At 56.3% G+C, this 842,946-nt stretch overlaps 256 protein-coding genes and 2 non-coding genes across 258 annotated transcripts; 106 read left to right on the top strand and 152 right to left on the bottom strand.

The window, feature by feature from the left end:
• Positions 1 to 4,065: 4,065 nt before the first annotated feature.
• On the top strand, positions 4,066 to 5,522 carry png1 (the record flags this gene model as incomplete). Its single annotated transcript, XM_071055904.1, has 2 exons — positions 4,066 to 4,598; positions 4,658 to 5,522. The coding sequence occupies 2 exons, from the start codon at positions 4,066 to 4,068 to the stop codon at positions 5,520 to 5,522; spliced, it is 1,398 nt and encodes a 465-aa protein (XP_070912005.1).
• Positions 5,523 to 20,355: 14,833 nt separating this feature from the next.
• Positions 20,356 to 21,653, top strand: MFIFM68171_00481 (G2/mitotic-specific cyclin-B1; the record flags this gene model as incomplete). Its single annotated transcript, XM_071055903.1, has 2 exons — positions 20,356 to 20,547; positions 20,625 to 21,653. 2 exons carry the CDS (start codon positions 20,356 to 20,358, stop codon positions 21,651 to 21,653), a joined length of 1,221 nt encoding a protein of 406 aa, XP_070912004.1.
• A 1,077-nt stretch (positions 21,654 to 22,730) lies between these two features.
• On the bottom strand, positions 22,731 to 24,810 carry MFIFM68171_00480 (uncharacterized protein; the record flags this gene model as incomplete). The annotated part of the gene is made up of 2 exons (XM_071055902.1): positions 22,731 to 24,159; positions 24,215 to 24,810. The coding sequence occupies 2 exons, from the start codon at positions 24,808 to 24,810 to the stop codon at positions 22,731 to 22,733; spliced, it is 2,025 nt and encodes a 674-aa protein (XP_070912003.1).
• A 554-nt stretch (positions 24,811 to 25,364) lies between these two features.
• On the top strand, positions 25,365 to 29,082 carry MFIFM68171_00479 (uncharacterized protein; the record flags this gene model as incomplete). Its single annotated transcript, XM_071055901.1, has 4 exons — positions 25,365 to 25,524; positions 25,585 to 27,805; positions 27,865 to 28,712; positions 28,784 to 29,082. 4 exons carry the CDS (start codon positions 25,365 to 25,367, stop codon positions 29,080 to 29,082), a joined length of 3,528 nt encoding a protein of 1,175 aa, XP_070912002.1.
• A 403-nt stretch (positions 29,083 to 29,485) lies between these two features.
• MDM12_2 (Mitochondrial distribution and morphology protein 12) lies at positions 29,486 to 37,174 on the bottom strand (the record flags this gene model as incomplete). Its single annotated transcript, XM_071055900.1, has 2 exons — positions 29,486 to 29,588; positions 29,655 to 37,174. 2 exons carry the CDS (start codon positions 37,172 to 37,174, stop codon positions 29,486 to 29,488), a joined length of 7,623 nt encoding a protein of 2,540 aa, XP_070912001.1.
• Positions 37,175 to 38,056: 882 nt separating this feature from the next.
• On the top strand, positions 38,057 to 40,069 carry MFIFM68171_00477 (uncharacterized protein; the record flags this gene model as incomplete). The annotated part of the gene is made up of 1 exon (XM_071055899.1): positions 38,057 to 40,069. One exon carries the CDS (start codon positions 38,057 to 38,059, stop codon positions 40,067 to 40,069), a length of 2,013 nt encoding a protein of 670 aa, XP_070912000.1.
• Positions 40,070 to 40,359: 290 nt separating this feature from the next.
• Positions 40,360 to 40,840, bottom strand: uvi31 (BolA domain UV induced protein Uvi31; the record flags this gene model as incomplete). Its single annotated transcript, XM_071055898.1, has 2 exons — positions 40,360 to 40,644; positions 40,742 to 40,840. 2 exons carry the CDS (start codon positions 40,838 to 40,840, stop codon positions 40,360 to 40,362), a joined length of 384 nt encoding a protein of 127 aa, XP_070911999.1.
• Positions 40,841 to 41,506: 666 nt separating this feature from the next.
• Positions 41,507 to 43,396, top strand: MFIFM68171_00475 (Malonyl synthetase; the record flags this gene model as incomplete). Its single annotated transcript, XM_071055897.1, has 3 exons — positions 41,507 to 41,729; positions 41,816 to 42,111; positions 42,179 to 43,396. 3 exons carry the CDS (start codon positions 41,507 to 41,509, stop codon positions 43,394 to 43,396), a joined length of 1,737 nt encoding a protein of 578 aa, XP_070911998.1.
• A 551-nt stretch (positions 43,397 to 43,947) lies between these two features.
• TIF45 (eukaryotic translation initiation factor 4E) lies at positions 43,948 to 44,815 on the bottom strand (the record flags this gene model as incomplete). The annotated part of the gene is made up of 3 exons (XM_071055896.1): positions 43,948 to 44,436; positions 44,498 to 44,569; positions 44,630 to 44,815. The coding sequence occupies 3 exons, from the start codon at positions 44,813 to 44,815 to the stop codon at positions 43,948 to 43,950; spliced, it is 747 nt and encodes a 248-aa protein (XP_070911997.1).
• A 723-nt stretch (positions 44,816 to 45,538) lies between these two features.
• On the top strand, positions 45,539 to 47,670 carry SSB1 (Heat shock protein ssb1; the record flags this gene model as incomplete). The annotated part of the gene is made up of 5 exons (XM_071055895.1): positions 45,539 to 45,581; positions 45,671 to 45,848; positions 45,926 to 46,091; positions 46,152 to 47,340; positions 47,402 to 47,670. The coding sequence occupies 5 exons, from the start codon at positions 45,539 to 45,541 to the stop codon at positions 47,668 to 47,670; spliced, it is 1,845 nt and encodes a 614-aa protein (XP_070911996.1).
• A 928-nt stretch (positions 47,671 to 48,598) lies between these two features.
• MFIFM68171_00472 (uncharacterized protein) lies at positions 48,599 to 49,636 on the top strand (the record flags this gene model as incomplete). The annotated part of the gene is made up of 1 exon (XM_071055894.1): positions 48,599 to 49,636. One exon carries the CDS (start codon positions 48,599 to 48,601, stop codon positions 49,634 to 49,636), a length of 1,038 nt encoding a protein of 345 aa, XP_070911995.1.
• Positions 49,637 to 51,134: 1,498 nt separating this feature from the next.
• Positions 51,135 to 51,479, bottom strand: MFIFM68171_00471 (uncharacterized protein; the record flags this gene model as incomplete). The annotated part of the gene is made up of 1 exon (XM_071055893.1): positions 51,135 to 51,479. One exon carries the CDS (start codon positions 51,477 to 51,479, stop codon positions 51,135 to 51,137), a length of 345 nt encoding a protein of 114 aa, XP_070911994.1.
• A 10,237-nt stretch (positions 51,480 to 61,716) lies between these two features.
• Positions 61,717 to 67,103, bottom strand: RPO21 (DNA-directed RNA polymerase II subunit RPB1; the record flags this gene model as incomplete). Its single annotated transcript, XM_071055892.1, has 3 exons — positions 61,717 to 61,744; positions 61,803 to 66,685; positions 66,747 to 67,103. The coding sequence occupies 3 exons, from the start codon at positions 67,101 to 67,103 to the stop codon at positions 61,717 to 61,719; spliced, it is 5,268 nt and encodes a 1,755-aa protein (XP_070911993.1).
• Positions 67,104 to 67,998: 895 nt separating this feature from the next.
• SWD1 (chromatin binding protein) lies at positions 67,999 to 69,466 on the bottom strand (the record flags this gene model as incomplete). The annotated part of the gene is made up of 2 exons (XM_071055891.1): positions 67,999 to 69,052; positions 69,108 to 69,466. The coding sequence occupies 2 exons, from the start codon at positions 69,464 to 69,466 to the stop codon at positions 67,999 to 68,001; spliced, it is 1,413 nt and encodes a 470-aa protein (XP_070911992.1).
• A 357-nt stretch (positions 69,467 to 69,823) lies between these two features.
• On the top strand, positions 69,824 to 71,076 carry THG1 (tRNA-His guanylyltransferase; the record flags this gene model as incomplete). The annotated part of the gene is made up of 8 exons (XM_071055890.1): positions 69,824 to 69,837; positions 69,891 to 69,980; positions 70,044 to 70,175; positions 70,226 to 70,270; positions 70,324 to 70,496; positions 70,551 to 70,639; positions 70,694 to 70,798; positions 70,858 to 71,076. The coding sequence occupies 8 exons, from the start codon at positions 69,824 to 69,826 to the stop codon at positions 71,074 to 71,076; spliced, it is 867 nt and encodes a 288-aa protein (XP_070911991.1).
• A 263-nt stretch (positions 71,077 to 71,339) lies between these two features.
• Positions 71,340 to 72,059, bottom strand: MFIFM68171_00467 (DNA-directed RNA polymerase II subunit RPB1; the record flags this gene model as incomplete). The annotated part of the gene is made up of 1 exon (XM_071055889.1): positions 71,340 to 72,059. The coding sequence occupies one exon, from the start codon at positions 72,057 to 72,059 to the stop codon at positions 71,340 to 71,342; it is 720 nt and encodes a 239-aa protein (XP_070911990.1).
• A 630-nt stretch (positions 72,060 to 72,689) lies between these two features.
• On the bottom strand, positions 72,690 to 74,952 carry MFIFM68171_00466 (uncharacterized protein; the record flags this gene model as incomplete). The annotated part of the gene is made up of 2 exons (XM_071055888.1): positions 72,690 to 73,951; positions 74,022 to 74,952. The coding sequence occupies 2 exons, from the start codon at positions 74,950 to 74,952 to the stop codon at positions 72,690 to 72,692; spliced, it is 2,193 nt and encodes a 730-aa protein (XP_070911989.1).
• An 814-nt stretch (positions 74,953 to 75,766) lies between these two features.
• Positions 75,767 to 78,321, bottom strand: MFIFM68171_00465 (Bromo domain-containing protein; the record flags this gene model as incomplete). Its single annotated transcript, XM_071055887.1, has 6 exons — positions 75,767 to 76,197; positions 76,250 to 76,799; positions 76,852 to 77,107; positions 77,159 to 77,830; positions 77,894 to 77,994; positions 78,229 to 78,321. The coding sequence occupies 6 exons, from the start codon at positions 78,319 to 78,321 to the stop codon at positions 75,767 to 75,769; spliced, it is 2,103 nt and encodes a 700-aa protein (XP_070911988.1).
• Positions 78,322 to 79,551: 1,230 nt separating this feature from the next.
• Positions 79,552 to 80,082, top strand: CKS1 (Cyclin-dependent kinases regulatory subunit (Cell division control protein cks1); the record flags this gene model as incomplete). The annotated part of the gene is made up of 4 exons (XM_071055886.1): positions 79,552 to 79,673; positions 79,732 to 79,876; positions 79,934 to 79,992; positions 80,052 to 80,082. 4 exons carry the CDS (start codon positions 79,552 to 79,554, stop codon positions 80,080 to 80,082), a joined length of 357 nt encoding a protein of 118 aa, XP_070911987.1.
• Positions 80,083 to 81,552: 1,470 nt separating this feature from the next.
• Positions 81,553 to 83,544, top strand: ERO1 (endoplasmic oxidoreductin-1; the record flags this gene model as incomplete). The annotated part of the gene is made up of 3 exons (XM_071055885.1): positions 81,553 to 81,654; positions 81,779 to 83,379; positions 83,436 to 83,544. 3 exons carry the CDS (start codon positions 81,553 to 81,555, stop codon positions 83,542 to 83,544), a joined length of 1,812 nt encoding a protein of 603 aa, XP_070911986.1.
• Positions 83,545 to 83,765: 221 nt separating this feature from the next.
• On the bottom strand, positions 83,766 to 84,995 carry USB1 (poly(U)-specific 3'-to-5' RNA exonuclease; the record flags this gene model as incomplete). The annotated part of the gene is made up of 1 exon (XM_071055884.1): positions 83,766 to 84,995. The coding sequence occupies one exon, from the start codon at positions 84,993 to 84,995 to the stop codon at positions 83,766 to 83,768; it is 1,230 nt and encodes a 409-aa protein (XP_070911985.1).
• A 2,152-nt stretch (positions 84,996 to 87,147) lies between these two features.
• MFIFM68171_00461 (Pal1 cell morphology protein) lies at positions 87,148 to 88,181 on the top strand (the record flags this gene model as incomplete). The annotated part of the gene is made up of 2 exons (XM_071055883.1): positions 87,148 to 87,753; positions 87,819 to 88,181. 2 exons carry the CDS (start codon positions 87,148 to 87,150, stop codon positions 88,179 to 88,181), a joined length of 969 nt encoding a protein of 322 aa, XP_070911984.1.
• A 649-nt stretch (positions 88,182 to 88,830) lies between these two features.
• CFT1 (mRNA cleavage and polyadenylation factor subunit) lies at positions 88,831 to 93,429 on the bottom strand (the record flags this gene model as incomplete). The annotated part of the gene is made up of 5 exons (XM_071055882.1): positions 88,831 to 89,354; positions 89,424 to 90,666; positions 90,716 to 90,889; positions 90,947 to 91,263; positions 91,332 to 93,429. 5 exons carry the CDS (start codon positions 93,427 to 93,429, stop codon positions 88,831 to 88,833), a joined length of 4,356 nt encoding a protein of 1,451 aa, XP_070911983.1.
• A 460-nt stretch (positions 93,430 to 93,889) lies between these two features.
• MFIFM68171_00459 (putative lysosomal cobalamin transporter) lies at positions 93,890 to 95,716 on the top strand (the record flags this gene model as incomplete). Its single annotated transcript, XM_071055881.1, has 1 exon — positions 93,890 to 95,716. One exon carries the CDS (start codon positions 93,890 to 93,892, stop codon positions 95,714 to 95,716), a length of 1,827 nt encoding a protein of 608 aa, XP_070911982.1.
• A 459-nt stretch (positions 95,717 to 96,175) lies between these two features.
• Positions 96,176 to 97,433, bottom strand: MFIFM68171_00458 (Abscission/NoCut checkpoint regulator; the record flags this gene model as incomplete). The annotated part of the gene is made up of 2 exons (XM_071055880.1): positions 96,176 to 97,289; positions 97,354 to 97,433. The coding sequence occupies 2 exons, from the start codon at positions 97,431 to 97,433 to the stop codon at positions 96,176 to 96,178; spliced, it is 1,194 nt and encodes a 397-aa protein (XP_070911981.1).
• Positions 97,434 to 98,397: 964 nt separating this feature from the next.
• Positions 98,398 to 99,318, top strand: MFIFM68171_00457 (uncharacterized protein; the record flags this gene model as incomplete). The annotated part of the gene is made up of 2 exons (XM_071055879.1): positions 98,398 to 98,600; positions 98,757 to 99,318. 2 exons carry the CDS (start codon positions 98,398 to 98,400, stop codon positions 99,316 to 99,318), a joined length of 765 nt encoding a protein of 254 aa, XP_070911980.1.
• Positions 99,319 to 99,651: 333 nt separating this feature from the next.
• Positions 99,652 to 100,713, bottom strand: thp1 (uracil DNA N-glycosylase Thp1; the record flags this gene model as incomplete). Its single annotated transcript, XM_071055878.1, has 1 exon — positions 99,652 to 100,713. One exon carries the CDS (start codon positions 100,711 to 100,713, stop codon positions 99,652 to 99,654), a length of 1,062 nt encoding a protein of 353 aa, XP_070911979.1.
• Positions 100,714 to 101,527: 814 nt separating this feature from the next.
• On the top strand, positions 101,528 to 103,107 carry UAP1 (UDP-N-acetylglucosamine pyrophosphorylase; the record flags this gene model as incomplete). The annotated part of the gene is made up of 2 exons (XM_071055877.1): positions 101,528 to 102,976; positions 103,039 to 103,107. 2 exons carry the CDS (start codon positions 101,528 to 101,530, stop codon positions 103,105 to 103,107), a joined length of 1,518 nt encoding a protein of 505 aa, XP_070911978.1.
• Positions 103,108 to 103,568: 461 nt separating this feature from the next.
• Positions 103,569 to 104,247, bottom strand: SYM1 (Protein required for ethanol metabolism; the record flags this gene model as incomplete). Its single annotated transcript, XM_071055876.1, has 3 exons — positions 103,569 to 103,912; positions 103,991 to 104,151; positions 104,237 to 104,247. 3 exons carry the CDS (start codon positions 104,245 to 104,247, stop codon positions 103,569 to 103,571), a joined length of 516 nt encoding a protein of 171 aa, XP_070911977.1.
• Positions 104,248 to 105,280: 1,033 nt separating this feature from the next.
• On the bottom strand, positions 105,281 to 106,628 carry MFIFM68171_00453 (Deubiquitination-protection protein dph1; the record flags this gene model as incomplete). Its single annotated transcript, XM_071055875.1, has 2 exons — positions 105,281 to 106,117; positions 106,191 to 106,628. 2 exons carry the CDS (start codon positions 106,626 to 106,628, stop codon positions 105,281 to 105,283), a joined length of 1,275 nt encoding a protein of 424 aa, XP_070911976.1.
• Positions 106,629 to 110,339: 3,711 nt separating this feature from the next.
• On the top strand, positions 110,340 to 111,682 carry MFIFM68171_00452 (chitinase; the record flags this gene model as incomplete). The annotated part of the gene is made up of 4 exons (XM_071055874.1): positions 110,340 to 110,516; positions 110,575 to 110,806; positions 110,943 to 111,511; positions 111,593 to 111,682. The coding sequence occupies 4 exons, from the start codon at positions 110,340 to 110,342 to the stop codon at positions 111,680 to 111,682; spliced, it is 1,068 nt and encodes a 355-aa protein (XP_070911975.1).
• A 1,782-nt stretch (positions 111,683 to 113,464) lies between these two features.
• Positions 113,465 to 114,487, top strand: MFIFM68171_00451 (Metallo-beta-lactamase domain protein, putative; the record flags this gene model as incomplete). Its single annotated transcript, XM_071055873.1, has 2 exons — positions 113,465 to 114,050; positions 114,138 to 114,487. The coding sequence occupies 2 exons, from the start codon at positions 113,465 to 113,467 to the stop codon at positions 114,485 to 114,487; spliced, it is 936 nt and encodes a 311-aa protein (XP_070911974.1).
• Positions 114,488 to 114,587: 100 nt separating this feature from the next.
• On the bottom strand, positions 114,588 to 117,712 carry MFIFM68171_00450 (Glycosyltransferase family 90 protein; the record flags this gene model as incomplete). Its single annotated transcript, XM_071055872.1, has 5 exons — positions 114,588 to 117,086; positions 117,143 to 117,315; positions 117,391 to 117,495; positions 117,555 to 117,610; positions 117,687 to 117,712. The coding sequence occupies 5 exons, from the start codon at positions 117,710 to 117,712 to the stop codon at positions 114,588 to 114,590; spliced, it is 2,859 nt and encodes a 952-aa protein (XP_070911973.1).
• Positions 117,713 to 118,234: 522 nt separating this feature from the next.
• PFA4 (Palmitoyltransferase) lies at positions 118,235 to 119,689 on the top strand (the record flags this gene model as incomplete). Its single annotated transcript, XM_071055871.1, has 1 exon — positions 118,235 to 119,689. One exon carries the CDS (start codon positions 118,235 to 118,237, stop codon positions 119,687 to 119,689), a length of 1,455 nt encoding a protein of 484 aa, XP_070911972.1.
• A 228-nt stretch (positions 119,690 to 119,917) lies between these two features.
• On the bottom strand, positions 119,918 to 123,759 carry MYO1_1 (class II myosin; the record flags this gene model as incomplete). The annotated part of the gene is made up of 3 exons (XM_071055870.1): positions 119,918 to 120,261; positions 120,320 to 123,632; positions 123,757 to 123,759. 3 exons carry the CDS (start codon positions 123,757 to 123,759, stop codon positions 119,918 to 119,920), a joined length of 3,660 nt encoding a protein of 1,219 aa, XP_070911971.1.
• Positions 123,760 to 127,358: 3,599 nt separating this feature from the next.
• MFIFM68171_00447 (putative metalloreductase AIM14) lies at positions 127,359 to 129,296 on the top strand (the record flags this gene model as incomplete). Its single annotated transcript, XM_071055869.1, has 5 exons — positions 127,359 to 127,459; positions 127,535 to 127,789; positions 127,856 to 128,265; positions 128,326 to 129,144; positions 129,220 to 129,296. 5 exons carry the CDS (start codon positions 127,359 to 127,361, stop codon positions 129,294 to 129,296), a joined length of 1,662 nt encoding a protein of 553 aa, XP_070911970.1.
• A 1,585-nt stretch (positions 129,297 to 130,881) lies between these two features.
• Positions 130,882 to 132,420, bottom strand: PEX2 (peroxisome assembly protein (Peroxin-2); the record flags this gene model as incomplete). Its single annotated transcript, XM_071055868.1, has 1 exon — positions 130,882 to 132,420. The coding sequence occupies one exon, from the start codon at positions 132,418 to 132,420 to the stop codon at positions 130,882 to 130,884; it is 1,539 nt and encodes a 512-aa protein (XP_070911969.1).
• Positions 132,421 to 132,990: 570 nt separating this feature from the next.
• Positions 132,991 to 133,878, top strand: MFIFM68171_00445 (3-hydroxyacyl-CoA dehydrogenase NAD binding domain-containing protein; the record flags this gene model as incomplete). Its single annotated transcript, XM_071055867.1, has 1 exon — positions 132,991 to 133,878. One exon carries the CDS (start codon positions 132,991 to 132,993, stop codon positions 133,876 to 133,878), a length of 888 nt encoding a protein of 295 aa, XP_070911968.1.
• Positions 133,879 to 134,420: 542 nt separating this feature from the next.
• Positions 134,421 to 137,616, top strand: MFIFM68171_00444 (Importin-beta domain-containing protein; the record flags this gene model as incomplete). The annotated part of the gene is made up of 2 exons (XM_071055866.1): positions 134,421 to 134,588; positions 134,647 to 137,616. The coding sequence occupies 2 exons, from the start codon at positions 134,421 to 134,423 to the stop codon at positions 137,614 to 137,616; spliced, it is 3,138 nt and encodes a 1,045-aa protein (XP_070911967.1).
• Positions 137,617 to 139,374: 1,758 nt separating this feature from the next.
• MFIFM68171_00443 (Iron-sulfur cluster repair protein DnrN) lies at positions 139,375 to 140,269 on the bottom strand (the record flags this gene model as incomplete). The annotated part of the gene is made up of 3 exons (XM_071055865.1): positions 139,375 to 139,598; positions 139,674 to 140,136; positions 140,192 to 140,269. The coding sequence occupies 3 exons, from the start codon at positions 140,267 to 140,269 to the stop codon at positions 139,375 to 139,377; spliced, it is 765 nt and encodes a 254-aa protein (XP_070911966.1).
• A 1,235-nt stretch (positions 140,270 to 141,504) lies between these two features.
• MFIFM68171_00442 (uncharacterized protein) lies at positions 141,505 to 143,684 on the top strand (the record flags this gene model as incomplete). Its single annotated transcript, XM_071055864.1, has 3 exons — positions 141,505 to 142,023; positions 142,144 to 143,057; positions 143,114 to 143,684. 3 exons carry the CDS (start codon positions 141,505 to 141,507, stop codon positions 143,682 to 143,684), a joined length of 2,004 nt encoding a protein of 667 aa, XP_070911965.1.
• Positions 143,685 to 148,021: 4,337 nt separating this feature from the next.
• On the top strand, positions 148,022 to 149,075 carry APT1 (adenine phosphoribosyltransferase; the record flags this gene model as incomplete). The annotated part of the gene is made up of 2 exons (XM_071055863.1): positions 148,022 to 148,598; positions 148,927 to 149,075. 2 exons carry the CDS (start codon positions 148,022 to 148,024, stop codon positions 149,073 to 149,075), a joined length of 726 nt encoding a protein of 241 aa, XP_070911964.1.
• An 830-nt stretch (positions 149,076 to 149,905) lies between these two features.
• Positions 149,906 to 153,282, bottom strand: MFIFM68171_00440 (alpha-1,2-Mannosidase; the record flags this gene model as incomplete). The annotated part of the gene is made up of 2 exons (XM_071055862.1): positions 149,906 to 152,962; positions 153,022 to 153,282. The coding sequence occupies 2 exons, from the start codon at positions 153,280 to 153,282 to the stop codon at positions 149,906 to 149,908; spliced, it is 3,318 nt and encodes a 1,105-aa protein (XP_070911963.1).
• Positions 153,283 to 156,552: 3,270 nt separating this feature from the next.
• On the bottom strand, positions 156,553 to 158,539 carry MFIFM68171_00439 (Clr5 domain-containing protein; the record flags this gene model as incomplete). Its single annotated transcript, XM_071055861.1, has 3 exons — positions 156,553 to 157,149; positions 157,217 to 158,206; positions 158,267 to 158,539. The coding sequence occupies 3 exons, from the start codon at positions 158,537 to 158,539 to the stop codon at positions 156,553 to 156,555; spliced, it is 1,860 nt and encodes a 619-aa protein (XP_070911962.1).
• Positions 158,540 to 169,199: 10,660 nt separating this feature from the next.
• On the bottom strand, positions 169,200 to 171,748 carry MFIFM68171_00438 (Zn 2cys6 transcriptional activator; the record flags this gene model as incomplete). Its single annotated transcript, XM_071055860.1, has 3 exons — positions 169,200 to 169,495; positions 169,593 to 171,276; positions 171,518 to 171,748. The coding sequence occupies 3 exons, from the start codon at positions 171,746 to 171,748 to the stop codon at positions 169,200 to 169,202; spliced, it is 2,211 nt and encodes a 736-aa protein (XP_070911961.1).
• A 3,105-nt stretch (positions 171,749 to 174,853) lies between these two features.
• MFIFM68171_00437 (uncharacterized protein) lies at positions 174,854 to 175,538 on the top strand (the record flags this gene model as incomplete). The annotated part of the gene is made up of 2 exons (XM_071055859.1): positions 174,854 to 175,043; positions 175,105 to 175,538. The coding sequence occupies 2 exons, from the start codon at positions 174,854 to 174,856 to the stop codon at positions 175,536 to 175,538; spliced, it is 624 nt and encodes a 207-aa protein (XP_070911960.1).
• A 196-nt stretch (positions 175,539 to 175,734) lies between these two features.
• On the bottom strand, positions 175,735 to 176,815 carry MFIFM68171_00436 (Hydroxynaphthalene reductase-like protein Arp2; the record flags this gene model as incomplete). The annotated part of the gene is made up of 2 exons (XM_071055858.1): positions 175,735 to 176,032; positions 176,124 to 176,815. 2 exons carry the CDS (start codon positions 176,813 to 176,815, stop codon positions 175,735 to 175,737), a joined length of 990 nt encoding a protein of 329 aa, XP_070911959.1.
• Positions 176,816 to 180,347: 3,532 nt separating this feature from the next.
• Positions 180,348 to 181,595, top strand: MFIFM68171_00435 (nitric oxide dioxygenase; the record flags this gene model as incomplete). Its single annotated transcript, XM_071055857.1, has 1 exon — positions 180,348 to 181,595. The coding sequence occupies one exon, from the start codon at positions 180,348 to 180,350 to the stop codon at positions 181,593 to 181,595; it is 1,248 nt and encodes a 415-aa protein (XP_070911958.1).
• Positions 181,596 to 183,626: 2,031 nt separating this feature from the next.
• On the top strand, positions 183,627 to 184,421 carry MFIFM68171_00434 (uncharacterized protein; the record flags this gene model as incomplete). The annotated part of the gene is made up of 3 exons (XM_071055856.1): positions 183,627 to 183,840; positions 183,990 to 184,324; positions 184,389 to 184,421. 3 exons carry the CDS (start codon positions 183,627 to 183,629, stop codon positions 184,419 to 184,421), a joined length of 582 nt encoding a protein of 193 aa, XP_070911957.1.
• A 1,176-nt stretch (positions 184,422 to 185,597) lies between these two features.
• On the top strand, positions 185,598 to 187,921 carry MFIFM68171_00433 (VWFA domain-containing protein; the record flags this gene model as incomplete). The annotated part of the gene is made up of 2 exons (XM_071055855.1): positions 185,598 to 186,095; positions 186,161 to 187,921. 2 exons carry the CDS (start codon positions 185,598 to 185,600, stop codon positions 187,919 to 187,921), a joined length of 2,259 nt encoding a protein of 752 aa, XP_070911956.1.
• An 862-nt stretch (positions 187,922 to 188,783) lies between these two features.
• On the bottom strand, positions 188,784 to 189,607 carry MFIFM68171_00432 (uncharacterized protein; the record flags this gene model as incomplete). Its single annotated transcript, XM_071055854.1, has 2 exons — positions 188,784 to 189,078; positions 189,168 to 189,607. 2 exons carry the CDS (start codon positions 189,605 to 189,607, stop codon positions 188,784 to 188,786), a joined length of 735 nt encoding a protein of 244 aa, XP_070911955.1.
• Positions 189,608 to 195,784: 6,177 nt separating this feature from the next.
• Positions 195,785 to 197,188, top strand: MFIFM68171_00431 (F-box domain-containing protein; the record flags this gene model as incomplete). The annotated part of the gene is made up of 1 exon (XM_071055853.1): positions 195,785 to 197,188. The coding sequence occupies one exon, from the start codon at positions 195,785 to 195,787 to the stop codon at positions 197,186 to 197,188; it is 1,404 nt and encodes a 467-aa protein (XP_070911954.1).
• A 6,206-nt stretch (positions 197,189 to 203,394) lies between these two features.
• On the bottom strand, positions 203,395 to 206,151 carry MFIFM68171_00430 (Putative calcium ion binding protein; the record flags this gene model as incomplete). Its single annotated transcript, XM_071055852.1, has 1 exon — positions 203,395 to 206,151. The coding sequence occupies one exon, from the start codon at positions 206,149 to 206,151 to the stop codon at positions 203,395 to 203,397; it is 2,757 nt and encodes a 918-aa protein (XP_070911953.1).
• Positions 206,152 to 206,709: 558 nt separating this feature from the next.
• VPS53 (Vacuolar protein sorting-associated protein 53) lies at positions 206,710 to 209,351 on the top strand (the record flags this gene model as incomplete). Its single annotated transcript, XM_071055851.1, has 2 exons — positions 206,710 to 206,749; positions 206,821 to 209,351. The coding sequence occupies 2 exons, from the start codon at positions 206,710 to 206,712 to the stop codon at positions 209,349 to 209,351; spliced, it is 2,571 nt and encodes an 856-aa protein (XP_070911952.1).
• Positions 209,352 to 209,814: 463 nt separating this feature from the next.
• Positions 209,815 to 211,363, top strand: NPR2 (Nitrogen permease regulator 2; the record flags this gene model as incomplete). Its single annotated transcript, XM_071055850.1, has 3 exons — positions 209,815 to 209,857; positions 209,910 to 210,371; positions 210,441 to 211,363. The coding sequence occupies 3 exons, from the start codon at positions 209,815 to 209,817 to the stop codon at positions 211,361 to 211,363; spliced, it is 1,428 nt and encodes a 475-aa protein (XP_070911951.1).
• A 204-nt stretch (positions 211,364 to 211,567) lies between these two features.
• Positions 211,568 to 213,616, bottom strand: MSY1 (tyrosyl-tRNA synthetase; the record flags this gene model as incomplete). The annotated part of the gene is made up of 3 exons (XM_071055849.1): positions 211,568 to 212,828; positions 212,882 to 213,322; positions 213,378 to 213,616. The coding sequence occupies 3 exons, from the start codon at positions 213,614 to 213,616 to the stop codon at positions 211,568 to 211,570; spliced, it is 1,941 nt and encodes a 646-aa protein (XP_070911950.1).
• Positions 213,617 to 214,159: 543 nt separating this feature from the next.
• Positions 214,160 to 214,842, top strand: SDH4 (membrane anchor subunit of succinate dehydrogenase, Sdh4; the record flags this gene model as incomplete). Its single annotated transcript, XM_071055848.1, has 2 exons — positions 214,160 to 214,313; positions 214,490 to 214,842. The coding sequence occupies 2 exons, from the start codon at positions 214,160 to 214,162 to the stop codon at positions 214,840 to 214,842; spliced, it is 507 nt and encodes a 168-aa protein (XP_070911949.1).
• A 1,886-nt stretch (positions 214,843 to 216,728) lies between these two features.
• On the bottom strand, positions 216,729 to 218,479 carry MFIFM68171_00425 (Oleate activated transcription factor 3; the record flags this gene model as incomplete). Its single annotated transcript, XM_071055847.1, has 5 exons — positions 216,729 to 216,790; positions 216,854 to 217,170; positions 217,225 to 217,581; positions 217,643 to 218,284; positions 218,349 to 218,479. The coding sequence occupies 5 exons, from the start codon at positions 218,477 to 218,479 to the stop codon at positions 216,729 to 216,731; spliced, it is 1,509 nt and encodes a 502-aa protein (XP_070911948.1).
• A 2,277-nt stretch (positions 218,480 to 220,756) lies between these two features.
• On the bottom strand, positions 220,757 to 223,467 carry MFIFM68171_00424 (3-amino-3-carboxypropyl transferase; the record flags this gene model as incomplete). The annotated part of the gene is made up of 4 exons (XM_071055846.1): positions 220,757 to 222,586; positions 222,641 to 222,958; positions 223,013 to 223,138; positions 223,201 to 223,467. The coding sequence occupies 4 exons, from the start codon at positions 223,465 to 223,467 to the stop codon at positions 220,757 to 220,759; spliced, it is 2,541 nt and encodes an 846-aa protein (XP_070911947.1).
• A 1,457-nt stretch (positions 223,468 to 224,924) lies between these two features.
• NGG1 (Transcriptional regulator) lies at positions 224,925 to 227,237 on the top strand (the record flags this gene model as incomplete). Its single annotated transcript, XM_071055845.1, has 2 exons — positions 224,925 to 225,426; positions 225,598 to 227,237. The coding sequence occupies 2 exons, from the start codon at positions 224,925 to 224,927 to the stop codon at positions 227,235 to 227,237; spliced, it is 2,142 nt and encodes a 713-aa protein (XP_070911946.1).
• Positions 227,238 to 227,930: 693 nt separating this feature from the next.
• Positions 227,931 to 230,090, bottom strand: MFIFM68171_00422 (RING-H2 zinc finger protein RHA1a; the record flags this gene model as incomplete). The annotated part of the gene is made up of 6 exons (XM_071055844.1): positions 227,931 to 227,968; positions 228,022 to 229,519; positions 229,572 to 229,650; positions 229,901 to 229,925; positions 230,005 to 230,012; positions 230,071 to 230,090. 6 exons carry the CDS (start codon positions 230,088 to 230,090, stop codon positions 227,931 to 227,933), a joined length of 1,668 nt encoding a protein of 555 aa, XP_070911945.1.
• Positions 230,091 to 231,712: 1,622 nt separating this feature from the next.
• Positions 231,713 to 234,253, top strand: MFIFM68171_00421 (YSIRK family gram-positive signal peptide; the record flags this gene model as incomplete). The annotated part of the gene is made up of 2 exons (XM_071055843.1): positions 231,713 to 232,729; positions 232,772 to 234,253. The coding sequence occupies 2 exons, from the start codon at positions 231,713 to 231,715 to the stop codon at positions 234,251 to 234,253; spliced, it is 2,499 nt and encodes an 832-aa protein (XP_070911944.1).
• A 174-nt stretch (positions 234,254 to 234,427) lies between these two features.
• On the bottom strand, positions 234,428 to 236,836 carry NOC2 (Nucleolar Complex 2 protein; the record flags this gene model as incomplete). The annotated part of the gene is made up of 1 exon (XM_071055842.1): positions 234,428 to 236,836. One exon carries the CDS (start codon positions 236,834 to 236,836, stop codon positions 234,428 to 234,430), a length of 2,409 nt encoding a protein of 802 aa, XP_070911943.1.
• Positions 236,837 to 237,134: 298 nt separating this feature from the next.
• On the top strand, positions 237,135 to 237,961 carry VPS28 (Vacuolar protein-sorting-associated protein 28; the record flags this gene model as incomplete). The annotated part of the gene is made up of 3 exons (XM_071055841.1): positions 237,135 to 237,218; positions 237,274 to 237,510; positions 237,572 to 237,961. 3 exons carry the CDS (start codon positions 237,135 to 237,137, stop codon positions 237,959 to 237,961), a joined length of 711 nt encoding a protein of 236 aa, XP_070911942.1.
• A 66-nt stretch (positions 237,962 to 238,027) lies between these two features.
• Positions 238,028 to 239,635, bottom strand: MDM12_1 (Mitochondrial distribution and morphology protein 12; the record flags this gene model as incomplete). Its single annotated transcript, XM_071055840.1, has 1 exon — positions 238,028 to 239,635. The coding sequence occupies one exon, from the start codon at positions 239,633 to 239,635 to the stop codon at positions 238,028 to 238,030; it is 1,608 nt and encodes a 535-aa protein (XP_070911941.1).
• Positions 239,636 to 240,366: 731 nt separating this feature from the next.
• MFIFM68171_00417 (Signal transducer protein (Fragment)) lies at positions 240,367 to 244,027 on the top strand (the record flags this gene model as incomplete). The annotated part of the gene is made up of 2 exons (XM_071055839.1): positions 240,367 to 243,299; positions 243,358 to 244,027. 2 exons carry the CDS (start codon positions 240,367 to 240,369, stop codon positions 244,025 to 244,027), a joined length of 3,603 nt encoding a protein of 1,200 aa, XP_070911940.1.
• Positions 244,028 to 244,651: 624 nt separating this feature from the next.
• On the bottom strand, positions 244,652 to 246,670 carry sif3 (Sad1-interacting factor 3; the record flags this gene model as incomplete). Its single annotated transcript, XM_071055838.1, has 3 exons — positions 244,652 to 245,154; positions 245,228 to 246,581; positions 246,638 to 246,670. 3 exons carry the CDS (start codon positions 246,668 to 246,670, stop codon positions 244,652 to 244,654), a joined length of 1,890 nt encoding a protein of 629 aa, XP_070911939.1.
• Positions 246,671 to 247,578: 908 nt separating this feature from the next.
• Positions 247,579 to 248,003, bottom strand: MFIFM68171_00415 (Rhodopsin; the record flags this gene model as incomplete). The annotated part of the gene is made up of 2 exons (XM_071055837.1): positions 247,579 to 247,800; positions 247,860 to 248,003. The coding sequence occupies 2 exons, from the start codon at positions 248,001 to 248,003 to the stop codon at positions 247,579 to 247,581; spliced, it is 366 nt and encodes a 121-aa protein (XP_070911938.1).
• A 1,064-nt stretch (positions 248,004 to 249,067) lies between these two features.
• On the top strand, positions 249,068 to 250,198 carry RPP1 (RNA-binding RNA processing protein rpp1; the record flags this gene model as incomplete). Its single annotated transcript, XM_071055836.1, has 1 exon — positions 249,068 to 250,198. One exon carries the CDS (start codon positions 249,068 to 249,070, stop codon positions 250,196 to 250,198), a length of 1,131 nt encoding a protein of 376 aa, XP_070911937.1.
• A 438-nt stretch (positions 250,199 to 250,636) lies between these two features.
• MFIFM68171_00413 (uncharacterized protein) lies at positions 250,637 to 251,824 on the bottom strand (the record flags this gene model as incomplete). The annotated part of the gene is made up of 2 exons (XM_071055835.1): positions 250,637 to 251,713; positions 251,768 to 251,824. 2 exons carry the CDS (start codon positions 251,822 to 251,824, stop codon positions 250,637 to 250,639), a joined length of 1,134 nt encoding a protein of 377 aa, XP_070911936.1.
• A 4,355-nt stretch (positions 251,825 to 256,179) lies between these two features.
• GLN1_1 (glutamate--ammonia ligase) lies at positions 256,180 to 257,629 on the bottom strand (the record flags this gene model as incomplete). Its single annotated transcript, XM_071055834.1, has 7 exons — positions 256,180 to 256,198; positions 256,253 to 256,384; positions 256,442 to 256,730; positions 256,795 to 256,978; positions 257,037 to 257,205; positions 257,262 to 257,545; positions 257,627 to 257,629. The coding sequence occupies 7 exons, from the start codon at positions 257,627 to 257,629 to the stop codon at positions 256,180 to 256,182; spliced, it is 1,080 nt and encodes a 359-aa protein (XP_070911935.1).
• Positions 257,630 to 259,137: 1,508 nt separating this feature from the next.
• On the bottom strand, positions 259,138 to 259,253 carry MP_IFM68171_r1. The gene has a single exon (XR_011605950.1). It is a non-coding gene; the product is annotated as a 5S ribosomal RNA (ribosomal RNA).
• A 617-nt stretch (positions 259,254 to 259,870) lies between these two features.
• Positions 259,871 to 260,619, bottom strand: MFIFM68171_00411 (Glutathione-dependent formaldehyde-activating enzyme; the record flags this gene model as incomplete). Its single annotated transcript, XM_071055833.1, has 5 exons — positions 259,871 to 259,991; positions 260,060 to 260,130; positions 260,200 to 260,245; positions 260,326 to 260,358; positions 260,444 to 260,619. The coding sequence occupies 5 exons, from the start codon at positions 260,617 to 260,619 to the stop codon at positions 259,871 to 259,873; spliced, it is 447 nt and encodes a 148-aa protein (XP_070911934.1).
• Positions 260,620 to 261,811: 1,192 nt separating this feature from the next.
• Positions 261,812 to 263,305, bottom strand: MFIFM68171_00410 (Hard surface induced protein; the record flags this gene model as incomplete). Its single annotated transcript, XM_071055832.1, has 1 exon — positions 261,812 to 263,305. The coding sequence occupies one exon, from the start codon at positions 263,303 to 263,305 to the stop codon at positions 261,812 to 261,814; it is 1,494 nt and encodes a 497-aa protein (XP_070911933.1).
• Positions 263,306 to 264,558: 1,253 nt separating this feature from the next.
• MFIFM68171_00409 (uncharacterized protein) lies at positions 264,559 to 265,554 on the bottom strand (the record flags this gene model as incomplete). The annotated part of the gene is made up of 1 exon (XM_071055831.1): positions 264,559 to 265,554. The coding sequence occupies one exon, from the start codon at positions 265,552 to 265,554 to the stop codon at positions 264,559 to 264,561; it is 996 nt and encodes a 331-aa protein (XP_070911932.1).
• A 3,507-nt stretch (positions 265,555 to 269,061) lies between these two features.
• On the bottom strand, positions 269,062 to 270,045 carry MED8 (mediator of RNA polymerase II transcription subunit 8; the record flags this gene model as incomplete). The annotated part of the gene is made up of 2 exons (XM_071055830.1): positions 269,062 to 269,842; positions 269,915 to 270,045. The coding sequence occupies 2 exons, from the start codon at positions 270,043 to 270,045 to the stop codon at positions 269,062 to 269,064; spliced, it is 912 nt and encodes a 303-aa protein (XP_070911931.1).
• Positions 270,046 to 270,537: 492 nt separating this feature from the next.
• Positions 270,538 to 272,538, bottom strand: MFIFM68171_00407 (uncharacterized protein; the record flags this gene model as incomplete). The annotated part of the gene is made up of 4 exons (XM_071055829.1): positions 270,538 to 270,664; positions 270,745 to 271,311; positions 271,375 to 271,709; positions 271,846 to 272,538. The coding sequence occupies 4 exons, from the start codon at positions 272,536 to 272,538 to the stop codon at positions 270,538 to 270,540; spliced, it is 1,722 nt and encodes a 573-aa protein (XP_070911930.1).
• Positions 272,539 to 273,757: 1,219 nt separating this feature from the next.
• MFIFM68171_00406 (uncharacterized protein) lies at positions 273,758 to 274,685 on the bottom strand (the record flags this gene model as incomplete). The annotated part of the gene is made up of 2 exons (XM_071055828.1): positions 273,758 to 274,015; positions 274,089 to 274,685. The coding sequence occupies 2 exons, from the start codon at positions 274,683 to 274,685 to the stop codon at positions 273,758 to 273,760; spliced, it is 855 nt and encodes a 284-aa protein (XP_070911929.1).
• Positions 274,686 to 275,518: 833 nt separating this feature from the next.
• Positions 275,519 to 276,824, bottom strand: MFIFM68171_00405 (uncharacterized protein; the record flags this gene model as incomplete). The annotated part of the gene is made up of 3 exons (XM_071055827.1): positions 275,519 to 275,953; positions 276,018 to 276,561; positions 276,751 to 276,824. The coding sequence occupies 3 exons, from the start codon at positions 276,822 to 276,824 to the stop codon at positions 275,519 to 275,521; spliced, it is 1,053 nt and encodes a 350-aa protein (XP_070911928.1).
• A 3,124-nt stretch (positions 276,825 to 279,948) lies between these two features.
• On the top strand, positions 279,949 to 280,224 carry MFIFM68171_00404 (uncharacterized protein; the record flags this gene model as incomplete). Its single annotated transcript, XM_071055826.1, has 1 exon — positions 279,949 to 280,224. The coding sequence occupies one exon, from the start codon at positions 279,949 to 279,951 to the stop codon at positions 280,222 to 280,224; it is 276 nt and encodes a 91-aa protein (XP_070911927.1).
• A 3,334-nt stretch (positions 280,225 to 283,558) lies between these two features.
• On the top strand, positions 283,559 to 284,707 carry MFIFM68171_00403 (uncharacterized protein; the record flags this gene model as incomplete). The annotated part of the gene is made up of 1 exon (XM_071055825.1): positions 283,559 to 284,707. One exon carries the CDS (start codon positions 283,559 to 283,561, stop codon positions 284,705 to 284,707), a length of 1,149 nt encoding a protein of 382 aa, XP_070911926.1.
• A 2,376-nt stretch (positions 284,708 to 287,083) lies between these two features.
• Positions 287,084 to 288,833, bottom strand: MFIFM68171_00402 (uncharacterized protein; the record flags this gene model as incomplete). The annotated part of the gene is made up of 5 exons (XM_071055824.1): positions 287,084 to 287,204; positions 287,284 to 288,479; positions 288,533 to 288,609; positions 288,667 to 288,741; positions 288,794 to 288,833. The coding sequence occupies 5 exons, from the start codon at positions 288,831 to 288,833 to the stop codon at positions 287,084 to 287,086; spliced, it is 1,509 nt and encodes a 502-aa protein (XP_070911925.1).
• A 1,080-nt stretch (positions 288,834 to 289,913) lies between these two features.
• MFIFM68171_00401 (uncharacterized protein) lies at positions 289,914 to 295,229 on the top strand (the record flags this gene model as incomplete). Its single annotated transcript, XM_071055823.1, has 2 exons — positions 289,914 to 292,871; positions 292,917 to 295,229. The coding sequence occupies 2 exons, from the start codon at positions 289,914 to 289,916 to the stop codon at positions 295,227 to 295,229; spliced, it is 5,271 nt and encodes a 1,756-aa protein (XP_070911924.1).
• Positions 295,230 to 296,242: 1,013 nt separating this feature from the next.
• On the top strand, positions 296,243 to 297,508 carry MFIFM68171_00400 (uncharacterized protein; the record flags this gene model as incomplete). The annotated part of the gene is made up of 3 exons (XM_071055822.1): positions 296,243 to 296,500; positions 296,676 to 297,017; positions 297,119 to 297,508. The coding sequence occupies 3 exons, from the start codon at positions 296,243 to 296,245 to the stop codon at positions 297,506 to 297,508; spliced, it is 990 nt and encodes a 329-aa protein (XP_070911923.1).
• Positions 297,509 to 297,865: 357 nt separating this feature from the next.
• On the bottom strand, positions 297,866 to 299,347 carry ARO8_1 (Aromatic/aminoadipate aminotransferase 1; the record flags this gene model as incomplete). The annotated part of the gene is made up of 2 exons (XM_071055821.1): positions 297,866 to 298,793; positions 298,845 to 299,347. 2 exons carry the CDS (start codon positions 299,345 to 299,347, stop codon positions 297,866 to 297,868), a joined length of 1,431 nt encoding a protein of 476 aa, XP_070911922.1.
• Positions 299,348 to 299,798: 451 nt separating this feature from the next.
• MFIFM68171_00398 (Huntingtin-interacting protein K) lies at positions 299,799 to 300,243 on the top strand (the record flags this gene model as incomplete). The annotated part of the gene is made up of 2 exons (XM_071055820.1): positions 299,799 to 300,068; positions 300,139 to 300,243. 2 exons carry the CDS (start codon positions 299,799 to 299,801, stop codon positions 300,241 to 300,243), a joined length of 375 nt encoding a protein of 124 aa, XP_070911921.1.
• A 778-nt stretch (positions 300,244 to 301,021) lies between these two features.
• Positions 301,022 to 304,609, bottom strand: CCC2_1 (Cu(2+)-transporting P-type ATPase; the record flags this gene model as incomplete). Its single annotated transcript, XM_071055819.1, has 2 exons — positions 301,022 to 304,457; positions 304,509 to 304,609. 2 exons carry the CDS (start codon positions 304,607 to 304,609, stop codon positions 301,022 to 301,024), a joined length of 3,537 nt encoding a protein of 1,178 aa, XP_070911920.1.
• A 1,670-nt stretch (positions 304,610 to 306,279) lies between these two features.
• On the top strand, positions 306,280 to 307,610 carry MFIFM68171_00396 (COP9 signalosome complex subunit 7a; the record flags this gene model as incomplete). Its single annotated transcript, XM_071055818.1, has 2 exons — positions 306,280 to 306,312; positions 306,402 to 307,610. The coding sequence occupies 2 exons, from the start codon at positions 306,280 to 306,282 to the stop codon at positions 307,608 to 307,610; spliced, it is 1,242 nt and encodes a 413-aa protein (XP_070911919.1).
• Positions 307,611 to 308,304: 694 nt separating this feature from the next.
• On the bottom strand, positions 308,305 to 309,505 carry RAX1 (Bud site selection protein, Revert to axial protein 1; the record flags this gene model as incomplete). Its single annotated transcript, XM_071055817.1, has 3 exons — positions 308,305 to 308,541; positions 308,597 to 309,284; positions 309,336 to 309,505. 3 exons carry the CDS (start codon positions 309,503 to 309,505, stop codon positions 308,305 to 308,307), a joined length of 1,095 nt encoding a protein of 364 aa, XP_070911918.1.
• An 817-nt stretch (positions 309,506 to 310,322) lies between these two features.
• RPL31B (60S ribosomal protein eL31) lies at positions 310,323 to 310,850 on the top strand (the record flags this gene model as incomplete). Its single annotated transcript, XM_071055816.1, has 3 exons — positions 310,323 to 310,400; positions 310,455 to 310,529; positions 310,647 to 310,850. 3 exons carry the CDS (start codon positions 310,323 to 310,325, stop codon positions 310,848 to 310,850), a joined length of 357 nt encoding a protein of 118 aa, XP_070911917.1.
• Positions 310,851 to 311,318: 468 nt separating this feature from the next.
• UBC11 (Ubiquitin-conjugating enzyme E2 11) lies at positions 311,319 to 312,001 on the bottom strand (the record flags this gene model as incomplete). The annotated part of the gene is made up of 3 exons (XM_071055815.1): positions 311,319 to 311,421; positions 311,481 to 311,813; positions 311,895 to 312,001. The coding sequence occupies 3 exons, from the start codon at positions 311,999 to 312,001 to the stop codon at positions 311,319 to 311,321; spliced, it is 543 nt and encodes a 180-aa protein (XP_070911916.1).
• An 809-nt stretch (positions 312,002 to 312,810) lies between these two features.
• chk1 (Chk1 protein kinase) lies at positions 312,811 to 314,622 on the top strand (the record flags this gene model as incomplete). Its single annotated transcript, XM_071055814.1, has 2 exons — positions 312,811 to 312,896; positions 312,954 to 314,622. 2 exons carry the CDS (start codon positions 312,811 to 312,813, stop codon positions 314,620 to 314,622), a joined length of 1,755 nt encoding a protein of 584 aa, XP_070911915.1.
• Positions 314,623 to 315,395: 773 nt separating this feature from the next.
• Positions 315,396 to 316,808, bottom strand: MFIFM68171_00391 (SprT-like domain-containing protein; the record flags this gene model as incomplete). Its single annotated transcript, XM_071055813.1, has 1 exon — positions 315,396 to 316,808. The coding sequence occupies one exon, from the start codon at positions 316,806 to 316,808 to the stop codon at positions 315,396 to 315,398; it is 1,413 nt and encodes a 470-aa protein (XP_070911914.1).
• A 1,747-nt stretch (positions 316,809 to 318,555) lies between these two features.
• Positions 318,556 to 320,762, bottom strand: MFIFM68171_00390 (F-box only protein 31-B; the record flags this gene model as incomplete). The annotated part of the gene is made up of 3 exons (XM_071055812.1): positions 318,556 to 319,721; positions 319,796 to 320,611; positions 320,711 to 320,762. The coding sequence occupies 3 exons, from the start codon at positions 320,760 to 320,762 to the stop codon at positions 318,556 to 318,558; spliced, it is 2,034 nt and encodes a 677-aa protein (XP_070911913.1).
• Positions 320,763 to 322,539: 1,777 nt separating this feature from the next.
• Positions 322,540 to 324,648, top strand: MFIFM68171_00389 (uncharacterized protein; the record flags this gene model as incomplete). The annotated part of the gene is made up of 1 exon (XM_071055811.1): positions 322,540 to 324,648. The coding sequence occupies one exon, from the start codon at positions 322,540 to 322,542 to the stop codon at positions 324,646 to 324,648; it is 2,109 nt and encodes a 702-aa protein (XP_070911912.1).
• Positions 324,649 to 325,481: 833 nt separating this feature from the next.
• On the bottom strand, positions 325,482 to 330,480 carry MFIFM68171_00388 (ATP-binding cassette transporter protein; the record flags this gene model as incomplete). The annotated part of the gene is made up of 5 exons (XM_071055810.1): positions 325,482 to 326,132; positions 326,203 to 326,520; positions 326,578 to 327,506; positions 327,568 to 330,112; positions 330,175 to 330,480. The coding sequence occupies 5 exons, from the start codon at positions 330,478 to 330,480 to the stop codon at positions 325,482 to 325,484; spliced, it is 4,749 nt and encodes a 1,582-aa protein (XP_070911911.1).
• A 2,836-nt stretch (positions 330,481 to 333,316) lies between these two features.
• CAC2 (Chromatin assembly factor 1 subunit) lies at positions 333,317 to 335,736 on the top strand (the record flags this gene model as incomplete). Its single annotated transcript, XM_071055809.1, has 5 exons — positions 333,317 to 333,445; positions 333,512 to 333,614; positions 333,672 to 333,905; positions 333,963 to 335,067; positions 335,121 to 335,736. The coding sequence occupies 5 exons, from the start codon at positions 333,317 to 333,319 to the stop codon at positions 335,734 to 335,736; spliced, it is 2,187 nt and encodes a 728-aa protein (XP_070911910.1).
• Positions 335,737 to 336,571: 835 nt separating this feature from the next.
• On the top strand, positions 336,572 to 338,411 carry MFIFM68171_00386 (Amidase domain-containing protein; the record flags this gene model as incomplete). The annotated part of the gene is made up of 3 exons (XM_071055808.1): positions 336,572 to 336,609; positions 336,689 to 338,084; positions 338,142 to 338,411. The coding sequence occupies 3 exons, from the start codon at positions 336,572 to 336,574 to the stop codon at positions 338,409 to 338,411; spliced, it is 1,704 nt and encodes a 567-aa protein (XP_070911909.1).
• Positions 338,412 to 339,014: 603 nt separating this feature from the next.
• On the top strand, positions 339,015 to 339,914 carry MFIFM68171_00385 (Methyltransferase domain-containing protein; the record flags this gene model as incomplete). The annotated part of the gene is made up of 3 exons (XM_071055807.1): positions 339,015 to 339,048; positions 339,114 to 339,257; positions 339,361 to 339,914. 3 exons carry the CDS (start codon positions 339,015 to 339,017, stop codon positions 339,912 to 339,914), a joined length of 732 nt encoding a protein of 243 aa, XP_070911908.1.
• Positions 339,915 to 340,289: 375 nt separating this feature from the next.
• MFIFM68171_00384 (Duf1776-domain-containing protein (Fragment)) lies at positions 340,290 to 341,880 on the top strand (the record flags this gene model as incomplete). The annotated part of the gene is made up of 3 exons (XM_071055806.1): positions 340,290 to 340,322; positions 340,382 to 340,891; positions 340,942 to 341,880. 3 exons carry the CDS (start codon positions 340,290 to 340,292, stop codon positions 341,878 to 341,880), a joined length of 1,482 nt encoding a protein of 493 aa, XP_070911907.1.
• A 109-nt stretch (positions 341,881 to 341,989) lies between these two features.
• YTH1 (RNA-binding component of cleavage and polyadenylation factor) lies at positions 341,990 to 342,957 on the bottom strand (the record flags this gene model as incomplete). Its single annotated transcript, XM_071055805.1, has 2 exons — positions 341,990 to 342,044; positions 342,110 to 342,957. The coding sequence occupies 2 exons, from the start codon at positions 342,955 to 342,957 to the stop codon at positions 341,990 to 341,992; spliced, it is 903 nt and encodes a 300-aa protein (XP_070911906.1).
• Positions 342,958 to 343,491: 534 nt separating this feature from the next.
• Positions 343,492 to 344,675, top strand: TRR1_2 (thioredoxin-disulfide reductase; the record flags this gene model as incomplete). The annotated part of the gene is made up of 4 exons (XM_071055804.1): positions 343,492 to 343,524; positions 343,575 to 343,710; positions 343,775 to 344,086; positions 344,146 to 344,675. The coding sequence occupies 4 exons, from the start codon at positions 343,492 to 343,494 to the stop codon at positions 344,673 to 344,675; spliced, it is 1,011 nt and encodes a 336-aa protein (XP_070911905.1).
• A 470-nt stretch (positions 344,676 to 345,145) lies between these two features.
• On the top strand, positions 345,146 to 346,241 carry TRR1_1 (thioredoxin-disulfide reductase; the record flags this gene model as incomplete). The annotated part of the gene is made up of 3 exons (XM_071055803.1): positions 345,146 to 345,227; positions 345,295 to 346,113; positions 346,165 to 346,241. 3 exons carry the CDS (start codon positions 345,146 to 345,148, stop codon positions 346,239 to 346,241), a joined length of 978 nt encoding a protein of 325 aa, XP_070911904.1.
• Positions 346,242 to 346,727: 486 nt separating this feature from the next.
• MFIFM68171_00380 (Fungal specific transcription factor domain family protein) lies at positions 346,728 to 347,139 on the top strand (the record flags this gene model as incomplete). Its single annotated transcript, XM_071055802.1, has 3 exons — positions 346,728 to 346,775; positions 346,844 to 346,905; positions 346,977 to 347,139. 3 exons carry the CDS (start codon positions 346,728 to 346,730, stop codon positions 347,137 to 347,139), a joined length of 273 nt encoding a protein of 90 aa, XP_070911903.1.
• A 504-nt stretch (positions 347,140 to 347,643) lies between these two features.
• Positions 347,644 to 348,168, bottom strand: MFIFM68171_00379 (Noranthrone monooxygenase; the record flags this gene model as incomplete). The annotated part of the gene is made up of 1 exon (XM_071055801.1): positions 347,644 to 348,168. The coding sequence occupies one exon, from the start codon at positions 348,166 to 348,168 to the stop codon at positions 347,644 to 347,646; it is 525 nt and encodes a 174-aa protein (XP_070911902.1).
• Positions 348,169 to 348,609: 441 nt separating this feature from the next.
• On the bottom strand, positions 348,610 to 349,549 carry MFIFM68171_00378 (Putative membrane protein insertase; the record flags this gene model as incomplete). Its single annotated transcript, XM_071055800.1, has 3 exons — positions 348,610 to 348,701; positions 348,762 to 349,210; positions 349,278 to 349,549. The coding sequence occupies 3 exons, from the start codon at positions 349,547 to 349,549 to the stop codon at positions 348,610 to 348,612; spliced, it is 813 nt and encodes a 270-aa protein (XP_070911901.1).
• A 591-nt stretch (positions 349,550 to 350,140) lies between these two features.
• Positions 350,141 to 351,913, bottom strand: MFIFM68171_00377 (MFS siderochrome iron transporter 1; the record flags this gene model as incomplete). Its single annotated transcript, XM_071055799.1, has 4 exons — positions 350,141 to 350,269; positions 350,338 to 350,734; positions 350,785 to 351,668; positions 351,749 to 351,913. 4 exons carry the CDS (start codon positions 351,911 to 351,913, stop codon positions 350,141 to 350,143), a joined length of 1,575 nt encoding a protein of 524 aa, XP_070911900.1.
• Positions 351,914 to 354,116: 2,203 nt separating this feature from the next.
• Positions 354,117 to 357,303, bottom strand: MFIFM68171_00376 (uncharacterized protein; the record flags this gene model as incomplete). Its single annotated transcript, XM_071055798.1, has 5 exons — positions 354,117 to 354,825; positions 354,885 to 356,578; positions 356,631 to 356,930; positions 356,984 to 357,154; positions 357,208 to 357,303. The coding sequence occupies 5 exons, from the start codon at positions 357,301 to 357,303 to the stop codon at positions 354,117 to 354,119; spliced, it is 2,970 nt and encodes a 989-aa protein (XP_070911899.1).
• A 1,192-nt stretch (positions 357,304 to 358,495) lies between these two features.
• SHE3 (mother-specific HO expression) lies at positions 358,496 to 360,256 on the bottom strand (the record flags this gene model as incomplete). The annotated part of the gene is made up of 2 exons (XM_071055797.1): positions 358,496 to 359,919; positions 360,178 to 360,256. 2 exons carry the CDS (start codon positions 360,254 to 360,256, stop codon positions 358,496 to 358,498), a joined length of 1,503 nt encoding a protein of 500 aa, XP_070911898.1.
• Positions 360,257 to 361,756: 1,500 nt separating this feature from the next.
• Positions 361,757 to 364,499, bottom strand: MFIFM68171_00374 (Symplekin/Pta1 N-terminal domain-containing protein; the record flags this gene model as incomplete). Its single annotated transcript, XM_071055796.1, has 7 exons — positions 361,757 to 361,881; positions 361,942 to 362,866; positions 362,918 to 363,263; positions 363,314 to 363,517; positions 363,574 to 363,701; positions 363,754 to 363,919; positions 364,132 to 364,499. The coding sequence occupies 7 exons, from the start codon at positions 364,497 to 364,499 to the stop codon at positions 361,757 to 361,759; spliced, it is 2,262 nt and encodes a 753-aa protein (XP_070911897.1).
• Positions 364,500 to 365,382: 883 nt separating this feature from the next.
• On the top strand, positions 365,383 to 365,774 carry MFIFM68171_00373 (Cytochrome c oxidase assembly factor 3; the record flags this gene model as incomplete). Its single annotated transcript, XM_071055795.1, has 3 exons — positions 365,383 to 365,390; positions 365,456 to 365,583; positions 365,668 to 365,774. The coding sequence occupies 3 exons, from the start codon at positions 365,383 to 365,385 to the stop codon at positions 365,772 to 365,774; spliced, it is 243 nt and encodes an 80-aa protein (XP_070911896.1).
• Positions 365,775 to 366,398: 624 nt separating this feature from the next.
• DEP1 (Transcriptional regulatory protein) lies at positions 366,399 to 368,628 on the bottom strand (the record flags this gene model as incomplete). The annotated part of the gene is made up of 4 exons (XM_071055794.1): positions 366,399 to 366,794; positions 366,857 to 367,343; positions 367,397 to 367,466; positions 367,521 to 368,628. The coding sequence occupies 4 exons, from the start codon at positions 368,626 to 368,628 to the stop codon at positions 366,399 to 366,401; spliced, it is 2,061 nt and encodes a 686-aa protein (XP_070911895.1).
• A 751-nt stretch (positions 368,629 to 369,379) lies between these two features.
• NOP12 (Nucleolar protein 12) lies at positions 369,380 to 371,390 on the top strand (the record flags this gene model as incomplete). Its single annotated transcript, XM_071055793.1, has 4 exons — positions 369,380 to 369,390; positions 369,454 to 369,520; positions 369,569 to 370,732; positions 370,788 to 371,390. 4 exons carry the CDS (start codon positions 369,380 to 369,382, stop codon positions 371,388 to 371,390), a joined length of 1,845 nt encoding a protein of 614 aa, XP_070911894.1.
• A 699-nt stretch (positions 371,391 to 372,089) lies between these two features.
• On the bottom strand, positions 372,090 to 374,033 carry TUB1_1 (alpha-tubulin; the record flags this gene model as incomplete). Its single annotated transcript, XM_071055792.1, has 5 exons — positions 372,090 to 372,571; positions 372,635 to 373,138; positions 373,196 to 373,506; positions 373,565 to 373,623; positions 374,022 to 374,033. 5 exons carry the CDS (start codon positions 374,031 to 374,033, stop codon positions 372,090 to 372,092), a joined length of 1,368 nt encoding a protein of 455 aa, XP_070911893.1.
• A 1,477-nt stretch (positions 374,034 to 375,510) lies between these two features.
• Positions 375,511 to 376,299, bottom strand: MFIFM68171_00369 (uncharacterized protein; the record flags this gene model as incomplete). The annotated part of the gene is made up of 2 exons (XM_071055791.1): positions 375,511 to 376,013; positions 376,077 to 376,299. 2 exons carry the CDS (start codon positions 376,297 to 376,299, stop codon positions 375,511 to 375,513), a joined length of 726 nt encoding a protein of 241 aa, XP_070911892.1.
• A 1,530-nt stretch (positions 376,300 to 377,829) lies between these two features.
• MFIFM68171_00368 (uncharacterized protein) lies at positions 377,830 to 378,348 on the bottom strand (the record flags this gene model as incomplete). The annotated part of the gene is made up of 1 exon (XM_071055790.1): positions 377,830 to 378,348. The coding sequence occupies one exon, from the start codon at positions 378,346 to 378,348 to the stop codon at positions 377,830 to 377,832; it is 519 nt and encodes a 172-aa protein (XP_070911891.1).
• A 1,628-nt stretch (positions 378,349 to 379,976) lies between these two features.
• MFIFM68171_00367 (uncharacterized protein) lies at positions 379,977 to 381,533 on the top strand (the record flags this gene model as incomplete). The annotated part of the gene is made up of 1 exon (XM_071055789.1): positions 379,977 to 381,533. The coding sequence occupies one exon, from the start codon at positions 379,977 to 379,979 to the stop codon at positions 381,531 to 381,533; it is 1,557 nt and encodes a 518-aa protein (XP_070911890.1).
• Positions 381,534 to 383,216: 1,683 nt separating this feature from the next.
• MFIFM68171_00366 (uncharacterized protein) lies at positions 383,217 to 384,557 on the top strand (the record flags this gene model as incomplete). The annotated part of the gene is made up of 1 exon (XM_071055788.1): positions 383,217 to 384,557. The coding sequence occupies one exon, from the start codon at positions 383,217 to 383,219 to the stop codon at positions 384,555 to 384,557; it is 1,341 nt and encodes a 446-aa protein (XP_070911889.1).
• Positions 384,558 to 384,869: 312 nt separating this feature from the next.
• Positions 384,870 to 386,312, bottom strand: MFIFM68171_00365 (uncharacterized protein; the record flags this gene model as incomplete). The annotated part of the gene is made up of 1 exon (XM_071055787.1): positions 384,870 to 386,312. The coding sequence occupies one exon, from the start codon at positions 386,310 to 386,312 to the stop codon at positions 384,870 to 384,872; it is 1,443 nt and encodes a 480-aa protein (XP_070911888.1).
• A 317-nt stretch (positions 386,313 to 386,629) lies between these two features.
• MFIFM68171_00364 (uncharacterized protein) lies at positions 386,630 to 388,587 on the bottom strand (the record flags this gene model as incomplete). Its single annotated transcript, XM_071055786.1, has 3 exons — positions 386,630 to 387,866; positions 387,936 to 388,353; positions 388,416 to 388,587. The coding sequence occupies 3 exons, from the start codon at positions 388,585 to 388,587 to the stop codon at positions 386,630 to 386,632; spliced, it is 1,827 nt and encodes a 608-aa protein (XP_070911887.1).
• A 319-nt stretch (positions 388,588 to 388,906) lies between these two features.
• MFIFM68171_00363 (uncharacterized protein) lies at positions 388,907 to 389,956 on the bottom strand (the record flags this gene model as incomplete). Its single annotated transcript, XM_071055785.1, has 3 exons — positions 388,907 to 389,667; positions 389,731 to 389,779; positions 389,837 to 389,956. The coding sequence occupies 3 exons, from the start codon at positions 389,954 to 389,956 to the stop codon at positions 388,907 to 388,909; spliced, it is 930 nt and encodes a 309-aa protein (XP_070911886.1).
• Positions 389,957 to 391,330: 1,374 nt separating this feature from the next.
• On the bottom strand, positions 391,331 to 393,753 carry MFIFM68171_00362 (uncharacterized protein; the record flags this gene model as incomplete). The annotated part of the gene is made up of 3 exons (XM_071055784.1): positions 391,331 to 392,257; positions 392,311 to 392,378; positions 392,544 to 393,753. The coding sequence occupies 3 exons, from the start codon at positions 393,751 to 393,753 to the stop codon at positions 391,331 to 391,333; spliced, it is 2,205 nt and encodes a 734-aa protein (XP_070911885.1).
• A 1,477-nt stretch (positions 393,754 to 395,230) lies between these two features.
• On the top strand, positions 395,231 to 396,319 carry MFIFM68171_00361 (uncharacterized protein; the record flags this gene model as incomplete). Its single annotated transcript, XM_071055783.1, has 3 exons — positions 395,231 to 395,282; positions 395,332 to 395,894; positions 395,960 to 396,319. 3 exons carry the CDS (start codon positions 395,231 to 395,233, stop codon positions 396,317 to 396,319), a joined length of 975 nt encoding a protein of 324 aa, XP_070911884.1.
• Positions 396,320 to 396,855: 536 nt separating this feature from the next.
• On the bottom strand, positions 396,856 to 398,989 carry MFIFM68171_00360 (uncharacterized protein; the record flags this gene model as incomplete). The annotated part of the gene is made up of 2 exons (XM_071055782.1): positions 396,856 to 398,817; positions 398,873 to 398,989. 2 exons carry the CDS (start codon positions 398,987 to 398,989, stop codon positions 396,856 to 396,858), a joined length of 2,079 nt encoding a protein of 692 aa, XP_070911883.1.
• A 669-nt stretch (positions 398,990 to 399,658) lies between these two features.
• Positions 399,659 to 400,188, top strand: TIM11 (F1F0 ATP synthase subunit e, mitochondrial; the record flags this gene model as incomplete). Its single annotated transcript, XM_071055781.1, has 3 exons — positions 399,659 to 399,682; positions 399,866 to 400,061; positions 400,115 to 400,188. 3 exons carry the CDS (start codon positions 399,659 to 399,661, stop codon positions 400,186 to 400,188), a joined length of 294 nt encoding a protein of 97 aa, XP_070911882.1.
• An 805-nt stretch (positions 400,189 to 400,993) lies between these two features.
• MFIFM68171_00358 (Oleate activated transcription factor 3) lies at positions 400,994 to 403,291 on the bottom strand (the record flags this gene model as incomplete). The annotated part of the gene is made up of 2 exons (XM_071055780.1): positions 400,994 to 402,820; positions 402,920 to 403,291. 2 exons carry the CDS (start codon positions 403,289 to 403,291, stop codon positions 400,994 to 400,996), a joined length of 2,199 nt encoding a protein of 732 aa, XP_070911881.1.
• A 2,751-nt stretch (positions 403,292 to 406,042) lies between these two features.
• MFIFM68171_00357 (37S ribosomal protein S25, mitochondrial (Fragment)) lies at positions 406,043 to 407,119 on the bottom strand (the record flags this gene model as incomplete). The annotated part of the gene is made up of 1 exon (XM_071055779.1): positions 406,043 to 407,119. The coding sequence occupies one exon, from the start codon at positions 407,117 to 407,119 to the stop codon at positions 406,043 to 406,045; it is 1,077 nt and encodes a 358-aa protein (XP_070911880.1).
• Positions 407,120 to 410,548: 3,429 nt separating this feature from the next.
• MFIFM68171_00356 (Hydroxyproline-rich glycoprotein DZ-HRGP) lies at positions 410,549 to 412,889 on the bottom strand (the record flags this gene model as incomplete). The annotated part of the gene is made up of 3 exons (XM_071055778.1): positions 410,549 to 412,548; positions 412,605 to 412,692; positions 412,761 to 412,889. 3 exons carry the CDS (start codon positions 412,887 to 412,889, stop codon positions 410,549 to 410,551), a joined length of 2,217 nt encoding a protein of 738 aa, XP_070911879.1.
• A 2,908-nt stretch (positions 412,890 to 415,797) lies between these two features.
• On the bottom strand, positions 415,798 to 416,616 carry MFIFM68171_00355 (uncharacterized protein; the record flags this gene model as incomplete). The annotated part of the gene is made up of 1 exon (XM_071055777.1): positions 415,798 to 416,616. One exon carries the CDS (start codon positions 416,614 to 416,616, stop codon positions 415,798 to 415,800), a length of 819 nt encoding a protein of 272 aa, XP_070911878.1.
• A 1,008-nt stretch (positions 416,617 to 417,624) lies between these two features.
• RPL20B (60S ribosomal protein eL20) lies at positions 417,625 to 418,512 on the bottom strand (the record flags this gene model as incomplete). The annotated part of the gene is made up of 4 exons (XM_071055776.1): positions 417,625 to 417,783; positions 417,839 to 418,015; positions 418,071 to 418,255; positions 418,464 to 418,512. The coding sequence occupies 4 exons, from the start codon at positions 418,510 to 418,512 to the stop codon at positions 417,625 to 417,627; spliced, it is 570 nt and encodes a 189-aa protein (XP_070911877.1).
• Positions 418,513 to 419,146: 634 nt separating this feature from the next.
• Positions 419,147 to 421,047, top strand: CSN12 (COP9 signalosome (CSN) subunit; the record flags this gene model as incomplete). Its single annotated transcript, XM_071055775.1, has 6 exons — positions 419,147 to 419,443; positions 419,548 to 419,849; positions 419,902 to 420,127; positions 420,180 to 420,241; positions 420,297 to 420,705; positions 420,964 to 421,047. 6 exons carry the CDS (start codon positions 419,147 to 419,149, stop codon positions 421,045 to 421,047), a joined length of 1,380 nt encoding a protein of 459 aa, XP_070911876.1.
• A 2,311-nt stretch (positions 421,048 to 423,358) lies between these two features.
• MFIFM68171_00352 (BTB domain-containing protein) lies at positions 423,359 to 424,381 on the bottom strand (the record flags this gene model as incomplete). The annotated part of the gene is made up of 4 exons (XM_071055774.1): positions 423,359 to 423,398; positions 423,461 to 423,692; positions 423,745 to 424,148; positions 424,218 to 424,381. 4 exons carry the CDS (start codon positions 424,379 to 424,381, stop codon positions 423,359 to 423,361), a joined length of 840 nt encoding a protein of 279 aa, XP_070911875.1.
• Positions 424,382 to 425,849: 1,468 nt separating this feature from the next.
• Positions 425,850 to 426,868, bottom strand: MFIFM68171_00351 (Monoacylglycerol lipase ABHD12; the record flags this gene model as incomplete). Its single annotated transcript, XM_071055773.1, has 2 exons — positions 425,850 to 426,562; positions 426,622 to 426,868. 2 exons carry the CDS (start codon positions 426,866 to 426,868, stop codon positions 425,850 to 425,852), a joined length of 960 nt encoding a protein of 319 aa, XP_070911874.1.
• A 40-nt stretch (positions 426,869 to 426,908) lies between these two features.
• Positions 426,909 to 427,160, bottom strand: MFIFM68171_00350 (uncharacterized protein; the record flags this gene model as incomplete). Its single annotated transcript, XM_071055772.1, has 1 exon — positions 426,909 to 427,160. One exon carries the CDS (start codon positions 427,158 to 427,160, stop codon positions 426,909 to 426,911), a length of 252 nt encoding a protein of 83 aa, XP_070911873.1.
• Positions 427,161 to 428,017: 857 nt separating this feature from the next.
• sds22 (protein phosphatase regulatory subunit Sds22) lies at positions 428,018 to 429,263 on the top strand (the record flags this gene model as incomplete). The annotated part of the gene is made up of 3 exons (XM_071055771.1): positions 428,018 to 428,258; positions 428,312 to 429,190; positions 429,244 to 429,263. 3 exons carry the CDS (start codon positions 428,018 to 428,020, stop codon positions 429,261 to 429,263), a joined length of 1,140 nt encoding a protein of 379 aa, XP_070911872.1.
• A 951-nt stretch (positions 429,264 to 430,214) lies between these two features.
• Positions 430,215 to 431,625, bottom strand: xyl1 (D-xylose reductase; the record flags this gene model as incomplete). The annotated part of the gene is made up of 3 exons (XM_071055770.1): positions 430,215 to 430,250; positions 430,348 to 431,138; positions 431,484 to 431,625. The coding sequence occupies 3 exons, from the start codon at positions 431,623 to 431,625 to the stop codon at positions 430,215 to 430,217; spliced, it is 969 nt and encodes a 322-aa protein (XP_070911871.1).
• A 1,884-nt stretch (positions 431,626 to 433,509) lies between these two features.
• PXA1 (ATP-binding cassette long-chain fatty acid transporter pxa1) lies at positions 433,510 to 436,399 on the bottom strand (the record flags this gene model as incomplete). The annotated part of the gene is made up of 3 exons (XM_071055769.1): positions 433,510 to 434,105; positions 434,193 to 434,646; positions 434,714 to 436,399. 3 exons carry the CDS (start codon positions 436,397 to 436,399, stop codon positions 433,510 to 433,512), a joined length of 2,736 nt encoding a protein of 911 aa, XP_070911870.1.
• Positions 436,400 to 439,612: 3,213 nt separating this feature from the next.
• Positions 439,613 to 441,235, top strand: MFIFM68171_00346 (Serine/threonine-protein phosphatase dullard; the record flags this gene model as incomplete). The annotated part of the gene is made up of 4 exons (XM_071055768.1): positions 439,613 to 439,847; positions 439,896 to 440,671; positions 440,722 to 440,871; positions 440,924 to 441,235. The coding sequence occupies 4 exons, from the start codon at positions 439,613 to 439,615 to the stop codon at positions 441,233 to 441,235; spliced, it is 1,473 nt and encodes a 490-aa protein (XP_070911869.1).
• A 2,113-nt stretch (positions 441,236 to 443,348) lies between these two features.
• Positions 443,349 to 443,910, top strand: SBH1 (Arf guanine nucleotide exchange factor sbh1; the record flags this gene model as incomplete). Its single annotated transcript, XM_071055767.1, has 3 exons — positions 443,349 to 443,351; positions 443,453 to 443,759; positions 443,876 to 443,910. The coding sequence occupies 3 exons, from the start codon at positions 443,349 to 443,351 to the stop codon at positions 443,908 to 443,910; spliced, it is 345 nt and encodes a 114-aa protein (XP_070911868.1).
• A 1,090-nt stretch (positions 443,911 to 445,000) lies between these two features.
• Positions 445,001 to 446,014, bottom strand: MFIFM68171_00344 (uncharacterized protein; the record flags this gene model as incomplete). Its single annotated transcript, XM_071055766.1, has 1 exon — positions 445,001 to 446,014. The coding sequence occupies one exon, from the start codon at positions 446,012 to 446,014 to the stop codon at positions 445,001 to 445,003; it is 1,014 nt and encodes a 337-aa protein (XP_070911867.1).
• A 517-nt stretch (positions 446,015 to 446,531) lies between these two features.
• MFIFM68171_00343 (uncharacterized protein) lies at positions 446,532 to 447,620 on the bottom strand (the record flags this gene model as incomplete). The annotated part of the gene is made up of 1 exon (XM_071055765.1): positions 446,532 to 447,620. The coding sequence occupies one exon, from the start codon at positions 447,618 to 447,620 to the stop codon at positions 446,532 to 446,534; it is 1,089 nt and encodes a 362-aa protein (XP_070911866.1).
• Positions 447,621 to 447,639: 19 nt separating this feature from the next.
• On the bottom strand, positions 447,640 to 449,469 carry MFIFM68171_00342 (NACHT domain-containing protein; the record flags this gene model as incomplete). Its single annotated transcript, XM_071055764.1, has 5 exons — positions 447,640 to 447,751; positions 447,815 to 448,066; positions 448,140 to 448,584; positions 448,640 to 448,732; positions 448,794 to 449,469. The coding sequence occupies 5 exons, from the start codon at positions 449,467 to 449,469 to the stop codon at positions 447,640 to 447,642; spliced, it is 1,578 nt and encodes a 525-aa protein (XP_070911865.1).
• Positions 449,470 to 449,480: 11 nt separating this feature from the next.
• Positions 449,481 to 449,849, bottom strand: MFIFM68171_00341 (Kinesin; the record flags this gene model as incomplete). The annotated part of the gene is made up of 1 exon (XM_071055763.1): positions 449,481 to 449,849. The coding sequence occupies one exon, from the start codon at positions 449,847 to 449,849 to the stop codon at positions 449,481 to 449,483; it is 369 nt and encodes a 122-aa protein (XP_070911864.1).
• Positions 449,850 to 455,040: 5,191 nt separating this feature from the next.
• Positions 455,041 to 457,814, top strand: MFIFM68171_00340 (Carbon catabolite repression protein B; the record flags this gene model as incomplete). Its single annotated transcript, XM_071055762.1, has 4 exons — positions 455,041 to 455,079; positions 455,209 to 455,352; positions 455,423 to 455,436; positions 455,501 to 457,814. 4 exons carry the CDS (start codon positions 455,041 to 455,043, stop codon positions 457,812 to 457,814), a joined length of 2,511 nt encoding a protein of 836 aa, XP_070911863.1.
• Positions 457,815 to 458,810: 996 nt separating this feature from the next.
• On the bottom strand, positions 458,811 to 459,447 carry MFIFM68171_00339 (uncharacterized protein; the record flags this gene model as incomplete). Its single annotated transcript, XM_071055761.1, has 4 exons — positions 458,811 to 458,866; positions 458,981 to 459,088; positions 459,299 to 459,358; positions 459,420 to 459,447. 4 exons carry the CDS (start codon positions 459,445 to 459,447, stop codon positions 458,811 to 458,813), a joined length of 252 nt encoding a protein of 83 aa, XP_070911862.1.
• Positions 459,448 to 461,109: 1,662 nt separating this feature from the next.
• On the bottom strand, positions 461,110 to 468,030 carry MFIFM68171_00338 (Adenylate cyclase; the record flags this gene model as incomplete). The annotated part of the gene is made up of 4 exons (XM_071055760.1): positions 461,110 to 461,349; positions 461,412 to 466,712; positions 466,886 to 467,627; positions 467,792 to 468,030. The coding sequence occupies 4 exons, from the start codon at positions 468,028 to 468,030 to the stop codon at positions 461,110 to 461,112; spliced, it is 6,522 nt and encodes a 2,173-aa protein (XP_070911861.1).
• Positions 468,031 to 470,416: 2,386 nt separating this feature from the next.
• Positions 470,417 to 471,916, bottom strand: MFIFM68171_00337 (Restriction of telomere capping protein 4; the record flags this gene model as incomplete). The annotated part of the gene is made up of 1 exon (XM_071055759.1): positions 470,417 to 471,916. One exon carries the CDS (start codon positions 471,914 to 471,916, stop codon positions 470,417 to 470,419), a length of 1,500 nt encoding a protein of 499 aa, XP_070911860.1.
• A 685-nt stretch (positions 471,917 to 472,601) lies between these two features.
• Positions 472,602 to 474,006, top strand: MFIFM68171_00336 (Dynactin subunit 2; the record flags this gene model as incomplete). The annotated part of the gene is made up of 3 exons (XM_071055758.1): positions 472,602 to 472,640; positions 472,705 to 472,764; positions 472,813 to 474,006. The coding sequence occupies 3 exons, from the start codon at positions 472,602 to 472,604 to the stop codon at positions 474,004 to 474,006; spliced, it is 1,293 nt and encodes a 430-aa protein (XP_070911859.1).
• A 640-nt stretch (positions 474,007 to 474,646) lies between these two features.
• On the top strand, positions 474,647 to 474,946 carry MFIFM68171_00335 (uncharacterized protein; the record flags this gene model as incomplete). The annotated part of the gene is made up of 1 exon (XM_071055757.1): positions 474,647 to 474,946. The coding sequence occupies one exon, from the start codon at positions 474,647 to 474,649 to the stop codon at positions 474,944 to 474,946; it is 300 nt and encodes a 99-aa protein (XP_070911858.1).
• Positions 474,947 to 475,996: 1,050 nt separating this feature from the next.
• COG4_2 (Golgi transport complex subunit 4) lies at positions 475,997 to 478,622 on the bottom strand (the record flags this gene model as incomplete). The annotated part of the gene is made up of 2 exons (XM_071055756.1): positions 475,997 to 477,220; positions 477,276 to 478,622. The coding sequence occupies 2 exons, from the start codon at positions 478,620 to 478,622 to the stop codon at positions 475,997 to 475,999; spliced, it is 2,571 nt and encodes an 856-aa protein (XP_070911857.1).
• Positions 478,623 to 479,101: 479 nt separating this feature from the next.
• Positions 479,102 to 481,559, bottom strand: COG4_1 (Golgi transport complex subunit 4; the record flags this gene model as incomplete). The annotated part of the gene is made up of 3 exons (XM_071055755.1): positions 479,102 to 481,069; positions 481,128 to 481,391; positions 481,455 to 481,559. The coding sequence occupies 3 exons, from the start codon at positions 481,557 to 481,559 to the stop codon at positions 479,102 to 479,104; spliced, it is 2,337 nt and encodes a 778-aa protein (XP_070911856.1).
• Positions 481,560 to 483,893: 2,334 nt separating this feature from the next.
• On the bottom strand, positions 483,894 to 487,354 carry PMR1 (High affinity Ca2+/Mn2+ P-type ATPase-like protein; the record flags this gene model as incomplete). The annotated part of the gene is made up of 4 exons (XM_071055754.1): positions 483,894 to 484,450; positions 484,576 to 485,901; positions 485,955 to 487,146; positions 487,205 to 487,354. The coding sequence occupies 4 exons, from the start codon at positions 487,352 to 487,354 to the stop codon at positions 483,894 to 483,896; spliced, it is 3,225 nt and encodes a 1,074-aa protein (XP_070911855.1).
• Positions 487,355 to 488,896: 1,542 nt separating this feature from the next.
• MCD1 (sister chromatid cohesion protein 1) lies at positions 488,897 to 490,946 on the top strand (the record flags this gene model as incomplete). The annotated part of the gene is made up of 2 exons (XM_071055753.1): positions 488,897 to 489,160; positions 489,219 to 490,946. 2 exons carry the CDS (start codon positions 488,897 to 488,899, stop codon positions 490,944 to 490,946), a joined length of 1,992 nt encoding a protein of 663 aa, XP_070911854.1.
• A 955-nt stretch (positions 490,947 to 491,901) lies between these two features.
• MFIFM68171_00330 (Dipeptidyl-peptidase V) lies at positions 491,902 to 494,432 on the bottom strand (the record flags this gene model as incomplete). The annotated part of the gene is made up of 6 exons (XM_071055752.1): positions 491,902 to 492,027; positions 492,100 to 492,216; positions 492,296 to 492,498; positions 492,608 to 494,007; positions 494,060 to 494,265; positions 494,331 to 494,432. 6 exons carry the CDS (start codon positions 494,430 to 494,432, stop codon positions 491,902 to 491,904), a joined length of 2,154 nt encoding a protein of 717 aa, XP_070911853.1.
• A 634-nt stretch (positions 494,433 to 495,066) lies between these two features.
• EAF6 (chromatin modification-related protein eaf6) lies at positions 495,067 to 495,824 on the bottom strand (the record flags this gene model as incomplete). Its single annotated transcript, XM_071055751.1, has 3 exons — positions 495,067 to 495,309; positions 495,375 to 495,572; positions 495,654 to 495,824. The coding sequence occupies 3 exons, from the start codon at positions 495,822 to 495,824 to the stop codon at positions 495,067 to 495,069; spliced, it is 612 nt and encodes a 203-aa protein (XP_070911852.1).
• A 670-nt stretch (positions 495,825 to 496,494) lies between these two features.
• On the bottom strand, positions 496,495 to 498,269 carry MFIFM68171_00328 (PWI domain-containing protein; the record flags this gene model as incomplete). Its single annotated transcript, XM_071055750.1, has 6 exons — positions 496,495 to 496,602; positions 496,657 to 496,715; positions 497,541 to 497,700; positions 497,756 to 497,920; positions 497,998 to 498,088; positions 498,166 to 498,269. The coding sequence occupies 6 exons, from the start codon at positions 498,267 to 498,269 to the stop codon at positions 496,495 to 496,497; spliced, it is 687 nt and encodes a 228-aa protein (XP_070911851.1).
• Positions 498,270 to 499,323: 1,054 nt separating this feature from the next.
• Positions 499,324 to 500,017, bottom strand: MFIFM68171_00327 (uncharacterized protein; the record flags this gene model as incomplete). The annotated part of the gene is made up of 3 exons (XM_071055749.1): positions 499,324 to 499,515; positions 499,606 to 499,896; positions 499,961 to 500,017. 3 exons carry the CDS (start codon positions 500,015 to 500,017, stop codon positions 499,324 to 499,326), a joined length of 540 nt encoding a protein of 179 aa, XP_070911850.1.
• A 2,228-nt stretch (positions 500,018 to 502,245) lies between these two features.
• On the top strand, positions 502,246 to 504,518 carry MFIFM68171_00326 (uncharacterized protein; the record flags this gene model as incomplete). The annotated part of the gene is made up of 3 exons (XM_071055748.1): positions 502,246 to 502,580; positions 502,629 to 504,019; positions 504,220 to 504,518. 3 exons carry the CDS (start codon positions 502,246 to 502,248, stop codon positions 504,516 to 504,518), a joined length of 2,025 nt encoding a protein of 674 aa, XP_070911849.1.
• A 1,733-nt stretch (positions 504,519 to 506,251) lies between these two features.
• On the bottom strand, positions 506,252 to 507,322 carry MFIFM68171_00325 (uncharacterized protein; the record flags this gene model as incomplete). Its single annotated transcript, XM_071055747.1, has 4 exons — positions 506,252 to 506,488; positions 506,558 to 506,876; positions 506,930 to 507,106; positions 507,165 to 507,322. The coding sequence occupies 4 exons, from the start codon at positions 507,320 to 507,322 to the stop codon at positions 506,252 to 506,254; spliced, it is 891 nt and encodes a 296-aa protein (XP_070911848.1).
• Positions 507,323 to 509,008: 1,686 nt separating this feature from the next.
• MFIFM68171_00324 (uncharacterized protein) lies at positions 509,009 to 509,562 on the top strand (the record flags this gene model as incomplete). Its single annotated transcript, XM_071055746.1, has 3 exons — positions 509,009 to 509,152; positions 509,215 to 509,369; positions 509,436 to 509,562. The coding sequence occupies 3 exons, from the start codon at positions 509,009 to 509,011 to the stop codon at positions 509,560 to 509,562; spliced, it is 426 nt and encodes a 141-aa protein (XP_070911847.1).
• A 620-nt stretch (positions 509,563 to 510,182) lies between these two features.
• Positions 510,183 to 511,053, top strand: MFIFM68171_00323 (Fumarylacetoacetase-like C-terminal domain-containing protein; the record flags this gene model as incomplete). The annotated part of the gene is made up of 3 exons (XM_071055745.1): positions 510,183 to 510,265; positions 510,358 to 510,569; positions 510,626 to 511,053. The coding sequence occupies 3 exons, from the start codon at positions 510,183 to 510,185 to the stop codon at positions 511,051 to 511,053; spliced, it is 723 nt and encodes a 240-aa protein (XP_070911846.1).
• A 171-nt stretch (positions 511,054 to 511,224) lies between these two features.
• BNA1 (3-hydroxyanthranilic acid dioxygenase) lies at positions 511,225 to 511,933 on the bottom strand (the record flags this gene model as incomplete). Its single annotated transcript, XM_071055744.1, has 3 exons — positions 511,225 to 511,677; positions 511,769 to 511,844; positions 511,902 to 511,933. 3 exons carry the CDS (start codon positions 511,931 to 511,933, stop codon positions 511,225 to 511,227), a joined length of 561 nt encoding a protein of 186 aa, XP_070911845.1.
• A 736-nt stretch (positions 511,934 to 512,669) lies between these two features.
• On the top strand, positions 512,670 to 513,466 carry CTR2 (copper transpport protein; the record flags this gene model as incomplete). The annotated part of the gene is made up of 4 exons (XM_071055743.1): positions 512,670 to 512,774; positions 512,836 to 513,019; positions 513,198 to 513,285; positions 513,349 to 513,466. The coding sequence occupies 4 exons, from the start codon at positions 512,670 to 512,672 to the stop codon at positions 513,464 to 513,466; spliced, it is 495 nt and encodes a 164-aa protein (XP_070911844.1).
• Positions 513,467 to 513,571: 105 nt separating this feature from the next.
• PCD1 (8-oxo-dGTP diphosphatase) lies at positions 513,572 to 514,977 on the bottom strand (the record flags this gene model as incomplete). The annotated part of the gene is made up of 3 exons (XM_071055742.1): positions 513,572 to 514,356; positions 514,456 to 514,672; positions 514,738 to 514,977. 3 exons carry the CDS (start codon positions 514,975 to 514,977, stop codon positions 513,572 to 513,574), a joined length of 1,242 nt encoding a protein of 413 aa, XP_070911843.1.
• Positions 514,978 to 515,834: 857 nt separating this feature from the next.
• On the bottom strand, positions 515,835 to 517,817 carry MFIFM68171_00319 (uncharacterized protein; the record flags this gene model as incomplete). The annotated part of the gene is made up of 1 exon (XM_071055741.1): positions 515,835 to 517,817. The coding sequence occupies one exon, from the start codon at positions 517,815 to 517,817 to the stop codon at positions 515,835 to 515,837; it is 1,983 nt and encodes a 660-aa protein (XP_070911842.1).
• A 1,627-nt stretch (positions 517,818 to 519,444) lies between these two features.
• ERD1 (protein-ER retention protein) lies at positions 519,445 to 520,721 on the bottom strand (the record flags this gene model as incomplete). The annotated part of the gene is made up of 2 exons (XM_071055740.1): positions 519,445 to 520,580; positions 520,631 to 520,721. 2 exons carry the CDS (start codon positions 520,719 to 520,721, stop codon positions 519,445 to 519,447), a joined length of 1,227 nt encoding a protein of 408 aa, XP_070911841.1.
• A 535-nt stretch (positions 520,722 to 521,256) lies between these two features.
• Positions 521,257 to 522,498, top strand: PEX10 (peroxisome bioproteinsis factor 10; the record flags this gene model as incomplete). The annotated part of the gene is made up of 1 exon (XM_071055739.1): positions 521,257 to 522,498. The coding sequence occupies one exon, from the start codon at positions 521,257 to 521,259 to the stop codon at positions 522,496 to 522,498; it is 1,242 nt and encodes a 413-aa protein (XP_070911840.1).
• Positions 522,499 to 523,428: 930 nt separating this feature from the next.
• MFIFM68171_00316 (Zinc finger C2H2 LYAR-type domain-containing protein) lies at positions 523,429 to 525,293 on the bottom strand (the record flags this gene model as incomplete). Its single annotated transcript, XM_071055738.1, has 3 exons — positions 523,429 to 524,613; positions 524,665 to 524,787; positions 525,273 to 525,293. The coding sequence occupies 3 exons, from the start codon at positions 525,291 to 525,293 to the stop codon at positions 523,429 to 523,431; spliced, it is 1,329 nt and encodes a 442-aa protein (XP_070911839.1).
• Positions 525,294 to 527,690: 2,397 nt separating this feature from the next.
• On the top strand, positions 527,691 to 528,934 carry bem46 (bem46 protein, variant; the record flags this gene model as incomplete). Its single annotated transcript, XM_071055737.1, has 4 exons — positions 527,691 to 527,801; positions 527,957 to 528,000; positions 528,073 to 528,708; positions 528,763 to 528,934. 4 exons carry the CDS (start codon positions 527,691 to 527,693, stop codon positions 528,932 to 528,934), a joined length of 963 nt encoding a protein of 320 aa, XP_070911838.1.
• Positions 528,935 to 529,778: 844 nt separating this feature from the next.
• FAP1 (FKBP12-associated protein) lies at positions 529,779 to 531,535 on the bottom strand (the record flags this gene model as incomplete). The annotated part of the gene is made up of 3 exons (XM_071055736.1): positions 529,779 to 531,175; positions 531,232 to 531,374; positions 531,432 to 531,535. 3 exons carry the CDS (start codon positions 531,533 to 531,535, stop codon positions 529,779 to 529,781), a joined length of 1,644 nt encoding a protein of 547 aa, XP_070911837.1.
• A 2,715-nt stretch (positions 531,536 to 534,250) lies between these two features.
• Positions 534,251 to 539,543, bottom strand: MFIFM68171_00313 (ABC transporter domain-containing protein; the record flags this gene model as incomplete). Its single annotated transcript, XM_071055735.1, has 9 exons — positions 534,251 to 535,630; positions 535,682 to 536,050; positions 536,114 to 536,155; positions 536,236 to 537,318; positions 537,371 to 537,624; positions 537,679 to 538,171; positions 538,228 to 538,493; positions 538,554 to 538,966; positions 539,092 to 539,543. The coding sequence occupies 9 exons, from the start codon at positions 539,541 to 539,543 to the stop codon at positions 534,251 to 534,253; spliced, it is 4,752 nt and encodes a 1,583-aa protein (XP_070911836.1).
• Positions 539,544 to 542,660: 3,117 nt separating this feature from the next.
• Positions 542,661 to 544,343, bottom strand: MFIFM68171_00312 (Extracellular membrane protein, CFEM domain; the record flags this gene model as incomplete). The annotated part of the gene is made up of 7 exons (XM_071055734.1): positions 542,661 to 542,962; positions 543,062 to 543,248; positions 543,313 to 543,576; positions 543,635 to 543,702; positions 543,766 to 543,981; positions 544,050 to 544,185; positions 544,260 to 544,343. 7 exons carry the CDS (start codon positions 544,341 to 544,343, stop codon positions 542,661 to 542,663), a joined length of 1,257 nt encoding a protein of 418 aa, XP_070911835.1.
• A 966-nt stretch (positions 544,344 to 545,309) lies between these two features.
• Positions 545,310 to 547,021, top strand: MFIFM68171_00311 (O-methylsterigmatocystin oxidoreductase, putative; the record flags this gene model as incomplete). The annotated part of the gene is made up of 2 exons (XM_071055733.1): positions 545,310 to 546,363; positions 546,438 to 547,021. The coding sequence occupies 2 exons, from the start codon at positions 545,310 to 545,312 to the stop codon at positions 547,019 to 547,021; spliced, it is 1,638 nt and encodes a 545-aa protein (XP_070911834.1).
• Positions 547,022 to 547,413: 392 nt separating this feature from the next.
• MFIFM68171_00310 (Heme haloperoxidase family profile domain-containing protein) lies at positions 547,414 to 548,591 on the bottom strand (the record flags this gene model as incomplete). The annotated part of the gene is made up of 4 exons (XM_071055732.1): positions 547,414 to 547,613; positions 547,736 to 548,055; positions 548,150 to 548,342; positions 548,459 to 548,591. 4 exons carry the CDS (start codon positions 548,589 to 548,591, stop codon positions 547,414 to 547,416), a joined length of 846 nt encoding a protein of 281 aa, XP_070911833.1.
• A 971-nt stretch (positions 548,592 to 549,562) lies between these two features.
• On the top strand, positions 549,563 to 552,344 carry MFIFM68171_00309 (Sterol uptake control protein 2; the record flags this gene model as incomplete). The annotated part of the gene is made up of 6 exons (XM_071055731.1): positions 549,563 to 549,712; positions 549,818 to 550,038; positions 550,114 to 550,157; positions 550,702 to 550,820; positions 551,047 to 551,551; positions 551,614 to 552,344. The coding sequence occupies 6 exons, from the start codon at positions 549,563 to 549,565 to the stop codon at positions 552,342 to 552,344; spliced, it is 1,770 nt and encodes a 589-aa protein (XP_070911832.1).
• Positions 552,345 to 553,093: 749 nt separating this feature from the next.
• Positions 553,094 to 556,023, top strand: MFIFM68171_00308 (Sterol 3-beta-glucosyltransferase; the record flags this gene model as incomplete). The annotated part of the gene is made up of 6 exons (XM_071055730.1): positions 553,094 to 553,172; positions 553,267 to 553,978; positions 554,062 to 554,219; positions 554,297 to 554,666; positions 554,730 to 555,083; positions 555,183 to 556,023. The coding sequence occupies 6 exons, from the start codon at positions 553,094 to 553,096 to the stop codon at positions 556,021 to 556,023; spliced, it is 2,514 nt and encodes an 837-aa protein (XP_070911831.1).
• A 1,877-nt stretch (positions 556,024 to 557,900) lies between these two features.
• MFIFM68171_00307 (Basic proline-rich protein) lies at positions 557,901 to 558,845 on the top strand (the record flags this gene model as incomplete). The annotated part of the gene is made up of 1 exon (XM_071055729.1): positions 557,901 to 558,845. One exon carries the CDS (start codon positions 557,901 to 557,903, stop codon positions 558,843 to 558,845), a length of 945 nt encoding a protein of 314 aa, XP_070911830.1.
• A 2,064-nt stretch (positions 558,846 to 560,909) lies between these two features.
• RRD2 (Serine/threonine-protein phosphatase 2A activator 2) lies at positions 560,910 to 562,268 on the bottom strand (the record flags this gene model as incomplete). The annotated part of the gene is made up of 1 exon (XM_071055728.1): positions 560,910 to 562,268. The coding sequence occupies one exon, from the start codon at positions 562,266 to 562,268 to the stop codon at positions 560,910 to 560,912; it is 1,359 nt and encodes a 452-aa protein (XP_070911829.1).
• Positions 562,269 to 562,601: 333 nt separating this feature from the next.
• RRP46 (exosome non-catalytic core subunit rrp46) lies at positions 562,602 to 563,477 on the top strand (the record flags this gene model as incomplete). Its single annotated transcript, XM_071055727.1, has 3 exons — positions 562,602 to 562,791; positions 562,853 to 563,010; positions 563,064 to 563,477. The coding sequence occupies 3 exons, from the start codon at positions 562,602 to 562,604 to the stop codon at positions 563,475 to 563,477; spliced, it is 762 nt and encodes a 253-aa protein (XP_070911828.1).
• Positions 563,478 to 566,638: 3,161 nt separating this feature from the next.
• On the top strand, positions 566,639 to 568,646 carry UTR1 (NAD(+) kinase; the record flags this gene model as incomplete). Its single annotated transcript, XM_071055726.1, has 2 exons — positions 566,639 to 568,073; positions 568,144 to 568,646. The coding sequence occupies 2 exons, from the start codon at positions 566,639 to 566,641 to the stop codon at positions 568,644 to 568,646; spliced, it is 1,938 nt and encodes a 645-aa protein (XP_070911827.1).
• A 1,033-nt stretch (positions 568,647 to 569,679) lies between these two features.
• On the bottom strand, positions 569,680 to 571,928 carry MFIFM68171_00303 (Homeobox domain-containing protein; the record flags this gene model as incomplete). Its single annotated transcript, XM_071055725.1, has 4 exons — positions 569,680 to 570,793; positions 570,846 to 571,462; positions 571,529 to 571,640; positions 571,720 to 571,928. The coding sequence occupies 4 exons, from the start codon at positions 571,926 to 571,928 to the stop codon at positions 569,680 to 569,682; spliced, it is 2,052 nt and encodes a 683-aa protein (XP_070911826.1).
• Positions 571,929 to 573,036: 1,108 nt separating this feature from the next.
• MFIFM68171_00302 (DNA topoisomerase 3-alpha) lies at positions 573,037 to 574,260 on the bottom strand (the record flags this gene model as incomplete). The annotated part of the gene is made up of 2 exons (XM_071055724.1): positions 573,037 to 574,112; positions 574,185 to 574,260. The coding sequence occupies 2 exons, from the start codon at positions 574,258 to 574,260 to the stop codon at positions 573,037 to 573,039; spliced, it is 1,152 nt and encodes a 383-aa protein (XP_070911825.1).
• A 953-nt stretch (positions 574,261 to 575,213) lies between these two features.
• Positions 575,214 to 577,568, bottom strand: MFIFM68171_00301 (ELMO/CED-12 family-domain-containing protein; the record flags this gene model as incomplete). The annotated part of the gene is made up of 1 exon (XM_071055723.1): positions 575,214 to 577,568. The coding sequence occupies one exon, from the start codon at positions 577,566 to 577,568 to the stop codon at positions 575,214 to 575,216; it is 2,355 nt and encodes a 784-aa protein (XP_070911824.1).
• Positions 577,569 to 578,085: 517 nt separating this feature from the next.
• On the bottom strand, positions 578,086 to 579,633 carry MFIFM68171_00300 (Delta 24-sterol reductase; the record flags this gene model as incomplete). Its single annotated transcript, XM_071055722.1, has 1 exon — positions 578,086 to 579,633. The coding sequence occupies one exon, from the start codon at positions 579,631 to 579,633 to the stop codon at positions 578,086 to 578,088; it is 1,548 nt and encodes a 515-aa protein (XP_070911823.1).
• Positions 579,634 to 580,374: 741 nt separating this feature from the next.
• TCB2 (Tricalbin-2) lies at positions 580,375 to 585,018 on the bottom strand (the record flags this gene model as incomplete). The annotated part of the gene is made up of 4 exons (XM_071055721.1): positions 580,375 to 581,673; positions 581,735 to 584,391; positions 584,452 to 584,761; positions 584,827 to 585,018. 4 exons carry the CDS (start codon positions 585,016 to 585,018, stop codon positions 580,375 to 580,377), a joined length of 4,458 nt encoding a protein of 1,485 aa, XP_070911822.1.
• Positions 585,019 to 587,189: 2,171 nt separating this feature from the next.
• Positions 587,190 to 587,816, top strand: MFIFM68171_00298 (Splicing factor U2AF 23 kDa subunit; the record flags this gene model as incomplete). Its single annotated transcript, XM_071055720.1, has 1 exon — positions 587,190 to 587,816. The coding sequence occupies one exon, from the start codon at positions 587,190 to 587,192 to the stop codon at positions 587,814 to 587,816; it is 627 nt and encodes a 208-aa protein (XP_070911821.1).
• A 518-nt stretch (positions 587,817 to 588,334) lies between these two features.
• Positions 588,335 to 591,829, bottom strand: MFIFM68171_00297 (Trans-sulfuration enzyme protein; the record flags this gene model as incomplete). Its single annotated transcript, XM_071055719.1, has 2 exons — positions 588,335 to 588,411; positions 588,484 to 591,829. 2 exons carry the CDS (start codon positions 591,827 to 591,829, stop codon positions 588,335 to 588,337), a joined length of 3,423 nt encoding a protein of 1,140 aa, XP_070911820.1.
• A 2,818-nt stretch (positions 591,830 to 594,647) lies between these two features.
• Positions 594,648 to 596,766, top strand: OSH6 (Oxysterol-binding protein OBPa; the record flags this gene model as incomplete). The annotated part of the gene is made up of 8 exons (XM_071055718.1): positions 594,648 to 594,693; positions 594,862 to 594,936; positions 594,992 to 595,097; positions 595,179 to 595,289; positions 595,347 to 595,625; positions 595,685 to 595,934; positions 595,982 to 596,295; positions 596,349 to 596,766. 8 exons carry the CDS (start codon positions 594,648 to 594,650, stop codon positions 596,764 to 596,766), a joined length of 1,599 nt encoding a protein of 532 aa, XP_070911819.1.
• Positions 596,767 to 597,192: 426 nt separating this feature from the next.
• MFIFM68171_00295 (Alpha/Beta hydrolase protein) lies at positions 597,193 to 598,515 on the bottom strand (the record flags this gene model as incomplete). The annotated part of the gene is made up of 2 exons (XM_071055717.1): positions 597,193 to 598,203; positions 598,261 to 598,515. 2 exons carry the CDS (start codon positions 598,513 to 598,515, stop codon positions 597,193 to 597,195), a joined length of 1,266 nt encoding a protein of 421 aa, XP_070911818.1.
• A 1,596-nt stretch (positions 598,516 to 600,111) lies between these two features.
• Positions 600,112 to 601,846, bottom strand: MEP1 (low affinity high capacity ammonium permease; the record flags this gene model as incomplete). The annotated part of the gene is made up of 4 exons (XM_071055716.1): positions 600,112 to 600,330; positions 600,390 to 601,328; positions 601,398 to 601,729; positions 601,801 to 601,846. The coding sequence occupies 4 exons, from the start codon at positions 601,844 to 601,846 to the stop codon at positions 600,112 to 600,114; spliced, it is 1,536 nt and encodes a 511-aa protein (XP_070911817.1).
• Positions 601,847 to 605,134: 3,288 nt separating this feature from the next.
• On the bottom strand, positions 605,135 to 607,388 carry MFIFM68171_00293 (3-phytase; the record flags this gene model as incomplete). Its single annotated transcript, XM_071055715.1, has 7 exons — positions 605,135 to 605,701; positions 605,763 to 605,879; positions 605,934 to 606,022; positions 606,078 to 606,285; positions 606,344 to 606,435; positions 606,494 to 606,656; positions 606,747 to 607,388. The coding sequence occupies 7 exons, from the start codon at positions 607,386 to 607,388 to the stop codon at positions 605,135 to 605,137; spliced, it is 1,878 nt and encodes a 625-aa protein (XP_070911816.1).
• Positions 607,389 to 608,047: 659 nt separating this feature from the next.
• MFIFM68171_00292 (CRT10-domain-containing protein) lies at positions 608,048 to 610,453 on the bottom strand (the record flags this gene model as incomplete). The annotated part of the gene is made up of 4 exons (XM_071055714.1): positions 608,048 to 609,167; positions 609,223 to 609,968; positions 610,030 to 610,302; positions 610,370 to 610,453. 4 exons carry the CDS (start codon positions 610,451 to 610,453, stop codon positions 608,048 to 608,050), a joined length of 2,223 nt encoding a protein of 740 aa, XP_070911815.1.
• Positions 610,454 to 611,494: 1,041 nt separating this feature from the next.
• On the bottom strand, positions 611,495 to 612,748 carry MFIFM68171_00291 (Glycoside hydrolase family 5 domain-containing protein; the record flags this gene model as incomplete). The annotated part of the gene is made up of 1 exon (XM_071055713.1): positions 611,495 to 612,748. The coding sequence occupies one exon, from the start codon at positions 612,746 to 612,748 to the stop codon at positions 611,495 to 611,497; it is 1,254 nt and encodes a 417-aa protein (XP_070911814.1).
• A 1,630-nt stretch (positions 612,749 to 614,378) lies between these two features.
• On the bottom strand, positions 614,379 to 616,106 carry MFIFM68171_00290 (Frizzled/smoothened-like sans CRD protein B; the record flags this gene model as incomplete). The annotated part of the gene is made up of 4 exons (XM_071055712.1): positions 614,379 to 614,849; positions 614,910 to 615,680; positions 615,742 to 615,983; positions 616,040 to 616,106. The coding sequence occupies 4 exons, from the start codon at positions 616,104 to 616,106 to the stop codon at positions 614,379 to 614,381; spliced, it is 1,551 nt and encodes a 516-aa protein (XP_070911813.1).
• Positions 616,107 to 629,300: 13,194 nt separating this feature from the next.
• MFIFM68171_00289 (Taurine hydroxylase-like protein SAT17) lies at positions 629,301 to 630,701 on the bottom strand (the record flags this gene model as incomplete). Its single annotated transcript, XM_071055711.1, has 5 exons — positions 629,301 to 629,745; positions 629,810 to 629,979; positions 630,043 to 630,110; positions 630,172 to 630,402; positions 630,467 to 630,701. The coding sequence occupies 5 exons, from the start codon at positions 630,699 to 630,701 to the stop codon at positions 629,301 to 629,303; spliced, it is 1,149 nt and encodes a 382-aa protein (XP_070911812.1).
• A 2,564-nt stretch (positions 630,702 to 633,265) lies between these two features.
• MFIFM68171_00288 (Tetratricopeptide repeat domain containing protein) lies at positions 633,266 to 635,703 on the bottom strand (the record flags this gene model as incomplete). Its single annotated transcript, XM_071055710.1, has 7 exons — positions 633,266 to 633,369; positions 633,464 to 633,619; positions 633,673 to 633,715; positions 633,781 to 634,665; positions 634,758 to 634,766; positions 635,100 to 635,410; positions 635,484 to 635,703. The coding sequence occupies 7 exons, from the start codon at positions 635,701 to 635,703 to the stop codon at positions 633,266 to 633,268; spliced, it is 1,728 nt and encodes a 575-aa protein (XP_070911811.1).
• Positions 635,704 to 642,378: 6,675 nt separating this feature from the next.
• MFIFM68171_00287 (Protein kinase domain-containing protein) lies at positions 642,379 to 644,214 on the top strand (the record flags this gene model as incomplete). The annotated part of the gene is made up of 1 exon (XM_071055709.1): positions 642,379 to 644,214. One exon carries the CDS (start codon positions 642,379 to 642,381, stop codon positions 644,212 to 644,214), a length of 1,836 nt encoding a protein of 611 aa, XP_070911810.1.
• An 811-nt stretch (positions 644,215 to 645,025) lies between these two features.
• On the bottom strand, positions 645,026 to 646,660 carry MFIFM68171_00286 (SWIM-type domain-containing protein; the record flags this gene model as incomplete). Its single annotated transcript, XM_071055708.1, has 1 exon — positions 645,026 to 646,660. One exon carries the CDS (start codon positions 646,658 to 646,660, stop codon positions 645,026 to 645,028), a length of 1,635 nt encoding a protein of 544 aa, XP_070911809.1.
• A 4,953-nt stretch (positions 646,661 to 651,613) lies between these two features.
• CDC14 (cell division control protein 14) lies at positions 651,614 to 653,714 on the bottom strand (the record flags this gene model as incomplete). Its single annotated transcript, XM_071055707.1, has 3 exons — positions 651,614 to 653,214; positions 653,277 to 653,597; positions 653,657 to 653,714. 3 exons carry the CDS (start codon positions 653,712 to 653,714, stop codon positions 651,614 to 651,616), a joined length of 1,980 nt encoding a protein of 659 aa, XP_070911808.1.
• Positions 653,715 to 654,430: 716 nt separating this feature from the next.
• MFIFM68171_00284 (uncharacterized protein) lies at positions 654,431 to 654,867 on the top strand (the record flags this gene model as incomplete). Its single annotated transcript, XM_071055706.1, has 2 exons — positions 654,431 to 654,468; positions 654,576 to 654,867. The coding sequence occupies 2 exons, from the start codon at positions 654,431 to 654,433 to the stop codon at positions 654,865 to 654,867; spliced, it is 330 nt and encodes a 109-aa protein (XP_070911807.1).
• A 286-nt stretch (positions 654,868 to 655,153) lies between these two features.
• Positions 655,154 to 657,143, bottom strand: SWD3 (WD domain protein; the record flags this gene model as incomplete). The annotated part of the gene is made up of 4 exons (XM_071055705.1): positions 655,154 to 655,790; positions 655,864 to 656,652; positions 656,720 to 656,856; positions 656,919 to 657,143. The coding sequence occupies 4 exons, from the start codon at positions 657,141 to 657,143 to the stop codon at positions 655,154 to 655,156; spliced, it is 1,788 nt and encodes a 595-aa protein (XP_070911806.1).
• Positions 657,144 to 657,700: 557 nt separating this feature from the next.
• On the top strand, positions 657,701 to 660,262 carry ISC1 (phospholipase C type enzyme; the record flags this gene model as incomplete). Its single annotated transcript, XM_071055704.1, has 3 exons — positions 657,701 to 658,529; positions 658,584 to 659,508; positions 660,139 to 660,262. 3 exons carry the CDS (start codon positions 657,701 to 657,703, stop codon positions 660,260 to 660,262), a joined length of 1,878 nt encoding a protein of 625 aa, XP_070911805.1.
• A 552-nt stretch (positions 660,263 to 660,814) lies between these two features.
• On the bottom strand, positions 660,815 to 661,270 carry MFIFM68171_00281 (uncharacterized protein; the record flags this gene model as incomplete). Its single annotated transcript, XM_071055703.1, has 2 exons — positions 660,815 to 661,165; positions 661,232 to 661,270. 2 exons carry the CDS (start codon positions 661,268 to 661,270, stop codon positions 660,815 to 660,817), a joined length of 390 nt encoding a protein of 129 aa, XP_070911804.1.
• A 66-nt stretch (positions 661,271 to 661,336) lies between these two features.
• On the bottom strand, positions 661,337 to 663,090 carry MFIFM68171_00280 (non-specific serine/threonine protein kinase; the record flags this gene model as incomplete). The annotated part of the gene is made up of 3 exons (XM_071055702.1): positions 661,337 to 661,772; positions 661,838 to 662,834; positions 662,892 to 663,090. The coding sequence occupies 3 exons, from the start codon at positions 663,088 to 663,090 to the stop codon at positions 661,337 to 661,339; spliced, it is 1,632 nt and encodes a 543-aa protein (XP_070911803.1).
• Positions 663,091 to 663,999: 909 nt separating this feature from the next.
• On the bottom strand, positions 664,000 to 665,628 carry FPR3 (peptidylprolyl isomerase fpr3; the record flags this gene model as incomplete). Its single annotated transcript, XM_071055701.1, has 4 exons — positions 664,000 to 664,205; positions 664,271 to 664,955; positions 665,015 to 665,479; positions 665,539 to 665,628. 4 exons carry the CDS (start codon positions 665,626 to 665,628, stop codon positions 664,000 to 664,002), a joined length of 1,446 nt encoding a protein of 481 aa, XP_070911802.1.
• A 795-nt stretch (positions 665,629 to 666,423) lies between these two features.
• MFIFM68171_00278 (Class I glutamine amidotransferase-like protein) lies at positions 666,424 to 667,302 on the bottom strand (the record flags this gene model as incomplete). Its single annotated transcript, XM_071055700.1, has 3 exons — positions 666,424 to 666,635; positions 666,691 to 667,068; positions 667,122 to 667,302. 3 exons carry the CDS (start codon positions 667,300 to 667,302, stop codon positions 666,424 to 666,426), a joined length of 771 nt encoding a protein of 256 aa, XP_070911801.1.
• Positions 667,303 to 669,628: 2,326 nt separating this feature from the next.
• MFIFM68171_00277 (Glycosyl transferase family group 2-domain-containing protein) lies at positions 669,629 to 671,882 on the bottom strand (the record flags this gene model as incomplete). The annotated part of the gene is made up of 4 exons (XM_071055699.1): positions 669,629 to 670,220; positions 670,277 to 670,835; positions 670,924 to 671,149; positions 671,316 to 671,882. The coding sequence occupies 4 exons, from the start codon at positions 671,880 to 671,882 to the stop codon at positions 669,629 to 669,631; spliced, it is 1,944 nt and encodes a 647-aa protein (XP_070911800.1).
• A 3,216-nt stretch (positions 671,883 to 675,098) lies between these two features.
• MFIFM68171_00276 (uncharacterized protein) lies at positions 675,099 to 675,667 on the bottom strand (the record flags this gene model as incomplete). The annotated part of the gene is made up of 3 exons (XM_071055698.1): positions 675,099 to 675,225; positions 675,279 to 675,495; positions 675,574 to 675,667. The coding sequence occupies 3 exons, from the start codon at positions 675,665 to 675,667 to the stop codon at positions 675,099 to 675,101; spliced, it is 438 nt and encodes a 145-aa protein (XP_070911799.1).
• A 1,402-nt stretch (positions 675,668 to 677,069) lies between these two features.
• Positions 677,070 to 677,870, top strand: MFIFM68171_00275 (S-adenosyl-L-methionine-dependent methyltransferase, Methyltransferase domain 25; the record flags this gene model as incomplete). The annotated part of the gene is made up of 1 exon (XM_071055697.1): positions 677,070 to 677,870. The coding sequence occupies one exon, from the start codon at positions 677,070 to 677,072 to the stop codon at positions 677,868 to 677,870; it is 801 nt and encodes a 266-aa protein (XP_070911798.1).
• An 872-nt stretch (positions 677,871 to 678,742) lies between these two features.
• MFIFM68171_00274 (Fms-interacting protein-domain-containing protein) lies at positions 678,743 to 679,516 on the bottom strand (the record flags this gene model as incomplete). Its single annotated transcript, XM_071055696.1, has 3 exons — positions 678,743 to 678,784; positions 678,840 to 679,083; positions 679,158 to 679,516. 3 exons carry the CDS (start codon positions 679,514 to 679,516, stop codon positions 678,743 to 678,745), a joined length of 645 nt encoding a protein of 214 aa, XP_070911797.1.
• Positions 679,517 to 680,506: 990 nt separating this feature from the next.
• IZH3 (inc metabolism membrane protein) lies at positions 680,507 to 681,994 on the top strand (the record flags this gene model as incomplete). Its single annotated transcript, XM_071055695.1, has 1 exon — positions 680,507 to 681,994. One exon carries the CDS (start codon positions 680,507 to 680,509, stop codon positions 681,992 to 681,994), a length of 1,488 nt encoding a protein of 495 aa, XP_070911796.1.
• A 3,342-nt stretch (positions 681,995 to 685,336) lies between these two features.
• cdc16 lies at positions 685,337 to 686,923 on the bottom strand (the record flags this gene model as incomplete). The annotated part of the gene is made up of 3 exons (XM_071055694.1): positions 685,337 to 685,460; positions 685,522 to 686,330; positions 686,405 to 686,923. 3 exons carry the CDS (start codon positions 686,921 to 686,923, stop codon positions 685,337 to 685,339), a joined length of 1,452 nt encoding a protein of 483 aa, XP_070911795.1.
• Positions 686,924 to 689,434: 2,511 nt separating this feature from the next.
• MFIFM68171_00271 (Sulfate permease) lies at positions 689,435 to 692,156 on the top strand (the record flags this gene model as incomplete). The annotated part of the gene is made up of 4 exons (XM_071055693.1): positions 689,435 to 689,699; positions 689,760 to 689,905; positions 689,960 to 690,503; positions 690,565 to 692,156. The coding sequence occupies 4 exons, from the start codon at positions 689,435 to 689,437 to the stop codon at positions 692,154 to 692,156; spliced, it is 2,547 nt and encodes an 848-aa protein (XP_070911794.1).
• Positions 692,157 to 692,941: 785 nt separating this feature from the next.
• On the bottom strand, positions 692,942 to 699,492 carry UBR1 (E3 ubiquitin-protein ligase ubr1; the record flags this gene model as incomplete). The annotated part of the gene is made up of 2 exons (XM_071055692.1): positions 692,942 to 693,209; positions 693,314 to 699,492. 2 exons carry the CDS (start codon positions 699,490 to 699,492, stop codon positions 692,942 to 692,944), a joined length of 6,447 nt encoding a protein of 2,148 aa, XP_070911793.1.
• An 841-nt stretch (positions 699,493 to 700,333) lies between these two features.
• On the bottom strand, positions 700,334 to 700,592 carry QCR9 (Cytochrome b-c1 complex subunit 9, mitochondrial; the record flags this gene model as incomplete). Its single annotated transcript, XM_071055691.1, has 2 exons — positions 700,334 to 700,493; positions 700,552 to 700,592. 2 exons carry the CDS (start codon positions 700,590 to 700,592, stop codon positions 700,334 to 700,336), a joined length of 201 nt encoding a protein of 66 aa, XP_070911792.1.
• Positions 700,593 to 701,250: 658 nt separating this feature from the next.
• On the top strand, positions 701,251 to 701,838 carry MFIFM68171_00268 (RNA binding Pym; the record flags this gene model as incomplete). Its single annotated transcript, XM_071055690.1, has 1 exon — positions 701,251 to 701,838. The coding sequence occupies one exon, from the start codon at positions 701,251 to 701,253 to the stop codon at positions 701,836 to 701,838; it is 588 nt and encodes a 195-aa protein (XP_070911791.1).
• Positions 701,839 to 702,481: 643 nt separating this feature from the next.
• Positions 702,482 to 704,023, bottom strand: BCS1 (Complex III assembly protein translocase and chaperone; the record flags this gene model as incomplete). Its single annotated transcript, XM_071055689.1, has 1 exon — positions 702,482 to 704,023. One exon carries the CDS (start codon positions 704,021 to 704,023, stop codon positions 702,482 to 702,484), a length of 1,542 nt encoding a protein of 513 aa, XP_070911790.1.
• A 455-nt stretch (positions 704,024 to 704,478) lies between these two features.
• MRPS18 (mitochondrial 37S ribosomal protein uS11m) lies at positions 704,479 to 705,132 on the bottom strand (the record flags this gene model as incomplete). Its single annotated transcript, XM_071055688.1, has 1 exon — positions 704,479 to 705,132. One exon carries the CDS (start codon positions 705,130 to 705,132, stop codon positions 704,479 to 704,481), a length of 654 nt encoding a protein of 217 aa, XP_070911789.1.
• Positions 705,133 to 705,555: 423 nt separating this feature from the next.
• Positions 705,556 to 707,220, top strand: TIM44 (protein translocase subunit; the record flags this gene model as incomplete). Its single annotated transcript, XM_071055687.1, has 2 exons — positions 705,556 to 706,487; positions 706,545 to 707,220. 2 exons carry the CDS (start codon positions 705,556 to 705,558, stop codon positions 707,218 to 707,220), a joined length of 1,608 nt encoding a protein of 535 aa, XP_070911788.1.
• A 1,682-nt stretch (positions 707,221 to 708,902) lies between these two features.
• MFIFM68171_00264 (NADAR domain-containing protein) lies at positions 708,903 to 709,621 on the bottom strand (the record flags this gene model as incomplete). The annotated part of the gene is made up of 2 exons (XM_071055686.1): positions 708,903 to 709,419; positions 709,485 to 709,621. The coding sequence occupies 2 exons, from the start codon at positions 709,619 to 709,621 to the stop codon at positions 708,903 to 708,905; spliced, it is 654 nt and encodes a 217-aa protein (XP_070911787.1).
• Positions 709,622 to 710,220: 599 nt separating this feature from the next.
• MFIFM68171_t2 lies at positions 710,221 to 710,314 on the bottom strand. Its single transcript has 2 exons — positions 710,279 to 710,314; positions 710,221 to 710,256 (listed from the first exon to the last, which is right to left on the bottom strand). It is a non-coding gene; the product is annotated as a tRNA-Ala (tRNA).
• Positions 710,315 to 713,449: 3,135 nt separating this feature from the next.
• MFIFM68171_00263 (Heavy metal tolerance protein) lies at positions 713,450 to 717,285 on the top strand (the record flags this gene model as incomplete). Its single annotated transcript, XM_071055685.1, has 6 exons — positions 713,450 to 714,280; positions 714,342 to 715,561; positions 715,622 to 715,782; positions 715,836 to 716,037; positions 716,093 to 716,444; positions 716,560 to 717,285. The coding sequence occupies 6 exons, from the start codon at positions 713,450 to 713,452 to the stop codon at positions 717,283 to 717,285; spliced, it is 3,492 nt and encodes a 1,163-aa protein (XP_070911786.1).
• An 803-nt stretch (positions 717,286 to 718,088) lies between these two features.
• On the bottom strand, positions 718,089 to 720,164 carry MFIFM68171_00262 (IQ domain-containing protein IQM6; the record flags this gene model as incomplete). The annotated part of the gene is made up of 1 exon (XM_071055684.1): positions 718,089 to 720,164. The coding sequence occupies one exon, from the start codon at positions 720,162 to 720,164 to the stop codon at positions 718,089 to 718,091; it is 2,076 nt and encodes a 691-aa protein (XP_070911785.1).
• A 561-nt stretch (positions 720,165 to 720,725) lies between these two features.
• Positions 720,726 to 721,762, bottom strand: MFIFM68171_00261 (Putative oxidoreductase YusZ; the record flags this gene model as incomplete). Its single annotated transcript, XM_071055683.1, has 3 exons — positions 720,726 to 721,153; positions 721,226 to 721,395; positions 721,470 to 721,762. 3 exons carry the CDS (start codon positions 721,760 to 721,762, stop codon positions 720,726 to 720,728), a joined length of 891 nt encoding a protein of 296 aa, XP_070911784.1.
• A 754-nt stretch (positions 721,763 to 722,516) lies between these two features.
• On the bottom strand, positions 722,517 to 723,528 carry YPT35 (PX domain-containing protein ypt35; the record flags this gene model as incomplete). The annotated part of the gene is made up of 3 exons (XM_071055682.1): positions 722,517 to 722,580; positions 722,647 to 722,825; positions 722,911 to 723,528. 3 exons carry the CDS (start codon positions 723,526 to 723,528, stop codon positions 722,517 to 722,519), a joined length of 861 nt encoding a protein of 286 aa, XP_070911783.1.
• A 657-nt stretch (positions 723,529 to 724,185) lies between these two features.
• Positions 724,186 to 725,405, bottom strand: MFIFM68171_00259 (Peptide hydrolase; the record flags this gene model as incomplete). Its single annotated transcript, XM_071055681.1, has 2 exons — positions 724,186 to 724,699; positions 724,774 to 725,405. 2 exons carry the CDS (start codon positions 725,403 to 725,405, stop codon positions 724,186 to 724,188), a joined length of 1,146 nt encoding a protein of 381 aa, XP_070911782.1.
• Positions 725,406 to 727,074: 1,669 nt separating this feature from the next.
• Positions 727,075 to 728,627, bottom strand: MFIFM68171_00258 (CDP-alcohol phosphatidyltransferase-domain-containing protein; the record flags this gene model as incomplete). Its single annotated transcript, XM_071055680.1, has 4 exons — positions 727,075 to 728,106; positions 728,189 to 728,338; positions 728,397 to 728,506; positions 728,609 to 728,627. The coding sequence occupies 4 exons, from the start codon at positions 728,625 to 728,627 to the stop codon at positions 727,075 to 727,077; spliced, it is 1,311 nt and encodes a 436-aa protein (XP_070911781.1).
• Positions 728,628 to 729,772: 1,145 nt separating this feature from the next.
• Positions 729,773 to 730,468, bottom strand: MFIFM68171_00257 (Cdp-alcohol phosphatidyltransferase protein; the record flags this gene model as incomplete). Its single annotated transcript, XM_071055679.1, has 3 exons — positions 729,773 to 730,159; positions 730,222 to 730,310; positions 730,369 to 730,468. 3 exons carry the CDS (start codon positions 730,466 to 730,468, stop codon positions 729,773 to 729,775), a joined length of 576 nt encoding a protein of 191 aa, XP_070911780.1.
• A 2,453-nt stretch (positions 730,469 to 732,921) lies between these two features.
• Positions 732,922 to 733,955, top strand: MFIFM68171_00256 (Dolichyl-diphosphooligosaccharide--protein glycosyltransferase subunit 2; the record flags this gene model as incomplete). Its single annotated transcript, XM_071055678.1, has 4 exons — positions 732,922 to 733,058; positions 733,123 to 733,321; positions 733,375 to 733,662; positions 733,716 to 733,955. The coding sequence occupies 4 exons, from the start codon at positions 732,922 to 732,924 to the stop codon at positions 733,953 to 733,955; spliced, it is 864 nt and encodes a 287-aa protein (XP_070911779.1).
• A 786-nt stretch (positions 733,956 to 734,741) lies between these two features.
• MFIFM68171_00255 (Spindle pole body protein ppc89) lies at positions 734,742 to 738,284 on the top strand (the record flags this gene model as incomplete). Its single annotated transcript, XM_071055677.1, has 1 exon — positions 734,742 to 738,284. The coding sequence occupies one exon, from the start codon at positions 734,742 to 734,744 to the stop codon at positions 738,282 to 738,284; it is 3,543 nt and encodes a 1,180-aa protein (XP_070911778.1).
• An 893-nt stretch (positions 738,285 to 739,177) lies between these two features.
• Positions 739,178 to 741,067, top strand: MFIFM68171_00254 (mannan endo-1,4-beta-mannosidase; the record flags this gene model as incomplete). Its single annotated transcript, XM_071055676.1, has 5 exons — positions 739,178 to 739,502; positions 739,784 to 740,201; positions 740,321 to 740,487; positions 740,616 to 740,782; positions 740,873 to 741,067. 5 exons carry the CDS (start codon positions 739,178 to 739,180, stop codon positions 741,065 to 741,067), a joined length of 1,272 nt encoding a protein of 423 aa, XP_070911777.1.
• A 501-nt stretch (positions 741,068 to 741,568) lies between these two features.
• MFIFM68171_00253 (Fungal-specific transcription factor domain-containing protein) lies at positions 741,569 to 744,446 on the top strand (the record flags this gene model as incomplete). Its single annotated transcript, XM_071055675.1, has 6 exons — positions 741,569 to 741,628; positions 741,792 to 742,094; positions 742,161 to 742,251; positions 742,323 to 742,727; positions 742,788 to 742,878; positions 742,946 to 744,446. The coding sequence occupies 6 exons, from the start codon at positions 741,569 to 741,571 to the stop codon at positions 744,444 to 744,446; spliced, it is 2,451 nt and encodes an 816-aa protein (XP_070911776.1).
• Positions 744,447 to 745,611: 1,165 nt separating this feature from the next.
• On the top strand, positions 745,612 to 746,910 carry MFIFM68171_00252 (Aldolase vrtJ; the record flags this gene model as incomplete). The annotated part of the gene is made up of 3 exons (XM_071055674.1): positions 745,612 to 745,708; positions 745,759 to 746,017; positions 746,082 to 746,910. The coding sequence occupies 3 exons, from the start codon at positions 745,612 to 745,614 to the stop codon at positions 746,908 to 746,910; spliced, it is 1,185 nt and encodes a 394-aa protein (XP_070911775.1).
• A 1,406-nt stretch (positions 746,911 to 748,316) lies between these two features.
• MFIFM68171_00251 (Trehalase) lies at positions 748,317 to 750,490 on the top strand (the record flags this gene model as incomplete). The annotated part of the gene is made up of 3 exons (XM_071055673.1): positions 748,317 to 748,495; positions 748,562 to 749,221; positions 749,290 to 750,490. The coding sequence occupies 3 exons, from the start codon at positions 748,317 to 748,319 to the stop codon at positions 750,488 to 750,490; spliced, it is 2,040 nt and encodes a 679-aa protein (XP_070911774.1).
• Positions 750,491 to 751,235: 745 nt separating this feature from the next.
• GCN5 (histone acetyltransferase) lies at positions 751,236 to 752,586 on the bottom strand (the record flags this gene model as incomplete). The annotated part of the gene is made up of 3 exons (XM_071055672.1): positions 751,236 to 752,285; positions 752,375 to 752,499; positions 752,571 to 752,586. The coding sequence occupies 3 exons, from the start codon at positions 752,584 to 752,586 to the stop codon at positions 751,236 to 751,238; spliced, it is 1,191 nt and encodes a 396-aa protein (XP_070911773.1).
• A 360-nt stretch (positions 752,587 to 752,946) lies between these two features.
• rad1_2 (checkpoint clamp complex protein Rad1) lies at positions 752,947 to 753,300 on the top strand (the record flags this gene model as incomplete). Its single annotated transcript, XM_071055671.1, has 3 exons — positions 752,947 to 753,085; positions 753,139 to 753,193; positions 753,255 to 753,300. 3 exons carry the CDS (start codon positions 752,947 to 752,949, stop codon positions 753,298 to 753,300), a joined length of 240 nt encoding a protein of 79 aa, XP_070911772.1.
• Positions 753,301 to 753,429: 129 nt separating this feature from the next.
• Positions 753,430 to 754,551, top strand: rad1_1 (checkpoint clamp complex protein Rad1; the record flags this gene model as incomplete). The annotated part of the gene is made up of 2 exons (XM_071055670.1): positions 753,430 to 753,595; positions 753,653 to 754,551. The coding sequence occupies 2 exons, from the start codon at positions 753,430 to 753,432 to the stop codon at positions 754,549 to 754,551; spliced, it is 1,065 nt and encodes a 354-aa protein (XP_070911771.1).
• Positions 754,552 to 756,072: 1,521 nt separating this feature from the next.
• Positions 756,073 to 756,327, top strand: MFIFM68171_00247 (uncharacterized protein; the record flags this gene model as incomplete). The annotated part of the gene is made up of 1 exon (XM_071055669.1): positions 756,073 to 756,327. One exon carries the CDS (start codon positions 756,073 to 756,075, stop codon positions 756,325 to 756,327), a length of 255 nt encoding a protein of 84 aa, XP_070911770.1.
• Positions 756,328 to 760,973: 4,646 nt separating this feature from the next.
• Positions 760,974 to 763,664, top strand: MFIFM68171_00246 (uncharacterized protein; the record flags this gene model as incomplete). The annotated part of the gene is made up of 1 exon (XM_071055668.1): positions 760,974 to 763,664. One exon carries the CDS (start codon positions 760,974 to 760,976, stop codon positions 763,662 to 763,664), a length of 2,691 nt encoding a protein of 896 aa, XP_070911769.1.
• Positions 763,665 to 766,324: 2,660 nt separating this feature from the next.
• Positions 766,325 to 768,046, bottom strand: UGA2 (succinate semialdehyde dehydrogenase NADP+ linked; the record flags this gene model as incomplete). The annotated part of the gene is made up of 3 exons (XM_071055667.1): positions 766,325 to 767,709; positions 767,766 to 767,856; positions 767,921 to 768,046. 3 exons carry the CDS (start codon positions 768,044 to 768,046, stop codon positions 766,325 to 766,327), a joined length of 1,602 nt encoding a protein of 533 aa, XP_070911768.1.
• Positions 768,047 to 769,305: 1,259 nt separating this feature from the next.
• On the top strand, positions 769,306 to 770,780 carry MFIFM68171_00244 (uncharacterized protein; the record flags this gene model as incomplete). The annotated part of the gene is made up of 4 exons (XM_071055666.1): positions 769,306 to 769,602; positions 769,673 to 769,785; positions 770,032 to 770,170; positions 770,286 to 770,780. 4 exons carry the CDS (start codon positions 769,306 to 769,308, stop codon positions 770,778 to 770,780), a joined length of 1,044 nt encoding a protein of 347 aa, XP_070911767.1.
• Positions 770,781 to 771,461: 681 nt separating this feature from the next.
• On the bottom strand, positions 771,462 to 772,356 carry MFIFM68171_00243 (MARVEL domain-containing protein; the record flags this gene model as incomplete). The annotated part of the gene is made up of 3 exons (XM_071055665.1): positions 771,462 to 771,693; positions 771,753 to 772,049; positions 772,106 to 772,356. 3 exons carry the CDS (start codon positions 772,354 to 772,356, stop codon positions 771,462 to 771,464), a joined length of 780 nt encoding a protein of 259 aa, XP_070911766.1.
• Positions 772,357 to 775,280: 2,924 nt separating this feature from the next.
• Positions 775,281 to 779,858, top strand: MFIFM68171_00242 (Histidine protein kinase NIK1; the record flags this gene model as incomplete). Its single annotated transcript, XM_071055664.1, has 2 exons — positions 775,281 to 779,699; positions 779,766 to 779,858. The coding sequence occupies 2 exons, from the start codon at positions 775,281 to 775,283 to the stop codon at positions 779,856 to 779,858; spliced, it is 4,512 nt and encodes a 1,503-aa protein (XP_070911765.1).
• Positions 779,859 to 782,271: 2,413 nt separating this feature from the next.
• Positions 782,272 to 784,235, bottom strand: MFIFM68171_00241 (PH domain-containing protein; the record flags this gene model as incomplete). Its single annotated transcript, XM_071055663.1, has 5 exons — positions 782,272 to 782,484; positions 782,542 to 782,887; positions 782,939 to 783,654; positions 783,710 to 783,905; positions 783,961 to 784,235. 5 exons carry the CDS (start codon positions 784,233 to 784,235, stop codon positions 782,272 to 782,274), a joined length of 1,746 nt encoding a protein of 581 aa, XP_070911764.1.
• A 6,176-nt stretch (positions 784,236 to 790,411) lies between these two features.
• Positions 790,412 to 793,404, top strand: MFIFM68171_00240 (uncharacterized protein; the record flags this gene model as incomplete). The annotated part of the gene is made up of 5 exons (XM_071055662.1): positions 790,412 to 790,966; positions 791,024 to 791,290; positions 791,342 to 791,518; positions 791,575 to 791,758; positions 791,819 to 793,404. 5 exons carry the CDS (start codon positions 790,412 to 790,414, stop codon positions 793,402 to 793,404), a joined length of 2,769 nt encoding a protein of 922 aa, XP_070911763.1.
• A 959-nt stretch (positions 793,405 to 794,363) lies between these two features.
• On the bottom strand, positions 794,364 to 796,198 carry MSK1 (mitochondrial lysine-tRNA synthetase; the record flags this gene model as incomplete). The annotated part of the gene is made up of 2 exons (XM_071055661.1): positions 794,364 to 795,730; positions 795,790 to 796,198. The coding sequence occupies 2 exons, from the start codon at positions 796,196 to 796,198 to the stop codon at positions 794,364 to 794,366; spliced, it is 1,776 nt and encodes a 591-aa protein (XP_070911762.1).
• Positions 796,199 to 796,774: 576 nt separating this feature from the next.
• On the top strand, positions 796,775 to 797,164 carry TIM10 (protein transporter tim10; the record flags this gene model as incomplete). The annotated part of the gene is made up of 2 exons (XM_071055660.1): positions 796,775 to 796,872; positions 796,987 to 797,164. The coding sequence occupies 2 exons, from the start codon at positions 796,775 to 796,777 to the stop codon at positions 797,162 to 797,164; spliced, it is 276 nt and encodes a 91-aa protein (XP_070911761.1).
• A 589-nt stretch (positions 797,165 to 797,753) lies between these two features.
• MFIFM68171_00237 (Sin3 complex subunit) lies at positions 797,754 to 800,504 on the bottom strand (the record flags this gene model as incomplete). Its single annotated transcript, XM_071055659.1, has 2 exons — positions 797,754 to 800,217; positions 800,278 to 800,504. The coding sequence occupies 2 exons, from the start codon at positions 800,502 to 800,504 to the stop codon at positions 797,754 to 797,756; spliced, it is 2,691 nt and encodes an 896-aa protein (XP_070911760.1).
• A 988-nt stretch (positions 800,505 to 801,492) lies between these two features.
• On the top strand, positions 801,493 to 802,910 carry MFIFM68171_00236 (Regulator of gluconeogenesis Rmd5; the record flags this gene model as incomplete). The annotated part of the gene is made up of 3 exons (XM_071055658.1): positions 801,493 to 801,634; positions 801,692 to 801,825; positions 801,879 to 802,910. The coding sequence occupies 3 exons, from the start codon at positions 801,493 to 801,495 to the stop codon at positions 802,908 to 802,910; spliced, it is 1,308 nt and encodes a 435-aa protein (XP_070911759.1).
• Positions 802,911 to 804,865: 1,955 nt separating this feature from the next.
• On the bottom strand, positions 804,866 to 806,149 carry MFIFM68171_00235 (UPF0658 Golgi apparatus membrane protein; the record flags this gene model as incomplete). Its single annotated transcript, XM_071055657.1, has 3 exons — positions 804,866 to 805,357; positions 805,456 to 805,927; positions 806,016 to 806,149. The coding sequence occupies 3 exons, from the start codon at positions 806,147 to 806,149 to the stop codon at positions 804,866 to 804,868; spliced, it is 1,098 nt and encodes a 365-aa protein (XP_070911758.1).
• A 2,660-nt stretch (positions 806,150 to 808,809) lies between these two features.
• MFIFM68171_00234 (Serine/threonine-protein phosphatase 4 regulatory subunit 2) lies at positions 808,810 to 810,989 on the top strand (the record flags this gene model as incomplete). Its single annotated transcript, XM_071055656.1, has 3 exons — positions 808,810 to 808,880; positions 808,948 to 808,996; positions 809,064 to 810,989. The coding sequence occupies 3 exons, from the start codon at positions 808,810 to 808,812 to the stop codon at positions 810,987 to 810,989; spliced, it is 2,046 nt and encodes a 681-aa protein (XP_070911757.1).
• A 336-nt stretch (positions 810,990 to 811,325) lies between these two features.
• RAD50 (DNA repair protein rad50) lies at positions 811,326 to 815,314 on the bottom strand (the record flags this gene model as incomplete). Its single annotated transcript, XM_071055655.1, has 2 exons — positions 811,326 to 815,138; positions 815,192 to 815,314. 2 exons carry the CDS (start codon positions 815,312 to 815,314, stop codon positions 811,326 to 811,328), a joined length of 3,936 nt encoding a protein of 1,311 aa, XP_070911756.1.
• A 583-nt stretch (positions 815,315 to 815,897) lies between these two features.
• Positions 815,898 to 816,493, top strand: MFIFM68171_00232 (RNA-binding protein 8A; the record flags this gene model as incomplete). The annotated part of the gene is made up of 2 exons (XM_071055654.1): positions 815,898 to 816,173; positions 816,248 to 816,493. The coding sequence occupies 2 exons, from the start codon at positions 815,898 to 815,900 to the stop codon at positions 816,491 to 816,493; spliced, it is 522 nt and encodes a 173-aa protein (XP_070911755.1).
• Positions 816,494 to 817,158: 665 nt separating this feature from the next.
• On the bottom strand, positions 817,159 to 819,265 carry DLD1_1 (D-lactate ferricytochrome c oxidoreductase; the record flags this gene model as incomplete). The annotated part of the gene is made up of 5 exons (XM_071055653.1): positions 817,159 to 817,251; positions 817,336 to 817,416; positions 817,487 to 817,581; positions 817,647 to 818,918; positions 818,980 to 819,265. 5 exons carry the CDS (start codon positions 819,263 to 819,265, stop codon positions 817,159 to 817,161), a joined length of 1,827 nt encoding a protein of 608 aa, XP_070911754.1.
• A 403-nt stretch (positions 819,266 to 819,668) lies between these two features.
• On the bottom strand, positions 819,669 to 821,948 carry MFIFM68171_00230 (Clr5 domain-containing protein; the record flags this gene model as incomplete). The annotated part of the gene is made up of 2 exons (XM_071055652.1): positions 819,669 to 821,607; positions 821,833 to 821,948. 2 exons carry the CDS (start codon positions 821,946 to 821,948, stop codon positions 819,669 to 819,671), a joined length of 2,055 nt encoding a protein of 684 aa, XP_070911753.1.
• A 454-nt stretch (positions 821,949 to 822,402) lies between these two features.
• On the bottom strand, positions 822,403 to 824,491 carry MFIFM68171_00229 (N-acylethanolamine amidohydrolase; the record flags this gene model as incomplete). Its single annotated transcript, XM_071055651.1, has 6 exons — positions 822,403 to 823,337; positions 823,391 to 823,511; positions 823,568 to 823,584; positions 823,641 to 824,142; positions 824,200 to 824,302; positions 824,358 to 824,491. 6 exons carry the CDS (start codon positions 824,489 to 824,491, stop codon positions 822,403 to 822,405), a joined length of 1,812 nt encoding a protein of 603 aa, XP_070911752.1.
• Positions 824,492 to 826,278: 1,787 nt separating this feature from the next.
• Positions 826,279 to 827,901, bottom strand: MFIFM68171_00228 (Reticulocyte-binding protein 2-like protein a; the record flags this gene model as incomplete). The annotated part of the gene is made up of 1 exon (XM_071055650.1): positions 826,279 to 827,901. One exon carries the CDS (start codon positions 827,899 to 827,901, stop codon positions 826,279 to 826,281), a length of 1,623 nt encoding a protein of 540 aa, XP_070911751.1.
• Positions 827,902 to 838,636: 10,735 nt separating this feature from the next.
• On the top strand, positions 838,637 to 840,361 carry GT2_1 (Type 2 glycosyltransferase; the record flags this gene model as incomplete). Its single annotated transcript, XM_071055649.1, has 4 exons — positions 838,637 to 838,722; positions 838,826 to 839,704; positions 839,774 to 840,068; positions 840,140 to 840,361. The coding sequence occupies 4 exons, from the start codon at positions 838,637 to 838,639 to the stop codon at positions 840,359 to 840,361; spliced, it is 1,482 nt and encodes a 493-aa protein (XP_070911750.1).
• Positions 840,362 to 842,946: the final 2,585 nt, after the last annotated feature.

Genomic DNA, 842,946 nt, shown 5'->3' with positions numbered 1-842,946 from the left:
TAATGCGCCGTCGCTACTGTGCCATTGATGAGGCCGGCTGGCAAGGAGGACGGTTGTGTTGAGCAGGTCACTGGTTGGCGGTGATATACGCGGGACCGGTCCACTAGCTCCCTTTCCCACTCCTCCCCTCTCCCCATGACTCCTGGGCGTCCTCAGGAGGGGATGGGCAGAGAGCTACGACCTCCTCAGACTAAGTGTATCACAGGGGAGCCTTCCCGGAAAGTATCGGTTTAGAGTTGTGCAAGCGTATACTTCTGGATAGACGTTGCCGGAGGGGAACCAATCTCGGATGTCGAGAACCCCAGAGCGGCGCACCAGCCTGAAAAGTAGCCGGCCCCATTCTACTTCAAACGGAAAGGGGTAAAGAATTCACAACCCCTTGCATACTAATAAGAGATAGTTACGTATGTAGGTCCTGGGGGCGTCTCCTCTACCCAACGGGATCGGCCACGCTGGAAACGGTCTGCTTCGTCAACCATGAGCCTGGAAGAGCCGTTGCAGCGGAGCTACCGGACATCCAGGCGGTGGCGGCAATATTCGGGTATGGAAAACAGCGGGGACCTGGGGATCGGAGCAGTGACGCGCGTCAAAGAGATTCCGTTCCAAACTTTTCACCACCCCTGTGGACGTTATTTGCGGCTACAGTTGAGAGACAGCTTACTTTGTGCCACTGCCTAGTAAGATCCGGCCCCCATCCAAGACAATGTTGTGTCGAGTCATAGGACGAGCCTTGTCCCGTCCAAGGTATCGGAGGTCGATGCTCTTAATAGCAGTCTAACAAAAGGGAGGTCTATGTCAAGGGGCTGGAATGGGCATTCGAAACGGGGTTTACTCAAAAGCTTAGTACCAGGCAAAGGGAACCTCGGAAGGAATCCGGTCCTGCGGCTTCTGCATTATATTGGTTTTCCAGGAATCCGAGAGGGACAAGACACGCGGGGTGGGCCGGAGCGTAGGGGAGAAAGTCCTGGATATAGAAGTGTGTTCCGTGTGACCTCGGCGGTGTCCACAGGACTGCCAAAGTTGGGAATCCATATCTCGTACCCTTGATTGTGCGTCTCCTCTTTCCTGTGCAGTTCATGGCCCAGTGGGTCGATCACCAGGAGCACGAAGGAGGGCCCCGGACGAACCGTCCACGTAAGACCGCTCGATGCTTGACTTTGCCGGTATCTCGTTCTAAGCGGAAGGCTCGTTTACAAAACGCAAAGTGCCAAGACGGAATCAATCAACCTGAGTGCCGGGTCGGCAACGGCACAGCGTCGGTACTGAGGTTCAGAGAGAAGAAATCACAATAAACATCATTCGCAAGGGTTCGTTAGCGGAGGATAACTGCATCATGAAGAGATATCCGGTAAGGGGTGTGACCGGCGATCGATTGCTGGCACCTCTGCCTCGTGGGCACACGGAGCAATAGGAGCGTGGCGATTCACCCGTTTGGATGGGCGCAGAGGAAAGGAGAGAAAAGGCGGATTGGCTGGAAGCGAGTAGTTAAGGGAAAAAGCCGAGACGCCGCGTAATCGTCGGCTTCGACGCCACTGGACGAAACCCCGCTGCACTGTGCTCCCGTCGGCGAACTCGACATCCCGGCACTGTCTTGACCACTTCTGCGGTAACTTTCCTTGCTTGTCTTGCCTGTCTCTCTCTCTCCCTCTCTCTCGGATTCGCTTTGTCCTACGCAAGCTCTCGGAATGTTTAGGTCCCTACCATGAATGGTTGGTCCGCCCCGCTCTCTCACCTGTCCGGGCCCGCCTCTCTCAACGACGGGACTGGACTGGCACGGGGTCTTCACAACGGGACCCTTCGTCAGGTGAATCCACTCAACGCAGGCCGCCCGCTGTCGCAAGCACATTGGAGAATCACTCGGCACAGGCCCTCTAAAATGACGAATACATCATTCCTCCGGTGGCAACAACCAGGCGTAAGCTGGTGTCCGATTTGACATTATCGAGCAAATTCGCAGGGGCACAATGGAATAGCAGTTCAATGTAAAGAAGCCGGGCCGACGAGGTGCCCCGTTCCCGCTCTCAACCATCGTCACCGGTGGTTCGCTCGGCTCCGGGTGGTGGGCAACAGCCGATGTCACTTTTTGCATCCGGCAAGCGAGAGGAGGCAGGCAGGCGGGCGAGCGAGGCTGAGCTGTCTGGCTCGCATCGGAGCTTTTTTGCCTGATATTCTTCATGCAGCCAATTGGAATACATTAGACGACGGACTGCCTGGAAGAGATGCTCTTGGCAGTGGTGAAGTCCGTTAAATCGCAAAGCTTAGGGCATCTTGATGTCCCCCCAATAATCCCGCCCACAGCTGGCATCAAGACGTCCACCAGATTCTGTAACGCGGCCGCCGTCGGCCGACCTTTGCATGTCCCAATAAAAAGACGCAATTGAAAAGCGACATATCGATTTGGCCCCAATGACATGGCCGTTGGCCAGAGATCCTGGGAGCGGGAGGTGAGCGTCACCTGTCAGGGTCTTTTGATTTCCACGCGGATGGAGTACTTCTGCCGGCTCAGAAGGGGGTAGCTGGGCGGTAAGCCGCACTCTACTTGTTATTGCTCAGTGGGGTCGATTTCTGGGAGCTGGGCCTCACCAGTTTCGAGCACCCCTTATTAGCATCTTTCAACCCAATTGACGGGCCCAAATGCGAAGCGATCAAACGGAGGAGACATTGTTTCGGTTGAAGAATGATGCATCTTGAAGCCCGTGCAGGTAGCTCCACTCTCCGCGAGATCCGGCGAATGACGAATCGTCATTGTTCAGCCTCAGCCACAGCGGTTGGTGGATTGGACAGAACCCTTCAAGCCACGCCTCGTCATCTCGGAGGCCCACCCTCCCAGCGCATCATCGGTACCTGCAACCTCGCTCCTCCCATCCCTCCCCAGCAGCGAAAGCGCTGATCCCGCTGCCATTGCATCAATGCCAGAGCCAGCTACGGGCATCTCCAACAGCTTGCCCACAGCTCCCGCGGAAACATGCCACTCTCCATGCTACGTATGATTTACACAATCCACGGTACATAACCCTGGCGGAAGTGCTCGACGGTCGCTCCAGGCGGAGCCGGTGCGTGGGGACCCCATTTGGGGCGGAGGGACCCGAGGCGGTCGTTGATTGGCCAACCTGAACTGGACGCGCGTTCTCTGCCCAAGAAGCCTCTCTCTGGTGCGTCGCCTCCTCCTCCCGGTCCAGAGAGACGTCGACCGGTTGCCTGCACCCCCTCCCCCAAGGCCCAAAAAAAGCTTGTGTGCAAATTTCTCATTACGTGCGCTCTCGCGATTCTGTAGAGAGGGAGCAAGGAGGGAGCGACTACGAGAGGGCGTAGAGGTCTGTCCGTAAAACGCCGAACTGTGTTCTGGGCCCTCCGACGGTCGGATACTTGTCTGACCGTGCGATCTGGTCCCCCATTGCATGTACTGCCACGCAACACTGGAGCGTGTGGTTAGTGAGGGCCATACGTATGCTCGCCATTACACACACCTCTGTCGGCTCCCTGAAACCCTGCACACCCCCCACCCCGTTCTCAGCTTTATCCCCCCCCCCCCCCCCCCCCCCCCTTGTCTGTCCGGCCCACCTCCGCTTGTCTTCTCTACCCTGCCCTTCCTCAGCCTACGAGGTCTTGACTCCTCCACTTGTTGTCAGGACCCCGACATCGTGAACCGGCATCCGCTCTTTCAGACGGTACGGTAGTGGCTCCTCTGCCCGTCGACAGCGACGTCCCAGGGCGGCCATTGAGTGGGTTGGAGAGAGAGCGGGTTGCGTGGCCAGGCTATTCGCAATTAGGCGCCGCTTGACGAATCTACCCGACCACGAAGACGTCGAGGGTGACGACGACAGCGGACGAAACGAACACGCCACAGGATTTGCCATCCCACCTGTGGCAACGCGGGCTTCACTCTACGACGATTGCGAGCTGCTGACGCGGGCGCCGATTGGATCCTGCCGTTGAAAGTAGTAATAGTCGCTCGCTTTCCAGGCAACGACACGGAGCACCATCCACCCGCGGCGACAAGCACTAACCCTCATCTTCTATCACCGGCTCCCGCTGCGGGATTAGACTTGGTCTGCAGATTGGACCATGGATACCAATCGGGGGAAGGCGCCCCGGGAGGCGCACCCGTACGATGAGGAATGGGCACGCGACTTGAGGGTTCAATTCGAGCAGTTACTGCGGACAAAACGATTAAACGAACTGCAAACTCGATCGCGACACGGCTCTCCCTCGCCTCGAGAAAGCGCGTCGTCGGGCAACCTACGAGCCGCATCGGCATCCAGCTCCGACCGGCCGCGAACATCTCACAGCGCCTACGCTTCCGCAACACCGCCATCATACTCAGCCGTTCGGAATCTCCCCAAGATCCCTACCCCGCCATCACCCAACGACCGCGAGTCCTTGAAGTTTAGGAGCATGCTAATATCGTTATCGGCGACACCGACCAAGTACGAGAACCCCGGCCTGCTCGACGAAGCGCTGCAAGTTATCCCACTGGACAGGATATACGGCGAGGCCGAAGAGGAGAGCCAGGTGCTGCAAGCACAGGCCGAGAGCATGGGCGATGGGCGCAAAGCGGAATGGGGTTACCAGGACTGCGTCATCCGGGCGCTTCTCAGGTATGTAGGCTCGAGTCGGACCGCTAATTGGAATCCCCGCTGACCGGCCCCGACGACAGGTGGTTCAAGAGATCGTTCTTTACATGGGTCAACAACCCGCCGTGCCCCGTGTGCTTCTCGCCGACCATTGCGCAAGGCAGGACGCCGCCGACACCAGACGAGCAAGCGTGCGGTGCGCTGATCGTGGAGCTCTACCTGTGTTCCAACGCCAGTTGTGGAGCGTACGAGCGCTTTCCCCGCTATGGCGATGTCTGGCGTCTCCTACAGACACGGCGCGGGCGGTGCGGAGAGTGGGCGAACTGCTTCAGCATGTTGTGTCGGGCGGTCGGCGGCCGCGTGCGTTGGGTATGGAACGCCGAAGACCACGTTTGGACCGAGGTGTACTCGGAGCACCAGAAGCGATGGATCCACGTTGACGCGTGCGAAGAGGCCTGGGACAACCCCCGGCTATACACGGAAGGCTGGGGCAAGAAGATGTCGTACTGCATCGCCTTCTCCATCGACGGTGCGACCGACGTCACTAGGCGTTACGTACGCAAGATGGAGTACTACAACGAACGCTCGAGATGCCCCGAGGAGGTTTTGCTGTACATCATGCAGGAAATCAAGCACCTGCGCCGGGCCAACATGGACAAGGAGACACGATTCCGGCTTGAGAAGGAGGACTCGAGGGAAGATCGGGAGCTACGCAGCTACGTCGTCGCGTCCATCACGCAAGCCGTGACCCAACTCGTGCCAGCAACAGGCGAGGCCGGCTCGAGCCCCGGAGGGTCGTCGTCGGCCGACGATACCAAGGTTCCCGTGTCCGCAGACCTCGGTGGTCGGCGGAGCGGAAATGCCGAGTGGGTGGCTGCTCGCGGAGAGAATGGCGTACCGAACCAGCGGTTCCCCCCGCCTCAGAACCAGGGGCCGCCGTTCCCGTGAGCTGCCATACTCAATCGACCCATCCCGACTCGTTAGGCGGCGTCGAGTCGCCAACTTACGGATTCGCTGCCTTGGAGGCGCATGATACCCTCCGTTGTTCGGCCGTCTCACCTCGGGGATGCCACCTCGTTCTTGCTGAGTGAGGTCAACTGGCATCCGGCTGCCGTTGCCTTGCTATATATATACCCGCTGGCTTATGGAATTACCGCGGGTTTGGATCCGACGCTCTAATTCCCTTTTGTCTAATGGCACATGCAGCCGACGTTAGGTACCGCCACCGTCGCCCACACCCCGCGATCTTCATCGTCTCGTCTTATATTCTTGTATTCCCACCCGCATCTTCGCCGGCCACAGAGCAGCTTCTCCTTTGTCTCTTGCAATCATCATTGATCATCATCTTCCTCGTCGTCATCATCGTTTGGAGTAAGGCGGCGCCGCTTGGGTTGGATAGGATCCTGGGCACAGCTGTGGAGAGAGAAACATGTCTGCGTTGTGTTTGCTTTGGCGGGAAACAAAACGGCGCGGGTCCATACCCACTCCTCCCCGTCGCCAGGGCGTTTTTAGGATGGAATAAGGAAAGGGAAGGAACATGAAGTTTTTTTGGTTTTTATTTGATCCACGTTGCATGACGCCGATGGAAGGTACCCCGTGCCCGCCTACCCTGGGTGGAATCAGCGAGAGGACGGAGCGGCGCGTAGAGGTCAAGAAAGGGGGAATAGAATACCTCATGATACGTATAGTAGTAGTACCCTGGCTGGGTTGGTTGCTTGGTTGCATTCATACTCGGGCGACGACCGCCTGTCTGGATAAAAACAACTATACAATGCAAACTAGGTGTGAGGGTCTGTTTGGTATCGAGGATGATGGCGTCCATCCATGTATCTTCGTTTGTGGAGAGCTGGGTACTATAAATCAATACTTCACCGCAATAAACCTCCTGTTAAGTTAGTCGCGCATGTTGCATCGTAAAAATCCAGATCGTCCAGTCACTCAAGGGGCCTCCTTGAGAAGACGGAATGACGAGACTCGGCACCTGGTGGCTCTACGTAGCCATATTAAGGTAGGCCGGTGTGTCAGCTCTACACAGTGGTAGAATGGCCGGTGATATCAAGCAGTAGCCAACAAAGAGCTAATGATAAAAGAGGGGATGTATACGCGTCGCCCTTTAGCCAAGGCTCAGTATTTAAGAGGGACCAGCAAATCCCGTCCGGGATTGGCCCTCGCTAATAACCCATCCGCGAAATGCAGACGTATAAACCTGAGGAGATTGTGATTGATAGTTACTCTCCTGATTCATGGAACTAGAGCCAAGCTGGCGACCCGATTACAAGCACAACGCAAAGATGAGGCTTTCGATGAAGATGTACGTGAGATCTAGCCAATAACCAGCCTTACACGGGGACTTGAGTGTCCCGAGTCTATCTAATCTCAGGCCGAACGGCCGGCAGCTGGTACAGCCTCCGTTGCTTTCTAAACCATGGCGGCTATGCCTCTTTCTTCAAGGTGCCTCACCTGTGGCGTAGCCCGCTCAAGTGTGACACAAAGTGGTTTGTAATCCAGGCTTCTACCACCAACATCAACACATCTCCAGGCCATGCTGGTTTGTCCAGGATAGAGGATAAAACATCCAATCCCATCTGCAAGCTCCTCCTTCCACAAACCTAACCAAACCACACTGACGGGACTAAGGATGGCCGAAGATAATTCCAGCACTCCGAGCAGGAGACGAGATATAAGCTGTATAAGCATTAGAGGATGAGTTCTTTTGACTTCTACAAGGCATGATGACGAGTATTGAGCCAAACCAATCTCCGAGGCCCGATGAATTGCAACATATGGGAATAGATGCGGCCGAAATGAAATTTGAACCCCATATGGCCGGACGGCGGACTTACTGGCTGTGAATAGGCCGGAACGAGCGCAGTACACGGCTCATATAGACGGTGAGAAAGTGTGAAACAAGAAGGAAGGCCAAAGACACATTGTGATAGCGGGTGATGGCTGCAGGCGCGCGCGGCTGAGAGATATCAGGGTCGCGTGGGGCAAGGTAACGACTAGTTCATGAGGGCAATGATAGAAACCACTTCAGCAAGGAGCGCATCGCCGAGAAGCCAGATGAGTAGGCTGCCGTACGTTTCTCGGACCCCTGTATTTCGGTATTGCTAACGCCAATCCATGAGCCAGTGCGACAGGAGGAGGGTGTGATAGACAGAGTGTCCTAAGGCAGCTCCAGATGCCACTGTATACTATCTAGAGAACTTTTATTGTGTCGTTCCCTGCTTAAATAAATGGATCACAATATTACTGGGATTATATTACGCCATTGAAGGACCTGTTGTTACAAGGTAACTGGCCCCGGTGGCCCTATAACAGCCACTCTTGGAGCCTGGCAGTGCGTGCTCAGAGAGTGGTACCAGATACGCCAAGGCGTAGTGAGTTGACGATTAAGTCCACAGAAGAGGCTCGGACTTGAGAACTACATGTGTAGGAGAGGGCCCCTAGCCGTCACCTTTGACAGGGCGCGGGCCAGCATCGCCTCCGTAGTGTTATACTCTTGACTATCCGATATTTGTACTCTCTCTTGCCGCCAGGTCGTTATTGCTGTGATACTGAGCTATTGTCTCACACGTCGCTGGAAGCAGATAGCAGCTAAGGGAGCAATTAGCTGTGCCAGGATCAAGTTAGCTGACCGGTGTAGTTTCTGTAGATACTTATTATTACGTGCGTACATATAAACTCCACTCCACTTGCAATGTTCTCGCGGATCGAAGTGTTGACCCGTAAAACCAGATCCGGAGTACCACGGAAGAGCTTTCTTCGGCCTGGACTCGATGAATCAAGTACATGCCAATAGTGAGACATCACGATGGCGTCCGACTCCCTGGTTTACAGATCCGGGTTCTGATCAGGAAAGGATGATGTCGCCATGGGGCTTTCTATTCAAGTTTATTAATACCAACCGGACGTTATGTGACCCTGATGTATATGCCATGTTCATTTGGTGGCATTCAGTTTGGTCCCACTACTTCAGCTGTTGCCAAAGCAGGGCAAACATGTCGACTACCGATCCTTACGGTAAAACACTGCCCTTTTGTTGGGTAGCGATGATAGAAAAAGCCCTATCCACTAGGAACACCAAGCCAAAACAGGTTGCTCTCCCTCGGTGATCTCTACTTCCAGTATATATGTGAGTAAGATAACAGAAACGTGTCCGGCACTCTTTAGATACCTAGCTGGAGAAGGGGGGTATCTGTCCTTACCCACTAGACCGTACAGCCCAGCGCTAGCAATTCAGAAATGCTGGTGACATCATGACGCCCAGTTAGACACCATCATGACCTACTCAGGCCATTATAGTATCTAATTGGGCGTCATTATGTTACCAGTAGAGATGCCATTGCCAGCGCTGGGCGATACGGTCAGGGCATGACAACATCATGGCCAAGAACCCCCCCTCTGTCCCGGCTAGGTAGTATTTTCCCGCAGACTGCAAGATAAAGAGAGACATTGAGATTCCAAGCTCTTTCTCTTCCACTGCCCCAGTGCCCCGTGGTGTCTTAAGGGGAGTAGCGACTTACGTACAGCATCATTTGGACTTTCAACTACGGCAAGTCTTGCTACGAACAAACTTGGAGTTTCAGGCAGGATATATCTGACTTTGGGCGAATCGTCCTCTCCCTGCAGAACAAGGTCACTGCTGGTGCGAGCCAACCGAAGCCTTCCGGCAACTTATCTGTGGCATCGAGACGTAGAGCTATCCGATATAGGCGGAAATCGTGACACTGAACATTGAACATAGAGTACTCAAGTGACAGGTCACAAAGCCAAGTCTCACTACGCATCCTTCGCTGCGGAAGCTGGGCGTTGACGTGGGAGGGAGCTAATGCCTGTAGGCAGCGCCCCTCGGCCACGCCACAGCCCTGGACAGCCGTATGTAGCCGTGGATCCCATGTGGACAGACCTCATGATACTGTCAGGAACGACTGCGGAGGTGGTACTGTACATGGAACACGTTGGAGACGAGTGATGATACATGACTTCTACCTCGACCTCGAGCACATAGGATGAGTTCTGAGGGTCAACCCGACCCGGTAGCATACAAGGGGCGTGATCTGTATGGCGATGACTTTGTCTGCAGCAGGATTGGTCACGATCCCGCAACTGCGATGGTTTCCGTCAGCCACCAATCAGCGCCTGGTTTCGCCTCTAGTTCAACACTTTCCTCACAACTCAGCAGATACGACAAATGGCGAACAATCCCACCGACGGCTTTCCAGTCACCAACCCGTTATCTCACTAAGGCCAAGCCAGGGATGACAATCGCCGGAGGCGACGCTAACACCCAAACGAAGCCATAATCCGCAGATCACGCAATCACATCGAGATTTGCCAAGAACAGTAGCCTCGGCCTCCTGGGCTTCTCACAAAGAACCTCACAGACAGGGCTGCAGTTTGTTTGTCATACCGCAGCTCATTGAGTGAGACATGTGCCTCCCCAAAAAGGAGAGAGAGAGAGGGAGATGGTATCGTCCAACAGGTTGAGTTATTTGCATCTGCGTGTCGACGGCATCATCATCAAAGAAACTACCACCAGTCCTTACATGTAATACAAGACCAGACTAGACTAGGTACTACTTGGGTGGGACAGGGGCCGAGGGCCAACGCGCTTCGAGGCGAGATTACACGGTGCGGGACCTTTCCCCCCATGGCGGGCTTTCCCCGGATCGGGCGGGGCCGGTGGTGGGATTGCAATCAAAAGTCCTTCGGTGGGAGGCCGTGCAGCGTGGCGGCGCCAAAGGCCCGGCCCAAGTCGGGGGAATTGTGCGTGCTGGAAAAAGGGGAGCGTCCGGAGATGACGTTGACGTTGGCCCGGGGAAAGGAAGGGTGGAGCCGCCTCTGCGTCTGGGCGATATAGACGGAAACCGGGCGTTGGTTTTCTCTCGGTGAGTTCAGCTTCATCAAAGAGGCAACTCAGCGACGATGCAGTCAGCCCTTGCTTGCTTGCTTGCTTGCTTGCTTGCTTGCTTCGACGGAAATTTCATGCCCCGTTCGCAGCGGCGAATGTCGCACCGAATGATGATGCTCGTCCAGGGTGCCAGGGCCGCCCGCGCCCTGCCAATGCAGCTGCGCGATCTGCTTCAACACGCGTAAAGTGCGCGCAGAGACCTGTCATTGGCTGATCGCCCCGTCGTCTTTTGACTTCTCAACGCATGCCAACAGGGCTCGTTGGCTCGAGTTGCACGCTCTCACAATTATATCGATCACGCAGCTGGCCTTTTGATTCCCGAGAATCTGGGCCGAGCGGCTGCGGAACCGGAGGCCTTGTTGGTTGTTGCTCCCGGGAGGACTCTGCAGACTCACTCGAAGCGAGAGCTGACTCGCGCTTAAACCCCAGACGTGGGCTGACAGTCTTCTAAGCTTTGCAGGCCCTCCTTGGTTGCTAAGAGTCTCTTGCTCATACCCAGTCTCTCGCGCGTTCCGCAATGGCCAACCAATGGCGTTACATGCTGAAACTTGCAATGTTTGCTCTGGGATGGTACGGCTGCGGCGTATGCAGATCGCGGCCTGCCCTTGAAGACAGTTCTTTTCATCTGGATTCAATCAACCAAACAGTCTGATTTGCCCCCCGCAGTTGAAACAAGGATTGCAGAAGAACAAGGTGGCTGCTGTAGCTGCCTACACATACGTAGCAACGAGGGCAACGTCGCTGGGAATCCTACGAGATCCAGATGCAACGATGCGATTTTATTCCCAGGGGCGACGGGGGCTAGTCGAATGTTGTGCATGTGTAGTACAAGTATTGTCGCGGCAGGGCTGGAAGCCGAGGCTGAGCTGGTGGTGAGGTTATGAAGCACGAGTCCTCAGAAACAAGCTCGGTATTCGTATCACACACACACACACACACTCTCTCTCTCTTTCTCTCTCTCTCTCTTGGCGAATGGTCTTACCGATTCAGCCTGGTCCTTGTCGGGGCGTTGGAGATCTTGCCTCGTGCCGCCCTTGCAACCCCAACCTCCTCGGGCGCCAAGTCGCGGTCGAGAGCTGCTTGGACCAGGAACGACTCGCATCCCATCGGTGCCGCCTTTCGTCGGAAGCGCGTCGTAAGTGCAGAAACACCGCCCGCGGCGCGTCTTCGCGTTACCCATGTCGGGCGTCTTTGGCTAAATCGCGCGTCGATTGGCCAATTGAGCCCTGCTTTGAAAGTGTTTGACAGAAAGCGGCCGCATCGGCCGAATTTGCTGTCTGAGCGCTTGTTTCTTCCCGTTGCTCGGCTCTTCCAAAGTCGTTTCCGGGGTATCGAATTAAAACTGGAACACCTGTGCCCCAGAAACATGATCGACATGGTTGCCCAAGAACACCGTGCAGATGAGAAGCCGTGTCTGCAAACGCTTCTGGAAAGTCTGCTGCGATTACTACGGACATTTTTGGGTCCGTGACTTTGGCCTGCGCCGGTGCCGGCACCGGGGGTTTCCGGGGGGTTCCGCGAGTGGGCGGAGGCTGTGGGCGGAGGCTGTGAGCGGGGAAGGGATAAGGAACCGGACAACGCCGCCGAGAGTCTCGGGACTAATTGTAACTTATTGCCTAAAAACCCGAAAGTTCCAGACACTGGGGTGACGCCTCATCAGTGTGACGGTGATGGCAAGTACTCATCGTGCGCCATTCATTTTGGTGAAACACCGGTAGGCATAGAAATGGCCAGATTGACGAGAAACCGTTTCCGAGCGCCGGGCACATTCCCCACCGCAACCGAGAAAATAAAAAGAGAATGTTTCCCGGCCAAGAAAAGCGGTCGCGGGGAAGCGAATACTCAGGCACCAGGGGTAGTCTGCCCACAGGCATGGAAGCCTCAAGATAGCACTTCATTGGCGGCTTAGCACGGCAACTTGTGAGTCCGCCGTATTTTTCCATGGTTTCGCACGCTGAGGTTCAGCGCTTTGGGCTCGTCTTGCCGTCCCTTCTAGCGGGAGATGCAACGGCGGCAGGGAATGCTGGGCTGCATGAGCGCTGCGATGGCACTGAGAACCCCACACCAGGAGAGCATGCGCTGGGTGTCTAGGTAGGACCCTTTCTGTCTCGTTGGGAAGTGTTTAGATGCCTTGCAGCGAGGTATGTATCGCGATCGCCTCCTTTTACGAGGTGACGCCTCCAATATGCATCAGTCCGAGTTCTTTCCGACGGGCTTGCAACCGTGGCGTTCGCATAGGTACAGGAGGGATCCCGGGAATCCGCAACGGGGTCGAAACGCCCCCGTCCTTGTCGGCACTGTTGGCCAGGTAAAACTCACCCAGGTTCAAAAACCTTTTCTTGGTTGGCCTGAGAGCCGGGAACCAAGCCGCAGCACAGGCGGTGAAACGGGGTTGCAAAGCCGGTAATAATCATCGACGACTATCAATCCTAAGCCTAGCTTGTCGCACGGCGCCGTAGTCTCATGCCTATTGGCGCCGGGCGGCGTCGAGACAGTTCCAGAACGGCTATAATCAGCAAAAACGCCTGGCCTTCCGTGTTCCTTAGGCCCCCCGAACAGAATATTTCCTCGCATCCAGGTCACCTGCATGTGCATACACGCACACGCAGAGGATCGGGAAAGATCAGGACGGCTGGCCAAAAATAAGGCACCAGGATCGTGCGGCATGCTAGTAATTTGAGCGATTCGTCGCTAGACGGAAGGTTGACGTTGCATTTCTGCCTCGCCCTGTCCGGGGGGATCCCACGCTATTATGTTAGCGCAGCTTATTAAGATCCGCTCATCCCGGAAGCAGCTAGGGTGGTCATGTGGGGCTTTGATCTCAGGAGATGGGCTGGAGCTGCAATCTCCACATTGACGCCACATCTACGGACCTTTCTCTTTTCTAGTCTGCTGCCTCAGCCTCGTGTGGCACCTTGCTAGCTCAGCCTTATCGACTGCAGCATTCTTGCAGCATGCGTCGACGGATGCGTCGACGGATGTTCTGGAAGCAACAATCCTCGGGCTAGGGGTCCGTGACCCCACTTAACCACCGAGGCGACCGAGCTTGCCATTCTCAGAATTTCGAGTTATAAAGTGTAGAATTGCTGAGGCGGCTTTTGCGTAGGTATTCGTGCTCATATCCCCGTTGAGACAAGAAAGGGGCACTGTGCAAGTGGTGGCCCACCCCTGACGGCTCTCTGGATCCGTCGTGAGAGGATACCGATGGAATCGGATCAGGGCCGACTTCAGAACGTCACCGACTCTTCACAATCACGCGCTCAGCAGAAAACGAAAAAAAAAAAAAAAAAACGGTTTTTGCTCTTTGTGGAACTGGGCGAACCGTTTATGTCTCGGGCCTCGCCGCAAAAGCTCTGGTTGGCGTCCTGCAGTTGGTGCAGTTTGTGCGGCTTGTGGAGCGCTCTGAGGGGCTCGATGGAGCGAGGTGGACTAAGGCAAAACGGGCTTGCGAAGCGACAGCAAGGACCAGGCTCGTGACAGGTTCACCGCCTGATTTCTGGTCATTGACCCGCCGTTACCGCATCAAATGGAGCACGTAAAATCGGCATTTCCATTCACCGCCGCAAAATGCAAGAGACCGAGAAGAGGGAGGTCGGGTCCGCAAACGCCGGAGACAGGGTAGCCTGCCGGAGCTTGAACGGTCGGCTTGGCGTGCTGCTCTCGGCAGCACCGAACACTCCCTCTAGCTGTGCGGTGCGGTTTCTGTGTAAAAGATCGTTAGGCCACTCGCCGATTTCCATTCCAGGGGACTCCCGTCTCTCGACATCTGGTTGCAGAGGAAACACCCTTGACCTATGTCATTTACCGTGCAACCTGCTCCATCAGCTAGCATCAAAGCAGAGCGGGAACAGAAAAAAAAAAGCAGAGTTCTGCTGCCCCGCCTCTTTGCTCATCATGAGCTAGAGCATGCGGTCTCAAAAACACCGGCCGCAAGGCAAGCAAAGTTCTTTGCAGCGGGGATGCCTTGAAACCACTACTACGTAGTGTTCCATGACGCAACTAAGGAGGATCACTCAGCTGATTAGATGCCCCTCCATTTACCCCTCGACTCTGGGGACATTCATTCGCGCCCAGCCACCCGTCCGGTTGGTTTTGGCGGAAGCTGAGCTGAGCAATGCCGCGGTCCCGCCAATGGCGGTTCCGAGTAGATGGCTACCCTCCATGGTGCGCTGGCAAAAGGCAGTTTCATATGAACCGCGTCCGGAACTGGCCATTGGCTCCCAGTTATCTGTTTCCCCTCAGCAATCAGCAACCACTAGGCCCGGGATGTGAGGGGTTAATCCGCACCGGGAAAAGCTGCAGCACGGTTGACAGCTGAAGCACCCGGGCGTGCCTATCTGCCTCCTCGGACGCCTGCACGGCTAAAAGCAGGAAGTACGGCTGGCGAACGCGATGATCATGAGTATTGGTGCCGTTTTCTGAAAGGTCTCCTTCTGCCTTGCCGGAGGGTCTCAGACATCAACTGAGTCACCTAACCCATACACCTATGCAGTGAGACCGGTCTTACCTCTCATCTGCTCACTCGGCACCTTCAGCCAGCCATGAGAGGTACGTAAAACGGGATGGGCATCAATAGCTAGGGAATATGGTGTAGCAACACAACGGGTCCTCGACACGTTATACGGAGCCACGAGACTTGATACCGCAGGGCGGCTACGAGTTGGCCATGATTTGAATTGCTCTGACATATCCAAGTGATCCCTACACCGTGACGGATCTTGGGCTCTAGACTGGACGGATCAACTGAATGTCTCAGACTGTTGTGCTCAAGGCGTCGACTGCTACTACCTACCCAAGCTGCACAAGTTAATCTCGTCCCGGCTGCAGTCGCAAGAGCCGACAGCTTCCCGCATGCGGGACAGCAGGCGAGTTGCTGGGATATTTCGACAACGTGCTTGGATTGGATTAATTTACCTGACAACTTTGCCAATCCAAACATCAAAGACGCGGCTGGCCGTGCTTTCATTCCTCCTCCTGAAAACCGTGCCGCGAGACAAAAAAAAAACAATGTCTTCAATATCACCCGTGTTGGGGTGTTGGGGCCGGGGCGGTTTGCGGATAAACCCCGATGCTAGACACCCGTAAAGTCCCTGCTCCAGCTTGATGAAAAGAAAGATGGATGGTAGCACAAGAAGGCTACGCACAGCACCCTGCCACCCGTCAATCACAGTATCAAAGCGTCGTGTTCCATTGTATGCAGTGGTTCAATACCCGCCCTCGGTAGAACAAACCGTACGGCACAGAGCAAAACAACCATGGGGCAATCTGTGATATCGTGTTGAGGCTCTGGTGTGACTTCTTGGACCAGTTGCCACCGAGAGGCGGCCGCCGCTTCCTACTCATGTTATCGTCAAGTTGAGATCCAATGGCGGCATCCGAGCCTCTGGATCACGGTCAACAGCCTCGCCGGAGGGGGGGGGGAAGACCGAGTGCGACGTAACCTGGGACGGCCGGCGGGGACATCCTTGAAGCAATGATGACACGGCAGAGCAGGCCAAGGCGATCAGTCTGGCGCGTTAGCTTGATGGGAGGCTCAGGTTACATGGAAGAGACAGGTTTTGGATTTTTGGATTGTTGGTCGTGTTGTCGTCTGTTGCGCTTCTTGACCTGGAAGCCCGCAGTCGACACGGCCGGCCGATTCACTGGGATTGGACAAAGGGGGTTTTCTGGCTCGTCATTGACACGCATGATTAAATTGGATTTCCTGAAGTCGCGCAAAACCGCGTCGTGATTCCCTAATTGGCTGCAAGCCCGCTTGGCTTGCCCGATTTGCATTAGGTGGCGCAAGGGACCGTTCGTGGTCTGTCGCCAGCCTTGACGTCGCTGAGACTTCAAGCATTGACATTGTCGAGCTTTTACTGGCGGGGTTCCCGCCTGCAACCAGTGAACTGGTGGCCTGGATAACTGGTTTCTTTGACATACAAAGCAGCTCTGATTGGGAAATCCATTTGCAGATGGTTTCCGCCAGGTGAAGCAGACGAGACCCCTCCGCCCGTCTCCGGTCCCGTTGACCCCTGGCCCGTCCGACCTGCAGCAGCCAGCCTCCTCAGGCGGGGCTCGTCGCTCCCATCCTACTGGCTCCCAGGCGCAGTCCATTAAACGCGAACACACGCCAAGCAATCCATGATACGCGCAGCAACACAAATCTTGGAATTGAAGGGTGCATTGGGTGGTCCTGGTAGAAGGATCAAAAAAGACGCGATGCTGCCCGCATTAGCGGCTGATAAAGAAAGAAGCAAGCCATGCTCAGGGCAGGCTGCGACTGGTGTTTCGGGAGAAACGAGAGCGGTGCATTCGGCTTCTATTGCTACACATTGCTCCTTCCAGAACCGAAGCAAACGGCAGCCCACGCGGCTGTGTCTCGTGCCCCTGAGGGCTAGGGATGTCCCCAGCACGCCAGAGTTTAGAGTCTACTGGATGCTTCAGATCGGCGCGATAGCGGCATCTTTGTTGCAAGAGGTGCCATTGAAGGGGGAATTGGAGGCATTGACGTAAGCCTGGGAAAGATGAACCCAGTTTTGGTCTGTCGCGATCCAATGCGTTGGTGCACCTGTTTACAGGATTGTTAAGTGGGCTTCGATGCACGGCCGAAAAGGAAACCAATTCATTCCGGATTACCTGCAGCTGGCCTTATGCCCACCTCCACTCCCTGGTCTCGCGACAGGTCGTCCATCACGCCTCTCCACGCAACTCGACAAGTGCCGTCCCTGTCGGCCAGGGCCGGCGACCCGGCTGTCTCGGTTGATTGATGAGCGTCCCAGCAGCAAGCCATGACGAGAGGCTTGCCTCGATGGTGCCGTGAGCGCCACCTAGAACTTGGAGAGAGGCGGGCCTGAAAGATGAGGCCCGGCGATCTCATGGAGCCATTTGATACAACAAACAAACAAATGATAAACTCCCAGGGTCCCTGATCGCTTTGAATGCTACCCTTCTACTCCCGTCTATCAACACACTTGAGCCTTTTTTCTTTTCTGCTGTTTTTGTTTTTATTTTTTTTTTCTTTCCTTGGTGGTGGTTATAGAGCAAGACCATTTTTTACTCCCCTCCTTTTGCAAGTGCTGATCACGGTTCGCGGCTCACCTCTTAAAGACTGGGCCTAGCTACGGAGGCCTTGCAGTTTCGTCCGGGAAGCCTGGAGGTAGCACCCCAGTTTCCCTGCACCATTGTCTGCAGCAGACAAGTCCCACTGTGCAAGCTAAGGTATCCTGCTAGGCGCCGCGCCGCCCTGCTCCCGACGTGCAGGGCACTTCTGACGCCCCAACAAGGCAATTATGAGGAAACGCGGCAGCTGTTAGCAATAAGACCTGGGAGAGAATCGCGCCGGGCCCAAGCTTGAATCGTGACACCCATCATTTCGCGAAATAGCGAAAGCCCTTTCAGGGTGCGTGGCTCTGGTTGGTGCGTGCTCTTCTGTCTGGATTCTGTACCGTGTCTCTGAACGAATTTTCCCTGTGGTCCACCCGCTGCTGCATCCTCGGGTTCTCAATCTCGGCCGCTCTTAGTGGTTGAACCAAAGGGTGACGGGGTGCGAGCTCCTAAAGCAGCCGTAGATCCCTGCCGTCCTCCACCCGGCCTGAATTCCCAACCGAGCAACGAGTCCACACAAGTCCACCGTCGCCCACCACCAGCTCCAGTGCACCAGGAGCAAGGCTCCTAGCCGTGCCTGGACGAGTGCGACCTCCGCACCCCACCCACACGGTCTCCTGGCAAGATAGCAAGTCATGCACATGCTCTGTACATTACAATACCGTATGTGCATGTAGGCATGTAATTCCTTCACCCTCTCGCGGGGCGCGGCCGTAGGTATGGCACGGTGCCTTGGCCAGGGGGCTGCCTCATTCGCAACAGCACGAAAGCACGCATTGTCGAGCACGTAATGCATCTGGGGGGCTTCAATGATCTGTACGTAGTAGATATTCGCAGTGTCGCTCCCTGCCTCTTGTTGGCTGGACCTGGGACGGCCTTCCTTGCTATTTTGCACAACGGGGGGGAGTGGAGGGGGTGAGAAGGAGAAGTGAACGGAGCCCAGGACCTTGCTCGTCTTGGCAGTACGGAATACTGGTGAGCTGCCTGGGTGGCCTGGCTGACCCTGCACGTCTGTGGTCCTGCACCGGGCCAGGGCAGGTACCTCAGTACACGGCCAGTGCTGCAAGCTGCTTGGTGCTTGGTGCTGAGCGCTCCTCCGGCGCGCAAGCTGGGGGCCCTGTCTTAAATCGGCCGTTAACCAATCTCTGCTCTCCCTTCCACTCCCTTTTTCCTCCTTCTCCATCCTCCTCCTACCTGAACAAATATCTATCTCCTCCTCCCCTTCCCTTTTCCTTCTCCTCCATCCGCAACCAGTCGTTCCCTCTCCCGCACCGTCCCTTCCAACATCCCCCCGTGGACTCCCTTTCTCGGACCGAGAGAAGGAGGGAAGGAGGAGATTTAGATTCTGGGCCCCCGACAAGCTCAACCCAGCCATAAAAGGACACGGCAAGGACTGGTGCGTGCAAAGAAACCTTTCAAGCAGAAAAGAATAAAAACCTTAAAAAAAGGCATGAACTGGGAGATCTCACATCTCGTGGTTATTTAGCTTTCGGAAGCTCTCCGGTGCCACCTTATACCCTCTACCCCCCACACAGGCATTCTTCGGTTCGACAACGAGGAATCCTGCATTTCCCCGGCCTTGCTCCCTTCGTTCCGAGCGCCTTTCAACCTCGCTCGCGTTCCTCACCCAACACACCCCACGACCCCGGATCTCGACCTCGACCTCAGCTGTCCAGATTGAGCGAAGCAGTCGTGTGTGTGCGTGTGCGTGTGCGTGCAAGCAACGTGGGCTTTTGACGGGGAAATCAACATCCCTTTCTGGCTAGAAGAGTCGTCGTCGAACATCTGTCCCCGATCCACGAGCCAACAGCGACTCGGGGTCAACTCGGCAGCTACATGACCTCGACCGGTGCGTAGCCTTTCTGGCCCTTCCTTGGCGACCGAGAGTGAGGTATGTGCGACCTAATCCCCTTCAATTCTTTTGGGGTTCAACAGTCCTGCCGTCTACCGGTCCCCGTGATGTCATAAACTCGAGGCACAATAGCACATGCTGAATGATGTCCCTTGCAGATACATGCCGACCCGGGTGTGCCCTGCAATCCCCGGCATCCTCCACGCTCACGCGCAATTCGAACCGGTAACCCCAAGGACAGCCTGTTGTGGGACACGTTAACTCGTTGCTTCCCACCTCGGCGTCAGGGATTGTGTCATTTTGCGTCGGTCTTTCTTTGCGACCCGCAACCGTGGCGGTAAGGGATTCTCAAAACCCCCCTCCCCAACCCTCCGTCTCTCTTCGCGTCTTCTACGCCGCTGTACAGATCCCGTTAGCTGCTCGAAGAGAGTCTGGGCGGGATCATCTCTTGCCTGCTGGATTGCGAGCCTATTTCCCCACACAAGCAAGATCGACCAAATCATTGCCCGGCGTTGGCATGTCTGCCCCTGGATAAAGTGGATCTCGGGGTGCAAGCCACGCTGCAGTTGTTGTGCACCGACGTTCGGGAACGAGTCGTGCTGATTCACCCCGGTCTTTTAGAAGCCCTCGGTCGACATAATTCAAAACGGCGGTGTTCCCCCCGGCCACCCAACTCTCGCCCGCCTCTGCGAGAGAGCCTCTCTTCACTTTTTCGCGTCATCCCGGCAGTCTTTCCAGCCACAGTCACTCCTTTCGGTTGCTTCTTATTCACCACACTCCTTAATAATTTAATACTAGTCACTCTACCCGGTCGGCGTCTCACTCTCTCGGCCCGACCAACCATATCTTAATACTGCAGTACCTGCACATCCACTCCTGGAGAACTCGGAATCCACACCGTCACTCATTTCACAGTTCTGTTAGTCAAGATGGCCTGCCCTGGTTATCCAACAGACAACACCTTCTTCGTCGAGTCGGACGAGCCCACCCAGCGCATGAACATGCGCGATGCGGCCAAGATGCTTGCCCGGAACAAGCAGGAGATGATCGCCAACGAGCTCTCGAGGCTGGCCTGTGACGAGTATCTGGAGGACATCATGCAGCACATGCGTCACATGGAGGTACGGAGGCCCGGCCGGTCGGCATTTGGGGGTGGGTATGACGGCTTTACGACGGTTTTAGCTAACACGGTGACCAGGACGAGACATTACCTGATGCCAACCTCATCGACATGCAGCGCGAGATCCAGTGGTTTATGCGCCCGTACCTCATCGACTTCCTGATCGAGGCCCATGCCGCTTTCTCTCTCCTCCCCGAGACGCTCTTCCTGACCGTCAATCTCTTGGACCGGTACTGCTCAAAACGGGTCGTGTATAAGCAGCACTACCAGCTGGTCGGCTGTGCCGCCCTCCTCATCGCTGCCAAGTACGGGGACAAGAAGGACAGGGTGCCTCAGATCAACGAGCTTAACAACATGTGCTGCGGACTCTACGATGCAGGCATGTTCACGCAGATGGAGATGCACGTCCTCAACACGCTGGACTGGAACATTGGACATCCGACCGTCGACTTCTTCACCCAATTAGTTGTGGCCGAGGAGCGGGACAGCAGGGAGGTGGAGCACATGGCCGCATACATCTGCGAGATCGCCCTCTACCACAGGGACTTCGTGTCGACCAAGCCGTCCATTATGGCAAGGGCCTCGCTCGCCCTGGCCCGTGCCATTCTAGGCAAGCCCGAAGTCAATGACGGCGAGTGGGATCACGTCGACAATGTGACGCTACTTACGCTCTCCCAACATCTCCACCAGCCGTCGGTCACGCTGGCCAGGAAATACTCGAGCAACTACTACTCGAGAGTATCCGGCAAGCTTGCCGACTTCCTTGCCCAGCAGGCCGCCATTGCACGGCGAGGAGCGCCGCCATCACCCCCTTCGGAGTCTACCCTCTCGAGCAAGTCGTCAGACGTGTACAGCACCCCTCACAAAGGACTCGGCGCCGTCCCCGGCGTCGCCGACGGCTACATGACACCTCCCATTACGCCGGATGGCACATGCTTCGGCCACAACAACGCGATGGTTAAGGACTACCCAGCCCCTCCGCGGTGCCCCGTCACGCCGACCCCTCAGCCGAACCATGCGTCATCATATCAACAGGCGCAGCCTCAGCAACAACATCTGGGAGGATCATCCTACTTTGATGGTACCGCATCCCAGATGTCGTACTGAAGAAGGCGCCAGCACAACCGACAGGCATGGTGCGGTCGATTCGGCGAATGACTTGAGTCGTCGCCGCATACCGGCTCTTATCCCTCCAGACAGAAAGGGAGCCCTTGTTTTTATCTTACTTTTTTACTCTTTTTCTCATTTCCAGGGCATTTTGAAATATACCACTTTGGAAGACAAAAAGATTGCATGCATCTGGCTCTTTCTTTGCACGGAAACATTAGCGACATGGCATCAGCGTTGAGTTCTACGAATTTATTCGACTTCATTTCTCTCTTGGGACATTCGACCGGGGCAGTGTCATGGCTGGCGGCCCCTGCGAATCTGATGATGCTTCTGCGCCATACCCCTTCCCCCTCTTGATTCATGACACAGCCCTCTTAATCTTTTTTTCATCATAAAAAGAAACCTTTAAAAAAAGGAGTGCGAAGTTGATATCCCTTTTGGTGTCGAGCGGGCACCACGCGTCTCGGGAGGATTCAGACATGGAATTTCCCCAACACACTTACCCCGGAGGATTTGACGGAAGGAGGCGATGTGATAAATAGCGGGGATTTTAGTGAGAGGTCGGAAGGCGGAAACCAAGATTGGCAAAGTTGCATTGAGTGAGGAGGATACTACGTTGTGAGATGGGTTCGAGGGGATGGAAGACTGACGGCTGGGACGAGGACGGACGAAGGATCAAACCTTCACTCTTCCTTCATGGACACATACCCAGCCACATTTGCCACCAGCACCCGCTCACTTGCGGACATCGCGGCTCATTGCCGGCGAGGGACAAGACGGTTGATACGAGGCCCGGCTTAGAACTCGTCAGGGATCTGTTCTCTCTGGCAAGAGGGATGGAATGGATGAGCATCTATTGACTGCTGATTAGGCGTCTGGGCAAATTTGCCAAGGTGGTCTTGCTCATTCCATCCCAAGGCGACCGCAAATAGGTAGCTGTGTTAACAAGAAAAAAAAAAAGAGTAAAATCTCTGGCATATTCCTGTCTTTCTGCCTCCTGTCTCCATCGCATAAGGCGTGAATGAGGTTTTAATTACTTAGCGTACATACATTTATGCACATATACTTCCCCAATTAATTCGGTGAGCCTCTCCCTGGCCTCTTCATCTCGCTTCGCTGTCGCGGCGTCGTCAACTCTATGCGAACGCCCTCGGTCATGGGATCGAGCCGATCAAAGTCGGTGCCGCTAGGCCTGCTCACGAGGACACTGCCGCCGTACCGGCAATCGTCCTCGTCCCGCAACACCCTCCCCATTCCGGTGGCACCATCGACGACGTCATGCTCGAAGACGACCCTTTCGGGAGTGTGCAGGTTGTGTTCGAGCCACGGCGCGGGGTGGCCGACCTGCTCTCGATGGTGATGGTGATGGGGATGGGGAATGGGATGGTGACGGTCCTGGGCCCCGGAAGGCGTCGGGCCCGCGTAGCGCATCTGGCCCGGCAGCCGCGCCGCCCCCAGCACGTCCCGCCGGTCCTCGCCCATCCAGATCTTGAAGTTGCCCGGCGCGCTCGACACGTAGCACACGTGGAACGGCAGCAGCCCGCTCAGCCGGTCCGGCGCCAGCTCCGCGTCCGAGTCGCTGTTAGCCCGCCCCGGCAGCGCCACCACCGGGATCGGGTACGCCGGCACCACGGGTTGCAATTGCAGCCGGCGCTGGTGCGAGTGCTGGCCGCTGTTGCTGTTGCTGTTGTCGCTGGCCGCTTCGTCTTGCGACGGCTGGGTCGGGTCGTGGAAGATGCCTACGTCGAGCTCGTACACGCGCATGCGGGTGACGGACTCGGCTGTCGCGATCACCCGGCCGGATTGGGCTGCGTAGGTGGACGGGCTGATCTGGAGGAAGGGGAGGTCGGCTTCGAAGATGCAGGGGAGCGTCGCGCCGCTGTCGAGGAGGGTGGACCAGAAGATCCGGGGGCCGTCGGGGTCTGCGGCGGTGGGGAGCGGGGTGCTGTCGGCGGTAGGGATGATGGAGGTCCTTCGGGCTTTACGCGGTGGGAGGTACCGGGTGGCACGGGTAGGGGTAGCGGTGGGGGTAGGAGGAGGAAGGTTGTAGAGTGCCGCGTCCCGGGAGACGAGCTCCTTGCGGCGGCGGAATCCCATCGTCACGCGGTAGTGGCCCATGTTCTCGGTCTTGAGGCGCCAATGGGCTAGGTTCTCAAGACAGAGACCCTTTTTGGCGAGGACAGTTGGCCCCCTGGTGGTCCCGCCGCTGCCGGATAAGGGCGGCTCGTACCATAGCCAGCCCGGGCCGTGCTGTGTGAGATAATGATCTAGGCGTTCACTGCGGTCGACGGTGAACGAATCGAAGCTTGCGCAGCGATCGACGATGCGGCCCGCCCAGATGAGAGTGTAGGAATCTGAGTAGGGTATGGCACCCGACTCGTAGCCGGCGATGGCGGCTTCGAGGTTGGCGCGCTCGGGGGCGAACTCACAGCTTTGGAGAAGGAAGCGGAGAAGGTCAAGGCGCTGTTGGATGGCGTTGTTGTGAAGGGAGGGGAGGGCGGATCTGAGGCGAGTCAGACCCCACGAGATGCGGTGCACATCCGAGATGAGTGGCTTACCTGGGTAGGGTATTCGCTTGATCCGTTTCGTCGAGCTGGTCCCTCTCCTGGATAGCTTCCTGAAGCATTCGCGTGAACTCCGGGACTCCTTGGTACTGTTCGACCCACAGACGAGCTTGGGTTATCTTCCTGTCTGCTATCTCTAGTGGGCTGGGGTCTTCCCCTACAAGCCACAGCGGAGATCCTACGACAATGGACGGCTTCCATCTGCTGGGCCTAACGTTCGTATGCGGTTCGGTGGGGAGAAAAGTCGCCCCGGCATCCTGCCGCATCTGGTGTTCCTGCTGCTGCTGCTGCTCTGATCGCTGCTGCTCCTGCTCTGCCTCTATCCTAGCAATACTTCGCGTCCTCATCCGCCGAGTAATGGTTTGTACGGCAACGTCACTACTCCTGCTGATGCGGTAGGCGCGATTGTGGCTGAAACTCTCGACATTTCGTGCCATACGACCGAGTGTAGACAATCGTCTTCTTGTTTCTCGAGCCTGGTCACTCCTTACGGCTCTCAAATCATGCTGCTGGGTCTGGCTAGCTCGCAGCACTGAGGAGTGCCTACGCCTGGCAATACCATCAGAGTGCAGCGGCGCCTCTGTCGCCATCTCGTGGTCTGTTGATGTCGTCTACTTTGCCCGTACTCTCTTGCTATGGTGCAGCGGAGTCATGAGCTTTACTATTGCTACTTCTGCCGTCCTCTCTTGCGTTCGGAACAAAGAGATATCGTCCACCTTGCAGATCCCACTCGCTGGAGCTGCCCACATTCTGTCCCACGCCTTCAACTCAAGGTACTTCTTTGTGTTTCAACCACTGAAAGCTGAAAACGGGGGATAACCGCCGAGGCACCACAATCGAAGCTCTTTGCTAAATGAGCTTGAGCAAATGTATTGAAGCCAATCTTCATTGTGAACCCCCCCTTGGCATACATGCGACCGGCGCATTCCAGTCGCAATCCCCGCCTCTGCAACGCAATACAGATACGACACATGTACGGGGTGGGCGTCGTCTTTTGTCTCCGAGATTTTCCTTCACTTCCACACCTGTAGTGCCAGCGTTTCTCTTCCATTTCCGCATCTCTGTTGTCGCGCGGAACACGCAACCGTAGCTCAGGGGGCGCAACTCGCTACTGGTGGTCGGAATTGAGAACACCTTGCTTAAAATGTCGGATGAAATTTCGTCTAGCAACGAGGGATCGGCCAGTAGCCCCCTTCCGGAGGCGTGGTTAGAGCCAATACGGCAAAACGCTCACACCTCGTTATCATCGACTGGGGACTTCGCTAGTACCTCTCCCCGTCAAAGGGTTCGGAAACGGGTTGACGGTGAGTATCCTTGAGACCCGAGAGTGCTGGAACCTGAAGCTCATCCAGCCTTTGCCGCAGGCGTCTTCGTGCAATTCCTCATCGATTATGCCGCAAATAACCCAGAATGCCCGCCCCTGTTCAAGGCATACCTAGAGGATGTGGTTCTGAAACCGATAGCGGGCGACGAAGAACGCAGGCTCTGGGTTGAATACCAACTGAGAACCCCGGAGCTTAAGGAATATCACCTTGACACGACATTTACCAGTGAGCTGGAAAAGTACACAGTGTATGATGACGTGTATGAGAGGAGAAGTACAGAGGCCGTGGTGCCTTGTGCTACAATCCCAGAGCGCTATCGGTCAAAGACAGGGACCAGACCGTCCCTTGACGGCGATCTTGAAGACGTTATTGAACCGCTCAAAAAGATGGGCGCGGGCGATGATGAGAATAAGGAGGGGGAGGGGGGGGGAAACGAGATGATGAGCCGAATGCTCGACAGACTGCACTCCCTCGAAGCTGATCATACTCCAGAGGGGGACAGTAGCAGTAACATAGACGCTCGTGGACTGGAAAAACTTTTGCGCCAACTGCGGTCCATCCCATTCGTCTCCGCTCCTGACGCCCTTCCCAACGGAGGCCGCGCGAGGGACCGGACCGGACCCGACTGGAACGTCGCCTCTTGGTATAAAGGCACACGCCAACCCCCCTTGGCCGCCCGTCTCGAGAATGTCATCATATTTCTCGCCGACGAGGACGTGAACCACTGCATCAACTGGAGGACAAAGTTCGCAGAAGTGGTGTCATATCTAGAATGGCTTACGCATGACGATGAGGATCACCAGCTGGAGGTAGCTGGGCCAGAGACGCGCGCCATGTTCAACGATGCCGTCGCCAAAGCCAAGGCTCATGCGCTGTTTGAGAAACACCGATACAACCCCACGCCATTAGAAGTTACCAAACCGCCCCGTGAGCCCCTCAGTTCGACACGGCTGAACTGGATGACAGAGACACACAACTGGCCTCTTCCGTCCCGCAACCCGGCCCCGAATCGAACTACCCTCCTCCCAAGGGCAACTCCTCCGCGCCCCCTGAGCCCAGTGAATAGGACGATCGCCAACAATCCCGATAATTTTCGAACCTACTGGATCTTTGTTGAGGAAGAAAAGAACTGGTGGCAGCCAGTTGCTGACGTCTCCGAGGATACTATTCCTTCAGGTGCCGTCGGCGACGAGCAAGACAACCTCGCTTATATCGAATCCCACGCCTTTGAGACTTTCTCCGGAGAGAACATCGGCTGGATTCGCCGCGATCCAACAACAGGCATAACTCTCCTCCCCGACGATACCTTAGTGGTTCCAGGAGACGCCAAGGGTTGGGCTAGAGAACGCGGCGCCCGTCGGGCAGGCCTTCAGCAGATGCTACGCGCGTACCATCCCACCAGCGCATACGCTTCACTCAGTCACTTCGGGTGCGGGATTGTCCTGCCGATTGATGCTGCCAAACTGCGTGGGATATGCCAGAGCGCCGATGGCCCTCAGTGGACGCCTGTTTCGATGGAGAGATCGCAGTTGCCCGAGACGTCAGGGGACCCTATGGCGTCCACAATTTATCTCCACAGCTCCTTTAGCAACATCAGCAAGGATCGGGAGCGGGCTAGGTTGTTGTGGGAAGCTCATAGAGAACCCAATCAAGGCTTCGTGAAGACGCTGCCAAAGAACCTGGCCTATGGCGGGCCGTTTGTGTGGCGCGGGCTCAACTCGGAAGAACAAGTTACCCAGGACTTGCAGCGCCAGTGCTACGCGACGCTGCGGACGCTAAAGGAGGCGTACCGTCGTATGCCACGTCCGGTGCTGGAAGCGGCGTTTAAGCTGGCTGACAAAGCCACGAAGGCAGTGTATGACAAGGGCCAGGCGCCCGATGGGCTGAAGTTTGCGCCAGAGGAATGGGCACCATATGGCTCGGGGACGTTTCCGAGGTATATCGACGCCGAGGAGATGCAGTGGCTCAGGTTCTTGGCGGGCGAGTGCATCAACAGCAAGACGTGGAATGGCCGTTTCGTGCCGGACACCCCTAAGGACAAGTACAAGCTGTTTCTCATCTTTGCTAGGCGAGTGCAGAAGCTGCTGAGCGACAGAAACCCAAAGGGATTGTTTAGCCGACATGATGCTAAGGTCACCGTCGAGGAGTTGCTGAAGGTCATTAATGCCGGTAAAGACAACAGTGCCGTAATCAAGTGCGAATTCCAACCATACGACGCTTGCAGCTGGCTCGACAGGATGGATAAGAGTGGCCATATCAGGTAAGACTGTCCGATAAGTAGCTACTAGCCACAAGCCAGGAGCGCTGACCCATCCTCAGATTTCGCCTGGATCCGGCATGCTACGGCGTCATCCAGCGGCCGCTAACGGAGTACTTCCCGGAGCATCGCGTCATCTGGCCAACAGGGAAGGACTTCCGTACACGTCCTAACTACTTGAGCTGTGTCGCCGACTGGAGCGCGGTCGTCTCCCTCGGTACCCCCGACATTAGCAGAGGCAGCAACATCTGGAACTTCTTCGCGTCTCTCGGCTTCCGCCTCGGCTACACCATCCACAAGATCGAGCAAACTAGCGCAAAACGAACCAAGCCCTTCGCACCGCTATCAAACGTGTACCTCAAGGCAGCCATTCGTAACTGGGAAGATACATACCTCCCTCAAGCGAAGCAATACCCGACGGATACAGCGCTCACCAAAATTCGCACTACGATCATCAACGAGCTTTCCGAGAACAACGTCATGCTCGCCCCGGTGCGAGAGCACGTCTACCTCGACCGCAACGACGAAGCCCGAACCGCCCTCGTGTGGGACCACAACTGGGACTGGGCATCCCCGGCCGCTCGGGGGCAGGCCCAAGACCGCGAACGGGGGCTGCATCGACGACGACAACGACGGCAATTCTGGTCCGTCAACCGCTGGCCGCTCGGCTGGGGCCACTTGTCTGCGCAAACCGAGAGCTCCGTCAGGAACGACGACAACCTGGACCCGGCCATGACATACGACCCCTTCACTCTGGACCCGACGGACAAGCGGTACATGCGTCCCAAGCTGAAGCCGTACCGCGAGGAGAAGGTCATCTTCCGCCCGGGACCGGCCATCTACCCCGTGGGGGACACAAAGCTGCAGCGGGAGGCGGTTGAGGAGCGGATTACGGACATGGTCCACAGGGGTGAGCACTCACAACTCTCAAGACATGTTTTTTCCAACCCCAAGCAAGCGATACTAACCAAGTTGAATCAGCTGCCCGTATAGATCGGCACTATAGACAACGCACGTGGTCCGACACCCTGGCCACGCTCAACCCTTTCGGGCGCTCTGCCTCGAGGTCAGGGGATCACGAGGACGAGGACAGCAAGCTGCCCTCTGCCAATCTCAAAGCGACGTTAAAGAGCTGGGACCCCCAGGCCGAGTGGGAGCGCCTCCAAGCTGTCCGACGGAAGCGGAAGGCCGAAGACATGGACATGGAGGGCTCGCCCCAGGAATATTGGGAGGAAGAGGTTCAGAGCGTAGATGTGGCCATGACTGGGATGAAGGACTAGGCGGAGCAATAGGATGCGTTGTGCACTGGTTAGGTAACAAGGGTCTCCATTTTTGGCTAACATAGGGAAATCTGTAGTGAAATGAAGTTGCTTTGACCAGACCACTCCCGAGTAGCAACTGGAAACAAAACCGGTCCGCTTGCCACCTGATACGCTAGCACGCTAACCTGTTAACAGACGCCCCAACCGCAGATGCTCTAAGTGGGTTGCCCTCGCTTCGAGATGCCTCGAAATGGTGGTTCGTCTACTTCATTTCCACCAAGATCAAATGTCAAAGAGAGTATAATCGCTGATACGCCGTGCCCAACACAAGATAATGCACCAGTAATCGCCCATCCTGTCCTAGCTATGCATAGTAGTAGTAGTAGTATTCATTTCCACCGCTTAGTCGCGCCACGGCCCTTCATTCCAAATCCCCCTCAAACCTAGGCTTGGGAGTCGCCGGCGTATTCGGAGGGAGGCGGTTCCCAAAAGTATGCCAGCAGTTTGGCGCCTGCAAAATATACCTATTGACATACAACCGTTAGTTGAACCACTCTTGAACCGGCCTTTATCACAGCAGAGCCACATACCTCGCCATCGCCTCTCTAAACCGGCTCTTATACTCCTTCGGACTCGTCACGGTCGGCCTGTTTCTCCCGCCGCCCGCAAACCCGCGATTCTTGATCCAGCTCTCGAGCTGCTTGTCCCACGTATACGTGCGGATGCAATCGATGATCCCCACGACGAGCTCCTTCTTGACCTCGTCGACGGCCACCATCAGCGAGTAGTCCATGACGTCCTGCCTCGCCAAGAAGAGCGTATCGTTGAACACCGACGCCCGCAGCAGCCGTTTCGAGTGTTCCCGCGCGAAAAGTGGCGACTCGTATATGTATTCGACCATGTTCTCGTCTAGGAGCACCTCGTTCTGCTCCCCGGTCGACTGGATCCGCCGGTTACGCATCGAGCCCTTGAGGTCAAACGTGCGGCTCGGCGAGCGGTCGTAAAACAGGTTCTCCATGACCAAGAGGTCAAGCTTGATCTCAGTGTTGGTGAGCGGGTTCTTGATGATGATGCGGAAGAATCCCAGCATCTTGGCAATGACCGAAGGCAGGTCGTGGAAGAGCGCTTCGGCCATGATGTTGAAGTAGTCAGGCGCAAACCTGAGGAACGAGGTCGTCTCGCTGAGCGAGAGCGACTTCAGCACAAGCCGGTCGTCTAGCGTCTTGAGGAAGACGGATTTTGTCTTGCCGCCCTTGGAATCCCACTTCAAGCACCTAGAGAGCGATTCGACGACGCGGTCGGCCACGCCGCACTTGCGCCGGAGGGCGTCGAACTGCTCGGCAAAGAATATCTTGCACATCATGCGCGCTGAGCCCTCGGTGAACTGGTACTTAACGTGGGTCCCAGTCGACCGAAGAAGGCTTTTTTCAAGCTCCTCTTCGTCAAACGCCGCCACCCCTGGATCCGATCCCGGCGGACCTTTCATCTCCAGACCGCCATCGCCGCTGTCGTCGGTGTCTCGCTGGTTTGACATTTTCCACCTCTGCCGGATTTCCGCGAGTTTCGACTTGTAGTCCTCAGAACTCAGCGCAAAAGCCACGAGCGAGCTGGGCTCGTCCTCTCTGACAATTACGTCCGAGTCGAAAAATATGTGATCAGTTGCGTTGATGGGATATTCCAGTTGAGGCCACCCACTGGCAGAGCGTTCGGCCCAGAAGTTGGTCAGCATAGTCATGAGGCTCTTCTTCTGATGCCTTGGCAGCTCTTCCGGAATCTCTTCGCTCGGTTCCAGGGATTCGGCGATTTCCTTGACGCCGGGTAAGATGTCGTCGAGGGTAAGAGCAGAGTTATCGACATCACTGCCTGCACCCTCATCGTCAGAAGCAACCCGGCTCTCGAGCCGGCTATCCCCCGTCTCCGCTTCAGTAGCAGCCTCGTCGGGTTGCGAAGCCTGCGAGTGGGGCTCTTGCGGTGAGCCCGATTCTGTCTCTGAAGGCCTGGCCTGCGAACCGTCCGTTGCGACCTCCGACGTATGGGGCTTCTCATTCGTCTGCTTGTCGCTCTGTTCCTTGTCTAGAAGGTGGTCCTCATCCAACTGGCCTGGCTCTTCCACGGCCTGATTGACATCTTTGTAGACCTCTACTATGGTCTTCGTGGAAGAACGCGGCAGAAAAGCTCGTGTGTGGTGCATCTTGGCGGCACGCTGCTTGCGATCCTTCAACCTTTCCTTTTCAAATTCCCGGCTCAGCTGCTCAAAGTGGCGCGCGAGGGTCGAGACCTTAGATTCCCTCTTGTGGACGTATCGCGGGATGCCAGAAGATCCGGTCTTACGATGATTCTTCAGGGCTCCCAGACCAATGCGATCGGTGAACTTCTTGTCTGCTTTCAGTGTGCTATCCGCAAGTGCTTTCTGCGTTTCGGCTGCTGCCGCGTCCTGAGCCTTCTGTTCCTTGAGAAGCTTGCCGATGGCCAACTGTCTTGGCAATGTTCCAGTCGGCTGAGATATCGCACGGATCATTGGAGGCGACACAGCCGCCCCAGCCCGGCGGGTAAGAGCACGATCCAAGTTAGGCCGTGGGGTATCCGGGATATTCTCGCCGCCAGAGGTCAGGCTAGCAGCGTCGCTCAATGTGGCCCGCTGTTCCCGACGCAGTTTCTCCACCTGTTCTGTCAATGACGGTCTGGCCGGGACAGGAACAGGTATCGCGCTAATCTGGCCGACGAACACCGACGCCGTGGAAGCGGTCGCCGGCACCGGCCCAACCGACTGGTCACTGTGGGGCTTGGTTGCCTCTAGCCCGACGTCTACAGCTGGGAGCATGCTCTTTGCCAGGTTCACCGAGCTTGGGGTCGCAAGGTCGAGGGGCTCTACTCTTTCTAGGATCTCTTCGGCCTCATCTACCGCCCCATCGTTCATTGCGGGAGCAGGCTCCACGATTGGCGAATGGGGTGTCTCTTGTGGTTGACTGGCATCAGTCTCCAGAGTCTGGGATTCTGAATTCTGCGACGGCTTCTCGTCGGCCTCAGAGACACCAGGGGAGGTTGTCGCTGGCGTGGTTTTCTCCTCCGGCTCTGACGCGATAGATGTGGTCCCGTCGGTGCTCGGCAGAGACTCTTTGGACTCGTGGTCTGTAAACATCTTCTTCAGTTGGATGATGGTAAGCTGACGAACATCCTTGTCGGAGAGAAAGTCGGCTTCAAACGCGGCAAAGGCGGCGTCCCAATCCGTCACCTTTTGGAGCATTTCGCGGATGACGGCGTTGAGTGGGATGATCTCGTAATACTTGGAGTTCATGTAGGCCTCTTGAAGGCTACGGATCAGCTCCGGTTGGTCCTCCTGAGCCTTTTTGGTGAGCCTCTCGACTTCAGCTCTGCATGCCTCGGCTTTTTCGGGGAGCACGCTGTCGATCCTGATGCTCTTGAGCCGAGCCCTGACCGAATTCATGAAACGATTCCAGCGCTCCTCAATCTTGGCGAAGATGTCATTTTTGAGCTTCAGGTCGTGTTCAACCTTCCACGTGATCCTCGGCCTCGGCACAATGACCTCGTAGAGATCAATAGGGTCGTAGTGCACTCTAACAACGATGTCGCGGTACAAATAGTAAAAGAACCGGATGTGATCTTTTTGGTGATCGTGCGGGCAACCGGTCTGAGGGTGCAGTCGGAGGCCTTGGCTCCAGAATGACAGCTCGAGGTACTTGCCGAACGAGTACTTCCAGGTGCTCACCGACATAGGCATGAGTCCAAGATGTTTCTTGCAATGCTTGCAGTAATTCCACATGCAGATGCCGGTAGCATCCTTGTCGGCGAGGTTCTCTTGGGGCTTCTCCGGGAAGTTCTCGGGCCATGCTGGCGATGTCTCTAGGATGACTGTGATGCGGGCGCTGTCGTGGACATACGTGCGGTGATGCTCATACATCTTCCGGTCACAGCCATTCGAGTGGCATACCAGCTCGGCACTCTCGCAGATGTCTTCTATGTATTGTCCCAGAGTACAGTCTTGGTCCATATTTCCATGCACGTCGGGATGTTCGTTGTAGAATTCGATGGCAACAAGTCCAGGCTCGGCGCATGGTATTTTGGTGGCTGTGCAAGTGACAGAGTACAGGACCACGATGTTTTGGTGAGAGTAGGGATCAAAGAGATCAAGGCTACCCTGGATGTAGTTCTCCCATTGCCTCGCTTGCGTTTGGTAGTTGTGTAGAGCTTTATCGTACTCGGCGTCGTGGACGGCATGGAGAACTTCCATGATCTGCCGGGGAGCTTTCTGGCCGATTTCGTGCACCATCTCGGGCTTGATCAGTTGAAAACGCTGTGACTTGAGCTTCTCGCTCTCGTTAGGATCCTCTACAATTTCCTGGTCGCGGAGACGCCGTAGGTACACCAGACGTCTCTCCTGCTCCCGGGCCTTCATGAGCAGATAAGGCTGCGTAAACTTGACAAATGGTGACGAAGACAAAATCCGCGTCTCGTACTTTGCAACCATATCGCTGTAGAAGGTTGGCATGGGGATATCTTCGGGTACGTGGACGTTAGAATGCGACGCCTGAAGGGATATCAACCTCTGCGCCGGCTCAGGAGTTGGTTCAACAGCCGGCTCAACAGATGTCTCAGTGGTGGACTCATTGGCCTGCTCAGTGGGAGGCTCGGTTGCGGGCTCGCTGGCCTGCGCAGTCAAGAGCGCAGCGGCGCCCCCAGTGGCGGGTTCAGGAACCGGCTCAATAGGGGGCTGTTCTGAGCCGGTAGTAGGGCTATCGCTGACCTGTAAAGGTTTCACGCTATCTGTGCTTTGGCGCGTTATAACGATTGCAGGACGAGTGTTGGCGGGGTCCGGCACGCCGCCGGGCGACAACAGGAGGCTATCATCCGTGGGCAGTCTGGACGATAAAGTCGATGGGGCTATGGATTCGACCTCGGGAGGGATCTGGACGAATTCGTCACGCATGAGACAAGACTCCAGCTTCAGGTTGTAGACGACGTAGACCATAAATTCGGCGATGCGCTTCATGCGCGACAGTATCTCGGTCGAGGCGCCGCGCAAGGCGATGGTGCAGCCGCGATCTTTTGGGCAGCCGGAGATGAAAATGTACGTCTTCTTCTTCTTGCCCTTAATTTCGTTGTTCACGAACGTCTTGATTTCGAAGCTCTCACACGTGCCCACCCGAGCGCCGAGGCTGAGCATGTCCATTGACGAGATAACCGGCATGTTCACGATCCGCGAGACGGCTTCGATGACAGACGGTTTGACATTATAGGCCACAGCAACGTTTGCGTCTGAGAGGTACTGCAGCGCCACTCCAGCCACACTTTTCTCGACCAGCAACACATTGGGCTCCAGGCTGAGAATCCGGTTGACAACCATTCTCAAGTACTCCTTTTCCTGCTCGATGACCGGCTGCAAACTCATAAAATGCTGCTCCGGATGGCGCTGGTACTCAATTGGAAACGTGATAATGACGATTCTCGGATTGCGAATCTTGCGTGGCATGCTTTTGAGAGCGAGGTTCTTGGTGAAGGCAACCCCGTGGACATAGGCACTATCGCCTGGCTTCCCGCCGGGGATTTTTTTCAGTTTCACCCAGTGCCGGATGTCCATGTCGTCGCCGTTGCGAATGTCAGGGTCAACATCGTCGGCACATTTGTCGAGGATGGGAATCAAGGCCCTCTCCCAGCTTGCCGGGTTGGGAACATCGGCGTCTTCTAGCAACTGCCGGAACAGCTTCTTCACGTGCTGCATACTCACGGGGTTCAACCCCTCCTCGGTCGACTTTCCTTTGCGTATCGAGTCGCTCCGCTTCAGCCCCGGGGCGTCAATGCCGCTGTCGAATATTGACAGAGTGTCGGCCGAGGCCGAGGCTCCTTTGAGGATGGCAGATTTCGGCCGTGGAGAGCGCAGGTGGTGCATATTGATACTCGCGATGCTGAGATTTCTCCTCCTTCCCGGTCGTGCGTGGATGGGCAGGCCCTGAAGCCCGCTACCATCGTCGAGGCCACGGCTTGTGTAGCTGAACCCACTGACGCTCTTGTCGCCTTGGCGGAATCGATGCTTTCTCCCTGCACTCAAGTACGTGCCGAAACTTGACCGGTCCGGCTCGAGGCTAGCTGGCTGGAACTCGCCACTGTTCATTGTGGCAGCAATGCTGCCCATCTGCTCATCGGCGCTCGATTCGTCAGACATGTAAGGCGCCAGCTCTGGGTCAATGATGTTGTCGTCATGGAAGGCATTGACATTGGGCTTCTTCCCCAATTCATCGCCGGCCGGCGTGCGGAACGGAGCCCTGTCGTCGGTAGGTGTCTTGAACCTGGTCAGAAAATTGTGCTTGGAATGGTGTCGATGATGGCCCGAGGACTGCGGCCGGCCAGCCGCGAGCGATTTGAGCGATCGTGACGAGCCCGGCCGGCTGAGCTGCGGCATGTCGATCTCCAAGACGGCTGAATGCCGGTTGCTGTCTCCAACTCTCCGCGTCGCAGGAATCGCCATCATCGGGGTAGTCGCGGTCCTTGTGTTATCTACTTGCTCAGCCCGCTCCGATACGCTCATATTGTCGTCGGCTCGCTGCTTCGTAGGGGCAGGAACGGGCTTGAGCTGACTGGTCCGGAAGATTGCCGGGAGGAATGATTCGTCGGCCGAATCGTCCGAGCCGCTGTCGTAACGACGGTTGATAACATTCAGGCATGTCTTGCACACGCGCAACGTCCCTGGGACACCGAACTTTTGACCCGAGATGTTGGAGGTGCATTTGGAATCGAAAATGCAGCCGCACGTCCGGCAGTGGTGCTTACGCCGGAAGGCCGTGAAGGGTATGCCACAGAGGAAGCACTCCTTGCACGTCTCGTCGGCCATCCAGAACTTCTTGCTCAGTACCTGCTTCCGCATCCGCTCCAGCCTCGCGTTGACCATTTCGGGCGCGCCCTCGTTGGCGGTTGTTCCTGGGATTCTCGTGCCGCCGGACTGCAGCCTCTGCGGCTGCTCTGTGTGTGTGAAGGACTCATGGTACACTGAGCTATGGGCAGAGGTGCTTACGGGACTTGCTTCGGCGGTGCCTGGCTCCATCGAAGAGGATCTCGAATGGCTGTTGACTCTGGTATACGCAATCCGATCGATCACCGCGGGCTTCCGCATGACCTCGGCAGGATGAAGTCGTGACGAAGAAGAGGAAGACGCACGCGCTTCAGCCGAGGCCTGGACTGGGCTTCGCGGAGTATCGGTGCTCCCATCCATGCTGGGAGCGTCCTCCCTCCTTGCCCGACCCGGCAGCGCGAACCGATCACCGGCGGCAACGTTGTCTAAGCTGACATTTCCCGAATGGTTCGGGCTCGACGTTGCGTCAGTTGCTTTGCTTATGCTCCTGCGCCCCTGGCTGCGACCGGGACGATCTTCTACCCGAGTCGTCACTCCCCTCGCTGCATCCATATCCATGAGACCTTGCACCGTGACGGGGGCGATCGAGGGGTTTGCCGTAGTAGGTGCCGCCGCCTTTGCGATCTTTGGAAGATTCTGAACGCTAGGCGTCGGAGTTTTCGGGGTAGACACGGTTGTAACCGAAGATACCTTGGAAGACTGCAAGCCATACGACTGAGACTCGGCGGTCGCAGCCCCAGAAGACGAGAGTCCAGACGTCTGGGCGTCCGAGGACAGGCCTGAATCGAACGTCGAGCTTGTGGCGCCGCTCTCGCCCCTCGGGAGAGGTGAAGCGGACGCCTTGGGGCCGCTGGCTGCCGTGGTAGAGCTCTTCCTGGACGCGGCATCCTGGTTGTCAGCATCATCTGCCTCCTGAACAGAGCTCTTGCCCACTCCGCTGACGGCCTCCTTGAAGCGACTATACAAGCCACTTAGCCCTTGTTGGACCAGGTCGCCCGCCGTCCCTTTGCTCTCGGACGTGGGTAGTGAACCCGGTGGCGGGCCGAAGTCGTTGAAGGTGGTAAGGGCGTCGGACTGACTGGCCGATGTGTGGATCTTGTCGAGCGCAAGAGCAAGCTGGTCCTTGTCGACGTGCGACGATGTGGAGAGTGATGTTACAGAACCGCGGCGCGCTCGGGGGGATACGGGTGACGGCGGGACCGATGGGCCTAGTGAAGGCTGTCTGAGACTGCTGAGGGGGTTGGCCATCGCGCCGATCCTTGGCTAGAGCGACCGAGACGGGGGTTTTGCGACACGGCCGGGTCGGCGGAACCAAGCGTCATGCTTCTTCAATGTCGATCGGATCTAGAGATGGTTGGAGGGCTTATCTTGGGCTGGTTTTGAGCGGCAGTTCCGAGACACTGACTTAGCATGGCCTCGGGACTGCTGAGGGGGGGGGGGCCTGGTGATTCCTACTATTTAATAAAGTTGACCAGAAATGGATGGTTGTGGCAATGGGAAAAGTGAAAACACGTTGATAGTATAGCTCAGGCCATCTAGAAAGTTCCAGGGCGCTAGTTTTCGCCTGGTCTAGAGGAGAGAAATAGTGTTCGTCAACGGCCGCACATAGGGTCCCTCGAGGTGCTGTTGGGTCGACGATCGTTGCCTCGTCAGCCTAGTTAGACGCGACCGGGGGGCGGGCAAGATGTCGTCACTGGGCAGGCAATGCTACAATTTAACCTGTTGTGGCAGTGCGCTAACAGCCCCCTCCTGGCCTACTGATACACGGTAAATTGTCGCTCCCAACTCGGGAACGAGGGGCAATCGGCTTCCTTCCCCTGCCCTGGGGTGGGGCAGACTGCGCGGCCCGGGTCCGGGTCTCACATGATTTGGCGTTGAGTTGCACTCCGTCTGCCGCGCTGTTGCAACATTGAAACGCGTACGTCTCGCAAAATCTCCAACGTCCTTTTGAACTCCCTAGAAGCTGCTTCCAAGGGCTCCGGGTCGGCCTATTGCGGATTGCAGCAAACATGAATCGTGCGTCCAGTTTTCGGTAAAGAGGATCATGGTCCTTCCCCGGCTGCTCATCAGCACCGCGCATTCGATATAGCGGCAATCTTTAGGAAGAACGAGTTGTGAGACGTCCGCACCATGGGGAAGGCGGACGGCTTTGCCACTCCATCAGCGTGGGCGTCTTGGTCTCCCAGTCAATTCACAAGCCACGTCAAGATTCAACGTCGCTACGTGCAGATCCCCTCAGACCAACGTGGATTGTTGGATCGCCGGGATGCTTGGTCTCCTAGCGGTTTTCCCAAGGTCCCTCGACGAGTGTTGGAGGATGTATGGGCACGCCATGTGGAGACGACCCGGTCATGCCCTGAGGCCGTGAGGGAGGCATCCTCCTCACAGTCTCCATCTTCGGTGCATCACGAGCAGGAGCACCAGCACAGTACCCCGAAGGAACCCCCGGCCGAAGCCAACAGAGGCAGTGACGCAAAAGAAGAGGACCCGGAGCCCGGGGTAGAATTGTCATGGCCACCATCACCTTCCTGGCATCACCATAAGCCCCGTCCACCGGAAGAGCCGACCACAGCTATTAGCAGCCCAAGTCAACACTCGTCAACGAAGAAACGTTCCAGAGTAATGTCAACAGCTATGCACCGAGCCGTGTATTTGAACGAGTTCCCCAGCAGCAGTAACCCAGCATCTGAGACCGGGCTCGAAGTCGAAGTGCCCGGGGTTATCACCGATATCCTAGAGCCGGTCAATCGAGGGCCTGTGTCTGCCCTTGAACCCACTCCGCCGTCAGCTCAGATTATACCGTCGACACTAGCCGACACAACTAGCCCGGTGAGGGCTCCCAAAGCGAAACGTCCCCGGCTCATGAAGCCGCCGGGCCCCCTGTTTCAGAGTCCTGAGAATGTTGGTCACAAGCAAGCCGAAAAGCTAGGGCCTTGGAAAACTGTCCCAGCCAGGCTGTCCCGATCGCCAAGTCCGATGGTCTTCTCGTCGTCTCCGGTCGCCAAATGCCCTGTACCATTATCCGCGGAGGACAGACGCCTGCCCGAGGCAGACACCAAGCCAGACATTCTCACTGCCCCACAGCATGCCGTCGACCCAGAGTCTAGCAACTCTACGGACAAGGTCCCACCAAATGGCCCTCCGTCACAGGTCCCTTTTACGGCCTTCAAGATTGGATACCCAGACTATGATGGCAGTCTCGGCGATTTCATCCGAGGTGTTATGTGCGTCCTGCGAGTTCACAAGGACAGGGCTCTCCCAAGCTTTCTGTACGACGACTTTGTTCGGGTGTTTTCTAGCGACTACGTGGAATACGTAGGCAGTATCGACGGCAAAGAGCCTGCCCTTTCCGCAGTGCAGTGGTACAACGAAAACGTATCGAGACCCCTCTATTCCAAAGGCATCCTCAACAAGAGCAACATCACGGATATCCTCAGTCATTATCCGGATGAAGTTCGCGCCATCCGGCAGAAGCTCGTAGCGGCCGAAGCAGAAATACAGGGCCAAGACAGCCCGAGACGCCCAGCCGCCATAGGTGGACACGAACGGTCGAGTCAACAAACACCCTCGATGATTAAAGCGCCGCGTCTCTTCGAAAATCATTACACGCCCACGGCAGCCGTGCCTGCAATACCCAACTCCCTGGCCCGCCGCGCCCAACTACCTTCAGATCCGGTCTATACGACCGAGAAACCACGATTCACAGGCGGGGCTCGTGTGGCTGCTAACGCTGACATGTCCGGACTCGTTTCAGCTCGGCAGCCGAGCGTCGACATGGCTAGATCTACCGGATCTGCCTTGGCGGTAGACGACACCGAATCAGATCTTGGGTCTCTCCAGAGCCAGATCGACTTGCCATTCCCGGACATTGAACAATCCCAAACCCCACCGAGAACCAGGGTCGAGATGGGGATCCTACAGTCGGCACGCGACTTGCCCAGTGCTATACTCACGCAGCAAAGCAATCCGGAGAGCATAGCGGAGCCGACACTCAAACGCAGGGCAAAACCGGCCGGTGAGCCTGGCGCAAGCTACAAGAAGCCAACAAGAACGAAGCAAGACTTCAAGAAGCGGGCCAAGGAATTCCTCACACAATACAGGGCCACTCAGAGCTCAGCGCCTAGAGGCTCATCAGCCTCATGATGTAAAGCGGGGAGGGATCCATGCTGCATCGATTCGGTATTAGTATGGTCTGCTCGCGGCATGATACTGCACAACTGCAGGCAAGAAAATTGTTAGAAGTGGAGTTGGTATTCTGTATCTTGCATGTCGCATGTACGCACTAGCCAAGTAATTCTGGCATTTACCTCGGCGAGTGCAGCCCGGGCGAATAAGCGTCTAAATGGCACAAGGCATCGTTTACTCCAACCAAAGGGGGTATCACTTCCAAGTCATTCCCCACCATCTCATAGCTGATGCCCGCGCGACAGAGATCATTCCGCTCCCGCCTCTTGGGCACGCCGCTTCTCCTCCTCGTCGGGCGTCATGGTACGCAGCTGCAGCGCATGGATTCCGCCTTCGCGCGCCAATTCGTCCTTGAGCAGGGAGTAGACGAGACGGTGCCGTGCTGGCTGCATTTTGGACTTGAAAGCTTCGGATGTGATGACGAGCCTGAAGTGTGTCTCGCGTGATGTGACGCCCCGCATCGGCTCATGATGAGCATGGAGGTGCGAGTCGTTGTAGATCTCAAGCGTGGTGGGTTGAAGAGCGGCCGTGATCTGGAGCGATACCAGTCAGTTCTCTTAACCCATGTGATACCAAGCCTACCCGCTCAGGTTACGGCGCGCGCCCAGACCGCGCCGATGTAGATTATACCTTCTCCCTGATTGTATCCTCGACGGGAGTCTGCGACGCCATGGTGGATAGCGGCCTTCGAGTGGCTCTGGCGAGGCCAAATGCGGCACGGCGGAGCATAGGGCGGGATTCTCGAGGCTGCAGCTGTCTTCGGATATGTGCCTATTAATGAAAGGCGACACAAGGCGAATCGGAGGGTGGTGTCGTCGGGAAACGCAGCTTGAAATCAATCGCCGGGGGAAGAACGTGGGTTGAGAGGATCTGACCAATGGAATGGATCGCCGGAGTTCGGAACCCTTGCTCTCGGCTGCAAGCTTCGAGCTTCTAGTGGAACGGCCCAGGAGTTCCCCACAGACTCCACCCAGCAACACCCGCCGAGAAAGCAACTTCGTTCCCGAAAAAAAAAAAAAGAGAAAAAACAATCCCGTTCGTCATCCCGTCTGGCCACCCTGCTCCACAAAAGAGACGATGGGGAACCCCATTTGCTGGTAGGCACACCGTCCCGGGCAAAGAAGTAGGATGCGCCGGACTCGGCATCAGAACGCCCGTCCTATGCAATGCCTGAACCCCTGTAATCTTATGCTTGTTACTGGCCCGAACCCGTTTCCCATGTCCCGCTTCTCCTACTTTTAGTAACTCTTAAACCGACCGATCCCCTCCCCCCTGCCATTCCGGCCCCTCCCCCTCCCAATGTCCATTGCCCTCGCCCTCGGCAGGAGGTTTGGTAACCGTCTTCCCACCGCTCTAGCTTCTGTCCGCTCTCCGTGCAGGTTCCCCGGTGTAAGAATGGCATCCACACTGCCGAGGCTGCCCGTGTTCGAGGCGATCGCCCGTCATGATCCGGGCTCTACTGTCGTTATCCACTCCAACAGCGGGCGTCGATTCCGGTACGGAGAGCTACTAGGCGACGTGTGCATGGTTCGGAACCGCCTGTACGAGACGGCCGGGAGGAGTGATATCGATGGCGAGCGCATTGCTTTTCTGGTCGAGAACAGCTACGACTATGTGGGTAAGCCGAATCACAGCCCTCGCGCGAACTCGTCTCCCTCTTTCTTCCAAGTTCCGGACCAGGGCTAACTCTCTCTGCCACCAAAGTGACCCTGCTGGCCATCCTGGCGGCAAAGTCCATCGCCGTACCCTTATCCCCAGCGTTTCCCGCGCCGGAACTGCAGTACATTGTTAACCACAGCGAGGCGTTGATGCTGCTGTCTTCTGCAAAGTTCGCCCCGAAAGCGCAGGAGGTGCTAAGGACGGAGCTTGACGCCGAGCCCATCTATCTCCAAATCGACAAGTTCCAGGGGGGTGGCGAGCACCAGAACGTGACATTGGAGAAGACGGACTCGGACTCGCCAGGAATGATGCTCTATACATCCGGCACAACCAATCGACCGGTAGGAGACACCCTTCACTTCGACCCTGATCCCCTGAGCATAGGCTAAAAAATACCCTCCACTCCAGAAAGGTGTTCTCCTCCCCCAATCCGTCATGACTGCGCAAGCCCGCTCTCTGCTACAAGCATGGGAATACTCACCCTCTGACCACCTCCTCCACGTCCTCCCGCTCCATCACATCCACGGCACCATCAACGCCATCTTCACCCCTCTCTTCTCGGGCAGCACGATCGAATTCCTCTTCCCCTTCAACGCCGACGCCGTCTGGCGGCGCTTCGCCGCCCCCTTCCTCACCCCTGACCAAACCTATACTCCGTCCGAGTCCCGCGACAAAAGAATTACCTTCTTCACGGCCGTGCCCACAATCTACTCCCGCCTCCTATCCACCCACAAGACCCTCGCGCCAGACATGCAAAGCGCCACCCGCACCGCCATCTCCCCCGCCAACCTCCGCCTCGCCATCTCCGGTTCCGCCGCCCTCCCGACCCCTATCAAGCGCGCCTGGTCCGACCTAAGCGGCGGCAACGTCCTCCTGGAGCGCTTCGGCATGACCGAGGTGGGGATGGCGCTATCCTGCGGGCTCGACGTCGCGGACCGTGTCGACGGCTCCGTCGGGTGGCCGCTTCCCGGCGTGGAAGCGCGCCTCGTCGACGTCGACACCCACACCGTCATCGAGCGCGGCCAGGAACGAGACCCCTCCACCGGCCGCGAGCGCGTGGGCGAGATCCAGCTCCGCGGCCCCACCGTCTTCGCCGAGTACTGGCGCAACCCGGCCGCCACGGCCAAGGAGTTTGTCGACTCCAAGGACGGCCGGGGCCAGTGGTTCAAGACGGGCGACGTGGCCGTGCGCCGCCCCGTCCCCGGGAGCGGCAAGAGCACGGCCCCCAGCCAGAGGGACTGGGCCCGCGGGGACATGTACTTCATCCTGGGGCGGCGCAGCGCAGACATCATCAAGAGCGGCGGGGAGAAGGTGTCGGCGCTCGAGGTGGAGCGCGAGATGCTCGCGCTGCCGCAGGTCGCCGAGGTGGCGGTGCTGGCGGTGCCCAGCGGGAAGTGGGGGCAAAAGGTGGGCGCCGTGGTCATCCTCGATAAGGACAACGTTCCCGAGGGCAAGTGGACGCCGCTCGATATGCGCCGGGCGCTAAAGGGCAGCCTGGCAAACTACAAGATTCCGCAGGTCCTCAGGGTGGTGGACCATATACCCCGGAATGCCATGGGCAAGATTAATAAGAAGATGCTGGTCAAGGAAATCTTTCAGGATGAATTTAGCGGCGATGAGTTGTAAGAGCCGGGGGTTAATGGATATGTTTGTTTTTGCCCGGCTGTTGGCCTGGATAAGGGGCAAACTAGATGGGTGGGCTTAATTGTTAGACCGGCAATGTATACAAGTGTACAATAGTATGCTTAGACTTCCGTTAAGACCTAGATTCCTAACTTCACAAACCGATACGCAGGGGAAAAAACTCGCCACCATATTCATACGTAATATCAACTGAGCTGGAGGCCGTGTGTTTCTTTTTTCTTTTCTTTTCTTTTTGGGCTCATTGCAAAAATTGCAAAATACGGAAAGAATCCATTAAACACCAGCGCCCAGATACCCGTCTCCATTCCCCATACCCTGGGAACCCCAAAGAGGAAACCAATGGAAATATTTTAAGAATGAGATGTCCATCTTTCATAACACGGTTCTTCCATTACCCGGGCAAGGCGCTAACATCATTGGTCTCAGGAGGGTGAGCCCGTACCGAGATGCGTGCACCAGAGCCAGAGCCTCGTAAAAATAAGCCGGCCAAAGATCGAGCCGCGAGCCGCGAGCCGCGAGCCTACAGCTTGACACTAGACCACCATTTTCGCCTTTGCGCGCGTGCTGCCGCTGTGGGCGCTGTCGGTATGGCCCGAAAACTCGAGCGTCTCGTTCGGCGGTAGCTTGAGGACGGCCTTGAACCGACGACCAATTGCCATCAGAATCTCCTTGCCCTTCTCGGCTGAGCGGCCTTTGCCGCCTGCGATGTCACCGTCTCCACGGCCGGGGATATGGCGGCCGGTGGTGCGGGTCCAAACGCCGATACGGTAGAAGGCCTTGCGGACGTTGACAACCACGCCCATCACCTCGCCGTCCTCTTCCTCCTCCAGCGTCTCGCCGATGACGGCAAGCATGGTGTGCAGCCAAAGCTCGTCGATGTTCACGGACCGCTTCTCCTTGAACTGGTACGACCACTTGCCGCCATGCTTGTTCTGGGGGTCCTCCCACTCTGGCCGCACGCCTTCCTTGAATAGGTGGTAGTCGGACTTGATAGCGAGGTCGGAAACAGGGGCAATATTGTTCTACGCGAGCGTCAGCACAAAAGCCGTGAGAAGTTTCAAGTGAACTGTCGGCACGACATACGTAAACGCCCCAGAATTCCTCAACCGATTCAAAGGTGATGACCTCCTTCAGCAAGTCGTTCCAGCTGTCGCCCTGCGGCGTGGGTCAGCACAAAGCGAGCCACTGCGGGGCTATGCGGCAGCAGAAACCAACCTTTCCGCTTGCGGGCTTGGTGAACCAGAGCGTCCACCGGTTGGAGAGAGGGTGCTTGACATTGAAATTGTCCTTGTCGTGAAAGACGGTGACGGTCTTGCCGGCATCTTCCGAGGCGGCCCCATCGGTCTTGTTTCCGCCGTCGGGCGAGACGGGGATGGTGGTGAGATCGACCTGCTCCGACATGATGGGTATTCACAGGCGTAAGGCGCGCAATTAGTCGGCGAGTGAAACAAGGGGTGTTTAAGTGAAGAGAGAATCTAGACCGCAATGAGGGTCCACAGAGCGGCGAAGAATGTGTTTTTCGCAGGGCACGTCGTGCGAGTCAACGCTGAGGCGGGCTTTGCAACGAATGCGACTCCACGGATTCTCGAAGGCACTGGTTCTGGGGAGCAAGCGCTGACGACCTGGAGGAAGGCTCGATTAGGTGCCTGGTAGACAACTACAGCCCGAGTTTCTTTGAATGGAAAGAGCGACCTTGCGCCAGGCAAAGTCCGTTGTGCTGGAAAGGTTGGGAGCGTCGCAAAGTTTAATCTGGTAGGAAATCGTCAAGTTTCATCGCACAATCAGCGGGCAAAGCGCCTCACCCAACAACGCCTTGTCAGTTTAGCGCCTCGCTAGCCAGGGTCCTCCCACCTTCCGAGTCACGAGTTTTGTCACGCGCAGGGCTGATAAGATACTTCCGAGGTCGCACCTTAGCCCGAATGAGGGGGAGGTTGGTGGGGAAAGCGGCGGTTTGGCCAAAGGAAGAAAAAAAAAAAAAAAAAAAAAGGTTCACCGCATTTGAAAATTTCTGAATTTAAAGAGACTTCGTCCAGCCTGCCCCACGCTGAATCGGCTTTTTCCTTCCTCGCGCCAGATTCAGCTCAACCTCAAGCCTTCCCACCACCTGCATACCACATCTTCACCATGGCGGACGAAGTCTATGATGGTGCCATTGGCATCGATCTCGGTAATGTTCCCCGCTGCGCTCTTCGCTCTGTAATCTCGAGCGGGTGGGTTCTTTGGGTGCGTTTGCTGACAGCCCATCGCGATGTTCAGGCACCACCTACTCTTGCGTTGCCACGTACGAGGGCACCAATGTCGAGATCATCGCCAACGAGCAGGGTAGCTTCACCACGCCCTCGTTCGTCTCCTTCACCGATAATGAGCGGTTGATTGGCGAGGCCGCCAAGAACCAGGCCGCCATGAACCCGGTGAACACCATCTTCGACATCAAGTAAGACGCCGCCTTTTTTTTTCCTCCTTGCACCTTTTGATTCGGCCGGGCAACCTACTGACGCTTTTCGCACTCAGGCGCCTGATCGGCCGTCGCTTCGATGACCCCACCGTCAAAAAGGACATGGAGTCGTGGCCATTCAAGGTCGTCGACGACAACGGCAACCCGAAGGTTCAGGTTGAGTACCTGGGCAGCACCCACACGTTCTCGCCCCAGGAGATCTCCGCCATGGTCCTGACCAAGGTCAGTCATACCACCAAAAGCCCAAAACATCGAGCCAGACGCTGATAGTGTGCGAAATAGATGAAGGAGATTGCCGAAGTCAAGCTCGGCAAGAAGGTCGAGAAGGCCGTTATCACGGTCCCGGCCTACTTCAACGACAACCAGCGTCAGGCCACCAAGGACGCCGGCGCCATCTCTGGCATGAACGTTCTCCGTATCATTAACGAGCCTACCGCCGCCGCCATTGCCTACGGTCTCGGCTCGGGCAAGTCCGGGAAGGAGCGGAATGTCCTTATCTACGATCTCGGCGGTGGTACTTTCGATGTCTCGCTCCTGAACATCCAGGGCGGCGTCTTTACCGTCAAGGCTACCGCTGGTGATACCCACCTTGGTGGTCAGGATTTCGATACCAACCTCCTCGACCACTGCAAGAAGATCTTCACACAAAAAACCAAGAAAGACTTGTCGGGTGATGCCCGTGCCCTACGGAGATTGAGGACTGCTTGCGAGCGCGCCAAGCGGACTCTCTCCAGCGGCGCCCAGACCACCATCGAGATCGACTCCCTGTTCGATGGTGAGGACTTCAACATGCAGATCACTCGTGCCCGTTTCGAGGATCTCAACGCCAAGGCTTTCGCTGGCACTCTTGATCCCGTTGCCCAGGTTCTCAAGGATGCCGGCGTCGAGAAGAACCAGGTCGACGAGATTGTGCTCGTTGGCGGTTCCACTCGCATTCCCCGCATCCAGAAGCTCTTGAGCGACTTCTTCGATGGGAAGAAGCTCGAGAAGAGTATCAACCCTGACGAGGCCGTCGCCTACGGTGCCGCTGTCCAGGCCGGCATCCTCTCCGGTAAGGCCACCTCTGCCGACACTTCCGACCTCCTTCTCCTGGACGTCGTTCCTCTGTCGCTGGGTGTTGCCATGGAGGGCAATATCTTCGCCCCGGTTGTTCCCCGTGGCCAGACTGTCCCCACCATCAAGAAGAGGACATTCACCACCGTTGCCGACAACCAGCAGACGGTCCAGTTCCCCGTTTACCAGGGTGAGCGTGTCAACTGCGAGGACAACACTTCGCTGGGTGAATTCACTCTTGCTCCCATCCCCCCCATGAAGGCTGGTGAGCCCGTCCTCGAGGTCGTCTTCGAGGTCGATGTCAACGGCATCCTCAAGGTCACCGCCACCGAGAAGACCTCGGGCCGCAGCGCCAACATCACCATCTCCAACTCGGTTGGCAAGCTCTCCTCGACTGAGATTGAGAACATGATCAACGGTATGCCTTGCCTCACAGATACAGAATTTTGAGAACGATTTAAAATGCTAACGTTTCGCAGATGCCGAGAAGTTCAAGTCCAACGACGAGGCTTTTAGCAAGCGGTTTGAGGCCAAGCAGCAGCTTGAGTCTTACATTTCTCGCGTTGAGGAGATTATCTCGGACCCCACCCTCTCGCTCAAACTCAAGCGTGGTCAGAAGGAGAAGATCGAGCAATCGCTCAGCGAGGCCATGGGCCAACTCGAGATCGATGACTCGACTGCTGATGACCTCAAGAAGAAGGAGCTCGCCCTGAAGCGACTCGTGACCAAGGCCATGTCGTCGCGGTAAAATGGCGTGAACGTTTGATGAGCGGTTGGCCTTGTCCACACAGGTACAGGCGGCAATCGGCGGGGGTTTATGAAGCCACGGTCCGAATCCGACCGTGCGCCCGGAAAATGGCGGGCTATGGTTATGATGGGAGGCGTCTTATATCTCGTTTGGTGAAGCGGGACCAAAAAGTTAGAGGGATCGATCTGGTTACGCTCTGTTTCGCTGGGGAGCCATCTGTGGGAAGATTGCAATGACTGGGATGTTTCCTCTTGATTCTCACGACCCGAATGCTCTTTGGCGCACTGCATGTAGACTAGGGAGGTTATTCAAAAAGTATACCATGCATGACCTGGCTAGTAATGCGATGCTGAGCCCTGAAAAGAGTTGTGGCAAATATGTCTCGCTTCTTTTTTTTTTTTTTTTTTTTTTTTTTTTTTCCCACCATTTGGCTCTCGGTGTTTTGGGCGGGGCGCCCGCCGGCCTTGCGGGACCCAGAAAAATCAACCCAGAAAACTCAACAACGTATCCTGATAGTATGACCGCATTTGAATGCAAGGTATTTGATTCCGTTCTATCAATCCTTGCAGCTTTCCTCATAAATCTTACAAGTCTTCTTTTCTCCGTTTTATTTTCCTCTTCTCCTTCTCTCTGTTTTGCGCCGTCTATTTCTCTCTAGAATTATTAAGCCGATGGTGGTTGTGGACGGTTACAATATCTAAGGACTACAAGACAAAGCTTATTTGGTCCCCCGAGATAAGCCAGTGGGGTCCAGCAGGCAGAACCCCAGGAACCCTCCCACAGACAAGACCTCGCCGCCCAAAAGACAGCCAGTGACTCTGCCTCGTTAAAAGGGGGGTTCAAGGTCCCACTCTTCATCAAAAGGCGAACCATCACGGGGGGCACAAATCCATCTCCACCTTTGATTGGATTACTCGCCGCATGAGGCATGAACAAGACGGAGACGCAGAGATTCGACTTATTTTTCGACCTCCCCCCGGAAATCCGCGAGCACATCCTCTCGTACATTTGCCTCTTTCCCGGCGGGGTCCTGGTCGGCGGCGGGGTGAACGTCCCCGTTGCTGCTGCTGCTGCTGCTGCTGCTGCGGGGGCGTCTCGTGATGAAAGTTTTGCCGACGAGAACGATGACGACGGCGATGGCGATGGCGATGGCGATGGGCAAGGCCAAGAGGCGGCTAACCCCCCGGTAAACTTGTTCCTCGCCTCACCTTTTTTCTACCGCGAGGCGGGGGATCTATACTACGGGCGGAACGTGTTCCACTTAGATTTCGGGGGTGCCTCGTCATCATCTTCTTCTTCTTCGAGGACGGCAAACCCGTCTGGTGCTTGGGGGCGGCGGCGGAATATAAGGCGGTGGCAGCGGCAGCAGCAGCGGGAAGAACGAGAAGAACGGGATAATGAAAGTAATAGGGGAAGCGGCGGCATGGGAAAGAAGCGGAAGTGGGGCGGGTCGGTGGTCATGAGGCTGCTTACCGACGCCGAGGCGGCGGGGGCCAGGGGAAGGATCAGGAGCGTCGTGTGCTACATTGCGCGGTTTGGGGCGCTGGCGATGGGGCATTTGGTACCCGCGCTGGCTGGCATGGTGTTGGGCGGCGGGTTGAAGAGAGTGAGGATTGATGTGCGGGAAGGAGTGAAGGGTGGTAGGCAACAGGGGCTGTTGAGAGTGGGGGACGAGCAGAGGGCCAGGAATTTGGATCTGGCTGGGAATCCGGCGTTGAAGTCGTTGCTGGTGTTATTGACGGATCCGGATATTGAGACGGGAGAGCTGAGAGTTTCGCAGCGCTTCCATACGCAATTTTGGTGTCAATTTCACCGTGAGGCAGGATGTGCGATGTCGACGGGTCACGCCAGCGACGGGGCGGATGAGGGCCATGAAGGGGACTTTCTCGACGTGGATATCCACAAGCTCGTACAGGCTCTGGGCCAGGGGGTAGAGTTCAGGATCAAGAAGGTCGGCAATGGTTGATTTCCTCCCAAAAATTACACGGCAGGTATCGTGAAAGATTGATGGACGTGCCAAGCGTCCACAAGCTTCCCAAGACCAGCCTCGGCATGGGAAAAATGGCCAATTGGCGGACAGCCGCTGCCGGTTGTTTGCGCCAAGACGGCACCTGATGGCGATCAAGATCTGCCAAGAAGACAAGGCCTCTGCGGAAGTGGGACGGTTTCTCCTTTATCCATTCAAGACTCTGGGTTTTATCGGATTTTGATGGTGCACAAAGATGCGCTTTTGCGAATGCACATATCGTCAGCGACTTGTGTTACACAAGAAACCGAGGCGACTTTGATTCGACACATTAGTTCGACGTGAGTCTGCGAGGCCGAGAGCAGGAAACCGTGTGGAGAGGTTGATGTTGGTGCGACAACACCTTCTCGCCTCCTATGTATCATTCTTTTTCTTTCTCCATTTTCTTTTCTCCTTCTTTCTCTTGTTTCTGCCTTGTTTCCGTTGTTTTGGCTTTACCATGTCTTCCCCTACCGACTTCAACCACCACATTTCTCCCCCCGTCCGTAATATACAATTTAAGCCTTCCTCCTATCCAGACCAAGCACGCCATCTCTTGCGCCCTGCTCCCTTCCGCCGTCTGCCGCCTTGGCCTGCATGCTAGGCACTTCCATCCCACAAGGTGTTGTCGATCGGCCAATTTCACAACTCTAGAAAACAGAAACGGGACAGGCGGCTCCGTGTCTTGGCTTTCGGCATAGCCGAGCGGCCTTGATGGAGTTCAATGCTGCTGCGAAGGATGAAGCTTAACCTTTCTCACCCACACTCTTTCTTCGAAGCCTTCAACCGCGTACGTAAAGTGTGAAGTGACCCCCGCAGATCTAGTCGTCTCACATGCATAAGTCTCCGCACTTTCCCCAGAATACATGGGTGGCATCTGCGCGCGTATTGGTGCATCCAAGCAAAGAGGGAAGCACCGAACCAACAGGCGAGCAGCCGCCAGTGACCGATCCACCGGATGTGGGATGATGCCACCAACGATACGTCTGCTCGACCAGCACACCACCATGCAATATCATGTACGCTAGAGTCTCGGGGAGACACATCTTGATTCCGCTATCTCCAGTCAAGCTTTCCCCTCTTCGCGCAACCGTCGTGTAACCACAAACCGGGATCCTTGTCCGTCATCCGTCTCTTTCCCCACCATCACCAAGCCAATTCTAGCAGAAAATTCATACATAGCTTTTTCGGAGGGGGTTGAACAGGCGAAATGAGATGAACTCAAACACGTTCTCGTCCTATTGCCCCGCCCTCTGATGGCGTTTACCATGTTTAGGGGACAACGGGTTAGGATAAGAAAAAGAAAGAAAAAAAAAAGAAAGAAAGGAAAGGGGAAGAAAAAAAAGCCTGAGAAACCATGGTTTTGGCATCGTATCATGATGATGATAAGACATGAGAGAATGAAAAGTAGGAAAATAAAAAGTCGTCGGTCGGCGGCAGCCGGCGGGCGGATGCTTGCTTACTCGACGGCGACTTCGTGGAAGTCCTCCTTGTGGTCATCCTGGTGCTCGCCCCAATGGACGGGGCCGAGCTTAAGGAAGCGGAACCGGTTCTTGGACGCGTCGCTGCTGAGACTCGAGGTGCGGCGCTTCATCGTGTCGGCGCTAACGCCATCTTGCTTCGGAACCTCGGCGAGAGCCTCGGCCGTGAGAGGTTGCGGAACCCTCTGCGTACGAGGGTAGGAATCCGACGTCTTGGGTGCCAGTGACAAGAATGTGGAGGGCCGACGCTGGGTGACCCGCAAGGGGAATTCGACAGTCTGCTCGCTCAGTTGGCGGAGCTCCTGCGGGGTGGGTGCCGACATTGTGTTGAGGATGACGGGTGCGGTTTCACACTCGTTGTTCAAATTCTTCGCTGAGCTTCGGCGAGGGGCAGTATCAGAGACGACTGCTCGGCGGGCGTGATCTGGTGAGAAAGAAGATAGCAGGAACAGAAGAAACCTGGTGGAGTGTGTGTGAGAGGGGGGGGGTCGTTTGCCCTTATATGCTCTGGGGATTGCTATACCCCACGCTCCCGACGCTTATCCTGCCTCCCCCCTGCCCTCTCTGTGCTCCGCAAAGCTGCTCACATGAGGATTTTCGCAAATCACCCCCCGGCCGCACGCACCCCGTTTCACGGCGGCGTATGAGCAGAGGGCAGCGGGCCCCGCCTGCCATGATTGGATTTAACTACCGAGACGAACCCCAGCATTCTCGGCGACTGGCGGCAACACGTGCGCTCGCAATTGGCCTGAGCCGAGACGAGAGGGGAAGATGGGGAAAGAAGCAGGACAGACTCGTAATGCCTTCGCTATCCGCACTCCGCAACATGCGACGCACCTCAGGGGGGAAAGCGCGTGCGAAAATAGGCGGGATACGCGGTCAAAGGGCTCAGTTCATGGTGGCATCATGTCGGCAAACGACGAGATAGACTTTGATACAACAAATATTTGAAGATGTGGAGCTGCGAGCGCGACAGAGCCGCGTGCCTGGTTCTCATCCCGGGACGGAGTCGTGACGTCGGGGCCTCGGGCGACCGTTGATTGGATCCCCGGCAACCGGGCGAAGATATCTCGGAGCGATCGCAGCTGTCAGTCGATCCCCAATGCCGCCATCCAAGGAGCTGGGTGCGGGGCGCGGGGCACCCTAGAAAATGCCCCTCAGTCTTCTGCATCCGCACCACGGTCGCTCGGGCGCTGCATATTCGCTGACGATGGGACTGGCTAATACAGCCAAGCATCCAACGACGTGCTGCCACCGCACCCTGGCCAAGTGCTCAGCTTGCCTGTCGATTGTTGCGATGGTCTGTCCTTGCGTTCTAGACACTGCAGCTAACCGCTGTGGCATCACCTTGAACACGCATGAGTGGTTCGCTGTCGTCGCCTGATCCCGACGGTGGCATGACCAACAATAGCAGGCGCGGAGATGCACCAAATCAATTGGTCCTCTGGTTAAGCTTCAAAGTACAACTCAGCTCAGCTCAGCCCAGAAGAGGTAAGGATACGATGGCAACATGTTGAACTTTCCGAACCGCACAGAATGAACGGAGCCGGTAGTTAAGATGGCTGGCCGGAGGAGCAAAACATACAGTTTGCGAAGCATGGCCAATGACTCTCTATATGCTACTGTCATCCATCGCAAGCATGTTGTTGCGTAATAGGCGGCTGTGCGCTGCGACATCCTCCATAGGGGCCTCAATCCTTTTCATCGAACTGGGCCGATATCTTGCTTACCAGTTCCGCCAATCCCTACAGCAGCGTAGTTTGACCGGCTGTTGGCCAATAACAGTACACGTGACGACCAACTTGCCGTCTGAAGCTACATTCACACCTCGGTATGCTGCCGAAATATGTATGTAGAAGAAAGTAAGTCAACATAGGGGTCTGTACCACAGTCTCCTGGGTGACCTAGAGGCCACTTGCTCTGCCAACCCTTCCTGGGGGAAGTTGGGTACATGAGAAGACGCCGACCCCTTCCCCTCGACGTCGACCGAGGTCCCATCGGAGATGAAATGCGGGATGAAACTTCCGCGAAAGAACCGCTCTTCCCACAGGATGGGGTTGTACCGTGATCGATTGCGGGGACTCCCTATCAATCAGACTAGAGCTTCTGTATCTGCTCGCTATTGACGCACACGGCCTAGGCCGGTCTCCCGCCATGTCTGTATGTATGATCAAAACCATGCACGGGACACGCAGGTGAAGACGCGTATACCAAGCCACTCACTAACCAAGCCCCTTGTCGAATGGAAACTGGAAGTCTCCTGATAACCACCGTAGCCTTGTTTGTCCGCTCGAGGGGCCGAACGGTAGTTTTCCGGGCCATCGACCGCGTCAACAAGGGAAAACGCGAGAACCCGGCTGCTCGATGACGGGTTACAAGAGCAGTAATGTCCATGACAGATTATCCAACATCCGCGACTGCGGTATCCGTCCCGCTTTGCCTCCACATGAAAGCAGGGTGTCACTATCGCTGCTAGAGAGAATATAAATAGGGCCCACTTACCAGCTCTATAGTCCTGATATGCTACCGTTCAGGCCGGTCGAAACGGGCGGTTGTCATCATCATCACAACGAAGCCGCGAGAAACGCCGATATAACTGCAATCTAATCATCCTGACCACGCCAGTTCCTCCTTCAACCGCCTCTGAAGCGACACTTGACCGGGTCTCGAGCAGATATTTTAGGCAGTGCCGTGCCCAGGCGAGGTCAACGGTCTACTGGCCTGGTCCTCCAATCAAGCTAAGCAAAGGACCCATTGAAATGGCGAACGAAACCAGTTGGCGATGTCCAGCAGAGACCCTACGCCACGGCGTGCACCACCCAACAGGTTAAACGGGCTTTGACAGCGCCATTGCCCCTTTTTCCTGTGACGCCATTCGGGTTAGACCAGGATGCAGATGAGGGCTAAGGGGCGGGAGAATTACCATCGTGCTAGTATTCCAGCCTATCACAATTCGGCTTTGGCCTCATGAGCGCAGTGTTTCAGATCGGCGAGGTCGCATGGCCCTGACCGGAAACAAAGCCTTCGAGAAATAGGGAGAAGATGAACTGCGAGTGCGCCACCTTCGGTTAGGCAGGTGATGGGGGCACTTCACCGGCTCTGGTGTTTAGGTCCCGGCAACCCCGCTGCTGCTCTGGGCTGTGTCGAGGACGCCGGCCGAAAATCCCGGCCTAGGGAGTTCTTGGATGCGTACCCGGGAGGATACTATAGAACGAGGTGGCCGCATGGGGGGCCGCACGAGGCTTTCTCGAGCCGCGCACTAAGTTTAGCAAGTTCGGTGTCTTGTGGGCCACCAAAGCCGCAAAGTTGAAGAGAACTGGCGTGCATAGCGATTAAAGAGTATATAGCGATGGAGATATTGAGTACCGGTGGCAGGTGGTGAAGATACAAAACTCAGCTAAGTAAACTTGGCTGTTTTCCGGGTTGAAGTTGAGGTTAGGCCTTAGCACCACCTGTGACGGTATGCCAGACAGGGGTTGTACATAAGTGTGCCTTCCCGCCGAGCCGGCTGCAGGTGGGGAGAGCAGCGAGGATGCACGATGTACAGGATCGGCAGGCCAAAACGAGAACCTGGTCGTTAATTGGCCTACAGAGAGGCTCCCTGGTGCGGTTTTCTTTTTTATTTATTTATTTATTTATTTTTTTTTTTTTTGTTTTGGTCTTGGTGAGGGCTTCCAGAATCGTTACACTCCTTTTGCTTTGCGCTCCATTTTGTGTACTTGCCAAACCTAGAACGTCCATTGAGGTCAATTGGTCAGCCGCATGCCGGGTAGGCAGAACACACGTCGATCTCGGCACCGAGCTCCGGGCAAACGCTAGTTCTTTGCAACTCCTAGCCGGCTTGCCGCATCTTCGGTTCCTGCACCACCCGTCCAGCCCGGAATTGCGACTTCCCCAGCTGTTGTTTCCAGCAACACTATGCTATTTTCACGCTGGATCTTGGTTGGTATTCTGCGGCCTACTTGTCCTTTGCTGACCTGGGACGGCGCCCCTGGACTTGGGGGTTGTTGCGTCGTCTGATGGATCTACGATCAAAGTTGCGTGGCCCCTGATATGCAACCTTCCCATCCGCACCAAACCTTTACATCTGCGCCTTGCAAGACGACGCCGTAACTGCAGCTACTCCTTGGTTGCAGGAATTCATCCGGCCCCTTGGGTATCCACGACGGTGTCCACGATGGTGTCCACCCTCCCTCTCCCCTCCACCAATAAACACATCATGACGCCTGGGCATGCCCTTGGGTCTCTGTTCTCGTTCCAATATGTCACGAGGGGATTACCTCTAAACTCTTTCTGTCTGTCAATTCCGACAGAACCGGGAAGTCTCCGGTTCCCTCCTCTGCCAAGTACCTCTTCTTGTTCACCGGCGTCTCATTTCAACGCATGAAAGACTTCGCCCCTGATGCCTAGTTGCAATGACCCATTGTTCGTTACGTCTCGTTACACTCACCAACGGACCGCTGCGGACACCCAGGTGTGAACCATACCCCCGGTTCCTACTGTCTCTGTTTCTTCCGTTTCCCCCTCATCCTGGCAATGTCTTGGTCCTTCAGTCCCCCTGCGGAGCACCGACAAGGGAAGTATACATCATCGCAGCCCACAAACCGACCAGACCATCGTTCGGCTATTCCTGCGGCCGGAGATGAAGGTCGCCATCGCACCCCCCGTCTCTGCCAATGCCGAAGTTCTTGTACCTGTCATACCGGCAGATGGCACAGGGGGGTGGTCCCTTCTCGCACTGTTGGTGTTAGTGGTTGAGGGTCCAACGCTGGGGGCTCAGGCGGAAAGCTCTGGTGACATGATAGGCCTGGGTAGGCTTTCTCCCACACCCTTACTTACCCCTTGCCGCATGCCGCTCTCAGATGGGCCCACACGTACCAGCCATAGGGGTACTAGTTCGCAACTGCACTAAAAAGATGAGGAAGGTACTCTGGGCGTAGGTATACGCGGCTGTACATGTGTTCCTGTGCCGGATTGTTACATTCCTCGATCGAGGTCCTCCCGGCGAGGACCACGGCCGTTGATCAACCAACGGCTCTCAACCCAACTCGGTCAGTTTCGCCGCATCTACCTAGTGATCATGAAGCCACCAACAGACATTGTCCAAGAGTCATACAGGGAACTCTCGAGCCATCACTGGACCGGCAAGGCCTCGGCAAAGCAGGGAACCAACACCAGGCTACGACTGAAGGGTGGGCAACCCATCACGAAGAAACGTGTATAAAGGGGGCCATCGATTCCCATCTGGACCTCCAAATCTTCACCACCCCCCCATCACCAAACACAACCTGAACTGCATTCTCAGTCTCTCCAGACAACCACGCGACTCACTGTCTATTGCGCTTCCGATCGTCAGGACATTCACAAAGACTCTCCTACGCACGCCTTCGCCGAAAACCACCCTACAGCCCACAATGTGCACCATTTACACCTTCATCTATGAGTGCGGCCACTCCAAGCAGGAGGTTGTCCAGGACGCGGAATGCCGGGCGGCTGGATACTGTGTGAAAAACCCTCCCAGATACGTCACGCACGAGAATGCCGGCAACTGCGACATGTGCCGATCCCATGGGACGAGCAGGAGCAGGTACTACTAGTAGATATCCGGTACTGCCCATCATTGTTGCGCCGTGCGGGATGATTCTTCTAACATGGTTTTCAAGAGAGCCACAGCTCGCGATCCGATAACCCACTTTTTCATTTCGACCGTTTGAGCCTTCCTGCTCCCCCCGGAAGCGGGTTCGCACACGAACACATACCCAGCAGTGACATCCGGCGGTCGATAGCAAAAGGGGAGAAGAAAAAGCGAAGATTTTGTAGACAGTGATAGACCATTACGATTACATGCTGTGTTTTGAGGCTGTTGTTTGCGGAGATGGGGCCGCCATGGGCGGGCGAGAAACCAGGTTTGCCAGTGCTGGACAGGACTCTCCTTTTCGCTGACTCTTGTGTTTACCCCAAAGGTTGGGACTGTGTGCCGGCTTGTATGCGGGCGGTGATTTCCTTTCTTGGTGTGCGTTTTTGAATAGTATACGAGGCTGCTAGTGTGTTACATAGTTCTGCGAGATACATTGTTCTTCGCAAAGCGCTGAAATCTTTCTCAATTGCACTCTCTCACTCGCCTGCTCTCTCAGAGTCCCGCAACAATGTTGCTAAACGGGCCATCTGCGCTTGAGATATTGGCCTTACCCGCGCGGCTCGGTTTTGCCGTGGAACTGACAGCTTTGACAGTGTTGGCAACGTTGACAGTATTGACAGCATTGATAATGTTGACAACTCCGACAAGACAGCCGGGACGTATAACTTGATCGCCTCTCTCGTCGGGGACGGAACTGTTTCCGGTGAACGGAATCGTGTTTAGTGCAGCACAGTGGTTCTTCGCCTCTGGGACCCGTTTACACTGTCGTGACGGTCGGCCGAAATTCGGAGACATGCCCGCTCCTAGCCACCATCCTCCACGGCAAGCGAAGTGCTGTGGCCGCAAGAGATGCAGCAGTGCCTTGTCACATGAGTGATATTTCTAGGTGAAAGCAGCCTGTGGCCCGTGCGGCGGGTCCTGATGCCCCGAAACGGGAAGGAATCCCAACCCTGTCCGGAAGCTTGTCGCCCTAGGAGTGGGTCTCCAAGCCAGGTCGGGGGAGCAGGGCTTGGCTGGCCTGGGGCGACCACACGCCCATCATCGCTTGTTGGTTTCTTTCTTTTCTATCGGTTTGGGCCGTTCCGGCTCGCCGCATGGCTGCGCCGCACTCTTAGAACATAGATCTTCTTCCGCCAGTTAACTGAGATCCGAGCGTCGAGTCCTTCGGAAGCACTTCAGGATTTCGGGTAAATAATGACACGATCACCTCCCAACACTCCCAACACGCAGCCAACAAAAACCCGCCCGCCGACATATCTTAGCAGAGAATACCAGTAGAATAGGGGGCGCGCCGCCACAGTCCAAAACTGGCAAAACACGCCGTCTCCGCGCGGTCCGGCAGAATGGCGTATTTCCGTGTGATCAGATGGGGTGAACTTGCAGATCCCATCATAGCCAGTTCCCCCTTGCATTGTGGCACAATGTGCGATTGACGCGTGTTGGTTCTGCCCTCGCGGCCCTCGCGGCTGCGATTGGACGCCCCGCCAATGGAATCCGCCTGTTGGAGGCGGCAAGTCGAGAGGCGTCAACATGTGAACCCGTGAAGGCTTGGCCTGCCTTGAACTTTAACACTTGATGATGTATGTATGGGGATTGCCGGGGACCTCGATCGCACTCTCATGGGGTGGCTCGAGAATCCGGGCATCTTACCGTTCCTCTTTCCTTCCGCGCCCATCTGTCCAGGTGTGTTTACGCCTGGGCTCGTCCTGGTGATACCTAACGGTTGCGTGTAACATGGAATTCGATGTAACGCAACTGCCTGTAGCAGCCGTGGTAGCACGAATTTACCACTGGGGCTTTGGGGCCAAGGTACTCAGGCAGCGGGAAGAAAGACACCTTCCCACTCTACACTACGTATACTTGTACTACATTGGCATCTGAAACCCCCCAAACACATGGCCACGTCGTTGACGCAATCGGTGGCTTGCGCAAGACACGAGGCTGGCTTTCGGTGAGACCCGAAATACTTGGCAGCACGGAATAGTACTAGAGCGTCAGGAATGTCAAGACCATAAGCCAAGGAAAAAGGAATAGAGAGACAGCCTTGACCAACAGATAGACAACATCGCTCGGCGCACTGTCGTCTTTGTCACAGTGACGCGACTCTCGAACCCCCTGAATTTGTCAACAGCCGCAAAGAAGCATCTCGCAAAATTCTTCATGCTCGCCGTGGACCAACAGAGCGCGGCTCTTCCGTGGGGCTTGCAATCTCGGCCTATCGCCCTACACCTACACCCGAAGGCAACGCACAGGCTATCCGGGGTTAAGCGACGAGCCTCGCCATCGCAGAGCTCTGACTGGATCACCGGAAGATTGACGCCGGTCGACCTCGATTCTTAAGCGCAGGCGACTGGGATATCATGGTCAGCAGCAGCCAATTGGGCTCTGAGAAAGTCACAAGAACCCGTCCGGGTGCGTGATCGGCTCGTGCACGAGTCCCAACGGGGAAGCACACATCGTCTCATTGCCCGCATGCGAGGCAGGTGTGTGGAGGGTCCCACCTGGCAGTCGTCGGGTAACGTTGTCCACTTGGAGAGGCCGTTTCCGAAAATCTCGTTCGAATCCTACAGCTTCCCCTAATGCCGCTTCTCATCGCCTGTCACCAACATCATGGCTTTTTAAGCAGGGGGGTGGAGGAGGACTCGGCGCTCGGCATCATCCCGTATGGAGCCGGCGGGCATTGTACCGGAGCCGGTGGGACTTGCAGGCCGCAACACGATGGAAGTATCTGATGTACTGCCGGGTGATGCGCTACATCAGAGTACAATCCTCGTCTCGGTAAGATTATGACACTTTTCCCGCAGTGCGGTCGGTCGGTCGTCCCACTTCAGTGCAGAACTTTCGTTCACATACGTCAATCGAAATATGGTTACGTGTAGGTTTTGGTGCCCCATGTCTTCGCACAGCCACCGCACTGAAGCAGAAGACGAGCGAGGTCCGGACCCGACAGTCTGGTAACCTGGTCCGTGCGTAACCAGGGTCAGTGACGCACAAGCAGATTTGCGTACGGACCTCTGCAAGAATTGTTAAGACATCTCGACTCGTCTGAACTTGCGGCGGCGGGGGTGGCCGGGCCCGGATCAGAGAACCACGCTCGCACTGTGACCGACACCATCCCTGATGCACCCAAAGCCACGGAAATTGTTAGTCAACAACACGCAACCACATGGCTTCGAGAGCGCAACACCATGATCGACGCCATCGGAGATGACCGGCAGCCTCAGTCGTGCCCAGATCGAAGTCGTCTCGTTCATTCATCTTTTCCCCCTCGTTTGGCGTTTTCTCGCGGCATCCCGAAGGACCTCGGAGAGGCTGTGAACGGCGTACTGGGCCTCTGTGGATGCGGCCACCGTGACAACGCCCAAGGCTGAGCCTTAGGGAAAGCATTTTCAAACACCCACCCTCGAGCCGTGCTCGCTCCCTGCCTCTGCATTGAGCCTCCATCCCCAGACGAGTTCATCAGCCTCGACCGACCAACCCCACCCGTGGAAGGCGCCAAGATCTGTTGTCGTACTGGTGGGACGGGCCTCAGAGGGTGGTAAATCCGAGGTGGTTTCCCGCGTCCCGGGACCATGATGGGGGTGCATGAATCTAAACCGACTAGAGCAGTGAAATGACTGGACAATTTCCGGCCTGCATATCACGCCTCATCGCCTCGTCCGGACGATCACCGCTTCGGAGAGGCCCAGAAAACTTCTAGGCTCCACCGTGCGTGATGACCCCGTTCCCCCTCATGATCGTGTCAACCGCGGAATCCGCCCAATCAACCCTGGCACCAAGACCTATGTTGTATATTATGATGCAGCCGGGGAGAAAGAGCAGGGAAACAGGGTAAAGCCGTCCCCGGCCCCCTGCCCAGGCAAGTCCGCATGTGCATCATCATAATCATCATCATCATCCCGTTATCCTCGGAAAACAACAAATCAGAATCCGTCAACGGGCTAGGATCTCCTCGACAGCAGACAGGCCCACGCTACTCCTATCTTCTGACCTTATTTGTCGGTTCGAGCAGCCCCCGACCACTTAGACAGCCGAACGGACGAAGCAAGGCATGATGTCCAAATCCTGCCTTAAACCCACAGCACGCTACACCAGGACCGGGGACCCTCCAGTAGGTCACGCCAATAGAGTGACGTTGATCGAGGCCCTTCATTTTTTCTGTCTCTCAAACAAGAACGATATCAGCACCCGCGCACTTCAACACACCGACACAAGCACATGATACGTCCCGAACCATCAAGGATTGGATTCATTATTGATGTCTTGATTCATCCCGCTCCCCGCCGCACTCGTCAGCCCAAAATCATCCCTCATCAGACGTGCAATGTCAGATGTCAGTTGCCATTGATTCAGACTACCTGACTGACCGACTGACCGACTGACTGACCGAGAAACTGTAGTGGTTACAAACACGACAAATTACACAGCCCCCTTGCCCTTCATATTCACATACGCCCGGTTCTCCCATCGGCCCATTCATCCATCCATCCACCCATCTACCGTGGCAGCAGCCGCAAACAGCCATGACCAATCTGAATGTCTCAGTCTAAGTTATAGGGGGGATTTGAGGCAAGGGAACAGAAAACCCGTTCAGGCAAAATGCATCTCTAAGGGGGGCCGGCCACACTCCTCTCTCTTCTTCCTTGCTGTCCCCGTCCTTGCGGTGGCGCTCTCCTATACCAAACTAGTAGAGTGAGAAGCAACCGATGGAGAGGGAAAAAAAAAAAAAAAAAAATTCAGAACAAAAAGATGTCAATCGCTCCCCTTGTATGTTCTCGAACTGAAATAGTAAACGCCTCGGAGACTCCGCGGCATTCCCTTTGTAACGCTCTCTTCCAAGGAAACGCAGCTTCAGCCCCACGTCATATCGCCTCAAAACGTTACCGGCCGCCTTGACGTAGAATGAACTCAGATCAATTCAATCAATCATTCGTCGGAGAGGTAGGTGAGCTAAAGATGGCAAAAGTCAGCTAAAGGCTCCATAGCATACCATAGCGGAGATGCTTACTACTGGTCACCCCCGCTTCCCGACGGGCCTCGGCCCGGAGTTCTCGGCGAAAATGAAGGCGACGTCGGCGAGTAGCCAGGGCTAGTCGGGGACATCTGCTGTCCTGGCGACCGCTGGAACGACGGGCTGGTCGGCGAATAGGCGTCCGGTGACGTGGGCGACCAGGTCGGCGACGCAGGTGAGTAAGACGGTGAAGTGGCATGCAGATTCGGCGACGCAGGGCTGTAGCTCGGGCTCGTAGGGGAGTATGACGGTGAAGTCGGTGAGTTGAACTGCGCCGGAGACGTGGGAGAGTAATGCCTGGTCGCGGCTGGCGATGCGGGCGAGTAGCTGGGTGACGTCGGGCTGTAGTTGGGGCTCGTCGGGCTTCCAGGCCGTAGCATCGGTGAGGTCGGCGAGAATGAGGGCGACGAGGGGCTGAACTGCGGGCTCGACGCGTACCGACTCCCGGCATCAATGAGGGGCGATGTGGGCGAATACCCGGCCGGCGACGATGGTGAGTAACCGCCATAGCTAAATGGCGAAGTCGGCGAGGTGGAGAAGGGGCTGGTAGCGCGCGGGCTCGTAGCGTAGGGATTGACAGTGTTAGAGCCAAAGCCACCGCCATACTCGGTTGTGAAGCCGCTCGGGCTGTCGGAGCCCGCACCCTGGATGGGCGAGAAGTTGCCCATGGTTGGAGAATAGCTGCCCAGATAGCCATTGTCTGCCATTGGCGAGCCGGTATCGTAGGGCGTCGCCGCGCCCTCGAGCTGCGTTCCCTTGATCGTCATACCAGGCATCAGACCCATACGTGAGTTGTCCGAGATGACCGTCTCGAGCATCTTGGGATCAAGGAGCACATCAAAGTGGCCGGTGCCCATAGGAGCCATCTGTCCCAACATCACGTTCTCGGAAATTCCACGGCAGTCATCGAGCTCACCAACGGCTGCCGCCTCAAGGAGAATCTCCACAGTCTCTTCGAAGGAGCAGCGCATGAGAGCGCCCGTGTCAGCGCGGTTAATGCCATGGCGTGTAACGGCGGCAATACTACCGCGGTACGTCATGACATCAACGAGAAGTGCCAAGTGACGATGATTGACATAAGAACCATCGAATGCCAGCACCTGGGTCAACTCCTGCATGAGAGCAGCCCGAGCGGCCTCGATACCAAACACATCCACGATTTGATACAAGTCGTTTGTGGATGTGCGCTTGGTGTCGACGCCGTCAATGGTTAAGACTTCTCTCAGAGCCGTACCTTGCGTGTCGAGATACCACTCCTGGCACTCCAGCTTCTCCTTGTTGGCCGCCTGAGAGCCATCTGCAAGCTCAACCAGTTTGGTGCCCTTGTTCAAAAAGGCGCGCTCGATGCCGGCTACGCCGCGGAGGGTGCACGAATCGAGGAGATGCTTCTCGAGCCGCTTCAGCATCACATCGTCCTCGATGATCTTGTTGCCGTCTTCGTCCTTGTCGTCGGCTTCGCGGATGACGCGGACGCGAATTACCATCTCTTCTGCATTGTTGTCACTGTAAATGACAGCAAGGTCCCCTTCGTATTCGTTCTTGATGCTGAGCGCAACATCGTCAACCCGAAGTCCCTTATCGAGCATCTTTTGTCGATCCAGCGTGATTCTCAGGAGCCACCGGGATTGCTTGTCGATGGAATCTTGAGGTGAGTCGATTAGGAAGTATGACTCGACCATATCATAATCCTCAGGAATGGTCGTAGCGGTTATTTCCGGATCGTAATAGATCTCCGTGACCGCTGTGACCGAACGAAGTGAAGTATGCTCGACCGCATTGCGCAGCTTCTTGGCGTCCTCCTGGGTCGCGTTCGCGGAATCAAGGTAGACAACCATGGATGGCGTCTTGATGTCCTTTGCCACGTTGAGAATTTCCTTGAGACGGGGAACACCGAGCGTGACGTTTTTGGACGACACACCGGCAAAGTGGAATGTGTTCAGCGTCATCTGTGTCGCCGGTTCACCGATTGACTGGGCGGCCAGCACTCCAACCATTTCTCCTGGGGCGACCATTGACCGAGACCACCGGTTCTCCAGCTCGCCCAGGACATGGTCAAAGGCCAGCTTGTTGAGCCTCTGTTCAACAGCGAGACGCTTGAAAGCCAAGCGTGACCGCAGCTGGATCTTGAACAAGATGGTCGAGTTGTAGTCAGCTTCCTGCGAGATTGGATCGTTGCCGCGAACGGCGATCATCCGGGCAAGCAAAGCTTGAACGGCAGGAATCACGTCCTTGGGCGTGAGGTCGCTACGCTGTGAGTCGTCAACCTTGAAGAGCTTCTTGGCAGTCTCGATGATACGAGCAATATTAAGCGGAAGCTGCATGTTATCCTCGGCCAGCTTCCGGCGGTTGATCTGCCGCACCAGTTGGCGATCGGCCAATAGCTGCTCGTACTCTTGATCCAGGAGTTGTTGCACCGTCGGGTCGCTGACCATCTCCTTGCCGTATTCCAAGGCCTCGAGCGCGGAACCCGAATTGGATTCGTCCATGACGTCAAGACGGAACCGCTTGTCAAAGGCACTATTCGACATGTTCATGTGGTCCACGCGCTGCTTCTCAATTGCGATACCGTCCAGGCCGTCCTCACCATAGATGAACTGAATGATGTCGCCGAGCGAGTTCCGCACTGTGCCATCGTAGTGAGCCTCTGCATCTTCAAGCGCCTTGACGAGACGGCGCTGGATGTAACCAGTCTCGGCCGTCTTGACGGCAGTATCAATCAGACCCTCTCTACCAGCCATGGCATGGAAGAAGAACTCGGAGGGAGTCAAGCCACGAAGGTACGAGTTTTCGACGAAGCCACGAGCCTCGGGAGAATAGTCGTCCTTTGTGAAATGTGGGAGCGTACGGTACTTGAAGCCGAATGGGATGCGCTTTCCTTCGACGATCTGCTGCCCGACCAAGGCAGTCATCTGCGAGATGTTGATCGAAGACCCCTTGGATCCGGAGCGTGCCATTGTGACGGCGTTGTTGAGATCCTTGAGACTCTTCTCCGTCGTTGTGCCGGCTTTGTCACGGGCGGTGTTAAGCGCCGTCGAGACTTTGTTCTCGAAGGTCTCACGGATATTCATGCCGGGAAGGGCTTCAAGTTCGTTGTTGGTGGCTTGCACGGTCAGGCGGCGCACTTCTTCCTTCTCATCATCGATGTGCTTCTGGACAAGCTCAATGGTTGCGGCATCGGGAATGGTGTCGCCAATGCCAATGCTATGTCCGTTATGCAGAAGCCAGTAGTTGACCACCCGCTGGCAGCCGTTAAGGAAATCCATGGCGCCCTGGGGACCAAGTTCGTTGTAGCAGAGGTGGACAATGCCACCACCCGCGGCGCCGACGCTCTTCTTGGAAAGCAAGCCAAACATCAGCTCTCCTTGTTGAATCAGAAGGCCATCATCCTTGAATGGATGGTTCTTGTCTTTCTGATCCGAGCTCATGTGAATGTTGATGATGTTGGGGATGATCATGCCAATGATCTGCTTGCCCGTCCACCGGGGCCGAGGTTTGAAGATTGCCGGAAGAGGGATGACCCCATCCCACTCGGGCACCCAGAGCATGATGTTCATCACCTCTTCCTTGGTGAGGAACACATCACGCCGGCAGAGCTTGTAAACGCCAGCCAACGTGTCCTGGACGATACCCATGAGAGGGCCGTTTCTCTGCGGCGATACGATGTTGAGCGGAACCATACACAGCTCCTTGACCTCGGCACGCGTCTCCTCAGTCTGAGGTACGTGCAAGTTCATCTCATCACCGTCGAAATCGGCGTTGTAAGGAGATGTGACAGACAGGTTAAGGCGGAACGTGGAATAAGGCATCACGCGGACCCTATGACCCATCATGGACTCCTTGTGCAGAGACGGTTGCCGATTGAAGATAATGTAATCTCCATCGACTAGGTGGCGTTCGACCTTCCAGCCATACTCGAGCTGAATTGAGCCCGCACGTTTATGGTGGCGAAGGTCGACACGAGTGCCGTCCGAGCGGATGATGTACTTGGCACCGGGATGCTCATTCGGGCCGTTTTGTACGTACTGGGTGAGCTTGGCGATGTTGTAGGGCGTGACCGTTTCGGGGTAGGTCAAGGTGCGGGCGATGCTGCGCGGCACGCCGACCTCGTCCAAAGAGATGTTGGCATCTCCAGTGATGACCGTACGAGCGGAGAAGTCGACACGTTTTCCCATCAAGTTGCCCCGCAGACGGCCCTCCTTTCCCTTGAGACGGGCACGGATGGCCTTGACGGGCCGCCCGCTCTTCTGCAACGCCTGCGGCTGACCAGCAATGTCATTGTCCATGTAGGTGGCCACATGGTACTGAAGGAGGTTTTCGAAATCCGTGATGATGTGTTGCGGCGAGCCTTCGGAAATCGCCTGTCGGACGTTGCCGTTGGCGCGGATGATGTCACCAAGCTTGTATGTCAAGTCATCCTCGTTCCGCAAGCCGGTTCCGGTGCCATCCATAGAGATACTAGGACGCACGGGAGGAGGAGGGACCGGGAGAACCGTAATGATCATCCACTCGGGCCGGGCTTGTGAGATGTTAAGGCCAATGTCAACCATCTCGTCATCGGCCATGCGGCGGAAAATATTGAGAGCCATCTCGGGCGTGATGATTTTCTTTTCCTTTGTCTTGACGCCATCTTCATCCTTGGCCTCCACTGTGCCCCAGAGAGTGAGGGCTTGCTGGCGGATGGTCGGTTGAGAGTTGCCGCAGCCGCCGTGGCCGCCGGCTGGCGCCTCTCCGGAGTCGCCGTTAGGATTGAACTCGCCATCGTCGGCTCCCTTGGGGGCTTCGTTGTCGCATTTCTTCTTGCTCTTGCAGATATCCCAGACACGCTTGAACCGAACCTTGGGGTCCCGGATCTTCATGGCAGCGGCATACTGCGGGTCAGACTGGTCAAGGGTCAGCATCAACCACACAAACACACTACCCGTTGGGGTAGGGTGCACTAACTCTATCAGCCAACACCTTGCTACAGTTATGGCAAACGATTTCGAGTAGCTTCTTTGTGCGCTTGATGAAGCCGGGGTGGAAAACGGGCCGAGCCAACTCGATGTGGCCGAAGTGGCCAGGACACTCGGACATGTTCTCGGTACAAGTCTTGCACTTGAACTGCCTGTCGACAGAGCCGAGAAGAGGATCGTTGAGACCGCCATCGCGGAGCTTCGTTCGGGTCTCGTCCATGGTCTCGGGATAGAGAATATGGGCTACGCTCATGGCCTTGATCTCCTCTGGAGAGAGGAGGCCAAACTGGATCTCCTTGATTGTCCGGAGCGGCGCGCTCGAATGCGCGAAGATTAGGTTCGCCATTTTTGATGCAGACGTAATGCAAAGAAATGCTACACGGAAAAGCAGAGATGGCAAAAGTTGCGGGAAAGAGCAGCGGCTGGTGCTGCTGGCGGGTTCAAGCGAATGTCGCGATAGCGCGGCGCGCGGTACCGTACGCCAGAGAAGGAGAAATCTAGGCGAAAAAAGCGGCTGATATTACTGCGAGCTCGAAGGAAACTTTGATAAGGGAACGCGTGAGACGGGGTTTGGTGATGGTTGATTGATGGCCTCCTCCACTTCGCTGTCAGGCCAGCCGGCCCCGAAGGAGCGATCGTCAAGACCCTGCTGCCTCCAGTCTGGTCAGAACTCGAGAAGAAAATGGGTAACTCGAAGATCGCAATCGGCACTCGATATCCTTGTCGGGAACGCGCAGGCGACAAGAATGCTGGATTTCGGACGCGATTTGCGATGCCCGCAAGGAAGTTGTTGGGGGATGGTTTTGTAACGAAGGCGGATGGCGTCGCCGAGACCTGAAAAGTTCGACTTGACAAAGCAACGCGGGAGAGAGGCGCAGGCTAGTCCCACTTTGGAAACGACCCACTGTTAAACAAAGCAACGATTGCACGGGCAAGTTACAATAAGCGACTTCTCCCCGCACACCTTGCTGCTATTGGCCTCGAGTACCGGCTCGGTATTCACCCTGGCCTTTTCCATTCAATACTAGGCTGGTTTGCTCTCTGGCGGTGGATTCCATGCGTCCTCAACTCAACTCAGACGTCCTCATAGTAGTTTGGCGAACCGCAACAGAGTTTCACCATGCGAACCCAACCCCGCCGAGAGCCACCGCTTGTGGCGAGTTCGGAAGTATGGCACCATGCATTTTAGCACAACAATACGTCATGTATCGAACTACATGAATTTAGTTGTTCTATGTTGCCTATTTCTTTTTCCCTCGGCCTCGTCCAGTGCCACCCGCTCTCTTTCCAGGTCCTTTATCTTCGCCCGTGGCTTCGCCGTCATCCGGGTCCCCCGGGCTCTTCCTCCGCAGCGTCCCAAGCGACACGTTCACGAATTCTTCCTCGCTATCCGACTCGCCTAGGTTGAAGAGGATGGGCATCCGGAATGCATCTACATCCTCCTCCAGCCCACCGCCGTTAGCCACAGTCAACACATCAACATCCTCGTCCTCCTGATCCAGCCGCCGTTTCTGGATCTCCTCTTGCGGGTGGATATCGAACTCATCCTCTTTCTCGATGTACTCCACATTTTCTTCCACTTCAACAAAATCTGGTGCAAGTGCCGACCACCTTTGCGGGCTGGTGACGGACCAAATATTAATTCTGCCCGTCTCGAGACCGCATGCAGCCAGCAGAGCCCTGTGCGGATGCCATTCGATGACGCCTTGCTCCTCTTTCGGGCCCTCTAGCATGCGCACCAGACTCCCGTGTCCGCGCTCCCAGATGTATAGTTCGTGATTATTGTAGGTTGATGCCGCTACGTATTCGCCCGAGGCGCTAAAGGCTACGTGGTTCCACGATAACCTATTGACCACGTCCTGGAACTTGTGTTCGAGTGGTATCTGAATCGTGTCCGGGTCAAGATCTGCTGCAGAAAGGTTCGGTACGTGGAACGTCCGTATGATGCGGTCCTGGGCATTCACCAGGAGCTCTTTGCCAGACTCTGTAAGCCGTAGCGTGGTAACGATGCCGCTCGCTATCTTTTCAGAGTAAATAATTTCGCGCGTCTTTGCGTCAATGATATTGAGGCGTCCTTTAGTCGTCCCAGCGAGCAGATGGTCGCCGGCTGCCGTATAGATTATGGCTGTCGTCATGTGTTTTGCATCCTCCTTGGCTTGCTTCTCTTTCAGCGCAGCATCGGTCTCTGTGTGTGGTCGTTTCGGGACGGAGGGGAGGATATATCGAACGTCGGCTGGTTCGGTGATGTCGACGAGCATCGGTTGATCCTCAAATAGGGCTGCAGCAAACTGGTGACTGCAAGGCGTCAGCCCACATGCTCCCCAAGCATGGCTACTTGGGTAGAACAGACTGATTCCACGGATGGAGCTCGGCGCCGTAGACTGGCGCACGGAAGCGCACCTCGCGATGTCTCTTCCCGTCCTGCAGGTCCCATAGAATTGCCTTCCACCCCTGGCATGCCGAGAGCAAATACCGGCCGCATCGAGACCAACTTAAGGACGTGATGTTCTTAGAATGTCCCCTAAGCTTGCGCGCTACACCCATGGTCTCCAGGTCCCATATTACAACAGTGCCGTCAACGCGGCCCGAGGCGAGGAAGTCGCCCTTGCGGTTGAAGCGCACGCATGTTGAGTGCCCGGACCTTATGGTGTTTGTGATATGTTCGGGGTAGTCCTGGAGAAGGTAGTCATCGGAGAGAAGAAGATTCATTGCCGCGTCGGAATGTCTGGCGCGGAGATTAACTCTTGATGGTTGTTTGCACGGCACGCGCAGTCGATAAGAAGAATTGAGTTTAAGGCGCGGCAAGGCTGCAGTAAAGCCCCGCCGAGCCGCTTCACTGGGGTGGTTGAAATGCCTGGGGTGACAGGGGTCTCAGCGGCAGATCCTCCCGCGAGACAGTGGGATGGATGCCAAGCACATACCTCCCAGGGCAGCCGAGCGCATGTAGCATGCGGGGTCTCAGTCTTGAATCTCTCGTACCTTCACCAGCTTCTGGTCAACAGGTACCCTGAGGCTCAGCTGTGACAATTAACAGCATAAAGGAGGGACGCTCGACATTTCTACAACATGGCCAACTCCAAGTAAGATGAGTGCGGTCTAGCCCAATATATATTATCGCTAATTTGGGCCCAAGATTCGAATATGTGAAGCAATTCGAACAGCCTGACAATCTCCTCCCCAACACTTGGGTTGTGGTGAGAATTGACGGGCGGGGCTTCACAAAGTACGCCCTCTATTCTGTACCTTTTTCTTGAGATAGAGATGGCCTTGTCTGATCACGGGACAGGTTCGCAACCAAATATGGGTTTGAGAAGCCAAACGACAAGCGGGCTCTTGACCTCATGAATGCAGCTGCCAGGGCAGTCATGGCCGAGCTACCCGACATCACCATCGCATATGGGGTCAGCGATGAATACAGGCATGTCCTGCCCATTCCCAAAGCCTAATTTGGCTAACACATCAATTTAGCTTCGTCTTCCACAAGACATGTGTTCTCTTCGAACGGCGATCCAGGTGTGCTTGGTTGGCAATTCTTTATCCCGAATACCACAACTGAGTCATCGCAGCAAATTAGTCTCGACGATCGTATCTACCTTTACGGCGTACTATGTACACTACTGGTCGACTTACTTCCCAGACACTCCATTGTCCCCACCGTTGCCCAGCTTCGACGGTCGAGCAGTATGCTACCCCAGCGTGCAGAACCTGCGAGATTACATGAGTTGGAGACAGGTAGATTGTAAATACTGAATCTCGGATTACGCTATGTGTCGATGCAGTCCTAATATGTTAGGCCATATCAACAATCTCTACAACACGGCTTTCTGGGCCCTCATTCAGTTGGGAGGTCTGGGAACCACTGAAGCCGAGAAAACCCTCAAGGTGAGGTTCTCTTACCGACCAAGCCACTTTACGCTTCTAACTCGAGAAATACAGGGGACATATGCCGCCGACAAGAACGAGATCCTTTTTTCAAAGTTCAGCATCAACTACAACAACGAGCCCGAAATGTATAAGAAGGGGAGCGTTGTCTTCCGAGACGTGGGTTTCCTGAGCTGCCTCTGCCATGACTCTCCACGGCAGCTAACTCACGTCGCTAGTACGAGCTGGTGGAACCTGGTACACACAACGCCGCCGCTGAAGCCGACAATGTGGCGGAGCCGGTTCAGCAATCAAAGACACAGACTGAAAACGACAAGAAGCGACGCGCAAAGGCACGAATCGTGGTGGAACACCTTGACATTATCAAGGATGACTTCTGGGACCGCCGGCCGTGGCTGCTATCAAACAAGCCGGGCAAGATCCCAAAGGAGCCTTGAATATCGATTTGAGTAGGCAGCAATAGCCCACCCACCCCTGTCGCATGGCAGTTTTGCCGTGACCGCGGGCCTGCCTTTTGCGGAAGGGGCCTCATGCCCCGACGTCCCCACGAAGTCGCGTAGAATTGCGCCAACGTAGGAGCTACTATCCAGTAGCACTAGCGGCTTCAGGCCTCTGGATATCCACACATCACGACCTCGGCTTGCCGCTCGTGGCGCAAGACCTGAGAGAACAGAATACCCGAAATCCAGTTCGAGCCTTTTCATCCCTCACCCGGCTTCTGCAACGCAGCCTCCTCCCGTTTCCTCCTCTTAGCCTCCTCCCGTTTCCTCTTCTTAGCCTCCTTTCGCGCCCGCCTTTCCATCCTCCTTGCCCGTCTTTCCTCCTTGGTCTCGTTGGCCTTCCTCGCCCTCTTCAGCTCCTTTTTTGCCACCTTCTCAGCGGCCTTCCGCGCCGCCTCTGCCTCGGCAGCCTTTCGCGCGGCCCTTTCTGCCTTGCGCAACCTCCTCGCCGCCCTCCTCGCCTGTCTCTCCGCTTTTGTCTCGCCCCTCCTCTCTCTTGCCGAGACGGAAGCCTCGCTGTCCTCGGAGCTCGCGGGCGTAGCGTCGGTCGACTCTCCCGTTGCGCTCTCGACGTCGAGAGTGCCCTCGAGCATGCCGCCCCGCACAAACGACGCGTACAGCCCGCTCGCGCCCGTGTATTTCCCGGTCGGCTGGGTGCTGGCGATGACGTCCAGCTTACCCTGTGTTACCGACTGCACCACGGCGCCCTTCTTGGACGTGTCGAGGCCCTTGAGCTTCTGGTCGAAGGCATGCAGCCACCATTGGTCACTCGTGTAGTGCTGCTTCTGGCCGATGCCGCGGCCGTCGGTGTTGCGCGAGAGGAGGATGGGCTTGGCGAGGCCGATGTTGTTGTTGGTGGGATGGAGGGAGAAGCCTTTGCCCCGCCAGCCCTGAGATTTGAGAAGGGCGGCTGCATCCATGGCAGGCTACTTGGGGCTGGCTACCGGGTTAATACTGAGTGTTCTGGTTTTGTCATAAATTCAATTGCGGCATTCTTCCGAGAGGGAGACGCATCGTGGGACCTGACGGCCTCTGCGTGGGAGGTGGATGTCGGTTTTTTTTTGGTTCAAGATACGGAGTAAATTTTGGGCCTTACTGTGGGTCTCAGCGGGATGTGCATGGGGAGTGTGTCTTATGTAATACAGCCAAAGTCAGATCCGGCCCACTCTTTTTAACCTTTTAACTCGTTCCAACAGCAAATTGTGTGAACATCTCTGCTCTATAAGTGTAGGGGTTGGCGATGCTTCACAACCAAAAATTCTCAATACCGCCAAATGTTTTGCCACCACTTGGGGGATACATTGTCCTAAGTCGTTCTTTGATTCGATTAAGCCGTTTTTCTGATGATGCCCAGACATCCAAGCGGATGCAAGAGAGTGAACAAGCTAGATCATAACGCGTGTTTCTAAGATGATGCCACTAACTCGGGGGAAATCCCGTACCATGGGCAACAGAAGTGCTGATGTAGTCTAGGTACACAGAAAGAAATCACTATGCGAGGGGTGCCACAGAGGCTAAGGTGACGCCGTCTGCATAAGGTTGATGTTTGCCTAAAGACCGGCTGGTGCCTCGATGATTCTCCAATCGAGTTCGTTGATAACCGCCTTAACCATCCCCTTGATCGACTTCCAGCTGAGGTTTGGATACGTCAACGCTAGGGTGACATTGTCGTTCAGAGCACTGTCCCAGAACTCGGCCGATCCGATGCTGCGTGTCCAATAGGCCAACCTCGGGTTTGCGCGGAGGGCTGAGAAAGCCAAATACGAAATCGTGTTCCGCGTTGCGGATACAAGGAATTGCGTGACCTTGAACGCGGTGACCGCGAGTCTCAGGACGACTATGGCTACTTCGATAAGGAAGAGAAGCACGCTTCGCGCCACCCACCTCGCAAACTGGAGCAGTCCGGCTATGGGGATCCAGAAAGGTCGAGCGATCGTGGGGTTGCGCTCTATTAGGAAGTAACCAAACCCCAACCAGGCTGCGATGGCTGCGACGTAGCGTAGATCACCGACGAACATCCAGATGCGGTGTCGTTTGTTGCTTCGTATCCACTCGTCTAAAGTTGGGTGGTCTTCGCTCTGCTCAGCCGGCTGGTCGATTCGGCCAGAGTAATAGATGCATTGGGCTTTGAGGAGAGTGGTGATATGCTGGCCTTCGGCGGCTCCGCTTATTTGGTCGACCTGGCCTGCTGTCGCGAAGCGCTGAAGCATGGGCCAGACGACGATTTGGACTTTGCCCATGCGGGACGGGGCCCTCCAGGAGGTGGACGCAGGATCACCGACGGCATTTTGCTCGTCAGCTTGGCCCGTGACGAAGTTCCAAGCGGCCTTGATCCTGTTCAAAGCTGTTATGATCGAGGCCTCTCCGCGGTCTATGAGAGCCAAAGGGGTGGAACGCTCTGCTTCCTTCGATTTGCTAAGCCCCCTCCTGTACCTCTTTTCGGCGGCTTTATCATCCCTATCAGTCCTGGATTTCGACAGGTTATAGATAGCGTCATCGACATGTTGCTGGTCCGTATCCCACACCTCCCCAAGGAACGGTGATGAGAACCGAAAGATGTCGTGGGACCAGCGGATGGCGATGGACATTAATGCTGCCTCGGACACGATAGCGTGCAGGTCTTGGTGGATACTTTGCAGCGATTTAGCCCGACTCTCAGGGAAGTGCTTGTCCATAAGGCGGATGAGAGGCAGCAGCAACGTCGTGAGCTGTAGGGTAAGCTGGTCAACGCAGGGCCAAAAGTTGGGCGTCAGGATGGCGTCTGCCATGATGGCGCGGACAGTTTGACAGCGTAGCTCGGTGCGTTCATATCCTGCGTGCCGAGAGAGTAAGTAAAACGATGAGCAGTTTTCTAGGAGTCAAGCGATAAAAGCGACACTCACCCTCCATATCAAGCGTACATCTATCCTGGGCCTCCAGCATCCTTTTTTGATCCTCCTCCGCCCCGAACAGCAACTCATCAAAGACACACATCTCCAACACCTTCCCAATCACCCCGGTAACAAGATACCTCCTATGCTTCTCCATCTTCAGCAGCGCATCCCACCCTCCGGCATGATTATCCTGCTTCGCAACCCTCTGAGCATACCACCGAAACTGCTTCGAGAAGCCTCCTTCCAACCAGACCCTCTCCCTTGACGAACCCCTCGTGGGGACGATGTCCTTATACCCAAAGTACTCCCGCGCAAACGCCCCGGCTCGCACGTACAAGTGCGAGTACAGCATCTCAAACCACGTACTCTCCAGCTCCTCGCCCGCCCCGCTCGGCCACCGCTCAATCTCAAACCCCACCCTCGTAGGCCGCCACCCGCCCCTGTCCAACTCGTCCAGCGTGCGTTCCGGCCAACGCGGCCCGGGCCGCGCCCAGTCCCATGGCAGCGGGAAGGGCGCCAGCGCGGAAAGCCACCACCACCGATGCCACGTCCACGGCGGAGTGGAGAGGTACGCGAAGGCTCCTGGACGTTCGGGTCCTTCGCCCCGTCCACCTCCTCCTTCCTCTCCTTCTCCTCCGTTAGGACGGGGAGGAATGGGCCGCGGCGCGGGGCGTAAAAGGCTGTCGCGGATGCCGAGGCGTCTGACGCGGCTTTCGTGCTGGGGGTCGGGCGGGACGGGTCGGTAGGAGCCGCCGGGGGGCACCCAGGGGCGTTTGCTGCTGCTGCTGCTGCTGCGGCTGGTGCTGGGTTTCGGGCGAGAATCGCGTTCATAGCCGGCGGGGCTGATGCGGCGGGTGAAGTTAGGGTTGTAGCCGTAGCCGTCTTCGAAGGCGCCGCCGCGGAGGCGGAGGTGGTCAGTGGAGAAGGTGTCGGGGTCCATTGTGCTCTTGATTAACTGAGGTCTGGGACGAGGTGTTGGTCTTTTGGTATGCGTTGTTGGCTACTTAGGCGGAATACCTCTAACACGCACCTGAGATGGGTGTGCTCTTTCTTTGCTGCCAGTGCTTGGTTCATACTCTGTGGTGTTTACCTAGGTGGTTTGAAGATGCCTTAGGATTGGAGAGTGTTACGCTACAAGAGGTAGTCGCTGCTCAGAGGCTGTGTGGTTGGTTTGGCCAAGCGGAAATAGCTTGGGACTGCCCTGATGTTTGAAGAGAGAGAACTGCTGGAGAGCTTCATACAAGCGGTTGAAGTAATACTCTGCAGCTCATCAAAGACGGTAAGCTCCCACAGGTTGGAACAAACAAAGAGCCTCGACGGAGAGGGAAATATGGGAGCAACACTGCGAGACAAAGACAACTAGCCGGAGAAGGAAACCGAGAACCCCTCAGTCTGAGCCGCCCCCCGGAATGTGAATACATTGACACAATCCGGCCCTTCTACGCTTGTTAAAACAAATCAGTACATTTGATTTAACGCTAATACCCTGCAGAGCTGTCTGCAAGATTCTTGGGCTGGTTAAGCCCTCCTCTCTTCCTAAAACCTAGTCCAGCCTGCATAATAATACAGTAGTAACAAGGCGTCTGCAAGCTTCATAGAGAGGTAGACAGACGCCGACAACGTTGTCAGCACCCTCAACGCCCCCAAAACTCCGGGGCATCTGAGAAGAAAAAACGATACTGCACTCAGCCCGCCGTGACGCCAGTAAATTCCCATCCTCCGTTAACTGACAAATCTCTCTATGTCCCCATGTTTCAGTATGCCCTCATCAGGTGGACATTGATCGTCATCTTTTCCAGTTCACAAGTCGCACCGTTAGGCAGCTTCTGTCCTTTCGGCAGGGCTGCAATTACCGACACACTGATGATGTTTGGGCCCAGCTGCAAGTTAACGTCAAAGACCATGGCGTTTATGGGCAGAGGGTCGTCGGGGATGGGCAGAGGAGTCGATCGTCCCACCGTCTGACCATTGATGGACACAAATAATCGATATTGACGCCCCTGCTGCTCGAATGGCGCCAGTCGGGGAATAAGCTGGAGTCGGCTGTGACTGCCCGTGAGGTGTACTGAGAAGTTCTGTTGCGCTTCCTTTGGATGCGCCGGGATCTCGAGCCTGAACCTGCGCTCCATGGGGATGCTCGGATGCGTCCGAATCAGGAGACTTGGCAGGAGAGCATCAGAGATACCTGGTAGTGGCGTTAGTGAGGACCGTGATGGAGACTCTAACGGGATACCTACCTCTACCCGGCGCGCGATATTTATTGTCATACAGAGGTGGCGCCGGGGTCGGTGCTGCCGGTGGATGACCGTTCTGTAGCTGTTGCGCTGGAGGAACCTGCTGGAACTGTTGTCCAGCGGCCGGAACTCCATTCGGAACATTCATTACGTTTGGCACGTTGCCATTTTGTCGCGGCAACATTGCTGGTGACTGTTGAGCCACCACTCCAGGCATAGCACCGCCCATAGATGGGCTGGGTGATGCCGCGGATGCGGATAGGCCCCTGGTTTTGTCAAGCTGAAAGGTGGCGCCGGCCACACCCGCGCCTGGAGGCGGGACATTGCGATTGCTGTCCATGGAGCCATCAGGACGCCCCGAATCGCTCGATTGGCCAGTTTGCGGCGCCGGCGAAGCTCCCGCGCTGCCTCTTGATCCTCCGACGTGAATGGTGATTTTCTTAGAACCGGTTACGGGAGTCTCTACGCCAGGGGTCATCTTGAGTCTGATCTTGGGCTGTGGCGGCTCTTGGACGACGGCCTTTGCTTCGTTAAGCTCCTTCTCGAAGCATGCCTGGGCGAACCGTCAGTGCTGCGTCGTTGCTCGTGGAGTCAAACAACCATACCTTTAGTTCTGTTGCCTGTTCATAAATAGGGCTCGTCTCCTCGTTGTAGAAGTGGGCATTGTTCCAGAGGAGGCTGGCCTTCTCTTCAAACGATGCCCAATTTTTAAAATCGCTGATTCCAGTCGCAGGCTGTCGGCCGTGGATGCCCTTTACGAGCTTCTGTAATCCTTTCAATGACAAAGGGGACGTGATGACGGCAAAGTAGTCCTTATTGCTGCGTGCCGGGAGGTTGATAAAGTCCAAGAAGTACGGATCCCTACGTCTTGGTCAGCTTCAAAGAGTGAGAACAGCAGAGGTGGGAACCCACGGTCCATCTGGCTTCCGGATCAATTCCTCGACAATCTTCTCTTGTGCTTGCTGGAAAGTGAGTCCTTTGTATGGGACGCCGTCATATTCGTGATCCGCCTTGACTCGTCCACTCTTATCAAATTTTCTGGCCGGCTCGGAGCTCTCTCTGGGCGGCCTTCCGGGTCCTCTCCGCTTGAGAATGATTTTCCGCCGCGTGTCGTCCTCTTCGTCCTCGTCATCATCCTCCTCGCCTTCGGCATCTTCCTCCTCGTCGTCCTGGGCGTCTTCCTCTCCCTCGGCATCCTCGTCACCTTCTGCGTCCTCGTCGCCGTCTTGGTCCGCCCCGTCCTCTTCTAGATCGGGCTCGCGATCCTCGGGAATCGGCGCTGCCTGGCAACTATACCCTGGGATCTTTTTATATGCAGGGTTCGTTTTGGTCATGTAGTTGCTGAGAGCCTTCCTTACACGCTCAGCATCTTCAAAGATTTCCGAGTTCTTGGGGTAGAACTCTTTTGCATTGGTCACCATGCGCTTGAAGTAGCTCTCGAGTTCCGACATGGTCCTGAACTCCTGGTTATGCAGTCTCCGCTCGATGACTTTGAGCGAAATGGGCATGCGGATGCGCTCATAGTAATCTCTGTTGGTCTCGCGGGGAAGGAGGTTCTCGAAGTAGTTTGCGACAAGCCGGCCGCTATGTCCTGTTATCAGCACCCAACACCTAGACTGCCCAATATAGAAGCACAAGCGGACACACCTTTTGTCTTTCGTTCTTCGGATTGTCTCGAGGAACTGCAGGCCGTAGGCGGTGGTGGACTCGTAGCTTTCGCCTTTCATGAGGTCGTAGTCAGACGGCGGCTGTAGTCATGATTAGCTCACTACGACTTCTATACTTTGTTTGGTTGGGAGACGCGGCAGGGGAGGGTTCCGGGCGGCGGAGGGCCGAGTCGCGGGGCCCGACTCGGGAGGATGCGCTCGCGGCCTCGGTCTCACAGCCGGCTTGTACCCGCATTCTACGTCGTCGATAACGGGCCACTCGATCCAGCCAACACCAAAGGTTATAGGAGCGCCGGAAAAGATGGGAATACTTACTCCAGGCATCTTGCGTCGCTTAGTAGCTCGATCGTCGCCGTCTGCCGCACCGGCTCCAGCCGAGCTCGCTGCTTTACGTTTGTTGTTGTCCATCTCGCCGCGACACGGAATATCAGTACCGGCGGGGGATGACGGCGAGTATCATCCAGCAGGTTACGACGACTCGGTCGGGGATATGTGCGCGCATGCAACGGGGTTTTGCTGTTGAGGCGCGGGCAAGCGGTTGTTGCTCGAGACGCGTGTGGAGGGAAGCATTGACAGGCGCAAAAAAAAGCCACGAGATTGAGTGGTACCGTACTGCGCTGAACCAGGACCGCGGGGCCCAAAGTGGCCGGGTCAAGGAAGGGTCAGCAGGGACAAAAAGCGGATCATCCGGATTGTACAGGAATACGGCGGAAGGTGGATGCGACTACTGATGACTCGTAGTGTACACACACCTATTGCGGTATGGAATTTCAGATCAACAAGGGGATGAATTGCGCTTCGGTTGTGCTGGTGGTTTTCGGGATTGGCAGGGGTCCTCCCCAGTGTACTCTCTCACCAAAGTGGCCCCTCAGCTTAACCGCCCCTGTTGGAGAAATGCACCCGCTGCATCTTGGCCCACAATGCCAGGAACATGATTATGTCATCAGAGAATGACCGTAGCCCTGTTCAGTGTTGTGAGTCCTCATCGCCACGAAGCAGAAAAGAAGTTAAGATTAGCAACTGTTCTTGCGCGTTTGTGCCCGAAGCTGATTCACTTGCTCCATAGATCGTCTTTTTTTTTTTCTTTAATTAATTCTCAGATGTTAGTTCTTCGTGTTGCTGTGGCTCAGTTCGATTCGAGGTACTTGCTGGATGCGCCTCTGCTCGGCGGTCCGTGTCCAGCTGCCGGATGGGGCGGAGGGGTCAAAGTTTTAGCGTCAGGCAAGAGCGGGAGGGCCCTCTCAACCCGCGAACCGATTTGTTTACGCTCGCCCACTTTCCATCGCCCTCCTCCACCAACGAACTGCCCCCCAACGCATCACGCCGCCCACGATCCCGTTCCTTACGCAAACCTCTTTTTCTTGGGGGGGAAAGTACGGCTACCTGGTGCATAGCCCTAGTTGGTATCGCGGAATCCATATCTTGTCCTCCAGATTTGGCGCCAAACCGGGCCCCCAACCATTTGGAAACCCCACGTACTCTCGCGAGCCGACCTCGGACACAGAGTTGGCGCGATTCTGACCAGCCTTACGAGATCCCGGTCACATCCCTATCCCGCGGCGGAGAACGCTCCCCGGTCTGGCGTCTGCCGCGCTCGCCTAGCACTCTTTCTTTCCCGACAAAGCCATATCGATAGAGATGACAACCCCAGAGCAGATGGGCATCGACACTAGCCGTCGTAACCCGAGCCCGAGGCCGTTGACGGATGACGAACGCACCCGTCTTGATGAGTTCATCGACTCGATACATTACTCTACGCGGTGTGTTATGCCACCGGAGACGAGCATGCGTTGGACGGTTCCCACTGACACGTACTAGCTACTCTGACAACGAATTTGAGTACCGCCACGTCCAGCTGCCCAAAGCCATGCTCAAAGCCATTCCCGCCGAATATCACGACAAGTCCAAGGGCACATTGAAGCTTCTGTGGGAGGAGGAATGGCGGGGAATGGGAATCACACAGGTGCGCGCCGGTGCGAGGCGGATTTTCCTACAGCCCGAGAGACTAATTGGTCTGCAGAGCCTCGGTTGGGAACATTATGAGGTCCACGAGCCAGAGCCCCATATTCTTCTCTTCAAGTAAGTGCTGCAGAGCTGGACGCGCCAGGACCAAGGCACGTGTGGCTAACCTTCAACAGACGTCCCCTGAACTACCAGCCCCCGCAGTGAGAGGGTTCGGGAGCGGGGGAAATGGAAGATCCGGGGTCTGTACCACATGTCATTACCATGATACTCACAACTGCATAGCGGTCTTCACCTTAATGCATGGGCACAACGCGTCGGCGGTACAAGGAGCAGGTAGCGCACCATCGGACCCCCATCGTACCCCCATCGTACCCCTGACCTCTGACTCGACCAGAGTGCCGCATCCACACGAGCTTGCCGCTATCGTGGGGTCTGGCAGGATAAGATGGAGCGTAATTGGGCGGTAACCTACGGCGATATCAGGGGAAGGGTTTGATGTTTCAGAGAAGCTGTGCGGACGCTAGCGGATTCTGCCGGACGTCGATGGAGTAATTGCATCCGGACAGAACGAAGCAGGCGCGCAATTTGGGCCATCTGATCGGCGATGCTCAGTTGTTGGTTATGCAGGGGATCAACAGTAGTCAATAAACACTACCAGTATGGCCAAACGTTCCATACAAACCTTTGACGCTTGGGCGCGTGCCGTCCTCTGCGGGAGTAGTGAGCCTTGAGACCATGGATCTGTAGTACAGACCCAGGGCGGTATTGGTTGTCGTGTCTAGATTCCAGAGGTCAAAAGAACAAAAACATGCCCTTGGGTATAGTTACGCCAAGACTGCTCCATCACCACATGCACCTGATGCAGTTGTGCAGAAACGGGGGCGGGGAAAGTAAATGAACTGACAAAGCCGACACTTTCATAAATTGACCGAAGTTGAACAAAGGTACCGGCACATTTTCCCCGTGTACATCAGGGAACGCAACTCGGATTGGCGGGGAATTCGGACGGTTTGTGCAGTTGGGCTTACACAGCATTCAAAGCCAGTTGGTGGATTCAAGACTTTGAATGAGTAAGGCCCAGACAAATGAGAAGAACATCATGCAAACCATGGGCCCGGCGTTCAATTGTCTCGATCATGGGATCTGCACCCGAAAGACGCAGTGCTACGCCACAGTCCCCGGGTACGAGAACGGATGCATCGGCTGGTTCCATGATTTCCAAGCAATCAGGATGCGGCAGGTCGTCCGGTCGGCAATTCATCATCTGCTGATTTTCCTTTTGGACACATTTCCACTTAGCAGATCCCTCGCCCCTCTGAGCAGTGTTTAAACCCATGGACCTGGCCAACATCAGCTCGCCTCCTCCTCCGGCCATGGATCGCCCAGTCCCAAAAAAGGAGACCAATTCAATTTCTCTTCGGTTGCCTACAACCATTCCTTGACCGTCCAGTCCTCTGCCTTATTATATCTCCTGCTACCCCTTGTTTGACGTTGCCGTTCCAGAACCGCCAAGCCTGGATCGTCGATCCTCGGTGCCGCAGCGATAAGACAAGCTTATCGCCAAATGTCCTGTCAACACTGACGTCGGCTCTGGGACGCCCTTATTCTGCGACTATATCAGGGAAAGAACAAAAGAACAATTCAAAGCGACCGCAACGGCGCGCACCATTCACCATGAAGTCGGCCGCTCGGTTATTTTATCTGTCAATCTTCGCACTCTGGGGACCCCAGGTGCGATGCCAAAACTCGGACGTTTCTTCTCAGGATGCATGCGCGGTACGCTCTCTCAGTTAGCCTTTTGGCCTCTTCTGGCTCTCCCGCTGCGCCTCCGGGGTACCCGGAAGCGGCGGCGGCGGATGCCGGGACTCGCATCCTCGATTCTAACGGCTCCTCCTCGCAGATCTCACCCAAGGCTATTGTCAGCGATGCGTGCGCTTCCTACTCGACGCTTGAGCGGTTGAACCGCAACGTCAAGCCGGCGCTTGACGAGCTGACGCAGACGACCGATTTCTTCTCGCACTACCGGTTAAATCTGTTCCACAAGAAGTGCCCCTTTTGGAACGACGAGAATGGCATGTGTGGCAACATTGCCTGCGCCGTCGAGACGCTCGACAACGAGGAGGATATCCCGCTAGTATGGCGAGCCAGCCAGCTGGGCAAGCTGGAGGGGCCGCACGCGGGGCATCCCGGGAAGAGCGTGCAGAAAGCGCAACCTCACCGCCCGTTACAGGGCGGGTTGGGGGAGCATGTCGGTGAGAGTTGCGTGGTAGAGTACGATGACGAGTGCGATGATCGGGATTATTGCGTACCAGAAGACGAGAGCGCGACGTCCAAGGGTGACTACGTGAGTCTGTTGCGCAACCCGGAGCGCTTCACGGGCTATGCCGGCGACGGTGCCAAGCAGGTCTGGGATGCCATCTACAGGGAGAATTGCTTCCAGAGGAGCTCGTTCCCGCACTCGGCAGCGCTCGGCCAGGGCTCCTCGGCCAGGGGCCCGGCAGCAATGGACTTCAAGGCTGTGATCGAGGCTGCCGGACGGCAGCAGGTTCTGGAGCAGCAGCGGCAGCACAATCCGCTGACTCCGTTCGTGGCGAAAACGGGGCTGGAGCACGAAGATGAGTGTCTCGAGAAGCGCGTGTTTTACAGGGTCATGTCCGGCATGCACGCGAGCATCTCAACGCACCTGTGCTGGGACTTTTTGAACCGCACCACCGGGCAGTGGGAGCCCAACGTCGGCTGCTACATCAGCCGCCTCCACAAGTTCCCAGACCGCATCGGCAACCTGTACTTCAACTACGCGCTCCTCACGCGCGCCGTTGCCAAGCTCGGTCCGTACCTCTCCAAGCAAGCAGACTACACCTTCTGCACCGGCGATCTGGAACAAGACGTGGCGACGCGCGCTAAGATCATGGCGGTCACGGAGAAGGCGGCGAGCGTCCCCCAGATTTTTGATGAGAGCCTCATGTTTAAGAACGGTGAGGGGCCGTCACTGAAGGAGGACTTCCGCAACCGCTTCCGCAACGTCAGCCGCCTGATGGATTGCGTCGGATGCGACAAGTGCCGCCTTTGGGGCAAGCTCCAGACGGCAGGCTACGGAGCCGCCCTCAAGGTTCTGTTTGAGTTTGATAACAATGACGAGCCCGAGGTTCCCGTGCTGAAGCGCACCGAGCTGGTTGCCCTATTCAACACGTACGCACGGTTGAGCAGCAGCTTGAGCGCCATCCAGAAGTTCAGGGGAATGGTAGAAGAGGCCGAGACGGCCAAGAAGGGAGCCGAGAATGTGAACGTCCTCTCGGATCGAGTCAAGAAGCCGCACCACGCTGTTGTCCCCGGTTCGTCCGAAGCCGTCCCGTCCGAAGCCGTAGGTGAGAAGCAGGCGGAACACGAGTCGCCAGATTACCAGAACCGAACCGTCAAGGACGAATTCGACGACGAGCTTAAGAGGGTGATCAATGCCGTCAAGTATGTTGTCAAGAGTTGGGTTTCGGTCCCTGGGATTGTGTAAGTTTCCCTTCGGCCGGGTTCGGCTTTGCGGTCACGCTAACCCTTTTGTCTAGATGGCAAATCATTACGTCTGAGCTGCAGCGGCTGTGGCAATCGTTTCTTGGGCTGCCCGTGACTCCAAGATCGTGGAGCTTCCAGCGTCCACTTCCGGACGAGCTTTGAAACTGCTTGCATCGCGAGCGTTGTCAACCATTGCATTGCATAGTGGCTCAAATCACAAGAGCCTTTGAACGGCGTTGGGGCGTTGGGAAGGAATGTGGGTTTGTTCGGGCCTCGCAGGCGGAGCGTTCGTCTAGACTTGCGGATATTATGTGTAAATAGTCATGTCTGCAAAAGCCACCAGCGGTATATACACCTTTTCCTTGGACCACCTTCTCGGTGCCTCACAGGCCAAGCAAGTTCCTGCTCCCTCTCCCGCTCGCCCTCCTCCCGGGCATTGGCAGCGGCACATGAGTGACCACATTCCCTATCTTGACCTTGACGCCCTCAACGGGGATCTGAACTTCTTTGATCCTCTCCTTGACCCCGCGCTCGCCAAATATGCGCTCAGTCGCCCTTTTCAGCTCCCCAGTCGGCTCAGTAAATGACCACGCAATCGAGACGTGGAATGCCTCGCCGACTTCCTTGTCTCCCTTTCCTCCACGTACCTCGTCCAGCGCCCAGGTGTATAGCTGGGGTTGACCATATTTTGCCGCAACCGAGTTGCAGCGCTTGAGCAGCTCCGTCAACTCGGGGTTTGGGTTCCCGACCTCATTATCGCTACCACTCTGGTTCCTACTGCCGCCTTGGTTATCATGACTGGCACCACCACCACCATCACCACCACCACCATCACCACCACCACCATCACCACCACCACTACTACTACTACTACCGCTGCTGCTGTTACTACTACTACTGGTGCTACTGGTACTACTGTGCACCCTCAGAACAAGAAACGACCGCCCACTCTCCCCCGTGCGATGCCACTCGACCGCGCCGGTGCACCGAAGCCTCAGCGGCGGGGTAAACCCGCTGACCTGCGCCTCCGCGTCCCTGAGGAAGTCGTCCTTGTCGCGACCGGCGAGGGACAGCGGGCGCGAGAGGCTGATGTGTAATGGCTGGGGCGCGCCGAGGGGGCTGAGGAGGAAGCTGGCGATTGCTTCGTGGCCCTTGGCACCGTCTCCATCACCACCATCATCATCGTAATCAAGATCAGCGAGGCTAGAGGTGCTAGCGGCTCTGGGTTTTTGGGACTGCTCCTCTTGGAGGGAGGATACCAGGCCCGCGAGGAGCGTGTGGACGTCGGGAAAGGGATGCCATTCGATGTAGATGTGGCTGGGCCAGTTGCCGGGGATGTGCGGCGTCTGGCGCGTGCGGCCTTGGTGCAGGGTGGGATCGTCGCGGGTGGTGGTGCGGACCGTGGAGGCATAGAGGTCGTGGAAGGAGGCCGGGAGAGGGGGCAGGGATGGCTGGTTGGTTTTGGGTGCCCGGCCCGGCCCGGGGCCGGGGCCGGATCCGGGTGGAGCTAATGTCGTCCTTGGCTTCTTTCTCGGAGGGGGTCCCGGGGCGTCTATGCTTGGGGCGGCGGAAGATGCCGAGTCGGAATCGGAGGAATAGTCGACCAACGGCATCGCTACTCTGCTCTGGCTAGTGTATTTCTCGGTGGATGGGGTTGCCTGGGACCTGGGCGGGGGACGATCTCAGCCCTGTCAGGGCCGCGTTTCGGTGCTGCGGGGACCGAACGATGGCCGGCTGCACAATCTGCAGGGACTTGATGGTGCCTGTCGGGGAGCCGGCGTTCACTGCGACGGCCGGCCGTCGCCAATTGGCCGATGTCACTCTCGTGGGTTGATTGGGAAGCGGAAATGCAAAGCACCCACCCGCTCCAGAGGGGCGGGATGGAGTTCTGCCCCACTCCGGCCAAGTATCTGGTCCCGTACCTTGCGTGCGTGTACAGTACATACAGATCACTGCTGCGTATACGTACTACCTCCGGTGTCTGGGCCCACAGCGGAAGTGCCGGACATGGCCAAGTTGGGCTCCTCGTGGAACGTGGACGTCATTCCGGAGACAGCAGTCCAGAACATCGGTCGATGTTGGAAGGCATGCTTTTGGGAGTCCCGAACGGCGCCACGGTCTGCCAGGTTCTGAGCACACCATGTGGCGGGCGCTTCCTGGATAAAGCCACCTGCCAATCATGATGAAAGTCTGTCAAGCTGATCACACTGCCCGGATTCGCATCATCTGATGAGGTGAGATAACGCGAGGGGGGCCTGGATCGAGATAGCGCGGGAAGGTACTTTGTTTTTTTCTGCTGCGCCTTACCCATCCAAGCAGATATTTCGACCGTCTCGATAGGGCCTGGACCATCACTTCCGCCCCTGAGGCTAAATGCGATGTCGGTAACGTTGTCCGCGGGCGACGAGACGTCAAAGAGCTGACTGACACCGGTCTCGAACGGGGTCTGCCCCGTTGTCCGATCCGGACCCCCTTTATCATTGATAATAAGGTCACCTCAAGTCTCCCTACGGCCGAGTTCGCTGATTTAGTGACGCATTGGCACACCAAAACAACACTCGACATATCTTCTTCAGAGTAGGCCAATTCGCAAACAAACAGGAGCTGTCCTCGGAAAGGACAACTTTTCCCGGAATTATTTTCTAGATCAGACCCAATACCTTATCGCAGCTCTCGCAGGCCCCTACGAGCGCCGTGATCCCCGCTAAAGACCCGCTTGGCCGCCGCTGTGCCGCCGCTAAAATGGACGACAGGGACTACGACGACATTGCCCACGACAAGCAATGGGTGAGCATTGTTCTGCACCTTACATCAACTCAGGCTTCTCAAGCCCGATCTGGCCTGCCAGCGCTGCTTGATCATGGAGTGCAGCGCGTCAGGCGGGCGTTGATCAACGCTGTTTCCCGAGAGTCTTGGGCCGCTTTTCAATGTTTTCACGGGCGCTGATGACGATCTTGTCTCCGCCAACTCTTCCCCATCTTCCACCCTGACAGGCTGGCCCAAGACAGCCTCCCCATAATTCCCATCGAAGTCGGTGGGAATTCGCTCTCCTAATAATAGGGAGATTTATATCTTTGCTATGAATCGCGGCCCACTATTACGACAGCCGGCTCCTGTGTTCCCTGCGGCGCCAGTTGCGGCCTTGATCGCCGGAGAGCTGTTGCGTCACCAACATCCCATCCCATGGCATGGCTGCCAAGGCGCAGTCACCAGCTTTCCAACTTGTTTCCATCTTGCTTCTATCCATGACAGAACGGACTCCTTCCGAGTTCTAATACATATTCCGTTTGCCATTTCGGCCGCTATAACCTCTTGAACGTCTGCTAATACAGGCTCTGTTTTGTTCTTGACCTGTAGGCCTCAAAGTATATTCTTGGTCCTCTTTACGACCCAGAACCAAGTCAAGTTTGTGCAACTCGCTTCACGCCGCTACCTCCAAAACCACGTGCTTCGTCAAGCCCGCCGCGCCGACGGTTGAGCCAGAGGCATAGAAAGGTCTCTACAAATGAAGACGACGAGGAGCAACCATTCCTTCGCCGTCTCTTGAGCCGGAGCAACAGCGTAAACGGCAAATACAATAAACCCCTACCTCCCTCGCCTCCGCGTCCAAGATATCCACCACTTTCCGGCCTAGAACGCAAGCGATCTCTCCATACCTCCAATCCTCCACAGACTCGCTGGAACCAGGGCACTATTCTGTCCAGGTCAAACAGCGTAGCAACCTCTAGACCCAGTGCAAAAACTCCCAGGGACGGCCCGACCGCAATGGCATCTGCGGTGAGCCAAGACAGACCCCGCCGCCGTGCTGGCTCTCTTGCCGAAGGCCATCTTGGTGAGAGGTCCCACCGGCCGCTCGAAACGCACACTCAAGAGCACAAGGCAAAAAACGGAGGAGACGCGCTGCCACGCCGGGCCGGCTCCCTCAGGGAGCGATACCCAGGCGACATGTCCCACCGGCCTCTGGATATGCTCAAGCGCGATTACCGTGCGGCCGACCGGGCACCACATCTGCGCAACCACCGCCGACAGCAGCCAAGCGATCCCATTGACTCGCTGGACCTCACCGGGCCTGTCCCCGGCGCAGCATACCATCACAGCGGTCCGTTCGACGCCACCATGAAGGCGCGCAACGCCAACAAGATCTACGCACCTGTCGAAGCTGTTAAGGACACGAACATCGAGGCTCTAAAGGCTACCCCAGCCGAATTCTTGCAGGACTCTCTCATCAAGCACGTCCCGCTGCAGGGCACGGCTGTAGTCCCGCCGGGCATGAAAGACATGGCCGGACGGACGATGGAGTACGAGGAAGGAGCAGACCTCATGAGGGAGAGCGACGCAGCAGGCGGACCGTACAAGCGGTGGGACCACGTCGTAAGTAGGCCCTCCAAATCGGTGCGCTGACACAGCAAAGCTGACAAAAGGCGGAAATTACCTAGCGCTACCGAGACGACGATCTCAAAGGCAAAGGTGAACCCTCCTTCTCGCTCGACCAGACCCGCCGAGAGCAAAAGGCCCGGGGCAAGCAGCATGCTCAAAACGGGACGGCCTACTACGAGATGCAGCCTCCTTCCCGGCCCCGCGCTACTTCCACGGGTGGGAAGTTCAGGGAAGGCAGCGCTCATGTCCGTCAACGGAGCGCTAGCAACGGCGCCCAGCATCAAGCCATGGTGAATGAGGGCGTGGCAGGCTCGTCTGGGCTGCAGAGGGGCAACACCACGGGCAGGAGTATCGCTCAGAGTTTGAAGAGACGGTTCGGGAGTTTGAGACGGAGGAGGGGGGCCGATGAGGCGGGGTATTGAAGTTGGAATCTTCTTTTTTGGAGCCCATGGTTTCGGTCTTTGGTTATCTTGAGGAATATTAGGCGTCGCGGATCCTTTCTTTTCTTTTCTTTTCTTTATTTTCGAGTTTCGATTTCTATGGGCCTTAGACGGACTGAAAGCAACAAAATAAACTGAGCCGGGAATGACCTGACGTTACCTGTCTTCCTGCTGTTAGATGTGGACGTACACAGAGACGAAGAATAATGATACTTTGATTTCAACCTTGTGCTTATCATTAGTAGCAACACAGTGTATTGCGTTGGAAAAGTTTCTCTCTCTCTCTCTCTCTCTTTCTCTATATCCACAGTCCAGTTTACCACACACATCATTAGCCGCAACTGCAGTTCCTGTAGTGTTTCGAGAAAAGGATAGCACCACGTTTTCTCGCTGTGGTGCGTACCAGTTCCAGGACATCAACACGGCGAGCACGAGATTGAGGGAAGAAGCACGAGGTAGAGACAAAGATATGCTTTTACCATTCCGCTGCTCGCCAAACCTTCTCCCTTGGCAAAGCGAAGCCTTGCATTCTTATGGTATGTCCATATTAAACCCATGGGACCCCTTTTTCCCGGCAACAACAAACAGCAATGTCAACATCAGCATCAACACCAACAAAATGACAAACCCATTAAAAATACCCTAACCCTCCCCACCCCACAACCCCCTCCAGCTCCCCCCTGACCTCCTCTTGCCCAGCGTACCCGGCCCGGCCCGCCAGCTCGCTCCGCTTGGCCATGCCCAGCTCCCCGAACCGCGCCAGCATGGCGCCGTCGACGATGTTGCGCCCGATGCCGGCCTCGACGCCGGCCGGCGGGCAGTCGGCGCTCGGCATGCGGTACTCCTTGGGATTCAGCCCCGCCGCGTGGGGCAGCGAGTTGGTCAGCTGCGCGGCGAGCGACGAGAGGCGGCGGTATGCCGACTCGGACAGCGGTCTCAGCGCGGCGAGGACGCCCGTGCGGGAGGCGAGGAGGAGGACGTGCGGCCGCTGGTGGGCTGGTTCGGGGGGTGGTTGGTTGTCCGCCGGGGATGACGACGATGGGCCTCGGTCGGCTGGCGTGGCGGCCGGGAGGAGGAGGGATCTCGTGGGGTGGTGCGCGCCCGTGTTGAAGGTCGTCCGATGCAGGAGGAGGTGGCCATGGAGGGATTTGGGGTCTGAGAATTGAACGCAAGGTTAGCATAGCGATGGATGAGTGGAAGGACCGTGTGAAGAGGATGACTTACGCTCCGGGTCGAATTGGAGGATGTGGATGTGCCCGTCGGCATCACTCGCCACGATGAAAAGCTCTTTGCCGTCTGGGAGGAAATCCGCATTCATCACCTCCAGCTTGGAGGAGCTCTTGCCGAAGAGCATCATCTTATACGGCTCCTCGGTGTACCCCGTGAACCACACGCCTTTGAACGCGTCCGCCATCACGCACAAACCGGTGCCTGGGAGCTCCTTGGCAGTGGTCACATAGCAGTTCATGTCCATGAACGCCACCGGAAGAAGCGTCCCGTCTTCCTTGAGACCCCGAACCATGCATTTTTGGCCCTGGGCAACCAACATGAGGCCCTGAGTGCCCACTTCAGACAGCGCTGTGACGGCTCCTCTGGGGATATCCTCCTTGGCGACAAGCTTCAGCTTCTTGCTCGTCTCCGGACGTCCGGGCTCGGGGATGACATCGGCGATGTCGTAGACGTAGATGTGCCCTCTCGTGGGTAGATCCTCGCCCTTGGTCAGCGCAGTCCCTACGGCAATCAGCTGCTTCCGCTCGTTGGTAGACTCGGACACTTCCAGGTTTAGCGTCTCGACGCAGAGGACCGTCTCGCACGGCTCCATCTGGACGGTGTCGACGACGGTCCAGGTTATGGGGCTCACGAGCTTGAGCATGCCCCGCTCGACAGTCGGTTTGAAAGCGAGGTTCTCTCGCGCCCACTCCTTGTGATAATCATCGTCCTTTGGCAGCTCGAAAGGCTCGGGCATGTTGCAGCCCACGACGTAGCTCTGCATAGGCGGGTGGTAAGCAACCGCCGCTATGTCGTCCCCGATGGGAATTTTCTTCACAGCGAGGCCGATTTCGGCGTAACTCCAGTCGCCTGGTAACTGCGTTACCCGGGCGATGTTGTGCGAGTCCGCGTAGATGAAGCCATGCTCGCATCCTTCTGTGTGGAAGGGACTCATGGCTATCACGCCTGAACCTTGCAACGGTACTATCCGCGGCATGGACTTGGCCGACTTGAGGATAAAGCTGGGAGACGCGCCGGGAAGGAAGACTGTGCTGTATCCGGAGACGTTGTTGCATCGCCGCATGGAAAGTAACCGTGGTTGATGCGTAGCGTCATCTTGGTCTGCCTCCTCCGGGCTCTTGGCAAAGGCTGTATTGGACAGCTTCTGGAAGAACAGCGTCTTCTTGAATTCTAAGCCAGCGCCAATTCCATAGCGGAATGGCTGATACAGCGTCAAATCGTCGTTTGCGTGGCGGAGCTGCAACAGGTTAGCGATGCCATGAAGAAGTATTAGGGGTTCAACGAACAATGAGGTATGGGGATTTGTAAGTGGTGTCACCGAGATCTGCAACCAGTATCTCGGCTACTGTCTCCTTTGCTGTCCCCTTCCTCGCAGCATAATCGGCCGAGAGGCCAGGGGGAATATAAGAGAGTCCTTCAGCGACATATACGGGTTTTGATAGGTCGGGAAGGCGGTATATCTAGGTTTGTTAGCACTGCCCTATCGGAGGGGAGGGAGATGTCAGTTGCGGACGCACATGGAGGGCACCGCTGGCGCTAAGAAGAAACATGAGAATACTCTGTGCCGGCTTGACCCCCTTTCCAGCTCTTTCCTCGGCGAAGACAGCATTCGTGTCAGTATAGAGACACCCTGTCAGCCACTTGGTGGCGGCGAGTGTCTGATCCTCTTTTTTGAGCTCTTCCAGCTCATTGCTGTTATCAATCTTAGCGATAAACGCGCTAGAATCATCTCGAATGATGAGGAGGAATGGATCTGCGATGCTCGCGCTGACGGCTCGAGGCTCCGCGCCGGTATCTTCATCGAGCATGGGAACGATTTGACTGAGTCCAAAATCTAGACACAAAACGGTGAGCCAAGCTCCCGCAAAGCGAGGGTGTAAGAGTCAATGGGAGTAGACATACCGCCGTCGTAACACCGAACTTCAGACTTCACGATTTGGACGATTCTGCTGCCCTTCCCCATGGTCCCGGCCTCAATGGTGATGCCGGCAGCCGGATCAAACTCGGTGCCACCGAGACTCTCAAAACCGGCGGCGGTCAAGGCGTACACGTCGGATTTCTCGTATCCATCCAGATCCACTTTGCCCACAATCATGAACTTGTCGTACTGGCCTGCTGTGTCATAATCCTTACTGAGAGCGTTCCCTCCCTTGTCGCTCTGGAGCGACTTGGGGATAGGCTTCTTTGCACATACCGTCCAAAACCCTCGCGCTTCGGGGAAGTCGAACCGGCCGATGACTTTTGGCTGGATCGCCAAGTTTATGGTCGCTAGGGAAGCTGATTTGTCCCTGCCCACTGCGCAGACCAGGTGCAGGTCGCTGTGCACGCCAGTAGAGTTCCGCTCCTCCTCGCTGCCGGGTAGCCAGGCCGGCTGGCTATATGTCATTGCCTGGATGGGGGCGATGCTCAGGAGGCGGTCGTGGACGCGGAAGTTTAGATCTCCGCTCATGAGGCCGCTTATTGCTGAGATGGGCTGTTGGCGAGCTGCCGGCTCCTCTCCATACAAGTCATCGTCATCCGCTTCAATGTCCTCTTCATCGAGATCTTCATCCCCGATGCTGATGTCTAACCCGGCCTCTTTGATCCGTGGTCTCCGTCGCCCAGCTTGGCTTTGTTTCTTGGTCCAGCCGAATACCAGAGAGTCGCCCTCCTCACTGCCGGCAAACATGGTGTTCCGACCTATCCGCGAGAGCGTCGCAACACGGCCCGGTATGATGGACCCCCCGGCTGGTTCTGGGAACATCTTCAACTCGAGGCCGGACACGGTGCGGCCGTCGATTCGGAAAGTCACCAAAGCCATCCGGCCATCGTTCAGAATGATGAGCAGCTCGCCAAGATCGGCCGTCAGGACGTCAATGACGCAGCCCTCGAGGCGCAGATTGAGGTCGGACTGGTCCACGAGGCCGAACGAAGTGCATTGCTTCGTCATTGGGTTGACGGCCACGCCGTTTGGCTTGCCCGACTGGTCGATGTGGATCAGCTCATTCGCGCCTACGAGCAGGGCACCGCCGACGGGAGCCGGCAGGGGCACGACCCGGAAGAGATCCTGCGGAAGGCCGCCGACCGAGAGGATAGTGGTCGACGCCTTCTGCTGCAGGTCTAGTGTGAAGACCATGTACGTGAGGTGATCTTTGCGGCCGAGCGAGTTCGAGGCGCTGGCGGTCGAGGCGAGGATGCCAAAGGTGGGCTCTCGATACTCATGGAGGAAGGCCAAGTGCACAGGGTGGAGCAGGCTTGGGTCAAGATTGGAGAGTCGGAGGACAAATGATGGTGCATATGGTGTGTCTTCTATGTTGCTAGCTCCATTGACGGCGGCGCTCGACAGGTCCTTTGCCGGCCGCGGCCCGTCCAGCGCCTCATCCCAGTCTTCCATGTCAATGTCCTCATCAGCCTGCCTGAAGGGCAGGATGGCCAGGTTCCTGGCTCCAAACTTGAGCGCGGCGCATCTACTGCCTGGGTCTGCTGTCAGGAAATTGACATAGTGGCTCAGGGGAGCCGTCCAGGGGCTTCCCTGGAGCTCTTCTTGCTCGTAGTAGTGTATTGACACGGTCGACAGGTTGTGGCGCTCGGCGTCCCATTCGACAAGACCGAGGCGTGCGTCCTTGAATGCTATGAGGAGCGAGTCGCAGCCGTGGCGCGCGTTCGGCGTCTTTATTCTGGCGAGGCCGGTTATTGTGCCGGCAAGCGAGGCTTCGGCGATGAGAACAAGCTTGGTACTGTTGGCTCGGTCGGTCCTCAGGGCTAAGCTGTCGCCCCCGAGGAAGGACGTCTCGAGGCCGTCGTCATCGTTAGCCAACCTGCCCTCGTATCGCGTTGTACTCCGCGCCCCATGTCCGTTGCTCTGCGATGTCTCTACTTCGGTCGAGACCACCTTTGTCCTAAAGATCTGGAGAATCGACGACTTGGCAACGACGAGGTTCGTGCCCTGACCCGGGATGAACTGCAGCGTTGTAGAATGTGTGACGGCCGTCGCCGGGGTCAGCTCCGTATAGCACTGCATGGCCCAGGAGCTGGGTGCATAACTCTGCTTCTGTCGGGAGTTCGGGTGAGGAGAGGGCCAAGGAAAGATCCAGGTGATGTTTGTTTTGTCGGGAACGCACTCGACGGCTTTTGGGCTGCCATAGAAGCTTTGGCAGGGTGCCTTGCAGGGTGATTGACCGGCCTGATTGGTGCCCTACAGCGACGGCCCCACCGTGAAATCCTCTGAGTCCAGAGCCCGCTCCACGGGCTCCAGCAAGCCCCCATCACCCCCACAAGGCAATGCGAACCGACCCCACCTCACAAGAGCTCCCGCTGTCCCACTTGTTGTTCCCTGTGGCATTGCGTCACAGATTGATTACCCTTACCTTCGCCATCTCTTCGACCCATGACCAACAACACCAACTGGTTCTCCCCCATCTGCGCCTCTCAGTACCTCTGCGACGCATTGAGTATTTGGAAGTAACGAACTCAAAAACAAAATGGCGTCAGCAGGTCTCCTGCAGACCAGTCTCTGGGTCGCCTACGCTGTGGCCGTCGCCCTCGTTCTCCTTGTGGCAGTCATCACCACCTTGACCTGGCAGGCTCCCACCGAACGATCTGTCGCCGTCACTATTGTCGCCACCGTCAGTCTCACCGCCCTACTTGCCACCGTCTTCCTCCTCCCCGTCGACATCGCTCTCGTCTCGTCGACGGCGTCGGCACACCTCGGCGCCAAGAAGGATTGGGCAACACCCGCGCGCATCGAAGGCATCCTCCTGACGCTGAAGATCGTATACTACACGCTCTACAGCCTCGATGCCTTGCTGTGCCTGATCGTCATACCATTCACATACTTCTGGTACGAGGAGTACGATGAAGTGGAGGAGGAAGAGGGAACCAGTGGCAGCGGCGCCCGCTTCTGGCGCGCCTTGAAGTACACCCTCGGCTTCGTGATCCTCGTTGTGATTCTGTTCCTTATCGGCTTCTTTGTTCCGGCTGCTGGGAATGCGCCCGGAAGGCATATGGATCTAGACTACTTCAAGCGCCTGCTCGCAGCGAACAACGGGGAGAAGGCGCTCACTTTTGGCGTCGGCTTGCTCATGACTCTCGGCACATTGCTCTACATCTTGTACACGGGTGCCGGCCTGGCGCTGCTCCCGGTGTCTTTTATCAAATCCGCCCCGTCCGTCTCGGCGCCCCAGCTCTCGGCTACTACCGCCTCTGCCCTGGAGCGCAATCGCGAGCTCCAGAGGCAGCTGGAGATGCGCAACGCGGGCCGGCTCGAAGGCATGTCTCAGAAGGACCGCAGAGAGATGGACGCGCTGTTGCGCGAAGAAAGGACCCTCGTGCGTCGCGAGAGACTGGCTGCCGAAGCGCGGGGAGAGGGTCGCAGTGCAATCTTCCGGGCCTGGACCAAGGTTCAGGCCGTCTTCCGGCCCCTCAAACTCCTTGGAGGCATCTTCCTCCTTCTGACCGCGATTCTGGTTTGGATCTCGATGCTTATCACCGCCATTGACAAGGCTGTCAACTCGGTCTGCAAGCAACACTGCGGCTACATCCTGGGCCACCTCAACGTCTTCCAACCCACCAACTGGGTCTTTGTCCAAGCCGCTAAGGCCTTCCCCGTCGACTACATCCTCATGGCGCTGCTCGTGCTTTTCCTGTTCAGCAGCTCGGTCACAGGGCTGGCGTCGATCGGCATCCGCTTCCTGTGGGTGCGCATCTTCCAGATCAAGAAGGGCCGCACCGCGCCCCAGGCGTTGCTCATCGCCACGGTCCTGCTTGCGCTTATCATCCTGGCCATCAACTACGCCGTCGCCATGCTCGTGGCGCCGCAGTACGCCATCTACGGCACGCAGACCTTTTGCGAAAACGCCCCGAGGCACCCCGGCGAGCAGCCCGACTGCCGCGAACACCCAGACATGGTCCGCCCGTGCTCCGAGGCGTTTAGCGAGCCCGCCGCTAAGTATGTGTGCACCCCGACGGTCATGTCCACCTTCCTTAATCGGGTTACGCTCAATTGGCCTGTCTTTGGCGCCGTCGATTTCTGGGCGCAGTTTGTGTTTCTGGCTGTGTTTTTGATCGTGTTTGTCACCAGCCTCTTCCGCACGCCGAGGCTGAATCTCAGCGAACTGGACGAGGAGGCGGAGGTGGATGAGGAAGAGGGGCTGCTGGCCAGCACGGGGCGGAGGTTTGGTGCCACGTGGGGCGATATCACGGGGAGGGCGAAGAAGACAGCGGGACCCGGTGCCGGTGGCTACGGGACCGATGGGCATGACCATCGGGAAGTGAATGGGGAAGAGGGCGGCTCGGCCGCAAGGGCCTAAAAGCCAGTGAAAAGACGGCAGGATGGGATACGTACAAAATCGGAAAAACGGAACGGCGAGGTATTTTGACTGGGTCGGGTGCCCTGGGTACAGGCGGTCGGTTTTCGGCATTGATGACACAGCCCAGTATGTAAGAACTTTAACGGTGTGGGAAATGCGGTGTTGGGGCGGAGTTTGACATATGGGTCGGGCAATGCTCAGGGGGTATGATACGGAATACGGAATACGGAATACGGGAATACGGATTTGGGCTCAATGGGGTTAAGGTTTCGGTGAGGGAAGGGAAGGGAACTTTCATATTCAAAACAGGCGGGCATGGCATGCTTTTCTCTGATGATCTGGTTATTGATACAGTGAGGTGAGCATGGCAGAGGAAATGAGTTCCCGCCTGAAGTCAGCAGTACGTTTAGGGAAACAGTGATTTAGTTAACGTGTATACAAAAACGTGTACAAATATTACTAGTCACGGTTGTCTCTCGCAATCCTCACCCACTGGTGTCCCCGTTCGTCGTAGCCGGCCGACGGCCCAACATGCATCTCCCGCCAGCACCGCGCACAGTACACGTCGTTATCACACCCAATACACCGGATGGTGGCATCGTCGAGACAGACGACGCACCATGTGCTTTGATCTCCGTCTGTGTACTTTGCAGATCTTAGACCTCTGCTGTTCGTGGATGTAGGGCGGTCTTGAGGGCGGAAAGTGGGCACCGAGGGGAGCCCAAAAGCGTCGAGGGTCGCGCCACTTCCCAGGCCCTTTAGAGAAGCGAGCCGTGCGGAGATGTCTTGTTCAAAGTCGATTGACTTCCGCCTATCCTCTTCATCCTCTTTCGCATCTGCGACTGGATCTACAAGCTGCGTAGGTACGGCTGGAAGGGCTAACGTGGCGTTATCATCATGGCCGTCTACGGTGTTAGCCTCTGTGCCGGGCACAGGGGCCTCTTCTTCTCCAGGCTGTTGCTTTTCATCCTCTTCCCTGGTAGGTGCTGGAGGGGGTAATGAGTTCATCTCGTCCTGCAACTGCGACAGGACTGCCTCCACGGCGCGGGCCATCTGCTCCCCGTCGGAATCATCGTCGTCCTCAGGCGGGACGCTGTTCCTGTCGGGAGCTGAGTCCTTCTGGAGCGATTCGAGAAGGCCGGCCAGCTTCTTTGTGTCGGCGCTGGGGTTGCAATCTGGGAGCGAATCCACGTCTCCTTCTACGTCGAGGTCAAAGGCCTCGTCCCCTAAGCACTCGAGAAGCTCGTCGAGGGCATCTTCATCGTCCGCATTCGCTTCTGCCTCAAGGAACCGGTGCTGACCGTGCTTCTGAGCTGCACTAGGCCCAGCTGATTCTGGCGGTGTCCGGGCTACCACCTTCCGTTCGGAGGCTCGGCTGCTCAGACTCGGCGGCTTTGCAAGGGGCTGTGATCTCGGACATCCACCATCGGACTTGGGCGTTTCTGACGGATCTGGCACAGCTCCAATGCTGCCACTGTAACTCGTTTGGTTCCGAAGAATCCTTAGACGGGCCGTCAAGGCATCCTCCCTTGATGCAGGTGGAGATTCTTCTAATGTGGGGATATCTGCAGCGCTTTCCACACGTTTTCACTTAGTCCCCGTTTGTTGATGCAGATGAAGGACGGGTACCGTATTACACTTCCGGTTTAGTGATGGTGATGCTTGTAGGTTTGAGTGCATTCAACCTGTCCAACAGGGACTGGTCACTTGGGGCCATGGTACGGTGGGTGCAGGATACAAGGCCAGAAGGCAAAGATGGACCGGTGTCGGCACGGTCGATCGAAGCGAAGAGGATAGCGTATTCTCCATCGGCCGGGTAAACCAATGGGGCAAGGCACCCTGCAAGGCGGCGAACTGAAATACAAGGCAATTCTGGGGATGAGAGGCAAAATTATGGGGCTAAGCGAGAATGAGACTTGACGATTGGATCACCAGACAGACGGGTTTGCCAGTGGAAAAATTGAGAAACGTCTTCGGAGATGCACAAAATGCACAAAATGCACACAGCCACGCTCCCCGCATGTGTGCCGCGGTTACAAGCACTCATTTTAGGTAACTCGGACTTTAGGGGCAGATGATGAAGTGTCTGATGAGGAGGTTTGACAGCGAACGCTGCCAACTGGAACAGAAAACTGAATCCGATATCAGTTGGCCTAACTCATCAGGTTTTGAGATCTTACAGCCGCAAAGGATGCCCAAACGGATGGGACGGAGGCCGGCTCATGACGCAGCTTTGAGCGTTAATCTGGTGGCTGCGTGAGGGGCGTAAAATAGTGGGCTTTGAAGGTTCCCATCCGCGCAGGCGGGTGGATGATCCGTTCCCGGCAGCAGAGCCCGGCCCCACGTCACCACTGGAAGGGGGATTCCGCCACCCAAGGGTCTCCCTTGGCACACGCAGCAACGCGACAACCCCCAACTTATGTTAGCCCGCGCCGCTTTCCGGTTCGCCCTACATGACGGCAGGTCGCAATGGGGGGTATATCAATGCTAAATCTCTCCGACCGCATCTTGCGCATTTCCTCTTGTTAACCTTTACTACACCCAAACCGGTCCTACCCGAGATACTGCATCCGCGTCTCACCTGACCATCAACAACATACTTGCCTAGCCGTTCAACGGATCTCCGTTAGACCATCGTCCACCAGCAAACTATCGTTAAAACTACATCTACCCAGCCAATTATGCGGGTTTCCCTTGCTTTACTATTGGCGCTCGTCGCTGATGCGACGGTTCACGCCGTCGTTGCGCCGCCAGCTGCAGAGGTCGCACCGCATCAGGCCTTGCAGAAAGCACAGCGCGATGAGCCGCCATCCGGGGAATTGTGGAAGCGGAGAGGCGGCGGTGGAGGAGGTGGCCGCGGAGGCGGTGGTAGCAGCTCCGGCGGGTAAGTTTCAACTCCTGGTCTCACTTCTCTGTTTATCGCCCATAGTCGTGGCTTAGCTTGTTGGCTTCCGATCGTCCGCTGTCTTGCCCGAGGCGGAACCGGACAGGATGGTCAAAGCCGATTCGCGTTATAATTTACACTAACCCGCCATCTCAGAAACCGAGGCGGAAGCGGTTCCTCGTCATCGGGCCCCCGCCCCGGCTCTGGCCCACCTCGCTCTTTCGGTAATGGACAATATTACGGCGGTGGATCACCGCGACCATACCAGTCCGGCGGGAGGTCCCCGGGCGGAATCGCGCCCGTCTTCTTCGGCGCGGCCTTCCTCGCATTCTGGCCTGGCGTTTGGCTCTACGGCGCCCACTTGTACTATCATCCGCGCCCGTACACCTTCTACAACCAGACCAGCCAGGAGAATGAGACGAAGCCTGTGATATGCGCCTGCGATCCGCACAACCTGTGCGGTTGCGACAATGGCACCACCGAGTATATGAACGACCTCATCGGCGATGGCAACTACACCACGCTCGACCGCTCGGTGGTCACTGTCGCCAATGTGAACGGGACGAGCACTATCTTGATCAACGGCACGCTACCCAACGGCACGACCGCTCCGACTGACGGGGAGAGCGTCGCCGGCACTGGGCTGCAGGCCTTGTTAGAGGGCGTTGGGTGGTGGCCCGTCGTTGCGGCGGTCAGTGCCATCGTTTTCACCGCCTAGGGGGCACATTTATGTTGTTCTGAGTTTGTATTTTACTGAGTTCTTCATTTGGGGATGTGATTCTTTTTTTTTTTCAGGGCGTTTAGGCCTGGTTAATAATACCCACCAACCGGGACGGCGTTTGGCGAGTATGCACATCAACCTTCTGATATGATATCCAGCGGGTTGTGAGCAAAGCTTGGTCATGATTGGTAGTTCAGCGATGCAGATAGTAGCCATAGACCATCGTCGTTTTGATAACTTGGAAGTTTCACGGGCTCTAGACAACCCCTAAAGGAGGGTTATTGGTAAATCGGGATACACGGGGACGAATTGCATCAGTTTCGCCCATCCTCAAGCCTCTTCCACAGCAGTAACAGGGACAACAGCAGCAGGAGAAGCAGCAGCAGCAGCCGCCGCCGCCGCCCTCTCAGCCCTCCTCTGCACGGTCCACTCCCCCAACTCCCGCCAAATCTCCTCCTTCTCCTTGGGCTTCAAGGTCGCCGCCAGCCCGCTGGTGCTGGTCGCCACAAAGATGCGCGCCCCCTTCCAGTCCCCGCTGTAGTCGACCCCTTCCTCCTTCTCCTCTTCCCTCTGCACGCCGCCCTCCAACAGACCCATATTCTCCGCTTCGTCCTGCCACCCGTACTTGAACTCGCTCGCCTTGATGGCCCGGCCGTGCCTCACGCGCCACATGCTCTCCCAGATGCTCTTGCCCACGACGCAGACGACCTCGGGCCGCCAGCGGCGGACCTTCTCCTCGAGGATGTCGACGCCGGCGTCCATCTCGGCCTTGCTCAGCTCGGCGCCGTTGCGGCTGGGCCGCGAGACGATGTTGGTCAGGCCGAGCGAGTAGAGCGCCGGCAGGGTCCGGTCCTCGGCCGGCGAGCACAGCCGCGGCGTGATGCCCGACGAGTGCAGCAGGCGCCAGAACAGGTTGGTCGGGTGCGCGTAGGCGTGCCCCGTGCGCGCCGTCTCGATGCCCGGGTTGAGGCCGATGAAGAAGATGAGCAGGTTGGGCGCGATGGCGTCCTTGAGATGCGGCAGGTGGGCGTACGTCGAGGGAGGGGCGTACGACGCTGGTACTTTTTGCCGGGCGCGCTTGGCTTTGTTAGACGGGGATGTGGTGGCCGAGGAGGAGGAGGGGGAGGGAGACGAGGGAGAGGCGGCATCGTCACTGTCGGCAGCCGCGGGAGCGAGGGCTTTGCGCTTAGATGGGGAGCGGGATGTTGAGACAGGTGACAGGACGGGCGAGGGAGTTGCGGCCGAGGACGGCGTTCCCGTGGCTGAGAGCCGTGGGCTTCGCCGCGGGCCAGTTGAGAGGGGCACACCGTCATTGAACATGAAGTTTGCAAGCTTGAGTCGGCCTTCAAAGCTCGGTGACGAGCCCGTGTCTTCTGCTGTTTGGGATGCCATTGTGCTTTTCCTGTGAGGCCGTTATTGCTCGTTGGCGGTGCGCCGTGATCCTGTAGCCTCCGACTTCTGATCGGGAGAAGAAGTTGGGAACGGGGAGTTGGTCTTTCGATCTGGCTACGGAACGCAACACAAAACTTAAATAGGAGAGCTAGAGGCCATCGTTTGTCTGGAACCTCTTGGAATGGTAGTCATTGTCTGCCAGGGACCTGGGGGCCCGCCGAGGTGTTAGTCGCCACCCAAGGCGACAATGCCACTACACTAATTCTCAACTCTTCGCATCCCCTGCACTCCAGTGGAGTTACGGCAACTACAGTGGCAGGCCCGGCAGTGTCGGCTCGGAGACGCTCGGCGGCCGGTACAGTACACGACGGACGCCCGGGGTTATTGAGGCGTTGGCGGATATCGAGGCAAATCTTGTGTCACTGCAATTCACCCCGGATGCAGATCGTCCCGTTTCAAGATGGAAGTCAGGAAGTCCCGGGGCCTGGACCGTCTTCGGCAGTTCCAGCAAATTGGAGGCCGCCCTGGGAGCACACGGTGGGGCTTTACGGTCTCGGTTGGGCTCGCAGCTTCATGTGGCGCACAGCGGGGCATCCGCTGAGGTGGGCTGTGGTTGCTCGGGACCCCTATCGGACTTGTTTTCTTGCTTCGCCCTTTGGAAGCTCCCGCCCGCCTGCAAAAGGATCCTCTTTCTGTTCTTCCTGTAGTCGGAGCCTGACGTTTCTCTAGAATCCGTCACGATTGCACATGCAAAGGATAGCACTTATTTGGCCTTTTACTGCTTTCGCTCAGCCGCTTGTCGTTAACAGCAACCATGGACACTATTAAACAGGCACTGAATGTTGGGGGCAAGGGTACCCCGCAGGAACCAACGGCCCAAGAAGTCTCGCAGCTACGAGAGAAGTACACCCTCGCCGGCCAGGGCCAAGTCTTCAACTTTTACGACTCGCTGTCTAGCACAGAGAAGGCGTCGCTGTACCAACAGCTGACCCTTTTCGATCCGGCCTACATCAAGAGCATTGCCGACAAAGCCCTCGACTCGCAAAAGTCGGAGGATGGCGGGGCAACCAAGCCGTCGCTCGAGCCCCTCCCGGAGTCGGCCAACGCGAGCATCATGGACTCCAAGCCCGAAGACATTGAGAGGTGGTACCAGTCGGGGCTTGACCTGATCGCCGCGAACAAGGTCGCCGTGGTGCTCATGGCTGGCGGCCAGGGCACCCGCCTGGGCAGCTCGGATCCCAAGGGCTGCTTCGACATTGGCCTGCCGTCCAGAAAGTCGCTGTTCCAGATCCAGGCCGAGCGCATCCGCAAGGTCGAGCAGCTGGCGGCCAAGAAGGCCGGCACTGGCGGCAAAGTCGTCGTCCCATGGTACGTGATGACGTCCGGGCCGACCCGCGGACCCACCGAGAAGTTCTTCAAGGACCACAACTACTTCGGACTGTCCCCCGACAATGTCGTCATCTTCGAGCAGGGCGTGCTACCTTGCATCTCCACGGACCGCAAGATCCTGCTCGAGAGCAAGAGCAAGGTGGCCGTCGCGCCCGATGGCAACGGCGGCATCTACAACGCTCTGGTGCAGTCCAAGGTGTTGGACGACATGGAGAGACGGGGTATTGAGCACATCCATGCCTACTGCGTCGACAACTGCCTGGTGAAGGTGGCTGATCCCGTCTTCATTGGCTTCTCGGCCTCTGTGAATGTCGACATTGCTACCAAGGTTGTGCGCAAGCGTAACGCCACCGAGAGCGTCGGTCTGATCCTGTGCAAGAACGGCCGGCCCGACGTGGTCGAGTACAGCGAGATCAGCGAGGAAATTGCCCGTGAAGAGGATCCCAAGCAACCCGGTGTCCTGAAGTTCCGGGCCGCCAACATCGTCAACCACTATTACTCGTTCCGCTTCCTCAAGAGCATTCCGCAGTGGGTCAAGACCCTGCCGCACCACGTCGCCCACAAGAAGATCCCCTATGCCGACCCGGAAACGGGCGAAACGGTCAAGCCAACGAAGCCCAACGGCATCAAGCTGGAGCAGTTCGTCTTTGACGTCTTTCCCATGTTGGAGCTCTCCAAGTTCGCTTGCATGGAAGTTCGCCGCGAGGACGAGTTCAGCCCGCTCAAGAATGGGGCCAACAGCACCGAAGACAATGCGCAGACAAGCCGGCACGACATCATGGCCCAGGGCAAGCGCTGGGTGCAGGCCGCGGGCGCCACTGTTGTGAGCGAGGACCCCAATTCAGGTGTCGAAGTGAGCCCATTGATGAGCTATGTGAGTGATCTCGAGGAGCAGTTGGATAACCGGCCACACAACGTGCTGACTATTTCCTCTAGGGCGGTGAGGGTCTCGAGAAGGTTGCTGGCACGACCATTACTGCTCCCGCTGTCATCGAGGTTGAGTAAATGGGGTTTAGCAAAAACGAGAAAGGGATTTTCGGGAGGATATGGCGATACAGAAAAATCATTTCAGGACGCAATTGCTGCAAACGCAGGTTCTAGAGACGGGTTGAGGCTAAAATAGCCTAACATTTTGTCAACCTTAGAAGCGTTTGGTTCTCAGATAGCATTAATGCATGCCATGAGAAACTTTCTAGGTTTTAGAACGCCGGAATCTACATAAATGCCTTCTCTTCCCCCTCAATTGATCGGGAATAAAACTGAGAAAGAAAAAGAAAAAAGAAAAGAGAAAAAAAAAAGAAAAGGAAAGAAAAGAGAGAAAAAGAAAAGAAAAGGAAAGAAAAGCCCTCGGGGGTGTCCCAGACTCCCGCAAACCCTCGCTCGCTCTCTCAGCGGTTTGACCAGATTAGGAATCTCCGCCTCAGTCCACCAAACGGTCCACAGAGTAAAAGTTCTCCTTCAGACTTTTATGAGCTGTTTAGATAGCTCAGATAGCAGTTCCAGCCAATGCTAATGACATTGACGAACAAAACGCGGTGCTCGAGCGGCACGACCTTGAAGTTGACCATCTGCACAAACGGCCAGATCATCCAGTTGGTCGTGAGCGCGCTCGAGTAGCTCTTGTCAATCTTCTCCTTGACCGACCCGCCCTCGAGCACCGCCATGCTGCTGAGGAAGACGCCGATGAAGGTCGGGGCGAAGATGAGCTGGTCGCAGGCCACGCGGGCGAGGATGGTGGCGTTGGCTGAGCGCAGGTTGACGTTGCGTTGGAGGAACTTGAACCAAGTTGCCGCCGAGGGGCCGAAGATGGCTTTTTTTGGGGGGAGGCTCTTTTTCAGCTTGATATTCTAACGAGTTTGGGGGAAGGTTCAGTGAACGGAGAACGTACTGCCGCCGTATAGGCACATCCGGCCTGTCCGAGCATAGTCGTGCTTCTGGATGCCCCTCTTTTCGACTAACTGCTGCGCGGCCACATCGCCCACCCCAAAGAGGACCGAGGTGGTTATGGCTTGGGTGAGGAGTGGACGGGCCGCTAGACGGGCTTGATACCTGGAAGATAGTTTTAGTTTCTGAATGTTGCGCTGGGTACATAGCTAGAGGGCATCCCCACTGGGAGTCGAAGGGCGCATCTCACCATGCCAGCATCTTGGATAAGTGTATCAAGAGCGAGAGCCGAGTATGGCTCTCGGGAGGGCCACTTAAGTGATTGCTAAAATAAAGTGGCCGGGAACCACTTCAGAGTCACCGGAAACTCCTTTGGTGGTTTTGATATGAGCGGAATTAGAGCAAAGGAGCTCGACTTGATTTTTGTTTGCTGTGCAACGAGTGATAGGTTGCAGGAGCCCCGGGAATTTCTGTTGCGCTTCTGTTATAAATGTGTTCCCACAATTCGGGTTCTCGACCCAGTCAGTGTCAGTTTCCTGGCGGAAAAGTGAGAAAAATCGAATGCGCCACAGCAACACCGAGATAGTATTATCTCTTACAAAGCACGCAAGGAAATCCTCCGTGTCATGATCGCCGTCGGTTCATACCTCTCAGCAGGGTATTATGGGCACGAGACCTGCTGAAAAAATGGATCCTAAGCCCAATCTGTTACTGCCACAGGGGATGTTCAGGGGATCCGGGTCTCGGCCTTGCCTGGCGGTGAGGCTTCGTTGCTGGGACGTGGGGGGTTACCTTATGAACCTCACCCCTCAACACTGAAGATTTTCGTCTCGCAACTAATTGCAACAATAGGTAATTGGAACATCTGCCAACCGCTAAAGGAGAACCCTCATGCTCTCAGACGATCAAGAAGCTGAGAATCGCTTCAATAACGCACTGCTCATCCTTAACGGCTAGAACTGCAGGCAGACGATAAAACAATACCGGGAACTATTATGAAGGAAACTCTTGGTAATCTTGGGCCCCGAAGGGCTCAAGGGAACTACTCTTTCACCCTTTCAGCCCGCATAATTAAGCATGGTCGCTCGTATCTACCGTGTTGCGCCTGGGAAATCTCTGTTTCTCCGATTCGCGTTCGTCATGGAATGGTGCTCGCGCAAAACCATCAATCCTAGCCCGGGAATCTTACCGAGGAAGGGCGCAGAAACAAATCGAGGCCCATCCAGCTCGGCAGCGACTTGTCCTCCTCTCCGACGCCATCTCACGGGCGTCTTGGTAAAGTTTGGGGCGGCGCTCATTGTCCAGAGAGCAAATACTCGACCGCACCTTGGACGCTGCCACCACTACGACGTAGAGCCGTCACGTTCCTGTCGAAATCGAAGAAGCCCATATCATTGAGTTGGCGCAGTTGGTCAGCATACCGCTCCTCCGGCGGCCTGTCGTCTGCTGGCGCTGGCGCCGACGGGTTTCCCAGCGACCCTAGTCCTAACATCTGCGCCATCTGCTGCATGGCTTCCGGAGAGATTGGCGGCATCCCAAAAGGATTGGCGGCATTCGCAGCCTGACCAGCCTGGCCCGAGCCGAATAACGCGTTAAATGGGTTGATGGGTTGGCTGGCGCCACCAGCCTGAGCGTTAGCTCCGGTCGATCCAGGCCCGCCCTCGGACGGCGCAGCAGCTTGTCCCGAAGGTGCAGTTGCTCCGACCGTCGCGCTTCCTCCGCCGAGAGGGCCGGCCATCCCCAACGGGCCGAAGCCAAGAAGCGCGGCCAGCGGGTTCGCTTGGGAGGCTCCAGGAGCTGGGTTGGTACCGCTTGCCGCCGAGCCACCAGAACGCGGCGCATCAGCGGGCGTGCTGTCCGTCGCACCAGGGGCCGGGAAAGCCGCGGCGTCGCCTTGCATCATCCTCCGCATTCTCGCTGCCATCCGGAGAGCCTCGGGATTCGTCATCATACTTCGAAAATAGGGTGACTGGAGCATCTCGCGGGCATTGGGCACATTGGCCAATGTCGGGTTCGATCGGATCATGTAGTCGATAAAGTCGGGATTGTTGAGCGCCTCGTTCATGGTCTGAGCAACCATGGGGTTCGAGAGGATCTCAGCTATCTGTTCTTCGTTGGGCGGGGCGCCCATCTGCCGATATGCGTTAGAGATTTCCATGATGTCGACTGGGAGACGGGGAAATATCAGCGGGGACAAGACTTACCCCGCCGTCTGCGCCAAACAGGTCAGCGCTCGGCAAGTTGGCAAGGCCCGCGAACCTAGCTCCCGTAAGCCCAGCAAGCGGGTCACTCGCACTGGAGCCGGCCGCCATATTCTGGGGGACGGCGGCGGGTGTGGGTGTCGACGACGAAGCGACAGTGGCGGGAGTAGGGTTGCTGCGAGCGCTCTTAACCAGGTGGATTGTGTTATTGCTCTTGATCTTGTAGACGCTTAGGGCATCCGAGTCCTTCATGATGCGCCCAGAGTAAATGAGGCGCTGTCTTTCGACGGGGATATCCTCGAAATTAGCCTCGGCAAGCATGGTCTTGAGGTCGAGCACCGTTGCCGACTCGGACATAGTGATAGTGTGTGTCTTGTCTCCAACAGTCTTGACCTTGAAAGTGATCTGGGCATCACTGCCCGTCTCGCCGTTGTCAGCCATGGTGCGCGGCAGGCGTCGGTTGTGGTGCCTTTGTTGGCGACTCGGGTGCGCGGGTGGCGATTGTCGCAATTCCCGCGATAATGCTCGATTTCTGTGTCGGCCGCCTTTCGAATATCGAGGATCGAGCGCGCGAAAGAAACCGTCTCCTGTAAACAGTCTAAAAAGAATTGCTAATTCTAGAAGAGGGTTTTGTTGTTTTCAGGTGTTGGATGTTTTGATGGAAGAATGATGGATGACGGTAGAATTGCCAAGCCCAGAGAGGGGGGGAGGCTCAAGGAGGGAGGTCGCTACTGAACGGTTTGTGAGGTCCTCAGCCGCTAACCGGGCGATGTGATGCAGTGGCTTCCTACCGAAGCGCCTAAGGTACCGTATTGTACAGTACGTGCATCCTTGCCTTAATACACATTACTCCGCAGTGCTACATTTAACAGAGAGTCGCTAGGCGGCGGTAGATGCTAGATAGGGTAGTGGGGGTACTGTACATACAGTACTGTATTAACCCCGCCATAGCGCTCTTGCTCGCTCTTGCTACTGGTTGCCTGCCTGCCTATCCCGACGCACACCTAGCGCGCCTTCTCGAAAGCGACTCGGGATTCAAGTCAATGGAAAACGCCTCAGTTCGTTCCGGCAAATCGCGATTCGAACCAATAGCGGCGCCTGAAAACTGATAGATAGGTACTTGGATGGGGCGCACAGCGCAGAGTAAAACGGTGCAATCTTTTACGGGCGGGACCGGCTAGACTGGACCAACGCCTTTCTACCCTCCTTTGTTCGGAACGCCACTCCGTAACCATCCCGTGGGTGGTGGCACAGACAGCCCGTGTGAAATCGCGTCAAGCATGCGGGGAGGCGCCGTGATGGGCCAGGCGAGCCCGTTCCGTGTTCGGATGATGACGGTTGGCCAATGCTTGCACTGGTTCCCGGGCGCGGTCGAGCGCAGGCAGGCAATCTAGCCGGCCGGCCGGCCGGCCAAGAGCCGGCACGGAAGCGACGGCATCCGGGTGCACTCTGCGCACCAACCTATCCCCTTTACCATCTTCAGGCCCACATTTTGGGCAGGTCTGATGCCAAGCAATATCTCGGAGCACGCAGGCCGCGTTCTGACGGATCGTGACAGGAGCCGGGCCAAAAGGTGTCTGTCGTGCTTTCCGGCCTGGGCCTAGCAAATGTAAGGTACCTTGGGTATCGTGTCTACCTAGGTAGCTAGTCTTGCGTTCCTATGTATCAGTGCCTCTCCGGCGTGTCCACCCACCTAAGTACATCCTGGCCGAGTTTGCGTATCCAAGACAATGACGAGTATCCTGTTGCTATGTGATGTTGTGACTCACCGCCGCTGCGTACATGAGGTGATGCTTGCACTTTCCGGGAGAGATACAGGGCAATCATTGGCACGGCTTGCTCTTCCGGCGACAACTGTCAGAGATCAGAGGACTGAGCAGGGAAATTTTTGACCCCTGGCCACGTGGTGCGTTGCGGGAGGAAGTTGCCGGGCCCTAGCCACAGGAAGCTTGCATTGGAGAGTGCGGAAGAGCCCGATCAGCCATGCAAAGGTGTAGACTCTGGATAGCTACACTACAGCCTCACCGGGCTTTCACGAGTCGGTGCCCAGTGGCAGCCAGCAAGCCGGTGAATAAGGCACTGCGGCATGGAGAGGGCACCACCACCGCTGCCTTAACCGATCGGAAATGCCATCAGGGCAGCATGGCGTCTCATCCGAGGCCTGACTCGGGGGCGCGTGTAGAGTGATTGCGCACCCACGGATACGGCGATCAAGGACCACTTCAAAAAGTCAATTCGACGCGGGGGAGGGGTTGTTATCCCCGCCCCACGGGTCCCAACACCCCTGTGCAGGTATGTCTTGCAGGCCAAGCAGGGCTAGTTTCTCGCACCAAGTTGGGCTGGATGAAAGCTGGCGTCCGAAAATGTCAATTCATCGTCGTCTTGGCGCAGCTCCTGCCACGACCCAATTACACGTAGAAGTGGGCCGTCTTTCCTCCTCGTTTAAAACAAAACAAAAACATACGCAGCAGAGTTGATGAGGCTCGGGAGGAGAAGGTCCCAAGATCAGCCCATATGTTGGATGCTGAGAAGGGTCCCGTCAGACTCTCAGTGCTTCGGCACGGAATTGTTCTAGAAGGCCGGGGGGTTCTCTTGATGACTAAATTTTGCTTCTTTGGGCTGCACCTTGCCATGTGGGAGACGGGACTGGCGTGGTGAGCTGGCAGTTTCTGTCACTTCCTGCCCATTGTCGTTCTTTGCGATTCCACTGCAAAAGAAACCCGTCGCTCCCACTCACTTGCGAAATCAAGAATACGAGACGTCGGACCTTGTCTGGGCGCGAAACTCGAGCCCCGGAGCCCGGATTACGATGCCGTGCCGGAAACGCCACTACTCACATTCTTCTTCACACGCACCTCTTCCCGCTCTTCAACCTTTGCTTCTGCGCCCGCCACAAGCAGCTTTTGCGATACTAAGTGGGTCATGGCCAAGCCGGACGTATGCATACATAGTACTGTCCTGAAATCTTCAAGGTCTAGACCTCGGGTGTTTCGTCTGGAACTTGTACGAATTTTTTTTTTTTAGCGCCGGATGGAAACCGCCGTATGTTGCTCTGAGGAGCGGTCGATGAGGCGTTAGTTTTCTGGCTTCCCGCTTCGCTGTTGAGCCTCGTGATACGGCAGCCGAAGGTTACGACGGCAGAAAGTCCTACACCAGCCGGGTCCTTTGATTTTCGGTGTCGCGGCCCCCCCCCCCCCCGTTCACCGATATGTCTCAGTCTCACGTGCTCCCATCTCCAATGCCCGGCATCCAACTAAGCCTCTACACCTGCCACGCACCGCTTAGCTGCCCAGGCCCTGCCTTCACCGCTGGGCCGGGAAGAAAGGGCTTGATTGGGCGGCAACAATAGAAGAGCATTGCGAGCCGTCAACGCGGGATGCTGGAGCGGAAGTCGGCAATCCCAGTGGTCAAACTCGGCGAGGACCTTGATCGTCGGCGAGCGTCAACCGGGAAAGCTCCCCACTTTCTACTGGGCCCCATGAATACACAAAAACACTTCTCTACTCGGCCATGACGGTTTCCAGCCATGGCAGTTTGGGCCCAACGAGATGGTGCGGACAAAGCCTCTGACGTTTCTTTTCCTCGCGGGTATCAGTCACAAACAACCCCTGCTGCATCGTCCGCTGGCTGCCCGGCCACGCAGCGACGTCTCGTCGTCTCCCGATGCCCCGTTTGTTCCCCTGATCGCCCCGTGCCCTACCATGCCCTGTCCACGACCAGCCCTCCCTGGCCCAAATTATGTCATGTTGCAGTTCTTTCTCGGACTTTGAGCACTTGGGGGTCGTTTCGGCTTTCGTGCCCGCTTCTGAGCTCCACTGGTTTGGGCAGGCCGGCCGCTCACCTCCGGAAACGCCCAGCGGGATGTTGGCCAGCCATGGATCAGACGCACCGCCTGTGAGACTTCTACTTCCCCCCCGTGTCGTCTTGATGCCCGACCAACACCGAAGACACATCAGTCCGACATGAGCTGGCGCAAAGCCCTACTTCCAAGAAAGACTAGATATTTCACGCCCTCGCCAGCATCTCAGGGAAACCAGTGACCACATCTTCGTTTCCCTTTCATCTCCAGGCCAGTCCGACGACCAATCCCGGTTTGCCAATCCGCACATCTGTCTTCTTGCCCATCGGTCTCGCGTCCGCGCATTGAGCAGCATGTCGTCTTCTCGCAAGTTGCGCATGGCAAGCGCCTCCAGCGTCATGTACACCAACGCTGTCTACTGGCCTAATCATAGAATTTACAACGGCGACACGCCCGGCGCCCTGAATTACGGATGCATAAATCGCGTCTATTACGCTTTTGCCACCGTGACGGTTGATGGAGGTGTATTTGTGAGTTGGCGTGCGAGTCTGCCGCTTTTTTTGGCTGCCTCGACTAACACCCGGCTAGCTCAGCGACGAGTGGGCAGATGCCGGGGCGCCTTGTGACGGTGTCCAAGGGGCTCTGGGCTCCTTGATGCACCTAAAGCAGAGATATCCTCATCTGCAGGTTGTGCTGTCCATCGGCGGTGGCGCTTCGAATCAAACATTCCCCGTTGTGGCGTCCAACGCCATCCTCCGGGACAACTTTGCGCGCTCAGCCCGAGGCTTAGTCGAGGCATCAGGCCTCGACGGCATTGACAGTAGGACTCTCTCAGATTCTTTCCGCTATTCATTGCGATCCCACTGCGGCCAATGGCCTGGTGGGTGGCGCAAATCACACCCCATCGAGCCTGCATCCTCACTATACCTTGTTAGCGCAATCGCTAACAGATTTAGTTGTCTGGGAATACCCGTGTACTCCACAACAAGGAAGCGATTTCCTCGCCCTGCTCGCGGCGATCCGTGTCCATCTCCCCGAAGACCGCTACCTGCTCACGGCCGCTCTCCCCGCCGCAAAAGCCGTCCTACAAAACATCGATCTTCGGCGGACAGCCGAATACCTCGACGTGATCAACCTGACAGCCTACGACTTCTTCGGCCAGTGGACCCACAAGAGTGGCCATCATGCCCAGCTCTACTCGATGAACAAGGACGAGCCCTCGGGTGCCTCGGGCGTGCAGTACGTCATGGTATCCGGCGTGCCGGCCAAGAAGATTCTGCTGGGAATCCCGCTCTTCGGGCGCAGCTTTCTCCACGTGAGCGGCCCTGGCCACAAGAACCGGGGCGGAGGCGGACAGGACGGCTCGTTCGAGTACAGCCAGCTGCCCCGGAAAGGTACCAAGGAGCAGGTGGACAAACGGGCCGTCGCGGCGCAATGCGTCGGCGGCGACGGCGGCTTTGTCACCTACGACAACCCCGACACGGTCAAGGTCAAGGCGGCCTTTTGCAAGCAGAAGGGCCTTGGGGTACGTGCATTGTCGCCCAACTAGGGACTTTTCTTTTCCCCCGTATCTCAGTTTCTCGGCGCATACTGACGATGGGCTCAGGGCCTATTCTACTGGAGCGCGCCGTCTGATGCCAAGGACAGCAAGAGGAGTCTCATCACAACAGGATTCAAGACGCTGCATAGCTCTTGACTTTGACGGCGGGGATGGGCAGCTGCGGCAGAAAATGCAGGGACCTGTGTGTCCATTCCGGTGGCTCTAACATGCCGCCGATTCTCAATTGGCTAAGGGAGATTATACTTGGGCGAGTAACGGCGTTTCTATCTGCATACAGCACCCTGTCTCTTGCTTTTCTTTTTCTTCAGGGGCCCAAACTGACAGAGCCGGCTTGGCGCGTCTTTGACGACTTGATGGTGGGTTGTTTTGAATGGGATACCAAAAAGGGGCTAGGACGGAGTTCAAAAGAGGGTTTCCTTTTTTTCTTTTCTTCCTTTCCTATTTTTTTTTTCCCTCTCTCATCGTTACTTAGATAGCGGGCACGGAACATCAAAAAAGGCATGAAAGGGGTATCGGCGTTGGTATTGAGGTAGCTAGGTACACGGGACACGAGGCGCAGAATAGACGTTGGGCTCTCATAGAGTTTGTCGGTCCCGAGAGTTCTCCCTGGTTCGTCCTTCGGCTCTTGACATTTGATGATACTTTTGGGGGTTATTATTACTTTCCTGATTCTTGTTTTCTGCATGCTTCCGAGTCCTCCGGCGGTCATTTAGGCAAACCGGTGATCTGCCAGCTCGTTGGCTCTTTTTGCTCGGGACCGGTTGATCAAGCCCGAGGGTGGCCGAGATGGCGAGCCCAAATACATGAGGTACTGTACCTCAGCCTGCGATGGCAACATCAGAAAGAGCACGAGACAGCAGGACACGACAGGACCCCAAGCCCAATCGCCTCGGTCAATTGCCGCCCTGCCTGGCTAGGATGATCGAGTAACGTCACACTCGTCACACCCATCAGGTTCCCAAGCCGGTCTCTACACGGGGTGTGTGCGATTGAGTCGGGGCAGAGGACATGCCCTGAGGAACTGCCACGTCTGTTTCTTGTTGGCAGGCTGCCAAGTGACGGGGCTAATGATGTGTTTGCCGTTGCTAGCGACTTTTTAGGGCTTCCATGGCTTGCTTCTGCGGCTGCTGGGAGTTCAAGGTGGAAGGAAGTGGAAGGGCCTCAGGGCTGGCCGTGTTTGTTCGAAACTCGGGGGTTGGGTTGGAATGCAGGGCAGCACCAGGGGGGACCCTTCTTGCCCAGATCGGGAGGTGGGGGGCTCTTCTAGGGTTGCTCGTCCCGGCCGATTGGAAGGGTTGCTCGGCTCGCAGCCTCAAAATGCGGGGTTGTTGCGTTGTACAGTGTGTAAGTGGCGTCGGGTTGGACTGCTTGGGGGAGAGCGATGTCCAATGGATCTGACCCTAACCCCGACTTCCCAAGACGCCTGCCGTGATACATTAAAAGTGAGAGCACAACGCCAGAGTCACATGTGATTTGTGAGCCTTTACCTGTTCTGGAGGAGCTACTTGGGGTAACTACAACTCATGATTGTGGCGACACTGGGTGTTTAGCCCCTTCTCGGACCCCCTTTATCCCGAGCTTATGATGGGTTTAGGGCTGCTATCTTATTGCCAGACCTTACACCGAGCAACCCCCCATCCTGCTCCCTCTGTTTCGATCACCATGTACGCATAACCATAGACACCTTCTATGCAAGGTAGGGAGGGAGGATTAATCTGCATATTTACTGCGTTCGTCAAGTGCGCCCTGTTGTAGACTAGAGCTTGTTGTTAATTTTTATACTACACAAAGTGACGTAAACTCGCACACAGCAACCACTTTCCATCCGTTCCCTTTTGCTTCACACTTTCATATCTCTTCTTAAGTCACGCCTCATCGCACAGCCCTTACCCCCGCTGCAAAAGAAGAGAATAAAAAATGGCTGATACTGCCTCTCTTCTCGTCTGCCGAACCTGCGGCACTCAACACTCCACCTCCGACCCGGCCTCCCTCGCGACATGCTTCATCTGCGACGACCCGCGCCAATACACACCCCCAACCGGCCAGGAGTTCACCACGCTCTCCGCCCTCCGCACCTCCAAAACCCACCGCAACGAATTCCACCCCTACCCTCCAAACTCCAAACACCCCCTATTCACTTCCATTGTTACTACCCCCAAGATCGCCATCGGCCAGCGCGCCATCCTCCTCCACACGCCCAAGGGCAACATCCTCTGGGACTGCATCACCTACCTGGACGACGAGACCACCGACAAGATCATCAACGAGCTGGGCGGTCTCGAGGCCATCGTGATTTCGCATCCGCACTTCTACTCGGCGCATCTGGAGTGGGCGGAGCGGTTCGGCTGTCCCGTGTACCTGAGCGCAGAGGACCAGGGGTGGCTGGCGCGGCGGGACGGCAAGAGGCAGGTGTTCCTGAGGGAGATCGAGACGCGGATCGAGGTGGGCGGGGAGGATACGGGCGTGCGGGCGATCAAGTTGGGGGGCCATTTCCCGGGGAGTTGTAAGTGCCCGTTTTGATTGCGTAACAGCTTGGGACAGACAGGGTTGTTTCTGCTCGAGAAAGCCCCGGTGCTGACTGGACTGCTAGTGGTCCTCTTGTACGATGGACACCTCCTGACGGCTGACACGCTCATGATGACGCCGTCCGGGCGCGCCAACTGGAACGTTGACGCGTTGGGCAGGCCGAGGGAGCGGCCCGGGGGAATGAGTACCTTTTGCTTTATGTGGAGCATCCCTAACATGATACCCCTGAGCCCCGATGAGATTGCACCCATGTGGGGCATTCTCAAAAACTATAACATGAGGAGTGCTCACGGTCTGTTCTTGGGATGGGACATTGAGGATGAACGGATCAAGGAGCGCGTGCTGGAGAGTATGCAGATACAGGTTAGAGCCATGGGCCATGAAACCCACTCTCTGCTGAATGAGGTGGTGTAAGGGTCATTTGACGTTGTACGAATTAAAAAAACACCGGCGTCCCGAGTCTATCGGTACAGTACATGATTCTATCCAAATCCGCAGATTATCCCGGCCCACTCTATAATACAAACCCAAGCTCGTCCCGGTTGTCATTGATGACACGTCCCCACTCTAACAGCAGTCGGAAAAGGTACACTTCCATATCCGCTTTACGTATGGCCTTCTCAGCCCATCGCTTCCCTTGCTCTGCAATCCACTTCCCGTCTTCCTGCCGCGCCTTCATATAAAAGTCCCTCCCCTTCAGCCTCGGATCATCCTTATTTATCTCAATGCCGACAAAATACGCCAGCGTACTGTGCAGCGCATGGAAGCGGAGATCGATAGGGACAAAGTGCAACCACGGAGCCAACCGCTCGCTGTACCACTCCTTGAATATAGAAGCATAGAATGGGACGCTGCTCGACCGGAGGATGCGCAGAAAATCGGGAGGGGGGCCGTTGTCCGTGTCCATGGCCATGACATATTGGTGCCGGAGAGGTTCTGCATCTGGTTTGGTCTCAAATTCATCGCCAAAAGCAGCGCAGGTGGAGCCACCGGCAGCCTTGCAAGCGCTGTAGCTGCCGAACCCGACGTCCATATCCAGGATGGCGTTGGCATCAACCGTGGGTACTTGCTCAAAAGCAAACTTTTCCTTGTTCCCAGTTGTCGGCAGCACGAGCCGAGTCTGGTCCGAGTTTCCAGCATCGTTGACGATATGAACGAGCCGCTCCTGATGACCCCCACGTAGAAGCTCGTGGCCCGAGCTGAACCGGTTTACTGTACCGCGCCAGAACAGCTTCTTCCATTTCATGCCAAATCCATCCGAGCTAGGCTTGGCCGCCTCGGTGATCCGCTTCAAAGGTATCAGGATGTCGCTGTAGCTGTCGGTCTTCGCCCTGCTGAATACTGGAAGCAACTCCTGGAGGGGCCGGAGGTCGGGTGGTGTCATGTGGAAGCTGTGCAGGCGAAGTAGGTCAGACTGGTGGCAGATATCCTGGGATAGCGGCCAGTCCATCAGATATTGCCCCTGAGACTGCGGCTTGGCGCAAGACGTGCAGAAATCCCGAATGTCCCAGTGGGTTCCTGAACGTGCCTTTGTGCCTGGCGGGCATGCCAAAGCTGTCATCTCTCGGAACGCCCCAACTGAGGTGAAGTTCTCCCGGCTCAGGAACTTGTCGAGAACGGCGAGCTTCGCCGCAGGCATACCGTCGGTGGAAGCTTCAAAGCCTCTTGGTAGCAGCTTGCTCATCCGCTTCCGTCTCGCGGCAGTGATGAATCTTTGGACATCGTCCCACGGGGCGAGCACCCGTGGCCGCTCGTCTAGGTTGATGGCAAGCTCCATGTCGGGAATGTTTTCCGCAAATGTTTTGACCATGGCAACCAGGTCATCCATAACGGCTTTGTATGGGCTTGCGGGAGGGAGATTGTGCTGAGGCATGCCGTTCTGGATTTTGAGTAACGCCATGTCGGGCTCTGCAGCGGCGCGTCGGATATCCTCCCTGATCTTTGACGGCGGCATCCCCCAGAAAGGAAAAATATCCTTCTCAATCTGAGGGAAGTGATCTAGGATCACCGAGTCACGGTCCTTGGCAAACTTGTACCATGCGTCAAACTTCTGGGGCGGATCCCTGCCATTGTGGCGCTCTCTGTATTCCTGGACGGCAACAGGTAACGAGTTGCTGACGGTTGCGTGGACTAACCACCGATCCGCTCCAATCCGCGCATCGTAGATGATCTTGGCCAAGGGATGGTTGTCGAAAACCAGCTTTGCCCTGATGGGCGTGTAAATTGAGGCCGTGATAACAAGTATAACAAGGAGGAAGATGACGAAAGCGCGGTGTATGAAGATGATATACCGTATGTTGTTTGCATAAACGAAGAACACGAAACCCAGACAGATGAGGACGAGAGCGAAGTAGTCAACGGCTGGGGAGATATTTTGCCATGTCCCGGCTAGCCATGTCTGGTACACCGCCAGCAGCAGTCCGGAGAGGAAACTTATGATGGCCGCTAACGACAGCGGGCTTCCTTCGGTGGCGAGAAGGGTGGTGGAAACGAGGAAAATCGAGAGCGCGAGGCCATCGACGACGATGTCGAACACGTACAAGGAGCCTAGACCCTTGAAATGGTGACTCACTGGAATAGCGGGCATAATCAGACGGGAAGAATAGTACAAGAATGCTGTGCCAACCGATGAGGCGAAAAGGATGCTGCTCAACGTCCTCAAGCGTATCTTGGTCGTCCGGGCCCAGGCCAGAATGCGCCACATCAGGATGGCAATGGCAGCATCCAGCAAGAGCGCGGCCCATTGGAAGAAAATGACTAGGCGACGCCCGTCATGGCTCGAGCAGAAGAAAGTCGATCTGAAATCTTGCGAAGACGCGAGGTAGGTGCCCCAAGAGAGCAGTAAGACACCAATGGATATGGACGCTTTTGACTGGTTGAACCAGTAGCCCAGGATGTCGAAGACGGTCATGCCAAGATCGTCGGGATCCAATTCCTCGTCATCGATTGCTGGCGACCGAGTCCTGCGACCTGGAAGGAGCTCATAGACCAGGATCACCAAGGGTAAGAGGGCCTCGGATAGGGTTAACAGCTGAACCGATCCTCAAGCGGAAAGGGGGGGCGACTCACCTCGATCCCTGGCTTGGAACATTGTAGATTGAATGTCACGCGGTGAAAGAGCTCGAGGCGCAGAATAATGCAAGCGACCAAGGTAGGGAAGAAGAATCTCCGAGGTTTCTTGGGCAGGTTTGTGCGCGTCCCCGCGCCCGAGCCCGCGCCCTTCAAGGGCCCTAACTCATCGTCTGGCTGTGGTCAACAACGCGGATGTTCACTCGCGACTCGTGGCAACTAGAACGCTATGAGATTTGGGTACTCACCGAACCGTCCATTTGGCCCCGGAAGCCATACGGCACAGAAACTGGCGGCAAAAGACGACGCCGCTGCAATGCTGAGGATAAAGACCGATGAGATTCTTGGCTGCTCTTTACTCGCATCGTTAGCTACCTTTGTTGCCTGGTTCTGATTGACACGAGTATCTCACCAATAATTTGATGGCTCTCGAGGTTGTATGCTAGCCAGAGAAAGGACGTGACGGCACTGGACGAGGATTAGCTGTGAGGTCGCGCTTGAGGTGCCCAGCATCAGCACCTGCATAACTCATGGTCTTACTCACCACAGCGCCGTTAACTGGCTCGACATGGTCGGGGGCTGATCTGGGAGAACTTCCCCGATCTGCTGCACTGCCTGGAATGCATCAATTCGCTGAGGGAACAGGGAGTGAGCTGTGTGGTCACAGATAACCAATTGCTGACTTTTTCTGTAGGATTTGTTCGGCGTCGTCTGGTTATTTCCTCGACCAGGTAACACCTGTTACAGATCTCCAGCACCCAAATTTTAGCAGCCCTGGCCAGCCAACGGTGGCTTGTTGCCCCCACTCCAGCCCCCTGAATGTCTGCTAGAGAAATACGAGATATCTCGCCACAGGCCTGCGGCCCCCTGAAGTCTCTGCTAATTATGCAGCAAGTGACGTGATACAGCATGTACTGTACAGTATTATACTGCACAGAAACATCCGAGCCTTAGCATGCTGCTCGCGTCACGTTGGCTGACAGCGCGTCGAGCTGCCCCAGCAACATCCGTCAAAAAGGATATCTCGTCACCGTCGCCGAAACAACCGTAGCACCAGCGCTCTATGGACCGACCAAGGACAAGGCTACCACAATGACCTCACTCAAAACCGGGCCGTCCACGCCGGGCCTGCACGTCCTCTACATCCCCGCCGTCTGCCTGCTCATCGCCTTCCAAGGTTACTTCTCGCAGTACCTTTTCAACACCGCCCCGAACCTCGCCCCGGGGCATCTTACCCGACGGCAAACCCTTACCTTCAACACGCTTCTCGTTTGCGTCTGGTGGACCTACTACCTCGCCTGCACCGTCGACCCGGGCCGCTACAAATTCCCTGCTCCGTCGTCCGACAAGCCCGACCCCGACCTCCGCCCAACCTCCACCTCCACCTCGACCTCTGCGCAAAACAACCCCGAGAGACAACCCCGGACCCGCTGGTGCAGGAAATGCGCCTCCCCCAAACCGCCCCGCGCCCACCACTGCCGCCACTGTCGCCGCTGCATCCCCAAGATGGACCACCACTGTCCCTGGACGGGCACGTGCGTCTCGATGCAGACCTTCCCCTACTTCCTGCGCTTCCTGGTCTACACCAACCTGGCGCTGTGGTACCTGGGGTACCTCCTGGTGCAGCGCGCGCGGGGCGTCTGGGCGGAGCGCAACCTCCCCGCGTACCTGGGGCCGTCGCTGCCGGCGCTGGTGGGGCTGACGGTGCTGGGGCTGCTGAACGCGGCCACGGCGGCCGCGCTGGGGATCCTGCTGTACACCACGGTGAAGGGGTGGGTGTTCAACGCCACCATGATCGAGGAGTGGGAGGTGGAGCGGCACGAGGCGGTGCTGGGGCGGATCCTCGAGCGCGATGAGGGCAGTGACGGCGAGGCGGGCGGGAACTTCTGGGGCGACGACGATGTCGCCTTGAGGCAGAGGCTAGAGAGGATAGAGTTCCCGTACGACTTGGGCGTGTTTGCGAATATGGCGCAGGCGATGGGGACGAGGAACCCGCTGAGGTGGTTCCTGCCTGTTTTCGGGGGCGGGCCGGTTATTAATAACGAGACGCCGGGGAAGGGCCCCGGGTGGGAGTGGGAGGAGAACGGGTTCAATGATCTGCCGGGACTGTGGCCGCCGCCGGACCCCGAGAAGATGCGGAGACAGAAGCAGGGCGGCTGGCCTGGGGCGGCAGCTCGGCAGCTCGAGGGCAAGTATGACGAGTATCAGACGGCTGAAGAGGTCAAGGCGGCGTTTGCACGGCGCCAAGAGGAGGACCTCCAGAGGAGGCAGCGGGCGCAGGCGCGGACTCAGCAGCCGTCCGGAATCATTGCCGAGCTGGAGGAGGCGGATGAGCTCAACAGCGCGATTCCTCACGACCGTGGCGAGGATTATGAGTGGGTTGGCAAACCGGTGTGGACCAACTCTGAAGGTGACCGTCTGTGGGACTATGGCGTGGACGAGGAAGTCGAGGAGGAGATCGTCCCCGGGCCAGGCGATGACGACGACGTGCCTCTGGCGGAGCTGATCCGGAGAAGGAAGGTGTTGACCAGGGAAGAAGACGGCTGAAGCAGGCTGTTCAATCATCCGATGACACTACAGGTATTTCGAGCGAAGCATATTTACAAACGAACCGTGTCTTTTCCATCCGCTACATCGTTATGGGACCGACGCCTCTGGGCTCGATGTGATCATTCGACACAAACTTAACGGTGGATATGCAAGGCAAAGTCCTTTTATTTATCAAATACCTCGTCATGCAGCACCATGGAAGAAAGGGAAGAGGGGCATATCTATCTACCAGTCGTCATCATCGTCCCTCTTTGCCATGGCGTTCTTCCTCGCCAGCAACGCATCCGCCAAGCTCCCAGCCAGGCTCGGCGTTGGGGTACTACTCCTACTGCCGTCCGACCCGTTCAAGCTCATGCCTGAATCGCGAGCTTGTAGCGCTGCCGGCTTCCTTCCTGCTGCGGGGCGCTTGGCCGGGGGCTGCGGCGCCGCTGGTTTCGCCTTTGCAGCCCCGTTCACCGCCGGCGGGGGTGGGGGAGGCCGTGGCGCCGCGACGGGAGGCGGTGCCTGTTCCTCGACATACGCGGCAGGAACCCAGGCTTGTCCCTCGTTCGTCTTTGCGAGCCACCAGCCTGTTGCAGACCCATCAGCATCTCGAACTACCAAGAAGATTTGGGGAAACCAGCTTACCATTATTCTCTTTCTGGACGATTTCGATGAGCTGGCCTGCCTTGATCGACAGCTCATTGTCCCTCTGGCCGGCAAAATCATAGAGCACCTTGGCCATGATCTTCGGCTTCGCAGCAGGCGCAGCTGGAGGCGGAGGCGGAGGCGCGCGTGTAGCCGACGTACTGGACTTCTGCCGGGTGTGCGACGGGATGCTGACGGATGCTGCTGCCGCTGCGGCCGCCGCTGCCGGTTGTGGTTGCGGGACTGGTCTAGAAGACATCGCGGATGCAGCTGCTGCAGGGGTCGTCGTGGATGGTCGAGGCTGGGGTGTGCGGTTAACGGGGAACCTCGAGGGTCTGCCGCCCGGCCCACCGGGCTTGATGAGTTTGCCTCTCGTGATCGGCCGAGGAGGGATGGGCTTGCCCTTGGGCGTCGGCCGGGAGACAGAGTTGGCCGGCTCGCCTTGCTGGGTATGCACGGCGCCGCTCTTGTAGAAATCGTGCTGATTCGGCGCGTCCTTCAGCACCTTGACAATCTGCATCTTGCCCGGCTTCTTGGCGTACTCGATCGTGTCCGCAATCTTCAGATTGAAGCCCCCGGGCATTACCCTCTTCATCTGCGTAAACATTTCCGTCTTGAGCACGCAGTTTAGCAGAGGATCGGCCTCCTGCTGTGACCCTACGCCCAGTGAGAACCAGTCGTCTCGGCACGTCGATGTGCTGATGAACTTGATAGAGCCCAATGAGAAAGACCGCTCGACCACAATCTGAGGCTTGTTTTGCACCAGAATTTGCGCCACAATGTAATACTTGCTATTGGTGACAATGAGGATTCTGGGACTGGGTTTGCTGGACCGGCCAAACTTTGCTTCCAGAATCTCGCCGCGGCAGGAGAAGACGGCTTTCTCGTTGCTTCCAAGCTGTATGGCGTTCCGCACCTGGGCCCCGGGGCCGTTGCTCGCGTTGATGCCAAGGTAGTCGCCGAGAAACCGTCGTGAGCCGAGGATGCTCATCCGCCTACGCTCCTTTCGTCCCCCGAGGACCCTGTGCCCTTCGTCCCGAAGCTGGAGATACTCGGCACCGACCCGCTTCTTCCTCCAGAACCGCTGGATCCGGGTAGCAGCCTCTGCCCTGTACGCCAGGTACGCTCGCCACATCCGCTGGATACGAGTCGCCATGTTGTGCCAATATCGGTCGCGCATGTGCTCGAGGGCGAATAATGTCTCGGGCGATTTGATGAAAGCCTTTGTGACGCCGAGTTGCCACTCTTCCTGGGGGATGCTCGTATCCTTGAGAATCTGCTTGACAGCATCCTCGTAGGAGCCCTGCCATGTGTACTCGCCGGCGTACGAGGTGGCGGGCGAGAGCAAGAAGAAGCGATCAACAAACTTTTCGAAAGACTGACGGTATGCAAAGCCAGCGCGGCGAATGCGCACGTTCTCTTGGAGACCGAGATATTTGATCTGGTGGAGGACGTTGGGCACATTATACTCGGTCGGGGACTTGTTCTCATTAGGTTTGATGGTCCGGATGTAGGAAGGCTGACATTTCATAAGAGTGTCCACAAGCGCGTTGGCCGAAGCCTTTATCCTGTCGCCGGCCGATGGTGGCTGCTTCCGGTTATCCTGGTCCACCTGGTTGGGGAATATGGTGTGGATGAACCGGTTCTGGCTGCCCTGGAACAGGTTCAGGAGACCCTTCAGGAGTTGGTCCTTGTTCTTGTCGGTAATGCCGTCGACCGTGTAAGTGACATCGCCAGCGTAATGCTTGACAATGAAACTGCCCTGGCGGGGTGTCAGGTGGGCGTTCGACATGCCATTGATGCTTTGCATGAAGGTGCGGTCGCAAGCGGCAGGGTCGGCATGGGCGGTCTTGGTAGCATCTTTCATGGCCGAGAATATGCCCGGCGGCCTGACGGACTCGATCAGGTCGCATACCACCTTATTATCAAAGTACTTGATGGGGGTCCACTTGATCTTCTCTCTCGCGTACTCTTCTTGCTCGGCCTTCAGGGTAAGCTGAATAAAGATTTGCTGCAGCTTCTCGTTCACATAGTTGATGCAGAGCTGCTCAAAGCTGTTCTTCTCGAAGATCTCGAAGCCGTAGATGTCAAGAATGCCAATCGAGTTGGTCGTGGCCTGGCGCGCTCTGAGTGATAGGTTTACCCGCTCCACAATCCAGTCGAACAGGTTGTTGTAGATGGCCTTGGCCAAAGCGTCCCTGGTGGCCATCGCTTGAGCCACATTGGCCGGAGACTCAATCACTTCTCCGTTCCGGGGCGTTAAGATACGGATCGTTATAGCGTGGACAAGCCGGGTCGGGTCGACCTCGAGAAGATAGGCCAGAAAATCCACGACTGATTGGTCCGACACGGCCGCATACCCGCTATCATCCTCGCGGAAGACGAGGTTGCCTGTCCAAAGCACGGCAGCCAGCATCCGGAAGATGTCGTCCTGCTCAGCCTGCGAGAGGCCAATAACTTTCATGGCGTTAAGCGTATCCTGGAATTCTGCCAAATCGTCGATTCCATCGACATTAAGACACTTGGATCTGCTGGTATAGATGTATGTCTCAGGCTTTTGCACGCCGAAGGTCTCGCGGTACTGCTGGGACGCGCCCTTGGTGAACTGATAAAAGATGTGGAAGTTTCGCTCGTTGGTGATCTGGCCAACCACGCGCGACTTCTCGAGCAGATAGTTCGTGATGTCGGCACCTACCGGCTCCCCCTGGGCGTTGAAGTGGATTTGCAGATACTTGCCGAAGCGCGACGAGTTGTTGTTGCGCAGTGTCTTCGCGTTGCCGAACGACTCGAGCAGGGGGTTAGTCGCCAGGACCATGTCTTTGATCTGCTGGATGTCGCCCGTCTCGCCGCCCGACACGTTGGCGATGTATTGCATGATGCGTTTAGCCGCCTCGGTCTTGCCAGCACCGGACTCGCCCGAGATGATAACGCACTGGTTGTCTTTGTACGCCTTCATGTTGTAGTAGGCCGACTCGGCAATGGCGAAGACGTGCGGGGGCATCTCGAGCCGGTTCTTGCCCCGGTAGCTGTTGAGCACCTGATCGGTGTAGATGCCGAGATCGCGAAAGGGGTTGACCGAAACCAGCACATGGCCGATGTACGTGTAGATCTCGGCGCCCTCAAAGCGCTTCTTCAAGTTCTCGTTGATGGCCTCATTGGACACGGTTCGTAGTAGCGTCAAGTCGGAGACGCCAATCTCCTTCTTCTTGGTCGTGTCGAAGGTAGCCTTCTTGGGCTTGCTGCTGGCCTGGCCGGCCCCGCCGGCAGAGCGATCGGCCCTCGCGGCCTTGTCCTTTGCACGTCGAGTGATACCCTGCAGTACGGTTGTGGTCAGTGGTGCTCATTCCGAGGATATCTGTTGCGCTGGGCGACGGGCGCCGGTGCTCGCACCGATGCCATTCCCCAGCGAGCTCAAAAACACCACGGAGAATGCTCACCATGGCGGGCGTGTCATGCGCATGCTATTTCGAAACACCAGCAATTAAACGATTACTCCACCGTCCAGTCGGGGCACGCTCGCGACTCGAGGCTCGCAAAAGACAATAAAGTGCGCGGGGCAACACCAGATTCTTGTTGCGATGCAGCAGCGACGAGCCGTTGGCTTCCGGCATCGACTCCCGGGAGGATGTGATTAGGTACCCCTTGCAAAGTCCGAGAAAGGCAAAACGGTGCCTGATGTCTCCCGGCGAGAACTGGAGTCCCCTTCTGCGCCGTGACGAAAGCCCACCAAAATTTGGTGGGGCAGCCTGGAAGGCCGGCGCCTGGGGGGGTTCCAACTTCCAGAACCACGCCGTGGGCTTCTGGCCAATCACAAGTGTCTCAGCTTGGAGCCACCCGCCACTAACGGCGCGTTAAATTGCATCCAGCCACACTTGGCGGAGAAAAGCCACGCGAGCCACGCAAGCACTGGAAACTTAGCTGTCCCGCTGCCTTAGATTCCTATTGTGCGACTTGGGCTCGGGGCAGGCAAACAGTCCAACTAAAGTGTCTCGGCTATTGTGTAATCTACAAGCTACATACTTAGACTCGTCGATGCGAGACGCCTCTCCTGGGATCATACAAGACCAACTGGCGTAGAAGTCCCCGACTATCGATCCAAAACCCATCAAGTACAAAGCTCAGAAGGAAGGCGAGGAGGGCGCCTCAGGATTTATACCACAAAAGCTGGAGAGCGATACTGCCACCCAGTAATAAGGCCGCCAGGGTGTCTGGGGGAGGTGCAAAAATCGTACGATTCCCCACGCACGGCAGCAGCCGGATCGTCGAGTGCAGCCTCCAGGCCAGGATAGATGGTGTGCACTGCACGTTGCGGCAAACCGGGCTAGAAACAAGCTTAAATAGCTTGTCATCCTCTCTCGATGATCAGCATTGCATCTCAACGACGAACGTCCAACTCATGTTGTTCGTAGATTGTCAAAGACTTGGGAGAAAGTGGGCGTCTTCACCACCCCCAAAATCTCGACAGTGCCGGATTCGACCGCCCATGCTCAACCATGTGCCGTTCCGCTTCCGCTCGCCCACCTCGCTTTCGAAATCGGACATAGAACGGGGTTTCTACACTTGCTGCAATTCGTAACCGGCCCTCCTAGACAACCATGCCTTGCCTTGCCGTGCCCCATCATCAAGCGCCGCCGCTCCCAACCAGAGCGCTTCGTTTTGCTTACTCCTGTCGCAAGTGAACACCTTCCCCGCCGAGACAGCCGTCCAGTCTCGGGCATGGCTTTCTGGGATTGGCAGTTTCATGAGGGCTTATGGGGCTAGGCATGTGTTGGCGCGGCGCTGTGAGTCTGAGCGGCTGGTGTTGATACTGCCGATCTGCACGCTAGGCTCGGATGGCATTTGTGAGACCTGCATGGGATTCTTCGACATTGACATGATGGGATTTCTCGATGGGACTAGGGGAGCAGCAGGCTTCAGACTGAAGCCGTTTGGCAAGACCGGGTGGTGCATTGGCTTCTCTCTTGGCTGGACTGGACGGTGTGTTTTACCGCCTGTCATCGGTGCTTCATGCATGAGGTGCGTCTCGTCTTCGCGCTCCCCTGTGCACTGTGGCAGACTGGTGTGTATTAACCTACCATGTCATGTCGGGGGCACACGGCTACATGGATTCTCCTGGAACAAATGAGGTAACAATGCATGGATTCGGATGCAACTCGAATGCTCGAGGGAAACAACCGTTAGAATCCCGTGATGCCGTCCCTAAATCTGCGGCTTCAAATTTCTATCCGCTGTCAATCTCGATCAAGCCAGGAACTTCGGGGCCGTACGATATGACCGTCGGCCCACTTGATATTGGGATGGGGTGATTCCTGATAGGAATTTTTTTAAAAAAATAAATAAATAAATAAATATATAAAAGTAAAAATAAAAATAAAAATCATCACAACTGCAACCATGGCCAAGATGTGATGGAATTGATAGCAACAACCGAGAGCTGGGAGCCATTCGCTAGGGTCTGGATCTTTTGGCGAAGCGCGCAGGGTCCGTCGGCAGGAACATGCAGAGATGTGAAGTGCGTGCAGCATCCTTGGCTAATCCCGTTTGGCCAAATCTCCACCAGGGTTACCGCGGGGTTACGAGACCTGATTGGTGGGGAAGCTCAGGGCAGATGGGACGGTCCTGGGAGAGTGGCAGGAGGCCACTCCCTAAAGTCGCCTAGCGCAGCGTGGCACTTCTCGGGAACAAATCCCAGCTCCTTGAGACGCCAACCTCTCCAACTGAGCCAGCCTTTAAGCGCCAGGAGGTCTTGGTGTGACCTTATTCCGGGGGTGCTGCCCAGCTATTCTTAGGCCGTAGTCACCACACTGTAGTGTTGACATGTTCTCTCTTTCCCATTCACCCCTTCGCTTTTTTTTCCCCCTCGGGCATCATTCCTAACAATTGCCATCATGAAGACAGCCTCGAACGAGTATTAAATCTAATTGCACCATTGGCTTCCTCCGACTCGTTTTTTCGCCCGCGTCCCTCACGAAGCTCCCTGCGATACCCCTGTCCGGTCGAAACATCAAGGTCGCCTCCAGCAACCCCGGTCAAAGCGTCTCTAACACCTCTCGTCTCAACTTCCTCGCCCTCCCCCGTCATAATTCCCTGCCGTCTGCTAGCGGCTCTCGCCCGGGTCCAGAAACCTGACACAACCGCGAAACTATCTCCAACGTCTGATCTCCCAGAGCAACCCCCCAGTGAGCCGAATTTCGTCGGCCCATCGTGGGCAGACTCGTCCTGTCGCCCCGTCGTCGCCCCACCACGATCCCTTGGCTGGCCATCGAGGGGCAAAGGGCTACGAACAAAAAGACTGGGGTCCGGAGCATTGCCCGAACCAGCTCGAAGAGTTTCAAGACCCCCCTGTGGCATCCGACATTTTAGCTCTTTGGCTTTGCAGGGTCGAAGCGAGCGAAATTGAGCGAAAGGAGTGTGTGTCTGTGGCACGGCTTGGCCGCCGTCACATCCGATCTTCCCCCTTCCCTCGACAGGCTGCCTGTTTGCGTCTGTGTGCGCCGAGACGACGGGAAAGCCTGTTGCATCACCTTGGTTCTTAGCTTGCTCGGCACGCGCAGGGGCCCTCTCTTATGACCCTCACGCCGCCCGCACATCACTCCGTCGTCGACCGTTCTTCTCCTTCCTCTCGTCCAGTCCCTCACTTGGCGAGGTAAAAGAACCGAGACCTCCTCAGCGAGTGCCTCTTTCCCTGTCCTTCCTTTTCACTTCAGCTGCTGGCTCAGATCGCTCTTTTATTATTCGCTTCTAGTAGGCCTTCGGCCTCGACGTTACGGTTTGGTTGTGTCTTGTTCCGGATAGCAGCTGCGATCTGGTCGTCTTAATTCTGAGAACGAGCGAGAGTGGTACTCGAGACCCGGGCCGGGATCCTTCGCGCCGCTCGCCATCTGCCCCGACCAGCAATCCCCCGCTCGACGCCGTCCAGGTTTGCGGTACCGGACCAAAGTCCAGCCAGTCGACGTCACCCCGGTCGCAGGTCGACATTACCATTGCCCGACTCTGAATCGTGTGTAGTAAGGGTTAAGAGGGGGAAACGGTCGGCAAAATGGGGCTCCTCCAGCTGTTGAAGAAGCAGTTGACTCCAACAAAGCTGCTGTTTCATTTCCTGTTTTGGACCTTCCACTGGGGCATCTTCGCCTATGGATGGTACGCCTCCCCGGTGCTGGTCGCGTCGGTGAGAGAGAGTGAGAGATGGTCAGATGGCTAACATGGGGCGTCTAGGTGGAAGCAAGCGGCGGATATCCGCCTGGCGGGTCTCAACACACTGCAGTACTCAGTGTGGATCTCGCGAGGTGCCGGTCTGGTTCTGAGTGTGGACGGCATGCTCATTCTACTCCCCGTCTGCAGGACCATTATGCGGTTCATTCGGCCCAAGATCAGGTTCCTGCCCCTCGATGAGAATATTTGGATGCACCGGCAGCTCGCCTACGCGATGCTGCTTTTTACCATCCTCCACACCGCCGCGCATTACGTCAAGTAAGTGAAGTTGCGGTTCTGCAGAGAAGGGCTTCGTAGCAGGTGAAGCGGGCTAACAATGTACAGCTTTTATAATGTTGAAAAGACCCAGATCCGCCCTGTGACGGCGGTGCAGATCCACTACGCCCAACCTGGTGGTATCACCGGCCATTTGATGCTTCTGTGCATGCTCTTGATGTACACGACTGCGCATTATCGTATCCGCCAGCAGTCCTTCGAGACGTTCTGGTATGTTCACCATCTGTTCATCCCATTCTTCCTCGGCCTCTACACCCACACGGTCGGCTGCTTCGTCCGCGACACTGCCGACGCCTTCTCGCCATTTGCCGGGGATGAGTACTGGGACCATTGCATCGGTTATCTGGGCTGGAGGTGGGAGCTCTGGACGGGGGGGTTCTACCTCCTGGAACGTCTGTATCGCGAGATCCGCGCCATCCGCGAGACCAAGATCACCCGTGTGATCAGGCACCCCTATGGTAAGCGATATCAAACATGTCCAAGAAGTTGACGCAAGCTAATCTTTCTTTTTTACCCAGACGTTGTTGAGATTCAGTTCAACAAGCCGTCGTTCAAGTACAAGGCAGGCCAGTGGCTATTCCTCCAGGTGCCTGAAGTTTCCAAGTACCAGTGGCATCCATTCACCATCACGTCGTGCCCGTACGACCCGTATGTCTCGGTTCACATCCGACAGGTTGGCGACTTCACCAAACAGCTCGGCGACAGAGTGGGTGCTGGTAGTGCGCAGAGCAAGCTTTACGAGGGTGTCGATCCTATGGGAATGTACGAGGTCGCTCTTCAGAACGGCCAGCAGATGCCTTCTCTTCGCATCGATGGGCCATATGGTGCGCCGGCCGAGGACGTGTTCGAGAATGAAATTGCTGTCCTGATTGGAACCGGAATTGGCGTTACTCCGTGGGCCTCTATCCTCAAGAACATCTGGCACTTGCGGAATGGGCCAAATCCGCCAACCCGTCTCCGCCGTGTCGAGTTCATCTGGGTTTGCAAGGACACCAGCTCGTTTGAGTGGTTCCAGACGCTGCTCTCGTCGCTGGAACAGCAGTCCAGCGAAGCGGCCCGTGTCCCCGGCTCTAGCGGTATCGAGTTCCTCAAGATCCACACGTACCTGACGCAAAAGCTCGACATGGACACGACACAGAATATTGTGCTCAACAGCGTCGGTGCTGCTGTGGACCCGCTCACGGAGCTCAAGGCGCGAACCAACTTTGGCCGCCCCAACTTCAAGCAGATCTTCGAGAGCATGCGCGATGGAATCCTGGATCGGACCTACCTCAACGGTCTGGAAGGCAACATGAAGACCACGGTCGGTGTCTACTTCTGCGGTCCGTCCGCAGCTGGTGAGTTCTCTCTCTCTCTCTCTCCCCGTCTTGATGTACGAGTCGAGCATGATTGTAGCTAACACTTTTACATAGCCCGCGACATCAAGAAGGCTGCCAAGGCGGCTACCGTCCGCGAAGTCAACTTCCGCTTCTGGAAGGAACATTTCTAATTGTATATATTCTGATAATTACGCACAACCTCGTTTCCGCAAAGCAGCAACTTGGCATTCCCCGCATGGGGCTGTACCGATAGGAAGGATTTCAGGGCAGCAGCTCGGCCCCTGTACTCATGCCAAGGATGACAACAAGGGCGAAAGCCATAAGTCGATTGTTGGTGGCTTTGTGCATTACGGAGCGGGCGAAGCATGGGTTCGGGTCACATTCGTGATGAAGCGAGCATGGCTGGGTCAGAAGAGCCCGAGTGGCTTTCTTGGAAACACATCTCTGCCTTTTTTTCTTGGGGAGAGGTGATAAGGGAGGGGGTTTGCGTTACTGTTTTCTCCCTTCCGCGTCACTGTTCGGATATATACCATTGAGTATATAGTTTCTATACTTTACATACCTAACTTGTGAGATATACCATGAAAAATGTCGGGAATCAGAATTACAAGGGCTTCTACTTGACTGACAGAAATACACATAGGGTAGGTTTTGCGACGTGAAACATCTCGGCGCCCAAGATCAGCTCTCCTAACCCACGTGCGGAGGGGAAGAAAATGGGCTGAGACGAGGGTGCTTAAACGGATTTGGTGCTTTGTATGGCGCAACACAGAGCGGCTGCATGCAGGCCAGCTGGTAAAGGCAAGAAAGACAGGCACTTTTGGGCACGAGATAGCTCGGCAAACTAAGATAGATGGCTTTGGAAAAGAGCAAGAAAACGAACAGGCCAATTAAGGGGCCGCGATGGGCACCGGGCCGGAAGTATAGGTCGATACTTGGGGCGATTTGTGTCGCAGGACTGGGGTTAAACGCCGCGCCGGGCTGGGTTTGAGTGGAGGAGCATGACCCGGAGCGACAGTTGTGCTTGCCTCGCCGGTCACCGGGTGAGGAGGAAGGGTTGGAGGATCGGGAAGGAAGCGCTTAGGGACATCTGATGGCGGGTATGAGACTTCGTTCATAGGTTCAGTTTGGGTCGGATGAAGAAGGGGCCTGCTTGTTGGTTATGCCGGGCTTAGGTGAGATGTGATGGAGGCGCCGTCCAAGTTGGCGCTTGATGTGGTTGAGGGAATAGACCGAACAATAACAGACGGAGTTGCCTTGGAAATCATCATTACCGCCATATCTCGCTTGGGAGCTGAGCCTTGAGGACGGATGGCGTGTGTGGCCTCGAACGGAACGGTGGGGAGGACATTTTTTTTACGTGGAGAATTGTGGCTGCAATAACACGAAAGTTCAGTGTGATCCTGGCTACTAGCTCTGGCACCTTCTTGTGCCGTTGTTATCCTCGGGGGTTTGAGACATTAGCCCATCGGACGAGTTGCATGAGGTGAACTAGCAAACACGACCCATGTTCTTCGAATATGGGCCCCAATCGAACCACAAAACCGAATACAGAACTCTCGTACTACCAACTGAGCACTACCTAAACTACATTACCAATATCCAGAGCCGGGAGGCATACGGCTTACAAATATGCATTATGATTTTGTAAACAGTGTATTCGTACATATACAAGATCAACAGACTCGAAGGCTGTCCAAGTCTATCATACTAGCTCATGCCATCACCCTCTCTCCATCATCATTACCATGCTGGTCATCCCATGTGTTGGCCTAATTCGTCCTCTGCTTCGTAGTCTTCCGACTCTGAACTCTCCGAGTCATCGGGCTGGTCCGATGAGACACTTGGGGTCTGCTGCCGGAGGTCCTCCAAACTCTTTTCGGGATCCTCATCGACCAGGACTTGCGAATCATCGTATTCTCCATCTCCGTCGTCTGACGATGCCTTCACATCGTCGGCAAATACCACTGTCTTATGGGTAGGTGACTTTGGTTCCGGTTCCAACACGTCTCCGCCCCAGGGTTTGCACTCCTTGATCAGTTCTCCGCAGCGCAAGCAAGACCACCCTTCGCCTTCCTCCCGTTCTATCCGCGTCGCCAGGCACACAAAGCAGTAGATGCACCCGCACGGGATAGCTTCGTACGGGTTTGTAATATCTGTCTGGGCCGACCCAACCACGCCGCTAGAGGCAGCACCAATGAGATCATTCTCCGAGGTCGCCGAATTTTGATCTTGATAACAGATGGCGCATGTCCGCTCGGGCAAGAATGCATATTCGCCCTTCTTCTCGTCATTTGCACCTTCGGCACCGGTGGTCATGATCTTCTTCGTCTTCCGCCATGTGCGTGCAAGCCACCGCCTCCAACGATTGATGCCCACCAACGGCAGCACGAAGAGCAGGAATTCCGTAAACGCGTGCCACACGAGCTGCCGGTTTAGGTACTCGAACGAGACCTCCCGGCTGACCTGACTCGTGGGCGGAGCCAGGCGCATGCGCAGCACTCGGTCCAGGAGCGTCCGGTACCGTCCGTGCAACAAGAACAACAAGAAGGACCCGAACGCGGCGGCGGCATGCACAGTAGACAGCGTCGAAGTCCACCTCGATAATCGCTGCACCCCCGGGCTCGGGCCCTCAAACCCGTCATCCTGCTCTAACAGCCAGTTCTCCCACTTGGCCCACAGATACCGGCCCCCCACCGTCACCAACCCGTACAGCGACTTCTGCCACCTGCTGGGCGGCACCAACACCGCCCCGTCGTGCCGCGCATCCGTGTACTTGAGATTCTGCAGCGCCGCGCCGTATGTCGCATCGTGATCCCACACCGTCAGCTTGAACAGCACGGCTCGCAAGGCGAGCGAGATCTCGTCCTCCCAGTCATGCCTGACGCTGTGATTGCCGGCGCTGCCATGCCCACCGACGTAACGGAGCGCATCGCCCACCTGGCCGCGCAGCAGCTCGACGAGCTCCTCGTCGAGCAGCTCGGCGTCCACCTGGCCCACGCGGAAGGCGGGGCGCGTGCCCTCGCGGCTCGAGATGGCGTCCCAGAGCGAGAGCGTCGACGCGCCTAGCCTGCGGAGGAGGGGCGATTGCGTGGCGGCGATCCGGGCGCGCAGTTGCGACGCCGACTGCTGCGTGGCGAGGCGGGCGGCAACCTCGGCTTCTCGTGCTTGCCGGCGCGCGGCCAGACGCTGCTGAGCTTGGGCGAAGGAGTTAGCGCCGTTGTTGGTATTCGCGTTGGCGCTGGGACTGGGGCCGGCGGTGCCGCCGTCGCCCTTAGGGCTGGGATCGCTCATCGCATGCGAAACTCTTTGTCTGGAGCTCAGTGACGGTGCTCCTGCTCCGAGAAGATGCGGTTCAGGACATGGTCGTCCGGGAAATCGGTCTGCGTTGATGGGATGGCAGGGGGTTGATGATGAATTGGAGCGGCCTTGGGATCGGAAAGCCGAGGTTGCTCGCGCCGTTCGGGGCCCCATTGCGTCTTGGCGCGGTAGTTAGGGCCCCACTTGCCTGCCGAACCCCTGGCCACTGGCACCTTGCTGGGCTGCCCTGGCTTGGGTTCTTTCTATGTAGTAAGTTCAAGCCGTTCTCACCACCAGGGAAGACGGACTCGAAACAATGAATCCCGTCCTCGAGCTATGACGTGCCAGTCAATCCCGGCTGTGCCGGCCAAGTCGGCCTTGCGCACATACAGTTCCACCTGCGAGACGACCGGCCCATTCGTTTTACTCTGGTCAGCAGTAGAAAGCCACATGAAAGGGTCTGTAACAGTTGTTTGTTTGCCATAATTACTCAGATGCCCTCCACCATCGACAGTTGGATAAGAACAACCCTTTCTGTCTCACGGAAATTACTTGATGGCCACTATGACACCTTGGACGCTTCCGTCGCCGGCTGGCAGGTCGGTCTGTGTGCTCGGCGCTGGCGTGCTGGGGCGACGGATAGCCGCCTGCTGGGCCTCTGTCGGATACAAAGTTCACATCCGAGACCCCGATCGCCAACAGATCGATGGGGCATTCCAGTTTCTCAAGGACCACCTCTGGAGATACAACCCCGGCGTCGACCAGGACGACGTTTCAATGCTGGGGTTTCAAGACTTGAGGCCTGCGGTGGAGGACTCGTGGCTCGTCATCGAGTGCGTCCCCGAGAAGCTAGATCTCAAGATAAATGTGTTCGCCGAGCTCGAGGAGCTGGTCAAACCCGATGCGATCCTGGCAACAAATTCGTCCTCTTACAAGTCGCGAGAAATCACGGCTAAAGTCAAGCCCGAGACTGCCAGACGCATGTTGAACACGCACTATTTTCTCCCGCCAGATATTCGCATCGTGGAGCTTATGACAAGTGGCACGACGCACGAAGCGATATTCCCCTTTCTCCAACGACATCTGCGCGTTTCCGGCGCACTCCCCGTGCTTGTCCGTCGAGAAAGTACCGGGTTTATCCTGAACCGTGTCTGGGCTGCCATCAAGCGGGAATGCCTGATGGTCTTGTCAGACGGGGTTGCCTTGCCTGAGGAGCTCGACGCGGCATGGGCCGAAATGTTTATCAGGAGCGGAACCCCCCCTTGTCATATGATGGACTTTATCGGGCTCGACACGGTATCCCTGGTTGAGCAGCATTACATTGCTGAGCGCGGCCTGCCGGACACGGGCGTCATCTCGTTTCTCCAGAAATACATTGACGAAGGCAAATTGGGAACCAAGAGCAACAGAGGCGGTCTCTACCCGCCGAAAGACACCAGCAGTGACGGGTAACCAGCCTGTCTCCTCGTCGCCCGTCAGTCCAACGCTTTGCGTAACGGCCGGTTGGTTTGTGGAACACCGAAGTAACGGATAGTCGGCATGGCAGGGGACAAGGTAATTTGCTTGGAGCAAAAGGAGCGAGAAAGAGAACGAAGGCTAATCTTCAGGCTGTCCTGTTAAAATCGGCATTCCCTCTGTATGCTTGTCTGTCTGTTTCCCCGGGCTATCGAGTTGTTGATAGAAAGGTCAATGAGGTCAAAGGGAGCAATAGATCAGTAAAACCACCCGGCAACTTGGCCTGTTCCCTGCGATGCGGGAACATCCCTGCAAACCAAGCTGCCTTGTCGGGCACTGTGGGGTCCTCTGCTGCCCCGCCATCGTGTCTGCCCCCCACCAAGCCTTTGCTGCGTTCCGCGGTCGTTACGTTCCGATCACTTCTAGATCCAACTCCTGATTTTCGACTACGAGACTGGGGAACCTCCAGAGTCCCGGGAAATTCTCCACAGCTTGCTGGACTCGGCTTCAATTCTGCCACTGCAGCGCACCACCGCGGAATGAGCTTCGCAATAGAGGCGCCGGGCGAAGCTGCCCCTCTGAATCAGTGGGAGCTGGTCAAGATCCTCAGCGCCGCTTCCACCTCGACGGACCACGCCCAGAGACAGTCGGCCAGCCAACAGCTCCAGACCTGGGAATCAAATCCAGATTATTATCCTCATCTACAGGTACTCTTTCAGGCCGGCTGCTAAACCTCTAGCTGCTAATCGACCCCGCTGCCTACAGACGGTGTACCTCGACAGTTCACAGGACAAGCAAGTACGCTTCCTTGCCATCATCCTTCTCAAGAACGGCATCGACAAGTACTGGAGGCATACGGCCAAGCATGCCATCAAACCTGAGCACAAGCAGTTGATACGCTCGCGGCTGCTTCAAGGCTCGCTCAACGAACAGGATAGGGTCTTCTCGCTGCACAATGCCCTGGTTACGGCCAAGATCGTCAGGATAGACTACCCGAACGAGTGGCCCGACGTTTTCTCCACCATCATTGAGTTGACGAAGTCGGCAAGTGTTTCCAACCCATTGCACCTACGCGGCGCCTTGCAGGTGCTGCTCCGCATCGTCAAAGAGCTGAGCACCGCCCGTCTGCGTAGGTCGCAGACTGCTCTGCAGGCCGTCACGCCCGAGCTTGTGCGGCTGCTTGGCGAGATTTACACCGACAAGACGGCCTACTGGCAGGAATTCTTGACGAAAGGCCTTGGCGATGAGGTTAGCACCGATTTTGCGATGCAGAACAGCCTGACGGCCCTCAAGATCTTGAGGCGCTTGGTGACAGCCGGCTATGAGCAACCGCACACCGATAACATGGTGTGCGGTTTCTGGTCCCTCTCGCAGTCGCAGTTCGACCAGTTCCTCAGCGGTCTGGGCCATGGCTCGTGGATCCCTGCACAATACCAAGAGATGGTCGGCAAGCATCTCATCCAGTTCACCAAGCTACACATCGACATGTCTGAGATGCACCCGGCCAGTTTCCCTGTGTTGCCGCACTCGATTCCTCTTGTCAGGGCCTACTGGAACCTCGTCAAGGACTTCTCCGAGGTGTTTGAGAGATCCGGCGGCATCAAGCAAACATCAAGCGAGACGGCGGGCGGTAATCCCAAGCACGAAGGCCCCCTCTCCGAGAAGCTCGCCCTTAAAGGCCTCCTACTGCTAAGGAGCTGTGTAGCCCTCGCACATCGCCCACAGCAGACGTTCAAGTACCGGAGCCCCGAGGTCAAGGAAATGGAGAAACAAGCGATTCACACCATCAAGGTGGACCTGCTAACAAGTGACCTGCTTCTCGATATTGTGCAAGTCATTATTAGCAAGCTCTTCATTTTCCGCAAGTCGGACCTCGACGCCTGGGAAGAAGACCCTGAGGGGTGGGAGTCGCAAGAGCGAACTGAAGGCCAGGCATACGAATGGGCTGTCCGTCCTTGCGCAGAGAGGCTCCTGCTCGATCTCCTCACTTACTACAAGGAACTCGGCGAGCCACTCCTTGCTTACTGCCAGCATGCTACAAATGTCGATATGGATATCGTCACCAAGGAGGCTGCCTATTGTGCCCTGGGCTGCGCAGCCGCTGTCATCCACCCAGCCTTTGACTTTGACGGTTTTCTAACCACTAGCCTAGTTAAGGATTCACAGTTGCAAGATCCCATGGCCAAACTGCTTCGTCGTCGGATAGCAATCCTTCTGAGCCAGTGGGTATCCATCAAGATATCTCGGGTGAACAGACCCGTCGTGTATGACATCTACCGCCACTTGATGAACCCGGACGACAAGCACAATGACGAAGTGGTGCGCATAACGGCAGCGCGTCAACTCAAGTTCATAGCCGAAGACTTCGATTTCACCGGGGAAGCCTTCCTCCCCTTCGCGGCCGATTCATTCAACCTGCTCATCAATCTGCTACAGGAAGTTGACAGTGATGAGACGAAGCTGGCGATCCTCGAGACGGTGCGGCTAATTGTAACTCGGATGGAGTCAAACGTCTCTCAATTCGGAGACGCAATCATGCTGACACTCCCGAAACTCTGGGAGTCGGCCGGTAGCGAAGAGTACATGATCAAGCAGTCGGTGCTCGCGATCATGTCGGCGCTGGTGCTGTCGATGCGTACCGACTCCCAGCGGTACCAGGGCGTGATTACCCCTCTGCTGAAGGAAGCGATGAATCCCGAGTCGGCGCTCCATCTCCATCTTATCGAAGAATCTGTCGAGTTATGGAAGTCCGTGTTGATGCAGTGTTCACCACCCTTAAACCCAGACCTCACGCAACTGGTCCAACTGGCCCTGCCACTCCTAGAGTATGACTCGGAAGTCGCAAACCAGTGCCTGGCCATTGTGAAAGATTACATACTACTGGCGCCCCAAGACATCCTCAGCGACGCTCTCCGCCGACCCACCTTGACGTGGTTGGCAAAGACACTAGATTCCAAGAGCCGCGACCAATCCCAGCTCGGTGCAAAGTCCATTGAGCTCATTATCCGCACAGCCGAGGAGTTTGGTGGTGCTCAAGGTGTTTCGGTCGTTGTACAGGACATGCTGGAAACCGGCCTGCTGCGAACAATGCTCGAAGACCTGCATAGCGCCTGGGAATCCGGCCAGACCACTGGGCCTAACAGAAAGCCGAGCAAAATCAACACCATCAAGGAGAGCGATTACTTCGCCCTCCTCGCCCGCATCGCCCTCGCGGATCCGGCCATCTTTGCTACGATGCTTGCGAGCTTCGGGAACCCCATCGACGCGGTCTGGCCGTGGCTCAGCACCCAGTGGTTTGCCAACTTTGACTGCATGGGCGACATTGAGCGGGAAAAGCTCTCATGCCTGGCTCTTACACGCCTTTGCGAGGTCCCCAACCCGATGCAGGACTTGGTTCTTGGTCGGCTGCAGGATTACCTGTCCATGTGGACAAGCGTCGTGACGGAATTGGCTGACGGTACGACCAGCGAGACACCGGGACAGGATACGCTGATCTGGACGGAAGTGGGGAGGTATGAGTATGACACGCCGCTAGATATTCACGAGCGTGAGTTTGCGTTCAAGGACCCGGTGCATAGGGTGGCGACATACGACTTTGTTAGGGCCAGGCTCCAGGATCTGGTGCAGCGTGTTGGGGGAGAGCAGGCATTCGAGGCGAATTGGGCTGTGAATGTGGACAGGGATGTGTTGGCGGCTTTTCAGCGACTGAGTCAGGATATTGGGCAAGACGGTTGATTCGTTCGGTGATATTAGAAAGGAGCAAGAAATGCCTGAAGAACTTATGGGTTCATATGAGCACCAGATCCGGGAGCCATCCAGGGACTGGGCTGGGCAAGCTGGACAATCCTGCCTGTGTTCCCAAGGCATAATTACATTTCAAATTCGGCCAAGTGTTTATGACATGCTTCCAGCTTTGAATTCAAAGGGTGCCTCAGCTGCTGCATTGCATTGTATGCATGGCATGGCTAGTTTATATCCATTTCTTGACTGATGACTTACATGGCTCACAACAGCCAACATCGGCCGCCGTTGTTCAGCTAATGACCCGCAACTTCCACTGTCAAACTGCTTCCCAGCACAGGGCACCAGAAGCGAAGTGACAGCATTGGAGGTGCCTGGATCTGTCCGGTGATTCAGCCTCCTACCGCGGAGAACTGACACGCAGCAAACCATGGACCCCAATCCAACTCATCCGGCTCCCACGATGGAAACAGAGGGATTAGTTGACACAAGGCCAAGTGATAAATTGGCATAAATCCCGTCCAGGAGATAACATTAGAAAGTTTACCAATGTAAAGAAAGGATTCATTACACCTTCCCACCATGAGCCCTTGGATTGTGTGCTAAAACAGCACGCAGGCAAGGCGGTTCTCAAAACTATCTAAGCGAAGTACCAATATCGGGTTATACGAACTACCACTAGTAGTTCTACAAACGGAAACCCAGCAGTTCGCCGACGCCAATTACTAACGACACTAGTTTCCCTAGCTGCAACAATAACACCTTAGATTATTCGGCTATGGAACCAAATAGCGTGTTAGCTTTATCACTACCGGCATTAACGGATACTACAGTCAGGCGTGTTAGAGACCTTGGTAGAATTCGCTTTGGGGAGCGGTATCCTGTCTATTCTCCGAAAGAGAGCTAGCCGTATCTGGATTACAACCGCACCTCCGATAAGGGCATCTTGGTTCAAGAGTACGTTGCTTTGAGGTACAAGGTTATACATTAGCCCAAAGAAGTACAAGACATAGTCGCTTCAAATAGGAGTATTCGTGGTCCTTACGAATGTTTTGATAGTTCCGGCAACCTTTTAACTAGAGACGATAAATATAATTATAGTCAAGCGAGCGTTCTCGTCTCGCGTAAATCTTGTGCAGCGTGTTCTAACTCTCCGAGGTAGTCTCTGCAATGTAACCTCGCTGTTAATCAATCAAACTAGCCAAGTACTTGCAGTTATTCTGTCGGTGCCTCAGACTGTTGTTTCAACAATAGCCGATTCAAGGCAGACGCAGACCTACTGCGTAATCTTTCCCGACACCAGGGCTTTGCTGGGTTAGTGGCTGAGCCTCGAACTAATTAGTTGCTCAATTGGTAAACGGAATATCTATGGTGGGTATGCGCTTAATCTTGGCTTGAACATCGAATATTACTTAAATTTTCGCCGGGGAAGGAGGTTTCGACTTGGGAGTCGGGGGATTAAGTACGGTTTGGGCAATAACGCATCTGTTGATGACTGCTGGAAGTGCCGGTCGCTAAGTAGCTTGAAACCGCCTGGAAGCAAGTAGTCACTTGCTGTTCATTCCAAGGATGATCAGCTCAATAACTAGTAGTAGGCCATCGGCTGCAGGATTAGTAGAGCAGTAGTGGGCTTCTTCGGGTTAATTATTGGTCGAGCACGGTTTCCATTAACTGCAAGCTCACCAGGGTTACTCGTACGGAGTAATTATCTGGCGAGTGGAACACAAGACAGTACAGTCTGTTTGATTGTAATCAAGCCGCCAATTGCTTCACGCTCCCATCGGCCGAGCAACTGGCAAAGCGCCATCGTCCCGAATGCCACATGGGTACGGCCTTGTTCATGACAGCTCTGGCCACGCCTTTCATAGGTGGGAACACACCGTGCCACATGCCGCCCTCGAACTCGACCGTTTCCATGTTCAGAAAAAACACAGGCAGGGTATTGAACATAAAGCTCAGGTTTACCTGCTTCTTGCCTAGTACGAGAAAGCGAAAAGAAAGTCAGACTCGGATAGGTTGATTCTACGGAACTGGTAGAGCAGAATTCTTACCGGCGGCCTCGGCGATGCCGAGGATGTCGATGGGGGTGTCGGGTGTGTTGTATCTGGCGAGTGCCACGATGGCAGCCGGCTCGGCCTTGAGGTGGCTGTGGAGTGGCTCTTTGAATTCGTCCATGATGGCGACCAGCTCCGTGCCGGAGAAGCCAGCACCCTTGTCCAAGAGATAATTCCTGAAGCGCTCCATGCCGCCATGGAACGCCTCGTGCTCGTTGACCGCGCCGTCCATCAGGCCCTTCTGGCCCGCCGCCTTGTCGATGTTCGGAAACAGTTCGGTCTCCTCATAATGGTGGTGCGTCGCGACGCAGTCGACCCACGCTAAACAATACCCGACAAAGTCGGCTTTGTCGGAAGGGTTATGCACGCGAGGAGCTTGTTGGTAGATGGTATTAAAACCCCGGATAAAAGCGTTGTGGCTGAGAGCCATGTGTGAAGCCTCGATGGTGAAGAGATCGTCCTGGGAAGTTGAGATGGCTGTACCAACGGCAGGGGAAACTAAGACAGCACCTTACCTTGCCGGTCTCGAACTTTGGCGTGTGGATCAGAGCCAGCGGGACGTCGCTGTAGACGGGGGGCGTGTTGCTTGACATGGTGGTTGGTATCAATTGGGCGTCAGTGACTGATGGCTAGGGGCCCGGTTGTGATTAGATGATAGAAGTTTGGAAATACCAGAATATACGGGGGTCTGCCGAGGGATCTTTATATGTGTGGCTCGTAGGATTACAACCTTCCAGCTCTTCATGCTGTTGGTTCAACCTTGCATAAGAATTTAGAGCAAGATAGGTAATTAGTTATCATTGATTGTCTTTGTCTTGCCGGGGGTTGTTACCGCCGCCGACGTCTGCATTGGTCCAGCTCTTGACGTTTAATATTCCTTTCGTTAAATAATTCTCAATGTTCACCCATGTAAATTTTAGTGGGAGAAGGATCGACATCACGCATTTTTAGGGTAAAGCGGCGCAGGAAGAAGGGGAAGAAGAAGAAGAAGAAGAAGAAGAAGAATCAATAATTACTAAGTAGTATCACCGTCTGGTGATCTCGCCCTTCTATGTGCAAGGTTGCTGAGTTCATTTCAGTGGGATGTAAGTGCTGTTGTTTTACCTGTGGTTTGCCTTATTCTTCAGCGACTTCCCAGTTGCACGTTCCAGTGGTGCGAAATGTTTTCCGGACTCGCTCACGGGCTGTTTGGAGGTTATGACTGGGATGAGGATAAGTGACCTCTGGCGTCGGGTGTTCTCAACCCGAAAATGTACTGCTGTACGTATTGTACTGTACAGTACGGAGATGCCTCGCTGATGTCACGCCAGAAATTGAGAAACCAACAGAAGTTTCAGGATTCTCCATGTCCAACCGGGTTCAAGTGGCCTTCTTTGGCATTTCCTTCTTTTTTTTTTTTTTTTTCTTTTATTATTTCTCCCCCTTTTTCTACCTCAAATTGGGTACACCAAAGACAGGTACTGTACAACAATAGGACGCCACGGGCGCGCGGCAGACGCGCAAATCCACGTGCCGAACGAAGATCTTCCCCACAAGCCGCGAACCGAGCTGATCATCGCAAGTTCGGACCGTCTGAACATACACCAAAGCACCGTCCAACACCACGGGGATGCCTCCACCGATATTATAGCCCCGGCAGCGATACATACAAAAGCGTCCCTTTCCTTAGATGGGCCTTTCCCAAAGCAGAAACCCTCCCCCTCCTCCCCTGCCCGGGTACGGATATCGACACAACAACCACAGCCGCCGGACCCCCTCCCGCTCCTCGTCCCTCCCCGCTTCCCTCCCCCATGCAGCCGCCACTGCCCCGGCACCAGGCACGTCGTCGATGCCCTCCTTTTTCTCCTTCGTCCAGGGCTCGGAGCGCGCCCAAAACGTGCGCTACCACGCTGAGGCCACGCCCTTGCTAGGCCGCTACCGTGCCGTGCCGAGGCCGGCAACAGATCGCGGGCTCCCCAGGGCCGCCGGAGGGGGCGGACGCCGGGCGGGGACGGCGCCGATGGGACTGGGACTGCTTTCGGCTGACCCGGGGTATCGAGGGAGTGTGCATGTGGGGTATGGGGCGTTATTTGCCGCGGCGGCTGATGAGGAGGGGGAGGACGGGGAGGAGTGTTCTGGCGACGAAGAGGATGGCGAAGATGATGAGCGGGAGGAGGGTGATGGCGGTTGTTGCGTTTGTTGCTGTGCTGGAGACGGGAGGGGCTGGAGAAGAGGGAGCAGAATGATAAAGAGGTGGTTGAGACGGCTACGGTATACGTGGGTTGATCCCAAGGCGAGCGTGGTAAGGAGGGTTGTGGACATTTGGTGGAGCCGCTGGGGGACTTTGGTAGTGTTGCCGGCTTTGTTGGTAGGTTGACACCCTCCTTTTTCTGATTTTCAACTAATGCGTCGGGCCGAGCCGCCGGGTGGTGCGGTAGGATCCCGACGCGGTGGCTTGCAGAACGGCTAATTCTCTCCTTTGTCGTAGGCTGTAGCATGGTGCGCCGTGCCGTTCCCCCAATATCCGATACCCGGCGACGCCGAAGGCGCCGTGCCTTGGCCTGGATCTGGAGGAGCCGAGAAGCCTCGGCCTGCTGGGCCCAAAGTGCCCGGCCACGGAGCGGCGAGGGTGCAGGTCAACTTTTGGTTCTTTCTGTTTGTCTACTACAGCCTCTACAACCTGACGGCCTTGATATGGATTACCAAGGTCTTTAACCTCTACAGCCTCAACTGGTGGCCGCAGTCACTCGGCTTCCCCCTTACGGTGTCGGCCATCGCCATCTTGTCCATTGCGGCGCCTATCCCCATCTATCTCATCCCCGAAGCCAAGTTTCTAACGGTCCACAACACCGCATGGATCTCCTGGACGTTTGTTATCATGGCGATGCCCGTCGCCATTGCTTTCTTGATCTTGATGACGAACGAGCGGCATCTCAGCCTACGGCACTCGCTCTCCGAGACGCAGCGCATCTTCACATCCTCGTGGTGGGCCGGCGAGCCAGATAGCCCCATATCACGGCGCGACGGAAGGCGGAATCGCGCAGCCCTTGCTCCTAGCGCATTCGATCCAACCCTGGATGCATCGGGGCTTGGCTTCGTCGACGGCCGCTACCAGCGCCCCGCCATGCCCGTCAGCCTGCGACGGCGGTGGCTGCCTGCCAGTTTCGTGCGGTTCGTGTGGTTTTGCATGGCGCTGTCTATCGGCCTGCTTGCGTACGTCATAGGAGAGGCCTACGCTGAGATCTATCTGCGCACACTGCCGCACAACAATTGGGAGACGATCGTCTACGTCTATGGGTGGATAACTACCGTGCATCTGCTTGATGGGTTGACGGGATGGATCCTGGGTGGGAGCGAAGGTGAGCGAGTCGGGAGCTACCCGCTGAGCTGGATCTTCAAGCTGTGAGTCCCCGGCCCTCCTGACCCTTAACCATACCGGAACTGACGCCTAACAACAGCTACTTCATGCTCACCTACCAAACCTACGTGCGCGCCCTGTACGCACGGCTGCGCAGCCCATCCCAGTTCATTGCCCTCCAAATTCTCTCCTCCACGGGCCTCATCATCTTCACCCCCTTACTCATGTCCGCCCCCTTCCACTGGTTCCTCACCGTCATCGGCGTGAACGGCCAAAGCTACGGCTCATACCAGAAGATCTGCATCCGCAACATCTTCATCCGCTTCCTGGCCGAGAACGCATCCATGTTAGCCTTCCTCGGCAGCGTCGTGGTGCTGCACTTTGGCGCTAACAAGGACGTCTACCCCTACTTCGCCTTTGACGGCACCGACGAGACCGAGGACTACGACTTCAACCTGACCTTCTACGCCTCGAGCATTACGTGGGCGTGCGAGCTCGCCGCGAGCTTCATCGTGGCCGGACTAATTCGGCTGATCTACAAAGTGAGCGTCGTCACCGAGGGCAAGCTCGACTTTGCCGTCTGGCCTGAGCTATTGCCTACCTGCGTTGCAGTCATGCTGCACGTGCTGCAAAACATGCTGTTCTCGATCATCCGGCTGCAGTTTCGGTGATGGCGAACGAGGCGCAAGGTGTTCTTCAAGGGGGCTGGGGGTTCTAGAACGCAGATGTTGAAACACTACGTAACCGCAAGACCGAAAATGGCGGCGATCTGTGATGTGCAGCCTGGGCCGGCGGGCTAGCGGGGAAGGCGACGAGCCGCATGATCGCAAATCGCTCTGGCCGCCAGCCGGATTGCGTCAGAAACTGGGACACCTTTCCCGCAATAGGCCGCGGCCCAGCCGTTCGCACCACACCTCGGGCTTCGCGGTAGCAGATGGACGGATGGGACGGACGATCTAATTCCCAAGTACCGAGCCCCGACCGCGGCAGTCCCCTAGCTCTCCACACCCCCAAATCACTCTCCCCGGAAGAAGCCGAGGAGCTTCCCCGACTCCTCACTGATCCCAGGTCGGATTCATTTATGTTTACCGCTCTATACGAACTTTCTTTACTCACTCTCGCTAAATGTGACGCGGATGGGAGCATTTGCATAGCGTGGTCGGATGGTTGCACGATACCCCATTTGTTCTCATTGCGTACAGTACCGGTATGGTTTCTGGATAAATCGCCATGACAGATTGACTTGATGTATCTACCACGAAGGCGGGATTATGTTATGCACGATAGACAAAGCTATACAACGTACATAGAATCGGTGTCTCATTTACCAGATACCGACAGCGCGACGTAAGAGAGGCGCTTAATCATGTTGGGCTTTAAGCACACATGCCCCGCTTCCACTTTGTGGGGAGAGTGATGAGTTTAAAAAGCTCGCGTCGACCAACCCAGGACGTCGAATTTGACTTCGATGAGGAGATTTCCGTTTCCTGCACGTTGCAGCTCGGAAGTTAAACGCACTCCTACCCTCCTCAAACGCCCGGCTGCAGCCAGATTCTTCAGGGAAATCGGGGAACTGGCACAGCATTGGCCCACGCAGCAATGCGCTATGTTGTATAACCCTGGATGCTCCGGTGCAGGCTTTTCAAGCACGCGGCAGGCAATACCGTGATGTTGAAAGATGGACAGCGTTGGCACTGAGACGCACGGATCGATACAAACCGACCCTGACCTCGGAGGATGGCTTACATGCCATGTACTGTACCCCCACGTAACCGTCGTGTTATCGGCATAATATATGGTGCACGCCCGTGACCAGAGCTCTCGCCACGTGGGTCTGGTGTCTCGGTCTGGTCGCTCCCGATCCTGTGTGTATAAGCGATGCCGAGAAAGATAGAATGGGATCCGATGATGTGAGAGGGGATACATCGTATATCCGTATCTAGGGATACCTTATCCCCGGCGGACGCGGTCAGCTCGCATCCGATTTCGGATTCTCGAGTTCCTTACTAAAGGCTGTAACCAGACCTATTTGCTGAACACGTCTGATGGTAGGTCTGGACGGAGCGGTCGAGCCAACAAATAGCAACCGAGTTCAAGAGAAACAATATACGCAAAGGCAACGAACAGACAGCGACTACGCCCGCTCTTCTTCGACGCAACCAAGGTAGTGGGTACAAATTGCCCAGGAAGAGATGCCTGCAGCTGCGGGGTGCACGGCTAATGCACACGATCTCGAATCCGCCCTGTGTTTGTTTCGCCATGCGAGGACGGGACGCCAGTCCTTGACCTGATTTGCCAGGTTTGAGCGGCCCGTTGCCCAAGAGCAGGCACCATGCTGGTTGCCTACCAGAAATCCCCATGTCCCTGCTTCACGCACTTGGCTGTGAGAATTCGCTTGACACAGGAACGGTGCATAGTGTCTCGGTATCGAGATAGGCATTTGAGTTGGCATTTGAGTTGGCGCGCCCAGAACCTGTAAATGTGGTCGGAATAGCGATCCCGAAGCTGAACCATTGACCAGAGTGGGCGTTTTATCCGGTTGCTAGACATCATCGGCCGAGGTGAAAAGGTGCTGCTGGTCTACATTCGCCATTGTCGGCCATCCTCATGCGGTTGCCGAGTTGTCGTCGGTCGCACTTGGTTCAGTGAGTTGCCACTTAAGGCGGCAATGGATAAACACTCTGAGGTTGAAATGCAGAGGTGTAGATGCTAGACGGAACGGCTCTACTTTGCCGTGTTCGTATCATGAGAAGCGGTGGGAGTTAGTAGGAAACCAGCCAATGAATGGAGCTGGAGGAGATTCCAATATGTGAACTGTCAATTCCGGTTACGTGAAAAGCAACGCGCTCCTCTGTAGGTCAAGTACTGCGTTAGCTCCCTTTACTGGCAAGTCCTCCGCCCGGATACACCGGCCGTCCTGGAAGCCCGGCGGAACTTCCAGCTTCACAATTGAGACGCTGCAGCCGAGACCAATGGCGTAACCGAGGGACGACATCACTCCACATGTCCGAGATACTTCGGAGGGTCAAATAAGAAAGGGCCGGCGCAGACTCGCGTGTGGTTTACGCAGGCCGCCGCGGTGCGGCATGTCAGCCACCTCAGGTCGAATCGCGCTCAAGCAGCATATGGCGGTCAAGCTCGTAGTTGTGACGCCCCCATTGGATGGTTTTCGCCCGGGTCCTTGGCCGCTTCAGGCATACCATCCCGCGGGGTGAGACGAACGGGAACCATGCGAAGAAACCCAATGGTACAAGTTAAGACCAGCCTCTCGGGGAGCGCGGCTTTGTGACAGGACGGTTTCTCAAGGGTTCTGGAACTGGATGTTGAGCCAGAGACAATTAACCCGGGACAGGACGGGTGGATGTTCTGGACTACCGGACGCGAGCCAAACGGAAGCCGGCCGGCCGAAGTGGTTGCCGCGTTCTACGTATGCGGCCGGCAAAGCAGCATGTGCCGTTCGATGGGCAAGTGGTTCGGCTCGCGATTCCGTTACGTCTCGCAAGGCCAACACTTGCTTCCGTGTAAGGTGCCCGATGCCCGGGATGGTCAGCTATCCACTGCGTGGCGAGCCGCGGGTGACGTGTGTGAGCCGTGGGGGGCGTGAAGCGGCAATTTGGCAGGTCGATAAGGCCCGGTGGCATGATGGGAGGACGTGTATCCCGCAGAAAGGAGGCTGATGCGCCCCGCAAGTCGAGCTGCCCGCCAAGACAGGGCGGCGGCATCGCGCCTTGACCGACGTTTCCCTCGTCAATTTATCCTGCGCGTTGTTGTGACGAGGGGGTTACTCTGGAGCAGGCCTGGCCCGCAGGGTTCCCGGGAGAGCCCCAAGTCGATTTCATGTTCTGAAGGATTTGAACGGCCTGGATATGAAAGGAAGCGTACCGTCCCTGCAGCCGTTAAGGTAGCTAGCTGCGTGTGCGCCCAAAAAAATTAATAGAATAAAATAAATAAAAATAAAGCACTTGTCGACTGATCCCGATAAGCTCGGAGCAAACCCGCTGTATGAGAGGGTAAAAGTCTGGGGAATCTCCACAGAGCCAGATAAGGCACGATCAAGGCTGATGCTGCGACATCTCCGCTTGGGATGGCGCCAAACGGGGAGGGTCCCGCGCGTGTCGATGAGCGTGGAGGGCTAGGGATGTGACGAGTTGCAACGCCTTCTGGAGCTTGCAGGCGGATTCCGGGAGAGGGAGCCAGTAGGCCGTAGCGATTGGCGAACATGAGCATGCGGTGCTCCCCCAGCTTAGAGGCTGGGTAGCAGCAGCAGCACCAGCAGCGCGGGCAGTTACCGTCTGCTGATTGTATGCCAGTGCAGGACGGAATGGGGAATGGGGGACGGAGGTTTTTCTTGAACGTTGGATGACAAGTCGTGTTCCATTCTTCGGGCGCCTTCCCGGCCCAGGCTTGGCAAGACTAAGCAAGCGAACCGGGCAGGCACGCCTTCACCCCACCTTCCAGCACATCTAATTAACCTGTCTCGCTGTTTGCTGCCGTCGCCGGCAGCTGGCTCCTCCTCCTGTGAAAGCAGTATCTCTAGCACGTATATGGAATCGAGATAAGGGTAATATACCTGAGATAGCATAGCGTAAGGTAGCACGGGAGAGAGCCTGTTGTCCCGGAAAGGAAGCCCAGTACACGAGCTAGCCGCCCCGGGCTGTCGGCCCTCCTCCGTCTACTGGGAACACCTCCATCGCGCACACTGAGAGTTGCAACACAGATCTGATGGGGGACCAATTTTTTTTTTTTTTTTTCTTCACCGACTCCACTGGCAGTTTAGTGAGGTCCCCCCTCTGACTCCTTCCGTCCCGGGAGGGTCAGGTCTTCCTCTTTTCGCCCTCAGGCAGATTTGACGGCAGGGTGTCCAATTCGCTCGTTTGTTTCTTTGCACCGCTGACAGTCACGCCCAAGCCTTTTGGTGCTGCACACCCTGTTGGTAGCAATTTTTATCACTCTTTAGACACGAGCTTCTGCCTACTTTCCGTCCCCTCCTCTCTTTCCTTCTTGCAACATGAGCGCCCCCGCCGACGCTGCCCAACCTCTGGCGCCGACCAGCAAAGACCAGACTGCCCTGACCTCTGCCGAAGCCGACATTCTGGCGCGCAGCACTGTTAGCGACACGCACTCTGCCACGGCCTCCCGCGATGCCTCGGGACGACAGCCCGCCGCCGCCGCCGCCGGTGCCTCCGAACTCGCCCGTACAAAGATAACTCTGCTCGGCGCCCTCAAGCACTTCCCGGACTTCCCGATCCCCGGCATCAAGTTCATCGACATCCTGCCTCTGTTCCAAGACCCGGCCATCCACGCGGCCCTGCTGCGCGCCCTCGAGCTCCAGGTTCTCGAGTTTGGCGGCGACGCAAAGCCCGACGTGATAGTGGGGTTGGATGCGCGGGGTTTCCTCTTTGGACCCTCGCTCGCGCTGCGACTTGACGCCAGCTTCGTGCCTGTCCGCAAGAAGGGCAAGATGCCGGGTCCCTGCGTGACGGCTGCCTACGAGAAGGAATACGGGACCGACTTTTTCCAGATGCAAGAAGGCGCGGTGAAGCCTGGCCAGAAGGTGCTGGTGGTTGATGACATTATTGCTACCGGTGAGTCTTAAATCGCAATTGCGCCATCGGCACCCCTCCATCCGGCGAAGCCCCACCAATCACCAATCCAGCCTGGTCCAAGGCTCCGATCTGGGTCATCTCGTGTGTGGGACCTGGTTGGTCACATCACCTCATTCTGCTCCAAACATCGCACAGCGGAATGCCTCTTGGAGGAGGTATTTTCACGCTTTTGCGATTCGACCTTTTCGGACCTTTTTTTTTTTTTTTTTTTTTTTTTTTTTTCTCTCTTTCCCCACCCTTGAAATGCAACCGTCCAGGACAAAATATCCCCCTGTTAGTTGCATTTAAGCTAATGTTGCATTCACAGGCGGCTCCGCTGCTGCGGCCGGATCGCTTGTCAAGCAGCTCGGAGGCGAGCTGATCGGATATCTCTTCATCCTCGAAATCCCCATTCTAAAGGGGCGCTCCAAGCTTGACGGCGTCCCCACGGTTACGCTCCTTGAAACGGACGAGTAAACGCCTGCATCGGCCCCCATCATCCACCTAATGCCCCAACATTGCTTTTCTCACTGCCTGTGTTACGCGTTCACACCAGAGCCTGGTTAATGATGGCGAACGGGAAGGAGATCCCAGGCTTGGTAGAGTTGGCTTTGCATGTTAATCTTTTACCCCGTTGGCTCCCGAGGGCTCCTGAGGCGGGCTGGGAGAATTTATGGTGCCAGCCATGGAACCAGACGGATAAGGACGGATTGTTGCTTTGCACTACCTGGCGTTTGGGTTCATAAAAGTTCTGGGAGTGGACTAATCTCGAGGTAGGATCGAGTTATTGAAACTTCTATGTTGCATGATAGACTCGGTATTTGCCGCTGAAATGTGTGGTTCGGATAGTCCTTTGAGAGCGGCATGCTGGGAAAAGGAATCAAAACACGCAACCTCTCCACACATCAAATGAGAGCGTCGAGAGACATCTTGAGACACGCTTAAATGTGCCCTTTGCGGAACGAATCGTCAAATTCCTTTAGCACTAGTTCACAAATGGGGGGGGGGGGGAGGACGTACTCACTACTTGAGTGTAAAGCCGACATCTTTGGCTGAGATGAGATGTGGTCGAGTATACGATGTGAGGCTAAGAACTGCTAGAAAGCGGAATGGGTCATGCTGCGCATACTATAGCTTGATCATATATACAAGTCTGTATCATATGAGATGCTATATCCAAGGCCCATCCTTCCGTCCATCCATCCATCTACCACAGGTTCATGCATCGAGTTTTATAACCCAACATCGCTCATTCAGCACTGTAAAACCAGACTGTAAAAAGAGCCATTTTGAGAAAGAAAAGAAACTCACAAACTCACCCCCGCATCCCCTTCGTCGACAATGATATTCCTCACTCTCACCCCCTGACTTTCGATAAAATACCTCCTCGCCACCCCAACCCTCTTCGCCATCCTCAGTTGCTGGTACGCCACCTCGCCACCGCCAACCATAACCATGGCGATCGGATTCCGTCTTTGTATGCCCCCCGGCGTGCGCTGAACCTCGTCGAGCAGCGGCCTGACCAGCCCGGCTTCCGACATCGCAGACGACGAGAGCGCATAGCCGTGGTAGCTGGCCGTCTCGTCGCCAAAGCCGCCTTCTTCCTCGTCCGACACCACCACCACGAGCTGCAGCGCTTTCGGAGAAGGCGGAAAAGCGGGTATGTTTGCCAGCTTGGTGGAGAAATTGCACCCGCCCCGGCGGATGAGGATGACCTGGTTCTGTCGCGGCGCCGAATCTGGAAGAGCCGCCGAGCAGGCGTCGCCTGCTGCATAGATGGTTGTCCAGGGGAAGATGCCCTCGGGTACCGGGCCGAAGGCGGGGATGCGCGCGCCAGCGGGGACGGTCACGGGCGGGAGCGGGGCGGCGCCAACGCCTGTGGGGGTTACAGCGGTTTGGTTAATGACCAAGTTGAAGGGGAAGGAGGCGGAATCGGAGCCTAAGAGGTAGGCGGGTGAGTTGGGGAGCTGGATGTCGAGGGATGCGGCGACGCGGGTAAAGAGGGATTTTACGAGTGATCCGAGTTCCGTAAGGACCGCGGACTGGTTGACATCTTCGGGTGTCTCGAATCGATCTTCTTGTTGCTCGGCTTCGATTTCCTCGTCTGAGTGCTCGTTGCTCGTCGCGTTGTCGTCATCGTTGTCGAGCAAGTCGACTTGGTGAAGGTGTTGGAGTTTTACAACCACTGGGTCCCGGACTAAGTTGAACCTGGGGTCTGAGACCTCGCCGAGTATAGCCCGATCAAAGACGACAAATTCATCACGGCCTAGGCTGACGCCGTTGACTTTGTTGACTCGCCATTCTCGCTCCTCATCTTCCTCAAGGCGCATGTTAATCTTCAAACCAGACAGGCTGGAGACGCGGATACGGTCGGCACTCAGGCGTTCTAGGTTCTGATTTGAAAGCATGAAATTGAATGCACTGCCGCCAACCACCTGCTGCGCATTGGACGCGAATTCCAAAGTAAGCTCCAGGGGTTGATAGATCTTAGCGCAAGTCCCATTGCTGGGGAGCAGCTCTGGTGGGAGCGTCCAGGGGAAGAGGGTGAAGTTGGACTTGGCCATGTGCTGGCCAGACATTTGCCCACCATCAAGAGTGAAGCGTGAAGTCGACAGTTGATGTAAGTCCAACATGCGTGCGGCGTGGTAGATATCGTCCCTAGCAGCCACAACCGAGCCGGAGAGAGGCGTAGTGGCTGGTTGTGGCGGGCATGAGTTGGTAAAGCTGTCGTCGTAATATATCGTCAAATCTTTGCGGTCGGACGTCAGCCGCCGCGCGCTATCCTTGGGCCGTGGCTTGGGGATGATGAGGGGGTGGCCCTCGGTGGTGAAGACATAGGGAGCGTCGAGTGTATTTAACGGATGTGCGTCGTCGTACAGCAAGTACATGTACTTGGCAGTCTCGCCGAGAAAGAAGCTCTCCATGCGGTCGCTCTTCTCTCCGTCCAGGACGTTCTGAAGTCCCGCCCAGCCGCAGGGGGTCCAGCATCGTCGGGTGATGTCGCGGAGCACCATCTCTCCGACGTAGAGATACCATGGATCTTTCGTAGCGCGGTACAAGTGGTACGTCGACTCGATGAACTCGGGCCGTAAGGGCCACCAGCCAAGGCCACCCTCGACGGTCTTGTCGCGAATCGACCACCGTTCGGGAAGCGCGGCGTATCGCGTCCAGATGGCGGTGTAAAGTAGATTCGTCTCGATCGCTTCGTCCACCTCGCCAGCAAGGACAAGCAGACCTGAGTAATAAGCACCGAGGCTGTCGACCCAATTTGATGCCAAGGAGCCAGTCCATAAGTTAACATTCTCATAGTGTGGGTGGTCAAGTTCGCTGTAGAGATGGCGCTTGATAGCCGCGTGCGCGTGGTGCCAGGCTTCCAGGAATGCATCCGGTGAGTTCTCCACGTCACTTAACGGAGGGAAAAGCGTGTTTGGATCCATCCAATCGCCCCCGTGGTCGGGTGGGATGATCGTCCGATTGGGAAGCTCGTGGCCGGAGAGCAAAATGTGCGATTTCAGAGCATACTCGAAAAAGCTGTCGGCGCCGGCGCCAATTACTGCAAAGGGCCCTATCCAATGGCCCTGTTCGGCGTCAACCCCAGCGCCAATGAGGCCAATCTGGCTCTTTCGGTACCAGACAGCCCAAAACGCCCGCTTGGCTAGCTGCTCGAATCGCGGGTCACCTGTAAGACGGCTAAGGACCGTGAATTCGAGAACAAGAGACCCCGCTCCGGCGCTGCACGTCTCAGTAACCTCAGGAGGCCCTTCTGCCGTTCCCTGGGGAGAGGCCTCGCCGTGCAGTGGTGAATTGGTGTAGAACGGGATGCCATGGCGGAGATTCACGCGCGGATACGGCATGCCAGTCTTGGTGTAGAAGGCCGGTAGAAGCCTCTGCGCCAAATCCAGGGCTAATCTCAGCAACTGGCCATCGTACGTTAGACCATTTGGCCACAAGATGGGACGTGGGTTCAAGAGGTCGTCATCAGGCGGGGCTGCGTCGTAGCCGGTAATCGGTAACGCGCCAATGGCGAAGAGATGGGCGCTCAGTAACCCGCCAACCCCACGTATCACGGTCTCGAAAACCTGAACCTTGCTGTCGACATCAAAACCACGTCCGCGCAATCCCGCCCCAGACGGGCCGGGACGCCCGTCCCCATATTGTTCGATCAGGGCAGCCACGCCATTTTGGAAGTCTCTCAGCGCCTTGGGCCCCGTGTCTCGGTCATCGGGCGGCGCGGATGCAAGGATAGCCAAGGTCGAGAGGCTGTCGATAAGGGTGAGCGAGTAGTTGCCTAGTACATCGTTGAGCTCGATGTTCCGCGGGTTCTTGGTATCGCGCACCAGGGGAGTGCAGGACACTGGGCGCAGCTAGATAAAGCAGTTAACATGGTTAGCGAGAGGGCAGTAGCACATCCTGGAAGCCATACCTCGTCCTCGGGGAAGGCGATTTTCATGTAGTTGTCAAAGCCATGATAGAACATGTCGACCGTTTCTCGCCGGAGCTCCTTCACACGATCCGGTCGCATGGCCGCGGCAGCAGGCCAGCGGGGCATAACGACGGCCAGAAGCGTCCATATCAGGATGCTCCAGCCGACCCATGTGCGCCATCGAAAGGTGAGCGGCCGAAGGCTAATGGACTCGCGGGCGCAGGACCGGGAGCCATCAGCAGCCAATGGGCGGCAGTCCATGCCGGCAGGGCATCACCTGGGAGGGAAAATCGAAGGCCACATGTGGATATTCCAAGATGCACCGGACCGGAGGCACGCTGCCTTCGAATTGCCCCAGCAATGTTCAGCAATGTGTTGACGTCGACGATGCAACCGCCAACTTCGGACCTTACCTTATTGTCAGCATCGCCACTGCCCTGAAGGAGCGATGCTGTCCTCTGGAGAGACCCACTTTTCCCGTCGCTTGGCGCCGGGGTGTGACCTGCCGTTCGCCGTTGCACGCATCGAATCCCGTCCAGCCAACCGACGGTTGTGCAGTCTCCCTCTCGCTTTACAGTCTAACCAGTGGTACTTGCGCTTGTCTTGGGGGGATGCAAGCCACCCATGCCCGCGAGAATCATCGGCAGCCTAGCGCTGTCCAATGAGCCTCTCACGTCCCAACGCAAACGCGCCAACACTCTTCTGAACCTTGTTAGTTGCGTGATTTCGGGCATCGTACACAGTGTTTTGACGTGAGGTCGGCTACTTGTCTGTTAGACAGCCACCGGTCCCGCAAGTCACAGTGACATGGCCGGAATACCCGAGATGCATCCAAGAGCGGTTTGCGGGCCCCTGGCAACTTCCCCGCCCAAATCTCCCAATTCAGATATCGAGTCTCGACGCCGAATTGACATCTATCCACGACCAACAGAAGTTTGCCGCCCCGCCCGTTCATCGCCTGCTCATTCGGTTACCCAGCAAGTCATATATCGACATGCAGATGCACGGCAGACTGTGCGGGCAGAATACAACAAGCAACAGCCAAAAATTCGGCACCCGTGAGGTCCAATAGTCACGGCAAGGCTACCCACCGTTCCCCCTATACTGCCGCAATTAGGTAAAGCAACTGACCTTGAGGAGTCCTCCCTACACTAATCAACTGCATATTGCCCTTTCTTAGGCACTGGCTACGGTGCATCCTCACGCATCTGAGGCCTTCACCGAATACTCCTCAAAGGTCCCACTGGTCGGTAGAAGATCCGTGAAGTTTTGAGTGAGCAAGTCCGGGCAGCATGAAATATCCGGCTCAAGCGATGATCGTTTTCGTGTTACTCTCCGCCTTCCGAGTTTCGTTAGTTGCGATGCGGCATGCTGTACTCCGTGGGCCTCACAACTGGAAACCAGAACTGGACAGCGCGACGGAGGGGGTGGGTCCCGTGGCTTTCGGGGGTCCCGGGGCAGCCATCAGCCGTCCCTAAATCCCAGGCACAAATGGATCCGGGACAGTGCAGCTCAAGCGGCCACAGACGGTCCAAGCCAAGCCCATTCCACACCTGAATACACCAGAGACGAGAAAAGAAAACCGAGAAAGTTGACAGGCTTGCTCGTCACAAACCTCAACTCTCATGTGGCAAGGCGTGGCCAACGACGATCCGCTGCAATTCAAAAGATTAAAGATGGCGACCTAGACCAACTTAGTCCCAGCTCTGTAGCTCGCCCTTGCCATTACTATGACCCTTACTCACAGCAGCAGCAACCACAATTCCAGGCATGGAGTTCCGCGCCCCCGCCACGATTCCCCATGGGAGGGATGATGACAAGATGAACAAGCAAATGAACTTACCTTAACTACGACATTGAGGTCCCGGCTTTCATATTTCGCCAACTTGCTCAAGCTCCGTCAATGAGGACCTCATTTTCCCAGTTGGGCCAATTGCTGTGGAGTTGCAGCGTTTCCTCGGCCGGCTCGGATCCCCACAAGGGACCAAGATATGCATAGCCGCATGAGAGCTGAGATCACTGGACCGCGCACGTGGACGATTGCAAGGGTCTAGGTTGAAACCTCTACAGAGTACGTTTTTTTGTTTGTTTTTATTTTCGGTACTCGGAAAGATTTGTCCCACAGTGGTTGCTTATTTATGGTCTACGTATATCTTTTTTTACCTATCTGCCCAAGACGGATTCTGTGATAAGTAGTACCAGTCTCTAGCAAGAGGAGTTTCGGAACAATGAGTCCCATCCATCGTCCATGCGTGACTGAGGAGTGAGGCCGTTATGCGACGTCAGTGTCCCCACCACGGCGATGATTGTGTGGGAGGATTGGGAATCGCAGATCGGAATCGTGCGCATTCCTTTTCTAAATTTACATCACAGGTAGTACAGACGCACGAGGCTCGGGTAACATATCTGGTCCTCGTACCACGTCCCACAAAAAGGATCATCAAGGTGAGGCTCGGGATTCCACTTTTACCCCTTCCCTTAGTGCCAGGGGTGCACTATGCTGCTGTACCCCCCGCAGGACAGGCCCGGAGGGCCGGCCAAGCGGAAAATCCTGGACAGGGAGACGGGAATAGTTTGCTACCACTACATGCGTATGCAATGATCCCTTCCATGGCATTGAGTGCTATATTCCGTCTGCCCTCTCGCGAATTTCGGTACGGTGCTAGGGCAATGTACGAGCCTCAATGCCAACCGGAATTACCGGAATTAAAGGTGCGGAAAACCGGCCAAGCCCTACGAATTCGGGTTCCGTCAATGGAGGTAAAGGATTCCGGAGAAGACACAAGTTTCGAGATTACACGTGCGGCGCCACTATCCATTGGTTTCTGCAATGCTGTGGTTACATCCTGGATCTGGAACTGTGTGGCTCTGGCGTCATCCAGGCACCCGTCTTGTGCCCGCGCCGCAGTGCCAAGAACCGAACAGATGGGGAAAGGAGTTCGGGGATCTCTATAGTCGGCGATAGAGAAGGAAAGAGAGACAAAGAACAAAAAAGAGAATAAAAAGGGAGAGAAAAAAAGGAGAGACGGAGAATATAGGCGAGAATCAACAAGGTATATATCTGTTTATAATCTTAAACTCTGTGATGGTCACGGCTATATATCCTGCTGTGTCCTGACCATTACTTCTTTTAACGTGCAAAAAGGAAATGGTATCTCATCTGTGCTTCGCCTACTGTAAGCTGCGTAATCGATCCTGATAACACGGCGATTCCTAGTCCGAAACACCGTGCCCCCACCGTCTTCGCCATAATAAGACACTCCACTGATGACCGTGTAGCCAAAGTGTAGGAGATGAATCCAAAGTAGGAAAGGTAAAAGACAAAAAAAGAAAAGAAAAGGAAAAAAAAAAAAAAAAAAAAAAAAAAAAAAAACACCGAGACTGCGTGAGCGAGGAAAGTTGTATCTTTTCGCTTGTTCATGGAAATGAATTTAAAGCCAGATGAAAATTTCAACAATAATGCAGCCGCAAATGCAAGATTACAGCCTCCCAGGTTGCCAGTACTACAAGATATGTTTCTGCCGCGCCATGTTACTGCGTGACGTACGATTGCGGTTGTTGTTGTATCAATTGCTCGCAGGCCTGCCGCGCCACCCGCTCGCTCCGCTGGTGGCTGACCTCGCGCCTCATCGAAGGCTGGGAGGCTGTCTCGTCGTCATAGGTGAGGTCAATGGTCTCAGGGCTAAGGCTGTCCTCCGTCTTGATGGGCTTGTTGAAGATCTGGTCGAGGTACTCGTTCTCTTGCTCCGATGTGAAGGTGGGTGCGATGCTAGCGTCGTCAGGAATCATGTCGTAGGGCCCTTGACGACCTGCTGCCAAATGGTGTGCATGACCCTGGAAGGCCGGGTGCAGCCCGAGCCCGTTGGACCAGTCGCCCATGACGGCTGAGTGGTGATGGCCGCTGTTCTGCGGGCTTGCCCGCCTCCGCGCCACCTTGTTCTTGCGCCGCCTAGTGCCCGTCTTTTCGTCAATGGTCGGTTCTTCCATGCCCATCTTAATAAGCATGGCCTCGATGTGTTGCGGCTTCCAGTCCCAGACTCGGCAGCCACCATTTTCCTTCATGCGGGCGATGATAAGCTGGTACCGTTTCTCCTCGTAGTACTGATATGCCTCTTTCAGTCGCTCAATCTGTTTACACGGCATGATCAGTACCCTTTGTCACCAGAGCAGAGGCGGAAGAAGTAGCATGGCTTACCTCTCGTTCTGGCCATACACCGAATTTGGCCACTGCACGCGAGACCTTCATCTGCAAAGCCGCCTTTTCCCAGTTGCCCTGGTGTTTTTCTGAATACTTTGCCTTCATCTCTTCCCACATCCCCTTGCCCTTTTCTGAAAGGAACTCTTTGCGGAGCTGGAAAAGGTATTTGTCGTCCTCGGGCGCATTTTCGGCCAGCATGAGCTCCTCCTTGTCGTCCTCGCTGAATTGGCCATTGACCTGTCCGTCAGTCCCAATTTGGGGTGTCGTCTTGGGTGTGCGCGACGCTTTTCTCGCCGGTGACGGCTTCTTGCGGGGCTGGGGTCTTCTGCCAGGGCTGAGAACTGCGTGGGATGGGTAGGCGCCGAGGAGAACCGCGGGATCGCGCAGATCCTCGATGCCGCCAATTCGCGGCGTCGTTTGCGGCCTGAACTGAGACGGATGGGGTTGGGATAGGACAGCGGTTTGTCCATTTGAAGGCATGCGGTGATGCATATGCGGAGTACCGACGGGGACTTGTTGTTGCCCGAGAAACGTTCCGGGAGGTGCGACATCGACGCCGAATGCGTGAGGGTACTCCTGAAACGAGTGGTGAGTCACATCGCCCTCGTTTGCCCCCGAGACGGTGAAATGACCGAGGTAGGGATCGATTGGCGGCATTTCGTTCTTGGGCGATGAAGGCTGGTTACCACTTCCCGGGGGGGTGTGTGCCATGTAAGGTGCCATATCGAAATGGCCTGCTTCCGTTGCGGCAGGGTGGACAGTCATTGGAGAAGAGCCCTGGCTAGTGGTGTTCACGTCGTAACTGCTGTAGTACCTGGGAACGGTGGGACCCTGCGAAACGGGGCACGAAGATTGCGAAGAGTTGTAAGTGCGCATCGGCTTGGTTGGTGGCTTGTTCTGCAGAGGCGGGCTGCCTGCGCTGGATACCGGAGTTAAAAGCGTCGGATCTGCCGCGGCCGGGTAGTTGAACGAGGAAACTCCAGAGGCCTGTAGCAGCAGTGGTAAGTCACGGAAGATCTTGACACGCGAAGGCTGTGGGCGACATACTGCGCTGTAAGGGTCGAGTTCTGATGAGGAGTAGGAAACTGTGGAAGGCCCGCTAGAGCAGACAGGCAAGTTGTCGAGTCGATCAGAATGGTGCGCGCCACGCGTGAGATACTGGGCGCTGGTCATATCGACGTGAATGTGGAGGCGCTTGAGAGTCTTCCTGGGAGAAGCACTGCCGGCGCTGTCGTTGTCCGAGTCGGAGCCCAACTGATCGCAGTCGAGGAAGTCCTCAACCAGGGGAGACTCGATTTCGTCCTGTCGGTCTGCCTCCATGTTTAGTGGCGCGTTCTCTCGCCAACCTCGATACTGGGGAAAACCAATGGGAGGGAAAAAAAAGAAACAAAAAGAAAATAACAACAATAAGGATAATAATCTCAGGTTCGAGTCAAAGAACGCGAGAGATTTGTCTTATTTTATTTTCCTCTCGCAAAGCGATCGTCTCTCGCTCGCTCGCTTCTTCTTTTTGACGCGGCATCAAAGGGCTGGTTGAGGAAGAGGAATGTCTGACCTTATAGAAGTGGAGTGGGCCAAAAGTCCGACTGTGGCCTGCGTTGTGTGGGATAGGATTGCGGCGTTTAGGGCGGCGTTGAAGGAAGAAATGGAGAAAGCATGAGACAGAATGGAAGGAGGCTGACACTGACAGGCGATGTCGGGGATCTATCTATATCAGTGGGAATGAGCTTCGACGGTGGAAGAGTGGGGCCCCGAGCAGAGCAAAGGGTATGCCACAAGGTGCGTCTCCAAGCCTTCGTCCCAGGAACTGGAACCCATGTGAATTCGAACCCGCATTGCAGCAGGGATTGATATCAACTTCTGCTCAATCCTGGATGCAACGGGAAAGGGTGGCGTTGCCCCGCCGGGTGTACTGGGTATTTCAGAGGTACATAGATGCACTCCCTGGTCAGTACCCTGGTACCTTGATCAACACACCCCATTACCGGGTGTGTTAGGCGCCCGGCCGTCCGTGGACTGTGCAAGACAGGACGTCAACGACCACGACGGTGCTGACAAAAAGCCAGAACACTAACTTAGTTGGGACCTGGCCTGCCACTCTGCCTGCTGGGCCCTGGCGGCGGGGATTCTCTCTGGACGGCCTCTCGTTGACGAGGCTTAGTGTACTGTATCATATGCGACCAGCAGGCCGCTGTCGCGCCCTGGTTTTCCACCCGAGACGTGGATTATACGACGACATGACCAGCCAGGTCGTCCGCATCGCCAGCGGCCAGGCATTCTTCCCCAGGCCCTTGAATGGGGCGCCACAGATGCTAAGGCGAAGCATTCCACTTGGAAGGCCGCTGGGAGGGTTTTTCGCGTATAGGTAGTACCAACGACAACGGCCTCGGCACTCGGTAACTTGCACGTCGCATCGGCATATGTCTCGTCGAGTAACCAGACCAGACATACCTGATGCTGGCCGCCCGCTGAGAAAGCCGACGACATTTCATCCCTGAGTAGATGAATAATGCGCGCCAAGGACGTCGTATATACTCAATTGGGTAGCGTTCGGCAGTGCACAAGACTTGAGGGCGACGGGTGCATGTGGGAGTCCCCAAACCGCTTACCAAGTGTGCTGTACAGGGGGGACGGGATGCACAGTTGAAATTTTGAGGGCGGCGTGTGGGAGGAGTGATTTGCACCTGGTCGCCAAGGCGCGTGGACCTGCAGGCGTTCCCGAACCGGCTAGTACGGTACAGGCTGTGAATTGTATGGTACCGTACAGATTCGTGGTGAGGATTTCAACCCTCGGAGCCTCGCCGCGCCACTGTGCGGGAGCTCTCTAACGTACGGGTTAGCCGCCCTCGGTTTCTTTGTTGGTCAACGTTGGCCCAACTCAAGCGCGATAACTAGACGCCTGAAGACATTCCCGCCCGGCATATCTTGACCGTGCACGGATCCCGACCGTTTTGGGGTTCGTTTACGTATAATCTGTGACATGCTCGCTCCCAGTTGCGACGCCGCCCCAATGCCAGTGCTGCTAAATTTGCACGAAACCGGCAAACGTAGAGCATGGGAAGTCATCTCCCGGCGGCGCTATTGTCATCAGTCCCTTTGCTTCGGATATTGATCCACCGTGGCGGCCAGAAAATACGGCCAGGCGGATGGGCTGATGAAGGGCATGCGCAGTCGTACAGTAGTTGAGCGTCTTGACGAGCTTCGTGGGGTGAAACAGATTCTGCTTATGGAACCTGTGATTGGCTGTTCTGAAGCAGGATTAGCGTGTAGGGGCTGTGTAACCAGGAAACAGAACCAGTTCCTTCAGTTACACAGATTGGCCCAAAAAATTCGGGAATTGAAATGAAGTCGCATCGCAGATTCGAAGCCGGTAAGACGAAGCTACATGCGAGCGCTATAGTGCACATCAACACCAACAGGCGGCATGCTGTCAGGGTGACGCTGCCAGTGCTTTCTCCGAGGATATGTTACATGACCGTACCTTTCAATGCGACACCCGACCGTATTCGGGCTGGTAAACTAGCCAATCATCGCATCGCGAGATCCTCGAGTGGGAAGTCACGCACGAGCCACTGGGCCTCTTTGCCCGAATCGCCCTTTGGGTGCCTAGCTGCGAGTGTAACGACACTCGTCTTCAGAGTCGTAATCATCACCGAGGCAGAAGGGAATTCTGTTACTGTCCCCGCACCCTTCGTAACCCGCAGCGAGTATTTGACACCACTGATGCATACCCTATACAGGTCCGGGGGAAATCTCGTGCAAGGCGGAGAACCTCCCCGCAAATCGTAAATCCCCTTGGAGCTCTTCCACCAATTCTCCTCAATTATCTCATCTTGCGGTCCTGGATCTAGTCAGATTTCTGTGACAATGACAAGACTCTAAAAACAGATCTGGTGCGTTTCGAAACGTCCCTGCCGAGCGTGGCACAGGCCAGATTTTGGGGGCAGTGAGAAGAGCGACTCTGGCCATGCTCTGAGGGTTCTGGCCCACAGCAGTGCGCATACTGATTGGTTGAAAGAGGCGGGGTTTGAGTGGGGCTTGATTGAATATGATAGGCTACCGTTCTGTCGGGTCGCCCTAGAACAATTTTGGGAGGGAACGAGCGGTCAGCGGGCGAAGCACAGTGAAGAGGGTGGGGGAAAAAAAGAGGAAAAAAAAAAAGGTTAAGAAAAAAACAAAAATTAATAAAAAAGAAAGGAACCCGCTGCAGATCGTTCAAATGTTGGCTCCTCCTTCATCAACGTGGACGACTTTCAGCCCATCAACCTCAGACCGCGCTTATTGCGCACGACGATTGGCTATGAAGACGAGCATCATGCAGTTCCACGACCAACAGCCTTCGGCAAACAACCAACAACTCGAAAAAGCCCGCCGGCAACGCATCCGAGATGGTAACGGCCACAATTCCAAATTTCAGGCCGGTCCAGGTCGTCCGGAGCCCCCGTTCTGCGTTGTTGTCCCCAAAGGCAGGTGCGTTTGACCACTTCTACGACGACCACGGCACAGATGCCACCTCATTCTTGCCTGACGGGGAGCTCGGAGATGATAGTGCACACTATTCCCATTAGGACGTGGACAAGGGTCTTAGGGGCAGCAATGGATCCCGAAGCCACCAGCCCCTGGCACCCCGCCATTGACCAGGTCTGGCCGCCGACAAAAATCCACCCAAACTCCGCAACTCCGGGCCGCGATCCAGTCGTCTAAGCATGGTCTGAAGACCGAGACAGCGACTTCTCGATGGATGGCACATACAGGCTTTGACAACCCCTCTAACTGTCTTCTTAGTCTTAGCGCTGACTACGTTGCCCCCACGATTGGCCTTGGCAAGGATGAGAACCACGCCGCTTCTGACGATCATTGTCTGACATGGAGCACATGGCGTGGTTGAGATGTAACAGCACCGAGGACTCCCACAAGGCCATAAACACCTCTGCGCGCCACTGGTGTCCTGCCGCGTTGGGGTCTATTGTCACTGCTACGGTGGTACTCACTTCTGGAACCGGATTTGTGCCCTCGCCCTCTTCAAAGTCCTGGTTCGGCGACTTACCCCATGTCCGATGTCGCCGTGTGTCGGGCACATGCAGAGTCGCATATTAACTTGCCTGAAAGCAGCGCACATAGCCGCCCGTAACGGACCCAGCAGTCTGGAACGCTACCCTTCTGCTGACACAACCTGCTCGCGGAGCAGAAAACCGTCAATTTCGCAGCGGGTAACCTGCTATGCTATCACGCCATGACACAGGGATTAAAACTTTATCCCGCGCCTCCTCTCATCCCCGAGATCTTTCGGCACCCCTGTCCTTGCCCTGCCACCCCCGACCCCGCACCGGCCCGTCTTTGGCGTTTTCATTAGCACGCGATATGCGCGATAGCAACGGTTTCCACCTAATTGCTCCGTGGTTTTAGCTTAGCAGCGGCCTGTGTGGAAACCCAACCCGACCGTTTCCCAAGTCGGGCTGGGCCAGATCGATATGGATATCGGATGCGCCGGGGAAGTCAGGCCCCGGCTTCCGCGCTCCGCAATTCGTAGATCAGGCACTGTGCTGTCCTGCTGTTGTCTCCACTACGGTAGCCGTTCCGGGACGATCGCGAACCCATGCCCTGCACCCTTTGGCGTGGACGTTCCTTTTGGCATCGATACAGGTACTGTACGTTACCAGACGCTGCATCAGCAACCCACCGGCAGAGGCGCCCAGGCGGCGCGGACTTTTCGAAGAGTCAGGATAGCAACATTCCGCCAGCTGGAACGGGTCATGCAAGGGCGTCCTGCGATGGGTGTCTTGCCCTGCCGCGGCTGTGCTACCCGGGCCAAGCCGTGCTTGTCCGATCACTGGTTAAGCTTCTGCAAGAGTGGCATCCATCGTCCAATCCCTTCCCGACCAGCTTCGTACGACATGCGGCCAGGATGCGCACTCAGAACGACAATTCAACGAGACAGCCAGCCTCGCAAAAGGACCAAGGAGATGGCCTGAAATCGACCCCTGGCAGTAGGTGGTAATTAGCCGACGGTTATGCTACAACTCTAAGCGTCGTTCTCGGGACCGCCCTACCATCAGCCCTCCGTCTTGCCACTTATCGAGAACTCGCCAAGCCGCGGCCGGACGGGCAGGACGGGCACGACGGGCACGACGGGCACGACGGGCGCAACGGGCGCAACGGGCACGACAGGCTGCCCTCGGCAACGTTACCGTGTAGACAGGCACCTCTCTTCCGCGATACAACGGCATGCTACCGCTTATTCCTCACTTTTGACCCCCTCAATCCCACTCGTAGGAGGCTTTACGCGCGTCCACAGCCTTGTGAAAGAAGGTCGGACGAGGGAATCGGCTCACGGCAATGCTCTGTCATTGACCAAATGGAACGTCGTGGAGATGATTGCGTAAGGCACTACGTATTTAGTACGCAAGAGCAGTAATTACCAAGCGTGTATTGTGTATTCTGCTATGTATCACCGAGTGAAAGACTCCGAGTCCCCTGTAGCCGAGTCGCAGTGTCACAGTGTGATGTCGGCAGAGGCCCACCGACTAATTTGTCAGAGCGGGCCGCTCCCGCGTTCTGTGATTGGTTCTTGCTCAACTTCTCGACTTTCCATCTTCAGTAGAGGCTATCTGATTGGGTGGTTTGAGAGACCCACTAGAAACTGGGGATTGTTTCGTGACTGTATATATACTTTACTCTAGGCATCAAATTTGCTGGTGAATCGGTAGCTTGACACCTGTATAACCTGGCTCCAGCCTCCTCACCCTAACCCTCAGGAAGCCGGTGGCCTCGCCAGTTCAGGCACGTTGTTTCAGGGGCTTTCGAGGTCCCCGACCTCCAACGGCGTTCCTCTGCGCTGTCTTTGAAATGCGTGGTCGCAGGCCTCGCTGGTAACCCCAACCCGAACCCCAACCCGATCTCCTCCTGTATTATTGCACGGTTTTGTCAACGTCTCTCCTTATATTCTGCGTTCTTTTCTTTGCCATGAAGCAATCTTTCTTGACCTTTCCTTTTTAGTCATCTCTGTTTGTCTTCTTCTGTTTCCTCGAAACCAATCAGCTGCGTGTAAACCTGGCTTGCATGCCTCTCCGTGCGAATCCGGCAAGCCAAACTGCAAGTGTCTGCTGTGCCGGCTTGGAAATTCCTACTTTCATCTAGTGATCTGCATGTCTAGCATGCTTCTTCATGCCCTATCTCAAGCTTGATTACTTGTCATGGATCCTTAAGCCAGTCCTAGCGTTGCAACCCGTCTCTGTCGACCGTCCTTCTAGCGGAGCTCGCCCCTTACACCCGCTCCCGGTCATCTAGAAGCAACTTAAGCTCTGCCCTTCGAGCCCAAACAGGTCTCAGCGGAAGTTGTTATGACTTCATTGGCGTAGGGTAGTGTGTACACCGCTATACTTGACTGTAGGTGCCACGTTAGACCTGTGGGAGCTCCCTCCGTGCGGATCCGGTCTAATGTACGACAGATATCGTGATATGTGTGGTACTAAAGACAGGGTTCATAGGGCCGAGAGAACCGAAGAGATGGAGTGTGGCGACTGGCACACGGCGTTCCAGACCTCAGACCCCCTTCCTCTTGGTCGTCCGCTCCCCAGGGCGCCATGTCCTCCCAGCGGTTTGCACGGTGGCAGAGCGCGTCACAAACTTTTGTCATCATCGTCAACAATCCTTCGGCCGACACTCCCAAGCACCAAGCAGAAGTGACGGTAAGCTCCTTCCCTACCGCCCTCCGTGAAGCCGGTATACCCGAGAATGGGGGCCAGACGTTGTCTTCACCTTCCTCTTTCCAAGCCATGTGGAATGATAGCATATCTATAAGGATCCACCTATCTTATCCCGGAGAGGACTCATAATTCGGAGGTTTTCTAGGCATCAAAGCGGTGGCAACAAAATCACCACATCTGCCCTGGCCTGCTGAAAACGCTTGTTCCCATAAGGTAGCGTGCGCGTGTGCGTGTCTGTCAGAAGGTAAGGAGACGCGGCAGTCGTGACAGCCGCACAACGGTCTTCCCATTCATCCTAAACGTCTTTGGCCGATGTGCCTCTCCCTTGCTGCCTCGGCGTCTGCGAAGCGGTTCTAGGATCATCACTCGCACAGTATCTCGGCGACTTCCCCTCCACACACCGACCTCTCCCGTGTCTGGTAATGCCATGTAATGTAATGTAGCGCAGGCACCCGTCCTACACAACCAAACCAAATGGATCCCATCAGGGAACAAGGGGAATTTGTCACTTTTGTCGCAACCATCGAGCCCTATGGCCCTACCCGCGCCCCCGCCCGCGGACCATGTCGCTTGTCGTGCGCCAGGCATGGTTCGATCACGAAAATTACCTCTCCGCGGCCCACCCACCACACCCTGTCCTCAATCTCCAATCCTAAATTATCTCCCTGCCCTCCTCCTTTCACCCCTGCGTAGCACAGAATGGTAGATCCCGGTCCGGTCGCCGTCTCGGCCAGCCTTGCCGCCGTGAACTTGAACCGGAACAGAACGCTTCCCACTTTGCCGTTCCTATCGTAGGTCACATTACCCGTCCCGGCGCGCCAGGGTGCAGCATAAGAATCTTGTTTGGCCAGTGCAGCGCAGGGGATGTGTCAGGGATGAGGGAAGCAGACTGTACATGGTAGGGACGATTAGACTGGGAACAGGGTCCAAGGGAGTGCGCGGCAAAGCACACCTTGCAGGGCGCCGGAAGCCAAGCGCAAGCCTAAATTTCGCAGGCGGGGAGGGCGTGGTGGTGGGGGGGGGGGGGGGGGGGGATGGGGGTGACTGAGGGAACAAGGAGCGAGGTTGACTGCAGTGACCTCGAGGGAGGCGTGCGGTGCTGAACGGCTCAACCGCGCCAAAGCAAAGAATGGCGGGCTTGGCATACGGGCCAGATCGGCTGCGCACAGCTAATGGCAAGTACTCTCCAACGAGGAAGGGAGCCAGGAAAAGGGAGGTGAGAGCGGCCGCGTGGCTGGGCGGCTGAGGATCAAAGTGAAGGCATGAGTAACCACGAGGGGAGAGATCGAGGGCTTGTACCCGTACAAGCGGCGGTACTTTCCAGACCACTGTGGAGACATGGGCGATCTGTCCATGGTAAGAGAGATCACGCAGGGGGTGTGGACGGAAAAGGTGCTACACTAACTCCCCCAGGGCCAGCATTTCCATCATCACCTGGTGAGGCCCAGGCCTCCAAGGGTGAACGGAGATGGTAAGGCCAAACTAGTATCCGGGTCCAGGGGGACTTCGTGATCTTTTCGGAGGGATGTTCCCTAGTATCGGACTGGCCGTTGTCCGTGTGTAAGTGGCAGGGCAGCGGGGCCAGAGGAAAGCGGCAGACAGGACAGTCATCCCGACGGCAACCGCCGACAGGGGCCAAGAGTCACAACAATCAAAAACGCCTTGCCCGAGCATCTGGTACGCTTTTGTAGCTCCTCTATCCAACTTTGGGCCGATTAGGCCCGTTGCCGGTATGGTTTAGCAGGCGTTGTTGTGAGGAAACCGGGCGGTCGCCGCAACTGGCCGCATATACAGCGGCTTCGCCGACATAGCCTCTATCCATCGAGCTACATACCACAGTAGTCTACTGAAAACGATCAAGATATGAGACAGCATGATCAGAGCGGTGGTGCACTGCCACGCGGGAATTGGGAGTCGGACTTCAATCCCCCGGGTTGACCGTGCCGACGAGCATTTACCCCGGCGTTGCTGGGAAACCCGACGTTTTCGATGGGGGAATGGAGGCGGGCGAGAAGCGGCCGGGGGGCCTTCTGCCATTTGCAGGTCTGGAGAGCCCATGTCAAGACTTGCGGGGCAATGCGACTAATCCTCCACCGCCTTGAACCTTGATGGATCCCAGACGCAGAGAAATCGCAGCGGGAGTGGGACGTCACCGGCGGCCGCGGAGGATGCTCCGGGCCCCACCAGCCATAGCTCACCACGATCGCAGTTTTTGCGGTGTAAGTCAAAGACCCGGAGAGCCGTCTCACGAAACCTCCTTCTAGAATCGGCCGAAATCGATTTGCAGAAGGCCTGTGCCGCTGGAGGAAACCGGGGTTGTGAGCAAATCGCCGCGGACCCAGGTCTTTATCCCCGAGAAAGGAGCCAATTCCTCAGCCCTGGGCTGCACCCAAGAACGCCGGAAGTGAAAAATAACACCGCAAAGGGAAAGGATTGAGAAGGCAAGAGAATCCTCGAAACATTAGCGACGTGAATGATGGGGCCGCGGACGTTTATGCCATGATTATATAACCGCGATGAAAGCAAAAGAAGAAGGAACTTAACTACACTAGGCGCGAGACCCCAAGCATCGAAGTCACGCCCAAACCCGTCGCGCGTCTGCTATTCCTCTGTCGACGGCGCATCCCTGGTCATGGTCGGCGGTGTAACTGTGTGCGTCTAGACGGCAAAGCCGAGCCGTAGAGAGATGAAACGAGAGGCAATTGTAAATAAAAAATAAAAAAGAATAGCAAAGAGGACAAGAGAAAGCAACAACTCAGCCGGACGCCATCACCGTAGCCACGCCTCCAAACGTGGGGTGCATGTTGTGTTGTGTCATGCACACGCCAAACGGCCGCCAGGCAGGACGCGAAGAAGAACGCCGCAACGCGGCGCGGCCATGTCAGGAACAAAGTGCTGCTGCTGCTGCTGCTGCTGCTGCTGCTGCTATTACTACCGCTATGTATCGAGTTTTTGGAGCAGCACAGTGTAACAAGCTCATCAGGGGCGGTCCAGCTCCCGCCAACGTCAAGATCAACAAGCTCATCCATTCCATCTGATCGGACGTTTCAACTTTCCAACAATTCTCCGCGCCGCGCCACAACCGCGGGCTGCACGTCACGGTAGCTCTTTAGCTTTGTCTCGTTTCATCTCAACCCCCCCCCCCCCCCCCCCCCCAGGGCCTCTCGTCCCACGGCAGCGCGGGGAAGGAGCGAGCTGAGCAAAGCCTACGCCGCATCTGCCCCCATCACCCTTGCCTAACGAGCCCCTAGACTCTCTACATCCCCGCCCCAGCGTGTACGTGGCACCCCCAATCTCAAACACTTCTCGGCGACCCCAAGAATAGTATCATTCACCTATCTAGCAACGGAGCCCAAAGAGGGTTTTGGTTCGGGCATGGCATGGCATGGCGTGGTGTGGCATGGGTCGACGCGGCCGGTTACTGTACCGGGGGTACCCCACACCTACTCAGCCTCACCGTCTATCAAAATGAGTTCAACCTTCTTCACTACCGTAGCAGATTGGGTTGTTAAGATTGCTGAAGCGGTGATTGTCCCACCCGCAAGAGTTTTGCTTCGTCGTTGGCAGGATCGACTACGGCGTTTGAGTCTGGGAAAGGCATAGGGCTAATCGGCACAGACGACAACTTTCCCTTGAGAAGGGGGAGAGGCGGCGGAATATCGTCCCAGCCCCAGAACACAGCAAGAGACCCAACAGGACATGAGAGAAGAAGAGACACATCACCCATGAAACAAACAAGCGGTCCAATGCGGCAGAAAGAGAAAGAGATAGATAGAGAAACGCCTATTAATAGCAACCCGGCATGCCACCATCCCTGGGTGGGCAGAGTTCTGCCCTAGAGCCGGCGGGAAGAGGCAAGCGTTGCTCATGGCAACATCACAATGTACTGAATGTGTGCGCATGCGCTCTTGGGGCGGAAGGTTTTCTTCTCATCTCCCTTAGAGATTCCTGCTATCTGCAAACTGCCTAGGTAGTGATTAGGTGGACAGGGTGCGCAATGTGGCAAAGGAAAAAAAAGAGAAAAAAACCAACCTCGTCAAACCCAGCATTTTTTGTTTCCCGGAACCGACCTGCACCCCTTTTCCCCCTTCCCCCTCTCCCTTCCGACCCCGACAAGGTGTAGCTTGCGGACCATGTACGCTCAAACAAAAACAATGGGGTATTTCGTCAGACCGTGAGAAAACATATACTACCAAACAGTCTGCCAGCATGGCCGCGGTCATATAGGACGGGGAATTACGGCCAGAGGGATGCAGAAGTGTGTGTGCCTTGTCCTAAGCACTCTCAATTGGCGGAACAAACGTGTAATTGAAGTCGAGCAGGTCGCTCAACATCCAGTTCTGCGGATCCCAGACGTCGTAAGTGTTTTCATAACCCCCCAGCCCCAGTATGGTGCCTTGGGCGCCGGCCCCCAGCGTAGAGCCCCCGCTCGGAGTCAGGGCGCCGTTGGATGTGGCCATGCTGAGACCGGCCGGGAGACCGTGTGACGGGGGCGCCAAGGTGGTGTCTAAGTGAGTCGAAGATGCTGATGATTCATTAGCTGAATCGGGATTTGTGGGTTGCTTCAGAGCTACCAAGAAGTTTCTTAGCATGGGGGAGCTCACTCGGAAACATGAAGGCCGGGAAGGCGTGAGAGTTGGCGGGGGTGGGCGGGACCGGGGACTCACCGTCGAGCGTGCCTCGACCTCTTGCTTGGTACTCTTCTCGCCAGTGCCAGATCGAGTCGAATACTAGACTCATGCTGTGTCGACACCGGACCTTTAGCTGCAGACTGTCGTCAATCTCGAGGTCGTCGCCCTGGAACGAGGGCGAGATGCCTTCGAGCCTGGCACCGTTCCAGATCTGCACCATCAGCTCTGCCAGTCGCCAGTTCAGGTCGTTCTGCACCACGCTGGTAGTTCTGATGGCCTGGATGGTCCTGTGGAAGAGTGTCCGCCCTCGTTCAAACTCTATCTGCTTTGCGAAGAACGACCGCATGAGCTTAAGCAACGCAAACCCAGCAGCTATCAGCATCTGCTGGATATAGTTTGTAGCATATTTCAGGAAAAACTGGTCTCGTAGCTGGTACTGGTAGGATTCGTGGCATGTCTCGGGGCCATCCAGGATGAGGTCAAGATAGCTGGTCGTCGCACGCCACAACGCCATCAAATCGTCTAGATATCCCGGCGTGCGGCTCGAGTCGAAGAACCCGGCCAGCCGGAGATGCAGGCCGGCAGCCCTGAGGTGCAGTTGCAGAATGGGCGATAGGTTTTGCGACAGGACGGCGGCCTGGAGCTCGTTGAACTCGCGGCGGTACACGCGCATCAGCATGGCGCGGTGTTCATCGCCCGCGACGCCGCGAGGATCGCTGACGTTGCTATACATCTCCTTAGAAACCTTATCACAGAAGCGTTCTATTTGCAGCCTGGCCTCCAATTCGGGTCCTAGCGAGAAGGGCCCAGAGTCACCCGGCCGCACCGCCAGCGTCCAGTCGTACAAGGTCGAAGCAGGCTGGCCGTATCCCGTCCCTATTGTCTGCGCGACGATATTACATACCGCCCACGTCTTGATCCTGTCGTGTAGCCCGTCCTTGTTGAGCTCCACGGCCACTCGCGAAAAGTCATTGATGTGGTTCGGCCGGTGCAGGCCAATGCCCGTCGCCGTCTTCATCAGGACGCCGCAGAGGATGTGCGTGGGGTCGGATGATGTCGTGCTCGTTGGGAGTGGCCAAGTGCAGAGGAGGCACAGAGCCTTGACAACGAAGTAGCTCTGGGGTACTTCGCCAACAGTGGTCCATAGGAGCCTGGTCAGCGGCCCAGACAGCTTGGTGAGGATGCTGGGGTCAGGGCCGTAGCGTCTGCTGGCGACCGCGATGATGGCCCAGTAAAGCAGCGGGTGTTGCTGGTAGTATTGGTCCGGGGTCTGTACGGGGTTGAGGAAAGGTAGGAACGGGTGGTAGTAGTTGAAGAACTGGCTGAATAGTTGACTCTCCTCATCCTCCGTGAGCCTAAAGTCTTCAAGCTCGCGTGCGATGCGCGGGAGGTTGTACGAGCCGCCGCGCTTGAGGTTCAGCAGCGACGACACGGCTTCGTCAGAGCCCATTAGGGAGGGATTGCGCGTGTGGGTGTACTGGCTTGCGACAACGGGCGACTGGAGCTGCGAGTGCACGGCCTCCTCGTCGTCCTCAGGAATGAAGCCATGGGCCTTGGCCATCTGTACGGCGCGGCGTAGCTTGTCGATCTCCTTCTCCATCTCGGCGTGCTTGGAGCGCTTGCCGATGCGCTTAAAGTTGGACTCGATTTTGCACTCGAGCTTGAGCCGAATGCACCGGGAGCAGCTCTGGAAGGGGTCCTGCACGACATCGCAGCGCAGCTAGAGTGGGGAGACGGCAATGAGACACGTTAGCCTGGCCCACAAGACGAAGTGAATGGTGGACAAGAGCAAACAAACGGGACGGCTCCGGTGATCGGGGGTCAGACCTAAGGCGGGACCGAAGGCGTAGCGGGTGCGGTGCGGGTGCCGAGGCACGGACGGAAGCCGAAAGACGGCAATGGCTTCAACACGACTTGACTGGTTGACAGACAGACAAGACAAGACAGGCAGACTACCTTACCTTTTGCTGGCGGCACTCATTGCACGCACGCTTCACGCCGGGCAGGCGACGGCTCTTGGTCTCTGGAGAGGCATCACCTGTGCCATCATGGTCGACATCGTGGTCGTGGTCGAGCAGGCTGGCTGGGCTGCTGTCTATGGTGCTCCGTTTGCGCTTGTTGTTTGGGCCGCTGCCGTTTGCACCGCCGTGGCTCCGCATGCCATTGCCAGCCGCAAACTCGGGGCTCTCCATGGCGGGCGACCGGCACCCCGGCGAGTGGGGAGGCGAAAGCAACCGTGGAATCAGGCGCGAGTGGGTTCCCGGACCCCGAGACGGCACGGCACGCCGTCAGATAGGCTGTTGAGCCGCGGCAACGTTGCTGGTCAGTCTGTGGGTGGTCCGGTTTCGCGGTTGCGATGAGGGAGATTTGGAGGTGAAAAAGCCGATTTCCGGAAGGCTGGTCAACTGGCACCTCTGTGAGCGGGGCGGCCATTCGAGCGGGGAGCTCTGGCGTACAGAGTTTTGGTTTGCGGGGATGGTGAGTCATTGCGTGATTGGCCGCAGAACCCCAGGTCTGGCCCACTCTGGGCTCGCAGCGAGCGAATCGACGTGGCTTCGCATGGCGACGGTCCCTCCACGTGTGCCACCAGTGGGTCCTCTTGCTTGCTTTCGCGACTTGCACAGCGCAACTCATCCGACCGTTTCGCGATCGTGCACAATGCGAAACCGTTCACTTAATCCATTGCTGCTCGTCTCAGTCTCGACTGTAGCTCTGAATGCTGCCCCACGTTGACCAACATGTTTGACGGACAGAACGGTTGCACAAGACTAGCTTCCTGGTTATGCGAAACGGCCCTCGTCGGTTTTGCATGGAACACACGCCGAGTTTTGTGTGCAGCATGACTCGAGTATCCAGAATCGCCTCTTCCCATAATCTGACCAGCCTTCTTCTTTGCCTTTCCTTTTCTTGCTCCAGTTCTATCCAATCGATTTATATGCCTCAGAGTCCGTTTCAATATTCCAAGTGTTTGTAGCTGCTTTTGTTGTAGTTTTGCCGTTTTGGCCTGTGCTTTGACGACCACCGACCCTTGAACTTCGCTCCACAGCTGCTTGTTTCTTCCATGACCTCACGCCATCCTCCACATGTATTCGGTGTTGCCTAGAGCTCAGGTCGAAGCAGTATCAACGCCATTCATAGGGAAAAGTATTCTTGGCACCGTCACCCCCAGCATCCCTCAATGCTCACGAGGCCGTAACGGCAAAAGGGGCCGACTTGCTCCTCAGGAAACCCGGTCTGTATTTCCGCTCTTCGAAAGATGACACCATTACCGTACTGTATTAAATGTGTGTATTATAGATTTACCATCTTCCTTGAGGGCCTTGAGAGGGTTATCCCTGGCCTCTTTCCATGGGTGGCGTGAAAGAGCTGGTGTGGCCGGCGCATGGCATTGTCCCCCTATCTCCCGCGGAGCGAAGTGGCTGCTTCCGGGCGGGCACTCATTTTGCCAACTTTTAGCAATCACAGGACTCTTGGTGGTCCGTACCGTGGCTATCTGTCCTGAATCGTGACCGAACCAGCCGACTTCTGTATGACATCAACCGGAGATCGACCCAGAAACTGGGCGGTTTAGGGCCTCCGTTCGGCGCGGCATAATATTCTAAACGCTTATATTCTCACAAATCCAATCCTGGGGTACCCGATGATCCAATCGAAGCCTCCCATCGCCGTTGAATGAGCCCGAGGTAGGAGCCCGGCGCCGAGCTCATCACGCACGGTATCATTCCCAGGAATGCAGGACCCCCATCACCCGGAGGCGAGGAGGATAGAGGGAGTGTCCGTAACCATGATCATCTTGGTTGTACTCTGGAAGATTTTACATGTACCTGTACATACCGCTTGACCGTGACGGCCGCAGGTCCGGGCCAACAGCCTACTCCTCGATAGCCACCGTGCTTGCTGAGACCAACAGCCGCTCTTGCAGCTGCACCAACGTAGGACCGAGGGCTCTGATTCGCACACCAGTACACACAAAGCGCTTCTTTTAATTACCACCGCCACTCAAGTTTAATATCAAATCCCCCGTGGGAACCCCTTACCTTGCAACACACCTTCAGCTCCCTGCAACTGAGATGTTGATCTCACCCCGGGATGAGGGCGAATCCTTGGCATGTATGGCTTGCGGACAGGCCGCTTGATGGTTTGACGGTGCATCCGGGCGAGAAGGATACACTACGCCCCAACCCCTGCCGACGACGCAAATGATGCTGCTTTACATTGAGAGAGGAGGCGGCAACGAGGTAATGTTAAGGTCAATTGAGTGGCCCAGCGGCCTACTGTGAGCAAGGGCAACTCGGAATTGGAGAATCTGGGCCTGCAAGAGGCTTATCAATGTCCCTTCTGCGACTAAGTACAGATCACGAGCCCAGCATAAGTTTTTTTTGGGCTGAAACGGAGGGCTTCCTGCCCCGAATGCCCGGCCTACATGGCATCCTGCCGAGTGTCTTCACGGCAAGCTACATCGTCGTACCTCGAAGCACTTTAGCGGAGGTCAGGCTGGATGGTGCTTCACCAAGACGTAGAGATTTATCCCCCACACAGTTGGGTGGCAATAATTGGCCATTGCTCTTCTCTGGCTTCTAGTCCTTGATTACCAAAATTGACTAACTGCGCTGTGATGCGACACGAATGACCTACTGTGCGGTTTTGCCCCTTCCTGTCGACCCCTTCAACTCCTTTGCCCATATCTACACTCAGTGTGTCAAGTATGCGTCGGAGCGTAATTCATGGCCAAGCTACAGCTCCAAATACGCTCCCGGTTGGTATATATGCTTCTCATTTCCAGCCCAAACCCCGTCCCAAACCCGGTGTCAAGGCCGGCACGAGCGTGCGGACCGGCACTAGCTGCGCGCTTCCCCGCCAACCAGGCTTACTAGAGCAGTAGAAATGTATCTAGTAGAAATTTCAAAGTGATAGTCCTGTCTTCAAGATTGACCGCCGGGACACACCTCCCATCGTTGGGTAGCGTAGCTCATCAGTCCGCGAAAGACCGTTGGGTGCGGATTCAAAACTAATAACCCCAAGTTTAGACGTCTAAAAGGAACAGAATAAACATATCAAACAATTTACAAGGTAATCGGCTGAGATTCTCCCAACCATGCTTTGCGTGTTGAGTCGGGCCCTTTTTCGCCAGGAGGTGGCGCGAGCTACCCACCAGCCACAAGAGGTGATTGTGGCTGAATCACACGTCAATGACGACAGAGCCAGGGTTGAGCTCCCGATTCTGTTTTCGCAGTCGACTTGCATTACAAATCCGGCCATCCACAGTTGTGTTCAATTAACTCTCCAATAACACGGAAATGGGAGCATCGGGCTCAAAAACAGCACAGCAGGCTGTGCGAAAATTTCCATCCCGGGCTCCGGGGTCCGCGCCTGCGGCAGCAACGAGAACAGCACCGAGACAAGCCGCGGCCCCGCGCTCCTCTCCGGCGCCGTCTGTGGCCCCTGAATCGCGGTCCAGGCCGCAAGCCTCGTACGCGAAAGATGAAGGCTAGTTCAATTGACCTATCCTACGACGCTTTCTTGCAGTCAACGCTGACTACTAACCCAGCCATTCGTGCCGATTCGATGGATCCAGACCGTCCTGAATACATCAGCGCGGATTTCGCAGACCGTCTACGGAAGATGGGGATCGTCCAGCCCAACCCGACCTTTTCGCCGTCATCAATAGCATCGCCGTTCCCAGATGCGTCTGGCATCAAACAGACGTTGTCAGCCTCGCGGTTCCCGTCAGCCTCGATTAACGCAACGCTCGGCGTCCTCGAAGCACGGCGGCGGCTCGAGGCGCAGGCCAAGAACGAGATTGACAATATGGGGAAATCGACCGATCAGGGAAGGGAGTTTCTAGACATTGCCACGGTTAAGCAGATATTGGTGCTGCGGCAGCGTGGTGAGTCGGCATCGGACATCGAGGCACGCCTGAGACTTCGGCCCGGCATTGCTGCAAGGTTGGGCCCAGAGGGTATAGTGTCCCCCGCGGCATGAGTGGGACGTAAGGGGAAAATTCTGATTTGCATTACGGGCTGGAGCGGGTAGCCAAATAGGGCTACCTTCATCAAACCAACTAGGAAAAGAGAAGGGATGGCATTTATGTACATTAATGTTCAGATACCCCCACCCCCCCCCGCCATCAAAGGATTATTTAACTGCCTCGATACCCAGTCGGTATTCCCGCTGACCTCTACCAAGCGCAATGACCTCCATCGATCCTCAGATCAGCGCCCGTCATGAAGCTGCTGGCATCACTCAGTAGGAACACGGCCGCCCCGCGATATTCTTCCGGATAACTCAGCCGCTTTAGCATATTGGCGTCCGGCCAAGCGGTCCGCCTCTCTGGGAAGGCCTCGAAGAGACTCGCTGTCATGGCCGTGACAATGTATCCAGGTGAGAGGCTATTCACACGGATGCCATGCTCGCCCCATTCGGCGGCCAGATTCCGCGCGAGCTGCAAAACCGCGGCCTTGGAGGCATTGTACGCCCTATCTCCATCCCATCAGCATTTCCCTACCACCACCAGGCCCGCGCGAAAAGAAATAAAAAAAAAAAAAAAATAGAGAGAGAGAGACTTACGGGCAAATCAACCCCCTATTCGCCACCGTACCACTCATGCTCCCAATCAGCACCATGCTCCCCTTCTGGCCGCGCTTGATCATCTCCCTCGCGACCGCCTGGGCGGTCATGAACACGCCGGTCACGTTGACCCCGAGCATGCGGTCGGCGTCCTCGGCCGTGTACTCGAGCGCCGGCGTCTCCTGCTGGATGCCCGCGGCCGCGATGAGCCCGTCCAGCCGGCCCTCCTTCTCAGCGATCCCGCCGACGATCTCCCCCAGCGCCTTCTGGTCGCGCACGTCGACTCGGTGGTAGGTCAGTCGCGCGCTGTTGCTGCTGCTGCTGCCGCTGCCGCCGCCGAACTCGGACGCGGCCCGCGCCGCAACTCGCGCAAAGTCGCTGGTCTCGTCTTGGGCGGGCGAGGGGAGGCGGTCCAGCGCGTGGACGACGGCACCCGCTTCGAGGAGAGCTTCGGCTTGCGTCAGCCCGACGCCCCGCGCGCCACCCGAGACGACGATTACGCGGTCTTTGAGGCTGAATTCAGGGAGGAGGTGACTGCGCTCGGTGTTGGTGTTGTTGTTATTACGGTAAATCTGGCCTTGGTGGAAGGCTCGGGAAAGGGGGATCCGGACGGGGGAGCCTGGGAATCGGCGGAGTAGCAGGGTTCGAGCGCGCGCTGTCAAGGCGGTCTTTGGGACGACGGATGCAACCATTGTGGGGGAATGAGGTTAATCTGATCGTATCAAGATGATCGGGTTCCTGTGGAGGAGCCTACGAAGTTGGGTATGTATATGAGTTCTTGGAATGGTGAAAGATCGGCGGCTGATGAGGTCAGAGGAGCACAACGCCGTTGCTCTCCACGCCTTCCTTATACAAGAACGAATTGAACAGACTCTGCGCGCCATTACTCTCCTGAACGAGTCGAGCAAGCTAGCCCCTCACCACGCCCGCCTCAGGGCAGGCATCTCGGAATTAGGTCGTGGAGGCGCCGTCAACACCATTACGACTTGTGTTATCGCCACTAAACCTCGACCCCAAAGGCTGGACCCAAGCTTGGCTGAGCTGCTTGCAGAGCTTGCTGCAGCCGGTCAGAACATCCCTGGTTGTCGGTCAAGTCGTCCCCAAAGTTCAATTGGCTCTTCCATCTCCGATACGACGGAGAGCTTCCTCACCTACATTGATTCTGCAGCGGCCAAATGTACCGGCCGATGCGATGTTGCAGCAAGCAGGGTCTAGGCGCCCGCCACCGCGGGAGCAGTGCCGATCATGATTGTGGGGAAGCAACCGGATTTCCTCAAGCGGAAAGCCCGGCGGAGGAGCAGAGAGACAAGCGGAGATTCCACTGCTGAGGGTTCTGGTCAAGACAGAGCTGGGGAAATGCTATGGAGCGGGGCATGGCATTTCCCCATCGCCCCTCCTCAAAACCCGGTTAGGTAAAAGGGTCTACCATCTTGAGCTGACAGAGAACATTGTCATCAAGGACTGATGTACAATATGCACCAGGCAACGGCTGCGCTTGTCCGTGGTGTGTAGTGGGATTCAGGGTTGACTGGCATAGAGGGATCATAACCGCATTGATATATCCCCGAACCGCATACCAGACTAGGGCAAGCAATTGGCCACCGGGAAGCTCCACGGCCGACACTGCCTAAGGTATGTACCTTAAAGTATGTACCGGACATTTCCCACCGTGTGAGGGGCTCGAGATCCCCGGGGTCCGTTACATTAGGAACAGCCCACGCAACGCTGGGATCGGCAGAGGGCCCGGATGCTGTCTTGCTGTTTCAGACACCAAGGTTGTAGCCATTTTCGGCGCCGAATGACTATATCTGCCTAGGATGTACCTCGAAACACGTATTTTAGAGGCGAGAAATGTTTCGTGTCGCAGAGATCGTAGAAGCCAAAATATGGCGTATCAAAGCTTCGGTCGCCAACCCCGAGTGCCCGAGCTGCGGGGCTGTTGACACTCCGAGCCACGGAACTCCGGGTAAGGTAACCGCCGGGAGACCCCGTGTTCGTCTGGAGCGCCGATCCCATCTTGGCACCGCCCGGCTAAACGTCCCACTGGAGGCTCCTCCTCACGCCATGGCCAGTGTTGCCGGTGCCGGGTTGTAGTTTGTTGCTGTTTATGGGAACCCGACGTCGACCCATGTCACCACGCTGGTGCACGCATCTCCGCCCATGTCGGTCGAGGCCGAGGCCCTCGGCACAGCGCGACCATGATATGGAGTGGACTAGATCTTAATAGTCTTCTCATGGGATCCGGGGCTGATGATTAGCTGTAATCATATCCCATGAGCAATCATGGTGTCCAGATGTATAGACGCGATTCTGGAAGGCCGGATCCGGTTTCGTGGCGATTTGCCAAGCTATCGGTTCCAGCTCAGGGACCCCGCCGCCGCCCGCCGTCGGCGCGCCGGCGCGCCCGATACCATGCCCAACGACATGAGGACGTAGACCGGGATTGCCCGAGATGACCGCAGTTTGCCATGATGCGAGACCGATAATAGTGGTATCGCAGAGGCCAATTTCCGAGCTCAAACACACTCTGATTTAGATCATTCTACCGATACCCGGGAAATATTGGCTCCTAACGTACAACTAATGCCTACAACGCATCATGGCATCATTGTTTTCAATTCTCCTCAATCGATATGGAAACGCCCCTTTGGTGGTCAGATATCCATCTGTGGGACATCTCTTGATTCAGGACTAGGTAGTCCGAGCTCCGGAAAACTGTAATCTGCAGCACTGTGAATTTAACGCTCTTTTGCAGCGACCAGCGCGCAACCTGCTTTAACCTAGAAGCGTTGCACACATGAAGCCGAACAGGGCGTTCGATTGCCATTAGGTTGCATTATGTAGGCGTTCACCGTTGGCAAATGCCGTTGACCGCTGAGACCAGCCTTGCGGAATCACGCAGCATAAGCGCATCGTTCCCGAACGATCTGGTGCACGGTCAGCCTTGCAGAGCCTAATCGCCTCGCCCGACCGCGTCACGTTCCTACTCGCAGGACACAAACGCGAGGTCATCGCCTAGCTTCAGGCCGCTTCTTCAATGCTGCGCTGGAAAGTTGCTGGTGATGCCAAGTCTCCAGCGACCCACAAATCTGACCCGGGTGTCATACGATGTGCTAGGTACTGACGGCCGAAGCGAGGCACCTGCTGTGGGCTTGCATGGGTTGTGTTGCTTGTCGGGTGAGGCTGCAAACAGGGGCCCCAATCCGTCAGCTGGATTTCCAAAACCGTCTTTCAATTGTGCCCTACTACACTACGTGTAAATTTTCCTTAGGACCGCCGTTGCCTCCCATCTAAAACTAATATTAGCCCCTGACCCCCACGCGCACCGCAACATCAGGCTACACCAGTCTCGCAAGCATTCACGGGGTAATTCTGGAGCAGCCTCTCGACCGAGTCTGATCCGCCAGGGCGGAGCATATCTGCTTCAACCATACGTGTGTTTCATGCCTGCAATGTCAACGTGGCACGGTGGTCTGAACGAACCCGAACAACGTAGTTCCACCGGGTTCGGTGGTGCCAGTTCCGGGCGATGACAGTCGGTGGATGATGGTCGGCTTTCGACTCTGGAATTAGGATCGAGACGGTAAGTAGATGGACAGTTGCATAACTTTGTCTTCATGTCACGAACGACCGGCGCACACGAGCCCGTCCCAATAAACACCGTTATCGGCTCGTCCAAATGGAAATCGAGTTTTTCAATAGTCTGGCGTGGAGCCGGCGCTAGATCCAATCAGCGGCCACTCGGGGTTTTCTTACAGCACGCAAGCAAGCAAACGGGCAGATCCAGGTGCCTGCACGACACAGGGCATGGCAGCCGCAACGGGAACAGGGAAACCCGGACATGTCGCGGCGGGTCTTTTTTTCTTAAATTTTATTTTCTCGAATAAACCTGGAAACCTGCTCGCAATCTTCTGGCAGAACCCCTGTCGTTTGCGTCTATCGTACGAGCTGGGGCCCTGGGCCGGCAATGACTCGCCGCGATATCCCGGAAAGACCGAACAAAAAATATTAAAGAAAATTTCTAGAAAGAATTCCGAGATGGTCCATTCCTTGCGTTTCAGCTCGTCCTTTTATATACTTCCGGGCCACCCGGTGAGGTGGGGGGGAAGACGCCTTCCTCCCCTTTTGCCAGTTCAGCACTGGAAACGAGCAGCTTGGCAGGCCGGTTTCCTTCCACATCAGTTCGTTCTCGAGTGCGGCCGAGAGAGGCAAAGCTAGCCCACCATGGCGCTCACGTACCAGCAATCGAAACTGGTCAAGGACACTATCCCGGCGCTCCGGGAGCACGGCGAGCACATCACAACCACCTTCTACAGGAATATGCTGCGGGATCACCCCGAACTCAACAACTACTTCAACAGTGTCAACCAGAAGAATGGGCGGCAGCCGCGGGCCCTGACATCTGTCATCTTGAATTTTGCTTCCAACATCAACCACACCAGCGAGCTGATCCCCAAGTTTGAGCGCATGTGCAACAAACACTGCTCGCTCGGCATTCAGCCCCAGCATTACGAGATCATCGGCAAATATCTCATCGCCGCCTTCAAAGAGGTGCTCGGGCCTGCCATGACGCCGGCCGTGCACGCCGCCTGGGAGAAGGCCTACTGGCTGCTGGCCAAGATGTTGATCGGGCGCGAGGCCCAGTTGTACAAGGACTTTGAGAAGTGGACGTCGTGGCGCCAGTTCAAGATCGACCGGGTGGTACCCGAGACCGAGGACATCTTCTCGTTCTATCTGGTGCCCGAGGACGGCAGGAAGCTGCCCAAGTTCTTCCCAGGCCAATACGTCTCGGTACGCGTCCAGGGTCCCGAGGGTTACCTTCAGTCGCGCCAGTACTCGCTTAGCGAGGCTTGGAGGGAGGACTACTACCGCATCAGCGTCAAGCGGGACGAGGGGGCACAGTACTCTAACTCGGTCTCTAAGTCGTACTTCCACCCGGGCATCGTGTCCAACATCCTCATCGACCAGATGCCGGCAGGCTCACAGGTCGAGTTGTCCCACCCCTGCGGTGACTTCTTCCTTGACATCAATAACACGAGCAACACGCCGCTGGTGTTGATTTCAGCAGGCGTGGGCGTCACGCCCATGATCTCCATCGCCAACACGGTCACCAAACTGCAGCCGGGGCGGCCCATCTCGTGGATCCACGGCTCGCGCAAGACGGTGCCCTTCGAAGACCATATTGCCCAGCTGAAGCGCAATAACGCCAACTTCCGCACGAACGTCTTCAAGACGCACCTCGCCGAGAGCGATATTGTTGGCGTCACGTACAACTACGACTTCCGGATGGACCTCGCCAAGATCGACCCGAAGGACCTTCACCTGCAGAACAGTGGCACCGAGTACTACATTTGCGGGCCCGAGCAGTTTATGCTCGAAATATCCGACTACCTCAAAGCTCAAGGTGTGCCGGCCACCCGCGTCAAGTATGAGCTCTTCTCGACAGGTGACTTGGCGTTTAAGCATGCCTGAACGAGGCGAGGGTGAAGCGCAGCACTTCAGTTCGTGCTTTGGCTTGGAAGGACCATTTTTCTCCAAAGTCCGAGCCCATAATCAATCATGCTCAAAATCGAGAGAGAATAGACCACCCCGATACCCCGGGTCGTTTTCCGTTTATTTGGCTGGCGTCCGGTTGGGGTTTCTCATTGGGTGGGTTCGGGTTTATACGCTTGTGGACTTGGGGAATAACGGCGTCGCGCGAAGGTGCATATGGCCGCCGAAAAGGAAGGGGTCGGAGAAGCAAACGGGTTTCATACAGAGGAAGTAGGATCCATCTTCAGTCGGTTTCGCAGCTGAATGGAGAACAGGGGCTTTTTAGCGTGCTATAAGGATACGATACTAGTGATAATTCAACTATTTGCGACATGCGGCTTGCCAGATGACTTAATGAGGGCAAAGCTACATTAACACGGAGCAGCTAACTAAAGAACTCCCTATAATCTGCCCCGCCTATACGTTTGCAAAGTCAGTCTCCGCTACTCTTATTCTTGCTTCTTCGAAGTGCGGTCCCTGTATGGATATACAGCCCAAGGGCTAAGGAAGCGAAGTAATGTTGACTGACAATATCCTCAGCTGGCGGGATGCGACTGCTAGCCCTCACGCACTATTTCGAGGCTGTGACTGTGACTGTGACCGGCGGTGCCGCCACGAAGCTGGTTATCCGTACAACCTTAGTCAAGTCGCGTGCTTGTTTGCAATACTCCTCGGCAATCCCACTGACGTCACAACTACGGTAACAGCTACCGAGCGCGATATCGATGATGTTAGTGGGCAGGAACCAGACGATGGCTTGGACCCAGGGCTCTACGCCCTGATCCCCGGTCACGTAGCTATATAGCTTCAAGGACGAGATCGAGGCAACGCAGCGGGTGCCGGCCACAGCGAATAATAGGTAGGGCTGGGTCGAAAAGTGCGGTAAGAGGCAGATACGGAAGATGGCGTTGAGCACCAGCGTGTGGAAGAAGCAGTACAGCAATAACAAACGGCGCTCAAGGATGGTGCAACTGCCCCTTGTATCGATATTCGCTTTCATATCGCTATCCCAATTTCCGTTGCTCATTTTAGAAGTGTAGTTTGCGTGAGATGGATCAGAACTCGGCTGATAGTGGATGAGGATACAGGTTGGAGTCAAAGGAGGGCGTTGCCGGTTATCCGGCCCTGGAGAACCAACAGACCAGAAACCACGGCAGCCAAGACCTGCCGGTCTGCCTACGGTATCGGGAAGGATTTCAACAAGACTCGCGGCGGCTGACTTTGAAAGCCCAACTCGGGGGTTCAGTGACGGACTGCGATGCCGACCTTTGCAAACTTTGGTCTTTGATCGCAAGGCTACTACCGGCTTCACGATAATGAGAATTGACTCCGTCAGCAATTAAACTAGGCAAAGTGCGCCGAGTAACTGTAAGAGCCGCCAACATTGCAGAAGGCACACGGCGCCTGGATGCGCAGATGCCATCCATCGCTGGCCCCCAATATGGTTGTTGGGTTCTTCTGGGGGCCGGATTAGGAAGGCAATTCCCATTGTGCCTCGAGCCGGACTATACAACGGCAAGAGCTTGTGACGCTGCCGGATCGTGATGTGAGTGGCTCGGAAGGTTCGTATTGCGGGTGGGGGCAGTCTTGGCGCCTGGGGAGTTACCAAGCGTTAAGGTTGCTGAGCCCCACGAGAGGCTTCTCCACTGCGTATAATATACCGCTCACACACCTTTTCTCCCGCTGTTCTTGAGCTAAGTCGACACAATTAACTCCCTTTCAATCAAACACTCTGCCCTGGGCTATCTCTTTCGGTCTTATATCGCTTTCTGCGGTGTCAATGCTCAAAAGAACCAGCGAACGGGAATGAGAGCGGAGGGTTGGTAGGACGGAGACAAAGGCGACAGTGATACCAGGCGGGTATAAGAAAGGGGAATCCTCTGACTCTCTGTCGACGTTCTATCACGGACGCCAAGCGGAGCATCATCTGATCTGCGCAATTCTACGCCCAATTAAGCATCATTGTCCACCATGCTATTCAAACCCTCTTCCTTTATCGCTTCCATCTTACTAGCTACCCAGGTCAGAACTTTCAGGGTCACCTTCTACTCGGGATACCAGTGCCACGGCGCCCGCCTGGGCACAGGGAACTACGGCTACCCTGGTTTCCTTCTCTGTCATAACGTCCCCATCAATGCGGCATCAGCAACGATTGAGAGGGAGCCGAATGATAACGAAGGTTACGGTGAGTCTGATTGTTTACATCAATGTTTCTGCTCCTTCATCTTGGCCTTGTCGCCTACCCTGCCATGCACTACCCGTTCTATGAATGTACCTGACTTAGCCCCTAAATGAACTTCTGGAGCTCATTAATTGTGTCTCGAACTCTATTAGCGTATGTTGCGTTCTGGAGAGAGTGCGGCGAGGATCTTTTAGCCAGCGGTGACGGCAACTGTATCAACTTTCTCGGAGCGGCCAAATTTTCCGTCCGTGACGATTACACCGTTCCCGGCAAACAACCCCGCTCAGCATCCGCTGCCCGCGAGGCCGTCAAAAATCGTGTTGAGGCCAGAGCCGACTCTACCATCGATTCCAGAGCTAAAGGCGCTATCAACCCTCGCTCACAGGACGCCACAGCCCCCGGTTCACTATCGCCATCTTATGATCCGGATCTTCTGGCCGAGAACGGGTTCGGTCACGGCAGCGTGTCCGTGATAGATAGCCAAAAGGTCCGCCCACGGGGTTTCGGTGAGTGTGCCAATTGACGAATGGGACGATGCTATCCACGTCAAGAACGACGTGTTTGTGCCTTACGGCGACTTTTAGCAGGGACGGCCGTGAGGGGTGGAATGAAGAAAAGAGAAAAAAGGAACGATTCGCGCTCTGTCCTTCCCGATATGTGTGAGAAACGTGGCTGGCGGTGCCTACATTAAGATATGGGACGGGTGACACCAAACGGTCCAATGCGCCTAGGCGATGAAGTCGTTGGAACCACACTACGTGGCTTCCGCCCATCGAGACTGCGCGACTTCCAGATTGCCAAATTGGGTGCAGCGCGTCTGATCGGACTTGGACTTGGGCGTTGGCCGGTGTCGCTCCTGCGCAAGACAACGACGGGCTCGCTAGGTGCTCGGGCAGTTCCCAGACTGATGCTTCGTGAAAGCGTCAGTCGAGGCGGGCAATGCTGGCGACGAAAACGCGGCCCAGATCACGGCCACATTGGGTATCTAGCGGCAACAAGCTCATCCTGGTCGGCCATGTGTTCCAAAGTTTAGGCACGCGAAAGCGGTTGAGCCATTATTTTACTGTAGGTCTCCCCAACGATTTTCGCCTCGGCTTCTTCCGCCTCTTCCTGCTTCACCGTCACCTCAGCTGAAACGCCACACAAGTCTAGGCCACATAGGGCTATTTTTTGGTTGAGAAAGAGAGAGAGTGTGTGTGTTTTCCGGAACTAACCGTTCTCGCGCTATTTAGGGGCTGAAATCACGGTGTGGCGTCTCGCCTCCTGTGTACGAAGTATTACGGTACTATTCACGGCAGAAAACGAGTGGATGACACCCCGGGCATTCTCCAGAAGTCCAGCCCCTTGCAGTTTTCTCCAGGCAGAAAGCGCAAACTCAGGTTCGCGGCGATGACCAATTGCTGGGTCGAAGCAGTATGTGACTCGCTTCTCCATGTCTGCGCCCTGGCCCAAGCCCGATGGCTTGCATCACACCCCGCTCCACAGAGCATGATTGATCACCTTATCTGGTGTCACCGCCAGTTTATTGGCTCCCAAGATTGCCCAGCGCAAAATGTGGCGAGGCAAGATGTGAGACGCCGCTCTCAAGAAAAATGGTTCTTTCAGCCTTCGGCCTCTGGCGCATTAAGGGGTCAAGAATCGCGTAGATAAAGATGGCCCGCAACCATCCTGGCGTGGGATCAGGGCCACTTCGTGATTTCCCTCTTCGCTCATAGAGGCATCAATCCACTCGTTTTTGGCTCGCACGAAGCCTCATCGTGATGCATCTCACATCAATCTTCCCAGCGTTGCTGGCCGCCGTCGCGACAGTAACGGCCGTCAGCCCTGGTCTTGCAGCACGGCAGTCAGACGATGGAGGCGCGTTACAGGCTTGCGCCGACCTCACCATCAGCAGCAATAATGGGGACAGGAAGGTGGCTCTGGTGGTTGACACTTCGAGCTCCATGTTCGGGTCCGACCCGGACAACCTCCGTCTGGCAGCTGCGCGCGCTCTCAACGAATTTTTGATATCGAACGACGAAGCGGGCGGAGGACGGAATGCGGACCAAGTTGCCGTCGTCGGCTTCGACTCGTCGTCGTATACTGTGTTCGGGCCTGGCGATCCGGGGGACCCTGCGGCCAATGAAGCCATTAGCTCGATGGACGGCGGTGGCGGAACGTATATTGCCAGCGGAGTGTACGAGGCTATCGGTCACATAAATGCCATGTCGGGAGCAACCAAGGATAGGAGCGCGATCGTCGTGTTTACCGACGGCTCGGTAAGCCCAAAGAGAAGGCCAGGGGACCATTCCTTGAGATTCTGACCAAACTGCTCTTTGCATAGGACTCGGATACGCCCGAACTGGTCTCTGCCATCAACGACGCGACAGCTCTTGGCATTCGAGTTTCGTTTGGTTACCTCGATACTGGGTCGGGCCAGCCAGACGAAGTCTTGCTCGCCTTGCGTGAGTCCAGAGGCGTGTATGCCACCATTGCATTCGCGGCTGGCTCGCAAAACTTTGTGAACTACGTCCTCCTCAATGGTCTGACGTACCAGGACAATCCCCAGGGTGCCGGCGACCGCCTTCTCGCTGGGCTTGGTACGACCCAGTTCGTCAGCGGCTCGGATACCGTAGCCCTCAAATACGGCGCAGAGCAGGGAGAGAATGTCAACTTCACCGTCGTCAGCTTCACTGGCGACAGGCTTAGTGTAGAGGCCAAGATGGGCGGTCAGACACTGTACACCACAACCCGCGCTACTTCGTCGGATCAGTTCTTCGAAGTCACCGCACCTGGTACCGGACAGCTGGATCTTTTTGTGACATCGCCTGACTCGCCCACCGACGGTTTGTTTTCCGTCCTCACCAACTCCAACCAGCCCATCAAGAATTGCACTGTCGGCGTCGCCCCCAAGGACGGCGGTCTCACCCCTGGCGCCAAAGCAGGCCTGGCAGTCGGCATCATTGCCGCTGTGGCTGGTCTTGCTGGCGGCGGCTTCTACGCTTATAAACACTTTCTTGGTGGGAACACAGCTGCACCACCGGGCATGAACACGACTGGGACATCCGGGATGGAAGGGAATCATACCTCGTTCGACCCAAGAGCCGAGAAATTCCAGCCAGACACAAGCGTCTCGCCGGTCGGACAGCAGCCTCTACACGGCGCTCCAACGAACGGCATGCCCATGGACGGCTTTGGTTCTATGCCATCCTCCGGCTTTGAAGGAAACGTGACGGGCCAAGATCTCGGGAACGGTGTGCACGGTAATCTACCCTCCGATATCCCTCCCAATGGTGGCCCCCTCACCGGTTCCGGCGGTATCCCTACCGCGGATATGCCTCCCACAGGGGCACCGGGAGGCGGCGGCAGCGGCGTCCCGGGTGCCTTCGTCCCGCCCATGATGCCACCACTCCTGCCGCCAAAGGACCAACAACAGAATTTGCGCGACGCACCTCCTGGAAGCATCCATCCACAGCATACCCAGAATCCCCAGCAGCCCCTCGCCCCCCATAACCATTATCAGAACCCGGGATTCACCTACCAGAACCAACACCAGCAAACACTAGGCGGCAACCCCGGAGCAGGCTACCAGCAACCCCTGGGCGGACATCACGGGTACCCCCCGAAGGGCCCTTCCCCGGCAGGCACATCCGGGTCTGGGTTCGGCGCCCCAATCTCGCACGGCGCCGACCCCAACAACACCACCTGCCACCCCCCGCACCCGAATTCCAACCCAACCAGCAGCCCCGTCAGCGGGAACTCCACCAATGGACAATACTACCCGGCGGGACCCGACCAGAACCACACCGACATCGGGCAATGGGATCCGGCGGGGAACCGCGTCAGCCCGCCCCCTCCTGCGGGAGGGGGACAGGTGACGCAGCAGGCGCCGGGGCTCACCGTCCCCGGCCCGCCGGGGTGGCAGCAGGCCAGCGACGACAAGCATCGCCACCACCACCACCATCCGTGGCTGGCGCCGGACATGTCGTGCGAGCATCCGGCGTGCGAGCTGAACCAGCCGGGCCACGTGTGTCTTCCGAACCGGCAGACGTGCGGGTGTGTCTGTAGGGATGCAGGGTGTCCTCTCCGGAGGAGGGGGTGGTGAAGTGTGTGTAATGTACATTGGGCGGATGGGGGAATTCGGATGCGGATCTTGCTTTGAGGAGTGGGTGGGCTTTTGGGAGTTCGCGTGGGAGTGTTGGCTCTGCGGGGGATTGTAGTATGGCGATGGAGTGGTGAGGACGTGGTTAATGTGGGTGGTTGCCAGCAACAGATTGGGGGATTTTCCTGTGCTAAGGTGTTGCTAGGGGTACGTTGGCCGTCGGAGGTTGCGGAGCGGGATACCACTTTGCTTATTAGATTGATATAATTCCCTAGGTAGCTGGCTACCCAACTAGGCTCCGAGTCTGAGAGGGCTATATCCAACAGGCTTGACGCTTGAATCCGACTCGGGCGGTACATTGCTCCATGAAGTGAGAGGCTCGCTACTACCGTTCTCCGAGGTATAAAAAGCAACTACGGCTGAGGTGATGTCAAAAGCATGTAATTCCAATGGATATGACATAACATGCTTGGATATACCCTCCATACACGCACCGCACAGCCATCCCACGGACGAAGTTGAGATGATCGCTCCATTAGTTATGCATGAGAAGTATGCTACATAACACGCTTCACCATACCGGATGCAATCCCACCGCTCCCCTCCCCTCCTTTCCCAACGCTTTAACGCCGCTCCCAGAACATCTGCTCCTGAAAGAGAGCCGAGTGTGTAATGATTGAAGACGGATGCCGGCCTGGCCACATGACAGCCAAATCAAGAAAACTTCTGACCGTGGAGAGGGCGCCGGAGGTCGATTGGTGATTGCAAAGAAACGGTTTCGCAGAGCCTTTCCCTGTCCCTGTCCCTATCCCTGTCCTTGTCCTTGTCCTTGTCCTTGTCCTTGTCTGGCGAATCAAGGAAGGTATCAGCTGTAGATCCCCAATTGCTCGTTTCTCATCCTTTTGATGTCGTCGCCTGTTAGGGAGCCACACCCGCCGCACTTGCATATAAAGCCGAAGTCCCGATACAACTGGGCAGGCGATCCACCATAGTTGACCGTGAGCTCGGTGCCCGCTGGGATCACATCCTTGCAGACTGTCAATGTGACCACCCCGGTTTCACCGTCGATAACATACTTAACGTTGCGGGCCGGTTTGCAAGCATGGTTGAAACGAGATGCGGTCGCGAAGATTGCGACTACTCTACCCAGCACGTGAAAACTAGTGATGTTAACAATAGCATACCGAAAAGGCATATCCTAATCCGGGTGGCTCTTGGGAGGCCCGTAGGGAGGCCTATGGAAACTTACGAGTTTCGCTGCTTGATCTTCTCGATCTTGTTGAACTGAGTGCAGTTATCACCGCAGTGCAGGTTCAAGTAGATCTCCTTCTCAGCTTCGGAAAGCTTGTCAAACGCACTTCTCAGACCGAAGTTATCCGACAGCAGTAGGGGTTTCTCCACCAGAATGACATCGCCCTTCCTTAGCTCCCTGACGGCAAAGGCACCCAACCCGCCAAGTCTGGACGGTCTGATCTCAAAGAAGCGCTTGAAACCGTGCTTAGAGACGCCGGAATTGTACAAGTAAGACGATGACGTGGAAAGGGGATTGTTTTGCTTTTCTTTCCCGGCTTCTGGATCACCCGCTTCATCACGCTGCTCGCGATTGTCATACGAAGTTGCAATATCCGTTCTAGAATCCTCCGGTTGCAGCTTACGCGGGCCAATCTCGGGCGTCAACTCTACAGCCATGAGAGGAGTGTTCGAACCTTCCAGTGACAGTGTTCTCGTGGGAATCTTGCCATCGTCACGAACTGAAGTGTTGTGGGCTATTGGCGCAGTCTCTGAGGTGATATCGATATGAACACTGCCACAGGTTCCGAATCGGTTGTGCTGCTCGGATAGAGATGACGTCTAGCAAGCGATCAGACGAGCTCATTAACGATTTTGGCAGATACGGCTTTATCCGGCTAACCTGTGTGTGATCGGTACAATGCACTCCAGCAGTGAACGCGGCCACTGAGGCTGCATCATAGGGCCAATCTGCAGAACACGCGGCTAGAGCATCGCCAAAGATGTCATGCTCATCGCTGGGTAATTCGGGGGTAAGGCTGTGGTCGATAATGTGGCCACCCCAGGATGGCATGGTCATACTCTAGGCCGGTTCAACAGGCCAGTTGTGCTTGGATGGGATAGGGAGGCAACTATGTAGTACATGGTGAGTAATTCATTTCGAGCATGATCCTGCCTTTTACCCAAGCATGACGAATCAACTGAGAGCGGCACTTACTAGCACTGATTGTGAAAGGAATTCTGGCTAGGTATAGTTTTCCGCCCTTATGGCGGGAGAGGAGCAACGGCTGGTTGTCTTTCAAAGAAACCGAAGAGATTGTGGCAGGTTACCAGCGAAAGAAGTCGCAGTTGGTGAGAGTAGCGCGGGAGGTGGGGGGGAAAGAGCTGTTGATAAACCGTCTTCTGGGTTGTATCTGGCGGAGTCCGTGCTTGGATGTTCGAGGTTTGCTGGCAAGAAGAGTGGCATGGAGCCTTGTTCACTGGTCTGTCTGGTATGCACTGCGGATGCTGGGGTAGTATTGATGGCTCAAAATCTAGTTGCTTACCGGGATCGAGCGCCTTGGTGGATGCAGGAAAGGAGCATGTAAGCTCCAGTGTTAATGAGTGTGAGCGATGCCGTTTGGTTGTCAAGAAATACTGCCGCAATGGCGACCGTGAAGAGGAAAGGCTACGACCAGAAAGAAGTAGAAAGCAGTAGAAAGCAGTAGAAAGCAGTAGAAGCCAGTAGAAAGCAATATAGCTAACGATTGAAAAGTAAAAGTTTGCTCGCCCGTGTAGGGTTGGTACCTTAGTCTAAGCTTATTTGCAGGAGAATTTACTATAAATTGGTGGATGCTAAGGCTCTGAAAGATTATACAACCATTTTCGTCCAATATCGAGCGAAAGGTCTGTACGTTGGAAAGTGCAAGAAGAGAAGCAACACTAAGGTAAGAAAACTTGGCTGTTCTGTGCTTGCCGTTGCCAACGGGTTTCTATGACTCTTGGAAATTTGCGAAGCTCATTTCTCAATGAAGAAGATGTAGAAAGCCGACTGAACTCGACCCACCACGGCGCAGCCTCCTCACTATTCTCGCGAGGGACAGTATTTAAAAGATGTCCATGTTCATAGGGCCTGACTGCTCTGGTGCCTGATCTTGTGTTGCGCTGGATGAAAATGAGGGTGAGTGCAGAGCAACCCCATCGTTCTTTCCAGTCATGTCACGGATCCTGACAAGCAAGCGTCTCCTCGCCTCCTCACATCACTAACGTTCTCTACGGTTCGTAAAATACTCGTATTTAGAAGCCTTATGTTTCTTGCAGATATCGAGGTCTTAGCAATGTTGTGAACATTTCGGTATTTTGAACCTCGAACCAGTTGGAGGACCACTGCCATTGTAATCAGCTCTCAGATCTTCGCAACGCAAAGCATAGGAGCACACCACTTCTGCATCAGCTGTCAAGCGAGTACCGCTGCTGGTAGTACCAGTGGCGGCACAAGGTGCTTTGCCGTATTTTCTTGTTTCTCTGACTCGAGGACTAATTTTGACTGGCAAAACAGTAACCACATGTAATAGTGGGCTTCTTCTTGACAGAACGGTTACTTTGTAAACTATTACGCTATAAGGAGGCCTAAACAGGTCTCGGTACGCGCTCGTTGCAGCAGATGGTCCCGAAATGTCCTGCAACGGGTTCAAAGGGCCTCCTGCAAGACACAGTTGCCGTAGTTACTGAGGGACTAGGAAGTCCGCATTTACTTTGTCTTGAAACTGAGACGTTGATAGAGAAGCTGGCGGGGGAGAAAGAAAGATTGAAACATTCGTGGTTGGCCAACTCTTCTTGGAGCTAGGAGAAAAGATGACCGTAGCTACCTAGTCTTGGTGGGATGAATGGATGCTAAACTCATCCAACTCCCTGGCCTTATTCGTTTCGTTTTTCTATAATCCATAATATTCTTGTAGCTTGACGGACACAACGCAACCGGCTAGCTTCGGCCCCGTCGATTTAAATCTATAACGACGATGGCTCTGTGCGTGCCGAGGAACGGCATGGTGTGGGAAGATATGGCTGCGGAGGTTCGAACCTCGTTCCCAGGCGGCGCCAAACAAAGAACCCTTCATATACCCCCAACACCGCCCGGCGTTCGAAACCATGGGGTGTGTCTGCCGGCCTCGGTCTTGTCAGGAGGTGGACCATTAGGACTTGTAAAGTTTCGTGTGGTACCACGGCGCCATATCCTAAATGTCGCCGAGGACAATTCGGAGGTGTCAGGTCAGTGAGAGTATTCTGCATACTGGGATTAGACCTTCTGTTGCCGTTACCGCTTGAAACTGTGAAGATCGGGCCGGCCAGCATTCATGCAGACTTACATACAAATTAGAGGAAACGCCGCGGGTAGCAAGATGGTCGTCATCAGATCAAGTCAGCGTAGACACGAGAGACCCAACTAGGGGAGGGAAGCTTTCGAGCAATCAGTGGCAGGGAGGCCAAACGTCCGACTTCAATATTCCTGTGTCTTTCGTCAAAGTAACGGTAGATTTGAGATAAGAATCGACCATGTGCAGCAATAATTTGCTCCCACCACATAGGTTGCGACGATTAGAATAACGCGCTAAACACGGGTTGTCGAAGCCTCTTACTGTGAGTTGGAGCTGCCGGGTCAACATTGTATTCAACTAAGGCGAAGTTTGCGCGGGGCCTGGGAGTTGATGGTATCCAGGCTGGCAAGAAAGAGCGACGGCCAGACGGTTTCTGATCGACAGCGGAAGAACTGCCCTCCGTTCCGTGGATCAAGGAGAGCTCGGCGTGAGTGATCGGTAGTAAATGGGCGCTTACATTTCGATTTCGCATCGAGAAGCTGGCCGACACAAACTGAGCAAAACGATGGGCGGCAGCCGGTGTCGCCTGCCTTTTCCAATCTGGCCGCACGAAGCAGGCCCTTCGTTCCGGCCCCACAGGTACTGTACCTAGCAGTCCCCCATCGCACCGCTATGCGTCATGCATGGATACCTGTTTTTGCCTCTGAAGTCTTCCAACTAGCCCCTGTGCCTTTCGACCCCAACGGTGATTCCCGCCCACCGCATCGGGAACGGTGCGCGCTTTGATATTAGACCGTCTTTTCTATATTCGGCCTCCTAATACCCGAGATCAAACCCAGGGATTTTCGGAATTTCGTGGGCTTCAGAAACGCGTGTCACAGGCACTTGGGATTACAGATTGTGTCGACGCCGTGTCTCTGGTGCCAGGGCTGTTCTTGATTCAGAAGTTTGAATTTTACTCGCCCATAGCGGCTCGGACAACTGGCAAATCACAGCCGGCGAGATTAGCGCACCAACAACAAAGCATTATGGAGCAAACAATGCTATTTCTTCTAGGACCCGACGTCTCCTAGAATTTCGCTTCGGCAAACATGCGCTTGCCCGAGCCACCCCCAAGCCCCCGAGCGTCTCGACCCACAAAGGAGATACGTGCAAGCGACGGCATGATGATGCTTTCCATCCCATGCTACGCTACTGGCTTGCTTGCAAATGTGGAACTCTCCCGATCCTGTGAGACGCTCTCTAACTGCGCGAATTCCGGTCGACTCCCCTGGTCTTGAGAATGGCGGGGATAATGAGGTGCCACGTCAGAGTTTGTGGCTCGCAGCCCTGTGGTCCCAGGTAACGTAGTACTCTGTCTCCCAACAGCCATCCACGCCCAGGTCTGGACACAAAATTCGACAAGCAAAAAGGTGTCATTGTATAAGAAGTGAGATTGCGACACTCCGTGTCAATTCTCGCGGGAATGCGCGGGGGAAGTGAGACCAGGGAAGATTAGAGAGCGGAGATTCGAGCCGAGAAAAGAGGAGATGACTTTCAGAAGTACTCCCCATCAACTCCTGGCGTCCTCCAGTGAGTTCGGTGACCGAGGGTCTGACCCGGCAGTCTGGCTCAACCAATCAGGCAACGATACCGACCGCCTGGGTACACTGTGCTCTGGCGTGAAAAGCTGTGTTGCGATTGGCTTACACGAGGTTGCCAAGCTCTGTTGGCTCTTGATGTTGTTTGGGCGCGGAAAAGCCTCTCCTCCTATAGGCCGCATCGCGAGCCTTCAATCTGCACAACCTTCTTCTTGAGCAATGAACCCCTCTTGGGCGTTGCATGTGCGGGATCTTCGTAGGTCCTCGACCGGATGCTCTGCTGATCTGCGGAGCCCAATCTGTTGCGATTGACTGATGCAGCATCCTCGTTCTCGCATGAAGCGCGTATTGCGGCACCCAGCCTAGCACTTCAGGTTCCCGACTCGCAGATAGACATAATCGGTAGATAGGAAAGGTCGGACGAGCAGGTCAGAATGATGATTCTTCGAACGTGTAACCTGGTCAGCTGTCGGCTGTCAGCAGCAGCAGCTGCAGCAACAACAACAAACAGTCTGGGGCGTGGGCAGGTTGACAGGAGTTCTTCGCTGTCGTTTCGTACTGTGTAACAGTGCGCGAAGAAGCTGCAGGGATTTGTTTGACCAGGGCGGCTGCCAACAGCACCCTGCAGCGTTAAATCGGGGCGCACTCCTGCTTCCCAACAAGGCTCTGCGCAAGATTGCTCGCGCACCCTGGTCAAGGGTGCTCAGAAGGAAGACTGCGAGTCGGAAAACAAGGTAAGAAAAGAGAATAGAAAGAAAGGAAAAGAAAAAGGTCTAGGTGATGATACTGCACCTGTCTATCTGGTGAGGAGTTGCCCGGTGTGAGTACCTCATGACAGGCGGGTATCGGGCCCGCAATTCCCATGAGCAACCGTCCCGTGTCGCTTCCCCCAAAACTCGTTAGTCGTCCGGCGTTGGCTTCTCACTTCCATCCTTCCTCCCGCTTCCCCTTGTCTTCCTCCTTCCAACACCCCAAGACGCTTGCTCGTTCGAGACATGGGAGCTGCGTGAGGATCCACCATCGCATATGTATCGGCGAACGATTGCGCTTCGTCTCACCGTTTTTATTTCCGTTCAACGCCGTTGATAGAAACTGGGGTTTCAAAGGAGTGCCGAGAACGCTACCCACTTAACTTCGATACCCTCCTGCAAGTCCACCCAAGCCACGGTGCATCGCCAATCACCCCTCGGGGCAGGGTTGCAAGGGCGCACACCCAACCCCCAGGCGGCCTCGATTGGCGCTTCCGATCCCACAAAGGGCCCAAGAATCCTGGAACCTAGCGCGTGCTTCCATGGGGCTGCCAAGGTACCACCGACCGCGTTCTACATCTGTCAGATGATTTCCCCGATCCAAGGACACCCTCCGTTTTCCCTCCCGGAACAACACCTCCCTCTGCATCTAGAGTACAAGCAGCTACCGTTGAAGAGCGCTTCACAGCCATTAACGTAGCAGATGCGTTGTCTTGGTGTCGTCTACTAGTTCCGCGTTCAGTGGTTCCTGCAGGACACGGAACTTTTTCTTCGCAACTGTTGCGCGCTGCTGTCTCCGGAGTCTTAGCCAACTGTTTCTTGCCGCCCGCACTGGGACCTAGGCTATCCACGAAGTGGTACGTCTTGGACGACTCAGGGGCTCTCTGATAGGCGACTGCCTTCGCCCCGGGTCGATCAGCGAACCTAGTCCGAGTCTTTTGCCGGAGACCCCCGTGTCGATGCACCCCGGGCAATAACACATCTGCCGTCCCTTCCTCGCAGCCACAGCACACCAGCTTCATAAAGGGGCCCGCGAACCCGCGTCCTCTCGGTCCTCTGCAGATATTCACCTCCTCGGCCCCTCAACCCCTTTCTCAACAAGCGGTGTCTACATCGGACCCGTTGCACAGCTATACAATGACGGAAGTGTCTGCCTACCCACAGCCGCATCTCTTCGCAATTCCTTTTCACCGCACGCTCTCGCCAGCACCAGTGCCCCGTCTCATCCGCGACATGACTTCCAACAACGGAACTTACTCTTCATCCCCACCGCTGGCCAAGCAGCCGTTGGAAGCTCGTTCCTCCTCGGTATCTTCGACTGCGTCCGCAACCTCCTACTTGACCCCATTCTCTGCCCCCCACACCATCTACGGGCCTAGCTCACGGTCCTTGTCTCCCGCATCTGGAATCTTCGATTCAGGTTCTGGAGCCGCCTTCTTCGCACGGAATCATTGCCAGGACACCGTCCAGGAGCAATCGCACGCATCCCAAGCTCAGCCAACATCGCTCGTGCCGAACCCGACACACTATCTCCAGAGCCACGTTTCTCCGTCGCTTCCGCTCTACTCGCCGGTTCCAGTTCCGAGGCAGTTCGCGCGATCGACGTCGTACAGCTATCAACTAGGTTCAGTGCCGCAACAGCCATCGCCACTGGCCTACCAAACCTACCCTGCCATGTATCCTTCCTTTTCTACGAACCCCTACCATTCATCGCCAGCCATGCCCTCCTACCAAATTCCGCAATTAGTTCACAGTTCGTCCATGCTCGCGAGGTCCGAGACTCCGGGGGAATCGTTGCTGCTTAAAATGCTGCGGAACCTGCCGCTGGACGTCATCCGCGAGATTCAGCGATACGTCGGCTGGTTTCAATGTTGGAAGCTTTACCGGGTGAACCGCTGGTTCCGAGACAACTTCCACCCGAGCAAGCTTCCAGAGAACGACAAGATCTCGGGCGTTCTCTATACGGAGCAGTGCTATGGCCGCTATGATGAATCCTCATCCTCATCTTCCTCCGCCTCCTCAACGGCGAACTCACCACCGAGGAGAAACGAGAGCAAGAGTCCCAAATGGTTTGGGTGCTATCACTGCTTCGCCATCAAGGATTTTGAGCATTTTGAGCGATTCACATGGACCAACGCTCCCGAAGACGCAGGGAGCAAAGGCCCGGAAGAGGAATCAACCGAAGCAGCGGTAACAAGACCTCTACTTCCTCCGCCTCTGCCGGCCCCAACGGTTGCAACAACCTTGCCATCCTCCGCCACAAGCAATCCACATTACTGCCCAGGACTGACGAGGAGCAGCCTCACGGCCGCCGCGGGCAACGGTCATCGCTCCAGCGCCTCAAAGGCCGCCAACAGTACCACTAACGGCAGCGGTGGCGGGAGATCGTTGTCTCCGTCACATCCGCCCTCTCGCATCCTAGCAACGTGGGGCGTCCGCCGCTTCTGCATCGACTGCGGCGTTAAGAAGCGCTTCTACCGACCGGGCGATGTCATCGAGCTGCACAAACCCGTCAATAGCAAGGAGGCGCTCTGGGTGTGTGGGTGCTGGAAGCTGCATTGGCGGCGTCCGCTGGACCTCAAGTGCGTGGCGTGTGGGTGGCATGTGCCGCTTTCGACGCCGACGGGGAGGAGATGATTTTTTTTTGTGTGTGTGTTCTTACTTTTCTTTTTTTTTTCTTTATTGTTCAGCATCATAACGGGTAATTTCGCGGTCAAGCGGGACATAGATGTCAGGCGGATGATTGGCTTGTTTCGATTCTCAAACGAAAAAGACATGCATAATGTGTCACCCACACGGGAGGCCAGGTCAGAGTTTCATTACTCAACGGTTCACCGTCTCTATCTACAACTTTGTTTTTGAACTGCAATTTTACACCTCAGATAGGCTTTTTGTGTCATTTTGGGCATAGTATTCACGTCATGCACGAAGTTCACTTCTGGCGTTCAGAACAGGGATTTTATCTTTTAAATAAGAAAGAAAAGAAAAGAAGAGTTTGTGTTAGTTATATTGTTGGTCTAGCAAGCATTGATGTTGTCGCTACTAATTAACTATCTCTTTCATAATTATTTTGACGCAAAATCGAATCAATCGACATGCTGTACCGTACCCTATCACATCCACCCCATTACACCTCAAAATCAGGAATCTGACCCCTCGGCTCTTTCCTTCCCAGACGCTGTCAAATGTCTAGTCATAGCCTGAGAAAAAAAAAAAAAAAAAAAAAAAAAAAAAAGTGCAATTCCAGTTAAGTAAGCGCATGTTAATCGTTATGGCGAGAATTTCTCGGAATCCCTTGCCGAGCGAACCCCGTTTCCGCCGACGGGAGTTTCACAGCCAACAACCACGCGACAATGCTTCTCCGCCATGCCACCAAGATCATAGATGCCGCGTCAGAAACAGTTTGAGTGAGCTATCACATCTCTGTTTTTTGGATTTCCGAGCCAGCCCGGATATTACAATTTCAACTCACATCAAAGCTACAGAAGCATTGTGTACTTGGCACCAGAGTTGTGTGAGACAGCCATACGTTCTCGGTGATATGTTTCTGGAGACGGGGGCAGAGGCACGGCGCTAAACGGGTTGCAGCCGCTTAACAAGGGGCGGCTTGCCGCATGTGAACGGACGGATGGAGAAGTCGGCTTGTTAGTGGGGTCGAAGGGACGGAGAGGGGATGGGAGGGCAGGGGAAGGAAAGGGAGAGGCAGGGTGTGTGGGTCGGTGGAGGGAGGGGAGGGGAGGGGACCCTCCCGGGCGAGGGTCGTCCAAACTGAACATCAGCCCCGGCAGGACGAGTTGTGCTAGTGTATACATAAGGTAGATTGCGTGCAGCCATCTCGGGGGATGGAGGCGGAGTTTGGATTCCCAACGGACGCACCGTCTTGTCTCCGTTTAGCAACCCCCTCCCTTGCAAGCCACGGTGGAAGCGCGACCCTGCAGGGGGCGTTCTGGGCTTCCCCAACACATCGTCACACAGCATGTTTCTAGCGCGGGAAAGAAAGTGCTGATCAAGGCTCTAGTGTTTGTGGCTGAGTATTCATTCCCCTCGCTTGTCCAGCCGGCAGCAACCAGCTGCGACTGGGCCCACCGGGGAGACTCGGTACTGTAGTGTAAAGCGATCGTCGCGCCACGCGAGACATGGTAGGATATCTCCGCCTACGTTAGCCAATAGCCGTATCGGTCGAGATCTGGGGACCTTCCGGAGTAGGCCGGGGGCTGATGATATTAGACAGCCGACCCTAGCATCAGCCGGTCCGTGGACTGTACTCGACCCCCTGTTGCAGAGGACGCTAAGAGAAACATTGTTCTCGTCGTGTGCTGCAACCGATGCACTCTAGAACCAACGACATGCGCTTCAATGCACTGGCATGACTTCGGTGAGTTGACCACACCGCCGGGTCCACGCGCTCAGCCACCATCAGCCACATTTTCAGCTGTCATATTAGCACAAAACTCCTCAGTTTGTTGGCTTGTGCAGCCAGGTTTTGTTTTATTTTCAAACATGCTTAAAGAGAATATGCGAGGAGGATGCCACAGGATGATTGATCTCGTGAGGTGCTGCCGAGCCGTATGATGGTCATCTGCAGGCAACAGCAGCGGAGAGGCTGACTCTAACATGCACAAAAATGGCGGCAACGAGGTGAACTAAGCGCTGTGCAGACACAGAAGTCTCTCGCCCCGGCTTCTATGGCGCTTAGTTTGGAGTTATCCGCGGGGGTGTAAACGGGGTGCGCGAACTGGTGTGACATAGGATTGGCACCGTGACAATTGCCATTGCAACCGGAATCCCCAGAAAGGCAAAGACAACGGAGTTGGGATACTAAGATGCATAACTGGCGCATAGAATTCTGCTGCCAACAGCGATAATGGGACGACCGATCACACAGATCCGCATGGGGCCGCTCGCACCCGGTTTCTCCTCGTCTGGAGTCGGGGTCCGGCCGTGAACAGCTGCCAAGCGACGCTATTGCTGCAAAGGCCACACTAGGACGGCATCGGAGCGATCTACTTGCATCGTTCTGAGCCAGTCAAGCGTGCTTTTGCGGTTAGCATTGATGTTGGCAGCAGCATCTGATCTTCTGGAAGTGCGTCTGCAGGCCATGCAGCTGCCTTGGATAACATGATTTGGGCCGTCTGCAGGTTGAGGCACACTTCGGCCAAAAGATGGCTCGCCTTGCCGCAAAACGCAATGCCAGGTGAAACCGTGTGCCGGATAATCTTCATGAACAGAACCCTCGATGGGCGTCGTGGTGGGCCCCAGGTGCCAACAAAAACCCCAAAACAGCGCGCCATGCATGACTTCGCTTACCGAGTACGAAATTGCGTCCCAGACTGTCGGGACCGCCGATCGTTCGCTGAGGGTCGCCAAGCCTAGGGCTATGGCTCGGGGATTCACATGTGGATTCCCTTCCCCGCGCCCCCAAGAAAACTGCTATACTCGCCGGCCTTCACACTGTCGGGAACCAAGAGCGGATGAGACGAGATTGAGCGCACTTTTAAAAAATCAGGGCATGTCTATTTGAGGGTTTCAAAGTCACTCGGTTTTCGGTCGAAGGCATGTGTGGACAACGAGCCTATGTCTGAGCTTTATTTGCGCCACCTGGGGTTGGTCCTGAGCATAACTGGCCTTTCCGAATTTTCGAAGACGCATATGCAATGTGCGGTTCAGTCCGAGGGTCCACGCCGAGGAGGAAATCCATGCGAAATGTGTTGGGCTCCATGAAGACGATGTAACGCTTAGCGGGAATTCACAACAATGGAAGTCTCGGCCCTGCCGGACAAAACTGAAGGGCGGGGGCCGGAGGGAGGGAAGAGGTGAGTTTGGTCGGATTGGGCAGTGAATCCCGGAGTTGCCTTGGCCTGCCCCCCACCTGATTCGCGCCTTCTGATTCTCGTCCGTACCTTCCACCGCAACGGGCTTTCGCATCCACCAACAGGCAACAGCTTGGGACGAGAATAGATGATGCGCTGGACTGAATTCCGCGCCTCGCACTGAACAGCCCCGGCACTCCACTGGCTGCCTCATACTCTGCGGTCCCCAGGGCCTGGCAGTATCTGTCTGCCGGCCCAATGCTCGGTAACCTTTGAATCATGATTTGCCGTCACCGTCACGTATCCCGCAGCAAATAAGATTATAAGAGGGAAAGTGTGGGAGCGGCCGGATCGTCGGAGCGTTTTCGGAGATCAGAACTCCGGAAACATTCTACTCGGTCTTCTGGCCCAGAGTTGGCATCTAGCAGGTTGTCAAGATGCCCGGAAAGCTTCTTACATGAGCGCATCTTGTCTGCGCTTCCTTCATTGGCTAAATACCTCGCCTTGTGATGGTCTCTTGCCAAACATGACAACAGAGCCATCCCGCAGCTGTCGGCGGCTATGGGGACGACAGACGCTTCGTGGCTGTCCCTTACTCGTCGGCATTGCGCAGCATTCAGGTAATCCCAAATCTAGAGATAAGGCCAATTCTAGTCCGCTCGAACACGCACCCGGTCGCCCGAGAGGCACGCCGACGCCCACGCCTCCCCCAACACCCTTTTTCGGCAGCTGGTAAGTGGAGGGCAGAGACAACTACATTCGAACATGATACGCTGAAGACCGACCGCTCTTGCAGGCAGGTGGCCACGAAATACGCCTCGCCTGGACAGCCAAACCCAGCCAAGCCTGTGTCCCTCAACCACACGAACAGTCGCCGCCAACTTACCTCTTCAGCCACGATGCGTTCACAACGGTGCGACGCACTGTTTCAAACCAAGTGCCGTTTTGCTTCCCAACCATTGACTTGCAGAAGCTGTCGCCGGCAGCAACTTCTCCAGTGGGGTTTGATTAGCCCTTCCATAGCCACATTAATTAGTATGTCCAGTCGGCTTGATCACGGTGAGCCAGACCGCCAAATCACATTCCAGGAAAGCGCAGGCAAGCAGATCCGGATCGAGTGTCCTCGTGGCTCTGATGCAGGGAAAAAGGGGGCTTAAGCCAACGCGCGGTAAAATTCAGATCAATCTTGAAGTGTAGCAGGCACTGTTCGGCTACCTCTTGCGCCGTTCGCGGCCGAGACGTTTGCCGGTGCCTTCGGAGGCTGCGGCCAAATGGAGATGGCCCACCACCCTTTCGGCCGAGATGACGAAGGCGGGCTCGGTGGAAGGGGGTGTGTACAGAATTAACCCCGAGTTCCTGATCAACATGGGCTGCCAAAGCTTGGGAGATGGGGGGCACCGTTAAAGCTGGCCGATTAGAGAGGCGGCTTGCGGTGAAGATCCAAGCACAAGAGGTATTACAGATGCCACAGATACATGGTAGATACATTGTCCTGGCCTCCCGTAATCAAGTTTGCTACTTCAGCACGTTGAAGATCTTGATTGTCCCGCTCGGACCTCTCTGCGCCATCACTCTTGAGATCAGTGGTGGCAAGAACACTTTTGTGAAATGCACCGAAATTCTAGCTGAGACAGCGAAGAAAGATCACTGCAAAGAAACCAAAAAAAGCCTGTGCCCTCGTGTCTTGATTGAAGAAGTGGCCTCGGAAACGCATACTAGTTCATATCCTCTTGTGCAAAGGTGTCGTCCTGTGGGATTGCACTGTTCAGGAAATTCGGTTTGAAAGGCAATTTGTGGTCGCGAACCGGTAATAGGCCATCCCCCTGGCCGTGGCTTCCAAGCCCCTCGGCTTTTGTAGAAGATCACCTCCCATTCCGCCAGTGTTTGATTCTGCACTCCACCCAGCAGTCGTCTGCTGGACTGTTGCCAACTGAACCTACCAGTACATGCCACGAGACACATCCGGAATATAACCCAATATGAGCTGCATTGTATATGAAGTTTTACGTGACGCTGAGCGCATTATCGCGAACGAATGTTACAACTACGTTGCTCAGTTTGTTATTCCTAACAACACCGGGCAGCCACCGACGAGAATGTTGCTCGACGCTCATTACACATCTAATTTCAAGCGCCTGATCTTCTCAACACATTATGAGAATGCCCAATACTCTCTCTTCATAACGCAGAGTATCATGATTCGCGCCGTTTGATAACGGGGATGAACCCGCCCGGCTAGGGGGTCTCATCAGATGTACCTCCATCTTTGGGGTCCGTGCGCAATGTTTACTCCCCCTTTTCCCGTGATGTACTTGCCTCGGCAATTCAGTAAACCGAATGCCGACAAATGTGATCTCTTCCAAAATAAACCAAGAAAGAAAGACTAGAAGCAAACTCTTCTCGTGAGCTGCAATTGTCATATTGGTACGGCCAAAATGCTACTTGATCAGGGCTGACTTCGGCACCCCTCTTCATGCGTACTTCATGGCGACCACGACAGCTGCAATCGGATTCCAAAGCCGAGCAGGACCACGTCGTGGGCCTGGGAACTGACTTCTGAGTTCCAGGCCATGACCGTACTTATCAGCGTCGCAATTTACAGAGAGAAACGTTCAAAGGAGTCATCATGCTAACGAGCAATTGCAAAAAGTCCTCCCAGGGTCCTCGAAGTTTAGTTTGCACGTGCCGCTTCCTGCCCCCAATTGCGAAACAGTAGCAGCGGATACTGTAGGGAACAGAAAAGAACACCGAACGAGGTCGTCACAAGGGCCGCACACTTGGAACTAGCACCGGCAGATTCTCACACGGTCACGAGTAACTAAGTCGTATCATCAATGATATTGCTCTGTAATACTTTTCGCCCCTGGAGCACTCCCATGAGTTGCATTGCAAACCGGAGCCCGAACTTCATCCCCCTCCATTCTGCAGCCTACGACTGTTCCCCTTTAACCTATCGATCGCAATGGATCATCGCCTATCCTGCGGCGATCCGGGAACACCGACAGGATACCGACTATGTGACATCTAGAGGTACTAACTGATCGGAAGACAAAAGTCGATCCACGTCCCGAGAAAGTCCATCCGCTTCCCCCTGGCCTCCTCGGCCTTGTATATCCGCTCAAACTCCGGGTAGCTCAGCCTGCCCCATCCGCCGCGCTGCTTCGCCTCCTCTTCGGCGAGATCGAGACGCTTCCAGTACATCAGGGTACGGCGAGAAATTCGCTTTGAGGAGAATGAACGGCGCTTTTCTTCTGTCGCGGGCTTGGCCGGCGAAGACGGTCGCGCTTCGCTGCGCGTTGGTGTTGGCTCCGAGTTGGGCCGGAACTGCGGCATGGTGGGGTCGCGATAGGGTGTGGACTCGGCGACCCGGCATTCTTCAGTAGTCACACCATCGTCTTCTATCAACGGAGGCATCTCGTCCTCGTCCTCGGCGCTAGTTTCGCTATGCTCACCATCTTCTCCTCCGGTTTTGTCATGGGCATCGTCGTCGACCGAATAGCCGCTCGCATTGAGAAGCTCCTGCAAGGACTGCTCTTGGGAGCATTTAGGATGCCGCGTAGCCGACTCTGCCCCCCCATTATGCTCCGTATTCTCATCGAGATCCATCGATTCGAAGGCTGACCTGTACTTGTCCCGGAGCTCCTTGGTCTTGGCCGCCTTAACGGCAAGATCTTCCTTCGCCTTGAAGATCCTATCGAGAATCTCATTGAAGGCCTGCTGTATGACCTGGTAAAAGATCTCCTTGCCCACGTCTCGCTCGGCATCGGGGATCTCCATGCCTCCCCATCGCTCTGGAACGCTCCTCGAAGATGTTGAAGGATTGGACCTGATATCAAAGTCGTCCGTGTCTTCAGCGAACCTCACCTTGGACGACGACCGCGATCGAGACAATGGTACAGGTTGGGTGGCATTGGAATCCTCTGCCGTGCCGTTCAGTGTAGCCAAAATATCGTCGTCGTCGCTCCAATCCTCCGGAGGCAGCGCGCCCTCTTCTTCATCCAAGTAAAATTGGCGTCTCTTCCAGCGTTCGAATAACTTCCTTCGTGCATTCAATCTTGCGCGCCGGCCAGAGTTAGCTTTGTAGGGCACCCGGCGTAATTCCCGCTCCCTAGGGCCGGCTTCACCCCCGTCTGAGGAGCCGGTTCTGTCTTCTCCAGAAGGGCCGTCGTTCTCTCCTGGTCTTGGCAGATTCTCGTCTCCGCTCGGTACCTCATGTTCGTCGCCACTCCCATGCTGGTTACCTCTGCCATTCATGACAACCAAGAAGTCCTCGCCGTCGCGCGTCTCACCGACGAGTAAGGCCTGTAGATCGTTGATTCGGGTTGGCGGGTTCAAAAGGCCATTCAAGTACTCTATCCCCGACCCTCTCTCTGGGGGCATGGGGTTTTCGATGATAGGCACGAAGAGGCTCTCGCTGATGTCGCCAGCGCGGGCCTGCTCTGCGAACACACTGGCCAAGATTGACTGCCTGTCGGCGGTGTCGGGCGCGTCTTCATTCACAGCCCGATTGCCCCCGTGCGAGATGTGAACCTCTCCGGTGCTTTCGTTGATGACCTTGCCCTCCATCGGACGGTCCGTGTCGCCGTCGGAAAAGCCGCCCTCACGGCCGAACAGGCTACTTAGCGGCTGCCTGCTAGTCACTAGCTGCTCGACTTCGACGGAGCTCATGACTTGGTCATCCAGGCCGTCGAGAATATCCTTGTGCATCTGCTTGAACAGGACATAATAGGCTCGGAACAGGCGCAGGAAATCGCGGCGGTTGACATAGCCATCCCCGTCGACATCGTAACCGTCAAAGATCCTGCGGAGCCGGTCCCGTCTCTTACGATACGAAGTCCCGCGAAGGAACTCGGAGAAGCCGATCAGGTCGTCGTTGTTGTCGTCGTAGAAGGCAAACATGCGGTCGTGCAGGAGATTCGGCGCAATATGCCTATAGCCACCAGACGGCACCAGGTAACGTTCGAACGTCTTCCGATCCATGGCCAAGCCGAGCTCATCCGGGTCTTCCCTCCACTCGGTGCTGGCCATGAAGGTCCACTGCTCCCAGAGGGCTTCCAACTCGGGGCGCTCGAAGCCCGTCTCCTTGGACAGCTTGGCCATCAGGTGCTTCGGCAGAAGCCTTAGACAGTTCTCGGGGTCGCCGGGGTACCACACGGGCTGCAGCTGGCGGGTACCCAGGCGCGGGGCGGGGATCTTGATCTTGTAGAAGATGTGTGTCTTGGTATGGAGGCCCTGCGACTCGCACGTCTCGCAGAGATCAAAGTCGGCACAGTTGGCACAGCGGTAGCGGATGCCTCGAATGGGGACCAGACCGCAACCATTGCACTTGCACCCCCGGTGCACGTAGGCGTTGCGGCGGGCGTTATCCTCGGCGACGCGGAACAGTAGGCTGACAATGTTCTGGCCGGCACGCGCCTGCTGGTGCGAGTATTGATTGCTCTCATCGTCGTACCAGTTGTCTTCAAGCACGTGCTCGTCTGCAACAGTCTCGCCGTCGGTCAACGGCCGGACAGTGTTGACGTCGACGTTCTCGTCGGCGTGGGACTCGACCGAGGTGGATGATGCTTCGGAAGGCTGGCGCTCGTGATCGCGGACGACACTGGGGATCGAACGCCTGCGGTGACGGACGGCATTGCTTCTACGGAGAGCTCGGTCTGGCGACGGCTCGGGGAGAGGCGGATTGTAGATGCGGTAACAAAAGTAGCCGAGCGTCGCCGTGGCCGCGAGCGACAACACGGCCACGCTGATGCGCTGCCTGGTCAGCGTCGAGGCTGCGGCATTTGTATCCATGATGGTGTCGGGCACAGCACCATGGTTGGCGAGGCGTGGTGCTCTGATGGCAGTGCTGGGAGGAGGAAGCTGTTTTGTTTGTTTGCAAATCGAGGTTGTCTTGAACCGGAGCTGTACTGTACACTTAGCTCGGGGAAACTGAAGTTTACTATGCTAAGTGCAAGAAAGTGGTCCCTGTCACGTCTGTTACGCCAAGCTCGGCCTGGCCGTGACAGCCTTGCTGCGCACCTTTATTCGTACAGTACTGCCATACCAAAGGTATTCCTCGAGCCGTTGCGCTATGGGTTGAGCAAAGTCCGAAATGCCTCTTGTCACCAACTCTCGAGTTTTCCGTGGCTGGCTTGATCACCTCGTGCCAAATGTCCGCGGGCTTCTACACCTACCTAATCAGGCTAGAGCCAGTCTTGTTACGTGCGTCGCAGCTCGTTGAATTCCAGTAAGCTGGCACTTGGCAACCCGCCCGATCAACGACGGGAAGAAACAAAGGCTCCAAGTCTCTTATTAAAGGTCGGCCGCTTGCTGGAAACATATCTACAGCGAAACCGACGTTGAATCACCATGAACATCACAGTTGCCGAGTCTCTGTCGCTTGATTCAGGTCTGCAGAACCCCCAACCTTCCGTACATAGCCCACGCCCTTACTGACATGTTCCTGGTCCTCTCTGACAGTGGAGTATGACCCGATTGCGCACCTGAACCTCCTCTTCTCGCACCCGTCCACCGTCTCCTCGGTCGCGCGCGTCTCGTCGACCATCCAGCGGCACAAGGATGAGCTCTCACGGTCCATCACATCCCTCGAGACGGCCCAGGCCTACGGGCCAGACTCGTCGTTGGAGCGCATGCAGTCTGCCCAGGCCGAGCTAGCCTCTCTGTTCCAACGCATAGAGAGCGTGCGCAGCCGCGCGCTACAGACGGAACGAGACATTACCACAATGACGGCTGATATCAAGCGTCTCGACGGCACCAAGCGCAACCTGACTCTGAGCATGACGGCTCTGAAGCGTCTGCAGATGCTCACGACGGCCTACGAGCAGCTCCGCGGCCTCGCCCGCACCCGGCAATACCGCGAGTGTGCTGGTCTCTTGCAGGCCGTGCTGCAGTTGATGCGCCACTTCAATAGCTACCGCAGCATAGAGCAGATTGCCGTGCTGAGCCGCAACGTCAGCGAGCTGCAGCGCGAGCTGCTCGAGCAGGTCTGCGAGGACTTCGAGATTGCCTTTGCCAAGGGCGAGGTTGCCGCCCGGCGCGGTATCTTGGTAGAGGCCTGCCTCGTCATGGATGCCCTAGGGGAGCACACCAAGATGAGGCTGGTGACGTGGTACGTCAACACGGAGCTGCGCGAGTACCGTCAGGTTTTCCGGGGAAACGACGAGGCAGGCAGCCTGGACAACATCGGGCGCCGGTATGCCTGGTTCAAGCGTATGCTCAAGACGCACGAGGAGGAGCACGCCATGATCTTCCCCCCGCAGTGGCGTGTCAACGAGACGCTAGCCATGGCCTTCTGCGACGGCACCCGGGACGACTTTAGGGTTATTTTGGAGAAGAGCATGCGCAGAACGGACGGCAATAGGATCGATGTGAATTTGTTGCTTAGTTGCCTCCAGGAGACGATGGACTTTGAGCAGAGCCTAGAACGGCGGTTCGCGAGTGAGCCCCGGGCCAGCATCGACACGCTCAGCTCGGCGGATGATCGGATACAGAACTTCAACGGCTCCATATCAGTTGCCTTTGAGCCATATTTAAGTCTATGGGTCGAGTCGCAGGACAAGGCCTTCGCGGCTATGATCCCCAAATATAAGACGCAGCCGCTTTTACCTGCTGACGAGGAGTTCTCTCCTCAGTCCGTCATCCCGTCCGCCATCGAGCTTTTCCACTCCTACAAGCTTACGCTCTCGCAATGCGCCAAGCTGTCCACCGGCGAGCGGCTGCTCGATCTCACGGGGATATTAGCCAAGTACCTGGACGAGTACGCCCAGCAGGTACTTCTCACCTATCTGCAACGCGGTGGGCCGCAAGGGCCTCCCATCCAGGATATCATTCTTGTCCTAAACACAGCGGACTTTTGGCGTACCAACACCGACCAGCTCGAGGAGAACATCAAGAAGCGCATCGACCCCGACATGGGGTCACGGGTCGACCTCTCATCCCAATCCGATGCCTTTATGGTCGTCGCCAGCGCCGCTGTCCTGGCACTGGTATCCAAAGTCGAACTGGACTGCGAGGGTGCCTGGCGCGAAATGAAAAACACCAACTGGAGCCGCATGGAGAGCGTCAGCGACCACAGCTCTTACGTCGGCGAACTCCTGAAGCACATCAACAGCAGAGCCGAGGAGATCCTCCCGCTCGTCATCAAGTCCCAATACGCCCGCGCCTTCTGCGACAACCTCGTCGAGCACCTCGCAACGACCTACATCACCACCATCGTGCAGTGCCGCCCGGTCTGCGAGGTCGGCGCCGAGCAAATGCTCCTCGACAAATACGTCCTGACCAAATCCCTCGAGAACCTTATGTCATTCCACCACAACGGCAGCTCCTCCCAGACCACCACCACCGCCACCACCACCCAACCCACCGCTCCCGCGGGGTTCATCAAGCGCGTCAACCAATCCATGACGCGCATCGACCCTTTGCTCAAGACCCTCCAAGTCCGCCCCTCCCCGCCCGAGGGGCTCGTGCAGGCGTACCTAATCCACATCGGCGACCGCTCCGAAACCAACTTCCGCAAGATCCTCGAACTGAAGGGCGTCCGCAAGCAGGACCAGCCGCACCTGCTGGAGATGTTTGCCATCCACCGGGAAGGGTTCGCCTCGGTGGCGGGGAGGCAGCAGCTGGTCCCGACGTCGCCGCTGCTCACGCCGCTGATGGCCGGGCCGTCGGCGGGCGGCGGCGGGGCGGTGGGGGGCAGCGGCACGAGCAGCGCGGCCGCGGCGGCGGTCGCGGGTGCGGCGGCCGGCAGGTTCGACGCGGCCTCGTTGGGGGAGAGGCTGTTGACCGCTGCGCGCGACGGCGTGGAGAGGATTGGGACCACGACGCCCGGGGCTAGTGCCGGGGCTGTTCTGCAGGGCGGCGGGGCCGGGGAGAAGGCGACGATCAATGAGAATCTGAAGAATATTGGCAAGTTCTTCAGGAGGGATATTGGGGGCCTGGGGGCGAGGTTTGGGAAGAGGGATATTACGCCTACCGGAGGGGTGGATGGGTGATGGGGGGTTATTGGCTAGGTTTATGTTGGGGTGATTGTGGGTTTGGGTTGTTGTTAAGACTGGGCTTAGCTGGTTTGGATTATAGAGCGCGAGATAGATAGACGGCCTAGACCAACTCGATCATGGGTCCTGTTGAATATCTATTCATGCGAGGGCATGTTTTGCGATCAAGGCTCCCTGTGCTATTGTGATATTGAGCGCTTGAGAAACAGGGTTAGGGTTCTAGCCGCATTTCAGTCCCCATGAAAGAGACATTCTTCCCCTCTTACATCCCTTTCAAACGGCTCGCACGACTCGCGTTCTCTGAATTCGACATCGCTAGCTAAGAATCAAATGCAATGATCGCCTAATGTCACCTTTTTGGTGTCGCTGGATCATCCGCAATTGGAATCAGCCAATCTCCGTCCATGCACTGAGTCGCGAAACAGGAATGAGCGTGTCGTGAGAAGACAACGCCCCCGCAATGATCCAAGGCATCTTCTATGCTCGCTTCTTTCCCCAACAAGGTACTGATATGCTTTACATTTACAATAGGGGATTCAAGCTAACAACGGCCAGGGACCAAGATCGTGGCGCAGAGCCCACCAGGCTGCATCGTCCCCGTTGCCGGCGCGAGCACGACGAAGCCGCCGTTGTTCGATTTCAGCGTGCTGCAAGAGTACATCATCCCGCGCCAGGCCTTCCGCAACCGCTACATTACCGTAGCCGACCCAGAGGGCAAGTACTTTGTCCTGGGATTCCCAGTGTCCATTCCCAGCCCTCAATACGAGCGCAACGAGTTCATCTTCAACTTTGGCCTTGTCGTAGAACATGATGTCGACCAGGCCCCCTACGAGCAGGTCGTGCGCCGGCTGGCGGTGACCTTTGCCGAGATGGAGAAGCAGAACGGCTATCTCAGTCTCGATGAAGATGGCCAGGGTTCTAACGCCGGTGAGAACCAGGCCAGGAGGCCCATTGAGTCCCTGCTAGAGATCATCAAGGAGGACCTCAACAACTACGGAGAATGCATGATTCCCGTTGGTAAGACTTCCCTCCGTCCCCGCCCTCAATCTTATCCACATCCACACCCTCTAAACTCTTTTCTCGCAGACGACGCCAACACAATAAACATGAAACTCTTCCCGCACTACCCCACCCCGCCCGAGGTCAAGGGCTGGCACGTCCCCGTGGCCAAGATGAAGTTCGCCGACATCGTCGACCCCACCTGGGACCTGACGCTGCAGCGGGTAGTGGCGCACATCGACGGCGTCTCGGACGTCCGCCGCATCGCCTGGGCCGCCGACGTCTCGCTCGAGCTGGCCCAGCTCGCCTTGCGCCACCTGCTCTACTACGACACCATCCTCCTGCTCGACATGTTCTTCTTCGGCGCGTGCTACGCGCCGCGCCCGGGCATCCACGATTTCATTGCTAACGTCGGGGGCATGGTCGACGAATGCGCCAATTATGTCTGTGTCGGGACTGTCGCTACTGCTGCGCCTGCGGCCGACGGAGAGGGAGGAGCTGGCGGCGGTGATCACCGGCCCGGTACCGGGATTGCTGGGCCTGGGCATGGTGATGGCGCCCGCCTGGAGGCTGTCAACGGCAGCGGCAACAACGGCGGCGGCGGCGGCGGTGGTGGCATGACCGGGCACCGCGTGTCCAACTACATGCTCATCAAGCTCATGACGACCTTTTGCGTGGGCAAGACGGTCATGGAGTGGCTCAAGGGCCACATGGACGCCGGGTTCGACGTGCTACGCTTTATCGACGTGCGGCGGCTGGTGCAGTTCGGTGTCATCAAGGGCTGCCTGTACCGGGTGCACAAGCACGTCGTGTCCAAGCAGTACCTGGCAGCCCTGGCCACCGGGCAGGCGAGGCCTATCGCCGGGGGCGACCCGCTACAAAAGTACACGGACGGGTGCCACACATTTGATCAGATCATTACCGAGCAGAACTTGACGGATGCAGAGATCATGGACAAACTCAAGAGTTTCCCCGCGCCCGCGGGCGACTTGACAGTCCTATATAGGTAATATAATCTATACCATGGGACTGGCCATGCAAATCGCGTCTCCGGATCATGCGTTATGATACAAGGGTTTGCCGTGGCAGCTGCTCTACTAATAATACACGGAACACCTCCAGCATCTAGCAACCATCGTACAAAGGGGGGTGCACAGAAAACCTGGGGTATCCTTGCCCCTAATCCCCAAACATGCCTACGCTTCGCATCCAATTTACTGCGAGTCTGCCTTAGACTCGGACGCCTCCCCCTTGGATTCCTCCTCCTTGGTCAGCCGCTCAATCTCGGCCTCCATCTCCTGCTGCTGACGGCTCTTCTGCTTCGGGAACTTGATGTACGACTCTCCTTGATCTGCGGCCTCGTCCTCGGCTTCTGCCCTCGCCAAGGACTCCCTCAGTTCCTTCGAATCCTGCTCCCCGGACTTCAGCTTTTTAAGGTGCTCCCGGAGTACGCGGGCGGCTCCCGTGTACGGCTGGCCCGGGTACGTCTGGCCAGACTTTTCGTACTCCTCATCACTGACCATCTGAATGACGCGGATGTTGTGCTTGCCTTTGCGGAGGATGAGCACCTTGCCGTCGATCAGATAGCGCCTAGTCTCCTGGGGGAACCAGAGCTGGACTTTGTTCCACGTGAGTTGCGACGGGTTCATGGCCATGTCCTGGCCTTGGATGCGACGGCCGGGCATGCCGCCAATGTAAACACCCTGGGCGATCGCGAGCCGGTTACCCTCGGCCGCGCTCTTGGCGAGCCCGGCAGCGTGCAGGATGCGGCTGACAGACTTGCCCATGATGAGGGACTCGGGTAGGATCATGTCAATCCGTGGCGCGTGGTTGACGTCCTTCTTCCCTTCCTCGGGCTCCTTGTATTCCTCTCCCGGCGCCTCTGTCGAGCTGGGCATGAAAACGCCGCCGCCGCTGTACACCATCCGGTGTTCCTCCTGTGCTTTCTTGGCCGCTTCTTCTCCGTGAACCAGTGACACGACTTCGTATGCGAGGCGGTGCTGGGCAACGCGCTTTGACTGGTCCTGCACCTGCTCCTCCATGATCTTCTGGATCTCGGTCATGGGAAGGAAAGTGAAGAGCTTGAGGAGCTTCTCCACGTCGGCGTCGGGCCGCCGGACAAAGTAACCGTACAGGTCGAACGTGGGTGTCATAAACTGGTCGAGCCACACGGCATTCCCGGCACTCTTGCCAAACTTGACGCCGGAGGAGTCGGTCAATAGCGGCACGGTGAACCCCACCGGGTCGTCGAGCTCGTCTTTGTATGATAGCTTCTTGGCGGGGTCTGGTTCGTTGGCACGGGCTGTCTTGACAAGGTCAATGCCGGTGATGATGTTGCCGTACTGATCCGAGCCACCGATTTGCATCTGCACATTGTGTTTCTCGAAGAGCATCCACCAATCCCAGCCCTGCATGAGAGGATACGAGAACTCTGCGAACGAGACGCCATCTCCTTTCTGCATCTTGTTCTTGACACTGTGAAGTGGTTAGTCGCAGCGTCATCCCCGACCCCTTTGGCTCCAGCTTACGTATCCCGGGACAGCATGGGCCCTATCCGGATCGATGTCCCTATCCTCTTAAGGACTTCCAGCATGGGGAGGGAGTTCCACCAGGCGTTGTTATTGACCAGAGCGCGTTTCCAAGCCCACTCCTTTTGGTAGCCGAACCTCCTAGCTTGCTCCTCGACGTTGGTCCATAGCTTCTTGAGCTGAAAATGCATCTTGGTGAGGTTCATGGCCAAGTCGGCCTTGGAAATCGGATCCCGGGTCTTGAGTCGGTCGGTCGGGTCCCCTACTTTCACCGTCGACCCGCCGATGAGGGTGTGGGCGCCGTATCCGTGCATGTAGAGCCAAAAGAGTGGCATCAGGGGGAGGAGGTGGCCGACGTGCAGCGAGCTGGCAGTTGGGTCAATGCCGACATAGGCACCTATCCGTTTCTGCCGCATGATCTCGCGGATCGTCTCTTTCGATCTGCGCCATTATCGGTCAGCGGCCGAGCGGCGTCTGCCAGCGGGAATCAGCCTACCCGGCGGTATCCTTTACGTAGCCGCGCTCCTCCAGCAAGTCCCAGGTGTTGGGAATCTTGCCCTGTTTGATCAGCTCCGCCCTCTCCTGCCATTGCTTTTCTGCCGCTGCCTTCTTTGCTAGATAGCCCTGCGAAATGCCCCTACGCTGAACGGATGCGACCCCCCCGGCGCATGCTAACCAGCATCTGCGGCAGACGGGGCCTCTGCTCGAGAGGACGAGCGCCTGCGACGGCGCCATTGACACGCCTGCGTCGTTCAACTAGCTCGTTAACGGTCGTGTGGTGCCTGTGAGCATTGTATGTGTGTGGTGCTTGTGTTTCGATCCGGCCGAAATCGCAAGGAACCCGTTGCGGCGCGTTGCGGGCTGTGATCTTGAATCTTGGCGTTCTGGAAATTTTTGGAGATCGCCGAGCAAAGCGAGCTCGGACCGCCCAAGCCAACAAGCAGGACCCACCAGCTCGGTTCAGGTTAGGTACAGTACAGCACTGTACCTATGTTCCATGGACCCATCCCACAGCGCTCGGAACCCAAGAAATTCCCACTCCGACCCGAAACCTTCCAGGCTCTCGGTGGGTGGGGTCGTTCGGCTGACATCAACGGCAAGACGATTGGCAGACAGAGGTCCCGATTGCCGAGGAATCAAGCACGCAGTGCGCTCGGCAACCATTTTCGCGGCGTCCCGTTGTTCCGTCGTCGTCGTCGTCGCTTTTACAATTGAACCCGAAGCAATCGCTACGCACGCGCAGCCGACCCAATTGACTGCCGCTCACCCCAAGACACCATGGCATCGATTGCTCGCTCCTCCCTGCTGCGGCAGGCGCCCAAGTTCTCGGTTGCGGCGAGGCCGGCCTTCCAGCAGAGCACAATCGCCAACGCCGTGCGCGCAACCGCCTTCCACACCACGGCCCGGAGAGACCTCCTACCTCCCCTTCCGCGTATGCATCTGGCTGTCTCCTCTAGCTCGAGTCGCAAATTGTTACTAACCACTTGAGCAGAGCGTGTCCAAGGCACAGGTACGAGCGCATTTCCCCGCGGTTGCAGCTGCAGCGGCAGCACCAGCACCTTCCTGCCCCCTCCACCCTTTCTAACCGTGAGCCCCGACATGATCTAGTGAACGACGCCGCGCCCGTACCGGAGCCTTCCCCCTCGCACGGGTCTTACCACTGGACCTTTGACCGGCTGGTCGCCGCGTCGCTGATCCCGCTCACCATCACCCCCTTCGCGGCCGGCTCGCTCAACCCGACGCTCGACGCCCTCCTCTGCGCCACCATCCTCATCCACTCGCACACTGGCTTCCAGAACATCATCATCGACTACGTGCCCCAGTACAGGACGCCGCGCGCTCGCAAGATCTTCATGTGGGGCCTCAATGCCGCCACCGCCGTCGTTGGCCTGGCGCTGTACGAGTTTGAGACTACCGATGTGGGCATCACCGAGACTATCAAGCGCATCTGGACTGCATGAGCGGCGAGAGTAGAATGTTTCGGGGGGTTGGGGTTTTGAGAGAACGAGAGGGAGAGAGGGAGCTGGCGCAGGTTTTATTCTATACAAATACATCCCACGACGACAACCACAATATCCCCGTTTATTTTCACTGGGTTATTTCCCTTTCTATCTCTTTGTTGTGTGGTTGGTATTAGTGTAGTGCGGGTATCAGCCTGTCTGAGGGTGCGGAGAAGAGCATGCGTCTGTTGATGTTAGCGGCGCAAGAGCCGTGCTCGGTGTTGTACAGCTGAAAGGGACATTGGGAGGTCAATCGTATAGAGCACGTGTAACGGCACTGTATTCGTTCAAGGTTGTCCACATGCCAAGCCACGAGTGAGGCTGAAGTAGAGAGCGGATTGGCGCGAGCTCTCATTCGATCGGAACCTCGAGCTTCCAGCTGCGGTGGAAGTGGCACGCTCGGAAACTGACCTATCCGAGCCCAACCACCAACCAGCAGCCGCTGGGCTGCCGGGGGTCCCATAACAAGGGATGCGGCTTGCATCCCAACTCAAAAAGCCTAGGACGGGTCATCGACCCGGGAAACTTGCGCTGGGAATATTCAAGACGGTTCCCGTTGTAGCTTAGTCCTTCGCACGTGGTTACTAGATCTAGACGAATGGTGACATTCGCGTTACTTCGACATGTAGCTGCATCCTGATCGCCTCCTTAATAAACATTATCCGCCCTTGCGTTCCCATGTACAATACCCATGCAGCTGCCCAGAGGCTCGGGTATGTAGTATTAATAGGTTGCCTCACCGCGCTCGTTGCGCTTTTTAATACCCCCATTCGCCTCTCGGAAACGTGACCCAGTTTTGTGTGGACAGACCTGCTGGCCTCTTTTTTTGGCCCTGGGAAGCCTTGAACACGGGCGGTGCAGTTCAATATTCAGCCTCGACTGGTCAAAGGAGAAGGCTTGTCACTTCGCGAGAGCGGCCGCGTGTCCAAGCAGGCGGCCGACTGCCCAGTTCCAAGGGGGGCGGATGGCTGCTAGGTACACAGTAGGATGGTTAGGGTATGTTGAGTTTTTGTTTTATACATATTCTTACTGCCCGATTTATCTTCGGACTCGTCGTACATGATCTCATCTCCTCATCTCATGGGTTGTCTCCTTTCCTTGGTGTCATTTCGAACTGCCGAGTCATGGAATATTTCTCTCCCCCCGTCGTCCCAGGATATTACATTACGGCTAATCAGCTTTTGGGCCAATCCATGAGATCTATTCCTGTCTCTCTCTTATCTTGCTCGCTATCTTGCTACCTTGCTACAACACTAATTCGTGGCAGTAATGTTGCCCAGTCATGCCTCGTTTTCTCATGAGGTATCTTCCCTCGGCCAGTGGCCACCAATCGTCATTTTACGGCCGAAACGTCGTACATATCTGCTAAAACAGTATCCCCTCTCCCTTTGCCAATCTTCTACCAACTCACTCCATCGACTTTGGACAGGGAGGATTGACCTTTTTAAGAGTAGGACGCGATTGTAATGAAGCCTAAAGCAGAGAAACTAGCGACTAACGCCTTTGCAAGACCTAGGGAACCCCAATACTAGAACGGCAATGGAGAAACAGAGCAATTACCTCCCGGTCCTCGAGAGTCGGAAAGCGAACCAGCGCGGCCATAAACCCCCTTCCATTTAACGCCAAACCATGCAATCTTTCCTTGCCGCGCAGTGTACGGATTCCTCGAGCCCATTGGCCCAGATTCTGTTGGGTTGGCCATTTGTTCCGGTATCCATTCCGCCCACTCGTCCTAAAAACAAAGCCAATGGGTATCTCGATCCAAGCCCAAGACTCCAAACCAGAATTACCGTCCTCCATCCGACGCCGAGACCCTCGACCCAATTTCCGCGCCTCCCCGTCGCCCCTCACATGCTGTACCGTGTGAGGCGGTCGTTGAGGGCGATGTTGACTGATTCAAAATATATTTCTGGAGTTCAGCTGTTAGCGCGGGGCCCATCATCCAACGCGACCACGATCGGGGCATGCTTACCTGCAATTCTCCACCTCTTGGAGAAGATCTTGAGTAATGTCTTGAAGTGCTCAACCTTCAGAAGCCAATCGGTATCTTGGAGCACGCCGTCCCCGTGAGAGATGAGCAGCAGCGACGCATAGTACATGGCAAACGCCCAGCAAGGAGCCATGGCTCCTGCGCTTAGTCGAGCCTCAGATTTCGCGGCATCTTCGGCCGCTTGTTGGATGAGAGTAACGAGGTTTCTGATGGTGTCAACAGGCCTGGTATTGTTCAGGTCCGAGACAGGCAGTGACCCAATTGAGAAGAGGCTCGGTTGATTGAGCTTCATGAGAGCACTAACATTCAGTCAGCCAACTCGGTCATCAATCGACGAATAGCGAGAAATATACATGAAATTGGTGCCCACCGCTGCGTTACGATCGACATTTATCCAGGTCCCCGAGACCAGGTCGGTGGTATGCTGCGTAATCGCAGTCGAGAGGTCGGCGGTCGACAACGCGCTAGGGTTCGAGAGGTGTTGCAAAACGCTGCTCAGGTACCAGGCAGAGTTGGCTTCGGGCAGTATCATGCCGCCGATCTGGCTGATATGCGCGTCTCTGACCAGCTTGCCCTGCGCGTCAAAGTGGAGTAGCAAGTTCCCAGACAAATATTGGTCGAAGGCTTCCGGGAACGGTATCACGAAGTCCAGACCGAGGCTCGTCGTGTGCATCGGGAGCTTTTGATCTTCGTACCCAGCATTCAAGAGGCTATTCCGCCGTTAGCCGTCAAAGTCGAATTTTTAACTTCCCCCGAGGATGAAGATCTTACCAGTCGACATATACTATGGCCCACCAAAGGATGGAGCATAGCTTCAACTCCCTAGGGTGTCGACCACCGCCCCAGAATCGCTTGTCGTGCCATTCGAATGCTCTGGTCATCTGGACGCAACGCCCAAGAGTCAAGTAGGCCTGCTGTGGGTTTCCATGAGAGAACTCGTACATGGCAACCAGCAATTCGGCCTGCAACAGTTCTGTCGACATCGGGACGTTGCTCTGGACGAGGCCCAGAAGAGCCTTTGTCGTGTGATACGACGCATCTCCAACCCCTGAGACCGGATTCGGATCTGGTGGCCGGGCGATCATGGACATGCAGAGGGCCAGGACGCATATCTCGGCCGAGGGTTTCTGCAACGTCTCGGCCAGCTGCTTCTCGAAATTGGCCTGCTCGATAATGGTGAACCAAGTGTTGACACCGCCAAAGTAGGATGCGACGGCCCTTTCAACGCCTCTCCGATCGTCGAGGATGTCCATAACGGTGGTTAATGCAAAGGAATCGATGTCCTTGGCGGAGTTGATGGCCTCGAACAACGAAGGAGGGATGGGCGAGCGGATCTGACGACCCCTGAGCGCCGCACGCACGGAACCACTTGCATTTAGCAGATCCTCCTCGTGCAAGCAGTCATGGGATGCTCTGGCGGAGAAAAGCGGAGTCAGTAACGGCGCCGACGCGGAGTCGAGGATTTGCCGGAACTCACTGTAAGCAGCGGCCGCACGACGGGAGCATCTTATCGCATCCCTTCTTTTTGATCTGGCAGCATACACAAGCTTTTGCCGACTTGGCGGCTCCCTGTATGGGGGATGAGGCTGGTGACGAAGACGCAGACATGTTGGGCCGTCGTCGATGGGTGTCGATGATAGATCAGTCAACAAGGCGGTGGTAACAGGACACGGAATGTCTGCGAACCGCTTGACCTGTCGGCCGACTGGAAGCTACAATATCCGCCATCTTTATTAATACCATGGAGCTACTGAGGCAACCCTAAAGTTTTGATAACAGGGCCAGGCCGCATGGGATCCGGTCGTGGTCGATGACAGCCGAGACGAGCCACACTACAGAGCGGTAAGGATCGATCCCGACGGCAGCCCGCGGGCTTGGGTTGGGGGCTTTCGATTTTGCATCGGTTGACGGCGGAAAATGAGCCAATGGGAGCGGCCCAAGAAGGCTCTTGGCTTTAGCGCTGAGCCACCCCAGGCCTGGACAAGTTCCCCAAAAAAAGAGGCCCCTGTCGTCGTTGCCTTACCGTGCATGGTGCGTACGCAAGATCTGCTTTTTCCAACCCGGCGGGTGGCCCGAGAGACCCAATATCGAAACGGCCCGAAGATCTGTTGATGGAGGCTCTACTCTAGTGTTAGTGTAGTGTAATCAGAGCCGACACAGTCAGCATCTGATACCGCCCAGTGAATGCCAAGCTACCGTCACCAGAACAAGGCTGCGGAGGCGCTGAATCCACGATCTGGGGTTGTGATCATTGACACGCACAAGAGCTCACTGGAAGTCGCCTGTCGCCTGTCGCTTATGCACCGTCAACCTAACGGGCCTTCCAGAGGTAGTTGTTAACCCAAGCGGACGGCATCGACCATGCCTTTCCGATTCGCCTCTGGTGTCACAAACACCGGATAGTTGAGTACGGGAGCAAGACACTCGTCAATTACTCGATCACTCAATCACTCAATCACTCTGTAAACTGCCTGGCGAATGACGATAGGTTAATCCAGATGTTGTTTGGTTTCCTCGATTCTCCACTCCTGGTAGGCGGCCCCATCGTTGCTGAGTGGATCCCAGCCCTACGGCCCCGCAACAGATCGGTGGCTCGTGCGGCGAGAGCTTTCGGAAGCAAACGTCGCCGCCGCAACCTGCAGCCAGAAAGCCAAGCCACAAACGCCCCGCGGGAGACATTGGTTCCGGCCAGGTTACCGCCCGAAGGAACGACCGGCGGTGAAACCCCTGCCGAGGCCCACGGAGGCCTTCGGAGATATCAGTGCACGTTCCCCAACCTCCAATCCAGTCATGCCATGCTGTGGTATCTAATGCCCATGTTGCAATAAAAACACTCTACACGCACATTATGCAGACGCAAACTCGCAAAGATGGCAGAGTCCATTCACCGCAACGTAGCCTGATCCTGGAGGCCAACGCCACCGCCAGACACTGCCCGGATTCGCTGCCAAAACGAGATCATTGCAACCTGATGGCGGACGTTCAGTACAGCGTTGGGGTACTATGTCCTCGGGGCTCTAGTAACTGTTGCACGCATCCCATCGATTGCGCCCACCTCTACACTTTGTCCGCTCCAACCTAGCGACAATGTCATTCTTAGCTGCCTCTCGACCACTACACTAGCACAGCGATGGCGTTTCCCCTATGGCCCAGTCTCACCTAGGGAAAGTTGGCTTAGTGCACTTTCGCCTCCTACTAGAGCTTCGCAAAATAGTCCATGGCCGCATACTACTACACTTACCCTAGGCTTAGAACCAAGCTAGACATGCGTAGCCTAGCAACAGCTGCCTTTCTTTCTCCAGAACCCAGGCGCCTGCTGCCTTCCAGCTCGAACCTTATGTATGGCAGCCGTAGATCCATCTCAGGCCAGGCCTTAGCATCTCAGCGCGGTCCTCGTTGGACAACGGCCACTTTGCCGTACTTGCCGACCTGATGGCTCTCATTGAGATGGATTTCTTGGCTGGCCGGGTTCTCACGGAATCGTCCGGTTCACTGTCGCCGTTGTAGCAGTCAGTAATATACAGGAACACATGATCTCTGGCATCTACATTTATCTGGATGCCAATTGGTCGATCCATGAGTGCCCTGGCCATTAGTGCCAAGCGACAACCGAAGTGGACCAACCGTAGATGATGATATGGAAGGAGTTGGCTTAAGCTCTGTCTCGCGGCTACCCTACCCGGATCTGTGGCTGTGGCAGCCGCAGCAAGACTGCACCTGACTAAATAAAAAAATCCGAGCCGTCAATTCCTATAGGTAGCATCTAGACCTCAACAGGAAAATGTTCTACCTCGTCGCTAGCACAGAAAGATTCCACGACACAACCCACAAACCTCAACCCAACCCCCCCCTTCCCACCCCTTCCCCCACCAACATCACAGCCACTCACAACCTCCAAGAATCATCCACCTCCTCCCCCTGCCCCTCTCCCAACCCAGGCGGCGTCGGCGGCGGCAGATTGCCCACCTTCTCGCACACCCAGCAACTGGCATACATATTCACGCGATCGATACACGTCCCGGGCACCCGATCGCCGACTCTGGTGCCGACGAACCCGTGGCTCTCAAACACCTTGATGTACCACGGCTCGCGCGCGGCGCTCCGCAGCAGCACCCGGCCCCCCACGGCCAGGGCGCGGTTCAGCTTCCGGATCTGGCTCGCCGCGGCGCCGGCGGCCGGGTCGAACCAGTCCATGCTGTCCATGACGACGGCGGCGGTCAGCGTGCCGGGGCGGAAGCGCGCAATCACCTCGTCAATCTCGTCGGTGTGGATGCGCAGGCCGTCCAGCGCCCCGGCCCGGCTGAGGGCCGCGTGCGCCTCGGGCGCCAGGTAGTCGGGCGCGCAGCCCCGGGAGAAGCGGCCCGCCAGGCAGACGTGGTAGTAGGGGTTGTCGGCCGCGATGTGCGTCGTCTCGACGACCGGGTCGAGCGTGTCGACCATGTAGTGCCAGACGGCGTGGGCGCGGGTGCTCGGGGCCGAGACCGCCCCCGTCTTGACGTTGTGCGCGTGGTTGGCCTCGATCATGGCCAGCTGGTTCTTGGGCACGCCGAGCGCGGTCCACAGGAACGTCTCCGAGTTGACGATGACGTTGTTCACCAGCCGGTTGAGCAGGGCCGGGCGGATCTTGGAGTGCCAGATATGGCGCTGCGCCGAGAGTGTCTCGGCGGAGAGGAGCTCTTTCACGGCGCTGCGGCAGCCAAAGACTTGGGAGATCCACCGGAAGACGCGGATGGCGTGCTTGCTGCCTCCCGTGTCGTAGAGGCCGCGACCGCGGGGGCTGGTGAAGATGCCGGCGTTGGTGAGCCAGTATTGGAATGCGCGGCTTGACAGGTGGGGCGATAGTTTGGACAGGAGGAGAGACCGGAATTCGGGGTGCTTGCCCTCTCCGAAGATCTTCCAAAAATCCTCGTAAGGAAGCGCCGTAAAGCAGGCGACCTTGAGTTCCAGGAGGTGGTTTTGAGCCGGGTTGAGGTCAATGGCATGGATCCTGGCTGGGCTCTGCATGGCGTAGGAGAGAATGTTGTCCCCCGCGCTCGTGATTGCGAGCACCACATCGTCAGGGCCAAGTCTCAGCAGGTCTCTGTCGATCCGGGAATCCTCCCACGTAAATGCATAGATGTACTCGTCATTGAACTGGGTGTGTTTCTCTAACTGATCGTCATAGTAGATTCGCCAATGGTGGTTCTGGTAGAAGAAGGATGGGAGGGGCAAGTTGGCCGAGAGATTTCCAACGGCAGCGTCAAATGCCTTGGACCGGATCTCCGGTGCGGTCCCATCCACCGCACGCGTCAGGGCGTTGGCCCGCCTCTGCTCGTTCGCCGGGAGGAGGTAAGGAGACTCTGTCGCCAGCGCATCGATGCGCTCAACGATCTCATGAGGCAGGCTTGACGAGGAAAATGGCTTCTTGTGACAACCCAGCCAGATATAGTAGGGGATGGAACCCAGCTTATTGTTCCGCAGGTTCGCCGTGAGGATAGTCCCGAAGCGGTATTCGAGATAGTCCCGGCGAGCGGGCTCGAGAGCAACCCGGTCGAGGTCGAACCATGCGCGCCAAAATGTCCGTCCGAGATAATTCACGTGACGGCCAACCAAACCGCCGGTATAGTTGCGGAAGCTCACGTCGACCTCGGACTGGACGTAGAAGTCGACAACGCCCATGATGCCATTCGGCGAGAGAAGTGACGTCAACGAGTCTATGACAGAGTAGTAATCGGGCTGCACAGCTGTTAGTGGTTGTTTCGGCTCTGAACTCCCCGCTCATCTACCCACAATCATCGACAAGCTGTACGACATCGTGATCAGGTCGGCGCCCCCATGTTCGGGACGACGGTGATCGAAATAGCTAGGGGAAGAACGAGTGGGAGAGGCCCCCTGCCTAGAGAGACCAGTTTCGTAGTCCTCAAGGCGGAACTTCCTCGCATCCTCGCAAACCACCCTGACGTTGGTCCAGCCAAGCCGGGCGAATCGCTTACGGGCTACCTCGCAGAGCGAGGGCGAAAAGTCGACAAGGTATACGCTGGAGAAAAACTCGGGGACGTCGACAAACTGGGACATGGCTTCAATGTTCCATCCCGTCCCTCCGCCAACCTGATGAATAGTTAGGCGCGCACATCAGATTTCCCAAGTAGGTAGGAAGCCCACGTCGACCCAGATACGCCTTTTCCTGGAGGCGCCATCTTCCTTCTCGGCCTTGGAGTGGAGCTGCGCTGCGGCGAGCGCTAGCATGTCCTCGCGGCCTTTGAGAAGCGTCTTCCTCGTCACATCGTACTACCGGCGCCGTCAGCTCGATTTCCGCTGCTCAAAGGTAGGGTTGGTTGGAGAGCACATACCACGCCAGCCTGGCCAGCATAAAACGATTCGAGGGCGCCCTGCTGGGTGCCATTGGCGCCACCGGAGTGCGGCTTTAGAAAGCACGAGTAGCAGAAGAGCAGGAGCGACTTCACGAGGCTCGGATCCTCGTCACTGCCATTCTGCGATGGCTTGTTTGAGAGTTGGTAGAGGCCGATGGAAAAGAATACCACACCGGCAATGCCAGCGAAAAAGATCTTGGGGCTGATGCCGTCAGGGGGCGTAATGCTACCACCAAGAGAATCCATGATATTCTCTCATAATGTGATCGAGAGAAAAGCGTCGAAATACAGTCCCTGGCTACGTCAGACGGACGACAGCGAACTGAGCAGAGGAGACGAGCAAGCGAGCTACGAGGGATGACAACAGGGGGGCTGCCTTATATAACTGTGTAGCTGTCCGATGAGCGCAACAGAGTCTCGCTGCCGGTGCCTGTGCCGGTGCCGGTGCCGCCACAGAGCCCATAGCCCTCCTACATCCGATCATATGGCTTATGACCGCTACGTGCAGACCCCCATCGATCAGCGACTGATGTACATTGTAAACTGTGACCCCACAATACATGGGGGTAAGAAGTAGACTATGTGGTGGTTTCGGACCAATCACTTGCCCACATGGGTTGGTGTGATTGAGGGATCGCAGATTGCAGGTCAAGAGCGAGCCGTGGATACATTGATTGGATGCGGTCAAGTAAACATGGTTAGCCGTGGGACCCTGAGCCGCTGTTGCTTGTACCGCGGCCCCGGTCGCTGATGTGGCCTTCTTCAACCCCAGTTTTGGACGCCTATGCAGGGATCCGGTAGATGGCGGCGTTATTGTGGCCAAGTATGTATCCCACGCCGGTTTATCAACGAGCGGCGGATCCAGACGACTGCTGTGCGACGCGATCTCTCGAAGAGCGGTTCCGACAAGCCGAGAAAGACCCTGGCGGTCGAGTGCAGCAGTTTGATGCGTCCGTTGCCCCTCCTTGCAGATATGGTGGGGTTGCTCTTGGAAGCCAATCGGGGAAATGCATACGGCCACGGGAAGGGTCCAGCATCGTCATAAGGTCTGTCGTCCCTTGGGACATGGTTGACAAGGATTCCACACCCTATTTTCGGTGAGCATGCGGCAGCGGAACGTGAAATATTACAGTCTTCCGCGTTGACAGGTCGGGGTTCTGTTGGATCATCAAGCCAGACAACGGCTCTGAAAAGCTGCTCTGTGGGTATGACTGCGGTTTGAGAGAAATGGACGCATGAAGGGGGACAACGCAATTATAGGTAGCCCAAGCAGCCCGGGAAATGGGCCACTCTTGACCCGCCTTCTGGCGCCCCTTCTTCACCCCATTTTGTGTGGTAAGGATCTGGTTGGTCGATGAATTGAGAAGCAGCGAGTTTCCAGCGGGACGGGATTCCCGTTGCACCAGCGGCCCGCAGAGGCCGACCCTGCTGACTCAGCAAAGACACCCAAGCAACGTGAACGGTTTCACAGCCGGACCTGGGGTCGCCGAGAACAGACAGGGATATAGCGCCTCCCGCGCGAAGCCCATCATTGGATGTGACGTGCATGTGCTCAGAGCCTCCGGCAACGACAAAGCTGCGACGGAAAGTTTGGGGCGGCACGGCGCGCCAGGTCCTCTAGCTCTCTTCGCATGCCGAAACCGTGTTGGGAATAGGGCCATTACTGCGACGCACGACACGACGACGACATAGGGTCCACTACGATGGCTCCGTCATCGAGTCAGAAGGGGACGGGCAAGAAAGGAGGTGCCGGCACCATTCGCCAGCAATCGCAGCAGCAGCAACAGCGCAGCCGCAACACCACCCCTGGTGCGTCGCCCGCTGTCGCTAGCCTGCCCCCGATTGAAACCGTCGAGACCGAGACTATCGACTTGCGTTTCGACGTCTTTCGCAATCTGACCTTTGAGGACCTGGTCGATCCTGCCGCCGCCAACGCGCTGTCACCCGACTCCAGAGGCCTCGACGGCGTCCTGTCCAGACTGCAGCGATTGAGTGAAATAGTCGACAAGCGAGGCACTAATTGCGACCGCGGAATGAGGCTCCTCGCCCAGACCCGGCGCCAACGCCTGGACGAGCAGGCGATTGAGCGGGGACGGGAAGAGGAGCGGAGGCAGCGGGAGGCCGAGGACGAGGAGCGCGAGCGGAAAGCGAACAAGAAGAAACGGAAGGGCGCAGATAGCCTGGCGCCTCAGGGTGGTAACATAGGTCAGTCATCTCATGTTTGGCCGGCCTGCTCTTTGCAAAACCGCGTGACGGAGGGTGCCCCATGCGAATTTCCTCGCTCACGAAAATTCTATCCACCAACCTTTCGCGTACCCTTTCCTATCACCGGAGTTGGACACTTGCCGTAGCTCTTTCACTGACTTCGCCAACTAGAGCGATCGTCTCCCCTGCGCGACTCGACCGGAAAATCTAGAAAATTGTCTCGCGACAACGATTCGGCAAGCTCATCACTTTCGCCGGTTGCGCCACGGACGCCAAGCAATATGGATGTCGACGACAAGGCGAAGGCAGAAGCCAACGACGATGACTCCAGCTCGTCCGACGAAGGCCGCCCGCCTCCTCCTGCCCGACCGCAAGCCAACACTTTCGGCGACGACCCCTCTACATTCCCGGACCCGACCGTTTACGAGATCCGGCCAGTACTACCAGGCATGACGGAAGAGGAGATAAAAGAAATCTACTCTGTCGCGAGTTACCCGAAGAGCGACCTGGCAGATCTCATTGCTGGCGACCCTCCCGACAAAGACTTTAGTAGTGCCAAGCCCAGCAACCAAATTAACTTCACCACCTTCAGCACCTACATCGAGCCCTACTTCCGGCCGTTCACCGAAGAAGACCTCGCCTTTCTTCGAGAGCGAGGCGACCGCGTAACCCCGTTCGTCATGCCAAAGCGCGGCAAGAAGCACTACACGGAGATATGGGCCGAGGAAGATGGCAGCATGGCGATCGATTCTTCCCCGCCTGGTGGACGGGATAGGCTCCCGCCCAACCAGGCGCGCGGCAGCATCGAGAACATGGACGACGAAGTAGCCGAGACGGACAAACTCTCGGTGGGCCCCCTCCTCTCGCGCCTCCTCCAAGCGATGCGGCCCGAGCACCGCGCCCAACTAGCCGATGACAAACCGGGTACGGCCAACGGCGTCAACGGCGAAGGCGACAGCGCGAACGGCATCGCCACCTTTGACTTCTCCTTCGGCGACGGCCCATCATCCAACGGCCAAGCCAACGGCTCCAACGGCATCAACGGCGGCTCCTCGCAAGCGCTCAACGGCAGCAGCACCAACCCGGACCAGCCAACAAGCCAGTCCCAAACCCTGCCCGCAGCCACGTGCATGCCCGAGTCCAACACGGAAGCCTGGAAAAAGGCCACGCACCCCAAACTAGACTACTCGCAAGTCGACGAGCGCATCAAGCAGGAACTCCGCCACATCGGCTTCCTGCCGCTGCTCCCGCACGACCCGGCCAACCCGTCGGCGCCTCCGCAGCCCGACCCGTCCGCCACGGCCGACTACGACGGGCACTACGATGACGAGGTCGCCGCCCGCCTGCGCCTCCTCCAGTCGCGCCTGCGCGAACAGGCCCTCCTCAACGGCGCCCGCAAGGCCCGGCTGACCGAGCTTGTCAAGGAGCGGATGGCGTACCAGGAGTACCAGACCATCCTTGAGGACCTGGACAGCCAGGTGCAGGCGGCCTACCTCAAGCGGACGCGGACCATGGGCAAGAAACCAAAGAAGGCCCGCCCGGGCCAGGCGGTGCCCGTGTCCGGGGCCGCGGGCGCCGCGGCGGGCGCCGCCGCCGGCATGGCGCGCCCCGGCATCGGCGACCTCACCAAGACGCTCATGGAGCGCAGGCGGCGGTGGATCGACAGCATCGGGACCGTGTTTGACGACGAGGGCCTCGCCAGGGTGCCGCGCGCCAGCGACGAGGGGAGCACCATCTTCAAACCCGGCGAGATGGCTGAGCTGCTGAAGAAGGAGAAGGAGGCGTGGGATGAGGAAGTTGAGGAGGAGTAAGTAAAAGGGAAGGTTCTTGTAGGGCTGGTGTTTCGGGTTTGGGGGGATTTGGGTGTTCTCACGGGTTTTCTTGTGAATTGGCTTACTGGCTGGCTGGCTGGCTTGCTTGTATGATGGGAGACTAACCGGATGGGCTTTGCTTTATTGGCGTTTTAACGGGGGAAGATACTTGGCCAAGCCGGAGAGGCATGTTTTCAAACATGGAATTTCTGATGACGAATACGGCGTTATATTTCTTGTCAGTTTGGAATAGCCACTACAGTACTCCTCACACGGGTAGCTTAGCAGGTAGTGGTGGTTACCAAGCGTTCTTGCTGCAGCCCGAGTAGCAGCTAACGTGCAAACTTAGCGCAGCGGAATTACTTCCTCGGCGAGTTATCAGGAGATAGCCAACCGCATTTGAAAATCTGACAGTGACCGTTGCATAGATGCTAAGATGAACCGTCTACTTTGTTTCATGCTAGACCTTTAAGAGATATCATGTTCCGTTGCCTCAGTATACATGTCCGAGTTTCGATAGCATTAAAGAATACGGTTAAGCGTTAGTCGTGATGTGCTAGTATATAACCGAGATCAAGAAAGGTAAAAAGATCAACAACAAAAGGGTATCATGTAATCCGGCCCGTTGCCCGTCCTGCCCAGAACCGAGTATGGTAAACGCAGTCGGAAACCTGCCAAACGCGCCTACTTCAGTTAAAGCCCCGGAAACACTCGGTTGCGCATCCGCTTCCCTATAGAATCGTCAGTCAAAATGTCTCCTTTCCACCGTCTTGGATCGACATACAGAGCGGCAAACCCTCCTCCCCGTCGTCTAGGCTTGGGCCGGCTAACTCGCGCATACGTTCTCGTGCTAGCGCTGTAGGAGCCGCCCCAGCAGTTGCGTCCGGTGCTTGGATGTTAGGCGGCAACTGTGGCTGTATTTGCTGTCGTTCACTCTTTGTCGGTCTCGGCTCCATGCTCCGGAGCTCTGTTGAGGTTGACGATGGTGCCTTTCGATTGCTATCGGCACTGAAGATTCTGTCCTTGATGCCTCGCAACCAACCTGGTTTCGGTTCGTCTTGACTAGCAAAGTCTTGGACCACTATGCGTCCCCGTAACCGTCGAACGGCGCGCTCCCGGCGCACCATGGTGTTGGTAACCCTGGGGCAATAGCCCCTTGGGAGCATGCTGGCTTTGCATAGAGGGCAGAGGCTACTGACCTCGCTTAGGAACTCATCGATGCACTCGGGGTGAAAGATGTGACCGCAAGGCAGTTCCCGAATGATTGTTGACCGGTTCTCGTACGGCTGGAGACAGATCTCGCATGCCGGCTGATACTCTGTTGCAACCGTAATAGTAGATGGCGCGACTGAGCCACGCCCTCCGTGCTCGGGAAACGTTCCGGGGCGCGAAAGCCGGCTAGCAGCCACGCTCGCTGCTTGATCCCGACCGTGTCTTCTGTCCCCAGACCTAGTGGGTTTTGCCGACCGTGGTGATAGGGGTGAACTGCTGATATCAGGTTCGTAATGGTAGGTGAACAGAGGAAACTTTTGGATGTGCCCGATCGGAACTGTTAGTTTTTTGATGCCCATGGCTTCCAAGTTGACTTCTCCGGAACAGACCCGGCGCCTCAGCTGGGCACGCCGCCGGGCCTGAACGAAATGCATGAGAAACGATGCAGTGGTGACAACACCGAGAAGCACACCGACGACGATGAGAAAGTAGACCCAGGTGCCAATAGCTACGGGCGGTGTGCTTACGACGAGTTCGGACCAAACTCGAAGGTAATCCTCGGGGTCGCTCCTGAAGCGGTTGGCTATGCTAGGCCCGAACGGCGCTTCGGTCAAGTTGCCCGAGTACAAACTCGACTGCTGCATCATGATCTGACCGACCAAGCCGGGCACGGCGAAGATGGGCCAGTTGCTCTGCGACATCCAATCGGCGTTGCCATGGATGTGCCATGTGGGCGAATCGGCCGCGGGCGGCGCGTCGGATGAATTTCCCGGGGTGTAGAAGAGCATCGCCCGCACGGGAGCTGAACGGGCGGAGGCTAAGTATGCCTCGGAGCAGCGGGCATTCACCCACGGCGCAAGGGCGATCAAGTGGAAATTGGTCGGCGGTAGGTTTCTGCGGCGGGCGGCGGTGAAAGGCACGTACGGTGCGGTCTCATCCACGCATGGGTCGAGCCATGGGAGGTCGGGGACGTAGAGGAGACCCTGAATCACGCCGTCTGCGGTGCCGGAATATCTCGTAGACAGGACGGTAGTGTTTCCGGTAAACCGGACCGAATATGTCATGGCGCTCTGTTTCCGTCGTTAGATGGGATCGTCTGATGCACGGGGTGCAGCGGCATACCGATGAAGCCGTGATGTTTCTAATAACGGTACTCGAGATGGTGCCCACTCCCGTCCAAGACGGGTTGCTGAATAGAAGACTGCCGTGCCGTCAGTCAGGCTCTGTCCAGAACGAAGCGGCACTCGTAGGACGGGACTAGAAATTAAGCCGTCCTAAGTTGGACCAAGAGGCATGCCGTTCCCTGGGAGGCCCGAGGGGCCCATCGTGGCGGGTCTGGGACAAGGCGGCGAGAGACACAAGGTGACGACGGCGAGTCACTGGGCTTGGTGAGGCTCGGGACGCCCGAGTAGAGATGGCAAAGAAGAAGCATGAAGAGAAAAGAGACATACATGACATTGCGGATCTCATCTAGGGCTGTGAGACGTCAGCGGCCAGGCACTTGAACAGTCTACCCCGGGCTTGGCAGAAAGCTTGGCTAGCCAAGATGCGATACCATCGAGGCTTGGGACCATCGCCAAGATCGCACTCGATGGGTTCGACGGGAGGCGCAAAAACTCACACATTGACATTGTCGGACATGTCGAACGGGTTTAGGAGGTACCCTCCGACACGGTGACTGCGGGCATCCGCTTGGACGGGGGAGTGGGGAGGCGAGGATTTTCTTCTCTCTCTCGTTTTTTTTTTTTTTTTTTTTTGGTTTCTTTTCAGTCTTTTTTTTTCCTTTCCGGAACTGTCGCGAGCTTTGACCGGGTGTCGACCGCACGGTGCAGCAGAATTGGGCAGAGGAACGCGCAGAGCCAAGCGGCAGATGCGGGACAGGGCCGCTTTTGAGCGCCAAGATGTCTTCCGCGCCCGTGGTTCTTTTCCTGCAAGAAGCGACTAGCGCAGCTGGCCCCCTCTGCAAGATTCAGGGTAGGACCTGGACCGCCGCTTCCGGGACGATGGTGTGGCCCCCCTGACCAAGCGACAGCGCAGCACGAGGACGCACCGTGTCAGGAAGTTGGGGGACGGCTAGGTTGGGTAGGCCAGGAGTCACGACGAGATTCTAGAGTGCTCAATCAGGTATGGTAAGTCATGAATGAGTACGGGCGCAGGCCAGTGCGGAAGAGATGTTTGGAACGACTGGAAATCATTGGAGTCCCGTCCTATTCTTGGGTCAAAACTGCAGAGGCGAGCTAACAGGTGCATCCGGGTTAGCGCAAGGGGGGTGATATCGGAAAAAGCAGCGATCCCGATTCGGGGACCACTCTCCTGACCACTTTACCGAGGTGGCATGGCCAGGTTCCAGGTTTCGTTTCCGATTTCTGCCCAACTGCAGAGCTCCAGGACCGGGTCGTTTGTCATCCTTTCTAGTGAATGGGTCGACGCCGGTAGCCTCCTCACTTGCCAGTCATACGAGAACGTTGCTGGCTCTGCAATCGGTTTCTGTGACCAAACCTGACCCTCAATGCTGCAGCTGCCTGCCCGGACACCCACCAATGAGAAAGGGGGCGCATCCCTTAATTACACCAAAAAAGTACGTGCTTCAGGTTGCCGGTACGGCGACAGACCTGGTCGTATTCTTTGTCCCTTCTGCTCTCTTTTATTCATTCTTCCTTTCTTTATTTTTTTTTCTTTTTTTTTTTTTTTCGTTTTTTCTTCTTATCACCACAACAGGGACATAATAACGGGATGTCGTTCTCTCTTTACTCTCCATAAGCAGTTATCCCGTGCTGGAAGTCTAGTCACGGTATTTTACATCCTGTTACTCTGGCTGGACTTAGGACACCTGCAAGATATGTATTGAAAACCCTAGCTAATTAAGGTGCAGTACTCCCACACTTCGCCATGCGGCTGCGGGGTCCCAAGGCAGAACTCTCAAGGCAAACTGAGCCTTGATGACGGTCAATCAACCTCAAATTGCATCCTCACAAAGTATTTCGTATCGAACCCATGTTCAATAGACCGATGAGGCACTGCAAGTAGCATCCTGTTGGCTCTGGCCAATGTGACTATTGCTTTCAAAAGCTCTTGGCGCCCAATCCATCCTTGTCATACATCCATCGCATCTTCCTCGTATTGTGCTAAGGCCGGGGGATCTCACAGCCTTTCGTTTCTGTACGAAACCATCTCTTGATCAGGAACGACAAAAGAGGAAACATTTCTGTGGCCTCCCCAACATAAGCACCGCAAGCTCCGCGGACGCGCACGCACAAGGCACCATGGCTCCCCTAGCCAGGGAGCCTCGCCAGGTGCTTACGGTACTCAACCTTGCACGGCGCAAGGCTCTGTACACGTTGCTGGTTGAAATCACAGCATGGATGCGTTCGCAGCTCGAGTTCCGCGAGTCGGCCGAAAGCTCTGATGGCGCGCTGCCCCTCTTGATCGACCCTTCCGCTGAGAACAGCATCGTTGTGCCCCCGCCATCAGCTGCCCCCGAGTCCGCGGTGGCCAGCCCAGCCCTCGTGCGCCTGCGTGCCGCTGCCATCGAGCACTTCGACGCCTGGCGCAAGGACGTCCTCGCAAAACTGAAGGAGGTGCTCGCCGCGCCCGACGATGCCACGATCGTCGAGGAGCGCCGTAAGAGGACCGAGCGGATGGCTGCGAAGCAGCGCTCAGCGGCTACCGCGTCTGCCGGCGCCGGGGGACTCGGTAACAGCCTGATTGATGATTCTTGGGGGCGGCCAGACGATAATATACCCAGCGCAGAGGCGGAGCGCGCCAAGGCCGTGGCCCGTCTGCAAGCGTACTGGCATGCCATTCCCACGCGGCTGGTGACGATCCCGTACGAGGACAGGACGGAGACTCTCAGCTGCGTGTTACTTGTGCTGCTATCAACAGGGCATTACTCGGCTGATTCCAGGGCGCTGGCCGTGTACCTCGCTTCGGCGCTTGAACTGCCGCTGGAGGTGTTGAACACCGAAGAGATAGAGATCGCAAAGTCCCTGGTTAAGAGCTCGACTGAGGCGGCAACGCAGCAGATGTCGGCGGAGGCTGAGGCTGAGAAGCGGAAGCAACAGAATCAGTCGAGTCGGTACTGGAAGGTTGGCCTGGCTTCGGTGGCAGGCGCTGCTATTATAGGAGTCACTGGTGGCCTTGCTGCTCCGGTGGTTGCGGGAGCCATCGGCGGTATCATGGGGTCCGTAGGCTTGGGGGGCGTGGCGTCGTTTTTGGGTATCTTTTGGATGAATGGAGCGCTTGTCGGGACCCTATTCGGAGCATTCGGGGCCAGGATGACGGTGAGCAACTATGAACACCCAGTATTGCGTTTTGGCTAATAGCATGGGCAGGGCGAGATGGTCGACCAATATGCCAGAGAAGTGGAGGACTTCCGCTTCATCCCCCTGAAGGACGAGTGGGCCACCAGGGGCGAAAACCAACAAGATAGACGTCTCCGGGTAACCATCGGCATTAACGGTTGGTTGGCCTCTAAAGAAGACGTCACCAGGCCCTGGCGCTGTCTCGGTGACGACTCGGAGGCGTTTGCCCTGCAGTACGAGATGAAGAGCCTCATGGGACTCGGAAAGTCTTTGAAGGAGTTAATCACGTCGTACGCATGGAACACTGTCAAAGTTGAGCTCCTCAAGAGAACGGTGCTGGCGACGCTGTGGTCTGCGCTTTGGCCCGCATATCTCTTGTCCATGGCCAGCACCATAGACAACCCCTTCAGCCTTGCCAAAAACAGGTCAGAAAAGGCTGGAGAAATCCTTGCCGACGCCCTAATCAACAGGGTACAGGGCGAACGCCCAGTCACACTAGTCGGGTACTCCCTCGGCGCCAGAGTTATCTACTCCTGCCTGCGCTCGCTAGCCCAGCGGCGTGCCTTTGGGTTGATCGACACGGTTGTCTTCATTGGCGCCCCTGTTCCGTCTAATAAGCAGCATTGGCAGATGATGCGTACGGTGGTGTCGGGCAAGATGTTCAACGTGTATTCCGAGAACGACTACCTTCTAGCATTCCTCTATCGCGCAACCTCCATCCAGCTTGGGGTTGCCGGTCTCCAGGAGATCAAAAGCATCGAGGGCGTCGAGAACATCAACCTCAGCGATGAGGTTCAGGGGCACATGCGGTATGCCAAGATCATCGGGAATATCCTCGCCCGGTGCGAACTGCCCGTGGTCAAGGGCGCCGACGCGCCAATTGACAAAGACGAGGACGCCATCAAACTCGATGATTTGGATAAGGACAACGCTGAAATGGGGACACTCATCGATTTTGACGGTTTGAGCATCGCAGAGCAGCCACCGCCCGTTTACAGTCTGACACCGTCCCCCGCTCAGCCCCCTCGTGCTCAACCAGCGATGCAGCGCACAACAGTAGCGAGAGGGTTGCCATCCGCTCTTCCAGTCACCCAGGATCCTCTAGGGGTCGGTTTGTCAAGAGTTCCCTCGATGCCTACCCCGAATACATCAGTACCGAAACCAGCCACGTCAGCTTCCCAGCCGCCAAGCAGCAAGATAGGCCGACAGTCAAGTTTCCCGGTGTCCATGTTCAGGGAAGATAGCACTGCCCAATCCGCTGTCCCCGGCAAAACCAACGAGATCCGCCCGGCCTACGACGCTACCAAGCGTGCGGCCCCTCCTATGTCGACTCCTCTTGTGTCAACTTCTCTTGCGTCAACTCCTCCGGTGTCAACGTCTTCGCACGATGTCAGAGTGGATGACTATGACGACGACGGGGATGACTCGGAGGATGAAGGCGGCATCAAGATGGTGGATAACGACGACTTGGACTACGTGGATCCGACACCCATAGAAGACTAAAGTTTAAATAGAGGCGGCCCCGTCAGTTCATGCAGTGAGGCGATGGAGAGGGATAAGACACGCAAGAAATACCCTGCGTCATAAAACACCACAGTGCATACGTATCAAAAGTTTTGTGTGAAAATAGACGACGGCGGAACTAACCCCGCCATCGCACATTAAGGACATTTAGGATTATTCATCATCCTCTTCGTCCTCATCCTCCTCGTCATCATCATCCTCTCCCTCCCCCTCGCTCTCCTCGTCCTGTTCCTCGTCCTCTTCTTCCTCAGAGCCAGACCCAGCATCATCATCATCATCATCATCCTCCTCCTCCTCCGGCCCATTCTCCAACGCCTCCTTTTCTTCCTCTTTCCGCTTCCTCTCCTCCTCCTTCCTAGCCTCCTCCACAATTTTCAACCTCTCCGCCCTCAACTTACGCTGCGAAACCACAAACGCGCCGAGCGGTGTACGCTCCCACTCCAGATCCTTCAAGAAGGCGTCCACCTGCGCGCGGTCCTTGGGCGCAAAGTCCACCTTGGCCCGCTTCTCCTCGGTAAACTTAGCGTTCGCCTCGAGCTTCTGGACCAGCAGCACCAGGCTCGCCGCCAGCTTCCCATTCTTGTTACCGCCGGGGCCCTTCTTCCGGCTCTCCTTTAGCCAGCGCTTCAGACTGATCACCACGGGGAGCGCGAACTCGGGGAAGGCGATGCTCCTCGACCAGAGCACGAAGAACTCGGACAGTAGCTCGACGACCTGCTCGCCGACGCCGTCCTGGTACACACGCGTGCGCAGGTACGACTTGGGCGCCTTGTACGCCGTCGCAAAGTCCAGCGGCTTCAGCGTCGACTGCTTGGGCGGCTTCTTCATCTCGGCCGAGCCCAGCACTTCCAGCAGCGCCGACGCGAGCGGGATGTACGTGTCCGTGGCGCGGGACAGGCGCAGGAGGGAGCGGATCAGCTGAAAACGTAAGGGGAAGTACAGCGCCGTGGGGATGAGGCGCATCGCGCCCAGCGTGACCTGCACGAGCGGGTAGATGAGCAGCTTGAGTTGGCTCTCCTTGCCGGCTTCGGCTTCCTTCAGCGGGCTGCAATGCTCCGAGAGAACGCACGACCAAAAGTCGAGCGAGTGGACGTATTGCCAGTTGTAGACGGTGCGGAACGAATCGTTCTTGTTGTTGATGATGCTGTTGCGGAGGTGGATAGCGAGCTGGCGGATTGAGGTAAAGGCGGTGGTGTAGCCGAGGGCTTGGTCCAACCCCCACAACTCGGCGGCCGAGTTCTTCATGAGGTTGATGCCTTGGATTGTGTTGGCGTTGGTGAGCCGGCTGCCTTGGACCAGGCCCTGGTAGGCGGCTTTGAGGACGGTTTCCCTGACGGCTTTGTCGCCAATCACGACGAGCCGTCGGATCACGAGGAAGGCTGTTATCCTGGTGGATTCGGTGCTTGCGGATTGGGACCAGAAGGCAACGACCGTCTTGATGAGCATCTTCAGCAACTTCCTGAACGAGAGGAGGTATGGGAGCAGAGGTTGGAGGGCTGAGAGTGTGAGCTTGAGCGTGGCGTCATCAGATAACGTGCTAAGTAGCCGAATGATAGAGGCGGAGTAGCTTTTGATGAGCATCGACAGCGTCTTGAACTTTTTGCCCTCCGTCTGCACGTACACCTTGCCAGCGGCGGACTCTTTGACCGGAACATGGTGCTGCAAGACCTCGGGAATCTGTTTTAGCGCCACGACGAGAATGTCGTGGAAAACTTCTGGGTTCGTGATGCTATACCGCTGCTGGTTCTCCTCGTCGGTCTCGTTCAGGTGCGCGGCGCAACGAAAAGCTATCACGACCTGGCGAGCAGCCCTGAGCGAGTACGTCTCCGCCATTGAGGCCTTCCACCTCGCTACCATGGCCCGGGTGAGTTCTCGGCCGTCCTCCTCTTCTTCCTTGACAGCCTTTTTGTCCTTTTTCTGCTTCTTCTTCTTCGGCTGCTCCTCGTCCTCGCTTCCGCTGAGCTCGTCGACCTCGGCCAAGTCTGCGTTCTCATCAAAGTCTAGCGCCTCGGGGTCGTTCTCCTTCAGGAACTTGTAGAATTCTGGGTCGTTTTCGGCAAGAGCGTCCATGGCGCTCTTGGACATGCCAAGGTCGTCTTCGCTGGCATCGTCAGGTTCGCTGTCGCTGCCCATGGGCTCCTCATTGTCTGAAATCTCGAGTTCACTGCCACTCTCCTCTGAGGGGTCCTCCTGCGCATCAGCCTCGCCGCGCTTGCGCTTCCCAAGCTTGGCGGCAGCTTTGGTCTTCTCTTTCGACTTGGACTTCGAATTGGCCGGCTGCCCTTTGTCGAGGATCTCAAAACCGCCTTGGAAGAAGTCATCGACGCTCATCTCGCTGGCCTTGGCACCGGGCTTTTTGCTGGCAGCGCTCTTGCCGCCATTGGCGTCGGCCCCTGGGCCCTTGTAGAACTCGTCATCTTGTGCGCGCTTGGATTTCTTCTTGTCCTTGAGCTGCTGTCGTTGCTTGATTTTCGCCGTCGCTTTCCTCTTTTCCAGCACGCCCTTGAGGTGCTTCTTCTCAAACTTCTTCGTCGTCTTCAGGTTCTTCTTTGCGGCCGTCATTTTGGGCTACGACCGTCCTGGAAAATCAGGGTTCGATTCCGGCCGAGCAATTGGTGCTGCAGGGAATGGCCGTTCCTTTTCTCGAAACTTTTTTTCGAGTATTCGGCAGGGGTCCTTATCGCGGTTCTTATCAGGCGGGGCGTTTGCTGACCCTTACTACTAGCGGAATAGCGCAGGTGGGACGCGTTAACCGTGGACGTAGGCCAGCTCGAACCAGCAGCCTACTTATAGAGTGATTGCCATCAGATCTCGGTCTGCCTACCATGAGCTTGCGCATTTCCAGTGTGAGGCCGTCAAGATGATGCCACGGCAGCCATACGCGCCGACGCCACACAGCTACGTTCCCAACTCGACACTGTCGGCAACCATCAATCTCGATGAGGTCCGTTTGCTGCCCCGCACTGGAGCCAAACACCAACCACTAACATGACATTCAGGAGGTAAAACTAGCAGAAACCCGGGCCGAACGGGACCTGCAAGACTCGCTGGCCGAGATCTTCAGCATTATTGTCACAATTGACGAGCTCGAGAAGGCCTTTCTCAAGGATGCCATCCCTGAAGCCGACTACACCGAGATCTGCGAGCGGTCGCTCAAGCAGTACAAGTCGCTGGTCGCCGACGAGACGGTAGCAAAAGCATTTGTGGGGTTGGAGGAGTTCAAGGCCGAGTGGGATGTACGTAGCTTACTATCGGTTGTCGCTGCCGGGCTGCTGACAGCTAGCTCTACCCAAACAGCTCGAGGTGCCGCGCGCGACGGAGCGCATCCGGGTGGGAATGCCCTCGACTGCCGTGACAGCCTCCTCTGGCCCGGCTACTGCACCTGCCGCGGCGGGTAACACGAGCGGCACATTGATTTTGGAAGCGACGCAGGATTTCATCACATTTCTGGATGCGCTGAGACTAGGGCTGCTTGCCAAGGACCAGCTGCACCCGCTTCTCACCGATGTTATTCAGTCCGTGAACAAGGTGACGGACCGGGATTTCGAGAACAGGGGCAAGATTGTGCAGTGGCTCATTACCCTGAACCAGATGAAGGCGACGGAGGAGTTGAGCGAGGACCAGGCGCGGGAGCTGGAGCTAGACATCAACTCTGCATATCAGGGGTTCAAGAATACCCTCTCCTAACATGCATTCCTCAAAGCGCCCTTTTTGATATGACCCGATTTCCAATTTTCGCATGCCCATCTATCTTTACACCAAAAAGGTCCAAAAACTCGGGTATACAAACTCATCCTCGAATATCCTCCTTACCTGTTCCAAAACAAACCTCTCCACCTTGCCCACATTCTTCAGGCTCTGTCGTCCACTCTCCCTCTCCCCAATCTCGCTCTCGACCCTAATCTCTTGCAACAACCCACCCAACTTCGTACCTCCTCCTTTCCGGTGCTGCTGCCCCTGCTGCACCCCCGTGACCCCTTGCCTCCCCTCCTCTTGGCCCCCACCACCACCGCTACCACCACCACCGCCATCATCATCATCATCATCATCATCACCAACCGCAGCGACTGCGTCTTCAGGGCTCAAGAAACAAAAATGCACCCGCTTCCTGATCTTGGCTAGCACCCCGACGCCATCAAAAGTGAGCCCCGTGATGCTCAGCCGCACGGGGATCCCGACAAAGCTCGGCATGGGGTAGTCCAGCAGGATGTCCGCCGTTAGCAGGAGCTTGACGTCGCCGGCGTAGCGGATCCGGAAGACGGCTTGCATATCCTCGAGACGGCGTTCGCGGAGACGTGGTTGTTCCGGTTCTTGTTGTTGTTGTTGTTGTTGTTGTTGCTGCTGCTGCTGCTGCTGCTGCTGCTGATTCTGTTGGGATGGAGCGGAGGGGCCCGAGCTGGGAGTCTCCTTTGCTTTGTCACCGCTACCGTTGTCGGCGGCGGCGGCGGCGGAGCCGACGAGAGTGGTTGCCGCGTCACGGGTCGGAGGGCGGGAAGCGGTGCCGGTTGAGGTTGGGGCTAGGGTTGAGACGCTGTGTTTCTCTCTGAGAGAGGGGGGCGGGGGAGCGAGGGAAACAAGGGGAGGCGGGGTGCCGGGGACGACTAGCCCGGTCGTTGGGGATGTAGAAGTGAGGTTGACGGTAGGGCTGAAGTCGCCTACCGAGATAGAGCTCTGGGAGGTGTTACGGCTGTGGCCTGGCTGCTGGCGGTAGGGCTGGCCGCGGCTGAAGTTTGCAGCATAGTTCTGTAGATTTGGTGAAGAGGAGCTGTGCCCGTGGCCTTCCAGCCAGTTGGCGGTGCTGAGGTGGTGCGCGCCAGCTACGGCGGCCAGCGGCGTCTGCGTTCCCGAGAGACCCGTCGCGAGATGCGAGTGGAAGTAGTGAAGGTTAGACGTCCCGCCTGGGATACCCGGAGTGGAAACGCGCAGGAACGGGCTCCCAGTGTCTCCATTGCGGGGGTTGCTGATCCCAGGACCTCCTGGCATGCCAAAGTTGAGGTGTGGTGGTAGGGAGCCAGGGTGCCGGGAGCGACCAGTTAACATTTCGGCCTCTTCCCGCCGACGCCGTTCATCCGGCATCTGCGTGGCATCGGCAAGTACACCATTCTCGCTATCGGAGTCGTCAGATGCCAAGTCTGAATCGACGTGATCTTCGTAGAAATCCGGCAGCGGGTCGGTGATGTCCTTGAGCTCGATTTCGGGCGGAATGGTGCCAAATTGGAAATCATGCACCGTAACAGACTTAATGAACCGCGGCAGCGGCACCGACTGGAACTTTGTGTGGATGAAGTCACGGATTTTGTCCGCCAGCTCCTGGCCGTCAGGGCCGCCCGTCACCGTCTCCCAGTTGAGATCGATCGACATAGGAGCGATGCACACAGAAAATGAAGCGCCGGCTGAACTTCCACCCTTCTTGTTAACGAGAGATTTGTTGCGCCGGTCGATATCTCCATGCAACAGTTACCTTACTTGATTAGTATGCTTGCAATTAAGGCTTGAACCACGATGCAAGAGTCGGAACCGAGCTAGTGGGGCAGATGTTGGAAGAACTGGTCTGATTGAACTTCAGAGCGAGACGAACAATAGAGAGCAGTGCACTTAACACTTGGCTATGTGAATCTATAAGTAAGATACCTTAACATGACATAGTGCAAAGCTTAATTTAAAGACGCAATTTTTTTTTTTTTTTTTTTTTTTTTTTTTTTCAATTTTTCAACTCTTTTTTAACCTTAGAACAACGCTTTGAAACGGAGCTTTTCACTTGACGAACGAGCGTGTGACATCAAAGCAGCAAACCCAATCCAACCCTAACCCAGGGTCAACTGCCGACATCTGGGCTCCACAGCGCCAAGTCCGACGATGCTCCGTAACGTCTCCCAGGCAACGACACGCTTGTAAATCAACAGGCCTGCACTTGCCCTCCCCACAATCAAGTCTTTCACCGAGCGAGTCGCTGCCGCGGAATAAACAGAACACGCGATTTGGTGATTTTACCTCACCGCCAATCGCAGCATTATTATGAGGAATTGACCGTAGTTTCCTCGATTTACCGCGAGATTTCGTCTCCCCTTATTTTCTTTTACTGTCATACCACAATGGATCCTCAGTCACCGCCGAAGAGGATGACACGGGCGCGGGCAGCGGCAAAGACCGCCGAGCCCGGCACAAAGACCACCCGCATCGTGACTGCTGCGGCTAAGGCCAAGTCGGTCCGTAGCACCGCGGCAACCACTACCGCCACCACCACAACCAGAACAGCGACCAAGAGAAAGTCGCCCTCCGACGAAGACGACGACGAAGACCTCGACGAACTGGTGGCCGCTGAGCAGATGTCCGCAATTACCACGAAGCCCACTCGCGGCCGAGGCCGTCCAAAGAAGGTTGTCATCGCAGAACCGGAGCCAGAGCCACAGCCAGCACCAGCATCAGCACCAGTTCGGAGCCGCGGTAGACCTAAGAAGGCTGTCGAACCCGTTGCGGAGGCCCCAACAAGGGCAACCAGGACAACTCGGGCCAAGAAGGCAGACGAGGCCGAGGGTACCGTCGAGCCAGTCAAGAAGACGACTCGCGGTCGCCCAGCCACATCAGCAGCAACCACTGCCCCCAAATCTCTGGCTAAGCCTGCCGTCAAGAAGACGGTTAAGTTTGAGGAGCCTGAGAAGGAGAATATTGCCCCGTCCAATGCACCGACAACCAAGAGAGCCGCAAAGACCTCGGCACCCGCCACTGCCGGCGGTCTTCGCGGAAAGCCAGTCCGCAAGGCGGCCACCAGCCGGACAGCTCGCAGTACCAGGTCAGCCGCTCCCGCAACTACAGCAAGCGAAAAGGAGGAGAGGCCAATGCCGTTAAGTCCCAAGAAGATCAACCAGTTGGCCGCGAATCGTGCCGAGTCCGATGATGAGCTTGGTATGGACGAGAAGGTGCCGGTGAGGCGGCTGAGGAAGGCCCCCGTCAAGGCTGCAACCAAGTCGTCGACCGCGCCAGAGCTCTCCGTGTCGGTCTCCGAGAACGACGAGAATGCCTCCATCAGTCGCCCTGAAACTGATCTTGCTCTCATGCTGGGCACCCCTGCCAAGCGGCTGCCGCCGTCTCCCTGGAAGGGGAGCATCATGACACCCGCGAGGCGCGTCGAGGGACTGTTCGGGCCACCTCTCACTCAAACCGCGAATGACAACCAGGCATCCCAGTCACCCACTAAGACGGGACTTTTGCAGTCACCTGCAAAGAGACAACCTCTGGCCTTGAATCCTCTCGGCGCTGGCGGCATCAACGGCCCTCAGATGGGAGTTTCGCCGCTAAAGATGTCGTTCTTGTCATCTCCCGCGAAGCGCTCAATCTCACCCATCAAGCCGTTGCCACCCAAGATCGAAGAGGAGGAGTCTATGAATCAGACCCCAGCTCCAAAGCCGACTCTGCTTGCCAGTCCGTTGCCTGCCGTTTCTGGGACCTTCAACGATGAGGATATCATGACCGGTGCGGGGACGGATAGCAACGCCATGCCTGAGTCCCCTACAAGGCCCCGCTTCCCCGGCCGACTCTCTGCTGTCCTGCCTCGCCATGCGGACCCCGCGTTGACGCCTCCCATGTTGAGCCTAGCTGAAGAGTTGTCGGAAGCGGGGGTGGAAGACGTCGCAGTGGAGGAAGCTGCGGAGAATGAGAACGCTGAGTGTTTGGGAGAGCCAATGGTCCTAGATGACGCGCCCGACAAGGCCTGCAAAGTGGAATCGGCCAGCACCACACCTCCGTCGTCTCCTCCTGCCACCGCTAACCCCATGTTTGGCTTGCGTCAGAAGGATCTCGACCCCTATGACGACGCTACAGACTCGGATTCGGACAATGAGCTGCCACGCCAAGGCAGATTCACATCGGCTTGTAGCGTCGTGCCCGCCACTCCCCGCCCTGCTGCGGCAAGGACCCCCAGCACGCAAAACCGCCAGTTGCGGTCGTCTAGCAGGAGCACAGCGAAGAGAGCACGTATGGATGACAAGTTCGGGTTCACACCTCTTGCCCAGCAGCTCAGCGGATGGACTGCCGGCCCGAGCCCTCGGAAGGCCAAGATTGCGACCCCTTCGCCCACAGCAAATGGCCAGGCAGCAGCTTCGACGCCTACCGAGGCAGCGCAGAACACCTTCTTCGAAGATGAGATGCACGTTCGGCCAGAGGCCATGGAGATCGAGGGAGACGCTGTTGGAGTGTCTGAGGAGAACAGTGACCCCATTCTCGAAGATCTCTCGTTTACCGAAGAGGACATGGCCCTCGCAGCTGAAGCCCATGAAATGTCGCTTATGGAGCCGGAGCTGGTGCTCAACACTAGCAATTCGAGCCATGACGATACCATCTCAGAGGCTAGCCAAGAGTATGGCGATGAGAACGCGATCCCTATTGACCCTAATCTCGTCTCGAACAATGAAGCGCGGTCAACGGCCATTCCGCCAGTCACTCCCCAACGCGTGATTCACCGCGAGGTTCACACTGTTGCCAAGGTGCCGCTCAAACCCGCAGACGATTCGACATCTCGACCTACGATCAAGAAGCGCGGACACAGCATCTCGCGGCTTCCTGCCTCGCGACCGACCGAGGGCCTAATTAGAAATGCCACGGTCATCTCGTATTCTCCTACCAAGGGAGCAGATGTCGAAAGCCCTGGAGAGGAGCAGGAGGAGCAGGCCGAATCTGCTCCGCCCGTGACGCCTCAGAAGTCGGACATCTGGTCGACAATTGGCACGCCGGGGCGGACGCCTCGGCGGGATCTTAACCCCGCTCTTCTCCGTGGTGCTGTGGTGTTCGTGGACGTCCATACAAGCGAAGGTGCCGATGCAAGCGGTATCTTTGTTGAGCTGTTGACACAAATGGGCGCTCGTTGTGTCAAGAATTGGACGTGGAACCCGAGTGGTTCCCAACCTGACGGCGCCGATTCGAGAATTGGGATCACTCACGTTGTGTATAAAGATGGCGGAAAGCGTACGCTAGAAAAAGTCCGTGAGAGCGGCGGCGTGGTACAGTGCGTGGGTGTTAGCTGGGTCTTGGAGTAAGTTCGCTGCATTCCCTTGATGTCCACAAGTAAGGAACTAACTTTTCCGTACCAGCTGCGAACGTGAGAACGAGTGGCTCGACGAAGCTCCTTACTACATTGACACCTCGCTCGTCCCACGCGGCGGTGCCCGCCGTCGCAAGAGCATGGAGCCGCGCGCCATTGGCAACCTCAACAGCATGCTCGTGCCCTCACCAGTCCGCACCTCGTCCTTTTCCCGTGGCTGCCGGACCGCGCCAACCACCCCAGCCCACAACCGGCGCGCCAGCGCTCTCTGGATTCGCACCCCAGACGAATCGCGGGCCGACGAATCTGGACACAATTCGGAAAATAGCGACGACGATGGCGATAGCACGGAGGATCATGGACACCAGTGGTCTGCCCCGTTGACTCCGGTCCCCAAGACCCCCGCCCCAGAAGCCATTGCCCGCTTCGTGGCCAACATCAGCCCCGGCTCGGAGTCTCCTTCCACTGACGACAGCGAGGACCCGCTGACCCGCGACATCGAGGAGGAGGATAGAGATGATAACAGTAATGAGAACAACAGGCAGGCAATGCTCCTGCGCACGTGCCCGCCGAAGCGGACCACCTTTGTCGAGCCGGCCCAGGGCATCCTGAACAGGGAGAAGGACGAGCGCGTGCTCATGAGGCTCATGGCTGCGCGCCGGAAGAGCCTACAGTTTGCGCCCAAAGTGGGCAGCCCGTTGGCCAAGTCCTGGAGGTAGAGTGCGCATATGTGCCTTTTATTGTACATGCTTGTAATCGTGTGGATGGGTGGATGAGCCGGTGATCCTTCCATGTTTTGGGGTTTCTAAAGGGTAGGAAGTGTATCCCCTCGTATACAGGAGCAGACGGAACTGGATCGGGGTGTCACTCATTTAGAATGGTGTTGATGGGTTTGGATGGGATGGCGTTGGACGAGGTGCTTGGTTGTAAGAGACTTCTCGGAGGCAATGCAAAATTTGATTTCGTACGCGCGTGAGAATTGGGTTCTTGCTGTGGTTTGAAGTGTTACGCGCGGCGTGTGGAGTTGGGAGGGCTATAGCACCCGGCACTATCACAGCAAATGGCAGGCCACGGGTTCCGTATTTAGGCGGAACCTCCAAACCCATTGACGGTGCGGAGAAGCAAGGGGGACGGACTATGTTAACCTGCAGCAGATATCTCAATTTTGAATGCCCTCTTCTCCTGATTATGTATGCAGATCCAAAACCGAGACGAGAGCCGGGAACCGACTCGACGCCGAAAACGCCCTTGCTATGCGCTGACCAGTATAGAGTAGACAGATACCGACCATGGCCCTCCCAGGTGTCACACACGCCATTGAACCCAGTTTTGCGAAGATGGTATCACACGCCGGCAAACGTCGTCCCGACAATCTCCCTGCCACAAACCGCCTCCCTCTCCCTCTCCCCCAACCTGGCGCTCCACAGCCTCAACTCCTCCAGCGATACGTTCCCCTCGGTTATCAGCCGCCTTAGACCGGCCAACCCCTCGTCATTCTTCCCATCGCCATTCCCATCCCCACCGCCAATGACATTTCCCGGCCCGCTGCCGCCACTCTCGCTTCCTTTACTCCTCGACAGCATGCCAAACCGCAACCCGACCTCCGAGACGGTGACAACAATGCTGATGACGATGAGGATGATGATGATCCAGGTGATGTTACTCATCTTGGCGTCGGCGACACTATCCGCCAGAATATCGGCCAAGTCCAAGAAGACGCGGCAGCGCTCGTTGAGCACCTTGATGCGCGGGTCGATCTCGAGGTACTCGCGGATGGCGACGTAGAGGGGGTGCAGGGTGGGCTCCGAGTCCCAGAAGAAGTTGGGGACGTCGAGGATGTTGGATGCTGGATGGAGTAATTGTCAGTCGGGGTTGGTTGGCTGGGGACAATAAAGGAAGGCGGGGAGGAAGAAGCTTACAGAGATTGATATCTACGCGGGACTTGAACAGCCGTCCCAAGATCTTAACAATCTCCGTGCGTGTCATATTCAGCTCTCCTGTGAGGGCCAGCCGTTTGGGCACGTGCTGGGCATCGAGCATCGTCTCGGACATGCGCTCCTCGAAGAAGCACAGCTTGGTGCTCTGCGCGATGGCGTGGCTGATGGTTAGCTTAACCATGTGGTCGGACCGCGGTAGCAACGTGATCATGTCGTTGAAAACGCGGGGGCGCTTCACGTCGGGGCTGTACTCGAAGTGGAACTCTTCCGTCTCGAAATCGATCTCGTCAAGCGGCCGCGTGGCGAGGGACACGCCAGTCTCATTCTCGGCAAAGGTAAGGTCGCCAAGTATGTCCTTCTCTTGACGCTCGGTGAAGTTCCAAAAGACGACTACCCCGTAGGAGAAAACAAACATCTCGCCAAAATTCTTGGCGTCGGGGACGAGGCGGTTGATGGGGCTAACTGTCACCTGTCCAGGATCACCGTCACCGGCGGACGTGTCTGTGTGCTCGAGGTGATCGGGAGTGCCTGTTGCCTGTTGCAGGACTGCTTCCATACCAGGGCTACCTCCCAACCCTTGTGTGCCGTACGAATACTCGTCCCAGAAGCCCTCGTGCTCGTCCCGACGCTCGCTGCGCTCAATCTCGAGATCCAGCACCGTCTTTCCAGTCCCTGGTGTCTTCAGGATGGGCCGGCTCCTCAGGCGGAACCCCTCGACGCCTGGGAGCAATGGCAGGTGATATACCGCGTACAGGCAGTCGTCGTATATCTTCGTCTTCGCTTCGTGCTTGGTCCTCAAAAACTCGGCCGTCGCCCGTATCTTGTACGCCTGGGCGGTGCTGTAGGCCGTCAGCCGCGCAACCTTCTCGCCCCGCTGCACCTTAGGCAAACGCTCTGCATAGCTCTTCCCGCGGATACCACCCCGTTTCCTCAGGACGTCCAGCTCCTCGTCCTTGAGCGGCCGGTTCTCGTCGATGGCACCACGGAATAAAGACTCCTGGTGCTGCAGCTCGTCCTCGGGCACGTCGTCGTCCTTCTCCTCGGGCGCCTCGGGGAGCAGCACGAGCTTTTCGCTGACTTTGGTTGTCCGTGACGGGACATTCTGCTGGCCCGTCCTGGCGGAAGCGAGAGTCGGGAGGCCACCATGGCTGGCGCGACGCATGGCGCGTGGGCGCGGCCCGGGTGGGACCCGGGGCTGGCCTGACGGTATGTCTGATGAGTATTGGAGTACATTGTCGACAGAGATGAGGCGGGTGCTCGGTCTGGCAGCGCTGCCCATGTTTCCGGGCCGTTGGGCTCCACCGCGGAGGAGAAGACGCTCGCGAGAATCAGTCACCTGATGAATTGCTGTCAGCGCAAGACAGGCCAATAGGTGCGATCGGGTTCTCTGACTAGGACTGCGGGGCCTCTTTTATTAGACGCCATCTTGAGCGGGGTATCAATATGGTATCGCCAGCTCTGGCCGTCTGTCCTTGGGTTTGCAACCAATTGATTGCTTCGTCGGAAGAGTTAACTGCAATCTGTGAACATGGTGACCCCCCCCCCCCGCGAGCAGCTGGTGGTATGATGGACGGTCGGTATCGGGCTGGTCCGTGAGAGAGGCCGCTGCAATCCGTCGGCGCAACAGCAGTCAGGAGGCCCGGCTGTCGGCCTCGATACTGGGGGTGGAGGCGGTTTGTGTTGGTTGATGAAAAAGAGGTGTCGAATCAGCTTTGCACGCTGGCATCCCCAGATATTCGGGAAGCCAAGCGACGTCATTGCGCAGCGCCCCACTGACACACAACCTCCCCACAACTCTCTGATCACAAGCCGACAATAGTGCAGAAGAGATATATAGAGTGTTGTGCATATACTTGGATGAGCATTAATGGCCTCTATCACGTTGGCCTTTGGCTGCGGACTTCACATGTCGACCATGCCAGATGAACAGAAATCTCCATCTGAAGACGCAGCTCAGCCGAGAACCACGAAGCCACTTTTCCTGAAATACTCAATTTGAATATATGCTGAACACTATTGGATGTAGATAGGTACTGTACTTGAGAGACCTGTCAGCGCTGAATAGCCGGGTCGAGTACTCAGGCCCCGCGGCTAGTTGATTTCCGCCCAACACCAACCAGGACGTCCGTCGCCATGTCGCCCATTGACCGTTGCGCAGGGATCAATCCATAGCTAGGGGCCAAGACGCGTAGAGGCAGCGATAAGAACTGTCGTAAGAATCCGTCCAAGATCGAACCAGCTGTCCCCAAACGCCGCGCTGCGCCATATCCCCAAGCCGCCCCCTTCCCTATATTACTTGAATCCGAGTTCCAGCCCGCCTTCTCGGCTTTCTTTCATCCATACCTCATCGGCTGGTTCGGGTTCGGCGGTCCGTTGCCCCATCCTTGCGGCGGCCCGTTTTGTGGCGGCCCGTTTTGTGGTGGCTGCATCTGTACCCCTTGGCCCCCTCCTCCGCGCATCCCCTGGACATCGGCTCGGTGCGACAGTGGCTGCTGGAAGTTGCAGATGCGACACGAAACGTCTTCGTAACCTTTCATGGAGAGCGGTATGATAGGCTGCGATGGAGTGAGGTTTAGCTTGAGAAATTGTGGTGCGAGTCGGGAGGAAAACATACGATGAAGCAGAATGTGAACCAGGGATGCGACTTGATGACGGATGCTGAGTAGTTCCCGCAATTATAACACCGGCAAACAAGACCCTCGTAGCCTTCTACTTCCTTGCGGAAGGTGTGCTCACCGCAAGTGAATACGATGCACATGATGCGCGGTGGGTGGAAGGAGTGCGCGGCCGGTTAGATGGAGAGGCGTCCGCGAGCGAGAGTACGAACGAGATTGCAATGAAGTCGAGGTCAATGCTAGAAGAGGTCGGGGATATCCTAAATCCAAGATGCTCCTGAAGATATCGCCCGCAAAGATAGTGATCGCAAGGTGGCAAGTCTCGGGGTGGGATATAGGTGAAGTGGTGTGTTTAAGCCGGAAGGGAGACGACGCGAAATAAAAGAGGGCCAATCCATGACACTGGGAGCCGATAGGTCGCACCTGGATCAACGCCACGTGCGACACCAGCCAGCGTTTATTCCATGCTCTCCCACCCAACCCACTAAGAGGGAAATCCCACCCGTTACGTGTATAAGTCATTCCGTCTCATTTGCGGGGCTGCTGCCGAGAATTACGGTCACCATCCCAAACGAGGCCGGCAAGAACAAAGTGAGATACACGGGATGGCAGATGACGGATGCGCGTATCAAGACGGTAATTCACTTACAACGCACCGAGGAATGCTTCCGCTGTACACCGAAGCCAAGCTAAGTATCAAGGGCGGTTGAAACTGCTGCCATCCTCTACCTTGCATTGCAAGTTCGTCCCGCCAGAACCTGCCCTCGGAGATTCAGGTTTGTGGTTGCTCTAGCGGTGACAACGCCACAGTCACAGTAGACGTGAGTTCGACGGGCTTGGAGCTTGCGTGTCAAACGAGGCAGTACAGATCTGGGCGTAATTTCAAGCCGGGATCCAGCTGCAGGAAATGTTGGCACGTGTTTCAATTGGCGGGCACGCAACAGCAGCCCCACCCCTTATCAACCCCACCAATCTCGAAATCTGCGATTTTGGATTCGCGATCCAAAGACAATGGCGCTGCAAGGAATTGGAATACAGGAAAAAACACACTAGGACAATTGACGCGGTATTCCAAAGGCTGTAATCTAGGTTCCCTGCAGCTTACCGTCTCTCCATTACCCACTCAAATCTCCCGACAGGGTTTCAGTTTCCAGACCGTAGCCAGCCATCAAGCAGCCGACCTCCCGATTAGATACACACCACCAGCATGCTCTACGACCTCAACATTGCCTGGTCACCAGGCACGCCCGCAGCCGAGCTCGAGCGCACCCTCAAGTTCGCCAAAAACCTCGGCTACGACGTAGTCGCCCTCAACCACATCATCTCCGGGTCGATCCCAACCCAACCCAATCCCATCACCAACCCAATCCCGCAACTCACTCCTCCCCACTCATCCTACCCGGGAGGTTCAACAACAACCACCGCAGCAGCAACAGCAGCAGCAACAACAACCACAACAACAACAACAACAACAACCGTAACCAACCTCTCCACAACCGCCGCCTCCTCTCTGCCGCCGCCCCAAAGCAGAGCTCTCCCGACCGCCCTCCGCCGCTGCACCCTGGTCATCACAGACCCGTCGACAACCAACTACCGCCTCGCCGACTTCGCGCGGGCCTACGACCTGGTGGCGCTGCGGCCGACGTCGGACCGGTCCTTCTCGTGGGCGTGCCTGTCGACGACGGAGGCCCCCGCGCTCATCTCACTTGACTTATCGGCCCATCTGCCCTACCACATCCACCACCGCACGGCCATGGCCGCCGTCCAGCGGGGCAGCCGCTTCGAGATCTGCTACGCGCAGGCCCTCCCACCCCCCCCCTCCCCCTGGGCCGCCGGCGCCGGCACCAGCCTACCCGGCGGAAGCGCGGCGGACGCGGCGCGCCAGCGCGCCAACTTCATCGGCAACGCCCAGTCCCTCATCCGGGCGACCAAGGGCCGCGGCATCGTGATCAGCAGCGAGGCGAGAGGCGTCCTCGGGCTGAGGGCGCCGGCGGATGTGGTGAATCTCATGGCTGTGTGGGGGTTGGGGCCGGAGAAGGGGTTCGCGGGCTTGGGGGAGGGTCCCCGGGCCGTTGTGGTGAACGAGGGGGTTCGGAGGAGGGGGTTTAGGGGGGTTGTGGATATCGTGAAGCCTGCCGAGGGCGGTGAGGCTGTGGCGAAGAGATTGGACGGGGACGGGAATGGGAAGAAGAAGCAGCAGCAGCAGCAGCAGCAGCAGGGACAAAAGAGGAAGAATGGAGATGGGGGTGGGGGTGGGAGTGGGGGAGGGAAGCAGCAGGAGATGAGCAAGAGGCAGGCGAAAAAGATGAGGCGGGAGGGCCTGTCGGTAAAATCTTAACCAGAAAGTTGCTCGACCTTGTTTGATTTGAGCTTCGTTCCGCTGTATACTACGCGCTAGTCTGCTAGCATTTACGATACCCCTATTTATAGACTTGTCTAAAGGACACAGTAAAATCACACAAGACACACACAGAAACTCCGAGATTTATTCTCCTTCTGTTATACTGACTTTAAGAAACGAAATGTGGCTCGCTTCCACCTGGGGGAGAGCGGCGTGTACAAGTGCTATATACAATTATGTATGGCCAAACCAAGGCTGGAGTACAAACGACACTACCGCTGTAAACAACGACCGGTATAGTATCCAAAAAGAATAAATAAATCGTGAGAACCGAAAAGGGGTATAACATCATTGGGGCGTTTTGTGTATATCACATCTTCTTCGTTTTTATTTTCTCTCTTCTCTCTTCCAGCAGCTGCTCTGCCGCCCCCAGATCTACACTCTCACGGCAGCAGCGGCAGCAGGGGTCTGCCGCGCCAAGTTTCCGAGGTTGATCTGGCTCGAGAGCGTTAGGCCCGAGACGTCGATTGTGATGCCAACGCCGGCGCCGTTAGCCACTGCCGGCGTCGCCGTCGGAGCCGGGGGAACCGCAGCCGACGCCACCGGGATCACGCCCGCGCTGCCACCGAAAGCGGCGTCGGGAATAACATTAGTTGCTACGGCGCCGCCGCCATTGCCCCCGAGGTTGAGTGTGCTGTCGAGCGAGCTGGCGATGCCGGGGAGAGGAGCTAGCGAGGTAGCAGACGTGGCGGCCGAAGTCAAGGTAGCTCCCGATAAAGACTCCGACGCGGGCGCACCAGCGATGGGTGGAGACGTGGGATCCGCGAGCCCAGGAGGCGTCTGGAGGGACGCCAGTGATGAGAGAGATGTTGCCGACGAACCGGAATCCGAGAGGCTGGGAAGTGGGGAAAGGGATGGCAGCGGCGCGAGAGACGTTACCGAGTCAGTAGCGGAGAGCCCCGGAGGCTGCACAAGCCCTTCAGATTGTGACGCCTGTGACTCAGCTGGCGGCAGCACTAGAGTCGAGCTTGCGCCGGCGATGCCAGAAGAAACAGCCGGGTCCGAGGTAACTGGCGGGTTCTGCACTGCACTTGTCTTTCGGGCTTCGGATGGGACCGGAACTACCGACACGCCTACTCCGCCGCTGGCAACCACGCTGCCGGCAGGCGGAGGCGCTACCGCGGAGCCTGCCTCTCCTCCAAGCCCGGTTGAGGCCAAGTCACCGGCTTGGATTCCATCCACAGCTCCATTGGCCTGACCAGGGCAGACCGTGACAGTTGACGCCGCGGCCGTGACGGTAACGGTTACCGCCGTCGCATTCAAACCAGCGCCCCCCGCCCCGGCGCCTCCCACGGTAATGGTCTGCCGGATTGTTTCGGTGACTGTTTGTCCACCTCCTCCAGCCACACGGTTGAACATGCTCATGAAGCCGTCCGCAATGTTCTGGCCACCTGTCTCGACCGCATTCTGGCGGCCGATAAGTCTCCCATTGCGCCGGTCGTACGCAGCCGCCTAGAGCTGTGTCAGCAGTTGCATTGAGTAGATTAGCCATAGACATCCTCTTACTTGAGCGAATGACAAGGAGCTCAGAATGAGTGTTAGAGACGGCACATGGGGTCTCATTCTGACTTTGGCCCCACGAATCTAAGGTTCGTCCCGTCCTACACAGCGAATACACAAGAGTCGTCGTCGAGAACCGGAAAAGATCGAGCACAACAGGCCAGCCGTCGACAAAAAGAACCCTGGGATCAACCCCTGAACTGTGTGACCAAAGAAGCCGAGCCAACCGTCGCCCTCGAAACCGCTTCCGGCGAGAAAATGAGAGAGCGTCTCCTCGTCAATCGAGATCGGGTCCGAGTGGCAACGGATGTGGAGATGGAGCAAGGCAAAAGCAGCACTGCTGTGTTTAAAGAACGAAGCTTGGGGTCCCGATGCCCACCAAGTAGAGAAGGAAAGAAATGCCTCGAAAGGGAATGTGGGTTGAGGCCAGAACAACTAAACAAACGAAGCAGAAATGGACGGGGCTCACAACATTATGGAAGAGGACAGGGACAGACCAAAGCTGGGTCAAGCTGGAAACAGCGCGAAGAAATTCGATGAAACTGTTTCGAGCAAGCCCCATCCTCGTCGGCATCGAACGAGGAATGCACCCTCTCGGGCAAAAGCGTTGCGATGGGTCTAGCCGTCTACCTTAGACGCCCATCTCGTCTCAACGACAACCATGCCAGGGGGGACGGTCTCATACGGGGTCTCGGCAACGAATCCCTGGGCGGATCGGGCCCAATACCCCGCGGGCAAGACGCGCGCAGGTGAGTTGGGACGTTCACATCGCATGGTGGTTGTGTGTGGCAGCCGCAGAACCGTCCCTTGCGGGTGGGGTGTATGAGACCGACCCCAGACAGCTCGTGTCGGAGGTCGGCCCAAGCGAAACAAGCCGTTGCATGAGTGGCGCAGGGGAGCCTGGCTACAACAAAACTTGTCATAGCCCCGCGACTGTTTGTAATCGAAATATGGGCTGATAAAGGATGGAATGTGAACCCCGTGCCTGTTCAACAAAGTCATGCTGAACCAAGCTGTCGGCGATGAGCAGCTGCGCAGCAGATATGAGGGCGGCACTTGCAACCAAGGCCCCTGCCCGGGTGTGTTTGCGTCAGCCGACATCGATGCACAAAAGGCCAGACGACAGGAAGGATCAGGTGGGACGAAGATGCCATCGCAATGAGAAACGACTGAAGAAGTCGAATCCAATGGCTCGAAATTCCAATGTCGGGAGGTCCTGCGAGGCCCGCGATCCACAGTGGTCTTCCCCGGCGCTAGATGAGACCCGCCTTGCCCCAGGCCCCAAAATTTCCCCAGGTCGTCACATGCGGCCAGACCAGGTCGAGATCCGGCACCCCACCGTCCACCTACACGGTATGCACGCGCCGGACTTCGTGGTGGAAAGTGGGAGAACGTTGGAGCGCATTTTTTGCTGCAACTCACAATGGCATCCTGTCCCCTGCCCCGTGTTCACGAAAGGATTGACGGAAGGCGAGGCTTAACGGGCCGAGCCCCCTGAATTTCGGGCCGTCCAGACACTTCAAGGTTGCACTTTACGTAAGCGGTCCCCTTTAGCCGGCAGTTGCTTTCCTGAAGACCCCACATGCTATATTTTTTTTTTTTTTCTAGACTTTTTCTGGCTGCCGACTTCGGCTTAGGGCCGCTAATGACACTGTAAACGGGAATTTGTACTTTATCTGGCTCTGAAAACGATATCAGCTTTCTAAACCGGTCACCATTGAAGAACCTCGACAGTCCTGGGTCGGTCGGCCGACCTTCGTCCCAACAAATTAACATCAGGTGTTTCTTGCATGAAGGGGGCTTCAATCCCCGGTCCCCCAGCGGATCCCCCTAGCCGTTCATCCCTGAGGCCCTCCATTCAAATCCTACCCAAGGATCGCGGCCGCTAATCACAAAATTTACCTCGAAGTGTTCAAAAATTCGCAGGAGCACAGCTGGATAGCAGTTCATGAAAACGAGGTGTCTTTATCTCATTGCTTTAACCTGAAGACTAGTCCGGAATGCAACCCCACGATGTCCTCTTAGAAATTGGCACTAGAGGTTTTCAATATGAAGCAGGACATTGTGAGGCTGCCAGCCTGCTTTATTTATCGGATGGCCTATTTCCATCAATTGTTCGTCCGCTACATTCATCACCTCAGCATTACAACGACCTACCCGGCTGCCATCATGTAGAGACATTGCATCCGCAATAGGAGCATGGCAACACATACTTTTATATGCTACTATGATGCTAGTATCAGCGATAACCCTAAACGCCAGAGGATGGCGACATCTTGAATGGCTCCGTTCTCTAATGGTTACTCTATGTATTGGCCAGCAGGGGTCGATAATCTACCCCATTCCACTATGAGCTCGTATACCAGATTGATGATTGGCTAGAGGCTCCATCAAAATATCGGGACAGTCATGGGATATCCAACATCAAGTTGTGCTTGCAAATTTGATAAGAATTTTCTCCGTCCTCCGCTGGGAATGAGCGTCTGGACTGCAATAAGAGCGAACGTTTCAACTCGGCTCAGAAAACTGTCACGTATGGGCAGCTATCTTGGAAACCTTAAGGTGGCTTTGCAACGTAAGGATTCTTACTATCCAAGTCCGTCTTCGACCCTAAAGAATATCCCAATCTCTCATTCTTAAGTAATATATACTTCACCCAATACCCCTGTAAACACGATCATGATGCGCTCAAATCTACTCCGAGTTCAGCGCCAGATATTAGTTCATGGTTTGGAATTTCCAAGCGCCGTTCCGGACAGAAAGTTGTCGGCGAAACGCCACACAAAGTTCTGCACCCCATCATAAGGCTCCGTCGAGGATTGAGTGCTCACCGACGCAATTCTAATTACCTGAATAGTGTGTATCCCAGCAGCAGCAAGGCCGGGGGAAACGTACCTACCGGAGCAGGCACTTACCTCCTGTTATCATCCGGTTACGAATATGTCAAGTGAAATTTCTTCCTGTTTCAAAGTTGGCCAGTGCAGCGACAGGCTTACTAGTAGATGACAGCTTTACTTTGGAAACCTCGGCAGTGCTTGTATTAACAATCATGCCACTAAATCCAAAGTGAAATGACCTGTACCCGGAGCATAGTTTCGCGCAAATCTATGAAACTATTGGCTCTTGCAAAAACAACTCAATGATGCAAGTATAAGCAAAGAAGGTTCATAAATGAAGACAAACCTTGGCCTGCACCAATCACATGTACCTACCTATCTACATTAACGTGCCTAGTGAATGGGACTGACGGGGCTGTAGCTACAAAGCATACCGGTGCCATCTAATTAGAGACCTACGGATCCGCTAAATCGTACAATGCGTCTGAGATTGCCGACGGCTTTGCTGTGTTCAATGCTTTCTGTTCGTCTTTCACTAACCACCTTGCGCATGGCATCTTGATCCCTCCTTAAACACACCCTTCCCAAGGCCCAGTTACTATCCTCCATGTAGAGCGAGAGGGTCAAGATGCATATTCTTTTAATTCTCGGCCGCTCTAGGTTAGCGTAACTCTGGGCCTGATCAGACGCCGAGCTGCTCTAAGAAAGGTACCTCGGGATATCAAACCCATCATGTCACAGTACACTAGAAGCCGGGGCATGCCTCGGTAATCCCAGTGACATGGATATTTTGCGATCGGCTGATAGGCCAGCTAATTGGTCCATATCGAGGTGGATTTTGCTAGCCACACGAAGAGGCCATCAACCTCGCAACCGAAGGCAGGCAGTTGTCCCGAATGCCCCTGCTTCCCGGCTCGTGACCGACACAGCGCAGCTGAGCTATCGATAGCGGATACGAGAGGGATGGGGGTTGCCAACCACCCGACATCGGTCATAGCCAACCAATGCGCACTGGAACAACAAAAGGATCCGGGTATGTCCACTCCAGCGCTGAGATCCGGAACCAAACGCCGACCCGACCCTGCTGCGCCCGGTTCCTGCGGCCAGATGACCCCAGGTCCCAGCCCTGCCAAGATGATCCCCCGCCTCCGCCCTGGCCCGCCACTGACGTCCATGACATCATCGGTAGGTCCCTTGACTTTGTACTATTTTTGGCAAACGTCATCCATTTGTTCAGGAGGCAATTCAAGTTGTGTTCTTAAGTAAGGATGACGGCAACATGCCCGTCTTCCTGAAAGTCTATTGTATCAATTATGCCCAGTACCGATGCCCAGACCCATAGCGCCTATAGTGATATTATGACCTAACAGCAGCAGCAACACGCATCTTCGCAACCCATGCTTCCATTAGCCTGAACACCAGGCGACGCCGCAGTCTAATCAAGTGTACTTCCTCTAATCCAACCCAGGGATGAGTCCAAGACGAAGGGAGTGTAGAATGTGGAAATGTGCTATGCGGAGAAAGAATGATTCGCATGGGAGTGCCTTCTAGCACTTCTTCTAAACGAAAGAGTGCAACATCTTAGACGGCGCCGTAGATGCTGCGGGTTCGTTAGTTTTGGCACTCCATTATGAGAAGCCTCAAGGATACATACGTTTCCATCAGGATACCAGTGACGCGGTACGGGTCGGCGTTGCTGGCGGGTCTCCGGTCTTCGAAGTAACCGTAACCCTTAGCAGCGACTTCACGTGGAATGCGAATTGATGCGCCGCGATCGGCCACACCACTGTAGTCTGGTTAGTCCATGTTTCTTGTCAGGGAGATGCAAGGCGGGTCAACATACTATGAGAACTGGTCGATGCTGCCGGTCTCGTGGCGGCCGGTGAGACGCTTCTCGTTGTCTTCACCGTAGACAGCGATATGCTCCTCGTGCCGAGCCTCGAGTTTCTTGATGGCGGCCTCGATGTGCACCATGCCACCCTCCTCGCGCATCTCGACACTTGAGAAGTTGCTGTGCAGACCAGCGCCGTTCCAGTCACCTGGGATAAGCTTGGGGTGCAGTGACACCTTCACACCGAAATCCTCGGCGACGCGAGCAAGGATATAACGCGCAATCCAAAGGTCGTCGCCCACTAAACGGAGAGGTCAGCAGGACATCCCAATTAACCTAGGGTGCGTTTTAGGTCCAAAACTTACTCTGAATGCCCTCGCACGGCCCGACCTGGAACTCCCACTGTGACTTGCTAACCTCGGCGTTGGTGCCCGAAATCTTCACGCCAGCATAGATGCAGGCACGGAGATGGCTCTCTACAATATCACGCTGGACAACCTTGCCAGCACCGACACCGCAGTAATAGGGGCCCTGGGGAGCGGGGAAACCCTGCAGAAAATGTGTTAGCCGTCTGTTAATGACCGTAGCGAGAGAGGGTCGAAAGTACATTTACGGGCCAGCCATACGGCCTGTCATGCAAGTCCAAGAGCGTGTACTCTTGCTCCAAACCAAACCACGGCTTGTGCTCCGCATGTGCCTCCATCAGCTTCGCGCACTCATGGCGGTAGTTGTACTTGTTGGGTGTGCCGTCGTGGTTCCAGCATTCTGCGAGGACACTTGAACAATCCAGTTAGCATGGGCGCTCCTCAAATCTAGCTGTAGGGGAACCTACAGGATGTTGTCACCCTTCCTGAAGGGGTCGGGATATACGGCGCACGGGCGGAGGTAGACATCCGAGTTGCCGCCGGGGGCTTGCCCTGTTGAGCTGCCATCGAAATTCCAGATGGGCAATGTCGAAACATCCCACTTCTGACCGGCCTCGAGCGTCCGGGTCTTGGAGCGGGTGTTGCCTTCAGCGTCGATCCAGATGTACTCAGCAATGACGATGCCCCTCTGGTCGAGCTCGGTGTACTGCCTAACGATCTCGGATCGTGAGATTTGTGCTTCTGATGACGTCTGATCACAAAGACGCTGTTAGTATTGTGCGGTCTTGCGACTTTGACGTAGGACAGTAGGTGGCTCCGAGGGAGACGTTACCATGGCTGCGGTGTTGTTCTGGGTATCTGGGGGAATATCCGGGGTATCAAACAAAGGAGTGGGGCGTTTGGTTGTGCGGTACCACTCGTGGTTGAGACCTCACAAAACGAAGGAAGGGAAACAATTGCAAGTTAAAGAATTTCGGGGCTTTGGCAAAGAACGTGTCATGGTCCGGACCGAGGGATTTTTATCGGCGGCGAGTCGGAGGGCCCCGCATGGGGTGGCGGGGCCGTGGGGCTTCGTTCCAAGCCTCGAGGCCTTTGTCCGGTGCTGGTCCCTGACATTCTGACACGGCCAAATACGCGACAGCCCAATCCGTCCCGTTTTTTTTCTCATAGCGTTCCGAATTGAGAAACTGGAATGCCGTCCGCCGGACCAGGCACACAGGCGAAACAAATGCCCAAAATTAGCGCTGCTCCCTCGGCATGAGGGGTTTTCAAAATTTCGTCCCTCCTGCGTTAGGGTTGTGTTGGGTTTATTGTGAATGTCCCGCGACCCTACCCGGCTTGCCGGGGCTCCTCCGGTAGCCCCCGACACCCCACCAATAGATCGCCACGGGTCCGATCTGGCTCTCAATTATCGACGCCCTCTGATTGGATGCGCCCTTCTTCTTGCGTAAGGTTGCTGATGCGTGCCAAATGCCACTCAGCTGGAGGCCGCATGCGGCTGCTGCCCGCCTTGCAGACCGCCGGGTTCAACGTTGCCGGGGACACCATCAGTCGGATGCGACATATCCCTTAGCGTCATATTTTGTCAAAGAGAAACCACACGCGCATCTAACGCAAATTAGCAGTGGGCCAATCATCTGAACACGGCACCAACAGGTCGACACGATTCAGAGAGTCGTTGCAAATCCGTCCGCCACGGGCCAGCCGATCGACTTCCAAGCTTACCCGGTTCCAGATTTACAAGCCGGATCACTTGGCGAGGCGCAGGCCAGCCACAGGCCCACACCGTGTTCCCACCTTGGGCGTGACCGCCTTGTTTCGGTTAGGTCGCCACTCCATGGCCGTTTTGTGGCGCTCACGGCCCGTCGCCTGCTTCAACTTGCATGTTCGCATTCTTCACCACGAAGTCCGCTTTGGATCGAAACTGGAGTCGGGCTCAGTTAAAGTTCGCAAGTCTGGCGTGAAATATTTGTCATTTTGCCGTGAGGCCGTTAACCCATTTCCCGCGCCCAAGGTCAATGCGTTCCGAGTCTTTGCGTTGGGCTCGCCCGAGCATCGTTCGTGTTGATCTCGAGACGCCGGTCATATTACCTAATTGATTGACGGCTGGGCTTCAAGGACCCTAGGCCTGACGTCAATCCACCACGGTACTGTAGCAACACCCATTTTCGATTCGATTGCTATATTTAGATTCAGATTACACATACGTGCAAAGTCCGAGATGTTCTCGAAGCCACGGCAACAAACAGATCCTGCGAGCCACACGGCCTAGAACAACTGGACCCTAAACAACACCGTAATAAACACCCCAACCCCCAAAAACAAACAAACAAAAAAAAAAAACATACAACACCGAGGATTCGCTGGTCGTCACCGACCCAACTACTGATTCGGCGGTCGGTAGCTTGACTAAGGGAGAGCGGACGGGATCCCGTATTCTCTACCGCCTATGGCCGTATGTAGCAGGGTGTAGGTCGTTCTCGAGCTTATAAGATGGGCTCGTTGTGTTGAGAGCCGGTACCATATCAATATTGGATAGAGACGCGGCCAGGCGTAATTAGTGAGCAGAACCCCCAAGGACCTCAATTGCCCCGAAAGAAAGGCATCGGACGTGCTTTAACATTTCGGGTGGTGCTAGAAATATTTCACAACTTCATTACGTCCAATTGAGCTCCCTGAATTACCAGTAAGCGATTAGTGAGTTCTAACGACGAGTTTGGGGTCTAGGGTGCTGCAAATAGATGCAAACCAAGTCAATCAGTGCTCGAAGCTGCTTTAGAGGGGTTGGCCCGCCGAATACTCATGTCAAAATCTCAATCTTGAAAAACTCGACATCGGGGTCCCGCATCAGTCAGAGTATGTACCTACGTAAATTCCGGCCCAACTCGTGCCAAACTCAATATCCCCAGAAAAGCACCCTAGCCTCGACGCAACCCTAAACCGCAATCCGTATATTGATAGTATAGCCCGCCCAAACCCGGGCTCATCAGCCGCTGTTTTTCAACTCTCATTCAATTGACCCACCGTCTCCCATCAACCGGGACAATGTTTGCTCGTATCCCAACAACTCACCACCTTACCCAATCAACCCAGTTGGCTGGTCCAGCACTTCCTGGCTATCCCCGTAATCAGTGTGTCCCGAGTCTTCCGAGTATGTCTCTGATCCCTCAGGGATGGGCACCATGGCCGACTTGGTCCTGCAGGCACGCCTAATTAGCCACACTCCTAGACACATACACGCAAGAATGATACGGGGCAGGCTTACCAAATGTGAATGGCCTCCTTCCAATTCAGACCCGCGATGCAACCGCCCTTGACCGAAACCACATTCTTACCCTTCGACCGCTGCTATTTAGTATTGGGAAAACAGTTCATCAGGTCCGTATGCAACGTTAAGGGACGTACCGGAGTTGTGTGGATCAGGCGAGTACCGCATTGCTTGCAGAAGTAGCTGTAATCAAGGGTTAATTAAAGTTGTCAACACTGCCGTTCCCCGGTCAATGTCCCCCAAGTACAAGAAGGTGCACCTACCAATACAACATCTGTCCGTTGCTCGTCATTCTCCTACAACAGCGAATTCCTGGGTTAGTCAGAGTCCAACGTGACGAACAGGCAGAGGGCGAGAGACAAAGAGAGAATCAAAGCCTACGTATAACAACTCAACAACTCGGCATCCGGCAGCGGGAACCTCGGGAAAATCGCCGATGTGCCAAATGCCGAACTCGTCTGCAGCTGGCAGTCATGGCAGTGGCAGATGTACAGCGCGAGGGGCTTGGGGGTGGGCGTCTTGAAGTTGACGGCACCGCACTGGCAGCTGGCCTCCATTGTCTCCGGTTTCTGTCTGTTGTCTCTTATATGACTCAATTGGTAAGAGCGTGACTCCGCCGTACTCTCGAGGACGAGGATCCTGAGAGATGAACAGAACCGAGAGATGAGACGGCCGACGCGGGTTTATTCCCTAATCCCGCCCAACTTGAACCGAGCTTGAAGATATCGGGTCGCGACGGCTTCCACCGGCAGCAATGCACAACCTGCACCTGTCCCGTCCCCGAAGACGGAGGCCGACCGAGGGATCGGAAAGCCAACTTAAGGTGATGTTGGGGGCTAGTTGGTCCAATTGGCCCAGGAAGAAACGGTAGAAATGCTGTCTGACAAAATGGAAGCAACCAGGCAAATAAAACGCGGCACGCTGTGCCAATTTACCAACCGGTGTTTAGATCCCTAAAAAAAATTGGAAAAAAAATTGTGACTCCTCAGGCCAAATGTCTAACCCACGCACAGCGGCCTTGGAAGTTTCTACTTATATCTGTCACCGCTCCCCCTGACGTGACTCACCCTTACCTTATAGGGACATATGGTCGCGTGGTCACATGACACCCCGTAGCTGAATCAAATTAGCAAGCTGATCATCGCGAAGTGTGTACATTGCATATTTGGCGAACGGGACGCGAAGAGGTGCGCTTGGTCTTGGCCTGGTGCTTATATCAACCTCTGCATATCCATGCTCCACCGTTCAGCTCCATAGTGAGGGTGACTTCCCCGCCGCCAATGCATGGCGCTCCAGGCTAGTGGCTCGAGACCAGCTGAGTTTGTTATCGGGCTTGTCAGGAGGAGGTTTTCCATTGCCTTGCTTACCACTGACCTGGTCCGATGTTACATCGAGCACCGACCCGTCGGCTGCGACCCTTTCGGCCTTCGGATGCCCGATCATATCCCCGAGAGCGCCGATATTCCGGGCTTACAGAAGATCTATGAAGGAAAAAAAAAAAAAAAAAAAAAAAAAAAGGAAAGGTTGCTCGGTTGGATCGAGCGACTCGAAACAATGTCTTTGGTGTCTATTAAGTAAATCTAAATATCTCGTAGTAGGGTTGTGCACACAATGCCTCGCCAAACGGAAAAACAACCTGGGTATACCAGCCAACGGTTCGCAATGAATATGAATCCAACATAAACCAACGCCATCTAATGCCATGTTCTAACAGCGTATCCAACGATCACACCCAGGACATGCTCAAGGTCATGCTGCCATAGAGTACCCGGGAGCTCGGGGTTTCAGCTCGGTATCATCAAGACATAGACCTTCTAGCTCCCTGGCCAGGCTGACTATGGGTTTGTCAACAGCCCGCCAAAAAAGGTCGGCCGCCCAGATCACGAGCGACCCCAAAAGACAGAGCCCTACAAACCAGCTAACCGTGATTTGAAGCGTTGTCTCAACCCCGAGATATCCCTTGACACCCGTCGCTGGCATGGCCGGCTTGAAATTGGCTGATCCCGGAATGCCGCGTGCCGGGGTCTGGGGATGGCCCAGTAGCCATTCCCGGAGAAGATCTTCCATCGGGCCGTGGCAAACGTACACGGCGTAACTGATCCGCCCACAGTACTGCGCGAAAGGTCGCTCAAAGAATCTCCGAAGGCAATCGAGCTCTCCGACCGCCCATACTAGAGCTACCGCCGACAGCCCGAACCAGAACTTTTGGGGCGCAAGGTGGTCCATCTTGGCGAATGGCATCGGTGTTCGCTCCAAGAAGTACCGGATTCCGGGCGTCTGGTCGGCTGCCTTGTTTGGCCATCCTCCGATAAACAGGCCCAGAAGGATCAGGCTGATCTGGAGTGTCTGCAGAAGCCAACCGCCCGACGTATCCCGTAGGCTGTACGTCCCCGAATCTTCCCATTCCTTTGCGCGCGTCGATTTCAGTAAGTGAATCTCGGCCAAGAACATGCCGGCCAGAAACTCAAAGCCAGCCCACTTCCCACACACAAGGCAATATATCATCAGGCTGAGGGCGGCCGCCATCCGTATGCGGAGGCGTACCCGCGAGAGCATCAGCAACACAATGAAGAGCAGCATCGAGTGCGCGAACTCGATCGGTATGGTCCATAGATGTATGTCGTAGGCTGGCTTCAGGTCTCGGTCCCATGCCCAGGGCCAGGTAATCTGATGAAGCACGGCGCCTTTCCACTTCCGAAACTCTTCCGCCCACGTCTCTTTTGCGGGCTCAAGATAGCCCATCTGACGCACACACAGGATGAGAAACGTGGATACGATGCATGGACCGAACAGACGGAAAGGCCTCCGGAAGGTTGATGAGGCTAGGGCAGTGTAGCATTTGTCGAGGTCTCGGGCATGAAGGGCTTTGAGCGGTTTGTACGACAAGGCGAAGCCGGATATGACAAAGAAGATGTGCACCATGGGCCGGCCGGAGAAGATGATTCGTAGGTAGGGAAGCTGGACTAACGAAGAAGGTCTATCGGCGTTGAGACCATACGAAGGTGTAAGAGCCCTGAAGTTGTTCTCGGTGAAGTGGCAAAAGAAAACGATGATGGCAGCGATGCCTCGGAGGCCGTCAAGATACGACGTCGGGTGGACCCTCCATGCAGGCTTGTGCTCGGGGAAGATGCAGTCGACAAGGAAGCTCGGAAGAAGTAACCTAGGCAGTCTGACCCAGGCTTGGCGTAGAGGGCGCCGGGGCGAGCCGGAGCTCGGAGGCGACCAGTGGTCCGGGAATCGCATGTTGCGGCCGGGGAGGCCTCGACTGCCAAGACCGAGCAGAAGCAAGCGTCTCGGGGCCGTAAGTCTACGGCATCCGGCGTTTGGGCCCGAATCCTGTACCGTAGTTCGTGTCAGCAGGCAATAAGAATCCCACCCAGACTCGAGAGTGGATAAGCTCCAAAGTCTTGGTTCGAGCGTGTCACTGGAAGGAGCGTGCAGTGTCTGTAGCAACTCAACGTGAGAAGTGAACACCAAAGCTTTGCAAATCCGGGCGCCTTTTCTCTCGGTGCGATTCCCCACGGAGGTTTCAGCTTGCTTGGCCAAGTGGACTTACCGGTCAATGCTCGGGGCCAATCGGACTGTGGCAAGAGCAGCGAGGGGGAACGAATAGAGAGCGGGAATCTGCAAAGTAACGAAAGCCAAAGGAGTGGCCTGGGAAGCGAAGGACAGTGGGACAAACGGGAAATCACAGTGGGCGAGAAATAAGGAGTGGCGTCCACGCAAGGGTTTGTGCTCGGTGGCCGACGCCGTTGTCCGCAATGGCGTCGTGCAGAGTCGGGAAGATCGAATGAAGGTTCCAGCAGGCGCTCGGTGGATGCTGTCTCGACCTCCTCAAATGCAGTATATGATAGAAATAGGTACGCACTCCGCGTGACATTGGGACTTGAGCCGTTGGGACAGCGCCTTCCCGTCAACGGCAAAGGAGACAAGAGGCGTGCATGCCTAAGTGGAGGCCCTGAATGTCACTAGTGGAATTGATCGCCAGGGGAAGCGTTGGCAATGTCCAACCACGGTGTCCATGTTAAGCTAGGGAAGTTCTGATCTGGCGTTACTATCGCCAGGCTTCCAACTTTAACCGTGGGCGGCGCGCAGATTGTGTAGTAATTTTGTGAGGCACAGAGTACCGAAAGATGCAGCTCTGTTGGCGTTGGCGAAATCTAGAGCGATCCTCGACGAGGTCGGAATACGACGCGGGTTCCACCAGTCGCCGCCGAGAATCGTTTCAGCTCGTTGGCGCAGCCTTGGCCGACGTCATCAAACCGACTTGTTGAACCCTTCATTCAGTGCTAATATCCAGAGCCTTTTTTAGATCAGCTTATCCTCAGCTTCTGTCTGAGGAACATTCGAAGCTTTCCGTCTCTCACTCTTGGCAGTTTAACCTACTATGACCGTGTGGTGTGTTGGATGTTCCGGTGCCTCCTTGGCCATGCCCACTGAAGCACTCAATTGCTCATTGACAGACGAGTTGGACCCATTGTCCTTGCCGAGACCGGTCACTTCCCTCCTTCCCAGACTCGATCCGCGGCCACCCTCCCCGCCGTCGCGCTCGAGGCACACAAAACAACAATCCTCTCCCACTCCCTCCTCCCCTCGTTCAACCTCTCGCTCAACTGCCTGCACCATTTGGCCTTCCCCTCCTCGCCCAGCTTTTCCATCCCAAGCCCCGCCAACTCCACCTCAACAATCTTGAGCGCCCTCAGCCTCCTCAACCCGCAATCCACCCACCTCCACGGCAGACCCTCTCCCTCCCTTTTCCCTTCCCCCTCCCCTTCCCCCTCCCCTTCCGCTTCCGGTTTTGGAACCCACAACCTCGGGTGTTCCCAAACCTCCCTCTTCACCCTGGCCCCCAACGCCACCAAATCCTCCACCTCGATCTTGACTCGCAGCCCCTGCAGGCCCTCGCGCCAGAACCCGCAGAGCTCCTCCCACATGTCGAGCCTGCCCTCAGCGTCACAGACCAAGTCCCTCACCTTCATCTCCAGCCTCGCGAACCGCATGCCCTCCCGCTGCCACCCCGCCAAGCCCTTGACGAAGGCCCGCGCCGCCGACAGGCCCGAGAAGAACCAGCTCACAAAGACGAACTCGTTTTCGCGGAACGGGACGAGGCGCGCTTCCGAGTAGATCTGCCGGCAGGCGCGCAGGAGCGACGAGGGCACGTACCCGGTCGGGCGGGAGTGGAGGCCGGAGCGGAGGAGGAAGTAGGTGGTTCCCTGGCGGTGGCTGCGCGGGACCGGGTAGCCGGGGCTGAGGTCGCGGGGGATCATGGGATGGAGGGCGAGGAGGTGGGTGTAGATGAGGAGGCGGATCTCGAGGGGGAGGGTGAGGAGGTGGCTGCGGCGGTTGGGTGGTTGTGAGGAGATGTCATGGTGAGGTGACGTTTGGAGGATCCAAGGCCGGGGGTTGCCGGGATCGAGTTGGTGGTGGTGATGGCCGGGTATTACCAGCGAGCTGCTGCTGAGCTCGCCGGCTGGAGGTAGGATGGAGAGCATACTGCTGACAAACCCAGGTAGGCAAAGTCGAGGCGATACCTGTTCGGAGGGGGAATTAGGAGGTTTGCAGATCGGTTCGGTGACGGACGCGGCCAGACCAACGTCGGACCGTGTTCTGGTGGGCGACAAGGCTTCGGCTTATATGCAGCCCAAGCACACACAAAGCCCGTCGCCATCCAACCATGGCTAGGTGGGCGAGCGAGGGTTGCTCCTGTTCGGAAACGCCCAATTGGCCGTCTACCAACTGCGAACAAAGAGGGGTCGCACCCCTGCTTACCGGAAATAGCCCAGGTTCTGAGCGCCTCGCAGAGCTGAGCTGCATCGCCAAAGCTTGGCATTTGCTCACGCGGAAGGGTTGGGATCAGCGAACTAGTCCCCTACCGAATCATGAAGTTTGCTCCTCTTTCATTGGGACAGTTGGGTTTGCAGTGACGTCGCTACTATGCACGCATTACGAAAGTCATGAATGTTGTGTCACGCGGGGATGGTGGTACTCAACCGACGCTAAATGGTGGATCGACGGTCTAGATTTGTGGGAAGGCACACCCGCAGCTGTCTCTAGACGCTTTCTCCGCGGCATGGAAAGCCGAGCAAGCAGCATTTCTCGTAGATTGGTGTGGAAGCACGTTTCCCATTAAAGGTTCCCCCTTTGACGAGGGGTACCTGCCGGCATTATAGGTGCGCCAATCGAGGAGACTGCCGGCGCCTTCGTTCCAAAGGGGGGCCTGTTTGGGTGAAAGAGTATCTAGCACGAGGAAGACAAGGGGGATCTGCCAATTGTCTTGACCGTACCGCCGAGCGCTGGCAATAGTAAAATGGTGGCACCTAACTCAGCACCACCACGACAACATTACTACTCTATGGACTATGTTGACGCCAAGCTAGGCACCACCGTGGCCTCGTTCAAGTTCGAATTGCCAACGCTGGGCGCAAATGCCAGGGGTTGGCAACATCGTGACAGAGACCCTCCCCTCTCCGCCCAGGTGGCTTAGTCAAGCTTCGGCATACGGATTCAAGCCGTTTAGGAGGGGGATTTCGTGTCCTAGAGTAATACCACCATCGACGGTCATTGTTTGACCTCCCTCTGATGAACGGCTGTTGAGTTGCAGGCTTCACACAGCTAACCCGCCTGTTCCTGCCCTTAATGCGGCTCAGCACCTACAGCTCTACTTCTCCGGAGGAGTTGAATACCTACGTGATTTTGAACAAGACATACTTCAAGCTACGTAACAGTTTCTTCCGACACTATCCTTCCGGAGGCAGCTTTGAATTTATTTCGTACGTAAATCGAGTGAGAGCTCGATTTTGTCGTTCACGCTCGTCAAGGATCTCAAAGGTTAATCACTTCTAGCCACTCTTGCTAACGAAGGCCGCGTCAATACGTCCAGTCGCGCCCGATGAGCAAGGTCCTCAACCGCCGAATGTCTGTTCACGGAAATGACTAGATTACCTCAGCTTTGGTAAAGCTCGGCTATTTTTCTACCCGTAGAACGTTGTCTGACCGCAGTCACATATGTAGCCTGATCCGAAGAACGTATAAAAATTGGTCTTCCGGATTAGTAGACTAATATAAAGAGTCGAACCCACATGAAAAGATGGCGCAGCGGATACCCTACTTGGGTATCTTCGGCGATCTTTGGGCCCGAGAATTGTGTCGTAGACTCGTAGTTCATACTCTCCTCTGAAGTGAGTGAGATAAGCGAAGTGAGAATTGACGGTTTCCGCACACCAAATTGTTTCATTAGGAACGGCCCCTTCTGCTCCCATATCCTCATGGCTCACGGGCTCTGTGACGTGATAGTTGAACAAGCAGCCGCACAAGAGATTGGAAAATATAATCAGGGCGTGAATGGCTTGGTTGAAATCTATAATAAGCCGTTGGTAGAAGTGCGCGAGGCGCTCATATGTGCTGTGCGTGCTAGACTGCCCTGCATCATCCGCAAGCGCTGTCATTCATCTATTTCAGCGAAAGATAATTCTTAGAATTCCCACCAATATCCGCCACGCCGTGTTTCACTATTTGGCCCATCAGCGCTGATATTGCAAGTAAGATGGGTCGGTACAAACGCCATTTTTACCCAATCACGACAGTGAGGGAGGCTGTCGGGCCATTGTCTAGCATTGTTATTGCCGCCGCCAATCACTTAACCTGGTCTGCCCATTCCACGGATGGGACGTAATTACATCAAAATTGAAATCGGCAGAGAATCATGCATTACCGCCAACGCCCGCCCTCGCTTTAGTAACATGTCTATCAATTTCAGTTAACTGTTCCTTGCTATCACCTGATTGACCGTGTATTATCTCTCTGTAATATTACCTCATGGGGTGCGTGGGTCTTGGTGGAAATACTCGAAGGGCGCCTCATCTGCACAATGCATGCTGCGAAGCAGTAGCGGTCCCGGATCATGCAAAAGCTATGTGGTCTGACATTCCCACAGAAACAAACATACTCAACACGTTCGACAAGGTCATCGGGGAACCTAATAACAGGTACTATCGAATACTCCACCCCAAAACATCCAAGCCTTGACCTCCTTCTATTCTAACACTATGGTGTTTGATGGATTTGAGCTTCCATGCTTAAAGAATCTTCGGCTTGGCTATGGTGTTAGCGGAAGCGACTTGTTTACGAGAACCGTTCCGCGTCTGATAGCATTGGTGGCATCCGAGACTACCAGATTGCTTTTCAATCTTGTCGACATGACGTTTGGGTATGTGGGCAAGAGATGACGGACAGTCTTTGGCTCCGATTCTCGATATGCGGCCACGGGAAGATGACCAAATCCGCATCTCAAAAGTTGCGCTGACGCAATGGCTCGAACAAATAACGCTCTTGGATTGGGTGGATGTGGGGTTCTCTTCTCTCTTCTTCTCTTTTCTTCTAGTTCAAACCAGGATTTCCTCTAGTTTCGTGCTAATACCGCTGCCCGCAAAATTGGGATGTGCTTGGCCTGGCTCTGCGTGGCGCCTTCGGATGGGGGCTTTCCTACAACCGTTCGGTGTGGCCATCGTATCTGACGATGCGGATACCAGGCTTCAAAGCATGCCATTCCGTGGAGCCTTAGTGACTTGCCGAATGACTTTGGCGGCCCAACCGCGTTTTGTCTAGTTTGCGGGGCCTTTACCAGTCATATAGCGTACTGGAGGGCGCCGCCACCAGCAGGCGTCCAACGCTCATGTTCGAGGACTCGCTGACGCTCGACCCTGTGTCCGAAATACCGCAAAGTGGCCACCGAGGCGGGTTTCAAGACGTTGTTGCTTTGGGAGGCGGCCTCTCTGGTGGGGTGCCTGAGGGAATGTATCTGCAGGGCGGCCTTCTTGGATTCAGGAGGGCTGACGACGGGTATGATAACTCCAATGACCAATTCGCAAAGAAAGGATCTGATGCAGGTGACGTGACATGCTGAACGTATAAATCGTGACCGCCCTGGTCCAAGACCTATGTCGAAGCATCATAAGCCGAGATCGTAGGCGATATACGATACGTCTCTGTTCCTTCCAGGATCACCTCGGTGGAGCCGGTCGTTTCGTCTTTTGAGTTATCTTGCGCCGTGATTCAAACTCGACATTCCGAGGGAGATTGAAGTCGCCCTTAACCGACAGCCAGAATAGATGTTCCGGCTGTATCGGAAGCTTTTCGCCAGCCGCGGCAGGCGCTCCCGCTCCCGCAGCCGGGAACCCTGTACCCCCTTGCGCAATTGCAGAGTCTCCCCCTGCTTGCTCCTCGTCCTCGTCCTCGTCCTCCTCATCTTCGTCCTCGCCCTCTTCCTCATCGTCATCACTCTCCTCCAAATCCCTCTTCAACCCCGTCCTCACGTTCTCCACCCCCATCGCCTGCTCTTCCACCGTGTACTTCTTCTTGACCTGTACCGTAACATACTCCGTCAACGATCCCTGAAACGCGTCCAGCATATCGGCCCACTGCTCGTTGAACGGGTCCGAGGGGACCTCGTCTTCGTGATCCAGGCCGTACGCGTCCTCCTCGCTCTCGTAACCGTTGCCGCCGCCACCGCCACCGCCGGTCGCACGCGCGCCAGTAGCTAGTTTGCTCGCGTCCAGCCCTGCGGCGCGCGCCGTCTCGCGCGCTTCCTCGACCCAGCTCTCAACGTCGGGCTCGAGCTTCTTGCGGAGGAGCTGGAGGAGGACGTGTTCCTGCGTGCGCCCGGGGAAGTTGGTCGAGGGGTGGATGACAATGCGCTGGAAGAGGTCGGCGTTGTCGGTGGTGAGGTCCCGGATGGAGCGGATGTTCTGCTGGAGAATGGCGGCGGAGGCTTGGAGGGACTCACTGCGACGAAGTCATGATGAGCAAAATGGCACAAATTTGCCAGGAGTAGTAATTATAGCTGGACTGACTCACCGGCTAGGCAGAGGGTTCGAGTTTATAACGTTGGCCCGGAGGCTCTGGAGGCTGCTGGTGAGCTGGGCGAAGCGGTTTCGCAACAGCTCCAGCTGTTTGAGTTCCTCTGGAGCTAGATTGAGCGATGCCATGGCTTTGGCGAACGTCCGCGGGTTGCGAGAATGCGGGAAGTTACCGGATGAGCTTGTTCTGAGAACTCCGAACACGGTATTCCAGAAGTCGGTGAAATGTAGTCGGCAAGTTGAAGGACACACAGTACGTGAAAGCGGGTCTGGAAGCTATGGAGGGGCAGCAAAGCCGAGAGAAAAACAATACCGGCCTTTTCTAACCCTAACCCTAGACATGCGTTCTCTCCAGAACCTCGCGTTCAATCTCCTGGGCTGTAAATCTAATACCGTTCGAGGAAACCACACACTTCATTGTTGAATTCGAAGCTACCCAATGGCTACGTATTGAAACCCTTTGCGCCTCGCTAGCAGTGCCTGCAAGAAGCATCGACGAGACAAACTGAACGCGAACACTCCAATCCGGACGCCAGGCTTAACACCAAGCAGCGCCAGTCGTAAAGAAAAAAGAAGAAAAAAGAAAAAGACAAGTAATAATAACATAGTTCACGCGCTCAATCACTGTCCGTGAGAACCAGCCTGGTCGGCAACAATAAGCTTTCCAGTCTCTTGACCAAACGCATCCACCGCAGGGAAGCGTGCCCTGCGTTCGAGGTCATCAAGCGGGATGTGCGAGCGGATATACCTGGGTCAGGTCAGCAACATGTACCAAATATCGCCAACCCAAAAGGAGCAAAAGAAAAAGAGAGAAATGAAATAACTTACTTCTCCCTCCCATCATCCTCAGGGTTATAATCCCAGCTCGTGAACCTCCCCTTGATCAGCGCGGCCCACACCAGCCTCCTCTTCCTCTGCGAGTGCAGCACGTCCTTGGTGATGCCCTCGAAATCCCACTTGGCTCGCGCCTCGGCCTCGAACGCATCAAACACCCTCTTCACCTTCTCATCCCTCACCACGGCCCCGCTCCGCACCAGATCCTCCAGCTCGAGCGGATCCGCCTCCATGTCGTACAGCTGCGACCCGTCCGCTGGGCAGGTCACGTACTTCCACTTACCGCGGCGGATCATCATGAGCGGGCGGACGGTGCCCTCGCCCGTGTACTCGGCAAAGACCTCGTCGTGGCCGTCGGCCGAGCGGCCTTCGAGGTGCGGAAGCAGGGAGACGCCGTCCATGGGGAGGAAGGGGGCTGGTTTGGTGCCCGCGAGGTCGCACATGGTGGGGAGGATGTCGAGGGTCGAGACATTGGAAGTGACGCGGTGCGGGGCGAACCACTGGGGGTATGAAACCAGGAGGGGGACGCGGGCAGAAGACTCAAAGTAGTTCATCTTGTACCTGCGAGTGGGTGAGTAGCTGTTGCAGTGTGCGGGGTTTGGCCCAGGGACAGAAGCGCCTTACCAGAGCCCTCTCTCACCGAGCATATCTCCATGGTCGCCACTGAAGACGATAATAGTGTTATCGTCCAGCCGGCACCGCTTGAGCACATCGAGCAGCTTGCCGACACAGTCATCGACGTAGCTGACGGCGCCATAGTAGGCCCGCCGCGCGCGCTTGATCTGTTCATCGCTGAACTCGTTGTCCCAGAGGTCGCAAACCTTGAGGAGGCGCTTGCTGTGCGGATCTTGTTGCTCCTTGGGAATCCGAACCTTGGGCAGGTCGATATCGACGCCCTCGTAGAGATCCCAGTACTTTTGCTCGATGGTGTACGGATCGTGCGGGTGCGTCAGGGAGACCTACGTCACGCCCTGTCAGCCCAACTTCTGGTTCTTACACTTACACCCGCCCACACATGGGTGCATGTATGTACACAAGCAACCAATCGCGGAACCTCCCGATGTTCAATCTCGGAACAATGCGCTCCACACTTACCGTCAAACAAAACGGCCTTGCCCCGGGCCCTTCCCGCACGTGGTCATACAAGAACTGCGTCGACCGATACATGACCTCCTCGTCGTAATCCAGCTGATTACTCCGCACACAGACCCCGGCCTGCAAAATGGAGCTCGCATTGTGGTACCATTCCAACCTGGTATCAGGTTCATCCCAGTTGACGACCCAGCCAAAGTCGCCCGGGTAGATGTCGCTTGTCAGGCGCGTCTCGTAGCCGTGCAGCTGGTCGCCGACAAAGTGCATCTTGCCCGCCAGCACCGTATGGTACCCCTGCAGGCGGAGGTAGTGGGCGTAGGTTGGGATGTCACTCGAAATCTGGGTAGCGTTGTCGAAGGCGCCGATTTTCATGGGGAGCAGGCCCGTGATCATGCTCATGCGAGACGGGGCGCACAGCGGGGACGGGCAGTAGGCCGAGTCGAACTGGACCGACTTGGCGGCCAGGGCGTCCAGGTTCGGCGTGAGGATCTGCGAGTCCGGGTTGTACATCTTCAACTGGGGGGCGGCCAGCTGGTCGGCCATGATGTACAGGATGTTGGGCCGCTTCTCGGCTCCATTGCGGGCACCATTGAGCGTGCCGTTGCGGGTGCCATTAGCGTTGCCGCCGCCCCGGGTGAGGTTAACGGGGACGCCCGGCGCCGGAGAGGGCGGGAGGGAGTTGAGGTCTGGGGACATTGCTTTGGGTTAGGGAGAAAAAGGGCGTGAGTGTATGGAGTACGGGATTCTACCACGCCACGGCGTGTGCTTCAGCCCTATGGCCCGTTCCGTGAGCCTTAGACGAGTTTGTTGTGAAGGAAAGTGTATGCCAAGGAAGCCAGTGTCAAGCTAAGGACAAGACGACGGGTTAGGTGGCGTTTCCTATTCCACTTGGAAGAGAAATCGATAAGAGAGGCGTCGGACCCCCACGGAAAGCGCTCTATAAACGTTAGGGACAAGCGGGTGCGAGGATGACTACCGGAGCACGCAACGCTTTCTGACGCAATATCGCGAGCGCGGATGATGGCGCCATCCAGAGACGGGATGAGAGAACATGGCGAGCAGATCTGACTGCATTTATTCCCCGGCGGCCAAACACCGGGGACCGCTGCATTGGACGGACCAGTGGATCCAGCGATCTCGCAACCTCTTAGGTTCCACTACGCTATCGGCGTTCTGGAGCCAAACATGGCCAACATGTGGCGGTGAGCTTTCGCTGTCGGTGTTCTTGAAGCTTCTGCGTGGGTTTGTTTAGCAAATCAGAACCCCCAGAGATGGTTAGGCTGTGTAACTCGGACCCCTGCAGCTACCTGACAACTTGGGGGCTCCAGCCAACAATCTTGAAGCATTTCGGATGCAACATGGCCGGAACATCGGGTGCCTTATCACGGGCACGAGGGACGACAGGGACAAATTTTCGGGTTGCAGCCGCAGCCATGCAAGGTTATGTGTGGGGAAATTCGGGATCCCCCAAAGCGCTAAAAAAGGCCTGGAACCGGAGTGACCCGTCCACGCCAACGTAGTTTTTTTTTTTTCTTCTCCCCCGCGATAGCGCACCACGCTCCCTCCGGGGAACTCGGGGGTTATCCGAGCCGCAAGCAACGGCAATACTTTGGTCACAGCCCCAATGTTGCAGTGAGACACCTGGCGGTCAAGAATTGAACGATTGGCGATAGATTCGCGGCAGGTGAGCACATGACGACGCCCGCGGACCATTGTCAAGCGGTCTCGACCGCGACGAGAACTGGTCTAGCTGGGGAGTTGGCGCGGGCGGGGATCCTGTCACATGGGCTGAACAACCGTCAAGATATCCATGACAAAGAGAAAACGGGAGTTATTATGATTAACCACTCAAGATAGAAGAAACCGCGGCCCGCGCCCGGAATTGAAGCCCAAATCCAAACCCAGAGCTGGCACACTAACCGCGGCGGCGCGTTGTCGGACCTTTGGTTTTCGGTGTTGCTGTTGTCGTGGCGGCCGAGGGCGCCGAGACCGGGACTTCCTTCCGCTTGCCTTTGGCCTTGGCCGACGGCGCATTCCAGTAGTAGAGCATCTGCAGCGCCAGCACCAGGTTGAGCGCGAAGCCTGCGACAAACCCGTATAGGATTAGCTTGTCGTCCACCTCTTGCAGTGTCGTAAAAATGCGCGTGAGCGAGCCGAGGAGGTAATTGAAGACCTGTGTTTTGCGGACCGCAACGTCAGCGCCATGTCCGGAACGGGCATTATCATCATCACAATAGTGTACTCACCGTGAACGCGCTCAGCTGTCCGGTGCCTCCCTCCTGCCAGATCGCCAGGATCTGCGGGACTTTGCTCGCAACCCCGAGCGCGCCGGCCCCGACCTGAAGGTAACTCAGCTTCTGCATATCCAGCATTCCTTGGCTAAACAGCGTCACCGCGCTCGTCGCGAGCGCGGCAACAAACAGCGCCGCCATGCTGGCCCGGCCGGAATAGTTGAGCACGAGCACAGTGATGATGACATTCTGGCCTAGCACGAGCGCCGTCTCGCCGTAGGTGCTGAAGGGGAACGCATTGCGGACGTTGTAGGCGAGAGAGATGAGATAGCTGCTCGTCTCGAGCAGGTACGAGAGGAACGAGACGCCGCTGGCCGACTGCGACCGCACCAGCTTGACGATCTGCGGCACCTTTACGATCGACGAGGCACCCACGATGCCGATCCCCAGCGCCTTGCTGACAGCCAGCTTGACGCACTCAGTATTCTCGAGGTCGACGTCGAGCAGCAGCGCCTTGTAGCACGTGTCCCCGATGATGGACACGCCCAGGTCGCGGATCGGGCCCGGCAGATTGTGCGTGATCGGCTGCAGCGCAGAGCGGAGCGCGTCCATCTTTGCTGTGTTTTGTCCGGCTTGTCTATCGTTATGGAAGGACGGCTAGGTCTGCCGGCTCAAGGTCGGGTGCCGCTCTCCAGATTCGCGGGTGCAATCGAGATACCCTCAGGCGTTAACGTTGGGGGTTGGAAGGATTTGAAGTGCCAGCGGAGCGCGTCCAGAAAATAATCCCCCAAACGTCATTCGGCCCCACAGCGAGGCTTACACCGAAGACGGGACTGGAGTTTACGTGTCCTCGGACAACACCAGAGACTTGCTAACCAGTGCCTAAAGAGTTCCCAGTCGGATTTGGACCAGCACCTGGTCAACATGTCATTCAGAAGGGATTGCCTTTCTCAAAACGAGGCGCATATTGCGCAGAGCCGCTCCTGGCTTTGCTGTTATCACTGCCAAGCAATTGCCGAGGAGCCGTGTGATGGCAACGACGAGAGGGCGAATACCCAGTCCACCACCAGCACCAGTAATTTCGTCCTCATCCCAAACTGAAATGAGGCATGCAGGCATGCTAGATAGCCGATATGCATACAAGTACAGTTATTATCAACAACCCTAAAACCGTGCCGATCAGCCGATACGGCGCGCTTTCACGATTGAAAATGGCCCGCTAAATCTCAAGCAAGACGCTCAAGGCGCGGGGCCCCGCAGGGTCGAGCCAGCAAAGATACCTCTGGTTCAAGTCCTCCCAAGAGTGCGTGGAAAGATAAATCCCTAGCCCACAAACCCCCCAAACCCAGTGCCATAAAATGGAGAAAGGACGAGACCGAAAAAAAGAAAAATTTAAAATGGAATAAAATAAAATAAAAAAAGCTGAGGAAACCCGATCGACCAGATCACGCCCGAGCTCTCCGCCTCTTCCCTGCTGGCCGCCCAGGCCCCTTGCCCGTTTTCACCGGCTTCGCGGCCTTCGCTGGCCGCCCCCTCGCAGCCCTCGCCGGCTTTGTCTTCCCCTCTTCCACCTCGGATCCAGAGCCTTCCTTCGCGGCAGCAGTGCTCTTTGAGGCCATTTTGGCCTCGGCCTTCTTCTTCTTGGCGTCAAACTTGCGTACCAGGTCGAGGGCGCCCTTGAGGTTCTTTTTCGGCTCCCACGTGTTGTCGCTCTCTGGGTAATCTTTCCACTTCACAAGATACATGTGCTCCATCGTGTCGGCGTCGATGGCCGAGTCGACAATCTCCTCGACCTCGTATTCGCCCTTAGGGACCTGGCCATTGGCGGTTGCCTCCTTCTTGCGGCGGCCGGCCTTCTTTGCTGGCTCTTCGGTAGACTGCTGTGTGCTGGTTAGACTCCTGTTTTTGTTATTCCAGAGGTGTAATGTGTGCTGCGGTGCTTACAGTAGACAACTTGGGGCGGCCACGAGTGGGCTTCTTGGCGGCCTTTGCGGCAAGTCGCGCGCTTGCAGCAGCACCCGCAATACGGGGAGGGCGTCCACGCTTCTTTGGTGCCGGCGCAGGCTCCGGCTCACTTTCTGATTCTGGCTCCTGCTCTGACTCCGGCTCCGGCTCTGGCTCTAGCCCTAATTCAGGCTCAGGTTCCTGCTCAGATTCGAGTGCCGCAGCCTTGCGCTTGCGGCCGGTGCTACGGCCGGCGCTCTCCACGGTCGCGGCACCCTTGACCGAGCGGGGCGTCCTGGCAGCCGCCGACCTGGCGGGAGTGGTAGACGTGGCGGAAGCCGAGAGCGACGGCCTGCCGCGCTCCCTGGTGGTTGATGGGGCCGACATGGGTGAGTCCACCTCGCCCTTGTTCTCCAGGCTCATGTCCGCCTCGGGGAGATCCGACGGTATGGGTGCTGGCGCCTGGTCATCAAGCGTGACGACCGTTGGACCCGAGCCTGCACCCCTCGGTGATGGCTCTCGGGAATAGTCCACTTCAACTGAGCTACGAAATGAACGTTAATATGCGGTGCGAGTAAAGATGATGTGAGAGGAAACGACCGCCGGGTTCAATGCAATTTTGCGGACTACTTGAGCAGTGCAATGAGGACATGGGAACTGTTGCGTTTAAAACCCGCGGAAACGCAAATACGCGATTGGCCAGGTGCTGTGAGATAAAGGCGTCGGGACATACCCGAGAAGATCGCTCTGCACCAGAGGAGGGCTGATGTCCCTCTCTAGTGAGAACAAGTCCCCACCATACGGCATCTTGAATCGCAGGTTGTGGATGTTGAAGGACGGCTGGTATTCTCTGTGGGGACAACCGTCCAGTACGCGACTGAGCAGCCTTGTTTGAGAGGCTCAAGCGCGTTGTAAACCTACGCTGTGTTGCAGGGTCAGATGAGCTACGAATTTCGAGGAAATTTCAGATGGAGATTGACAATCTGTTTTCTCACCTCTGTTGAAATAAATATGCGCGCCTTGCTTTCAATGACTTGCAAATTAAGAGGATGAACGGCGTCCTGCACAAGGACCGAGGCACGCCGTGGATGATGTAAACACGTTGTTGGGGTGTTCTGGGGTTCAGTGTGCAGAAGCAAAATGGACTGGGAAAAACGGATTAGGTAATGCACGGAAATTGTTGCTGTAAACCCTGGTGTCCTCAGCCATCCACGCGGGGTATTAGCTACACCAGCCTAGCACTCTCTCGCAAGTCGCAACGCTCTTTCCATTCTTTTCGCCTATTGAGGCCAATGTCCCCAATCCAGAAGGTTGGACGAGTTTCCCGGCATTACCACAATGACCACAATCCATGATAGCACGGAACCGAAGCAGGTCGGTCAATCCAAACAAATTTGTAAAGGAAGGAAGTGACTAGCTTTACACCGCCTTCATATATCTCCGACAACGAAGGTGCGAGCCGGCCTGGTTTAGAGAAACGCATTGCGATCAATTATTCTTGGCAGCTATTGAATGTTTTGGATCTCTTTCGGGCCCATGTTGAAGAGGCCATACCTTAGTTGATTATCGCGGATGTTTGGATAAGACTATAACCCTCCTGCAAACCGGCGTTTTTGAACCTCGGGCCTTTTATTCGACGATCTCGGTAACACACCACGCCAACCCGCCCCCTTATCCGTTTGAATCCACACCTCAAGGTGGATGGATGGTGAAACACAGGATGCGGTTTCCATCGCAGCCGCCTGTGCCGGTCGAACCTCTGACAACGGAAGCCGTGCCTTTCCAACGAAGACTTCCGATATCATTGTCGAGTGCCGGATACGAATGTTTCCCTACTTGGTGGGACTCGTAGTGCAGGGAAAAAGGTAACCACGGGTTCCTATGAATTACCCAGATATCATTAGGATTTATCTATTTAGGTGATCCCAGATATAGGTGGGTAATACCCTGATCCAGGTTTAAGTAAGGGACTAAATTAGAATGGCACTTGTAATCAGCTCTATGATCACATTCGAATATTGGTGTAAGTCAACGGAGTTTCTTGGACTTGACTCCTCTTGCCTACTTTCTCTTTTCATCCCTTGACTTGTTTATAGTAGCAAGTGCAGTCGCATGTGCCTCCATGGTCCTGCAGATGGCCTGCACTAGGTGCATGTCCTTGCACATCAACGTGACCGTCTTGGCATGGATGGTCGTTAAATTGCTCGCTAAATTGTGTTAGGATGATTATAATAGGTGATTACAACAAGAAACTTGCCGGTAAAGTAGTCCACGAGGAATAACTCCGCCGCCCCTTGAATTGCACATAATGCAGCTGGCTCAAGCCGAGCATCTGGTATATGCTGCCTCACAACCCCCTTAGCCAGCCGCATAAATGGTGTCCGAGGGATTAAAAATTCGATGTCTTTCTGCCAGAATCGAATCTCCTGCAACGTACGCGCTAGACTAATTAGATCAGCTGTAAATAAGAAATATGATGCGTTACTTGCTGCCATGTGCAATGCGACGTAGCTGTTGCCGAACGGCATTGGTACACCCTCCCTTAGGGGCTTCAATATCAACCGGCCGACGACGGCGATACCTCGTATCCATGAAAGGTTTTTTCTTGTAGGACCGCGCAATTGCCGCGGGAGACCGAATGTTAGCCATGCTGGATGCGGGAGCCGAGGTGTTCTGATCGATCAAGGCTTGCCCAGGTTCCTAGCGAAGGCGCCGTGAGTTCGTCGGTAAATTGTTGGATGTTTCGTAATTACCTTGGCCATTATTGGATAATCGAAGACGCAGATGTTGCCGAGCACAGTTTCAGTTCTGATCCTCCGAAGCTACGCAAATGGTTCCTTAACTAACTTTCCAATTGCGGTACTTGAATATTGGGCACTCAATCCTTGAATCGAAACTAAATTGAGGGATATAAGCCATATCAATCAGGTTTGATCGGAGAGTTCCGTTGTTGCCGCAAGTTGATAGAATATTGGTCTGGGGAGATACAGAAGAGTCCGCCCCTGATACAATAACTTCTTTGGAGGCTAGTTTGTGTACGCTAGCAATATGGTAGGGCAATAACACCAGCTCGTTGACAGAGTACCAGAGGTTCACTCTGAAACCCTGGCGGCACGTGCAAAACACGGCTTGTTTGCGCAGAGCGCCAAAGGGCGCTGCTTCGGGCTCGCTTCATGTATAGCTTCTCTCTCCAAGCGCTATTTGAATATTAATTAGGTAATCGCCACCTCTTTAGAAGTCTTGCTTTAGTGTGGACGAGTTCCCTTCTTAAGCTCTACTTTTAGCAAGTGCGACGAAAGCAACTCAGAACCCGGGTGAGTATCTTCAACATCGATATCATACCAAATGGCCCAAGTCCTGGTTGATGGTTAGGCTCCGTGGTATTGTGGTACTTGTGTTGCAAAAGCGGAACCGCAATTGCAGGGCAGCAATTGCACCTTAAGTGTCACAACTTGCCACCCATGCCAGGTGCTATATGCAGATACGCTAACCTACCCCGCAAGAAGTGTTAAGCGCAGAATTTTTCATTTCTCACTTGTGTTTCACCTTATTCTCTCTTTACTCGGCGAACTCGTTATGACTCTTCTAAGCCTCTACTCTGAGCAATAGGCACTGCCAGACGCTTCCAATGTCAGCATCAGACTCATCTAGGCCGATACCCCAAGCTGAACCTCCGCAGCCAGTTGGCCTACTCTCAGTCCAAGCAAAGCGCCTGGTCTAGACCGTTCAGCGACCCATTACCACCTCAATATTCGTCATGCCTACGGATCTAGATCCGGGTGCGCCTAGGGAACCTACTTCCGGCAGACCATTGCCGGCAGGAGCTGGCACCCCGTCTCGCAGGAGGCCCTCACGGACAGCAAGCCAGCTTCAATCACGGTGCAATCGTCAGACCTTGGCGACTGGGCGGGCAGATGGTGGGAGCTGCATTATGAGCACGACGATCAGGAGGATGAGGACGAAGAGGAAGGCGACGAGTCCGGCTTGGGACCGAACAAGTTGCTCGGGTTGCGGAGAGACGAGCCCCAAGGACCATAAGCCGCTGGTTGTGGAGGCCTTGGAGAAGCCGTATGTTACGGTCCACGACTTTGTGACGGCTGTGCACCAGTGGCTGATAGCCCATCGGGAGGAGATCCTGCAGGCCAGAAGCTTGGGCGAGGACACGCCGGCTACTCCTAACGCAAACTTAGTGGTGGTGGCTATCTAGCCCGAGTATGTGAGCACCAGGGATGAGGGGGGTTGGCTCTTCCATACGAGGTGGACCCGCGACAACGCTCATCATTTCAAAGGCCCTATGAGTCAATATGGCCTGAGTAAGAGATCTAGGGCGGCTGAGGCGCAGGACGAGGGCAGAGGGGCACAAAGAGGGGGCATGCGGACTAGTCGTAGTCCGCTAGAAGGTGTTAAAAAAAAAAAAAAAAAAAAAAAAGAAAGTGACGGCACTTATTATGCATGAGGGCCCCCAAACCCGAGTTCACGAATACCACAGTAGCCGGGCAGACCACGGTCGATGTGCCAATTTACATACCCCAAATCTCCCGATTTCCAAAGTGTGACTTCAGAACTTTAACACCCCACAAAGTTTCTGCAGAGCCGACCACCAACTATCATGTGCATAAACTTAAGCTTTTCCAAAAGAAGTCACTTAGTCGAAGGTGCGGTCCCGTGCAAACTTGATATTGTTATCTTGGGACCCTGTGGCTCGGCCTTGTCAGCGTTGACGATAACATGTAAGTAGCTGCCGTTCTCGCCGCACAAAGACAGCAGCGAAGCCCTTCTCTGCTCCCGGGTGGCGCTCTGTCACTGCGGTTTCGCAATAAGTGACGGGCGAGTGCGTTCGCGGATCATGATTGATATGCCTGGCCGGCATGAGTGCGATGCCGGCGCCGAACGGGAGCAGCATCCGGCCCACTCAACTGCCCAAGCTCTGGCGGCATGACCGCGGGCGGGCCGCTGTTAGTGTCAGCGAAGTAGCGCGGGCACATTGTTGCGTACCTAACTCAATATTCTCGGGATCAAGGTTCCTGCGGTTGGCTGCATAAGGTATATTCTAACCGTGTAAGTTGATTGGTCGTTTCTCAGTGGGTCCACCAGTGCCTCGGGTACAGGTGTGGCCAAGTTCACTTGTCCCTTGTAAACACACAAGGCTACTCGCACAGAGTGTCTGAACCAGGTGCAGGTCCGGTTGATTACCGATGTGTCTGGACTAGCTATTGGCATTCCTTGCCAAAGTTTCATGTTCCTGGGATGCGCGGCAGGATGACTACGGAGAAAGGCATTGACGAGTCATCGCTTGTCACTCGGATTGCGGCGTCGTCAACGGCAAGATCCGACCGGCTCGACGGTGGTTATCATTGGCGCCGGTCTTGACGGGCCTTGTCGTTCTAGTGCACTCGCCTATCCTTATTATCATGATTGACACCAGCCCGGGCCGACCTAAGGTCGCTACCAAGACAGACGCTCAGGACAAGCATACCGAGGTTGGATGATAGGGCCGATAACAAACGTGGGCTGGCAAATACCGAGTCATCAATACAGCCATCCGCCAAACAAGAAAGGTGGTATGCCACGATGATCCCGAGCTGGTGCCATCGACGCACGGGCCACGGCAGAGCCGATATCCGAGAGGAAATCGACCGCAATAGCATCGACCCAAAAACAATGTCCCAAAGGAAAAGCACACTTAGACAAAGGGGTGGTGTAGTCCGCTATAGCCTCCCCCGGAGGGTAGTTTGATCTGCGGTTCAGAACGAGCTCCAGCACCGTTAGCCTTGACACCGTCATCAACCGAAAAAGAAAAGGGGGAGGGAAGGGGGAGCCATTTAGCTTGAAACTATTGCCAAAATTGCGAAGACAGGGCTGAGATCGGGGGTTGTTAGGCCTAACCAAGCTGTATCGAGCTCATGGATCTTCGGTGGGGTGGTGATTTCGGCTCCAGGGATGCGGTTGCCGAGCAGTGGGCCCCAAGACACCTGAAAGATTCCACCGAAAAGAACCCCCCCCCCCCCCCCCCAGTGAACCGGATTCCGGATTCCGGAGTCCAGATTCCGGAATCCAGATACACCCAAAACGCTCTCTGATCGTCTACTGCGCAAAGCTGCCCTGACTTCCTTTGCAGTCTAGCCGTCTATTCTCTGTCTCAGTCATACCCCAAACCATCAAGGACCTTCAAGCTTCTGTTGTCTACACCACAGCACTACGCAGTATCACTACTCAAGGGAAGCTATACGATGCTGTACCATGAACTCCCAGCACGGCGAGATCACATTTGCGCCGAGACACTTAGCTAACCAAAACGTTCGCCACCGTCCTCCACCAGCAAGCCATTGCTGGTGTTTTACGTTTGACCAAACATCTCCTGAAGAACAACTATTGCCGTAGGGCAATGAGATCCAGACGCTTGCACCAGCTGGAGGCGGGGGTCAGCGGGCTCCACGATGCCGGGCTCTTCTCGGGCATGGCCCGACCGGGACTTGATCGATCTCGGCAAACGCTCGCCAGGAATCTTTCCCGACTTGGACCCTTGCTTATATGGGATAAATTGCTGACAGCGGGCGCGCCATGCACTCCAGTTCTTTAGCGTCCGCGGTGCTTCATCCGAATGCTGGGGACCAAGGTCGCCGTCACACCGACCGGTCTGTCGGTCCTTGTAGTGTATGGGTATAACAGGAGTGTTCCGGGGTTCGGGTCGTTAGTGCAACTGAATCGCAGGGGTGGTCGCTGGCGCAGGATCCGACCGTCTTGCAACGCTGACAGGCGTCACAAGCCACTCAGCCAACACGTAACGCCAGAAGAGGCCAAGGCGGTGAGGACAATAAATTCGTAACATACGCTGCCAAACGCACCCTGGATTTTGTAGCCCCAAACCCCTGCCTCTGGCGACTTGGCTGTGCCGCAACCACCACTCTAACTTCAGAAACCTTGTACGGCTAGGCACGGCGAACGCTTTGACTTCCCGGGTCCATGGGCTTGAGAGTGTTGGCGACGCTTGTGCTAGCATTTTTAACCTAGCTCGGCAGTGATCAGCCCGCTCGAAATTACTAGTACCCTTTCAGTGAGCATCTTACGTTGAACTCTAAACCAGCTCCCGGGATCATGGATCCATTAGGTGACAGTTCGGGCCTATCCTGCTCATAGGTAGCCTTGCAGCACCAACAACTACAAGCCATTGACGTCGCGGGCGCCGACAGGCACGGCAGGCTCCTCACAAGCTCGCCCTCCTGGCTGATGGCTTTGACTCAAAAACTTCAGCCACAGTTTCGCTAATGAAATAACAACCATCGAATAGAGCATACGTTGCATTTCCCCCCCTCCCCAACCCCGGGTTGGGAGTTGTTGCCAATGATATCAACTAACTTCCTGCCTCAAACGCTGGGAGAATGGTCGAGTTTCACGGCTCCTCCCCGCCCGGCGTCCCCTTCCTTCGACCTTCGTCCATATGATTAGCAGGGCACATCTGTGTCTTGCTCTCGCCTTGGTCAAACGACTATCCCTCGACACGAGTCTCCTAAGCTCCAAGTCGAGAACCGTCCATTGCCGCCATGGCCCCGGCGGATAGCGGCATCTCCCGCGACAGTGTGCCGACGGGCGCGACGCTGATTGCCATCATCGTCTTTGTCAGTTTGTCGCTCTATAATGTTGTCGAGCTGAGCTTCATCATCTTGGCCACCTTCAAGCGGCGTGGAGGCCTCTACTTTTGGAGCTTCGTCGTCGCAACCTGGGGCATCGTGCCATACGCTGTTGGATTCCTGATCAAGGCGCTGCAAGTGCCCGTCGCCAGTTGGGTCTATGCGACCATGATTGTGGTCGGGTGGTGCTGCATGGTGACGGGCCAGTCGGTGGTCCTGTACTCGCGGCTGCACATCGTGTTGCGCAACCAGTCCCGGCTGCGGCTTGTGCTGGCCATGATCGTCGTTAACGCCATAATTTGCCACGTCCCCATTATCGTCATGGTGTACGGTGCCAATTCATCCAACCCAGGACCTTTCATTGGGCCCTATTCGGTCTACGAGCGGGTCCAGGTGACGCTTTTTTTTCTGCAGGAAATCGTCATCTCTGCAATATACATCAACGAGACTCTTGCGCTCATGCGCACGCGGAGGCGCTGCGGCATTGGCGGCGACATGCGACGGCTCATGATTCACCTGGTCATCGTGAACATCATCGTCGTGCTGCTGGACGTCACTATCCTCGGGCTCGAGTACGCCAGTCTATACGACCTCCAGACGTCCTACAAGGCGTTGGTCTATAGCATCAAACTCAAGCTGGAATTCAGCATCTTGAACCGCCTCGTCGAGTTGACCCAGGGGGGACCGTCCGCCCAAGGGAGTTCGTACGCCCGAACGAGAGTCGAGAATAACGGCGTGCAAATGGAGACTTTCGAAGGGGAACGGCAAAACAAGAACAGGAGGGCGGGCGACAACATGGGGAACACGGTGCATGTGCGCTCCGGCGCGGGTGCGGGTGCGGGGGCAGAGGACGCGAAGCACACCGGCACGTCGGTGGTAATGACAACCGAGATCACCGTCCACAGCAACAGAATTCACTCGGACTTCGGCGGCGAGAGTGAGCAAGAGAGCATCGGCGACAAGTCCGCTGCGACTGCGGACTGGGCAGTCGAAGGCACGATGGGACAATCCCGTGCGCCATCGCACTCATCCGAACGGCATATTGTCGAGACGCAGTACTGACAACAGCGGATACACTTCATTTGATTCATTGTCGGGTCGTCATCACTGTCCACCGATCCCTGCATGCTGAAGAGAGACATAGTCCGCCGCGGGGCCCAGACGACGACGTGACGGCTTTTCGGCGCCGAGGAAGTGGAATAAGGTCATCGGGAACCACCTGGATGAGAAACGAGAATACGTCAGAGGAGGAGACGATGGAGAATCTCAGGTTGGCCGAAAGTGCATTGTGAAATGGCTGGAGGCTTGGGGGTTAGGACCTGACGCCCCCGTATAAGCACACAATGCATAGTATGACTTCGTGACCGGATGTTAATATAACTTTGTAAACATACCTAGGTATCATATAGAAACTTTTGTTTCGGTATCTTATCAACGCATGGTTATTGCGTTGTAAGAGAATTGCTTGGTTTCGGTTTCATTTCATTTTTCTCCTGTATTTATTATTAATCCGGACCCAAACATACAAAACTTTTCATTATCTGTTCTCCGTCCGAGAGCTCGTAAAGAGCGAAAAAGGCTTGAGCTAATTAGGTAATAAGGAGGGCATTTCGTGAGAAACTCAAAACATTTTCCCCACCTGTCAACTCCTTCGATAGACTTTAAAGGCCTAGCCGTTCAAGGAGAAGAAATAGTTTTGACAAAACTGAACCGATTTGCGATCTACGTGACTGTAAAGAAATAACTGTAAAAAGCAAGGGAAGTACCGTCCCTATTGGAACTGCCCGGAACGCAGCCACAAGCCTCTTCCCGCCACATCTGCCGATCCTTCTGGCGGGATGGAGACAACAACAATACTAACTGTATTCTCAATTTGACATTCGCACTGTGCTTTCTCATTCTAACAAAGGGATGCAGACAAGCATGCATTTCATGAAGGCTAGACCGACTCAGACCAAGGTACTGGCGAAGGGAACGGGCCAAGAATCCGAGGGATTTCCAGCATGTCCGGAGCGGCGCGATGAACGGCGGTTGCATGGTCTGCACCATGATCAGTGCCGGGATGGATACTGTATTCCAGGAAAGCCTCAAGGCCTGCAGGACTGTTTTATCATGACGATCATAATGCCCAATCTAAGCAAGACAGCATATGCACAAGTTGAGTTCCGATACCAATAGAGTCCACTACGTAAGGTAACCGAAGGGCAAGGAAGTTTGAGTTTAGCGCATCCAGGTAAGAGTCCCTGCAGGCTATTTTCCTTCTTTTTTACTACACTCTTTTAACACTTGATTAAGAGAGACCTCCAATTGTCAAACGCTCGATAGATGTTACAGTTGACCACGGGCTCTCCTAGGGAACCGGCCAAGGCTCTCGCACTCCTCTCAACCCTGGTGCGAGAGACGAGGAGCGACCATTGTGCTCAGCTCACCCGCAGCTGGTTATATCAGTTACTGGTATGAGCGACTACTTGATTTGCATCCGCTATGATCATCGATCAACCTCTCACCTTCATGTGTTGTCGATATGGGGACCGATGATTTTGCACTTAGTTCGTTCATACCCTAGACTGTACCTACTTTTCCCGGCCCGGTGAGACTGCGCACTATGTCAATTGCTGGGCTCATCAATTACTTGACTGCTACTACGGCAAACGTCCAAAAAATATTATCGTTAGGCTAAGGGGAGTGGCGCGAATACGAAATAATGCTGTCATCATCTAGTCAATCAATAGCCTTAGTAATGGGTGCACAGAACAATCTGTGACTAAGATGGTGGATCGCAGAGGTTAGATTAGCATATTGGGTTGAGAAAAGCTACCTTATTTTCCCCGTGAAGCTGGTTCGAGACACAAAGAGTTCAAACAAGACAATCTGCTCGAGTATATCTTACCCCAGGCATAAATTATACCATGAAGAGGGTGCAGAAGAGAGTAGGACTGATCGCCCTATCTAGGATCTCTGGTAGTGTTCGGGTTGTGCTTCATGGCGTAAATATAACTTTGGAGGCTGTCAGCACCATAACAGTTGCGCCCTTGACCATGGCCCTATTGCACTTCTAAGTAGTTAAGGTACGCTTGAGGGCCGGGCGGAGCGAGATGGGGTGCCCTCGGAGACCGACTTATATCCGTTGTCAGTGCGGAATGAAGCTCCCCACCTAGAGATATATGACAAACAGAACCGAAGGTTTAGCCAGGCCAGGGGTGAAGCGTACTACTTAGGTAGCTGGACCACCACCCCAGTTAGCGTCAGCTGTTTCGGAAACATGATAGGTTACTGATGAGTAAGATTGCACCAGCCGACTATTAGTTCCATATCAACTTGAATAGTTTTGCAATAGAAAGATAGAGATTGTAGATGTGGCGCAACATTGCTCCGGTTCCCAAGTACAACCAGTCGATCGTGGACGCCAACACAAGACAGTCTTGCCAACGACACTGCCTAATCCAAATCTTCGACAAGATCATCCTCATCAACGTCATCGGGCAACTCCTCAAACCGGCCCTCCTGCACTGCCTTTTCAACCGGGTTCTGGACCGACATGACGCCCGTCTGCTTGAGCCTAGTAGCCATCACGCCCACCGTCAGCAAAACCGACACAAACCAGGCCAGCAAGGGGAAGAAAACTATTTAAAAATTACCTCTCAAACAGCACAAACAGCCTCTCCGCCTCCCTCTCCTTCTCCTCGGCAGTCATCTCAGGCAGATCAGGGAACCTCTCCTCGCTCAAGAACTGCCCCGTGATGGGATTCACCGGCCGCCGCGTCGTCCCCGCAGACCCCTCCTGCTCGTTCACTCCCATCGCCCCCTCGGGGACAGGAATCTTATTCTCAAACAGGAACCCGCTCGCGAAGCCGTACCCGACGTTCTCGATGAACCGGACCACGTCCCGCCCGGACATGTCAAAGTAAAAGTGCGCCACGGCCCGCCGGAACTCGGGCGCCAGCGGGTTCGTCCAGTTGCGCAGCAGCCGCGAGGGCAGCGTGTCGGCCTGCCCGAGGACGCGCTGCCGGTCGGCTGAGGTGGGGAGGAGGTGGGAGCGGATGAAGGCGCGCACGTTGGGCTTCGCTTCCCCCTTTCCCGAATCCGTAGCCGTGCCCGCGCCGCTCTTATCGTCGCTAGCGGGCGCGGGGGAGTGTTCGTGGATCGAGGAGAGGACGCAGACGAGCGGGGTGACGACTGGGTCGAGGTTGGTGTCTGTGTAGGCTTTCATGGAGAGGTCGAGGAGTTGGATGAGGCGGGCGGCAGTGGAGGTGGGATCCGACGTGGGGAAGAGGGCGGCCTGGGCGGTTGGGGTGGTGAGGTCTAAGTTCATGAGGGCGTTGATGAGCGGGCTGAGGGGGGCGTCGAGGGGGGTCTGGGTTTGTGGGGAAGGAAGGGGTTGGGCGTAGAGGATGGTTATAATGTGCGGGACCGCTGCGTCGAAAGCGCTGATATGGTCGCTGCAGTAACGGGTGACGTTGAACAGGAGCCTGAGGGTTTCCGAGAGGGCCATGTCATCCATGGGGTTTGTCGTTGCTTTGCCTGTGGAAAACCGTGCGGCATGTCTCGATAGGTTCTGAATGATGCAGTCGGCTAGCTGATGTTGCTCTATCAGTCCTGGAAGGTTGATGTTTGTGCCGTATGTGGTGAGAAAGATGATCTTGGAGACTAAAAACTCGTCCTCTACGCTGTCGGACTTGAGTTTGCTGCATGCCTTGGCTTCATATCCTAGATCGACAAAGGTCTGGCGTACTTCGGGCTTGAGTAACATGGCGTTGTAAAGTACCCTGAGAGCATTCCGGGATGTGGTTTCTGACGGGCTGTCGAAGGCATATTTCGTAAGGGTTTCCACACCCTGTAACATGTTAGACGTCGGCGACTGTGCAAGGCACTACCTGATGGATGTACCTTCTTTGTGAAAATAGGGTCTGCATTGTTGGGATCACGGCCGTACACCTTCAGCTCTTCGAGGGCAACATCACGCTCTGCAGCATAACTTTAGCAAGCGCCACCGCTTGAGCAGTGCGAGGGGTGAAACCGACCTTGTGGTTGAAGGGTGGTGGACTTGAGGTCTTCGGCTAGTTTGTCCACGAGCTCTGTGACTGCATCCAGTTTGGCTTTGCGATTCCGTTAGCCTCCGGCTCGATAGTATACTTGATAACTACCCACCAGCCCCCGTGAGGCTTCCCGACTGCAGGAGTTGCGGCATGATCGGGAGATTGGAAGTTGCAGGGAGTCGATACTCTGTACCGGAAAATGTATTCCCCAAGCCGAGGAAAGGTTTTGGGATTGGCTGCGAGTTTGTCGATAGTTAGCTTCACTTGTGTCTTGGTTGGTTGATGGTGAGTTGAGAGTTTTGGGGCAATACTAAGCGGCCCGCACTCCTTGGATGTTTTTAAAGACGAAGCGGCTCGATAGGCTTCGAAGGTTCAGACGATAGCGAGCGGGACAGGACAGTGACCGGGCGTCGCGAAGGTGGCCTGGGACTTGTTTCTCCAAAAAAGGGCAGTCGTAAGAAACCGTTTTGCATTACATCAAGTTACGTATGTGGAGTTCTGCTGTCCAGCTCGCAGGTTGTTGTTAACGGGCAGCTCGGTGCTATCCCAGGTACAGTACCGTACCACTCTTTGTGGCACACTGTCGGTCTAGGAAGCTCAGCTCGATATGATCATCCAGCAAAGATCGGTTAATTGAAATCTACGATGCAGCGTGGAATACGTAGGACGTGCATAGAGTTTGATATGTCTTGAACCTCAAGGAGGCAGGTATCAGACTTCTTCGCTCCCTGAACCGTCTTTGATGTGCCGAATGGATGTGGGGTGTCTTTGCGGGACCCCGGAAATCGACAGGGCAAGCTAAGCTTGGCGATGGAAAAGAGGGGGGCTGAAGTGTGGGTCCCGACGCCTCCGACGAAATGCTAGGCGCGGTCCGACGCGTGTGAAAGGTCACGCAGGGCGCGCGACCGCGTTAAAATCCTTAATTGCCTGGCCTCCCAGCGGCACGACGTCTGTCCATCCGTTCGCATTCAGGTCTGCTGCTGCCGCTTGGCCACATCGCAGCAAGACACCACATAGACCATTGTCCGACGCTCTTTTTCTGGTTTCTGTTGTCGGCTGTTCTTGATTTTTTTTATCTCCTCGGCTTTTTCATATATTTGTGTAGTCTTCTTTTGCAAGCGTTTTGGAAGGTTCCGTTTCAATGCTTCAAGCTTGCCGATCCAGGTGACAGGTCGCTTGTCTCCGGGTGCAGTCCGTCTGCCTCCCTTCTTCGAGCTGGCCGGCTGGGCAGAATGTCATCTCCAGCCATCCTGTCCAGTGTCTTGAGCTCTCTGCCACCAAGACCGCCGACTCCGCCGCGCGAAGCTCACCATGAGGCTTCAGCTCCGATTAATAAACATCCTCTGGGCCCCATCGATACCCGATTGAGCCTGCACACTCCACCCGGATTCCAATCGCCCGCCTCCTCCCTTCCCACAAATTCGACCTCGCGCCGGGCCCGGAAGAAGGTCGGGTTCTCGGCGCAAGCCGAGTACAAGGACCCGCCCGTGTATGTCGAGGGGGAGCCTGCCAAGCTGAACCCGACCCCCGTGTCGCTGCCGCGGAGCGCATCCAAGCCCGTCAAGTCGATTCTCAAAGTCACGGTCCCCGTCCCGAACCTCCTCGACTCGATAAACGGCGCCGCTGCAGACCCGTCGAATCCGAATGCCAATTTAGCCACAATGTTGGAATCCACAATCCAGCAGCTAGCCGGCGGCGATCGCGACTCCAAGTTGGATGCCTACCTGATGCTGACGCGGGCGTGGAAAGCTTCCAATAACCTGCCTGATCGGGTGGCCTTGCAGGAGAAGATGAGCCTCTTCACGCAATTCATGCAGCGAGACGTCGTGGCAAAGACGCCTGAAGGCACCCTCGACACCTCCCTCGTCAGCCACACCTTGAACCTCCTCAATACCTTCCTCCATTTTCCCGCCATCGCCTCAACCATTTCAAACGACTTCGGCGTCTTCATAATCGACCACTGCATCCGCTCTTTTGAGGATGCATCTACTACCAAAGATATCGCCCGCCGCCTCATGCAGGTCATCTCTCTGCAAAACTTCTCGCCCAAAGTCATGACCTCAGACAGGGTGGGGAGGCTGGTTTCATCGCTGCACAACATTGAGGAGAACCTGAAGGGGAAAAGCATCGTCCTATCTCGCCTCTTCATATACCGGAAGCTCGTCAAGCAATCCAGGCAACTCATGGTCATACACTCGGACTGGCTGCTGGACATGTTCACGGATATGCTCAGCAACCTAGCAGACATCCGGTCGTCAGCAATCTCGCTGGGCTTGGAAGCGGCCTTTAGTGTTGGCCACGAAAAGCAACTCTCGCGAAAGGTCATGGAGGTTTTCAATCTCTCCTACGAGGACCGGCGGTATATCCAATACTATGAAGAAAAGCTCAAAGCCATGGCCAAGGACAAGCACGAATCGGCCATCGTTCCAGAAATCTGGAGCGTTGTCATTCTCCTTCTCCGCGTCCCGCTCGACAAGTGGGAGCATGCGGGCCCTTGGCTCCATATCATCCAGAACTGTTTCAATAGTGCCGATTTTCCAACCAAGATTGCTGCCAATCATGCCTGGGGCCGTCTCGTCTATCTGATCCATCTGGATGAGCGGTCATTTGCCAAGAATCTCTCAACACTGACTACACCCCTTATAAGCCAGCTGAGGCGGAAAGGGAGTGGCAAGACATCAGAGGATCTGCGACAGGCGGTCTTGGGTGGCATTTGCAACTTGTTTTATTACACCTTCAAACCGACCACAAATTCAAAGCTCCTGGACGCCTACTGGGACAACACCGTCAAGCCTGTCGTGATGAAGATGCTTGACCCAAAGGCTGAGGCTGCCGACGACAATCTTTGCCAGGCTAATGTCATCCTTGGGGGTCTCTTCAACTGTACGACGCCACGAAGATGGAGAACCGACCGTATCGTGGATACTCCGCTTGCGAAACCTGAAGAACTCCCAGCCATCGACCCGAAATGGATTAGGCACAATACCAGCAGGGTGTTTACCGTAGTTGAGCCCATCCTTGAGCAAGACTTCACAGCACTCGCGGGAACCAGCACGCCCGCATACAATCTCTGGCAGGCATTGGTCTCTACGGTCGCTTCGGCAGCCGCAAAGGAGGTCAAAGTCTCGAAGGATACCGCCTTGTTTGTAGGCGAAGCCCTGAACGTTCTGCAAAAGATTTGGAAGCGGGGTTTGCGAAGCGAAGAGAGCGAGCCGAAGGCGGTCGGCTTTCTCCTTGCTGCCAGGACGTACTTGGAGGTCATGATCAGCTCGCTTGGTCTTCTGCCCTTTACCGAGAAGACGGGAAAGCATCAGGGAACTGCCAAAACCCCTCTTTACTCGCTCTTCTCGATGCTCTCGACACTCCCGCCCGGTGTTGAAGATGACAAGGATTTTGCCGACTTCATTGGTGCTGTATTTGCCCCCTTTTTCGCGTCCAAGGGAGATAGGGCAAAGATGGATCTCGCTCATGACTTGCTCTCGGTCATTCCAATGGATACACAGAGGCCGTATGGCTTATGGTTGCTCGTGGCAAGCAATATACAAGGCTGGCTTGAACCCAGCCACAGCAGCCATCATTCGACCGGCTCTGGATATGAAACACCGGTCGGTCACAATTACCGTGACATTGTCAGAGTTCTCGAGCGCGGGATCAGGTCGACCCCCAACCTCCCGCGAAAGGATTGGGAGTCACTATTCTACGCACTATTTGAGCGGGTGCGTGAGGAAACAGGAGACGCTGGGGTAGCCATTCTTGTCGTCGAACCACTAGCCAAGGTATTACTCGAGCAATTCGTGCCTCAGACGCCCGTCGACATCCGCTCCAACTGTGCCCGATACGTGACCGAGTTGGTTTCGGTCGCGACGCAGCCACGCGATAGGCAAGCCGTGGATGCTGCTCGGAAACGGCTTTGGGGCACAGTTCTGGCCGGCTCTCGCTCGTCGTCCTTCGACACGTTTGACAACCTTTACCGGGCCGTCAACGAGGCTTTGAACCACTCGTACAGCAGTTTCGACCCCGCTGGTTCGGATTCGGCCGTGCATCTCCTCAATGAGCTTTCTGGCTTCTTCGACAGGTGCAACCGCCAACTGTTTCTGAGGGCCATGACAGCCTTGCAAGACGGGTTTCTCCCCTGGTTTCAAGACAGCAAACGACTGCTTGGCAGCCAGACCACCTCAGTTCTTGCTGCAGTAAGTGAACCCATTCCCGCACTCCAATCAAGCTAACGCGGTTAGGTGAAATCACTCTGGGACAAACTCTCGCACCTTGTCACGGGGATTGACCACCCCGAGCAGCAGCTCCAGTCCCTTGAGCAGTTTTTCTGCGCCTCGTTTGCCTCGTGCCATCGCTCCATTGCCAACTGCGGCGTATCTCTATGGAACAGACTCTTCGTGAATATGGAGCGCTTGGATTACCCGGAACAGCTAAAGGCCGCCCTCGTGCAGATGCAGCTCCATGCTGACATCATCTTGCCGGGACTGGAAACTTCAAGTTCAGAGCATGCTGGCCAGCAGCCGGTGTACGTCGACTCGTTTGATGATTTTAGTTTGCCGAGATATCCCTCTACGAGATCCAGCAGCCGGAGAGGGACGCCTCGCCCGGCCTCGTCGCACGTCAAGTCGCCTACCCTTCTCAATCCTGCAGTTCCCAGCACGAGACACAAGCAGACATCCCTACCAATTGCGAGCAACCGGCCCGTCAGGACACCTCGACTAAAACACGACGACTCGCAAGTCCAGTTCGCAGCCATCGAACCTTCACCTAGCGTAGACAGCCCCCTCGAATCACAAGTATTGACCGAGAGGCAAAAGGAGGTGCGGGAGCGGCAACAGGAAACTGCCGCTCTCTTCCCTGAGATCCAATCAAGCCCGAGGCCTAAATCAAGAGAATCCGACCGACATTTGCGGAGTCGATCGTCACCGTTTTTGGTGAATTCTCGGTCGCGGCAAGCCGCCACGCCTGAGCTGGAAGGGGCATTCAACGACTATGTCTCATCAACACCGACCCCCCGTCGTGGTCAACCCATGGTGATGTCAGACCATGACATGACGGACCCGCCTTCGTCACCGCCAGAGCCAAGAGGAAATCCATTGGCAGCAGAGATAAGATCGAGGTCCGCTAGCCACAGTCTCCTTGAAGAATGGCAGTTTTCTTCGTCGCCGATCTCTGGCTCACCGAACCCGAACCGGCACGATGTCGTTGCCGACCCGACAAGTCAACCCGACCATGTCAGGACCATGCCTTTACCCGAGGCTTCTAAGCTACCTAGCCACCACGTCAGTGGAAAGAACGAGGCAGAGCCGCAGTCGGCTACGGATGAGGTCATCGAAGATAGCTTCTCGATTGTCCATCGCATGGACATGGCTCCAGCGTCGGGACCATCAAAACCTCCGGTCGAAGAAGGACCGTCGACTCCCCGGCTATCATCTCGGCCCCTGGCTCAAGCTCAGGAGACACCAACACCCAAGTCTGACCGTGAGGTGTTCGTAGACGCGCCAACTAGCCCTCTGCCGCCTACGCCCAAGCAGTCCGAAGGCGTCGCTAAAGCGGCCCAGCTCCCGGGACCCATGCCAGCGCAGGTCATGGCCACGGATCATACCTCGTTCGACATTAGTGATGTGGACGAGAGGAGTCTGCTTAGATTAGTAGTTGAATTGGACGCCGGGAAGGTCAACCCGTTGCAGTACCTCCGATCTTCTGCATCCCCGGATGGCAAAGGGCGGGCCTCGCCACCCAGTCTGGAATGCATCGTGGTCGGGGACAGTCCGACAAAGGCCGAAGACCCTGTGGTTCCGAGGAGAACTAGAGCCAACTCGGCGCCTTCTGTGATATCCTCAGCCGATGAGCTGGAGAACCTACCGAGCTCCCAATCGAAACCAGCCGGCCGGCCGAAGCGGAAGAGGGCGTCCTCCAAGGCGCATGAGACTAGCGGACAGAAGAGGCAGCGGCAGGACGCGGTCGAGCTTGTAGGTGAGGTACCCGCCACCCAGACGGCGCTGGGTCAGGCATCTGGGCAAGCGCCGACCGTCATGTCGGAAGAAGCCAAGAAGAGCCCCGAGGAGCGCATTCCGAGCTCCTCGGTCGAGTTGTCGAGCGTAGGAGTCCTCAGCCCGCGAGAGTGGGTCAGCTCGCAAGACTCTGTAGTGTCCGAGTCGGGAGAGGCCATGGATGTCGAAGGAAACGACCGGGAAGTGCAGTCTCAAATTGCGCGGGAATCCTTCTATTATAGTCAACATCTAGGGGGAGAGGATGGCAAGACTTCTGCTGCTGATGAGCATTGCCCTCCGGTGGAGGAGATGCAGGTTGACGCGCATCAGCCCGTCATCGATAAAGAGAAGGGTAGCAAGCGGGCGGAACTTGCCGCCGAAGCGGAGGGGGGTGTCACAGATGAACCAAATCGGTTGCAGAAACTCATGGACCTGTTCCGGAGTGGACTCGACGAGCTGCGGTCGGCGCGGCTATCGAGACAGGAGGTCTATCAGATTGAGGACATGTTTATGGATATGAAGAGGGAACTGTACGAAGCGGAGAGGCGCGGACGGACATAGTTATACTGTTTTATGAGGTTCTTTTTCTTATTTTGCATGGGTCACGGCGTTGTATATGGTCTTTGGGGACATGTACCACTGGCTGGGGAGTGGATTGAACAGCATTGGCATAGCCTGCGGGGAAACTTGAAGTACTGATGAAGCTAGTAGTAAAGATGAGTCGAAGGTACCTGATGCTGCCGCCCACTTGGAGGGGGAGGGGGGGGGGGGCGGGCGCGGGCATCAATGTGGTATTCTGAATGCCAGCAGTTTTGGTAGTTTTGGTGCTGTACCGCTTTTTGACAGGGGCGAAGATACACCAGTCCTTCAGCTCTCACAAACGGCGACGTCATCACTGGCAAAGCTCTACTCCAGTCGGGCGTTGCGCAACCCAAGCGGCCGCATGCGGTCGCATACGGTACTCGGTACATTACACACACCTGAAGCTAACGGTGGCGGCGACACAACCCTGGACGCTGTTTCAGGTTATGCAGCTTTGACAGCTCGAGCTCGGCCACGGCAGAGGGGCCCCGCGACACGTCTTACACTTGCTTCCGAAGTACGCTTCGTCCCGTCTACCCCGCTGCTGCCCCTCGCAAGGACTGAGAGCTGGGCAAGCATGAAAGTCGACGCCGGATCATCAAACGTGGGCTGTTGCTGCGGCCTTGTTAATCTGTTTGCCACCTTGGTCTTTCTGGGTTTCTCTGCTCCTCATTTATTTACGAGTGCCGTTTTTTTCAATTGGCATTTAAAAAGTCTTGATTGCCCTCTGTACATTGTTGTGTCCTGTCACCCCGCCGCTACTCTAAACAACCCCGCAGTTCCTCTAGGTGCAGCCAACACCTTACACTTCTACCTGCCATCCCATCCCGTGCCTCACTACCAACAACAACACCTCATACACCTCATATCTCATACCTCATACCCTCAATACACCTAGACCTTCCCACCCGGACCTCCCATATACTCCGCCCCAACCCCGTCTCAAACTCAGCAACCCAAAAAGCACACCCGTAATAATAAAATAAAAAATAATGGTCGAACGCGCCAACAAACCCCCCACGCTGTCCGCGACGCCCGGCCTGCCCCCGCAGCCGACCGTCAGCTTCTCCGACGACAACTCGCGCGTGACGGCCGAGCTGCCCACGGGGGAGAGCGTCGTGGTGCTGCTGTACGGTGCGACCGTCATCTCGTGGAAGGACGCGCGGGGCGACGAGAAGCTGTGGCTGAGCGAGGCGGCCGCGCTGGACGGGAGCCGGCCCGTCAGGGGGGGGATCCCGTTGGTGTTTCCTGTACGTCTTTTTTTTTTTTTTTTTTTTTTTTTTTTTCAACAGTATTATTGTTGTTGCTGTTGCTGTTGTGGTTGTCGTTTCGTTGTTTGATTTGGGTTCAATGGGGAGGTGGGGAGAAGGGGGGAGCAGATCTTGGAACGGTTCTTGATGCTAATGTGATGTGTCCATGATACAGGTGTTTGGCGCCCCGCCCGGCGCGGACGCGCACCCGCAGACGGCGCGCCTCCCGCAGCACGGCTTCGCGCGCACCTCGCGCTGGGAGTTCCTCGGCAAGTCGACGTCCGAGTCGCCCGCCGGCAAGGCGGCCGCCGACGGGAGCGTCAAGCTCGACTTTGGCCTGAGCAGCGGGTCCGAGGGCCTCGACGAGAAGGCCAAGCAGTTCTGGCCGTACAAGTTCAACCTTATTTATAGCGTGTGGTTGAGCAGGGAGAGTTTGACGACGAGCATTGTTGCGACGAACGATGATACCACGACGTGGGATTGTCATGTCCTGATGCATACTTACCTCAGGGTTAAGGTGCGGTTTCTTTTTGTTCCGCTCTACCTGTCCCCTCCTCCAACCCCGCTTCTTTTTTCCTAGCGAGTTTGGAAACGATTGGTTGACGTGATATGTTGCAGGACATCACCAAGGTGGAGGTTACCGGCTTGGACAAGGCCACCTACATCGACAAGGTCGACGGCGCAAAGACCAAGACGCAGTCCGAGGGGCGTCTGACTATCACGGGCGAGACCGACCGCGTGTATACGCCCGTTGGCGGCCCCGGCGATGCCGTGAGTGTTGTCGAGAGCGGCAAGACGGTCTTCTCAGTCACACGGGACAACCTCAGCAACGTGGTCGTGTGGAACCCCTGGGCGGACAAGGCGGCGGGTATGGCCGACTTTGCGCCTGACGACGGGTACAAGAACATGCTCTGCATCGAGCCCGGTTCGGTCAGCACGTGGCAGTCGGTAGAAGCTGGGGATGCATTTGACGGTGCGCAGACCATTACGATTACGGTCCCGGAATGACGGTCAGCTGCCTCCGGGGAGGGGGCAACAGGTGATATGAAGGCAAGCTTGTGATGAACGAGTTAAGAGAGAGGCGCGGCTTGAATATGTCTGCTGTTTTGCCCTGCCTTTGTTAGTCAATTCTTTGTCACAAATGGGTTTGAAGACGTGGAGAGTCTCAGATGTTGAAGTAAGCTGTCAATAGACATGTTTTCCCCTAGAACCAATTGGCATGTTTTTAATTTACCCGTTATGTGCAGGATGCTCATTTCCCAGCCCTCCGTCCAGCTAACCCAATGTTCATGATCTCATACCGATGCCACTTCTTCTGTGTCTTGATCCTCGCGGCGCCGAATCAGACCATAGACAGGATACAACTCAGACAGACGCACCATTCTCTCGCCTCTCACACCGGTAGTGGTCGGCAATCAAGAACGCCAGCTCAAGCGCTTGCTTCTCATTCAGCCGCGGGTCGCAGAAACTGGTGTAGTTAGTCGACAGATCATCTTCGCCCAACCCCTCGCTTCCGCCGAGACACTCGGTCACGGCGTCGCCCGTCAGCTCGAGGTGTACGCCGCCCAGGTAGCTCCCTTGCTCCTTGTGGATACGTAGCGTCTGCTGCAGCTCGCTGAAGATATCGCTGAAGCGGCGCGTCTTGATGCCGCCGCTGACCGACTGGGTGTTGCCGTGCATCGGGTCGCACTGCCACACCACGGTGCGGGCGTACTCGCTGTCCTCGACGGCGCGGATGTGCGCCGGCAGCAGCGAGGCCACCTTGTCGGCGCCGTAGCGAGTGATGAGCGTGATCTTGCCCGGCTCCCGCGACGGGTTGAGCGTGCGCAGCAGGGCGAGGAGGTCCGAGGCCGGGGTCGTCGGGCCGACCTTAACGCCCAGGGGATTGGCGATGCCCCGGAAGAACTCAACGTGGGCGTGATCCAGTTGGCGCGTGCGGTCGCCTATCCAGAGGAAGTGAGCCGACGTGTTGTAGTATTCTTTCTTAGAGTGCGGCGACGGCGAGGACGGGTCATCGAGGAGCCGGGTCAGGCTCTCTTCGTACTCGAGAAGCAGGCCCTCGTGGCTCGTGAACAGGTCGACGGTGTCCAGCTTCTCATTCTTGTCGGCGCCGATGGTGTGCATGAAACGCAGCATGTCGGTGAGGAAGTTGACGGCCTCTTGATACTTGGCCTTGAGCGTCGGGTCGCGTACATGGCCGAGACCCCAATCAAGCGGCCGGTGCAGATCGGCAATCCCTGACGAGATGGCGGCCCTGATGTAGTTCAAGGTGGCCGAGGAGTGGTGGTATGCCCTGCCGACGGTCAGTGAGGGAACGTCTCGTTAACGGGCGTCGAGTACAAACCTGACCAGCCGGCCAGGATCCAACTCTCTCTCGTCGGGGTGGAAGCCATTCAGGATGTCGCCCCTGAAAGACGGCACCTGGCGGCCATTGACAGTCTCCATGGGGCTGGAGCGCGGCTTGGCGTACTGGCCAGCCATGCGGCCGATGCGCACAACGCGCTTGTCGGCACCCCAGATGAGCACCAGACTCATCTGGAGGAGCAGCTTGATCTTAGACTCGATGGCATTCTGCTCACAGTAGTCAAAGAGCTCGGCGCAGTCGCCGCCTTGGAGCAGGAAGGCCTCGCCGCGGGCGACGTCGCGAAGGTGCTGCTTGAGCCGGACAATCTCGCGGGGGTGGACGATGGGCGGCAGCCGTTTGAGTTCCGACAGCGACGTGGTAAGAGCCGCCTTGTCTGGGTACTCTGGGCACTGCTTGATGGGCTTGGACCGCCACGAGTCCGGCGTCCACTCGGGTAGCTGCCCGTTGGCGACGGCGGTCGGCGTGGTTGCTGATCCACTCATAGTGTTTTTAAGATCTTGACGAATGTTTTCTAGAGAATGCTTTCAAGTTCGCCCCGCTGAATGTTGTGATGGCGGACTCGGGCGAGCGAAATTAGGACGGGTACCACGGAACGCCGAGCTTCATATATACACTCTCTTCCCCGTCAGCTAGGCTTATGAAGCCGAAGAGGAAGGCAGTCAGACTTCCACTCCTCCATTGCGACTTCGTGAGTCAAGCCCACGGTCGAGAAGAATGAAAGAAGCTTGAATTGACCAATTGAAAGGCTCCCCGTGACATCCGAAGTAGCACGCGTCACGATCTAACCTGTTCCGGGCTAGCCTCATGCCCGGATTACCCCTCCCCCACCTTGATCCAGAAACCAATTTTTGACGTTTGCTGTTCCTCACTCAGCCCGCAGCCAAGGGTCCACCTCAGGTACTTCCCCTTTCCTTCGCCCAGCAAACCCACGCCATGGCCGAAGACAGACAACCAGCCGACATCGTCGAGGGCGCCACCTCGGGTGATGTCGAGGACGAGGTCCAGCACACCGCCAAGTCGGCTGAGGACCGCAAGGCAGCGGCCGCGCTCTCGAAGCTCGACACACACGGCGACGACGAGGCCGTCCCGGCCCGTGAGGTCGACCAAGAGGCCGTCAAGAATGCCATGAGCGCACTGAGCGGCGGGGCCGACAAGAAGGAGACGAAGAAGGTCAAGGTTGACGCGGCCGATGTGAACTTGCTCGTGAGTGTCCCGGCCGGGTGCTACGAATACAAGCCAAGGGGCGGGCTTCTAACAGGACATTACTGTACAGGTCGAAGAGCTCGAGCTGTCCAAGCCCAAGGCTACCGAGTTGCTTAAGGCACATGACGGGAACGCCGTGCAAGCCATGAGAGCCTATCTGCAGCCCGGCTTTTAAACCACCCCGCCCTAGGAGTACAAGGTACCCGGTTGCCTGGATGGAAACACCCGTGGGATGATAACCATCTGAGGGTATACCGTACGGCAATTCAACTGCCCGAAATTTACAGGCGACGCAAACAGTCTCACGAGAGTATGCCTACCCAGAACATGTCAAAAGCTATGCGGTGGCCCATACACGTTGGTGGACTCGAATTTACACGAAGCGTGCCTTCGGGATGGTCTAGCGAGACGAAGATCACGTATTCCCAGCGACTCCGTCTCGGTGCTAAGTAGGTGGGCGTATGGCGTTCTCCGATGCATTGTAGAAACGGCGGGGAACCCGTACACAACCGACCAATAGAACAATGTTTACTGCAACCCGGCAGACATCACCATCTCGCAAGAACTCACTGGTCGTTGCCGCGAACAACATAAAGAAACAAACATGCTGAGCGGAATTCCAATGATGATACGGTATCCCCAAGAGGTATGTATGTGTGGAGACGTGCAACGTAACTGAAAGTGAATTTGCTTTACACGCAGTACCTGGCGTGAGGTAAGCTTGTCAAAAGCACAAGAGCTCAGGGTACTTCACCGGATTACCCAACGCAGGAATATCGCGTTGCAGAAGAAACTCACTTTCTGTATTCGTCACAAATCCCCAAGAGATAGAAAACACGCGAAACCCCCCCGGTCCCCCAGAACATTCGCCGCGCTAAATGGCTACTTCCAACGCCGTCCAATCCCTTACAAACACAAACAGACGGAATCCGCACCCTGGTTCTAGACATCCCTCAAACAACCTGCTCCGGCCCATCAAGCGTCGCAAGCGGCACATAGCCCTCATCCTTCTTCCTGGCCCCGAACACTCCCACCACCCTCTCACCCAACTCCTTGACGCCGCCCACCAACCCCCATCCGGCCCCTCTCCTCGTGATCGCCCTCCCCTTGGAATCGTAACTTGCCTCGTCCATCCACCTAGGCCTCTTCCAAAGCTTCAGAAACAAGCTGCTCACCACCACGCTGACGCTACTCGACGCCATGGCCGCGCCCGCCCCCATCGGGTGCAAGTGCCACCCGAGCGGCAGGAAGAAGCCCATGGCGAAGGGCAGCCCGATGACATTGTACATGCACGCCCACGCCATGTTCATCTTGATGCGCCTGAAGATGGTCCGGGCGAGGTGGAGCGCGGCGGGGACGTCCATGAGGTGGTCGGGCCGCATGAGGACCACGTCGGCGGCCTCCATGGCGACGTCGGTGCCCGAGGACATGGCGATGCCCACGTCGGCCGTGGCCAGGGCGGGCGAGTCGTTGATCCCGTCGCCGACCATGGCGACCACGGCCTTGGGCGACGCGTCCTGCAGCCTGCGGATGATGGCCTGCTTCTGGTCCGGGGAGACGCCCGCGTACACGTCGTCGGCGTCGATGCCGACCGCCGCCGCGACCGCGAGCGCGGTGCTCCGCTGGTCGCCCGTTACCATGGCTGTCTTGACGCCCATACGGTGGAGCACTGTGATGGCGGCCGCGGCGCCCTCCTTGATCGTGTCCGAGAGGCAGAGGTGGCCGGAGTAGGTGCCGTTGATGGCGATGAAGATACTTGTTGTGCCGGCGTTGGGCTTAGAGTTGCGGGCTGTGGCGGCGGCGGCGTTGATCTGTTCCGAGGCGGCGACGGCCGATTCGGGGACTATGACGTCGTGCTCACGGAGGAACCGCACGTTACCGACGAGCACCTTGTACCGCGCTCTTTCGCCGGCGGTGGCTGGCTCGACGTACGCGCTGATGCCCTTACCGACGACAGCGGTGAAGTCGCCGATGCTGCCCTCAATGGTCCCCTCGGGGCTTAGGCCAAGCTCCGCCCGGGCGGCGCCGAGGACAGCTTTGCCGACGGGGTGCTCGCTGCCCATCTCGGCCAGGCCGACGATGGTCCACCACAACCGCCGGCGCCAGTCTTTATCCGTCCACGCAGAATCGATGTTTGCCTTGGCCACGCTCATCTTGCCATACGTGATGGTACCCGTCTTGTCAAGCACCACCTGCGTGATCTTGGTCGTCGTCTCTAGGGCTGCACCACCCTTAACGAGAATGCCGTTCTCCGCACCGACGCCGGTCCCGACCATGACGGCTGTGGGAGTGGCAAGGCCGAGGGCGCAGGGGCACGCAAAGACGATGACAGATATGCAGAGCTTGACGCACACCATGATTTTGCCGCCGCTCGTTTCCTCGAGGAAGATTCTCGGAGGCTGAGACAAAACATGGCTCAGGACCATCCAAACGAGGAAGGTCGCCAGGCCAAGAACCAGGATCGTTGGGACGAAGTAGCCCGCGAGAATATCGGCCAGGCGCTGGATGGGAGCGCGGTTTGTCTGTGCGTCCTGCACAAGTTTCACAATCTGGCTGAGCTGGGTGTCGCGGCCGGCTCGGGTAACGCGGAAGTCGACACGACCATGGGCGTTGACAGTGCCGCCAATCAAGATGCTCCCCTGCTTCTTCTGCACCGGCATAGCTTCGCCGGTAACCATGCTCTCATCCACGTAGGTTTCTCCCCTGACTAGTACACCATCTGCCGGGATCTTATCGCCTGGCCGAAGGATAACAATGTCGCCCACCTGAATGAGCTCCGTAGGGATGACTCTCTCTTCGGCGGCATTGCCGTCCACGGGCTGGTCTGACTCTTCAGCTTTGGTGTCCTTATCCCACCCCTCTGCGGCCTTCTCGGCAGCGATGGGGTCCGCGTAGATGGTCGCCATTGACGGTGCAAGGGACATGAGCCGGGAGAGTGCTTTGGACGTCTGGCCCTTTGCACGATTCTCCAGGAAACGGCCGAGTGTGATGAACGTGATAAGCATCGTGCTTGTGTCGAAGATGGTGCTCGGTCTTGTGTGAGGGGGGAATAGAAGCGAGACGAGCATGGCCATGACGCTGAAGAAGAATGCGCAGGATGTACCGAGAACGACTAGCACATCCATGGTCGGTGAACCATGCTTGATCGATTTCCATGCCGACCTGTAAAACCGCCTTCCAATGCCGAACTGTACGGGTATCGTGAGCACCAAGCAGACCACGTCGCCAACATATAAACCAGGGAGGATTCTAATTGAGCCAAAGTCCAACGCCGGCAGGAACATGGGAATCAACATGCTGATGGCGAACACCGGAACGGCAAAAGATAGCGAAATTCTGAACGCCGTCTTCCATTCGCTAATTTCCCGTGTTTTTGAGAGAGATTCGAGTTGAGCGTTGTTGTCATCATTGTCAGCGACTAGGGCATTGAGACCGACGTTTTCGACGGCTTCCACGATGGCTCGCAACCCTGTCACGTTGGGCAGATGAACGATAGTTAGCCGAGACGTGCCTAGGGCGATCTTTGCGCTGTTGACGCCTGGAAGCGCTGTCAAATTCTCCTCGAGCGCCGTCGCAGTGGCAGCATCGAGATCTCCATAGATCTTGAATTGCGCCGTTGAGGTACCACTAGTATGGTCCAGAGAATCGAAAATCGTCGAGAGAATCTTGGCACCGAACCCTCGATCCTCTATTATTTCGGCGATTTTGTTCGCGGGGAGTTTTGCCGGATCGTGTGTGATGACCGCCCGTTCCGCGAGCAAGCTGATATTGAAGCGCAGGACGCCGCTGATATCCTTGAACCCCTCCTCGACAGCCGAAGTGCATGCTCCGCATGTCATTCCGTCTATCGCAACGGTTGTAGTCGCGGTCGAAACAGCGGTTCTTGCGCCTTCCGAGGCTGATTGTGACTCCGGTTGTTTCTCATTGCTGTCGGCAATCTCGGCATCAAACCCTCGATCCTCGATTATCTCGCAAATCGCCTTGGCGGTGAGGAGGGCTGGGTCGTGCTCAATAACAGCTCTTTCCGACAACAGCGATATGCTAAAGTGTTTCACACCAGAAACATCTTTGAACCCGCCTTCTATTGCCGAGGTGCAGGCGCCGCAGGTCATGCCTGTTATTGCCACCGTTGTGACCATCATCCGCGGGCCATCGTCCGCCGAGAATGCGCCAAACGATGCGCGGGGAGCAACAGGCGAAGGTAGGTCCGTCGATAAGACCTCAGCGTCGAATCCGCGGTCCTCGATAATCTCTCGTATTCTATCGGCGGATATCCGTTGCGGATCGTGCATCACCACGGCTCGCTCCATGACCAGGCTGACGGAGACGCTGCCGACGCCATCGACGCCTTTGAAGCCCGCTTCAACCGACGAAGTGCATGCGCCACAACTTGCCGAACGTTAGAAAGCCGAATCAGAACGCATGAGCAAACGAACTCACGTCATCCCCTCCACCTTGAGCGTCGTGGTAACCATGTGCGCCGTTGGCGCCGCCAGCGATTCTTTGTCCCTGGAAGGGACTTTGACGTATGATGGAGCCATATCGCAGGCGTCTGGGCTCCCAGGGTATGGCACGTCCTTGCTTCGTTCCCTTCCACAACCCAAGCTCGAACCGAGCAGCCCGCAGCGACCCTAGCGCGGCGGATGGATTCTTGCGACTCTGGGGGGGGGGGGGGGGGGGAAGTCGAGATCGCTCGATGGATAGAGGTGCGAGTTTGCGGTCGCGGTTGAACCCGGTGCTATAACATTTGTGATAGGATTGCGATGGTCGCTGGCGTGAGTCAATTCAGTACCAATCAAAGATAAAGGACAGGCCACCTCCCCGCGGTGGCATTCCGCTTATGTATGATACAAAACGGAAGGTCAAAAAAGAAGCCACATCTTTGCAGCTGCGGGAGCGGCGGATCCGAGTTTGTCAGCGGTGCCCCGGTTAGATCCCATCAAAGCCCCTGTCTGGAAGTGGGATACAGTGTGTTATACTGTGGGCTGTTAATTGCCGACAACTCGGAGCATTCTCGTCTGTGTTGCCGTACTGCGCGTTCACCTTCATCACTCCACGACCTCCTAGACTATTCTACTTGATGCTTGCAAATGTCCAACGAGGCCCTGCGATCTGCTGAAGAATTAAAGTTGCTCATCGTGAACATCGTGCCAACCGCTGCTAGTGTCGGGGCTGTGCCGGTTCCTGCATCCTCCGCACCACCGGGGGGGCATTCCTTTTCCAGAAGCTTGGCTAGACTATCGGCATACGTAGTACACAGAATCGCGATGTGTACCACACACAACGTCCGCTGTGTTATCCCATGCTCGATCCCAGCATTCCGTCAAATCATCTGGGGTTGAGAGTCACTAGAAATGGGTGACCATCCTAGCGGGCCTCCCTGTGTCACTGACAAGGTCGAGTGTTTTTACACCGAGTGGCCATCAGCAGCCACTGCCGACGTGAGTTTCCTCGAGTAATTTATCCTTGTAAATTCCCGAGGTCACACGCAAGCTCAGTCTTCTTATGGCAATCAAAACCAATAGTGCTGTGAATTGCATGCTACACGGGCTTGGCTCTCGCTGTCCCGTGAAAATATTGGCACACCTCTGCAGCCGGAGGCAGGATGCTTGCACTGATGGAAGACGCACTGTGTGCTCCCACAAGCGCCGTCGCAGATTACCCTGTCCTCTTCCAAGTAGCCACGCTAGCGTACGTCAAGCAGGCGACCGCTGCCGATTAAGAATCTCAGACCCTGTGCGGATCCCTGCAAAGCAGAGTGTTTCGTCGGCCAAGGAGGGGCCAGTTGATGGTCAAACAAACCTGAAGCAAGCGAGTCGAGTAAAGGAGACGAGGGTCGAACCGAGAGGCAGTCGACTACTCGAGGCGTCCAGCCAGCAGAGACCAGGAGGACCTGGAATCCAGACGATGACCATGCAATCCACACGATGATTATGCAGCGCCGATGACCGTGCAGCCACGTTGGGCGGTGTGGGACACGGTGACAAGGATTTTGCGCGTGGCTGCCATCTCTAAGCCAGGTCCGAACAGCGAGCCTAGGCCAGCCTTACCCCAAGCTTGACAGCCCCACCAACAAGGCTGCGGACAACCACACAACCACCACAGCCAGATCTAGGTCGTTGTCGCAGCAGCTTCGCTAATAATCCTGACTTTCTGCGATTTCGCGGGCATACTGTAGCGTCGGGAACGTTAGTATCCCAGCTTCAGCAATATGGAACAAGTGAAGGCTCTGAATGCCCTCGAGGTTAGTGGTCAACCGCCAATTTCCCCGCTACTTTCGTTGAGCAAGGCGGAGCTCAAGAGCTACAACTCTCCTGCTAATGTCACCTCAAGCCATTTCTAGCGCTCACTAAATCGGCCACGTCTCCGCGGGCGGCAGCTGACCTCATTGTGCGCGCGACTTCGGCGCCGAACACGTACATTTTCACCGAGTTACTTCAGACGCCACAGATCCAGGCTCTCGCCTCGTCCGATGAGTTCGCGCCGTACCTGAAGCTTCTCCAAATCTTCAGCTACGGCACCTACTCTTCGTACACCTCCACCGGTGGCCTTCCCGAGCTCAACGACTCGCAGCGTCTCAAACTCCGCCAGCTGTCCCTCCTGACTCTCGCCAGAAGAGACAGTACCAACACCGTCAACAACGACAGCCCTTCCCCCTCCCCTCCCCTCGGTTATGCCTCCCTCCAAAAAGCCCTCGACCTGCCGACCCGGCAGTCTCTCGAGGAACTCGTCATCAGCGCCATCTACGCAGGCCTGCTCAAAGCCCAACTCAACCCAAAAGACTCCCTCGTACAAATCAACAGCGTCTCCCCGCTTCGGGACCTGGCGCCCACGGCCATCGACGGCCTCCTCTCTAGCCTCGAAGCCTGGGCCGGAAGATGCGAAGCCACCCTCCAGTCCCTCTCGTCCCAAATGATACAGCTCCGCGCCGAGGCCGACCGGCGCGCCGCACAGGAAGCCGCGCGGGCGACCGAGACGAACCGACTCATCGAGACCGAGCAAAATGGTGGGATGATGGCTCCTTCCTCCTCCACATCATCTGCGTTTGCCTCTTCTGCATCCCCCAACAATGCTGCTGCTGCTGCTGCCACCGTGAGCGCGGCCGTGTCAAACCCTCCGACGGCGTCGCTGCCCTCGTCGTCGTCGCTCCGTTACCACACTCTTATTTATAATCAACCCCCCACCAGTACCAACAACGAGGCGGGCACTAGCGGCACCGATATTGGCGGTAGCGGCGGCGGTAGTGGCAGCAACACCAAGTCCACCATGATGATAAACAGCATGCTGACGGTTGGCGGCGGCAGCAGTTTCCTCTCCCCACAATCCATCACCAGCGGCGGCAGCCAAGGCAGCAGTGGCATAGGCACTACCAGTGGCTCGGGAGCGGCTTCGCCGCTTGGGAAGCCGGCGTCGGCTAGTAGTTCTAAGCGGGGTAGCGAGCAGATCACTGGATTGGCGGAGGGAGGCAACGCGGACGAGGGCGCAATGGATATGGATGATGATGAAGATACGGATGGCAAAAAGAGGAAATTACAGGAGTAATCCCCTGGTCGGAGAAGGATAAGGGGATGCCTTAAGGGCATGGCGAAGGAGGTTTTACGATGGATGTCACACAGCGTGCATGCATACGATACTAACGGCTTTTATTCACGCAGTGGAGCTGGTTAAAAGCCAGTGCAATGAGCTCTTGTTAGCAAAACCACGCGGAACGGTTGATCCCGTTCTCGACGAGGGTTGGTAATTATGGTACATGTACATCAATGACATCGCTCCGCAACGAAAGAGCAAAATGCCATAGAATAAAATCAAAACGTCCAGCAACAGGGGTTCTCTGCCTCGACAAAAACAACGCCCGAGTATTCCACGAAAAAAAAAGAAAAGTGGAATAAAATGAGAAAACACACTGGTATCCTGAACACCCAATAAGCCCTCGCCCTCCCTCCTTACCTTAGCATCTCTAAGTCCCTTTCCTGTAATTATGCGAATCCCAGAATAAACCCCTTCGGCCCATTCAAGAGTGCGGGAAAGGATTTCAAATCTCATAACGGTCGTGATAGAAGAAAGAAGTCAGTAATTGCTTGATGTTTTACCTGATTCCTTCTCTGAAGCGAAAAACACAAACGTTGCTCGTTCAAAAACCGCAGCCGCGTCTCTGGACGTGATCCGGTCTGATTTGACGATCGGGAGCGGAGGCCAGCCCACGTTACTCCCGTGAGCCCAGACCTTTCCCGCCCCCTCACAGTCGTTTGCCCGGGACGAGGACAAAGAGAACACAAAGCGCGGCGTCGATGAGCAGCGTCATAGCAAGGACCATGATCGCCCGACGAGCGAGAAGCTTCCGGACGTATGGCTCCCGCACTCGAGAGAAGTTGAAGGGGGTGTATTCGCTCAAGCCGATGAGGGCGAGGATGGGGTCCAGAGAATATTGGTATGAGGCAAGGCAGTAGACGCCGATTGTGAAAGGGAGGATGAGCTATAGAACGGTCAGTCGATGAAGAGAAGTGGACCAGAGTGGGACTGTGACATACCCAGAGCCGTACTAAGCGGGATTCATTGAGGAAGATCAAGACAAAGGCGGCCCAAAAACCGCCGAACATGGACACGAGCCCGAGGATGAGGCGCATGATCAAGGTCGGGGGGATGAGATTGCCAAGCGCCTTCATTCTGAGAAACCCGGGGAAGGCATCACGCTCCATCGCCTGGAACACGTAGTCCTTAGCCACGTCGAAGACCTCCGGGTCGTCCCTGCCAAACTCCTCAATAGCCGCAGTGACGTCCTGGGTGATGGAGCCAGGGAGGGTGATCTCGCGCTCCGCGCCAGGTAGAAGGAAGGTATAAAGGATCTTTTCGGCAGAGGCTCTTATGTCCTGCCGTGCAACCGTGTGCGCTGGCGAGTTCGAATCCGTCGTAATCTCGCGCGGCGTGCTGATATTTGGGCTCGGCCGACCTTGCCTTCCGTTGATGCTATGTGGAGATTCGTGGTTGTCTCCCCGATCCTCCCGCAAGAACGCCGACATTTGCGCATCTTGATCCTTCTCCTTCTCAGTCGTGTACATCGAGGGGCCCGCGACGGGATGATTCATATCTCCGAGACTATCCAGGATGCCTGATGATCGTTTTGAACTCTTTTCTGGGTCGGGAGTGCCCACGAGGACAGACCGACGAAGCTCGCGGACATAGTGGCGGCAGAGCGACATGTGCTGCGCAACATCAAGCCTGGTCTACGTTAGTGGGTCGATTCTTCATAGCTCAAGCGATAGAACCTACCAGAAGTCGAGGTAGTCAACGGAACGCTGCTGGTCCCGCATATAGATGTAAAACGAGAACAGGTCAACGGGAGGGAGCGTCCGCCGACTGAGGACCTCGAAGAGCGTCGGAAGGCGGTTCCGAGTGAGATCGGGTTGGGGAGACGGAGTTGTTGCCGCAAGATCCGCCATTTTGATCGAAGTCGTGGAGAGAATAACGAAGGCTGAAGTCCGAAAGAACGAAAAGTAACGATCGAGAAAATCGAGCAAGGCCCTCGAGCGACTGATTGATTCCCGGGGTGGAGTTAAAATGGTGTTGAGCGCATGCGGTCACCGAGCCGATGGAGGTTCGACGTCGCAGGAACTAAGCGGCGCCGTTGACGTCGGACGTTACACCTCCTGCGTGTCGATTGATTTAGGAGAGAACGGGCGATTCAGGCTGGCTCTGGAGGAAGCGAATGTGATGTGCGCGCAGCGCACCAAGTCGGAGCGTTGGAGTCAGAGGTGATGATGGAATCGAGGCAGGAGTTGGAACGAGGCTTCAAAGGCGCGCTCGCCCCTGCAAACCAAGGAGCAGTATGATGAGCAAAAGCGGGTCTTGAAATTCCAATTGATTTCTGGGGTGGAGCCGTGACCGTTCATCCCGGAACTCTTGCACAACTGTCAGCAAGTGCCAGCCCGGTGTCAGCTCTTGGCCGGTGAGAAAGCTCTGGTGGGGTTCCGAGCCAGTTGCGCTATTCCACTTTAGGGCATTTACGCGAGGAGCTTGAGCCCAGTTGTCCGCACTTTCCCAGAATTCACGGAAAACCCAGGTGCAAAATTCCCAGAGGTAGGTTTATCGAACCCAGCACAAAACGAGACTTCTCGACACCACTCAACCGACTCCGAGTGCACGAGATCCAGACGTCTCCGAAGTACGTAACCACGGCTTCATACCCCGGCTCGGTTCAATCCGGCACGACTCGACAGAACCCTCCCTCTGGACCCCGCTGACGGTCGCTCCCTTAGAATGTCGTCCAAGAAGCCTGCCCGCTCGGCCATCGCCGACGTCGTGTCGCGCGAGTACACCATCCACCTGCACAAGCGCGTATGTTTCTCAGTGCCTCGGTTTGGACAGCATAGGAGCTGACTGAATGAGCAGCTGCACGGTGTTACTTTCAAGAAGAGGGCCCCGCGCGCCATCAAGGAGATCAAGGAGTTCGCTGCCAAGGCTATGGTATGTTCGACTACGGGATACCGACCCAGCAATCCCGACGCCCCGAGACGAAGATTCGCCGTTTTCATCCTGGATTGTTTAGAGAGTGCGAGCAGGAAGCTGACAGATGACGTATAGAAAACCTCGGATGTCCGTCTGGATCCCCAGCTGAACAAGAAGGTCTGGGAGCAGGGTGTGAAGGGCGTCCCCTATAGGCTCCGCGTCCGCATCTCGCGGAGGCGTAACGACGAGGAGGGTGCCAAGGAGAAGCTGTACAGCTACGTTCAGGCCGTCAACGTGAAGAACCCCAAGGGCCTGCACACGGTCATCGTGGAAGAGTAAAGCCGGCAGCAAAAAAAGGGGGATCAAGATTGGGCCGTGGTTCGGTTTCAGGGCGGCATTGGGCTTTTCCGGAGTTTCGCATGGCATCTAGCTTCCTACTACGAATACATGGGTTCGTGAAGCACGGCACCTTCGATACCAGAACCATTTTCAACGAACGGTCGGGGCGCTTCTGGGGCTGGGGTTGCTTTGGGAAACATTTTAAGAGTGATGCGCTGGGATTATCTCAGAGTGATACGCTCATGGACAAGCGAGGTCCATTTAAGCCAGTGTTGATGTACTTCACAGCCTGCTTCGCTAGCAGACAACGATGGGATATCCATGAACCAACCCGCCCTGGAAATGCAAATGCTAACCAGGAGACCAATACTCCGGGGGGTCCAAAGCCAAGAACCACACACAGAATGACTCCGATTCCCCATGACCAAGCCAAAAGAAACATGCGTGCCCTTCCGCCATCCACCTTGTTCAATCGTCTTCGATATCCTTGTGGCGGTCCATGACTTTGGCCTTGAATAGAGCTGGGTCCTTGTCCCACAACTCAGCCGCCTCGCCGTTTAGCGGGGATGAGCTACGGAGCGTTAGCCAAACGAATTGCAGAAAGGGCACAGATAGGCTGGGATTGCGCACTTGTTGGGCTCGCCCAGCAGAGACTGCAGGCTCAGCAGCACGCTCTGAGTGTTATATGCCGCCGTCCATCTGTCCTTCAGGATATCGAGGCAGATACGGCCCGAGAAGTCGACGTTTGGGTGGTAAATGGGCGTCCGGAAGAGCACGGTGGGCGGTGCATACGGGTAGTTGGAGGGGAACTCGAAGCTAAGCTTGAAGGTGAGGCCGGAGTAGGGCGTGTCGTCCGGACCCTCGATGGTAGCCCGCCACGAGAGCAGGTTGCCGTCGGCAGACGGAAAAGCGGATACGCCGGGCGCCGGTGAGGTCATGAGCTGCATAAGCTCCGTCTGCAGCCTGTGTATGTTTTTGGTCAGCCCCTGCCCCTGGATTTGCGAATCGGCAACTCTGTGGAATACCAGGGCACGCAGCACTCACCTCTTCGCGGCATTCTGGCCAGGCTCAGTACCCTTCTTTGCGCCGCCAAGCTTGTTGGCCTGGACACTGCCGGGGGCAGAATTCTGACTGTCCTCCATGTAAGACATGATGGTTTTGGCGCGAGGCGACCAATTGAACAAGCAATGGCCAGGTAAGACAAAAACGAGCTCAGAGGAAGCCCTTAGCAAGATGCCGTTGACAGATACTGCAAAGGAAGAAGCGGGTCAATCTTAGGAGTCGCGAAGCGCAGACGACAATGGTTGCAGGAAAGGTCAGCTCCGTACCTGCAGAACAAGGGACAGCAAATTTATTAAGCAATGTTCGCTCTTTGGGTGAGGGAGATGGGTAAGCGGCAGCAGCTGGAAGGCACTGGTTGGATTGGGCACATGTGCGGGCAGCAAGCGGCAAGTCAAAGGGTTGAGCTGGAATGTTTACAGGACGACACAGGTTTGCGGCCCCCCACCGACCGCTAAGCGACGAAGAAAGCCCCTCTAGCAACCGCGACAGGCGCCCCACACCCAGCTCAGCCCCCTGGGGGCCAATGAGCTGCGTTGATGCCTGCAGCTGTCAGACAAAACAATGGCCCCTCTCCAACCCTTTAAAAAACATCCATCGCATTCACTTTACGCGACTTCTCCACGCGTCTCGCAGTCCAACGCGTCAGCACCAAATGGTGAGTGCTTTCTACGACTCACTCTTTCCTTCAGAGCTGATTTCCAAGATAGCGATGACCGTTCTGCAATTTCCATAGTTTTAACTGGTTCCGTGCTTGGTTGATGCTTGCTATCCCCTTGGGCTTGTCGCCAACCGCCGGCTGTTTGCATTTGGCTTGGATATCCACGATTATACTAGGCGGTGACTGTACAAAAATATCGTCAGCGTGTGGTCCCGGCCGCATTCGCTAAAAGCATCGGAAATGCAACAGTCGCAGCTAGATCCTCTTCCGAGTGACCTGCCCTTCCGAATCATCTCTAAGACGATCGGAAGGGGGGCATATGCATCGTAAGACTACCGTTTACACGGGCTCAACAGGGCTGCCCCACACTGACGGATTGCCAGCATCAAGAAGGCGATACCCCTGGATGCGCCATCACCAGTCTTCGCTGTCAAGTTGATACACAAGGGTTATGCCGTCAGACAGGGCCGCATATCTGCAAAGCAGATTGCGATGGAGGTGTCCCTTCACTCGCACATCGGCCAGCACCCAAACATTATCGAATGGTTCGCCACGGGCGAAGACGCCGTCTGGAGGTGGATCGCTATGGAGTTTGCCGAAGGAGGAGATCTCTTCGACAAGATTGAGGCGGATGTCGGCGTGCAGGAGGACATTGCCCACCTCTACTTTCTGCAGTTGATCAGCGGCGTCAGCTTTATGCACTCGAAAGGCGTCGCCCATCGAGACCTCAAACCCGAAAACATCCTCTTATCGGAAGCTGGCAACCTCAAGATCGCAGACTTTGGCATGGCCACCTTGTTCGAGCACAAGGGAGCGAGGAAACAGAGTTCCACCATGTGCGGCAGCCCCCCTTACATCGCGCCCGAGGTGTTGCAGTGCGGCAGGCAGGACAGGAAGTCGCCAGACGGAGCCAAATACTCGGCCGACCTTGTCGACATATGGTCCTGCGGCGTCATCTTGTTCGTCCTCTTGGTGGGTAACACGCCATGGGACGAGCCTACCTCGAGCAGCTGGGAGTTCCAGGAATACGTCCGGACCAACGGCCGCAGCACCGACTCGTTGTGGGGGAGGATACCTCCCGACGCCCTGTCGCTCCTCCGCGGCATGATGAACATCGAAGCGGGCAAGCGTTTCTCCTTCGCCCAGATCCGCCAACACCCTTGGTACACCCGCCGCAACCCGCTCCTCACAGCCGACGGCAAGGTCTCGGACCCCATCGCCCTCGCCGCGCAGATGCTCGCCGGCCTGCGCATCGACCTCAACGCCGAGCCGACCCCTTCGCAGCGGCAGTCCCAACCCGGCGAAGCAATGGACATCGACTCCCAGTTCGCCTGGTCCGCGAAGCAACTCCCCGCCACGCAACCCGAGACCCCCATCAGCGACGCGCTCTTCGACTGGGAGCGCCCCGCGCCCCGCAGCACCCTCGGCACCTACGCCGTCCTCTCCACCCAGCCCCCGACGCTCCCAACCTCAACAACGACAGCGATAAAACCAGCCGGCAGACTTCGCGGCGCGCTCGAGTCCCTCGCGGAAACGGAGCCGTCCATGTCGCAGTTCTCGCAGACGCCGGGCGTGCCCCTCTCCCTGACCCAACACGCCCGCCAGTTCCGCGACATCGTCCCCGCCTACTCGCTCACGCGCTTCTTCTCGCACATGCCGCCCACCTTGCTCGTGCAGATGCTCCGCGACGCCCTCCACCAGCTCAACGTGCCCCTTCCCGGCCGGAACAACCCACCCGTGGACCCGCACGCCGAGCACATCGCCACCCTCAAGGTGAGGACGCTGGACGAGCGGCGCCAGGGCTTGCACGGCGATGTGCTGGTGGATCGGTACAGGGTTCACGTGCCGGCCGGCGTGGGGGCGGCGGTAGTGGACGATGGGGAGGTCGACGGACATGGGCACGGGCAGGAAGGCGGAGAGCTGGAGTTGTTGGAGGTGAGGTTTGTCAAGGTCAAGGGGGATCCCTTGGAGTGGCGGCGGTTCTTCAAAAAGGTCGCGCTGTTGTGTAAGGATGGGATTTATAGCGGTGAGAGCACTGGCGGTGGGGCGTAGGGCGCTGTAGCGGCTGGGGTTCGGTTTGGGAATGGAGGCAGAGGCGGGAGCGCAAGGGTTGGTCTGGGTTTGGGAAAAAATGGGAGGGCAGCCTGTTGATGAATAATGACGTATGGGATGTAATGCGGGTGAATGGCCAGCGTGTTGGGTTTTGTTCTGGAGACATGATATCCAGAGTTTCGAGTCGTATGTATGACAGCAGACAAATAGACGAGGGAAATGTCCGTTCGACGCATGGTTTTGGAGCATGCTCGATGTGATGCGTCAAGTGATGCCTTCTAAGGTCTGTAACGTGAGCACAAAAATCCAGATAAATATGCAACCGCTACGATAAAGGTCAGGGGTATCTCTCTAAACAACACGGAGCATACAAAGGAAATGGTACGAAGCCACACAGTGTTGAGCAACCATAAAGAGCCACGGACTCTCGGTATCGACCGATGCTTTGGGTCAAAGATGGAACGATAGCAAGAGACTCCCGTGTCCCGCCCCGTACGCTGCCCAATGTCATGCAGACGGAAAACAACAGACCATGCAGAAAAGATGGGCCGAAATGAAGCGAAGAAGTCCTCCCATGCAATGCCGAATCCGAATGCCAATGCGGTATGCCAATGTTACATCTTTGGACGCCATCGCCATGCAACAAGCCATCCACCCATGCGCCCATATCCGTATACGGTGCCAAGTGCTTTAAAGAGAAATTCTCCCGTTCGCTCGGTCTTTTCTCCAACTAGAGAAGAGAGTCGAGCTGAATAGGGTCGGCAGAGGCGTAATCAAGGCCTCTGGACCGTCGCGTTGGTATTCGCGTAAACGTAGGATGCCGCCGGTTCGTCGCCAGAATAAACGTAGAGGGGCCGGACGGCTCGGCGCTGCCTCCACCACGCATTGCCGCTGCCGCCGCTGCTACTGCTGCTACTGCTACCGCCGCGGCGGTCGCTGTAGTATTGCACCGGCTCCTGGGGGCCGGGAGCTGGCCCGGGACTGGACGTGCCGCGGCTTCCAAAGTACGGCGCCACCTCCTGGTGACCGCCGTAGCCCGCCATGCCAGTAGCAGTCGTGGTAGCTGCAGCTGCAGCATACTCATGCTCGTCAGCCGCCATCCCCGAGCAAGGATAAACGTTGACAGTCGTAGCAAAGCCCTTCATCCCGTGTCCGTCGACACCGGCGGGCCAGCAATCGCCTCCGTCCACATCCCCTCCCATCGCGGGCTCACCACCCCCAATCTTGAACAACTCCAAATCCGCCTCCACCCTGCTCAAATACAACCCGCTCTCCTCTCCCACCCAGTCATCAATAATCCTCGCAATGGCCCTGAAGCCGGGCGTGTGGCCGCCACACCACCTCGCCCGGAACCCACAGCAGATGAACAGGTAGCTATGGATCAGCTCGTGCAGGAACGTCGAGATCAGCAGCCTCCGGCTGAACCGCTCATCTCTCAGGATGGTCGAGGACAGCACGATCAACGTCTCGAAGCCGCGGGTGCTCTTCCCGGCCCTGCGCAGCGCCGTCGTGCCGATCACGCGGCTATCGTAGCGGGTGCTCGACTCGTGGGACCAATCCCACCGGACGCGCTGGCTGAGGCGGCCGTTGAAGAAGATCTCGTTGGCGGTCGAGAAGATGGACTCGAGGGCGTCGTTGTCGAGGGGGTACTCGTCCCTGGCCCGGCCGGTGGAGTAGGACCGGCGCGGGTTGATGATGCTGCGCAGGATGCGCTCGTGCTTCGAGTCCGGGTTGCGCCGCCGGAAGGTGGCCAGGTGGTCGCGGACCCGCTGGGCGGCCTCGTCGTCCTCGAGGAGCTCCGTCGAGCCGCACCGCTCCGTGGGGTCCGGGAGGATGGAGTGGCCCGAGGCGGTGCGTTCCATTGCCGGGGCAGCGGTGGCAGCGGTGGCAGCGCTGGTGGGTTCCGGAGAGGGGACGTGAGGGTGGGGAGAGGGATACCGATAAGGGAGGTGTGGATGAGGGTGGTATAGGGGTGGGTGGGTCAGTACGGGCAACTCGTCGGCCGCCTTGTAAGCAACGTGGTCGGCATATGGAGAGTGCTGGCCGTATCTCGGCCGTTTGTACCGAGAGTGGTGATGGTGGTCATTGTCGACGATATCGGCGGTGCGCCGTTTGGCTGGGTAGTACGGACTGCCTGTGCGGCGGATCGGCGGGTACTCGTCCCCGCCTGCCACCGGGAGCGCCATCGGACATGCTCGGGATTAAGATCGGGAAAGAAGGCAAAATGTCACTGTACGAAACAAGTCACCTCTCAGTCCGGGAGATGGGAAATGAGAAAAGACAACAAAGACTGAAAAGATGCAGACGGGTCTGGCGGCAAAACTAAGAAAATCCGGCAGAGGGACACTTTTTGAGAGGCGAGTCAAGGTCCCAGGAAAGAGGCTCACAAAACCCACGAAAGAATGCAAGCCACGGTAAAGACGGGAGGTCGGAAGGGGGCGAAGACGGAAATGTCACCTGCAGCCCACAACGAGAATGCCAACCAAACTCGGCGGGTTTATTAGCTGGAGCGAACCAGCCAAAGAAGGTTTCGCCTCACTGCATCTCCCTGCCGTCAACCATGTCGTTAGCTGGCCAGCCCGGTTTCTGAGTGGTCCCTGGTTTTGACACGCAAGACCAATTGAGAAGGCCAGCACCGAAAGGGTCCAGGGCCATGGGCGTCGCTCGACGGTTTTGGCGACGAGCTCTTGCCCAAACGGTATTGCCAGGGAACGCCCTGTCTGTCTCAACAAAGTTCGTTCCTTTTCGCGCCGTCAGTCAGCAGCGCAGTCGAAGGAGCGGTCTGGGGGTCCGGGGCTGGCGACCCATTACCCGGAGGACATCAGCCAAGACAAGACGCACTGAAGGAACAGAGCGTTCCAGGCGGGGTCGGCGGTGTGCTGTCCCACGGCAGTAGTGTATTGCCTGCCATGCGCGCATATGGAATGCAGCATCATTGCAGTAGTGGCACGAGCCGTCGGACCCCGTTCGGTTCTGTGGATGGAGAGAAGGGTTGACGATCGCAGCGCGTAACGTAGCCCCGGCGAAGCACAACCCTCGTGGAGAAGGCTAACGAACGCCGCCCCGGTTGGCGCCGGCAACGGGGGTACCCGCGGGGGGGGCCAAGAGTCCACCGGATTTGGCCATCCAGCGTTGAGCAGGGCACTGGGCCGAATGCCGTAGAAAAGTTGGACTTCGTTGGAAGACGAGGAGACCGGACAAACACGGCTCTACGCAGTACACAAAAAAGAGATGTTGGATTAGGTTGCACCACTGAACAGGTGGTCGAGATTTCCTGCATGCCATCTCGGCTTGGCCAGCAAGAGCGAGGCGCTCAACTCGCCGCCAACCGGCACCGGGTGGAGCCCCATACGGAATTGCAATCGCCCCGTCCACGGTAATTGGTCCCCAGCGCTCCGGCCACGAGGCCATTGGCTGCCTTGGAATTCTCAGAGCTGCCCCGCTGGTCCCTGTTCTCAGCCACTTGTCTTCCGCTGGCCGCCGGGGTTGACGCTGAACGACATCCAGCGCCCCGATCTGGGCAAAATAAACCATGCGGTAATGAACAAGCTGCTGACTTGGCACAATTGCTAGGGCAGACAGCTTGCCATGTTGCAATGCCACAAGCATGCAGAAAAAAACACCTCAACATCGTGGTCCAGCCGGCCCTTCGGTGATTCGATAGACCGTCCAGAATGCAATAACACAAAAAAAAGGGAGGGTATATAACGTCGGTGGACTATTCTAGGACCATAAGATGCCAGACAGCGGTGATGCAACGCAAAACAAAACGGAGCATTCTCCTCATGACACGTGCCTTTGTCGGCTGACGAAAACAACGGGCAACGGCCCACTTTGAGGGTGTCGCCTTGTCCGTCTGACCCATTCTCCAACGATTGCGTGGCTGTCATCTTCCTGAAACCGGCTCTAGCAATGGGACCGAAGTCAAACAAATCATACCGAGGCAGGCCGTAAGCCGCTGCCGAGACCAAGATTCCTCACAAACCGGACGTCATCAGCCTGCCTCTCCAGCGCCAGCCGCATCCTCTCGCTGTACGCCCTCGCCTCGCTCTCCCTGGCCAGCGCCTCGGCATCTGGAGCCTGCTCTTCAAAATCCCCGGCCATGAAGCCCGGACGCGCGGAAAACGTCACCAGCCCCAGCTTGTCGCCCGTCCAGAAGAGCAGGTCGTTGTCGTTGCCCCGGCCGTCGCTGGCCTGGGCCCCTGGCCGAGTCGGGAGGAGCTTCCGGGCCAGGTCATCGAAGCCAGGCATTGACGCGAAGATGGAGGACACCGGCGGCGGTCTCTCGCTACGCCCGATCTTACATCGCCGCACCTCGGTGAAGCCGTCGCGCTCAAACCACTTGATGTATCCAGATCCGTCGGAAAACGCAATGCGCGACCCGTGATTGACGACCGATAGTAGCTTGGACTGCGACGACGTCTGCCGGTTCTTGAAGGTAGAATTCTGCAAGCCCCCAGGCGTGCCCCTGTGTGCCAATTCTCCCGGCGATAGGCCGTAGATCTCCAAGGAGCCCTTGGTATTGTACTCGCCGCAGGCAATCAAGGTCCTGCCACCAGCGGCGCTCTTGGAGGCTTCGACCTGCTCCAATGACAGCTCTCCCTTGCGCCGCAGCTCGCTGTCGAGCGTCGAAAAGGGGTATGGGAGTGAGGTCATGCTGCAGAGCCGCGCACCTGAGTGGATGGAGCCACGGATGGACGGGAACTTGCGTCGGTCGTAGTGCAGGATATTGGAGAATCGGCCCGCCACGTAGATGTCATCCGACAACTCAGCTTCCTGGCCGGGTGCCTGGAGATGGAGGATGCTCAGCGGCCCTGGCTGTGACAGCGGTGCGTAAGGGGGTAGCGGCTCGTCATCGAAGATGTGCCGAAGACTTCGCTCGTAGAAGTCCTTGGCTCCCATCAGATCAAAGCCGTCAATCGTCTCACCCGCATCATTTAGCGACGGTTTGCGGGATCTGTAGTCGTGAAGGTGGATTCCGAGGCTGGTTCCAACGGTGAGTGGCACGGCCGGACTCGCAGCAGACAAGGCTGTGATGGACCACGGATATGATTCGCAGCCGACGACCGACAGCGTCTGCAGGTCGACCTCGATGAGGTCTGGGTTTCGCTTCCCGTCAGCAAACCGCCGTCACACTCGTCGTGATTTTTCGATTCTGCCATGGCACACTTACGACTTTGCACTGCGAAAAAAGCCCTATGTTTCCAACTATCCACACTCACGCACTCCGTCACCCCTGAATCAACCCTCTTCGACCGCATACTATTATCAGCCCCCGGCCCATCAATGAACAGAATTCCCGGCCTGCTCCTCGCGACAACCGCGCCCCTCTTACCCCTCGTACCCCCAACATCCCAAAGACACACGCTGCCATCATCCAGCGGCGACACGGCCATGACCGTCTCTCCCAATGACCCCTCTGCACGGCCGCCACTATCGGGGTAGTACAAGGCGACCCCGCGAGCCTCGACGGGGACGTCGGACGACAATGTTCTCTCCTCCGTAGTGTCGTAGGCAAACTGAAACCAATTCACCGCCACCGGACCGTGGCGCTGGATGTACTCGTCGTACCACGACACGCGTTCCGAGGGGAAGCACGGGTCCCAATTGGCCATGATGCGCACGCGCTCCCGCTCTCGGAAGTCGGCGGTGCCCGTCCACGTTGACGGACTTGTTCCCGGCCATTTCCTTCCGTCGCCGTCGTCATCGTCGTCCCCGGAGCTCCCCAGATCCAATACAGCGCCGATGCCGCCGTTGTTGATACTACTGTTGCTGCTGCTACTGCTGCTGCTGTTGTAGTTGATCCCCAAGTAGCCACCGGTGGCGGTCGTGCCCGCTGTCAGCCGGAAGAGGCGGCGGCGGCGGCCAAGCGCCTCGAGGTAGGACGACTCTTGCAGGCAGCGGGCGCGCCAGAAACCATCGTCGCGGGCGAGGTTGCGGAAGCCGCGCGAGACGAGTTGGAGAATGGTGATTTCGCGGGGGTTGAGGACTATATCACAGGACGTGATTAGCATGTGGATTGGTCTGACACATATCTTGCGAAAAGCTCGAGCGCCGAGCCCGTTTCGAGAGTCGTCTTATCACTTACACGATAGGATGTGGAGTAAAATCTCCCCCGGCAGATGCTCGAAACCCGCCATGTCTGGCTGCTGGCGGGGGGGATCCGAGACCAGCTGGGTACCGATTCCGGGTCGCGGGGTTGAATGCTTTCAAATTCCGTGACTTTTGCGCCAAAAGAACGTGGATTGGAATGGTTGACGGAGGCGAAAGAATATGAATCGTCTTTTCCTTCCCCCCCTTTCTAGAACTTCTTAGATAAGGATAAAGGGGGGCCACACACACACACACACACACACACACACACACACACACAGAAAAAAAAAAAAAAAACACCTGTGGTGTAGGACCAAGAGCTGGCACCCACGCCTCCTGGCTCTGGCGTAGGACTTGTCGAAGCTTCGGGCTGGATTGGCGCCCCGCGAATCTAACGGGGGCGAGCCAGGCACAATCATGGGGGTTCCACGGGCTCCATCAGGTTTCGTAGCTCCACTAGTTCGACCGTTCCAGAGCCAGGTCCAATCGATAAGGCTTCTCGGCTTACGATAACGCCATTCTGTGCGGAGAGCACTAAGCCTTTTCGGGATATATTTCTCCCGTAAATTCACGGAAGGTGTGACACTATTTTTAAGCCTCTTTTGACGACATCCGTATTTCTCGAGATCGGATGGTCCCTAGGACACTCATCAATGTATGGGCGAAGACACCGCCGGTCCGCAGTTCGCTACTATGCACTTGTCCAAGGAGGAGATTCTCACGAAACCTGGGATTAGCCGCGCATCCGTGAACTCCGAGGCCCCGGAATCGAAACTATGTCGAGGGCCCCTTGGGGACCTGGGGTCGATTGTTCCGAAACGTTAATACCATTGCTGGCAAAAGCTGCGGGTGGCGTTGTTCTGGAGCTAAATGGAAATGTGTCGTGGTGTGGGCTATAGCGGCCAATTTCACACCTACGGCGTCGCAGTGGATGGCTGCGGTGTGCACAGGAACAAGAGCAGTAACGATGAGCAGGCACTCTTGCTTTCTACTTACACATCTCACATCCTTCTTATCATTCCGCTCCCCACCCAAAGATCCTTCCCCATGCTAGTAAACTTCCTATGCCATGTTGTGTCCCATCAATCAAGCCGAAAGCAATCAGGGAGGTGTTCCGGGGAGGCGGTTGCCATGGATGGCACCATTTCGAAGTTTCGAGCGTCCAGATTCTCTGTTCAAACATTGGACTATGATTCCCGTGACAGCTTTGTGCTCCCTGCAGAATCCCTCGCGTATGGCTCAGGAGCTAATATTAGGCCACTGCTTCCGGGCGGGGAATAGGGCTTTCGCCTAGATCCAAGATAGCTCGAAGCTTCCCACTAGTGGACAGTGCCCAACAGAGGCAAGAAATCATGAAAACTGTATTTCCTGTGAAACTCGGGTCTTGGTCGGTGAATTTAGATGGTCATGGCTTCGCAAAGCTTCTGGCACCAAACACAGGAAGTGCTGAAGAAACCGTCTGAGTCCTGAGGTGCTAGTAATTGCAAGCTTCCTCCTCTTCCCCGCCTTCCTCCCTTCCGCTCTTCTTTTTCCTCCTCTTCTTCGTTACCGCGTATCTATCTAGTATTTTTGACTGGGAGAAGGCCCAAGTCTCTTGAAAGGCTCATTCGCGCCTTCCCACTTTCATTGCCATCCACAGCACCACAGTCGCGCCTTCCGTCAGCCGACCCCCAAGAGCAAGAACAGGCCGCAAATGTACTTTCTCCCGACGGCCCCCCGCAAGTTTCCCTCCCGAAGCTGCCTGTGACGCGTCCCGACCTACAACACTCCGTGACGCTCACGAACTCGACAGATTCTATCGCCGACTCCCAGGTATTGTTCGGCATGCCTTCCGGGGGAGCTCACGCGGACGAAGCCGGTGCTTCTTCCGCAAATTCGGTCACAGGCCAAGTTGAACGGACTTTCACCGGCTATGTCGTAGCGTCTCCTCGCCATGATAAGGAATCTTCTAGGGTTGGAGTCCACCGAGAACGCTACACCAGCCACACCCGGCTTTCCGCGGGCGAATGCCCCGAGAACCGCCCGGTCACCGACTCTGACGCGGATCCCTTCGAGTACGACCGCGATTCGTATACCATCTTTCTCATGCCTGCCAGGGAGAGGGAGGTCAGCGCTGCCCTCCGTTGTTTCAGTGGCGCCAGTGCAGATGCAAATGTAGGCAGCGCACCAGCATCACTGGGGCAGGAGCAGGTTCTGCCGGCATCAGTTTCCTCAGCCGACGCGCCGCAGACAGTCAACGTCGCGGCCCAGCAGAGCAATCCCTTCTTCGAAAAATTGCACTCCTACCAAACCCCGCAGGTCCCCCCGGACTGGAAACTTGAAGCTGACTCCAACCTGGTGAGAGTCCCTGTCCGGTATTCAGCCATTCCAGACCAAGCAGCCGCCCACCGGGTCCGAGCCGCCCAGCGTTCAGAAGCCCACTCTCCTGCAGAGAATACCGAGGCTGTCATGAGCGATGGTGGTGACTGGGAAACTGTTGGTACCAGCGTAGGCCAGTTTGACAGCAATCGTGCGTTTGCTTCGGACATAGGCCTAGCCCGAACCCATCCAGTGAAGATTACTGGCAGCAGCATCGCAGACTATTCAGACGGAAACAGTCTCCCGCCGGCCTCTTCCGATGCATTTTCGTCGACAGATCGGATCTTGCAGCATCCCTCTCCCCGTCGTGATGACGTTCCCCGCTATCGCAGGACTCTGAGGGACACAGGTCGCCCAATATTCCCTGCAAAACCTCGCATTCACCGCGTCAACGGCTATCTTCAGAACCCCACCCGGCTCTTCACGGAGCCCACATCTAGCGGAAGCGGTAGATCCTCGGCGAGGCATCATTTGATTGAAAAGCTCAGCGCCTCAATTCGATCCCGCACTGCTAAGGAACGAGGGCAGTTCCGGCACCCTTCGGACCATGCGCATCAGTGGTCCAAGTTTGGATCTCGCGATTCGTTTGGCTGGTTCGAAACGGACCGCGATGATGCCCGTAGTTCTCAGAAGCGCCAGGAGAATGAGTGTTCATCATCGGAGACACTGGTGAAAGAGGAAGCCAGCAGCGCGGTCGCCGAGGCAATCCAGCGAGTTTTGACTATGCCTGCCACAGCCGGGTCTTCGGCCGATGACCTGGAGCGGGGTGATACCTCGACTGAAGCAAACAGGTCTCTTGCATCCCCCACCCTGTTCAGTTTTCCATTGATAAGCCTGGAGGAGGCTGCCAGGCGCGAGGCGTCGAGGATCGAGAGCGGTGAAGATGATCTGACCATCACAAGTGGCACAAGGACCCGGAACGATTCCAGCATTGGCTCCTCGAGAGCAACCCAGAGAACCACGCCTCCTACCCCCCACATCACTATGCCGATCCAAGCTCACTGCCGTCGTCTCACGCCCGCGTGTATCCAGAGCTGGGCTGTTGCAGACCCCGGATACCCCGGATCTATGCAAGATGTCTCTCTATTCACTAACCCCAGAAGCCCCCCGACAGCTCCTCGGCGGACAATCATTCTTCGCGGCTCCTTGAGGCGCAGTTTCAGCCCCCCCGCATTGCCGACAGTCCTCGACTCGCCCCGCCTCTTCCGGGGCCGACTTCGGGACGGAGGCCGACGCACAACTGCCACACCGGACCTCCACCGCATCGCCAACTCGGAGTCCACTGGTCCGTGGGGCCACTTGACGGATGATGCATACCTGTCATGGGACGCGCGGAGGCGTCGAAAGGCATTCTACTATGTCATGTGCATCCTGTGCATCCTTCCCTTCTTGGCTCCCTTGGTCTACCGGGGCACCTTTGACTCGATCCTCACATGGTACACACACGGTGAGACGGGCCAACTCAGCCGTCGGCAACGGCGCGGCGTCTTGATCTTGGGGAGCGCTGCCTCGGCCGTCTGGCTGTGCGCGATTGCCGTTGTCGTCACGCTCGCTGTCAACGATAGGCTTGCTTAGGTTCGTTCACGCTATCATTATCATCACCATATTGTCGGTGGGGTGAGTAGGGGATCGAGGGTGTGTTGAAGAGATCTTGATGGGCGGCAGATTTCTTTTTCGAGTTAACGGCCATTTTCTTCTTCTTTTTGTATGGGCGGCGCAGTGATGGATGCTGCCTTTAGGGGGCTTTTGCGATGCGTTCATGCCGTCGTCTATGACGTTTGTATGCTGTTTAGGGGAGGTCCCTTCTTTGAATCTGGGCGGGCATCCGGGTGGGACAGTCACAGCCAAGGAGTTAATGCAGGCGAGACAAAAGTGAAGTCAGGATTGACGGGTGGGTTGTATGGTCGGTCTTTTTCTTCTAGGCCCATGCCGGATCTTTGTTAGCTAGGACTGTTTCACCTCTGAGGCTGGCCTTGAGCAAGGCGTCAAAAAGTACAGTCGTGCATTCTACTACTAAACGCAGCACCTTGATACAGAGTGATCGGATTGTGATGTGATGGTTTTGCCAGCCAATAAGAATGAGCCCCAGCTTGTAAAATTGTTATTATGCTCTGGACGGATGCCATGTTGATGTAATGCTTTTTTTTATTGGAAATTACTGTACTATGAGTGTGTCCGGAAAATAATAAGCAAACCACTAGATCCCTGGAGGACAGCTTTCATCCATCTCCCTTGTCGGTCGTCCTAGACTTCCCGATACCTGTGCTGTACCCCTATTCAGTATTGACCACCACCACCACCACCACCACCTACGTATTCTTCAGATCAAAGTTGAGAGGGTAGGTCTACCCTCCCCGTTCCGCTCCCCACTGGATTTAAACAATGAGGGAGATAGACACACACACTCGCTAGTTACTCCCGCTACTCCCCGCTTCCGTTTCATCGTCCCTTGCCTTCCCCTTCCCATTACCATTCCCATTGCTACTGTGGTCATAGCCAAAGACGATGCCCCTCAGCTTATCCCTCTCCCCGCTCTCCTCGCACATAGCCCTGAACATCCCGCCCTCCAACTCCCACAGCTCCCGGGGGGTGCCAAACTCGGCGACGCGGCCGTCGCTGAGGACGAGGACGCGGTCAAAGTCGGCGATGGTGCTCAGGCGGTGGGCGATGACGAGCAGGGTGGCGTCGCCAAACTCCTCGCGGATGGAGCGCTGGATGAGCGTGTCGGTGGCCATGTCGACGGCCGAGGTGGCCTCGTCAAGGACCATGACGCGCGGCCGGGCGACGATGGCGCGCGCCAGGCAGAGCAGCTGGCGCTGGCCCTGCGAGAGGTTGAGGCCGCCCTCCGAGATGGGCGACGAGAGCGAGTGGAAGATGTTTGCGTTCTTCGGCGAGCTTGTGGAGGGGGTTGAGGTGCCAGACTGGGAGGGAGCAGCTGCCGCTGAGTCTTGGGGTGCGACGAGATGGACGCGCTCGAGGCAGTCGCGGAGCTCGGCGTCGGTGTGCTTGTCGAAGGGGTCGAGGTTGCTGCGGACGGTGCCTGAGAAGAGGACCGGGTCCTGAGAAAGAGAGAGGGCAAAGTTAGGTTGGGCCGGTTAATCGGGGGATGAACGGGGTATATGTACGCACCTGCGGAATGATGGCCAACCGTGAGCGGAGGTCATGCAGCCGGATCTTGGATATGTCCAGTCCGTCGATGTGGATGCTGCCAGAGCGGGCTTCCAAGAATCGGAACAGGGCGAGCGTCAGGGATGACTTGCCCGCGCCGGTGCGGCCGACGACGCCGATTCTCTCGTTTCGGTTGACGCTGAAGGTCAGGCCCTTGAGGACGGGGGGGAGGTCAGGGGCATATCCAACAACTAGGTCGTTAACCTCGATTCGACCCTCGGTAGGCCACGCAGCCGGCGGGCGCTTGCCGTCGAGGGACTCGGTGGGTAGCTCGGTGTACTAAGAAAATTATATTTAATATTACCTTGGCTCTCTGGGCTAAGATGGATTGCGTACCTCGATAATCCGCTCGGCAGCGTTCATGTTCAGCTCCACAGCGGCATAGAGCCGGATGGTCCAGACCACACAGCTGGAGAACTCCAGAGCAAACGCCAGCGCGAAGCCTGCCAGAGCCGAGTTGATCGCAGGAGTGCGTATGATGAGGATAGCCACAAAACTTGAGAAGAACGAGCCGACCAGAGCCATTCTCCATCCCATCCACCGGTTGAACAGCCACAGATGCCATGTCGAAGTCGAGTAGTCGTCGATCCGTCTGTACATGCGCTCCACGTAGACTTGTGCCTTGTCGAAGCCGCGGATGGTGGTGACGCCGGTCAGGGCAGAGCCGAACTGCTCAAAGACGGGTGACTTTGTTGTGCTCTCTAGCCGCTTAACGGGCCTGGCGGCGTTTAGGTAGAGGACTGCAAAGTAGAGACAGATGAGGAGGAGAATGCCGGCCAGGAGGACAATGTATGGTGATACGAAAAGGCCGGCGACAACGACCGCTATAAGTCCCAAGAACGAATTCGCGCCAAAGCTCACAGAGTTGGCCAACTGCGAGTCAATAATGTTGAAGTCGGCCGTGTACCGGTTGAGAATGCGGCCGACTGGGACGGTGTCAAGCCATCGGATCGGGGTTCGGAGAATGGTAAAGTTAAGTTTAGCGAAGAGCTTACGGCTTGCACGGACCGAGCCGACGTAGATGTACAGAAATCTCAAGGTGCCGATGATGGAGGACGCGACGGCTAGGGCGATATAGATACCGAGATAGAAGCTCAGAGTGCCATCGAATCCAACCGAAGGCGCGGCCATTGCCTGTATCGACGTCTGGCGAACACCTTCAGCATAGTAGTAGCCGTAATCGCTCGAGGTATTAGGCCCTTGCTGGGCACGAACGCTCTGCTCTTCGTAGCTGCCCGTCCATATCTTGAGCCACCATGACCGTCCTGTGGGCTTGTTAGTTTGGGTAGGCACTTGATAGGCAGGGGTTGAACGCCATTAGCTTACCAAGCGAGAAGCCTTGTACAGCAGTGAACAGGAGTAGCGCAAAACCCCAGTAGAGCCAGCCGCCGCTGTCTTTGAGGTAGGTGAGGTAGATGTGTTTCTGGACAGCCCCTTGCTCGCGAGACTCCTCTTCGACAAACTTGCGTGCCGTAGTCTTGGACGTCACCTTCCTCAGAGTACCGCCGTCCGCAGCATCTTCTTCGGCGGAGGCGCTGTCCGAGTTCACTGCTGTGGCCAGTTCGTCGGCGTCAATCTCATCGGCCGTCTGTTCATGGCTCTTGATCTTCTGGAGCGTGCCTTCTTCGCGCAACTCCGAGAGCAGACCAGCGTGCAAGATACCGCCATTGCCCAGCTCCACCAGATACTTGGTCTTCGACTCGCAGAGAGCAACGTGGTGGGTGACAAGGATCCTGGTCCGTCCAGCGGCAAGCTCTCCATTTAGACACTTTTCAAAGATGTGACGGCCCACGTGCGCGTCCACGGCACTAAAGATATCATCCAGAACCAGGATGCCGGCCCTGGAGTAGATGGCCCGAGCAAGCGTGACACGCCACTTCTGGCCGCCACTGAGGTTGATGCCGTTTGCTCCAATCTCCGTGCTTTCACCGTCTGTGAGCATCTCTAGATCCTTCTTCAGGGCACAGACTTCGACGGTCTTTCTGTAACGCTCTTCGTCGTACGGCAGCCCGAAGAGGATATTGTCCTTGATGCTAGCGTTCTCGATCCAGGGAATTTGCGCCACGTAGGCGATGGCGTTGGGAATAATCCAGTTTCCCCTGTTCGCCTTGTCGTCGTGCCTTTCGGACAGCGGTGGAGCTGCCGGCACATACAAGGTACCTCCCAAGACATCCACTTCCCCCAAGATGGCGGCCAGCATCAGGCTCTTCCCTGTCCCCGTCTTTCCCGAGATAACCGAGAGTTCACCCTTGGGGAATGTGACGTTGACGTTGCGGAGAACAAACCTCTCCTCTTCATCGATCTTCTCGTCCGACGGCCAGGCGATGGAGGCGTTGTCGAAGGACACCTCGTCGGAGTCCTTGGAAATTTTGGACACCTCTGGAGAGTTGAGGTATTCTTCAATACGCTTGATAGAGACCCAGGCATCTAGGAGATCCGTGGTGAGCTCCGGAATCACCGATAGTGTCATCTCAAGGGCCTTGAAGACGCCAAGACTAACGAAGGCTACGGACGGGGCCAGCGACCCGTTGATGACCGCATACACAGCGAGGGAGATGGCGGACAGGAGAATGGGGCTTGTCACCCAGCAAGCAATCAGTGCCGTGTCGTTCATGAAGACATTCCAGACGGCGCCAAGTTCTCGCTCACGGACAGCACCAATCTTATTCTCCCAGTCCGGTTCCAGGGCCGAGAATTTGATCTGTCGAATTCCTTGCAAGGCCTCGGTGACAACCTCCATCTTCTCGTCCCTGACTTTCATCAGGCGGTCCTGAGCCGCAGCGTACTTCTTCGAGAAGTAGATATTGACGGGCATGATGGCGAGCATGGCCGAGAAGCCAGCCAGGAGCGCCTGCCATCCCAGAAGGCTGATCAAGAACGCGAGTGACACGATGAGCTTGAAAAGACTGCCCGGGAACAGGTACTGGAAGGTGCAGAAGTCAGATATTCTCTTCCCGTCTACGCCTATCAGGTTCACAGTGCTCTGCTTGGTCTTTTTTAGCTCTTCTGAGTCGTCCTCATCTGCGCCCACCTCTTGCTGGTCCGTGGATGCTGGCTCCTCTACCGCATCTGCGCACTCCGTCTGGCCCTTCTTCTTGGATTTGGTAGCGCCTTTTACATCCTTTCGGCGCATCGCCTTCTCAAAGATGAGAGCCGAGAGCTGAGCGCGAATCGGGATGTGGAGATCGGAGAACGACAGCCAGAAAACGTAGGATTCGACCCATGACTGGGCAATGATGGCAACCGCGAGCCACACCACCCAGATATATACCTCGACGCCGTGGACGAGGTCGGGTTGGCGGCGCTCAAGCAATCTCAGCAACTGCAAAATCACCCACTGCGGAGCAAAGTTCAGGACCGAAGTGCAGAGAGTCAGGAACCACTGCACGGCGAACGCCTTCTTGTGGGCCAGCACGAGATCAAGCCAGAGACGGTGGCGGTTCTCACGTTTCTTCCAGCTGGCAGACATAGACGCGGCGCGCGTAAAGTGGTCTGGTCGAGTGAGGTCGGCCAAGTCCAGGTCCTTTTTCCTCGACGCAAGTTTGAGAATGTCGTTTGGCCACGCAAACGTGAAGCGGCTAAACGCGGACGCAGTGAACATCCGGTCCACCAACTCTCCGCGGTAGAACACATCGGGTCTCCTGGGAATGCAGAGGCTCGCGACGGCGAGGCATATGCTCGGGACAAGCTCAGCTAAGTGAAGCGCGAAAGACTCTTGCGAGACGTGATGCGCAGAGCCGGCAATCTGGGATTGCGCGAGAATGATTCCGGTAAGAACTATAGATGAGAGGAACGTGTAGATGCCGAGATTATAGGCCTGGACTGAATTCCTGCTCGAAGCTATGGCCACAGCCTGGAACAGCAAGATACCCTGCATGCTATGTCAGCCATATCGGCAGGTATAGAAAGGTTTTGTCGGCGGCTCTGGCTTACCCAAGCTCCTATATCCAGCACGTCCATCAACTGAAGCTTGTCTCCTCGTGGCGACACCACGAGGACGGCAACGGAAATGGCACAGCCAGCCGCCGCGGAGAGTAGGACGAGGAACTTTGGCCATTTGGCCGAGTAGGCTTTCATCGATTCTAGGGTTGCCTTGCCGTCGGCATCCTCGTACGTATCTTGCTTGGCATCTCGCCTGGTGAGCCGTGCCACGATGGTGGACACTGCGGGGATGGAACAGAGTCCGATGAGCGTGATGCCCGTCCCGACGACTGCCAGCATGGAGCCATTGTCCTTCATTGTCAGCTGCGATGGATGCAGACGATGTCGACCGTGGAGAAGAATCCTGCTGCAGCGGTTTTCGAGCGCGCCGATCTGCTCGCTCTCGACCCGGTCCCCCGATTACGGCGCGGGCAATGTCGATTCGCTTTGCAGTCCCAAATGTCTCCTAGAACGATTATCACGGAATGTTGGTGGAAATTACGAACCAGCTCCAACTCGCGATCCAATTGAACCTGGCGGATCCGGTGGCTGGGAGGAGAAGAAGAAGGAATCGGCGGCGGAAAGGATCATCTGAATAATAACCCGTAATCTACTCTGTAGACACTATGTATGTAACTTTACATGTATAGTACGGTGGTACATAAACTGGTGCGGTTTTCTCAATGAGTAGCAGGGGGGAAAAAATTCGGGGGACCACATGCCGCCGCAAATGCTGCTTACCTTAGAAAGGCATGTCGCTGAAGCTTGACTCATGCGGTGAAGGTGCGGCGAAGTGGTGGGAAGGAACTTGCGAGATAGGACTCTTCCGATTCGCCGCAGGTGTTCTCCAGCAGAGAACTGGATCCAGCGCTTTTTTGCGGGGTGCCGCTTCTCCTCCCCATCGATCCGAGCATCCGACCCTTCCTATCTCGCCGAGAACGGGGCCGGCACTTCTTCCCACACAAGTCGCAGTAGGAGTCCATATCTACACGTATATAGCGGGAAGAGGCGGGAATCTTCATTTTGCCAGCCGGGCTCTGCCAAAGCACCTTCCACTGACAGTCTGGGTGCTCTGGCGGTGTGCTACCCTTATCGACAACTGCATGCCATGCGGTCCCTTCGGCGCACCATCGTGGCAGGATCCAATGTATCACCACGAGTCGCCTCCCCGGACCGGAGCTGGGGCCGTGCGCAGCTCGATGGACACAGTACATTGCTATGTTGACAAAGCCTTTACGGCCCACGCAAGTGATACGGATATGCTGTGCTCAGGCAGCGCTGATTCTCGCTTGTCTGAGTGTATCCGAGGCGGAAGATGGAGTGCGACATGGAAAGCCGCTGCCTTGGAGTAACCATTCACATCCCCCCCACAAGTCCTTTGGTGTAGCCCGTCTTGATTGATCATTCCAGGCAGAGGCGAATTCTGATTGGGTAAGTCCAGACTCAGATTAGAATAACCTACAGTGATCGGTGGTAGCCCTGAGATCGAGCCTTTACCGTTCGAATCATGGAGTGACCTGCCTAATAAGAGGATACCCTCCACCTTTCCCACAGCTGGCTTGGCAGCCCAGCAAGGCGGAGCGGAGACCGAGTTGGCGGCTCGGTTTGGGGGCCCGCCCTTCTGGCAGGTAGCCATCACAGCATGCAGGCAGTAAAGTCTGGGATGTTGGATACATCGTTGGGCCATGCGAACCACTCTCTCTTCAGCTACCCTGCTTTTTGTTTCGGAAGATGTGGACATGCTTTTTATCACCGAGCCCCAGAAAGATTACCTCGTATGCACACGGGAGGCGGCTGCATCCGATTGTCGGGGAAGCGAAGACGTGCAGTAGCAGCAGCAATACCCCGTTAGCACTGATGAAGGGCTGAGACTTTAACATTCTCAAAGGTTGACCCTCTTATTCCAACACGGCGTGGATACGGCTGAATAAGTTATAAAGGGCGTCGCGACTCGGAGGTGCACATATCTCACTAAAGCCTTGTCTTTGCGTGTTACAGCAGGCCGAGAGTCACCAGCGGCGGAGTTCCCGCTCACACCGGGGGCGTTGGTCAGCATCAGGACACTTCATTGGGCCAGTGGGACTGTGGTATCGTCTTCTGCAGGCCAGGTGCCGTCTGACACGCATTGATCCGCTGGATAACCATTTGCTCGCTAATCCAGGATCCTGCAAGGCCCAATTGCCCAGGGCCGATGTCTCGCCTTGTGCATGAAAATGGGTTTGCGAAGATCTGAGGCACAGGACCTCTCTCCCCAGCTGCAAAGGATGCCTTGTTGCTAAGTCCCCGCCGCTGCGAGCCGGCCGCTGTCCGAGACTTGCAGTGTAAGCGCCGGAACCAACCTTCCAAGGTAGCAGGATTATGTGGTAGCGAATGGGATCGATAAGAAAGAAGACGAATTTTTGCTAGCAAAGTACTTGGTAAATGCTCTTGAACAAGCGGAAGTACACATCTACGGTACCGGGTGGGTGAGGTGCTGTGAAGGGAACAATGCCAGTTGATGGCTGGAGCGAGAAAACCGTGACGGGGTGGGAAGGGAGTGAAAGTCCGTTCGAGGGGAGGTATCCGCTCTCCTGATTGGTCCGTCCACGACGCCAAACGCGACTCCCAGCAGGAGGCGTGGTGTGGACAAGGATTAGTTCCCTGGTAGTGGCTCCAAACCCGAACGACTTCCACTGCATCCCGCAACCGACAACGACGGTGCTGGTTGCCCTTCTGTACGGGCATCGGGAGAAGATCCGCCTACTAGCACTTTCAAAAGACTGCACGCCCCTGTTCGCTTGTGTGCATGCACCAAGACTCTCATCGTCTCTTCCTTGCCTGGCGAAGGTGTCGGCTTGACCCCTGCCTTGAGCTGTCCCAAGTGCACTTGAGTGGCACGAGCTGCAAGCTCCCGGTATTCGCTCCGCTTTTATTACTTTCCTTCGACCAACACCACCATCTTCGACCCGAACCGACAACAATTAACCCTGCCTTCTCCGGACTTTGGCCAATTGCCCTACACCGAGTATTGGTTGTGGTCTCGAGGCTCGAAAATCGCGTGAGCATTACCTGAACTCGATTCCAAATCCAAGACTGCAGCTGTGGATTGGAAGCAGCAGACGGCGGTTTGCGGGCACCTCCATGACAGCCGCCCTGCAACCGATTCGGTTCCAAGATGAAGGCGACTCCGTTGATCGTGAACTGGCACCACGACAACAGTAACCCGTATCCCATCTACTCCGCCCACTTCGAACCCAACGGCAAAGGTCGCCTGGCTACGGGAGCCGGGGATAACAATGTCCGAGTAAGTTCATGCAAGCCCTCCTGCGCTCTACCTGCATTAGCTCGTCGGGCACTGACACGGCTACAGTTGTGGAGGATAGAAGAGGAGGGTGAGGATCGAAGGGTCGAATACCTGGCGACGCTCTCGAAGCACACGCAAGCAGTGAACGTCGTCCGCTGGGCCCCTAAGGGTGAGCTGAAACTCCACGAGCAACTCCGAGTCTTGCCCCATTGACATACCTTCTCAGGCGAGCTCCTTGCATCTGCTGGCGATGACGGCAATGTGATATTATGGGTCCCCTCAGACACGCACCACCAGGCCTTTGGCTCCGAGGGGCTCGAAGATAAGGAGACATGGCGGGCAAAGCACATGTGCCGGTCGCTGGGCACCGAGATATACGATCTGGCATGGTCGCCCGACGCTTCTTTCTTTATCATCGGAAGCATGGATAATGTTGCGCGGATCTACAATGCTGGAACTGGTGAGCACAGCCCTCAAGAACATCCTCTAGGGCCTCTGTTACTGATGCTCTTCACAGGAACTCTTGTGCGCCAGATTGCCGAGCACAGCCACTACGTTCAGGGCGTAGCCTGGGACCCATTGAACGAGTATATTGCAACACAGTCGTCGGATCGTTCTGTACACATTTACTCGCTCAAAACAAAAGATGGCCAGTACACGCTCCACAGCCACGACGATAAGCCCCCAAAGGTTGCCAGCCACGCCAAGACGGACTTGCCGCCTCGGCGGATATCCTCTAGTAGCCCGGCTCCGCCGGAAATGGGTTACCGGTCTGTTCTCGCGGCGGTCGATGCTGTACCGGGCGTTACTATGGGATCGCCGGTTCCGTCAGCCCCGGGAACCCCGACTTCGGTTGCGCTACCGATGAATCCACCCAGCGTGATTAGCCACAGTCGGAGGTCGTCCTTTTCGTCAAGACGTTCAGTTTCGCCTGCGCCGTCAATGCCCCTACCAGCCGTTATGCCCATCGAGGCATCTCCAAAGCCGCACCTGAACAGTACGAGTCTGGGCATGAGGAACGCCAGCCTCTACGCGAACGAGACGCTCACGTCCTTCTTCCGGCGGCTGACCTTCACGCCCGATGGAAGTCTTCTCCTCACGCCTGCTGGGCAGTACCAGACTCAACATCAAGTGGAAGGTGGGAAGCCGACGTACGAGGTTATCAACACCGTCTACATTTACACGCGGGGCGGCATCAATAAGCCTCCAATTGCGCACTTGCCCGGCCACAAGAAGCCCTCGGTCGCAGTGAGGTGCTCTCCAGTTGTCTACACTCCGAGGCAGTCCCCACCCGTCACCAAGCACATCACTATCGATACATCGTCTTCTGAGGAGCCGATTCCGTCGCTCCCCGAACCTCTGTCCAAGCCCTCACCAGCTCAGTCGGTTATGGAACCTCCGCCGCCGCCAGTCTTGATGGAGACTTCTACCTCTACGTCAAAGACATTGAGTCTGGAAACCGGTGTGCAAGCCCCGGGACCAAAGGCCGTGTTCGCGTTGCCGTATCGGATGATCTACGCCGTGGCGACGCAAGACTCGGTGTTGCTGTATGACACGCAGCAACACACTCCCATCTGCATCGTGAGCAATCTGCACTGCGCCACTTTTACCGATCTAGCTTGGTAAAGTCATCTGCTTCTCATTGTCCCCGCAATTCATACTAACACAGCGATAGGTCGAGCGATGGATTGACATTGTTGATTTCATCCTCGGACGGGTTTTGCTCTACCTTGTCGTTCTCGCCCGGAGAGCTAGGCACCATCTATACCGGTGAACTCGGGCCTCCGAAAATCTCTGGGGCAGGCATATCCTCGAGCCAAAACACGCCTGCTCCGACCCCAACCTCGGTCTTTGCGCCCCCTTCGCCGTTTCCGAACGGCTCGCACCATAGACACCGCGATTCTGCCAGTTCACTCACGGCTCCTTCTCCGCCGCCAGCATCGTTTGTCAACGCGCGGGCGGGGTCACCAGCACGGTCTAACTCGGCATCTTCCATCGTCACTCAGGTGTCTACAGCGCAGACAGGCGTGTTGAGCAACCCGCCGTTGATAGCGGGTCAGGTCCCCAGCATTGCGGCGACGCATTCCAGCAAGGTGATGGGCGTTCCGATTACAACACCGCCCGAGACGCCCCAAGCCTCATTCAGCGGGCCCACGGGTACCAAGAGGGAGACCAGCGAGAGCGAGACCAATGAATCCGGTAGTCAACCCAAGCGGAGACGGATCGCGCCTACTCCGGTCACCGAGGGACCGGAACCGAGCGGCGCCAGCAGTGACGAGACCAAGACGTGATCCGCTTATGGATGTTCTTCAGAGTGGCTAACGAGCAACATGTACTATATCGAGGAAGGACGGGGCGTTGTGGCAGGATGGTCCAGGAAAAATCTGAAGGTTGAGATGGATGAGGTCGCGTTGATACAACACTCGTTTATTCGTAGCGGTCGGCTGGCCGTCTTAGCATTTGGTGGTGTTGGCAGGCAGGGGATCTGATTCGCGCTCGAGTTATGCGATACCGTAGGTTTGTTAGTATGATGACATTCGGAACTGGTATACGGCCTGGAATTGCCGTTTATTTGCTGCGTTGGCATTCGGATCTTACGCATCGATAAACATTCCCGACGCGTTGCAGCATCCCAAGCAGGGAAAATCGTATTGGTCAATGGTTTCAGATGCTGGGCTCTGTTTGTTTTAACTGAGCGGTTCTCCACGGCTCAAGGACTGCGGGACCACCCCTGGCGCTCTGTCCGGAGTGGGAGAGTGAGCGAATCCCACAGCAAGCCAGGGGTGCGGGGACGCTAAAACCATCTTCCCCACACACCGAGCCGGTTATCTTATCACTTACACGGGTCAGGTGGTGCTTTGTAGGTACATAATGTACCGCAACACACCCACGTCCTCCCTAGCACTTAGCTTCCGGTCTTGTTAACTTCGACCTCTTCTGTCCACGGTGACTCGGTCCACATCGTGCAGCTCGCTGCTGGTGTTTTGAGCTGTGAAGATACTACTTGTACACCTGACCTGACTCAATTCCACTTGATAGCTCTTCCCCCGAATTGAGCATATACACCGACTAAGCAGATCAGCCCACCACCTCTACCCCCCCCCCCCCCCCCCCAAAAAAAAAAACATGTTTCTCCTCGATTACCTCAAACACCGGCGTGATTGGTACGTTTTCTTCCTGTTACACACTACCCACCCAAAGGAAGAAAAGAGCATGCATTATTAAAACACGCCAACATACAAGCCAACGCAAACAACAAGAGCGTGCCGCCCGCATCCGCTCCTTGACCGCCTACCACGGGCCCCTCACCGACTCGGACAAAGCCACGCTCACCCGGCCCATCGAGGACCTCGTGGCCGACATCCGGTCGGGGACCACCGCGCCGCTCTCGGTCCTCCGCACGTACGGCAAGGTCGCGCTCAAGGCGCACGCCCGCACCAACTGCCTCACAGAGATCCTGCTGGAGTCGGCCGAGGAGTGGCTGGCGTCTCCGGTGGCCATCAACCTGCGGGGCCCGCTGGCGGGCGTGCCCGTGTCGCTCAAGGACACGGTGGTGGTGGGCGGGTACGACACGACGGTGGGGTACTCGTCGTTTGTGGGCAACGCGGCCGCCGCCGACGGGCCCATGGTGCGCCTGCTCAAGGACGCCGGCGCCGTGCCCTACGTCAAGACCAACTGCCCCATCACGCTGCTCTCGTTCGAGAGCGCCAACGACGTCTGGGGCCGCGCCGCCAACCCGCACAACCCGCGCTACTCGCCCGGCGGCAGCACCGGCGGCGAGTCGGCCCTGCTCGCCCTGGGCGGCCGCATCGGCATCGGCAGCGACGTCGCTGGCAGCGTCCGGGTTCCCGCCCACTGGGCCGGCTGCTATTCGATCCGCTGCTCCACCGGCAGGTGGCCCAAGGCCGGCATCTGCACCAGTATGCCCGGCCAGGAAGGGGTGCCGAGCGTCTACTCGCCCATGGCGAGGACGCTGGGGGATCTGACGTACTTTGTGAAGGCGGTGCTCGGGGAGATGAGGCCGTGGACGTATGATTACACCGTGCATCCTCTGCCGTGGCGGGAGGAGATGGAGAGGGAGTTCGGGGACGGCCGGAAGAAGTTGAGGGTCGGGGTCCTGAGGACGGATGGAGTGGTTCCACCTAGCCCTGCTTGCGCCAGGGCGTTGGCCATGGCGGAGGACGCGTTAAGAAGGCAGGGGTGTACGATTGTTGAGGTGGCCGATGCGCCGGATATGTATGAAGGGTTGAGGCTCGCGTCGTTGCTGCTAAATGCGGATGGCTGCCAGATGTTTGAGTCGTTTAGGCGGTTTGGGGAATGGAACGATGCTGGTGCGTCGCAGCTGGCAAGATTGGCGGGGACGTGGGCGCCCTTCCGGTACCTGTATTACCTGTGGGCGAAGTACGTCCGGCGGGACCATATCTGGGCTGGTTTAGTCAGAAATTGGCGAGCCCAGTCGGCATTTGAGCAGTGGAAACTGGTCAGCCAAAGGGAAGTATACCGGGCGAGATGGTTCGAGTGGTGGAATCAGCAGCAGCTGGATGTCATCATTGCACCGCCAAACGCCACGCCTGCGCTGCCCCATGATGCGATGCGGGACGCGGTCAGCGCGTGCGGATACACGTTCTTGTTTAATATGGTCAGTTTGTTTCCTGGGGAAGTCTTGCTGCGTACTGAGCTCATTCGTTCTGCACAGCTCGATTACACAGCGGGTGTCCTTCCCATCACCCATGTGGACAAGACGCGAGACAAACTCTCTGAGCCGTCTACCATCAAGAATCTAAATAGAGTTGCGGCTGGGGCATATAAGCATTACGACGCCGAGCGCATGCACGGGTTGCCCGTGGGCGTGCAGGTAGTTGGCCGCCGGTTGGAGGAGGAGAAGGTACTGGCTGTTATGAAGCGGTTGGAGGATGGGCTTGCTGAAGGCAAGTACCAGCTTCTGGATGTGAGCATGCTGGATTAGCAGGGGCTCAGGAGTTATTCAATTGTTGGGGGAAGGGGGAAGGGGGAGAAGGGTTTTTCAGCAATCATGCTGCAACAAAAGAGTCCATAGGCTTGGTGACTTCAAGCCTTGCTTGCTTTGCAAGCGGCGTTTGAGATGGGCTTATTTCATCAAGGAGTAAGCGTATGCCAGTATCGTTTCCCCTTCCTCATGTGATACGAATCAATACTTACCCCAGTGCAAGTGACTGCTCTCTACTCGCCGCCGACATCGGCCTCCATGAAAGGAATCATTGCGGGCCATGCATCCCTAGCTGTGACTGGGAGCGTGGGGTTTGCAAGCTATCCCAGCAGCATGACGTATAAATAGGTGATTATCCAACTTCAGCCTCCATACGTTTGTTTAGACGGAGTCGTGGTATTCCTGGGCAGAAGACCGTACACCATACACACATAGGATGGTGGCGGAAAAGACGGACAATTGGTCTTCAGAAGCAAGTGACCCTCCAATCTCTATACGAGACCAACGTTTCTAACAAAGTTAACCAAGGCACATGCTTACCAAAATGCCGCCTCGTATGTGCCCAGACTAGCCACCAAAGTCATGCAATGGCTGGATCCGCAAATGGACGATAGAATACTAGATATCGGATGCGGAGGTCAGTGTCCCTTCATTCCCTCACGCGGTTACGCCGAAACATCGGTCTTACGTTACACATCACAGACGGCGTCCTGGATCTCGAAATCGCCCGAATCCTCTCCCAAGGCTGTGGCAATCTTTTCGGCATAGACAGCTCCCCGGCCATGATCACCGCAGCCAAAGCATCAGCCGCCTCGGCCGGGCTCGCAGACAGGTGTCACTTTGCAGGCAAGCAACCCTCGCGCCCTTACCTCCCAGCTAGCTCTCTTCCGAGCTACGCCTACCAGCTTTGATCTCAACACTCTCCCCACCCACTAACTTTACACTCTAGTCCGCGACGCCACCAACCTAAACAGCTCCCATTTCGAGCCAGCCTACTTCAACAAAGCCTTCTCCAACGCCGCCCTGCATTGGATCCTCCGCCATCCGGCCACCCGCGCCGCCGTCTTCCGAGACATCCGCAGGGCCCTCTGCCCCGGCGGGACCTTTGCCTTTGAGATGGGCGGCCTGGGCAACGTGTCTGAGGTCCGCGCGGCGCTCCTCAGCGCTGTCGGCCGACGCGTTGGGCTTGAGCGCGCGCAGGAGGCGGATCCCTGGTTTTTCCCGGACGAGGAATGGATCAGGGAGATGTTAGAGGTGACGGTGGGAGGTTGGAAGGTGGAGAGGGTTGAGCGGGAATGGAGGCCTACAAAGGCGGACAAGGGCGGGGTGGAGGGATGGGTGAGGTTGATGGGCAAGGGATTTTTTGAGGCCGTGGAAGGTGAGGACGAGAGGAAGAGGTGTATTACGGAGGTGGTCGATGTGCTGGAGGTGGTGTGTAGAGAGCCGGGGGGAGGGTGGGTGTTTGGGTATGTGAGGTTGAGGGTTTTGGCGAGGAGGGTTTGATTAGAGAAGTGAGCCAGATGGCGATTTCATATCTTTTTGATCTAGAGTAGGTCTGCCACTCGGAGTCGAAGAGTTAACAACAGTCGAATCTCGAGATGTTGGAAATCTGATAAATCACCGGAGCTATCTAGATTAGGTAGTACCTTGATGGCCAATCAACGCTTGCAAAATGTTTGGGCATGACGTTCCTTTGCACCCAAACTCGCTGATAAGGATAACAATCGAGCCCGAGATCCGATAAGGCACCTAGCTTTTTATTAAACCTCTGCGGTTCGCTGAACACAAACGACTCGTCGGCCCCGCTGCATGGATGCACCATCCCCTCCCTAAATCGATGGTTGTAACAAGACAAGCTGCATAAATACCCTCTTCACCATGTCTGCAGACGACCAGGCCTTTCTGGACGTGGTATGACCTTAGCCCCGCGTGGCGTGATGCACCGCACACCCAACTGACATGAGTTTTAGTTGTCGTCGCTGCCAAATGACATTCGGAGGTACTCGACCGACGTTGCCGACTTTGTCGACAGGCACGTCGACCAGATAGCCGAGACGCTGAGAGAGGCGCTCGCTTCATCGCCATGGCTGCCCGAGCAACTCAGGCCGCGGCCACCTCCGCCCACCCCGATCATAGCCGTGCCAACCTCGGCTCTCGAGAAGGTCCAGGCCTGGATATCCAGACACAAGATTCTGGTCGGCTTCATAGTCCTGACCACGGGCGCTGTCGCCTACCGATCATATAGGAACAACGCGCTATGGCGGAAGTCGCGCCGCGCAAAGCGAGCCCGCAGCGGGGGCCGAATGGAGGTGGTCGTCATCGCCGGTTCTCCGGCGCTGCCCCTTACTCGGTCACTGTCGCTGGATCTGGAGAGGAAAGGTTTCATCGTCTTTATTGTATCCAACAGCCACGAGGATGAGGTCATGGTCCAGAACCTGTCACGGCCAGACATCAGGCCATTAAACATCGACATCACTGATGTACGTCGCTGTTTCTCTGCTAGTGGCGATGGAGACTAACCACCCCGCAGCCCCCCAGTGCCGGCACATCCATCGAGAATTTTGCGCGCTATCTTCAGGCGCCGCATGCCGCTATTCCCAACGGCAAGCGGCATCATCTCTCGCTCAAGTCTGTTATCCTCATCCCCTCTCTTAACTACCAAACCTCGCCTATCGCCACCATTCCTCCATCGAGCTTCGCCGACCTCTTCAACACGCATCTCCTCCAGCCGATCCTCACAATCCAAGCCTTCCTCCCTCTCTTAGCCGCACGCCTCGGGCCGGCCGATAAAGAACGCCCAATACCCAAGGTCCTCGTTTTCACCCCCTCTATCATCTCATCCATCAACCCGCCCTTCCATGCGCCAGAAGCAACAGTCTGCTCGGCGCTCTCGGCCTTCACTGAGGTACTCACGGCCGAGCTGCGGCCGCTCGGGATCCCCGTGACGCACATGCAGCTGGGCACCTTCGACTTCGCGGGGTTCACGCCCGCGGCCAACTCGCGCCTCCTCAACCCACACGGCCTCCTCCCCGCCCCCGAGGATGCCGAGGCGCTCCCCTGGCCCGAATCCGCGCGCCACGCTTACGGGAAGAACTTTGTCTCGCAGTCGGGCTCGGCTATCAGTGCAGGGCGCATCAGGGGCATGCGAGGGAGTTCCCTGAGGGAGCTGCACAACGCTGTATTTGACGTTATTGATGGGTCGATTACTAGCGGCACAGTGCGGGTTGGCCTAGGGGCTAGTGTGTATGGTTTCGTTGGGCGCTGGGTGCCTAGGAGTTTGGTGGCGTGGATGATGGGCATTAGGAAGGTGGATGAGCTAGCGACATGGCAGGGAAATAACGGCTCGTCAACGTACGGAAGCCCGAGGTCGGCGGGGAGTGATGCCGAAGGAGAGAGTGGGAGGGAGTCGTTTGTTTCCGTACCACCTTTGGAGCAGGGGAGTGAGGTGAATGTTTGGAAAGAGGGCTGACGGGAGAATAATGGTTTTACATATAGACAGATGGATGGTGCAGGAACACCTCACTCACTAGACAGGCAGCTCACGACTCCCACGGACGCATGATCAAAATAATATATGATTAGCGGGTTAACGCATAACCGTAAGCCCTGATGATGTCGAGAGCCTCCTCCCACCTCCCCAAAAAGACGCAACAACCTCGACTATGAATACCCTTTCTTAATGACCCCTCCCTCTGAACCTTCCCCCTTTGCCCCTCCACCTCCCTCCCCTCCCCCCTCCAAACCGGTCTTTATGTCCCCGTCCCTCATGGCCCCTGTCCCCACCATCTCTATCCCTACCTCCCCTCTCCTGCTGCATCTCCCTCTCCCTCTCCCTCTCTCTATCCTCCTGGGAAACGGCCGCCTCCTCTTTCCCCCTCTCCTCCCTAACCCTGGGCTTCTCCAGCTCCCCATCGGACACCCACCTCGGATGAGCCCCCTCTTTACACGTCTTCCCATTCGGGCAGAAGCCCGCAAGGTAATACAGGCACAGCCGGCGGCGGACGTGCTTCTTGTCGCAGCGGGGGCCGAGCGGACAGAAGCCCCGGTCGTAGTGCGGGCAGGGCGGCAGCCGCGAGAGCGGGTCGATGTGCAGGTACAGGCACTCGTCGCCGTTGCTGCAGTAGCCGTTGCGCACGAAGAAGTTGCACTCGGGCATCTTGCGCAGGTTGTACTCGTGCAGGAACTCGCACGACTCGCCCTTCTTGCACAGCCCCCGCAGCCAGTGCTTGCACACCAGCGAGCCGAACCCGCCGCCTCCTCCTCCTCCTCCTCCCCCCCCGCCATCTCGCGTGTTGTTGGCTTGTTGTGGGTTGGATGAAGGGTTGGAGGACGGCCCTGTGTGCCGCTCGGGACAGTGCGATTTGAGAGGGCAGTTGCCCGCTAGGTAGGCTTTGCAGATGGGGCGGTCGGCGGGGAGACTGTGTTGGTAGGTGCGCTGGAGGAACGGCGTGAAGGTGAAGGTGTAGCTCGGAGCGGTGTGGGTGAGGAGCTGAGAAGCGAGGTGGGAGGTAGGTTGGGATTGCTGTGGCGCGGTGGTCGTCGCCATGTTTTTTTTTTCTTTTGGGAACCCGCGGCGATGCCGCTGGGATGGATGGTCGATAGTATTCAACGATGGCCGAGTATTCCTTAAGCGCGGCGGTGGTCTTTAGCTGGAATGATTCTAGGGCTGTGCTGTATATGAGTACCTGGAAGAATTCCGACCCCTATCGTCGTTGAGATTGCTCGAACACGCCTGTGGCAGGCAGAGGTGGTTGGGCTTGGCTTTGCACTGATGAGCGATTGAAAGGTCGGCTCACCTAGCGGTATAAGGTGAACAGCCAATCAGCGCCCTCCTCTTAGGTGCCTCGGCTCGGATAACATGCCCCGCGACTACCTCCCGGTCACTCTCAAGCAGCCAAGGTACCACTGACTATAATAAGAATAGGAAGTAAGCGTGGTTTGTGTCTTGTGAACACTTTATCAACGTTCATTTGTGGGTTTTCCTATCATCGACTTGGACTCATTGCCTCCCTATAACTGCAAGCTCCGTCGTCTTTGTAATTCCCTATATACTGTTCCTTCCCAGTTCCCGATATTCAAGATGAGGGGCATCCAATTGGCGCAGTATGTCAGGGTAAGGGGCTGCTCTTATCATTCAATCCAGCATTAGACTGATTCTTGCAGGCACCACATGAGCTCAGGGTGACCGAGCTACCCGACCCCAAGCCGGGCCCGGACGACTACCTGATCGAGGTGCACGCCGCGGCGACAAACTTCTTTGACATTCTACAAATCCAGGGCAAATACCAGCACCAGCCTCGTATGGACCTCGCCACCTAGTTTTCCCAAGCTCCAAATGAAATGCTGACAACTGCCTTCCTTAGCCTTCCCATGGGTCTCGGGCGCTGAGTTCGCCGGCATCGTTCTTGCCACTCCTGCCAATTCTAAGAACCCCAAGTTCCCCGTCGGTTCCAAGGTATTCGGCGCCACTCAGGGGGCATATGCCACCAAGGCCGTCGCCAGGGAGGTTAGCATGCTGCCTGTGCCAGAAGGCTGGAGCTTCAATCAGGCAGCTGGGCTCTTTGTGACGGCGCCAACAAGCTACGGTGCGCTGGTTGTCCGTGCCGCAGTGAAGGCGGGCGACTACGTCCTGGTTCATGCGGCAGCCGGAGGCGTCGGCCTTGCCGCAGTCCAAAGTTCGCTCACCAAAAACCCCCTCGAAGCTTCTACATCGATGTGCTAATGCCCGCCGCAGTTGCCAAGGCCTTCGGGGCCACCGTAATCGCCACGGCAGGCACCAAGCGCAAGCTCGAGGTGGCCAAGTCATTCGGTGCCGATCATGTGATCGACTATCGGGATGAGAAGTGGCCTGAGATGGTCAAGAAGTTGACGCCAAAGAGTAGAGGAGTCGATATTGTCTACGACCCGGTGGGCATGGTCGACAAGAGCACGAAGTGCACGGCATGGAACGGCCGAATCCTGATCGTTGGCTTTGCCGCCGGCACAATCGAGAAGGTGGCCATGAACAAGGTGCTGTTGAAGAACATCAGCCTGGTTGGGATCCACTGGGGACAGTATGCCGTATACGAGAAAGAGACGGTCGTCACGGTCTGGCAGGGCATCATGAAGCTGATTGCCGAGGGCAAGTTCAAGGGAACAGAGTTTACAGACAAGGAGTTTGTGGGACTCGAGGCTGTCCCGGACGCTCTCAAGGCCCTCGGCAGCAGGGAGACTTGGGGTAAGGTAGTCGTCAAGGTTCCCCAGGATAGGCCGAGCAGGCTGTAACTAGGCGAGCTGTGAGATTTATTATTGTTCCTGCTCGTTCCCGCTCTCGCATGTAACCCTAACCCGTAGTTCATGACAATGGCCTGGGTCCCTGAAATGACGCCATCCCGCCGATACTTTTTTTGGGTTATATTTTTTTTTTTCTTTCTAAGCAAGGGATTGACCCCACGTTCCCGACACAGGGGTGCATCCCGCTGGGTGGCTTATTAAAACGTGCTTGCAATCGGAATCCGCATGAAGGTTCGACAAGAAGCCGCATAGCGCCGATTACGGTCCGCCGCAAGCAAGTCGTCGGGGACCGAGAAATACTGACCCCTCCCTGACCCCACCAAGCCGCCAAACTGTTTTCCTCGTACTTTAGACGCACCCTCCGCTCCAGTGCTCCTGGACTGTCGGTGGCTGCTGTCGCAACCTTCTCGAGAGAGATCAAGCCCTACAAGTGCGATATCCACACCATCAGCAAGCGGAGGATGCATCACAAGGTGGTCATAATCGGCTCTGGGCCGGCCGCCCACACTGCGGCCATCTACCTGGCCCGCGCCGAACTCAAGCGTGCGCATTCCCCCGCCGGTTACGAGATATGTGTGAGAAAGCGTGCTGACAACCACGGGCGCAACAGCCGTCCTTTACGAGGGCTTCATGGCCAACGGCACCGCTGCAGGCGGTCAGCTCACGACCACGACCGAGGTCGAGAACTTCCCCGGCTTCCCCGAGGGCGTAACGGGCCAGGACCTGATGGACAAGATGCGCAAGCAGTCGGAGCGCTTCGGCACCGAAATTATCACCGAGACCGTCTCCAAGCTAGACCTGTCGGCGCGGCCGTTCAAGTACGCGACTGAGTGGGATCCCGACACGGTCCGGACGGCCGACGCCGTCATCCTGGCGACGGGCGCGTCGGCGCGGCGGATGAACCTGCCCGGCGAAGACAAGTACTGGCAGAACGGCATCTCGGCCTGCGCCGTGTGCGACGGCGCCGTGCCCATCTTCAGGAACAAGCCCCTGGTCGTCATTGGCGGCGGCGATTCCGCTGCCGAGGAGGCCATGTTCCTGACCAAGTACGGCAGCCACGTCACGGTGCTCGTGCGCCGGGACAAGCTGCGTGCCAGCACCATCATGGCGAGACGGCTGCTGTCCAACCAGAAGATCACGGTGCGGTTCAATACCGTCGCCGTCGAGGCCAAGGGCGACGAGAAGGGGCTGATGAGCCACCTCGTGGTCAAGGACGTCGTGACTGGCAAGGAGGAGACGCTCGAGGCGAACGGGCTGTTCTATGCCATTGGCCACGACCCAGCAACAGGTTTGGTCAAGGGGCAGTTGGAGACGGATGCCGAGGGCTACGTTCTGACAAAGCCGGGCTCCACATACACAAGCGTCGAGGGTGTGTTTGCGGCTGGAGACGTTCAGGACAAGAGGTACCGGCAGGCTATTACCAGTGCAGGTTTGTGGCGACCTTTCCTCTTCAAACAATGACGGCACTAACAGCTCTCAGGTTCCGGCTGCATGGCTGCCTTGGACGCGGAGAAGTATTTGGCTGAGCTCGAGGATGCCAACCTGAGCAATTTATAGACATGTAATCCCTCCAATAGACGTGCACCGCGAGCGAGCGATACCCTTGCCTTGCTGGAATAGAGGGAGATGCTTCGTTTGGCCCATTGCCTTGAGTGATGTTGGGTGTGAAATTATGCAGTCTGTATACTACGTTGAATGCTTTGACAAGCCTGCAGCTTCCCGAAACTAATTACTCTAGGGGTTGGGAGATTAGCAAACGGTCACGCTGGGCCGATCATGATATCTACCCATCCCGTATTATCTAACATTCACGCAGAACGCCGCTAGTTTCATTTCGGACCTGGAGCCGGTGAAATTGGCCGTTGTTAAAGTAGCCATGGATTGCTGGGCTAGCAGTTGCTTCTGTCTATTTCTTTTTCCCCTTATCTACCACTCCAAATCCCCCTCTTCTCCATCCTCTCTCGACTCACCCAACAACACTCCAACATCTTGCTGTTTGCCCAACTCGCTCGCGTCTACAGGTTTTGAGAAAACGCCATAAAAATGTCCGGCAAGGGATACAGCTACTCTGGAAGCGGCACCAACAGCCAGGTGAGTATCGGTCGCACGTTATTACACAGTCATGCAGCCAGAGACAGATGGCTAATGCCTGGCCGCAGGGTAACCACTGGTGCTCGCGCAATTACGGCAACGGATCGAATTCGTATCACTACTCCAACACGTATGTGTCACCTGCTGTGCTTGTGCCTGGCATCATCCAGCGAAGAAGTCGCATTAACGAAGACTGAGTAGCAACGGGTCGTACTACTATTCCAATCCCAACGGAAGCACCTACTACAACAACGGCAACGGCGGCTCAACCTACACCTCGCCGAGCGGCTACAGCTACTCATCTGGCTCCGGCTCGGGTTCTTCGTCGGGCAGCTCTGGCAGCAGCGGTTCCTCGCAGAAGTAGAGCACTCCTAAATCGGGCGCTTGCAACCTCAAATATGCGCTAGAGGAGACAAGTATCCACGTGGTGGGGGTGCGGACTGGGACTGCCGTCCCGAGGGTGTGGATGAGGTGGATCCAAACGGTAGCTTATGTTACTCTGTAGCTAATTAACGCAGACTTGTAACCATGATTGTCAGTGCCACGAATGAGTGTGATTACCGCATATTGTCCTTGTCAAGCGAGCGCGATGAAGCAGCCGTCTTCGGATAGTATGATGGTGTCTGACCGCAATCAGCTTACATGAAGAAAGAGGAGAGGGAAGAACCAAAAAAGGCAGAAATATAAATAAAAACACAAATAACGGAAAATAGTCTAACTAGTACAGTGAAGCCCAGCGCTCCAGCAAGTCGCACAAGTACACCGTATCAAACCGCCAGTTCCGAGACAAATCACCCCTTCCCCTTCACCTCGAGACCACACCATGGCCCATCCACTTCTCCCCCTCCTCCTCGTCCCTTCCCCCATCTCAAAAAACCGTCGCCACCAACCCGCACACCGACCCAGCAATCAACATGCCGGCGCGGCCGAGATTCAGCACGCCCCACCAGTCCACCAACCCCTTAGCGCTCCTCTCCTCCTCGACCGCCACCTCCTTGTCCTCGCGCGCCAGCGCCCCGATCTCCTTCTCCTTCTCCGCCAGCCGCCTGTTCACGCCGAGCATGAACGCCCAGGTGTAGGGCACGATGCCGGCCGTCAGCGCGGCGGCGGCGAGGAAGCCGCGGCCGCGGGCGCCCGGGGTACGGAGCGCGAGCCACGCGTACGCGGCGGCCGACGCCACCGCCGCCAGTGGCATGGTGGCGGCGCCGAGCGCGTAGGTGCGCCGCCACTGCCCGAGCATGAGCGGGGTCGGGGACTCGAGCAGGCGCGGGGTGACGAAGACGGAGAAGGAGAGGGAGACGCCCGAGGAGACGGTCGAGAGGAGGAGGGAGGTGGTCTGGACGACTTTCTGGGCCGTGAGGGTGTCGAGGTCGCTTGTCGTCGGGGAAGACATTTTTCTTATGTGAAATGGTGGGGTATGATGGGGGTGTCTCTTTTTCTCGTTTATTCTCTTTTGGGTCCGATGGGTTGGGGATAGTGGGATGATTGGACTATGGTAGAGGTGGTCTTAATGGGTAATAGGCATGTGATGGATGGATGAGGTTGATGTTGGATGAGGTGAGAGCGGGAGGGCTATTGTGTGTGACACAGCATGCCTTTAATAACAGAGGATTGGGGTCAAAAGTGACCAGCCACATCTGTTAGTGAGGATCACGTGGTAAACTGATAATCGTATAGATCACGTGATTTATGCTAACAGAACAGGCCGGTTACTTTTCGCCGAATCTCCGTATAAGACCATGCTCATCGGGACCACGATGGCTGGGATTCCAATCCCACACACACGCTGGGTGATTGACAGTTTTACATTAGATATCGTTGCCTTGTCTAAAGCCTATGAAATGAGCACCGCACTCGAGTACAACTCAGGTCTGCCAAAGGTGTTATTCGTCCCGGTGCCGTTCTTCAAATAGCAGTACTCGCCCGCTACGAGAGAAAGTTAAGCATCAGCACCGCCAACTCATAATCAGGAATTGCTAAACTCACTCGTCTTGATTATGGCAACACTCCGGCACAGGCCGCCTCCCGGGACGCCAATTTCCACATTCCTTTGGTACTGCCAGTTATACGCAGCACATGCCGTGATGCAGTCCTCCAGGCTCGGCAGGTACATCTTGAGGATGTCGTGGATATCCGGGTTCCCGAAGCCTCTGCCTGACGGGTAGTTTGTGTTGCAGAGCCGCATAAACGATTGCGCTGCACCGCCGGTTCGCAGGGGCATCGCGTTGCCGCCCGCGTCTACCGGCGTGTATGCGGTGCCGTTGATGCTGGGGCATCCATCGTCCCTTGGCGCCGGAGAAACTGCGGCGGCTGCTGGTCTCGTTGATGTTGAGGTTGTGCTTGAGGTTGTGCTTCCTGTGTCAGTGCTGGTCGATATCGTCGGTGTCGTCGATGCCGTCGATGATGCCGATGACTGGGTTCCTGCTCCCATCGAGCTGCACGAGGACATGTCAGAAACCGGCCACCCGCCTGTGAGAGAAGTAGGGACATTTTCATTCTCACATGGACGAGTCCGCGCCGCCACGCGCCGCTGCCAGGCCACCGCCAACACCACCTCCGATCGCTCCTGCGATGACCACGACCAAAATAACGACGATTGTCCAAAACGCCCTCACAGACAACCCCAGGATCCTCCTCTGCCCGTACTGGTCATGCGGAAATTGCGCCACGGACGGACCGCCCCAACCGTACTTAGCCGGCTCGAGTGCTGAAGGTGGAACTGGTTCGAGAGTTGAATGGGGATATACGAGCTCCGGTCCGTGGTCGGTGGCCATGGCGGTCAACCCGAACAACCTTTGAACCTTTCGTTCCCTGCTCTGGCGACCGCGCAGTGAAAGGAAGATCCTAACCGCCAAACGGGGCCGGAACCCGAGCGGCCACGAGCAGTGCCGGTCTACCTTATTTATGCGCGCCACTTGTAGTGTTCCAAGCCACCAAGCCACATGCTGCAGGCGATCCTTCGACAACGTCCCAGACTCCCACCCCTGGCAGGAACATCACAAACTAGGGGCTGCCTAAGACGAGTGCTTCACCCGAACCATATCAGGTTCGCCGGGAGCGGGGTACCTGCCATCGCCAAGGATGTACTGTACTAGCGCGGGAGGAAATGATCGCGAGTTCCCGGGACGTCCAGCCCGCTGCCGCATTGCGGCACAGCGAGATTGCAACCAAGAACTTGTCGCACACCCATGCACAGGGATTTGTGGGCGCAGAAGGCTTTTTTCTTTGGTATGATTGAAGCTGCCGTGGTCATGAGCTGCGTCTGGCGTGTGAACCCATCCGTCAAAACACCGGGATCGACCAAGAGTCGTAAACCCTTAACAGCGCCTATCAGCTGGCATGGTATGCCAAGTCGCCCAAGGCCTTCACAAGGCTGCCTTCCCTCTGGACTCGAACGGCAGCGCGAGAACCAAAAGTCCTGCAGCGATAAACAAGGCGCCGCTGGTGTACACCGGCGCCACGGTCCGGAGATCAGCAAACATGGCTACAATGGGCTTCTCGGCTTGTCAGCTTCAACAGACTACTGGATCCTGCTTCCTCGGGGCCCAGGGGGTTTACTTGCCGCCATGATGCCGAAGACGCGATTGCAAGTCGCGCTAAGCGCGTTCCCAGTGCCCCTCTGCGGCGTTGGGAACAACTCCGGAGTGAAACTATACAGCACGGCATACATGACGTTGCTGGTGAAATTGAAGGCGCAGTTCCAGCCCAGAAGACTCTGCGAGTCTAGGGCCGTCGTCGACGCATATAGGAACGCCCCAGTCAACGCCGTCGATGCTGCCAGTGTTCCTTTTCTTCCGACGTGAGGCATCTCGACCAGCAGCCCGCCGATCAGAGCACCAGGGACTCCGAGCACGGCGATGATGAGCGAGTTCCGGTATGTTAGGTAGGTCGACCCATCCCCAAAGTCGGCGCCCCGCGTAGCCTGGATGTACGGCAGGAAGGCGTTGTATAGGGGATATCTGCAACTGTTAGGTCAACGTCTGGCAAAGAGACGGAACTTCGGCCCTACCCCAAACCAATGAACCCCCAGATGATCATGATCAAGCCAGTAGAAAGGGCAAGCTTCTTGGTGGAGAACAGCACCCGTACTCGGTCGAACCTGACGTCCTCGAGCCGGCGCTTCACGGCGGACGACACGCTGGTCTGCTGCACATACCCGTCAGGCTCGCACGCCTTCAAATCATCGACGGTCAGGGCGCTAGTCTTTCCGTTCCTCCGAGCGACTTCGTGGACGATGCGCACTGCGTCTTCGTCTCTCCCCTTGCCCATGAGATATTTCGGTGACTCGTAGATGGTGAACCACAGGAAGCGGATGCAGAACATGACCACCGTGATGCCCCCCATGGCAACCATGAAGTACCGCCACCCCATGTTGTCTCGGCGCAAGCAGACCTGCTGGTCCTCCTGGCAGGTGAGGTTCCCCAACAACGGCCAGGCAACCAGCGTCGCCACCACCTGGGCGATAGCCCAATCGACCGACAGGATGGTCAGCAAGAACTGATGGGAGGCCGGCAGGAACTCGAGAAAGATGGCCGAGTCGACAGGTAGATTCCCGCCGACCCCAAAAGACCACAGAGCCGCAAACACGCCAATGGCGGCAAAGTTGGGCGAACTGGCCGCAACCATGCCAAAGACGGCCGTGATGCCAAGCGTGAGGTTGAAGGCCCATTTCCGGCCAAAGATATCGCATCCGAATCCCCAAAACACGGCCCCGGCGAGCAGGCCAATGTTCTGGCTCAGGGTGAGGAGCGGCGGGCGACTGGGGCCGAATTCGTTGGTGACGGGGGTGAAGATGAGCGACGTGACGATAGGCCAGAGGTTGTCCGACGCCCAGCCGAAGCCCACGACGATGAAGAGCTGCCACTGATACCAGCCCATGCCAATCTCTTGGATCTAAGACGGTTGATCAGTTCCCTCCCCCTTTACTTCAAGCTAGCACCGAGGAGGGAATGCTACTAGGCAGCGTCACACACAGCACGGTTCAGCACTCTCGCCTTTTCCTCGTAGACGGGGTCGATCTGACCCCTGGGAATGATTGCATTGTCGCCGGATGCGATCGAGGTCGCTTCCTCGTCGCGGTGAGGCTTGGAATCCGGCCCGACAGCGGCAGTGCTGCCGGCTTTCTCGATATCATTCATCATTCGGAGGTTGGTGAAGGTTCGGGGTCAAGATTAGACCGAAGCACTTCTCCGAGAGCGGGAGCCACGCTATGCAGCGTCCCTATATATGCTACCACCCACACTGTCTTAGTAACAGACTAGGATTGCTGGTCCCGCATCAGGAAGCGACGCTCTAATGCAAGTCACTGGAGGTGTTATCCAAGGAAACCCGTGTTCCAAAGCCTACGTTTCTTGTGCTAAACGTAACCATCAAAATCCCAACCAAAGTACAGTACAAGGGGTCCGGTCCTCGGGGTCGCATCCAACCTATGACAAGAACAAGTCTTCAAAAGACATCAAAATCCGCCGCAATTGCGCCATTTGTATTCACATCATGTTGCGCCGACAAGCGCTCCTGTGATGCACGGCACACTGTGGGTGGTTGATGACGCCACCGACGTGGAATAGGCCCGAGCTTACTCTCCGACCTCCCCCCCCCCCCCCCACCCTCTCACATTACCATCCGGTAATCGCATGCATTGATAGTGTAAAGTTGATGCTTTACGGGAACCGTACCTTACCCCAGCGTGGGGGGCAGACGAATGCGGAGCAATTGTTGACCTAGTCTTGGCAGCAGCGGAGTCGCCGACCCCTGAGAAAAGGGGTAACGGCCTTTGACTGTCAATATCATCGGGGTCTGTGTTGTTTTCTGTGTTACCCAATATTGGGAGATACAGAAGAATATTGCGACGCATCTACTTGTAACTTAGAGCGTGAATTTAGTTCTCTGCTCTTATCCCCTGGATCGCTCACCTGAATCCCTCCCCAAAATCGCTTCATTGCTAAGCCCTTCAAAGCCCGGATGTTTACGTCGAGATGGAAGACTTGGGCTTTGGGTGGGGAGGCGCGGTTGAGGCCGAACACTTGCCTCTTACACGCAAGGTATTCTTTAGGCTCGGACGGTGGCATGAGCAGCATCAACTGGCAATAGATTCTTAACTAAACTTACCGAGTCTACGTACATCGCTGTATAAAGTGTTTTATCCGGAACCCTATGCGCTCAAAATATACGCTAACAAATAAACAAAGCAAGGGTACCCATCATTTAGTCCGAAACGTGGACAGTTATCTTTCGCTCGGCAGCCCTCTTACTCCGTCGCCCGCGTTCATTCTTCCATCAACCACCGCAACGTAAATCGAACCTCTTTCCCTTCCCACAACCCATACGCCATTCCTACGCCCATAATACTTTCGCGAATAGAACAAACCCGTTCCGTGAAGCGGAAAAGCGAAGACCTAGCCCGCTTCAGTCACTACTCGGCCGCGCCGAAGAGGGCGGCGCGAAGAGAAGAAGTCCACACTCCACTACTTCGAGAAACCGCTTGCCTAGGAATAGACGTCATAGATCTTGCTGTCACCATACGCGCCGTCGCAGCCCAGATTTTCTGGGCGAAACGATCCGAAAAAGGGACATCGAACCTGCTGCTGTGGCCGAGGGAAAGGAATGACGAGGCGCGCCCGTTCCCGCAGGAGCATACGCAGGGCATGGCCTCACAGAGAGAGAAACTCCCTTGGTGAGACACTTGTTGACCAATCGGCGACGGGCTGGCGTAGATGCTTGGTTTGCCCTTCCGGCCCAAGCCATCGTCCGTCTCGCCTCTTGTGGAGGAGCAGCTCTCCTGTAAGGAGAGGGCTCCTACGATAGGCTTTTTCTTCGGCTAGAATGACGCCGACACGGCTTGGATGGATAATTACTCACTCTTCTTTCCGGAATACTCCTCTACTTCCAAACGGGCTTTCCAACGAAAGATAGCGGTAACCACTATGAGTGAACCTGCCAACTGAGAACATGTGTGTTTTCTGCTTGATACCATGACGCCGGAACGTATCTGAAGATATTAATTACTCCCACGGTTGAAGGTAAGATTACCGTCCATGGATTAAATAATACTAGCGCTAGTGGTTACCCACACAGATACCTAACGGGGAGGAGGGAAGCCATGTATTACCACCCCCGGGGTTGGCAACTGACTACAAGACGCTGCAACCGTTAAGTTTGATACGGCCGGGCACACGGTTTGTCGAATGACGGCGAAGACCATGACCTTTGTTTCCTCTGCCAAAGTCGTACGTTCCCTTTGAACTCCGAGAGTCCTAGCAGAAACCAGGATTTCGAGCATCAGATCCCTCCAACGCGGCCAACAGCAACAAGTAAGGTGATCGAAACTGCCCGATTAGGGCTTCATTTAGCCTCCGAACCTCCCCTCGAACTCATATTCGACGACGAACTGTAGGTTCCAGGTCTAGAAGAAGACGCGATGCTCGACCACGATCCATCCTGATTCGACCCCCGGCCGCGCCGGCGTCGGTTCTGTCCCTGGGCAGGCGACTGCCCAGACCTGGTTCGGGGGTTACTGGGAGACAACCCGGGCACGCTACGGGGAGGCTTGTTGGCTTTGATCAGCAAACCCCCATATGCAGCCGCCAAGGTATTATCGTCGTTTCTTCCAACGTGATCCATCTCCCTCAACATTCGGAGGGCGGGGCCGTAGACGGTAGCCAAGATGCCGCGCGTCTTGAGTTCGTCAAAGGTCCAGTGAGCCTTCTCACCAACTCCCAGAGATTGGTTCTCTCTGAACAAGGCCTCGGCCTCGGGCGACACCACGGCGGCCTCATACCAACGTGGGCATTCGCCATTGATCCCCTTTTGCTGAACTGCCCGCTGTGTCCAAGCCTGTGCACGCTTTACTTCCCAGTTACCTCCAGAAGCGGCAAGGGGATCATCAGAGCACGCAGTCATCTCCATTTGCTGAACCTCGGTAATTTCTAGCGAGCTCTTGTTGTTCGGGCTGGGATGCCGCCACTTGGTCAAGACGCGGGCTTCCTTGATGTCCCAACCACAGCCCTGGGGCACAGCAAATTTGAGTTCTGCAGCGCCCGTCCCACTATGCCTGCAAGGATGTTAGCACGCATCGCACTCCAAGGTCGGAGGGATTGGAGAAAGACTCACGAGATACTGAGAGTCTGCAACAGAGTCTTTGCATAAGAACCCAAAGCCTTCTCCGCCTCTTCGGTGTCGACATGAGACAACCTGATCTCCAAGTCCCAGTTGCGCCGGATTGCGTGGACGTAAAGAGGTAGCAGCCCATTTACGCCGTCAACGCCGTGGAGAGGACGAATTAAATAAGAGAAAGGAGTGCTCGACGTAGAATCGTCCTCGATGTCAACAACAAACTGAAGAAGTCTGTGTTGAATCCGTAGGGCGCAGCGAAAAGAATACACGGTCCAGACAGAGCTCGGTTTCTCTTCCCACAGCCGGGTGCCGCCAGTCTTGATGTTGATCATGCCTTCTGCATCCGAGGCGTACGTGGTGAGAATCTTGGTGAAATGGATGTTCTGCGGTTCGCTGAAATAGACGCTGAGTTGCTTTAGTAGCTCAGCTTTTTCCCATCCATTGCTAGGTGTATTGACATCGTTGAAGGCCAGGGCGCTTAGGTCTAATCCCATCAGGAGCACACGGCCGAGTTCTGCCCTCAGCTCAAGTTTTCCCCGTCTGTAAGGACCCGTCGCTAGCAGCTTGGCCATCGCTGCCTCGATCTCCTCTGTGAATCCCTCTGTAGCAAGCAGTCGATCAGGCTCCCCAAGTTCAAGCTGGAGGTTTTTCTGCTCCTTAGTTAGGGGTTTTCCAGCCTGCCGCGATGCCGTCCGCTCGTTCATCGGCTGGAAACCAATACTTCCGGATCCCAGGTGTGCTCTGGAGAGGTTGGAATCTCTCGACTGTACTGTATTGACCGGTTGTGGAATGAGTGCCGGCATATCCCAGCTGATTTGTGGACTTGGAACATTTTTTGAGCTTCCCGCCCCCGTGGTACTCTGTAAATCAATCAAGGTCTCTTTACCCTTGGCTTGGAACTCGTTTGGGCTATCGTCGTCCGAGTCAACCTTGCTCATGGTTCCAGCTTGCGTGGTATTTGAAGGCGTCTTATCCGGCAACAGCTCCGGGAAAAGAGGCATGAGGAGAGAAGCGAGCTGTCGGGTAATTTTATCGATTGCGGCGGCCTTGTCGACAGTTTCCGGCGCTGTGGGGTTCGACTCCTTGGGTGTAACCATGCCCATATCCGCAATGTGCTCTGGGAGGCTGTCGATGAGGCTCTCACCTGCAGCTTCTGGGGGTGAAACGAGCGGAGGTTGTTTGTTGGCAGCCTGAGAACCGAGAAGGGGTTTTGCTGAAGGGACGTAGGTTTTTGGATAACTCGCCGGGACTGAGTCAGGCGCTACAACATCTGGCACACTCTCAATCCAACTCTGTACCTTCGTGTCCGTTTCTCGATGTTGCAAGGATGACACAATTACCCCAGTAACAGAGGGGGGGTTGTAGGCCACCTTTGTCGAGAGGATAGGCCGATTTCCCAAATTGGACTTCTTGCCCGACCGACCAGGAACCTTAGGACCCAGCAGGGAAACCCAATACTGTCTTTCGGGATCCCAATAGCAAAGGCGAATTGAAACGCCTTCTCGATACAATGCCTTATATGCGTTTTCCAAGTTACGCACTCTAGCCCGGTCGAAGAGTGTTGAAGATGCTAGCTTCGGGTCGATGTTGGCTAGGTATCGAGTTTCGGCCATGAAGTCAGGCGCATTCCTCTCGACATAGTCCTCGGCGTAGAGTACATGCTCGATCCGAACCCGACGTGTTGACAGTTTCTGTAATCTTCGTGAGTGTCCATGGCTGACAAAGACTGCTGTGGCTACAAACCTTGATATCAAGCAAGACCTTGAGTTTTTCTTGAACCTCGCGGACCGGCTTTTCGGCATGACCACCGATATAGACCAATCTTCTAGAAAGGTCATAAGACATAGTGATACTGCTCTTCTCGGCGATCTCGGCGAGCTCCTCCTCGGTGGCGATATCTCGAATGGTGAGTGTCTTGGTGTCCCTGTCGAGGTTGTCCCAGATTGCGGTATGGAGAAATTCTGAAAACATCTTGGGGAGTCTGTAAGATGCAGGTGTATTATGTTCATGCCCATCGCTGATCCATTGGTTGTCAAAGGATGTCTGTCCGGGCGTCAGCTTGACAGTCACTCTCCCCAGAATAGTTGTATACTCACGTTGATGGCGCCATCGGGACGGAGAATGCTGCTGGCGGCATCCCCAAACGCGTCTTCCTCAATCTCACCAACTATACGATCAAATAGCTGACGAGCCTGATGTGCCTGGTCTTCACGGCATATGACCTTGAACCAGTGATAGTCGTTGTCGAATGTGATCTCGGCATCAGCCTGCGGCGGTGGTCAGGATAAAGCGTACGAAAGAGAAATCAATGGAGGATTACCAATTCCGTCCCCGCGAATTCCTCAATTACTCTCTCGATGGCCTTGGGCGTATACGCCCACAGGGTGGTGAGGTAGAACTGGGTTAAGGACGCCATTAGGGCGATGCAAAAAACCACGCAAACCGGAAGAAAGAATTGAGCTTCTCAAGTCAGTCAGATAGTCGGTTCGGGATGCAAATTGTCTGAGACGGTCAGAGGGACTCGATGAAGTGGGAGAAAGAAGTGGAGGCAGTCAATGCGATACTGGAACTGAAGTTGGGGACGATTTGGTACAAGGCCTAATGTTGCAACGAACGCATGATGCAGAAACAAGAGATACCGAGACCAGTCCAACGACGCCGATGATCGTGGATGGAGTTGACTCACGGTGCCAAAGGCAAAGAAGATTCTCGTATGTGGACCGACCTCCTTTGGTGGTAGGAGTGGAAAGAGCGATGGAGGCACGCAGTCCGGTGGTCGGAGCACCAGCTCGAGACCAGAACCAAGGCGGTGAAAACGGGCAAGCAGCGGTGCAGATTCATCTCCATTATCTGAGCTCAACAGCAATGTGTTAATGCTGCGATGGTATTCTACGAACCTTGGTGTGGCTGTTCCTGGTTACCCCTGAAAGGCTGTTGAGAGCCCCTGAAAGTCGCCCCACAGACGAACAAACGGAAACAATACAGCCTTCGGAACAAGAAACACCACACAATCAACACGGGAGGGGCTATCAGAAGAGTGCTTCAATCTGATATAAGGTTTGTAAGATATGGACACTGTTAGAGAGTGATAGCATCCCCCATCCTCTCACCATTCTCAATCTAACCAAACGCCCTACTCCGGCCCAATCAAAAACCCCTCCCCTATGAATAAAGGCCATATGTTCAAAGGCAGCTTGAATGCATGCATTCATCGCAGACACGCTTGCTTGCTTTGCTCGCTCGCTTGAGTGCTGGCCAGAAAAGAAAACATCAAACTCTTCTATATATCCATCCGTTCCCGTCCCATTGGTTGGCTGAATGACTGACTGTGTGCGTGCGTAGCGTCTGCGTATGTATGCCCGTCTGTTCCCCGAAAATGGAATCCAGGTATCATCATTACATATGTCGTAACAGGGAGAAACCTACCCCCGAAAAAGGGAAATAAAAAAAATGATAAGAAGAAGCGCTCATGGCATGTGCTGCCCACCTTGGATTGCAGCAAAGCCAGACGTGATCCCAGAAACCATCCTCTGAGCTGACAAAGTCTCCCCGACGCCCGAACGATTAGAGAGGGAGAAAGAAAAAAGAAGAAAAAGATCGTCAGTCCCTCACTGCGCCCACTCAATCGTCGCCTTGATATTCAGCGCCCACTTCAGCTTATCCAACACCTCCCTCGTCTCCTGCAGCGTCCTCTCCTGCTCCCTCTCCCTCTCGTCCGCCTTCCTCTTGATGTCCACCAGCGCCTCCTCCTGCTGCCGCTTATACCTCTCAAACTGCCTCTGGATCTCCTCCTTCTGCCTCTTCAGCTCCCGGATATTCCCGTCCTGCTGATCGCACAGCTCCCGCAGCGTCTCGATCTTGCCGTCGTCCTTCCTCCTCTCCTCCACCAGCCTGCCCACCTCGGCCCTCATCTTCCCAATCTTCCTCTCCACGTCCTCCCCCTGGTCTCTCCAGTGGCTGCTGATGGCGTTGTACCGGCCCTCGCACAGCGCCGCGTAGTTGGTCGCCTCGTCCACGCGCTTCTTGGCGTCGGCCTTGGTGCGCTCCATCTCCTCCTTCCAGATCCGCTCGCGCTCGGCCGCGTCGACCGCCCGCTTGCGCTCCAGCTCGACCGCGTCCTGCAGGCTCTCCACCTGCCGCTCCTTGCGCGCCAGCAGCGTCTTGGCCACGTTGGCCTCGAGCAGGCGCGACTCGTAGTCCGAGATGACCCGCTCCAGCTTGTCCTCGAGCAGCCGCGCCGCCTGCCGCGACTCCTCAGCCCGCAGCCGCTCGATCTGTATGTCGCGCTTGAGCGCCTCGTTGTCCGACACGAGCCGGTTGATGACCCGCCCCGTCTTGCCCAGGCCGGCCTTCCCCACCGAGTTGTCCCACCCGCCGTTGGAGAGCTGGGCTTCGGTTGCGGCCGCGTTGAGGGAGAGCTCCGTTGGTAATGGGGGTGGGGGTTCGGTGGGGAATGATGACGACGATGCCAGGCTGCTGTCTGCGACAAAGCTCGAACGGGTCCTTAAGGTTCTTGATGGTGTCGGACCGAGAAGGCCATCGGTGCCGTCGTGTGTTGCTGTTATTGTCGTTGTTGGTGGTGGTAGCGGTTTTAATCGCCCCATGGACGGCATCTTTGCCAATCCGTTGGGCGTGCGATGTTGGGAAATCGACGATGACATGCTGGTTTTGCTGTTGACCGAGCTGGAAAAGCCCGAGTCCCGCGATGTTGAGTGTGATTCGGTCCCGTCTGTGCTTGATTCCTCCTCCGAGAACCGGTGTCTGTCCTCGAAGCTTGGGACTGTCCTGATGGTCGAGTTCATCCGGTTCGGCATCCGTGGGGATAAGGATGAGGCGGGAGGAGGCGGTACCGTCTTGCCGTCGGCTGCTGTCCGGGTCATTGCTGAGTTGATTGCGGCCTCAGAGGCGGGTGTGAGTGTTGACCGCGGCGAGGCGTGCTCATGCACCGACCCTGACGACTTGTTGGGCGGTGACTTTGTCGGTGTCGCGGCCGGTGTTGTTGCTGCAGAAACGACGGTCACTGGCAAATCGCCTTGACGAATCCACTGTTAGCTTTGTGTTACAGGCCTTTCACGGACGTCATCCTCTTTTCCCCCGGGCAGTGATCGAAGCCCCGGGACCCCAGTTGTCTTCCAGGAATGGAAAAGTGCAGATATTCAGACGCTGAGGTTTCCCAAGATACTGGCCACAAGCCGCAGCCTCTGCAGGCTGCAGATTCCCGGCGTCTTGTTTCAGGACCCGCCGAAGACACCCAGTTGAAGCAACACAAAGAAAGGGTCGGAAGACGTACTGTGCTCGCTGTCTCGGTGAATTGAAAAGGCCGACTTTTGGTCGGAACTCGGCCGAGCCTTCACGAGCTTGTTGCGCATTTCTCTCTGTGGACGACGGGCTGGGATCTGAATTCAAGACACTGGGCGGCACTGCCCGGAGGCGTTCGTTTCCACTTCCGGGCGGGTCCCTGTCTGCTGCAGCCGGAACCTGGGTGTTTGGAATGCTTTTGCTGCGGGCCGCCGCTCTTTGTCAATTGCTGTGAGACTGGATGGAAGGATCCGGGCCTCCGAGACTATCAACTTGTACCGGAAGAAGTCACGCCTGTGGTTGAACCTTCGACCGAACGAGGGATTGTTTGGTGCTGGGACGTGACTTTTAATGGGATGTTTATATTTGCTTGGCACGGCAGTGCAAGGGTGCGTATAATTGATGGCTTAATACCGGGAGCCACGAGATAGTTGTAGGCAATCTGTAATCCCGTGGCAAAAGGGCAGGAAAACAAAGGACGCTCGAGTGGCCATTCCCATTTCCCCGCGCCCTCGTGTTTATATTTGATGGGACTCTGCGCACAAAAAGCAAAGCATCCGTGACATTTTGCAACCCTGAGTCGGCTGATCTGGATCTCAACTGGCGCCCCATGTCGGAGGCCCGCGCGCAGGCGAGAGTGCCAGTCGCGTGGCTGATCCACTGCTATGGCAACCGTGCGAGGCTGGGGTTGTCAGTACACTTAGTAAAATTCAGCAGCCCCTCTTCCTGCACTTGCTTCTCCCACCCCCTGAGGTGGCTCTCGGGCGGCCCTGAGTCCTGTTCCTTTGGAATCCGAGACCAGGGGGAAGTCTGTTCCTGGCCGTTTGATGGGAACTCCTTGCAGCGGCAAAGGCTTAAACAACCTAGCCATTGGCTAGAAATTGGAAGCAGTCGTGGCGTTCGATCCCATCTCTCCAACCTGTGGTTCTTGAAGGAATCTTTCTGGGTTTCGACAATTCAGACGGGTCCGAGATACCTTATCAATCACCCATGACCTCATCACTCCTAGCTATCGATACTTGCGCCTGTATTTTCGCAACCAAGGGCCATGCTGACTGTAGTTGATGATCCTGCATGACATGGCATTACTATTTTTCAAGGAAGAACTTTTTCGTTTTAATCTCGGCCGTTTTCTTCGCGCCACTATTGATCAGCGTAATCAGCGTAATCTTACGGTTTATGCCGGCCAACCCGTCCGGCCGGTAAGAAGCCCTGTCTATGATGAAATCGCTAACAACGCGTCTTTACTCTCGCGTCGCGCGTCCGGGGACCCTTTCCTAATTTAGCTGTTAAGTCTAGGTACGTTTTAAGTCGAGGATGAACCGCTGGCCGCGGGGCGAGTGATCTATGTGTCGTACAACACTGCATCTCGCGAGGTGCTCCAACAAGCCCATGACAAAGGCCAGGTCTACGTTCCTCCTTTTGCTTTAGGTAATTCCCAACGCCACCGGCCCAAACCTCATGTTCAGGGAAATGCTGCCCGTGATGTCAAGGTAAAATACAACAAGATCATGATAAAAGGAAATAAAAAAAGAGAGGACCGCCCCATCTTTTCTCTAGCCATGCCCACTTCACGTCGCGATCGCCATGTTATTGCTGGCCACTGCATCACTCCCAGCACCGCGACTCTGCGACTCGATGAACCCCGGCCGCCACTTTACGAGGTACTTCGCGGCCAGAGGGCGCGCATCCTCGTCTACCAACCGTTAGCACTATCCGGGCCTGGACGGGATGATACATGTGGTAGGAAACTCACACTCAGTCCAAATATCCGCCACCGTATCCAGCGCCATCTCCCTCGCCGGCGGCCGCATCATGACCAGGTACAACAGACTCGTCAACGCAAGCTGCACCGTTGTGGGATCCGCGCAGAGCGCTTTGAGTCGCCCTAGCAACTCCTTGCTCAGCCCCGGAATCTCGGCCAAGAATCTCGTCAGCACCTTGTCCTGCGCAGTAATGTAGTTCAGAAACCCATCGATCAGCCGTAGAGCGCATTTCTCGTAGTGGAGCGGCGCGTCACTGCCGCTCCGCTTGGTCATCTGGTCATTGTACCACTCCTCGCAGAGCCAGGCGACGGCCACCTCTATGCGCCGCCGCCAGTCCTCGAGTATGTAGTTGTAGAGCATCTCGCGTATGACATTGCCGAGCGACATGCGCTGCCGGCCGAGCGCTGTCGAAGTCTCCTCTTCGGATTTGATGCCGCTGCTGACGTCTTCGAGGCACGCCGTGCTGCGCGTCGCAAGGCGCGTGATGAGCGTTAGCCAGGAATCGCGATCGTATGAGCTCGCAGCAAGGCGGTTGATGCCGGCTTTCTGTTTCCGCAGGGCGCCGCCGTCTTCGAGGATCAATAGGGGCACGAAGACGCGGGAGGCGGCCACTTGGCTAAATTTGGCCGCTTCGTCGGGATCGAGCGGGGGTGGAGAAGGAAGCTTGAATGGTCCGAGAGCTAGCGCGGCACCGGCATCTGGGCCAGGCTCGATGGGCTCCTCTGGAGGGGCATTGTCGAGCTTGTTGAGGATCTGCTCGGTATCCTCGGCCGCGTTGAAGTTGGGCTCGTAGTCGTCGTCGTCTTCTTCCTCGACTCCTAGTGGCGCAGTAGCCGCGTTGATCACTGCAGGCTGGTGTGCTGCGGCCGCTGCGGCCGCAGCAGCGTAGAGGGAAGTAAGCCGATCGCGAATGCCCTAGTTCAGGTTAGAGAATCACTCTCCCCCACGGACGTCTGCAAGACCTACGCTAACTGCCAAATCTAAGATCTGCTGGTCTAGGGTTGCCAGCGTCCTGACGCAGATCTTGGCGGTGAGATTCGCGGGCACCTGGGTGGCATCAAAGCCCTGCAAACCGAGATTGTTCGTTAACGTGAAGACACCAGCAAGACTGTGCGGCCCCGGTCCCAACGGTGGAATCGCGAGTTGTTGAACGCCGCTGTCGAGTCTTTGCCTCTTGGCGTCCCCGTAGTTAGCGGCAGCTTGTTCAGCCAAAACTCTCTTACGGCCCGCTTCATCGAAGATCTCGGCCCGTGACCGCATCATCCTTTCAATATACTGCTGGATGCGTCCCGCCATGGGATTGTTGGGGTCCCTGAACTCGGTAAGCGAAGAAGGGAATCATACTGCATCTATGAGACCTACCGCTTAAGAAGATGTGTCAGGAGCATGCGGGTGGTTTTCTCCATCGACTTAACAAGCACCTTCGTCTTTGGTGTCATGGGCGAGTTGGCGAGCTTTAGCGGGTTGAAGTTAAGGACCGAGTTGATAATTCGGCTTGATGTGTTTGGGCGGGTTCGTATTAGGATAGAGAGACAATTTAGGGTTGCATCGACGAGTAGAGCATCACTACGGTGAGAGTCAGCCGGCGTGGCTTTTGATTCACCCACATTACCGCGACCTACCTGCTGTTGTCTTGCAACACACCCAACATTCTATCCAGGAGTCCGGTGGCTTCGGCCTCGAGGTGCATGGGGTCTAATAAGGGATGGTTCGGTGGTATCATGTTGAGAGAGATGTCGAGCCCGTTGTACTGAGCGCGTCATGTTAGCAACTGTCCGTAGTCATGGGATCGGCAGACGAACCTTTGCCTCCATTCCATTTGATGCTGTCTGTGCAAGGACAACTCTTTGGGCGAACTTGATGCAACTTAGCCGTACGGGCGCGGGGGCACCGTCCCACATCCGCAATATCCTCGATTTAATGGCAGTCATCTGTTCCCAACTCTCTGTGTGGTAAGAGTTGTGGATTCTGTGAAAAGAATCCAGTTAGCGACAAGTTTCACTGACCGTGTCCTCCAGCTCTGCGCCGTTGGGTATCACCAGAGACTTCAAGACAAGGATTCAGCAGGGCCAAGAGCGACAGAACGGAGCGCATGCACCAGCAACCGCATCTCGTAAACCCGACTCGCATCCTGGTCCCCATAGCACACGCTCACATAACCGAGATAGAAAACCACTTACATCCACCTCAAAGCAACCGGATACGCGCTTGCGGCGGCGGCAACGCTAGCTTTGAGCACGAGGGTATCTTCCCCGGGACTCTCGAGCAGCGCCCGCAGTGTATCCAACACCGCCACCGTCAGATTCTCCTTGTCGCGCATCGTCAGCACCGGCGTAGCCAGCGACTCGGCCAGGAACTCGGCACCCCATCTTCGCAGCACGAGCGGCGCCGTGGGGCCGATGATCGGTAGCACGCCCTTGACGATGCGGTCGTAATATGTGGCATTCTCAAGGGCCACCTTGCGCGCTGCGTCGAGCTGCTTCAGTTGCTCATTGATCGTGTACGCGTTGTCCGCTGGCGCGGTGGGAGCAGCGGTCGGGGCAGCCATCGTTTCTCTTTCTTCCACACCCTCGGGAAGAGGGTGTGTATGTGCCTGTGTGGACGTATGGGAAATGTATGCGGTAAAGGCGGCGGCAGAGCAAGGTTCAAGGAATCTACAGAGAGCCGATTGCCGATGCGATGCTTGCGTTGCGCAGAGGAAGGACAAGACAGGACAAGGCAGTCTAGGCAGGTAGGTCGTCTTCAACGAAGCCAAACTTCTCAGTCTCCCCTCGCGCGACCTCCAGCCCAACGATCCGTTTGTATATTCCCGACCAGTCCAAGGAAGAGCGCTAATTTATTGTGTTGTAAGAGCGATCAATCGCCTCCACGCACTCAAGACGTCTCGAATGTTGTTTCCAAAGACCGCGAGCGGGACCGATCATCCTGCGCGGCGCGAGGTGTTGACAGCTGCAAGCGAAAACTCGTCGGAAAAGAGCTCCTCAAGCTGTCAAGCGAACGATCGCATCAGGTCATCAAATGCTATCGTCCACAGAGTTGCGTAATTCCGTATGATGGCTGTTAGCAGCCTGTTCCTCGACGCCCGGCAAATGCAGTGGTGGTCGCCAAGGTTGGAAGAGGGCGAGGTTTGGGAAACTTTGTTCCAATTCAGCCTTGCAAGTTAGAACAATGGGGAGACGCGCCAGGGGCTTGAAAGCAAGCCTGCAGCCAGTGACGTGAAAGACGCAACCAGAAGCAGCACTAACTCATGGGCACGGACCCCTGACGCTTTGCGCGCCTGCGCTCTCATTGGTCTCCTCACGATAAGCTTATCGGCCGGCTCTCAGCCCACGCGGGCTAACATCCGAGCTTCCATCGATCCATTTTCTGGTCGCATCACCATCCCCCGAAGCTACTGAGATCCGCCAACAGGACCGCCGGTATCTACGAACATGGCCGGGTAAGAATCCAGCGTCTTTACGAAAATGCAAGCATTCGCTTTCTAACCCCCCACCGGGTTCGCAGATTCCAGCAGTCCACCTACTACGATAGGCGCCACCGCCAATCCCCGGCACTGATCCGCGCGCGACGGCCCTACCTCGTCAAGAACGCCGTGTTGGGTCTCACTCTTGCCACGATATCCGCCGGAATCTGTGCGTCCCCCATACAGTCGGAAACGAGCCACCTCTCTCTTAAAGCCAAACCAACCGCCTGCTAACATTGATTACCTCTCTTAGATGCCTACACCCTTAACGCCATTGGCCAAGACGAGTTCGAGGATGTCAAGGTGCCCGATGCGCCCGTAAGGACTTCACCAGCTTCTGCCCAAAACAGCAAATCATGAAATGAGCGAGCTAGTTCGGGAGACGAGGGGTCGCTGGGAGTGTTCTGGGATATAACTTTATGTATCGATCCACGCTGTATACAACGTTATAGGGGAAGGCGGGACCATTGTACAACCCAACTTGGAGTTTTGGGGAGGCGCTGAGAAAGTCTTATTTTGATTTGTTTGATTCAAGAGCAACATAACGGAACGCTGCTATCTCAACGAGATCGCAACTCGGTATCTCCGGAAATGGTGGCTGGCCTGATATCTGCCAAGGTATGATGCACTTAGCACAGCAAGGCTATTCCCAACCTGCCGTATAAAGCCGTCATGTAGAAGAAGATTCCCCAATTGTACATATCCACACCTGCACACATACCCGATCTATATAGCATAGACAACCTAGGACACCAAATATCCATGTCATGAGGGAAAAAGAAGAAACCCCGTCAATATTTGGGCGCTAGTGCTGAAACAAAAGAGCTAGATGACGAAGTCATCGCTTGAGCGTATAAGAAAAAATAAGGATCAGCGCCTTCCGCCATGCCCCATGATATCTCCCATTGCCTGAAAACTCCGTTAAATCTAGATATGACCGCTGGTCCTCCAAAGAAATGAAGATGAATGGATGGACGACGAATATCAGGATGCATGTATGGCGGGCTCTCGCCTTAGCGCTTCAGAGCCCAGCTTTGACCCCTTGAGGACTTCCGGCGCCGCCGGTGAGTGGGTTTTCTGCAGCGGAACCGGCGAGTCACCGTTCAGAAGAGCAGATGTGCTCGAAGAGAATAACACCGGGGTTTGGTTGGAGTGCTTCCTCGGCCCTGACGATGAGCCCGCGTAGACGTGCGCTTCGCGCTGTGCTTGCTGACGCTGGATGTGATGCGAAGGATGATTCGGATTCGCCCATGGTGTCTGCTCGATGAACTGCTCTCCGGCCGCGCCAAGCCCCTGCCCAAAAGCGAGTGATGTCGTAAACTCCGGGCGGAAAGCTGATACTTGATTTGCAACTGGCCTGTGCATCGGCTCGCGCGCACTCTGGAGGCATGTGTCAGGACGACTGCATGTGACCAAAACTAAGGCAAGGAGCGACGACTCACTTGGATAGCTTCGAGATCGGCCTCCAACTGCTCGTCAGAAGCACCATTGATTGATGGTGCGGCCGGGAAACCGACGTGCTTGGCAAAGCCCGAAAGCACTGACACCTCCTTGTTGTATGACACGGCATTCCTGATAGCCTGCCCTCTCGTGGCAGGGAAACGGATTCCGTAATCGGGTATAGTGTTGGCAGCCCGCCTGCGCTCTTGCTGAATGTCGTACCATTCTTGGCCTAGTTCTTCGAGGGCTTTCTCCCTGGACTCGCGAACAGCCTGGTAGAACTGGGACATGATCTGCGCGCGCTCGGCAACTGCTCGGTGCCGGAGCACCGACAACTTGAATTGTAACTCAAGATTGCTGATTCTTATTTTCTCAGCCCGTCTCTCCTCCAGACACTGCAGCATGGCAAGGTATTCAGGATGGGTCGGGTTGTCGCTTGTGAGCATGGCCTCCTCCTGGTTAAGCTGCTCCAGCCGTTCCTGGTATAACCTACGCGAGGATTAGCGGCACTGCCACCCGGGGTTGACATGAGAATCACTTGCCGTTCCCGGAAACTGCTGAATTGCTTCTCGATGGCTACAAGCTCTTCCCAAGCGGCCTTTTTCCGTTCTACTGTACTGCAGTTAGCTAGAGCAAAGCCCAGATGGGAACACGATATTCTCATACGCTCTTCCTCATTCCTGTGTGCTGCCTCCGCCTCTTCGTCGATGTCTTCGGGGTGGTCATCCTCAGCCTGCGGTGTGGGCACTTCGAGACTATGGACATCGGCGTCTTCAGGCGGTTCATCCGGCGCTTCCTCCCTGCCGCCCGTTTCTTCAGGGCTTTTACTTTTTCGCTTCTTCGTTGGGCTGCGTTTCGCTTTCTTAGCCCTGCTAGACACGGCAACATCCTCTTCAACTGAGTCAGGCAGCTCCTCCTTGGCTTCAGCCGTGGCTGCCGCCTCATCGTGATCATCTTCCTCTGCTGTGTGGTCCCCGCTTTGAGCGTTTGTTGAGACTCCCTCGTCATCGGCTAGGGCTATATCGTCGGCCGGGAACACACGATCGGTGGCGTCAATCGAGCCGGCCCGTTTCTTTACGGGCTGCTCGGATTCCGAATTCTCGGCTAGCACAGACCGTTTCCGTTTCCGTGACTCAATCGAGTTTTTCCTCGTCAGCTGTGAGGTTTCTGAATCGGTCGAGGAACTGACTAGGCCCTTCTTGACGAGCGTGGGCGATCGCAGCTCTGGTTCTTTGACCGGGTCGAGCTCAGGATCGCTAGACGCCATCGAGACGTCGTCATCGTTGTCTTCCTCCGCTTCAGAAGCGGAATTTTGAGCGCTATTCGCACCCTCGGCTTCTATGCCAGCCTGGAGCAGCTGCTGGAGCTTGCTCGGGCTGCGTTCGAAAACTCTGTCCCGGCGGGCGGTGAATCGTCGATGTCCAGCGTCGTCGCTCACCGTGTTTACAATGTCGCGCGTGGCGCCATTTTTTGGAGGAGTGTCATAGAGTCGTTCGGTCTCGGCTTCCGAGTCATTGATGTCCACCTCAGACAGCTTGCTGTCGTCGTCCGACTCAGAGGCAGCGTCCGAGTCCGCGTCGCCGTCAATCCCGTTCCGTTTCGGCGTTCCGTGCATGATGCTGTGATCGCGCATATCCATATCCGCCTCTTCGACGTCTGCGTCCTTGTCTTCAACATCGCTGAGCGGGCTCGAGAGGTTGCTGGGACTGTTGTCCAGCAGGGGCGGGGGAGGGCTCGAAAGTGCCAAAGGCGGCGCCGTATCACCCGTGGCCATCGTAGACCATGCGATTCGTTAAGCGTAATCGGTAATACTGCGCTGATAACGTTGTGAAAAGTTGCGGGTGAAGAAGGGAAAGCCGCGCAAAATTGGTCACGATCGATTCCACGAAGCGGGCAGCTTCACACCGGCACTAGGTTGCGCGACCGACAAGAGTGGAACGAGGGTAAATCCCAAGACAAAAATAGGGCATGCCAATGGAGACAGTGAATGAGAATCCACTGCCGCTGTCGGTTCGGCAGAGTTTCGTCCTGGGGACGTCGCGAGAACAAGGTGCGAAGTTTGGTGGTGGTGTCTTGCGAGAAGCCGGAGAGCGACGCCAGAGCAGCTGGAGGGAGCACAAATGGGGGACGGGCAACTGCTGGCGGCTCTTTGCCTGCCCGCCTGCCCGATTTCCTGCCGCTACGTATAGCGGTCAAACGCGGCAGTATCTGATAAGGTGCGATAAGCGAATTTTCGGCGCCGGTCCCCACATCTGCTGCAGGCTGGGGAAGGAAGCTGTCGATTCTCCATCTGTTGCCGACCGAAACTAAAAAAGAAGAAAAAAATTAGAAAGAGAACTACTCGGGATTTTTGAAGGAGAGGGCTTTTGGACGGTGTTGCTGTGTCACTCTCACACTTATCCGGTCCAGAAACATCTCATACGCCTGCGTTGGAGCTGTCTCCCACATCCCAGGTCTCCCACTCTCCTTGTTCCCTGGCGATCCCAAGCTTCAGCTCTGCGCGTCGGCGCATATCGTTCGGCAAGATGGCAAAGGAGTACGGAGCGAACCGTTCATCCCGGTGTCTCGTCCAATTGATGGCTAACTTTGTTTTCCCTAGCAAATCTCTCCTGTCTGCGTCATCCAAAGCGATCGACCCCGCCTTGGCAGCTTTATTCTCCGAGAGTGTGAGTCGCAACCTTTATTGATTAGTGTGGCTGTTAACGTGGCCCTAGGCTGGAACGGTCAAAGTACCTCCCAAATCACGGTACACGGAATTACTCCCGAAGAAGACTAGAACGGCACCGGAAGACGACGAAGACGAAGGGGACATCTCGGAATCCGAGGTAGCAGAAGACTCTAATGAAGAGTCCGGAGAGGAATCGGACGGGGAGTCTGATATCGAGAGCTCAGGGAACGAGAAAGAGTCATATTCTGACGATGAAGAGTCCGAGGCTGAAGGCGCTAGCGACACTTCCAGCGTGGATGAGGAGGCTGAAGCGGCCGACGTTTTAGAGGCCATCGTCTCTCGTGGAACATCTCAGGATGAAGGGCGCAAGCGGAAACGGAAGCATCATGATGACGAGAATCTTGAGACCAACTACCTCGAACGCTTAGCGAACGAAGAAGAACCGTCTGGGAAGCGTCGCAAAGGAGACTCGGACAAACAAGCATTGGCCGCAGAAGGCCAAAATGGCGCCGCTAAGGATGACGATGCAGAGGAAGATGACGACAAGTCATCAGGAGACGAGGTGCCGGTTCACGAATCCCTATCCGTCGATCCCGCCGTATCTGAGCTAGAAAAGGCGAATCGCACTGTCTTCCTCAGCAATGTTTCCGTCGAGGCGATCACGTCACGCAAGGCCAAGAAGATGCTCTTGAACCATCTTGCATCTATCCTGGACAAAAAAGCGGCCCCCCAACAGAAGGTAGAATCTATACGATTCCGTTCGACCGCCTTCTCGACGACAGCCATCCCGAAACGCGCGGCGTATATCAAAAAGTCGCTGTTAGAGGCAACCACAAAGTCCACAAACGCTTACGCCGTCTATAGCACCACTGCAGCGGCGCGACTCGCGGTAGCGCAACTCAACGGCACTGTGATCCTAGATCGGCATCTCAGGGTCGACAGCGTGGCTCACCCATCACCTGTTGACCACCGCCGCTGCGTATTCGTCGGCAATCTGGGATTTGTAGATGACGAGACGGTGCTCAACGTCAAAGTTGACGAAGAAGGCAAGCAAGCAACAGAGAAGAGGAAGCGGACCAAGACGCCGATGGACGTCGAGGAGGGACTATGGCGGGTCTTCAGCAAAGAAGCAGGCAGAGTCGAGAGCGTCCGCGTCGTAAGGGACGCCACTACCCGCGTCGGCAAGGGCATCGCCTATGTCCAATTCTACGTAAGCCCGCGCCATCCCTTTCCGTCCAACGTTTGCCACTAACAAGGAACCCCAGGACGCAAACGATGTCGAATCAGCCATCCTCCTAAACGGCAAGAAATTTCCCCCGATGCTTCCGCGCGAGCTTCGCGTCAGCCGCTGCAAGGCACCTCACAAGACGGCTAGAGCGATGGAAGCCCGCCAGGGCAAAGCCGGGCCTCCAGCCAATCGCAAGGACAACAAGAAGAAGACGAAGAAGGCAACCACCGACGGCAGCACAGCAGAGTACGTCCCCAAGCTCTCAGCCGAGGCACAAACCCTCGCCGGCCGTGCAGGCAAACTCCTTGGGCGGTTTGGCGCCGCGCAATTATTCGGCAACGGCAAGTCCGGTAAGAAGAGGAGTGAGAAGCGGGAGCGAGATAACAAACGGAACCACCACGACCGCCAGGCCGGCCCTCCGTCAGAAGGGAGGGAAAAGACAATCAAGCCCCCAGAGGACTTCGTCTTTGAAGGCCGCCGCGCAAGCGCCAAGGACGGCAGGCCCAAGGACCTCAAGTTCAAGGGTCGCAGCGGCAAGGGCAAGGTGCACAAGAAGACCAAGACGAAGGGCAGGGGCGCGGTCCGCGCTGCCAAGTGGAGGGCGACGCAGAAGGGCGGGGAAGGCTCCAGTTCCAAGTAAAACGGTTGTACATGTTGTGTGCCTGAGGTGATAATAGACGGTGCACTGTATCAGTTTTGACTGCAGGATACCGTCTAAGCATGGAGAAGTTGGAAAAATAGTACATACCTTAAACAACTGCTGCTGCTCCTTGCCATCGCAACTCGCTGCGTAGAGCCCCTGCTTCAGTGTAAGGGCTATCCGCCCCATGATAGACATGGTATCACATCCAAGCCCAGCACGATTGCAGGCACCGTGCACTTGTTATGCAAGTTGAAATAGCACGCCCGGCGTTCTGATAGTTCTTCCAACGGCGACAACGAGAATGGTATCCTTTACTAGGCTCTACTAACACGCGCGCAAACGAAACTGAAGCTCAAACAACAACCTCTACAGGAGCAGACATCAGAAAACGGATACGCTCCCCTGGTCGCTTTGATCGCCAAAACCCCGTATCCACATTTACTATCTCAGAAATAAAGGGGGCAACAGCAGTTAAAACAGACTTTTGCTAGGGGGGATTATCTTCGGAGTCTCGCAGCAAGAAAAAAATGTCCATCAACGCATTCATGCCCCTTTCCGCGGTTCCAAGGCACCGCCGTATAATACCCGTTAGACTGCCAAAATGGTGAAGAATGTAGCAAGATCGCAGCCGGAGGTTTCGTAGATGGAAACCCCAGCATCGTACCTGCTCACGGCAGCCACCGGGGTACGAGCTGCTCAGTACTCAACCTCACCCTCCTCAGGCTCAAACGAGTCGGCAGCAACCTCCTCGTAGTCTTTCTCGAGCGCCGCCAGGTCCTCACGGGCCTCGCTGAACTCGCCTTCCTCCATACCCTCGCCGACATACCAGTGGACAAAGGCGCGCTTGCTGTACATGAGGTCAAACTTGTAGTCCAGACGCGACCAGGCCTCGGCAATGGCTGTCGTGTTGGACAACATCGAGACGGAGCGGTCGACCGAGGCGAGCCCGCCATCCTGGGGCGACGCAGTGGGGACGGCAACGGGTTTCTGGTAGTTGATGCCGATCTTAAAACCGGTCGGGCACCACTCGACCAGGTTGAACGAGGCCTTGGACTTGAGCGCCGCAACGGCAGCGCTGCAGTCGCGGTGGACAACGTCGCCACGGTACAGGAGGGCGACGGCCATGTATTTGCCCTTGCGGGGGTCGCAGACGACCATTTGGTTGTTTGGCTCGAAGCCTGGGAGGAGAATGTCAGTCATAACCCGCTAACTGAGCATCTGGTCATAACGTTGGCGCTTACATTGGAAGGTCAAGTCGGAGACCTTGAAGCTCTCGTGAGCGCTCTTGGCAGCCGAGATGACGGGGGCATAGCTGATCAGAGGGTAGTGAATACGGGGGTACGGGACCAGGTTGGTCTGGAACTCGTTCAGATCGACGTTCAGGGCACCGTCGAATCGCAGGGACGAGGTGATGGATGATACGACCTGGGCAATCAGGCGGTTGAGGTGCTCGTAGCTCGGCCGGGGGATATCCAGATTCCGGCGGCAGATGTCGTACACGGCCTCATTGTCGACCAGGAAAGTGCAGTCGGAGTTCTCAATGGTGCTATGGGTAGAGAGAACGGCATTGTATGGCTCAACAACGGCGGTCGAGACCCTCGGGGCCGGGTAGACGGTGAACTCGAGCTTGCACTTCTTGCCGTAGTCAGTCGATAGACGCTCGAGGAGAAGCGCACCGAAACCGGAGCCTGTGCCACCACCGAATGAGTGGAAGATCAGGAAGCCCTGGAGGGAGTTGCAGTTGTCTACATCACCGCGTCAGATATGTGCCGCGTAAAAGCCCCGAGGCAAGGAATACTTACCGGCGACACGGCGGATGCGGTCGATAACATTGTCAATCATCTCCTTGCCAATGGTGTAGTGGCCACGAGCATAGTTGTTGGCAGCATCCTCCTTCCCGCTGATCAGCAGCTCTGGATGGAAGAGCTGGCGGTAGTCGCCGGTGCGGATCTCATCGATCGGGGAAGGGTCGAGATCGACGAAGATGGAGCGGGGGACGTATTTGCCGTTGCTCGTCTCGGTGAAGAAGGTCTCGAATGAACCAGCATCGCCGACGTCCTGGGCATTAGGATCCGGGCGGCCATCAGCTCCGAGGCCGTGCTCGAGGAGGTATCTAGAAGCAATCGGTTAGAGTAGAGTGCAGGCATGAAATAAGAGCGGTGTGGACTCACAGCTCCCAGGCGCTATTACCGAGCTGGGTACCAGCCTGGCCCAAATGGAGATGAAGAACCTGATTACAGCGATGTCAGCACTCCGGACCTTTGGTATCGTCGGATCGATCTCGGGTTGCAAAACGCCATGCTCAGCGAGCTCGTCGAGCTGTCGAGCTAAGCTCTGGCAAGCTACTGCCTGCTGTGGCAACGATCGACGCGGAAAAAAAAAAATAATAATAAAAGTAAAAGGAAATTCGTCGGTGTTGAAAAAGAGGACTGGTGTAGTGGTGAAATATGCTGTAGGGTACGACTTGGAATGAGATTGTTTAGGTCATTGCCAATATCTACAACTCCGACAATGTTGACATGTTCGTCACGGTGGACCCGCATAGAGAATGTGCAGGACATGAAGCAATCGCGGAGCCTGGGTTTATGCGTGCCAAATGCCAAAGAATAACAACAACGGTGGTCTTACCTCGCCTCTCATCTTGACTGTATGTGTCGAAAATAGAGGTTCCGGCGATATTCGGAATCGAAGCGGAGCAGATGAGCGCGCAGCGCGGAGTGAGTGCAGCAGACGGAGGGAGAAAGTCGGTCGGACCGTGAAATTTGCGGAGAGGTGAATGAAGTTCTGTGTTGCTTGCCCGGCGTGGAGATCTGTGTGGGTCGCGCGATGCAGGGAGGGGCAGACTCGTGGGTCCGATTTGTTGACACTTCAGTGTCCGAAGTACAGGAGACTTGATTCGCCAGCAAAGAAACCGCTATGTAAAAGTTACAGTACATTAGAGCGCCAGTGCACCAGAGGGCGAGTTTGCTGTGCTGCCCCGCACTTGGTCCCCTCAGTGCCTCACCCTCACCGCTCGGTTGCCCCAGTCCTGGACCGTGCATCCCGCCAGGGGTCTGTCCCTCGGCCGGCACAGACCAACCAAGCAAAAGTTGGGCGATGCAAGGAACGGGAACGGACCTACCCGATGTCAGAACCCAAGTGAGCCGGATCCAGCGAGCGACCAGGTTGCCTATCACGGTACAGCTCAGGGCTTGGCTTGAAGCATGATATTTACACCACCACTATGCTGCGGTGTTGTGAGGAGCGTCGTTTCTGAGACTGGGCATCGGTGTGTCTGCAGGCTCCGAAAGCCCACTAGTGGAGAGTGCGCCGCGAAGCAATTCTCGACGTTTGGTGCGCACGTCATCGAATTCAACCATTTCCGCTTATGGGAAGCCTGAAATGAAAAGAATGGCTACGCGGCGAGGCGTACTATGTCTTATCGAGTCCAGCGCGTTTTGGGGCGAATGGATTCAAGCACGGATTCAAGAGCGCATTGCAAGCACGCCGTAGCCGGGCAAGACTTCCGTCTCATAATAGGGACAGAAGCCATTTTCCGAGTAGGGTTTATTTGACATTGACGTTGGCAGAGGAGCTAAGGAAGGGCTGGGACGCTTTGTTCAGAGACAAGTAGAGGACCCGCGATCCTAGAAACCAGTTACTCGTCCTGCCGTCTCCATGTGGCTCCCTGTATAACAACTGACTTCCATCCTTCGGCACAACCACAACAGCTCATGGTTCGGCATGGAGGTTTTGAAACGAGTGTCGATAACAGATTGAGCACCTGACAGACGGGTAGCAGCAGGGGAGCGCTGTATACAACATCATGCTGCATCATGCATCCGGTGTGGTGTATCAACCTATCAAACTGCTGGACACACAAACAACGATCCACAGCACTCAAATCACACAACGACGAGTAGATCTCAGAGATTAAGGGTATCCCATTTTGCAACAACAAATCCTCCCTCCTCCCTGCGCTACTAAACCACGCCACAACTACAAGATACCGCCCATGCAGCCCCCGTCATGTTCTCATCCGATTAAATCAACAATCATTCTCATTCTGCACGGTAAACAAAACCCGTTCCATAAACTTTGACCAACTAACTAAAAGCACATGGAGCTAACGCCTTTCTTACAGGGCAAGAACAGCCATGGCAACACCACCAAGCAGGGCAAAGGAGCCAGCGGCGACCGAAGCAACACCGTTGGTGGCGATGCTGGTAGTAGAGGATGAGGTGGTGGACGGGGGCTGCTGAGTAACGACGGTAGTGATGGTCGATCGCGAGGCAGTGGAAGTGGTCGACAGGTTGCCGCGGATAGTGGACGAGCTGATGGTTGGGGTCACGGTAGCTGTGGCCTCCGAGGAGCCGCTCCCAGTGCGCGTGACAGTCTCGGTCTCGGTCTCGGTCTCACTAGCGGTGGTGATGGCACTCGACGAGGACGAGGACGAGGACGAGGATGTGTCGTCATCCTCATCGTCGCTGTCGTCGGCGCTGGGAATGATCTGGAAGGGGAAGCCGTACTGGAAGACCGACACGTCATCCTCTAGAGTGATCATGATCCCGTAGGTATCGAGGTCGCCAAGCGCCTCATCGACTGTCCAGCTGTACGAGCCAGTAGAGCCATCAACACCGGCTATCGTCATTGGTGGTTAGTCGGATTTGCATGTTGCTAATAGGTCACGTGCTGGTGTCTCACCTGCGATGGTGTCAACAACGCTCAGGGTGGCCGGGGTGGCTCCACCGAGGAGGCCGATCACGATGGTGCCGGGGTAGTCGGCATTCGGCTGCCACACGATCTCGTATGTCGATCCCGCGGGGACCTGCTCCCCCTCCGCGGGCTGGGTGATGGCGTGGAAGCCAGCGACCTGAGCAAGCGCGGCGTTCGCCAGCGCGAGGACGGTTGCGAGAGTGAACTGCATTTTGACGATTTGCAAAACGAGTGACTAAAGGACTGTGCCTGGGAAGGTGGAGAACGTAGAATGAAGGACAAGACCGTTGGGTTCGGCAAGCGAGCGACTTTATATAAATGAAAAGAACGGCTGCGGCTGCGGCTGGCAAACCACGATGAAGGCGGACACACGTCGAGAGAAGAGAGGCTGGCGCGTGAGAGGAAAGAAAAAGAAGAGAGAGAAAGAGGGCGGCGTCCAATGCGACACGGCCCATTCCTATACCCGCGCAAACAGCTGACCCATGACAGTCTGTTGCTGCGCCTTAGAATAAATGAGACGGCAACCACGATACTTTCGCGAGCCCTAGCTGCCTGCTTCCAACCAATCCATCCATGTAATTGGCCAGTTGTTCTCCGAAGCGGCTGGGCCCTGGAGTAAATGGCGCCGAACCAACCGCTGAAAAGAGGGCACGACCATGGGAGGAAGGTCTCGAGGCCTGGAATGGCCCCTGGAAGGAGAAATGAAAGGAGACAGGACATCCGTCCCGGCGGATAGTGGGGTCATAGTAAGGCACCAACAAAATTCGGCAAAGTTGGACCCTGCGTGCAAAGTGGGTCGGTTGAGAGCGTTTTCAGGGGGCGAAACCAATAAATTCCTCGCAATAATAGCCGCAATTGCAAATGTTCCCGGGTACCAACTCTCACCTCATCACATCTGCACACTCTGCGCGAGACAGGGCTGACTGATAGAAGCTCCAAGGAAGAAAAGCACGCGGTCAAGGGTACTCAGTAACCTACACTAGAGGACGACATCCATTCGACGCTGCAGGAATCTCAGCCCAGGGTGAACCGCCCTCAGCCTTTAAAAAGTCAATGCACACCATCCTGCAAGTCTTCGGTGCAAGTTGCCCAGTCTAGAGTGGCCAACGACTTGAGTCGAATCCTTCAGCCCCCATGCGGAATCGCCATCATTCGCTAAATCCAATTTCTCTGCTTCTAGTGTCGACATCTAGAGTGGATTCCCCCCGCATTGGTCAACATTCGACCTAATAAGGACGGGCTGCCGATAACCGTCGCACCAAAGAAAAAAGAAAAAAAGAAACGTCTTCGAGATGCACCGTCCCGGCGCCATCTCACGCATGCAGCCCTACAACGAAATCCCGTATGCCGAGTAAGGTCAGCATCAACTGACAGCCGTCGGGCTTGTCAGTTTCGTCCGAAACATCAACTCGGAATTCAGATGGCACCGCCACTTTGGCACGATCAAATTTCAGTCATCCGGTCTGGCAATTTCGCCCTAGCGGGTTGGGGGTTCTAGAGATGTAACGGTGCTTACGCTCGCACCCGCAAACAAGTTCTTTGCATGAGTAGTCCCGGATCAGGGTTACACCGAACACAGCATAGTGTACTGTACATGAGCGCGGTACCATTTTCATTGGGGTTGGCAAACTCTGGTTTCTGTGCGGACAAGTTCCACCATCATGATTACTGTTCCCCCCTCTGCGTCAGCTCGATTCAGCGCGATCCTGCTCACCACCAGAAGCTTCTCGCATCGCCACATCTAACCCTCCCAGGTGTAGTTACCGCCCATGTTGAGCAGCCAGATCAAGCTGTTGAACTCGAGATCGAGGCTCTTGATCTGCCACCAACCCTCGCGCTTGGTGGTTCCAATGATAGTGATGCCCCTGCTAGGCAGGTTGGCCGCGCCAAAGGTGGCATGCCAGCGCAGTGCAATGGCCTCGCAGTCGACGGCGTCGATGCTGTCGACAGCAACGGGGAAGGGTGGGTTCGACAGTTGCGCCTCCATGAAGATCTCCTTGCTCGCAAATGTGGGCTCGCCGAGCGGCCGGAAGATGAAGGTGTTGATGCTGTCGGACCGGTCGACAAAATCCTCGGCGCAGTACTTGACGCAGTCCTCCTCCTTATAGTTGGAGATGAGGCGGACGTAGATGTCAACGATCTCCTTAGCCTCATCACGCGTCATGCATGCCGCCTCCTGGCGGGAGAAGAGCGACCCGATGGAGGGGAACGCAAGCGCCGAGCTGGCGAAGGCGGTGACGGCGAGAGTCGAGAGGCGCATGTTGCCGGCGGTGTTGACTAAGAAGCTCTGCCTTTGGAATGAGGAATGCGTTGATCAGTTTCGACTGGAATACTGTCTCTCTTGCGTCGCGGCCGATTGCATATTTATACACCTCTTCTCTTCATTTTTCCTTCGGTCTACTATCATGTCGACGTCTCACTGATCCCGGATCATTCGAGCGGCAAGACCCTCGCACCAAACACTCAAATTGGCAGCTGAATTTATCCAGCTAACTCCGACTTGGAGTTAATAACAGACTGACGGACGTCCGATCGACAATGTCTGACCTCCGGCCCGGATCGTGATGATACTAAAGGTCAGGGCGCTCTAGGCCTGGGGTTGCTGGCTTTTCAGTCGTACCTCGGGCCCAAGTCCTGAGGGTGGCGGCCGGGGCGGTTCGGACCCGAGTGGCGCTCCATTCATCAATCCGTTTCTGCATCTCGATACAAGCGAGGGAGGGGGAAAACAAGCGTATTGCGCTCCGGAATTAACATCCGGAAGGACCAAGCTGCTGGCACAAATGTGGTGTGCAGTGTTTATATCGTGAGGCTCGAGCGGAACTCGGGCAGTCGGCCCCACGAGCATCGCTCAAGCATAACATTTGTTCTCTCAGCAATCACCCCGATACGCCTAGGTCCTTCGGAACTACAGATACTGAAGACAATTGACGAGACCGAAATCGCATTGGCCTTGTTAATCAAGGATATCTTCGAGTCGCTTCCGTCCGTCGAAACATCCGACGCGGGGTCCCGAGGCGGGGGGATGCCTGGGCCCGGCTATCCCCGTTCCTCTCCGCTCATCCCTAGTATGAGCTGTTTCCATTTTAGATACAGTCCGATGTCGTTCGTTTGGGCTCGTCTTGGTCGAATTCGCCGATCCAATACCCCGGTTCCGGGTCATCACAGGCATCCTAGGCTCCTAGCATCTCCCACTTTCACTAATAGCCCTGCCACCAGCTAGATGATCCTGGTGGCAGGATTCTACTCATCAGAGACCAGAGACTTACTTTGCCGGCAATACCACCTTTTCCGGGATTCATCAAGTTGACCCAGCCGTCGCGAGCCGTGTCTATATCATGAACTTCTTCGGGCAAACACAGGCTCAGGCGCGGAACAGGCAGTTAGAGCGGGCAGGGCCGAAGCTACCAGGCAGACCCACGCATCCATAAGATTCTAATTTCTGCGCAACGTGCCTCAAGTACTCATCGAATGGCCGTTACCATATCCTCTTAGTCAAAGATTAAGACAGAAGTTCAATGGTGCAATTCGGGTTGCTGATCTCGGGGACATAATACGCTAGACATAGAAGCATTGACTCGATTATGTAAGCACCAATTGCACTTTTATCTCATCTCCCGCTGGCTTCAGAGAACCCAAGACTGTCACATCTCACCGGGCAGCCGAGTGGTGAAAGCTCATTCGCGCCAACCTCTCATACAAGAACGGTGTGATTTGTGTCGCTGGCCCAAACACCAATCAAAAACCTGGCTGGGCCGAAATTTTTCAAAATTGTCTGCCGTGGGTACCGGTACCGGAATGCATGAGCGTCACCTCGCACCTGCTCAAAACCCTTAATCTTTAGCCCCTGACATCAATACTAGAGGGAACACTGTCGACGAGCCGCCAATCATGGGGTTTGGGTTTTCTTGTCCGGTTGCGAGGCCGGCACCAGTGGCGATAACTACAACTATCACCATCCGCAACCTGACCATCACTCCACTGGAACTCAAGCTGGTTGAGCGTCTCGACCACGAGCATCATCTATCAAAGATCGCATCCCGTATCACCGGACGGCGGCGGTCACACGGAACAGGGTGGTCAGGGGAGCAGCAGGAGGAACAGCAGTTGGCATCAGCAAGGCAGGACATCGCAAACATCACTGTTCCGCCTTTCTCGGAATGTCCCACCGCCGTCTACGCACCAGACCCGAACCGCCACCATGAACAGCTCCGTCTGACCTTCGAGGACCCCAGTACAGGACACCACTACAGCGCCGAGATCCCAGGCCCTTCGCCGCGAAGCATAGTGCTCAAGCCCAGCACACTGACGGGTGGAGAAGACCCCAAAGAATTCACCGCCATCTACCTCCCTTCGCACTCGTACCTCGCCCTCTTCAGCTCAGCCAACCTCTCCTCCTGGATGTCCAGCTTGCCAGACCATCTCCCGCTCTCCGCCCTCTCCATCCCCGGCACCCACAACTCTCCGACCCACCACACAGCCCTCCCCTCGGTCCGGTGCCAAGCCGTGCCCGTCGTCGACCAACTCGACAACGGCGTGCGCTTCCTCGACGTGCGCGTCTCCTGCCCAATCTACAACCCCTCTAGCGACAGCACCAGCCCCCCGCCAGTCCCCTCCCTCCAGCTAGTCCACTCGGCCTTCCCCATCACGCTCAACCCCTTCACCGCCCGCTCAAAATCCCTCTCCACCCTCCTCGACACCCTCTACACCTTCCTCCATACCCACCCTTCAGAAACGCTCTTGCTCTCCCTCAAGAGGGAGGGCACGGGCCGCGGGTCGGACGCCGACCTCTCGCAGATCCTCCTCCACCACTACATCAACGTCGACCGGGACAAATGGTACACGGCGCCGACCATCCCGCGCCTCGCCGACTGCCGCGGCAAGATCGTGCTCGTCCGCCGCTTCCACCTGCACGAGCCGACGGTCCGCTCCCTGGGCATCGACGGGTCCGTCTGGCCCGACAACGTGGCCGACGGCACGTGCGGCGGCGGGGCTATCCGGATCCAGGACTACTACGACGTCGCCCACAGCGGGGAGATGCAGAATAAGTTGCGGTACGTGCAGGAAGGCCTGGAGAGGGCGGCGCAGGTGGTGCACCATTCGGAGACGCTGTCAGGTGGCGGTAATGATAATACGGGAGATGGAAGAGAAAGGACGATGACGGCAACGACGACGACGCCACCGCCGCCGCTGTACATCAACTTTATGAGCGCAAGCAGTTTCTTCAATATCAGCTGCTGGCCGGATCGGATCGCCCGCAGGCTCAACCCTTCTACTGTCGAGTACTTGTGTATGGGCCATGGGGCACCGGGCAAGGGGCCCGGACAGCTGACGGTTGGGGACGCGGCTACGGGCATCGTCGTAACTGATTGGGTGGGGCACAATGGCGATTGGGATCTCATACGATGCATCGTGGGGTGGAACGCGAGGTTGCAGCGGCGGCAGTAGTGCGCTCAGCCGCGCATCGCGCGAGTCATTTCACAGGCATTGAGAGTGGGTGGAAGGCGTGACATTCATGTATTAATTGAGTGGTAATTCCAGAGCTACACAGATAGGGAACTAGGCTGTATAATCTTGTGCCGATAGGCAGCGAATTTAGGGACCTGGACTTGTCACCAATTAGCTTAATGCATTGCCCGATATATGTGCAATGGAATGCGTAGGGACCTCATCAGTTCTCCAAGGTGAAGATGTCTCGTCACGATGAACTCAGAGTTAAAAAGCAGGTAGGAAAGAAATCATCCGAAAGGTATGGGTGTAGGAGAGACAGGACTGAAGACTTACAGTTGCCGCAAGGAGCAAAGCAGGATTCTGCAACTTTACCTGCCCATCCAGCATGGTCAGCAATAATCCCAAGCCTGGTCGATTAAATAGATCGGTATCAATCATCAAGTTCAGGCTGCGAGTTAAGTCAGCACAAGGCCCCGGCCGCCGCCATACCAGCTCATATACCTCATTAAATCAGATTTTGAAACATGTTCATTTCCAACCCGAAGGCGGATCAAACAGTGTGAATAACGAATCATCATTTTGACAATGGGACGTGAACATGACTCCAGACGTGATATTTACCTAGCGACAGGTTGTCAGTCAAAACCCGTTCACGTGGAGCATACAGCGTTTCGATTGACGAGGGCACAATCAGCTGACGAGTTCTCAGCAAGAATTTCTCTCCGAGCGCCCCTCACAGGGTGTACAGCCCTGCTTTGAACGAGGGGAGACGGCGAGGCTTCGTTTATGTCCGCCCGTTCGTTCAAAATTTCGTCATGGTGCCAGGGTGTGTGAAGGAGAGGCATGCGCATACCTGCAAGGTTGCTTGTTAGCAGCTGTGGCAGACAGAGAGCAGAAAACAACTGAGAGGTAGAGGGCCAGTCAGACAAGGCTGAAACAAATGGTTCCACATCGTATATTCGGCATGAGGAATTCCCTATATTTTGTCTTTTGATCATCACTCGGGAGGGGAGGACAGAAGAAAAGAAAAAGATATTAACCAACCTTATGGGAGAGAAAAATTACTTATAGGTCGGAAAGAGAATGGTGCTCCATACTCGGTCAATAGTCGGTCAACACTGCAAGGAGTCGTGTTAGTGACAGTCGCAAAGACTTAAGCCCAAAACGAGTCCTCTAATGGATTGCTCTCAGGGTAATTCTAGAGTAAATGTATAGTCCCCATGGGCTGGTAAGAGTTGGATTGATCGTTGATCATCACCGAGCAGTGCTGCGGAGCAGGAAGAGGGAGGATTTTTCTCACCTTGTCGACCGACGAGTTGGCGTTTTTGGAGGAGGAAAGCTGTGGGAGCTTGTGAAAATTTTGGACATTATTAAAAAGCGCGTTGTTGTGGAGCAGCGATAAGATAGAGAGCTTTGGGCTTGCCATTTATCTGCATAAGCTCGGGGAGTATGGATAAGAGCATAAATGTGTCCCTAAGGAAGTTTTTCGCCTACCGCACTCAGAGATCTGCTTGCGTGGCACCCCACAAGATCCAGTGGCGATAACCCTATCGATAACAGGATCTAGATAAGATCCCGAGCGCACCCGTGTCTCCCCGCGCTTCTCCCTTCCCATCCTCAGACATCCACGAGGTCTCTCATCAGTCAAGCGGGTGAGACCGCGGGATTGCCAAAACCGCCATGTCCCACGCCGGAGGGATCTGGGCTGCCGCAGCCCTCCGGGTTATGCGCCAGCACTTGGTCAGCAGCACGAAGATGGCGACCAACCTGCTACGCTCCAAACTCGCTGCCGCCACCCGCCCTCGGAGCGCCCCCGAATTCCAACCCATCACTGTTCGAACCGGCCATGCTCGCCAGCCTATCCACCCGGCAGCCTGGCTCCGCCAACAGAAACGTGCCGGCGGAGTTAAGTGGTACTCCTCCGCCAACCTCAACGCTACCGTCCGCCGCTTCCTAAGCACCACCGGACCCAATAAATTCCGCTTCGACCGCTCTAAGCTCCCCGTCTCTAACACCTCCCGCCTCGTTTCCCAGCTTACCGGCCGCGCCCCCTTCGCCTCGACCCTCCGCCCTAACCTCACCGGAGGCGCCCTGCCCCGCACGGCTGGCGGCTACGGCATTCCCGGATCAGGCCGTATCAGCGGAGCCCGCCACTTCAGCCACACGCCAGCGGCCCCAGCACAGGTCGTGCAGAACGTCAGCCAGGCGATGCGCGCGTTTTGGCTGTCGGGCCAACGGGCGAGGTACGACGGAGTCGGCCCCAGAGGCGAGAAGCGGTACCGCGCTGTGAGCGCCGCACAGGAGGAGGCGCGCATTCGTATGGAGAGGGCCCCGCGTCGTGCGCCCGGTGCCTTTGTCGATTTCCAGGTTAGCCCGACAATTACTGCGCTCAGTCCGTTGGCGGCGGCGCTTCCGTTCAATTATGCGAGCGGCGCTGTTGAGGAGGCTGCTGGTGTTGCCACGCTCAACGCCGAGGGCTTTCTAGATGTGCTCTCGGTCGACTTCGCGCGCGCTCTCAAGGACCTTGCTGCTGTCATGACGGATTTAAAGAGTCTGGCGGGGTTGGGCGACTTGCCCGTCTTGCTGGATAAGAATGGTGTCTTGCGGGTGCGGTTTCCCGGCGTGGATGCCGAGACCGTAGAGAGACTTTGCGATGATGTCGGCGTCAAGAGGGGCATTGTAAAGCAGGACCCCGACTTTGATGCCAGTGTCGGGGTGCCTGTTGCACTACGCTTCCCGTTTGCGCCAGACGGGACCTGCGAGCACACGATTACCTCGCCTGGCGGCTCGGTCAGGTCACGGCGCTCCGGGTCGACGTCGGATGTGGAAGACGCCTTCTTCGTCGACGAGTTTGAGGAGAATCCTTGGCAGTTGTCAGAGGAGGAGCCCGAAGAAGGCTACGAAAGCATGTCGCCGCCTCTCCTGAGCACCTCGGGCGAGCACTGCTCTGAGGACTTTGAGGGGCTGGAGGGCATATACCGGTTTTTGGAGGAATGCGATCGCGCCAGGGGACGCTTTTAGGCGTCACCCGTCAGCCTCATGGGCTAAATCTGGCGTTGCAGGATATGTGATATTGGGTATCGGGTCGGTATGGGTGGAAACGGGCTCTCTCCTTTGTTCTTCCATATGTATTAGTCCACGCATTTTGGCTGGTTATGGGGGCAACAGTCACCCAGCCCGGCAGCCGCAAGCCAACAGAACAACAGATAACAGAGTATTATTCTATTATTCGGAAGCATATGAAATGCCTCGTAAAATCTATTAGGCCACCTCCTGGCGTCGCCCCTTGCGTGCCTGTTCTATGCTAGCCTCCCTTCTCCTGCTCAACAACTCTTAAACATCGACCAACTTCTCAGCCTTCTCCAAAACAGCGGCAGAAGCAATCACCGGGTCTTGACCACCAGCCCTTTTCTCCTGATCTGCCCGCGGCATGTGTACATCCCTAGTACCCTCACTCATTATCGTCGCTCCCTTGGCTTGAATGAACTCGCCAGCAACACCACCAGCGCCGCCAGCAGAAGCAGTCGTTGCAACAGCGGCATTCCCAATAACCCCAGTACCGTCACCAGCACCAGCGCCAACAGGAGTAGGCCTATCCAACATTGCTGCCGCCGCCGCCGTCAAAGCAGCCTTCTTCCCGCCTCCCTGGGGGACACTACCACCCCTCGCCCTCGGGCCCTTATCCAAAGGCGACATCTCCTTCACCTTCCCCGGTTTGGGCCTTCCTCCACCCACGAGCCCCAACGCCCGCAGCAGCGCAACTGTCTCCCTCAGCTGCTGCGCCTGCCGAAACTTCTTTCTGCCACCACTACCGCCTCCGCCTCCTCCCATCAGATGATGATGACAACCCATGACCCCACCCACCCCCATCTCCGCATTACCAGGACCGGAACTGGGGGCAGAGGCAGAGGCAGAGGGAGAGGGAGAGGGGGACGGGAGAAGGCCCAGCTGCTGCAAGGCCGCGCGCCGGACATCGCGCTGGTCAAAGGCCGCCGTGCCCTCGCCGTTGCCGTTGCTGTTGGTGGAAGCGGCGTTCAGCAGCACCCACCAAGCGGGGATCTCGGCCAGCCCGACCTCGACCAGCTCCTCGGCCGTCGTGGGCATGGCGTGCACGTAGCGGCATTGCAGGCCCCCTTTGCAGGTGCCGTGGTGGCACCAGTGGCGGCAGTACTCGGGTGCTGGGGGGCTTTGGTCGGGGGCGGGTTGGGGTCCGGGTTGCGCGGCTGCAGGAAGAGAAGAAGGGCCAGGCGCGGCAAGGTGGTGCTGGCGGTGGATGCTTTTGCTGAGTCCCCCTACGCCGCCGGCGCGCTGTCGGGCGGGGGCCTCGCTCCAATGGGACTTCATTCGCTCGGCTGGGTGGGTGGTTGCCGATGTCGATAGAGATGGTGCCGCGGTAGTGATGGTGTTGGTTGCGGCGGGGACATGGGGTTCTGGAGCTGTGTAAGAAGGAACCGCTTGTCTAGGGCCGGGATCAACTTGAGCTGCTGGCCGGACCTCCACGGCCTTGCCCGCGGACATACCAGCAGCCGGGGCTCGGTGGCTGATGTTGATGGCGTACGAGACATTGCTCTTGCTGGCGGTGCCGAGATTGCATAGCCCGATGGTGTCCTCGATCGAGAGCTCACGAGGGACGCCGACAATGTCGAGCCACTCGGGCAGCTCGTCTACTGCGATGACTGGCACGATCGGACCCGGGATTGTTTGCACTTGCCCTTGGCCGGTCTGCCTCTTGACGTTGGGCCTGACGATGAAGAAGCAAGGACGGGGAACAACCATGGTGAGTTCTACGGCTGTCTTTCTGGTCGAGTTTGAGTTGGCATCCGATGGGTGGGTTTGGTTGAGTATGGAACAATAGGAGCTCAGCCGCTGCTCGACATGGTTTGGCGGAGGTGGAAGGACCAAGAGCAGCCAGATAAAATATCCCGGCGACAAGATGTTGTGAGTTAGAGGTTGGCCGACAAACCTCTTGGGATGGTTGCTTTCATTTATACTGCAGTCGGCTGAGGCAAACAACGCATTTTGTCCAAACAACGGAATAGCAACAATCCACAACCCGTTCGCCGGTTGTCCTGCCTGAGCAAACACCAAGATACTCACCGCCTCTCTACCCTAATCCTAGCCTCAAGTCCGTCAACACAATACCCAAACTGCCGTGGCCCATCCTTTAGCTCAACCTCGCGCTTGACCCATCTCCCTCCCTTGCGTGCAAACGGCGGAGCCTCGCTGGGCGGAGCACCGGCCTCCTCTCTCTTCTCCCACTCGGCCTCCGTTTCTTCTTCGTCGCTGCTGTCTCCCGCCTCCTCATCAAACCCGGCAACGGGATCCCACTCACCCGTTTCCCACACCAGCCGCAGCTTGAGGGGCGGTAGACCAAACAGTTTGCCCACGATGCCCTTGACCGTGTAAATGTCAAACGACTTGGGGATCTGAATCGACCTCTTCTCTACTGCCCTAGTCTCCGGCTCGTCAACTCGCCCATCTTCTGGGAAATAAAACTCCACGCTAATCAGCCTGGCCTCAAGGAATGTCGGGTTCAGTTCCCGCTGCCGCACCACGGGCGGCTCGCCATACAACTCGCACAGCTCGGTCCACCGACGGTGACGCGCCAGCACCTCGCCTTCCGCGGTCTTGGGCACCGCCGCAAGCTGCCTTACGATGCGAGAGAGGTAAAACATTTCGGCGTCGGCGCGGTGTGCAGTTGTGATGTTGCTGAAGTTGAGCGTGTTGAGAGACGGCATGCGGGCGACCATGAGCATGTATGCTTCATCCGTCTTAGAAACGCCCTTGGATCTTTGAGCCGGCGCGTAGACATCTTGGTTGTCAAGTTCAGGATCGTCATAGATGGGATTGTGGGTGAAGCGGAGAGAGGTGAGGCCCGGGAAGGAATGGCTTAGTGCGTCGACGAAGGACCACGATGCAACTTGATTGTAGGATATGTCGAGGTAGTGGAGGTTGGCCCCAAATACTGGTGCGTCTGATGGCGACGAAGGAGGAACAATGTCGGTTATTCGGTTCCCCTTCAGTAGGAGGTTGCGGAGGCTTGAGATGGCTGACAGAGGCGCGATGTCGGCTAGCGAAGAGAAATCGTTGCATTCGAGATGCAAAGACACAAGCGTGGATGTGAATGGAACCGGGGGGATCGGTGTGAGGGACTCCAACTGGTTTGAGCCAGCGTATAGAGTGCTCAGGCACGGGAACCTCGCCGCCACATGGCAAATCTCTGCCCACTCGAGAAGGGTATCCTCCAAGCCGAGCTCCGTCACGCCGCCGAACGCGTCACCGGCCGTTTCCAGGGCGCCGTCTTCCAGAACATGTTGAAAGCGATTTCCACTTCACCAATCATGGTGTTAGTATCTGAGACGCAAGATAACCAAGCAGCACGGGGGAGGGCAAACGCACTTCACCCGCAGGCTCCTCAACAAGCGCAGTTCAGAGCAAATCTCCACCACGGTGCCAAAGCGATCAAACAAGCTCCTGCTCAAGTCAAGCTCCCTGACTTTTGGACAGACCTGTCCGATAGACTGCCGGCCATCCTTGGCGCCGTCGCCAGCTCCGTCGGGATGCGAGGCATAGGCGACCTGGACGCCATCGAGAATGACAAACTGCAGATCGCCGAGCTGAGCTTGCTTGCGGCGGACTTTGTCAAAGCCGACCTCCTCGGCAACCTTGCCGGAGAAGACGATCTGCTTTGGCGGGTCCTGATCCTTTGTCGGGTCCGAAGCATACTTGAGCTGCAGCGCTGTGAGAAAGCTCTGTGGCGCATCTGTCGGGCGCGTCGGGCGGATGAAGGATGCTGCTGTCGGGGACTTGGATTTGCCTGGGGCAGAATCAGACGGCTGCAGCCAAAGAAGGGTCTGGTCCAGGTGTTGGAGACGTTACATGAAAAGTATCGGACGCCCTTGTGCTGGCCGTCGTGTTTGCCCCGCTCGGGGTCATCCCATTCAACTCCAAGCCATGTGCCTGTCGTGCCGACGACCTCACCGATATACCTCACAGTGCAGAGCGCGCCGTCGTACGACCTTCGCTGGCCGATTTGAGCAATGGGTGACATTTTTCTTCTCTTCTTTTCCTTTCTTTACAAATTTGAATCGGACAGAGGCAAAATATCGGCTCCCCGCTTTCAAACTGGCAGCAGTCACGGTTTTTAGATGCAATGAGTGTATCAATTGAAAATAACGGCAAACACCGCCAGGCATCCAAGTGACGGGGTAAAAATAGAGGAAAAAAGGAAAAAATAGGAAAGAAAAAGAGAACGAAAGGAAAAGAAGAAGAAACAAAGCACAATACTGACAACTGATGAATCATTTCACAGTTTGGCACAATATGACACGAGTATATACAGTAATTATGGACAGGTACCCTGCAGACCTCTACAACTTCCCCTTGGCGGGCCCGACACACTTCATCAGCGCCCGACCGTTGCTCAAGCACACCTTACCGCCGGCGACGCGCACCTCGAACCGGATCTCCTCCCACTCGCCCTGGTACTGGCCCGTCCGCCACGCCGACGCGATCAGCTTGTTGCCCGGCTTCACGGGGCTCGCAAACCTCGCCTGGTACTCCTTGAGGTTGGCCGGGTCGCTGCCGCCCAGGTGCTGCAGCAGGCCGTGGCAGGCCCAATTCCACGAGTACAGGCCGTGGATGATGACGCCGCCGAAGCCCATCTTCTCGCCGGGCTCCGGGTGCGCGTGCAGCGGGTTGTAGTCGCCGTTCAGCCGGTACAGCAGCGGCGTCTCGGCCGTCGTCTGGTTCTCAAACACCACGTCGGGCTTGCGGTCCTGGGGCGCGGGGAAGTTGACCGTGGCCGGGCCCTTGGGCCCGCCCCAGTTGCCCTGGGCGACGTAGAAGGACGACGAGACGATGCGCGAGTAGACGTCGCCCGAGCCCGCCTCGACCAGGTCCGACTGCGTCTCGACGACGGTGCCCGGCCGGCCCTTGTCGTAGACGCCCAGCACCTTGGTGCGGATCTCGAACTTCTTGCCGGCCGACGTCGGCGGGATCGGCTTGAAGGACTGCAGGAGCCGCTGCCCGTCGACGACGCGCTTCGAGTCGAAGACGGGCACGCCAGGGATGGTGACGGCTTTCTCGGCCGCGTAAAAGTCGATCACGTCTTGGGCGGTGCCCTTGAAGGCTGTTGGCCGTGTTAGTGAGCTGTTTTTGCGGGTGCGAGGGGGGGCTGCTCGCGAAGACGTACAGAGGATGACAGGGTAGGTAGGGAAGACGGCAAAATTGGGGTCGAGCTCCTAAGAAGAATGGTGAGTGACGTTTGACGACCGCCAACATACCAGAAGAGGCCATACATAGAGGAAGTGAAGCTCGTTGGCCGTGCAGCCAATCGAGTTGGCAAAGAGCAGGGCATCGCGCTTCGACCAGCTGACCTCCCGCGGGGGATACTCGAAACCAACACCGGGCCCAGACATTTTTTTGGATTGGGTTCAGGGACAATAAGATGATCTGCTGGCGCCGAGTCGACTCAATTGAGGTGTCACGAAGCCGATCTGGGCACTGGGAGCCCTGATATCTATAAATACTTGCGATATTGCGAGCTTTCTTGTCAAGAGCATCACGCCAAGTTGACATCCGGCTGTAGTATGCGGGGATTCTGATGCCGCCTGCCGAGGTCCAGGGGAGTGTGGGGCTGCCCGCCGGACTAGCGTACTGTACCCCGGACACCACGCCGGGTTCTTGTTATGCCAGTGGTTTTCCACCCTAGAGATGACGGACAGTTCTAACGCACGCCGTCGACATTGCTTGCTTGGTGATGTGCAGTATGCCCAAATTATTTCTGATGCCACGCTTCTATGGCAATGTTTTGACGTCTTCGTACCTAATACCCCTGGCGGAATTTTGCAAGGTCCCGGCAGGCCGAGGTCCCGTCTTGACAAGGTATCGGCGTTGCTGGAGAGCATAACGACCCTAACCCTCTTCAGGACGAGGGCAAAGGAGTGGAAGTCTGAACTTACCACTTAGACCGCGAACAAACGCTCTCACGGAGTTGAGGGAGAGTATGAAATACCAAACGAATGTTATTCCTGCTGCTACTTGCCCTCCCAATGGATACATATACCATGGTATTCTCTAGAGCCCCGCGGCCCACACAACGCAGTAGCAATCCTGTCTTCTCCATCCCGAAGACATCAAAAACTTTATGGGGTATATCCTCCCATCATTACTTTATCCGTACATTCCATATCACTGCCAAAGTCCCCGCGAACCAGAAGACTACCCTGTAAATACCGACCCGTGATCCTCTCCCACTGTATCCTTCCCGCTCATGGTAAGATCATGGCTCGTAGCTTCGTCACTCCGTCTTTCGTCCAGGCGGTCATCATGCCGAGAGAAAGACGAAACTGGAAAAAAAGAAGAATGATAACAAAAAAGGGGTCAAGATGCGAATAGACCTGGATGCCTACGCAACCCAGAATAATACATCATCGCTCGATGATGGTGAATAATCAAGCCAATGTCCACCGACGGTGCGGACGCTCACCTACACCCTGATGACCCCCCCCAGCTTCACCTCAACCAGGTGACAAGCCACAATAACTGTCGTCAATCCTCGCAGCCGCGAGTGAACAGTGTCCGAATGGGCCGAGTTGAGTCCCGCGAATCGATGCTATTCTCATCATGGACAATGCTTCCCAGACTTAACCGCCGAGGCGGCATCCTTCCTTTCTGGTGCTTACGCAGGTGCTGACTGCGGACAAAGACAAATCCACCCCCACCACCCTCGCCCACATTCCTCTCTCAGCCTCCAATACCCGGCGGTCGTGCGCCAGCGCATCATCAAGACTCTAACCTGTGTTGTCAGCACGCCGGGGCTTAGGGGCGGGAGTGACAGGCGGCCAGGCGGCATTGGTCCTAGCGGGCCGGACGCGAGGTGCGGCGGCGGCGGCGGCGGCAATGGCAGTGGTTTTGTTGCGGTTCTCTTTGGCGGCGGCGGTAGTGGTGAGACAAGGAATGAGTCCGCCGAGGGGGTCAATTATCCTGATGAGGTCGTCCGTCGGGCTGGGGGGAGGGGCGGGGAGGGTGTCAACGGCGTTATCATCGGGCTCTGTTTCCGCTTCCGTGTCGGCGGCATCGGTAGCCTCGCGTTCCGTCTCAGCTTCCGTGTCGGTATCGTCTCCATGTTCATCATCGACTTCATTGCCGTTCTCGCCCTCACCCTCGGTCTCTTCCTCATCATCACAGCCCGCCCCTTCCGTTTCATATCTCTCATCGTCACTGCAGTCCCAGCCCTCAACTTCGGTCTCGTCCTCATCGTACCCATCATCATCGCCTTCCTGTTCGTCGCCGTTCCCAGAACAACCACCGCAAGATTCAGCAAACCGCCCCAGCAACCCTTTCCCACGATCCCCCCTCGCCGGCGAAGGCGACCCTGGCTGCTTACGCATCGACCAAATCCGCGGCGGCTTGCGCGGTGCAAAGATGCTGTTCCTCTTCGATAGAGTCCCGCCAGGGCTGGGCGGATCGGCATCAAAAACCTCACCGCTTACGTGGCCCAGGACGAAAGGGATGTCGTCCGCGTCCGGGAGGTAGCATGGAGAAAGGGGAGGGCTATCCGGAGAAGGGGTTTGGTGCTGGGCGGTGAAAGCGTGGGAATCTGCGCCTGCTTGGCGCCGAGGGGTCACGGGTCCGGCGACAGAGGCGTCACTAGGTGGTTGCTCTGGGTCTGGCAGGGAGGAGAACATCTCGAGGTTGCAGGTTCTGGCTGGGCCGCTCTGGGTGATTAGGTGTGAGTGTCATGCCGACGAGGAGGGGCGATGCAACTTACCTCTGCCTGCTGTTTGAACCAGGCGCGATCTGGGCTGGGCAGCTTCTTCTCGGCCTTTATAGGCTTGTCTGCAGCTTGCAGTTCCCCGCCAGTGATGGCAGGCTGATGGTCCTTGTCGTCCAAGGGATGCGAGCCCTACACGCTTGTCTCCTTGGTGACATTTCGACCAGTAGCGATGCCTGTGCCGTGAATGGGGGGAATGGCGCCACACATTGAGGGCCTATCCGTCGCACCTTTGCCGCTCGTGGATTTAGATTTGGGGGAGATCGCACTGCTACCTGCGGGAATATCATTGGCAATGGCGCCTATCATTGTTGGCGCGTCAGAAGTGGCAATAGCACCGCTCATGCCTGGCGTATCGGAAATGGCGCCGTCCATGGTTGGAGCCTCAAAGTAGGTGGACTTGGTGTATTTCTTTGAGCTAGTTGGTTGTTGCAGTCCGCCCGTCTTCTTCTTTGCACTGCCCTGGTATTGTGAATATGGTGAGAGCGTGGTCTTGGACTTGTGGGCCTGCTGTCCATTTATGAGCCCATTCCGCTCATCGCGCTTCTTAGCTGCTGATACAGACTCTCCCAAGAGGTCCTCGACCTGTTCTTTCACCCTTTGCTGATGTGCCCGCTTCTGAGCATTCTTTGCCAAGTTTTCCGACTGCTGGCGTTTGTTGTTGGCCTGCTTCGTATTCGCTGCGGGGCCGAGCCCTCCGCTCATTTCCAAAGGAGGAGTGGGATCACGCTGCCTGCGACGGCATTTTGCGAATGACCTCTTCACATAAGCCGGCTGCTGTTTCGTAGTGTCATAGACAAGATCGTCGAAACCGAGGGGGTTGCTGAGCATCTGGTGAGCCCGCAGCTCGAAGTACTCCAGCTTATGAACAGGCTTCTGAAGTGCAGGCGCAGAGGGTGATCCTTTTTTGCTCTCTGCTTTTATAGAAGCTTGCTTGCCAGGCTTGTTATTGCCGGGCTTGGCTTTCTTCAATGCGGGTTGCTGTTCATGAACATTTTGGTCCTTGCCATCACCCAGCTTGCGCTTTTTCATCTTCTTCTCACCATTCTCTGCCGCAGCGCTTGGGGCTTTGCCGTTGGTTTGCGGAGCCGGCTTTTCGTTGACCTTTGATGGACTCTTTTGGGTTCCAGCCCTTGGGAGCTCGTCGACTGCGCTCGGGGACTCTGTCTTGACTTTCTTTTCCGGTCGTAAACACTTGTCGGCATCTTCAGCTGACTTGGCCGTCGATGAAACAGACTCTGCCGCGGCCTCACGCTTTCTTTTGATGCTGAATTTTTTCTCTTCACCCGACTTGTCCGGAATGGTTAGTGTCGTCGAGTCAGAGACAGAAGACCGGTCGTGACAGTCTGGGCTGCTGGCAGGGCTGATCTTAGGGGTGGATTCCTCATCTGACGAGGGCTCGTCAGCCTGGAGGAGACGGAGATGGTTGACGAAGTCCATCCTGAGGCAAGGTCGCCGTGTACTTTTCCACAACAATCTTCTGAGCAGGTATAAGCCAAGAGCACGCTCGGGGTTGCGATGCCGCTTGTAGAGTTTCCCGGGTCGGCCACTTGCAAGCGCTTTGACCCGAGTCGAAAGAAGACGGAGTATGAGAGTTTTGGGAAGTTCGCCGTCTTTCGTTTTCCTCGGCAATGAAGCAAGAAGGTTGAGATTGAGTGCAAGCTGTGCAGGTTGTGCAGGTGTGAAAGCTCTTAGGCTTGGGAAGAAGAGGTTTTGGTCGCTCTCGGAGAAAGTGAATTTGTGCTTTGGTTGTTGGCGTCGCTTCTTAAGAAAAAGTCGCAGCGCAGAATCGGGTGAAAGTGCTCGACTGCCACCGTTCGAATGGAGCGAACCTGCGGCGCGCGCAGTGTCGAAGACACCGGCGCTGCTATTGTTCGGAGCCATTTCCTAACGACTGAATAGGCTCCAGGCAAGCATTAGTAAAAGTGAATTGGCAACAGCCAGAACAATAAGGTTTGCAACCCGTCACAGTGCCATTAGACGCTAGCTCACGCGATCTCAGTCACGATAGGAGGCGGGTCTGATTCGAACCAGAACCACAACCTCTTCACACTGAACAGTGAAGGGTGACTTTTGTGTGCCGCATCCCGAATGATTTTTTAGTGTTTTGGGCTGTTCTCGCTTACCCCTGCCTTGCGCCCTGCCTTGCGCACCGTATGGATTCAAATTGAAAGACTGTATCTACAAGTTATTAGCACCACACAGTTTCAGTGATGTTCCTCAATGTCTTCTTGCTTCGCCTGGCTATCTTGAAAAGTTTGTAGGGTTTCTACATAACGCGCCTCCGGATCCAAGCTGTTTGCAAGTGCGGGATGTTTGAGACTCTGTGCACCTCACTGAATACCAGGAAACTCCGTGTGAGGGCAAGTCAATTGCCCTAGCCCTCAGGCTCCATTCGCAAGTGCACCACATCATCATAACAAAAAATAAATGTGTTCTTGACTCGCATCTCAGATTCCTCACATAGCTTACCTTATCCAGCCCGACGGGAACCACATGTCGGATGTCAGTAGAGCGCAACGGGGTTAACGGGCGTAGCGGAAACACAGGCATCGTTGAGTTGCACAATTTGTAATCATGGAGATAAAGCGCCAAGCCTTCTCCGTCCGTAACTATCGTCAATGTAAAAATAGCAGGATTTTTGCGACACGGCAAGGAGTCTGTGTGTCTAATGGAGCTCACAGGGAGTCAATCGCCACAGTTTCAACCGGTGTTCAGTATGACATTGCCGTCGGTGTTGTTGGATGGCGCCGGATTTAAGGGTGTCTCGAAGCCGAGACCAACTTCGTCAAGCGATGCTCTCAACTACGGGATGTAGTATAAATGACAATGGCTTGACTACCTCAGACACGACATTCCGGCCCCTCAAGTACTAACATCAGTCTCATTACAATTCTCTACCATATCAAAGACAAACATGCCTCAACTCAACGGACAAGAAGTCGGCCATACCGGCTATGGCCTCATGGGTGAGTCTCCATGCCGCCGGCCCCAACGTAGGAAACTAACACTCCCTAGGCTTCACCTGGCGTGCCAACCCTCCTCCGCAGGAGCAAGCCTTCGAGGCCATGCGGGCCGCCCTCAAGAACGGCATGACCTTCTGGAACGGCGGTGAGTTCTACGGCACGCCCGAGTACAACACAATGACCCTCCTCGACCGTTACTTCGCTCAGTACCCCGAGGATGCCGCCAAGGTCGTTCTCAGCATGAAAGGCTGCCTGGGCCCCAATGGGCCCGACGGCTCGGCCGAAGGGGTCCGACGCTCCATCGACAATGTGCTGAGGCAGCTCAACGGCCGCAAGAAGCTCGACATTTTTGAGTGCGCCCGACGCGACCCTAACGTGCTCATGGAAACCACGTTTGCGGTCATGCAAGAGTACATCGACAAGGGTCTGCTGGGCGGCATCTCCTTGAGCGAGGTCGCTGCACCCACCATCCACGAGGCCGTCAAGCACGCCAAGATTGTCGCCGTTGAAGTCGAGCTGAGCGTTTTCAACCCGGACGTCCTTACCAACGGCGTGGCTGCCGCATGTGCGCAGTACAACATCCCACTGGTGGCGTACTCGCCCCTTGGTTGGGGGGTAAGCTTCCCCTAGTCTCCGCCGGACATGTTTGCCTAGTACGTTACTGACCGCAACGGCGGCAGATTCTCACGGGGCAGTTCAAATCCCCAGACGACATCCCGCAGCACCTCCGGCAGTTCGAGCGCTTCTCCGTGGAAAACTTCCCCAATAACCTCCAGCTCTTCAACCTGGTTAACGATCTGGCCAAGCGAAAGGGCTGCACCCCGGCGCAACTAGCCCTCTCTTGGGTCCGGTGCCTCTCGCGGCGACCAGGCATGCCGGTGATCATCCCAATCCCCGGGGCGACCACAGCCGCTCGCGTCGACGAGAATGCGCAGCACGTCGAGCTGACTGACGCGGAGATGGACGAGATTGACGAGATGATCGCCAAGTTTGAGGTCAAGGGAGGCCGATACTGGGCTGGTGCTCCCATGAGTAACTGAAGCTTGCTACCTTACCTGTAATCTAGTGTTAGATAGGAATGAATCTGGGCGCTGTCAGTCTTTGAACAAGGTCGAACAGTAGAAACGAGAAATGACTGCATAATCTTCGCCATCAGGAAGAAAGGATGTGAATATGGTCCACAATGCGCCTCGGGACGAGGAGCTTCAGAATTGCAGAATTCATGAAAGAATCGTTCATCATAAGGCTTTATTGAGATTGGGAGATTAAACTTGAAATGACTTACGCATCGCTATGGGACATATGAAGGCTGGCTTGAAACACAGCCCTTGCCGTTGACAGTTGTTTTCTGTCAGGGAGAGAAAAAAGGCCAACCGACATGGCCAGGGAAGAAAACGAGGTTGTGTGGTTTAAGTAAGCCGAACCAGGGTTAGGGTTGGCACACCCCAGTTGCCCCTTTTCTTCAACTCCAATCGATGAGTTGCGAGAAATACGAGTCCGTTTAGGCTTTATCCTTAATACTGACAAGCAAGCTCCGTTTACATTACCTTCTTGTTCTCATATACCAACATCCCTCTCACACGGCCGTAGCATCATTTACCCCCACCGCCTCAATCCGATTCACCAACTTCTTCACCATCGTCCACTCCTCATTCTTCAACCCCTCTTTCCCACCCAGATCCGGCCCAACCTCAAACAACGTCAATGCCCCGTCAATCCCCCCCGTAGCCAACCTCTTCCCCTCCACCGGTTCCCAGGCGACCTTATTCAAACTCTTGCTCAGCATCGTGCGCCCGTCCTTCCGCGGACTGGGGGAGATCCTCGCGACCGGCTCCTCCGTCTCGACCGTGATATCCCACAACTCCAACCAGCCCGCCCCGTCAACCAAGCTGAAAACCCCGGGTTTCACAGGCGACCACGCGGCATCATAGACCACGTCCTCCCTCACAAAATCCAGCAGCGGCGCCACCTGCGTCTCCGCGCCAGTGGCGCCCAGCCCGCCGGCAGTAACCACCGCCGACGTCGCCGCCGGCGCCCTCACCTTCCACAGCTTCACACTCCAATCCAGGCTCGCCGAGAGCACCAAATCCCCCAGATCCACAGGGCCCCTCGCCGGATGAAACGCCACCGACATGACCGGCGCCGCATGGCCCTTATAACTCACCCTCGCATCGACGCCCGCCTTGGCGCCGGCGCGGTCATAGCGATGGCAAGGGAAAATCGTCCCCTCCTCGGAGCCCACGAGGAAGAAGGTGGGATCCGCCTGGGGGAACGCCATGCACGTGGGGCTGAGGTCCTCGTTCTTGGCGGGGAGCGGGGCGAGCAGCGTCATGGCCTCCTGCGGCTGCGCGAGCATGTCGACGCTCCACCCGCACACGGCGCCGTCGGTCGAGCACGAGATGATGTTGTTTGCGTTTTGCGTGCCGACAATGTCGACGCAGTACACCGGGTGCGTGTGTCCCGAGCCCGTGAGCGGTGTCTTCTGGACGGGCGCCGCCCGCGCGCGCGTGTCCCACAGGAGCACCTGGCCGCTGTAGGCGCCGCCGATGATGAGGTTTGGATGGAAGGGGGAGAACTTGGCCGTGAGGATGTCGGACTGCGCGTGGAAGATGAATTCGGGCCGGTCGTGCAGGTGAAGGTTCCAGACTTGGACGATGCCGTCCGGGTCGTGGGGCGCAGTGGGGTTCTTGGTGTACGAGGCGAGCAGGAGCTCGCTAAACTTGGGCGAGAAGTCGATGGAACTGATCATGCGCTTCTTGGACCACCGGTCGTCGTAGAATTGGGCGAGTTCCTTGACCTTGCGCCGGCCCTTGCCGCCCGTGTTGCCGTGCTGCTCGTCGTCGTCATCGATGTCGTGTACTTGGAGGGTGTAGTCGGTGAGGATGTCGTATTCTTGGTCCAACGCCTTCTCGATTACCTTGGTCGACCTGTCGATAAAGTCCATGAAGTCATCGGACAGCATAACCGCGTTCAACTCTTCGGCGGTGAGGGTCCGCGCTGGGAAGTTGGCCGCGGCCGATGGCTTGAGGACGCCCTCGGTTACTAATTCCTTCGCTGCGCGGAGTTCCTCCTCAATCTCCTTCCGGATGTTCTCCCGCAGCTCCTCCTCACGATCCCGCTCCCTCCTGCTGAGCCGTTTGCTGGGCGATGCCGTGACTGGCGGTTCCTCATTTTCCGACTCGGAAAATGTGCGTGGTTTCCTCGGGCTCGTCCATGTCTCTGCGGTCTGTACTCCTTTGCTGTACGAGAACACTTCCTTTACCGGCGATGGCGGGCACTCGTAGATGGTCTTAAGGGGTATCGTAGAGAGGATCTGGGGCTGCGACGTGACCACCTGCCCGTTGGCGGGTACTTCAAACTCCGAATTGTTCCCATTGCTGAGTTCTCCAACGCTGAGGACGCTGTTTGGCCTGCTCCCGCGCCTGGGTGAGTTAGCTCCTGTCGAGACCGAGACGGACCTGCTCTCGCCAACAAGGCTCTTGATCAGCGTCTCGATCTCACGTCGATTGTCGGCTCGGCCTGGTGTCGGGGAGATTAACTAGATTGTCGGACTAGTCAGTCTGGTGTCAGCTGAAGGTGAGCGGAGGACCAACTTCGCTTGTGTTGATGCCCTGGCGGGCCGTCGCCTGGCTCGCCCGGAGCTCTCTCTGTCGCTTCAGCTCAGCGAGCTTTGCTTTTTTCGCGAGAATCTCATCTCGGCGTTGCTGCATCATGCCGTCTCTCCAGGCCCATTTCAGGGGCCCGATCCGAGCGGGGTGTCGGGAGGTCTACCAAGGACACAAGACGCAGGGCGCAGGGGCAGAAGTTGCAGCGTCTTGATGGTAGTGTTGGCCTGAACAGGGTGGGATGTTGTCGCCCGGTCTCGATATGTGCGGTGCCTCCTCGTCGGTAAAGTCTCCTGAACCGCCAAGGTATTGAGTCGAATTCGCTGTGTGAAAGACGGCGGCAGAAGAACGACTCATTCGATTGTAGATGTGACAACTCTGCTTGTTCCCCTTTGGACTTTGATGCGCGTCGCTCGCGACTGGACCAGCCAAATGCATGGGGAATCGACAGGGGTCTTCCTCCCGCTCTCAGTACACCATGGGGTGTGCCTTATCACCTGACTCTTGGCCCTTGGCAGTCACTCTGGCCCGGCGAGCTTCTCGTTCCAAGCCGCAGATGTTGAAGTGGGTCAGCCAGCGACAAAAACCGCGAAATTTCCCGAGCTCCCAAAACCTGCGTCTCGCAATCCACAGACCGAACCGGACCCTCCATCATCGACGACGACAAGCCCCGGGACCAATTGATTCCGTCAATTGCCATCCCGCGCCCCCGACGCCTTACTTCCCCGATATCCGAGGCGCAAGCAGTCGCGAGAAGCAGACAAGATAGTCGCAATGTCGTCCAAGTCCGGAGTCAACGTGAGTGCCACGAAAGCATATCCCGCAAGCTCGAGCTTCGACCTCTGCCGCGATGTACCCCGGTAACGGCAAACCTGTGCAGTTCTAATACTGCGTGTGATATGGTTCGGGGGAAATCCGGAGGGGTTACGGAAGCTTCACCGTATCTCTCCCAACAGCTCACCTAACAATCCCGCGCAACAGGTCCTCCGGTATTCGGCGCTTGGCCTCGGCGTCCTCTACGGCTTCTACCACCAGCGGAGCATCACAGCCGCGCAAAAGAAGGCGGCGGCGGAGAGGGAGTACAAGCACAAAGAGGAGTTAATAAATAAGGCCAAGGAAGCCTACGCCAAGCAGAAGCAGCCGGCGGCCCCGGCGGCCCCGGCGGCAGCTTCAGGGCGTGAGTGATTTTCCCTCTGATACATAGTGGGAAAGCAGCTAACCACTGCGCAGTGAACCAAGATCCCATGGATCCCAAGTTCGACCTCGAGGCGTACATCGAGGCGTTCATGAAGCAGAAGGCGTAATCTAATCGACCCGGCGTGCAAATGACAAAAATGGAATACAGCAGACCATTCCGAGGCTCGACTCAAACGGGACTCGGTATAATACTCTGACGTGTGGAAGAGGCAAAAGATGGAGGTGGGGGACTGAACAACGTCCGAAAATCAACCACGGAAGTGAAGGACAGAGGGTGGAGGTGGAGGAGGAACATATCTGCATCTTGCATCGCAGGGGCTGCGGTCGGTCGTCAGTAGCCTCTCGACGATATGGCAAGGACGTCTCGCCAAGCAGGCAGCGCAGACATGGTGTACTATTTGCGGTTACGTGTCGGCAACTACGGCATAGAGATTCTTCCCTTTTTTTTTTCAACCTTCCTTTTTAGGTCCATGTCCACAACGCTGTACATGTGTACAATAAAAAAAAATTTAGACGGCGGACACTGACCTACCCTTAGCGGTTCTGATCATCCTCGTCTTGTTACGAACATCCGGAATGCAGCTCTCGATAGGGCCCCCCTCCCTAGAAGCCGTGAGGTTGCGTCTCGATCCTCTCGGCCAATCCAGGGGTAGGTCCAGGTAACGTCCCCCAATTTGGAAGACTGATCATTCGATATGTAGGCGCACCTTACTTTCATAGAACTCTAAAGTTAAGCATGGCGTTGTAAACGAACGTTTTCTACGAGTTAAAAACGTATCGCATGTATATATGTACTAGAAGGTTGGCGCTATTCTAACATCACTAACACACCATTCTCCTCTTTCGGGGTCCGTCTCTATTTTGCACAAACCCGTCTTCCCCAACGCTAAAGTAGCAAAACACAACCCAGCATCACAACGGCCCAGCACCAAACCCATACTCTCCCGCAACAAACCCAACCGTCTGCTCCGCCACGGCAAACACATCCCCCCCGCCGCCTCCCGCCCCAATCCCGCCGCTCCCACTCCCACTCCCCGTACCCGTCCCCGCCCACAACACTCCACCAACCCCGTGCCCGCTACTACGACCACCGCTACCCGCACCACCACCACCACCACCACCACCAGCACTAGCAAGAATCGTCCCCTCAATCTGTTCCGCCACCTCCATCAACACCCGCATCACTCGCCGCGGCGCCGCCTGCGCAGCGGTGGTAGTATTCAAGCCCTGCAGCACGCCGGCGGCGATGAACAGGGTCATAAAGTCCTCGTAGTGCGAGGCCGACCGGCCTGCGCGGCTGCGGAAGACCTCGAGGCTTTGCGGGATGAGTTGCGGGTGGTAGTGCAGCTGCTTGTGCTGCCGGTCCGACGGGATGAGGCCGAGGTGGAGGCGGCGCAGGGAGATCATGTAGTAGAGCAGGGCGGCGGTGAAGGCGTCGCGGTGGAGGTCGAGGAGCCAGGCCGTCGACTGGGCAGGCGCTGTCAGGGGAGGAGGAGGATGGTGCGGGGGCACCGCGGCGGCTGGCATTGCCGCGGAGGGTAGTGAGTCGATTAGTTGGTGGTGGCGCCAGGTCTGTTGAATGCGGAGGATGTCGAGGGAGCTTTGGAGGACTGCTGTCGTAGAGTCGGGGAAGTGTTGGAAGTGGGGTTCGGAGATGTAGTGGTGATGAAGAGCTAGCAGGGCGCGGTGGATGAGGATGCGGAGAAAGTCCAGCTGTATTCTGGCTGTTTCCACGCGGTCGAACTGCATTGTCAGCGCGCACTCGGTGTTAGATAGCTTTTGGCGAAGTTGGCTGTCCCAGGCTTGGATTTTGTCGTGGGTGGGCGGCGGCTGGGTGGGTGAGTTCATCGTGTTGATGACGTCCACCAAGAGAGGGAGCATTTCGGCAAGTTCGACTTGGAAGGTGCTATCGGTTACCTCCTTTACGGAATTCTGTGCCCTGCTCATCACCCACCCGTGTTCGGTGCGGTAGATGTCGGTGTTGTTGATGTTACAGGGCGTGATGGTTTCTTGGTCGCTATGCATGTACGAAGTGCCGGTTCCCATGGTGACTTCTAGGTCGAGAAGCTGGACTGTGATCCATACCCGCTTTCGAATTTCGGCATCGAATTGAGTCAAACCCGGGAAGAGCGACGGATTTCGGTGCAGCCGGAGGGTCATGGCAGACCGGCTTAGGAAGCCCATCACGCTTAGTAACTGCGACATGTCGGCCCCTTTGACAATGCCCAACATCTGTGCAATGACAGCTAGGCACATTGTCCGTACTGATACCAAAGTAGGCGCCGACAGGTATGGTGATCTACCGAGAAAGAACTGGGCAGCATGTAGAAAACAATCAGACAAGTCTTCCGGAGGCCGGCCGATGCTGCTTAATATGTGATCTGGCGTTGTCCGATATCCCAACGCCAGCACCATAAAGAACTGGCTCAGCCACTCATTTGTGTACTGGCTGCTGTCAATCCAGAAACTGTTCAGCTCCTCCTCAAACTGCTCGGGGTGGAAAAGGCGATAGATGGGCTCGAGCGCCAGGAAATATGATCGGATGAAGGTACCGACGACATGGCGAGGCGGAAGACATTGGAAGGCCTGGTCTCTACTTTGTGCGAATGAGGTAATGTCTCCAAATGGAAAATTGAACCCGGAAAGAGAGGCGAAGATGTACTTCTGACTCTGGATCTGGCGATACGTTGGCTCCCATTCGCGGTCGGTTCCGGAGATGTATGGCCAACCCTCCCGAAACTATGGCAACTTGCGTTAGCGGGGACCATCGCAGATGAGAAGCCCATATCAGCGACGTCTGTTGTGTGATGACAGGAGAATCCCTTGTTCTTCTCGTACCTCGAAAGCAATGGTGCTCCAGTGCGTAACCCCGTCCAGCCGTGGTTCCCCTTCGCTGGTAGAGGCGGCGGCAGGAGTAGACTGCGGACTCGGCTGTGCGCTATGTTGAGGTGTCCTCCCAGAATCGGTGCTAGAGTCCCTCCCGGATCCGGGCGGGTGTTGCTGGTATACGCACTCATCGGCGGAATTGGACTGAACACACCGCGCACAGGGCTGGCCCTTGTCACACTTCAGTTTCCGCCGATGGCAAGGTATACAGACAAACACCCTCCGATTGCGCCTTTGCGGTCTTCCGAGACCTTCGAGTGTCCCGCGGCTTAGATCGAGAACGGAGAAGGTTGAGAAGTAGCCTGCTGGCTGATCTGGATCCATCGTCGGTCTTCTCGCCAGCAGTCATGCAAAGTCGGTGGTGAACGATGTGCGGACGGTACCTAGTCCCACACCAGCACATGGCACATCCCGTTGCGAAGACCGACCCATTATTAAAGGTTCGCTCTGGCCTGATGGCATGCTATGAAAGAGGGCTACCTGGCGGGACCGCCACCGTACTCCACGCCCGACAGTGGGCAAGTAACAAGCACAGGGAAAGGCAATGCCAGGCATCCGTTTGGCAAATCAGAAGCGCTCGTCTGCGGATAGGAACCGCGGCATCTACCATCTCTGGCTTAATCGCCCGGGATTGGGTATTGAGGCGCCAGGCGAGTGAAACGATATGGGATTCAACGTTGCGCGGGCCTCTGCCGCCGTGTGGACGTGGCACAGAGCATCCTTGATCTGCCGCCGTCATCCCTCTCTATCGACTAGTGACATAGAGAAGTTCTAATGGGTCGGGCCTAGGGGTGGTGGTGATGGTGGTATCGGCTGCCGACTCGGTTCTCGGAACTGGGCTCGCATTTGAACAGCCGACCGGGAATTCCGAACCCTACGGACAAAATCTCACTCGCTAAGTATATCAACAAATATTTTTCTCTCCATGTCCTTATTGCGTGTGGGAGGGAGGGGAGGTAGTGCCATTCAGGAGGTAATGGTGTAACCAAACTGCCATCGGAAGGAGCGATGCGGCGCGCCGCATCGTACTTAGTCAACAAAAGGTACGAAGGCACCCGTGGAACTAACAGCGTCCCATTTTACTTCGCCTTTCCTAGGCATCTACATTATTTGGCAAACCACATGCAACTCCAACAACGCCGCACTGATTCCTAACCCGATATTGCGCCCGGAGAGTCCAGACTTAAGATGCTGAGCATCGAGAGTCCAGCAAGCGAATGCCGAAGGGCCATGGCATTCAGCATTGGGGCATCCTTAATTCTCACCAGGCCACCGGGTGATGTAGCCGGGACCCAAAAGTGGCATAATGGCTCCCCGAAGACCACAACAATACTAAAGAAGGAGGTATGGATCTTAAGACCGACCCTTTGAGCCGGAGATCACTTGAACCAATTTGCCCGGCCCGATGAGCGGTCTGAACATGCCCGATCCGAATCTCCTGGCATAAATCCAAGCTTCTAGACACGCCCTTGTCCCGTTGATTTTACTGCCACGGAAACGTTCGCAGAAGCCTTCCCATTAGCCGCGGGCGTCTCCTACTCGATCTCAAGGTCTACAACGTCACAACGGTGTCAAGTTAGCACTGTCTAGACGCCCCCTTTGGGATCGAGAGAGTTTCATAATGCAGACATCAACGTCCCGAATCACATGCAGAAGCAACTTTTACCCGACCGGGATGCTACCGGCGCGACAAAGCGGTCAGGATCACGACATAGAAGGGTCGGGACGCTGCAGACGTGCATACACGACACCTTGGCATCAAACCCGAGGGAGTCTCTCTTGTTGGGCCCCCCAGCGTCAAGACGTAGCACATCATAACCCTTGCCCTTTGCGAACGGCCAAGCACCCACGATATGTAGGATCACAAGACTATTACTCACCCTGAAGGTAAATAGGAGGTTTGGGAAAGAACACTACCAGTGCCAGTGTCGAGTACTGCTCTCCAGCACTTTCTCCTCATAGCTTGTGAAAGAGACTAAGGTCCATTATTGCCTTTGGAACGTCGTCTCTGCAGCCGCAGGTCTTCAAGTCAAGGAGGGGTTCCACAACGTTTCGATTTATCAGTTGCAGCATGCGATGTCAGCGGGAACTTAGCCCAAGAGTGTAACGTAAATATAAAGTGAGGTTTATATTATTATAAACAGAAACAACAACAACAAACCCTCCCCCCCCCCCCGGGCCCCCCAAAAAAAAAAATAAATAGAATAAAATAAATCAATTATGCGAGTGATCTGGAACGCTAAGATCCTTTGCTTACTCTATGCACCCATGTTTCAGGCAGAGCTTCTGCTGATGCTCGGAAAAGTCCCGTGATCTGACAATGGTACTACGAGAGTACATTACTCGGTCGGTCCCGATGGTTCCACGACGGGGGGATACATTTCAGTTTCTCTGCCTACGTATGTTTATGGGGACGACAAGCATGGATAGAGGACAAGGAGTCAAAACCGAGCATCGCACTCCAACCTAACCTACTACCACCATCATCCACAGAAGCACCCCCGATGGCAAAGCACTCTTTCATCGACCGCGGATAGGTTAGCGTGAGCTATGTTGAAAATTGTCCTTACCTCAGCTTACGACTTGCGAACGGAATTATGCACCTCGCACATTCACACACGCGGAGGGGAATGAACTTGAGGGATTATACGCGTTGAATTTTTGTTGTGTTTCATCAGCTCCATGGTATCGCTTTCACTCCTTGACCTTCCCATCCAGTGGTTAACTCTAGCAGATTCTGTCGAACCGGCAGGCAGACAGCTGGCCTGTCCATACAAGTTTCTCCTCCTCTTTCCCGCTCGTTGCTTGCGCCGTTTCCTTGGCTTGGGTAACAAGATGGCCGAATCACTGGTGGCATCCCAATCATCCACGCGCCATCCCACGCAGTCGAAAAATAGCAAGGCGAACCAAACGTGTTTGACTGGGATTGGTTGTCCCTTTCCTCCTCAGTCCCCTTGTGGAGTGCGAAAACGGCCGTCTTCGCTGCAGGCTCGAAGCTAGCCCGTAATAGAATTAGATCGAGGCATTTCGCTGTGCGTCATTCAAAACATCGTTTCCAGATGTGATGTCTCGAAACTAGGCACCGGGCTGCGCCGCTTGCCGAAGCCGGGTATTAGATTGTGATGGTGCACGGCGATCATCGGTTTCTGGATGGCGAACATCCGAATAAGAGCGCCGTCGTTCCGGGGCATAGATGGTAACTCTGGCGATGGTGCCGAGGGCGCTGGTGTACCTGCCGGATGGCCGTGCGTTTGAAGTCGCCGTCGTGGCTGTCTGACCGGACCTCTCCGACTCGAGAGCTTGCCGAATCATGTCGCGAAGGAAGTCTGGAATTTCCTCCCAGTTACCTCTTCTGGCAGCAGCCATCATGCGCGGCGGGAAGATGTCGTCTGCGGTCAGCCTGCTGTGCTGCCCGGGGAACCGCGCAATCTGGTCTGCTACGTGCGGTAACTCCCCCGATTCTATGGCGTTTTTTAGCCAGTTCTCCCATTCCTCGTCTAGTGGCATCGAGTGATCTCCAGAGATGTTGCGAAGGGCGACACGCTCCCGAAGCCGCTCATTCAAAGCTACGCCGACGCTCTCGAGTTCCCCATCACTCTCGTCGTCGTCGTCGTCCTCCTCCTCCTCCTCCTCCTCCTCCTCCTCCTCACGCTCCTCCTCATCCTCCTCGTCCTCGTTCGTCTCAGATTGTGGTACCACGTCCCGTGTCTCTTCCGCTTCAGTACTCTGAGGCTCTCCCAAGGGCCGGCCCCGGGCCTCCGGATCCGCCCAGTTCGGAAACCCATCAGCCGTAGTGTCATGAATGGGGTATCCCTGCTCCCTCTCGAACCGCTCCTTGGCCCACTTTGTGCCTTCCCACTTTGTCAAGCCGGATATCTCGGCGGCAGTTAGACGCAGGCCGTCAAAGGCGCGGAAGAGGCGGCGATGCCATGGCCATCGACTCAGGCGGATACGGTGGATCGGATGCGTGTAGTCGAGGCCGGGGTACTTGGCTTCTGGTGTGTCGAGGTGGCCGTAGAAAGAGTGTGTCTCCTGTCGCACTTCGAGGATGAGGTACCTATGGAGAAAGGCGTGGAAGTTCTGGGGGTCCCCTTGCCGCGGCTTGGGGAACATGTACTCGTAGACGAGTTGGTCGATGGCACGCCCCTTCATGTTGGCGTTGGTGGTCGCTCGAGTCGGGGGATGCCGGTTGAGTCGGCACGGAGCCGCTATGCCGTGCTAAGCGATGCAGCCGGATCGGCCGTGCATGCAAGCGGGTCGTGGTTGGCTTTTTAAATAGGTCGCTGAGAGCTACCTCTGTACGGTTGATTTTATGGTGAGGCGCGGACGCGGCGTGGGTGTTTACAAAATTGCTGGTGTTTTTGGTGCTGGGGCAGGCGGTGTCGATGGGGGTGGTTGGTGTTCTCGTCTGTGCTTGTCGTTGGGATCGGCGCCGAAAGGGGCAGGCGAGATGTAGGCGGGAAGGTTTCAGGTGTGTGGCGAACGAGCACTGCGCGCGCAGTAGAGAACCAAGGAGAAATTGGGGTCCACGGGACCGGCGGAGCTCGGGGGCTCTTATTTGCAAAGCACGGCGCGAAGCCGGTCTGGGTGGCTTGGACAGGGTTTGGTCTCCAGGTCCGGCTGTCGGGTCGCGGCGGGGCGGCTTGGTCGGACACCGGGCAGTGCCAGCAGAAAGCACGGTGGAATCCCGTCTGGACCAGGGAACAAGAAGGCTAAAAAGAGCGGACCCAGTAAAAAACGTGGTGGGAACAGGGGCAAAGAGAATGCTTTGAAGGCCCGACTGTGAAAAGTCCAAAGACTCTCGAGCACCACCGGCCTCCTGTCACGGGCCGGTGAACTGACTGGGAGGTGGAGGACGGTGCGACCATTGGCCAGAAGCACGAGGACATGTGCCTAGAAGCCTGCCTCTTCAGGCCGAAGTTCGGTCCCTTCTGGGCGCCTGTCCGCCAATCGCCAAGATATTCGTGCCGTGCCTGCGTCGCCCAAAAAAAATGCAACACGGACGACGGCAGCGTGCCACGAGTCTTTGGAACCCTGTAATCGCCTCTCTCTTGGATTGGAAGAAGGATCACTTGACTTGGGACCCTCCTGTTCGGCAGGGATCTGCTAAGGGACGCTGCTGCGTGGTAACCAAGCGGGACCTTAGCGGGACCTTAGCGGGACCTGAGCCCCACCGGCTGGATCTCGTCAACTACCTTGGCGCTGGAAGCACTGGCCGCCAGTCGCTATGATGAATGTCGCCCGCAGTCAACGGCAGGATCTGGCATCCTGTTAGCGTCCATCTTGTACTGTACCCACCCAGAATGTCCCTTGCCAGACGGCCTGTTCTGCAGCCAGTTTGCGTTTTTTTGGCTCCCCATCTTTCCCACATCCGATGTCCCCGTTGCCAACACCCAGCCACCAAACTCCCACCTGAGCTCTGGTCGGTCGCTGCGATGGGCTGCAATTTCGTTGCTAGATACCGTCCTGAACACCCGACGGCACGTTGCGCGGAATACAAATCCCAATTTCGCGGGTCAGGAAAGCTGATGGCACGAACAGGCCCCACATTCCGCTAAAAGGACAAACCCTTCGCTGGGCATCCACAATGACTCGCTGCTGCTGAATATCACGGTGCGGCTGGGGTCTACCAAATGATTGGGGTCCCGCTGAGCCCGCAGCCTAGAGCCCTGTGTCAGCCCCGATTTCAGCCAACCGCGCATTCGGGTCCGCTCCGTTCCACATCAAACGGTTCTCTGCCGGAGGTCCTCTCGCAAGACAAGAAGCACGCAATTTCCATCGCCCAAGCGCAACGCGGCCAGATGACAATGACCAAACCCCCGCCCTATCCCACGATGCGTTCCGGCACGCCTAGCCCAGTAGGATCCATAGAGACGTGGGGAGGAGGCCGGCGCTGAATGCAACCATGCTGCGTACAATAAGCCACCCCGTTCCGTTTCCACCAACTTCATTGGGAACCCATCACGTCGGTTTTGCCTACCAGCGGCCGAGTTTTGCGACCCTTCGGCGGTGCACCTATCGTACCTACCATCCACTGTCGACATGTCTACAACTTCCTCGGCGGTTGATTAATAGGCTTGAAGGGCGGTGTAGAAGGCGCCTACCAGACTCCTGGCCAATCAGTATGTCTCGGCGCTGTTTGGGTCATCCATCGGCCGTGGCCTCGGTCACGGCGGCCGCCCTCCAACGGCCAGCCGAGGAATAACACCTGACGAATGAGAAAACCAGACGCTGTGGCGGGGAGCTCTCACAAGCCCGGAAGTGTTTATCGCCATGCCATGCCATACCACGCCACGCGGCTGAACGTGTTCCCAAGGTTCGCTAAACTGCGCCCGAGAAACGCATGCTTGCGCCGCTGTTTGCACGCTGAGCGCCATGCGACAAACCTTTTCAGCCCGCAGGCATCACTCTCCGGCCGCTCGGGCACTGTTAGCGAGGCCGGACCGGCCGGACGAGAACCCCGTCGCGCACGTTTGATTCCGAACACTTGACCCGGTCCTGGCAACGCCGCCACTCGGACCGGGACCGCCCCTCCCCTCCCCAAACAGTCCGCGCGACTGTGGGCGCTTCAAAGCGGTCTGCTGCCACCCTGCAATTTTAATCTCTTTATTGAAGAGAAAGAAAAGAAAAATTCCTTTCCTCACGTTTGTTCCGGGGTGGGCTCTGAGGGGGCGGTTAGCAGCGGGAGCGGAGTCAGTCAGATGAAAGGGGAGTTTCTAGGCCGCCCAATAAGACCGTGGGTGGCGGGCCTTGCGAGACGGCCGACGGAAGGAGACAAGAGCGACGGCGCGGGGATCTACTTGCCTGATACGGCGCCGGGCGCGCAGCGGTGGTGTTACTGCGAATCGCCTGAGCCAACCCGCGCGGCCCGCTTTGGAGGCCGGGACGTTTGCTCAGAAAATGCGTGGGTTGGGCCATCACGGGGCGGGGTCGAGACGAGACGAGAGGTTCAAAAGCACCCCCACCGCCAGTCCTACGGCAGCGGTGACGCGTCTTCGAGACCGGCCTCTGGCCGGCACGACGGCTCCCAAGCACCTTCCAAAGACAAGCTTCCCCGCCATATCGAACGCACTCGATCAGATTGACCGCACCCGGGCAGATGGGCAAATGGGCAGAAGCGGCTTGTCTCCTCATTGCCGACCTGGGTCGCCCAGCAGGTGCCGAATGCATGGCTGCAGGTGAGCTACTCCTGATGGACAGCGGGAACTAGGGGTTCACGAGGACGCAGCTGTTGAAGCTGGCCACACCCCACAAGATGTCAAGCTTGCTTCTCCGCGGCCCATACCATTGCCGAGCTAATTATCTGATCACTGGGGAAAGACACTGCATTCGCAAGAGACGCTCAATATTCGGCAGAGTTGCAACTGTTCCCATCTCAACCGCTAACGCAGTCCGTTTAAGCACCCGTTCTCTATGCGCCAGTAAAGCAAAGCCTCCCTATCCCATGTTCGTGCCGTAGGCTATCCCATGATCCAAATAAAAGTCCTTCCGTCGTAGCCGCATAGCATCCAAAACCATGTTGAAAACACCGTGGGCATGCAATGCCGCGAGATGTGTCGTGAAGCCGGCGCCTGCTCACTCTCAGTCCCTAGACCACGCAGGGTCAGGGTACTTCCGCCCGCCCACCCCAGAAGTGACTGTGACTCCCGAAAGGGCCGGGCTAGGCATCCTCTCCCTGCCCTTGTCTCTATCTCTCTCCCGGTCCCTCTCTCTCGGCAGTCTCTCCTCCCTCTCCCTCCTCCAGCGCTCTCTATCCTCTCTGTATCGGTCCTGATTCCTCAGCTCTCTATCTATCTCCCTCTCTCTCTCCCTCTCCCGCTCCCGGATCCTCTCTTTCTCCCTAGTATCCCGATCCCACTCCCGCGGCCCACGGTGACGATCGATATCGGCGTGGCTGCTCGTGCGACGGTGGTCGGTACTGACTAGGTATGGGCCATGCTGTGGTCCCCAGCGGGCGCCGCGAGGAGATATGTCGTCGTCTGAGCCGCCGCGCCGGTTGTGGTGGTGGTGGCTGCGGCTGCGGCTGTGGTTGTGGTGGTTGAGGGAGGCTGCTGCCGCGAGTGCGGCAGGGCGGTCGGGGATGCGGTGGTCCCGCCGCCTTTCAACCCCTTCGTCGTCGCGGTCGCTGTGGGGTCTCTCGCGATCTCTGTCCCTGGGACGGTCGCGGCCTCTGTCCCGATCCCGGTCCCGTTCTCGATCACGCATGGCGCGCTGTCTGTCCCGCTCCCTTTCTCTATCACGTTCCCGTTCCCTATCCCTCTTCTCCCTTTCTTTCTCCTCCGAACGCCTCCTTGACCCTCTCCTTCTCCGCCTCTCCTCCTCCTCCGAATCAGACTCGTCCGTCTCGAGATCCGACCACGACCGGCTCAGCTTTGATGGGCCAGGCAAAACATCTTCACGCGAGCCCCGCCGCGAGCCACCCCCGGAGCCTTCCCGCCTTCCGCTAGTGACACCGCCGCCAACGACGGGATTGATAAAATTGGATATCTTCTCCTTGAGATCAAATAGCGCGCTTCGTGGCTTAGCGTCGTCATCTCTCGGGAATGGCCCGCGGCCACCGTCAGAGTGCGCACGTGGTGAGTGGGTACGCATCGGACGAGACGGGGATTGGGTGGAACGTGAGGTTGGGATAGGGGGCGGGCCCATGGTACTGGTAGTGGTTGTACGGATGATGCGCGGTCCGAAGCCGTCCTCAGGGTTGCCTCCTGCGGTGTAAACCCGGCGGACTGCAATCGGAGGGGGTTCGTTGGAGGGCCGCTGCGAGCGTCGAGTACCTGCGGTAGTTCGTGGGCTCACAGGTGCGCCATCCGACTCGGAAGTGCTGCTGTAGTGCCGGGCCTGGCTACTGTGCCGGCGCGGTTGCTGGGAATGTGAATGGGGGCTGCGCTCGGGGATGGGTACGGCGTGGGGCACCCGTGGCGACGGATGGGTGTCGTGCGGGGAAGTGGGATAGTCGGAGAAGCTTCGCCGGCGGGGGTGAGCAGGATCGTCAGAGGAGAAGCCTGTTTGGCGGCGGAAGTAGTGGTCTCGTTCTCTTTCCAGCTCCCGTGCCAGTTCTCGTTCAGGAGACCGTACTCCCCGCCCGGGGTTCCGACTCGGTACGTGGACATAGGCGACGTTGATGGTGCGAGGGGCGGGGTAGTCGCGGGGTGCAGAAGGGCTACCCCGGACGTGCGAATAGGGCGGTTCCTTGTGTTCGGGGTATGCAGGTTTGGACTGAGGTTCTGGTGATTCTGCCTCGGCTGCTTCCTTGCGCGCCTGGTCTGCGCGGTCTTGGTGCCAGCGCTCCGTATCAGGATCCGGCCCGGATGGAAACGCTTCTTTCGGGAGGTCCACGGGGAACGGAGTTCCGGTGTCGGGATGCTTCAGACCCCAGTTAGCGACAGCAAACTGTATCACTGGTACCTGTGTCAGAGGCTCGAGCAGAGTCTGGATCGCCTGCCAGCGCACGAATCCCCTGACCGTCAACGCCGGGATCGAGGGGGCCGCATAGTCGCTGCTCGTCGGGAGGAGCGAGTGCCGACAGCCCAGGCCTTGGTAGACGGTCGAAATGGCCGAATGGGGTATGTCGATGAAGAATGCTAAGCGGGATGTCAGCACAGCTTGTACTAGACGAAGCGGAAGGGGCCCGGCTCACAATCATAGTCATGTCCGGCAGTCTTGTAGAATGTAGCCAGCTTGGTCGGGGTCAAATTCTTGTCGGTCTTCTCACCGATTTCGCTGGCCTACCAGTGTTCAATCAGTATGTAGCCAGAGAAGCCAATCCGGTCCGTTGTGCGGGACGCATACGTACAATGTGCTGCGCGATTGCCCTCAGGAGCGCATCAAATACGGGTGTCGGGGTTGGTATCGGCTTCGTTTTGCAGAATAGGTAGCCATAGAAGGCCTTGCCGTCCTTCGCCTCGCCCGCTGAAGTCGTCATTGTCGGACTGGGACCTCATACTAGATCGGGACTGGATGCGAGGCAGCAAGAGCGGCCAGCCGTCATTTCGCAGGCCGTTGGTGCGTTGTCGTTCGCGGCGTAGCACAACCAGATAGTGGGGATCTGGCGAAGGCCCAAGGTCCACAGAAACGGTAGCGGCATATAAGAACCGAGGACTCGATCTAGGAGGTTACCCGATCTAGGCTACCGCGGGGGGGGGCGCCGGGTTTCATGCGAAGTAAGGTACAATACACATGGGTAAAGTAGCGGGGAAGACAGATTCAAGAAGGCTGAGCGAGAAAGATGCTGAATTGGTACCGAATTCATTGCCAGGCAGACTGAGTCACCCTGCCACTTGGCTGCTAACCTCTCGCCGTTGGGTTGCAGCTGCAGCCGCTTCAAGAATATCTGGCGCGACTGCGGGCGGCGCTGTACCAAGATGCGAAACCAACTGGACCAACATGTTTCCAGGTTTTTTTGTGGTGTGGGTGGGCGGGAAGTCTTGCCGAGGGGCGGATGCGGGCTTGCTGACTGACGAGCGCTTGACACGTGCTGCTCTTCGCAGACCCGTGCTCTTGGTTTCTTCTGTGCATTTGCAGGCAGAACTGGCGACCTCAGCTACCCCCAACAGAACTTATCGAGGATGTGCAGAGAAAAGCCTAGAAGACGGTGATCAGGCGGCCAAGCTGTGCAAAGAGACCTTGGCGTTTGTTAGTTACACGTAGGCACCATTTGCTCGTCCCATCCTTGCAATGGAGAGCAGCAATCGGGGCTGGGAATGGATGGAGACGCAGCCGGGAGGCCTTGCTAAAAGACTATTGGAGGGTAAGGGTTTGCAGTGCTCATTCGAATGGCACATGCCTCGGTGAACATCAGACCGAATCTTGTGCTTTCAGGTTGCAACATAAAATGCCCGGCCTTATCTAAAGTAACTATCTTGTGATGCCACGATGAGATGAGTAACGTACATGAAACAGATTGAAGCCCTGCTCCATTTCCTTTTTTCTTTTCTCTTTTTTTTTAAAGAGAAGAAAGGAAAGGAAAGGAAAGGCACTTGGTAATCGCCCAGACACTGAGGATCCAAAAGTGCATGTGCATTGTGCAATTAAGACCCCGCTCCACCTCCAAACCTTGACAAAGATCCAACGCCATCGCTCAACCACCCCCACCGGAAACCCACTCGGATCCTCTCGATGAGCCACTTAAAGGCCTCCAGTTAGCCCTGCCAGCTGAGGACGGAGAAAATCTTCAAGGTGATGAGGCTTTGAGAAGGAGAGAGGTGGATTCGGAATTCCTATCTCGACTTCGAGTTGCTATTCAGAGGCTGCGTCTAGGTGGTCCATTTTGTTGTCCTGGACAATGAATGGGACGTCGGGCAGATGTCGAATGAGGTATTGAATCTCCCGTGAGGCCTCGTGGAAGCGTTTGTAGTCTGTTGAGTCGACGATGAACATGATGCTGAGCACCTTCGACAAGTAGTCGCTTGTGAACCACCAAGGCCGCGGCAATTCTTCGCTAACACGCAACGTGGTGCACACCATCTGGTTGATCCGAAGCCCCTCGCAGATGTTCGCCGGGGAATGGGTCCCTTTCCAGCTCTTCAATGTTCCTGATGCGCTGCATCATTGTCGATGTGCCCGAGTTCTCAAGGCCTACAACGAGGATCTTGCCCTCATGGAAACCCAAACTGGACCAGACCGTGGAATCGTAGGGCATGCTCCCGTACGTCTTAATTGCCGAGGTTGGCGTGCTGTTTGACACGCTAGTTTGAGGACGGAGGAGTCAGATTAGAGAGAAAATAACATGGTGTGTTTGATAGGGCAGTGGTATGTCTTTTCTGTTCGATGTTTACGCTTGTTGAAAGACGAGATCAGGGACGAAAGTGCTGTGCCTGCTGGAATAGATGTGTGCTTGGGCCGACATCAACGCTTGCCGAAGATGGAGGATAATGATGTCTTGTTCGTTGGAGTAGATGTGTGCGTTGACTGGTTCAATGTTCTGACACAGAACACCTTCGGTGAGAAGCACACGTTTGACAACAGAGTCTGGTTCTTTTCTGGATGAGTGCAAGAGGGAAGGGCGCTGTCGATTATTCTACTCGAGAAACCGACGAACAGTGACGCTCCTTAACCACGAGGGTGTGCTGGTGGAGATAATGCGATACGTCCATATAGTGACTAGAACCCCCCCCCCCCCCCCTACGCTACTTCGCCAGTATCTGTGCCACAATACTGAGCGCTTCCGAGTCTTAACTGCCCCTGAGCCTCCTTCATGTACTAGCAGTATGGGTTCGTAACTGAACTGGCCTCTGAACCATACTATAGGTTATTCAGGTTCTTCTGGTGATGCCGTTGTCATGACATGAAGCCTACGGATTCTATCAGTGGCTGACTTACAATTCGCCTCTGGCCAAGATCGTCGACACTACATCGGCCTCGGCGATGACAAGCCGGGCCCTCCCACAGGACCTGGGATCACGCGGAAAATCAAAGCGGAAACACATAGCATATTCTTGAAGGCACCTAAGTAACAGGCTTAGCTTCGGTACTAGATTAAGGGGAATAATATAGCTCCACGAGTCTGAAAGATTACCTAACCTATGAGTACTAGTACAATTATGCGGTGAGCTACATAAATTGTTACGATTAACTGAACTTTTTCTATTACAACTAAAATGAGTAGCTCGGCTTTCTGTAAGTCGCTCGGTTTCTTTCTGCGGCCAATCGACTGCCCTGCAGAGCGTTTTTTGCCTATGTTGATTAATTATTTCTTTTATTCGCTCTCCCCATAGCGAGGCACTGTGGTTCTGATTACACAGTCTTGATGGCACGCGAATACATCTAACCTTGACCCCCACCAGCCACGTACACTGGAGCACAGTCCATCACATAGACCCCCCTTGTTTCCATTATTCTCCCCTTTCCCTTCTGGGGAAGTACCTATACGTAGGCAGATTAACCATCTTATCAGCGCCCCCTTTTACGGTATCCAGTACTTTCCACGTAAGAAACCACTCAAACCCGCTCTTCTCCAGCACCCTTTGACTCTTCCCATTCTCCTCTGCCGTAACAGCAACCAACTGCTCCGGCACCTCCACCACGCCGTCCTCTCGCACAACACCACCATTGACCACAGTCCTCGCATCAACCTCCACTTCGACCCCCTCCCTCTCCAACCCTTCCCACAACCCTTTCACAAACCCCGTTAAAAACTCCGTCCCCAGCCCCTTCCCCCAGTGCTCCCGCCGAATCATATACCCCATCTCGGGCCACCCGAGGGACGACCTCCAATTGTGCACGCCGCCCATCCCGATCACCTCGCCCGTCTCCCTCAGGCAGATCGCGCAGTTGTACGTCCGGCTGTCCCCCGGAGGCAGGAACTGCGCCAGCTTCGCCCGCGTCTCGTCCAGGTCGGCATCAACCCGTGCCAATGTGGTCCAGTACATGACTTCGGGCTGGGTGCGCAGGACGTGCAGCGCGTCCAGATCCGACGCCGCGACCGGGCGGATGAGCAGGCGCTCGGTGGTGGCCGGTTTGCGAGCCGCGATGGGCGGCAAGGGCAGGCGGGGGAGGGTAGTCCGGATGCGGATGAAGGTTGTGGGGTCCGGGGCGGGGCCTGGGGCTGGAACTGAAGGTGGGTCTGAGGCTGGGGCTGGGACCGGGACTGGGGTCGGGACCAGGATGGCGCCGGGTTGGGGATTGGGGTTAGACTCGGGAAGCAGGGACATGGTGCGTCCAGGGCTGGAGCCCGAGTTGAGATCAGTGCTTCGGAGGGGTAGGCGAATGATCAACTGAGGCGTTCTTAGAGGATGAATTAGAATAGTGAGCTCAACCTAGGAAGTTGGGCGGGCTGACCGGTTCCTTCTCTTTTTCGGAGAAAGGTGGGAGAGGGGGAAATAAAAGGAGATACAGTCTTGCGCCCTTGTATTGACAGGCTCAGAGCTTCTTGGTGACTCACGAGAAAGCCTCGTCTGGGATCCGCCTATACTACAACCCCCTTGTACGCAGGTTGGGGCCAAAAGTGAGTGAGCTAGTCTGTTATGGTCGCACGGCTATGCACATTCAACACAGTATTCCAGATGGAGAGCTAAATTTACCCTTCACTTTATTCCTTGTCTAACCAGTTTCTCAGCCCTTTTTTAGGCTGTTAAATAATGCGCTCCAAGTAGGGTACAATGCCTGGAACCCAGCAGATAGTCCATAAACCATACAAAATACAGTGCAACTTAGGTTTGAATTCACATGCCATACTCCCGCTTGTGTACAATACAAACAGATTGGTTCACTTACTTTGGCCCCAACCTGCGTAGCACGGGTCAATTACTGATATCGTGTCCAGCTTCCGCATTTCGAGTAGGTGGACGCACTGCCTATTGCTCGCGGGCTCAGACGGTATTGTAGAGCCTCCAGACCGGATCGGGACCGACCCAAAAATCCAGACAGGTCCGATTTCAGGCGCTCTGGTCATTGAGCCGTTCCATTGGCTTTACTACTGACCCCCGATCAATCAAGGTACCTGGAAAGCCTCATGGACAGCGCTCAAGATAAGCCAAGATCAACCTCCTGGCAAACCACGGGAACCGCAGAAAATTGACGTGCTGGCTCACAAAATCGCAAAACCGGTGCTTGACCATTTATTCATTTCATGCTCGTACTAGGGAGCAAATGCAGGATATCCCATTTTCCTAATGAACACCTGAAGAACCTGCCAACCCCAACCGCAACCATGAAACCCTTCAAGCAAAAGTAGACGGGCGCGTCGCGCTGAAGACCTTCTTGGTGCTGATCTTGGGGACACGGTGGGGCAGAGGGAAGCTGAGGTTCTTGGTGACGAGCTGCTTGATATAAGGGCGCTTGATATCGTCGGTCTTCTCGAGCTCGACGACGCGGAGGATCTGCGCCTGGGTCAGCAATACGGTCGAAAGAACCCAGACATGTGGGATGCCGTACGTGGATAGACCTGAAGCGCGCACGGTGCCGGGCAGCCATGTCCGAGTAGAGAGCCTCAACGGCGGCGGTCCTGGAGGTCTCACGGTACTCCTTGTACATGTTGTGGGTGCCTGACCGCGAGTCGTAACGAATCCAGATGCCGAAGTTCTTGACCTTCAGGGGGTGCTTCTCGGAGATCTGGGAAAACATGAGCGTCCCGTCCTCTGCCCCTCTTGAATCCGGTTGCACATACCACGTTGACGCTGACGATCTCACCGGTGGCCTTCTTGACCTTGCGGAGACCGCGGAGGAAGTACCAGAAGCGGGACTTAGCGACGACCTCGTTCGGCGCAAAGATGCGCATGCGGTACAGGCTAGGAGTCGGGTTGGACTCCGTGGGCAGATGGCGCCCGATCACCTGGTATTCCTGAAGACGACCTGCACGACGGTGTTAGTATACTCGGCTTCGATCGAAGTCTGGGTGTGGTGCGAGGAAAGATGCATCGTCGAACACAGCATCGCCGATGAGAGCTGCCACGGGTTCCGAGTCGAAGTTTGCTGGCCTGAAAGGTGCCGACTCCTTGCCCGGACTCCGAAACCAATCCGCACGTTAAACAAATATTTCTTAGGCCCAACCGTCCCTCACCCTCCTGCGCCAAAAGCGGTTCATGCTGATTGTCATCAAACAGGGTCATAGATTCATGTAATTCGAGTATCGATCGTTTGCCGGAATGCTCTCGGTGTCGTCGGTGCTGCAACGGGGAGATGAAGGAAATTGGATTTTCTTACCCATCTGGTTCAATATTAGAATTAAGAATCCTGAATATCTGCCTATATGAGCAACAAGGGAACTTACTGTGATGGTTTGTCGCTATGGATCGCGAAGTCGTTGGGTGTGCTGTCGAGCCGTGAATTAGCGATCGCGAAAGCAGGAAAAAATTGGGTGTGCTTGGTTTAGGGCTCGAAGCGCTCGGACCAGCTCAGGTGCCCCAGCCAGCTGTGGCGGTGCGGTTGTCAACGGCGCCACAGGATGTGGGGTTGGCTTTGGTGGGCGACGGGGCGTAAGCTCGAGGCCAATCAAATGAGTCGAACTGTGGCTCACTTTGAGAGCTACCTTCCTTTCTCACTGTTGCAACCAGACAACGTCGACTCTTGCACCGATTCTGGAACACCCAAGAGCCGCTCAGAACCAGCGATCAGTAGCTGGGAACTCGGAATATTGACCCGTCGAGGCACGCTATCGACAATAAAAGTGGTCTGATCTCCGACGTGGTCTCAGAGAGGCGGGCATCCGCATCCGCAACTGAGCTTCACAAGCCACTGCCCGAAATGGAGTTTGGCGGCGCCTTCTTCAACGAGTTTGCCGCAGCTTGGTCTGACAACGACGGCTATCGACTGGCACGCACATTATCTCCAGGTGTTTCAACCGAGAAGTTGATGAAGATATGGAGGAGCCAAAATGCTCATGACATCAAGGGCGCTCTTGGACGCGGTCTCAGGAACAGCCCGGCAGGTCTAAAACGACCTACACATCAAGAAGTACAGGGTTGGGTAGAAGTGTACATTGCGTACTGGAAAGCCGTTGGGGACATTCTCGCTGCTCGGGAGACGAGCAATGAGAACAAGGTCAGTGTCCGCCTAATTCAATCAGAATCAAGGATCTCTTTGCCATTGAGCACAGGCTAGCTGGGTTTGCCGTTACATTCCGTTTGTGCTGATGGGTGTTGCAGTCGGCTCAGCCGGTGTGGGATAATGTCTTCAATTCCTGGAAAGATTTATTGCTTGTCTTGATTCGAGGCTACCACAATTGTGGCTTCGAAGCATGGACAATCCCCTGCCTTTACGTGGTGTGCAAGCATTTCCGCTTGTTCTCGATCCAGGCAGACGAAGAGCGCAGCAGAAATAGCACCCTTGATGACAATGCAGTGACGACCTTCCAAGACGACATCGACCCCGAGACGGAGAAGCATGAGAAACTAGAGGATTGCGCGCGGTATCTGAACAAGGTGTTTACCCTCTGCGCAACCGACAGGTAAGCTCAATCTGCTCCGATCTGAGATCAATCTGGTCTTACAGCGTCCTAGAGCGCCACTCGAAGAGTCACGAAAGTGGGGGATCTACTACATTATCAACCTCCTCCTCAAGACCTACTTTAGGCTGAACTCGGTGTCTCTCTCGAAGAACGTTCTGAAGATGCTGGCTGCGGGCCAGCGTGACATGCCCGACTTCTCGGCCTTTCCGAAATCCCAGCAAGTCACGTTTAAGTACCACGAAGGAGTCTTATACTTCTGGGAGGAAAACTATGTCGAGGTAAGCTTGTGACGATTTCAGCCTGGCGGGCTCGGGTACTAAGCGATCCTAGGCCGAAAGGCACCTGACTGAAGCATGGAGCCTCTGTCACAAGAATGCGATCAGGAATAAGGAGTGAGTGACTACCAGATAAGGTCGACCCCCATCAGTCCGCTGACACACTAGCCAGGCTTATCCTGACGTACCTTATCCCGTGCCATCTCATTACCACCCACACGCTGCCGACCGAGAAGCTTCTGGCCCCGTACCCAAGACTGCAGAAACTCTTCCTGCCGCTATGCCGGTGCATCAAGAGGGGTCAGCTCCACTTGTTCGACCTGGCCCTCCAGGAAGGCGAGGACGAGTTTGTGAAGCGCCGCATCTACCTGACGTTGGAACGCGGTCGCGATGTAGCGTTGCGCAATCTCCTACGCAAGGTCTTCATTGCCCGTGGCTTCGAGGAAGCCAAGGAAGGAGAGAAGCCCGTCCGTCGCACTCGCGTGCCCATCGCCGAGTTTGCCGCGGCCATTAGTCTTGGCAGCCAGGAAAAGATTGACAATGATGAGGTCGAGTGTCTGTTGGCCAATATGATTTACAAGGTGAGTCAAGTTTAATTCCACCTCCTCTCAAAGAGTCAGCAACGTTGTCTTTTTGTATGCTGTAAGGGGGGTCGGTTTTGGGATTCTGGATGGGGACCACCTCCCGATCCATCAATCTATTGATGCCTGGGCCCTGGACTCTGCCGCACCGGCAACGATGTCTGCCTAGGGTGTTCAGGCAACGAGACACAAAACATCTCATTGGCTCGCTCTGTTGCCCCGGCAATGACTCATTCAGCTAATCGCCTTGTCATCCAGGGTCTCATGAAGGGCTACATCTCCCGCCAACACCAAATGGTGGTTCTTAGCAAGTCAGGGGCATTTCCTGGTACCGGAGTCTGAGCTGGACGCCGGTTGTCGAGCCCCGCGCATAACTATCTCTTGCAGCGGGTTAGCTCAACAGTGCGAATCGCTCTGTCCGTAGAACGCCACCGGATGGATTTTGGCGAGCAACACGGTCCTGTGCATTTTGAGCGATTGGGAAGCGCGGGATTTCACGGGACCTGGGGAGTTGTGCTTGTGCCGCAAAGTGCGGCAGAGTTTATTACTAGACCAGCATGGGTCTGAACAGTAATGATCACTGGTGTCGCAAATGGTCGGAGCAATCACGGCATCGTGACGATTGCACCTCTTATCAACCGTTCCTCCCCTGGTAGTTTGGTGGAAGTGTAACCCTGCTCTGACTGGCGAATTCGCGATTGGCGAATTGAATGTGATGTTGCGTGCAACGAGTCCCAGAGCAAGACACCGAAAAAATAATAATCGATGAGTGGGGGTTTTCCCGGCATCATGTACATTTGGTAATTGACGACAAAGCTCGGTGACAGTATCTCACCTTCCATCCCGACGATTCGACAAGGGGGTTGTCCTCCGTTTTGTATTCCGTCAGGCTGACTGCAGGGGGGTTGCTTCGGAAACGCCCAATCAAGCAACAGCGGCCAAACACACCCCCTTTCTTTCCTTTTCCCTTCCCCCCTGCAGCACCGGCCGGGATTCCACCACACCACCAGAGCCAGAAAATGCCCGTCTTCGCATCTTCCAAATCCCCCGCACTTTATCGTCCAACCATAAGCAAAACGAGGCGGGCTTGCACAGCCCGCGACCTAATTCACAGGGGTAATTTTTAAAGGCGTTTCCGTGGTTTGCTTGCTTGCTTGCTTGCTGCGGCACAGAGAGATCTTTTGGCTTCGGTTCCAACAGGTGCGCCGCGCGTGAACGACTGCGTGCATGAGTCACCGCAGTCTTCACACGACCTATACCGTACTACACACTCCATGATCTCATTGATGGGCCGCTACGCTTTTTTGTCCTTTTTTTTCCCCTTCTCTCTCTCTTCCCCGCTTTGTCGGTCAAAGACCCGTCTCGGCCCAAACAAAACCCCCCACCAAAAAAAAAGGGGGGCCTTTCAAAAGGAAGGTGGGTGTGATCCACGGACGAAGACAGATTGCACTGCACTCGGCATGCAGCAACGAGCGGTCCGACCATTCAGAACTTGTGTGAATCTGCGATCAGGAGGATGGAATCGCCCGCTTATTGGAGAACCCAACCTGGCTGGATGAGGATTGCTTGCTGATTTGCTTTTGCGCTTGCCTCAATCTGTAATGGGCTGGGTGCTTTGCACTTCCTCTTTTGCAACTACCGATAAGGGCGGGGGGGCGGGACTTGGGAATATCCTCAGTTGTTGTGAAATTGGTGTCAAATCATGGTTGGAAGCGGGTACTGGTAATACCACCCATTTGTGTTTTTACGTCTTGGATCAAAGTGGCCACTTCTGCTTGGTACTTGGTTATATTGCTCAAAGAGTGAATGAGCACCAGCATTTTTGTTGAGTTTTGCAATACCTAATCCTCCTCATGTCGGCCGTGTCGTTTCTCTTGACACATAACCTTCCAAAGCGTTCGGTAAAAAAGGGCAATGAACGAGAGCAAGAAGGGTACTGATACACACTCCGTTCAGTTCTCCGTCTCCTTTTCCTCTGGCTCGTCAATCTTGCGCATCTTAGAAGACATTCATCGCGAGAAACAGGAATAAAAGAGATGCCCACCCGAACAGGAAATTGGGGAAAGAGAAGGGGAAAAAATTGAAAATTGAAAGAAATAAAAAGGAAAAAAAAAAAAAAAAAAACAAAAAAAAAACCATAAAAAACCGCGATGCTGCCCTTCTGGTGAGCAAATCCGGCTTCGGCCTTGAGTCTCACGCAGGGAGAATCGGTATCCTGCTCGCCTGCTTGCTTGCCTGAAACGATGACATAGAAAATAATGAAAAACAATGAAATGCAGACAATCCCTCCCATCCAAACAAGCCCGGGTCATGAGGCACGCTACTGTACAATTCGGGTGTTGTGTGAGAGAGCAAAGCAAAGCAGAGACGACCGACCAACTCCATGCAGATAAAGAGATAGACCCGGGGAAGAAAAAAAAAAAAAAAAACAAATCCCGCGCCAAAAATCATGGAATGAAACCGTCTATGACCGAGCCAGCCCTGGTATCCAATATTAAGAACGAAGTAAATGTAGAAACCGAATCAAATCGAATAGATCAGAAACGTCATTCGTGAGAGAATCGGAAAGGCCTCGAGGGGGTATTGCAATTTTGTGGAGAGGCGTGGGTATCAGTGGAGTGTTCTCGTGAGTGGAAAATGTAGAAACGGAAGCTTAAAAAGGGCGTCCGCTGCGAGGCGTCCGAGGGGTGCTGCTGTTGTGCGATGAAACGTTAGAGAACGGTAGATGAAGGCTAGCAAGGCAGCAAAGACTTACGCAGCGCTTGAGATGTCATCGACGTGATTGCACAGGGCAACAAACAAGTCGAAGAAGAGCTGTGTGCCGCCGTTGAACATCTCGAGTTGCATCGTACCACTTCGCTTGAAGGTACTGCGGCTGCGGATGATGAGGGCGAGGTAGTGGGCGCGCAGCTTGGAGTCGGTGTCGGGGGTGTTCGCATAGGCATAGCGGGCGGAGGCGAGAATGGTACTGGCTTGGATTCCAGACTCTGCTTGTTATTAGGACAAGTATTATGCCTCGAGATATGGTAGACGACTTACGAAGACCTTGCTTTCGCAGAGAGACCCGCTTCAGTTCCTCGATGCCATATTTATCGGCAGCGCAGTAAATCGCCGTATCTTTCAACAGCTCTCCCTCGACGCTGTGGTGGTAAATGGTGGCCTCGGAGCGGCCATCTTCGCCCGCTTGCTCCAGCTCCCAAGTGTTCCGTTTCTTGTTGTGGACCAGGCGCGGGGAATAGTCGCCCTTGTAGAGATACTCGAGAATGGAGGAGAAGACCTCGGGTTCTTCGTCGGGCAGCGATATTTTCTTGGTTTGCGAATCCATCATCTGATTCTGAAGCACGGCTTGGAAGAAGGGCGAGATGCACAGTACATTCTCGTGGGCGGCAAAGATCCTCTGCTCCTGACCGACGACGAGAGTGACGATGGGCGAGATGTTCTTACTAAAGTCGCGGACTGTCAGTATCGTGTGCATATATGAATGAAATGCACACATGCTGACGGCGACTTACTCAAAGCTGGCTTCGGATGTGCCCGCATTTGACACAGCGCGGCGGCGGGACTCGAGGCGTCTCTTCGATACACCGGATTCCTTGCTGAAGGACGAACTCCTCCCGGCCCGAGGGGGCTTGGAGTAGCTCTTGGCCTGGGGCTGCTCAAAGCGTCGGGTAAACATCTTTGATCTGTTGGTGCCGGCGGCGTGGCTTGTCCCTTCTCCGATGTGAGTGCTTCTACTTCGGTGGCTCCGCTTGAGTCGATGACTCGGCCAGGGATTTCGGGTTCGGCGTTAGATTTACTACAATTTCGAGAGGACAACGGTGTGGAGGTTCGGAATAGGGACCTCGACCGAGGACGAAGCCGATGAGAGATGATATGAAACGACAAAGACCGACAACACAAGGGTCCGATGCCGATTGCCGTCTGTCTTTTAAACCCGCAAGAAAAAACAACGATAGGACCTACCTGTCTAAGCGAGGCGAAGGCCGAAATGAGGATAGAAAAATTTTTGTCATGGGCGGGTGGAGGCAGAGCCTGTTATATACAGAGTGAGGCGGCCACGCCTGCGTAGATGCCTGGGCACTTTAGGCCTCTTTTTTGCGGGTGGATGCAACTTTTCTCGGCGGCCCGAAGAGGCAGTGAAGCGTTCAGCGTGACTCGACGCGTCCAAAAGCTGGGGAAATCGGGAAGCTGACACGAAATCACCTGATCACTATGCCTTTTTGGGACAGCTAAATGGGCTTTTCCTGGAACGCCAGGGGGCTGTTCCCTGGCTGTGTGCCTCAGCAGGGGGCGGAAGAAGCAAGCCGGAAACAGCAAGCGGGATTACATGGGCCTGTGCGACGCAAGGGGTGCCCGGAGTCATTGAAAATTCTGTTGGTGGTGTGCCGTAAAACGCCGGCCGAGGTGAAGGGGGAAAAAAAAAAAGGTTATAGCGGGATAACGGTGGAAAGACGGCCGATGTGAGATTGGAGGTAACGCTGCAAGGCTACCGAGGCACGAGCCAGGCGCCCAGCCGCGCGTGAAGTTTTGCCAGCCGAGAGCCTCGAAGGCAGCAAAAAGCCGACGCATTTGCAAAGAAGACGACGATAGCACGTCGTGAGAGGGATTTCATGTCTTGCGCTTCGATACTGCAAAAAGCCTGGGGTTCCTTAACGTCAATTGGCCCAATTGATCCATGACAGACCCGACAGCGAGGCATTGGAGCTTGCTACCTCGAGCCACAGCTCTGGGTCGGTGGATCTCGGCAAAGGAGTGGAGTGGAGTCTTGACGGAACCACAATCCACATGGCACAACGGAAAGCTTGTAGAGGGGAACCGGCCCGCAACTGGATCCGTATCATCCGACCAAAAAGAAACGGCATGGGGGCGAAAAATGCACGGCTTGAGTGTGCCGCTCCCCGAGCGAAGGGAGTGACACATTGCTTCTTTGCCTAGAGATGCACATTCCCCGGTGTGCCCCTTTTCTCTCACCGTTCGGCTGGGCCGATGTTTTTGTCTTATCGGAATCGCTGCCGGGGTGATTGACAGGGGGAGCTTCTGCCAGGACTCAACCGGCAACACGCCAGGAAAACCCACTAGTTAATGTTCGTCGCCACCTCAAAACCCCTAAATTTCCAGAAATTTCGAAAAATTTGAACAATTTTTCAGAGTGATCGCCTGGCCAATTTCAGAATGGCTTGAGCGGCCAGCTTTTTCCCTTCTCCCCTGGCAATTGCCTGCTGGTGATACGCAACGGGCGCTACCCCTTTCTCAACGGGGAGCCCGAGGTCTACGCACCTCTGATAAAGTCGTCCGCTTTGTTCCTTTGGGACTAACTCGTCCCTCTCAGCCTCGAGAATGTAAATGGTTGGTGGCGGTTCGCCTGTGTCTTTGCTGGCCTGGGCGATCAGACCCAGGTTTTCCCAGCTATCCAGGTGGTTCCGAAGGAACGGCCACAGGTACCTATACGGCAACCACTTTTGCGGATATAACGTCTCCAGCATGGCTTTGATCGACACAAATGGCGTTTCAAGAAGTAAACCCTTGATTTGCATCTTCGACGGAAGCCGTCCAGTCGCGGCGAGGTTCGTCGCCACGCCCGAGCCAATACTCTGCCCCCAGACGAGCAAAATGGGAGTGGTCTCCCCACCCTCTCCGAATCGGCGCTGGTGTCGTTCGGCGATCCATCGGACGCCGGCCTCGGCATCCAGCCGGAGTCCCGGCTCCGAGGGCCGGCCACGTGAAGTCCAATACCCCCTGTAACTCAAGCAGACAAAGGTCAACTCCATTGATGCCAGAGGGGGGTCTTTGCTGTCACTGACAGCTCGAAGAACCCAGGACAGGTCAGGAAGTCGTGGCGGTATCGACGAAGCATTGCCTAAGACCATGTTAGTTAGTTCCTGAGCCGCCGGTTCGAATTTTCTCATGGCGGCCGACCCTGAAAGTAGAGAACATAGACATGCGCAGCTGCCGACTTGCCCAGATTCGCAACAGCCGGTTGTGTGCCTTGCGCTAAGGGAATTGTCGTGACAGCCAGCGCAAGGTCCGTCCCATCCGCAGCCGCCGTCCTCTCATTGATCCATTGAATTCCCCCACACAAATTTTCCCAGTCGGCAATCCGCTCCCTCCGAGAGTTCGGGGGCAGCCCCGGCATGTAGATGATCTTGTTTTGGAACATCACCATCATCACACATTTCCAGGTCCACAGCGCTACCAGCAGCCCACTAAAAATCAATGGCGGGAGGAGAACCGGCGGGATGTGGATGCAACGGCAACCTTGCGCAGCCCGCAGTCTGAGTCCCAATGGGGAGCCGTGCTTGACAACGGTCCAAAGGCGTGCCGACGCAAGACGAGTCGGGCTGCTGCGGCCTGTGTGAAGAAGGGCATTTAGTTGCACTCGGCGCCATTGGATCGCGGGGCTGGGCATCCGAGTGCGGGCGGCCATGGCAGGCGGGCCAGGCATTGGGGGCAGTCATTGGCGAGGTAGGGCGGGGGAAGATGGCGTGTTGAGACACGGAGATCTTTGCGCTGTGCAAGTATTTCGCGCTTGCTCATGCCATTGCCTAATCATGTGTTCGCCTGCCACTCGTCGGACCGCTTCGAGATTTGCTGGAGAGGGGTCCGCAACAACTCAACGCAGGGTTTTGGGCTGGCCCGGTTGGGCGGAAATTCGATCAAGGGGACCCGGGTTGTTGTCGTGATACAATTCGTCCAAAAGACTCCGGCTTGCTGTGCCGGGGCCCGGATGTGCCAGCGAAGCCAGCAGAGAAGTGTGCCGCAAAGGGCAACGTCGGTAGACCGGGGGGGGGGGAGGGGGGGGGGGTTAGGCGTTCACAGATCAACCTTGCAGTTGCCGGGCATGAAAGCGCAGCGGGATGGTTCCATTTACAGACCTTAGTGTACGCAGTAGGTGAAGGAAGACGCATCTAACCAAAAACCTACGGGGCAGAGTTGGAAGTCCTGGGCAACTGACGAAGTTGGCCCCACCAAACACCTCCTGTGGGCTTATTAACGCATCTGAGGCCAGCAGCGCGGCCGATAACATATCGAGGTGACGATAAGCTAAGCTGCGCCCTCGAAAGGCAACAATCGGTTGGCCGCATCTCCAAATTTCCAGTCGCAACAGCTCTGCGTATAAATCAAACCTCTCCGCAACCTGTACGCATACTGCTCGGCCCATTTTAACTCTCGCAAGAACAAAAAACAACCTCCGACTCTGCCGCATCTCGAGGCGTCCACTTCTTTTCAGCCGCTTTGCCTCATCGACAACCCCTCTTTCTTTCAAAGCGAAACGGTCCCAGCCTCACAGCTCGTACATCCCTCACCGCTCACCATGCCCGCCCCTCTAGACGAAGGCTGCCAATCACCTGGCCACCACATTGAACTCGTCGACGACAATCCCTCTCCGCGCCACGAGGATGACGCCAGTCCCGGTCTACGGAACAGCAAGGGTTGGGACGGGAAACTCCGGGTGCCCAAGCATGCGTTGCTGGCGAACCCTGAGGCACTCTCGGATCCAGAGTACTCCGATGACGACAACGTTATTCCCGGCGAAGAGGTCGACGCAGACGAAGGTAATGAAGGCCGCCTGTACTACAGAAAGATGGATATGCTAACGCCTGGCCAGACCTGTTAGACGGCGAAGACTCCGACACGGAAGAGATCGTCTGCACGCAATCACGAGTGCAGTCGATCCCCGCCCTCCACCTAGAGCGCTTCAAGCAAGTAGCGCGCATCTGCCTCCGGCAAAACCTCATCCAAGACATCGAGGGCGTCTCGTGCCTCTGCAACTGCCTGAAAGAACTCGACCTCTACGACAACCTGATCTCGCACATCCGCGGCCTCGACGACCTCGTCAACCTAACGGTCCTCGACCTCTCCTTCAACAAGATCAAACACATCAAACACATATCCCACCTGACCAACCTAACCGACCTCTATTTCGTCGCCAACAAAATCTCCAAAATCGACGGCCTATCAGGGCTCACGAAACTGCGCAACCTTGAGCTCGGCTCGAACCGCATCCGAGTCCTCGAGAACCTCGATTCCCTCACCTCGCTCGAAGACCTCTGGGTTGCCAAAAACAAAATCACCTCCCTGACCGGCCTCTCGGGGCTCCCCCGACTCCGCCTCCTATCCATCCAGTCAAACCGCATCCGGGACCTGTCCCCATTACGAGACGTCCCGCAGCTGGAAGAGCTGTATATCTCGCACAACGCCCTCGAATCGCTCGAGGGCCTCGAGCACAACACCAAGCTGCGGATCCTCGAGGTATCCAACAACCGGATCGCCTCTCTCAAGGGCCTGGGTCCCCTGCAAGATCTGGAAGAGTTCTGGGCGAGCTACAACCTCATAGCAGACTTTGCCGAGGTCGAGCGCGAGCTGGCCGACAAGAAGTCGCTCACGACCGTGTACTTTGAGGGCAACCCGCTGCAGCTGAGGGCGCCCGCGCTGTATCGGAACAAAGTCCGCCTGGCGTTGCCTCAGGTGCAGCAGATTGATGCCAGTACGTTTCTGCCTCGTCATTCCCAGAAAACACATTATTAACATTCTCGGCAGCTTTTGTACGGGCCGCATAGACCGACATCCTCATGATCTAATCTCGCGCGCGGGAAGGACTGAGGGTGCTCCGTCGAAACCCTTGAGCTTTCTGCGCAGGAGAACTCTACATCTACAACATTTCTCCCCCACCCCTTGGGGGTAGGAAAATCATGTCACAATAGCATGCAGCGGCGTTTATAGGGCATGGCGGGGAGGGCACACGCCACTGCCTAAGGGGTAGGTATTTGTCGGTTTTTCTTCTTTGGTGTAAATTCTCGTCCCTGATGGGGCCGGATGGCGTTGTTAGGGAGTTGCAGCTGCCGCGACGACGGCGGCGGCGAACTTGATTGATTACCCACTACTATGTAGTATTTTGGGAGGTACAGCCATAGCTTAAACAAATAGATCTACGGTGATCGCCCGCGCGGGAGTCCTGATTACCACTTACCTGTCGCCCAACCCTCATTACCCCCAAGTGATAAATATGTCGTCACGGAGATAAATAACTGGATTCCGTATACTCTATGGCAGATTCCAGCATCAGACATGCCATGCATGAAAAAGCCCCCGCCATCAATGAGATTCGTCCCCCGGATATATGTATAGAGAGATATATATGTAAAACAACACATGACCGGTGCCCGCCCACCCCCCTTCTCTTGGTAGTTCGGGCAAGCGGCACAGCCGGCATTACATCATTCCAGTCATGACAAAGCCAGCGGGAGAGTCGCAACAAGAAGGGAGTGGGGGAGGGGGGGATTCTCCACCCCCGCTGGCCCGCCGTCTTCCTCGTGGTAGTGGTAGTAGTAGTAGAAGAAGAAGAAGAAGTAGGCTTGATCGGTGGAGACAGGAAAAGGCCAGCGAAGGACCCCAAGGCATGCTATCCAGCCGGGGGACCTGTCTGGTCTGTCGAGCCGGGTCGGTTGCTGGGATTGGGATGGTTATGGGACCTCGGCTCCGCTCCCCGCACCCGTGGTACCAGATGGCATTTAGCCAAAGATCCAGAGGAGGTCAGTGGAGAAGTACTGTGGTTCATAACCGAGTCAGCATTATGGAGGTGAAGGGGGAAAAAAAAAAGAAAGAAAGACAAAAGAAAAACGGTTCTGTTTTGTAAAAACTCACGTTGGACGGCTGGTTGAAGCGGATGCCCCGGTCAAATGCGCTGATGGCGGCAATGTCCTCCTCGGAGAGGTCAAAATCCATGCTGCGCAGGTTAGACGCCATCGTCTCTTTCCTGGCGCTCTTGGGGATGATGGCCAGGCCGCGCTGGGTGGCCCAGCGGAGCAGCACCTGGGACGGCTTGCGGTCGTACTTGGCAGCGATGGCCTGGATCTTCTGGTCCTCCATGAGAGGGGTGAGTGCTTCCGCATGCTTCATGTTGAACTCGAGGAAGCTGGCCGGGCCGAAAGAGCTATAGGCCGTCACGGCGATGCCCTCACGCTTGGCGAGGTTGAGGAGCTCCTGCTGCACGAGGTAGGGGTGGTGCTCGATCTGGAGAGTGGCAGGGCGGATCTTGGCGTACCGCAGCAGGTCGTAAACAAGCTGGGCCTGGAAGTTGGAGATGCCGATGCTCTTGGCGAGACCCTTGCCGACGAGGGCCTCCATGGCGGTCCAGGTCTCCTGGATGGTGGCCTTGCTGGGGCGGATCTCACTGTCGCCGTCATAGAACCAGCCGGGCGGGTAGCGGACTGAAGGGTCGACATACTCCAGGGCGACGGGGAAGTGGATGAGGTAGAGGTCGAAGTAGTCAATGCCCCAGTCGGCCAGCTGCTTCCTGACAATGGGCTCGACGCGGTCGCCGTCGTGGAACGTGTTCCACAGCTTGGACACGATGAAGAGGTCCTCACGCTTCACAATGCCCTCCTGGATGGCGCGGGCGACGCCCTTGCCGCACTCCACCTCGTTGCCGTAGTCTGTTCATGCTCCGCGTCAGCGATCTTCAAGCCACTCAGGCAAGTATCACAATGGCTCGCATCCCGTCCCGTCCCGTGTCTGCCGACGTCTGCATGGCGGTATTTGAGATGCCCCGACAATCGACAGGGGTCTCGGCAGAATGCTGACCCCTCCGTCCTGTTGTGCAGGTGGGGAAAGGAGAAGAGGGGGCGGGGTAGGTTCCCATCGCATTCGCTCGCTTTTCATTGCCCCCCGCGTCGAGCAATGCTCACCGCGATGTCATGGTTCGCGTCATGGCGAGCTACACAGAGCCTTCCGTCTGCGGGGATGGTACGGGCACGGGGAGAAGAGGCAGAGCGACCTACCGCAAGCACCGTCGAAAAGGCGGTAGCCCTCCTTGATAGCAGTGTAGACGACGTCGGCGCAAATGGCATTGTCAACCTTCCAGAGACCAAAGCCCACCTGGGGCATGTCATAGCCGCTGTTAAGCTTGATGACGGGAGCCATTGTGTTGTTTCTTTCTTTCTTTTTTTTTTTCTTATTTATTTCAATCTCCTCTTGTTGTCCTTTAGGTGGTGGTAGGTGTCCTATGCGTTCGTCAGAGAAATAGTCCCTCGTAGCGCCTCGAGACAAAGGCTGGGTAGAAACGGCGAGACGAGGCTACGGGGAGACTCACTCGCAAGAGCCGGCTCGGTCCTCAAGGAAGTGAAGTTCGTAGGACAATGTATGATGGTTCGGAAACAGATCAGCCGAGCGCCCTCGAAAGCATCGAGGAGCTCCCTTGGTATTTATACTGGGACCCCGTTCTCAATAAGCTCTCGAGCGGCCGGACGGGAGGGTGCCACCAGCCCACACCGCAGCTCCTCCCACTCTGCGCCGAGTCTCGCTTCATCTAGATGATATACCGCCGAGGGTCATTCCGTCCCGCCTATCTCCAGCAGGGCAGGCACCGGCAACCCCTCCCTTCCTTTCCTAGACCCGCTCCGTCGTCATGCCTTACAGCGCGGGAGCTCGAAGCTAGACGAGGCGCAGGGTCTCTGTTGGAGCCAGGGGCATGCCAAGGTGGCATGACCATGTTCACGGTCCCTGGTTGCCGTGGAAAGCGGAGTGCTTCTACTGGCCAAAGGTGAAGGTTCAAGTGCCTAGGAGCAGCTGGCTCTCCGAGCCTGCCCACCGACTGGCATGGATATTCGAGCCGGCCGGTCTCCAATCGACACAGAGCCAAGGCAGTGGACCCGACCGGAGAGCGCCCATTTGCGCGGATGAAATGGATGTCGCTCAGTTGTTGGAGAATGTGGACTCTCTTGCGGCCGAATAGCGTCACACATGAGTCGCCTGGCCATTAGCCTCATGCAACCGCGGTAGAGCTGTCCTCCTCTTTTGGTTTCACCTCCCGGGCGTCTGGTGTGCCGCACATATGCCAAGTCGGTCGAGGTGCTTCCCATAGGGCCTAAAAACGCAATGCCACTTTGCCTTTGCCCCCAAAACGAGTTTCTTGACGTTGCGTTCTGGAGGGCGGCTGGCCGGCCAGAACCGGGCGAGATCTCAATTGATCACCTGGCCGATGCCGGGATGGAACCTAGGGAAATCCCTCCGGGCTGGTCTCTGCAGAGAGCCATCGCTGGGTCCTGAGGACAGACTTGACCCGGTACCCGGCCATGCCCGCCATTTAGCCTGTTATGCCCCCAAGCCAGCAGAGGGGCCGGTTAAATCAAGGCTGAGAGGGAAGACAATGGTATATCCACAGTGGGTTCCCCCGTCCCGCTCGAGGGGAACTCTTATCACCTCGTCGGTGCACACCTCGGCCCGTGACCGAAGGTGAGCTCCTGTCGAGCCTGTGAGCCTCGTGGATCAAGGTCAGATGACGGCGCCAATATTAGGCACAACTTTCCGGAAATCTTCCTGAAATTGCAGATTGAGTCTGGAGTCCCCGGTTACTAAAGTCGGCAGGGCTGGGAATCACGAACCTGTGTCACCCACTGTCGTTCCAATTGCAGTCGATGGTTTGGGATGTCAAAAGACGAGCACAATCTAGGTTGAAATTTGCAGAAACCCCGTCAACGGCCGTTGGCTGGTTCGAGAGAACCTTGACGGCTGCCTACGTCAGTTGCCTGTGCGAGTTCTGAACTCATTCCAATTCCCGTCGACACCAAAACCGCGGACCTGATGGGGGCCCCGTGGCTCACATTTTGTTAGGTCCGTGAGGTCAGTAAGGGGCAGCCGTAAAGTCCAGTTGCTCGGCTCGCGAGCCTGGCCATGGTAACTTCCGAAGATGAGTAAACGGAAAACATATCACATTATCCTGCGTATCGCTACGGTTACATCGTCGCAGAGAGCCTCCCGAATATACTAGTAGCCTCCCCATATCAACTCATCATAAACAAATCAGCTCTAAACAACGACCGTTGACCCCTCGGCAGCGGCCACATCCTCCTCAACCTCAACCGCCGCCTCGACATCCCCGACTTCCGTTTCTGCGTCAGTCTCAGCAGCGATATCCTCCCGCGCCTCCTGATACTCGGCCTCGTCCTGCGTCTCCTCAGCCTCGATCTCCAGATGTTCTAGACTCTCTGTCACCGTACTCTCCTCCACCTCCTTCCCCGGCACTTGCTTCTCCTCTTCCACCTTCTCCTTCACCCCTTCCTCCGCCACTCCCTTCCCGTCCGTTTCCTCCTCCGCCTCCACATCCTTGCCCTTCTCCTCTTCGTATTCCTTCTTCTCGACATATGGCGGAGGGTCCATCTCCTCCCCACCCTCCACCCACACTTTAGCAAGCTCCTTCTCAATCTCCTCCCGCCTCGCCTTCCACTTCTCCACCTGCGACATGCGCTCCCGCAGCTCCTGCAGCTCGCGCTCGACGTGCATCTTCTCGCGCTCGGTGCCGATGCGCTGGAGCTCCCACTGGTCGCCGCTCTCGCCGCTGCCAAGGACCAGGTTATACGTGTGGTACTTCTTGAGCGACGCCCGCGTCGAGATGGTGATGAGCGCTGTTTCCCCGCGAACCAGCATTAGCATGCTATACGGAAATTCCAATGCTGAACATATATCAACACGGTATAAAGGGGGTGACTCACTTATCCCTTTCTCCTTGCAAATCTCGTACAACAGCCCCTCGACATCACTTGAGACCGCACTCGTCCCCTCGTCGATAAACGCGTACTGCGGCTCGTGGTACAGCAACCTCGCAATTGCCAACCGCTGCTTCTCGCCGCCGCTCAGGACGTCCTTCCACTCCTTGCGCGTGTCCCAACCGCCCTCACGGTCCGGGAGGTATCCCAGACGCGCCTGCTCGAGGGCGCGCTTGAGGTCGTACTCGTTCTTGCGCTTCTCACGCATGTCGGCCTCGCCGTCAGGGTAGATGACCTGGTCGCGGAGGGTGCCGATGCTGAGGTATGGCCGCTGCGGCAGGAACATGATGCCGTCCTCGCCATTGTGCTTTGGCCGGCTGACCAGCCCGCGGTAGACGGGCCAGAGACCGGCGATGACGCGCGCGATAGCGCTCTTGCCGACTCCGTTGGGGCCCGAGATCTACGAGTTTTTGTGACGCGGTTAGATATCCCCTCAGTGTGCGTGTGGACTCTATTATGAGACGTACCAAAAGGTGGTCACCCCGGCGGATCATCATCGAGAGCGACTCAATCAGCTCCTCACCTCCCTGTGGCCACAGCGCGGGCGCCACGATGGGCACATTCTCCAACCTTACACCATCAAAGCCCTTCTGCGTCGTCCCTTGGACGTCTGATAGCGAGTACAGCTCGTTGTCCCGCCCGCGAACATAGTAAGCGTTTGCGTGCACCCTGTGAAGCGTCGAGATGAGCGTGTACACGCGTGACGTATAGCCCGCCAGCTCCGAGAGGTCCTTTATCGAGTACATCATGCGCCCACCGGCATCCGCCAGAGAGAGCATGAGACGCTTATTTGTGATAAAGTCCTTCATGCGGGCCCGCTCGCGACCGCCCTTCTCGGTATGCTCAGCACGCTCCGTAGCGCCACCGAGGCCGCCCCATGCGGGCAGGAAGACGGGCAGCGACGAGAGGAGGTAGCCGTAAGCACTCCAGCTGTACTTAAGGATGAAATCTTCGAGAATGTTGTACCGGATCTTGAGCATATAGATGCCCTCCATCCAGTTCTTGAGCGACTTGAATTCCTTGTTCAGGAATGTCTTCTCCATCTCAGCGCCGCCGTAGAAGGCCACCTCTTCGGCATTCGCGATGAGGCGAGCGTGTAGGCTCCGGAAGTCGCCTTCTTTCCGTCCCTCGACGGCCTTTAGCTTGCCGAACGGCGGTGACAGTTTCCGGAGGATGCTCGCCGTGAGGAAATAGTTGCTCAGGAGACCGGTGAGTGCCAGCGGGCCGAGCGAGCGGTACAGCTGGTAGTTAAAGACACATATATCGACAAACGGTTTTCCAAGTGAGGAATAGAGGTTCGCGGCCGCCGCGCAGAACTGGGTAAGGTCCTGTGTAATAAACTGGTCGGCGCCCTGCCCTACCCCGCCGTCCAAATTGTGAAGCTTGTAGTAGTTGAGGTTCTCATTCAGGTAGAGGTCGTGGATGTAGCGAGTCAGGCGGGTGCGGAACGCGATGGACACTTTGGACTCGAGGAACTTGATCATGGCGTTTGTGTACGAAGCGAAGCCGCCTAGCCCGCACCATTTGACTAGGCCCCACAGGAATAGCTTGCCATTCCCAGCCACAAGATCTCGCACAATCTCACCGTCGAGGCGGGCAACGACCAATGACAGATAGGTACGCAGCATCAAAAAAGCGCCGTGGCTCACCAACAGACCGGCCTCCTTGCTCGTCCATCTAGGAATCATAATGCTCATGAGGCTGAGGAACTGGTGGAGGAAGGCGAGGTTGAGCCCGGGTTTCGTCTGCGTCGAAGGAACATGCCCATCGCCCAAGCCCGACACGCGCGGAGGGTTCAGGAACAGCCGGCGGTGGGCCTCGAAGGTGAGCGGTTTAGTCCCATTGATGACCACCTTGGAGGTACCATCCTTGTAGGGCACGTAGATGGTGCGGGAGCCGTCCTTGTTGTGGAGCCACGAATTGGTTCGCACCAGCTTCAGCCCTTGCTCTCTCTCGGCGCGCTTTCGCTTCCACCGCCGTCGAGTGCCCTCGCCGGCGAGGATGATGGACGTGGCGAGGGCTAGCGTAGCGAGGAGGCGGGTCGTCCTGGAGGTGCTAGCAAGTTTGGAGCGGATAAGGTTGGTGTATTTATCGATGAAGGCGGCGATTGCCTCCTCGGCCGCCGAGTGCCGCAGCGTCGATTGCGCCGCCATGGCCGAGCTGGCAAGGCGCAACCTAGGCGCGGAAACGTCTCTTGTATATCCCGAGTCACCGGGATCAGACGCACAATTCCATCAGTGCCGACTGTTTTTTGGAGGAAGCTTGAAAAGTCGCCGTAGCGCGACGTGTTCCCTTTGGGTGGAATACCGGTGAGCGAACTCGATGTCTGTGGCGCTGGACTGTCGAGGGAGCCCCAATAAAAAGGGACGGCGGCGGGGTTCTTCTAGTGAACGAGACGCCTGTAAAGCCGACCGTTTGAAATTCGTTTTGGGTGGCTCACGAAGGGCAATTGCCTGGAAAGACGGATTTCATCCAGATGCGGGTAACGTGGGCAGACATAGTTGGTGAGCTTGCTTAGCTTCGTTGTCGGCTGTTAGAGTCCGGAAGTCAACGGCCGATGACATGTGAATGTCCCGAGGTGTTTAGCCACAGCCACAGTGCCACAGTTCCCGCGTCATTGGGACACATCAAGCCACCCACCCCAGGAACTCCACCCGAGACTCGGAGGTAGGAAGGCCCAAGAGGCGAACTCTTTAGATGGCGAGACCTAGGCTACTTGCGGACTTCACAGCATTTTCTTCCGAGCCCTGCTAAATTACGCGATCACTAGAATGCTTTCGTAGATGGTTAGCCGGATAACGACTGGTCCGACACAGCGCCACTCCGCAGTAGATCAGGGTTTCCTTGCTTCGCTTGAGACGTGCAACGACAGAGAACATAGTGTATTAGAGTCTTTTCTAACGTGTTTCTTTAAAATATTAGACGTGCCTTACTATGCTGTAAGTATTACAGAACCTCTTGTGTCTTTTTCCCCCCTTATCTTTCTCTCTTTCCTCTCTGTTTACTTTTTTTTCTCTACATTCTTCATAAAAGTAAGGATTAGCTCGATAGTATATTGAGACGCTTTCCACGGTCCGAAGAGACGCTCCCTAATTATCCGTATGTTGACTCGGCCCGAACTAACAGGTGCGTTCACTTTCTCTTGGCCCCAGACTCCGTACGCAGATTGAGTTGGCAATCGAGACGCGAACTGGCTCGAATTTACTTTTTGCCTTGCATTGGCGCATATCGATCCTCCGCCCCGGGCCAGTTCGAGATCGCCCCCCAGGTCTTTCCAATGAGGATGCGATGCTGACGGCGAGCGGGTACCGGAACCAAGCCGGAGCTCCAATTCGCCGCTGCAGGGCGGAAAGGGCCCAGTTCGAGGAGCCCGCCCAAGGGGACTCGCAGCGCCTGGCGGCAACCCGGGTTTCTCGCAAGCACTTCACAGTTCGTACTGCGCGGAGTCTCCTCACCTGGTTGGGGCACACTACAACGACAAGGCAACGGCAGCGACTGGTTGTATTTGAAAAGAGTCAGTGCAAGCCGTCACCGTACCGGGCGGTAACACGGCCAATCAGCAGGCCCAACTGCAGCTTCCCAGCATCCCCTGCCGAGGGCCAGATGCCGTGCTCTGGGTTCTGGGGGAAATGCTATCAAGCTGCCTGTTTTGCGCTTTGCTGGGAGGACCCTGCTACTCGAAGTGATGCTTGTGGACCGGCGGATGTTGTAAGGTGTGGAGAGCTTTTACCAGGCTTTTGAACGGTCGAATCTGGCGTGATAGCCAGGCTGCTGAAGTCTCACAGGGCAATTGGGCGACAGCGAGATTTCAATGCGGGCCCAGTCACCCACGGCATCAAGAGCGGCCCCTCCGCCATGTGGCAGCGCTGTCGCCCTTTTCTGTCCGTTGCCCGTTGTCATCAAATTGGCATTCTGGGGCTGCAGTCGCCGAGACCAAGGGGCGGGACTGTGCTCAGTATTTGGCGTTGGCGGCACAAGCCAACGCTGATTCCCGCGTCGCCAGACGGGAGCTGGCGGCAAGTCACAGGCAACGAGGAGTTCTGAAAGGCACCAAGATCGTCCAAGCCCAATCTTCATCACAGGGTAGCTTAGCCAGTCGGGCTGACAGACGACCGGATGAGTTTACCCATGTGAGATTGATGCAGCCCGGGGAAAGAGTGAACAGAGAGTTTCTGCTGACGACCTATGCATGGAATGTTCCCGGCATATATTGGACTGACTGTTCATCGATCTGGAAATGCGGCCGCAATTCGCAATGCAATAACTACCTTGCACAGGGTAGCTCCCGCCAGAATGGCGAGCGGCGCCCAGCGAACACCACCCTCCAACAGCGCGCCCACCTGGGGGCGGCGAGAATGGATTAGCTGCTGGGGTATCTGTACCTGACGGGTACCTGACGGGGGCAGGGCCGCGATGAGACCTGTTAGAGTCAAGCCCAGACGCCCTCGTTAACCGTATCGCAGTTCATCATGCTGGCTTGTGCACCGTGTCCTTTGCCCATCTGGCTCATCTCTGCAAGGCAATCCGCTATACCACTCCTGGCGTCCTACTTCCCCAGCCGTCCCACTCCGCGCCTGGAGCCCGTCCCAGTACCGACCCCATCACCTTTAAAGTCAAATCATCTCGCTTGCGCTCTCAACGACTTCCTCAGCCGCTGAGACGCCCTTCTTCCCCTTCTCCATCCGCTCGGCCATCGGCTGGTTATCGGCTCGCCAATATTCAATCGGCGGGCTGCTTTTTTGGACCTGGTTTCGCTATCTTTCTGTCGCCGTCGCTCGAGACAAGGCACGCACAGCCGTGTGTGTGCTCGGTCCCTTTCCCGATCCGCCTTGCGCGCCAATTTCCCGCTGCATTACACCACCCCGACTGTCGGTCGCGGTGAGGATCGGCTTTTTCGCGACGGTTTTATTTCACTTCGAGGACGCGTACGCGATACCTGACGGCCGACAATTCGGCGGCTGCGACAAGAAGGTGGCTCGGTATCAGAGAATTGGCGGCCAGACTCCGCTAAGATAGGGGCTGGGCTGCGCTGGAGGGCTTCGGGATCTGCTCTTTGGAATCGAGGTGGGTAGGTCGTCCGCCATCAAACCTGTGGCCGCGTCCGAGGGCCGACTGGCACAAGTTGCCGGCAACAGCGATGGTGGCCTTAGACATTCGGATTGCTTGCGCGAGCGTGCGATTTTGAATTGGCCACCCGCAAGGCTGCCGTACAGGGTGCCCAACGCTAGCTGCCGCGCAGTGACTTGCGCCAAATTTGACCTGGCCTCGCCGTGGTTGCATCATATTTCTAGGCTTCACCTTTGCTAACACTCTCGCGGCCAAGGTTTTGAATTGGCCGACTACCATCACCGACTTCGTTACTTGAGATGGCACGGGGCACGGAAGACAGGCCGCAAGCGGTAGCGGAGAGTTCGAAGGAGAAGGACATGCTTACGTCCGACGATGGAGCGTCCACGAAGAAGGGCCGAGGTCTCCTCAAGGTCCCTTCAAGGTCATCGTCCCAAAGAATCCAGCCCTCGCCCACAGCGACAGGACTGAGCGGCGCGACTGCTGGCGATCCCAGAGACAGCATTGGTGGGCACTCCAAGGAATCCCGAGGAAGTATGTTTCGACGAAACCGCAATGGTAGCGCGTCTAGTAACCGTTTAGGTGTCGGAACAGGACCAACGGCGACACCAGGCCACTCGGAACCCAGTTCTCCTGCAGCAGCGTCCCACAAGAAAAAGAAGGGTGGCTTCCTCGCCCTCTTTGGGTGCTGCGTCGTACCGGATAGCGCGAATGGCCTCGACACTGGACCCGACGTCCCCAACCACAAGCTCGACAAAATTCCCGCGCGGCCCCCGACTGCCAGCCGGAGAACAGCAACGCCCTCGGAACAGGCGTCCGCCAGCAAGACCCATCTTGCTGAGAAGGAGCCAACCCAGCAGGTGGCCCCACCACAGGGGCCATCGAAGAATGGGAAGCGGATCTCCGGGGCTAGCACTCAGGACCAGTCTACAGTCGGCGGAGAGCGGGACGCCGAGTCAAAGCAGACAACGCTTGTTGGCCCAGGCTCAAGCAACCCGGTGATCTCGGTGGAGCCGCCACACGTAGTGGGCGCCGACACGGAGAAAGTGGACGAGGCCGCCACCGATAAGGATGCCGAGGGCGACGTGCCCATGCCGGATGCTTCCGGCGCTCGCCAGCAGGGACCATTAGCAGCTACGGGAACCGCTGAGGAGCCACTCCCGAGGGTTCCTCCCCCGCCCCCGGGACCAGTGCCGGCAGTCCCTAATGCCCCCACAACCACATTAATTGAGAGCCCTACGGTCTTCGCTCCCGACCAACCCCAAAGATTCCTCTTGCCTCCCCAGGCCCCGGAGCACAAGGGCCGAAAATGCCTTGTCCTTGATCTAGACGAAACGCTCGTCCACAGCTCGTTCAAGGCAAGAAGCAAGGTCCTGTCGTCGAAGAAACCACCGCTGACCGTTTCCAGATCCTCCACCAGGCCGACTTCACAATACCCGTCGAGATCGAAGGCAACTACCATAATGTCTATGTTATCAAAAGACCGGGCGTCGATCAGTTCATGAAGAGAGTCGGCGAGCTCTACGAAGTTGTCGTCTTCACCGCGTCGGTGTCCAAGGTACGGAGAGACTAAAACGTGCACGGGGCTGTTGGATGCTAACTACGACTAGTATGGCGACCCGCTTCTCGATCAGCTGGACATCCACAAGGTTGTTCACCACCGGCTATTCAGAGAGAGTTGCTACAACCACCAGGGCAACTACGTGAAGGACCTGTCACAAGTCGGCCGCGACCTGAAGGACACGATCATTATCGATAACTCCCCGACATCTTACATTTTCCATCCCCAACACGCGGTTCCAATCAGCAGCTGGTTCTCGGATGCTCACGACAACGAGCTGCTTGATCTCATTCCTGTTCTCGAAGACCTCGCCGGCCCCAATGTACGGGACGTTAGCCTGGTCCTAGATGTCACTCTTTAACTGCCTTTCTTAACTTCCGGCTCGGGTCCTCCCTTTATCGCGGCAAGCGCTACCAGGCATTGCTCAGACCTGCCATGCTTTGGTGCGCTTTCGGTCGATAGGTTCGCGAGAGAGCAGCGTAGATACGCCGTGCCGCCTAATATTCCAACATGGGCTGGCAGAACGAGCACCGGCCCCTCGAGTCGATTCAAGGGCTAAGAGACTTATTAGGAGCGGGGACCGATTTCGCGGACGCGGTCCATCTTCCCTTTCTATTGCCCTTCTCGAATGTTTTGAAAACCCCGGAGGGAAAAACGGAAAGGGTAGAAAGCAAAGGACCGGCTCAGTTTGAAACCAAAAAATTTCGGGAATTCTTTTGTTGTGGGGAGTTTGGTATATGTCCGGGCGACGGGTCTACCCCTTTTTTTTCCCCTTTTTTTATATCATTTTCCCTCTTCTCTTGTTTTTGGTTTTCGTTTTCCACCATCTTAGCGCAGCGGAGAGCAGCGGGCAGGCAAGCAGGCAAGGAGAGAAGACGGCATTTGTCAGATATCACTTACTTCGTTTTGGTTTTTGTTTCTTATGTCGACTAACCACCCTCAGAGGAGAGAACTTGTCCTGGACGGACGAAATGATTGCTTTTTTTGTCCGGTCCCTCTGGTTTTGTCTCCCTTTATCGGGACAAATCTCGCTCCTACTCCTCGCACCACACTACACCTTACCCCTCACCAGTCCCTACCTACCGACCTATCCACCTACCCTTGAAGGGCGTCGTTTAAATTTCCTTTTTCCTTTTTCCTTTTTTCGCTTTTCCCCTTTTTTTTATTCTCCTTTTTTGGCTTGCTTCAACTGTTTTTTCCTTTCTGTTTGTTTGACATTATTCTTATTTCCACCCCTTGGGCTCATGCGGGAATAACACGTTCACACTCGTCTATTCCACATACCATATACATGTATATTGAAGCTTTCTTTCCTGTGTCTCTGTTTCAAGAAGGACCGGCAGGTTTTGTGAAAGTCCAAAGGAGGTATTATTACTACGTATACTTCCTTGCCTCCCTATAACTACTGCTAGCGCGCTCGGCGGGGGGTTGGTAGCGGGCAAGTGGTGGATGGATGGATGAAGAGAAAGATGAGGAGGGTAGATAAGGAGGTTGGACACTTCGAGCAAGGGTTACAAGGGACGGGGTGGCGAAGCGGTGTAGCTAATCGCATCGCTGGTCAGCTGTATTACGCTGGCCTGACCTGGGCTTGGTTAAATATAGGGAAGTGCGAATTGAGGGACTATCTGTGTCTCGCTGTTGGCGATGTGATGATCCAAGAACATTGCGTCTCGTGCGACGGGGAAATCGAGAGGAGTTGTTCAGCCCGCCCGATGCCGCGGTCTCTCATGGTGTGCCTTGTTTCAGGGTTTGTAGGAAGAATGCAACCAGCAAGCGGACGCAGTCAGGGCGACGTTCAATGCAGCATCGTAGTAGGGCACGTTTACCCACATGCCTAAGGTCTTCCGGACTTGGGAGACAGCTCTGTGGATCGTCTAATGCAAAATGAACTAAAATGACCTTCTCAATACATCTCTCGTGATCAACGGCATTGTAAGTTTGGAATATCTCTTACGCACGCTGTAGTTGCTTCTTGCCGTTCCTATCTAACGTCCCTCGACTTCTCTTCCTGCAGTCAGGTTCGTTCATCGACTCCACATTTTTATCGTTTTTTGAAATACTTGTATTCGAAACCTCTTGAAACGACAAAGTCGGGGAAGACAAATTTGAGCCAGGAACTAGCCTGTCAAGACTCTTGGCAGTACCGCCTGGAGTCGAGCAGCTGAACCGGGCCTGGGGCAGACCCACCCGCACCGGCTAAACAAAATTGCGGCCGCAAACTTTCGCACCTCAGCCAAGGTGGCCGCATTGGAATGGAGCCCCAGTGGCTTTCCCAAACCGTGGCCTCAATTGGAAGCACGGATCACGCCCGATAATTAGGGGACGTGGAACTGCGGTCTCTAGCTTCACCATCCTCAATCCACCCACGCCGATCAACACCCAACATCAAACCATTCCTTCACTCTCTTTGCCGACACCTGTTTTTTTCCCCCGCCCCTCTAGTATACCACTCTTCTAATCACAAACCATCAATCATGGTAAGTGCCGGCCGCCGCAATGCAAAGACCCTTATCGAAAGATACAAACAGCACCCTCGTTTCTGCATCACCAGCCCAACCGCTAACCGCGCGCCCAACAGTCGTCCCCGCGCGCCTCTTCCCCCTCGAGCCCCCCCGCCGGCGCGGCCACCGGCTCGTCCTCGGCGCGGCCCGCGTCCCCCCCTCCCCCGGGAGGCGCCCGCTCGGCCATCCGCCGCCGCGCCGCGGCCGACCAGAAGGAGAAGATCGCCAATGCCCGGCCCAACAGCACACGCGCCGCCGGCGCCGGCGGCTCGAGCAGCACCATGCTCCGGCTGTACACGGACGAGTCGCCCGGCCTGAAGGTGGACCCGGTCGTGGTGCTGGTGCTGTCGCTGGTGTTTATCTTTAGCGTTGTGGCGCTGCATAGTGAGTTTTCTTTTTCTTCTTTTTTTTCTTCCTCTCTTCTTCTCTCTTTGGTTCTTGACGCCCCCGGGAAAGGGAGACGTGGCCGAGTTTGCTGACGCCGGTTGATTGTGCCCTAGTCATTGCCAAGATTACCCGCCGGTTCTCGAGCTAAACGGTTCGAGGTATGAGGCGATGGGAATGGTTTCTGGGAAGAATGGGGTTCGCAGGTTATGGCATGGGCCATCTTTTTGAGTGGGGTGGGGGGCCTCGGCCCTTTTGAACCAGCCAACTGGAGATGGTACCAGGGGACGGAGCATGACACCTCAAAAAGGAAGGACGAGACAAGCTTGCTTTCGTCGGTGATGTATGTGGAATGGTGGGCATTTCGGGGTGTTCTGGAGGCGTAAATACCTAGGGATAACGAGCCGGGGATACAACAAAAACAAAACCTCGACATGAGGCGCCGTCTGACGCCGTCTTGTATTGTTGCGGGTCTAGAATTTGACGGCGCCGGGCGGCGGGGGGTGTCCCTTCGATTTGTTGTACGATATATATTAATGGGTCCTTAAGTCGGGAGAATGCAAAGCCTCTTTTTCAGCGCACGCCTTGGACGTCCGTGTTTCTCAATGTTGCCTGAGGGATACGGCCAAGCTTTGGAACAGCCGGACCTTTCATCAAGTGCATGTCCATGACCTTGGGCAAGCTAAACCCACTGGCAAGGTGTAAGTCCTAGGATGGGCAGTCGTGTTTCTAGATATATGTAGTTATTACAAAACTGAGTTTTGTGTGATGCCTGCTTCCCAGCATATCCATTCGTTCTTATTTTACGCTCTAGTTGACAAGATATAGTTGCACCTCTCGAGGGTTTCAGTAGGTGTGGTATGTTGGGAGTTGAAGTGGGTGGAGAGTTGATATAAAGTTGTCCTGCAAGAGCTTGAATACGTCCGAGTCAGAGGTCCGAGTGGTTAGATCGAGCATCATAGTGACATGTCAATACAGGGTATTGCGTTGAAATATTGCTTTGCCCTTTCCGTAGTCATTGTGTACCACTCACATAAGTTGTCCTGGATTCAGCATGTATCTATAATCCATGTGTTGCCGTCGAGGCTTCCGTTTTCTAAGTGGCCGCGGCATAAACGGGCGGAGACTAAGGACAAAAGGTATCCATTCGAAGCGTGACATCTACAAAGAGCGGAGCGTAATAAGGTGGCGACTCCCTTTCTAAGGATCTCCAGCTGCCAACTCTAACCAGAATATAGATACTATACTTCTCGGAGCCGGAGGCCGGGTGGCCTTCTGGGACGGCCCTCTTCGGCTGGCTCAGCTCGTCTCTTCTTCGTAGCGCTGCCGTTGCGAAGCCCAACTGGGTTGGCAGCAGTTGTCGCGTTTTCCTGTTGTTGCGCTTCCTCCGAATAATCTGGAGAATCGAGACATGGGGGACTACCAGGCCACAACTCCGTGGCGACGAAGTAGCCACCTGGTCTTATGTAATTTGTCGGGTATAGCAGCTCCAGAACACCCCTGTATTCAGGTCCTTCCCAAAAGATCCCATCCACAGTCGGACTGAAAAGCCCTTTTTTGAACGCTTCGGAGCACTTCTTGGCCCACATGAACGGGGTTTTACCCATATCATCCTTCGAATCTGGATCAGCTCCATGATTGAGAAGCTTCATGACAAGATCCTTGTACCCGTCCCCAGCGGCATGTGACAATGCTGTCCGGCCCGCGTTGTCCTTGGATTCAGTCTCAACTCCATCGAAACCGAGGACAAACTCGGCAAAGTAATGCGAGGCATGCGAGAGTGGTGTTCGGCCCTCATTATCCTTCGAGTTGAGGTCAACCCTGCCCGAGCTAATTAGAAGCTTAGCAGCTGGTATATGGTCTCTTCCGGCGGCATATGACACTGGAGTCCGGCCATTCTTGTCTTTCGAATCGGGATTGACTTTGCTGGAAGCAATGAACAGCTCCACACCCGGTTCTGTTAGCCAACGTGCTTTCCCTGCAACGTAGGACAATGGCGTCCGTCCGCAGTCGGACTTCGAGTCGGGATCAGCTCTGCCAGACTCGATGAGCACCCTGACAACATTAGGGTGCTCGTTTTCAGCCGCATATGACAGTGCTGTCCGGCCCCATTTGTCTTTTCTCTCGACGTCTACCTTATCTGAGGCGAGCAAGAGTGAAACCACATCTGCGTATCCTTTTTTCGCGGCCATCGATAGAGCGTCGTCACCATCGGCGTCTTTGATGGTGATATCGTGGCCTCTCTCGATTAACATCTTAGCCAGCAATGCGTGGCCGGTCTCTGCAGCCCACAATAGCGGAGACACCGCCGTCGATAATTGAGGTTCGTCCCAAGCCCTCCGGGCTGAAGGAGTAGGTGCCACGAAGTCGAGCTCAGCACCTTCATCCACCAGCAACCTCACCATTGCATCGTCATTTTTTTCCGCCGCCCGCCACAACGGGCTGACTTGCCTCTCTTCAACCCAGTCGCGCTCCCATCACTTGTATGCCAAAGGGACAGGGTACAGCACAGGTCACCCGGCGCGATTTCTAGACCAATTGATACATTGCAGTTGATAGAGAGGATAGCGATAGTTCACTGTCGCCTTTCTCGCTAGCAGCAGCTTGACGACCGCCTCGAATCCTCCCTCGACCGCTGCGATTAGCGCCGTGCCACCACCTGCGTTGCGTGTCTCGATGTCAGCATCGTGCTGAAGCAGCAACGACACCACTCTTTCATGTCCCATGTGTGCCGCCATATGCAATACTGTTGTTCCAATGTTGTCTTAGTATTTACATCAGCCCTGTGATGGAGCAAAAGACTCGTGACTGCGTAGTGCCATTCCTAGAGGCCCAGGCCAGTGGGGTCGCACCATTGTGGTCTTTGACTTCCAGGTTAGCTTTCCCCCGGAGCAGCAGCCCCACAGCCTCCTCGTGGCCGTTCATCGAAGCCCACGATAACGGCGTCTGGCGGTCTTCACACTCCCAGTACCCTTCGGACCGTGGCTCTTGTGTTTGATGATCCAGCTCTGCTTGAGAATCTGGATGGGCCCCTTTCTGTAGCAGCAGCCTGACGACGTCGGCATATCCGTTCTTAGCCGCAGACGCTAGCGGCGTTAGGCCGAAGCTGTCTTTGGACTCAAGATTGGGCCTTTTCTCCAGCAGTAACTCCACTACCGATGCTTGCCCATTTCTCGCAGCCCACCACAACGGTGTTCGCCCATCTTTGTTCTTGGCATCGGGCGGATACCCTTGCGCAAGGAACAGCACCGCAGTCTCATAAAGGCCGAAATATCCCACAAGATGCAACGCTGTCACCTGCCCCGGCAAGCGGTTGAACGAGAATTTGGGCGGGTGTGCCATGACCCATGCCGCCTCCCGCTTCTCGTCGGATTGGAGAAAATCGACTAGTTCCGGGACTTCCATTCCTTGGGATAAAGCCTCGCGGGCGTGATGGCCCCAGTTCTCGACTGCGTAGTGGTACAGCTTATATGTATCCATTTTATCCGGGATCTCAGACGATGAGGAGATGCCGCTCCCGAAAGCTGCAAACGAGAGATATGTGACAGATATCCTGGCGATATCGGCTTGAGCACTCTCGAACCACACATTTTGCCTCCGTTCAAGATATTCTTGAGCCGTGTAGTGGACCAGACGGATGATATTGCTCTCCTCATCGATCACGACCAAGGGGGCACACGCTTTGATCATGTGCTCAGCGGTCGGGATGTTGTCTTTATCCAGTGCAGGTTTGCCAATCTCGACTGCGAGGGCTTCCTGCAGTTCCGGTACGGTCATCTGTCTCCTTGCATTGATGATCCATGAGAGGATCAATACGGCGTCTCGGGACATGTCGCCCCTCTGGCGTTGAATCCTCTCCATGGCTTTCTCATACGCTTCGTCAAGCGCACTGGATCCATCCGGTGATACTGTAGAGGCTTTTCGCAAAGTTTTCAACGCTTTTCGGAGACTTGCCGACCAGGGAATCCAAGTACAGCTGCGCGAGTAGAAATCTGGGAGGATTAGCTTTCGTCAATGGTCTCTCTTGGACATTTGAAGCATCATCAAATACTGACATTCCTTCAATTGCCGATTCTATCTCGGCTTTGATCTCCTCCTGGAGACTTTTATCGCCTCTCACGAAATCTGGTAGCTGAAACATGTGGTTGCTCAGAAAATTGAAAACGTCAGGGCGGCTAGGACGGATCACGACAGATGGAATGCCTTCAAACCTCTGCTCGATATTTCGGATGTGTCTCGATGTTGCGAAGAGATTCAGCCCGATCTTGCTTTGTATATCGAGCAGTCGGTCCAGGAATTTTGTGCGGCTACCATCAATGTCGTCACATTCATCGAGTGCGTCGACGATAATGAAGACTCGAATAGGGCGATGCGGCTAACTGAAAGGTTTCCGAGAGATCCTCGAGTGAAGGGCGCTTGTTCTTCTTTGTGAGCTCATGATACAGCGACTTCAGACAGCTAGGCATAGAATTGTGATGCTTGGCCAGCTGCTTGAGCAAATTTGCTAGGAGATGTTCTGCCATTTGGACTTGTTGCCGTTGAAAATTGCAGTAGAGGTAAGCGACGATGACTGTAGGATCGTTGTGAAAAGTCTCGATCAAGTGATCTATTAGAATCGATGTCTGTATCGTCTTTCCAGCACCCGGAATCCCTGGGCAGAATAGCGTCCTTTTGGGTGTGTCCAGCCAGGCGCGAAGCCCAGGGGAACGCAGTAACCACTTGTCAGCCCCCGGCTCGAGTCTGGAAATGTAGTCATGTTGCTGAGTAGTGTAGTCTCCTTCGGCTAGCCAGCTGAGAATTTCCTTCTTTTTTTGCAGCTCCGTTTCTATATGGGAAATCAGTGTGGGTTCAACTTTTACTAGCCATGTGTTCAACCATACCTCCAAGAAGATTGCCTAGGTCGTTCTTGGCATCCATAAATCCGTCTTGGACGGCTTTCCGAACACGTTCTATGTTTTGCTTGACTTCCTTGGCTATTCGAATACGTATTTCAGCATCCCCAAGTGTATTCCTTCCCGTCCCTGAGTTACTAACCTTCGTTGAGAGCGTCTTTGATGAGGCGGTCTCCCTGGATCTCACTTGGTTGCACAATACCCAGAAGTTCCTTCGCGAACGCTGCTGCCACTGCTGCTGCATGCTCTTGCCAAGCCCTGTTCTTGTGGGAATCCGAGTAGTCGCAAATGCCCCGAATCACCAGGCACGGAAAACTGTTCACAATCCCAGCCGCCTCCATCTCGATGCAGAGTACATTGCCTCCAAGATCCTTGTCCAGCTTGTCCCGAGATTTAGCATCCTTGATGACCTGGTTGCCTGACGCGATGAGACCGTAATGCACGCGCCTGTCTCGGGGCTTCCTGTTCACAACCTTGGTCGGGTCACAAAATCGGCAACTATTCTTTTTATCCTCCTCCTCCCCTTCTTCATCCTCTTCCTCGTCATCACCGTCATTTCCCTTAGCATTCCTATCCGGTTTGGCTGCGGTGACATGATCATAGCTTGCCTTGAACAGTATGTCCTCAAGTGAATCTGGCAAATACTTCTCAGCCGCCTTGGGGTACTTGTCCTTGAACTCGTTTAGGTATACGGCAACTTTCGATCCGGTCAACTCATTTTCCGTTCTCAGCTTTGCCAAGGCCGTCAGCAGAGCGTTAGGTGGATTGTCGAGTGCGCCGGTACGCTCGAATTCGCCACCTTGTTTTGCCTTGCCCATGTCCCACTGCACTACGCCGGGGTACTGGTCCCTAGGTCTCCCGACCACGACATCGCCGAGCCGCACCTTTTGGAGGGGATGCCGCCCCCAATTCCCACCAGAAGGCACGATCGGACGGACGGAAACGTCCCGGCCAACAGGGTCACGACGTTGGCTGCCGCGTTGTTGCCGTACCTGCCTTCTGGGAGACACGCTATAACAACGTTGTGCTTGCCAATAGAACCAAGGGTGTACGTGTTGTTGTCATGGTGTGGCTTTGCCAAATCTACATGCCTCTTATCGAGCATGGCGGTCGCCGCGGTCTGCTCCTTTGACAGGGCGCAAATCCATCCCACTGTATAGTCACGATGACTTTTGGTGTCGAGCTCCCCGTCGGCCATCTGCGCAGCAAGTCGCGAGGTATCAGGGATTTGAAAAAATAAAAATAAAAATAAAAATAAAGGGGAAAAAGGGGAAAAGGGGGGGGGGGGGAGAGGGAGGAGGAGGAGGAGGGAGAAGTCCACTTACCTCGAGTATCGGACGCACGTAGCCTTTCCTCTCAACAGATTCTAGAGGGCCGATAGTAGCAAGGTAAGCAAACTAATAGTATGATTGACGCTGCTTACTTCCTGGGAGAGGCCCCAACTTTGTTTGACGAGGGAGGGGGCAAGCTTAAATCAAGAAGCATGAGACGTCGCGCGGATATGTTGGACGACAGCGAAGTCGAAGCCATGCGTGCGGCTGAGGTGGTGATCCAGTGTGTGATAGGTCTCTACCTGTCGCTCGCGCCGTCACTTCTTCGATTTCAGCCAACCTTCAGCGCCGCCTGATCTTCTCGGACTCGGCCAGCTGCCAACATGCCAAGAAAGATAGACTTATCGTGGGAAGATTTTGCAAGCAAACAACTAACCACAAAACGACCCTGCTGCTCAAGATCCTACTATTCGCAATTATCTCACAGGCATTTAGTATCAGTTAACCACCGCCGTCCCTGATTCCATATTGTAATAATGAAGCACACAATCGACAACTACAGACTTGCGGCGGCGCGAGGCGCGAGCTGATAGAAGAACCCCGAGTTTTGTTGGCCTTGAAAGCAAGGTTCCCGCTCGTATCAATTACTAGCATTCACGCAGTCGACTCGGGCGGTTGGCGCAAATCACTGGTAGTTGGACTATACAATCCTACGCACAACATACGGTAATGAGGCCGCTTTCAACACCGCTGTCAATGGCCTCCACCGCTTCATGTGTGCTTGGGGCCAGATCAAGCTGAGGCCTGGCATGTGGCTGACAACCTCGATGAGCTGAATAGCTGGAGCGAGCTGCCCAAGGGCATTCTGACCACCGCCGACCCCTGTCTAAGTGAGGAGCACTGGGTTACTACGTGAATGAGGTGCTTGAAGACCGCCTGGTCTTTGAGAGCGCCGACATGCCAGGTCTGTGACTACGTCAAGCGATGACCTGCCGTCCATTGGCATTCAGAGGAGCGCTGGTTCTTTGGTGTTAATCCGCAGCTCCAAACGGCTATTCTATTCGGCGAGGAGAGGGTTGTGCAACTGAAGGATGTGCCACGGGGGATTGTTCTTAACGGTCCTGAGACCTGGCGAATTGGTCACATATTACAGGTCGAGATGATCAAGGCGGAGCCGAAGGAGCGGAGCGGGCCAAGATGAACGAGAGAATGACGGACCGCGGCCCCATCCGGCTCTTCAACGTCAAGCCATATTGGTTCAACCGCAGCTTGCAGGATGCGGCATACATGTACGGGTAGAAAGGCGAACAATTCCTGGGGAATGGTACCTTATATGACAATTTTTATCTTCGGTATCTATGCCGTGTAGTATTGGACTGATGCCTGTTCTGATTGGGGCACTTCAGAGACGGTATTTTAAACAAGAAAGTGGTGTAAACTAGGTTTGTGCGCCGAAACAAACCATCAATAACTGAGACATCAGCATTCTACGAGCGCATAGGGTCAGATGATCGCAAGTTTACCAGTCTCCACCCTACTACATGGTAACGCCACGATATAGGGCCGATTATCTGTGAAACCATACAGTCTAATGTCAGATTAAGGTGTGCACCGAAACGGAAACCGGCTCCCGCTGAAGGAAACCGCTCCACAATATGATGATATAATGAGCCTACTGGTGTATGGAGCCATACATGTATTGGCAGGCCATACGATACATTACGCCGCTGATACCGTCTGATTGCCTCCTGGATGGCACCCTGGAACCGGCAGGAAATGCATTGCATCCGCATTAGCCCTGTAGGGCCCGACAGCTGCTACCCATCAGCCGGGTTAATTACTAGGTACCGAAGGCACAACCAGCGGCGGCAGATACCAACAGTGTATCCATTACGAGCCAGCGTGCTTTCTCTGCTGCCTAATGACAAAATCCACCCACCAGCCGTGATATCTCCAACTCAAAAGAGCTCTAGAAACATCTCCATGGAACTTGGGAGTATGTGTGCCTAGATTGCAACGCTCAAGCGGTTCCTTAAAGTTCCATTTCCCAAACACTTGGTAACCTGCAAAGGAACAAAGAGAAACATAAAAGATAATGCCAGATACTGTGACACTGGTCAAGCCAATGGTCTTGTTGTCAGAACTCGTGTGGTGGTTCATCTCTTGACTTGGAGAAAGTCCAGGTAGAGATTGCCAGAACGAAGGCTCAAGGTTGAGCAGAACTTCAATATCCCGAATGTACGGATCCTTCTCTATGTATGATGGGCGCTAGAAAAGCGACCCTGAATATGTCCAGATGCGCTACGATATCTCCAGTTCGACTGACCTACAGCTATCGCCATACTCTGTGCACAAGAACTCACGTCCTGCATTTCTCGGCGACGTTGTTCATAGGAAAACATGTGCCGGGCCTAAAATCATGATGATCCCGTCAGGAACCGAGCTATGTTCTCCGGGGCCTTACAGCCAGATGCGCATACCATCGGGGGTTAGGTGGGCGTGGGCCCCCGCCCATCGGCATGATCTTCCCAGACGGCGGGGCAAGGAGTATCACCTACACTCCAACGTGGATCCCTTCTCATGTGACTCTCATTCCCCCCCGATGACCACGAGCAGCAGCTCTTTCTCCGACGTTCTATTACCTGCACGGGTGCTAACTCGAAGCTGAAGGTCACGCCGTGGCAAACGACACTTTCAAGGACTGCCAGAACATGACCGTCGATCTCTGTGCCCGCTACATGCCTATTCCAGCGGACCAACATGTTCGCCACCGAGCACGACCTGTGTAGGCGTGATCATCCGCCCCGCGGACGGAGTGCATTACGATGGAAAACAAATGCAGGGCAGATGTGCTGCTGCATCTTTCGCTGCATTGTTCACATGTGGGACGTAGACTATTTGATTGATATGACTTGGATAGATCTGGACAGATGGTAGATACGGTGGAAGAACAAATGGTCGTTCTGCGGGAGGGGAAGGGGAACTACTGCGGTCCTGATGGCGGGGTTTTGGAGGATGAAGGAAGGTGGCCCGAAGGTCCGGGGCCGGGGGTGGGATGGGGGAGGGGGGTTCGTTGGTTCGGCTCCACTGCCTGCATGCCTTTGCGTCGAATACACTGTATACTATACGTGCGTAGTGTTCTTTGTATCTCCAGGGTTACTTACTACGTAGTACTGAGATGTGTATTCTCTTCCGAGAAAGCCATTCCGGCGGCTCTCGTTTTGTTAGCAACGATGCGGTGCGTCAGGATTTGACTCGGGGAGGATTGTTGAGAAGCGGTCCCTGCGGTGCCAAGGCTCTCTGCATGCAATCGTCGAAATCGGCGAGAGGCGCGCTCAATAGCTCTGCACCGCGACCCCCGAAAATCCTAGCCTAACTAATATAAACCCGTAAAACCGGTTAGGCCTGGGCGATGATATAATAGTTACTTCTTGCGCGCGCCCCTAGCGATGCGCTTTATTGGCAGGTCAAACTCAAGCGGCTTTCGACATGGCCCTTGCCTGGTTTCGGTGGAGTACGGGTAAACCCAAGGTGCGTAAGCGAACCGTCTGTGTGTCTTGGATTTTACCCCACACTCCGCCCTCGTGGGCTCCCGTTGTCAGCGTGGCATCCATGGCCATAAAACTGCCCGGCTATGAGCGAATGACGACCTTTAACCGTCCCGACACACCTCATCCTATGCCAATCTGTGAACCCATCTGACTGGTGTTGGCGCTTCGAGGGAGCAATCCCAATACTGCGATCACACCGTTGGGCAGGCGATTGGCCTCTGTGGCCAGGGCCTGCACGGCCCTCTATAATACGATAGTTTGGACGGCGTCCCTAGTGGATGAGCCGCGCCGATGTGGTACAGTACAGATCACTTCTGGCCCTGTGGTGCTGCAAGCCGCCACAAAGCTTACTTGCTTGAGGGCTGGCACTATGACGCGCTGAAGGTGCGTCTCACCTATCATCTGGTGACCGATCGCCCGGATTCTGCTAACCACTATTACGGAGTACCGCAAAAGAAAAGACGCTAGGTTAGAACTAGGGACCAACGGCTGCCTGAGATGCAGCTCCCGTCTCTCCGCTCGGGCTCACGGGCAAATTGGATAGTCCCCATGGCACATGCACGTAATGTGCAGCGCAGTACTCGACATTTCCTGTAGTGTACGAGTCGAGCTGCTGAAGGGTGTTGTCTTTTTTTGCAGGGCTGCGCACGGGATCCTTCCCGTCTGAATCCTGCAAGCTAGCACTGTGCTGAATGCGCCAGGTTTCGGCTGGCAAGAGGGTGCGGTGCCGTCAGGGCAATTTTGCCGACATCCGCCTGGCTCGACAGGATTCGTATGTACATAGTATGGAGATGGGGGCCTGCCTACGCAGTAAGGTTGATCTGCCGCAGCAGCTCATGGGACGGACTCCGATGGAGCGACGCTGGTTCGACGGTCTGACCCAACAATTCGCCCGTGGGAGAATTCGGTGGAGTTCCTCGCGCAGCCGCCCCACGCCCCGCTAGGGATAAGTTATTCTGGAAACGAGTCGGTTTCCTCTGGGGTTACAGTCGGGTGCTTGGCAATAATCCCCATGTCAAGGACAGGAACCTCTGGGCGACCTGCATGCCAACGCTGCTTCCAACACCCATCGCTCGTTTTTTTTTTTTTTCGTCGCTCCTTCGCCGCAGCTGCAACCTGCCGTCCGACCCCTTGTGCGCATTCTCCCCTGCCCTCTGCCCTCTTGCTGCCCTCTGCCTAGTTTGTCCACCCGGCTTGGAACATCGATACCCGGATGCTTGATCTCCTGGCCCGCCCCAGACGGCTGAGCAGCGACCCCACGGATGCCGCAAAGCAACTGCGCCGAGACTGAGGGTGGATTGCGCGACTTGAATCGTTACGCCACACTCGGTGGTGCGCGCACTTTTAGGTCCCCAACCGCACTAGGACGGTAAATCGCTATTGACTTGGGGTGCCACACAAATTGTCGTCTGCAGTTCCAGCTGCCCGAATGCTTGCCGCCGCATCGTTCGATCCATTGTCGACCTCACCCGGATTTGGGCCTTCTCTGTTCTCGCAATTCTGCCAACTGCGTCCGCCCCCGCCTGGCGAGTGACGCGCCGACGGCCTGGTCTCCGCGGCGCTCACGATGGCGGGGTTTTTCCAGAAACTCCGAGGAGGCGGCAGCGTAAGTGGGCATAGTTCCCTAGGCTTTAGGGGGCACCGCAACACCCGAGTTGCGTTCAGCTCCGCATCTTCCTTCCGTCTCCTCCCCGCTGCGTGAAACCTGATCCCAGGTTGACAATTGGCGCCTCAGGGTACCTCAAAATCCGATAGCAATGCCTCGGCCAAGGGCAAAAAGGACGAACCCGCGCAGGACGGGACTGCACTCGAGAAACTGTTCCACAATGCTGGTCCGATTCGGGGAGATGGTAGCGACAAGTTCTTCGGTCTAGAGAATGTAAGGGTTTTGCACCTGGGAAGCCCCCGTCGAGCTGCACACAGAGACTAATACATGTGACGGTGTCTAGTTCGGGAATACATGGTATGTTGCGGGCTTTGCTCGCTTTCGGACGAAGTGAGGTGCCATACTGATTGTAGTGTCCCAGCTATTGCAACTCGATCGTGCAAGCGCTGTACCATTCCGAGCATTTCCGGGAAAACGTCGTCAACTATCCCCCGCCCGCCCCGGGAGCCCAATCGAACAACATCAAGAAGGCGACTGTTACAATACGACCGCCAGTACAGGCAAATGGGAATGCGACAGGGGCCGTCAAGGGGCAGCAGCCAGCGAAGCAGTGGCAATCACTCGGTGCGGGGCCGCCAACTCCCGGCATAACACCTGTGCGGCCCGAGGACAAGCCCGACTCTCCCGAATACAAGAAAAAGCAGGCCATGATCAGGGGTCCCGTTTTAGAGCTGGCACAGGAGAACCCAGAGGCCTACGGCATGCACGAGTGCACCTTCACGGGCCTCAAAGACATCTTCGCAGCCCTCATTGAAAGCCAGTCTAGGACGGGCGTGCTCAGCCCCCAGAGGTTTCTTGACATCTTCAAGCGCGACAACGAGAGTTTCCGTAACTCGATGCACCAGGATGCTCACGAGTTCTATGGGATAGTGCTCAACGACGTGATTGCGAATGTGGAAGCCAATGCGAAGCGCATGCAAGAACTGGCCGAGAGCATGAATGGGAACGGAGTGGCCTTGTCAACCGAGACAGCATTAACAAAGATCAATAGTGCCGTCGGGACCAGAACACCAGGGGCGGGCTGGGTGCACGACATTTTCGAGGGCGTGCTAACCTCCGAAACCAGATGCTTGGCCTGCGAGACAGCATCGCAGCGAGACGAGACGTTTCTAGACTTGTCCATCGACCTGGAAGAGCACTCATCGGTGACATCGTGCTTGCAAAGCTTCTCGGCCGAGGAGATGCTGTGCGAAAGAAACAAGTTCTACTGCGATCCCTGCGGTGGCTTGCAAGAGGCGGAGAAGCGGATGAAGATCAAAAAGCTGCCCAAGGTCCTGGCATTGCACCTGAAACGGTTCAAATACACTGAGGACTACAGCCGGCTGCAGAAGCTCTTCCACCGGGTTGTCTACCCCTACCACCTCCGCATGTTCAACACGACCGAGGATGCCGAAGATCCCGACAGGATGTACGAGCTCTATGCCGTCGTCGTGCACATAGGGGGCAATGCGTACCACGGACACTACGTTGTGGTCATCAAAACCAAAGACCGCGGTTGGCTGTTGTTTGATGACGAGATGGTGGAGCCCGTCGATAAGAATTTCGTCCTGAACTTCTTTGGGGACAGGCCCGGCATGGCCTGTGCCTATGTACTGTTCTACCAGGAGACGACGTTCGAGAAGGTGCGGGAAGAGATGGATGCCGAGGGCTTGGAGCAGGTGAAGTTGGCCAGCGAGGCAGCAGACATTGCGTTGGAGACCGCGCAGGTCAATGGCTCGAGCGCTGTTCTACCTTCAAGAATGCACGCGCAACCTTTACCCCGAGTTGACGAGAATGAAACACTGGCCACAGTGGATCACCCGAGTGACGTTACCAACCTTCCCCCGCTACCCCCGCCGCTTTCTCAGTCCGAAGCACACCCCTTGGTCGCAGCGCCGCCTCCTGCGCCAGCAGTCATGTCCAAATCGGACGAAGCTGCCACCGTCGCACCAAAGTCCAAAGAGGAAAAGGCCCGAGAAAAGAAGGAGCTCAAAGCGCAGGAGAAGGCCCAAGAAAAGGCACGAAAAGCGGCAGAAAAGGAACAGTCCCGCCTCGCGGCGAAAGAGCGCCAGGAGCAACAGGCCCGGCTACGCGAGGCTCTGAAGAATGAGCAGGAGCAGGTCCAAAAAGCCATCCAAGAGAGCAAACAGACGGCCGCGGAGGAAGAAAAGAGACACAAGGAAGGGACGGCGGATGCAACCGCCTCTGGAGCCGGCGGCGATAACCACAAAAACAGCGGGTCAAGCTTCCTCAATCGCGCTGGCCGAAGTAGCAAGTCGATGACACGCAAGAGCTTTATGTTCCTCAACAAGGCAGAAAGGGACAAGGACAAAGACAAGGCCGACAAGGCCGACAAGGCCGACAAGGCCGACAAGGCCGACAAGGCCGACAAGGCCGACAAGGCCGACAAGACGGACCGTAGTGAAGGAAGCGGCGACAACAAAAGCGACAAGGCCGAGAGCAGCGCAACTACTACTACCGCTGCTGGCGAGAATAACTCACAACAACAACTACACCACCACCACCAGAACGGAACAAGCAGCCACTTGCCAGTGCGAAAGGGAGTGCCGGTGCGGTCTGACACGGCGCCGGCGGCGGTTGAGCAGGTGCTCAGTCACAAGGACAAACCGCCGCTCAAGGAACGGTTCAGTTTCGGGTTGGGTAAGAAAAAGAGCAGCAAGTTTTCGCTGTCTTAGGCGGGCAGCAGAGACGGCGGCGGCAGTAGCAGCAACGGGCGGCTTGTATGCTGTTCCATCCCCCGAAACGATGACCGGGGTATCGGTTGAGGCCGGATTCCCATCTTACCCTTCTCCTTCTCCTTCACCTTGACTGCTTGCCTTGTCAAAACGGGAATGAAGAGAGAGAAGCCATTTGGTTAAACCCTTGCAAGATGCGATCTATCGGCCGGATTGTACATACCAAATCAAGGGCAGCGGGACATCACATTCCCTTGGGCGGGCTCAATGGAAGAGCCAGAAGGCAGGGAATAGGCTTGCGCCTAGCGACCTGGCGTTCGCACGAGATACGGGGTTGGTTGGTTGGTGGGAGAACATGTGATGGGATGTCTTGCTCTTGTACGATCAGTGGCTCAACCTAGATCCGTGGATTCTTGGCCATCTTACCCCTCTGATGCGAGGGACTCTAAGTTGGCGGCTCTTGTCTATAAAGCCTACATGGAAGGTAGCACTAATTGAGCATGGCTGCTGCTGGAAGGCGCAGCATGAGTGGTAATGCCTCCTGACCGTCCTGCGTTTTGTGAATTGACATCACAGTCGCTCAAACCCTTCTTTTTTTCCATTTCTTCTCGGGCTTCGGCTGCTGCGTTCATTCGATGAACTTGATGTCTTTCCCAACTCAGCATTTGGATATTTCTCGGCAGCGCCTAGAGCTCAGCGCCAGCATCTGATATCGCAAACCTCGCACCAAATCGCTCAATCACTCACACTCAGCTAAACCAGTCTTCATAAGCGAGTAGTATTCACCGCCCAAAACGCCGGCAACCCTTTGATAAAAAAAATGATATTTGCGTAATGTAGTAACACTGCTCGGTCGGGTCGGCATCATCAAACCAACCCTTCCTCGCCCGTTCCATTACCCGGGCGCCTAGTCCGTAATCCCGGAACCCCCTCAACCCCTCCCAATTGACTCTCGAAAACGCAGCCCCCTTTCCCCTCCCACCAGCGGATACTCTCTCAACCTAGAACAAGCTCGTACACTATGATCAGTGTATTGATTGCGATTAGGGGTACTGGTCGAGAGAGCGGGAATACGGTTAGCCAATAAGATATTCGTGACCCATTCGTGTCATACCAACAGGGTGTAGGATGGTCGGGAGAGACGGGGGGAGGGGGAATATACGCACTCCTCATGACGGTCCGCACGCTGGCGATGAGCTGGATGATCTTGTATTTCACGCCCGTGTCTGATTCTTGGCCGAAGGAGCGGTGGTAGGTTTCGGGGGTGAGGGAGACTGTTGTTTTGTTACATGACGTTTTCTATCAGCTTGGGGTTCCGTTTCTTGTCCGGCAGGTTGGGGGGGGATGTTGCGCTGGGCAAGTCTGGGAGCTGGAGGCCGGAGGCCGGACAGGAGTCCAATGGCTGGACGGCAACGCCCAGAGGGTGGATCGGCGGTCGGCTGGAGGTAGGGAGGGGAAGGGGATGTGGAAGAGGTTGGACGTACCGCGCGCGAGGAATCGGTCCTCGGAGGGGATGCAGATTGCGTTAAGGAGGAGGACGGTGACTGGGGGAGGAAGAGGTCAGCAAGTATGCGCTGAACCGGCCGGGACTCGATTATCGCGTACTGTAGAGAAGCTTCCCCAGGATAGACATCTTGGCTAGTCCAGCCGGTGGCGGTTTGCGCCGTCGAAGCAACAATGGTGTATTCCTTCCGCTGCTTTCCCGGTCCGTCCCTAGCTATATCCTGTACCCGATTTCGGTTTCTTTGTCCTCGCCTGCCCTTGCCTGGTCGGTTTTGTCAAAACGGGATTCGTCGTCAGCCAAAGTTACAGGGCGTGTCGCAATGCGCGCGGGAGGAGGCAGAGGGAATCGACGTCGAGAGTTGCGAGTGACTTGTAAAGAGGAACAGTGGCTAGAACTTACAAGGCACAGCACAGCGCATGTGGATGCTGTGGCAGGAAGCACGGACCATTCTTACCGAGGACTTCCGGCAGGCAGCGCCAACTGCATCTTGACCCTAACCCTTGTGTTTATTGTTGCCCCTTTTCTGCCCAAAGGAAGCGGCGCAAACTCATGCTGCGCACTATTGCAGATTGCACATTTGGAATCTCCCTAGGTATTTTCTGTTAATAGGTCCCATCTACGGATACGCAGTGACTCGGGCTCTGTGATCCCTATGGGGCAAACCTGGGCACAGTCGAGACAGGTATGTTGCTATACCGCAGCGTAACAACCTGGAACTGTCTCGCGACGTCTAGAATAAACAACTGTGGAATGCCAACGGCAATACAAGACAGGCGCGCAATTCCCAACGGAGATGCCTCCTGGCCACTATCCGGCTGACAATCCAGACAGAGAGCAACTAGCCACAGTAAACCATCTCAACCGGTTTACATTCAGAACGTAGGTATGCTGCATGCATCAAGCAAATGCGCAGTTTAAAAAGATAGATGCTTCAATCAATGCCCAAAAGTGCTGCTACTTAACATACTCCTTCTCCCCCAAAACTGGACGGAGTAGCACCAAAGATACTTGCAGAGAGCAAAACAAGCCAACACCGGACCAAGCAAGCATTCCATCAATGTGGTAAAAATCCGTCCGGAGCGCTGTCTTCCGGGGAAAATTGCCTAACAATCCCATAACCAAACCATCAACCCATCCCATCAAGTTCCATCACATCAAACCCAGTTCCGTCCAATCCAGTCCAATCCAATCCAATGCTTGATCCCAAAGGACACCATCAACTCAAAATCAGGGCGACGGTCCGCAGATAAAACGCCACTCCGCTCCACTGCAATGTGGATAAAAAGAAAGAAAAATATTTCTCTCAAACCAAAAGCAAAATAATATAGTAAACTGCACCAAATGCAAATCGCGACCGTAATCCCATCCAAATCCAATTCTCGTTATCCACGCAGCGACCGGGGGTAATAACTCGGTCGGCACATCGTGTGCCAGCAGTGGCGTGTATACTGTACAGGTATTGTTCGTTTCGGCGCCGAGAACCAGAGAAGCAAACGAGAAGAGCAAGCAGGTAAGCGAAGTGGGGGTATCCATCCCTATCCGTATCCGTATCATATCCAAACCAAAGGACTTTCTTTTACTCGACGGCTGACTTGGTGGTGGCGGTGGCGGTAGGAGGAGTAGTAATAGTAGTAGTAGTAGTAGTAGTAGTGGTGGTGGTGGTGCTGGTAGTGGTGGTGGTGGTGCTGGTAGTGGTGGTGGTGGTGCTGGTAGTGGTGGTGGTGGTGGTTGTGGTGTGCGTGATAGTAGGAACGGTAGGGGGAGAAACATAAATCTTCAAGTGCTCGTACACTACGCCTCTTTTGTTTCCGTCAGCGCCACTGTCGACACGACGGGCGGGTGCAGCAGCAATTTCGGCGTCTCATTCTCGGGCGGGAGCGGGCCATAGCGGGCTTCATATCGCTGCAGCAGGGCGAGCTTCTCGGAAAGGGTGTTGAGGACCTCCGACATGGGGGCACGTAGGTCGCTGAGATGTCTGATGGCGTCGTTTTGGGTGACTAGGTGCCGAACGGCGAGTGTGGAGACGCACGTCTAGAGATTCTATTAGTTCCAGTCCGCCGGGCAAAAATAAAAACATTGCTGCAAAGACGTACCTCGATCCTGCTGACTTGATGCTCCATAAAGTTGATCAAGAATCGCTCCGTAACCTCTCCACCTCGCTGTTTCATGCGCTCCAAGAGTTCCGTCTCGGGCGGCTGCAGTCCGCGGCCGCCGACCTCCTCGAGCGTGCTGCACAGCATCTCGAGCCGCAGCGCCACCTTCCAGAGGTCAAAGACCTCATTCGGTTGGACGGCCAACTGGCTGTCCGGGCTCAGTGTCGCCGGTTTCTGATCAGCTTGCTGCGCCCTCTCGTGCAGATTGTGCTGGTCGATTCTGCCGGCGAGGGCATGCGGGTAGAGCGAGTAGATATACTCTGGATTTTCCAGGCCCTTTAGTTTCTTCTCCCCCATCTCTTTCACCTCGAAACCCTGGCTGGTCAAGGAGCGAAGCTCGTTACGGATGGCTTTCGCGAAGCTGTCCTCGTCGAACGTGTCCTCAGCCGGGGCTGAGGGTTCCTGGTATGTCTCGAGACACCGCTGGATTTCCATGATGAAGTCGGACGACACTGTGATCTGCCCACCATCCGCGCAGGCTGCGATGCGGCTCGCCTTGTTCACCATTGGGCCGTAATAGTCCATGCGCCGAGTCACCGGGTCCGGTTCGGCCAGAGGCTCGCCCCAGTGGATACCCATGCGCACAGATAACCCTTTGAAAATGAGCTTGTTCTCCCTGTCGAACGTTGGCTGACAGCTGACCGAGTTGAGCATCTCGGAGGGCCAGTTGATGTCCAAGAGCTGCATCTGGACGGCGAAGCACCACAGGAGCGCCGACGTGGCGGTGGGGAAAGAGACCATGAAAGCATCTCCTTCCGTCTTGACCTCGAATCCACCGATGTGTCTGAGCTGGCGGCGCATGACCTCGTTGTGCAGCTTGATGGCCGATCTCATGGCCTCGGGGTAAGTCTCCCATAATTGCGTCGAGTTCTTGATGTCTGTGAAGACGATCGAGATCGTGCCGGTCGGGGCGGGCACCTCAGCTGCAAGGCGCTGCAACGTCGAATCAAGCGGGCCATCTCCCTTGAGTTTCCGGCCTTTGCGCGTCGAGATTGGAAGAGTGGTATCGTCTGGAGGCAGATTGAACCACGACATACTCTGCCCCCTGTGCATCCGGGAACGTTCGCGCCGCCGCTTCAGATCCGCCACACTAAGCATCATCACCATGATTTTGTTCGAAGAACCATAGGCCATAGCGAGATCCCGAATCTTCTGTGCCGCGCGCATCAGGTCGCCCCGTTCCGAGCGAGCAACGTCAACCACAAGCTCTGGCGTCAAATATTCCCACACCTCCTTGGTCGCCATCAGGATGATGTCGTCCGTGTCCACAATCGTATGATGCCTGATGTGCGGCGCGGCCTGCACCGAGGGCATCAACTCCACGTAACCGAATGCCCGAGATACCTCGAGGAGGTCGTTCAACCGACCATTGCGCGAGACCCAGCCGCCGGCGTCCCGGATGCGCGAGCGTTCATGGGGGTCCGCCGGATCGTGCTTCTTGGTCAGCATCGTATACTTGGCGTCGCCTTGAATGAGCATGGCTTGCACGTCACCCACGTTGGCGACGTACAACTCCTGCTCCTGGATGTACACTATGGTAGCGACGCCGCCGGAGTTGAGGTCTTCTTTGCTAAGGACGACCGGGGCCGTCGATCCGCGGTGCGCCAGAAGCGATCTCTCTTCCGAATTCTGACTGGCGACGGTGATCAGGTCCTTGTTGAGTGCCAAAAACGCGCGCCTCAAGGCGTCCTCGGGCGTCTCTCCCTGACGGGTTTTCAACTCGCGCAGTTCTTGGGCGAAGATGTGGCCAAAGTTCTCGTGCAGATATTTGGCGATCTTGGAACCGCCAGTGCTCAGTGCTTGGCCATCAAACAAGCCCAGGAGGGTCTCAGAGTCGTCCGAGTTGAAGCGAGGAACCACTAGGTCGACGGTCGACAGGTGCTCGTTCTTGCCGAGCGTGTCGGCCATACCGTAGGGCATGTAACCGGCAAGCGAGCCAGACGTTCTGACACGGCGATCTTCGCTCTGGTCGGGGATGCTAGGCTGGGTAAGTGTCACGTCCATCAGGCCCAGAACGCGGAGGTTGACGAGACGGCTGAAATCAGTGTACTGTTCGCGGTTCTGTGCGACGACACTGGGGAACGTCTGCTTGATTTCCAGCCGTCTGTTCCCGGACAGGTTGAGGTACCTCAGGTTAGGATTGAGGTTCCAGTTCCAATCGTACGGGACATTGGCAATGTTGTACTTGAGCGAGTTGCTCCCGCAATCCAGCACCGCCAGCCTCCTTGCCCTGGAGATGTCGGCCGGGAGGTTGGTGAATTTGTTGTTGTTGATGTGTAGTGTCTGCAACACACTGTAATCTTCCAGGTCGTCGGCCGGCAGGGTCGTCAGATCGTTGCCCGAGAGGTACAGCTCCACGAGCTGCGGCCAGCTCTTGATTGAGCGCTGCGGCATGTCGCTCAGCACGTTGTAGGAGAGGTTAAGGATGCGGATCTCTGGGAGAAGGGTAATTTGGTCGAAGACGTCGTCATCCAGCTGGTTGTCCGCGAGATACAGATTCCGGAGGGAGCCAGCAAAGGTATTGGTCAAGAGAGCTGAGTGGCCAGAGTCTTTCCTGTAGCCGGCAGTGGTTGCCGTACTGTTGCTCTGCGTTGTGCTCCGCGAGACCACGGACGTCTTGCGGCCGCCCTTTCCATACAACGACACCATCGAACCCTTCCTGTCGGCACCCGCTGGGACGGGGGACGGACCAACGCTCAGCAGAGTGCTGGCAGCTTGACTCGGGCGCCTGGACGCATCGCCGTTGAGCTCTTCAACGCTGGGCATCGGTGACAGTGCCCGCTGTGTCCCACCCAGCTTGCTGGTGAGGGAGCTGGTCGAGCTGCCCGGATCTCCCGGGGCTTGTGGGGGCCGGGAGGCGGGTTTCGGAAAGTTTTCCATGACGTTGGAGGATACGTTTAATGTTTCCAACTTGTTTGCCCACCACATCTCCATGGGAAGCTTTCGGATGTTGTTCGCCCGGACGTCGAGCACGCGTAATTCGGTGAGACAGCCAATCTCTGGGGGCAGTTCGCCTACCGAGTTGTGTGCTATGCTGAAATGCTCGAGCTTCCTGAGGTTCCCAATCTGGTTAGGCAATGAGACAAAGTAGTTTCTGTCGAGGACCAGTCTTTCCAAGCTTAACATGTTGTTGAACGACTCGTCAATGCTTGCCAGCTGCGCATTGGACAAATTGAGGATCTTAAGTGTCGGGACGGGCGCTTTGATTTCGAACTTGGTGATAGGATTGGAGTTGAGCTTTAAGCTTCGTATCCTCTCGAACGTGCCGACAAACTGAGAGATGCCGTTGTGATCGGCAGACAGAATCTCCAGCTTCGGAAGCTGCGAAATCACGTCGATGTTGGAGATGGTGTTGTACTTGATATCCAGCTCACGAAGGCTGCTGAGATTTACGAACGAGCTAGGAAACGTGCCGGACAGCCGGTTGTTGGTGATGACAAATTTCTCCAGATTCCTTAACCTCCCAATACTGTCCGGCAGGGAGCTGATGAGGTTGAAGCTGAGGTCCAGGTCGACGAGGCTTTCCAGGTCGCATAAAAATGTAGGGAACTTCTCCAGGAAGTTCGAAGAGATATTAAGCGTCCGCAACACCGAATAGGCCCCAAAGTAGGAGGGAAGATGTTTGAGTCGGTTATTTGCCAAGTTGAGTTTGAGGAGCCCTGTAAGGCTACCGAGATCAGCGTGTTCCAGCTGCTCCAGACGGTTGTTTGATACGTCCAGGTACGTCAGTTTGCTCGCCCGGGTTAGGCTTGGTGGCAGCTTCCGGGCCTCGTTATTATTGTACTTGATGTCACGCAGGCTTGTGCAGGCCTGGATGAAGTCGCGCGGCACATCTAACGAAAGGTTCCTCGACAAGTTGAGGGATATAATCTCGGAGGCTCTCGAGTAGAGAGGAACTGGGATCGTGATTAGGTTACGGCCCGACATGTCGACGTGGCTGTACTTTTGCATGCGGCCAAAACCAATGTCGTGCGCGACGGTGTGGAAGTCGTTCTCCCTGACCGACAAAAAGAGGAAGCGGCAGAGGTAGCTATTATCCTCGCGGCCAATATCCTCTATCCTGTCGCGGTCCTCATATCCGATCTGCTGGAGCAACCGTTTTTGGATCAGCAGCGGCCGCTCAACAGCGCTGAGCACTCTTGTGAGATCGTGCTTCTTTAGAACGATGTGGTAGTTCTCGACGCTGTCCATCACGTACGACTTCTTGACGATTTGCATGATGAGGTCGGCGACCGTCGAGTCCAGCGCCATCTGGAGTGTTGCAAAGGTGCCGTCCGCTCTGAACACGCGGATGCAGTAGTTCGTCAACCTCTCCTCTGGTCTAGGCGGGCTGCCAATGTCGTCGGCCTCCGGAACCTGCGCAGAGATGTCGTCCTTCTGGCGGACTGCCCAGCTGTCGGGGGCATTCCACGCGCCGCTCGGGTCGGTTGGCCTGATGGGCAGCTTGTCGACGTCGAAATCGTTCAGAAAGTCGGCATCCATTGGCGTCAGGGGCAGCGGCCTGCTGAGAATCCCCTCCATGTCGTTCAGATTCGTATCGAGATGGAACATGGTGCCGCCATCTTGTTTATCAGTCGGGCCGATGTTCTCGTCAATGTCGTCACGCTGTCTGGCGGTACGACTCTTCTTTGACGAAAAGGGGAACTTGTTGTTGAACGTCGCTTGTCGCGGAAATCCGGGGCGCGATCCGTAGGTGTCGCGGATGTCGGGCGATGCCGGCCACTCGGGTCCTTGTATTAGCTGGCCTTCGGCATAAGGTAAGTCGTGCCTGGATGGCCGTGACAGGAGCGACTGGGAGGATGTGGGAAGCTTCCTAAGGTCGTGGTCCTCCTTATCCCTATGCTTCCCGCGCAGGCGATTCAGGAAGCGCTTCTTATGATGTCCAGGCGGGGATGTCTGCCCATCGACGCTGCCCGCCTTCGGGCCCCAGTAGCTTCCATTTCCACTAGGCGCGGGGCTCTGGGCACGAGACCTAGAGCCATACATGGCGGCCGAGCCACTCCGGTCTTTGGCGCCACTTGCGGCCGAGTCCTCTCTGCTGATAGATGGCCTGAGGGATCTCGGATCTTCGTTGCTCTTATTGTGTCGGTGATGTCCGGGTAAGTGCACGATCGAGTGGCCAGACCGTCCAGACGAAGACGTCTTTGGCGGATTCTGCGTTGCGTTATCGGTTATGTAGCGATCGCGGTCCGGCCCACTGAGAATATCTCGGACCGGCGCTTCACCAAACCGCGCGATATCCTAAATATCGGAGTCAGAACACGGGAATGAAATAAAATAAGATAAAGGTAATAATGAATGAGAGTAGATCTACATATTGGTCTGTTGGTTCGGGCAGGGGGGGGGGGGGGGGGGCCTAGGATGTGTGGATGCGCTTGTGAAGCCGAGAGTGGATATGAGATGATGACACATACATCGGCTTCCTGATACAGAAAGGGCACGACCTCCGGAGCGGGTACCGGGGTCCGGGGCCTCGAAGCCGGGGAGGCATCCCTGCCATGGTCAGTAGCGTTGGAGTAGTTGCGATCCCTGTGTGGCCGATTATAGCTATACGAATGGGAGCGGTGTTCTTTCCCTCCGGCGGGATGCGTGAGACTGATTTCAGACGAGTCTCTCCCGGGGAACTCCTCCCCAAAGAAGCCTTGCAGCTTCCGAAACCCTCCTCTTGTTCCGCTGGCTCTTGAACCTTGGCTGCTTGCGGTTGTTGTGATGCTAGCAATGGACGGGCGTCTCTCATCAGTGAAGTAGGCGGCGTCTGGTGAGTCGGTGCTGCCGGCGGGCGTCTGCGACGGACGTGTCGTGGTAGTGCGGATGCCGGGGGATAGCTGAGAGCTTAGGGAGAGATTGTCGGTCGAGTCGTTGAAGAAGGTCGTGTGGGCGGTGTCGGTGAGGGCAGGCGCCGAAGCGGTAGTGCCGGTGCTGATCGTCCAAGGTGCGACCTGGCTGAGGGAGCCGGTGGATGGGTTGGTGTGTTGGTTCCGCGGCGCACGGCCGCCAGCGGGGTCGAGGATGGCCAGGTCGCGGCGGTAGTCGAACAATTCGCTCATGTTGTGTTCGCGCATCGATGTGTTGGAGTTGACGGAAGTGGGGGACAGGGCGAGGCGCGACCCGTTGGACGTCGGCGAGACCTGGCCGTCAGAGGACTCCTTTAGGGACCTAGATTGGCAGCAAAGACGCGGGCACCCGTCAGTTCGCGTTCAATGCGCGGCGGCCGGGAGGAGAGCCAACAGGAAGCAGACTGCCAGTCTCGGATGTTGTGCCGTGAGAATGGCAGCAGCAGCCAATGGCGGAGGCGGAGAGCGCCCGCCAGGTTCACTCACCTTAGAAGGCTGCCGTTTTCGTCTGTCTTGAGGCGCGACGGTGCCGCCCGTCGCGATCCATGCGGGGCGAATCTAGAAGCATTGCTGTTCGCAGCGGTGCCGCCGGGTAGAGGAGGCAGAGATGGTGTGGTGGGCGTCGAGGGCAGCGGCTTTACCGTGATGCTGGATCTCGCGCTGTCGGTGCTAGAGCCCGTCATGGAGCTGAAGCGGGAGCTTTCGTCGGTCGACGCCCGGGGCATTGTCACCAAAAGGCAGCGAGCCGCGCGGGAAACAAAGAAAACCGTCTAATGGGCAAGTGCCATTCCACGTCTCGAGTGTTGGGGCGACGTCAAGTCATTGCCTAGTTGCTACGGGCTCAGCGTTTGGGTTCTGTCGGTGTCCGTGGTTGTTGGCCAGAGGCACAACAGTGATGCGGTGGCACCGAGGATGAAAAGTGCGAGACGCCCGCCTGGGAACACACAGCGGGCAAAGGCTGGGCCTGGCGGGCCTGTCGGTGGGCCTGTGGGGGTGGCCTGTGGGTGTGCACCATGCGTGTCCGCGCGAGCGGACTGCGGAGAGGGGCCCACCACAGGGGACGCTGGGAGGGACCTGCAAAATGCAAATCTGCGTACTTGTGGTAACCTGAATGTTGTGCTGCGCCAGAACATTAGGCCAATGGCAGCACAACAAGGCAACTCTAAATGGAGCCTTGCGCGCAGGCTGAGGACATCTGTAACGAGAAAAGTTGCAGGCCAAGATTGGCCAGGCAGCTCGTCGCCAGCGACGGACTCGGTGAGGAGCTGCTGCTCGCTTGGCAGGCGACTTGCGGAACCCTCTCTGAGGTTGCGGATACCGGCGCGAACATGTGGAGTCTGTTGAGCCCACCGGTAAAGCCTATCTGGGAACAAAGATGCAATGAGCACGGCAGAGTTATCCGGCGATGGATGGATCGCCGTGACCAGGGCTGCGTCCAGCTCGGTCGTCTGAGGCTCTTGACCAACTCTCCAATTCCGGAATCTCCATTGTAGTGTACTGTACCAAACCCGGGGGATTGGCCACAGGGAATGGCTGGATCTGGTGATCAGCGAGTCTCAGATCCCACGCCGGCGAGAGCTCGGGCCCGAGTCGGCTGCAAAGCCTCCTTTGTCGCCACATGAGCTGACGAGCGGGCGGTCGCTCGTAATAAAGGAAGAGCTTTCCTTAACTGATCGACTGTGTCCCCGATGACCATTGCCCACGGCCGGTATTTATATATACACTGTACTACGTAGTACGCGATTTCCTTAAGTGGCATGCTCCAAGGCACCAATGCCGGATTCCATTGCATGTGAACCGTGCACGGAAACCATACTCGCTCTCGCTTGTCGGCTTTTGAAGTGGTCCAGGAGGAACTTTGCTCCAATCGAAACTACAAATACCATTTCCTCGTGTCAAGATACGAAGGAGAAGCCGCGGCCTTTCAGCATCGCTTAGGGCGGCAATGGCTGTCTAAATTAGCTCGTCCAGTCAACGTGCGATATCCCGCCATCGGTATTGGCCCAGACCTGGACCCCAAAAGTGTTCCCCTCGGTGACCATTTATAGGTACGGGAAGGGTGACAACTGACATGAAGGAAGGAGGAGCATGGACTCGTTCAGTTTCTTTATAAATGACAAGTTAAGATGTAGTCCAGCCAGTGTCACTCCTACTTCACATACACCGTGTTGGTCGGACCGGGGGGGATCCTACGACTCCTCCTTGCAGCCCTGGTCTTATACCCATTGCGTCGGACAATCACACAAAATTCCGTACAGTAGTCAGTACAGAAGAAAAGTTACATTTCGACGCTCTACCTATGCATACCAAAATTGATTCCCATGTGAACCAAGCACTAAGTGAGCTGTATTCTGCAATCATTGGTCGAAGCGCGATGCTCGTAAGTGGGACAGGCTCAATCTGCCCCTCCACCCAGAGGCACGCCGTTTGTGGATGGTGTAAAACAAGGTTATTATCGGCTCTGGTTGGCTCAACCAACTTGAGCTTAAAAGTGAGGAGAGACACCCGGACCCCTGAGGGCCCCAAAACAATGTAACTGCTTGGCAAACTGAACTCCATCAAGCGAGGCAGACGGCCATCATCAACCAAGCGAGACAGATACTGAACGATTGTAGTATGGGACTCGTCTTGAGAGCTGGACTGTTTGGCATCTTTGATCTGTGCAGCAAAGCCATCCATGTCAACAACGCAGCGGGGAACCAACCCGGTTGGCTGTCTGCCCCATGCAGCTTTCTCCAGACCCAAGCATGTGTGATCTGTGGTAACAGGTTTGGCTCTCCCTGAAACAAACGCTCAAGCTCGCGAATCCCCCTCTCAGGTGTCTCGAAGCCACGTCAACACATCACCGACGCTGTTAACCTCTGACAATGGCCTCTTCCACACCGATCCTCAGTTACAAGCTGTTGTATCCCGGGTAATTTGTCGCCCCTGAGACTACCACCAAAAGCATGCCGAAGGAACCGAAGCGAAAGCTAGCATTAATGCATTCGTCATACAACTGCCCGCTTATTGACAAACAGGCCCCATGCCAAACCAGTCCAGAAACGCCAAGTTACATCATCCATCTCCCCTTAGCTAAGAGCAACAATACAGCTACCCAGCCAACAACCTCTAGATACTACCATCGCTGTCGTCGGATTCCTCAACAACATCGGCAATCTCGTCATTCAGCAGCTCCCCCACAGCACTGCTCTCCACCAGAATTTTCCTTGCCTCCTCCTCGCCCAGATGCATATCCTCCATGATGAGCTGCACCGCCAGCTCAGGAACCAAGACAGATTGCAGGTAGCCCGTGTAGCCCCTCGCCGAGACTAGCCTGTCTTGCAGGGACCTCTTCCTCAACAAGGCCGAGAACTCGCGGATCAGATTCTCCGACATAGCCCTGAGCCCGCGAATGCCGTAGTACCCGGGCGTGAGATTCACGTCTGACCTCAGGAGCGTCCTGTTCTGGCCCAGTTTTATCTGGTTGCCGAGTATCTCCGCAAAGTATGAGTGCCGCTCGCCCTCGAGGATTTTGCGGAGGAATTCGTAGTGCTCGGCGATCCGCCCGTCGAGCCGGCTCCAATTGATGTCTGGGTATCCTTTGCGCTCCCATTCGTCTCGTGCGGAGCGCCTCTTGTGGGCTTGGCAGAATCTCTGCATGTCCGAGACTCTCGCGCGCGGGTGCCTTCGTTTGTAGTCTTCAAGGAGCTGCTCCTCGACCTCTTGCTTGCACATCGGACACACATGGGTGGGCTCGCCTGGAGATGCTACGTCCGTCGGCAGCGAGGGCGAGAGTTGGGGCGGGTTGGAGGTAGTGGACGCACCACCGGGAGAGGAGATGGTCAACTCCGATTGTTCTTCCTTGTCAATGTAGTCGAAGAACCCCGGCTCCTCTTTGGGCATTTGGAAGGCGCGCAGCTGGGAGACTTCCGCGCTATCATCGTCTACCAAGAACCCTGATTTTTCCTTTGGCATTCTCAGCCGCTTCTTTCGTACCGGAGACGACTGCATCGTAGGGTTATCCATATCCGGAACGGCCTTGAATCTACGCTCAGGGGAGACGGCTTCCTTCGCCACTGACGGGGAGGAAGGCATCCAGAATTTGCTCCTTGACGGACTCCCTGTTTCCGTGCATGAATCATCGGATGAGGAGATGCCGCTTTTCGCCTTGGCTTTAGCTTGCCTCGACCTGCTACCAGAGGTCCTCATGCTGCTTTTGCCATATCGCCTCGGAAGGGGTTTCTTCTGGCGAGAGAAGGGGTCGGTGACGAATTGACTGCCCAATCCGTCCTCGTCTGGTGAGCTCCTCTTAAGTTTCTTCGCTGGAGGAGGACTTGATGTGCCGCGGCCTTTTGTCACCTCTGACTGCTGATTCGTATCCATCGAACTTGAAGTGAGCTCGTTCGTAGATACTTGCTTTGTCGACGCCCGGGTTTTTCCGAAGCGAGAAGCGACTGTCGCTGTATCTTTAGTCACCAAGCCGCCGCGAGTATCTCGACTGGGCGGCGACCTTCCCTGTCGAGCCTTGCGGAACTGGCTGGGTTTGATGTCCCCTCTGGTAGCGAGTCCGTCATCGTCACTCGAATCAGAGCTGCTCAACGGAGGAGCATCATCGGGAACGTCCTTCATATTTTTTCTCTCGGTTGTGGCCGTCTGTTTGCCAATCGTGCCCAAGAGATGAGGGACGGACTGCTTTTTGTTCAGGCCAATGACACGACTGCCGACCATCTGAGCGACTTGGAAATAGTGTAATTCCTGGGCGGGGAAGTGGCAGTTGAAGTTGGCTCTGAAGCTAGTGCACCAAGCGCAAATCCATACGAGATGGCTAGCTCTCACAGGTCTCAGACACTAGCAGTAGAAGTGAGCACCTAGTTACCTTAGGTTTCAACCGCGGGTGGCAAATATGTATCTTCTCGCGGGGATGAAAGGGAAGAAAAACCAGGGCCAGCCAAAAGCGAGTGCAGTTTACACAGGTGTGTAGATGCCCCTGGACGGACGCAATATTGAAGACAAGCGGAAGGAAAATTGTTAAATGTGAAACGACCCAGAGTAAAACCAGAATCCAGACGACGGGAGCCCTGAATGTAATCCGGATAAGACCCGCATTGGAAAGCGCGACATGGCAGACGCGTTTGCAGTGGCCCCTGAGGTGAACCCCTGCCCGTTCCCACTCCCAGCTGCAGCTCGCAGAGCTCCAGGTGCCTGCCGAGGGGTGGGGCCGCCAAACAAAGCACGTCCCTCGAACACCAACTTCAACCCAACCCACCTTGTTGCAGGAACACTTTGTGGACGGGCGCCGTGACACCACGACGGAATGGCTGCAAACAGAAAATATGCTGCGCTGCCAGATCTGGTAAGTCCACCAACAAACCCCGACGATGAAACAGCCGCGCTAATTAAGCGTCCTCAACGTCCAGGACTCGGCACCAGACATCTACGAAACTCCAGAACTTACTGATGACGCTTCGACGGTTCCGGTGAGTCGCTTCGGTGCCCGGGTGGAGCTTTGGCTGACAACGCTGTAGCCGACAACTGTGCGGTCGCCCTCTGACAATGAGTACGACGAAGATGAGGACGACGCTGCTGCCATCTCGCGGTCACGCCTCCGGATAGACCAGGCCCGGTCGAGGTTCATGCCGGCCACCGTAGATGCGAGCGGCGTAGACTTTTCGGACCGATTGAATAGCAAGCGAAAATCATACAAGACGTCAAGCCGACGACACCGGATCTTGGAAGATGGGACTGAAGAGCTTGGCGACCTGAGTGACGAGGACGATGCTAGGAATCTGGCGCGCAAGATCGCACGGCTGAAGCGCGAAATCGAGGAGGCCAAGGAGGAATACGGAAAGCAGAAGGCGGCCGCAAAGGACGCCAAGGCCGAGACGACTGCAGGTGAAGAAGAGATTGAATCTCTCAGCAAGGCTCTTAACGAGATATCGAGGGTCGATGAGTCTCTGGCACCTCGCACCATCCACGCAGCTGTTCCCCGAGTCGTCAGCGTCGGGGACGAAGCTCTCGTCGGGCCCAAGGATAGCGCCAGCTACACAATTACGTATGCCCCAAGTTATCAGCAGACGCATGCCTTGGCTAAGGCAGCCGATTTCGACCGCCGCCTCGTCGTGCTGGAGAAAGCACTAGGCGTTGGATCGGTAGCAATGCCCGAATTCGATTCGAACGGCTTACCGCGCGCTATCATACCTCTGCTGGAGAATTTGCACAGGCAGATTTCGACTTTATCGGATGCGTCCGTCCCGTCACTCGACAGCATCAGCAGGAGGGTGCGGACTCTCGCCCAGGAGGCCGAGAATCTGGAGAAGGCGCGCCGGAACGCCAAGGCAGCTCATGACGTACTTGCTGCGGCGGGGGCAACGCCAACATCAGAGACCGCTACTCGCGAGGATTCGGAGCAAGCTGCAAAAATCAATGCCCTCTACGGCACCTTGCCGACCATTGAGAATCTGGCCCCTCTCCTCCCACCCCTGCTCGACCGTTTGCGTTCGTTACAGATGATCCATGCCGACGCCGCGACAGCGTCAGAGACCTTGGCCCGCATCGAGAAGAAGCAGGCCGAGATGGCCACTGATATCCAGCAATGGAGGGAGGGTTTAGAGAAGGTGGAAAGCGCCATCCGGAATGGCGATGCTACCATGACCAAGAATGTGGACGTAATGTCGGAGTGGGTGAAGGAGCTTGAGAGCAAGATGGCGAAACTATGTTGAGAGTTAGGTTGCTACAATGATACCCAATACTAGATATTAATGCGCCTCGAGTCTGGATAATCACAATCGCAAGTTAGCACCTCGAGCACTAGTATATAAGCAGCGTCGACGTGGGCCGCCCCACCGGCCAATCAGGTTGCTCAAAACCTTTCTTGTCCCAAGATAAATTCTCCCACGGAAGCTCGGATAACAACTTTTCAACCTTTTTCCTTCATCAAAAAGCCGGTTGTCGAACAGGCCGCAAGCAGCCCATCTTGCACGCCTATCCTCAATGGCTGCCAACAGATGTGCAGTGGCCTCCTAGATTCACAACGCCGTCGTGTCGTAAGCACCCATCTGAGGCACCGCACGTGATGGTGATTGGGTCGAGTTGAGTTCGAAATTTCTCGCTGGAGGGGCTGTTTCCTGAGCACGACATCCCGCAACACAGATAACGTAAGTTTCACCTTCTCTAACAACAGTTCCCACCGTTGGATGATGCATTTAACAGCATGTATTACCTGAAAACAAATTTGATGTCTCATTAATCACCAAGATCTCTGACAACCAACTCAATTCTACCTCGTGTTTTTTTTTTTCCGCAGCCGCTATCGGAGCTTAGGAAGCTAACGGCCATCCCCCCAAAGCTAGGAACAGTATCATGGCCCCGAAACCCCCCAAAGGCCACTTCAATATCCTGTACTTTGCCAGTGCTGGCTCATACACGGCGAAGAATGTCGAAGCCTTGCCGGCACCGCTGCCCTTGAAAAAGCTCTTTCGCACGCTCGAGGAGCGGTACGAGGGCATTCGGGCTAGCGTGCTCGACCATAGCTTGGTCACGATAAACCTAGCCTATGTAGAGGTGCCGAGCAGCGAGGACGGGGAAGCCGAAGGAGCAGACGAGGTCATCATCCAAGAAGGCGACGAGGTTGCCATCATCCCCCCAGTTAGCTCGGGATAACCTTATCTAGCAATCAATACCAATCCATCCCAAACGTCCAAGTCTTATTTGCAAACCCCGTGCTTCAAACCAATATCAAGACCCATTCCCAATTTCCATTTCCGCCCAACAACAAAGGCTCCCCCGGGAATCTCCTTGCCCACCACCTGAGAACAAACCCTCCACCTAATCCCGCCCCTCCGTAACCTCTGCCTCATCCACCCCATTGCCCAACACCCTAAGCGTATCGAGCCAGCAAGCAGCAATGTCAACGCAACGGACACAAGCACACTCGAGCTAGTCAAAGCCAAGACATGACGCCCTAGTGGACAAGTCCGCAACTCCCACCCCACCGCTCGCTCCAAAGCGGGCAGATGTGCCCGTCGTACGCCGGTGTGCAGAGGGCCGGGGCATGCGTTTTTATCACTTTTCCCCGTTTGCGCGAGTCCATCAACAAACCAAACGGAAAGGGCGAGGCAAAAAGGGGGACACGGAAGAGTTGATTGGTCATGTGCTTTGCTCCGTTTGTTTGGATGGTAAGGCCGGGAGGAGGGGAAGGAAAGAAGGGGCGGGAGATGGGATTGTAAGCTAAACGGAGCTGCGTACAATGGTCACCAGTTATAGCGGCACTGGCTGAGATTAGTTTGGGTGTGACTGTTGCTGCTACCAGTGGCGGAAGAGGTTGTCTTTTTCAAGCTCTGGGGTCGGGATGCCGGTCATGGTATGTACAAATGGAAATTGGGAGCGTCTCTCCGAACGGTGGTTCGGGAAGAGGCGTATAATCGCTTCCACGGTTGCGTAAGTACAAGGGACGTCGACCTCTAAACTTTAACATATGAGGCTTACTCTATGGTTTTGAATATCTGGGAGATGTGCATTGGAGGGGGTTGGGACGGCGCGGGATGTGATGGGTGTCAACACCCCAACCGGCTCGGGCATTCTACAAGGACTCGACTTTTAGTGACCCACCCGCTATCTAGATATGCAGCCCTTTTAGATGTAGACAAGAAGCCCAGCCGAAATCTACCCAGACAATGGGGCTCGAAATTTTCTCGACCTTCACTCCACCCTTCAAGTTCTCACGATACTCCTCGCCTTCCGCCTCTCCTCCTCCTTCAGTACCCACTGCATCCCCCCTTCTTGCCCGTCTCCCCCCTCCTCGGCCAACTCTTCCCACTCCTCCTCATCCATATTCGCCACCATCAAAATCTGCGCCGTCCTCCCAAACAGCTCCCTGACCGCGTAATTCCCCTTGCTAATCGTGCCGATAATCCCGCTGAAATCCCTCTCCAGCCGAATCGCGCCGTAAGGGCTGGTCCTCCCGCCCGCGTAGCTCCACACCCTCTTCTCGAGCACGCGCGCGAGGTAGTCGGCCGTCAGGTCCAGCAGGGCCGTAAAGGTGCGGGGCGTCATGAGCCGGGCGATGGGCTTCATCAGCAGGTCCCACCCCTGCTCGAAGCGGCGGGGCACCTGCTCCAGGACGTCGTCCTCGGTCTGGTCGTTCGCCGCCGCCAGCTCGACCAGCTCGGCCATCTCGTCCTCGGTCAGCGTGTAGTCGGCGTCGCGGAACGTGTGCGTCAGCACGGGCACCAGGCGGGGCTTGACCACCTGGCTGAAGAGGACTTTGATGCCCTCGGTGAGGAGCTCGGTGGTCTTGGCGGAGAAGGAGGCGTTGAGGTTGTTGAGGCGGGTCGTGACCTCGTTGGCGTCGTTTTTGAAGGGGAACGAGTCTCTGGGCGACGGGGCTTGCGGCGCCCCAGTGCCGTTGGTGTGCTGCGCCGTGGTGCTCAAGAGGTTTGAGACGATGCGGGCGAGATAGTCGTTGGCCATGTCGAGGCTATTGATCAGGACGATGAACGAGATAATCTTCTCTTCGGGGGGGAAGCCGCCCGGGACGGTGGCTTTCGGGTACGACTCGTCGCGCATCTTGCGCTGGATCATGCCCACGAAGTCAGAGCCCAGAAGGCTGGATACAGTGGGGATGACCGAGTCTATGACGCCTCTCTGAGACGTCGAGATGGATTGCCGCAGAATGACTGTGTTGACAATGTACATCACGTCGTCGACGGCCGAGACGATGAACGGTGGGTTGCTGTCTATTGGTTTGTTTATGTTTAGCGACAGCCCACTTGGAGACTCATCCAGCTGGAACGCCTTCTCGACCGACCGCCGGAAGAAGAAAGTCGTCAGTACGTTGTACGGCCCCACGAGTTTTGCTGAGATCTTCCGGCTTAGGTTGGATTTGACGAGAACATCGGGCATCGGCAGCGGCGCCTCGTCAGGGATGCGGGGATCCTGGGATCGTTAGTCGTCGCAGGACGATAGCGGTTTCGGATGTCGTCCGGCTCACCTTGCACTTTCCAGCTAGGAACCGTGAATATAGAGACCACCGTCCGAGCATGACGGAAATCTCTCCCAGCAGTGCAGCCACCTCTTTCATATTGACGCCCTCATCCTCGCTGTTGCGCGCATCGTTGGTACCGCCGCCCAGCGCAGGCGAGTTTCCACGCGGCGTCCCTCCAAAACCACGGTTCTGCGGCAAGAAACTCTGTACCAGAAACGAAAAAGGGTAGCTTCTGACATCGGTCAGTCTCCGGTCCACCGCCCGCTCATCGCTCCACGAATCCAGGATGATGCCGCCCTGGACATCGGCCTCCATCTGGAGCCTCTCAATAACCTTGACCATCTTGCCCTGCCCGTAATGCCTCTCCACAAGACCGCCGTGCGACTCGACAATCCGCGCGATATGATCAAACAGCCTCGCCAAAGCATTCGCATAGAACAGTCCGTCCTTCCTCCCTTGTCCACCGACAGTGGCCGCAGCCTCCTTCAGCACCGCCCTCGCCTCGCCCGCCACACCCTGGCACACATGCTGGCCGTACACATCCAGCCCCACATCCCCCCTCCCAATCAGCGGAAACAGCTTGAAAAACCTCGTCACCCGCGTCTCATCCCCCTCCGCGGCTGCCTTCTTAAACTCCCTCAAGAACAGGCTACAGAGGCTCTCCCGGGCCGTCTCGAGCGTCACCCAGGGCGGGTCGGGCACCTCGACGGTAGGCACGACGGCGGCGGCGAACCCGCCGCGCACGATGTCCTCGGGCACGCGGGCGGCGCGGCTGATGTACCCGGCGGCGGCCTCCCAGTCCTGCGGGGCGCCCATGCTCCCCACGACGCCGGCCACGCAGGCCTTGAGCTCGGCCACCTGCTCGACGACGCGCAGCGTGTCCTCGACCCGCTGCTTCTCCAGGTCGAGCGCCCGCACGCGGCTCGACAGCCGGGCCGCCGTCTCGGACGCGCCCGCGAGCATGCCGTTGCTGATGGCCCGCGCGGCGATCACCTGGGCGCCGAGCCCCGCGCGGAGGTTGTCGAGGCGCGAGAGGGAGCGCGCGAGGTCTTGGTGGGACGAGACGAGCGACGCCAGGCCCGAGCTGAGGGCGGACTCGCGCGTGTGCAAGGCCGCGAGCGCGGCGCGGATCTCGGCCGGGGTGGAGGCATGGCGGAGGGCGGAGGAGGGGTCTTCTTTTTTCTTGCCGGATGCGGTTCGGCTGTTGCTGGTGCTGGTGCTGGTGCCGGATTTGGTTGATATGCTGTTGCCGTTGAGGTTTGGGGCTGTCATGGTGGGATTAAGAGGTGCGGTGGCGGCAGGCATCTTGTTCGTCGAGGAGGTGGTAGCGGCGCCATTGGAGAGGGCAGACATCTGTATTGCCGTTGCGACAATGGCGGGGCATTGCTGCTTGCTTGCGCTCGAATGCTCCGGAGGGTGATGCCCCGCTGCGTGTTTCTCCCAGCTTAGCGTTTGGCGGTTGAGATCCTACCGAGCCTGGAAGAGGCTAACAGGTCGCTGTCCTTCAGGCCCTGGTGGCTGCCACATTGACACGCAAGCTCTGGGCAAGGGTCTGAAGCTACAACTACCTCATCTTAGCCCCCACTCACCCCACCTATAGCCGGCTGTGGAACATCAGGTCCCCACTTGCAGCGAACAGTCTGGGCCCTTGCGCAGATTTACCGGATTGATAACGAAATACCGTATTATTTCTTGAGTTCTCAACATCTTAAAAAGGAGTCCAAGTGAACAAGCGCCACACAAACGCAGTCGAAACAGCAACTATTGTACAATTATCCATTCCGCAGCGCACATTTCCCTCACTTCAAACCTGCCGCCTACGCTTTACGCCTTCAGTACGACAAGATTTTCTTGGCATCCTGCAGATCGTCGATTTTCCTGTCTAGATTCGCACGCCGCTCCGTGACACCCGGCGATTCCCCCGCAATGGCTCTCAGTTGCTCGGTGTCCAGTCCAAGCACCCACTCTTGGCTGAACAAGCCGAGAGGGGTGGACGGCCCGAAGAGAAGGCGGTAGTTGACTGCCTGGTTGAGGACGTTGTCAACAAAGCGTTTCCGGGCAATTTCGTAGTACGAGCTCAGGTCGTCATGGAGCCTCTCAACGATGTCGTCCAGGTTCGATTTCGATTCGGTAGCCGTTCGCACTTGCTTGATGGTGACGGTAGCGGCATCGCTCTCCGACTTGCCGAAATGGAACTTTTGATCGCTTTTGTATAGGTCCTTCAGAAGATCGGCGACTCGTCCACCGCGGGACTTTTGACGGTTCTCGTTGAAGTGGTGGTCCAGCGTGTACGGCTTGGCATCCCGCTCGGCCGACACGAGAAACTCTGCGGCGCTCATCCCGGCCTTGTACCGCTGCTGCAGTTCGTCGAGCATTGCAGACCACAGTTTGTCACGGACAGATCTGTCCATACAGACAACGTGGAGCGCGCTAGTGATGAAGCTGTGGACGGCCACGACGACTCTGCTCACAAACGCTTTGCTCATGCTAGGCCACTTGCTCGATTGTTCCTTGAAGGCACTCGCCCAAACGGCATTGCTGAAGGTGCTGAGATCCATCCCGCGAGACCGCAGATGCAGGTCCTTGATCCAAGCCATTATGTTGCCCTTGGGTACGTCGACGCGGTACTCGTCGCTGACGATGTCTTGCAGTTCCGGGAACGCTTCCAGGAGCTGCGCCGGGTTCAAATCCTGAGCGTGCTTCGGCCTCGCGTCCGCACTTGCGCCCAGAGACTCATTGCTCTCTTTTGCATCGCTGCTCACCGAGGCCCCGTCATTGTACTCGTATTCCACCGTCCCCTCCTCAACGCCGCCCGTAACCGCCGGAGCTTCAGTTCCGGGCTCCCTCTCGAAACGGCGAAGGGGCGCCATGGTCTGGAACTCCCGGCCGAAGGCGTCCGCAAGATTTACTACCTGCGTGACGAGGCGAAGCTGGGGCAACACGTCAAACGTCGCGTCGCTAGCATATTGGGCCTCGAGACCCGCTTGCACCAATTCTTGAAACTGTCGGGCCATGCCGCTCAGAAAGAGTCGTTGCTTCTGCTCATCCTTCCGAGACGGTCCAAGACTATCCCGCTCCTTTTCCGCGGCGCGGAGCATTTCGTCGATATCCTTCCGCAGCTTTGGGAACTCTCGCCAAGCAATGTCCCCCAAGAGATCTGCGAGGCGCGTTCTCAGCGCCTGGACTCCGACCCTCTCCTTCGGGAGGCTGTTCCAGGGCTCTTCGTTAAAGAGCTCCTCTCGGCGCTCGTAGTCAGCGTCGTCCTGGTCTGCACCACGGCTCCTGACGACATAGTAGCCCAGCGTGAGCTGCTTCTTCTTTCCACGGACGATGCTGCACACGGACGCCTTGTGGCGCTGCTCTATGACCTTGTCCGGCTTCGTTAGGATCCCCAGAGTACGCTCCCCTTTCTGGTCGTACTTTTCGGCGAGGGTCAAGATCTCCTGGTTCGCGATATCAACGTTGCTGTCGAGCACGGCCAAGATAACCGTGCGGCTGTCTTTGATATACCCCTCCACCATGCTCCGTACGAGGGCCATGTCCTCTTTGGTCGTGATCCCTTCGGTGGGAGTCCGGAAAATGCCCGGCACGTCAATCACGGTCAAGTAGTCCGCTCCCGGACCACAAATCTCGATCCTGAGCACATCCTCGCTAAATATGCTACCTCCTCCCGACGTAGCCACCATCAGACCCGACACTTTGACCTCAGTACTATTCTCGGATGTGTAGCCATCAGACGTGTTGCCGGAATCCAGACCATCCTGTGAGAAAGCCTGCCTGATACCCATCGTGGCATTGACCTGTCTGGGGGATTAGGCCAAAGCTTTACAATATATGTATTGACTTTTTTTTACGAACCTCCTTCAAGATGGCCGGGAATTTTGCACGGAAATTCTCAGGGGATAGCGCATCGCTGCGGTATGCCTCAACACGTTTCTTGTGCGCCTCTGAGGCCCTTGGGCCCGGGATGATGCTGACTTCGACCCGAGGCACATCATCCCGCCGTTGAGTAATCTGTGTCGCATAGCGGGTGCAAAGCTCCACATCACGAGGGAAGGGAATGCCCGTCAGGCTCTCCAGCAGTGACGATTTTCCTGAACTTTGGTCGCCCACCACGACGAGCTAGGTCATTACGAACGTCAGCACCTCTATTCTCAAACACTTTCCCAGGGCGGAGTTACGTACCTGAGGAAGCGGAACATGCTTGCCGATGTTTTTCTCGCGGAGCTTGTCGATTTTTTGCAGGAGGAAGGCGTTAACGAGCGGGTCCTGTTGGGCGGCTTGTGCCATGATGGGTAGCTTCAACTATGATGATTTCAAAATGGGTGTAGGTCTTCGAAGCTACAAGCAGATGAGAGTGACAGCAAAGGGCCCGCTGGTGAACGGCAACTGTTTTCCGCCTCCATCTTATATACAACCCAACCCACATCCACCTTGTACTGGCCGCATGGTTACAGGCCAGGGTAAGGCAGACCAGGAGGCGGCACGGAAGGCTGCAAAGCGTCTGTGGCTGAACTTCGCCTGATAGGCCTCCAGTGCATTGCAGCTGGTAGCCAACCCTTGCCCGGCGCGTAACTGCGACACAGTTCTGCTCATGGCTATGCAATCGTATCAGGCGGGCCACAGCCTTGCTGAACACACTGGAACAACAGGCCTAGAGGACTAAGGAGAGATTTACTCGGCCGCAAGTGTCAAAACACTGCCAGCTGGGTGTGAAGAAGCAATTTATAGGAGACACAAGATGTCTGAAGTAAAGGTGATCTTGTCCAATCCGTTTCAGAGTACAGTGAGCACTGTGTGAGCTGCAAAGAAACGTGTGCTGGGCTTGCAAGAACATATGCAAGTGTGGTGGGATTTGAGCCGTCCGTTGAACAGGAACCAACAGCAGGAACCAACAGCAGGAACCAACAGCAGGAACCAACAGCAGGAACCAACAGCAGCAACCTCGGAGGCACCCCGTCGGCATTGGCTTACGAAGTCGATTGCTCGTGCGAGCACCTTGCAATCGACACCGCGTGTCTCGCGGGAAGTTGCATGCTGCTTCGTTATGTATTATTCGGCCGCTCTCATCGGCTATGGCGTTCGTCACCGCGGCTCCCGATGTCCCTAACCGTGTGCCTATCACGTTCAAGTCGGCAGTTTGGAAAAGTAGCAACCGCATCAAGGAAGGGAAGTACCTCAGTACTGGCAAAGCAGTTTCATCAGATGCTCTCGTATCATACCCGCACGATCCAAGGTTTTGTCAGACACCACTCAGAGCTTACCGGTCCATTCGCTTGTTTGTCAAGCCTGTGTGCCGGTATATTTGGGGCAGCTTCAATGTGTGCGTACCTGTCGATCTGGAGTGGATATGCGCTTCGCCGGCCGAGATGCTTGCTGTCCTTACTGGCTTACAGAATGTGGTATTGACGAGATAGGCTCCAAGGAGCGACGTGATATATTCGATCGTGTTTGGCGGGGGCTCAGGGATGTAATCGAGGAGGAAGACTGGAGCTCAAGGTGGTCCCGAAGCATGGGCTCTATTTGGATGCACAAGAGTTGGGAGTCAAGGTGGATCTGGTACTAGCATTGCCTTTAAGTGGGTAAATGTCATGTCCTTCCTCTTCGAAGACCACATCTGTCCTAGATTCCCCCGCCTGCCCCCAAAGGTTAAGAGATGCTCTCCAAGGATTAATGTAAGGAGTCTGCAAAGGTTGTTGGGGGAAAGGTAGTGGATCATGAAAAATGCACAGACGGCTTGAAGCTTCTGTTTGGTGAAGGTAGTTTAATTTCACCGCCTTTTGTCCGTTTCACCCCTCCCCCCCCTTTTTCTTTCACCCATCCTTATCCCTTCCAGTATCGTACGTTCGCTAGGAGAGACCACAACCAGGATATCCGTCGTATTGCGATTCATATCAACCATTGCCTCCTCCACAACGGCACTGTCACCCGATGAGTGGCTCGACGTTTGATTAGCTTGATCCGTTCTATCTATGTGTGCTGTCCAGCCCGCAACGTCTCCTATCGGTCGACCTCCTCAGGACGGATCATCCTCCATGCTCAAGATTGCTGGGATCTATGGTGGGTAGCTCAGAGTTGCTTGTCTCAGAATTACTTGCCAAACATGCTGAGTGCCGGCAAGTGTGTCCGGAGGCAAAATACGCCCACATTAAATCCTGCATCACTCTCGGTGAGCAGCAATCGTCACCTTCCAAGTAAGGAGTTGGTATTAACACAACTGGAGTCGGTAAACACCGCCGCCCACCCACCTGCGATATGTGAAGCGCCTAAACTTCAAGTACGCGATCGCCCTTGGTCTCGAAATAGTTATACTTTCGAACGTACCCTAGGTATACCACACAACCCGCGCCGCGACCTCCCTGTCTACTAAGTACATCTAGCCGTGCAAAGCCATAGCAGTCCAAGGCAGACCAACTGCCCACGACCCGCCTAACAACCCCTTAATAGCCCATCATACAAACGTCCCCTGTTTCTCCAAGCCGAGAAAGGAAAACGCTCCAGTTGAAACCTCAGCAAACCCCCAGGGCATCTATTAATCATCATTCCATCTAAATATGTACGGCATAACCATGAACGTCGTCCCCTCCCCCTTTCCTCTCGTTTGGGGAGAACAAGCAGAAAGACTCAAACCGCCTGACTATACCCCCTCCCCAACCGGCCCCCACCACCACTCGCCCCGTCCCTCCCATACCGCCACCACTTCCTCCCCTCGTCCACCCAAAATACGCTGCTACACAGCATCACCAGCCCGGCCAGGTCCCTCCACCCGAGCGCCTCCGTCTGGAACACCTCCTGCAGCCAAGGCAGATACACCACCATGAGCTGGCCCATCAAGCTGAGCGACACAGCCCAGTTGAACAGCACGTTGGCGAACAGGCCGACCTCGCCGCGCAGGACCGACTTTGATTCGGAGCGGCAGGTGAGCGCGTTGAACATGTCGAACAGCACAAAGCAGGTAAACGTCATGGTCGTGTCGCGGCGCGTCACCTGGCCGTCGTGCATCTCGCGCGTGTACACCAGCATGGTGCCGGCCATGATGATGGCCGCCTGGGTCAGGACGCGCGCGACGAGGGGCCGGGTGAGCACCGCGTCGTTGCGCCGGCGTGGAGGGCGGTTCATGACGTCCTTGTCCACGGCCTCGACGCCGAGGGATTGGGCGGGAGGGCCGTCCATGATGATGTCTATTTTGCGAAAGCGGTTGTTGTTAGTTTCGGCGGGGGGCATATAGAGAACGGGAGGGGCTGATGGGCCAGGGGAAGCTATTTTCCCGGGGGGGGGGGGGGGGGGTGGCGGAGAAGGGACTTACTGATCCAGAGAATCTGCATTGCATTTAGCGGAGACTTGAACCCCAAGGCGGTGCAGATCAGGACAAGAGACAGGCCGGCGGCGCTCGTGCTAAGCTGAAAGGTTAAGAAGTTTTGAATGTTGTTGAAGATGGCTTTGCCCTCCTCGATTGCGTGTAGGATGGTCGAGAAGTCGTCGTCGGTCAGGATCATGTCGGCCGCCTCCTTGGCGACGTCGGTGCCGTGCATGCCCATCGCGATGCCAATGTCGGCCTTTTTGAGCGCTGGCGCATCGTTGACCCCGTCACCCGTCATGGCGACAATATCGCCCCGCGACTGCAGGGCCCTGATGATCTTCATCTTGTGATCTGGGTTCGTCCGGGCGAAAATCGTCGTGTGATCCATCGCCCTCGATAGGTCTTCGTCTGACATGGCATCGATTTCGTCGCCTCGCAGTACAGGCTTGACAGTAATCTGGTTCGCGGAGTGCTCTGTCGGGATGGCAACTGCCATGCCCAGTTGCTTCCCGATCGCAGCAGCGGTGGTCTCGGCATCACCGGTGATCATGATAACCTTGACGCGGCCGCGCATCAACTTTCTAATTGAGCGGCCGACGCCGGGCCGGGGAGGGTCACTCATGCCAACTAGACCGGCAAAAGTAAGCCCTCTGTACTGCTCCTCAACACCGTGGTGGATCGGGCTGTCGGGGCTGTTGCTCCTAGCACCCGCCATCGCAGATCTGTTTCTTGCAGATCTTGTCACGGGCCCGCTTGCAAACGCCAGAACCCGGAGACCCTGAGATGCCATTCCTTCTGCAGCATCCAGCGCCTCTTGCCGCCGGCTCGCATCCAAGACGATCTCTCTACCATCCTTAGTGACGTACGTATCGCACGCTTCGAGAACCTTATCAATTGCGCCTTTGATGTAGGCAAAGTCCTTGTCGTTCTTACCGCCTTCGGTGCCGATAGTGACGCCCATCCACTTGCGTTCGGAACTGAAAGGGGTCTCGCTGACTCGCGGCCCTATCGAGTCCCGAATGTCGTGCTCCTTGAATCGATCCAGAAGGTCAAGCATCGCGACATCGGTAGGTTGTCCGACCCACCGCGTGTACGTCGATGTTTGGCCCCTACCCTGCGTGGATGACAGCACGGCTCTAGCAGCTGCACCGTTTTCGGTGTACTTCCGGGCGAGGCGTGCGTTATTGGCAATGTTGCCAATGCGCATGACTCTGAGTGCGGCAGGATCAGGCTTGCTCTCCGTCGCTTCATCATCGGAATCCACGTCAAAGGCATCATCAGCGCCAAAGAACCACATCTTGGCGGTCGTCATATGATTCGTCGTCAGAGTCCCTGGCTAGGGTCAGCGCCGTGATCATCTTGGTTGAAATAAAATTCTAGCTTACCTGTCTTGTCTGTGCAGACTACGTTGACGGACCCCAGCGTCTCAACCTTGGGCATCTTCCGGACAATGGCATTGTGCCGGGCCATCCGGTGTACGCCCAAGGCGAGAGTAACGGTGACGATGATGGGGAGGCCTTCTGGGATGGCCGCGACTGCTAGAGAAATCGAGATGGTAAAGATCTCGAGCAACTTCTTACCCTGGAACCAACCGATAAGGGAGATGAGCCCGATGATGACAAAGGACATCTTGCTCAGCTGGGTCCCTAATTCATCCATTGAAACCTGTAGCGGCGACCGGGGACTCTCAGTTCCAGAGACACTTGTCGCGATCGTACCAAAGTGCGTGTTGCCACCAGTCGCAAACACGATGCCTTGTCCGTGTCCTGATTTCACTAGGGTTCCCATGTAAGCAATATTTTGCGGTCCATCTTCCCCCTTGGCGTCGCCAGACGACCCATTAAGCGGCGCGGCAAACGAAGGGCTAGGCAGTTGCAAGGTTGTGTTGCCGTAGTTGGGCAAGGCAAGTCCATGTCGACGGCGCGCCTCAGCCGTAACTCTGACGGGCTCATTCTCTCCCGTAAGATTTGACGCATCAATGGTCAGATCGCTAGCCTTCGTTACCCGAATGTCGGCGGGGATGCGGTCACCGGTGGTGAACAGCACCAGATCGCCCGGAACCAGTTGCGCAGCCATGACCTTAGATGACGTTGCCTCGAGGACCTCTTCTTCGGGGGTAACGGAGCCGTCAGTCAGCTCAGGGGTCTTGTCGCCGGTGCCTGGCCAATTCGGGGAGCGCGATCCCGACGACGGCTTGGGTGCCTGTTTTCGGACAAGGTGCGCATGGTTCGGAACCAGATGATTGAGCGCCTCGATCGACTTTTCGGAACGGTATTCCTGTATAAACCCGACGCTCACAACGATAGTCACTGCTACCGTGATGCTCACGGCATCGTCCATGTTCCCTACCACAATCGATGCGCCAGCCGAGACTAAGAGCAACACTATTAACGGCTCCTGGAACTGTTTGAGGAAGCGCAACCATATCGGTTCCGGCTCGTCGTGGGGTATCTCGTTGGGGCCATAGTCGCGTAATCTCGATAAAGCTTCGCCGGGGGTGAGGCCATGTGTTAATGATGTTTTTAGTCGCATGGCAACTTCGGTCGGGGTCAGGAGAGAGTATTCGTCGGCCACACTCTGGTCAATTCGTGTTAGCGCGCCAGCGCGTCTTGGACAGTTGCGGTAGAAACCCTACTCTCGACTGCGCAGATGTCGTCCGATGGCTGGTTGTCGAACTGGACCGCGACATCTCTATGTCTCTGGGGCTTGCAAGCGGCCCTAGCTCTTGCGACTTGGAGTGCAGCGGCAGCGCATCGTCGCCATCTTTCCGCATGAACCGCTCCATCTCGAAATCGGAATGGGATAACGATAACCGCGGGGACCTGGGCGCAAAGGACCCCGAAAAGGAGTCGTCGACTTAACCGAACGTCATCAACGGCTTCGGTGGCAGCGGGCAGCAAGAACTGCCGGTGCGAACAATACAATAAAAAGAATGGTCGTGTAAATCTCTTAATCAATACACAAGGCGAAAAACAACACCATTGCCGGTGTGTGGGAACTCTTCTTTTTTTTTTTTTTTTTTTCCGTTTTTTCTTCTTTTTTTTTTCCCCCGTTTCGATCGACGTGTAGGTTGGAGGCGGAACCTGTTGGAGCGAGCCGAGACCAGTCGCTCGTGGAACGTGTTTTAATCCACGGGCCACAGGCCTGCCGCTTCCCCAAATCTGGGCCCTCGGGCGTTTGACAGGGGTCTTATGCGGCTGATGGAAGAAGGGGCGCCAGACCCAGCATGCCAGGAACGGCGCGCACTGGGCTGGCTCGGGCGAGCACCCGGCTCCCTGGATTGGAGATCACTACGCCGCAGCTACTGCAAGACAACGGCCGTTTTGGTGGAATACAGCATTGCATGCCCTGCAAATTGGATACTGCAGCCATGGAGTCCAGCAAAACCTTACAATGGCCGGCGCTTTGCGCATGAGCCGCGCATGGCAAGGTACAGTACCACGCGAGCGAGGTATTTCCAATCACCCCTAGGCCCCCGTTGCACAAGATGCATCGAGTTAGGAATCATGTAAGGTAAATAGAGGGACGGAACAGAGGATACAAGGCGCCAGGCATCATCAAAACATAAAATGCGTGAAAAGATAAGAGAGTTGAAAATGTAGGAGGCCGATAGGTGTCCGCCAAGCCATCAGTTCTTTGCGTTGCTGAAGACGCATTGACTTCTATGTACTTCGTACTTCGTACACCGTTGTGAATGGATGTGAATGGATGGGTCCGTTTCTGGAAGCAGGGTATGGCTGGGGCCGATCTGACCGCTCAACCGCCAATCCACGTGACTCTTCCGTTGGACGGGGGGTTGGCTGATGTAATCGGTACAGCGTAATTCACGGGTGGCTGGTGGGGCGACTCACCCAGCCTCTCAAATTTCGCAGGGGCTTGGGATTTTCTCACGGACGACGCTGCACATTCCCACAACCGATCAACCCGCCTCCGAACCTCCCCTCCTTTTCTTCCCCGACCATTCGTCAGTGCTTCATCTCGACCATCGCCTTTTGCTTGCTATCGCATCTGAGTTAGAGCGCATTGCATTGCCCCGGACGTCTCTCGTCGACGCTCCGCGGTTTTTTCTCGATTGCGCCGGCCGATGACGGTCGCGGACCCCGTTACTTAAGTTTCGACACGCGCCATTGCCCAAACAACGCAACGCGCTTGCTTGTTTACCTCGATCGTCCAACAGCCCACCCCCCATCGTCACCGCCACCCCACCAGTCGCGTCCCTCCTGTCGCGCGCGGCCGACCCGTCAACCCAGACGATCGAGCAATTGCTGTATCTACTACCTACCTGTCATTGACTGCGCACGTTGTTGTCCTCGCTACCGCCGTCGCCATGTTCTGGTCGGGCACGCTGCTCAGTGCCACCGGCCCGTTGGCCAAGGCCTGGCTCTCTGCCAACCAGGAGCGCAAAGTATCCAAGGTCCAGATCTTGCAGCACAACCTGCAGGACAGTGTGGATGCCATCATTGCCCCTAATGACGCCCCCCTCGCCCTCCGCCTGAGCGGCCAGCTGCTGCTCGGCGTCGTCCGCATATACAGCCGCAAGGCCCGCTATCTCCTAGATGACTGCAATGAAGCCTTGATGAAGATCAAAATGGTATGATCCCCACGTCTATCGGATGCATCCGCGAACCACCACCCGCTAACGCGCCCAGGCTTTTCGGTCGACGGGAAACCACGACATACCCACAAATTTGCATGTACAGAACAAGGAGTCGCTCATGCTCCCGGACCGCATTACCCCATACGACAACCTCGACTTGCTGCCGCCACCAAGCTCGGACTTTCTCGCTTCGCAACTCGAAGAGGTGACGGCGACCCCCGTTAGCAGCCGCAAGGGTCGTCCGAGCAACCGCGACATCAACCTTCAGGAGGATTTCAACAACAGCCAGTTCCTCCAAGATACTACCGGGGACGATGACGAGCTAGCTCTAGCGAACATGGATGATCTCGATTTGGAGCTCGACTTCGGCATGGACATTGATGAACGACCGACAAAGCTCATGGACAAGAGTGTGGAAATGGGCAGAGATGCGCCTGACGCCAGGCCGATCGAGGAAGACATGTTCAGCGAGCTGGATGTCGGCGGCCCCAACAAAAATCGCCGAGAGCGCGAGCCATCTTTGGGACTTGATCTGGATTTCGGTGACGGGATTCACATCGCCGATGGGGAAGGAGATATCCAGATGGGTGACGACGACCTGCAGTTCAACATCGGAGATCAGTCGGCCATGCCTGGTTCGGCTGCCCCGGATATGACTCGTGCGCGCATATCCGAGTCGCCGCTGTCGGATATCGACGAAGAGTTCGCCAAGGAGGTTGAGATGGAGTATAGCCGTCACATGAACACGGATATGTACGAGCCAGGCGACGATCCGACGGCATCGACCATCAACGCTCCCCAACGCCACAAGAAAAGAAAGCTCCTCCAGCCCGACGAGCAGACTATGCTGTCGAACGCCCAGATCAAGGAGCAACAGTCAAAACGCGACAACATTCTCAAGCCACAATCATTCCTTACCCACGATCCCTATATTGTCGGCCTGATGGATCTCCACAAGAACGGCGGTTTTGTTAACAACATCCTGTTCGAGGGCCGCAGTGATGGCTGGGCTCCCGAGCTAAAGGGCCTGTTGTCCCTCGGTTCCATTCGGCCAAACGAGCTGAAAAGAAAGCGCGACAGTGGTGTCGCCGATATGGACAGCGAGGACGAGCAAGGCAGGTCAAAGTCGCCCCGTCTCGAGCTCCCTGAAGACGAGACGACGCTTGGCTTGGACGGAACAGTCGCCGGCAACCAGAGCATCGCGGCAGATAGCACGGTCCTCGAGATCCCTGCCGACGACACGGCTATCTTCCACGGCGACGATGAGGATGAGAGACCTGGGTCAAGAGGCGGTGCACCTTCGAGCCCCGTCCCCGCCTTTGACGAAACTACCATGCCGCTCGTACACCCCGCCGACAGCGGCCCTGTATCGATTGGCACGAAGCACGCCGTGCACATCCTCCGGGATCTCTTCGGTGCCGAGGCGGCTACCAACGCCGAGAAGCGCAAGAAGACGGCTGTCGTGTTCCAGGAGCTCCTACCGGAGAAGAAGACGACAAAAGCCGACGCCACCAAAATGTTTTTCGAGTGCCTTGTTCTAGCGACCAAGGACGCCATCAAGGTTGAACAACCCGAGGGCTCCCTCGGTGGGCCCATCCGCGTCCGTGGCAAGCGAGGACTGTGGGGTGACTGGGCTGAGCGCGAGGCTGGTGGTGAAATTGCCCGTGACCAACAACAAACGCCTCAGCAGCAGCAGCAGCAGCAGCAGCAGCAGCAGCAACAGGGCGACGAGCCTGAGCATGCTGTGCAGACAACTGCGGCGGTGACTGTTGAGGCGTGAGGTTGATATGCTGCATCTCTTAGGGGCAAACTTAACCACTATTAATATCGGCTTTGGCTTGGTTTGGATTTGGGTTCATTGTATAGCATTATAAGGCATCTCGTCTTGTTTTGGCCGGTTGGTTTTTTTTCATGTTTTATTTTCGTTTTCCTTTTCCTCTATTTTCGGTCGTCGTCAACATGACCGAGCGGCGTTTGGCGCTCCGGAAGACTGGAAGATACCAATGGATGTTGGAAGGCTCTGGTCGTTTCCTTTTTTTTTTTTTTTTTTTTGACAGAAAAACACCATGGATGGGTCTCATGGGGATGCTTGAGGGAGCTGATATTTTTCAAGGGTTTGGTTTGGTGGCATGGAGTATCGTCAGAAAATGGAAGTATTGGCTATGGGGGTTTTGTGTCAGTGTTGAGCATGCTGCTAGGGCTTTGTTGCGATTTTGTGTGGAACGATGGGGGGATGCTTGTAGGATATCATGCTGCTGTAGCCTCGTAGGTAGCTTAGTATATCGATTCGGGTTGATATGAGATTATTGGCCTATTCCGAACAATGTTCTTCTGTTCGTTAATGTTGCAATTGTGACGGAACTGTACGGCTTAATTTCTCGAGAGGCATTGCAGGCACGAGGCCCCTAGTGTAGGTTTGTTAACTCGATCAGGGAGTTATGACAACATTTCCTTATCTGTAGATTTATTGCCATTGTCAGACAAGAGTAGTAGGAAGAGGAAGTAGTAGGAAGAGGACATAGTTGTACAGAGTTCAAAACTTCACATTCCCATATCTGGAGTAACACTTTTCCGCATTATGTACTCAAGACTCCACGGCTATATACACCCTACGCCGTGCTTACCAACCATATTCGCAACAGAACTTAACCTTGCGGGTTTGAACTCGAAGCCAACTCTTTCAAAAATCATGTCACAACCATCAAAGACTGAAGTCCATCGACGGAAACCGGTCCCTATTCCACCTTCAACTCCTCGATCTGCTCAGCCAACTCTGGCTCGCCCTTTACGCCAGCATACTTGTTGATCCAGCCCAGCACCTCACGATGCCAGACAAGCGAGTTCTCGGGCTTCAGAACCCACTTGTTTGTAATGTTAACAGAACTGACAATTGTTTAAGGGTGGATGGACGGGAACTGGGAAAGTGGTCTTACGTGATTCTCGTCAGGGAACATCAGCAGCTTGCTCGGGATCTTCTTTGCTTGTAGGACATTAAACGGTGCCAGACCCTCGGTGACGGGGAGGCGGTAGTCCAGTTCGCTGTGAATGATCTGCCACGACAAACCAAGTCAGCCAACGGTTCCCCCACCAGACCTATACAATAGGAATCAACAATGGCTGGTAGCTCACCAATTGCGGAGTCGCCCACTCGTTGACGAACCTCGCCGGATCCCACTTCTCGTACGCCTCCCGGTTGTCATAGAGGGTGCCCTCAAAGTCATGGATCGGGAAGAACAGCTCCTCGGTGCACCACTGGTTCAATGTGCTAAACACGCCGTCGTGGCACACGAGGGCTTTGAACTTGCGGCCGAGCGGGTGGCCCTGGATCCAATCTGCCATCATCATCATTAATCATCAGCAACTCCCCCTTCAGAGGGAAGATAAGAGAAGAAAGGAAGGGAAAAAGAAAGGAACAGAAAAAACAGTAAAAAATAAACTCACTAATCATATACCCCCCATAGCTCGCCCCCAACGCCACCGCTCTTTCCGCATCCACAAACTCCATCTCCTTCACCACGTACTCCCAGCACCTCTCCAGATCCTCGTACGGCCTGCCCCCCCACTGGCCCCTGATTCCGTCCTGCAGCGCCATGCCGTACCCGGTACTCCCCGTCGGGTTGGGCGCGACGACCACGTAGCCCTGCTCGGCGAACACGGCGGGGTTCCATCGCGTGCTCCAGGCATCGGCCCACGCGCCCTGCGGCCCGCCGTGGATGAGGAAGCAGAGCGGGTACTTCTTCTTGGGGTCGAACCCGCTCGGCTTCATGACCAGCGCATGCACGTCGTAGTTGCCGCTGCCCTTGAACGTGATGGATCCGACGCTGTCGCGCGAGAGGCCAAAGGCTTTGCCTTGCTTAGAGTTAGAGGAGAGGACGGAGAAGGTGTGCGCGGCGGGGTTGACGAGGGTGTAGCATGAGTTGTCGATGAGCGAGGAGGTGGTGACAAAGAGGTGGTCGTCGGATTCGTTGTTGTTGCTGCCGTTGTTGTTGCGGTGGAGGAGGTGGAAGTCGGAGACGCTGCCGTCGGTGGTTTTGACCGGGGAGGGGAGGGAGGTTGCTTTAGAGGGGTCGGAGGGCAATTTCCAGATCAGGGTACGAGCAAAGTGCTCGGCGGTGACGTAGAGTTTGCTGTCGTCCCCGGACCAGACGATAGCCTCTGGGCGGGAGTCCCAGCCGCCCTGGCCGTCTGAGGTGGCGTAGAATTCTTGGACGGGTTGGTGAGAGAGATCGGTGATGTCGGGAACGAGGAGCAAACGCGGCTTGTCGCTCTCGTATTGCTTGTTGCGCATGCGAGTGAAGGCTACCTTGCGGCCACAGTGGGAGAATACAGGATTGTTGACGTAGCCCTCAAGGCCGGAGGTCTCGACGAGTTGCGGGGAAGGGGGCTTGGGTTCGGTGAAAGTTTTCAGGGGGATGTAGTAGAGATTCGTTTTGGTGTAGATGGCGGGATCGATGTCGGGGTCCTTGGCCACAAATATCAATCCCGAGGGGCCAACGTCAAAGTCCCCAGTACCTCCAAAGGGTTCGACGGGAGAGGAGAGCCCAGTTCCGGCCAGAGCATTCGTGAGTGTATCACCGCGGAGCGAATACTTGCCATTGCGGTGCTCGAGCAGCCCGTAAAAGATGGAATTTCGGTTCCTAGTCATCCATGTGTCCCAGTGACGGACGAAGAGGCTAGTGTAGACCCTGGCACTGGAATGCGGCTTCTTGGCCGTCTCGGGATTGTACAACTGGCCGTCAGGGGTTGCCAGGGCCGAGCAGGTAAAAGCGACGGTGTCAGATGTGAGCCTCTTAAGCTTCACGTTGGATATGGGCGCCTTGATACAGGCGACCTCGCAAGCTCTGCAAATCAGACTCAGTACGGGGGCCGGGCACGCAGATGGGGACAACTCACGCCGAGTTAGGGGACATGGCGCGACGAACCATGAGGCTGGTGCTGCCATTGTCACCACTCTTCAAGTGGAGAAACTCGTCGTCTCCCAGCCAGACAGGCTCGCTGGCACTGGCATCGTCGACTAGGAGCACTGAGCGGCCAGAGTCGATGTAGAGGGCCCTGATCTGCACAGTCTTTTTGTGGTCGCGGAAGGAATATGACGACACCTGCAATATGGGGTCAGGAAACTGACGGGTAGACAAAATGGGATACAAGGAACGGCATAGCAAACCGTATATAATGCCAAAGTGCCCGAGGGATTCGGCACTCCCGGTGACCGACGGGGTGCCGAGAGCATCACCTCAGGGGTGAACTTGGTCGCTGTGAGTGTCATTCTGTCTCAGTCGTGGTGAGATGAGAGACAGGAAGCAGCAAGATAAAATTCCGGGGAAGCATTGGGTAGGAATAAGAAGGAGGAATAAGGACCTTCGGGCATCGCCGGGCATTGGGAGGACGGGAGGGGTCCTGGGAAGCTGCAGGCAGTGAGGGGCGCCGAACTATCTGGGCTAACCCCGCATTGCCAGGGAAGCTCCAAGCTCCTATCATGATAAGCCATCGGAATTTGCAGCAATCCCCGGGGCCCCCCTTCGATGTGTTTACACTCTGCACGGCCGAAGCCGCTTTTGCGAGGAGGCTGCTGAAAACAGGTCGATGGCACCTCGGTGTATTGCATTGGAGAACCGTATTATTTGGAACTGCTCCGCAGCGATAATATAACTGACGTCCCAATTACCCTCAAATCAAGCCCTGTGAACACCCCCGTTCTACTTCAGATGGAATGCCCGTATGATTTCCCATTCACCACTTGACGCCGTTACCAAATGTGTCCGCGGCCCCTCAAACGCCGTATCTATGGCTCGTCCGATCCACCAAAACGCAGGGTATATAACACTACCGGTATCACACCAACCGAAAATCCAAAGACGCCAACCCCCGTCCTTATCCCATACCGCAATGGCCCCGGCCCGTCACCTCCTCACAGCCCCAAAGCTAGTCCTAATCTTCTTGGTCTCCCTCGAGTCAGTCTCACTGTCCTCCACTCCCCCAGCAGCCGCTGCGCCGCCACTCTTCTTGTTCTTCTTTCCCGTCTGCCTCCCGCCGGTAGCACTCGTAGGGGTTGGCGCGCGAGATGCTCGGTCCTTATTGCCAAAACTACTCGACATTGGCGTAGGCGCGTGCGACGCGGGTGTCGAGGCGGGTGTTTGCGCGTCCTGTTTCCGGAATCAGTTCTGGATTGCTGAAATGAGGAGTTGCGTCTTTGGGGGGTTCAGCATACCGTCGCCATCGCAGCATTATACGACACGGAGCTCCTTGAAAACACCCTGTACGTATCGGCGAGACCCGTCTTGCGGCGCTGCGCGGCCGCCGTGCCCGCCCCCTTAGTGTAGTTGTCGAAGCCGACGATGATGTTCCCGCTGGGCGTATTCTCGAGATATTCTGCTTCTTTCTGCGCGATAAGTTCTTCGGTTGCGGCCTGTTATTTCGTCCATCAGTCATAACCCTAATTCCAATTTCTCTGCATTTTAATCCGCATTCGATAGAGGGAGGGACGCACCAGCTTCTTGTCTAACATTCTCTTGCGCGCAATCAGCTCCTTTAAATGCTGCCGCTGCTTCTCATAAAAAGGTATCCCAGCTGCAGCCGATGACGATGCTGATGCCCCGTCCACGCCATTCGCGGCGGCAGCTGCTGGCTTGGGGGCGCTAGATGCTGAATTCTCGGTCATTCTCGAGTTGTGAGTCTGAATAACGTTGCTGTTGCTGTCGCTGATGTTGTCGCTGCCTGGAATGGGTGTTCTGGTTGAATAGGAAGAACGTCGTAATGGCTTTGGATTGAAGGATTAGAAAGGTCGTTGAAGGCCCCGGCAAGCCAGTTACTATTGACGCGCTGGAGGATGGCCAATCAAAACACAGGATTCACCCACCTCGCATGTACAACACCATGGAACCTTCAATGCGGAAGCATCCTTGATTCCCATACCAACAGTTTAGTTGCGCACCAGTACTGAGATGGATCTATATGCCTGCAGTCATACCCGGGTATAATTGCTTCTGGAAGCCGAGTCGCATTATATGTAGCAACAATCAAGTCTCTATTGACTCCAACCTTCGACTTCCAAGGAGCAACAGTGCAAGTTGTCTTACAAATGGAGCTATGCCGTATGAGCAACACGGGACAGCGGAGGCAAATTGAAAACTTGAGCTTTGATTGGACTATCTACTTCGACTGTGCTCAAATGTCTGCCAACCTGAAGGAATTCAGAGAATTGCGCTGAGCCCGTTGGTATTTTGGGGGGATTTGATCTCACAGCTCCCAAGCCCTCGGCCTAGCCAATGTGAAAATGCCATGAACGCCAATAACCACGATGTGTACGTATGCAGAAGGGAATGCGAGCTTCAAGTAGCGTTAGCCTCGACATTGTCGTCTCCGCTTTTCGAGGATCTCATCTTCTTGATTTTCTCCTTTAGTTCCCTCTCGCGGAGCTCGTTGGCTGATTTTGCGTCCTGTTAGCCAAGTCAGTTACATATCAACGCCTCCATGTCCCGTCCAAAACGTACCTGCTTCGAACTTGACGCTAGTGCGTCGTCACGGGAAGATCGAGGTCTGTCTTCAGCGCCTGAACCATCAGCCGATCTATTCCGTGAAGAAGAATACGAAGATGCATAAGAGCCTCTGCGGCCCCTGGGCCCGCCCCTCGGGCTGTCGTTGCTGCCCGCACGTTTCCGCCGAGGCTTCCCTCTCTCGCGCGAACGACGGCGGGGGGAGCGGCGTCGGCTATCATACGAGCTAGCAGGACTAATACTGCGACTCTCACTGCGGGTTCGACCTCTGTTCTGGTCTTGGCGAGGGGTTCGAGAGGCGCTACGACTGCCACGTCTCGGCCGCCTCGGTGGCGTGCGACTGGGGTTTCGAGAATAGCGCGATAATCTGGACGAGGATGTAGACACCGATCGGCTATGGCGTGGGGATCGGCTTCCGGACAGGCTGCGGCTCGAGCTCCTGCCGCGGCTTCGGCTACTAGACGGAGAGTAACGGCGGCGCTTTGGTGACGGTGAGCCACGGTCTGACGACACCGAACGTGTACGGCCGCGGCGGCGGGGCTCCCTAACCGGTGACCGGCGTCGTTTGGGCGCATCCCTATAGGGCGGGGTGCGAGACCGGGACCTTGCGCGCCGTCGACGAGGCGGGGGACTGGACGAGCGAGAGGCAGACCATCTGCTCCCGTCAACGATGGAGCTGCGTGAAGGGGACCGAGAAGAGGTTGAGCGCATCGAAACAGACCGAGAACGGGACCTTCGACGTCTGTCATCGTACCGACCACCGCGCCGTGGGGGGGGCGAGCCTCCACGTGGCACATATGTATCTTTCCAACCACCTCGGGGCCCTCCACGTCCGCCACGGTCACCCCGGTCACGCCAGCGAGGGGGCGAACGAGACCGACCACCACGCCCGAAGCCCCCTCGATCTCTGTCGTCTCGACCCCCGCGCCACGAATCGACCCGGCCCGGGCCTCCTCCCCCTCGGCCGCCCCTGCCGCGGTCTCGGCGCTCGAACTCCTCTCGCCGCTGGCGGGCCTCTTCGGCAGCCTTGTCCGCCTCGATCTGTTCCAAACGAATCAGCCACTGCCCCTAAACCACCCGAGATTAAATCACCCACCTTCTCTTGCATCAACTCCAACTTCTTCGCCTCCAGCAGCTCTTTCGGGACGCCCTGAGGGCTAGCCTGCGCACTAAGCAGGAGCTTCCACAGATCTTTGCAGAACGCCGGCGTGTCCTTATCGAGGAACCCAGTCAGTTGGATCTGAAGCGACTTGATATCGGGCTGCCGCACACTTCCTTGTTAGCGATTATTCCCACCAAGACAAGTCGTCATTCTGATGATAAGCAAGGCGGACTCACGTATCTCCCCCCCTCAATCAAGTTGAAGATCAGCTCGATAACGACATCATCCTCGCTGCCCAGAATCTCGGTAACGCGGTTGGCGATCCATCTGCCCAACAAAGGTCAACCGAGGTTAGCAAAAAAATTGATCTCAACAATACGACGTGCAAGCGGGAATAAACCTACTTCTTCATAACCTGCAAATTCACTTTCTGCATGTCCACCTTCTGATTAAACTCGGCGGGAAACTTCGTGCTCTTCAAGAGCTTCGCGTCGACGCCGGTCGCCATGATGCGGGGGTGTGCTGCTCTCTTCTCTTCTTCTCGTGTGGTTTCGTCGGTCTCGCTTCCTGGCCCCTCCCAGAAACTTCCCAGGCTAGCCTTTTTCTCCGAGGTTGCGTTGCACGTCCGACCGGCAGAGAACAATTGCGGCTTCCGCTTGATCCGAAAAGGGGAATGATGCAGTCTCGTCTCGTCCGTTCGGATATTGCTGCGGAAACTGCGCGAAGCACGAGCAAGAGATGACGGATGTCCGAAGAAAAGTAGCAGAAGCGCGTGCGACGGAGAGTTGCAAGGCAGCCGGTTGTCACCGTTTTGTTGTGGGTCTTCTTCTAACTTAGCTTTGTACGGTGGAGTTTCAATGGAGCACTAAGCTCGGCGTGGTGATCGAGCAGGGGGACGTTGCGTAGCGCAAACTGCAGGCCCTCATGTGGTGGGGCACTGGGCCGGGCGTGGGTTGGACCCACTATTCTGCCTTAACCATGCTCGCGCGCTGTTCCAGTGATTAAAGATGACGGGATGGAAGAGAGGTGAGCGGGATCACAAGGTGGTCATATTAAATGCCTCATCGGAGTCCCGCATGGACAATAATCGAGACCTTTTGAGATGGTTGATGTAGGTTTGCGACTGCGAATTTTGTATTAAACTTTAAAACAGAGTTGTCCACAATTAGAGAGGTGTAAATACTGTACGAGCGCGTCGCGGGGTGATCGCCGCAAGCCAAGATTGCCCTGTACACTCTAGGTGGCGAACGCGACGGTCCTGTTGTCTCCCCGACGCCAAATATACTTTTCAGCACCGCAGTCCGTGTCCCCAACAAAGCCATCACCTCCCTGTCCGTATTTCCCAACCTGTACTATGCCCCCTTGCCAAAACGCCGTGATAATAGCAACAGTCCGTCGTAATACCCGTCCTGCAATCCATCGGTCCCATGATCCCATAAATAACCCGCACTGCATCTTGATCATCAGGTAGGGCATGCAAAGGGCATGCAATAACCATGCTCATACAAAACCCAGCCGTGGGGAGGATGAAGCACACGAATACCGCCATCCTCACGAACGGCTCAAGAGCTTTTGGGATAGGTCAATCTCATTCGCCCCGAGTCCCCATCCTTCTTCTCGGCCTGCTGCCGCGCGTGCAGCGCATCAATCTTCTCCCTCAACTTGTTCAAACTCCGATTGTCCTGATCCTTCAGCTTGGCGCGTATCTCGTATAGAGCCATGAGCGAGTTGGCCCGCTCAACGTCTTCTTCGATCTGTTGATCCCGCCAACGGGCGCATTTTAGTACTTGACTCGTCGAGGAGACTATGGAGGAGGTGAATGCGAGAAGGGTAACGGTGCTGACCTCTGCGTCTCGCCGCGGCGTGCCCGGGATCGAGCCGTATGCTGAGTTGGTCCGCGTGTTGGGCGGCGTGAGAATGCGCCGCCCGTACTTGTCAAACTTTGCAGGCGAGGCGGTCCGCGAGATAAACGAAGCATTTGATCCTGCTGAGCCAGCGGAGCCCCTCCGCTGATGATGCCGCCGGTCTGGCCGGCTGTGTAGTTGTTCTGATGGCTTTCCTGATTCCGAAGATGTGGATGTCGTCGTGGTGGTCTTGTTGGCATTGACTAGAGCGATGGCGGCCTGTGATTCTTGCTGTGGCAACGTATCAGTAACGCGGAAAGATATACGCATCGCAAAGAAAGCGCTCGCGACGTACCGCCGCGTTCAGGTCGCTCAGGTCGGCGAGCATCTGTGCCAGTTGAATGCTCTCCATTTTATTCGCGGTCCTCTAGGCGGGTAGGTAGTGTGTGTCGTCTATGAACCACGAAGAGAATGTGTGATCGGGCGTGTTGTTATTACCAGTATTATTGCTCAGAAAGTTCAAGCTTAGAAAGGTTGTCCGTGACGTGGAATTGAGGTTGCGTGGCCTGTAGGTATGCTGCTTTGGTTTCACAGAGATTTTCCAGGGTGAGGCGAAGAATAGCCGCAGATTATGTTGGCGTTGCCAAGTTAATTACTAGCGGCAGAGCTAGAAGGGGCCAAATGCGGTCAGGAGGCAATCGGCATGCTGCCGAACGAAACTGGACGGGAAGGCTGGGATCCAGCTACTGTAAGCTTTTGGCTTTGTCCACTGACTTGGTGGGGAGAGCGGGCGCCCGTCGGGACCGACAGGGGAGCCGTTGCTCGTTCGTCAGGTCGCCAAACGGTTCGCGGCAGGGTCGCGTGGAGCCCCGCATCTTCCTGTTTACTGGGAAACCCCGTGCCCCTCCCAAAGTAGCTTACGGAATCAACCCAGCCGTGCTCGTGTGTGTGTCGGTCGCTTCTCTTTGTCGGTGAACTCTCGGCCTCGCCGTTTCGAACCCTTGCATTCCGCTTCCCATTTTTGAGGAGCCTCTCGGTCCGTTGGAAGTCCGGTTGCAAATAAATTCAGATGCAGACAAAACTTGAGGTTACAAGCGTCAGTGATCTAGAAAAAAAATCGACTTTACCGTATCTCATCCTACTGAAAGTGATAGCCTACCTTAACATTGCTTTAATTTTGGTCAGATGCGGTGTTTTATGGCCATAAAAAAACAAGCGGGTCCCAAGCTCCCCGACGACGTGAGGCCTGGCTTCATATTAGCCTCTCATGTCTATATACGGTTCCCTTTCGTATCACGCTCTCTCTTGTCTGTTCACTGTGATTCTTCGGCACGAGCCGTTAATCATTAAGAGATGGTGCTGGCGATCTACCTTTCTCAACTAAGGTAGTCATTCTTCCTCTGGCCACTAACTAAGTCATCGGATCCGGAACATCGTTTCGTTAGCCGGAAGATGCATTCCAGCTCCTGCAACCGAGTGCGGGGATAACGGAGCTCCGGAGTGTATTAACTGCTGAGTGGTGTGTCAGGAACGAGACTGGAAATCCAGAAAATCCCGTGGAGGAAGTAAGAACCGTTACGTTGTAAAGACGATCGCATCAAAAGTGACGGTCATGGGGTCGTCCTCAGCATATGCAATCCTCTTGATGCCGCGCTCCTCCGAAGATCTGACTATCGTCTTAAATAGATTGGCTTCATCTGGCGTCGACTTCTGTACATGCATGATAGTATTCATGAGTTGCGTCCTACTAGTCCTTATTGGCCCTCTAAAGCCAATTTAAACAAATGTACAACAATTTGACTGCGTCTCTGCATAGTATGACCGTACGTATCTAAACACATTCCGTTTAAAATAGTAAGCAACGGATAAGAAATGAAAATGAAGAAAAGAAAAAGAGAGAAAAGAGAAAAAAGGGAGAGAGAGAGAGAAGAAAGAGAAAGAAAAGATGGAAGAAAAAGAGGGAAGAAAAGAATGGAAAGTCAATAAAAAAGAACAAGAAATCTGTTCTAATGTTTTGCATGTGATCATTTGGTAAATGAATTTAGGAAATTTCTCCTAACAACGCAATACGTCGTTAATAGCACCTGTAGAAGTGAAGAGCTGAGATATTCCGAGGTAGTCAGATACAGTCGGACTATCACATGATAGGCTCGATTTATCAAATCGGACCCGCCTTGCAAAACCAAATCGTGGTTGACCCTGCTTGCTACAACAATGTTAATATTTAGTGGGGGAAAACCGGGCGGGGTCCCTCTGGTCAGAGGGTCACACTTGCTAGGATAGCGCCCGGGGCGCTGGAACTTGCCGTGGGCCCATTTTTTCTTTCACACCAAAAGTAGTTCCGTCCTGACCATTGCTCCTTAGACAGGACAATCCTTTCAACGCTCTTTTCCACACCTGTTGCAGGCTCAACTGACGAGCTTTCTTTGCGTGCAAAGCGATCTCCCTCTGATCAGAGGGAACTCTATCTGCACATGTTGTTTTGACCTTGTTTAGGCTGCAGGGACCCAATTTGTGGTGGTGTCGCCTGGCCTGTCTCGTCTATCTTGTCTGTCTGGCATCTGGCCACCCACGCCCCTCCGTTTGGATGGGTATGTGGGTGTAGATGTGTGTTTCTGCACCATTTCAATATCACATCTAATGGATTCAGCGAGCGAATTGGAGCGCCTAAGGCTCGCATTAGAGGAGTCACAACGGCAGCTCCAGGCCGAGAGGAACGAACGCAAGCGACAGGAAGAGCGCGCGCGGAATGCTGAGGCGGAGGTTTCGCCCACCACACTCAGCCAGTACCTAAAGTACTGTCATGATCTTCTCTTCCGTGGTCTCGAAGTGCAGCTCGACCCGTCTATGTCGTCAGGTGGAAGCTCTACCGATGTGAAGGGCAAATATTACCCTCTGTTTCTTCGACCTTGGGACAACTTCATCCAGACACAGCGCCATCATTTTGACATCATGAAAAATGCCCTAGGAGACAAGTAGCTCTTTCTTTCACGGTCACAGATTCTCGGAATTCGGCGTCGCAGGGGTTCGAACCCCGTGGCTAATGAGGACGATATCAGGCCCTTCGAGCATCTTGCCGTGGAGGGTCCTGTCGAAGACATCATCGAAGCTCTGGGCGTCAAAGCCAGGACAGATCAGGCCCTACAGGCATTCAACTTTTCGTCCATCTCCTTCATGAACCATTCTTACAACATCAGTGGAGACAGCGTCACGGGAGAGTATGGCGACACGGGCTCGAGTGGCGTCGGTGATGACAGGGAGAAGGAGCAACGACGACGCTCACCAACAAAAAGACCCGCATATGGAAACAGGAGGTTATGTCCAGACCGGCGCTGTATCCGCGAGGATCGATTTGGGACCCGTACGACGGCATTCGTCGTTGAGTACAAGCCCGCACACAAGGTGCGACCGGAACACCTCCAACAATCACTCTCTATAAGGGATTTGTTTACAGAGGTGATCAGACGAACTATAAGCACCAAGCTCAGTACCGATCCGGATGGGCGACTAAAGACAGATACGTTGGTGGCGATGATTCTCACGCAGACGTTTGACTATATGATCAATTTTGGTCTTGAGTACAGCTACCTTACTGCTGGCAAGTCTTTAGTTTTCCTCCGGGTTAAAGAGGACGATCCTAGAACATTGTATTACACTTTGATTACACCGGACGGGGAGGGTGATGGTGAGGATGAAGCCGTGGAAGAGTTCGAAACCGCAGTTGCACAGGTCGCAAGCTTCTGTCTGTCGACTTTCCAATCCACGAAGCGTACGGAGGCTTGGGTAACCGCTGCGCAGAACTCATTACGTCAGTGGCTGATTCCTTATCCGGAGATGGAATGCGAGACGTCAGCGGGGGAGGAGACGGCTGAGCAAGCAAGCCAGTCATCAGACCGAACCTTTGACTCAGAATCAACCACTTCTATGCCATTGCGGACGGTCGGGCTGCGCTCGAGGTCTTCGTGTAACCCGGGGGCAGACCACGACGGCGGACGGGACGACGGTGAGGACGATGATGGCCATATACCCCGACACCTACTGACAGCTCCGGAGAGCTCCAGGGCTCGGAGCAAGCGGAAAGAGGCCCCGTCGTCTGACAACGGTAGTCCTAGTGGTAGTGGCACCTCTCCAGCGACCGAAGGACACACGCGGCAGTACTGCACGCAGACCTGTTTGTTAGGGTTGAAGAGGGGATGGGACCTGGATGATGCCTGCCCGAACGTAGCATCGCACCGCACTGTCGCAGGTGGTAGTTGCCACCCAATTCGCGCTGCTGAGCTCGCATATCTAATCCGGGAGCAGCTTAGGCTCTATAGGGACCGAGACTGCGAGCCGCTCGAGAAGTATGGCAAGCACGGAGCGAGGGGGACACTCTTCAAGCTCACCCTGGCGCCTTATGGATACACTTTTGTGGGTAAGGGGACGGTGTTGGAAAATGTGCGGCACTTGTTGTACGAAGGGAAGGTATATAGGCGTTTGGAGAAGCTACAGGGCAAAGTCGTGCCTGTGTTCCTAGGGAACATCGACCTAATTGAGCCGTACCGCTCACCGCCATGCACTCGTACTACTTTACCGGGGCGAGAATCGAGCACATGCTGCTTATGTCATGGGTAGGCGAACGGGCTACGCGGGGGACAGCGCCAGATCTGGCGGCAGGGGTAGCGCATGCGTTGCAAGCGGTCCTAGGGGAGGGCGTCGCGCACAATGACGAACGTGCGGCGAACCTGTTATGGAGTGAGGAGCGCCGTTGCGTTATGCTCGTTGACTTCGACCGCGCAAGCCTACTGCCGCTCCACACACGGTTCAAGACACCGTCAACAAAAAGGAAGGCAAGGGATGATGATTTTGATGTCTTCCAGGGAAATACGTCTCAGGACAAGCGCGTGGTTTCGCGCAATGGGTCGGACAAGTGAATGAGGTGGTGAGGTTAGGAACGTTATTTCTACGACCGCAGGTGCCCACGATACGACGGCGGCTCCGGCTGAGATGTCTTTTCCCTCTTCTCTTCTCCTTTCTTTCTTCTCTTCGTCTTATCACCATTATCTCTCGAGACTCAGAGGTGTGTTTTATTAAGGGAAGGCAAACAGGGCTAAAACCGTAAAAGGTGGGAGCAGTTGCATGGTAGGAACAGACCAGGGGTTGCTGATTTATCATTTTACTACTGCCTTTGGCTTCGAACCTCCTATTCATCACCGGACAACACCACGAGGTCAATCGGCAAAGAGGTCAAACAGGGACATCAGCGAAGGTACAATAGATCATCTTATTATTACATAACACCCTTTCCCCCAAACTGTGCGGTGGCCCAATGATTGCATCTCTGCCTAGCACTTCAACATCGACTCGACGTCGTCTTCGTGTTCACTCAGACCATGCGGTTCGAGTTGTTGCAAGCCTTTAGGATATACTGCGCCGGGCAATTGGATCGGCTGGCTCGGCTTCCAACCCCTATCCGCGTCCGCCTACTGATTAGGCTGGCTGGGGTTGCTCTTGTTTGTCCCGCACCGCAAACTTTCGCCCGGTAACCGCTTCCGAGCTGGGCGAAGACGTGACATCCTGAACCGTCCGTCGTGGTCTTGCCGGCCTCCGCAAGGAAGTCCAAGGTTTGGGTTGAATGACTGGTAGACATGGCAGGCGGCTCTGGCAACTACCCCACGGTTAGTGTCACGCATATCAACATCTGAGGGTTGAGAGTACCTTGTTGTCCGTCAAGCCCGGTCTGGGGGGGATCATCGGCATCAGTTCTCAGTTCTTGCCCCTGAGAATTATCTGCATAGTGCGATTGGGTGTTACAGAGGGCCGTCTCGCGATACGGGGGGCGCCGGATGAGTGCTAGGCACCATTAAGGCTGCGGACTGCCAAGTCATGCTCCGACGCGGGCTTCTCGGTACCTGGCATTCACCGCTGTATCCATGCCTCCAAGCTGTGAGTTCCTATATCAACAGCTACCACGTCAGCGGAAGCGAAGCGTGGCGGTTTTTCCAGGTGTGTCGCCAGCCTACTGGTAAGTGGTGGTAATGGCTATGCTCTTCCGCCATCACGGAATATCGTTCTCGCCCGTAAGGATAGACCATTCCGCCAACGCTAACTCGAACTGAGGCAAGAGAAAGCAGTGAACGGAGCTGGAGAAGTATTATGCAATAGGATTACGGCTGTTGGAGGGATCAATCGAGACCGTTCTGGATTGACTGTCCGACATCCCTGGCAAACGGATAGGGTGGACGTGATGGGCTCTGGGTAGCTACCACTCAAGGCATTGGATCCATAAAACCGCAAAGCGCATTTCGGTCGCGCCCAGAAGAAGCAATCCATGCCGCTTTGGCATGCATCTGATCGCAGTTTATTATTATTCTACATGATACCCTTTGCCCCTTAACCTCTGAAAAGCCGAGCGCCTTTATTCCGAACCATACGGTATACCGCGCAAGCGCCCAGTTAGCCCAGCAATTGCATGAGCACCAAGCTACATTATCATTGTCCCCCCTTAAACGTACGTGGTCCCTTGCTCAAGCACCCATACCCAAGCTAGTAACACTATTCTCGTGCGAATCGGTCGCAGAGCTGTATAGCTGCGACAATGGCGACACATCAGAGCTCCCGCTAGGCAGGCGATGGCCACACAGCAGTCTTCTCTCCAACAGCCGGCCTAGGTCCTTCCCGGGGACAAATTCTGGACATCGAAAAACAACGGCGGTGATAGCCCGTCGGGGTTAAGTAGCCATCGCAAGACGCTCCGAGCTCGATCCTCTGAGTAGTCAGTCTTTCCGTCCCCAAGGAGGTATGAAGCCCGCAAGCCCAGATCGAGGGACGGAGAGGCGGAAGATGGGTCACAGGAAGCTTGGACGATGCGGGCTCGCTTTTGGGTAAAAGTGACAACAGTCACCTGTGTAGTTGGGTGCCGGTTAGTTAGTGTTATCCGAACGAGCCGAAGGGGCGCTCGAGTACTACCGACCTTGATGGGTCCCTCCTTCACGTCGAGCTCCCAACCGACAAACTCATGCTGCCCGAAGTCCCACAACGTCTTGTTCATCTGACGGCGGAGGAGGCCGACGCAGGCTAGCAGCTCGCTGCGGAAGAAGAAGTCACCAACATCTTGTTGGCTGAACCCCTTGCCGACGATGCATGTTTGGTCGGAGATAACGCAGCCCCAGTGGCCAGGTTTATACTCGAAGATGGCGTCGCCGCTCCAGAAAGGGACCCAGCGGCCGGTTGTTTCGAACACGACGGTGTAGCCAAGCTGGAGGCAGCGTTCATGTGGATCGCTGTAAAAGCTAACAAACGATTAATGGGAGAAAAAAAAGCGGTGGGATCGGCTGCCAGTTACCCGCGCAGGCGAAAATCTGATCGTCCTCTCTCGAGCAGTTGGCGAGCGGACAAGACGAAGTGTTCAGCCCAGTCGTAACAAGACCTTAGACCGCGTGGGGGATGCTGTATTCGCTTGCAATTCTGGATCCCGTCGTCCAAGGTCGCGGGTTTGACAGGTGGGGGGGTCTGCACCGTCCTCGACGTGGCAACGGATGCGAATATATGGCAGTGTTGTAAGGTGGGTGGGCAGCAACGAATCCAGGTCAAGACGGCACAATGCCTTGTAGAGAAACAACATCCTACGGTCGAAATCCTGCGCGGCGGACTTGTGATCGGACCTGAGAACTTCAGGCTTCTCCAAAATGTCGCCCGCAAAGAACCTGCTAACCATTGCGTGGTTGTCGTCTCCCATGGTGGTGGAGTGAAGCACGGTGAACTTGAACGCGTCTAAAGCTCCGACTGAATAAGTTGAATCAGCACGTAGACCAGTGGCCTTGGTGCACGGGCACTACGGTGCCTCGCTGCGGTGAGGTGATTCTGCTCTGGCCCTGTCTGGCACGCAGAGCAGCCCCCCTAATCAACGCATCGCCTCAATCTTTTCATGTTCCTAACGGCATTTCCAGGCACATTTTATCTTGATGCCAGCCATGGTGGCAGCAGCTCTGGCTGAGAAAGCCCCCGGCTCTAAGAAACACTAGAAAGATAGTTGCTTGCCTGTCTAGCATAGCGCAAACGGATTGGGAATGGAGTGCTAGCGCGCTAGAGCATGACTTGTCGCATCGCAGACTGTGCGATATCTGCCATAACTGCGAGTAGCACTCTGCTCGTCTCCGATCACCCTTGGTGCTAACGCTGCTCTACAGAAGCCTTTGCCACTCCCCGTTTCGAGTGATTCCCTCTTGACCATTAGCCCCATCTGGTCCCAAAAAGATCGTCTTGAAAAAACCTTGCACGCACCTGTCAAGACTGATGCTTTCCCCCGTCCAGTTCGAGCCCGTAATGCGGGCCATTTCCTACATGCGAATGCATTGGGGCTGCATCGGCTTGAGTACTGCAACTTATCAACCTCATCAGCATTGTCGACCCACTTTGTACTCCCAAGCAGAAAACGGAAACAGACCCGGTGTTTCCCTCTATCGTAAGCATTGATTGATAGAGGTTGCACCAGGGTGAATGTGGTATTCAGGTATCAACATCATAATGAGGATTTTAATCGACCAGGTACTACTCTGTATTAATTACCTTACACAGTCCATCTCGGGAACCGAGCATGCGAATAAGGCTTCGCTAGTGTAGGTGTAGAACCTTTAGTATCAGTTGCCGGCCGAGTCAGCGGTCCCATCGGTATAGGGTAAACCCGAGCACCCTGTGATTAGATGAGATGAAGCGTCAAAGTGCCATTTGAACGCAGCACTGCGTAGGAAAGAACTTTTTTCTTCCATGTTCCTAATTCAGCTAACGACATAGATGTTGCGATTAGACCAGTCTTGGCGCCTAAGTGTAATTAGACAAGCAACCTCGACGGCAGGATATTGTGGGTGTGTAGTACGTGTCATAGTATCACGCTCAGTCACTACCACTTATTCCCCCCTGTTCGTCGAGCTCTCATTCCTGGTCCAATCTGCTTCTGGCAATACGACAATATCCTCCAATTTGTCATTAACTATCGTATAACCCACGTGACACAAGCGACCGAGTCTTACAAGCAGCTTCCTCTTTCGTTAGGTGCCGGTCAGCATATATGGGCCCACTAGAACTTGGGAATTAGTTGGAGCGGGCTGCGAGCGAGCTTGCCAGCTTTGGCCACGATACGGAGGTGCAGTGGATCATTCGGTACGCATATTCTTGAGAAGCAGAGATGTTTACTGGCTTAATCACTGAAATGCTCGGACTACGGATAGATCGGGTGATACGTATGTTTGCGGGAAAGCGAGGGGCGGAGTGACTTTGTTAATGAGTTGGAACGCTTATAGCGGTATGACCAATGCGTTGATAGTAGAACTTCTAGTATAAAGAGATGCCATTCCCATCGTCTATCTAGTCCATTTCATGTTCATCGGTCAACACGCTCCAAGCTCTTCACTCAGCCTTCATCACAATGGTCAACATGAAAGCTCAGCTTCTCTCCCTCCTAGCATTGGCCACTCTGACGGCTGCCGCACCTGCCAGCGAAAATATCAATCCCCTGCAACCGCGGGCCGTTGACTGCCGGGATGACCTTGGTGAAAGCAGTCTTGCGCGGGTATGTCGCTTGAGCATGCCTCGATGGCACCCTGAGCAGCGAGCTAACCAACACCCTTCCAGGCCAGTGAGGCCGCCGAATGCATAAACTACCTCGCCTCGCTTGGAGCGCAAGCATGTGTAGCCAGCGTCTCTGGGACATCGTTCTGCAGGAGGGGCCAGACGCAGATCACCGGACTCAGCCTACTCGGCGGGGGCGATAGCACGCGTTCGTCGTGGTACGTTGGGCTTCTTCACAGGCGTCTACACCGGACCGTATTTGAACTGACGTTGTTTCGTTATAGCCAAAATGTTGCTCGCGGGGCCGGACAGATTATGGATCTCTGCACTAGGGGCGACGGGACCGTCAGGGGCCAGACCCCGGCTTGGGGCAATGGCAACATGATTGTCGATATTCGGAGGGTTCCTTAGGCCGGGCGATTGAAATCGGGGGTGGGATAACAGATTTTCATCAGCACCTAGATTCAGAAAACCCGTAGGGGGACGGTGCCTTGGTGTTCCATGCACACGTGGACGGTCTACGTACTGGAAGATGTTGTGCTCAGGTCAAAGCTGGGGCTTAGGTAGTTAAACAGAAAATGGCCTATTGTTATGATGGCTCCGTCTTTCCTTGAATTCCACAATTTGCTGCCGGTTTTTCGGTTACTGTATGCCCGCCTATCAGACAGGCAGTATATTCTATTGAATACTTCTATACAGTTAACATTTCTGTTCGTCATAGAAAAGAGTGGGGGCGCTCCATTCTCGATTGAGACAATGGCGATACCAATTGCATAAACCGGGATTCGTAGCCACACGATAACCCAATAACCGTTGTCTTGCTCTTGGCCGATCGGAAGCGGCATCCAGTTGCCGCGCAGCTCTTTGCCGGATCGCATTCTACCGCCGGCGGGATTGGTCGTGGTTACGGTACCAACGTAGGCAATCTACGACGCTGCGCGCCATTTTGACCCCAACCGGACGGCACTATACCGCATAATACGGGAAATATAAAAAGGTGCCGTCACCCGGCGCGGGGAAAGGCGTCCACAATGGTGCTCATTAGACGTGGAATGGCTACTATGGCGTCGCTCAAGAGAGCTGGTAAAGTCGTCTGCATTGGCCGCAATTATGCGTACGTGCATCCGACCCCTTTTGCGCTGTACTCTGCTTCGGGCCTCATTTGCCCGAATTGCGCCCGCATATTGAAATGAACTTTGCATTCAGGGACCACATCACCGAACTCAACAGCGCCCGGCCCAAGCAGCCCTTCTTCTTCCAGAAGCCGACTTCGACCATCCTGCTCCCGGGCGAGGGCCCGGTGATCCGGCCGCGGGGCGTCAACTTGCACTATGAGGTCGAGCTCGCCCTGATCCTAGGCAAGCGGCTTAAGGACTTCAACTCGGAGGATGAGAAGGCGGCGCTGGACGCGATAGAGAGTGAGTTTGACTGTGCACCCACGACTAGTACGGACTCGGTGCTAACAGTGCATCAGGCTATGCGCTCAGCATCGACATGACGGCGCGCAATGTGCAGAACGAGGCTAAGAAGAAGGGTCTCCCGTGGGACATCAGCAAGGGCTTCGACACGTTCCTGCCCATGAGCAACATCATCAGCAAGGCGGCCATCCCGGACCCGCACAAGATCGAGCTGTACCTCAGCGTCAACGGCAAGGTGCAGCAGAACGACTCGACCGAGCTGATGCTGTTCCGGATCCCCCGGATCCTGAGCGACATTTCCAAGGTCATGACGCTCGAGCCGGGCGACATCATCCTGACGGGCACACCCAAGGGCGTCGGTCCTGTCGTGCCGGGCGATGTCATGCGCGCCGGCATCAGGGTGGACGGCAAGGAGCTGGAGGAGGCCAAGATGGAGGTTTCTGTCGAGGAATCGACTGGCGCATATGAGTACGCCGAGACATGAGCTCAGCAGCAGCAGCAGCAGCAGCAGCAGCAGCAGTGGTAGTAGTAGTAGTAGTAGGCTTCTTATCTGTATATTCGATCATGAAATACATACGGTAGATAAAGGGAGAGAGAGGAGAAAAAAAACCACCTAAAATCCATATCATCTCCTAGAAAATCCCGACCTTCCCATTCATGCCGCCAGGTTTGGATCCCGTATCGACCCAGGCTTGGGACACCAATCCGCCACGGTCCCGCACTTCTTGCACGTCCTGAGCCCCTCGTCCCCCTTGAACTTCTCCACCGCCTCCTTGATCTGCGTCCCCAGATCGGTGCAGTGGAAGGCGGCCTCGTGCACGACGCCGCCGCACCCGCCGTTCTCGGCCTGGCAGTACCACCGCATCCGGTCGATGGAGCCCTCGGGCCGCTTCTGCTCCAGCACGATGCCCACCGTGTCGGCGAAGCGCACCGGGTTGTGCGGCGTGTTGGGCGGCAGCAGGAACATCTCCCCTTCGCCGATGACAATGTCCCGGAAGGTGTCGCCCTCGTCGACCACCTTGAGGAGCATGGCGCCCTTGTACTGGTAGAACCATTCCGGCGTCTGGTTGATGTGGTAGTCTGTGCGGGCGTTGGGGCCGCCGACGATCTTGAGGTGCCTTTTGCTTTAGTACTGCCGGATTACTGGTGAGGGAGAGAGAGAGAGAGAGACAGAGAGGAAGAAAGGTGGGGGGTTCTACCATGACGGTGAAGTCTTCGTTGTAGACGCAGTAGTTGTTGATGGGCGGCTTCAGGAGGTGGGAGTTTTCTTTCAGCCTGCCAGGGGGAAGTTAACCAGTGCTGCGATGAGCAGTCGGCACCGTCATGGCATACCACTTGGGCAGGTTTACTGGTGGACCGAGCATCGTTGGAGACGTCGAAGAAGTTGTGTGCAATAGGGTTTCTCGAATGGCCAGGGTCAGGTCAATAGGACATAGCAATTGGTATCGTCCTGACCGGCTCAGAATGATGAGATTACTAGGGGTCGGATGAGGGAATATTCCTGGTTGTGGTTAGGTGCCAGTAGTGTATCATGCGAGAGTGAAGGTCGGATATCATCGGGATATCGACTTAAAACCCACTGGCGCAGTAGATTGCTTGATTGAGTGGGAGCCTTACAGGGCGCTTTCCAGCTTACAACCCTTTGTCCCAGATGCCGACCAGCTGACTACTGCAGCCAATTCAAGACTTTCCATCCATGGACAACCATGGACAGATCGGTTGCATGCCCCGCCTACAACCACCCCGCCGTTTGACAGTTGCCGAGTTCGAGGGGTAGGAACGATGACGCCCCTTGTCCCGGAAATGGTGGGGGATGGTGGGGTAGGCACCCTTGTCCGATTGCGGTCGGACCGCCTGCAGGCACGGGCGCTGCTGGGCGATCGATCTGCGAGCATCTGGTGCGACGATTCAGCTTTAGAAGCGTGTCTTCAACTTTGTCTCGAGCTCTTGCCGTGACGCCGTAGCTCTTTGCAAAGCATTAGTTCCAATCCACTAGTCGCTCCTTTGGAAAGTTGATATCTCGCGCACGCTATCGCCCGGCCGCACCATCCACCACATCATCAAGCTTGCTCATCTCCCCTTGGGGCTCTGCCTAACACAATGGACCACTCTTCGCACGATCATCACCACATGATGGATCACTCATCCCACGGCGGGATGGACCATGGTGGTGGCAGCGACGACGGCCACATGTGCAGCATGAATGTCAGCCATGCACCGATTCTCCTTGCACTTTTGCGAACCACTCATAACAGATGATTGATAGATGCTCTTCACCTGGTCCACTGACAACCTCTGCATCGTCTTTCGCCAATGGCAAATCACCTCCACCATGAGCCTTATTATCTCCCTGATTGCCATCGTTGCCATCTGCGCCGGTTACGAAGCCATTCGCGAGGGCATCCGGCGATACGAGGCGGCCGTGTCCAAGAGGGCCGAGACGGCACCGCGTGAGTTCCATTTTCTGCTTCCTCTTTCACCTACACCCCCTACCCGGTAGCCTAGATCCATCAAGTTTGATGATATCGCGAAGGGCTTCGCTAAGAAGAAAATGAGCACCCCGATCACCATCACCTCCTTCTGAAGAATCTGTTACTGAGACCACCCCATTCCTTGCGCTGCGTACAGGCCAAACCCGGGATGAGGTGACGCGGCGGGCGCATGTCATCAAGGCAGTGTTGTATGGCTTCCAAAACTTTTATGCATTTATGATCATGTAAGTCTTTTTTTTCCCCTTGATTATTCTCGCAAAGCCGAGGTGGGCCTGACAGAAACAAAGGCTCATCTTCATGACTTACAACGGATGGGTCATGATTGCCGTATCTGTTGGCGCTGGACTGGGGTATTTGCTGTTTGGCGGACGGACTCCTGCTACCAAGGAGACTGCCTGCCATTGACCGGCAGCATTGGTATGATGTATTGAGGCGAGAGGGGCGACCCGTCAAGCCTGCACCCAACCCATGTACAACCAAATCTCGCAATACATACAAACCCGCAATTTCCTACATCTTGCTCTCCCCGCTCATTTTCCCCCCGTTCCCATTGGTATCCGTTGCATTAGCAACGGCCTTGACCACGGCCTCCTTGACCTTCTTCAACCCTTCCCCGCTCACAACGCTCGCCCGTCGCTTCTTCTCGCCCAACCTCCCCATCTGGTCCAGCCTCTCGATGATCCTCTCATCCCCAAAATGCGTACTATGCTCAAACTCGGGCGTCTCCCCGTACGCGACCGTCGCCGCATCGACCAGGATCCTCGCCGTCATCCCCCACACTTTATACCGTCCGGGGTGCTTATCGGTCTCCTCCCCTTCCTCATCCAGAGCCGCCAGCCCGCCGTCTCTCACCTTGGGCTTCATCACCTTCTGGTTTGTCACGGGCACATAGAAGAAATGCAGCCGCCACGGCTCATCATGCCACTTGGTCCAGCTCCCCTCGTACCACTGCCCCTCGGGGGGCGGGCTCTCTCCGTCCCGGGGCGGCTCGTCGACGGCCTTGAGGAAGTTGTGGAACGGCGCCGAGAAGACGGCGGCGACCTCCTTGGCGTCGAGGCGCGGGATGAGGGACTCGTCCGCCGTCGGGGACGGGGCGGGCGGCGACGAGACGCCGCTCGTCGGGACGGGCGGGTCGGTCGTGTGCAGCAGGGCCACGCACGGCCGCACCACCAGCTCGGTGCGCGCCAGGTTCATGGGCAGGTAGCAGAGGTGCTCGATGCGGAACGGCGCCGGGATCTTGGCGTCGTCCATGGGCAGCCCGATCTCCTCCCACGCTTCGCGGCGGGCGATTTGGTCTGTTATATTCATGTACCAGCCAGACTGGTTAGTATATGGGTGGCAGGGTGGAAACGATAAGCGGAGGTGCGGATGGGGAGGGAGGGGTGGAAGTTTACAAGGTGTCTCGTCGACCGTGTCGGCTTTGCCCCCTGGGAGCGCGGCGTGCCCTGAGAAACTGCGCAGGCTGGCGGCGCGCATCGTGATGACGACCCGGAGGTCGCCGCGCCGGTTGGCGTACAGCAGCATCAGCACGGCGGCGCGACGGCTCAGCGGGAGTCGGTCCCACAGCGGGAATGGCGGCGGTGTGTAAGCCCTCAGCCGGACAATGGCGGCCTTGGTTCGCATGAGCTGGGGTTGCTTAACGGCGGGTTTAGTAGGGAAGAAAGTATGGCACTGACCGCCGAGGCTGCGTTGAGCGGCGCCATGGTCGACGCATCCCAGTAGTAGGAACCTTCGTCGTCTTCTTGGTCAGATGCGCACAATTCGGCGTCCCCGTCGGGATCGGCAAGCTGTTCGAGGGGCGCCTCAAAGCTTAGCGGGTCTTGTATGCTCTGGACGACCGTCTGGGCTTCTTCCTCGTGTTCTGGCGGGTCGACTTGTACCAGGATTTGTTCGTCGACGGCGAGGGAACCGTTCATCTTCTTGGGTAGACGTGGCGCACATAGGAATCGGATAAGGAGCGCCGATCGCATCACAAAGCCCGACGGCTATGGTTGGGACACTGCGGGGCACTGCGCTCAGGGGTTTGGGCCTCGGCCGGGTCGGGTGGCATGTGGGGTAATGTATGCACGTACGTGTACATTCATACTTACAGTAGTGTACCGTACCTTAGCTGTGACGTCAAGGGAGGGCTCCCGATAAGATACCAATGGTGCCCAGTGCTTACCTTACACGAGTCTTCAAGTTGGACTTATCAGAGTGTCAACTTTCTCTTTTCCCACTTCTCGTTGTCTTTTTTTATCTTTTGCTTCACTCACTTTCCCTTCCGTCTTCGTCCTTTCCACTTCGGACTTGCCGCTCAACCGTGCGTAAGGAGAAGGCAATGCAATGCTTCTGCAGCGAGCATTTCACAAGCGATAAGATTGCATCCAAGAAAGGACACTAACTACTGTCCGAGGTGGTCAACTTGATATCTAAGTGTAAGAAAGAGCTTAGCTGAAGTTACAGAACGTTAGAACTCGCAAACATGTTGCCTCCGGTTTGTCACCAGAGCATCGTGAAGCTGGACAAACCCTCATGGCAGTCCAGGCGCTGGTAGAATGCGGCGCCATGTAGAAACCGGTTTCCGTTATGCCGTTACAACACAGGCGTTGGCAGCGCCCGTTCAACGCAAATGCTAGCAGAACCCGCAGACTGCTACCGAGGTGTGACCATTTCGAGCACCAGGCGGTTCGGTACCTCCACTCTAATGTCTCCTCTCTCTTCTCTACTGCAAACGTGACCCGCCGTCGTGCTGTCCTCTGATTACTTCCTTTCCCGGGCAGACTCTCACTCCTCACTTCCACTTCAGCCCGCCGGAACGCCTCCCACCCTGTTCTGACCCTGCCGGGGCCGGGCTTCCCCCCGCAGTCCTGGTACCTCTCCCACTCCTCCCTCCCGCACCCACAGTCTCCCCTGAAGCCGACGCCGGGGCTGAAACCGACCCCGGTTCCGGCCTCGACCGCAAAGGAGAATCACTGGCCAAAGTACCAGGAGGGGAAAACACTTGCGCCCCGTCGGCCAGCACGCGTATGCTGCTCTTCAGCTTCTGCCGCCTCCTCTCGTCCCCGCTGATACTGGCGCTCATCACGCTCTTGTTGAACAAACCTACCAGGTCGGAGAGGGCGGACATGCCCCCTTTCACTACGCTGTTGCTGGCTTTTGTTGTCCCTGTTGCTGTTGACGAGGCGGACGAGTGGAAGCTCGCGTAGGACACCGGGGCGGAGACGGACTCGGAACGGGTGGGGTAGGGGAAGAAGCGGGAAGTGGTGCTGGTCTTGGATTTGGTCCTGCGGATAGCGCGGGGGTGTTGGTGATAGATTGGTATGGAGGCGGCTACTGAGGTGGGTGTTGGCGTTGGGGTGGCCGGTGGGTTGCTGGTAATTCCGCTGCGGCGAAAGAAGGCTCTGGCTCTGGCTGGACTGAGGTTTATGAAAGAGGTGCGGTAGCGACTGGAAGTAGTTGGGCTGGTGGCCATGTTCGTATCGTTGTTGGGGATGGAGCTGCCTGTATCGTGAGCGCCAATGGCAGGGAAGTTGAGGTTGTTGATGTTGTACCAGTCGTACTCGAATTTGGCGCAGAGCGCTCCGCTTTCGGGAGATGAGGAGGCGGAGGAGTACGGTGGCTGGACGGAGCTGTGCGGACGACCAAACGTCCTGGAGCTGACGGGGTAGGTCCTGTCTCCTTCGGTATAACAGGCTCTCCCGAGCCTGCCGTTGCTGCTAGATGGAAGGGCATTGTCTCTGGTATAATACACGGAATAGCGTGAGTACAGAAGCCCCGGTGGGGTGGCGTCGCTTCTTGGCGAGTTCCGGGCCGCTTGTCTGTCGTCCCATGCGAGCTCTACTTGCACTTGATGGTACGGGTCCGGGTTGTACTTGGCTCTCGGACTCGGATGATCCGCAAGCCATGGCGGCGCTTCGTCGTACCCAGGTGGCCTTGACGTCTTCTTCCGGGAATTCCGACCGCGTTCCGGGGACTTGACGATACGAAGAGGTTCAGGCACAGAAGATGATGCCGTGCTGCTGTTTTTGGCTCCTGTTGGACTTGGATGGTTCGAGCCCGAGTCCGAAGAATGAAGTCTCCCTTCTGCATCAGCGCCCGCAGACTCTAACTCGGAGACTACCGCCCCCGTACCCTGACTGTAGGCGCTGCTGGTAATGCTGAGTGGGGATGTGGAAGACGTATCGTCGGTTTCGTAGCGCTGTTCACGTCTCGCTGTGCGGATCTGCGCCTGCTGGCGGATTACTTGCGGGTCGATATCCCCAGGACCGCCCATGATGCTATGGATCTTCTCGTCGGGTCTGTGGAGTGTTGCACGTGTCTCGCGGAGTGCCGGAATGTGAGATCGGCCAGTCATTCGCTCTGCCTTCCGCACCGACGACCTCGGCTGCGGAGATATGACATGGTTCGGCGGCGTTGTTGGAAGATTGGTCGTCCTGAGTTTTGGCTTCTCCCTCGGGCTGCTGAATGCTTGCTTATCTAGGATGACGGCAATCTCAGCCTCTCCTTTCTCCCACTCAGTAGGGTTAGGCTCAGGCTGGCGGTAATTGAAGATGCTACCATCTGGAGTGGCCAATGCCTCGTTCATCTCCTTACTGAGGGTGGACACTAATGAGTGCCTTTGGTTTGGAACGGGCGGCAGAGGCCTACTTTCGTACCTCCCTACCTCTCCGGGTGAAGGCGGCGAGAGGGTGTGGTGGGACGCTGGCTCCGTCCCCGCCGCCCCGAGCGACAAGGTCGAGACATCGGTCTGTGTGCGGGACAGATCAGAAGTCATTTCGACAGTTCAGCGGTGCCGTTTGCTGGTGGATGAAGTTTGTTTCTTGCTCTGCTCGAGATATTGAGCTCGGAGAGAAAAGTACCACTGTCAGACTGGCTTACCTACTGGGGCGATTCGAGCAAAGCCAGCTTCGGGAAACTCTTTGTCCGGAGCACGCGATGCGGGCAAAGGCTTTGAGGCATTACCAAAACCTCGTCATCCGGGGCGAGGAACCTCTTTGTTGGAATTAGCAAGCACAAAGGCTCTCTTGAAGCATGCCGGTCTCGACCGCTGGCCATTGTCCCGGATGGCTTGGAAAATGCGCCGAGATGACAGTAATCTGCATTCGATCTAGCTCGTAGATCGCGGTCAACTGCCGGAGGTCGTTGGTCCTGACCGTGGATGGTGCGACCTGCCGGTGATCGTATTATGGTTCGTCCGCAGTATTCTATGCAACCACTGCCGCCGTCAATAAGTCGCTCACTTGATATCCTTCATCTCCCTGATCTTGGCCCTTATTCGACCAACTTGTCGATACCTTCAGGCACCATACCTCTGCACGTCCTGCCCGCCAATCAACTAGGTATAGTGATCCACAAACCCATTTTAGCTAAGCAGCGTGACCATCTCTCATGCCGGCACGGGGCGTGTGGCATCCCTTACTAAACCTCATCAACACTACAGCATTGCCTAATCGAGACCTCCATGCCAGAACGTCACATCAGTGAACATCATCTTGTCATCCACCAATTACCCTGGCCCAGAGGGGGGCTTTGCCCCCTATCTGGAAGTTCAGGTATTTGTTGCACCTTGGTTGACCTTTGATAAGGTATGGGTAGATGGTGCCTGGTTCCCAGAGGGTTCACGGCTGTGGTGTAATCCTCATGGCCGGCAGGCGGCCGTTGCGATTCACATCCGTGACGGCTTATTCTGAATATCGCGTTGACTTAATTCTTCGAGAAAGATGGCTTGGCATCAGTGCCAACACCCTAGACAAGGCATAGTTGTGGATGAGTGCTCACCTTTCACGGCTGGCTCGGGTTGGCTACCATGGAAGGTGACATTGTTGTAACTGGAATGCAGACCTACGTACGAGTGGTTCGGCCGCGGGATAGGCTTGGGCAGGTGCAAGGTTGTTGCCATGTTATCAGCTCAAACGCTTCGAGCGTGTGCAGAGAAGTTGTGAAGAGATTTGGGAGTGATACGTCGACCCTGCTTGATGAGAGGAAACTCCCTGGCTTTGGTCCGAGGGTACCTTTGTCTTCCCTCTTACACATGTTGCAGCTTATACGGTAGAGTGTTTAAACCTCGACCAAAAGCTTGCGGGGGGGGTACATGGTTGGTTCTGTTTCAGCATTATTTATTATGTCCGCCAATGGACTGGGTAACTGTGGCCGTGTGGCGAAATGGTGTTATCTTGCGGAAACATCGAAATTCGGTAACCAATCACGCCCTATATGTTTTGTCAGGTTAAACGCCGGTCTTGCAAAATCGGTGTGTTGATGATTCTCCAAGTTGAATCGGGCAGGTGCCGGTTCCTTCAACGATCGGACGGAAGAGATATGGCGATGGTATGCGTAGGATCGAATGGCTATATGAGACTGGACGCGGTAACATGTCGTCGTTCAGCATAGCCAGCTTGCGCTCAGTCCTCATCAGCGTATTTGACCCCCTGGAAATCACCCAACAGGATATCATCGACCCCTAACCCCATCGAAGTACTCCTGATCCACTCCGTTTCAACCCGGAAGAAGATCCAAACCCATCGCCTGAATACCTCCAAGAACTGGATGACAAATATCGAGCTCTCAAAATCGCTGATCCGGTCCATCCTTGAGTTTAGCTTCATCATCCACGTACACCGCAGCACCAGATCCAGCACGATAACTGCGTAGTACACTCCGGCTTTGTGCACAAGCAGTGTCCTTCTTAACCCAAATGGATATTCGGGCGAATTTCGCTCGCGTGCCTCTGAGAAGAGGGTCAGGTCCCAATCCTTGGCCACGTCCCAGTAGAAACTGTATAGCGAATTGAGCAGACAAGCTGCAACCCATGCTTTGTACAGTCCCGTAGACCCCCCCTCCTCTTTTTGATTCCTCAGCATCGCGCCAATGACAATCACGGGGAACGCGGTCGAATACTTGGCCGCGTTGGCCAGGTGCTGCCCGCCCCACCCCGTATGCTCCCTGTACGGCGCACGGCGCACGCGCACATACTCGATTAGGCACTGGCGCAAGCGGATCGCGCTGGGCACTGCCATGATCATGGGCACAAGCACGTCGCCACCACATCCGCGGTCCGGTCTGGCAGTGGCAGACCCGTTGCGCGTCAAGAACATGCAGAGGCAGACAAACAGGTCGGCCAGGATCTTAGCGTAGCTCGTGAGCACGTCGGCCAGCAATATATCCCCGAACTTGCCATCCTTCTGCTCTGCTAGGCCCCCCACGCTAATGCGGCGTAATGTCCAGAGGAGACGACTGCGTCCGGTGTGGGAGACGGATAGGCGGCGGAGGGGGATCGTGAACAGGAAGCCGAGAACTAGCAGGTTGGTCATGGGTAACCAGTCATAGTCAATCACGCGCTGCGGGTCGCGGCGGGTAAGGGCCCAGAAAGCGAGGATGGAGAGGCCGGAGGTGAGGGAGAGGAACGAGGCAAGGCGGTAGGTCGAGTGGTGGTGTGGCGGCTGCAACGAGTTTGACCTGCCGGGATAGCGGATCAGGGAGGGCACGTCGATGCGGCGAATGTGTAGGAAGTGGAGGTTAAGACCCCATCCCCAGACGGCTGCAGAGTGTTAGGGAGGCCATTGGAGTCATCTAGGATGGAGTACGCACCCAGGATAACGATGAAGGCGACCCGGTAGGGGAGGGGGAAGGTTAGACTGAACGAATCGAGCTGTGGCGCAACGGCAGGGTCACCGTCCATTGTGCCTGTGATTTGTGGCTGTTGACTGCGTCATCGAGAGACGCCGTCGACGAATCTAAAATAAATGTGGACTAACGAGCGGAAGAAAAACGGCCTTCAAGCCACGCGATGTTGGCGTCAGGGAAAAAAAGAACCAACTTTTGTTTCGAGGGGAGTTGCATCGCGTGCTACCCCTGCCAAACACTAGCAATTTAAGGTAACATGGAGAAAATTTGGGGGAACGACGTCAGCTCCACGGCCAAAGCCACGGCAAAAACGTCGGCCTGCCTTAGGCTGACCCAAGTGTCCCCCCTGGAAGATGCACCCCTGCATCCCTGCACTTGCACAGGCCGGCACCCGAGGTCCAGCCCAGCGGACTTGCATCTGCTTGCCGGGGCCAGCTCCACTGGCCGAGCTTCAACAACAACACAGCATTGCGTTGAGCGCAACAACGTCCGCGTATATTTCTGATCCGGTACCGCAATATGTAATCTGATAATTCGGCGCAAGGACCCGTCTACTTTCTAGATTGTACGCCTGCCAATCGACCGACCAGATGGCATCCCTCCCGCAGCCCCCTCAGTCGAAACCCCCTCCGCCGCTCACCTCTTCTCCCTACCCCTTCGCCGCGGCACCCGACATCATCCGCGCCCACCAGAAAGATGCCTACTTCCAGGGCGTCCTCACAAACCAACTCAGCGATCTGCATCGTCGGTTACGCGGTGCACGCTCCGCCCACGCTTGGGCAACCGAGACCCGCACCTTTGCCGACGCGCTTTATCTCGGCATGACGACTCTTCTCGGCAACCGCACCCTCGGCGAAGAGTATTGCGACCTCGTCCAAGTGGAGGCTCCTTCTCACACTCCAAAATCAAACTTGACGCCGGCGACAAAACAAGAGGAAGGAGGTCCTGTCCTACCTTCCGTACAACGACGCGCAGGATACATCCTCACGGGTGTCCTCCTCCCTTATATCGCCTCGCGCATACTTCCGCGCTTCCGGTCTGGCCTCCGCAAGCGTCTCCAGTCCCGCCTCGCCACCCTCACTCGGCAAGGGCGCGACGAGACCAAATCTGGCCAGCCCAGCTCCGAGTACCGCCTCCTGCGCTACATCTTAACCCACCTCTCCTCCCTCACCAGCGGCGCCCACATCCACGCCGTGACACTAGCCGTCTTCTACTTCACCGGCGCGTACTACTCGCTCTCCAAGCGGCTCTTCGGCCTGCGCTACGTCTTCACGCGGCGCATCGACGAAGGCCAGGGCGGGCGGGCGGGGTACGAAGTCCTGGGCGTGCTCCTCGTAGTGCAGATGCTCGTGCGCGGATACCTGCACATCCGCCAGCAGCTCGCCCCAGCCGCCATCCCCGAAGACGATTACGGCGACGAGGGCGATGGCGACTTCCGAGAACGCGGCGCCCTCGGCGCGGCCGCCCACAGGGATGTCTCCCTCGACGAGAACGCTTACACCAGTAACAACGAGCTCCTCAGCGGCAACTCGTCCGGAACTTCCCAGCGAAGCCTAGCCGAAATCGGCCTCACCACGCACACCCCCGTTCCCCGCGGGCGCGGGGCGCGGTACGACCTGGGGTTACACCCCGGGGTTATGGGGTGGATCAAGGGTGCCCAGCAGCGCAAGTGCACGCTCTGTCTCGAGGAGCTCAAGGACCCGGCGGCAACGTCGTGCGGGCACGTATTTTGCTGGTCCTGCATCAGCGACTGGGTGCGGGAGAAGCCCGAGTGCCCGCTGTGTCGGCGCGAGGCGCTGGCGCAGCATATCCTGCCGTTGAGGGTCGCGTGAGGCGGCAGGAACAGGTGCAAAGAGGGGCTGCCTGTATGCTTCGGGTGTGTGTGTGTACCCCCTGTACTCCATCATGAAATCACCTGTGTAAGGTTTTGTAGGTAGACGATGACTGTGGCAGTTGCGAGCTTGTATAAATTCCAATGGCATGATATGATTAATGAATGGGAATCAGTCAATTTTGGATTGGGCTCACCCACATTATATCGACGGAGTGCCGTACATAAGGCCAAAAGTGCCCGCTCACATCAGCTATGCAGCATGCGAGTAGTGTAAGTCAAGACCGGATATCATATCGCTAACTGTCCGCCTATCCCAGCACCACCGCCATAGCTAAAGTCAAGTAACTGCTAATGTACAATGTAACGAACGTGAAGGGGGACATAGTTCCCGCTCAGCAATCGAGTAAAGACAGATATGGAAGCCCCCAGGGCACCATAGCCATTAACCAGCCCGAGTCCGAACCAAAGCAAATCTGCTCGGTATTCAGATCCAGGAGACAGAAGCGAATCAAAACAAGACCAAACCAACAGTCCCTTACAAAAGAAAGAGACTACGAGAAAGGCAGCGCAAAAATGTGAATATCAAGATGAGTCTTCGACTTTGCACCTCGACGAAATAGACAAAGAGTTAAAAACCAAGGATACACACGACCACATGTATGCTCCGGTCCTCCTGCCACATGCGCACAGGCATGTCCACGACAACAACGACAACAACGACAACAACGTCAACAACGTCAACAACAGAGGTATCATGAGAAGGAAAAGACGCAAGAGAGAAAAGAAACGAAAAGTATGACATGCCACACATCATTAAACTCCCAACCCATGTCCATGTATTCATTTCCCTCATGGATATGCTTCCCCCGCCTTCCCATAATGCAAACACACTCTCATGCTACCCCTACTCCTACCCCTACCCCTTCCCTCAAAGACAAAACAACACAATCTCTCCCCTATCATTCTTCTTCATCCTCAACGACCTCCACAACTCCTTCTCCTCCACCAACTTGCTCAGGCTTACACCCGACGCATCCCTCTCCCGGTGATAGCGCTTCAAAGCCTTGTTGACGCTGCACCCTCGGTGGCTCTCAGGGCCTTTGGTGACAAAGCTGAGGAAGTGCTCGGCCCGCGGCTTGTACACGACCATCTCACCCCCGGTGGGGGCGGCATTCTCCCCGTCCTTGGAACCCGGTCTATACTCGAGGAGCTTCTGCTCCTTCGGACCTTCGAGTGTCTTGGTGGTGGTGGTGGTGGTGGTGGTGGTGCCTCGCTTCTTTTTCTTGGACGACGACGAGCTCGACTTTGTCTTTGTCCGCTTTTTGGATGAAGACGACTTTGGCTTGGCGCCCGCTCCCGCCGCGATCATGGCCATAAGGCTATTGCTGAGCGACTCTGTCCGGCTCGACTTGTGGTGCTTCGACTTGGTCTTCTTGAGGGGGCTGGCCGGGGTTTCGGCGGCATCGCCGCCAGAGTAGTCGGGCGATGGGGGGAAGACGGTTGGTCTGCCCATCAGACGGTTCATACCGCCTGTTAGGCCAGAGTGCAGGACCGGCGGCGCGTCCGTCATGATATGGTCCGTTTCAATGTGTAACCTCTTGCGCTTCTTGTCCTTCTTGGTTTCCTTGTCTCCATCCTTCACTTTCCTGCGCGCTGCCTTTGGCGCGGGTGTCTCGAAGTGGGACATTGGTACCGGGCCGCTGCCGTACTGGACCATAGCGTTGCTGTCGTCGAAGGTGTCTGGCAAGTCATTGGCCTCCGGGTCGAAGCGAACGAGCGCCGTCTCTTCGCTGTGCTGAATGGGAGCGGTGGCAGGTAGGGAGACGTTGGAAGCGGCGGGCGTTGGGTTGGTGACAAGGAAGTCGAAGACATTGACTGGCTCGACTGCTGACGGGGGAGTCGGCGCCTCGGGGGGGGGATTTAGGGAGTTAGTGTCGTCATCGCTGCGCTGCTCGTAGTCGCGCCAGGAATCATAGTCCTCGGCGACATCCTCGACGTAAGCTGCGTGGACCATGGCGTTCGGCGCCTCTTGGATGTTTGCGCTGGGTGCGGGCTTCGCTTTCTTCTCACGGTAGAGAGCGCCTTGGTACTTTTGCGCCTCGCTCATACAGCTCTGTAATCCCGAGTCAGTGGTGTCAGCACTCGACAGAACATGGTGCCGTACCGTATGCGTGCGGTACTCTGTACCGGGAAAGTGCACCATGCAATCGATGCAGGTGAAGGTGGCTCCTCGACAGCGGTTTCGATGAGGATCTAGCTTCTTCTTGGTCAAGATGTCGCCGCAGGCCTAGAGACGGGTGCAGAAAAAACTAGTCAGATGCTGCCGAATGCAGAATACAATTGGTCGTCCTGGGAGCGTGCGGATGATATGGAGACAAGCGTCTTCTAGTGGCAACGGGGAGGAAACAGGAAGAGTGACAGGAGACTAAAAGAAGGGAGGATCAACTTGATCAGACGGGGGAGGGGTGCGGGAAGGAGGGGTGGTGTGCCGGGGTCGTGACCTGTTGGCCGCGACCCGTGGAGGTGGTGTGCAGGGCATGGTGTGTGTGATGTCAGTTAAGATTGCCCTCTGGGGTGGTCATGGGAGGGGCGTGGGGAGCCAGAGCAGGCGTGGAGGGGGGGTGAGCGATAGAATCGAGGCGCGGGCGGCCCAAGAATGGCCTTGCTTGCCGTTGTCTCGGAGCTTGCGCTGAAAGCCAAGGAGTCGGCCGTGCTAGAGAAATGTATTCTCCGAGGGCATAATGGAATAAAGGACATTGCAACATTACCTACCTCGCACGAGAAGGAAACCATGGTGGCGGCGGGGTGAATCCTCCCTTCTCAAATCCCAAGTCTTTCCAATTGGCGCGGAGTATGCAAGAAGTGAAGCGGGCTTGTTTAGCAGCCAATGTTTGCCAAGAGCCGGCTTCACGACTCGGTTTGACTGGATGATGGAAGAAGCCCGTCGTCCAACCCGACCAATCGTTCGCTAGCCGGTAGCGGTTGGGGCGAGGATGGCCTTTGCCCGGCGTTTTAGCAGAGAGTAGGTACGGCGAGAAAGCCCCCAAGAAGCGGGGATCCGGATAGAGAGCTTTCCTCTCTGAAATAGGGTGAATCGGGCGGCACCGAGGTCAGGTTGGGTCCAGAGTACGGGGGGGCTGTGTGCGTGTGCGCCTTTGTGTGTGTTGCGCGCCGTCGGTGGGCGGGCGGCGGCTGAGGGGATTGTCAACAAAGTGGGTTGCTGCGCCTTTGGGCACGAATGATATTCGACAGAGCTGACGAGCAGCGCACCAGCGTTGGCGGGGGGAAACGGCACGAAAGAGGGTCCGTTAGCTCCTGGAGCCGGATCGATCTCGGCACGTTCCCGGTCAGGTGGGTGGCTCGACGACTCGAGTTGGATGACTGGTAGAATTTTTGGTGTGGGCGACTGGAAAGAAAAAAAGGTGAAGCTGGAGATCCATTTGTTTGGTTGGAGGTTTTGGGCGCCGATGCGTCGCTAGCTCCACGCAGTTGCCGGGCCCGCAGGTTCACGAGCCACAGCCCCTCCATCCCCCTGACTTGCCCACCGCAGCGGAAGCGACCTGCGGAGCAACCCGTCGCCCCGATTAGTGAATCAGACGAGCCAAATCGGTCCAAGGGCGGCGCTGAGACGGCCACTCAGAAGCAGGAAAGGCACAGAAAAGCGGGGAGGTGTGGCACAACAGACCCGCAATCCTTGACACGAAACTCGACTGAAGCGCGCTCGTGGTTGGTCAGGGGACACGGGGAGCGCGTTCCAATCAATTTAAAAAAAGAAGCCAATGCCGGCATGCCATCCTGCGCCAACGCTCGGCGTGCTCGCATCTGACCTTGTGAGAAGGACGATGGTACGGCCGAGCTATCACACGGTCAGTTATGCGGGAGCATTACTACTCCCTTCACTTGATCTTTTGTCTGAAGGAACCGACGGCATGCTGTTATTCGCCGTTTGCTCGCGGCGCAAGCTCAGGAACTGGGAGGCTCTGCAGAGGATGGCATGACGAATCGCCTTCCTTCGAGAGCTTCTAGAGCGTTTCGGCAGCGCTTACATTACGCTTTCGGAAGAGCGATCTCCTGCAACAGGTTCCGCAGCACGCCATTCGCGGGCTCAGTTGTCTGTCTGAGCTCGCTCCCTTCCATCTCCTGTTTCAGGGCTTGCGCGACGGCTTCCAGCCGACCGGTTGGTATGCCCGCTTGGGTATAGCGCATTGAGAGCCGAGTTGGAAACCAGCGACGGGGGTGCATGAACCGCCGCACGATCCAATGCGAGGAGCCCGTGTCGCGCGCGACTAGGTGCCAGTCGCTTCCCTGTGCAGCAAAAGCTGAAATCATATTGCATTGGCCTTATGGCCTCAAACGAGGATCGGATGCAAGCCACAGGGTCTGCCTGCCGAGGGTCCTACATCCATAGTCGGCGATTATCGATGCGAGGGAAGCTTATAAGTTAGTGTACAATACAAGTAAAGCTGGGGATTACCCTTGGCAAAGCCGCAATCACAGGCCTGCCCACCTGAACCCATCTGGCTGATTGAGATCCGTCGATCATGGTCGACCGGGCCCGCTCTCTCGGCCTAACAGGACGGGGCTGCGGTCGCCGGAGCGGGCCTAGCGTGCTCCCGACCAACCCGTTAGCACCCATATGGTCCAGAAATGTCAGACCAGGAGCACCCAGCAATCCGTGCCGGGAGCCGGGCAGATCTACCTTTCGTTGACATTACATCAATGCTTTTACGGCGCGTGCAGACATTCTGACCTGCACACGAAATTTCCTTTTGCGCCGGACCTAAACACGCCGGACCTAAACACTCCTGCAGCATACACAGACAGGGCCTATCAGGTTGTGCCTGGGCTGCCAGCGCCCCCCCCCCCCCTCCTCCCCCACCCGGGGCCCTAAAGACTAAAGAAAGCTCGAGCCTGGGATCCGCATTCTTGCCTTACTGGTAGGGTAAGGGTAGGTAGCTCTGCTGCGTAGGGACCGGAAAGTCCACACCACAGGGCACCGTGACTTGCACAGAGATCATTCTCAAACCCCCCCTGCTGTTGTTGCGTTGCACCATCCCGTTTGCTGGGGCACCTTAGCCCGAACGTTTCTCGCTTCTTCATCCGTACGTTATCCCTGACTGGGCTCCTCCACTCGATCCGCTCCAACGTATACCGCCTCTTTTTTTCCCTTCTAGCTTTTCGCCCGTCATCATGTCGACGTCGCCCGATCCGTCGTCGACCAGCAATTCCTTCCTGGAGCAGACTGTCTCGCTCATGAGCAGCGCCGCGGGCTACATGCGCCTGCCGGCTATAGCCTCCACTGTATGACCCGACACCTCTGCCTCTCCCGCCCAGTGCCTGAATGGCTGCACCGCCAACCACGCCGGCTAGTTCAGGGGGCAAGTGGGAAAGCTTTCTCTCGTCAGGCTCTCGTGGTAGTGTGTGCATGTCGACTAACGCTGTATTCTTTTCTCTAGGGGGTCGCCGCCCTGTTGACGGCTCTGCTTTACTTCAAGCAAAAGTGCGCCTCCGCCCCGCCATCGCTTTCAATGTCGTACCTACGTAATGTGCAATACTAACAAAGCCCCCACAGGGCCTTAATCTATCCCTCCCATGTCCCGACCAACGCACGCACCGACGTCCCCCGCCCGAGCCAGTTCAACTTCAGGGACTACGAGGAGCTCATCATCCCGACCAATGACGGGGAAAAGCTGTCGGCCTTCTACATCCGCGGTCCGCGCGGCGGGCCCAACTCCAAAGTGACGGTGCTCATGTTCCACGGGAACGCGGGCAACATCGGCCACCGCCTGCCCATCGCCCGCATGCTGATCGCCGCCGCCGGCTGCAACGTCTTCATGCTCGAGTACCGCGGCTACGGCATCTCGACGGGCCAGCCCGACGAGTCCGGCCTGAACATCGACGCCCAGACGGCCCTCGACTACCTCCGTGACCGCGCCGAGACGCGTGACCACAGCATTGTCGTGTACGGCCAGAGCTTGGGCGGCGCCGTAGGCATCCGCCTCGTAGCCAAGAACCAGAGCCGCGGGGACATCGTCGGCCTGATCCTCGAGAACACCTTCCTTAGCATGCGCAAGCTGATCCCCAGCATCATGCCGCCTGCCAAGTACCTCGCCTATCTGTGCCACCAGGTTTGGCCCAGCGATAGCCTGATTCCCAACGTCAAGGTGCCGACGCTCTTTCTGAGCGGGCTTCAAGATGAGATTGTGCCGTAAGTCCCTCTTACTGTCTGACAGCCCCCCTCTTTCTGACGGGCTTGGAAAAGACCAATCCACATGAAGCGCCTCTACGACCTGTCCAAAGCCCCGGTCAAGGTTTGGAAGCCTCTCCCCGGCGGCGACCACAATTCGAGTGTGGTTGAAGAGGGCTACTTTGAGGCCATTGCCGACTTCATGAACAGAATCGTCGCAGATAAAGCGAAGGAATTGAAGAACTAATCTCAAATTGGCCTTGTACAACATCTGTATAAGACAGCACCTTGATGGGAACATGAAGAATCGGCCGAAGGGGTAAAGGCCTGGGAACCGGAGGTGTATCGTCGATTTCTGTTTTCTCTCAACGTACATTGATACCCCAATCTGTGTGAACAAATAATGGCAGTCTATTATCCTAGAGAGTAGGTAGGATAGACCGGATGCAAAACGGAAACAAGGCAATTGCAATCTTCAGTACGTTTCCTCCTCTTTATTGCATGAAGCTATAGCTCATGAACTCCGGATTCGACACGGGCCGCCGTCCTGTGTAGATGAACGGACCCAAGGACGGACAGACGGACGGGTAAAACGGAGGTACCTGCAATTCGGACTGTTCGAGACGGACACTCCATCTATCCCAGACATAGTGGCACGCGCTCTCGTATTAATTGAACAAGGATAGACTGAGTGGGGGGTGTGAAGTGCCCGCACATAATATATACCTTATTGCAATCGGACGTCCGCAGGGGGTATCACGGTACCTTGCATGTGCAGCTTAGCCGGGGCGGGATTAAAGTCTTCCGTTCTTTGCGGGCGTCAGGAAGGCGTTGATGACATAGGCGTGATGCAAGAGATCAATTGTCGTTCAAGGCTTCTCCAAAGAGTATTGCTCGTCATCTATGGATACTCTCACCTAATGGGGAAAGGGGGGTGTCTCGGCTTCAAGTCATACGCCCCTACACCCGGCACGCATGGCCAGCCATAGGCACACACCCAGTTCCTCGAACGTCATGTTATTCGCATCGGCAGCGATGTCTGTGAGCAACGGGACCGCAGTTAAAGCAGCGCGAGGACACCTTGGTGCCCCTCAAACATCCACAGCAACAGCCTCCACGAGTCCCTCCTCCTGTTCAGTTTGACCGCCTTCCACCCGGCTCCCGCCCCCTATCTCTCCACCCAAAGCAACAATAGCCCCTGTGGCGCCCGCGTTTCCTATCTCACCTTCACCACCCACACCCTCAGCAGCGTCCTTCCCCTCTACTGCCTCTTCACCATCCATGTCCATCCTCTCCGCGGCAGCAAGCCAATCTTCCTCGACCGCCGCATTCTTCATCTCCTTCTTCCGCAACTCCAACCTCTTCAACGCCACGAACGCGCTGGGGGCACGAAGCTCACCCGCGCCTCCTACACCAAGAAGCTTATTCTCCGCAGCAGCAGCCGCAGTAGCACCAGTGCGCCTCCACGACCCCCGACTAGCAACGGCACTCCAGCCGCCCGTGTTGCTCGCAGCAGTTGAATCACCTTCCCGCCTGGTAATGCTAACCGATGGGGAAGAGGACGACGACGGCCCCGGCCCGTCGGCAACATCGACGTGACACAGCGACACTGCACCTGCCAGGCCAAGGCGGGAGACTGTGCGCGCGATGTTAGGTTTGAGCTGTGACAGCGCCGACTCTAGAGCTTGCGCGGTAGGTGCAACAGAAGTTACAGCCACGGCGGCTGTGGTGGTGTTGGGCGTGGCCTTGATGACTATCTCGTCGGAAGGGAGGAAGTGGGTGGTGAAAGTCAAAGCTGGGCCGGTGCGGGAAGCTAACGCCAGGTCTGCCGCCAGGGCTTGGTCGAGCTCGTCAATGGTTAGGGCGAAACGGGGGTTCTTGAGGACGAGAGCGTTGAAGGTCTGCGCGCCCCGTTTTGGAGGTGCTGTAGAGGCTGAGGCTGGAGGTCGGAGAGACGAAGCGGCGGCGCCGAGAGTCGAGGCTGCTTTGGCGATGCGGAGGCATTGCGCGAGCGTCTTCCGCGGCGCGGATACAAACCGCGGGGTCTTGAAGACGCAGACGTGACGGTGTGGTTCGGGGTCCTGGCTCTCCGAATCGAGACCGAAGTCCTCCGCGAGCGCGTGTAAGAATGCCCGCTGGTGGGCTTGCATTGGCTTGAACCGAAGGCGCTTCTCGTCCTGCGCAGCGGCGAAGGCGCGGAACTCACGCTCCTGTGTTTGTGCCCAGCTGATATTCTCTCGGAACAATTTAAGAGTCGTGTCAGAGTACGGGATGTGATCGTCAGAGTGCGTCTCAGGATCGATGCTAAGTGCTTCGGCGAGTTGCCGATTTCGTTGCAGACGGAGGCACTCGTCATCGCACTTTAAAGTTGATTCTCTGGTCAGCCAGGGGTTGAGCTTCGTAGCTTGGCACCGAACCTCCTGTTTGCGACGCTGGCAAGGACAGGTGATGAATGTCTTGGATTGACAGGGCTTGTCCTCTTTGCAATCTGTGGAGGACGAGTTAGACATTGCTCTTTGCCATAATAGAGATCGCTTCACTTACGATAAGGCGCATGACACTGCTCAGTACAAGTGTGCTCGCATGATTTACGGATCTTGCCACACACCTGGGCGCAGTGCGTGCCAGACATTCCGGCATCTTCGCACTCCCCGGGCTTATGGCATGGTTTCCTACATTCATGGGCCCTGGGCATGTTAGACACCAATCGATTGATATGAGAGGCGAGAGATGCCGTAACTTACCCGCACTTGAGCTTTTTCCCGCAAGGTAGACCACACCTAGCCTCCTCGAACCAACAGGGCTGGTTCTTCAGCGTCTTCTTGCCGCAGATGCAAGGCTTCTCCATCAAAAATGGGCACTTGGGGCAGGGCACCTCCTCAGGATGGCATTGGTGATGGAGGGACGGATGGCCGCATGGACGGGCTCTCGTACACGGGAATCGGCATTCGGGCGGCCGTGTCCCGCAAGGTTGAGGTGGTTGGAGCACAGTCCGTCCGCAGGAGCAGCTAATCTCGTCGAAGATGGCCTCCGGGCAGGACATACACGGTCCTTTATGGCAGAGTTGCTGGCAGGTGTGTTTGCCGCACTTGAGCTGGCGGCCGCAGACCTGCAAGCAGATGTGCTCCGGTTCATAGTTCTCGTTGGCATTCCGCTTCTGCTTCCGTCTCTCGGCAGCCTTCTTCTCGCCCGAACAACAACGCTCTCCGCACTCGTGCCTACCGCAATTGAGCTGAGCTCGGCACACGCGGAAGCAGTGCGGGTGCACGATGTCTCCTTGATGGCAGGCAGATTTGACAGTCGTCCTTCCGCAGCGGCAGGTAATGTCCACAGTCTGGGTGCAGGGCGCACAAGCGCCAGTATGGCATTTGTCCGGGCACAAATGGCCACAAGCTAGAAGCTTGTTGCATGGCTTGTCGCAATGCGGGACCGCGTCTCGACATGATTGCCTCGGATCTACTGACATGGACTCGAGGGGGGTCTTGCCGCACGGGCAATGGGTGACAACATCCGGAGAAAAGGGGCAATGGGCCGCCGCTTCGTCTTGCGGGTGGCATGGCTTCTGGCAGGCATGGTGACCACAGTCGAAGTCCCGACCGCAGGTGTTGCGGCAACGGAATGAGCCCTCGAACCAACTATCCGAATCAGACTCGGTACTCCCGACCTCCGGCGGCGAGTTAAGTTGCCCATAATTGAAGGACTCCTCGACGTCGTCACGCTGGTTGCAGGGCATTTCACGCCGCTCCTTTCCGCAATAGCAGGTGGAAACCATGGGTACCTCGCAAGCACCGCACAAGCCGGCATGACAAGTTTGAGCGCACTCGTGCTCGCCACACGGAAGCAAATCACCGCATCGCTCTTGACAACTCCACCCCCTGCTATAATCGGTCTCGCTGCATCGTTTGGTCGACGTATTCTTGCCACAGAAGCAAGTTTGTGTCGGGCCCATCAGTGTGCACGGAGGGCATGGCCCAGCGTGGCACATCAATGAACATGGGTGTGGGCATGTCGCCCGGGGCTTGTTGCATGTCTGTCCACAGGTGTGAGGAGGGAGACCTGGAATGGGCTTCGGGTCGATGTCTTTTCCACACCAGCAGTGGTATGGCCCTGGCTGTTCGATCAAGGTGGAATTGCACCCAGGACAGCGCCAACCCTCGGGCCGGTTTGGGCCTTGGTTCTCGTCCCGCTCCTTCAGCTGGTTCGTGTGCCATTTCCTGACGCAATGGAGGTGGGCCACAGTCCAGCAAATAGAACAAGACCAAACACGGGAGCTCCGCAGCACTTCACTCGTACAGATGACGCATTCGTACTGCCGATTGTCGATATCCTCGTGGATACGGGTAGGCAGATCTGCCGCTGAGGATTTCGGCATCACTCTCGGCGCAGACGATTTCGGCTTCTCTTTCGAACCCGTTGCTTGAGGCGCAGAACTGTAATCATATGAGCTTCCTATTCCGGTAAAACCTTCAGAGGGGCACGAACCTCAGGGGGGTTGCTGGTTGTCCTGGGACGAATTCGGGGGCATTGGCGCGCAAACTAGGTCCGAACGAGCCGGCCCCAGCCTGGTTAAGAGCGGGAGGCGCTCGTCCCCCTCGATGCGATACCACGATTGAACGTTGAGAGACGCCGCCTCTACCACGCCGTTGATTGCCTTGTCTTCCCCTATCCCCTCGCCCCCGTCCCCGCTGAGATGATACATCCCGACCCTCACTTGAGGCGGGAGGAACTGGCTCAGAACTGTTCACCGGAGACTCCTGCACTGCTTGGACCCCTTCAGCATTGGACCGCCCGGGGCCATGGTGATGACCTCTTCTTGGCCGGCCTCTACGGCCTCTTCCACTTCGGTGAGAAGCGGTTTGGGACGGGGCTGCTGATGTCTCGGACATGGTAGGGGTGGTGGCGAGTCGCTTCACCCTGTCGAGAGGCTATTGTGGCGGGGCTCGAGTGCGAATTCCCAGTTGGGATCTGTCTGTAGTGCGCTTTTGAAATACAGCGACTTCACAATAAGATAAAGAAACGAGAATCCGGCTTCCGCCTTTTTATTTTTGAGAAGACAAATACCCGAGATCCAGCTGGTTCGGTTCTGTATTAATAAAACTTGAGCGTGAAGCACCTGCAACCCGGTTGTTTGCCGTATGAGTAATACAGTGCCATTAACAGATACTTGCTTCTATACTGTGCTCTGCCCCAGGGTTAGGGTCTACTGCTGGGGTCCGACGAGACTATCCATACTAACTTGCTTATATCGATTTCAGGGAACAGAAATATGTGACTGTCAAGCTTTGCTCGTTTAGTCACTCTTTTATGTTAAATATTCCCTGTCTCCGCGTTTCGTGTCTGTCCTGCGGCAGCTGCAGCCCTTTGGTAAGTAGTAGCTCACTTAGACGACAGATCATGCCAGATCCAGAATCTCTATTTTCCATCTGGTCTCTTATGACACGGGATTGCCAATGCCCGATATGACGTTATAGAAAACCCCTTCTGTCTATAAACAAATCTATCTCATAATGAGATCTACATGTATGCTTCTAATGGTACCTCTCCCCGCTGAAAATCCATCCCTTCACTCTCTACTCACAAGCCTCTTCCAACCTCTCTTCCGCCCCTCTTCCTCCTCGACATAGTTATCTTTAACCACGCTCAAGAACACTCTCTCCAGCGTTGGCGCACCAATCGAGTAGTCCTCCAGTCCCAACACCTCCCTGTTCTGCTCCAACAGTTCGATCAGTCTGCCCACCGCACTCTTCCTGCCCTCGTCCTCAGACAGAGAAGCAGGGACCATAAACCGCACCAACCCTCCCAAGCTCTCCCCGTCAAACACCACCGCCCCTCCGGCCTCTTCTCCGCCAAACTTCTCTCTGACCCAGTCCTCCACTGTCCTCTCATCGACCCCATCCTTCAGCACGAGCTGCACACAAATAAAATCACTATACTGCTTCCTCAACTTCTGGGTGGTCCCCAGCGCAAGCACCTTCCCGCCGCCCAAAATCGCCGCCCCCGTCGCCAGCGTGTCCGCCTCCTCCATCGAGTGCGTCGTCAGCAGGATCGTCCGGCCGGGCGCCACGCTCTCCCCAAGGACCCTCCACATCTTCCGCTTGGCGGCCGCGTCCATGCCGCTGCTCGGCTCGTCGAGGACCAAGACGGGCGGGTTCCCGAGGAGCGCGATGGCCAGGCTCAGCTTGCGCTTGTTGCCGCCCGACAGCGCCGAGGCGGGCTTGTCGGCCATGGCGTCGGGCAAGCCGACGCGCGCCATGACGCCGGCGACGTCGGCCGCGGGCACGCCCTTGACGCGCGCGTAGAAGCGGAGGTGCTGCCGCGCCGTGAGGAGGTCGAGCGCGTCGAACTGCGGGCAGACGCCGATCGAGGTCTGGGCGAGGGCCGGGTTGGAGGGCAGGGAGACGCCCCGGAGGAGGATGTCGCCTGAGTCCGGGCGCAGTTCGCCGCGGATGAGGTTGACGATGGTGGTCTTGCCGGCGCCGTTGGGCCCGAGGAGGGCGAGGATCTCATTGGAGGAGAGGGAGAGGGAGACGGACGAGACGGCGGGGCGCGAGTTGAAGGATTTGGAAAGATTGGTTATCTGGAGGAGGTCGCAGTTCGGGGTTTGGTGTTTGAGAGTAGCGTCGGGATTCTCAGGGGTGTTTGACGAACTACTAGTAGAGGAGCGGCGGCCGAACAGATTGGAAAATGAGAGGTCCTTGTCCAGCCATATCAGTAGGACTGTGAGGAAGACGATATTAAGGCAGAGGTATGCGATCGGAAAACCGTATCCCCACCATGAACCGGCGTCGGCGAGTCTGTTGCCACGGCATCCCAGCTGGTAGAGATTGAATCCTACCGCCATGCCGCGGAAGACGTTCCCGATGGGGAACACTAGACTGAGGGTGAATGCGATGATGTCGGAGATTCTCTGGACATCAAGTGGGTCGCTCAAAGCGGCTGGGAGCTGAAGGCTGTATCAGCTTGATGCTCCAACCCATCTACCAGGAACACCTACCATGATCGACAGCGCCAACACAAAGTAACCCAATACACTAAACCCCAACGTCCACAAAAATGCCGCTAGTTGCGACGTGGCCCACGTCGACACAATGTAGCTGAGGAGTATTCCCGTAATGCCGTACAAGAATGCCACGGGGAACATGTATCCTGGCTCGTACCAGAATGGGAATTGCAGCGAGATAGTGACTGTGAAGGCGATCGAGACAGCCAAGACGAAGCAGAGGTCGAAGAGGAAATAGGCGGTCCACAAGGGGAGCGGTCTGACTCCATTGGATATCTGAAGCGCCTTGACTTTGGTGACTCTCTCAAAAGCCGGGTAGAGGGCGAATAAACAAGGGTATACAGCGAAAATGAAGGCGGCGTACTGTTGGGAGTCAATATGAACTTATATGATTGTCATGTACAGTGCTATTCGGCAAGCACTTACCAGGATATACTGCCAACTTCCGTCCAAAATTCGAACTCTACGCTGTCCTGGTGTCAGCGAGCCTTTCACATTTTATACCAAGCAAGGAATAAGCGGGGAAAGGGAGAGATCAGCCAACTCACTACCGAGATCCCCTCCTCCAACGCCGTATCAATCCTCACCCCACTCCTTATAGCCGTGTACAGATGCAATAGATCCACGCTACTCCCCCTCCCACCGGAAAGGTAGGCAATAGTCGGCGGGTGCCCGCCCTCCTCCCTATCACCCATGTACAGCCCGCCCGTATAGTACCGGAATACCGTCGGGATGGTGTCTACGTACTCCCTGAACTCATCATATCCATCCAAAATAACCCAGTCATTCGAAAAATTCTCCATCGAGTACTCCTCTCCAATGGGGAAGTCTTCCAGCACTTGAGACAACGTGTTGTTTGCCAACGGCGGGCCAAAGGGCGCTCTCCGGATCCCGGCTATCCACATACGCAAGGGGATAGTGTTCACGAAGTTGTTAGTGCTCATGCTGAGGCAGTCAGGACGGACAAAATTCGGTGAGATGAAGATGTTTATGGGGGGCATGCAAGCGATGGGTAGGGCGAGCGCCAAGAACGCGGCGAACCAGTACCGCGGCAGAATCTGTAAGCGCTTTAGGAGGAGGGCCCGGAGTTGTTGGGCAAAAGAGGTTGGCTGAGCGAAGCTAAGGGGCGGGAGCGAAACTATTCCCATGGCAGCATCGGCTTTCTCGGGGTCGTAGACATCGTTGCCGTTGTTACTAATTGGCGTTGAAGATGCCCTTTCGGAAGAGGTGAAGATGTCGTCCTGGGCTACCCCGAGGAAGACGTCTTCTATCGTTGGGCCTGATACCTGGACGTCGGACTGGCCCGCAGCTTCGAGTCTGGCGATAAGCCGGGCTGCGGACTTTGAATCAGGGGTGCGGTAGATTATGCGATCTTGGTGGAGGGTTCGTTGGGCATCGAGGCCGGCGATGCTCATGTCTGTGTCCAAGGGGAGACTGACCCGGTAGCCTCCGCCGAGTTGATTCTTGAGCTCGGTGGCGGTCCCTTGACACTTGATTTGCCCCTTGGAGAGAATTACAATGTGATCCGCCAGCACCTCGCCCTCGTCGAGGAAATGGGTGGTGAAAACCATGGACCTCTTGGAGCGCTCCGCCAGGATAATGTTCCAGATGGTTCGGCGTGAAATAGGGTCCTAAACAGCCATTAGTTTGGATATTTGTATATGCCATGCTCAGGGCTCTTACCAGGCCGGAAGTGACTTCATCCATTAAGCACACGGTAGCCCCCCCTACAAACATGCATGCCAGCTGGAGTTTCCTCTTCTGTCCCCCGCTCAACGTACCCGCCCGACTGTGCATTTTCCTGGTCAGATCGCACGCCGCGATGAGTCTATGGAGGGTCTGCAGGTCCTCCTTTCCGCCTTTCAGCTCGCTCCAAAACTTGACGTGCTCAAGGATTGTGAGCCTGTTGAAGAGGACGTTTTTCTGCGGGCATACCCCTGAAACCCATGTCAACCCCCGAATCAGTCAGCATTGCATGCACGGGTACGAACCTAACTTGGTTGAGCACGCCGAGATAACCATCTTCCCAGCTGTTGGCGTGTGCGAGCCAGCCAAGAGATCGAGAGCGGTCGATTTGCCCGCGCCGTTGACCCCCAGGAGGCATAGGATCTGGTTCTTGTGTGCCACAAGGTCAAGTCCGTCAAGCGCCTTGTGATCCTGTCTGCCTTTTCCGCAAAGAAGAGCTTTCCTGAGCCATGACGCCGTGTACACTTTGGTAAGCCCGGTGGCCCGGATAGCAACACCTGAGTGCCTGTCCTCCCCTGCCGTCTCGGACAAAATCCGGTCCCTGAAGTTAATACCATGCAGCTGCCGCTCGGCAATAATGGCCAAGACCGGATAAGCAAAGATTTGAACTACCAGAAGCACCCAGAAGGTCCACACGGCAACGAAGTAAGACTGTCCCACGGAGGCAATGTTGGCGGGATCTGGTATAGCTGCTTCCGACATAAAGACAGGCCAGGCGGCCAATGCGAACCGAGCCATCTATTATATAATAAGTAAACCGCCACCACGAAGCCCTCGCGTATGGAGCAGCTTACATGAGACAGCACGAAGATGTAATTCATCGACGGGAACAGCAAAGACAGGGGGATGACCCTGGCTGTGTCGACAGCCCGATTCAGGAGAATCGCGGCGCCTCCACCCAAACAAGTAATGCATACGCACACGAACAGACTTGATATAATTCGCCGCCTGAAGAAGGACGCCGCGAAGATGCTCGTGTTCAGAAATGCCAACCCCGATAATATCTGCCAGAAGATGGGAATCGCCGCGTTGGACTGCGGGAAGAGCAGATACCAGTATACTAAGCCCACTCGTCAGTGCCTCAATGAGCTCAGGAAAAGGACGAAGAGGGGAAACTCACAGCATCCAGCGACAATCCACACAGGGAACTGCACAATTCCCAGAGCCACAATCCACCCCACCACCCTCACCGCCGGGCCTCCTCCCATGGCATCGATCAGCCCAGCCACTCCGGAAGCTCGTTCGGCGCTCACGACGCCAACGACATGATACACCCCGGGCAGCACGCTCAGGAAGAAAACAATCACATACGTGGTAATGACGGTATCACCGTAGTTGGCGTCAAGGATGCGATCGAGATCCTCCTGCCGCATACTGCTGAACATGTATTCTTCCGGAGCCTCGGTGGAGTTGGTTATGGCATTGTCGATGGCCAGCTTGGCGGGGAGGTGGTAAATCTGGTGTGGATTGGTGGAGTAGTGGACATTAGCTCGATAGGAGTTGCGGGCTGGGTCAAAACGAAGGGTGTAGTTCCTGAGGACAAGGGAAGAATGGGTTTGTTAGCAAGGAGACGACGGTCTAATTATTCTGAAAACCGCCAGTACCCAGTCATAGTAGAATGATGCAAAGGTCCCAAGTATAGAATAGTAGAGACTCACCATGTCTGGTTCATACCGAAAAACGGCGGAGTGAGCGGCGAGTCAAGGAAGGTAACAATGGCATAGCAGCCGGAGGTCCCACGGAAGTTGGGCACACAATAAGACGACGCCTCATCCCGAGTCTCGAATTGCACGACCTTCTCGGGAGCCAGCTGGCGGGAGACAGTCGAGATGACCGTATCAATGTCGGGGCCGAGAACCGGGTCCTTTACAAAGACCAGCTGCTGTGACCCGGGGATAGCATCTTGAATGGCGCGAATAGGGGTGGGTGTGCCAATCCCATATATGTTCCTAGATGCGCCGAAGTTTCTGATGTTGAGCGTTAGGGCGAGAACGAGGATTGGCGCGACAATGGACTGGAGGAGGGTCGATAGCCAGTGCCGTGTCACCAGCAGGATGAGGTTCTTCTTGGTGAGTGCCTTCACTTGGCGAGCAAACTCCCCGGCAGCCATCGCTTCAGCCCTGCTTCCGGGAGCAACTTGTCATGAAGGCTAAAGACGAGAAGCTGACCGTAAGAGACCCTATACGGTAGGTCTCTAGGTGAAGCCGCCAATTGATTCAAAGCGATGCATATATGTACTAATTGCGAAGTACTAACTGTAGTGGTACTACGCTAGATGGTTGTGGATGAGCTGCCGCATGGCCAACAGTAATTTAACTTGGTGAATAGTAAATTATCACCCTAGGAGCAGAGTTTCCTTTTCCTGCACCTCGCCAAGCCATTCCCCACGCAGTGACGCGTCCCAGGAGGTAGACACGCGGCCTTGCCATTCGATACGACGCTTGTATTAACAGGGCACCTGTAAAACCCAGGCCCCAGTCTCAGTGATCCATGGTATTTGGATAAGCCTGCAGGTGCAATGATTGGTCACACGTCCCGTGTGTGAGATAGGGAGGCCACATAATGATTACAATCAGACAGGAGCCAATCGATATCATGCTCCTGCGTGGTACAAATGCTTGGGTCCGGCACGGCGCCGGCGCCGGGATTCTCGGGCCAACCCCTTCTCAGCCGGGGCCCCGGCGTGTACGCCGTACCTCAGTATAATCCGCCACAGGGCATGTGCAGAATGCAAGACCGGCAGCAACAATTAGTTCGAGTGGACCCAGTAGGATTCGGAAACGCGCGGCATTTGACCTGGCACAGATACGAGCCGGGCGACGACAATGCAATAGAACAGGGCTTGGCGGTCTGACTTACCGTGGACACACATACCTTACACATCAAATAGGCAAGGTAGGTAAGGTACCTACCTCTAGTACTAGTACGTAACGTCAACCCAGTCTCGATCACCTTGATCGCTCAACTGATAGGCAGCCAGAATGTAGTGCTCATGAGATTCATTCCGGTCCACCTAACCTACTAATTATCTTTCTATAGCCACAAGACTTCGAGCGAACGTATCCTTCTATACCTTTGACAGCACTGGGATTCGGTTTCTCACTCGTCTGGCAGCGAATGTGCTCACTGTCGTCATGCTGCTAGGACGCGGTGTCGGTCTTGCGACGACGACTTCTGCTGGGAGGGCCAAAAGTTGTGCAAACCGGAGCAGAAATTGAAGGGGGGGAGCGGTACCTAAGGTCTCTTGGTCCTCCATAGGACCTTGATCTGAGGATTGGAAAATGAATACTTAACACGGTCTTTGGGGTGTCACAAGATTTGGAGAGGCCGATGGTTCCGATGACTATTTCTTCGAGCCTCGCGAATTTGCTGCGGTGGAGTTCTCCAAGGCAACTCTCATTGGTGACTCGGAACTAAGCTTTAGCGCCGCTAAAATGCTACGGCGTATCATCAAAGAGGCGCTGGACGCCGTTGGAGCGCTGCTGGATACTCTTTTCCGTTTAATTTAGTTTGAAGGGTCCTCTGTGAGAATATAGATTTTCTTTTGTAGTTGTAGAATTAGGACTTGGGTTTCCCTCACTGTGTTTCCATCAACTGACGACCATTTCTCTCACCATCTGCCTCGACACGGCAATGTCCTCAAGTTGCTCAGCAGTTGGCTTCCGCTACCGAAAGGACCAGGGCCTCACATCACGTCTGTTTCAAACGCAACTCGTTTGATACTAGGTCTTTGTCCTGAACTTGGTTCGAAGGGGGTCAATTATCACTCCGGCCATGCCAGATGGCAGTACTTAGTATCCTACTTAAAACTAGCGCGATTCTACAGCAGCGGATAGGATTAGGTAACTCCGTTGGTCCAATTACAACTTCTATCACCTAATCACAACAAAGCCTAGTTGGGCTATATCTGATTACATACTAATTAGTCTGGTACTAAATTACCTCTCCACAGTGGATCTTAGTGACATCCTTCATGGATGTCCAATCCTTCACCGGCGGTGCGCTAGCTGAACAACTGAACAGCTAGTTTTCCCAATAGTAGTCTTTCACGACGTGGTCGTGTAACAGGCATGCAAGGGGTCTCAGACTGACAAGTCGGAGCGAAGATGCGGCAGAAGTGACCAGGAACCTAGGGCGGAATGTGATTAATTAGTTACCATATGCGAAAAAAGGCTTGAATCCACTATGTCATTATAGAAGGATGCACTCGAGATGGCGGTATGGAGCCTCCTTGCTTTATATCAATTTGATTTGGAATAAACGCTGGGTTCCTAGCTGAACCGACGACTGCTGGGATAGTTGCATGGTATGTGTCTGCGGGTCGGTCGGTCCATATCGACTTTGCCTTCAGGAACTTTGCCGAGTGGGTAGTCGGCTTCTCCATATACCCCGAAGGAAGAAACAATGCGCATGGTAACGGTGACACCCAGTCAATAGTTACGTTTGGGTCACCCCCGTAATTCTTTATCATCATTACTAAATTCGGGGCCAAGAAGTGTCTTCGTCGCGAGTTAGGGAGGCGGCGGAGATCCAACGGCATTGAATGTCAGTTGTCTAAAGCAAATCATCCTATGCCAAGTCATCGAGCTTTATACCACCACTCTAGTGCTTGTCCGACACACTTTTAGGGGTGAATTAGATGGTCCGTTGTTTGTCGAGGCGCAACTTTACGAGGACTGGAGCGCCTATATAAAACCCCAACCGTGACGAGTCGACGCGGCCGATGCAGCTATGGTGTCAAGCTTGATATGCCAAACGACCCGGCCATGCACGGGAGAGGAAGCATTGCTCGCAACGCTGCCGGCGAGATATAATCAAGGACTAAATGGTCTGTCTTGTCAACCGAGTCAGTGTGGACTTTTCCTCTTTTCTTGTTCTTTCTTTTAAGTTCTTTCCCACAATTGCTGATGCCGGTACTAATGCCCGGCCATTGTTGGACATCACCCTTCCGCTAATTGGGTATAAGTAAAGATAATTACCTTATTTTCTAGTCAAACAGGATCTATCTTCTGTTCGAATTTACCCCGAACACAGGCGCCATGTAGTACTAGCAGCAACATACGGTAACAACCCTGTAACTACCGGGCCAGCCCAAAAAACTAACCTGCCCATGTGCCATTGTAAATGCCTGGAGCCTAACGCACCCTCGAAAACCGATAATAGAATGCGTTATCCAAGATCTAACCACTGGTTTCCCCAACCATACCGGCAGAATCAGGAAACCAAATCACCATTGACTACACTGCCCCGGCTTACCCTTTTCCACGTCCATTAGTTCTACCACATCCGAGTCGTCGGCTCGCGGCATGTACGAGACGGTGTGCGTGACGCTCTTCTGGATGGCGTTGCTTGGGAACGGTGACCTGGCGACGTTGTAGCTTCCGGCTTTGCACCCCTCAGAGCGGTTGGTGCTGCCAAAGATGGTGGGAAGGACGTGCCGGAGGAAGGCGAGGAGCGAAGGCATGCAGCAGCACATGATGGAGATGTGGGACTCGACGATGCTGTACGCTGCTACGTCGACATTGTTGTCTTTTGAAGATCAGAAACGGGTTAGCCCTGGCTGGGGTACTCCAGGTTGTCATTGTGGGTAGGTTTGGTTGGGAGAGGGGGGAAGGGGTAGTGGCTTACATGTCGGGTTGGATGACGTGGAATAAGTGACGAGACCGGAGAAGCGGACGATACTGATGACAGTAATAACAATACCAACGCTGAACATGAGGATCAGGTAGATCTTCCTCTTACTGTTCAGCTGCAACTTGAGAAGCTGTGGAATTGGCAGTGCGAGGATCCACAAATCGGTGGCAATGTTGAGGGCCTTGGGTAGAGTCAGCATTATGGTCCGACCGATAATAACAATTCAAACTCGCAGCATCACTTACCGAATGAGCCCACCAGAAGGCATTGTTATTGAAGCAAACACCTTCTCCGGACCCAGTCCAACTAGACCAGGCATACTCGACCGGAATACAGGCAAGAATCGCCGTGATGGTCGTCGCAACCACCAAAAGGAGGCAGAAAACGATAGAGCACACACATATGAGCCGAAACTTCCGGTCTGGAAATACCTGCAGGAAGAAGCAAAGCACGGAGACCTTGGTTAGGATAATGGTGGGGACATAAAAAACTTGGGTGATCCACGTGTACTAGGAGCGAGGTTAGCATCCCAATGGTCGACTCGAAGAGCGGCAAGGGGTGACTCACCTTGACCACCGTGGTGATCGCTTCAGGCGTTAGGGTCCAGATGTCTTTGCCGAATCCGTGGGCCATCACTATGCATCTGTTAGCGCCGTCAAGAATCCTCTATTATACTTTACCTAGAGGACTCGACATACTGAAGAACTCGCCCACGTCCATGGGAAGTGCAGAGATCATAGCAAGGACGGCCCACAAATCGGCCCATTGGAATCCGCTCCGGACTGCCGATTCGTATATCCTCAAGATGACAAATGCGAGGGCCATGGAACCGGTAATCGCAACCGCAATGGGTGTGACAAGACTCTTGTCTCGGATGGGCTCGTTGCAGAGCGTTGCTGTCGCATTCTTCGCAGCTGTCGAGGGTGAACAAGAATGTCAGTCTTGGGGATCATAAAACGACCGTGAGGGGTGGTTCACCCACCGAGTCCTTCAAAGAGAGTACAGGTCCCAAACACGCACCCCTCGACGTTCGCCATCAATGTTTGGTCGGTGCATATACACTCAAAGTCGGTTGGACTGCACTTTGACTCCTCAAGATGGGTTGCTAGGCATTCGCTCTGTCGATGAATGGTCCATGTTAGTCCCGCTCCATTCATCGCTTGCGTCAGACAAACCGGAACCGTCTACGTACTGCACATGCCGGCATCGCCTGCGCCCAAGTGCGGGCGGCCAGGCCGGCAATGGCTAATGTTAGTGCCCACACTGTGGACCTCATTGTGTGCCTGCTCGGGGCCGTTGGGTGGTAGCAGGTTTCGGTCTGGAGAACATGTGCACAGGGAGCAAAGTAGTCAGACAGCAGAATCCAGTGAGCTCGTTTGCTTTGAATGGAATATTGCGCAATATGTGTGTGCGCGCTCAATCCCCCCTGAAACTTGGAGCCTAGGTCCTGGTCAACAGGATTCCGCGAGGACGGCCGGCACAATCTTCACCAAATCCCTACCATGGCCCTGGATGGCAGGCTCGCATACATGCTAATCAAAAGTACGCATGGAATAAGAAAGCAAAGGCAATTAGCAGGTACGGCTACTACGGCAGGACACTAGAGCTGCTCTTCGGCCATTCTCTGGATGATTTTTTTCCACATCCGGGGATTCGGGCGTCGTGCCACCCATCCGACTCTATACGCTATACCCAACAGAGCAACTAAGCAAGCGGCTTGGTGTTTCGCTGAGCTGGCGATCGGTGGGGATCCATGGACTCGGGTCCGGTCCCTTGTTACCGCGCGCCAATGGCCTCACGAAGCCCGTTGCCTAGCGCCAATTGCCGAGCCCCTTTGTCTATTGCTTAATGGTTTAGCGAACACGGGACTGCTCCCCCAGTACCCCATCCACACCACCAGTCTAGATACCTTTGCGGGGACAATACTACCTCAGGCGGGGACTCCTACGCGTAGCCACCCACTAACGCACCAACGCTACTGCATCCCGCGTTATTTGGTGGCTGCAAGTTGATCCCAATCATGACACTCACCGATGGGTGGCCTGGCCACCGGGGACGGGAACGGGGAACGGGGACGGGGAGATGTTTAAAAAGTAGTACTAGTAGCAGTCTCGAGCCCCCCGGCCCAGCATCCCGGAAATTGTGTCCAGAAATGCAGCAGTTCCAGGTGAGCATTGTGTGAGTTGTGCGAGTAGTGGTGTCTTGCTTCTCCTCCGCCGCCGCCGCCGCCGCCGCCGCCGCCATGATCCAGACCTTCGATTTTCGGCTCGTTCTAGGTGCCGTCTTCTGCCTTGGCCTCATCTTTTTTCTCCTACGCCGCCCGCCACGCACCCTTCCCCCAGGACCGAAACCAGTGCCGCTGCTTGGGAACCTCCACCAACTTCCCAAGAGCCTCCAGTGGCTTCACCTGTACCACTGGAGTAAGAAATATGGCCCGGTGATGCACCTGAGCATGGGCGGCCAGCCCTTGGTCATCTTGTCGACGCATCAAGCCGCTCACGATCTGCTCAACCGGCGAAGCGCGAGGTACTCTGACCGGCCGCGCATGGTCATGGCCGGCGAGCTGGTCACCAGGGGCATGCACATGCTCCTCCGTCCTTACGACGAGCGGTACAAGCTGCATCAGCGGATGGAAGCCCCCCTCCTAACGCTCCGTGCTGCAAGCTCGTACCGGCCTCTCCAGGACACCGAGTCGAGGCAGCTGCTCTTTGACGTGCTAGGCGACTCGGACAAGTTCGGTGCCAAGGGCGTCGACTTCCACCATCACCACGAGCGCGCCATGGCCAGCTTCATCTACTGCCTCAACTACGGCTATCGCCTACGGACAGGGTACGAGCAAGCGCTCCTGGACGGCAAGCGTGTGCAGGCCGAGTTCGCGAGGACGGGCCAGGTTGGCGCCTACATCGTCGATTCGTTCCCGTCCCTGAATCATCTGCCAAAGTTCCTTGCGCCCTGGAAGAGAGAGGCCGAAGAGTTGTACGAGCTGGAGCGCCAGCTGCATGTTGGGAATTTGGACAAGGGCCTGAGCAACCCCGGCTGGAACTTCAGTAAATACATGAGCAAGTCCCCCGAGGCCCAGGTCATGCCCAAAGAGGAGCTCGCTTTCGATCTCGGCATCCTCGCCGATGCTGGGCTTGACACGTCAACGGTGGCGCTGGATTGGTTCATCGTCGCCTGGATCACGTCCGGCTCGCGCTGGGTCGCCAAAGCACAGAAGCTTCTTGATGAGGTAGTCGGGAGGGATCGGCTGCCGACCTTTGATGACCGCCCCAAATTGGCTTACATCGATGCAATTGGTGACTTCCCCCCTCCAGCCCAGCTACGACCATACATGACCAACGTCTGCTGACCCAATCCGTTTTGACAACAGCGAGCGAGACACTGCGCTGGCGCCCGGTAGTCGTCGGCGGTGTGCCGCACTTCACCAAGACCGAGGACAGCTACATGGGCTACTACATCCCGGCCAACTCGATCGTGCTGGCCAACGCTTTCGCCATTACGCGTGACGAATCCGTCTTTGGGCAAGACGTCGACAACTTTGTCCCCGAGCGGTGGCTCGCCGAGGAGCAGGAAGAGGGCAAGGAGCCGTCCATTGACGGCTGTGGCATGAACCTGACGGCCCTCAAGGACCTGCCGCAGACGGGCTTCGGATTCGGCCGCCGCATCTGCACCGGCCGCATCATCGCGCGCAACCAGCTGTTCATCCAGATGGCACGCATGCTCTGGGCCTTTGACGTAGAGGCCGGAATCAGCGAGGCTACTGGCCAGCGGCACAAGGTGGACGACATGGACTGCACCGAGGGTTTTGTGACGTTGCCCAAGCCGTTCAAGGCCGAGATGCGCCCCCGAGGTCAGTGGGTCCGCGACGTGATCCTGCGGCCCGGCACCACCCATGGCCTCGATCACGCCGAAATACTCAATCAGGCGGGCAAGGAGCGGGCAAAGACTGAATGAGGTTGGGCTCGCAGAGGAGTTGAGCGTTCGTCAAGACCGCTGTAATGCCTTACCTGTACCTTAACATCACAGAGGCGAAGTTGTATGTACTGTACAAAGTGCTGGTCTCCGACAGTGGCCAAGCGTTTGGAAGCCAAACCACTTCAAGTTAATTATTCCGTCCGCGCCTCCAGGTGTCGTCCTTCTCTTGTTGACCCCGGCCAAGTATTTACATGCCAGGGCAGGGACATATCCTCGCGTATGTACAGTGCCACCCGTATCCCAGTTCAGCCTCCAACCCGGAACATCGTGCTGCGGAGAGAGTTCTGGGCCATGGTAAGTTCCTACAGGGCCATCCATCGTTTTTGCCGGACGCCGTGTAATGAGTCACTAATACTACCATCATGGGCTCGTCATAGCCTGCGTCGAACGCCGGCGTGGAATCCGAGCCCCCTGCGCAGGTGGTTCGTCGTGCCATTTCCCCCACAATCCTCTGATTCGGTGAACAAGCTTGCAGCCTTGCCAATCATGCCCGAAATCCTCAGAATGGCCTCCACCTCTACGACCTCGTCCCTGACGTGCCATCCTAACTCAGTCGGAAGCCGTTCGTTTTCTGCGAGGAAACATCCGCAGTTAGCACAACTTGAATATGTACCTATGGTATATATTGGCAGTGGCATAATTATGCACGGCTATGCAACATGAAGGATATCCGTCAATGCAGTAGACACTCACCGAAAAAGTACTCGACCAATGTCCTATTCACCGTGGCCTGTGCGAGATCCCCGAAGGCGATAAACGGCGCGGCCATCTCGCCCAGGCTGAAGTTCTCCACGTCCCGTGTGAACCTGTACTCGGGATTGAACGACTTGGACTCGACCTGGCGCGCGATCTTAGCGTTGGCCATGTGCGTTGTCGTGATGACGGGCTCGGGCCAGTAGCGCCGGGTCTGGTCGAAGATGGTCTGGTTGAAGACGTGGTTGTTGCCGAAAAAATCATCGGTGCGGCTGAGGCTGGCATCGTGCTCGAGGACGTTGTGGCGGTTGAGGTGGTCGCTGTGGTGCCCGGTGGGACAATGTATCAGCGTCACTAAACTTATGCACACATACCTCAAATTCATAAGTGTATACGGCGCTGGAAAGGACGTACAGGGTGAAGGAGGTGGCGTTGGGCTCCGGGTTGGCAATGACAGCCTGTTCGAACATGATGACGGCGAGGGCAGAGTCGAAGTTGAGACCCTGCTTCATGGCCTTGATGACAGCCTCCTTGGTGATTTCCCTACCGTCCCGAGGTAAGATGCCGTGATTTGCAAGCGTGTTCATCATAGGGCAGGGGCCACGGACTGTGCATAATGAAGATGGACACACCAAATCAGCAAAGGGTCTCTATAAAACGATGTAGAGCTCAGGAAGATGAGGGAGCTCGGCCGTGGCGAACAACCATGTCATTGACACTCACAGTCGTTGGGCCCGGGAGGATGCCATTCCGGAATCTCATGCGCCTCCGAATCCCTGACCAAGAGGGCCTGCTCAGATGGTGTGCAGCAGGCGAGGGAAGAGATGTAGCTGAGAAAGATGATTGAGGACTTCATTGTAGCAAGCGAGACTACTATTTCTGCGCCGGCGGGCTATAGCATCGAAGAACCAAACTGATCAGGTTTTACAATGTGTCTCATTTCGTGCAGTCTATAGCCTTCGGTTTATAAAATACTCAACGTTGCGCTGCTCGGGTTTGGAACCAGTACGAGGCGCTCGTGTTTCTCGTGTTTCTCGTGTTCCTCGCGTTCTCGCCGCACCCGGTCGCGTTTGGACCCGCTCTCGTCCGTGTTTTTCGGAGATCTGCAGATTGCATGAGCAGAAATGACCGAGCAGCTCTTCAGGGGTTGGACAATGGGCGGTAACATGATTACGTTTGCCCTGCTGCACTGCTCGAAAGGAACCAGATCCAAAGAACTGATGATGGAACGATCCCATTCAGACGGGGGCGAGGTCTCGTTTCTTCCGCCTCCACAGATTTGATCTCCATAGATTGGCTCTGGCTGGATTAGCAATTCTCAATGACTTACATGGGTAACCTTAACTAGTAGCAATTTCCAGCTAACGCGCAAGCTATTCATTAGTCACTGTGGCTTATGAACTCAGTGGACGTGAGTTGATATTACCGTATTCCGGCTGAGAGTCATCTAACTCATCTTTAGGACTTCCAGGTGGCTGCGCCCTGGAAATCGTCTGGGAATCTACGTCAACCGTGCCAGCCCTATGAGCCGGGATGAGCTACGTACCTACCTATGGAGACTGGGTGGGCGATAAATGCGGTAGAATCCGCAAACACGAGCTACACGAAATAAACGAGTAAGTTGCGAGTGGCAGGCTATTAAGGGACTTATAGGCTACTGTGGAAGTACCGATTAAACGGAAGAACGCGAGTGTACAAAACTGTCATGAGCTGAACGATGGATATTTAAGTCTACTCCAAAACCCGGGATACAGATACAAAGCCAACATCGGCTCCCGCAATCATTCCAAACTTCCACGCATTAGCATCTACTTTTATCTTTCCATCATGTATCAATCAACCACTTTCAATCCGAAATGGAAGCTGTGGGAGCATATCATCGTGTTCTCCCTTGCTATCCTGGTCATTGTTCTTACAGGCGTCTACATTAACATGGTCCCCTTCATCACCCGGAGTGAAATCATGGCGATCCCTTTCGTAAGTGTAGTGCGCTGACCTCGACAGGCTGACAGCAGGGCAACCACGAGATTGATGCACTTGGATCTGCGGTTGTTTTGGCTAACACATGGCGTTCCCGTCTAGGCGGTCAAATCTATTATCATCATCACCTACCAGCTCCTCACCGAACACACTCGTCGATTCGCCAAATGGCAGAGCAAGAAGGCCAATTTTATTCTGAACAGCATTGAGCCCGTATTCTGGATCACCCTCGTTATTCTTAAGTTCATGGGGATTTCTGCGTCATGCAGCCGGGATGGCTGCTCGGTGAATTGGGTGATCGCCTTGTTTGCGCTTTTCATCTTGTGAGTCTCTTGCCACTTCTTTTCCCTCCCTTTTCTTACCGCCATCGCAAGGATGTGGAACGTTAACGTATACAGTATATTGTCAATTCACATTGCGATTATTTCTTTCGTGGAGTATCGTGAGTCTAGAAGATTCGGCCATTCCTAGTCGCAGGGAGAATTTGAGGCTTTCGAAGTATGAACTATGAACCCCATTTAATGGATGATAGAGGCAGACGTTTGACTGACGTTCTATGTATCAGTTAGAATCCAAGATAAAAGCATTTCCGAGCAGGCTGCTCCCTGACCCAGATTTGTTCCTGTTGTGGCCGCTAGGTACCTTGAGTTTGAGTGGATCGGGCAGCGGCCCAGGGTCGATGGGAAATGCCGGCGACTTTGTGGAGAAGGTGGGGATTGAGACGCGTACTCCGTATTCCCCGTATTCTCGCCCCGTCTCGTTTCCGCCCCCTTGTACCTTGGCTTCTCGAATTGCCATGCACTCTCGTACTTTTTACTCAATCCTTGTCCTTGGGCTTCTCGCTCCCGACGTCTCTGCTAGGCAACCTCAAGCAATAGCACACACTGTATCAACAACCATGATAACCACGCCGAATCTTCTACAGACGGAGGCCTCGGTCTCATCGCCTGCAGACGCTGACTCTATATATGCTGATTCCTCGACAGCAGCTTCGTCTCTGAATACGAGGAGAAGAAGCACGCGGGTTCACCCCGTTGCTGTGAACCGCCGGTCTCACGCGAAATCGCGGACTGGCTGCCGGACCTGCAAAAGGCGCAGGATTAAGGTAAGGCTGTTAGTCCCAATTGCCGTGCCTAAACTTCTTTCTTCTTCTTCTTTTTTTTTCTTGTGTTTTTCTCTTTATTCTTCATCTTTTCCTATCTCTGATATCCTCTGCTCAATGCCCAGTCCATGAAGGAGACGGACCCGTGTCATACACCAATAGCTACGCACTTACCTTACTATTGCACTCTGATCCAAATTCATGGGCGTGACCGTTGACACTACATCAGTGCGATGAAAACAAGCCATCATGCCGCAATTGCGAAAGATACGCAGTGACATGTGATTTTATCAAATCTCAAGTTGCCTCCACCTCTACACCGGCCTCTTCACACGAGGGACGAGGAATAGCAGGTCCCGGCTGTTCGCTACCGACGTCTCAACTTCAGGGGTCGATGGTTTCCTCGTGCGATATCAACATGGTCGACCTCGAGCTAATGCACAACTTCACCACATATACCTGCACGACTATGGCCAGCGACCCAGCGGTTCGGCAGCTCCTGCGGACGACGGCCGTTCACATGGCAGTCGACTGCGAATACATCATGCGGTCCATCCTAGCCGTGTCGGCTCTTCACCTGTCCCGCTATCGCCCGCGGAAGAAGGACCTCTACCTCGAGCGCGCCATGCAGCACCATCAGGCTGCGAGCTCTGCCGCCATCGAACAGATGACCAATTTGCGGGCCGAGGAATGCGAGAGACTACACATTTTCTCGATGCTGACGGTTTACTACGGTGCGTCGTAACTGTATGACACAATACCTCGAAGGCGCTGACATACGCATATTCGTTTGTAGCTCTAGGATGCCCCGTCAACGAGGTCGATCTCGCGCCAGAGAGCCCGTTGATCCCGCACTGGCTGCGTCTCCTTCATGGCATGGAGCCGATTCTGTGCATGCTGGAGCCTCAAAAGTACCGTGGTGTGCTGACGCCATTGTTCGACTTTGGCCGGCGCCGCATGACCCCTTTCCTAAAGTCAACACCGCCCCGGGACCCCAGCTTGCTAGTAGATGTTCAAACTCTCGTCCACCGTACCTGCACCGACACTGATCTTATCCCTATTTACGACGATATGATTGAGCAACTTCGCCGCATGCTCGGCCTGCTTCTGACACCACCTCGCAGCAGCTTGGGTGTAGCTTATGCCCATCCCAATGACGGCTCGCTATCACCGAGCATAAATGTAAGACGGGAAGACAATCTTTCCATGTCGACGCCTGAATCATCTACATCGGCAGCTGCAGTGGCCTCGCCAGCCTGGAACAACCTCGAGGCGTGGGATATCCTGATCTGGCAGTGGACGCAGGGAAAAGACTTCCTCCCGTTGCTCGAGGCAGTCCTACCGCCGCAGGAAGCTTTGGTCATCTTTGTTTACTGCCTGCTCGTACTGAGGAAGCTGGAAAACCAGTGGTGGGTGGAGGGCTGGGCGAACCATCTGATGGGCAAGACGTGGGCGTTGCTGGACGAGGAACATCGCCATTGGGTCGGTTGGGCGACGGAAGAGATGGGCTGGATTCCGCCTAGATAGCGCGTCTGGATATCATGTGGCGCGAGTCGCAATAGCGAGTGATTTTGACTATTAACCACGGTCCGTATTACTAAATAGAACTTGAAGCTTCACCGACGGCAAATGGACAAATGTGGACAGATGAATTAAGCGAAGGCGTTTCACTTTCATTTCGCTGGGTTCTTTGAATATTACAATCTCAGCTCTTGGCGCTACTGGTCGTCATTGCTATTGAAGCTACGATTCACCCTTCCTCTGGCAATCCTGACAAAAAGGGTCGCTAAAATCAAGTAAGCCGAGGATCAAGTATTACTCCATACACTTGGCAAGCGGCTCAGAGCCGACTCGTATTCAAGGTTGTCGAAGCGCGGCACATAATAATGACAAGTAATACAATGCAAACCGAGACACCCCACTCACTTTAACCGTCCCTACCCAAGAGAACCAACATGCAACGCATTAAGGCAGTTCCGCGCGGAGAACGCCGCACTTGCTTTACGAGTTACGACTGATTGACCAATCACAAAGCGCGCAAGAACGAGAAACACGAGCGACACGAGGTACTCGAGTTGAACTTTTGCCATCGAAGGGAGGTCTTCCCACTGACCCCACCCTGATCTATTAACGATTCAAAACATTCTGATAATGATAAGTAAGGAGGACGGAGTTACAAATAGTGGTCTCGAGGCTCGTTTCCTTGACCTTGACCTACCCCTTCCATACAATGTGTCCATTGATTATCGATGCGGCGAACCCCTTTACCCTCGAAGATGAGAGGATTCCCAGAATCGGGCATACACAGCCTGATAAACGCCCAAGAGGCAATCGACAGTTCAACACAAGCGACTGGTATATACGCCCATCAATATTGACCATTATGCCCGTATTTACCATCCAGGGTATGCGTAGACAGCATCAAGTGCGGCTTTCTGACGAACTACAGACAATGGCCGCGTCGATATCAACCTCGAATCGTGCCTCTGCAAATCGCTCTCGCTCCTCGTACCCGGACACCTGGAGCCGGAAACGAAGCCGGCCGCGCTGCCCGAGCATGAACTCCCACTGCCCAAGTACACCGAAGCGGGTCCCCACAGCATCCGTTTGAACATCATCATCCAAGTGGTCGGCAGCCGCGGCGATGTTCAGCCTTTCGTAGCCCTTGGGGAGGAACTCCTTCGGCACGGCCACCGCGTGCGCCTCGCCACACATGACATGTTTGGCGATTTTGTCCGCGCCTCCGGACTCGAGTTCTTCCCGGTCGGCGGTGACCCGGCCGAGCTGATGGCCTACATGGTGAAGAACCCGGGCCTAGTCCCGAGCATGAAGAGCCTGCGGGCGGGCGACATCCAGAAGAAGCGCAAGATGGTCGCCGAGATGCTTGAGGGCTTCTGGCGATCTTGTGTCGAACCCGATCCCGAGACACAGAGACCGTTCGTGGCCGAGGCCATCATCGCCAACCCGCCCAGCTTCGCCCACGTGCACTGCGCCCAAGTACTCGGCGTGCCGCTGCACCTCATGTTTACCATGCCGTGGACGAGCACAAGGCGCTTCTGTCATCCGCTGGCGAATCTGAAGGCCTACGGCGAATCGGGCGTCTCGCAGGAGGTGGCCAACTACGTATCCTATATGGCGGTGGAGTGGATGACTTGGCAAGGGTGAGTCTCTCCGAGTTTCCATGTCCTTGGCTCATGCGCGAGATGGTATATCCACTTAACGATTTGGCGTTTTTGCCGCGTAGACTGGGCGATATCATCAATGCTTGGAGAGGGACTTTAGACCTTGAGCCGGTCCCGTTCTCGGAAGGACCGGGTTTGGCCGAAAATCTCAAAGTTCCCTTTACGTACTGTTGGTCGCCAGCGCTGATACCGAAACCGGACGACTGGCCAGCACATATAGGTGAGTAGGCATACCGGCGTATCCATTGACCATCATTGCTGATAGAAACCAATCACACACCTTTGTCTTGACAACAGACGTGTGCGGATTCTTCTTCCGGGACCCGCCTGGCTTCACTCCGGAAGCCGAGCTCGCAAAGTTTCTTGAGACAGGTCCACCACCAATCTACATTGGGTTCGGAAGCATCGTCATAAACGACCTGGACGCCGTCACCGCCATGTTGCTAGAGGCTATCAGGTCTGTAGGCGTTAGAGCCATCATCTCTAAAGGCTGGAGTAATCTAGGCAAGGGCCTCGGCCCAGACGCGAACGTTTTCTATCTGGGGGATTGTCCGCACGAATGGCTTTTCCAGCGTGTCTCGGTCGTCGTACATCACGGGGGTGCAGGGACCACAGCCTGCGGCCTCCTGAATGGCAAGCCAACGGTAATTGTTCCGTTCTTCGGCGAGTAAGCACTCAAGGTTTCTGTTCCGTCTTCGAAAGCAGTCCGCTCAAGTTTGGCCCTTCACAGTCAGCCATTCTGGGGCGGCATGGTCGCGGCGGCAGGTGCCGGTCCGTCCCCGATCCCGCAAAAGCAGCTGAACGCAAAGAACCTCGCCGAAGCGATACGCTTCTGCCTCACTCCGGAAGCATCCAACGCGGCGCGGAGAATGGCGGCAGAGATGCAGTCCGAAGGTGGCGTCCGTCGCGCCGTCGCCTCCTTCCACGCCAACCTACCCTTAGAGAAGATGCGCTGCGATATCTTGCCAAATCTCGCAGCAGCGTGGTCTGTTAAGACAAAAGGCAGCAAGACAGTGAAGCTATCAAAAGAAGCAGCCGAAGTCTTAGTCGCCGAGTTGAAAGTGAATGCGGATGACTTGAAACGGTGAGTGTACACGAACAGTTGTACCTACCTTACCTGAGTCACGACAGCCGCATCACGTATTTGCGCAAGCATACCCAACTGACCGGCGAGCCTTGACAGATATGAAAGCAAACAAACGCACATTGACCTCAGGAGATGGGACCCCGTCACCGCCACGGCGTCGTCGCTCGCAGCCACGGGCGCGGGCATGGTCACCTCAGCAGCCGACATCGTCGTCAAACCCGTGCAGGCACTCTCCCGGAGCTCGACGCACAGCCACGACAGCGCGAGCAGGAAAGACCCGGCCTCGCACAGAAGCCCGTCGCGCGAGACTAAAGACTCGGAAGCTGACCTCTACGGCAGACCTGCCGCGCTGGATCTCCCCGAAAACCCACCCCCCCAGCGGCGCTCAGAGCAGGGGAGCCACCGCGCCGGGGCGGCGCTGCTCGGCTGCGCGTCGGGCGTCGGCGGCTTCTTCAAGCACTGGGCCAAAGGCATGTACCTGGACATGCCGCTGGCCGTGTCCGAGGGCATGCGCAACGCGCCGAGGCTGTACGGCGGGGAGGTGTACGACCCGGGCCGCGTGACGGACTGGAAGACGGGCGGCGCGGCGGCGGGGAAGAACTTTGTGCACGGCATCGTCGAGGGCTTGGGCGGCGTCGTGGCGGCGCCGGTCCGGGGTGCCAAGCGGGAAGGCGCGCTGGGTGCGGCCAAGGGGGTCGGCGTCGGGCTGCTCAACATGGGGACCAAGTTCTCCTCGGGGGTATTGGGCCTGGTCGCCTTCTCGGGGCAGGGGTTGTACCTGAGTGCCAGGGCCGCGATGCATTCGGACACGAGGAAGGTGATTAGGGAGGCTAGTATGAGAGAAGGAGAGAGCGCGTTGCTATCCGGGTATGGAAAGGGGTTTGATATTGATCGGAGAGTGGTGGTGGAGGCGTTCGATCGGCTGATACGAGGATAAGGTAGCATTGTACTGGAGGTGGGGCGTGGTAGATGGTCTACAAATATACCAAGCAAATACCTATCGGCGTTTATATCAGCAGATACCTTGGGCATAACGGTAGTATCGAGTTAGCATGATGCTTGGTTACAAGCGTTTTGACTTTCGAAGCATTTATTCAGTCTGGGAGGCGAGTATTCGGCTTTCCAAGCTCTAACCCCTTCAAGACTCCATGTCCATAGTAATGATACATACAGGCATGCAAAGCCACGCTTGTTTTGAATGAGCTGCATAGCACCACGCTGTTTATGATGTGTGCGATGACCATAGGTGGAATGATGCGCATGATCGAACCTCGTCTTGGCCGGTACTGGTTGCGTCTCGGTCACCTGCTGCAGAACGCCTTAACGATCCTTCCTTGCCGACCCCACCGGGCCGTGACCGTCGAGGACATTCAACCTTTCACAAGACCCCAGCCGGCTCAAGACTGTGTTCCGTGTTACAACTCAGGACACTGATGAGCGAGAGTCGCGAGCCAAAGTTTGGCAGGGATCTTACCCTGGGAACCCTAGTACCGAGCACAGATCCGTCCACCCGTCCACCCGGAGAGCAGCCGGTGGCCGAACCATAGAGAATCTACCTTAACTGAGCTTCCCCAAGTCGGTCGGTAAATTGCGCGCATCCACTCAATGCCTGTACGGTATTTGCCTCAGTTGATCCCAGACTGGTTGAGGCATCGGTGCTGCATGCATTGGATGAAATGAAAAACAAAGTCCTAGTGAAACACCAGCGTGGCTGGGTCGCCGAGTCGAGATTTGTGCTTGCATAAAAATGGAATGCAGACGGGAACGAGAGATTGTCTGTAACCAGCAAGTCCTGTCGAGCCAGCAGCCCAATCGCCCGACATCCCGCACTCGAAGCTCGCAGGCTCCGTGGGATCCCCTGCCATCAATGGGTTTTGGATCGACGGTGGGAGGTGGCAAAGGACCCCTAATGTAGCTGATCATTGAAGGGTGCGGACGATGGCGATCCGAGGGAGCCGGGTTGCCGGCGCGAAATACTTAAACCGCTGCTTCCCATCCGGAACCGGTGTTTCGGGACACTCAACTCCAGATTGAGGAAGCACGCCGGCCGCCGTTGCCCATCGCGATCTGGCCTCCGGCTGTTGTTGGGCGAGCCGCTGGAGCTTGTTGAGGTGCAGTCACAGGCGGTGTCTTCTCCCACGGACCGCCAGAAGCTGCTGTGGACCCGCTAACAGATCCGCATGCAAAACGCAACGGCGCGTGATTAGCGTCCCCAATCAGCGCCCTTGACACACCCCAAGCTGTCCCGTCATTGCGGGCTCGACCACGTTCCGCCGCCTTCTATTGGCGAATTTTGCCGGCCAAAGACACCGGGACCCCGCCTTGCTCCTTTCCAACCTGCCCTGCATTCCAGACCGACGCCATACTGCGTCCCGTTAGTTGCCAGCCAGCCAACCAGCGAGTGCCTACTTCCCCCCCTTCCTGATCATCTGGTAGCAGGCACCTGCTTCACCCTCTGCAAAGGGGCTCGGCTCACCACCACCACCATCATCTATCAATCTGCATCTGCAGAAAGCTCGGCACCCTCTCGGTCTGTCGCGACCACAGCAGCAGCATAACCATCGGCTGGATCCCGCATTCTAGCACACCGGCTGCCCTATGCACTGAGGCCAACCGAACGCGGTTCTACATACCACACAGGCAGCGGCACAAGCTCGATTGCAAACAAACGCCCGTTTGCAGCAACCTTTTGCGCTGCCCTCATCCGCAGACCGTTCTTTTCATCGGCACCCCAATCCGCCTGTCACCGCTCCATGCATTCTTCTCTTCGGTGATTGACCGGGTTTCCCGACTGCAGCACTTACCTCAGTCAACATGGAGCCGGTTCCCGAAACCGAGAGAATGGAGGAGTTTCGGCCCTCACCCCTTCCGGGTCTGAGAGTCCCGGCGACTCCAGAGTTCGACTTCTTAAGGAAGCCTCCGACCATCCGCCGATCGACCGACCCGTCTCCAACATCTTCACCGATCTCGCCGTCCTGGGCGCTTCCAGCCTCTCTTCCTTACCGACCGCGAGCATCGTCGCCGCTCTCCAGCAGCCACGTCAGGTCTCGGTCCGCCGCGAGCTTGTCACCGCTTCCCATGGCTCGCACACAATCAATGCCCGGCATCAATGCCACTGGCCACCTCCTATACTCCCCCCAGATCCGTCCCCAGAGCCCTTCTGGATCACCCAGCCGGATCCGGCTCCCGCGGAAGCCCGTAGACGAGGCATTCCCGACGTCGCCGACTAGGATTTCGGTCCACGACCCAGAGCGGAAGTTGCCAGAGAGAAGCAGCTCGCCGAACCTGACCATTGGCATCTCATCTGTCACATCGATGCCGAAACTGCGAAGACCCTCCTCCCCTCTGTGCCAGGTCGCCAACGCCGGCGGCGTGCCGACCACGCCTTCTTCGATCGCCATCTCGCCATCCTATCGATCATACGATCCTTACGCCTTCTCGACCGCGTATCCATCCTCTTCCATGCCCTCTACCCCAACGTCGGCCAGATCGAGGAGCCCCAGCATCTCCAGTCTCGAGACAATTCCCGATTCCCCTGACGCCGAAGAAGCGGCCCTTGAGGCCGAGAGAATAGCCCAGCTTAAAGCCGCCGCAGATGCAGCAGACGGCGGTGATGCAAAGGGCAGGAGCAGCTTGGACGCGCCGGTTCGGGGCCGGACCCTAAGCGGCTTCGGCTCTCGGGACAAGCGGAAGCGGTGGAGTGTGTGCGGCGCTGAGAGGAGGCAGGACCTGGATTTGGAGACGATATGGGAGGACTAAGAGTCTCTACAACGACAGAATACGATCGGCACAGACAGAGGTGGCTCCATCATGGCCACCCAGGGCTAGGTTAGGGGCGAAGCATGAGGAATTCATCATTGGGACGGGTCTCGTCGGTTTCGGCAGCATATCGGCATCTGGTCTTTCTTATCGTCAAGGATCAACATTGGGAGGCGTTCAGTGGAACCTATCGTTCTGATACCCTTCTCCATCGGGCATTCAAGAGGCAACCCTCGCAGTCGCCACACAATTTCTAGGAGCCTTGGTTTGGGGATTACCGTGCGTTTATTACCATTTCATTCTCTAATCGAGTGTCAATAATTTACTGCACTGCATATGTCTCGTTAGGGGGTTTCTGCAAGGAGTAAAGAATACTCCTCTCTGTCTGAATATCGGGGTAATGGGATGGGGGATATCCTCCCTGATCGGCGAACATGCGTATGTACTTTGACCACAGGGCGATGCTGCCCTCGCGTTATGAGATGTAAATGTAGCAATTGAACAACAAATATCGCTCCCTGTGTTGCTCCCTCTCCCAGCCGTTGGATGGTATAAGAGGATATGATCTGGACAAATGAAGTGAGCATTACATCTGGATCTCAACCACCTCCGCTATTACTTACCTCATATATAGCTTCCGCCGATACTGCTGCTGCACCAACATGCGATTGCTTAGTGTGGTCATCGCCGCGGCGCTTGTAGCCAGCGCAGTTGTCGAAGCCGCACCACGAGCCGTGAGTTCCTCAGTTTGAGAAACCTCATCTGGAGACTGACACAAAACAGATATGGACCTCTCCTTTCCATAGACGGGCTTGGTCTTCTGAGAAGCCGTCCGACCAAGGCTGGCGCGAAAACCCACAGAATAGAAAACATATTGGCCAGCACCTTCGGCCCACCATTCCCAGCTCCAGGCCGGCTGGGTCAACACATTCGGAGCGATTGGGCGTGAATTCTGAACCACAGCCTGCGGGACACGTTGTAGTAGCCAAGCCGGCGGCTACTATCATCGTTTCCTATGGCCCTCTACCTGCCTCTACCGGGTGGACGCCCGCCCTTAGGCCCCTAAACCCAACCGACAAGACAACTCCATGCACGAGAACGTCGGAAAATCACCCCTTCCTCCTCTCTACACCCATAGCGCACATCCACCCGACTTACACCCCCAGCGTGATAACAACAACCCTCACACAAACAACCACCGTCACCATCTCCGCATCAATACCAACCACACCATCACCCTCGACGCTCACCGTCACCCTCCTCGCACATGCACCCGCACATACTCCCTCCTATTCCTTTTCGGAACCCTGCCCGGGCGAACCCACCATCACCTCCGCCAATCCGGCCCCTCCCGTCCTCTCCCATGAATACACCCGACATCACGACAGTTTCCCGAACCCTGCCCTGTCCAAATTTTCATCATGGCCAATAAAAACGACGTACGTGCACGATAGCACTTCCCTTGAGAACGCCACCACGCTGTCGTCTACGACTGTCTGTCCGAGTAGCACGGCATCCGACAGGAATGGGAGGTGGCCGTTGGGGGTAATGGAGGATGGGAGCTGGTGGGAACAAGGATAGAGGTGAGAGGTGTAGGGGTGTGTGTGTGTGCGCTTGAAGCAACAAATATGGGTACTGGAGGGGATCGTACTGGGGCATCTAGTAGTTGGTATATCAGAATTGGTTACCGGATTGGTTGACCGTGGGGATCTGTACGATAGCTACCTCTAGGCATCGAGTTGGAACAAGAGCGTGCGCCACAAACACCAAGAATCGAGCTGGAGAGGGCGTGAGAGTATCGTTAGTAACACTGTGCTTTATGTTTTTTTTTTTTTTTTTTTTTTTTTTTTTTTTTTTTTGGAAAAGACCAGCGCTTAGTGTAGTCATATTCCTATATTTATAGGGCCCGCTAACTATGACAGCTTTTCTAACCATCAATCATGGTCACTCGGCATTGTATTGTCGCCGGGCACCTTCGTGTACGCGCTCGCCTGACCCAGCTAGCAGCGCTAACTGCATCGCCATTCCCTGAGCCCATCTTTACGTCTGTCAGAGCAAGGGATTTCAGTCAAACGGTATCCTGCGCAGACTCTCTCCGGCTCCTCTCTTCCGCATCTCCTCGGCTGCCGCAAGACTACTCGGCACCTTGATCCCACAACAATCCCCCCATCCGCTGGCTTGATGCACATGCCTCACCCCGTCCTTGTCATCAAAGACCTCCACCTCTCCACCCTCGTCCTCGTCCTCGTCGTCTTTCCGCCCGCTCTCGGGGGGCTCGCTCATGCCATCCGCGGCCGGGATCAACGACCCAAACAAGAAATGCTGCATCACGGGCAACTTCCCCAGCACCTCGGACACAAACATCCTCCTCATCCCGCCCTCGATCTTGGCCCAGTTCCTCGCGCTGCTGATGTCATCCAGCATCGGGCTGTGCCACCGCAGGCCCCGGACCGTCTTGGTGCTGTTGACGAAGCGGACCTGGCCCAGGTACATGAAGTCGTCGCCGAACTCCTCGAGGGTGAGCTCCTGGTGGATGGCGCGGGGCGTGATGAAGGCGTGGTGCAGCAGCTGGCTGGCGCCGAACAGGAACGGCAGGAACTGGTAGTCGTCGAGCCCCCACACGCCGTGCGAGCCCGCCGGCTCGAGGTAGTACGTCAGCTGCACCCGCCGCATCAGCGCCAGGTAGCGCGTGAAGATGCGCAGCGCCACCGCGGGGAAGTCGGCCCGCCCCAGCAGGCCCAGCCGGTGCAGGCAGAGGAGCCACATCATGAAGTTGAGCTCGTGGCCCGAGCCGTAGTCGATGCGCGTGCGGTTGCCGAAGGACTGGGTGAGGTAGGCCGAGAGCTCGGGCTCGGCCCCCGCGGCTGCCGGCGGGCTGAAGTTGCCGCCCTGAAAGAGGGTGGTGGTGTGCCATTGCGGGGAGCGGGCCTTGACCTTGTCCAGGAAGACGCGGAAGGTCTTGTTGCCGAAGCGGGAGCCGCCCTGGTCCGAGGGGGGCGAGTCCCGGCACAAGGATTCGATTTCGGAGAGGATGGAAAGGATGGCCTTGACGGTGGGGCTGAGGTCGGTGTCTTTGACCGAGGAGATGGGCTTGTCGAGGACGGATTCTGAGAGCCCGAAGATGAAGGAGAGGATGAGGTTGTAGGTGGGCGAGGCGAGGAAGAGTTGGTGGTCTTTGGGCGAGAGGATTCGACGGGTGGGGACCGTGAAGGTGAGGGTTGCCAGGTCCGGTCGTGGGGGGGCTGCCGGTGTCTCTGGGACCGGGGTTGGGTTCGCCGGTTCGGGCTTCCTCCGCCGGGGCTCGAGTTTGGGGATGCGGTCCTTGAGATTCGGTATCCCCCGGCTTGGCCCGGGTGACGGTGTTTGGGCGGGCGTGGGGTCTTTGACTGCCCCTTCAGGAACTGTGGTTGGTGTTGACGCCATAGCACAAAACTGCTTTGTATCTTATCCTCCTTGCAGAAGCTGGATCGCCCGATTTTCCTCGGCTGGCTCCTAATAGCTGATTCCTCAGCAGATACCTTAGGGTTAATGGTTTGAGGTTGAGGAACGAAGGCACAAGATCGACTGATGTCTTGCCCCTCGGGGAGTGCAACATCCCTGCAAACCGGCTGCTTTGTTTGCCTGGCAGACGCTAAAATGCGGGGCACCCACTGCAGATCGGCCCGTACATTCAATCACTGCAAACCCAGCCAGCATCAAAAAACTTTGCCAGGCAGGATATCATACCCACATCCAGTCTTCAGATTAACCATCGAAATGACAGCAACTGCGGCACCAGAAGCCGCGCTCGGAGTTCTCCCGCGGGCGGACGGGTCCGCCAAGTATTCGCATGCCGGATACACAGTAACCGCCTCGGTAAACGGGCCCATCGAAGCCCAACGGCGGGACGAGCACGCATATGAGGCACATGTCGATGTCATCGTACGACCCGCGGCAGGGGTAGGAGGTGAGGGCTTCGGCGTCACCCGGCATACGGGACACGCACTCGCTGATGCCCGACTATATAGGAACCCGAGAGCGGCACCTAGAATCAGTTTTGCAGTCATCGCTCTCCCAGATCATTCTCGTCAAAAACTTCCCACGATCCCTTATTCAGATCGTCCTCCAAGTCGAGGACTCGCCGGAGAACGACTATGTGAACACAAAACTCGTTCAGGCTAGCCTGGTGAGGTCACATCGTCTGGGTGCATTGAGCGAGCGTGCTAATCACCGTGGCAGAACTTTGCCATCATGCCAGCCCTGGTTCAAACCGCCGTCCTGGCACTCCTTTCTGCAGCCGTGCCGATGAGGGCGACAGCCACGGCGACTGCTGTAGCGATAGTGCGTCAGGACGGCGTCATAAAGACAGTAGTGGATCCTTCTCCAAGAGAAATCGAAACAGCCCAGTCGGTTCATGTGTTGGCTTTTACGTCTCAAGACGAGTTGCTTCTCGCGGAGAGCGAGGGTGACTTTACGGTCAAGGAATGGGACAATGTTTACGAAACAGCCAAGAGAATCTGCTGTGGTTCGGCGCCGATAAGAGAGGGTGATGAGATGACACTGGAGGACGAGGATGCCGACGGCCGGGATATGCGTCATTTCGTTCGGTCGACCGTGGAATCCAAAGTGGCCGCAGATCTCCACTGGAAGTGAAGTGGCTGTCTCGTCTCGTGGGGATCAGAAGCCGAGCTTCGGGCGCAGCTCGGTGTTAGTGCCTGAGAGGAGAAGTTTGTGAATTGCTCCAACGCGGAACCCGTTTGACGAGCCGCTCGCAACGCGGCCGCCGGGATATCAACACAACTATGATTCTTGCAGTGGCCTGTGCCTGGACCAAGGGAGCCAAGTCTTGGTGAGCATGGATGCATCGCTCCCCTGGGACAGCCTGAAATGCTGCGCGGCTACAGGGCCGCAAATCAGCTTTCGGCAGTTGACCACGGGCCCGCGGGCCACGGCACTGGAGGCTTGACACTTTTCACCAACAGAAAAAAAAACAGCCTCGTCGGGGCGCGTTTGCGACTTTCCACCTTTCCCCTTGACGGACTCCTTGTGTTTGCTGTGATGGAAGCAAGTGTCGCCGTCTCAAACGTTAGTGGGCCCGCCCGCACGGGGTCGTGTTTGGGATTGCCCCGTTAGCAGGCCGAGGCCCTGTTTCATCTCAGCTTTGCTCGCTACACAACATACAAGGGCTCAAGGGCTCTTACGCCGCCCTAAATGAAAAGGGCGGCGACCTTAAGGCTGAATATTGCAGGCATTCGAAGATGGGACGTCGAAACCGGGCGCGTACTGGTGAGGCCCAGTTGTTCTAGTATGGGTGGATTTGAAAAGGGGGGGAGAGGGGCGGCTGTTCCGGAGCAATGGCGGCGTCGCCTTGCGGGTGGGGGAAAGTGGATACGGCCGAAACGTTCCTCGCCTCTTCTCGACTCATGCTTCTCGTGGCTCTCGACGTATCGAAGGTATACACTTGAGCTTCCATCGGCAAAAGCGGCTGGCTTCCCCTGCTGGATCTGCGCGAGCGTCTTCGATGGGTGCATCAACACTGCGGGGCCAACCAATGCTGGGTCGGCGAGGTGTCGTCCCATTCGTCGTCAAAGTTTCCAAACATTTGCGGGATGGCAGGATCGCAGCAGAGATGCTGCGTCCTCATGCGGCTGCTTGGATGTGCTTCCAGCGCCCTGTTGCAGTAAGATCCCCCGGTGGGGTTGGGCCGAGCCGCAGATTCGCCAGCATTGGCAATCCGCCGTGCCGCACCCCGCGATGCCGCACCAACGGGTACTACCCGGGGCTGCTCGCCTCCAGACCCTAGCATCATCGGGGCATGGTGAGACTCGCATGTCCGAATTTCTGTGGTCAGGTCCCCTGGGCCCACACAGGCTTCGGCGGCTGCTCAGTGAGGAAGAGTTCGGTCACTCAGCCTTGTTGACCAACCCCAAACTTGCGCCGCTGCTCCATATCCCTTTCCTATGTTGATGTGCAAGTAAGAACATTGGGATGCAAAATGGATTACGACGGCGAAGCAGTATATGCCACACAACGCTAGTAACGACTTGAAGTTCTACTGTCCTATCGAGTCCCGCCACAGCGGCAAAGGGATCGAAGCACTCGAAGCACACGAAGCACACGAAGCACACGAAGCAGCGCGTCACGTCTGCCGCCCGTCTGTTCCTGACATGTAATGCGCGGGTAGCGGCACGCAAGCGAGTACGTCTTTCCATGGGCATGGCGTGGAGGCCCGCTGAGGATCTCTGACGTCCTGCATGGTTGGTCCCCACAACGTGCTTCGACTTGAGGCTAACCAGGTATACGTAGTAACAGTACTGAACTGTACTACCTCCTGAATGTACCCTGCAGCTTAGCTCCCGAACGATCGTCAACCGCGCGACCCCGAAGCTACCCCAAGCTCGCCGTCCCCTGAACTTTGGCGCAGGGTGCATGGGCTTGCTGCTCAGCGAGGCGGCCAGATATTAAACCGCCAGATTGTTTGTCGCCGAGTTTCCTGGCCCCTCAGTCCTCATCTTGATGACCCGACGACTTCCCTTCATTCCATTCATCGTATTCCCTTTCCCGGCCTTGGAAGCAGCTGTTGAGCAGAGCTCTGGTAGTTTGCCTTACGCTTTGATTCCACATCTTCTCTTCTTCTAGTATATACTTAATACCTTTGTTGCCCGCTCCAGCTTCGATTCGTTCCCAGATTATTTTTCATTAGACTCGGTCTAGACAGCGCCAAAACTTCACCTCGTCCCTCTATCATCCAATTGCCGCCCACATCACTTTGACGAACGGTGCATGTGGCTTTGAGCCGACCGCGCGCATCACCAGCGATTTTCTGCTCCAGCGGACGGTCACCTCTCGGCATTCTGGATCCGGCATCCCCCCCTTACCGGGCCGCGGTATATCTAGACTAGACCGAGCACGCGCATGAGGTAGTCTTCCAGCCGCTTGTCGAGATATCACTCCTCATCACCAATCCACGTGGAGGTGAATCTGCATCCCGGACCACAGTACACTACCAACAGCGGGCCTTGTCCTCGTTGACCCACTGACCCGCCACTCCGACAATCCGACTCTCCACTCCAACTCCAACAAAAAGCCCTTCCCGCTCGGCAATCAAGCCCCGAGCCTGCCGGCCCTCAATTACCACTTAGGTACTCCGAGACAAGAGTGATCCGACTGCCGAATCCGGGGGATTTGCAGGACCCAAACCAAGGTGAGCATTTTTCGCGCGTCACTCCCTATTATGGCTGTGGAACGCCAGGTGCGCCCGAGATGAATCCCGTGAGGGGGGTTGGTCCGCTCTGCCGGGCGTGTTCCAGATACATCCGTCGAGGCAGGCCTGCTGACACTCTGCCTCCAACAGGCCAAGTGCTGCACGTCGCAGCTTCCAGGTCTGGATTTTGATACCCGCGGTTGTCGCGGCAAAACGAAGACTTGTCGAAAAAAAAAAAAAATCAGGGGAAAAAGCCTGACGTGCACAATCACACACACATTTACTCGGGGTCTTTTTTGTCGGTGACGTCGACGAGACAGCGCACCGGGTCGCTGCTTGCATCTCTGCATCCCCTTGCAGCACTCCGTGTGTTACGCAGGTGGCCGCAGGGCACATTGCAGGTCCGCGAGGTCCGACGCTGCAGCCCGCTTCGCCCAGAAGGTTCTCTTGCCGCCGGGCTTCCTTGATTCGCCAAACAGCGGGTGCTTAAGCCCGTGACAGGTGCAGGCTCGCTACAGTTATTAGTGTGGGCAGCGGGCTACCAGCGTTGGCCAGGGAAGGACTCGGAGCAGGCCCCAAAATAGCACCCCCCCGGCCGCCCCAAGCAACCATGACCGGCCCAATCTCGTCAATTCACCCAAGCCTTAGTCACCCCGCTGACCTCGCACTCCCACCGCCGCGACAGACCTACATCCCCGATGGAGTTATTAAGCCCTCACCCGCAAACTCCGACACTGCCCAGAGCTGCAATGGCACTTTCGGACTGATGTCGCCGCACCCGAGCAACGAGGACTCGACCTTGATCTCCGCGGCTCCCGCGTCGAGCCCTGACGTAACACCGGCAACGCCGATATCGACAACAGCCCGAAATGATGACTTTTGCCCCGAACCTGAGCCCACTCTCCCTGTAGCAGGCACCTCGGTGGTCCCGGACTCGGAATTCTTGCAGCGGGGCGGCCACTCCCACGGTTACCCCCACGGCCACCGCAAGAACGCGCTCTCTATCGAGTCGGTCCCCCGACAAACTATTATGAAAGCATTGGCTTCGGTGGCACGCAACAACAAGCCCCAGGCCCTGTCGCTCAACGGCATGCTGTCCGCACACAGCGCTCCAAAGAGCGCCGGCAACCGACCCTCGTCGGCTTCGTCCCAGCAGCTCTGCGACGCCCTGAACGGGCTTGCGCAGGCCCAGAACTCCCGTCCCACTGCCGCCATGACGCCCACCGTTGCGTTCCCGTCGCTGCAATCGCCGTGCTTCTACCACACCCGCTTCGATGACGCTGTCGATATTGACAAGGTGCTCGAGGAGATCAAGAATGACGAGTGGATGTCGCACTCGCGCCTGGTGCAGACGGCCACGGGCGTCCGAGAGGTGTCCAAGCAGCTCCAGCGCCGGCCGATCAAGCGCGCCGTCAGAAATGTCATGATTGTGACCAAGGCCCGCGACAACCAGCTAGTCCTGTTCACGCGCGAACTGGCCCTTTGGCTGCTCAAGACCCCGCGCTATGGCTCCGACCTCGGCGTCAACGTTTACGTGGACGCCAAGCTACGCCACTCGAAAAGATTCGACGCGCGGGGTATCGTCGACGAGAACCCCCGATTCCACGACATGCTCAAGTACTGGACACCCGATCTGTGCTGGAGTCAGCCAGAAAAGTTCGACCTAGTACTTACCCTCGGAGGCGACGGCACCGTCCTGTTCACATCATGGCTCTTTCAGCGCATTGTGCCCCCGGTATTGTCTTTCAGCTTGGGCAGCCTCGGCTTCCTGACCAGCTTCGAGTTTGAGCGGTACAAGGATCACCTAAACCGCGTCATGGGCGACGATGGTATGCGCGTGAACCTCCGCATGCGCTTTACCTGCACCGTGTACCGGGACGGACCCATGGGTCATGAGATGGAGGAGGGCGAGCAGTTCGAGGTCCTGAACGAGCTCGTCATTGACCGCGGGCCGTCGCCTTATGTTTCCAACCTGGAGCTGTACGGCGACAACGAGCTGTTGACTGTGGTCCAGGCCGACGGCTGCATCTTTTCAACCCCGACTGGTAAAGTCCCACCCATGCTCTCTTTTGTCCGGCTATTTCTTCCCGTCAATTACTGACAGCCAATGTTCAGGATCCACAGCCTACTCGCTCTCAGCCGGCGGTTCTCTCGTCCACCCCGACATCCCCGCCATCCTGCTCACGCCCATCTGCCCGCACACGTTGTCCTTCCGCCCCATGGTGCTCTCCGACACGATGCTCCTGCGCGTCTCGGTCCCGCGCAACAGCCGGGCCACGGCCTACTGCGCCTTTGACGGCAAGGGCCGCATCGAGCTCAAGCAGGGCGACCACGTCACCATCACGGCGTCGCAGTACCCCTTCCCCACGGTCGTCCGCACCGACACGGAGTGGTTCGACAGCGTGTCCCGCACGCTGCGGTGGAACGTGCGTGCCGCGACGCAAAAGGCGTTTGACGCCACGGGGAACGGGTCGTCGTCGGCGAGTAGCGAGTACGACGGCAAGGAGGACGAGGACGAAGGGTGGGACATTGACACCGACTCGGCGTGCTATGTCAGCGAGGAGAGCAGCAGCGCTGCGAGCCCCTTGAGGAGGCAGATGAGCCTGTTGGGGATGTAGATTCCTGTCTTTGTTTTGGATTAGAGTATCAGCCTCGAAGGTACCGAAACCTGGTGTGGCATCGTCATTGTCGCACGACACTATAAACGTGGGAACGGGACACGCGGGAAATTTTTTAAATGGGCGTTGTGGGAGTTCCTTTCGGGATGACGGCCCGACTCTTTAACATTGATACTCTCGTTAGCGGATGGTTTGATCAGGATGATGGGTCTTTGATGTCATGCAATGTCATCTCACGGATAGAGAGAAAAGACAACTCGTTGGGTCTCGTTTTGCGGCTACCCCGCAGTTTACTGATCCCGTTTCGATCACATTAGGCCGGGCCCGATCCGATCCATCTTTTAATGTCTGGCTTTGAACCCCTGCTGTTCTGTTCCAATTCCAGTCTTGGGTTGGACGGGGACCACTAGGCAACGGACATAACACGTTTCAGGGCAGATGCGTGATCCAACTTCACATTCTGGCACTAGACCGTCAATCTCCCCTAGAACACCGCTTGAATTCCTAGTGGTAACTGAGGTATAGTAGCCACCTACACAAAAACACCTACAGATAGCCCGACCCACCTATCCATTTCCCCAGCCGCTATTCGCCGTCAAACTACTCGAACATATCCCAGCCGTCCGCCCATCCAAACGTTCCTAGAGGCCCCATCCGCCTTAGATAGGGAGATATCTGACCGGCCAATGGGGGGGGGGAGGGAGGAAAAACATAAGAACCCGCCCTCCCCCCATTTCCGATTATAGTTGTATATCCCTTTCCCTTCGTTATCCTCGGTGATATTTCCTGTGACGCGAAACAAACGTCTCGCGCTCAACTTATACAAGCGCACCCCCAAAATAGCCGTCAAAGAACCGGTGGTCCTCTGAGCGGATCTGGAGAAGGAGGTATATACGAGATGGGCGGCTGTGTATCTGCAATGTCATACCACCAACATAACAAAAGAAATAAGAGGATAAAAAAAAAAAAAAAAAAATTGGAAATCTTGACCGACGTCAATGGTAACGGCGCAAGGGGGTTGGGAAATTGACTATTACCGCCAATTGCCCTGGCTGAGCGAGAGCAACCCCGCCACGGCATCCACATCACCCTTCTTGCTCGGACTGACCTCGCCGCGCATGAAGCGCTCCACCTCGTCATCGAGCGCCGGCCGAGAGGCTGGGCTGTTGTTTTCCGAGTCTTCATAGATCTCGAGCGGCGACTCGGCACGCTTGCCCCGTCGGGACTGGAAACCGCGTGCGGGCGCCGTGTTGGCACGACCGGAAAGGAAGGCCGGACTGCGGGCCTCTTGTAGCGCGTGCCCTACTGTCCGGCGGGGGTGTTTCTTGTCTAACCTCGACGGGCCGGACGGAAGTGGCCGCCGGCCTGAGGCGCCGCTGTTGGTGGGGGTTGCACGGTGCAGCGAAGCAGCCCTTGGATTTCCGTCCTCGTCTGGGCTCCAGTTTTCTTTGTCCGAGTCGTTACCCGACAAGGACACCAGCGTGCTGGCTTTGCGCTTGTCAGGAGGTGCGCCGTGATCCCTCTGATTATGGTGCTTCTGGCTGAGGCCCAGGGTGCTCTCCATTCTCGCTACGCTGCTCGTTGCCCGTCCTAGCTTGGGCTTCTTAGTCATACCTACGCGAGGTGGCGCCCTGGTCATGGAGGCATTGCGTTTTGCACTACTGCTCTGCTGCAGGGGGCTGCCGCCCGACAAGCTCGTTGACCTCAGTAAGCTGATAGCTGCGACGGCCGAGCCGCTGCTCTCATGCTTGGCTTGCACTGTTAGGGCATCCTCGCGGTTCTCTGCGTTGCAGCAGAATTCCCATGCGTGAACATCCCGCGACCGGCCACGCGTGAGGCGGGGAGGCAGCGGCGCATTGCTCGTAGACAGAGGGTTGGTAAGCATTGAGATGGGGGGCAAAGTGATGGAGGGTGATGCACTGTGCCGGCGCTGCAAGATCGGTCGGCGTATGGAACCCAGAGACTGCAAGGCGCCCGGGGTTGGAGGTGCAGCGATAGGGCGCGGCGGTGAGGGTATTGAGGGAACGACCTCAGCCTTGCCGTCCAACGACGTGGACAGGCGAAACCGCGAGGTTTGAGAGCCGGGGGGCGGCAAGATCGAAGTAGAGACGATAGAGGAAGGGCAAGAGGACGAGAAGGGACCGAATCTATGAACTATCTTAGCCGAGAAAGAAATTCGCTCTACTAGAAGACACATACCTGGGGGAGTCGTCGCGCGCAGGGTGTGATGGTGTGGAAAGCGAACTCGCGATGTTCCACCGATTGGACAGATAGCCGACCGAGCCGGAAAAGGACCACGAAAGTAGGTGGCGGGCCTCCCCGCCTGTTCCGTCGTTCGGCGCCGGTGTGGCAGATTCCCGGCCGTCAACTCTTTCCCTCTCCTCCCACGCATTGGATTCGTGTGGTACCAGTGGTACCTGCGGCACCTCTTGCACCTCTTGCACCTCTTGCACCTCTTGCACCTCTTGCACCTCTTGCACCTCTTGCACCTCTTGCACCTCTTGCACCTCTTGCACCTCTTGCACCTCTTGCACCTCTTGCACCTCTTGCACCTCTTGCACCTCTTGTACTCTCTCGGGCTCGTCGCTAGAAGAAGCGGCAGGGTCCGAATGAAGAGGCGAGGCGGCGCGGTGCTCGGGTAGCGGCATGTTTTGGCCTGGTGAGAGATTGCTGATTTCGGAGCTGAACGAGCTGTTGTAGAGCACCGGGTCAGACGAGAGGATCTGCATGCCGCCGTATCTCAGAGCTGCAATCTCCTGGGGCGATAGGGGACGCGATTTTCGCCGATCATTTTGGCGCCTGTTCTGGAACCAGATCTGGGCATGATGTCAGTGCCAATTCGTCCCTCTTTCGCAGACGCGTCTCGCCGGCCCTTGACTGACCTGCACCTCTTTCTCATTGAGAGAGACGCGTTTAACGATTTCGAGACGCGCCGCCTTGTCGGGTTTTGGGTTCGCATTGTAGGCCGCTTCGAGGATCGCCTTGTCTTTCGCTCTGTAGGAGGGCGATGGGGGGTCAGTGAAGGAAGCCAATTGAGGGTAATTAGGTTACGCGAGGCGCGCGGGGCACTCACGCGGTCCGTTTCCTCTTGCCCTTTGGGTGGCGCTCCCCGTCTGCAGCCGGCGTTGGGAGGCCTGAGCCGAATCCTGGCGACTGCTGCGAGGCTCCGGGGGGTGCACTGCTGCTCCGAGGGGAGCTCGGCTGCTCGTCGCAGGCGGTGCTGGGTGATGGGACAGGAGGGGTGGACGGCGATGGCGAGGGAGACTGTTCTTGGGGCTCCATGGTCGGCGGATTGATTGAGGCGGGTCCGCGTCAACAGCGCATGCCTCTTCCACGGCGTCGTTGACAGCTTCCAGCAGTGCTGTAGCGGATGAGAGGACCCAAAGGAAAACGACTGGATGTGGCGAGCGAATTGACTGCCTGCTACGCCATGTGCATCCGTGAGAGGAGGGAACGGGGCGCGACGCGAGGCAGGGAACGGCCGTGGAGAGCGTCGAGAGGGGAATCGGTTATGTAGGGAACCGCGATGGTGCCGCCCACAATCATCTCGAGACCCACGTCGTGTGCCGGTTCCACAGCTGCCCGCGTCTAGCTCTGACCAATCATGCACGCCGGAAGCGCGATCGGCCGTCCGAATCAGGAAACCAAGTCAACACAGAGGCCAGAGGGAACCTGAGAGACCAGAGAGCGACCAGGGCGACCAGGGCTCAGCCGGGGCGCAACCAGCAAACACAATGCCAAGCCGGCCCAAAATTCAAAAAAGCTTCTGCTCCACGCGCACCTCGCACGCTTTACAAGCTTTTGCACGCCGCGCGATCGCCCTCGACGCGACTTGCTCTGCCAAATCAGTCCCGAGTTTAAATGGCGGTTAGATTGTGTCTGTGCGTTGCTCTTGCTTCCATCTATCCCTCTCTCTCTCTCATCCTCACCGGCCATTCTTGGCCGTCTCGTCTCGTTACGACAGCCCACGACTTGGGCCTTTCTCCGTTTCGCTGTCCGCCTCACCGCATTAGCTTCAGCAACTCTTTCTGCTCTCAATCGCCGGGGGCAGTGTCGTCGTCACCATGATCCGGAACTCAAATCGACATTCGTAAGCTCTTAGTTGGAAAGGTACTACCTTGACGCGCAGCTACGTCGGGCCCATGCCGCTGCCCGTCAATCCGAAACATTCTCCCCCGGCTCCGAGACTCTACCAAACCTACAGGTGTCCCCGCCCAAGGTTACCGAGGAAAAACGGCATCCAGGGTGAAAAAGAAGAAGAAAAGAAAAAGAACAGAGAACAGAGGACAGAGGACCGCAAAGAAAGGGTATTCGAACAAGTAAACGCCTTGCCGTTCCTTCCACGCCATGAAATCACTCCCATGGCCCCCCTCCGATACAGTGCACGCTATCAGCCATCGGCGGCATCTTGAAATGGGGTTTGGTGGCCGCCGGTCGACTTGCTCGTCTGGAGACTGATGACCAGGGCCTCGAGCTCGGCCATCTTCATACTCTGCATCCTCAGCTCCTGCTTGAGCCCTTGTATTTTCTCCCTGTCCATTCTCCTTCTCTCCCGCACTAGTCTCAAATCTTCCCTAATCACTCTCACTTCCTCGGCGAGAAGGTGCCAGTCACGCTCCTGATCGTCTTGGGAATTGTCGACTGCTGACTCCTCCCATACCCCAAGAGCATTCCGGGTCCGGGTCGGCGTCCTCGGCGAAGGGATTGACATGCCGGGAGCAACCTTGCGCTTCTTGGACCGCGACTCTGAGGCAATGAGCAGCGTGTTGCGCGATGGCTGAGGTGTCGGCAGCCCGTCGGCGCCTATACGCGCGGCCCGGGTTGGGGTGACAGGGGCCTCGGCCCGCTGAGCTTGGGCGGGACGCTGGGTGCGGCCTGGCACCTCCATAACCTCGTCCTGTTCGGAATCGTCTAGCACTACCGTCACGCCGCTAAGGTTGCCAAAGCTCGCCCCTGCTCCTACATTCCCTGGTGCCGGCCGGTTTCTGTTGGGGGTAGGGGTCGCTGGAGCCGGGTTCTGAAAAAAGGCCGACTGCAGCCGTCCCATTCCAAACCCGCTAGCACCCTGCTCCGTAACGTCGCTATCTTCCTCGGAATCCCATCCGCCGCCCAAGCCGCCGCCCCGGGTTCCTGCTCCTGCCATGCGTGGGATGCCACGGAAGATGCGCTGTCTCGGCACCGGCGTCATGCCCACGTCGGGGGAGAGCAGAGGCTCGCTCTCCACGGTCGACGCAAGCCTGGAGTACAGCGGGTAGGTGCTGCTGTGAGCCTCCGTACTGGCCGCATTACTCTTCTGCGCCTCCTTCTCGCGCGCCTTCTTCTCCAGCGCCTCGGCTACGTGCTCCCACATCCAGAATGTGCATTGCCGTCCATGCGGCTTCGCGCACTTGCGGAACCATTTGCCCTTGTTCTCGTTGTCTTTCTGCACCTGGAGAAGAACACTTTTGCAAGGTGGGTCGCAGTCGCCTGGGACGCATTCCGAGGAATTGTGTCAGGAGCGCGAGAGAATAGATGCTTAGCGGAAGGCCGAATACGTACAATACCACTCGCCATTTTGGAATCTGCCCTGAGTGCGTTCCTGACGCACCTGCGGGACACTTGGGATTTCGAGCATTGCGATTCTTTTGATCGACTCTTAAGCTTGGGAGGGTCAAGGCGAAGGTGGGATGATCGTGGCTTTTAGATTTTCAACGAAATGAGTATAATACTAAGCAGTGTGAATCCGGGCGAATTTGAAGTAAAGTACTAAGGGAGCAAGGTAGAGAAGATGTGTGCGGGGAAGAGCTGAACTGACGAGGCTGGCGAAGACATGAACGCCATGGTTTTCGTCAGGCTCACTCCGCCGACAGGAAGTACGCCCAACCCTGGGGCTGGAAACGGGAACCCCCGCGATTGGCCGCACAACTGCGGTGCATCATCACCTTGGCACCTCGCTCCTTCAACCATTTGATTCGAGGTCGCTCAAGAGGACAAAACCCATTAGGTATCTGGCAGTCTGTCATTTCTCCACGTCCCATTCCAGAGCCACAGCAATGATACTGAAATTGCGCCGTGCAAGAACCCTTCACGGTTGGCCTTGAAGGTCGAGATCGGATGGTTGGTCATGGAATCTCAGCCACCCTCCTCAGACTGCGGGAGAGGCGTGGGGGTGGCTTGTTTACTCGAGGCGCACTTCCACGAGCAAGGCACCCAGCCGTTGGGAAGAAGACATCGGGAACCGTTACACAATCCAACAATCTACGTACAAGATGTCGAGCGCACAATGACGAGACAAACTTGCTTCGATGTATCACATAATTCCATAATTTTTCCAAAATCCATCAGAAGTCTGAGAAGTTTACAAAGATAAGAGTAAGTGATCAATACAGGAAAGAAACAAAAGCGAACTGTGCATGAAGGGGTGGGAGGATGAGAATTGGATATGGGGTATAGGGGTATATGCCACCAACACAAGAGAACAGCTGAAGCAGCTCGCCAAAGGTACTGAGAAAAACAACCTCGCACCGCTTTAAAACGAATTACAAAAGAAATGGGAAGAAAAGAGAAAAAAAAATTAAGCGCCGGGCCTTAGATCTCATAAAAATAATCCTCATCCAACCCCTCCCGGCTGGGCACCACTCCCGCGCCATGCGCCGGCCCAGCATACATCTGTTCCAACCTGACATTCAACAGCCTGATCTTGAGCCCATACTCGCTGACCAGCGTAACAAGCTTGTTGGTCTCGGCCGTGATAGGCGCCTGGTTGAGCAGCATGAGCAGGCCGTCGAGCCACTCGGACGCCAGGCTGTGGTTGAGCGGGAAGAGCGTCAGGACGGGCTGCTCTTTCGGGTCCCCTCCTCCCCCTCCTTCCCCTCCCGCCACTGGCGTTGTTGATGCCTCGGTGGGAGTGGCGCTGTCGGGTTTGCCGGTGGTGGCCATGTCGTCGGCGAAGCTGTATATCGTGATTTTCGTGGTCGGCTTGTTGGGTATTGCCGCGCCGTTGTGACGTAATGTGGTCGTGCTCGAGGTCGCGTTGCTGTCGGCTTCCGTCTCTGCTGGCGCTCCCGCCTCGCTGGGCGCTGATACGTTGGACACTACCGAGCTGATGGTACCGAGGTCAACTTTTTCTATCAGAGCGTCCAGCCCCGGGTCGTAAGGAAGTCTGTCTGGGAAATCGGCGTAGTGAAGGTACCGTCGGTTGTGCGATAACTTGGCGAATCGCCACGGTTGGTACAGCCGCCGCTTCTGGTAGTTGCCTTGCGTGTTGCTATTGTTGGTGCGCGGCATCGGCTTGGAGAACCAACTGCCTTGCAGCAGGCAGCGGATACGCTGCTCCTTGACAAACTGGAGCGCCTCGTGCTTGAGTTCCTCGCGCACTTGGAATAGATGGGGACCCCACTGGTCTTCAAACGACAGCTCCAGCAGTTCCAGCTGCAATTCCCTCAACCGCGGGGCGTCATACTCTTGCAGGTCATCCTCGACCTCAAGAACGTCCTTGGTCCTGCCGGCCTGGCCAACTACCTGCTCGACAAGAACGCGCACCAGTTCAGCAACCTTGTCGAAGTCGTCCCGCTGCGCGCCAGTCGCCTTCCACATGCGAAAGAACGCATGCAGACCGGCGGTGTGTAGCCGTGACCACTGGAGGAGCAGAGGCCGGAACAACTTGTCGTGAGCCTTGACGTCGCTCAAAGCCAGGTAGCCCCTGATATCCTCCAGGTCCGATTTGTCCACCTCGAAGTGGTCGTAGAGAATCATAGTGACAGCCAGACTCGCCCTTGCCACGGGACAACGTTCGCTCAGTGGTCTGGTCGACTGCTCCAGCAGCAGCTTCTGGAACCCATCCTCATTCTTCCTCACGTAGTCGGTCAAGTCCATCATGCCCAGGAACCCAGCCGTCTCGAATTCCATTGCGGGCGATTCGGTCTCGAACCCTAACCGCCGCCACTTCTCGGGGTTATGCCTCCTGCTCCCCTTCTTCGCGCCGTCCCCATCCTCCCCAGCGGCAGCGGCTACAGCAGCCGCCACTCCGGGCACACCATTAATATGCCTCCTGTCAGGAGCACTAGCGAGATGCAGACCCTTCAGGGCCCTCCTATGCTCGGGCCTCTCCAAATCGACCCTCACCTCCCTCCACTTCCTCAGGAGCACCTTTGTCAACGATTGGAACTCCAACAGCGGGTGCGCCAGGTCCTGCAGCGCCGAGCTCTGCAGCAGATTGTACACGGCACGTATCAACCCCAAGTCCTGCAGCCGCTTGATGAACTTGCTCCATTCCTCGCCGTTGCCGGACCCCTTGCCGGGCAGCGTCCCGCTGGCGGAAGCGGCCCCGCTGCCGCCGTCGCTGGACACGGCATCCCGAATCAGCGCGTTGATCAGCATCAGCGCGTTGGCGCACAGCGCGTGGTCGGCGCTCTGCAGCTGTTGTATGACCAGCTCGAAGAACTGCGGGTAGACAGCCACGGCGGGCTTGAGGGCACGGAAGCCAAAGGTTCCCGGGGTACGGATGGTCGCACCGGCGCCGCGCGTCGGGGTATGGGGGTTGCTCGGCGGGGCGGAAGAAGGAGGCAGGGTCGACGACTGCGAGTGGGACACGAGCGCGACTAGAATCGACATGGCGCCCCGGAGGATGTTGACGAGCGGGTTGGTCACGATCAACTCGACAATCCGTTCAACCAAGTCTCCGGCCTGGGGACCCTCGAAGATGTCCCAGCCCATGTCGACCTCAAGGAGGCGGGTGAGGCTCTGGAGCGAGTATGCCAGTGTGTTGCCGCCCGTCGTCATGATCAGTCGACGGAGGATGCCGAGGCCGCCCGATGAGATGAAAACATCCGCGAAGGCCGGGTCATTGATTGACGACTGCAGCTTGAAGACGGCCATTTTGCGGGCGGCGTCCTCGTCCGAAGCGAGGCGCGCGAGGAGCGCGGGAATGTCGGCTTGGTCCATGGTGGCTGCCGCAGCGTTTTGTCGCCGTCGACGATCGATGGTTGGGTCGAAGGGGGTGTTGCTCTTGCCCTGGGTTCGGTGGAGAGGCGCTCAGCCCGTCACGGGCCGTCTGCACCGTTTCTTTACGTCTGTGGAATAGATCACGCGTCGAATTCGGTGTTGCACGAGGAGTCGGGATTACCTGACGCACTCGACGCCGAAATTCGTCCTTCGCTTCGTCCGCCACAAACGCCTTGCGGGGAAAGTGATTGCAGGTACAGCGCTATGCTCCACCACACTTAGGCGTGCTGCCAATCAATTGTCCAATCACAGCAGCTAAGGCCTCCTGTATCCCCGGCATACATTCAGTGATCACAGCCGGCAGACGGCACGGCAACTTCTGGGCTATTTTTCGGGAGGGAAAAAAAGGGGAAAAGAAAACGGATTTTTTTTTTTTTTTTTTTTTTTTTTGGGCTTTGCCTCACTGAACCGACAGAAACTAGTATACATACCTAATGTTCCAAATCTAGATAATTTCCTATCGATTTTTCAAAGCTAAATCTTCCTCCCTCCTCCTTCTCTTTTGTAACAAATAATCCCCTCCCAACACTGCCTTATACACCCCATACAACCCCCTCAGCGGCCAAATCATCCAAACCATGGCCATCAACCACGCCCCCCACGACGCCCTCACCGCCGCCTCCTCAGCGTCCACATCCACTTTCACCTTGTCATAGACGCTAGGTAGATACCCCGCCCCATATTTCTCCCTCAGCCGATCGTACGAACCCCGATCATAGTGCGCCCAGAACTCGTCCTCGGTGTAGTACGCGTGCGCATACAGCCACTTCTTGCCCCCCAGCTCGTGCACCTTGCCCTCCAGCTCCTTATTCTGCCTGACGCACTCCCTCCTGTTGAAGGACACGGGGCCCCACACGCCAAAGTTGAGCATCGTCTCGGGCGTGGCGTCCGGGTCCGCAAACTCGGAGTGCAGCCCGTGCCCGGCGCCGGGCGTCTCCCGTCTCAGCCGCAGCGGGCAGAGCCACAGCGGATACACCCGCAGATGGCCGTCCAGCCAGCGCGTGAACTCCGCCGCCCTGGGATACGGCACCCCCACGTCCTGGACCACGTAGAAGTCCGAGAGCCCGCTCTGGTGCAGGGCGCGGTACATGACGCGCGTGTGCATGAGGGGGTTGAGGAGGAAGCGCGTGATGCGGTTAAAGGGCGTCACAAAGTAGCGGAATGCGTAGCGCGCCGTCCAGAAGCCGCCGCGGTCGTAGCGGAAAAGATAGTCGACTAGCGGGATGTGATCCGTGACTGTTCCGGGCTTTTTTTGGAGACGTTTCTCGATGCGTTGGGCGTGGACGTAGAACCAGGGGTCATGGGCGCGCAGGAAGCCTTGTGGGGTGACGCCCGAGGGGAGGTCGTCGACCAGGCGCCCGGTGCAGACGAGGGTTGAGTCCAGGGCGAAGGTGATGCCGTCCACGTAGTCATTCGCCGTTTCGCTAGAGGTTTCGGCCTGCAGCACCGCGGTGGCCTCGGAGAAGTCTTTGATATGCCGGTATGTTAGCTCGACGTATTTCTTCGCATCCCGGAGCTGAAGTTCCAGAAGAGTGACTACGCCTAGGGTACCGAACGCCGAGGCAGCCCCCCAGAAAAGGTCTGATTTCTCCGTTTTGGACGCCCTCGCAATCTCGCCGGTGGGTAACACAATCTCGATCCAGTTGACGGTGGCATCGAAGGGGCCATAGCGGAATGAGCTGCTCTCGCCAGACGTTCCCGAGAAGCCGCCGCCCACCGTGATGCCGGGAAACTCCATCACGACCAAGGGGACCAGGCCATGGTTCAGGCTGGCTTCAACCAGTGCATCCATAGGCACGTTGGGCTCTACCAAGGCCGTCTTCCTCTGCGTGTCCACTTCGAGCACGCGATTGAGGCTGCTGGTGTCGACCGTGTTGTCTTGCCGACGCTGAGACCGGCGGGTGCTGTTAGTGGACCCATGGTAGACTCTGAATGGTGTTTTTGTCTCGTAGAATTGTCTCGTCTGTGATGCGACGGCTGCGACGGCTCTCTCATGGTCCTCCATGACCTTTCCAGTCATTAAGTTTGGGAAGGGCGGTGAGATGGCGCCCTATTCATCCGTCAAGTAGCGTATCAGTGGATGCCAGTAAAGGGGCGGTTCAAGAAAGGAAAACTCAAAAAACCATTGCTGCTGGTGTTCAGAACGTAGCTCAGCTGGATTCAGCGGGCCATGCCGGTGAAGGATTTGGGTGGAACGCGTCTTCACCCGGCATCCCTGGTTAGTCGTTAGAAGCGTCAGCAGCGGTAGTGCCAAACCACATCATCTGCAGCCAACAGGACAACAAACAGCTAGTATTTGGGAAATCTCATCATAGTCATCGATTAAACCAACAACATCAGGCAGAAATATATGCACTCAAACCGCCGCCACCAAAACAAGTACCCCCGTCACTGCGGATAACCAAAACTAAACTATCTCAAGCCAATCTGCCCTCTAATCATGGTATTTTGTAGTGACCCTCCCCCCCCCCCGGTTGCTTGGGAAAATAAAAAAAAAAAAAAAAAGTCATACTAGAGGTAAGTCCTCGCTAGTGGTAGATAGGTATCATAGCTGGACAGAGCAGCAAATATCATAGGGTAAAGATCGATAACAAGTCTAGTCACCGCCGACCAAGTTCTCTTTTCTTCTTCATCCCCGCCCTTCCGCCCACCCTCACAATCCCCATGAAAATAATCCCCCGGCTTACGTGGAAATGGCATCGTCAACATCAAGCCCAATCGCAAAGATGCGAGGTCAGCCGAGATATCAAGACGGTGTTCCATCCCGACTGGGGAGCTTGAGGTCTCGTTTGCCCAAAAAGCTCCGCCTTGTTGACTTAGGACTATCTGAGGCGAGGCGATCCTCCGCCGCAACAAAGGAGCTCTTGATGACTACCGTGCCGTTGCCAACAGGGAGCTGCTTCTCCTGACCGGTGTTCGAGTCGTCTACAAAGTACAGTGTCTCGCCGAGAAGATCGTCGCTGCCAAAGGTATGGTGCTCCTTGGCTTCCAACTTGAACTGCGCGTCAGGTGTGCACTGGATCCTGAACGTCTCGTCAAACTTCACCGGCCCGCTCGACTGCTTGCGATGCTTGGTCTTGCCGACCTGTTTCGATTTACCGTCTTTCACCTGGGTGATTGTGACGTAAACATCCGCAGACGAAGGGAAACCGGATGCCGAGACGATGGTGAACGATGCAGTGCCTGAGGACGCTCCGGGGAGGATAGCGCTATGAATTGATGAGGCCCCCACGCTCCGAGTCCGGGTGTGATGGAGCGAGAGTCCTCCATTGGCCGGACCGGCGGTCCTGTTGCTCGGCGGAGAGTCATCGAGGCCCATTGGTCGCGTTAAACCCGTCCCTGGCGTCGGCTCGGGCCCATTGGTGGTGATAACTGGGACGTCGATCGAGCTAGATGAGTCACTGTCGTCATCCTTCTTGCTGCGGAATCCACGCCTGAGGAACGAGGCGCCCTTGCCAACGCCTTGGCCCACTTTGAGCGGCGCACCGGCAACGCCAGTCATGATCTTGTTTGGCACAGAGAACGTCCCCGCAAAGGTCGACGTCCCTTGTCTTGTCCTGGTAACATAGTCCGGCGTGAAGAGCAGGCGGAGGCGGAGTACGCCGGACTTGCCATTGAGGGCATACTTGAATTCCTGGCCTCTGAAGGGCTCGAGCTGTTCCAGGTTTATGTCGGTACCGCCAAGGAAATCAGGTTTATCCGCAAAATCCCAGTCCCACAGCGAGGCGCTGAACTTGGCACCGGTCCTGGAAGGGACCGGGATATTGAAAGACTCATTCCACGTGGGATTCAGCGTCTTCTTCTGCACCTTGGTCTTGAACACTTCCTGGCCGTTGAACTCAAACTTGGCGTACGGGTCACTCTTGCCGTTCGAGTCGGCGGACGGGAGGTCCTGGGCATCTAGGACGTCGACTCGCAGGTTGCCCATGTTGTTGATGCTCTCGCTCGGGTCGAGTTTCATCTTGACCGGTACATACTTAAGGCTGACCTTGATCGAGTACACGTCGCCATCCTCGTCCTTCATCTTGAGCGTCGTTGGGTTGTTCTGCTGTCGAGTTAGCTTACATCTGAGAAGGGGAGTCAAGTTACACATGATGTCCACGTACCAGGCATTGCTTGAGGGTATCGAGCGTGTTACCCGTCAGACGGGCCAGGACGTCGTGCTTGCTGCCTTCTTGTTTATCCGTCCTCTCCGACACCTTGATGGTCAACTTTGAGAATTCTAGCTCGCGGATGAAGCAGTCACCAATCTCGTCAAACTTGTGCGTCCGTGACTTTGCTGTCGAAGAAACGTACGACGGGAACGCCATATCGTCGACGAAAACCTCGATGCGAGTCTGGCTCTTAGGCAGATCGGCCTCCATGAGCTTGAAGATGACCAGGCCGGATTCATATCCGAGGAGCTCTTGGGGAGTAAGATAGACCTTGGGCGGTTCCCTCTCATCCCGTGACCTACGAGATACGGCAGAATTAGGCGTGGTTGGGGTGAGTGGTGTGCTAGGCTCCTTCTCAAAGCTGGCCGAGAACTTGCCGGCATCCGAGGAACGCGGCACATCCAGGGACTGCCTGGCCGAGGAAGCATTATCCTTATCACTGCCGGCCTCTTTTGCTTTCTCGATCTCCCCTTTTTCCTTTTCCTCCTCGTCCTCGGGGTCGGCGACATTCAGAGTCGGGTAAAAGGCCACAGTATAAGTGAGCACGCCCTTGGCGGTACCTTTGCCGTGAAGCCTAAGGCCATCCTCCCGCAGTTCCTTCTTATCGTGGACTAGCCACTCGCCGTTGTCGTCCTGGACCGTGTAATCGCCGGAGGATATCTCGGTGAGACCAAGGCTGCGGTCCTTGCCCATGTTCTCCGCATCCATAACCTCCAGTTGAAGGCGTTCCCTCGGGGAGTGAACCGGAACGTAGAGAACCTCGTCCCAGTCGGGGTTGAGGTTGTTCTTGAAGGTGACAGTGCGGGCCCTCTCAATGCCCGACAGGACGACACGCACATACGGATCGGATTTGCCCAAGGCCTCCAAATTGCGTAGTTGTCTGGCGTACTTGAGGTGAAGACGCATTACTCCGATAGGAGTCACATATCCCCCGGTGCCAGCAGCAATGCCTGAGATGGCCACTGGCCTCCATTGAGCCATCATCTTCACACGACCAGTTTTGGCGCCGGCAAGGTTGTACCATTCCTGTCCCTTGGCCATCAACTCAAGCATGTCTTCAAGCTTGATCTGGTAGGTGCCCATAACCTGATCCCCGGCGATGTCGCGGTCATCCTTGATAGCTACTCCAAGCTTGGCGCTCTTTCTATCCGTGATCAAAATCTCCTTGGAACCATTGTCCCAGATGGGATTGTTGGTCCGCTTGAGCGTCTTGGTCTTATGGACCTCCTTGCCGTTCAGAAGAAGCATCGCATAGGGGTTGAGGAGGCCGACCATGCTCTTGCTGCCGTCAAGCTCCTTGGCTTGCTCAACGGTAAACCGCAGGATACCTTGGTTGGATTCGGGAGGGGGTTCCACGGTGCCATCTTCGAGCTTCTGCGGCTCCAAGACGGGGAAGAAGCGGATATCAGTAAGCAGCACACCTCTCGCCTTGCCATCGTGATTGAGCTCCAGTCTCTCGTTTTCATGCTCGTAAACCTCCTCGACATTCTCCAAGGCGAAAGACGCGGAACCGAGTTTCTTATCCTTTCGGATATCGTTGTAGTCGTAAATGTCAACGTCGAGGGAGTCGTTGAAGGAGGTGATGATGATGTAGTGAGTTTCGTTCCAGCGTGGGTTGGCATTCTCCTTGATCACCTTGGTCTGCGCGAGGGGCTGGCGCCTGTTCAGGGACACGACGGCGTACGGGTCGGGCGTGCCTGAGAACTTGTCGCTGTTCTTCAGGCCTTGCGCGCCATGCAGCGTGATGGCGACAACTCCGATGGCCTGGTCGACGGGGGTGCCAGCTAGCATCTTGGCAACCTCGATCGGGAAGACGTTTGGAGCGTACATCATGGGGCCAAGGGTACCATGGATCTGTTCCATGATGAAGCTTTCAAGACCGGGAACGAAGTTGATGTCGAATCCAAACGTTTCGCCTCCGAGCGGTTTGCAGACATAGTCGATCGTGGGCCTCTCGAGGAAGGACATCTCAATCTTCTCGACGTGCGGGAAGGGGATCTGCAACTTGATCTTGAGGCGCATCAGGCCGGTGAAGGCCATGTCCTCTACGATCACGTCCAGACCCTTGCTCACCATGGCCTTGCCGACCCGGATCTCCAGGACTACCTTGGGGTTGATTTTGTTCTTAAGCTGGCGAGCCGTCATATCGGCTGTGTCGTTTGGTGTGAAGCTAAACATCCAGTCCATGATGACAATGTCGTCTTCGGCCTTGGGGTAGGTCTTGACGTGCTCCATCCTCGGTGGCTTGGAACCGAGGGTAAACGTCTTCAGCTTCAAACTATCCAAGAAAGACGGCGTGGAGGAACTCAGGACTTGGTCGACAGAATTGACGACGGTTTGGGCGAGAACAGGTTGATAGATGGGCCAAAACTTGACCAGGAAGGAGTTGATCCACTCGACAGACTCATTGTCGGTCTCTAGCTTCTTCAAAGCCATTTCGCGCGTAATATCATCCCGGAAATTTCGGCGCACACGGCGAAGCGAAGTCCGGTAGTAGGTCGAGCAGATGGCCATAATGATGAAGACCCAAGCCAGACCGCCGCCGAGAACGGCTACCAACCACGATGCAAGGCAGGCGAAGGCAATAACAGCGGCGTTGTGGTACCAGTCTGCGCAGCGAACAATGTCAGTATCCAGCCATGGCCCTCCACAAGTGACAATAAGCTTACCGCCAAAAAACTGCTCGGGCAGCTGCGACTCGACAAATGTTGTATGGTCCAGCATGCTTTCTCCCTCATGCGCCGACTCGGTAGGCCATCCGAATCTAGGGGCCCAACCAGTTCTGGTAAAATCGTCGGCGCCGTCGCCATCGGCGTCGGCCTCGCCATTCTCGAGGGGCTTTCCGTCCTCACCCTTGCGAACCTCGAGTGCGCCGGCTTTGGAGGGCGTCGGAAGGTCGACATCGGCCTTCGCACCATCGTCGATATCGGTCACGATAGCCACTCCTTTCGGTCGACGGTGGAAGCCCTCGGGTATTGCCTAAGTACGATCAGCGCCTGTAATGTGGAGACAAAAAAAAATGGCAAGGAGACACGGTGACGTACGGCTCTGGTCTGAGCCCTCTTCTCTTCCGGGCTGGCATTAGGGTCGAATGTGAATGCGGTTACGCCGGCTTGTCTGCTGTCCTCGACAATCTTCCGCTCTGCATCTTCGGCGGTGACATTGCTCTCCGGGTCACGCGATGCCTCGAGCGCACCTTGCTGCTTGAGCTCGTTGGCGGCCCGATCGGTAGCCATTGTGCCCAACGCCTAGTGTTGCGTCTACGGCTTTGCTTCCGTCCCTCAATTGGCTCAATTGCAGCGAGATCAACAGGTGGTAAGTCGTATTTCTGCTGGTAAGAGCGATAGGTCCGCAACAAGGTGGCCGCCGGACACAGGCCAGGAGCTCGGTGTGTCAGCGGCGGATGCGGCACCGAAGCTGCACCAGCTTCGTTGGGAATCCGAGTTGTGGAGCGGCGGGGAGATAAGAGGCGGGAAGGACGAGAAGAGAACGAGGACCGCTACCCAAAGAATACGGTGGCTGGAACACAGAAGTTGGATCTGCGGACCATTTGGAGGGTGAGTGATAAAAGAAAAAAAGGGGGGTGGTGGAGGTGAGTAGCAACTTGAACAGGAAGAGATGAAGAGAGTTGTTCAGGTGTGCGTGGTCTTGGCGCCGACCCAGCAAGCTGCGAGGCCGAGCTGGGATGGAGATCAGCAGAGATCGGGTGCTACGTCAGAAGGGCCTGGGCAAGCGGGGGCCGCTTGGTTCGTGTCGGCTAAGCCAAACCGGGAATTCCCAATGAGACGTCGTCAACGCCGGCCAGTAGGCCGCAGAGTAGCTGGTGCGAGGCAAATCTCGCCGACCTAGCATCTCACACCAGCTGAACTGTGCAGACGACAAGCATGCTTGATCCTGGAAAAGCTGGTGTTGCCATCACGCTAAGGTCCGAGCGATATTCCATCTTCTTGGCATACTTTGGAAGCTGAGGGACACCAGTCTCCACAATAGTGTACCCTGTATTTGGGATTGTCCGCGATGCTTGCGATGGCGCTGTGCTGCTGCTGCAGCACGAACAGCTCGTGCCTTCTGACCGAAGGTCGTCTCTGCACGACAGATTGCATCACCCTCACAGTTGGAGGACGCTCCCCAAAATTCGGGTGGGGCTATGGAAGGCTAATCCCTGCCGAAAATCTCGGCACCGGCGCCCCGGCCTTTGCCAGCTCTTTTCCAGATTGCGACACAGATTGTCGGGAACATGCGTCCTGCCCCGAAAACCCGCGGCCTGTCGACACCGACACGCCGGAGTCCGCCCCGCGAGACGAACACCGGAGCTGAAATACCCTCTGACAGTCTGCCCAACGCAATCGGTTACGCACCGCAATACCGCGAAGGGACCAAGTTCACGGGCACGCCCGCGATCCCGCCGAGCGCTCATTACATTAGCGGTCTCGTCGTAATTTATTGATCCATGTGAGCAAAGTGGGATTGTGGATCGGGATGAACTGACATTGCGCAACGCCGCAGACCCCGACCCACCGCAATTCCCATTCGTAACGGGGCGCAGATGGTAAGGGGAAGACAGTTGTGCTCTCCGGTTCGGTTCTGTGTCTCGAGGATCCTGTTGTTAGACACGGCCGTTCGGGTACCCCAGCGTACTCATAGGTTTTGATGTTTCTAGTGGCTCTGTTGGTTCTGCAGTAAGCTGATGGCAGCATGTCTCACATATGTGCGAGCTCTCTCCTCCGCCGCCGGGCTTCATTGGCTACCCCTGGGCACACCAGCCGACGTGCAGTGGACACGGCGTGCGGGGAATGATCGGCGAGGTGGCAGAAGAATAGTGTAGGTGGGATGGTTTTATTTCTTCCTAAACCGAGCTCCGGTGTGAGGCATTCGAAGCAGCAGGGCCAAACTGAATTCGTTTCCCGAGCGTTTCAATGTCCCTACAGACATAATAGAGCCAGCATTGTAAGATACGGGATGAAGGACTTGCTAGCTCTTCACCGAATGTTCCCCAGCAGCTGTTAGCGGAGGTTCAATGAAACAAATCTATAAGGTAGTGCCAAATGTGAGGGAGATTCCACCGGGAAGGTCAAGAACCCTTCTCGAAACTTCAGCCACACTTTTGTCAGCCTTGTCTCAGGCTAAATTTCGGCTCAAACATGGACCAATTAGAGATGGTCAGCCACCTGTGGCGGGAACGGCTGAGCGAACGGCGGTTTTTGTGCCCTTTGCCGTCCCCGCGACGCCAAACTTGGTAAAACAATCGCGACTGGGGATCATCTTCAAGGTCTTACTTCTATCGCAGCAACAACAACAACGACAACAACGATCTTGACAATTACGATAACGCCAATTCCTGTGACGCAGATAACTCCGCGAATATCTTGAAGCAAACACCGCAGAGAAGAGAACGAGCCAAAACAAGATGGCCAACTTTCTCGCCTCCATCTTCGGCACCGAGCAAGACAAGGTCAACTGCTCATTCTACTACAAAATTGGCGCCTGCCGCCACGGCGACCGGTGCAGCCGCAAGCACGTGAAGCCGTCGTACTCGCAGACGATCCTCATGCCCAACCTCTACCAGAACCCGGCCTTCGACCCAAAGAACCGCATGAATCCGTCGCAGCTGCAGAACCACTTCGATGCCTTCTACGAGGACATTTGGTGCGAGATGTGCAAGTACGGCGAGCTCGAAGAGCTGGTCGTGTGCGACAACAACAACGACCACCTGATCGGCAACGTCTACGCCCGCTTCAAGTACGAGGACAGCGCGCAAAAGGCCTGCGACGACCTCAACAGCCGCTGGTACGCCGCCCGCCCCATCTACTGCGAGCTGAGCCCCGTCACCGACTTCCGCGAGGCCTGCTGCCGCCTCAACAGCGGCGAGGGCTGCGTCCGCGGCGGCTTCTGCAACTTCATCCACCGCAAGAACCCCAGCCCCGAGCTCGAACGGGAGCTTGAGCTGTCGACAAAGAAGTGGCTCAAGATGCGACCACGGTCACGTAGCCCCACACGCTCCCCGAGCCCAGAGCCGACAAGGAGGCGATATTAGGTTGGGCCGAGGAACGCATGTGACCAGTGAACTGGAGGGAGGCACAACAGAAAAGGCTGTCGTCTGCGATTGGGTTCTATACAAGTACTCGGACAGATTGTTGAAACCCTCCGTTCTCTGTTTGGCATTGAGCGGGTCAATAGCCAGGGCTTCATATGGAGTTGAGGCGTTGGAGTTGGGCACGTGTTGAGTATGGTTTGTTTGTAAGTCCGTACGCTGTATCAATACGTTGGGCGGTATGGGGGAACTCTCCTTTAGACACTACAATCCATCTACGACATCCGCAAAAAATTAAGTCTTCTTTTTTTTTTTTTCCCCTTTTGAGATATAAACCACTACACACACTTCTCGCTACAATGCATGGTGACCACCGTGTTACATCCTTAACACAACACTCCAGGCTTGTCAACGTCGTCATAGATTCCAAAGGGTATCCGATTGCTATCACTGCAAAGATACCAAGCCCCCCTCCCCCCACTCCTCATGTCAAATGCTTCCTCGCTCGTCCCACCAGATCCTCATGTGATCCCCTTGATCTTGGGTAACCGCGAGCCCTTGACCGGTGCCGGGAGGCATGCAATAAGCTTATCGCGTTCTGCGTCCCCAAATTAGCCACATGTTTAATCCACAAAACATCTCCCCCACCGCCACAGTTGACTGCACTTACCCGCCTCATTGTCAAACAAAATCGAGATATCGTCGTGCTCTCCAGGCAGCTCGGGTAGGTCAAGACACAAGAAGGCAGCATCGGCTGCCTCCTGAGCTCCATCCGCCTCGGCGGCAAGGACCTTTGGCAGGGGAAACTTGGCATCCACAATCTTCAGTCCCGTCTTGCTGCCCCTGCTGAACGACTCAAACACGTCGGTTCCCTTGAGGTGGAATCCCATGCACCGGCCGTGAGAAAAATCCTCAAAAAAGGCCAGCAGCTGTGCAACCCCGTCCTGCGAAACTACCTGGATCCGCGTCGCGCCGGCTTCCCACTTCTTGTGGATGGGTACAACCATACGCCGGCGCGAGATGGCAAACGCGGATGCGATCCCGTCAAAAAGCACCTTGAACCCCGTAATAGCGGTCTCAAAAGCATGCAGCTCCTCCAGCTTGGGGAACATGAAGGTGCGGATGGTCGCCGTCTGTTTCAGGCTTTCCAATGCCTGCGTGAGACCGCCCGAGAGGTCTCGAGAGGCTTTGGCTTCGGTGACGGCAAGGGTGATGTCGGCCTGCGGCTGGCGGAAGACCATCAGGCAACTCGGGTTCTGCACGTCCAGCCGGAGCTTGAGCTCGCCAGGGGCGACATTGATCCGGTCGGTGAGGGTGCCATCCTTGAACTCGTAGACGACGCGCAGCTTGTCGGCGAGAACGCACAATGGCCGGTCACCATCATTGTCGTGGTTGATGACCCTAACTTTGTTCCATGCCAAGCTGGAGAGCACCTGCATCCCCTTGTGTGCGGTATCGCCGAACCTCTCCGAGAACCAGACTCCTTGCACGGCCGACTCGCCAAAGACGCGCTCATCACGGTCTAGGGCTGTCCCGATCAACAAACTGTGCATTCGTAGCCTTTCCTTCTCGTCGGCAAAAGACAACACCATGTTCCCCTTCAGTCTCCCATTGTCGAACTTGAGCGAGAGGGCAGGATCGTTTGCTTCGCTGCGGAGAAACCCGAACTGGATAGGCGCTTGAGGCGAATACATCTGGTTCACTCCGCTCAATGTCTTGGTCCTCGGACCCGTGACAACTGCGATTCGGAAGCCCCTGTGGTAGGTCCGGGGTCCTGTCGCTGCCCCTTCTCTCAAGACGCGCTCAAACAGGGCAATCTCGCAGTTCGGTGTCGATTCTTTGGGAAATTGTCGCGCTTGTGGATCATTGTCAAAGTATTGAAACGCCCGGAGCGTTGATCTAAAGGTGCAGTTCTCGTCCTGCCTCGGATAGAGACTAGCGTGCACCTTTGCGCTGAACTCATACATGCTACGCAGCGTGGAATAAGAGTGCTGCGTGCACTGCACAATGAGCATGAAGCCACGAGGCAATCTTACCTCGAGGTTGAATGTCTCCAAACGCCAACGGACATCCTCCCAAACCGGGCCGGTGTTTTTGTTTGCCGAGATGCGGAGCTGCACGGCGCCATTCTGGCTCGCAAGGACAAACATAATGTCTGGTTGCGTTTGAGGCCTGACGATCGACAAGAAACAGGGTAGATAGAGCCGCTGCGATTCCCTCCCTTGCTCCATCAGGAACACATCAACCTGGAAGCGGGCAAAGCAGAATGCAGTCGCTGAGTCGCCCAGCGGGAAACATTCCAATATGGTCATCCCGGACGTTGCTTGTTGACTGGCAAGCGCTGAGCCTGTCGAGCCGCATAGGAGCGCCTTTATGTCCTGAGTGAGCGGTGGGTATTCGGTCCAGATTGATCGATCGACCGTCTGAGGCAGAAACGCCTCCTCAGGCGGCAGGAAACCATTCCGCTTCATCGACACGGCCAGTTTCCGGAGACTCGAAACGAGCGTTACTCGGACGTTCTCGGCTTCGCTGTCAATCGCACTGCGTCCGCTGGCGACTATGTCAGACATGACTTCCTCCAGGAGCCAGTACCCCTTCGCCAAGTCGGCATACGCCTGTTGCTTTGCCATTTCATTTTTCCTCTCCGATTCGGGCGTATTAGGGCGGTCTCTGACGGCAACCTCCAGCGCCGTCCGGCCCCTCAGAAACCACCACAAGGCTGCCCTTGCAAGGTCATGCGGCGTCGAAGAGATCAACGGTCGAACGCTCTCGGCATGGAGACGGAAGAGTTCAAACAAATGACGCGTACGTGTAACGAACGCATTCATTGCGTCGTCGGAAGCAGCGACCACAACGTCTTGGAAACTCGAGGCGGCTTGTTGTGGCTGGGGAGATGCCACATATTCGGAGAGCTTGGTGTTCTGTCTTGACAACGCGATGGGTTGCTGGAAATTTGAGCCGGGCGAGTACAGCAATTGGGGGCTATTTTCAACCTTCTGGGCCCTTTTCAACCTTTCGGGCGAGGTCGAGTGCTGGCTCGTCGGAGTGTAAGGTTTCTGGGGTGGCGTGGCGTTCTGAGCATGTGGTGGTGGTACGGGACCTGGAGGCAGCTGCGGTTTTTGAGAGAGTCCTCTGACGGGAACCGCGGGAGGTTTGGGGGGCTGCGGTGAAGAGCCAAGCTGTGAAATTTGGATAGAATCTGGAGAGGCGGCGATGGGTGTCTCTGGCTCAGGGGGTGGCGGGGACGAGCCCCCCCGCTCGCGCTTCGATTGATCCCCAGAGGCGGCCCTTACGGCTTTTGCGAAGGCTCGCCCTTCGGCGTTTCGCATCTCGGCCTGGTGTATCTCGATAAAAGACCTCCGCCTTTCGTCGTGGCTGACGGCTGGGCTGCCTAGGTACCTGACCGTCGCGTTCCTGCCCGGTTCTGGGGAGTTGGAGTTGGCAATGTAGCCTGTCTGGGTGCGCCGAAGCGACCCTGGCTCGAACGGCGGCACCCTCGCCTGCGCTTCCAAGTGTGATCTCTGAGAGCTGTCCCCAACAGCGTCGCTTGGCCGGGCGGGAGTCGTAGGTACAGTTTGGGCTCTTGGTCTCTTGCGCTTCGATATCTCGAGGGTGGGAATGTCGCATTCGTCACCACCATTTCCAATGATTTCCGGATATGTGTCGGCAAATTTGACAATCAGGCCCTTCTTCTTGGGCCTATTCCCCGGATCGAGTGATCGGGTCCGCACGGCGAGGTCCTGCTGCTGGTGGAGGTCGGTGGTGCCGCGGACATTGTGGGCATTGGGATATCTTGTGGCATTCTTGGTGTCGAGTTTCGCAAGCACGGGCGGGCCGGCATGGGCGACCTGCAACTGGTCAGGCGCTCCGTGGAGAAATTCGTTCAAGTCGCGCGAGTCCTCTTGGGCCGTTTTCCGATCACGATCGCGGCCGAACAGCTTCCCCATAAGACGGCCTCTTCGTGAGGCGCGGGTATCGTCGTGCACGGCGATGGTCGTCGCCTCGTTTTCCATCATTTCCAAATCAGTCGCGCGGCCACTACCACTACCGGGTGGACGATGGCGTCATGGGCTTCTTCAACGCTGCGAGGGCACAAGCCCGAAATGAAACGTCGATGCTCGGACCGAAATGGAAAGGAAGCATGTGCTCTTCGTCGATATCCGCCCGGCAGCCCGACAATTGACTGCAGAGCTGCCAAAGAGGCCCCTCGTGAATTTGCTCCGGAAGTCGCATGTGACTCGGTCCAGACGGCAGAAGTGAGCAAAGTCGGGCGGGCCGAGATGAGTTGTGCGCGAGGTTGGTGGTGAGAGGCGGACAACGACAGCTGTTGGCGAAACCTTGCTGGCGCTGCAGCAGTGGGCAGCGGCTAACGTTAGAGTCGTGTTTAGGCGGGGCAGGGACAAGCCAGAGCGAGGGATCGACTTCCTAAACAGGGCACGAGGCGCCGTGTTCTGCATCGGCATTGGGTGTTCTGCGCCTCGGACTTGGCTACCCCAACTCCTCGTTCAGCTGTTTGCAAGACCCGAGGACGGCCTCCCCTTTTGTTTCCCCTTTCTTCCCAATCAAGTCCGCCCCGAAGCGCACTATTTTCTCACTTGGTACCGACCACAGCTACTGGATCTCGAAGGGCTTTTATGTTTCAGCATCAGGAACGGACCCCTCTGGGGTCGGTGTATGGCTCCACTCCACATCTCCTTGGGCAGCCATCGGCCGTTTCCAGGGCCAAGCCATCTCCCGGTTGGCTGCACCCTTAATATTTCGTGTTTGGGCACGACCTCGTGGGGCGCATCCGTATCCGAGTCGGCTTCGAGCCTAGGCCCGCAGACAATGCTGGTCTAGATCACGCTACACAACTACACACATAACCTGACAGGTCAGCCAAAGGCAATGCAACCGCAGCATGCGAGCTGAGAGACGGAAGGATATTTTGGGTTCCTGGCTCTCGGAACCTGGAGACGCTGGGCCGGACCAGACGCCAATGACTTTTGGTGGCAGTCCATCTGAAACCATCGGCGGCTGTTCATCCTGCAGATCGATAGCATCAGACACTGGAGGTCCTGCGTTCGAGACAGAGATCCCCATGAAAACCCGGTCATGGGGTCCGAACCTACTACCGTACCTTAAGTAACTAATAATTTCCATGCATTACCGGTTTTTGTTGCAACCCAAATCAATGATCGAACCGGTGTGCTCACAGAGTCTGCCCCGAGCATCAAGCGAGGTAAGCCGAAGGAAAAAAAAAAAAAAAAAAACCCATGGCCATGCTTCTGTGTGCCAGTCTCACAATACTGTACAACACAGTACAGTACAACAATGCAACTACTTTTTATACGCATAGCACCGAGCTTGTCGAGACACTATAGTTGCTTGCTTGATAATCGGCGGTCTGACCCACTCTGGGACATTGTTCTAGGACTAGCCGATGGATACATTATAGCAAGTTACCTTGGTAACAATAGGTGTAAACATCCCGCCAGCGAATGAACTGATCGACGAGACTTGCACAACAGCTCTCTACTATAGCTGGCTATTGTTGTTGTCGAAGTAGGGATAACTAAATACCCTAAAGCGGCCTCCCGTTTTTAATGTGCGTGTCAGATGCATGTCAACCAAGGCAATAGCGGTGCGCCGCTCCACATAGAACGTCTTGGGTAAAAAGTGACGGCCCGTCAAAAACCTCCTGCTATACCGTAGGTAATATAGAGTTAGTTACTCCTGAAGCTTTTTTATTTCTTTCCTTTCTTCTTCCCTCTTTAATACATTCTCGATAGAAGTTAAGATTAAGCTCTATATTTTGAGATGCTTTGTACGGTCCGAAAAGATGCTTACACTCAATGAAGGAAAAAAAGAAGAAAAAAAGGGCGAAAGCATGAAAGAAGACTATCATCTTTGGTAGGCTAGTAACCAACACCGGTAGGGGTGTAGAGCATGGTTAGATGTGGTTGTAGTATCACGGGAACAACAGTGTATTCCGTTGGAAAGGACTTCCTTTTCAGTGCGCAATTCTAATCACAATATACTATTTGGGGGGTAATGGCTTGATTTATCTGGAGTGTTTGTACGAGGGTGGGATGGTTGCCTAGGTTAGGCACAGTACACATCTTACTTCGGTTGTACCGATCGACAGAGTCAGCATGCGCAGGCCTCTTCTTTTAAGTCCGCCATGTGCGTAACACTCATCTCAAAAAGTGGGGGCGGGGTAGCTGAACTATTACCGGTGTCTCAAATATCGGAGCGCACATCAAGACTCCATTGTCTCTCCACCACGTGGGAATTGTGTAGAGATTGACGAGAAAGGAGAGGATGCGAAAAAGGACAACCAAGCTCGAGTTCCCGGAACATGTGATAACTGCCTGGTATTTTCTGCATCTTGTTCTTCTCAACCATAATCCGTTGCCTCCTGAGCATCCTTGCTTCGACCCCAATCTCCGAATGGGCTGAACGCCCAGCAGCCCAGCAGATGATGTCGGGGTCTCGGGACCCCACGTCATTGCTTGTCCCACGGCGGCCCCCTCCATGCCCCGCCCGAGTTCGCTCCCGTCATAGCTTTTACCAGCTGCGAATCCCGCTTGCCGTCAACAAAAGTACCTAGAACTTTCTCTCTTAGCCCGGGTGCTGCCTTGTCGACGACGTAATCTCTTAGCCTGACTGGCACTCAAGGCATCCGAATTCGATGTTTCCTTCGCGGTAGACACTCGTAGCAGCGTTTTCCTGTAAGGAATAACATTGTTAATTCCCAACAAACCTCAACCCCACTTTTTTTTTTCGTCGTCCTTCTATTTTCTCTTCTCAAAAAACTACCAGCGAAGGGCGGGTGTATCTGAGGACTTCAAGATGATGGGTCTTGTCTCTGGCCGCCGCCGGACATCTTCGAATGCCAGTGAGTCGCGTGCGAGTCTGCTCTGTTCTGGTCCCGTTTTAAGCACAAGACGTTCATAGTGGGTGGACCGGTTGAGCTCCTCCGACCCAAGACTGGAGGCAAGGGACCGGAACTTAGCATGACATATCTCCACGGATATACACTGACACTGGTAATCCAACATTCCAGGCAGTCGATCCTCTGGCGATGGAACCGAGTCGATCGAAGATGATACTCTCGTGGTCGAACCCGACCAGGGAAACGGTGTGTCCCCCGCTCGCATCACGACGACATCGGATAGGTGCTGACTCCAATCCAGTCCTGTCGCACCTCATATCCCAACTGAGACCCGGTGCCGACCTCAGCAGAGTGGTACTACCGACTTTCATCCTGGAGCCGCGCAGTATGCTAGAACGGATTACCAAGTACGCCACTGCCGAATGCTTCGATCTACCGCTTTCAAAGCGGTTATGGAGGATGGATTGGCTCTAACCAACACCGTGCAGCTTCATGTGCCACCCAGAGATGCTCCTGCCCATACCCAAGATCGATGATCCTGTTGAGAGATTTGTGTCGGTAGTCAAGTTCTACTTGAGCGGCTGGCATATTCGTCCTCCGTGAGTGCCTCTCCCTCTAGGATGAGCCACGTATTGTGCTTGCTAACTCCGCCCCAGGGGAGTCAAGAAGCCTCTAAACCCCGTCCTTGGTGAGATATTTACCTGCTGCTGGGAGTTCCCCGACAACACGAGGGCATACTACATCTCGGAGCAGACGTCGCACCACCCGCCAAAGTCGAGCTACTTTTATATGGTTCCTGGCCACAACATAAGAGTTGATGGGACTCTAAAGCCCAGAAGCAAGTTTCTAGGCAACTCAGCTGCCAGTATGATGGAGGGCACAGCGATTTTGACGCTCTTGGACCGGGGGAAAGATCCCAAAAAGGGCGAGCGATAGTGAGCTTTTCTTACATACCTTGCGACTAGGCAGAAGCGCTGACTCGGAGGTGCGGAAGCTTTCTTACGCAACCCAATATGTACGCCAGAGGCATCCTGTTCGGGAAGATGAAGTATGAACTCGGAGACCACAGCTATGTGCGGTGCCCCGAGACAGGCCTCTCGGCCGACATCGACTTTAAAACCAAGGGTTGGGTTAGTGGCACTTACAATGCCATTGGCGGTACGATTAAGGACGATAATACGGGAGAAATACTCTACGAGCTCTCCGGATTGTGGAGCGAAGAGATGTCCATAAAGAATATGAAAGTGAGTTTTGGAAGGGCTTCTAGCGCCATCAAGCTGACTATGGGCAGACCGGACAGAAGGAAATGTTCTTCAATGCCTTACGAGCAAAGCCCAGCCCTCCGATATGCAGGCCCATAGAAGAACAGGACGAAAGAGAGTCGCAGAGACTGTGGGCCAAAACTGTGCAGGCTATCAAGGACCGCAACCACGAACTAGCAACTGAGGAAAAGACAAAGGTCGAGGATATGCAGCGCGAAGAAGCCGCCGCCCGAGCCAATGATGGCGTAGAATGGCACCCCAGGTTATTCAGGAGAGTAAAGGGTGGCCCGGGTGGCCCCGAGGAGGGCGAAGAAGACCTCGAGTGGATCATTAATGCGCAAATGTTGGATAATCCGATACTCTGCTGCCGAGGCGCATGCTAACCATTGTGAGCAGAGATGGCGCGACGCCCGAGAGGCAAGCCGCCCAGATCATGGCGATCTACCCGATAGTTAAGGGCCAGAAATTCAGCCAAAAGAATATGATTCCTCCCAGGGGCTCCATATCAGAGCCGAGCGCTCGGTCGAAAGAAACCCATCCCAATGAAGGGGACCTGATCGATTTTGGCGAGGACAAGACGCCGTACGAGACGCCGCTACCGTCGGAGCAGAGCCGAAGCGAGAAGCCCCCTCTCGATCAGTCCCACAAGAGCACATCCGAGATTCAAACGATGCTTGACTCGACAGGAGGTCGCGCCAAGGAAGGGCCCCTCATCGATTTTTACCATGAGCTCAAGAAAGACCTACCAGTGGAGACCAAGCGATCAGATTCTGAGCACGAGTCACAGGACGAATTCGTCGACGCCCGGGGCTAAAGCTCCCGGCCACAGACTCGTTCCTAACGAGGAACCGTTCCTTGCAGGTCGGCGGTGTGGAGGCGTCGAAACTACGTGAAGAGGGTGATAGAAATGGCCATCGCATCAGTGCCATGGGTGTGCGGAGAACGAACCGTCCGGGCCGGTCTAGTTGGGTGTCGCATAACGGTGGATATGATACCTTGCAGCTGCATTTCCTTTGCGGTTTCGAGGCGCTGGCATCTTGGTTGCTGTGGGCTTCTACCCAGACCATTTTGTACTGGTCTCCTTTTTTTTTTGGTGCATCTCGATGGATGAATTCCGCAATGAAATCAAATGCATAATCTTGCCCGCTCTATGGATATCTAATGCGTATGTGCTAGCCGTGGCCTCCCCGCGCCCTGCCTGCTATCGAAGTCAAACCCGTCACACCGCCGCTGTTACTGATTACATGCCCCAAGCGGCGTACATCTCCCTCAACGTCTCCCTAGCGTATGTCATGGGGAAGTCGTGGCCCCCTGGAACCAAGCTCCACCGCACACGGTCTGGCCCTCCCACCAGCGGCAGCGCGTCGGCCGCGTACTCGTCCGGGTCGATAATCTCGTCGTCGCGGGCGAGGATGACGGCTGTGGTGCCCGGCTCGCGACGCGCCAGCTTCCGCCACGCCTCCTCCTGCCCGATCAGCGGCGCGTCCCTGATGCTCGACATGAAGGCCGCGACGAAGCCGTCGTGGTTCGACAGCTGCCAGTGCACGTGGCGCAGAACCCGCTCCTCAAGCGCCCGCCGCGACTCGCCGAAATCGCCGTCCCACTCGTCGTTGCCGTCGCCAGATAATAGGGAGTCGGAGTCGACTACTTCCGTGAGGGAGGCGGATACTGGGTCGGGTTTGGGCTTGGTATCGGCGTAAGTATTGGTGGCAGCCGGGTCTGCGCCGCTGCTGTTACCGTTGGCACCGCGCCGGCTGGTCGCGCGGATGGGCTTCTGCAACCGCTTCTTGGTGATCCAGCTGAGCAGGCGGGGCGGGACGAGGCCCGACGTGAAGACGGCGCGCATCACGATGCCAAACGACTCCGGCCGGATGAGCCCTGCCGGCGCGAGCAGCACGAGTGAAGAGACCAGGTGCGGGAATGACGTGGCGAAGTGCACGGCGATGCCGCCGCCGAGAGAGTATCCTACTAATTTGAAGGGGTTCTTGGGGTCCATCCAGGACGTCTCCTCGGCCGAGGCTAACGCCAGGAGGATCTGCGTCGTGTACAAGCGGGCGTCGTGTGGGAGGTCCGACGGGTTGTCCGAGAAACCCCGGCCGAAGAGGTCAAAAAGCATGACACGGCAGCCCTTCTCTGAAACGAGGGCGTTGGCTAGCTTGGTAAGGGTCATGCAGGAGGTGGTGATGCCGTGGACAAAGAGGACTTTGTCACCCGTCAGGGGGCCCCATTCGTATACCCTGATGGAGCCGTACTAGAAAGCTGTGTTAGCCAGACGAGTACCGTGAAACGGGGAAGAAGTGGGTCGTACGGGTGTATCTACGTCTCGTGCACCGGCGAAGCTATCCGGTTTGTACTCCAACTTGTCGAGCTCCTCTTGAGAGAGGCGGGGTAGAACAGTGCGCAACGGGTTGTAGAGCCGCTTGGGCGGTGTCGGCCACAGAGCGCGGCTGAGGAATTGAAACAACGCCGCGGCCGCAATGACAGTGCCTGCTATTATGAAGCCTGTACTGCTTCCGCCCTCAGTCTGCGCCGGCGAAAAGCCGATGCGGTGAATGAAGCTCATGGCGTGACGAGAGCACAAGTGCAAGAGGTTGCTAGTTTCCTTGGGCAGCGCTGCTGTTGATAAACCTATAGCAGATAGACCAAATGAATGTTTGTCTTGAGGAAACTTCAAGGCAAGCGAGAAAAAGGAGTGAGATTCGGCGCATAACCAGCGCCAAGTGAACGACACGGCGCCGGCCCAAAAGTGTCCAGATCACACGCCAGCCCAGGCAGGCGCTGCACCCACGTGGCGTCCAACAGGGTGGAGCGAGCAAGGCGCGATGAAGGCCGCCTATCTTACAGAAAAAATGAAAGGAAAGGACTCTTATAGAAGTATCATTACAACGACAGAACCCGCCTTTTCCAGGGACGTGACGCGCTCGCTATCGGTTTGTTTGAGCCATCGAGGCGAGGTGGGAGAGCCGAGCCTCGGGAAAGCAGACGCGATTGCGCGAGGCTGGGGTTAGGGTTCTCTACGGGCTGAACCGTAAATCGACCGCTCTGACCGAGAGATAGCCTCAGCGGTCACCTTCCACACAGGCAACAACATCCGATAACCAACCGTCCATCTCTCACTTCCCCCGGCGCCGCAACCGCCTTGGCAACTGCCCCCGGAGCCCGGAAGCGATTGCCCCACCTGTAATGGAGGCGCGAGCGGGGGGCCCGTGTCCAGCAGCCTCCGAGAGCCTCTCGCCTACAGTACCCGGATGACAACGCGGACTCCGCTTTGCCGAGCCGTGCCGGCCCAGGCCCAAACTCTTCGTTCACTTCTTCTTCACTCCGGGGTTTGAGCTCTGTAAGCCGCCTCATTTACATGTCAGACTAAAGAAACGGGATAACAAGCCTTAAAACGCACGCGTATTAGCTAAAACGAAAGCCACCGTTTATGTTCCTTTCGATATCACATGTTTTCTCGTTTACCGGGGATGGAGTGAGGCGTCATCAAATGTGACTATATCAGGTTCCCCCACAGCCCAGCCCTGAACCTGCCCGTCGCCGCCGCCGTACGCATGTTGCTAGTACTCATGCTTTACCGTGACATCGCCGACAGCGCGGCATTTGATCGCGCCAGCGGTTTGCCACTCCTTTCGACCAAAGATAAACCCAGGACTCCGTCTGCAGCCAGCGCTGCTTGTTTTCGTACCATTTTTGACTCGGGAAATCCCGGCGGACTTTTTCCAACTAGTGTAGCCGGGGGGGTTAGTGGGTGGGCGCACCGGGGCGGGCCCTTGTCAGGCGTTGAGAGATAGCATGCCAAGTTCGTGCAGCGGTCATCCACGCCTGTCACGAAAACACCGATAAGACGTCGGCCACGGAAATACCGCAAACAAATCTTGGACTCTGAAACCAAAACTTCAACCTCAAAAATTTCTGCGAGCAAGCAGGGGTATTATACAACGATATGCCAACTCAGGTACACACGCCCGAGTCAAACAGAACTCGATACAAAGACAGTAAAAAGAAGGATCCAGGCGATCTGTGGTGTAGGCGACCGGCGCTCGCGCCCAATCTGCCCTTCCCAGTGCGCCCCTTGACCAGCCGCTTTCCCATGCAATAACCCAAGTTCCCATGTACCAAAACACGCGTCAATCAACAAATTCATATATAGCGTTGGCCTCTATTCTGCCGCCTCGGCCGCCTTTTCTTTCGTCGCTAGTTCTGCCGCTGGTTCCGACGGTGGCGTGGTTGGAGGGGTAACTTGCGGGCTGGTCGGCCCCTTCCGAGCGTTGTCGACGAGGTCCTGATGCCCTGCGATGCCGTGCTGAGGGACGATCACGGCCCCGTCCTCCTTCTGATCCCTATCGGCTGGAGTCCAAGCTAGGTAGTCACGACGGACCTAAGTGTTATCGTTAGTAGGTAAACGAAAAGAACCCGGACAAAATCGCCATCTCATACCTCGACGTAGTCGTAGGCGAACTCGCCGTGTTGGTCATCGTCCATGCCGAGAAGCTCCGCCTCAGATGAAGCCCGGAGGTGCAGACCGGGAACTAGATCAATCGCCTTGGCGATGATGGCCGACATGACAAACGTGTAGGCACAGCCAGCTACGATGTAGGCGATCTGGATGTACAGCTGCCTGAAGTTGTGGTTGAGGAAACCTCCCGCGGCCCCCATGTTGACACCGTCCAGGCCAATAATGTAATCAGCGGCAAAGAAGGCGTTGAAGATGAGCCCGACAATGCCGCCGATTGCGTGTTCGGCGAACACGTCGAGAGCATCATCGATGCGAATCATAAACTTGACCTTGGTGCCAAAGTTGCAAGCAACTCCAGTGACAACACCAAGAATAATACTAGCCCAAGGGGTAATCACACCCGAGGCCGGGGTGGCAGCGACGAGACCCGAGATGGTTCCCGAACACCAGCCGACAAGCGACCACTTCCGGGCAAGGCGGAAATCGAGCAGGCACCAAGTCATGGCCGCAAACATGGCGGTCAAGCAAGTGTTCCAGCAGGCCATGGTGGCGCGGAGATTGGCGCCAAAGGCGGAGCCACCGTTGAAGCCGAGCCAACCGAACCACAGAAAAATGGTGCCAAGCGTGATGAGAGAGATGTTGTGCGGGCGGAAGTTGAGCATCATCTTCTCGTTACGGCGCCCGAGGACCCACGAGTATGCTAGGGCCGAAACACCAGATCCGATCTCGACAGGACCGCCGCCAGCGTAGTCGAGGACACCGTATTGGAAAGCCCAGCCATTGGCGCCCCAAGCCCAGTACGCAAGCGGGCAGTACACCAAAGTCGCCCAGAAAAAGGTGAAGACCATAGCCGGAACAACACGGCCGCGCTCGGCCGTGGCTCCGATGACGAGGGCTGCTGTAACGGCGCAGAATTGCATCTAGGTCATTGTTAGCCAAAGCGTCCACGCTTGTCTCGGCCCGGACCCCCGACTCCGAGTGTGTCTCACCTGGTAGAACGAGTACAGGAGCTCGGGAATGAGCGGTGATCCGGGCGATGGTTCGCCGAGTGTATTTCTGAGGCCGAATTTATCGAGGTTGCCGATGAAACCGTTGGTGGCCGTGCTGCTGAGTGCGAGGGAGTAACCCCAAAAGTACCATTGGAAGACGATCACGCTGAACGACATCATGGTAACCCAGATGAGCGACAATGCCGATTTCCTGCGCGCAAGACCCGAGTACAGGAAGGCGATACCGGGTACCATGAGCAACACCATCGCCGATGAGACGATGATGTATGCTTGGTCGCCCGCATTGAAAGGCAAGTTGAGGTTGTCGACGGCTGCAACGCGGTGCCGGGTCAATACGGTCCGTCCCGGCCCTGAATGGGGCCCCAATCTGGCGCTGACTTACCTGAATCCGTGCCAACACTTCCGCCGCTGTCGTCGGCAGTTGACATGATGGGCGCTTGTGGTCCTTGGACGGACGGTCTTATTAGGGGATTACGTTTGTTGTTTCGGAAGAGGATGGCGACCGAAAGAAGTCGTATTGGCTTAAACAGTGTGAATATAGTGGTCGATGAGGGATCCAGGAACCGATGGAAAGGAAGCGAAGGGGGTACGGTTATATGTTCGCGCTTGAACACAGACCCGCGAGACTGCGTAGTTAGTAGATTGGTAGGTGAAGAACCACGGCCGAGGGTGGGACGAAGCCCAAGTATATAAATGAAGGAACAATACAGCTCACCCTACAAATGCCCGCGGACACGCAATGCCTATCAATGGGCAGAGTGGGGAGCGGCAAAACCCTCGCGCGCTGTTGCGGCAGGCAGAGCAGGCAGGCATTCGAGGCAGGAGTGCCCCATGCAAGGTGCGGCGGCCGGATAAGCCAACCAACCCAAAGCTTCCTGAGATAAGGTACCCAACATACTTGGTGCGGTAGTCCGATGTTCGCACGTGGGTTCCGCTCGCCATCCCAGATCCAAGCTCAATCAAAACAGCATCATGTTCAATGCGGTGGACTCGATCCGCGGCAAATCCCTCTCCGACAATGGCCTGGAAAAGCACGCCAGCATTGGCTCGTCTACGGATATCTCGCCGTCTGGGTTCATCCCAGAGACCTTCCAGGGCTGCTACGAACAGTTAGTGGCGCAGGGATGAGTGACTTTGAGGAGTGGGACGACCCCCGCCCCCGGCCTGCTCTCTCCCACACTCTCTGCATGGACCAAGAGCATGCACTCCTCTGTATGCTACCTTTTGGCGTTTCCACTGTTTTGGGACGGTAAAACGCGCCCATATGTCTCATGTCTAGCGTTCCAAACTTAGGATCCATCGTCTAGAGACACAGGAATCGGCGGGGCAGACCGGTAGACCCTTGACGATGGAAGCCTTCCCCGCGGTGTAAGACAATGAACGAGATTCAAACCCCCCACCCACCTCAGCCTTGGTATCATGGCTTCATTGACCAGGCTGCCGGCTTCCCAGCTTTCTGACCTCTGGCGGGAAGGTACTCTGTAACCATACGCTCCAAGTACCTGACGTGTGGTGCGTAGTCTCCCTTTCGAGCTGTGCAAAACGATGGACCGCTCAATATGATGTAGGTGTGAAGTGGGGGTCGCAGGCACACGACCACTCGGAAGTGGCGTTTCCAGGCTGACGGGTGTCCAAGTTGACCGTCTCTAAATGGCACAGTCTTTGGAATGTGTAATGCCTCCCTCATGGATAACACTCTCCGAGGTTTTCCATGCATTCACTAATTCGGCTTAGCTGTGTTCATCAAAACTCCAGGTATTGTGTGCACCTTCTATCCTATGTTCGCGGCAGCCAGGATTGCTTTTTCAGTGTCGTCACCCGTCGATCCCGACCGCAATGACGGGATACATCGTCAGTGACACAAGGTTGGGCTGAGAGTGATGCCTCTCACGGCTAGCTAGCTACCCCAAGAAATCGATGTTGTATGATGGAGGTGGCAGAGATAGCCCCACTAGCCAATGGCACTTGGCGATCGGAGTTTGTTCCTGATGAAGGGCTGGGCATCCGTCCTTGGCAGCGAGCTCCAACTGTTTCTGCAGGGTCGGTTACATGAGGCGGTACGGCCCCGCCCAATTGAGCTCACTCTGTACAGTACATCTTGATTTTGCCGCGCTCCCATAGAAGGAATCTTTTGTGACCCCTAACCTCGTACCTACCTGGAGCTCTTGTTACTAAAGAGGACGAGACTGACGAAGCCGTCCCCGGGAGACATGGCCGTCCTTCGATACAGCAAAACAACGATTTTTCTCTCGGACAAGGATCTGGAACGGGGAGGCTAAGCGAGAGCCAGGGACTAGCCGGGGACGTGGGGACAGCAATTCTCATTACTAAATAGTTTCCTTCAGACAGCGAAAATGTTAGCAAGGTCCAGTAAACGCGCCGTGCGTCTCGGGCTTGTATCCCGCTGGCCAAATCAGAGCTCGAGATCTCTCCTTATCTGGTCCCCACTTTTTCCACAGATCTTCCACGCATCTCAATCCAAGGGCACCCTTGCGTTTTTTATCATGCCGAGTTTCTGGAGCCAAGACTGATGTTTGAATCACGACGCTGACAGCGCGTTTTTGCGGGTGATCTCTCTCCATCTAGCGGGCATATCTAGCTGGACATTCGTGCAGAACAAACCCTACTATGGCTGCCCCAACACACAATACATTAGACGAATGCGACCTCCTTTCAAACCCAGGCCAAGGTTGCTTAATCTACTCTGAGTAGTGGCTCGATAAACGGCAGAGCACGAAGACTCGTTCATCCACGTTCAGACTGATTAAAGGATACAAGGTAAAACCCGGCCTGGATGGGCGTATTCCGAAAGAAGCAAGCCTTGTGCTGTTAACGCTTATCTGCGTGGCTTCCTAGCGTTGATGCACCCCAGAAGAGGGTTTGGTTCTGCCAATTCCCCACTTGAGCTGGAGCGGAACGGTGCTGCAACCAGGAGCTGAAAAGCGGGCACCATGTTTGCCAAGAGATAGGCTCCCTTATCTGGAGAGCGCGGAGCCAATGGCGGGGCGCGGGATTGCGCAAAGCGAAATGTCAAAGAGGCCTGGATAAGGCTCGACAAGCTGCGGGACTTGGCTGCAGGGGCCCGGCGCCTCGGTTTTAACGTCGCACCGCGTGCGGAACACGGGAACTTGTTTCGAGCAATCAGGTCAGCTGTCGTAACCATTCTATGGTCCAAGATACAGCATGTCTGGTCACTGTTGCCCTTTTTGGGCTTGTCGTATCGCCCAGGCTCGAGCCCGAGGGTCTGGGCATTATTTATGTGTTTCTCCTAATCCCTTGACAGCCCACACCACCTGCCTGATAAGCTCGTTGATACGGTTCATTCCGATCTAGACAACGCTCCGGCGACGGAAACCGGGAAGCCGACTGACACAGCTGCGCTGTACTGCAAGCGCTCCACCTACATTCGCTACGAAATATGGGAATGTGGCGCCACAAGAAACCAGACCATGACAATTACCAACTCGAGTACCTGAACGTGAGCCCGAGACACCGGCCGAACTGCTGGCGAAGGTAGGTATGTAATTACAGTACCCTTCCAACCCAACCCCGCCGCCCCCGCGGGGTAGCAAACATCTCCATAAGCTCGTCCCCATCATTGTAAGAGCAACAACCGCTGCAGTGTTCTACAAGAGTAGTAAGCAGTTAATATTACACGCACATTCCCGGCAACTATACGACAAAATCATACACGAAATCAACAGCGGAATCCCCACTTAAACCGGCGACCCATCGACGACAAACCCGTAAGGCTGCATCTCGTAATCCCCGAAACACGCTTTCTCGAACTGCGCTCGCCCTACCATCCGATCCTGTGCTGCCAGAAACGCTCCCAGCTCACACCACCCATCAACTCTCGACGCATCACACTCCGGCAAACTCCAACCCAGCGGGATGGTCCGCTGATTCAGCACAAAATGGATGTATTTGGTCTCGTCTCCGTCGCGGAGGTATCCGGATCTGTCCGCCAATATGGGCCGAGGTGTACGGATAATCTCAATGTCGAGTCGCGCGCCAAAGGGCGTCATGCGCGAGACGGTAAAGTTGTGTGGGCCGGGGAATCTCGACGGGTCGAGAAAGCCGGCAAACTGCCGCAGGCCAAAGGCCGTCAGCACCGAGATGATATTGGTGTCGTGCGAAAAGTCCAGGTAAATGCTTTGGTTGAGAGGAAAAGTGACTGTGTTATTGTCGAGCGTCACATTGATCTGTGAGCCCGAGTATCCAAGCGTGTGGTTGCGCAGACGGGCGACGACTTCCTGTTGGTAACCTATACCGACAGCACGCTAGGAACCGTAATCAGCACGGGCCCATTTTGCTTGACATGGTGGGTTATGAATTGCTCACCCCAGTGGGAGACCCGAACGAGTGATCGCCGTAAAAGGCGAGGTCGACCGAGTATCCGAAGCCGGCCCATTCCTCGTAAGTGAAAAGCTCACAGAAGCGGCTGAATCCATAAGCCACCTGCAGAAGGTCAGCGAGCCATCCAGAACGCGCTTGGTATCCCAGCCGACTGACCGTTTCGTAGGCGCACATGGTCTGCGCGGCATAGCTATCCTCGATTGTCCACTCGAAACCGTCAATGAGCCCGCCGAGACGGGCAGTAGCTGTGGTGTGTTAACAGTGTGCCCGAGTTATGCGGTTGGAAGGGATAGGACGGACCATTTTGCAGGTAATTGTTGATCCAAATAATGGCGGCCCCGGTGCCGGATCTGACCTTGTGGGAATTGGGACAGTTGAGATGGCCGGCTAGCGAGTTGTTAAACTTGTCTTCTTCAATGATGACTTCAATGGTGGCATTGCGCGTCCATTGCAACCCAAAGAAGCCGGCCACGAAGTACTCGGCCGATTTGAGCATGCGGTCTTGAGTCTGTCCGGACCGGTTAGCACGCTGTATGCATCTTTCCCAATCTGTGTAAAGTAAATACCGTGGTGCGGACGATGATTTTGCTGTTAGGGTTATACAACTGGGAATACATGTACGAATGTAGAACACCCGAGTCGAAGAGTTCTTGTCGACCTATTCGGCAACTGTTAGACACCACACTCTTAGTCGTTTCCGAGGGACCAAAGCTCACCTTTCGGCACCAAGATCTCTTCTCCCAGTTGGTACTCCCATTCATTCAGAAACTCCAGCTCACCCTTTGCCTTGAACGCCTTTCCGGACCGTCCAACCTTCTCCCCGAACTCGACCACGTTGGCTCCCTGCGTAGGATACCTCGCCCCATGCCTCGAGAGCATCTTTCCAACTCCTCATCAGCTTCCGCACGCGCGCTTCACGTTCTTCAATGGACACCGCTGGGGGTGGGGAGGGGGGGAGAGAACGCTTACTTGTACCTGCACAATCTCCGCCCCCTCCGGAAGCGGCCACTCACCGACCCCAAACCCATCACTAGGCCGGTACGGCGCCAGATAGCCCATCATGCCAAAAATGCCCACGTCGCCCTCCCGCATCCCTTCCACTGGAATGGCCGTCTGCAGCGGCTCGTTGGGGACATAGCCGGTTGGCGCGCCCGTGCCGGTAGCAGTGGCGTCGACATCCCACGTCCTCGTCTGCGCCAAGAAGGGCGCCTTGCCCGTCCTCGTCGGGCCGGCCCACAGCTCCGGATACGTCTGGAAATACTGCGGGACCTTGGGCTTTGGCCCGCAGCCACAGTCGTCTCCGTCCCCCTTCCCGCTGGGGGGAGAAGGCGGGTTATGGCCATGGTGCGGCGGCCTGACGCTCCGGAAGATTGATGACACACCGCTGTTGGCCGCGACGAGGACAACTAGCAAGGCGATGGCACACAGCACCAGCGAAGAGAGGAAACCGGCGAGGAAAGTGAGGTAGTCTCTTAATGTCGGTAGAGGGTGTTGTTTTATGAGGGTGGGGACCGGGTCCCGGTCTGACTCGGCTTCGGTGGTCTCGTCGCGGCCCGGGACCGGCGCGTAACCCGACGCTTCTGGCTTGGATATGGAAAGTGGGTTCCGCATCTTAATGTCTTTTTCAATGTATAAACTTGACGGGGTAGAGCTGCTGGCCCATTTGGCCTACCATAGGACCAAAAATTGTAAATGTTGATTGATGGTCGGGCCCGGCGATGCGAGTGGTGAATCTCAGATTCGATGGTATGAAGTCCGAGGGTGGACGTTGAGGTAATGGATATACTCACATTACGTGAACCTAAAACAGCGACCTGCAGAAGCGCGCATTGACTGCCCTCCGCTTATGTAATGTACTGCACAGGTAAAGGGAAACAAAATTTCCTGCATTTCTGTGTGGCAAACGGAACATTGGATAGAGGGAAAACATAGTTCTTTCCAAAGCGATAATACCCTGCGTTAACCCACATGGCACTATGAAACTGCATTTCGTTATATCTTCCAACCACACTTGTTGGGCCTGAATGCTAGTTAACGTGATTTCAGTTCAAGGCCGCAACGGCCTAATACATGTATTCATTCACCAAGGGATCTTAGTCGAAAGTCGGAGAGATAGCCCAAACCCGCTAAAGGCAGCGCTTGACTAGATTGCAGAAAAGGCAAAGCCACAGAGGATCATCTGGGTGGCGGGTATCAATAACTCCCAAGCCTGAATTCAGGAACCAAAAGTACGAACCGTAAACCGCCTCATTATCAACACTCCCCGAAATCTAGAATATCATTAAATCCCCGTCGCCCAGGCCCCTGGAGATATCATACATGAGGATCGTGTGATCCCTGTAATGCAGCATCAGCCGGTACATGATTGGCGGCGTGCTGCCGCGTGGAGGGTGCAAGTTGAGCCGTCTGGCCCGGTCGTTGGGTACCGGGGACATGGCGATACCGATCAGGGTGCAAGCTGGACGCAGTGCATCTTCGGATCGGCGTGGCAGCACACGCTCAACGCGGAAGCCCCGTCGTACCCTTATGTGCTGGAACCTCCCAGCCGTCTTGGTCGGCGTAATGAGGGCGACCCTGCCCACTGGTGACCCAGCAACGACCAGGTTCAGCTCGGGTACGTGAATAATCATGTTCACCCGCTCCGAGTAATGCGGGTGAAGCTCCAACGGCGTACTGACCCCCGGGCGATTGTGAGACGTCAGGACGTACTTGCACACGATGCTGGTTTCTGTATGATCAAATGGCTGAAGCTCGATATCCATCAATGAGGTCCGGAGAAGGCAAGCCCCCTTGACAAGGTGAGCCGGTAACTCGGCTTTCCCAAAGTCAATGGCTTTCGTTCTTCTCTGCCGTTCCCCGTGGAGTCTGCTGAACTCCATGTGCAGACTCGTGTTCCCATCCAGCCGCCGCACCTCCCCAAAGCTAGGAATAATCGACCGGCTCAGCTGCGCGCCGGCCGTAACCTCGATCCTGGAAACCGCTGCGTCGCATAAGGGTTCAACTACGGGCAACTTGCCACTCCAGGTGCCAGATACCGTCGATTGCGTCAGCGATACTGCTGCCTGCTCCAGCACCATCGCCATCGCCGTATCCTCTAGTTCGTCCTCAGACTCGCTGGTTGTCTCCCACACGTTGAAATCATCGTCGAGGATGGAGTCGCCCTTTTTCTTTCCGCTGTGGACTCCGGCATAGTCATACTGAGCCCGGTGCATCAACACGCTACCGGCATCTGGAGCCAGATCCTTGATATAATACAGACTGCATGTGGTCTCCAGCCAACCGGCTCTCATGGAAACGATCTCGTTGCCCGGTAGCCCGAGGGCATCGCCGACGGTCTTCGTCGGCTTGAAACTATTATCCGGGAGAACCACCACACCCCACCCCCTAGAACTGTGATTCTGTCAGTACAGGCTCGCTTGGCCCATAGCAGAAGAGGAATCCATACCCCTGCATTCTGTCCCTGACCGGGTAGTCAGGCCAGTGGACGGGAACTGCACCAATCTTCCAAATGTCGAGAAGCCAGGCATTGCCATAGATATCTACAGCTACGACTTTGTCTGCCTCGCCTGCCTCGTCGTCAACAAAGGCAAGGTTTGGAATGTTGTTTCCTTGGGGGCCCAATGGCAAGGTAATCCTCCACGTCCTCGTCCTCGACTGAAAGTGGCGCTGAAGCTCCAAAGCCGTCTGGTCGTTCAAGACACTGGGAGAGTGGTCCGCCTCGGGTGACCTGATGGTCACCTTGTTGTCGCTAACAGCGAATGCGAAGACGGTGACCTCATGAAGGTTCGAGCCGACGGCAATGAGGCGGGATCGTTCGTGGACTCCCAGTCCCCATGCTGACTTGCCCACGTTATCATGGAAGAACGGTTTGGGATGCGCTGCACGACTGTGGCCCCGGCCGGGGGCATGTCCATGATCGCTATTTGCAGCGATGCAACGAGCGATAGCATGCGTATAATACGCCGTGACATCTCCGTCGTCATAGGCGAATAAGACAATCTCCAGGTTGCCCAGATTCCCCACTATTATGTGATTAATTTGATGCCCAAACGCCGGATCGATGTAGCCACCATATAGCACAGCCAGCTTGGATGGTCGAGGGTGAAGGATAAGCGACGGCGGAGGCAGAATCCGTGGTGCCCTTTGTGGCTGGAAGACGTAGACTCGGTCTTGGTATGCGGCGAAATAGAGCTGTTTCGTTTGGAATTAGCATAGCACGCGCTATAGGACTGCTCTGCCTGGCGGTTCCTACATTGTACCGTTGCGATAGCGTTGTTAGGTTACATCTCGAAGCCGCTACCCGCGGAGGAAAGGAGTGGTCGGCCTCCGGCCCAGACGATGCGGTGGTCGTGGTAGCTTGTCCATCAAGCGCTTCGTACACTTCCACGTCGGCCTCGTCCTCGTTGTCGTATTCGTCGTCGCTTTCATCCTCGTCCTCATCATCCTCCTCGTCGGAGCCCATCTCGTTCATTTGAGGGCCCTGGAATACCCAAGCCTTGATCTCCTCGACAGCATCCGGACCGAACTGGTCGCAAAACAACGAGTTAGCCTGATTTACGCACCCGCTGACTGGGCCAACGTAATGTGCCTACTCGGCTCGTGGCAGTTTGGACGTGGCACGTCGGGCCGACGTAGATCTCTGAATACCCCGCCTGGGCATCTGCCTTGGAATCCATATCAAGTTCCGTTGACCGACCCTAAGGTTGCTAGGCGAGCGTGGGACATTGTTTGAGGGAAGGCTCAGGGCTAGGGCGCGATTAACGATCGATGTGTCTTGGATGGCGAGAGGGTTAGTTGGGAGAGTTTGCGTTGTTCGGGTGCTGAGTCCGGCCAACAGCACATGCGTGCCTTAATAACGTCGCCACTGAGGCTCAATACCTATCGATAAGCTGGGCATGCGGGGCATGCACAGTTCACAGTGCCTCTCCCTGGACCCAACGCGAAGACGTCACTGCTACTCTCTATCAATGTATGCTCTCTACGGTACCGAATTGTAAAAATGGCGCGAAGAATAAGGCATAAGACTAAGGTTACCAAGCCAAAATATTAAAAAATTAAAAAAATTAAAAAAAATTAAAAATGAAAAAAAAAATAAAAAAATAAAAAAATAAAAGTAATTCACAGAGAAAGGGGACGCCCGCCCCCCCCCCCCCCCCCCCCCCCCGTTCCCCGTACACCAGAGCGGCACCATATATTATGGTTCGGGGTAAGGATACCCAGAGCAAACTTACCTACCTTAAGCGTCCTGAGTGATTCATTAAGCAGTTCGCAGAGCAAGGGCAAAATAAGTGGATGCTTGGACGACACTAGGGACCCAACTGCAACTTCTATTCCATCTTTTGTATGTATATGAAACGCAGCGTCGGCCAAACCATCCCAAGTCGCCTTGATTCTAAAATCTGTTGGTATCAAGAGAGTACACAAGGACACGCTGTGGTCAAACAACCCAAGCTCAAGATCAGCATCCCGATGGCTCATATACCCGCTGGTGGGTATACTCGACATGCTGCAAAAATGCGAGATATCTTCAGACGTTTTCTGAGAGCAACTCCCCGCCCCCCCTCCCCCCCCCCCCCTCTTTCTCTTTGGGTAAACCTATGGTGAAAATGTCGTAGATACTCAGGAACCGCATTACCCCGAAATATCTTCCGCATGCGGAGACGACGCCCAACGCCGCAGCGCCAGAAGCGCTCAAATCAGAACAAATCCATGTGCCCTCATTTCCCCCTACCAGCCCGCATGAGCTCCGTCAGATCCTTCATCCGGTAATCCAGCATGGGCGTGACCCAGTCGTCCTCTACGAGCGAGTAGGTCTCCCTGTCGTTGTCTTTTGGCTTGCGAGGGTTAATCGCCCAGTAGCCAAAGTCGGCGTCGATCGTCTTGAGATAGCGCAGCAGGTTCGCCCAGTAGTTCGCGTCCCCCTGCCCGGGCTTGTCCGGCGCGCCAAACTCGCCCACCCACACCGGCGCGATGTCCCCTTCGACCAGGTACGCCCAGTTCTTGCGCATCGACTGGACAAAGGACGGATACGTCCGCTTAGAATACCTTCCGCCGAGACTCCCCCACCCGCTCCACGAGTAGACGTGCGCGGAGTAGACGACCCGGTCGGGAACATCCAGCACGACCGGCCTCCTCGCGACGCCCGTCAGGTCGTTCCCCGACTCTGTCCCGCCCACGATGATCAACCAGTCCTTGTTCATCTTGAGCAGCGCGTTACCGGCCCTCTCGGCGGCGGTCGCCCACATCTCCCACGTCATGGTCCCCCACACGCCTCGCACCTCGTTACGCAGGTCCGCCCCGATGACGAGCGGGTTGTCGACGAACCGCCCCATGACCTCCTCCCAGTGCTGTACCCACTCCGCCTCGGTCTGTCGCACCCGACACATCATTGCCGGCAGGTGGTCATTCGCCCATCCCGCATCGCACGGATCCGCCCCGCAGCACCAGGTGGCGCTCGTAATGTGATTGTTGACAATCACGGCGATCCCCTGCCCGGTCAGCGCCTCAGCGACGGCCTGGAACACGTCTAGCGCGCGCAGGCCGACCAGGTCCGGATTGGCGCTCAGCAGGTGCGGGAGGATGGTCGGGTTGGTCATGGCCATCTCATCGCTGTAGGGTAGCCGTACCGAGTTGAAGCCCATCTTGCGGATGGCGCGCGCAATGTCGTCGCGGTGACGCACTTCAAGGCCACCTGGGATGAACAGCTCGTCCGACGCGCCGTACCAGTTGACGCTCGCGAGTTTGAAGCGCCGCCCGTCTTGGTCGACGATATCACGTCCCTGCGCACGGAGCGGTAGGCGGAACTCGGGGGCGGAGAGGAATGTATCATCGAGGGGCGGCGGTAGCGGGCGCTGGGTGAAGAGAAGGGCGGAGCGGTCGGGGACCCATGGTATTGCCAGGGCGGCTTCGGAGCGATGAAGGTGCAGAAAGAGGCCGCTTGCCAGCAGAACTGATAGGATGAGGACGTACATTGGCGTGGGTGGGCTCCTGGTGTTGTTACCGCCGTAGATGCGAGGTATCTATGCTCTTGCGGACGGGCCTGCCGTAACTCGGAGGGTGAGAGAACGATGCCGGGGAAAGAAACGTCTTGTTAACGGCAAGAGACCAGAGAAATGCTCGCGCTCGCTTGCGTATCGCTGGAAGAGGACCGTCGAAACCACCGACGTCTGGTTTTGCATATGCTATCACGCCGCCTTTGCCCAGACATCAGCGCCCCTATCCAGCGAACTTCGAGCGTTGGCGTCGATTGCAACAGTCCTCGACCTGTTTCTAGCAAGGGCGGCCGCAGCCGGAACTGTGCATTGGCGAGGATTGGCTTTCCTTAATTCTACAGCTGGCGTGTCTGAAAGAGACACGATGTTGCCAGGAATCGGACGAACAGATCGGTAGGGAGAGGGCAGGCTGGGATTGTTGAAGAGGGGAGAGGGAGAGATGATGCTGCGAGCTGAACAGCGTGCGGATTAGCTAGCATGGCCAGGTGTGCTGGCGAAGGTGCAGGTGACTTGGGGGCCCTGTTCAGCGGGCAGCCCGGAGGGTGCGCAGCGCAGCTTCAGGGCAGCACAGGGCTGACAGCCGGCCCGGTCGGCTTCGGGCTTCTTGGCACGCTGATTCCTGCATCCGTATGTCGGTCATCTGGTTGCATTTCTAGGGCGCTCGAGAGGCAAACTCCGGCCCGGCTGAAAAATCGTCGCCGTCAGGAAAATTTGAGACACGGCAGTGGAATACAAAGTTAATCAGTTTCGGGTTCTAAATCCTATTTGCGAAGAATTTTCTTTATACTCCTCTCTTTTACCTTATACTACAATTACCAAACCTGAGCGGGACGGGCACTTGCTGACACTGCCATAACCACAGCGCCGTCGCAAATGGGAAAGTCCTTGAACCCAGCCCCGACCCTTTAAACGTCCTGGGTCCTATGCCGTGGCCCCCCGAGCTCACCCAGGCGCTCCGCATGGCACCATTGTGCCCGGCATCCTCAGGTTATAGATTCCTGCCACGACTGGCAATCCAATCGCTAGCAGTGACAGACGCGACGCCACCCATGCCAGGGTCGAAACACCTGCTCTGGCCATTTGGCAAGTGGGCCAGACACGGGATCAGACGCCACCAATGGCGATCCAATCACTGCGTCCGGCCGTCCCGAGAGATCCGTCGATCATATCAACAGGTCTAATGGCATACCGATGGAACCATTCGTTCCTCCACAAAATCTCACCCGTTCTTCATAGAGTCGTCCAGGTTTTGCTGATGCTGACCTAATCTACTCCTTTATCGACACCACCGCACCGCTTTGCAGGCCAAATATGCCTGGACGCCGGTCGGCGCGATGACTGATAAACCCGGTACTGGGTTTATTGCGACAGGTGTATCCGGGCGGTGCCAGCTAGAATCCCCATTCACTGGTCTCCTGGCATAAATACAATGGTTGGGGGCTCTAGGTGGCCGAATGTGCGGGGTTGAATCGAAATGTACCGGGCGGAATGGAGTCGGTAGATGCTTCCGCTTTCCGTCGGTTTCATTATCCGAGGCTGTAAAGGGAAGCAGAGTAGAAAAATAGATAAAAAATATATATCAAAACATTGTCGCGTATCGTCGTGAATTTCATATCCTGTTCATGCCCAGCGGGTTGACATATCGGTCCTCTTCCGGATACGGAGACTGTCCTCGAGCGTATGTCTCCCGAGCATCCCATGTCACCGTTTGAGGCGGGCGCGGACTTGAGAACGATCTTGCGGGGGTGTGGTACCGTGCCGTTTGGCCAAAGTAGTCGGGAGTTCGACGGCCCTCGTTGTTGGGTATGTAGTCGTGATGTATCGGGCTTCCCACCGGTGACCTAGCATATGTCGGCGAGATGGGAGTCACTAGGGAGGGTGTTACTGAATCGTCCATGGTCTTCCCGGAGTCCCGGGACAGCATCTCGTACGAACGTGTGTCTTTCTTGAAATCGTCCAGCCGCGCGTCGACTGAGACGAACTCCCTCTTGCTCCTGTTGGGAACCGAGATTAACAGATCGCGCCAGCCCGTGATCATAGACCACCGGCCGAGGAAGAAGGCAAGCCAAATGCCGTTCATCTAATCATGACATAATTAGCAAATGATATTCGGGCAAGTGAGGGAGGACCCATAGTTTACCCCTAAGAGGAATAAGACGGCGCCAACAGTCGCCTGGTTGACAACGAGTGGTTTGGCCTCTTCCAGGCATGCATTCTTGTCTCCACGGCTAAAATACAGGCAGGTGACCCAGGGCATTGCGATGCTCTGATCATGCTTGACCTGCTCTACCGTGTTGTCCTGGAAGACGAAAACGACCGAGAAGAAGATGACGTCGGCGATGATGATGAGCACGATGGCAATGCCTCTCCATTGCAGCGCGATGACACGTCGAACACGGCGGTAGGCCTGCTTTGGCGTCATGGTGCGGATGCTGTTTGTGTAAGAAGGAAGATTGGAGCCCTCGGTCGAGGCGCTATTGTCGGCAAGCGAGGCGAGATAGACCTTGATGCAGTAGCCAAATGTCGCGAACTGGATGATGATGGTGAAGCCCGCAAACACGAGCAAGGGGATCCAGAGGTCAGCAAGGCTGTTTCTGTGGTTGATGTGACACGTTTGTCCGAATCGGAAGGACACGCCGCTCAAGATGAAAGCGAGGACAACACCGACGGCGGGGAGGCCCCAGCCGACAGCCTGAGAGAACCACATGAAATTCCGGCCGACAACCAATTGCCAGCAGATCTGCAGGTGAAGAGAGAGCGCCCGCAAGAACACCCACATCACACCCGCCCAACCTCCCATGATGATGAAGAAGCCTGACGCCGCACACATCGAGCTGGTCTGCATCGAATTCGGCGTGATTGTATCGTAACACTGTTCGGGGTTTCCTGCCAGTGGGATGACGAAACCGAGCTGTGAACCGACTTAGCATCTTCGATATATCAATATTACCGGACTGAATCCTAAAACATACGTTCATAAACATCACGGCTGCGGTGAGGCTAATACTCAGGTAATGCCTGAATGTCTTGTCGACTGGCAGGACAGCCCACGACAGCAGAAGGACGACGCAGCAAACCGTACTTGCGACAGCGACCCAGTTCGCCGCCGCATTCATGGTCTCGAAGCTGTCGGGATACGCCCATTGTGTCATTGGACATGGTAAGCAGCACGTAATGTTGCCCAATACCGACGAGCATAGCCTCCCTTCGACAACTAAGAACGTGGCGTTAGCCGCTTTGCGCTTAAGACATCGAGTGCGAGCAACTCACAGCCTCCATCTGTGAATAAGGTATCCTGGAAGAATGGTGCGGGGCAGCCGCCCCTGTCGGCCGACATGTTGATATCCGCTCGTTGAGTCCGCTAGAGAATCCGCGGTTCCTCTGTTCCAAACAAATGACGTACTCGGCCCTCTTTTCCTGGCAGAGCCAGTGCCCAGGCGCGACTCGAATGCGCTCGTTCCCAGCTCGTTCCTTTTGAGATCCAGCTCCGACTTGGGAAGACACTGGCCCGATCTGGATGGGCGAGGGTAGAGGCCGTGGGCTCGATCGAGTAGTAGCGTGCGCACAAACGCGCAGTTAGGGACCCATTGAGTTCAGATACCGGTCTTGAGGTAGGTTCTGGTCGGATTTCGGGGTGTCGTCGAGTAATATAACCGGCCTTTTATTCCAACAACGCGGGAGAGCGCTAATATGACGTACAAAGGCCCTCAAACGGCACGCAAAATTAAGACAATACTAGGATACAACGGGGTGGTAATGAGAGTTCGTTGGTACCAAGAGGGCGAGCCAAGTCTCAAACAAGGAGCGGGTTCGAGATGCTCGTCGCCGACGTGCGAAGTGAACAAGAGGGACAATTTCCAGAGCGAGGAGGGAGGGAGAGGCACGGAAGGGTACCTCGTTGAGGGGGTGTGGAACATATGTACAACGGATCCCGTCGAGATCTGTCTCTCTGGGGCCCTCCGGGGTGCGGCCGGGGAGGGGCGCAGAGGGTGAAGCCGGACAGGTCGAACCAGAACACCAACCAGGCAAACGAGTGGTGAAAGGCCATTCCGCCAAGTGGACCGACCAACAGGGACCAACAATTTGGCCAGGTTGTTCGGCGCGGTTGAGCGGGGCCCTGTTCCATCGAGCCCCGGAGTTGGATGGGTTGGTGCCCTGCCATGCTCTCCAAAAGGTGCAATGTGCCCCGAGGTTGGATCGGGATCACGGGCTCTCATTGGGAGGCCAGGTGGTGGCAAGGGTCTAGTCATGATGGGGGGGATGGGGAGGGGGCTTACCGGGAGGGCCAAGACACGCAGGAGGAGGCCCGTCTCCGAAAACCACAACCTTGCTCTGGCTGCCTGGGGTGGTCAGCCCCACCCGCGATTTACAAGGATGCTGCGTTGTTCGATTCGCTTGGCGAAATTGCCCCACGGCAGCTCTCCAGACCTAACATAGTATTGCGCCCGCACTGTGCGACACCACAGAGCAAATTGACGGGTTCGAGGCCGAGAGAAACTGATCTGGGCGCGCATCGACCGCTTCGCAGCCAAGTCAAAGGACCGTTTTGCCTAGCACGCCTTTCTAACAGCACCTATTCAATAATATATGCCGTCGCGTGGTGCCCACGGCGGGCGGCCTGGTCGCTTGGTGGCTAACCGCGGACCGCCTCAACGGGCCCGTCAACTGCCGGAGAATGGCCATCAATTACGGACATCACACCTAATAATCAACTGGCTGGCTGGAAACGCACCGCAACCCCCCTGCGGGGTCGGTTTTTGCCTCGCACCTCCGCCACGGACTTGCTGCAACATACACTACTATTGCATGAGGCAAGATAATGTCAGAAACACGAAGGGAAAAAAAAAAAAAAAAAAAAAAAAAAAAGGAAAAAAGGAAAAAAAGGATAAAAGGGAAACGGAATGTTGGTACGAAGAGTTGTTTTCCCGATGACGCTAACCCCATGCTATGGGGTGATGTCTACCGGGTAGACGCCTTTACCGAGCAAAGCCAGCGATGTGCTGAGGCTGGCTGGTTCCCCCTCCCCCACAAAGAGACGTCAGAAAAACTGTCTCGGACCTCTCCGAGCCCAAACAAATGCAAGTCAACAAACAGAGAGGACTTGGCTAAACCCGGTCCGAACAGTGGCTGTCCGGATGGCGGCTGTCGCACGAGGCGATCAGACGCGCCGTCGCCCGCCCCGAAGACGCATGTCCAAAGCCCAGTTCTCTGCGCAGCGGCATCATGTCGCTTGCTGCCTATTTCGCCACCTTCATATTTTCTCTGGAGAGAGTCACATGAAGAGTTCGGTTATCAACCCAATGGGGTGCAGGAACCGACCTCTCGGTTAAGAAGTTAAGAAACTAAGCCCTCTACATGAGTGCAAAGGCGACCGAGGTGACCGGCTAGCGGTTCACCACGATGATGTTGGTGAAGGCGAAGGGTCGGCCCCGAACCTATATTATGTCGCAGCAGGTGTTGGCGCTGACCACCAGACAGTTGGTCGCACCGCATCGTACCGACGCCGACGCCGACGGCGTAGTTCCGTTGCGATCCCGCAGACGGAACTGGCCTATCATGGTATGGAGTGATTGGTCCCAAACATCTTGGACAGCCCGGCGGGCCAAGCTCTGCTTGTGCGTCAGAATGCCGTGCCTCTCAGAATAGCCTTGCGTAATCTTACTTGATTAAAGGGAAATTGACTGTTAGTTTACGCTCTGTCAGCAAAGTCGGTGGCACATTACGCCTGCCGAGCCATGTCTGCCATTCAGAATGAATACGATTGTGTCTTTGGAGTTCGATGGTGGTCGAGTCGTAAGATTCCGAGTTTGCCTTTCGGATTCGAGACAGAGGCTCGTAGGTCGTGAACTCATCTCGTTACCGACGCGGTCTTGGACAACCCCTTTTTGGTTTCCCCTCTTTCTATCTTTCGCCCTTTCCGTCATTATTCTATTCATATTTTTCCATCATATTTCCCGTGACCTTACTCCAAGTCTTTCTTCAAGTCCCCGAGAAAAGTGCGTGAAATGCTGGGCTGACTGTACAGTACAGGCTCGGGTGTCGAACACGGTCGACATCCCAAACTTGACCAATCCGGCGCCATTTACAGTACGCTTGGCGCTTCCACCTACCGAACCTCTCACAATTGAGAGAGATGGTCTTGCATCATCACTGGCCTAAGAGGCCACGAACATCCGCCATTCATGGGGCTCGGAAGCGCAGTCACGCTGCCAAACCAGCCCATACGTAGCGGGCCCATGCAAGGCGGCAAGTCCCTTAGCCTGCCAATTGAGTGAGCGGGCGACTCGCGTCCAGAATTCCGGGCAAGCGGTTGCCGTCTCAGCTCCCAATACCCGTCTTGGAGGGTGAGTCGCATGATGCCGGCGAAAAGAGGGTGTGGTGCTCACCGGGTCGCGTCGCACTGATTGAGAGGCGGCAGCACGCAGGATTGGTCAGTTTACTCGCTTACTCCAGCCCACCCGGTGATGAGAAAAGGGGCTCTTAGAACCAACTTTACGAACCCGCGTTCAAGTTAAGTGAGGATAAGGCCCTTGAGAAAAAGTTTGCTAACCGCGGGAACTAGCCGTGGTGGTGCACATCGCACGCACATGCGGATGTAGAGCCCGCGCACCGGGCAATATCTCTGTCGCCAATCTCAAATGGGAGTGCGGGGGATTCAGCTTCCCATGAAGAGGCTAGCTCACACGCCGATGCCCAGTATCGCATGCTTTTCGCAAGGTCAAAAGCTGGCTTCGGACATTGCTTCGTGTGATACCGACGGACGAGACACCGGAGCGGCGACAATCTCCCTGCCGGCCTCAAAGGTGGATAACCACACTTGATACATCCAAGACAATCCCGATCACCCGGGCTGTGAACGTCGGGGCCACCGAAGACGTCACCAACGGCAAGAGCATAAAAGCCCCGCACAAACAGCCAGGAAACAGACGGCTGTGCTGTTCCTGCATGAGGTTGCAGGACGAGAGGCCCTATAACAAGATAGGTGGCCGTGTCCGATCAGCAACGATGAGGCGCTGCCTGCACGACACAAAGAGTTCTGCCCGGGTCACTGGGAGCACGGTAATTGGCGAACGGCAGTTCCACGCTCGGTCGCCCAAGGTTGTCAGCATTTTGGCCATCGCTGGGGACCGTTATTCCAGCCGCTGTTGGTCGCCGCGCCTGGCTCTTGCGCCGGCAGTACTTTTGAGGCGCGGCCGAACCGAACACAGCCTAGACCAACAGTACCGTATACTACGTAAGACATCTCGAAGGGCTAAGGAGTCAGGTTAACAACCGCTCAAACGGAACGAGATGGACGATGCGAGGATGCAGCTGGATGCACGGCCTTTCGCACGGACAGATTACCACCCAGAAGATTTTCCAGAGCCCATTTCCGCCGTACCCGGCCTAGATTCTAGAAGCTGCATCGAACGCCATCCCGTTGCTTCGCACGCGAGCCTCGGAATTTCGTCGTGCGTCGTTCAAGGGTTAGACGGCTCGAGGGAAGCACAGTCTGTCAGCATGGTACGTACTGTGACCAAGGAGAGGGTCCCTGCATACGAATATTGCGGTACAGTCTGAACGGCATCCCCATGCGGACCACCCTATAGGATTATATGATGGATTACACAGTTAGAGTTCAAAATGACACCCTCGTAATCAATGCCATACTTGACTAATCCGCAACCCCGAGACGCGCAGAGAAGATAATGTAACGCTTCGCGTACGGCGCAAACCACTCGGCTCAGCTTGTCTATGGCAGCAGCTTATGGTACCACGATTACGTGGAGTTGGAAACGCATATAGAATGACATTGGCAAGCCGGCAGTATGTGTAGATCGGTGCCTTTCGCACAGCTCGTCGTGCGTTTGGGCTGATCTACCAGCACAAACAGTAAAAGTCTCTGGGTGCAGGTCGAAGCAATAAACGAGGAAAAGAGCTTATGCGGCAACGTTGCAGCGCAGCTCTAGTTGCTGACCCCGTCAGGGCCGACAATCTCGCAAACGCACTGGTAATCTTGGTAAAACAGGAAGTTCCAAACATAACAGATAGGCCGATGCTCACAAGCAGACGCAGTGGCGGCTGTCAAGCCTGTCAGCGATGACAATGGCAAGCGAGATGCTTTGCACATCGAAGTGCTAGCATTCGGTGAGCACGCGGGGCGGAAAGACGCCGAGTTGCGTGGTTGAGACGGCACTAACCAACAAATGATGGTCTCGCTCGGTGCTTTTTCATAGGTAACTTGTGGCATATCCCATGTGGTATCACCCATCGTTGTCTCCAATTAGAGCTTTTCTCACTGCTCATCTCGACTGTTATCCTTCATCCGAAGAAGGCAAAAACGAAAAAGAAAGGCGCTAGCGCAGGTGAAATTCCCCGCCAGGCACGCAAGAGGATCCCCGCTCTTCCGGTTGATGATTGCGGAACGGGAGGCGCTAACGGCTTTCGGCTCGATCTCCGAAAATAGGGCAGGGCCAGGGGGAGGCGCACGAGCGTGTCCCCCAGCGCGACCCCAGTGAACCCCAGCGAGGTCCACCAAGCCGAATGCCTTTTTCTTTTTCCAAACTCCTCTTGCACATGGCGCACAGGGGCCCGCCCATGTGAGACGAAGCGATTGCGAGCGAACAATGAACTTGTCATGGGCCGTTTTTGGGGTACGGATTCCGCTCCACATCAAAAGAAGCCATTGCTTAGGCCGGTGGATTCGTTGCCATTCCTGTTCTCCGTTCTCGGTTTCCCCTCACATTTCTGAAGTAGATCAAGATCCATCGAGGCGCAACTTGACCCAAGGGGGCGGCACTTGAGGCCGCATTGTAGGCGTTGGGCATTGGCCAATTACAGTAATACTGCCGCGTATACAACAAGAGCGACGTGCTCGGGGGAACTGGGCATATCGAGCCATGACGCCGCTATGTTTAGGCCCGATTGCCTGGCGTGGCTGGGCTGACCCCTCGACCCATCGGCGTCGTATTATTGAGTGTCGCCCGGCTGAATGGGTTTCGAACGCTACGCTAGTGGGTTCCTCAACTCCCCCACAAATGGTTGCCGGTAGCATCTTATGCAGGCTGCGGCCAACACTGTTTCGGGACTTGGTGTACGAGGAAAGCAACACGCTTGATCCCAGCATCGCAACGTTTCCCGCGTTGACGGGTCGCTTGATAGAACGTCTTGGGGCCGGATGGCACGTCCGATTCCCGAAAAAGAATCTTCTTGAGACATGTTGGTTAACCATGAACCCGGATTCACACTCGACATTTCCCAAATGAGACGCCAGAACAACCCCAGGTTTTGGTACCGGACTTGGCTAAATCATGGCCGGCAAATCACTAGTCAGGAACCGACGCTACGGTGGTCGTAGTTGCGATGTCGGGCGCGCAGAGCGTTTCGCCCAGGACAGTTGGATGCCATCAAAGGCGGGCCGGTAACAGGAGAACGAATGGCAGGTTCTGCGAAAGAGAGACGGCGACAATGCGGTTGGTTCCGGGCTGTCCACAACATTGAACGCGACAGGCAGATCTGTCTACGACCTCTCCAGGGAAGGAAAGAAAACCGAGTCGCATTCTCTTAATGCAGCATTTGAAGCGAGGAGCTCGCGCCTGTCACCTTGGGTTTCCTCATGGGCCCACCGTGGTAATGGCCCATCGCTAGGCAGAGGCGGCAGGCTTAGAAAGACACCTTGACAAGGGGCAAGAGATACCGAGTCGCATTGACTGCGCGACTGCACAGCTGCATAACTGAAAGTGATCCTCGCTCTCACCACCGCTGGAAAACCCGGGGTTGAGCTGAGTGCCTATTAGCAGTGCCTACCTTTAAATACCTAATGTAGACGTGATTTTCCACGCAGTGCAGGCATTGCCGGGGAGTTACCTCAGCGGATCACAAGCAGAGCGACAATACGGGCACGTGCATGATGCCCGAGGCCCCTGGCTCGTGCCGACACATCGAGGCAGGTGCAAACCTTGACGTGTGAGAGTGCGACCACACAGGCCAAGAAGGAACACGAGGAACGTAAACCGCAAGGTGGCGGAGAGGTGGAAGGAGGACGTCCAACTGGGAGACACTGGTTGCCCAGCAGGCTGATCTGCGTGCATCACGACAGAGCTATGCAAGTGGCGAACCCAACGAGAACTGCCAAGTCGAAATAGAACCCCATGTAACATTTGAGCGACGGTGAAGTCGGCAGAAGTTTTCATCAGGGTGAGGGATCACATGCCCGTGGTCGTCAAGCAGGAATGGCCCCAGGGCCGATCAGGATTTATCCTCCCTGGCTATTCACTCTGGGCCAAGGGCTTGTATAGCGCGTGGTTTCCTCCTCGTTGGCCTCTTGACGACAGCCCTCGGACATCCAGGTCGGACGGGCCCCTATGGGACCAAACATTTCAAAGTTAGAGACCCCGCGTTGTGTGTGCCACCCAGCATAAGTCCACTAACGCCCGGCTCAGGGCAGCTGTTATGGGGGGTAGTCGAGAGGCCGATTTCTGCACCAAGAATCTCCGCCTCGCTAACAATCCCGGAGATCCGTTTACAGAAGAGTGTTATAGGGGTCATTGCAGATGGGGCAGCAAGAAGGACTGGTGCAGAGCTATAGCTTGTCACAGAGACTCATCTGCACAAGCCCATTCCGCGGTCGTTAGCATAGAAAGAGCGATCTACCCCTTCCGTCTCCTCTGGGCTTGCCGATATGTGCCGGCGGGGCATACATCGTCATGTTGTCACCAGCTCCAACATCTTTGAGACACGAGGCTTTACACGCTCTTCGCTCTAGGCCCCTCCATTCTTAGGTAGGAGATGGAAGCGCCATCTAACCCGGGCGAACTTCAAGGCCCCCAAACGAAAGTCAAGTGCTTGACACCGGGAGGATAGCCAGGGCTCGGCGCATTAGTGGGTCTTGTAGCTCCCAGCGGAAGCAGTTGATGGTCTTTCGTTGAAAAGGTTCTGATTATCTCCATCCGGATGCTTGGAGGAACATTGAGATAACGCGTACGGCTCTGGTTCTACGTGCTACGCACTCTATGCGATCCAAGGGGCCCGTCCCACATCACAAACCCTTCGCGCATCTGAAGCCACGGTGACTGTTCCCAGGCATGAAGTAATAGGTTGCCGGCCTAGTAAAGCCGAGGATACAGCAAATAGGAGGGCTAAGAGTGCTGCCGGGAGACGAGGATCCGCTGCTACTTGTAACTCGAAAGACGCGTTACACTGTCATAAGAGTAGACGTTGTCGCCGTTCCGCTTGCTAGCGCTGTCGATAAGCAAAAAGCAGGCGATTCCGTCCGGAGGGCGGAGCTGATACTGGGTCACTGGCTGGGGTTGGAACCGTCCGGGTTGGGAGGGATGTAGGGGAGGGAGGAAAAGGTGCTGGAATGAGAGGACGAAGGTCGCGATCGTTCTCAAAGCCAGGACACGCTCCTGCGTGGGCTGAGAAGTCGGTGGCCGCATCTGGCCCAGCGTGCATTTCTTCTGCTCTGAACGATGAGTCACACTCCGGCCGCAGAAGATCATTTAGTTTACATGCCATCATGTCCAGCAAATACGACGGTGATGTTTTGAGTATCTTCTGCTAACCCTTTCTCACCAGCCTCCAAGTCCAAGCCATCATCATGCCGTTGTAGTTCTCGCCCTCGGGACGAAGTTGAAATAAACATATATGAATTTCGACCGTAAATAAGAGCCAACAACGTTTACCAATAGTTGTAGACAAGAAGTTCGATGCTCCCTACACAGCTTGAAAGCTAGGTAAATCACTCACCGTAACGCACACCTCACTGTCAGTATCAAATCAGGCCCAGTGATGGTCTTCAATACCACACTTAAATCAGCTGGTTGCTTCATCGCTTAAGCCCTGGCGCCACTACCTTAATATAACGTTCCAAAATTCGGTGGCGGCCAATTTCTGATACAACCTACCGTCGGGTATGCGACCCCGAAGGACGGGTTCAAGAGTTCACATACCCAGGTCCTAACCACCAAGAAACGGAATGAGCCAACGCCAGCCAACCCTCCAGTCCGTCCATCTTCAGCGTTCCCTGACCTTACCAAGGGACATTATAAAACAATGGAAGCTATACAATCAGCCATTTCACTCGGGTCATATTGTTATGAAATGTCTCATCGCTCTGCCGACCTATCCCAAAGCGCATATCATACGTTTCCCCCGCGGAGCAAGGATACCAGGGGTAAATACGGGTAGCCTTGCCTTGTATCCCCCTGACAGCAATATAGACACTCCGTGCTCAGAAACCGGCATCACCCGTTGTCCGACCCCATCACCGGAGGAGGTTGAACAGCCCGTATGTATCAGACTCGCCGGGATACTGATAGAGCTGACGGCGAGAAATATCCGTAACGTAATGTTTTCCGATATTCTGCCACCTATTTCCTTGGCTATTCCGCCAGGCTGTCCTATGGAGCTGCACCGTAGTAGGTACCTGACGCTGGCTTTTTGTTCTGGCTCACCATAGCTTCACCAATGGTGAATGTTTATGCATTGACACGTGGGCGTAGCATGGTTACGGTGCCGGACTAGCAGGGAAAAAAAAAAGAAAAACAAGAGGGTACGTCCTCTAAACCTTGTGCTAATGTATTGTCATGCAGGGCGCTTCGATCGAAGGCATGTCGTCCGTGCCGAGCGCATGTCACGCTATGTCCGGTCAAGGAAATATTGCCCTTATTCACCCACCGCGAGGCGTTAGTCAGTCTCAGGCCTTACGCCGGATTCGTTCGCTTCAAGGCATTTCACCACATTGCATGGCCCCGCTACACACGGGCAGACTGGTAAAGTCCGACAAATTTGATGGTCTAACCTCCAAGGACTTACAGCTATACTCGCGGTGTGACGTACCGTGCAGGCGAGCGGAGATAGAGGAGGCCTGGATTCGAACTCATGAGATGTAGAGTCACGAGCAGCGAGTCAGAATGGGGAGAGAGGTCCATGGGAACGATTTAGGTATGCAATGTGACGGCCGCTGTGGGCGAGTGAGCCAGGGAACTTTGGGAGGAGGCAAGACTAGAATAGAGGCGTCCGCAGGTCCTCGGGTGTACATGGCCTGTTGGCTCTGTAACCCACACGCGATACCATGGTGGGGACATCTCTTAAGATGCATGCGGTATCTAGTTCGTCGCGGACTTGGTAACCGCCTAGCCCCGGGCTAATCACAGCAAACCTGCCCGGCTGGCTTGTCTTGCTGGCTCACCGGCCTCCGTCTGCCTGCGTATGAAACCGGGCGGCGTACAGGAAGCGCATGTATATCCACAATCGCAGATGTATGGATGCACCAAATTTACCGAACATCCGTGTGCCAGGTCCAAACCAACGGCGCCGTCCCAGGAAATCCGGTGTAACCCCAGAAGCAGAAAGATTACGTCAGTCAGAGAGTCCGTGGTTCATTCGGAGTCAACTACCCCCGGGGATCAGTCCATGCAAAACTCGGATTCTGACAAAGCGCCTCGGCGCTCGACGGGGAAGGCCCCGTTCGGCATCGCCATCGCAGTTGGGCAGCCGAGGATCACGTCGGCCTCCATCCCGACTCCCGAATGAGGAAATGCCGAGTGCCGTAGCGGGTGATCTGGTTCCTACCTCCGCATATCTTCAGCTAGCCACACGGATCGAACCCCCGAGCCAATCCTAAGATTGTGCAACGCAAATAGATCGAGGAGAGTGGGGAAGGAAGCAGGCTGCGAGACAGGCGCGCCGGTGGTCCCCCGTTACAATGTCGGTCCGCAGACGCAGGGCGCTAATTCGACGATCCGTTTCTCGTCTGGTGATGGATGCGGGGCCCCTTGTGGTTGAGCAAAAGTTCGAGTCTTCCAACCGCATCTCGCCGCGCCATTTGTGGAAAAAGTTTGGTTGGTGTCACCGCCGGAAAGAGGGAGCGGCGGAGATGTGAACTCTTCGGGCGAGGAGGCAGGGGCCTTATGGACGTGGGAGAGGGGGTTGTGGAACCTCAGCTGCTGGATCTAGAGACGACTTGATTATCGACCCGGGCAGGGACGAGCCAGCTGCAGTCCGACAATCGGCGACTATCCGGCCCCCTGAACTGGGTAACGGGGTTTTGTCTGATGGTGGGCTTTTTGGTCGCCAATTTTTTGCGCGCCATGGCATTCAAGTGGCCGAACCATGGGACCCGAAAAAGAAGAAGAATAAGAAAAACGAAGGCGAACACGAGGCAGGGACAACTGCCCGCCTTTCCATAGCCTCGGGTTTTGTAATGCGGCCGTATTAGATGAAGCGGTGTGACGACAATTGCGCGAGAGGCTGGCAGGTGAGTAACTGTCTGCCATGGCAATCTGCCAGAGCCCCCGGTGTCTGGAGGAGATCTGGCGGGGCAAGAATGCGGCCTCGTTGATGTCTGGGGCGGCGCGCAACAATTCTTCTTTTTCTTTTCTTATCACTCTGTTTTAATTTATTTTATTTATTTATTTATTTAGTTTTGCTTTTCTTTTCTTCTCGTTTGGAAGGCTGCAAGGCTCACCGCCGCTCGGACGGACCCGCAAGTTCGGGGCGCAGCGATCTTCTCCCAGTGGGCTGGGTCAGCCCCGTCCCACAGCCTTGGGACAGGATCGTCTGATCTGCCGGAATACGACTGCTGAGGACAGAGCCGCAAAACATGGTTGATCGGATCGGAAAATGATTAATTTAAATGGCTGGTGGAGGGAGGGGGAGAAGGGGGGTGGGAGAGCGCGACAGAGAAGGTCGGTACCGCGATTGTCCGAATGATGCGAAAGTGAAGACAGCAATTTGCAAGAATTCCCATCCCACAATCCCCTCAAGATCCCCTTCGAAATTGAATCTGGTAATATGGCCGTCGTCAGGCAGAGAGGTGCGGACAGGGTGTGAGACATGTCCACCCTTGCAGGCGCCCCACAGTTGTGGTGGAAATGTCCCGCACCCCTGAACAAGCGTCATTCCACATCCCGATACACCCCCGATGAGCTGCTCCACTATCGCCTTGCCATTACCCAAGAAGCGTCCCCGCTCTCCGTAGTCCACGCCAATGATACGCCCGCCCGGGCGGTACCCGTAGACCCTATTTAGACGACATCTGGTCCGGGGAAGAGTCCGATCGGCGTTTGTTTTTGCTCCAAAGGGGCACCGCTCCCGAGATCTTGCGCATCTCCAGAGTGCGGCCAACCAACAACATAGACAACGTCGGCCAGTTTGCTTTATCTTGCCCAGTGAGCGGCCGTCGACGGAAAATGGGCTATTCCCAATGCGATCAGACTCGCATCATTGTTCCCGGAGCACATATCTTATTCGACGAGGTGTATGATTACTGCGCGGGCTTCGACGGTGCTAATGCGGAGCCTGTGTAGAATGGAGCCCTGGAAAGTCCCACAGCGGGCCCCGGCCTGCTTAGTCCTATCCTGGTCCCGCTCGCAAGCTCAGAAACAGCTTCATCAAGGAACTCGGGAGCGTAGTATGCAGACACAAAGGAATGATATGATTCCGTGGACTTTTGCTGCGGGTGGCCAGCCGGGGCAGAAGCCGGGGCGCTTCGTCACACATGGCCCTCCCATGATGAGGGGTTGTTGTGGGGCTTTGCCCAGAAGTCTGACAAGAGAAGGGTGCGGGCGTGAGCTGCATTCGCAAGACCCCTCCCGCGAGCCATCCCCCCACCCAGGACCCAGATGCGCGGATGCGTGTGCCAGCTGCGAGGCGCCCGAGAGCTGAGATCTGGACGCCATTTATGCGCCAATGTGACGGCGCATCCTTGGTCCAACTCTCCTAACCTCTGGATTCCGGCCGGCTGCGTGAGACCGGTGACGCCGCGGTACTCTCCCATGATCGAAGAGAGATGCGAGAGGGGCAGGTACGGGGGCACAGTACTTCCTTACGAGCAGGCCAGTCTCGGCCCCTCAGACCTGCATACATCAGTGTTGCAGATGCCGCCCAACACTGATGCTGTGGAACCCTTGGCGCCACAAGCCCCACGACCAGCTTTTCTTAGAAGGCCTGCCTCAACGACGGCCGCTGCATTCAATTAGCGAAGGATTTGACATCGCGCTGCTTCAATCCCACGGAGAACAGCATGAAAGGTCCCTTGTCCTTGGCATTGAAAACATGGCCCGGCACTAGCACCATCACGAACGAACCTGCATCTTTCGTGACACAAGAACTGTGGCTGCTAAAGGATGGGCGCGATTGGCCCGACCATGTGCAACATGTATAACCACGCAATGCAGCCACCATCGTCCCTTACAAGAACAAATCGAACCACTCTCGTTGGGGAATCATCAACCAACAATGCAGATGCAGTGTGATGCCTTCGCAAATCTCCTTAGTATCTTCCTACCAGCCAATGTCGCATTTCCCTTTTCTGCCCAATAAGCCCGATGATCATGGCAATGCCAGTGCTCCCCAGAACGCCGCCGTATTAAATTCTTATCCAATCCCACTCCTTGCTTAAGGCTCATTAATAGGCATCTCGGATATGGTGATAGAAAAGAAAGAAAAAATAAATTGTAAAAAAAAAAAAAAAAAGGGAAGAAGATAGATAGAAAGAAAGTAAGAAAAGCGTAGTCTCAAGACAAAGGTCGGATCTTGTGTGGGGTGCTTAGTTGGGTTGACTGCGCAGTGGAAAGAAGAAAGGTGGCATGGGTTCCAGGTGCCAATGTCTAACGCCCTCCTCCCTGAATGCCTCGTTCCATTCGTGTTCTAGTTCGGGAGGGATGGACCATCCTCGTTCCTCGCTGCGGAGACGCATGCGTACCAAATGACGCCTCTCTGTTGGAGATTCCCCGTCGATAAAGCCCTCACGGCGGTGGAGAATAGCAAGGTTGTTGATGAAATGCACATCCCCCGCCTGTGTTTGAATCTCCATCTGGGTGGCCTGAGCAATGGCCTCGATAGCATCCAAGGCTTCCATCTGGCGGCGGGTTAGGGAAGGTAAGTATTTTGGCCGGGGATGGGCTTCGTTGCCCAGGAGAGCAGCGCGGCCAAAGTTCATGATGAGTTTTGCGTCTCGATAAAAAATGACCGGCCGGCATTGGAAGTGTGGCCTAGGGGAAAACCCCCCACGTCAGAAAATCGACGTTCATGCATCCGCTGTCAGGTATTCCTTACAAGGCAAAGGGCCAATCAGATCGGGCCAGGGTACGGATAACCTCGGGTCGAGTGGCTGCCAGAACATTATAAATGGTATAAGCGGAAGCAATGATGCATTTGCCCCCAGCTGCCGCAGTGCTGCGCGTCAACCAGCTGATGACATCGCCTGCTTCCTCGTTGTGGAAGGTCTGGTGAGGCATGAATAGTCAGCACAGAGAGAGAGGGAGAGAATGTAAGAAATTTGGACAAACAATTGGCTTGGTAGAATGGCGGTGATGCTCGGCGGCCTGCTTGGTGCTGTTGTCGGCAACAATGTGAACTATCCCAGGTATCAATGAAATGTCGTAACTGATAAAAGCCGAGATTTCGGGAACACTGACCGAGCATATTCCCGCGCTTGTCCTGGCGGCCGCGCTGCTCGGCGATGTATGATTGAACGCCGAGATAAACGAGTGTGAGGTCCTCGACCGAATAAGATGCAGGGTTGATCCCGCGGATGAGGCAAAACCCTCGGCCGTTGTGCACATCATCGCTGAGTTCCTTGAGTTTGGTGCTGAGCGTTGGGAGTGGAAAGTTGGCTGGCTCAACGAGGTCTCCGTCCTGGTCGAGGGCTATTGGGAAAAGTTAACGGAAACTGGTCATGAAGCAGACCAGAGTCGCCAGTGAATTACTTGCATTTGTAGTGTTCGACGGCAGCATTGATCTCGGCACGCCAGACGTCATTCAGGATCAGAATATGGTCCGACGTCTTGGTAAAGTCGGATCCAGTCCATGCCATGCCGGCCGTCAATTGGGCTGGGAAGTCGGGTGGGAGGTCCGGGACGTCAGCACCGGCATTGGCGGCCAGGGATAAGCTGGAACTGCTGGCGATTGGAGGAATAGACGCAGCGAGAACGGGTCCGGTGGACATCGTGACCATATGTAGATTTCCCTGGTTGCGGCTTAGCCCTGCAGCGAACATATCCATGGTTCCATGCGTCCGTCATGTAACGTTCCCGGGACAGTAGCCCAGAAAGATGAGTACTTACCTCGAAGGAGAAGCTGCTTACCAAACTGCCGATCACAGAAAGCGCGGGAAAGCTCCAACTCCGAGCGGCGAGCGAGGGCCTTATAAAGCTCTGGTGCTGATGGGCTGCTGACGAGGATAGCCGGCGAACGAGCAGCCACGGACAAAAGAGGACGGGGGAGGGGGGGAAGGGGGGGGGGGGGGGGGACGGGGCGTATTATGTTGAGATATCGGTCAGGGAAGGAAGACGCCGGGGGCTCATTGTTTGAACCGAAGACAAGACACGGTGATTGGTATAATGGCCTCACAGGGCTACCTGGAACAGAAGAACGGCTGAACCCTCTCGAGCAAACAACCCGGGCAGGAACCCGTTGCGTGTATTGTGCTTTCGAATCGTTTGAAACACAGATTCGGTAGCTGGTACGGGGTACAATGCAGCCTTCCGCGGCCGCCCGGAGAAGAAGGGGGGGGAGGCGTTGAGCGGTCCTTCTATGAAGACCCCCCCCCTCCCCTTTTTTTTTCTCCTCCAACACGGTCGGGCAACCGCATTCAACTAACAGGTGCGTCACCTAACGGGGTTCATAGAGCCAAAGGTACCCATGTAGCTAGAGGAGCAAGTACTTGTCTGAGACCTGGGATGTGGAAAGGAGACGCTAGCCGCGGTAGAAAGAAGTGGAAAGCATCGAGTAAGGAAGTGAATCAAAATTACTTGAGGCGCTTGGCTGGTGCAGGGCAGCCACGACGCAAGATCGAGACCCGGCATCTGGAGTTCCAAGGTTTACCAGGTTGCCTTGGCTTATGCATCATGTCATGCACCTCGATAGGAAACGGCACGAGCAGGGATGACATGGTAACATAAGGAAAAGGGAACGACCGGAAATACAGGAGCGGAAGGCGTCCTCAACAGCTGCGTGGCGCAACCGAGGACAGCTGCTCAGTGACGAATGCAAAGCATCGGCGCAAACCCACCCTCTGCAGCGCAAATGGGCAACGGCCGATAATGCGAGAAGCAACCTCGGCAAGATATCAAAAAAAAAAAAAAAAAAAAAAAAGGTAAAAAAAAAGAAAGAAAAGAAAGGAAGGGGAAGGAAGGAGGACGGAAAACAAAACAAAAAAAATGAATGGGAGTAAGCTGGGCTGAGAGGGGAAGGTACTCGGTACAATTGCTGGCAAGAGCAATACGTAAGCAGCTGTTTATGTACAGTACCTTGAAGCCAAGCGTGCCTCCTTTCTGCTGTACAAGCTAACATACGACAGGTGCACAAATCTCAGACTTGAGGAATCAAATAAATAAGTGGGGAAGCATCAGAGCTTGGAGGTACGACTGAAAATCTCAAGTTCTGCTGCGATGGGCTTGGGCTTGCAGGCAACAAGGCCCGCAGTAGGCGTCATCCCCCAACTGTTCAAGACGGGCCAAGAGCGGGCAGAAGGTGGAGAATTAGCCGACCTTGCGACGACGTACTGTACCAAGGTCTATCGTTACTTAACATCTCGCATAGTGCTGGCGGAGTCTCCAGACCCAGAAGCAAAGCAGTCAATCATCTGTGCAACCCATGGGCTGGCCAAGTGTCACGCAACATCCTCGCACACCTGCAGTAGATGCAGACCATGCAACCAACCCTCGCAGGTTCGTCTAATTACCGTCCGAAGATGCTCCAGATCGGTACTTGCCCGCATCGCCAAGCGCCTTCCAATGCCCCTGTCCGATCTATGAGAGAGCCGGTTGCCTGCTTGCGCTGACCGGTCCGGTTGACGCTGGCTGGCCGAGTGCGGAGATGGAGAACCACTGACGGCTCGGTTCGGCTCCCTCCCGTTAACCCCCCTTGGCGGCCACGCTGTCTTCTGCTCCGAATCTCTAGCTCTTTAACGCCATTACATGACCTGCACTCAATGCGTAGTCAAAAGGGCTGTTGGACACAGTGGTGGAAACAAGATAAAATTTCTCTTTCCCCCCCCCCCCCACCCCTCTCTTCATGGGCTCTTTGTAGGTCTGACTGCGGATTCTAGGGCCCAAACCCAAGTCGGCAGGTGGGGAAACTGGAATAGTGAGGATCGCCATTCCGCGATTGGCCGAGCCATGGCGTGGCATTCCAGGATGGGATCCATGCTTCTCAGTTTGCCAAACCATTACCAAACCCGTTCTCGGGGCTCAAACGCCCGCGCCCTTCTGTTGGGACCAGAAACCAGGGTTGTGGACCGCCATCTCTGGCCCAGGGTGAAGATCGGACGACAGGTTGACTTGAACATGCCAAGCCTCAACAATCATGGCTTCAGGCCGCTGACGGCTGTCCTCCTGCTCGTGGGCAAAAGGGCTCCGCCCTCTCTCCCGTCTATCGCTGGCCTGACACAAATGTGATCCAGTTGCCAGATCAGTCTGCTGCCTTGGGACTGGCGTGTTGCTCTGCATCCTGCATCGGACGATCTGCATCGCTTGAAGACCGAGACAACTGCCTGCGCCAATAAAAGACCTAGGCCATTATCCGGGGCTGCCAGCCGTGTTCGAAGAGCTGGCTCACGTAGTAATACTCGTGCTCGTAAGCGTCGCCAAGCCACAAGCCTTCCCATTCCTTTTCTGCACAAGGTAAAGCACATGCGTTAGCGCGGCCCCGGTGACTTGGTCTGCATGCCTGCAATAGCGACAACGAATCCGGACTGGGACTGCTCACTATGCTCCGCAGCGAACTGCCTGATGAAATGGACGAATGAGATGGCCTCCTCGTCGAGTTCTGCCAGAGCCCGGAGATCCTGGTCCTTGCACTCGGCCGCAAACGGGTATACGGCTTTGTTGCAGTAATGAAAGTACGCTAGAAGCGTATTCGCTCCTGGCTGCCAGTTAGTTGCGAGGGTTTCAAGGGCTGGCGACCTGCGAACTCACCCAGATTATATTCCTTTACGTTAGCCTCCCTCGCAAACCGACGCTGTGACGTCCATTTTAGCCGCTGCTGCCCTCTGTCTCAGCGTACGGATGATGAAGTGGACCTACCTTCATGTCGTGCTTCTTGGCATATTCGGCATCGTGCTTGGTAATGAGGGCAATGTTGTGCAACAGGATGAACGTCACCAGGTACGTCGTCAGCCACGTCTTCTGCTTCTTCTCCTGTGTCATCTTCTGCAGCTCCTCGAGCGTCCTCCGACGAAGCTGGGGCTGGATTTGATGGATTAAAACCGAATCGATCTGTGCTCCCATCACCGGCGGCAGTGGTATCTTCCCGTAAAGCGGACTGCCCTTGTCTTTGACCACATCCCGCGGCATGTCCAATGTGTCGTCTCCTACAATCTCGAATGACTTGGTTGTCAGCCGGACCGACATCCAGAGATCGAGCGTGCTGAGTAGGAGTTTCTGCTCCAGCTCAGGCGTTGAGGGATCCATCGCCGTCTTCATGGCAAGGGCATACGTCTTCCGGAGCAGCTTGTCGCGCGACCTCAGCAAATTATTGCAGCAATCAAGCAGGCCAAGCTTGATATACTCGTCGAGGGCGGCTTTGGCGCCCTCCATGTCGACAATGGCATACGGTGGGATTTCAACCTCGTTCTTCTTGCCGTTCGACGACACCCAGGATCGCTTTAGCCTGTCGCCCGCTTGAGGCTGAAATTGTCGAACCCGCAGCCGAACCGATTTGCCCGTGTAGCCCTCCGTGACGTGGATAATTCTCACCCGAGGTGAGTCCCAGCTCCCTATATCATCCATGACGCTATCTTTCCAGCGGTCGGTCCATTTCCATTCTTGTTCCTTGACCTGGCCGGGCTTGAAAAGCTTCACATCCGTGATCTTCCAGCGCAAGCAACTGAGCCGATACACCCTCGTGGTGGTCGCGATTTTTTTGCATGACAAACATGGGCCCTTATCGTCTTCGGGATCGAGATTGCACTATCAAAATGTTAGAGTCCGATTCATACCTTTGTGACACGCGCGGTACAGACTTGCCGGGGCCGGCAACGCGTGGGGTGGCGAGCACTTACCCGGATCCGCTGCATTCGACATCGAATGCAACTGCCCATCTTCCTAGTACGAGCAGTTTTCTCCCGCTGGTCTTGATCTCTGAACGGCCCTCGCTTCGCTGGAAGCGTTCTTTGAGGAGGGAAGAAGTCATAAACCGCGGGTCCCTCCTGAACGCCTAAGCTCCCAGCTCCTTTGGCATCGAAACTTGGCAGCGACTGAAAAGTTGGAGGAGGATTCGTGAAGGTTTTGGGGCCTCTGTAAGGTGAGGGTTCACCACTAACAGGATACGCACTCGACATAGGGCTTGTCTGCAGTGGTGAGCTCGTGATGCACGGTTGACTTTGTATCCCCTGAGCTCCTACGCTACGGGGGCTATCCGATATGCCGTCGTACTTGGCGACTGGAGAGGTCTCTGGATAGACCATTTCCTCCCCCCTGGTAGCAGGCTGGGCCTCCATGACTTGAGTAGGCCGCAGCGAAGGGTAGCCGGACAGATACTGGGTCATTAGCGCAGGATCACCGCAGGCGAAAAGGGTGGCTGGATCCGGGGTGATGGGCGTGGAGATCAGAGAGTCTTGACCCTGAGGCTGCATGGACAACATGGAAGTGTCTACGGAAGGTGGTCTGCGACTATCGTAGTCATACGACTCGCCGGTAGGGAGCGGTTGGTATGCTGATAGGCTGGTAAGCAATCTTCTCGGTAGCAGGCAGGGGAGGTGGGGAGTTGGTGGCGGTGGAAGACGTACCCGGCTGAGGCTCAAAACCAGAACAAGGCTGGCACATGGAAAAGTTGGGGAAACAGTCCGCTAGCGAGGAGGGAGGCCATACGAGCGAGGTGCTGCCTTCAGAGAAGAACCCAAATGGCTCGGCAGCACCAGTACCCACGCTGGGTCCCGGCTGGCCAGCAAGAGGAGACTTCTCCTGGCCATTCGGCGCTGAGTGATTGCTGGTATACTGTGGCGGCATGTGGATGCTCCGGTCCAGTCGTGGCTTTTTGTGAGGGTGAGGTTGTCCGTTGGTGAGGTCCAGAAGAATAGGCAACGACCAGTTAGTAGCAGAGGCAACTTGCTCCAGAAGGTACTGCTGATTGTCGGGATGGCTAGGAGCCAGGAGCTTGTCGACAGTTGTGGTGATGCTCACTCTGGTCGAGGGAGCCTGCTCCAGTATATACCGGTGAGCAGCCGACAGGGATAGCGAGTCAGGATGGGTGACTGGTGAGGAATGGGTCAAGCCCTGGAGCGCTGGCTGTGTATAGGGGGCGTCTTCAGGGCAGTAAGCCCGACGCTTCCTGATATTATGATTCTAGACAAGCATCATTAATCGGCGGCGCAGGTGAACGAGACGGGGAGATGGAGATGGGGTGTTTACAAAGGAGGAGTACGTCCAGACCGGTGAGACAGGCCATGGCAGGGTAGGGTACGGGGACCGGAGGGACTGAAGTAGGAAGATGGGCGTGTAAGTGACACAAGGGGTGTGTGAGAGGAAGACACGGCTCTGAAGCAGACGCAGGAGGAGCCACGAGGACGATCGGTGATTTCCACCATGCAGCCTGCCGCTGGCTCGGGGAAAGAGACAAGATTCTTACCATGATGTTAGGCAAGTCCGAAGGGAGTGTAGACCGGGGTGTACTTGGTCGCGAGGTACCCGGTATGCAAGGGGGCGACAGGGAAGTAGGGATGCCCGGGGGGAGCGTGTAAAACAACAGAGGTGTAAGCCGCTCCAGACACATAACCGCACCCGAGGGAGGGGAAGGGGGTTCGGTGCTTGGACCACTGGCATCTCACAAGAGCGCCATCTCTGCGAAAGCGACAAACAGGGCAGCCCGTGTGAGGAAGGGTGGGGAGCGCTGCTGCGGGCGCGACTGAAAGCGGCAGCCGGTGCAGTGGCGGATAGTGAGAGGTGAGAACGAGGCGAGGTCAGGCGGCAGGGGTTATGCTGGACAAGGCAAAGGAAACGGATAGTAGCCAAGGACGTAGCACAAGATTTGCTACTTTTTTAGGCTGCTACCACCACCCCCAGGCCTTGCCGGGCTGCTGCTGTCGTTCGTAGCGGCTGTGGCGCCGAATAAGAGCCGCCGACACCGATCGCTTTGTGGCGCCGTGACGAGTGGTCGGGCAGCTGCGGCGAGGGCAAGTCCGGAGCGACACAAGAAGCGCCGAAAGAACCCCCCCAAAAGGGCCCCCTTCGGTAGGAATTCGAGATTGGGCCAGCGGCTGCCGGGCGCCGGGCGCTGCAAGTGATGGGCTCGTACCCGCTGCTCTCCAGGTCCGGCTCTCGTGATGGCCGGGCAATTGCGCCTGGGCGTTCTGCGAGGGAGTTCGGCCCGGGCAGGTTCGGTCGGTGGTAATACGCGCGATGTCTCGCGGCGCAGGCCAGGCGGGGGCCGTGCTTGCTGCTCGGTGGAGACAAAGGACAACCGGTGAAGAAGGCGATTGTCTCGTTCGTCGGCAAAGAATGGAATCGGTGAGCGCGTCGACGAGATGAAGTGAAGAAGAGAGATTCACCGGTCGCGGGGGAAGCCGCGGGCTGGCCCAGTTGTTGCGACCCCTTCACTTGGCTAACGGGAATGAGTGGCAGGAACGGACGATGAGCGGAGCAACGACTAAACAGGGGACTGCAGAAGATGAAATGCGACCGGACAAGGTTGCGAAATGCAAAGAGTGGTCATCAGGCCACCAGGGGGGGATCGAAAGAAGAGGGCGGACGGCCGATTCTTTGCTTGGCCGTCCCGCAGGCCCCCTTCTGCGTCGCACAGAGCACTCGCATCCATGACATCCCCCTCTCTATCAACCGGCCCGCTCATATTACCGTACTGCACGTAGGGGTATGGCATCGTCGGCTCACCTCAGCACTTAGAGTCGAGTCCTGCGTCACTGGCGACCAAAGCACTGACGGACCCGTCACTTGGTGGCAGGCCAATGCTAGGATAATGTGTAACTTTGGTGCTATTGCTGGGCTCGGACGCTATACCCACCAGTTCCCTTGTCATCTTTTCGACGCTAGAACCATCCCAAGCCCGAGCGTCGCCAAGCCCACTCCAGAGCAATGTCGGTCACTCCGGCTCGGCAGCCAATCGTAGGTGTAGAAAACAGGTGCCCTTGCCATTCAGGATGTTGTGCCTGGCCCGTGGCCAAACCTGCTTTTCTAGCGCTTCAGCTAGCACTGCATCTCGGTTCTTGCCGATGCTTCGAGAAACATCAATGGAAGGTCTTGATGACGGGGAGAGCTGGCCGCTTGCCGGGAGACGTTCCCAAAAGAATTGGCCCACTACTTCCCCGTGCCCGATGGGAAGAGGTCCCTACAGCCACATGAAGGTCAAACCGCTAACGGAATATTACGACGTTCAGCCCCAGTGGAGTTAGTGAGATGAACCCTAAAATTTCGAGGTGCTTCGAGTTCTGCCGTACTAGTGCACGTACAAAAGGGCGGCGAGCCAATGGTATCCGTTCGTCAGGAGCTCCTGATGCTCGGAGACTTCCCCGCTAGGCCTGTGCCGCAAACTCGATTCTAGCGCTCTAGGTCACTCAAGGAATCCGAGTGCGCTCGCCCCTTGCGCCAAGGGACGCAGCGGAACCAGAGGCACGGAACTTTCTCTTTTAGCTATGCAAGGATTGACGGACCACGTCAGGCCGACTTGCGGCTTACCATTCGTCCGAATGAGTCTCCCGAATCCTTGATATCGGTACACTGCACTACAACAGTGTATGTACGTGTACTGTAGAGATGGCATCCCCGGCCCAGCATTTGCCACCCTCGGCCAGATGGATATCAGTCAGACCGGGAGACCCTTCGTCGCACTCGCAGCTGTCTCACGTGGCCCCCACACGATCGTGTTGCCGACCCCGGCTTGCTCCCTCGGTTTCATCGGGCAGCAGAGAGAGGGAGCGTCTGCTTCCGGAGGTATCCACCTGCGCTATTCACGGCACCCGTCCAATCTCCAGGAGGCACGAGCCGGCGCGAAGAGACGGCCAAGGCACTGCACTAGATTAGCGTTCGGCTTTTCTGCCTCGTTCAGCCCCCCAGCTGCAGCTCATTCACGAACATCGAGTTTGCATCATGGATGCAGTAGCTCCCCGTGGCCCCCATGTGGAGAGCATGGATGGAAACCCCACCTCATCCTTCAACGTTCTTGGCAGAGGGCCGAAGAAGCTTCCAAATCTTCTTCCCCTCATTAGAATGTTTGGCTCGGCAAAGAGAGCCGACCATGTCCCCAACCCGGTGTTGGACTCTTGCTTCTACTACACTATAATGGAGACACACATGTAGTCACGCCGCATGATTGCGTACCTTGGTAGCCACGTGTCGCTGATGGCTTCGATTCAAAGCGGGATGCCACAGGTAGTGTAGGCTCCTTCCAGAAGAGAAACAACAAGCATCCCGAAGGGGCGTTTCTGTGACCCACAGCGTGGCTCGACTCTCGTACTGTACAATTTCACGTCTAAAGTGTTAGAGAGCTCAGGAATGCTTTTCGAGCAATAGGTAGCTTCGTATTAGCTTCCCTGAATGATCCTTATGCGTCCTGGCAGGGGGGAAAGGCTTGGGCCCACAGCCTCTTGGCATCAAAATTACTTCCAGTAGCACCCGCGTGGTTTCTACGCTACGCAAGGACTGCCTGAATGAAGCGTGCAACGATCGCAACTGGTTCATAGACGGTAGAACAAGCTGTCACGGCTAGCCGCTTGCCCTAGAACGACACAGTTCTAGTATTATGACCTAGAAGCGTACGTTCTTCCCCCGGTCCCTGTTTTCCTAATGTTCCTCCCCTCTCTCATCATTTTTTCTTTCTTTTCTTTTTCCCCGGCCCTTCTTTTGCCCGCCGGCTTCAGGTATGTGATAGCTGCGACTGCATGCAGCAGTAATGCAATGCGAGACACGCCATCGCTCCTCTTGAACCCATCGATGTCCGCTATACAGTACACGCGTGGTGTGATTCCAGCTCGGAAAGGGGTGCTCCCCATCCAACTCGCAGGCTGCTAGAAGAGTTCTTTAATTTCGACTCCATGCACCATGCCACCTAGGCAGTCCCCCCTCAGCCGACCGCCGGGTCGACTTCCAAAAGGATCCCAGGCGGAGCAGCCTTGCAGGGTACTGTATACGTACAACGGGTGCGTCGGGAGCCTCTTCCGGCGCCTGGGGTCGATCCCCAGACTTGGGGTGCCGGGTCGAGTGAGATAATCCCCGGTTCGGGCAAACATCAACAAAACGCGGGGTACCTTATTGACAACTCCGATCCCGCCTTTCTTTGCAACACATTCAACCAATCCTTGCCACGAAAAAAGAAATCCCGCACTTCCGACACAGCAGCCTTTCTGACGACCCTTTCGTTGTCATCTCCTCGATGCGGTGACCAAATTGGGCCCCTGCTCACCGGTCAATATGGGCTTGCAGATATAGCCGGACCCGCGGGCCCAGGCTGGGCAACTGGTAATGCACAACTCTCACCGGTGCGCAAACCCCGGCTCCCCGGAACCCGGCTAAGCTCACGTTACCTACCCTCTACCTAAACCGGCGCGCAACCCTCGAATAGGTCGCCGTCGACACCGACAGAGGCGCAACTCAAGAGTCGTCGCCCGGGACGGAGACACGCCGCTATGTGAGGCTGAACCATTAGGCCAAAGATCGGCGGGGACTCTTGACCTGCCATCCAGCGCCTGCAGTTATCCGGCCGTTGGGGTGACACCCAAGAAGGGTCACGAGTCTTAGAAACAGCGCGTACGGCACGTTAATCCGGCTGATGGCGCGGGCTTGAGTGCCTCGGTGTGGGCTACGATTTGCGGAGGTATTCCACCTGGTTGGGAGTATGTCGAAGCGCCTTGTCCACGACCGCCTTCCATCACACCTCTCTCGGATCACTAGCTTCAGGGCGTCACTACCCTTACCTGAAACAAGTCAAACATCGCCGCTGCAAATCCCACCAAAGTTTCCATGGGTGGCCGACGCGCCAGGAGAGCTCGAGTCGACGCCTGCGTCGAGTTTGGTGTGTGGCAAGACCGTCTTATTCGGCAGGCTGCCAGCACCGTCTCATTGACGCGCCATGCATGCGTCGTTGGGGCTGTGCCCTAGGCTGTAGATACTGAGAGAGAAAAAAAAAAAAGAGAGAGAGAAAGAGAGAAAGAGAGAGCTCCTGCGGCATTTGTATCTGGACGCTTTGAAATCCGGATGGCCACTAAGCTGAGCCCTTCTCGGTGCCAGAGAACCGATGGCCGTAGGCAAGACCACATGGTATCATGGCATCATGGACCCAGTCGATCCCTTTCCCCCCCAGCCATATCGGCCTTGGCTGATGGGAGTCTAGGCCGTTGCTCAGTGGTACGGCTGGAAGGCGGACGGTAGGAATGGGCCAACAGGGATTGGGCCTGATCTGGGCAGCTCCCGTGTCCAGACGTCCCGATACCATCTCTTGGTACTCCAGCAGCGCTGCTACACTGCATTCCCCTTGAACGAAGCCGGCCGTGGCCGCCGGGCCAAGGCGGGGCGGAGCGCGCGTGTTGCGTTCGAAGATCTGGAGGGGAAACAACATCATGGGCCTGTCCCCCACGCGGACCTGCCACAGGGGACACCCCCCTGAGTGTCTCTTGGTCCCTCGGCGCTGTGCCGGTCTGGTTTTTCCCGGTCGCCACGGGTTCCCGAGGTATTGCACCTCTGCATGCGTGTTCCAGAAGTCGTTGACCAACATGGCTGTACTGTGTCCGTTGGGATTTGCTGGGCCGGGGAAGCAATGCAACTCGCGGACCGGATCCGGACTTGGCTCCCCAGCCTAGCCATGTATATACCCCAATTCGATGCGAGTAAGGGTGGAGCGTTTACTGCCGACAAACCTTAGCGCTTTCCTGACTCGGACCGGCTCTCTCTTTGCTCTTCGACCACTGACCGAGGGGAGGGGAAAAAAAAAATTTCAAAAACTCCCAGGTGGCCAGCACGAACATTCCCAACGGCAACGGCGGACTTAATACTCTTTGCTCGGAGAAAATCGCACAGGGATGGCGTCTGCTCTGTTAACGGCTCCCCCGCCAGAGCTGGCCTCCGGCCCGATAGCCCCCTTCACTCGACTGACCGATCGCTGATTCCCGGCGACGAGGAGCAAGCGGTGAGCCAATCAAATGAGGCTGAGAGTGCCTCGAGCTGCCGGAAGTCGTCTCTTGCAGATAGAAAAACGGCCTTGTTCTGCATCTGATTGCTGTCCGAACTCCATCAAACGAGCTACGCAACCAGTCTGTCCTACCGAGCGTCAAATGGCACACGACGCAGAATCGGGCACCTCCCCCGCCGCTGTTACCTTCAGACGGCTTGAAGAGCACTTTGTTGTCTCACGTCTATGTTGAGGAACGGAGTCCCGTAAACTGTGATGGGCCTCGAGACGGAGAGTTGCAGTCGGTGAGTACCTAGGGGCCCAATTCCCCAGCCAAACTTAGCGGGCAGCGCCTCTTTGCCTCGGGCGATTTGTGTCAGCTCAGCATCCAAGCGTCTTGTAGCCGGCTTGATGATGCGTTCGGAAATCAGGTTCACATCACATTACCCTCCTCCCGGACATTCCGCCAGAGGCTGATTTTCATCATCTGACTCATGCTGCAGCTTGTGGCTGCTTCCCGAGAAGTACAGCGCAGCCCCCGTCCCGTCCGTCTATCCTCGGCAATTTCCGTCATGGAGCTCAACTCAACATCGATCCACGATGTCATCCACCCCACGGCCGCCTTCTCGCAGAACCGGCCACGGGTCAAACCTCCCACGGCGGCAGACGCCGTGGGTGCCTCTTGGCTCGAGTCGCAACTCAACCCGAAGAACCGCATTGACAGCCTTGATCCCCCTCTAAACCCGCTGTGGAGGATCGACGGATGTACTGGCCTGGGTACGCAGTATTACGCACTGCCGCTCTTCTTAGATCATGTCACGCCGATGCGTTTCGATGTGTTTATACCAGAGGAAGCAGCTGCAGATCCCCTGCTTCGCCATCTACTCGATCTGGACGCCGCCTTCCACACGAAGGATGCCGTCAGAGTTCGGCGGCTTGGCATTTCCCGGCACATATTGCGGACCCTGCAGGCATGGACTGGAGGAACTGGCGGTATCGATGATGCCTCGGTGGCATCCATGTACGAAAACCTACCGTTCGGTTCCCGTATCGTCTTTGAGAACCTCGATGCCAACATCCGGAATATCAAGATCACCATCGCGCCGACACATTACGTGGAGAAGCAGCTGCTTGGACTGGCAAAGTTGGACGGGAGCCTCGGACTGCCCCCAGAAAGCCTCCCCGAGGCTATTGACATCTCACGGTTGAGCATTATACAGCAGCTGCACGACAGCGTGTGCGTCGTCCGCATGCGGAAGAACGAGGGAGACGCTGCAGACCAAAGCCCCAAACATGCAGCCAGCAGGTTGTGGATTCTCAAGGCTTTGACGAGTGGCACCAAATACTTGTACACCGAACTGCGCAATCTGCTGCAGATAGAACCGCACCCTCACGTCATTTCGCGGCCCGAATATCTCGTCACAAAGTACTGCCGGTTCGGCGGTAAGACCGCCGTGGTCGGTTTCCTCCTGCCCTACCACGCAAAGGGCAGCCTCCGAGACGCGCTGCCCCTGCTGCGAATACAGGACAACCTCACGTTAGAGATGCAGCTAAGATGGGCCACACAACTCGCATCGGGCATGCTGCACATTCGCGAGCGCGGCCGCATCTTCTACCCGGACCTGCGCCTCGATAACATTGTCGTCTCGGCCGCTGGCGACATCGTCATGGTCGACTTTGAGCAGCGCGGCGTGTGGTGCGAGTTTGCCGCCCCCGAGGTCAACGCGCTCGAGTACGTGCGCATCCTGGCAAGCGATAAGTCAGTCGACGGCGACGGCGGCCGCGAGGGGAGGCTGGCCATTCCCGAGGCGACGCGAGAGCATTTTTCCGCCATCCTCAGCCGGCTCCTGCCCGGCTGGGAGGCGCTGCAGGCGAGCGAGGAATACGCGCCGCTTCCGCACAGCTACGCGAATTACAACATCCCCTGGCTCTGCCTGGACGAGACGGAGCAGGAGGCTGCTGAAGTGTATATGCTTGGCCGGATCCTGTGGTGCATCTTCGAGGGCCAGAGCGCCCCGCAGCGCGCAGCTGTGTGGCAGTCGTACCGCAGGGAGCCGGATCTCGAGTTCCCCGAGTTCGTGCGGACGCCCGCCGCCGTGAGGGAGCTTATCGATCGCTGCACACGGGGCAGGCGCCAGGTGCTGTCGAGCTTGGTCATTAGGCGCGGGAGCAAGCTGGTCCTGCGAAACAGAGAAGGCGGCGGCAGCCCCGAAGAGGTGGCCGCTGCGGCTCGGGCGTGGTGGCGGAACGAGGTGGCGGCGGCGGAGCGGTTTCTCGAGATGCGGGAGGAGAAGAGAAGCCACGGGGTGTGGAACGGGAATTATTTTGGACGGCCAAGGCTGAGGGAGGTTTTGGATGAGTTAGAGCAGTTCTGCGGGAGGGTGAGCGCTCCTGTTGGAGAGCACTGAACTCTTAGATTCTGAGAACCCAGCGTTGGATTTATAGAGTTGCGTCAACCGAGATGGTGGCTCTGGTGCACTTGCTCGTTGGTTAGAGCGATGTTTGGAAATAGTTCACTCTAATTATTGGTGAGCGTTGGAAGCTGGTGCTCACCGCTGATGACTGTAATTGAGTATATCTTCGGAAACCCTTCACCCCCGGCTACACGCAGACAACCACCCCTATACACCACCCAAACACACAACATTTAACCCTCAAGTCTAGATTTTCTTGGTGACTGCAGAGTCCATTTTCTTTTTCTTTTTCTCTCTTCTTTTCGTTTTCTCTCTCTCTCTCTCTCTCTCTCTCTCTCTCTCTCTCTCTCTCTCTCTCTCTCTCTCTCTCTCTCTCTCTCTCTTTCTCTCTCTCTCTCTATTCTTTCATTCTTTCTAACCCCCTAACTTCCTAGCTATCTAGCTTTCTAGCTTTCCAGCCACGAACCTGGAGGATAAAACAGTGGGTCAATTGACATTATTTTTCCATTTCGTGAGCTACTGCAATCAAACTAAGCTACCTGTAGCTCAATGGGGTCTCTATCAAAGAGACCGCTATGGTCACTCTACCCAGCCCCGGGTTCGTTTGAGCAACATACCATTTAAGGTACAATACGTGACTTCAGTAGTGTATCAAAGCCGCCAATCTTCGAAGGAAATGAATTAAATGTACGGAAAGTTCAACACAGGGGTATTTGGGGTTCCTGTCGTTCCAGCTCATAACGAGAAATAGGGGTCCGGCCGCCTTTCTCCGCTTGAGTGTCATATCGCTCTCACACCATGGAAATCACGATCCCCGGGCTCTCTTGTTGGAGTCTCTGGATCCTTGGGCGCCGGCCTGAGAGACCGGCCGCTTCCAGCCCCTAGGATTGTCCCTCCCACGAGCACCAGAAGTGCCCCGCCTGGCGTTGGCGCTTGCCGGGGTCTCTGGCGTAAGGAACTGCACGGTGGTGGAGCTGCCTTGCGGGGGTTCTCGAGCATCTGCCGAAGGGTACTCGCCTAAGGGAGGGGGTGGCGTGTTACTCCGCGGGATGCCGCTCCCGCTCGCGGTACCGGTATACTCGGCATTATGGCTGCGCATGCGTGAAATCAAGCCTCGCATCTTGGCTACATAAGAAGGAGGGGCGCCGTAGATGCCGATTGACTCCATGATGTCTTCGAGCTCCTCGATAAATTGACTTTGGTCGGCAAGCATGTCGAGCGCCGAGTAGACGAAGCCAGTGTCGTGGTCCCCGACTAAGCGCATGTATAGGCTGCGGTTACTAACGACCGCCTTAAGGATTCCCACAAGCGATCTTGCCGCCGACGACCGCGCCCACCCGCAAAGGGGGCTGGGCCCGCGTGAGACAAGGTTTTCAATCTTTCTCACGCAGTTCCGGATTTGTGTGGAGGCCCATGTCACATCCAGTGAGTCTTCCGTCGCGTCCTCTTGCTCGTCGTCTGCAGCGGCTATGTCTGGTCCCCGGACGGCCAATGAGTATTCATCGATGATACGGGACACCCGTCGTTGGATGCTCCGGAAAGGGTCGACAGCTGCGTCGGAAGGGCTGAGCTGCGATCTGACCCACTCTGCGAGGGAGTGGGAAGCGAGAATAAGAGAGAATAGGGTCGCCCCGAGGTCCCCACGGCGAATTAGCGTGGTATCGTTGTATGAATGTTCGAGGTCGGGCCGGAAGTCATCTGTCTCCCACGGCTGGATACCTGCCACCGCGGCAACCATCTCACGGGCTTCCCTCATACGGGCACGGCTTGGGGAAGGAGTCTCTCTATCCAGGTCAGATGTGTCGCAATGGAGACCGTCGGCTAGGATGTCGAGGCGAATCTGCGAGATCAGGTCGAAAGGATCGCCCAGCTCCTCGGGAAAGCCGAATTCCGTCAGGGTGAGCTCCGAGTTGGGGTCATGGTCGTATAGGGCATGCTTGGAAATCTTATCGAAGAGCCAGATGAGATGCTTGCACGGCCTGACGTGTCGATACCTTGCGTCGGGACACTCACAGCGGGGCGTCGAGAAGCGCCCGCCGTTGCGAGCGCCGATCCGGATCGAGCAGGGCACGACCTCGTGCATCTGAAAGGCATACAAGCGCCCACTCTCGCTGGGGTCCCCTTCCCTTATACCACAGAGTTCCAATGAAATTTGCGGGGGCTCTTGGGCGGGTGTGTGACTGAAGAGCCCTCTGACCATCTGGCGAGTTTGCGGGGAGAGGCGAGAAATATTGTACTTGAACCCCGTCGGCGAAGAGACAATATCCGACTGCTCATCGTCGTCGTCATCTGCCTCCCAGTCGCTCACGTCCGAACGCGGCTCGGGCTCGGGCATCGAAGGGCTCGCGCGAAGTGACTGCATCCGGCTTTGGTCGTGTCGAATCGGTTGACCACACTCAAGGGAAAGCTTGCTCATCCCAGTGGTAGGGGACACAGACATTGGAATCCGGGATGGGGAGAGACCGGAAATGATATTGAGGGAAGGGAGCCGGCCGAGAAAAGCCAGGCGTAGCTGAGAGAAGCTTTGCGGTGCAAGAATGCGGCCATGAATCTTTATATAACTGGGATGGGAGGACTGGCGCCGCATCGGTGCCGGTGACGGGGAGCGGGCCTGGTACTATGGCCTGCCGTAACGTGCTGGGCAAAGAATAATCAGGGCAGGGCAGGCGGGCCGTTGGTAGACAGTTCTTTGGCCCCAAAGGAGACGCTACGTTTTCCAAGGATAGCTGGCCTGCCCACTTGGCCGGGGCGATCCGCAGTATGATCCCAACCCCGGTACCCAACATGGCTTCCCTTCTCAGGCCGAGCGCCCCGTTCTGGAAACCGGGAGGAAGTGTCTTTGACCAGAGCCCCTATTTCCGCTGCGAGATGCATGTGGTCCCTGCTAAGACGGAGAGTAGGGGGTTTGCAGACGCTAGGCAACCCAGGGGCTGCAGCCTAGAGGGCCGTTTCCCCTTCTTAGCTCCCCCCTGCCCTTAGCCCAGATGAGTGAGGTTTTGGTTGATGATGCAGGTTGCAGAACGGTGGCCGGGCAGCCACACGCGGCGAAGCACACGAGTCCAACCGAAGCAACTGCGAGAAGCGAGCTTTTGGTAAGATGAGTACATGCCAACGCTCGCCTCATTTTTGTCATCACCGGTCTCACCACCTGCGCTCGGGGCCGCCATCGCATCGGAAAGAGAGGCCCAACAGCCGAACTAGGCGAGCAGAGAAGCACTAGATGGGTCTCGAAGGCACGACCGGGGGGCCCGCGATGATCCATCTGCACGGTACAGTATTGTACAATACCTAGCACCTAGCGATGGCGAAGCAAACAGCCTGAGAATTCTGAGCTTCTCCCGATCCATCAGGACTTCCCAGCCGAAGTGAGGGTTCCAAGGCGGCACTCAGCCAGGCCCGTTGTCGCGGCCCGTTGTCGAGGCCGTGGCCTGTGTGCGCCACCCAGCCACTGAGCCGACCAGAGTAGGGGAGTCGGATTGGTTGGTGCTGTGGAATCTCTCAGCCCTGCAGCTGCAGCCTCTTGGCTCGACCCGTTTTCCCCCACACCCCACACTCAATTCGGCTTTCGCCTTGCCGACCTGGACATTGAGGCCGCCTTGCGCCAACCGAATGCACTGCGTCTTCCACCATAAAGGGGTAAGGTGCGGCCGTTTTTTGCGGCCACGTCCCGGTTTTACTCATCCTTGCCTTCTTGTCAGACGTTCTCCCGTTGCCTTCAATCGCTTCCCCCCCGTTCCTCCATGGCCGCGAGAATGGGCCTTCGGTCCCATCTTTCCGCAGCCCAACGTTGGCCCAGCCCCGTCTTCACCGGTCCCCCTTCCTCAGACGAAGCCTTCGAGAAATCTTCTCGCGGTAGCTGTCATAGGCGCTGCCCCAATGTCTCGCTGTTAGACTTCGCCCCAGCGGAGAACATCCGAGCCAAGTGACAGATCGCAAGCTTTCGCAACCCCCAATGCGCCGTAGAGAGGCTTCGCCTCCATGAAGTATCAACTAGCAAGCAATCAGTGCCGACGCGCGCATCAACATCATTGCACAACCCCATATTCCCTAGAGATGCTACCGTGCGAGATGAAGCTGACCTCACCGGCACATGGCGGCATACACTCCCTCCCACCCCTCTAAGCGTCGGACTTATGGAACACCAGCCGGGCCTCGAGCGGCTTGATGTCATCGACTTTGCTCCAGGCGGTTCGCGGTCAACACTCGCCGCGGCTCTCGGTAGCACCCCCACGAAGGCCGCGACCTTGTTGGGACCTGGGAACCGTCTCAGGTGCCAGGGGCGACTCTACAGCCGAACTCTGTTTGTGCCCAATCAAGAAACGAAAATGAATTACTGCCGGGCACAACCCCTTTTACACGCACGGCAAGGGAGATGGACGGTTCTGTGCCGCAGGAACTATGCTGGGAAGAGCAGACCTTCTTCTAGACGGCAAATGAAGGCTCCTGAATGTTAGCGGATTTCCGAACCGTATCCTGTCAGCTGCACCGAGCATCACACCGCCGAGGGAATTGTTTTCTATACTCGCTGCCCGCTAAGTGAGGAAGGATACTCTGGGCTAATGATTGTCGCTCAGTTCATATTGGGCCCGAATGGAGTTTAGATAGGCGAACTCGTTCCGTAGATGTTTCGGCTTATCTTGGGATGTTCAAGATGTACCACACAATCCCTGCCCGGCATCCATTGCGTTTCCTGCCGCCGAGCACCAACCCAGGCTATTCTGCCTTGCCGGGCCTCCCGAAATGCGTAGGCTCCGTGGGGAGCAGCCAGCGGCCTTGTCCCGAGCAGAGGCCCGAGCGGTCGCTACCGAGGCGGAAGGCCGACGATGATGATTGACGGTTACGGCCCAGTTGCTTGCGCTTCTGATACTGAACATGCTGCAGCGGTGGGCAGAGAAGGGGCTCTGTTACTAACGGTGTTCGCTCCGTGAGCGACGCTGCAAATAGTCATTCCGCACACTACACCTTGAATTGAATCGGCAGACACATCCGGACGGCCGACTGGTTACACCCGCAGAGCGCAACCTCGACATTTTACTTCGCGGGAACTTTACCAGGTAGTTGATAGGCTGGAAATACGGTGCCGGTGCCTCCAATCCGGTTGTCCCGTCTTTTACGCCATGGTCCCGACAGAGCGGTTATGGAGGCCCGAGCCCGCAGCGGCCAAGGCGGCGGTGCAAAAGGCCCGATCGTCACGGTACTGTACGGAAACCGTCCAATGCGAAGTGGGTCTCCGAACATCTCGGCTAGTTTATTGCACTGCCCATTCCCGGTCCCGTGGGGAGATCTCGGAGCTGCACCAATCGTGTTTTGTTCTCGTCTTGGATTCGTGTGGCTATCCGGAACTACGTGAGACCCTAGTAAGCTTCGGCATCGACTTGCCAACTTCAAGTATCGCTCTTCGCTTCAACAGCGCTGCCCGGATCGACCGTATGGCTTCCCTCGCCAACTCCAAATGCGAATTCCATCAGTATCCAACCTGCCGGCGCGTGCAATCTCGTCGTTATCTCTGTTTCGTCCCATCAGCCATCCTATCCGGGTCCTGCCCCCTCCGCCCCCCGGGTACGATTCACATGACTTCCCGTCGCCGGCTGTGTGAGCTCCTTGATGCCTGATGCATGTTGGTCGGAACACTCCCCATGAAGCGTATCCCGCGCTTGAATCCCGGTTTTCATCCAACTTCGGAATGACTGCCTCGTCAGTGCGTTGGGGAAACACAGCCGCACTCATCAAAGCCCAGCGGGATGTACCTTTTGTTTCTCCTGTGCAAGGTGGTGATGCCGCGGGACCAGAGCCGGGAGCCGGCCTGACAATGGTAATTGTGTCCCAGGTACCCATCCGGGATACTTTTTTCCCCGGAAGGATAGGAGTCACTTGTCCATATGACACGAAGCCCCTCACCTCGTGTTTTGCTGCGCACTGATGTATCGACCTCGCAAGCCGCCAAGCTCGCTTCCCACATCCCGGTTACAGAAGCGACTGTTTGTTTGGCAGCCGGATGACGGATGATGTTGGGAATCAAGGACATGGGGCCCAGATGTGAGGAAGTGGCCAATGCCATCCACCTTCCAATCGAAATACTGCAAATGATGCAAGATCAAGCGAACGGAAGACAAGTAGGGGTAGAGTAATTCGTAGAGCAGAGAGTACTTCGTGCATTGCATTGCAACCACTTCCACGGGTTCTGGCAATGAGGGGGGAACCCAAGCAAGACTGGAAGCGTTAGTTAAACGTGACGTTATAGCTCGGATGAGAATGGGGCCAATCTCCCCCTCCCTCCGGGGGAAACACCCTGGATAGCACGGAGGTGGAAATTAGAATGCAAGAACCAGAGCTGCTCTTGCTGACCATGTACTATAGAAGCCCGGAGTATTATGGAACACGAACCTCTCCAGAATCCCACAACGTAAACAACTTAGGAGATCAAGGGTCATTCAGATGTTGAGAGACACTGGATAGCAAGCACCAAAGAAATCACCCACTTGGTCCGCCACGCCCTATGACTTATCTTATACTCTTGTATATTACTGCAAGACGCAAGGGAGAAACTTCAAAATACCAGCTGATGCAAAACGCAATGCTATATATTCTCAACAGTCAACATCAAAAAATGCAATGTACTCAAACACAAGACTCAACAGCATCACCACAACATCCAACCCCAGCCATCTCCAAAGGCCAGGCCATGACTCAAAACACCTAAACCAGGAAACATAAGACCTCTTAACGCCACCTATGATCAAGCCGGAACCACCTCCGGCTCTCGGCACCCCTATCCTCTGGTAGCCCTCCCTATCCCCACTCAGCCTATCACCGCGCTACGAATCACCGTCGGCGGCGATGAAGTAGGCGAGAGAGCCGCCAGAGCGCGAGAAAACCAGACAGAGAAGGCGGTGTAACAAGTATGAAAAAAAAAAAAAAAAATTGGGAAAACCGAAAAAGAAGAGGGTATGGGTATGGATATGGATGCAGAATGATCGCTGCCGCAGAGATGAATGCATAACATCATATACAATGAGTACAATGATTCATTAACTCGGCTCAGCCAGCCCAAGGGGAGAGGAGAGAAGATGGAAGAGAAGCACGTTCTCGCCTGCTCGCTCGCTGTAACCTCGAGGATTGGTGGGCTTGATGATTCCCCTGAAACTCCCGTCCAGTCCAAGTCCCTTTCTTTTCGCAACGCCGGGCATGCATGCGGCCAAACACAACAAACATGACTTCTTTGTGGTGGGTAATGCAGTATCTTTCCGTTTCCCAAAATCCCGAAGTTGAATCTGAGGTTGTGATTGTCGTAATCGTCATCAAGTCGTCAATATCGGATACCTCGTTGCGGGTATCGCATCGTGATAGTAGAACAAAAGTTTCGCGTCCTCTACGAATAGCGGGGCGTGGGTGCTCATTGCATTCCGCTAATCTTCCGCACCGTGGCCGCGGCCGGCGATGTGCTGCTAACGCTGCCAATCCGCCCGCTGGTCTTCCGGACGCCAGCTTCCCGGACGCTGCCGCTCGCGGCGGCCCGTTTGGGACTGCTGCTTCCCCGGACCTTGGCCAGGACTCCCGACGCCGAACTAGCTCGCTGGACTTGATCGTACGACTTTGTCCGCGCCGCGGCCGTGCCGATGTTCTCAATGTCGTTGGAGGCGTCATGGTCAATGACCTGGTAGACTGTGGCCGTCGTGGTCGTCGTCTGGTGGCTGACAGACCGTTCTCGGCGATCTGGCGAGAGAGACGCTGATGCCTTACGGTGCGCCCGCATCCGGAGATTCCACTCCTCGTCCGACTCGTTCCCATGCGACGTACGCTGCATCGAGACCTCGGCCACGGTCTCCTGCTCCACGGCACACTCTTCTTCCACTGTTCGGACCGCGCTGCCGTTCCGGCTGTAGGGATGATGACGATCTGCGGCGTTTCGCTGCGTCTTCCGAGGCTGGCCTGGTGTTGGCGCCGGGAGGTAGTCCTCTTGCACCCCGATGTTGTTATCACGGGTGTGATCGCGGTCCATCTCTCCCAGCGGCGTCCGGGCCGACCCTCTGTTAGGCGGCGTCGACGTCCCGTTCTTGCTGGCGCTGCGCCCGAGGCTAGTCTTCTGCATGGCGCGGATCGGGGTGCTGGGCTGGTGACCCATGCCGCTGGCTTGAGCAGCAGCTGCCGCAAGTGCAGCCTCCTTGCGCAACTTCCGCTCGACACGCTCCTCGATCCACCATTCCCGGAAGGTGCCCTGGTTGAGATGCAGCCAGTGCTGTTGAGGACCGACGACCATGCCGGGACGCATGAAGCGCATGTAGGCAATGATCTCATTGGCGGTGAAGCCGTGCCTGTAGATCAGGTACGCGCCAATCAAGCAGCCAGTGCGGCCAAGGCCGGCCTTGCAGTGGACCGCGATTCCCTTCTTCTTGACCGTGATCGTCTCGTGCGCCATGCGGATGAACTTGCGCACCATGGATAAGGGCGGGCACGTGCCATCCTCGAAGATCATATCGACGTGCTGGATACCGAGCGCCTCGAAATACGAGGCATTGTAGAGAACCGAGTTGAGCCGCACGACGAGGCCAATGTTCCTTTCGGTGAAATGCTTCAGCACATTCTTGAACGGCTGGTTCAGCGTCGGGTGGGCGTCGACGGCTGCCAGTGACTTGGGAAGGGCGTGCCAACCCTCGGTCCCCTCCGGGGTGCGGGCGGCTGGCGTGCTCTGCGGCGAGGCGAAGGCCAGGAAGTGAGGCGTAATCCAGTTGAAGTCACCGTGCTCGACGCGCTCAAAGCGCTCGTACTCGTCGAGGTCAAACGTCTCCAGGACGCAGGAGCCCTCCTCCTTGGCCTTCCACACACCGTACACAACGTCCTGCACGGTGATGCCGTAGTCGGCCTGACTATAGCCTGCGTCTCTGAACGGCATCAACGGAGGATCTACCTGCGCGACCGGGGCGAGAGCCAGGTGCGGAGGCCACGACTGGATGAGCACCATGTAGCAGGCCAGTAAGCAGGAGGCGTTGGCGCGGCCTAGTTCAATCACGGTCAGCAAAGCTTGCTCCTGTTCTCAGTTTCGGCCGAACAACACATACTGCGCGGGTCTGCCCGGCTCCAAAAGACAATCGGCCTGTCCTTGTTCTCCTTGGCGCCCAAAATCTCGTGGAACTGCAGGGCGAAGCGATAGAGGTGGCCGATGTGCAGCGGGCCAAAGTCGTGATGGAAGGCGTTGTACAGCAGCGTGTCGTCTACCGTGAAGTAGTACGGCCGCTTCTGGTGGGATGAGCTTTGAGCTGGCGAGGGTCCGTCGGCGGCCCGCTGCGATCTTTTGCTCGGCGACCGCGGAGGTGGGTCGGGGTAGGGGAAAATTGTGTTGGCATCGGGGGCTTCCACATAGGATGCGAGATAGAGACGGTCTGAACGGAAGCGTCAGCGAGCGGACAGAGGTGAACGATCGAAGAAGAGACCGTCGTACCCGGAATATATTCGATTACCTGCCCCAGATTACTGGAGTAGCGCGAGGAAGTTGCCATGACGTCGTGGCTCTGGGCTGCGGTCCAAGGCTGCGGAAGGAAGCGGCTGGGTGCGCGTGGCTTTCCAAGATGCTACCGCAGTTATATGCGCCGACCAATTCTGGCTCGAACCGGACCACACCGTGACAAGTTGGAGCCGAATTGCTTTGTTTTCCTGCGCTTGGTGGTGGTCGACGAGAGCGGGCCACGGCCGAACCTGGGTAGGGGAGACGCGCGACAGCTTCTGGGGAATGATAGCAATGCAAGGCGTCAATAATGGCGGGGCGCGCAAACTCTTAGACCAAAATCATCGAGATGGCAAGTCGCGATAGTGAGGGATGCAATTGGGAAGGAGAGCATGTGGTGTGTTTTTTTCCCGGGCCCGACTTTTGTAACAGTTCCCCGGTGTTTGGGTCGTGGGTGTTGTTATTGCATCGCTTCTCAAATCTCCCAGGGTCCCTCAGCCGTTGGCGGCGTTTGGCCAATCATCGCAGCGCTCACTCTTCCTGGGGCCCTGTCTCCATGGCAACAGGCCCCGGGTCGGGGCTTCAGGCCCAGTCGAGCCCCATTTGCCAGGGGTTGCGCCGCAGCCTCCTTGCTGCGTATCTTATCGGGCGGAATTGCCCCACCATTGGCCTGTCTCTGCAGCAGCATGCCGATTTCCATAGCGTCATCTGAACACGCCTCTACGACAGACCCTTCCCGCTGCCAGACTTATTGTTGGTGCCAGCGCAGCCATGGCGACCGACGCGGCTGCTGGGTTTCCTTGTGCTTTGTACGTTGCCTCATCCGCTTTCGCCGATCAAGCTGCGCAAAATCAAGAGACTCGTGCATGAATTTCTTACCCCCAACATCAACTAACCACCCGCTGCCACTCAACAGGACCCTCGACATCCCCTTTCCTGACGCTCGGCTGGCCTCCGTTGCTCTCCAAGCTATCAAGGTCGACAAAGAGCTCTCGTCGTTAGTGAAGCGAGAACTCTCTGCCGTTGCCGTTGCCGTTGACGGGGCTGCGGACCAGAGCGTCCTACGAGTCGAGTACAAAGCAGCGACGAACAGAATGCTCCGCGTTGCTGTCAACTCATTTCTGGATAGCCTGGCATTGGTATTGGAAGTCATGGAAGAGCTGGACGTAGATGTGGTCGAAGCCCGGCAGCGGGAACAGACCGGATGAGATCTTGGGCGGGTCAACCATGCAATAACACGATACTTGTTTCCACAAAGCTCCGGTACCACGTCCGCCACCGCACTCCGCCGCCCCTCTTGAGCATCTGGGAATGTTATGAAGCGGCATATCGACCTTGGCTGAAGGGATGCTGTGAGGAAAAAAAAAAAACAATATTCCCAAGAACAGCAGCACGGACATCTCGTCAAGGGCGGCCGGTTGCTCTGCAAAGGCTGTCATGAAGACGCCCGAGTCTGCAGCTCGCAGCTAGGGAGATCATTGATCATACTCATACTCATAACTGCTCTTCCTTGACATGTTGCCCAGGTGATCCCGCATTAGCCTCAACTTGGCGCTGGAGCTCCTCATCCGCCGCTGCAGCATCCGGTATGGCCAAGTCCTCGCCATGACCATTGACGCCGTTTATGCCGGTCAGATCACCATTCTCCCTCCCGGGATGCGCGCCACTTGGCCGGTGTCGGAACACCTTGATGATGCCGTCCTGCCCGGCGCTCGCCAGGGTTGGGCCGTGCACATCAACCCAGAAGCACACGCCTGTGTGGGCGCCCGATATCCGCTGAATCACGGCTTTACTTCCCACGTCCCACATAACGATGTCACCATCTTCACTAGCCGAGACGATGAACGGCTGGCGCCGCATCCCGGCGCCGTCCTCATCTTCCTCGGCAGTCCCGTCGTCCGCATCCGTAAGCACCCCAAAACACCCACCCACGGAAAATCCTTTGTTTGTATGGCCCTGATACGTCTTCTTGACGGAGCCCGAGACGTAGTCCCAAAGTCGAATCGAGTTGTCGAGGCTGAAAGCTAGCACGAACCGGCCGTTGGGGCTGAAGCAGACGTTGGTGACGGCCGGGTTGTCCTCGTGCACCAGGGTGCGTAGACACTGCCCGGTCGAGGTGTCCCAGATGCGGCTGCACAAGGCAACTCGTTAGCGTCGCAGAATCATGATACGTTGCAACAGGGTGGTAAAACGGAGCCACTCACATCAGCCCATCCGTAGAACAGCTCACCACGAGCGTCCCATCCCTGCAAAAATCGATCCCGCTAACGGGATCGCTATGCGCCGGCAGGCTCCTCATCAGCCTCCCCGCCCGGACATCCCACAAGAAGACGGCCTCATCGTAGCTCCCACTAGCCAGGATATTCCCCTTTGGCGAAAAGGCCAAACAGTACACATAATTATGATGGCCCAGCAACGGGCCCCTCCCTGTCCTGCCCCCCCTGGCTCCGCCTCCCCCCCCGCTCCTCCCTCCTCTTCTCCTCCCTACCGCCACCACCCTCCCGTTCCCATTCCCATTCCCATTCCCATTCCCATTCCCATTCCCACCGACCCTTATCATATTGTGATTACTATTATCCCCCCCACCGACAACCCCCACCGCATGCGCCGGGCTCCCCGTCACCCGGTCCCATAGGCGTATCGCCTTGTCGTCGGACCCCGTGGCAAGCGTGTCGCTGTCGGGCGCCCAGGCGAGGCACGACACGCCCGCCATGTGGCCCACCAGCGTGTCGAGGTGGGCGCCCGTGCGCGCGTCCCAAATCTTGGCGGTGCCATCGGCCGAGGCCGAGGCGATCCAGCGCCCGTCGGGGGAGATGCGGACTTGGGAGACGGCGGCGGCGTGGCCTTGTAGGCCTAGTGAGGGCTGGTAGTTGGGGAGGATGGGAGGGCGCACGTCATGGCGATGATGGGGGTGGTGGTGATAGTGATGGTGATGGTGGTGATGGGTGGTTTGCGCTGTGGTGGTTAGGTGGCGGGAGGAGGAGGAGAGGCTTCTGTTTCTACTTCTGCTTCGGGAGGTAGAGTGGGAGCGGGAGCGGGAGCGGGAGCGGGAATGGGAACGGGAGTAGGATGCGCTTCGGGAGCGCGAGCGCGAGCGCGAGCGCGAACGGAGTCTTGATCGAGATCGAGATCGCGATCGTGATCGAGAATGGGAGCCGTGAGAGTCTGATGCGGATCGGGAGCGGTATCGTCTTCTGCTGTTGTTGCTGTTGTTGCTGTTGTTGCTGTTGTCGTCGTCATCGTCGCCACCGTCCATTACGGAACTTCCGCCTCGGCTTCTGCTGCGAGAGCGACTTCTTGGTCGGCCGCGCCGGATCGAGAGGCTTTGGTCTGGAAGGCGGCCCGAGGCTGGCGGGGAGCTGTGGCCCGCTCCGTCGGGCGATCCGTAGAGCGGCGTCGAGTCGAGGCTGCCATCGTGCATTCGGCGCCGTTTGGATGGCGGCTCTATGGCTGGCATCCTCGCCGCAGAGTCGAGCTCTGACATGTTAGGCTTGGGTGGCAGAGTGGGTTGTGGTTAAAAGTGCCTGCCGGAAAACTTTCCAGACGGCGAGGCTGGCACGTCACCGCGTCACAGGGGTTCCAGGCCAGTGCGACAGGGGCGCGAACGCTTGAATTGGGCGGATCCGGGCCTCTTCTCTGCGCCCTGTCCATTGGTCAATTCGACAGCCTCCCGACGGGCCTTCAGGTGCCGCACAGGCCACTGTCGTTCAGTTTAGCCTCGTTTGTCAAGCCTAATCGAGTAGAGAATCACCATGACAATCGCGGCCAGCTGCCGAACTCGATTGGATGGTTTCAGAGATGCACTGTATATGACCGTGATTTATTCCTGACATGCGGGTCGGGAATGCTGAATAAATCTGACACTTTGTAAGATGCACGGCAACTACCGCATCAGAAATATCCTGGAAGCAGATCATAATTCTATCTTCATGATCTGCGCCCGCTTGAGCCGGAACTGCTGGAAGCGCGTCCCTGCTCTCCCACGTTGTTTGACAAGTTAACACACATCCATCGCCTATACTGCAGCACAGTAGCAGGAAGATGGAGGAACTTCCGGACGAGATTAACATTGTCACATTTAACTGCTGGGGTCTCAAGTACGTCTCGAAGCTGCGCCGGGAGCGCCTGACCGAGATTGGGAGGCAGCTTGCGATAGCAAATCCGCAGCCGCACATCGTCGCGCTGCAGGAGTGCTGGACCCAGGAGGACTACATGAGCATCCGTCGCGAGACGCGCTTTATCCTCCCCTATGGCAAGTTCTACCACAGCGCCGCTCTTGGCGCCGGCCTCGCCATCCTGTCGAGGTGGCCCATCGAGGAGAGCACCATGTACCGCTACCCGCTGAACGGCCGCCCCACGGCCTTTTGGCGCGGCGACTGGTATGTTGGGAAAGGTGTAGCCTGTGCCAAAATCCGGTACGGATCTGCTGCGAAGCAAGTCATCGAGGTCTTCAACACGCACACGCACTCTCCTTACGAAGAAGGCCGGCCTGACGACTCGTACCTCTGCCACGGCATAGCCCAGTCATGGGAGATGGCCAAGCTGCTTCGGGGTGCCGCGGAACGAGGCCACCTGGTGATAGGGCTGGGTGACTTTAACATGATACCCATGTCGCTGGCGCACCAGCTCGTTACGGCCCTGGCCCCAGTGCGCGACGTCTGGCGGGTTCTTCATCCGGATAGCTCGGTAGGGCCGGCCCATCATCCGGCCGAAAAGGCCCGCCGCCGCCCGATTCCGACCGCCGAATTCAACATCCAGGAGAACGGCGCCTCCTCTGACGGGCCGTACAACACTTGGCGATGGACGAAGGCGCAGCAGAAGCTCCTGGGTCCTGGGAAGCCCCCCGTGACCGTTCCGCCAGACACAATCGGTATGGGCCACCATCTATAATCATTTCGTAGTGCCCTTGCTGACGTATCCAAAGACCGATTCGGAAAGCGTCTAGACTACATATTTGCCGGCTCGGGCGACATCCATGCGCTCGGCGGCGGGTGGGTAGTCAAGCGCGTCGCCGTAGGCATGATGATGCGGCATCCCGAGCTCGGCTGCTCCCTAAGCGACCACTTTTCCGTCGAAGCCACGCTCACCTTCCACCCTTTACCATCCTCTCAGCAGCAGGGCGCAGACGAGCCAAGCACAAACCGCATTCCCAACACCAATGCCAAATCCGCCACGGGAGAACTCTCATCCCCCTCCACCTCCGACAACACCAACCACTACCCCCACTCCCCGACCGAAAAGGAACAACAACAACCACAGCAGCTGTCCCCATTCACCGCCGAAGCCGAAGCCCTCCACAACGGGACCTACCTCCACCTCCAATCCCCCACCCCGTCCGCCTCCATCCGCGACAGCACCTCCTACGACAACCAGCTCCTCTCCTTCCTCGACCCCGGCCACCACCCCGCCACAGCAGAGCCATCGGGCCCTGCCTCCGCAACTCCGGACCTCCTCCCGCCGACCGCGTACGACGACGTCCTCGGCCTGATCCACAAGTACGCGGCCCGTGAGCGCGCGCAGCGCTGGTACCGCGCGCGGCATTTCTTTGCCTCCCTTGCCGTGGCGACGGTCTGCCTGGTCGGGGTGTGGTTCAGCCCGGCCAACTACGTGGCGTTCCTTCTCGTGCTGGTCAGTAGCCTGAGCTTGACGGCGGGGACGGTGGACGGGCTGATGGCGCTGCTGTTCTTCAAGAGCGAGCTGCAGGCGCTAAAGGAGTTTGAATGGGAGATTATGAATGCCAAGGCGATGGCGTTGGGGATAGTAGGAGCGGGAGGAGGAGGGAGAGGGAGGGGGAGGGGTATGGACGGGGCTGAGAGTGTGGGAGGGCACGGGGTTGACGAAGACGGGGAGTATGATGACGGGAGACGATGGTGAGGAAATCAGATCCGAATAGAGTGGGGATAATCGGGGGCCTTACTTGTAATAATAGGTCTGACCGCCTCCCCCCCTCATCCCAGCCATCGGGAGACTACTGTGTATATAGCGAGCGTGCGATACCAAAGTCCTTCACCCAGCAATTCATACTGAAATAACTCGAATGACAAATTCTAACATTGATACTGTCTAATCTCTACTCAACTTGGTACCTACCTACTCGCGCTAGCAATGTATGCTCATCCCCTTCATCAATTTATCTCAGCACCGATCTTGCTCTTCACGGGGGCTGCAATGCTCCCAGCTGTTCCAATATCATCACCGCAGGCTCCACTGTCCCCGATGCAAAGCCCTCAATGCACCAACATCCTGGTCCCAGCTTTGAAACCCATCTAAACCTTGTTGCTGGCATTGTTGCCGCTGAACCTGAGGTTGCGCAGCTCCATATGACACTTTATATCCCTCCACACAACCATCACCACCCATAGGACCAATCCCCATCCTGCAGCTTCCCACCCTTTCCTTTTCAGCTATTCTCGGTCTGGGGAAACTCATCCTCTTCCACTCATACCCCAGAAACGACGTCCTCTTCCTGACATCCATAGCCACCCCCCTCGTCCGCTCATCTCTCAGCATCCGGTCCCTCGGCCGTTTATGCTCACGCCGCCCGCACCGCCGAATAAACTGGCACAGCTGGGCGCGCTCGGCCCCCGAGATGCCCGGCAGTAGCTGCTCGAGGTACACGTCGAGGGCTTCGAGGCGGTCCACATCCTGCGGCGCGGCGATGGCTGCATATGTTATGTCCCTGAGTGTGGGCCGCAACGAACGGAGGAAGCTAATCTGCTTCCGGGAAAGGGATGGGGATGCTAAGTGTGGGAGTGGCGGGGAAAGGAAAATGTTGTGCTTGGTTAAGGTGGACAGTTCCAAGAGGTATGGCGGAGGTGACATCATGAGCTGGCTTCCGACACCTGGGTGGTTACCGTGTTGTGCTAGGCTCTGCAGATAGGGGGGCGGATAACGCTGGGGTGCTGGACTGCACTCCAACACCGGATTGGGATTGAATCGCCAGTCCGTCTCCGACTCCCGGCACGGCCGTAGCTGGGCAGCTGATTGTGGTCCATTTTCAGCCTCTAACTCATGTCCCATCTCATTACCGTTGATTTTTTCTTCTAGGCTACTCTCATCCCAGTCGCTGATCGAGGCTTCCTCGTCAAAGTAGCGCGTGTCCTCGACAGACTGGAGCTGGGGGATATATGGCGGCCTCAACTCGTGGAGTCGCTCCTAAGGAATGCTGCGGAACCACTTGTGGGCTTTGATATCCTCGGCGTCGTAGGGAAACACGAAGCGGCCGGCAAAGTCGAGTGTCCCGCAGTTTCTCGTCTTGCAGCTGGAGCCAGTCCCCGAGCTGGCCGACGGATGATACCATGTTGACGATGTGAGGTCCTTCATGCAGTACCGCTTGGAGCAGAGTCGGTACTCCTTGTCAGTGATCAAGGAAGCCATCAAGTCTCGACATCGACGAGATACCACGGGGCGCATTGGGAAGCTGAACGTCTGATGGTGGTGGATGATGTTCTTCTTGGTCTGCTGCCGACCCTCTTCCGCCATAAAGGGAGTATGTCCGTACAGGCACTCGTATAAGATAACGCCGACACTCCACTAGTCGCACCGCGCGTCGTATTTTTTGCCGTCAATCACTTCGGGTGCCATGTACTGGCTGGTGCCCACAACACTCATGGCAGAGGTGCGGTTGCCGCAACGCTTGCGCCAGTTAAGCAGCGGCTCGCCGTTGTGAAGATCCCTCTAGTCGTGCTTCTCGATACCAGTTGTGATGCCGCTGAATCGTTCTGTGGTAGCTGGTGCGCCGCGGCTCTCGGCCTTGTCCCGCTCGTCGCCCTCGATGTTAATGCCCAACCTATACAGCAGGCTGTACCGATGGCTGTCGTAGTACGCCATGTCGTGTGACCAGTGTCCGTCAAACGCCAGACCAAAGTCGCCGATCTTGAGGTGGCCAGATGCCGAAATGAGGAAGTTGTCAGGCTTGACGTCGCGGTGTATCCACTTGAGTGAGTGTGCTGCCTCGACGCACAGGATGATTTCGGCAATGTAGAAGCGCGCTACTGCCTCATGCAACGTATTCTCACGGACCAGGAGAGCCAGGAAGTCCCCGCCGGGCATGTACTCCATCACCAAGTACAGATAGGAAACGTCCTGGAAGCTGGCGATGAGCGGCACGATCCTACTACAGGTCAGCTCACACGAATTCTCAGAGAAAGGGGGGGCATAGATGTTTGACACTCGTACCACCTGGACCCCTCACTAGCCACCAAAAGATCTCTCTCGGCCCTCAAATGACCTTCCTGGCTCGTCCTGAGCGTATTGCTCTTCTTGATCACTTTCATTGCATAAACTTGTCCCCTCACTCTGTCCCTCACCAACTTCACCACACCAAAACTCCCTTTTCCGAGTACCTTGACCGTCTCGTACTCGTCTGTTAGACAGACCTGGCATGCAGCATACGGCGCACGCAGAACTCTCAGACTCCTCGCCTTCATCGTGCGAATTTCCCGCAGATACTCGCTTTCACGGCGATATAATTTTGAGTACTCTGACTGAATCTCGGCGGGGCCCAAGGGTATGCCCATTGCTCGGCTGCGGTTAAACAGATCAATGTCGAGGAGCTGCTGCCGTATCTCCCGAGGGGAAGGCCCTGAGGTGAGCAGCTGCTCGAAATGCGTCTCGAGGTAGATCTTGGCCGCCGCTGCGCGCTCGACCGTGACAATGCTGGGGATGGATGGGTGGAGTGGTGCCTCTTGAATCGTTGTCAGCTTTCTGCATCTAGAGCCGCGAGCAGTGTTGTTTACGCCCCCCTTCGGGACCAGGTAGCAACCTGCCGGGGCGTGCTGCTGGCCGCCGCGCAGACGATGTCCCGACTCACTCAGGCACGTATCGAAGTCCGCGTCCCTGACGGTCAGGTCCGGAGCGGGCTTGCCTGTCGAGTTCCTGATTGACTTGGATGAACTGCTGTTGCTCGTGTTCTCTATTTTGGGGATAGTGTTTGAGCTCGCCGAACTTAAGGGACTGGCCACAAGCGGTGAGAAAGGCGGCGCGTCGACGGCCTGGAAGGTCTGCTTCAGCGACGACCGACTTTTAGGTTGCATTCTGTGAACAACTGTCGGCTCCCCGTGAACGCCGAACATGACATTCGACATCTTGCTTATGCCGGCGGCAAAGACCGACATTGCTCTATGGCCCTCGGGCGGCGTGCTAGACTGATAGCCGCCGCCGCACCTCTTGGACCCTAAAAGACTAGGTTAGTATCCACCACCATGGCGTGGCCGCCTCGAGACATATATACCGTTGTTGGTCAATGACTTGAAGACTGAGGCGATCCTGAATCCTCGGCGGCGGCGTTTAGAGGGCAGGACTGGGCTATGTTCAATTGGAGCAAAGGACAAGTCACTCGAGTTGCCGTCCGAGTTGCCACCCTGCTTGCGCTCACATCTCGAGGAGATGGCGCCGCTCTCACTGAGATCCTGGATAACACGCCGCTTCATGTCTGCTCGATTTGCCCATGGAAATGCTCGGGGGGATAAGACTGCGGGTGAAGATATGGCCGGTTGAGCAACCAGAGTGAGCGTGAGCCTGGGCAAAGCAAATGAGCGGGGTGGTGCGGGCACCAGAGCAACCCTGGAGATGAAGAAGAGGCCGGGAGATTAAAGCGCTGAGTTGGGCGTCGATGACAGCCGTCTTTCCCTCCGTTACTGGGCTCCTTCCCGCATTTGCGGACTCATGATAGAGGCCAAGGAAACCACAACCCGAAGGCGGGTTTCGTGGTCATGACGGGACCTACCTTAGTCGTTGTGCTCGGCCATGCCTGTTTCCGAGGAGAAATACTTGGGCAATGAGGCCGGGTACCTTGGCTCCCCTCACGAGCCACAGATGACAAGTGTCTGCAGAATTAGCTGGATCTAGCACACAGCAACGGCCGAATGGTGTTTTGATTGTTTGAGTTATCATTGAGTACCGAAATAGGTATGAACAAAAAAGAAGAAAAAGAAAGAACGGGAGGAAAGCAAAAAGCAAAGAAACCTGAGAAACCCGTCGCAAGACGTTTTGTTCGCCAACCCATATGCAATCCAGACCTCGTCATCCCGTCTCACAGTGTCCGCTCCCCCAAGACAGAAGGGTTCTTCGCAGACCCCGCGCAGGTCAGAAGTCTCCACGGTGCTGCACAAGCAGCTCGCTGTGGGAGCATCAAGTCTGAGCAAAGTATGCACCGCTGTGAGGCCGGAGGAGCAGCATCGAGAGCGGGACACAAAAAACATAAAAGTTAAAAAATAAAAAATTAAGAAACAAACAAACCCGTCGTAAAGTACATAGAGCCTAGCAAGACCGACGCCGCGCTCAGCAGGGAGGTGGCAGGTCTGACCTAGCCCATAACCAGCATGACAACGAACACCCGCTTACTTGATCTCAATCAACTTAACATCAAAGATTAGTGTGCTGTTTGCCGGGATACCGGGCATAGAGCGGCTGCCATAGGCAAGGCTTGCGGGGATGGTCAGCCGACGCTCGCCGCCGACCGACATGCCCATGATACCAATGTCCCATCCCTTAATAACCTCGCCCTTGCCGATCTTGAAGGTGAAAGGGGTGCCCTTCTTGTTGGCTGTGTTGTCTCAGAGTCAGCTTCAAATCCTGTCTTGGGGCCAGGGAGCGGCTGGCGCCACTTACAGTCAAACACCTTGCCGTTTTGGAGCTTGCCAATGTACCGCATGCCAACCTTGTCGCCCGATTTGACAGTGCGTCCGCTGCCAATCTTGCGATCGTCAATCGTAACGCCTTGGACGACCTTCACCCCGAGTGTTGCCTTCTTGTCCGACTTGTCAGCCTTGTCCTTAGCGGGGCCAGTAGGGCCTTGCTCAAGGTCCTTGGCAAACTGGACCTTCTTATCGCCCTTGGTGGACGCCGGCGACTCCTTGGCCTTAGTCTCGGCTGTGACAGGTTCTCCCTGATTATTCTTGAGCTTCTTGAGCTGCTTCTTGCTAAGCTTCTTCTCGTCCTTGGAGATCATTTCGTCTAGACCCTCAGCCTCGTCCTCGGCCGGGCGCTTGTTCTTGCCCTTCTTGGAGTCTACCAGCTTAGGGGCCTCCTCCTCATCCGTGTCGATCTCCTTGATCCGCGTCAAACCGTCAATCTCATCGAGCTCATCGCTCATCTCGTCAGAGTCCTCGTCGGCCATGTCATCAATGCCGGGAGGGAGGTCGTACTCGTCGTCCGAGTCATCCGAGTCATCGTCCTCGTCCTCGCCCTCCGGGATGACGTAGTTGCCAGTGAGGTAGACCTTGTGCGTCCCCTTGACGCTGAAGAAGACCTTCTCGCCCTCCCCAATAGTGATGTCGAGGGGTTGCTGGTAGTTCTGCGGCAAGGGTTAGTGATTTCGCTCCAGGCAGGGCAAGCTCGTGGTGGTCTACGTACGCGCTCAGTGTCGAGGGTGCACACAACGAAAGTCTCCATGCCGTAGGCCGGACCATCGTCATCCTCCTCGTCACTCTCCTCCTCATCTTCGTCGCTAGCCTTGCCCTTGCCCTTGCCCTTATTGCTTTTGGCGCCATTGGGCTTCGCGTCGGCATCCTCCATCTCATCGTCCGACTCCTCCTTTGTAGCTTCAAGCAGCTTCTTGATAGCAGCCTCACGGCGAGCCTTCTTGGATTTTGAGGGGTCGCTTGGGCCCCCATTAGCCTCTTCGTCTTCTTCCTCAGATTCATCCTCATCATCATCACCGCCGCCGAGGAGCGACTCGAGGTAGTCCTCATCCTCCTCATCGTCGTCAGCGGTCGCCTTGATGATCTTCAGAGTCGAGCGAGGGACCGAGGGGACATTGCCCTGCCCATCGATCTCGGGCTCGGCGGTCGGGTCAATAGCGGCCATGGTGATGCGGATCTAAACCAGCTCGTTAGTAGACGCATTGCGCAAGGTGGCACCAAGTGATCTATACGTACCGTTGCTGGGAACTCAATCTCAGCAGGGACAATGACCTCCCCCGAAGGCACCTCCAGGCCGTAGACGGCTACGGGCAGAAGCGGCGACATCGTGAATGAAAGTGAAACGGCCGAAATATAAATGAAGAATTACTCTACGAGAAGAGGGAATGCTGCAGTGGATGGTCTGCAGGGAGAGCGGGGAGACGGCTACGTAGGCGTCCTCAGTCACTCCCAGAAGTCTCAGCGGAAGGATGTAAAAAATGGAAAAGAGGAAGACGAAGAATCGCGACTCGATCAAAAGTCGGTTCGGCAGAAAAAGTTCAGCCAAGACGATTGCTTCGAGCCAGAAAAAATTCGGAGCCACCCCACACTTTCCTAGCGATAACAACAGCTTATCGCGGTCGGGGGCTACCCGGCCAACCAGGTTAGGACCCTGCAGCTGCTACCGCCCTGGACAAGAGTCTTGGCGCAGCCCCAGGCCCTCCAAGAGGAGTCCAAAGTCCATTGTAAACTATGGCCGAGTTCGCCAAGGTCTCGTAGGCCTTCGGCAAGCTCGCAAACAAAGGCCTTACGAATGGTGTGGCAGGCAACGCTAGTCTCGGACTCATCGCCTTATAAAATTTCAAATCTTCCAAATATCATCTTTGCCAAACCCGAGTTGACAAGACATAAAACTCAGAACTGTATGCCTATGCCCTCAGAACTCCGGTCGGCACCCGAGTTCACGAGCCCTGTCATTGTACTACGTGTACGACAAGTAGCTTCCTCTCCGATGTTGACATTCAACACCGGGCCGGTGCTGCCAATTACGAACAGGGCTGGCTCCGGATGATGATTCGAGCCATGGACCCACGATTGCTATCCTACAAATACCCTTCATCCTCGCCTCATCACTGACACCCGTCACGCGACCTTCTTTTTACCGATCCCCATAAACAATGCCTTCACGATCTGCCATATGACGCCCAGCGTCATGGCACCCTTGCCCGTCTCGTACCTCTGCGGCCTGTCCCCCGTCTCGGTCATCAGCAGCCCTAATTCGGCGACCGGCCCGGGGATTCGGCCGCTCTGCCGAGCATACGCCGCAACCAAATCATTTCCGGTTGTAACGCCCCCTTTCAACTCCGATTAGTATCTTATACGTAGGATGAGACGAGAAGATATACTCACCGCTACTCCAAAAATTGTCGTCTCTCACCCATCTCAGATTGTCTCCCAACCACTCGACGCCCGCATACATCTTCTTCAGCTTGTCCTGCAAGCCCCTCGGCCCGCACGCCTTTCTCCCTTCCCTCAGCAAACCTGCGGCGCCACACAGATAGATGCCCGTACAGACACAGAGGATATCCGTCTCGGGCCGGGCCGCATGCGCGGCGAGCCAATCCGTCACCGTCTTGTCATCCCATTTTGTTGACGGATCTGGCCCGGGGACCAGGACGATATCGAGCTGGCCCGGCTGCACGGCTGGATCTGAGAGGTGATGGGTGCAAGCGACCCGCATGGACGCGGTAAAGGGGATGAGCTGGCCAGGCTGGACGGTGGAGATGTCTATTGTAGGTCTTAGCATAGGTTGGAGATCAATCGACAACGGAAATCCCTACATGAGATCTGGATGCTCGGCGCCAGGGCATATATGGGCGGGGGAACGAGATCCCGCACTAGGGAGAGGTACTCGTAACTCATGCTGCCCAAGATGTCTACGCAGGCTGTGTCGAGAAGCTGAGCGTCAGACGGGATGAATACGCCGAGGCGTATCGTCTTGCGGGACTCGGTGATGCTCATTTTGGAGCTGTTCCGGGACAAAGTAAAGTGGGAAACATGCAAGAATATGATGCGAAATCGGATGTTCATGATAGATTCATCTATCTTCTGCAAAGCTTTTGTATGTATTTGATTGTTCCCCTTCTAGCCGAGACCGCCGATGGTGCCCGGACCCTCGGACCGGGGCACACCAAAGCCGGCAGCGCAAATCCGGCGCCGGCGGCTTGTTCATAAACCCGGATGGAGTCGGTTTCGACGTTGATTGGCTGCTCTTTAGTCAACCTCCGAAGCTCCTCGGCACGGCACTTTGGGACAAATTGATGATGGCCGAATGAGTTGATTGGTTCATCTGCTGTCCCATTGCTCTTGTCGGCTTTGGCCTCATATACAGTAGTCAGTCTCTAGCTGTTCGGTGGAACAGAAAGCGGTCCAGCAAGCCGACCGTTTCGTTTATCCCGAGGAAACCAATGCAAGGATCTGACATGAGAACGCGACATGGATTACGAGTGAAACTGGTTTTAGGGAGTACAGATTACGCATACATAGACCTCCTGCATGCGCCCTATCCCATGCCGTTGGCGTTCCTGCATGGCGATAGTGAAGGCACTGGTAACTACGTAAAGCGCTCCATCAGAGGTATCGGGATCTGTGAGGCAGGACTTCCATGGTACCGACAACCCACATCACTTCATCTCTCCACATGCATCCCCTCTACTCTCTGGCGGTATCCCAATTATATCCCACCACGTAAGATAACCCCCCCCGCCCAACCTCGAGGCCACGCGGCATGTACGTCGGGTGCTACACACCTAGTGAGCACGAACCCCTCCAGGACACGCAAACCAAGCTGTACAAGTGCTACACCAAGAGAGGCGCAGAAAAGCGGGAGCGTCTTGAAACCGCGTAAGCCCCAACAGCTGGAAACCACCAACAAGAAAAGAGGACGCCCCAATTTAGTATGTTCCCAATCCAGAACGAGCTTACGCTATCGTCTCAATCCATCCAAGAGGCAGGCCGCAGGAGGATCCCGACCTTACTCAAAAGCCTGCACACAGAATCCGCCGCCAAGTCGGTTTTAGCCCACAAGTCAAGGCAGGGGAAACGACCCAAGACCGCTCCGCCACCCACAATTGTATCTGCATCTCCGGCTGCAACAACGGCTACCGGACCCCTCCCCGTGAAGGCTCCCGCGCGGCATCGGGCAGCCGAGAAATGCGGGACAGAGCGCAAGAGGAAAAAAGGAAAAAAATAAAATTAAAAGAGATATGGGATGAATATGCAGGCCATTCGTTCTGTCCCTAAGTGCATGCATCTCAGCGAAGGAACCTGAGACAAAAGAGCGATACAAATTCATAGTTCTCTAGCATTGGTTTAGCAGCCAGAGCCGCTAGCTAGCTCTTTGAACTCTCCGCCATCTCTCCTTCTCTCCCGCAAGTGATATCATCACCCCCTGGGTATTTACATGTTAAGATTAGATATTAGGGGCTAGAAGGTATTACTGTTCCCATCACCACCCCCCCTTCCCCCCTTTGTCTTGGGGGTCCCCCTTCGCTTAATTAGACCTGTCCCAAGAACGAAAAAAGGTCTTGTCCCCCCAGTACCATCGTCGTTCGTTCGTCGTCCTTCTTGTCCCCGCCGAGCCTAGCCCTTTCCCAGGCGGGGAAGCAAGTTTCTTGGTTGTACCTTGAATTCTCAGTTCAACCCCCCCCCTCCCCCGCGACTCGGGTGCCTCTCTTTCATTATGTTCTTTGCTGAGCTGAGTCGTGACCATTGTCCAGTCAATCCCCATCTCTTGTCACTCATCTCTTCTCGTCTTTCCTCCGTCTGTAAATGTAAGCGAATGGTGCCGGCAAAGGCGGGATATCAGTTCCGTGTTAGATGCCCATCCCCTGCAGGTATAATGTCTCGTCTCCTCTGCTCCAAGAACTCCGGTGAAGCCCAAAGCAAAGCAACAGTAAAAGGAAAAAAGGAAACAATACACAAAAAAAAAAGTGGAGTCCCCATATCTAGATGCCAAATGCCGATGCCATGCCATGCATATCAACATCATGTCCTCTTGATTTACACACATGCGCCTCACAAACCCGTGTTTATAAAGAACAAAGGCCGAAACGACGGGATCACGCGCCTGTCGCCCGAGGTCTGTAAAAATAAGGATTTCCCAAGAAGCGAAGAACGGGTTGGCACTTGGAAGTGTGCTGGGGTGTGGGCAGCTCTATGCCACGAGTCGTCGTGAAAAAGGACGGCACCGAGTCCGGGAGAATCAATCGAACACTCATAAGAATAAGGCTGCCGAGAATTGAAGCCACGAAAAAAAAATATAAAAACGGAACGCAACTGCGTAGCGTTATACCATGGCGTCGCCCGTCATGGACTTTCCCCGCCGTCTCGTGACCTTCTTGCTGACTGTGTAGACCAGATCCATGGTCCAGAAGTGGCATATTTGCGCCTGCGCGCAGGGGATCGAACCAAAAATCGGCGCGACGAGAGGCACCATGACATAGTCGATAAAGTTTGTCTTGACTTCTCTCCGCGAGAAGTGCATGCCCTTGAGAAGGCCTGCGTCGCCCATCTCCTTCTCGCGCGATTCGACGCATATCCTGTGGAAACCCTCGTAGAGGAAGAGGTACAGGGCCACTTCCATGAAACCAGCAGTCCGGAGGACATTGCAAACGCTGTAGATCCAGGCCACTCCATGGACATCGGCAGTGCCTTCGGTGACCCAGATGTAGAGGGTCGAGGCGACAATGAGGATAGTCGTTTGGACGGGCAGGAAGTGGGCTTCGAAGAGGCGATGGAACAGGATGAGAATGCGCTCGTAGTTGGGGTCTTTGAGCGTGTCGGTCACCACGTCCGAGAAGATGCCACTTTCGGGAGCGGCCTCGGGATCCGCACCGTCAATTTGCGACTGAGGGACATAGCTATCGGACGCATCGTTACTGGCTTTAGTTAGCTCCGATCCGAGGGTAATAACCACGCGCAGCGCGTAACTTACAGCGATGTATGGAGCGGCCGAAATGCCCTGGAAGTATGTTTCCTCTCTCTCCATACCTCGACGACCTTGCGCAGCGCATAACCAGTGTCCAGAGCACCCCACATGTGTCGAAGGGCCTGCTTATACCGCGCGCGGATATCGGTAATGATACCAGAAATTCCCTTGTCGCGCCCGCCACCCGTGACGTTGCTTTGGCTGACCGGGCTCAAGACTGTCCGCACAGTAAGGTTGCCATTGAGAGCAAAGAAGCACTTGAGGTACATGTGCAAGTCCTCGCCAATCGCCTCGGAGTCGCAATCCCAGCCACCCACGCGGTCAACCAGCTCGAGGGGCACAGAGTAGACAGACGTAGGGGGGGCAATGCTGGAGCCCTTGTAAAGACCGGACATTCCAGCGGCGGACCAGAGAACGTCGGCAACACGGACGATAGCGGGGACATTGTGGGCATTGCGATCGAAAATGATGGGAGCCGAGTACAACGTCGTAGTGGCTGTGTCGGGATAGGCCATATGCATAGTGGTCACCAAAGCGAAATAATTGGACGAGAGGTGGCTGTCAGCTGCATTGGGCGGAATTTGGGTTAGCGAATCCTGACGTGCATAAGTCGACCTGGGACAGGCCCAGGCCGCCCCAGTGGAGCGGCTTACCATCGATACCCGTGACAATCACGTCCTTTCGCTGCCCAAGCGTGTACTTCTCGCTGAGCTTCCTCGCCGCCCACGCCATGTTGCTACCTTTGCCGGCAAGCTCGCCCGGGATGTCAGACGGGTGCACCGTGAAGTCAATCGAGCGGAACTTCTTGGAGAACTCGTTCGTGAGCCTCATAGCCTTGGCCTCCACGTTGTGCTCTCGCTGCTCCATTGCAAGGTAAACCTGATTCACGTGTCAGCCTGGGCGCGCTATGGACCATCACAAACCCGGAATACCCAGCCCCCCTGAAGATCATGCTCCACTCTGTGGCGGTGCGCGACCAGCCAGTGTCATAACAATCGGAGAACTCGCCAGGTGGCATTGGCGGGGTGGAAAAAGAGCAACTCACATCGTAAGTGTTGCGGGCCTGCGGGTGCGAAGCCAGAACCTCGAGCGTCTCTCTCAATGTGTCGTTTTCCTCCTTGTAATTCGGGATGACAATCGCATGAATGACGCGGTCGGGTGCGATGTCGCCATCGGCGTAACACTCGGGGTCCAGGTCGCCGGCTTCACTACTCGAGGTAGAGCTCAGGTCCCTCGACGAGGTCAGCGTCTCGGAGCTTGACAGCGAGGTCGAAGAGCCACGGCGGCGGTGGCCAAACTTGATATCCTTCAGAGCCTTGCTGCGCGCAGACTTTCGTAGGCTCCTCGTGATGGTGAAGACGGCCCAGCAGGAGCGGAGCGGGAAGACGAAGACGAGGAAGTGGATCAGTAGACAATAGTACGAGAAGATCTTGACCCAGAGTCCGCTACTCTGCGGGTGGTAGGACAGCGCACTAAGTCTGTCGCCTGGCGGATACTTCAAGGCGTACCGTTGCGCTTCCAGTTCGCTCGAGATGACCCAGTATGAGAGCGCAATCGTAGCGAGCATAGCCAGCCCTCCGGCGCGCCGGCTGCACCACGCAAAGATTGACATCGCGACGACTGCAAAGAAGTGGAACCCTCAGAATTATGCCGCGAACTAACAAGGCAGCGAATGCCTGTTTGTTGTCTTCCCTGGAGGAACAACGTCGCCGGTGATTGACCAAGTTGCGTCCTGAGGGAACGACGTGTTGACCACGATCGAGGAGTCGAGGACGGTGGAGAGAGCCCGTGTGGACAGCTGAAAGGGACGCGAGTCGAATTGCACTCGACGTTGCACTTCCACAGGTCCACAGGCGCAGGCTTGTCGAGTAGGAGGTCAGGAAAGAGGAATAGAGGGAGGAGAGCGAAAAAAGGGAAGAAGGAAAAGAGGAAGAAAATTAGGGTGGAAGGATAATCGTAAGGCGGGCGCAGGCGTTGGTTGCAACGGGGGTCACCAGGGGGGACGTGCTGAAAGCTGAGGGCAGTTCCGCAGCTGTCGATGAAACCCGCCGAGGGACAGACCAACCAGCATGGAAAAAAAAAAAAAAAAAAAAAGGGGGGGGGGGGGGGGGGGGACTGTAACCCGCGCGCGCGTCCTGCCAGTGCTAGTACCCACGAGTGAAAGGCTGCTATGGAGGTCCCTTGGGCTGGATGTGCAGGGCCAGGGCCAGGACCAGGGGTACAGGCCATAAGCGTGAGATTAGGGTCTTTGCAGGGAGTCAATTCATTCAGCGCTTGTCGCTTTTGGGCAACAAATTTCCCACAAGAACCATGGCTTCAGTGTCACAGCGAAAGCATGGGTTCTGCGAGGCGTTTCTTGGGAGCGGGAAATCGGAACAAAAAAAAAAAAAAAAAAAAAGAAAGAGAGAGAGAGAGAGAGAGAGAGAGAGAAAGGAAAAAGCTCCGCAGGTCTGTACAGCTGCGACTGGGCCTCAATTGCATTCGCAATGGCTTGCGAACCTGAGCCGCAGCTACCAGCCGGCGCTCCGCCCAACCAGCCTCAGAGGGCCACGCAGTGCCTGTGGCCGCCTCTTTCACATGGAAATCGCGGGGAAGCGCCTGGGGATGCAGGAGCGTTGCCCACAATCTGAAACCCTCCTCATGTCGTCCATTTCCAAACAGTGATTGCTCTAGTGCAGCTCTCGCCAGCGTTCCTTTTTCGGCCACAATGTCCTACGACTCTATCACCAGTAATCAAGATCATGCATGGTCACCTAGAAATAGCCCGGTCGGGAGGCTGCTGCCAAGCAGCGGCAGTTCCAGTCAGGGTTGCTTGTTCGCTTGCAAGTCTGATGCCTAACCTAGCACTCCACGGAAAGGAGAGTCTCACAGCTTACACACCAACCAAACAGCGCCATCGAGGCACGCGTGGAGTGGAACTCCACCAAACCTCCCGTCGATTCCTTGATCTCCGAACGCTACCAAATTCGGGCTGGCTCGTCACTTGGGAAAAAGGCCCAAGTGCCCATTAACGCAAAGCCCGAGCCCTGCCGTGTTTCCCTTCGACGCCGCACGGGTTGTGAGATCCAATCTGCTCGAACCGGTTGTGCGGCAAGGGCCATTTGGGGGAAACTTCAGTGCCACATTTCCGTCAGCACTCACAGCCAATCATGTTGGGCGTGAGCGCGTCCAAAATGTGGGACCTGGTGTCCGAAGCTTGCACGCAGCATGACCCGCATCACCCAAAGTCACAGACCCGCGTAAAGTCGTTTTCGAATGCCGCTGGAAAAAGACAAGTCAGGGATGTGCCGTGTAAGACCGACATCAGCCAAAACGAAAAGAAACAGAGAATGTATCTAGTTCTTTTCTTAGCCCTGCCAGACTCCGTCCCACGTCAACCAGTATAGGTGCCAGCTGCTCGGAGTTTTCGCATTGGAGCTCTGACCACCTTCCTCCTCCCCTGCGCTGGTGGGTCGATGCCACTTTGGGGAAATTATGATGGGTGCTTCCCCTCTCTACCAAGTTGAACAACGGCCCTCGGTGCGCGATTGGATGGGCAGAGCAAAGCACGCCAAAAGTTCACCCACAGGTGGCTGGATCGTAACTAACCCCATACTCTGACGGATCCGCGGAACGGACGAGCATCGGCAAGTGTGGCTTAGGACTTCGAAAGGCTCGCACAGCCCTGGGCCGACATGCCAGCAAAATCGATCAACGGTCGATAGGCGTCTTGGCTAGGCTTACACATTGCCACGTCCTGAACGCTTCTCGACGGGAACCATAGACCTCCTTTCCCCTCTGTACCTGATCTATCTTACCTAAGGCGCCTCGCACCCCTGCTCACCTTACTGTAGTGTATGTATGTACATTGCAACCTGTATTGCCTTAATGCAGGTTTGCCTGAGAGGCCTCTTGCGGCGCGCACATCATGGAGGCTCGGCACAGCTGCACCATCCGACCATCTCATCAAACGCTCACCAATTTTAAACCGGGGTGCAGTGTGATAGATTTTTCATTGGCCGGCGGGTGTTACCGTTTTTTCCCAAGCTTAACTGCAACAGGTAAAAACCCCACCAAGCTTTCTTAAGCTGAGTTGGGAAATCATTTCGCTTGGACAGAGCATCTGGGGTTCCCAGGCTGCTCACTCGGTTAGGCAGCCGGACAATCCTCAAATACGCTACGCCGAAAGGAACAAGAGGAAAGAAGGTAAAAAGAAAAAAAAAAAAAAAAAAAAATGAACCAATTTGGCGGCTCTTGCACGTTCGTCGTTGCCGTAATGCTGCAGTCGAACACAACATGAAGTGCCGCTGAGTGTGAAAGGAGATGGCGAATAGATATTTGTCAAACTGCAATGTCGGCGTCAGCTTCTTCTCTTTCCGTATTCTTTCCGAAGTTGACTAGTCTCGGGAAGCGATCATTGGCAATAGCGCCTTTCCCCGATACTGCACAGGCGGCTTTGAAGCAACTAGCCTTGGAGCAGGGACGAGCCACATCACCCGTGTGACGGGGTTTCCTGCGCTGAGAGAAGTCGAAGGAAAGGGTAGTGTTTCGAAACATGTATTGCTGACGGCGGGCAGTGCCGCACAATCAAATTCCCCAGCCGTGCTCCCGAGCCCGGGTTCGTTTCCAAGGGTCCCGATTCCACCGTCACATCTGCAGGGGAGCTCGCGAAATTGCTGCAAAAGCACCGCGTCGTGCCCGCGTTTCCAACCAGGGTACGGTGGTTGCATGCAACACTGCCTAAGCTTATCAGATCCTGGGCGGATTCTTGGCCCAGAAAAAGGGCTTATGGAATTGCAACCGATATCTTGAATGGCCCTCAGGGTGTCTGCCTTCCACGACTCAGAAGTCACGACTTACCTATGTATGCCATAATGTAGCACCCGTCATCGGGAAGATCAACCTTTGCCACGGTGAACGCTGTCGTATATTCGGTCCCCTCCCTCATATCCATCAGTCCGTCCATCCTCCCAAATCTGAACATAATTAGCTACGGCCTTTATCCTTGTTGTCTGTCATGGCAATGCACCCGTCACTCCAAGAGGCTAGACTGATGGCGTTGGCTTGGCCGACCGCCGCCGTTGTCGGAACACGGAACATCCTCCTCACCATGTGGCCGTCGTGACCAAGCAAGAAGACCGAGATGAAGCCATTCCGGTCGAATTCCTCGCCCGTGCAATCGCCCACAGGTACCGGGTGGGCTGGGAGAGCATCACCCCATAGCCAGTAGAGTGTGGTATCGGTATCTACACGCAGAAGAAACGATCACAGAAGTTACCAGCTGCTGACCTGCGTTTTAATGATGGTTACTGTTCTCGACATACTTACTAGGATAAGCATAACCCTAAGGCTCTCCTCCACGAGTGCGCCCGCCTCGGGATCCAGATCGAATTGCGTAATGCTGTTATCCGCTTCCATCACGACATATAGATATTTCCCGTTGGGATGGGCTGCCAAATGCCGCGGGCGCATTTCCTGATACAGCGCCGGGAACTCTCGCTCATACTGCCGGTGGCCTAGTCGACCTCGTGGGTCTAAACGAGGTCAGCCTCAAGGTCGGCCGTGTAGAAGAGTTACTTCCCGTCGCGCTCGCTCAGCGCGAGACCATGTATCCACGATTCGTTGGCGTACGCCCACGAGTTAACCACGCCAGTTAGTAAAACCCGTTGCCGTCGACGGAGAGGGCCATGCCGCAAGAGTTGGGTCCCGGCCATGGGCCCGTAAACGCAAAGTACGGCTCCGTAGACATGATCTCGACAAAGACGCTCTTCATATTTAAGCACGCGCCCGTGGCATTAATGCTCTTGGTAAGCTCTATCGTGGTTGAATCCGTCACGCGGTAACTGGCAATCCGAGGCTCGTTAAGCGACGTGGCATACACGTTCTTTTTGGCGTGCTAAAAGGGAGTCTAGGATTACTACAACAGCGCTGGTGCTAATGAAAACACCAATATCAAACGCGATCCGGGCGTGCGACGTGTCGGCCGAATGGATCTTCACCATCCTAAGGCCGTGCGTCTCATCGTCGGTTTTGAGGGAATACTAGATTGATTCCAACTAGTACAAATATCTGGATGGCGCCCGATGTAACAGGCAGAAGCCCAGTCAGGCGGATAGGAAGCAGCTGTGGGAGTCTCATTGCATCCCATGGCACCTGAACTTCTTCTTCTGCTAGTTCTGCCATGGCTCTAGCCGGGTACTTGTACCCAGCGGCCCATGCATTTGTTTCCCAAATGCCGATTCTTTTCAGTAATCTTTCCAATTCTCATCCGCTACATAGTAAGTGGTTACTGGAAGCTGTAGACACCTCGTATATATTCCATCGAATATCTTGTGTCAGCCCGGCACTACCTGGATATTGTTTAGCCAACCAATCTACCCCTCCCGCTACCCCATGAATGATTATCGATGGCTCTACAGCTTGCGAGTAGCGTCGAAGCAAGAGTGTTTATCGTCGCGCTTAGCATCACCTGTATACAAATATGCAATTCCACCATGTACCTGAACTAGTTTCCTTGGACTACCTTGTTGTTTTAATTCCAGGTTATACCGTGGCCAGGTAGCGTGGCTTGATAAGGTGGAGGTATGGGATCATACCTATTACCCGGGGGAAGGTAGGTAGTCATTACTAAGAGAATCAAAAGCGGCCATGCTTGATCTGCGCATGAGAGCGGGGTCCATCGAGAGAGTCACTATCGGCGGCTCAACCATCAATACAGGTTCGAACCTCTAGATCTCATCGTCACGTAGGTCGTTGGAAATATTTCACCAGTATTACATTAGGGTCTAAACCCGCAGAAACCGTATAACAACCGCCTACCATGGCAACCGCCGAGAGAACGCAGTACAACGAATTCGCAACCAAATACGCCAGCCTCTCCGAAGTCCCCTCCTCCAAAATCGAGGCTGCTCTCATCGACCAAGCCCTGGGCAGACCAACAGGTCTCACCATCCTCGACCTTGGCGGCGGCAATGGCGCCCCTGCGCGACGCGCCGTTGACGCCGGCGCTGCCCTCGTCGACGTTGTCGATATCTCGTCCGAGATGCTGCGTGCGGGAGAGGAGATTGAGGGGAAGCTGGGTCGACAAGGCCGCATCCGCTGGTTCGAGGCCGACGCTACACGCCCGCTAGCCGAGCAGATCACTGCCTCTGGCAGTGACGGGCTGCGGGCTGAGGGGTACGATATCGTTATGGCCAACTGGTTGTTTGATCACGCCACGAGCGTCGCCGACCTCGAGGGTATGTGGGCCAACGTCGTCTCGTATCTAAAGCCCGGAGGAAGATTCCTCGGAATTCGGATGTTGAACCCGTACACTGCGAGCACGAATGCGAACTCGGCCAAGTACGGTGTTACTTTTTCCAACGTCGAGGCCATTCCTGGTGGTTGGAAGTATACGGTTGAATGCTGGACGCAACCACCGTTTTCCTTTGAGGCCACCTCGATGGAGTCGAGCTACACGCTTCTCGACGACATCCCCCGTCGGCTTGGGCTGGTCGATTTCGCAACCATCGACCCTCGGGAGACGCCTGTGGTGAAGAGCGACCAGCAATTCTGGGAAGACTTCGTCAAGGAACCCAGCTACTCCGTGGTACTCGCCAGGAAGCCGTCGGAGCAGGGTTGAGAAGCATTGCTTGTATCTGCTGGGTATTCGGACGGGCCGACTTGAAGCATGAAGACACTGCGAAACTGACCCAACCAACTGGCAATTCGAAGCTTCTTCGTACCAAAGTCCAAATTCGGTAAAACTCGTACCTTAGTGAGCTCAAAAGAAACAGATGCTTGATCCGGACAGTCTTGGGAATTGTGGGTTTAGCTGGCTTGAATCGGAATTTGACCCGCGAATCAAACAGTCTCTCAGTGTATGTAGATCACGCAAGCTTCGTAACGAATATGGCTGGATTAAAGCTGTCTGAAGATGGCAACCCACTGAGAGCGCATTGCCTGCCTTTATCCTAATCGGGTAATAACTGAGCATCTCATTTCCTCTTCAAAGCCAAGGTGGGTTGCTCCACACGCCGTGGCACAAGGGAGAAGACTCCCAGGGGCATCTGGCTGGCTCCACATGGCCTCCCGAAGCGGGATTACACAACAAGCCGACTGATATTTGGCTCCAGCCTCCTTCTCCATCGGGCCGGGGCCGTCGGGCTGGGAAAAGCGGTTGCTGTTCCCGAGAGCTCTTGGGCGGCGTCCTATCCCGGGCAGCCACCCGAACGATCGACTTGGCAGGGCTGTTGAGGCTTAATGGGCGTGCCCGCCGGGAGTCGAAAGCTCGGGCGCCTTGTAGTTGGCCCCACTGTTATGGCTGTTGACAATGTCCCTGAACCGGGTAGGATCTTGTAAAGTCGATATGTGCTTGCAATCCCCGCTGGTCAACGTACGCTTGTATTTCGATCGTGGTATCCGTAATTTCCTGAGACAAACTGTCCCGTAAGTTCGCCGAGCCGGATCCCGAAGCCGAGGAATGAGCATAAACCGGACCGTGCTCGAAGCTTCTCAAGCCACCTTCTCGAAGATTTTCTGAATGGGTTTGGCGGCCTACAGATACGCAGTCAGCACAACGTCCTCCAACACGACAGTAACGACAACTTACGTCGATAAACTTCTCCAGGTCCTTGTCTAGATTTGCCAAGTCGTCCCTACGCTTCTTGTTCTCGGCAATGAGCTTCTGCTTTCGCTTCTGCAGCTCGAGCCGCTGCTGCTCGAGAGTCTCCCGCTCCGCCCGCTCGTGATTGATGCGCGCCACCATCAGCGTGTTCTCGTCATCATCAGCATGCTCGGGATGCTGCGCCAGAAACTCTTCGACCGGGATCAGGGGGAGGTTCTGGTAGTTGTGACTGGAGACGTGGGCGGAGTTGTGTCAGCATGCGCCCCGTCAACCTGAGAGCGAACCAACGGGAGGAGAACGCACTCAAACGATTCACACGCCGAAATCTCGCCCTCCAAATGCCTCTGTTCATAGTACAGGTTCTGCAGCTGCAAGTGCAGCACGTCCACCTCGTGCCGCGCCTCAGCCGTCTGGCTCTTGGTCTCGCGCGCTCGAAAATGCGCCGCTCGGTGCAGACCGCGCAGGTGAGTTATGTTGGTGTTTAGCAACTTTTGCTGCTTCGACACTTCGATCAGTGCCTCGGACCGGGTGGCTCCGTCGGTGTTGCCGTCAAGGGCCCGGGCAACCAGGTCGACGAGGGTTTGGGCCTGCTCCCGCGCTGCCTTGGACGTCTCGAGGACCGAGGCGAGCGAGGGATCGGTGATGTGCGCGTCGATGGTCATTGTGGTCGGACTGCTGAGTGGCGGGCCGAGGACACGTCGAAGTTGGGCTGGGCCGCGTCGACGAGCTAGGCTCGTGTTCCGTCGTGAGGATGTGGAGCTGGCGATGGTTGGTGCGAAGAGCACCTCAATTGCGCTTGTGCCGCCGTGCCGTCCGCTTTCGGGACGCAGTTTGCGGCTGTGCTGGTGAAGTGGAGTTGGGCCGCTGCCAACTGTTTGTGATGTTATGCAGTCATGTGCTGGCGAGTTTACGGATTGAAAGACTTGCTTCGGCGAAAGGGCTTTGGATCGCAGAATCAAAGCCAACCTAAGCCAACTTAAGCCAAAGCCAGCAATTCTCACGGGTTGTGTCTAGGCGTTGTGGGGCTGCGGATGCCAATGACGACAGCAATTGGCCCTGTACTGGACCCTAGCGGGCGCTTTCGGGTCGCTTTGTTGCTCGCTCCCGTCATCAGGGTCCCGCCAAGTTTCTCTGCCCAGCCCCCGGCCCTGACATTGGCAGGTTGGCAGCAGAAAATCCACTCAACCTAATATACCGTTGGCCCCTCCTTGACTGTTTGTCAGGCACCAAAACTGTGTTCCCTCCGTCTGTATTCCGTACTGTAGAAAGGTACGGGTTTCCCGTTCGGATCAGATTGTTGATCGTGCCGTGGATCATCCCTCAGTTTCAACCTAAAGCGCCTCATTACTCAGTTCTCGTCTTGCTATACCAGGTTCCCGGGCCCTCGATCGACGTGTGGCAACCACAATCCCCAAATTTTTCCACATAATCTCCAGGTCGCCGGTGCGTTCGATCTACGAAGGCGAATTCACATTGGGCGCCACCTCCAACCATATCTTGCAGTTCCGTCCCGTTAGCTGCCGTGCGAAAATCCCCCTATCTCGGGTACCTAGGTTGCTCTTCGCCCCGTTGCACCGTTCCGTGCTCCCGCTCCCGGCGGCCACCGAGCTCTGAGTTTCGGTGTCTCCGGGTTGTTCCTCATTTTTCCCGCCATGGACGTCTCTTCGAACATGGGGTGCCCCGCCCCGTTTACTTTCAGCGCGTGCGATGATGCCCCTGAAAGCCACACTTCCGGTGCGCAGATCCAAGACCGGCCCGCTGCCCGCAGACGGCGGCACTCGCACTTCATGCAGAGACGCAAGTCTATCGTCAACCACATCATGGACGGAGAGGAAGGCCTGCTGCTTAAACTGGATCTTTTCTTGACCGAGCTCGAGCGACGTTTGGAGTACTGGGAGAACTATCGGGAGCTTACTCTAGACTCGAGCATTTCGGCCGCCTTCTCGACGCTGCAGGCCGTACGGACGCGATGCGCCCACGTCTCAGAGGAAGTCATGGGCGCTGGGCGCAGGCGGTTGCATGTTATGGTGGAGACGCTCGAGTCTGGGTATCACGAAGCCATGGCTGCGGCCGGCTCGTTGAACGAAAAGGCAAAGGTCGGCATCGAGCTTCTCGACGACATGCTGGAGGACATGGAAACTCAAGCGGCCAAGTTCCGCGAGAGGGGCTTGGCAAATGCTGCTGAAAGTATCATGGACGAAGCCCACCGCGTTGTTGACGAAGGAATCGAGCGAGCGATCCGTGCAGCCGAGTCTCTCGAGGATCACGTCCAGCGTGCTATCACTCGCGCCCGGGAACATGGCCTCCTCCGGTACGATGATTTGCCAGTGCCCTGGAGAATAAATCCCCACATCATAAAGGGCTACCGTTTTTCCGAGACGAAGCTTGCCTGTGTGAGGTCGGCGTTTGGCTTCTCCAACGAGCTCGTCAACATCTGGTCTCACGCGCTCGGCCTCGTCCTTGTTCTGGCGGTTGCATTCTACTTTTACCCCACGAGTGCCAACTTTTCGATGAGCAGCAAGGCCGACATCTTCGTTGCTGCTGTGTTCTTCTTCGCCGCCTGTCAATGCCTGGTCTGCAGCACCATATGGCACACGATGAACTCGGTGGCTGATGTCAATCTGATCTCCATGTTTGCCTGTGTCGATTACACGGGCATTTCGCTGCTCATCGCCGCCTCCATCATGACGACCGAGTACACGGCCTTCTACTGCGAGCCCACGAGCCGTTGGATCTACATGGTTACCACTGCTCTGTTGGGCGTTTGTGGCGTCATCCTGCCATGGCACCCCCGGTTTAATGGTCAGGACATGGCATGGGCTAGAGTCGCCTTTTACGTCGGCTTGGGTGCCACGGGCTTCCTACCAATCTTGCAAATTTCTCTCACGCGTGGCGTTGAGGCTACTTGGGAATTCTACACGCCAATCGCCAAGTCCATCTTTGTCTATCTCCTCGGCGCTTGCGTCTACGCGAGCAAGGTCCCCGAGCGGTGGTTCCCGGGAATGTTTGACTACTTTGGGGGTAGCCACAATCTCTGGCACATCGCCGTTCTTGGAGGCATTCTTTTCCACTACACGGCCATGCAAGACTTCTTTTCGCACGCTTTCAGACTCGCTAAAGACGGTTGCACCGCGTACTAATCTCGGACATCGAGCCACTCGCTGACTATCCTGGCAGCGAAGCCCATTGCAAAATCTACGACTCATCAGGCTGGCCGTGAGATACTCCGGCAGCGACGCTGGAAGTTGCCGGGTCTGATGAGCCCTATTATCCCATGCAGGAACCACAACAGGGATGGTTCCGTAATACTTATTCCGTCTAACATGACCAAGAGGGGGACGAGAACTGCCGCAACCGTATTACTCGCCATCAGCAGGAGAACATGAGCAAACAGACAATGCCGACTTCCAAGGCTATCCAGGTCAACGCCCATTGTTTCCTCCTGGCCACTGAGACCTGGACATGCGGAGCACCTGGCCCCGTCGGCCTCGTTCTTTTCCACGTCGTCGGTGACGCCGTGTTCCGGGCCGGCAAAGCGGACGATGTTGCTGTCGCAGTCGGTAGCTCCTCCTTCGGTGATACGGATGTCTCGGTTATGGCACTCGTGAGGTTGCCTAGCCCCATATTATTGGGTATCTCGAAGCCAGCATTCCTCGCGCACGTTTCCAGGTCCTCGCTCTGCGCTATCCGTTAATCATCCACTGCCCTTGAGGGGATGGTGCGAGCTCTTACGTCTAAGCAGCAATACCCGGCTACTGGCGCGCACCATGTACCCTTATCACAGTAGCTATTATCGACTGCGCAACATGACTACAGCCGCGAATCAGCAAGCTGCTCAGACTAGCACGGACGGATGCCCACTAACCTGTCCCAATGCCGGACCATAGCAGAATCTGCTGCTCTTGACTCGCCGGTCAGCGACGCTGGTCCATCCCATTGGGTGGCGGAACATACTTGATCGCCGCACGTTTCCCACCCTTCGCCGTAGGTCTCCTCGCACGACAGGTATGGCCTCGCAGCGTCTGGAAGAGTGCTTAAGCGACCCAACGGCTTCTGCCCGTCCCCACCAGCCGCCAACGCGCCGCCAGCGGCTAGGAGTGACGTGACGGCGGGCCCACGCATTATCCGAGGTCCGCCAAACTCCAAAGTTCCGATGCTCCTCAAGAAAAAAGCCTCGTTACCGGGCGGGCATGGCAGTGACAGTGTGTCGTATACAGCCCAGCCAGCAGTTCGCTTAGCACGATGAGGGGAACAACCAAGACTGCCAGAGGACGGTACGGCCTCGCGACCGCCTTAGGATCTTATACCGTGATCCGCGCAGACGCTGGCCGAGCGGCACTTGTGCCAGTGAATGAAGAATAAGAGGCAACTGTGTCGGATGGACGAGATGCCGACGACAGGACGCTTTAGCATCCGATGACGAAAGAATGAAATAGACGTGTACAACAACCCGCTAGAGTCGTAGTATAGATTAGAGGGGACGCGGCGGCGGCAACGGTGAGGTGTGAAAAGCTCGAAGCTTCTTGCACACCAGGTCAGTAATTATTGAGGTTCGTGGTTGTGGTATAGCATCGCATAGAGCACCTAGACGATAGAAGAAGACAACAGGAGGAAATGCGTGCATATACATACCTCACATACATACATTACAAGGCATATGTACACCATACAAACCCCGTTGGGAAAAGGCACCAACCCACGTGCATATGTCCGAAGGTTGCACGCGTGGAATTGGGGTCGGCAGTGAGACTGCAAGGGCGAGGCGGAAACAAGTTGGGGATAAGTGTACTCTGCCCAGAGAGGAAGGCAAAAGCACCGAAGGGAAGGGAGAGAATCACGGGGGAATGGCGGCAAAAAAGGGTTGCACTGGAAATGTCTTGCTTTCTGTATATTAACCTGCATCCCTTCTGCAATACTGGGCGCATGGGAATGTCCCATGCCGTCTTCCAGGCAATCTAACCATGTGTACAGCACCGTGCAGCAGCAAGGGGAACCAAGCAAGGAGGTACTGCACTGTACATACCAGCGGTTGGGAGTGCGAGTGAAACCACGGGGAACGAGCATTGGCCGTAGGCTGGAACACCGATCTAACGTAGCAACCAACGCCCCGATCGGTTGCCTGCAGGGAGCGTCGTAAAGGGGGTTGTGAGGAGGTCCAACCTAAAAATGTACAGTACAGTGTTACTGTACATAGATGGTATGATTGGTAGGAGCTTTAGTTAGGTGGTTAAAGTCCGAACCGCAATCATGTATTTACACATGACACTACCAACCCTCATTTCAATGCCCCGGCTGTTGCCAGCTAATGTCCGCCAAACGGGAACACTCACAACTTTTGGCCCCAAGGGACAAACACGGCTTCGGACCCCGCTCATATTCAAGGGCAAATTCTATCTGTCTATCTCACGGGATATACTAGTCGCCAATTTACCTAACGCTAAGTATTGCCGAAGCAAACGCATGGGCCAAGCAAATCAAGCAAATCAAGCAAGCAAAGCACAGCAAGCAAGCAAGCAGAAAAACGCCCATCTCGGTCTCCTATCCGTCTCCTACCCATCTCCTTTTCCCTACCTATTTATCCCACCTATTTCATCCATCGGGATTCGCGAACGTGTGAGTTATCCCGTAGCGGATCGCTGCATCGCGCCGCATGGCATGGTGGCATGCGTCCTCTGCACTCTGCGATGCCACCACACGCATGATGTAAGCCGCCCGAAATGCCGGGAAACAGGCGTGGTACGGGTGCAGACGATATCAGAACGACCAGGCCACTGGCTTGTAGAGTCGTCTCTCTTGTCCTCACCTCCTTCGGATTCCATGAGCGAGCGCGGCTAATGGCCCGCTTGGTCCCGCCTGGCCCCCCCCCCCCACGAAGGTCCCCATCTCATTCTCCTGATTTCAGGTTTTAGGTCGCCGCCTAGCCTGTCTGATGAGCGGCTTTCTTGTTCTCCCGTCTTTTCCTCATCACGGCCGAGCAAACATTTCATAGCAGGCAGTTTGCGGCTAAATGCGGGTCACCGGCAGCATTTCTCACCATCGCTTGGATCCTTCCGTCTTGGCATCCATGGTGTGGGATCGCCGAGTCTTCTTGAAACCAGGGTCCGTCTCTCATGTGGAGGGGTTTGTCTGGGCTGTGAGAACCTTTGCCAGACACTGGGCCGTGTTTCGAATTGTCCGCGGTTGGTGTGAGTAGCAGCGAAGGGTCCCGAACCCTCGTCACGAACCGGAAATGGTCGTCGAAAAGAAGGCGGCACGCGCGCGCGCGAGTGTGTGTGTGTGTGTGTGTATGTGCGGGTGTGGGCTCCGTGTGATGAAAGACATTGTCCTGCTGTGTCTGCAGTTATGGGCCGTGCGATGGGAGGGATCTTTTCAAAGCCGACGAGTAACTCATACCGTGATGGCGGGAACCAGCAAGGCATCTAGGTGCCGGCGGCAAAGTTGCTGTGAAACAAACGCCAATAAGCGCTTGCGACGTACTTGGTTTATCGGGCGTGAGCGACGATTTCGGCGTATACATCATCCGGGATCATCTTGATTATGGCCAAGGTTGTACGTTTGATCTGGTCGGCCTGGAGGGCCGGGAATGATCTGAGGAGCTTGTTGGGGCTGGCAGTGGTATGTTAGTCTTGATGTTAGATTTGGGCAGCTAGCGGAATGTGTGACACACCTGGGAGAGTCCATAATTTTGGTGCGGATCATAACTAGCTGCGCAACAATGCACAGGATGTTGAGATGTGGACCGTAGGCAAAGAGGAAGTCCCACAGCCGCAACACCTCGGGCAGCGGCGGCGTGCAAGCGCAGAGAGTCAGAACAGACGGGAAGGCGTAGATCTCGGCCGACAGATTCTTGGAGAGCAGGTATAGACTGAGCTTAGGATCGACAATCGCCAGCACTTTATCGACCAGCGCTAGGCCCTTGTGTACGCCGTCCATGGCACCGCGGATGTAGCCCGGCAACTCTTTCGTCAATAGCTGGTGGAAGGCAACGAAGGCCTCAGCCTCGCTGCGGGCAGCGTATAGGAAGGGAGCTGCTAGCACGTTCATGCCTTGCACATAAGTGCCCGGTTCCGCTGCCAGGCTTGTCTCGGAACCCTCGGTGGTCAGGGTCAAGGCCCGAGCTCGGTGTTTTGCGGCGGGCGACGAAGTCGGGCTCCCGTACCCGCTGCTATAACCGGTTCCTGGACGGCTGCTTGACTGGTCCAAGGACCGACGCGAGCTGCTGGCTACACTCGGGTCTCGTGTCCGCTGCTCGCGGGCGTCGTGGAGCTTCCATGCGATAGCATTGAGCAGACGAATCAGGCTTGCCTCGCTTACACGGCGCCGGAAAAGAGGATCCGTCGTCAACGTACGAAAGGTGTCATTACGGATTTTGGAATAGGCGGGTGACGCGCCGCGGTGGATGAGGGCGAGGTAGGAATCGGTCTCGAGGACGGGCGCGTTGAGTAAGATGAGCCAGACGTAGATGCGGAGCGAGGACTGCACGTTAGAATTCTTAGCGATTGACGGCCCCTTGCAGCAGCTGCAGCAGCAGCAGCAGCAGAGATGCTCACCATGCCGTCGCTGTCGGCGCGTATGCCCTGGTCGAGGATCTTGAGACGGGTGCTCTCGAGGGCGCCCTCGACATCGCCGCTTGGAGGTCCGTCACGCAATAGTCTCTCGAGAGACATGGCATCTGCGGCCAAAGACCGCTTGCTCAACGCCGAGGAACGCCTGGTTGCCGCCATGGTGGTGAACTGCTGGGGATTGGGGAGGGGCGGTGCGTCACTGTTGGCGCGTCCTCTCTGTGGCGAGCGGTTGAAGCTCACATTTCTCCGGGGAGGCGAGGGAGGTTTCTGGTAGTGGTATTGCTGCAGTTGTAGCCTCTGCTGCGAAATGAGCGACGGCTGCGTTGCAGCCTTTGCACCCAGGCTATGGGCCGACTGCAATCTCCTCAGGGTTCGGTGAGTCCCGGGCGATGGTGGGTGGAGCTGCATCGTCGCCGGGAGCGATGTTAGCGGAGACAGGGCCTGGGTGTCCTTGCTGGTGGGACTCGGCATCCTGTCTAATTGATTTAAATCTCGGAGAGTCATTGCACGCGATGGCCGAAACACGTCGAATTTTTGGCAAAAGAAAAAAAAACAAAAAAGTATGGCACTGATAATGGCAGAGTTTCTTGTCACAGCAGTCGGGCAGCGATGTCGTTGAAAAGAGAGAGGTTTACCCAACAGTTTAGGTGGGGGAGGCTGGAGGTCGCGGGTTGGACAAGAGAGCGCCTGAATGCGGGATGCATAGGAAGGCAGGATTCCTCGTGTTCATTTCGCGACAGCGCGTCTGGTTGGACCAAACCTGAAGGACCGTTCTGACTGGAGCACAGCGATTTTCTTGCCCTGGAAACTGTCAGGCGTCTGGCACTAATCGCCATGGCAAGCTCGAACTCGAAATTTCTTCCCATATACTAGTCATTCGTGGTGGGTTTCCCCTCCGTCCCTAATGAACATGACAGTTCCCCTGACTAGCAATTCTTTAGAAGTCTTGGCGAAAGGTTTCTTGTTCCTCGCGTGTTTGGAAACCCGGAAGGATCCCCACACATTTGGTGCCGACCCAGTTCCCCGGCCAGGGCTTGCTCCACAATCGAACATTCGCCCTATCCGTGTGCAAATCCGACTATCACTTCGAATTTCGAGGGGACGCCTGCGTCATCTCGTCATTGAACCTTTGCAGGAATCAAGTTACCCAGCATACCGCAAATGCCCGCTCAAATAGCGTTTGGAATTGTTTAGCACACGTTGACAACGCCTGCTCCGGATGACAGGAGAACTCCAACTCCAAAACTCGGTGTGCTACAGTAATGGAGCAGTCTGAGGGTCTGCCCATGCCCAAGATTTCACCGCCGGCAACGAGTGGGGAAGTCCTCGGGGATCATGGGCATCTTGGCTGGGAATTTGTCTGAGATTTGAAATCGAGTACAGAGCTTTGTTGTGTTGAGCTGGCATGTTGGTGGCTTGGTCGTACAGTAGAGCTTCCCGATGAGGACAGTAGCAGGGCCGGGATTGGTCAGCATGCAACATGGGCAAAACAGGCCAGTGATCCGATACGGTTTCATGCATGGTGTGTTCGCTCGGTCAATCCTGCGGTGGATATCGAGTAACCGCCGCTAGCTTGCAAATCCCATGATCACCAGAAACACGAGTTCTAAGAAGGCACGCCGTGCATCAATTGCAGGTTGCCCGGTTGACGTCTTCCCCACTTTGCTGGCGATCCGGTTCGGGGCTGTAGCCATGGAGGTCCCGCCGCGCGAGCACGGACGGCACCATCTCGATCCGCACTCCCGGGAGAAACAAGGTGAGCCGAAATGCACCTCCGGAGTCAGCCGGGGCCATCGCGAGAGGCTCCCATCCAATCTCATCCAACCTCCCATCAGATTAGATAAGTGATGTGCGGGCACCTGGCTGCTCGTGCCAAGGCGACGCGCGGAACGCGATGCATGCAGGCGAGGCAACGGTCCGGACCTGTGCACGATGGGAGAGGGGAGAAAGGAAGAACGCCATAGGGAAAACATCGAAATGCGATTGCGACATCAACGGACCGAAGACCCCGCATGTCTACACTACCTTGGTTTCTATGGTCGTGGTGCTTCATCCCAATCCGTTTCGCATGGAGGGTTTAAGCTTCCTGCGGCGGCAACCTTGGCAAGCACATCAAATTTGGCGCTCATTGCATCATCGCCACCCCCGTTTATTCGGTCCTCCACTGACAACCCATTTCAAACCTACCGGCAAGCCCTCTGGGCGCGCCTTACTGGACGGCCGATCGCGGGCTTACACAGCACGGGGTGGGTATGGAGGGGTCATTGGGTGGCCTGCACACGTAGTACTGGGATTGATGTGGCCCCGGTGGCTGCTGTCTCTCTTTCTCGTTGGCTTCTTTTTGGTGTTCAATCTTCCACTTCTTGGAGGGTTTCTCGCCCAGTCATGCTGATGCGGCTGCATCTCGACAGGTTCAAAATTCGCGTCCGGCCCCAGTCCGGCATCCTTTCCATCCTCTGGAGCGCTCGTCCAACCGGCACTTGGTCCTGTTCTATGCCCGGCTTCCTTCCCCAGGTCCACTTGAGGTCTCTCGCTGCTAGCTGTGATAGGCAAGGGAGCGATTGCGCCATCCGGCTGATGGCGGCCATCCGCACTTTCCGGACTCCGCTTGGTTGCATATCGGACGTCAACCCAAGTTCCTTACCGCTACACCCCTTGTAGACCGTCTCCTCGGGGTAGCCGAGGGGAGTCTCCAGGTCGATTTTATTATTACCTCGAGCTGGCCTCGCTTTCCATCTCGTTGCATGTTCTCATCCTGCCTTTGCTCGCCATTCCTACAGCTTATCCATCTTTTTACCACCGGGCACCCCCAGCTTAAGTCCGTTCTGTTGCCGGCCTAGACGCCGCAGAGTGCGCCCCAGCTGCCTCGGCCGAACTCGATGTTGGTGCTCCCTCTTTAACACCTACCTCCTCCGCTAGCTGGTCTCGACATTGTCTCCATCTGCACTGCCCTCCAGGGTGGCTATAGGGAGTTAACTACACTCGCACAAACACCACCACGCCCCTCACCTCGGAATGCCTACCAAGGCCGGCCACGCCGTGGCCAAGGCGCTGGGCATCAAGTTGAAGGAGAAAGACCCCTACCGGGAACTCGAAACCCCAGGGGCCTCGGTGCTATCCACCCAAACCTTTGTGGAAGAGCCCCCGCGCGTCGTCGAGTACTTTTACGACCTTGTTCCGTCGGGCCAGCAGGTCTATGACTATCTCCTCTCACTCTTCCCATTTCTCTCATGGATCGGCTATTATAACCTACAATGGCTGATTGGGGATCTGGTGGCTGGTAAGCATGGTCGTCCTGGCATATGGGTCAAGAGACCGAGTCGCTCACTGGCACTGATAGGCATCACCATCGGCGCCGTCGTGGTCCCGCAAGGCATGGCATATGCCAGGCTGGCCAATCTCGAGGTCCAGTTCGGTCTCTACTCGTCCTTCATGGGCGTTCTGATCTACTGGTTTTTTGCCACTTCCAAAGACATCACGATCGGCGTAAGTGGGCGTGCCAGTTATGCGTAAGCTCGGTATATGCTCACGCCAGCACAGCCTGTTGCCGTCATGTCACAGCTCACAGGCGGCGTCGTCGCAGACCTAGCCGTTGCCTTGCCCGACGTGCCGGCACATTTTATCGCTTCGGCGCTTGCCATCTTGGCCGGCGCTATCGTCCTCTTCATTGGGCTCATCCGCTGCGGATGGATCGTCGATGTCATCTCACTCACTGCCCTCTCGGCCTTCATGACGGGCTCGGCTATCAACATTCTCGTCGGTCAGATCCCTTCCTTGATGGGCATCACCGGCTTCTCGACCCGCGATGCGCCCTATCTCGTCTTCATTCACACGCTTCAGGGGCTGCCGCGGACGACTTTGGATGCTGCCATGGGCCTGACAGCTCTTGCGATGCTCTATCTCATAAGAGGAGTGTGTACATACTCGGCGAAGCGCTGGCCGAAACACCAGCGGTTCATCTTCTTCCTCTCAACTCTGCGGACGGTCTTCGTCATTCTGTTGTACACCATGATCAGCTGGCTCGTTAACAGAGGCCTCCCCCGGGGTGAGGCCAAGTTTAGGATTCTATTCGATGTCCCCAGAGGTGAGTCTCGGTGCTCTTCCCAGTTATTCGACACATGCAAGAGGCTGACAGTCCCGCGCAGGTTTCCAGAACGCCGCTCTTCCCGTCCTTAACCAGCGCATCGCTAGCAATCTAGCCGGCTACCTACCCGCCACCGTCATCGTCCTACTGATTGAGCACATTGCCATCTCCAAGTCGTTTGGGCGCGTAAACAACTATACGATCAATCCATCCCAGGAGATGGTGGCCATTGGTGTCACTAATATGCTGGGGCCATTCCTGGGCGGATACGCGGCCACGGGTTCGTTCAGTCGGACCGCCATTAAGTCGAAAGCCGGGGTCCGGACCCCGTTCGCAGGTGTCATCACCGCATGCGTCGTCCTCCTAGCCATCTACGCACTGCCCGCCGTCTTCTATTACATTCCAAACGCCTCCTTGGCAGCCGTCATCATCCATGCCGTCGGCGATTTAATCACCCCCCCCAACACGCTCTACCAGTTCTGGCTCGTCTCACCGATCGAGGTATTCATCTTTTTCGTTGGCGTTATCGTCACGGTCTTTTCGACAATTGAGAACGGCATCTACTGCACTGTCTGCATCTCGGCCGCGATGCTTCTGTTCCGCATCCTGCGGGCTAAGGGCCGTTTCCTGGGCCGCGTCAGGGTCCAGTCTGTGCTCGACGATCACTTTGTTGGTCATGACTGCCAGCCGATTAAGCAGTATGGGACGTTTAACGGCTCTCCGGAGGCTCGCTTCCGCAACGTCTTCCTACCCATAACCCACGCCGACGGCTCGAATCCCGAAATAGCTCTCGACAACCCCTACCCCGGCATCTTCATATACCGCTTCTCCGAGGGTTTCAACTACACCAACGCGAGTCACAGTCTAGAGTATATGACGAACTACATATTCGCCCACACGCGGCGGACGAACCTGGCGCACTATGAGCGGCCGGGGGACCGCCCCTGGAATGACCCCGGCCCGCCGCGACGCAAGCTCAAGGCTGCAGCTGCAGCAGGCATCGACACGGGCACGATCGACGTGGACGTGACCCTACCTACTCTCAAAGCCATCATTCTCGACTTCAGCTCCGTCAACCACGTCGACATCACGTCGGTGCAGCAGCTGATCGACGTGCGGAACCAGCTCGACCGCTACGCCGCGCCCGACGTTGTTGACTGGCACATTGCCTGCATCAGCAACCGCTGGACGAAGCGCGCCCTCGCGGCTGCCGGGTTCGGGTACCCCACGATCCGCCCGGACGTGCCACATCTTAGATGGAAGAGCATTTTCAGTGTTGCTGAGATCGGCGGGACTCAGAGCGCGGCTGCGGCGGCCGAGTTTGAGGACAATGAGAAGGAGCTTAACTCGCAGCAGCAGCAGCAGCAGCAGTCAACCGTGCCGGATCTCGAGACAGGGTTGGTCAAAGGGGAAAGTCGTGGCAACAGCAACATCAGTAGTTCGAAGGGCGACGACGAGGTGACGGAGGGCAAGCCCACTGTAGTGACTGCCGAGCCCGAGCTCAACGCTGGGCGGACGGTGGCTGTGCATGGCATCAACAGGCCGCTTTTCCATGTCGACTTGACGAGCGCATTGCAGAGCGCGATTGCCAATGTTGAGGCGAGGGCCGAGACCGGCGGAGATGGGACGGATACGAGCGGAACCCTCCCATGAGCAATCTCGGTCTGATAGTGATGAGGAAGATTAAGTGGTCAGCGTTGCATTTTTTGCGGTTGCATACTTGAGCATATTGAGGCGTCTGGAGCGGTTAACATGCATATTTGGGCTTCTTATGTAAATGGATCATTGGCGAAGGTTTGATTTTACGGCTTCTGCATCTTTTCAATACCCTCATAGAGCATATTTGTAGAGAATCTGTATCGCATCCGGGCTTGGATGCTCACGAACCTTAAATATATGCGTTGTGGAGTCAGCACCTAATACATCTTCGCTTCTTAAACTGTTGGCGTGTTGGACGCAGGACAGGAGGAGAGCGGTGATTGCAGGTATATTGATGTAAACTTGTTATCTCCGGAGATCTCTTTAGTTTCGACATGGGGGCTGGCTCAGGAAAAACTGGAAAATTGCTGCTACACACAAAGTCGATAGGTCCCTTAAACATGTATTCTCCGGAATCCGTCTTCTAGGTGTTTTGGTGCAGTCTCTTAACAACTTAAAGGGGAAAAAGCAACCAAGGGTCCGAAGTTTAACCCTTGAACCAAACCAATACAAAACGAGAGAATGTATACTTCTTTGCGTACGTTGCCAAACCCGAATGCTATAAACAGATGTCCACTCGTCCGCATCACGAGTTCAATCTCCAGTACCAGAGAAAAAAAAAAAAAAAAAAAAAAAAAGCCATGTAGACAACACCAACCGCCTCCCCTCCCATGCTATACACAAAGCAGAACACATCTCACGCAACTATCCCTCCGCCGGGAAACCCAACTCTTCCCCTCTCAAATTGTCTCCCAACCTCCGTTATTGATATCCGCCTCGAGCCTCCTGCTAATGAAGCTCGGCACTCCGTGGCTGAGCCACAGGTTCCGCAGCATAGAATCGTACCTCTTCTGGTGCAGGAACAGCTGGCGGCCGTAGCGCAGGCCCATATCCACCTCGCCGTACTTGTCCATGTAGGGCGCGTTGCTGAAGCTCCCCGACGTGCGCGACAGGTAGACGACGTGACACTTGCGAATGCTGATGAAGAGGCCAATGTTTTTCTGGCATCTGGATAACAACGAAGATTCGGCCGGTTAGTAGTATGCTCAAGGCAGAGAGGGGGGGGGGGAGTGAAGAGAAGAGAAGAGAGTGAGAAGGGAGAGGGGCTTTACTTGAGCATGTGCTGCTGCGCTCCGCCAATCTTGATGATCTTCTGCCTCCCCTCCTTGACATCCTTCGCGCAGCAAACCGCCTGCCCGCAAAAGATCTCGCCGCAGAAAAGGCAGATCGTCGGGTCCGTGATATCCTTCCCCTTGGTCGGGCACCGTCGGCGCGTGCACTCGTCAATCAGCGTGTCGTAGTTCTTCGGCAGGCCGACCAGCTCAAAGATGCCCGGGTGGCTCAAGACGGCCGAGGGCGGCAGCGCCTCCTCGGTGCCCGCGTACGGCCACTGGGCCTGGTGCCTCACCCACCCGTCAACAAGCCGCGGCGTATCCGCCGGCCAGTCGTGCTGCGCGCCATGCTGGGGCGTCAGAGCCGTGAGCATCTCGTCCAACGACGGAACACGGAGCATCTCGGTCAGCCGCTCGAGTTCGCGCTGCTCCGGGGCCGGCGAGACGCGGCTGTTGAAGTCGACGCCGAATTTGACGTGCAAGAGAATGACGCACTTGCGGAGGAATGCCAGGGCGTACTTGCGCACGAACTGGTACCACGCCTCGAGCGTGTCGAGCCCGGGCTGCTCAAACGCCTTGTTGTCGCCCTGCGGCGGCCGGTCCACGACCCGGAGGAAGCGTTCCGACGTGCAGGCCACGTCCATTTCGAAGATGGCCTCGCAAAACGCGGCAAAGTTGGCGAGGTGGGGGTCCATGTCCTGGCGGTGCGGGTTAAGGATGCGCTCGATCCAGAGCGTGGCGGGCATGTTCCGTGCCAGGTGATACACCACCTTGGTGATCTCGGCCAGGTAGCAGAGGCGGACCAGGTGCGCGATCTCGAAGCTCTGCGCCGAGGCCACGCCAAAGACGGACTCGCAGAGGAACACAAACAGATCCTCGCTTAGGAGCGGAGGGTACGCTGTTGCTGGAAACCGCGTGTTCTCGGTCTCTTCGCCTTGGTACTGCGCAATGAAGAGCTGGCAGTGCTGGCGCTCGCTGTCCTTGCGGTACTCAGTATCGATTCTGTTCTCTCCAGACTCGCGCAAGCCTCCGACGGCGATGAACGAGGTCACCGTCTCGCTGAGGATGCGCAGCTGCGTGAGGACCTGGTCGGGGATCTTCTCTAGAAATGTCATGCCGTACTCGGCTTCAACCCCGCGCTGCTGAATTTCGATGGCGGAGATCGAGAATCCCACAGACCGCGCCAGCGTGTCGCTGCCGTACAGTTCGTTCCCGTCCTGCTCCGGGGCATCAGATTGGTGCCGTGATATGATGCGGTTCTTTCTAAGAGTGTCCCGGAGCCGGCGATAAATGTTGACCAGCTCCCGCATCATGCTGTTGGTGTCAGGTGTGGTGGTGCGCGGCGTGCCCGTGTCCGGGACAGACGCCAAGGAAAATGTCTCACTATAAGGCGTCCCTGTAGATACGGACTGTGCCCCCAGGTCGACCCATGCATCGTCCAGCAGCTGTGAAGACTTCTCGGCGAGGTTGTTGACCATGCTGTGGAGAGTGTACGAGGCGAACGTATTCTGTATCTGATCCGGCGGCCGCGTCGCTCCCAGTGTATAGTAGGCCGAGCGGAGCTGGGTATCGAGGAAGGTAGAGAACGAAGTCGATGGCACCAAGGGCCCAGGATATGACTCCTCTTGCCCCTTCCAGATGATCGGCAGGAACCCGTTGCCAAGGGCCTTGCAGAGGGGACACACAAACTCCAGCCTGCCCGTGTCCTCCGGAGCATGTCGTGCAATCTGCTGGTTGTGCCGACGGACTGTCGCATCAAAATAGGCCTCGAAGCAGCTGTAGTGCATGATATGGCCGCAGCCAATCGAGACGGGCCCTGGACGAGATAAATTCGCCGGGAAACCCTTGCCAAGGACCTGGCGTTCTGTCTCAAACGTGTATCCCGCCTGGTTCACCTTGTGAACCATCTGCCGGTTCTCGCGGGCAACGCCAAAGGGCCGTATATTCTCAGCAGAGCGGTCAAGGTTATCGGGCGTGTTGAAGGCTTCCCTGACGAAATCGGCATCTTGAAAGTCTGTCTGCCGAAGAATGTTGCTCTGGGTGAAGAAAGCAAAGGTCCCGTACAGCCGACGGTCGTCAGTGTCCTCCTGGCACAAGATACAAGTCCCTGACGGATACTTCCAGAACTTCCGGTGCTCCTCTACGGGCGGTAGGTCTTCGTCATCTTCTAGGTCGTCCATCTCGCCCCAGTTGATGTCGCCCTGGTTCTCCAAGAAGCTCTTCTGCTGCGCCTGGAACTGCGCCATGACCCGAGCTTGATGATCCAGTGCCGCCCGCTTCTTCCGCTCCCTCTCCTCGTCAACGGTGCTGGCTGCCGGTGACGCTGTGTTGATGCGGTCCACCGACAGGCCGAGACGCTGGAAGGAGAACTCGAAGCTCTTGGGCCGCTTCTGTCGCATCCTCCGAAGAATAGTAGCAACCTTGGCGTGGCACGCCTTGAACTCGTCCTTGGTGGAGAGCAGATTTAAAAGAGCAACAATGGTCTTCGCCTGGGGAGCATCTGGCATGAAGTTGCTCCGGGCCTGCTGGTTAAGTGCGGTGGCAATGAACGAAGCCTGGTCCGACTGGTCCTCGTCTGAGTTGTCTTCGGCAATTGCGATGAGAATCAGATGCAACACAACCTGCAGGAAGGTCTCTACCCGCGTGGAAGGGACTTGCGGGGTCAGCCCGGGATACACGAGGGTGTAGAGCAGCGAGTAGTAGATGATCTGCGCAAACATGCCGGTCCTGGTGAACTCGCCGAGGCCAGCAAATACACCCGAGGGAATAGGCCTCAGCTTGGGCTCGTAGACGACGTCTTCGATCGACTTCCCGGTCTTCTTGGCCATCCATTTCCGCCAAGCCATCTCCGACTCCTCACGCTGATTCTTGTTATAGTGTGCGATGTAGGGGTCAACATCCTCAATGAACTGCGGCTTGAGCTCAAACATGCCCACATCAGCGAGGCCCTCGGGCGGCTTGAACGTCGTCATTTCGTCCAATATCCTGTGGAAGTCCTCCTGCTCCTGGAACTTATCCGGGAGCTTCTGGCAGATATCCGAGAATGACATTGGTTTGAAACAGAGGACGTGGGTGAGATCGCGACGCATGGATGCGATGTGCGGGCCTTTATCGTCCTCGTTGGGGAGCAGCGACGTCCGATCGCTGAGGAGGACGATGAGCAGATGGATCATGTCCTCGACGACGTCCAGGTGTTGGATGTCATCCTGCGCCTTGGACTTCTGCTCGAAGATACCCTTGACCCACTTCTCCATGCCGAAGCGGTCGACGATGGAGGCGAGCACGCGACTCGGGTCGCAGACCACGAGCGCGGTCTGCAATAGGAAGATATCGCGCTGGTGCGAGACGTCTCTCTGGACCACGCCGCGATAAGTGCCGGCCTGGTGGCGCAAACTCAAGCCGTTCCTGACCCACATGCCCGCCTTCATCTGCGCTAGCCACGCGCATACACGGAGGGGATAGTCGAACGCCGCCATGAGGTAGTCCTCGGGACCGTATTCGTCGTATTTTGGCATCACCTTCTTCCCCATGGAGCGTGGCCTCATGAGGAGCTCCTGCGTCGTAAAAGACAGAAGGGCTCTCAGTTGCTCGATAGGCATCGCCTTGCCGCATTCGATCAACCACGACAGAGTGTAGTGGAGGGCATGATGGAAGCTGATGGGTTGCTCCTCCACCACGAACCTCACGACGTCCATCTCGCGGCCAGACGTGTCAAACTCAAAGTCGCCGAGCATCTTGAACCGGACTTCGTCCTTGATCTCGGACTGAGTGAATCGGGCACGCTCGGCGCCAATCGAGTTGATGATGACTGCCTTGGCCGCCAGGCGTATCGCCCTCGACACGTAGAGCGAGTCTTGCTCCCTGACATTGCGGAAAGACTCGGCGAGCTGTCGACAGAGCCTGTTGATCTCGCGCGTGACGAGAGATGCACCGATCCAGCTGTCCGTCTCGTACTCGACGTGCTCGCCCACTGCCCGCACGTTGGGGCAGATGCCCTGGTGCAGCTTGACGAGATCGAGGAACTGCATCATGTACCGCTCCTCAGTCCGGAGGCGTTCTTGGACGTGCGGAGAACCGAAGAGGTACTTCAAATCCAGGAAGAAATGATACATCCGCCGGTTCGTGACTGAGCCCGTATCAAAGGATAGCACGGCGTTTGACGCTACATCCCACGGATGTCCGACTTGACGGGTGGTTAAAAAGGTGTAGAGAATGGCCATCAGGCTGGTGAGGAAGTTGCCGCGCTCGACGATCTCTGCCGTGATGGAAGGAGTGGTCAACATCTGCAGCGAGATGTTGATGATGGAGTGATCGGGTTCCCGGTCCCCGATGAGGTACAGCTGCGCAAGGGTTGTATAGAGGCCGGCGAACCGCAGACCCAAGACGCGCTTGAATTCTGGGATGGTCACCACAGTCGAGATGTACAGGGACCGTAGGTCGTTACGCACTTTCTTCCACATTCTGAGGTCGAAGAGGATCATCCAGTCGAGCCGGACTCGCTCAAAGACGTCTTCAGCAACCGGAATGTTCTCCTCTTCTACATAGCCAGCGGGGGTGACGAGCCAGTAATGGCCAGGCTTGGGGGGCGGTGCGGTTTCTCCCTTTTTCAAGCCGGGAGTCTTGGGAATCTCCAGATGAGCTTTGGCATACACCGTGGGAGCAATTAGCGGCTCTGCAGTATCAGAATCGGAAGGAGTGAGCTCGCGTTCGCGGGCGGTACGGCGAGGAGCTGGAGGTGGCGGCGGTGGAGGGGGATAGCCCGCGAGTGTGGCCTCGTCTTCCTCCAACGCCTGATCTTGGCGCCAATCCTGCATAGGCACATCGTCGCCATCTCCTCTAGCATCAATCATCATAACATCGTCGTCGTCACCGTCATCCTCGTCCATGTCGCTCCCGGGCGTGTTGTTGCCACCATCATCGTCATCATCCCCGTCACCATCGCTGACATCCTCGGCTGGAGGCTCCCGACGGGCTGCCCGGGCCGCCTGGCGAGCCTGCAAAAGGATCCTGCTCTGCTGCAAGTAGAAATCGTTGCTATCCCTCTGTTCCCGCTCGATCAGGTCCTCGTCGTCGATGCCGTCCTTACCCACGATGGCATGCGTGGCTGGGCTCCCCTTGCGCCACGGCTTAAGCATTTCCTCACAGACGATCTGTCGGAGGATGTGGTTGTCCTCGCCAACACTGCATCCCGAAATGTCCCTGAGCCACTCGATCATGGTCCCGCACATCTGCTCCCTGAAAGTGTCCCGAGCGGAGCGGATCGTGACTGTGACCCTGATCCGCTCGATGGTGTTGGCGACCTCGATGAGCTTCTCGATGCTCCGATCGTACATCAGGATGCTCCTGCCGATACCGTCCGTTTCGTAGGCTTTGGCGAGACCGGTGGCTAGCGTCGTGCTGCATGCGCGTGCCACCTGGTCCCGGACGTCGATGACCGTGTGCTTTTCGTCGTTCCATAGCAACACCGCATACTCCCCGGGGGGCTCGGTGTCGCCGCCGCAGTACGTCGACGACAGCCGCGACATTCTCTCGTCTTGCTCGATGGATTCGACCGTCTTTGTCTGGCGCAACTGCTCGGGTGAGCACGAGATAACGTCGCACAAGTAGTCAAAGACGCGGCCGATAGTCATGCGCGTGCTGGCGATCAGGTCTTCGGGCAGTGGTGACGCCGCCTTGCCCTTCCCCTTGGACTCACCCTCCCACACCGAGTGTATGGTGCAGAACATGGGCCGCTTCCAGGCTTCTGGGTCTCCACAGTCGCAGCAACCGCTATTGCCCGGCGAGATGTTAATCCTAACCATGTGGCCGGTGTGGTCGGTGGCTTCGAAGCATTTGCTGCACAAGCAGCAGGTGTCGTCGGCGCTACATGTCCTGCACGCATACGAGGCCTCGCCCTGCTTGAATATGTGCCCGCAAGCCTTTCCGCGGGCCGCCTCGGTGTACTCGGCGCCTTCGACGGCGCCCTGGGCCTCTCTTAGCTTCAAAGTTCCGTTTCGTGCCGGGCCGCCCGTCGGGAAGAAGAGGTTCATGTAGTCGGCCCGACCGCCGGCAATGCACCAAAAGAGCGCAGTCAGAAGCTCGTGGGCGGCGTCGTCGGTGTAACGGTAGTTGTGGCGAGCGGGCAGCTCAAGCAGCAGCTGGCACAGCTGCTGCTCCTGTGTCGACATGGGCTCCTCCATGGTCGGTCAGGGTATTTAAATTGATCTCGCGTTTCTTGCCATGTATTGAATGGGTTGTGCGTGCGCTACGCCGGGATTCTAGGTGCAAACGGATTACGAGTATTGTTGGTGGGTTATTGCGGCGGGTTTTGATAGAGGTCGAAGAAGGAGGGGGGATACCCGTACTTGGGGGAGGGGGGGGGGGGGTTATGCCTATCGTGGGGGGATCCTGGATCTGCGGAAGAAGAGCGTCAAAGTGGCGTGCGCTGAGTCGTCGCAGGATGAGGCCACAAAGGAGGTATTTGTTAGCTGCGCAAGAACAACTAATAATATTTCTTTTTATGATTGAAATGACGGCTCGCCACACTGATCGACAAGCAGTCCGCATGCTCTGCACTAGAACGAATATGACCACTGTAGTTACCTTTGGCGTTCGATACGAAGCACAACCAGCACACCTTGCACTAATTACGCAGCGGGCCATAACATCATGGTGTGACAGATCCCTGCATGCCTTCCTACCTCGGTTTTTAGTGCTTGGAATGATGGGACGCACTGCAAACACCTCGATTCAACGACAAACGATGACGGGATGATGCGATGTCGACTCAGAGACAGGTATGGCGAGTTCGTCTTAGACACGCACACGAGGCCAGAGCCACGCAAAGCACCAACAACCGTGTCCGATGATAGTGTCCGCTGGTCTCTATAGTTTAACTACTATCATGTCGGCAAGCGATGTTCTATTCCTCTAACAACCGTCTCCAGACATTGAATGTACACGGTCGGACGCTGCAACTCTCGCCTCGACCAAGCTCCCCCGTGCTTTTCTCGTATTCAGGCCGTCGTCGTGTGCTCCGTACTACTCATCGCTGCCGTCGACGTACTTGTGCCGGATGTCCTTCCATTGGCGCTGTTCCTCGGTGTCAGTATTCCATTCGGAAACAGCAAAATCGCAGTGCGGTATCCGTACCCCCCGGTTGTGGTTGTCCCAGATCCTGTTCATCAGGTTGTCATAGCCACTATAGAACACTTAGCATGGCAATTCCCGGCAACCTGCGGTTGTAGACGGCAACGTACACCTCGAAAGCGAAGGCGCCGGCGAAGACGACACCAAGCATGGTGTAATTCCTCCGGAAGAGGGTGCTAAAGCGGGCGTGTTAGCTTCGGTTGCCGTCTGGCGTGGCTGCTCGGGGCGAGACTTGCTTGTAGAGTGCGGTGGCCTGTGAAAGCGCGCGATCAGCAATTGGTCTATCGGCGCGGGCGAAATCCTGCAGAGGGCCCTTGACTCACCATTTCGACGGGTTTGGAGGTCCCAACCAGGGTCAATTGAAGGCGCGTGCCGTGACTGACGTCGTGTGGGAGGGATGGCGGGTCGCGAGCTGTTCTGAAGGTTTGCGTTCCAAAGCGGCCTGGAATTGAGCAAAACTGAGGCGACCGCTGAAGCCAGCCGGAAAGACCGCACGGAAGTATCCGGACACTTCCCTGATTGGCCCAAGCTCTCCCAGAGCCTGAGGGCTTGGCAGCATGGGTTTGAGGAGCCCCGCTAACCTCAGCTCTTGCGGCTTATCGCACTTTTTCGACGATGTTTCGGAGCCCCAACTCAATAAAACCGTCGTGGAATCATAGGATCTGGGCTGCAGACGGGATCTCTATTCCCGTCAACCCAGACCTCGGAGTGTTTTTCCCGGCCCGACGACAACCCGACTTGCGATTGATTCGTCTCTTTTGCCCGGCTTTCACCCCACCCCACACCGACACCGATATAGATAACCGAACATGCCCTCCCAGCCGACTAACGCCGGCATCGTGACTGACGAGGCCAGCGGCGAGCGACACATCCCCGAGTCCAAAAGAGCCGACGGCAGTACGAGGAAAGCAATCAAGATCCGCCCCGGTTACCGACCGCCGGAGGATGTCGAGGTGTACAAGAACCGTACCGCTGAGAGCTTTCGCAATCGTGGCAAGGGACCCGTTCCAGGCGCCGAAGGCCTGAAGGATGACAAGCCAGTGCAACCTTCCTCCGCTGCCGCGAGTAAGAACGCTAAGCGGCGCGAGGCGCGTAAGAAGGCCAAGGCCGTTGAGGACGCCGCCGGTGAGAAAGAAGAGGCGGCGGTTGCAGAAGAGGCCAAGAAAGACGACGTGGATCCCGAGGCCGAAAAGGAGAAGAAAGTACGGAATCTGAAGAAGAAGCTCAGACAGGCGAAGGATCTGAAGGAAAAGAAGGACACGGGCGAGTCACTATTGCCTGAGCAGATCGCCAAGGTTATCAAGATCAATGAGCTCATCCGGGAGCTGGATGCGCTGGGATTCGATGCTGAGGGCGAACCCAAGGCGATGAATGAGTCTGCTGAGGCTTCCAGCTGATTGACGATCGTCATATCTCTGCGAACCACTTCTCGGCCGCGGTCGATTTACAGGCTACCAGCATGTGATGGCTCTTGAAACCTGTTCCTAGCTCAGCATCGAACCATGGCATAAGGTGGAAGTTGGAGGGGTACATGTGTGGGCCATACCATTACGCTCTCCGAAGGTCTATCTCCGCGCCTTCTTATGCTGGGCTCATGACAAACTCGAGGGTGGAGAATGACCACGCCGGGTTTGCAAGCACTAGGATTGGGATTCCGAGTTAGCATTACACCATCGTCTTCGCATCGGCCACCCTCCGAGCCTGGAGTCTAGCGCAGCGCCCTGCAATTTGAGCGGGAAACTACCGTTACGGGAGCGGGGGTTGGAGAACGACGCAGGACACGTCTACGTCAGGAGGAAAGCTCAATTACAGGGGACATGACCCTGAGCTCATCTGTCAGATTATTGATGACACACTTTGCCTTGATATAGGCATCTCCCTCGTGCTACAGGCGCCCACAGGTGCAGACGATGTATAAGAGGTCCAAGCTAAACACAAAGCCAAGCATTGCGATGCGGTGTATATTGGGTATCAGCGATCTAACATTTTAACCTGATCATACATATCGCGTACATGTACAGCTACAATAATTATACAAGACTATGCCGGAGACTTTATTGACCCCTCAGGCGACGGCGCCTCGGGCTCAAATGTCCGAGGGATCAAACCCTCAGCCATCTTGATCGCGCCCTCCATATCGCCTTTGTTGAACTGGAACAGACCCTGGATGGCAGCAGTGGAGGTGTGCCTCCTGGGCACCTTGGGATCCTGGCTATCGCCACCAAACAATCCCAGCTCCTCGAGTCGGTACAGGAATCGCGTCCGGCCCGAGTGGCCCTCGTCAATGTCGCCGTAATAGCGGTCCCACATCTCGGCGGCCTGGTACCGCGTCGCCTCGCCAATGCGCACCATCATGTCGACACGCCCCGGCCGGATCAGCGCCGGATCCAGCCTGTCGATGTGGTTTGTAGTCAAGAACGCGATCCGATCCTCGCCAGCAGCCAGACCATCCAGCGCGTTCAGAAGACCCGACGCAGTCACGGTGCGCCCGCTGTACCCATCGGGATCCCGCTGCCGCCGGTTCACCAGCGCCGCATCGACGTCCTCCAACAGCAGTATGCTCTTCTCGGGCAGCTGGGTCAGCAACTGCGCGAGCAAATCGTCCGTCATCCCAACCTCGCTCAGATTGATCATGGCCACGCTGTAGTCCAGCTCGCCCGCCAACGCCTGGATAAACGACGTCTTGCCCGTCCCGGGGGGTCCGTACAGCAGATACCCCCTCCGATAGGGCACTCCGCGGTCGGTGTACCACTTCTGCGCCGCAAGAAACTCCTTCACGTCCCCCACCAGCCTCTCCTTCACCCCCTCGTCCAGGATAACGCTCCCCAGGGGCCTCTTCAACCTCGGCTTCCCCAGCACCGCCCACTCCATCTTGCGCGCCGTGTACACCACCGTCTTGCCCTGCTGGAAGCTCTGCGCCAGCGCGTGCGCCTGCGTGAACACTTCCTCGAGCACGCGCCGGTGCGCCCACAGCAGCGTGAGCGTGAGCGTCTCGTGCGGCTCGCCCGTCGCCGTCGTCGCCGTCCCGGCCTTCTCCCGGCTCACCGCGATGTACACGCCCGGCCGGTGCCGGACGATGTGCCGGCCGAACCCGGGCTGCACCCGGAAGTCGGCGTGCGTCCGCCCTTCCTCGCCCGTGCGCGGGTTGAGCGACCGGGTGGTGGTGTTGACCGAGAGGTTGCGCAGCCGGGTCAGGCGCCGGGCGAGGAGCCCGCGGTTGTCGCGCGGCTGCGCCAGCCAGGCCAGGACCCAGTTGTACGAGGGGTCGCGCTTGCTGATCTCGATGTTGACGAGGAGCTGCCGCCGGAGGAGGCCTGCCGTGGCGATCAGGGCGCGGCGGCCAAAAGCGGCACAGGCGCCCAGCCCCGCGAGGCCGATGCCGCCCGCGAATACGGGGTTGTTAAATAAGGCATCGAGGCCGAAGGGCGCTGCCGCCACTGCCGGTGATAATGATGGTGGTGGTGGTGATGTAGAAGCAGTGGCTGCTATTGTTGGGTTTGGTGGTGTTGTTAGTGCTGCTAGTGGCGATGCAGGTGATGTCGCTGCTGGTGAGACTGCGGGTTGTGGGGTAATTATCGCCATTGTTTGGTAGTTGCTACATGGCTTTGCTTCCGGGTGTCGTGGTGGCGGGTCCGTTGATGGCGGGATACAGTTAGGAATGGATCGAAAGATATGACCGAACCCTGAAATTTTCAGTGGGGCTGGGCCATTTCCGGCCCGGCTCTTCGGGCATCACAAGACCGAAAGATGACCCTCGGAATCCGGATCCGAGCGCGGGAGTGAAACCGTGAGGATCCACCACGAAGCCACGCAGCAATTGCCCAATCCCAGCGTGCGTTTCACCCGTCGAGCGTACAATCGCCTTTCCTTTGACCCAGTAATTCGTCTAAAATAGCCGTCATCGGTGGTAGTCTACAGCATATACATATACATGGGGAGGGCCAGATCCAGCGCCATTGACAGATCCCCAACCCCAGAGTGCTTCTCACTCCCGTTTCATACGCCGTATCCCTCTAGCAACCCCAATACTGCATCGTTTAACCCAATCTCCTCTTCTTCTTGCTCCGAGTACCGCCAAACTTGAGCCTCGTCGAGTCCGACACGCGCACAATCTTGGGCCGCAGCATCTTGCCCTCGTTCCCCATCAGCACCTTGACGACTGCTTCTCTGCCAGGCCCAAACCCGCGCAACACCACCTCGAGCTTGTGAATCTTCCTGACCAGGCCTTTCTGGTGCATCTTGTCAATCACGTAGGCGCCCAGCTGGTACGCCGAATCATAGTGCTTGCGGTTGGACTTTCTGAAGCCGATGTTGCCGCACGACAGCGAGATGAGCGCGTCCCGGTTCGGCTTAGTGACCGTGATATGCGTGTTGTGCTTATGGCTGTAGATGTGGAAGTGGTAGGGCTCCTCAGACTGCTCTTCAGTGACCCCCAGCTGGTCGGCGAGCGGCTCGGCCTCGTTTATGGCCGGGTGCGCAGCTTTCCCAATGACGTTCTTGACCAGTCGGTCCATGGCTGCGCCAGAAGCTCCTGGCGGCGGGTTCGTCGAAGGGTTCCATGTGTTCCTTGCGGCCGGTGACTGGGAAAAGAGTCGGGTCCATTGCGGCGCGCTGGCTGTCGGACGGAGGGACTTGGAGAAGGGGCGGATCAGATCTGGCGCCAGAAGGCGACCTATTGAGAATCGGCTCATCTCTGCGCCCCAATTGTCATCGGGAACGCTGGAGAATAGCGGGTAGAGGGCGGTTTGGTGTTAGTTGTACGCACGCTGCTGCTGCTGCCGCTGCGCCGTGATTGACGAGAGTCCAGTTCCCAAGGTAAATTTTGGGGCCGGGGGCGGCGACTAGGGGTGCCGAGCCGGGAATTTACCGGGCCTTGGCAAAGATTTTGGCGGGCAAAAGAATTCGAGGGGACTTGACTCGGGCCAGGCCTGGTTTCTTGCCGCATCCCATGAGCAGAATTCTATTGCGCCCAACCCAAATATCTAATTTACGTTTTTTTTATTCTTCTATTCAGACTTTCCCTGCGTTATTATTTACCGCCTTAATCTATTCTCTGGTCTCGCGTCTATCACGCCCGGATCGCCTGTCGAGGGCGGCTCGACTTGCACAAAATCATGAACACAGCCCGACAGATGCAGAGGCTCTCGCCGGCCGCCCCATTGAGGGCATCGGGTCTTCACAGCCGCCATTGCACAGCGCCAGCATATCGTCGGCCCCTCTCGTTCCGGGCATCGCAACTGAGCAGCTATGAGACCCGGACATCCTCCGCATCTACGCCCCTGCAGCAGCAGCCACTTCTTCGCTCAGCCGTCCTTCCCAGTGCCATCAGGCTAGAAAGATTATCACAGGGAAGCGCGCGCACGTTCCACGTCTCGGCCCAGTCGCTGCAGCAGCAGGCCGAAGACAAGGATACCAAGGCACGGCAAGAGACAAAAGAGGGCCAGGAGCCGAACGAGTCCGAGTCCAAGGAGGAGGCCAAGGAAGAGAAAGAGAAGGAAGGCGAGGAGGAGGCCGAGGGCAAGAAGGAAAAGAAGGAAGACCTCCCTCCTCCGCCTCCCCATGGCGACAAGACGCCTTGGCAGGTGTTCCTCGACACCATGCAAACCGAGTTCAAGCAGTCCAAGGAGTGGAACGAGTCAACCAAGGCCCTCGCAGCTGGCGCGAATCAGTTCGTCGAGAGCGAGTCGGTCCGGAAGGCCCGCCAAGCGTACGAGGCCACTTCCGGTGCTGTCTCGTCCACGGCTGCGAACGTAGTCAAGACCACGGCTGGCGCCATCGGCAAGGGTGCTACCTGGACGTGGGAGACCCCGGTCATGAAGGGCGTACGTAAGGGCGCGAACAAGACAGGCGAGGTGCTGGATAAGGCGACCAAGCCAATCCGGGAAACCGAGGCGTACAAGAACGTGAAGGATGTGATCGACGACGGAAGCAGCTCCAGGTATGGAGGCTGGGTCGACAAGGAGGAGCGGAAGAGGCGGAAAGAGTTGCGGGAACAGGAGCTGAAGAAACTCGGCTTGCACAGCCAAGTCTTCGAGGAAGACCCCAAGTAAGAAGCGCCGCAACCTCTCACCTAGCTTACAACGTAATGACTAACCTATCGTAGTGCCGGAACCAATGTCACGGTTCACAAGGATGCCGCGTGGAAGGAAGCGTGGAGGGAGTTCAAAGACCAGAACAAATTCGTCCAGGGCATCTTCGGGATGAAGACGGTCTACCAGGAGTCAGAAAACCCCTTGATCTCGACCGCTAGGAGTATCACCGACCGAGTCGCCGGCTTCTTCGCCGAGAATGAGACGGCCATGGTCATCAAGAAGCTCCGCACTATGGATCCTGCATTCCAGGTTGAGCCCTTCCTGCGTGAGCTCCGCGAGTATATCCTCCCTGAAGTTTTAGACGCCTACGTCAAGGGTGACGTAGAGACGCTGAAGCTGTGGCTATCCGAGGCCCAGTACTCGGTCTACGAAGCCCTGACAAAACAGTACCTCCAAGCCGGCCTCAAATCTGACGGCCGCATTCTTGATATCCGAGGGGTTGATATCCTGAAGGCGCGCATGCTCGACCCCGGCGAGATTCCCGTCTTCATCATCACCTGCCGGACACAAGAGGTTCATGTCTATCGCAACGCCAAAACGAACGAGCTGGCTGCCGGCATGGAAGACAAAGTGCAGCTCGTCACATACGCCATTGGCATCACGCGGATCGCCGAAGACGTGAACAATCCCGAGACAAGAGGGTGGCGGCTGATCGAGATGCAGAAGAGCGGCCGCGACTACATCTAAACACCCTGTATTTCTACGGCACATGTCTCCAAAGAGACGCAAGTGTCACAGTATCTGGCTTCAGCTGCTGTTTCCATTTCATTGTGTTATCATCACAATGTGTATCATACGGCATCCTGGGTCTTGCCGCTTGAGATTGCGGGGAGTTTTGGGGCAATTCTGTGGTACTTATAGAGGCAGGGGAGCCGGCGCCTTGAGCATTTCCACGATCAACACCACTCTTCCGGGGAATTATGGAGACGGGCGTGTGTCACGATGGGGGGAAAGCCTGTACTGTATGACTAGCGGGGGGTGAGGAAGAGGGAGTACACGTCACGAAACTGACCGCGATGCCCGCATCGAATACTACAATAATACCCGCCCAATTGGGCTATTCTCTCGATGGAGAAAACCCGTGCGTGTTATGAGCCAAGAACAAGTCCCTCACAGATCTCCCAAACCGAAGCAGCTCATGTTTTCAACGAGTGGTGTTGTGTCATACCTCCCAAACCTTCGTTACCCCTTTGCAGCTCGATCTCGGACGCACCAGTACTTGTCGTTGAAAACAGAGTCAATCAGCTCCATAACCGTTAGCCAACACCTCGCCTTCTCCCAGCAATTCCCTTCATTCAGATCCGATGGTTTTCTTATTCTCAGATGCACCAAGTGAGGATGAAGCCCGCCAGTGCGATGTAGGCGCTCACCGGGATAGTCAACGACAGACTGAACGCGTTCAACAACCCAGGCATATCAGCTAACTAGATAGGCAATCATTAAACGGGCGAGTTTGTAAGACATGGAATAGGGGAGGTTCGGCATCATCATGCATTGGCCCTTGGAGTCCTGGTGAGCCACGCTATCTCGAGGTGTCATGTCCAACAGCACGACCAAAAGCTCCACACCTGTTTCTATTCACCAACGCCCTCGTTCCCCCACAAAGCAAATACTAACAATGAGGACGTTAACAGCCTATTCGCTCCTAGATCCAGACTACGCAAGCGGACTACTAAGTCTAGTGTAATTAGGGGTTACCTCGCGGCTCCGACCCAGGGGGATGGTTCCCACAGCCCGGGATAAGGGGATCAGGAGTTCCATTATGGTCGTCTGCAGCTCGCGTGAGATATGAAAATCGGAGATCATTTGGAGATGTCACCGGGAAAGCTCCAGGAAAATGTCGAGTAAAATGACCCAATAGCCGAAGTCGTTGAACCGGTCAAAGTCGCCACTTATACAGGTGCCAGTGCCATTGCAAGAGAGAGAGAGATATGAGTGAAATGTAAGGCTTGAAGAAGAAGTGTTAGCCCTAAAAATAAGAGCCTTTGTACTAGCCCACGGAAATTTTGCAAGGAATGACGTGAAACACGTCTCTGTCAGTTTCCCGAGACAAGTAGAGAAGATAGATCTGGACTCTAGGGGGTTTTCTCGCCCTGCGAAGCACTCTGCTAATAAGATAGCCCTGGCCCTCTGCCCGGGAGCCATGTCTTGAGTAGCCCAGATATTGAAGCCCCGCAGCCTAACTTTCACCGGAGTTGCACCAAACTTGATGCAACTGGATTTGCATCTCTGAGTAGATCATACAAACTGATGTAAAATGAAGGTATTCAACACAACTGTACCTTTGAAATGATTACTGAAGAGATGCGCCGCTGGTGATCTGACCTCTGCTACCCTGTGTCCGATCCGAAAAGCTTACCTTCCCACTGTCACTCCGCGGCTCTTTCACTTTCGCCTTTAGTCTTCTTTTCCTTCTCCTCCTCTTTTGCACCTACCTCTCCCTCTCCCTCTCTACCTCCCTTTGCCACTTCCTCCTTTACCAGCTCCTCCCTAACCGCCATCAACGCCTTTCCCAACAAGTTCAACCCCCACCTCTCTCTCCCCACCTCCCCAGCTCTCCGAGCGCCGAACCCGATCCCCCAGATCCTATCCATTGGACTAGCCTCGACAAGTTCCTTCTCGCCGGTACCCAGCAACATCTCTTTCAAGCTCCTGCCATCGCCCGCAATCCACTTCCCGTCTTCCTTGTCCGCCGGCCGGGTGAACTTGAGCAGGTTCCCGCGGCGGACGATCTCGAGGCGGTTCTTGTTCCATTTCGAGTCGTCAAAGTTGGAGACCTTTCGGCCGAGGGCTTTTACCCCGCGGGGGTCGTCCTGGGGGGTGGAGAGGATTTGCGCAGCGATTGTGGCGTCGTCGAAGAGGATGGCTTTTTGGTACATCATGTAACTTTCTCGCCGTTAGTCAGTTCGATGAGGGGAGGGGTGGTTGAAAAAAAAAAAGACGGGATGTACTGTTCAGCGGTATGGTAGATGATGGACGGGTCTTTGTCGTCGGAGAAGGCACAGGGATACCATTGCGAGAGATACCCGGTTTCGGGCTCCGTCTCACGCCAGAAGTAGACTGGTGATGGGATGCTGCCGGAACTCATCTCGGCCAAGTCGTTCGCTTTGAGGGGTTGTTTTCTTCCCTTAGGATTGGGCGCCCTCTTTGTCACTTTATGCTGGGGTTTGGATACCTTGGGAGCCATATCAGCCGTCTCTGTGAGTATATCGGGAGGTCACTATAGTAGAACCGATTTGATTCATGGCTTTGGCGCAACCGCCCTTGATATATACATTCACCAATCCATCAAACTGGCCCAAGCAATGGCTTGCTGAGGCGGTGCATACGAGACAGCATTTTCAGCCGCGGCTTGACTGCATGACCGATGAGTCACAGCGAATGTGAACCTTGTCTGTGATTTAAGAGTGGGAAACAGCTTGAGCAAGGTTAAGGTTCCGGTTGATGCAAGCAAATGTGCCAATTAGCTGCGAGCTTGTCATCAGCTAGCTCGGTACCTTGTGCGCCATGTGTATCTCATTATGACAAGAAACAATGGGACATCTTGGCGTTAGCTTACCACCCTTCTCAATTGACGCCACTTCCAGATGTTTTATATAGAGCATGTCCTTCCGAGAGATTGCTAAATGTGTTAGTATTTGAGGGAGCGGAATGAGTCGTGTAAAAAGGCGAAAAAAGAATTAGAGCTGGACGCACCGCGGATCGAACGCGGGACCGTCTGTATATGCGGGTGCCACTGAGGCATTGCAAAACAGAAATCATACCACTAGACCATGCGCCCAACATGGCTTATTACTTTAGTCGCAGGCAAGCAAGCATAAGAGTGTTTGGCTGAATAGGGTTGCTCCAACGACAAGGCCGCTCGATAGTGTTGCACACCGTGTGCACTACAAAAAGTAAAAAGAAAATCTTATAACGAAAGATCTTAAGTAGAATATCACACAGCCGAGATGTTCAAATAGTCTAGTATTCGTATCTGCCTTACATCAATGACGAGATATTCCTATCCGGTCCTCACCCTAACCCTGAACGTAATGCGGCAACATTCACTGGTGCATGTCATTTTCTGCTGCATGCTTTGAAGATTCCCACAGGCGGGAAGACCCGGCGTCGCACATCAAAGCTACGATCGTTGCACCGCCAATGGCTAGTCTCAGCGCGGCCAAGACTCGCGTGCCAGAGCCAGGTGACCTGCTTCTTGTCATACCCGACGCTGTGCACCTTCAACATCCTCAAGTCAGGCCTGCCCGCAGGTGAGTAATCTAGATAAACCGACCATTATGTCGTTGGCCACCCGATCGGGCCCTGTTCTGCCTTCGCTGTTAATGTGCATGTCTTTAGGTATCATGGCCCCGGCGGCGAGTGAACCGCTCGGTAGTGCTAGGCCGCTGGGGCTGACGAGGATCGGCTTGGGCAGCACTGTCACCCCGCCCCGGTACCCCGGTGGGGGGCCCCCCCCCCCCCCCCCCCCTTTCTCCTCCCATGTGTTGCTCGATTGGCCAGGGGTGGAAGCTATCACTTCTCAGCTTTTTCGCCATCAACGATCTGAGTCCCGATGCCAGATTACGCGGACACCGGAGAGCCCCCAGCATGCCCGGACCTGCCGACACCAACGGAGCCACAGAGGGTCCGTGCTGCCGCGCATCGTCCTGGGGACCGGACGGTCAAGCATCCATCTCCATCCCGGCAGGCATATGCGTTAGGCTGCTCCTGTGTGAGCGGGGCTCTGTGCATCGCATATGTAGAGCAGCTGCACGGGAGGTCGCCGGCGCCATCGCCGTATGGTCCTGGACAGCAGATCGATATGGAGGTCCCCGGGCAAGACTACTTTAGGAGATTGCTCTGCTGCCCGGATGCTGGACTGGGACCCTGGATTGGTGGTTTCCGTCTCCATGCACACCACCTCGGTTCAATATCTCCATATTGCAGCAGCAAGCTCGTGCTTTTTTGGAGATATTGCAGCTACGAGGTTCAGCTCACCAGCTGATTCGAATTGTCGAACACTTGGAAAAGCGACATTCGGATCGCCACCTGGCAACCCACCCAGCTTCAGCAGCTCCGGGGCTTTGATTAGCTTAGGTGGTTCGCCGAGCCGCTAGGAAATGCTCGCAAATACCGCGATGGCTAACGAGCCGTGCCATGTGGGAGTTACACAAACCTGCATCTGCCCACAATGACGCCGGTGCCTATAACGCGGATCACTTATAGGTCGCTTCTCCAAAGCCGGGAGGTGCTGTTGGGACGGGAAGATGCCCTTTCCGCGGCTGTGGAAGCAAATCAGATGCCGGTATTTCCAAATGGCGTCGGGGAAAGACCCAATAATAGCGGAACCTCTGGACAGCTCCTCTTGGTGGACTCCGCATGTCGGAGCCGGGAGTCTTGGTCATCGGAGCGCACACCGCCGATGTGCACCCCGGGTTCGGCTGCGGGAGATGCGCTTCATTGCTTTTTTTCTGAACGTGTGCTATTCAAAGCGGGTGGCGGACAGGGGCAGAGCAACGACTTGGCAGGGCCCAGGATTCTTGAAAGAGCGGCGACAAGGGGGCAAGGGGGCAATGGAATGGGGGAAGAAAAAAAAAAAAAGCAGAAAATAAGTAACTACCCGCATGGGCCCTGCCGCAGGAGTTCATGATCCAACGCGCGGCTAGCGCTGTCCCACACCGTCTCTTTTCCGCTGACAGGTGTTGGGCGATCACGAGCGCCGACAAACCTTCGCTACTTCTGCGCTGGGACGAAATACTGTCATTTGTAATTGACAAACACCACCGCTGCGCTGTATAGCGCTTACGTTAGCCTATTGTCGACTGACCCGGCGCCGTGGAACACGGCGTGGCATTGGAACTCGGTGCCACGCTTCACCACTTAACTAGCTGTTCGCCTCTATCTTCGGTTTGCGCCTCGCTGTTGGTGGTAGGCAAACAACCTGGGGAGCAAGCCGCCAGACACCTCGCCGCTCCGCTCTCCGTCCCGTCTTATCTGGCGCGTCGATCCCCATGCAGAGCATATCGTACTCATATTTTGCTCCTGAACCTGGCCCTTGTGCTCAGTTTTGACGGTACAGCACCAAAGGTAGATATCAAACACCTTGATCCAACGGCGTGACGTTTGGCATCTCACATATCAAAGGCAAAAACTCTACCTTCTGCATCAGAGTCGCGTAGGACGGTAAACACACCGCTCGCGTCTCACATTCCAAAGGCGTGGGGACAACCCCGTGGACCGTTTTGCTTGTGTCTGTTATACATCAAAGTTCTCGGACGGGACTGGCTTGTGACAGCTCACTTGGATCGGATCCTTTTTAGGCCGGGGCCAAGTTTTTTTGCGCTTGTGGATTCCGTCGGCCGCTTGATTCTGTAGGGGCCCTTTTTTTTTGCGTGAGGCTGTCTCCAGGGCAGCATTTACGTGAAGTTAAAAGGCCTTCTTAGGACTAGCTGTGCCTGTCAGATTTGCTACCGCCGCCGTCGCCGTTGCTGCTGTCGTTGCTGCTGCTGCTGCTGCTGCTGCTGCTGCGCTGCTGCTCTGCCGATCGGAAGCTCTTTCCCGGATCGTCGGACCCCTGGCCGTCATCTGGACTTAGATCTTACAGAGCGAACTGCGCCAGGAGGAACCGCTTGGCAGCCGGGGAGCAATCGACCTGGAGGGAAGAGGTCTTGTCTCACGCCGGAAGTAGCGAACACCACGAGCGAAGATTCTGGCCTGTCGTACTCGTGGTCATTTTTTTATCTTTTTATTTTATTATATTTTGGGTTCTCTGGCCGGAGTGCCCCTCTGGCGACGGGAAAAACAGGCCATCGTCACGCCACTTTGCAGACAGCCTACCATCGATCCATCCGGGTAGAACCATAGAACCCGAACGCGTCCTCTCGTCCTCGGATTCATTCCACTCAGCGTTGTCGGCACAAAGGCCGCGCTCATCATGGCGGATCCACACGACACGGACATGGCTGATAGAGCCGTCACGCTGCCGCTGCGGCAGGTCCTGACTAGCCTGCACTACGCGTACCCTACCGTCGTCTTCCTCTACTATATGGTCACGTCCACGATCGCTATCTGCACCCTGCAGACAAGGTCCTCCGAGCAGAGCCATCCGCGTCGGCGCGCCATCTCGTGGCTGCTCATGTTCATCATCCTCACCTACTTCACCCAGCTCCTTACACTAGTTGCCCGAGGCGTCATTCAGCATGTGTTCCCCCCGGCCGATCAGGACATTATCATCGGCCTCCTCTCGTGCGCCCTGGTATTCGGCGTTGTATTTGCTGGGCTATCCGAGTCCGCCAACCCGGTATGGCACCCGTATGTGGGATCCTTCGGGTTGGCATTGGTTTTCGAGCCCGTCATTCAAGTCCTGGCTCTCGCGGTGCGGCCAGCTGAACCCCTGGTTTGTACCGACTTCATCGACTTATCTACGGTGGCGGCCAGATACTTCACCATCATACTAGCAGTGGCCTTTTATCTTGAAGGGAAGAGCAGCTGGCGGCGGGAGAAGGGTACCGATTCCGAGCGGCAGAGCTTGCTCAAGACAAACGGCAATGCCGCTCATCATGACTCCGATTCTGAAGATCCGTCCGATGGGGGCCAACAAAACGGTTACGGGGCGATGTCGGACGCCTCGACCGATGCCAGCCAGTCCTCCGACACCGACGGTGATGAGAGCCCTTGGGAGAGGCGCGAACGGCAGGCAAGCGAGCAGATGGAGAAGAGGCTCAAGGAGAAGGGCAACTGGGTTACATACGCCAAGAGTTTCATGGTACGAGCAGGCCTCCCCTTGGTTTGGGCTGCCGGACTGTCACTAACGAGGACCTGTGCAGGTCTTCTTCCCCTATATCTGGCCCGTTGGCCGCAGGTCGCTTCAGATCCGGGTCGTGCTTGTTGGCGTCTGCTTGCTCACCATGAACTTCATCAACGTCTTGATTCCGCGCCAGCTAGGCATTATCATGGACAGCCTCGCCGGTACCAATAACAAAAATCCCTGGGTCGAGGTTTTGTTCTTTGCCGGCCTCAAACTGGTCGCGTCAGAGGCGGGACTTTCACTACTGCGCCAGTGGCTCTGGATTCCCGTCGAGTACTACTCATTCGATGCCATTAGCACCGCGTCCTATTCTCACGTTCTGAATCTCTCTTCCGACTTTCACGATTCCAAGAGCTCCTCGGACATTATGATGGCAATCCAGTCTGGCCAGAGCGTCTCCAATATCCTCGAATCGATCTGCTTCCGGGCCATTCCCATGCTCATCGACATGGTTGTAGCCTTCCTGTATCTCTCTGTCACGCTTGGACCATACGAGGGTTTCATCACGGTCGCTACCGCCTCGGTGTTCTTGTACATTGCCACACGCATGATTGCGGGACTCAAAGCGGCGCGCAAGGACGAAGTCAGCGCCTGGTTCAGGGAGCACTATGTCCGCCAGGCCGGCATCCAAGGCTGGTCGACGGTTGCTTGCTTCAACCAGATCGGGCACGAGGAGAGCCGCTATTCCGCGGCCGTCAAGGACCGCGTGTCCAAGTCTCAGACGGTCTACTTCGGCTATGTCGTTGCATACGCCTTTCAATTCCTGGTGCTGCTCTCCGGACTCCTTGCCGGCGCGTTCTTGGCCGTGTATCAGGTTACTCACGACCAGGCGACGCCCGGCATGTTCATCATGCTTCTGACGTACTGGGCCCAACTGGTCGCTCCTCTCAACTTCTTTGCGGGGCTCGGTAGGAGCATCTCGAGAGACCTGCTGCATGCGGAGCAGCTTTTGGAGATCATGCAGACCAAGCCGACGATTCTCACCAAAGAGGGAGCGCCGCCGCTGCATTTCAGCGGAGGAGAGGTGCATTTCGACCATGTCTGGTTCTCCTACGACAAGAAGAAGGAGATCCTGAAGGATATCAATTTCACGGCGACGCCAGGCATGACGGTCGCCTTTGTTGGGGCTACTGGCGCCGGCAAATCTACCATTTTGAAGCTCTTGGATCGCTTCTACGACGTAACAAAAGGCTCAATCAAGATTGATAAGCAGGATATCCGGGACGTGGATCTCTACAGGTGAGGGCGATATAGGCTAGCGTTTGCTTAGGGTTTCTTTTTAGCTAACAGCAAGCGCAGTTTGAGAGCCCAGATTGGCATCGTGCCGCAGACTCCTATCCTGTTTGACGACACCATCATGAACAACGTCCGGTACGCAAAGCTCACTGCGACCGACGATGAGGTCTATGAGGCTTGCAAGGCTGCTAGCATCCACGAGCAAATTCTGGGCTTCTCTGACGGTATGTCGTCTCAATCCCCGCCCTCTGTCTGGGACAAGACTGACGATAACAAGGCTACCAAACCAGGGTTGGGGAGCGCGGGATCAAGCTTTCCGGAGGAGAGTTGCAGCGAGTGGCAATCGCACGCGCGATTCTCAAGCGACCATCGATAGTTCTGCTTGATGAGGCCACGAGCGCCGTCGATACAGAAACTGAGCAAAAGATTCAAGAGGCTCTGCGTACGCTGTGCGAGAACCGCACAACGTTTATCGTAGCGTAAGTGTACTCTACTCAGAGGCGTCTAAGAAGTTGTCACACTGACAAAACCCAGGCACCGCCTGTCCACCATCATGAATGCCGACCGCATCATCGTAGTTACTGGTGGGGAGGTTGTCGAGCAGGGCAATCACGAGGATCTAATTCGCGCCAACGGCAAATACGCAGAGCTCTGGTCCAAGCAGATCTTTGTCAAACCCAAGGACGCAGAGCCTCCCGAGGACAAGCCCGTTGCCAAGGGCCGGAAAGCGCCCAACATTGTCAACGACCTGAGCCCTGAATTGACAAACTCAGAACTGGCTAAAGTCAAGCCGACGGCCAATGGTAAGGCCAACGGTAGCACAACCGATAACAGTAGCACGGAGTCGGATGACAAGCCGGCCTCCTCCGCGGGACGCAGAAAAGAGGTATGATAGAAACCCCAAAGTCGTGCATGCATGTATCATTATCCACATACATACATACATACATACTTTGGACGTTTCTGTCTGGCCTACCCCCTCCGTCCTCTAACCGAGACAGGGCTCGCAGCTGAACCCCGGCGCGCCAGCCTTCACGCCCCGTTCCCATACCGGCACCGCCATCATGCCGATGGGTGGTTCAAGCCCGACCAGACCGACACCATCGTTGATGCCGATGTCGATGCCGATCCGCTCAATGGACGGCTACTTTAATGACCTAGCCACCATCCACCCTCCCACAACCCCCCAGCTCCACTTCCTTACTGCTGCTGCTGCTGCTACTAGTTCCCCGCCGGTGGCGATGGTGCCTGCGCAGCAGCTGCAGTATAGCATGTGTGCCCATCATCACCTCCATCACCACCATCACCATCATCATCATCATCCCCCTACTCCTCAAGGGATGATGGTGTTTAGTCCGCCTATGGCTGCTTCGCCGACGAGGAGGCGGGTATGTATGAAGACTGAAACGGCTGGACGCAGCAGTTTGGGGGTGAATGACGACTGCGATAACAACGAAGCGGGAGAGTACTGTAGGCGGTCACGAGAAGAAGAGGAAGAAGAAGAGGGGGAGAACAGCAGGCGGGAGATCGCTGCCGGTGATGGAGGCGAGTCGCATAATGATAATGATGACGATGATCCCTTTTGCCTCGTCGACCAGGACCAGGAGGGGGTGGGTTCAAGGCGGCCGCCGCCGTCCAAACATTACTCGCGGTATTGTTCGAGGAGGATGCTGTCCAAGAGCGAGCCTGCGGTGAAGCTGTTGGGGTCGCCGCCGGGAATGGGATAATTGTTCAACACTTCACTGGGGATATTCTTATACTTTATTCGAGGTCTGCTACCTTTCTTTTCTTTTTTTCTTTTTTTCTTTTTTTCTTTTCTTTTCTTTTTTTTCTTCTCTTCTCTCATGATGGTGTCTATCGTTGGGGTTGTCATTGATACCTACTCATTATGATGATGTCCATGCATATGAAAGTTAAGGCGCTTTATGAGGGCGGTTTTGTTTTGTTGGCTGAGTTTTGATAGAGTTAGTCGAGTAGGGAATGTTACAGGTCCGCGGTCAAAAACAGGCTCTAAAAGTTTTGGGATGGAGCCCGGATACTGGGTGGGATGGAAAAAGCTATCGGTGTTCTTTTAGACAAAATAGGTGGTGTCGGTGCAAAGAAAAGGGCTTATAGAATTTGTTTAGGTTTTTGATGGTACGTGAGATGGAAAGTAGTATTGTTCTTTTGGTCTGCTGTACGTTCCAGGTATGATGAGTATCCGGATTTGGTGATTTTCCGGAGATGTAATAGCATTGGTATAATAAGGAACCAATTTCTCATGAATTGTGTTGTCGATCTAGACGGCGCACTACTCCAACCCATCGACGTATCTATCAACTATGCTGATTGCTCTATAAGTTCTGTCATTATCGTAAAAAAAAAAAGAGAGAAAAAAAAGGACATATCTCATCCCTCGTGATAATATCCAAACACATCTTCATACACCGCCATGAGCTAGCCTCCTATATGGAGCAACCACCAAGGCCAATATCCACCCATGTTTCCCATTACGAAGCTCATCAGGCGCCTTATGATCTCCCTGTACCCTCTAAGTTGGGGGAGTAACTATAGGTGCCGCCTCCTCGCGGTCGCCATCTCCCTTCTGCCCCTTTGGCTCTCTCAGCCCGGCGCCTAGGTTCAGCTTCTGCATGACTTCGACGGCCAGCTGATTCTCCTCCATCATTTTGGCCTCTTGTTTTTGTTGGCCGCTCCCAGCAACTCCGGCTGCCGTTCCCGCCTCTTTCGTCAATAGAGCACCCTTTTCCACAGTATCCCTTTCCTTATCCTTCCCCTTATCTTGCCCCTCCCCTTCATTATTCTCCCCTATTGGCTCCGCCGCTCTCCTCATCTTTGACGGTATAACGACCCCGTCGTTGTCCCCCTTCTTATTAACCCCATGCTTCATCTTCTCCACAACCTCCCGTACCCTCTTCCTCGTCTTCACATACACCTCCAACCCTACCAAAACAGCATAACTCTTGCTAACGCTCACCCTCCGCATATCCACGCCCGCTTCCTTCAGACTCCTGACGAATGCCCTGAAATTCGAGGCTGGCGGCCGGTAGTGTCCGCTCAACGGCGACAGCGATTTGAGCCTCCCATCCTTGATACGGATTAGTCCGGCCGCGGAGATGCGGCTCCCTTGGAGGAAGGAGGAATGTTGAAATGCGCCGGAGTTTTTAATGCCGACATAGAGCCGAAACGATGTATCAGCAACAAAGATCCACGTGTTTTTGCGGACTGTTTTGCGGAGGAGGTTGTTGAGTATGGTGGTTGCCGAGACGTGCTTGATCTTTTTTGTGAGGGGGTTATTGGCAGTGCCAGTGCCAGGAGGTGAGTCGGAGGCGTAACGGGCGGCGGTTATGCGGTCAAGGGAGGAAAGGGAAGAGCGTGGGGAGATGGAGGAGCGTGGAGAAGACGACGAGGAGCGGGAGGAAGAGGTGGTGTTGCGATCTAGCAAGGCGGTTTGGTTCTCTGAGACGGGCGCATAGGCTGGAGTCGGATCGTCGCTGGGCACGATGCCGTGGATCGAGTCCTTCCACTTTTCGGACGTGTCGATCCGCGCACCGTTCTTGGCCCAGCAAAGGCGGCCTTCTTCGTCGACTTTGACGAGGTAGTACTGGCGCTCCTCGCGCGAGAGGTAGCGGACCTGCTCGCGGTCGAGACGCTCACGAGGACACGCTTCGATGTCGATGAAGCGGCCCTCCCCGTAGTCGAGCCAGTAGAAGAAGTTCTCTTTGGTATCGGCCTTTTTCCACTCCTCGTGGTATACTCGGAGGTTGGCACCGTAGCGGTGTTTGAGGTCGACCATTTCGAGAAAGTACTGCAGGCCCATCATCCTAGCTGCTTGCTTCCGATACGCCTTGGCCTCTTCCCGTCGCTTCTGTTCCTGCTTCTTTTGCTCGGCTGTTTTCCGGCGGTCGCCCGAGTCCGAGTCGGAAGATGAGGCGGACGAGCTGCTCGAGGAAGTGTCGGCGTCCAGGTCGCCTCCGGCACGGCGGGCGATGGCAGACACCTTTTTCCAGTTCTGTCGTGCGGTGGCCGGCCGGCTACCTGGCACTCCACTGCCCGGCGGCGAACCCGGGGGGGTCAGTCGGTCGTCAGCGAGGGAGCTCCGAGCGCGCGGTGTAGTCAGCTCCCGCCATTGCGCCTCCCGAATTGCATGTACCCAACGCGTCGATGCGTCAATCCCAAGCCCCTTCATTTCACGGCGGGCCCGGTAACCGCGGTAGGTGCGTTGGATAACGGTCGCGGCCTTGGTGCGCAAGCCCTCATCGCCTGTGCTCGTTCGGCGGCCGAAGCCCAGCCTGCTGTAGAGGTGGACATGGCTGCCAGACTGCCGGGACTGGGGTCTTGGCTCTGGGGCTGGTCTGGCGGCGACTTCTAGGCTCTGTCGCTGTTGTTCTCGGTAATGGCGTTTGTGTTCGGCCTCGCGCTCGGCTTGAACCTCGGCGATATGGGCGAATTGCTCCTCAGTGGGCGGCACAAGGGAGTTCAAGTATTCTTGATGGCTCTGAGAGGATAATACCGAGTCGATTGACGCGCGCGAGACCGGCCCCTTGGAGGGGTTTGAGCTTCTCGGGCTCTGTAGAGGGGTTGACGGCAGCGACGGTGGGGTTGCCATGGCCGATGACGTCGCAGGCTTGGCGTCTGTGAAATGCATCGAGACTCAAAACTTCGAGCCACATAGGAGCCGTTTTGCGTTATAAAAAGCAAATAAGAAAGTTGCCTTCGTGATGGCCACGGGGACGTGTGTGCATGGCCGGCGCGGCCGTTGGCGTTGCACTGCCTTCGGCATCTGCACCTGCACCTGCACCTAACTACAGGTCGAATCGGCCAAGCCTCTGTCACGCACCTGATCTGAGAGGCGCAGGGATTCGAGAACTCGGGTATCTCTGGCCCGTCCTTCATCCCGATTCCCGCATCCCCTTCCATGAGTCGTCACCCATTCCCACGTCCTAGCCAAACCGGAAAATAAATCGCGATGGACAGCGGATGCAGAATTGAGACACGATCCCGTCTGTAGTGTTGCGGCAGTTAATGAAAAGCCTGGTGGGACTGCCAACATTTAGTGAAAAGCTTAGCCCGGATAGACGATCCCCGTAGCGAGGTACGAGTGGGGTTACATTATTAGATTCTTGGGCTTGGAACCTCCACTCTCTAGAGATAAGTTCCTTAAGTTGCTTCACTTCACATCATCCCGCATGGTTGATACTGAAACATCCTCCCATTCCTTAACCAGCTTCAATGTGCTCTCGCACTTCTCCTTCACCACCTCGACGCAATCCGACCCTAGCACCAGCCTCACAGGCACCTTCCTCCCCTTCGCCACGCCCTCCTTGGTCAAGACGTCGACAATGACCTTGGCACACTTCTTCACATCGCCCGGTTGGTTGCCGTTGTACGCGTTCATAGCCTGGCGCACGTGGGCGGCGTCTGTATTGCCATAGATATCCAATTGCCTCGCTGTCTTGACCCGATGGTCCCCACCCTCGGCCAGGAAGCCAGTCTGAGTATAACCCGGCTCGACGCAGCAGACGCTGATGCCAAACGGCCGCAGCTCCTCTGCCAGCCCTTCAGTCAAGCCGCTCACGGCAAATTTAGTGCTGCAATCTTTCGACAGCCGTGACATGTCAGCAAAGCCGCTCGAGTCAGAAATACGAGAAAAGCATCATCAGAACTCACAATGCGCCACGGCCGCGCCAGACGACCAACTTCCCAGACTTCCAAACGTCGCCAGTGCCGTCATCTGGCCCGGCACCTTCGCCGCCTCTCTTAGGTACGGTGTCGCCGCCCGCGCGATGCTAAACGTCCCCAGCACGTTGGTATTAAACACATCTAGCACCTCCTTAGCACTGTCCCCTGTCGTCAGCCATATTCACCTAGGGGTAAAACAAACAAACAAAAAAAAAAAAAAAAAAAGGCTCACCTCGCCTCCTCAACAGCCCCCTCCAGTATATACCCCGCGCAGTTCACGACATGGGTGATGCGCCCGTGGACGGCATTCGCCTTGGCGAATATCTCCGTCAGCGTCTTCTCGTCGCTCGTCACGTCGAGATCCAGCACGGCCGCGCCGGCCGCTTTGAGCGAGCCGAGCTTGGCTGCGTTGCGCGCCGTTGCGATGACGTGGTGGCCTCGTGAGAGGGCCTCGTAGGCGATGGCTTGGCCGAAGCCTGAGGTGGCACCTGTGATGAGCCAGACGGGGACGGAATTGGTAGACATGATGCTTGCTGCTGCTGTTTGGGTTTTCTCTTGACTGGGGATTCTGGCTTGGCCAAGGCTGGTATGTGATGGGGGATATTGATATTGCTTTTGCTGTGTCTTTATCCTATGTCATGGTATCTTGAGACGGAGGGCGTTGACTTGGGTTTATATGCCTTGGAGCTGTGGGCCAGGCATTGCCAGTTCATCCATGGTAGTCATTATCTGCCCGTTGATCTTGTGTAAACCTGCCCGGCTCCATGGTAAAATCCGCCACTCAACCAGATGGAAATCAGCGCTCCAGACGTAAGGCAGTATTATCCCCATGATTTATCGCCGACGCTTGTTGTTCAAAGCCCTGATTTCGGCCGCTACGGTGCATTGGGGGCCGTCGGCGATAGAGGATTGCTATCACCGATCAGCTCCTGCTGGGATTCTACGTCACCTTGCACAGGAACTCCGAAGTAGTAGTAGACTCCCCAAACCCGAAAAATGGAAGTAGCCATGATGGCTGGGGCTTTCTTTTTGCCTCGAACTATTTAGATGTCTTATGATCCTTCGGCTCGCTGTGCGCTGCTAACTCAGGTAGTCCGTCTTACCTCATACCTCTTGGGATTTATGTACATGCACACCACAAAGCAAACTCAGCAATTATCTCTCCCCTCCGTTTAAGCCGCCGCCTCCTATCAAACGGATAGCGTAGTGCGTAATTATCCAAGATTATCATTATTTCAAAAGTCGTGTCTTCATAACTAGGTAAGGTAGGTAAATAATGTCATGAGAAGAGAAATTCTTTCAGTACGGGCGAGCCCGAAAACTCCGGGTTAAGCAGGATACAGCTTTGTCAAGGTTAGCAACTTAGAGACCACCGGCGTATAAAAGGGGAATCGAGTAAGATAGCGTACTTCAAAAAGTACTGCAGCCCCGCCCGCCGCTTTTCAAGGAACTTTGACCGAAACCTGTTGAGCACGCTCTTGGGCGGCAGCACCGGTACGGCCGCCTCGAAGTTGGGAAAGGTCTGGACAAGCCGCCGGCGGAGGTCGTCGAACTCGGAGTAGCGTTTGCGAATGTTCATGTAGGAGCCCTAGAAACCACACAGTCTTGTCAACTCATCTTCCTTGAATATCGATATCCCTGAACGGTTTGTGTCGCGTGTTAGTGACACGCACATTCAATGTCTCGACCCGAATAATCCAAACCACAAACGCGCCAATATTTGTCGCACTCCCGTTCACCAGCACGTAATCCGTCACTTGCACGCTCCTTGCCCAGCACGCCCGGTTGCGGTCCCGCCCATACACCTCGCTGCTGTTGCTGCTCCTGCGCCTGTAGCCGTCCTCTTCCTCGTCCTCGTCGTCTCGCTCGTTGTCTTGCAACGTGATGGCACCTGGCGGGAGGACCGACTCGGCCGAAGCGCTGGACACGGCACGGGCGTGGCCGGATTGCAGCTGCCGGCTTTGTTGCAATTGCGACGAGTGGGTGTGCGTCCAGTAGGGAGGTGACGAGACACTGGGGGAGGCTATCTGTTCCGAGGCGGGTTCCGAAGCCACCGAGACATTGTCGTCGTCCTCGTCGTTGTCGTCGTCGGAGAAGAGAGGCGTCCGCTCGGTTTCGGATTCGCGGGGTAGGAAGGGTTGTTGCGCTGTGCCGTTCGGCTTTGGGCCGCTGCCATTGCTTAGGCCTGCGGCGCTGCTGTGGTCGCCATTGCCCAGGCTTGTGGGTGGTGGCGGTTGAGGCTGTTGCGCCGGAGCTTGTGGGCGCTGTGTTTCGTCGATTTCCGACGCCATTCAGGCCATCTGAGGCAATAAATTACCTCATAAGAGCGATCGGCGAAAACGGATCGGTTTGCGCGGTCGAGCGCTCTGAGCTACGGCGATTGCGACCACGGCGGATCTTCTCTTTGCAGGTCGGATATCGCGGCAAAGAAGTCTTGGGGAGTTGCTCGGCGATGCCCCACTTTGGAATTCTTCTTGATAACTTTAAGTGTAGACAGACTTGAACGGTCCAAGTAGACTTTGTGTATCAGGGGCTCGTTAAAACTGGTACTGTTGCAATTGTTATTACGAAGCAGTGGAATATATTCGGATTTCTCGATTGCCCGCCAAGAACTTTGTTCAAGGGCCGTGATGGAAACCGACGTCGTCATTGTCGCCGTCAGGCCCCACTTGACCCACTGTGGTTTACGATCGGCGGTAGGTTGCTGGGATCCGGGTTAGGGTTAGAGATGAATCCTCAGAAGCAACTCGCGTCTGCTCTTCAGAAGCATTCTTCTCGACCAGGGGAATGTGCGTAAATACCAGCCTATAGACTAAAATTCAACGCCTGATCGGGGGTATACCGTATACACCTCAACTATATATCGTAACAAGTCATGTGCCTATGTACTGAGCCCGAGCCCGAGCCTTGCTTGAAATCTCTCAGCGAGACATCTCCAATGGACGTCCTTATAACTCATCCTTTCCAGACCCGCTGCGCTCTTTTCTCCCGCTTCCTGTCCCCGGGAGATGTCCCTCTAGGTCCATCCACTCAGCCACAAACGCCGTCATAATCCTCGCCCAGTCCCTGACGGTCGGCAGATCAAGATGTGCTCCGTCATCGTCCATGGTATGCCACACGGGCGGAAACGGCGTCGGTATAATGTGCAGTATATCAACTCCCCTCTGCATGAACGGGACATGGTCGTCCTGCACGAACCCCCTAAAATGCGTCGCCTCCTTGTTGCTCTCGGTCAAGAAGTTCGTCCTTGGCCTCGTCTCGAGCACGCCCAGCTTCCGTAGTCTCTCCTCAATCGTGGCCAGGTTCTGATACGCCCAGTGCGTCTTGGGGAAGTACGAGGGGATATGCGGCTCCGACGCGCCCAGCAAGTCCAGGAGCACAAACAAACTGATGGCCTCCAGGGGCGTGGAGAAGGCGCTCCCGGCCTCATGCCTCGTGTCTTCCCAAGCCTCGGCCAACGCCCTGCCATGAACCGATCAGTAAACCACGCTCCCAAACCCCCACCCACTGAAGAACTGCTCGCGCAAGAGACTCACCTCGAACCATAGAGACTATCCGTCTCGCTCCACTGCACCCACGCCTCCTCGCCATCCAGCAGCAGCACCTGCACCCCCTTCTCCTCCTCCATCCCATCGCCCTCTCCGCCTTCCCACTTCCTCGTCAACCCCTGGTCGACGCCCCTCAGCACCGCCAGTAGGACCGCGCAGGGGACAGCGCTGTCGACGGCGCCGATGAACCCCTCGGGGCGATACAGGCTGTCGTAGTGCGCCGCCAGCGTCAGCCTCGCCACCTCGCCCCGCTTGTCCTCCCCGCTCATCCACGGCGGGTCGCGCCTGAGGATGAGGTTGGCGAAGGGCACCTGCTGGTCGCCCGTCGCTGGGGTCGTCGACGTGGAGTTGTGCCATTCTATCCTCCAGTCCGGGTGGAGGCTGTGCCGGACGAACGAGACGAAGTGGTGCTGGACCGAGGCGTGGCCCGGCGTGGCCGGCACGCGGGGGATCAGGATCGGGGCGAGGAGGGTGCCGCTGGTTGGGTCAAAGTCCGGGTCTGGGGATGAGCTGGAGAGGGTGGGGAGGTGTTGGACGAAGGAGCGGTCTGATAGCGGGGTGTAGGCGAGTGCGCCTGGGGCGAGGAGACACATGAGAGTGGGGGTGAGAAGGGACCTCATTTTTGAGTGGTATGGGAGGCCAGAAGTTGCTGGATGAGATTCGTTTGAAGTTGGTGGTCCAAAAAAGCCGAGATCATCATTGGGAGGACGAATGATGTCGCCGATGTCATCGCATGATGGGGCTGGTGAGTGCTGGATGTGAGGATACGTGTGAGAATTGTTGAGGGTATCTCATTGGTGTTACCTTTCTCGGATCTCGAATTCCATGCAGGCGCAGCGTAATACTTAATGCAAGGCACAGGGCCCTGTGATCAACACTGACTTGGCTTGGCGATCGCTCTTTACGGCTAGCAACCCACTCTCTTCCAGCCACTCTATGGGCGCCCAAAAGCCACAAAAGCCAGCCTATCCTAGAATTGGAGTTATTGTGAACAACTTGATGTGTTTGTTAAAACGACGAGTTCCAAGCTTCCCATGTGAGGATACTCAGTCAAAAATACAGAAGTAGCGAGACAGAGACAGGATGAACGATTGTTTCCTCAACTGCACTCACGTAGTATTGACAGTCTCTGAGCTCGTCCTGCATCCTTGCTCACGCTTCTCCGCTGATTGATCTCCAAGTCTCATCCTGCCCTATGTACGTTATCCATGCGCGGCAAGTCACACGACTTGCTCCTAGCCCAATTGGAGACACGCTATAGTTAAGGTCACCACTTCAACCGGACGGTAACCATATACTGTCATATTCTAGAGAGACTCGAGAAGTCAGCATAGCCCAGGCTCCAGGTCCTTCCTATCCGGCTGCTTCCCTACCACTCCCATGCACCCCAATAATGACCAGCCGACTCGGCTACACGCCGTATCGTTTCGGCAGAATTCTTACCAGATACGGAGACGTCTATGCCAGATGTGAGGATGGTGGGTGCTTCAAGTTCCAATTCTATGGGTCGGTAGCTCTTAATAAAAGCCGGGCGCAGGGATGAATACGAGACTGGGGAAATGGATAGAAGGAGCTTGTGCCAAGGTTGATGCTAGTCACCTTGCCTGACTTCCGAACCCGCCACCGACAGGCTGTAGTCTGAAGGCCACATTGCGATGGCGTACGCGGCGGGTACGGGATGCTATAAACATTGGCAAACGGGGGATACGTTCTTGCCGAGTCTCTGGTCCAATTCGGGGTAGGGGTTGACAACATCAATTGCCATAATTCATCCCAGTGTGCCATTCCGCAACCGAGATGTGACGGATTATGACGAAGCGTATTGATGGACTCGCATGTGCCTTTGAGTATAATTCGCTGGGTTTTTGGGTACCCGCTGAACCAAACCCATTACTCCCGCCACGACCTGTCAACCTATATCTCTATAATCTGATACCCAACCACCCACCCGTCAGTATCCTTCGTTCGAGCTAATACATACCCAAGGAGAACACGATACTGCCAACCAGCCATCACAAACAACGGTCAGAAATGTCCCAGCAACACCCAGAGAATAACGCCATGCTATGATGCAATGCCAATGCCAATGCCAATGCCAATGCCACCACTCTCTGCATGACCGAACCACGGCTCACCGAACCGGAAGAGGCGATATCAACCAAATCCAAGTCAAGAAGATGAAAGAGCTCGAAGCTCGCAAAACCCAACCTACGGAGCAGTCCTCTGCTAATTCCCTTCTCCTGTTTATATATATATCTGTTCAAATGTGTCTCTCTCGCCCTTGCACATTCACTCCGTCTTCCTCCCATTCGCCTTCCCATTCGTCATTCTCGCAGTTCTCTCATTCTCCTTCCGCTTCTCGTACGGAATCGTGAGACAGTTGATGCCCAAAAAGTTGCAGATGCTCGTCGTGACTAGGTAAGCCCACCGAAAGTAGGCAACCGCCGCAAACACCAGGTAGCCAAGTAGGTACATGTGCTCCGTCTCGGCTGACACGGGGGGCAGGCCAAACCGCGGTAGGTTTCCGAGCACGGCGCCGCCGACGAGAGGCCACAGCATGACGGTCCAGTAAGGGAACGGCTGCCTCGTTAGGTGCGCCAGAATCATCTTGGTTGTCATGCGGCCAAACACAAAGCTCATGATGATGCAGAACAGCACGAGGTGGTTCTCGGCCCGGATCGTTGAGTGCGGGCTGTACAGCCAAGCGCCAATGCTGAACGTGTACACAGCCATAGGGGTCCACTCGAGAAAGACGGGGGCCACCGACTGGCCGCGTGCGCGGCGCGCTTTGACGACGTTGAGGATGCAGAAGGGGATGTGGGCGAGAAACAGCGAGGTGACAAGGAAGACCACCCACAGGTCACGGAAGGAGATGTCGGCTAGCACGTCGTCCGTCATGCCGAAGTTACGCAAGATGTAGATGCGATCGCCCATCAGTTTTACCAGGGGCTCCGTCCAGATGCCGGGCCCGTAGTAGCCGCTGATGATCATGAACGTGCAGGCGAGAAGGATGCCTTCTGTCGGGCCGTTGATGTAACCGAGGTAGAGCGTATGCGTATGATACGTCTCCCAGGTAGAGAAAAACATGGCTACGCAGGGGCATAGAGCCGTGAAGACGCCCGACTTGGAGGTGCCGAGACCCATGGCCGCAGTCTCCAGTAAGCTGGCCAGCGTGCAGTTCAGGCTGTCAATGCCGTGGTCGAACAGCTCTCCCAGCCCGCTCGACGTCCCGGTGCGGCGTGCCTGCTTGCCATCGACGTTGTCGAATGTCTGGTACATGAAGAGCCCGAACGCGAAGCTGTAGTATACCCATGGCGGCGCCTAACACGGAAGGGAACAAACACCCGGCGTCAGCTGGAATCAGAGGGAGTATTGGGGCGGCTGGGATGCCAGGCAACCTTACTGGTCCTTCGAGATCTGGCATCATAACCACCAACAGACCGACATTGACTAGGATGCACATGAACCCAAGCAAGGTCACCATGTTTGGGGCCAGCCATAGCGGCAATAGCTCCACGAAAGCATTCCACTGTATCCTGCTATCAGCTGCGTCCTGTGCTCATCATCGGGACTAGGCGGGGCGCGGCGGGGCAGGGACGGCGCTGGCATACGTATGGTCTCAGGATGTAGTTGGATACTGGCGACTTGTCGACGGCCGAGTATTTGTACGATTTGAGGTGGATGAGCGCATCGTCCGAGACGCACTCTGCGACGGCTTGTTCTGTCGGGCGGGAAGGTCACCATTGTTAGCATCGGGTCAACCTCGAGCGTCGATGACGGCAGGATGCAGCTGTGTGGAAGGTGGGGTGGGGGGCATGCGCACTGCTGTTGTTCGGAGCCATGGTATCGCTCAGTTTGGGACACGGAAAAACACTGTCGAGATCCTACAGTCCTTCTCAAGACCCGCAGTGAAGCGCGGATGGGGCCAGGACAATAAGAAGAAGGGTGCAGCGCGAGACGCAGAGGTTTGGACCGCGGACCCCGGGAAAAAGTGAAGAGTAGCAGAAAAGTTCGGTGGTGGCAGCCACCCACCAGCAGCAAGCGATGATGCGTCGTCGGCCGGAGGTCGCTGCTTTATTGACCAGCAGGGTCCTGCAGGTCCAGGTTCCACAACTACGCGCTGGGCCGAACTGGGATTGTGAGCCCCATAGTCACGGCCACAAGATTTGTGCTCTGCAGCCGTTGATTTACTTTCCCGTTGTTGAGAGGGCGCCGTCGCAAATCAAATCTCAACAGCTTCCCCTGCTGGTTGGCCTGTTGAAAGGGGCCAAGACCCACTCGGCTGCTAATTTTCTGACACGTGAAAGTGCGATGGCGGTCAAGCTCCGATTTGTCGATCGTCTCTGATCGGTGGCTTCGTCTTATCGCCGCGGGGGTTTCAAAAGTTGGTTTGGCCGAGGGGGTTACTTGAGGCGGGCTGCTGGCGAGCGGGCGAGTCGAGCAAAGGTGTTTGCAAATTCAGGAACAAACGAACGATTGGATGGATGATTGCCAGGAACCACCCGCAGGCTTCGAAGATATCAGATGAAATTGCAGATGCGTAACGGCAACAACAGCTTCTCCTTCTCTCTGTGACTGACTATACCTGACCTTTGGGTGTGTAACGCGGCGCACGCGCTGGACAGACAAGGAGAGAGGTAAACGGCTCGGTCTCCATCCCATGTAACGAGGCCAAAAAAGTACAATTCCCAAACTCCTAATTCGCTGGTGCGGAAACCGACCCAGAGACTTAGACATTAAAAGATAGCTATGATTAACACATTGCCTTCCCGATCGTCGTTGATTGGCGATTCAGGGACGCTGTTCCAACTCGGTTCCACAGTGCACACGCCAGCAATGACGGCACACACAAGACGCAACCCCCTTGCTCATTCGTCCAGCCGAACACATCCGGGTTTCTCAGGGTCGGTTCAATTAACCGAGCCTTAATAAATCCCTAAATGTCGCTTTCCTCGGACCTGACATTTGATCTTCGACTGCGAGCTTATCACAACATCACAGCGAAGCCAGCGAAGAGGCCGGCGGCCACAACGCCGAGGCCGTACGAGTTCCCGAACCGCAGCGCACCGGCAGCATTCTCGCCGCTATCAGTGCTGCCCTCTGAGTCGTCAAAGTCGTCATACACCCTGTCGGTGGGGGCGGAAGTCGCTGTCGACGTCGTGCTAGTGACGGTTGTTGTGTTGACGCGGGTCGGGCTCTGGGCACCGCACGGGTTGTCCTCGCGGCAAGACGCCGCGCACCCGTTGTCGTGCCCGCAAGCCGTCACGCACTGGTCGCCCCACCGCATGCACACATGGTAGGGGAGAGTCAGGGTGTACTCGGTCATGTTGGGCTGCCTGTTGTCACTGCAGACGCAGCCGTAGGTCAAATCTTCCTAAGGGTTTGTCAGCGGACGCGGCGTTTTCCCGAATGGGTCAGACGATAGGCTTGACGTACGGGATTGCAGGTATTGGTGATCGGTGGACCCGTTGTGGTCTGGAGGCAGATGGTAGGACAGCTGCTCTCTTGGTCTCTGCACCAAGCCACTATGCCGCCCTGTCAGTTTTGGTTCCGCTACTCGGTAGTTGAGGATGCCAAACTTACTCCGCTCAGCCATGGACACAGTTTCGGGATCGATCCACAAATCGGCCGAAACAGCAACAGCGCCGGCAAGCGCCAGCAAGGTTGATCGGAACGAAACCATTATCGGTAGTCGTGGAATGGTCTGAAAAAAACGGGAGGCAGAGGGCGTGGGGTTTTATGAAGTTGTCTGCTGGCTGTCTATGTGTTAGCGACGCCGACACCAAACGCAATGTTGCCGCAGAGACAGGTTCTCATGCCAATGGAAGGACAAAGATGGCAACGTACATGGTGCGCCTGGAGCAGAGGTCAGACCTCGGAGGAGACGGAGAGATATTAGGGCCCGGAAATTCCAATTAGAACCACGTGCCGGAGGGCAAGGGTCAGGTCCAAATCAAAGCTAAGAAATGAGCAAACGAAGGCAAAGAAACAGAACCAATTTCAAAGCCGCCGGTGTGCTTATAGCGAGTGACAGCACGCAGCTCCTGGAGAATCGAAGGCGACTGGAATGGCACGAGAGGAAAAATGCGGACGGGCAAGATAAAAGGGGATTTCCTTCTACAGCAACCCCGGACCCATCACGGACGCCATGGCTGTATCCGAATTCACTGGATTGGCTAGCCTGGCGACTCAATAAACAAGACACACTTTTGATAGGCTTGAGCCGGACACCCCCTGTAACTGCTCACTCCGCCGCAACAGGGATGTTGCTACCCAAAGCATTCGGCTGCTTTGCGGACGGCGCGCTGCAATCCAACTCCCTCAATCGAAAGTTGGAGGGCGGGAAGCCAGTGCGGCGTTTGCGGCATGGATTTGCGATCTTGTCTCGGACGCCGCAAGAGACAGCTCCGCTGTGCATCCAGCAGGATTTCGCGATTCTTGCAGAAAGAGTGCACTTCAATAAATTCGAGAACGGTTGATGGCGTTCCACCCTCGCCTGAGCGGGTTCCACTGCTCGCTCAACACCGGGGCCTAGCAACCCGACAGCTCATCTGATTAATTGTATTTTTGACCAAGCTCTCTCTAGACATAGAGGCCGGCAAATGGCTGGTGGCGTTGATCTGCCATCTCGCTGCCTGTACGGCACATTCCCGAGCGCACACATGTGCCTCCGATAGGGCGCTGACAAGGAGGCTGGGAGACGGCGAGGGCGACCCGAGCTTCGGATGGAAGCCACTTGATACACGCTAAGGTGCCTTCATTCCTGTGTCTATGGAGATCATACTGGCTCTCAAGGCGTTGCCCGCTGGAGTAGAGACGTTACTCCGCATCCGGGGTGTGATGGAAGGATGGCAGCATCCCCATGTGCTGCCAGTTTGTCACGACTTGCCGTTCTGGAGCGTCAGGTGTCGTTATTTTTGTTTATCGGCACAGCGATGCATACGAGAAAACCCCACCGTCGAGGGCCCCTCCTTCAAGTTCTCAACCACCATCATGCCGCCGCCTAGACTCGTGTTGCCTAGCAATTGGTCTTGGCTTTGCCATCTGTCGCGCTTTGCGCCCAGATTTCCGTCGGCTCGGACTATCATCTGCGTCTCGATGATGGCTAGCACGCGGGATTGCGTATGCTGGGCCGGATGTCCGGCCTGTGCAGTCGAGGTTTCAGTGGAGAACGGATGCACCGCAGAGCCCCCCGCATCAATTCGGAAGCTTTCAAACGAATGGCGGGGAAGCCCCTCCTGTCACCTTGTTTGGATAAGGCCGGAATCCCCGATTCGACCGGCCTCCTCTTACAAGGCTTGCATGTCCTGCACCAGTCGGTTCTTCGTCACTGGAGTGCAATACCCAATGAGCTTGTTCCATATCCGTTGAGACCTACCATTCGGTCGAAGGCATGACGAAGCAGAGGCCTTGTGGCATGGTTTCTTGAGACGCTCAAATCCGGAGACAGAAATCATCATCGCCGTCGGCAAGAAAGAAGTGCCGTGAAATTTGCTGTGATATTCCCGACCAGGATGCCGCGTTTTTGATGTTTGGATCGCCTGTTTTGAAATACAGTAATTTGATCGACTATAAATTTCGCTACCAAGTCGCTTTCAAGCCGAGGGCCGGGGCTGTGTTAGACGATTGCCTCAGGTGTAAACCAGTTCCTTTAATCAAATGAGATATACAAAGGCTGGGCTGGTAGGTGATGGCACCCCAATCGTGACGGCTTCCACGGCTCAATTCGAGCGCCTCGGGAAAACCATGTATTGGAGGTCGGGGCCTAAGCAGTTTGTGGATCGCAATCAACACACCTTCAAGCCGCGGACTAGCCGATCTACAAGTGGGAGGCCGTACTACCATCCAGATAATACGAGAATAAGTATAATGCCAAAGTTAGTAGCCATGTAGTCCGTCACACAGAACTCAGAGAGGGTTGCTGTTTGGACAAAATTCACAAAGCTCAGGCTCCGCAAGCCGAGCGGTGCCAAGGACTTGGGAAGACACACACCTCAGGGTGGTCCGAGTGGCCTCCGGCAGCCTGAGTCCGTGCGTGGGCTTGGAGCTGAACAAGTGTTCACATCACCACCATCAGCCTCGTCTGCGCAGCAGTTGCTCTCTCACCACGGGCAACCAAACTAGCAGCAACACAAAATGCGGCTCACACAATCATTCGCCCCAGCGCTTCTGCTCTTTGCTGCAGGCGTTGCGCAAGCAGCCTCCGCCTGGGGTTTCGACGAGGGCAGCCTCTCGGTTGTCGCAAAGAAGTCTGGCGAGAGTATCAAGGAGAAGTATGCGTCACGCGACGCCCCGTGATTCAATGGCTAATGCTAATTGCGCATGTGCCCACTACAGATTCGCCCATAAAACTCCCCTCTTGAAACCTATCTCCCTAGGCAGCACCGATACGCTCAAGGTGAGCTTGACGGCGAAGGACGATGGCAAGGGAAAGCGGCCACACCAGGCGTTCCTGGTCCTGCGAGAGCAGGATTCGGGGTTGGAAGCGCCCTTCCCTCTGACTGTCAAGGAGAATGGCAAGGCCGCTGCGCAGATCGTAAGAGACTCCATGGCCGGATGTTGAGGTGGGTTGCTGACGCGCGGCTACAGTCCCAAAAGGACCTCCCGATCCAGCTGCTTGTCTCCACTAAGCCGCTCAAGGCGTCGGTGATACTTGCTTCCTTCGGATCCGCTCAAGGTCTGAACGCGCCTGTCTTCGACGTCAAGGTCGAGACGGATCCCAATGCCCCTGCGCCCTCCTACGAGCCGCCTGTTCGATACGGCAAGAAGCCCGAAATACATCACATCTTCCGGCCTGATCCAAAGAGCCCGCCCAAGGTGGTCTCGCTGTTCTTTGCCGTAGCCGTGATTGCCACGCTGCCTGCGCTGTTTATTGGCGTACGTTATACTGCCCGAACTTCCTGTTCGCTGTGCTGACATTCGACAAACAGTGGGCCACACTCGGAGGGAATCTCAACCACTTCTCTAAAGCCATTGGGGCCGCACCGCTGTCGCACGCCACCTTTTTCGGCTCTATCCTGGCCATGGAGTTTGTATTCTTCATGTACTACACCAGCTGGAACCTGTTCCAGACGCTGCCGGTCATTGGCGCTGTTGCCGCGGTCACGGTCCTGAGCGGAACGAAGGCGCTGGGTGAAGTTCAGAGCAGAAGGCTCGCGGGAGAGCGCTAAGCGGCAGCTGGCCTGCACAACGGCGAAGACAGACCAAAGGCGGCGTGAGCAACCCCGTATGGTGGCAGCTGAGAAGCTGTCAAGGGGGTTGTTTGTATCACTAAACGGTGCCAGTTGGTGTTGTGGCTAGTAAAATATGGGCCTGGAACGGGGTGCGATTTTTAGACGTGAAGCCAAACGAAAAGAATCGATCAATTCGCGCTGTCTAAGATTACCTTCATTACACTTCTCGATGTCTCGAAACCCATTCGGGACATTTAGACGACGGTATCCTGGAGGAGCGGCTGATGATTTGATGGTCCCGCCGTGCCAGCGGTGGCGCGGCGCTGCTGCCAGCTGGACGTTGTGAGGCTGCCAATGAGGGCGCCCCAATTGACGCAAGCCCAGGACTCCACACGTCACCATTTGGTGCCCCACTCAACCATATTTTTGTACCCCTGTAATTGTAAACAAATGGGTCTCCATATCGCGTCCTCGCTTGACCGACACTTCAGCCAAAGACTGCCAGGGTCGACTCGCGGTTTCCCTTGTCCGCGTCCGGCTCGAACGGGGAAGTCCCTCTTCGACTTGAACCCATCATGCAGCTTTGGCCTGCAAACATCGCCAGCACCCAGCGCCCGTTGTTGCCCAAGTAGCTTTGTTGAGGCGACCCGCAACCCAACCGACTAAGGCACGAGTTTCTGTTCGCTTTGGCACTCCATCTCGCCCGGCCCCATCGCCCTTGCTTCCGCTCGCCAAACCTCCCGCCGTGAACATCGCGCTCGACGCGCCTCCAAACCGCCCACCATGAATGTCAACAGCAATAGGGCAAACCAGCCCGCTAGCAAGCCCAAGCATATTTCTAGACTGAGGAAAGAGATGCTCGAGCACCGGATGCAGCACCACCCCTTCAGCTCGCCGCCGTCGTCCACCGGCTCGCACGACACGGTCAGCACCACCACCGAGGAACTATCTCGCAACCTTTCCAACTTCTCTTTCAGCCCCGACGCCGAGGGCACTCCATCCAAGCGACATGCCTCCAGGTCAGGTCGTTTTAGCTCGCGACAGAATCAGAACGTCATGCTCAACACGTCGGCAATTGCTCGCACCTTTCCTGAGTGGAGCGGTCTTGTGGCTAAGGACACCGTCACCTTTTCCCAGACCGTCGACATGGCTGCGCCAATCAAGCCCATCTCTTCTGTGTATGGCGGGAAGGAGAACGTCCCGCCAACGGTCGAACGCGCCCACGACGACGCGTTGGACTCCAAGAGGAGACGGTCTCTAGCAGATATGCAAGCCCGTGTCGAGAACGAATCCGACTGCTCTACCGTGCTCTCAGTCTCGCCTGGACCGCCCCACCCGGGTACTCGTCGCTCTCGCTTCGGGCCAGCCCAGCCTGATGGCATCATGTCCCCTGAGACCACCAAGCGCTCCCTCCATGAGATGGTCTCCAAGATCCGCACAGAGAAGCAAACCGCCAAGCACGACACTACGCCGAGGCGCTCCCCCCCGAGCGAGGCAGCCCGGCCCAGCCATGAGACGCCAGCGCCGGGCCACACGGTTACAAACCTCGGGTTCAGCCCTACCGGCCATTCGTTCTTCCTCCCGGCCTTCCGGCACCTTCCAGACTGGACATCCGGTACTCTCAAGTTTAGCGCCATGAAGAACGGTGTTCCTGTCTTTGTCAGGTCTGGCAAATCTGGTGTACGTTTAGAACATTCCGTAAAGGACCATGGTTCGGTCAATGCCGTGAGCATGCCGGAAGAGGACGAGGAGATTTTCGTCTCGTTGGATAAGCTCCAAGAGGAAGTCCGCGAACTCCATGACCATGATGCCATGCTTCAGCGTGAGGCAGAGAGGCTGCAGCTCGAGGTGAACCAGCTCCAATCTGAACTGAAGAGGTTCAAGAGCAGGAAGTCCACCGACAGCGCCATTGGCTCCGATACCGACGGTTCCTTCAGGCGTAGCGGCAGGTACGGCCACGATGCGGAAGACCAGATCGCTCAGCTACACGACCGCCTGGAGCAGGCTAGCAGGCAGGTGGGTGTCCATGACATTCACAATGCCGCGCTCGCCGCGGAGCGCGACGAAGCTTTGCACCAGGCGTCGATCGCTCGTGAGCGGGCCATGAAGCTGCAGGCAGAACTGGAAGCTACACAGAAGGACCTCGAGGCCTCGCTCCAGTTCCTCCAGGAGAAGGAGACATTGCAGCTTGAGCACGCGTCTCTGCTTGCCGAAAATGAAACGCTCAGAGAGCAACGCGACGCAGCCGTAGGGAACAATAAGAACCTTACCGTGCAGAACGAGAAGCTCCGCCGAGAACTGAGCGGTGTCCAGAAGGACCTCAGCGCGACCCGCGACGAGCTCGCGTCGGTCCGCAAGCAATACGAGGCTCTGCAGGAGGAGAAGCGGCTGGTATCACAGGACCATGCGAGCATGGAACGCAACAACGAGACGTATTTCAAGGAAAACAAGAAGCTCAAGGCGCAGGTTGCCGCTCGTGACCAGCACATTGCTGATCTCAAGAAGGGCATCAGCACCCGGGACAAGATGATCGACAACATCCAAGACGTGCCCGGCGATACGGCCATCCTTGAGCTGAATGCCGAACTCGAGGCCGAACTCGAGCGTCTGCAAACCAAGGTGGAGCAGCAGACGGTCGAGTTGCACCAAAAGGATGGCGATATCAGCGCAAAGGAAGGTCGAATTCGCTCGCTCAAGGAGCAAAACCTCGATCTCCAGATTGATAACGAGCGACTCCGGGAGGAGAACCAGCGTCTTCGTACCGAGCATGAGGAAATAAGAGGCCAGTGGGTCGACGAAAGACATAAAGTGATTCGATTGAACCAGCTCCTCTCCAAGAATAATGGCGAGTACCTAAAGACTCTCAACGACAATACCGGGGATTGTGTCCGCTTGGATGATTTCAAGCAAAAGGAAGACGCTCTCCGGCTGAAGCTCGAGCGCCGGGAGGCGGCCGTTAAGAAGGTCAAGCTGCTCTCTAACAAGATCAGCGAGATTGCTCAACAGGAGTTTACCGGAATTGCCGCGGCCACCAGCAAGACGACCAAAGTGACGCGCATCATCGAGCCCAAAGACATGCTCACAGCTACGGAGGAGTTGACAGGAAAGAGCAGCGCCCCCTTGAATGTGGACAATGACCCTACAGCCGAGATCCATTTTACTCAGGGGTCGGACTTTGCCAGCATCATGGAGGGCGAGATTGCCAAGCTCAGGCAGACTTATCGGGAGCTTCAGCAGCAGCAGCAACAGCAGCAGCAGCAGACTGCCGGAAATACGCTACAGCTTACTGATTATTCCTTGCCCCCGCTCCCTCCGCCGACTCTTCAGCGAAGCAAATCTGATAGCAGCGCCCTACCTTCAAGGGCCGCCCAGTCGAAAGGCCAACCTCCTGGAATCCTTAAGAAGTCGAGCCAATTTGCGGTTGAGGAGGACACAGGCCGCTTCAGCGTAAAATCTGCTCTGAGCATTGTGAGCCACCACACCGAAGACTCGTTCCAGGTGTACAACGCGACGGCCACCCAGAATGACACGCCTTGCCCGAATCCGCGGAGCCGGCGCAACTCGGAGGGCGCCCGGGACCCGACCATGGCGGAGCCGAACATGACGTCTGCCTTTTTCATGCCCGACATAACACTGCAGGGCAACAAGCAAGGCGTTGGCGCCAAGCAGCCCATCCCGGCACTCAGCAAAGACGCGCGCCGCGTACTGGACGGCATCTGCAAGCACAACTCGGTCAACTGCAACGTGTGTGTGCGCATCGCGGCCTACGGCGACAAAACCATGGCCGACCCTGTCTCCACCTCCAGCAATAACGACACTAACAACAACAATAACAACAACACGATTCCTATCACAGCCGAGGATGTCCGCAAAGGCAAGAAGACGGTCTGCGTGGAGAAGCCCGTCCCCGTCTCGGATCGCGCCGTGGCCGAACCCCAGAGACACGAGTCGGAAGAGCCGACGATGAGGCCATCCATGGCCCCCGGCGAGGCGCTCGCGATCCTCATCAAGGAGACGCAGGACGAGATTGACCACCTGCAGATGGAGCTCAAGCGGCTGAACGAGGTCTACTTTGGCCTGGACAAGGCGCTGGGTCAGCGCGAGCGCCGGAGAGTCATGGGCGAGATCAAGAAGCTACAGGCCGACGTAGAGGCCAAGAGCGGGCACTTGTACAAATTACATGATGTGTTGGAGGGGCAGAAGCAGGCGGGCCAGTTGATGGCTAGGGAAGAGGTGGATATTACCGTGTTAGATGGGCTGTTGAGGGCGACGGAGGTGAGGGCAGAGAGCAGGCAGAGCGAGAGGGAGTGGAATGGGTTTGATTGATGTAGACTGTGTTGGTTGGGTATGGTGATGTGTCTCGCGTACGACAAGCGACGGAAAGGGGGAAGGGGGGGTGGTTTTGGGATTTCAAGTTTGATGTAGGCGTTCGGGAAACGGGTTGCGTTTATGTGTTATTACTAGTGTGTTTGGTTTGTGGTTGGTCTTTGTTGGAGTAATGTGGGTTTGGTTCAGGCCATGTTCGGTTTAGGGGTTAGGAAGAGGAGATGGGCTCCTTTCAATTGCATCACGTATTTGAGATCAATCCGGTCGACTCTTGGGAGGTTGGTGTGGATGAAGATGGTGTTCTCTACGCTGATTTTCGGTTACATTCATGTTACTTAAGAGGAGTCTCTGGCGCAACGCAGTAAATGGAGAGTCGCGTTGAACTCAAGGACCAGTCCACGCCCGGTGCCAGCAACCGTCAAGCGGAGAAATTCCCCAAGTAGCAGTTACTACCTAGAATCACTGATGCATCCATCTTCAGAAAGTCGTCCGTTTATTTACCCCTGCTCAGGACCTGGCGAACCGAACGAGAGCCGCACTGGTTAATATCAGCAACGACCCGCAATTGGTACCGCGGGCTGTCCCCTTCCGCGCCTTTTGGCTGGCGGTTGTATCGATTTTTATCTACCGCGCCAAAAAAACGGCGGACATACCTGGTGATGGAGAGAGAGAGACAGGGAGAGAAACAGAGAGAGAAACAGAAAGAGGAATAAAGAAAGAGAGAGGTTCTTAAACCATGCCCTTTCCCCTCCCCTCCTGACTCTGTTGAACGAGCGCCTTTCCTCTTTTCCTGCTTGTCACAAGCAACCCCCTTGCAACACCTACCTCTTCCTGACTCGAAGATCACGGCAACCGATCCCGAAAGAAACTAAAATAAAACAATAAAAATAAAAATGCGACGCTTGCTCTCCCTCGCCTTCCCTGCTGTCGCGGGTCTGATCCACTCCCTAGTGGTGGTGGTGGTGGCGGCAGCAGCAGCAGACGGGACCGACGTCCGCGACCTCCCCGTCACGCGCAAGGGGCCGACGCTCTTGTTGGATGACAAGCCCTGGAAGGCGGTCGGCCCAAACGTGTACTGGCTCGGCCTGGACGAGAACGTCACACCGCCCGAGGGGGAGCCTTTCTACGAGCCCCTGAGGGCGAGTTACCCGGCCAAGGGGCGGGTGAGTGAGATCATGGCGGTTGTGAGGGCCATGGGCGGGACGATGATACGGTCGCGTAAGTCTTTGTTGGTGTGTTAGATTTATTCACGTGGGGTTTGGTTGTGTGCTCTGCTTTTGCTATGCTTGGGGCGCGGTGAGTTATAGTGGGCGGGAGGGGGAGAGCGTTACGTTCAAAGATCGGTTGGTTCGATTTGGGATGGTGATGGGAGGGATTGTGGTCACTACTGTGATACTCATTTCATTTGTGCGACCAACTCAGTCAAGCAAAGCAGGCAACCAACCAACTCGGGCCCCCCCCCAAAAAAAACACATCTTTACTCACCCGTAACACAACAGACACCCTCGGCGTCAGCACCGGCAACCCCCTCAGCCTCTACCCGTCGCTCAACAAGCTCAACCCGGCGGCGTTCGAGCCCATCGACTGGGCCATCTACCAGGCCCGCGAGCACTCGGTCCGGCTCATGATCCCGCTGACCGACAACTTCGACTACTACCACGGCGGCAAGTACAACTGGATGCGATGGCGGGGGTTCAACCTCACGCGGGCGCGCGACGAGTCCAACCCGCAGGTGATGCAATTCTACCTGAACCGGACCATCATCGACGACTTCAAGGGCTACATCCGGGCGCTGCTGACGCACGTCAACCCCTACACCAACCTGACGTACGCCGAGGACCCGACCGTGTTCGCGTACGAGACGGGCAATGAGCTGTGCGGGCCGGCCTGGAAGGACATGAATGTCCCCGTGCCGTGGTAGGTGATTTTTTCACGTGCTATTATCCGCCGGCCCCCCACCGTGGGGTCGGTTGGGTCGTCCACTGCAAGTACAAAGTTTGTGGGAACGACAAGGCTGACCTTTTTTGGATGTTGAGGGTGCGCGAGATTGGACAGCTCATCAAGGAGCTGGCGCCCAATAAGCTGTTCGTCGACGGCACGTATGGGGTGAACAGGACGCATTTTGAAATCGACGAGGTGGACATCTTTTCGAATCATTACTATCCGATCAGTATCAGTAAGCTGAGGGCGGACCTCGAGCTGAGTAAGTCCTGCATCGGTCAATCTTTTCTTAGCAATTCAGCCCGGCCTTGGGGAAGCACAAGGCAGGGCGGGGGCGCGCAATCAACAAGAGGTGCTTTTTGCTAACTAACCGCCTTGCCCATATCGCAGTGTCTATCGCCGACAGGCCATATTTCGCCGGGGAATACACATGGCTCGGGGAGGGCGCGACAAGCGATGCGAATCTGACGGCATGGTTCAGGGAGATTGAGACGAGCCCCAGCGTAGCGGGCGACGCGTTTTGGTCATTGTTCGGTCACAATGTGCCGGATTGCAGTGTACGTTTATTTATTTTTTTTTGGTGCCGGGCCCAAGGAACGGGGACGTAGACCTGGACGTGAGCTAATGTCGCTGGCTGTGCGAATCAGACGTTTGTCGAGCACGACGACGGCCTCACCATGCACTACGGCAATCCGGCGCATGAGACCCAGATCAAGCTGGTCAGGCAGCACTTCGTCAAAATGAGCCAAGGACTCTCGATTGCTGCTGACGAGGCCCTGCCGCCGGTCCCCTGTCCGGTACCGTCATCCGGGAGCCGACACCCCGCCAATGCGGGGAAGTAGCGCATTTGGCCGCTCTCTTTTGGTCGCTGATGGGATGCGCGTGCTGAGCACTGTATGGGAAACACACTAGTTTAGGTGATGATCAGGCTCTCGCTCAAAATGACCAGAGGGAAACAAAAAGGCCGGGTGTGGCATTGAGAGCGCCCCGGTGTCATGGTCCCGGTGACCAGGATATCGCCAGTTCCGTCGTCCGGCTTTAGTGGCCCACCAGAGACCGGGCTGCATGAGTGAAGCATCCTAAATACTCCCCAACCACGCTTGGCAAGCCAGTGATTGGGGAGCAAAGAAGCCATCGCCGCTGGCGAGAGAACAAATTCAGTGCACCCCATGTTCCTAATCCGGCGGCTGCCGCTCCTTCGGCAAACAAACCTGGCCGGTTGAGTTAGTTTCCCCCCCCTCTCCTGCGTTCCATTAACTATCCGGCTGGGCCTGGCAGCATTCCTGAGGCCCAATGTCCCTCAAGCAGCGCAACCGAACCACACATGCCCAAGACAAGACAAGATGAGCACAAGCGTTCCCTCAGCCGTGTCGTGCGTCGAGTGCCAAAGGCGCAAGCAAAAGGTAATTAAGAAACCGCCGGCAGCCAAGAGGATCCCCCCGCAGAGTTGCCTCGTAAAAGAGAGAGAGAAAAAAAAGAGGGAAAAAAAGGAAAGGGTCGAAATCGGAAGGGGAAAGACAATGAAATTAAAAAAAAGCAAAACTTTCTTGACTGACAAGCCACCAGTGCAACCGCCAGTTTCCCTGCAACCACTGCCTGAAGCGAGGCGTATCGCATCTATGTCGTTTTATCTCCAAAGCTAGCCCTCCCAAGACATCTAGGGATGCCAGTTCGAACGGTAGCCAGTCGGGGTCGGTGAAGGCGTCGAGGAAGCGGAACTTCGATGACCCCGACGAGTGGACGCCGTTCGACGCCGGTCCGGACGAGGATGTTGCATCTTCAGATATCGACGTGAGCAGCGCCCTGGGTGGCCTGGGCTACATGCCGCACCACCATGCCAGAGTGTTGGGCCACAGCAGCGGTCCAAAGGTAAATGGAACATCTATGGCCCCAGACACAATTCCACGCGGCACGAATGACTGACGGGTACGGCAGACACTCAAGGATGTCGTGGACGGGAGGCACGGCGAACAGTCCGAGGAGCTCAGGGCTGCTTTGGTCCTGATGCCCGCAAAGCCGTACACTGGTGAATTTCCCCACTGCCTCATGCCGCGCCGAAAACACAGAAACAATTCAGTAGATGCTGACCAGACTCAGACTGCCTCGTCGACAACTGGTTGAGCGGCGCAAATCACCATTACTACGCCCTGTACCCGCCCGAATTCAGGACCCAGTACGATGGGTGGTGGGCCACGCCGCACGACAAGGTGACGCCAGAACTTACCAGCCTAATATTGCGCGTCTGCGCTTGCTCCCTCCATTTCATCATGAACGAGAGCGTCAGGGTGAGGCTCGAGTCGGAGCTGAGGGCAGATGTATTGACACTTGCGGAGCGCATGCATACCGCGGCCGAGAAGCTCAGCGCGAGCATCCCGCCCGGGAAGGGCGGCCTGGTCCACGTCCAGCAGCTGTTCCTCACGGCCTTTTGGTACAAGTCGGCTGAGAAATGGACAGAGGCCTGGCACGCTCTGAGCAAGGCTGTCCGAGCAGCTAACGAAATAGGTGATGCCCCACTGGCCTGCGGTTATCCAACGCTTGGTCTGTCAGCTAACCTTGTCAAAGGCCTCCATCAGGACTCCTTATCCGAGGGCATGTCCGAGTTTGACCGCGAGATGAGAAGACGCGTGTGGGGCGTCATATACATGTGGGATTTGTGAGTGCGCCCCATTACCGATCGAGAATCACTGGCCTAACCTTTTTTTTTTTTCTTTCCCCCAAAGCGCTCTGGGGTCCATGCTGTCCCGCCCGCTCCTAGTTAACCATGCCGACTGCACCATCGTGATGCCGACTCTGACCCTCGAGATCAACCCTGAGCGTCCGGACCAGCCGTCGCCGTTCCGCCACATGAACTTGCACTGCCAGTTGTGCCTTGACATGGCAGCACAGTTTGGTACCGATGCCGACAAGGCGAAAGTAGCCCAGAAACTGCGCGACGTGGTCTACAAGTGGTTCGAAAAGCTCCCAGTTGAATACGCTTTGAAAGACCCAGACACCCGCTGGGATCGTGAGTTTGACTGGGTCGTGTTTCAGCGGCGCTATCTGCACCTGATCGGATATATGTCCTTGTTTAGCGCGCTAAGGCCCTTCATTGCGCGGGACTCGGGGAAGCCAATGACGGATCTCGAGATGAGCCTTCGAGCTGCGGGAGTTCAGGCAGCACTGGATCTGATGGACGTGTCGTGGTACTTTTTCGAAACCCTCGTCTCGGCCGGCGCCAAGTTCCACTATGCCATCTTTTGCATCTTTGACACCTCAACTGTCATGTGTTCGGCCTTTGTCCACGACGAGGCCCGCAACCTCCCGCAGCGGGAAAGGGTTCTCGAAGCCATCAGGAAGGGCGTGCGTATGCTCGAGGAGCTGTATTCAGAGTCCAAGACCACGGCAGCCTTGTATCACATCCTCAAGGGACTGATTGCGAAGTTGCCGCTGAGCGCGAAGGAGCAAGTGGTAATCGGAATGGCGAAACGGGCGAGGCCCAACAGGATATCTCTACCAACGCGGCAAGGGGCTGTCGAAGGACCCTCCAGCAGTCCCACGACGACCAGTAGCGGTCAATATGAAAGCGAGCAGACTCTATTCTTCAACACCGGGAACTCCGATACCAGCGGCACAACATACTCGTCCGGCACTGGGGGAGGCCGTGAGAGCTCCGTCTCATCTGTTGTTAGCGGTCCGTCCTCAAACGTCTACGGATCATCGGATGTCCAGCCCCGGCCGAATCCTGTTGACAGCGTCGCGACATCAAGCGGTTACATTCCGATGGTTGGCAACTTCATGCCCCTGGACTCCATCGTCTCGCCGTTTCCGGCAGCAACCGGTGTCATGCAACCGGCTGGTGTCGTGGCGTCGGGTGGCTTCGCGTCTACCAACGAATATGTGCAGTCCGCGGGGGGTTTCCAGTTCGACAGCTTCGCACCGGGCACGGGCGAGGCTCTCCCAGTCATCCAAGCGGGTTGGCAGGCGCCTTCTCAGTCGACATTGGACAACCTGGGCAGCATGAGCGCGCTGCAAGGCGATGCCAGCGGCCTGTCGCAGCTCGATCGCACGCCGCCCTCGGTCCTCGACTACTGGGATTGGGAAGGCCTTGGCCTTGGTCATCCTGTGTCCTGGAGCCAACCCTCAGCCGGTGTGGTGGACCATAGCGGTGGGCTTTCCGGCGACTTCGTCAGCCAGGCCTTGGCTAGGAACAGTCCCTCGCAGAGTTCGGACCCATCCTGCTAGCGAGCCTGATGGACACCTGATTCTTTGGGCACGCGGCCCTTCGTCCCCTCATCCATCAATCATGTCATCAGGTTGTTTTAACACGGTAATGGCTTCCGCCAAGAAATTGAATCGACAAGGCGGCAACCGGTGCAGTGGTCATGCTTTGGGGCTTCTGGTTTGATGATGCGGTTTCATGGGCTTTGTTCGCGGCTGTGTTTTTCGATCGCTAGCCCGGTAAGTTTGAGAAAGTAGGAGCGATGGGTTTGGCAACAGTTGCTTCGCACAGATTGATGGTGGGAGAAGCAGAGGGCGGGCTGGCATTTATAGGTTGGATAGTGCCCTTGACTCCGACCAACGGACGTTCTGTAAGGCACCTTGGCTGCCCGAAGACTTTCGGACCAGCGGGCCCGCCTCAAGAAGCTAAGCGGGGAAATGTTACTGTGATGATGTTAGTTGGTCTGGACGGCAGTTATCGACCAGTATGTGCATGAATCCGCACCCACTGGCAGCCAGGGCGGGCATGCGGGAGGTTTGGTTTTAACAGCGAAATACAAGCCCTGAACGAAATTCCTTCGTGACGATCCGGTGCTCGCTGGTTACCGATGATGCCTCAGTTTAGGGGACCCACCCGCTAGTCCCTGTCCAATCAGGAACTTTCTACCTGACAGCAGATGCAGCCCCGTACATCTCGAGGCCGCTCGACCGCTCTTGTTACTTTTGGCCGAGGTCAACTTGAACACCGAGCATCTTGTCAGGCATGGGACGAAGCTGACGGCGTGCTCTTTGTTATCTGTTGAACCAACAGATGATGGAAGTTGACTCCATTAGTGCATCCCGTTGGGATATTCTGTCGTGCACGAGCCAGGAAAGAGGGGCTTTTTCCTCGGACGCCGCTCCGTACCGCCGTAGCAGCCCCTCTTGACTAGAGGGACATAGAGGGAGCCGCGTACCACATGCAATGCAGGCCCGGCGAGGAGTCATACTCCTGGCTGGTAATAAGGGCCTGGTGTATACTCATAGAATGTGGAGGAGCGCCGTTATCTCTCCGTTCTGTCGGGGCCTCATAAGACCGCCCCAAAATCTGAGACGACACTGCCATCCGAGCTCTCGCACATTTCTCAGCACATCATCAACATTATCATCATCATCATCATCATCATCATCATCATCATCCACTTTCAATATGCCCCAGGCAAACGGCGAGAGCATCGTAGCTGCCGACGCTCCGAAGCATAATGCTTGGGTCGGCAGCGCCGGGCCCGCCGGGCACGATCTCAGGAGTGGGTTGCACTGACTCATCTTTAGTTCGCTCTAAACTGACGGCGTGCAGGCGATACCATGACCACCCCGACGGCGTCTATGCTCGCTGCGATTCAGTCATGCTCTTTGCTAGACGATGTTATGGCCGAGGATCCTACGACGATCGACCTTGAGAGCTATTGTGCCGCCTTGACCGGCAAGGAGGCCGGACTCTTTGTCCTGTCCGGCACCATGGGAAACCAGCTAGGGCTACGGTCGCTCCTAACGCAGCCCCCGTATGGCGTGCTGTGCGACTACCGCTCCCACATTGTGCAGTGGGAGGCTGGAGGGTGAGCCAACGACGCCTCAACGCCTGACACACCTTGACCGTGCTAAATCTCTCTCTCTGCGTAGCGTCTCATCCCTGACCGGCGCCATGGTCAAGCCCATTGCACCAAGAAACGGGATTTATCTTACGCTGGAAGATGTCAAAGCAAATGCGCATCTCGACGACGACGTGCACACATGTCCCACGCGCGTCATCAGCCTCGAGAACACCCTCAACGGCATGATTATGCCGCTAAACGAGGTTCAGCGCATCTCAGCCTTCGCTCGCGAGCACGGCCTTAAGTTGCACTGTGACGGAGCACGGTTGTGGGAAGTCGCGGCCTCGGGCGCCGGCAGCCTGATCGACTTCGCCTCGTGTTTTGATACGGTGACTCTCTGCTTCTCAAAGGGCCTAGGCGCACCCATTGGTAGCGTCCTGGTGGGCAGCAAGGATGTAATCAAGCACGCACGCTGGGTAAGAAAGTCAATCGGCGGTGGGCTGCGCCAGTCAGGCGTCGTCACTGCCGCTGCTCGCGTTGCCATCGACGAGACGTTTGGTAAAGGTCCCAACGGCGAAGGCGGTCTGCTGCGCAACACGCATATTCTCGCGGAAGAGATTGCCAAAATCTGGACAGACCTGGGTGGTAAGCTCGTTCATCCAGTGCACACCAACATGGTCTGGCTCGACTTGGATGATGCCAAATGCTCGGTGGCGAGGTTCGTCGAGCTCGGGCACGAGGAGGGGTTGAAGCTACTGGGTGGCAGGCTGGTCATCCACTACCAAATCCATCAGAATCGTGAGTTTGTCATGCCGAAGCTCGAACGCATCCTCAAGGCGGCTCTTGAGGGCAAGGCAAACAATAGTGTAGCCCCTAAGACTGCCGACGGGGTCGCATCCATGTACCGATCACACTGAAGTTGAGGTCTCAAAGAGAGGCAAACGAATCCCGAATGACCGCTGGTATGGGTGGTCAAAAGAGAGTTGCGGGGTGTCTCATCCCGCCAAGTGCTAAGTTCCTTTACACCGAGTTTTACTTGGTATCTGCATATCCCCTGGGGAGGAAACCGTTGACACTGCCGGCTCTGATGTCGGTATCCAGCTTTCACCACCCCAGCCTGCCTGCAGAGAAGGGCCGAGAATGCGGGTCCGGTGTCCCCACGATTCGGGCGTCGTGGAGGTGGCCCACCTAGACTGGGGCCGGCGACTCCGGACTGCACCCGGGGTTGCAGAAGCTGGAAGACGCCCATGTTTCGTGCTGGCCATGAGATCCGGCTTTACCACTGAAAAGTAGATGACAAAGCAAGGTATGAGGCGGCCAAGCAAAATAGCTGCCGCCACTGACATCGGCGGGTTGGGCCATGGCAAGTTTCCCGCTGGACAAGAAGGCTAGAGCGAGCCGGTGCATCCATGGGAAAGGGGAAAGAAAACAGACCTGCAAAGGCTGCCTCACGATGGCACCCTGCCCCGCCCCCGTCCACCAACCCTGACGTCACGGAACGCGCAGGATTCCTAGCCAATGAGGGACAATCGAGATTGGCAGACCGGGCTTATGCCGGAGAGATTTAGCAATTGGGGATGCGGGGAATGCAGCAAAGCTCCAACGTCCAAGTTTCTCGAGCTTCGGTGACGGACGCCACACGATCGAATTGGCGCGGCGCTTCGATGCTTCGATGCTTCGATGGGCGTCTGAGGGCCTCATTCGGGCCGCTCGGCGAGAAGCGCGCATCGACCGTTCCTGCCGGGTGCCTGACATCTCAAACCAAGGCTGGACGGCCCAATTGTAGGGCCTGAAGGGTAGGATTTTTGCTCCAAGTCGAGTTCGGCCAAAACCGTATTTCGTTTGTTTCCGAACGCGTCCACCACCAAGTTGGGGCAACCGATGATCGCCAATGCTGGGGCGAAGGCGGGTCCGCCGAAAGCAACCCAGGTTTTCTCTGATCAACACGGCCCAGCAATATACGTATACACTATTTCCTGGCGCAACCGTCCTGCAGACGGGTGCAGAATGCAGAGTTGCAGTTACCTTGCAAGGGTAGGTTGAAGGGTAGGTCGGTATCCGCCGGTATCCACGCGAGGGTAGTCCTTGTGGGAAGGTTGACGGGAGAACCCTTCTCCTGCCTAATACGACAAACCGCAGAGCTAAGCACGGAAGAATACAGAACCAGGGCCCAGACCGGGTTGGCAGGTCCAAGGTTGCCATTGTTTTTTCCGTTAAATTCCAGGTTGTTTGCTTCCCTCGGCCTCCCTTCGGTGCATTCCCTCTCGCCTTCTCTTGCCCATCCCCTACAACTCTTGGCTCTACGCTCCCCGAGGGCTTCAACATGGTATCACGCCTCTCCGTGACGGCAGCGTTGGCTGCCTTCGCGTCGAGCGCTGCTGCACTCTACATCAATGGCTCCGTTATAGCGCCCTGCGACTCGCCGCTGTACTGCCACGGCGAGATCCTCCACGCAATTGAGCTTGCCCGGCCCTTCTCGGACTCCAAGACATTCGTCGATATGTAAGTCATGGCGGGCCTAGATCCGTGCTGAGACATGGCACCCGACTTACACACCCCTACCCCCAGGCCCACGATCCGGCCACTTGAAGAAGTCATTGCCGCTTTTAACCGCCTCACGCAGCCGCTGAGCAACAACTCGGAACTCAATGATTTCTTGGCGGCCAATTTTGCACCCGCTGGCGGCGAGCTCGAAGAAGTGCCAGAGGACGAGCTCCAGACTGACCCCGTCTTCCTCGACAATGTCGGCGATGTCGTGGTCAGAGAGTTCGTCGAAAAGGTGATCGACATCTGGCCGGAGCTAACCAGACGCTATGCGGGCCCGGGCAACTGCTCCGAGTGCGCTAACAGCTTCATCCCGGTGAACCGGACCTTCGTGGTGGCTGGCGGCCGCTTCCGCGAGCCCTACTACTGGGACTCGTACTGGATTCTTGAGGGGCTGCTCCGTACCGGAGGCGCCTTCACCGAGATCTCTCGCAATATCATCGAGAACTTTCTCGACTTTGTCGAGACGATCGGCCACGTGCCCAACGGAGCGAGAATCTACTACCTGAACCGGTCTCAGCCGCCACTCCTGACGCTGATGGTGAAGACGTATGTCGACTATACCAACGACACAAGCATCCTGGAGAGGGCATTGCCGCTCTTGATCAGGGAGCATGAATTCTGGACCAACAACCGGACGGTAGATGTTACGGCTAATGATGGCAGGACATACAGGCTCAACAGGTGAGTCCGCCGCCACGACGCGAGTGCGATGAGGAAGTCGGAAAGCCTAACCACTCCACGAACCGCAGGTACGATGTTAGCAACACCCAGCCCCGTCCAGAATCGTACCGGGAGGACTGGATTACCGCCAACAACGAGTCATATTATGCCGCGTCGGGAATCATCTACCCGGTCAGGACACCGCTGAGCGAATCTGAGATCGCTGAGCTCTACTCCAACCTGGCAAGTGGCGCCGAATCCGGTTGGGACTACACCGCCCGGTGGCTCATGCGTCCGAACGACGCCGCACGGGATGTCTATTTCCCGCTCCGCCATCTCAACGTCCGCAACATGGTCCCCGTGGACCTCAACGCAATCCTCTACCAGAACGAGGTGATTCTCAGCGGGTATCTCGAGCAGGCGGGCAACAGCTCGGAAGCCGAGCGATTCGCATCTGCAGCCCGTGAGCGGAGTGAGGCCATGTACACGCTCATGTGGAACGAAACCCACTGGTCCTACTTTGACTACAACCTGACGAGCAACGAGCAACACGTCTTTGTCCCCACCGATGCCAACGCGACCGCAGCCGAACTGTCCGGCGCGCCAGAGGGCTACCAGGTCCTCTTCGACATTGCGCAGCTGTACCCGTTCTGGACGGGCGCGGCGCCGGACCAGCTCAAGAACAACCCGCTCGCCGTGCAGCGGGCCTATTCGCGCGTGGCTCGGATGCTCGACGAGAAGCCGGGCGCCATCGCCGCGACAAACTTCGTCACGGGCCAGCAGTGGGACCAGCCCAACGTGTGGCCGCCGCTGCAGCACGTCCTGATGCAAGGTCTCCTCAACACGCCCGCCACCTTTGGCGAGGATGACCCGGCCTACCGGGCCGTCCAGGACCTCTCGCTGCGCCTCGCCCAGCGCTACGTCGACTCGACGTTCTGCACGTGGTACGCCACGGGCGGCTCGACGAGCGAGACGCCCCAGCTGCAGGGCGTCTCCCCGGACGCCACGGGCACCATGTTTGAGAAGTACTCGGACGCCGCCATCAACGTGGCCGGCGGCGGCGGCGAGTACGAGGTGGTCGAGGGCTTCGGCTGGACCAACGGCGTGCTGATCTGGGCTGCCGATATCTTTGCGGACAGGTTGACGCGGCCCCAGTGCGGCGACATCGAGGCCGCGCACACGCACTCGGGCGAGAGACGCGCCGTCGAGCTGGACCCCAGGGACGCCGCGTGGATCAAGAAGTTTGGCAGGCGGGCGCTGAAGAAGCGGGCGGAGAGCGGGCGGAAGTAGAGAGAGGGAGGGTACCCAGGTAATGATCCTAATGATGGGCGGACGACCTTGTTGGAGTTTGCGATGTCTGTCCTATGAACTCTAATCTCTGTCCGCTTTTTTCTTTGCACGTTTTTCACCTTTTGAGTTTACGAATCGAGATGCTGCGAAAGCCAGGGGAGTAACAGGCCCGCCGTCGGCATCTGCGAGTAATTAGCTAGGCAGCTTTAGTGGGGGGTCTTCCTCCAGTAATGACACGAATGAGATGACAAAGCGAGTGAGCGATGAAGACCAGCGTGGACGTGCAACTCTTGATAATTGTCCGCTCTGTGGATTTATAATATCTCGTTCCTCATGGTAGCTTTGTAGTCCAACAAAAGCAGAAGCCCCGTCTCCACCCTCCTTTCCCGAAGGATATGCGTATACGACCTACGCTGCATAAACCCGCCCCATCGGCTGCCTAAACATCAAAATAAAATTTACACCGCTGCCTCCGATATCCCAACGCCAATAACTATGCATTCGGACTGCGGTTCCGTCCCCTTAACTTTCCTTCTGCGGTCTCTTCTGCCTCCGCCGCCTGGGAGGATGAAGCGCCCGCAAGAGTAGAAGGCCGCCTCCTTCAACCCATGCGCACCCCAAGCCCACTCCTGTTGCTACCCCGCCCGCGCCTATTACTCCTACTACTATTACTCCTATTCCAAATCCCAGTACGCCATGACAACTGTTCCACCGTCTTCCCCGTCTTCCCCGCCTTCGAATCCCTCTAAGACTCGAGATGGGACCACTCCGGGATGGCCCGGATCTGCTGCCACATAAACTTCTCGAGCTTGTTGGCCGACTTGGCGTAGGGGGTCGTCTCGTTGTTGTACTTGCGGCAGTTGTCAAAGATGAGCTTGGCGTCGCGGATAAAATCCTCGGGAGTGTTGTACTGGTCGGCCTCGAGCTTGGTCTCCATGGTGCTGAGGTCCATGGGTTCCTTGATCACGTCGTAGTAGTCGAGCACCTCGTCCTTGTTGACGGGCACCAGGAACGGCCAGCTGGACTGATGGTTCTGGAGGTCGTTGAGGAGGTGGAGGAGCTGGTTGTAGTTGGGTCCGTGGCGGGGCTGGCGGGCGAGCTCGTCCATGTCAGGCGACCAGCCGGACGCGCGGATCGCTTCGATGGATAAGGGGTCGATGGGGGACACGCCGTTCTTCTGCCATTGTTTCGGGGGCTGATGGACAATGTGGGATTTGGAATAGGCCCGGATCTTGGCCTGGACGCACTCCTTCTGCTTGAGCAGCATACGGCCCATCTCGAGGTAGCGGATGCGCGGGAGCATGGTGCACTGCATGATTGTGCCGCCTTCGTAGTCTTTGATATAGCCCATCCAGACCGACTTATCGAGTGTGATTTCCTTGGTGAAGCCCTGCTTCTTGAAGTAGCCGATGGCGTAGTTATCGGCGTAGGTGAGGAAGTGCATTACGTCCGAGGTCGCCTTGACGTAGTCCTTGAGGTGCGACATGAGATGCGCACCGTAGCCCTTGACTTGTTGGTCGGAAGATATAGCGCAAAAGACAATCTCGGCGAACTTTCGGCCTTTGAAGGGACGGTAAGTAATGCCGCCTACGACTTCGAGAGGTTTCTTGACAATGGCGATGGACAGGTGGGTACGGTCATAGACCAGGCGCGCGATGTAGTCCTTGGGCATTTTGGGGAGCTGTTTTTGGAAGATGCACTTGAGGCCGGTGAGGATGATGAGGCTCTCGCGCTCGCCATCGTTGTTGACGACACGGAATTCGATTTCGCCATTGCGTTCCTCGATAACAGCAGGCTGGCGATGGGCGGGGGTTGTTAGCCGTGGTCTACGTGATAAGGAAGGGATGGGGGAGGGAGAGGGGAGGGTAGGGGTGGGCTGATTACCTTCTCTGGGAAGGGGATCGCCGGGACTTTCGGCGGCTTCTTCTCGGGTTCGGCCGAGTCGTCGTGTTTAACGCGTTTCGGCGCCGCGGGTGATGACGGCTCGTCGGTCGCCTTGCGCTTCCCGTCTGCGGGGGTCTAGGTTAGCGAAATGCAGTTTGAACCATACCCGATGAATATGTCAACCCGTAGGACTTACTACTCTCGTCCTTCATTTTGATGGCATACGGTGAGAACTTGATGGCAGACGTCCAGCGCGCCGTACACTATAGGTTAGGGGAAGGTGACGGCTTGCGATGGGCGGGTTGCGAGGAGAAGTGGAGCGGATTTCATGCCATGCTTCTCCGAGTCTTGGCTGCAAGGCTGAGCAGGGGGTCAACCTGCGCTAAACCGTTTTTGGCTTCGAACACGTCTGGGTTCTTGGAGCTTTCTGGGGAAAGCAGCAACTTTGTCCAGTCGACGACGGATGACTCTCTGCAGGCAATCACCAACTCCTGCGTTTTCTCTCGCGCGTTTTTTGCAGTTTCGGCGACAGTCCAATTTGCTGTCTGACGGCTGAAAACTCTACAGCTTTAATGGATTCGTCACTGCATGAGGTCTGGCAGGCGGCGTCCGGCTCGCCCTTCGTCCCCACTGTCGGAAAGAACAGCCAGTTCCTCGTCGCGTTCGTCCTGCTGCTTCTGGGTTTCGCCCTGAGCGGTGCATTTGCTCTCAGTATGTTGGGCGGTTCCAATTGGAGCGTTTAGTACTGACGATACGGCACACAGACCGTTCTCTTGTGAACTTGCCGGTCCTCGCCGTGCCCGCGTCGCTGGCTCTTGCGTACGTCCATAACCGCTCCCTCTATGGCCCCATTCCCAGGCCCATCTAATACAAGTTACAGGTTTGGCGTGGTTTACATGTTCTGTGCGGTTGGAGTTTACGTCTAAGATACCCAAAACCATCTCGTCCGAGTCTGTACCATAGCAATTCTCCCAAAAGCAAGTCGGTTCTGCGAAATCTTAACACATCGCCCTGAGCCTTGAAAACGTTCCAAATTTTCTCTCCAAACCATCACCATGGAAACACAGAGTTCTGCTCCCGCTCCTCTCTTTCGGGCGGTCGCCAGCTCCACTAGGCCGCTGTATCAGCTTCTCAAGTCAATCAATTTCACAAACAAGGTGCATGTCGAGATCACCGAGAGTGGCCTGAGGTTCGCGGCTGATCACGCGCGCGTGATGCAGGGTGAGTTGCAGCCGCCTGCCTTACGGAAGCGCACACCAAGACTAACTCTGGCAACAGGAGTTGCCCATTGGAGCAAAACCCTCTTCACCAGCTACACAACCAATCTTCCCCCAGCTCCGACCCGCGAAGACGACGCTTCAGATGAGAACGACGGCAACGAAGCCGCGAACCCAACTTTCCAAATCTCCCTCCCTGCCCTTCTCGAAACCCTCCAAATCTTCGGCGCCGCCGACGCCGCCGCACGCCAGGCTAAAGCCGACGTGGACCCCTACCGCAGCAACCTCCGCAACTACCGCTCCGACGCGTTCAGCAACCAGACGCTTGGCATGTCGGGCACCTGCGCGCTCTCTTACCTCCAGAGAGGCGACCCCTTCAGCATCGTCCTTGATGAGAGCGGCGTCACCACAACTTGTAACCTGACCACGTACGTCCTGGACAACGACGGTAACAACAATGACGACGACAATGACATACCCTTTGACAAGGAAGACCTCTCATTCAAGATCATCACCCACGCCCGCTGGCTGTTGGACGCCCTCGCGGAACTGGCGCCCACCGCGCCCGAGAAGCTGACGATTGCTGCGACGAAGGGGGAGCCCTATCTGCGCTTGACCAGCTCTGGCGGACCCTTGGGTTCGAGCACGGTTGACTTTACCAAAGGCAAGGATCTGTTGGAAACGTTTGCCGTCCGGCAGAGATGGGTGCAGACGTTCAAATTTGACATGATCAAGTCTGCGAGCGAGGCCATGAAGATTGCAAGCAAGGTCAGTTTGAGAGGGGACGGGCAAGGGGTGCTGAGTATGCAGTTCATGGTGGAGGTAGAGGGACCCGAGCCGAGCTTTTTGGACTTTAGGTTCGTGCCGTATGCAGTCTGCGAGGATGAAGATATGGGGGAGGAGGAGGAAGATGGTGACGGGGAGGAGGGAGGGGACGGTGACGAGGACACAGAGATTTAAAAGTGAGTGATTATTATGTTAGTTCTGATGTGTGTATTTGTGTTGGGATTTGGGAGGTTTTACGGCTCCGGTTCCTAATACGACTTGCTTTCTATCCCTCCAGTGAATCTCAAGGCTCTCGACGTCTAGGCTCCCCCGTTGAGTAAATGCGGGACGACCTGTAGTAACCCGCCGGCGGACACCGAGTCAGGTGAAATTGTTTCTGCTACGGGACGGGAACTTGGCTAGGGCGAACAATCAACACGCCGGACACCACACACAGTTCTTAGGCTGTGTTCACTTCGATTCCCGCAGTGTATCTTTGCTCTGGCAGCCAACGAACAAATACATCCTCCTCCAACCTAACTAACCCGGGTAATGATCCGAACAGAAAAGAGGCAGGAAGGGGAGGAGAGGGGTAAGCGACAGAAACAGAACCAAACTAAAACATGGTCCAAAGCCACCAAGCATCCAGACCTACAAGCCCGAACCGAATTTCCTCTTCCGGATGTGGCATGACAAACCCCTCAGGTTATCGGAAGCGGAGAAGGGCGTGTGGAAGGTAACGCCACCTCAAGCCACAAAACGCCAGGGCATGCAACCGCGACGAACCAGACTGGCGGGATGGGAACTTTCGAGAAATCAAGGCATGGCACATGGGCCGTTCCCCACCTTCACCTCCTTGTTCTCTCTCTAATAGCGTGGCATAATAGGCGAGACTAGACAGAAACGAAGTAGTAGCATGCTCGTCTGTCAGCATTCTGGCGGATTGATGGATCCGCGCTTGCCCTTCTGTCCGTCAACCCAGCGAGCCGGAACTGTGGCGCCGAGTCTAGAATGCTACTGGCTTGCCCTTGGACAGTCAGTCACTGGTGCGCTGGCGCATGCGAACCTCGACCGGCAACGCGCAGCCCAACTCTGCTCAGCTCGGCAGTCGAACACGTTCGAGCTATGCCTGGTTTGCCTATGCCGTAACCGAAAAATACACCAGCAGAACGTGGAAGAGCTGAGAGCGACGGTCTAGACTCGAGAGGATTCCCGCGCAGTCAGCGGCTACTGGCATGACGATCTTGTCTCTCGCTTTTCTTTTGTCTCTCCGATAGGCAAGGCTGTGCGGTCGTCCATGAGTTCCCGCCGGTTTGGTTCCCCTGCAGGCTGGTCTGATGCTCTGGACTCCTTCACGGCTGACGCTGAATCGCCTCCCGAGTTCTGTTCTGGGATTGTGCTGCCAATCGCATGCCATGGACCGGGGGAGAGCCAAAAGATGGTGTCCTCGTCCCGCGTCTTCGGGATGCCTTGGGTTCAGCTCACGGCATTGAGCCGGACAGTGTTCTTTCTCACTTATATCAGCCTTCCTCAGATATGTAGTCTGTCTCTGTGAGGAATGGATTCTCCTCGATATCATCCTTTGGCGAGATACTCCCAGGATTCTCTTCTTCTATTTCTCTCCTCTCAAACTCTTAGTCCTCCAGACTTGCTTGACCTCGTTGTCTTCAACCTCGGCGCCTCCACAGTTTGCTCTTGTGAGGAATAGCCTGCACCATGACCAGGGACTGCTTCCGCAAACCGGAACGAGACGGCATAAACACACCAGAGCAAAAGAGAACTTGCTCTCCACTCTCCATGGTTAAGTCGTCCATAGGCTCCATCACCCGCTGGTGGCGGCCCGAGCAGGACCCCCGGGCTTCCAAACCCGCTCCTGAAAAGAAGTACGTCCACACGCCGACGCACGCGGCGTCCTCCTTCCTCAAGACGACCACGACGAGAAGCATGCAGAGTGCAAACGAGATCCTTTGAGAAACACACCACCACCATCGCCGCCGCCGCCATCGCCACCACCGTTAGCGTCATCATCGCCCGCTATAAATACGGCCTTATAAGGAGACGGATGGCGGGCGACGTTATGTCAGCCAAGTGGATTTTGGGCAAGACATCCGAGACGAAACAACGGCAGGCCCCGTACGACGAGGCCGGAAGCCCGCGGCCGAATGAACTATAACGGGCAGCCGGGAATGGCACAGCGGTGCCTACATGCTGCGTCAGGATCCCGTGACGTTGGTTTCACCGGTTTCGCGATTTGAGGCACTCGCCCAGGCGGCGGGCGCGGCGTATCCGGGGTAGGGCCGGAAACTTCGGCCCACCGTCATCCGGTTTGCACCGGCTTCTATACTTAGCAAGCCTGGCACCGGGCGGGATCAGTGAGCCGCATTCGGATGCGGCTCTTCTGCTGCGAAGGGAGCAGGGACTGCATACTCTGTCAGTGGAAGCCAGGTCGTGGTCCACGGGACCAGCTCCGGGTCCTTGTTTTTCGGTTGCGACGTCTGACGGCCCAATGGTCGTTGGAATCCTCCTGTGTGTCCGGAGTGATGGGATCGTCGCTGATAGGAAGACGGTTGAGGCGGTGGGAGTCTAGATGGATCCAACTGTCCATGGTGGACGTACAGTACACACATAGCACCTACTGCAGACGGGGAAATTCCCTGGCATTCTAGCTAGACGGTTAACCCAAGTTATCCGTGGCGGAGCCCCATGAAGCTTTTGAAACAGCAACGCCATTGGTGCGCCGTGAAAGGATCATGTAAGATCCAACTACTTCTAGGCCCTGACCAAGGCATACCGGTCGATCAGCTTGGAATAAGTGATCCATCAGACAGTTGCCCTTGGGGTTAACGTCTGGTACGCGGATAGTAGGCCTAGCCGTCCCATCCCGGCCAACTTGGATCTGATCGACGTTCGAGAGGAGGCATCGTGGCACCCGAGGCTCGATGAGAAACAGGTGACACAAGCTGATGATGCTTCCTACTTCGGAGCGCAGACCCCAACATGGTGCGATTTTCCGCGCACGGATGGGCGAAGGAACAGATATCACACAGCATGACCAATTACATACACGTACGCCAAGGTAATTAATCCCAACGCACAGGGTCAACTGTTTGTGCCATCCATATCTTTTCAGACAAATTCTAACAGCGGGTCCCTGCCGCGCTAGGATCGCACATAGTAGGAAATACCTTGGAGTAGACGTAACCCCGACAGAGCCGTTGTCGTCTGGGCTCCGGGGGGTTCAGAATTGAAGTCGAGGCCCGCCGGAGGCAACGAGACCTTCGGACCTCCACGGGCCTCCACGGGCCTCCACGGACCTACGAGTGTGTCGGTGCTGTAGTAGATGAGTATTGCGTCAGACCTACGTACAGTACCTAGGACCGACCCGGTGCCCCTGCGAAGCGACTCCGTTGGCGGCGGCTTGGTGAAGCTAAGTCGCAGGATGGGGCGGCCGGATGGGGTTGCTGCCACGGGCAACAGAGGAGCAGAGGGAGGGCAAGCCAGGAACGAGACGCTGCTGGGCCGAGCGCCCGTTCCTGACCAGGAATTGTGTAACCCGAGTGCGGGTGCTTGGGTGTGGCGAAGCTCCCCGTATTGTACTCGAAATAGAGCGTCTGGTTGGCTGGAGCGCCTAGAATCATGCAACATGGCGGCAGTTGCAGTCGAGATGGTGTGCAGCAGACACAATCCTCGTCGGAAAACTCACCTGGACTGGACGGAGCGCGTCGCCAGCCGGGCAGTACGCTAGTAGAGCGTTTAACTCGTTGCCTGGAGAAGCCGACTGCTGTTCCAAAGGCTGCGCGCGGCGGTTTCCGCCCGCGCCGGTTAAACAGGAGCCAGAAGAATCTGGTTGAGCGTTTGAATAACCAAAAAACCTTGCGGACCCTGCTCGACACTAACAGTCCAATGGTCAGATCGTCGAGTCGGGGCGGCACAAGTCGCGATAGAGAGCGCTTGTCGCGGCGTGTTGGCTGCTGCTGTTGGGCAGTCGCCATGCCGAGGTGTTGCTCTCTGTGCCAGCTCAGGTTCTGCGGATCACGGGGCCAGAGATCGTGGGGGCTCAACGGACGAGCCTTGTTGCCTTGTTGAAAGTACCACCAGCGGTTTGGTGGCGGCACTAACAAGTTTACGCGCAGCACGCTAGGCTAGCGGCTGACGAGAAAAGTTCACGAGACTCCACAGGGCGAGGCGGACTGATTGATCGAATGCCTGCCTGTTCTCAGCGAGCGGGGAACCCAGCTACAGTTATCAGTAGCATTGAACCGCAGAGCAATTTCCCGCTTTCCACGTGAGGGTCGGATCTACCAGGGCCAGTCGTTCGATCCATGGTCGACGCCGTTTGCGGGCATACGCTGAGGAAGCAGAGTCTCCGCTTCTGCCGTGCAGAGTTCTTGTCAGGGCAACCGTCGGCCGCACTCTTCCGTGGCCTTGAACAATTATCCGACCAGGCGAACATTTTTCGATAGCGGGAGAGCCATGGTTGGCACCATCATCATCATCATCATCATCATTATCATCATCGCCACCAGACGAAATCAATGCTTACGATCCGGCCACACATTATGTTTTTAGCTCCGTGCCGAGATGTAGCGTTCGCCTCAGCTGTCGCATAGCTTGGCCGCCTGAATATCGAGGAGGGTAACACATCAATGCGGTCGCTGGTCAGCGTGGGGTGGCTCGGCTGGATATGTGTGGAGGAGCTTATTAGCTATGGCTCGTATGTACAGTGCGCGAGCTGCGGGCTGCGAGCTGCGGGCTGGGCTCGCAACAAACCGTGGCGGCCCGCTGGGAACTCGGCCGCTAAACTAGCGTTTGTCTCCACCCTAGCCGGCGGATTCATCCAGTGCGGTCCTCAGCTGTCTCAGGAGTCTCACACTGTCCAAGCAGTGCGGGGCATTTCTTGCAGACAACTGCCATCTCGTCCGATCAAGCACTGCGTCGAAGGAGCCGCCGGCCTGTGCGATCCCGCCATCTGCAAGTCACTTTCAAGCCCTCCATTGGTTGTCTGACTGATAGTGATACCCCGTCGCAAATCTGCAATTCTTCGTCAGCACCAACGGCGACGCATCCAAAGCTACAATTGTCACAATCACAACCGAAAGGAAGTGCCGGTGATTCAGCTGCTATCAATCTGCGTCAAGTGTCCCTCGCTGTGCCCTCCCCGTGCTGCGCCCGTTCGGCCGGTCGCTGTTCAAGCCAGCTTCCCCGGCTCCGAAGCAGCGTCTTAAGGTGAAAACCCCCAAACCGACCGATCGTCGGGCCAACACCTGACCCGACCAACCGACAGCGAGCTTCTCAGCAGCAGCATGTCGCAAGAACGGATGTGTCAGAAGGCTCGTTCTAAGGTCTAACTCGTATCCCCGGCGAGAATTCCACGTCGCATTCTGACGACTTTTTACCCGCATCCCTCATCTTCTTCGTTTCCGTTGTGCAGCCGAGGCCTTACCTGGAACAGGAGCGCTCCGTAGCAGGTGCTACCTTGCTGTGCCAGCGAGACCCACTACCTCAGGCCATTCGCTCCCGTGGAGTCGAGTCGAATCGGGTCCGGTCGAGTTCATCGTGGTGTTACCTGCAATCCGAGAATGCGAGGAGCAAGAGCAACAGGAGTGTCTCCCTCCACAGGTCGCTGTCAGCTGTACGACACGATTACTTTATGATAGTAGCCTGACTTGTTAGCTCGGGACCGTAGCGCCATTGGGGCACTGATGGCGTAGGGCATCAGGTTGCACTCTTTCTCACCATCGCCAACGCCGATCAACTGCACGGCCATGGCCTACCCGGGCATTCCGCGCCCGGGTCACGTAGTCCTCAAAAGACGCCGGGCAGGCGCCTCGCGGTGCCGGCGGATTACACCACACAAAAACCTAACTATGCTGATGCTGCCCCCCCCCCCCTTGGTCAGCAGCATCATGAAGGCACCAGCCTACAAGTGGTTGGCCAATTGCGGCAGTGTAAAAGGAAGAACATCGACGAGTGAAGCCGAGCTAACAAGGAACGGTCGGGGAGATCGGGGCCAGGGTTGGAGCGAAGTAGTGAGGGACGAGGGGTGAAGAGGGGCCCTCTCAACTCCCGGGTAATCGCTCCTCGTGCCCTTGCTCGCTTGTTGGGGGGGATAGAGAGGCGCCAGCCCCCAGCTCCCTTGGCAACCAGGGCCCTGGTCTGCTGCGTTCTGTGCAGGTTTGGTGGTCGACAACGCCACACTCGGCGCAAGCAACTCTCACTGTACCTGAGCCAGTCGCAAGGCGAAGCGGGCCCCCCGGCGGGTGTGGTCGTCTTTGGAGTCGACTGGCCTGCAATGGCATGCGCCGCTCAGTTTAATACAGCTTTCCATGGCCTTTCTCCCCAGCCGTGCCCTTCCCGGCGATTCTGGCCTACTCTTCTCCTCCTCGTTTCCCAGTATCTTGGACTCAATAATCTACCCGCTTTGCTGTTCAAGAGCAAACACGCTGCCGTGGTGCCCTGTGGTGACCGGCAAACGCCATCTACCTGTTGAACCCTCCCCCCTCCCCCCCCCCCCCCCCAAAAACCCCATATCTGTGTGCCATGTGCTACAACTCGAGTGCCGTCTCTCCCTTTTCTTTCCTCTCCTAGCCGCCCCCTTGCAGGGCCCTGACAGCAATATGTTGTCCCGGCCGGCCTTCAGCATCCGGAAGTTCATACCCCAAAAGAAGCACGACGGCGACGAGTGCGAGGGGTCATACTTCTACCACGACGACGATGACGAGATGGATACGCTCAGCAAGATCAAGACTTGGAGACCGCCGATGGGGCTGATCAAGAGGTCCAAGCCGAGCATCGATATCAGGAGGAGTGAGGACTTGCACCGCATCATCTGCATTCCGCCGCTGCCCGATACTCCACAGTCGTCGACGAGTTCTTTGTGCAGTTACGACAATGCGACGGGTTACCTCGCGAATACAATTAGCTCCCGCTCCTCGCCTCCCCGTCGTCCAGACAGAAGTCCCCTGGCGAGTCCCCTGGCGAGCCCTCAGAGGAGCCCCCAAAGGAGTCCTGAGAGGAGTCCTCTTATCCTTCCGCAATCGCAGTTCGAAGGTCCCCAACGCTCGCGAGGCAGAAGCCCCGTTTCTGCTCACTCGTTCCGAGATCAGAACCAATTGACACCACCCTCGTCCCCGCCCCAGCAGGCAGAGATGGTCGCAGAGTCGCCGGCGGACCTCCCAAGTGCCGTCTCATCAGCACCTGCGGTCACCAATGCACCATCGTCTACGGAAGCAACCGTCGAGGCTCGCGCGGTGAAGACGCCGAGGGATGCCCAAAATGTGGCCTTCTCGGAAAACGTTCAGAAACTCATCCAGGAGACGGAGGAGGCATTCAAACTACGGCAATCCTTCATCGAAGCCAAACTCCCGGCGTCCACGCTAGACAAGTTCCCGAAGCTAAAGAACCCATCGCCTCTGTCACCTCCCGCCCGGAGGAAATCACAGCGGCGCAGCCAAGGCTCAGTCAAGTCGAACAAATCGGTCAAGTCGGCAAAGTCGCCTACAAAGGCGTCGATGAAAGCTCCTTTGTCACCGGCCCAAGCAAGGCTACCGTCCAACACGCGACCAAAGCGTGCAAAGTCAAAGAAGTCTCGGAGGCGGCCACGTGCGCCGCCAAGGCAATCGTCGTTGTTGCAATTGACCGAGAGCGCCAAGGACTTGTTCAACTCTCGTATCTTGCACCGGATCGAGGCCGACGAGATGCTCCCGGAGAGTACTCTCCGCGAGATCAGAATGAGCAGGGCGGCACGGTGGACGAGGTCTCCCGAGCTAGGTGTGACACACGTGGATAATAAGAGCACAGCCAACACACCCATCGAGCCGCGAAGCCTTGACGAGTCGGTCGAGACGGCAGAGGAGGACGTTGTAACACCGCGGGCGTCTATCGCGAACCATGGGGCAGATATCAGCCGGGATGACTGCAAGACGCCCACGGCTGAACCGCAAGAGCAAGGAAACAGGAACGGGCAGGAACAGGTGCCGACACAATTGCAAGCGGAGCAAGGCCCGTCAATCTCACTACACCAACCCGACTCCCCCACAACGAAATCCTATCATGAAGAAGAGGAAGAAGAAGGCGCCCTGCCAATCATGATGATCGTAGAGAACGAGCCGTCGACCCAAGGCAAGCTCGCTGAATCACCCATGCCGCCGATCAAAGCACCTCTGCATCGCCGTCTCCCAAGCAGACAGCTACCGCCCCTCCCGACTATTCCGGAAATCGTGGCGACGGGGCCCCAGGAGGCGGCGTTGTCGCCGACGTCAATCCCGCAGCCACCCGGGACCCCCTGCAAGATCAACACGGACGATTATGTGTTCCTTGACAGCACTCCATTCACCCTGACCGTTCCGGCCTTCCGGCACGGCCAGATCCGCCTCGCGAAAGCCGATCTACCCATTGACAAGCTAGCAGCAGCCGTCGACGACACGCTCGACTGGACGGCCTTCCAGATGGCCATCCTGGGCGGAGCCGGCGACTTCTTTAGTGAACCGACCGACTACTCTCGGCCCTCAGACGCCGAGCTCGACGAACTCGACGAGATGGTGTCTTGGTTTGGCAGCTTCGGCTTCCAGGGGGCTGGGAATCTGGTCGGGCCGCCCGAGCAAACGCCGCGGACCCCGATCCAGCCGTGGACGCCCGTCCTCCCGCGCACGCCGGCGCTCTCTCCGCCCTCGGCAGTCTCAACCCCCAGCAGCAGCCCGCAGACGGTAATAACGGGCAACCGCAGCCCGGGGTTCAGGAGGATCGACCCACCCGCCCCGTCGCCGAGCCTGAACGAATACCTCGACTACCAGTCGAAGTCCGACAGAGGAACGCGGCGCCCAGAGCAGCTGCTAGCCGTGAGCGACTCTATCGCGGGCCGCTTCTTCCCTCAACAACTCAGCCCCCCGCCGCCATTCACTCCCAAACACCGCCGGAGCGTCAGCAGCGGCACCTTTGGCTTCCATCAGCAACAACAACAGCAGCAGCAGCCGCCGCCACCACCGCCGCCGCCGTACTCATCCGCCTCCTCGTCCTCGTCGCTCGAGAGCCGCAAGCACGTGGGGCTGGCCATCGACTCGACGCGCCGGCCCAGCGTCGATAGCCTGCAGAGCCTGCCGCAGAGTCCCATGATGGACCTGGTGGTGAGCCACGACGTGGAGGGGAACGAATACATGGTGCCGATGGGCTTCAATCTTAGCCACGACCTGGGGGATTTCCTCAACTGGCACGCCGAGCACGTCTCCGGGTCCGGGTTCGGGTTGGGGTACGGGTCCGGGTCGCCGGCCACGCCCTCCGGCGTCGGCAGTCTCGACGGAGCGAGGATCTGAAAACCCCCACCTACCTACCTACCTACCTACCTACTTACCTACTTAGCTACCAACTTACCTTGTCTGCATTATCATATCGATTGTACGAGTTGGTTTGGGATACCTTAGCGATTGTTTTGTTACTCTCTTTCTTTCTTTCTTTCCTTCTACCATTTGTATCAGTCATTTACAGGGTGTTTTGGCTTGGCTTGGCTGGGATTTGGACGATGGTGGTTTTCGGTTCTCTTTAGCTCTTTTTCTTTAACTCCCTTTTTTGTTCTCATTGGCGTTAGACGGCCACGGCACGGGGCATCCGGCGACGGCGGCATAGTTTCTTGGGGGAGGTCGTTTGGAGGCGAAAACGGTTGTGATACCATACGTTCCTTCCTTTCTTTTTTTTTTTTTTTTTTTTTTTTTTTTTTTTCTTTTTTTCTTCCTCCCGTTCTTCCCTTTTCTACGTTCCAACGGGGTGGAGGAGACTTGATGGACTGACAGTTTCGAATGTGGGGATGAAGTGGATGGTTCATGTTTTTGTATGCGCTTACGTCGTCTCCGATTTTTGTCTCTTTACTTGGTCTGGAATTGAAGTTGCTGGTGGGTGTGTATGTACATACAGCTTTGGAGGAGGAGAGTGTAGTCAGGTGTTAGACTGGGCTTTTACCCTTTTTCTGCTTGTCGAGATACCTACATAAGAGATTTTGACATCACCAGTTTTACTTCCACCGCTCTTACGTGAAAAGAGACCTGTGGCAAAACATACAGGATCCACTTTGTTCCCATCGCAAAGGAGTACGTGTAGGATGAATTAGCAAGCGATGGCCTGCAGCTATTGGCATTAGGGACTTCACTAGATTCGGAGATTCCACCTCCATAGCGCCGGCATCGGGCGATGTGCCATGCGATGCACTGCAGCTTATTTGCATCGGATGTTATTTTCACGAGTAGACAGGCAACAGCCCACCGTCCCGATGGATTGGTCAGCGCAAGATGCGAGATGTGAGGTCCAACATCCGATCCAGGACAGTTGTGACGTAACTAACCGGTTCCTCTCGGTCTCGCGAGCCACTAGTTCCTCCATATTTAGTGAACCAACCACTCCGACATCGACATCATCAGCCTTTCGCCTTCACTTCATGGTCAATCCTGCGATGCCTGCCCCGGAGGGGTGGGGAAGGTGGGGCCTATTGGTGCGACAGGCACAGCCGTGATGCCTTGTTTGGCTACCCATACCTACACGTAAGGACCTATCTTACCTTGAAGGTAGGCTGCCTTGCTGGCCCTGGCTAGAGTGTGCTAATTAAAATGTATGTAAGTATGTAGCATCACAGGTTGATAAAGAATTCCTTTTCCGCTGCCAGGGAATCTGTTTCAAACGCCCCTTCGCATGTATGTCCGCAACAGGCAGGTATGTAGGTAAAAGAGCAGTAGAGTTGCTCATATTCCTTCTCCCTCTTCCTGCCCCGCCCCTCCCCCACCATTTCCAAGTGAATCGGAGACTGCGCGTACCTTTGCGGCGGTAGTGGTTGCAGCAGTCTGGTCTTGACCATCGGGACGGAGCCTCAGAGGAAGAGGCGAAGGTGGTTTTGTGCCGCGGCTGCGCTTAGTCTGGGTCCACTACACGTACTTTGGCCAGGCTGTGAGAAGCCCCCCGGGATAATTAACGTTGTTCCATGTTTCATGTTTGAACAGGGGGGCTTTGTATATATAAGTAAGCTGCCGACTTATATGGAAGGATTCCTTCGCCTGGGTCGGGGAATTTTTTGGTACCGGAGGAGAGTTGCGGAGTTGAAGGATTGCAGTGCCGGAGGGATTGGATTACTTGCTGGAGATCTCTCGGGGGTGGGGGGAGGGGAGAAAGGCGGATTTGCTTGTGATGGAGCCGACTGGGATGCGGTAGCTTGGACAGGGTTGGGTCGGATATAGTGTGAGTTAGTGCCGGGTTCATGGTGTCAAAAATCCGTCGAACCAATATCACGGCTCACCAGTTCTCGCAAGGCCTGGGCAATTGGTCGATGCCTCAAAAAGTCGAAGTTAGCTGACCCAACCAAGCTCCTTCATTTTGCGACTCCAATTTTATTCCGCTGCAAGCCTCCAATCGGCTTACAAGCCCCGGGCAGCGGATGGTTGCCCTAAGCCCCTCCGGATATGACAAATGAATCTTTTTGGTCCATCGCGATACTTGATTCCTATTTCGTCGACGCATTGACCTTCCTGGCGGTTTACTGTGGTAAGGAATTAAGTGTTGTCGGTCTGCTTATTGGGTTGCGTTCTGCACCTCTCCTAAGCGCCCGGGGCGATGCGCATAAAACATGTGCAGCACAGCCATGCTGTACGCCCTGATGCAAGCGATAAGCTCACCAATCCTAGGATAGATGGCGTTTTCCAGCCAGCAGATGCAGTCGAGAGCCACCGGTTTGTCAACTTGCTTCACCCATCATATTTTTGCCGCCCAGGTGACTCTTGGGTCTATGCTTTGGAAAAAGGAACCCAAGTCTCATTAGCTCTAAGATAGTTTGTGGCTTCGTGCAACCCAATTCGAGTGTCGTTGATGGCTACAGTAGCCGAGAGTAATACTTCCGACCACGCCAAGCAAATGACTTGATAGACACAGTTCATCTCGTCATTGACATCGTCTTTTTCAGATCCCACTATCCGTTTAGACAAACCTCGTATTCTTCAACTCAATTCTGCAATGGCTTCCCCATCCCGCCATACGTAACCATCTTGGTAACTTGATACTCCCCGATCCCATACAGTGATCCCTCGCGCCCGAAGCCGCTCTCTTTCACGCCGCCAAAAGGTGCCGCCGGGTCTGAGATGAGACCCGTATTGACGCCCACCATGCCCACTTCGAGGTGTTCTGCTACGCGATGCACGCGGTGCAAGTCCCTCGAGAAGAAATACCCGGCCAGCCCGACAGGTGTTTCATTCGCAATCCTGACCACCTCCTCCTCGGTCTCAAACGGAAACAGGCCCGCCACGGGCCCAAACGTCTCCTCGGCTGCCATGGTCATATCCGTCGTCATGCCCGTCAATACAGTCGGCTGGAAAAAGTTGGGTCCTAGGTCTGGCAGCTTGTGGCCCCCCAGCACGACCTTGGCGCCCTTTTGCTCGGCGTCCCGGACGTGCTGCTCGACCTTATCCACGGCGCGGTCGTGGATGAGCGGGCCGTGGGTGACGCCGGCGTCGAAGCCGTTGCCGACGGTAAACTCACGCACCTTGGCGGCGAACTTCTCGGCAAACTCGTCGTAGACGCCGCGTTGGACAAAGATGCGATTCGCGCAGACGCACGTCTGGCCCGACGAGCGGAACTTGGAGGCAATGGCGCCCGCCACGGCGAGGTCGATGTCGGCGTCGTCGAAGACGATGAAGGGCGCGTTGCCACCCAGCTCGAGCGAGAGCTTTTTGAGGGTGCCTGAGCATTGCTTCATGAGGAGCTTACCAACGTTGGTTGAGCCGGTGAAAGAGATCTTGCGGACCGTCGGGTTGGTTGTGAGGACCTGGCCGACCTCGGGCGTGTTGCCGAAGGCTGTGATGACGTTGACGACTCCCTTGGGGATGCCGGCGCGGTGGGCAAGCTCGGCAAGAGCAAGCGGGGTGAAGGGCGTCTCGCCGGGAGCTTTGCAGACTACGGTGCAGCCGACGGCCATGGCTGGGCCGATCTTGCGCGTGATCATGGCGGCGGGGAAGTTCCACGGGGTGATGAGTCCGCAGACGCCGACGGGCTCCTTGATGGTCCAAACCCGGTTGCCTGGGATGGACGACGGGATGGTGTCGCCGTATATGCGCGGGGCCTCCTCGCTAAACCACTCAAAGAAGTTGGCGGCGTACGTCACTTCGCCTTTTGCGTCGGCCGTCGGCTTGCCATTTTCCCAGGTGATGAGAGTCGCCAGGTCGTCGGCATTCTCCATAACGAGGTCGTACCATTTCCTCAAGAGCTTGGAGCGCTCGCGGCCGGTGGTTTTCCGGAACGTCTCAAAGGCCGCTTGGGCCGCTTCAATGGCATTCTCAGTGTCCCTGGCGTCGAATTCGGGGCAGGTACCGATAAGATTGCCCGTCGCTGGGTCTACAGAGGGAAATGAGCAAGAGGATACAGACCGGTGAGTGCGCCGGGGGTGATACCATGGACTTCAAAAGTCTTGCCGGACCTGGCCTTCACCCACTCGCCATTGACGTAGCACACATCCTGCTTGAAGAGGGACGGATCTTTGAGCTGCGATTTGAATGGTCAGCCATGGTTGTCGGCATTGGCTGCTGTGGAAGGCCCAATAACCCACCTTCGGGGCCATGTTCGACTGCAGGCGGGAGAATGTGTGGACTACAACTGGCAACGCTGATCTCCGGAACTGAGACCTCACTGCAACACGCGAGGCGGAGAAGAGCGTCTTTTGTATGAAGGCCATCCCGCGAGACGTTGCGTCGGGCACGGGATGCACCGGGTGGATGTACAGCGAGAACAGAGGCACCGAGGTGCGGAGGGACGGTCTGCCAAGACGGACTGGATACAGTCGGCTCTCTTGTACTGTAAATGCCGAGTGTGCCTAGGTTGTCGGGCTCTCTTCGGACTGTTGTTCACATTAGGGTAGCCGCTAGGGTCTGGATGTATCGGATGGGATGGACACAGAATTAGGGTTCTTCTCCTAGAGCAGCAGAGCTCAGTACGGTCACCAGCTGAGTCGGGTGCTGTCGATATTTCCGATGACGTCGTGCTTTTTGGCTGCCATTGAACGCGGTTCGGTTGCGTGACATTCAGACGAGGCCCACTGTCCGTCCGCACGGCCCGGCCCAGACGCGTGGAGAAACCGAAGTGCCTAGCCCGGACGATGATCAGTTGATTCGGGAGCGCAGGTTTCTGGAGAGTCGAAAATTGAACACTTGCTTTGGACTCTGCATTAATCTGAGTAGTCTAATGGAATGGATGATTTTGGGGTCATAGGTAGCAATTGCCTTTCCCCGTAGCCCTCAGGGTCCTCGATCGCTGCCTCGACTGCCGCCCCGCACTTCCCTGAACCTGCCTTCTGTATTTCACCGACTGCCATTGATCCAGATGTTGTGTACTGTATTCTATCCCACATCTGCTGGGGTCACTATCGAGTAGCATCTCTCAAAGAGCTCTGTCGGGTTCGGATTGGCCAAGCTACCAGTTTGTCCTCGAGTGTCATACCGCCGAGAAGATGGCCGGTTACTTGCCATCCGCTGCGGCATCTGATACCGTGACAGAGACGTGTTCGCGCTCCTCGCTGCACACTGGAGGGTTCATGAGAAAATAGACGAGCAGGGTGGAATATATGACCTCTTTGCCATTCCGATATATCGCGGTTTTGGTACCCCTGGCAAACTCTCGCTCCCACTGGTTTGCTGGCCAGAATGAAGTAAATCGTTGTCCTCTCAGTCTTCTCCAAACCTCTAGCCACCGCCCGGTATACCGTCGAGAGTTCGGTGGCTAACAGTGAAGTATTTGATGGCTTCGTGAGTTACAGCACCGAGTGCTCAAGTTTCCATGATTTCGCTGGTATTCCACCTGGTCTGAGATGATTAGGTTTGTCTGAGCAGCCAGGCAATAACTCGCATCCAGACGCGCACTTGAATACGCTCCTGGAACGTATCGAGAACATTACTGGTACCAGACCGTGCATCCGTGTGGGCGGCAATACCCAGAACTATGCTCTCCAAGACGCTTCGCTCCATATACGCCTTCCATAGTATCGTTAACCCTGCTCGGTTGCCCGATCTTCTAATAACAATAGCCATTGGGCCCTCTTACTTTGAATCCTACAACACCTGGCCAGGCGTAAAGTTCTCGCACGACTTCAACCTTGCCCTCGGCGCGAACAGTTCGGGGGAATGGCAGACTCTGCTGGGTTCAGTCCCATTGGCCTGCAAGACTCCCAGGGGGAAGCTGTGTCTCTGGGAATACGGAAATGAGCCCGACCTGTATTCGACATTGGCACAGGGTCCTGTGAGGCCGTTCGAACTGGGACGAGACGACTTACGTCGAGCCATGGCTCAATGGAACTCGCACCATCCAGATGCTGTTCGAGGGGCACTGCCCGGAGCTGACAACCGACGCCGCCTACGGCTATCTTGACCCTTCGTTTGGCGGAGTTGGCAACGGCCTGGAATCACCTGCAGCGTGGAGCCGGTCCGAATTAAGACAAGAACATCAAACCGTTCTCCGCGCACAAGTTGCACCCCCCCCCCCCCCCCCCTCTCTCGTATTGTTAGTTAGCCTCCAGCTACATCAGCGGCGCCAACTTCCCAGGCGTGACCGTCCCAAGGACTCTCCTCAACCACACCGTGACCAAGCACCCCGTCAACGCCAACATCGCGCAGTACAACACCATCCGCTCACAGCTCTGAGTCTGTCCCTCTACTGATCTTCGGCGAGGCCAACTCCCTCTACAGCCAAGGCCGGCCGGGCCTCTCCCACACCTTTGGTGCCCGCCCCCTGGGCGGTCGATTTCAACCTCTACGCCGCCGGCACCGGCATCAAGCTTATGCACATGCACATGGGGACGAACTACCGGGTGAGCTCCCTCCTTCCCTTCGTTTCTCTTCCGCTCTCTTCCCGTTCCCTTGAAAAAGCCACTCTCAATCCCCCATCGCCAGCCCGTGCCGAATCATGACTAAAACAACTAGCAGTACGCCTCCTGGCAACACATCCCCATAGAAGCTAGCCCCATGGGCACCAAGACGCCCTACTACGGTAACATCCTCGTCGCGCCCGTCCTCGCCCACTACCCGGCCACCCTTGTCTCCCTCCCTCTCCCATCCAGAAACAACAACGACGACGACGACAACGACCATCACCTCCAACAAGCCTACGCAATCTACACGCGCAACAGCACCGCCCTCGTCAAAACTCGTCATCCTCAACCCTCCAAGCGTACAACACCACCGTTGAACTGCGCCGGGCTTGTCCCGCTCGGCCCGTCCCAAGCCACAATCCCCCCGCCAGAGAGGGAATATACTTTTCCAGATTCCCCGCTGAACAGCAGCAGCAGCAGTGGCGGCGGCAATGGCTCACGGGGGGGTGAGCGTCAAAAGACTGATGGCCAGCGGGAGCGACGCCATCACGGGCATGGCGTTGGACGGGGTGGAGTTGCGACTATGAGCTGGGTGGCGGGAGGCCGGTGAGGTTGAGGGGACGTGACGACGGGGGAGACGCTTGTTGCTGGGGAGGATGGGGAGGTCAGAGTGAAGGTGCCGGGGTTCGAGCGCGGCCTTGTTGGAGTTCTTTTGACAGGTTGGGGGTTAATTACTGCTAGTGGTTGTGGTAGTGGCGGTGGTGATGATGATTGATAAAGAGGATGTGAGGTGAGTGGAATTGTGGAAGGGGATGAGCTGGGTGGGTGGTGAACAGGTCCTGTACGACAGAGTGGATGGAAAATGAACATGCTGACAGAGCTACGAGGGCTGAACATGGGTCATGGACGACTGCGGTGGTATATGGTTCTGATCGAGTGACGAGGGGTAAAACAAGGCCAAACGTGGATGAGGCGTAGTGAGTTATATCGACTACACTATGTAGGACGGGACAACCCAGGCTATTCTTTCATGACCTGAACCCTGACTCCGTGACCCTTATCGACTAGGGAATTTCTCGACTCTCCGGTGGATATCTGACAGAACCAACTGGTATAAGAGCGCCCAATGAAATCGCCCCCTCTTCCCTCTGTTCCCTTTTCTTCCGGTAAATGATTGAAAAATAAGATATACAAGCCTTACGGCATCCTGGATCATCCCAGGCTTCACACTCCTTTTGCCCGCCAGGGGTAAAATGGTACTCAACCCCAATCAAAGAGGCCGTATTTGCCGCTACGCGTAAGTAGTCCGGAGGGGTAATTTCCTTTCGAGTGCGTGGAAGGCCTGCGTCCGCGGAGTAAAGGGCACTTGCTGGGCCGGGGTCGGGGGTTGCATCTCGACCCCCTTGTCCCTGCTTCTGCCGTAGCCGTAGTCGTCCTCATCATCCGAGTCCTCCATCATGTCGAGCTCTTTGTTTGGGATCATGGCCCAGATGGCGAAGCCCAGTTGGAAGACGTAGACGGATCTAAAAGTTCTGTTAGCTTGACGAGGCATTCCCGTCTCAGGGATGCAGGGGCTGCTTACAAGAGGAAGACGGTGGCGGCAAACGCGCCCTTGACCATCTGGCAGCCCTTGACTGCGCCATACGGTCTGGCAACGTCGCAGCTCAGTCGGATGTACCAGGCCGATGGGCTGGGGTATCGCGCATCGGCATAATCGGGCCCAGCCTGGCCGTAGACACTCACGGCATACAAGGCCGTCATGATGACACCGGTGATGGTGCCCAAAATGGGGTAAAAGACCTGCATGATGGTCGCGATCATCTTGGCCAGAAGGACGAAGAGGGATACGATGGAGATAGCGACATTGAAGTCGGTTAACCTGTTGGACGGGTTAGTCGACCGGACCGTCTAATCTCACTGTCGGGCCGCACTCACGTCTGCGACCAGACAAAAGGGATCGGGGGAAGTTCTCGGTGATTGGCATAGGCGAGGAGGATCATGGTCGGGCTCGAGTTAAGCTTGAGGTCGTGACCGATCGTCCAGAAAAGGGTGCGGTAGGCGTCGGGTTGCTGAAGGGCGAAGAGCACGAGGAGCGGAATTATGCCGGCCAGTTCGGGGACCATTCCCCAGTATAGAGGCTTCTTCGCCCTCCACGGCCGATGGAAAATTCTGTATGTCCACGCCATTGTTGCTCAAGTCGTCTCTCTCTTTGCCCGGCTTTGCCGGGTGTGCCGCTCTTGGCTGACGGGTTTCGTTTCTGCGTTCCGGAGACGATTCGTAGAACGGGCTCGCATGGACGTCTGTCGCTGCAATTGCTTGGTGGGCAGTCGCTCCCCCCCTTTCAACCGTTCGTCATCGGGACGATTGCAGATTTTGGCGATGATCAATCTCACCGAGCTAACTCAGGTCGCGAAGCGGAGCTGAGAGGGAAGGGGACGGCGGCGACGATTTAAAGCGCGGCACGCAATTGTCGCTCACAGGCCACCCGTCCTGCCGCCCGAGTTTATGATGCACCCCTCAACCCCCCCAATCCGAGCAGCCTGAGATGTGGGTGACAGGTCAATCACAGCTCACATCCAATGAAGGGCCCGTGCAAGTCTGGTTGCGGCGCCGTGTAAGCGCCCGCTCGTCCAATCCCAGCATGCGATGCGGGGGCCAGGAAGGGGTGCGCACAGCTGCGGCGGACCGGCAAGCCCTTGATAGCCCGTACAGACACCTGGCAGCTACCACCCGTGCTACCCGCCGATGCTGCACCACGCCGCCATTCAGCGCTTCTCTGGCACTTGGTCTTGCGATGCCGCCTGCCGAGCTGCCGTGCTGTGTGTGGTAGGTGTCTTCACGCCATAATCGGCATAACTCCGTGGACTTATTTTAGCCATGGCATCTCCCGAATCCCGACAGATCCCCCCAATTCCCCCCGATCGCATTGCCCAGCGCCTATCCGGAGGCCATATTGCGGAAGCAACCGATCACCTCGCGAGTGAGGCGTCCGGATCACGCCGTGCGTCGGTCGGGCTCGGGCTGCATTGTCGCAGCCACCGACCGCAGGCGTTTTGCGGGGGCGATTTGGATCAGGAGATTTGTCAAGCTGAATTGGCCGGCAACGGCGCCTGCTGGCAGCGCCTCGATGTTGTTACACAACCTGTACAGGTGGTAAGTTACCCAACAATGCCCAGAGACGAGAAATACGGCGCCGAAGCTTGTTCAAGCATCCTGTACGGAGTACACGGCATGGGCAATTTGTGTGCTTTGCTTAATCCGGGCGAGATTCGCCCCGGAGTGTGGAGGAGACCGAACTTGGGCGATCAGTGGGTCATGAGATCTCAGATTGCCAAGTTCTCCCCAGGCCCTAGACGACGCCTTTGTTCCAGCTGGTTTCGTGATTCACCGACTGAAGGCTGTCCGTCCCGTTTCGAGACGACGCGCGTGTTGCAGCTCTCGCGTCGACCGCATGACAGAAAACGGCAGCCAGAACGTCAAGTTCGGCGGTGATCTCGACCAGTTGTGTCCCCATGGGAATTGAGGAATGCCGCACATCAGCGAATGGGAATTCCCCGTCCGCGGGAATCATCAGACCACTTCGACGTTCGAGCTGGGGGAGCCCCACCCGTCGCTGATTGGTTTTCTGCGTTCCTGTATCGCTGCTCGCGTCGCCAAGCCCGAGGGCAGAAATCGGCCGTTCCAGAACCGCAAGATGGGCGCCGCATACAAAATCGCGTGCTCAATGACGTTCCCCCGAAAAAGAAACCCGGCACCGTTCCGTTATCTGTGATGCCGGGCAGAGCACACGTACTTTTATAAAGCACGTTACTTCGTCCCACCGCCAGACAGAGGGAAGACATCAGAAGCTGAGAACGGCGGATCGGTTCTGAACCTCGCAGAGTTTGGACGAGCCGGGCAGAATCCTTCTCCAGGCGCCTTGTCCCTGTTTGGAAAGGAGCTACACGTCTCGTGTCGACGACGGAGAAAAGAGTCCGGGTCAAGACGGCCAGCGCACGCGGCTTTTTCGGCTGGCAGCACATGAGAAGGAAGGCAGCGTGTCGTCGATGGTGCTAGAACGGGCTCGATGGCGGGCGCAAGCGATTTTGCATTTGTATCGTAACCGTGTTATTATTATTACATGGATGGAGGCTGACCAGCCGGCAGTGGTGGGGACCGTGACCTGAAGACGGTCGCTGCGGAGTGGTAATTGCAAGGGGGCCGTTCTGGCGTCCCACCCAGGGCCAAATCGCACGAGAAAACCCGGAGCTCCAGACTCCCATGGACCCCCGACCCCCTGTCACAATGCTCCGCCGCCTGCTCTTCTGGGCGAACTGTTGAGACTTCCTCAGTCCACTTTTGATGCACCGTTTTACGACGCAGTACCGATCCGTCCTCTCTGACGGCTGTGTGAGCAGACACAAAGCACCGCTTCCCTGCGTCTGAGCGTGGAGGTTTCTGGCCCGGGGGGTTGTAAGGACGGGAAAGACAGCGGATTGGCGACGGCAGCACTCGCCCCTGCCCTGAGCCATTGCACATACTGCACAAGGCAAGGCAGGTAGGTAGGTAGTCACCGTCTGCAGGACATTGCAGCGTTCTTTCACCGGGCGACTTCCCCCGCGACAGGTGAATTTCCCTTCTTAGTCAGTCGTCTAATTTTGCGTGCCCGTCCAAAAAAGAAATAGAGGGGGGGAAAAATAAATAATAAAACAAAAAAAAAAAAAAAAAAAAAACCCATGTTGTTCTGGTCTGTATTATACTGCGGAATGCCGCATGCAACAGAAGGAGATAGAACAACAAGCGTTCCCATCATCCCGGCCCCGCGATTCTCTGTTTCTCGCCCCCCTCCTTCGCCCCGAGGCATCTCGCTCTTGTTCCCCTGTGGTTGGCCAATGGGCACGGCACGATCCTGGGCTGGTTAGTTGGCCGATAAACTCGGCGGTTTGCTGCTGTCGTCGTCAATAGTCATCGCGGTTTTGTTGTCAGTGGCGGGCAGTTGCATCCACAGCAACCGTCACCTGTGCTCTCTCTTATAACGTTACTGAACAAGGAGCGAGTGTCTCGGCAACCATCAAAGCTGCTTGTTGGGACGGCGTCGAGACGAGTTTTTGTGTCATTCATTCGGTTGGGCATGACGCTCGAGGACGTACTCGAGCCTTGTATTTCTCCCTCTCTCCACGCCGCTGCTCTCGGTTCGCAGGTCCCCTCGGCGCCCGCCTCCCCACATCAACTCCGTCCTATTTTGTCCTCGCCAGTACCCGGCAGCTCTGCGGATCCTCTCGCTTGCTCTACCCCCCGCAGCAGCAGCAGTCGCCTGGCAGAAGGCACTCCCGCCCGGCCGACGACCGAAAATCGTGCAGGCGAGTGTGTTCAGGATCCAGACATTAGCCGGCATGGTCTGGCTGCTCCCGACTTAGCACGCGATATCCAAGGGGCCAGCCCGCAACCGACGGGGACCCCAGCTTGGCCCATCCCGAAGGCGCCGTCCCCCGACACCGCGATAGGGCCGCCGGCAGCCTCTTCGGGCAAGAGGCCCTCTGCGGCCGACAAGTGCGCGACGCAACCCCTCGGCTCGCCGACAAAGAAGCCACGGCTCGTGGCCCCCGGTAATCTCTCACTCCCGCCTTTCCCTGAGATCTGGGACCAGCGAGACTCGAGCCCCAATCCTGTCATGTCGCCGCTCTTCTTCTCGAAATCGCCTAAACCGCCAATGAACCGCCTGTCGAGCTTCCCCTCCGTGGATGCGGCTCGTTCCATGATGGGCGGCCAGGAGAATGCCAGCCGTGTCACGACGCTCCGCCTGCCCAAGGCTCAGGTGAGCGCGGCTAGCCCCCCAAGATCCTCGGGCAGCCCAGGAAGCTGGTCGCCAACCGAACTTTCTAGTCTGTCGCGCAGCCCGGACGGCTGGCCGCCCCCATCCACCATCCAGCTGCTCCAGGGCATCGGCGTCGTCGAGCTGTTGGAGCAGGACGACAGGCCAACCTTCGTCATTGATCTCAACGACCCGGCTAACTTTAGATCGGGCCCCCTGCACATGATGTTTGCCAATGCGGCGCTGAGGACAGCGCCCGGCGTCTTGGGGCTGCTACAACAAGACACGGCGGCGTCCGGGCATAACCCCGAGTTTCCCGGCTTCAGAGCGTGGGCAGTGAGCCTGGTGCGGGAGAAAGAAGGGCAGTACGTGGCCGCTCCGACCGTGACTTATGCAGGGCTCCTGTGGACATCTTCAACGCTCCGGAGGCGCTTCCGAATCATACGTGGAAGCGGTTTCACAGCCTCAGCGACCCCGACATCGCCCAGCCCGGCGCCGCAGCGGTCTCCGGCGGCGGACCAGAAAATGAATGGAGCCTGGCCGGTTGATGGACCAAGGGAGCGCAACGATTACTTTGGACAGCCCATAGATGGGCACGTACGCGCTCATTCTGAACCCCGACGCAGGCCCGAACCCATCCCCGATGCTGTTGTCCGACCGTTTGACGATCTGGCTCTCGCGACTCCTCTCTTACCGCAACTCCAGACGACCTTCGACTGGACCCGGATCCCCGCCGATGAGCCCAGTCTCTCCGCCCACCATCAGTTTGCACGGTCGATCGACTGGGGGTCTACCCCTCTGGGCCCCGTCGAGTCGTGGCCCCCGGAGCTTCGCATCATGACGAACATGATCATGGGAAGCCCACATCCGGCGGCGCTTTACTGGGGCAAAGATTACGTTGCTATCTACAACGAGGCCTACATCTCGCTCGCCGGCCAAAAACATCCGCAATTGATGGGATCGCGGTACCGTGACATCTGGCCCGAGATATGGGACGAGATTGAGCCAGTGTTCGAAAGCGCTTGGAACGAAGGGAGAGCGACGATGAAGTACGACGACTGCCTCTTCATCACACGTCATGGCTTCTTGGAGGAAACGTTCTTCAACTGGGCAATCATCCCGTTGGTCGGAGGCGACGGCACGGTGGTAGCGCTCTACAACCCGGCTTTCGATAACACGCTGCGGAGGATCAATGAGCGGAGGATGTTGACGCTCCGCGAGATCGGCATCACGACATCGCAGGCCCGTGACGTCAAGAGTTTCTGGGAACAGCTCCAGAAAGGCCTAGAGTACAATGAGTTCGATGTTCCCTTTGCCCTCATATATTCGGTCGGCGAGGACGTCGAGAGCGAAGTGTCGTCTATGAATTCGGGTAGCCTCTCAAATCCGCCACAAATTGTGCTAGAAGGCTCCGTCGGTGTTCCCCAGGGCCACCCCTGCGCCATCATGTCGATAGACCTGCGCAGGAGCGAGGAGGGATTCGCGCCGTACATGAGGGAGTCGATGGCACAATCGGCCAGCCCCGTAATCCTCAGCGAGGAGGACGGTACGTTGCCGGCCGGACTGCTCCAAGGGCTCTCATGGAGAGGGTTTGGCGACTCCTGCCGTACCGTTGTCGTGTTTCCCGTTCATCCCACGACTGCCGGGGACATGGTAGTCGGGTTCATTGTCTTGGGCGTGAACCCTCGACGGCACTACGATGGAGACTACCAACTGTTTATCAGTCTTCTCTCCCGCCAGCTCGCCACGTCGCTAGCGTCCGTCGTCTTGTTTGAGGAGGAGATCAAACGCGGTCAGAGGGCTGCGCGGCTGGCAGCGCTGGATCGGCAGGAGCTCTCGCTGCAGCTCCATCTTCGGACCCAAGAGGCCGTCGAGAGCGAGTACCGATTCGCAAGGATGGCCGAGTTCGGCCCTGTGGGCTTGTTCATCGCCGACAGTAACGGTCACATCAACTACTGCAACGAGATGTGGTACAAGATCTCTGGCCTAGACAGGACTACAACCACGTTGGATGCGTGGATGCATAGCATCCGCGATGAAGATCGGCTTGGTGCCGAGAGTGCCTGGCGCCGTCTGGTGGAAGAAAAAAGAGCTGTGACGCACGAGTTCCGGTTCAAGGGTTCCAGGGAACTCATCGACGGCCACTCGGTCGATATCTGGGCGTTGCTTAGTGCGTACCCCGAAAAGGACGAGGCTGGGGAGCTAAAGAGCATTTTCGGCTGCATCACAGACATCTCGCAACAGAAGTGGGCCGAGGCTTTCCAGAAGCAAAGACGAGAGGAAGCCGTCGAGATGAAGCGCCAGCAGGAAAATTTCATTGACATAACAAGTCACGAGATGCGGAACCCGCTGAGCGCTATCCTGCAGTGTGCCGATGAGATATCTTCCAGTTTGGCCCGGTACAAGCAAGGGAGTGCCTTGGCACAGGCGCAGGCACCCGCAGCCCTGTCCCTCTTGGTTGACAGCTGCATCGAGGCCGCCGGGACCATCTCGCTCTGCGCTAACCACCAGAAACGAATTGTCGACGATATTTTGACCCTGTCGAAGCTCGACTCGAATTTGCTGCTCGTGACGCCGGTCGATGTGCAGCCCGTCAAGGTGGTGCAGGAGGTGCTCAAGATATTCGAGGCTGAACTTATCTCCAATGGGATTGAAGGCCAGTTCTGCGTCGAGCAGTCATACAGGGACCTGGCCATAGACTGGGTGAAGCTGGATCCTTCACGGCTCCGCCAGGTCCTTATCAACCTGATGACCAATGCCATCAAATTCACCCAGGGCCGACCAACGCGCTCCATCGTGGTCAGTCTCGGTGCGTCCAAGGACGTGGCCGTCGATGGCCAGTCGTATATCCCTCCTCGCCACCCAAACCAGGGGGACATCACCGATGACGCGGATTGGGCCGATGGCGAGAAAACTAACCTCCACCTGGCTGTTTCTGACACCGGGCCCGGGCTGGACGAGAACGAGAAGAAGACGCTGTTCCAGCGGTTTTCGCAAACCAGCCCGAGGACCCATGTTCAATACGGCGGCTCGGGCCTGGGCCTCTTCATCTGCAGGATACTGACGGAGCTGCAGGGTGGTCAAATCGGGGTGCATTCGCAGAAGGGTCTGGGCAGCACCTTTTTCTTCTACATCAAGAGCCGGAAGTCACATCCCCCCTTGACCGTCTCGCCGGCCGGCACGTCCACGCCCAACAACGTTCCGCCTTCCCCTCTACGCATTGTGCCGCCCATGCAGAGTCAGTCCATCATTGCCAGCCCCGCCACGTCGGCAACGGAACCTATTCACAAGCAACCAGTGCTCTCCTCTCCTACGAGGGGCTGTAACGTCAAGCGCCTCGACGTTCTGATCGTCGAAGACAACCTGGTGAACCAAAAGGTCCTGCAGCGGCAGCTGCAGATTTTCGGGAACAATACCTATGTTGCGAACCACGGCGGCGAAGCCCTGGCGGCAATACGGCGCTCTCGCTTCTGGAACGAAAGCGCTGCCGTACAGAACAGACCGTTCTGGCTCTCGTCCATGGACACAGAGCCAGGTGGCTGCGGGGATGGAGAGGACATTCCAAACATCTCGGTCATCCTGATGGACCTGGAGATGCCCGTCATGGACGGCATGAGCTGCACCCGCGAGATTAGGCGCCTCGAACAAGAGGGCCTCATCACGCGCCATATACCCATCATCGCCGTCACTGCCTATGCACGGCCGGAGCAGGTGGAGAGCGCGAAGGCCGCTGGTGTTGTAAGTTCCCTTTTCTGCCAATCAAACATTGGTGATGGTGAGATCTTGATTGCTAATCGTGTATAGGATGACGTGATCTCCAAACCCTTCCGCATCCCTGAGTTGATACCCAAGATCGAAGAGCTTGTCGAGAAATACACCATACCGTCGTGGCCTTGATGTACTCACCGGGTACAAGGGTCAAGCAAGCAATCGAACGAACAAACAAACAACCAAGCAAGCGGGTCTAATTTTCACCGGCTTTTTAACCTGAACGGCGCAGAACGAGAGGGTCTACCACATGGCAAACCACACGACACAGAAATGAAATGATTTTTTTTCCCCCAAGTTGTCCAATATGGAACATGGAAAATCGGCGTCCTGGTTGGTTATCGGCGCCGTTCTTAGATGGAGGCTGTGTGGACAGGCGACGGAGTTCGGGATTCCTTTACGAAGCGTTTACTAGGGTTGGATGGACGGACGAAAGTACGCTAATTTGTTGATTTCGGCCAAACTAAGATATCGCTATTGGTGGGTGGATAACGAAGGGTCGAGGGAGTACAGTGGAGGACACGCGTCGGTATGCGACATTTGGTTAACATTTCTATGATTTACGTTCTTGTATTCACGAGCCAGGGACGACGCATCTAGACCTCTCTGGAAGGGGTGAGAAGGGGACAGAACCCGAGTGGTGGGACGGAGGACATACGCCTTACCAGCCAACGAACTTATCATATGGAGCTGGAGTTGGGACCAAATGGTCGAGAGAAGATCTAGTTGGTTGGTTAGGTAAAGTGATAGAGCTCTTTAATGTCTACTGCCGGTCGAGCGGGGTGGTACGTTTGGCTACCTGATCTCAGTTTCCCCCATCTCCCGTTTCACTTTGCATGAATCTCTATGACTGAAGCTATCCTCACATCCCTCGTCAAAGCCACCTTGAGACCTGTCCGAGAAACAATTCGCAGTGCTGATTCTAGTTCGGGCCTGCCAGGCATCCCGACAATTCGTCATCTCGCAGCATCCACAACTTCGTCTGCTTTTCCATCCCTCCCTTTGTTTCGTTTCTTTTTTCTCCCTATTTGAAACTACCGCCACGATGTCAAGTGAAGGTGAGGAATAATGGTTGACAAAGAGAGAGCCGTATCAGACCTGCCACTGTTTCAGTTACTACGTTATCTAGGAACCGGCGGTGCTCTGCCCGACAGGTCACGTTGCAAGGAGGTAGTGGCGCTTTCAGTTTGCAACGCTTAACCAAGTCCGACCGACCCCGTTTTGACAACGACATGGAACTGTTGCTACCCTAAACCGTCCCCCGGAGGAGCAACCTTTGCACGAGGTGCGCCGTGTTACGACTGACCACCACGAGATTTAGGGTTATCTTGGCACTACACCTTATGATACAAGTTAACCCTTGTTTGCTCAAGGTCCCGGTTCAAAATCTGTAAAATCAGAGCTCAATAGCCGAAACGGATACTTTAACGCAGGAAAATATCTAAGGGATATCAAGCATGGTGCTAAATTACATGTTTTCTTGTACTGAGACGAGGTTGTTTTGCAGTTGTGATGAAAGATTTTGCTGACTCACCCAGGTCTTCAAACTAGGCGCTACTCTAGCGGACTAAGGGAACCTTGTACATTACGTTTTCCCATACAAACTCTCCTGGGATGGGAAATTGCTTAGGAGTTTCTCTCTCTCACACACGTTCACGAGGAACCAAAACTTAAAAGTCGTAGAAGATAATATAAAAACCAAATATAAGCGAACTCAACACGCAGAGAGGTATATTATTAGCTATTAGAGAGTTGTGCTTGGGCTGGCCTCCCCCATCCTCACCCTACGTGGTGAGGAGCACAGGAAAAGGACCATGACCCGTCCGATGATTCACCCTAGTCGACACCCTTCTCATCATCCACTTCATCATCCTCGACATCAAACGGCCCCCATTTTCGTCCTTTTTTTTTTTTTCTTTTTTTCTCGTCGTTTTCTTCCAACCTCCTCTTCATCAACCCATCCGTTGATCGTCCTTCTCATCAGACAGAGACCCAAAGCCAAATGACTGTGCCTTCTCTTTGCCAAGGGGAGGGGGTATACTTTGGGTATCAAAAGGAGAGAACATGGCAAAAACAAGACATCATGTACCAGGAAAGACCTCAAGCGGCGCAAGAGCAGAAACAAAAACAGCAAAGCAGTAGCAGTAGCGGCAACGCGACGATGTCCCAAAAAGGAAATCGGTTTGTTTTGTGCAAAAGAGAAGTTGAGGGTTTTGCTTCAAACGGCGGGCGCCCAAGAGACGTGCAGGAGCCACGCCTATTATCGTTCGTCGCGCGCTAAAGCTGATGGGTATCAGAGAATCAATCTTGACTGGGTATCTTGAAATGCAGATCCGATTCCGGCCAAACCCCAGCGGTGAAAGGGAAGAGGGCGTGTTCCTCTCAAGGTGGCGTGCATTGAATGATGGCGGTTGTCATCCGCGAATTCGCTCTAATTTTTCATCTTTTTTTTTGGCTTCCGTGTGCATCTTGTCTCTTGTCCCCGACGGACGTTCATGTATCAAGACAAGCCCGGATCTCAGGCGGCGGATGGCGCCGTCCTCTAAGCGGCGGCAGTCACAGCCGGGGTAGACTCCACGGGCTTGGGGGTCTCCTCCTCGGTAGCCGGGGCGGCAGCAGCGGTCTCGGCTTCGGCGGGCTTGGCGGCCTCGGCAGCGGGCTCGCTAGCAGCCTCGGTGGCGGGGACAGCAGGGACGGCGGGCGTCTCCTCGACCTTCTCCTCAGCCTTCTCGGTCTTCTCGGCCTTTCCCTTGCCCTGCAGATGATTGTTAGCTACTATTATAACCAGACATATTCCACTCTCAACACGGACCTTGATCGTAGCACGGAGCTTGGAGAATGGCGATTTGGGCTTATCGGCCTCCTCGTCGGAAGTGGTACCCTCTTTCTTCTTGCCGAAGGCGAAAGGCAGAGAGCTCTTGCGCTTCTCAGACTTGACTTCCTTCTTGGTCTCACCGTTAACGGCCGGAGTGGTTTCGACCGTCTCAGTGGGAGCAGTGGCAGGGGACGTGACCTCGGTCGACAGGGGCTCAGTCGTCTCGACAGCGGGGATCACCGGTGCCGTCTCGGCGACCGCCTCGGTGGCAGGGGTCTCCTCGGCAGGAGAGGCCTCAGCAGGTGCAGCAGCCTTCTTCTTACCGAATGAGATGTTGAAGAAGCTTCGAGACGGTTAGCAGAGGGCCTTTAGCAATGCGAGCCATGTTCCTTACCTAGTGCGCTTGGTGTGAGTGGGCTTGACGGCCTCGGTGGTCTCCTTCTTCTCTTCCTCCTTCTTCTCCTCCTTGTCTTCGGCCTTCTCCTCGGACTTGGCCTCAGAGGCAGCCTCAGTGGCGGCAGGAACGGGCTCGGTGGCAGCGTCGGTGGCAGCTTCGGTAGTAGCCTCGGCAGCAGGGGTCTCAACAGCGGCAGCGGCAGCGGCAGCGCTAGTCTCCGCAGGTGGCTCAACCTCAGCCTTGGCCTCGGCCTCAGCAACCTTCTTCTCTTCCTTCTTGCCGAGCAGATTGCCGAAGATGGAGGTCCGCTTGCGGCTGGCAGAGCGGCGCTTGGGCTCCTCCTTCTTCTCCTCAGCCTTCTCCTCATCCTTCTTGGCCTCCTCCTTAGCAGGCTCGACGGCAGCGGCCGTCTCAGTGGCAGCAACCTCCTCGGTGGTGGTGGCGGCGGCAGCGGCAGTAGCCTCAGGAGCCGGCTCAGCAGCCTTCTCCTCTTTCTTGACGGGAGCTGGCTTCAAGCTCTCAAGAGTCTTCTTGTACGTCTCAGACTCGGTGATGGTGGTAGCAAGCTCCTTGGCCTCCTCAATCTTGACTTTCAGCTGAGAGACCCAGTTGTCACGCTCAGCAGTGCTGGAAGCCTTGAAAGTATGCTTGTGGCCCTTGGAGGTGAAATGGAACTTGTTGGCACCGTCGACGACGGGCTCCGAAGCCTCAGCCTGGTGAACAAGTTAGCGAAGCGGCCCAAAAAGTTATGGGCACTATCTGACATACTAGCTGGATAGCGCCGTGGGGCGTAGTCTTGTCGCCCTTCTCACTGTAGAACAGGAGACCCTTGCCAGTCTCGGCGGCCCATGCTGTCACATGGTGGGCGACGTCTGCAACCTTGTCGGCCTTGAACGAGCTGATCGCCTTCAGGTCGATGGCCTCAGAGCCAAACCAGAAGAGCTGCTTCGTGTAGATCAGGTTCCTCGGTTCATGTTAGTCCGCTGACACAACGACCGCGGCGTCTGGGTAAGCCTTACTTGGGGAAGTTGGCGCCCTGGCCCTTGTGCTCGAGGCTGCCCTCCTCAATGGGTTTGACCTCCTCCTCCTTCTTGGCCTCTGCGGCGGCGCCGGCAGCGGTGTCGGCGGCAGCGGTGGTCTCGGCGGCCTCAGCGGCAGGGGTAGCCTCGACAGCCGGGGCAGCAGCAGTCTCGGTGGCAGCAGCGGCAGCGGTCTCGGCAGGCTTCGTCTCGACGACGGGCTCGGTGGCGGGGGTCTCCTGAGCGACCTCAGCGGGTTTCTGTGTGTCGGCCATTTTGAGAGAAATTTTTTTTCTTTCTTTCTTTTTTTTTATTTTGCTTGGACAGCAGGGTATCTCGAGAAAAGGAAAACGGGTATCCGGGTATCACTTGAGAGAAGACAGAGAGCAAGAAAAAACAGGTGCCAGAGTGATGGTATTAGTATCACGAGTGGCCTGCACGGATCTCGGAAAATGGCAGAAAATCCCGGCGACGAGATTTGTGTTTGAAGGGTGCAGTGGGAAGGAGAGAGAAGAGGGGAGAAGGGAGGGAGGCCTGCCGCGTGATGGCCGCCGGGGGTACTTATTTCGGCACGAGGCAGGTCACGGTGGTCAAGTTCGCGTGAAGAAAACGGCAGAACCTCCTTGTGCAATCCGCCCCTCGGCAGCTTTCCAACCTGAAGGCTGGGCGTGCTGCCGGTCCCTGGGCTCTGACTGGCCCGACGCTCCCTCGTCTACCCGCAGGCCCCAAAACGGAAGCAAGCTCTGTGCGGCAACTCGTCAACAGAAGCCCCCAATCAGCGCCGCCCAAAGAGCCCTGCGGTGGTCCTCACCTCGAGCAGACAAAGGCGCATCGCCCTTCGTCAATGGCCAATCTTTCAGACGAGATTGCTTCAAACCGTTTTTGGGCAGGGATTCCAGTTCTCCTTCGCACGCGCTTCTGCTGCAGCCACCAGCAGCTCAGAGACCCACAGCTGCTGCATCTCGCTGGTCAGTGCGCCTCTGGGGTTGTGTCAGCCCACAAATACTTCCGCGACAAGTACCGGCATCGCGCTGCTCACCTGCAATCCACTGCAACCGCGCCAGTCAAGCCCACCGGTTCCTGCTCCGTTTCGCCCCTCTGCGGTCGCCAGAGCACTCCCAAGGGACGCCTGCCTGTCTTCGGGTGACTTGGGCCGGCTGTCACTCGGCCAGGAAGCCTTGCCTGTCTCCCTGTCGATCAAGCCTTCCTGGTCGGGGTCTGGGGTTGCCCTCATCAAACAGCATTCTCCATCACCTAACCTGAGCTGCCACCCCCCCGTCGGCACGTCAACCACGCCGCTGCGCTGCGTGCGCTGTCGACAGCTGCTCAGAAAGCCTACCGCTGCCAATTTTAGCGTAGAGCCTACGGCACAATAGGATTTGTCTGTTACCCGGTTCCGCAATGCTCAGAGATTCCTAACCTCCGGTCCTGCAATTTGGACTCGCAGAAAGAAATCTTAACGACGAGGGCGCATAATACGGTCGTATCCCTTTTGCAGATGCTCTCACCAACCCGCTACCGCAGTATCCACAGCTCCACCCGTAAAATTTGGTTCAGATGTTATGTGGACGTAATCAATTGAGGATCCACACCGATTCCCACTCGACTTTTCCGCTAGCCTTGCATCTCGCCGGGACCGGCGAAAGACTCCCCACATGACGTTCGGTTCGGACGAGGCCCCGATAGCTGCCGCAACGAGCCCCGGGGCTTGCAGGTCCAAGAGACATGGCGTTGTTTTCTTCCGATTGCGTGGACGGTGAGCTTGATGTCGATGTGTGCGAGATTTGAAGGCACAAGATGGATCTTAACCTCGACTGCGGTCAAGAGAAGCTCCCACTGTAAGGCACTGCGCTGGACTATCCCTCCCCTGGCGTCAGATCATCCTGACACTCTTGGCTCCACCCGACGCCGCGCATCAGTGAAACGCAGTCCCCCCCTAAGGGTTCATGGCCGAGTTTGTAGCCCTTTCCCGCGATGCGTCGTTGGCAAGTCTTTCGACTCCGTCTCTCGCCACCGCGAATGATGTGACTACATTGTATTGTAGGTCATATAAATCCAAACGTGGCAGCCAGAGACTGACCTCGGATAGGCGTCAACCTGCTTCGCAAGCTCTTGGGGTTTTGCTTGTTGACGAGGTAACGCTTGTGACCCCACCCTGTCCCGCTCTCAGCGTCTCCCAGGCGTCTTCCGACTGCACTTTCGGTCGTCAAGGTGGTCAGAATCCAGAAGCAAGGCGAAGCTGAGTTTGTTCTCACTGGTGCCTCTTCCTCACAGGCCTGGCGTCTTTCCAAGCCGGCCAATGTCATGCAACTCTGAGGACGCATGATTCCTCAGTTGCAGGTCGCTGGGTGGGTCACACCCTGAACACCGTGCCGCCCACGAAGCCCCTTCCGCGGCTCGTTGACGCTCCTCCAAACACCGTCTTGGGACGCATGCACATGAACTGATTGGCGTCTGGAAGCTGGCCTCTGGCGAATTCGAAAAGGATTACAGAGCGGGTCCGAGATTTGGCTATATCCAACCCGTGGCCCAATTTCGATGCCGGCCATCATACGTCAATCCTCGGAGTTTTTTTATGGCCTTCGCAGTGTATCCCGCGTAGGTCGGCAGCTATTCCCGGCAGTGTCCGTTCAGGCCTCCTCAACAGCCCGTCTCCTGCTTAACGTCTTGGCCACAACGGCGTCTTGAATTCAGACTCACCGCCCGCCCCCCTCGGACACAAGCGAAGGGCTTGCTGGCTGCCCCTGATGGCAAGGGGCGCCGCCAACCAGAACCGCTTTGTCGTGGGCACGGCGCTATCCATGTAGGGGCTGCTGACTGCGACCGGGCAGCATTGGCGGGTCCATACATGCTCCCAGAGCGGCTTTCACCCTGTGATGCGCGCTTGACCAGAATGATCTGTGCTCGCCGATTTCGTTTTTGAGGTTAGTGCCGCGATTTGGCTGCAGGGCAACAAGGTAAACAGCAGTCCGATATCTCGCTCGGGATACAGCATTGAGCAGTCCTGGTGGACGCCCGGTGAACGCCAGGGCGGACGCCAGGCAGACACACGAATCAGAAAGTTTCGTCAATGCAACCAAGTCAGCCAAGAGAGATACGGCAGGAAACTCCGATATCTCAGGGCCAGACGGCGCTAAGTCGTTTAGGGCTAGTGCACCGATTTCGTTTAGACCCAGATCTTCAACGTTTCCACGGGTGAAGCATGCAACCGGGAACAAGAAGGACAACCGAAGACGGTGAAATAAAAGATCAGGATATTGGAAAGTTAGAGCCAGCGAGCATGTGCCACAGGGTAAAATATTAGACTGACCATCCGATGGATATCTTTGCCCCCAACTCCGTTACTCAGCACTTGCAGTGAATGCCCGATTTCATCTCAGATATCGACACCTGGCTCAGTGTTGAGCAGTCTCAGCCTCCATGGAAAATACGTTGTGCTACACTGTACTACCTATGGGGAGATATCACGATATAATGGTTACCGCTGTCTGCTCTGCACCTTTCCTTTAAAGCCAACTAGCATTACGATACGATAACGATCCTTTCCGGTCAGTTGCATAATCACACCCTCTCTGTCTCTTCCTCTGTTTTTTTTCTTGGGCCAGTCCTTGCTTGACGCAAGATGCGGGGGAACTTCCGCCTTACCACCCACACTTGCATCGCACCTGACCTCTTCTCCCCACCAAGTACTGCACCCAAACGTTCATGCACGATGCTGCAGGACTATAGCGGTGTTCCACTGCCCTGCAGAGCATATGTGCGAGGGCGTGGGTGCCCAGTTCCTGCAGCGCGACCCCTCCCCTTTCTCTTTTCATCCCCTACTCTTCGGCTCGATATCGAACTCCCATAACGATTTGCCTCTAAGGTAGTATCGTTCACCATACGTTCCCTCTGGTTTTTACCGCCATTATGACAAGTCATCCTCGGGTAGTGAGGTGCAAAGGCCCCACACACCCAATCCGATAAACAGGGCGATATGGGTACCGCCCGACACCAATCGTCGTGGTGGTTGCACAACCGCACAATCCGAACAGGACGGCACGCGACCCCTTAACACCCGCACTTCATATGATGGTAGTATGCGGAGAGCAGCAGCTCATCGAAACGGCTAGAGGGTTATGTTGTCACTTTTTCGAGTCGGTAATGTACAGCCGGACGCACCCATCCGGCTGCTTCGTCGATATCTTTTGAACCGACCCTTGTTATGGCCTATCTATGTCTTCCACACACACACACACTCTCTCTCTCTCTCTCTAAAATGGAAAGAAAAAGAAGAAGAAAAAAGAAGAAGAAGAAAACTGTGATTGTTTCATATGTTCATATAATTACAAGATGTGTTCTCTGTCTTCTATCCCTTCTCTCCCGAGATCCGAGCAAACCTGGCCTGTACTCTTCATTAACGAGTTGACATGGGGGGGGGGGGGGTCAGAGCCAGCAAATCTCCTGCGGAGTTTTCTACATTTTGCACGTGTATTGTCTGTTAACACCTTTGCGATTTCCCCTTTTACCATTCTTTATTCCCGTCGCTGCCATACTTTTACACTGTTTGGGTCGGTTGACTCGGCTTGTCACCCGGGATCTACAAGTGGAAAGATTGGCGGTGGGGGGTTTTCCGACTTCACCGCCTTCTCTCTGATCCGGTCGCTGGATGCCACCGGACCAACGAGTTGCTAGTACAACAAGGGGTTGTTTGTTGGGGAGGGATGAATTACTATTCAGGGGTCACACAGATTAGACATGCGTTCTGCCGGCCCGCCGGTGATTTGAGACTATTCAGACATTTGGTCTTTTGGGTTACCTCTAGCTAATACAATGTCGTTGTTTATGGAACAGTTCGGTTTGCCTCTAGATGTCTTCTGTCGGTCGGCCCGGAAGACGGGAGTGGCTCTAGGCACGTTACGTCAATTTACCCGACTCATGTTTATTTCTTACATACCTAACCACCAGACAAGGTTGTCTACGCTTCCTTTCCTTTGGCCTCATTTCTTTCTTAACTGGGCACATTCATGTTTGGGACAAGTATTTCTGAACATATGATAATAGTTGGGTGGATACGACCGACATTCTTGTTATCGTGGTTCTCCCACAGTATCAATTGGCCATGCTACTGGCCCAAGTCTGGTGAGCCGCTTGGGCTCAAGATGGTGGTTCACATACAAGACTGAGGAACATGTCCTGCATCATAATGAGAGCGTAACAGAGACTAAGCGCGGCTGGAACGTTGGGCCGGAGCACAAAGCGCAAGTCTACAGCTCCCGGACTCACTTGGCTTCTGGCCTCTGACTTCTCTCCTGAAGTCCAGTTTAATGTCTTGTTTAGCGCCACTCGCTTTATTATGTGTGCTCCCATCTTGGACGAGGAGATTCGTTAGGTGGGCCTACCGCGATCTTTCCTCATGGTAATCGGGTGGGAGAATACTGCGAGTCCATCCAGTTGAGGTAAACTCAGGGGATGCTTTCCCAGTGGCTCAGAGTGAACCAAAGCCCGACTTTCTATGACTCACATGAACCAAACGATTATCATCCTGAAAGCCTAGAGAGCGAACTCAACAACGGCATTGGAGTAACTCCGCGAGCACTCGCTTATATTGACCGACTACACGCCGTTCTCCGCAGTACCCAAGCAACGACATCCCTGAGGACCTCTCCGATTTACAAAGAAGTCTAGCGAGCCTCCAATAAGCCGCACAACCAAGCACGTCGGCTCTTTCCTGGATCTGCTTCGTCTGATCAACAGGGGCGTTCAGACTTCCCCAAACTTATTCCGGAGGAAGGCTCCCATCTTGGTGATGGGCCCAAGAGATTTACATGGGCTTACCAACTCTCTTCACCTAGCGCGTGATTCAATACGATCTCACCGCACTTTCTCCTACCCTTTCTCGCTAGACTGTCCCCAGACCCCTCCTTAAACCTTCTTCTTACGCCATCGCGCCATCGCCACCGGAGAGGCATCATCGCGAGCTAACCAACGACGACTACCAAGCACAGCGCTACGCCAGCGCGCTTGCATCATACGCAGCCAATTGACCACAGAGGCTTGTTGCCGAGAGGCAGGTAGGTTAATTTCATCTTTTATATGGTAAGATACCATTGCACCTGATCCGCAGCACTGAGCAACGTGAAACTCTAGCGTTGCCCAGCGACTACAAAGGTTTGACCCGGCGTTTGGGCGCTGTTAAGCTGGTGGCCCCTTCCTATTCAGAGCTCCTGTATAAGAACCCAAAGTGGGAGCTTGTTTCGCTCTCTTCTTCCTTTTTCCTCACGCTTTCCCACAACCCCAAAAGTTCGCCCGAGGATCGCTCTCTCCAGACGGATCCCTCAGGCTTTCCCCCACTCTTCACAGCCCTGAAACATCTTCTTTGCTCATATTTACTTCGCCACCGAGTGATCAACTGTTCGCTCATCTCCTTGATCATTTCAGCCCGCCACGTCTTGAAGCGAGCTTCTCCAAAATGTCCCGGAGGAAGAACAGGCGCGGAAATGTCCGCAATGCTGACCATGCTTCTTCTGCCCAGCCACAAGGCTCGCAACGCGTCCGGCAGCCCACGCTGGAACCCGCCCAGAGCTGCGTTTCTTCGAACCAAAAGCCGACGGGGAACGGTGGTCAGAGCAGGAGAAATACGGGACGCAAGTTCCCCCACCCGGGATTCGTCGAGACCTTGGGTCCTCCCAGTTCTTTTCGCGATCCACGGAAATCTCAGACAGCCCAGCAGCCCAATCCAACGGGAAGTCGTGGTCAAAGCGAAGAGAACGCTGCTCCCGAAGACACACTCCCCAATCTGGAGCTCCCTCACGGCTCCGTTGCCCCGAACAAGAAGCGGACTAGACGCCGTCGTCGGAGCAAGCCCAACGCCACACCCAGAGACCGGTTCCCGAAGTTGGAACTGCCCGAGGGCTACTTGTTTCCGAACAAAGAGAACTCGGAGGAGCCCCGACAGAGATCAGAATACCAGACAATGTCAGACAACTTTCGCCCAGTGAAACCCTGGGCACTGGATCCCAGATATGTAAGTATCCATCACCCCTGCCCTCGTCCTGGTTAGAGACACTGATTGCACGCCAAGCCCCGCCCGACCACCAACGATGACAAGCTTCATAGCTTCAACTATGATCGTCAGTGGCACTCGCTGGAAGGCAAAAATGTTCAGTACGAGCTCCTTAGGGCCCTGGCCAGAGGTCGCCGGGCACAACTGCCTCCACTGTTCAAAGATTCGACCCCGCAGGAGCTGCTCCAGGCGCGGAGGAAGTACGTGGCGAGCGGCGAAGTCCAGCTGTATGAGATCAGGATGGCGTACCTGGACGTCCCTAACTCGTCCAAGTTGTCCATCGTGGTAGGCTCACGCCCCTCATGCTGTCTGTTGAACCAGTATTGACCATCTCAGTCTACTCAAGCTGGTTCCGACAAGTCCTCCGCAGACGACGGGAACGGTCTGATCAAACTCCTGAAAATTCCCGAGCTTCGCAAACTCGTTGTCGATCATCTTAGTCCGAGCATTGGAGATCTCACCGCGCTTGCGGGAACCTGCAAACGCATAGCGACTTGCGTACATCTGAGCTTTGTTTGTGCTGCCCATCCAAACCCCCTTACCGGATAAGGCTGACCCCGGAATATCAGGAAGTCTGGGATTTCAATTCAGCCGTCTTTCCTATCGAGAAATTTCTCGCGAAAGAGGACGACAAAGGCCGCCCTCTCCAAGCTGACGGTGTCCGGAGCGATACACTGGTTGTCACCCAGAAATCAGACAGATCAGCTCTTGTAAAGCCTTATATGGCTAACTTCCATAACTTCATCAAGCTTTGTAAGTTTTCTGGGATTGCGAGTGCCGCGGGTCATGATTTGTAACTAACTTGTGACGTAGGCGCCGCAATCACAGCAATCCCATGGAGCTTCAAGAGCATTATCCTGGACCAAATCCCCTTTCTCGATGTCGCTACGTTTGAAATGATGGTCAACTCGATGCCCAACCTAAGTGCTATCACTGTCACTCGATGCCTCCTGCTAGATGTTACCAAGCTCAAGCCGCTGCTAGAAGTCATCCAACGCCATCCGCGGGCCGCGGGGGGCCAAGAAGGACAATCTGCTAAGTACATTTGTCTCGACTTCTTTCCCTTCTTCTTCCGCGGCCCGCAGTCTTCCAAGCGCCTAGGGTCCTATGGAGTCACGTACAATGAGCCGACGTTTCATACCCCAAAGGCCGTGTTTGGTCTGATCTTGCAGTGCTGGGACCTTTCCCAGACGGTGGGCATGGATCTGGTGAGCAACAGCTCAGCTTTCTGGAGTTTCGTGCGGCAACTGCCCGGGCCCGACGTTTTATGGGCGATCAAGGCCAGGGACGCCCTGATCACCCGCGAGCACGACCTAGGGGCAGGTATCAAGGACAAGGAAGTTGTTCTACAAGCTTTTGCCGATGATATCACTGCTGCCTTGACCGGAGACGGCTACAAGCCAGGCAATATCCCTTGGAGGATGGGAAGACATTTTCCGGATGATCATCATCGGATGGGCTATTGGCGAAAGGACTGGATGTGCAACTCCTGCCACTTCACGTACCCTGCGTCTCTCTTCCCTATCCGTCCAGGGACCTGTTGGTCTTGCAAGATGAAGACTTATGTCACTGAGATGGAATCTAGCCATCTGCGGCTTTCTCAGCTTAGTGCTATGCAGCATTGGAGAGAAGGGCTTTGCCCGCTGTCGGCAACCCTCGACGACCTACTGAGGTACCGAGAAGGGTCTCTAGACGGGGCCATTTGGGACGTGAGAGCTGCGGACTGGGCATGGGAATACTTCCTGAGGTTCCAACCCCGGGAGGGCGTTGAGCCTTATGTGCCACCCGAGCCGGAGGGCATTGACTCGAGAGCAAAGTCATTGGCTCGGTGGCGGTGGTGGAGGAGCCCGGTGACCGGTCCATTCGACTATCGAGAGGGAGGCCCTCAGTTCGAAGACCCCTGCAAATTTCCGCTCGGCCCTTCTTCCTATGAAGACGAGGATGACGGTCCTGAGCCGATGGCCAACTACAACCGTCGCTGGCGCTGGACTGCAAAGACCAATGAGCAATATCTGAACGCGTGGATCGAAGAGTTCAACCGGAAGTCCCGTCATGACCGCACTCGAGGGCACCACGACGCGAGAGACATCGAGGCTATTTCCGACCCCCGCGCCAAGCGGCAGTTGGAAAAGGCCCGCAACTCTCAAGAGGAGTGCCGCATTGCCAGGGATGCTGAGCGGCGGGCCCAAAACGGTGCGGACAAGGCACTGTACACATATCACAACGCCCAGGTTGAGGACTGCCTCGTTTCTCTCTTCACGCCGGCTTCTCTGCCTTTCAACCTTGACAAGCCAATTATCCACGAGTCGGTCAATCCTCGCGCATACTATCAGTTTGTCCAGGCGGCTTCGCGGAGCTATCTACCTTACACCTCGATCAGGAACAACTCGTACTGGTAGTTGTCTTATATATGGAACAACACTGCGGGGTATGGCTCTGCTAGCAACAGTTATCTTTGATTGCGGTATTCTGACTGACCGTGTCCATCGTCGAGTGGACAGAACTGGACCCGCGCCACTTGACCTCCATATCGTTAGCGATACCCGAGGCCACCGCATCTGCGCCGTTTAGTCGGACAACATTCTTTCATACAATGCCTTTTTTTTTCTTTCTTTTTCCTTGCTTTCTTTTCCTTTCTTTTCCTTTCTTTTCTTTTCTTCTCTTTTCAAATTATATTCTTTTCCTATCCTATCAGCCGTCACGGAAAGAGGTTTACCGTGGTTTCTTCTCTCATCGGTTCGTCTTATCCTCGCTGGGATTTGACTGGGAGTTTGGTGTACGGCGCGGTCAGAACAGGCGCGAGACATGGCGTTTACGTCGCTACTCGGCTCAAGATTTCCTGGAAAGCAGCGCAACAAGCAACGACGAAGAATACGGGCTCTTGGGAAGAAGGGGAGCGGAAAATACGGAGATGAGCCGGCGTTGGTCTGGTTTTTATAGGAGGGAAAGAATCGGATGGGGCAAGGGGAAACTGCCTCTAGCGTACTGCTAGGTCTTCAGACGCTCATTTTTTCGGTATTGCGTTTTCTAATTTTCCCAGCAGCACATCCAGATTACGTGACTTGTGCATGCGTTGTCTGCCATGTGTATTTAGATGGTCGTGAATTGGGGTTTGCTGATGCCGTGATGTAGACTTGGTTAAATGGGTTGAAATACAGGGTATATCTGGCGTCTAAGTTTTATCACCAACCCACCCACTCTATCTAACACCCTCGGGACATTCGTTTTACGTACACATATACATACAAATATATCGTACAGAGCTTTGTGGCTTGGGCAGTAATGTCAACCCGATCACGGGAACACCGACGTGATACCTGCCTCCTTGTCCTCCTGCTGCTGTCTCTCACCAACCTCCTCACCCGCCACAGCTGTTAGTAGCAGTAGTAGCAGCAGCAGCGGTAGTGGCAGCAGCAGCAGTAGCAGCAGTAGCAGCAGTAGCAGCAGTAGCAGCAGTAGCAGCAGTAGCAGCAGTAGCAGCAGTAGCAGCAGTAGCAGCAGTAGCGGCGCCGCTCGCCAACCCCACCACATTCCTCAGGTTCCCGAAGCTCAGGCAGTCCCCGATCTTCCTCGTCCCGGCAAACAACATGACCAGCCTCTCGACGCCGCACCCCCACCCGCCCGTGGGCGGCAGGCCCGAGCCCAGCGCGTGGACGTAGCTCTCGTCAATGGCTAGTTCCTCTGACGGGTTATTACTGTTGGTGGGATGCTTTGCCCTGGCCTGCGCCACCAACTTGCGGCGCTGCGCAAACGGGTCGTTTTCCTCCTCGTACATGTTGGCCAGTTCCTTGCCGCCCATGAAGAGCTCGGTCCGGGCGGAGACGGTCTGGCCTGTCGCGGGGCAGACGAAGCTCTTTGCCAGCGGGGACATGCAGACCGGGTGGTGGGTGATGAAGAGCGGGGCGTGGGCCGATAGCGGCTCGATGTACCTCTCGGCGAGGTGGTCGAGGAGCTGGGAGAGAGTGGCGTTGGGGTCCGGGGTGTCGAGGGGGATGGGAATGTTGTGCTCTTTGAGGCAGGCGCGGAGGTCGGAGAAGGCGGTTGGCGAGCTGAGGTCCGGGAGGGTGAAGCCTAGGGTTGATTCTAATGTGGGGATGAACTCGACTCGTCGGAACGGGGGGGTGTAGACGTCGAGATCGATGGGTGGGAGGGAAGTGAGCTTGGCGGATATGAGGGATTGGCAGTGGGCGGCCAGGCCGCGGATGAGTTCCTCAGTGAGAGAGATGAGGTCGTCGAGGTTGGCGTAGGCGTGGTAGAACTCGCAGATGGTGAATTCCGGGTTGTGGGTCTGGTCGATACCTTCGTTCCGGAAGGCAGGGCCAAGCTCAAAGACGCGCTCGACGCCGCCTACGACGAGGCGTTTGAGCCAGAGTTCTGGCGCGATCCGCAGGGAGAGTTCCCTGGATGAGACGGCGTTGGATAAGACGGTGAAGGGGCGGGCGGTGGCTCCGCCGGCATCGCCGGCTAGGATGGGCGTCTGGAACTCGAGGAAGCTCCGCTCGTGGAAGAAATCGCGGAGGTACTTGATCAAGTAGGACCGTAGGCGCAGCATGTCTACCGTCCTGGGGTTCACGAGCATGTCGAGGTGACGGTGCTTAGTCCGCGACTCGTCGTCCTCGAGCTTCGTGGGTTGCGGGACGAGGCTCGGCGTCAACAGTTCGGGCAGATGCGTCGCCTGGATGGAGAGCTCGCCTGTTGGCGTCCGCGTGGCTCTGCCCTTGAACGCTGGGGGCCGTGTCAGTACAGGGTAGAATGAAATCCGGGGAAGCTTTTCTCTCACGCACAGATGATGTCACCCCTATTGAGAAGTCGGGTGAGGTTCTTGAGGCCGTCAACAGTTGTGCCGTCGACTAGTTTCCCAAGGTTGCAGAGGCCTTGGACGTGCTCAAACTCGCCCTTCAAGTCGATAAAGACCAGCTTGGAGCCGGCGCGGCGCACCCATTCTACACGGCCGCATAGGGTGACTGTCTCGTCGGCGACGGCACCCTTCTCAATCCTGGCGTACTTGTCCCGGAAGTCAGGGATGCGCATGGGGACAGCATTGTGCTGGAGGCGTGGGTATTTGAGTAGGCCGGCCTGCTCCAGCTCCAGCTGCCGGGCCAGGTGGAAGAAGTGCAGGTAGGCGGGATTCGGGGCACCCACCCGCTTCCAGGCGTACGGTCGCAGGAACTGGAGACTCGGGGTTGGCCTCATCGCATCGTCTGGGGCAGGTTAGCAGGGCCTCGATACCACGAATGAGGAGCGAGACGAATGAGATGAGACGAGGTCAGAAAATAGGCAGTTGTGATCATGCGAGCAGAAGCTCGTCAGCCGCAACGGTTCTTTGATAATGCGATTCATCATTGAAGGTCCTACAGGGGATAACCGCAAAGCTAGGGGCAATGGTACTCACAATTATGTGAATGAGAGGGAACACTGGGCCGTGTCGTCGTCCCAGAATTGAACTTTCAGAACCTTGAGAATTTCACTGTCTTCAACTTTTTTTAAGAATTAAGGACCTGAAAATTACATCCAATTAATGGACAGCAATCGGCCAGGAGTACCAGCGCTCTTGGCTTACAGCATTGAACTTCCCCGAAGATTATCCGCCCGTGGCCCGAGCTTCGAGACCAGCAAAACCACTGCAGGCTCGAGTTGCGTTGGGATACGAAATCCAGGAAGACGTCCATTGAAGAACGCCCAGAGGACGCAATCCAGCCCAGCAGAGCCTACCCGCTGCACTCTGTATTCCCACACCCACGCTCTCCAAAAACCAATCCACAAATCAAAATGTCCTTCCTCGGCTTCGGCAGACCCCAGCCCACCTCGGCCGAGAAGATCGCAGCCGTCGAGAACGAGCTCAAGGTGATCGCCGAGATGCACAACCGGTATATCTCTCCACCCCTCGCTTGCCCTCCCGCCCCCGGCACACCGTGCTGAGACCCCCCCGCCCTCCAAAAAAAACCACGGCTGACGCATGAACGAAAAAAAATGCAATGCAGGATGCTCAAGGTGTGCGCAGCCAAGTGCGTCGACCGCACCTACCGCGAGGCGGACCTCTCCAAGGGCGAGGCCGTCTGCCTGGACCGGTGCTCGGCCAAGTTCTTTGAGGCGCACCAGTCCGTCTCGGAACAGCTCCAGCGGGAGGGCGCGGCGCGCGGGTTCGGCGGCGGCATGTAAAAAATGGATCGGACACAACAGGAACTACAAACGGCTAAACGGCCAATCACACCGACCGTCGGAACGGAGGATCGATCGTTCGACGGTGGGCTTTTGGGGAGTGGGGGAGGGGTTCCGTTGGGACAATAGCGGCTCGAGTTGGGCGGCTTTCTTATTGAACTGTTCGAAGGGCAATAGCGGGCCGGTTTCTTAGGAAAGCGGGATCACGCGTGTAATACGTACTATAAGCAAGAAGGGACGGATGGGCCACGATGTCTCTGCCGGTTGGTTTGGGAATTTCTCCTGGGGCCTGCGCTGGTTTTGGTTCTGGTGCTGATAGAGCGGTCTGGGATGCATCTGTTCGAGCTTGTTTGCGTCGTGTATGATAGAAAACACCTGGGAGACGCGGGTGAGCAAACGAGAACGGTCCGGCGTGGCCGCGGCTGGGTAGTTGGAAACTAGGATTGTAATGGCGACATCCCTTCTCGTTGCAGTGGCTATGGGTTCCCCTTAATCCGATTCCCTTACAATGCTACATGAATAATGTATCAAATCCCCCCTTTCTCGAGCGCCTTCGAACGCCGTACATGTACCGATGCAACCATAACGTTTACGTCTTCCCTTGAACAGCTCTCGCCTCTCTCTGAGTCGGCCCGCGCGTGATATTCGGCCCAGTCCCGATCCCCGTCACCGTCCTGACGAACCAATGTAGCCAGCTCTCCGTCTCGAGCACAGTCTTCAGCTCGTCCGCCCTCCTCTCGACGTCCTCGACCTGCGCCTCCAACTGCACCACCCCGTCCTCGACCTCGTTCACCCTCGACACCAGCGCGCCGATCTCGTACTCGAGCTTCGCGACCAACACCTCGACGTCCTTGACCGCCTCGGCCAGGCGTGTCCGCTCCTCGGTCACCATCCCACTGCTGCTGTGCCGAATGCGCTCGTATGTCTCCCTTGCCGCCGCGTACAGCGCCTGCAGCTCCGCTTGCTGCGCGCCAAAGGTCTCGTCGAGCCTCTCGACGCTTGCCAGTTTGCGCGCCGCCCATGGGGCGAGGTCGGTCTGCATCAGCTGTAGCTGGCTGTAGAGGTAGTAGGCCAGTTCCGCCTGCGATTGCAGGACTGTGGCCGATGCCGAGTCGGCCGTGTCTGTGATGCTGATGATCTCATTCCAGCAGAGTACGGCGTCTTCTGCTACGCTGAAGGAGAGGCGTCGTGGGTAGCGGGCTTCGTTGTGGCGACGGCTGAGGGAGGCGAGGCTGTCGATGCTATGCCGGCGTTGAAGTGACAGCAGCGCATTGTCACTGCCACGTTCCGCGGCGAGGACTGGTCCCCGGAGGTCCCCGTCGGTAACGACAGAGCCTGGGGCTGAGACGTTGGTACTTCGAATCTCCTTAGCAATCTCGGTGAATTCAGCTTGCGTCAAGCCTTGCTTCTCTTCTGCCCTGTTGACTGCCTGGGTCTCCGTCCCGTGCATGCTCGAGCTCGTTATCGCAGACACAGACTTGCTGCCTTCCCTGTCTTTTAGAGCGCTATCTTCAGACTTTTCTTTCCAAGGAAATGCCCTGCCAACAGCGACCGGACTGGTCAGGGCGGCAGACGAGTGTGCCAGCGTTGCTATACTGGGGCTCGTGTGCCCGCTCAGGCCTGTGTCAGGACTCTCGTCCTTGGACGGTCGGCTGACGTGCCCTCTCAGACCACCTCCTACGGCATCTCTGATGCGTCCTAATCCTGAACGAGCATCGCTGACCTTCCCCGCCACACTCTTGAAGACAGTTTTCCGCAGCAGCAAATCTTTGTCGAAGGGCACCTCGGCCGCCGGAGGCGCCGAATTCGCGTGCTTTGGCGATGAGTAAATTACGGGCGAATCTTCCCGCTTCTTGGCCTCCAGCTCGTCTTCCACAGGAGCCGATTGTATTCTCCGTTGCGGGCCGGTCTCGCCCTTCAAATCTTTCCCAATTGTTGGTACAGGATGTTCGTCCTCGCGGCCGTGGAGCGTCCTTCTCGGCTTCCCGTGCCAGAGCCATTTCGGCCGCTCGCCGTATGCCAGATTGATGAATTTGGCCAGGTCCAACGTCTCGATGTCTCCAATATTCGCCTTGTCGCGGCCGCTCACCATGCCAATGACGAGCTCGCCTCGCTTGCCGCCAACCCCGGCGACCGTCGACTTGACCGCCTTCTGCACGCCCCAGCCCCCTTCCCCTGCCGCTGCTTTTGCTGTCATGCTGTGCAACTTGAGCAGGGTCTGGCGGTTGAGGCGCCGCGTACGCTCCAGCTTCAGAGACTTTTGGAAGGTCCCGATGCCCTTTTTGGTGCTCTCAAGGTCGAACACGTCTTTGGATACCGGGGCGCCGTACGAGCTGAGCCGGTTCCTCGCACCTAAGAGCGTGCCGAGGAGGGCGGCAACCGTGGTTGGACCAAGGATGCCATCGGACGGCTCAATATTGAAATACTCTGACCCGATTTCTATCCACCAGTCGTTGATGGCTTTCTCGGTGACGTCGCATAGCAGCCCATCGATATACTCCTCGTCTAACATGCCAAAGATGTGCAACGCCAGTTGGCAGACCGTGACCAGTTCGAGAACGGCTTGGACGAAGGGTATACTCTCGCTGATCTTGTACAGCTGCATGAATTTGGCCCGAGTTGCCGGCGTGGGGTCGGTTAGAGTCAGGCCCGACCGCCCGGAGCACCCTAGGCGCTTTAGGTTCTCGTTGACGACGAACACTTGGCGGTACTTGCGTATATCGCCTTCGGGGACCGCAATGACAGTCAGCGCTGACGGGAAGCTGCTGAGATTGGTGACCATGAGCTCTCCGATGCCCGTCTCCTTCGGCCGCGCATGGTATTGCTGGATCGCCTTGAAACAGAGCCGTAACCTCGGCGACCAGTCCTTCTCTTCTGCGGGCACCTCGAGGATGCCAACGGTAACCGAGTGCTGGGGGTCGCCAGTGTAGGTCACGATGACAAAGGTGAGCGACTCGCGCGAGCACGCCCACTGCTCGACCAAGTAGAGTTCATAGCCGGGGAGGACACGCCTTCGCTCGGCGACCGTCACGGAGGGTTCGCCTTCCAGCAACCTGGGACGGGGAGCATCAGCTTTGTGCGGGTTGAAGTCGGGGCGGGAGGGGCAGGCTTACTGGAAGATGCGGGGGTCTGGGAGGGCGACACGGCGTCGGTTGGGATTCAGGGGTGCAGCGGGAGAGCCATCCATGGCGTGGAAAGCTACAGCACCGTCTGGTGTCTCGGGCACGGGGGGGTTCGCAGCGTGCTGCCGCTGCGAAGCAGTCCGGGCCAACGTCAGCTCCTCTTCTCGGTGCACCCTGCCGTCGAGGGCTGTGGTGGGAAAAGTAAGTTTGAGAGACATTGCGCGACTGTTACACGGCCGACGTCAACGGCTGGCATAGCGGGGACCTCAATGGCAGCTGGCTGGCCCCGGCTGGGCTACATCCATGCCAGTGCTGCCAACGACATGGGAGATGGCACGAGAGAAGCAAAGCCCCATCGTGGGGCCAGCTGGGGCGGTGAAGGCGGCCTCCAAGACGAAGGGCAGGGTAGCCAAGACGTCTCGGAGATGGGGACTGGAGAGTTGCACGCGATGCCTAAATCGAACTTATGGCTTGTCGTGACGCGCGCGGCGTGCTTTATTAACAGGGTTCCAAGGTTTTGGCGCAGTGCTGCTGTTCCTGACATGTGATGCAATTGGATTCCTTGGACCAAAGAATGGACCTGCGAGGACGAGGCGTCCAGCTGAGTCCCACTGTGTGAATGCCAGCTCCTTGCGCATCCCCACGTTGGGAAGTGGGGCAAATCACTCCCCCCTCTTGAGGCAAGGATCAGTGTGGACCTGTGGAACAGCATGTTGACCGCAAAATCATGGGCCGATATGCTCCTGGTGCATATCTTCTCTATCACACTGGATGTGAATTGTTGTTCTGCCAGCGTTGCATATTCTGTTGGTCTACATAAGTAGTGTAAGACAGGTATGGTATAGCATGGCCCCACTGGAACAGCGAGGGTTAGGGTTGGAATCACAAAATGCACTACACTGCACTAGTGGACAGCGGGGTCAGAAGTGCTGTGTCACACTGCCACAGCTCCCAAACGAGTGGCACTGGGCTCCAATTCGTCAGCTTTACATGACCGAGTCCGGTGTTTGGATCTCCGTCCTCCCCCACGAAATAGTGTACCGCACCGACCACCGAAGCGTGCCCAAAGCCCGTGATTTGGCCGCAGCCATCTGTGCCACCGTACCGACATAGCGCAGGGCCAGACAATGCCGGTGCTGCTTCGTCCGTAGCAGCAGTCCTCCCTGAACTCAACTTCGCAACGACCGAGGAAGAACCCGCGGAGCAATGGACAGCACCAAGCAAAAGCTGGAATCCCTCCTGGGAGACCTGTCTAAAGTGCACAAACTGCCCAGGCTCTCGGCAGCCGTGGACGATGTCGACAAGATCATCGAGCTGCTCAGCGCAGCGCGTGAGCAGGTCGCCGAAAGTTTGAGCACCCCCCCCCAACCCCCGCCGGCAGCAACCATACTCACCGTGATGGCAGCATTGGATCCCCATACGGCGAGCTTGACCATGACGAAGCTTCAGAACCCCATCAAGACCGCCTTCGACAAGGTAAACGACGACCTCAAGGCGGCGTCGGCGTCACACAAGAAGGTTGGGAGGTCACTAGACAAGGTAGGGCATATCCCGTTCCCCGGCCGCGGACCCGTCTCATACTCGTTTGCTAGTATTTCCCTCTAAAACCGTTACCTACCGAGAACGACACCATGGCCGACCACCTGCCGCTCATAGACCGTGCCATCGCCATGCACCTCCTCAGAGAAGGCCAGTTCTCGGTGGCCGAGGCCTTCATCGAGGAGGTCCAGGCCAACAACCCGCAGTCACGCTCTGGCGATCTCGACGAGCCGATGGACGAGGGCGACGATGACGTAGCCGCGAACGGGCCGTCGACTCCGATTTTTTCATCCGAGGATGAGTACGACCTGTCGTCGCTGCACTCGAAGGAATTACAAGAAAAGTTCGCCGAGATGTATAACATCCTCCAACAGCTGAAAGCCCGGAACCTCATGCCGGCCATTGAGTGGGCGCGCGCGAATTCTGCCGAGCTGGAGGCACGCGGCAGCAACCTGGAATTCGAGCTCAGCAAACTCCAATACGTCTGGCTCTTCAAAGGGCCCAGCGTTAACAACCTGCCCGACGATGAGCACAACGGCCGAGCCGGCGCCCTGGCCTACGCCCGACAACACTTTGCCCGCTTCCAGGCGCGCCATGTGCGCGAGATCCAACAGCTCGCCTCGGCCATGGTCTACGCCCCGAACCTCGCCGCCTCGCCTTACAAATCCACCTTCTCCACCGACGGCGCCTTCGGCGACGTGGCCGCCTCCTTCACCCGCGAGTTCTGCAGCCTGCTCGGCCTGTCGGCCGAGTCCCCGCTGTACCTGGCCGTGACGGCCGGCGCGCTGGCCCTGCCGCAGCTGATGAAGTACATGCTCGCCACGCGCGCAAAGGGCACCGAGTGGACGACGGCGCACGAGCTGCCCTTTGAGACGCCCCTGCCCGAGAGCATGCTCTACCACAGCATCTTTGTCTGCCCCGTGTCCAAGGAGCAGACGACGGATGCGAACCCGCCCATGGTGATACCCTGTGGCCATATGCTGGCGCAGGAGACGCTGCAGAAGCTGTGCAAGGGGACCAGGTTCAAGTGTCCGTATTGCCCGAGCGAGGGACAGATGAAGGATGCAAGGAGGATTATTCTTTAGGACGGGCCGGGCGGAGGTGGGGGGGGAAGGGAGCCTGTGTGGGAGCCGTTGGAGTCGAAGTCACCTGACTGGTTGCCGCCCTTGGTATGGGGGTCTCCGGTGATGTCGCGGAATTTTGAGGAAGAAGAACCGCGAGTCCCGCGGACTCCCCAGTCCCCGTCGCCGAGGGTATCGTCGCCGGTGGAAGGGGAAATGCAGGCGTAAGCGCAAGGCGACGGCGGATGGGACCTGATCCTATTCGACATCTCCAATATCGGTTTCCCTTTCACATGGGGAACCGCAGCCTGAACCTGAGACTGGTCTGTTGACTGACTGGCGGGAGAACTCCGTCTGTTCTCTTTGACTGACCGAACCTCAGATGGCAGGGCTGATTCAACTCTACACACGGTCTCCGGTCGGTGGATACGTTTTCGTTTTCTTTCTTTTCTTTGGGGGTCATACGAGTAGTTATTTCAGCATAACGGACACTAAGGCGGCCAAACGGTGAGCTGTCAGCGGGCGCACAACATATCTACGGGTACAGCGCGGCAATCCGTCTGACGTTCGTTTTCAACACGGTCGGGGGTATGGTAGGCGGCAGACACTGGAAACGAGGGTTCATAACGAAGCCGTCTCCGCAGCTTTTTATCTTTTCCCTCCGTAACGAGAATATCCTCTTCAGCGACATGGTTAAGGGGGGACTCGGGAATATACAACGGGGCTGGATTCCGATGCGTCGACGATCAACGAGACTTTTCGGCTTTGTCTTGGAGTTGATTCAGGGTTGAATACGGGTCTGGGGGTGGGGATGGCTTCGTTGGCTTTTTTTTCTTCTTCTTTTTTTTGCATTGCAATGGGCGGAGACATCTCACGGCAACGGGTAACGGCAACGGTCACGGCGTTTTGATTCATTCTTATGACACTGGGAGATTGGTAGATTGAGTCTCAAAACACTTCTCTCCTTTCGTGAACTAGCCTATCCCCAACAATCATATTGTGAAACCTCGGTGACACGTCGTTCAGAACACGGTCTGAGATTATAGCCCTTACCTCAACACTGGAGGGAAAGAAAGACGATAGCTTCAAAGAGTGACAAACCCCGCCTTCTTTCTAGGTATCGTAACTGAACAGTAGGTGAATAGGTTAGAATCTCCTATGGATCATAGTCCTCAGAGCTTATTTCCGACAGTCTAACTAGATGCGCCTGTTCTATCTTCCATTCATATTCAACTCCAAATAGAAAGGAGAGAGAGAGGTTACGGTTAGCTACCAAACACCCACCCACCCTCCAGCTAACGATCAATAAAAGCAACGGTTTGTAAAAAATAATGCATTCGAGCGATCATTGTTATCCTCTCGTCTGCTCGTGGGTTAGGGGGGGGAGAGATCTCTAAGTCTCCCTCGTCTAACCCGTCCCGCCCTTCATCTCTCATTCGCTCCATCAACCGCAGACACATCCTTCAAACCATCAATATCAGCCTCTCACCATCTGCCGGCCAGCCAGCGGGCGAGCTCGCGCGCCCGCATTCAACAGGAACCCCCGAGCCAAATGCTTAAGGAAAAGAAAGAAAGGGGGAAAAACGCCATTCTCCCCATCCATCCATCCATCCACCCTTCCCGAGTCGCTTCTCTTCCCTGTCGAGAGATAGAGACACGGGATGTGAAAAAAAAAAAAAAAAAAAAAAAACGCCTCCAAACAATGTTACACAAGATAATGGACGTAAAGGAAAAGAAAAGAAAACGCACCCAAAAAAAAAGGGATATCTCTGCCGGGTTCCTCTGTGGAGTTCAGTCCACGAACCTTTCCCGGTTCCGCTTAAAAACAGATTTCCTTCCTTGCCTTTCCTTCCCTTTCCAGTTTCAATTGCCTGCTTTTAAGACAAGAGACTCTAGGGTTCGTTAACACGTCGTGATTTGGTTTCCTCCTCTTTCCACTACCCCATACAAACTTCATCTCCTTGTATCCCCTTGCCGGCTTAGTCAATCGTCATCCGACTACTCAATGTCGGCTTCTGATCGTTCAGCTGATACGAGTTGGCGTCCTCCTTCTCCGGGTCCTGGCCCTTGGGCCTGAGCAGGTGCTGCTTCAGGCCCGCGCCGAAATTGCTCATGCAGATGAAGGCATTGATAATGGTCAGGATGATGAGGATGATGGTCAGGACGGCAAACGCCGTCAGTGACCGCCGGACCGCGTCGTAGTCCTGGCTGTGGCCCGGCTGGTAGATGCGCACCAGCTTGAAGAAGAAGTAGGCCAGGCCGCCAAAGTAGAGAAGGATGACTAGTACCACGCCGGGCTTGTTCTCGCGCCGAGTGAAGAAGGCGGCGCAGAGCAGGATGGCGATGGTCACGGGGATGGCGGCCACATGCAGGCCTAGCTCGACGTCATTGAGGCCGTTGACAATGACGACGAATTGGATGGTGAAGCCGAGAAAGAAGAAGAAATCGAACTTGAGGAGGGCGATGTAAATCTGTAAGTTCGGGGTCAGCCGAATTTTTTTTTTTTTTTTTTCTTTTTCTTTTCTTTCTTTCCTTGACAGCAACGGCTTCAAGGCGACAGGCAACTTACCTGGTAGTGAAGGAAGCGCTTCTTCATGCGGTAGTCGGCTCCGATCTGCTTCAGAATGTCCCAGGCAAACTCGCGGTAGAGCTGGTAGGCGATGAGGCCCATGGCGATGGTGGCGACACCGATTATGGCCGGAATCGCGACGAGGAATGGCCTGCACAGCGCCCACACATTCCGGTCAACCTCGTCGGGCTTCAGCGCGCCTGCCTCTAGCAACCGGTTGATCGAGTTGTTGATCTGGTCGATCTGCAAGATGGTGTAGACGAACAGGGCCAGGTTGGCCAGGCAAAGCCCGATGATTTGAATCGTGTTCTTGAGCCGCAGGGCGTCCCATGACAGGACCAAGATGTAGAGGAAGCCGAAGATGAAGAGCGTCAGGAAAGTGGGTATCGTGCGGTACTGCGATTTTAGTGTGTCGTCCAGGCCATCGTGTTCTTGGTATTCTAAACTGAATTGGAATCTTCCAAAGACATATCTGCAATTGGGGCGGCGCATCAGTATCACCGGGAAATTCGGTGGCTCGCTTGTGGCTTTTTTTTTTCTTTTCTTTTGTGTGTACTTACGACTCAAATGCCACGCATATAAGGGCTTGTAAGCCGACGACGAGGAAAAATAACTTGGCCCATTTTGACGCGAGGAACTCGGTCGTAAAGAGCTTCGTGCCCCGTCCGGAGCTGGCAACTCCTGAAGACATCATGGCGCTGTCCCGGTAGTGGACGCCGTTGTTCGCTCCGTCAAAGCTCGAGATGGGCTGCGACCCGGCCAGGTACGACCGGCGAAATTCCCGTTGGGACGCCAGGACGGGCGGCTCGTTCTCTTTGTTGAATCTGCGAATGACGTGGTGGATGTGGTTGATGCGCTCGGCAAGACGGCCGGTCGGTAGGTCGCTGAGAAGGGTCTGGTGGACAAGTTTGGAAATCTATCGGTTGGCCTTGACGCCTTCGCGGGGGGGGGGGGGGGGGGGGTTTGATGGTAAAACGAGCGATGGTTGAGCGTGTTTCCCTGCCGATGGCTACGCAGTAGATCACATCGGCCGGCGACTGGGCCAACTGGGTCAAAAGGGGGTGGAAGGGGGGGTTTCGTTGCTTTGAATTCTGTCGGCGGATGGGCAGGCTGAAACACGTTGAGGAGCTGAGGTGTTCGAGCGACACAAGGACCCGGCTCCCAGCAAACGCTTTTCTGTAACTCAATTTGCGGAGGCTGCCGGCCAAGCCAAACAGCTAAACCAGGGTCGGCGGTATGGTCCCAGAAATGGTCGCGGGAAAAAGACAGAAAGGAAAAAGATTACATGGGGTGTCTTTCTCGAACGATCAGATGGAAGGGTAAAGAAATGATAAACGACTGGACGGAAAAGAGGGAACCAAGGACGGAAGCTATGTATGTAGTGTATGCGACCCTGGGGGGTTTAGGATGTTGTGCTTGCGGGCAGGGTCTGGTTTGCAGGGAGAACGGGGCCCCGACAGGCACCCAGAACTCTGGGCGTGAGCGCTGCATCCTAACAGGGGCTAGCGGCCCCATCAGCCCCCTCGTTGACCACAAGCGGCTCCGAGGCTGTGCGAAGACCCCGGATCTCGTCTAAAAACGTCATGGACTAGTTTTGATATATACTAAACTAATTCTCCGTCGGTCGAAGGCTGCAGCTTCTCGATAGTCCCTCTCTTTCTCTTGATCTTTTCTACACTCGCAGCGCGTTTTACAGACGACGCCCAGAACAGACGGATGGGCCTGCAGGACTGCCCCACACGGCCGCGTGACGATGTCTCACCTCCAAGAAAACGGTTTGCCCGGGGCTGTTCGGTTGGCGAATCGACAACAGTTCCAGCCGCGCGAACGCGGTTGTACATAGTCGCTTGAGTTGATCGATGGCTAGCTCTGCCACGGCGCCAACTAGGCGGATGAAATCTCTCTCTCCGCCTCGCGCTGGCCTTTGTCTCCCAGTGGCAAGAGAGATTTGATGATGATGCATATCCTTTTTTTTTTTTTTTTTTTTTTTTTTTTTTTCATTTTCTTGTAGGGCTCTGAGTAGTGGGATCCGCGCCGCAGCAACTTCAAGACGCCAAGCGTGGCCAAAGTGTCTCAACTGCACAGCTGACCTTGATTCTTTCTCCGGGGTTGGTTTCTTTGCCTCTTAGCTGAGCTCTTTGCTGGCATCGCACATCCGAAGCCTCGTTCCCGACGCTGCCGGGGGCCTGTGTTCATAGAAGCCCAGACCTGTCGTAATTGGGAGGGTCGCGTCGGATGGCCAAGTGGACCTCCGTTGGGGATTTACGGTTCTAGGTATCTGGACCTTGGAGTGAACACGCGTGATGATACCTTCGCGTTTGCCTTTTTCCAGTCCTACCGGCCGTGCGATGACGCCAGGGTTGCAGAGGATGGCAGCCAAGTGACGAACTGGCTGTCAACTGCCGTCGCAATTGCGTTCAACTCTCAATACGAACTGTGGGTCTTGTGCGTGTACGATGCATTTTGCCTACGATGATCTTCCCCAGGGAGGAATCCGCCGTTGGTCAGCAGCTGAAGAAGGCCGGTGATCGCGGCTTGGAATAGTGGTCGATCTTCTGCTCATGCTTAACTGGAACGGGATAGATAGACCCGAAGCGACGACCATGGCGAAATCATAACGCTCGGGTCCGCGGCTGTCCAGTAAGTTAATGCTTTTGCATCGTTTGCCCGGCAAGGCTGTGCTGCCATGCATAAACCTTGCTTTGACCGCTTCGGCACTGGGGCCGTCGCGCTACGGAGAGGCTGTGTGAGAGACCGGCCCAGAACCTCCACTGAGACGGGGTTGCCCTACGGAGAGCAAGTGGGCCTGGCCGGCATTGGGATGCAAGCAGTACTGTACAAGGGCTTTGCAGCCAAACCACTAATAATAATAAGGGCATCGTCTGGTCGCAAGGCAGAACTCAACGGATCCACTCGGCTGTTGCAAATGCAATCTCAATCGCTGGTCGAGACGCCTATGATGGCTGAGCTGTGAGGAAACTTTCATTGGGTGTAAATATGGTGAATAGGCGGGAGGAACGGGTATTGGGTTATGAACCGGAGGCCGGAGGTTTGAGTTTGGAGAAGATGCCCGGCACGACGGAAATGCAACGTTTTTGCGGTAAGGGGCCCAATAACGGCGGGAGCGCAAGGGCACAAACGAGGTTTGCTCGAATGGCCTCGAGCTGAAGAGTTGAGATGGAACTAATCACTCATCGATTAGGTAACGGTACTGTACCATACGGTAGTAGGGGTGAAAGTAGGGTGTGTGTGGTGACTGCAGTGTGGGGCGTTTTTAGCGGTGCGCCTCACTAACTTCCTGTCGCGCTTCTCGGGAAGTTTCCAGCACGCGACAAGCTGCCCGTCTCCATCAAGATGGCCGAGATGGAGATTGAGACGGGCGATGAGATCCTGAGCAAGGTCGCGCAGGACGGCTCCATGGACTAGTGAGTACTACGCTTTGCCTTCAGACCAGTCCCGGCGAGCAATTGTCGCTAACCACGAATGCCACAGCTCGTCCTGGCCGAGCCTGCTTACCACGGTTGTCGCTCGCATCGAGGAGGTCAGCCTCTGCCCGAGGAAGTTTTCCCTGTATCTATTTGCAAAGCTAACCCGACCTTACTAATCAGATCGCGCACACCGAGTTCCGCATCCCCAACATCCCACCTCCACGACCCGTCGCGCGGCTTCCATCCCCGCGGTTCCTCGCCCCGTTACCTTCCTCCGACCCGACCGAGGCGCCAGACTCGTCAGAAGACGCAGCATCCTCCTCACAAGAAACAAACAAGGAAAATGCCAACCCTTCTTCCTCCTCCTCCTCCTCCTCCTCCTCTGCCGCCGCCGCCGCCGCCCAAACATCCTCCTCCATCACCACCACTGACACTAACACCACTACCCCTCTAATCGCCGCCGCCAGCCAACAACAACACCACCACCAACAACAAGAGCTACAACAGCAACAACAACAACAACAACAACAAGCCCCCTCACAGCGGCCCGCCCCGCTCCCCAAACCCGTCGCCGACATGCTCAGCGAGATCACGTCGGTGCTCCGCACAAACTTCCCGCGCTACCCGCCCCACACCGTCCAGCGCCTGGCCGAGCTCGTGCTGCGCCCGCGCCAGCACTACCGCAGCGTCGTGGCCTACCTGCACGCGCTGGACCGCGTGGTGCACGTTACGAGCGGTGCCAACACGTACCCGCTGCCGCCGGCCGTCCCGGACATGAGCGCCATGTCGCTGCTGGCTGCTGGTGGTGGGGGTGGGGGTGGTGCGAACGGCGTGGGCGGGCCGTCGGGTCATGGTGCTGGTGCTGGTGTTGGTGTTGGTGTTGGTGTTGGTCCCGGGGGGGTGGGGATGGGGATGGTGGGGAGCGACGAGGCGCTGGGCGGGGCGCTGCTGACGCCCATCCCGTGGCTGGCCAGGAGGAGGGCGAATGGCGGGGAGGACGGGGAGGGGAGCGATGTGGATGGGAGCGAGGAGGATGGGTCGTCCTCGCCGCCGCTGGGCCCGGTGGATCTTGGTCCGCAGAACCGCGAGTTTGTGTTTCAGCAGCAGCAACAGCAACATCAACAGCAGCAGCAGAGACAGCAACAACAGCGACAAGCCAGCGGTGGAGGAGGAGCAGGGGGGGGACGTCAGCTTGAGGGGAGAGTTCGTACCGAGAGCACCGAGACGATTGAGGGTCCGAACGGGATGGGGAGTATCGAGACCGTGTCGGTGTCGGTCAATGGGATTCCTTCGACCGGCGCCGGTGGGGTGGCGGTTGCTGTGCTGAGCCAGCGGCCGGTTACCCAGGGCGAGTTGCTGCGTCAGGAGCAGAGGGCCGGCGTGGTACCCGTCAACCAGTATCATCGACAGCAACAGCAGCAGCAGCAGCAGCAGCAGCAGCAGCAGCAGCCGCCATCAGGCACTGCCAACGGCACCACCGCCGCGGACGAAGACGCGCCCATGAGCGACGAAGCGGGAGACGGCGAAGAACAACAGCATGGCGAAGAGGCTCCACACGGGACAGGGCCGGCAGAGATCGGCCCCGCCGATACGGGTCCTCAGAGCGGTGCGACTTCGACAAGTTACGTTGTTACCGCCGGCGGGGCGATTGAGGTGCGCGGGATTGACGTCGAGGCTGCTGTTGGGCGGAGCGCCGCGCAGCAGCAGGGCGACAAATCCAAGCGGGCGAGCGAGAGTCCGGAGCAGGAGATCATCCCGCGGAGCCCCAAGCGCGAGGCGGCCGAGGAGTTGGAGCCCGTGGGGAGCAGTAGGAAGAGGATCAGGGAAGGTGATGGTGGGGCTGGTGGGAGCAGCACCGCTGGCCAGGGAAACCAGAAGGCCACGGAACCGCAGCAGGCTCCTGAAGAGGGCAGCAGTGTCAACGCTGAAGCTGAGCCGAAGAGGGACGCCGAGGGGGATTTGGTTCTGGTGGACCCAGTCGAGACAACGAGTGAAGACCCTCCTCCTACCCAAGCTGGGGCTGGAGTATCTGCCAACAGCAAGGGAGAAGAAAAGGGAAAGAAGAAATCAAGGGCGGCGCAGGACGGTGGCAACACAGCTGGCTAGAGGCTGATCGCACGATACTCGGTCGGTTGGCACCAGTACTGCACCAATTGCTCAGCGGTTGTTTACATCTCTTATCATCTCACCATTAAAAGTGGTCGAGTTTCTTGGCAGTTCAGGGGTTCGGTTCACAACGATGGATTTGCTTGCCATGGGTCCGGTCGGTTTGGTCGAGTGACCAGCGATGGATATGATGATGAGCCTACTAGAAATGGAATTCTCGGTATCTCTCGCTCCTTCGAAAATGCGCCATATCGTGACAACATGCTGACTGCCGACTCCGAACCTTGCCCCATCTACTCAACGTTATGCCATGGTAAAGCAGATACCCGACGCCCGTCACTCCATAATCCGCGTGATGCTCTCCCGCACAATGATACTGTTCTGCTTCTCATCCCGCTTGACCCGGTAGAAATCGTCGCAGAAATCGCTGCACTGCATGTGCTTGAGGAACTCCTCGTCGTGCGTAATGACAATCAACTGCAGATTGCTCTGTGACTGCCTCGCCTTGATAATCCCGTGCAGGCTCTCGGCCAGGCTGCGGATGTTGTCGCTGTCCAGATTGGTTGTCGGCTCGTCGAGCGCGATCAGACCGCAGTTGATGCCAAACGACTCAGCCAGCGCCAGCCGGATGATGATGCTCGCGAGCACCTTCTGCCCCGCGCTGCACCGCCCGCGCATGTCCATCTCGGTGTCGCCTTTCACCATGGACACGCGGTAGTTGTAGTTGCGCTTGCCGGCGCCCGAGCCGGCGCCCGCCTCCACGTCAGACCGGATCTGGATCGTGTCAATGTCGGTGCCTTGGTAGGTGCTCTGCCACAGCTCGCCGATGGTGCGGTTGATCTCCTCCATCTTGAGTGAGTGGTACTGCATGATGGCGTGGTCGAGCGCCGACGTGCCTCGGCCGAGATCTTCGATGGCGGCTTTGGTCGTCTCAACCTTGATGTGAGACTCCTTGTACTTGGCCTTGGCGTCCTTCAGGTCGATCTCGTATTCGTCGTTTAGGCGGGCAAACTCCTGGTCCTTGGTCGACATGGAGCCCATGAGCCGCTCGCGCTCCGCGCCGAGCTTGCCGCGGCGTGACTCCAGGTACCGTGCCTCCTGGGTCAGGCGGTCGTAGTCCTCTTGGGCGTTCCGCGACTCGAGCTCCTCAATTTCCTGCTCAAGGATATCGCGCTCGCGGAGGTTCTTCCGATAGGTAAGGTTGTCGGCAATGTTCCGCTTCTTCGCGTCGCTATTATCAATCTCCTTATTCAACTTGTTAATCTGCACGGTCAAGTCGCGCATCTCGGTTTCGAGGTTCGCGATGCTCGCTTCCAGGCTGGCAATGGCGCGCTGGTTGGACGCGAGGTTTGACGGGCCGCCTCGGTCAAGATATTCCTGAATCTCGCTGTTGACCATCTTGAGCTCGCTGACCGTAGTTGCGATCCCGTCTCGCTCCTCGGCGACCTTCTGCTCCTTGGCGCGACCTTGTTGGCGGGCCTCCTCGAGGGCAGCGCGTGCGCTGGCAATCTCGGGCTCGAGACCCTCGAGGTCTTTATCCGCTTCCTGGATGGTTTCTCGTAGGTGTCCCTGCTCCTCCTTGTATCGGCGGATGGACTCCTGGAGGCTCTTCTTCCGTTCTAGTTGCTGGACAGCGCTACTGATCTTGTGCCTCAACTCGAGCCTCTCGACCTCAAGCTGTGCAGCCAGGTCCTTCAGACGCTGCCGCTCGGCAGTGAGTTTGCTGAGCTTGGCCTGGGCAACCCTGGTCTGTTCGGCGCATGTGGTTTGCTCCTCGTTGATCTCATCCGGGCTCCGCATCGTAATGCTAGAGGACTGCTGCGACCTCTCAACCTGCCTTTCGGCATCGAGAATGTCCTTGTGTGTCTGCGCGATCTTCAGCACGTTCTTGCTCAGCGCGTCAATCTCCTGCCGCTTATCCTCGGCCTCCCTGAAGACAAGGTCTTGGTCCTCTAGGCGCCGCACCAACTCTTCTCTCTGGGACGAAATCGAGTCGATGTCTCTGCGCAGTGACGGCAACTCGTTCTCCAATCTCTGATAGGTCTCGTACTGAGGACGCACCGCCCTGAGCGTCTTGAGCTGCTCAGTAAAATGGGTTTGCTCCTCCATCAGCTCAAGCTTGTCTTCATCGTTAAGCTTCTTTGCGATCTTGTCCAGAAGCTTTGACTTGGCTGCCGCCTGGTCTTTAAAGTCCCGTTCGCAGTAGTAGCATTTGTTGAACCGCACTGCGCGGTCTTTGATGCTGGAGTAGTGCTTTTTCATCTCGTCGTACAATTTCAAATCCGTCTCGGTTTGGCTCAGCTCGGCCTCGATGCTTTCCAGTTCCTTTGTATAATCCTCGATCGCAGGGGAATCGGGATCCCGTACCTCCTTGAGTGCTGCGGTGACGGCACGCTTGCAGCTTTCCCTCTCTGCGGATAGCTTGCTATGCCGTTCCCGAGCATTAGAGAGCTTGTATTCGGCTTGCTTGAGCTCCTGCTGGGTCGCGTCCTTCTGTTTCCTGGCTTCGGATACAACGGCATTCTGTCGCTTGAGGGCGTTCTGAAACTCGGCTTCTATTGTCTCTGGTTGCCAATCATTCCCAATCACGGAGGACAACTGCTCGTTCCAGGTACTTGTGAGAATGTCCAGTTCTCGTCGCCGTTCAGTCAGCTGCTTCTTCCGCAAATCGAGCTGGGCTCGCTCGGATGCAAGCCTGGTGCACTCAACAAGCTCTCGGGCTAGCTTTGCAGATTGAGCCTCGAGGCCCCAGATGTTATCATTTACCTGCTTGATCTGCGAGTCCAGGTCTGCCGTTTGCTCCTCAGCTTTTGCCGTATCAATTCTGGCTTCGAGCTCTTTCATCTCGGTCCGAAGAACTGCCTCCGCGCCTTCATCGATGTCCAGACTGCTCAGCTCACTCTGAATAGTAGCAGATTCTCTTCCGACTGTGATGATGCGCTGCTTGGCGGATGTGCGTTCGCGGATCAACGACGCCTTACGGCTCTCACGATCCGTAATAATAGCCGTCTTCTTATCAAGCTCCTCTGCATTGTCACGTTGGAGACGCTCCAGCTCGCGTTTCTTGTCGTTGAGAATCTTCTGAATGCGCTCGTTAAAGGCGGCGATGCTCCGGTCGTCGAGATCGCCATCATACCCCCGGATTTCGTGGCGGTCAGCGGCCTCGTGGATCATCCGTTCTCGCGTGACGAGCTGCCGCTCGTACTTGTCTTTGTCGGATTGGTGTTTTCCCTGCTCGGCAGCCTTGGCCGTGTGCTTCTCTCTAGACCGCTTGAGTTCTGCCTGGAGGTCGTGGAACTGTCCGGCCTTCCTGTCTCTGTCGGCAACGGTTCTCTCGATTGTCTGCTCGTACTCATCCAGCGTGTTTTTCAGGACCTGGTCCGTCTCAGGCAGCTCTTCGATACGGCTACGCAGCTCTTCAATCGCGTCCTTCTTGTACTCGAGCTTCTCAGTCTTGGTCTGGAGGTCGTTCATGATCTTCAGGAAGCTGTTGGCCTGCTCGTATTTGTCTTTTATCCTAAGCGTCTCCTCGTCCATCTGTTCAAGAAGTTCGTTGCACTTGTCTCGCGCTTCCTGAATCTCCGCAGTGAGCTGACTCATGAGCCTGTAGACCTTGTCTGCTCTCTCCTTATTTGCCTTGTCCTGCGTCTCCCGCATCTTCAGTTCTCTAAGCTCCTCTCCCTTCTTTTTCCGAATGACCTTCAGGTGATCGATGACCTTGGTGTACTTCATGGCCTCGAATATCTCGTCGAATCGCTTTTTGAGAGCGGCAGGCTCGCTCATCGGCCACAGGGATTCGTCCTGATGGCAGAAGATGACGGCATCGAGGATAGCCGGGGAGACACCAAGCTTCTCGGGGACAAGTTTGTCAAGCTCCATGACCCGGGTAGAGATGACGTGGCGTTCTCCATTATTCCGCAACAGCAGGCTGCCTTCCAGCGTTTTCTGCGATCTGGTGTTCTTCTTGACGAGGAGCTGTACATTGCGCGTCACGACGTAGGATTCGCCGACGGTTGAGCGGAACGAGACTTTGACCTGGGCGCGGACATCCTTCTCGCCGGCCAGGGTCGGATCGTGGATGAAGGCGCCACCCTTGCTGTTTGGCGGGAGCTCGCCGGTAGTGGCGTACTTGAGACATTCGATAATAGTCTGGTAACATGTCAGTGACAGCGGCCAGGGACCCACTTGCACCCGAGACTCACTGTCTTTCCCGACCCATTGTAGCCGACAATCAAGGTAAGGGGTGTGTTGAAGGCGATGGCCTCCTGGTGCTGCGGTCCGAAGGAGCGCACACCAAGAATGGAAAGCTTCTCGATCCTGGACATGACGTCGCGCTGGGATCCGGTCTAGAACCGGGGCGATCTATCCCATCAAACGGAGTTGAATGCGCCTGTATGTATGTAGATGTAGGGTGGTAATGGGTTAGTGCCTTTCAGTAAATTAGCTGAGGAAACTGCATAGACGTGTCTCTATTACCGAGATACTTCTTTGCGCAGGACCGGAGCGAATGCCGACTTCACCCAGTCGCCGGCGTTGGTGTTGTCGAGACGCGTGATCGTCGCGGTTTTCTGAGTGGGTGAGCAGGGGTATCAGAAGGCGCTGGTCGCGTCCTCACGGGACCTTGACCCTAGGCAGCAGCAGCAGCAGCAGCCTGGTGGGGGTTACAGGCAGAGACGGCTGTCTGGCGCCGCTCGGAGCCCACCTGGGCACTGTTCATGTCACGGAGAATTCCACTTCGCGGCAGCCCCGCGATTCGGACCTCCATCATCATATTTCCAGCCCAACGGCCACTTCCCGAGTGGTCTCGACCCCGCGCAAAGCTAGAACGCTTTCCCCCCGGACCTCGTAACGTCAATTCGGTTGCTATTTATTAAACCGGTAATCTAAGCACAAACGAAAACAACAAGAATGCCTGCCGACGAAATGGAACTCGACGAGCCCGTCTCGCCCCAGGGCGCCGGCGCCGGCGGCTCCTCGTCGGCCACCGACAATAGCTCTGCCAAGCTAGCAGCCATGCAAACCCAGACCAAGGCCACCGCCGTGCGCTCGATCGAGGGCTGGATCGTCATGGTGACCAACGTGCACGAAGAGGCCGACGAGGAGGCCATTCACGACAAGTTTGGCGAGTTTGGCGAGATTAGGAATGTACATTTGAATCTGGATCGCAGGACGGGCTACGTCAAGGTACGTGTATACCTACTCAGTGATTCTTTAAACTGGGTGACTACAAGGTGGCTGACGATGTATGGGGGGAACAGGGCTACGCGCTCATCGAGTATACCACGCTAGAGGAGGCGCGCGCCGCCATTGACGGTGCCAACGGGACACAATTGCTAGATCAGACCGTGCAAGTGGACTTTGCGTTTGTGCGCCCGCCTCCAGGGAAGGCGAATGCGCGCCCTGGAGGAGGAGGAAGCGGCCCGGGAAGGACGTCGAATCGCGGTGCGAGGAGTGGGCGGAGCCGGAGCCGGAGTCCGGGTGCTGGGAAGGAAGAGGTTCTTTGAGATGACGGAGCAGAAGAGGGTGACATGGACTGACTGAATTCTACTGACTCCAAGATCGAAGGGTGTCTCGGATGTAACGGCGAGAAGGCCATACTGGACCAAAAGCGGCCGATGTGTCGTCCGGGGGGATAGAAGACACGTCGGCGTATTGCCTCGTCCATTTGATGGTATGCTTCACTGCGAAAATCATACCCCACCTTGCCAGCTAATTGATTCCTTCACAGGACCTCAGAATATCTAAACGTGAATTGTCCAGGTTGGAGCGTGCTGGTAGCTCTAGCAAGATAGGGCTGGTATGATTTCGAACAGAGAGGCACTAGACAGGAATAATGCTATCCAACAGCTGGATATTGGTATTCTTGCTTCCACTGACACAGACCTGCTGACGAACCCTTGATCCTGTGGCACAAGTCAAAAAATTCCTCCAGTGGATGCCTCCTAACAGCGAAGTCTCCAAACCGCCTCTACAGGGAAATGCTTCATATAGTCACCCGCAGACCCCTTCTGCCTACTTTGGGGTTGCAATGTTTACACGTTTTACGCCTCAGCATTGGTCACGGCAACAGCAACAAACCACTGTCTGCACAGCACTTCGAGCAATCCGGGATATACGCAGGGATCTCCGGAGCAATGGAATACAACAAAAATGGTACAAGATGTCATCATCACCACTCGGCCACTTCTCCCCGCTTGGGCTTTTGTACTCGGACGACCTTATCACAGTTGAGCAGGCAGAGAGGGTCGAAGGCCGCCTTGATCTGTGTGGTTTGGTTCAGGCTATTAGCGAACCCCTCGGGAGAAACGATTTCCGGGAGTAGAAGATGATAGATGGTCTTGCATACCTTTCTCATGGCATCCACGGTGCTCTCGCCCAGCTCGTGGGGCAGGTAATCGCGCTTGACGAGGCCGACTCCGTGCTCGCCCTGGGAAATGAAACCGGTCAGTCGCTGCTCGTAGAGGCCAAACCCGACAACAGAGGGTCGGTGTGCCTACCGTGACGGTCCCCTCCATCTCCACCGCCCGCTTCACCATGCGGTGGACGCAGCCCTCAGCTAGCTTCCGCTCCGCGTCATTATACAACAAGATGACTGCATCATGGTTAGCCCCCCCGCATCCATGCTCGGTAGGCGTCCGAGAAGCAATAGCAACATACTATGGAAATTTCCATCTCCCACGTGCCCCACAATTGAGCTCGTCAGGCCCGAGTTCTTCAGGTCCTTCTTCGTCTCTTCGATAATATCCGGCAGCCTACTCATCGGCACCGCCACGTCCCCGGTCCACACATGGTCTCCCTCGCGCATCGAATTCATGGTACTCCACAGCGCCTCCTTCCTCGCCGACCACAGCTCCACGCGCTCCTCGGCGTCCTTGGCAAAGTCAAACGACTGCCCGCCTGCCCGCCTCGCCAGGGCACGCACAATGTCCACCTGCTCCTTGACGCCCGAGGGGGTGCCAGCGAACTTGAAAAAGATGGTCGGTGCCTCGCGCCACTGGCGCGACGTCGTGCCGGCCGCGTTGATGAAGCGCATCTGGTCGTCGTCGAGGATCTCGACGGCGGCGACGGGGATGCCGTCGCCCACCACGCGCGCGACGCAGTCGGCCGCCTGGCGGATCGAGGGGAAGCTCGCCACGGCGACGGACGTGGAGGCGGGGACGACGCACAGCTTGAGCGTCGCCTCGGTCACGAGACCCAGCGTGCCCTCAGAGCCGATGAACAGGCGGGTGAGATCATACCCGGCGCTGCTCTTGCGCGGGCGCTGGCGGGTCTTGATGACGGTGCCGTCGGCCAGGACGACGGTCAGAGACAGCACCCAGTCGCGCATGGTGCCGTAGCGGTAGGCGTTGGTGCCGCTGCAGCCCGTGCCGATCATGCCGCCGATGCGGGCGCCGGGGCCCGGGTCGGGTGGGAAGAAAAGGTTGTGCTCGGCTAGTTGGTCGTTGAGCTCCTCCCAGCCGACGCCCGGTTGTACGACTACGTCTAGGTCGTCTCTGTGTAGAGCGAGGATCTTGTTCATCCGGCTGAAGTCAACACAGATGCCACCGCGCGTGGGCGTGTAATGGCCCTCGAGGCTGGTTCCACCGCTGTATCCGACCACGGGTATCCGCCGAGTGTGGCAGACCTTCATGATGCGCGAGACCTGCTCGGTTGTGGAGGGGTAGACGACGCAAAATGGCTTGTGGGAGGGATCGGATTGGTGCGACGACCAGTCGGACGTGGCGTGCTGCTTGATGTCGTCTTCAATGGTGCTGACGTTCTCCTCGCCAACGATCTCGACAAAGTCGGCCCAAGCCGCTTCAAGCTTGGCGGGCGCAATGTCGTGCCTGGGCGGTTGTATTGCGTTCAGTGGCAAGGTCGAGCTGGGATCGACATCGCGCGGATACTTAGTGCCCAGGAAGTAGCAGACGGAGCCAACAAAGAGGATAACTGGGAGTTGCCGTTAGTCGAAACATTCTAGCAACAAGTTGATATGTATGATATGTCATACCAAAAGTAAGACTAAAGTTCTTCGACGCGCTCGACTCGGGCCTTGTCCTCGCCATACGCTCCATGTCTGCTCTCTCCTGCTGGATACGCTTCATAATGCTGTGCGTCAGCTGGCCCTTGAACGATGGGCCGTTCGACCTGGGCTTGTTGTCTCCTGTCGACGAGTAGCGGGCCATTGTTGGCATGGTGCGGAGGGCGAGGCATGCCGGCCGTCGAGCTCCAATTGGGGTCGGACCTCTCAAGCTCTGCCCCAGGCCCTTGGGCGCTCTGCCCGCGAGCCGCGACATGGCTTCAATTGGCGTCTAGCTTATGGATCGAAGGCTATTTGAGCCGCATGCCGCGTCGTCGGTGAATTCGTTGGGTCGCAGTTCGGGGATTGACAGCCCGGCGTTGTCAAAGGAAGCTTGGACCCTGGCGGGCAAAGAAAAAAAGGTCGAAAGCTCCCGTAGCCCCGCTGAAGTACAGGGCCCGGATCCCAGAGCGCCTGGAACACGGCATCCTCCGGTTCAAGCACGCAACACCATCCAGCGGCTACACTGATAACAAGAAACCCCAGGAAAATCATGATATGTGCACTGGAAGCGAGACGCCCACAAAAGTCAAGGTATAATTTCGACCAATCGATGTGGCACAGGCATCTACTTAGCATCAACCACCACCACCCCAAGCCGCGCGGGGTGTAAGTCGGTGCTACTCCCACTGCCTCGGCCCTCCAGGCACAATGTGGATATTAAACGTTGGCGCTCCATGGCCTTGAACGTGTTGCAGATAAGTATCCAGTTCGACCTCATCACTCACCGGCAGCGGCAGCTCGCCCCCTTTACCGTCTTTAATAATCCCCTCGATACCCAGACATACGGCCCCCGGCGTCTTTTGAACGGCTGCGGTTCGTATCTCGGCGATACTCCGCGAGCTGAGCGGACATATCCACTGCTGGGGGATCCCCGGAAACATAGCTGCCGATTCGGGGCGCAACCGGAAAAAGACCGCGATAGCGCTGGATGCCGCCTGATGGTAGGCCTGCGCTTGTTGAGCGGCGGTGTAACCCTGTACGTACTGCTCGTCCATAAAGGGGTTCTGTGTCTCAGATGCAAGGAGCATGTTGGCGCCGAGTTGCGCATCCATCAACGCCTGATCCACCTGGGGTTCCACCTCGGCAGCCGGGAGTAAGCGAGACTCGGTGTGCGGGAGCGGCTTGTTCTTGTTCTTACTACCCGGGGGCCGTCCGCGGCGGCGGGGCGGAGCTGACTGTACTGGCATCTGCGAAGGGGCTTCCTCAGGTGTTTGAACCGAGGCCCGTGCAGGTGTTTGGCCAGGTGTCGTGCCCGGCGTTGACTGGGTGGCCACCGTGTTTGTGGACGTAGATGACTGCCGATGAGCTTGCCCCGTAGTCTTAGTCTTCGACTTGGGCTGTTTCTCTTGGACCGGTTTCGGATCCCATGGTCTTTTGCCTAAGCGGAATACATCGTCTCGGTATCGTCTCGTGGCATCGCGGCATATCATGTTGATGGCCTTCATCTTCCGATGGTAATCGGGGTCCGTATGCTCAGAATTCGCGATGTTGCTGAGAAGCTCCGATCCTGCAATCCACCTTTGTTTGAGCGCCTCGAAGTAATCCAAGCCTTCCTCAAGCTTGGCTGTGAATTTTTCTTCGGCCAAGATGTTATAGAGTGATGCGCGAACCTCTCTTCCTTCTTCCGGATTCAATCCGAGGATACTCTTGGCCTCTGCGATGGACAAGGAATTGTTTACTGTCCTAATCCTCTTAGTTACGTCGCAAGCAATAATCTCGATAGCCAGCTTCTTCTTATCCATGTCGATAGGATCCCACATGACGGAACGAAGGTGCATGCTTTCGCGGACCAGCTGGTCCTTGAGCGCCTCCCACTTTTCCGGCCCGGCGATTGTCTTCTTGACGACACCTGCACTCAGACAAATGGCGTGGAACTTATCCCTTACGGTCTTGTATGCAGCCACATCCAACTGCAGAATCTCCTTGGCCTCGGAGAGAGTCGTCTCGGATGGGAAACGAGGCGGCACCCCGGGGGGATCAGCTGGCAGGCCAGCGTAGGGTTTTGTATGTCGACGTCGCTTCTTGGCCGCCCATTTCTCGTAGTTTTCGGCCGCTAGACGCCGCTTCCTCTCCTCCCTGTGAGCCTGGCGGAACGCATCGTAAGTCTCGTTGTGGACGGGTGCGTCGGCAGGTGACAGCCCATCAGCTCCATGGCCTTGAAGGGTGCTATTGCCCTCTTCGTCCTCCCCCTCCTCCTCTTCATCATCATCATTCTCATCCTCAACATTATGACTTCCGTCATCTTCCCCTTCTCCGTCCTCATCACCAACCGCGCTTTTAACGTCTCGCCGGCGCCGAGCGGCAGCCGAGGCTACGGGCTCCCCATAGCCGGCACTCGACCGAAGCAGCCATCCGTTCTTAGACCGAATACGCGCCAACTCCCGTTCTCCGATCTGAAAGCCCTCCTCGTCCACTAAGATGCGCAACATCTCCTTCTGGTTCAGATTCTGCTCCCATAGTTCTCGTACGCGGGCAACTAGCCGCTCATTCTTGTAGGCGGGGTTCAATCTGTTGGGGAACCCCCATCTGGAGAATGTTCCCTGGAAGGAGCGTCGACTACGACGCCGTAGTCCATGGTCAGCTGTCTAGCTCTTGAGCACTCTGGGTCGACGGGACGGCGCTCGGCAGACTAAGGCTATGGATCGGTCCCATATGGGCAGGAACATACAGAGGACCGGACATGCGGCCTGCGGCTGAGCGGCGGTTGCAATCGACCAGAGTCGGTACGGCGAGCCAGACGTGAAGAGATGCCATCGCAACACAAAAAGGGCCGAAACATACCTCGGCGTAAAGTCATAATGCTCACGCATATACTCAACAATCTCATCCAGGGATCTCTTCTCCTCGACATATAAGCGGTAGCATACCTCCCGATGAGGGTCCCAATTGTATACCATGATGAGCTGTTGCGCCTCGACCAGAGAGGTTGGGGTTGCAATTGTTCTACGGAGAAGCTTACTGCAGGCAAAAAACAGCCCGACTACGGTGGCCCGACGGGTGGTCTGATGAAAGATGTGCCAAATGTGTCCGTGCACAGCATCAGCGGCGCACGGTCGAATACACTGTCATTGCACTGCAGCGTTCCTGATGATCCCCTCCCCGTCCCTTGATAAAGGTGTTTTGGATAAACTGATCGAAGGGCCGCACGCGAAAAGCGAAGAACCCTCATGGCCTGCACATCTTGATAGATTTAGAAAAAGATTTCCATCATTCCACTCGAATGTACCCGGGGGTACTCTACCTTGCGGACAGGGGCATCCTTTGTACTCTTACAACACAGGGGTATCTTTTCTCATGTGTATCTCAGACCCCTCTTAGTTTTCAACAGCGCTCACAGACCCCCGCCGGCCCCTACCTTCCAGCCTTCTCTTTCGCCATCCCAATCACATCAGCCCACTCGGCCGGACGCTGCCTTCCGCCCGGATACACCTCGTGCAGATACCTCTCGGCATCCCCCGCAAACCCCAACAGCTGCTCCTCAGCTCCCCACTCGCCCATTGCCATCAGCCCGACGGGCAACTTGCCCTCGCCCTGCGCCGGGTTGACATAGCCCGCCGGACACGAGACGGCCGGACAGCCGCTCGTGTTGGCGTACCACGCAAACGTCATGCTCTTGACCGTCATATTGCCGTTGGAGCACCCGTACTTCTGGTCGCCCGGGTGGATGGGCCATCCGGCAACGGGCGTCGTCGGCGTCAGAATCAGCAGCCCGGGGTACTTGTCGAAGAGGAATGCCAGGTGCTGCATGATGACCTGCCGAATCTGCCCGCACTTGAGATAGTCCACGGCCGACGACGGCTGGCCCATACCGACCATGATGCGGTTGGGGTAATTCAAGACGCTGAGATACTTGGAGGGATTCTTGACGCGGCTGCGGGCGTCGGTGACGGCTTCGGCGAGGCAGGTTGCGGCGTGCGCAATCTGCCCCTCGCGGAGGAAGGGCAGCTTAATCTCGACTGTCTCGTAACCCATTTGTGAGGTGAGGTGGGCTACGGCCTTGTCAAAGACTTCTTTCACGTCCGGCGCTGATCTATCTATCCACTCGCGGCAAATACCGATGTACTTCTTTGCCGACGGTTCGGGGGGGACGGAGACCGCAAACAGGTTCTGGTCGGGGTCCTCGGGGTCCGGCTGCGCCATGATGCGGAATGCAATTGTGAGATCTGCCACCGTCGATGTCATGGGCCCGACGACGCACACAGACGAGCTCCTGCTGCACAGCCTGTTGAAGGTAGGTTTGAGGCCGTAGACGCCACAAAAGGCCATCGGGATTCGCACGCTACCTCCTGGAAAACATGTTAGGGTGAGATTCTCCTAGGTGTATTTCAGCTATACTCACCCGCATCTGTCCCGACGGTAATGGGGACGAGACCACCGCTGAGGGCGGACGCCGCCCCTGACGACGAACCGCCGGGGAAGTACGACTTGTTGTACCAGTTCGTGGCGGTCCCCGTCCTCGGCTAGACTCATGGTTAGCTGTCGTCTTGAGCGCCCCGCTGAGCAGCTCGACACTCACATTGAGCCCATTAGTATCTGCCAACCAGTCAGCACATCGAGGTCTACGAAAGGCGAGCCAGGAGGATACACACCCATGCCGACCTCCTGCTGGTTCATCTTCCCCACCATAATGGCCCCCGCATCCTCGAGCACTTTTGCCGGCCATATCGTCCTCTGCTCAGGCTTGTTGAAAAACGCCTCGGCCTTGTTCACCTTCATAGCCCTCGTCGAGACATAGCCCTTCACCTCGAGATCGTCCTTGACACCAAACGGAACGCCGTCCAGAATGCCAAGCGGCTTTCCCGCAGCCCATCGCTCGGTTGACGCCCTCGCAGCAGCCAGCACTTCTTCGACGTTGCAGTGCGTCCAGGCGACCGCGTACTTGGACTGCGGCTGCACGTCGCGCCTGATGAGTGGGAGGAGCGTCTCGACTACCTGCAGGGGTGTCACCTCCCCGGACTTGTAGAGGTCATGGTAGTCGGCGATGGAGTAGAACCGGCCCGGGAGGTCGGTAGGCTGCGGCAGCTGGAGCGAGGGATGCAGCTCCAGCATGCTTGTTGGTGAGTTAGTGTCGCTAAGGGCGATGACGTTGGGCTTCGCAGAGGGGATATCAGCATGGGATGCAGCGTGATTGGAGGTGAGTTTAGTTACCTGGATCCTCCAGTTTACGTTCTCCAAGCCCGGAGTGGACTCAATTCGGCCGAATCCGGCATTCGCCCAGAGGAGTTTCCGGAGCCATTGTAAGTTTTCGACTCTGGGAAGGGAGTCAGCGGTTGCTTATGTGTTCCTATACAACGCCGACCGCTTACAGCAGAGAGGCGATCACAAGAGGGATTCCACGCAGTTCGGGGTTCTTGTCTTCCTCGAAGCGATACTCGAGCGCAGAGGCCGGTGCCTCTTTCGCGCCTGGGTGATTGGCGAACCGTCGCGTTGGGGGAGCCATTGGGGGATAACTACCGCTGATGATTGAGCTCAATCAAAGAGAATTCGGACAGAACATTGATATGTAGTTTATGAGATAGCCAAACCCCCCTATCCCTAACAAGGCCAATGAGCCGTGGCACCAGACGCGACTAAGCGGCCGCAAGGTAGCATTCAAAAAGATCCTGAGGGATCAAGTTTCCACAAAGCCGATTTGGTCAAACGCGAGGTCGCTTCCAGATCAGGGTCAATCCTGTTGTTAAGCGGCACGTCGCAAACAACCACAAGGCCAAAAGTCAATAATGAAAGCAAGGATCGGCTGTTCGCGTCGCGGCGTGGAAGAGAGTTATGCATGCTTAACTAGGGTAATATGTACAACTTCCGAAACGGGGGATGGGAAGGAGGGGTTCAGTTGGGCCCGGGGGATTGCAGGCAGGGCCCACTGGGTGGTACCTCGGCTGCACGGACTGTCGGTGCTGAAGATCAACCGGCGCGGACAGGGCAAAGACTCCGGACCTGGGTAGAGAAGTTGGCCAGAACAGGGGCTATGTTGTGAGGAGGCTGCTACGTGGGTACTTGAGGAATGGCATCAAGAAAATAATCACAAAAAAAGCTGGGAGCTCGAAGTTCAAAGAGTATGTGATTGCTATTTCCTCACCCACTGTCCAACCAGAACTGTCCGAGCACTCTAACACAGTTCCCCATGGATGAGAATAGAGAACTGCGCCTAATAAGCGTACCAAATCATGCCTCACGTAATATCAATTAGCTTGTTCACACGGCCAAGGCGCAATTGTTTGTATTTCGTCTGGCGCTTGCCTTACAGATGCAGCAACGGGCGCAGCACTAAACTCCCAGGCTACGGCTTGCGAGCTTGTACCAAACCTCTCGCATCGTCCGTCCATACCTCACTCGCTCTTGATGATATAGCGAGTGTAGAGGAAAGAGAGTAAAAGTACATCCAGAACCCTAAAGAAGGGAGGTATTCCAACACTAGTGTCCAGTGCAGTTCGACCCACCCTAGTCCGAACCCAGTCCCCATCCGGATGCAGAGATACCAAGGCATTTACCCCCTATCCATCCATCCATATTCTAACCCTAATCCCGAGCCAGAAAGAGAATGCTGGCCGGTCCAGTGGTTGTCGCACAAGACCGTAACCGAACCATGAATGGTTCCCAAAACCCAAATTCCGTTTCCATTCCCCTATCCAGCCATAGGTAGATACTTAGGGCGCAGGGGGAAAACCAAAACCACCGTACGAAAACATCAAATCGTGAATGGAGCAAACGAAGGGTCAGGAAAAACAATGGGTAGAAAAAACAACCTCCCTAAACCTGAACGCCATTTGCCCGGTTCCGTAAAAGCAAAACAACCTCCGGATACTATCCTCGGGGATGAGGAGATCCTTAGTCCAGTCCAGCTCCTAAACGCCTTTCTCAAAGCTCAAGGCTCCGATATGAAAACAAATGCAGAGTTGCCTTCCCTGCCACTCTGGCATCCCTTTTGTCTGTTCCTTAACCGCTGCGCTTTTCCGCGCTGTACTGTTGCTAATGTCCCGCTTCGGAGGAGAAGCGTCGCATCGCAAGACGCTGATGGTGATGACCGAAAGTAGGTAGGTGGCGCTGATGCTGCCAGGGTCTAATTGGCAGGCGGATAGGCCGGTGTAGCGGATCGTTGCGATGTGGTGATGGTGGCTTTTTGATGCTCCGGGGCTGCCATGCACCCAACGGGAAGGGATGATAACCCAAGGCAGCAAGGCCATATCCAGCAACCGAGGCCAGCGTACCGTATCCAATTTTGGAAAACGCTTAATGCGCTCCAAGCCGCAACAGCTTGGTCCTCAGCCAGAGGATAAAACCCTGCCAGTAACTCTGCGTCTTCCGTTTGGCCCCACTGCCCCTCCTTGGCCGCGTCTGCTCGAACCGCACATCATCCACGCCAGGCCCAAATGCAGGCGGCGTCTGGAGCGGTACGCTCTCATACTTGCGGCTAGCAAACCCCATCTGCTTCTCCCCTGCCGTCTCTCCCGGCGTAGGCGAGTCTGTATGCCGTCTCCTCCCAATACCAAGCCCATGGCTATGGTGACCGCCCATGCCAGCGGGTACAGAGGACGACCCGAACCCCGCTCCACCTCCACCTCCTCCCCCTGGCAGAAACGGCGACGACCGGCCCGAGACCTCGGCCCTCGGCGAGTTCCTCCCGCTCGCCCACGATCCGGCCTTCTGAAAGACCTTCCCGCCTCCGCCTCCGATCCCGATTCCGATCCCCACCCCACCACTAGCGTGAGGCGGCACCGAGTGGGCACCGCCCAGCCCCGTGGGCGTGATCCTGCGGTGAGCGGACGGCCTGGCGGGCTCGCCCTTCTCGATGCGGCTCGCCTCCTTGGTGTCGCGCCGCTCCCGCTTGCGGATCATCTCGCGGTCGTACTTCTCCTCCTTGACGCGCTCGCGCTCCTCAAACTTGCGGCGCGCGGCGCGTATGTTCTCGGCGCGCGCGGCTGTGTCCAGCTCGGAGCGGCTGCGCAGGCGCGGGAACGACATGTCGAGGGAGCTGCGGAGTGGCGACATCTGGGCGGCTTGTTGCTGCGGCTGTTGCGAGATCGAGATCCCGCCAAGACTCCCCGTCGGCGAGTCTAGCGCGTTGCCGCCGCCCCCGCTTACGCTCAGGCTAAGGCTGTTGTTGAGGTGCAGGTCCGAGTGGCTTGCGTTGGGGACGCTGCTGCCGCCGGTGCCGGTGCTGTGGGCAAGGCGAGCGGTGGCGCCCGAGACGGAGCGGTTCGTGTTGATACGGAGGGAAGGGGGCTTTGAGGAAGAGACAATCTCCGGGAAGGAAGCGGTGCGCTGGCTGTTGAGCGAGGGGCGCCGCAGGTTAGACTGGGACGAGATGGCTGGAGGCGGGGGCGGGGGAGCAGATGGATGATGGAGGAGATGGTGATGGTGGTGGTTATGGTGATGTGGTGAATGGGAATACGCTGTGGTTGTGTCGAACTCGTCGTCGTCCTCGTTTTCGGTGATGGTAGGCGAGCAGTCCCTTCCGTTGTCGAGCGAGGCGAGGGAATTGGCATACGACAGAGGGGGAGTCGCGGTGCGCGGGGTTTGGGCGAAAGGATGAACGAAAGCGCCGCGCGGACCGCTGCTAGCTGAAGCTTGCGATCCAGATCGGCCGTGTTGAAACTTCGCGCGGAAACTACTCCCCCCACTACTAACCACGCCGGCGTCTCCTGCAGCCCCATAACCGCCCAAAAATCCAAAACTAACATCCCTCGCCGTCGGCGCAAATCCCCCATCATGCCCGCCATTCTCCAGCTGTTCGACTGGCTGCTCGTCCCACCCCCGATCCAAATCCAACGAGTTCTTCGGCGAGTGCGATAACTTTTTCAATATCGGCTTGACCATCTTGCCCCGCGTCTTGGTAATCTTGTTGGACGCCATCCCGGGCATCTGCTAATTGGTACAACAAATGGGGAAGCGAAACAAGAACCACAGAGCGCACCAAGCGGAGCTTGTCGGGGGGAGGGGGGGATAGGGGCCGTCGGCGCTATCGCCGGGTCACGCACGACGATCCGGGAATTGAGACGGCGGCCACGTTGGACCTTTTGAAGGGCATCTGGCGGGTTTGCAAAACGAAATCAAGAAGGGTTTCCCGTCGCGCCGGGCCACGGACGACGGCCGATACGCTCGGCGAGACACGCAACACGCACGCAACAATCAACCGTGTTTCCGGGGGGCAGTAAGCGATTGTAATGTTGTCGCGGTTGCCCTGCGTCAACGGCACCGGGCCAGCGCCGTGATGATATGATGCGGTAATTGACTGGGATTGCTAGGGATTTGTGAACAAAGACGTTGTCGTTGGCATGAGGTGGGATGACGAATTCCGGCGGCGAAGAAGGATTCTGTTTTGCGACGGGACCTCGCTCAGCAGCGGCCAAGCACCGCCTACATAGGCCACTGATTCAGCCTCATTCCCCTTGTGTCCAGCATCTGTTGATTGTGGGGGAGGAGGAGGGGTCGACAGGGGTTGCCGGGCTGGGGCTGGGGACGCTGTGGACACCGCGCGGGGCCCGAAGAAGGCGGTCGAGCACGGCCACTCAGCGGTGAGACCGCGTTCGTCCGCCACACGCGCTGTCCGCATTGGCAACATGATTGGAGGGCGAGCTGTCGGCTCAGATGGCTGCAGCTCTGCCGAGTCTCATCATTGGACGCAGAAAGAGGAGAACAATGGCTGGTGTCGACCATAAGCACGGCATCAATCCAAATGTCATCAACACCACACGCGAAAACACACACACACAAGGACACGCGCAGCAAAAGGTATGTTGCCGTTTGCGTTTTTTTCTAAATTCTCTCTTGTTATGGTGACGACCGGCACAAATTCGCTCACCCCCAGACCGCGGAATTTGGGTCCATACCGGCGGTCAAGACGCCCCCAGAATCGAATCACTAGCGCCAGTTAGATGCAGAAGATCCATGATCTAGCGGGCACCACAAGCCCGACTGTTCGTTCCGGAATCTCTCCCGTCAAAAGCAACCTTAGTTCTCCCTATTCCATTGTTCGAAACTAAAGAAGGTCGATCGGATTGATAGGCGGCCGTCTGCGAACAGACTGATGATTTTCCCCGTGTCTTACCCCGATTTCACGTTCCGGCCGATCTGGATCTCTGCAGTAACCGCACGAATGCGGGGCCAAAACACCGACCAAAAGCATCCCAAGCCAAGAACGATAACTGATAGGGATTCGGTCCACAGATTGTTGCGCAAGGCTCCATTCCATCGTCCCATATCTGGAACCATCGCTTCGAGTACAAACTCACCGCACCTCGCCGGCCCTGCTCTCCGCCATAAAATCCCCGCAAAGCCGAGCCGGCCGGAGCGTTGGTTGCTCTCGCACCTCCTCAATTCGTCCTCCATGGGGGGCTTGACTTGCGCCGAGAGACCGGTGAACGAGCCCCGCGCATTGGACCCTCCTTCTTCCCCTGAATGAGCATTTTCTGGGAGACGAAAAAAAAAAAAAAAAAAAAAAAAATAAACCATACACTACCTTAGCATAACTCGGGCGTGTTGACTTCGCGAGATCGTGCAGTCAAAATCGGCCGAAGTATCAATCTTGAAAAGCTAGCCAAACTCGATGAAACCAAAAACCATTGTATGGCAAGCGATGACCCCTCGGAGATCTCGGCAACGCAAAAGACAGAATAAAAAAGATAGGCCCGAAAGAAAAAAAAAAAAAAGGACGCCATGGACGAAAAAGTCAGGTGGGGTTGGCTGGGATCCACAGATTTTCAGGAGAAATGGAAGGGAGGGGGCGGTGAACGGTGGGTGGGCGGGACGGCAGAGGAAAGGCGGTGGGCGCGGCTTCCGCCGCCCGGGCGCTCGGGTCCTTGTTAGGTAAGGCAGTGGGCAGGACAACGTTGTCGTCTATTCGCTAGAGCTCGGCGGCCAGCCCAATCCCTTCACCATTGGCGCCGCGCTGTTGCTGAAGAGGAACGGTGTGGTTGATCCCCGACGCAAGTGCCTCTAGAAATTTGCCGACCTGCCTTCTACAGTCAGTCCGCATTTGCATCCCAGGACTCGCGAGGAGGTGCGCAGTCCTTTGCACATAATGCCTTGCCGGATCTTCTCTGCATGAACAAGGTCATACCCCTCCTCTTTTATCCCTCGAATGCTTCCCTTCCGACTTGCAGGAGATGGGTTGGAGGGCGCCATTGCAGCAAAAACCCATTCTCAAAAGCCCGCATCATTTTTCCAGTCGTCCTCCGGTTGGCTCAAAGCCAAGGATGCGCGTCACTGTTTCTCAACCCTGCTGTCGGTGCCGAACATGCCCAAGATATGGGAGCCAATCTGAACTTGATATCTTTGCCGTTTTCGAAACTTTTTTTTTTCCTTGTCATGCCGGAAAACGGCATGCCGCATTTCGGAAAGACCAGCCGGGTCCTTGAAGTTCGGAAGGGACTAGACTGCAAGGTCTGATGCGGACGCGGGAAGTGGTGACTGAAACTGCGGCCCGGCCTTGTCTTGAGCCGACTCTCGGCTGTTTCGAGTGCCGGGGGTTTGAGCCCGCCCGTGCCTAACGGGGATCTCCTCCAACGCCGTGGCCTGATCATGTGTATGTCCTGCACACCCCTTATCTGATTATTTGAGCTTCATGACGAACGGAAGGGATATCAAAATTCAAGTTTCCGGTGCTTGCGTCTTGCCAGCGGGGAAAGCCTTGCGCAATTTAACAGTCTTTCAGAGACCGTCATGCTGACAGACGATCCCGTGGGCCCGAAAAAAAGGGGTGCTCTTGGGCAACAGCTGAGTGGTTGCTGTCTCATTGGTAGCTCCTTCTTAGCCGTTTGGGTCGTCAATATCACGGCGGGAGGGGAAGGGAAAGGGAAGGACCGCCCCGTCCCGGCTAGCGTATCCGTATCGCGCTGGTCGTCACGAGGAGTTGTGCCCTGGGGCTGGAGGCTGAGATGACCTCCATCAGAGAAAGGGACGAGAAGGACGGTCTAGGTCTCTCCCAGAGGAGCAGGTAGCACCTATGTCCCGAGACGAGCGCCTCGCGCCAAGGGCTGCAGCTTGCCATTTGTCCCTACCCTCGTGGCGAGCTAGGGAACAACGGGCGACGTGTCACAGCCTCTGTAGCCCAGCGGCATTTTCTCGATCCTTTCCGGCCCCATGGCGTGCTCTGATAATGGAGGGGGACTCGGATCTGACAGCTGCCGCAGCTTCACATCGGGGACGACCGGGCGACATTGGAGTCGAGTCACATCGATCAAAGTGACCAAGACGTTCATTCGCCACCATCTGCAGCTTCAAGAGGGAGAGGGGTGGTCATCCAAGCGCAATCAAGGACGGCTCCCCGCACAGTCTCTACCAGAAGTTGGCAATGATTTCCGAGTCTGCGATGTTGGTTCGCGAGTCCAACCCCTGACCTTCACTTTCTGGCATTATTTTCGGCCACGGTACTGACGCCAGGGCAGCGGCAAGGTGATGCTTTTCTCAATCTCGCGACCGCAAAGCTTAGCGACATCATCGTCAAAAAGGAGGATTTGCCCCGGAGTTGGTTGCCCTCAACCACCCTCAACCACCCTCGCCCGAAGGGCTCTCGCCCCGCTTAGCCACCACTCAGACTAGGGGCTACGAGCGTACCCTAATGTACCTCAGATGTCTCCCCACACGTCCTGGGTCCCCTCTTGTGACTGATCGCCAATCCATCCGCATGTTGGCTGCCACCCAAGGGGGCCTAGAACTCATGGAAGGCGGGGTATGTTGCGGAAAGGCCTGGGCTAGGGGACCGAAAGAGGGGATGAGTTGAGGTGTCGTGGTGGCGATAGCCATGCCGCAGCGCTGGAAAGCGTTGTTGACCAAGGGGGGAGATGTGCTCGCCAACCAGAGACGGCACAGGCGTGACGGGGCTCGTGGCCCTCGGTGATTGAAGGTTTGTCTCGGCAACTACCTCGATGAGGTAACCGGAAGCGCCTGGATGGTAAGGATCTCCCGGTTTTCGTCATATCCCCATAACCAGGTGATGATGTAGCTAGCGGGGGCACTTGCCGCGAGCAATGAACTCTCCACCCTATCATGGCCGGCCGCTGGCCAAGGCTGTTCGGCGGCATCGATAAGATAGGTGCCTTTGTGGTCCTTTTGCTCGTGGGTCGCTCTGGGCACTCGCCACAGCAGAACGAGACCTGGCACAAGTGCCAACCGCTGCCTTGAGGCAGTCCGTTGTCGGAACCCGCCTATCCCAGACACGACACCCATATCCCCCAATGGCCAGGAGGGAGACGCACATAGTTGCCTCTTCAGAACCTGTCGAGAACGGAGGAGCAAGCTGCAGGGGACGAATCAAGGTGTCCGTCTTCCAAGTCTGCTGATTCGGCGAGGTTGCCGGTGAGTTGGCCAAATGGCTTGATAATCTCGCCTGGCATGGCTTTAGGACTTAGGGTTGGCTTGACCGCCAGTCGCCCCTCAGGTCATGGTACTTGAGCCAGTTGTTGGCGGCATCGAAGCAGCCCGGCCGCGGAGGGGGCCTCTGTCGGCTGCTTTCAACCGATAAGGTGTTGCAGACTTGCAGCTCCCGGTGTGCAGGAAGCGGTCCGGTATTCCATGGCCTGGGAGGGAAATTTCGCCGGGGCGTCGAGGGCTGTTTTGACGCTGAATCCCATGGTCCCGCAGCGTCGATGACAGGATTCGTTGCCTGAACCCTGTGTCGTCTGCATCAGAGACGCTGGACAACGCACAATGCGGTAACAATATGCAACCGGGGCTCCAAGGCATATGCAAGACCAAGGCGTCATGGAAAGATTGCCTTAGCAAAGAAAAAGAAAAAAAAAGTTTTCATCCACCCCTGCCAATCGACCGTTTTCTGCAATGCAATCCGTAGAAGAACTGATTTGGTTCAGGGCTCCTTCGCTTTCGGCGGCAGTTTATCCAGAAACATGCTATTTTCGCCGGGGGGGGAAATGACCCTAGATGCGCATCATCCAGATCGCCCGCATCGACCGGAAAGCGCTTCCTGCATCCCCGAGGCATGTTCTCCCGCTTTGATCCGCTCTTGGAACGCGGTCCTGGCCCACGGGTTGGGTTCCATTACAACAACAGTTGCTTGCGAGCTGGCGCTGCCCGGTTTCCGATATGCGCAAGCGCACATTTGCCCGCGCGTCTGACGTGCGCACCAGCCCTAGCCCGGACTCAACCCGGCACCACACAGCTTGGGCCCGGCTATGACGCTAGTGGACCCTTTGCACCCTTTGGAGGATCCGATAGCCGCTCTCGAGAGAAGCAGTCGTGCACGCGCGGAAAGACTTGGTGTGATATGACATTGGCAGGGTTGAAGACAGCTACGACAATGGCAGGTACTGCAATTATCATCCCTGGCCCGTATCTAGATGAGAGACAATTTCGGGAGGTAGTAGTCAACGACGTGCTTGCAGCGGGTATTGGAATTCGGTACCGTGATGTCGACAAGCGGAAGCCCCCAATGCATGCTTGGAAGAGCAACCCCAACCATGGCCGGGCCCCAGTTGGATGGGGCGGTTTGTCAAGCCCACGTTCAAGTACCGTCCATCTCGGAGATTTCGCGGTCGGCCAGATCCACGATAAATTCCCAGGTACATGAGCTTCGGAGGGCAGCGTGCCGTCCGCCATAGCGACGTGGCGGGTGGGGGGTGTCGCTGCAGTTGCGTAACAGCCAGGCTGGCAGTTGTTGAGGAATTTGGCAGCTAGTATCCAGGATTCGGAATCCATCGTGCTGAACTCCAGGTTCCGCGTCAAACGATTATGGATGGAAGGCGCACAACGGGCTCCACGGTGGGACCCGCAGCAGCCAGGAATTCGAAATTTCCATGTTAATCAGGAACGAGCGAGACACAACGGGTTAATAAAGGCATCCACCATCCAGAACCAAGCCCTACGGTGGAATTGACCCTCTCCGGTCAAGGCATGTCATTAGCCAGGATGGTTCGTAGGGCGAATAGATTACCGTACCTGTCGCCTACGCAGCCACCTTAGTTCCAACTCGAGGTCGGATGGAATTCTGTAAATAGCGGGAACCCGCACTGGCCATGAAGGAATTGTGGTCTAGGTAACTAAGGGAAGCTTACCTTATCCGTTCTACTGAATGGCTGAGCTCGAGCTCCCCCGTTTTCGGCAAACTGTGAGAGCAGAAACACCGACGCTTCTCGGACTGCTTCTTCACGCTTGTTACCACCCCAATTACAACTTGAACAATCCCTCCAAGCATCAATCAATCTTCCTTCCCTGACCCTTGCTTCTTTACCCGCCGCCAGAAGAGGCGTCCGTTCGAACCCTCAGCTGACGGCAAAATTGCTCCCTGTCACACACGGGTACGGCACTCTGATATTTGAGACAACGGTTCCGTGCAACGAGGGCAGTGTCGCCCCACCAAAGTCGCGGGATGGTGCTTGGCGCGCGGTCGTTTCCGGAGCCGGCGCGATTACCCTCTCCACTAGATTTATATCACGGTGGGGGCGTCTCGTTGCTTGCCACGAAACATATCCGATACGTTCGGGAGATCGTCGTGCCAGCCACTGATGAGCAGCCAACGCGGCTACCTATTTGTGTGGCAGAGGAAGCTGTATTGTTCTCTCATGAACTCGCCCGGTTGCGGCACTGCAGAGGCAGGAAGACGGCGTTTGATGGGACGATACTTAGCCGCGTTCCACGTACGGTCACCAGTGCCACACGGCCGGTAACGACCTGCGCCGCGGATAGGTGGCTGGTCCCGGGAGAGCATCTGGATGCGTCGCGACTTGTCGGGCCAGCGGCAACGATTGCCGGAGGCTTGCGCGGCCTCTGGCGCTGGTTTTGCAACTCGATTGCCTGGGCCGGTGGGTGAGGCCGGCCTCACCGACCGAATGATTGCGGACACATCGGTACCGGTTCCGTTCTCACGCGCCCCCCAAACCCCCCTGGGCGGCAGCACACGAGGAGCGTTCTCTTCGTGCGACGGCGTGAGTATTGACCTAGGGGTAAGAAGCAACCAACTGGATCCAACATGCTGGCGCCACGGGGCGCTCTTCTCCGAGCAGAGACGCAGCTTGACTCGGGGTGCTCTTGTGGCGCATCCACCTTCTGCCACATTCCTCCGGTCTTGCAGCTGCTTAGTATAGATAGCCACCACTGCAAGATGCGTGTGATTGCTCTCCATGTCATGCCGGTCATTGCAGACGGAGCTCCAATATTTTGCTCCCCTGACAACGCAGCCCGCAGGCGACTACGCTAGCCCAGAGAACTACAGACGACGTCCGAACTCGCCAAAGACCTCATTTGCCGGCAGCATTTTGCTCACTGCCTGTGCGGTGCAGCCCTGCGGACGCGGCGGGGTCTTGGACTCGGTCCCTTTGCGAAAACGAATCGTCAAATCTCCTGCCGAGCAAGGGCAAATGTACCTGACCCGCATACCAAGAGGAAACCGACCCTTGTACGTATGTGTACACCGAGCGAAGCTGTACCAGGTCCCTTGGTCCTTCTCCGGCCCTCACCGAATTCCCGCCATAGGCGAAACCTGTGCTTTGAAGCCGGGATGTGGGGTCAAACCGCCGTCTGAACTACATGGGTAAAGCTCCTGTTGATGACTCAATTAGTCGATATGACCAGAAGCGGCCCCGGACCGTTCAAGAACAACGTTCGGTGCCAAGGGTCCTGGCTTCACGGCAGTACAGTAAACCATCCCCTCTGCCCATGCTCGGGTGCACCGGGCATAGCATGACAATGGAGACGGCCTCGGGCGTACGGGGTCCGTTCTCACAGTTTGAACATCACAATAAGTCAATGCATTCACTACGGCGCCCAGGGCCCGCGGCGGCCGCGCGACGGTTAGTTGTAGTTCCGCACCTCAAATCCACCAGACGCTCCCGTCCGTAGACGCCGTCCGGATGCGCTCGGTCAGCCGCCGTCCCGCCATTGGTTTGCCCGACTCCGTTTCACAGTTGAGAGGTCCCGCTCATCCCACAAAGTGCGGGTCCATTTACGGAGGAGCAGCGGCCCCAACTTTCTCCAAATTTCGTACCCCCCCCCCCCCCCCCCCCCCCGCCTCCCCGCCTCCGCCCACCAGATGGTGGTGCCGCGAGATGGGAAACTGGTGACATCCGTTCTCCGTTGGCCTGTGTAGAGCACGGCAGGGAAGCCAAAACAGCGAAATTTTCCCTACTGCTCATGCTAGTAGCCATCGCTGCGCTCCTTTTCGTTCTGGGGACGTTTAGGCATAAGATGCGCTCCAATGGCTAGCCAACCTTGTCGGTCCAACCATGAGCCAGCGCGGTACCGCCAATCCACATGGCATCCTCGAAAAGGTGGCGCCAAGAACTCCAGAAAATAAATGACCCAACAAAGATCTCCACATGTTGAGCCGCGTCCGGCCTCTGAGGGCGATTCTCGTCTCATAAACTGACATGGAGTGCAGGGAATCTATGCCGCTGACCAGATAGATATCCTGCGCAGCACGCGTTGGGCAAAATCCATATTCCAAGGACGAGATTGCCGGATCGTCAAGGCTTTCCGTCGCACAAAAGACCAACGACGAGCATGGAGCTTGCACGCCTGTTGCCGAAGGCCCGGGAGATCGATCGCTGACTACCTGGTCCTTCGATTGATCCTTGCTCCTGTGGAGCGTTAAGCTCAGGGTTTGATTGACCGAACGACAGGCTGCCGTACACCAATTACCGGACCCGGAACCCCTCGCTATGTGATATCTCGCCCGGGCAGCCGCCAGCAAGCAATGGGCTCGCCCATCATGGGAAGGTGATTGCTAAAGATAACTGCAGCCGCAGGCTCACGGGATCTCCGGCCGCGGTCTAGCCCGCCGTGGACACGACAGGCCGGACTGATGATTGTCTTGCGGGTGCAGACGGTCTTAAAAGCTTCAAGTACGGAGCACGAACTACGGAGCGGTTCGGCCAGCGGAAACGCTCTATAGTGCTTACTGTGTAGGCAGATATTGCTGCGCGAACACAGGCTGCTAGGTACTTTGACGGTACCCCCGTGCGCATACTCGCAGAAGTGTGCGCTGGTGGTGGTGGAGCATCTAAGGACTCCGCATTTGTCCATTTTAAAGCCTCACTCGGCCATTTGGCGGGGTGCTGCGTTAGCTTGCCCTTTGCGTCCAGACCTCAGAAGGCAGCTAGCCTTTTTTTCCCCCGTTGCTCGATGAAGTATCATCCCAATGTGGCAGAAGTTTGCTCAGAGAAGCATAACAGCCCATTCGGGCGGGCCATCGAGAAAGAAGTATCGGAGACCGTCTAGTTCGTTTTGGAACGGCCAGCAGATGTATGATAACAGTGAGAAACAAAGAAAGAGTAAAAAAAAAAATTTAATAAAAAAAAAATTTACAAAAAAAAGGGTAATATAAACTGCTTGCAGCCTGCAGGTTCCGGCTAGGGTCAATGATCCTGGAGCATCATCGCTGCACCCCCCTCCGTGGTGCAAGGGACATGGCCCAACGGCCTTGGCAACCCATGTGTTGTAGAGACACACCCCCCATACCCCGATTTTGATGTCGCTTGGCTTTTTCTGCTAGGGCGACCGAATGCGTGCTTTGCGGTTCCACAACCAATTGTGGGCAGGTCATCTAACCTATGGACATGGACAGGGGCATCTGAGCTACCCGTGCCTCGCCTGTCGACTGTTCCCACTACACCTCGAACCCGCGCAGCAAAAAGACACTCAAAGCAACCAGAAGCGGTTCTGATGGACAAGGGTAGGTACGGCTGTACCTTTTAAGATTGCCTCAACCCTCGGCCGGCTTTGTATGGGGTACAGTACATGCGCGACGTGGGTGCCGGCTTCGCGGCCGACATGCTGTACTTCCAGGTACAGTAGTCCTGGTGCTCTTCGGCCCATCTTGCGTTTCGATTCGTTCCTCTTCGCTCGCGCTCTTCCCAGGGCTTGTCTCTCTCTGCTGTCTAGTGGCAGTCTCTCAAATGCTAGGTTCCCCGTCTCCTTTGCTCGCTTGTACCTTCGTCGCTTGCCTATATATCCGGCCTTCCCTCCCCGAGTCTAGACTCCCCGGGAGAGCTCTGCCGTCACCTCTTTTTCATTGTTTCTTTTTTGTCATTGTTATCCCTCAAAGAGACCATCTGGTCCTGGCAATGGCTTTATTTCCTTTGAGGTGCTAATCGTCTTGTTTGTGTACATCATATCCTTGGCACCCGCTCGCCGACGGCATATCCACCCCCACCCTCCGTCGTCGTGCAGGGCCGGAGTAGCCTCTGTCGGTCGTTTTGTTTGATTTCTGCCTTTGCCACCACCACGGCCGGACCCCACCGCAGGCCATCAAGGGCTCACCTGGTGGCGGCTGCTCTCCGGCAAGGCGTCGATGGACAAGAGTGCTCTCGTCTAAGTGCATCAGCCGAAACGGGCTTCCCTCTCCACTCAGCCTCGATTCCCATGACACGGCCGTGCCGTATCTTGGTTGCCAGACCCGCTGCTCTCGTTTTCATCCCATCCGGCCTGGCATCGAACCCAACACCCCGGAACCCCTCCCGAGTCCTCGGTCAGAGCACTCGCCTCCCCCACATCCAACCGGGCTCCGCAGCCTGGCGAGAAACTGTCGCCGTAGGGTGGTAGTTGGAGAAGGGAGCGAGATATCGCGGGGTTTGTTTCCTCCCAAAGAGGAATAATATCAGTCAAGCCAGACGGTTCTTGCTGCTGCTTGGTCTCAGCGATGTCTGGATTAATGGATATTGTAATTCCGAGACTGGACTTTTTCTGGTCTGCGCGTTTCTGGGCTGTTTTGCACATTATCCTCTGGTACGATTCTCCGCCGGAATGGCGTGGTTGCCCCTGCGTGCCGCGTGACCCTGCCCGCCCGTCCCGCTCGAGTCGCCCCGGGGGTCGCTAACCGCTTCTCTAGGCTTCATCGCTACGTGCGACTCATCGTCCATTGCTTCAGCCACTGGAGGTACAAGTCGATATTGCCCGACCGGGTGAAGCCAAGGTACACTTCGAAAGATGTCACGGTCATCATCCCTACTATCCACAACCGGCCCGAAGAACTGCGGCCGTCGCTGGAGAGCATCTTAGCCTGCAAGCCTGCGAAGCTAGTTCTGGTGACTACGTGGAACAAGCACGAGGCCCTCAAGCGAGTGGTCACCACTCTTCGCACTCCCGTGGGGGCGGACCCGACCGAAGTCGATGTCCTGCACGTGGACAAGGCCAACAAGCGCCTGCAGGTCTGCAAAGCGCTCGAGGACGACCACGTCAAGACGGCCATCACGGTCATGGCCGATGACGACGTGGAGTGGCCGCCGACGCTGATGCCCTGGCTGCTCGCGCCCTTCGAGGATGACAAGATGGGCGGGGTCGGTACCTGCCAGAGAGTGAAGCGCGTGGGCGGAGACGCCGTGACCCGCATCTTCAACTGGCTCGGGGCCGCCTACATTGAGCGGCGGAATTTTGAGATTTCGGCGACGCACAACATCGATGGTGGGACATCGTGCATGTCTGGGCGCACCGGCGCCTACCGCACCGAGATTCTGAAGAGCTACAACTTCCTCGGGGGTTTCAAGAACGAGAAGTGGGGCCGGTATATTCTCAATGCCGACGACGACAACTTTGTGACGCGGTGGCTGGTGGCCCACCAGTGGAAGACCTGGATCCAGTACCACCCCGAGTGCGAGATTGAGACGACGCTGGAGAACAGCACCAAATTCCTCTATCAGTGCTCCCGCTGGGCAAGGAGTAACTGGAGGAGTAACTGGACGAGCCTAATGCATGACAGATACGTGTGGACGTACGTCGGCCCCTTGCCCCCGTCCCTGCTGCTTAAGAGCCCCCTTACTCACGATTTCCGTGATTGCAGCCAACAACCCTGGTGCACGTATGCGCTACATATTGCCACCTTCACATCGCTGGCCTTTGTGGTCGACCCGCTCCTGCTCTGCTCATGCTGGTGGGGTACGGAGAACTGGGAGCTCAGGAATCGCTATATTCTGCTCGCAGCCGAGTTTATATTCATGTTTGGTTTTACCAAAGTAGTCAAACTGCTTGGGCTCTTCCGCAAAAATCCGAGTGACCTCGTGTTTCTCCCGGTATCCATCCTATTCGGCTATTTTCATGGCTTGATCAAGCTATATGCTCTCTTCACTCTCAAGCAGGTACACAAATGAGTGCTCCAATCCCCAGGTCTAGCAGCGGCCCTTCTTTTTTCCTAATTTTTCTAACCAAGGAACAGACGTCTTGGGGCAGCCGTGAGGACGGCGACGTCCACAACACTTTCCGTCTACAGGAGAAGCCTCCTCTCAGCCAGAGCTTGACGACACCGTCCGGACCGGACCTGCCAAGCTCAATACGCTATCCTCGGTCTTCCCAGGCTCGCCGCCTGGGCACGCCGTCGGAGAAGCACGAGTTCAGCGGATGCGCGGTTCCTGCGGATCTGCTAGCATCTTAAGCCACGACAGCGGGGCGGCGCCGGCTAGAATACCGGCGATTGACGATGCGCAAAAGGGCGAAACTTGGCTCGCCCAACGCAATGAAGATTTTTACGACTCATGGCTGAATGACATGGATTTCATTTTGGGTATTTCCACGGACATGGGGCCACAGGGTCGAGGTAAACAGAACTCTACCCGTCTGGGAAGGTTTTTGGGTAATTTGGGTCACGCCTCGGCAGCCTGAATACATTAAAAGGGGGTTGGGTTGATCAGAGGTGAGGGAAAACAAAAAAGAAGTTGAGTATTCTTCGTTGCCTTTTTTTTTTTTTTTTTTTTCCTTTTTTTCCTCCTATTTTCCTATCTAAGACCCCGCCACTATGCGGGGTCGGCCGTCCCACCAAATGGAGGGGGCCCGATATCCAAATCTTAATGGTATTGGCAAGCCTGGAGGCAACAAAACAAAAACGGCGATGGCAATGGAAGGGGGTCCGGGTATGGTTCGGGTTACGTGGGATATACAGATTAGAGTGGCTCTGGGATCCTACCTTTTCTCCATTGGTTTGGTAAAGAGAAACGGGATGCAGAGAGCCGGGTCTGCCGTCTACACCGGACTCAGCGTATCGGCCGCGGGGAAGGAAGAAAAGCATGAGGCATTAGAATGGGGTCGTTAGAACTAGATAGACTGGCGGAGATGCTCTCATCAGTGGATGAGGACTTGGCCGAACCCGTTAAATCAACTGCGTCCTCCTGGTCTCCGATTGCTTTTTTATGAAGACGCGCACATATTTCGCGATAGCTGCTCCGTACAAACAGCGGATAATCCCATTGTTAGGAACTTCTATAATTTTTATTTTTTCTTTTCGTATCTTTAAAATTTTATGACTGCTTTTCGCCTCAGATCTTTCATCGTTCTACTTCAAACTGTCGAAATGCCAAGGAGAGTCAGTTGATTTAACAGGCCCAGGGCTTGACGTCGGGATCGACCAGGTTCATCCACAAGATCACCGCCACAGGGTGACTGACCAATCAGATGTAGGCAGACGTCCTAATCCGGCTACGGTAAGCAAGACATCGGCCGATCATTCCCGTTGACAGGTGGTACAGCAGACCAATGCACGCCATCGTGCGTCTGCCCCGGACCGTTCGTGCGAGATGTTTGCTGTTTAATCTCGGGGCTGAGAGGGTTCAGGTGACACGGCATCCTTGAGACGGGGGCGACTTTGGACAGAATGATGACACTTTGCCGCAGCTGCCCGCGTCTCCATTGCCATCCCATCCACAGCAGAGCAGCATATACGAACCGCAAGTCATGGCAAGGAGATGGTCACCCCCACGCCCGCCCATGCAGTTACCAAGTGTGCTAGCAGACATGGCAGCCGCGTGCATGCCATGACACCCCATCTTGGGTTCTGGTAGGTCGATCTAGCGTTGCATGCTGGCTCTTCTCTCTCCGTCTGGGCCACAAAGCCGATCCGCCGTCGGCGATGTGAGTGACAACCCTCGGCGGCGTGGCTGCGCTGTAACTCTGTCCCACGCACAACCGACCCCGGGGGAGTGTCAGATGACAGCAGACAACCTTTCTCGATGACGTGTCGGGCCCCGTAAATCAAATGAAGAACCCTCCGTCACATAACAGGCGCGGGCCCTCGCCCATTCCGCATTTCCCACTCGATCTTTCCCCATGCTGATAGGTTCGTCAACGCTGAGAAGCGCGTGATTCGTGGCTTCTGTTGACGGCCACCCCGGCTGCGTCAAGGGGTGAAGGGGGAGGTTTCCCGGTTCCACAGGATTCGGGTCGGGCAACGCGTGCTTGGTTTGTTGGTCCCTTCCCCCTGCACATGCAGAGTTGCCCTGGACTTGCCGTAGCCTGGCTCCTACCCAAGGGCCACGGTGGCAGGCACCAAGACATCTCAGCTTGGCCAGTCCGTGTTTGGTTGAGCCACCTGTAAGGTACCTTGCCTTACGTCACGATCCAACGCTTAGGGGAAGCAGTACGGGTACCACGATTATTTCTCTGGCTCCCCGCCCTGGCAACCCCCAAGCCTTCACTTGATAGGTTTATCTCTGCGAGCAGTTGATGCAAGCAAACCACCCAAATCATTGTTGACATTGGGTACGGTATCCGCCACTGGAGGGATTGGTGAGCACTCAGACTTGGAGATAAAAGTAGCTGTCTCGCGCGCACACCCTTGCCCTGGGCTAAATGCCCCGATCTGAGCTCATCCCACTCTACGCCGCGGTACCAAAGATGCAAAGTGCCCCGCCATGCAGGCGGCTCTGACCTCAGTGGTTCCTGGCTTGCGCGTCCATGCACACAGCGTAGCAGTCCGCCTACGAATCTCGGCGTCCACGACGACTCGGCGCTCTAACTGCATGCGAGAGGCCGTGTTCGCTCCTGCCCGTTTCGACCTTGTTCCTCGAGTGCGCCAGCAGCTGCCCGAAAGAATGGAAGTGAACGAAGGAATAATGCCATAATGAAATCAGACAAATCTGGCTACGGGGCTGGAAACATCACCGCGGCCGGCCCCAAAACCGGGAAGGCGTCATCTTGATCAAGGTAAAGGTCCTCTTCAACCCAGGTCGACCACCCCCTCTCACCTTC

Source organism: Madurella fahalii, assembly GCF_045866475.1.
Source record: "Madurella fahalii IFM 68171 DNA, scaffold_1, whole genome shotgun sequence".
Lineage (NCBI taxonomy): Eukaryota > Fungi > Ascomycota > Sordariomycetes > Sordariales > Madurella > Madurella fahalii.
Note: the sequence above shows the minus strand (reverse complement) of the source record. Positions and strands in the feature narration are given on the sequence as shown.